The sequence below is a fragment of the Saccopteryx leptura genome, chromosome 10 (assembly GCF_036850995.1).
Source record: "Saccopteryx leptura isolate mSacLep1 chromosome 10, mSacLep1_pri_phased_curated, whole genome shotgun sequence".
Taxonomy (NCBI): domain Eukaryota; kingdom Metazoa; phylum Chordata; class Mammalia; order Chiroptera; family Emballonuridae; genus Saccopteryx; species Saccopteryx leptura.
In genome coordinates this window covers 4,883,456-5,695,076 of record NC_089512.1, presented here as the reverse complement: position 1 = coordinate 5,695,076, position 811,621 = coordinate 4,883,456, and the positions used below count along the sequence as shown (strand labels likewise).

Below are 811,621 nucleotides of genomic sequence, written 5' to 3'. Positions count from 1 at the left end.
AGCCCAGTTCCCCTCTCCCTGGGACAGCGGCAAGGGAATCAGCTGGCAAGCTCGGACCGACACCCCCATGCCGAGGCTTGGAGAGCTCGCTCCGCTCCGTCCGGCGGGGTGAGGGTGGGGGTGGTGGGAGAAGGGGCACCGCGGGGAAGTTTCGCGACGCAGCCAGAAGCTCCGGGACCGCGGCTGCCCGCCCTCTGGGCTTGAGGCCGCCGCCACCAGTCGCAACGGGCGGCGGGACCCAGCGCTCCTGCTCGGTGCTGGGCGCAGGGCGCACCGGCTGTGGCGCAGGCCGGGGGACGGAGGGGTGCAGGGCTCGGCCGGGGTCCGGCGGCCGGCCGAGGCCACTTACGTGTGCTGCTGGGGGAAGCTGTAGGCTGAGGCGCCGGGGGCGGCGAGCAGCGGCAGCAGCAGCAGCGGCGGCAAGAGCAGCAACAGCGGGCGCGGGGCGCCGGGGCCGGGCCGGGGGCCGCAGCGGGGCCAGGGCAGCGCGGTCTGCGCGGGGCCGGGCGGGGAGGCGCCGCAGGTCCTAGCCGGCACCGCCATGTTTCCATTCAAGATGCGGCGCCGCGGGGAGGGGGGCGCGGGCGGCGGGCGGCAAGCCGGCCTCTCTTCCTCCGCCTTCTCGCGCGGGGCCTCCGGGGCTGCACCGGCCGCAGCACCTCTGCGGGCCGCTGGCTGCGGGCCGCCGGCTGCGCGCCGCGATCTCTCCGCCGCGCTGGCTCCTAGCGCTCTGAGCGCTCGGCTCGGGACCGGCGCTCAAATAGCGGCCGCCGCCAACCTGCCGGCGCCGCCCTCCCGGCTCCCTCGCCTCCCTCCCTCTCTGGCCGGCCCGCCCCGCCCCCGCGCGTCCCCGGCGCGGCCGCGCGCCGGCCTGTGCCTGCGCCTCCCTCGTCCTCGCACAGCCCTGAGTCTGCCCTGCTGGCCCCGGCGGCCGAGGGGAGGCCAGACGCGCGCGTCCTGCGCCCCGGAGCGCCCGCAGATCCCCGTGTGCGCCCCCGCCTGCATGCCTCAGACCCCGTGCTCCTCTCCGCCACTCCCGCAGGAAGAGCCCTGGGCCCCGCGATGCTAGGGCAGGTGCAAACGTGACCCTTCTGGTGGCTCGACCTTCAACAAGCTGAAAGCCTGGAGTCACAGGTTTAATGGTAGAATGGCAGGCTGCAGCGGAGACCAGAGAAGAAAGAGGGCGGGCGGCAGTGCTGAACTCACCCCTCAGTGGCTGCAGCTACCTTCAAGAGCCCAATGGGGGGAACTGGGCCCCCAGCCCCTGACAGGAAGAAAGTGCCTGAGTCTCCTTGCTCCTTGAGCGAGAACCTGGGTCCCATGGCACTGTTTGAGGGGCTGAAAATGGCAGGATGCAGCCACTCATTTCAGTGCCCTGTCTGGGCTAAGCAGGCGCTGTGTGCAGACGGGTCCCAAGTCTCTGCCCCTAAGACAGGGGTCGGGAACCTTTATGGCTGAGAGAGCCACGAATGCCACATATTTTAAAATGTAATTCCGTGAGAGCCACACAATATGTTTAACACTAAATACAAGTAAATGTGTGCATTTTATGTAAGACCAACACTTTTAAAGTACAAGTCTCTGAATTCTTTTTAATAACGTTGTTATGCTGTTGCTAACCAATGATGAATAAAGTACTTCTTACCATTAATGCGACGTCTAGTGCTGCATGGTTTTGCTGATGGCTTTGTAGTCTGGTTGATATGTGGTGAGGTTAAGCTTCAAGCAGGCATTGAGACTTCCATCCATTAAACGTGATCGTAGATTGGTCTTAACGTTCTTTAGATGTGAGAAAGACTGCTCACATGCATACATAGAGCCAAACATTGTCAGTACAGCAATACTCACACGCTGCAGTGTGCAGTATGTGACAGAAGCGCATTCCAAGTTTTGACAATCAGCTGGTTTGCAGGTTGAAGTTTTTTCATTTCTCCCCACTTGTGTTTGCTCGCCAACTCTGCTTGCTGTCGTGCAAGTCTTTCCAGATCTTCATTCAGTGACTTGAACTTATTCACCCACATGTCTGAGGCCTTCAGGTCAGCAGCTTGTAGCTCAAAATCTCTGACGGAGATACTGGGGATGTAACTCAGGTCAGCATTGTCCACTGCACACTCGTGTGGATGGGTGATGAACTTAAGAAGATGAGTGCGCTCATGAAATTCTCCAAAACACGCTTTGAATGACTGCAGGAGATTAGATGTGAAGCCTGCTAGCTGCTGGAGATCAAGATGTTGAGCAGGGGGCCTGACCTGTGGTGGCGCAGTGGATCAAGCATTGACCTGGAAATGCTGAGGTTGCCGGTTCGAAACCCTGGGCTTGCCTGGTCAAGGCACATATGGGAGCTGATGCTTCCAGCTCCTCCCCCCTTCTCTTTCTCTGTCTCTCCCCCCACCCTCTCTCCCTCCCTCTCCTCTCTAAAATGAATAAATAAAAAATTTATAAAAAAAAAAAAAAAAAAAAGATGTTGAGCAAGGTCACTTACTGTGCATGCATCTTTAAACTCTCCCAGTTTTTCAAAGTGTAGTAAACGACCTGTTTCAATGTCTGCGATGAAGAGTTTCAGTTTGGGCCTGACCTGTGGTGGTGCAGTGGATAAAGCGTTGACCTGGAAATGCTGAGGTTGCCGGTTCGAAACACTGGGCTTGCCTGGTCAAGGCATATATGGGAGTTGATGCTTCCAGCTCCTCCCCCCCTCCTCTCTCTCTCTCTCTCTCTCTCTCTCTCTCTCTCCCTCTCCTCTCTAAAAAAAAAAAATGAATAAATTTTAAAAAAAGATTTAAAAAATAAAAATAAAAACTTAAAAAAAAAAAGAGTTCCAGTTTGTTTTCAAATGCAAACACTACTTGTTGAAGGGATAAGACTATATTTCCAATGCCTTGCATTTTCACATTGAGCTGGTTCAGATGTTCAGTCATGTCCACAAGATAGTAGAACTTCAGGAGCCACTCAGAGTTAGCTAACTCAGGATGCTCAACCTTTTTCATTTCAAGAAAAGTCCGGATTTCACTCAGACAAGCTGCGAAATGGCTGAGCACCTTCCCTCTTGACAACCAACGCACATTGCTGTGCAGAAGCAGACCAGGATAATTATTCCCAACTTCATCCAGCAGTGTTTTAAACTGGCAATCATTTAAAGCTCAGGCAACAATAAAGTTGACCACCCAAATGACCAGCGACATCACCTCACCAAGCTGCTCGCCACACATCTGAGCACAAAGCGCCTCCTGATGTAGGATGCAGTGAAAACTTAGGATGGGTCTCTTTTCATGTTCACAAAGAAGCGCTACGAATCCTGTTTTTCCCCACCAAGCACGGAGCACCATCAGTACACACCGAAATAAGTTTGTCCATCGGTAGATCTTTTTCTTTAGCAAACTCAGTGAAAGACTTGAATAAATCCTCCCCTCTTGTCTCTTTCATAGGCAAAACAGCAAGACTTTCCTCACGTAGTGTGTCACTGACAGCATACCTTGCAATCACACTGAACTGGGATAAATGGCTTACATCTGTTGACTCATCCAAAGCGAGAGAAAAGAATGGTGCTGCATTTATGTCCTTCAAGTGTGTTGCCTCAATTTGATTTGCCATCATGATGGTACGATCGTGAACAGTTCTTGCCGACAAAGGCATGTCTTTTATTCGTTTGATTATCTTGTCTTTATCCGAAAAGTTGTCAAAAAGTTCATTGGCAACATCAAGCATGAATGTTTTGGCATACTCCCCATCTGTGAATGGCTTTCCGTTTCTCACAATTGCTAAAGCACCAGCAAAGCTAGTCGAATCCCAGTCACCTTGTTGGGTCCAAACATGGAGTTGCTGCTGACTAGCTTGCACTCTGCACAGTAGCTCTTGACATGCTTTCTTCCTGCTGTCCCCCGCTGGATACTTTGACAAAAATGTAGTATGGCATGTGTCGAAATGCCGCTTTATATTTGACCGTTTCATCAATGCAATTTTATCATTGCATATTAGACACACTGCAGAATCTGCTCTCTCCACAAAGGCGAATTCCTCTGTCCATTCCTGCTAAAAAGTACGATACTCATCTTTTTTTCTTTTAGCCATCTTCTTCATCAAAAGGGTTTCTGCAATTAGCTAGCTGACTACTTGATTAAAAGGAGGGAAGTTTACTTCCTGACCTCACAACGACCCGTGTACATTATGCATTATCCAATAAAAATTTGGTGTTGTCCCGGAGGACAGCTGTGATTGGCTCCAGCCACCCACAACTATGAACATGAGCAGTAAGAAATGAATGGGGCCTGACCTGTGGTGGTGCAGTGGATAAAGTGTCAACCTGGGAACGCTGAGGTCGCCGGTTCAAAACCCTGGGCTTGCCTGGCCAAGGCACATATGAGAGTTGATGCTTTCTGCTCTTCTCTCTCACTCTCTCTCTCTCTCTGTGTCTCTCTAAAAAAAAAAAAAAAAACTGAAGAAAGTTAAAAATAAAATATTAAAAAAAAGAAATGGCCCTGGCCGGTTGGCTCAGCGGTAGAGCGTCGGCCTAGCGTGCAGAGGACCCGGGTTCGATTCCCGGCCAGGGCACACAGGAGAAGCGCCCATTTGCTTCTCCACCCCTCCGCCGCGCTTTCCTCTCTGTCTCTCTCTTCCCCTCCCGCAGCCAAGGCTCCATTGGAGCAAAGATGGCCCGGGCGCTGGGGATGGCTCTGTGGCCTCTGCCTCAGGCGCTAGAGTGGCTCTGGTCGCAACATGGCGACGCCCAGGATGGGCAGAGCATCGCCCCCTGGGGGGCAGAGCACCGCCCCTGGTGGGCGTGCCGGGTGGATCCCGGTCGGGCGCATGCGGGAGTCTGTCTGACTGTCTCTCCCTGTTTCCAGCTTCAGAAAAATGAAAGAAAGAAAAAAAAAAAAAAAAAAATGAGTGGATTGTAATACATGAGGATGTTTTATATTTTTAACGTTATTATTATTTTTTTTTGTTAATTTAAATTTACTTGTTCTTTATTTTAAATATTTTATTTGTTCCCGTTTTGCTTTTTACTTTAAAATAAGATATGTGCAGTGTGCATAGGGATTTATTTATTTTATTTTTTTGTATTTTTCTGAAGCTGGAAACGGGGAAAGACAGTCAAACAGACTCCCGCATGCGCCCGACTGGGATCCACCCGGCACGCCCACCAGGGGCTACGCTCTGCCCACCAGGGGGCGATGCTCTGCCCATCCTGGGCATCGCTATGTTGCGACCAGAGCCACTCTAGCGCCTGAGACAGAGGCCACAGAGCCATCCCCAGCGCCCGGGCCATCTTTGCTCCAATGGAGCCTTGGCTGCAGGAGGGGAAGAGAGAGACAGAGAGGAAGGAGAGGGGGAGGGGTGGAGAAGCAGATGGGCGCCTCTCCTGTGTGCCCTGGCCGGGAATCGAACCCGGGACTTCTGCACGCCAGGCCGACGCTCTACCACTGAGCCAACCGGCCAGGGCCTAATGTTATTATTTTTTTAATTAAAGATTTGTCTGCGAGCCAGATGCAGCCATCAAAAGAGCCACATCTGGCTCGTGAGCCCTAGGTTCCCGACCCCTGCCCTAAGACATGCTCCGCTGCTGTTAGGGCTCCTCCAGTGCTGGCTGGGAGGCTCACCCTGCACGAAGCAATCATTCCCATCCTGGAGGCCCCTGGCTCTTCCGTGCTGGGAGAGAATGCCGGGGGGCTGGTGTCAATTCTTACTCTTCAGCTTGTGGGGCATCTCAGAGCCTCAGTTTCTCCCTTGTGAATGCTTGTGTGGGTACCCACCCCCCTTTCCAGGATGAAGTGAGAATGAGAATAAAGTGCTTGTAAGCCAAAGCACTTCTGGTTGGGGGAAAGAGAGCATCCCTGAGGTTCCCCCAAAGGTGCCCTGGGGCCCTGCGCCAGCCCTGGAGCAGATAGCGTGGGCAACTGCTCCCTCCCAGCCTGGTGTGGAGCACTGGCTACCCACAGACTGTGCTTCAACAAGGACTGAGGGACAGTAACCACGTTGACAAGAGCCCCCACCTCATGATATCGGGGTGAGTCACCCATCACTGACTCCTGGGTAGCCTAAAGAAGATTTGCAGTGGAGGGGAGAAGAGTGGTGGCCCCCAGCCTGAGGAGGGCAGAGGTCAGGGGCTGGAACCAGGTCTCAGGACAGCCTTGACTTGCTCACCATTCCTCTTGGGAGACTCCCAGCCCTGCCCCACCCTCACATACCAGGGTTTAACAAGGGAAGAGCTTTGAAGATTCCACCTCACCGGACCTGAGTGAGTCTTCAGGGGTCAGACTGGGGGTTTGTCAACAGGCCTCAAACTATGAGGCCCCCAAAATATTATCAAAGGAAGGCAGTGCCCTGGGCCCCAAACTCCTGATAGATCTGGGGTCTGGTGAAAAGGAGGTACCTGCTGGATTCTGGGAGGCTAAACCAGGCAGGTTCTAAAGGGGACAAGCAGGGCCACACTGCGCCAGATGCCTGATTGTGTGAGATGTTCCCTCCCCCACTTCTGGGCAGGACAGTCCCTCCAGGCTGGACAGAATTGAGGGGGGTGTTCTGCATAGCAGCCTGGGCTAATCAGCCCATTCTCAGCCCCTGCAGCTGATGCCGAGGGCAGGACTGGCCTGTGGCAATCTCCCCAATCTGTTTACTGGACAAATGCTACGCTCTGCTCTCGTGGCCCAAGAGCAGGGGTCCCCAAACTTTTTACACAGGGGCCAGTTCACTGTCCCTCAGACTGTTAGAAGGCCGCCACATACAGTGCTCCTCTCACTGACCACCAATGAAAGAGGTGCCCCTTCCGGAAGTGCGGCGGGGGAGGGGGGGCGGATAAATGGCCTCAGGGGGCCGCATGCGGCCCACGGGCTGTAGTTTGGGGACACCTGCCCAAGAGAATCAGCACAAAGAGTGTCGTTCCTCCTGGGTGCCATCTGGGGTTAGGTGGGTACCTTTCCAGGGCAAACGCTGCAGTGGCAGGGTGAGAAATGTCAGGGGCAGTCTCCCCGCCCTTTGGTACCAGGATGGCAGTACTGCTCCCAAAGCATCCATCCCCAGGCCATTAGGCACCCGTATCCAGGCTGGGTGAGGTAAGTAGGCATCGGTAGTTGGGCATGTCACTTCCAGCCTCCACAGATGTGCACCTAATTGAGCCGCTGGCACCAAGGGAAAGGCAGGAGATTTTGGTTGACAGGCCGTTAAAGGAAGACAAATAAGGAGGGGAGGTAATTAAGAGTAACTGGGTAGTAAGAGTTTACACATTGCAACCTCCAAGGCTCACAGCATCCTGTCTCCTGGCGGCTGGCTCCAGCCACAGGTTGAGATCGTGGGGGGATAAATCAAGGCATTGGGGACATCTATGGCAGTCTACATTGACATGTTTGTCAGTAAAAGCCTGAACTACTCACCTGGCCAGAGGTGCCTGTGCTGGCAGGGGTGGGGCGGCAGGGGCAGGTCAAGCTGCAGCCCACAGAGGCCTCTGTCCGTGGCAGGGGCCTAGCAGGAGCCAGTTCAGCATGTAGGTTGCGGGGAGGTCAGCTCAGCAGACCAGAAGAGACTGAGCAGTCTTTATATGGAAAACCTACGTATGTGTCAAGCGAGTCCTGAGCTTGGTTATGCCACATGCAGGAAGAGGAAGCCCATCAGGAACATCTGTCCAGGACCCTGGGGCAGCAAGACCCCAACTCCAGCCTGCTCACCTCCAGCCTCCCTCCCTTCGCCCTTTGCTTCTACACAAGCCAGTGGGCTGATCACTCTGTTTTCCTAGGGCTTTACTGCTGCACTTCCTTCTACCCGCAACACTCTTCCTCATCTCTACCACTCAAACTCAGGATATTTATGGACTCATAAATACCACTTATTCCAGGAAGTTTCCTAGACACCCCCCCTCCCACCCCGCAACTGGATAGGCCTCTCTCTCTTGCCTCCTCTCCTCATCTACCCAGATGTGGCAGCCTCTGACTTGGGTTCAGGAAAACGCTTGCACTCTGGACTCTTGTCAAGCTGAGACCCGAGTCTCCTTCACGGCCCCACACATAGCCTGGCCGTGCTGGGAGGGCACAAGAGTTCTTTTTTTTTTTTTTTTTTTTTTTTTTTTTCATTTTTCTGAAGCTGGAAACAGGGAGAGACAGTCAGACAGACTCCCGCATGCGCCCCGACCGGGATCCACCCGGCACGCCCACCAGGGGCGATGCTCTGCCCACCAGGGGGCGATGCTCTGCCCCTCCTGGGCGTCGCCATGTTGCGACCAGAGCCACTCTAGCGCCTGAGGCAGAGGCCACAGAGCCATCCCCAGCGCCCGGGCCATCTTTGCTCCAATGGAGCCTTGGCTGCGGGAGGGGAAGAGAGAGACAGAGAGGAAAGCGCGGCGGAGGGGTGGAGAAGCAAATGGGCGCTTCTCCTGTGTGCCCTGGCCGGGAATCGAACCCGGGTCCTCCGCACGCTAGGCCGACGAAGAGTTCTTGACATAAGGACTTTTGAGTGGCGTCTCCAGGAGCCTGAGGGTACACCTAAGGAAGAGTGGTCTGGTCTGGATGTGAGAAGCAAAAGCTTTGGCATCAGATATCGCAGGTTGTCTAGACAAGACACTTTGCCTCTCTGACCCTCTGTCTCTTCATCTATATAATGGGAAACATGGTACTCACCCAGCAGGGGTGGTCTGAAGACCCAAAGCGTGAAATACCTCGAAGCCAAGACTTGGCACTCAGCAAGGGCTTAATGGAGGGAATCCACAGAGATGCTCAGGCATCCCCGGAAGGGCAGGTCCTCCATGCAGGTAGGCAGGAAAGGCTTCCTGGAAGAGGAGTAGGGATCCTAGGTTGGCCTCGCAAGATGACGTGGGGCCTGACCTGCGGTGGCACAGTGGATAAAGCGTCGACCTGGAAATGCTGAGGTCGCCGGTTCGAAACCCTGGGCTTGCCAGGTCAGGGCACATATAGGAGTTGATGCTTCCTGCTCCTCCTTCTCTCTCTCTGTCTCTCTCTCCTCTCCCTCTCTCTCTCCTTTCTAAAAATGAATAAAAATTAAAAATAAAAATTAAATAAAAAAGTTAAAAAAAAAAGATGACGTGGACGTATTAGGGAGGGAAGGAAGCGAGTCTCCCCAAGGTTGAACATAACCTGAGCCAGGACCTGCCTTCCCGAGTCCTGTGGACCCAGCTCTGCCTCCACTTGGGTCAGGAGAGCTGGCCTAGCTTTGGCAAGTGTCCTTCTATACCAAGAGGCCGTCCCAGCCTCATCTGACCCCTCTGATGTGTCTATTCTCTGCCCCGCCCCCCGGACTGGATTCCGCGGTCCCCAGGGGCCCCCATCAGGACACGCTGCATGAGTGGGATGACTGCCAGTTCCCGCACCTGCCAGCAGCTCCTTCAGCTTGCCCACCGGTTCCTTGGGGACACCCAGGGATGCATGGTCCTGCAAATTCCCCTGGCAGAGCATGACATAGATGCAGTGCGGCCACCAGGTGCAATCAGACAGGGACCCCACCTCCAAGTGCATCGAGAATCCTTCAGGGACTCTCCTCACAATGATCAACTCACAGTCAGTTGAGTGCCGTCTATTGTCATAAACGGAGGGGACTGGAGTTCCATCCTTTCAGGCAGTGTCAGCCTTTACCGCCTGCACACCAAAGTTAGGGCTCAGTCCTATGCTACCGACTGTTGGGAGTCTGCAGGACCCCTCTTGTTAGACAGGAGGGGAAACTGCAGCCCGGAGAGGGAGGAAACTTGACCGGGGCTACTCAGTGGTCAGCGCAGATCAGGATGTTAGAGCTGTGAGTCTGGAGACCTGAGTTGTTATCCATCCAGCTCTGTCTCCCCATGACTGGGAATGAGACTAGCTGGGGCCCCCAGAACCTGGGCCTTGACGCCCCAATCCTGGCCGGGCTCCAACATCGGAGAAGCCGCTAACCTAACACGGGGCTTCTGGGAGAGACCAGGTCTCCTTGTCTTGCAGCAAAATCTCCCTAGTTAGATCTCCGGCGTTATGAGGGTCACTGAACTCCGGTGATTTGTCGGAGAGAGGGCACTGGCTAATTGGGTAAGTTCTGGCAGGTGTAAGAGGCTCGATGCTTGGCCCCTAGGAACTCTCCATTTAGTGGGGAAATGTGACACACAGGAAAGACAGGGAATACCTTAAACCATGCATAATTGTGTCACCTAGTGAAACAGCATGTGTTTGCTCAGCGCTGTGAGGCTTGGGTGGTCAGGGAAGGCTTGCTGAAGGAAGGGCCTTGAAAGTGACACAAAAGGACAGGAAGGGCTGGGGTGGGCAAACGGCGGGAGCTGGGGAGAGAGGGACCCGGCATAGGGTCTGAGCCGAGGTCCGAGGAAGGACTGGGCTGGATTTGTGCAGGGAACAGCCAGGAGCCTGTCTGCCCTGGCCACGGCCTCTCCTCCTCTTGACCTCTTCGCTGTGGGAAGAGGGAACAGAGACCCCCTGGGGGGCTGCCCGCAGACGCGGGGATACCGAAGGCATGCCCTCCCAGGCAGCACGGGGCCAGGCTCGGCTCCGCAGTGACGGTGAGTCAGGAGGTCAGGACAGCCTGTCTGCCCTTGCATCCAGGATTCCAGGACCCTGCTGGCCTCCCCCTTGGAGAAGGATGCTCGGCTGTGTGAACATAGGGTAACACAGCGTCTCGGCTGCCTTTACGAAGCTCCCGTCCTCCCAGTGGGGGCAGGGTGGAGACAGGAGGGCATGAGAACCCAGCCAGAGGGACAGAGGGCCTGCTCCCTCCAGGAGCTTTATCTCCATAGTCCCCTTCCCATCACGAGCTGTTCTGGGCAGTCTGGAGACAGGTCTGGTCCCACTTGCTCTTTTACTGATAAGTAAATTAAGGCGTAGATAGGGGCAGGGCCTGTCTCAGGGTTACAGTGAGCAAAGAGACTCAGGCTCCAGGCTCAGGTCTCAGTTCTGTCCTCTGGGCCCCTCCCAGCCACCAGGGCCTTCAGAGTGGGAGGACCCTGACCTACACATGGCACCGCCTCATGTGCTCAGGTCTCAGTTCTGTCCTCTGGGCCCTTCCCAGCCACCAGGGCCTTCAGAGTGGGAGGACCCTGACCTACACATGACACTGCCCCATGTCCCACATGCTGTGGTATGTGTGGCCCAGAGGCCCAGAAGCTGGGTTTGCCCCTGCCCCTGAGGCCTTCCTCCCACTGTGGCAAGAGAAAATGAGGACAAATAAAAGAGAAATTCTGTCCTCAGAAGAGCATTAGATGTCTGTACAGCTTCCGAATAAATAAAAGTCTCCTCGGAGCCCCGGCTGGCACTGACAGCAGCTCTAACTCTCTACGAGACATGTTTTTCTGCCTCCAGGTGGAAGTGAAGAGTGTCAGCAGCGGGCTAAGTCAGGCTCTGACGGAGGCGGCCTTCCATCACCGCCTAACGCCCCATCAGCGAAATGGCCACGGCAAATTGCCTTCTCTGATAGCCGCCCCTCCAGGCCTTCGGGGAGCAGAGGAGCGGGCGCTGGCCTCCCACACCTGGCCTGGGAAGGGCTCCGGGCCAGTTCCCGTCCCTGCCTCTTGTTGGGATCGAGTTGTTGGTAATTCCAGAAACAATCTGTCCCTAACTTGCTCATTTTGCAAACGTGGAAACTGAGGCACAGAGGGCTTTGGTGACTCGAATGAAACCAGCAGGCCAGGGATCGTCTCCTGCATGAGCTCGCTCCGCCCAGTGTGCGGGCAGAGGGAGAGAGCCATTCCCTTCCCTTCTGCAGCAGCGGAAGGCCCTGAGCGACAGTTAGCACTGGTGGGCATGAAATGGCAGGGGAGAGCCGGCCTAGACCCAGAAGTCCCTCCTCGAGCCAGGGGCGGGGGGAAACGCCCTGAGCAGCGTCTTAGAATCTTCCGCTTCTTCTGCGGAAAACGTCTTTGGCTTTTTTGCCCGCCACCCCTTTGGTGGCTCAGCCTCTGCTGGGCTATCAAGGGGAGGGCAGAACCTGGCTCACTATCACTTCATTTAACTGATGGCTGCTGCTCCTGTGAGGGGCAGTTAGCAGTTCATTTGCTGAGCCTAGAAGACGGATGAGGCCAGGTGTTCTTCGATTACCGAGAGAGGTAGGTGCCCGGGGAGGTAGCGGCAAGGCCCGCGGGGACTAGCATGTTGTGAGGCTGGGAGGCTCCAGAGAGTCTGCCTCGCCCATTTCACAGGCTGCTGCTTTCTGGTCGTGGCTCGCGGGAGCCTTCCCTGAGTTTCCCGGACACCAGGCAGGGAGGAGAAGGGAGGCTTTCTGCCAAGAACCTGTCCGGCTTTCCCATTAGTGCTTACGATGGGTCTCTATCTGCGGCCCTTGCTGCAGTGGGGCAGAGGCTGGGAGGAAGGAGGTCAGGACTTCCCCCCCCTCTCCCCCTCTCCGGTTGGGGAGGCCTGAGGATACAGATCCTTAGAGGGGTCCCTCTCAGCCTGGCTCTGTTGTCAAAGAAGCGAGGCCATTATCTGCCAACATAACCCAAATGCGCTTATGAGTCAGCAACTGCCAGGCCCTTGGAAGAGGCGGAGATGTGCCAGCCCACTCCCCTGTGAAATCTGCAAGGACACTGACCCCAGGGGGAAGGGTGCACCGTGAGGAGCGCTGGGGAAGGTCGCACTGGGTTGGAGGCTACTCTAGGGCTGGGAATACCGTGGAGGCCGCGGATACGCCAGACCGATGGGGCCGGCTGGGCAGGCAGCGGGCCGGGAGCTCCAGCTTCTCAGGCCACAAAGGGGCAAAGCAGGCGGGTCTGGCCCGCTCCCTGACCCGGGTAGAAAAACAGGCGCCTCCTTCTCCTCTGCGTCGTGAAGAAGTACCAGGTGAGGCAAAGGAAGGGAGTGTCTGGGCCTGCCCGGAAGCCTAGTCTGTGCGGTCTGGCAAGAGACGGGCAGGGATAGGAGTTGGGGGACAGGGAGGGCTGAGGCTGGCCTGGGACCACTGTACCCCAGGTGGGCCGGCTGAAGGAGGAGCATCACTGCCTAGAGGGTGTGGGGTGGGAAAAGGGAGGTTGTCCAGGGCAGAAATGCCGCCGCTGACCATGGCTTGCAAGGATTTTTAGACCCCTTCCTAACTGGGCCCAAGGTCTGGGCAGGGAGAGAAAACCTGGCTATTCTGGGGATGATTAAGTCCCAGAATCTCATTCAAAGAACAACAGGAGCTCTGGGGATCTCTCACCCTATTCCATAAATGGGCAAATTGAACCCGAGATGCTTTGGGCTGGACCCACAGTCACCTAGTGAACAGTGGCCCCTAAAATCAAACCGTGGACCCCTGGATCCTTGCTTGGGGTCATCCATGGCACTCTCTTGTGCTCAGAGCTGGTCCATGTCCCCATCTTGATAGTCTGTTTCTACTTGCTGATTACAGGCCAGTACTGTGGCCAGCAGAGCCAGACAGTTGCCAGGACAAATGCAGATAGATAGCAGAGGGCCCCTTGGTGGTCCAGGGACAGACCCTGAAGGTCTGGGGACTTCTGAGACAGAGCCAAGCCCTTCCCTGCGGAGTAAAGCTGTCAGAGAGCTTCTCTGGGCTCCAGGCAGGCGGAACAGGGTGCTTGGAAGCTGCACCTGTGCGGGCCAGTGAGGGCCTGGAGGAGGGTGAGGAGGCTTCTGCCTGCTTGTGTTCCCACCAGCTGGGAGGGCTCCCCCCACCTCCTACCACGGCCTCCCTGCGCCCAGTCTGGCAGCTCCAGAGCACCATCTTGCTGAGGTCTTAATTTCTAAATGAGCGAGGAGGAGCTTTGGAGAGGCAGAGGCGGATGGAGAGACACGCTGAGAGAGACCGAGACCTCAGGGAGGATCAGGATGTGGACTCAGCAGTTTGCAAAGAGCCACTCAGGTCCTGCCTGAAGATCTCAGCCAGCTGCCGTGGGTGGCCGGGAGCAGGCCACGGGCAGAAAGACGGGCGATGAGTCAGTCAGGCACGGGCAGGAGTGGGGGATGGTGCTTGAACCAGGGCTAGTACGTATGCCAGGCAGGCTCCGCGCCCCCCTTCCGTACCCCACCCCCAAGGGTAGGACGTTATCAAGTGTTGATGAATGACTAAATGACTGTGTGATAATGTATCACCTCCATCATGCTAGGGTTTGGGGTCAGGTCTGCTGTGGGACCCCTGCCAGTCCTGCAGGTCAGACCCCTGGGGGGAGTGAGGTGGACCCTATCCCTGCAGCTCCCTGGTTCCTGTGCGGCTCTTGGCCAGCGACGTGTCTCTGTACGAGCCCCCACACACACACACATACTGCAGTGATTCCACCGGGTCCCCGCAGGCAGGCTTCAGAACCCTGGCCTAGTGCTCTTGTAGAAAGCTGGCCAGGCCTGGAGTCTCCTTACTCCGGGCTCTGCTGACCTCTTCGCCTCCAGACCGGCTCTTGGCAGAGTCCAGGGAGGACACTTCGGCCTCAATGAGGGTCTGGCTGCAGCCTGTGGTAAGCAGGCACTGAGGAGGCTAAGCCCCTCCCTGGAGTGTGCCTCCTCCAATGGGGACTGAGAACTTGACGTTCACCGTATGGAAGAAAAGGGCTTGCCCGGGGCACCGGCTTTCCTGTGATTTCCAAGCAAGAATTCTTCACCTTTCTTCCTGAAAGTGAGAAATATAGCGCCATATCCATTCCTCCACCCCTTTAGCCCTTCCTTCCCCACAACGTACCAGGCATAGGCAGAAAGATGCCTAATTCTCACGGGAAAGTTCCCAGGGAATAGCATTAGCCCCACTGAGTGGATGAGGAAACTGAGGTCCAGCAGGTCCAAGTGAGTTGTTCAGTCTGTCTGGTCCTCCTGAGTCGAGGCATGAGTAGCATGTTGTGATCTTTAAAAAAAAATTGTGCCCTGTTCCAATAGCTCAGTCGGTTAGAGCATCGTCCCAAAGCAGCAGAGGTTGCCGGTTCGATCCCTGGTCAGAGCACATACAAGAACAGATCTATGTTCCTGTCTGTCTCTCTCTCTCTCCCTCTTCCTCTCTCGCTAAAATCAATAATAAAAAAATTAAAAAAAAAATTTTAATGAGCCTGTCTTATCTCAATATGCAAAACTATGCATATAACATGTAAATCAGCACTTCCTGCCTGCTCCCGGGATAGCAGTGGAGCAGCCTATGGGTTTGACCAACATCTAACAGGCCCCCTCTCTCTTGGACTAAACCTCTCTGCCCTGCCTGCCCCACCCAAGCGCCTCCTCCGGGCAGGGCTTTAGGGGACTTGTCCGCACAGGGCCGGTGAGCCGGCCTCAGTCCCACGGGTCAGGCACAGGCCTTTGCCACACCCCCTCCCCGTCCCCTCTGTGGACCCCCAGGCCCAGCAGAGTTGAACCTGGGTGCTTTGGGATTCCGAGGACGGGGACTGCTTTCTGCTGTGGGCAGAGGGGAAGGCTTTCTGGAGGCAGAGGAGAGGCTACTCCAGGTGAAGGGAATATCGGGGGACTAGTAACAGGTGTGAAGGTGAGAGTCTGCTTTCAGAGAGCCAGCAAGGCATGGCAGGTCTGCTCTGTCGTGAGAAGTGAGGCCTGTCTCTGGTGAAAGAGCACACGGCACCGAAGCAGGCGGGCCAGGAGGCCGTCAGGAGGCGGCTGGCAGAGCCGGAGACAGCTGCGGCTGCAAATCATGGGAGAAACGTCCCATGAGCACAGGCTGGAAAGGACAGTCATCCGGCGCCTTGGCCTGATTCATGGCTGAGGAGGCAGCAGGCAGCCACCGGGTCCAGGTGACTTTGAGCTTATTACCTAATGTCACTGCGCCTCAGTCTTCTTGAAGGTGAAATGGGTTCAATAAGCTCATCACCCTCCTTTCAGAGCTGCTGGGAAGCCAGTGGGAGCTTGAGCCATTGCTGAGTCCTCAGCACGCACACGGAGGGAGGGCACCAGGGTACCCTTACACTCCCCGCCCAGCTGAGGCAATGGGCCAGGCCCAGAACACACCCGGCCTGCCGCGGGTAACTGGGAGCTGAGCCCCCGAGCCAGGGGCCGGGACTGGAACCAAAGCACATTTTAGTGACTGGTCGGTGGGGTTGGGGCGACGTGTAGAGGCCTCCCTGCAGCTGCTGAGCTACACAGGGAGAATAGGGTGCCCTGTGGAGGCATGTGACAAACAAGGAGGTGGGTGGCCCATGTCAGTCTGGAAGCTTGTCTTTCGTTAGAGAGTCCCAGGGACTAAACAGAGTTGCCCTTTTAAATGGGTCAGATGGCGGCTGTGGCCAGCAGGAAGGGCCCCGTGGAAGTCCTGTGTGCCTCTTCCAAAACACCAGATTTCCTATGGCCTTTCTAAGCAACAGGGATTCATACTAAAAGCATTTATACTAAATTTGATGCAGACCCCCATCTATGACAGATTGAAGTGGGTGCTCTGATAGAGGACAGCGGAGGCAGGGGTACCCAGCGGCTCCAGAACAGATATAGCATGCACACGTTGTGCCAGAGGTGGGCACAGGGAAGGACGGGTGCTGGGCACAGGGCACCAGCTCCAAACAGGGTCCGGACTCCTTTCAACCCTCCTCAGACAACCTTGGGAAAGGCCTTTTACAGCCGTGGGCTGGTGCTCCCATCTGTAAAACGGATACCTTTGAGTACTTTGCCCTCAGTTGCTAACAGGGGTAGAGACTTCTCTCTCCTGGCCTTCCCCCCCCCCCATCACGAAGAGGTGGGTATTTAGTCATCCCCCCCCCCCCAAGCACTGAGGTATTAGCCAACTCATCTGTCTCCCAGCTCAGCTAATTGGAATCGCTTCCCCCCATCTCCTCTGCCTCTCAGTAAGTTATGCACATTCCCCCAGTCAGAGAGAGGCCCAGGTGATGGACAGCCCTGTCACAGCAGCCTAAGTGTTTGGAGAGCAATTGTTCTGGGGAAGGCTGCCATTCCTCAAGCCTGTGCTGTGTCGCACCAGGGGCACAGCCAGCCTGGCCCTGTGCCGCCCGGGCGGCAACTGGCCTGGCCCTGCCCAGACACCAGGGCTGGCTCTGCCTAGCCCACCGCCACGCACGGCTTCCAGTACGTTCGTTATCCTTGTCATAACAATCAGAGCAGCCGAGAGGTATTGCTCTTAAACCCTCAACACACATTTTTATAACCTTTCTGTTTAATAAGAAAGAGACAGCTCCAATTAGCTTGGAATATTCCACAGAAATGGGATTATTTTAAAAGCTCTGGCAATATTATAAAATAGCTTCAGTAACTGAACAGCTGTCGCTGGGACCCACCCGCCATGCGCATTACGCCTCCCGCACCCTCTGGGGGGAGGGGGAGCCCTCTCTCTCCCCTTTCCAGGTGCCCCAGAGTCCCAGAATTCAGCTCTAGCTGGCAGTCAGGGACCCCTCTTCCAGCAGTAGGGTGTAAACTGTGGGGTGTGGGGCAAGGTGCCCCCTCGTCCTGACCTGGGGAGATAGGCAGCTTGGAGCTCTCCACGTGGTTGGGGCATGGCCTTGCTAGAGCCCTTCCTTTCCAGGAAAGCCTCTGTGGGCACCCCAACGTCATTGCTAGAGGCCCTCCAGCCGCCCTGTTGCCCCCCGACCCAGACACGTCTCCCGCTGTGACAGGACTCTCCTCGGCAACTCGAGTCTTACCAACGTCTGCTGCGTGGCTTCTTCAGTCAACGGGCGGGCAGCATTGCCCCAGCAACTCCCTATGGTCCCTGGGATTTCCTGAGTCCACTCAGCCCAGGCCCACCCCAGGGCCAGGTGAGCATCTTACCTAAGGGACCCCCACCTCCTTTCTCTTGGGGCCAATTGCCAACCCCTCTTTGAAGCCCCTTGAAGCCTCCTCCAGGCCCACCCAGAGCGTACTCATTCTCTCCAGAAGGAATCTTCTTTCTGCTTCTTTGGCCCCACAGCTGGCAGCTTTATTAGTAACCGCGTCTAAGCTCCCAGAGCTGAGGACAAGGTCCTGGGGCTCCTGACCGCTCTCCCTCTTCCCATGTCTGCCGGCGGAGCTTGGTAGAAAGGGGTTCTCAACTCCCACCTCCTAAAGCTCCAGGGCTGTATCTTACCTTATCCGTCGCCCCCATGTTGGTGGCCAGCTTCAGCTGGGCCACTGTGGGCAGTAGCCTGATGTCACATCCTCCTGGAGCCAGCCCAGCTTCTGAGGGGAGGAACAGGGGACAGGGGTTTCAGGGAGGCTGTCCACTTCAGCCTGCCGGGCGGAGGGGCAGAGGGCTCTGTGTTCTTACCTCTCTGTCCGATTGCCCCACAGCCCAAAACAATGATGCCCTATGGTGCCGGGTCTGCCTCAAGGCTCAGGCTAAACTGCAGACAATATCTGAACACCCTTTAGGGATCTCAGAGTCTGACCCACGGAACCTGTCATTATGGTTGAAGAAACTGAGTCCAAGTAGGAGGAAGCTCAAAGGCTATATTCTAAGACAGGACGAGAGGCGGGACCCAAGCTGTCTGCCCCCTCAGCCCTGGCATTTGACCCTTGTGGGCCCTGGCACAGGTGATGATGGGATTCGATCCCTTGGCCATGGTGTGGTGAGACGGAATGAGCTCTGCCTCGGTTGCTCGGGCGACCGTACACAGATCCTTCCCCTCTCTGAGAGTCGGGAACCCTGCAGGCAGGACTCCTGGGGCTGAGGGGAGAGGGTGATGGGACACCAGGCCAGGCATCTGGGCAGGGTGGCCTTCTGTGGGTACTCTGTGGCAGAGCCAAGGTAAGGACTGGACCAGTGGAGGCTCCTTGGGGTCCCATATACCCCACTCACCCACCCTGCCAAGTAGCTCCATGGTCAAAAGACCACCAGAACCACGGGGCCCGACCCGTTGCCAAGCCCCGACCTCGCCAGGCCCGGGGGTAGGGGACGCTTCCTGGGGAATGGGAACAGTTTCAGAGCATCGTTGGGAGGAGACTGCAGCCTCGGAACTGCAGCAGGATGCAAATGTGCCATGTGCCAAATGGGGAAAAATGAATTTTACACCCAGACAAAGTGACTTTTATCATGTTAACGACCATGGTTTGCTCATCATGTCTGCCGCAGTGAAATGGGACCCGTGGATGTTTTTCTTTTAGTTCTGCTTTTAAATGAAGGCATTTCCCTCCTCGGAGCAGATAAGCCAAACCCCTCAGATTGGGATGACAGAAGTGTCGACTCAGCAAAAACAAAATGGGAGGAATTAAAAAATAAAATAAAAAAATCTTCATTTGGGCCCTCCAGCAAAATAAAGCTTAGAATGAGGATCTGGGGTGTGCAGTGAGGAGCCCCGGCCCGGAGGCAGGAACATGGCTCTGACCCAGCGCGTCCCTGCATCCCTGTGTGACCTGGGACCTACCTCACCCAATCCTGACTTCAGTTCGCCCATCAGTACCAGGAGGGAGGTGGGCTGGAGCCTGGTTTCTTACCATCAGAGAGCTGCTGTGCCCTGGCCCTCGTCCGGGCATCCATGCCAAACCTCTCATGCTGGGTGTGTCCGGATCCAGAACGGCCTTGTCCATCAGACCGACTCCCAGAGGGCTAGCCAGGCCAGAGTCATCACTGAGTCCGTGGCGCCCCCAGTGGCCAGCACAAGGCCCTGCCTGGAAGAGGCCCAGATGTTTGCTGATGGAGTGTCCAACAGAAGACTCCTTAGCCAAGTCCCTGAGAGTCCCCCCCAGCCCTGCACCCCGTGCACATCCCTGACACATGGCAACTCCATATTGTGCTCATCAAGAGTCAGGAAAACACCATCTGATGCTTGTGCAGCTGCCCGGCCCGGCCCCCGGCTCCGCGGCAGGAGCCGCTGCGGCGCCCGGTGGGGGTGGTCTCCGCCGAGGCAAATGAAGAGGCCTCTGTGGCTGGCGTATCTGGGGAACCTCTGCCCCGACACCGTGCAGCACTCTCTCGAGGGCTCGCCCAGGGCAGGCCTTCGGTGAGGAGAGATCAGCGGACAATTAGTCAGCCCCGGCGGAGGTAATTAATCAACATCCGAGGCCTTCCATCCAGGTCCGCTGTGACCGCTCCTGCGCCTGTGCCCTGGTGGAAGTCCGGGCCTGGGCCAGGCTCGGGGAAGTGGGGCTCGATGGCTGTCAGCAGCTCCCTTACCAGCACAGACTCCATCACCAACAAACACTGCTTCTGGAGGCTCGTATTGCTGAAACCATCTCTGTCACCCTCACAGTAGCATCCATACCCAACCATCGTTGCCGTCCCCACGCACACTCACCCTTGTTGACTCTTCCCGACTCAAGGCACTGGCCGCTGTCCCCCTCATTCGATTTTCCCCAGCCCCCAAAAGAAACACAGGTGGCTGGCTGGTGGGGAGACTGAGGCATGGGACGGGGAAGGGCCATGCCACCCCCCTCCACCCCTCTCCCAGTACCACCTGCTCACAGGACAGAGCCTTCCCTCCCACACCAGTCCGATGGGCTCAGTTAGGCTGCAGTGACAACTCTGAAATTATAGTGGCTCCAAATAATGAAGGTTTATTTCGTTTTACTGCCATACGACCTTCATAGGTCCGCCAAGGCTCTGCTCCATGTCATCCTCACACTGGGGCCAGGCTGGCCAAACAGCCCAAATCTGGAAAACTGTCATGGCAGAACGAGAGAGAGGGCCCTGGAGTTTCTCCCGGCAGCGACGAGCGAGCGGCCTCTCCTCTCGGGAGCAGACGCACAGCCCCACTTGACCACCAGGAGGCAGGAGAGGCGCCTCTTCCTTTAGCCTAGAAGCAGGGGGAACAGGAAATTGGCAACTGCCAAGAGCAGCTATGGCTTTCCCCTTCCTGTCTCCCTGCCTCCATCTCTCAGACCCGTGCACCCACATTCTCCAGCCCCTGGCCGAGAGGGCTTCCTTGGCTCCCTGGATGAGGCTGGATGAGCCAAGAGGACTCTGTCCTGTCCCAGCGCAGCCCTGTAGAAAGGGACGGAAGGTCTGTGCTGAGCTGCGGGCAGTGACTGGCCCCTGGTGCGGGGCGGTTTAAACTGGAGCGGCTCAGGCAGAGACCCGCCGGGAGAGTCTTGTGAGGACTTGGAAAGGAAGAAGCTGGGCAGCTGAGGGTGGAAACCTCAGCAGAGAAGCCAAGACAGAGGAGAATAACGAATGCGGTGGCCAGAGAGGCCTCTAGTGGCTCTGGGCGGCCAGCTTGGGGGCTGGTTCTGGGTGGTGAGCCTCATGGTCTATGCAGGTATTTGTGGGGCACCATCTGGGCACCTCAGTTACACACTGATCCTCCAAACCTCTAACCTGCAGCCTGGCTTCCCAGGGGAAATCTGAGACTAGAGACCAGGGGTGGGGACTGCGTGAGAGCTCTGGCTACCAGGTCTGGGACCCTGGGACTCGGTCCTGGGACCCAGGGCTCCACATTTCCAGCTTTAGTGCTCATTTTGCTCCACCAGCCTGGGCCGGGCCCAGAGGCGGGCGGTGAGGTGGCAGGACTGGGAGGGTCTGTGTCCAGGTGAGGCCAACCTGTGCTGGGGGTCGGTGCTGGGGCAAACGTGGCTCTTCCCACGCCATCCGTCACTGGGCTGCAGAAGGCCGGTCATGATCAATAAAGCAAACAATGATCCTGTCATTCCTGATTGGGAACCCAGGGCGGGGGCCGCAGCCGAGGGAAAGCGCTTGAGGCGCAGGGGAGCTTCTAGTAAAGGACAGCCCGTACCTGGGGTGCTGGCCAAGATCGGGGGGGGGGGCAGGGGATGAGGACTGTGGAGGTGGCCAGGCAGAGGACCCTGTGCAGGGGCGGCAGGACCCAGAACCTGCAGGTGGGGGCCTCAGCTCTGTGGGAAGGAGGCGGCAGGAAGGCCGGTCCCACCGGCCGGACTCTGAGCGGGCTGGCTAGCCGTGCCCTCTTCCCCGCTCCTGTCCTTCCGATGTCTCTCTCTCCTGGGGCCGCCTCAGTTTGGGGAAGGGGACTCAGCAGAGAAAGCAGTCATCGTGAGTAATCCCAGCCTCAAATGAAGAGCCCTCCTCTACCTGCCTCTACCTCCGTCTTCAGCGTCTCTGGGTCCCTAAACACTCAGCCAGATCAGTCTTGTCGCTGCTGCCCTGAGAGCATGTATGTGGTCTTGGCTGCACAGGCGGGGGGGGGGGGCTCCCTGAGGCAGCGGATATGGGTCTAGCTGGGCGGGAAGGTGCCGAGGAGAGCCCATGGGGGGGGGGTAGCAAGGTAACCACCCCCACTCTGGGACCTGGGTCCCAGCTCCTGACAGATGCCTGGCTTCTGGCCTGGAGTGGAGAACCTGTGTGTGTCCCGAGCCCCAAACCCCTCGAAGGGTGGGGCAGGCCCAAGGGCCACTGACTCAGCAGAGAGGAGCCAGCGTGGCACAGCCCCCGCCATCTCAGTCTCCTCCACTTCTGTTCCTGTCCTATCCACAGCCCCACGAAGGAGAAATCTCTCCCCATCAGAGGGAAGGGACGAAAGGAGAAGTGATTTATTATTCTATTCCATTATGCCTGTTTCCAGAGAAACTAATTATGGTGCATTGTTGTATTAGATACTTTCAGAAAGATTACATTTTCTTACTTTGGCCGATAAAAAAATTAAATCCATCAGTTTTCCTAAACACATTACAGTAAAGACAGACTTGCTCCTTGTAATTATTAATCAGTCGGATTTAATGCAAAGCGTTTGACTTAAGCTCAATACAGTCACGAACAATGTCCCAGGATCGCGTTTGGTATTGAAACAATTTTTCAATTTATTAAAAAGTCATTAAAGAGGTTGGGGTAGGAGGTGTGGGGAGCTGAGTCAGCGTTGTGATGGAGGGGGGCAAGGGGGGGCTCTGCAAGCAGGAAGAGACCCCAGGTTTGTCTCATTCGGAAGCCCAGCTCTCTATCCAGGGGACCTGCTCAAGGTGAACAGGATCCTGTGACGTCAGCCCCTGCCCAACCTCAGCAACCCAACGCTATGACGTCCGGAGTCTGCATCTCCCGACCATGAACGCTGTAGGACAGGGCAGTAGCAGTCAAGGGCCCTTCTAGGGCTTCCTGAGCTCTGAGCCCACTTCCTGTGGCCCTGCACAGAGTGGAGAGTCCACCCAGACTCCGTCCCTGCCAGGCAGACAGGCCCTTGGAGCCCCCAACGGGGGACATGTAGCTATTTGGAAGGACACCTGGTGTGGCCCGGTGCCTTGTTCCGGTTGCTGGTCCTGCTCACTCAATCATTTAATTACTCCTCTGACACTTCCTACTCCCAGGAGGGATTTGTAAGGGTTTAGAGGCTGGTGAGCTACAAGCCCAGCTGAGCTTGAGTCCTGGCTGGGGTGGGAGCTGAGTGGCAGCGGCAGGACCTGGGCTCAGGTCACGGCTCAACTGCACGCAAACTGGTGGTCTTGGGCAAGTCGGTCAAATTTGCCATGCCTCAGTTTCCACTCCGGGAGGAAGGGGGGGCTGCTGCCGGTTGGTGTCTGTCCCTCCTGATCTAGGACTGTCACCCCTCTGCCCCTCTGCCAATCAAGGCCAAGTCCTGGCTCCTCCCTCAGGGGCTACTTTACACACGTTTTTCCCTCTGTCTGGAACACCTACCCCCTCCTCCATGGGTCTTCCTTTTAGAGAATCCTGCCACCCTTCCTTCAGGACACTCAGGACTCTGATTGAACGACTCTCCTGAGCTCTGAATGGGGCCTCTAGGTGTTCCCATGGGCCCAGGCTGTTCCAGCTCATCACCCAGTGCCCGACCAGGACCTCATCTGTCCCCGTTAGGCATGGGCTCCAGAAGGCCAAGTCCTGCCCTGACATCACCAGCGGGGCTGAGGCCACGTGCCCTTCCTCCTTGTGAGACCCACCCTGACCCAGCCCCGGACCTTGTTTGCAGGGCAGGCCCTTCCGTCCGGGCTGGACTTGGAGGCCCCGAGGACTAGACAATGTGGAGCCCTCCCAGGCCCTCTTGATCAGTGCAGGGAGACCCCATCCAGCAGCAGACGGCTCAGCTCTGATCCCCCACCCCCACCCCAGTGTCCTGCTCTAAACCTGCTCCAGGGAGGGGGCCTGGGTGGGGGGAGCGAGCTCCTCTCTCAGGGTGCTTCCCTGCCCACCCAGAAGCCCGGGGCTTGCACTGCCACTGGTCACTGAGTGCCCTTGGCCAGCTCTACCTCTAGGTGCCTCTTTTTCCCCCTTTTGTATAATGTCCCCCCCCCCCCATCCAACACAACTAAACAGAGACTGAACCAGGGATCAAATACTCGAATGGAACAGAGGTTACAGGGTAGGAAGGAGGAGGGAGGGAGCAGGGTGTGAGCGTCAGTATAACTGGGGCTGACTGGTGAGGTGGGGGCTGGGCCTTGTGGCCTCAGACAGCAGGGAGCCCCTCCCCCCTGCACCCCTCACCTGCAGCAGGTGGAACTGAGTGTGTTTCAGACACTCCGTTTCCCAGGGAATTTATGGAGGGCTCTATCTTCCCTCCTTGATCACCAGTGGGGGGAAGGAGAGGGCATGCTTGACTCCCTCCCCCCCAGAGGGGCAAGAAACAGCAGCCGGCCACCGTGGAGCTTGGGAAATACTGTCTGAATCCCATCTCAGCAAACCCCTCTTCCCCCTATGGGGCCTCATCAGGGCCTGGGGGTACGGGGAGGGGATGGCAGCCATTTAAACTGTCACCAGCTCCATCAGAGGGTTTAAATCACTGACACAGAGTAACAGCGCCATAGATTACAGCGCGGGAGCCACGCGGGGTACAGCTCGGCAGAGGCGGAGGGGGGGTCGGAGGGACACGGGGAGGCAGAGGCAGGCTGAGAGAGGCATTGCCCTGGCACCTCAGTTGGGGGGCTGGCTGCAGCTGAGTTCGGCCCAGCAGGGAGCCCCTTAGCACCCTTCTGCCCCCTTACCATGCCAGCCCCCCACAGAGGCCCCACACCCCTGGGCTTCTCCAGGGCCCTCTCTGGCTGGGGGGCCATCCTTTGCGCCTTCCATGCAATGGCTGAGGTCATGGCTGAGGTCTCTCCCAGGCTCCCTGTGGATCTGGCACCCAGAGGCCTCACAGTCACGGACACCCCTGTGAGCGGGGGGTGGCGGGGCGCTGGGGGCACCTGGCAGGGGGCCTGCCTGCTCCCACTCACAGGCACCCAGACATTGTCTCTGATTGCATGGTATTAGCCGTAAATTACAGCCTTTGGGAGACCGCATGTAAAAATAAAATAAAATAAGTGTGAAAAGACAGAGAAAATATTGATTCTTCGGGGGTAAGAAGGATGGCTTGCTTAAATTAAAACTTTGAGAAGAAGGTGGGGGTGGGAAGATGGTCCCCAAAACGGGCGAGCAGCTTGGGACACGGTGCCGTAGTTGGAGACCTTGGTTCAGTTGGTCAACAGACATGCTGGTCCTGAGATCCTGGCCCGTCCAGGTCCGTGTGGAGGAGACAGAAGCAAGACGGGGTACTACCCATCTGGGAGGTAACAGGCCCGTGAGACTCACCAGGAGGAACCCTGGGTGCTGATGCTGAGGCCACAGGGCAGCTGGGCTCCCGCTGGGCTCCAGGAAGGTTGGGGGAGCTCTCCGTGGTGCTGAGGTCCATCGGCTAGGTGAGAGGCCTGCAGCCCAGCCTGCCCTCCCAGCCCAGGGAGAGTCCCAGGCCCATCCCTCTCTTCCTGAACCTGGGGCCTGAAGGGAGGCCCACCTAGAGCCCAGCTTGCCCCACCCACCCGGCTCCCAGGTCCCTTTCCCACAAACACTCCTGTTCTGGCCCCTCCTTATCCTCTTCCCCTCCTTAGGGAGATTTCCCGAGGCTGCCTCGGCAAGGGCAGAAACTATAGACAGACAGGCTGAAGGACGGACGGAGGCCCTGACTGCCTGGTATGTTGACCGTGCCCACAACAACGTTTCCATAGCAGGTAGCATTTCCCATCGGGGTCTGATACAGACCTACAGCACCTTGGGGCCAGGTACCAAGCATCCCTGCACCCCTTGACCGGTGGGGTTGGGCTGGGGAAGGGAGAATACTCAGGGCATGGGGGGATGTCAGGCCTAGGGGGACAGAAAGGAGCCCCTGGAAGAATTGGCTCATAAGGACTGGAATAGCAGGAAGCCACCCCTCCCCCACAGTTTTCCTGGATCTCCAGGGGGCTCCTCTTGAAGGAACCAGGACAATTCTGAAGTTCAGTTATTTTTCTAGAGAATTCTGGGCTTCTGGTTGGGGGACTCACTTGCTTCTTCAAAGAGTGCAATGCACTAAAAAGAATCCCACTCCCGCCTGACCAGGCGGTGGCGCAGTGGATAGAGTGTTGGACTGGAATGCGGAAGGACCCAGATTCAAGACCCCAAGGTCTCCAGATTGAGCGCGGGCTCATCTGGTTTGAGCAAAAAGCCCACCAGCTTGGACCCAAAGTCACTGCTCAAGCAAGGGGTTACTTGGTCTGCTGAAGGCCACGGTCAAGGCATATATGAGAAAGCAATCAATGAACAGCTAAGGTGTCGCAACGAAAAACTAATGATTGATGCTTCTCATCTCTCTCTGTTCCTGTCTGTCTGTCCCTATCTATTCCTCTCTCTATAAATAAAAAAATAAATTAAAAAAAAATGAATCCCACTCCCAGTAACAACCTCTGAAGCCTTCACTCACCCACCACAGCCATGGAAGGGGAGGCTCCAAGCAAGCCCTGCCAGCCTCTCTAGCCTGTTCTGAAGGGGGTCACAGCAGGGACTTCTGGAGGGTGCTTGCATGAGAGACAGATGAACGGGCCACAACCAGGGCTGGGCAGCTGGACAAGGCCTGCGTCGGCTCCTTCCAGAGATGAAGGAGGGGTTCCCGGGGGTGAGATGCCTCACTACCAGGGGCGCCTGCCTGCACCTCTCCCCTCATCCTCACCTGCCCCTGACACCCCCTCCCCCCAATCTGGCTGCTCCCACTTCCCAAGCTCACTATCTAGTCCTGCTTGACCTCAAAGTGTGGCAGGACGAGGCACCGGAGCAGCTCAGCTAGCTGGGCCCTGGCATGGCCCATACTCTAGCACCTGCTCCCCCATTAGCCAGTGGGCCCAGCTGGGGTCCCTGCCTGGGAATGACGCCTCTGGTAAAGGCGCCCACCTGATACGGGATGAAGGACGGCTGCCTTCCCAAAGTGGGGCGGCACTGCCTTTGGGAGCAGCCTTTGGGACCAGGAACGCCCCACCCACCTTTCTGCTCAACAGCCCTGAAGCTGGCACTGAGTCTCCACTGACATTCAGGGCCAAAGCCTGGCCTGGGTGTCCTCTGCAACTCAGCCTCCCCTGACCCTAAGCCCCTGTCCAGTTGCCCTGGTCGCCCATACTGGATGGCAACCTCAGGACTCAGGAAGTGCCCGGGGTGGGTGACTCCTGGAGGGCTCCACAGCGATGGGCTAGAAGCCCTCTTCTCAGTGCCCCCTCCTCCTCGGCACACTCATTCATCTCTGTTGTCCTTGAGCCTGTCCTCCCCTCCCCTAGGCTTGGTCCCCAGGGCGGGCTTCCCCCGTCCCTCCTGGCTCAGGCTCCCTCACCCCGAGCCGCTTTGAGTCCCCTCCTGAGCGCCTCCTCTCCCCACTGAACCCCTCCCCTGCCCAGCCCAGGGGCCAGGCCGGCTGCTTTCACCTTGAAGCTCTCCTATCGCCGTCTCCATCTCGGGCTTGGCCTTAGCCGGAGCAGAATTGCTTTCTTTGTGCCCGCCCTGAGCAGTGGGGCCAGGGCGGGCGCAGGGATGGGAACGGACTACTGTGGGCGGAAATTCAAGGCTGGAAATGTGGACCTCCTCTCCCTGCCCTTCCTGCTCTGGGCCCCTTCCCTGCCCCCACCCCCACCCCACCCCTGGACTCAGGCCCAGGCGGGCCTGCCCCAATTTGCATCTCATGCCCACGTTCACTGCCCCTCTCCCCCCGGGCTGAGCTGACTAGCAGACCCTTGGGAGACCCCTCCCCCAGGTAAACAGGCTGGAACCCAGACAAGCACACGCCCGCATTTCTCTGGATCCCAGTTTGCACGTGCACTTCCCTCTGGGTATGCACCCCCCCACACACACACACAAAAACGTGTATCCTTGTGCATATGTCTACACAGAGCTCCGCGAGGTCAGAGCCCACAAGTCCTCCACTCCCCTAACCCAGTCCAGACTCCCGGATGCACTGATGAGAATGCAGAGGCCCAGGCGGGTGGGATGGGGGTGGGCACCCTGGCTCGGAGGTGGGGCTGCAAAGTTCCAGGGAGGGGTTGAAGTCCAGCTGCACTCCCCCACTGCTTTGCAGACAGACCTCCCTACCGGCCACTCACCTGGGCACATTCCTTCTCCAGCTTTCTTTCCCGTCCACGGCAATCAAGATCTCAGGGTTCTTCCCTGGAGTGCTCCAGCCCCCCCCCCATGTCCCTCAACCCTCACCCTCCACCCTCTCTTCTCTATCCCCAACTCTCTCTCAGAAAAATTATCTCCGGTCCCAGCCGCACTCGAGCCCCAGCGCCAGGACCCTGCTGGGTGATCTCAGGCATCACCTCCTCCCTGTGAGTCTCCATTTCTTCACTCAGCAAATGGGCATGAAAACAGAGCCGACCTCATGACCTCGCGTGCTCTTGAGAAGCTGAGTCACCTGGAAGGGACTTAGTGTCGGGAACGGGGTCCTACACCCTTATAGTAGGAATTAATAGCAATAACTATAATAAAGCTGCTGCCCCTCCCTGCATCCCTCCCCTGGATCCTCAAGGATCTTTTCTTCTCTATCAAACTTCGTGTGAGAGTTGCCTGCACCCCCGGCAACACTTCTCCACACACATACTCCTACACAGGTGCGCCTACCCAAGGAAGCATGCCCCTCAAATCCATACTGCCACCTGCTGCACGCGCGCGCGCGCACACACACACACACACACACACACACAGAAATGGTAAACAGAATCTAATTCATTTGTAGAGGAGATTCCAGTGGTGCCATCCATCTTAAGCTAAAACTCAATACTTTCTGGATCCAGCAGCCAGGACTTGATGAATGGAGAGGACAAAGGACCCGTCCCTTGCGCCCACTCTCTGGAACAATAAAACGCCATCCACCAGGGACCTAATGGAGGTGGAGAGATGGGGCAGCGTCGCAGCCACCCCATGAGGTGGGTTCTAACACTCTCGCTGCCCAGGGGGACCCAAGCAGGAACTACGCTCACTTCAGCCTCCCAACTGTAGCTTCTCAGGGCTTCACATGGTCCCTCTCTGATGCTATATCTTTTTCTGGTTCTTTGGGGACCAAGGGGTGGGCTGAGGCCCCTCCAACTCCCTGGATGCCAGCCTCCAGTTCAATTCCACTCTGTCCCAGCCTGTCCCCTTGCTCAGCCAGCCCCTCTGAAACAAAACCCCCACCCTTGCTGCCCTCTGTCCCCTTAGAGCCTGTGGTACTTCCCAAGTACCTTTGACCTTTGCATAAACTCTTCCCCAGCCCAGGTCACCATCCCTTCCTTTCTTCTTATGGAGAACTCCACGGGAGTCAAGCCCGGTTCAAATGCCCTTCCCCCAGGAAGCCAGCCCCGACCCTCCTGGGAACAGCCGAGTCCCAGGCAGTCAGGGTGGCTGCAGTGAGCGAGGCTAGGGGATGTGGCCCGGCCCTGCTACGCAGACCCCTGCGGGCTCAGATGCAAGCGGAGCAGCGGGGAGCCATGGAGGGGACAGAGGGGGAGCAGCATGGCCAAGGCAAGGTCATGGCTTTAAAAGGAGGACGTCTGGCCCTTAACGCACCCTAAGCCCGGAGGCGGCGGCCTGGCTGTCAGGGCACTGGGCTCCCATTAGTGCTCGGCCGGCCGGGCTCGCTCAGGGAGTTGATGGCCCGCACTGCTTCCTCCGCAATGGCCTGTGCTGTTTACGAACCCCTCTCCGGCTTGGAAATAGACTGTCTTTCCTGAACGATTTTCTCTTTTCCCATTTACTAAACATTGATTTCCCCCCTCCTGCGCCTCTAATAGAGCAGAAACCTATACGTCTTTGTTTGCTTTTCTCACGCGTTCGCGTTCGGGCGAGGGCGGCGGGGGGCGCTGGCTGCCGCTGCAGAAGGCTGGCGGCCGCTCCGCGCATGTGCGTCCGTCCCGGTGGCGCTGTCCTTCGCTGTGGCGGCGGGCGGGCCCAGCTCCTGCGTGCTCGCGGGATACCGAGGTCTGGGACCCTGGGACCGGGTCGGGGCACACGTCTCCCTGACAGAGTCCGACCAGGAACCCGAGTCTCAGGGGCTGCTAAGAGGGCTGCTAGCAGGGGTACCAGGAGGGCCACCTGTCCCCCTGCCTCCCAACTCTCCTCGTCCCAGATTCCATTAATTAACAGCCCCTTACCTCCTCCAGAGCCTCCTTTGAAGTCCAGGTGCTCCTGGTGAGGGGCTGCATTCCGCAGTGACCAGGTGGGGCTAGAACATGAGTTCCTTCTTTCCTTCCTGCTGAGTCACCAGCGGTGCCAGCGCACCTGCTCGGAGGCAGGCCCTGTGCTGGGGGGCTTGGCATAGCGCAGGGTGAGTGACAGGTGACATGATAGGTGACATAGTTGCCCCAGGGGCTCTAAGCACAGGACCCAGACCGTGTTCTCAGAAGGGGCTGCAGTGAAGCTACTTCTCAGACCCAGAAAGCCCTCTTCATGCCGCAGGAGCCGTTCTGGGGGTGGTGGCGGTGGGAGGAGCATCAGATGCCCAGCAGTCAGCGCCTGGGCAGGGGCAGGTCCCTGTCCCCTCTGAGCCTCAAGCTGCTCTTCAGCAAAACTGGATTATAATAACTCCTCCTGAGCAGGTGGCTACAGGGGTTCAGTGTGGCCTCATCTGGCATTGTTTCTGGCACCATGTAGCTGCTCAGTTAAAGTTCCTTCTTATCCTAGCCCTGCCTTTCCCTTAACCCCACTGAAGAAGCAAACAGATCAGGGCAGGGAGGAAAGGTAACTCAGTGAGACTGCAGCCTGAATCATACATTCATTCCCCAGGCCAGCCAATGGTACAAGCGCTTCAACAGGGTGGGGGCCCGTCTCCCTGTCACCGGGGAGGTAGGGAGCCTGGCAGATAGAGCCCCCACTAGACCAGGACTCACATATGACCTGGCTAGCCTCTTCCCTTTCTTTCTGAGCCTCGGTGTTGTCACCTGGAACCTGGATTCAGTGCCCAGGTGAGCTGGCCCTGCTGACCAAGGCTGGTGCTGTCCGTTCCGACCCTCAGGAGTCCTCAGGCTCACAGAGCCCAAGACAAGCTGCTGCAGCCCTGGATTCAAGTTCTACTCCGCCCTTATTCACTGTGGGGCCTTGGGCACATCTCTTCCCTCTCTAGAGCTGGTGATGGTCCTACTTCATAGGGTTGTGCAAGGGATCAAATGGCATGAGGGAGTCCAGCTCCTGAAACTCAGTAATGGCTCCGTTCATGAAGAGGGAAGAGGTGTTGCTGGGTGAGAGGTCCTAGAGGATGGGTGAAAACTGGGCCCTGGCCTCCCTGTCCACTGGTTATGTGATTACACATCCACCCAAAACCTCTGTGAGCTGCACAACACCCGTGTAAGAAGCCATGAAGAAACTATAGTTTGTGTCCATTTTACAGATGAGAAATTGGGAGCTCAGAGAAGGAAAGGATCTTGGTCAAGTCACACAGCAGACCTATAACAGGGCCCAGACCTCCTGAGCCTTGGTTGAGGGATCTGTGGTCATTGGACAGGTTCAGAGAACAGCGGGCATGCCTGGCAGGGCGGCCTGCTGGGAGCAAAGGCCTTGAGGCGGAAACAGGTAGAACACAGGCTGGGGGAAACAGAGGTCAGGTTCAGTTTGGGACCTTCCCAGGAACTTGACTCAGCTTTGTTTGTGACCAAGTAAAATGCAGGAGGGGCCTCCATAGAGTTGTGCCTCATGGAGAAGGGAAAACCAAAGGTCTCCAGGGCAGACACTGAGGGAAGAACTCAAGCACAGGCAGATGCAAAGAGAGACAAAATATCAGACCAGGAGACCCATTGATAGGCTGGGAAGACAGATGGAGGTGAGTGTAGATGGATGGATAGACGATTAACAGATGAACAGACGAATGGATAGACCAATGAGCAGCTATTCAGAGAGCGCTGAGCAGTATTCAGCAGAGCCCAGGGGAGGATAGGCATCCCAGGCAGGAGGACCTGTGTGAGTAAAGGCTCAGAGGTGTGGCTGAAAGTGACCTCTGGGCTTTGGGCAGTGGTGTCCTGTTACCATGAATCTCAGAGGCCCAGGGCCATGAGGAAAGCAGGGCCAGGGTGGTGGGTTGGTGAGAGGTGGGAGAGGTGGGCGTTCTGTTCCCTCCATGCCTCTGCTGATCACAGGCAGCCCTCCTACGAGACAAAGGGAGTTCCACCCTGACCCGTGGTGGCACAGTAGATAAAGCCTCGACCTGGAACGCCGAGGTCGCTGGTTCGAAGCCCTGGCCTTGCCCAGTCAAGGCGCATATGACAAGCAATCAATGAACAACTAAAGTGAAGCAACTATGAGTTGAGACTTCTCACTCCCCCGCCGCTCTCTCTCCTCTCTCTTAAAATCAATAAGTAAAATCTTTTTAAAAAGACAAAAGAAGTTCCTGGTGGGGGAAGTCATTCACATCCCCCAAAGATCTCTGCACCCTCATCCCCTGTACAGTTGGTGCCCAATCTGTGTCGGGAGAATGGACCCGGGTCATGATGTCTTCTGTCTTCACTGTGCCGGGAGCCAGCTGTGACCACCGGGTCTGACCGGGGCAGGAGGTGGCCGAGCCTCAGCCACCCTGAGGGAGCCCCCTGCAGCCGTGGCCCAGGGAGCCTTAGCAGGGGCTTGCACCAATTACGAAGGAAGGGGATGCAGCAATAATTAAAAATTAAAAGCCAACAAGACAGCAGTTTAAAAATGGAAAGAATGAGTAAAAACAATTAGCAGAGACGAGGCAACAGGGCGGGCGCAATACAAATGGAGCTGATCACAAAGCTCTAATGAGAGCCGGAAACCACATTTTCACAGCGTCAGGACTGCGTGACGAAGCACTGGGCCCGCTCCCCCAAACTGGCCGCGCACCCATGCGCGCGCGCGCACGCGCAGTCGCAGTCAGAAGGCCTGGGCTGGTCTTCCTCCAGGCACCTCCGGTGGGGCCTGGCCGGAGGTGCTGGGGGGCCGGGCATGGGCTGTTGGAGGCTTGGAGGACAGGAAACTGAGGCACGGTCCAGAGGGGTGCAGATGTCATCCCCTCAGCGTCCCCAGCACAGGGCAGCAGTGGTGGGGGTCCCAGCCCTCTAGGGCACCTGGTTGCTGCGGAGACCAGAGGACCCTCCTGGCAGAGGGAGGCTGAGTCAGTTTGAGTAATGGCGGAGAACGCTGCCGCTGATGGGGAAAAATACATCTTCATAACAGGGTGAACCTTTTGGAAAATGAAATAAGTAAAATAATTGAGAGAAAGAAAATTGAGTTTTTATTGCTTTTTAAGTGTTTAAGTGGAGGTTTCATTTAGGGAAATTATCGTTGCTTGTATTTTTAGCCACTGGGTGGGGCGGGGGCAGCTTCGAATCAAGGTGGGGCTTGGGTCTCCTGCCCCGTCCCCGAGAAGCCCTAGGGGTACCCCCCTCTCACGGAACAGAGAAGGAGACCGAGGCCTCAGCAGTGGCTCGGTCCCACCTTACTTCTCAGTGTCTCTTGGGTCTGGCCGTCAGACTGACCACTTCCCTCCTGTCTTGCCCCGTCCCCCCAGTTGCGTTAGAATGCTTCCCTTCACCTGGACAGCGGTTGCCACACAGTCTGGGTGGGTGTGGTGCTGCCCCTGAGCCTTCACTCTCCCTTTGTGACCTCCTGGCCCTCCTGACTGGTCCTGTGTCTCCTGGCCCCAGCCCTGCCTGGCAGGACAGCAAAGGTGGGGACGCTGGCTCAGTAAACCCTTGTTGAAGGATTTCTCTGCTCTATCTGGGGAGGAGGGGTGGGAGGGAATCAGACAGCCCAGTGACCCAATGCCCAGAAGCTGCTGGTTGAGCCTCTCTCCCGCCCTCTGCTGCCCAGGGTGTCTACGATCTCATCCATGCTGCTCATATCCATTCTCCCATGTCCCATCTCTGGTTTGAACCCTTCCGCAGCCTGGACATGGCTCAGGTCAAGGCCACCAAACACCCTACTGGGCATATCACACAGTGGATGAGGTGGCCTGTCTCTCCAGACCCCATAGCTCTCCTCCTACCTTTGGGTTCCATCCTGAGCCCACTGCCGCACTCCCTTTTTCATCTCTGGGATTGGCCCCTCCAAGGCTCCATCCAGCCTTCCTAGGATCTCCTAGGCTGCCTCCTGAGCAGCCCTCCTGGAAGCCCCTGCTGGCTTGTCCTCTTATTCTTCACTGGTCCCACCATCCTCCCTTGCTCAGTTCAACCCCAATCCATTTATTCCACAGATCCCCTCATCTCTCACCAAAACAGCAGCTCCAGTGGCTCTCTGGTCTCCTGCCTCCACTCTGTGCTCCCCGCCCCAACGGTTTCTTTCAATTCCTCAACAGCATCAAGCTTTTCTAAACCCCAGGGCCTTTGCTCAAGCTATCCTCTCTGCTGAGAAAGTTTTTACCCTTCACTTGGCCTGACCAAGCGTAGGGAGTACTCTCACCCTTCAGCTCATAAATTAGGAGGCAGAAACCATAACTTATATTATTAAAATCCCAGAATAATTTTATTGGCACAAGTAACTGAAAAGCCCAAATCTGTGAGCTTCAGGCATGGCTAGATAGAGGTGCTCAAACATTATTACCAAAACAGAGCTTCTCTATCTTGTACTTTGAGTGTGAACTTCTTGCCCAGTCAGGCCCTTCCTGTCTTACCTTCTCAATATATCTCCTTCCCTGTCCCCTCAGCAGAAGCTCCAGAATCAAGTAGGTCACATGCCCATCCCAGAAAATCACCATGGTCCCGGAGACCAAGGAAGCTGATAGGGCAGGTCTGTGCCAAAGCAGGGAGATAGGGGGAGGCATGTGCCTATCCCCAGCCCATAGAGAGAGAATGAAGGGGTCGGGGATTCCCCAGGGACAGCAGGGAGGTAGGGGGAGGCATGTGCCTATCCCCAGCCCATAGAGAGAGAATGAAGGGGTCGGGGATTCCCCAGGGACAGCAGGGAGATAGGGGGAGGCATGTGCCTATCCCCAGCCCATAGAGAGAGAACGAAGGGGTCGGGGATTCCCCAGGGACAACTGGGAGTGAGCATCTGAGCAGGCCAGTCTCTGCTGAGCCCGTGTGGTGCCTCAGCTCCCGTGTTCTTGGCTAATTCCTTGACGGGTGATTCTCTTCTTGTGTGGCCCCGGGGAACCATCCTGGCTGTCTCTGGCAGCCACCCCCTGCCCCTTCCCCGCCAGCTCCCTCCCCCACCCTGCACAGCCTTGGGCTCCTGCAGCCCTGAGTCCCCTCAGCTGGGTCTGGCTGCTTCCTCCAAGAAGCTATGTCAAACTGACCTGCTGTTTCATCACCTGATGTGTTGGTCGCCCGTGTGGCCCTCTGGCTGAGGTGGCCGAGGTGGGGACAGTCAGAGAGCTGGACTGTCTCAGAGCCTGGGCGGGCACCTGCCTGCCCACCTGGGAGCACAGCAGTGTGGATGCGCTTCCTGGAGAAGCCGAGGCCGCAGGAGAGTAGTGCGCACACCTACCCACACATGCGTGCACAGACACACGTGCATAAAACGCACGCACAGTCACGCCCCCACATCCCGCATGGCCCGTCCCCCCCACCCCACCCCACCACGTGGGCTGACTGTGCTACCAGCTGCAGCCACAGCTGGTGTTCCTGTCTCCCCTGGGCCTGGCATTCCCAGCCTCCATGATCAAGGCTTGGCAGGTCATTCTGGCCACACCTCCTTAAGGTGTCCCTGGACACACCTGGGCTGACCAGAGGAGGGGATGCTCTCCATCTCTCGGCCTGTCCTGGGCAGCACCTGGGTGCTGACCCGTCGAGTTGATTCAAGGCACTGGGGACAGAGAGCCCCACTGCGGGCACTGCGGGGCAGTGGTGGCAGAGGTAGAATGCAGAGGAAATGAGCCCTCACTGAGCACCTACTACGTGCAGAGCTTTCACACTTGTTGTATTGATCCTTATCACCATTTAGCCACCTTGTCCCCTGCCTGCACACCCTCCACTTCCCCTGCTCTCCTGCACAGGAACAAGCACCTCGGGGCGCGCCCTTCCCAAGGCAGCGGGGCCTGCCGGACTCTCTCGAGGCTGCCTTGGCTGTGTTTGGAGGGTTGGGGGTTTTGCTCCCCACTCACCTACGTTCGTTTTGTTACGTTCCGCCATGGCGCTCTCTCTGGTCCTGCCTCCTCTGGCCAATGTCCATGAGCCCGGCAGCTCCCGTGGTCCTCGCTGGCCCTGTGGCAGAGGTGGGTCTCATGACCCCACTTCACAGATAGAGAAAGCAAGACTTTGAGGGTTTAAGCAACTTACTAGGGAGCTCACAAGTAGGAAGTGGCCGAGGCAGGAAATAATCCCAGGTTGGGTCATCGGCTGGGTTGGCTGACACCTTCCACCTTTGATACGTTTGGGAAGATTGAAGCCCTGAGGCCAAGAAAGAGATGCGGGCGGGGTGGGGGGTGGGGGAATGGGGGGGTGGGGGGGTGGGGGGGGTGGGCAAGCCCTGCAGGGCCACTGTCGGGACTGGAGGACAGCTTCCACCTGGGGGTTTCGGAGGGGGTGGGGGTGGGGCAAGCCCTGCAGGGCCACTGTCGGGACTGGAGGACAGCTTCCACCTGGGGGTTTCGGAGGGGGTGGGGGTGGGGCAAGCCCTGCAGGGGCACTGTCGGGACTGGAGGACAGCTTCCACCTGGGGGTTTCGGAGGCCTGGACAGACTGCAGGGACCGCGTGCCGGGGGAGGGGCGCAGACCTTTCCAGGCCACGGCTCACTTGTCTGTCCGTCTGTCCAGCAAGCGTGCTCATTACCGGGCCCTCCTACCTCCACAATAAAACAGCCCCAGGGGCCTCTCTGGGGGGTGCCTTCGGTTGTCTCTCCCCTTCGGAAGGAAGCGACCAGAGGGCTCTTTGTCTAGCAGCCCTGGAAGGCTGACCTTGGATGAGGGCGAACAGCGGTCACCGCCCACAGCCCCCAACTCCTTTCTCTCTCCAAGGTAGGGCATGGGGAGGGGAAGAAGGAAGGGAAGGGAGGGAAAAGGAGGAGAAGGAGGAGGGGAGGAGGTGGGAGAGAGGGAAGGAGGAAGCGGTAAAGGGAGGAGAGGAAGGGGGGAGGACACAGCAACCGGCTCCCGGACTAGCAGAGGCTGGAGGGAGGAGGCCACAGGGGAGGCAGCCATGGCTGCAGGAGACAGATAAGGTTGGGAAGAAAGGCAGGCAGCTGATGGGACTGCAGGGATTAGGCGCTCCAAGGACTAGTCCTGGGCCTGCGGGTGGAGCCCGGGAAAGAAGGGAGGACAGAGAGAAGGGATCCCGATTCAGGGGCCCCTGTGCCCTTGGGAGCAATGAGAACGGCCCCAGCACCACCCCCATCCTGCCTCAGGTGCCCAGGGAGCTGTCTCAACAGGCCCAGAGCGACAGGGTAGGGTGGACAGTCCCCTGGGCTCAGTCCCCTGGGCTCAGGGCTCTCCCCTCATCAAAAAGGAAAGGTCATGGCTACGGCCCATTCCCCCCCCCCACACACACAACCTGTCCCACTCACACCCTGACAGAAGTGTGTGTCGTCCATGGAGGCAACAAGGACTGTCCCTGACCTGGTGGAGCTTGGCTACCCTTCACGCATGTGTCCTATAGAGCTGTGTCCCCACACACTCACGGCCATACCCGGTCTCTGGGATTCCCACACTCTGCTTAGTGCCTGTGGCCTTTCCCCTAGGACGGGCAAAGACAAGCCCATACCAGCTGGGCTGGGGCCCATGGCCAGGTTAGGGAAGAGCCCCGAAGGTCACACTGTCATTCTCTGGGCTAGATTCTGGGGACACCCTGTTCTCGCCCCTGAGGTAGGAGGAAGCAGGCCCCTTATGAAGGCCCCCCCTCGGCCCCAAGCTGGAGTAGCCCAGGTCTGGGACTGCCTACATCTACCTTAGTCATGGGGCTGAGAACCAAGTCTCTCCTGGCCTGGGGAACACAGCTCTGTGGGGGGCGAAGGGACGCCACCCTGTCCACTGCTGCGCTTGGTACCCAGCACATGTGGGCATGCAGTGGGCACTCACAGGTGTCTGGGCTGGATGGGGCCTCTGCAGAAATGTGGAGGGACCTGCCTGAGGTAGCCCCATCCCCGGGGAGTCCGCCTGACGAGACCGGGTCAGGGCAGGGCTGCCCAGTACCAGCCCCGCGGGATGGAGATAGGACCTGTGGGCTGGGAACCTGGCTGCTGCGAGCATCTGATGGAGATAAATGGTCCCTGTCAGGGCGGGGGTCAGGGCCAGGTAAGGCGGCCTTGGGCCTGATGGATGACTCAGGGCTGGGCCGGGAAGTCGGAGTCGGGGAGGCCTTCTCTAGTGGGCCTGCCTAGGCCACCTCTACAGGGGCGGAGAGTCTGGGGTATGGGAGGGGCTGGCCTCACCCTGTCACCCGTGCAGAAGCTAACGCCCTGCTGGGCTGTCCGTTCTCCATGTTGCTATTCCCCAGTTCCCCAGTGGTCCAAGTCCCCAGCTGGCGGGAGGTGGTGGGGTTTCCCAGGTATATTTGTCAAGTGGACCAAGATCCTCTTCACAGAGACCTCAGGGCGAGGGCTGAGCTGCTAGAAGGGCTGGGTACCAGGCTTCATTCATTCATTCATTCATTCATTCATTCCCATGTCTGCCCCTGGTATCCTTTCTGGCCTCCTGTAACCCCCCACCCACACCCCTGTACCCAGGATGGCCAGGCCCTCCCCTCCGCTCCGCCAGTCCCTGCCCCTGCCACTCTCTGCCTGCCATCTTGAACTTCTGGTTGTTTCTTTTTTTTTTTTTTAATTTAATTTTATTTTATTTTATTTATTTATTTATTTATTTTACAGAGGCAGAGATAGACAGGGGACAGACAGACAAGAACGGAGAGAGATGAGAAGCATCAATCATCAGTTTCTCGTTGCGCGTTGCGACTTCTTAGTTGTTCATTGATTGCTTTCTCACATGTGCCTTGACCACGGGCCTTCAGCAGACCGAGTAACCCCCTGCTGGAGCCAGTGACCTTGGGTCTAAGCTGGTGAGCTCTTTGCTCAAGCAAGATGAGCCCGCGCTCAAGCTGGCGACCGCGGGGTCTCGAACCTGGGTCCTTCCGCATCCCAGTCCGACGCTCCATCCACTGCGCCACCACCTGGTCAGGCACTTCTGGTTGTTTCTTTAAGAAACCTCTGGACCTTTGCTTTTGCCACTTTCAGATTCTGTTTTCCACCTGGAACCCTCCTGTCCTAGGTGCCCGCACGGCTAGCAACTCTCACCATTCAGATGCCAGCCCAGGGCAGATGCCTTTCCCTCTTTGGATGCCAATCTGAAACTGTCCCCTGCCTCAATTTTTAACTTCCGTACAGTCCTAGTTTATTTCTTCTGGGGACCTAAAAATACCTTGTTTACTGGTTCACTGCTTATCATCTGTCTCCTCCAGGCATCGGGAGCCGCAAGGAGAAGGTACCCTCACTAAGCCCTCCTGAGGAGCCAGGGTCCCAGCTGTTCCCCTCCTGGTCTGTGAGTGCCCAGGCCTCCGTGCCCCTCAGGTCAGCGTAAGGCAGGACCTGCTCAGGGACCAGGAGCAAGAGGACGGTGGGCAGGGCAATGGGCTGCCCACCTCTGAGGGTCTCATGTGAAGGTCTTAGATACAGGCTGTTGGAGGGGGTCCCGACGGCCAGCATCCCCAGGACCCCACACATCCAGAAAGCAGGTTCCCCAGGCTGTGCCGGAGCTAGTCCCTCTGGCTGGAAACTCGGAGAGGGTGCACGTAGAGGCTGACACCACCTCTGGGCATCTCCACCCCCAAATGATGGAGACAAATGAGAGGTGTCTGGAGCCGAGTGATTGACAAGGAGGCTGGCGCAGCCTGAGTGATGCAGGGCTTGGGAGGGGACCAGGCAGCGGGAGACGAGATGCGGGTAGAATCTGTAAAACCCTCCAAGACACTGCCCCCTGTGGAGCGGAGGAGAGTGTACGGGGTGCTGGAATCTCACCCAGCAGTCCTGGCTTCTCTCCCCACCTTCCCCACCCTCTGCTCTCTCCCTCTGCTCTCCCAGTGTCCTTGGGCTTCAGGAAGGGTCCTGTCTGGCGACCTCCTGGGAACCAGCGGCCTGGGTGTCAGTGTGGCTGTGGACCAGCCTCCTGAGACCCACCGCAGAAGGCCCTAGTCTCTGTTCTTCCACTCAGCTATTGCCCTTCCAGTCACCACGGGGGTGGTGCTGGGACAGCAGCCAGGGTCATCGGCCTCTCAGTCCTCTGAGCTGGAAGGGGGTCCTATGCCTTGAATCTTTCTTTAGCTCCTTGGAGGTTCAGGGTTACCAGATAACCTCAGGGTCTCTTTAGAGGTCAAGTCCACAGCTCCAAAGAGAACAGTGGGAATGAGGAAAAATATGGCTTTCACTGCTGCCACCTGGTGGTTATAAGAAGCAAAGCACCTGCTCCTCCAAAGAGGTGGAGGGGACACCCTCAGGTTTGGGGACAGAGGCATAGGGGTGGGTTGAATATGCATCCACACACATTCTCCTCTAGAATACTGGCCAGGAACCTGAGCTTTCCTTCACTCGCCTTGACTCAGAACTTCTCCAGGTACCATTAGATATGTGCTCACCAGAACCTTCCAGAATGCCTTCAAAGGAGATATGGCACCAGAGATGGACTGTCTGGCCTCCACTGTATTAAGGGAGGACTGAAGGCCTGAATGACACCAGGGACATACTGAGTGCATCTTGATGGCAGAGAAGAGGGGAGGATTGGGAGCCTGAGGGGAGCAGGGAGGTGGGTGCAGCCCAGCCGGGCTCCGTCTGGCCTGTCCTTGTCTCCTTAGTGCAACTGGCTCACCGCACCCTGAAGCCCCCACGTGTGTTGTGATAACCTCCTCCTTGCTCCAGAATGAGGGTGGCTTCTCAGGACCCCCATGTTTCGGCCAACCGACCCCAGCAGAGGGGTCTCAGGAGGAGCAGATTTTCTTTCCTGCTAATCCCTCAATCACCTGCCTGCATCCAAGGTCATGCCAAGGTCACAAAATCTACTGAAGGAATTACGGTGTGACAGGCAAAGTTAAAACTGGGTACCAAAAATGACTGTTCCTGGAGCTCACGGGGGGGGGGGATCAAGTGCAGCCCCTCGTGTGGGCTTTCCTCTCCCTTTTCTCAACCTCCAGGGGGCAACCCCCCACCCCGCCACCTTGTCCTGCTGGGGCTGGTCTTCTGACACGGGTTGCCCTCCAGACCACAGGACATGCTATTTCCTCAATGGCACATGTCCTCAAATCTCAGTAATTCTGTCAAGAATAACTTCCAAGAAAAGATGACAATGCTAACCTGGGGGGTGGAGGTGGGGAATTAACTTCAGATCCCTACCTCGCGCCTTGGAAGAAACCCCAGTGCCAGTCGGATCAAAGCCAGAGGGACTAAAGAGCAAAGGACAAATTCCTAGAGGACAACGATAGGACGCTTTGCAAAGGTTTAACTTCTCTCAGTATAACAAGAATCGGAAAAGCCTCAGGAGGAAATAATGGCTATGTCTGACTACACACAAATCGAACATTTCCACGTGGAAAGAAAAAAAAAATCAAAGTTCAAAGACAAACAGGAAGCTGAGAGAAAAATCACACACTTCACAATGTATAAAGGGCTCCTATAAATCTAGAAGGAAAAGACCAACAATCCCACTGAGAAATGGGCCAAGGTGATGAATATATATACACAGTTCACACAAAAGGAAACCCAAGCAGACGCAACTGCTGAAAACACGCACGACCCGTTTCCACTAAGAGATATGCAAATGCAGCAGGCAGAGCTGGGAGAAGCCCGTGGACATTCCTGGGGAGCCCGAGGGAGTCGCCTGTCAGCATGTATATTGTGTGACACCCATGAAACCCATTTGCCAATAGCTATCGAAATAAGGAAGGTCACAGATCCTCTGACCTACCGTGGCCCACTTCTAGGAAGTTGTCCCGCAGAGACACTCACACGCACGTTATAAACTCACTCACAGATCACGCCCCAGTGCTCACGGTGCCGTGTTTCTAAGAGTAATCGATGCAGACGGCCTTCCCTGAGGAGCCTGGCTGAGTAAGAGCACAGCCTCCCACCATGCAGACTACCAGCCGTGAAACAGATGCGGACGAGGCAGCGTCCAGGCAGTGATGTAAGAACAAGACGTAGCGGATGGAGACAATGTTAACCTCGGCGTTTTGTTTTTTTGTTTGTTTGTTTGTTTTTTCTTTTCTTTTCTTTTTTTGTATTTTTCTGAAGCTGGAAACGGGGAGAGACAGTCAGACTCCCGCATGCGTGCGACCAGGATCCACCCGGCACGCCCACCAGGGGCGACGCTCTGCCCACCAGGGGCGACGCTCTGCCCCCTCCGGGGGGTCGCTCTGCCGCGACCAGAGCCACTCTAGCGCCTGGGGCTGAGGCCAAGGAGCCATCCCCAGCGCCCGGGCCATCCTTGCTCCAATGGAGCCTTGGCTTCGGGAGGGGAAGAGAGAGACAGAGAGGAAGGAGGGGGTGGGGGTGGAGAAGCAAATGGGTGCTTCTCCTGTGTGCCCTGGCCGGAAATCGAACCCGGGTCCCCCGCACGCCAGGCCGACGCTCTACCGCTGAGCCAACCGGCCAGGGCCTGTTTTTTGTTTTTAAAGAAGGGCGAGTGGGCCCTGGCCGGGTGGTTCCCGGTCGGGCGCATGCGGGAGTCTGTCTGACTGTCTCTCCCCGTTTCCAGCTTCAGAAAAATACAAAAAAAAAAAAAAAAAAAAAAAAGAAGGGCGAGTGTTCTGGGACACTGCCAACACCCTCCAGACTCCTCAGTCCCATCTCCTCTGCCCCGTCCCAGGATGTTGAGGTGCGTGGTGTGGGCAGCATCCGTCTGGCTCCGGTCCCTGGTGGGGGTCTGGTCAATGGGAGCCCATGAGGAGTGTACCAGGCAGGAGGGGGAGGCTGTGTTCATTCGCTCCCTCCCAGTACACCCCCCCTTGATTTTCCTACACAAAGATCTGGTCTCATCCATCCCTGTTCAAAACACTCCACGTCTTCCTGTCGCCCTCTGGGTGGAAACCAGATCTCACCGTGGGTCCCCACCACGGTGGTGTTTGAAGGTCTGCTCTTGCCGGCTGCTCATTCTACAGACTTCCCAAACTCTCCCAGGCCCCTGATCTCAGCACAGTTCCCTCTGCCTGCAGCCCTCCTCCTGCCCTGGACGGCCTCAAAGGACCTCCTTGTCCTGCCTTGGCTGCCGTGCTCCGGCCCTCACTATGTCAGCCCTCACTGTCGTGTCTGCCTCCCAGCTGGGCTCTGCCTGGTGGCTGAAAGCAAGGAGCATCATCACCGCCCCCACCAGTGTCCCTGGAGTGCGGACGATGTAGAACAGAGGTTCCACGGGGCTCTCGGCCTCGGAAACCCTTTGGAGTCTGTGTTCTGTGGCAGGGCCCAGCTCTGGTCCTCCCAGACTTTGGAAAGAAGGTGCTCTGCTCGACTCACCTCTGGGAGCTGGAACCAGAAGAGGCCAGGGAGGGCCCAGGGGACTGGAGAGCGAGGGTCAGGGAGGGCCCAGGGGACTGGACAGCGAGGGTCAGGGAGGGCCCAGGGGACTGGAGAGCGAGGGTCAGGGAGGGCCCAGGGGACTGGAGAGCCCAGGGTCAGGGAGGGCCCAGGGGACTGGAGAGCCCAGGGTCAGGGAGGGCCCAGGGGACTGGAGAGCGAGGGTGAGGGAGGGCCCAGGGGACTGGAGAGTGAGGGTCAGGGAGGGCCCAGGGGACTGGAGAGTGAGGGTCAGGGAGGGCCCAGGGGACTGGAGAGTGAGGGTCAGGGAGGGCCCAGGGGACTGGAGAGTGAGGGTCAGGGAGGGCCCAGGGGACTGGAGAGTGAGGGTCAGGGAGGGCCCAGGGGACTGGAGAGTGAGGGTCAGGGAGGGCCCAGGGGACTGGAGAGCGAGGGTGAGGGAGGGCCCAGGGGACTGGAGAGCGAGGGTGAGGGAGGGCCCAGGGGACTGGAGAGCGAGGGTCAGGGAGGGCCCAGGGGACTGGAGAGCGAGGGTCAGGGAGGGCCCAGGTAGGACTGGCTGCAGAAAGACGCTGTGTGTAATCAGTAGGAAGCCATGTTTTTAAAAATAACTCTGCTGTCAGCAATGGTGAAACAATGTAATAAATATGAGAAATAAATCTCGTTACCATGTAATGAGCTGCCTTATTAATGTGTTAAACTTATAAGAAATGCTTAAGTGTTTAATTGGCACCTAATGAGGGTGCCAATTAGGGATCATTATACATTTCTTTTAAAAATCTTAATTGGCAGGGGGGCATTTCAATCAATGCCATGGGGCTGGCTCCACGGGGACCCCTCCTGGTGCCACATCTGGTAGCTATCCCTACAGGGCCACACATCTGCTGGCTAGCCCCGCTGGAGCCCTCAGGAAAGTCAGGACCATGTGGGTTGGTCCTGCCCCAAACCCCACCAGGCACCAGGACTCAGTTTCTCCTGGGCCACCAAATCCTGCTCCTGAGCATAGCCCATTTGAAATGATGCCTCTGTCAGCAAGTTCCCTGTTCCTGCAGCCAGATGGGGGGACTTGATCTGTCTGGAGGCTTTGGGAGGCTGGCAGCTCGCTGAGGGCCACGTCTGTGGCACTTTACCAATGCCCAGCACACAGGACCTCAGCATCCCTCACTCAGCACCCCCAGGAGCCTGGAGGATGAGTGACCAGGAGGCCAAGCTGGCGGCGGGGGCAGGGGCTGCTGTGGCTGGAGACCGGCTGAGAAGCCGGGCATCCCAGGGCACCCTGGAGGCCAAACCTGGATCTCTCTTTCTCTCCTGAGCAGCCCCGATGTGCCTGGCAGGGCCTGGGGCAGGGAAGGCACTAAGCTCAGAGTGGATTGCACACCCCGTGCCTCCAGGGCTCAGCCCCCCCCCCCGCCCAGGAAACGTAAAGCCTGGCGGATCTATATTCCAGGCCAGCCCAGCAGAAGGGAAGTGTCCTGAGCAGCCCAGATCATGATTAATTACCAAATTAATCACTCGGGTAATTGCCAGGGAGCTGGGAGGAGGGTAGGGAGGGGGGCTGCCGCCCATCAGAAGCAGGGCCCAGCCAGGGGCAGGGTGGCACGTAACCCTGTCCCTGACTTGGGGCAGGAGGGCAGAGGCAGGAGACAGGGTGCAGTGTGAGCAGACGGTTTGGGCAGAACGGCAGGCTGCGCAGACCAGAGGCTGCGCCGGGACGTGTGACCTGAGCCAGGTGGACCCTGTGGGCCCCAGGGCTGCTGGGTCACTGAGCCGACATGGAACTCGGAGCTCCCACTCCTGAGGAGGCCCTGTACCCGTGGGGTCACCTCTTGGAGCTTTAGTGTGTCGTATATTTAGCAAATATTTACCTAGTGTTCCGATGTGTCAGGCACTGTTCTAGGCCCTCTGCAAATATGAATTCTTTTTTTTTCTTTTTTTCATTTTTCTGAAGCTGGAAACAGGGAGAGACAGTCAGACAGACTCCCGCATGCGCCCGACCGGGATCCACCCGGCACGCCCACCAGGGGCGACGCTCTGCCCACCAGGGGGCGATGCTCTGCCCATCCTGGGCATCGCTATGTTGCGACCAGAGCCACTCTAGCGCCTGAGGCAGAGGCCACAGAGCCATCCCCAGCGCCCGGGCCATCTTTGCTCCAATGGAGCCTTGGCTGTGGGAGGGGAAGAGAGAGACAGAGAGGAAAGCGCGGCGGAGGGGTGGAGAAGCAAATGGGTGCTTCTCCTGTGTGCCCTGGCCGGGAATCGAACCCGGATCCTCCGCACGCTAGGCCGACGCTCTACCGCTGAGCCAACCGGCCAGGGCAATATGAATTCTTAATCGTATCGAGTAGGGAGGGCCTGCCCCACTGTCCAGATGAGGAAAGTGAGGTGAGAGGTTCAGAGACTTGCCTGGCGTTGCATAGCGGCCGAGCCAGCACTCAGGCCGGCTCATTCACTCAGCAACGGGTGTTCAGGTGAGTCCTGTTGTCCCTGGGTCCTCGGGCAGAGGTCTCTGGGTCACCGGCCAGCACCATGGTGGAAGGCAGTGCTGATTCTGATGGCTGAAAAAGGGCCAGGATGGTTGCCCCGCCTCCTCCTCGGAGCCAGGCTGTAACTGATCACCGGTAATCACTTTGCAGAAGCCGCTTGTTTCCTGCTATCTGCCTGGGTGGAGATGATGTATGGGGAGGAGATGGTGCAGCTCCTGCCGGCCCAGCCACACAGCTTGGTTGCTGCAGGCAGCAATTGTCCCATCTCATGTGTTCACTGAGTGGATACAGGAGCTCAAAGGAGGGGGACTCTTAGAGACACACCCAGGAACCCACCCGGAGCCCAGGACCAGCGCCTGACACGCCGTGAGAGAAGTAGGGATGAACCACTCTCCTTAAGAGCCTGGCCTGGGAGTCCCACGGAGCTGGGTTCAAATGCTGTGTGACCTAAGACAAGTCACTCAACCTTGCTGGACTCAGCTGCAGGTGGGACAGCTGACTGGACTCACGAGAGCCTAGTGGAAAGAAGCCTCCATGGTGGTGGTGGTCGGAGGGGGAGATGTCTATCGTCTTTCTGTAAAAAGCCCCGGTGCGCGCTGAAAGGGGCTAGGGTTTGAGGTAAAGAAGGGACGAGCACTTACACTGGCCATCCCAGGGTAGGCACAGGTGGCAGCGAGAAAGTTCCAGAAGGGAGAAATCTGCAGATGCTGTGAGCTTGGGCCATGACCACCAAAGGGCATGTCCCCCAGTCTTACCCTTGTCCATCTTCCGGCCAGCTGACCCTGCCGGCGGGCCAGCCCTGTCAGGGACAGGAGGAGAAGGCTGGCTCTCCCCCTTCCCTGCGGAAGCCGCCTGGTAAGGCCGAGGGGGCTGTGGCACCCTCAGTGCTCGGCCCAGACCTCTCCTGTGTCCAAGCACCCAGAAGGGCTGCTGTGCTGAGGGTCAAGGCCTTTATTTCCTGCAAGGAGAGGCTGTCTAGATCCCAGGAGGGTGCCCACAGCTTAGACCTCCCCTAAACCCAAGATGGGTGTGGGGGCTCTGTCCGCGCGCTGGGAAGAACCATTCTACTTAATAAAAATACAAGAAACTGCATACATTTATTCAAGTCTCTTCATGTGCTTTTTATATACAAACTTCCTTAATTCTCACGAGGCAAGACCCATTTATCAATCCTCCATTCAATAAACTGCCCAGAGCAACTATGTGCCAGACCCCATTCAGGAAGCTCCGGTGGCAGCCCTGACCCCACCCCCATCCAGACCTGCTCCTAGCAGTGAGGAAGCAAACAGCTTCAGCGCACCAGCCGCAGAGACTCCGGTAAAGACCTCCCGGCCAGCCTGACCAGGCGGTGGCAAAGTGGATAGAGCGTCGGACTGGGATTCAGAAGACCCAGGTTTGAGACCCCGAGGTCGCCAGCTTGAGTGCGGGCTCATCTGGTTTGAGGAAAAGCCCACCAGCTTGAACCCAAGGTCGCTGGCTCCAGCAGGGGATTACTCGGTCTGCTGAAGGCCCGCGGTCAAGGCACATATGAGAAGGCATTCAGCCTGACCTGTGGTGGCGCAGTGGATAAAGCGTCGACCTGGAAATGCTGAGGTCGCCGGTTCGAAACCATGGGTTTGCCTGGTCAAGGCACATATGGGAGTTGATGCTTCCAGCTTCTCCCCACTTCTCTCTCTGTGTCTCTCTTCTCTCTCTCTCTCTCTCTCTCTCTCTCCCTCTCCTCTCTAAAATGAATAAATAAATAAAAAAATTTAGAAAAAAAAAAAAGAGAAGGCATTCTTTGATTTACTCTCTGTCTCTGTAAAATAAATAAATAAATAAATAAAAATTGCCTGACCAGGCGGTGGCGCAGTGGATAGAGCGTCGGACTGGGATGAGGAAGGACCCAGGTTCGAGACCCCCGAGGTCACCAGCTTGAGTGCGGGCTCATCTGGTTTGAGCAAAGCTCACCAGCTTGAGCCCAAGGTCTCTGGCTCCAGCAAGGGGTTACTTGGTCTGCTGAAGGCCAATGGTCAAGGCACATATGAGAAAGCAATCAATGAACAACTAAGGTGTCGCAATGCACAACGAAAAACTGATGATTGATGCTTCTCATCTCTCTTCGTTCCTGTCTGTCTGTCCCTGTCTATCCCTCTCTCTGACTCTGTCTCTGTAAAAAATAAAAAATAAATAAAAAAATAATAAAAAAAAAATTAAAGACCTCCCGGCCAATTTCACCCAGGGCACATTATCTCCCCACTACCACCCTCTCCTCACCGCACCCCCTCATAACCTTGGCCTGCACTGCCACCTGGTGGTCACATTGGGAAAGGTTCCAAACGGAGCGCCCTTGCCACCCTCTGTGAAGGTAAATTGGGTCCATTCCATTCAACGGTTTGGGGGAGTCACCACTTGGGGGTGACTTGGAGGGCTGGCTCAGTGCAATGCAGGCTCTCCATGTTTGCGGGGTCACCTGGTGAGACCTCCATCGTTGGTGTACGGTGTCGGGAGCCGATCCACTAGTGCTGGCTAACAAGGTCACAGCAGAAGAAGATCCACAACTGCTGGTTGACAAAGTCACAGCAGAAGAAGACCAATGGCTGCTGGTTAATAAAGTCACCGCAGTGAAGACTAACAGCTGCGGGTTGACAAAATCACCGCAGAGGAGAGGCACAACGATACTTCCCCCTTTTGACCTTTTTGAATTAATCTGGCCTTATATCCCCCCTTTTCTGGGTGTGCTATTATTTATGGCACAGGGATAATAGTACCGTGCTTTCCCTGTAGATTCATAGTAATTTCTTTGGAAATGAGACAGAGGGTGTGAGTTCCACAGAAAAGTCTGTAAGCTCCTTGAACTGGGCTCATAGACATAAGAGGCTGGCTATGATATCCCTCATAAAGGGTTAAGTTGGTAGGAGAACTTCTTCTTATTAATCATGTTAGAAAGAATAGATTGTGACTTATGAATAGGTAGGAAACAGTAACTATACACAGAGCACCTTTCAGCCTTCACTTAATTCATCACTTTTCCTCCCTAGCCTTTTCATGTAGTAGAGTAAAGAAACTTTCCATTCTTCTTGCATACCTGACCTGCAGGTGGTGGAACACTCTGAGAAAAATAGAGTTAGAACTTAATTAGTGTATGAATATAGTAATAAATAAAATTTGATTAGACAATAGCATCATAGGTAAGGTAGAGTTGTTATTCAGTACTGACCTTTTAGAAGTCTGTACCAACATTGTTATTGCTGTTCAAGTGATTGTATAACTGTACTTTGAATCACTTACCACCTGATTTATAGTTACCTAAAAAATGTAAGCATAGTGATACAAAAACAATGATTGATCAATGTATTCTGAATACCATGTGATTGTAACTTAGTGTGTGTGCATAAAAAGAAAGCTAGACCAGCATTTGGCAGAGATGCCTGGCAGTAAATGCTAACTGGAGAATAAAGAGAAAGAAAAGAATTCGGCTCTCTCACTCGATTCGTGCCGACGCCGTCTCTTCCTGTGGGACCCCTGGATCCTTCCCCCCGGGACTGGACCCCGGCAGTACGGGCTGTGAGGAAGCCCGTCATCCCTTTATATGTCGCCCCCACACTGTGGCCTGCTGCGGGGTGCTGCAAGATAGCACAGGGTGGGGTGCCTGCCCTCAGCTTCTGAACACCCCCCCAGCCACATCTGGACCCTGTCCCTGCCTTCTTCGTATACCATCAGCCCCAGTATCGGCAGGTTCCTCATACACAGATTCAACCAACCCTGGACTGAAAATATTTGAAAATTTTATGTTGTTTCAAAAAAGTTACCTTGTTGCTGATGTGCACTATGTAGTCAGGCTTACCATGCTCCTGTACTAAACCAGTAGAGTGTTTTTCTTGTCATTCCCTAAACAATACAGTATAACAATGATTTACGTAGCAGTTACATTGTATTAGGTATTATAAGTAATGTTCACTAGTGTCACCCCAACAAATTCAATTAAAAAATAAATTCAGTTAAAAGAATAAAGTATATGGGAGGATGTGCCCAAGTTATTTACAAATACTACGCCATTTTCTATAAGGGACTTGAGCATCTGTGGACTTGGGCACCCACAGATCATCCTGAAACCAATCTGCTATGGACACAGAGGGACAACTGTAGGTGTAAGGATACACACACACTCTCTCGTCCTTTTTTACATAGTTGACACCTGCGTCCTTCCATCTCAAACGGAGATGCAGAGACTGGACAGGTTCCCTGACAGGCCCGTGGTGCTTAGCCCGCAGTGGGGCTCGGTGATGTTTCTGGAAGGAATTCGCGTCAAGGTCAGACCGCTCTGCTGGAGTTCCAGGGCTCCCTCCACAAGAACTTTCCTTTACATTCTGAAGGCGTCCCTGCAGCCAGGCAACGGGATTATCGTATTCACTTTGGCTGGAAGGTGACACTTCACTTTGCGAAACTAGATGGCCTCTTCGGAAGGCGCCCGCCCCCGTCCACCCTGGTCCCGCCGCCGCACCCTCCTCAGCGTCCGCCCTGAAGCTCTGCTCACCCTTCAGGAGGAGGGGTTTCGCTTTGGATGTGCGGGCTTGCCTGTCGCACAGGGCGCAGGGCGCATTTCTCAAGGGGACCCTTTAACGGTTTCAGGAGCAGTCACGGTGGGGAGACGGCTCTGTGCCCGGTTGAGGGCAGTGAGGAGAGTTCTCGTCAGTCCCTGGGCCCCAGGTCACTAGGAGGACATGCCAAACTTTCACCCCTTTCATGTTTATTGACTCCTCACTCTGTGGAAGAGCTGGGAGCTCGCAGGGAATTTACTTTTCCTCCAGGACAGGGGAAGGCCTAGAAAACAGAGGATGGGTGGAAAGAACGAGGAGGTGACTATGAGGGGACAAGGTGGGTCCCGTCACCCACAGAAAGCTGTCCTGTGTCCATCACCAAGCCTAGCCCACGCATTGGGAAAGGGATGGAGCAGTAAGTGGGAGAGAATGGGGGGATCTTCCAAGAGCTCCCATTCTGGCCCTGGTCCCTGGAGCCAGTCTTATTCTGCAGACACCCCCCCCCTTTTTTTTTTCTGAAGTTGGAAACAGGAGGCAGTCAGACAGACTCCCGCATGTGCCCAACCGGGATCCACCCGGCATGCCCACCTGGGGGTGATGCTCTGCCCATCTGGGGCATTGCTCTGTTGCAACCAGAGGCATTCTAGCACCTGAGGCAGAGGCCACAGAGCCATCCTCAGCACCCGGGCCAACTTTGTTCCAATGGTGCCTTGGCTGCGGGAGGGGAAGAGAGAGACAGAGAGGAAGGAGAGGGGGAGGGGTGGAGAAGCAGATGGACGCCTCTCCTGTGTGCCCTGGCCAGGAATCGAACCCGGGACTCCTGCACGCCAGGCTGACGCTCTACCACTGAGCCATCCAGCCAGGGCCCAGACCCCATTTTTTTAAGCAACAGGAGGGGAGCTAAAGAGACAGACTCCCACATGTGCCCTGACCGAGATCCACCCAGCAACCCCCATCTGGGGCTGATGCTCAAATCAGCTGAGGTATCTTCAGCGCCCAGGGCCGATGCTCTGACCGATCGAGCCACTGGTGCAGGAGGGGAAGAGAGAAAGAAGGGGGGAGAGGGAGGAGAAGGAAACAGATGGTCACTTCTCGTGTGCCCTGACCGGGGATTGAACCCAGATGTCCACATGTCAGGCTGACGCTCTATTCACTGAGCCACTGGCCAGGGCCTGCAGGCCCCATTCTTTTCAAGTCCCCCAGACATTGAGTCTTCTGCAGATCCTGCATTCTTGGGCTGAAGTGCTACCCACCAGGATGGGAGTGGCTAGCCCACCCACCCCTTCTCTGTCCCCAGGCCCCTCAAGAAGCTTCCCTAGGACCAGGGCTGTCATCAATAGGCCCAGCTGTCTGACCCCAGTGTGGGTGGCCCACAGGGCATGCTTGAGATCCTCTCCCAGGCCTCCATCTTGGATCTGGGGGACTTACCCTTTCTTCATTTTCTCTTATGTTAGCCTGAAGGCTCACCTCTCTAGGGGAAGGTCTGGGTCACTTATAGAGTCCTGGTTTGCGGGACTTTTAATGCTAAAATGGGGACAGTTCTGAGAAAACTAGAATGATCAGTCACCTTAGTGGCATTCTCCCCCCAAACCTCCCGTGGGACCTGCAGGCAGGCCCCACACACATAACTCTTATGCCCCCTATCTCCTGTGCCCCTGTGCTCCGGGAAAGACCCCATTATTTTGTTTCCTGTTGTGTTTCAGACCAAGCTCCCATGCGTTCTGAGGTGCCATACCCCCCAACCCCCACCCCAGGCCCTTGGTCCCTCCCTCCTCGGGTCCCACGAGCTCCTGTTCACCCGACCTCTCCACCCGGGGGTGGCAGACACGCTGACCCCATTCCAGTTGATGCATGAGGCCCCAGAGCACCCCTGAACTCAGGGCCAGAGGCACTTCCCCAGACAGAGCAGGGAAAATGCAACATGGGGCTGCCGCCTCCGAGCGGGGACCCAGGCGACTATCCCCAGACCCTTAGAGCCCCGCCCACCCCAGAGTCTCCCACCCCGAGCGTCACAGGCTCACACTCTCTTCATGTAAACATCTTAATAACATCTTTAATGCTCTCACATGAGTGTGCTGGGAGTTAGATTACAGCTGCTGTGTATCCTAAAGCGCCCACAGCCCTCCAGTGCTTCAAGTGATCACTATTTATATCATCCAGAGGAGAGAATACACCCAGAGCCTTCCCCATGGGGGCCGCCTAGGCCCGCACATCCTGGCACCTGGAATCTGCCCAATGAAAGATTTGTCCATGCTGCCCCCGCGTCCCCTCCAACCAGTGGAGGTCAGCGGAGGTCAGCAGAGGTGGCGAGAGGGCCCAGGGGCATGCTTCTGTGTGTGTCTGGATGTACGGTACACCCAGTGGAGAAAAAGTGCCCAGCTCCTGGGGTCTGGCTTGGCGCAATGCCTTTCCCGGATGCCCCAGACTGGCAGAATTCCTGAGGGGTATGGGATGGGTGGACAATGGGTGGGTGGCAGTATGATCAAAAAACAGGCTAGCTTTCTTCGATCTGTTTTCCAAGAGGCGATTCCCACCCCGTTTCAGGCAGTCAGAACATCCCCCACTAGCCCACAGCCTGTGACCACGGCTCTCAGACTAACAGCCCCTCCCCCCAGCCCCAGTTCCCCAATATACAGCAAGACAGGGAACCACTTGCAGAAGCAGGGCCCCTGGCTTTTCGAGCCCAGGGAAGAGATGTGGGGGGCAGCTGCACCCTCACCTTCTTCTTCCCTCTCCCTTCAGTCCCTGACACTGAAGGCAGAGCTGGCCTACCCCATGCTCCACACACCCTCGGGTGTTGGGTGACTTGAGGGCGGAGCCGATGCACAGGGTCTGCATCCTGCCCCCCCCCCCCCCCGCAGTACTGGGACCGGCACACGTCTGTGCATGGGCACGGTCACGCACATGCATGAGCCCTTTCAGCGGGACTGGGCACTGCCTCTGTGCCCCCACTTCCACTCCCATTCCCCTACTTCCCTTCCCCCCGGGCTTCCATCCTTGTTTGGGCCCAGCCAACAGCAGGCTGCCGGGAAGGGGTGACTGGGAGACCTCGTGGACACTCTGCACATGGACCTTCTTTGGGGATGAGTAGCCCTCCCCCTGGCACCCTCGCCCACCGGGCAGTTTCAGCTCCGTCCCAGGGTGCCACCGCACTGCCCCAGAGACCTGGGTGACCACCTCTCCCACCCCCGAGGAGGCTTCAGACTCCAAAGACGGGTCTCTCCCTATACTCCTCCCCTCCCCTCCCAAGTCTCCCCCACTTCCTCCACGTGAGAGGAGCAGACCCTGATGTGGGGAGTCTGGCCAGGACACAAGGAAACCAGCAGTGGCTCTCGGCTTTCCTGACAGGGTGAATGCCCCCATGCTAGGACCCTCACATTATGGGATGTCAGTGGCCAGATGCCCGGCCTGGAGAGTCAGCAGGTGGGTCCTCGGAATTGCTGGGGCCTCAGCAGGGCAGGTCCTGAGTGTAGGCAGCTCTGTGGGTATTGAGGCAGGTGTTTTCATCACAGCTCCAGGCCTGTCCCGGGGTCATTCACGCGTGGATGGCATTGGCTACGTCGGTGAATACCAGCCGGCTGGGCCTTTGCAGTGGGCCCTGAGATGGGAGAGTGGTCTGCAGAGAGACAGTTGGGGACATCAGGGAACTTGACCAAGGCCACGCACTCTCTGGCCCAGCCGCCTCCGTCTTCACTTCCTGCTTGCACTTGGCACCAGCTGTGCCCTCTGCCTGGAGTGCTCTCCTTGCAAGCCAGCCCGGAAACTCAACCTGGCTCAGATGACTCCTCCCCCCACAACCACCCCCAGCTTGCCGGGGCAGCACTTACCCAGTGGGCCCCGGGGCTGCATTAATTATGCATGCATCATGTCTCCCAGCTGAGCAGGGTTCACCTCTGCAACCCCAGCCCCAGCACGGGGGCTGCCACAAGAGAGGCGCACAGAAAACAACGGTCAAACAGTCAGTAGTACCACGGCCTGGCAGGACCAAGGTTCTCAGCCCAATTTCTTGACTGTCCCGAAGGGCAGCCTGTCCTGATCTAGGTGACACAGGACTGGTGGCAAAACCAGGGGTCTCTGGATTTCCAACCTGGCTTTCCCTGAGTCCAGTCTCCTAATTCTGCCTCTAGTAGGGCCAGACCCCTCTCCAACACCTCCAGTAACCTATGGGGTCAAGGGAAGGAGGGAGGGCTTCACGGGTCAGGGGGAGGCCAGGCCTCCTCATGGTGCTCTGCCCTTGGGGTTTGGGGTACTGATGGCAAGTGGCACTGTAGCCAATCACTCTGGCAGAATGATCACACAGGTACCCAAACCTTTGGACACAGGAGGCGAGTTTAGCTGGACCTCCACCTGCCTGGGGTCTGTCAGTTAGGAGGACCCCATCAGTCTACTCAGAGGTTCCACTGCCCAAGTGACCCAAACCACCACCCACTCCGGACCACGGGCTGTCAAAGAGCAGAGAAACCCAGGGGCTCAGCCCCCTCCACTCCGGAAGTCCACTCCTGCCTTCCGCTTTCTGGCTAGTACATGGGGCACATGAGGAAAGAACTAGGATTGTCATTTGCAGATGAGAAGACTGAGGCTCAGAGTGGCCCATGGGCTTCCAACATCACCAGGCTATTGGGGCAAAGCCTGGCTGGATCCCAGGGCTATCCTGGCCTGGCCTTGCAGCGTGGGTCTGTGGGTGGCCCCAGAGCAATTCTACCAATTTCTAAACAAACCTGATAAAACCCATATCCCTCAACAGCTGCCACCTGACATGGCAGGCACTGTAACGCTGCATGAGGAAGAGGGCGGAAGAGGAAGGGGCGGAAGAGTCGCGAACAGGCTGCCGGCTGCGGGATGCGGAGGGAGCCTGCGCAGTGCCCACCTTGCTTTGCAGCGCCTGCGCAGAGGCGGCGTCCCGCCCGTGCTCCAGCAGCTCCTGCTCTAGCTCATCTTGTTCCTCTGTGGGGTCGAAGTTGTACATGGGCATGAGCTGGTGGCGTAGCTTCTCCAGCCTGGGGGATGGGGAGGTGCAGAGGTTGCCTGGGGCAGGGCAGGCCCTTTCCCTCCCACCCCTGTCCCCTGCTGGCTGACCAGCTGAGCCATAGCACACAACCATGTTTAGGAACCTAAGATTTCCCCTGGGATTCATAGAAGCCATTTTTGTACCAGTTCTACCTCTAAGATTGGGTGACCTGGGAGGGACAGTGACAGAGCTGTCTGCCATCTCTGGGGGTCCATGGGGACTGGTTAGGCCAGGGCCTTGTGTAAGCCACAGCCTATGGCCAGCTGGGGCGAGGGGAGGGGAGGGGAGTTGGTGGCAATTAGCTCGGGGCAGCTGGTTGGAAGTAATCCCAGCGTCCTCCTCTCCTCCCCACCCACCCCCAATCCCAGGGTCACACCTGTGTGCCCAGTGTGTAAGATTCTAGGGAGTGGGGCTCAACCTTCCTCAAGAGAAAGGGGCCACCCTCCACCCTGAGTAAGCGGAAGAGGTCCTGACTCCCTGCCCAGGGATAGGGGTGATGCGGGGGAGGGCTCTCCTTTCCCTCCTACATCGCCTGGGGCCCAGCACCACTCATACGCTGGAGTTCCAGGAGGCAGCTGGGGCCTTACCTCTTCTTCTTCCTGATGTACAAAACCTGCAAGAGAAGGAGCAGCATCAAATGGCCAGGAAGAGAGGCCCTGATTAACACAGTAGTCCCTTGGGACAGGGCACAAGCTGAGACTGATGAATGGGAGACTGTGGGTCCCCAAGTCCTAGGGACCCCATCCCAGGGACATATACATCCTGCATTTGTGCCTTCCTTTGAGATGTATTAGATTTTTAAAAATTATTATTATTTTTTTAGTGAGAGAAAGGCTGGGGAGGGAGTAGAGACAGGAAGGGAGAGAGATGAGAAGCATCCACTCATAGTTGCACTTTAGTTGTGCATTGATTACTTCACATATGTGACTTGACTGGGGGACTTCAGCTGAGCCAGTGATCCCTTGCTCAAGCCAGCAATCTTAGGTTCAAGCCAGTGACCCTAGGCTTCAAGCCAATGACCTTGGGCTCAAGCCGGCGACACTGCTCAAGCCGGTGAGCCTGCACTCAAGCCGGCGACACTGTGCTCAAGCTGGTGAGCCTGCACTCAAGCCGGCGACACTGTGCTCAAGCTGGTGAGCCTGCACTAAGCCTGCACTCAAGCCGGTGGAGGTGTATCAGATTCTGACAATGCCCTTGAGGTGCCCAGCCTGGGAAGACCACATAGTCAAGTCTGGCCTGGGTGCTTGTGGCTCTACCTCTGCCCATTACTGACGGAGGCCCCAGGCACTTAGCACTTGCCTGGGACTCCTCTTCAGCACACTCCTCCTCTCAACTCTCCCAAAGTCCAAAGACATAAATGGGCAAAAAGAACAGGAGACAGGCAGTGGTTCTAGGCAAGGCTCTGGGCTGGGTTCCTGGGATTTCCAAGGGAGTCGGGTGGTCCTCAGTTGACAGAGGATGGGAAGAGGGCCTGAGACCCTTATACCCACCCAGATTATACTCCAGTACTCTGATGCTGGAGGAATGGAAGAAGGCTCCTGGGTCCTAAACCCCATTGTACAGCCTTGAAGATAAAGGCCTACACAGCCTGAGAGAACATCCAAGACCTGAGAGCTCTGGGCTGGAGCAAAAAGTCTTGGCACAAAGCACTGAAAAGAGGGAGGCAGGAAGTGACCACCGGGAAGGCACTCCAGGGACCTTTGCCACCACCTTGCTGTTCCCTAAGCTGGCTGTTTCTGACCACCAGGAGCATAATCTTCTGCCTCAGGGATAGCCACGTCTCTAGAGTCTGTCCCAAACCCTCTGTGGCTCTACACCCTTTGGGGCCCATTCATAGCTTGAATCTGGTTTGGTTTCTAGCCTGGTCTGGAGTTCCTTCTGCTGCTCGCTCCTGGGTGGCCCCAAAGGCCTAAGAAAACCCAAGTGCCCCTTGCACCTCCTAATCCCCCGGGGGGGGGGTCACATGTGCGTGGTGCCGTTTCCTCTTCTGTGCGTCAATGAAACAGGAGGTCCAGGTCTCTGGCCCAGCCCTAGCACCCTATACGCCATGGGTCCCCAAACTACGGCCCGCGGGCCACATGCGGCCCCCTGAGGCCATTTATCTGGCACCCGCCGCACTTCCGAAAGGGGCACCTCTTTCATTGGTGGTCAGTGAGAGGAGCACATTGACCATCTCATTAGCCAAAAGCAGGTCCATAGTTCCCATTGAAATACTGGTCAGTTTATTGATTTAAATTTACTTGTTCTTTATTTTAAATATTGTATTTGTTCCTGTTTTTTTTGTTTGTTTGTTTGTTTTTGTTTTTTTTGTTTTTTTACTTTAAAATAAGATATGTGCAGTATGCATAGGGATTTGTTCATAGTTTTTTTTATAGTCCAGCCCTCCAACGGTCTGAGGGACAGTGAACTGGCCCCCTGTGTAAAAAGTTTGGGGACCCTTGCTATACGCTCTACCTCTCAGCCCTGCCCCACACCTTCCTCCTGGCCCTGTGGCCCTGTGATACAGAAGGATCTCCAAGAGAGGCCAGAACCTTATCTCCATGCCTTTCCCCTGCTGTCTCCTCTGCTCCAACTCCTGATACCTCCCCTGCCACATACTTCCCCTCCCCTCAGTGTCCAGCAGTAGCCCCACCTCCTCTAGGAAGCCCATCACCACCGTTTCTCCTGTGTGAGACACACAGCCTGGCACTGATTTGCTCTTCCTTGTACCCAGCATGGCCCAGCTGGGGCTGGCATGAGGGGACAGGAAGCGGCACTTGGCACCTGCCCCCTGGCGCCCAGGAGCGGCTTCCTTCCCTCCAGTGTCTTTGCCCCATAACCTCCCTCCCTCTCTGCGTTTGGCAAGAGGGCCGGTCACTCTGGCCCCTCAAATGTTCCTCCAGAACCTAGAGTAAGGGAGTCCTCCCAAGTTCCTGGGGGGAAAACCTTTCGTGGAGGATGACAAGGGCAGATTCTAGGCCCTGCTTGGCCCCTGAGGGTCGGGTGTCTCAGTCTGTTAAACCACCGCAGGGGTTCCCAGGGAAACACTGGCATCCTGCCCCGCCCTGCCCTGGGAGACTGCGCAGGCCCTGGCCTCCCTCTGTGTGGCATCCTGGCCCTGCTTGCTGGCCAGCCGTTACTCTCTGGCACTGATCCGGAGCCCGTGGGGCCCATATGGTGACTCTGGTTTAACAGCAGCTCCAACCAGGCTATGGATGGACCATCCACAGCCCGTTTGTAAGAGCAACATGTTCCTGAGCTAAGGCCAGCCATCAGAGCCTGCGAGGGGCAATAGGCAGAATGCCACTATTGCCAGACCCGCTGGGGGACCACAGGAGCACCCACACACTTCCTGGTCTCAGCCTGCACAATCTCTAGTGATCCCTCAGTGACATTCTGAGGGTCCATGTATCATCGAGCAGAAAAACTCCTTTCTTCAGGTGTGGACACCAGATCTGGAAGGATCCTATTCTCTAGCAGGGGACACCTGCAGCCCTTGTCTTGTTGTCTTTCCAACTCTGCCTTTCTTGTGACACTGGGCCTAGGCCTCCACATTGAGGTCTTAGCTCTAATGTTGCCTCCTCAGTTGTCCCTCACCAGCCAGCCTAGAAAGTCTCCCCACCCCATCCAATTCCCCAGCCCAGTCCCTATGGGCTTCTGTTGGCACCTTGGTTTTATGTCTTTCACTCCACGTAAGAACCACAGGGCAGGACCTTGTCTCCCTAGTGCATAGGATCCTGAAGGCTTGTCCTAGGGCAGATGCCCATTAAAGAACTCTCAAGTGAATGAATGAATGAACACGGCCAATGGTCTGCCATTCCCAGACTCCACAGCTGATGATTTATCCCAGCAACCTCTGGCCCTTACTCCTAATGAATCCCCACACTGGTCTGCCTCACTATTCTGCTTGCTGCTCATAGAAACTTCTGCCTGCCTTCAAACTTGTGCCCACCAGGAATCTCCACCTGGAAAACACCCTCCTCCCCAACTCCTATGTGGCCTTCATGCCCCAACTCAAAACACAATGTATCTCTCAGAATCTTCTCTGGCTCTTCCAACTGGAGGCAGCCTCTGGTCTCTGGGCCCCAGTGGACAAATCCTTGGGGAAGGGGAGGATTATATTATCATTAACAGACAACAGTCTTTGATTAGAATCTCTAAAATCTAAACACTGACCACCCACCTCCACCCGAAGGCCCCAGCCGGCCCCAGCTCTCACCATAGCCACAGCCAGGCCAATCACCGTGATGATCCCGAAGGACAGAAGCATGGTGCCCACGCCGGCTGTGCTACTACCCACATCAGGCATTCTGGTATCATTAAAGCTGGTAGCTTCTGGGCTGAGGGTGGAGGTCTCCGAGGCTGGCCCATCTGTGGCAGGCTCGAGGTTAGGCTCAGAGGTGGGCGGGCGGGTGCTGAGCCAGCCCCTAGCAGACAGGATCCTGGAGTTCATGCTGATGCTGAGAGACTGTCGATGGTCAGTCAACCTGCCCACTCACTTCCGACATCAGGAGTGTCCCAGCCCGTGGCCCTGCTATCCATTCAGGTGGCCACCTCCTTGGACCAAGGGAGCTCCCTGCTTCCCTGGATTCTAGAAAGGAGAAAGGAAAATATATGAAGCTGAGGATGGGACCCGGTGGTGAAACAAAGCCCCCTCTGTGCTGAAGGTACTAGGGAAATACAAGCTGGAGAGCAAGGGCAAGTTCAGGGGACATCGGGACACGTGCTTTATATATCTACAGTTGCCATGTGGATCTAGGAGCGTGAAAATGAGGCCTGACCCTCTTTGTGGGTAAGATGACCATAGTGAGCATACTTGGAAGGCGTGAAAGGTAGTGGGGAGGTTTGAAAGAAAGAGTGTCTCTGCTGCATAATATCCTACCCCACCCCCTTCCTCTCCACATTCTCCACCTCCTCTCTCCCTGTCCCCTACATTCCTCAACTTCTCCTGTTTGGAGAAAAAAAAAATAATGTAGCTTTTTCCTTTTCTGGAGGGAAACACTTGCCCAAGAGTCAGACAGGCCTGTCTTTGAATTCTAGCTCAGCCACTTATCTGGAGTGATTCTAGGCACGTCACTCCACCTCTCTATGTCTGTTTCTCTGAATCTAAGGTGGAGATTTTGAGAATACCTCCCTCACAGGTTCAAAGGGTCACTGAAATATCAGAATGAACCAGTCCCTAGAAAAAACTGAGCTCAGCACAACCCTCGTCCATGGTAAGCACCCAGTAAATATTAAATCTTCTTCCCCTGGCCAACACACTTGGGAAAAGGGAGTCACAGAAGCCCCAGCACCCAGTGGTCTAGGCTGTGCTTGGAATGGGGGCGGGGACAGGTATGTGGAGACCAGAAGACAGGAGAGAAAGGCTAAGGACAGGCCAGCTGGCAGGGCTTCTCTGCAGGCTCTTGGGGTCACTGGAGCCCTCTACAGGGGAGCTAGTGGCTGCCAGGGACAGGGAGAACAGCAAGGGGAGCGAATCTTCTGGGAAAGGGGTGGCACTTTCATTCGCTCTGAGGCGCCTTCTCTGCCTCATCCTCCTCCCTTGAGAGCAGAGGGTGGGAGGGGTGTCCAGCCCTGGATGTGGCTTAGGTTTCCCCAGGGCAGAGGGCCTGGGTAAGGCAGGGTGGGAAGGGGTCCCAGCCAAGCTGCTGGGCACCCTAGGGAGAGGAGAAATATAAGGTACACATGCCTTCCTGTGCCTGCTCATGGGTATATATGTGGGGTGCCTCCCAGAGCAGGTGCATGGGTGCGTGTGAGGTCCCTCCCGCTAGGCTGGGAAGGTCAGGAGTCCCAGGTTCTTTCTTGGCTCTGCCACTGGCCCCAGGAGTGACCTTGAACCAGACCCTTAACTCATGCTCTGGGGCTCTTTTACTTCTGTCTCCAGAAGGAGAGAAAAGGCCCTTGTTCATTACTGTCCAGGACTGCCTCAGAGTCCAAAGGGCAAGAAAAGGAAACCGGGATGAAAGGAGTCGGCCCCCGGGACCTCCGAGAACCTGCATACCATTCTCCCCCAGGTTCCTCCATCCTCCCTGACCCAATCCCCATCCCTGCCTCCGCGATCCTGATTCCTCCATTCTTGCACAGAAGAGGCGACCTCAGCACTTACTTAATCCTCTCCGGAACGCAGAGCTCAGCCTGGGGTGGTGGCGAGAGGCAGGAGGACCGGACGGGGGGGAACACCCCCGGCCCGAGGTGACGGACGATGGGGCCGAGTCAAGGTCCACCTCCCTGTACGCTCTGAGCCCGGGCTGGGCCCACTCCGCCGCACCACCCGCAATCGCGATCGTCGGCTCTGCCAGCCTGGCCGGGACAAGCAGGGCCGGGACCCACCGAGGTGGTGGGGCGGAGGCGAGCAGCTCGCCGGTCTGTGACGCTCCAGCGCCTCTCCTCCTGTCGGCTCCGCGCCCCTGGGCCCCGATTGGCTGTTAGGACCAAAGCCCACCCGGCATTGGCCCGCTAGCCTGTCGCTCGGACCTGGCACCGCCCCCAGCGGGAGCGTGGAGCTAGTTCTTGGACATCATCTCTCACTCTCCGTGGCCTCTGCAGGAGTCACTGGGACATCGTGGGTGACCAGGCCTACCTGGGTCAGAACTCGGGCCCCGGGCTAGCCCGGCTCCAACTCCGCCAAGACAGACTCGCGCTCTCATAACGCAGGCGGACGCTGCAGGCTTGGGGAAAGCCTTGGACTGGGAGTTACTGAGGCTACATTGAATTCTGGTTCGACCCTGTCCTGGCTTTGTGACCTAGAACAAGATGCTTCTTTTCCCTGGGTCTCAGATTCCAGCTCAGAATGGAATCCTGGTGTGAGGGCCCTTGGTAAACGACACCCACCCCGGGTACAAATGGGGTATCTTCAGAGAAGTTGGTAGAGGGATGGTATCATTCTTGGAGTGATATTATTGGCATTCCACCCAGGCAAGCGCACATATACCCCGGGTCTGGGACCGAGCCCGGGAAACTGCATATTAGATAGTAGTTTGGTGAACAGCGATCTGGTTAACAATAGATTCTGGTAGGGGAAGGGGGCGTTGGCAGGTCACACTTTGCGGGACAATGCCATGAATTTTATAGGTGCAACTGGAGCCACAGAGGGCCGGGCACCTGGACAAATCCTTACAACTAGTTAGCAACGGAGCCGGATTCAAATCCTGGTCTCCTACGTCCGGTTTCTATTGTAGTTCCCTTCTCTAAACCCTAAAGCGAGAGCGAGAGGGGCAATAGCGCCCCGGGTTCATTCGCCACCCGGACCCCGCACGGCTCTAGGTACTCCTTCGGCCAGGTCCTGGACACTGGGTCCCGCGCTCCGAATTGGAACCCGCCTCAACCCTGGATCAGCATCAGCACACATGCAGCTCTATCCGCCCACAGGTTCTGCTAGACCACGCCCCTGGACATCGCTCTAATTCTCGAACCCGGGACAGCTCGGTGACACGCCTCCTTTCAGGCTGGCTACACACCGCCCGGGGTCAGGAACTCTAATGCCAGCTCCGAGCAGTCACCGCGGGCTGGAGCGCTGATTCTGCCGTGACCTTCAGGAAGATCGGGGACCCCAGGGAGCAACACCACAGACAGCCACGCTCTTTCGCTCCCGTGGTCCTGCGGCCGTAGTGGGAGTGGCGTTCACAGCCTCTACCACAGCCTGCAGGGGACTCTCGGGTGCTTCTCAGTGGCGCTAGGAACCCTGGAGCTCGGCAACCCGGTCCACCCGAGCTCTTTCTCAGATGCGCCGACCCGGAAGCAGGGCGTCCCAGGGAGCTCGCCGCGGGCCACGCGCGTTCGGGAGCGGAGCCCAGGCTCTTTTTCCAGGCGGGCGGGCAGGTCGGGGAGCCCCTTAGACAGGTATGCACGAGGGGCCGAAAGGTGGGGATGGGGGGTGGTGCCTAGATCGCAACATCTTCGAAACGCTCCCCACCGCTGCGCGCGTCCCCACGATTCCCTGTTTTGCAAATGGAGACATAGGCTTGGGGAGAGGCGACGTTGCCTGGGTCGTTAACACTGCTGTGCTGTGCTGAGCGGGAAGCTGCGCCCCTGACTTCAGGCTTCCGCAGCACTCAGACGGACAGAGAGCCCCCTGGAGTCAGGAGGACCCGGGTTTGTGTCTTGCCTGGGACCGTTCCTAGCTGGGTTTGGGCCAGTCCCACCCCCTCTCCGAACCTCCTTTTCCTCCCTGCTTGTCTTTGAAGATGTGGCCCCTAGCAGGTACTCAATAAACGCTTGTTTCAGCTTTGGTCTGTGTGAAAGGAAAGGGGACTACCGATATAAAACCTTCAGTAAATTTGTTTTTGGTAACTTAAATATAAAATTAACAAAAACTGTCACCATTTTAGCTGGCACTTGGGATTATGGGTTAAATTGAGGGGGTTGGCGTTTCAGCATCCAAGTCAATGACAGTACAGGCAAAACATCAAAAGCAAAATCCCCAAGCAAGGGCAGCCTCCTCCCCTCTGTAATATCAGTTAAAAGCATATAACATTGAGTCCCTCTGATCTGTTGTTGAGCTGTCTCCCAGACCCTTGACATTCACTGACTAGCATACTGAGACTTCTGACTTTCCCAATGTCACACACTCTGGGTCAGGCAGATTTGTCCAACCCCCATGCCTGGGCCCTGACTCATTTATTAGCAGGGACTGAGCTATGGGTTCACCCCACTTCAGCTGAGCATGTGAAGGAAACATGACTGGCCAACACCAGAAGTATCAAATAGGTGGGCGATGGAGTCAAGGAGGTGACAGAGCAAGAGCATGCCCTGTCTCAAGGCAGCAGGTCAGAGGGGACTGGATCATGCAGGGCTCAGCTGCTGTTCTGGTTCTCCTTCCTTCTGCCAGGGTGGGAGCACATCTAAAGACCACAGCCACTTTGAGGAGCCAGAGGCTGTGACCTCCCCATTTCTACCCAGCCGCGGCCAGTGACCATCCTCAGCAGCTGACATCACAAGGAAGACCTGAGGACTTGGGAGTGCTCAGGGAAGCCTGCCCCTGAGATCTGGAGCTTTGGGGTGGAATGCTGTGGGCACTCCTGACTGGTCTGGGGAGGAGGGGAGGCAGTAGGGGCTGGGCCTTCAGTTCCTGGCGACCCCATCTGCCACAGGCTGGGTTGTTGAGTGCCATAGAGCTGGTCAGCCGATGGGCAGCGGTCTTTGAGGAGAGGGGCATCCCCGAGGCCCGTGAATCCAGTGAGTACATCGTGGCTCATGTCCTTGGAGCCAAAACAGTTAAGTGCAGTGTTGTCAAGAGGAGGGGGAGGGTCAGAGGACCTGGGGGAAGAGGTTTTTCCACTCCACTGACAGTGCTGATCTGAGAGAGATGCGGTTTTTCTGGAGGGCTGCCTTAGGCAGATTCTTGTTCATTCATCCAACAAACTATTACAACATATACCAGGCTAGGGGTTCAGGGATGACCAAGGTGACCAGTGTTGGGCCCACAGGCATTGTCCACATAAGAAATCTGGGTCAGGACCTCTGGACCAAGGGGGCCAGCTGCTCACATTCTCTGTGGGACAGTTTCAGAGCCTGAGGCCAGTACTTCGGACTCAGCCCCTGACCCCTTGGCAACTTCAGTGCATCCAGGACCTCTGTAGCCTCCGATTGCAAAGGTGAGGACCCATGGGCCAGACCTGAGGGCTCTGTGAGGAGCAGGGGTTCAGTTTCCCCCGGTGCCACCAAGTTCGTGATCAGGGAGGAGGAAAGTGTCCAAGGACTAAGGCAGTGTTGGGATGAGGGAGTGATGAGGGGAGTATCAGAGTAATAAATAGAAAGAAGGAGGGAAGGCCTTGGCTAGGAGTCCCAGGGCACAGGAGATATGACTCTACCTTAAACTTTCATCCTCAAGTGTTATCCCTCAACCCAGGCAGGGTCCTCTTGGTCCTGGCTCTGGCACTGATAATCACCCAGCCACCACCCCCTCTGCAGGATGCCTGTGCAGTACATCCTTGGGGAGTGGGACTTCCAGGGGCTCAGTCTGAAGATGGCACCCCCAGTGTTCATCCCTCGGCCAGAAACAGAGGTAGGTGTCCCACCAGGACAGCAGGATGGGGACGAGGGTGGGATTCAGGACACTTGTCTTGCCCCAGACTTCCTCCAGGGGGTGCTGGGGCCCCATGGCTGCTATCCTTAGAGGCGGTGCCCTGCCAACCCTGTGTGTCCTGGCTGGCTGGGTAGATAGGGCCAAGATGATGACGTCTCCTCTTGTCTCCTGTTTGCTTCCGTGAATGTCCTCAAATTCCAAGCCATCAATCATCCCAGCTCCCGGGGCTGGCAGTGGCTCAGGGTACCCCAACTAGTGCTGTCTACCAAGTGCTTAGCCCAGGGGTCGGGAACCTATGGCTCGCGAGCCAGATGTGGCTCTTTTGATGGCTGCATCTGGCTCATAGACAAATCTTTAATAAAAAAATAATAACATTTAAAATATAAAACATTCTCATGTATTACAATCCATTCATTTCCTACCGCTCATGTTCATGGTTGCGGTGGCTGGAGCCAATCACAGCTGTCCTCCGGGACAACACCAAATTTTTATTGGGTAATGCCTAACGTACACGGGTCGTTGTATGGCTCTCACGAAATTACATTTTAAAATATGTGGCGTTCATGGCTCTCTCAGCCAAAAAGGTTCCCAACCCCTGGCTTAGTCTGTACCTATCATTTCCCTGGGAGTTGTCCCTTGGGCCCAGAGGCTACCCACCCATAGGAAACAAATGTCCTCCTCCTCAGGAGCATAGGCGAAGTGGAGAGGGCTCTAGGTGAACATCTGCAGGCCTGGTACAACAGTGTGATCTCAAGCAGGTTACTGACCCCTCTGGGCCCAGATGATAAGAGGGTTGGCCTTTGGACCAGGGAGTCTGTGACTTGGTGGTCCTTTTAGATCTACTATCTGGTGAGGTACTCGCCTCTGTCCCTCGAGTTACTAGGACTAGGGAATGTGTGGCCCTGGCATGCTGTCCCTTGGCAAAGCACCCCGATCCTGAGAGAGATGCTTTCTGTGGCTCTTCTTGAGCTTTCTTCTGACCTTGTAGGTGGCAGAGCTGGGAGCCAGAGCAGAACAGGGGATAGAGCTGGCTGGGCCAGTGGGCAAGCCAGAGGGCACCAGGTTCTAAGAAAGGGGTGTTTGTAGAAAGGTACCCAGGCACACACATTCCTGGGAGAGATCAGGCTTTGTCTGCCTGCCCAGCCAGGGACCCAGTGCCCCTCCTCACTTTCCCAGCCTCTCCTCTCGCCCCAGTCACCCTTGCATTATGTGGTGGGGAGGCCAGAGCCTTGCCTTGCTTCCCAGTGTCGGGGCAGAGACAGATGACTCACAGGGTGGCTGAGTGGTGGCGGAGAGGGGGCTGGGGAACCAGGGGGCAGCACAGGGGTAGCACTCAGACACCCCGGTTCCCAGGTCAGGGCTCCATACGATGTGGCCTGCCACCTGCAGCCTTTCGACCTGCAAAGCCTGTGACCTCTGGCCAGGAGGTCACTAACTATTCCCCAAGCTGCCAAGGGTCAGGGTGTGGGAGGGAAGCTACTACCATGATGACCTCTGAGTCCCCTTAGAGTTGACCTGGCACCAGCCATGTATTCCAGGGTTTTGAGTGTAGACTTCTGGCTCCCAGGTGGGCCCCCCTTTCTTGGCTGGCTCTGGGCCGGGAGAGTAGTTCTGCGGTGGGACGGGGAGAAGGAGGGAGGCTGCGGTGGGACGGGGAGAAGGAGGGAGGCTGTGGTTGGGAGCCCAAGTCCTCGCCTCACTGTACAGACGTTTCTCAGAACTTACCAGGTTCACCCCGATGTGAAGCCACATTGAAGGGTGCCTTACCAAGAACTTGAGAGGACGTGGCCTGTGGCAGGGGGCGGGGAGAATGGGTGCACGGGAGGGATTACGGTGCTTGCGTTCTCTTCGTCTGTCGAACGGTGGTTTCTGATAACGGGTGCAGAAGTCTGAAACTTAAAGGTGTAGGTGTGTGGCCTGACAAGTTGGGTTTTCCCTGGGAGTGAGAACGTGGCTCAGTCCCGGCCTATAGTGTGTCAAGTGAGAAACCCAAGGCTGTGAGAGGAAGCCATTCCTGCCCACACTGGTGGGTGAGGCTTTGTGGGGTGTTGGAGGCTTGGTGCCCTGTCTGTGGCTGGCTTGAGGGAGGATGTGCCGCCATCCTGGGGATGCCCCATCTGGGACGCGGATCTAGCAGAGGGTGCTCGCAGCACTTGGGTCCTGCTGAGGCCTTGGGCCGTCCTCTTGAGAGGGTGTGGAGTTCTGCGGAGGCAGTGGCTGCAGGCAGAGCCCACAGCTGCCTGCTCCGTCTCCCTCCTGCGTGCCCCTCTGCCCTCAACCTGCTCTGTCCTGGGAGTCTTCCCTTGTTCACTTGGGAACTGTGATCAGCTTGGCTTTCAGCCTTCCCCAAGGAGCCACCAGCTTCATGCTGGTGAAGGGAGGTTATTCACTGGGGGAGGGGAGAGAGTTTCTGGACTTCTTAGGGGTGGTCTCTACCCCCACACTCCAGTGGTCTCACAGCCAACATGATCCTCCTGTGGTCTGCAGTATGAGAGAGAGGCAAGGTGGCATTGGTGGTGGTGGGGACACGGTCTCTCTGCTTCACACCCTTCCCGGGGTGGCCATTCACATGAGCGGTGTGTATATCTGAGGTCGGGAGTGTCTGTGAGGTGGCTTGCCGGTGTGGTTGGCTAAGGGGTCATTCTCCAGCCAGAGTAGGTCTATCTGTGGCCAGGAAACCAAGAGAAGCTCACACCCCTGACAAGTCTCTGCCATCCTATCGGCCGCTCGGTACATGGCTTCACCGCTGAGACCGCAGGTTCTCGGCCACAGTCCTAGACTGCTTACTCGCCCAGTGCCGGCACTGTGGGCCCAGCTTGCTGCCAGCACCCCGTGTCTCTGGTAGTGCTTGGTATGGGCCAGGAGGAGCGAGTGAGGGAAGCCGTAGCTTGTTGGATGGAAAGGTTGAGGCTACTGGCCAAGTTCTACCTGCCTTGGACTCGCTACCCCGGGGTGAGCTTTGCAGGTACCAGCAGGATGAAATGCTTTCTGGGACTCGGCACTGAGGAGCTTATATGGAGAGTGGGTCTGAGTGATCTGGAGCCCTCTGCCCCTTGGGGGCCTGCCTGTTGACATTGGAGGTTTGGGGACACCACGGGTCTGAGACTCTGAGGGTAGCTTCCCATGGCCACTGAGAGTTGGTCCAGCCTTTGGGAAGTGGCCAGGAGGCCCTCTGTGGACACAGTGCTGCCGGTGTGGGCAGCGCCTTGAAGCATTCAATCCCTGGTCGTGCTGTCATGGAGCCTGCAGTCTGGTGGGAAAGGCAGGTGCCATTCCAGGCCTTGGACTCCAGTGGGCACAGCCATGCTAGACAGAGCCTGGTGGGGGTTGAGGAAGTCTTCTTTGAGGAGGTGAACCTTTTTTCAGATGAGGAAGTACCCACTTACTGACCCCTCCCCCCAGTCCCCTGAGCCACCACAGCCTGAGACCCCAGGAGTCCCTCATCCAAAGGGAAGCCTTTGGGAAGGGGCCACACTGCTCTTCCCTGCTCCACGCCTGGTGACTGGGGCTCCTCCTCCCGCTCGTCTGAAGCACTCGGCCAGTGGGCAGCAGGAGCCCTCCAGCGGCACCTCCACCCTCTCTTGGCTTCCACGCCCAGTCCCTGCAGGTCGCGGGAGGGTGGGCGAGACTCGAAACCTTGTTTGCAAAGGGACATTGTCTGAAAGTGTCTCCCTGCTGGGTATGGTCTCCCAAAGGGGGTATGGTGCAGTCCCGCTACGCCATGGCCACATATGCCATAACCCCCTTCAAAACTCAGGCAGAACTGCGGTCTCAGCCCCCCTCCCCCCCTCCCCCCATGGAGGGAATTCCCTGTGGCTTCAGCCAAGGGGCCTCCCCGTGGGCCTCCTAAGCTCAGCTCTGTGAGGAAGTTGGGGACATCCTGGCCTTGATAATTGGCCACTGTGAACTGCAGGCCAGGTTCTAGGCATGACCTTGACCCCTGGGCCTGTGTTTCCACATGGACTGGTTGTGAGGACCCAGCAGGTTGATACCGGGAAAGCCCTGGAAGCAGGGCCAAGCCCAGAGAGGGTAGCCAGGGACCGTCAGCAATGGTTCTTAGCACGGCCTTGTGCACAGAACAGGGGGATGTTTGTGAAGGGCTTAGCTGAGGGTTATTGAACACTTACCATTACCATGTTCATGAACCATGTGCCAGAGTTCCATGTGCTTCATGAATGTGGTTTGGTTTATTCCCCACTACACTCCAACAAGGTGGGGTGTCCTCAATTGTGCTCAAATTGACAGATGGGGAAATGGAGGCAGAGTGACCTGCCTATGGCCCCAGCATCCCAGCAGACATGAAGTTTAGTGTGGCTTTAGCCACACCCCCTTTTGTATTCACTCAGAGGCTAATTATACTTGGGTCTCCGCACTAAGACTCCCAGGGGCCATGTTGGCACCTAATTTGATCCAGCCCTCTTTACTTCGCAGGAGCTGGTTGAGTGGGTGCTGGAGGAGGTGGCCCGGAGGCCCTGTGTGGCGGAAGCCCACGGTGGCCCCCTCATCTTGGAGGTGGGCTGTGGGTCAGGAGCCGTCTCCCTCAGCCTGCTGAGCCGGCTGCCGCAGGTAAGCTTCCTCTGCACGCCGCCCCCCAGCCTGGGCAGACTGACGGTGCTCACTGTCCCTGCCTCAGCGGTCTCTGCTAGAGCACTTGAGGGGAAGCTACCAGGCATAGGAGGACAGAGCTGCCCCCAGCCCATCACGGTCACAGCCTTTACCTTGCCTCCCTTTCCGTCTGGCTTGGCCCTGACTGCAGAGAGGGGAGAGAGACGTGGGTATCTCCCTCCTCTCTGGCCAGGGGTGGTGGAGGACTCTGGCCCCCAGGCCTGACCTCTCGGCATCCACCTCCAACGTACCCTTCCTTCCTTTGTTCTCGGGGCAGAGCCGAGTCATTGCAGTGGATAAGGGAGAAGCCGCCATCTGCCTAACCCACGAGAACGCTCAGAGGTAGGCAGGCTGGGGGGCCGGTGGGTCAGGGCAGGGAGACTCAGACTCGGGCCTGACCTTAGCCCTGTTCGGGGAACACGCCCGATGTCCACTCCCAAGAAGGGTGAGGCACGGGAGGCAGCCCGTCTGGCTCCCCCGGGGTTATGAATGGACGGTGGGCACCAGGTCCCTTCCAGGAAGGGTGCATCCTTCCAGTCCCTGCAGCTGAAGGTAGGCGTCTACCCCCTGTGTTCACCTTGCCTTCCCGACACTCCAGGCTTCAGTTGCGAGACAGGATTCGGATCATCCCCCTGGATGTGACCTCAGGTACCTTCCCCATCTGCCTCCCCTGGGGCGGGAATCCTGGGGACAGGTGCTGCTGGGTGGACGGGGGCCCCTGCAGAGCAGAGGGAGGGCTTCCCGACATTTATCCTTACATACACATGTACACACACACACGACACGTGCGTGTGCCCACATACATGCACTCTCTCTCTCTCACACACACACACACACACACACACACACACACACACACACACACACGGGTATTTCAGACCAGTCCCTGCTGAGGACAGGCAAGTCCCTACTGCCCCTGGGCTGACTCACAAAGGGACCAGGCCCAGGGCTTTTCTTATCTCCGAAATCTCCCATAACTAGTGAGTTATCTAGGGCTTGCATGTTGTCGAGATAAGCAGAAGCTCAAGAGAAAACCTTTAGGACCCTAATACTTGAGTACCCCTCTGACCCCACCTGGCGCAAGCAGAGCATGGCTGGGCACATGCTTTACAGTGTCGAGGCTGCCGGCTGGGGACCCGGGGCGCTGGTCTGCACGCCTGCCGTAGCAGGTCCAGAGATCGGCCCACGGTGTGGTTTGGGAACAGGGACATGGTGACAGGTCGGGCTACCACTCTATCTTCCACTCTCTGCTGTGTGTTCCCCATGACTACAGAGGGGAGCTGGGCACACCTTCTGCCCTGGGGCCCCCTAGACCTGGTCGTCAGCAACCCGCCCTACGTCTTCCACCAGGACATGGAGCAGCTGGCCCCCGAGATCCTCAGGTACAGGGTGGGGTGGGACAGGAAGCCAGGCCCGAGAAGGCCCAGTAGGATGGGTCTGCCCTGGAGGATCACACGGCTGGAGGGGTGGAGGGGGAGGGGCTGAAAGCATACTGGTGTTGGGAGAGAGCTCACTATAAAGCCCACCACCTACTTGAGTTTAGCTTCTGCTTTCCCACCCAAGGCCACGGGATGAACCTCTCTGAGCCTCGGTCTCCTGCCTCTAAAAGGAAGCAGTTGAGCTTTGCAGGCCATGGGAGGACGCAGCAACGACAGTGCAGAGTACGTAGAAGGTGCTCAGATGGGTGCGTCATTTTACAGAAGACTGAGGCCCGAGAGGGAAGCTGCCTTGTCCACGTGGGGGCTTAGCAGGAAATCTGGGACCAGGACTCTACTTCATGCTTTGCATTGAGCTATTCTGTTCTCAAAGGGGCTGAGAGCCAGGGGCGGGCCAAGAGCCCCCAGATGAGGCAGTGGCAGTGTGGGTCAGGGCTCTCAGGAGTGTTCAGGGCCAGCTCCAGGCCTCCCCAGACCAAGAACAGGAACCGCCTGGTGTGCAGACACTCACGCCCCGGGGGGGTAGTCAGTGGGAGCCACTGAGCACGGGTGGCACCTCCTGGTGCATGCTGCCTTTCACACGGAGGGGACTTGGAGCTGCTGTCACTTGGGGACCCCGCCTCTGGGTCAGACTTTTCCCTCAGCCCAGAGTGGAAGCTCACAGGGTCTCCGTGGAGGCTCTGCTCAGCTCTTCAGACACCCCTGTCCCAGGCTCTCAACCTCCCACGTCTTCCCCTTCAGCTATGAAGACCCGGCAGCCCTGGACGGTGGAGAGAAGGGCATGGACATCATTATGCATGTCCTGGCCCTGGCCCCCCGGCTCCTGAAGGACTCTGGGTATGGATGGGCTGGGCCCCCGGGTCGGTCCCCAGCCGCCTGACCCCGCCCATGTGTGCCGGGCCTGCCCTGGCGGCCATTCTGTCCCCACACCTCCCAGCCTGGGCCCCCGGGTCGGTCCCCAGCCGCCTGACCCCGCCCATGTGTGCCGGGCCTGCCCTGGCGGCCATTCTGTCCCCACACCTTGGGCTGGGCCCCCGGGTCGGTCCCCAGCCGCCTGTCCCCGCCCATGTGTGCCGGGCCTGCCCTGGCGGCCATTCTGTCCCCACACCTCCCAGCCTGGGCCCCCGGGTCGGTCCCCAGCCGCCTGACCCCGCCCATGTGTGCCGGGCCTGCCCTGGCGGCCATTCTGTCCCCACACCTCCCAGCCTGGGCAGCCCCACACTGCAGGCCCCAGCCCTGCCTGGTTGAGTTGACCCATTTCTTCCCTACGTAGAAGCATCTTCTTAGAAGTGGACCCAAGGCACCCAGAGCTCATTGGCAGCTGGCTTCAGAGCCGGCCCGATCTGTCCCTCGATCTCGTGGCTGCGCGCAGAGACTTCTGTGGGAGGTGAGCCGCCCTCCCCGACAGCCACACTGATCCTTTCACTGACCCATCACGGCTTTGGCCGTGGGGACAGCGTGCTGTCCTCCCCACCCCCTGCTCCCTCCTCAGCGCCAGGCAGTGACTGGCCCCTCGTTCCTGCCTCCTTAGGCCTCGGTTCCTGCATATACGGAGGTCTGGGTCGCAGGGGGGCTGCCCTGTGGACGCCTTGTCAGGACCCCCGCCTGCCAGAGCGCCCGGATGACCCTTCTTCCTGGAATGCTCCTTAGAGAGAGGTGGATGGGCCTTCCAGAGCCCTGGACGTGTGGGGCCTTTCCCATGGCTCTGGGATTCCCCGTGTTCTCCATTTCTAGGAGACTTGGGGCAGGAGGAGGGCAGGGGTTTTCTTCCTGGGGCAGCAAAGAGCAAGGGTATCCATAGTCCGGCTCAGGAGCTGAGCCAACCCAGGCTCCCAGTCTGGTTCCGTCTCGCCAGTGTGGCCAGTGCAGTGTCACTGTGGGTGGAACAGCTTTGCGGATGTTGGGAGATTTGGCCAATAAAGTGTCAAGAGACTGACAAATGATGACCAGATGTTTTGTTACTGTGATTTGCGGGTCCTCTGGCCCCTCGCCCCAGGCGGTGCTGGAGGTAAGAGCTTCTTCTGCCCCAGCAGTGTGGCGTGGGAGAGCGGTGTAGAGGGGGCGCAACGGTGCTCCTGGCCGTGGACGCCAGGGCCTCATGCTGAGGTTCCGTCCCGAGGACTGACGCAGTCCTGCACCCCAGAGTGTGCTCCCACATGCTTCCCTGCAGGGTCCACGCGTGACCTCCACCCTAGCTCTGGTCAGTGCGGACTCGCGGCCACCAGGAGGCCTGGAGGCCCAGCCCTTCTGTCCACGTGACAGGAAGCGTCCAGGTGGGCCGGTGCTGGGTGTGAGCCTGTATTGGGTGGCTTCAGAGGGATGCGGCAGACGAGGCTGGCTCATTCCACCAGGCTTCTCCTCCTGCCAGCAACTGCAGGGCCTGAGCTGGTGGAGCAGTGGCCAGAGGCAGTGTGGCTGGGTGGGCAGCATTCTTGGCTGGAGCCAGGGTGCTGGGTCCTAGAATTCTGTCTTGCAGTGAGTCCTTGGGCAGCAGCTTTTCCTACAATAAGCTGGTTCTTCTGATTCTGGAGCCAGAACAAGGTGGCAGTGTCATTTTACTCTGCCAGTGGCATCGGAGTGCCCACTGACTTCCCAAGAGAAGATGTGGCCACCTGAGGTCACATGGTGGGAAGTGGTCAAGTGGAGGCAGGAAGTTAGGTCCCGCTGTTGGGGAGTCCGTATTGCTGGCGTCATACCTGGCCTGAGTGGCTCCCCTGTGGTGGCTGGGGGTCACTTTCGCCTTAGCAGAGGTCACACTGCCGCTCCCAGGGTCCTGGGTCCTGCCCTTTGCCCGGCCTCAGCTTCATGGACTCCAAGTTGCCCCCTGGCTTCCTTGGAGGAGGAACCAGGGACTCTACCTCATGGCTCTTCCGGAAGGAGCGTGGAGGGCGGCGTGGGTCACAGCCAGAGCGAGGCTCCCGCCCTCCAAGCCCGCTGTGTGCCCGACCTTGACCTTCCAGGGCCAGCTCTGCCCTTTTCTCCTCCTGCCTGTGCCCTTGGCTGTGCTGTCTTCAGCAGCATCTCGGGGCAGCTTCCCCGACCTGGTGTCTGGTGTCCTCTCTGTCCCACGGCCCGGGCTGCACCTCAGCCAGTGCCGCCTTCCCTGGTGCTCTTACCTTCCTGGCCTCGGGCCCATCGCTGAGGGAAGGCCTTGGCAAGCTTGTGGGCATGGCACCCAAGAAAGCATAATGGTGCAGTGACCGGGATAGGGGCAGCTGGGGTCACTGAGGCAGGAGCCACCCTTGGGGACAATGTCCTCAGAAAATCGCAAGGTTTGACTCCCCGGGGGAAGAGGCCCAGGCCTATTGGACTGGCAGGGCCGGGCCTCAAGCCCACAGCCACTGGCTGGGGCCTTGGGTGCTGAGCTCCCCTGTTGCAGCCACGCCAGCCTGGTTGCAGATCCTGGCATCTGCCCCTCACCAGTGTGAGCTTGAGCAGATGCCTTGACCTCCCTGAGCCTTGGCTTCCAAGCCTGAGAAATGGGACCAGGCACCTTATCGTATAGGATGGCTGTGAGGAGGCTGTAGGTGCACCTTGCATGAGGCGTTGTGTTTTCATTGTCCTCCATGGAGGGCAGACAGAGGGAGGGTCCTGTGCCCTCAGGCACCTGTCTGGTGACGGGCACCCCGCAAGGCAGGCAGAGACATAGAAGGCGGGGAGGGCGGGGAGGCAGGGACTTCAGTCTTGGGCCCCTGACTTCTCTCTGCCTCTGGAGGGGGAGCCACCAGGAGGCTGGCAGCCTGGCAGCCCAGGTCCCCCCTCAGGCCCTTCTCTCCATCCTCACCGGGGCTTGAGTGCCCCAGGGCCCAGGCCAGAGCAGCCCATGGCTCTAGCCCGGTAAAGCCAGGCCCATCTCCTCCCCCTCCCTGGGGCCCGAGCCAGAGCCCAGCTGCTGCCTTTAGCATGTGTTCTTGAGCCCTGGAGGCAGAACAGCAGGGGGACATGGGGCTGATGGTGGAGTCCAGGCCCCTGAGGTGTTTATTGACAGGCCTACTGCCTGCCCAAGGCCGTCATCTGAGCCCCGGGCGTGGGCAAAGGATGTAGGGGTCTGGCGGGTGTTCTCTGGGAGAAGACTTCCACCCCCTCTTCTGACAGCTGCAGACACTGGGACTCCGCCTCACAGCTGGATGCTTGCCCTAGCTGCACAGGGGTTTCTCCATGGGGTGCATCTAGCTGTTTTATTGAATTGTGCCCCTTTTCCTGCTCTCCCCCACCCCCACCGGGCCCTGGGCCAGCAACTTCCCAATCCCTGCCCTAAACCCTTGCCTGGCTCCCCAGGACTGCGTATGACGTTGGTGTCCTGCAGAGCCCAGGTCTGAAGAGGTAGAGGAGGGTGGCTGTGGGATAGGCCTGGGGATCCTTCCCAAGGCCTCTCTGTGCTCTGAGCAAGCTTCCAGCAGAACCAAGGGTCCTGCTGCTTCCAGGCCCCGAGGGCTCTTCAGCCTCTGCGTTGCCCGTGTCCGTTCCTGTCCACCTCTGTATTCTCCTCCCCACTGTCCCCGATGCCAGCCTGCCTGCAGAACTCCATTCCCTAGCCACGCCTCCCTCCCCTAGCCCAGCCTGGGCATTCTTCAGGATGCCCACCGCTGCCATCTGACTCATCCTCTCCTTCAGGCTCCGACCCGAGCCACCTCGTCTGGGACACCTGCCCTGACCTCTCTGTTCTCCCCGCCAGCCCCTAGCTCAAACTTCGGCCAGCACTGATGGCACTCTGCTCCTTGCATTTGAAAACCTTCCTGTCTCTTCATCTCTCTGGGACCCCATGCGGGTCTGCTGGACCCCAAGCTCAGGGAATGTCCACCAGCAAGCCGGCAGTATGTACATTTTCCAGAATGGAGCTGAAACTTTCCACGTGGCTCACGTCTGACCTGACAGCAACTCTCACACATTCCATTCAGCGGGGAGAGAAAGCCATGGGGGCCTGGTTTCCCACCCGAGCCAGGCAGCTGCTCGAATTGAGCCATGACCACTTCCAGGGATTAAGTGCACCTGATCTCTGCACAGCGGCCTCGCCAGAAGTACAGGCTGTCCTTGACGACAGCAGGGGCAGGTGCCAGGTTTCCTGGAGCTCTGGGCTCCAGCCACCCTCTAGCATGTCGGTCAGAACAGTGGCCTGATCAACCCTCATGACCCCTCAGTCCTGGACGAGCCCTTTGTCAGGGCTTAGGACTGGCAAAGCAACCCTGCCACTTCTGCTGTAGGCAGAATAAATAATGGCCCCAAAGATGCCTACGTTCTAATCCCCAGACCTGTGAATGTGCTACATGGCAAAGGGGTGGGGAGATGATCCCCCTGGGCTGCTCAGGTGGGCTTGCTATAGGCACAAGGATCCTTCTGAGAGGCAGGCAGGAGTGTCAGCGTGAGAGAGAGATGGCGGTGGTGGAAGCAGAGGTCAGAGCGCCGCAGCTGCTGGAGAAAGGGCCGATGGCCGAGGAATGCGGCCGGACGGCCTCCAGATGATGGAAAAGAGAGGAAACGGATTCTCCCCTGGGGCCTCAAGAAAGAACTCAGCCCTGTTCACACCTCGACTTTAGCCCCAGTAAAACTGACTTTGGATTTCTGACCTCTAGAACTCTATGTAAGACTATGTATGTTGTTTTAAGCCACTAAATTTGTGGTGAGCCCTGGCCAGATAGCTCGGTTGGTTCGAGCACCGTCTCCATGCACAGGGTTACAGATTTGATCCCCGGTTGGGGCACATGCAGGAACAGATCGATGTTTCTGCCTGTCTCTCTCTCTCTCTCTCTCTCAAATCAATAAATAAATTTTAAAAAAGAATACCTGTGTGGTGATTTGTTACAGCAGTCACAGAAACTGATACCTACTGTGGTGCCCAAAGTGGAGTGCTGCTGTAGCAGGCACCGATACATGGAAGTTGCTTTGGAATTGGGATTTGGAAATGGGCAGAGGCGAGAAGAGTTTTGCAGTATATGATAGACTGCCCTGAAAACTTCTGCGCTGAGAGGCAAGGTGGCTGGGGTGGGGGTGGGGTTGGGGGTGGGGAACCCTCAGCAACCTCGACACCGAGCTGCCCAGGCCCCCTACCCAAATGTCTGATGTGTGGTAGAACTGGCCAATTCTTGGAGCAAGATGACCAGAAGGGTGCCCTGGGTGGGCCCCAGGGAGGCCGGCCAGGCGCTGGGAGGAGGTGGGGAGTGGCACTGGGGTCAGGGCAGAGGGAGCGAGACTGGCCTCCATGGCCCGTCTTCAGTGGTCTGGGGGCCACCCAGGCCTTCAAAGAACCTCAGAGATCGGGCCCAAGCCTGGTCCTGGCCCCATGGAGTCACACGGCCGGGCCACACCCCGTGAGTGTGTGAGGATGAGCACTCTCTGGGTTGCAGGTGCCACGTCTGTGAAATGAGCACCGCAGCCCCTGACTCAGCTGAGGTCTCTGGCCCCTCCGCATGTGAGCTGTGGATGGTCCGAGTCCTGCTAGCCACCAGGCAGTGCCCAGCCCCTGCTACAGGCCTGGACTGGGACATGTGGCTAGGATAGAAACTGGATCATTCCTAGAGTTCTCAGCCTCATGGTCCCCATAGCTGAAATGGCCAACTGGAACCTTGCCCCATCCAGGCTCGGACCAGGACCCCACCCACTCCAGGTGAGGGGGTCTCAGGGGCTTGAGAGTGTGGGATGTGCTCAGGACATCCTAGAGGTAGTGTTAGGGGCCGTGGACAGGGGTTCCCTTCAAATGTGACTATGTGGGGACACAGCCCAGAGGCAGCCCTGGAGGTGGCGTTGGGAGGGCCACCCTCCCAGGCTTGAGTGCTGTCAACAACAGTCTCCAGATACCTTCATGTGTCAGCTAGTGCCAGGTGTCACACACATTGCACAAATCTTGTCTGCGTGTTAGGAACACCTTCCCTGGCCCACTAGACTGATGGAAAGACTGAGGCTTGACTTGCCCAACATCACACAACCTGGAAGTGGCCAGGCTGGTGCTTGATGCCCATCCTCTGACATATCAGCTGGAAGGTGGCAGAGCAGGTCGCGAGGCTGACTCAGCCCACAGCCTCGATTCCCAAAGGGCCCCAGCTCCTAGGTGGGAGCCCCCAGAGCTGGCAGGGCTTCCAGGGCAAAGGGGACGGTGGTGAGTCGGAAAGCGCCGGATGCAGAGCTTCCCCCTCCCCAGCTGCTCCGGGGTGCCCAGCTTCCATGCCCCACAGCAGAGAAGCGGGCAGAGGAGCCCGGCTGAGAGCCCAGGTGTGTGTACTGTAGGGGGGAGGGCAATAAGACGGAGGCTCTGAGGATCCCTGGATGTGGGGCGGGACTGGCAGACACCAGTTCTTAGCTGACAGGTAGGTGAGGCGAGAGTCTCATCTCAACATAAGGGCCTATGAAACCTGCCGTGTCTTGTCTGGAGGACATTCCAGGTGCCCGGGCCTGGGAGGCTCCGGGAGGGGACAGCAGGTGGACGTGCCTAAAGCCCTTCTTGAAGGCACTCCTGGGCCCCAGACCTGACCGGAGCTCCGGCTCTCCCTGCCCGCGCTGACATCCTCTGTCCCTTCCTGTCCGGCCCGACCCCCAGAGCTGCGGGGCTTGTTCTTTCAAATCGGGTTTTCGGTGGAACTCAAATATGTATTTTATTTTTACTTTATTTTTTTTAAGTGAGAGGAGGGGAGATAGAGAGACAGACTTAAATATGTATTTCAAAAAAGATAAAAAGCAGCATCCTAAACATAAATGTATTTTATAAGTTCAAATTCTCAACATTTTCTTTTTTTTTTTTTTTTTTTTTCTCCCATTTTTCTGAAGCTGGAAACAGGGAGAGACAGTCAGACAGACTCCCGCATGCGCCCGACCGGGATCCACCCGGCACGCCCACCAGGGGCGACGCTCTGCCCATCCTGGGCGTCGCCATGTTGCGACCAGAGCCACTCTAGCGCCTGAGGCAGAGGCCACAGAGCCATCCCCAGCGCCCGGGCCATCTTTGCTCCAATGGAGCCTTGGCTGCGGGAGGGGAAGAGAGAGACAGAGAGGAAAGCGCAGCGGAGGGGTGGAGAAGCAAATGGGCGCTTCTCCTGTGTGCCCTGGCCGGGAATCGAACCCGGGCCCTCCGCACGCTAGGCCGACGCTCTACCGCTGAGCCAACTGGCCAGGGCTATTTTCTTTTTTTTTTTTTTTTTAAGATTTTATTTATTCATTATAGAGAGGGAGGGGGAGGAGCAGGAAGCATCAATTCCCATATGTGCCTTGACTGGGCAAGCCCAGGGTTTTGAACAGGCAACCTCAGCGTTTCCAGGTTGACGCTTTATCCACTGCGCCACCACAGGTCAGGCCCAATATTTTCTTAGCGGTAGTACATCGAGATCAGTGGGGAACCAGAGCTGGGGGACAGGACCTGTGGTCTTATGTCACCTCGGGGTCCGGTTTCTTTTAGTGTTTGATTTGGTCACTCAGGACCAGCAGACTCCTGACTCAGAGATAAGCGGTCACAACTGGTGTGGCAGTCTGTCTGAAGGCCCCCTTGCAGTTCTTTGCTTCACAGGGCCGACAGGAGAAGCTTTAATTCAAGTTCCGCACGAACCCAGTTCTCTGGTCACCCAGGGAGGATTCTGATGTGTCATGTTCTGGTGTTGTGCCCCTTTGAGTCTGTGTGTGGTTTTTCAATTGGGCTTTTCTCAACAGTTAACAATACGAAAGAAAGAACATGAGGGAGAGAAAGAGAGAGTGAAGAAAGAAGAAAGAAAGTCGGAAGAGAAAGGAAGGGGAGGGGAGGGGAGGGGAGGGGAGGGAAGGGAAGGGAAGGGAAGGGAAGGGAAGGGAAGGGAAGGGGAAACTCATGTGGGGGCATCTGAGGATGCTGTCTCTCAGGTTCTTGGTGGAGGCAGCCTTTGTCTCTTTCCGGCAAAGCATGACCTGACCGCTCCAGTCTCCCACGTCCTGGAGGCTCCCAGTGTCTCCTCTCTCCCTGAGGAGTGTCCCAGCAAGTGAGTCTGGGCCACATGCTCCTGGAGAAGCCTCAAGAGTCCACGAATCCCTCCTGGCTCTGGCACTGACCTTCCAGGTACTCAACCCCTGGTTCTGGGGCAGGAAAAAAAGTCCCCAAGGAGAGGACAGGGACTAGGGGCTTCCCTGGGGCCGGTGGCAGCGTCTCTGCGGGCAGGAGTGGGGAACCCAGGGCCCCTGAAAGCTTGGGCTCCCCGCAGTTCTAGTACCTTCATTTCTGGGAACTTGCTGTGCTTTGGAAAGAGAAATGAGAAGCAGAGCCTTAGGGCCCCAGCACCACCTTCCTGTCTTTCTTCCGCTGAGTCACAGCCAAGAGCTCAGCACCTCAGCCTCCTCTAGGGGCCGCCGGGGTGGGGTGGAATTCAGGGTTATGTGAGGACACGGCATCTGGGACAAGTCTTCTTTTTCTGTCAACATCCTCTGAGAGGGGCCTTCAGCTGCTGAGAGCTGAGGCTCCCTGCCAAGCTTGGGGCAGGAGTGACCGAGGTCCTCTGTCCCGCCTTCCCCTTCAGTCCTAGGTCCTTCAATCACCCACAAGCATTGAGCACCAGCTGTAAGCCAGGCCCAGGGAGGTGGGGTGATTCAGGCGGGGCTCCGTCCTTGAGGACCTCGTGGACTCGGACAGGGACTCCTGCCGACTGCCCCCTAATGAGTGGCTGGGTCGTTAGGCTCCGTCCTCAGCAATGGGGAGTATCCCCTTCACTACCACCCACTGTTCACCCACCTACTCAACACAAAATTGACCCTCAGAGACCCAGGTTAGTGGTGGAGGGCCCTTTGAGGCTGAGACAGCGGGAGCCCTGCCCAGGCCAGCCCAGCCCTTCAGACTTGGCCAGTCCCTGGGGTTGCCCTGGAGCTAGCAGAGAACATGGGCTTCTGCCAGCATCACCACCTCCCCCACCCTGCTCCCTCCCTGGGGGCCCAGCAGGGCCCTGTGTGCCCTCGGTGGGTAGAGGAGGCCTGGCACACTGCACTCTAGTGTTGACCGCTCGGGGTTTACCATTCGGGTTTTGTTTGCTCCCGTCCACCTAAGCGCCCCTCAACCGTGTGCTAGCCCCTCCGTGGCCGGGTGTGGTGAGGTGACGGTGGACCGGACAAAGTGGAAGGAACCCTCAGGTATGTTGGGTGCTGCTCTCTCACTAAATGGCCGGAGAAGGTTCTCTGCTCCTTTGCAGAGCACTTCCCTCCCACTTGGTCTCAGGGGCCAGAGAGGCTGCCTTTGCCCCATGCAACTCTGAGCACCTCCCTGCCTGGCTATCCCCTCACTCCGCCACCCTTGACTGTCCGGGGCTGAAGCTGCTGGCCTTGCTGTGTCTCAGGGAATGGTCACAGTGTCTCTGGAACAGCCAGCTTGTGTGCAGCTGGGCCAGCTCAGGAGTGGGGGTGGGGGGTGGACATCAGGACCTCGCCTGTGCAGCTGGCTTGGGGACCCCGGAGAAGGTTCGGTGGTGGGTTCTAGGGGCAGGAGGGTAAAGCGCAGACAGGAAGCAGGTGGCTTGCAGTCGCCCACGGCTCGCTTCCTCCCCCCTGGCTGCACAGCCCTGTGCCCCTAATTAAAAGTTAGCTCTGCTGCATGTCTCCCTCCGATGTTACACAGTCAGTGTTTCTTGTTATTGATTTGATTATACAGAGAAGTGGCCTGAGGGTTTCATGCTGATGCCTGGGAAAGCTGTTAGTTTAGTGGTTTATTTTATACCTGGCCACTTTCTTGGTTTCTCTTAGATCTGTTGTTCTTTGCTTCTTTTGGAATTTCTTTTTTTTTTCCTTTGTGACAAAGACAGACAGAGAGACAGATGGACAGATAGGGATAGACAGATAGAAAGGGAGAGAGATGAGAAGCATCAATTCCTTGTTGCAGCTCCTTAGTTGTTCATTGATTGCTTTCTCATATGTGCCTTGACCTGGGGGCTACAGCAGAGTGAGTGACCCCTTGCTCAAGCCAGCGACCTGCAGCTCAAGCCAGTGACCTTGGGCTTCAAGCCAGAGACCTTTGGGGCTCAAGCCAGTGACCATGGGCTCACGTCTATGATCCCATGCTTAAGCCAGTGCGCCCCCCCCCCCCCACGCTCAAGCTGGTGAGCCTGCGCTCAAGCCGGCAACCTCAGGGTTTCAAATCTGGGTCCTCTACGTCCCAATCCAACAATCTATCCACTGAGCCACCACCTGGTCAGGCTTCTTTTGGAATTTCTATACCGAACTTTTAGCACTAAAAATAATCTGTGATAAGAAAAGACACAAATTTGTCTTTTCCTTTCTAATTTATACTATATAGTTCCTATTTATTTTCCTTGTCTTACAGCTTGGCTCCTATCTTCAATACAATATTGAAATATAGTGATGGCTAGAGCATTCGTATCTTGCTTCCCACATTCGTAGGGATGCCTCTGGGGCCTCCCCAAGTGCGGGGCCTGCTGATTTTGGACATACAGCCTTTCTCAGTTAAGAATGGCCCGGTCAGTCTTGGTTGACTCAGTCTTCTTTGTTTATTTTAGAAGCTTATTTATTTGCATCATTATGCAACAAACTTTTACTGAGTATTTGCTGATTGCTGGGCCTGCCCTTGGGCACTGGAGTGTGAGGGAAAAACTGACACAGACACAGCACAGACACAGCCTGTCTGCAGCTCATGGCCTAGTGGGAGATAAGGGCAAGTAAACACGCCCTTGTGCTTGGGCCACGCGGCGTGTGTGGGATCCCTGTCTGCTCGGCACTTTGCCAGGCACTGGCGATGGGCAGCATTCAGATAAGGCCCTGGTGGGTTCCAAGCAGCTCGCACCCCCTTGCCCTCAAGTTCTCACTCAGTAGCTATGCTGCTCAGCTTGACTTTCTCTGCTGCAGAGGCCAGCCTGGTAAGTGACCCAGCTGGATTGAGGACTAAGCCTCAGTTGCTCACAGAGGGAACTCACTTGTTTTTATTTTTTTATTTTTTAAATTTTTATTTATTTATTTCAGAGACAGAGCGAGAGTCAGAGAGAGGAATAGACAGGGACAGACAGACAGGAACAGAAAGAGATGAGCAGCATCAATCATCAGTTTTTCGTTGCGAGACCTTAGTTGTTCATTGATTGCTTTCTCATATGTGCCTTGTCCGTGGGCCTTCAGCAGACCGAGTGACCCCTTGCTTGAGTCAGCGACCTTGGGTCCAGGCTGGTGAGCTTTTTGCTCACACCAGATGAGCCCACGCTCAAGCTGGCGACCTCGGGGTCTCGAACCTGGGTCCTTCCGCATCCCAGTCCGACGCTCTATCCACTGCGCCACCGCCTGGTCAGGCTGTTTTTATTTTTTTTTTGGGGGGGGGGCGGAAGAGAGGGAGACAGAGTGAGAAGCATCGACTTGGAGTTGCTTTCACTTTCGTTGTGCATTGATTGACCAGGGATCAGATCTCAGACTCAAGCCAAGCCAGCATCCCCTTCTAAAGCCAGTGACTTCTGGCCTCAAGCCAGCAGCCTTGGGCTTTTCATACCAGCGACTTTTGGGCTCATACTGGTGACCTTTGGAATCGTGTGGATGGATGATTCCTCCATTCGAGCCAGTGACCCTGTGCTCAAGCTGAGGAGCCTGCACTCAAGCCAGTCACCTCGGGGTTTCAAACCTACAAACTCAGTGTTCTGGGTCAACGCTTTATCGACAGCACCACCACCGGTCAGGCGGAACCTGCTCATTAACACACCTGCTTTGACTTTCTTTCCTTCCCTGTCTCACTTTCCCTCTCCAGGGAAGGCTTTGAGAGTCGACTCAACTTGCAAGCTAACTAGTGAACTTGCCGCATTCCCAAGGATGTGGGCAGAAGACACAAGACTCCTGGTTCAGAAACAAAGATCAGTTTATTATTCACAGTGGCAGCAGTAGACAGAAGATCAGCATTTTCTTGCACCACATCCTTGAACCCCAGTTCCCATAGAGTGACTCAGTAAGGGCCCGATGGTGCTTGCACATGCAGAGGGTTGCGTTACAGAAGAGGAACCTGGAGCTAAGAGAACCCAAATCTTTTATAATAGGCAACAAGCTAACCTGCCCAATCTCTGTCCCAGAGGGAGAGATTATTTTCATTATACTGGACAATAAACAAACCTTCCTTTCTTTTTCCGTGGAGGGAGATGCTCTTTTGGTCTTCTAAGGCTGTTCACTATAATACTCACCCTTAAGAGGATTGTTGGGAACAGGAGCAGTCAGTGCCTCTACTGGCAAGTGCACAGAAACGGGAGAGACCATGAAGAATGGTCTTGGTATCACCTTCGGAATAAGCTATTTGTATTTGGATCTTTGTCCCGAGCCTGCTTTTGGGGGAAAAACCCCCAAGATGGGGAGATGACACTCAGTAGATTTCTGATATGGTTCTCCTTTCACCAGAACTTCCCTGCAAATAATGCAGGGGAGGCACTGGAAAAAAAATAGGCTTCCTCACCCAGAATCCATACTGTTGTGATACCTAAGGAGGTGCTCTAAAGCAGTGGTCCCCAACCCCCGGGCTGCGGACTGGTACCGGTCTGTGGGCCATTTGGTACTGGTCTGCAGAGAAAGAATAAATAACTTACATTATTTCCGTTTTATTTATATTTAAGTCTGAACGATGTTTTATTTTAAAAAAATGACCAGATTCCCTCTGTTACATCCATCTAAGACTCACTCTTGACGCTTGTCTCGGTCACGTGATACATTTATCCGTCCCACCCTAAAGACCGGTCCGTGAAAATATTTTCTGACATTAAACTGGTCCGTGGCCCAAAAAAGGTTGGGGACCATTGCTCTAAAGGACACTTAAGGTTTCATTTATCATAGTTCCTTTTTGTTTTTATGTGAAAGGAGGGGAGATAGGAAGGCAGAATCTCACATGTGCCCCAACTGGGATCCACCCAGCACACCCCATCTGGGGCTGATGCTCAAGTACTAAGCTATTCTTAGCACCTGACGCTGGTGCACTCCAACTGAGCTATCTTCAGCGCCAGGGCCACGCTGGAACCAATTGAGCCACTGGTTGTGGGAGGAGAAGAGGGAGAAAAAGGGGAAGAGGGAGGTAGGGGAGAAGCAGATGGTCACTTCTTCTGTATGTCCTGACCGGCAATCGAACTCAGGACATTCACACACCAGGTGATGCTCTATCCACTGAGCAACCGGCCAAGCCTTATTTATCATATTTTAATATGTAGTCTGTGTAGAATTTATGGTGGTAACCTGTGTGAGAAAGACACTGGACTTTATTTTTTTCCCAAATTTTCTAGTACCATTTACTGGAAATTATGCCTACTTTGTCAGCTCTCCTCTAAGCTGCCTGGAGCCTGTTATTTAAAATGTATTACAAACACACAAACAATCAATTCACAGTAAATGGGCTAAAGAACACAGGAGCAGCAGCATCCCTGGGGGTTTGACACTCAGCACTGGCCCAGTGTGAGACAGACCCAAACAGCCCCTTATGATGACGCCATTCAGGTCCCAGGGCCGTACCAGAAGGTTATGAACCTACCTCAGTGCTCCCAGAGGCTTTGAATGTGACCTGAGAAAGTTTACTTCTATAAAAATATTTAACAATTAATAAAAATTTCGGCTGACGTCACTAGGGTCTCAGTCCATCTGTTCACAGATGCATAAATAAACTTTTTATAAAATTAAAAAATAATAAAAAATAAAAATTTCAACAAGTTTAATAAAATTTTAGTTTCAAATCTTTTTAACTTAAAATTTGACATTAGTTTATTATAAACTTAGAGTTTGTATTTTGCCTTTTAATTTTACTACTTTTGATTATATTAACAATAACTTTGAAATATATTTTTAATACTTTAAGTTTTTTAAATATTTTAAGTTAAATGTAATTTATATTTTGTGATCTTTGAATATGATATTTTATTTTAGTCTTTTAAATCATTACAGCCAATACAATAGCAATTATGTGAAAATCTTGATGGTAACAACGTGATCAATAGTTTTACTGCAATAAAAGTAAGAACAGTAAAATTATAGAATAAACATGTAATACCTATGAATTAGGCACGTCTTTATTTTCTTACCTAACGTCACTGAACACGTACCGGGGCATGAGCAATGATCCTAAATTCAATCATTTTTTATAGTCAACTTTCTCTTATATTGTTATATAACTTTCATACATAAAAAACCCCAGAGATTTATTTGTTTTTATTATTTTTATTATTTATAATTATTTTATTTTATTTTATTTGGTATTTTTCGGAAGCTGGAAACGGGGAGGCAGTCAGACAGACTCCTGCATGTGCCCGACCGGGATCCACCCGGCATGCCCACCAGGGGGCGATGCTCTGTTGCAACCAGAGCCATTCTAGTGCCTGAGGCAGAGGCCACAGAGCCATCCTCAGCGCCCGAGCAAACTTTTGCTCCAATGGTGCCTTGGCTGTGGGAGGGGAAGAGAGAGACAGCGAGGAAGGAGAGGGGGAGGGGTGGAGAAGCAGATGGACGCCTCTCCTGTGTGCCTTGGCCGGGAATCGAACCCGGGACTCCTGCACGCCAGACCAATGCTCTGCCACTGAGCCAACTGGCCAGGGCCAAGATTTATAGATCTTTATTGTGAACGTTTATTTGTTGAGGAGGAGGAGAGAACGTATTTCACAAGCAATTTGTAGCTGGAGTTATGATTTTTAAATATTCTGATCCTGTAACACAGGCTTCGTTTGTTCTTCTACCTGGGGCGCTGTGAATGTCGGGGCCCGTGGTCCAGTGGGCGACGCAGATGTGTCCACAGGTATTTCTCGCTTCGATAAAGGCCAGGGAAAAGGAGCGGCTTGTGTCTACGTTGACTCATGGTCAAGAGGGCGCCGGAGGGCTGGGATGACTAGAGAGGAGCCTGCCGGAGAAGACAGGACGATCACCTAACCATCTACACACTTACTCCTCACTGTAATTCCATAAGGTGACTGATAACACCATCGTCCCCACTTTACAGAGCAGGGTCGGAGAGGATTTGTGACTGACACCAGTCACACAGGTGGCCTGGCTCTGGAACCACCCAGAGCCGGGCCCCAGGGTCCCTCCCCTGCAAACCCAGTGTGCGCCATCCAGCAGCTATGCCCACTCAGGTCCAGTTCTCCCACGGCAGGTCCTTTCTGGTCCAGGCCAGCCTGACCTGGTGCAGGTACCAGGCTTTTCAGTGGCAGAGGCAGCGTTCCCACCACTGCGGGGGCCGCAGGGGGCCCCAGAGAACCAGTGCCCCAGAGCACAAGCACAGCCATGAATGAACGATGTCCCTACACTGCACCCACCCCCCTCCCCCTGCGGGGATCAAAGGACCTCCCTGTCACAGCCCTGCCTCACAGTGCTCGCCAGGCAGTCTCAGCCCTTCTCAACACCAGGACTGGCCCCTGGAAGATGGGCTGGGGGCCCCCTTCCTGTGATGGGCTGGGTGGGGGTCGGCGGGCAGCAGGCTTGGAGCCGTGCTCAGCGACAGCCCAGGAGTGATCTGAGGGCATGAGAACAGAGGCGAGTTCCTGCCCACTAAGTGGTTAAAAGCCTGCCCCGAGACCACTCAGCCCGAGAGGGAGGCCCTCACTTCCCCTCAGTGCTGACCCAGGCCTGTCCTGGGCCCCTTCACTGGACTTCAAGGCTCCTGCTCTGGTGGTGCTGACTCTGGGACCTCGTGATGGAAAAACACTTATGGCCACTCCTTCAAAGTGTGGCTGGGCCCCACCTTGCCCAGCCTCCTGCTCTCCTTGAGCTCTTCACTGGCCTGGGTGATGAACTTGCACCTGTGTAGCAACAGCCACAAACTGCCTCTTCTCTCGGGCACATGTGTGCCTTTTTCCCTGCTGTGTCTGTCCACTTTGTGCCTACCTGTCGGCTGGACGCTGGGCACTGCAGAAGCTGCGCCAGACCCTTAGAGGGACCCAGCAGACTTGCTGCCAAGACAGGGGCATCTAAGGAGGCACCTGAAGTCAAGGAGGGCTTCCTGGAGGTAGGGACCCAAGCTGAGGTCTTAGCGCCCCCCCCCCCCCAGCTAGGTCATTGCCTGCGCTCTGAGCCTGTCTCCCTGGAGTGGCCAGCAAGTTCCAAGAAGTGTCCCCTCTCCCTGCAGTGCCGATTCCAAGAAATTTAGCTCTTGGCAGCCTTTGCTCAGGATTCTTTCCTAGAACATAGGCCTCGCCCTGCCCAGGCTACCAGGGTCTCATTGGGCAGCTGGTGGAGCTAGTGGAGGAGGGGGTATCCTGGGAGGAGCTTCTTTAGGGACCAGACACTGGGAGTGGGGCCCAGACTGTCAGCTGGGAGGGCGTGGTCACATTGGGTAGGGGATGGGAGGTCAGCATATGCATATGTGAGGGCGCTTTGACTTCCGGTCAGCTGCAGGGGAAGGCCCTGGAGTTCAGCTCAGATGGTCCCTGAACACACAGGAAGCTCCCTCCTTGGGCTCAGAACTTCCGCCAGCTTGCTGCAGTGTACCCTCTATCACCCCTGCCCCCCTCCAGCCTAACTCCCCAGGGTCCCATCCCACAGGCTACGGCACAGGCCTGACTCTGGCCTCAGAGCGGGCCTTCATCGGATAACTTCCAGACGGACAGGCCAGGGGACACGAGTGGAAGATTCTAAGCAGGGAAGGGAGGATGAGACAGTTAGTCTTGGGGCTCTTGGAAGGACCTGACACCTGTATTAGTAATCCTGTGATAATGTCACATTGCCTGGTTAGGACAGAGGAAGTTGCCCCACCCCACGCCCTAGCAATCAGGTCAGGTGGGTGGGGGGTCGGAGGTGACAGACCCTGACTCTGATTCGTGCACAAGGACAGGGCCCAACTTCCCTCAAGGTCGCTGGGCCTCCCCCTCTGGGGTGTCTGTCTCCCTACCCCATCTCGGAGCGGGCACCATGCCTGCCCACTCGCCTGGGACCTGCCAGATCACGTTGAGCAACCAGTTCCTGAGAAGCGTCGAAGGCTGTTTGGTTTAAAATTAACTCCCCCGCTTCCCCCGCCCCTGCCTCCTCAGAGTTCTTGGAAGAGGCGCTCTGCTCTTTCTTCCTGGGAAGAGGCCTCCAGCCACAGCTGCTGCGATTCTAGTGAAAACACCTCACCCTGGGTGGGGGTGGGGGTGTCCACACCCCGCCTCTTCTGCCCTGTGCTGGGGCCCAGGGCTCTGCCCCAGCTCACCCACTGAGACCCAGAGGAGGCAGGGGGTGATTGTCACTGTGCTGAAAGGGGGTGTGGCTGCCTTCAAAGCCCAAGCTCCTCATTCGGGCACCCGTTGGCTCTGAGTAAAGAGGTCAAGGGCAACAGAGAGCAGCCTGGGCATCTCAGAGGCAGGGAGAAAGGGAGCTGACGACAGTGACAGCCAAGCCAGGCCTCGGGTCTCCTTTGAGACATACATGGCTCAGGGAGACACAGCCACCTGCCCAGGTCACCCACCTTTGCCTGCCTAAGCTCAGCCTGTCTACCTGAGGCTTGGCTGACAGCGCTGAGCAGGCGAGGGTCCCAGAGCCAGGCCCACCACGGCCATCAGGGTGGGAGAAGCCATCTCTCCGCCAGGAGGCCTCCCCGCTTGTCTCCCACCCACACTTTTTAACCCGTCTCCCTGGTAAGCCTGCCTCCTTTGGGCCTCACCATTCTCAGGCTTTGGAGGAAAGCTTTCCTGAGAACCTGCTCTCCTAACAGCTGGTTCTACCACGGTCATCCACCCGAAGGAGCTGAGAAAAACAAAGGAGTGTTTGCCAAGTGCAAAGGTCACCACACACGCACATACACAAACATCCACACGCACAGAAGTGGGGCCGGTGGGGGTGGGCAGCCATGAAGTGCTGCTTCGTAGGACGCTGAGGTCCCAGAGGCACTTTTTAAGAACGAAGCTTTGGCCCAATCCAGACTTGGAATGAAATCCTTACCTTTGGTGGAGGAAGAGCCCAGCTCTGGTGACAGGGAAGGCCCAGCGTGGCGCGCCGGTGCTGGGTCTGAGGAGAGTCCCTGGAACAGGACTCTGCCTGGAGAGCGCTGGCTGGGAATCACTCTCCCTCCAGCCACGCGGGGACCGGGTAGTGGAGCAGTTGTTCTAGAGGACTGCCTGGAGGAGTCGTGGCAGTTCCAACGTCCCTCAGCCCTCAGAGGCTTCCTCTTGTGCTCCGGGCACTGCCTGCTTCAACTAGACCCGGTCCACGGAAGCAAATGTCTTCCCATTGAGCATCAAGTTTTGGCCACAGCAAGAAGGCTCCTCTGGCTGTGGGCCTGCTGAGTCTCCTGTGTCCCCCAAAGCCAGGCTCACGCCCTGCCATGATACGGGCTCCACCACTGTCTCTGTTAGACAAATGGGAAAACTGAGGCTCCCAGAGGTTAAACTGTTTGCCTGAGGTCCTAGAGCAATTTTGGAGGGACTGAGCTTTGAACCCTGCCTATGTTCTTTCTTCCCACTTGGCTGATTTGCCTCTTCAAAGACACCCCCAGGGGACTTTCATGGGAAGCATGGTGTGTGTGCAGGTGTGTGTGTGTGTGTGTGTGTGTGTGTGTGTGACAGAGAGAAAGGGAAAGACATTGAGACATTTCACAAGAAGCCAAAGAATAGCCATTCTTTTTTCAGTCTGCTATGGAAAGAATGTTTTCTCCTCCCTACGCTGGAGAGACCTGAGAAACTCAAGCTCCAAGGAGATTCCCCAGGATGCAGTGGGGTACCTAAAGCAGGCGTGAATAAAGGCTAGGGAATTTAGGGAAGGCTTCTTAAGAAAGGAGCATTTGAGTTGGGCTTTGAAGGGTGAGTAAGAGTTTGCCCTGGCAGAACTGAGGAAGAAGGACATTTCAGAACACATGACACAGCATGGTGGAAACTTTGGAGGGAAACAGAATGGACTGGCTCGGCAGTTTGGAGATCCATGTATCCTGGACCCTGGCCTAAGGCCCAGGCAAGATATGGGAGAAGCCTGTGAAGGTCGCTAAGCGGGGAAGGCAGGGAAAGATGTGTCTGTAAGCACCTCACTCCGGAGTTGGTGGTAGGGCTGATGAGGCGGTCAACAGGATGGTCCAACCAGGTAAGTGAGAGATCATAAGGCCGGGTCTGGTCAAGAGAGCCGTGGGAGCAGCAGGAGGACAGCTCGGGAGGGACCAGGGCCCAGGTGAACGGACTCGGAGATCAACCAGCCCAGAGTGAATATGGAGGTTGTCTCCAAGATGGGAGTAGGGTGCAGGTGTGTCTAGGGGCAGCCAAGAGTCCAGGTTGGGCCACTAGGCGGGTGACTAGGTAGCGTGGCCTGAACCAGGCTGCTCACGCTGCCAGCCAGCAGGCAGTAGACTCCAATTCAAAGAGTTCTAGGGTGAGGGGGGACAAGCTCTCTGGCTTGGAATTTAAACCCCCTATGCCCGTTTCCTCCCTGTTTGACTCTGGACAAGCTGCTTCTCCTCTCTGGGCCTCAGGCTTGCATCTTTGAAATGCAACAGACCTACAGGCACCTGCCCAGCTCGCCTCCCTAACCTGTACCTCAACTCTGAAGGCATGGACCACTGAGTGATAGGCAAGTAACAGGCCTGAGGGAGACCGAGCCCTGGGTCTGGGGCAAGGGCAGCAGATGGTCTAGTCCAGGGGTCCCCAAACTTTTTACACAGGGGGCCAGTTCACTGTCCCTCAGACTGTTGGAGGGCTGTACCATAAAAAAAACTATGAACAAATCCCTATGCACACTGCACATATCTTATTTTAAAGTAAAAAAACAAAACGGGAACAAATATAATATTTAAAATAAAGAACAAGTAAATTTAAACCAACAAACTGACCAGTATTTCAATGAGAACTATGCTCCTCTCACTGACCACCAATGAAAGAGGTGCCCCTTCCAGAAGTGCGGCAGGGGCCGGATAAATGGCCTCAGGGGGCCGCATGCGGCCTGCGGGCCGTAGTTTGGGGACCCCTGGTCTAGTCTGTGCTGGAGCAGGAAAAGAAGTTGCTAGAAGGTTGGGTTGGACTCACCTCCATCTCAGTCCACACAGAGACCAAAGCAAAGGGTCTATTATTCACCAGGATGAGAGCCCAAGGCCGTGGATGGCAAAGGACGCCCAAGGGAGAAGGCTGGGCTTGGAGGACAGGAGCAGACCGGTGACACTGGACTGCTCAGAGGCCCAGGGAGTCCAGCCCAGCTCCTCTGCAGCCCCCGTGGGGAACTCAGGGGACATCAACACCTTCCCAGTCCACCTCTCAAATGGGACAGAAACAAATGGACAAGGAAGGGTGACAATGACAGCTTTAGTAGCTGTCAGATTGAACCTTATCAGACTTTTTTGAGCATAACCTCAACCCCCCCCCCATGTCCCCTCTGAGAGAAGTGCTGTCACGCTCCCCATTTCACAGCTGAGGAGTCGTCTGAGTTCAGGGAGATTGAGGGAAACTTCCCCAAACTAAGTGCATAGCACTCAGTCTAGACTCGAGTGGAGGCTGGGGCAAAACCGGGGTGTGGGGATATGTTAGGAGGACAGAATCTCTGGGGGCTCCTCTGTCTCCAGCCTTGGACACAGGAGTCACAGCCTGCAGCCCCAGAGTGACTGTTGGAGTGATCCAGCGGGTGGCCAGCTATGTGGCCAGCGCAGCTGGGGACAAGGCCCCACATCCGGCAGTCAGGGGCGGGAGGACACATTCACCATGAGAGGTGATTGAATTTCTGGCAAAGCCCGAACCTGCTTTCTATTGAAACTGGCTCAACAGGTTGGTGTGAAAAGGCTGCCTGGGCCTGCCCAGGCTGCACTTCTCCTGGGAGGAGGGCCTCTGTGAGGTCCCCAGGACCCTTCTGCCTCCTTTTAGACTCATTCAAGTCCTCGCCCCTCCACTTCTCTGTGGGTGGCTGTGCAGGATGGGAGGGTTCCCCTGACAGTGCAGGCAGCCCAGCCACGACCCCAGCCCCCTTAGGACCTGTGTTCAGCCCCGGCCCAGCAAGATTTGCTCAGTTGGCAGATGAAAATCCAGGCCTAGGTACAGGGGCCTGATGATCCAGGGGGTGTCAGAGCACTTGGTCATTATGGGTGAAACGTCACTGACAAGAGAAACCTGTATGACTCAGTGTTATCTCTGTCCCCAAAGTCATTCCAGAGGAGTGTTGTGAGTGCAGGGAGGCACACCACACAGGACCAATCCCCCCCACCTCCCCATGTCCTGGCACAATCCTCCAGGGCCCAACCTCCAGCCCTGGCCCCTGGCCCCTGCTCCCTCCTCCAGAAAGCTCTCCTGAATTCTCCCACCCCTGCTGCTTGCCCTCAGCACCATGTGGGTGCCAAGGCTTTGGCTTGCTAGACCCTGAGAGTAGAGAAGAGCTCTCAAGTCAGAGTTTAATCCTGGCTCTGCCCCTCACAAGCTGTGCGACCCTAAAAGAGCCAACACCTCTCTCTGAGTCTTACCTCCTCTGCTGTAAATGGGGACAACCTCTGATGGTGCGCAAGGCTGCGGTGAGAACTCAATGGAGCGCCAGCCCGGCCCAGGATCACCAGGTTGCAGCCCTCGCCTCCTCCCACTCCCAGCACCATCCCATCCACCCTGCCGTATCCCATATTTCTCAGCCTCCTTTGGCCCCCTGTCCCCAGGCCCTCTCTGCACCCCCCCCCCCCAGTATCAGGTCCACCCTAGAAACGAGCATCGGATCAGAGCATTTGCCCCATAAACTCTGAAGGGGCGTGCTGCCACGCCATGTGCCCCTCTGCCCTGGGCAGCTAGTCCAGACTCATTGCTCCTATCATGCCAGATTTGTATCTGCTCAGAGACATTGCACTGTCAGCTCCTGCCCTCTGGGATGTCCTTGCCGTAAGTTGTCAGCATAGCCAGCCCCTGCTCTTTGCTCAGGTGTCCAGGCTCAGTGTGACCCTTCTCCGGAGCTTTCCTGAGCCTTTATTGACTCTCAGAACTTGTCCTGAGTACCCATGTGTTTACTTGTTTGTGGTCTCTTGCCCACTAGCCCGTGAGCCCCCAAGGATGGACACCACGTCTCTCTTGTTCTCTGCTGTATCCCCAGGGCCTAGGAGGAATCTGGCCCAGTTGGTACCCAAGGAGCCTGTGAGCTGGTAGAGAATCTAATTGGTAAACAGTTGCCATAAGTTATTGTTCGTATGTTGTGTCAGGTCTAGTGAACCCACCGGATAGCTCCCCTCTCTCTTTCTCCCTGGTCCGTGTTGGTAGCGTGTCCCCTCTGACTAGTCCAGGACCAGGGGGTTTTCAGCATCTATTAGGCGGGGTCTCTGCCTTGGGCTTGGAACCCTACCCTTCACTGTCTCTGTTCTAGGCATCACTCACTTTCCCAATAAGAAACATGAAAATAAGATCAAAGCAGAAAAATACTGGGGGTCAAAAGTAGCTGGCAGCCCCTCCCCAGGCAAGAGCTGGACCCAGGCTTGAGCTGAGGCAAGAGTCAAGGGGATAGGACCCTGCTGGACAGGCCAGTGGCTCCAGAGACTTCAGCAAGGAGGGACTCAGCACGAAAAACCAGCATCCAAGCACAGCTTGCCGGAAAGCTGCCAGTCCGGGCCAGCTCGTGTCGCAGTCCAGGGGCAGACAGCACTTGTGACCCCCCTCCCCCAGGGCTCGCTCCACTCTGTACTTCACTTCCTCAGCCAGTCCCTTGCCCCTCTGGGCCTCAGTTTCCTTCTTGGTAGAGTACGGGTAATAAATACTTAGACCCACTCCCGGGGCTGTAGTAAGCACTGCACGAGGTGCAAACCCCTCGTCCGTTGCCAGCGCCGAGCGCGCACCCTGAGACATCTCCCCTCTGCTGGCAGTGAAGAGGCTGTGCTTCCTCTGGCCACAGCAGCTTTCTGTCCAGGCCACCCACCGGGTGGGGAACAGCCTGCCTGTGGCCGCTCTGTGTCTGCGACCCACCCACTGGGTGACTCAGATCTGGTGGTGGGGTAGATCGAGGGGTCACCGCAGGCATTTTGAGAGTCACAAAGACACTAATATCCAGGCTGAAGCAATGAGGAACTTCATACATTCCTGGCAGGGCCATGGTGACCTGGAGGAGGTGTGTTGTCAGGCCTGGTAGCCAGCAACAGAGAAGGCACCAGGCTGGATGCCTGGGCACCACTCCCAGGAAAGACAGCCCGCACCCACCTCCGGCTCACTCTTGCCCAATAACAGCGCCACCCTTTGGCCCTCAAGGTCCTCCGTGGCTCTTGCTTTTTACCCTTTCCTGCCTCCCCTCACTCCTCACCCCTTCCTGTTCTCGCTCTGCCAACACTGTCCTCTTCTGATCTGCAACTTCTACGTGTCTAGAGGCGAAGGGAAAGGAAGGTGAGCACCGTTTTTAAAGAAGGGTTAGAAGGCTGGGAATAAGGTTCAGGGTTTCTGTTGAGGTGTTCAAGTAAAGGTGCAGACAACTTCAGGACCCACCCGGGGGACTGCAGGTGCGGAAGCGTCCCCAAGTCAGACCGTGAGACAAGGGCGGGTTTTCATTTCATGGCCCTCACCCAAGGCCAGACCCTGCCTGCCAGCTTTCTGGCCACTATCCCCAACTCAGCTGTCTGCCCCACTGCACAGACCGCCCCCTCCCTCGGTCTCCTGGTGGTCAGGAACACGCACTTCCCAGTCACGCCCTGGTGCCTCAGCACTCCCCGTGCCTTCTCCCCAGGATGACTGACCTCCTCATCTCAAAAGACGCTGTCCCCAGGAGTGGTCCACAGCACCCATCCCCCTAGAATTTTCCACTTTTAATCTTTAATTGGCATCTCCTGTTTACACCTCTCAGGTTTGGTGCCCTCTGCTACCCCCCCACCCCACCTGGCAGTGGCCTGGGCAGTGACCCTGCTGGCGGAGCAAGTCCTCATCCCTTGCCTCTGGTCTTCCAAGGGGAACCAGGAGGAAAGAGAGGAAGAAGGCTGCGCCCTGACCCCTCCACTCTGCGATGGGTCCCCTGGCAGGGCCAGCTCAGCCACGTCAGGTCCCCGGGCCTCTGCTGACCCAGACACAGAATGGGATAATGACAATAAGATCAAAGGGGACAAACTACAGGAACTCAAAAGAGGTCCCACTCAGGACTCCACAAAAGAAAGGTACAGTTTTATTGTCATTACAGAAAAATCAGTGGAAGAAAAAAGACTTGCCAAACTGGGTTATTTTTGGTTCTAGTAATTATTTTATAAAGTCTTATCAGATATGTATCTCTTTCCCTCTCTCAGGGGACAGGCAGGCACCTTCCTGGGCAGGAAGCGAGCCCAGCAGAGCGGAGCGGCAGCCAGTGAGACCAGCTCCGTGCGGACGGCTCTGCCCTGCGGGGTGAGTGCGGGCTCCTCCGCATGCTGAAGCTTTGGCTCCATTTTCTTGTCCACGCGCCCACCCTCCCAAACAAGGCTGGTACAGAAGAGGGCAGACACATTCATGGGTGGCGAGTCGGCGCCAGGACAGCCAGGACTGCCTTGGGTCCAGCGACCCGTCTCAGGACCGGGCTCTCCCCGGGGAGGAACCAGAGAGGCTGGGGCAGAGTGGGGGGTCTCCGGAGCACTCAGGGCTCAGGGCAGAGAGGTGGGGTTGGCTCACCCTGAGATCAACCAAGGAGAATAAATAAATAAATACTGTATAATGTGCAGTCCCCAGCCTGGCCTGCTCCCCCGCCAGGGGTCCCTCCCTGTCAACCTCAGTTCCTCTGGCCGCCATCATCCCCGAGAAAGGCGAGTTGGAGGGAGGGGTCCTGCCCCGCCCTTTGAACCGAGAAGCCGGCGCCGGCAAAGTCTACACAGTTCAGGTGGCCACAGCAGGTGAACGAGGGCCTGGGCCCAGCCCACAGGGTGAGACAAGGTCCCGCCTGTCTCCCTCTCTTCTGACACATGGCTCACCACTAAGGAGCCACATGGGAGCAGGGGGCACAATCTCCAAATCGGGTGACACTTCCCTCTACTCCTTGCCCCCAGCCTTGTTCCTGTTCACTCTTCCCGGTCCAGCCGCCACAAACACGTGGACACCAGGATGACTGGAGGAGGGACAGTGAGAGCCCAAGTCCAGCTGGGGCCAGTGTCCCCTCCAGAGGACGGCTGGGTGAGGTCAGGAGGCTACTCCGCCGGTCAGAGCTGGAAGGGGTACTGTCGGAGGTAGTCGGCCATGCGCCGGGGCAGTGGCAGGGAGTCCACGTCGGCCACCAGGCGGTTGATGACCAGGCGGCACAGGTGCTGCAGGCTGCGGGCACTGCTCCGGCGCACAAAGGGCTGCACCAGTTTCAGGTGCACGGCAGTGGCCACGGGGGCAGGCAGCGCGGGGTCGCCGGGCGCATCTTCCTTAGGGGCAGGCGGGGCCGGAGTGGGTGCGGGGTCGGGGTGGTCGCTTCGGGTGTCCGCAGCGCAGGAGGCCACGTAGTGCTGCACGAGGCTGACCACATCTGGGAAGGCCAGGATGCGCGGCCTGGACAGGCAGTTGGAGTCCAGGCGGAAGCTGGAGTCGGCGTACTCGATGCGCACGTTGGTGGGGCCACGGGTGGTTTTGACGGACAGCGTGAACAGGTAGCTGGGATGGGTGCTGTCACGTACTAGGAACGTGCCCTCTGGCATCTTCTGCAGGTGTTGCCGGGCCTCGCTGGCCGTAATAGAACCCCAGTACCAACCTAGGGGGACCAAGAGACTGGTCACAGTGGAAATTATGTGGGGGCACCAAAACAGGGCAGGGCTCTGTCTCCCCCTCCATGGTTCCCTGGGAAGGGCCGCACCGCCCCCATCAGACTCTCCTATGCAGGGCTCAAATCAGACTTAACAGTCAGAACTAAGCTTCCTCCTGCAGACTTCCCAGGTCAAAGTCTGCCCGCTCCTCAGACTTACCAGATTCCCGAAGGTAGGAGAAGGTCTTGGCTATGCACAGCAGGTCCTCCTCTGGGTCTAGAACCTTGGGCTCGCTCTCTGGCTGTGCTGGGATCTCCTCTGCCACATCCTCTAGGAAGGCCCCGGCAGGCAAAGGCTGCATCGCTGGCTCAGGCTGGGCCCACAGCGGCCGCTGCCCGATCCGCTCCACAGCCAGCAAAGGACAAGGTCTAGATTAGAAGAAAGTGGGTGGGCCGTGAGTGGAAGATTCTCTGGCCAGTCCATCTCGTTACAGACATTAGTCTCCCCTCTCCCCACCCATGGGCTCAATGAGTGCAGTACCCTACCTCCCACTTGTCATCACAGAATTCCCCTTGATTGCTTTCCCCATGTGGGGGTTCTCTTTTGAAAGAGACTTCACCCTCCTGAGTTTGTTGAATAGAAAGTAATCTACCTCTCTATTTTGTAACAATCAAAACCACAGATCATTTCCTATAGGCATTTCTAGCTCTGGTATCTCTACCACACTGACAGGGTTCGCTGCAAAGACACCTCACATGGGTGCCCTCCTGGCTGAGGTGAGCTGATGAAATGGCACTGGTCCTAGTTGAGCAGTGGGAGGGACCTAGGTCCACACTGGTCAGGGCTTAAACAGGTCAGCGTCCCATCCTGCTCTCTGCTGCTCCCAGGTGAGTGTCTGGCATGGTCAGCGGCCTCTAAAGGCACTGGCAAGTCCCCCCTCCCCATAAACATGAGCTCCTGTCAAAGGGCAGGGAACTCATCCCACATTCCAGGGCCCACCCTGGCAAGCCAGTCCGTCCTACTGGCTCTATGATCTTAGGCAAACCTTGCTCTCCACTGGAACTGTGTCCCCACCCACAATGAGGGTCCTACCAACCCAGACACCGGGCGCTCCCGCGACACCATATCCTCAACTAGCTGCAGCTGGGTTGCTGAGCCGGTCCCAGTCTGAGCAGTAGCTTCCCTCTAGGGCAGGGGTCCCCAAACTTTTTACACAGGGGGCCAGTTCACTGTCCCTCAGACCGTTGGAGGGCCGCCACATACAGTGCTCCTCTCACTGACCACCAGTAAAAGAGGTGCCCCTTCCGGAAGTGCGGCAGGGGCCGGATAAATGGCCTCAGGGGGCCACATGTGGCCCACGGGCCGTAGTTTGGGGACGCCTGCTCTAGGGGAAGCCTACCCAGCATGGTAATCCTGGGCTGCCTGGGCGTGAAGGGCGCAGCCCTGGTTCCCCCCAAAAAAGGATAGTTGGTCCTCCATCCCTGCTCACAAAATGCATCTTTAGGCCTCAGCTCTTGGGCAGGTCCCTTGCTGGTCCAAGATAATGAAACCAGGTGCCCAATCCTCAAGGAGCATCTACAACCCAGTCATAAAAGCGAGGGTGTCACAGGGGAGTCAGGGTCTCCCTGCTCCTGAGCCAAGCCTGCCAGGGCAAAGAAAGGAGTAGGGGGAAGGCTCTCCAGGTGGAGAACAGCATGGGCAAATGGTGCCAGACGCTGCTCAGGAGGCAGGCAGAGGCGGGCAGCAGCCAGCAGCAAAAGCCGGCGGGAAAGCCATCTCCAACAGTGAAGGCTGGAGGCGACCCTGAGATCTGCTGCCATCAGATATGTGTCTCTTAACATATAAGGGCCCAGAAGAATAAATGGGCAGAAGGGGCCACGAGACCCCGGCACACCACAGCCTGCCTAATCCTTTCCCACACCCACTCTGGCTGCAATATGGGGGCTCTGGAATCCCATGCAGGAGGAAGCCAGTGCCGAGTTCCAAGGAACTGGCTGGTGACCAGCCTGTTGGGCCTCAAAGCTCAGCTCAAGCCCAGGAATCTCCCAGCATGGTGGGCAGATAGCTAGTCAGGCCGGAGCCTCTGGGGGTGGCCACATCCAGACAACTTAGCAGGGCACATGTGGGTGTGGACAACTCTAGGGCCCACACGGTGTCTGGGCGTGTGAAGGGCTGTGTTGGGTCCACAAGCTTCTGGTGAACAACTGTACATCTGGGGAGGGGTGTGTCCATGACTGTGCCATTGTCACAGCGGGGGCGGCAACAGGTGTGGGTGGCCTGTACGTGTGTGTGCCTGCTGTGGAGCCCAGCCTGTGAGTCTGTCTGGGGACACATGCCAATGGGGCAAACTCACCCCTGAGAGGGGAACATTCCACAAAGCTGGCAGCCCACATCTACACTTGGGAGTCCCTTCCCCCACCCCAGGAGGGCCCAGCTGGCCTGTGGCCTGCGGAGGAATTAAAATCTTGCTCCCTGACACACGACACTGGCCCTGAGTCTCAGCTGAGGCACAGCAAAAGACAGCCTGGGGCCTGACCAGGTGGTGGCGCAGTGGATAGAGCGTTGGACTGGGATGCGGAAGGACCCAGGTTCGAGACCCCGAGGTCGCCAGCTTGAGCGCGGGTTCATCTGGCTTGAGCAAAGAGCTCACCAGCTTAGACCCAAGGTCGCTGGCTCCAGCAAGGGGTTACTCAGTCTGCTGAAGGCCCGCAGTCAAGGCACATGTGAGAAAGCAATCAATGAACAACTAAGAAGTCGCAACGCGCAACGAGAAACTGATGATTGATGCTTCTCATCTCTCTCCGTTCCTGTCTGTCTGTCCCTGTCTATCTCTGCCTCTGTAAAAAAAAAAAAAAAAAAAAAGACAGCCTGGGGACCCTAGAACTGGGAGTGTGTGAGGAAGGCAGTGGTGGGGGGTGAGGTGTTCAGGAGTCCCAGCAGTCAGAGAACAGGAAGGGAGGTGTCAGAGACAATCAGGGAGATGTATAGAAGTACATTCTTCCTGATGCCTCCAGGCCACCTCCCTGGAAACAGGGCCGCTCAAATGAGGGCATGGGGCGCTTCAGCCTCTCCCCCACCTTCCAACCTTCCTCTCTTGGTACCACCCAGTTCTGCTAACAGGTGGGCCACCCAGCTCTCCCTGGCGCTATCTGAGCTGTCAGCTCAGTCTGGAGAGTGTCATACCCCTTGATTGAAAGTGACGCTGAGGCTCTGGGCGGAAAGAATGTGCCAAAAATGTTCAGCTGAAGCCAAGACTGTCTTATCAGTCCTCGTCCCACCCCCGCAAGTCTTTGGGAAACTTGGAGAAGGGAGGCAGGATCCTAGACTGGGCTGAGAGGAGGGATGAGGTCATTGTGGGGGTGCCCCAGACAGGACCAGCCAAACCCAGGCTCTCCCAAGAACTGCCGGTCGGCAGATGGCAGCCTGAGGAGTGGCAAGGATCTCAGGCTGGTTCTCAAGAAGAGCCTGATTGCTGGCTGGCGGCAGGAGAGATGACCGGACAGAAAGGGGTAGGGGCTGGCTCAAGGTCACCAGTCGGCCCGGTGCCAGCAGGCTAGGGTAGAGTGCCCTGGGCCCAGAAGGGGGTCCGGGCAGGTGAGCCACGTCCTGGAGGACGCGCTTTTATTGGCGTCCTACTCCAGCCAGAACCCAGGCTTAGCCTACCCTCTGTTCCTCCCGTCGCCAGCCGACCCCAAGTTTCCCTGCCCACAGTAGTGACGATGTTGTCACCATTCCCTGTTGTCACTCCCGAGGTCCCTTCCGCGCTCGGTAATCTCCAACCCGTCAAGCCCTCAGACCCGGCAGCCAGCACGAGGCGGGTACTCTCCCGTGTTCCGGGCGTAGAGGCTGGGCGGGGGCGGAGAGCCGCGCCTACTTACCCCTGAACGCAGAGGACCATGTCCTGGCAGCAGGAGCGGCAGCTCGGGAGCTGGGGCTCGGCGGGACGGCGGCGGCTGGAGGGAGCCGAGTGAGTGTGGATCGCGCTCTGAGCGCAGGCAACCTGTGCGCACCGGCGGCGGGCAGGGACTGAGAGGCAGACGCGCGGGCAGGCTGGGAGGGCGCGGGGGGCAGGCCAGGAGGGCGAGGCGGGGCGAGCCGCCTAATCTTTTGTCCTCTGTGTCCCAGCCCTTCCCGGAAGCGACGCCTTCCTAGAACCGCCGGCTGTGCCGCGGAGGGGCGCGGGCGGGGGCGCGGGCGCGGGCTCGCGCGTCTGGGAGCGTGGGGCCTCGAAAGGAAACACCTTTGATAGATTTCCAAGAACTTTCCAGGAAAATGAGGCGGGGTCCCAACCGCCGGCCAATCGCAGCGCAGGAGGCGGAGTCGAGTGACCGGAGGCTGACGTGACGGAGCGGACTTGAGCGTGACCTAGAAAAGAAGAAGGGAAGATCCGATTTGGAGTAAGCCAGGGAGGGGCGAGCGCTCTGCCGACCTCATGCAGACTTCCTTAGGGCACTTTACTTTGTCGGGGACAGGCGCCTTTATTTCTCTGTACAGGGCGGCGCGTGGGCGGGGTCACAGGCCGCCAAGGCGGTCGATCTGGTGTGCGAGCGCCTCTTGTGGGCCGCTCCTGGAACCCCGGACTCTGTGTGTTGTCCGGGGTTGGTGGGAAGGTGGGTGGCGTGCGGTGGGGTTTGGAGAGCGATGTGGGGGGAGAAGGGAGGTGCGGAGAGAGGTCCCAGATCCTACTAGGTCCACAGTCCTCTGGCCTGCCAGCCAATCAGGGAAGAAAGTGACAACGGACTTGGAGAGACAGAGAGGGACAGCCAGCCTCCAGACGACCCCTCAGGACAGTCTACTCAGGTTTCTGGGTTGGAGGACCTCCAAAAAAATATGGAAGCGAGACCTGGAGCTGCAAACATCTGGAGTTAAACTGAGGCAGAATGATAAACGGAGACGGATGGAGCAGTGACACCTGATTCCATCTACATAGAGCACTTGCTATGTTTGATCCTCAACAGCTGATATTGTCCCCATTTCACAGACCAGAAGACTAAGCCCGAGGAAACAAAATGCCTTGCTAGGAAATAGGGTCGGAGTTTGATCTAACTCTGAATCATGAATTCACACTCCTACCTGTGACCTTCATCTTTTCCCAGTTCACTGGACTCACCAAGAAGCATTCTGTAGGATCGTGGGGACTGTGCACACCTCCTCTAAGCCCTTGGGCCAGAAGGAGGGTAAGAGAATTAGAGAAGTAGCAGGGTACATTCCCCGTAACCCCAACTGCCCAGTGTATACCGCAGTTTCCGTGGAAAGATGAACTCAGCTCACCCGTTTTGATGGCAGGGGCCCCTGGATAAGACAGTTCTTTAATAGGAATTATCTACTGTTCCATTACTATAATAAAGACAAAGGGACTTCACAGCTGCTAAGCTGTGCTAGGATTTGAAACTTGGTTTCTATGGGGTGAAATTCCAAGCTCTCTATCCCAAAACTAACTGTAACTATTTTATTGAAAGCTTACTGTGTGCCAGGTGCTCTCAGTAATTTCCAGCCTCATTTCATTGTCTAACCACTATATATTATCCCCTCTATATCAGTGAGGAAACTAAGGCACAGAGAAGTTATAATGTACCCTAGATTTCATAGCTGCCACGTAGTGAGTTGGGGCTTGATGCCCAGGGCCATAGTCCCTCCCCAACTTCCTCTCTAGGTGCCCATGACATGGCAACTCGTAGGCATCCTTCAGGATCAGGCTGAAAAGTTATCAGTAAAGCTTTCCTGCCTCCAGTAAGAGCACTAGGGTGTCCCCTTGAAAACATCCCCTACAGAAGTCAATGATTGGGCTGTGGCCAGTTGGCTCAGCGGTAGAGTGTTGACCTTGTGTGTGGAAGTCCTGGGTTCAATTCCCAGTTAGGGTACACAGGAGAGGCAACCATCTGCTTCTCCCTCTCTCCCCCTCCCCTTCTCTCTCTCTCTCTCTCCCCTTCCCCTTCTGCAGCCATGGGTCAGTTGGTTTGAGCATATTGGCTCAATGCGCAGAGGATGGCTCTGTGGACCCTCCACCTCAGATGCTAAAAATAGTTCAATTGAGTCCTGGCCGGTTGGCTCAGTGGTAGAGCATCGGCCTGGCGTGCAGAAGTCCCGGGTTCGATTCCCGGCCAGGGCACACAGGAGAAGCGCCCATCTGCTTCTCTACCCCTCTCCCTCTCCTTCCTCTCTCTCTCTTTCCCTCCCGCAGCTGAGGCTCCATTGGAGCAAAGATGGCCCGGGCGCTGGGGATGGCTCCTTGGCCTCTGCCCCAGGCGCTAGAGTGGCTCTGGTCGCGACAGAGCGACGCCCCGGAGGGGCAGAGCATCGCCCCCTGATGGGCAGAGCGTTGCCCCCTGGTAGGCGTGCCGGGTGGATCCCGGTCGGGCGCATGCAGGAGTCTGTCTGACTGTCTATCCCCGTTTCCAGCTTCAGAAAAATACAAAAAAAAAAAAGTTCAATTGGCAGCATGACACCAGATGAGCAGAACATCGGTCCCAGATGGGGGTGCCAAGGGTGCCGGTTGGATCCTGGCAGGGGCGCATGCGGCAGTCTGTCTCTGTATCTCCTCTACTCTCACTTAAAAAGGAGGAGGAGAAGAAGTCTGTGATTGTGCAGTTCTATGTGTAAACTAAAAGGCCTCAATGACTTGCTCTCCAACTATCCTTTGTAAGTTTGACAGCACTATGCATCTCACCTGGTGCTGGGAACAGTGGTGTGCCCCTCTTTTGCCTCAGGTGCCTGCCTGCCCCAGGTTTTGTGAGTCCCTCTGGCCAATCTCATCACCTCTCCTGCTTTGGCGGCTTCCTACGTGGCCCTACTGGCTGCTGATCCCACACTGCCACCCAGCGGCAATTCCTCTCATGGTTTCACTTGTCAAATCCTTTCAACGGAAACCCCTCCCCTGCATCCCAGAAATGGGCCTTGCTCTAGAATCTCCCTGACCTTCCCCACCCAGGGCAGTCACAAGATGGGTCACAAAAGTACACAGCAGGGCCTTCCTCAAAGTCTGGCTCATTTGGCCTCTATATTCTGAACATGTGCAGCCACTCCTCTCCCCTAAGGATAGTCCACATGTGTTTGTGTGTGTGTGGGGGGGGGGGGTGGCTATTCAGCTCCCCCAGGCGCTCACTGGACCCCTGGTCACTGTACGTTATTCCAAAGGCCTCATTCCCATCCCCTGGGACATACAGCTATCATAAGGGCCGTGTGGTAGTGAATCTACTACCATGGTGGCAGAGCCACCATGAACCCAGTCCCAGCCCAGCCATCCCAAGTACTGAATCCTCCCATCAGCGTGCAGGTGGATGTGGCTGATAGCTGCTGGAACCTGAGCAGCGAAGGGAAACCATGCGTTCTGAGTCATGGGTTAAGTGAGCAGCTGCAAAACATCTGTCTATGTGGGACCCATGTGGGGAATTGTGTAAGCACTGGCATTGGTCATGGACAGTGCAAGGGCCGACACCATTGCTGACTTTTTACATTTCTGTAGAGTTTGAACGTATTATGATAAGCAAGTTTTACTTAGGCAGTTAAAACTTGTAATAAAAAGACACCAGTCTAAAAATACAATTGTAAAAATTTTAGAACAGTTGTCATCTGATTAACTTCATTTTTAGAAAACAAGTGATCTCAGAGCATGCACTGAGAGGTTCTTGGCTGGGACAAGGAGCTACCGCACCCTCAGCTGCCTAGTCCTCTGCTTATGCATGGGACTTGGTGTGCTCAGCCCTGGGTTTGCCTGGCCCAAACCAGTTGCCTCCAGAGGGAGGATCTTTCTCTGGCTTCCAAGCGTTGGAAACTTCCAAACCTCAGGGCTTCCTCCAAAGGCTCTGAGATCTTGAATCAGATTCTCGGATGGAGCTCAGGGACAGAGGTCCTGGGTCTAGCTGGGCGTAGATGTGTGTGAGTGTGTGCTTGTGCATGCTGGAGCGTCTCTGCATGTGTGTTCACATGTGTAAACATGTGTGTGCACGTGTGACTGGTGTGTGTGTGTGTGTGTACATGTGGGGTGGGAGGGGTCATGGAGTCACACAAGGGAGGGCATAGTTTGAGGGTGAGAGCTGGGCCCTGGAGTTATTCTTTGGGGTTGGGATGGGCGCTCTGCCGTGATAGCTGCGGACCTCCGGCAGGCTGCTTGACCTCCCAGGGTTTCTCTGTCTTGTGTGTCTGTCAGGTAAGCTTTATGGGATGTGTACATTCCTCCTTTTTCCAGTTTAATGAGGTCATTGAGTACCCAGGTAGACTACCCATCCGGTGTCTGATCTGAAAGAAGGGTTTAGTAGGTCAGCTGAGGTTATCACCGGCCCTCTGTTTCACTGAACCCTCCTAGTTTGAAGGTCGCCTTAAGGAGGCAGTGCCGAGCCCCTCCCCCCATTCAATTCAATTCTGCGCACAACAGGTACCCGCTCTCTAGGAGCTGCTATTCTGAAGAGCCTGGACCTGCAGCCCAGGCCTCCGAGTGCGAGTGCGTATGTGTGTTGGGGCTTGGGCTTGGAGGGCGGGTCGTTGGTCTCTAATCCCGAATCCAGGAGAACCATCAATGGATGGCCCGAGGCCCGGGAGCCTGCATTCCTGAAGATGGCCTGTAGGTGGCAGCAAAAGCACGCGCAGGAATTCTGTGCCGAGTCGCACCTCCCTAGTTCCAGGTGAGCCACCTTGTTACAATCTCTGTGCTCGGGGTTGGGGATGGGGGATCGCAGGAGTAGTGCAGATTTGTCTAATGAGACAGCAACACCCCCTGCTTATCTAGACAAGTTGTTTCCTTTCAGGGGGGCCTCCATTTCCTCATCTGTGAAATAAGAGCTGTTTAACAGCCTCTGTTGGGAAAACTGGCTCAAAATATGCAAGGAAGCCTTAAGATGGGCTCTCAGAATAGACCTAAATGAGGAAGGGAAACCACAAAGCTAATAGAGAGTGTCACTGCGGTGGGAGAAGGAGACTTTTTAGACATGACACCAAAAGCCCAAACTATAAGGTGAAAAGTTGCTGGATCTGGCCAAATGGGAACTTATTGATAGAATTTCTGGTCTAAGGACGTTGTATCCCAAGAGGAAAAAATAAGCCAAGGATGTGAGCAAGAGATGCACAGAAGGGAAGAGGCACCGTTGCTACAGAGATAGATGCCCAGAGCCACCAGAGACGCGGATCACAACCATATTCCATTTTACTCAGCATGTTGACAAAAATTAAGACTTAGGTATGCTGACGGTTGGGCCTTTAGAAGCCCGTACTAGAGGCCCGCCTGGCAGCCTGTAGAGAAAACACTCGACTGAAGTGGAGAAACAAAGCTTCCTGAGCTGTCACTTCCTAGGTCGCTTGTAAAATCCGGGGCTCGTACAGTCCAGGCAAGACCCGGCTGCTTTCGCCCGGCGTCTCCTGGCGCGGCCCGGGGTGCCTAGGATGTTACCGCCCCCTCGGGAAGCCACGCCCCAATTTACGTAAATCGGGGCTCTGGAGTGAGGCCTGCTTAGGGCTCCCGCCCCGCCCAGTTCTGCTTGGGAGCGCCTGGCCCTTTAAGACTGACCGAGCCCGGCTTCAAGTCGTGGACGCGCGGGGGAGGGGGTGCAGTCACGTGGGCCGCGGGCGGCGCGCCCCGGGGCTCAGGGCGCTCGTGGCCACCGACTCCCGCTCCCGTCACCCCGGCCCTTCTCCCGCGCAGCCGTCAGGTGCACTGCTGTCAGGTACGCCCCACTGGACCCCCTCAGCCTCTTGTTCCCGGGACCTCTCGGCCACTCCGGCCCCTTCCTCTGTTGATAGGAGCCGGGGCTGGATTCGCTTGTGCCGGGCTCCGCGACCACCGCCCCCCTGCCGCGCGTCCGTACCCTCTGGCATCGTCCTGCACTTCCAGCGCTGTCCCCAGCCCGCAGCCCAGTCTGTCCCAGCGGTTCCAAGGCTGGGGTGTGTTAAAAAGAAGAGTCTGGGTGGAACTTACTCTTCCCCTCTTCCCCAGGTGGCCGTGGACGCGCCAGGCTGGGGCCGCCTCTGAGCGCCCAGTGCGGGCCATGGATGGCGAGACAGGAGAGGAAGAGGGGGGCCCGTTGCCCCCGCCAGGTGCACCCCCAGGACCCAGCTCAGCTGGCGCTCTGGCCCTCGCGGGGCGGCGGGAGCCCAAGAAGTATGCAGTGACCGATGACTACCAGTTGTCCAAGCAGGTGCTGGGCCTGGGTGTGAACGGCAAGGTGCTGGTGTGCTTCCACAAGCTCACGGGGCAGAAGTGTGCTCTGAAGGTCAGTGACCCCCTCACTGCTGCCTGGGTGACCCAGAGGATCCCACAGCAGAGGCCTGTGGGTGCACAATATGCCCAGGGCCCCTGCTAAGCTTCTCCTGTTCAGTTCAGCATCAGGTTTCATTCTTGTACTCCCCTGTAGGGTCGGGCTCCTGGTCCTCCCTGCTTTATAGATGGGAAACTGAGGCTTAGCCACCCAAGCTCCGGGTGTCCCAGGGTACAAAAAGGGTGGAGTCTGTATGGGTAGAGCTTGCTGTACCCGGAAGAAGGGGAGGAGTTGCTTCTGACTCTGGGGTTGTGGCTGGGCCTAGGTGTTCTGCCCAAGGAGGGGTCCTCTTTCCACCAGAAGCTCTTCTGATTGGAATGGTTCTGAGTTACCTATGTTTGAGGGCAAGTCATCGCCAAAGCTTGGGGTGGGGCTATTTTCTTCTGTGGTCCCTACCTGCCTGGGCTGGAGTGGTGGGAACCTTCCAGGGCTGGCTGGTGGGCAAGGCTGGTGCCCACCCACTGCACCTGTTGGCAGGAGGCTGCTGATGGGCTCCAGCCGAGTCAGGGGCTCCATGTTGAAAGGAGCAAACCCTGCTCCATGCCTGACCCACTCTGGTTCTTGGGGAAAAGGTGGGCCAGCCAGCTGGTTATGTCACACCACAGGGTCCCTGGAAGCCTGGTTAAGACCTCACTGATACAGGTGGAATATGGGAAGTTCAGGGGCTTGCAGATCTAGGCACCTACTTCAGGTTTAAGTCACTTAGTTCTGGGCCTGGGACCCTGCCGCATACCCAGAATCCCTTGCATCTGGGAACTTCAGTCAGTTACAGCTTGTGTCAGTGGCCGCCTGGATGGGTAGAGCACAGCAAGGAGAGTGGCTCCTGGAGGTTAGAATACAGCAACGGATCTTCCTGTTTTATAGACATTGCAATTATGAGCCAGAGCTCAGAGTCCTGACCTAATCTCTGGTCTTCATTTGCCAGCTCTGTGACCTTAGACTAGGTTCTGGAGGCTTGAAACCACGTTTCTGCCGCTGTTCAGGGAAAAGACAGGGGCTGATGTCAGCTTGGGGTGAGAGGATGTTCGTGGACTGGTTGTCACGGAGCCTGAATCAGGCCTGGAGAGGCTGCGGGACTTATTAGGGCACGGGGTCTGCAAGGGTTTGAGCAGGGATCTGGGCTCAGCTCCCTGTGTCTCTCCCAGGGGCACGAGGGCTGATAGAGGGGGACATGTCCCCAGGGTGGTCTTGGAGGGATGGGTCCAGAGGAGGCTCAGGGCTGGGCTGCTGAGCAGGGTCTCAGACACAGCTTCTTGGCTCACTAACACAGCAGTGGAGTGGGGCTGGGGCCTTTCTGGAGTCCCAGGCAAGGTATTCTGGAGTCCTTCCTGAAAAAGATGGTTCTTCTGAGGGGAAAGGGAGCTTGGGGGGTGAGAAGTGAGTGTTTCCACCCTCTCCCTCAGCACCATCTTAATCCTTTCACCTGTGCTAGTGTCGGGGTGCAGTCTCGGTGGGGAGGGGTCGCCTGAGGCCAGAGAACCTCTTCTCAATACCGAGGCTTTGGCCCTGTGAGCCAGGGCTGAACTCTGGCCGGTACCTGTGCTCTTGAGGCGCTATGAACGAGGTAGGCACGGAGCGGAGGCTGTAGTTCATGGGTCCAGGCAGCACCTGCTTTAAGCAGGCTGGGCCTGGGCCCTTCCCCATAGATACTGGGTCTGATGAAGTTACTTGGGAGGACTTGTGACTGCAGGAACTTCCAAAGTGCCCGTGGATATAGAGTCTCATGCTTTCTCTGTCCTGGGCTGGGATCTGGGGCTGGCCTAGAACCGATTCCCCTGCGGTAGGTACTCCTTTAGGCTTTTTTTTTTTTTTTTTTTTTTCTTTTTTCATTTTTCTGAAGCTTGGAAACAGGGAGAGACAGTCAGACAGACTCCCGCATGCGCCCGACCGGGATCCACCCGGCACGCCCACCAGGGGCGATGCTCTGCCCATCCTGGGCGTCCCCGTGTTGCGACCAGAGCCACTCTAGCACCTGAGGCAGAGGCCACAGAGCCATCCCCAGCGCCCGGGCCATCTTTGCTCCAATGGAGCCTTGGCTGCGGGAGGGGAAGAGAGAGACAGAGAGGAAGGAGAGGGGGAGGGGTGGAGAAGCAAATGGGCGCTTCTCCTGTGTGCCCTGGTCGGGAATCGAACCCGGGTCCTCTGCACGCTAGGCCGACGCTCTACCGCTGAGCCAACCGGCCAGGGCTTCCTTTAGGCTTTATGGGTGAGCGTGGCCAGGGCTCCTGGCTTAGGACTTTCAGGACCTGGCCCTGAGTTGGTCCTGGGGGGGTGTGTGGATTGGATTTGTCCCCAACCTTCCTGTTCTTGCCCCCTCACAACCCTACTCCAAAGCTGTAAGTCCCTGCCCAGCTAGGCAGGTTTGTATGACACCTTCCAGGATGAGGTCGGCATAGCCTCTGGCACATCAGACCTGTGCTGTGAGTGGTGGCTGTAGCCTTGGGGAGGAAAGCGGCATTTTTCTACTTACGTTTTTCCTCTACCCTCTGCCCAGGCGGGCAAGGGCCTGGGAAGCTCAGTCCATGGGTAGGTCTGGGTTCAGGGAGCTCAACCAGTCCATGAATGGGTTTCGGCCCTTTTTCGGCCTCTGCCTAGCCCTCTCCCCAGCTGCCCAGGTCAGCCTCAGCGGGGCCCCCGGGCTCTGTGTCTTTCTGTCTCCCTGGCTGGCCTCTCTTTATCTCGTAGCCTGGACACGTTCGTGCCTTCTCTGCCCTTCCGGGTGATCCAGGCCTAGTGGCCTGGCCTCTCTCCGTGCCCATGCTCTTAGTCTTGTTGCTCAATGGCAGATCGTGCTTAGCATGAAGCCTGGAACCCAGCAGGCACTCATAAAACAGGAAGATCTGTGGTCACTGGCCCTGTAGCTGTTGCTGTTTTATGGGGGCCCTAGGGAAGCAGGTTCCTCCTTCCTGGGGAACCGGGCCTCTTCCCCTTTCCCTCAGGCCTGGCTGGACCGTTGGCTTGGTCCATCTTGGCCTTGCTCACACTCAGGGGCTCCCTTCCAAGAACAGCTTCCACATCTAGAGCCGACATGACATGCCACTCTCCATGCCACCCGGAGTGCTTGCTGCTGTCCCCTTGGCAGGCGCTGGGGGCCGGGGACCGCCTCCGACTGCCTTCTTGCTTGCGCTCCCTGCCGGGCCTAGCTGGTGAGTCGGGACCCCTCCGCGCCACTCCTGCCTGGGCACAGCCCTGAAGATCTGTTCTCCATTACATCTGCACCCCACCGCATTTGCCACCCGGCCCCTCAGTCTAATCACAACATATGAACATTGGGACCTGGAGGTAGCAGTCGGAAGTCATGTGATGCGGCTGGGCTGGGCTTGCAGCAGAAGACAGAATTTCCTCCCCTCCTGACTTCCTCCCCAGCCCACCTGTGGTTCTCAGCCTCCTGGTGGGCAGAGGTAACCATGGCACTTAGATAAATAAAAGCAATAGAAGGCCCTGTGGAGGCAGAGGGGCTCGTCATGTGGGAGGAGAAGTGGAGTCTTTCCTGTCTCTGCTCTCTCTGCTCTCTGGTGTCTGGGGCTGGGGTGGGCCCTCTCCTCTGACCACCGCCACATGCTGGAGGCCCTCGGGGCTCCTAGTGCTCTCTGCCTCTGGTGGTTCCTGGACCCACATGCCCAGATCGCTGCATGGCTTCGTGGGTGGGGCCGGCCTGTTGGAGCTGGCGCTGCCTAGCTGGGTTTGGGGTTGGGTGGGGCTGCCAGGCAGGCCAGGGACTTTCTCATCTGGCAGCTGCTACCCCCTCACCTACCTCCCCAGACCGGTCAGATCAGCCTCTGCAGGGCTGCTTATAATGGAGTCAACCTATCAGGAAGTGTGTGGAGGGGCTGGTGGTTTGTACAAGAGTCCCCACGGCGCCCCAAGCTCCTCCCCAGGGTGCCCCTCTCCTGGAAGGGAAGTGTCTGAGGTGCTTCCATTGCCGGTGGAGCCAGCTGAACTACCAGGACTGTCAATCTGCTCTTTAAACAGGGATCCTAAGGAGGGCATCAAACCCTAAGAAATGCGAATAGTGGAATTTTCGGCAGAAGCTGGTGGTTTGGCCAGCTGGCCTTGCTCACAGCCTTAGAAGCTGCTCAGAGCGTCGGCCTAGCGTGCGGAGGACCCGGGTTCGATTCCCGGCCAGGGCACACAGGAGAAGCGCCCATTTGCTTCTCCACCCCTCCGCCGCACTTTCCTCTCTGTCTCTCTCTTCCCCTCCCGCAGCCAAGGCTCCATTGGAGCAAAGATGGCCCGGGCGCTGGGGATGGCTCTGTGGCCTCTGCCCCAGGCGCTAGAGTGGCTCTGGTCGCAACATGGCGACGCCCAGGATGGGCAGAGCATCGCCCCCTGGTGGGCAGAGCGTTGCCCCATGGTGGGCGTGCCGGGTGGATCCCGGTCGGGCGCATGCGGGAGTCTGTCTGACTGTCTCTCCCTGTTTCCAGCTTCAGAAAAATGGAAAAAAAAAACAAAAAAAAACAGAAGCTGCTCTCCAGCTCGGGTCAGGATTCTGTCTGCTGGGACTTCCCTCTAGGAGCTGAAGGCTTAGGGCCTTGACGTTGTGGACACCAGTGTTCCCACAAACAAGCTAACAGTTTTCCAGAGCATTCTGTCCGGCAGGCCCCGTTCCCCATGCGCGGCACGTGTTACCTTGCCTAGTCCTGTCATTCCCACTTTATGTATAAAGACACCGAGTTCAGAGAGGTGAACGACTGGCCCAGGGTGCCCAGCTGGTGAGTGGCAGGGCTGGGATTTGCACCCAGGCAGCTTGGTGCCAGAGTCTTAGCGTGACGTCACCTCATCATGTCTCCTGCAAGTCTGTGGGGCTATAGAAGGGTCTCTGAGGCTTGGCCTCTGGAACGATGCCAGCATCCTCCTCCATGGCTCCCTGGAAGCCCGGGCTTGGCCCCCAGTGCTGCTGTGGTGTTTGCCTACATCTCTTCCCCATACACGACTCTAGACCTGTGATGGGCAGGTGCTGGTCCCACAACGCCCGGACACAAGGACTGTGATGGCTGTGGGGGCCACCTCAGAAAAATTAGGTGGTTCATCCCCAGCTTTGTGAGTCCAGAGTGCCACGGGTGGGAAGTCAGGTTGGTGGGTAGGTGAGAGGAAACTGTCACGGCTGGTCCAACCGGGGTGGGGGGGTGGGGGGGGGCCTACGGGAAGCGACTGTCTGCTCCCATCGGGTCTCTGGCCTGAGAAGGGTGTGGATGGGGGCAGAGGGTGTGTGTGACAGCCTGCCTGGAGTGGACAACCCAGTGCCTGCTGTGGGTGGCACTGCCCCCTCGCCGTCCTGTGTCCAGGCAGGATGTGGCCGCTCTCGGAGGGCTGGTGTCTAGACCCTGACCGACGCTGGGAGTCCTGGAGGACGGAAGGGTTCTGTGGAAGAAGAGGCATTTGTGTGGGGCCCTGAAGGATGAGGACAGGAGGTCGGTGGGGACTCTCGCTCCCCATTTGCCCACACCTAGGATTCACGCCTCACCCCACTGAGGCCCCTGTCATGGCGCCCTACCCCCTGCCCCAGGGCTGGCTCTCACAGCATCGCCAGGTCCTCCATGGGGCGCTGTTGCCAGGTGCTCAGGAATTTCTGGGTGTCTAGGCTGTTCTTCAGGTCAGGTGGTGCCGGGAGGGCCTGGGTGTCATGACAGCAGAGGTCTGTAATGTCTGCTGAGGTCTGCGCTTGGGGAAGCTGTTTTTCTCCTTGGATCCTCGTCTTCCTCCCCCAGGGCCTCCTTGGGACATGATCATGGAAGACCCCTGCAGGGGGCAGCAGGTGGAGCTTCTCATTCTGCTCCCTCAGCTACCTCGGGTCCCAGACTGGCGACTGGCTGCCGGGTATCCAAAGGTGATGGCCACCTGGCGAGACCCCTAGGCGAGGGGTGTTCTTAGCACACCTGCGCCACAAGTGTGCACCAAGCCCTTCCTGCATGTCTGGGTCTGCTGACCTCGGCAGTACGACCATGCTTCCCATATTCTCCCAGGGGCCTGCTGCCCCCACTCCCCTCAATTTGAGGTCCTGTGTGACCCCCGACATGAGAGGCTACCCAGGGTGGAGAGAGGAGCAGGGCTCTGGGCTTGGTATCCTTCCTGCCACTTTCTCCCTGAGTGACCTTGGATAAAGAGAGTTTTGGAATCTTCTGCAAAACCCTCGTCTTTGTGGTGTAGTTGAGGCCTGGCTTTGAACGGGTGCTGGACAGTAAGGTTCGGTCATGATGGCTGTGACTGGCCCGCATTCCCGCTCTGAGACAGCGCAGGCCAGCAGACACTCCCCGAGGGCAGAGCTCTCATTGGGGGTGGTTTGCGTGCATTTTGATGGCACGTTGTTGGCCTTTGTGAGGACTCACTCGTCTCCACCCTGCACCCGGGGAAGCTGGCCCCTTGTGCGGTGGGAGAGAGCCGTGAAAGGGGCTCTGGTCCTGGGCTCTTCCCCGCCCGCCCTCCCGCCCTTTTGGAACTAAGTGGATTAGGGCCTGTGTAATTGTGATTAGAGCCCTGCCGTGTGGGAACCGTGGGGGACTGCTTAGAGCAAGGGTGTGGGGTGGCCCTTGAGGGGGACCAGGAGCCTCGGGAGGCCTTTCACTCAGGACAGGCCCCGAGATGCTGAGAATATTGATTGCGGGCTTCTTGCAGGTTTAGTGTGAAAGCTTCCTTTCTCTTTAGGTGAGGGCTTTGTCCTTGCTGCTTTCTCTCTGTGGGACTTTTTATCTTTCAGTCTTCTCTGCCTCCTTGTCCCTTTCTCTTCTCCTTTCTCCGCTCCGTCTCTCCTGCTGTCGCTCAGGCCCTCCCCGCTTGGGCCTTGTCATTCTCTGTCTCATGGTTTCGGGCTTGGCTGGACCTTTTCTCTGCAGCCTGCAGGCTGAGGGCAGGCAGAGGCTGGATGGGGGCTGGTCAGGTGCTGGGGGACTCATCCTAGTCATAGGGGGTTGGAGGGGTGTAGGACAGCAGGAGCTTTCGGCTGTGCCCATGTTACTCAGTATCCCCTCCTGCTGCTGGCCTTGACCAGGGGCTGGTGGCCTTGGCAGCTGGAGCAGCGGCGTCAGGAGCATTTGGGCCAAGCTTGTAACCCGAGGCGTCCTTGGTGAATGCGGGAAGTCAGCTTGGGCTGCGGCCGCTGCTGTCGGGTCTCTCTATGGCTCGATAGTCTGAGACCATTGCTGGGGCCTGAACCCATAGCCTTGGAGCCAGCGGGGTTAACTGCACAGGGGCTGGAAGGGCTGGGGGCAACCTACCTCCGCCTTAGAGGGCACAGCTGAGTGTGCTGTCCCTGTGCTGCCTGGCACGGACACCCCAGACCAGCTGGCGTTGGCCTGTACCCTGCACTTGACCCCTGACCTCAGCGAAGCTCAGACGCTATTTTTAGGGGCGTGCATGCAACCTGAGGGAGACTCACAGCTTGTTCTGTAGATGTCCCCCGGCATAAACAGCCCCTTGGGACTTGGCGGAGGGGCCGGCGTGGCTCTGCACGCTCTCCGGAGGGCAGCGGCTCACGGCTGGGGGGGCTGGGGACGAGAGCACGAACTAACCCGAGTTCTTCCTGCGTGTTACACACGAACACTCCGGAATCTCAGAAGGGTTGGTGTTGTTGCCACCTCCCTGTTGTGGATGGAGAGAAGGAGGCTCGGGAAGGCAAGGGAAGTCACTGAGGGTGTCACATAGCAGGGACACGCCCGGGCTGGGCTGGAACCCCCGCCGCCTGTCTGGAATGCCAAGTCGTGGCTCTCAGCCACCCCTCCCTGTGTGTCGGGCTCAGCTGGGGAGCAGGAGCAGGAGCAGGGCCTGTCCCAGGCACAGTCCGACCACCCGCCGGTGAGATGAGCCACTGGGAGCTCTGCTTGACCGGGGCCCCTTCCGGCAGTGAGTACCCAGGTACAGTCCGACCACCCGCCGGTGAGATGAGCCACTGGGAGCTCTGCTTGACCAGGGCCCCTTCCGGCAGTGAGTACCCAGGCACAGTCCGACCACCCGCCGGTGAGATGAGCCACTGGGAGCTCTGCTTGACCGGGGCCCCTTCCGGCAGTGAGTACCCAGGCACAGTCCGACCACCCGCCGGTGAGATGAGCCACTGGGAGCTCTGCTTGACCAGGGCCCCTTCCGGCAGTGAGTACCCAGGCACAGTCCGACCATCCGTCGGTGAGATGAGCCACTGGGAGCTCTGCTTGACCAGGGCCCCTTCCGGCAGTGAGTACCCTTCCGGGGGGAAGTGCCAGGAAGCAGGCAGGGAGTGGACTCTACCTTGCCCCCTGTGGGAGCTGCTTTTGCAAGTAGACTGGCAGCATGAGACTGGCTAGAGGGGACCCCAGGATGCCTCTCCCGAGTCAGCTAGCGAATGCAGGTTCCGGGGGGAACAGTCAGCTGTGGTGTCCCCACCAGCAGGGTCTGTGCTCTGCTAGGGACAGGAGCTCCAGGGTTAGGACTCAGGCTGAAGACCCCTCCCCACTGTACTCCGTGGCCCAGTCAGATCCTTGAGTCAGGCTGAGCCTGTACCGGGGTACATCTTTGCCCTGGGAAGGCCTAAGGGAGCAGGGCGGTCACTACGGCCCAGTCTCATGGCAGGAGTGTCCCTCAGTGCTGTGAGGCCACCACCTTGGTCTCCTGGAGGTCCAGGCCTTTCTCCTCTCCCTGTTTCCCCCTCCTCACGTCTGTGGTTCCAGGGCATGACCTAGGCCAGTTGTCCAGGAGCTGCCCAGGTGTCGGGACCTGGTCGCCCACTAGCTGAACAGGAGGGAGGGGCGAGAGGGGCACAGCCCCTGGAGTGTGGGCACCAGTACCCTTGCCTCCCCTCGAAGGACCTCAGTAGGGCAGTGCCTGCCTGTGCTCAGCCCGGCCTGTGTGGGGAGCTGCAGGGACACGGGTGAAGCCGGAGGCAGTGGCAGAGATGGCAGGCAGCTAGGATGTTTGCTTCGGGAAGAGCGGGTCTGGGAAGTGGAGGGACAAGGACCCTAGGGCCTCTGCACCGTGTCTCTGGGGGCTGTCCCGGCCATCTCCTGAACGCCCCATCCTTACATCTGGGTGATCTTTGTGATATCTCCTCCAGATGAGAGGCCAGCTCTCATTCTTCTGAGAGTGAGAGGGTGTTGGGCCCCCTCTCTCCAGAGCTGGCCGGCGGCATGGACAGTGCAGGGTGCCTCAGCAGAGGTCACCTAGGCATGGCCTCACTTGCCCTGGTCACCAAAAGGTGGCCACTGCCCTCTGAGCCCTGCACCGGCTATGTAGGCTTCACTGTGGCACAATTAGCCAGTTGAGACACAGATTCTGTGGCCAAGGCGGGGTCTCCTCATGAGGGGGACCATTGAAGGGACATTATTTCTTTTTTTTTTTTTTAATAATATTTTAAAAATTGATTCTAGACAGAGAAGGAGGGAGAGAGAGAGAAATAGAGAGAAAGAAAAAAAAAAAAAGATATGTTTATGCATTCATTGGTTGATTCTTGTATGTGTCCGGATCAGGGATCAAACCCACAACCTTGGCATAGCACGATGGTGTTCTAACAAACTGAACTACCTGGCTAGGACCGAAAGGACATTATTCCTGAGATTAGAATAAAACACTTGTCTTTGCAAAAATTTCTCAGTATTATGATGAAAACGTCCTATATTTATACTGTCATAGAAAAAATATGTTTCACAAATTACGGAGCGGATTTTGGCAGAAAATCCTTCCTTCCTCTAAGAAGTTAAGGGAGGATAACAAGCCCACACCCTCTGAGTATGTACACCGGGGTTGCAGGACACCCGGGAGGGCTGTGGCAGAAGGCGGATCGGGCACCTGCCTGGCAGGGGGAGTTCAGAACCTTCCATTTACTGGGTGGATAACTTCCAGGACAGGGGGATAACCTCCAGGACAGGGGGATAACGCCCAGGACAGGGGGATGACCTACAGGACAGGGGGATAACGCCCAGGACAGGGGGATAACGCCCAGGACAGGGGGATAACCTACAGGACAGGGGTATAACGCCCAGGACAGGGGGATAACCCCCAGGACAGGGGGATGACCCCCAGGACAGGGGGATGACCTCCAGGACAGGGGGATAACGTCCAGGACAGGGGGATAACCCCAGGACAGGGGGATAACCTCCAGGACAGGGGGATAACCTCCAGGACAGGGGGATAACGCCCAGGACAGGGGGATAACGTCCACGACAGGGGGATAACGCCCAGGACAGGGGGATGACCTACAGGACAGGGGGATAACGCCCAGGACAGGGGGATAACGCCCAGGACAGGGGGATAACCTACAGGACAGGGGGATAATGCCCAGGACAGGGGGATAACGCCCAGGACAGGGGGATGACCCCCAGGACAGGGGAATGACCTCCAGGACAGGGGGATAACGTCCAGGACAGGGGGATAACCCCCAGGACAGGGGGATGACCTCCAGGACAGGGGGATAACGCCCAGGACAGGGGGATGACCCCCAGGACAGGGGGATGACCCCCAGGACAGGGGGATGACCTCCAGGACAGGGGGATAACGTCCAGGACAGGGGGATAACCCCCAGGACAGGGGGATGACCTCCAGGACAGGGGGATAACCCCCAGGACAGGGGGATGACCTCCAGGACAGGGGGATGACCTCCAGGACAGGGGGATGACCCCCAGGACAGGGGGATGACCTCCAGGACAGGGGGATGACTCCCAGGACAGGGGGATGACCTCCAGGACAGGGGGATGACCTCCAGGACAGGGGGATAACCCCCAGGACAGGGGGATAACCTCCAGGACAGGGGGATAACCCCCAGGATAGGGGGATAACCCCCAGGACAGGGGGATAACCCCCAGGACAGGGGGATAATCTCCAGGACAGGGGGATAACCCCCAGGACAGGGGGATGACCTCCAGGACAGGGGGATAACGTCCAGGACAGGGGGATAACCTCCAGGACAGGGAGGTAACATCTAGGACGGGGAGGTAACGTCTAGGACAGGGGGAGCCAGAGCTCTCTCCAGGCCTCTTTCCCCACCTGGGAGGCGGATGTCCATAGTCCCATACCTGCCTCTACCCCTTTGCCGTGTGGAAGGAGAGTGCACGGCCACTTCACAGGTGGGGAGCTGGGGCTCAGGGAGGTTCAGGGACCCACCCAGGTTTCTCACACACTCTGCATAAGGGGACAGTGTTCAAAAGGATGCATGGGCCCTGGCCGGTTGGCTCAGCGGTAGAGCGTCAGCCTGGCGTGTGGGGGACCTGGGTTCGATTCCCGGCCAGGGCACATAGGAGAAGTGCCCATTTGCTTCTCCACCCCCCCCCTCCTTCCTCTCTGTCTCTCTCTTCCCCTCCCGCAGCCGAGGCTCCATTGGAGCAAAGATGGCCCGGGTGCTGGGGATGGCTCCTTGGCCTCTGCCCCAGGCGCTAGGGTGGCTCTGGTCGCGGCAGAGCGACGCCCTGGAGGGGCAGAGCATCGCCCCCTGGTGGGCAGAGCGTGGCCCCTGGAGGGTGTGCCGGGTGGATCCCGGTTGGGCGCATGCGGGAGTCTGTCTGACTGTCTCTTCCCGTTTCCAGCTTCAGAAAATTAAAAAAAAAAAAAAAAAAAAAAGGATGCATGAAGGAGCTGAGGGGTGTAAAGATGACTGCCACCTGAGGGGGTGGAGAAGTGCCCGTCCTGGCTGGGGTCCCCAACTCTCAGCCTTGCTTCCCCCACCAGGGTCCCTCCCGGAGGCGAGCCCACCACCCCCTTGCAACGCTGGGGATAGGCCACTCCTCACTGGGCTGTGCACAGCAAAACAGGATCAGCAGACGCTCCACTCTTGATCCACTTTTGCAAAGCCCAGTCCAGTCCGGCCCGTCAGGATCTGAGGCCATGTCCTGAGACCTGCTGGATTGGAGCGGGGTCTGCCTCCCCTGGGTGCCAGAGGCTGCACCCGGATTTCTCCAAATTCTGGAGAAACAGGGAGGAGAAGAGCATGAGGCCACCTCAGGGAAGACCCAGGGGGACCCAGGGGTAGCCAAGCCCACCTCGGAGCCCCTTTCTGCTTGTCATGCACTCGGCGAGTGCTAATCCGAGCTCTGTGTGTTCACACTCCATCCGCCGGTCACCTGGGAACATGAGTACTGTCCCTGTCCCATTTTCCAGGCTGGGCCAAGTGAGGCTCAGAGAGATCGAATGGCCTGCCTAAAGCCACAGGAAAGTGGAGGATGGGACTGGCCTCTGCCTCTGACACCCAAGACTGTTTGACCTGGAGCCCTGTGGCCACAGCTGGTCCTTCCTAGTGCATGGCCACTGGCCTGGGGCATTGGGACCTGCCCACCCACCTGCCCCAACCAGCTCTCATGGTCTCGCTCTCCCGCCCCTTCCCCTTCTGGAAGCAGAGCTCAGCTCCCTTCTGGGGGCACTCTCCCCTCCCCCTCCCCTTCTGGAAGCTGAGCTCAGCTCCCCTTCTGGGGGCACTCTCCCCTCCCCCTCCCCTTCTGGAAGCTGAGCTCAGCTCCCTTCTGGGGGCACTCTCCCCTCCCCCTCCCCTTCTGGAAGCTGAGCTCAGCTCCCTCTCTGGGAGCACTCTCCCCTCCCCCTCCCCCACCCCTCCCCAGCCCTGGCACTCTGGCCTTGGTTTCTGGGTTGTCTGTGGCTGGTGGGCAGCAGATAAACTAAGGCCACCAAAGTTTAGCAAATTGAAGGAGTCTTATGTTCCTGAGACTTGACAATTTCAAAATGTGTGTTGGCTCGCCTGCTGGCAGAGTTTCCTCGGTGGATGGCCAGCTCGGAGCCTCAGCCACTCCTTTTCCTCCCAGGACTTGGGGGGAAGGTAGTCAGGGAGCCCCCCCATCAGCTATTCTGTCCCCCCTCCAACCCCCCTCCCCACCCCATCAGGTACTCAGACCTCGTCCTGGGAGGGGAAGCGGCAGTTTGGGGGCCTTCCTTCTTCCTGGCCTTCTCCATCTTGTCTGCTCTGCCAGGTTCTGGCTGTGGACGGAAGGGAGACGAGCAGAGAAGGAGCCAGGGCCAGTTCCTTAGGCTCTGTGTCCTCATCAAGCGTCCCCAATGGCAGTAACTCATCCGTAGACCCCAAATCCTTACGGACAGAGCACCTGGGGCAGCAGGTGCCCCGCTCTGGGCCCAGCCCCCAAGCAAGGCCGGTCAATGTTTGCGGGAGTCGGTAAGGGATCTGTGCAGTGGGCATAAGGGGGGCGCCCCGGTTCCCAAAGGACTCCCCAACTTGAGGGTGGCCTGTGTGGGCCGTGTGACCCAGAGAAGCTGAAAAAAAAAAACCCCAAACCTCCCTGTGCCTCAGTTTCCTCAGCTGAAAATGATGGTTAACGACATGGTTGTGGAAGGGCAGGAGCGAAGGGGTGTAACATGGCCGGTCCAGGGCCGGGGCTCCGGGGACATCACCACTGTAATCCCCACAGCAGCAGAGTCAGGGGCATGGGGCCAAGCTTCACATATCCAAGGAGCACAGCAGCCGCCGGCATGGTCCCCAGGCCAGAAGCTGACAGGTCCAAGTTCAAGTCTTGACTCTCACTACTCAGCCTTGTGACTCTGAGTAAGTCACAACGTCTCAGAGTCACAGCCCCCCACAGGGGAAAGGCTGGTGCTGGGTCTTCTCAGGACACGGTGAGCACTGAGTGAGGTGGGATCTGTGGCCAGCACAGCGTTGGCGGAGCACCAGGGAGTGACAGTCACCCCGATCCGGGGGGTGAGCACCCTGCTGGGGCCTGGGCGTTTGTGGTCAGTGGTGTCGCGTGCGCCTCTGAGGAGGGAAGGGAAGTGGACAGGGTGAGACGGAGGACAGGACATAGTCAGAACTTAATAAAGCGAGGTCTGACGTGGCGTGAGGCCAGCTAATCCATAGCTGTGGAATTGGTCCCGTTAGCTCCCGTGACGAGCTGGGGGAGCTGGGAAAACGAGTGTGTCAGAGAGTAAGGGCGCACGCTGGAGGCTCTAAGCTGAAACTGAGGCTGAAAAGTTAGCTTCGATGTTGGCAGGTGGCTCACCAGATAGCTCTGGCACCCTGGCTCTAGAAGGAAGATACTGAGGCTTTAAGGGCATTTCTGCTTCTGAACCCTGAACTCAATGTCAGTCTGTCGCATTCTCGAGGCTAAGGCCTCTGCTCTGATGGGCAGAGCAGCCGGCAAGGGTCACGCTGGCTGGCCCGGGGCCAGGGTGAAAGGGTGCCCCACTCCTCACTGGCACTGACAGCACACACAGGGCTGCACCCACCGCTGGCTGTAAAAGGAACCCCGCTGTCCCAGAGGTGTTCCATAAAATTAGAGATAGGACCCCATGGGAAAATAACCCCAAATAACCACAGCTCTGGGAGCCAGAAGAGACCTTAGATGTGGCTGAGATGGAAATGCTTGTCAAAGAGGGAGTGCGGTAGGTCCAAAGAGCTTTATCTTATCCCTAACCTCCCTCTGTAGAGAATAGAGGTTTCCCACAATGACAAAAAAGATGAGTTGAAAACTCATCTTTTTCTAGAATATTCTCCCCTGCTGCCTGAGTGTTCGGCGTTGAGTGTGGCTGTTGCCCCTCTCTGCCCTTGCCTGAGGCTTGGAGAAACCCCCAAGGTGGGGGAGCAGGTGTCCGGGTACATAGGAGCCCCCTGCCTTTCTCCTCTCCGTACTCTGGTGCAGAACAAAGCTGGCGTCCTAAGAAAGTAACGGGCCTGGTGGTGGCATGTCAGCACCTCCCCGGTGTGCCAGGCTAGAGGGCCACGTGCCGGCCTCAGTCTTGGTGAGGCTCCGTATCAGGTATGTTCATTTAAGTCTGCATCTTTGGCAAAATGATCGCTGAAGGCATTGCCAGATGCTGTACTTCCCCCTCATGTAGTCTGTAGTGCTAAAGTCCTTCAAGAATTTGGTCTTAGGAAAAGTTCCATGAACCCGTGAATGTGCTTCTGTCCGTGGGGTGACTGAAAGCAGCAGAACCTACCTGGCTTCCTTCTTTGCCAGGACTCCCAGGAAGCTCGGAATGACAGTGTGTGCTTGGTTATGGTTATGAACGTACTTTATCTTTCTCTTCATTCTAAAGAGAATCTGATTGTTTTTGTTTTTGTTTTTTTTCCAAAGCTGGAAATGGGGAGGCAGTCAGACAGACTCCCGCATACGCCCAACCGGGATCCACCCAGCACGCCCACCAGGGGGCGATGCTCTGCCCCTCTGGGGCGTCGCTCTGTTGCATCCAGAGCCATCCTAGTGCCTGAGGCAGAGGCCACAGAGCCATCCTCAGTGCCCGGGCCATCTTTGCTCTAATGGAGCCTCGGCTGCGGGAGGGGAAGAGAGAGACAGAGAGGAAGGAGAAGGGGAGGAGTGGAGAAGCAGATGGGTGCTTTTCCTGTGTGCCCTGGCCGGGAATCGAACCCGGGACTCCTGCACACCAGGCCAACGCTCTACCACTGAGCCAACCGGCCAGGGCCCATTTTTTGTTTTTATTTGGCTTCTGTCATGCTATAGAATTATAAGTGCCGGAAACCCTGTTGTCAGTGAGCCGGGCAGTGGAAATAGTGGGACTTGTAGTGGCCTTCGGGGCACTGAGAAGATCTGGCCCCTGGCCTGCAGAAGGTTCTCTTTGTTGTAGGGATGATGTCTCTCAGACTGTGGGTTGTCGTGAAACCCAGCATTCATGTTCCTTAATTTGCCAGTGCCTGACTGGTGGGAGAGATAGTAGGCTAGCTCTCTTCCGCCGGAAGGCGTGGGTGTTGGGCAGAGGCCACAGAGCAGCTTGGCCCCGGCTGCAGGTTAAATGTCTGGGAGTGTGGAGGTTCGGGGGTCAGGGGATAGGGGAAGCTGCTTGTCCAGGCTGATGGCCTTGGGGCCTCCTGTGTGTGTGAGGCAGATGGAAATACTGTGAACACTTTCACCTGAGAAGAGCCCAGCCCTGCGTGAGCTGGCTGTGGTTGTCGGATGTGTGGGTGGGCGTGTGGGTCTGGTTGGTGGTCCTGCCTGGGCTGGGAGGTGGCTGGAGGAGACTGGTGGGGGCTGGTCCCCCAAGCTGTGTCCTTACAGAGCCACCGCAGACATCCCAGCTCGGAGGGTCTACAAAGGCAGACAGAGTACTTTTACAGCTCTAGGCAGTGCCGCAGAGAGGGGGCCCCAGTGGGAGTGGAGGTCTGCACAGTGGTCTCTGGGCGTGGTCACCTGCTCGGGCAAGGCTGTCACAGGTTGAGTTGTGACAGTAAGACCCCCAGTCTTTTTTGGGCACCGCTCTGTGCCCAGTTCTCTGCTACAGACTTTAGATCAGTAGAAAATATTGGATGAATAAGTGGACAGATGCATGGATCCAACTCTCTGGGGGTTCAAAGTCAGCATCGCAGAGGCTAGAGGCACAAGTATACCCACGGCCCCCACACTCACCCCCCCACATTGACTACACCCATATACACTCATGCACACCCCCTTATATCTACATGTACCTGGGTTGCCACGCACCCCCCCACACACACACACACCCCACATACCCTTGCTCATGCACACACCTGTGCACCTATGCATACATTTATTTCAGAACGGGTTTCCCAAGTCTTGCAAGCTATAGTTTTGGCCGCAGCCTCTCCGACTTGGGGTCACGCCCTCTTGTCATTTCCCTTCTGCAGTCTGGCTCATTTTAGCCCTGCCATCCTCCAGCTGGGTGGCCCCAGGGCAATGACTTCATCCTCCTGAGCTTTTCTTTCTTCAGCCTGTGAATCGGGACTGATGGACCCACCCTGCTTGCCTCACAGGGTAGCACTCAGCATTCCCGTGAGATAAAGGGGAAGAGAGTGTTTTGTAAACTGCAGATTGTTTTCCAAATAGTCAAATGCTGCTGTTGTGTGCCCAGCTCCTGAACTCTGAGAATTCCTCCCCCCACAGTCACCTCTGTCCTAGGGTGGGAAAAGACACCACAGGAGGTCGTAAAGGAGGCCTGGCCATTTGTGAGGCTCCTGTTCCCGCTGGTGACACCAGAGGGCTGTGGCCCCTCTGCCCTCAACCTTGCGGGGTTCCATGGTCCAGTGGGGTCCACGCAGCTGCAGGATCTGGGGACAGGTGAGAGAGTTTGGCAAAGGGGAGTGATGGGAGAAGGGAGGTAGAAACCACTTGATGAAAGCCGGAGGCTTGAGCAGTGTCCTTTGTTCAAGGAAATGTCATCTCACGTTCCATGCTCAGCTCACTTCACTGGGGCCCACCCCTCAGGTACGGCTGGGGCCCCCTCCCTTAGGAGAAAGCTGGGGTCCATCTTAGATGTGTGTGGGGGTTCCTGTTGGTGCTAGCTGGAGCTGCGGAGCTGTCTAGGGGCCATTGCAGACCCTCCAGTTTTGGGGGACACCTGGGGAAGCCCAGAGCACAGAGGATGGAAATGAAGGAAGGGTGGGGTCTGTTGGGTTGGCAGAAGGCCACCCCATCCTCTTTTCTTCCAAGCTGTGACCGGGTCCAACATGTCGGGTGGCCTTCTTTGGGTTCAAGCATTTGGATATGGGGTCCATGGAGACCCAGGGACTACTCCATGGGGGCAGGACTGTGGGAATGGGGTACAGTAGGAACTTTGGAAGGAGCCTCTGACCAAAGGTCCCCTTGTTGTCCTCCTCCCCCCCCAATCTAGTCCAAGTCCTAACCTTGACATTGGGGAAACAGAGGCCTAAGGAAGCAAAGGATTGGCCCAAGGTCACCCTGAGAATAGGAGTGGAACCTAGACCTCCTGTCTCCTAGGCCTGTGCTCACTGTCATGCCTGGGAAGATGGGGCTGTTGCTGGGGGACACCTTTTATAAAGGATAGTGTGGACTCATGTGCTTGCATGAATAAAACCAACTTACAGTAATGTCTTTATGGAGTAGAGCAGTCAGGATGGGCACCTTGGAAGAGGAGGTAAAGTCTGGTTCACCAGACAGGGTGGTTGAGGAACAGTGGGGAGCAAGTTTGGCCAGCTTGTCGTGTCTCTTATTTGTTGAGCCTTCCTGGGTCCTCCTCAATTTAATCTTACTCTGTTCTCATGATGCGTCGTGAAGGTTTCTTATCCTCACCCCCACGTATAGGTCTGGTCATTAAATCTATAAATATTATCTAAGCTGGTGTCTGTGCCAGGCCCTATATGCCAGTACCGAGACCAGGCTGACTGGCCCTGCCCTTCTGCCAACAGTCTGAGGAGGGAGGCAGTGCGGTGGCCACCTGGCTGGGGAAGCAGCTGCGTGATCTGGGACCAATCAATTATTTCTCCTCTTTGTGCCTCAGTTTCTCAGCTAAAGAATGGTGAGGATGAAGTCCCTTTCTCTTAATATTTATAAAGGGCTCAGAACAGAGTCACGTTGAAATTGCGTTCTGTGTGTGTGTGTGTGTGTGTGTGTGTGTGCGTGTGTGAGATGTTATCAAAAGGGACAAGCTAATTGTAGGTTGTGAACAAGAGCTGCGCAGGAGAGAGGGGAGAAGGGACGAAGGGGAGCTTTCCCGAGAGCTGAAAATGTTTTCTGTCTTGATGGGAGTGTGGGTTCCAGGGGTGTGTGCCATTGTCAAAACCCATGGAACCGGATTCTTGAAATGTGTGCGTTTTACTGTATGTAAAGTATACTTCAATGAACAAAGCACATATATAAAGGAGGAAAAATAAAGGACAGAGAGAAAATGAGGGACCCTCGAGGTCCTTTTAAAATTGGTTAGTCAGGGAGGGCTTCTGAGAGGAGGCAACATGAGGGAGATTCCTGGAAGAGAAGAAGGCTCTAGCTACGGGGAAGGAAGATTGGGAAATTGAGGCTCTAAGAGGTTTGGGGCCACACTCAAGGTCAGCCCTCAGGGTCGAGAGTGACTGCCCAGAAGATGTCTTGGCTGCCGGGCCTGGGTGGGGCCCCTGCAGAGAGGCCAGTGGTGGCAGTTACTGTGTTTTCCAGGGGCAGCCCTCTCCCTGCTCCTGTGCCTATTCTCAGGGCCTTGCCACTCAGGGGACTCTTTTAATTTGTGTGGGAAAGAGTCCCTAAATATGAACTGAGTGGGGTGGGAGGCACTGAGAAGCTCCAGCCAGCCAGCTCCCCCTTTCTCCGCCTCCGGGAAGCACAGCTCTCTGGCGGGGGTGGGGTGGGGGGTGTGTGTGTGTGTGGTGGTGGAGGGGCATACCTCCCACTCCTTCCTACGCAGCCCACCCCCGCCCCTCTGTTCAGGAGCCTAGTGTTTCCTGCCAGGCCCCAGCCAGGGACCCCCAACTTTACCTGCCCTGCCTCTGCCCTCAAGCTGCTTCTGGCCTGGCAGGAGGTACAGAGGCAAATACCTCCGGGGCAGGTGCTGGGAGGACTTTCCAGAGGAGGAGACATCTGATCTGAACCCAGAAGTTTCCTCAGGAGGAGGGAGTTGACCCGATGGAGAAGGGGATGGGGCAGGAGGGCGTATGCGTGAGCACGTGAGCACGGGCTTGAGAGGGGATGGCCTGTTTGGGGCCAGCAGGTTCATCCTCTGGCCGGAACCCGGAGCTCTGAGGGCCAGGGGAGCAGGAATAAAATCAGGTGCCCGCGGAGGAGTCGGCAGGAGAGGATGGCGGGGGGTTGGGGGATGTGGAGGGGGAGTGAAGGCCCAGAGTGGGAGAGGTGGGGCTGAGGACAACATGGACAGTGGTCCAGCTGACCGGAGCTTCTCAGTGCCTCCCACCCCACTCAGTTCATATTTAGGGACTCTTTCCTACACAAATTAAAAAGAGAGGAGCCCTGGCCGGTTGGCTCAGCAGTAGAGCGTTGGCCTGGCGTGCAGGGGACCCGGGTTCGATTCCTGGCCAGGGCACATAGGAGAAGCACCCATTTGCTTCTCCACCCCCGCCCCTCCTTCCTCTCTGTCTCTCTCTTCCCCTCCCGCAGCCAAGGCTCCATTGGAGCAAAAGATGGCCCAGGCGCTGGGGATGGCTCCTTGGCCTCTGCCCCAGGCGCTAGAGTGGCTCTGGTCATGGCAGAGCGACGCCCCGGAGGGGCAGAGCATCGCCCCTTGGTGGGCAGAGCATCGCCCCTGGTGGGCGTGCCGGGTGGATCCCGGGTCGGGCGCATGCGGGAGTCTGTCTGACTGTCTCTCCCCGTTTCCAGCTTCAGAAAAATACAAAAAAAAAAAAGCAGAGTGAGGACAGGTCCCGGAGCCAGCCTGGGGTCTCAGCAGGACAGGGTCAGGTCAGGCTGGGAGCAGGGAGGAGTGTTAGGAGGCCAGAGAGAAAAGGGGTGCAGAGAACACAGCAGGGAGCAAGGAGGGCGCATCTTGGCCCCTGTGGCTAAGGACTGGTGGACCCCTCGCTAGAGCCACCTCAGGACACAGTGGGGGCAAGCAGATCTGGTGAACGGGGTGACTGAGCCTCTGCCCCCAGCACTGTGAGCAGGAAGCTGGCATGCAGCAGCTGTGTGGGCACAGAACGGAGCTGCTTTGTGGGAGCCCCAGGCAGCAGGAGCGAGGGATCCACGGTTTCCAGGCTGGGAAATGGAGCAGGGACCCCGGAGCTGGTGGACGGCTTTGCCCGGCTCCCTGCCCTCCCAGGCTGGGGGCGAGGCGAGCAGTCTCAGAGCTGGAGGAACAGCCCAGGGGCAGGCAGCACGTGCCGGAGCCCTTCGCCCTCCTCCCCACCAGTTTCCCTTTGCGTGGAGAGCTTAGGCCCAGAGCCGTGCAGCCCAGGGCTCTGGCAGAGGAGGAAACCAGGGCCGGGTGTGGCCCCCGTGGTGCTGAGCAGGATGGAGCTGATTTGAATCCCAGTCTTGGGTTCCACCCTGGTCCTCAACCCTGCTCAACTAGAAAACAAGTGTGGCCCGGCCTCGGGTGAGCTGCCCTGCCAGGGGTGGCTTGTCATGACGCTCACCATTCTGGGCCACCTCCCCCTGCATGCTGACTGCCCCCCCCCCCCAGCAGGACCACTCCAGGGCCCTGCTCATTTCCGGTACTTTGCCATATGGTTGGCAGCCATAGCCCTGGGCTGAGTTAACCTGAGCAAGGATCCTGGTGCCACCCACCGCTTCCTGCCTTGCCATGATGCATCCTGTGGGCATGACTGTTATTACTCCATTTTACAGAGTTGAGGGCTGTGGTGCGGAGCTGTGAATGTTTGCCTGAGGTCACACTGAGTCACTGGAGGAATTGAGGCCCAAACCCAGACTTCACCGCACCAGCCCGCGTCACCTCCCTCCACTAGGGTTCTTTCTCTGCCCCCAGACTCTCCTTCTGGGTCTTACAACCCTGGTGCTCTCCCACTGTAAATACGGAACTCAAGGGATGTGGGACCCCTCGCTTGGGGTCCCGCAGCTGATGTGTGATTGGACTTCACAGCCCATTCCATTTCTACTTCACTTGCTGCCCTGAGAATGGAGGCAGGGGTTTCTCTGGCCTCTGAACCCTTGCGAGCTGTCAGCCCCTTCCCAGGGCCTTCCCTTCCTGAGTCACCAGCCCAGCTGCTTGAGGCTGGCCCTCAATCAGGTCTAGAGGCTTACTGGACCATGCATCAGGGAAACCGGGACTCAAATCCTCATTTTGTCCTTCCTAAGCTGGGTGACCTTGGGCAGGTCAAAGCCCTCTCTGAGCTTTCATGTCCTTATCTGAAAAGTGAGGGCAGTGGCATTGTCTGAGTGGCTGCGGTGGGCCTGACACTTTGGGTGCTGACCTGCCTCCAGCTCCTGTACGACAGCCCCAAGGCCCGGCAGGAGGTGGAACACCACTGGCAGGCCTCAGGCGGCCCCCACGTCGTGCGCATCGTGGACGTGTACGAGAACATGCATCACGGCAAGCGCTGTCTCCTCATCATCATGGAATGGTATGCCGGCCCGCCTGCCTCGCATCCTGTTGGTGCCTCTGTGGTCCCCGGGCTCCTGCCATTCTTCTAGGGGCTCTCTCTTCCAATAGCAGCTCTGAGAGGGACCCCAGCCCTCGAGGGGTAGTGGAGGGGCAGCTGCAGGCCCTGCCCCTGAGCCGAGTTGCTGGCAGGAGGCCATTCCCAGGGTGGGAGGAAACTGCAGGAGCGCTAAGATGGCCTCCCCGGGTGTGATCTCCGTTCTCTGAGAAGGGGCTGGAAGAGCTTCGGAGGAGGTCACCGAGCCTGCATGTGGGCCGAGAAGAGCGGGACATACAGTCCCCACAGCTTACTTCTTCCTACCGGGGTTTGTGCTCTCATGGGCCCATCAGATGCTGGGTGATCAGGATGCCGAACCAGGAGCCCCCGGCCTCCTCCATCCAGGCTTCTCCCAGTAGCACCGTGGCTCAGCGTGGCCACCCTCAGGTCTGGGGCCCATGTCTGGACCTCCAGTATCTCCCTGTCTTTGGGCCCCCTTTACCTTACAGGTTAGCAGCTCTTGAGTCAGATTTGGGGTTCAGATCCTGGCTGGGCCACTCCTTAGCTGTGTGACCTTGGGCAGCTATTAACCTCTCTGAATCTCTGTAACTCCCATGTAAAATGTGGAAGAAGGATCTTAATGTAGCATTCGCCCTGTACGTTACTCCATTCCAAGTGCTCCGTGGAGCTGTCTGATTCAGTCTTTACAGCTCTGTGAGGCTGGTGCTGTAGTCCCCATTTAATGAAAGAGAAATATGAGGCACAGAGAGGTGAAGGGACCAGCCCAGGGTCACACAGCAGCATGCATGAAGCCTTTGCCCAGGGCACGGCACACAGTAGGTGCTCAGAAAACTGTGGTTGTGATGATAATTGACAACCCTTCTTTGGGGGAAACTGAGACTTGTGTGGGGGTGGGGTTGCCCAAGCTTCAGCTGTGTGGGGGCAGTGTCACTGGAAGCACCAGCTTTCCCTGTGGAGGGTCTGCACCCTCCAACCTCCTCTAACTCTAAGAGTTCAGTTCAATTCACCCAAGCTGGCAGCCCGCCACGCTCCAGGCTGTTTGGGGCTTAGGGTAGCCGGACAGCGACTGTTCCCAGGGAAAGAACAGTAGGGCCCGGGCAGTGATTTGGGACAGGGACAGGGGCAGGGGCAGGGGCAGGGGCAGGCTGATGGCCGACTCTCTGCCTCCCTGCTAACAGCCACCTTCTCTCATAGCATGGAAGGTGGTGAGTTGTTCAGCAGGATTCAGGAGCGCGGTGACCAGGCTTTCACTGAGAGAGGTACATGTGTGCAGCTGGACCAGGGCGGGGATTGGGACAGCTGGATCAAACAGAGTTGCTGTGTGATGCTGGGCTCGGCCTTGCTCCTCCCTGTGCCTCAGTCTCTCCAGCTGAACAAGAGAGGGAGAGACAGAGCGTCCCTCCCCCAGGGAGTTCTGTGAGTCTGTGACGTCTTGGAAATGGGTTCTCCGTGGCCTTGGGATGGAGGCCTCAAAGCTTCTGATACTGACCGGCCGCTGAGCTGGGGAGAGGTAGCCCAGGCCGGAGGAAAGCAGTCTAGGTGGGCTAGGACATCCCTAGGGGAAATTAGGCTGCTTGGGGTAGGCGTATGGCATGGGGGTCCTGGGTTGCACGAATACTGTCACCATCTTGTGCTGTCCCAGGGGGTAGCAGGAGGGGCCCCCGGCCTGCCTGACCCCTCCTCTGTGTCTGCAGAAGCTGCAGAGATCATGCGTGACATTGGGACAGCCATCCAGTTCCTGCACAGCCGGAATATCGCCCACCGGGACGTCAAGGTGAGATTCCAGGACTCTGGTTGGGAGACCAGGGAGGGAAATGTGATCCACCCCCCCACCCCCCGGGGGGCTTCCAACACCCTCTAGATGGGGGCTGAGTCCCTTCAAGGCCTCTGCCTCCTGGCCCAGGCTGGTCTTCTCAGCTTCTTCCCTCCTGGTTCCAGCATACCCGTTCAGCTCTGGCTAGATGGGTCTCCTCCATTCCTTCAAACTATGTAACCCCAAGAGCCGAAAGAATAGCTAAGTGCCCACTTCAGGCCAGGAGGCCCTGGCAAGCATTTTGTGAGGTTAGGTGCCATTGCCTATTTGACAGATGAGAAAACTGAGGCTCAGAGAGAGATGAAGCATCTTACCCAAAGCCATGAAGTTACCACACTGGGTTTTCTTCATTCGTTTGTTCATTAGCAAGGGATTTTGTGAACCCGGTAATGTGCTGGGCCTCAGGCAGGGGCTGCCCGGCACTATTGGGGCCTCTGTGAAGTAACAGCCACCGTTTCCATAGGTTAGGCTCTCTGACACCAGCCTTTGTTTTTTTTTGTATTTTTCTGAAGTTGGAAACGGGGAGGCAGTCAGACAGACTCCCGCATGCGCCCGACCCGGATCCACCCAGCACGCCCACCAGGGGGCGATGCTCTGCCCATCTGGGGCATTGCTCTGTTGCAACCAGAGCCATTCTAGCACCTGAGGCAGAGGCCATAGAGCCATCCCCAGCGCCAGGGCCAACTTTTGCTCCAGTGGAGCCTCGGCTGCGGGAGGGGAAGAGAGAGACAGAGAGGAAGGTGTGGGGGAGGGGTGGAGAAGCAAATGGGTGCTTCTCCTGTGTGCCCTGGCCGGGAATCGAACCCAGGACTCCTGCATGCCAGGTTGATGCTCTACCACTGAGCCAACCGGCCAGGGCCTTGACACCAGCCTTTTAAGGGAAAGAAGCCATTTGCTGGGCATCAAAGAGCAGGATGGGCCCAGGTGCGGGCCTGCTTGCCTTTTCCGCGGATGAGCTTCACAGATGTGCTGGAGGCTCAGCTCTCCCAATATCCGGTCCAGGGAGGATGGGGTCTTAGAGGTTGTCAGATCAGCCCAGTTAAATGCAACCAGAAGCAGCGCTGCATATGCACACACGTGCCAGCCACCGTCAGAGCGGAATCGGAAAGTCCTGGGCCCTCTGCCCGGGCCAAGAGCGTTAGCCTTCTAGGGCTTATTTCCTCCCAAGACTGGGCCCGGGAGAGCTGTGGGTCCAGCTGCCAACCCCTACAGCTCTCCTTGGTTCTGGATACGCATGCAACCACGGCAGACTCCCCTTTTGAACCCTTGCATTGTTTTGGCTCTGGCTTCCTTTTTTCCCCAAGGGGAGAAACACCTTCCACAAGAAGAAATTCCCTTGTGTAGATAAAATCTGCTTCCCTGTTTTTTTGTTGTTGTTTTTTTATCCCAATCCAACATCAGATCATCTCATAAGAAACTGAAAAATAGCTTTCACCGCCTTCCCACTGGAACTTTGTCCAACACCCTGTCCTGCTCTTCTCCATGGGACTAGGTCCTACCCATTCATTACAGACTGGCTTCGGGGCACCTCCTCCACGCAGCCCTCCCCACTGCCCTCAGGCCTCTCCATGCTCTGCAGTGGAAGAACTGTCTCGGCCCTGGCCGGTTGGCTCAGTGGTAGAGCGTCGGCCTGGCGTGCAGAAGTCCCGGGTTCGATTCCCGGCCAGGGCACACAGGAGAAGCGCCCATCTGCTTCTCCACCCCTCCCCCTCTCCTTCCTCTCTGTCTCTCTCTTCCCCTCCCGCAGCCGAGGCTCCATTGGAGCAAAGATGGCCCGGGCGCTGGGGATGGCTCCTTGGCCTCTGCCCCAGGCGCTGGAGTGGCTCTGGTCGTGGAGAGCGATGCCCCGGAGGGGCAGAGCATCGCCCCCTGGTGGGCGTGCCGGGGTGGATCCCGGTCGGGCGCATGCGGGAGTCTGTCTGACTGTCTCTCCCTGTTTCTAGCTTCAGAAAAATACAAAAAAAAAAAAAAAAAAGAACTGTTTCTCTGCAGCTCCTGGGGCCGAAGCGGTGGGCCCCCTCCCTGTGTGTCCTCAGATGGGGCCGCCCTGCTGGCCCGTTCTGGGCTGGGTAGAGGATCTGTGCTTGGCATTGCTGACTCGTGAGCAGCCTGTCTGTCCTCAGAAGCCTCACTTAGCATTTCATAGCAGCGTCACCTCTCAGGCTCAGGAGTGCCTGCCCCTGGGCTCCCCGTGGCACTCGGTGTTTTACAGTGTCAAGTGAACACTTGCCTCAGCTGCCCCTCTGTGACAGGGGCGTCACCCTCCAGCTACCTTGGTCTTTCTATGTTTGGCCCGTGGTGTTGGCGGCCAAGGCCTGGGCTTTGTTCCTGAGGCAGACCTGGCTACTCCTGCGTCAGCTGGGGTGAGAAAGGGAGGAAGTCTGGCTGAAGGTCACCTTGGGACTCTGGTGCCTAACTTCAGCCCAATATTTCTTCTTCCTGGCCCAGCCTGAGAACCTGCTCTACACATCCAAGGAGAAGGATGCGGTGCTCAAGCTCACCGACTTCGGCTTTGCCAAGGAGACCACCCAGAACGCCCTGCGGACACCCTGCTACACTCCCTATTATGTGGGTGAGTCCTCGGGTCAGGCTGTGTACCTCCCTGCTTCCCACTGGGCCGGGCAGGGGTGGGGAGCAGCCGTGGGCCGCAGAAGTGAGAGGGTTCCAGCCCAGTAAGGAGGAAGGGGGCCTTCTGTCTGCTTGGAGGCAGTGATGGGGGGGGGGGGGGCAGAGGCTGCAAAAATATTCTCCTGAACTTCAGCTTCTGCTTTTGAAAATAGATCCAGGAAAATTCTGGCTGTGGCCTGCGAGCTGAGTGACATCACAGCAGCTCTAAATATATACGTGATGAAAGGCTGCCACCAGCTCTGGATGCGGCCCAGCCGTGGTGGTTTTTCTCTGGTTCTTATCTTCCTGGGATTCATATTCAGAAAGTGGGCCGGCCTTTTCTCCTGCAGGAGAGGGACACAAGGCACCAGCCACCTGCCCTGTGGGAGAGGGTCCCTCAGGCCAGGGCGTAGGGCCTGGGGGTGTGCACACACTCATGCTTCCTGGAAAGGCAGGCCCCAAATCTGGAAAAGTCCCTGCTGAGAGAGGGACAATGACTCCCATCTCCGCGGGCCCCTCTCCCTCAGGACAGGCCTTTGAGAGGGCGGCAGGTGGTGGGAAGCCCCTGAGACCACTGAAATGGCGCTCTGTTTCTCAGGATGTGTTTTACAGTATTTGAACTCATCTGGCCTACTCATCTCATTGCACTGATGGGAAGACCAAGTCCCCATGGCATGGTAGCCAAGTTGACAGTGGAGCCCAGAGCCCTGCGCCCCAGCCCCTCTTTGCCCTGTGTGTTCAAGGAGACAAGGGACACGGGGCAGCTGGTGGCTGAGGCCCTTCCACCTACGACAGGACCTCAGCAAGCCCCAGGCTGTCATTCCTTACAGCCCAGCCTGAAAGTGGGGTTTTCTTTCCGGGAGCTGCTTTTCCTCCCCCAACTTCACACACATGCTGCCTTCACAGAAGGTGCCAGACACCAGCCTGCTCTGCCCCGCCCCCCCAGAATGGGGGCCTGCTCCCCACCTTGCCCAGGCTTCAGGCTCCAAGGCTCTTGGGGCTGAGAGCCCTCCTGTGCCCTCTGCCCTGGTAGCTCCTGAGGTCCTGGGTCCAGAGAAGTATGACAAGTCGTGTGACATGTGGTCCCTGGGCGTCATCATGTACATCCTGTGAGTACTACCGCCTCAGCCTCCTGCACCGTCCCCCGCGCCCCCGAGAACTCTCCGTAGCGTGCGCCCTTGCTGAGCGGGCGAGCGTGTCACTCCTCCTGCAGACTGCCCTTCCGTTCTGGTCAGGGGACGCCCCTCCTTTGGGATGCACGAAGGTCCCCCCAAACCAAGGGCAGATGGCATCCCTGGGAAGAGCCCAGGAGGCCAGAGGGCCGGGATGATTGCCACGGTGTCTGTCCACCTGTCTCCCTGGTCAGGAGCTTGGGGAGGAGAAAGGGTCTGCCCTGGCACTGCCCCCCACACCCGTGCCCAATGACCTCTGCCCTTCCTCAGCCTGTGCGGCTTCCCGCCCTTCTACTCCAACACGGGCCAGGCCATCTCCCCGGGGATGAAGAGGAGGATCCGCTTGGGCCAGTATGGCTTTCCCAGCCCTGAGTGGTCGGAGGTCTCTGAGGATGGTGAGTGACCTCTGCACCGAGCCCGTCAGCCTTCACTCTGGGGGAAAAAAATACCTCTCTGGTGTCACCTGCCCCGTGTTTGAGTGCTGGCTCCCCCACACCCCCGCTGTGTGACCTAGGCAAGCCACCTAACTTTTTTGAACTTCAGTTTCTATTAGCTGTTAAACAGACTCAAAAATTTGCCTCCTTGAAACTTCCTCTAACGCCTGTGCCTCATTCATGTTTTCCCTGTGGGGACCACAAACACGTCTGCCCTGTATCAGTTGTGCATTGCTCCTTAAGAATGAGTCTGAACACTGACAGGCTTACAACAAGGAACGCTGATCAGCTCACAGTCCCTGTGAACTGGGAATTGGATTTGGAAGCATGTGCAGAGCTCGTTGTTGTCTCTGGGGCACGGTGGGGGGAGGAGCGCTGTGATCTCACCCCTCCCCTCCTGTCCTCAGCCAAGCAGCTGATCCGCCTCCTGCTGAAGACGGACCCCACAGAGCGGCTGACCATCACGCAGTTCATGAACCATCCCTGGATCAACGTGAGCGCCTCCTGGTCCTGTGGCGGGCGGGGTGGCAAGCGGGGCTGCCAGGCAGGAGGGTGATGGCTCAGGAGGCCTTGGCGCCGGCCACAGATGAGTGGTAGTGCCCCACCTACAGCCTCACTTTGCCACTCTTCCAGTCAGGCTCCTTCACCTCCCCGAGCCTCAGTTTCCCCATCTGAGGCTAGAGAAGGGGTGGTGGGGGAACCAGTGACATCCCAGCTGCCTGTAGGTTCTAATCCACGGGCTTGGGGCTCCTTCCAGCAATCCATGGTGGTGCCGCAGACTCCACTCCACACGGCCCGAGTGCTGCAAGAGGACAAAGACCACTGGGACGAGGTCAAGGTGCGTAAGCTCAGCCTCAGTTTCCCTGCAGGTTCCAAAGTTTGGAAAGAAGGGATTCAAGGGTGGTGGCTACTCAGAGTCTGGGTCTTCAGCCCCCGCCCCAGGCCTGGAGCACAGTGTCAGTGACTGCACCGTGGTTCAACCATGGCTTATGGAGCATGGAGCTGCACTGCCCCCTACTGGCTGGTGCTCCTGGCTTACTCCCTCAACCAACAGAGGCTTTGGGCCAGGGGCTCAGTGAGGTGGCTTTGGCCCCAAGCTTTGGCCATAACCCATTATATAATTTACAACATTTGGGAGGGTGTTCATTCTGGTTTTAGACCAGCAGAGGTCAGATTTGAGCACAGGGGGTAGCAGCTCAGAGCCCCAAGACTGCCAGGACGCAGTCATCAGGCCCCAGTGCCCTGTGTGCGCAGTACGATAGGATCCCTGCAGGTCTTGTAGTTCTGAGCCGGTGACATTGGTTCAGTCCCCTCTCCTGCTTACCCTGGTGTGTGGTCCCAGAGAGTCATCAAGGCACCTTCTGTGCCTTGGCGAATAAGTGCCACAAAGGACTGACTGTAAGGAGGACCGTGCGGTGCAGGTGGGCGGGCCCAGTGTGGGGCACACACTAGGAACTTGCTTGAGCAGCAAAGGTTGTCATCGCTATCACTGACTTTATTGAGGGACTGCCCAGGCAGCAGGGTGATGGCTCTTGAGGTCAGTATATCCTGACATCTGTCCCCAGGAGGAGATGACCAGCGCCCTGGCAACCATGCGAGTGGACTATGACCAGGTGAAGATCAAGGACCTAAAGACCTCTAACAACCGGCTTCTCAACAAGCGGAGAAAGAAGCAGGCGGGCGGCTCCTCGGCCTCACAGGGCTGCAACAACCAGTAGCTCCAGGGCCCTCGAGCAGCCAGGCCCCTGGGCCTGGGGGACAGACTAGAGCAGGCTGAGGCCCTGACCCTGAACGCCCAGGGTCATTTTTTTTAAACAAAAGGACTGTTTTGTTGTGTTTTAATTCGTCCCTCATCGGAACTCCAGGATGGGAGACTGTGACTCCACACCTCCTTCGGAGCCCCAGTTCAGGCCCAGCCCGCAGAGAGGGGCCGCGTCTAGGGAGCCCCGGCAGCAGCTGCAATCAATGCCTTTGTCCAGAGGAGACTGAGAGGCGTGGCCCTGTCCTGCCCTGGGCATGGCCTTAGCCTCCTAGGCCCCTGGAAGTTCTGGCTGGGCTTCCTTCTATGAAGACACCCCCCACCCCCCACTGCCGTGGGGTGGGCCGATGGGCCTGGCCTTGGGAAAGGCATGGGCTGATGGTTGCTATGGTGACCAGGGACAGCGTGGCTGTCTGTGAATGCTGAGTAAGTGGGCAAGGGAGGGAGAAGGGGCAATTGAAAGTCCGTCTGGCTCTCCCTTCCCAGGGAGGCTGCTCTGTCTCCCATTGCTTGCCTCTCTCAGGCTCAGCCTCTGGGGTCTCCCAGAGGCCACAGGGTTCGTGGGCCTGCCTCCCTGGGTGGTCCAGCCCTATCTTGCTGCAACCTCATCCCACTGGCCGTTGGAGCTCTTCCTCCACGGTCCCTGGGCCCAGACCTTCACTACCCCTACCCAAAGAGTAGCCTCTCGTCTCAAATGTGGATGGGAGGTATTTTAAACACTTTTCTACTTGGGAAGATGTCACTGTGGCAAAAGCCAGTACTGTTCTTGTGCCCTTACCTGCTCACAGGATCCTGGGCAGGAGAGCCTCTCTCCATAGCGGTTCATCCTCTGCCCTGTCGTGGCGTGCCCTCAGGGCACTTTTGTGAGCGTGGATGGTTGGGGGCAGGACCAAGATGCTCCCTGTGAGTCAGGGGTCCCTTTGTAGACTCCAGACCAGATCCAAGGCAGTGGGGGGCTGCTGAGTGACACTTTGGAAGTCTGGTCCTGGCCCGGGTAGAAGTAGGGAGCCTTCTTCCTTGCCGGTCCAGGCGTACCCAACCCCACACTGCCCCTGCTACAGGTTTGACAAGTGCCTGACCCCCAGCCTGCTTCCTGCTTCCTGCTTCCTGACCCCTTGACTGGCTGGGAAACCCTAGACCACGTCACATAGAACAACTCTGCTGGGTTGTCCCTATTAATAAACACCATTTTGGCATTTCCTCCCAGTTCCTGGATTTCTCTTTGTCTATATGAGTGGGCAAAAGTGGCCCAAGGGCAGCTGCTCAGACCCCTATGAGAAAGGGTAGCTCCGGCCTGGCGAGCATTGCCAGGCTGGCTCCGGGGCCACGGTGGCCTCTCCAGGTGTGGACGGTCAGAAGAGAGGAGGGCCGGCAGTTGCCCCATGCTGCCACCTCCGGCCCCGTGTGCACCGGCGTCTGCCCACGGTGGCCACCCCCAGCTGTGTGCCAGCCTGCTGAAGGGCAGGCACAGTGCCTGCTGCAGCGCTGAGCTATTTTCAGAAGCTGCCAGATTTCATTTGGCAGTGAGAACGTTGGGGAGGAAAGGGGGCGGCAAGCGGAGACTGTCTTTTGACTACTCTGGCATCAGCACCCTCACCCCTCAGGGGCCCTTGCGGGCGGCCTTGAGGGGGCCCTGGCTGTGGCTCATCTGCCCAGCTCCTACCCTGAAACCCCCCAGGTTTCCAGAGCTCCTGGGGCTCCTGCAGCAGCACGCCTCCCCCACCTCCTTGCCCCTTGGGGCGTGGGGGAGGCGCAGAGGTGCTGGAAGGCAGGGACAGGCTCGCTCGCTCCCTAGACGCTGCTGCTTCCCAGCCTGGCGACCTTGGACAGGTCCTCCAGCTTTCCCGCCTCAGTTTCCTCAGCTGTGCAGTGGGGATGGTAGCGCCCACCCTAGCAGTCATCTGGGGGCTCTGGCCAGGGCTGCATGTGACGTATGGAGTGGGGCGCCTGGGAGACGGCTCCTGCCCAGCCCCCATTTGCCATCACAGCAACCTTCCCCGTCAAGGGGAGAAATGCTTGCAGTTGCTCAAGGGAAAAGCAATCCAGCCCCAGATTCACCTCTGGGTTCTTCCACACAGAAAATCAGGCTTTCTCCACCTGTGGGGCCTTACTGCCAAGGGCCTGCTCTCCTGGTTCCAGCCCTAGGTTTCAAAGGGGGGGTACCCTTCTGCAGGGCCTCCAGCTCCCCAGAGGAGTTCGGGGGGGGTCTCACGGAGGCTGTGGTTCAGACCAACCCTTGTCGTGAAATGATGGCCAGATGGGAGGCACACATAGAGTCTGTCTAGTCACAAAGCTGCAGAGATACAGACAGACTCCTTCCCATGGCTACTGAGCACCCACCGGGGCCGAGACCCCCTGCTGGTGCGAGGAAGGCAGTGTGAGTGCCGTGGACAGGGGTCCCTCCTCAGGGGGTTCGCACTCATGAGGGTGAAGGGTAAAACATCACACACATGTTCGTTGAATCTCTCAGGCTTGAGACCTGTGAAGGAAGGACGTGGCTTGAGAAGGAGGTATCATGGTCCAGTTTAAGCCGAAGAGGTAATAGGCAGCCCAGTGGCCGGGGAGGGTGCCTGACAGGTTACAGGGCAGAGGCCGAGGTGCAGGGGCTCTGTGTACCCCTCAGCTCAGCTGTCTGTTCCTCCCTGGGGCTGGCCTTGGTCTTCCGCTGCAGAGACCCCTGAGCTCAGCTGTCTGTCCCTCCCTGGGGCTGGCCTTGGTCTTCCGCTGCAGAGACCCCTGAGCTCAGCTGTCTGTCCCTCCCTGGGGCTGGCCTTGGTCTTCCGCTGCAGAGACCCCTCAGCTCAGCTGTCTGTTCCTCCCTGGGGCTGGCCTTGGTCTTCCGCTGCAGAGACCCCTCAGCTCAGCTGTCTGTCCCTCCCTGGGGCTGGCCTTGGTCTTCCGCTGCAGAGACCCCTCAGCTCAGCTGTCTGTCCCTCCCTGGGGCTGGCCTTGGTCTTCCGCTGGCATGGCCTTCACACGCAAGACCGTGGCTTCAGCGGCCTTGGCATCTGCTCGGGCGACCGTCTGCCTGCCAGTCCCAGGGAAGGATTCGCCCTGGCCGTGCTTGACCCATTGCTGTCACGGGGGAGAGGGCATGCCTCCTCTTGTGCCCGTGTGGGGGAGAGTTAGGAGAGAAGAGTACGGAAGGGCTGCCCGCCAGTCTCCCATCGGCTGGGTCACTTCCGAGAGCCCACGAGGAGCCTGGCCTAGCAATGAGCCCGGTCCAGGGCCAGGCCCCCGGGTCCCAGGCATCGGATGCGGCTCTCACAAACCGAGGCTCAGAGGCTGGAGGCCTGGCCAAGTCACCCTCCTTAGACAGTGTGGCTGTCTGTGAAGTGACAGCGGGTGGCAGGTGAGCTAAGAGGCCACATGTTCCCGCCAGCCTGTTCGGGCCGACATTTGCACGGGCTCCATGTGACTTTTCCAGGGAGCTTCTCAATAGAGAATCTGTAAGAGATGTATTCGCACATATGCATGTGTGAGTGCTTGTGTGTGTGAGTGCCTCTGTGTGTGTGTGTGTGTGTGATGTCGCTTCCCAGTGACGCTCCCCCGGACCCAGCCGACAGCAGAGTTCTCTGTCTTGCAACCTGGTGCTGGCTGGCTGCCAGCAGCCGGGCTCATTGCTATGCCAAACCAACCCCTCTCCGCCCTCGATCCAGCCCCTCTCTGCCCTCGGTTCAGCCCCTCCACTGCAGTGTCACAGTTGAGCCTCAACATGCAGCCTGCCGCAACCCCTGCTGTGTGCTCCACGTTTCCAGGCCTGCTCAAAGCTCTCTCTCCAGCAGGCATGCGGAGGGGACACGGGCCCTGGGTAGCTGTCTTCGGACCTGGCTGCCTTGAATTATGTCTTTGCATCCCTTGTACATCCTCAGAGCCGCCCCCACAGGTAAAATTCTTCCCTTTGTCCCTTTGGGCAGCCTGCATGTTCAGCCCTTGCAGTCGAGGCCATCAGGCAGGCAAAGGTCTGGGAAGCCCCCTATTTTGTTTAGAGCCAGGAGACCTAAGGTTTGGTTGAGAAAAAGCCTTGGGCAAGGCTGTTTCACTCTTTGAGGTTCCTGTCAGTGAAGTGAGACGTTGATGAATCAGGACCAGATAGTTGACAGATTGTGGGGAGACTCTATGATCTCAGGCATAATAAAAACACTGTGCTGGGCCTCAGTTTCCTTATCTCTTAAATGGGAGTAATCAATCCTCACAAGGGTGGGCAGGGCTGTGGTGGCGAAGAGGGGAGGGGAGGTCAAGACGAAAGGCCTTGCTCACCAATGCCCAAGAGTCTGCTAGGTGAGATGCTGAGCTGCCAGGACCTGCCAGTTCTGCCCTCTCTGTTTCCCCTGACCAGGAGAAGGCAGCTGGTGACTCAGGGGAACCGGTTTCCTGGGGCTCAGAGCAGTTGGTCAGGGCAGGTGGACTGGGGTGTGGGGCCACCTGCTGGTCACCTGGGTGAGCATTCAGTAGATGCCTACTGTGTGCCAGAGCCTGAGGGAGCTGTGTGGTCCTGCCGGGGTGGAGGGGAGACTACAGCATGATGATGACCAGCTGCTGTTTGCTGAGTGCCTACTGTGTGCCAGGATGGTACTGGAGCTGTACCTGGACTATCCCACTGTGTCCTCACATTCCCATCTTCCCTGTGGAGAAACTGAGCCCCAGGCGCTGAGCGACTGCCCTCTTTGCTGGAGGAGGTCAGTGGAAGGAATGCTACTTTTGACTGGAGACAATCATAGAACTCTTCCCAGAGGTGGTGAAACATAAATTTGAAGGGCAAGTCAGATTTGGATAGACAAAAGATTTGGAAAAAGGCCATTTTAGCAGCAGTCAGAGCCCCTGTCTGATTGAGCTGCCCACCCGCCCTCCCTGGGGGCCTCTTTTTCTCTGAAGGTACCTGACGGGCCGGGGTCTAGCGGTCTGTGCAGTGGAACCGGCCAGGGTTATTGGGAAGACAGGTGTGGCAGAGGACATTCTGTCCGATGGCAGCCGGGCAGGTCCAGAGAATCCATCCTCGCAGAGTCACGAAGGGCTCCAGGGACTGTGGGACCCAGGGCTGCTCACTGCACAAGCCGAGGGGGATGGGCTGGCCCAGGGCATCTACAGGAGCCGGCCTCCCTGGGCTATTGGCTGGGACGAGCTAAGCAAATGGGAATCCTTCTATCATGACAGAGCCCATAGCCAAAGTGGGGTGACAGACAGGGACAGGAAGATCAGGGAAGCCTGACCTGTGGTGGCGCAGTGGATGAAGCATTGACCTGGAAATGCTGAGGTCGCCGGTTTGAAACCCTGGGCTTGCCTGGTCAAGGCACATATGGGAGTTGATGCTTCCAGCTCCTCCCCCTCTTCTCTCTCTCTGTCTCTCCTCTTTCTCTGTCTCTCCCTCTCCTCTCTAAAAAAAATGAATAAATAAATAAATAAAAATTAAAAAAAAAAAGGAAGATCAGGGAAGGTCTCTGAGAAGGGCACACTCAACTGAGGATGAATGATAAGAAGTTGGCTATATGTAGAGCAAGAAGAAGGAGGAAAGGCATCCTAGGCAGAGGAAATGGCAAGTGCAAAGGCCCTGGGGCTGAGAGGACCTCTGCCCTGACAAGGCCCGTGCAGTGCAGACACTGAGGGTGGTCTGCCATTTACCCAGATGATTTTAAAGTAGTCAAAAGCTTGGGGTGCAGGGAGCCAGGAGAAAACAGTATTGGGAAGCCAACTGTCATCCTGGAGGAAGAGGAGAGCAAGGGGAGGGAGCAGGAGATGGATTCCTCTTCTCCAAAGGCTACACGCCTTCATCGTGAGGGATGAACTTGAGTCATCTGCACAATGAACCTGAGTCATTCCTCAGGCCTTGGCTGTTGGAGAGTCGGTCTCCCAACCCCTGCCCCCAGGACCAGTTGACAGTAGTGAGAAAACTTCAGATTTGGTGAGGGCTACAGACCATCTCTCAAGCACAAGACAAACCCTAAGGGTACTGCTTGGTCCTAGGCCCAAGGAGGGAAAGACTTCAGCCCCTTGTTCCAGCCTTGGCCCTGGCAGTCTTGGTCCATCTCCCTGAGCACCCTTTCCCGCTCTCCAGAACTGGATTTTTGAGGCTGAGAGCCAAGGCCTGGCTTGGACCTGATGAATGAATCAGGTCAAACACAGAGAGTATGCGCCTGGGCCTGGTATGCTCCCTTTCAGACCACGTCTGAGGCAGAGCAGCACAGACAGCCACACCTTGGTTGCCACAAGGAATAGCATTGGGTCTGTGATGGGCTCTAAGAACAGCCCATAGATTTGTCAACTGGCCACTCTTATGGCTAAACAAACAGCTTCTACAGTTTGTGCTTGAGGTATAATTTATATATATATATTTAAACGAATGAATACTCCTGTAACCAGGATCCCAGACAGGATGCAGAACATCCCCATCACCTCAGAAAGTTCCCAGTAACCCCCCACCACAGGCACTGACCTGATTTCTGCCCCAGTGGGTAAGGTAGTTTTGCCCTGGTCTAAGACGTTTATATAAATGGAATAATACAGTATGGAAGAATGTAGCTTTTGGTGTCTGGCTTCTTTTGCTTCTTTTGGAGATTCATCCATGCTGTGTTATTAGCAGTTCTTTCCTTTTGATTGCTGAGCGATACTCTGTTTTATGACTATGTTACAATTTGGTGGATATCGGGGTTTTCCAGCTTGTGGCTATTATGAAAAAAGCTGCTACGAACATTCATGTGTATGTGTGTGTTTATCTATGTTTTCATCTCTTTGGGGGTAAATACTTAGTACTGAAATGGCTAGTTAACACCTAGAAGTGAACTTTCTACACATGCATCAGGGGATGTTTAACTCTTTGAGAAACTGCCAAATTTCCAAGTGGTTATATCATTTTACATCTCCACCCAGCAACTTATGAGACTTTGGTTACTCTACACATTCTCATCAACATCTGGTGTTAGCAGGTTTTTTATTTTTATTTTTTATCTTACCTATTCTGATGAATGTATAGTGGTATTTCATTGTAGTTTTAGTTTACATTTCCCTAGTCATTAATGATATTGGGGAACTTTTTGTGTGGTTATTGGCCATTGGCATAACTCTTCGAGTCTTTAGTCTTTTTCCTGAGTCATGGGAGCTCTTTATAAATTCTGCACACACATACATGGTCATATAGATGTGTTGGGAATGTCCTCTCCTATACATCATTTTCTTCATAGTGCTTTTGATGAACAAGAGCTTTTAAGTTGTTTTGAAGTTCAATTTATCATTTTTTCTTCTTTTTAAGGTTTATTTTACTGATTTGAGAGAAAGAGAGAGAGACAGGGAAAGAGAGATAGGAACATCAATTTGTTCCTGTATGTGCCCCGACCAGGAATTGAACCGGCAACCTCTGTGTTTTGGGGTGATGCTCTAACAACCAACCGAGTTATCTGGCCAGGGCCATTTTTTCTTTTATAATTAGTTTTTCTATGTTCTCTGCAATAAATCTTTACTTATCCTAAGGTCACAAACATATCCTATTTTTTTTTTCTTTCCTAGAATCAATATTAGTTTTCACATTTGGGACCCACCTATAATTGAATTTTGAGTACAGTGGGAGCTTAGGACTGAGGTTTATATTTTTCCCTTATCCTATCTAGATAGTACTATTCTTCTTTTTTTTTTTTTTTTTGTATTTTTCTGAAGTTGGAAACAGGGAGGCAGTCAGACAGACTCCCGCATGCACCCGACCCGGATCCACCCAGCATGCCCACCAGGGGGTGATGCGCTGCCCATCTGGGGCCTTGTCTGCCATAACCAGAGCCATTCTAGCGCCTGAGGCAGAGGCCATAGAGCCATCCCCAGCGCCCGGGGCCAACTTTGCTCCAATGGAGCCTTGGCTGTGGGAGGGGAAGAGAGAGACAGAGAGGAAGGAGAGGAGGAAGGGTGGAGAAGCAGATGGGCACTTCTCCTGTGTGCCCTGGCCAGGAATCAAACCCAGGACTACTACATACTAGGCCGACGCTCTACCACTGAGCCAACCGGCCAGGGCCTAGATAGTACTATTCTTGAAGAAAAATACATATGTCTTTCTCTGTGGAATTGCTATGACACTCATCAACAACCACTTGACTGTGTATGTGTGGGTCTAGTTCTGGACTCCATGCTCTTCCACTGATCATCTGGATGTCTATATACTCAGCAATGCCATACTGTATTAATTACATTCAATCCATGAACATGGCATATCTTTCTATTTACTTAGGTCTTCTGTAATTTTTCTCAGCAATATTTAATAGTTTTGTACAAGTTGCATTACATTGATTGCTAGTATTTTTAGTTTTTGGATACCATTACAAGTAGAATTTTAAAGTTTTAAAATTTCCCAATTTTGGGATTAATTTTTGGGAAATTTAAACTTTGAGAGTTCTGAGCCTGCTTATTTTCCACCAGATGTTACGTAATAGACATTCTCCATGTTGACAAATAGCTTTCGTTGTTGTTATTGGTTGCATAAAATTGCATGGGCAATTTTTAAAATTAATTAATCAATTAATTAAATTAATTAACTAGTTTATGACTAGTTTAAGATTTTTATGTGTTAATCTTGTATTCTGTGGCATTGCTATACTTACTTATTCGTCCCAGTAGTTTTCTACTTTCACAATACTATTATCTGTGAAAAAAAGACAGCTTCACCTTTCCCTTTCCAGTCTTTTGCCTTTATTTTTCTTGCTTATGCATTGGCTGGGACTTCTCATATAGAATGGCGGCGGCAACAGCAGAGGAAGACAGAGAAAGCAGCCGAAGTTGTGTTTCTTGAGAGGCCATTCTTTTGACTGGAGGAATGACACATAGGGACTTACACTTTAGAAAAATTTCTCTGAGCGCCCATTTGCTTCTCCACCGCCCCCCCTCCTTCCTCTCTGTCTCTCTCTTCCCCTCCCGCAGCCAAGGCTCCATTGGAGCAAAAAGGTGGCCCGGGCGCTGGGGATGGCTCCTTGGCCTCTGCCCCAGGCGCTAGAGTGGCTCTGGTCGCGGCAGAGCGATGCCCCAGAGAGGCAGAGCGTCGCCCCCTGGTGGGCAGAGCCTCGTCCCTGGTGGGCGTGCCGGGTGGATCCCTGTCGGGCGCATGCGGGAGTCTGTCTGACTGTCTCTCCCCGTTTCCAACTTCAGAAAAATACAAAAAAAAAAAAAAAAAGACATTGCATGGGGTAATGCCTCTATTCAAAATAATTTATTCCATGGTGGTCTTTGGGTTACTTCCAATATCTACTGGCAATATTATATTAACATCTATGTGGGTGGAGCTTTCCCTCAACCCCTTTTCACAGAACTAATGTTTTGGGGGTCTGTGACACCCCTGCCATCTTGCTTGGGCAGGGGTCAACTAGACCCACTCCACTGACAAACACTACGTGACGCAGCCCATTCTCATGTCCCTAACTGCTTGTCTCCTGTCATTGAAATTTTTCCTTTTAGTTGATGGGCCAGAGAAAGGGTCTCACTGTTGATTCAATCTGTCTTTCTCTGAGAAGATGCTTGTTTTCCCCTTTGTTCCTTGGCTGGTTCTATTTCCCCTGATGGGAGGGAGCAGATCCTGTTAGTGACTCACACTTGGAACTTTCCCAGTGGCTCACCAGGCCCCGGCCAGGTCATGCCCGCCCACTGCTGTGACCCAAGGTAAGCCTCTGTGTCTTCCCGGACCATCTCCCGCTTCCCTGCCAGCCAGTCCCATGGCCGCATTCTTTCCCCTGAAGGCTTTGAGGGGTCCTTTCTGCCCAGGTTTTAGTGCCACTTCCCCAGGCCAGACCCAAGCCCTGACATTCGGGAACCCGCCCTGCAGACTCTCCCCTAAGCCATCACTGACTCTGCCCCTGGTCACTTCTCCTGGACGCAGCAAGTCTTTGGGAAACAGGCCTTGGCCGCCCGGCCGATGTAGTCTTTACTGACTGCTAGGAATTCTCCGCCATCTGTCTTCACCCACTGGCCGCCTCTCCCAAGGAAATCTTCGAATGCTTCCTACCTGTGTTTGCTTCTCTTTGTGCCTTGATTCATGAGACCTCCACCAAGAGTGCCCTGTCTTGACCCCTGAGCCATGTTCAACCGGACTCATCCTCTGAGACCTGGCCTCCTCAGCCAGGTCCTTTCACATCCTGGGCCTTGGGGTCCACTTGGCCTGTCTGCTTCCAAATGTCCATGACATCTTTAGCCTGCAGGTGCTCTCTCAGCGGTCTCTCCATAAGCAGTCTCCTTTCACCCATTCAGCTTCTGAACCAGTTGAGAAATAAAAACCCAGATGGAGGCCAGAGCATCACCTTCTTCGCTGATGAAGGCTCCAGGGAGGAAGCAGTTTGGTGTGAGGCCAAATAAGCCTGTGAACTGAGCTCAGAATTTGGCCAACCTCTCCGCCACTGCCCCTAGCCTCACTTGCTCTGGGTGAGTGAGACCCAGGGTATCACAGTCAGTGGACATCAGCATATGGGAGGAACATTAGGACTCAGAAGCCCACTCCTTCCTCTATAGTCCACATCCCAGGGAGAAGTGCTGAGTCCGCCTGGAATTCTTATCTAGTGCCTTCTTGTGGGTTTTGTGGCTTCTACCCCATTATGTGCTCCTTAAGACTAAGGTACACACAGCTTTCTTAAACTCACGATGTGATGCCTTTCAGTGGGTGCAGAGAACTTGCTGTTAGTAAGCCCCTCCTCCTTTACTCACACCCGCCTGAGCTAAGTCTGAAATTCTGTTCTGAGGCCCTCATTTCTCTGTCGATGCTGGCCTGAGCAGGTGACAGCTCTGGGAATGAGCAGGAATGAAACCTCTGTCATTCACTCAGGCCTCAGTCAGGAGAGTTACAGGCCCTTTCCTGAGAGCAGGTTTCCATGGGGGTGCAGGGCACGAGGACACAATCACACTTGATGCCCTTGTACTGGGACTGACGGGCGAGTCAAACAAGTGGATGAGATGGCACGAGCATGCTTGGCTTAACTCACAATTGTGCCGGGAGCCTTCGGTGGACTCCCTAACGAAGGATAGGCTCATCTGAGGCTTAGGGGATTCGTTGTTTTGGTCTGGGCAGGGGAGACCGCGGACAGAGCCGGGCTGCAAACTCCATTGCACCACGGCTGCTTTCCAGAGGAATCTGAGCCTTCACACAGTGCGGAGCCCATCTGATAGTGAGTGCCTGGGATCCAGAACTGTGGGTGCGCACACATCACTGCGCCATGTAGAGTTAGAAAAAGATTTCTCTAAAAATAACCGCCGAGGAATATTTAATTTGATAGCAAGACTGTGACTAATGCATGAAACAGAGAGAGTCTGTGTGACAAGACACCGTACAATAATGGGGAGAAATTCACGTTTGGCCTTTAAACCAGTGCAAACTGCAACAGAGCTGAGCCCTGGGAGCTGAAGACCCCCCCCACCCCCGGCTCTAGGAAAATTGTCTACAAACAGGGGGTATGATGGTCACAGAAGGGAATCAATGGCCTGTGTGGTTCTCAAGGAATCGTGAAAACAGCTCAGGGAAATCAATACCTTTTGGTGTTGAGGAGAGAGAAAGGGCTGGTGCTGATCTAAGCGCTGGCCGGTGAGAGGCGGACGTGGGAGGCCAGCGTCTGGGTGGGAGGGCCGAACATACTCTCGCAGCCTGGTTCCCCAGATGCAAGGAGACCAAGCACTTCTGGGAAGCGATCTGAATGGGTGGGGAGGGGAGCCAGGTTCCAGTGGGCTAGCTCTGTGTTGAGAACGTCACAGGCATTATTCAGTTAAGCATCCCTGATGCAGAAGCTGTTACTGTTCCCACTTGTCAGAAGAGAAAAGTGCAGTCAGAGAGGTTAAGCTACTCGAAGTGTCTAAAACTGGATGTGAGTGCAGAGACCTCATGCTCCAGGTCACTTACAACTGGAAAATGCCCAAGAGCTGGCAGTAGCCTAGATGGACAGGTTGGGGTTGGGGTTGGGGCAGGCTGAGCGCCAGTCGTGGTTTCGGCAAGGACCACCCGGTAACAACTTCTTAAGAAAAATCGCCATGTCTCCTGGCATGAGAGGTTTCTGGATGGAGACCATTTTCTCGATCATTCCATAATTCATGTCTGCATAGTATAAATTCTCATCCATCACGCTTCGTGCTAACTGGAGAACAAAATTCTCTCCATTTCTTTGCGTTGCTCTTCCTCAGTGGTACCAGAGTGAGTACTGGTCCTTCTCCTCCTGGATCAGGGTCCATATTGTTCTGAGTACACATCTGATGTGCACAGAAGACAGTTCTTAAAAAGATTTTTTTTTTTTTTGCATCTTCTACGAAATGTTCCTCAAGGAGATCAGCAGTGGTCCCTGATCCAGTTCAGGGCCAGCTGTTTCTTGGTATGCTTTTCTTCCCTAGGCTCTCAACGTTGGCAGGACTGCGGCTCAAGCAAGGTGCTGAGATGGCAGTGGAAGCAGTAGGGCCTGCAACTCTTCCTAGGCTCTGGAGAGTCGGCTCCGTTGGGAGGAAAGCACTTCCCCTCCAAGCCTGGGAGATGTGGGCTAAGCCTGTGCCGTCTTGACAGTCCAGGAAGGATGGGCTCAAACAGAAGGGGAAGCCTGGGGTGGTCCAGAGTGAGCAGTGGTTCTGCGTGGCTTTAGGTGCTTAGAGAATTGCGGACTGTACAATGGGCGGCTGAGCCCGGAACTCAAGGGGGTGGGCCTTTGCTTAGATTGTTCCCCCAACAAGACCAGAATCACCTTGAAGGGCCTGGCCCTACAGCCTGTCTTAGTCACATCTCTCATCTCTGCCTCTGACCCGAGACCTAGCAATGGTTGCTGCCCCGATGTCATGGGACGTATGACCCTGCCTCCCACTCCAGCCACATCTCCTCCCACTATCCACTTACTCGCTGCTGATTCGTCCCATCCTGGCCACACTGGCTTTTTCACATCTTGGCTGCTTCAGGCTCCCCTCTCACCAGACCTAGTTCCCCAAAGGCTGCTCCCTCTGCCCAGAGCACTGTCTATCCTTTACTTGGCTGATTCACCTGCATTGTCAGTTTCCAGTTTAAGCACGGTTTCCTCCGAGAAGTCTTCCCTGACTTACCAAACTAGGTCAGGCCCTTTGACGGATGCTCCCTTTGTACATTTGTACTCTTCTGTTCTAGTACTTAGGTCTTTAATTAGAGATTCATTTGCGTGATAACTGGTTCAATGTCTCTTCTTCCCCAAGTAGATGGTAAACTCTGGGACAGGAAGGACCATAAAGATTTTCTGCTCTGGACCTGGTCCAAACAGGTACTCACTAAATATGTGCTGAATGATTGATTAAAATTTCTCCCTCCCTGGCCGGTTGGCTCAGTGGTAGAGCGTCTGCCTGGCGTGCAGAAGTCCAAGGTTCGATTCCCAGACAGGGCACACAGGAGAAGCGCCCATCTGCTTCTCCACCCCTCCCCCTCTCCTTCCTCTCTGTCTCTCTCTTCCCCTCCCGCAGCGGAGGCTCCACTGGAGCAAAAGATGGCCTGGGCGCTGGGGATGGCTCCATGGCCTCTGCCCCAGGCACTAGAATGGCTCTGGTCGCAACAGAGCGACGCCGGGATGCGCGGAGCATTGCCCCCTGGTGGGTGTGCCTGGTGGATCCCGGTCGGGCGCATGCGGGAGTCTGTCTGACTGCCTCCCCGTTTCCAGCTTCAGAAAAATACAAAAAAAAAAAATTCCCACACTTCAAGATGGGAGAAGCGTGTGAAGTGATGGGAACAGTCTCTCTGTTATCTGTCTAGCCCAAGCCCCAGAATAATTCGGAGATAGGGTAGGCGGTGCTATGCCAAACAGGCTTTTTTTTGCCCTTGAGTGAACTGGTGAGGGCATTGTAATTGGTTGCTTCTTACCAACGTGTAGAGAAATTACCTCTGTCCTGATTTGCAATATTTGTGTTATTCTGGGCTGTTTTTCTGTTTTAGGCCTATTTGTATTGGAGCAATAATTTCACCATTTGGCTACGCAGAGGCCCAATTAATGTTATAAATATGGTCCCATAAAATTCACTTCTTGATGTTAGAATGTTTTGTTGCTAATTACTCTCCAAGGTTTTTAATTTCAATTCCTCCTTGGTGACTTCGTGCAGAAATTCAAGGGCACAGTTATGTCCCCCGAAGGGAAAGGAGAACTAAGTGATGCCAAGTTTCTATCTACTTGCCCTTCCTGCCAGGAGGATCTTGTTTAATTTTTTATTCTATCTCCTCACATTTTTCTGGACAGAAACATAAACAAACCAACAAAAACTGTATTGGAATAAAGAAATTTCTAGGAAAAGAAACGACTCGTTCACTGTCCCTTCAAGCAGTATTTACTGAGCACCTGCTATGCGTCAGTCCCGGTGTGTGAGGCCCTGAGGATGTCAGAGGGAATCTAGCTCAGCAGTGTCTCCAGCTAGCTCCGAGTCCCCAATGGGCAGGAAGTGCTGAGGAGCTTGGGACATATCCAGGTGTTTCTCTTGCTGGGGCTTGAGAGCGACGGCCCCTTCAGAAGTGCCACATCAGTCTCCAGAGGTTGAAATCAGGGAAGCGTTGGTCATCTCTCATTTGAAGGAGCCTGGCTAACCGCAAGGAATCGGCATTTTAATATTTTGAATGGGTTGATAAAATAGGAACAGATGGCTAAAGCTTGTCATTTTAAGAAAAATAATGAAATATTGCACTGCTTAATCTGTCTCTTTTTCACACCCTTCTCTCTACCCTCCCCCTTGCAAAGATATTCAGATGTAACAAAATTTAAAGCAAAAACACTAATAATATAATCTCAGTCACTTGGGTCTCTTCACCTGAAAGGACCCTAACATTGTTAGTCACCTCTGGGTTAACCTGCTCTGTGGGGGTCTTTGTTTGAATGCTGTCTCCTAAGAGGAGCGTTCCTCGAAGTTGTTGCTTTGGGGGAACAGAAGGGCTGGTGGTGAAGTGAGACAAACTTGGGCGTCTCTCTGCCACGAAGAACACAAGCTCTGCAGATGCTTTGTTAACTGGGGCAGACCTGTTCCTAGAGGAACCCAGCAGGGCAGAGCTGAGTTGGGTCACACATGTTCCTGAGCCGCCAGTCCACCTGCCCCTGGACTGCATATGGGCCTAAGCTCTAGCTCCGGGCAGCTCCTGATGCAGAGTGGGCGGAATGTCACCACCATCACCTGCACTTCACCTGGCCCTGCCTCTACCCCCACTGCATTTCTCTGAAGTTTCCCCACATGCCGCACCAGATGAGATCCACGATGGGGCCACTGGGCGAGGGCAGTGAGTGCTGCTCTCGCTCGCACCAGGGCCAGAAACTCTGGGGAGAATGAGTATCGTGTGCCACTCGCCTACTGCTTGCCAACTTCATTAGCAAGAGACTCCAGAATGCTCCTGAATAAACATCATCTTTGTGGCCACACATTGTTTTATGAGCTGAGTCATCAGACGGGCTGGCTCCTTAAGAGCCTCTGATTCTCCAGGCAGCAGAAAACAAGGAGAGAAGATCAGTGTAGCTCATCCAGCTTGGTAGAGGGCCGGTCTCATTCACCAAAGCTGATGAGGGATTTATCATCATGGAGTTTGCTCATGTTAAAAAATTGTTGATTGACTTAAGTTCCATTTAACAGAAAAAGATGATGCTGTCTGCAGGATGTACAAAATCTATTTTGTTATGGCCTATTTTTAATAGCCACTGATCCTAAAGAATGTCCTGCTGAACACTTGATTTCTTTTTCACTTACCACCTTGCAATTTATCACGTGGTCATGAGTTTAACCCCAATACCCCAAAGGCTTTAACCCTAAGGTAATAGTGACATGATAGGTCAAACCGCTGCAAACTTTTTTTGTTTCTTAGATAAATCGCTCCACCATGCTTATCTGTTATATGGCTACTCAGTGGGATAGCTCAGTGGATTCTTCATTAAAGCTAATGTGCCTATATCATGAAAGTTTACTCGAATTGGATTGGAGATTTGTGACTGGCTGAAGCAAACTTCCCAATTCTTTTTTTCCCAGCCTATTTCATTACGCTGTCAGGAAATAGGCAGGCAGATCATTCAGCTGAGAGTATGTAGCAGTTGAGTTCCTGTTAGGTGGCAGGCTCTATGTTAGTCTATGGCAGGCTTTATGTGGGTAAAACTAAATGAAGAGCAATGTTTGCCACTGAAGGAAGAAACAGATGCTTGTCAATGTGCAAGGGGGACACATGTGTTCTCTTGGATCAAATGTGCTACAGGATAGGTCCTCATGGGAGAGCAAACGTGCTTCAGTAAAAAGCAGATGGGGAAGCTTTCCTGGGGGAAGTGGCCCTTGGAGGGTAACGAGGGTCTGGTCCATGTTTCAAGAGAGAAGAGTACATGGGCTGAGGGATGCTGTATGCAAAGGCCCAGCCAGAGCCAGGGAAGGGCAAAGGTGTTGGTATGGCCCTGGGGACTTCTGGGAGAGCAGTTTCTGGAAGGTGACAAGGTTGAAACGCAAACTTTCGAGGACTGAGAGACAAATGGTTTGCATGGAAATAGAGGGCTCTAAAGAGGAGAGGATGATTGTCCTTGGAAGTCAGATAAAGAGGAGGAAGAGAGAGGGAATGGGAAGTGAGGTGACAGGGACCACAGGAGGAGCCTGTGCAACAGAGCAGGGTAAAAACGGGGGTTGGGGGTAGGGAACAATGGTGCAGGGGTTCCTGGGGATCCTGAGAGGGGCCACAGTGAACTTGGGTGGGTGGCGGTGAGAACACGAGGAAGGGTGGGTGGAAAAGAGGGGAGGACAGGAAGCTGAGGATCCTGATTTTCAGAGGCAAGCTGGAGGTCAGCTGCCGTGCTGGGAGGGGTGTGTCTGTGCGGGGTGGGGGTGGGCGCGATCGAGAGCCTCCCTCAGCTGCTCAGCTCAGTCTAGTGGACTGAGAGCCGGAGGAAGGACTCAGAGCAGATGCTGTGGGTACAGGAGAGCAGGTGCACAGTCCTGCTGAAGGCTGATTCTCCATGATGTGTGCTTTGCCCTTTGCCATCAACTCAAGAAAACAACCTAAATTTAGTACAAACAGCAATACTCTAGGACTCTGGGACTTCTCCGAGGCCCTCTGAGTTGAGGTGCGCAGTCAGGGATTGGGACTGTCTTTGTCTGCGGAAGCTGCCATCTAAGATGTATTCAGACTGAGATCAAGAGAGGAAACTTGGGAAAACCCGCCCTTAGGCTCTAAGGCTGTCTTCACACACATCAGCTAATGAAGTGAAATGAGAGGATGAAATAAGAGCTTTAAGGTTGTTGAGAAGGTCTGTGTAACTTGGCCCCATTTGCTGGATAGCTCCTTGGAGAAAGATGTGTGGGAACATGGCTCCATTCCATACTATATGTTCTCATGGTAGCCACTGGGCCGGGTCTATCTTCCCGGAAGAGTTAGCTACATAAATAAAGTTATCTCTTTTAGCCTGACCAGGCAGTGGCTCAGTGGATAGAGCATTGGACTCTGATGTGGAGGACCCAGGTTTGAGACCCTGAGGTCGCCAGCTTGAGCGTGGGCTCATCTGGTTTGAGCAAGGCTCACCAGCTTGAGCCCAAGGTTGCTGGCTTGAGCAAGGGGTCATTCAGTCTGCTGTAGCCCCCCTGTCAAGGCACATATGAGAAAGCAATCAGTAAACAACTAAGGAGCCACAACGAAGAATTGATGTTTCTCATCTCTCTCTCTTCCTGTCTGTCCCTATCTGTCCCTCTCTCTGACTCTCTCTGTCTCTGTCACCACACACACACACACACACACAAATAATAAATAAAATAAATTTATCTCTTTTATTACATTTTTGGACCAACAGAAAAAAGAAGTATCTAGCTATTGGGGAACTCAATCATTTACAGAACATTTCCTGGGGGCCGGAGTGGGCAGCCTTTGTTGGTGGGAGGAGGAATCTATAGGTCAGGAACTTGGAATCTGTGGCAATACAGCAGTCCCCACTCATATACATCGTTTTGCTTTCCGCAGTTTCAGTCACCTACCTTCAGCTATGGCATAAAAATATTAAATGGAAAGTTCCAGAAATAAACAGTTCATAAATTTTAAATTGCATGCTGTTCTGAATAGTGTGATGAAATTTCACCCAGGACCCGAATCATCCCTTTGTCCAGCATTTCCATGCTGTAGACGTTCTCTACCCATTGGTTACTAGATCGACTGTCATGGTATCACAGTGCTTGTGTTCAAGTGACATTTATTTTACTTAATAATGATGGCCCCAAAGTACAAAAGTAGTGACGCTGGCAATTTGGGTATGCCAAAGAGAAGGTGTATAGTCCTTTAAGTGAAAGGTATGTATGTATAAGAAAAAATAATAGGGTTTAATAATATCTGTGGTTTCAGACATCTACTGGGAGTCTTGGAATGTGTCCCTCCAATGAATAATGGGAATTATAGGGGACTACTATAATCCAGATTGAGCACTGTCAGGCCTGGGAGAAGTAACCAATCAAAAAGGACATTGTGAAGGAAGACTCAACAAGGTTTGTTGATTACCAAGACATTCTTGTATTTGTTTTGCTTCCTACTCAACAAGTGTGTCAGGTTTTAGGCTGTGTGTTGAGAGACCAGAAAGTTGACTTTGGCCTGGAGCACACAGATCTGACCCCAGGAAAGAGGGAAAGTTCCAGTCTGGTAGCTGCAAGATCAGGGAAGGTTTCCTGGAGATGAGGCACTGAGCTGGGCTCTGAAGAGTGTGTGTGTGTGTGTGGGGGTGGGTGGGGGGTGTCCAAGTGTCTCTAAGAACTCTAGTGAAGATTTTGACTTGGTAGTGCTTGTGACAGATAGATGGATCTGCTGGTATGAAGGCTGGGAACACCATGTTCCTTTTCCTGGGCTTTGAGGAGTGTTGACCTGGCATCACAAGGTTATATTTGTAGGCACAATGAATGAACAGATTCTTAGGGAGCAGAGAAAGAAGGAAAGTTTGGGGATGGCGCCAGAAACTCAGAGTGGCCTGGAAGGCAGAGGAGCAGCAGAGGCAGTGCGCAGGGCTGGAACCTCTGATCCCAAGGAAGAAGCGCTTCGTTCCTCAGAAGAGCTACTGGGACGGCTCAGTGTCCAAACAGTTACCACGCAGGCTAATTCCGCGAAACAAGGGCCTAGAAGGCTTCTCTAGACCCAAGAGCCAGGGGCACGAGCACGCCCCGCATGGTTCTCCCGGGGCTACTCCACCCCGCGGAGCGGCGTCTCCGGAATGGGGCCATGACAACGCTGTGGGTGACCCTGGGATGGGTCTAAAAACGGTATCCTTCCCGTCCTGCTGGGCTGTCCTCTCTGCGGCCAGCGGGCCCGCGGCGATGTCGACAGGCCTGGCAGGAGGCACGGGACGCGGATGCCACGGGGGTCCGAGGGCCTCCCCCGGGCCCAGGCCCGCTGCCCGCAGCGCTCGCTGCGGCCCAGGGCCTTGGGTCCGGGGAAGAGCCAGGCGGGACCCGTCCAATCGCCTCTCGCCGATTGCCCTCCGCTGGCGCGCGGCGGCGGCGGGTGGGCTCTCGCGCGGGCTCGGGCGGCGCGAGCCCGGGCAGCGCGAGCCCCCCGCACGCCGGGGAGTGGCGCATGCGCGGGCGTTTTGCGAGCCCGCTGAGGCGAGCCGAGCCGCGGCGGCGCCGGGAGCCAAGCAGCGAGCGGAGCTGTGAGGGACCGAGCGGCGGCGGCGGCGGACAAGTGGCGAGCCCTCGCCCGCGCCGCCGGGAGCCTCGCGGTGCGGACGTGGCGGCCGCGGCATCCCGGGCGGCCTGCAAGCGATGCACCGCCCACTGCCCCGCGCCGCCTGACCGCCCCCGCCTCGGCTCGCGGTGCGCCACAGCCGGGCCCGCGGCCGTCCCCGCCGCACTGTCGCCCGGCCGCCGCGCTGTCGCCCGCGGGGCCGCGCCCGGCCCGGCCATGTGGACCCCCACGGAGGAGGAGAAATACGGCGTAGGTAGGTGAGGCTCCGGCCCGGCCGCGGCGGGAGGCCGGGGGGACGCGCCCGTGCTGTGCTGTCGGCGCCGGGCCGACCCCGCCTCGCTGCGCGCCCGCGCGCCCCCGCCCCTGCCCGCAGGCTGCGCGGCCTCGGCGCGGGGCGGGCGCGGGGGTGGCATCGGGGCGCGGGGCGAGCGCGGGTGGGGGCGGCGCGGGCGCGGGCTCGGGGCTCGAGGCATGCAGTGCGGGCTCGGAATGCGGGGCGCGGAGGTGGCAGCGGGGCGCGGGGCGCGGGGAGGGCGGCAGGGGGCGCTGGCGGCGTGGCCTGGGCAGGTGCGGCGGCCGGGAGGGGTGGGCAGGGCCCGGCGGCCGCCCGAGGTCTCCGGTGCGGAGCTCCGGGCAGTTTTACCCAAGAAGCCAAATTCTGGAAACCTGTTTTCTCTAATGTGTTTCCGCACCTGGGTTGATGAGCCCAGTGTTTATTTTTGGACCGGAATATTACCAAAAAAAAAAAAAAAGATAAAAAAATGTTGACATCATTTTCCCAATTCAAAATTTTGCGGACATTTGTCTTCACATGTTTGATCCAGCTTAATTTGTTCTGCTGTCAGTATTTAGGCTGTGTGTTGAGAGACCAGAAAGTTGACTTTGGCCTGGAGCACACAGATCTGACCCCAGGAAAGAGGGAAAGTTCCAGTCTGGTAGCTGCAAGATCAGGGAAGGTTTCCTGGAGATGAGGCACTGAGCTGGGCTCTGAAGAGTGTGTGTGGGTGGGTGGGTGGGGGGTGTCCAAGTGTCTCTAAGAACTCTAGTGAAGATTTTGACTTGGTAGTGCTTGTGACAGATAGATGGATCTGCTGGTATGAAGGCTGGGAACACCATGTTCCTTTTCCTGGGCTTTGAGGAGTGTTGACCTGGCATCACAAGGTTATATTTGTAGGCACAATGAATGAACAGATTCTTAGGGAGCAGAGAAAGAAGGAAAGTTTGGGGATGGCGCCAGAAACTCAGAGTGGCCTGGAAGGCAGAGGAGCAGCAGAGGCAGTGCGCAGGGCTGGAACCTCTGATCCCAAGGAAGAAGCGCTTCGTTCCTCAGAAGAGCTACTGGGACGGCTCAGTGTCCAAACAGTTACCACGCAGGCTAATTCCGCGAAACAAGGGCCTAGAAGGCTTCTCTAGACCCAAGAGCCAGGGGCACGAGCACGCCCCGCATGGTTCTCCCGGGGCTACTCCACCCCGCGGAGCGGCGTCTCCGGAATGGGGCCATGACAACGCTGTGGGTGACCCTGGGATGGGTCTAAAAACGGTATCCTTCCCGTCCTGCTGGGCTGTCCTCTCTGCGGCCAGCGGGCCCGCGGCGATGTCGACAGGCCTGGCAGGAGGCACGGGACGCGGATGCCACTTCCCACTTACAATGGGAAGTGATTCTGGACGTGTCTCGATGTTAAGCATAGCGTGTATTATAGTGTCGGTTTTGTTAAAAACAAACCTGCTTTTAGATGAGACCGTTAGTCCTCTTAGAATCCTCTTTTTTAATCTGTTGCAAGTGTTAGACCACAGAAACTAAACAATCTTTATAACAACATCTTTAAAAAGAGTATGACATTGTATAAAGGGTTAAATGTTAGTTTTACTTTTAATAATGTTAATGTTTTGGGGCAATTACACAATAGAGGAATTCAAGTCACATTACAGTATTGTAAGTCACTTGTCATCTTCTTTCAGTTAGAAAGGGATTTAAAAATGTTGAGTGTACAGTGTTCCCCACTTAAGTTGTCATGAAAAAGCATAGGTGGGTAATCTGTCTAAACATATTTTTTTGTTGTTGCCCATTTTTACTGTAGCCAAACCAAGATTTTGTTCCCATTTCAGCACAAAATCATTTTTTAAAACTGGCAGTGTTAACGTTTAGGAATACCATCAGGCAAGTTATGTGAAAACTAAATTTAAATTTAAGAACCTGCAGTGAGATCTGAGTTGGTAGAAATCCTTGTGCTGAAAGGTAACTGTAAGTTTTTCATTAGCTATGCTAGACTGGCATAATAACGTGTGCTAGGATGGAGGTGATAACGGGAGCCCTCCTGCTAGAGCCTCTGCTGAGCCGGAATTGGGAAATGATGGGAAGAGGAGAGATTCACCTCTGGGGACATTTTACCATTTCTTTTAGAGTCTTCCCTAAATACTGAATAGATTCTGTGAAATGGAGAGTTGATGGGTTCTTTTCTCCATAACTTGCCTTCAGAGCTGCTTAACTAGAATAAATAATTGATGTGAAAGGGGTCAGCTGTCCAGTGGCACTTACTTTCTTTCCCTTTGGGGCGGAACCCTAGAGTAGTGGAGCTGGCCAAGTTGTGAGTCTTGGCTTTTCTTTATGGGTGCCGTGGTTAAGTTTTTGAACATAATTTTCTTAATTTGTAAATTTGAGATAACATTTACCTACAGGGTTGTGAAAATCAAATGAGAGCCTACCAAGTTCTTAATAAATGTTAGTTTCTTCTTTTTCCTTTAGTGCTTATAGTAACAATAACAACACTAGGTAGCTATTTTCCTCTGGTGTGTTAGTTCTGAGAAGGAGGCAATGCAAGGTAATCAAGATAGGCGTATGTGAATCTCAAGGCACTAGGATTTGGTGTGTGACTTAGTCACATACCAGGAAGATGGAATGAAATTCTTGATTTCCTAGGAATGTGGGTTTAGCTTTAGAAAAATTGTTATTTTCTGTGGAGGGGCCCGGCATGGGCATAGAGAAGGACATAATGCTTGTTAAATGAGAGGCAGTTATTCTGAAGACATTGATAGCTGTGATTTAGTATAATTTAGTTGCCTTTTCTGCCAAACAAAGCAACTCTCTTCTTACTTCTTTCATTGCTTTCTTCTACTGTCCCTTTTGCAGTTTTGATCTGAAAATTCTTGTATAAATTTTTCAAAACTCAGGATACATTTTTTCCCCATGGGCATGTCAGGCTGCACTCCCAGGCGTGTTCATAAAATCCAGTTTAATTTAAATGTAGCTTAAATATTGTTCATAAAATGAGAAAAGTAGTCCATTTACAGTGGTATGATTGTTTTAATTGCTAACTTGAAAATCTGACCATTATTATTATTCCTCTGAGAGAATGTTTTTGAGTTTTAGCTTTGATTTTTATGACCACCTTGGAACACAGATTTCTGTCTCTGCTTGCTAACCCATTATCCGTACCGCAAGGAGGGGAAACTTATTTGTGTTTTCTACCACTGGGGGGGATTGCCCGGATGTTGGTGAGGGAAGGAGCCCTTCTTGCAGCAGTGCGAAGAGTTTTTCCTCTGCACTGGTGAGGCTTGACATTGATAAGGTTTCTGAGATATCGTAGTAATATCTCTCTACCTTTTATTTATTTATTTATTTTTATAATTTAGAAATTCTGTACACGTTGAAATATTTTAAAATTATTTGATTTACTAACTCGGGACAAGGTGATATCTGAGCTTTCCTTTCAATTTAGTATTCTGTGATAGACTTCAGAGGAAGGGGAGAAAACGGCCCTTTTTTGAGGATCAAAACAGTTATTCAGTCATTGTGCTGGGGATTCTCACTTATGTTGTACCGCGTAGATTCCCAGAGCAACACTAATGCTATTTTCATGATACAGATGAAGAAACTGGATCTCAGAGGCTGCTAGTCCTTCTTCTGTCCTTCAGCAATTGTGGTGTGCTTGACTCTCTTGCTGTTCTTTGCTAGTATTATAGGGGGCTGTTCCTTACTGAACCCTTTATTCCGTATTCTGACTCCTTGTCTCTTCCCCTGCTAGAGACTGCTTTCCTTTCTGTTACTGCAAATACTTGGAAAGCTTTGCATCTTTTCATTTTTTTATTTTACCTTTCCAGAAAGCTTCTTGTTCTAAAGTACTTAGGTGAGAAAAATCCAGGTATTTTTATGAAACATCTGTCTTTTTCTATATTGATTGCACCCATACTACCAAAGACGGGAACCAAAGACCAAGAAAATACTTTCCCTATCCTCTTAATTGCAGCAGCAAATGCCAGCGACAAACAGCAATGTTTCTAAATAATAAACTCCTGAAGTAGTATAGCAACAAAGGTTCGACATCTTTGCAGTGGAAGTTGCTTCACAAGGTCATCTTATTTATTCTTATTTATTTAGTTGCCTTTTCTGCCAACAAAGCAACTCTCTTCTTACTTCTTTCAGTGGTATGATTATTTTTGTTTTTGTTTTTGTATTTTTCTGAAGCTGGAAATGGGGAGAGACAGTCAGACAGACTCCCGCATGCGCCCAACCGGGATCCACCCGGCACGCCCACCAGGGGCGATGCTCTGCCCACCAGGGGGCGATGCTCTGCCCTCTGGGGCTCGCTCTGCCCAACCAGAACCACTCTAGTGCCTGGGGCAGAGGCCAAGGAGCCATCCCCAGCGCCCAGGCCATCTTTGCTCCAATGGAGCCTTGGCTGCGGGAGGGGAAGAGAGAGACAGAGAGGAAGGAGGGGGGGCGTGGAGAAGCAAATGGGTGCTTCTCCTATGTGCCCTGGCCAGGAATCGAACCCGGGTCCCCCGCACGCCAGGCCGACGCTCTACCGCTGAGCCAACCGGCCAGGGCCGTATGATTGTTTTAATAGCTAAATTTTAAAATAATGACCACCTTGGAACACAGATTTCTGTCTCTGCTTGCTAACCCATTATCCGTACCGCAATTCTTGATTTCCTAGGAATGTGAGTTTAGCTTTAGAAAAATTGTTATTTTCTGTGGAGGGGCCCAGCATGGGCATAGAGAAGGACATAATGCTTGTTAAATGAGAGGCAGTTATTCATGAGGTAAATTTTAAAATAATTCAGGGCATTTGTTGCTTATTCTCTCCTAACCTCTACTTAGTAGACCTTGACAATTTTTTTTCTCATTACCAACCAGAATGCCTTATATTTTGGTTTTGTAATATCATATTTATTTTTCTAATTTAAAAAGTAGTCTGACCTGTGGTGGTGCTGTGGATGAAGTGTCGACCTGGAATGCTGAGGTTCTGGTTTGAAGCCCCGGGCTTGCCAGAGAAAGAAAAGCAACTACTACAAGTTGATGATTCCAACTCCTTCCCCCACTTTTCTCTGTCTATCCTCTCTCTAAAATCAATAAATAAAATCTTAAAAAATATAAACTAAAAAGCAACACATATTTTCTGTCTTATTTTTACCTGATTTCTTTTTGTTATATTTTCTCCAGATTGGGGGGGGGGGGCACCCAACAGTGTTTTTTTCTTTTTTTTAAGCTTCAATTCTTTAAAATAAATTCAACTTACAAAATTTCTGTGGGAACTGAAAGAACCAGTGTTTACAAAATTTCACTAAATCTATTGGTAAAGGGGGTACAACTCAGTGAAATATGATGAGGGTGGTGGGCTCTTTAGTTACTTGCTCCATGAGGCATTCCTAGCCTTTCAAGCCCCTGAGGGGCCCCAGCCTCTTAGAGACAAACACATCCACCAGGGGTAGAATGGTGGCACCTCCCCAGGACTTCATTTTGTTCTGAAAAGTGAGGATGTGCTTGATGTGTATTGGTTTAGTGTTTATGAGGAACTTCTACAACATGATTCTTCTTGAACCTTACACCATAATTATTACCTCTCCCCTCTGTTCTAAACAACTGAGAAAGAAACTTTAGTTGAGACTTAGGTAAGGTACTAAAGCCAGTAAGTCCTAAATTGAGATTTGATTTTAGGACATTGCGATTTGGAGCCTCAATTTCTTTGATTATCCAGTGTTGCCTTTGAAAGGAGTTTTTCAGAAGTGTGTGTCTCTGGCTTAAAAGATAAGGCATCCTTTACAGACTTTTCAATAGATTGGATAGTTGTATTTAAGGAATTTTGTTTCTATGTTAAACATTTTTATAAGATTACGTAGTATTTAGTGTTTTCCTCAATGTAATGATTTGCACTGATAATGAGTACAGATTTAGGGCATGACATGTCAGAAGGCAGGTTTTTAAACAGCCCTGAGAAATATGTTGAGTACTATTGCCCTCTTTTAAAGAAATTGTTAGTAGGGAGGAAAGAAATTGAATTTAGCAAACATTTATTGAGCACCTTCCCAAACCGAAGTCTTTGTTTTGATCCATCATTCCATAAAGCAAACAGGAAGTGAACAACTGGAAATTATCAACATTTTTAATAGAAAAGGCAATATGCAGCAATATTCTATAGACTTCAAATATTACAGTTCATTTGATCATGCAGTGTTTTAAGAAAATGTGCTTTAGAAACATTAAGCTAAATTGTAAACATGAAACCATTTTCTATCTCGCGTTTTTAGATACCTTCTGAAGCATAACAGTCTCAAAAGAATGGTCATTGAGGTTGAAAGTACTTTATATTCATGCCATATTTTTACATCAGTGCTTAATTTTAATTTTTAATAGTTTGTATTTTGATTATTTTTTGAATTCTTGTGCTTTTAATCTTTATTATAAAGACATTTCATTCGATCTGAAATTATTCCCAACATATAAGCATTATTGGATATGCTCTATTAGGGTTTTAATTCCAATGTTATGCTTCTACGGTAATGAACAAACTTGTGTATGATTATGCTCTGAAGACTCTTGCATAACCCCTTTTGACATATTTTGTGTGGAAAAGCAAGATTTTTTTCTTCACATAAGGGCTCTGGGAACTTAAATACATCACCAAATTATTTTAGCTGTGGCCCAGGTACTTAGAGTGGATTTGCTATGTCACCGTTAGGGTACTCTAGTAAAGATAATTACTATGTTGGAAAGTGTCATGCAGAAGCTTCCGGTTTTCCTACTTACCTACAATGGAATACTGTCCCAACCTCCTGCTTCCATCTGTTTCTTCAAAATTCATTCATGAGCTGATTAATGAATGAGAACCGAAATTGATGGGAGAATTTGTGTATAATAAATGCAGAACTGTATATTGTAGACTTAGTATCATACCTCAGACATATGTGCATGTGGCCTTTATTCAAATACATCTAGTCACAGTGCCCTCACCACTTTTTGGGACAATTTTATGGTTAAATAGTTGTGATCAGAGCATTTCTTTTTTATTGAATAGAATAGCCCTCTCATTTCTTAAGTTTGTGTTCTGTGCCTGCATATAAATAATTTGCATCGTAGCCCTTTAGTAATTCATAAAATTTTAGAATTATATAAGTTTTTTTTTTTTCTTTTGATAGAGGAAGGGAGAGAGAGACAGGAATGTGGAGCTGCTTCTGCATGTCCCCTGACTGGGGAATCGAACCGGCAACCTTCACGCTCTGGTATAATGCTCCAACTGGTTGAGCCGTCCAGCCAGGGCTTAATTTCTTTTTTATTTTCAGAGAGACAGAGAGAGGAAGGGAGAAAGAGGGGAGGGGAAAGGGGAAGCATTCATTTGTTGTTCCACTCAGTCAGGCACTCATTGCCTGCTTCCTGTGTGTGCCCCGACAGGATCAAACCCGCAACCTTGTTGTTTCGGGATGACGCTCTTAACTGACTGAGCTAACTGGCTAGGCCCGAGATAGGGTTTAAGGCGCCAGAACTAAGTAAGGCTAGTTGACAAAGCTAACAGTCACCAAGTGTTTACTATGCACAGCACTTTTCATGTTATGGCGCAGATTTGTTTTTTTTTATTTTTCTTTTTTTTTCTTTTTTTTTTGTATTTTTCTGAAGCTGGAAACGGGGAGAGACAGTCAGACAGACTCCTGCATGCGCCCAACCGGGATCCACCCGGCACGCCCACCAGGGGGCGATGCTCTGCCCCTCCGGGGGGGTCGCTCTGCTGCGACCAGAGCCACTCTAGCGCCTGGGGCAGAGGCCAAGGAGCCATCCCCAGCGCCCGGGCCATCTTTGCTCCATTGGAGCCTTGGCTGCGGGAAGGGAAGAGAGAGACAGAGAGGAAGGAGGGGGTGGGGGTGGAGAAGCAAATGGGCGCTTCTCCTTATGTGCCCTGGCCGGGAATCGAACCCGGGTCCCTCGAACCCGGGTCCCCCGCACGCCAGGCTGACGCTCTACCGCTGAGCCAACCGGCCAGGGCGTAGATTTGGTTTTTAAGCCTCATCTGCTAATGCACTAGTACTTGACGCTTTAGCCAAACTGGACTTTCCATGCTGCCATGTGCCAGGACATTTGCCACGTATGAAACACTTCTTGTTATTTGTTTCATTATGTCTTGATTCATATTATTCCTTCTAGATGGGTGCTTTCTCCTGTCTTTCTCTCTCAGATTATTTTCCTATCAAGGCCCCTTTCGTATAACACTATTTTTGTAAATCTTTTTCTAGACCTTTGACCACACCTTCTCTTTTTCCAACTGGAAAGATTTTATACTTTTATATTCTGTGTACCTTAGAGTGGCGTGTTTAATCCTGTTTAGTAGACAAATGTCATTCCAACTTTTTTTTTTTTTTTTAAATTTCTGAAGCTGGAAACGGGGAGAGACAGTCAGACAGACTCCCGCATGCGCCCAACCGGGATCCACCCGGCACGCCCACCAGGGGCGACGCTCTGCCCACCAGGGGGCGATGCTCTGCCCCTCCGGGGCATCACTGTGCTGCGACCAGAGCCACTCTAGCACCTGGGGCAGAGGCCAAGGAGCCATCCCCAGTGCCCGGGCCATCTTTGCTCCAATGGAGCCTTGGCTGCGGGAGGGGAAGAGAGAGACAGAGAGGAAGGAGGGGGGGTGGAGAAGCAAATGGGCGCTTCTCCTATGTGCCCTGGCCGGGAATCGAACCCGGGTCCCCCACACGCCAGGCCGACGCTCTACCGCTGAGCCAACCGGCCAGGGCCATTCCAACTTTTGACTGGTCTACAATAAGAAATACATTTAATTGCCTGACCAGGTGGTGGCGCAGTGGATACAGCATTGGACTGGGATGCAGCGGACCCAGGTTTGAGACCCGAGGTCCCCGGCTTGAGCGCGGGCTCATCTGGTTTGAGCAAGGCTTACTTCAAGGAAGGGGTTACTCGGTCTGCTGAAGGCCTACGGTCAAGGCATATATGAGAGAGCAATCAATGAACAACTAAGGTGTCGCAACGAAAAACTGATGATTGATGCTTCTCATCTCTCTCCGTTTCTGTCTGTCTGTCTGTCTCTGTCACTGTAAAAATAAATAAATAAAAAATTTAAAATTATTTCTTGTGTGTATATATAAATGTAATATATACACACATATATATACAGGGGGTCTTTGGGTTATTACACAGTTCCATTCCTGTGACAGTGATATAACACAAATTTTGGTGTAAGTCGAAACACACCCTAGCCTAAGTCACTTACCTATCCCTAACACAGTTGTAAAATCATAATTGAGACATAAAAACACAACTAAGCCACAGAAAAAGGAAAAGGACATAAATACACTGTACTGTATTAACAGAAAGAAATGACAAAGAATTAATGTAAATTCCGTACTTTTATTCCAGTTGTTGGCTTGCACACTGGCAGGGGCATTGCAAGGTGGGAGAGAGTGACCCACTGGGAGGAGGAAGCTGAAGAGGCAGGAGAACCTGCAGAAGGTGCTGGAGATGCTCTGTCAGGTGAATCAGGATTGCCTAAGAAACATGCAGGGGACGCTGGAGATGATTTTACCTGTACTATGGGTGTTTCATCTCGAGAAGCCGCTGATGCAGAGGGTACAGGATCTGCTGCAGGCCTCTCTACCTTCTTAAAGGATTATTCCAGGCTAGTCTGGAACAATGGCGACTTCTTCTCTTCCAAAATCTGCCTATAGCATCTCAAGGCATCCATAACAGCTCTGTAGACCTGACTAGGGTCCTCAGCCCGAAACTCCCTCACTCATATGACACGATACTACGTATTTTTCCTTCACATGCAACCAAACAAATTCACCCACATAGTCCGTAAGTACCACGCTAATGGTGTAAGCCAAAATACTCATGTCTCAATTTTTTCAAGTTATTATTGGAGTGAGCATTGTAAACTTGAAATGTCGTATGTAGAGACTGCCGTAACCCGAGGCCCCCCCATATACACATACATATACATATATGAAAAAGTTAAAAGTTTGTGATGTATATACTGAGTACTTTATACTGTGTACTCTGATATTTTTTATTCATTTCTATTTCATTAAAAAACATTTGTGGCAACTCAATTGATTTTGTGACCCATGGTTAAGAAAGCACTGCTTTAGGCTTTAAACTCTTAGAACTATGGATTATGTCATATTTATGTTTGTATTATTGACAGACATAACTCAGTACCAGGCATATAGAAGGTTTTATAAATATATCTCCATAGAATTGGACATTTTTGTTAATGTAGCATTAAGCCTGATTTTTGGAGACTTCTTGAGCTTGCCATTTTACACTAATTACTCATATTGAACTCATAGCAACTAAACTCTAGGTTTTCTTTTGTATGGACTAAAATCAAACTAGATCTCTTCCACCTTGAGCTTGTAAAATTGATAATAAGCATAACTGTAAAATTTGTTTCACTTAAAAAGGATATTACATTTATTTCCATTACACTTCATTGATGAAGAGTATATTTGGGTTGCCCCTGTTGGTCCTAAGTTGGGAAAAGAGCTAGATGTATTTGGCTCATCAGTATAGCCTCTCAAGTCTTTCTGAAGCTTGAGTTTGTAATCCCACATAGTACCATCTTTTCTTTGAACCTTTATCTACACAATTGATAAACCTATCTTCTGTCTTTTCCAAGTGGCTGATAAAAATGTTGGACAGAATCAGAAAGTCTTATTAGAGGAAACTGTCCAGTTTATAAACAAGCAGACTTTGCTCTGTCCTGTTTTGATTGCAAATTATCTGGATGACTTATTGAGCATTTCGTGACAGTGGCAGCTGGGCTCTATCTACATGATAGTGTTTGGGGTTAGGATGGGGTTCTGGCCAGACTGGCCAGCTATGAAGAAAAAGATGCTTCTAAGAGGTCTGTGTGGCTTTACTCTTAAGTGTGGGGAGTAACAAGGACATGTTAGCATTGGACAGATGTTCCGTCCATTTTCATCGTCACGTACAGGAGAAAGTGTGGGACTAAACTCTTCTTGAGTTTTGTTTCTGGCATTCTCTCCACATTCTCTTCACTGTAGATACGCTGGACAGCTCACCCTTTTCCAGACAGGCCTAGAACTTTCCTCCCTTTGTTGCTTTGCTCAGGTTGTTACAATATGACAGGAATGCAGTGACTACCTTTCTTTGCCTGGGGTATGCCAGGTTAGAAAGCTCAAATGTCATCTCTTTGGTGCCTTCCCCAGCTCTGTCCTACATTAATAAGCACTGCTGCTTACACCTACAGCAGTTGGACCAACTCTACTATGACACTTATTCTTTTAGATCATGCTTAATTGCATCTTTTTGCCTCAGGGGATTGAACTCCAGGACAAGTAACTTTGTCTTCGTGTTTATAACCCTGGGACCTATCTCATAATGAGTGATCAATAAACGCTTAATTAGGAGTCCAACCTAGTGAAGAATTTTATTTTGCTTTGTTAATCCTGATAGTATTTAAAATTATTATTTTTTTTAACAGAGACAGAGAGAGAGTCAGAGAGAGGGATAGACAGAGACAGACAGGAATGGAGAGATGAGAAGCATCAATCATTAGTTTTTTGTTGTGCATTGTGACACATAGTTGTTCATTGATTGCTTTCTCATATGTGCCTTGACCGTGGCCCTTCAGCAGACCGAGTAACCCCTTGCTCGAGCCAGCATCTTGGGTCCAAGTTGGTGGGCTTTTGCTCAAACCAGATGAGCCCACGTTCAAGCTGGCACCTCGGGGTCTCGAACCTGGGTCCTTGGCATCCCAGTTTGATGCTCTATCCACTGCGCCACTGCCTGGTCAGGCAATCCTGATAGTATTTTAAAAGGCAAGCTATAAATCTAATATTTGGTTAAAAATTTGTGACATCATGAATACACTTTTTTTTTTTTGTCTTGTCTTTTCTCTTTCTTGAGCCTGTTAGGAAGGTTTATTGCTGAGTTTTCAAATGATCAATTTTAGGAGGGAGCTTTAGGAGTGCAGTATGAATCCATCTCACCTGGAGTTTTACAGTTACCAACAATAATTCAGAAACCTTGTAGCAGATAATAGCAATGAAATTTGAACTTACCCCTACAGTACCTCTTTCATTTGACATCTTTGAGGAAGCTGTGTTTTGGATGAGTAACTTTTCCAGAGAGCTCAAGGTTAAACCTTTAGAAGCGCCAAGAAAAGATTCTTTTTTTTTATTGTTGGAATTTTTTCTAAAGTATAATGTATTCTGTTCTTCCCTATATTATGAATTCAATATGTTGAATATATTTGAACTTTTCCTTTTTTATGTAACATTTTCTCTGATTATATAAGATACATATTCATTATAAAAATATTAGTAAACATAGAAAAATATACAAAAGAAAGAAGGTGCATTTTATTTTGTTACCCAGACATAACCCTTCTCAACATATTAGTATATGTAACCAGTATTTTTTTCTGTATATGTTATACATCTAACTAGTCATTTAAAATAAATTTAGGCCTGACCAGGTTGTGGCACAGTGGATAGAGCATTGGCCTAGGAAGCTGAGGACCCAGGTTTGAAACCCCAAGGTCGCTGGCTTGAGCAAGGGCTCACTGGCTTGAGCATAGGATCATCAATACAATCCCAAGGTTGCTGGCTTGAAGCCCAAAGTTGGTGGCTTGAGCCCAAGGTCACTTGCTTGAGCAAGCGGTCAATGGTTCAGCTGGAGCCCCCCCCCCTTCTGTCAAAGCACATATGTGAAAGCAATCAATGAACAACTATGGTACTGCAACTATGAGTTGATGCTTCTCATCTCTCTCTCTCTCTCCCCCTCCATATCTCTCTCACTATCTCTCTCTCTTTCTCCCTCCCTGCCTCCCCCCTCACTTAAAAAAATAAAATAAATTTAGGGCTATACCATAGATACTGTCTTACACCTTTTTTTTTTTGTATCTTTCTGAAGTTGGAAACGGGGAGGCAGTCAGTCAGACAGACTCCCGCATGTGCCCGACCAGGATCCACCCGGCACGCCCACCAGGGGGCAATGCGCTGCCCATCTGGGGCATTGCTCTGTTGCAACCAGAGCCACTCTAGCACCTGAGGCAGAGGCCACAGAGCCATCCTCAGCGCCCGGGCCAACTTTGCTCCAATGGAGCCTTGGCTGTGGGAGGGGAAGAGAGAGAGAGAGGAAAGAGGGGGAGGTGTGGAGAAGCAGTTGGGTGCTTCTCCTGTGTGCCCTGGCCGGGAATCGAACCTGGGACTCCTGCACGCCAGGCCGATGCTCTACCACTGAGCAAACTGGCTAGGGCCACTGTCTTACAACCTTTTATTTTAAATCTATTATACTGTGAACATTTTCTTATGTCTGGAATGTTTATTGTTTTAATGACTGCTGTTCCACAGTGTGGATAATATACTATAATTTATCTAATCTCCTACTTCTGAGCAGCTGGATGTTTGAAATTATTGCCAGGACAGTGAGGGTGTTTATTTTTCTGCACCCTTTTCAGTATAGGGAATTATTTCCTCCATAGGTTGCATTTTCAAAAATTTTTTAGAAATTTGATACATGCTTGAGAGCAATAAATCCCCAAGCGTTACAAAAATAAAGTTGTCCCCTGCTACCCGTTCAGCTTCTTGGACATCAGTTATCTAATTGAACCTTCTGATGATTTGATACTGTTAAAACAAACAAGTGATTATGACGCTAATAAAGTGATACTTGTTTGCTTCCTCCCTGAAATCCCTCAGAAAATCACCAATTCCAGTTAGTGGTTCTCTTGTTTGTCCCTTTTCTCATTTGATTGTGATGCTCTCGGGGAATTTTGAGGACTCTTTGACTTACTGTCAATGTATTCTTTCTATCTCTCTACATTTCTTTTCTCTGTAGTTACTTTAAATATCATCTTTTTCTTTATCCCATTTGTCAGCCACTCACTTCTGTTTTCTTCTCTCCCCAGCCACACATTTACAAACTATACCTCAGTTGAACTTGTTCAAGGGAAACTGAATAATCAGCTCTGTGAAAAATGAAAATGGCTCCTTTCCTCTCCTTGGATGTGAGATTCAGTGCCTTTATGACAGACTCTGTCCTGTTAAAGAACTTACTGACTCATGGTCAAGGCTCCACTCTGTAGGATTGCCTGTCTTCTGGGAGGTAGAGCCTGATGCAGAGTGGTGCTGTGCAGAGGGCAGTGTCCTTTCTGGGTGGGGGCGTGTAGACATGACATCTGGTACTGCTGCAGCCATCCTGTTGTCATGAGGAGAGCTAGGAAGGAGGGGGCTTTGTTTTACTTTTTGGTTTGGGAAAGGGAAAAAGCACTTAGGGTGTACTAGGGATTGAGGGAGGGGACCTTATGAAAAGAAAATCTTTTGGTACATTTAGACATACTGAAATATTTAAGCTCCAATGAGACAGTGTTATAGGACTGTAGGTAATGATTCTGTGTTTGTTCCACAAAGCACTTATTGTTTTTATTGATTTGCTTTCTCAGAAACCATAGCTGATTTCTGTGTTGGGTAATCTGTTTTAATTGGTTTAATTCTTCACCTCAATATTTAAAAATTATTTTTATTACATAAAATGTACATTTTACCCATTTTAAGTGTATACTTCAGTGGCATTCAGTACATCCAAATTGCTGTATAACCATCACTACTATTTATTTCCAGAACGTTTTTATCATCCCACTTATACCCCTCCCTCTGGCTCTTGGTAACCTCTATTCTGCTTTCTGTCTCTATGAATTTGACTATATACCTCATATATGTATAAGTGGAATCATACAATATTTGTCCTTTTGGTCTGGCTTATGTTACTGAGCATGTTTTCATTCATGTTGTAGCACATACCAGTATTTAATTTCTTTTTATGAATGAATACTATTCCATCATATGTGTAGATATCATTTGTTTATCAATTCATCTTTTGATGTACACTTGGGTTTCCACTTTTTTTTTTTCTTCATTTTTTTCATTTTTCCGAAGCTGGAAACAGGGAGAGACAGTCAGACAGACTCCCGCATGCGCCCGACCGGGATCCACCCGGCACGCCCACCATGGGACGAAGCTCTGCACACCAGGGGGCGATGCTCTGCCCATCCTGGGCGTTGCCATGTTGCGACCAGAGCCACTCTAGCGCCTGAGGCAGAGGCCACAGAGCCATCCCCAGCGCCCGGGCCATCCTTGCTCCAATGGAGCCTTGGCTGCGGGAAGGGAAGAGAGAGACAGAGAGGAAAGCGCGGTGGAGGGGTGGAGAAGCAAATGGGCGCTTCTCCTGTGTGCCCTGGCCGGGAATCGAACCCGGGTCCTCTGCACGCTAGGCCGACGCTCTACTGCTGAGCCAACCGGCCAGGGCCGGTTTCCACTTTTTGACTTGTGAATAAAGCTGCTATGAACGTTGGTGTGTAAGTATCTGTTTGTGTCCCTGCTTTCAGTTCTCTTGGGTTATATCTAGGATTAGACTCCTGTTTCTAATCCTTTGGGCATATACCTAGAAATAGGATTATCCTATGGTAATTCTGTGTATAGTTTTTGAGGAACTACCATACTGTTTTCCATAGTGCCTGTATCATTTTTATATTTCCACCAAAAATGTACAAGAATTTCAATTTTTCCATATCCTTGCCAATACCTAGTTTCTGCTTCTTAAAAAATGTGGTTATAATAGCCATCTAAATCAGGAGTCCCCAAACTATGGCCCGTGGGCCGCATGCGGCCCCCTGAGGCCATTTATCTGGCCCCCACCGCACTTCCGGAAGGGGCACCTCTTTCATTGGTGGTCAGTGAGAGGAGCATAGTTCCCATTGAAATACTGGTCAGTTTGTTGATTTAAATTTACTCGTTCATTATTTTAAATATTGTATTTGTTCCTGTTTTGTTTTTTTACTTTAAAATAAGATATGTGCAATGTGCATAGGGATTTGTTCATATTTTTTTTATAGTCTGGCCCTCCAGTGAACTGGCCCCCTGTGTAAAAAGTTTGGGGACCCCTGATCTAAATGGATGCGAGTGATATCTTATTGTGGTTTTGATTTGCGTTTCCCTAATAATTGAGCATCTTTTTATGTGCTTATTTGTTATTTTTATGTCTTCTTTGGAGAAATGTCTATTCAAGCACTTTGCCTATTTTTAATAGATTTCTTTCAGTTGTAGTTCTTAAATATTCTGGATGTTAATATCTTATGTTATATGGTTTTCAAATGCTTTCTCCCATTTCATGGTTTGCCTTGTCACTCTGTTATAGTACTCTGATACATAAAGGTTTTTAATTTTGATGAAGTTTCATTTACAGTAATCCCCCCTTAACTATGGGGCTTAGGTTTTAAGACAACTAGTGGATGTCTGAAATTACAGGTGATACTAAATCCTATATATAGTATGTTTTTTTTCCCTATACTTACCTTTCCATTTAAAGGAAGCACTTTGTGAATTCTGTTTGTCATACCTGAATTGCCAGCATCACTACCCTTGTGCTTAGGGCCATTACTAAGTAAAATAAGGGTTACTTGAACATAAGCCTGCACTACCATGCCAGTTAATCTGGTAACTGGAAGGGCTACTAAGTGACTAACAGGTGGGTAGTGCATGCAATGTGGAGACGCTGGACAAAGAGATAATTCACCTCCTGGACAGGATTGAGTGGATGGCATGAGGTTTCATCACGCTACTTAGAATGGCCTACAATTTAAAACTTATGAATTGTTTAGTTCTGCAATTTTTCACTTAGTATTTTTGGATCATGGTCGATGGTGGGTAACTGAAACTGTAAGTGAAACCAAAGATAAGGGGACACTACTGTATCTATGTTTCCATTACTGCTTGTGCTTTTGGTGTCATATCCAAGAAATTGTGGTCAGATTCATCATAAAGCTTTTCCTCTGTTTTCTTCTAAGAGTTTTGTAGTTTTAGTTTTTACATTTAGATGTTTAATCTATTTTGAGTTCATTTTTATATATGGTGTAGGGATCAACTTCATTCTTCTGTATGTGGATATCCAGTTTTCCCAGAACCATTTGTTGAAGAGACTGTCCTTCTCCATTGAATGTTCTTAGCACCTTTGTTTGAAAGTCATTTGACCATTTATGTGAATGCTTATTTTTTTTAATTAAAAATTATTTTTTTGAGAGAGAGACAGCGGAAGAGAGAGAGATGAGAAGCATCAACTCATAGTTGTGTCATTTTTAGTTGTTCACTGATTGCTTCTCATATGTGTCTTGACTGGGGGGCTCCAGCCAGCACTCTTGAGCTCAAGCCAGCAACCTATGGGCTCAAGCCACCAACTTGGGATCATGTTGATGATCCCATGCTCAAACCAGTGACCCTGTGCTCAAGCTGTATAAGCTTGTTCTCAAGCAAGCAACTTTGGGGTTTTGAACCTGGGGACCTCAGTGTCGCAGGTTGATGATCCATCCACTGCTCCACCACCGGTTAGACATGGATGCTTATCTCTGAGCTTTCTGTTCTGTTACACTGGTGTCTATGTCTGTCTTTATGCCATTACCACACTGTTTTGATTACTTTACCTTTGTAGTAGGTTTTGGAGTCCGGAAGTGTGAGTCCTCAAATTTGGTTTGCTTTTTAAAAAAAAAAAAAATTTTATTTTATTCATTTTAGAAAAGGGAGAGAGAGAGAGAGAAAGAGAGAAGAGGGAGGAGCAGAAAGCATCAACTCCCATATATGCCTTGACCAGGCAAGCCCAGGGCTTTGAACTGGCGACCTCAGCATTCCAGGTCGACGCTTTATCCACTGTGCCACCACAGGCCAGGCCAACTTTGATTTTTTTTCTCTCCAAGATTGGTTTGGCTATTTGGAGTCCCTGGAGGTTCTGTATGAATTTTAGGATAATTTTTTTTTTTTTAATTTTAGTAAGAGGAGGGGAGGCAGAGAGACAGATTCCTACATGCATCCCAACTGGATCCACCTGGCAAGCTCACTAAAGGGTAATGCTCTGTTCATCTGGGGCTATTGCTCCATTGTTCAGGAACAGAGCCATTTTTTAGCACCTGAGGCAGAGGCCACAGAGCCATCCTCAGCACATGAGGCCAACTCGCTTGAACCAATAGAGCCATGGCTGTGGGAGGGAAAGAGGAAGAGAATGGGGAGGGTGGAGAAGCAGATGATCGCTTCTCCTCTGTGCTCTGACCAGGAATTGAACCTGGAACATCCACATGCTGGGCTGATGCTCTACCACTGAGCCAACTGGCTAGAGCCTAGGATAAGTTTTCCTATCTCTGCAAAAAATGACATTGGAATTTTTTTTTTTTTTTTTTTTTTTTTTTCTGAAGCTGGAAACGGGGAGAGACAGTCAGACAGACTACCGCATGCGCCCGACCGGGATCCACCCGGCACGCCCACCAGGGGCGACGCTCTGCCCCTCCGGGGTGTCGCTCTGCCACTACCAGAGCCACTTTAGCACCTGGGGCAGAGGCCAAGGAGCCATCCCCAGCGCCCGGGCGACATTGGGATTTTGATAGGGAGCATTAAATTTGTAGATTGTTGGGTACTATTGTCATCTTAACAATATTAAGTCTCCTAGTCAATGACTATGGGATGTCTATATTTATATAGGTTGTCTTTAATTTGATTTTGTTGACTATAAACAAACAGTCAGCCAGTTGTTTCTCTAGCAAAACGGGTTTATTTGGGAACAAGGAATTACAACTGAGAATGTGCAACCATGGTAGGCTCCATGCAAGTCTACTAAAACTAGAACGAGAAAACCCTTTTATGGAGGAAAAAGGAGTAATAAGGGCTGTTAACACTTTGGCTTGTTCTTTGTGATCAGCATAGGACTCCCCCTTCTGGAAGTGTTTCCCTATTTCACTTTAAATGAGTTTTCTGTTTATTACCTTTTTTTTTTTTTTTTTTTTTTTTACATTTCTCCCTTTTGATCAAGATCTTTCTCTGAAAGTATTGCTGATTTAAGAGTCAGGTGTTTTCTGTTTCAGTGGCCTTTTGTTCTTCGAAGCCAGGGTTCACCTTTCCTGGGTGTGTGTCCCATGTTGGAGGGGAAGTTCACAGATTAGAAGCCCATCATGGCCCTGGCTGGGTAGCGCAATTGGTTAGAGCATTGTCCCGATATGCCAAGGTTATGGACCTGATCCCTGGTTGGGGCACATGCAAGAATCAACCAATGAATGCATAAATAAATGGAACAAAAAATTGATGTCTCTCTCTTTCTTTCCCTCTCCCTTCCTTTCTCTAAAAACCAATTATTAAATAAAAAATATTTAGAAGTGCCTATTGTCAGATTCGAGTAACAGTGAGAGGTAGAGGGACATCTCAGGCATTTCTCATTTAAAGCCCGTATCTTAGAATAATGAATATGGCTAATAAGGCACACTTAGAACAGAAAGAATTAAACACTTTGGGAAGAAATAATGTGGGAATAAAACATGAAGCAACTAAACAGTATGTATTATTATCTCAAAAGAGAACTATTGGGAAGAAAATATTTTATCAGTAATTAGCCTGGTGGTAAATTCAGAGTCTCTGAATTTTGGACAAGAATTAAGTCAGTTAATTATCTAGATGAAAAAACAACTTCTGTGGACTTGAAGTCTTCAGAAAAGCAAGTGAGAGATTAATTGTCACGGGATCATTATGAGACTATTTCTGAAAGGCCATAAAATCAAAGGAAGAGGTTTATCCCTTTAGCAGGGAATTAGGAAATGTGGGAACAGCATTTTCTGTCCATGAAAGAGAAGAAACAACAGCGAGAAAAGGTATAAAGCCCTGGTCTGGACATCTTGGGAAACCTGTCCAGTCAGATAGTGTCTGCTTTAGTTCTGAGAAATCTTTACTTTGTGCATATCCTTAGGTGCTTTCTTTAGATGTGTCGTGTGAATCCTGGAGTTTGAAAGCGCCAAGGTTGGTTAGTAGCACCTAATAGGGGCCTTTCAAGCAACATTGGAGAGAGTATTTCTGGAGTTGTTTTTTCCAACAGATGAAATCTCAAGGTTGTCAAGTGTGGTGCCCAAGGTCTTTGTTTCTGAGAGTATACTGTGAAAAGATTGTTCTACCAAAACATGTTTATTTTTAATAGAAGACATTAGACCTTGATAATATTGAAGTTTTTTTTTGTTTGTTTGTTTTTTTTAAATCAACCATGGATTGAAAGAGGTAGGAGCCAAGTGCATAGGAGGTCAGGTGACTATCTTGAAGGGTGAGACTTTATGAGCTCCAAAGGAGGTGGATCTGCTTTTGGCAAGGGTACTGGGAGAGTCTACAAATTTTGACAGTTGAGTCTTAGTAATGTCATTAGTGCACTTAACTAAACCTGAGGATTGAGAATAGTAAGCACAGTGCAAGTGTTGTAAAACTGGCTGAACAGCACAGTTTTGTCAAAGCACCCAATAGATAAAATGGGTTTCCTGATGTCTATGGAGTTCCGGAGGGGTTCCCCAGGTAGGGCTAATCTTTTCTAAAGCTATAGAAGAGGCAGTGGTCTGTAGTGAAAAAAACATAAACACCATGGCTAAAACATATTTATATCCATGAGATGGGAGAGCTTTATGAAATCCATTTGCCAAACCTCAAATGGTCCATTAGGCAATTTAAAATACTTAAGAGCAGAGAGAACAGCCTTCCCTAAATTGTCTTTTGGACAAGTGGGTCAAGTGAGGTAGGAGCTTTTTGCAGCCTTATTAATATATCCCCACCAATATTGATTCATGAATGCTATCATCTTTTCAGTGGACCAGTAGTTTAATGCATGTACCATAGGTAGGAGTGGAAATTTTAGAACATCTGGTAGGTTATTATCTGGTTGTACTGGGTTATTATTTGGTTTTATTATGCTCTGCTTACCAATAGGGATATGTTCTGAGGAATGTTCTTAGGTGATTTTATCATGAGAACATCATAGAGTGCACTTATACAAGCATAGATGGTATAGCTTACTGCACACCTAGGTTATACAATATAGCTGTACTCATAGGCTGCAAGCCTGTACAGCATGTTTCTGTACAAAACCACATGAAATTGATAATCAAGTACAAGAGAAAATGATTCAATCAGGGGACATGATAAATAGGAGATGTATGAGGCTGCTGCCAGTGTAACACGGCATACTGTTTTACAGCAAACTTTTTTTGGAGGAGGGGTTATACCGTTCCCAGAAGTACTGCAACACCGGGTGGATGTGTGGAGTAGACAGAGCAAGCTCCTATTCTGTCTCCCTGCTCCAAAAATCCATTTAATATATTGTCCTCAGATAGAGGACATACCAGATATTCAATTGATGACAGATACTACACTTGATCTTAGCCAAAAGGCAATAAACAATGCAAACTTTTTTTATAAGTGGAAAGAGCACACTCTTGAACAATAGTAAAAAGTATTGTAAATACATAAACCAGTAACATAATTGTTTACTGTTATCAAGTATTATATACTATACATTATTGTATGTACTGTGTACTTTGATACAACTGGGAGTGTAGTGGGTTTGTTTACACCTCATCACCACAAACACATGAGTAATGTGTTATACTGCTATGCTATGAAGGCTGCCATGTCACTAGGTGATAGGAATTTTTCAGCTCCATTATAATCTTACAGGACCATTGCACATAGTCTGTTGTTGACTGAAACATTGTTACCTGGTGCATGACTGTATTCATTTTGGGTTGCAGTCTTGTTTTTCCTTTTCTGAGGATAGTTGTTGGGTTTCTCTTGCCAGTTTTTCTAAGTTATCAGTTGGGGAAATATCCCTTTGGACCATAACAAGGTTTGACTGCTGCTGATTCCTTGAAGAAATGTCAGCAAAGTGATTACCCTTAGCTTTAGTTTAGAATTCCCATGGATCTTAGTGATAGCTAAAGCAGCAAGCAACAGTGTAGCATCCAATAGTTTCTGAAAATATGGACCATTTAAAATTTTATTTCCGAGGGGAGTAAGGAAGCCACACTGCTTCTCTAACATTCCAAAACCATGAACTACGTACTCTGAAAGGTTATCTCCTGTTAGCATAAATGTTGGCGCTTTTGCTCTTGGCTAAAGTAGAAGCCCAAGTAATTCAGCCTGTTGGGCTGGAATAGCTAACGCTGGAGGTGCTGCCTCGATGACATCAATAGGAGTTACGATAGCATATCCAATGCAGTACTTACCATTTTTACTTTTTAAATGTGAACCATCATTAAACCATGAGAAATCTGCATTAGCCAAAAGAGTTTCCTGCAGATCATCATGATGGATCAGAGGATGCATCAGTGTTAAGCTTTCAAGAGGGGCTTCATTAGTAACGGTGGGGAGAAGAGTATCAGGGTCAATGGGTTTTCTCACAGGTGAAATGGGAGTGTTACAGGGACTAGCGCATGGCATAATGAAGTCCTTGTGAAAACAATATATACTTATACAAAAATATTATACAAATATACTAAAATAACTATAATCTTACAATTTTTGCCTATATATACCCCTCTCCCTCTGAGCTCATTGCTATTCATTGCTTTCTCGATGCAGCAAACAGACTACTAGCCAATAAATAAAACTTTCCAAATTCAATCAGTTTAAACTCTCATTCCATTCAGTTGCTGTTGCATCGCAACAGTCTTGAGTTTTGTAATCCTTTACTGTGGGCTTTATATCTTTTTTTTTTTTTTTTTTTTTTTGGTATTTTTCTGAAGTGAAGTGGAGGGAGGCAGACAGACAGACTCTCCTGCATGCACCAGACCGGATCCACCCGGCATGCCCACCAGGGGGCGATGCTCCTATGCTCTGCCCGTGGGGGCATTGCTCTCTTGTGGCCAGAGCCATTTTAGCGCCTGAGGCGGAGGCCATGGAGCCATCCTCAGTGCCTGGGCCAACTTTGCTCCAGTGGAGCCTTGGCTGCAGGAGGGGAAGAGAGAGACAGAGAGGAAGGAGAGGGGGAAGGGTGGAGAAGCAGATGGGTGCTTTTCCTGTGTGCCCTGACTGGGAAGTCCCGAACACAGGACTTCTACACGCTGGCCGATGCTCTACCATTGAGCCAACCGGCCAGGGCCTGTGGGCTTTATATCTTGAAGAGCCTCTTTACTTATGGGGTATTGATTAATTCTGAGAAGGGATTTTGAGAAATCTATTTGAATCTTTTTTTGTGTGTGTGACAGAGACAGAGAGAGGGACAGACAGGAAGGGAGAGAGATGAGAAGCTTCAATTCTTCATTGCAATGCCTTAGTTGTTCGTTGATTGCTTTCTCATATGTGCCTTGACCGGGAGTTACAGCAGAGCAAGTGACTGGCTCAAGCCAGTGACCTTGGGGTCAAACCAGCAACCGTGGGGTCAGGTCTATGATTCCACGCCCAAGCCAGCGACCCCATGCTCAAGCTGGTGAGCCCATGCTCACGCTGAATGAGCCAGTGCTCAAGCCGGTGACCTTGGGGTTTTGAATCTGGGTCCTCTGTGTCCCAGTCCGATGCTCTATCCACTATGCTACTGCCTGGTCAGGCTTTATTTGAATCTTAAGAGGTACACTGTGGATTCTGCCAGTATCAGTTGAAAATTTTTCCCACAAAAAGGATGGCAGCTGACCCAATAGGGACAAATGATTAGTGCTTCCAGATTTAGCAATTGTGCCACCAGAAATGAACCAAATAAAAGATGTCAAAGGGTTATTTAGTTCATTTGATTGACTATTTTGATGGCTACTGTCAAACTGTAGAAGTATTTCCCCTTTTTGGGAGAAAGAAATGCCAGCATAGTACTTTTCTAAGAAGTCTTGACCTAGTAAATGAGTAAAAGTAGAGGAACGAAGGAGAAAAGGGTGAATATTTTTCAAAGTGGTAGGTTCAGAGACAGGAACCTGTTGTGTTTATTAGTAATTGCCACTGTTTCAATTGTTTCAGCACTCCAAGGCAAGGGCTGCTGTTTAGCAGTGGGGTTGAGCATTGGGAGTGTGACTCCAGGGTCAGTAAGGACAGAGAGAGATCCATTTCCAGTCGAGATAGTGGTTTCTCCAAGGTGATGAAGAGGGGAGATTGGGAACAGCCCTTGTAGTTTCTTGGAGCCCCGTCATTGAGAATTAGAACACTGGAAGAGCGGGTTCAAAGGCGGAAGGTATCTGAAGTGCTTAAATTATGACAATTTTTTTTTAAATGTCCTAACTCTTTGCAATAAGGCAGAAGATAGGAGGTTTTTGGTTTTGCTTAGGAGCCTTCATTTGTCAGAGCTGAAAATGAAGATTTTTAGCGATTTTCTAGGTGATTCACCTAGGGTGTGAGCAAGCTGATTTGCTAAGTTAACCAAGTCTAGAGTGGACATGATCTCCCTTTCCATCTTGGTCCTTTTTAACAAAAGAGAAATCTCAGTTCAGACTGTTAATAAGCATAGAGTTAAAGGTCACCCGAATGGAGCCAACATTTGAAGGAAGAGTAGAATTTTCTTTGAAAACAATCTGATGTCGAGTGTAATAATTAAGAACAGTTTCATCAGGCTTTTGTAGGCAAGCCTGAATTTTGTTCCAGTCAACAGGCTAGGAAAGACTATTGTAATTGCTTGGTGGAGGTCTCCAGCGAGTGTTCCAGCATTTTCCAAAAGCTAGGGTTTTCTTTTTCTAAATTCCTTTCAGGAGCTTCTCATCGGGCAAGTTTCATCCAGTGCCAAGCCTGACCTTCCCTCATAAGCATATGAACTAGCTGACGTTTAAGTCAGAGAAACCAGGCGGATAAGTTTGAATAACTATTAAATCCCTCACCAAATCTTGAGCAAGCTCAGTTTCTTTAGGAAACTCTTTAGGGTTTGTAATTCAGCCTTAGTCCAGCGAAACTTGGGGTTCCTTAGGTTCCTCAGAAGGCTTAGTTTTAAAGGGACAGGTTCTGATAAGCTCAAAGGCTGGAGTGAGCACAGGTTCAGAGGAGGTGGAAGATGGAACCAGAGAGGGAACCAGAGACAAAGAAGCCAGTAGGGAAAACAAGATGGCACTGGAGGTGGAGCCTGAGACAGAAGCTGAGCGAGAGGGACATGAAGCTTCGGAAGCCATTTTTTCCTTTCTGTTAGTGCTTATTTGCCTCAGTTAATCTCAACACTTTATTCTGCAAAGGGGCAATTTTAGACTCATAGTAACGTTTGGAATACCAATTGAAATATATATTCCAGCCTGACCAGGTGGTGGTGCAGTGGATAGAGCGTTGGCCTGGGATGCAGAAGGCCCAGGTTTGAAGCCCTGGAGTCGCTGGTTTGAGTGCGGGCTCATCTGGCTTGAGCTGGGGCTCACCAGCTTGAGCACGGGGTCACTGACTTGGGTGTGGGATCATAGACATGACTCTGTGGTCGCTGGCTTGAACCCAAAGGTCTCTAGTTTGAAGCCCAAGGTTGCTAGCTTGAGCCCAAGGTCGCTGGCTTGAGCAAGGGTCCAACTACACTGCTGTAGCCCCTTGGTCAAGGCACATATGAGATAGCAATCAATGAACAACTAAGGTGCTGCAATGAAGAACTGATACTTCTCATCTTTCTTCCTTCCTATCTGTCTCGCCCTATCTATTCTTCTCTCTCTCTCCTTCTCTCTCTATCTCACAAAAAAGAAAAAGAAAAATATATGTTCCATCCAGTGTTGCTAATTTCAGAGCTATAGTTGTCCAGTTTGGCTTTAGGAAAAAGTAGATTTGAGGACTTCAAAAGTTCTCCATAGTAACCATTGATATTCTAAATTACGTTTAGTCATATCAATCCATTTAGTTACAAATATGCATGAGGAGAGGACTGGATGCCCTGAAAGTATTTAGACAACTGGGATTTCCATTTATCAGAGGCTTTTCTTTAGAGCAAAGGCCCAAACAGCCTGCCAGCCAGATACCAGTGTCCCACTTTAAGAGCAGACCAGTCCCAAAGCTGAAGCAGAGTTTCAGAGAAATATCCAGGTCCTAAAGGAATCAGGTTGAAGCTGAACAGCACAGTTTTAGCATAACAGCCTGCTCCCAAATAAGTCAAACTGAATCCTGAAGCACAGTTTCAGTGAGACAGTCTGATCTAGAACCAGAGAAAAGGCCAGCATAGTTTCAGTAGATATAGTCCAGTTTCAAAGGGAATTGGGATGACGGCTAACGGTTTCAGGAAATAGCCTGAACCTGAAGGCCAGAGTGCCAAAACATGTACTCATAAACAAAGAAAGACTTTAACAGAAAAGGGCAAAGCCTTAAACAGACCCCAAATAGAGCCTGGAGAGTAGTGGAAACAGTGACAGTTGACAATAATTTTTAGCTAAGAACTATTGATATATATTCATAGAATTTTAGACCTAGAAGATACTTGAATGATGTAACTCAACCTTCTTGTTTTTCAGGTGGGATTACCAAGGTCAAGGATGTGAAGTGCCTTGCTCAAGGTCACACAGTTTGACTATTGGGTCTTGAATTCAGATCCTGATTTTCTATACAGGACTTTTTCTCTTACTGGGTCTTGGTTAGAGCCACCAGAGGATAGGAATCAGTTCAGCAGTGTTTATCAGATGCTTACCATGTGGAGGATTCAGTAGAGGAAATGAACATGTTCCTGTTCTTGAGTTGATCTGAAGAATTCTTTTAATTATAACCAACAGTAATCCATCTTAAATGGAAGAAAAAGGGAGAATTTATTGGTTCATGTTACCAGAAAAGGCATGAATGAATGGGTCTGTTCTCAGATTAGACTGGGATCAGGGGCTCAAGACATCAGGACCTCTATGTCTTCATCTTACATTTCTGCATATGTCTGTGTGTGGGACACTTTTTGTAGTCATTAACCTCTTCAGATATACTTCTTTCATTATTGGGGAACATCTTGGCAGCTCTGAGGTTATGTCTTTACAGCTCATGATAGAATAGGAAAGAAATATTTCTTGTTGGGAAGACTTCAGGGAATGAATAGCATGGCCCAGACTACTTCATTTCAAGTGCCCACCTGTGATTGAGGGTGTCTGACAGCCTCATTGAAATCACATGGAGAGGGAGAGTTTCTATAAAAAGGTGAGGATTAGGCATGATGGGCACGCAGAATAGTAAGGAGGTAAGACTAACTGATGCATATACACACCATGCACACAAGAAATTATTATTATAAAAACATATTGATTATAGTAAATGTCAAACATATGGTAGAAGTAGAATGTGTCATAAGAGTTCAGAGCCTCGGGGCACCAGGAAAGATTACTAAGGGTGAAAGAACTGAGTCTTGATGCCTCAGTAGGGTTTTGGTGAGTGAAGAGGAAGCATGGGATGAGATCTAGGCAGTAGAAAGCAGTGAGGTATGGATTGAAGACTTGTGCGAGGTGTTTTGGGGGAACAACAAAACACATAGACCAAGTTCTGTGACACTGGGAGAGGATTGGAAAAGTAGGTTTGGCTGAGAAGGGCATTGAATGTCAGAGTGTAGAATTTAGCCCTTATTCTGTGGGCAGTGGGGGTCCACTGAAACATTTTGATCAAGGGACAAAGGTGTTTCAGGAAGGTAAATTGGGGAGCCTAAGAGTGCTTTTAGATTTAGAGAAACTATATAGATAAAAGAATAATGGAATTTATTTCCAAAGGAACTAGGCAATACTTTTCCTAACATGGAAAACTTATAATGGTTATGAACAAATCACTTAACTATCTTCTATTTGCCTCTTTAGTAAAATAAATACACTTACTTTTCTCACATGAGATCAGAATTTATATATAATTTCACTAAGAAAATATTATGTTGTAGTAGGCATTATTGCTTTATAAATGACCTTATTAACTTTGATACGTGTGAGGGAATATTTTTCTCTGTGGTATTTGGAGATTGTAAATTGGAAGTAGATTATTGATTGAGGAAATGACAATTACATTTTATTAGTTTATAAAGTAAGTGGAATGAATACCTTGGGCTGCATTTTCTTTTAAACTTGATATTTCAATTAGTTAAATGACAGAAACAAGTTCTAAATCTAAACTTTAGTGCTATGCGTTAATAATCTTTTTCCTTCTAGTTTTAGGATTATTTTTATCACTAAAAATTCTCAAAAGTATCCTTGTAACTAGAATTTTTTTTTATCAATTGATTTTAGAAGACAGACAAAGGAAAGGGGTAGGGGTAGAGAGCACACCCAAGCAAGAGAAGCATTCATTTGTTGTTCCACTTAGCTGTGCATTCATTGGTCACTTCCTGTACATGCCCTGACCAGGGAATGAACCCACAACCTTGGTGTTTTGGGACAACGCTCTAACTCAGTGGTTCTCAACCTTTCTAATGCCGTGACCCCGCAATACAGTTCCTCATGCTGCGGTGACCCCAAACCAAAAAATAATTTTGGTGGCTACTTCATAACTGTAATTTTGCTACAGTTATGATTCGGAATGTAAATACCTGATATGCATTATGTATTTTCCGATGGCTTTAGGCGACCCTGCTGGGGTCGCGACCCACAAGTTGAGAACCGCTGCTCTGATTGAGCTAACCGGCCATGGCTGTAACTGGGATTTTTGACATCTGTGCTCTAAAACAGTATTAAAACTGCTGTGTGCACTGTTTGTGCTTCTGGGTCTCAACTTCTTGGAGAGAAAGCTTCAACTTTCCTGTCTGGATCTCTCCAAATAATTCACCATCTCTGTGGCCATCCCTCTATCCTTAGCTTTTAGAGTCTGCGTCTTCGCCCACTAGCTCTGTTGGGCAGATGCCTACCTCTCTGAGGCCACTATGTTGAAACAAACCTACCTTTGTCCCAGAGCAATTGATAAAGAGAGCATGGACCTGAGATATCAAACCATGATTTTCATTTTTAAACCTTTTAAATAAAAGTTACTTGTTTTTTACAGCTCTTTTCTTTAATTTAGTTTTTTGTTGTTGTTGGGGGAGGAGGGTAAGTATCAAATTCCATTTTGAGACCCTGATAAATGTTATACACCATCTCTTTAGGAGATTATGATGAGATTATACAATTATGGTGAGGGTGAGGTGATATTTTGTGGTTTTGATTGGCATTTCTTACTCGATTAGTGATATTGAGCACTTTTTCATGTGCCTGTTGGACATTTGTATGTCTTTTTCAGAAGAATGCCTATTCAGATTCTCTGCTCATTTTTTGATTGGATTGTTTGTATTTTTTTTTTTTTGAGATGTCTGAGTTCTTTATATATTTTGGATATCAACGCCTTATCAAATATATGATTTGCAATTTTTTTTTCTCATTTGGTCAGTTGTCTTTTCATTTTGCTGATGGTTTCATTTGCTGTGCAGAAGATTTTTAGTTTCATTTGCTTATTTTGCTTTCATTGCTTTTGCTTTTGGTGTTAAATTAAAAAATTATTTTCAACACTGATGCCATTTAGGAGTTTTAATGTTTAGGGTCTTATGCTTGGGTCTCTAATCTATTTTGAGTTGATTTTTGTGTAAGGTGTAAGATAGGGGTTTTGTTTCATTCTTTTGCGTGTGGCTATTCAGTTTTTTCAACCACTATCCTTTCTTCAGTGTATATTCTTAGCTGCTTTGTTGTAAATTAAATATTTTTGTGTGAGTCTATGACTGGGCTCTTTAATCTGTTCTATTGATCTAGGTGTGTTTTCATGCCAATACGATACTGTTTTGATTACTATAGCTCTGTAGCATAGTTGGAAATTAGGAAGCATGATGTTTTCAGTTTTGTTCTTTGTCAAGATTGCTTTAGCTATTCGAGGTCTTTTGTAATTTCAGACAAATTTAGGATTGTTAGTTCTTTTTCTGCAAAAAATGCCATTAAGATTTTCATAGGTATTGCATTGGATCTCTAGATTTCTTTGGGTAGTATGGATATTTTAAGAATAATAATTCTTGGTGCTGAGGATGGCTCCATGGCCTCTACCTCAGGCGCTAGAATGGCTCTGATTGCAGCAGAGCAACGCCCCAGATGGGGAGCATCATCCCCTGGTGGGCATGCCGGGTGGATCTCGGTTGGGCGCATGCGGGGGTCTGTCTGCCTGCCTCTGTCCCCACCCCCGCTCCGCTTCTCACTTCGGAAAAATACAAAAAAAAAAAAAAAAAAAAAGAATAGTAATTTTTCTATTCTATAAATATGGAATCTCTATTTATTTACCTTCTTTAGTTTCTTTCATCACTGCCTTAGATTTCAGGGTACGTCTTTCAATTCCTTGGTTAAATTTATTCCTAGGTATTTTATTATTTCTGATGCAATTGTAAATGGGATTGTTTTCTTTTTCCTTTTTATATTATGATATACCTTTTTATGATATAATGTTAGTTTCAGGTGTACAATAGGATTGCCATCTTAATTTCTCTTTTATTTTTAATTTTTTTTTTTTAGAGCTGCCGAAACCCGGGACCGATTAATTTCTCTTTTTGATAGTTTGTTATTAGTGTATAGACATGCAGTTGATTTTTGTATATTGATTTTGTATCATGGCATTGCTGAATTTGCTGATTCATTTTATTTTATTTTTTTAATGAGTGTTTAGGGTTTGCTATATATAATATCATGACATTTGCAAATAGAGACAGTTTTACTTCTTCCTTTCTGATTTGGATGCATTTTACTTATTTTTCTTGCCTATTTGCTCTGGCTAGAAATTCTAGTATATGTTGAATAAAAGTGAAGAGAGGGGACATTTTTCGCTTGTTCTTGATCTTGGAAGATAAACTTTTGCTTTTCACCAGTGAGTATATTACCTGCTTGTCTGTTTTTTTTATAATGTTGATGAATGTTTCTACCATACTCACTTGTTGAGAGCTTTTATCATAAATGGATGTTAAACTTTGTCAAATGCTTTTTTGCATCTATTGAGATGATCATATCATTTTTGTCCTTTACAAGTTGATGTGGTGTATCGTATAGATTGATTTGTGGGTGTTGAACCATCCTTGCATCTCTGGGGTAAATGCCATTTCATCAGGTGTATGTCACTTTTTTTTGATAGTGTCATTTGTGGCATATAAGTTTTAAATTTTGATGAAGCTTAATTTACCTATTTTTTCTTTTGTTATTTGTGCTTTTGGTGTTGTGTCTAAGAAATCACAGCCTCATGTAAGCTCATTAGGATCTGCTCTTTTGTTTAAGCATTTTATAGTTTTTAGGTCTTACATTTAGGTCTTTTTTTTTTTTTTACAGAGGCAGAGCTAGACAGGGACAGACAGACAGGAACGGAGAGAGATGAGAAGCATCAATCATCAGTTTCTCGTTGCGTGTTGCGACTTCTTAGTTGTTCATTGATTGCTTTCTCACATGTGCCTTGACCGTGGGCCTTCAGCAGACCGAGTAACCCCCTGCTGGAGCCAGCGACCTTGGGTCCAAGCTGGTGAGCTCTTTGCTCAAGCCAGATGAGACCGTGCTCGAGCTGGTGACCTCGGGGTCTCGAACCTGGGTCCTTCCGCATCCCAGTCCGACGCTCTATCCACTGCGCCACCACCTGGTCAGGCACATTTAGGTCTTTATTTAATTTATTTTGAGTTAATTTTGTGTATAGTGTTAAATAGGAGTACAATTTCATTCTTTTGCGTGTGGATATTGAGTTGTTCCAGTATTATTTGTTTAAAAGACTATTCTATTGATTTATATTTTGGGGCACCCATGGTAAGAATAACTTAATACTGTATAAATTTAAGGGTTTGTTTCTGGACTCTCATTTATATTTCAATAAGAGTTTTGCCAGTACCATGCTGTCTTGATTGCTATAACTTTGTAGTAAGTTTTAAAATAGGGAAGTTTGAGTTTTCCAACTTCCTTTGGTTTTAAGGTTATTTTGACTATTATCGGTCTTTGCTTTTTCCTATGAATTTCTTAGATTAGCCTGTCAATTTCTGCAAGACCAAATACAACTTTGATAGGGATTTTGTTGCATTCATAGAGTCATCTGCAGGGTATTGCCATGTTAATATAAAGTCTTCTGAATCATGAGATAGGATGTATTCCTAATTATTTAGTTGATTTTTTTCTAACAGTGTTTTATAGTTTTCATTGTATGTCTTGAACTTAAAAAAATTATACCTTTTATTTTTTGATGCTATTGTAAACAGAGTTGTTAGTAGAATTCAGTAACCTTAGAAGATTTATATAATGGTGCAACAAGAAAACTAGCTCTGCAAAAGAATGTGATTTGTGAAAATGTGAAAGCCGAGATGGTAAGAAAGGAACATCCGAGTTCTGTCCTGATCGCCAAGGTACCGGGATGCAAATAAGAATTCATCAGACAGGACCTGAAATGGTCTGTGTGCCTGGAGTGCCAGGGCCATGGGGAAGGGACCGTCCTAAGGATAGATGTAAAGTATGCAATGGAAGGAAGATAGTTCGAGAGAAGATTCTAGAAGTTCATATTGACAAAGGCATGAAGGATAGCCAGAAGATAACATTCTGTGGTGAAGGATACCAAGAACCAGGACGGGAGACAGGAGATATCACTGTTTTAGATCAGAAGGACCATGCTGTTTTCACTCAGCAAGGAGAAGACCTTTTTATGTGTATGGACATACAGCTGGTTGAAGCATTGTGTGGCTTCCAAAAGCCAATGGCTACTCTTGACAACTGTACCATAGCCATCGCCTCTCACCTAGGTCAGACTGTCAAGCATGGAGATATCAGGTGTGTGCTAAATGAAGGCATGCCAATTTATCGTAGATCAAATGAAGAATGTTGCCTGATCATCACATTTAAGATGAACTTCCCTGAGAATGGCTTACTCTCTCTCTTTTTTTTTTATAAATAAATTTTTATTTTAATGGGGTGACATCAATAAATCAGGGTACATATATTCAAAGAAAACATTTCCAGAGACCAGGGTGCTTTTCCCTGGAGCTCTGCGGCTGTGGCATGGTAATTTAGTTCTGTTGCATACCCATCACCCAAAGAGAGATGGTCCTCCGTCACCCTCTATCCAGTTTTCTTTGTACCCCTCCCCCTCCCCCTGCCTCTCTCCCTCATTCCCTCCCCCCACCCCCCGTAACCACCACACTCCTGTCCATGTCTCTTAGTCTCGCTTTTATGTCCCACCAATGTATGGAATCCTGCAGTTCTTGTTTTTTTCTGATTCACTTATTTCACTCCGCATAGTGTTATCAAGATTCCACCATTCTGCTGTAAGTGATCCGATGTCATCATTTCTTCTAGCTGAATAGTATACCATGGTGTATATGTGCCCCATCTTCTTTATCCAGTCTTCTATTTTTTTTTTACAGTGATTAAAAGCCTTTAAGCAAACTCTTGGCCAATACAGCAAGAATCCATAAAGGAGTAGTGTTCTTAACATGTTCACCAAGTCCAAGTTGGCCCCATCACCATGCCAAATCCCTGAAAAATGCAACCCAACCACAGTTCAGTCTGTTAGGAGCTGTCACAGGGAGCAGGAGTCCAGGAAAAGTCCGCATGGCACTGGAATTGTTGTCACCATTCTATACTTTGCAGCTCATGTCCAAGTCCCAATGACCGCTGCTTCTAGCTGGTAATGATTCAGGTAGACTGGAAAAGCCATTTGCAGCATGCGTGGATATGGAGCTTCTGTTCTCCTCTGCCTGGAGAGATGAGACCAGGGTGCTTTTCCCTGGAGCTCTGCGGCTGTGGCATGGTAAAGAGAACCTTGGGATATCCTAAGCTAGGTGGCAAAGGTAGATTCATAATAGAAGTTGGCAATAGGGGGAAAGAGAGCTCTAAATTAGGAGTAGGTCCCAGCCTGAAATATGAGTGGGGCATTGAGGTAGGAGAGATAAAGGAAACACTATATATTAAGCAAAGCCGCAGAAAATAGGACTATCAACACCCACAACAGAGATCTTTGAGGGAAGAATAAAAAACCTGACTATTCAGGAAAAACATAGTTAAGTGGCCCTTGTGCAAATGAGATCAGTTTACCTGCTTCTTGGAAGAAATACCCTAGGCTCGTCCACAGTGTCGTAGATGGGGCCGATGGCCCTGGCACCTTCGGCCTTCAGTGGCAAACCCCAGCTTTCTGGGCAAGGTTAGGTCATAGGTGACTGGAGCAGGGCTGGAAGAGACTGAACCCTCCCTTAGAGGAGCGAGGGGGAAGCCTACCTTCCGGCTTTCTCTCTCTTGATAAACTTTTGTTGCTGGAAAAACTCCTACATGCAAGTAAGGAAGTAGAAGACACTGATGACTAGGTAGAACTTGTGGGCTTTGATTCAAATTGAGAAAGACAGCATCATTACAATGGAGAAGCATATGAAATGACGAACTTCATCCTAGAGTTGGTGTTCAGTGTCAGACCTCTTAATGGAGCCAGTGAATAACACTCACTGCTGGCATTTCGTGTACAGTAGTGAATGAGTGAAGAACTGTAGTCATAATTTGCTATTATTTCTGTTTTAGTATTAAACTATAGTAGTGTTTTAAAAGTTAAATGAAGAATAAACTCAAATATAAAAGATTTGGAAAAAAGAAAAGGATGCTGGATATTGTCAAATGCTTTTTGACAATGATTGTGTATATACTATGTATATACTGTTTTAGATCATACTATGATAGTGTGGTTTTAGTCTTTTATTCTATTAATATGATATATTATATTAATTGATATACATATGTTGAGCCAGCCTTGCAATTCCTGGGATAAATACTACTTGGTGGTACAACTGTCAGAGGGGAAGAGGGTGAGGGTACTGGATGAAAGATGGTGAAGGGATTAGCTGAAAAAACATATATACATAACACATAGATACAGACAACATGGTGGCAACAGCCAGAGGGAGAGGGGGAGTGGAGTAGGGGGAGGGGGCAAAGGGGGTGATTGGAGGTGGAAAGAGACTTTGCATGGGGAGGGGGTGCATGACAGTGTTATATTGAGTTGTACGGTTGAAACCTGTGTGGTTTGATGAACCATGTCATTCCAATCAATTAAAAAATACTACTTGGTAATGTATAATCAATTGAAAAAAACATTGCTGGGTTTGGTTTGGTAACATTTTGTTGAGGATTGTTGTGTTTGTATTAATGAAAAGATATTGGTCTGTAGCTTTTTTGTGGTATCTTTGTCACATTTTAGTATCGGGGTAATACTGGTCTTATAAGATTAGTTAGAAAGTGTTCTTTACTTTTATTTTTTACAACAGTTTATGAAAGATTGATATTAATTCCTCCTTGAATATTTGGTAGAATTCTTCAGAGAAGCCATCTGTCCTGTGTTTTCCTGGGCTATGCCTTTTTTTGTGGGAAGTTAAAAAATGACTAATTTGATTTTTATACTTGTTATAGGCATATTCAGATGTTCTGTTTCTTCAGTAATATGTATCTTTCTAGGAATTTGTTCAGTTTAAGTTATCTAATTTGTTGGTGTATAGTTGTTCATAGTGTCCTCTTATCCTTTTTATATTTTATAAAGTTGGTTAGTAATGTCCCATATTTAATTCTTGATTTTAGTAATTTGAGTTCTCTCTCTTCAGTCTAGCTAAAGTTCTGTCAATTTTATTGCCTTTTTTTTTAGAGGAGGGTAGGGAGAGAGAGAAGCTTCAACTCTTTGCTCCACTTAGTTGTACACCCATTGGATTGCTTCTCACACATGCCTTGACTAGGCCTTGGACCAGCAACCTCATTATCGAACCTGTGACCTCAGTGCTCTGGGATGATGGTCTATCTACTGCACCAGCGGCCAGGGCCTTCTTGAGGTTTCAGAGAAATTTTTGGTCTTGTCAATTTTCTCTATTTTCTTTTTCTATTATATTTACTTCAATTTTAATCTTTCCCTGGCTGGTTTGCTGCTCAATGGATAGAACCTTGATATAGGGTAATATAAGTCCTTTAATATTTATAAGGCTATTCTTCATTCTTGTTGTCATATAAATTTTGGAATTAATATATCAATTTTCTAAAAAGAGACATGGGATTTTGATTGGTATCTATAGATTTTCTGTTATATCTTTGCTTTTTATTTCATTAATTTCTGTTTTCATTTTTATTATGGGGATTTGGTGTCTCAAAGCATAATCATACTTGTTTGGTGATTCTTTATAAAAATATCTGTTTATAGTAGATAAGAAGCTTCCAATGTTAATATTTTCTTAAGTAATTAATGTATACTTGCCCAAAAATGGCAAGTCATGCTGAGGGAGAGAGAGTAACGCTGTTTACAGAAATATTTTCGCACACTACTCGGGAATTGTAATTTTGCTAAAATGTACTTCAGTGTCCTGATCTACTTAACATTATCTTTTAAAATATTAATTGCATTGAAAGGGGCTTGCATATGTGAAAGGTGAATTTGTGAAGAAGGGAGAGTATATATTAAAAAAATTTAGTGCTTAATTTCCTGGACTCTGACTCAGTCCCAGTGATTAAAAATGCTAATTGATGTGTTTAATCCTTGTTTTTCTAGTGATATGCAGTTTTCGAGGATCTGTCCCTCAAGGGCTGGTCTTAGAAATAGGAGAAACGGTCCAGATTCTTGAAAAATGTGAAGGTAAGTATAGAACTATAAAGCATACAAATAGTGATAATTTTGGACAGTACAATATATATTTTATATAATAGCATTTGTAGTAACATTATAAACCATCATTTTGAAGATATAATTAACATTATAATATATTATAAAATCCTCCCTGATCTTTGTTCATCATAAAGATATGAGCTATTTTCATATAAATGTTAGAATCAGCTTCTTTTGCCTGCCAAGAGTGTATCTGTGATATTGTTGTGTATGATAAAAACGATCCATTTTCCTCTGTATTGCATTCAATTTAAGGGTGTGTGCCTGTGTGAGAGTGTGCATGAGTGTGTTTGCACAGTGGTGACTGGAAGAGACATGAGTGGCTTTGAGATGCTGCTAATATTTATCTGAGTGGTGGGCATACAGGTGTATACATTTTGAAAATTTAGCTGTAGACTAATGATTTGCACACTATGGATGCTACATCTCAACAAAAATTTATTTAAAATAAAGAAATTTGTAAAAAACATAGATAAAAGTATAAAGATGCAACAACATGGACAAATTAAAAAACATTAGGTTGAATAGAAGAACCACATATAAAAGATTACATTATATATAATTTCATTTATATGAAATTTAAGGACAAGCAACACTACAAATATATGGTGATAGACATCAGAATAGTGGTTGCCTCAGGCCCTGGCTAGGTAGCTCAGTTGGTTAGAGCAGTGGTCCCCAACCCCTGGGCCGTGGACCGGTACCGGTCCGTGGGCCATTTGTTACCAGTCCACAGAGAAAGAATAAATAACTTACATTATTTCTGTTTTATTTATATTTAAATCTGAACGATGTTTTATTTTTAAAAAATGACCAGATTCCCTCTGTTACATCCGTCTAAGACTCACTCTTGACACTTGTCTCGGTCACGTGATACATTTATCTGTCCCACCATAAAGGCCAGTCTGTGAAAATATTTTCTGACATTAAACCGGTCCGTGGCCCTAAAAAGGTGGGGCCACTGGGTTAGAGCATTGTCCTGATACACCAAGGTTAGGGGTATGATTCCCAGTCAGGGTACATACAAGAAGCAACCAATGGATGCATACATAAGTGGAACAACAAATTGATGTCTCTCTCTTTCTCTCCCTCCTATGCCTTCCTCTCTCTCTAAAATTAGTAATAAAACAAAAAGGAATAGTGGTTGCTTCTGGGAGAATATTGATGGAGGATACTTTCAGGGTGATTGGAGAGTTCTGGATCTTGATGAAATACGGGTTACATTGGTGCTATATTTTGTGAGAGCTCATAGAAATGTAATTACAGTCTGTGCATTTTTCTGTATGTAAATTATGCATCAGTGAAAAGGATTAATATAAAAAAAAGGAACGAAAATTAAATTAGACTGGAAAAAATATTTTTGGTGATATAACTGACAAAAATAAACAACCAGAATATAAATAAATAATAGAATAGAAAATGAGCAAAAAATGAACAGGGACTTCACTGAAATACTTGATCTTGTCAGCAGCAAAGTTAAAAACAGTTCCACACACATTCGTTTGAGAAGACTAAAATGTCTGACATATCCAAATGTTGGCACAAATATGTTTCAGTAGGAATGCTTTTATATTGCTGATATCTTGTGAAGTTAGATGTAGATTTCCTGTTACCTAGCAGTTTAACTTCTGAGTTTATACTTCTTTTTTTCTTTTATTTAGAGATTAAATTTAATGGTGTGACATTGGTCCATAAGATCACACAGTTTTCATGTGTACATCTCCATGGCACTTTATCTATTCATTGCATTTTGTGCCCGTCAGCCAGAATCAGACTACCTTCTGTCACTGTATGTTTGATTCCCTTTATGCCCCACTACGTCCCAACTTCCTCCTTCTGGTAACCACCATACTTTTGTCTATGTCTATGAGTCTCAGTTTTATATCCCATATATGAGTGAAATCATTTAATTTTTAGCTTTTTCTTTTTTTTTTTTCTGAAGTTGGAAACGGGGAGGCAGTCAGACAGACTCCCACATGCGCCCGACCGGGATCCACCTGGCATGCCCACCTAGGGGTGATGCTCTGCCCATTTGGGGCGTCGCTCCGCTGCAACCAGAGCCATTCTAGCACCTGAGGCAGAGGCCACAGAGCCATCCTCAGCCCCTGGGCCAACTTTGCTCCAGTGGAGCCTCGGCTGTGGGAGGTGAAGAGAGAGACAGAGAGGAAGGAGAGAGGGAGGGGTGGAGAAGCAGATGGGCACTTCTCCTGTGTGCCCTGGCCGGGAATCGAACCCGGGACTCCTGCATGCCAGGCCGATGCTCTACCACTGAGCCAACCGGCCAGGGCCTAGCTTTTTCTGACTGACTTATTTTGTTTAGCATAATATTCTCAAGGTCCATCCATGTTGTCACAAAATTTCATCTTTTCTTATGGGTGAGTAGTATTGCATTATATATATGTACCACATCTTCTTAATCCAATCCTCTTTTGAGGGACACATTGGTTGTTTCCATGTCTTGGCCACTGTGAATAATGCTGTAATGAACATGAGGGTACATATGTCTTTGCATACAAATGTTTTTGAGTTTTTTGGGTGGATACCCAGTAGAAGGATCACTGGGTCATATGGTAACTCTGTTGTTTTCCATAGTGGCAATACCAGTTTACATTCCCACCAGTAATGAATAGGATTCCTTTTCCTCTACAACAGGGGTAGTCAACCTTTTTATACCTACCGCCCACTTTTGTATCTCTGTTAGTAGTAAAATTTTCTAACCGCCCACCGGTTCTACAGTAATGGTGATTTATAAAGTAGGGAAATAACTTGACTTTATAAAATTTATAAAGCAGAGTTACAGCAAGTTAAAGCATATAATAATAATTACTTACCAAGTACTTTATGTCAGATTTTTGCTAAGTTTGGCAGAATAAATCTCTATAAAACAACTTATTATAGTTAAATCTATCTTTTTATTTATACTTTGGTTTGTCCGCTACCACCCACCATGAAAGCTAGAACGCCTGCTAGTGGGCGGTAGGGACCAGGTTGACTACCACTGCTCTCCAACCTCTCCAACACTTGTTACCTGTCTTGTTGATAATAGCCAATTTAACAGGTGTGAGGTGGTATCTCATTGTAGTTTTGACTTACATTTCTATAATAGCTAGTAAAGATGAACATCTTTTCACATATCTGTTTGCTGTTTGTGTGTCTTCATGGGAGAAGTGTCTGTTCAGGTCCTGTCCCCATTTTTTAATTGGATTGTTTGTTGTTTGGTGTTGAGTTTTATGAGTTCTTTATATACTTTATGCCTTAAAGAAATGTTTTTAAATCTATCCTCATCAAATCATTGTGGAGTTAAAAATTCCATTTAGTGACTCAATCTGTATTAATAAAAAAGAATAGAATAAAAATATCAAAACTGTATTGCTGTATCAGTCATGAACCAGTCAGGAGACAAATCATACTAATTATTTGAATGGGTATTATTTAGTACAAATAATTGTTGGGTTATTTTAAGACTATATTTCATTTATTTCCATTCTGATCTTTATTCTCTTTTTTTCTTCTACTTATGTTGGGCTTTGTTTGTTGTTCTTTTTCTAGTTCCTTAGATTTTTCTTGTTTCCTGGAATAGGTCTGTATTACTATGAATTTCCCTCTTAGAGCTGCTTTTGCTGTGTACCATGGATTTTGAATAATTGTGTTTTTATTTCATTTGATCCCAATATTTTTTAATTTTCTTTTTGATTTGTTTATTAGCTTATTGATTGTTTAGCAGCATGTTGTTTAGCCTCCATGTATTTGTGTTTTTTTTCCCCCAGTTTTCTTCTTGTTATTGATTTCTAGTTTTATACTATTGTGATCAGGAAAGAGGCTTGATATTATTTCAGTGTTTACTTTATTGAGGCTTGTTTTGTGGAATAACGTGGTCTGTCTTGGAAAATGTTTTATGTGTACTTGAAAAAGAATATATATTCTACTGATTTTGGGCAGAATGTACTGTTAATATCTACAAGTCCACATAAATATTTTTAATGGGCAAATGGTTATCACTTTTTTCTCAATTAGTTATATAATTTGAAAAAGGATAAAGAATTGGGCTGTGCATTATTTTATTGATGTACCAATGGAAAAAAAATTAGTATTTTTATAAGATTGTAGATTTTGTTTTTGGCTTTTGATTTTATAATTAGCTACTTAATTATTCTAAAGTGGATCTGCATGCAAGCCTGCCCTTCATAATGAACTATTATTTTTAATTAAGCTATTTTTAATTATGATACGGAATGGAAGAGAAATTGTACTTGTTGTCTACCTGTGTCTACTTCCTGTGCAGTCATTATCCTGGGGTTAGGGTAAATAAACTTGCATTTTTTCTTCTTTCAGGAAAGAATATTACACCTTTGAAATAAAATTTTTGAAACCTCTTGTTGGGTGGGAGGGTGCTTTTTGTTGGACTGCATTTGGTGCTTTTGATCTGGCTTAATTGGTTTGCACCCAGAATCTTTGTAAAGGACTGCTGACTGTTTACTGTCACATGGCCTGATCTATATAGAGGCTTCATTCTTTTGGGTTAATACTGCTGACACTGTTCTGCAGCCTCAGTCAGTAGCAATTGTAGTAGTACTGTTGTCTATTTTTGGTACTATAGCCTCAGATTGGGTGACTTATGTTTTACGATCTAACTTATAAGGCATATTTAACAAAGTGGACTCTATAGTGTTTGATATTATAGATAGGAAAACACCTAGCACAGAGCATGGTACAGGTGATCATTATATTTTTGTCTACATGTTTAAATAATCATAGCTTTCAGATGAATTAATCTTTAATATAAATATATATGCACTGACCCAGAATTATTTACCAGCCTTTTTTATTTTTGTTAATCATTTTTTCTCAGTTACAGGTGACATACATTATTATATTATAATATGTATACCCCAGTGATTAAACATTGCATAACTTACTAAATGATCATTCCAATAAATCTCTCACCCATCTGACATCATACTTAATTATTAGAGTATTATTGACTATTCCCTATGCTGTACTTTATATTCCCATGACTATTCTTTTCTTTTTCTTCTTTTACAAGTGAGAGGATGGGAGATAGAGAGACAGACTCCCATATGTGCCCTGACTGGGATTCACCCAGCAACCCCTGGCTGGGGCCAGTGCATTGCCCATCTGGGGCCATGCTCACAACTGAGCTATTTTTAGTGCCCTGAGATGGAGGCTCCACAGAACCATCATTGGCTCTTGGGGCCAGTGTGCTTGAACCAATTGAGCCATGACTGCAGGAGAAAAGAGAGAAGGGTGGAGGGGTAGAGAAGCAGATGATCACCTATCCTGACTGGGAGTTGAACCCGGGACCTCCACATGCTGGACTGATGCTCTACCACTGAGCCAACCAGCCAGGGCCCGTGACTATTCTGTAACAACCAATTTATACTTTTTAATCCCTTCACCTTTTCACCCATCTCCCTAATCCTCCTCCGGCCTGGCAACCATCAAAATGTATCTATGAGTTTGTTTCTGTTCTGCAGTTTATTTTGATTTTTAGATTAAATTGTTGATAGATATGTATTTATTGCCATTTTATTGTTCATATTTCTTCTTCTTCTTCTTCTTCTTCTTATTTTTATTATTCTTATAGGAGACCCTTTAACATTTCATGTAATGCTAGGTTTGGTGGTGATGAACTCCTTTAGCTTTTTCTTGTCTTGGAAGCTCTTTATGTGTTCTTCAATTCTAAATGATACTTTTGCTAGGTGGAGTTATCTTGATTGTAAGTCCTTGCGTTTCATCACTTTGAATATTTCCTACCTCTCCCTTCTGGCCTGCAAAGTTTCTTTTGGGAAATTAGCTGACAGTCTTATGGGAGTGACCTTGTAATTAACTGTTTTTCTCTTGCTGCTTTTAAGATTCTTTCTTTGTCTTTAACATTTTGCATTTTAATTATGATGTGTCTTGGTGTGGTCCTCTTTAGGTTCATCTTGTTTAGAACTTTCTGCACTTCCTGGACTTGTATGTTTATTTTCTTCACCATAACATTTTGCATTTTAATTATGATGTGTCTTGGTGTGGTCCTCTTTAGGTTCATCTTGTTTAGAACTTTCTGCACTTCCTGGACTTGTATGTTTATTTTCTTCACCAGGTTAAGGAAATTTTCTGTCATTATTTTTTCAAATAGGTTTTCAATTTCTTGCTCTGTTATCCTGTATGTGCTCTGACCAGAGATTGAACCTGCAACCCTGGTGTTTCGGGACAACCTTCCAACTGACCTAGCTAATGGTCCAGGGTCTCCTCCATGTCTTTTTGTTCCTTGATAGCTTACTTCGTTTTATCACTGACTAATGTTCCAGTGTCTGAGTGTACCATAGTTTATCCACTCACCTCTGCCCAAGCTGGCAACCTTGGGGTTTCGAACCTGGGACTTCAGTGTCCCAGGTTGATGCTCTATCCACTGTGCCTGCACCAGTCAGGCAATTGAGTTGTTTTCTTATTGTTAAATTTTAAGGGTTTTTGTAAATATTTTCTCCAGTCAATGGCTTATCTTCTCATTCTCTTGTCTCTTGTATAGCATAAATTTTTCATTTTAATAAAGTTTCACTTATTGATTCTATATTACATGGATCATGTATTTGATATTGTATCTAAAAGGTCATTGTCATACCCAAGATTATCTGGATTTTCTCTCATGTTATCTTATATGAGGTTTATAGTTTTGTGTTTTAGATTTAGATTTATGATCCATTTTGAGTTAATCTTTGCAAGGGGCATAAGGTCTATATCTAGATTATTTTCTATGGGGATGTCCAGTTGTTTCAGCACCATTGTTGAAAAGACTTTTTCCATTATATTGCCTTTGCTCCTTTGTCAATCTGTTGGTTATATTTATGTAGGTTTATTTCTGTGCTCTATTCTGTTCTAGTAATTCATTTGTCTGTTCTTTAATACCTTATTCTCTTGATTACTGTAGCTTTAGAGTAAATCTTGAAGTCAGGGGTGTCAATCTTCCAATTTTGTTCTCCTTCAAAATTGTGTTGCCTATTCTAGGTCTTTCACCTCTCCTTATAAACTTTAAAATTATTTTGTCAAATATCCAAAAACAGCTTGCTGAGATAATTTTTGCAAGTAAGTTATCTTTTCTCTGTTTATTGTGTCTTTTGAGGTACAGAGGTTTTTAATTTGATATAATACAATTCATTAGTTTTTACTTGTGTTGCCTTTGCTTTTAGTATCATATCCAAGAAGTCATTATGAAATATAATATGATTTGCACTGTTTTTTTTTCCCTAAGAATTTTATAGTTTTAGTTCTTAACTATCTTTTGAAGAGGAAAAGTTTAAAACTGTTATGAAGATTGTGTTACTAATTTATTTTTCTATGGAGTATGCTTAAGAAATCTTTGTCTAACCCAGGGTCACAAAAATGTCCTTTTGTTGTTGTACAAAGTTTTAAACTTTTAGATTTATAGTTACATCTATGATACATTTTGAGGTGATTTATTTATAGAGTAAGGTGTGGGTTGAAGTTCTTTTCTGCTTTTTGGATATTTCAGCACTATTTGTTGAAAAGATTATCCTTTTTCTCATTGAAGTGTCTTTGCACTTTTGTCAAAACTCAATTATTAACTTATGTATGGGTTTATTTCTGGATATTCCTGTTTACTTTACTGATCTGTTGTGTTTGTCCCTGTCTGTACCCCCCTCTCTCTCTCACTAAAAAAAAATAAAGGGCAGAGGACCTAAGTAGACACTTCTCTAAAGAGGACATACAGATGGCAAATAGATATATGTAAAGATGCTCAATGTCACTAATTATCAGAGAAATGCCAATTAAAACCACAGGGAGATATGACCTTATACCTGTCAGAATAGCTATCATTAGTAAATCAACAAACAAGGATGTGGAAAAAAGGGAACCCTGTGCATGGTTGGTGGGAATGCAGATTGATACAGCCACTGTGGAAAAAAGTATGGAGTTGACTCAGAATTAAAATGGAACTGCCTTATGACCCAGTGATTCCACCTGTAGGAATGTATTCAAAGAAACCTGAAACACTAGTTCGAAAGAATATATGCACCACTGTGTTCACTGCAGCGTTATTTACAATATAGCCAAGATTTGAAAGTAGTTCAGGTGTCTATCAGTAGATGAGTAGATAAAAGAAAACTTTATTACATTTACACAATGGAATACTACTGGGCTGTAAAAAAAAAACAAAATCTTACAGTTTCAACAGCATGGATGGATCTAGAGTTTTGTGCTTTTTGATGAAAATTTGGGATGTTTTATTTATTGTAAGATGGTTCCTTTTGGAACTGCTAATGAAGGCACAGTTAATGTGCCTTTATTAGAAAGTTTTGCATTAATTTTTTAAACAATACTCATTTTATGTCTCACAGAAAATGACAACAATGTGATTTTAAAATCCTTTGTATGTTTTGTTTTAGGTTGGTACAGAGGAGTTTCAACAAAGAAGCCCAATGTAAAGGTAGTAAATAATTTTATTATCTTTTATAATATAAGAAGCTGCCTAGTATGTTTGATATAAAAACAATTCTCATTTGCCTTTCTTTTAATCTTTTATAGTAGCCACACTCATTTCTTCCTTTGCAGAACTATGTCAGTCTCTGCTATGTCTCAGCAATATTAGAATGTTTTATTTATTTTTATTCAGTGAGTGGAGGGAAGGCAGAGAGACAGACTCACACATGCACCTTGACTGGGATCCGCCCAGCAAACCCACTAGGGTGCGATGCTCTGCCCATGCTGTTGTTCCATTGCTCAGTAACCGAGTTCTTCTTAATGCCTGAGGCAGAGACCATGGAGCCATCCTCAGCACCTGGGGCCAGCTCACTCCAATCAAGCTATGGCTGCAGGGTGGGGAGGAGGGAGAGAGAAGCGAGAGGGGGAGGTATGGAGAAGCAGATGGGCGCTTCTTCTCTGTGCCCTGACCAGGAATTGAACCAAGAACATCCACATGCCGGGCCAACTCTCTACCACTGAGCCAACAGGCCAAGGCAGAATAGTTTTTTTAAAGGACAGAAAATGCATGTATGGGCATAGCTGCAAAGCTTATTTTTGAAAAGCCTATTAGGACATTTAATATTTGATGAAAGTAAATTGACTTATTCTCAGGCCTAGTCCTGTGGAGCTATGTGATTACTTAGATGAATTTCTTTTGTAAACTACAAAATGAAAAAATTTTCAAATATTCAATTAGATGTTTGTTGATCATAATGCCCTTGTAAAATACAAATTTAAACAAGTTATAAGTGGAGAATAGTAATTTTATGAACTAGATTTTATGTGCTTATTCTGTTACCAATTAATATTAATTCTATCAAACAAAATATATCTTAATTAGCATTTATAATACACTTAGGAACATTTTTCTCAAATAATGCATTTGCAAAATCTTTTGTCTGCTTACACTTTCATATAATGAACATTATCAGCTTTTCTTATATATTTTCTGTAGCTTAATTTTTATAATGCTTTTTCTTGTATAGAAAAAGCATCAAAATTATCATGTATTATTTTTATTAAAAAACAAAAATTTTCAGAGTTTTAACTATCACTTTTGCCAGTAGAAACGTTCACTTTGTTAGTCTTTAAGGTAATAACCATACACAGAAGGTGTTTTCAAACTTTAAATCTTCATAGCCAGGGTTTCTTATCCTAGGCACTTTGATATTTTGGGTCAGATAATTTTTTGTTGTGGAAGGTTGTCTTATACATTATAAGATGTTTAGCAGCATATATCACTTGTACTCCCTAGATGTCTCTAACATCCCCCACACATCAAGTGGTAACAATGAAAAATGTCTCCAGATATTGCTAGAGGGCCTGGGGTGGGGTGGAGGTGGTAAAATTGCCCCTGGTTGAAAACCACTGTTCATAGGTAACATTTTTCTTTGTATTTCTAATATTAAAACATACTTTCCAGTATTATTTTCATCCTGGGAATGCTTAAAAGGATATGATTTCTATTTGTATTTTTTGTTTTTTATCTTGATTAAAAATTGTCCAAAATTTAGAACTTGAATAAATGAGAAATCTTTTAAAATGATTAGAAAACTAATTTGTGAGAGTGTGTATTTTGGTAATACCAACTTCATTCTTAACTCTCTGATAATTGTATCATTATTAACAACATATCTATATACCTTTTAATAGATTTTATTTATTCTTAAACTTAAAAAATTAAGAGGTGGAAAGACAGTATTATTAACTGAATTTTATTTCCTGTGGCAATGATATTTTATAGAGCTATGATTAAAATTTTTTAGTGTTTTTAAAAGATAATCATTTAGTGATTCAGCACACTAACAATTAAAAAATGCATTTCTGTACATCTTTTATTTGCCTGATTAATATGGTCACAATGAGAATTTCAGTTGGTGTTTTATAGCTATTAGTGGTTAAAGAAATATTAAAAATTTGACTTATTAAAGTTTTTATAAGACTTAGCAAGTATTTTATGCAAGTAGAAACCAAAAGAGAGCACAGGTAGGTATACTGTCGATAAGAGAGACTTTAAATCGAAAACTGTAACTAGACAATGAAGGTCATTATATAATAAAGGCCAACACATCAAGAAGATGAAACAATTATAAATATATGTATACTCAAAACAGAGCCTGAATTACATTAAGCTAATGCTAACAGATCTGAAGTGAGACGCTAACAATTCAGTAATAGTAAGGGACTTCAGTACCCCAGTTTCATCAGTGGATAGATCATCTACAGAAAATCAACAAGGACACATTGGACTTTAGACTTTAGACCAAATTTCTGTAACAGACATATGTAGCACATTTTATCTATCTGCAGCAGAAGACACATTCTTCTTAATTATAAATAAAACATTCTTCAAAATGAATCATATGATAGGTCACATAACAAGGCAAATTTAAGAAGACTGAAATTATACATGTACCTTTTGCAATGGTTGGAAACTAGAAATTAGTAACAAGAAGAAAACTGTAAAATGCACTAATATGTGGAAATTAAACAGCATATCCCTAAACAACCAGTAGGTCAAAGAAGAAAGCAAGAAGGAAATAAATATCTTGACACAAATTAAAAGGGGAACAGAGCACACTAAAACCTATGGAATGCCACAAAAGCAATGTTAAGAGGAAAGTTTATAGTGGTAAATGCTAACAATAAGAAAAAAGAAGGAGCCTGACCAGGCTGTGGTGCAGTGGATAGAGCGTCGGACTGGGATGCGGAGGAACCAGGTTTGAGACCCCGAGGTCACCAGCTTGAGCGCAGGCTCATCTGTTTGAACAAGGCTCACCAGCTTAGACCCAAGGTCGCTGGCTCGAGCAAGGGGTTACTCGGTCTGCTGAAGGCCCACAGTCAAGGCACATATGAGAAAGTAATCAATGAACAACTAAGGTGTCACAACGAAAAACTAATGATTGATGCTTCTCATTTCTCTCCGTTCCTGTCTCTCTGTCCCTATCTATCCCTCTCTCTGACTCTCTCTCTGTCTCTGTAAAAAAAAAAAAAAAAAAGAAGAAAAAAAAAGAAGGATGTCAAATAAACAACCTAACTTACTCTTCAAGAAACAAGAACAAATTATGCCCAAATTTAGCAGAAGGAAGGAATAACAAAGATCGGAGTGGAAATAAATGAAACGGAGGCTAAAACAATAGAAAAGATCAACAAACTTAAGAGCTGGTTGTTTTAAAGGATAATCACAATTGACAAACTGTTAGATAAACTAAGGGAAAAAAGACTCAAAATGAGAAATGAAAGAGGAGATGTGAAATCTGATACCACAGAAATACAAATGATTGTAAGAGAATACATGAACAGTTATATGTCAACAAATTGTATAATGTAGAAGAATTGGATAAATGTCTAGAAACACGGAATCTACCAAGAATGAATCATGAAGCAATAGAAAATCTGAATAGTCAGTAATAAGTAAGGAGATTGCATGAGTAATCAAAAGCCTTCCAACAAAGAAAAGTTCATGACCTGTTGACTTCACTGGTGCATTCTACCAGTCTTTAAAGAATAGACACCAGTCCTTCTCAAACTCTTCCAAAAAGTTGAAGAGGAGAGAGTACTCCCAGACTCATTTTCTAAGACCAGCAATACCCTGATACCAAAGCCAGATAAGGACACTGCAGAAAAATAAAACTATAGGCCAGATATTCCTAATGAGTATAGATGCACAAATTCTCAAGAAAATATTCGCAATTCAAATTTAACAGTACTCTAAAATGATTATACACCATGGTCAAATGGGATTTATTCAAGGGATGCAAGGATGACTCAACATTTGTAAATCAGTTAATGTGATACACTGCAGTAATACAATGAAAGATAAAAATCCATACAGTCATCTCAGTAGATACCGGAAAAGCATTAGACAAAATACAACATCATTGTATGAGTAAAACTCTTAACACATTTGGTTTAGAAGGACCATATTTTAACCTAATAAAGACTGTGTATGACAGGGCAGCAGCTGACATCATATAGGCAGGGTGCTCACTCTCACCCCTCTCATTTAGTATAGCACTGGGAGTTCCCTGATTGTAGCAAAGGGAACTAAAAGGCATTCAAATTTGGAAGGAAGAAGAAAATTTTTATTTGTTTGCTAATATGTTATTTGTATAAAATCACAAGATTCTACCAAAAAACTGTTAGAACTAATCAACAAATTTAGAAAAATTGCAGAGCATATAATGAACACACAGAATTTTTTTATTTTATTTTATTTTTTTTAATGGGGCGACATCAATAAATCAGGATACATATATTCAAAGATAACAAGTCCAGGTTATCTTGTTGTTCAATTATGTTGCATACCCATCACCCAAAGTCAGATTGTCCTCTGTCACCTTCTATCTAGTTTTCTTTGTGCCCCCCCCCCCCCCCCCCCCCCCCGTAACCACCACACTCTTATCAATGTCTCTTAGTTTCACTTTTATGTCCCACCTACCTATGGAATAATGCAGTTCCTGGTTTTTTCTGATTTACTTATTTCGCTTCGTATAATGTTATCAAGATCCCACCATTTTGCTGTAAATGATCCGATGTCATCATTTCTTATGGCTGAGTAGTATTCCATAGTGTATATGTGCCACATCTTCTTTATCCAGTCATCTATTGACGGGCTTTTTGGTTGTTTCCATGTCCTAGCCACTGTGAACAATGCTGCAATGAACATGGGGCTGCATGTGTCTTTACGTATCAATGTTTCTGAGTTGGGGGTATATACCCAGTAGAGGGACTGCTGGGTCATAAGGTAGTTCTGTTTTCAGTTTTTTGAGGAACCACCATACTTTCTTCCATAATGGTTGTACTACTTTACATTCCCACCAACAATGTATGAGGGTTCCTTTTTCTGCACAGCCTTTCCAACATTTGCTATTACCTGTCTTGTTAATAATAGCTAATCTAACAGAACACACCGAATTTTATTTTTCTGTATACAGTATTGACAGTGAAATATCTGGAAAAGAAATAAACTAAACTATCTAATTCACATTAGTATAAGACACAAAATATTGAGGAATAAGTTTTTTGTTGTTGTTGTTAGTGAGAGACATAGACAGGAAGGGAGAGAGATGAGAATCATGAACTCATAGTTGCAGCACCTTAGTTCTTCATTGATTGCTTTCTCATATGTGCCTTGACTAGGGGGCTCCCTTTCTAAAGCCTTGGGCTTCAAGCCAGTGACCATGGGGTCTGCCTATGATCCCACACTCAAGCCAGCAAACCCTTACCCCGCCCCCTGCTCAAACTGGTGAGCTCACACGCAAGCTGGTGACCTCAGGTTTCGAACCTGGGTCCTCAGCATCCCAGCCCGACGCTCTTTCCACTGTGCTGCCACCTGGTCAGGCGAGGAATAAGTTTAACCAAGGAAGTGAGAAATCTGAAAATTATAAAATACATTATGGTATGGTATAGATTGGATTTATTATTGTTAGTGGTGTTGGTCAAAGCATATAAAAAATTTAGGCCATTCATGTTTTATGTGAAAGGAATTTTATACATCAGGAAAAGAATGAAACATTAATTGGAAAAAAATTTTTTTTAAACAAAATACATTTTTTATACCTTAGGAATTGAAATCATATTATGGCAAATACCAAAGTAGAAAACCGTTGGAAAGAAAAAAAGGAGGACTAGTTATAGAGGCTCCCAAATAGATTAATTCTTGTGAATACAGATGTTAGTCAAGGTCTGAGAATTGTTTCACTTGCACATAGCTGAAGAATCTGTAAGTTGTTGGTTAGATAGTATTGTTGGTTTTTAGATACATGCCAAGCTCTGTACATAAGTCTATATCCTGAGAGTGATTTGATGGAACATTTTCAATCTATAACTTAAAAAATACTGTTTGTAGTTAAGATCAGTTTTTCCCTGAGGGCTAAAACTCTGATTGCAAATGACAATGAAATTCCTATTTAATATAATGTGAAACATTGCATACTGAATTAGCAAAGTGGTTGCTACATCAAGAGGTCTGCTATGTTGTTGATAGAGTATTTCCATGCTAAAATCTGACTGCTGTTTTAGGATATATGATATGTTAATCACATACTACTTTTTCTAATAGAAAATCTTTTCTCTTTTACAGGGGATCTTTCCTGCAAATTATATTCACTTGAAAAAGGCAATTGTCAGTAATAGGGGGTGAGTAGTTGGTTTTACTAAATTTATTTAGTTTTTGTTGGTTGTGGAGGAGGGTTTTTTTGTTTTTTGTTCATTGTATAAATATGCTATTAATCTGTTTTCCTGCCAAAATATGCTTTCTTCATTCATATATAATTATGAGGATATAATTTTTTCTTCAAGTAGTGATGACTTTAATTTGTACACCTAAGGTGTGAATTTAAAAATGTATTTATTTACTTATTGATGAGAGTGAGAGAGAGAGATCTGTTTATTGTCCCACTTATTTATGCATTCACTGGTGGTTTCTTATATGTGCCCTGACTGGGGATCCAACCTGCAACCTTGGCATACTGGGATGATGCTGTAACCAACTGAGCTACCTGGCCAGGGCCTGAGTTGTGAATTTTATAAAGACAATTATGCATGTATTTTTTTTTAAATGATGTACTATTTTGAGAACAGTCCTTGACAGGATAGGAGTTAGTGATAAATCTGTCATTTTGTTTATGTATGTCAAAGTGAAGGAGACCTTTGAAATCTTTTCTTTTGCAGGAACTGAAAAAAGATTAAAGGCATATCTTAAAGATAAAAAGATAGTGTATAAAATGGATACATAGTTTGATCACAAATTTGAGAAACAAAAGGAATCTCTGAGTAGAATAGAGACATGATATAAATATATCAAAATGTTAGCATTTTTGTTTTTGCACAGTCTGATTGTGAGTGATTTAAAAAAATCCTTTAATGTCATGCTCCATTTTTTAAGGTAATAAAAATTATTATTATAAAATTGTGATTTTATTTTTCAAAAGTCATCACTTTAAAGTATAAAATTTAAGGTACTATATAACTGTGGTAGTTTTTGGTACTAGAAATAATGTTTTTGAACTGAGGTTGAGTAAGCATCCGAGTAAGCTTCTGGTTTAGACAGGAAAAGGGAAATGTATGAGTTAATTTTATGAGGTAGAATTTAACACAGGGAATTATTTATACACAAGTATGAAGAGTGAAAGAAAAAAAGAGGAAATTCTGTTAAAAACCCAGAAAAATAACTGCAGAAAGCTGTCTACACTCTAATAGCTGGGAGATACAGAAGATAATAGGTTGGGGACGCCAGAACCTAGACACTTTGAAGATGAGTCTTAAGAGATACTTCAGCTCAGACATCTGAAGAGGTGACATCACACGGCTGCTCCTGGGATGGATGAAGAAGGGCAGTGAGGCTGTTTCTGGGAATACCCCAGAAGCTGGAGGCTGGAATCAATTTTCTCTGGCAGGGAATCGTTTACAGGAACAGCAAGAAACACTTCTCTTTCCTTTCTTTTCCTTAGTGTCTTTACCGTGCCCCCAGCTGACTAAAGAGCTTGCGAAACCCAGTATGTAATCCCAGCTCGTTCCTTTCTCTACATCGCTTTTCATGGCATCTTACAGCCGTAGGCCCTCTCTCTGCCTCCTTGCCATACAAACCCAGCCTTCTTTTAGGAACCCACTTTCTTCATGAAGCTATATCTGACCAACAGTTAGAAGTGAACTCTGTCCTTCAGAACAGCTCTAGCATGTGTAGCTGATGTCACACGCACCTACGTGAGCTTTACGTTATGTTTTATTAAGATTGTCATCTCCCTGATCATTTCTGTCAATCTCCTAATTACCTCTGTAGTGCTCTTAAAACATAGTATGTAGAAATAACCACAGAAAGGTCCATTTATAACCAGTCATCCTGTCGCTTGAAGAAATAAAGAATGTCTTCTCATTCAGTTCAGTTCTGTGGAAGTCATTAAGACTTCTCCTCTTTCAGAGCTGGCATTTGTCATTGGCTTACTCTTCTTCATCTGAGAGGAAAGTCAATATGACATGTAACATATTAAAGTAAACCATTTATCTAAGAACTATTATACTTGAAATAGTTGGTGAGGTTAAGTCTGGGAATCAGTACTTTGGATGCTAGTGACACAAGTAAAAAATGCATTAATATTTTACTCTTTGCAAACCCTTGATGAAAGCTTTTATTTTTATCAGCTTATAAATTTGATGAATATGGAGAGTTTCTGGCACCATTCCAGGATGATTCTTTTTATCTGTTGGAATAAATCACACAAAATAAAACAATAAAGCCATAAAACATAATCAGGTAAAATATATTTGTTGATACTCCATGTTAATGCATTGAGTCATCTTTGAGCACAGTGGTGGCTGTTTGTCAGCTCTTTTCCTGTGTAAAGAAATGATGCTTTAATTGAACTCAAGATAACCTGGACTTGTTATCTTTGAATATATGTATCCTGATTTATTGATATCGCCCCATTAAAAAAAATAAAATTATTAAAAAAAAAAAGAAAGAAACAAGTAGCTAACAATACTGAGAAATCAAACAACAAATTCTGGCAACCTAGCTTGATGTTAATCTGAACTTTGTTCATACTTTAGCTTCTACTTGTTTTCTTCATATGGCTTCCATATCTATCTTTCTCTAAAGGCATTTTGATGTTTAAAAATAATAAAGATATCAGATAAAAAAAAGAAAGTAATGATGCTTAATGCTGATTTTGTGAAATACCCTTTCTTTTGCTATTTCCAAGTAGATGATGCTCTTTTTAGCTAGCAAATCAGAGTATGGGTTCTAATCACCTCAGCATATCAGTATACAAAATCTTTAGTCTCAGAAAATACTTTATTATTTCTCAAAATTGGCATAGACATTGCAAAAATATTATCAAGTCGTGCCCCTATTTGAACAATCTTTCAATAGCTGCTCGTTTAAAATGTGTTAAGATGGGAATATTTAGTATCATTTGAAAAGGCCCTCTGAGACCTAGTCTCAGCCACACGAGCTTTCTGTAAGTTCTTTATTAATGGGAATTCTTCTCCATCTCAGTGATTTTTAGTGTACTGCTTCCTCTGCGGGCTCCACACCTGATCCTCCCCTTCCTCACACACTTATCCTGTCAGGACCATTTGCATCTTTTAGGCCTTGCCCCTTCTTCAGAGAAGACTCCACTGATCCTCTCTTCTTAAATCATGGCCGCCATCTAAAATCTGTTTGTATACTTTAATTTTTCTTCTTGGATTCATCATTGTTCATATCTGTTGTGATTGTCTGTCTGATACCCTATCCAGAACGAGAGCTCTCTGAAGGTAGGGACCCTGTCCATTTTTGTCACCAATTAGCCTGTGACAGTTAGCATAGGGAGTGGCATCATAGTGCTGCTTACAAGGTAGGATGAGAGAAACTCAGTATGTTTCTGTTTCCAGGGTCAGAATTCTTCTACCAGACCCAGATTTTCTCCACTAATATTTGTTTCCAATAAAATGCAACACCAATATAAAGGGAGAGCTTATAAGACTATTCAAAACCCAATGTCTTGGTCCCCCCACCCCCAACACATTTCCATCTTTTATACCAAGAGCATGAGCTGTATTGCATTACTGATAAGTGTCAGAGGACACCAATATATCTTAAAAAAATTAATATAAGCAAGATAAATTAATATAAGCAAAATTTGGGCAGTGCTAGTTTCTTTCCTTAAAGAAAAAGAAAGCTTTTAATGGTATTTTTAAAAGTCTATTTTAAAGACTATGTGTTTCTAAAAGTAAAATAATATATATATAGCAAAACCCAAATGTTTTTACATTAATTCAGTTTAGGTACACTGTTGCAGCATTATTACTGCAAAGGATCTTCAGTCAATTAGGTTTGCCTCTTTTTATATCTGCATGAATTTAAAATTGGAGTTACAGGAAAAAATAAAACTTGAGGTACACATGTTGAAAAGGGCAGTAGACGGTTTTCTGGTATTTTATCAAAGACAATGTGGCTGTTTGTTGTGATTCTAGGCAGTATGAAACTGTGGTTCCACTGGAAGATTCTGTTGTGACCGAGGTTACAGCCACTCTACAAGAATGGGCCAGCCTGTGGAAGCAACTCTATGTGGTAAGTAGTTAATAACTGGTTTATTAGATCATTAAAGTTTCATTGTACCATATGAAAAAGTTACTTTGCCTATGCCAGTTGCAAAAATTTTTAGATTTTTGAATATTTGCAGTTTTTAAATGTATGTTCTTCATATGAACTGAAACAGAATCCTGAGTTTTGGTAAACCTGAAGAGAATACATTATTCATATGCCTGCAGTCCTCCCATCCTGTCTCCAGTCAGCAAAATGTAAGGTCCTTAACACCAGGAATTGTAGCTGTCTTACTCATCGTTGTAGCCCCGGAAACTTCCACTCACAGGGATTTACTGAATAAACAAACAAACCCGAGAGTTACATTGTGAACTAATGGTAGATAAAGGCCAAGAAGTGCTTTAACAGTTTCTTACAGCTGCTAAACATAAAAGATATGTCATATATGATATGACACTTTCTGCTAAGCCAACAGTCAATAAAAAGATTAATAAAAACCCAGGCTATGTTATCTGGAAACTTAGAGGAGAGAGTGATAGCACACACAAAATCTAGACCAAAACTAAGTGACAGGGTTTGGGTTCTGAAGAAGATGAAGTAAACCCATTTAATTTTATTCCTACTAATCACAACAAAAATCCTGGATAAAACCTATAAATCATCTACCAGAAAACTCTGAAAGTTAGGGAAAGTAAGGTGGACTGGCTAGGGACCTTGGGAGTCAAGGATTGAGTTCCCTGATTTTTTTTCCCCTTTCTTATGTTTTGCCCTGGGCTGTAGAGAGGCGGGCAGCCTAGAAATGCTAATGGATGCAGACTAAAAACAGCACCAAGGAAAACCTGTTCTCTCTAGCCATTTATATAGCAAAACCCAAGTGTTTTTGCAGTAGTTACACTATTTATCGCAGCATATTACTGGAAAGGATCTTCAGTCAATTAGGTGTACCTCTTTTTATGTTTGCATGAATTTAAAATTTGAGTTACAAAAAAACCTGGAAATGCTAATGGGTGCAGACTAAAAACAGCACCAAGGAAAACCCGTTCTCTCTAGCCAGGAGATAGCCCAGTAAGACAGAAACCTTTTAACCTCCCCTGCCTGCTGCCTAGGAGAACCTCACAATAACAGCTGCATGCCCCACTTCTACTCTGACAGGCGTTGCAGGAGCAGGTCTGTGGCCAGAGCTCCATCTCACACACACCCTTTCCCCAAGCTGCCTTAACGAGATGTGCCCCTCCCGTGGAGCCTCTGGGCTGGACTCTTCACTTGTATCCGTCCCGCTGCAATAATGAGGCAGTGCTCCTCCTCAGTGGGACCTGTAGGGAGGACTCTGATCTTCACTTCACCAGCACGTACAAGGTGGCACCTCTCCGCAGCCGAGCCTGTGGTAGGATGCTGGCTTTCACAACTGTTCAGAATTAACAAGGTGGTGCCCTTACCTTACAGAGTGCTGTGAGCAGAACCCTGACTTTCTCCTCGGCTCTGAAGCAAGGAGGAAGCATCCCTCGGAGCCTGTGGTTGCCTCTCTATATTCTCAGTCCCCCTCTAGTCAAAGCTGGTGGTGCCCTCCTCGCTGAGCCTGTGGGCAGAACTCTGACTTCCACCTCCCCTCCCCCATTGATGAGGCAGCCTCCCTCTCTTCCTATCGACAGTACTCAGTTCCCTTCCTTGCCCTGCTGAAATGAGGCAGGCTGACTGCCTGCTAATTAGAAGATTGAAATAGGAATCAGAGTGTCACAGTATAATACTTGAAATGTCTAGCATACAGCCCCAAATTCCTTGTCATATGAAAAATAAGAAAAATCTTAACTCTAATGAGGAAAGATAATCAAAGATGCCAAAATGACATAGATGTTAAAATCATCAGCAAAGATTTTTATTATTATTATTTATTTTTTTTCTGTATTTTTCTGAAGCCGGAAACGGGGAGAGACAGTCAGACAGACTCCCGCATGCGCCCGACCGGGATCCACCGGGCTCTGCCCACCAGGGGGTGATGCTCTGCCCCTCCGGGGCGTCGCTCTGTTGCGACCAGTGCCACTCTAGCGCCTGGGGCAGAGGCCGAGGAGCCACCCCCAGCGCCCGGGCCATCTTTGCTCCAGTGGAGCCTTGGCTGCGGGAGGGGAAGAGAGAGACAGAGAGGAAGGAGAGGGGGAGGGGTGGAGAGGCAGATGGGCGCTTCTCCTGTGTGCCCTGGCCGGGAATCGAACCCGGGACTTCTGCATGCCAGGCCAATGCTCTACCACTGAGCCAACCGGCCAGGGCCATCAGCAAGGATTTTTTTTAAAAATATTTTTATTTACTCATTTTAGAGAGGAGAGAGAGAGAAAGAGCAAGGGAGAAGGTGGGGGAGGAGCAGGCAGCATCAACTTCCACATGTGCCCTGACCAGGCAAGTCCGGGGCTCCAAACCGGTGATCTCAGCATTCCAGGTGGACGCTTTATCCACTGCGCCACCACAGATCAGGCATCATCGAGGATTTTAAAGAAGCTTTTGTTTAATTGCTGCAATGAAAAATTACACTCTTGAAACAAATAGAAACATAAAACTGCGGCAAAGAAATAGAAAATATAAGGAATCAGATGAAATTCTTTTTTTTTTTTTTTGAGGCAAGTTGGCTGAAACCTTTATTTCTTTGTGGGGAGGGGATACTCAGGAGCTCTTGGTGGGGCAGATCCACTTCCTCTGCACCATCATGGGCTTCTGGCTGCTCAGGATGGCGCTGGCCTGCAGATGGTGGCCGTGTGGAGATCCGGGCAGTACTTGTTCTTGTGGATCAGATGCCAGATGCTGCTCAGGGTGGCCTGGGTGTTCTCGTTGATCGTGGGCTACACATAGGAAGTGGCCAGCTGGCTCTCCACTTCGTGATGACCACCACACCTTTGTTGTCAGCCACTGGCTCCCTGCCCAGCGTCCTGTGGTAAAGCAGCTTGTCATAGCAAAAGGAGTCATAGGCCTTCAGATTATTGGGCTCAGTGCTGTACGTCTGCTTGTTCCTCTTGATGGGGAAGCTGGAGCAGCGGAATGCAACCGTCCATTGCAGGTGGGCAGACATGGCGGCAGCTCCTCTTGCTGTGGCAGCCAGAGGTGGAAAGCGCTCCAGTGAAAATTTCAGAACTGAAAAATACAGTAAACAAAATTTAAAATTTACTGGCTAGGCTCAATCATAGAATGGAAAGGACAGAGGAAGGAATTAATGAACTTAAAGAAGGATCAATAGAAGTTATTCAGTCGGAACAATGGAGAGAAAATAAATTGAAAAAGTGAACTTAGTCTCAGAGACCTGTGGGACAATAACAAAAGATCTAATATGGAGGCATCAGAGCACTAGATAGAAAGGACAGACTGTGGATATAAAAACAATTTGAAGAAATAATAGCTTAAATCTTCACAAATTTGGCAAAAGACATAACCCTGCGGAGCTTAGTGAATGCTGAACAGGATAAACCTAAAGAAATCTGTACTCAGAAACACTGGAGTTAAACTGAGGATTAAGGCCAAAGGAAAGATATCTTCAAAAGTAAACGGCACAGTACCATTAGGGAAATGCCAATTTGAATGACAGCAGCGTTCTCATCAGAAACTATGAAAGACAGGAGGAAGTGGCCCAACATATTTCAGGGGCTGAAAGAAAAATGATTGATGTTACTTCAGAACTGTGTGTCAGGAAAATAGTACTTCAGGAATAAAGGAAAAATAAACATTTCAGCCTGACCAGGTAGTGGCACAGTGGGTAGAGTGTTGGACTGGGACGCGGAGAACCCAGATTTGAAACCCTGATGTTGCCGGCTTGAGCGTGGGCTCATCTGGTTTGAGCAAGGCTCACCAGCTTGAGCCCAAGGTTGCTGGTTTGAGCAAGGGGTCACTCAGTCTGCTGTAGCCCCCCGGTCAAGGCACATATGAGAAAGCAATCAATGAACAACTAAGGTGCCACAACAAAGAATTGATGCTTCTCATCTTTCTCCCTTCCTAGCTGTCCCTCACTCTGTCTCTGTCACACAAAAAACAAAAACCAAAAACATTTTGGATGAAAGAAAGCTAAGAAAATTTATTGCCAATAGGTTGGTTCTAAAATAATGACTATAAAGGAAGTTCATCAGACACAACTTTATGGGACACTTGGATTATTGGGAATGAAGAAAGCAGTGGAAGGGGTGAATAAATTCTCTTCAATTCTTAAAGTATGTTGGATGATACAAATAAAATATTATAACATTGACCTGGTTCTCAGTGTATAGATTATACTTTAGAAAATGGAAATATGGAGAGAAAGGGACCATAGATTATGTTAAGTAGCTGCACTCCACTTAAGTAGTAAAATGTTTATACTAGTAGACAGTAATAAGTATGTGTGTGTGTGTGTGTGTGTGTGTGTGTGTGTGTGTATAGTAATCTCTCTGGAGCAATTATTACACAAAGTGGTGTAATAAAAACTAAATCAAAATGGAATACTAAAAATGCAAATAACTTACAAGGAAATAAGAAATGGGAAACAGGAAGGTAAAACAGAGGGAAGAAACAAAACAAATACTAAAATAGCAGTCTTAAATCCTAACATACAAATAATTAAAAGATAAGAATTGACAGAATTGCCTGACCAGGTGGTGGCGCAGTGGATAGAGCATCGAACTGGGATGTGGAAGACCCAGGTTCAAGACCCCGAGGTCGCCAACTTGAGCGCAGGCTCATCTGGTTTGAGCAAAGCTCACCAGCTCAGAGCCAAGGTCGCAGGCTCCAGCAAGGGGTTACTCGGTCTGCTGAAGGCCTGCGGTCAAGGCACATATGAGAAAGCAATCAATGAACTAAACTAAGGTGTTGCAATGCGCAACGAAAAACTAACGATTGATGCTTCTCATCTCTCTGTTCCTGTCTGTCCCTATGTATCCCTCTCTCTGACTCTCTCTGTCTCTGTAAAAAAAAAAGAATTGACAGAATTGACAAAATAAGACTTAACTATGTGCTGTCTATAGTAAATTCACTTCATATCTGTATAATGACACAGGGAAATTACAGGATAGAAAAATGCATGCCATGAAAACACTGATCAAAAGCAAGCTGGAATGGCTATATTACAAAATAGATATTAATTATGAACTACTTCTTCTTAAATATAAATAAAAATAAGTAAATTAATTATATTACACTACTATAACTATACTATTATCATGTCAGAGTAAAGAAAACTACCAGGGACAAAGAGACGTTACAGAATTATGATAGAAAGGTCAATTCACCAAAAAGACATAGCAATCTGTTTTCTTAGTTTTTATTTATCTTTTTATTTTTATTTTTAAATTTAAATCTTTTGTGTTAATTTCAGGTGTATAGCATAATGTTTAGGCAGACATAAACTTTGCAAAATGTTCCCCCTGATATTTCCAGTACCTACCTGGCATCATACATAGTTATTACAGTATTATTGACTATATTTCCTATATACTGTACATTACATCCCCAGGACTATGTTGTAACTGCCAATTTAATTTCTCCACCTTTTTCGAACAGTCCCTCAACCCCTCCCCTCTGGCAGCCATCAGTCAGTTCTCTGTATCTATGAGTCTTGTTTCAATTTTGTTTATTTTGTTCTCTAGATTCCACATACAAGTGAAATCATATGGTATTTATCTTTCTCTGTTTGACTTATTTCACTTAGCATAATACCCTCTAGGTTGATCCATACTGTTGCAAATGGTAAAATTTCATTATTTTTTTATGGCCACGTAACACAAGTACTATTCCATTGTATATATGGACCGCTCCTTTTTTTTATCCACTTGTCTATTAAAGGCCACTTAGGTTGCCTCCATATCTTAGCTATTGTAAATAACACTGCAGTGAACATAGAGGTGCATATATTCTTTGAATTAGTGTTTTGGTTTTCTTTGGATAAATTTCCATAAGTGGAATTGTTGAATTATAAGGCAGTTCCATTTTTAATTTTTTGAGAAAACTTTATATTGTTTTCCACAGTGGCTGCACCAGTCTGCATTCCCACCAGAAGTGCACAAGGGTTCCCTTTTCTCCACATCCTTGCCAACTCTTGTTTGTTGATTTATTGTTGATAGACATTTTGACAGGTGTGAGGTGATACCTTGTGATTTTCAATTGTATTTCTGTGATGATTAGTGACATTGAGCATCCTTTATATGTCTACTGGCCATCTGTATATCCTCTCTGGAGAATTGTCTATTCAGGTCCTCTGCCTATTTCTTAATTGGATTGTTTGTATTTTTGGTATTGAGTTGTATGAGTTCTTTATAAATTTAGATATTAATCCCTTATCGATGTATTATTGATGAATATGTTCTGCCATTCAGTAGGTTGTCTTTTTGTTTTTGTGTCTTTTGCTGTGAAAAACTTTTTAGTTTGGTGTAGTCCCATTTGCTATTTTTTTTTTGTTTCCCTTGCCTGAGGAGATATATCAGAAAAATATCACTAAGAGAAATGTTTGATATTTTACTGCCTATTTTTTCTTCTAGATAGTTATATGGTTTTGGACCTTACATTTAAGAAAGACAGCAATATTAAATAACAATGCACCAAAAACAGGGCTGCAAAATAATGAAGTAAAACCTGAAAGGACTGAATTAAAAATTAGGGAAAAACTGAACATGACATCAACTATCTGGATCTAATCAAAATACTTAAAACATTCCACTCTATAATTTTAGAATACAGATCTTTTTCAAGCAAACATGGAACATTCACCAAGGATGACGATAGCTTAGGTCATAGAACAACTTTTAACAAATTTGTAAGAATTTATGTCATACAAAGGACATTTTGATCATAATGGAAACAAACTAGATATCAATAACAAAAAGATAAAATATTGAAACAATTAGAAATGAAGCAACACACTGATTCATAAATCAAAGAATAAGTGTCAAGAAAAATAAACTATTAAATAAATGTAAATGAAAACATAACATTAAAATTTGTGGGATGCAGATAAAGCAATGTTGGGAGGGACATTTATTGTCCCTCTCATTAAGTGTGTATTAGTAGAAAAATACTCTCTCATTGTCCCTCTCATTAAGTGTGCATTAGTAGAAAAAAATAGGATGTCAAAAAATTTTAGCCTTTAAGCTTCAAGAACCTAACAGCAAAAGATAAATCCAAGCTAGCATAATGAAGGAAAAAATAAAGATCAGAAACTAATTTAATTAAAATAGTAAATAATAGAGAAAAATTAATTGCCCCCAAAGCCAGAAAATATCAATAAAATTGATATTTTCAAAGGTTCTGAAACTTTAAGCAAAACAACCTATGCATTACAGAACCAATTTTACCGTAGGCTAATTGATATAAAGAAGAGAGGTAAATTCCTATGGCAGTTCATCAGTGGTATAATGAAATGATGTTGAACAAAATAATGTTATTGAATGACCTTCTATAATTACCAAAATTTTGACTAAAGAAAGAGATGTCATTAGAGAAAATATGACCCCTCCAAATTTTTTTGCTAATATTTTTAATTAACCTTTTTTAAAAATCCTATGCCAGTCTAGCATATTTTTATTTCCTATGCAGTCTGTCCTGTGCTTACCTTTATTAAATATCTACTCTATATGTTGTCACGCCTCCATCCCCAAATAATTTGGAATCTGAACCCTGATTCACTGCTTTCCAATAGCATACTTACTTAAAAAGCATTGGTCTGATTCAGTCTGTCATGTTCAACCAACATTTATTGAGAAGCTATTATATATCCATACCCTCCCTTTTAGGACCTGAGAATAGAAAGATAAATGGCCTATGACCTTTACTCTTGAGCAGTGTTTTTCAACCACTGGATCATGGACCGGTCTACCAGAAATTTTATGCCAGTCCACAAAAGAGTTAACCTTGATACTGTATGAAGATTATAGACTGAGTGATTGTAGTCGAATTCACTTATGCTCAAGGTGATTTCTGCAGTCCCTGAAAAAATTCTCTTATTTTAACTGGACCTTAAGTGTAAAAAGGTTGAAAACCATTGCTCTAGAGAGTTTAAAGAGTGATGAAAGAGATAGATGAATAAACTGAAATATAAAAAAACTAGGCAAGTTGAAAACTATGTCTATAAAAAGTCCTGCACAGGTATGCTTACAACTTTATTCATAATTTTCATAACTTGAAAGCAACTAAGTTATCCTTCAGTAAGGGAAGGATTAATAAACTGTGGTGCCTCCAGACAATGTAATATAAGTCAGCACTAAAAGGAAACGTGCTGTTGAGCCATGAAAAGATGTGGAAGAACCTTATGAGCACATTACTAAATGAAAGAACCAACCCCAAAAGGCCATATACTGAGTGATTTCAACTGTGTGACGACCTGGAAAAGACATAACTACAGAGACAGTACAGGGATCAGTGGTTATGGGGGGAGAGATTAATAGAGCACAGAGGGTTTTATAGTGGTGAAACAACTCGGTGTAACACTGTAATAATGGATACGTGTTATACATTTGTTCAGACCTGTAGAATATACACCAAAAGTGAGCCCTGATGTAAACTATGGACTTTGAATGATGATGCATAATTATAGATTCATCAATCGCAACAAATGTACCACTCTGGGGATTTGATAATGGGGGGATGCTAAGTATCTGTGGGGGTAGGGAGTATATGAAAAATTTCTTTACATTCCTCTTAATTTTGCTGTGAATCTAAAACTGTTATTTTAAAAATCTTTATTAAAAATTATGCAAGTATAGAACTACAATCTAAAATAAACCCCAAACAGATGATGTCCAAATTATTCCTCTTTATAATAAGCCCTTTTAATCGTGTTTGTCTGAGTTTGTGACATATGTCTCCAAGAATGACAAATTCCATATTCAATTGTGAAGGTGAGTTTGGCTACTATAAATGCCATGTCTAATATGCAGATGTGACAAATTCACACCTCTCCCACACACTCTCTCTCCACCCACTTACACAATCACATGGTTTTAGTGTAGTCTTTCCCATTCTTACTAGAATATCTTTTGAGATTTCAAATTAATCTATTATGATTTACTTTGCCTTTTTGGATATTTTGAATAATCATATTCTTTTGGATTTTCTCTCTTGACATATTATAGATCTATTCTTTTTGTCTTACATCTGGCATGTTTTATATTTTGAAAGAGTGACATTAAAATATTGGAGAGGCAGATTAAATTACATAGCCTAAAAAGTGTATACATTTACATAGAACTCTGTACGTTGTCAATCTAAGCTCAGGTGTATGAAGAGGGTGTTATGAAAGGATTCTAAAGTTGTTCAAGCATAGTGCTTTGCATGGTGGGGAAAGTATCATTTATAGGAGCAGCACACTGCTGCTATCATAAGTTGCTGGAGCCTGGGAACTCATTGCTTAGCAACCACATACTAATTCTGTTCTCCATGCAACGTTTTCCAATCTCCAGTCCATTCTGTGTGCCTTGGTTTTTCATCTTTTCCAGCCATAGAAATTTTAATGTTTTAGCAAAGATTGCTTCTTATATTTGTGATGACCTTTTGTAAGGACCACATAAGATGTTTGTGTTGTTAATTACTTTTGTTTCTTTACACTCTATCACAATACTGATTTTATACTGTTGAATATACATTGGTGGGATTGATAGATTGAATTTTAATAGGTGTTTATACAATGATTAATATTTAGAAATTCTGTTCATAAAGATAATAATATATTCTAGAAATTTATCATCCGTGGCCTTTTAAAATTTAGTTTACCTTAGTGTTTTAATAAAGGAAGTAGGTAGTTATATTTTAAAATTACCATGTGTTGAATATTTACCTAACCTAATTCAATCATTACAAAAGTCTATGGGGAGGTACAATTATTACTCTCTTTTATAAAGGAAGATACTGAGGCACAGAAAGCTTAGCTAATCAATTCCGGTTCACTTTTGATTACTAATACTTTATGGATTACAACAGTAACTTAAAATATTTTTGTATGCAATTTGCAATAATAAATACATTTTACATTGCATTCCAACATACACACACATATGTACATGTATGTGTATATATGTATGTGTATATGCAAACTCACCTGTAGATATACTGAAATAGGTATTGTTTGATAAAATAACGTTCCATACAATTTCCTTTATTATGTCTATTCTGGTATATTTTAAACTAGTGGCTGGTTACAACTTCTAAATAGATTTTATATGATTTACTAATGGAGGGCAGTCCACAGTTTAAAGAGTACTGATTTGCAAAGTCTTGTGAAATACATTATTTTATTTAGTTTTAGTAATTATTTTAAATAATTATAGTTAATTATTTTAAGTAATGGAAAGTTATTATACAGGAACCCAGGAACCCAGTGAAATCTAAAATGCTCACTTCTCAAAAAGATTGGGAGTTTAGGGTTGGCTTTGGATCCAAAGTAGTTCTAGGAAGTTCAGTGGCTTTATGTGTTGGAATTCCTCAAGGTTCAATTCTGTATCCCCCTTTCTTCTTCTCATTCTCTTTCTCAGTCACACCCTCAGCTTCACTATCTGTATACCAGTGTCTACTAAATCTGTATCTCTGGCATTGACTTGTATTCTGACATTCAAACCCATATATCCAGCTGCCTACTTGCTACCTCAAAATATGATTGACATAGGTGCTAAGTGCTAAGAAGAAATGGGCTATTGAGCCATGAAAAGACATGAAGGAACCTTAAGTGCATATTGCTAAAAAAAAAAAAATCTGAAAAAACTTATCTGAGTGATTTCAACTATATGACAATCTGGAAGAGGCAGAACTGTAGAAACAGTAAAGAAATCAGTGATCGTCAGTGGTTATGGAGGAGGAAGAGATTAGTAGGAAGAGATTAGAGACAGAGAATTTTAGATCAGTCAAACAACTCTAAGAGTAGGTGTTTTATAATCTGTCTGATAATTCCAATAACTGAAGTCTTTGCACTTTCTGATGTGTGATGTTCTACTACCGGTTCTGCCCTGGTGGACCTCAGATGTTTGGATCTATGGCTATATTGCTCATTGTTTGAAATTTCATTTGTGGAGATACTTTGAGGCCTAGGATAAAAGAGCCTTTCTGCTACATCTAAAGGTGCTAGTCTCAAACTACTTTCAACAAAACTAAAGTTGAGGTTTTCTGGATTACACCAGTGATGCGTATTGAACATTAAGTCACACCAAGTCACAAAGGCACTGCAGTGGAGGCATACCCCTCCTGCATCATCTCTCAATAAGTGATCAGAATTTTCATATTCTATTATTATTATTATTATGTGAGAGGAAGGGAGATAGTGAGGCAGACTCCTGTGTGTGCCCTGACCAGGATCCACTCAGCAACCCCATCTGGGGCTATGTTCAAGTACTGAGCTATGTTTAGCACCTGAAGTTGGTGTACTCAGACCAACTGAGCTATCCTCAGTGCCCAGGGCCACTCTGGAACCAATTGAGCCACTGGCTGTGGGAAGGGAAGAGGAAGGGAAGAGGGAGAAAAGAAGGAAAGGGAGGGGAAGAGAAGCAGATGGTCATTTCTCCTGTGTGCCCTGACTGGGAATTGAACCTGGGACATCCATATACCAGGCCGATGCTCAATCCACTGAGTCACACACCAAAGCCAGAATTTACATATTCTATGGAAATATAGAATAATGGTGTTCACAGTGACCTTACTATGACGATGTAGCTGACTTAAGTGGACTAGACTTTCCACAGTATTTTTATTTTTAAGATATATTGGTCATTAAAATATATATATATTGGTCATTCAGAAAAAAGATATATTGGTCATTCAGGACTATGCATTCTCTTTTTGGAGAGAGAGAGAGAGAGAGAGAGAGAGAGATGGAGGGACAGACAGGAAGGGGGAGGAATGAGAAGCATCAACTCATAGTTGTGGCACTTTAGTTGTTGCTTTCTCATATGTGCCTTGACCTGGGTCTCCAGCTCCAGCTGAGCCAGTGACCCCTTGCTCAAGCCAGCAATCTTGGACTCAAGCCAATGACCTTTGGGGCTTAAGCCAGCAACCATGGGGTCATGTCTTTGATCCCACACTCAAGCTGGCAACCCTGTGCTCAAGCTGGTGAGTCTGCGCTTGAGCCGAATAAGCCTGCACTCAAGCCGGTGACCTTGGGATTTCGAACCTGGATCCTCAGCATCCCAGGCTGATGCTCTATCAATTGCGCCAACTCCTGGTCATGCCAAGCCTATCCATTCTTAATGTTTCATAGTTCATTTGAGAACGGTGCCTTGTAGAGATGGTGTTACTCTTACTTTAAGTCTCTCATTTCCTCATTTAAGAGTGATGAGATTTAAAAAAAAAGAAAAGAAAGAGAAAAGAGAGTAATGACTTCCTTCATAAGTCACCCTGTCCCATCTTTTGTCTCTCTCTTTGCTGTTACAGTCTCAGCCACAGTCTCCTGGCTAGCATGTATAAATTGTGTTGCTTTTCACACTCCTTATTTCCCAATCCTGCTTTTTCCTCTGTAGCATATATACTGCATTCTACTTAGTTTTATTATTTTTTCTCTCTACTATGATGTAAACTTAATGAGAGAAGGGATTTTAGAAAATTGTGTTTTGTGCATTGCTATAACCCCAGTTTCTAAAATGGTGCATGGCCTATTGTAGGTCCTCAGTAAAAATGAATTAATGATTGTCTTCGTTGTCAGCAGTTCTGGCAGATGTATCCATTTTGAATCTGTTAAGTTATATAAAATTGCGGCTATTTGATTTCATTTTGGACCTATAAAATGTCAATTTAATATTCAATCTCACAAATAGCTGATAACTTGGTTATCCACATGCAATATTACTAAGTAAGTTTTTATAAGAAAATTTATATAATTTATTATCAATAAAAGGATTGCATGCTGATTTATGTAGATGCACTCTTGCCTATCAGTATGATTTTGGGGTTTTTAAGGTATCTATTAATAGGATTCTTCTATAATTTATGCCCTTCTCTATTAAAAAATTTTCCCATCTCTTCCGCAAGCTATTGAAATTTTAATAGATACATTGTACTTTTCCAGCTGCCATTGTCTAGAAACACTGTTGCTAACTAAATCTCAGAGGTGCTTCTGACTGATCAATAGTAGACTGGGTCTTAACTTTCTTGTCAATGCTTGCTAAAGAATGAGCACCCAGGAAGTAATCTCAGAGTAAACTGAGTCTAACAGATGGTGCAGAGCTGTCCTGCAGTCATTACCAAGGAAGGGGGCTTGCAGGGTGCTCTTTTTGAGAGGCTTCTGTGATGACAGGCCCAGAGCACTCAAAAAGATGGCCCCTTGCACTTCCGCTGCCATCATGCAAAAGACAAACCTGCTGTCTCTGTGGACCCCAGTCTGGGACCTGCAGTCTGATCCTACAGGCCAGTTTTTTACTTTCAGTATTTTCAAAAAATAAGAACAATGTCTGTGATGCCACATACTTAGAGACCCATGTTCTGACAGAGGATTCTTGCACTGCCTTAGATGGTAGCCTGGGAGAGGGCGTACTGGAATTGTATGAGCATTTCGTTATTCTGTGGCAAAAATAGTACAGAATACTAGAGTATTCTGTATTGGGGATCCCGTAGGAAACCTGGGTTATGTAACAGCCTTGTCTATGACTCTTCAGTATGCTGTCTACTTGTTCACTGCATATGCATGTCGCTGACTGCGGTGTAAACATATGAGGAGTTATTTAAGTGTTGAATATTTTATATATGTGGATATGTAAAATACAGTTATGATAGAATCTCCTTGGTTTCCTGTTTTTCTGTGTCCCACTTTAAATGTCTTCAGCCATGTTTGGAGTTCTGAGCATTACTGTAATCTATGGCTTGATATCTTTCATTGGCTTTGAACAGTTCTAAGTTTTCAAAGATTACTTCTGTATTCTCTCTTCTGCTGTTTTGGGACTGCAGTTACATATGCATTAAATACATGTAATATAATTACATGAATGTTACTAACCTGGTGGTAACATGTATTTCACATGTATGGAAGACACTGCATCTTTGAAGTATCTCTTACTTTTTAAATTCTCTCTGTGCTAAGCTTGGATATTTTCTATTTATTCTCTAAGTTAACTAATGTTTTCTTCTGCTCTAGCTATTGAGTTCTTAATTTCACCTATTATATTTTTTATTTTTATACTTTTTATTTGATTTTTATAGATTCTAAATAGTTCAATTCCATATCTTCTCCCACCTATATTATTGAATGCATTAATTATAGTTCATTTAAGGTCATGTTGGATCATTCCAATATCAGACATGTCTCCTGTGGGTTTGTTTCTAGTGATTGTTTATTCCTTGTCATGTTTCTTGTTAAGCCTGAAAGTTTTTTATTGACTGTCTGATAGTGTGTATAAAATTACAGAGGCTTTGTATAACATCTCCTTCCCACAGAGAGGAATTACCGTATTCCTAGCAGATAGTTTCCGTAGGGACATACTATTTAATGAGGCTGCATTGCAGTATTGGTAGGGTGTGGTCTGTCTCCGACCCAGACTACATTCCTAGGATATACCCTCTAGTGATTTCAGTCTAGAGACCAAGCTGTTTCCTATGGCTTCTCCTCGTCAAGTCCTGAATCCAATTTCTGTCTCCAAAACTATGCTAAAATTTGTGTGCTCTACTTTTACTTGCTTTCTGTTAGGCTTTTTAACACTGAAGAATAAGAATTTTAAGAATCAGCAAATGCATGAAGAAGAAAAGTAGCTTCAAGAGTATTGAGCACATGCCTGAGTAAAGTTCTGTCTTCTTTTAAATCTTAGTCCCTCAAGTTCTGGCAGTTTTGGCAGCACAAACTCCAGTGTTTCTCTCTCTAGTCCTGTGTGACTGGCAGAGGCTCTCTATTGGTTTTTCTGCCTCTTTGCTTTCCTCTGTCTGGCTTCTTAGCTTTTCTTTCCAACTCAAGAATAGCTAAGCGTCTGAGTGCGAAAGCGGCATGCAGAATGCTGGGCTCGCCTCGTTGAGTTTTCTTTCTTTCCTGGATCTTGGCCTTTTAAGGCCTGCCTGTCTTGATAACTCTTCAGCTTCAGAAATACATGCTTAGTACTTTTTCAAGCCTTTTTGTTTTTTAAAACTGTACTTACAGGAACATTGGACTGCTACCAGCTACTCCGTCATCACTAGAAGGCTGGCTGAAGTTTTCATACTTTTAAATTTGATAGCCATTAACCATTTTCCCTTTCTTTTTATTATTATTATTATTATTTTTATTTTTACAGGGACAGAGAGAGAGTCAGAGAGAGGGATAGATAGGGACAGACAGACAGGAATGGAGCGAGATGAGAAGCATCAATCATCAGTTTTTTGTTGCGACACCTTAGTTGTTCATTGATTGCTTTCTCATATATGCCTTTACTGTGGGCCTTCAGCAGACTGAGTAACCCCTTGCTCAAGCCAGCGACCTTGGGTCTAAGCTGGTGAGCTTTATGCTCAAACCAGATGAGCCCGCACTCAAGTTGGTGACCTTGGGGTCTCAAACCTGAGTCCTTCCGCATCCCAGTCTGATGCTCTATCCACTGCGCCACTGCCTGGTCAGGCTGCCCTTTCTTTTTTGTTCTATGCTTTATGTCCATTTTTTTTTTTTGATCATCTACTCTGTTGGTAATATACTGCTCACAAAAATTAGGGGATATTTCAAAATGAATATGAAGCAATAAAATATCCCCTAATTTTTGTGAGCAGTATATATCTTGGTGTGAGTTAGAGCTGAAATCTAGGACTCATTGCCCATTTGTCCTGGTCAGTGTTAAGGGATGAACCTTACGAAGGAGAGTACAAGAGCCACAAAACCGTATGGATCACTCACTCCCGTCTGTGTTACTTTTTCCGGCCACCTCTGGCCATTGTTGTACCTTCCTTACACTCTTAGGGACAAGCAACGTTGGAAGGAAGCGGTCTGAGGACCTTGGGATGGGGAGCGAAGGAAAGAGGCATCTGTGCCAGCACTTATTTTTATCAGCTTTGTTTACGAGCAATTTCCAAATTTTGTCAAGATTATAAACTAGTTTGGGATGCCAGCTACTCTCCCAAAATAAACGCTGGAAAAATTATTAAAAGTGAGAAGTGAAGGTTACAAGAGCTAAGTCTTCTCTCTGTCATTTTTATTCTTCATTAAGCTCATTCAGTGAATTAAAAAATTTCCTAATATTGTGTTTTCTGTATCTTTTTTATACTATCCATTTTCCTGCTGAGATTGCTTATTTTGTCATTTATTAAGAGCACATTTTCCTTGACCTCAGTGAGTATAGCTTTTGCCTGGTAATCTCAACATCTTGACTCTCAGGTTTGGCATCTGTTGATTGTATTTTCTCTTGAGACTAGGTAACATTTTCCTGGCTCAGCAGATTCAGATCAAGGAACTTTGTATTGTATCCTGGACATTGGGAATGTTACGTGTGGAGAATCTAGATTCTCTTGTATTGTTCCTGAGAGAGTTGATGTTTTTGTGTTTTTGTTTTTTATTTTGTTTGTTTGTTTTGTTTTGTTTTTTGATGTTTTTGTTTTAACGGTCAATGAATTTGCCTAGACTGAACTGCGCATTGTTATGCCTGGCGGGCGGCTCAGTTCTCTGACCCTCAGGTGCAAACTGCTTTCAGTGTCACCTGTGCAGGTATGGTTCCAGGTCAGCCAGAGATTTGATCTGCATTTAAATACCTAATTCAAGATTATACTTATCTAGCTGTCTCCTCTATCGGTGTTTTCTCTTCCCTCATTAGTCCTTGGTTGCCCGGGATCTTTTCCTGTTTCCTTCAGCCAGAAAGATGACAGGCTTTTCTTAGTAGTCATGGAGGCTACAGCCTCCTTAGGGCAATATCTTTTTTCATTAAAAAAATTTTCAGTTATAGTTTATATTCAATATTATTTTGTATCAGTTTTTAGACGTACAACATAGCGGTTAGACAGTCATATCCTTTACAACCTGTTCACCCTGATATTTCCAGTGCCCACCTGGCACCTTACATAGTTATTACAACATTATGGGCTAAATTCCCTGTGCTGCACTTGACACCCCCATGACTATTTTGTAACTACGGTTGTGTTCTGCTCAATCCCTTCACCTTTTTTACCCTGTCCCTAACTCCCCAACCCGTGGGAAACCAATACAAAAAAAATTTTGAGAGTTCTGAAAGCTGACTAAAGGCAAGCAGATTTTAGAAGGGGATCAAATGTGGAACAAGTAATTAACACAAAGTAAGCACAACTGACCGCCCCTTTGAAAAAAAAGATATTACCCAATTTTTAATGAAACCTAAAACACTAATTTGAAAGAAGATATGCACCCCTTTGTTTATTGCAGCATTGTATACAATAGTCAAGACATGGAAGCAACCCAAGTGCCCGTAAGTAGATGAGTGGCTGGAAAATCAGTAGTACGTATACACAATGGAATAGTGCTTGGCCGTAAAAAAGGAATGAAATCTTACCATTTGTGACAGCATGACCTAGAGGATATTATGCTAAGAGAAGTAAGTCAGACAGAGAAAGACAAAGACCATATCATTTCACTTATATGTGGAATCCTAAAAACAAAATAAACAAAACAAATAAACTTATAGCTACAGAGAACAAACTGATACTTGTCAGGTGGGAGGAAGATTGGGACGATGGGTGAAAAAGGTGAAAGGGATCAAGAAGGACATATTAGCAGTTGGAAAACAGTCATGGGGATGTAAAGTACAGCATAAGGGATATAGTCAGTGATATTAACTATGTGTCAGATGGTGCTAGACTTATTGGGGGGATCACTTTGTAAGGTATATAAATGTTGTACATCTAGCCCTGGCCAGCTGGCTCAGTGCTAGAGCGTCAGCTCGGTGTGTGGAAGTCCTGGGTTTGATTCTCGGCCAGGGCACTCAGGAGAAGCGCCATCTACTTCTCCACCCCTCCTCCTCTCCTTTTTCCCTCTCTCTCTCTTCCCCTCCCGCAGCCAAGGCTCCATTGGAGCAAAGTTAACCCTGGGCGCTGAAGACGGCTCCATGGCCTCCGCCTCAGGCGCTAGACTAGGCTCTGGTTGCAATGCCCAGATGGGCAGAACATCGCCCCCTGATGGACATGCTGGGTGGATCCCGGTTGGGTGCATGTGGGAGTCTGTCTCTCTGCCTCCCCACTTCTCACTTCAGAAAAATAAGCCCTGGCCGGTTGGCTCAGCGGTAGAGCATCGGCCTAGCGTGCGGAGGACCCGGGTTCGATTCCCAGCCAGGGCACACAGGAGAAGCGCCCATTTGCTTCTCCACCCCTCCGCTGCGCTTTCCTCTCTGTCTCTCTCTTCCCCTCCCGCAGCCAAGGCTCCATTGGAGCAAAGATGGCCCGGGCGCTGGGGATGGCTCTGTGGCCTCTGCCTCAGGCGCTAGAGTGGCTCTGGTCGCAACATGGCGACGCCCAGGATGGGCAGAGCATCGCCCCCTGGTGGGCAGAGCTTCGCCCCTGGTGGGCGTGCCAGGTGGATCCCGGTCGGGCGCATGCGGGAGTCTGTCTGACTGTCTCTCCCTGTTTCCAGCTTCAGAAAAATGAAAAAAAAAAAAAAAAAAAAAAAAATAGAAAAAAAATGTACACCTATAACTAATATATGTCAACTCTAATTTTAAAATAAAAAAAGGTAATAAACATTGACAGTAATTTAGAAGCCTCTTATGGTCCCCTCTCTGCTGAAATGACCATTATCTTGATTTTTATAATAATTATTTCCTTATTTTTCTCTGTAATTTTATTTCTTTGTGAAGTCCTTGTGAACTTTTTGTTTATTCTTCTGTTCTGGAAATATTACTCATTTCTTATGTCATACTATGATATAGGTTCTAGAGATACAACAGTAAATGAAATAGACACAATTCATGAACTTGACAACCTAGTAACAAAACTTATGTTTTGTGGTTAATTTTATTAAAATACCTCTCAAGGAACCTATAAAAAGATTTATTGGGTGGCTCATAACTATAGGCCATCAGTAAACTTTCTTTTTCTTCTTTGCCTCATTTTAAAAATTCATTTATCAAATATGTATTGTATACTTAAAGGAACTGAGTTGTGTATTATGCCTTAGAATGTAGTGGTGAGCAAAACCTGACACCTACTCCTTCCCTTATACACGTGCTGGTGAAGGAGTCTGGTTTTCCTTCTTAAGACAATCTACAGATTAGGAATGTATTGTTCAGCCTATTTTAGCAGCATCTGTCATCCATGTGTGAAGCTAAATCGTTATGTACTCTGGTCTGAATGTTCTTTCAAAATTCTTACGTTGAAAAGATGCGGTACATATATACAGTGGAATACCACTCAGCCGTAAGAAATGATGACATAGTGCCATTTATGACAACATGGATGGACCTTGAGAACATTATGCTGAGTGAAACAAGTAAATCAGAAAAAGCTAAGAACTATATGATTTTACACATATGTGGGATATAAAACAGACTCATGGACATAGATAAAAGTGAGGTGGTTACCAGGTGGAGGGGGTTGTAGGGGAGGTGGGGAGGGAAAGGGAGTAAAGAGGGACAAATAGAAGGTGACGGAAAATGATTTGACTTTGGGTGGTGGGTATACGGCATAATCAACAGTTCAAATGCTATAGAAATGTTCATCTGAAACGTATATACTCTTATTGATCAATGTCACCCTGTTAAATTTAATTTTCTAACTAAAAAAACCCCCATAAACCTAATAATGCCCAGTGTGATAGTATCAGGAGGCAGGGCTTTTGGGAGGAGCTTAGGTCGTTAGGGTGAAGCACTCATGAATGGAATTAGTGCTCTCATAAAAGAGACCTCACATGGGGGAATCTAGCAAGAAGTCCACAGTTTGGAACCCCAAAGCAGTCCTTTACCAGAACCTGACTAGGCCAGAACCCTGGTCTGGAATGTCCAACCTCCAGGACTGTGAGAAATACATTTCTGTTGTATATAAGCCATTCTGTCTATGGTATTTTGTTATAGCAGCCTGAATGGATTAAGACATTATTTTACCATGTAAAAGAACACTGACTTTTTATTATTTTTACCTGTTCTTAACCATTGATGAATTTGCTCAAAACTTCAGTATTGTACTAACTATGTAAGTCAGTCATTTCTAAGACTGAATATTTATAAAGAAAGGTAATTAGTCTAGGTAAGTGAAAAGTGACCACAAGAATGGTACAGAGAAGTCATGTTCTTTTTAACATGGGAAAGAAACTCAGCTTAGCAAAGATCTCTGTCTCTCTCTCTTTTTTTAAGTGAGAGGAGGGGAGACAGAGAGACAGACTGCTGCATGTGACCCAACTGGGATCTACTGGCCAAGCCCCCTTTGGGGATGCTCTGCCCATCTGTCCACCCCATTGCTGGTTGCTTTGCAACCTAGCAATTTTTAGCACCTGAGGCAGAGGCTCCAGAATACCTCCTCAGTGCCCCAGGCCAACTCAGTCAAACCAGTTGAACCAATCTGAGCCCTGGCTGTAGGTGGGGAAGACAGAGAGAAAGAGAAAGGGGAGGGGGAAGGGTGGAGAAGCAGACGGTCGCTTCTCCTGTGTCTGCTTCTCCTGTGTGCTCTGACTGGGAATCAAACCCAGGATTTCCACATGCTGAGCTAACGCTCTACCACTGAGCCAACCTGCCAGGGCCAGCATAGATCTCTTGAACTTTCTTTCTCTTACCAAATGTCTGAGGGGAGCTAAGAAAGTGGGCATATGTTGATTCACTCTTAATTATAGAGTATAGTGATAACAGGTTTGGGTATTAGTCACTGTTCTCCCCGTTTTTGATAATAGTTCTTAATGCAGGAAGAAAAGTCTTTTTAAAAAGAGAGAGAGAGAGAGAGAATTAAGAGTATTTCCAGTACTTTTTTTTTCATATGCCATTTCCTTAGATTTGAGCCTTGAAATAATTTTACCCAGATGTAATTCCAAAACAGACTTTTGGTTTATTCTCCTTCATATTTGAAATTGATTCTGCTCATGAATTAAACTTAATTTTTATAGATAATTATTTTTTTTTCTTTTTTTCTTTTTTTTTTTTCATTTTTCTGAAGCTGGAAACAGGGAGAGACAGTCAGACAGACTCCCGCATGCGCCCGACCGGGATCCACCCGGCACGCCCACCAGGGGCGAAGCTCTGCCCACCAGGGGGCGATGCTCTGCCCATCCTGGGCGTCGCCATGTTGCGACCAGAGCCACTCTAGCGCCTGAGGCAGAGGCCACAGAGCCATCCCCAGCGCCCGGGCCATCTTTGCTCCAATGGAGCCTTGGCTGCGGGAGGGGAAGAGAGAGACAGAGAGGAAAGCGCGGCGGAGGGGTGGAGAAGCAAATGGGCGCTTCTCCTGTGTGCCCTGGCTGGGAATCGAACCCGGGTCCTCCGCACGCTAGGCCGACGCTCTACCGCTGAGCCAACCGGCCAGGGCTTTATAGATAATTATAACATGACATGACATCTTTCCTGTAAGGTGCAAGTACATTGATTCTGTCATTAAAATAAGGACTAATACTGACAATAATAATTCAAAGCTTATTGTTACTTGCATTGCCTCTCATCTAATTAATAGCAGTATTATTAAAAGTAACAACTTTGTGACATTTTATATCATTTCATCTTACCAATATTCTTGGTCTCAAAGTACTTAAACGTTTAACTAAATGGGAACTCCAATTTTCTGCCCATGACCCTTGAACAGTGACAAAATCCATCATAAGCTTAGCAAATGCTGATCACAGTCAAGGTTCCTATAAGAGATGTTTACTGAGGAATAAGAGAAAAGGTTCAGATGGAGAGGAATTCACCGCACCAGGCAAGTCAGTGACAAGGAAATATCATTAATAGGCAGTCCAGAGGCCAGGGCCTACTTTAAAGGCTAGATCTGTCCTTAAAGATAATAAAAAAAGATAAAAATGAGGTTATCATCCCCAACACCTTTTGAAATAAGGAAATAATTTTCCCCTCTGGGAGTTAGAGACAAAAGCAATATATAATTATTCATAGCATGGTAGCAGTTAGCTTAAAAAAGAATGCAGCCTACCAGACTTTTTAGGAACTTGTATGAATTTATCTAAAGAAAAATGTGTCATCCAGAAGACTATTTTTTTTTTCTGAAGCTGGAAACAGGGAGACAGTCAAACAGACTCCCGCATGCGCCTGACCGGGATCCACCCGGCACGCCCACCAGGGGGCAACGCTCTGCCCACCAGGGGGCGTCGCTCTGTTGCAACCAGAGCCACTCTAGCGCCTGGGGCAGAGGCCAAGGAGCCATCCCCAGCGCGTGGGCCATCTTTGCTCCAATGGAGCCTCGCTGCGGGAGGGGAAGAGAGAGACAGAGAGGAAGGAGAGGCGGAGGGGTGGAGAAGCAGATGGGCGCTTCTCCTGTGTGCCTGGGCCGGAAATCGAACCCAGGACTTCTGCACGTCAGGCCGACGCTCCACCACTGAGCCAACCGGTCAGGGCCCAGAAGACTATTTTTAAATGATAGAAACATAGGGGAAAAAAGAGAGAAACATAGGGTCAAATGCCCATCCAGATACTTTATAGCAGCGGTTCTCAACCTGTGGGTCGCGACCCCGGCGCGGTCGCCTAAAGCCATCGGAAAATACATAATGCATATCAAGTACTTACATTCCGAATCATAACTGTAGCAAAATTACAGTTATGAAGTAGCCACCAAAATTATTTTTTGGTTTGGGGTCACTGCAACATGAGGAACTATATTGCGGGGTCACGGCATTAGAAAGGTTGAGAACCACTGCTTTATAGGGAAAAAGGAGTATTATTAGGCTGGCCCTACCCCTTTCTTTGGGGGGCACATCACCCTGGGAAGCTGTAAGTGCAAAGGGTCAGCATGGTTTTAGGATCTAGTCAGGAGGGAACTGATTTTTTAGGAATCAGTTGTGAAATTTAAGATTTGAGCCAGGAAGAGGTAAAAGCCAGACAGCACATTAGAAATCAACTGTTGAGAACAGTCAGAGCCGCTGGAGAATTCATGAAGCTCAATCCATGGAAGAAGAGAGGCATTTATATAGCAGAGAGAGATGGGGTTTCATTACATTGAGGAGAGCATCAGGCCATCGTGCTGCCCTTGAACTATCTCCGTGATGCATCCATTTCCCTTGTCAGGACTCCATTCCAGGTTGCAAGCTTCTGATGTTTTGACTTTGTGTACAGAGTTGGTAAGGCTAATGCCAGCATCAGGCTCTCTTACTATTTCTTACTGTAGAGTGATACCGTGGCGTATTGCCTTGTTTATTATCTTTTATATTGGACTCAGATGAGGGTTGAGTTATCCGTATTCCTTGGGTTATGACACACTATTGTCATCAGTTCATTTAAGGCTCCTCTCTTACCTTGTTGATTTATATATATATTTCTCTTTATTCCCTATCCCTACTCCTATTCTCCCACCACCACTACTGTGGGCGCTTATTCTAATATATTTAATACATGTTCTTGGATATATTGTCATTCCCAAAGATTTTTATATGTGTTTTTAACTTATGCAAAAGTAATTGAAATTTTTATTTCCCTAAGCAAGATAATGTTGCTGTTTGTCCATCTAGTTTGTTATTTCTTGTTGTTGCTCCTGGTTTGCCTTCAGTTTTCTGCCTTCACTATTCTCCAAATAGTGCTGTAATAAATACCTGTCAGTGTTTCCTCAGGGATGCCACTGGGGTGGATTGCTGCACTGTAGAGTGTGTGCCTGTTGCACTTGACCAGATCACTTTCCCAGATTGCTGGTTAGGCTGCACTATTATCATGATTCCCGCCCCCCCTAATTCTTATGGTGGATAAAGTATCTTTTTTTTCCCTTTTTTCTGATTAGACATATTGCTGATCATTGCTTTATATATTTGTTTTTATTTCCCCTTCTGTTAATGATTATTCATAGCCTTTGTCTATTTTTCTACTGGGTTTTTTTTTTCCTCTACTGGGTTTTGTCATTTTCTTGTTGACTTGTAGCAACCCCTTATAATTTTTATATCTTTTATTGCCAGTTTTGGTTCTTGTGTATATCTGCTCTCTACCTCCAGTCTGTCTTCTACCTATCTGTTACCCTTCTGATTCCCTCTTTGTACAGAAATACTAGATAGTAATGTAATCCTGAGTTTTTTCCTATGGTTTGTGGCTTAGGGGTTTTGTTTAACAGATCCCATCGCATCTCAAAGCCACAAAGATATTCCTACTACTTTTTATTTTATTAGCTCTGTGGTTTTACCTTTCACATTTATGTCTTTACCATCTGGAATTCACTCTCCAGATGGAAATCTAGAATTCCAACTTTACTTTTCTCAATATTATAAGCCAGTTTTCCCCACACCACCTACTAATCAAGCTGTTTATTCTTCATTGATGTGTAATGTTGTCTCTACTATATACCAGCTGCTCATACCAGTTTGGTTCTGGGTTCTCCTTTTAGTTGTCTGTAATGTGCCAACTTTTAATAAAATACAGTGTGTCCGTAAAGTCATGGTGCACTTTTGACCGGTCACAGGAAAGCAACAAAAGACGATAGAAATGTGAAATCTGCACCAAATAAAAGGAAAACCCTCCCAGTTTCTGTAGGATGATGTGGCAGCATGTGCGCATGTGCAGATGATGATGTAACACCGTGTATACAGTGGAGCAGCCCACGGCCATGCCAGTCGAGATGTGGACGGTACAGAGGAAAGTTCAGTGTGTTCTGTGGCTCGCTAAATTCGAATCCGTGACCAAAATGCAACATGAATGTCGGTGCGTTTATAACGAAGCGCCACCAAATAGGAATAACATTACTCGGTGGGATAAGCAGTTGAAGGAAACCGGCAGTTTGGTGGAGAAACCCCATTCTGGTAGGCCATCAGTCAGTGCTGAGTCTGTAGAGGCTATACGGGATAGCTACCTAAGGAGTGCTAAAAAATCTGTGCATGAGCCCACATCGAACTGCACTGAATAGGTTTGAAACTGGGAGGGTTTTCCTTTTATTTCCTTTACAGACACACTGTATATTGGATAAATGAATACATAAATAAGTAAATACTGGGTCTCAAGAATTGAGTAAAACTGATATAAGAAAGTGCCTCAAGTTTACCCTGCAATTCTCTGTGCTCCCTGGCACATTGCTGTGCTCGCGCGCGCGCGCGCGCGCACACACACACACACACACACACACAACACACACACACCCCGGAATATGCATGACCCAGTCTGTAAACATTGGATAGACCTTACTCCATTTGACCCTCACAACAATCTTGTGTACTGGGCACGTATTATCTGCACTTCACAGCTGAGGAAACGGAGGCCTAGGGCAGCGGTTCTCAACCTGTGGGTCGCGACCCCGGCGACCCCTGTGTTTTGGTCGTTCGACCCCCCGCTGGGGTTGCGACCCACAGGTAGAGAACCGCTGGCCTAGGGTGTTAAGTGAGTTGCTTAGACCTAGGCTGGCAAGGAGGTGAAAACCGCCTTTGGCCGCCAGACCAGGAGGAGCACAGGCTACAGCGTGGCTCCACTAGGCGCCCTCTCCGGGGAAATGGCCTCTGAGGACCAGAAGTCTCCCGGGAGGGGGTGTGCAGTCAGGCCTGTGTTTCAGAAAGATTCTTGAGGTGACTACAGAGAAGGGATCAGAGAAGACCGAACTGGGGACGGGGCTGACAGTGGGGAGGCTGCCGAGATAGGTGCCCTGGCTGGGCTGGGAGAGAGGACCAAACCCAGCAGCTCCAACAGAAGAACTGGCAGGACCCGGGGTCACTGCCTGGCGAATGAGGACAGAAGGACGAATGTCCCGAGTGTGACTCCAAGGTTTCTGATCTGAGAAAGGTCTAGCGAGGGGAGGAGCGTGCTCTCAGTGCATTGACCAATGATGAGCTAGAGGAAGCTAGTGCCCACCCAGCAAGGAGGGGTGCAGAGCAGCACGAGATGGGGCGGGGCCGGTTCAGGCCGGGCCTCCCGGCCTCCAGGAGGAGGCAGTGTCTCAGGTGAGATAGCAGCTGAGCAGGGAAAAGAGGGAGTGAGGGAGGGTATGCGGGCAGGGGGAACCTGCATGGGGAAAGGTCTAGCCAGGGAGTTGCCAGGTGGATCCCAGTCAGGGCTCATGCAGGAGTCTGTCCCTCTATCTCCCCTCCTCTCACTTGGAAAAGGAAATAAAAAACAAATATGATTTCTGTGAACATTTGTTTACAGGTTTTATGTGAACATAAGTTTCCATTTCTTAGGGGTAAAATGCCCAAGATTGCAGTTGCTGGGCTGTGTGGTAACTACATGTTTACTTTTATAAGAAACTGCCAAACTGTTTTTCTGGAGTGACTTGCTATTTATATTCTGACCAGTAATATATGAGGGATCTGGTTTCTTGCATCCTCACCAGCATTTGTTACTGTCCTTTTTTTTATTCTTAATCATTCTGGTAAGAATGTAGTGATATCTCATTTTTTTGTTGTTGTTTTTTGACAGAGACAGGGACAGATAGGGACAGACAGACTGGAAGAGAGAGAGATGAGAAGCATCAATTCTTCATTGTGGCTCCTCAGTCTCCTTAGTTGTTCATTGATTGCTTTCTCATATGTGCCTTGCCCAGGGATCTACAGCAGAGCGAGTGACCCTTGCTCAAGTCAGTGACCTTGGGCTCAAGCCAGTGACCATGGGGTCATGTCTATGATCCCACGCTCAAGCCAGCTACTCCATGCTCAGGTTGGTGAGCCTGCACTCAAGCTGGATCAGCCCACACTCAAGCAGGTGGCCTCAGGGTTTCGAACCTGTGTCCTCCGCATCCCAAGTCCAATGCTTTATCCACTGCGCCACCACCTGGTCAGGCTGATATCTCATAGTTTTAATTTGCACTTGCCTAGTGGCTGATAAAGTTGAGTATCCTTTTACATGCTTGTTTGCCGTATGTTTATCCTCTTTAGTGGAATGACTTTTTTCTCATAGCCTTTAACAATATTCTTTAATGGAGTTTTACTTTTTCCCATAAAAAGTCTTGTGCATAATTAGGTTACTTCCTTGACACTTTATAGATTTTGTTGCTCATGTGAGTGGTGCCATAAATTACATTTTCTATTTTATTAATATTACTATATTGATTTTTAAAAATCTTCCATTTGTTGACTCTGAACTCTGTTATTTGGTTGTCTTTGAGACTGACAGTTCGGTCTCTTCCCTTCAAATTCTTATATTTTTATTTAGTTATTTTTTCTTATTTCATTGGCTAGGATTGTGCTAAACTGTGGCTGTGATTCTCGACCTCCTTGTATTGTTTCCTGTTGTTCCTGAGAGTTAACGGAGCAGACCTGGATTGCCACTTTTGAGAGGCCTACATATAAGGTTGACCTGTGGCTGGCATTTGGGGACTTGGATTTCAGGAATGTTCCCACAGTGAACACTGTGCCTAAACTGTTGAACACTTCTGCTCTTTCTGGGAGTGTGGACTTTTGTTGGGTGTTGAGCATAGGTTACCTGTGTAGTCAGCCCCCAGTATACACCTGGGCACTGAGTCTCTAATAAGCTTTCTCACTAGGCAACGCTCCACACGTGTTGCCACAGCGTCCTTGTGGAAGAACTAAGTGCTTAGTGTGTGTGACTCCACAGGGAGAGGACACTCGGAAGCGTGGACTGGTTTCCTCTGGACTTTTTCTCTTTGCTGATTTTGCTTTGTAATTAATCTCCTGCTGTAACTAATCTTAGTGATAAATATGACTATATGCTGAGTCCCATGAGTCCTTCTAGCAAATCACTGAACCTGGGGTGATCTTTGGAACCCCTGACACCCAATCTTAAAGGGAATTCATCTAAAATTTCTCTTTTTCCACAGATGGCTTTTAGCAAGATATGAAAATTCTTTCTTCTCTCTTCTCTTTTCCCTCTCTCATTCTTTCTCTTTCTTTTTTGGTTTTCAGAAAGTTTTTCTTTTCCCTCATAACCATGTACTGAATTCTGTCACTTTTTTGGTATACATTGAAATATTTATTTTTAATCACTTACATGATAAATTAATTCAGTAGTTTTAAAAAATATTAAATGATGTTTTTACTTCAGTGACAAACTGAACCTATGTATGTATGTGTACATATGCATATGCACACACAAAGTCTGTGTACACGCACAGCTATATGCACATGCATTCATGTGTATGTGTATACATGTATTGGATTCAGTTAATTTTTTGTAAGCCAATTGTATTAGCGTGGTTTACCATAACAAAATACCATAGACTGTGTGGTTTAAACAACAAAAATTTATTTTCTCACAGTTCTGGAGGCTGGATGTCTAAGATCAAGGTGCCAGCATGGTCAGTTTCTGGTAAGAGCTCTCCTCCTGGCTTGTAGGTGGCTGCCGTCTTGCTGTGTGTTCACATGTCCTCCTCTTTGTGTGTGCGTGGAGGGAGAGAGATCTCTCTTCCTCTTCTTATAGAGCTGCCCATCCTTTGGAATTAGAGTCCTACCCTTATGACCTCACCACTTAATCTTAATTATCTCCTAAAGGTCCTATTTTTTAATACAGCCATGTTGGTGGTTCAAGTTTGAATATATGAATTTGGGGAGCACACAATCCAGTTTACGATACTGATGTTTCCTTTTTTTTTTTAATTTTTATTTATTCATTTTAGAGAAGAGAGAGAGAGAGAGAGTCATACTGATATTTCCACTTTTTGACCTGTTTTTATAATAGAAATGAGTATTTAATTTTTCTTTTTAAATTGTCAGTTTAATTTGAAATTAAGGTTATACTAATCATAAAGTGAGCTGGACATTTTATTTCCTGGGAAAACATGTTAGAAAATAGCTGTTGAGTACTTGGTAGAACTCTAGGCTTGGATCTTTTAGTAGCTGAGGAGTATCATTTTATTTCTTTAGCATCTATTTTTTTTTTGATTGATTGATTTTAGAGAGAGGGAGAGAGATAGGAAGTGTAAAGCCAGTAGCCACGGCCACCATCACAGCTGCCTGGGCCAAGCAGGTTCACATTTGATTCGGACAGATGGTAATGAAACAACGGAGCCAAAAACTGGTGGGCCATTATCTTTAATCCTAGCTTGCACCCGGCGGGCAAATAAAAACACACACTGGGCTCCAAAGCCCACTCATTCAGCGCTCACAAAGCTACTGACTTATCCGAGTTTCCTAGAATCAAAGGTTTCTAGCTCACCAGACTTATTCACCTGGGCTCCCCATCTCCTCCTCTCTGTACAAACTTTGCACAAACTGGCTTCTCCTTCAGCACTCCGCCATCTTGGCTGCTTCTCTTCTCCTCTACATGGCCGTACTCTGCTCTCCTCCCTGTTCTCTGCCCTCCTCCTAGAACGCAATCACTCTTCCTTTTAAAACCTTTTGGCGCGAAAGCCCTCCTCCAACACATATTAACATAACCAACACATATGAACATAATCACGCCCATCCCAAGCAATCACCTGGGCATTGGGTTTCCACGTGGGCAGTGCCATTTTTTTTTTCCTAAAGTTGGAAATGGGGAGGCAGTCAGACAGACTCCCACATGCGCCCGACCGGGATCCACCCGGCACGCCCACCAGGGGCGATGCTCTGCCCACCAGGGGGTGATGCTCTGCCCCTCCGGGGCGTCGCTCTGCCATGACCAGAGCCACTCTAGCGCCTGGGGCAGAGGCCAAGGAGCCATCCCCAGCGCCCGGGCCATCTTTGCTCCAATGGAGTCTTAGCTGCGGGAGGGGAAGAGAGAGACAGAGAGGAAGGAGGGGGTGGGGGTGGAGAAGCAAATGGGTGCTTCTCCTATGTACCCTGGCCGGGAATCGAACCCGGGTCCCCCGCACGCCAGGCCGACACTCTACCACTGAGCCAACCTGCCAGGGCCTTTAGGTTTTCAAATTTATCAGTATTGTTTTCAAAGCATACTGGTTTGAATGGTTTACTTTGGATCCTGCTTTTATGAACAGGTTCATGGAGAAGTTTTGTTATGGTTGGCCATTATTCTGAAGTTCACTCAACTCTGGAACATTGTCAGAATTATATCCAGTGCTAAGAGCCAGACCATGGATAGTTGTGAGTTTACCTCATAGTTATCCTCTTGGAGGGATCTTCTAGTGAGTCAGATAGCCCTTCCCAGGGAGCACACCTTTGCATTAGTATATGTGAACCTTATTCTGTAGATCCTCATTAAAGAGATGGAGCTGTCCTAATGAAGGGGATTGGAGTCACCTCTTCTACCCTCTCTACCAGTCAGGAAATGAGAAGAAAATGGGAAGATGTTGTTTGGTTCCTGCTCCTCACCCGGGACACCACACTGACTACTTGGAGACCACATGGAGTGCACTGAGGACCCTAGGGGAGACTGCCTCACAGTCTCCTATACAGGTTCATGAGATGGCCTGACCCACAGTCCTCCTGGGTATTTATTGATACACAAATAGGAGCAGGGACCAGAATGAGGAAGTCAGGAAGGGGAACTTCTTTAGAGCAGATAAAAGGGCAAGGGAGTAGATCAAATGTCCCCAACTATTGATTAATCAGAATTGCTAATTCTGTCCCTAATGTGCTGTGTTCAGCACAGTACTATGTTCAGAACTTTTGTCAGTAAAGCCACTGTGGCTTTTTCTTCAGGGCACTGAACTCTGCCCCTGTTCTGTGTTCCTGTTCAGGGCCTCCACAGGAGGAGTTCCGGGTGCCTGCACTGAAAAATGTATAGGGCTAGCTATGCCCGTTTGTGTGAAAGGTGACTGAGAGTAGTGGTTTCCAGACTTGTGCATCTTAATCATTAAAAGTTTTTTTGAACACACTCACAAATAGACATATAAACTATACATATACACACACACGTATAAACTATATATATATATACACACGTATATTGTTATTCAAAATATAAAACATATACAACTAAATTTTAAATATCTGAAAGATTAAGTAAGAATATTAGTTTTTATGTGGCTTAAAACCAGTATTCAGTAAATATCATCAATGGTATCATCATTGATATGTGAGAATTAGAGAAGTACGGTATTTAGAAGGTCATGTATAACTATATATATTTTTAAATGAGAATAACTTGACTTAAATGGTTCATTTTTTATTACATTCTTGGTTTTATGCTTTGTGATGCAGCAGTCTGAGGTGGTCAGGCCTGTGGGTCTGGGTTCAGACCAGTGGGGTCTGGCCTAGGACTTCCTATTAGTATTCTTAATTTGTTTCTCTATTTTTATTCTATTCTCTATGTTTACTCAATTTTTAAAGAATAAATTATAAATAGCTTATGTACCTTTTCAGAATAGCACCCTCTTCAAAGGTATAGGTGAGAAGACTCAAAGGCAGGAGCCAGATGGGGTGCACTGGCAAGGGTGCCGCAGTGTAGTTTGGAAGCACCTCTGGAAGACTTGGTGATGTTTGAGAGTCAGGTCCAGAGCAGAGTGTCTGTTGGAGGGAGGGCAAGGAATGTTGTATGGTAATAACTACACTTAAGAGTATTTACTAGGTCCCAGGTACAGTTAACCCCTGTAATAACAATGGATATATTCTTTTGTTGTTATTGTTAAAAGAATGAGGTAACCAGAATTATGGCAGAGTTGAGATAGAAAACCAATTCTGACTCCAGAGCCAGTAACCCTGGCCTGTTATACCATATTGTCTGCGTTAAAGAATTAGGAAACTTCAGATCAAGGATCAGTGTAGGAAGGCAGGAGATGACCTGAATAGATTTCACAGATTGAGTGTTTTTAATGGTGATTAATTTGAGGAGTAAATGATAATGGGCGGGTTGTGGGGGTAAAGTAGTTGGTGTCTTTGTTTAAAGTTCCCGGCTGTTTTGCTCGATTGTTTTAGGAGGTAAGAGGGAGTCGTTTAAAAGGGCTAGAGTATCCCTGGCTGGGTAGCTCAGTTGGTTAGAGTGTTGTCTCGATGTGCCAAGATTATGGTTTTGATCCCTGGTCACCGTGCATACAAGAATCAACCAATGGATGCATAAATAAAGGGAACAACAAATCCATGTTTCTCTCTTTCTCTTTTCCTTTCTCTCTCTAAAATCAATAAATAAAAATGAATAGGATTTAGCAAAACACAATCCCTTGCATGTGAAGGGATGCCTGCCCTTTGTGAAGTACTGTTCATGATGCATCTCTAGATAACGTGGATGCGTCCCTTCTGCCAGTTCCCTTTCTTTGCTGCAGCCTGATGACTCATATCCTGAAGGAGCTTGGTTCACAATGTAGCTGCTATCATTTCTGCCCTGTATCCACTGTCACCAGAGTGTGAAAACTGAAGAGACAGATGTTATGCTGTAGTCAAGAGACAGAGCTTTCTCTGTGATATTCCTCTGCGCTGGAATGTGTTTCATTTCTCATTCACTGTGGAAAGGAGACGTATAAATGGTCTAGCTTTTGTGTTGATTCTGACAAGGTGTCATTGTACAAGTGCATGTCTGGCTGGTTTCATTTGTTAATATTGAAAGTAATAACAACAGGGCTGGGTTGAAACTCGCTTAACTTTGTGACCACTTAGGGTGGGGGATGGAGGAGGGCCTTTTATGGTAGAGGTTTTTAAATTTTACCTTTTAAATATATCAGCCCTGGTCGGTTGGCTTAGTGGTAGAGCTTTGGCCCAGTGTGTGGAAGTCCCGGGTTTAATTTCTGGTCAGAGCATACAGGAGAAGCAACCATATGTTTCTCTACCCCTCCCCCTTCTCCCTCTCTCCCCCTCTCTCTCTCTCTGTCTCTTTTCCTTTCCCATAGCCATGGCTCCACTGGTTTGAGCAAGTTGGCCCCAGGTGCTAGGGATGGCTCCGTGAAGCCTCCACCTCAGGAGCTAAAAATAGCTTGGTTGTGAGCATGTCCCCAGATGGGCAGAGCATCCACCCCATAGGGGGTTTGCTGGGTGGATCTTAGTTGGGGCATTTGCTGGAGTCTGTCTCTCTGCCTCCCTGCCTCTCACTTAATAATTTTAAAAAAATCAGTGATACATGTATATATGGGTTATTAAATTGTATATTAAAGACAACTGGGCCTTTAATGAAAAATAATAGTTCTTTGCCCTGTCTTTTCCCATTCCTGATTTCCACTGCACACCCATTTTATACAGCTCTTTCAGTTATTTCTTTGAATGTTTTGCCTTTTAAAATAATATTCTTTTAATGTATATCTTGACTTAAAGAGTTTTAGAGTTAACTTAATGTTCATCTATTATGTGTGTCAAGTTGGCTCTGACTCCTGCTGACCCTATGAATGAGTGATGTCCACAGTGTCCTCTGTCCAACAACCCTGCTCAGCTCCTGTAGATTCATGCCTATGGCTTCTCTTATGGAGTCAGTCCGTCTTGTATTTGGTCTTCCTCTTTCCCTGTTGCCTTCTATTTTTTCCCAGCATTATTGTTTTTTCCAAAGAATCTTGCCTTCCTATGATGTACTGGAAGTTTTGTCATTTTTACCTCGAGTGATGTTCCAGGCGTAATTTGCTCTCAGATCCACCTGTTTGTCTCTCCAATGATCCAAGGTATCCATAGAGCTCTCCTCCAACACCAGGTTTCAGATGAATCCGTTTTTTTCCCTATCAGCCTTATTCTCAGTTCAAGTTTCACATGGTACATCATAGCTGGAAATACGAAGGTACAGATGACTTTAGCTATGGTTTCTGGTGATACATCTTTGCTCTTAATGATCTTTTCTAATTCTTCCATCACTTCCCTTCTGAGTCTTAGCCTTTTCTTGATTTCTTGGTAGTAGTTTCCATTTGAATAGATGCTGAATCAAGGTAAGCAAAATCTGTAACGGTTTCATTGTCTTCATTATCTGTGTTCTGTGATAGTGATGTTTGTTTTCTTGACGTTCAGACGCAGCCCTGCTTTGGCTCTCTCTTCCTTCACTTCCATCAGCAGTCAGATCACTGCTCCTTTCTCCCAGCAACGTGAGGAGATAGAGTTAAACTCGGCATGTTCTTCATGCTCATACACTCTTCCCTTCTTCCAGAACAGCACCATTTTTGTTTGTTTGTTAAATCATATGCAATTACTGCTATGCCTGTGAAACTAATTTTATATCTGAGCCACATAGTGAACTAAGGTTCTATTTCTTTCTTGCATATCCTTGTTCTTTTAATAGTTAACAATTGTTTCTCTTTTCATTTCTTCTTTTTTTTTTGGTACATCCCAACCTTCTGGCAGAAATGAAAATATCCTTTGATTATGTTTTTGGGTATTTTACCAGTTTAATGTTTTTCTTAGTAATGTCCAGTTTGAGGCTCTCCAATAGCTTGTGTTAACCTGGCCTGAGAATTTTCCCTGCCCCTCTCCTAGGTAACCCCTTGTCCTTCTGGGTTAAACCAATGTCATCTTAATTCTTGGTTTACTTCCTCATTTGATAAGTCTTGGTTTACTTTCTCCATATCTTCCTGAGAAAAGTGTGTGGGAGAATTTTCTTTTGAGGTTTTGTATATTTGGAATGTATACCGTACCCTTGATTGATAGTTTGGCTTGACATAAAATTCTTGGTTATAAATAAAGTACAGAAGTTTTTTGTTTGTTTGTTTGTTTGTTTGTTTTTTACAGAGACAGAGAGATAGAGAAAGGGATAGATAGGGACAGACAGACAAGAACAGAGAGAGATGAGAAGCATCAATCATTAGTTTTTCATTGCGACACCTTAGTTGTTCATTGATTGCTTTCTCATATGTGTCTTGACCATGGGCATTCAGCAGACCAAGTAACCCCTTGGTCAAGCCAGCGACCTTGGGTCCAAGCTGGTTGGCTTTGCTCAAACCAGATGAGCCCGCGCTCAAGCTGGTGACCTCAGGGTCTCGAACCTGGGTCCTCCACATCCCAGCCGGACACTCTATCCACTGTGCCACTGCCTGGTCAGGCAGAGTACAGAAGTTTTAAAGCATTGCTTCATTATTTCTAGTTTCCTATGTTGAGGATTCCAGTGTCATTCTAGTTCCTGACTCTTAGTCGCAAGTTGTTTTACATGAAAGATCTTAGTATCTGCATTTTTACAAGGATGTGCCTTATGGTATCCTTTTCCATTGATTATGCTGGCTACTCGGTGAGTTCTGTCAACCTAGAAACTCATTTCCTTCCGTTCTGGGACATTTATTGTATTACTTCTTTGACAGCTTCTTCCCCTCTGTTTTCACAGTTCTTTCTTCTTATAGCTCTTTTATTAGAATTGAACATCCTACAATGATTCACTAATTTTCCTATGTTTTCTCCTGAGTTATTCATTGTATTACTTTTTTCTACTTTCTGGCAGAATTCTTCAGCTTTTATCCTATCCTTTTTACTAAATTGTGTTTTAAACTACAGCTGTTTTACTTATTTTCAACTTCCAAAAGCCTTTTGGGCTCCTCTTTTTCTATCATATCCTGTTCTTATTTCATGAATGTATTATATAAACTCTGTACTCTCTGAAAATATTATTTTTCTTTGAAATTTTCTTTCATTCCTAACGTTGTTACTGTTTCCCTTAAATTTTTTTCTGATTGTTTTGGTTTCTTTCGTTATGTTAGAAACTCTCTTTATTATATAGTGGTATTTTCTATTCATATTTAAGAATGAAGCATTAGAATATTGACAGAAAGTTCTGTGAATGGGGCTGGTATTTACTAACTGCTAGACGTTACTGTACAGTGATCAGAAAAGGCCCTGGTTTTTCATGGCAGAAGGAGAGCGATTGTTAGTGTTTCTGGGCTGAATGTTCCCAGTGAGGAATCCTCTGTTCTCTTTCCCCGAAGGTAAAAGCCTGGCTATGAACGCTTTGGGAGTTTAGTGTGGGAAAAGCACCAGGGATCCCATCTTTTACTACATAGTCTTTAACTTCAACTTTCTGTTTTAACATCATCAGCTATTTTTGGTGCCTTCCAATGTATTGATCCTTTTTCTTTTTCTTTTCTTTTCTAAGTGAGAGGAGGGAGATAGAGAGACAGACTCCTTCATGCATCCTGACCAGGATCTATCCAACAGCCCCCATTTGGTGTCAATGCTCTGCCCATCTAGGTCCTATGCTTGTGACCGAGCTACTTTTAGTGCCTGAGTTGGAGGCTCCACAGAGCCATCTTCAGTTCAGGGCCACTGCGCTTGCACCAATCAATTGTATCATGTCTGTGGGAGGAGAAGAGAGAGAGAGAGAGAGAGAGAAAGAAGGGAGAGGGGTGGAGAAGCAAATGGTTGCTTCTCCTGTGTGCCCTAATTGGGAATCAAACCCAGGACTCCCATGCTAGGCTGACATTCTACCACTGAGTCAACCAGCTAGGGCCTGTATTGACCCTGTTTGAACCTCTGCAGAGAGTAAACGATCATGTGGAGAAAACCATCAGGTGGCGAAAACCTGGCAGCATAGAGTAGGGGTGATGATCTGAAGGTCTCATGGCCTTTAATTGAATATTGGGGTGGCACTGATTAACATAATTATACAGGTTTCAGGTGCCCAATTCTGTGACACATCTCTGTACCCCATTTTGTGTGTTTACCCCAGGCTCATGGCCTTTAAAAGACTTTTAACCAATTCTCCTGTTTCCATTTTCCAAGCACACCCTCTAGTCCCCACCCCCCACACACATGCACATTTACGCACATACTTACACCTTCAGACATTTCTGGTACCTTCAGTCCCTGAGCCTTTCTACTCAGATAAGAGGCTTGATTGTTGCTGGTTTCCTTCCAACTCTCCTCAACCCTGTTCCCAGGGATTAGTTTTCAGTCTTTTATTTTCTGCCAAGTTATGTTCTTTCCAAGTCTCATCGTTAACATTTGGAGGAGGGGGTAATCATACACGGTGAAGACTGGGGCTGGTTTCTCATTGGTCTCCGTCTCTAAGAAGAGGTCCTTAGAAGAGACAGATTAAGTGCTGTCTTTAAGTAGAGGTTTGTTCTGTCTTGTGTGAATTGGAGAATGCCTCAGCTGCCCCACAGCTTGCTTTTAGGTAAGTTCACCCTGTTCAGAATTGTGAATGGGTGCCCTTAACACCAGCAACTGCAGCCTCTGTGTTTTATATCACTAATAGTTTCCCTTTCCGTTGGCTTTGTTAAGTTCTTATTAAGATTTTTATCTGCCGTAGGAAAAGAATATGATCAACTTACTTAAACTAAGAAAGAGTTTTAAAAGTCTTAGCTCTTCTGCAGGTATTTGTGTTACAGAAGAGGGTAGAAGCCGTAAAGAGTGTGATTTTGGTTATCAAGGAATCTATGAAGGAGGATGTGTTTGGTTTGTGAGTGGAGTGAGGAAGACATCCTGGCCCCTCAGAGGTGAAGGAGTAAGTATTTTATGCCAAGTACATAGATTGTATAGGCATACCCCCCATATTAGCGAATAGTTTAAAATAAATTTTCACATTGTTTTTTTTGCATTTTTATTTCTTGCAAATTCATGTTTGAAGATCAGTGTGAAATAGCTTAGAGTTAGATATAGTTTTGTTTCACAAAATTTTCCCTGTTGAACTCATTTTTAAGCCTTTGCCAACTGTGTCGTTCAGTAACCTAAAATGAAAGTTTAAATTTCTGGACGGAAAGATATTTTTAGCAGAAAGGTTGTTAGGGTTGCAAGTACTGCAGTTTAGATATTTTTGTATTATACTGGAATGAGTCCTAAAGCTTTGGGATATAACATAAACATTTTGAATAGGATTGGAGGTTAACTTATGGTAAGAGACTTGATTATTAATAGCATTTTTTAAAAAAAGGAATATTGGAGAAGTTTGAATAAACTCAATTTCATAATGATTATTTTGTTAACAAGAAATAAAATGAGAAAATAAACCATCTACCTGCGTGTAAAGTAAATATTCGAAAGTAAGAGTTGCAATGAAGAGATAATCTGGGAATCTTTCCCTAACAACTTGAATTTTAGATATAATGTTTAACTTCTATTAAATTGACTTTCACTTAAAGTGTTTAATACTCATGACAGGACATTTGTTCCCTTTGAGGAGAGCAATACTTTCAATGTAATTTTCTTTTTTAGCGAGAGAGCGAGAGTGTGAGGGACAGACAGGCTGGAAGGGAGAGAGATGAGAAGCATCAATTCTTCATTGCAGCATCTTAGTTGTTCATTGATTGCTTCTGATATGTTCCTTGACTGCGGGGATGGGGGACCTCCAGCTGAGCAAGTGACCCCTCGCTCAAGCCAGTGACCTTGGGCTCAAGCCAACTGCCCTGGGCAGCAGCCTTTGGGCTCAAGCCAGCGACCATGGAGTCATGTCTATGATCCCATGCTCAAGCCAGTGACCCTGCACACAAGCTAGTGAGCCTGCACTCAAGCCAGCAACCTCAGGGTTTCAAACCTGGGTACTCTGCATCCCAGTCTGACACTCTGTCCACTGCGCCACCACTTGGTCAGGCCAATGTAATTTTTTTAAATTAGATTTTTATAATCATATTAGCCTATCCTTGTGCGTATGTAGTTTAAAATAAAGGTAGCATACTTTATGATGGATACTCTGAAGTGTTGCTCGTCTACTAATTCAGGGGCATCAGCACAGTACAACCTTCCTTTTCACACTGGGTTACATACAGTTTAGCAAAAATAATTTTTAAATCAAAAGTGTTAAATATTAAACCTCTTTTTTTCCTACAGAGTTTCAGGGATTCTTTCATAGTAATGAGACAAATTCTACTTGGCATGTGGTTGCAAAGTAGTTAAATTTATAGTTTCTGCTAGCTCTCCAGTATGCTTTTGAAATATTCTGTGAATGTTCTTGACAAAAGCTCTATAGAGCCTTTGGAGAGGCTGAACATGTTGCTAAGATGGGCCACGGATTTCTTTTTCTTATACTTAAAAAAAAATTCTTCCTGCTTTTATTTTAGCAGTGACAGGAACTAGGGATGATTATACAGGAAAGCTAAACCTTACCACCTGCCTAATTATATAGTTATTTTAATCTGCTGAGGAGCAGGCCTCTCAGTAGAAAAGGATCGTTCAGCCTGGGTGGGATATTCAGCTGACCTACGGGGTCAAGTGATCCCTACCTAGGTCAGCTGTGTGCTCTGGGGCCGGTCACCCAGAGTGCTCACCTTGAACTGTCTGTGTTCTCTTCTGTTGACAAACCCAAGAGTGCAGTGTGGTGTCAGAGCCCTGCTGATGGAGCCTTTAGAATGGGCCTAGAAAAAGAAATTAGCACCATATTGATTGTAATGATGCTGCTGCTTTCTGATTATATGATCTATTTTATTCGTGTACAGGGTTAATATTCCCGGCTTTATAAAATTAAAAACAGTAACTGATTTTTTAATTGGGAAAAATACTGTGTAGTTAATCTTTATAAACTACATAAAGCTTATGTAGTTTATGCTTAAAACAACTATTTATTATATCCTACTATTCTCTGGATTGGAGAGTTTTTACATATGCTTTCATCATTTTGTTATAGTCAGATACTGGAAGGAGCTGTATTTCTTTGAAGGCTCAATTGAGCTAGGCACGGGATCTAAGATGGCTCACTCACACAGCAGGGACTGCTGACTGGAGTGTCACCTTGTGGCCTTTCCTTGTAGCTTTGGCTTTTCATAGGATGGAAGCTTGATTCTGAGGGGGAATCTCCCAAGAACAGGTGTTCTGATAGACAAGAAGCTGGGGCTGCCAGACTAGTTAAGGGCTGCGCCTAGAAACTAGCCTCCCCCTCTGCCGTCATGTTTGATTGGTCAGAGCCTCTCTGGGCCTGCCTGGATTCAAGGGTATGAGAAACAGACTCACCTTATACCGGAGGAGTGTCAAGGTCATGCTTTTGCAAAAGAGCATTTGGGATGAGAGACATACTAGTCATCTTTGGAAAATACCATCTGTTAGAAACTCTTGGTTTAAAAAAAATTGCTGTGTAATGTTTTAAAAGACTATATTAGTATATTCTTTCATAAATATTGTACATCTGTATATGTTCATTGTATATTATCTTTGTACATGCACATATAGTGTATATGCATCCATATGTGAATATGCACATATATGTGGTATTTCAATTTCAATGTGCATTATACATTTGACTCTTGAACAACACAAGGTTTAGGGGTGCCGGACACCCAGCACAGTCAAAAATCTGTGTATAACTTTTGTCACTGCCAAAATTTAGTTGTCCCTCAGTATCCTCAGGTTGGTTCCAGGACTTCTCATGGATATCAAAATCTGCAGATTCTCAAGTTCCCTATTAAAATAGTGGGTATCAGTGTACACAGTTGGCCCTCCACATCCATAGACTACCAACTGTGGATTGAAAACAGCATAGAGATTTATTGATAAAAATCCACATATATGTGGACTTGCTTCTTCAAGCCCATGTTGTTATGTTGTTCAAGGGTCAGATGTCCTTGGCTTTAAAAACAAAAGTACAATCTTTTAATTAATGTTCACACATCTCAAACCATCTGGCAGTTGAACTACCTTTCCCCTGCTGATTTATGTTACCACTTTCTATGAAACTGTTCTGTATCTTCTCTATTCTCAAACCTCTAATACCTGCTCCCCCCTCCACTCCCGCTCGCTCTCAGCTGGTGGCCTTCCTTTTTATTTCCTTGAGACTAAAGCAAGCAGAGGAATAATATAGTTCTCCTGTCACCAAATCTCCCAACTACTCATGGCATTAGCCATATTATATGCCTTTTCTCTTTGTGACAATATATAAAGTACCCAGATTAAGTGAAATGTGCCCTCCTGACCTAGGATGGGACCCACCTCTTTTTGGCAACTCAAGGATTTGGCACCCGCATCATCAAATTTTCTCTCGACTAGATCATCCCCTTCAGCATACAAATAGCCTTAAATTCTGTTTCTTGATCACACAACCCTGTTCTGGTACCCCATTTTTTTGCCTCTAATTACTGAAAATTCTACAAACGATTTATCTCTGTCTCTATTTCTTCTCTTTTGCTTCATTTTTAATTTAAATATAGTTGGTATACATTATTGTATTAGTTTTGAGTGTATACTATGTAGTGACTTGACATTTGTGTACCTTATGATATGATCACCACACTAAGTCTAGTAACCATCTGTTATTGTGCAGTTATCACAATACTTTAAGCATGTCCCCCTGCTTTTTTTTTTTTTACCATCTTCTCACTCCCCTCCTTTCTGGCAACCATAACTTTGATCTCTGTTCATATGAGTCTCTTTTTTGTTTTGTTTGTTCATTTGTTGTTTTTTAAATTCCATATAGAATTGATAACTTTGTTTTTCTCTTTCAGATTTATTTCACTTAGCACAATACCCTCTAGTTCACATGTTCTATTCTCTTGTGAACTCACTTCACTCCACCAAAACTGCCCTTGTAGAGGTCAACAATGGCCACTACAATGCCAAATTGAGTGGCCAGTTCTCAGTCTATATTTTATTTAACTTCTCAGTGCATTTGACAAAGTCCTCCTTAAAATCCTGTTTTCAATTATACTTTTCCTCTTACCTCCCTTCTCACCCCTGTACAGTTTTCTCTACTAGATACTTCTCACTTTCCTGACCTCTAAGTGTCAGAGTAGCATGTCCAAATTAAATCTTGTCTCTGTCTTTCAGATGCATTCCCAGGCCAGGAAAAAGAGTTATCTTTGACTGCATTCATATCCCACCTCTAAACTACCAGCAGATCTGGGCAGCTTTACCATGTTAAAACTCTAAGTCCTAAAATTTTTATCATCGCCATCCAGTCAGCCATCATTCTGTGGATTCTGTTGCCATAAATAGCCTTCTGACTAGAGTCCCTGCTTTTCTCTTTGATTTTTCATGGTTTACTCTCAGCAGAGCACTCAGAGAGAGGCTTTCAAGACTGAAATCATATCACATCACTCTTCTGCTGCAGATTTCCAGTGGTTTCCTATCTTGCTTGGGATAAAAGCCATAGGTGGTTTCCAAAGGCCTGCCTGATCTGGTCCCTGTTGCTTCTCTGACTGCACATTACCACTGCCCCGTGTTCACTTTGTTCCAGGCGTGCTGTTCTCTCTGTTCTCTGTGAACACGCCAAGTCCACTTCCACATCAAGCCGTTGGCTCTTGCTGGTTTTTTATGCCTCTGAAACTTCCCAGTTTTCTCAACTGCTGCCACCTATTTCATTCATGTTTCTGCCAAAGTTCAGCTCCCAAAAAAGCCTTTCCTTAACCACCCTGCCTGAAGCATACCTTCTTCCACACCCCAGCCAACCCGCCCTTGGCTACCCACTGTCCCTCTTCTGCGGTAATGTTTTTTCCCTTAGAACGTACCACCACCATCATTTATTTATTTTTATCTGTGTCTGCTCTGTAGAATGAAAACATCACAGGAGTAGGAACTTGGATCACAACAAAGTGATAGCATTCAGCTGGTGCTCCACAGCATGTGTTAATTGAGCGAATGAACAAATGCTCATGTATGCGTGCAGTGGGTTATTGTGTGTGGTTTGATGGGAAAGTAATTCTAACTTTCTATTTTAAATTTAGACAGGTAGCCCTGTTTTATCAAAACCACATTGCCTTTACTGCTTATCTTCAAGATCTCTATTTGCCAAATGATGCAGTTTGCTTAGGCCTTGTTGCTTTTAAGCTAGCAAGACTGTAAGTTCTGCCCTTCTGCCAGCATTGTGCCCCATCAGGGGTTTACTTTTATTCATATGTTGATTGACTGAAGAAGGGACAGAATGCCACTTGAAATTATGTAGAGTGCATGTTTTCTAAGGTCTTCTAGTTAAAAATAATTTCTCCTTCAGATGGACCTTAAAAAGTCTTAATGCTCCATTAGATGACTTCTCAGTAGTATGATGTTTTAGACATTTCAGTCATAAGATCACTACACCTAAAAACATTTGCTGATTCTACTAGTTTGTAATTAGCTTTATAATTAATTTTATTTATAACCACTTAAATCAAGCAAGCCCCCTTTTAAGCCATCCAGTGTATGGCACTTTTTTTTTTTTTTTTTTTTTACAGAGACAGAGAGTGAGTCAGAGAGAGGGATAGACAGGGACAGACAGACAGGAACAGAGAGAGATGAGAAGCATCAATTATTAGTTTTTCATTACGTGTTGCAACACCTTAGTTGTTCATTGATTGCTCTCTCATATGTGCCTTGACCGCGGGCTTTCAGCAGACGGAGTAACCCCTTGTTGGAGCCAGCGACCTTGGATTCAAGCTGGTGAGCTTTTGCTCAAACCAGATGAGCCCGCACTCAAGCTGGCGACCTCGGGGTCTTGAACCTGGGTCCTCTGCATCCCAGTCTGACGCTTTACCCACTGCGCCACCGCCTGGTCAGGCAAGCAAGCCCCCTTTTAAGAGGAATCTCAGATAGAGGCTTTGCTAATGCTATAGTATATATAGGTCAGTGATTTTCAACCTTTTTCATCTCATGGCACACATAAAGTAAATACTAAAATTCTGCAGCACATCAAAAAATAAAATTTTTGCTGATATGACAAATTTTGATTTAATAGCTAGATGGCTATTGTTGTGTTGGCTGTTGTCATTTTTTTGTTTGACAATCTAAGGGAAAAGAGGTCAATGTCAGGTACTGCATGGTTTAAAAATTCTTGTAGCAAACCAAGGTGACTCTTGCAGCACACCAGTTGAAAACTATTGCTGTAGGTTGATTTGTCTTTAAAAGGATTCTTTTTAGATAAGTTATCATATAACCAGTAGTCGCAGCCATCGTGGCCATGCACATGCAGGTTCACATTAGATTTGGGCAGATGATAAAGAAACAGTGGAGCCAAAGAATGTTGGGCCATTCCTTTATTAAAGTCTTGCACCGGCCAATGAACACTTTCACTCAGGGCTCCCAAAGCCACTGACACATTCTCCGGTTCACAACCAGGAGAATCTTCTCCAGTTCCTCCTAGAATCAAAGACCCCACCAGTCTCAGCAGAGCTCACAAAAGCCCCTCAGCTCTGGTTCCCCGTCTGCACCCCTTCTCCCTAAGATGCCTCAATGAAGAATTGATGCTTCTCATCTCTCTCCCTTCCTGCCTGTCTGTCCCTATCTATCTCTCCCTCTGTCTCTGTAACACACACAAAAACATATGTTTCTCCATGATAAAAACAAATCTAAGAATTCCAATCAAAATTTCACTTGTGGGCAAATAGGAATTTAGTTCTTTTGTTTTGCCTTTTTTTTTTTTAAGAGAGACAGACAGGAAGGGAGAGAGATGAGAAGCATCAGCTCATTGTTACAGCACCTTAGTTGTTCATTGATTGCTTCTCATATGTACCTTGACCAGGGAACACCAGCTGAGCCAGTGACCTTTGGGCTTCAAGCCAGTGATCTTTGCACTCAAGCCAGCGACCGTAGGGTCATGTCTATGATCCCACGCTCAAGCCGGATGAGCCCGTGCTCAAGTGAATGTTCTTGAGGTTTCAAACCTGAGACCTCAGAGTCCCAGGTCAATGCTCTTTCGACTGCACCACCATCTGGTCAGTCAGGAATTTAGTTTTAAAATCTGTATTCTTTTTTATCCCCCATTGGTTTGGGGGGGATGGAGAGAGAGAATCATTAACTTGTTCTACTTAGTTGTTTCATTTTTGTTGTACACTCATTGGTTGCTTCTCGTATGTTCCCTGATTGGAGATAGAAACTGCGACCTTGGCATGCTAGGACAACGCTCTGTCTACTGAGAAACTTGGCAAGTGCCAAAATCTATATTCTTAAGTATATCTTTTTACTCAAGAATGGCACTTACATCTTTTAGTGTAAGTATAGCTACTATGACATCATTAAGTTTATTAAAAGGTTTCCACTTAACTCTTATAAAGGTGACACTTTTTACTAAACTAAAATGAGTTGAATCTATAACACTAGGGACACATTCTGTTTACAAAAGCTAATTAAAGCTAGATGAGGCCTGGAAACCTGGAGTGAATGTCACTCCAGAGACTTTGGCTTTATTTTGAAACCTTAGTACATTCAAAATAGGGCAAGTGATTCTCACTCTCCCTCCCCCTGCTTGAGTTTTCCTCCTGGGAAAACCAGAGATGTTGCTGGATGGGTGGGACCTGTTACAGATGTAGTAACTTCAGTCAGATCTAGGCTCCTGTGTAACTTTCGGTTCTGATTGATTTAACAACTTCAGTTTACTGGGAGATGAGCAGTCCAGGATGGAGAAGAGAGAAACAGTACTGTGCATGATCCAGATCAATTATATTACTTGTTAGATGTCACCATGTAGAGGTCTTCAGACATTAAAACTAAGGACTTAAGATTCTTAAATAAGCTTCTTCTTACATTGCCTTTTTTAGAGGATTAGAGAAATGAGCACTTTTCATAGTTTAACTATTTCTCTCTTTTTTCATTCCCTTTTTGTATCCATTTTTTATTTCACCCAAAAATGCCCTTTCAGAAACACAGAGTAGATCTTTTCTACAAACTACGCCATGTGATGAATGAACTTATTGACCTGCGGAGGCAGCTACTGTCTGGTCACCTGACTCAGGATCAGGTGCGGGAGGTTAAGCGGCACATCACCGTGCGCCTGGACTGGGGGAATGAGTAAGTATGACTGTCGTTTGGCTAGCTCTCAGTTTTCTTTATGATATCTCAGTCCTCATGGAGTTTGCATTTGATCAAAGCTTTTCTTTAGTGATTAAAAGTCCTTATTATATTTTCCACTGAGCTCCGGCCATTTTTACTATGAAGAGTTGTTTTAGTGTAGCAGAGGACACTCACTGGTTCTACCCACTGACCCTCGGCCTCCATTTCCACTTCTGGAAAGTCGGATTGGACAACATTATCTACTGAGGTCTCTTCCAGCTCAGATTCCTGGATTACAGACCTCAGTAATCAGAATATGCTTTTGTTTCATCTTTTAGTGCCTTTTTTATTGTTTTTTTCTTTTCTAATAAAAATTTTCGAGAGAAATATACATTCACACGCAGCTGTAAGATACAATATAGATTGGCCCCTTGTACACTTGGCCCTGTCTTCCCAATGGTAATTTTGGAAAACCGTGAAACAGTATCGCAATAAGGATACCAATACTAGAATGTGAATTTTATTGTCATGCAATGAATCTAAATAAGCATATAGTACAAAAGGGAATATTTACCTCTGTACTTCAGAATATTCTTAACTAATTTTCATTCAAATTCAGTCTTCCATTCATGGGTATTGATTATTTGCTATTGCCATACAAGTACAATCCTAAGACTTTGGTATGGGAAGCTAGCATATATAGTATATAGATTTTATTTCTTCCTACACTTAATGATATATATAATTCTCAGGTACTTTTCTCTTATTTTCTTAAAATCGGGTGAATTGAACTTTGAAGTAACCAGATTGCTTCCCATGTAAGATATATGTTTACCTTAAGTATATTAGTATACAAAGAATGGGAGGGGGACCAGCAATGAATGAGATATGTGAGCCCATTTCTAGAAACTGGAAAGTAGGGAGGAGAATTAGTGACAGAGGAAGCCCAGTACATGTGAGGGAGATTTTAGCTAGTGAAGAAGCTGCTCCCTTGGAGTTCCTAGAATCATGGGGGGTGGGAGTGCTCCTAAAAGCTGAAAAAAGGGGGATTGCTTAAAAGTAAATGAAAGGAATAATTCACCACCACAGAGAATGCCTGGCAGCAAGGTGTTTTCCCTTCAGACTAAGAAGTAGGAAGACCAATCGCCTGGAGGGAAACTGGACAGGAGTGGGAACTGGGACCTTGTTGCAGAGCCTTCCATATTGTGTAGTGGCCAGATCCTTTCCACTTACCAGGAAGAGAAACTCTCTAGTCACCCACACATGTACAGAAAACTCCCCACACCTCTTCTAATGCCTTTAGATCTGGATGGCAAATATTTTAAGAAGTCCTTCCATAGGGAGGAGACAGAAGCCAGGATAAACAAAATACCTTGCCCCAAAGGAAATAATCTGGCTCCAGAGAGAATTAGAGATTAGTAAAGAACTTTTAGAAAAAAAATCTCTGAGTACCCTCCAAGAGCATCAAGAAGACCCATTATGTAGAGTTAAAATGCTGTGAAAAAGGAACAGAGAATGTGATTTCCAAAATAAAGTAAAAATATGGGAAATGATTGAAGAAAGAAGAGCAATACAAAGTTCAAACCAGTCCCACATCAGGCATTATCATTGCTGGGGGGTAGGGGGAAGCGAAAAGGAAGAAATTCTAAAGAAATGATAGAAGAAAACTTCTCAGAGCCAAAGAACCACGAGTCTTAGGGTTGAAAGGGCTCACCAAATACCCAATATGAATGGGGAAACCCCCCAAACCCACAGCAAGGCACACGAAAATATTTCAGTATCCCAGTACTGAAGTATGATGAAGATCCTAAAAGGTTTTCAGACAGAAAAACAGGTCATAAGAATAAGAACTACATTGGCTCAAAATTTTTATCAGTAACACTGGATGCTAGAATATAATGAAGTAATAGCTTCCAAATTATGTTGGGAGATGATTTGCCAGCCAGAATTTTATAAACAACCAAACTGTCTAATCAAGTGTGAGGACCAGATAAAGCTATTTAGAAGTATTCAAGGAGGCGGAAGTTATTTTTTACAGCCCCTTTCTCAGGAAGGGACTTGAGAATGTGTTTTTTGCAGAAGTGGAAGAATAAATCAGGGAAGAAGTAACACGGGATGTAATAAACAGTGGGGTTAACCCAGAGCCAGACTGTTCAGCAGTAGAAAAGAAAAAGTACAACCCTAAATTGGCTGTTTGTCACCCTTTAAAGTGACAATAGCCTATCCTTGTTTAAAATACATCCTCTCTTGACTGTTACTAGGATTGCTTGGCACACCCCACTCCTTGTATGATACAGCATGGATTCTGGTATACCACGGATCATCCAGTGTTCTCTAAATCTAACTTTGGGCAATGCAAATCCTGGCAAAATACAGTATGTTAACTCACAGCACAGCTACTGATCCTGTTTCCTCAGCCCCAAATAGTCCTGTGTTATAAAATGGTATCATAGCATGTATTTTAAAAATAAATAATAGTAATACTTACAAACATAATATTACCATGAGCCAAGAAAATTGTTATACTTGAACTAATAACTAAGTTGTATATATCATTATAGTTTAACTGCAACTATACATACCAGTGAATGAAGAGCAGAATTATTTTAGAAATATCAATACTTCTTTCTAATAAAGGTTGGGGAAATGCCAGATTTTGCATTCAAATCTAAAAACTTAAAGATGATAGCTTGGAAAAAAATTTAAATTATTTGAAAAAGGCTAAGGCCATTATAAATACCTGTCAGTAAATTACAGCATTATTCCACCTTTGCGAATATCTTTTTCTCAACAAAGTGTGTGCGTATGTCGGAACGGAGTATTTATATGTCCACTTTAATAGACAAATTAAAACAATAAAGATTAGAGTTCCATGTCTCTTACCCACTTTTTCTTCTCCCCTTCCTCTCCAGATTCGTCCTCTCTCCTCTTCTCTGTATCATCTCCTTTCTCCCTCCCTTCTACTTCTTTTTTTCCCCTTTCCTCTCCTTTCCATTTTCCCCTTTCCTTCAGTGGAAAAATATAATCACTTAAGAAACTTAAATGAAAATAAACTTAAATGATAACTTTGTAGGTCTATTGTTATTAAAGGAAAAACACATATTGCCCCCCAAACCAACAGGACTGTTCTCTCTGGTTCTCACTTTAACTAATTTTTAAAAAAATGCTTCTTCTTATTTTGAAAGAAGATACGCAATACTGCAGAAGTAAAGTTCCTTTACACAGTTAGCTTCCAGGTGGTAGACTGACTGTTCCACATAGCAGCAGAGCACTGATGGCCGTATCCGTCGTTCTCATCTGTACCCTGATGGTTCCACGTTTCTCTTCTCACCACCCTTGTATACGTGCCATAAAATATTGACACTTAGCACATTGTTGGCATGTGTTGGATAATCAGTGTTTGCTGATCTTTTTGTTTTAATTGTGGTTATATATTAATTATCTATGATTTTAGACTTAATGCTTTTTCTGTAGTAGGTCTTACATAGACATTATAGCTCTACCTTTTCAGAACGTATCTCAGAAGCTATTGATAACAGCTATTAATAGTTTATTGAGTACATCTACCTATATCACTGTGGTAAGTGCAGTGTCTAATTTATATGCACTGTTATAAGAAATGCTATTAACCTTTTTCACAAGAAGAGCTCTGCTTTACCTAATGAGGAAACTGAGGTTCAGAGGCCCCTTCTCCAGTGTTTCATAGTGAATGGTAGAGCTGGTGTTTGTACCAAGGACTGGTCCAAAACCCATACACCTATGCAGAACCCTACTATCTATGGTTATTTTTAAGTGTAAGTCTTAAACCCAGGCAAATTATTACCGGTATTTCTAGTCCACGGGTTCTTTGATCATTGTTGTAGTCTCCTGGTACGAATACTATGTGTCTCATGACATATATATGATTAAACATTGAGTTATAACTTTCAAATATAGAAATTAAATGGGTACATTGCACTTTTTTTTTTTTTTTTTCATTTTTCTGAAGCTGGAAACAGGGAGAGACAGTCAGACAGACTCCCGCATGCGCCCGACCGGGATCCACCCGGCACGCCCACCATGGGGCGACGCTCTGCCCACCAGGGGGGGATGCTCTGCCCATCCTGGGCGTCGCCATGTTGCGACCAGAGCCACTCCAGCGCCTGGGGCAGAGGCCAAGGAGCCATCCCCAGCGCCCGGGCCATCTTTGCTCCAATGGAGCCTTGGCTGCGGGAGGGGAAGAGAGAGACAGAGAGGAAAGCGCGGCGGAGGGGTGGAGAAGCAAATGGGCGCTTCTCCTGTGTGCCCTGGCCGGGAATCGAACCCAGGTCCTCCGCACGCTAGGCCGACGCTCTACCGCTGAGCCAACCGGCCAGGGCTACATTGCACTTTTACCTAGGATTCAAATTAAATGCTGAGCTTTCTTCATACATATAGTAACAATTTAAATTTTATTTCCTGAGCTTAGTAATTATTTATTTGGTAAACAATTTGAATATTTAGGCATTAAATTTATGTGGTACACATATGTTGACCTAGTCAATGTGTAGATTTATTTTATAAGTAAAAATTATTAAAATTGTATCAGGTAGAAATCTGCACTCATAAAATTGTGTTCTTATATTTTTTGGAACTAAAATATAGGAAGAGCATAAAACAAAGTTGTGTTCAAATTAACTAGCCGGTGTCTATGTTCAAGCCTCCTATACTAAGAATTAGTCAGTTAATTACATCTTCTCTAAGGGAATTTTAAAATAATTTGTCTAGCAATGTAATTTTAATGTGTTAATTTAGCATTTTCAACACCTTCCATAAAGATGTTTATAGAAGTTTCTTCTCAGTCTCTGATTTCATCACTATAGCAAATATAGCCTCGCTAAGTTAAAATTACATTAAACCAGGACCAACCTGATTGATTTTTGCCTTAGAAAAAAATTTAATTCTTTGACTAGTTTGTAGAGTTTTTGTGTTTATTCTTCAGGTAGAATGTTCAGATTTAAATAATATGTAAATATTTTGTAAGCTTTTGTTGAATTAGAATGATGTTTCTATGGATTTTAAGTATCAAATGAGATAATTGGTGTCTTTTTATTGTGAAGTTTCAATATTTAAGATAATTCACGAATAAATATATAATTTCTAATTTTTAATTCTTTCTCTCCTTTTTTTATATCTTCTCCTTCCTCCATTTCTCCTTTCTGCCTTCTCTCTCAGGAAGAAAGGGAGATGGGTGGGTTGGTTTATGTTCTTCACCCAGGGGATTGCTTTTGCAGGATGCAGCACAAGCATCAGTTTGTCGTGGTTTGCAGAAATTACTAACCCCACTTACCACCCCGCTGAGTGTCCTCTGAGTAGGTTTTTAGCTAAAGTTCAGAAAGAGTTGTGACTCAGTCCTTTTCCTTTAAGGACATGGTGATATTTTCCAGCTTCAGGGCATCTGAAATGAGCAGATGTTTCCAGTGACTTCTTAGACTTCTGATTTAGGGTGCTGTGTCCTCCAATCAGTGTCTTGCTCTACTCAAGAAGTCTGGGATAGCTATGTTTAAAGTGTGCTTGGGTCAGGATCCTTCTGTCAGGCTGTCAAGTTTTAATGACTCGCTTTACACACACACATTCTGTGTGAATCTTTTTTGCTCTCACCATACCCTACACTTAGCACAGCATAGCACTTGCACTTGGTAGGCATTACGTGAATAAATCTAAGTAATAAAATGAATTTGTTCTTATGCCTGGTGGTCACTCATTTACCAATCGGTAACTTGTTCCTTTCTGTATTGATGTATTGACACAAAATCATCCCTAAAACTATTATGGCTGAACTGATTACAGTCACTTACAGCCATTAGTACTTAGCTCTCATGGTCATTAGTAGAAAAGCAGCAGGTATAGTAGAAATACCAAAGATTCAGAGTAAGACAGACCTATGGTAGTAGGACCATTTTTAAAAACTCAGCTCAATACTACATCTGTGTGTAGATATGTATAGACGGGTGTCTCCTGCTTGTATCTGTCTGAGTCTTATTCAGACACTGTGTCTCTCTGGTTACAATCCTTATGTTTTAATCCATATGTTGGCTTGTGATGAATCACATAATGATAATAATTAGAAGAGCAGTAGCAATTCACAGTGCCTGGCAGTGTGTACTGAGTGCTTTGCATAGGTTAATCCTCACAACAACCTATGATAGTATTTAGATAATATAGTGTGGCATGGTGGAAGAGCCAAGATTTACCAACCAGGCAATCTAACCTCAGAGCTCATGCTCCTAACTGCTTTGCTGCGCTGGCTCCCTTTGCTGTGAAGATAGAGAAAAGACTAAGGTGACCATTCCCTGCACCTACTGTTCATTTTCCTTAGAGTAAAATATAGAGAGAAACAGCCAGGGATGCCTTTCTCTGAGTGAAATTTAGAGTGAACATGTGTTGCTTCTCACTGTGCAGCCTCTCTGCCTTCTTCCAATAAGGACATTCCTCCAATTTAGTTTTGAAAGCCACTCTTCCTCCATTGTCAGTCTCAGTAGAAGGAACTTGCCCTCTATGTTATCAGATTACTCGTTAATCATTCTTATTTCCTAATGAAACTGAGAAATTGAAAGGTACTGTTCTCTAGAGACTTCTAGAAGAGGGAAAACACTGCTCTCAGGGGAGAATTATTTAGCCTGATGAATACCAACATTTGCTTGACCGAAAACTGCTGTATTTCTTGAATTCAGCGCCATTGGTCAGTGCGTAAATGGTCTGTGGGGTGAGTGGATGGTTATATGGGTGGACAGATGGATGGACAGCAAGGTAAGAGTGTCATTGTGCTAAGATAGAGTTTGCGTGGATCTCAGTCTCCAGACATGCCCATTGCTGTGTGTAGTGCGTGAACACAGAGTACAAACACTCAACTCCCGCCCTATTGACTTAGATCCATCCGGGTTTTTTCTTAAGCTACTATGTTACATTGAAAACACTTATTCTGATTGGGTTATTTGCATTGTCTTTTTGTTACCTAATTCTAATATTTAGTCTGTCATATATTTTTAACCTCTAGTGGTTAAAGAATATGTACGGAAATTTGTCTCACTTTTGTATTTTAAAGCATTTCAATAGCATGACTACAGGAAATTTGGAGAATGTTTTCAGTGATCACTTGTAAAATGAACTTGTGCACATACGGTTATAAGTAGTTTCAGGGGTCCGTAGTTCCGCTGGACTCCAGGTTTAGAGCTGTCTTTCTAAAGAGGGGAAAAGGAGCTAACATTTATTGACTATAAATTATGTACCATGTTTGAACCCAGGAGTTCTGGCTCTGTCCAGAGTCACTCACCGCCTCATACTGCCTCCCAGTCGATCATTCGTCCCCATTACTTCTTCCTTTTTGCCCAGGTTACACCAGAGCTTCTAAATATTGTTCCTTAGTAGTACTACTTTTTGCTTAAACTTCTATCTAAAGTTTCTTAAGATCCTGGGTAATATGTGGTGATGTCTTTACTGTGACTCAGTGTCAGTACTGATTAAATTTAAAATGAGATAAAATTCAGCCAAAACATACATTGCTTTGAGTTCAGTATCTTCAGCAGGTAATTGTTTGTGTGTTTCGACTTTGAATTAGACACCTACTTGGATCCTGGATGACTTTTTTATGATAGTGAAAGTAATATCTGACTGAACCTTGAGCATACTTACAGGATGGGGAGAAATATTTAAAAACTGTGATTTATTAATGATCTATAGCAGGGGTTGGGAACCTATGGCTCGCGAGCCAGATGTGGCTCTTTTGATGGCTACATCTGGCTCGCAGACAAATCTTTATTAAAAAAAATAATAACGTTAAAAATATAAAACATTCTCATGTATTACAATCCATTCATTTCCTACCACTCATGTTCATGCTTGCGAATGGCTGGAGCCAATCACAGCTGTCCTCCGGGACAACACCAAATTTTTATTGGATAATGCGTAATGTACATGGGTCGTTGTATGGCTCTCATGGAATTACATTTTAAAATATGTGGCATTCATGACTCTCTCAGCCAAAAAGGTTCCCGATCCTTGATCTATAGGAAACCTATACTTAGTGAACTCAATTGATATGCTGACAACATGCTATCTAATGAGTCCTTACCATCAGGAGGGGAACTGTTTGATGACTAAAAGTATGTCAGACATACAATCCCTAGCCTTGTTTAGTTGCCTAGAGGTGAGCACAGTGAAGTGTTACTGGAGAAAGGCATGTCCCACGTGGGGCAGTGCCCGAGCTTCTGTCTACAAGGGCACGGCAGGTGTGTGCTTTCCGGCACACAAAGAAAGATGAGTGATCTGAGGACATGGCATGCTGAGTGTGGCCTTTCTCTTTACTAGGCATTTGGGCCTGGACCTGGTACCTCGAAAGGACTTTGAAGTCGTGGATTCAGACCAGATCAGTGTCTCAGATCTCTATAAAATGGTAAGAAATCTAACACAGGGTAGCTTATTCCTGCACTCTTCATTTTTCTCCTTTATTTTTCCTAATTACATTATGAAATAATGTTGCTAAAATTGTTTCGTTGTCTTTGCCCCAGTATAATTATGGGATCTGTCTCATTCTGACAGTATATCACACTTGCTTTTCTAAATAGAATTACTGTGTAGAATGCTGGGCTTACTATTATGTATACGGGGCATTTCTTTGTTGGTTTTGCTGGTGAGTAGAGTTCCTTCAGCCTGCACCAGTTACTAAAATTCTGTCTCTAGTTGAAGCTGAAAAGAACCAATTATATTGGTTAATGTAGTAATTATTTCTGGAAATAATGTATCAGTATTTCTAAGAGCAACATAACCTGTTAAATCCTTAACTGTCTGTTGTTTATTATAAAAATGTATTGAGTTGACTAATGACCAAGATTACGTTTTACAGTCTGACTGAGAAGTGATAACTAAAAGAAAGGTGCAAAATTTTAAAGTAAAACAAATGTCAGAAACCTCAGTTGACTGTTAAGCTTAGATTTAAGGAACTGGGTGAAACCTCGCTTTGAGGAGTATATTCACATTTGAGGAGTATATATTGGTGAGAATTACATGTTTTAGAAAGAATTGCAATTTCTTCTTAAGAAAATGAAAAGGTGTTCCATGTCACTGATCATCAGAGAAAAGCAAGTCAAAACCACGGTGAGATACTGCCTCTTACCTAGATAGAATGCCTGTCATCAAAAAGACGAGATAAATGGTGGCAAGGATATGGAGAGAAGAGAACTCTTGTGCACTGTTGGTGGAAATGTGAATTTGTACAGCCACTATGAGAAACTGTATAGAGATTCCTCAGAAAAAAAAAAGAAAACTACCATATGATCCAGCAATCCCACTTCTGAACATGTATCCAAAGAAATTAAAATCAGGATCTCAGTGAGATAGCTACACTCCCATGTTCATCGCAGTATTATTCGCAGTAGCTAAAACATAGAAACAACGCAAGTGTCCATTGATGGATGAATGACTAAAAAAAGTGTGATGTATATGTACAACAATGTACATGTTCAGCAATAAGAAAGAATGATATCCTGCCATTTTTGACAACATGGATGAGTCTTGCAAGTACTGTGCTAAATGAAATAATTCAGATAGAAAACAAATACTTTATGATCTAATATGGAGAATCTAAAAAAGCTGAATTCATAGGAACAGAGAATAGAATAGTGGTTGCTAGCGGCTGAAGGTGAAGAGAAGGAAGAGATGTTGGTCAAAGGGTAAAATAACTTCTACAGTCTAAGAGGATTGCGTTCTGGGGTTCTAATGTACAGCATGGTGTTGGTAGTTAACAGTACTGTACCATGTATTTGAAAATGCCTGAAAGATTAGATCTTAAGTCTTCTCACAACAAGAACAAGGTAATTATGTTAGATGAAGGGTATATTAACTAATTTTATTATGGTACTCACTTCACAATATATATGTATCGGCCCTGGCCGGATGGCTCAGCGGTAGAGTGTCGGCCTGGCGTGCGGGGGACCCGGGTTCGATTCCCGGCCAGGTCACATAGGAGAAGTGCCCATTTGCTTCTCCACCCCCCGTCCTTCCTCTCTGTCTCTCTCTTCCCCTCCTGCAGCCAAGGCTCCATTGGAGCAAAGATGGCCCGGGCGCTGGGGATGGCTCCTTGGCCTCTGCCCCAGGCGCTAAAGTGGCTCTGGTCGCGGCAGAGCGATGCCCCAAAGGGGCAGAGCATCGCCCCCTGGTGGGCGTGCCAGGTGGATCCCGGTCAGGCGCATGCGGGAGTCTGTCTGACTGTCTCTCCCCGTTTCCAGCTTCAGAAAAATACAAAAAAAGAAAAGAAAAGAAAAAGATAATATATATGTATCAAGTCATCACATTGTACACCTTAAGTTTATACAATGTTACATGTCAATTATAGCTCATAAATCTGGGGCAATAAACTTCCCCAGAACTTAGATATGAGTCCCCAGATTGAAAGGGTCCAACAAGTATTTAACACTTAATTGTGAAATTTTAGCTCACAAAGCTGAACGCTTCCTGAGAGAAAAATAGGTCACCTACTAAGGGTTTATGGTAAGAACAGCACTGTTTTTCCTAAAAGCAGCATTGAAAACTAGCAATGATGAAGAATTGCCTCTAAAATTCTGAGGGGGGAAAAGAATTCCACCTAGAATTTTATATTTACTGAGCCACATTATCAATCAAATGGGAAAGTAGCCTAAAGAAAATATTGGTCACTTACAGTCTCAAAACAACAACAACAACTCTTTCTTTAAAAGCTCTTTTCAGGAAAGTACTGAGGAAGAATTATTTACTTGAAACTGAGGGAGGACAAAAACAAATGGTGCAGGACACGAAAAGGTGCTCTTACGTGCCATCCAGGAGAGGAATTTCAGACCCAGTAGAGAGGCGCATAGAATGCTCAGGTTAACATCAGAGGGCAGCCCCAGGACGCCAGCTGTGTGACAGGGTTCCATCCTAACTGGTCCTGGTGAGAGCAGGTCAGCCAGGAGGGAGAGCTCCCGGTGAGAAACCACTTCACTGAGTGTCCAAAGCGTGGAGAACGCTATTGAAAGGTACTTCGCAGAGCCGGGGGTGGGGAGCGCAGAGGAAAAGGCCCTGTAGTTTAAATAAAACCAAGTTATCTCCAACTCAGAAGCAAAAAGCTGTAGAAGAAAGGAGGTGTAATTAAAGTACGCTACTTGGCTCAGCAGTGAACAGCATTTAAATGTTACAATAGTATAAGCAAGTTTTGACCAAAACTTATGAGATATTAAGAATATAGTTGAAGACTCAGTGGTAGAGCGTCGGCCTGGCATGCAGAAGTCCTGGGTTCGATTCCCGGCCAGGGCACACAGGAGAGGCGCCCATCTGCTTCTCCACCCCTCCTCCTCTCCTTCCTCTCAGTCTCTCTCTTCCCCTCCTGCAGCCGAGGCTCCATTGGAGCAAAGATGGCCCGGGTACTGGGGATGGCTCCTTGGCTACTGCCCCAGGAGCTAAAGTGGCTCTGGTCGTGGCAGAGCGATGCCCCGGTGGGGCAGAGCATCGCCCCCTGGTGGGCAGAGCGTCGCCCACTGGTGGGCGTGCCGGGTGGATCCCGGTCAGGTGCATGCGGGAGTCTGTCTGACTGTCTCTCCCCGTTTCCAGCTTCAGAAAAATACAAAAAAAAAAAAAAAAAAAAAAGAATATAGTTGAAGAGAAATAGATGTAAACAAATGCGATCATCCTCAGCTTCTATATTAAGAGGCCAGTAGAGAAATCTAAAATTGGATAGAGAGAGCACTGTAAACAGGATATTTAGAAATATTTGATAAACTTTAGGAAAAATCACAATAAAGAGTTGAAAGTACTTATCTTTGGGGTACAGGACAGGGTGAACAGAGGACTAATAGTTTTATTGCATGTTTTTAAAGGCTATTTAACTTTGAAAACTATGTACTTAATATTACTTTTAATAAATTTAATGTTAATTTAAAATGTTGGATTCTCAAAAAGGCTTAAAGTACAAGTCCCTTTTTATTTTATTTCATTTTATGCTAATTTTTGTCTTTTTATCCCATGTATTTACTTTTCAACAGAAAAAAGTACATAGATATAATAAAGAAAAACTGATTCTGAGAGTCTCTTCCAAAAATTCATTGAAACCTCTTATTTTTATGTTAAATTGCATTCAGTAAATGCTTTGCTGAAATCTTCAATTTATCAACAAGTTTCACAGGAATAGCCTTTTAGAACCATTTTGTATTAACATTTAAATTTATTATTGGAGATTACAAAGGCTCAATATGATATTTCCTGATGATAATACTCCATGCCACATATTTTACAAGAAGACCTTTATATAGTATACAAGTGATGAATTACAGTGATTGATAAAAATTTCTTTAAATACACCGATGGATTTTCTATATGACACGAACCAAAGGATGCCCTAATGCTCCTCAGTTCTTGCTTCCAGATAATAGCAAGTCTAAACCCACTTTCAGCAGCTGAGAATTGGTGCTGCTCAAACTACAGAGCAACCCTGAAGGATTTGTATTGATCTTGACCCACCATGCCTCTCTGGGAAAAGTGAACACTGGAAGATGACGTAATATGAGAGCTTCCAAATTGTGGGAAGACCTAACAGAATGTTACAATCTCCTGCTACATTGTTATCCTTCTATAATAACATGTTAGTCTGTTTTTTTCTGGTGCTCATTTATATTTTTAGTAGATGTTTATACTTCCAACTCTGGATTTAAATCATTTTATTACATTATTTACTAACAGTCAAACATCATTGGTAATCCTAACTAGATGTCTTTTATTTCCTTCTAATACACACAATACCTAACAGAATTCTCAACATATACAGAGGGAATTGTTAACTACACCGTTCTTTCCCCCACATTGGAAGACTTTTGTAGACTAAATGGACCAGAAATTTGAAAGCGCTGGCAATGACTTTTCTACAGGAGAGAATTTGACAGAAGCAGTTAAAGTAGTCTATGCATTTTTCTTCTATTTTTCCAAAGTGAGAAGCAGTGGGGAAGGGGCATGGAGGCAGACAGACAAACTCCCACACGCGCCCAACAGGGATCCACCTGGCATGTCCACCAGGGGGCAATGCTCAGCCCCTCTGGGGCATTGCTTCTTTGTGGCTGGAGCCATTCTAGAGCCTGAGGTGGAAGCTATGGAGCCCTCCTAAGCGCCTGGGCCAACTTTGCTCCAGTGGAGCCTTGGCTGTGGGAAGGGGGGAGAGAGCGAGAGAGAGAGAAAGGAGAGGGGGAAGGGTGGAGAAGCAGATGGGCACTTCTCCTGTGTGCCCTGACTGGGAATAGAACCCGGGACTTCCACACACCGGGCCAATGCTCTACCACTGAGCCAACTGGCCAGGGCCTGTAGTCTATCCATTTTTAAATTAATTTATATATTTTTTGTACTTTCCTAGGTACTCAGGACATAAAGATGATTTTTGTACTTTCCTAGGTACTCAGGACATATTTTGGTCCCGAGGGGACAAAGTCTAGAGTTGGGTAGCCAACAGGGAACATAATAATCACATAAGTACAGGTGATGATGGCTCTGTAGGGGATGTGTCAGCTGGCCAGCTGAAGGCTGCCTGGCAGCAGGATGCCCGTTTCCTTACAGTGCTATGAGAAACGCTCCCGAATGCCAGTTCCTTTACCCTTTTCTGGCCACCACGTGGCGTGCTTTCAGGTTAGGCTGCAAAGTTCTCCTCAGATTTGATGCCTCTGAACTAATGACTTGCTATTGTCAACATGGATGTTGTATACTGAAATCAGCTATAAACTTCCATATATAATTTAATTGAATGCTTATATTTAAGCTTGGTGGTCATTTTTAAGAGTTAGTCAGTAAATTCACATCAGAAGAATGATTTAGTGCAGCCCTGAATGTAAAATAAAACATAGAGAGCATTTTAGGCTAGTGACCTTCCCAGTGGGATATGGGTCAGTAAACCATAGAAAATGTGATCTTATTATTTTGAAAGCCTGATTTTTAAAAAGCTTTTCTATAGCCTCTTTTATATTTGAACTTTTTTTTTTGTTCATATATCTTCTACGTGATATTTCCCTAGCTGGTGGAGGCCTGTTTTAATTTACAGTCATCCCTTGGTATCTGTAGGGAATTGGTTCCAGGATCCTCCACAAATAGCAAAATCTGCAGATGCTCAAGTCCCCTACCTTACATGGCAGAGTATTTGCATATAGGCTTCAGCAAGGTGTGCCTACACATCACTTTATTCATGTGAATTCAGTACAGTGCTTGGCAGGTGGCAAATTCAATTTTTGCTTTTTGGAACTTCCTGGAATTTTTTTTCCCCCAAAATATCTCAATCTGTGGTTAGTTGAATCTATGAATATGAAATCCATGGATACAGAGGGCCAAATGCATTTAATGTATCACGGGAACAGGTAATCCCATGAATAAATATTAGTAAGTTAATAATAACTTGCTAATTTAGCTAGTAAGGTACATGAATATTTAATAATTAATAAATATAGCTTGTGAGATGTATTTAAATTAATATTTAATTATGCTTTAGTTTTATTTAGGGTCAAATGTGTATATTTGGGAAAGAAATGAAACCATTCTACTCAGCAATCATTCTTTGTACCCGTATGATGTCAAATAGTTGATGAAATGAGTTCTGTCTCGCACCTCCAGGGCTCAAAGGGGAGCAGGAGAGAAGCTCTCACTGTTGAGTTTACCAAGGCCAGGAACCTAATGTTTGTGAGCCTATCATTTTTTCTGAAAAGGGTTACTTCTAAATGTGACTGACTTTTCTATAATAACTATAGTGCTCACAAAAATTAAGGGATATTTCAAAATGAATATGAAGCTATAAAAAAAAGAAGCATTTGATTTTTTAAAATTAAACAAAAACCAAGGACATCCGAAAAGCAAACGACAAGTCAAAGACAATTGTTTGATTATTCAAATGTGATGCAAAACCAACTTTTATTTCATTGGTGAAAATGCACTATACAAAAGGCTGAATGTACTAGAGTATCTGCACTTGCCCTGATCCCCTAATTTTTGTGAGCAGTGTAATTACAAAGAAGAATACCAATAATTAGAAGAATACTAATTATAAATAACAGTGATCAACTACTTACAAATATAGGTACTGTGCTGACTTAATCTGCACAAAATCCTAAGAGGTTGAGTTCAACACAAAATGTTATCCTCAGTTTACAAATGAGAAACAGATGTGAGTCAAGATTTAAAACCAGGTGTCCTGACTTAGGTCCTTAACTACTAGGTCATGCTGCTTTCCATTCTGAAATTTGAGCCTCATGATGACCCTGAGAGGAAGACAAGGCTGGGAAGTTGCATAACCTACTTGCGTGAGGCTGGGCTTGGAATCTGCTTCTACCTTCAGCTAGCAGCAAAGGAGCAGCATGGAGAGATGTTGGGAGGGAGCCTCTCCAGTGTGCAGAGCTAGGAGAAGCTGGATTGTACAGCTCAGGCCGTGGCACAGACGGTATGTGAGAGGGCATTGCCAGAGCACATATCCAGTGGCGCATCCCACCTGTGACGTGGCCGGGACTCTGAGCTGGAGAAGCCTTAGGTTTGAAGCCGGACTTGGCCTTTTTCTTGCTACTTGGACTTCAGCAAATCGCTTCATTGTGCTTAGCCTTAGCTGTCTCTGTCAAACACGAATAGCCTTTATCTAACAAGGTTATCAGAATGAAATGGCATCATATAATACAGGGGTCAGGAACCTTTTTAGCTGAGAGAGCCATGAATGCCACATATTTTAAAATGTAATTCTGTGAGACTCATATAACGACCCATGTACGTTACGCATTATTTAATAAAAATTTGGTGTTGTCCCGGAGGACAGCTGTGATTGGCTCCAGCCACCAGCAACCATGAACATGAGCAGTAGGAAATGAATGGATTGTAATACATGAGAATGTTTTATATTTTTAAAGTTACTATTTTTTTATTAAAGATTTGTCTGCGAGCCAGATGCAGCCATCAAAAGAGCCACATCTGGCTCACGAGCCATAGATTCCCGACCCCTGATATAATACATATAATATAAAAGACATTGCGGAATGCCTAGCATATAGAAGATACGTAATAAAAGTTTCCTTTTCAGCTGAGTAAATTTTGCTTGCTTTCTTTCCACAGCATTTATCCAGCCGGCAGAGTGTGCAGCAAAGCACATCCCAGGTAAGCAGCGTAACCAGGCCTCCAGACTCTTCTCTCGGCCCATTCTTCTGTGAGGTCACAGCACAGGGATGTGCCAGAAAACGACACACAACTGGCTTTTTGGCTGTGTGGTACCTTTCATCTAGGGAGCCCTGACCTTTAAGCAAATTTGTCCAGTCTCCACTTCTCTGTGCAAATGTACATAAGCACAGCTGAAAGAAAGGAGACTGACTGAGAGGCTGAAATGAATTAGTCTGGAAGAACATAAAAATGTCACATAGAAGGGTAACTGTTACCATCTCAGTGTAAATCAAGTGTGTGGGTTCCTGACAGAATCTTTCAGGAAATGCCTTTGAGAATGGCTCCCTGGAGAATCGAGCTGTTTGTGGCCTGGTAGGGCTTCTGAGGGCACTCGTGAGAGGGACTCGCCACTCCTCTCTCTCCGTCACTCTGTTTACTTCTCCCAGCAGCATGTTTGACCTGTCTCTAGCCACGCGTATTGACATAGCACCCCCTACTATATATACAGCAGGGAAAACACCTCCAGTCTCTCAGTGTGAGGGGAATTAGTTGTTTCGTTTTCACTTTATTTATGATTAATATAATGAATAACTAAAATAGAAATCACTGTTTTTTGCCTTCCTCGTTAGGTAGATACAATGCGCCCACGTCATGGGGAAACCTGTCGGATGCCAGTACCACATCACTTCTTCCTCAACCTGAAGAGTTTCACCTACAATACCATTGGGGAAGACGCTGATGTCTTCTTTTCCTTGTATGACATGAGAGAAGGGAAGCAGATCAGGTAAAAATCACTAGAAGTTCTGCTGAGGTTGAGACTCTGGGTTAGGATGGTGTATCTGGGTCACAGGTGGTGTGTCTGGCCTTCAGAGAAGGTGGACGCACAGGGCTGGCACAACAAGATAAAGCAGCCTCCTCTTGCTCAGCGGGAAGTGGTGCCTCAAACCCCAGTGCACCCTGAAGGCACGTGTGGTGGCCTGTTCTTGATCCTGTGACTGTGTTCCCATGGGAGCTCCATTCCCAGCCTTGGCTGTCACCACTTCCGGGAGCATAAAGGATGCATCTGTTCAGTGCTGGAGAAAACAGAGAGAAACATAGAACAAAGCAGATTCTGCAAAAGGCCCCGCTCCAGAACGCAGGAAGCCTTGGGCTCTGCCCTCCTGCGTGTGGGAGAGAGGGCGCACAGAGAAGCAGGCTCCTGTGTCTTGTGTGAGGGCGGCTGCAGCCCTCTGAGCCATTCGTGCCCCGTGAAGGGAGAGCATCCGCCTGGCTGAAGGGCAGGGGCTTGACTCATCACTCCTTCCTGCCTGGGATTGGAGGAGAGGCACAGAAAGGGGCTTCCGTGAAGCTTGCCAGGGCAGTGAGGCTTTTCCCTTGAAAGGGGGCGGGGTCAAAGAGACAGTCTAGGCTTCTTTTCCTTTAGAGGTCAGCACGGCTTTGATGGGTGAGGTGACCTTTGTAGCCAGCTGGAATTTTAGGGAGCCCAAATATTCCTCTATAGTTGTCTCTGGGTGGGGCAGAGAGAAGATAAATCTTGGAATACTTTTTAAATTTTTTTTTATTTTGAGAGAGAGAGGGAGCAACACTGATGTGTTGTTCCACTTATGCGTTTGTCGGTTGATTCTTGTATGTGTCCTGACTGGGGATCGAACCCATGACCTTGGCATATTGGCATGATGCTCTAACCAACTGAGCTACCTGGCCAGGCTCATTGGAATACTTTTGTATTGCTTGGTAACCTTCTGTGTTAAGAATATTTTATTTATTTATTTATTATTTATTTTACTTAAAATTTGAAAGCAACTGTTTCTTTACCAATTGAATGTTACAGGTGGGCAGTTTTAAAATGGAAGTCATAACACAGTTCAGAGGAAAATCAGTATTACATGTTGTATAGCGCCTCTGAGCTGGGCCCCCTCCCCCACAATAAAGCACTGTGCTTCAGTTTGGCATACTGATAAGATGAAGTACTCATTAAGGAGGGCATGTTGGACTGTCCTGCCCCCAGTGGCCTCCAGGAAAGCTGTGGCAGGGAAGGTAGTCGTGGTGGCGAAGGCAGCTACTGCTGCTGCGCACAGGCAAGACTGCAGGCTGGTTCCGTCTGGGCCGAGATCCCGAGATTCCGGGATTCCGGGTGGGCGGAGATTCCCGCTGCCCTCGTTTCCTCCTGGACCAGAGGCTTGTAAACTTTGTTATTCCTTTAATATTTAGTGTGTGTGTGTGGAAGCATTCTTTCTTTAAGATAAATTGTGTAAGTTTAATATATGAAACAGATGAAGTAGAACTACTCCACTGGTGAAGGGAAAGGGAGAATAGTGACAGGAATCTCACTGTGCCCCGGCCCACCCAGTACCCTGCGGAACCACTGAAAGCCCAGGCTAGCTGTTTGAAAACCAGGGCACGCCATGTTGTCATCCTGAGTGCCAGGACTGCGTCAGCCAGGGCGTGTGCTGCCGGCTCGTGGCGCAGGGAGCGTCCAGGCTCCGCAGAGACCTCACCGTTCTGGCTCGCAGTCTGCGCAAGGTCATCAGTACTCCAGCTGTTTCGCATTTGAATTTGTCATTTATCATTTAGCCTTAAGAAACAATAAAACATTTTAAAAGAAGATGTATAAAGGAAAATTTTTTTGTAGAGTTGCTGGAAATATTTAAGTCATTTAAAAATCCCTATATATTGAAAAATCATATCACTTTTCCATTCACATAATAAAACTATAAGGTAATTAATTGACAATATTATCTGTTTTATTCAGTTTTATGAGTGAACTAATAAAAAAAAGAGGGAACTAATAAGCAGACTTTTATATCGAGGTTTAATCAGTAAATGTTCTTTTCGTTAGAATTTGTGTAGTTGTGTGGGTTCTCAAAATGTTAGCCTGTTGAGCTGGTATTACTAGATAATTATGCTTTCATCATGACGAGGTATTATATTGATCATATATTCTCAAAGCAGTGGTCAGAAGTCACGAAAGGATAGGGCTGTCTTATATCAGGTGCACAGTAGTGACAGAAACGACTATATTGGTATAGTCATTTCTTCTCCTCAAGAGAACCTCCTGTGTGGCTGTCTTTCCAATCGAGTATTTCTAGTCTAGTCTCCAGTCAAACTGTGCTAGTCTAGTTTTCAGTATTGCCAGGACACTCTCACCTCTGTGACAGAGAACATAAGTGAGCAGAGGGAGCAGGCTTAAAAAGAAGACCAAATATTCCTCTACTTCAGGAGTCAGGAACCTTTTTGGCTGAGAGAGTCATGAACACCACATATTTTAAAATGTAATTCCGTGAGAGCCATACAATGACCCATGTACCTTACGCATTATCCCATAAAAATTTGGTGTTGTCCCGGAGGACAGCTGTGATTGGCTCCAGCCACCGCAACCATGAACATGAGCGGTAGGAAATGAATGGATTGTAATACATGAGAATGTTTTATATTTTAAATGTTATTATTTTTTTATTAAAGATTTGTCTGTGAGCCATATGCAGCCATCAAAAGAGCCACATCTGGCTTGTGAGCCATAGGTTCCCAACCCCTGCTCTACTTTGTCACTTTGCTGATTGCACAGGCAAACCTAGCAGGCAGAGGGCTGAAGTGAATGGCAAATTGTAAACCACACAGTGCGTTGTGATACATCTTGACTGGTGAGCATTAGATGATCTGCAGAGGGAAGAAGCAGCAGCTGCCGGGCGTTGGCAGCTCTACTTTTTGTGGCATTTCATTATTCTGGACTGAATCATAACTATTTAGCCTTGAAATCCCAATCTCTGACTAAGAGCTCTCTCTTGAGCTTGGGGTCCTTATTTCCCTTTTCCTACAGAGCTCTGCCATTGAGTGTTCCCCAGACATTCCCACCTCAACACATCAAAACGGAATTCATTTTCTTTCCTCACAGATATACTTCCACCTATGCCCCTTAAATCAAAAGCATTGAAAGGCATTACTGTTTGCTCAGAGATCCATGTCAGCACCTTAGAAATTTTCATAGGTTCCTCTCTATCTCCTTCCCTTCACAATTAATCACTGTATTCTATTAACTTCTGTCTCCCAGATATCAATCAAATCACTTACCCACTCCATCCCCACTGTCATACCAGGTTCTTTACATTTTTCCCCAAACAGAGACTCCCTGAATCTACCATCTTCCTACCCTAAGATTTTCTCCATGTCACCCCAGAATTCTCTTTGAAAAATACAAACTGTTGTGTCAGTTCCCACTTAGCCTACAGCCCTTCCTATTTGGCCTGGCATGAAAGGCCCAACATGATGTAATCCTGCCTACTTCTCTAACCTTATTTCATGCATCCTGTTTTACTCCTGGTGACTTCCTTTTCTTTCCCTAAACATGCTTGCTCTTTCATGCTCCCCTACCTTTGTTGGCTTGGTAAACTCCTGCCCATTCTTTAAAACTCAACTTCATGAAACCTTCCTCGATATTTATTTATTTTACAGAGAGAGATAGAGACAGACAGACAGGAACGGAGAGAGATGAGAAGCATCAATCATCAGTTTTTCGTTGTGACACCTTAGTTGTTCATTAATTGCTTTCTCATACGTGCCTTGACCGCGGGCCTTCAGCAGACTGAGTGACCCCTTGCTTGAGCCAGCGACCTTGGGTCCAAGCTGGTGAGCTTTTTGCTCAAGCCAGATGAGCTCTGCCCCGGGTCTCTAACCTCGGTCCTTCCGCATCCCAGTTAGACGCTCTATCCACTGCGCCACCGCCTGGTCAGGCCCTTTCTCGATATTTATGAGCGAAATCCGACCCTGGAACTTCATTGTGTCCATGAAAACAGCCTGTACCTAGCTTTGTCCCATTACTAGAGACTATATTGTAATTGTGCACATGCGGTTAGATTTCCCCCACTGTACTGGCAGCATCCTTTGACCATTTTTAATTGGATCATTTGTTTGACATTTTGTTGAGTTATAAAAGTTCTTTATATTTTCTGGATACTAGACCCTTATCAGATATACATATGATTTAAGAATATTTTTTCCTGTTCTATAGGTTTTTTTTCACTTTCTTAATAAGGGCCTTTAATGCAAAAGTTTTTACTTTTGATGAAATCCAGTATTTCCATTTTTTCGGTAATTGCTTTTGGTATCATAAACACATTTTAAAAATTGTGTACATATACAGGCAGTCCTTAGGTTATGAATAAGAGAGGTTCTGTAGGTTTGTTCTTAAGTTGAATTTGTATGTAAGTTGGAACAGGTATGTTTACCTGTTAAATGCAACTTAGATGTTTTCTTATCATAGTATTTATTTTTACTTTTCTGTGCATATAAATACTTAAACATTTTCAAACCTACGAACCTATCTCATTCATAACCCAGGGACTGCCTAGATACCTATCTTTTACAATTATTAACTATTATTTTAATATATTTAACAATTACCACATAATTACCTACCTCAAAATAGTACAGTCTTCCTCTAGAACAGAATTTGTGTTATCCGTATTTGGTGTTACATAGATAACACCTTTTCTATTATGTGAATTACCTTATTCACAGGAGGAGTATTATTGTGTAACTGACTTGTTTTCTCTATAGCACTGGTGTGCCTGTTTATATGCCTGGTTCTCTCCCTGGCCCTTACAAATTTAGCAGAGTACTCTAAAGCCTCAGGGCGCCAGTGATTGATTTCATCACTTAACTGGCTGTCCCTGAAGAGTCTTTTCTATGCCGGGTTTTTCTATTAGGCCTTAGGTATGCTAAATTGCCCTCAAAATTGCCCTCAAAAACTTGATTATCATATGAGAACACTTATGCTAGCCATCTTTTTACAGATGCTGTGCAAAACAAGCTGAAAAGCCTCATTTCTTATTCTCCCGGAGTTTACTCAGCATTCAAAATACCCTTGTGTAGAATAAACTTTTCCTTGAAAATCAGCTGCTTCTGTAATTGAAGTAGAGAGCTCTGGCTGAGAGTGAAGCATTCTCCCCAAGTGCGATAATCTACCTCTGTGAAAATCTTAGGTGCCCCTGAGAGAAATTTCTTTTAAAATGATAGGGAGAACATTGTTTATTAAGTCAGACAGTTTTGCTTCCCTCTGCAAAAGAGGTCATGTCTTACAATGCAACTGGAGCTCATCTATAAGAGCTCAGGTAGTGGGTTATGGTCCCGCAGTTCAGTCTTTCCACTCAGGGCCCATGGTGTGGTCTAGCCTCTCTTAACTTGGGCTGGGCCATAGACTTCAGCCTACTCCCCACAGCCCCCCAGGGATTTTCTGAGTCCCAGCTGGAATAAAGAAGAGCTAGAACCCTAGCTCTGGTGACTGTTGATCCTTGAACAACACGGGTTTTAACTGTGTGAGTCCTCTTATACATCTGTTTTCTTCAATAAATATACAGTTGGCCTTCCAGATTCCTGGGTTTCACATCTTCAGATGGCAAAGGGCTTTCTGTATGCATGTTTCTACACCATTTTATATAAGGGACTTGAACATCTGCAGATTTGGGTATCCATGGTGAGGGAAGGGTCTAGAACCGCTCTAGATACTGAGGCATGACTGTAGTTAAATTTTGGGGAGTCAAAAGTTATATGCGGATTTTTTACTGTGGCAGGGCTGAGGGGGAGGTATTGGTACCCCTAGTTCCCACATTGTTTAAGGGACAACTGTATTAAGGGGACCACTGTATTTCATTCCAGTGGTCAAGCCAGCTCAACATGCTTCTACATATATGCTCAAGGTATCAGATCATGCTCAGAAACATTAGAGGGAAAATCTGCTAGGCGGAAGGCGAAGTGAAACTTTCTCTTTAGATATGTACATTGGCCTGTGGTTAAACCTATTTTTTAAAATCTGAGAATAAGATCAGAAATTGCTGTCCTCTGTATCTCATCTCTCATTAGTCTCATTATATTCTGAGTCTAGATGTCAGGCTGGAGAAAATTTATTTTCTACAATATCCTACAGAGTCTGGATAAAAAGTATGAAAGAAATGATCGGGTTCTTTGAGTTCTTTGTTTATAAGAAATTTGCTTCGGCCCTGGCCGGTTGGCTCAGCGGTAGAGCGTCGGCCTAGCGTGCGGAGGACCCGGGTTCGATTCCCGGCCAGGGCACACAGGAGAAGCGCCCATTTGCTTCTCCACCCCTCCGCCGCACTTTCCTCTCTGTCTCTCTCTTCCCCTCCCGCAGCCAAGGCTCCATTGGAGCAAAGATGGCCCGGGCGCTGGGGATGGCTCTGTGGCCTCTGCCCCAGGCGCTAGAGTGGCTCTGGTCGCAATATGGCGACGCCCAGGATGGGCAGAGCATCGCCCCCTGGTGGGCAGAGCGTCGCCCCATGGTGGGCGTGCCGGGTGGATCCCGGTCGGGCGCATGCGGGAGTCTGTCTGACTGTCTCTCCCCGTTTCCAGCTTCAGAAAAATGAAAAAAAAAAAAAAAAAAAGAAATTTGCTTCTGTTTTGTCTAGACCAGTGGTCGGCAAACTCATTAGTCAACAGAGCCAAATATCAACAGTACAACGTTTGAAATGTCTTTTGAGGCCAAATTTTTTAAACTTAAACTATATAGGTAGGTACATTCCTTATCGAGGTAGTGCCCGCACATGGTATTCTGTGGAAGAGCCACACTCAAGGGGCCAACTCCTTGAGGACAGCCAGTTAAGTGATGAAATCAATCACTGGCGCCCTGAGGCTTTAGAGTACTCTGCTAAATTTGTAAGGGCCAGGGAGAGAACCAGGCATATAAACAGGCACACCAGTGCTATAGAGAAAACAAGTCAGTTACACAATAATACTCCTCCTGTGAATAAGGAAATTCACATAATAGAAAAGATAAGTGTTATCTATGTAGAACCAAATACGGATAACACAAATTCTGTTCTAGAGGAAGACTGTACTATTTTGAGGTAGGTAATTATGTGGTAATTGTTAAATATATTAAAATAATAGTTAATAATCGTAAAAGATAGGTATCTAGGCAGTCCCTGGGTTATGAACAAGATAGGTTCTGGTTAGCAAACCGTGGCTCGCGAGCTACATGTGGCTCTTTGGCTCCTTGAGTGTGGCTCTTTCAGAAAATACCACGTGCGGGCGCTACCTCGATAAGGAATGTACCTACCTATATAGTTTAAGTTTAAAAAATTTGACTCTCAAAAGAAACTTCAATTGTTGCACTGTTGATATTTGGCTCTGTTGACTGAATTTGCCGACCACTAATCTAGACCATAGCACACAGTACAGAGTAGAATAGAATGCGTAGTGCTTCTGATATAAGCATTATGTTCTGCCTAGAATGGAATGTGGAGAATTAAGGGTCATCAGCGGTTGAAGTTATAGTAGATTGGTAAAGTAATTTATTTATGAATCAAATGTTTATGTTGTACCTACTATGTGCTTCCAATTACAGGCTCTAGAAATATAGCAGTGAATAAAACAGAAAAATTTCTGCCCTCATGAAGCTTAGAGTTTAGTAGGGGTGAGTCAGTCAATAGATATAATAAATAAGTAAATCATATAGTATATTTAGAGGGATAGATGTTATAGAATAGAAAACATAAAGTTTGAAGGAGAATTCATGGTTTTGAATAAGGTAGTTAAGATTGGCCTTACTGAGAAGGTGACTATGCCATGGGCTGTCTTGCAGGGAGAGATCTCTTTTCTGCTATTCTTTTATCCTTGGATCTCAAAGGCTTTCAGATTAATGAGGTAGAGCTAAGGGATGAAGTTACAGTTAGCCTTCACCCTTGGTCACTTAAGGATAAATAAAGAAACTAGATAGAAGGCCTTTGCAGTAATCTAGATGAGATGTGATAGTGGCTTGGGTTTGGGTTATTTTAAAGGTAGAATGATGCTGGTTTTATTTCTGGTATGGTAGAATGATCTAACAGGCCAGCCCTCCCACAGTTTACTAGCACCAGGTAAAATACAGAAACAACCATCTTAAAGTTCTACAGAATAAATAAAAGCAGGCATATATTGGAGGGGAGTAAACACTTGGAGAAAAGGACCAACACAGGGTGAGTTTTCTGTTTTTGTGATTTGAGTCTGAGCTGTCATGTCAGCAAAGCACAGGGTAGCCAAAACTCCAGTAGAGAGCTGGCCATAGTTTCAGCCTGAAGAACCAAGAGATGGCACCTGGGATAAGCATGGCCACTGAAGGGAGTCCTGTAAGGGGGGAAGCAGGAGATGCAGGATTCCAAGTTTCGTGAATAAATCTGCCCATGTCACTCGCTGATCCCTGAACCACACATAAGCAAGGCAAATTCAAAGCAGCTAGCAGCTAAGGCTAAAAGAAAACAGCTTTGACCTGCCATCAGTCACCGGAGAAACAGATAACAGATGAAGTCTAACCAAGTTAATTCCCTATTAAAATAAAAATACTAACCCTCTTCAGAAAAAATATGAGAGTTTGAAGTCTCAATAGCACAACAATCACAATGTCCAGGATACAGTCCAAACGTATGAGGCATCGAACCAGAAAAATGTGACCCATTCTCAGGGGAAAAGACGTCAACAGAGATCAGTCATGAAATAATTAGCAGACAAGGATTTTAAAGCAGTGATTATAATGTAGTCAATGAATGAACGGATAGTAAAACTTCAACAGAAAAGTAGAAAGTATTTTTAATACCAAATGGAAACTTTAGAACTGAAAAATATAAAATCGTATTAAGCATATTAGGAATAAAAATATCAGTGATAATTAATAGATGGTAACAGAGATAATCAGTGAATTTGAAGACCAATGTAAACAATCCAGTCTAAAGAAGAGAGAGGAATAAATATTGAAACAAAACAAACAGCAAAGCCTTAGGGTAAGATTTTCAAAAAGCCTGCATTGGAATTTAAGAACAAAAGAAGGGGCAAAAACAAAAGCATTTGAAGAAATAATGGCAAATAACTTCTCAAATTTTGTGAAAGACATAAATTTACAGATTCAAGAAGACCATCAAACACTAAACAGGATCAATATGACACACTGTAGTCTAACTTCATAAAACCAACCAAAAAGAAAATCTTAAAAACAGCTCATAAAAATGACAGATTGCATGTGGGGAAATAACAATTCAAGTGGTGATAGGCTTTTTATCAGAAACCACAGAGATAGTAGGAGATAGTAGAAAACCAGAAGATAGTAGAAAAACATTGGTTTGTCTTTTGAAGGACAAACACAAAATTATATATCTAGTAAAAAAAATCTTTCAAAAATGAAGATGAAAAGACATTTTCAGAGCAAGGAAAGCAGAGAATTTGTCACTAGTAGTTACACTTCGATAGATGCTAACAAAGAGCTGACAGAGGCAGCAGGAGGCGAATCTCAGGGAACCTTGGGCCTTTTGCTGACGTGACCCCAGACCTGGGGCTGGTAAAAGCCAGCCTAGCTTGTGCACCTTGGTCCTCCCATGTGTACCTGGGCCCAGCAGAGGCAGTCACAAACTCAGGTTTGCTTATAGCTCCAAAACAGTTACTGAGGGCCATTCACAGGCAGTGTCTTACAGTGGTCTGCCCCAGGTTCCCTCCTGTGTCCAGAACCAACACATCCAGTGGCCAGCTACAGACTGCATAAAAGCAGGGCCAACTAGTCTTTCTAGCAGCATATCCAAAGGACAAGTGCATCAGAAACAAAACCCACTGAGGCCAAAATTCTGCTTCCTGTGGTCAACACCCACACAGCAGCTTGCACACCTTGGATGAGGTAGAACTTAACAGTTAGCTGGTGCAGGTTTTGGGATATCCTGCCCCACTGGGCTACGTTCCACAGGAGAAGGGAGAGAGGCTTAGAGCATAGACATTCAAATGTGACTTCCATGGCGCCTATTGTTGGGACTGGCCAAGGGGCTTAGCCACCTCCTGGGGGGGCAGGAGTGCAATCAGCCCCAGTGGAAGACTCTCTCAGTCTTCTTCCCTGAGACCTGGGCCTCCCCAGCTGAAAGAACTTCTGCAGAGGGGGTTGTTGGCCCCACCCAACCTGAACCTGCCACTTACTTTGCTAGAGAGAAATAGAATTAGAATATCTAGCAGTAGCTGAGGGATTAGGCCCTGGAGTAGGGACCACTTTCCCCATCTGAGCTCCTGACCAAGAGGCACCTGAAGTAGGGGGTCCCACGAACATGATCATCCTGACCTCAGCTGCCCTAACCCACCAAGCTTGCAGTCTGTAGAGGGGTTGGCTGGCGAGGCCAGTCTGAGCCCACACCACAGTCTTTCTACAGAAGACTCTGAGGGAAGACCAGGCAGCTGCAAGAGGAGGTGGAGCTGCTGAAAATCTTAAGGAACTCAGGCCCTTTTGCAGAGCTGCTGTCAGCTCTAAGCAGGAAGAAGCTGATCTTTATACACAGTTTGGCCCCTCCCACACTACCCGGGCACAGGAAATGCAGACACAAACAGTGAATAGAGCAGTAGCTCCAGACAGGTAGCCCACGGTGGGTTACAGACAACGTCTGACACCAGCCCATACCCAAACCCTGCCCAATAGGACCCAGAACCAACACAACCAGTAGTGGGTGGCAGACCACAACAATGCCAGCCTTAGCTAGCCACACAAACGGCATACCAAAAAGAGGAGTCCAGCAGGGACCAGACCCTGCTAAGAATAACTGTGCCCCATAGGACAGACACTGCACAGTGTCTAAACACTTGGTCAAGGAGGGCCAGACAGCCTGAAGGGCTAAATAACTCCACTCACAAAAGAGCCAACAGCACCCAATATAGGAGCAACTAAATATACTGCTCACAAAAATTAGGGGATATTGAAAAAATGAATATGAAGCTATAAAATCTCCCCTAATTTTTGTGAGCAGTATATATATATAAAGCAGGTTTTGATGAACATAAAGGGTGAGATTGACAGCAATACAATAATAGTAGGGGATTTTAACATCAATGGATAGATCCTCCAGACAGAAAATCAACAAAGAAACAGCAGCCTTAAATGACACACTAGATCAACTGGATTTAATTGATATCTTTAGAACATTTCATCCCAAAACAGCAGAATATACATTAGTTTCAAGTGCTCATGGTACATTTTCTTGGATAGAACACATGTTAGGACACAAAACAAGTCTCAGTAAATTTAGGAAGATTGAAATCATATCAAGCGCCCTCTCTGACCACAATGGCATGAGACTGGAAATCAACTACAACAGAAAAACTGTAAAACATTCTAAAACTTGGAGGCTAAATAGCATGTTATTAAATAACAAATAGGTTAACAATGAGATCAAGGAAGAAATAAAAAGTTTCCTTGAGACAAATGAACATACAACAACCCAAAATCTTTGGGACACAGAGAAAGCAGTCCTGAGAGGGAAGTTTATAGCAGTACAGACATACCTTAAGAAGCAAAGAAAAGCTCAAATAAACAATCTAACCCTGCACCTAAAAGAACTATAAAAAGAATAAAAAATAAAGCCCAGAGAAAGTAGACGGAAGGGAATAATAAAGATCAGAGTGGAAATAAATGACATAGAGGCTAAAAAAAAAAATACAAAAGATCGATGAAACCAGGAGCTAGTTATTTGTAAAGTTAAACAAGATTGACAAACCTTTCACCAGACTTAAGAAAAAAAAAGGGAAGCTCCAAATAAGCATACAGGGGGTTCTTGGGTTGCAACATAGTTCCATTCCTACAACAGTAACAAACCCAAATTTTGGTGTAAGTCGAAACATACCCTAGCCTAAGTCACTGACCTACCTATCCTAACACAGCTGTAAAATCATAGTCTAGAACAGGAGTTGGGAACCTTTTTGGCTGAGAGAGCCATGAATGCCACATATTTTAAAATGTAATTCCGTGAGAGCCATACAACAACCCGTGTACGTTAGGCATTATCCCATAAAAATTTGGTGTTGTCCCAGAGGATAGCTGTGATTGGCTCCAGCCACCCACAACCATGAACATGAGTGGTAGGAAATGAATGGATTGTAATACATGAGAATGTTTTATATTTTTAAAATTTTTTTATTAAAGATTTGTCTGCGAGCCACATGCAGCCATCAAAAGAGCCATATCTGGGTCGCGAGACATAGATTCCTGACTCCTGGTCTAGAATGTAAGAGCATAACTAAGCCACAGAAAAAGGAAAAGGACGTAAATATACCATACTGTATTAACAGAAAAAATGACACGATGAAGGAGTTGAGGGTGTTATTTTGAGTGGGACACTTGAAACCATGTTAACACAGTAAAATAAAAATTAAAATAAACAAAATTAAAAAAGAAAGAATTGGGTGCCTAATTGTGGGGTGAGAGCGTAAGTCATTAGAATAAAAACAACAGCAGTTCCCCCATAATTGATCATTAAGTTTCCATTTAGGGCCCTGGCCGGTTGGCTCAGTGGTAGAGCGTCGGCCTGGCATGCAGGAGTCCCAGGTTCGATTCCAGGCCAGGGCACACAGGAGAAGCGCCCATCTGCTTCTCCACCCCTCCCCTCTCTTTCCTCTCTGTCTCTCTCTTCCCCTCCCGCAGCCAAGGCTCCATTGGAGCAAAGATGGCCCGGGCGCTGGGGATGGCTCCTTGGCCTCTGCCCCAGGCGCTAGAGTGGCTCTGGTCGCAACAGAGCAACACCCCAGAGGGGCAGAGTATCGCCCCCTGGTGGGCAGAGCGTCACCCCTGGTGGCGTGCCGGGTGGATCCCGGTCGGGCGCATGCGGGAGTCTGTCTGACTGTCTCTCCCCGTTTCCAGCTTCAGAAAAAATACAAAAAAAGGGGGGGGGGGAACCAACAAAAAAAAGTTTATATTTAGTTCATTTTTGTGAAAAATGTGTGATTTCTAAAGACCCTGTAGGGGTTATATAAGTATAAAAATGCTATAACTATATTTGAGAATATGTAATAGCAATTTTACTTATGTGTCTCTTTTGCTTTAGAGAAAATGAAAATAATATGTTTTGGAGGATTGTCATTCAAGAGTCTCTGCTTGCTACAAATCAGGCAAAGCATTGCCCCATCCTCTCTGTCTCCTGGGTAGGAGGGCCGTGACCTTCAGCACCAGCAGAGCTGGAATGAGGCTTGGCATACCCCCTGTAATCAGGAGGACTAGGTGCCCTTCAGCATACTAGGGATCCTGAGGCTAGGTGGGATTCCGTCATGCAGCAACTCTCCGAGCACATGCGGACACGCACCACGCATCTCTAGGTCAGGATGTGGTTTGCAGCTGTATCTGCCCATAGAACCCCTCATCCCCCTCCACATACACACACACCACACTTTTCTTTCAATGCTCATTTCATAAATTGAAATACAGGTAAAGCATGGGCTTGGGAGTTCCAACAGATTGAGATTAGAATTCCAGCTTGACCATTCTTTCTGCTTTCTGGTCTTGAGCCAGGTATTTGACCCCTCTGACTGAGTTTTTTTCAGAGGTGGAACACTATTAGGATTAAATGCAATTGGGCAAGAAAAGAAACACCTTGTAAACAATGCCTGGGACACAGAAGATGCCCAGTGGCCGCCATTTCTGCTTCTCTGGCATGCTGATGAGGGCGGAGCTGGATCTCCCACCCAGCCCCATTCCTGGGCCTCAGCTGTTTTCTTTTTACCTGCACATCCCACAGAGAGCTCAAAGTCAGCATGCACATCTGAGCTGCCTCTGCCTTTTGTGTCTTCTCTGGTTGATGCAACTACAGCTGATCAACTTCTAAATTGGATCAACTCTGTCTACTGAGTATATCTCACATCCGTTTGCCACTCTTCAGTCCCCAAACTGCATGCAGACTCCCAGGACTGCTCCAGTTGTCTGGAGTATTTTCAGTGTTAGCATCCTGCCTTTCGCCCTGCAGCCCAAGTGATCATTCTAAAGACTCAGCAGTCAACACCGCTGCTCATAGCTGTTCACGGCCTCTCTAAGGCCCACAATGGGGTTTTCCAAACTTGTTAATCCTAACAACCAACTGAAACCTTTCTTAAAACACAGATTCTTGGACTCTCTCCAACATTTCTCCTCTAGAACTTCTTATCCAGAGGATCTGGGATAGGGTCCAGGAATCAGCGTTTTTAATAAGTTGCCTTGTACTCCTGTGATAGTCAAGTGTGGAGAACTTTCACATAAAGTCCACACTGTGGATCTCTCCATCCTGTGTTATGTGGCCCCCTTGACCACTCCCCAGATTTCCAATGCCCTCTTTCTCTTATTTATTTATTTTATTTTTTCGTATTTTTCCGAAGAGAAAAGAAGCAGGGGGGCGGCAGACAGACTCCCGCATGTGCCTGACCAGGATCTACCCGGCATGCCCACCAGGGGTGATACTCAGCCCATTTGGGGCATTGCTCCCCCGCATCTGGAGCCATTCTAGTGCCTGAGGCGGAGGCCATGGAGCCGTCCTCAGTGCCCAGGCCAACTTTGCTCCAATGGAGCCTTGGCTGCGGGAGGGGAAGAGAGAGACAGAGAGGAAGGAGAGGGGGAGGGTTGGAGAAGCAGATGGGCGCTTCTCCTGTGTGCCCTGGCTGGAATCAAACCCAGGACTTCCACACACCGGGCCGGTGCTCTACCGCTGAGCCAACTGGCAGGGCCTCCAGTGCCCTCTGAACTCAGGCTCTACCTCTCCCACCATACAGCTGCCTGGTGCTTCCGTCTGCACTTGGTGCACTCTCCTGCTGGCGCTCCCTTGTCTTCATCTCTGACGACACCTTACCAGATGCTGAAAGCCTAACAGTGTCGCAAGAATTTGTCCAATAGCCCTTTAGGCAGTGTGCCCTCCTCCCCGTAGAGCTTGTCCACCCCCTTCTATGCAGTTAGAGCATTTTCACATTTTGCTGCAAATTTTGGGTTTTCTGTATCTCTCCCCCAAGAGAATCAGAACCTTGAGGATTGGGACCATTTCAGTTCTGTTTCCCAGCACCAAGCCAAGTTCCTGGAACATGGTAGGAGTTCACAAATGCTTGTTGAAAGAATGAAAAGGAAAGAGGAAGGCTAGAAAGAACCTCTGAATTGTATTAGTAATTATAGAAGTGTTCTTGGGGCCCGGAAGTCTCAGGGTTGGTGGTTAGGAGAGAGGCCTAGGTGGGAAGGACTTCTACCCCTGCCTTCCCCCCTTCACCTCTGATTCAACCAGAGTATCTCTGCTTTTAAATTCTTCATATGCTGGTGAACGGTGCAGGGTTTTGTTGAAAAGAAGGGGAGAGCTAATACTAAAAATAAATTTGAAAACACAGCATTGAAATGCCTTATGAAACCCCTTTATGCATTTCTGCTCTTCCGGCTTTAGAATGAAGTGGGGAAACTTGAAGAACTTGAGAAATAAAGCCAAGAGATCTAATTGGAAAATGAATCTTTGAGGAAATATTAGAGATTTCCTAATCTGTTGGGCTGTACCCTATAGTATGGCCTTGGGGCTACTTGCCTGTTTTAAGCACCTGGAAGGTTATCATGAGAGAGATGCTGAGTAGTTGGCATCTGTCTCCACAGAGGACCAAATGAAAAATGAGATTAAATTGAAAAAGTTGAGAGAATTCCCCTGAACTTATTTCCAGAACAGAGTCTTCAGGAAATACCCTCCCTGAGGATCTGAGACAGTCTCTGCCTCAGGGCCTGGCACAGGCTGGCACCTCACTGGACATCACCGGACATTAGCATCAGTGGCAAAGTGTGTGGAGTGTATGAATTAGAACTCTCATAAAAGCAAGTGGTTTGAACATGAAGACACTGTTAGACTTGTCACAGATTTGAGTTATGGAATTCATTTATAAGAACTTGCTCGATAATATGAAATTAATATAACTTCACATACTGTTCAGGCATAGCTCTTCATAAAGACAACTAAATGTAGAGCAGTTCTCCTACAACATTGCTTATTCAAGAGTAAGAATTTAACATCCTCTCTTTTTTTTCTCTTGAAAGAGGCAATGTTTTCTCATTCAGATTAAGAGAAAAACTGACCCGTTGCCCTCATGTAAAGGTATGGATGTTTATAAAATTTCATGAATAAATTTTACTCTCTTGGCCATAGTTTTTTTTTTTTTCACACCTTTGGGAAATGGGAGTACTTGCAGTAGCTTTAGTTGAATCTAGTGAATTCAATCAGCAGTTATCAGACTGGTTCATACGAACTCCATTGCCATACACAAAAGTGATGTGGGGTACAATATCACCTCTCCCATTGGTACTTTTAAAAAAAATTTATTCAGAAAATTAAGTTTAACAGGGTGATATTGATCCATAAGAGTACATGGGTTTCAGGTAAACATTTCTATACCATTTGAACTGTTGATTATGCTGTATACCCAACACCCAAAATCAAATCATTTGGCATCACCTTATATTTGTCCCTCTTGACTCCTCTCCCTCCCCCTCCCCCTCCCCCCATTCCCCTCCACTATAATCCCTTCCCCCTGGTAACATATAGCGATATTTTAAGCTTCTGAGAAGTACTAGAGGACAGAAACCTGTCTGTGTTCTAATGAACTGTTATCAGGAAACATCGGATGGATGTAAACAAAATATTGTTTATTTATCATATATTTTGTAGAAGCTAGCAAAATGGGAAATAATTATATTTATACCTAAAGCCCTTTGAAATGAAAAAAAAAAGTTATTTTGAATGTTTGAAAAATCGTGAAGAAGGTCAGGTGAAACCGGAAGCATGGAGGACTCTAGGAAACAGGAAGGTCAGGGAGCACTGTGGAGGTCGCCGTAGTGACCTCCTTTCACTGTGCAGAAGAAAGACAAGTTCTTGGGGTTCCGATGGGGCCAGCAACTCTGTTCACACAGAATTTGCTTTATCTACCCTTTTGATTTTGGACCAGAGCTTGGTGTAGCCCCTCCAAGTAGCATCCTCCTCTGTGGGTGTCTAGCAGCTCCAAACACGGATTCAGACTAATGGATACTCTGTCATCACCAGTACGTGACCCCAAGGTTGCTCTGGGGGTCATTTTCACTCCAGATGTCTGAAAGGGGAAAGAGCACCAAGGAACACATGTACGACGTGTTCAGGGCTAAGCCTGAAAGAGGGGCATGTCACTTTCATCAACATTTCAATGTCCCCCAACTGTAAGGGAGGCTGAGAAGTGTAGTCTATCTGGCTGCTCAAGAAGAAATGGAGAACATGTATGTTAAGAGCCACTGGGAAACTCTCTGCCACGACATACTTGATGCTTCTCAGTCCTTGGCCACCATTTTTTTTTCTATTATTCAGTGAAAGGCGGTAAGGCAGAGACAGACTCCTGCATGCGCCCGACTGGGATCCAACCGGCAAGCCCACCAGGGGGCGATGCTCTGCCCATCTAGGGTGTTGTTCTATTGCTCAGCAACTGAGCTCTTCTTTGCGCCTGAGGATGATGCCATGGAGCCATCTTCAACACTTGGGACCAACTAGCTCCAATTGAACCATGGCTGAAGGAGGGGAAGAGAGAGAAGTGAGAAGGAGAGGGGTGGAGAAGCAGATGGGCACTCTCCTGTGTGCCCTGACCGGGAATTGAACCCGGGACTTCCACAAGCTGGGCCAATGCTCTACCATGGAGCCAACCAGCCAGGGCCGTTGGCCACCAAATTTAAGGTTGATTTGTACCGACCATCTTGTTTGCTCCCTATTGGCTCATCAGTGTTTCTGCATAGTGTGATGGCGATGCCATCCATCAATACTGGTGACTTTCATCAGCAAGCTTCACCACACACCACATGCAGTTCTTCAGGGAATTTCCACTTTTATTCATTCAACATTTATTGAGCACCTCGGCTCTTGAAAGTACTAGAAATAGAGCAGTGGATAAGAGCCTTTGTCTTTAGGGAGTTTATTCTGTTGTGTAAGAGAAAGGTAATAAACAAAGAAAAAAAGAAAATAATGAGTTTGTGCCAAATGCTGTAAGGAAGAGAGGATAAGGGGTGAGAAGTATTGCTTTTGCTGACATCCTCAAAGTCGTCTCTTCTCTGGGAAACTGTCATGTGAGCTAAAGTACTTGGGCTGAAAGAACAGCGTTCCAGGCAGAGTTAACAGCACGTACAAAGGTCCTAAGGCAATAAGCTTGGCTTGTTCAAGAAATGTGAATCTAGAAGGCCAATATGTGTGGAGAGGAGCAAGCGTGAAAGGCTTGAGTGAGACGTGTCAAGTGTTCTACATAGGCCTTGCAGATCTTAACGATAGGATTTTGATTTTATCTGAGAGCAAGATTAATTCCTGAAAATGTTAGCTGTGTTTTTGTTTTTCTTTTGTTTTGCAAATGCTTTTTATAAGATATAATTCACATAACATAGGATTCATTTATTCAGAAGGTACAATGAGTGGCTCTTAATATTATATATTATAGGTGTTGTGTAACCATTATCACTGTCAATTTTACAACAATTTTATCACCCCTAGAAGAAATTTCATATACCCTTTAGAACTCACCCCATTTTTTTTCCAAACCTCCAACCCTGGTCAACCACTAAATCTAATTTCTGTCTCTATAAATTTGCCTATTCTGAATATTTCATAGATATGGGATTTTACAAAATGTAATCTTTTGTGACTGGCTTCAGTCACTTAGCATAATGGTTTTTGAGGTTCATCTAACATTGTAGTATGTATCCAAAAGTCATTTTTATGGCTGAATAATATTCTATTATATTGATATACCAACCATGTTTTATTTATCCGTTCATTTCTTGATGGATATGTTGATTGTTTTTACCTTTTGGCTGTTATTAATAATGCTGGTATGAACATTCATGTAAAGTTTTTGTGTGGCCATATATTCTCATTTCTCTTGTATATATACAGAGGAGAATTACTGGATCATATATTAAACCACGTTTAATCTTTTGAGGACCCTCCAGACTGTTTTTCTAAAGTGGTTGCACCATTTTTTATTTCCACCAGCAGTCTGTGATGGTTCGTTTCCCCATCCCATTGTCAACACTTATTATTATCTGTCTTTTAAAGCCATTCTAGTGGGAGTGAAGTAGTACCCTCATTGTGGGTTTGATTTGCATTTTTCTAATGGCTAATGATATTGGACATCTTTTCAGGTCCTTACTGGCCATTTGTTTATCTTCTTTGGAGAAGTATCTGTCCTTTATAGTTGAGTCATAAGAGTTCTTTATATGGTCTAGGTTCTTTATTTGCAAATGTATTCTTCCATTCTGTAGATTGTCTTTCTCTTTTTCTTTCTTGATGATGTTCTTAGAAGCAGAAAAGTTTTTAATTTTGATGAAGTCCTGGTTATCTTTTATTTCTTTGATTGCATGTGCCTTTTAGTGTTCTAAGAAACAATTACATAATCCAAGATTATGAAGATTTATACTTACATTTTCTTTTTTAAGAGTTCATAGTTTTCACTCAGACATTGACATCTTCTTTGCAGTTTTTGGCCTTCATGAATAAAGCTGCTATAAACATTCACATGCAGGTATTTGTGTGGATGTGTGTGTTCATTTCTCTTGAGTAAATTCCTGGGAGTAAACCTGTTGAGTCATATAGTTAAAATATGTTTATAAGAAACTGTAACAAGCGAAATAGAGACAGACTCATAGAGAGAGAACAGGCTGACAGCTATGGGGGGAGGGGTGGGCAGGGCATGGGAGGAGGTGGAGTGGAGCAAAAAAGGAAAAAAAAACCTCATGGACATGGACAACAGTGTGTTGATTGCTGGGAGGGGAGAAGTGAAGGAGAGTATGGGGTGTAAATGGTGATGGAAGAAGACTGTACTTAGTGTGGTGAGCAAACAATCCAGTATGCAGAGATGTGTTACAGAATTGGTACCTGAACCCTGTATAATTACATTGACTAGTATCACCCCAATAAAGTCAATAAAAGAAGCCTGTCAGGTTATTTTCCAAAGTGGCTATACTATTTTGTATTCCCCTTAACAGTTTATGAGAGTTTTGGTTGATCTCATTCTCACCAACCCTTGGTGTATTTAATCTTTGATTTTAGCCATTCTAGTAGGTGTGCAGTGGTATCTCACTGTGCTTTTAAATTGCTCTTCTCTAATGACTAATGACATTGTTAGTCATAATGATGTTTTCTGGAGCTTATTTGCCATCCCTGTGTGTTCCTTTGAGGGGTCTTTTTAGATCTTTTATTATTATCTTTTTAACTTACGAGTTCTGAGAGATCTTTATATGTTCATCTCATTTCAGTCCTTTCTTAGATGAGTGTAATATTTCCTTTCAGCTTATATTTGTCTTTTTTTTAATACTGTCTTTCAAAGAGAAGATGGTTTTGATTGATAAAGTCCAGTTCATTGTTTTGTTGTGATTTATATTTGCTTGAATTTTTTATTGTGTGCTAAATATGGAAATAGATTTGTGAACCAGATATACGAAAGTTCTTACAGTTTTAAACTTTTAGCTTTTATGTTTAGGTCTATGGTCCATTCAAGTTAATTTTTTATAGGCAAGAATCAAGGCTCAGTTTTTTTTGTTTGTTTTTTTGGGGTTTTTTTTTTTGTATTTTTCTGAAGCTAGAAACCGGGAGAGACAGTCAGACAGACTCCTGCATGCGCCCAACCGGGATCCACCCGGCACGCCCACCAGGGGCTACGCTCTGCCCACCAGGGGGCGATGCTCTGCCCCTCCAGGGCATCACTCTGTTGCGACCAGAGCCAGTCTAGTGCCTGGGGCAGAGGCCAAGGTGCCATCCCCAGCGCCCGGGCCATCTTTGCTCCAATGGAGCCTTGGCTGCGGGAGGGGAAGAGAGAGACAGAGAGGAAGGAGAGGGGGAGGGGTAGAGAAGCAGATGGGCGCTTCTCCTGTGTGCCCTGGCCAGGAATTGAACGCAGGACCTACGCACGCCAGGCCAACGCTCTACCACTGAGCCAACCGGCCAGGGCCAAGGCTCAGTTTTTTATATCTGTTGTCAGCACCATTTGTTGAAATTATTATGCTCCCTTAGTGAATTGTGATGTCTTTATTGACAGTCAGTTGAGTATATGCAGTATATTCCTGTGGGTTATCCTGTCTTTTAACACAAGACCTCCCTTAGCCCAGCGGGCCCATTTAACTAAAAATTTTACCTTCCATGAGGTCCCAGCAGTTCTTTAAAGAGTGGTCTGGACATCATTTCAGCTCACTTCTTCTCCCACTGACCTCTGGCCTCTTTCTCTACTATTTTGCTAAAACAGTTCTTGCCAGAATCACAAGTAATCTCTTGACATCTAGTTGACATCATTTTGTCCTTGTCTCATGTGATTCTCAATAGCCTTGTACCTCATTGACCCCTCCCTCTTCCAGACATATCTTCCCTGACTTATAGAGCATTGCACTGTCTTCCTTATTTTTCCTATTTTTCTATTTGTCCTTATATGTCTAGTTTTTCTCCTTTTGCCTACTTCTTAAATACCAGTGCTCGTCAGGATTCTGACCAGTGTCCGTTATTCTTCTCATTCTATGGGCATTTCTCATTTCCATCTAACCTCCTGGCTGAAGAATCTCATATTTCTGTCTGGCCCAGATCTCTTCTGAGCTTCATTCTTGCGTCTTGAACTGCTTACCAGGACTCCAAGCTCTGTGAAGGAAAGCACCTTGTGTATATCTCATCTACGTTTGCGTTCCCATGTTTAGCATGCAGAACTTAATGACTGTTTGTTGGCTAAATGGACAAGTGAACAAACTGAGCGACCCGTTTAATTGTTATTACAACATATCTCACAATTCCAGTACAGTTTTTACTATTGGCCCTTTACTGAAACCACATATGTGTAGTGAGCACACACATGACTTTGGGCACAGGAAAAGTTAGTACTTTTAGAATCACGTACATTGGCTTTGCCCTGGGGAGCCCTGAGATGAGGAGGTTGTAATGCGATCGTGGACGGGGACAGCAAGGAGATGAGAGAGCCAGGGGATGTTACAGACACTGTTTCCGAGGGGTTTGTTTTCCTTTTTATTATTATTTTTATCTTATTTTTATTAATTTTAATGCAGTGACGTTGATAAATCAGGGTACATATGTTCCGAGAAAACATCTCCAGATTATTTTGACATTTGATTATGTTGTATACCCCTCATCCAAAGTCAAATTGTCTTGTCACCTTCTATATGTTTTTTTTGTGCCCCTCCCCTCCCCCTACCCCCTCTCTCTCCTTCCTTGCCCTCTCCCCACCCCCCCATTACCATCACATTTTTATCCATGTCTCTGAGTCTCATTTTTATGTCCCTTCTATGTATGGGTTCATATAGTTCTTAGTTTTTTTCTGATTTACTTATTTCACTCCGTATAATGCTATCAAGGTCCATCCATGTTATTGTAAATGAGCTGATGTCATCATTTCTTATGGCTGAGTAGTATTCCATAGTATATATGTACCAAAGCTTTTTAATCCACTCGTCCTCTCACAGACACTTGGGCTGTTTCCAGATCTTCGCTGTTGTGAACAATGCTGCCATAAACATGGGGGTGCATTTCTTCTTTTGGAATAGTTCTATGGTGTTCTTAGGGTATATTCCTAAAAGTGGAATAGCTGGGTCAAAAGGCAGTTCGATTTTCAATTTTTTTAATCTCCATACTGTTTTCCACAGAGGCTGCACCCTTTTTATTATTTTTTAATGGCTGTGTTAAATTCAGGTTGTGACTTTAGTTGTAATACATTATTTCCCTTTGACTTCTTATCCAAAATTTTGTTAGTTCCTGTAACATTTTTCTCTTAGCCCTAAAATAATTCTTGAGAGTTCTATGGAAGATATAAATTGGGTAATAAGGATCATTTTGGATCTAGTATGATGAATATGGTTATGATCTGAGTGTTCACATCAGAGAATGTATTGGCTTAGCATTATGCCGGGAGTTTGGGGGGTAGTTGACTTAATATGAGACAAGTCTTCATTGTTGCCCTCAGGAAACACACCCCGTTAGGGAGGTGAGAGCCACAAGCAGGAAGTGAACACCACCGCCTATCCGGCAGTTCGTTCATTGCATGTTGCCTGGCAAGAACAATAGCGCCCTGACACTAGACATGTCCTTTGGCCTTGCCTGTCACTGTGAGCTATTCTGTATAAATGCCCTTTTTATTTGTTCTGGAGCATGTGGTCTCTTACATTTCTGTCTCTCTCTCCCCTACATTTCAGTGAGCGGTTCCTGGCAAGACTGAACAAGAACGGTGGGCCCAGGAACCCAGAGAAGATAGAACGAATGTGTGCCCTTTTTACAGTATGTGCAATTCTCTTTCCCTTCTCTGCTGTTGACTAACCAGGGGCCTTCTGTGTGGATATTGTAACCCTAGAAACGAGCTTTTATTCTTGTTTCCCCACACACTGGGGAGAATAGGACTTGATTTATGTTTCTATCAGGTTTTAATGAAATATTTAAAGAAAATTGAAATTAGTTTTTAATTGAAATTTTTATTAAAGACATATAATCAAGTGCCTTTTACTGATGTGGATTTTATAAGCTATTTAATATAATAGACACTTATAATCTGAGAAAAGCCTTTCTTCTTATTCTTATTCAAGGCCACTGGGAATTTCTCTCATGTATAAGTCTCGTTTCTTAAAAGACATCCATCAGATTTACAGCGTTGCTGTTTATTCTAGTGTGTGCATATGAAGAGAGACAAACTGAATAATCCTCTTTCAGATACGAAACAGAGGGTCTCTTCCTCCTGTAATCTGTACTTTAGGTTTTTTCTGAGTGACCATTGCTGTTTCTCCTGGTCGCTGAGACTGTGAACTCGTCAGCTCAGGGACGCCTTGATGATCTGCTTATTGAAAGTGCTAAGCCTTACAATGCCACATTCCCTTGTGTAGTTTTCAAGTTGATTCTAATCTACTAAGGTTTTCCTTTTTCCCAGTTAAAAAACTACCTGCTCCACTTTATTAGAGCACACTGATGTGCTGAAGAAGAAAACAAAAGACTGTCACAATTTTAAACCAGCTTAGACTGGGGGACTCCGATGTGCTCCAGAGATGCTGAGATACACTGAAACCTGTTGATGCAGGGCCGTGCAGGGGGCTCGGTGCCCCTGCCCTGTGTGTGGTGCACAATTGACGGGGGACGGTCAGGTGTCTCACAGTTTCCAGGGCACCTCTTAAACACAGATGGGATTTGTAGTCTGACATGTGACTTTCTCTGAGGGGTAAAATTGGCTTTGTTTACCTGACGTTTTTGTTCATTTACTACAGTTTTATCTTTTAAAACCTTAAACAATGTTACTGCAGAGTCAGAAACCACTTTCACTGGGATAGCTGTTACTGAAAATGCTCCAGTTGTTCGCAGAGATTTGTAAATCTGGCTAAGCTAAAATGATGTTTGTCCATCTTGGAGCTCAGTGTACAGAGCTTAGGAGGTAATGCAGGAAGAGAGAGCAGGCAATGCAGACCCGCGATGACCGTCAAGGGCGCTGAGATGGTTTAGTTTGAGAAGGTCAACGCTCTTGCTTCAATGGGAGAAGAACAAGGGAAAGAGTCCAAAGTGCACTTATGGACTTCAGGTAGAGGATTGGGGAGGGCTTTGGAAATGAGGAAGCCTGCCCTGTGAGGTAGGGCCCTGGGGCCGCCATTCTGAAACAGAACTAGAAAGAGACAGGACATCATCTGTCTAGAATGTCTCTGTCATTTCAGTAGGTTTTTCTTGATTCTGGTGTTCTGATCCTTTTTTGTGAAAGCGGCAAAAGAAATTGTGACTCCCTGCTCTTTGGCATTGTGGGGACAGTGCGTGTGTATGTGCTGTCCTTGAATGCAATGAACGCAGTCCTTGTTTCTTGAAGAAATGAGCTTAATTATGATGGTATTTGAATGTAATTACAGTAAATCAAAACTTTCATTTCACTGCATTTTAATTATCTATATGGGCCCAGAAACCTAAGCTGAAGCTCTGACTTTATAAATGAGAAGTGCACGTGACCCTCATGATGTGCTCTTTGCTGCCAGAGTGGGGAGGCACAGGGCTGCTAAAAATGCCACTTCTATGGTTCCCTTTATAGTACAGGCCTGGATTTCTTTAAAGAGATCCAAAAAGTGATTTGAGGAATTTTTACAAAGTGCACAAGATTTTTGAACAAGATTATCTTTGCCAGGAGTTTTGTGGTTATACCTTAAGCTACTACATATGAAACAGTAATTTTGGTGGAACCTGTCTTCTCATTACCAAAAATGAGTTCCTCCCGTAGGCTAAAGTTTTCCCAGTTGACTGTGTACTCCATCCAGAGTTTCAGAGTAAATGCAAGAAAATGCAGCCATCGCTGTGTTTGATGCCAACCTGTTAGCTTACGTTAGCATCAGGAAAAAAGAGACCACACAAACTGAACAGTTTTGCAGGGCCACTCAGCAGATGTCAAGCCATATTATAGACAGTCACATTATACATGGCACAGCTCTTGTCTGGAAAGCCTGTTTTTTTCTGGCCTTGTTAAATTTCAGAGCTTCCTATGCAGGAAGAATTTTATTTAGGATGGAGGTGTTTCGTGTTTATGTGGATGTCTAATGCAATGAGGATTTAGCTGACTTTCCTTTTTCTTTTTATTTATTTATTTTTTTGGTTAGGTGAGAGGAGGGGAGATAGTGAAACAGGCTCCCACATGCACCCTGACCTGGATCCACCAGCAACCCCCATCTGGGGCCAATACTTGAATCAACCGAGCTATCCACAGTGCCTGAGGCCAATGCTAGGAACAACCAAGCTATCCTCAGTGCCTGGGACCAACGCTTGAACCAGTAGAGCTACTGGCTACTAGAGGGGAAGAGAGAGAAGGGGGAGAGGGAAAGGAAGAGAAGCAGATAATTGTTTCTCATGTGTGTACTGACCGGGAATCGAACCCGGGACATCTGTACACAAGGCTGATGCTCTATCCAGTGAGTCAACCAGCAAGTGCCTTAGCTGACTTTCAAGATAAGCAATGGCTGTGTGTATGAGCATGCAGGGGCATGTCTGTATATTTACTCATTACAAGATATCCAGTGCCTCACACACAGTGCCTGACAAATACTAAGACCACAATTATGATATGTTACATAAATAAATGTGTTTATTTATTTTTTGTTATATTTGAGTGACCAACTCAGAGAATGAACTTGCACTGTTTTCTCTACCTTAGTTGGCATTACATTTTCTACATTTTTTATACTTTCCTACATTTCAAAATAGAATTTTAGGTAATGATTTCTTGGAATTAACCTTTTGAGTAGTACAAATGTTCATGTACGTCCTTACTCAAAGAGTGAACAAAAAACACACTCCTCAAAGGGTTAAGAATGAATTTGATTATTAGTATAATAACATTGCATATTAAAACAGTGCCTCCTTGCCTGACCAGGCGGTGGTGCAGTGGATAGAGCGTCGGACTAGGATGCAGAAGACCCAGGTTTGAGACCCCGAGGTCGCCAGCTTGAGCACAGGCTCATCTTGTTTGAGCAAAGCTTACCAGTTTGGACCCAAGGTCTCTGGCTTGAGCAAGGGGTTACTTGGTCTGCTGTAGCCCCACGGTCAAGGCACATATGAGAAAGAAAGCAATCAATGAACAACTAAGGTGTCGCAACGAAAAACTAATGATTAATGCTTCTCATCTCTCTTCGTTTTTGTCTGTCTGTCCCTATCTATCCTCTTTCTGACTCTCTCTGTCTCTGTAAAAAAAAAAAAAAAAAAACCCCAAAACAGTACCTCCTTTTCTGCAGCATAAGAAAGAATAACTTGACTTTGTATTATATTTGTAAATCCCATTATCTCTACAGACAAAGGGCAGACCAGGCACAGTGAATGGAGTTGATTTTACATATTTCAAATGGAATATTAGTCACTGAGTCTAAGATGCAGAGCCCTGAGTCACTGCGCTCTGTATCCACAGTGTAATTGGGAACCAGCTTCTAATTATTATGTGGGATTGGAGGGTATGGTCCAGTGAATAAATCTAAATTCACACCTTGCTCATCAGATGAATGTGGGTGAGTCATCCCTCTTCCCATCTTTATAGGTCTTGTATTTTACCATGGATAGCCATACTTGGTACTCAGTTTCTTTTCTTTCTTTCTTTCTTTCTTTCTTTCTTTCTTTCTTTCTTTCTTTCTTTCTTTCTTTCTTTCTTTCCTTCCTCCCTTCCTTCCTTCCTTCCTTCCTTCCTTCCTTCCTTCCTTCCTTCCTTTCCTTTCCTTTCCTTTCCTTTCCTTTCCTTTCCTTTCCTTTCCTTTCCTTTCCCTTCCCTTCCCTTCCCTTCCCTTCCCTTCCTTCCTTCCTTCCTTCCTTCCTTCCTTCCTTCCTTCCTTCCTTCCTTCCTTCCTTCCTTCCTTCCTTCCTTTTTCTTCTTTCTTTCTTTCTTTCTTTCTTTCTTTCTTTCTTTCTTTCTTTCTTTCTTTCTTTCTTTCTTTCTTTCTTTCTTTCTGGCAGAGACAAAGAGAAAGGGACAGATAAGGACAGACAAACAGGAAGGGAGAGAGATGACAAACATCAATTCTTCGTTGCGGTTCCTTAGTTGTTCATTGATTGATTTCTCATGTGCCTTGACCGGGGGGCTACAGCAGACCAAGTGACCCCTTGCTCGAGCCAGCGACCTTCGGCTCAAGCTGCTGAACCTTGTTCAAACTCGATTAGCTTGTGCTCAAGCTGGTGACCTCGGGGTCTCAGACCTGGGTCCTCCGCATTCCAGTCTGACACTCTATCCACTGCGCCACTGCCTGGTCAGGCAGTATTCAGTTTTGAAGAGTGTAAGTTTAATAACTCTGTGGTAACCGTGTTTAACCATGCATTTACATTTAATAAGATAACTTTTACATTAAAAGTTGACATTGAGATTAGGTGGGACTCACAAATAAAAATTTTATTCAAAATATTTTCATACACTAATTGTTATAATATATTTGTTGACCTCAAATTAATACTACAGAAGTTCTGGGTACCATGTACGACATGGTCAGAAAGAGCCCCTACTCAGCCACTTAGAAAATACTCTAAATAGGCCCTGGCTGGTTGGCTCAGTGGTAGAGCGTCGGCCTGGCGTGCAGAAGTCCCGGGTTCAATTCCCGGCCAGGGCACACAGGAGAAGCGCCCATCTGCTTCTCCACCCCTCCCCCTCTCCTTCCTCTCTGTCTCTTTCTTCCCCTCGCGCAGCCAAGGCTCCATTGGAGCAAAGTTGGCCCGGGCGCTGAGGATGGCTCTGTGGCCTCTGCCTCAGGCACTAGAATGGCTCTGATTGCGGCAGAGCGACACCCCAGATGGGCAGAGCATCACCCCCTGGTGGGCATGCCAGGTGGATCCCGGTCGGGTGCATGCGGGAGTCTGTCTGACTGCCTCCCTGTTTCCAGCTTCGGAAAAATACAAAAAAAAAAAAAAAAAAAAAAAAGAAAGAAAAGAAAATACTATAAATAAATTATATTTAAGGCTTCTTTTCATTCAGTCAGACAGAGCCAAGGGAGAAGTTCCATGCTTTTGTGTACAGCCATCTGATTAGTTTACTAGATATATTGGGATTGATAATTATAGTGGCATTTGATAGTTTAGGTTAACATAATCTGAGCTATGCAGAAAGAACCATTTCATTTTGAAATGTGTCAAACATTTCTATATCCTTCAATAATGGACATGTTTCAGTTCCAAAAAGCACACAAAAATGGTAATTTGTTTTTCAATTTCTATTTGTTATTTAGTAGCCATCTTAGTATCAAAATATAGTACTTTTTTTTTTTTTTTTTGTATTTTTCTGAAGCTGGAAGCGGGGAGAGACAGTCAGACAGACTTCCGCATGCGCCCGACCGGGATCCACCCGGCACGCCCACCAGGGGGCGACGTTCTGCCCACCAGGGGGCGATGCTCTGCCCCTCCGGGGCGTTGCTCTGCTGCGACCAGAGCCACTCTAGCGCCTGGGGCAGAGGCCAAGGAGCCATCCCCAGCGCCCGGACCATCTTTGCTCCAATGGAGCCTCGCTGTGGGAGGGGAAGAAAGAGACAGAAAGGAAGGAGAGGGGGAGGGGTGGAGAAGCAGATGGACGCTTCTGTGTGCCCTGGCCGGGAATCAAACCCGGGACTTTTGCACACCAGGCCGACGCTCTACCACTGAGCCAACCGGCCAGGGCTCAAAATATAGTACTTTTTAAAAAATTTTATTTAGACAGTTTTAACGGGGTGACATTGATCAACTACTAGACTACATAGATTTAGAGAAAACATCTCCAGATCATTTTGACATTCGATTATGTTGTATACCCATAACCCAATATAGTACTATTTTAAGAGTATAATTTTAAATTCCATTTCTAAATTAAAGGAATTAATAAAATGGAGCTAGAAACACCTATTTTAATATCAATAAACAACTTTCATGAAAAAATGTGTTTTTGTGATTCCAGATATACCAATTTATGTTAAACTATTTTGTAACCTGTACCACTATAAGCACATTTTTTTATTCCATCAAGAATTTCGCAAAATATTATAACCATCGAGGATCTAAAAGTTTCAATTTCATCATTACAAACTACTTTTTTTACATTTTTTTTTAATTTTTTTACAGAGAGTGAGTCAGAGAGAGGGATAGACAGGGACAGACAGACAGGAATGGAGAGAGATGAGAAGCATCAATCATTAGTTTTTCGTTGCACATTGCACACCTTAGTTGTTCATTGACTGCTTTCTCATATGTGCCTTGACCGCAGGCCTTCAGCAGACCGAGTAACCCCTTGCTGGAGCCAGCGACTTTGGGTTCAAATGGTGGGCTTTTTGCTCAAACCAGATGAGCCCGCACTCAAGCTGGCGACCTCGGGGTCTCAAACCTAGGTCCTCTGCATCCCAGTCCGACGCTCTATCCACTGCGCCACCGCCTGGTCAGGCTACAAACTACTTTTTAATGTTTGCTTTCCTTTCATATGTTCAGAACTGCTCGACAAGGCAGAGCTGGGACCAGGGGGAGGCAGGCAAAGCAGAGGATTCTGAGAACAAGGCGTTAAATGCGGAACCTTAGGTGTCTTGCTTGCTCTAGTCCTAACCCTGCAGCAGGGTTTATAAATAGTAAAGCAAACACGGGGACTCTGGACCTCAAAGCTCATTCAGAATCGTGGCTGCCACTTGGTTGTCCCTTTCCTGCTTTATCGGAGAGAGACCAGCATCTGGGACCAGTCAAAAGATGAAAGGTTGGAAAGAGATGGAACTAAGGGACCTTTTCGGAGAAGCTAAAGGGAAGTCGTGGGGGCCTGCTTCATTAAGGACAGAGGTTACCACATCGGTCATCACTAACTCACCAGACGGCTGGGAGAAAGGAGTGAGCTGATGACCTGGCGAAGAGTCCAAACCATTACTTCAACTACAGTGTGTTAGATAAAGGATAAATACATCTTCTAAATAAACAGTTTATTTCAAAACGTGTTCTCAACATAAATAATGCATAGAATTCTTTTCATAACTCTAGTTTTAAAAGTTTCTGATTTGCAATCAGTCTTGTTTACATAAGGAAGCCCTTAAATTTTTTAGATAAAATTATTTTCAGCAATAGACTCAAGTACAAACGACATATATCTGCATTTAGAAATGGAGATCAAATTATTGAGGTTTCACTAAGACCATTTTTTTTTTATCTTTTCAAGGGAAATTACCTAGTGTCAATAATCCAGTGTGGACAATGGAATAAATGTAAACTTAGTAAAGAATCTAATAGGAAAACTCTTGTAGATATTTGTTAAGTGTTCTCAATAAGAGCTGGAAAAGTATTATCAATAAAATAAACTCTCAAGAACTTATAAGATATGACTTTTACTGCAGGAATCATGTAAACATTAAACTGCCTTGTGCTTGAACCTCCCCCACCCACTCATAACAGACGCTAAAAGCCATAAAAGCAAACTTTATGAGGTTCAAGATGAAATTTTAATTATTTTCTGTGTATTCATTGCCTTAATTAACTTACTTTTCTCTTTTTTTAGGATTTGAGCAGCAAAGATATGAAGAGAGATTTGTATATTGTTGCCCATGTGATACGAATAGGTACTGTTGTCCACTTTATTTATGAATACATTTTTTTCACTTAAAATCTTTTGTTACCTATTTGTTTTGGACCCAAACTCTTTATTTCGAGTGGTCCGCTTTTAGGCATTCTCTTTATCAGAACGCCCTGCCTCTGTGTCAGCCCTCCGCCACAGGGATCTTCTAGCAGGTGGCATGGTTGCCCGCTTCACGGGTGGTGAATGGCCTTTGCTGTGTTTTGTATCCAAACGTATATGTCTGTGCAGTTTTCCACAAAGTGACCGTCCTTATCGCAGGAGATGGAGGGCACCTCACTTCTATGCCGTTTGTAATGAAAAAACGACTCTTTCGTGGTGGTTTGCCTAGCCTTGCTTCAAATTTTGGACGTAATTTGGAGGGCTGTGACAACCCATGTCTTCCTGCCTTCACAGGTTTGGGTTCTGGCAAGTCTCACACATTTTGTCAGAGAAGATGTTTTAATCCTTTGCCATCAGCTACTCTTCAGTACTTTTGTTTTTGTTTTGCTTTACTTAATAAAGCATTTATGGAGGTTCCCGTTTTGCATTTGCAAGTCCTTTTGCCAATGGACACAGCCCTGGTAAGCAGGAAAGGCAAGGTTTCAGCCTCTTTTTGAGAGTCCTGTTCTGTGCTGGTTCAGGGACGGCGGCTTTAGCAGCCAAAATACTAAACTTTCTCAATGTGCCTAAATATAAATTTGTGATCGCATTGGTTTTCCTAAGAAATTCATGAAACCTCCGTTTTATTGTCTCGTGATTAGTAAATGGACCTTTCGCGCCGAGGTCGGTCATAAGGATGATTGAAGGTGATGCAGGGGCCGAGCCCTGGCCAGAGGCCTGTGTGGCCTTCCTTCTCATAAAGGCCCTTGCACCCCTGGAGGTGCTGTGTGGTCCTACATTAGTCTTTTGATTTGGAGGATCTCCGCGGTGCCTGTAGCTCTGGCAGTTTTGGATGACAGTCAGGGATGCTAGAGAGAGGCGTGGAGTCCTCAGTCTGACCGGTGCTCTCCTGTGCCCCAGGCCGGATGCTCCTGAACGACTCCAAGAAGGGCCCCGCTCACCTGCACTACCGACGGCCGTACGGCTGTGCCGTCCTCAGCATCCTGGATGTCCTCCAGTCGCTCACAGAGTTAAAGGAAGAAAAGGACTTCGTTCTTAAGGTTTACACGTGAGTAATGGACATCAGAAATACCAAGGGTTTATAACATAAGGCATCCCAGCCCTGTCCTCAAGAGCAGCGGTTCTTAAGCTTTGTGCAACACAGAGTCATCAGGATACGTAGGACAGAGAGCGTTTTGAAAATGCAGAGATTTTGATCTAAGGTTTGGGGTAGGGCTCTGGCAGCTGTATTTCTAACAAACTTCCAGGTAATTCTGAAGCAGCCAAATTGGGAGCCTCTTTTCCTAAAGTGAGAGTCTGGTGGTGCACATTTCCTCTTCTAGGCAGCGCTAACCAGCCTTATTGTATATTTACCAGAAGGTTGATAACGGGATTTTTCATGGGGTTTGGATATAAAAGAGTCTTGTGTGTCTAATGCTTGCCCACAGCGATGGTAACTGAGGTGACAACTGAGGCAGATTACTTCAAAGAATGATCACGAGTCGTGCTGCCCTGTCTTTGAAGAAAAGCCAGTTTTTCTGGGGAGCTGAGCTTTTGCCCTTCCCTTCTGCCCCCTCAGATCTATGGGTCCCGTCCAGCCAGGTTGCATTCTTTTTAGTGTTCATGAGCCAAGGGACCTGCCTTACAGAAACAATGCATCCCATCCTGCCTCTGTTAAGCAATATGGGAAAAAACTAATAAAGAAACACTGAGGCCCTGGCCAGGTGGCTCAGTGGATAAAGTGTTGTCCTGGCATGCCAGAGGGTGTGGGTTTGACACCCCTCCTGAGTCAGGACACATATGAGAAGCCAATGAGTACGCAGCTAAATGGAGCCACTAAGTGAAACAGCAAATTGAGGCTTCTCTCTCTCTGTTCCTCTCCTTCCCACTCTCAAATCAATGGAAAAATTAAATAGGTAATACATAAGAAACACAGAATCCAGGCATGTTGTCTGGTTTTGCTTCTATAAGGCATGAGTAGTAATGCCAAAAACATAAGTTTAGTAAGTTTTTAAAACAAGTGTATTTCTGTGAGAATATTTTTTAAAATCTTATTTTGGTGATAACCAAACATTTTTCCATGTTTAATCTGTCAATCACCATGTTAATATATCTTCATATTTTTCTGTATAATCCATTCTGTCTGATTCAGATATGAAGTGAACTTAATCCACAATTGTACTTTTTGGGCCTTTATATAATGAACCGTATTTTAGTGATTTCAAAATAAGAGTCATATCTCTTTATTACCTTTTTTGCCTTAGCTCTCTTCAGATTTATATATTTGATGGGTTGAGGCTCTTCCTTTGGAATAGTAACTTACAAAGGAAACTTTGGTGGGTTTTCTCTTCCTTTTATGCATCAGTCACCAACTTTCTCTGTACACCGCATCTCTTTCTTGGTGGCTGATGGGACCCTCTTGACATACCCTCCTCATTTTGAAAAAGACTAAAGAGAAATCCAAACTTACCGTCACCATCTTGCTTCATTCTGTCCATGCGTTTTATAGATAGCACTCGAGGACGGCTTCCCCGAGCCTGTCTCAGCTGTTCCTCGCTTCAGCACAGATTGTCACTGTGGGCGGGGCCTGCACAGCGTCCCTCTTGAAAGCATGCTGTCAGGCCTAATTGAGCTAATTGCTTTTTAAAACAACAGCTTTCAGTCCCAACGTGTCACTTTGCAAGAAGTGAGATTCGTGTGAAGCTTTTTACTTATTTAGCTTCTTCCTTTGGGCTGAGTCTAATATATCAACTCTAAAAGCCAAAAGAACATGGTTTTTATAGAGAAGATAGTTTAAAATTTTTTTGAAGGCCTGATAGAATTGAAATGGAGGATAGTTTTTCCACTTGAAAATATTACCAGTCTTTCGAACAGCCTCCCCACTGCATGTCGGTCCCGCTGAGTTTGCGGGACCCGGATGGAAGTCCTCTAGGTGCAATCTTGTAGGTCCGCCTCGCACAGCACAGCGAGGCCTCGGGAGGAGCGGCGTTTTGCAATACGTTTCAGGGGACGTGATTGTTAGATTGAGTTGGAAGATGAAAAGTTTTACTAATAGCTACTGTTAGTGTCTTAGCCTTGGTTAGGCCAGGATTTTGCAAGGATAAAAATCAATGAATTGGCAAAATATATCATTAGTTATTGACATTCTCTTCATTTCTTTCATTGTTCAGAATCAGCCTCAGACAGAGAAGATTTGTTGTTTCTTGCCAAGGTTGCTGCTCTGGCTTTATAGATGTTGTTTAATATCATGTGTGTATGGGAAGGTGCCACACCCTTTCTTAGAAAACGTCTTTGCATCTTCCAGCTTTATGGTCCTTTCATGGTCCTTTGCACGCCTTCCTCGCTGCACTCTCCTCTGGTCACATTGCTTTCTCTCCTTATGTCTGTATCTTCTCTCCTGTCTGTCTTTTTTTTTAAGATTTTATTTACTGATTTTATAGGGGGCGGGAAGGGAGAAGTATCAACTCATGGTTGTTTTACTTCAGTTATTCATTGCTTGCTTGTGTGTGCCTTGACTGGGCAAGCCTAGAGTTTCAAACCTGTGACCTCCACAGGCCAGGCTCTTCTGTCTGTCTTAAATCTCCCTTTGCATTTCTCTAAGGATATTTGTCATTAAATTTAGTCTCACCCAGATAATTCAGCATCATCTCCTCATCTCAAGATTCTTAATTACACTATTACACTTGTAAGGACCCTTTTTCTAAGATAGGTAACATTCACAGATTCTAGGGATCTAGGATATGGATATATTTTTAGGGGCTACCATTCAATCCCCCATAATTTGTGATGAACACAAACTCTGAATTAGAACTATTTTTAAAATCATCATCAAGGGGGAGCCTGGTGTTGCAGAGATGGTGTGCTCTCTACAAACAGGTTGGTCTCAAAAGGGGGAAGAGGCAGAACTTAAGATGTTCATGCCCGGGTCCTCCTCCTAGATGCACTGGCTAGAGGAGATAGTCCCAGGACAGTGATGGAAGGGGCATAAGTGTCACTCACAGAAGCCCTTTTACCACCTGGAAAAGGAAGGAGTAAAAATAAGTATTCCTGCTAAAACACTATAATTATATATACGCTCTTTGTCTTTTTAATTTGTCTGTATTAAAATAAACACTTAAGTTGTAAAATAAAAATGGTTTAAATTTTTTATTAAGTAGAAAAACAATTTCTCATGGCCCATGAGAGCCCATTAGAAAGAATCAGATTGGTTGACTTGTGTGTCAGCATGGTCTTAAAGATTATTGAGCTGGGCTGTTTTTATAGAAATTTTTATAGAAATGTGTGCTGTTTATCTTGATCCTTCTCGATGCTTCTCTCTTCTTTTGCACTGTAAGTGAGGACTGCGTGAACCAGTGATCCGCCTCAGTAGTGTTCCTAAATCTAGAGGATGTTGCCTATTTTCTAGCTTGTTAGAACTTTCAACCAAATAAAGGCCAAAATAAAACCAGTCACACCTTAAGAAAAAGAATTTTAGCATGGAGTGTTTGCACTAAATTAAAATTTAACCACGATCGAGACTGTTGAGTTAGGTGAAGGTAGACAGACTGGGCGAGGTGATTGGTGTCAGGGAGACAGGTGTCCTTAAACTGGTGCAGGGGCAAGATTTTTTCAGGTCACTGGACTCTGCAGCCCCTTCTCCTCATCCTCCCTGCGTTTGGGACCAGGCAGACCTACATTCAGACTCCAGCTCCACCTCGCTCCCTCATCTGTAAAATGAACATGATAACACCTACTTTATGGATGATGAGAATTAAGTGAAATAAAGTGTGGGAAAGTACCCCAATCATGACCTGCCTACGGTAGATACTCTTCTAAAAATGCAAACCTAAATGTCTTACAATTAATCGTTTAAAATTCTCTGACTACTTTTTTTGGGTTGCCCACTTTGGGGAAAGATGATAAGAAAGTGTGTGAATGCCCATCAGAAACACAGAGATCAGGAAGAGAAGGAGGAGTGGGGAGGAGGCCCGTGTTAAAGTGTGCTCCAGTACATGATTGAGTGAGAAGGGTGCTCTGAACTCTCTATCGTGCCCCAGTACTCTGGAGTGCTTGGAGATCCCGTGGAGAAAACCAGACACCTCTCATCTTATTCCTTGAGTGAAATCCCTGGATGTGTGGTGGTGAAGTATCACTTCCTTGCCTGTGCTGGGCATCGCCTTTGTGGGGAAGGTGGACTGCCACAGAGGCATCCAGACCTATTTAGATCACAGTCTTTCGTGCATCTTATGATTGAGAATAAACTGTCGACATCGGTAATCATACTCTAAATATTAATTTGATTGGGTATGGTATAATCATGCCTGGTTATAATCACAACTCATTTGATTATTTAATAAATGCTTACATTTATAATTTTTCCTTACAACATGTCCTAGTGATTGGTTAAAATATGCTGATGACACTATATCACTTAGTTTCAAATGATTTGAGGAGCTCCTCTTGGCATTCTAGAAAGGGAAATGTTTGAAAGGCCAGGTGGGAGATGGTTACACTGGTCCAGGTGATAATGACTGAACAAAGGCCATGAAGGGGAGAGGTCAGTGTGACAGATTCTAAGATAGCAAAATCTACAGAACATGGGGACAGTTGGAAGGGTTCTGGTTTGGTGAACTAGTGGGTTCCACTTAGTGAGGAGTCTCTGGGAGTAGACAGGTGAGGGAAGATGACAAAAGCTCTCTTGTAGCTGTGGAGGTCAGGAACTTAGGGATAAGTCTGGGCTGGAGACGTTTTGTGGCTTGGCAACTTCTGGAGGTGGTTGAAACTATGGGAGTCGGTGGGATTGCCCAGGAAGCTTGTAGGTTAAGAAGGAAATGGGCTGAAGGCAGAGCTGTTCAGGCCACCAGTATTTAAGGGGTGTGCAGTGGCAGGGACACACTTGTCCCTTGTCTGGCCTCTGGATTGTATGTGTTGGGGGAAAGGCACATGTGAGTGAAATAATCCACACTTTCATTGTTAATGTGACCAACAAAGCACAGGCTCCCCTCTACTCCCAGGGAACCAGTCAGAGTCTTTTGGAGAAAGGGAGTTAATTTTCAAGACTCTTCTTCTGAAATGAGAGTGGGGGGAGGGGCTATGTTATTTATGACAAAGTATAGTCAGTTCTGTTGAAGAAAGTATCCACTGGTCTTATAAACCTAGAACGTGACAGAAAACTGACAGAAAGACACATCTTTGGATCTCTACCAGCTGGGCACTTCTCTGTCAGACAGGATGGGCTGGATGTGATGCTGCCAGCACCTCTCACTTTTCGTTTCCAACTGAGTTGCTAAATCATAAGTGATCATATTAAAGAACATTCTCCCCCTTCCTTTGTCTGGGAAGAATTCTGCAAGCAGAACATTATCTTCACAGCTCTGTGAAAACCTTATCTTTGACAATTCTTTGCAGGCATATTTATAACGACTGAAGAGTAGGAAGAACCACTGATGGAGTAACACAAGCTAGTGACCAATCTTCTTTAACTCTGTGTGGCTTCTATACAAACCTATTTATGTATGTATGTATGTATGTATGTATGTATATATGAGAGAAACAGAGACAGAAAGGGAGAGAGAAGCATCAACTCATAGTTGTGTCACTTTAGTTGTTCATTGATTGCTTCTTATATGTTGACTGGGGGGCTCAAGATGAGCCAGTGACCCTTGCTCAAGCCAGCAAGCCAGGAACCTTTGGGCTCAAGCCAGTGACCATGGGATCATTTTGATGGTCCCACACTCAAGCCAGCAACCCAGTACTCAAGCTGACAAGCAGATGAGCTCAAGCCAGAGATCTTGGGGTTTTGAACCTGGAACCTCAGCATCCTAGATTGACAACTCTATCTGCTGTGCCACCACCAGTCAGGCAATACAACCCTTTTTTTAGAAAGCTGTTGTGCTTCACACTGCTGGATAGCAGACGGTATAACTTACTGAGGCTTCCTCTTAGAAATGGTGGTACTGGACTATATACTTCTGAGCTACCACAGAAAAACTTGTGGATTTTCCTTTGTCCATGGGTCCTATTTTCTGGAGTCAGTAGGTGCATACCTCCTTATCCAATGGGCATGAGTGGGGCCAGGGCTATGGGGAATGCCAGTGTCATGTGGAATTTTCAAGAGATGACCCCTGGGCTCATTCTAGTTAGTTCATTGAGGTATCTGCATTAAAATGAGGAATTACTAGTCTCTGTTCCTAAGCTATACTAACTGGTTGTGTGGTCATAGCCCTTGAAGTTGCCCTTTAGAAGGGAAGACTCTAAAATGTGGTAAATAAATAGAGATACAGTGTTGTTCCTTCATTCTTGTATATTTAGGCATCTGGCTTTTCTACTAAGACCTCCTTCCCCTGGACCACAGAGGATTTCACAGTGAACCAAACGGACTACTCTCTTTTTTGTTTTGTTTTGTTTTGTTTGGCTGAAATACAGCTACAGGCACACATGCTTATTGCCCTGTGTTTCCTAGGGGTTTCCTCTGGGGCCCGTATGGTGATGGCTGAAGGACAGAACAGAGCCAGTACAAGGCATGTCAGTTTGTAAACAGTAGTTTGTTGAGAGGAGCTGTTTTTCTTCTCTATTGGGAACTTTCCTCTGGAGCCTAGTTTTTGTTTGTTTGTTTTGGGCGTGTGTGTATGTAAAGAGCTAGAGAAGAAAAGACTTGACAGTTGGCAGAGTACAACTTCAGGGAAGAGAGTATTTTGCCAATTAAACAATATTTATAGAGATTCAGCTTAGAGTTTCTATTCTTTTCCCAAGTGTGACTCTTCCATGTGTCTCAACAGAAAATGAGCCTTGTCTAATTCAGTAAAATATGCACTTATTTCTTTTGAAAAGTGAGCTTGAAGTGTCCCTTCAAACTTGGTGTCACACACTGGAATGCCAGGCCAGATGTTTAAGACCCTCGAGAGTCACCACGCCTGTGCTTCTGTTGCAGGTGCAACAATGAGAGCGAGTGGTCCCAGATCCACGAGAACATCACCCGCAAGTCCAGCACCAAGTACTCTGCCCCCAGCGCCAGCCACGGTGACGTACTTCTCTGGCTACAAATACAACTGTGTGTTGTATCTGCAGTTGCCGATCTCGCACCTAATCGATGTGTGCTGATCAGTTGCCGCATGTAAAGTTCAGTTCCCTGCAGACATTTCTTCTCCTCTCCAAGTACTCGCCATTTCTTTCTGTAATAATCTGAGACCTTTTCTAATTAATCCCAACCAAAATACATTTTCTTTTTTTTTTTTTTTCCGTGACAGATTCTATGTGCTGTTAGGTAACTTGAGTTCCAGCGTAAACCCAGAGTGAACAGAGGTGTCGCAGGGTCTGTCACATTGTGAAGTCTGTGTTTCTTTGGGCAAAGAGGACACACCCAGCCCTCGCCCCTGCAAAGAGACAGATACTGCTATCACTCTTCCTGTTCCTATCACAGCCAGGCCTGTGACTGTCTCCTGGTAGCCATCACTCTTCTCCTTGTCCTAATTAGCATAACATCTTCCCCCAGTTCTAGATGTTAATTTTCTGTTCAACTCCCAAATTTCTACAGCCACGAAGTTGCTTCCTGCTGACCCATAGACCAGCACCTGAATGTACCATCCTGTTAACAGCTCGTCTCATTCACAGTCTTGGAGGCACTTCCTAACTCCATCTAGGCTTGACCTCACAGCCTTCTAGCCAGTGACTGCAGCGGGGCCCCTCGGGGGCAGGGAAGGGGGCAGTTGCCAGGAGATTCTTACTTTGTTCAAAACTCCGAGGGTACAAGTGATGAGCCAGACTCCAGCTCACCCGAGGGGACATTACAGATCCTCCCAGATTCTGAAGAAAGCCCCTGGGATCATCCGGAGGGTGTGAAGCTCGCAGAGTCTGAGACAAGGCTCACCTTGCTACCCGGAAACACCCCTTCTTTTCCTTGTAGTGCAGTCGTCCCCTGCAGGGAGAACATGGTGTCTGCTCTACTCTCGCTGTCCCAGCCATTGCCAGGTTGAAGTCGCACCCTGCTTCCCACACTTGGCTGTGCTCCTGGTGTAAAACACAGCACCTCTTTTCTCATTCACTTCGGCTGGTGGGGCACCTGACGCAAGGTCTGCTTTGGTCACACTTGTGTCTAGGCTGTCCTTGTTCCTATAGACTTCTCAGGGTCCTTAAATGTACGTACAGTTCATGTAGCTCATCCCTCCCATTCAGTATTCGCTAGGGCCAGCCAGGTCCTGGACCGAATGCTGATTAACAGAAAGACAGCTCAGTCTCCCAGACCTCAGTCTGTGTTTAATAGACTAGGTCTCTGGGTTATTGAGTTTGTCTTGACTTGAATTCCTTTAGCTTTCTAGAATGTTTCTTCAGAATAACGTATATTTTCTGCCTCAATGTGTTTTCTCAAGAAAAATGCTGAACTTTGCACATTTCCCTCTGGAAAAAAATGTAATTCTTCTGTCTTTTCAAGAACTACAATGCAGGGTGAAAATGTGGGTCTGAGGAAGAAAATGCTTTTGTTTCTGCAGGCCTCATCATTTCCCTCCAGCTTCTGCGTGGAGACATGGAACAGATAAGGAGAGAAAACCCCATGATATTTAATAGGGGAGTGGCAATTACAAGAAAACTGGGATTTCCTGATGTCATCATGCCAGGTAGGTCGAACTTCTTGGGGCTGGGGTGAGAGAGAAGGGTTGGGAGGGTGGAGTTCAGTGCTCAGCTCAGGAGCAGGTGGCGGACTGCAGTGGGGGAGCCCCGCCGCCATTAAAGCTGCTGCACCCCAAGTCAGGTTGCTGACAGCAGCCTGCAGCCAGTGGCCCCTCTGACCTGGTTGGCATTTGTTCTTTCCCATGAGCCCCCAGGCACAGTCACCAGGCCGCATGGCAGTCCAGCAGACGGGCTTCGTTGTGTGTGCAGAGGCTGGGTGGTCGCACCACCGTGGAACTCTATGGGGATGCCTTTTACACTCCTCTCTAACACTGCGTTCCTTAGAAGGGAACTGGCTCACAGGAACTTTCTCTTTAAGGGGAAGAATATACCAGAATATGTGCCTGTAGTGTTGCTGGATCCTACTTCATTTTTGAACAGCAGATGCGTTTTAACATATTAGAGAAATGGGTCAGGCAAGTGGTACCCATTAGGCACCGAGAATTCTACAGCCCGGCCGGTTTCTCAGGAATCGTCTCCTCCCCTCGTCCGATGCGTGGTGGAGAACTGGGGCACAGAGCGGGGATGTACTGACCCTCCGGTGTGGGTCCATCAGGCCAGGCCTCAGTTCACGTTTCCTGGTCAGGCGGATGCAGGCAAAGGCGGAGAGGTGGGTCCGCACAGGCCCTCGGAGCCGAGAGACCTGGAGGGCGTGAGAGAAGGTAGAGGGGTATCTCAGACGGTGGCAGGTGGTCTGATAACCACAGAAGATTTGAACAAAGAGAGGGAAATCAGAACAGACAAATAGCTGGTTATCTGGACAGATCACAGGAGTTATGAATCTGCCCCTTTCAGTGAGTTTTAATGATCTGTTCAAAGCTTGTTTGTTTTTATGTAGAAGGGCCAGGCCAGGCCAGGCTAGGCTGAACTGGTTGTGACCACTGTACATATCACCTACTCGGAGTTCTTCACGATGCTCTAAATTCTCTCGTAAACATTTGCCAGTGCATGGCGACTGAGAGCGTGGCCTGAGCATAGAGAAGTCCTCTGTGATGGATCACAGCTACTTTCCGCCTCCCCTAGGCCCAGCCTTGCTTTCTGCGGCCTTGGATACCTCCCCATAGACGCTGTGCATGCAGAGCGGGCTGCTGGGAACAGCCTTCATCTCTGCTCACGCACGCAAGGAGGGCCTTCTGGGTGGGAACCGGGACCGCCCAATCAGTTCCATGTCTATTCTTAATGCTAAGGAAGCTTCATGCTGATGAGAGGCCCCTGTCCGGCTGCTATCGATGTCCTTTGCAGGATGTTTTTCCCCTCTTGTCCTGACAACTTTCCTCAGCCCTCTGTGACCCTGGTTATCAGGGAAAGAGCCCAGGCATAGCCCCCAGCTTTCTGGCAATGTGTCATGGAAGAAAGAGGAGGTGGTTACCCAGATTTATCTGGTGATCTTTTTAAATTAGATCTCCAGGCTCATGAGGTGGTGTCACAGATTCTAAGAAATGTATTTAAACTTTCTTTTAAGAACTTGTTTGGACATTTCCTTCCTATTAGTCTTCACACAGTCATAGAATTAAAACCAAGTGAGCGGAGACTAGAAAGGGACAAGTTTCAGTGAAAAAAATGTTTTTAAGCAAACTTTGATTTCAAAAGTGACATTGTCCAAACCTCATCTATGGAAAGAGATCTATGGAAAGAGATCTTTTTTGTGGAACATGCTGCATCTCTTTACATCACTGGCACACAGGTTCATGAAGGACTTCTGGGCATGCTAGACGTCCCCATGGAAACGCGCTGTAGCAGGCAGTGGGAAGGCAAGCTGGAGGGAAGGGGCATTCCCTCCCCTGAGCGGCTAACGGATCACCATGTGGTCTGCCCCACAAGGCCGAGACACTGGCAGTCCTGGGAGGTCCAGGCTGGGCTGAGAGCATGCTGCTTTCTGTGTTGTGTGCCTTTGAGTTCAGGGTTGAAGCTGAAAGTAAGGATGGTTCACAGGCAGAAAGCAGTCCTTTGTGCACAGTCTCTCTCTTCCTCTACCCTTCTTCCCCTGAAGAACAAGCTTTTTGCACAGATGGCCACGGTTGTGAATTAACTACCAGCCCCCTTAATGCACCTCAAGATGTCAGAGTGGGTTTGCCATCCTTGGGTGAGGGGCCAGGGCTGGCCTGCCCCTCTGGCTGCAGGAGCAGGAAAAGTGGGCAGGAGTGGTTTATGCTGTGGCCAGCCTGTTTGGGAAACCAGGACTGTGACAGTCCTGTGGTGAGACTTCCAAGCCCTGCTCACCTGGCTCCCTGCAGCTGGTTCAGCTTTGTCTGTGGGAATATTATACCTGGGCTGCGGTGGCCTCTCAGCTCTCACAGTGCTGATGCGACCAAGTTACAAGAAGTTGCAGCTGCTTCTTGACACATGGATATATGGGAAATGAACAAGAAAATAAATTATGTCACTAAACTGTAAGCATTTTTAACACTTAAGTCTGAGAAATTAGAGTAAATGTAAAAATTAGAATTACTCATAAACTGTGATGCTTATTTTAAAACTACCCAGCATTTGGCAGACACTCATTTGGAGAGATGGCCCAGGTTTGTCTTTGTCAAAGCATAGCGACATCTTACGGCTCTGAGTTACAGACTGTGAGTGTTCAGGTGGAGTTCAGACAGGCTCTAGCACACCAGCACCAACACACCATTTCAGGAAAGGTCCTGTGATGGCCCCACAGTGCTTCCCTTGGGTGTGTGGGAGAACACGTGGCTGCTGTGAACAGGTGTGTACTGTGCGCCATCGCCGGGGCCCCGACTTCTAGGTTATAGAACAAGTAGACGTGGGGATTTACGTCAAATTTGGAAACTGAGCACTTACAGCCTTTTGTTGATTTGTCACATTTCTGTGGTACATTCTCCTTCCCTCCAAACGCATTTTAGTTCAATACAAAAGCCAAACTCTGTAGCACACTTTGGCTCCTTTCTTAGATTTTTTTTTTAAGAAGATGAAGAGGAAAGATGGGAACAGGACAGGTGTTCCAGGTGAACAAGTTGAAGTTAACACTGTTCCCAGTGAGTTACTTCTCAGAATTAGCCCCCAAAACACCTTAAAGAAAGCTGTCGGCTAAACGACTGTAAATTGAAAGGGATGATTTAAAACCCCTTGCTCGAGAAAAGGCTGCACCTTGTCCAGCCCGTGTCTGAGCCAGCAGGGTGTGTCGCCACCTCCTGCAGACCTCTCTCAGTCTTAGCTGTCCTGGAGGGTCTATCTCTGCAGTCAGGAGCAATACAGAGTTCCCTCATGGCCCTGTGGGGATTGTAACATTTTGCCTTGTTTTCTAAGCCTTGAATTTTTAAAGTTGTCATTTACTGTGAGCAATTATGGACCATGTTTTTTTATTAAATGGTTTTCTGTCTTGTCGGACAAAATCTGCCCTTTGATTTAAAACGTATCAGAATCACCTGTATGGCTTGAAAAACACATATTTCTGGGCCCACTGCAAGAGTTTCGCTCTGTCTGTTGAGGACTCGACAATCAGCATTTCTCACGAGCTCACAAGGGACAGTGATGCTGCCTGTGCGGGACTCCCTTTGAGCACCGGGCCCCAGGAGTGCGCTGCTTTAGGGGTCCTTTGCCCTTCCTGGGTCAAACCCGGCAGGAGGACGGCTCCTCTCTGGGTCGCCCTGAGCTCGCCGTGAGAAGGCAGCAGTGCAGGATGCTCTTCTTCCAGGAGACCCTCCCCTCCGAGATACACTGTGCTTTGCTCTGACCCCTGGGAAAAAGTGCATGCTCCATCGCTGACCTGCAAGTGATGTTTTATTCTCTTTTCCTGTTTGTCTTAATTGTTCTTGTTTCTCTCTGTGCTGTCCCCTCATTCTCTCCCCTTTCTTTCTGATGCAGAGATGAAGATAGTTGGGTGTAAGTTCCTGCTTTTGTGTGTCCTGTCTGCTTTTTGCCTGCTTTGTTTCCATCCTCATTTGCCTCATGGAATGTTACAGTCCTGGGGTGGGGGGTCATGTGCATTATTAATCCTTCATCAGCCTCACCTTCTGGGGTAGCTGACGAGACATAAGAAGAGAAGCTACCGGCCCAGCCTAGATTACTTCGGGTGATCATTAAGATCTGAGGAGGTAAAGAACCTGTCGGAATGTTTAGAAAACCTTAACATGCCCAAGGTGTAGAGCTACAGGGAAAGATTTTTATGGGACAGATTAACCACTCCCACTGAAAGAAAATGAATAGGCTATTCCAAGCCACAGAGCATTGGAAAGGTGAGAAGCTTCTCTTTCCAGCTCTGCTGGACGCATCTCACACAAAGAGCAAACACGCAGAGACAGGAGTTTTGAAAGAAGCTCTGCTCAAGGGGAGTGATGAAAGTACTTACCACAAATAATTCACAGGACTGTGGTCTGAGTGTCAAGTGCGGCTTTGGCAATATATCTAAGAAATAGTTCAGGAATGGTCACATCTGGTCCACAGCAGGTTGGAAGATCATCACATCATTAGCTCAAGAAAAGAATAACCAAATATAGTGAAGTCACTGTGCCCATTGCTGTCATCCTGTTAGAGCAGGGGATGTCACTGACTTTGTAACAGTAGAAATCAGTAGACACTGAAGATATGGTTAGAAAACTAAAGAACCTATCTTTCATGTATACTGTAAAAAAATCCTCCCAAGAGTTGTCGCCACCACCACCTTCATCTTTCCCCTGGCCCTCTTTCTCTTCCTCCCCCTCCCCCTCTCCTCTCCGCCCCCCTCCTCCCCCTCTCCTCCTCCTCCCTTCTCCTTTTTTTTTTGTCTCTTCCTCAAAATAACGCTACTACAAAATAAAATGTTGGTATGTAAGGTCGGCCGAAGGAGGACACCTGAGTTCAGGTTTTAAGGAAAGTTTGTTAGGGGTCATCTGCTGGGCTAACTCCTAAGACAGGTCAGCAACCAGTTCTCTAACAGGTCGGGTTAAATAGGGGATTTGAGGGTGGGGGCTGGTGGTCCTTACGGGGGGGGGGGGAATGTAGCTTCCAGAAATTTTTGTAAGATTAACCATAAGTAAGCTAGGGGACCTTCCACACCCAGGTTAGTCACCCGGATGCCCAGGGGGTAGTGACCTGGAACATCCAGTTTGTCGGTGTCCCTTTGTCCAGTTAAGGGAGGAGGGGGTCATGGCCCCCACCTTCAGCCCAGTCAGGCTATATTCTTTACACTTTCCAAACTGAATGGTTGCTAATGTCTCTACATCTCCATGAATGTTGTCAAGCGACTTCACCCCCATTCTGCCAAGAGATAGAATTAACACCATCACAAGTAGGCTGCTATGTCTGCTAAGAGCAAGTTCTAGTTTTAATGTGGTCTTAAGGGAAAGAAAACACTATCCACAAAGTCCCTTCCAATCTATCCAGAAGTAGACAAGGTATTACTATAATACAGTATTAAATACTATTATCCTTGAACCCAAATCCTACTAATATGTGGTTTGTGGTATAATTTATATGAAGGAACATGAATACAACACACAACTGAGTGGCCACACCTTTCCTGGACCATTTCTCCTGGGATGGAATTCTCAGAGGCCAAACAGTGTGGCTCCAAAACTCCAAGTAAGCCTGGAATGTCTGGCAGGAGGTTGCTATAACAGATGCTCTGGGGCCTGAGCTGGACCTGGAGATTCTGAAACCTCTACGGAGACTGTTCTCAGAGAGACCCGCAAACACATCGTGGGCTCCGTTTCTCCAGTTATGCACTAAGATGCAGGTCTTCAGAGGATCAGGCCTGGTCGCTGAGGCTGACATCTGTGTCTGCTGGATGAGCTCGGTCAGCGTGTCCCCAGCTCTGATGGTTTCTGGTGGCTGAAAAGCACTGTTTCCTTCTCAGACCTCTCCCTCCGTGAGGACCCCAACATCTGATGTAATAAGATGGCCTCAGGCTCATAATCTTGCTCCTTCCCAGGAGCCATTTGTGTTGACTTAGAGGAATCTGGATTTTTTTTTTACCTTGCAACGTAATAAAGTTGTTCTTGACACATAAACACACCAAGCCAGATATCAGCAAATTGTAGCCCTTAGGCCAACAGCCTGTTTTTGGATACCTGCCAGCTAAGAATGTTTTTTACACATTTTAAAAGGCTTTTGGAAACAAAGAACTTGTGACAGAGACCTGTGGGACCCACCAAGCCTAAAATATTTACTATCTAGCCTCTTACGGAAAAAAATGTGCCAACCCCTGCCTATTTTAAAGTCCCTAGTTCCCTGACGCACAGTTGTATATACCAATGCCTGGCATTGGCTACTATGTAAAACTGATGGGGACAAAGACTCTTTATTCCCACGCCCTCTTACAAAACAGCCTCATTCATTCACCTTCCCATTCAAGAAACTGTCTTGCGTGTTGACTGAGCACTCAGTGCTCAGAGCTGTGAGGCACTGCTGATGTCGCCGGATGCTCTGCCCTCCTTAGGTAGCAGAAGACACCTAACAGAGGGAGGTGGGGCTGCCCTCAAGAACACCTCCTCCCGCTCCCCCCAGGAAAGTTCCTCCCACCCACAGCCAAGCTTCATCAGCTTCTTTCCAGCCCACCTCCGCGTGCTGGTGCCTGGAACTTTCATGTTGGCCTCCCTTAGGTTTTCCCCTAGTTTCAGTGGAGTTAGTGGACAGCTTGATTGAAGTGGTTCCCCCAGAGAACTTCTGATAGGAAGGCCCAGCACATTAGTACTCACAAAGTGCTGTTCTCAAAATTGAGGCCATCATCTGCAAACACATAAGGCAGCCTACTATTTGTTCTGACTGAGAACAGCCCTGGTCTAGGCAGGGCTGCTCTCCAAATAAAGAGCAGCCAAATATCTGATGGAATCAAGCTACTTCAGTCTGTAATTCAGAAGGTGCAGTTACTGGTATTGACAAATTTTCTCAGCTAGATGGTCACAAAAGGCATTCTGTTTAAATAGAAAATTTTTAAAGAATGAGTATTGTAGGAATCTATAGCTCAGGCCTTCCATTTGCTTGTTTATTTTTTTGTGTGTATTTTTCTGAAGTGAGAGGTCGGAGGCAGAGAGACAGGCTCCCACATGCATTCAACTGGATCCACCAGCATGCCCACCAGGGGGCAATGCTCTGCCCATCTGGGGTGTTCCTCCTTTGCAACCAGTCATTCTAGCATCTGAGGCAGAGGCCATAGAGCCATCCTCAGCACCCGGCCAACTTTGCTCCAATGGAGCCTTGGCTGTGGGAGGGGAAGAGCAAGACAGAGAGGAAGGAGAGGGGGAGGGGTGGAAGCAGATGGGTGCTTCTCCTGTGTGCCCTGGCCGGGAATCGAACTCGGGACTTCTACACACTGGGCCAGTGCTCTACCACTGAGCCAACTGGCCAGGGCCATCAGGCCTCCATTTGAAATTGACCTTTTGGTTAGAATGCCTTAGAAGAGCTGCCCAGAAACCATGATATCACTCTTAAAAGCAACACAGGCCATATTCTGTCATTATCAATCTCCAAGACAATGTCCAGTTTTGTCTTCATATTCTATATCATATGTGGCTAGGAAGTTTGAAATGTTTTATTTGAAGGGCATGTTTATTGTGTCCACTAACTCTACTGAACATGGTCAACTTGTGGATAGAGCCACAGAAATTAAAAATATTTGTATAAGCTAGAATACTATTAGGGTCAGCAGCATCTGCTTTTTTTTTTTTTTTTTTTTTTTTTTTTTTTTTAATTTTATTTATTCATTTTAGAGAGGAGAGAGAGAGGGAGAGAGAGAGAAGAGAGAGACAGGGGGGAGGAGCTGGAAGCATCAACTCCCATATGTGCCTTGACCAGGCAAGGCCAGGGTTTCAAACCGGCGACCTCAGCATTTCCAGGTCGACGCTTTATCCACTGCGCCACCACAGGTCAGGCAGCATCTGCTTTTTAAAGTCATGTGGATTTCCTTGAGAGTAACTTCCACAGAGTGCTGGTTTAAACCAAGATAATATTTAATCAAAGCACCTATTCTCCAGGTTAGACATTGAAGTTCTCTAGACCAGTAGTTTCCAACTGCTGGCCCACGGACCAGTGTTGGTCCGCCAGAAATCTCGTGCTAGTCTGCGAAAAAGTTAACCATCCATGCAACATCAGAGTGGTTAACTCTTTTGCAGACTGACACTGATGGAAAAACAGTGCTCCAGACTATTCACTTTCTTGCCAGATCAACCTAGATATTGATTTAAACTTCATAGAAAAGCTAATGTGTAATTAAAAGGCTTTCATCAAAACAAGGGTCTGAGATGTCTGTTTCAATTGTAAAAAATTAGAGATATAACCAACTGCGATTTATCCCATTATAATAGCATTAACCCATAGTAAAGTTTCCAGTTAACTTTGAGTTTTACTTTCAGGACTGATTTTATTCTGTCAGCTTCTGTCCTGACAGTAACAAGCTGCTGAGTTTGAGTTTCCCTTCTCCTTTTGCTCGCCTTAGTCACCCTCCCTTGCACACCTGAGTGCTATTTTAATGATATGCTATGAGGACCCAAGCTGGGATGTCCAAAGGAGACATCCAGACTCCTCAGAATTCAAAGTAGTGGTTCTACTCAGAGGAAAGTCTGTACAGACAGCAAGGACAGACACCGTCCCCACTACCCTGCAGTGGCATTGGTGTGTGATTTTCAGAACACGTTTTCTCCTTCTCTGCTTGGTAACCTCAGGGCTATTTGGGGAACAAGATGGCTTTCACAAAGAAAAAGTCCTCTGGGCTGTCAGAGAACAATTAATTCCTTCTTATAGGTTGCTCTTCCCTACTGGAGCCAAAGTATTTTGAAAGCTTCATTATACAACCAAATAACCATAATTGCACTAGGGATAGGAAGGTAACCTGAAGAATAGAAGATCTGGTCATGAAGACCTCAAAAGCCCAATAGACATGCCAGTTCTGCTCTGTAGCTATGTCACACTTAAGAGATGCTCAGACATTTCCACAATTAGAAAGCAGGCCATCATGGCATTATCTTTCCAAACCAGAAAGCTCACTTGCTAACCAAAAACAAAACCTGTTTATGTCATTTTGTTTCCAGTAATGAGCATATTTAGATGTGCCAGTTTTTCTAAGAAATGAAGTAGAAAGAATGTCTGGCTTCTGAATTGGCTTGCTTTGCAAGTTAATTGTTCATCATCTGTTAATTGATTTCTTCGGGCTGCTGATACATCTTCACTTTGGCCTCAGTTATTTTCCTTTGCTGTTTTCCTCCATGGGAGAGTTCCCCCCACAGTCTTCACTATGTTTTTTTTTCTTTTTCTTTTTCTTTCTTTTTTTTTTTTAAGTCAAAAGCCCTACTTTACAAAGTTAAAATAAAACTCATTATGTTGCAGATTTGTAAGCTAAGAGCAGCCTAAATGAGCTCTTCTCCTACAAGAACAGACAATCCCATCCCCCCTAGAGAGGCAGGTGTGACTTAGGTCCTTCGGGCCTGGCAGCTGGAGCCTCTCCTGCCTGCCTCTAGCGGCAGACGCAGGCAGCATGGGCTGGAGTCAGAGCACAGGGGAGCCAGCAAGAGCTCGCCAGGCTGTGCCTTCGTGCTTCAGCACGTGTGCTTCTGGAGGGGTGTCGCCTGCTCCCAGAGCACTTGTAACACAAAGGAGAAAAGCTGACCGTAGTCAGGTGACCTCTGCTTGGCACTCCAGAAGGAAGTAGTGTGTCCTCCGGTCAGACACAGAAGGGTTGAGGGTTGCAAAAAGAAAACCTAGAAAAGAAAAAAGAAACTTTCTTTTGAGGGAAAGGAGAAAGGATTAGTTAGAACATAGACACGACATGATCAAAGTTGATTCTCAAGTCTTTCCCCTGTGGGAGGCTGAGATCGCAGCTGCCCTCCTGGAGGGGGAGACCTTGAGCAGCCACCACAATCTGAGAGGATGCCCTGCCCTGCCCTTTCCTGCCCTTGCCCCCCACGCACATGCTGTGGTCAGCGCTGCAGAGTTCAGACCCAGAGAGCACGTGGCTGAGCAACCTGAGTCCTGCTCCACCGAGACTGGTAGGATGTCCATTGTTATTAACCAAGCTTGGAATGCCCTGAGCACCCACCTGAACCCCGGAGGATCCGATTGCTAGCCTGGTCCTCCATTCAAATGGGACAGTGTGGCTTCTGCAGTCATGGAGACATGATATTTCTTTCCCCACAGGCGATATCCGCAATGACCTGTACTTAACCCTGGAGAAGGGGGATTTCGAGAGAGGGGGAAAGAGTGTACAAAAGAATATTGAAGTGACCATGTATGTGCTTTATGCAGATGGAGAGATCTTGAAGGTAAGGCTTACCAGCCGGTCTGCAATGAAGGCTAATCCTGAAATAACCCTGCTACTACTGTGGACTTTGTCCAGGGACCCATTCTCCTCAGGACTAACTCAGATCACCCCATATGCATTCTCTGTCTCTTCCTTTCTTCAAGGAAGCCCTAGGCACGCTTTGATAATGACGTCCAGTGTCGACAGCCTGTTTAGAAACTCTTTCTGTGTCTAACCGGACTCCTTCCTACTCCAGTTTAGGTCCGTTCCCTCTAGTTCTGCCCCACCTGTTCCTTCTGCCTTCTGCCTAGCACCAAGCTGCATGCTTCTAGTGACGGTACTAGATCCACTCTTTTTGTTCCTCGAGCTAATACAGGAAATTATATTTGCACCTTCATCAAGGATGAGACTTAGGTACTCCCTTGCTGATATCAAGTTACATGATAAGGCAAGCTCAAGCCCGGAAAGATTACTTTCAGCCAGTGCACTACAGGGACCCTCTGTCACTCTTCATGAGACGTGCAGGCCCGGCGTGCTGTTTCTCTGTTGTCAGTGTCAGTTTCTCCCTCAGTCTTGTCACGGTGAGTCCCTGGCAAATCACAAGCCATCATTTGCAGAGCAGTTGGTAGACAGCAAATCAGTCTTTTATAGATCTTGCTTATGTATGTTGACAACCGCCTTCTCAGGGAGGCAGAACAAGAATGATCATCCACACTTTACAGAAGGAAAAGGTAAAATTAGCCAAAATTATATCCCAAAGCCAGAAAGAAATAAAGGAGACCGTTGAAATGGTAGTCACAACACTGATTTATCATTTTAAAAATCCACCTTAAGGGCTAATGCATGTCCGTTGTTGGCATGGACATCTTACCGAGGTCAGCAGAGATGTCAGGTGTCACATCACCCCTGTGCAGATGGGGGCACTGTTCCTGAGTATATATGGCCTTCAGCTTCCTGTCCTCCAGGGAATGGCAACATTTGGAAACTGAGGTCAAGTTAAATCTGGTCTACCTTGTTTACATCCAAGGGCAGTCAGCTGAGGGCAACCTAAAATGCCAGTGCTAAGGCAGGGTAGGAAACAGTCCCTCTCCACCTTAGAACCCTGTCATCGTCCTCACCCGGCAGTGTGCCATGTACAGTTGACTTCTTCCGGGGAGCCCACTGTGTCCTCTCTCAGTGAGGATGTGGCGCCCACCTCAGTGATTCAGACGCGACTCAGCCGCCCTCTGCCCCAAGGAGCACGAGGAGCAAGCACTGTCGCTGCTGCGTTCTCATACCACCTACACGTTCAGTTCCCAAAGTACTGAATTTAAGCCAAGTGAGGTTTCTCATCGTGTAGCTTCCTCCTGATGAGGGGAAATGAGACCTGCACCGAGGACACAGTGTCCCAGTGACAGCGAAGTCCAGGGCTCCCTCCAGGAAAGGCACCTTATTTTGCTTCTCTCTTAGGACTGCATCAGCTTGGGTTCAGGAGAGCCAAACAGGAGCTCCTACCACTCCTTCGTGCTCTACCACAGTAACAGTCCCCGCTGGGGAGAGACTGTCAAGCTGCCTGTCCCCATCGACCGCTTCCGGGGCTCCCACCTGCGCTTCGAGTTCAGACATTGTTCCAGTGAGTGAGACGTCTCTCCACATTTTGTTTTGTTTTTGTTTTTGAGGATCTGAGTATTCTCTTGCCTCTCTGGAACAGAATTGAGAGGGTTCTTATTATTGGGGCAAGAAAATGAGAAGTTGTGAAGAAATAGCCATTTCATCAGAGGCTGTTCTTTGGACAGTGATTTAAAACCATGGGGTCGGGTATTGGTTCTTTCTAGCGTCTGACCCGAACACTGGGCAATTGCCAGTGGCATTTCCCTTCGGGCACTTCCTTTGTGCATCTTAAACTGCTCTTAGAAAGCATCTGGCGTGTCAAGACCAGCAATTTTGTTTCTGTTTGGGTCTAGATAGCCTTTCTGTACCTAGGAATGTGTGGAAATGCAGTCGTTACATTTCTCATCATTGCTGCAGGCAGGCTGATACTCATGTAGTGAAAGTAAGGGGCAAAGAAGTAAAGAGCATCAGTGATAAGCATGGGGATTTGTACATTTAAAAAGCAAATTGGGGGGGCACAAAACAGCTAACACTTGGCTCTGATTACAGCAAAGGACAAAGGGGAGAAGAAACTCTTTGGCTTTGCATTCTCACCCCTGATGCGGGACGATGGTACCACTCTCTCCGATGACATCCATGAGCTCTATGTGTACAAGGTATGAGGCCTACTGTCTCTCTCCTCAGCCCTCACCTTCCCGAGGCCACTCGCACACCTGGCTCTCAGGCCGGCCAGGGGTCCAGGCTCAGGCGCTGGCGGATGACAGCAGGACATCTGCGGGCAGGCTTTTACCTTCCCCCACAAGCAGTGCCCATGGCTTCTTTGTTTCCAGCCTCCCACTCCACTGGGGGTGGAAGTCTGTTAGCACCCCTCTGTGCCACTGTGGCCTGCTGAGATCATGGTTCTGTCAGCTGTCACCTAAGGTCTCCTGCCCACTAAGTGGAGGCCACGTGCCCTGCCATGTTCTCTTTAAAAGACCCTTCTGGGGAGGTTTGGACAGAGTGCAAACATCATCCAGAAATCCCCTAGGACCTAAATTTTACACGGCATGGTTCAGGAAACACTCGTGTTCTCTACTTTTGTCTGTAGTGTGATGAGAATAGTACGTTTAACAACCATGCCCTGTACCTGGGCCTGCCCTGCTGCAAAGAGGACTACAACGGCTGCCCGAACATCCCCTCCAGCCTCATCTTCCAGCGCAGCACCAAAGAGTCTTTCTTCATCTCCACGCAGCTCTCCTCCACCAAGCTCACCCAGAACGGTAGGTGAGGGCATCTGTGGGGTGCCGCCCTCCCTGTCCTGATTGTATGTTGAGGGAGACAGAGTATCGCTGACATGCCACAGCGAGGGGACTCCTTCCATCCAAAGCTGAAGGAGTCATTCGGCAGTAGCAGCCTATGAGCTTTGCCGAGTCTCCCCAGAGTGCACGTCCAGAGTTCACAGATGTGTCTTCCTCTGGCCTTGGCCCAGCTCCAGGGGGGCTGTGGTGACACGCGCAGCTGTTTCTCTTCCTCCAGCTCCCACCTGTCCGTGTCTGAGAGAGTCTAGGCTTTGCTTGTTCTTGGCATAGCCAGGATTCATCGTCCTTCGGGCTTGCTTTCTAGTGGACCTCCTTGCTCTGCTGAAATGGAAGGCCTTTCCAGACAGGATCATGGACATCCTGGGCCGGCTGCGGCATGTCAGCGGGGAGGAGATTGTTAAGGTACGGTGCTTCACAGTTCACACGTGCTGCCTGAGCAGGACTCCAGACAGGAGGCCTCACTGCCTCTCGACGTCTGCCAGGAAGCCGCCAAGACCATTCCTTGAAATACAGAATTAGATGAGTAGGAATAAAGGTTTTAAAATTTTCTTTAAGTTAGCTTCTTTAAAAGTAGTTATCACATCAGGCTTGTTACCTTTTAGAAACTATACTTAAACCCTACTTTTCGGCTTATTTTTCTTCCGAGAAAGCAAAATGATAATTAAAGGGCAGTAGTACAGAATCACCTCAGACCCGTCCCCGTGCTTGTGCTGCCTGCATCCCTTTGGGCCCTCCTTTCCCTTTCTCAGGGCCTTTCTCATCTTCCTTATTTTGTGACCCTCACACCATATACCCAGCCTGATGTCTTTCCGGCTCCGCTCCCTTGATTCTCCAGAAGAATGTTAAATCCGCCTCACTAGCCTACAGCAGCTGATTCTGCCCAGTCTCTCACTGCAAGTTCATCCTCGGGAAACTTCCTCCCTCCCTGCTCCGCTGCTTTCTCCCAAGGACCTTGGTGACATTTCCCACCTGCGGGCCGAGCAGGCCCTGGCTGTCCTCTGTGGAGCTCCTCGGCACTGCCAGAGTGTCGGCCCGCCTGGCTTTAGCTCAGGAAACCCCCAGGTACTCTCTGCTGGGGGAAGGCCTGCCGGTGGGCTCTACACAGTGGGCTAAACTCCACAGAGGAAAATGGAGGTGCTTTTGGTAATCGGCAAGAACAGCAGAATGTAGGAAAGAGACGAAATCTCAAGAAGGCTGCCTGTCCATCTGAACATTCTTAGCTCTGTGTTGCAGATATCAAATCAGCAGTGCACTGCCTGTGCCTCCTTTCAGAGCTCCACTGACTCCATGGTACACAACATGATGTCTCCAAATCGGGGACGTTTTTAAAGTCTGTGTACCTCCTGGGGACTTCTCTGAAGACCTATATAAACTTCGTTTTAATTCACTGGGCAGAGTATCATGAATTTTAGAGGTCTCTTAACAAACTAATACTAGTTTTTGAAATTTAAGATGAATTTATATTCAGGGTATTTTTTTTTCCTTCTGAACATTAAAATATCATATTAAAATATCATCTAGTTAACATACAAGGTATTAGAAAAGTCTGTGATCTTTTTGAACTGAAGTTTTTGTATTCCTCACAAGAGCACGTTCTATCAGCAGATGTAGTTTTAGCATCAATAATTTGTCTCAAGCCATCGAGAAGAGAATGTGAAAAGAATATACTAGCAATTTTAAAAATGTTTTCACTTTCTATTGGAAGATTTCAAACCTCCACAAAAGTAGACAGAGGAGTATACCCATCACTCAGCACCAACAGTCATCACCCCGTGGCCAACCCTGGCCATTCACATCCCTGCCCATGCCTCCCACATTATATTGTTTTGAAAGAAATTATTATCATTGTATTATTAAATTGTGTTTAACCAACAGAATGTTACATTTGATTTTTAAAGACTACTAGCATCCAAATTTATTCTCTCCCTTGGATTTTGCATATTAGAAAGAAAAAGGCACATAATTTAAAAAACAAACAAAAAACCAAAACAGGGCTTCCAGATCATTTGCTCTCATTGACATCATTCACCAGCTGCATTCTCCCCTTTCCTGGGATACTAATTTCTAGATCAAAACATAGTTTCCGTAGGTAAGGCCTAGCTTGCCACGTCCCCATCCAAATGCCTTCTGTGGAATTAGGCCACAGTAGAGAGCATGGGACTAGTGGACTTTCCCAGGTAAGTGAGCTATTTTTTTCTCAAAATGAATTTGGTGTCAATATCACTTAGATAGTCTTGGTTTTAAAATTGTTCTTATATGGATGTCCTAGGCTTTTTAGTTAATTGCTCTTTCCTTAGAAGGTTAGCACTTATCCAGTCCAACACGAAGAGCCTCTCTCTGTTCCTTTGGGCTATAAGCAAACACTCCAAGTCTACCTAGTTGCCTCTTAGCTGAGTGGAGATGGGTATTAGACTATTTTTAAGTGATGGCTTGAGATTGTAGATCTTTGACTTTGTTTTGGGAGAGGTAAATTCATTGGTGCATGGAAGTTTGACCATGTATATAGATCCTCAGAGCTGAGCCCTTTGATTTTTGTGCTCTTGCAGTTTCTGCAGGACATCTTAGATACACTCTTTGTGATTTTGGATGATAATACAGAGAAATACGGCCTGTTGGTATTTCAGTCTTTGGTAAGTCTCATCTTTCCTGGCTTTTCCTTTTTCCTATCACATATTTTTAAACAAGGCAAATAACTTTCTACAGTGAGTCAGCACAAGGTTTGGATGTTTCCAAGAGGAAAGGGACTAAAGAGTATCACCCAAGAAGACCAGGCAACCTACTGGTAGATCCCTACAAGATCAAATTTGAAGAGTTCAGCATGGTCAGGGCCAGACCTCACCTCTGTAGTCCTTTTTCTCAGTATCATTACTACTGCAGGGTTGCTTGGCCCCCAAACTAGTGGCCTATACCAGCAAAAGGCCCAGAGGCTAATATAGGAAACCAGATGATCCATTTTTTCCACTTAAAAAGTTGACCATAACCACCAGGAAAAGCAGAGACCCACTCATGCTGGTCTGAGCATCACACTCTCTTCCTCTGTGAATTTGTTTGGGAGCCAGAGTTTCAGGAGGTTGCGTAGTGAGAATGGGCAGTGATTAGAATACTGAGTGTATTCTGCTTACTATATCCAGACCCAGAGGAGTGCTGTATATTCAGGGAGAACCAGATACTCCAAGTCTACCTGATAGATGGGGAGCAAAGGCAAGAATGGCACTTGCCTAGTTTGTCCCCTTTGGCTTTTCCTCTTCCTCACTTCCCTGGCCAGCCAGCCCCATTGCTGAAGGGCACAGCCTTTCATAGGCTAATGGCTCCTAGGGCAGTACTTCTTTTCCTCTTTTTTCCAACTTTTTTGAGATGCGACAGTATTTATGCCACTACACAAGTGTTTTGTCTTCCTATGGTTCATATTGTACACCTAGCATTGTTGTGAAGAGGCTTAGAGTAACGCTGGAGCAGACAGATGAGCCCCAAGTCTGGATAGGGAGTAGAAACAGAACAGGTAAGACAGCAATTCAGACACAGAATGGAAATCTTACATTCACTGCCCATGGGGAACACTAGACAAAACACTGAGTTGGCCATTCCTTTGAGAAGCAAGAGTTGTTTTGTGCTGGGTCAGGTGTGAGGCCTCTAGTGAGCCCTGGTACCCGACATCTCTCCTAGGTATTCATCATCAACCTGCTCAGAGACATCAAGTATTTCCACTTCCGGCCTGTAATGGACACGTACATCCAGAAGCACTTTGCTGGAGCCCTGGCATACAAGTAAGTTCCACTTGGCATCATTATTAGGATGTGTGTTTGAAAGAGGCTGAAGGAAAGGTCACCAATCATTCTGTTGACTTTTTTTTTCTTGATTTATTTTTTTAATTGTGTCTAAGTGCACATAACATAAAATTGATCATCTCAACCATTGGTAACTGTACAGCTCAGTGGCCTCGAGTGCATTCACATTGTTGTACAGCTATCCCCACCATCTGTCTCCAGACCCCTTTTCCGCTTACAAAACTGAAACTCTGCCCATTAAACACAAACTCCCCATTTCCCCCTTCCCAGACCCTGAGCAACCACTGATATATTTTAGGTCTCTTTCAATTGCCTGTTCTAGGTACCTCATATAAATTGAATCATACAATATTTGTTTTTTGTGTCTGGCTTTTTTTGCTTGGCATAATGTCCTCAAATGTTCATCCATGTTATACCATATATCGGAATTTCCTTCCTTCTAAAGCTTGAAGAATGTTCATTGTATGTATGTATGCATATTTACATACACCACATTTCATTTATCCATTCATCCATTGATGAACACTTAGGTTGCTTCCATCTTCTAGCTAATGTGAAAAATGCTGCTATGAACGTGGACGGGTAACAAATATCTATTCAAGACCGTCCCTTCAGTTCCTTTGGATATATACCTAGAGATGGGATTGCTAGATCACGGAGTAGTTCTGTTTTTAATTTTCTGAGGAGTCACCATATTTATCTCCACAGTGGCTGCACCATTTTATATTCCCACCAGCAGTGCACAGGGTTCTAATATCTCCATATCCTCGTCAACACTTGTTATTTTCTGTTTGTTCTGGGGTTTTGGGGGGGGTGAGGTTTATAGTAGCCTTTCTAATGGTTGTGAGGTGGCATCTCACTGTGGTTTTGATTTGCATTTTTTCTAATCATCAGTGACGTTGAGCATCTCTTCGTGTGCTTATTTATTGTCCATTTGTATTTCTTCTTCGGAGAAAAATCTATTCCAGCCTTTTGTCCATTTTTGTATCAGGTTGTTTGGGTTTTGTTGTTGAGCTGTTGAAGTTCTTTATATTTTCTGGATATTAATCCCTATCAGGTATATGATTTGCTGATATTTTCTCCCATTGCCTTTCACTCTGTTGTGTCCATTGATGCAGTTTTCAATTTTGATGTAGTCTAGCTTGTCTTTTTTTGTTGTTTCCTGTGCTTTTAATGTTAGATTTAAGAACTCATTGCTAAATTAGTGTATCTAAACTTTACCCCTGTGTATTTGTCTTAAGTGTTTTCTAATTTTAATTTTTTCATTGAGAGAGAGAGAGGAAGGGAGAAAGGGGAAGGGAGAGAGGAACAGGGAAGGAGAGAGAAAGAAGCATCGACTCATTGTTCCACTTAATTGCTCCATTTAGTTGTATACTCATTGATTGGTTCTCCTTAGTGCCCTGACCAGGGATCAAACCCATGACCTCGGTGTGCTGGGATGATGCTTTATGCACTTAGCTACCTGTCCAGGGCCTTGTCTAAGTGTTTTATAGTTCTAGCTCTTGCATTTAGGTCTTTGATCTATTTTGAGTTTATTTTTGTTTATTGTATAACATAAGAGTTCAACTTTATTCTTTTGCATGTAGATATTCAGTTTTTCTAATATAATTTGTTGAAAGACTGTTCTTTCCCCCATTGAATGGTCTTGGAACCCTTGTTGAAAATAATTGGATCATATATGCAAGTGTTTATTTCTGTGCTATTTTATCCTATTGCGTATGTGTCCATCTTTATGCCAGTACCATACTGTTTTGATTGGTCTAACTTTGTAGTAAATTTTAAAATCAGGAAGTGTGAGTTTTCTAAATTTGTTCTTCTTTCTCTAGATTGTTTTGGCTATTTTTTTTTCTATTTTAAATAAAAAGGCTGCTGTGGCCTTTCAGCTGACATTTTAAACCATATTTTCTTACATAATTGTCAAAGCTGTGAAAAAGAAGTCTTGCTTTTTCCATGGGAAACATGAATAGCTACATAGAACACATACAAATAAATGTCAAAGAAATAAAAAGACAGTTGATAAGAGAGATAATTTAAATAATAAACATGGGAATCACAGGTTATTTAAAATCATTAGAGCAATTTTTACAAAGTCACATCCCAAGAGGGCAAGGCTGTGGAGTCACTGGGACTCTTGACACTTTGATGTCACTTTGGAGAGCAGGCGTTGTGCTACATGTGTTTTACACAAGTCATCTCATTAGCACTCCCAGTAACTATGAGATGTATTATTGTTTCTTCCCTATTTTAAATGATGAGAAGGAGGCAGAGAAGGATCGCTTGCCCAAGGATACGGAGCTACAAGCCGACAGGCTCCGGATACGAACACTGCTGTCTGACCAGGGCCTGGACACTTGAACTCTGCTCTATTGCCATGTAAATGTGCAGACCTTCTGACCCTGTAATCCCATTTCATTCAGGTGACGTGGTTCCTAAAGAAATAAAATAGATCAGATGAAGGTCAAGCAAGGAGGCGCACATGGGGCTCTGAACCTTTACTCAGAGTCTACTATTCACTCGTCGCTGTTGTGTGTTGTAGAGACAAAGCAATTTTAGAGAAAGCAAATGTATACACATTGTCCAAGACTTTGGGAAAACTTTCTCAATCAAAGAAGAAATGTGTGTCAGGGAGAGTGGTGAAGAGTAATTATAATTGCTAATTAAAATGCGGAAACTCTTTATGAACAAGGAGTGGAGTGTTGTCTGGTGTCTGTGTCAGATGATCTGAAGATTCCACAGCTGCAGTTCAGCTCATCAGCAGGATGTTATTTCCTGTGTGGCCGGTTTAGGACTAGAAACATTTCAGGGTGCCTTGCTTGTGGACTAAGGTGGGGTTGCTGGAATTGTTCTCTTCCCCAGGGAGCTCATCCGCTGTCTGAAGTGGTACATGGACTGCTCAGCAGAACTGATTCGGCAGGACCACATTCAGGAAGCCATGCGGGTAACGTACTGAGCTCTCTGTACGCGGGTGACCCACCCCTGCAGTTAATTTTTAGTAGCCCCAGCACTGTAGCATGCAGGACAAATGTAGGCCTCCTAATATAGTGGCCTGCTTTCGGGAACGCTTTGGACCACATAATTTCCCTCCTCTCATCTCAACTTTGCGCTAGAAAGTATTTTATACCTGATGATGTTATCTTAAAGCAGGAGGGAGCACTGGTGTGCACACAGCTCCTGGCCTCTCCGGTTCCTACCAACATGAGTCTACTTCCACCAGCTAATGCAACTTACCTCCTTCTAAACCAGTGTTGGTGACATCATGATTAAAATTAAGGTCCTCCAATACTTTTCCCTTCAGTAGGTACTGAACACTGTTTTTAGAACTGTCTTAAGTAAAAAGAGCTGAGTAGATATGTTAAGATAATCTTAAAACCTTGACTGTTAGAGGAACCCATGGTCTGCCATGGCAACAGGCCTACTTGGACAGGTTCCCCGACAAGGCAGCCCCTAGCCTTGTTGGGAAGCTCCTATCTATAGGACTGTCCTGACTTTGAGTTAACTTCAGTTTCTGGTAACTTCTCTTCATGACTATCGCTTCTGCTGTAGAGAGCAACCTATGAGAATGTTGATCTCACTTGTGCTCAGTAGTTCTCCAGACAGCAATTTGAAGAAAGCTGCCATATCCTCTGGGAGCTCCATGCTTTTCTCCTTCTGTCCCTGTCTTTTCTTGTTCTTGAGTTTTTAGTTGCTTTTTAACCATGTCTTCCCCACTCTTTCCAGTTAATAATAAAAGAAAAATGGTGGCAACGTAATCCTGCGTTTTCTCTGTTCTCTTTTAATAGCACTTCATTCTGTTCTAAGTTGAACTGGGGCCTGTGATTTTATTGTTCTTGTCCACATGGTAACAGGTACAGCAGCTGTTTCTCCAGCAGCATGAGATGGAAGAGGCAAAATCAAATCACAGATTCATGTTTCCCGTGCTGCTTCTCTGCACACTCTATAAAAATCTAAAGCCATGAGGCTTGATTCTCTCCTCCTTCATACAGCACGTCCGTAGAGCAATTAGCATGTGTTGTGGGTACTGAGATGCAAAGAGGAGTAAGACAGTCCTGTTCCCTTGAAGACCACGTCTCCAGTGTCCCAAAGGGAAGCGGGCCCAGGCATGGGTGTGGAGCAGGGTCCTGAGTGTAATGTGAGGACTTGGTTTTTTCTTCTTCTCAGAGCCCAGCACCTGTCAGGGGCCTTGCGTAATACTTGAAAGAGTAAAGATTGAGTTAAATACAAAAGATTTTATGTGAGTCCATAAAATTGCTTGAGGATACTGGAGAAGGCATTACAGAAGTTGTTTTCTCTTAAGAATTATTCATTCAGTCATTTACTCAATCAGCATTGCTAGAGGCCTGCCATGTGTTAGACCCGGTATTTAGCCCCATGGACTCAGCAGAGGCCCAAGCAAGCAAGGCTAGGCCTTCAGGGCACTTCCATCCAAGTGGGGGAAGTACAGCCAATGAACATGTAAAGGGGGGCAGAGTCGGTGTGTACTGGGAAGGAAATAAACTGGAAATAAGCCAGGAACTGACCGGCTGGAGAGGAAGATTTACTTCAGATCAAGATTTTAGGGAAAGCTGCTCTGAGGAGGTGACAGGTGAGCTGAAATCCGTGTGAAGAGCTAGGAGGAGCCTTCCAGATGGAGGAGGCAGCATGTTTAAAGTCTGTATGGAGAAGAGCTTGAGTTTCTAAGCAACCAATGTGGCTAATGTGACCAAAATGTGGGCTTTCAAATGTGAGATGGAATATGGGAGGTGACAAAGTAAGAACTAAGGCTGGTCCCAAGGGGCCCAGCAAGGCCAGCTGGTTGGTGCAGGGCCACTTAGGGAGCAGCTGAGGCCTGGGTGGGGAGGCGGGGAGCTGCGTCTGGGCCACTTTTCTGAGGCTCCTCCTGCTTGTTCTTAGTGCTCCAGACTTGGTTCAACCCACTCCTAATGCGTCCGGACCACAGTTTTATCAGACTTTTCCCCTTCTTCAGCACATGCCAGTTTACAGGCCCTCTACAGCCAGCCAGGAAGTCTCCCTCCGACCCTGTTGTCTTTCCTCCCAGGACATACGTGCTCCTGGCCGGGCACCTCTCCTTCGCCACGTGGCATGGACCACGAAACCTCTTCTTTATTGCTGAGTCACTGCCTCCTGCCCTTCTTATTTCGTCTCTTCCTTTCGCTTGCTGAGTCAAGACCTTTCCAGGAAGGTTCTAGAGAAGGTGAAAGCACTAGAGAAGGTGAAAGTCAAGGTGGTGGTGTGTGTCCTCTTGTGAAGGACCGGTGGGAGCGTCCTTGGCGGGTTGAGGACGGTTTTCCCCGAGGCGTTCCGGACAGACAGCACCCTGCTCGCTGCAGCACCCTGCTCGCTGCGGGCTGCCTCAGGTCCTTCCCGGGAACCTGGGAGGGGACAGAGAGGGTGCAGTGCTGATGGTAGAAACATTGTAACAACTTTTAGGATCTCTTTTCCTTCCAGGTTTACTGACTTAGGTAGAAAAGACAGAGCAGCCCCCTCAGCCACAGTTAAGTGTTCCATTGTCTCCACGCAGAGTCCAGAGCATCCTTGAACTCGGAACAAGCTCCATCAGTTCTGTGCCTCATCCTCGACCCCGTGGTCTGTCCTCCCGCCCTGCCCCAGTGGGGTCTGTCAGGGGTAGCCAGAGGCAGTCCTGGCCAATCCGGCGCTGACTAAACATCAGGAGGAATGGGAGTGGGGGCGTCCGTGGTGATGGATGACTGGAAGTGGGCTTGTTTTCCACGCCCTCACACTAGTTTTCACAGGGCCGCCTGCGACACCCGCCTTGTGCTCCTTGCCGAGGTGTTCTAGATTTTAGAACTTAATGGAGGAATGGGGTCCTTATGCCCAGGAAGAGCAGGGAGCTTTGCTGTCTGGTTCTGCCTCTCGCTCTGAAATTGTGCATGTTTGAAGCCACTCAGCACATCTCTTGTGCTAGCTGTTTCAAACTGAAAAAAGACTGGTGATGGGGAAAGTTTGCTTTTTAAATTAGAATATGTAGTGCAGACTTCCAGGTTCCTCACAGACTAGGCCTTCAAAGGCCACTGAACAGAGGCTGTAGCTTTTATGGCGATGAGGCCATACACTGTAACTTCTACACAATCTTCTGGTGTGAGCCTTGCAAAGCACACTTTTCTGAATTAGCCATTAGCTGATGCCAACTGAACTTCGTGTGGGACACACACACACAGTTTTGCTTTGCCAAACTTTCTGATATGGCTAGATCAGGGGTCGGGAACGTATGGCTCACGAGCCAGATGTGACTCTTTTGATGGCTGCATCTGGCTCGCAGACAAATCTTTAATAAAAAAAAACGTTAAAAATATAAAACATTCTTATATATTACAATCCATTAATTTCTTACCACTCATGATCATGATTGTGGGTGGCAGGAGCCAATCACAGCTGTCCTCCGGGACAACACCAGATTTTTATTGGATAATGCATAATGTACACAGGTCGTTGTATGGCTCTCATGGAATTACATTTTAAAATATGTGGGAATTACATTTTAAAATATGTGGCGTTTATGGCTCTCTCAGCCAAAAAGGTTCCCGACCCCCGGGCTAGATCATGAAAGGTAGCTTGAGAATTGTTTCCTGTTGTATTTCAAGTAATTGAGCTCCATTTGTTTGATCCTTAAGCTTGTTTCTCCCCAAAGTCTCTGCCTTTCCAGTGTCTGGGAAAGAAATGGCATTTCTTTGATTAAAAAACATAGCCTTGGATCTTGACTCTGTTCTTTTACAAGAGAATTTCTCTGCTCATAAGCATGAGCCAAGCTGTAAGGACTCATCCGAGTCAGACTCTGCTCCCAAATGTGTTCTTGGAGCTTCATCTTCTGCATTGTTCCTGGCAGGCATCCTGCTGGGGGTGGGGGAAGAGGGTTGGAGAGTGGGTGTGTCAGGTCCACCACCTGCTGTGCAACCCGAGGCAAGTTTGCTCCAGCCTTGACCCCTGGGGATGAGGCTGACACCCTGTCAGGCCCCAGCTACAGCTCAGAAACGCCGATGACTCCTTAAAGGACTTTTCCTTCTTGGAGTAAATTCAGAAGAGGTTCTTACAGCGTTGCCTGTGAAAGCGCTTATTTCCAGACCTGAAAAAAGATGTCGAGATGCTGAGTTTTCTCTTGATTCTGTATGTGCTTGTATTCAACTGTTTCCATGACAGTCTGTGATTCCTCACTCCCAGAATCTCGCAACACAGTTATGGAGCGGTCTATCTTCTCTCAGGAGGAAGATAGCTACTGCTCAGGGACCACTGGGACTTGAAGTCAAAAAAATAAATGAATAAAGTGCTTGTCTCTGCAGTTGGAATTGTCCATCACCTGATTTTAGTGTAGAATTTCCTGTTACTTCATTCCCCTCTGTGTTAGTGCCTGGCCATCCCTAACACCTTTCTGTCCTTTTGCTCCCACACCTTCAGGCCTTAGAGTACCTTTTCAAGTTCATCGTGCAGTCAAGGATCCTGTACTCACGAGCCACCTGTGGGATGGAAGAGGAGCAGTTCCGGTCCAGCATCCAAGAGCTTTTCCACTCCATCCGGTTTGTGCTCAGTCTGGACAGCAGGAACTCGGAAACGCTGCTCTTCACGCAGGTCTGTGAGCTGTCAGGAGGCGGCGGTGCTGGGTGCTTTGGTCTTAGTAGGTGACGTCTTTGTCCTCTGGCTTCCAGAGTCTGGCTGCTGGGTGTTGATTAAGGGATGGTTTACAAGGAAATACCTGATAGAACAAAAGGCTGTGTGTATTTCTAAACCAGCTGTGCCCCAGCTGCCAGTGTACAACAGCACAGTGGCTCTGGGGCAGAGAAGCACAGCTTGTTCTCAGGAGCCCTCTTGAGATGAAACTTGTTTAGCTGCCATACTTTAGTTATTTATCAGCATGTTATTTACAGAAAATATTCACGATATATAGAGAATTTAATTTCCTAGTCAATTTGTTTTTAAAACTTCAGATTACTACTTGTCCATACCAGCAGTTAAGAATGAAATAGGTTGAAAAGTAGCAGAAATAACTAGAAACTTTGGCCAAGAATTGGGGTTAGATTCTATTAGAAATGTCAGTGTGGGGAGGTCATTTGCTTCCTTACTATCAAAAGTACCTGGTCAGCTAATCTGTTTCCTTCTTCATACGGCCTCACCCTGGAGGGTGAGGGTGCTGTCCACTCCCCCAGTCACAGGGAGTTCTTTTCTCTTATAAATGTTAGACATGTTTCTCATGGATTGCAGACACTTCTTGAATTTTTTGAAGCCAATTATTACCTCGAAATCTATCAGCTAAGACCAGGTCGCCTTTCTCACGTTGCCTCATTCAGTCACTGCCAGCACTGTCATGAGTGCAAATGTATGTTTACACATCTCATTTAAGATTAGAAGAATCTTTTTTCCCCATGTGTCTCTGTGTTGCCCCTTGATACCAACTGCCTTTAGGCCCCATGGCCCAGAAAACAAGTGAGCAATTGGGGGCTAGACTCTATAAAAAGTGGTGATACTTCAAGGTCACCAGGTGCCTCTATAAGAAAGACTCCTTCCATGGTCTCGCCTCCTGAGTGCCCCAAACAGCTCATCCTCCTCCTCCCCTCTCTCTCCCAGCCTGTCTGTTCTCCAACAAGGTCCTAGGACCCCTCTCCTCAGCCTGCACAGAGGGGCATCTGACTCAGAGGTCGCTAGCAGAGTGAGGCAGGTGTGCTTTCTGAGAGCTCAGGAGAAACGGTTGAGGTCTAGACTCAGGTTAGACCTGAGTCGGGATCAGACCTGCTTCTCTGGTGCCAGGCTTGTGTTGCCTGAGTTTCAGAAGTCTCACCAGTCTATTATTCAGTCAGATTTGATGTCTGATTCTGACCACTAGGAGATGTTAGGGTGCAGTGTTCTGTCTTGCAGAAGGATAGGATAGGAAATGGCATTATTTATTTATTTTTTAATTTTTTTGTATTTTTCTGAAGTTGGAAATGGGGAGGCAGTCAGACAGACTCCTGCATGCACCGGACCGGGATCCACCTGGCACGCCCACCAGGGGGCAATGCTCTGCCCATCTGGGGCGTCACTCTGTTGCAACCAGAGCCATTCTAGCACCTGAGGCAGAGGCCATAGAGCCATCCTCAGTGCCCGGGCCAACTTTTTGCTCCAATGGAGCCTTGGCTGCAGGAGGGGAAGAGAGAGACAGAGAGGAAGGAGAGGGGGAGGGGTGGAGAAGCAGATGGGCGCTTCTCCGTGTGTCCTGGCTGGGAATCGAACCCGGGACTCCTGCATGCCAGGCCGACACTCTACCACTGAGCCAACCGGCCAGGGCAGGAAACGGCATTATTTAAGAGAGCAAATCAGCTACTGTTTGTTGTTGATTATGAAGTGCCTGCCTTTCCCCCTTTGTCTAGTGTGTCTGGCTGCTTATGGTAATACATTTTTGTACTGGATCTAGCTACTGAAAAATAAGCTCCTTGTTATCTTAGGGAATTAAAAGTCATCAATGGAATTCGTGTAAGTTCTATACTTGGGCCTGGCCTGAGCATAGACTGCAGTATGACAGACCTGTTTCCCGGAGGCATAAACTCCTGCTCACTCCGGGCCAGTGTCTGCTGCCTGATGAATCAGTCAGGAAAAACAGCCTTGCCCTGCCAGATGGCTTGATTTAGAGCATTGTCCCTATATGCAGAGGTTGCCGGTTCAATCCCTGGTCAGGACACATACACGTTTCTGTCTCTCTGTCTCTCCCTGTTTTTCCTCTCTAAAATCAATCAATAAATTTAAGAAAGAAAACTATTTTAAAAAAAGGAAAACAGTCTCACTCCTCTACCAGCCACACAGGAAGAGTGTACTCTCACCTCCTTGTCTTGAGGTGACACTCCATTTCACTTTGCACCTCTTGGGCAGATCGTGTAAGAGGACTGGGAAGTGGAAAAGGCCCCCTTCATGCGACCTCCATGTAGACCAGAGAACAGTGAAAGCCAACGTTTGCTGTGTGTCAGGCGCTCCACTGGAGATACACTTTATGTAGCTAATGTTTTTCCCCCATGCCAATGTCAGGAGATAAGTAACAGCATCACCCCCATTTTATAGATGAGGAAACTGAGAATCATGCACTAACTCACCCAAGGTTCTGTGGCAGTTAAGTGGTAAAGCTGGGATTTGAACTCATGCCTATCTAAATCCCAAACCCATTCTCTTTCTCCTGTACTATTCTGCCTCCCCAAGACAGTGGAATGATTATCAGAGTGTCCTCAAGAGGCTTACCTCATGGGTCTGCTAGAGCTGAGACCCTGGAAGGGAACTCTTCGAGCACACACACTCCTTGAGCCATCTAGGTCACTGAATCCTGTGCCAGCATCATGGGAAGTCCTCAAGAGTTCATGTCTGACTAAACCCACACATCTTCATCCTTTGAATTTACACTTGAGCCCGCCAGCCATCACGTGTGAAGGAGATAAAGTCTTCGGATTTTATGGTTTCAAATAAATGTCTCTATCCTGGGAAAACGGTCTGGCTCTCGGCGGGACTGCTGGCCACAGGGCCCTGCGCAGAGCTCAGTCAGGGCTGTATGCAGGTGCTCAGTTCTCTCTGCCGCATTCCCTTCCAGAGGCTCCAGGCCTGGATTTGGGGCCAAAATCGAAAGGTCAAGAGCTTGATCATAGAGACAGGGACAAAAAAAAATTTAAGTCCATTTTATAAGCAAAAATAGCTGTATATATTAAGCCATGTTGAACTGATCTAATTTTATATTTCCTTCTCTTGCCAGCAAATGGCTTGGCAAGTTCTGAAAGCTTCAAGGGACCTGGGCCCCAGTCAGTTCTCTCATTTTGGTTTCCATTTTGGTTACCCCTTCTCCATGTCCCGAGAGTGCTGCCAGGATGAGGAGGGAAAGGCCCGGGGGAGCCGGCCTGCAGCAGGGCCTGCAGGGCCTTCTCGGCCTCTTGCCGCCCGTGTCTTCGCCTGAGCATGCAGGATGGACACACGTCTACCTCTGAGCTAACCAGAGCTTCGCTGGCTTCTGCAGGCTGCCCTCCTCAATTCCTTCCCAACCATCTTCGACGAGCTGCTGCAAATGTTCACCGTGCAGGAGGTGGCGGAGTTCGTGCGAGGGACTCTGGGGAGCATGCCCAGCACCGTACACATCGGGCAGTCGATGGACGTGGTGAAGCTGCAGTCCATCGCCAGGACTGTGGATAGCCGCCTGTTTTCTTTCTCAGGTAACTCAGGTTGGGATGAGAAGCAGACTTCCCTTTCCAGGGTGCTAGCCAACAGGTAATCGAAGGATCGGTTTTATCAACCATCATGCAAGAAGCCAGTGGTGAACTGTTCGAGAATGCAGGCAAGACGAGGCTGACTGCCTCACTCACAGTTTATTCCTAGAGACACACATGGCATGGCCTGCAGAGCAACTCCAGGCCCACAAGTCCAGGCGCCAAGAATGGGCCCTGCCATAGCCCCAGCAGGGAGTCCAGAGGGAAAGGAAGGGGAGCAGGAGAGAAGGATCTAGTCCAAGGGGAAAGGATAAGTCAAAGAAATAAAGAGACCCTGGCCAGTTGGCTCAGCGGTAGAGCGTCGGCCTGGCGTGCGGGGGACCCGGGTTGGATTCCCAGCCAGGACACATAGGAGAAGCGCCCATTTGCTTCTCCACACCCCCCCTCCTTCCTCTCTGTCTCTCTCTTCCCCTCCCACAACCAAGGCTCCATTGGAGCAAGGATGGCCCGGGCGCTGGGGATGGCTCCTTGGCCTCTGCCCCAGGCGCTAGAGTGGCTCTGGTCGCGGCAGAGCGACACCCCGGAGGGGCAGAGCATCGCCCCCTGGTGGGCAGAGCATCGCCCCTGGTGGGCGTGCCGGGTGGATCCTGGTCGGGCGCATGCGGGAGTCTGTCTGACTATCTCTCCCCGTTTCCAGCTTCAGAAAAATACAAAAAAAAAAAAAAAAAAGAAACAAAGAGACCCTGAAGGGCGTCCTAAGGACTCACTGTGCTTTATTGATTCCTTGTCTCACCAGTCAGATAGATTGCTTTTCTTCTCTTTGAAGGAGCCTGTAAGGATAAGACAAAGATGGACAGGAAGCACACTCCACACCTTCAAACAGGTCAGGACAGCCTAATAGTTGCCATCAGCAGCCCAGGCTGCCTTTCAGAAAGAATCTCCTGATTCAAACCTGAAACCTCTTCGAACATGATCAGCTTGCAGTGGTACCAAGCACTCACTGGCCGATGTTAAGGTCAATATGAGCCTGACCCTTCAAGCAGAACATCACCATCATAGAATAAATTTCTAGGGCACAGGAATAAGTCTGAAATGCTAGCAAAACAATCATTAGAATTTTTATAATTAGAATTTTTGGTAGTAAAATTTTTTTAAGTTTGACTTTTGAAATATAAGAATAATAGTTCCCCAGCCCAGTGCTACACACATTCACAATACTAAATGGGTGTTCTCTTTAACTTAACTTACTAGTGTAGGGTATCGCTGATGGTAAAGCTGCCACCAAGAAAATCAGCTTTTTTCTCAGTAACTGTTTATGCTAAACATTCTCTCTTCAGCAGCTCCTGGGGACTGAAGCTTTTATCAGTGATTGAGATACATGGTCACTGAGACCATTGCCCACACTCAAGCTCTGTGTACTGCTTAAAAAGATGCTTTCTGAATATCTGGGAAGGGGTGATAGCAGACTGCTCTGACATACTTTATTTCTAACATTTTTGCCTGTACTTGCTGCTTTCCACAATCATGTAGAAAAATTGTCCTTAACCTTTATGTGGCAGTGGAACTGTGTAATTAGACTTCAAGATGACAAGCCGCCACCAAATTTTCATTTGCACCTCACTTTTCGTTGAATGCCTGAATTGCAACATCTTCCCTGAAGTAGGAGGATTTTTACCAGTGGTGTCATTTAACCAGCACTCACATTCTCAGAGCACATTAGTTTGTTCTGTTCTTCAGCAGATTTTAGTTACAAACTACTGTTTTGCTTGTAGGCAGCTCTTGGTTGTTACAAATCCTACTGTACTGGTAATTTTTTTTTTTTTTTTTTGTATTTTTCTGAAGCTGGAAATGGGGAGAGACAGTCAGACAGACTTCCGCATGCGCCCGACCAGGATCCACCCGGCACGCCCACCAGGGGGCGACGCTCTGCCCACCAGGGGGCGATGCTCTGCCCCTCCGGGGCGTCGCTCTGTTGCAACCAGAGCCACTCTAGCGCCTGGGGCAGAGGCAGAGGAGCCATCCCCAGCGCCCGGGCCATCTTTTTGCTCCAATGGAGCCTCGCTGCAGGAGGGGAAGAGAGAGACAGAGAGGAAGGAGGGGGGGTGGAGAAGCAGATGGGCGCTTCTCCTGTGTGCCCTGGCCGGGAATTGAACCCGGGACTTCTGCACGCCAGGCCGATGCTCTACCACTGAGCCAACCGGCCAGGGCTTGGTAATTTTTTTTTTAAGTGAGAGAACTGGAGGCCGAGAGACCAACTCCCACATGAACCCCCACTGGGATCAACCCCACAAGCCTCCTAGGGGTTGATGCCCATCTTAGACCATCATTGCTCAGCAAGCTAGATATTTTTAGTGCCTGAGGAAGGAGGCTCCACAGAGCCATCCTTAGCACCCGGGGCCAACTCGCTTGAACCAATCGAGCCATGGCTGCAGGAGGGGAAGAAAGAGAGAAAGAGAGAGAGAATGGGGGTATAGAGAAGCAGATGGTCACTTCTGTGTGCCCTGACCAGGAATCAAACCCAGGACATCCACACACCGGCCAATGCTCTACCACTGAGCCAACCAGCCAGGGCCTAATTTATTGGTATTTTGATCTGCAAAATAGATTATGAACTTCTCTTTTAATCAAACATCTTTTTAAAACATAGAATAGCTATCAATCCATTTTAATGGAACATATTCTAATACAGATTTGATAAGGCAGCCCCTAAATCTGTGTGTCATGTAATTTGTCTTTGACAAAGATTCTCTTTCTGAGTTTCATCTGAAACACTTAACTATAGTGAAATATGAACAATAGATCCAAAATGCCTTGGTTTGTTTGTGTCACTAGAAATGTGACTGAATCATGTTGGCCAGGTGTGGTGGTACCTTCAGGGACCAGAAACATGCTCCTACTTGTATCTTCATCAAACCTAGAGTATATGCAGAAGCCTAGCCTTTAATTTGGAGTCTAGTCATTAAAGAGATTTCATTTGGAAGTGGCATCCTGACATTCATCCTGAACAAAATGCCATAGATACGAAGTCTTGACCTGAGAAAGAAGGGAAGAGAGGGGGGAGAAGAATGCTGTGGGATGCCTCATAATGCCCAGGGCGTTGGCTTCTAGCCCCGCTGAAGGGAAGGGGGTGGCCTCCAGCTGGGCTTCAGCCCCAGCTCCTCCTGCTTTGAGACCAGCGAAGCCCACAGCACCACTGGCTTCCCAAGGTGGCTCGTTCTCCTCTGAAGGGCTTCTTCACCTTGGTGTTCTCTCTCCCAGAGTCCCGCCGCATCCTGCTTCCTGTGGTCCTCCATCACATCCACCTTCACCTGAGGCAGCAGAAGGAGCTGCTCATCTGCTCGGGGATTCTGGGCAGCATCTTCTCCATCGTCAAGACCAGCTCTCTGGTAGTGGCCTCACACCCACTCCATGCCCCTCAGCCCTGCCCTCTCAGCCCTGCCCCAGACGGCTGGTACTATAGCCAGAGGCAGACCAACCATGAGGCTTTGTACATCTCTCAGTCAGACACGCTCTGATCAGTGACAGGGAGGTCCCCGTGTGAATGGAGTCCTGTGTGTACCCAGCAGGTTTCTCACCACAACACAGTCTTGCTATTTTTAAAAGTTGCACTACCATAAGTCCACCAGAAACATAGTTATCTGTAGTATGAGAAAGCTCATTCCTGTGCCATGCTCCGTTTCTGTCACAGGTGTTAGTTAACTCTGTGTTCCTGGGAGTATTCTGAGGATGCTCAGGTCTGAGCAGAGAGGGACGGGGAGGCTGAGAGGCGGCTTGCTCACTCAGACCTTTCTATCAGCTTCCTGGTGGCTCGGTCCCACCCACATGGCATTCCTGGACTGTGCCAGATGAGCTCAGGGCACATGAGAGATAAATGTTGCCCGCAGGAGCCCTTAGCCTCATGGGATGCTAGAGTTGTGCTTTAGGGATGAGGTTTCAACTAGTAATGCTTTTGCCTATTTTCTTTCTTTATATTTTATTTTTAAAAAGAAATCTATGGTGGGAGGGGAGGAAGGGAAGGAAAGAAATGTATCAAGCATGGATAATTTATTTTAATGATATTTATTTTATGCCAGTAGAAGAAATGCATATTTCTTACAGAATTTTTTAAAAATACAAGGAAGTATAAAGATATAAATTAAAAACAAGAATGAGTTTTTTGTTACACCATCTTATTAAGTTGAAGTAAGTTTCCTGGAGAATAAAAGTTCAAGTGCATTGAAAAGGAAGACCAGGAGCTAATACACAAGGTTAAGCTAGCCGTGTGGACCAGGAGAGGTGCCAAAAAGAGAGTGTGTGTGGTTTGAGCAGGGCACAGGGACCCAATAAGGTGCTCTGGTGTCCAGACTTACAGCACCATCTGGTGCTGGGGCCCCGCTTGGCAGAGCCACAGTGAGGGTTGTTGTGGCCTCTTGTTTGCTCTTGGCTGCAGACAAGGCCTGGCGGCTCTCCATCCCACCAGGCCTCCGCGAGGCGGTACGAGGTGTATACGGTTTACCAGTGACCTAAGGTCAGACTTGAGGGGGTGGGGGACCTTTGCTTTAAGAGATAGATAGAAAGAGAGAGAGACTGAAGGATAAAAGGAAGGGAAGAGGAAGAATGAAAACCTGAAGGGGGTGGTCTGGTTATATTTGTGGGGCTCGAGAGCCAGATGAAATTAGTGGCTTACAGCTACTCAAAGAGGCGCTACAGACCAGTGTTACAAGTTCAGCAGTTGAGAAAGGACTTTGGGCCCAAGAGCTGCTCAAGTTCTTCACGTGCAACGGGGCAGGGTGCAGTTGTATCAAACGGACAGGGAGGGGTGAATCGGGTTGAAGCTCCGTGAGAGCAGAGGTTCACTTATGTACACTCAGGTCCTCGAACAGTGACTGGCACACGGGAAATGCTTAGTGACAGATGGACTGATGGATGGGTGGTCCAAATGGACCAGTAATAACATTAAGAGGCTGGAGAAGGGGCCACGGGAATCTCTTTGTGAGATCATGAAAATCAAGCTACAGGATTTGATATTGGATGAGTGAGGTCTATGAAAGGAGAGCACAGACTTGTCCTGAGGCCAGAGCTTCGTGGCTGGGAAGCAGCCCTTAGCGAGGGGGTGTGCACTGTGTTCCTGGGAGGCTGCTCGGGAGGGTGCCTGAGACCAGAGTCCGTCACGTGGACCAGCAACCGCGAGCAAGGGTGCTGAGCAGCTAGAAGTGGGACCCGCGCACACCTGGGCAGCAGTTGGTGCTGGCAGAGATCAAGGTCACCTAGAGCAGTAGTCCCCAACCTTTTTTGGGCCACAGACCAGTTTAATGTCAGAAAATATTTTCACGGACCGGCCTTTAGGGTGGGACGGGTAAATGTATCACGTCACTGAGACAAGCGTCAAGAGTGAGTCTTAGACGGATGTAACGGAGGGAATCTGGTCATTTTTTAAAAATAAAACATCATTCAGACTTAAATATAAATAAAACGGAAATAATGTAAGTTATTTATCCTTTCTCTGCGGACCAGTACCAAATGGCCCACAGACCAGTACCGGTCCATGGCCCCGGGGTTTGGGGACCACTGACCTAGGGAGAAAACCCTGAGGAGAAAACAGTCTTCAGAAAGACTAAGATACTTCCGTGTGCATTAGCAATGGTGAAGGCACTACCCCCACACCGTGTGGTGTGAACACTTCACCATTCTCTCAGGGTTAGTCAGCAAACTAGGTTCTCTCCTGACCTTTATAGGGAAATCGAAGAAAACCTTGAACTCGGGACCTTTGCCTCTGTCCTGTGTGTTGAAATTCATGTGTCTGCGTGCAGTCCAGAATTGTGGGTGTCAGATGGTGCTGGGTTAGGGTGAGGCCCCAGCCACCGTACCAGGGCAGCTGCAGGTGTTCCTCACCTGCTCTCGAGCCGTGGCCCAGGTTCCTTGACACTGCACGCTAGTGATGCCGAGAGCCGTGTTGAGAACGCAGTCTGCAGACCAGTCCTGCGGGGCTGACTTAGTAAGGGCGGCCAGCGGCACGCCGGCTGGCCTGGTGCTAACGGTGTGCTCTCTCGCTGCTCGCTGCAGGAGGCAGACGTCATGGAGGAGGTAGAGATGATGGTGGAGAGCCTCCTGGACGTGCTCTTGCAGACTCTGCTCACCATCATGAGCAAATCGCACGCTCAGGAGGCGGTAAGAGGGCAGCGGTGCCCGCAGTGCACAGCCGAGATCACTGTTAGTAACTAACATTCAGGTTTCCTTGCTTCTTTTTCTAACCTGGGGCTCCCCACACCAACCCCCATCACACCACGTCGCCTTCATCTCCGCCTCCCCCCCCCCCCGCATGGTGGTCAGCATGCTGTCCCCTTCCTGTCGCAACTCCACCTCCCGTCTCCACTGTGAGAGCTCTAGGCGCGTGCGTCCAGGGTGTATCTAGGGCAGATTCAGAAAATGCAACTTGTCCTGTTTCCCTGCACGCTGTCTTCGTCGGCCTCTGCCTTTGTCATTTTCCACAATGTGGAATGAAATAGAGAGGTAGTAAGTGGTTGGAGGTGAAAAATAGAGTGTTCCTTCTAGGAACAGGATCTCCTAAATGATGTGCACAGCAGAATAATTTTCTCTGAATTTGCTTGAATCTGCAGGTTAGTTGTTTTCATCCAGAGTGTTTGTATCTCAGTGTCCAGCCTCAGGAGAAACGTGATGAGGTAGAATCAGCCTGGCATTTCTGGACAATAATCTCCCATGATCTATTAGAAGAGAAGCAGTGGGGAAAGCCACCTGGGAGGGGCAGAGAGGCAGCCCCCAGAGTCCCCTCTCCTGTACCCAGAGTGGGCTCAGCCCTGGTGTTGGAACATGATAAATATTGCATGGACTCTTCCAGTTGGCAGGTGGGAGATTACAGTGATCTGTTTGAAGAAAACCCTCTATGGAGCGAGCCAAGCTCCACATGGCGGGCAAGCAGGGAAAGCAGAGATCAGGCATGTGTTCTGGGGCATTGGGCTTGGGAAGAATCTCCCTTCGGAATGCCTGTTGAGGGCATGTTCACTGTAGGTAAAAGCATGAGCACCCTGGCATGTCCTGGTCACCTGTCCTTCTCGCTAACGGTGACACAGTGCTTACGGTGGACCAGACCCTGCTCTATGTCTTTCACAAATATTAACTTACTTATTAGCAATACTTACAAAGCATCTCATTTTATATAGATTTAATTAAGATGATAACTGCAATTTATTGAGCACTTCTTTATTTACTGGACCTTTTACTTAATTGTCCAAATGAAGTCCTATTCCTCCATTTTCTTCTGAGGAGGCAGTCTTCCAAGAAGAGGCGTGGCTAGCTGCCCAGTGCCAAAAATTGCTGTGAGAAGGTGGGCTCCTCGGAGTCCTTAAATCAGGGGTTTCTCCCATGTACTTCGGTTGGAATTGGAAGAAAGTTTAAGCACTCATTTTTTAATCGTTAGATTTTCATTTGAATTAAAGCTTATAGCTTGTCTTCTCATACAGGCCAGTTTTGATTCCTGTACTTTCCAGACAGTTATGTTGACCTACTGTGTTCCATCTGCCTGGTCCAGTAACCACGTGTAAGCTCTGGGAGGTCCCCAAGGAGATCCTTGTAGAAGGACCCAGCAGGATGGGCAGAGTCTAAATCTGTCCAATGAAGGCCATGCACCCTGATCCAAGCAGCGCCTCCACACTTCACTACGGCGCCCTGGCCTCATACAGTACAAAGGCCCATGTAGCCAGAACTTTCCTAGGAAAAAAACTAGGATATCCGTCTCACTTTGCAGTACTTTTTTGTTACAGGTTAACACTGTTTAGCCTCTAGCCCCCTGCTGCAGAAATCTTACTGAAACTCCCAGGCCCTCCCGGCCTCACCTAGCAGAAGAGACAATTCATTTTCAGGGCCAGAGTTATCACCTTCCATTTCATGATCATTGGGGCCATCTCAGACCCTTCCTCCTGTCCTTGCCCTCTATGGATTGGGGGAACATATCCCTTGTAATTGTCTGTGCTAAGTATTTTTGGGGTTTCCCCAGGGTGAGTATGTGTCCTGCCTCCTCTCGCTGCTCCGCCAGATGTGTGACACCCATTACCAGCACCTCCTGGACAACTTCCAGAGTAAAGATGAGCTCAAGGTAGGCAGCAAAGCACTTACCTTTCACCTCGGAAAGGAAGCATGTGGCTGAAACTGCCCGCAGGCTGTTCTCCTGCCAGGAGACAAGTGCAGGTGGCCGGACCAGCACTGCCAAGGGTGTAAGAGTCTCCATCGCCACTTGACAGCTGACTGGATGGCTTCCAGAAGCTGAAAGCCGGCAGTGTTCCAGTACAGCCAGACCCCAATGACACTGGCAGGTTCTTCCTGGCCAATAGCAACCTTCTGACCTTGTGCTGCCATGGGAGGCTACTCTGGACCACGGTGGTCGGCAGCAAACCAGGACTCTTCCCTTTCTGACTGATGCCTTATAGTTTGCCCCTGCAAACCAGGCTGCACTGTTTAATAACGATAACTAATGGTAGTGGCAACTTTTCCTCATTACAATATATTTCTGGAAGATGTGTGTAGAGGACAAAAGTGAGCAGTGTCCATTGGCTGCCAGACAGACTCTGGATCCAGAGCACCGAGGGGCAGATAGCGCGGAGAAATGGGCCCATGACCCAAACGACAGGAGGACACCCCCAAGCTGCACTTCATGTGTTCTCAGCTGCTGCAGGCTTCTGAGGCTTGTGTCTTTGCATTCAAAGGCGTTCCTCAATTCCTCTCTGGGTAAAGCAGCTATTGCATACTTGAAGTCTGTGCTCTTCCTCCATTCAGAGCCACTCACTTACATTTCATGGTAATGCGTTACATTGTATTTCATTTGTGATCTTTCTTAATCATATTGTATCAGTAAGTATCAGTTTTTCTGGTATCTGATCCTGCCTGCGTTTCTGCAGACAGGGATCTCTGGGAATTATCTTAATTATCTTTCTGTGGCTGTAGTGAAGCCAGCCTATCTTCCTGAAGAGATGAACCTGACAGTGCTTGACGTGAACAGAAAGTTGGCCAGAGCCCAGAGCTCACGTCCAAGTCCAGCCATGCTTGCGCTGGGGTGTGGAGCCTGACAATCCAGTCTTTTTTTCTTTTTTTTTCTTTTTTTTGACAGAGACAGAGAGAGTCAGAGAGAGGGATAGATAGGGACAGACAGATAGGAAGGAAGAGAGATGAGAAGCATCAATTCTTTGTTGTGGCACCTTAGTTGTTCATTGATTGCTTTCTCATATGTACCTTGACCGGGGGGCTCCAGCAGAGTGAGTAAGCCCTTGCTCAACCGAGCGACCTTGGGCTCAAGCTGGTGAGCCTTGCTCAACCAGATGAGCCTGCGCTCAAGCTGGTGACCCCAGGGTTTCGAACCTGGGTCCTTCACGTCCCAGTCCGACGCTCTATCCACTGTGCCACCGCCTGGTCAGGCTGAGAATCCAGTCTTAGCTATTCTAGATCATTTCTTCTGTGGCGGGGATGGGAGGGGTGTGAGTTATGCTCACTGATTCTCAGAAACTCAGGCTAGCATCATTCTCATACTTTTTACTTAAATGTTATTGTTATTGCAGCAATATGGATATATAATTTTAAAAGCCAAAGCATATTACAAATCTTGCAGCACAAAACAGTGGTTCCCTGGCTTATTGCACCCCCTGTCCAGTCACTGCTCCCCAAAGGCAGCCACTTGGTATTCTTGCCGTTCTTCAGGTAGCGTTTACTGCCATTTTTAAACGAACTGTTAGTTATATATCTTCCTCTTCCCATGGGAATGAAGATGATTTTCCTGAATCATTCCTTTCACACACCTGCATGTCCTTCCTCTCATTCTTCCAGCATGCATTTTTTGTTTAACTTGGTAGTCCTCACTTCTTTATTACACTAGGTGTGAGTACTGTAGTGAGCCCAGAGCTATGCCGTGGCACTTCCTCTTCTGTAAAACATTTTGTTTTCCCTGGAATTACTTGACTCTTTCGTTATTTGCTTGGTTTTGTTTTTCTTTTGGCTTTTACACCTGGCCAGGAGTCTTCCTCTCTCTGTCATCTCTGTAATATATATAACTCTTCTTCCAACTTCCCTCCTGGTCGAATCTGACCGATGCCATCAGGTCCCTCTTTTTTTCCTGAAGACTTGCCCTGTTTTTATTTGTTTCTGCCTCTGTCTTTCACGTTAGAGACTTTTCTCCCACATGTAGAGACTCCTGGATGTCAGTTTGGGTCCACAGGTAAGGTCCTCTGATACTAACTAGAAGCTCAATGTGTGCGCAGGGCTCGTCTGCAGTGGGCTTCCTGGAAGAGGACAGAAGAGGGTCTGGCCATTTGGTCAGAGCATCCTCTTATTCCCGTGTCTGTTGGCCTGTTGTCTTGAACTTGCCTCTTTTCCTCAAAGAGGAATCCTTTACCCGTCCTGGGGTGGTGTAGCCTGCTAATATTAGGAAACCAAGTAGGAAAAGCGAGCTGGGTGTCAGCAGGTAAACTTCCTGTCAATGCCTGTTTTCATTCTGGTACCTCAACCCTCAACTGTGGCTGTATCCTTGAGGACAGATCTTCAGTGATCAGCTACTCCAGAGAGCAGCCTCCAGTATTCTGACAGGCGGTGAAAGGCTAGAGTCCATTGAGCTGTTTGGATGTGTTGATGAAAGTGTTTCTTTTATTAAGTTGGGAAACTTTTGGCCAATATTTTTCTTCAAATATTTATTTACTGTTTCTTCCTTTTTATCTCTCCTCTCTGACACCATTATTTATGTTTGTACATTTAATGGTGTCCTATAGGTCTCTGATGCTCTTGTTTATTTTTCTGTCTTTTTATTCTTTCTGTCCCTCTGGATAATCTCAGTTGCCCGATCTTTAAATTCTCTGATTCTTTCTTATACCAGTTGACATCTGCTAATAAGCCCCTCCACTGAAATTCTTGTTTTTGTTATGGTACTTTTATAAGTCTAGAATTTCTGTTGATGCTTTTAAAATAATTTCTATTTATTTTATTGGTATTTTCTGTTTAGTGACCTAATCCTCTTATACTTTCTCTCAGTTCTTTAGTCATGATTTCCTTTAGTTCTTTGAACATATTTATAATAGCCAATTTAAAGTCTTTTCCTAGTAAGTCCAATATCTGAGCTACCTCAGAAAAAGTTTCTATTGACTTCTTTTTTCCTGTGTATGGACCACACTTAGAATTCTGTTTCATTTCACATCTTAGCATTTCTTTTTGTTGAAAACTAGACAATTTAAGTAATGTGGCAACTCTGGAAATCAGATTGCCTCCTCCACAAACTCATCCCCAGGTTTTGTTGTTGTTGCTTTTTGTTATTTTGTTGTTGATGATGATGATGCTTGTTTTCTTGTTTATTTAGTGACTTTCCTGGACTAATTTTTAAAGTATGTATTCTTTGTTGTGTACAGCCACATTCAGTTAGCTTAGAGATCAGCTAATCATTGGACAGAGATTTCCTTAAATTCCTTAAATCAGTAAGTCTTCTACACTCAACAAAACGAGTGTGGGGGCTTGCTGTCCGTGCTCTGGCAGTCTACTTCACAGCCTTCTCCGTCACTCCCCGCTTCCGTCGAGCCTCCGAGTCAGCCAGAGCGAGCTATCAGGCTTCTTAGGTCTTTCTGGGAGTGTGGGCAGCCCTGTACTTGTGCGTGGCCTTCTAGAGTTCCAGGAACGTGCCAGAGCTTTTCAAGACCCGTCTGGCTAGCTCTAGCTCATTCCCAGATTTTTCTTTTAAGTGTTGTGGACACTCTCTTGTTTGCCACAACTAATACAGCTGCTTCGTGTAGCTGAGATGTCAAATTATTATCACATTTTTTCCGCAACAAATGGCCTAGTGATAAGACTTACCCCACTGAGTAAGCTCTGAGGTCAAATAAGCCATCTGAATGGGGCTTTCCTAGGTGACTACCAAACAGATAAAAAAGTAACAACTCTCTGGAAATGGCACTTTTTCAGGAGCTCCAAAACCATTTTGTTCCTTCCAACGACTGCTAGGCTGCTGGTTTTCACTACTACTGTGGTTCCAGTTCCACAGCTGCTTGTTTGCAAGGCTGCCATGGAGGTGGGAGGGACAGGGGATGGGAATGGGAAAGTCAAAGCACAGTGAGCTTACTTACCGTTTCTACTGGGATTCTGCCGCTTTTCCTGAATAATACTCCTTGGATTATTGCAAGCCTTTACTGAACCACTCTTTGCCACTATTTCATTGCTTTATTTATTTATTTATTTCCAAAGTGAGAAGCTGGGAAGCAGACAGACTCCCGCATGTGCCCAACCGCGATCCACTCGACATGCCCACCAGGGGGCGATGCTCTGCCCATCTGGGGCGTTGCTCTGTTGTGACCAGAGCCATTCTAGCACCTGAGGTGGAGGCCATGGAGCTGTCCCTCAGCGCCTGGGCCAGCTTTGCTCCAGTGGAGCCTCGGCTGCTGGAGGGGAAGAGAGAGACAAAGAGGAAGGAGAGGGGGAGGGGTGGAGAAGCAGATGGGCGCTTCTCCTGTGTGCCCTGGCCGGGAATCAAACTTGGGACTCCTGCACACCAGGCTGACGCTCTACTGCTGAGCCAACCAGTATGGGCCTCATTGCTTTCTTGGAGGACCACATTCCTGGAGGTCCTTATTCTGCCAATTCTAAAGTGCTTCTCCTGTCAATGTGTTCCTAACATCCAAGGAAGCAGATTCTTAAAGTCAATTGCTCAGGGGCCATGACCCAAGGAATGAGACCTGTAGACTCAGTTGGGTACCAGTCCACCTGGATTCTAGCCTTCCCTGGGCTGTGGGCGCTAGGCCCTGGGCTGAGTGAGTGCACAGCTGTCTCTGTTCTACCCAGTTTGGATCTGCTCCCGTAGCTGAGCTGTGAGAGTGCCAGGAACTCAAGCTCTGAGGGAAAAGCGATCATAGAGGGAGCCAGATTCTAACCCCCTGGCCCCACCCACCGCCAGGTCTAGGAACTGCCAGCTGAGGAACGTGTGTGGCGCGGCAGTGGCCGTGTCTCACGGCAGGCTCTCTCCTTGTCTCAGGAATTCCTGCTGAAGATTTTCTGTGTGTTCCGGAGCCTGATGAAGATGAGCGTCTTTCCTCGGGACTGGATGGTGATGAGACTGCTCACGAGCAAGTGAGTGTGGCAAGCCTGCGCTGGCAGCTGCAGGGTGTTCTCAGACTAAGGGGAGTGAGGGTGTGTGTGCGGGAGAGGAAGCAAGAAAGAGGTCCTGACCAGGGCCATGGGACAGAGAGGAAAGGGTAAACGTGAAAAAACATGTTTTAGGCACAGTCACTAGGACTTGACCATTTACCATAAGTTCAAAGAGAAGGAAGAGTCAAAAATAGTTTAAAAAATGGAGCCATGCCTGGCCTATGGTGGCGCAGTGCACAGATTGTTGACCTGGAACACTGAGGTCACTGGTTCTAAACCCCAGACTTGCCTAGTCAAGGAACACACGATAAGCAACCAAGAACAACTGAAGTGAAGCAACTATGAGTGACACTTCTCACCTCTGGCCCCCCTACTCTCTCTGTAAAATCAATAAATAAAGTATACTTTTTTAATGGAGGCTAAGTGCCTGGGAAATGATGACGTGGTAAGGACGGAAGAGGAGATGTTAAAGATATGAACTATAAGACCCGGGGAAGGGCTCCTCCCTGAGGAGGGCCTGTTCCGTGACCCACTGGCTTCCGTGGCTCTCTGGCTTCGTGCATCATCCCAAGCCCTACTCTTGGTTTGGTTTGTGTCGTCTGCCAGACACTGCTTGCCTCCCGCAGCTAGTGCTAATTACCCACCCGAGACCTGGCTGTGCGGCTCTGACCACTTCTGGCTCTGGCCGCTAAGGCTGTCCCTACATTGCCAGCCCCGTTTATATTTCTAGCCTGTGCTTCTAATTGGCAAACCAGACGAGTGATGCAGGCGGTGAGGTGCTGCCTGATCCGGTCTCCCTCCGCTCAGGAGACAGCCATGTGGCTGCTGCTCTCTAGCCCGCTGCCGCCTCCTGCTCGTCTGCCTGTCATGTCGGCAGCACACAGTATGTAGTGAGGTTATTTACCGTAGCTGTGTCAGCAGGGGGTATCAGCATGGTCTTTCTACTTTGTACCTGCTATAGTGCCCTTTTTTTTCTTTTTTCAAAACTGCCAACATTTGAGATAGGACAGAACAAAAGAACAGTTATAGACAAAGTTGCACTGATGTTTCCTCAGATAGTGGGTTTCCCACGTGGTTCCCTCTAGTGTCTGTCTCTCGGCTCTCCTCGGAGCACCTCAGACTCTGCTGCCCATCCTGCAAGCACAGCCTCTTCTCTTAAGGCTTTGACCTTTCAACTCTGTCACCCCCTTTGCCGGTGGACTAGTGTCTCTAATGCAGTGTTTTCTCCTTGCCCCTCTCCTGCATTGGAGCCAGGTGGTCTTGTTAGATATCAGCTCCTTGGCCAGGCAGCCAAGGCCCTCCGTGATCAGACCCTTACCCGTGTGTCCCCCTTCACTTTCTCTCGACCTCAGCCTGTGCCCTTGCTTCCAGCAAGCTAGTCTCTTGCCACCCCTTAAATGTGCCCAGGCTAAAGTTGAGAGTGATGTTCTAAACCAAAGGCTGGAATCAAATGACTTACAGATGAAAATAATAGTGTATAACAAAGTTGGCATTTAATAACTATAAACCCCTATTATCAAATAAAATTATGCTCTAAGCCCTCTGGTGGTCATAATATATGTTCATGACTCAAAAGTCCCCCAAATACTAGACTTACTCTAAAGAGCCATCAATCCCTAATCTACCCCCTTTTGTAAGCAGGGAAACTAAGGCCCAGAGGAAGGTCCTACCAAGGTCAGATAATGGCACAACTAGGTCTAGAGCCCACTAATGTTCTGTGCTCTTCTGCCAACAATGGGGCATTTCTCCAAGACTGGTTTTCTGTGGGATTTGTATCATCTATGTCTTTCCTTTATAGTCACATCTTACTTGAGCACGTTGTACTTAAGAAGTTTACACACAGGCATTCGACAGTTGATGCTCAGCTGTCAGCTGTCATCATTCGTTACCTCTGCTAACACCTTGTTCCCTTGCTGCAGCATTATAGTCACTACCGTCCAGTACCTGTCCTCTGCACTGCACAAGAACTTCACAGAGACAGACTTTGACTTCAAGGTAGGAGCCCTTGTGATTCATTCATCTCTAGCTTTGTAGTAACCCTAGAAAGTAAAATACCAAGCTCACTGTTTTTGTTTTTGCTTTACTTAAAACAACCATTTTATTTTTTTTACAAATTTGCAGGTCAGGAACTTAAGAAGTACTTAGCTAGGTGTCAGCTTGGGGCTGGGGTGAGCTGGGGTTTTATTATTATTATTATTAATATGTTCGTAGTATCAAACAGCTTCCAAGCTGATAGTTACTAGAATATCACCTAGAGTGAGCTCTGCTTTGGGAGGTGTTGGGAGGCAGATGTCCATGAGTGTGCTTCCCAATCCAGAATTAACACTGTTGGCTACAGAGGAGTCAAGAAAGGGGGAGGGGGTTGGAGTCCTATTTGCAAAGCTATTTAAAAAGGAAAAAAAAATCAAGATCTGAAAGTTGTGAAATGAATTCTGTGCTGCATGCGTATATTTAGACTCTCTCCTTGCAAGGTTAAGGACTCAGGCTGTCACATGGTTTCTCTTCTTCTCTCTAGGTGTGGAATTCTTATTTTAGCCTGGCAGTTCTGTTCATAAATCAGCCAAGCCTCCAGCTAGAAATCATTACTTCAGCCAAGAGGAAGAAGATTCTGGATAAGTAAGACATATGTCTCTTACTCACCTCCGTACCATATGCCCAGATGGGGCTGTGTTTCCAGGGAGGCTCCTTCAGAAGTCCACAGGGTTCTCACTGAGGTCGCTTCCCCAGGAGCCAAGTGACAGTGCAGTTGAGAACTAGATGACTTCATACTTGGGAAACATTAGAAACAGTGCTGAGAGACTGACCTCACTGGGTTTGTAGCCTGGTCTTCCTGAACCTCCCCCACTAGTAACTGGCTCCTGTGTTATTATTCCAGGTATGGAGACATGCGTGTGATGATGGCTTATGAACTGTTCAGCATGTGGCAGAATCTGGGTAGGTCTCCTCCCCTTATTTTTCCCTTCCATATATTCTGTAGCCAAGTAAAAAGTGACAAGACCATTAACTCCCCCCAAGTTTTATGAATTCAGACCCAGGAAATCTTCACATGTCTCTAACATAACACCTCATATGGACGGGAGCACATGTGCACCAAGCCCTTGGCAGGAGAGTTAGGCTGAGAAACAAGACCCCAGCAATACATAGTCATAATCCCTTTTTTGAGAACTAAATGTCAAAAGGAAGAAGAAGATGAGCGCTCCAGTAGTTTCTCCCAGTTTGAGAACTCATGCCTGCCAGATCCTCTGTGCTCTTCGTGCCTGTCCCAGGCTGATGGTGCAGGCCCCAAAGCGTAGACCTTGGAGGTACTCAGCACAGGAGCAAGGGCAGCGATGCGTTTTCATTTGAAATCCTTCCTGGGGTTTCTGGAATTCAGGCATGCTGATCACAGGAAGAGTGGATGTAAGAAGGGAATTTCAGCCTTTAGGTGAGATTAATTTTAGCTTCCTTTCTTTTGATAACTTCTCTTTACAGCTTCTTTAATACCCACTGCTTTGAGTCTGGACTGTGAGAGTTTCGGATAGCGTATGTGGTCTGCCCTGGTGGCTCAGCGGACCATCCTTTGGCACTTACTGTAGGCTGTTAGTCTCTCAGGGTGCTAAAGGAGCTGCTCTTCCTCTTCCTAGTAAAGTCTGTGTTCAGCTGAACTTACAGTTCTGAAGCCTCAGGAAGGATGGTCAAAAAAATCCTGTAGTCCTTCATTAACCCTAGCAGTCTCTGAGACTAGAGGCAACCAGCAAGGTTCGAGGCATTCCTCCAGCAAGCCCTAGGGCTGCCTGCCCGTGAATGGAGATGTATTTCCCCAGGTGGGCTTTCCAGCTTCAGTAGTCTTACAGTCTGACCTCCTTCATCTAGATTTTAACCCCGAAGTTGACTCTGAAATTCACAGGAACGCAAGGGACTAGCAACTACACCAAACAGCAAGATTAGAATATGCAGAATCAGCCTCAGGGCCAACATTTGATCCTTAGATAAGCTTTTTAAATAGAAGAAGTTTTATAAGATGCCTAATTTTTCTGATAAAACCAATTCTGACTCATTGTTTTTGGTGGAAATGGCATTCTCTGGTCCTCAAGAGTTGATTTGACTTTGCTGCAGCAGTCACTACGACACGGGCCCACAGTTTGTCTCCTCCTGGGCAGATGGTTTGCTCTGTTTCACCATTGCAGGGAAGAGAAACGTTCTGCCCCAGGGTCCTCAGGACTGGCCCTTGCTTCTGGGAACCTGCCCCAGATCAAGCCAATCACAGGGAAACCCACATCACCCACTTCCCAAGGACAGGCTTCATTAAAAAGGTTGAGGGGTGAGCTGAGCTGATCTGAGTGGATGTAGTTCTACCGTCAGAAATGCACTAAGAGCCCTGGCCGGTTGGCTCAGCGGTAGAGCGTCGGCCTAGCGTGCGGAGGACCCGGGTTCGATTCCCGGCCAGGGCACACAGGAGAAGCGCCCATTTGCTTCTCCACCCCTCCGCCGCACTTTCCTCTCTGTCTCTCTCTTCCCCTCCCGCAGTCAAGGCTCCATTGGAGCAAAAGATGGCCGGGCGCTGGGGATGGCTCTGTGGCCTCTGCCTCAGGCGCTAGAGTGGCTCTGGTCGCAACATGGCTAGCCCCAGGATGGGCAGAGCATTGCCCCTGGTGGGCGTGCCGGGTGGATCCCGGTCGGGCGCATGCGGGAGTCTGTCTGACTGTCTCTCCCTGTTTCCAGCTTCAGAAAAAAATGAAAAAAAAAAAAAAAAAAAAAGAAATGCACTAAGCTAGGGGGTGGGGTCTCTGAGTCAGTCTGTGGGAGTAGGACAGGGCTGTGCAGGTGGTTCCTGCTAACTCAGCCCGCCCCCCGCCCCGCCCCTCCCCGCCCCGCCCCATCCCTGCTGGCGTTCCTGAACACACAAGGTGAAGAGGCTCCCAGACTTTAGACCTCTAGTGGCTAGACCAGGGACTGGGCATCCTCATCAGTTAAATGCCTCTGGGCGAGAGGTAGGAACTCCAGGGAGTGTGCCTTATGTTTAGATGGATTGTTCTTGCTACATAACTGTTGTGAATAGACTATCTGAGACTATCACAGGTTACTCAGAATAACTGGTTACTCGGGAGTCCTGTTCTGTCTAGAGTACTAAAATCTGTTCCTTGACCTCAGAATGATTTTCAGATAATTTGTGGAACCTCCCAGGAAATTTTTTGAAAAGGCAATCTGTGCCTGTTGAACATCTGTTCTAACTGGGCCGTGCCAGTTTTACCCATGAACACCAAAAAGCCAGGAGAGGGAGCATCTCAGAAAGCCAGAGGGAAGAGCTGGCTCTGTTCTCAGATGCTTCCAGGGCAGATCAAAGTGTGTGCTGCAGCCCCACTGGGGAAGCTTCCCTGAAGGAACAAAGCACAAGCATAAGTTAATATCTGTCTTGTTGTTCAGGTGAACATAAGATCCACTTTATTCCGGGTATGATTGGTCCTTTTCTGGGTGTGACCCTGGTACCGCAGCCAGAAGTACGGAACATCATGATTCCCATCTTTCATGACATGATGGACTGGGAGCAGCGGAAAAATGGCAACTTCAAGCAGGTAAGATACCTGCCATTGTTCTGGGTGTTTGCCTCTGGAATGGACCCTTTCAGCCCAGGAAGGTGGCTCACATGGGCAGGCTGATTTCCAGTGGGAATGAGTTGTAGCTTGGCCATCTTGAATCTTGTTCAAGGGGTTTCCCTTACTTGCTGGCCAGAGTTGACTTGCGAATATTCCTTGTGAAGTTGGAGGCCAGAAAAGAATCAGAGCAAAGGAATGAATAGGATGTGAAAGCAACTTTCTAATCAAGGGGAGAATGACTCAGACTGTAGCTTCTCAGCTCAATTCAGGCGAGGGCCCTGGGAACGTGTTGTTCTTCCTCTCTGGGGGTTCTCCAAGCTGTATGATCCAGGCATTTCTAGGGCCACAGCCCAAACCAGATGACTTCTCGTGGCTCAGAAGAGCCCAGAATTTCAGACTCCTATATAGAGGAGTAGGTCCAGGAGGTGTAAGCCTTTGACTTTTGACTAAGTAGCTTCAGGCTGTCCCTCTGTGCAGTTCTTCCACCCCTAAAGTGGAGGAGTTGGCCCTGCCTATTTATCTGTATCTAGGGAATAGGACTGTGACCAGTAGGGGTCAGTGATATTAGAGCTGATTCTAGCTCATGAAGGAAATAGCTTGTTAGCAAGAAGAATTGTCTACAGAGGGGGGCTGCTTTGGGAGATGGGGAGTTCCTCTTTACTGGTGGTTCTCAAGTAGGAGCTCCCAGGAGACCTCTAGGGGAAATTTCTATATTAGCCTGGAGACTAGACCAGTTTTCACTAAGCTTCCTACCAACTCTTTGATTCTGGGATGACCTTGTGGTCTTACAGTGAGTGACTGTGGAAGTGAGGAACAGACCAGGGAAAGAATAATTTTTTATTTGCTTTGTTTTATTTGTAAATTTACAAAGTAGAATTCCCTAGTTAGAGAATTCCCAGTTCTATAGGTTTTGGCAAACACATAAAGTCATGTAACCAGTACCACAATAAATATTTTTTTAATTCCTAAAGATTCCATCTTGCTGCTCCTTTGTAATCACACCCTTCCCCATTCTCCATCACTAGAAGCCAGCGTTTTCCAGAATGTATGTCAATGGACTCATGTAGACCGTAGCCTTTTGAAACTGGCTTCTTTCACTTACCATAATGCCTTTGAGAGATTCATCCATATTATTGCATCCATCAGTTTTTCTATTGCTGGGTAGTATTCATTGCAGTTTATTTATTTCCTTTTAAAGACATTTGGGTTGTCTCCATTCCTTTTGGTGATTATGAATATAGCTGCTAAAAATCATTTATTTATAGTTTTTTGTATGAATATAAACTCATCTTTCTTGGGTAAGTACATAGGAATAGGATTATAGAGATTTTGGTAAATGTATGTTTAACTTTATAAGAAGCAATCAAATTGTTTTCCAAAGTGGCTGTACTATTATGAAGTCCCAACAACAGTCTGTAGGGTTCCAGTTGATCCATATACTTACCATAATTTGCTGTTATGTCTTTGTTTGTTTATTTTAGCCATTTTAATAGGTATATAGTTATATATTCTTGTTATTTTAATTTCTATTTCCCTAATGACTAATGACGTTGAGCATCTTTTGATGTGCTAGTTTATCATCTTTATATCTTCTTTGATTGTTCAGAACTAATGTTCATTTTTAATTGGGCTGCTTGTTTTCTGAGGGTTCTTTATATATTCTGGATATAAGTCCTTTATTAAAAATATGATTTACAGGCCCTGGCCGGTTGGCTCAGCGGTAGAGCGTCGGCCTAGCGTGCGGAGGACCCGGGTTCGATTCCCGGCCAGGGCACACAGGAGAAGCGCCCATTTGCTTCTCCACCCCTCCGCCGCACTTTCCTCTCTGTCTCTCTCTTCCCCTCCCGCAGCCGAGGCTCCATTGGAGCAAAGATGGCCCAGGCGCTGGGGATGGCTCCTTGGCCGCTGCCCCAGGTGCTAGAGTGGCTCTGTTCGCAACATGGCGACGCCCAGGATGGGCAGAGCATCGCCCCCTGGTGGGCAGAGCATCGCCCCATGGTGGGCGTGCCGGGTGGATCCCGGTCGGGCGCATGCGGGAGTCTGTCTGACTGTCTCTCCCTGTTTCCAGCTTCAGAAAAATGAAACAAACAAACAAACAAACAAATGAAAATATGATTTACAGGCCCTGGCCGGTTGGCTCAGCGGTAGAGCGTCGGCCTGATGTGCAGGGGACCCGGGTTCGAATCCCGGCCAGGGCACATAGGAGAAGCGCCCATTTGCTTCTCCACCTCCCCGCTCCTTCCTCTCTGTCTCTCTCTTCCCCTCCTGCAGCCAAGGCTCCATTGGAGTAAAGATGGCCCGGGCGCTGGGGATGGCTCCTTGGCCTCTGCCCCAGGTGCTAGAGTGGCTCTGGTCGCAGCAAAGCGTCGCCCCAGAGGGGTAGAGCATCGCCCCCTGGTGGGCAGAGCGGCGCCCCTGGTGGGCGTGCCGGGTGGATCCCAGTCGGGCGCATGCGGGAGTCTGTCTGACTGTCTCTCCCCGTTTCCAGCTTCAGATAGATAAAAAAATATATATATATATATGATTTACAAATATTTTTCTCCCAATTTTTAGCTTGTCTTTTTATTTACTAAACAGTATCTTTCATGGAAGAAAAGTTTTACATTTTTATGCAGTCCAGTGTATCAGGGGTTTTTTGGATGGATTATGCTTTGGGGCTCATATCTGAGAACTCTTTGTCTAAACCAAGACCACAAAACTTTTTTCTCCTATGTGTCTTCTAGAAGTTTTATAATTTTACTTTTAGATCTATGATCTGTTTTGAGGTCGTATTAGTATAGGTGTGAAGAATGGGTTACGGCTCTTTTTTTTCCCCTATGGTTGTCCAGCACCTTTTGTTGAAAAGACTTTCTTTGTTAAAAATCAGTTGATGTAGATCTTTTTCTGGTTTCACTAGTCTTTCCGTTAATCTACGCGTCTGCTCTTCCACCGATACCTCACTGTCTCAGTTGTGGTAGTGTTACAGTTAGTCTTCAAATTTGGTGTCAGTCCTCTACCTTTGTTTTGGTTTGGGGGTTTTTTGTGTGACAGAAACAGAGAGAGATATAGAGAGGGACAAATAAGGACAGACAGACATGAAAGGAGAGAGATGAGAAGCACCAATTCCTTGAGGCACCTTAGTTATTCAGTGATTGCTTTCTCATATGTGCCTTGACTGGGGTGCTACAGCACAGCACGTGACCCCTTGCTCAAGCCAGTGACCTTGAGCTTCAAGCCAGTGACCTTTGGGTTCAAGCCAATAGCCTTTGGGCTCAAGCCAGCAACCTTGGGGCTCAAACCAGCGACCATGGGGTCATGTCTATGATCCCACACTCAAGCCAGCGACCTCATGTCAAGCTGGTGAGCCAGCACTCAAGCCAGATGAGCCCACGCTCAAGCTGGCAACCTCGGGGTTTCAAATCTGGGTCCTCCATATCTCAGTTCGATTCTCTATCTACTGTGCCACCACCTGGTCAGGCCACCTTTGTTCTTTTATTCAATATCTTATTAGCTATTCCAATTCCATTTCCTGTAAATTTTATAATCAGCATGTTAATAGTGATAAAAATTCCTGCTGGGATTTTGAATGGGATTGCATTTTAATCTATAGATCAAATTGGGAAGAAGTGATATCTTAATAATATTTAGTAATACTCATAGTCCAGGAAAACAGTATATCTCTTTATTTATGTGTTCTTTAATTTCTTTTTTATTGAATTTGTTGGGGTGACATCGGTTAATAAAATTATATAGGTTCCAAGTGTGCAGTCCTATAATATAGCATCTGTATATTGTGTTGTGTGTTCCCCACCCAAAGTCAAGTCTCCCTCTGTCACCATTTACCCCCCTTTACCCTCCTTTACCTCCCTCTACTTCCCTTCCCCTCTGGTAGTCACCATACTGTAGTCTGTGTCTATGAGAGATTAAGCAAAAAATATAATCTTTGTTTTTTGGGGGGAGGGGATCCTCAGTCAGAAAGACTTGGGCCCCCCACTGATTTATTTTATTAATATTGTTATAGTTTCAGCATACAGGTCTTGTACATGTTATTAGATTTGTATGTATTGCCTGTTTTAGTGTTATTGTAAATTATTCTGATTTTTTAATTTTTGTTTTCCAGTTGTTTGTTGCAAGCATATAGAAATACAATGTTTTTGTATACTAACATCATATCCTGCACCCTTGATAAACTCATGTATTAGTTCTAGAAGCTCTTTATAGATTCCTTGAGATTTTTCTGTCACCTGCAGATAGAGACAGTTTTATTTCTTCTTTTCTAATCTGTATTCCTCTTATTTCCTTTTACTGCCTCATTGCACTGGCTAGAACCTCTGGTCTGAAGTTAAATGAGAGTGATGAGAGTGGGCATCATTGCCTTGTTCTTAATCTTAGGGGAAAACACTCAGTATTTCACAATTATGACTTAGCTCTAGATTTTTTTATAGATGATCTTCATCAGAAGACTGTTTTTAAAGTGTGTGGCTGTAATGCCTTCAGTACTTCAGGAAATAATCACTTCTTTTTCTTTTGAAATTAAATTTAATGGGGAGACATTGATCAATAAGAGTACATAGGTTTGGCTTGACCTGTGGTGGCTCAGTGGAGAAAGCGTTGACCTGGAATGGTGAGGTCGCTGGTTCAAATCCCTGAGTTTGCCTGGTTCAAGGCACATATAGGAGCAACTACTATGAGTAGATGCTTTCCACTTCTCCCTCCTCTTTCTCATCCTCCCTCTCTTTCTATCTGTCTCTCTCCCCCACCCCAAACTCAATAAATAAAATCTAAAAAAAAAAAAAAAAAAAAGAGTTCAATAGGTTTCAGGTGAACATCTCTATAGCATTTGAACTGTTGATTGCATTGTGTGCCCATCACTCAAAGTCAAATCATTTTCCATCACTGTATATTTGTCCCTCTTTACTCCCCACCCCCTCCCCTGAGAACCACAGGAGATAATCATTTCAAACAGAAAAGAAATGTTGCTTTTCTGTGTTGTCTCATGGGTGTCTTCTAATTGTGCAAAGTGCCCAACTGCCTGGGAGAGAACCCAGTTTCCAGGAAGCAGATGACACTGCAGACCTGCACCGTGGGCCAGCTGAGGCTCCGGAAAGGGGCTGGGCTGCGCCCCCCGTTACGCTGAAGCAAGAAGGCCAGCTTGATGGGAGATGAAGTTGGAGCTCATTTGTCTCACCTTTTAAGCCTCAGCTGATGAACTGTGTTCTGTCCCCAGTAAGACTATCATGAGCAGTTGATCTACAGCCAGCATGTAAACCTTGTTGTCCCCGGCTGGAAAGGTGCTGCTTCCCTTTGCCATCAAGTATTTTAGAAGAATGGTCTATCTACTCTTCCACTTTCCACCTCCTGAAATATCCTATTTAGCCTAGCGTATATTGTGCACCCACTTCTGTTGAAACCGCTCTCTTTTGAAGGTCGTCTATAACCACCAAAATCCAAGATTTTTGGTCTTGTTTCCAATTGTACTTTCCATAGCTTTGGCTCTGTTAGCTACTCCCCTACTTCTTACCACTACTAAAAATACTTCTAACTATAAAACAGTGCTTGGCCCTGGCCGGTTGGCTCAGCGGTAGAGCGTCGGCCTGGCGTGCAGGAGTCCCGGGTTCGATTCCTGGCCAGGGCACATAGGAGAAGCGCCCATCTGCTTCTCCACCCCTCCCCCTCTCCTTCCTCTCTGTCTCTCTCTTCCCCTCCCACAGCCGAGGCTCCATTGGAGCAAAAGATGGCCCGGGCGCTGGGGGTGGCTCCTTGGCCTCTGCCCCAGGCGCTAGAGTGGCTCTGGTCACGACAGAGCGACACCCCAGATGGGCAGAGCATTGCCACCTGGTGGGCGTGCCGGGTGGATCCTGGTCGGGCGCATGCGGGAGTCTGACTGCCTCCCCGTTTCCAGCTTCAGAAAAATACAAAAAAACAAACAAACAAAAAAAAACAACAGTGCTTAATGTAGAAACATTAAAAGTACAAATAAGCTATAATGAAAAAATTTAACCCATAATCCTACTATTAGTAACTTGTAGGGAAGGGAGTTGGGCTGTCTTTTTAGTATTTTTTCCAATTCATAGTTGTGGTTTTTTTCTTTTAAGTTAAAAAATGGAATCTGTGTTGGGTTTTTTTAGGACAATTAATGTATGTTGGTTTTGGTCTCCCTTTTGTAGCAGCACCCTGTCCTCACTGTCTCTGCACGTGAGCCGTCAGTGTAGCGCCGACATGCTGTTCTGTTGCTTGACTGGACCTCTGTGTGTTTAGTCAGTCTCCTAGTTCTGGAAACTTAGGCACATTTAAAAGTTTTGTTGTTGGCCCTGGCCGGTTGGCTCAGTGGTAGAGCGTCGGCCTGGCGTGCAGAAGTCCCGGGTTCGATTCCCGGCCAGGGCACACAGGAGAAGCGCCCATCTGCTTCTCCACCCCTCCCCCTCTCCTTCCTCTTTGTCTCTCTCTTCTCCTCCCGTAGCCGAGGCTCCACTGGAGCAAAGATGGCCCGGGCGCTGGGGATGGCTCCTCGGCCTCTGCCCCAGGCGCTAGAGTGGCTCTGGTCACAACAGAGCGCCACCCCGGAGGGGCAGAGCATCGCCCCCTGGTGGGCAGAGCGTCGCCCCCTGGTGGGCGTGCCAGTTGGATCCCGGTCGGGCGCATGCGGGAGTCTGTCTGACTGCCTCCCCGTTTCCGGCTTCAGAAAAATACAGGAAAAAAAAAAAAGTTTTGTTGTTAAAATTGCAAAAAAACATATATATGCCTAATCATTTTCTTAGGTAAATTTCTCACCTGTTAATTGCTGAACCAAAGAGCTAAAACATTTCATAAGTTTTTCCACTATTTCTTGAAACTCTTGAGAGTCTATAGACTTGTCAAACCCCAAGCCACCCTTTCTGTGTGTGCTCCACCCGAACACTGATCATGCTGCACTGGGTCGGCCGCTGTCCTTCCTGTCCCCTCCACCAGGTGATGTGCTGTTGGAGCCAGGACTATTCCTTATGCTTTTATTTCTTAGAACCCAGTATGGTGTCTGAGGTGCGGTAGGTTCGTGGAGTTGAAAATCAAAACCAGCACTCATCGAGCACTTCCCAGGAGCTAGGGCACAGTGGACTGAAGAGGAACGGTAACCCCCATTGCTGTCTCACAGCAAGGAAACTTGCACTTAGAAGGGGAAATAGAGCTCACAAAAATTAGGGGATATTTCAAAGTGAATATGAAGCAATGAAATATCCCCTAATTGTTGTGAGCAGTGTACTTTGTCCAGAAGTAGCAGCAGATTGTGTAGCAGGAAATCTGTTTGTTGAAGGAATGAGTGAGGTGTCACTTTAGGAATATCGGTTCTGTAAATAAAAGTAACTCCTCAAACCTGAAATTGTCAATATTACCAATTATGAAAAACTTACCATTTCATCTGACTTAGGGACATTGATTTTCTTCAGAATCCCCTGTTCTGGATTTCTCAATTTCTTCTGGCTCCTTCGTTTACCAGCACTGCAGAGGGTGATGAAGTAAGGTCCCCATATACAGAAGTTCTGACACTTGAATTGGCATCATAACCCCCTGGAGGGCTTGTTGAAACACAGATCACTGCCTCCCCGCTGAGCTTCTGATGCAGTGGGAGCCTGAGAATTTGCATTTCTAACAAGGTCTCTGGTGACTGATGCTGCTGGACTAGGGACCCATATTGGAAACTCCAGGGAACTGCCTTACCCATGTTTGCACTGTTGTATCTCTGCTGCTCCAGGTCTCCTCCCCACTTTTGCCCTGTTCTGAGAAGCACAATCTACTTGTACCTGCATATGTGAAGGGAAATCCCTTGTTATGAACAGACCCCGCTTCCCTTGGGAGACTTGTGGCCAGCTGACTGACCAAGTGAGACAGAAAGAGCAAGCTTTGAACTGGGAGTGAGATGCCGTGGCTTCTAGGCCCCGCTCTCCCTGACAGCAAGTCCCCACTGAGGCCTCTTCTCTCCGCAGAGAGAGTTGTGGCATCACTCCCTAAGGACCCCTGTCTCAGACTTTGTTTCCTGTGAATGGATGTTCAAGCAGCTGACTCTTCAGACCAAACATAAATGTGTGACTGTCCTCATCCTGGCCGGGGAACAGGCTCTCTCGTTTTCTGCTAAGGGGATTTCAGAAACCATAATTGCCCTCAATGAATTTCCTAATTCAGTTATTCTTTTATTAGTTCATTGCCTGAAGATTTTGGCCCTATATGGAGTGAGAAAATGCTCCTGTTATGGTTCATTATTATGTGCAGCTATGCCGTTTATTTTTATTTATGGATTGATTTTAGAGTGAGAGAGAGAGAAAAACCAATTTGTTGTTCCACTTATGTACGCATTCACTGGTTGATTCTTGTATGTGCTCTGACTGGGAATCGAACCCACAACCTTGGTATATCAGGGTGGTGCATCATTTTTGGTTTATTTGAAATATCTATATAAATAATAACCACAATTGCACATTTTCAAGGCTAATGAAGGGTTTAAAAGGTTTGATGTCACACCACTTACAAGTTCATTTCTCAGCTCCTAGTGAACTTAATGAAGCCTGTCAGAAGTGACCGAGCACTGCTGAGCACCTTGTGGGTCAGGGGCGCAGTGTGACAGGTGCAGCGTTGCTCCTCGCAGTTGAGGAATCCACCCATGACGACCCAAGGGCTTTAGGTCCTGTGGGGACAAACAGTGGAGCCCTTTATCCTGAAGGAGACTCTCTGAAGGGAACACGTGTCCCTTCGCCCAGTCAAATGGCAGTCAGAGTAAGGACCAGCCCCCTGCTCCCCTCCTGTGCACCTGGCTGTCTAGAGCAGTGGTCAACCTGGTCCCTACCGCCCACTAGGGGGTGTTCCAGCTTTCATGGTGGGCAGTAGCAGAGCAACCAAAGTATAAATAAAAAGATAGATTTAACTATAATAAGTTGTTTTATAAAGATTTATTCTGCCAAACAGCGAAAATCCGACATAAAGTACTTGGTAAGTAATTATTATTATATGCTTTAACTTGCTGTAACTCTGCTTTATAAATTTTATAAAGTAAAGTTACTTCCCTACTTTATAAGTCACCATTACTATGGAACCGATGGGCGGTTAGAAAATTTTACTACTAACAGAGATACAAAAGTGGGCGGTAGGTATAAAAAGGTTGATTAACCCTGGTCTAGAGGGTCAAGTTCTAACCAAATGTTTTGTATACATATCAATTCTTTTGAATGAACATTTTTTAAGGCAGAAAGACCTCTTTTAGATCCAAAATACTTTTCTCTCCAGGGAGTCCTGGCCTTTGTCCCTAGCCTGGGAAAAGAGCCCCTGAGAATTCTGAGTCCTAGCTCTCTTTCAAACCACTGGAAGGGGAGGTCTTCCCGGCTGGGGGAGGCAGGGTGGTTTCTCCTGGCTTGAGTGAGATCCTATCTTCCCCAGGATGTAGTTGGTGCAAAGACAAAGCAGGGAGCCGTCCCCCACCATCCTCACCTGCAGCGGGGTCAGCCCAACTTATACAGTCTCTGCTTCCCTCTAGGTGGAGGCCGAGCTGATCGACAAGCTGGACAGCATGGTGTCAGAAGGGAAAGGTGACGAGAGCTACCGGGAGCTCTTCGGCCTGCTGTAAGCGGCTTCAGCCTCAGGCACCCCACGCTGGGGGACGGGGTAGAGTGGGCTAATGAAGGATAGGGGTGCCCCCCCATGCTGGGCTGGCTTCAGAGGGTGGGTGTCAGGAGAGATCTAGGTTGTTCCTAGTGGTAGCAGTGACTGCCTCCTGTAAAAAAAAAAAAAAAAAAAGTGATGTCCTGACAGCAGCTCTCCCAGAGATTGCTGTGGTTGCTGAAGAGGCGGAGGCAGGGCGAACACTCTGACTCCTGCACGTGCTGATAGGAAAGGATCGCTCTATGTCCTCCTAAGTGTACACTGGAGCCAGTTGGGCAGATAGTTCATGGGGACTCGATGAGGGCTCAGTACTAGGAGGGGGAGTTGAATTCCTGCTCTGCAAGAACTTACAGCTTGGAAAACACTAACACGGATTCTGTGCCTTGAACAAGTCATACCCCTCTTCATGCCGGTTTCCCTGTGTGAGAAACGGTGGGGGGGGGGGGGGTCCCGAGTGATGTCGAGGGCTCTCCCAGGCCTACCACTCGTGGCTTCTGTCTTGAGTTCCTGGAGGCCAAGAGACCTTTCAGGACTTGCCACAGGGCTAAGTCCAAAGGGCCGCTCAGGGAGCCATGGTGATCCTGAGCACTTTCTCATTTTAAAAAACAAAAACAAAACATAAGACATTTGCAGTCCTAGAGTCTCCCATCTCGCTCATTTCCAGCTTTGAGATTCTCTTTGATTTCGTGTCATGCTGAAGGCCAACCTGGAACGTATTTTCCAGTAATAATACTATACATTTGCTTAGAACTTTACACTGTGCAGAAAAGTGTTGAAATTTCCTGTTTAACCCTCACACCGCACCTGTGAGGCAGGCAGGGCAGATGTCATCTGGATGAACGGAGGTGATAAAACGGCCCAGAGCAGTGACACCATGCCCCTGCCGGCACCACCAGTAAGCAGCGGCTCCGGAGGGGAGCCCCGATCTCCTGGTTTTAAAGGGGGAAACCTTTCTGTTCTGTTCTATCCACTTTGTTCCTTGATGAGTCAGGCAATGAAATGTGAATGTACTTGAAATTTAAATAATTTTAATTTGTGGAAATGAGTGCATTTCCCTTTTAGCTGAAGCTATTTCTAATTGTGGAAGTAAGGCAGAGAAATTTCTTCGTAAGCCACTAACAGATGATTTTACTACAAGGAAGAAGCATAAAAGTAATTTGTAATCACTAATCACCTGACCAGATGAACCCTTCTGAAACCGTGGATGCGAACTGAAGGCCACTGGTAGATAGCAGGGAGCTGCATTTCCCAGTTAGTGTTTCGGGGAAGATTGTCGGTATGCTGAAAAAAGACTAAGTGGGTCATGGGCTGATCGGTTTAGAAAAGACTGAATTGAACAAAATTGAACAGGCCTCTGTAACTTTAGATTTCTCAAAGCCTTAAATGTGCAGAAAGATGTGAAATTCTCCAAAAGGGTATTGTGATCAGCACTTGCCATGCTTGTTTGCACACAGAATACCTCTCTCTGTCACCCAGGACAGCAGAGCTCTGTAGAGCAGTTAGGGGAATGCTGACACAGTGGCTTTATCCACATGGTTCAGAGGCCAGAGCCAATGGTCCTGCCTTCTCTTTTGTTAGCATGGGTCGCATGGGAAACCGTCACCTTCCCAGAAGTCTCGGCTCAGACTGAATGCTCTGTGCAGAGAGACGGTCAGCGTCACAGCAGCATTAACAGCTGCCAAGCTGTAGGTGTGAGTCCCCAGTGGGATGCCCCTAGCTGGGCCTACTCATCCAGGTGACTTTTCATGACCTTAAGAAGCTAGGGACCATATGGAAAGGAGTCAGGGGAGATCTGTGGGAAGCGAGGATCTTAGAGGCCAGGGTCTTTGGAGAAGCCAGAGGCCGTCCTGAGGTACTGGGAGCACGGGGCTGGTGAGTGAGAAGAGGACCTGGGTGTTCAGATTCTGGCTCTGGCACATTTTGTGTGGGAACATCCCGACAATGGAGATGGCTGTGTACAGCTCCTGGAGGGCCTCATGCTGAGCCCTCAAGACTGGTGAGAATCTTGCCCTTGGTTTGTATGACAGGTTGGTGTGTGTGTACGCTGATGATAGCCCTAGGAATTGGTAGAGGCGGTCAGCCATTTGGCAAAGCCAGGTTGAACCTCAGTGGACCCTTACTCAGCTACTTCTTCAGAATAGGCTTACAGTGTGCACCGAAAGGGCTGGGACTTTGAAATCCCTCTCGGTTCAGTGGCATTCTTAGGGTCTTATATAGGAAAATGGAAGATATGCTCATTTGTTCTTGCCAGTTCAGTAATTGCCTTGTCATTGCTTTCTGCTGCGTGGAGCAGAACTCAGCTGTTTGGGCCCTACCCCAGGTAAGACTGCAGTGTGGTAAGTCTGCCGTCTCCGTACCCATCGCAGGCCCCATGGGCTCTAGGATCCCACTCTTGTGCCGAGGAAGGCTCATGAATTATGTGTTGTTTGTTTCCCTCGCTCCTCCACCAATAGCCTGCTGGAGAAGGTTGAACAGGAAACATGGCGTGAGACCGGCATTTCCTTTGTGACTTCAGTCACCCGCCTCATGGAACGCCTTCTTGACTACAGGTATCTTCTCAGGCACCTACCTGACCTCTTCTCTGATCAGGATGCTCTCTCCAGCAAGGGCATCCTTGACCTTAAGAAGCTGAGACCATGTGCCCTTCAGGGGGAGGACTGTTCTGGTGTTGGGTGCCATCACCAGTCATTAAGAATCTACTGATGGCCGAAGGTGGGGGCAGGGGAGCGGAGGGGAGAGAGAGCACATGCCTTCCTGGGATCCCTCCTGGTATATGGGTACATGTTCCCAGGAGACACCCCATGACTTGCAGCCATCTGGCTTTCCATCCTGAGGAATGGACACAGCAGGGAGGGAAAGAAAAGTTGTCTCCAGAGCAAGGCAGAGAATACCTGTAGGTCCTTAGTGTGGCCTTTCTTCAGAGCCATATGGCAGATGAGCAGGGAAATGTTGCCTGGTACAAAAGTGTGACCCAGAAGGACTCTCAGTTGGCTTTTCCATTGTCCAGGGAGCCTACTTTTCTATGCCTGCGTTCTTTGCCTAAAGTCTGTGTATTTCTGTCCTTTGGTCCTGGTCATAAGAAGATAACAGGAATCAGATCGTGAGTGAGCTCAGAGTTCTTTATGTTCTCTTTGGTCTGAGAGTTCATATGAAATTAGTTTTTTCATGAAAACCTGCTTTCTCGGTCATTTTATGACTTTTGAATTAGTTTAAAAGTTTCAGTGATGCTACCACTGCAGCCTTAGATTTTCTTCCGGCAGACTTCAGGAGTGTGGACTTAGGGTGCCTTTTGGGACCTAGAGGAAGATGATAAGGAATGGAAGAGGAAACCCAGCCCCAAGCGATAGTTGTCTCCTCTGTACAACAAGACTTGAAATAGCCAAGAGAGAGCATTTTCGACCCATGAATCGGAAAATGGGAACAAGTTCAGGTCCCCAGCAGCTTCTGCTGAGTAAGCAGGTCTACTCTGCGGGGACTAGGATGTACAGGGCACTGGCGTGGACGCGGAGATGGAACTCCTGAGAAAGGGCTCACATCTGTGCTTCTCACAGTTGTTCAGACCATTGTTCCTGGGCCCTAGGAGATCCCAGGTGGCCTTTTGGGAGCCCCTTGTAGCAGAGAGGACTTATTTGTTCACATCATACCCCTCGTCTTTCCTACACCTGCCACCACCCAGGGAGGATGGGTGGGTAAAACTCTTTGCCTCTTCCTCACTACATTTACTAAAGGTTGGCCCTCTTCACTGTCGCCTGCCAGCAAGAGCAGAAATTAATTTCTCAGGCTCCAGGGCCTAGTTTTAATGCTTGTTTGATTTCTCTACCTACCTTGCGGCTCACAAGCAACTCAAACTCACTTCGTTCTCCTCCATTTCTTGGCTCAGTGATGGTACTTACCACATAAGTTCAGGCTCTTTCACGTGACATCAAAGGCTCCTCATCCGCTGGCCTTTGCTCACCTCTCCGGCCCTATCTCCTGTCAGTCCCACCCATGCCCTGCACCCCACCTCCCAGTATTGTTCCTGTTAGCTTAAAAGGAAGCACCATGGTGCTTATGATGGCTCCCACTTATTAAAACTGTACCGCCTGACCTGTGGTGGCACAGTAGCTAGAACATTGACCTGGGACACTGAGGTCACAGGTGTGAAACCCCAAGGTCACCAACTTGAGTGCAGGCTCATCTAGCTTGAGCACAGGCTTATTGGTTGAGCGCAGGGTCACTGGCTTAAGTGTGGGATGATCAACGTGATCCTATGGTCACTCGCTTGAGCCCAAAGGTTGCTGGCATGAAGCCCAAGGTCGCTGGCTTGAGCAAGGGGTCACTGGCTTGCCTGGAGCTCCCCCCGTCAAGGCACATATGAGAAAGCAATCAATGAACAACTGAAATGTCACAACTATGAGCTGATGCTTCTCCTCTGTCTTTGTTTGTCTCTCGCATGCACTTAGAAAAAAAACAACTTATCTATCTATATGTGTGTGTGTATGTATGTATATGTGTGTGTATGTATGTATATAAAATATATTTTGTGCTTCACAGTCTCTAATATCATAAGGAGCCCTGAAGGGTGACCCTTATCTTTGTACCAATGAAGGCATACCATTGCCAGGATTTAAACCCAGATCTGCCTGATTCCAAAGCCATGCCCTACATTCTCATCTTTGTTGTTACCACTCACATTCTTCCCTTCAGAAAGAGTTGGCTTTCCAGCCCACCCCCGTCAAAGAGTCTGTCCTAGCAGGGTCTGAGCTGGCTGTCTCTGCTCACCTCTTTCGGAGCATGAGTCACCTCAGATGATCATCATTTGTCACCTTTCCAGCTCATCCAACAGAAGAGAGCCAACTCTTTGAGGACAAGAACTTTATCCTTATCTCCCTGGTTCCCTGCATGGAGCCTTGATAGTCCCTGATAGGTGTATAGCAGGGGTCCCCAAACTTTTTACACAGGGGGCCAGTTCACTGTCCCTCAGACCATTGGAGGGCCGGACTATAAAAAAACTATGAACAAATCCCTGTGCACACTGCACATATCTTATTTTAAAGTAAAAAAAACAAAACGGGAACAAATACAATATTTAAAATAAAGAACAAGTAAATTTAAATCAACAAACTGACCAGTATTTAAATGGGAACTATGCTCCTCTCACTGACCACCAATGAAAGAGGTGCCCCTTCCAGAAGTGCGGCAGGGGCCGGATAAATGGCCTCAGGGGGCCGCATGTGGCCCATGGGCCGTAGTTTGGGGACCCCTGGTGTATAGTATGTACTGATTGATTGGATAAACTTCCTGGAAGATTATGCAGGAACCAAAGAAGTCTCTTCCACCCCAGTGCAGTTTAGTTCAACAAGAGCTTAACTAAGAAAATAACTATTGAAAGCTAATATATATATGATATATATATGTATACACATACATACATACACATATATACATGCATTGATTATATAATTAATCAATAGGTTGCACTCCAGAATGACTTGACCTATAGTGTGAGACTCAGTTTTATACTGGCGTGAACCGTAAGTACTCAGAGAAGTACCTCTTCAACTCTTAGGCTGATGTCTCCAACTTCTGCATGAATCCCAGACATTCTGTGTTGGATATAAAAGTGCTCATTGGTAGCAACTGTGTTTCTCAGATTAGAAGCAAAGGTCTGGAAGGGTTTTCCTGGTGCTCTGGAACAGACAGGGACAGAGCCAGGGCTGCCAAGCTCCTTGGGGCTCGTTGGAACCTCCACCTGGAGGAGGCAGCTGGAGGTCATGGAGCTTTTCTCTGCCAGGCCCCTCCATTGGCACCGAGGGCTGCCCGGCCACCGGTCAGGCACAGCCAGCCCTCTGCACACGGCCACAGCCCGATGCTTCAGAAGCCTCTCTTAGGAGAGTCCCTGCTCGTCCTCCAGGGGGAAGCAGCCAAGAAGCAGCTCTGACTGGAGAGCATCCCAGTCTGGGGCTGGGTCACACTCACGCCTCAGTGACACTGCAGTTCTGTGTGCTGTCCCAGAGGCACCACTGCATGCCATGGGACATTCATCTGCACTCTCCCTTCCAGGGACTGCATGAAAGGAGAGGAGACAGAGAATAAGAAGATCGGCTGCACAGTTAACCTGATGGTGAGAGGACCTGGCTCTTCCTCCTGTCTGCCTAGTAGGGTTACTCTGACCTGTACTGCAGTTGGCTAGGCCTTTCTACAGCACATGGCTAGAAGCCTAGGAGTCTGAGTCAGGGCGCCAGCTCTGTTACTGGCATCTTGGGGACCTGTACCTCCTCAGTCACGTCCCCACTTGGGAAAGGAATGAAATGAGCTTCTCTTTGGACAGAGCTGTAGCCTGGCCTCTTGGCCAAGTCCCACCAACCCTGACATACCCTAACTCCCAGCCTGCTGGTCCCCAATCTACACGGGCATTCTTCCTCTTTCTCACTACTCAAGGCTCCCACAGATCTGCCAGGGGCTCCACCCCAAGCAGGTGGGTCCTTTTCCTTCTTGGTGTTGGCTATGTCCACAGCCTGCCCTCCCACTCCTGCCCTGAACACCTGGGTTGTGGCCAGCTGCCTGGCGCTCGGGTATGGCCTCCACAGATGTCAGCCTCTCCCATTTATATGTATTATTTCCTTCTCTCCTACAGAATTTTTACAAATCAGAGATTAACAAAGAAGAAATGTATATTCGCTATATCCATAAGCTTTGTGATATGCATTTGCAGGCCGAGAACTACACGGGTGAGTGGAAGAGGGAGAGCCATGCCTCCCCGTGGGGACAGTCTGGATAGATATGCACAGCTGGCAGAGAAGGGCTCTGCACTGGTGTCTGCAAGATCTTGGCAGAGTGTTGGGGCCGTGCTGCCCTCTCCCCTCCCTCCTTCCCCTCTTCTCCTCTGTAACACGTGGTAGAGAGAGCAGGTGGGACTTCCACCAGTGCCTCGTGCATGGGCTCTGCTGCCTGGGGCTGCTGTCCCTTCCCCTTGCCTCCTGTTCACCCACTTTGAGGCCTCCTAGGTAACTTCCAAATTCGGTGTGCCAGTTTCGGGGCATCCTGAGCTCGCTGTCACTGCTCACACACAGAGCCTTTTTAATGACCTTCACAGCTGAAACTAAGTGAGGCCACCACATAGGAGCATGCGCCTACTCCTGGACTTCTAGAACTCACTGGAGCCCTGCCTTACAGCCTAGGCTCTTCCCCTACACCAGGGGGAGTCAACCTTTTTATACCTACCGCCCACTTCTGTATCTCTGTTAGTAGTAACATTTTCTAACCGCCCACCGGTTCCACAGTAATGGTGATTTATAAAGTAGGGAAGTCACTTTACTTTATAAAATTTACAGCAAATGAAAGCATATAATAGTAATTACTTACCAAGTACTTTATGTCGGATTTTCGCTAAGTTTGGCAGAGTAAATCTTTATAAAACAACTTACTATAGTTAAATCTATCTTTTTATTTATACTTGGGTTGCTCCGCTACTGCTCACCATGAAAGCTGGAACGCCCACTAGTGGGCGGTAGGGACCAGGTTGACTACCACTGCCCTACAGCTACACAGCAGACCATGCTGAGCTGGGCTTTCTGACAGGCCCTTTCGTTGCGTCTACAATTTAATCCATTGCCAAGGCCTTTTCTAACAGAACACATTGAAAAGCATTTCAGTGTGCCTGTCATACACTGTTTACTGAGCCCCACTCTGAATGAGAAGTCCTACCTGGTCACCTTGTGCCATAATTTCCCCCAAATTGCCACCTTCTTCACTGTGGTGACCAGCCACCACATCTTAGCCTCTGGGCCACAGGACTGAACTTGGTGTGCTAGACTAGGCAGCTGAAGCTGTTCTCCACACAGATTACTAGAACTGGATGAAATTGTTGAAACATAGAATCCTTTATCTTTACCTCTAGACGTCCGAGGCTTTGGCATGGACACCACCTTTTCTGACTAGACAGCTTGGCAAGAGTTAAAGGGTAACTTGGCTGACTGCCATCCTCTGCAGCCATTCCCACCATGCTCCCGGCAACCCCCTAAGAGGGCCGTGAGGTGATAGACTGACAAATTCTGTGTCAGTAGCAGCACTGACTAAACTGGGGGACAGGGCCACGGCTCAGGCTGGGTCTGGGGTTTGGGCAGAGAGAGGGTGCAGGGTATTCCTCATGGTCTCAGCAGTGTCATCTGAAAAGAATATATTGTGTCCTAAGCTCCAAAGGCAGGCCCTGAGTGCCTCAGAGACTCATCCCCAGAGAGAAAGGGCTTCCCAGACCCAGTGAGGAGCCATGAGCATCCCTGGGCAAGAGGGCCCAGGGACCGGAGGACAGGCAGAGAGGCAAGGATGAGGAGAAGCCTAGAGAGTCTCTGCAAGCCAGTGGGCGTGGCTAGCACTGGATGTGGGTCGGGAAACAGTTAGAAATGAGGTTCTCCTTAGTCGTGGGGAGCAGACCTGAGTAGGGCCTTGAAGGCCAGGCAGAAGCTAGAACTCACTAACTTTCCAGCAGGACATGAACCACTAGAATGAGCAAATAGAACGGGAAAGAGCCGAGGGTGCAGTGAGGACCCTGAGCAGTGGCTGTGACTCATCCCTGGAGTTAAGGGAGCCGTGGTATTTAGCTGCTGTTTTCCACAACCCTCTCTAACATGCCGGGTAAGGTGTAGCTGGGCTCCTGCCCGGGTTCAGCATCAGCTTTAGGTTCCCTCAGGGATGGAGCTTCTGGCTCCAGGCCCGATATGTTTATCATCATTCATACGTCCTCTCCCTGGTCCTTTTAGAAACAGAGGCAATGGGAAATGGTCATTTCCAGGACCATGCTGAGATCAGAAAGAGAAGGGAGAGGCACTGAGGCGGGCTTAAGGAGGGCAGAGAGAAGCCTTGGCCAGGGCTCACCCCTACGAGCCAGTTCTGACATGCTTGGAAAGAAGGCTCTAGTCAGTTGGGCAAAAAACAACCCAGGAGTTCGTTCTAATAGGTCCCTGTCTCCCAAAGCAAGACCACCTGTGTGCAGACTCAGCCAGCTGGGCCACACTTTGGAGCCCAGAACAAGTGACCAGGCCATGGGAAGAGAGTGTCTGCCAGGACCCTGGGCTCCTTCACACTGTGGTTCAAAGTCCTGGCTGGGTGGGCAGCTCCCTGTCACGCCTGTGGTCTCCAGTGGGCCTGGCCTGGGCTGCACGAGCTTGCCCTGGTGTGCTGCCCAGCCCTGGACCTCCGTACTGCCTGTCCCCACAGAGGCTGCGTTCACTCTGCTCCTCTACTGCGAGTTGCTGCGGTGGGAGGAGCGGCCGCTGCGGGAGTTCCTCCACTACCCGTCTCAGACCGAGTGGCAGCGGAAAGAGGGGCTGTGCCGCAAGATCATCCACTACTTCAACAAAGGCAAGGTAGGGTGGTGCGGCCGCCTCCCGCCCCTGCGCTCCTGCGCAGTGGAGCACGGCGGCAGCTGCCGGGGTTGCACGGGCTGGGGCGGGGCCGATGCCGGTGTGTGCGCATGGGATTCAGAGGCAGCGTGACTTCCTCAGCGTGGGCGGCAGAACGGCTGAGTTCTGCAGCTTGGAAGCCGGTTCCATATCGGAGGTCTAAGAAACAGCTGCACATCCTAGTTTTATACAACTATGAATGCCAGTGCTCCTACAGCAGGGCTTCTGGGTGCCCACTTCTGTTTACTAGATGTGGCTTCCTAATCTGCCACAGAAAACGAGCTGTTCAAATGAATGGATTTTAATCCTTGCCGAAGGAGCCCCCCGTTCTCCCTCTTACTGGTACCTGTTCTTGTCTTGGATTTCTCTCCCATACCGCCCAGCCTGGGTTCTCCCATGGGGGTTATCCTCCATCCGACTCGATGCTGTGGGCTTGGCAGGCGTTGTCAGCGCCGTTTCCGGCTGCCTTGGGGGTTCCTGGCCATGGTGCTCCTGTCTCTAGGGGAGCTCCTGGTGGGACCTCTGCCCACCCCCTTTGTTTGTGACCCATACACTGCAAAGGCCAAGGCGTGTAACTTGTCGAAGGTGTTCATTTATTGCTCAGCTTTGAGCATGTTTTAAAGGTTGCAATAGGATCATTCAGGGAACTAGAGTGGCTGAAACCCTAACTTGAATAGAAATGGGTTTTTTTTTAAGTGAGTTTTTTCACTATAAAATAGAAAGATTGAAACATTAATGACTTTTGCCCATAAACCAGAAAACATGTTTTATATAACAAGAGTGTGTTTGTCAAAAACACTCACCCCTGCAGGGGGTGCACTGGTGAGCAAAACCCTTTCCAAAACCTGGGAGCTCGTATGTAACCCAGCCGGGAAAGGAGGCCCAGGCTTGGAGCTCAGGCGGCGACACCGACTGATGCACTGTGCGGCCCAAACGTCCTCTCCTTGCTGGCCCAGGAACGGACCTAGGGCCCCATGCCAGTGCACTTTTAGGCCTGTCTTCCTGGCACACAGCACACCTAACGCTGCCACTTGCCCACACTCAGGAAGCCCTCCCAGGCTGGAGGAAGCGGCATAAGCATGGTGTGAGTGGGCATGAGTGCTTTAGTGTGTCAGTTCTCTGTGTTTCCCGTGGGCGGAGAGTATGGAGTAGAGAGTTATCCTGCTCTGACTGGGCTACCACTGGGCATGTGAGCGATCATTTCCCCTCTTCATCCCGACTAAGCAGGTTTAGAGAAGCAGGTTCAGTGCTTAGTGTGGACAAGGGAATGGAAGCACAGCCTGCCTGAGTTCTGTGGGCGAGTGGGAAGGGGAGGAGGACCGGGAGGCCCCACAGGCCCCCCTCTCGGGGCTCTCCCACTGCCAGCACCCCTGCCTTTCTGTGGGTTGTGGGGGGGAGGGGGCGGTTTCTGTGCTGACTACAGACCCCTCCGGGAGCCCTTTCATGAACTCCTCCTCAAAGGGATATTTATCAGATCCAGTCTAGGGGCTCATATAGAAGGTCCAGCTTCTCCGTGTCTGTGCTCTGTCTGTGATGACCCAGTGGGTAGCACTAACCAGTTTTTGGAAAGTATTCTGGGTTTTGTTTTTTAATTGCTCCAGAAAAGCCAAACCTGGCTGCTATAGGAAAAGTAATAAGATCCTTGAGTCCCGGGGTTTGCCTTCTATTCCGTTTAGAGTGAGCCCTTAGTCAGTGCAACTTTTGTGCCTTCCCGGGCAGGGGTGGGGTAGGGGGTGATAAGGATGTGGAAAACCACACACTTGTCAGAGCTGGTGGAAGTGACTGGGTTTCAGGCACTGGCAAGGAGTTTCAGAGTTGCTTTGCCTCCTACCAGGAGGCAGGGAACCAAGAGAAAAGACGTAGGTGTAGATGCGTTGCACCTGCAGCACGGTCCCTGCCTGTGTTTCGAGGCAGCTCTCAAAGCTGCCAGCCCCACCAGCTTTCCAGCACCGTCCCTAAGGCTGGCAGAGTTTCTGGAAGCTCTTGGCCCTGGCTCACTCTGAAACTAGTTGGGAAAAGGGGAGGGCTTGGAGCAGCAGGGCTACAAATTAGGGTAGAGGCCAGCGAGGCAGTCAGGCACTGCTCTCCTCAGGGGAGACCTGCTTTCCTGGGAGCTGCTGTCAGCAGACCTTGCCCCGCGTGAGGTCCTCATAGATGAACAGTTCCCCCCAGGGCACTCCTGGTAGGCAGGACTGACGTCTACACACAGCTCAGCTGCCTAGCCAGGGACCTGCCAGGCAGACTCTGTTGTGAGCCCTTGGCCGAAACCTGCCCAAGCAACACTTAGAGCAGGGGAAGGGAATGACATGTGCCCCCTTGAAAGCTCAGATGTGGGCGTGCGAGAGGCTTTCTAGCTCCCTGAGGCAGAGGCATTGTAGAGGGACAGGGAGTCAGAGTCTATTTTAAATTCTCTCCCCTTTTTAAAAATCTTTTTAGTTCCTGCAGTTCCAATTCATGCGGAATTAATCACGAGGATAGAAATAACGTGCTCTCTTTGAGAAACACAGACCCAAATGAAACACCATTGTCCTTCTTCCTGATGCTGATTCAAGTAGTATTTTTCAAAAATACAGTTCTTACTGTTTAAACATTCATACCGAAGTATTCGGGGATGAAATTATATCGCAAACTCTATGGAGGAGTCAGTTGATGGGGCGTGAATGGTACAAGACTGGCCGTGAGTTGGTCATTGTTGAAGCTGGTGATGAGTACCTAGGAGTTCATCTTTTATTCTGTTTTTTCATATGTTTATAATTTCCTATAATATAAAAAATGTAATCAGTATTTAGATAGTGAGGAAAAGAACCTGGCTGAAATATCAAGTAAAATAATGATTCTCAATTTAACCAAAAGAGAAAGCACTATATTAGAAAGAAGAAATGGACACTATTGTCCCTTAGTGAAGGCCACTGCAGCCCTCCTCAACTACCTGTTAGATTGTGAGATGGGCCTGTCACTGTAACAGGAGCCGCATCACAGAAACAGCTTGGGACCTGAGTAGACAAGGATTATCTGAAGCCTTGAATCTTTCTATAAAGGAAATTGTCAGAGTTTGTTTCCATACTTGTTTCTGAGCTTAAGTAATTTAATTTAAAGTCACTGTTTTTAAATGAATGGGACCATATCAAACTAAAAAGCTTCTGTACAGCAAAAGAAACCAACAACAAAACAAAAGGCAGCCAACCAAATAGGAGATATTTACAAACAACAGCTCCAATAAGGGGTTAATATCCAAAATATATAAAGAACTCACAAAGCTCAGCAACAAACAAGCAAACAATCTAATTAAAAAATGGGGAGAGGGCCCTGGCCAGTTGGCTCAGTGGTAGAGCGTCAGCCTGGCGTGCAGGAGTCCCGGGTTCGATTCCCGGCCAGGGCACATAGGAGAAGCGCCCATCTGCTTCTCCACCCCTCCCCTCCTTCCTCTCTGTCTCTCTCTTTCTCTCCTGCAGCCAAGGCTCCATTGGAGCAAAGTTGGCCCGGGTGCTGAGGATGGCTCTGTGGCCTCTGCCTCAGGTGCTAGAGTGGCTCTGGTTGCAACAGAGCGGCACCCTGAATGGGCAGAGCATCGCCCCCTGGTGGGCGTGCCGGGTGGATCCGGGTCAGGCGCATGCAGGAGTCTGTCTGACTGCCTCCCCGTTTCTGGCTTCAGAAAAATACAAAAAAAAAAAAAAAATGGGGAGAGGATCTGAATAGACGACACTTCTCCCAAGAAGACATACAAATGACCAACAGATATATGAAAAGATGCTCATCTTCAGTAGCTATTAGAGAAATGCTAATCAAAACTACAGTGAGATACCACCTCACACCTGTTAGATTAGCTGTTATCACCAAGACAGGTAGTAAGTGTTGGAGAAGCTGTAGAGAAAAAGGAACCCTCATTCACCTCTGGTGGGAACATAAAGTAGTACAACCATTATGGAAGAAAGTATGGTGGTTTCTCCAAAAATTAAGAATAGAACTACCTTATGACCCAGCAATCCCTCTCCTGGGGATCTTCTCCAAAAAGTCGAAAATGCTGATACGTAAGGACACATGCACCCCCATGTTCGTTGTAACATTATTCACAGTGGCCAAGACATGGAAACAACCAAAGTTTCCTTCCATATAGGATTGGATAGAGAAAACATGGTGTGTACATTATACTAAGTGAAATAAGTAAATCAGAAAAGGTAAGAACTGTATGATTTCACACATAGGTGGGATGCAAAACTGATGCTCATGGATGTAGATAAAAGTGAAGTGGTTACCGGGGAGAGGGGGATGGAGGAGGGGAGGAAAGAGGGACAAATATACGGTGACGGGAAATGATTTGACTCTGGGTGATGGGTACACAGTATAATCAACAGTTCCAATGCTATAGAGATGTTTACCTGAAACCTGTGTACTCTTATTGATCAACGTCACCCCATGAAATTTAATTTTCTAAATTAAAAAAAGTCATTGTTTCCTTCATCAGCTCATTAAATAAATCTTTATTGAGTACCTGCTCATACCTACTACTGTTTCAGGCTCTGAGGATAAATAAGTAGGGTTCCTGCCCTCATGCAGTTTATCATTTAATTGAGACTAATACAACAAAAATATAAATGCTGTTTTAAAATAAGATAATTTCAGAATAGTGAAACAGAGAGTGGACAGGAAGTACCTGTCCTGACAAAGCAGTCGTGGACAGGCCTTTTGAAGGTGGAGACATTTGAGCAGATACCTGGAAGCTGGGCCTTCAGCTAGAAAGCCAGAGTGTTTTGTGTTGTGCTCTGCAGATTGGTTTTGAGCATATGTTCTTTGTGACGTATGAGTTACGGAAGGCCTTTGTGCCCTGTGACATGTTTGACATGGGCTTGGGCCCTCACAAGGATGCCTGAGGTGCTGAAGCCTTGTTTCTCCTTCTGATGCAGAGCTGGGAGTTCGGAATCCCACTGTGCAGGGAGCTGGCGTGTCAGTATGAGAGTCTGTACGATTATCAGAGCCTCAGCTGGATTCGGGTGAGCTCTGCCCCTCCCCCACACCCACCCCGACTGGAGGTACCGGGACTGTCCCGGCATCACTTTCTGAATGAGTGTTCGTTGCAGGCCCAGTCCTGTAGTTTAGTGCTATGGACATTAAGCAGGAGCAGAGGTCACGGTTTTTGCCTCTGAGACCCTTGCAGTTTGGCTAGGGAACCAGAACACACGCTTGATAAGTGGTTGTATGATCCAGCCCCCAAGGGCCACGGGTGCTCAGGGAAGGAGGAGGTGGCTGCTTGACTTCATGAAGAAGCTTTTCCTGAAATGATGTTATTCAAGGATGCTTCATCTAAAAACTTTTTAAGATCTTTCCCTGCTGCGGCTTGTGGTCACTTCAAGCAACTCATTCTGACTCCCTTCTTGGAAGCAAAATATTCAAAAACTGAGTGAAATGCCCCACGGACTTGGAAGGTTTCTACTAAATTCTTCCTGGTTGCTGATGCTGTTAAGTTCATTGGCAAAGAGAGGTCAGCCGTCTCAGCTCATCGTCCTGCACCCTGGTCAAAGTGGCTAGCTCTGCTCTGTTCCCTGGTCCCAGTTAGGATTGGGGCTTATAAAATAGACTGGTTCTCTACCAGAGAACTTAAATTATTTTATTGATTTTTAGAGAGGGAGAGAAACATCAGTTTGTTATTCCACTTATTTATGCATTTATTGGTTGCTTCTTGTATGTGCCCTGAGTGAAGATCAAACCTGCCACCTTACCACATTGGGACGATGCTCTAACCCAGTGGTAGTCAACCTGGTCCCTACCGTCTGCTAGTGGGCACTCCAGCTTTCATGGTGGGCAGTAGCGGAGCAACCAGAGTATAAATGAAAAGATGGATTTAACTATAATAAGTTGTTTTATAAAGATTTATTCTGCCAAACTTAGCAAAAATCTGACATAAAGTACTTGGTAAGTAATTATTATTACATGCTTTAACTTGCTGTAACTCTGCTTTATAAATTTTATAAAGTAAAGTTACTTCCCTACTTTATAAATCACCATTACTGTGGAACCAGTGGGCGGTCAGAAAATTTTACTACTAACAGAGATACAAAATTGGGTGGTAGGTATAAAATGGTTCACTACCCCTGACCTAACCAACTGAGCTACCTGGCCAAAGCTCTAGCAGTAGCTTCTTGGCTCATCTTTGAAGGCCTCTCCTTCCTGACAGACTGGCTGATTGAATACATTAGAGCTATCTTCTTAGTCAGAGTCCAGTGAGTTTTCTCTGAATGTGAAGCTAGGTCACCCAACACTACCTTGGAAAAAACCAGCCAACCTTGGAAATGCCAGACATCATGGATAGTAGTTCAACTTTTAAAGTTGAAAACCTCCTAAATTGGAACCAGTCCCAGTAATTCTGGCAAATGAGCCTTCCTCACTCTGACGATTAGCCTCTTTAGTCACATGATAGGTGAATAAAAGCAGCACAGTCGGACTGATGCAAAACAGTGCTGAGAATTGCTGTTGGCCCCCTATAAGCAACACTAGCCCAGGGCCAGGTAGTGCAGTGTCAGTCAAAACCTGGACCCCCTGGGGTGGTGGAAAAGCTGTTAACTGCACATGTTGAACACGTGCCTCCGAACGTGCAGGAAGCCCGGGTCTCCTTGGAGCTGGGTCCACCCACTGGGGAGGACACGCAGAGCAGCCTGTCAGGGCCGCAGGGGCAGGCCAGTCCCACCCCACCAGCAGTGACGATGGAAGAGGAAGGGCGGCTTCGTCTTCCACACGCAGCTCCCCGGGGAGAGGCCGCTCAGGGCTCAGGGCTCACTTGCCATCTAGACTGAGCTGCTGTGTCTCTTTACAAAAGGCCACGTCTGCTTGGGCCTGGGAGGACTTGCTTTGGGCCACTGGCAGTCAGGCCAGCCTGATGGCAGCTGCCTTTCTCGTTCACAGAAAATGGAAGCCAGCTACTACGACAACATCATGGAGCAGCAGCGCCTGGAGCCGGAGTTCTTCCGGGTCGGCTTCTATGGCAGGAAATTTCCTTTTTTCCTTCGGGTGAGTCTGTTCAGATAATCAAAACATCTCAGGTCATATTTCACACATAATTAATTAATTTATAACCTGTCTTCCCCTCCCCCTTTTCCCCCCTACTTTACTGAGTATTTCTTTTTGAAGGCCTGACCAGCCAACAGAGGCCTTTGGTTTTGCCTGCCTGGACTGGCTGCCTGCTTTAGACCCTGGTGCTGTTTGTAGCTACCTGAAACATGAGGGTGGTTTTCCTACCTAATCAACCAAGTTCCTGCAGGAAATGACCAGGGTCTGAGAATGTCACATAAGTATGTTTAGAAACCTTGCAACTTCTGCTTCCGATGCCTGGGACCCTCCACTGTGACTGGGTATGCCAGACAGGACACCAGGACAGCCCTGAGCTCAACAGGAGGCTGGAGGCTGGCCTCAGGGTTTGTCACTTAAGACGACAATTCTTCCCCCTGGTTGCCCTACAGGCAGCCAGGATGGAGAACTCTTGGTTTGAGACAACCCAGAGGACAGTCCCTTTTGCTCCTGGGGCTTGTGGGAGCTGCTGAACTTTGCATTTGGCTGTGGAAAGCCTTTTCTAGGCAGCCATTTCTCTGCCCAAGGTGAAGACAGACATTTCTCTTCACCACCGCCTGGAAGGCTGGGCTGGGATATACACAGCTGACACAGCTGTCTTTATACCAGTGAACAGCAGTGATTTTCTTCTTTGTTCCATGTAACCCAGAGGCTCCAGGAGGCGTTTCCCTGGGCTGTGGGCCGTAGCCCATAGGGCTCTGTCGTTCTCAGATGACCTCTATGAAGCTGTGCTGATGAAAGGGCTGGGGCTGCAGCTGAGACCTAAGACCAGCTCCACCTGTCCCCAGTTCCATATCCAGTCAGGTTCAGTGTCCGCAGTCTCAGCAAGCACATGGGAAAGCTCACAGAATCCCTTTGACATGTTCGGGATCCTGTCTTGTTGGAGAAATCGCTTTAGCCAGTGAGCAGTAATGAGTTTGATATCAAGGCCTGGCCAGATAGCTTGGTTGGTTGGAGCATTGTCCCAGAGCATGGAGGTTGCTGGTTCGACTCCCTGGTCAGGGCACATACAGGAGCAGTTTGAGGTTTCTGTGTCTCTATCTCTCCCTGCCTCTCTCAAAAAATTAAATAAGTAAATAAATAAATAAATAAGTTTGGTACACATCAAAGGTCAACTATGCTAAATGGCTTTAAAAAAGCCAATCTGCTAGCAGCAGAGTCCAGGCTACCTGCATTTCAGATGTAAGGCAGGCCAACCTGCACGTTCCCTAGACGGGAATTATTCAAGGCTAAAAGGAAGAATGATCTCTGTAGGGACTAGTAATACTGACAGGGACCGCCGGAGCAGGCTGCGCAGGCAGTTGTGGTCCCCCAGGAAGGCGCTCGTCCCTCCCACAGGAGTGACTAGGAGCAGAATGTGAATGCGTGGAGCGTCTCCTCGGGAGGGCTGGGCCTCACTCATGTTCTAGGGCCCGTCCAGCCCAGGCGTCTCAGAAGTGACCTCGGAGGTGCCCTTCTCAGCATAGAGCACGCTACAGCAATAGAAGAGGTCAGCAGAGGGGGAGGAAGGAGTTCTACAGAAGCTGGAAACCAAACGCATCTCTAGAAAGTCCTCTGACAAATGATTCTGGCCCTAAAACTTCTTTTGCATTTCATCTTTGAAAATTATGCTTTATTGTCATTTTATTCTCCTTGTTTAGTCCAATAATTTGAATAGCATAAACCAAATTTTACTCCAGAACACCAGTATTTTAGATATATTCTACAAAATAAGGACCCGTTTCTCCCAAACAGGGAGTCCTCATCATAGTCCAACCTGGCTCCCATCTCATGCTCGTGTCACAAGGCACATCCGTGTCTCGGCTCTCAGAGCGTTCTGATAAGTGGCATAGAACCTGCCCCTGAGCCATCCGGCTAATGCAATGGCAGTCTGAGTGTTCAGATGTGGTTTCAAGGGTGCTAGCAATGGAGAAAGAATAGAAAGGGTGTTAGGAAATGTGACCTGTCAGTCTACCCCTATGTCCACATAAGGAGCAGTCCCTAGGAGTGATGCTTCATGCATATACATCCGCCTGGCCTAGCCACATGCTGCCTTCCCTTCTCTCTGCAGCTCAGTTCATCTGTGGCAAATGGAAGAAGTCCCAGAGGAGGTAGCTCTTTGCCTGAGAGATGGCAAGGACAAAGTGCAAAGCAGTGGCAGCCAGATCTGTCTTATGTGAGGGTGCTAGGGCTCTCATCTGAGCAAACTTGAAACCAACAGTGAGCCTCAAGGTCAACACTATGTGCCTTCCTTCTGCTGGGTCTTCCCTGAACACATAGGCCATCAATTACTTTAGCTCTGTCAGCTTGGTTTCTCTGGACCATCTGCCTGCCTCGCTCCACAAACATGGTTATCGAATAATCTGCACAGAGACAGGAAAATATCCAGCCCTTCCCCTTCTTAGGGGAATTTGTTTCTCTCCATTTGACCCATGAACAGGTGCTGGTGAGGACTGTATATTATTGAGTGGATATGAAAAGGCCAATTCTTCATAATTACCTTTTTTGTCAGTTTTGCTTACAAGGCAGGGGACTTAGACATGTCTGTCCTTTGACTACTGTTATGTTCCACTGGAGAGGCCAACCTGTGTCTCCTCGCCTTCTGTTTTCTGGTGTTGCCCTTCTATTCTGATCCATCCGGACACGTGGCCACGCCTTAGCCGAGTTCTTCCTTAGAGGGGGGACAAGTGGAAGGGGAGTATGGGTACTGTTCCAGAGACTGCGGCCCTCCAAGGCCCTGCCCGGGATGATCCCTGTGCCGGGAAGCGTGTGCTGGCCCTGTGAAACTTCTTTCTGCCTCTGCCTCTGAGGACATGGCCGAGCAGCTGCCAGTGCCTGAGGCCACTCCGTCACAGTGGATCTGGTGAAGCAGCTGGCCTGGCAGGGCGCTGTCACCAGAGGACTTCAGGGAACCTCCCTCAACCACTCACTCGTGACCAGCAGTGAGGCAGACAGAGCAGCTCGGTTGAGGGTGCCTTGTCATGACTTCAGTCCACAAAGGGAAAAAATTGGACCTAACCCCAACCAAAGTTTTTAAGAAATGTGTACTTGAAAAAAACAAAAAAGAAGAAATGTGTGTTTAGAATGATATCAGTTTGTTCCGCTGAGACTAATTTGTACAGGAACTGCTACAATAAACAGTTCCTGAACACCTGCCACCACTCGGCAGAGTTTGGATGGTTTCTCCCGGCTGATGAGAGTGACCCTTCTGAGCACGCAGCTGCGACCTCTCCGGCCACCCGCCCACCAGTTCCCTACACACCCTTCTTCCCAGCTGCGCTGTTTCCTGTCTGGCTGTTGTCGCCCTGGGTGTTACCTTCCCTGCAGAGACTGTCCTTCCCTGCCCCCCTCCGTCAGGCTGACCCAGCTGGACCTCTCAGAGCCCTCAGGGCTTTTTCCAGAGTGTCACCCCCAACCTTGCACCTCTGTCTGGGTGCCACCTGTCCTTCAGGCATCTCGCAGCCGGCGCCCCTTCCCACTGCCCCGTGCCGAGGCAGTTTTCCCTCCTTCCCCTGCCGCTTCCTGGCCGTCCTCTCCCGTTGGCACAGACACGGCGCCGTGCCCCCTGCCTGCCACGGAGTCGCTGCCAAGCCCCATGTGGAGGCGGGGCGCAGGCAGCGCCCTGAGTGTGCTCTCTGTCCGCCCAGAACAAGGAGTACGTGTGCCGCGGCCACGACTACGAGCGGCTGGAGGCCTTCCAGCAGAGGATGCTCGGCGAGTTCCCGCAGGCCGTCGCCATGCAGCACCCCAACCACCCCGACGACGCCATCCTGCAGTGTGACGCCCAGTGTATCTTTTCACACTCGGTGGGGCCGGAGGGCCGGGCCCTGGGAGGAGAGGCCCCAGTCAGCCTCCTCTGCCGTGTCGTTGGCCTGAGAGGCTAGTTACTCACAAGTGCTGAGCCAGAGCATGTCCTTGTCACTAACCCACACTTCGCAGGGCACTTGTGCCTCAGAGGAGGCCCTGGCTTGCCCTTAGCCACGGGGGGCCTAGTCCTCAGAGCTTCAGAGGGACCTTTGTCCCGCAGGCTGACTGCCATTCCTCTCTGCCCTGGCCCAGAAGGGCCGCCCTGGCCAGTCAGGAGCAGTCACTGTATGGGGCGATCTGGAGTTTCACCAGGACTGCTGCCACAGGGGTACTACCAGTTCTGTGCTTGCTGCACGCCATGTGCATCTGCTACTGGTGTTTGTCAGGAGGACTGAGGCCAGGCTCGGTGGGGCCGGGGAGTGGGCGCGGAGATGGGAGTGCCTGTGGTCTCAGTGACACGTGGAAGTCTGACTGCACACCCGGGCCTTTGTCCCCCGCACACGCTTCCCTCGGAGACCTCATGATAGTTGCCATGACTGTGGCAAGCTTGTTCAGGGGAGGAGGTAGGTGGACTCCCATATGTTATCTCCACAAAGACCCCCAAAGAGTATTTTATTAAAAATTTGTTTTGGCCCTGGCTGGTCAGCTCAGTCAGTTAAGAGCGTCATCCCGTAGAGCGTTGGCCTAGCGTGCGGAGGACCCGGGTTCGATTCCCGGCCAGGGCACACAGGAGAAGCGCCCATTTGCTTCTCCACCCCTCCGCTGCGCTTTCCTCTCTGTCTCTCTCTTCCCCTCCCGCAGCCAAGGCTCCATTGGAGCAAAAGATGGCCCGGGCGCTGGGGATGGCTCTGTGGCCTCTGCCTCAGGCACTAGAGTGGCTCTGGTCGCAACATGGCGATGCCCAGGATGGGCAGAGCATCGCCCCCTGGTGGGCAGAGCTTCGCCCCTGGTGGGCGTGCCGGGTGGATCCTGGTCGGGCACATGCGGGAGTCTGTCTGACTGTCTCTCCCTGTTTCCAGCTTCAGAAAAATGAAAAAAAAAAAAAAGAGCGTCATCCCAACATGACAAGGTTGTGGGTTCAGTCTGCAGTCAGGGCACACACGGGAAGCCACCAGTAAATGCACAACTGAGTGGAACAACAAATGAATGCTTCCCATCCCTCTCTCCTCTCTCTCCCATCCTCTCTATCTCTAAAAATCAACCAGTAAATTAAAAAACAAAGCAAAACAAAAAAATCCTTGGCCTGATAGCTCAGCTGGTTGGAGCATTGTCCCGGAGCATGGAGGTTGCTGGTTCAATTTCCTGGTCAGGGCACATACAGGAACAGCTCGATGTTCCCATCTCTCTCTCTCTCTCTCTCTCTCTCTCAAAAAAAGAAAGGTTATTGTTTTACAGTAAATAGTTTACCTACAGTAGGCAACTTTCTCATTCCTGTGGAGTCGGCACCCGAAGTCCCCTGACCCTTTTCCTTCTGGGATGAAGGGGCGCAGCCTGGCCGAGTGTTCGGGAGTGGCACTGCAGGCCCCGGGAGGCACTGCCAACGGGGAGACTTGGTCTAACTGCGCTTGGGTCCGATTTACCCCTGGAGTGCCACTGCCCCTCCAGTAGGAAGTGGGCTGTGCTGTTCCTGTCTCCCTGCGGGATGACCCGGGCCGGCCACGCAGGTCCGTCTCTCTGGCAAGTCTAGATTTCCCCTTCACTTCCTGCCCAGACTTGCAGATCTACGCGGTGACGCCCATTCCCGATTATGTGGATGTCCTGCAGATGGACAGGGTCCCGGATCGTGTCAAGAGCTTCTACCGTGTCAATAATGTGAGGAAGTTCCGGTACGACAGGCCTTTTCACAAAGGCCCCAAGGACAAGGAGAATGAATTCAAGGTGAACAAATCTCGGAAGGCAGAGCAGTGCTCAGCGACCCGGGCAAGCCCCACTTTCCTGGGAACTCGCACCGTGTCATCCTTCGGGCAGGCAGGGTGTGGCTACTGCTGTCTGATGGCCCGTACCTACCTGTGCCCTCCCTGCAGAGCCTGTGGATCGAGCGCACCACGCTGACCCTGACCCATAGCTTGCCTGGCATCTCTCGGTGGTTCGAAGTGGAGAGGAGGGAGCTGGTGAGCCGTGCATGCTGCAGACGGGCTGGGCTCCACCGCCTCTTCTCAGTCCTGGTCTTGGGAACCTTTCTCTACGGACTGAAGAAAGAAAGAGCGGGCTTTGGCCGCCTGCCTGGCCGAGGTCCCGCAGGCCTGTCCTGTGCTGGGGCTTCGTGCCCCTTCTCTCGTTCAGTCCTCACAGTGCCCTGCGGCAGCGGGCGCTTTCAGTCTCCCAGTTTACAAAGGAGGAAGCTGTTCCCCGAGGCTCAGGAAGCCAGAGCTCTCTGACCTCAGAACCGGGCTCCTCGCTGTTTGCTGCGTTTCTCAGTGTCTACAGATCAGTAAAGAAAATTAGGCCCCAGGGGGTCAAGTCCACAGGAGCAAGGGCAGGGAAACACCATGGCAGGACTGGGAAGAGAGAGGGGTGGTGGTTGTGCCCGTGTTGACCCTGTGCTGTGCACCCCAGGTGGAGGTGAGCCCCCTGGAGAACGCCATCCAGGTTGTGGAGAACAAGAACCAGGAGCTGCGGGCTCTGATCAGCCAGTACCAGCACAAGCAGGTGCACGGCAACATCAACCTGCTCAGCATGTGCCTGAACGGTGTCATCGACGCGGCGGTCAATGGGGGCATCGCGCGCTACCAGGAGGTGAGTGGGCCCGTGTGGCGGCCAGCCTCCCGCTCACCCTCTCCTCGCTGTGCCGCAGCTGACGGAGGGTGCTCCTGGATGAGGCTGTAGACTCCCCTCCACTCCCTGTTTCTGTGGCACAGCTCTGGGTGGGTTCTTGCTTTTTACTCTCTTAACTCTGCCAGATGGGTGATCCTTCTGATTATGGAAGCATGTTAAGTGGCCTCCAACAGGAGTCCTGGAGCCCAAGACCCGCCCTTCACAAGAAGGGAGTCAGGAGGTGGCTAAGACACTAGCCCCCACACCCTGGCCATTATCCCTGCCTGCCCTACGCAGGCCACCCAGCCATGAAGGACTGGGACTAGCATCCAGGCGTCGATGACTTGGCCACCATCAGTCCTTCTTAGACACACACACACACACAAAACACACCTGTGATTGCAGGGGGTCCGGGCAGGCCATGAGAGGTGCATTGGTGTGTGCTCCTGGGAGGAGGCCACCCAGCTGCCTTGCGGGTGGGACCTTCAGACTCCAGCTTCCTGGGCCCCATCTGAACAGCTGTCCTGGGAAGAGGCTTCCTGACCTGGCATTCCTTCCACAGGCCTTCTTTGATAAAGATTATATCACCAAGCACCCGGGAGACGCTGAGAAGATCACCCAACTCAAGGAGCTCATGCAGGAACAGGTGTGTCTTGCAGGACTTAGAGGCCTGTGGCCCAGAGGGAAATGCTGTGCCACGAGTGGCTGCCCTTCTCAAGGGCAGCTCTCGGGCTAACAGGGTGGCATTGTCTGTCACCTTAATAGGTCCATGTCCTTGGAGTCGGGCTGGCAGTTCACGAGAAGTTTGTGCACCCAGAAATGCGCCCTCTACATAAGAAGCTAATCGATCAGTTCCAGATGATGCGGGCCAGTCTCTACCATGTAAGCTGACCCTGCCTGCCCTGCCCTGCCCTGCCCTGCCCCTGCCCTGCCCCTGCCCTGCCCTGCCCTGCCCCTGCCCTGCCCTGCCCTGCCCTGCCCCTGCTGTGGTAGAACCAGGTGTCGCTTTCTCCGAGCCTGTGCAGCAAGAGAAAGGAACGCGGGAGGCCAGGGGGTGACGGGAAAGCTGTCTCCACCGCAGAGGTGGGTATTCTGTGCAGGGGAGGGGTGCCCAGGATCCTCTCATTCACCCCCTCCCTCAGGAGAAAGCAGGGTCAAGGGCAAAGAACGTTTTATCAAGGTACTGTGCCAGTGAAGAAAGGTGTTCATATGAGGACAAAAAGAGCTAAAGTATGTGGCTCACATGTAGTGAGCTCTTTGGAGATATTTTTTATTCCAAGAAATCAAAGAGGTAAGACATAGCCTAAGCTAGCCTACTCTCCATCTCTTTCTTCCTCTCTCCTTCCCCACCTTCACCCCCTCTCTTCCCTCCCTCCATCTGTCTGTCTCTTTCCCATCACCTCTCTTTCCCTTTTTCTCTAGCTGCCTGCCTTCCCTCCCTCCCTCCCTCCCTCCATCCGTCCCTCCCTCTTCCCTCCCTCTGTCCCTCTCTTTCCCATCACCTCTCTTTCCCTTCCCCTCTAGCCGCCTTCCTTCCCTCTCTCCATCTTCCTCCAACATGTCTGGTACCCAGGCTCACATCAGCAAGAGCCCAGGCTGGAGAGTACTTTCACACTGGGTGCTCTTAGGTTGGTTAGGCAGGTTCTGGGGCTGGCTCAGGACCCAGGAGGTGTCACAGACTCTGGCCTGGCTCTTAGGCCTCCACGGAAGGGTTTGGCCCCGTGACACACACACACACACGAGCAGAGGCAGGGCCTGTACTCCAGGACCGTTTTCCCTTCGGGGGTCTCACAGGGAAAGTTGGCTGTCTGAGATGGGGTTCACATGGTCTTGAACCCGTTCACATACCCTTACCCCATTTTCAAGAATGGGAATAACTGCAAGTGTTTTCTAGAGAGGCCAGCCCTCCTGCTAAACAAACTGGCTGCCAGATCTCGAGGGCTGTGAGCCCAGTCACCTGCTGCTCTCTTCTCGTTACCCAGGACCACTGGGTGGAAGTGTCAGGCAGGCATGGGACACAGAGGGTCAGTGCTGGGCAAGGCTGTTGTGGACAAGAAGTTCCCCTTCAGGGATGACCACTGGCCACAGAGGCCCTGTGGGGCGGGGCCATTCCGACTCAGTGGGCCTGACCTGTGGGGGTCGACTTGCCTTGTTCTTGGAGGCTGGAGGTTCTGGTCATCTCGGTCCCCCTCGATCTCCAGTGCAGGTCTAGGCCTGTTCCTGCACACGTGTGGATAGCATGCAGTGTAAAATGAAGAAGCTTGTCTGTAGTTTGAAAAGTTGGCACATTCCAGAGGAAAGCCCATAAAGCCTGAAATTTCTTTCTCTCCATCTTCCTCCAACATGTCTGGTGATGATTCTCCCTTTGTACTTGAAAGTGAAACATGCAGAGAGTCTTTTATGTCCCCCACTTTAACTTTGGGTGTCCTTTTGTAAAGAACTTGGGTAGTGTCACTGAATCTGATGGGTCTTCCATTACCCCTCATTCTGCTGTATCTGCTGCTGACTTGGCTGGTCGCCACTGTGTGCAAACATCTCTGTCGTAGCAGGTGACTCAGTCAAGCTAGAACCTGGGAGGTTGGGGGGGGGGGTCTCTGCCATGCAGGCTAACCGATCACTTCAGCAAACGTGCCACATGCTCACCACATTCGTCAGGGTCTAGGGCACACAAGGGGGTGTCCTCTCCCGCTGCAGAGGTACCTTCAGCCTTCTGTATGCTTTGGAAGAAGTGGGTAGAAAACCTGCTTCTTCTTCGGGCCAAGCTGAGAAGCATCCCCTGTGGACTCGGGGCCCACAGATTGGGGAGGACTTGAGAAAACCTGGTCAGTTGTGCTTTTTGTTTCCTCAGAGTCACAAGTAGGGACACAAGCCACTGTGCTGTCACCCAGGAGGGTTTGGGATCAAATGTTTCTGCTAAGATGTCTATATACTTAATAAGAATTTAATTATACTAAAATAGAACTGTGCTGTCTTTCAATTAATTACATCAGGATTTTGTGTCCTATGTCCCCATAAACTGTGTCACAGACAACTTAACCCAGGTCACTAAGAGCTGGTCCATTTAGCAATCCAATAAAACCCAACCCCGGCCCTTATGTAAGAGGCACCTGCTGACTGACAGCTGATCATCAGTTCTCCCCGCCTGCTTCCCGGCTCCTGTCCCACTTACCCTGTAGTGAGGAAGCCTGTTAGCACCCTCCTGGGGCCTCAGACCAGCTTCAGCCTATCCCAGTTATGATTTCGAGGGCTCCACATGGCTAGGAGGGTGTGTTCGTCCTGAAAGGCTTGTTGCCCAAAAGAACTCAGCAGTTCTGGTTCAGCCCAAATTATGTGATTCTTTTTATAAGGTCTACCGGAAAGTTCTGTCTGTTTTTGGAATAAAACAAAATACAAATTTTTCTTACCGTCAATAAACTTTATTAAATAATATAATTGCCATTATTATTAATGATTTCTTGCCAGCGTGAGGGCAATTTGTATATCCCATTTTTGAAAAATGTTTTATCTTTTGATGCGAAAAATTGAACCAGTGCTTGTTTGATATCTTCTTCATTTTTTAATATTTTGCCCTTCAAAAAATTTTGTAAGGACAAAAACAAGTGATAGTCAGAGGGTGCTAAGTCCGGGGAATATGGTGGATGCAACAGACATGCTTCTGTAGCATTTCTTCCTTGTTGAAATTCGTAAAAATTACAGTGGCGTAAATGAACTTTATCAGTAGCCATGGGTACACTATCGCTTCACACATAAGACTAACATGAATCAACTTTGTTTTAGTTAATTTGCTACGTCAGTATGTATACATTAAGTGATAAAAATAGAGAGGCACACATGCGCCAAATAATCATGTGCTTACGTGTCGAAACTTGTTGTGATAGAAACGGACAGAACTTTCCGGTAGACCTTATATTTTTTCCTTCACATTTCTCCTGGCAGCCTGCTCTTTCCTCTCAGCCCTTAATAATGTATTTGTTGTTCACTCTCTGATGAAGGGACGTTCGTTTCTCCACAGGAGTTTCCGGGTTTGGACAAGCTGAGTCCTGCCTGCTCAGGCAGCAGCACCCCCCGGGGAAATGTCCTGGCATCCCATAGCCCCATGAGCCCTGAGAGCATCAAGATGACCCATCGCCACAGGTGAGGGCTTAGGGCTAGGGAGTGTCCCCTGCACAAAGGTACGTCTGAACATCCAAGCTCAGAGCAAGGAAATCCAAGCTAGTCCCTGCGTGCTCACTCACACGCCCTCTTCCCCACATGCCCGAGGGCCGTGCTCTGCATCCATCACCCTGGGTTACGGAGCAGAATGCCCAGTATCGTGGGAACGCCCAGGAGGGGCGTGTGGGCTGAGTCTTGTAGGACAAGTAAAAGTCTGAAGGCAGAGAAGAGTTGGGGTTAGGGTGTGATGGAGCAAGACCCAGGCAAACTGACAAACACACGCAGACCCCTCAGGGTGTGGACAGGCCAGCTGGGTCAGCACTGCGAGCGGAGCCAAGTGGCTGCAGTCCCAGGATCCCAGGGCCTGTAAGGGGCCAGGACCAGTCTGAAGGGGCCTCAGTCATTCAGGCCTTCGGCCTTGATCTCAAGGGTCATGGGGATCACCAGTGAGTTTTTAGGAAGAGAACAGCATGGTGATGGGGACATCAAAGCGTGGCCGCTCTGAACTCAGGAGTCCCGGTCTGCCTGGGCTCAGCTGAGGATATGCAAAGCCTCCAGGGCAGGAAGGCCAGGCCGGGGGAGGAGCCCCTCACTTACGTTTGTTTCCCAGCGTGAGCAGCTGGTCAGCACAGAGTGGGCACTAAGCCGGTGAGAAGGAGTCACTGAATGAGGCTGCTTCGTATTAGTAGAGGGGAGCTGTTGGTGAGCCAGTGGCCACAGATGTGGCAGGAGGCACAGAGATGGGTCACAGCTGGCTATTTTGATAACTTCCCCATACCAGGAGAGCACCCTGACCAAGGAGCAGATCCCAGCAGAGGGTGGTCACTGGCTCAGATCAGTGACCTGATTCAGCAGATCTATTTCATTTCTCCTGAGGACTTGCTCAGGAGCCTGTCATCAGACTGAGTGGCCATAAGCCAGTTAACTCTTGGTAGAGGCTGTGCCAGACTCCCCACCATTTGTCCTCCCAGAACAGGGCCCTTGAGCAGCAGGGTGGGGTTGAGGACTGCTCCAGGCCTCGCATGGGTATGAGCATGACCTGTGGAACCCTCCAAACCAGTGGTCAGCTGAGGCTGGGGATGGCTTCTGCACACCCCTTTCTACTGTCCCCCTACCACCTAGCAAAGTCTCAGCCCCAGGCCTGACTCCTTCCTGCTCCCGCCTCTTGTCCGCAGCCCCATGACCTTGATGGGCACCGGTCGCCATTCGTCATCCTCTCTCTCCTCACACGCATCCAGCGACACGGGAAACGTGGTGATGCTGGGCGATGGCTCCGTGGGCGAGGCCCCTGAAGACCTGTACCACCACATGCAGGTACCAGAGCTGTTCAAGGGGACGGGCCAGAGTGTGTACCTGGGGACTCAGCTCTCTGCCGGCCGATCTGGTCCGAGGGCAGACATCCCTGCTCGGTTCTCCAGTTCCTGAGTCCGGAACGCCAAGAGCTAGCAAAACTGCCTTCCCACCACACCGTCCACGCTGCTGTTCCCAGACCTTGCTTCCCAAGAGGGAATCCAGCTTCAGTCCTGGCTGCTCTTACTGCCAGATGCCACCCTGCCTGGCATTCCTGATGGCTGTCCTGCTTCCTCCATGGGAATCGACCCAACAGCCCTGCTCCGTGCATGGTGTGTGTGACCCTTAGTGCCGGCCATCAGCCTGGCCGCCCTCAGGGCCCAGAGGACAGCACCAGACGCCAGGTCTAGGCACCCCGCAGCATCAAGTCTAGGCCAGTCGTGCGATCCTGCCCATTCAGACCTCTAACCTGCTGACTTTTCTCCCTCTGCAGCTCGCGTATCCCAGTCCCAGGTACCAGGGCTCCGTCACCAACGTCTCTGTTCTGTCCTCGTCCCAGGCAAGCCCTTCTTCCTCCAGCCTGAGTTCCACTCACTCAGCACCATCCCAGATGATTACCTCTGCCCCTTCCAGTGCCCGAGGTAAGGATGGCAGGGTGCTGCGTGCAGAAGGGAGAACAGAGGGCCTCGTGACCCCCACTTGGCCTCCTCCCATCTGTGGCTGTATCTCTGCGAACACGCGTACCTGTGCTTTCAGCACTTAGGAACCCGGGGCCTCTGGCTGCAGACCACTCTCGCTGGCTTCAGACCCGGCTCTGAGCAGTGGCTGCAGCTGAGCTGCCAGCTGTGGCCTCTCCACCTCAGCGGGAGGACATGGCCTAGGAGAAGCTCAGCTCTTTTCCATTGCAATGTTTGCAAGAGGAGAAAGATCAAAGTTGAGGCAAAAGTAAGTCTTGAGCCTGACTGGGGGTGGCACAGTGGATAGAGTGTCAACCTGGAAAGCTAAGGTCCCAGGTTCAAAACCCCAAGGTCACCGGCTTGAGCACAGGGTCACTGGCTTGAGCAAGGGGTCATCAACATGATCCCGAGGTCACAGGCTTGAAGCCCAAGGTCACTGACTTGAGCAAGGGGTCACTGGCTCTGCTTGAGCCCCCTGGTCAAGTCACATATGAAAAGCAATCAATGAACAACTAAAGTGAAACAACTATGAGTTGATGCTTCTTGCTTGTCTCTCCTTCTCTCCTTCTCAAAATCAGTGTTAAAAAAGTGAGTCTTGAGGAATCAAGCATCATGACAAAGTATGGAAATTAAATTTGAAGACTAAAATTAACACTGGGAAATGTTATTCTAAACAGCAACAACAGCCCCAGAAAACCTTGGTTAGTTGGGAAGGCTTAATCAAAAGAGATGGCTCTGTAAAAAGCTACTTACTTTGTCAAATTTTGCTTGATGTCTTATTCAAAAGTGTAAATATTATTCTCTGAGAGCCAGTATCTTTTTCACATTCTAATCGTAGCGCCCACAGTAAAATTTGATTCTTTGTGCTTTTCAATAGAAACATCTGCAGTGGGGTGGGAATTAGCTCTGGTTACTAAGCTCTAGTGAGTCCACGGGTTGGCCATGCAGGGTTGGAACGGACGAGTGTGCTCAGAGCTTGCTGGCCAGTCGTTGGCTGTTGCTCCTAGGCTTCAGAGGGACGGGGTCTCTTTGTTCTCATTTTTACAAAGACAAAGAGAAACAGCACCAACTTATGACATGGAGGGTCATTAAGGAAAAAAAGTCTCTTCAAAACACACCCACGTCTCAGGCCCACAGTAGGAGTAAAGGAGACAACCGGGGCAAAGTGATGGAGAGATGCAGGAGTCCCCTGGGAAAAGCCTCAGCAGGTGGGGACAAGGTCGCAATAGGCACAGAGTCACTTGAAACATCTGGCCCAGCCTCTGCTTCCTGTGAGAGAGACAGGGCCAGTGGGAAGGCCTGCCGGCCACCCAACCAGCTCATGGCCAAAATGAACTTGGAGTTCAAGTCCTTCCACTCACCGTTCTCAGTCTGATGTCCGACCCACTCCCGCGACTGTCTTCCTAGTGGGCGGGCACTCAGAAGAGGGGAGCAGCATTCGGAAGCTGGAATTGCTGGGGTTAGAGAAGACAAATGAACCATCAGTCGGGTGCATGTGAAGACCTGTCTACGTGTGAAGCCTGCAAACATAAAGAAGAAACAGTGTGTTGTAAAGACTTGCCGGCCAGTCTTTAGGAATGAAAAGGCTTTAGGGATGAAAAGGAAACCCTGAGAAATGAGCCATGGATGTTGTCAGGGAGGTCAGCATTTGTAGCGTCATGAGGTAAATGCTCCCAAATAGAGCTGCAGAAGCAGACACTGTCATGTGATCTGTTGTGTGGCTTTTGTCCTCACCTGAACCTTCTCTAAGACATGCTCAGCCATATCGACGTCTTTATCTGGGCATTCATGGTGAAGACACATCTCTGAGCCATGCGTGTTGATGAAAACAAAGCCACAGAGAACAAGCACTTTAACTTAACTCCACTCTGACCCTGTGCAGACACTTTCCCCCGGCTGTGACTGGTACGCGGCGCACTGGACCAAACAGAGACTCCGGCAGGGACTGTACAGGTGGGCTGCCCCCGCCTCCATCCTTCCAGCTAACCACTTAGGATCCACTCGCTGCGCTTTTCTGAGTGCTTGCTGAGGCTCTTCATGGCTCTCGCAGCATCAGGGTTGAATAGAGAAGTTCTTTTCTCCCTGTTTGGGAGCAATCCCTCTTTATTTCAGAGGGCTTGGTTATCTATTGCTGCATACTAAGCCACTCCCCTAAACTTTGCAGTTTACGAAAAACACATCATCAGTCACGGTTCTGTGGGTCAACAGGGCTCCCCGAGCAATTCTCACTTCAGTCTCTCCTGAGCTTTCAGTCAGATGTCACCTGGGGCTAGAATCATCTAGAAAGGCTCAACTAGGCTGGATATCCAAGATGGTTCACTCGCGGGCCTGGCAGTTGGTAGCAGATGTCAGCTGGGACTGTGAACCTGAGTGGCTCCGTGCGGCCTGTCCTTGTGGCGTGGGCTTCTCACAGCCTGCAGCTGATTCCCCAGAGCCAGCATCCTAGGGAACAGGCAGAAGTCTTCTCACTACTCAGCGCTGGGAATCCCAGAACGTCCCTGTTGCCACATTCTGTCGGTAATCAAGTCACTAAGGCCAGCACAGATACCAGCGTGGGCAGTGAGACTCCACCTCGTGTAAGAAGTGACGTGTATTTTGGGAGGTAAGGCATTGATGTCTGTATCTCTGGAGACAAGCTATTATATTGATAATTATAGGCCAAATTCCAGAATATCATATAGAGAAAGGCTGCTGGAAGCCCCTTCCCTTTCTGGAGTAGACATTAAATACTAAAGTATACAAAATGGTTAATAGACTTGGGCCCAAAGCAGAAATGGTGATGAGGGCAGAGGCAATTAAGAAAGAGCAGAAAGTGCCTGACTGGTGGTGCTGCAGTGGATAGAGCCCTGTCCTGGAGCGCTGCCTGACTGGTGGTGCTGCAGTGGATAGAGCACTGTCCTGGGACGCTGCCTGACTGGTGGTGCTGCAGTGGATAGAGCCCTGTCCTGGGACGCTGAGGTCCCCGCCGGCTTGAGAGTGGGCTCATTGGCTTGAGCGAGGGCTTGCCAGCTTGAGCATAAAGTCACTGGCTTGAGTGTGGAATCATCAACGTGATCCCAGGGTTTCTGGCTTGAGCCCAAAGGTCTCTACTTGAAGCCTAAGGTCTGGCTTGAGCCCAAAGGTCTCTACTTGAAGCCTGAAGTCTGGCTTGAGCCCTCCAATCAAGGCACGTATGAGAAGCAGTCAATGGACAACTAATGTGATGCAACTATGAGTTGATGCATCTCATCTCTCTCCCTTCCTGACTCTCTATTTCTGTCTCTTAAAACCAGTAAATGTTTTTGAAAAAGCAGGAAGTTACTTCTAGACGACATTGCTGCCCATCTGGGGAAAACCATGGGCCCAGCATGTCCCAGGCACAGTGTCAGGCCCTGTGAGAGAGGAGAGAAGGCTGGCCCTGTGTTGTGGGGGAGACTGGTAAATATATCCGTAGATGTTCTTGGGGTGCAGAAGGAAGGGGGATGGGCACTCCGTTTGGGATTATGTTTGTGTTGTGGGTAGGTGAAGGCATTCGTGGAGAAAGTACTCTGGAGACCCCTGCACATTGGAGTCACTTCCCCCATTCCCAGGAGTGGTCCAGGGGCCTTCCTTACCAGGCCCACTGACACTCTGCTGTGTTCCCTGTGGCTTCTGACTCCTGCAGGCTGAATGGCTTGCAAAGCCCAGTTTAGACTCTTGTAAGCCGGCAGCTCCCCCTGGTGACCAAAGGCTGACTAGGACTAGGACACATGGGGGTTATGATTGACCCTCCTTGAATAACTCAGTCATACTGGGACTTAACCCCCTGGGGCTTACCAGACTACATCTCAAGTAGTTCAAAGATCCTGTGACACAAAAGCCCTTGTATCAATTTAAAAACAGTTTAAATGTTTTCATGAAAAGTAGCCCATCACTTTCATACCGTGGGATTGGCTGCCCTGGGCAGAGAGCAGTGGGAAGGAAGTGAGATGCGGTGTTGGGAAATCCGGTGATGGCACATGGCACAGAGCTCCTCTTCGTTAGAGTACCAGAGAAGCAAGCCTTCAGCACGTGGACATAAATCTTCAGCGGCGCCCTGGGCCCCGGTGGCTGCTGTCCCTCCATCCTGGCCCCTCAACATGTCTCAAGGCATCGAGGATGCAGACCGAGGGCTTGGCCTGGTGAGCCGGGCTGGGAGCTCTGAGGGCGGCGTCCCCCATCCCAGCCACACGTCGGTGTGCGGCGGTTAGAGAGTGTGTGATGTGACTAAGCTGATGTGAGGCGCTGCCGGGGCTGGGCAGCTGCTTCCGGCGAAGGCACAGCAGAGACCAGTGGGATTAGGAGCTTTTCTCCTGTGTTCGTTACACAGCTGTCTTCTCGAGGGTGCCTCAGAGCACAAGTTCTAAAATCAAACATTGAAATCAGCAAAAAATCACCAAATAGCAGCAATTCAGGCCTAGTTTTAAAAAAACAAAAACCCACTTACGTTCCTCATTCCCTTATCAATGAAGGATATTGTTAAGGCAAGATCCGACAAACAGGATTACTCAGACCCTCTGTGGAAGAAGTTACATAAGCAGTAATGTATGAAAGCGTTACTGGTTTGTATTATATTGACTTCTTCAATGTATATAAGCCTCATCTTCCGGGATGACAGTGAGTACAAGAGGAACTTCTCCAGGACTGCCGGGGCCAGCTGGCTGCAGAAGGCTCTTCCAGTTGTGGCCTAACAGTGGCTGCACCCCACACTCACAGGCCCCAGAGACCGGGGGTTTCGGGGACACAGAGCCTCCCGAGCTGCAGGTTCACCTCTCCGCTGGAGCCCATGGGCTAGTCTCAGCTCCCCAGCACTGCAGGGAGGGGTCCAACCACTGGGGCTTCTAGTGGACAAGCAGGGGGCGCTGGAGTCTGGGTGGCCGTCCCCTAGTTTCTCGTGGACATGCTGGTGTCTGGCGCAATGAGTGGTGCACACTTGGAGGAACTTCGAAGTCATCTGTTTCCAAGAAAAGCCAGGGCGTTACTCTCACTACTCTGGGAGGTTCCCTCAGGGACCACGCTTGACAGGTTCCTGGCTTGTAGCTGTGGCATGCACTGATGGAGACGGGGCTGGGCACGGCCTCCAGACAGCTCCTCGGGCCAGCGGAGATCACGCACAGGCCTCACAAGAGAAGAGCACAAACCAAGCTAACTCGGGAGCCTGGGTTAAAGCGGTACAGCTCCCAGACTCGCCCCACGAGCCCCAGGTTCACTGAAAAGCAAACTGCAGCTAGGAACCCTGGCGAGCCAGCTGGGTGCCGGTACCGGGGCCCGGAACGTGGGAGGGAAGAGCCTCTGAGGAAAGGTGATAGGGGCTAGCTGAGAACAGGGCCCATGCGTCTGGGCAAGGCGAGTGAGAGCTGTGCTGTCGCTCTCCGAGTGTCTGTCTCTGTGCGGTGGCTCCACTGCACGCTGGCCTGGGCCCCTGCCGAGTGTCTGTCTCTGTGCGGTGGCTCCACTGCAGGCTGGCCTGGGCCCCTGCCGAGTGTCTGTCTCTGTGCGGTGGCTCCACTGCAGGCTGGCCTGGGCCCCTGCCGAGTGTCTGTCTCTGTGCGGTGGCTCCACTGCACGCTGGCCTGGGCCCCTGCCGAGTGTCTGTCTCTGTGCGGTGGCTCCACTGCACGCTGGCCTGGGCCCCTGTCTGGGCCCGGGGTGGGGGGGGCACTGGCATCCAGGCCACACTCACTTCCCAGGAGTGCTGCATGCGGGGGTCCCTGGGGCCTGGCTCCGACCCTCAGCTCTCAGTCGGCCTCTGAGCACTAGGTGGGGGCCTGTCCGCGGGTCTGCATCACCCCGTAGATCAGCCTCCACTGGGGTGCGCGGTGCAGCCCCAACGCCACCTGACTGCCGGCCTCTGCACCACTCCTCCTGTGCTTGCTGAGCTCCTCGCCCTGACTCCCAGGGGCACCTACCCTGGTTCCCTGGGCGCTCCATCTGTGGTTCGTCACCTGTGCGTGATTGTTCTCACTTGGTTACAGGCTCTCCCTCTCTGCCAGATAAGTACCGCCATGCCCGAGAAATGATGTTGCTGCTGCCCGCGCACCGGGACCGCCCGAGCAGCGCCATGTACCCAGCAGCCATCCTGGAGAACGGACAGGTAGTAGACCAGCCCTCTGCTGCCCGCGTACTGGCCCGGGCTTCACCCACTGCACTGGCTGGGCTTTCTGCCTTGTCCTCCGTGCCTCCCCAGTCTGCTGTCAGACCCTCGGGCAACTGCCCGGCTCCCGGCTGGGCCTGCAGTGAGTCTGAGGACCAGCAGTCCGCACAGAGCGCAGTGTAGTAGGATGCGGAAGGGCTTGAGCTGCCATTGCTTGTGTGGCTGTCTGTCCTTCTGACCGGCCTCCTGAACTCCTCCTCCCTGACTGTCTGGCAAAGGAAATTGATTATTTCCTGTTTGAAGAAAACAGTGGTGGACCTGGGTCAGGAGGCTGGCCTTCCTCCCTGTGTGTGAGCGACATCTTCGTGAGGGCAGACTCTGCCTCCTTCATCCATCCGCTCACCTGAAGTCCCTCACTGCCTGCTGGGACACTTTTCACACCATTTGCACAGCTTTCCAAATACCGTCCTGGAGGCCTCGAACAGAGGCTACAGGGATCACCCTGTCCCCTTTCCATTCTGCCCTGTTTTCCTCTGAGTCCATGAGAGTCACCTCCCAACAACCGTTCCCTAGTCCCACAGTGCTGGGAGTCTCAGTGGTACCTCCCTGGGCCTGATCAGCCCTGAGGAGGAGGGAGCACGTCTGCTTGGCTGCTGCCTGGCAAAACAGTGTGTCCTGCCTGGGACTCTAGGCTGGAGGGCTGCGCTTTCCCCACCCCGGAGCTCACGCAGGCCTGTGGGGGGATCCATGCTGCCCCTGCCCCGGGCTCTCGTGGGCCTGTGGGGGGATCCACGCTGCCCCTGCCCCGGGCTCTCGTGGGCCTGTGGGGGGATCCACGCTGCCCCTGCCCCGGGCTCTCGTGGGCCTGTGGGGGGATCCACGCTGCCCCTGCCCCGGCACTCACACGGGCCTGTGGGGGGATCCACACTGCCCCTGCCCCGGCACTCATACGGGCCTGTGGGGGGATCCACGCTGCCCCTGCCCCGGCACTCACACGGGCCTGTGGGGGGATCCATGCTGCCCCTGCCCCGGGCTCTCGTGGGCCTGTGGGGGGATCCATGCTGCCCCTGCCCCAGCACTCACACGGGCCTGTGGGGGGTTCCCATGCTGCTGAGCCCCCCCCACACTCACACGGGCCTGTGGGGGGTTTCCATGCTGCTGAGCCCCCACACACACACTCACACGGGCCTGTGGGGGGTTCCCATGCTGCTGAGCCCCCCCCACACTCACACGGGCCTGTGGGGGGTTTCCATGCTGCTGAGCCCCCCCACACACTCACACGGGCCTGTGGGGGGTTCCCATGCTGCTGAGCCCCCACACACACTCACACGGGCCTGTGGGGGGTTTCCATGCTGCTGAGCCCCCACACACACTCACACGGGCCTGTGGGGGGTTCCCATGCTGCTGAGCCCCCACACACACTCACACGGGCCTGTGGGGGGTTCCCATGCTGCTGAGCCCCCACACACACTCACACGGGCCTGTGGGGGATCTCCAGGAGGCTAAACCTGACAGCACTCAGGGTAAAAGAGGTCCCTAAATCCTTTCTGCCAGTGTGTCTCCTGGCAGGACAGATGGATAGTTAGACCCCCTCCTGTGCCCGTGTCCTCTTTCTTGGCCCCGCACAGAACAGCCTGGAGCCCAGCCAGAGCCGGGGGCAGTGCCTCAGTGTTGCACATGGCCGCAGTCAGAGCCAGACAGCCTTGGACAGCTTCCTGTGGCTGCCTGACAACCTCAGCACACCTGAACCATAAGCCATGCCACTGCTTTGATTTCCCAGTCTGATTTCAGACTGTCCTGGCTCCTGTGGCTCACAACACTGTCCCTAAGGTATACCTGGTTGTCATCATCCTTTCTGATGTTTTTTCCTCCCCTCAGCTGCCAAATTTCCAGCCAGCACTGTTCCAGCAAGTGGTCGGAGCGTGCAAACCCTGCAGTGACCCCAATCTCTCTGTGGCTGAAAAAGGTATTGTTTTTCATCCCAGGTGGCCCCCCATGTGTGTCCCCATCCTGAGCATCTGAATCTGGCCCTGAGGATCAGGTGGCCATGGCCAAGCCTCACTTCAACACCCAGGCCTGTCTGTCTAGTCCTGACCATTTCCTGTGTTCATTGTTGAACCCATGTCTGCTTGATGCTAAGTTTGGAACCTGTTAGTTTGTATCTCTCCCTCCCCAGTGCCCACATCAGAGAGGTCCCCGTTACCACCTGCCCTGAGTCCACTTTTATGGAAACGCAGGCTGCCATGTGCAGACAGGGCAACTACTCCTAGATGCCTCCACACCAGCCCCAAAATCCATCAGGCTCTGTAGCCCCTTAGACCGCTCTCAGTTTGGGCCGTTAGAAACCTCTCCATTTTGCTCAGAACAGGCCCATGGCCAAGCAAGCCCAGAAAGAATGGGAAAGACAGGCCACAGCGCAGTGAGTTTCCCCGTCCAAGGGCAGCCAGGGCCCCCGAGGGGGTGAGTCCTCCTGTGGCCACTCTGACTGGGAACTGCCGAGTCCATCTTCCACACTGCCAGGCCATCGACTCGACCATGAGCCTAGGGATCCCTAGGACAGACACTGCTTAGACAGAGGAACTCTGTCCTGTAGACAGGACACTCCAGCAAGCAGGCTCAGACCCACATAACCCTGGCCCAAAGCTCCAGGCGTGGAGACCTGAGTTCGTTCTGACTTAGAAGGGACTCTACTAAGCCTGCTCTGACTATCCGGGGACTCTGCTGAGCCTGCCTGCCACACAGAACCTGGGTCCCTATCAGCCCAGTTCCTTGTAGGTGCCCCTCTCTCCTTTCCTCCATCTGTCCCCAACGGTACAACCTGCTGTCCCATCAGAACATGTCCCTCCAAAGCTGTTGTCATTGTACCTCCTCACCAAGTGCTGTCTGCTGTCCCCACTGTCATCGTTGCTTCTTTGCTCATTAAGCGGGACATGCCCGTGTCCTCTGTAGTACAGCGAACACTGGTCCACAACCTCAGTGCTTAGTAGGCACCAGTACTGGTACTCAATCACAAAGGGCATAAAAGTTCTGGCTGAAGATGCCTTCTAACCTCAAGGATGTACATCCCCAAAGCTTGCAGCTTACCTGGATCCCTGCACCTGTGCCCCAAACCAGAGTGCCTTTTTGGACTTAAGGACCAGAATCCACAGTGGCTTTTCTTCATCTGAGATGTGGAGCAATCTCAGAACTAGCCAAGAGCACACAGGCTCAGAGATCAAACAGGTGCTGGCAACCAGACCAGGACCCGACGCCAACCAGATACAGAAGAGCTTCAGGCCTGAGACCAGGCTGCAGCAAGAAGCGGAACACCCCGTCCCCAGGTGTGGGGAGGAAAGCAGGTTGTCTCAGAAAAGAGTTTGAGCCAGAGCGAGCATGTCCACGTCACAAGCCCAGCACTTGTCTAGCAAGACACATGGGCCAAGATAACAACTTCCTAAATCTCTCCCTGGATCCGCCGGGATAGGAACTGTACATACTTGACACCATTCTCTTGTCACCAGGCTCCTGAGTCCCATGAGGACCCCATTTCTCACTTGCAGATATCTTTCTTTGCCAGACAGTAACTCCCAGAGAAGACAAGCCTGCCCTCAGGGTTGTGAGCTGTGCACTGGGGCCACAGGCCAGTGCTGGAGCACTGTTTTTTTGGGGGGGTTTTTAGAGACAGAGAGAGGGACAGACAGACAGTAACGGAGAGATGAGAAGTATCAATCATTAGTTTTTCATTGCGTGTTGTAACAACTTAGTTGTTCATTGATTGCTCTCTCATATGTACCTTGACCGCGGGCCTTCAGCAGACCGAGTAACCCCTTGCTCAAGCCAGCGACCTTGGGTTGAAGCTGGTGAGCTTTTGCTCAAACCAGATGAGCCCGCGCTCAAGCTAGCAACCTCGGGTTCTCAAACCTGGGTCCTCTGCATCCCAGTCCGACACTCTATCCACTGCGCCACCACCTGGTCAGGCAATGCTGGAGCACTGTTAACACACAGAGAGAAAGAGGTGGCCATGACACAGTGAGGATTGCTCTTCTTCTGGGAGAAATCACTCCGTCACAGATTTTCTACTAGCCCCGGTGCATTCATGCTGCGGGGCCAGGCCCACCAGCCCCACTGCTCACCAGCATCGGGCTGAGAGCAAGCTTGGTGGTTTCTGGTTCACGTGGAGTGGCTCAGAGGCCCACTTTGTCAACCACTGCAGACTTGCCCACTCTCTTCCTCCATGGCCTTCCTGACTGCACGTGGCCCTTGTGGGTGAACTTTTGCAACCCCACAATTCTTCCAGATCCTAGGTGTGCACATTAGATCTTAGGCCAGGGGTCCCCAAACTTTTTACACAGGGGGCCAGTTCACTGTCCCTCAGACCGTTTGAGGGCCGCCACATACAGTGCTCCTCTCACTGACGACCAATGAAAGAGGTGCCCCTTCCGGAAGTGCGGCGGGGGCAGATAAATGGCCTCGGGGGGCCGCATGCGGCCCATGGGCCGTAGTTTGGGGACCCCTGTCTTGGGCTGTCAGAACCCTGTTGGGGAAGTTGCCCAGACCCACCTCCAAACTTCTTATTCTCTGAGATTCAGGGGCTTTTTATGAAGATGGGACTTTTCTTCCTGGGGAGAGGCACTTCAGTGCTGAGGGCCGGGAGCTCAGGCTGCATCTCTGGGAGAGCCTGCCTGCCTGGATAGGCCTGTCCTGTGCTTGAGGGAGCTCAGGTCCTCTGAGGAGGCCTTCTAGAGGAGCCCACCTGATGCTCATCAGATTCAGGATTATTTCCTCCCTTCCTTGACCGGTGGTGTCACACTGAGGTCCCAGGTTCAAAACCCTGAGGTCTCCGGCCTGAGCATGGGCTCATCCAACTTGAGCGTAGGCTCACCAGCTTAAGCACGGTGTTGCTGATTTGAGCATGGGATCATGGATATGATCCCATGGTCGCTGGCTTGAGCCCAAGGTCACTGCCTTGAGCAAGGGATCAATGGCTCTATTGGAGCCCCAGGTCAAGGCACGTATGAGAAGCAATCAATGAGCTACTAAAGTGATGCAACTATGAGTTGATGCTTCTCATCTCTCTCCCTTCCTGTCTCTATCTCAGAAAATAAAAAAATTCCTTCCTTCCTGCAGGCCACAGCTGAGTGCCTGCCCACCCCGTCACTACCACACCCTCCCTCTCACTACCAGCCATCAATCATCCCATGAGACTGAGCAATTCTCCTTAGATCTGTGGCTGTTTAGATAGTGGAGTTCTACCCTGTGTCTCCTGCAAGCTGACACCATGTCCTGACCAATGAGGAGAAGAGGATGGACATCACCACTTATCTCTGGACACCCCCCCCCACCCCCAGTCACATCCTCTCTGAAAGCTAGACCAGCTCCTTCCCTTCCAGCACCTCTCAAGTCCCATAGGACTGGCCTTCCGCACTCAGTGCCTGGAGCAGGACCCAGGTGGCCTCCTTGGGCTCCCTTTTGCTATGACTGCCTCAGCACAAAGCCGGCGAACTGGCCCCCAGATGTGAGCTTCCGCCCTCCTGCTGACAGCCCGACAGGGAGACTGTGTTTGCCTGGCTCCCTAGGAGAAAGGGCATTCCTCTTCTCTGTCATGTCTGCTCTCCAGGGTGAGTTGGCCAGCGGGATTCACATGTCTGTTACTGCTCCTGCAGAGTGTCACCCTTGGACCCCATGGTCCAGCTGTTCTTCCTGTTCTCCCCTCTGGCAAAGTCACCCCAGCCGTAGCCAAGGGCCCGGGATTCTGGAACCCGACTCCTTCATTAGCATACGTGGTGGGCACTCCTGGTCTGGGATCCGCTCCACCCTGTGTCTGTCGCATGTGGGGGCAGGAACTGCACCGCCCCCCACGTCTCAGAGCACCGTGGGTGGCACAGCCCAGCCTCCTCTGGGAAAGAACAGGTCCAGCCGGAGCTGGGCCATGACTCTTGGGCTTTGTGCTTTCCCTCCACAGGGACAACGAAGACCAGTCCTTGCCTAAAAAACACTCTGCCTGACCTGTGGTGGCGCAGTGAATAAAGCATCAACCTGGAACGTTGAGGTCGCTGGTTCAAAACCCTGGGCTTGCCCGGTCAAGGCACATATGGAAGCAACTGTTATGAGTTGATGCTTCCCACTAACCATCCCCCCAACTTTCTCTCTCTTCTCTCTCTAAAATCAATAAATAAAATCTTCTAAAGAAAGAAAAGAAAAGAAAAAGGAAACACTGTACATCCAAAACCCAGCCAGAGGGCACAGAAGCAGTGGGAATGGGCTATGTGTATGTTACCACAGTGCCTTTGCGAGGCCAGTCGGGGCAGCTCCTGCCCACTGCCTGGCACGTGCCAGCTCTGGAAGCCGCAGCCTCTGCCCCCCTGCCCATCCTGCTCCCGCTTCCCCCTCTTGCTGAGGCAGTAGGACAGCCCCGACTTCTGACTGCAAGAGGCCGTGTGGCCCGCTCTCTCTCCTCACAGTCTCGTCAGCCTGTCCCACGCTCCTCACCTCCTCCACCCTCCTCCTGGCACACCCCAGAGGCTGCCAATGTCCGCCACTTGCTGCACTTCCTCAGCTCGCCTCGTCCGAGCGCTCTTCAGACCCCAGTTCATTCTGTTGCCATCTTACGCGGCCTCTATCCCTAGCCACTCCCTCCTGAGGGCCACGGTTATCTTGCTTGGCCAGTGTTTTTTGACCCAGGGGCTGGCATGCCAGCCCCACATATGCTGGGTACGTAGTGTGCACCTGGAGAAGCCACACGCGGTAGGATGGGCCTTTCCCACCGGGTGGCTCAGGAAGTAACCCCCCTTCATGCCATGTGTTTCCACCCCTCAGCGGTGCCAGCAGCCCCCAGCAGCTGGAGCCTGGATAGCGGAGCCCGAGAGGCCCAGCCTTTCCTGTCTGCTCACATGGGGCGCATCATGGCCCCCCCAGTGCCTCCCCGAAGCCTGCTGCATGGTAAGACCTCCAGCGGGTCCCCCAGATAGTCCCTGGTCTCCAACTCTGCTCAGGGGCAAGGGCAGCAGCCTTCCAGGCTGAGAAGATGGGCCGTTCTCTGGGCCGACTCAGCCAAGGAAAAGCCATCCATGCCACAGGAAGGATCGTGCTGGGCTTTGGGTCGGTAAGGTTTCTGAGTACAGCAGGTGAGCTCAATGGGACCTTCCCAACCAGGCCGGCTGAAGACCACGGAACTGTCAACACCCCACAGCGAGCGAGAGACCTACCACTGCCTGCGGCCTGTTGTTCCTTGGGCACCGACACACTGGACTGCCAGGACCTCCTCCTGTGTAGCATGAGTGTCTCTGACTCCAGCAGCCTGTGTTTTGGAGAACTTCAATGAAAAGAGATTTTTCTGTGGCCTTCAATGTTGAGGGGTTCCCAGGATACTCTTCCCACATCTGCAGCTGGTCCAGTGAGATGCACTGGTACGCAGCCCCAGAGGGGCCTCAGCTGAGGCTGCCGTTCTGTTCCCTTTGCAGGTCATTACTCCCTACACTTTGACGCCTTCCACCACCCACTGGGTGACACCCCCCCGGCCCTCCCGGCCCGGACCCTGCGCAAGGTAACGTACTGAAGCAGCAGTCCCACCAGGCTGTAAGATGTCCTCTCATTTGCTCTGTAACCACTGAGGTTTACGAAACAAACCTGAGCCCTCCCTGCCCCTTTGTCCTGGAGAGCCCAGCCTGGCCGAAGCAGGGGTGGTCAGAGCCCCCCTCGGGGGGGAGTGAGCAGTGTGTCCTGAAACCAGTGGGGGTAGAGGGTGAGAGCGCCCTGGGGACAGCAACACAAGTGCCCCGAGTATGTGGGCAACTCTGCTAACACCACGAGGTGTCAGGATACCTCAGTTCAAGAGGTAAACAGTCCTGGGATCACATGAGTCTAGTCAAAGCAAGAAGCATCAGGCACCAAAGCTTTATTTAAAATCTCTTTAATTTTACTGCAAATTGGAAAAAGCTGTTTCACAGATTTTAGCAGAAAGCACTCATCTGGTACATGGCCAATTAGGTCTGCCTTCCCAGCTGGCATGACGACCCAACCCTTCTATCAGTACCCCAGAGCCACAGCCAGAAGCTTAGGACCTGGCGTCAGGGCGCAGATGCCCAGCAGCTAGGACAGGGCTAAGTTCTGGCCCACAGGAATACAGGTGATCCTGGGGCTCCGTGGGCGTGCTGGGGCCAGCGGGAGCAGGGGCACCGCTGTTGAAGAAGCAGGACGCGCCGTTGCCCAGGCTTATGGGGGAGTTAATGAATAAGTAGACTTTGTCTTCACACTGTGGCTATCAGTCTGTCTGGAGAAATGGATTCTAACATGACCACCCTTCCTTTTGCAGTCTCCTCTCCACCCGATCCCAGCCTCCCCCACCAGCCCCCAGTCGGGCCTGGACGGCAGCAACTCGACACTGTCTGGCAGTGCCAGCAGCGGTGTGTCCTCCTTGAGCGAGAGTAACTTTGGGCACTCCTCAGAAGCCCCGCCTCGAACCGACACCATGGACTCCATGCCCGGCCAGGCCTGGAACACGGATGAAGACCTTGAGCCGCCCTACCTCCCTGTCCACTACAGCCTCTCCGAGTCTGCCGTCCTGGATTCCATCAAGGCCCAGCCATGCCGAAGCCACTCTGCCCCGGGATGTGTCATCCCTCAGGACCCCATGGACCCACCGGCACTGCCCCCCAAGCCCTACCACCCCCGCGTGCCAGCCCTGGAGCATGATGAGGGCGTGCTGCTGCGCGAAGAGGCCGACAGGCCTCGGGGCCTGCACCGCAAGGCCTCGCTGCCTCCTGGGAGCATCAAGGAGGAGCAGGCCCGCATGGCGTGGGAGCACGGCCGAGGGGAACAGTGAGGGCAGCGAGGCAGCTGGCACAACATTCCAGGTCTGAAAAGCAAGTCCCCCCCAGGGAGCCAGAGATGCCTGGCACTCAGGAGAGAACCACCCGAGTCGACGTTCTACTGCCGTGAACTTGTGTGTTGCCATGTAGAGGCCGCAGCAGCATGAGGGTTGTGGCTTCCCTTTTTATTTAGTTTCTACGTTTCCATTTCTATCGGTTGTCTTTTTTTTGGGGGGGGGGGGTCCTTTTTTTATGCAGTAGATGCTTTCTTCCTCCTGCAGTTCCAGACCACGTGGAGCTCTCTGGAGATACTGCACAGAAAGAATTGCTTTGCAGCTTTGCAAGGCCTGGGTTAGGACCCCGGCCTCCCCCTCCAGGGTAGAGATGCACAGAATGGAAATTGCACTAGGGACCTCTTCTTTTGCTGTGTGGACAGAAGAGCTCATGGTTGTATTCAGGGATTGCGTGGACCGCGTGGACTACGTCACAGGTGGTGGACAAGGGGGCTATGCGCCATTTTGCACAAATGCCTGCCCATACTTCCGTCTAGGAGTATGCAACTGAGGGGCTGGCTGGGCCAACCGCCAGCTCAGGCATGTGACCTGGCCTGACTGCATGCCCAGGGCATGCTGCCAGGCTCCCACGGCCAGTACTGCCCCCAACTCTGTCTTGGACTTTTCCCTCCATTGCTTTAATTTCTGGTCATTTGCTCCCTTCCACTCTCAGTACACCTCATGCCCTGCAGGAGCCCCCTTGGCAAGTGGATCTGCGAAGGTTACCTCCCACCCTCTGGGGCTGAAGGAGGGGTGTGGAGCCAGAGGGACTACCGGGCCCCCTCCCTCCCCAGGGCCCAGGAGGCCATGTTTGAGATGAGCTGGCATAGGAGTGAGACTGAGCTGTGGCAGGGGCCGGAAGCCCTGAGCTTTCACAAGTGGCCAGAACGCCTGTCATCCAGCTCCCGAATCAGGGATTTTCAGCACTACCTCTGAGCAGTGGGGCTGGCTGCCCGGCCAGGCTTCCGAGCCCTGAGGACTCAGTCGGGTTCAGCAAGCTCCTGGGTAAGCAAGGCGGGAAGGAGCTTCTCCTTTTGGAATCAGGGAGCCACGCAAGTTGAATTTCCTCTTCCAAGTGGCCAAGTGCAAGGGCCCTGCTCCGGGCGGTGGGGACCACCACTCAGGGTTCACAGCGGGCAGGAGGGCAGTCTCTCCCACCTCCCCAGTCTGTTGGACAGAGCGCAGTTACGGGAAACTTTCAGGGCGGGGCACAGACTTTCCTCTTGGTTTGTTATTTGGGCGGACAGGGTGGGGGAGTAATGGTATTCTACCAGGGTGCTTCAAGTTACTTTAAAAAGTCTCTGTACAGACTTTGTCTTTCTTTTGCTGGAGTTCACAGCTCTTGATGGCCACAGGCTGCCTTCTCCTTGTGGAGCAGGTGTGTTCTCCCCAGTTAACCCTTCTGCTGGTCTCTCGGACCTCCGTGGCCGGGCCCTGGACCCAAGGCCCCCACCCCTTCCTCCAAACTCTTTTCCAGACAAGGCCGTGGGCAGGATGTCTTTCTCTTGTAAACAAACACCAGCTATTGAATAGGAATGCCAGCAAGCAGCCTACTAGGAAAGCTGTTCCCTTAAGGCATATGGGGTGTTGATCACCAGTGTGGGTCCTTTCTGGTACTGTGGGGACGACTCCAGGCAGAGTGGGTCAGTCCTGGTAGCCCTGAGCTGCGAGAGCAGGCCTGGACTACTGGAGTTCACAAGTGTTAGAGCAGTGGTCGACAAACTCATTAGTCAGCAGAGCCAAATATCCACAGTACAATGATTGAAATTTCTTTTGAGAGCCAAAATTTTTAAATTTAAACTATATAGGTAGGTACATTCCTTATTGAGGTAGCGCCCACACGTGGTATTTTGTGGAAGAGCCACATTCAAGGGGCCAAAGAGCTTCATGTGGCTCGCAAGCTGCAGTTTGCCGACCAGGGTGTTAGAGGGTTGGGGGCCAGCTTTGTATCTCTTAGAGAGGAAGGTATCTTTAGATTGTAGGGCACTTCTGAGCCTCAGTCCCTGGACAAGGCAGTCATTACATAAGAACGTCCATCTATCTTCTCCACCTAGTGGCACGGGAGGATAAGGAGGGACTTGTAGGTTTCTTGGGCCTTCCTTTCTAAAAGGGAGGTGAGCCGGCTTTGTTTTTGCTCTCCGTTTCCCCTAACTGGACTAAAGAACCGATTCCAAATCCCTTCTGTTAGAGAATCAGCCAGTCTGAAGGGAAGGAGGAGGCCAGAGGTGAGAATCCTTGGAAAAGATTGTGAAATACTGATTTTCATTATTTCAAGCTTGTTTGTAAATACCCGTTTGAACCATCCTTTTCTTGGGGTTGCGCTACTGCCCAATGAGCGTGTCGTGAGGGCAGTACCGCTAACGCCTAAACACACTCGCATCAACGAGAGCTCTGCTTTACCTTGGTGCAATTTTTGGAAAAAAGAGAAAAAAATAAATACTTATTTGAATGCTGTGTATTTGTACAGGAATTTGAGCAAAAAATGTATAGAGTGTGATGTTCAATCGGTATTCAGCCCTATAAATGTGTTTTTAACCTCTGGCATTCTGTGCTTATTTAAAATAAGAAAACTCTAACCATTTCTTTTGTGTATTTATGTTTTTAGAAAAGGGTGATTTAAAAATGATCTTACCTGTATCAGAAAGCAAAGTTAAAAGAAAAAATTTGTACTCGTGTCCCAAGAGGTATTTTACTGTATATATTGTGGTAGCATGTTCTAAATCCAACGAGTAATGTGAATTCTAAATGTAAATATCTGCCACTTGACTTCCCCCTCCCCCCCCCCTCCCCTGATTGCTGTGATGTGAATTAAAGATGAATACCTGATACCGACCCACTGAATTCACTGAATGGGAGCAGCCCCAGTGCCCCTCTCCGATTCCTGCCGCTGGGCTCCAAGCCCTTAAAGCGCCTAGAGCAGAGCTAAACCCCTCCCAAGTGCTGCCTTAAGGACAGACAGCCAAGCCTTGCACTGGAACGGAGAGCAGTCAGAGACAAGTTCCTCCAAGCTTGTCTGCGGACGCCCTGGGCAGCCAGGGGCCGCCTGTGGCTCAGCTGGGACGCGGGCGGCCACCCCGACCGCGCTTCCGGAGCTTGCGAGGACACGGGACCTGCTCCAGGAGGGGGTCAAACCTCCTGGACCTCCTCCCCTCCCCCTGGCGGGACGGCACGCTTTTGACCCCCAGGCCGCGCACGCCGCCCTTCCCGCAGGGGGTGTGTGTCTCCGCTCCGTCTGTCCGCCGCGCGCGGGGGCTCCCGGGGCGCAGGCGGCCGGCCAGGCTGCTGGAGAAACTCGGCCAGGACAGCGGCTCTCGCAGGCGCCGCATCCTCCGCAGACGCTCCGCCGAGGCTGCTTCCCCGGCCCACGTGGTCGTTTAGGAAAAGGAAGGAAATCCCTGCACCGCCGTGCCGGCGGTGACCTCCCTCCCTACTGTCCCTTCAGATCGCGGCAGACCCCGGAGTCCCTGACTGGAGCCATTAGTCAGGGCCCTGGACGGGGAGGTTTATCTGGGCGGGCGTGAGGCCGTGCACAGGTGTAGGCAGGACAATTTAGTAGGCACGGGACAGCAGCCAAACCCCACTTGAGACCGCGGCGGCCCACTTCCACCACAGCCGGTGCCCCTTTCCAAGATGGCGGCCGTGCCGCTTCCGCCGCCGCCGCCTCCGCTTCCTGCGGCCTGCCCTGTTTCAATCAGCGTCCGACAACTGTCTAGGGCCGGGGGCGGGCGCCGCCATTCTCCAATGGGGAAGGGCAGCGTGGAGCCGCCGGTCTGGGCTCCGACGGGCGTGGACCAATGAGGGCGCGGCGTGTAGGCGGGCGCAGGGGGTCGCCCGCCAATAGGGAGCTACGGTGCGCGGCCAGGACCTGGAGGCAGGGCAGCGCGGCGCAGCCCGGCAGCGGGCGCAGTTCAGTTGGGCGGCGGCAGCGGCGGTGGTGGAGGCGGAGGAGGAGGAGGATGTGGGCCACGCACGGGCTGGCGGTGGCGCTGGCTCTTAGCGTGCTCCCTGGCGGCCGGTCGTTGCGGCCGGGCGACTGCGAAGGTGAGTCGGGGCCGGGGGCCGCTCGCCAGGGCTGGCCTGGCGCGACGCTGAACTTAACGGAACCGCTGAGCGGCTGAGAGGCCGGGGCTGGAGCGGGCGGCGGCGGCCGGTCCCGGCGGGGTCCGCCCGGAGAAGGGCCGACGCTGGGACCAGGACACAGGGGTCTGGCGAGAGGAAGTTGGGACTAGGTCGTGCCGTGGGAAACTTGGCCTGAACTCCAGGTAACGCCGGAGGGGTGGTTTCCCCCCCATCGCTGGGCAGAAGCTCCCGCAGCGGCCCGGGTCGGAGGCCCGAGAGCGGCCGTGGGCACCGCTCGGGTCCGCCGTGGTGTTTGAGCTGCGTTTGGATCTTTATTCCGGCCTCCAGTTTGCCCGTTTCTAACGTCACAGTGAGTCCGTCTCCGGGCCACGTTCGGTCTCGGCTTAAACTTTATGGCAGAGGCAGAGAGGAGCTGTTCCGGGCGTTTGGCGGTGCTTGGCCCGCACGCCCTGGGTGACCCGTCCCGGGGACCCCAGCGCCCAGGAGCTGAATTCTGGCCAGTTGGGGGCACCAGAGGAAACCGGTGATGGAAAGGCCTCTCTCTGGCTCCTGCTGGATTGGGGTGCAGCTGGGTGATGGCTGAGCATCTCTCTGTCCTCTTTCTTCCAGTGTGTGTTTCCTACCTGGAAAGATTTTACCAGGACCTTAAAGACAGAGATGTCACATTCTCACCAGCCTCTGTGGAGAAAGAGCTTGTCAAGTTCTGCCGCGAAGCGAGAGGCAAAGAGAATCGGTTGGTAAGTTAGCTGGTGACCCTCCCTAGTTGTCATGGGCTGCGTTTCACCCTCTGCTTCGCAGGCCTGGATAAAAGGCCCTGGCCACTTGTCTGCTGGGGAGGCCCGAATTAGGTCGGTCAGTGAACTAATGTACCGAAGTGGTTTCTCTGTAGTTGTCCTGTTTCTCAACCTGTTAGTATTGACTGAGCGCCTGCTGTGTGCTGGGCACTGGGAATATCAGGAGAGAACAGTGAGTGAGGCAAAGAAGTAATGCAGGGGAGTGGGTGTGGCGAAGAAATGGGTAGTGTGGTAGAGAGGGGCGGCACAGACAGAGGACTCAAGAATCTCGCTGAGCAACAGTCCTGTGAAAGAGCATCTCAGGTGGAGGGAATGGCCAGTGTGAGTGCCCAGAGGCCAGAATGAGCTTGGCATGTGTGACAAAGTGTACACAGGGTGGGCCAGGGTCAAATTGAGAACAGGAACCCCAAAGAAACAATGGCTTTTAAAGCTTTAATTTCCCTGGCAGTCTGGTTTGTCTGTCTCTGTTTAAAGGTTTAAACCATGGTGACGCTTAAACTCGTGACTGCTAGCTCTGGGACCGAGCCTGTATTAAGAGTGTGGGGCTTACACTGACCCCCTCCTGACTGCTAATGCAGGCAGGGCCTGGGAAAATGAGGCCCCAGCAGAAAATGAAGATTTTTTTTTGAGATGTCAGTATGTTTTGGAGGAGACGGCTCTCAAGTGGCACCTACTTAAGGCCATTGTCTTTTCTTGCTGCAGTGCTACTACATTGGGGCCACAGATGATGCAGCCACCAAGATCATAAATGAGGTGTCGAAGCCTCTGGCCCACCACATCCCTGTGGAGAAGATATGTGAGAAGCTCAAGAAGAAAGACAGCCAGATATGCGAGCTCAAGTATGGTGAGTGTGGCCAGGCTCTGCTGGCCCCAGGGCATTGTGGGACTTGCCTGTGAGCTGGGTGCTGAACTGGAGCCATGAGGAGCTAGACAGTTAAATATGGCAGGTGGGGTGAAATGGGGGGTGGGGGTGCAGGTCAGAAGAGATCTCATTGAGGGGACTTTCCAGCAAACTTTGAAGGAGGTGGGGCATTAGCTAAGGGGATGGAAGAGCATTACCGAAAAGGCAGTCCACAGGCAGCCAGTGCCATGGCGGGTGGCGGGTAGACAGATCAGAGAAGGCCTTGCAGGCTGGTGAAGGAAGATCTGGCTGTTTGGGCAAAGTTGGGGACATGGCAGACAAGGGGAAGTTATGGTCTGACATCCCTTGCGTTGGTCAAGATTGTCCTGGCTGCAGGCTCTGCAGGCCCAGCGACCATTCAAGTTTTGAAAAGAAGTGCTGTGTCCCAGCAGGCCAGCCAGGTGTTGAGGGCGCCACAGCGTCTCCTGCTGAGTAGGTCTCTGGTGGAAAGAAAGTCAGGGCCAGGAATTGTCATCTTATATAAAATGTCAGTGTGTTTTATTGTGACTTGAGTGTGCAAAGGCCTGTGTTCACCCACTTGTGTCAAGGATACCAGGACCTCTGGGAGTGATCCTGGCAGAGGGGTGGCTGTCTCAGGGTCTCTCTGTGGTCACAAGTGGTCATGGGCAATAAGCTCCTGACTTGGGCCTGACCAGGGCCTGTGTTGGGAAATTGTGGCTAGGGAATCTTATCTGCTCTGCCCCCCTGGAATTGTCATTCTATAGTAACTTGATCTCCACCATCATTTAAGAGGCACCTGGGGGAGTGGGAGCCACATTCCTTCTGTAATGGCCATGTGACCTCCATTCCTGTCCCTGGCAACACTAAATAGCAGGTGGACACGGCCAGCATGAGACCAGCCTTCCTGGTGGAAGGACCACTCCCCCCCCCCCTTGGGGGCAGTGAGTGCCGACATACCTGTGACGTCTAGAACTGTCTCCCCCACGACCGTTAAAGCTGCTTGTTTAAGGGGTGGTTTGGCTGTGCACAGGGACCCAGACTGGGGCTGCCCCCACCCAGCTGGTTACTCTCTTGCTCTCTTCTCCAGACAAGCAGATCGACCTGAGCACAGTGGACCTAAAGAAGCTCCGAGTTAAAGAGCTAAAGAAAATCTTGGACGACTGGGGGGAGACGTGCAAAGGCTGTGCAGAAAAGTCTGACTACATCCGGAAGATTAATGAACTGATGCCTAAATATGCCCCCAAGGCAGCCAGTTCACGGACTGATTTGTAGTCTGCCTGATCCCTGCTGCACCTGAGGGAAAAAAACAGTTCAGCTGTGTCTTCCCTAAACAGCGTTTTGTAATTTATTTTTTAGGCCGGCTCCTGACAGTGTCAGGTGTGAAGCCTGGAGCTTTCCTGGTGATGGTGTCTCTCCAGCGCCCTGTGGTCGGGGGGTTCACTTCCTTCTGTTCCTGGTTTTCTCTAGGGCTTCAGTGTGTATGTTTGGGGGTTTTTTATTAAAGAAAGAAAATTTCTAGCTGTCCTTGGAGAATTAAAGTGAATGCTGAAATAGGGTCTTACTCCCAGTGAAGATTCTCACCGACTTACGCTTTCCAGTTTACAGAGTTTTCTGGCATAGTCACATCAGTGCTGAGATGCCAGGGTGGGACGCGGGCTGAGGCTGTGGGTTGTGCAGGGCTGCGGGGAGCCCAGGAGGAGGCTCGGCTTGATTCCCCGGCCTGTAGTGCTGTCTTGCCCTCGGAGGGGCTGGAGGTTGCAGGCTGCACAGCTTCTTGCATGGCAGAAGGGTTGAGTCTGATGTGCAAGGGAGGGGCTTACATCCTGGCCAAGGAGTTTTCTGCAACAAAGACTTAGGTAACTGTCACATTTCTAAAGATGCTCTTGGCCTGGCTACTACTCTCCCACTGTCCATTCTGGCCTCTACTTGCTCATTCAAGTTTGTGGGCCAGTATCTGTCCCAAGCCTCTGAGGCCTGCTGGGGTTTTATAAGGCTAACGGGTCAATTTGTTCAAAAGGGCCAGTGAGGCTGCCCTTTTATCTTTACCCAAGATACGTCTTAACAGTTGAGGTCCTCAGGGTTTGTCTGCAGATCTGGTTTTTAGTTGCTCTGCTCTCTGTGGGGTTGGTGCTTGGGAAAACCAACTGTCTGCATGAGCTGTGGTTCGATGGAAACACCTCTGCCCCTTGGGCCTGCGGAGAGAGACCACCTGAAGGGAAGGACTAAGAAGCAGTTCTTTCCAAGGACTTGCTCAGCCCTCAGATCTCTTGCAGTTTCTGAATTCAATTTTCCAACGTAAGGGACCTCAATAATTACAGCTTGCTGTCACATCCACTGATGCTTAGCAGCACGTCTGAGATGAAAGCAAGAAAGTTGAACCACTGTTAGGCCTAGACTTCCCTGATTAAGGGAATTAGGTGAAAATCTGATAAGCACAGTGTCCTGAGCCCATAAAAGGTGCTGGGAAAATCCAGGGGTGGAGCCAGAAGTCTTAGAAGATGGAGCTGCTTCAGCTTACCACCTAGGTCTGTGTTCCCAGGGCTTGTATGCCCACCAGGCCACTGAACAAGGGAAACAGCCCAGCTACCCTAGGGCTGACCTCCATAGCTATAAAAGGCTTAACTCCTTTCTGGAAGCAGATTCCAAGAGGTCACGCAGTGTTAACAGGTGTTCCTTGTAAGGCCTTTCCCCCCTTGCACCTGGGAGCTGCTTTCCGGTTGTGGGAGGAAGGCGAGTGATGCGCTTTCCCCACCCCACGGTTTCCCTGGCTGAAGGGTCAGGTTCTGCCGAGCCACCAGCTCCTCTCACAGGCTCACCTCACACCCTCTTCACCTGGAGGAGGAGGTCCTGCCCCTGGACGTGGGTAGGAGGGCCCCAGCCACTGAGAGGTAAGAGTGGCGATCTGTGGTTAGTGGATTTGGCCTTCTCTGCGCCCTTGCAGCCCGCTGTCCAGCGCCAAGGAGCCTGTCTCCACTCCAAAGACTGCACATGTGTTACCAGGTTTCCGGGCCTGGACCTGGACCTCCCAGTTCTGGGTGGGTGGCGCTGCGCTGCAAGTGAACCTGAGCGTAGAATCCCGAGCTGTGGGCCGTGAGCCCTGCCCGGGGCTTACGAGGCGGCGTAATCCAATCCTCGGAGTTGTCGGCCCTGGACCGCAGTCAGGAAACGCCGCGGTGGAGACGGGGCGGGAAGGATGCTATGCAAAGGGGCTTCTGGGTCAACCGCCGGGACCGCCGCTAGCACAGACGGCAGGGTCACACGCGGTGCGAGTTAGCCCGGCTCTCGCGAGGACTGATTTCAGCGTAGTCCCGCACATTGGCCACATGATAGCACGAAAGCTCGCCGCCGGGCTGCGCTCACCCTACTACCACTGGGTCACGTGGCATGGAACGGCGCAGTCCGATGACGCAGGCCAATGTAGCTTTCGCCCCGCCCACCTCTGGTCACGTGGCACGGCCGGCGCAGCCTGACAACGCGACGCCCAGCCCCTGGGCTCCGCTCCCGTCCCGCCCCGCCGCCGCGCCGAGTCCTTTTGTCCAAGATGGCGGCGCCGGGGGCGCTGCCTCCTCGGTTGCCGCTGCCGCCGCCGCCGCCGCCACCGCCGCTGTGAGGGGCCTGCGGGCCGCCCGCCCGCCCGCCGCGCCAGCGCCATGAAGAGGCAGAGCGAACGAGACTCGAGCCCAAGCGGGCGCGGCTCGTCATCGTCAGCTAAGCGGCCGCGGGAGCGCGAACGGGAGGCAGAGGCGGGCGGGCGGCGCGCAGCGCACAAGGCCTCGGGCGGCGCCAAACACCCGGTTCCGACGCGGACCCGCGACAAACCCCGCGGGAGCGGGGCCGGCGGGGGCGGGCATCGTGACGGCCGCGGCGCCGGGGACGCCAATCACCGTGCGAGCAGCGGCCGCTCCTCGGGCTCGGGCGCCGGCTGCGGGGGACGCGGTGGTAAGGCCTCGGGGGACCCCGGCACTTCAGGCGCTTCGCCCCGTTCGTCCCCTCTGCCGCCGCCTCCGCCCCCGCCGGGAGCGGAGCCCACGGGCCCCGGCTCCTCGGCGGCCGCGCCTGAGTACAAGACACTGCTCATCAGCAGCCTGAGCCCCGCGCTGCCCGCCGAGCACCTCGAAGACCGGCTGTTCCATCAGTTCAAGCGCTTCGGCGAAATCAGCCTGCGCCTGTCGCACACGCCGGAGCTGGGCCGCGTGGCCTACGTGAACTTCCGGCACCCACAGGACGCGCGCGAGGCCCGCCAGCACGCGCTGGCCCGCCAGCTGTTGCTCTACGACCGCCCGCTCAAGGTGGAGCCCGTGTACCTGCGCGGCGGTGGCGGCGGGAGCAGCCGGAGGAGCAGCAGCAGCAGCGCCGCTGCCTCCACGCCGCCCCCGGGGCCGCCTGCCCCCACCGACCCGCTCAGCTACCTGCCGCTGCACGGGGGCTACCAGTACAAGCAGCGCTCGCTGTCCCCCGTGGCCGCCCCACCCTTGCGGGAGCCCCGCGCCCGCCATGCCGCCGCAGCCTTTGCCCTGGATGCTGCCGCCGCCGCAGCCGTGGGGCTGTCCCGGGAGCGGGCTCTGGACTACTACGGGCTGTACGATGACCGGGGGCGCCCCTATGGATACCCAGCTGTGTGTGAGGAAGACCTGATGCCCGAGGACGACCAGCGGGCCACGCGCAACCTCTTCATTGGGAACCTGGACCACAGCGTGTCGGAGGTGGAGCTGCGACGGGCCTTCGAAAAGTATGGCATCATTGAGGAGGTGGTTATCAAGAGACCTGCCCGTGGCCAGGGAGGTGCGTATGCCTTCCTCAAGTTCCAGAACCTGGACATGGCACACAGGGCCAAGGTGGCCATGTCGGGTCGGGTGATTGGCCGCAACCCTATTAAGATCGGCTATGGCAAGGCCAACCCCACCACCCGCCTCTGGGTGGGGGGTCTGGGACCTAACACCTCACTAGCTGCACTGGCCCGGGAGTTTGACCGCTTTGGGAGCATTCGGACCATCGATCATATCAAAGGAGACAGTTTTGCCTACATCCAGTACGAGAGTCTGGATGCAGCCCAGGCCGCCTGTGCTAAAATGAGGGGCTTTCCACTGGGTGGTCCAGATCGCAGGCTGCGTGTGGATTTTGCCAAAGCAGAGGAGACTCGGTATCCCCAACAGTACCAGCCCTCCGCTCTCCCTGTGCATTATGAGCTTCTTCCAGACGGGTACACGCGGCACCGAAACCTGGATGCTGACCTGCGGGTGCGTGACAGGACCCCCCCACACCTCCTGTACTCGGACCGAGACCGGACCTTTTTGGAAGGAGGCTGGACCAGCCCTGGTAAAAGCTCCGACCGCCGAAACAGCCTGGAGGGCTACAGCCGTTCTGTGCGCAGCCGGAGTGGGGAGCGCTGGGGAGGGGACGGGGACCGGGGCCTGCCCAAGCCCTGGGAGGAGAGGCGGAAGCGGAGGAGCCTTTCCAGTGACCGTGGGAGAACCCACTCCCCTTATGAGGAGCGGAGCAGGACCAAGGGCGGTGGGCAGCAGGCTGACCGGGGCTCCGACCGCACCCCTGAGCGCAGCCGTAAGGAGAATCACTCCAGTGAAGGGACCAAGGAGTCAAGCAGCAACTCCCTCAGCAACAGCAGGCACGGGGCTGAGGAGCGGGGCCACCACCACCACCACGAGGCTCCGGATTCTTCCCACGGGAAGAAGACACGCGAGAGCGAGCGCAATCATCGGACCACTGAGGCTGAACCGAAGCCCCTGGAAGAGCCAAAACACGAGACCAAAAAGCTCAAGAATCTGTCCGAGTATGCCCAGACGCTGCAGCTGGGTTGGAACGGGCTTCTAGTGTTGAAAAACAGCTGCTTCCCAACATCTATGCACATCCTCGAGGGGGATCAGGGGGTGATCAGTGGTCTCCTCAAAGACCACACCTCTGGGAATAAGCTGACCCAGCTGAAGATTGCCCAGCGTCTGCGACTGGACCAGCCCAAGCTCGATGAGGTCACGCGGCGCATTAAGCAGGGGAGCCCTAATGGCTACGCGGTGCTGCTAGCCACCCAGGCCACCTCCAGCGGGCCTGGCACTGAGGGGACGGCCCTGGTGGAGCCAGGCCTGCAGAGGCGGCTTCTCAGGAACCTGGTCTCCTACTTGAAACAGAAGCAGGCGGCAGGGGTGATCAGCCTGCCGGTGGGGGGGTCCAAGGGCAGAGACAGCACGGGCATGCTCTACGCCTTCCCGCCCTGTGACTTCTCACAGCAGTACCTCCAGTCCGCACTGAGGACACTGGGCAAGCTAGAGGAAGAACACATGGTGATAGTTATAGTGAGAGACACTGCCTAGCCCAGACCTGTCTGCCAGCTCCACACTTGTGTCACAAAAGCAGTTATTTTAAAAATCTGCCCCCCACCTCCTACCCCCTTGGTTTGAATTTTCTGCTGGGTTGTTTTGGTTCATTCGGTGGAGGACAAAGTGCTGTTCTCCACCGAAACTAAGTTCTTAGGTTTGGGGGATTTTTTTACAGTGATGAGAAGGGACTCCTGCCATGTTGATTTCTAGTGTATGAGATATGTCTGCCGTGTTCTGTATTTTTTTATTTTTTGACTAACTGTATGGAAAGTTGTCAGTAAAGCCTTTGTCAGGATGGATTTTTAATCCTGTTCAGAGTCCTGGTTTAATCGAGTGTTTTCACAAATACGGAAGACCATCCCTACTGCATGCACAGAACGCCCCACGTCATCTTTCTGGCCCTGGTGTGTCTCAGTCCTGCTGCTTTGATGACAGCTCCTCAGCTCTTGGGGCTGATTCAGGACTGTATCCACATTGGATTTTAATCGTGGCAGAGGGCAGCTGGATATATACTATGCCGACTTAAGCAGAGCTCATGCACAGTAAGGGGTGAGTGCCTAAGGTCTGGAGCCAGCAGCTGTGGGAGTTTTTGGTTTGGGTGGTTCTGCCCTAAACATGCCTCATCAGTTTGAGCTGTAGCTGTTGGACAGTGCAGCAAATCCTACGGCCTTTTTGAAAGCAGGTGGTCTTTAGTAGCTGGTATGGTTTTGTAGCGCAGTCTTTTTTGATGCCCAGGGATCTGGTGCCACAGACCCATGTGGACTCCCTCTCATTCAGCTTTCCTTCTCGCCTTATGCGTCCACCCAGCAACACCCAGTTGGAGACAGAGCTGCCTCAAACTCCCAGAGATACTAGAGGCAGATGCTGGACTGGAGGGTGGGAAGTAGCTTTCCTTGCTTGTTCTTGAACTTGAGTTCCGGCTCTTCCTTTGGTTGTTCAGAGCTGATAGTATTGGCAGAGGAGGTCTGTGCCGAGTACCTAGCTGTGTGGGGAGCACAGAACCCCTGGCTGGAACGTTTCTGTGATGCTGCAGGAAGTGCAGCAGGTGAGGAAGAGGTGGTGATGTCACTGCCCAGGTACCGAGAAGGTGGAGACCCCTGGGAGGTCAGGGCCTCTTGGAGGTGTTGGACTGTGCTAGAGCTCAAAGCCGTCCATGCCGAGCTGGAAGGCCAAGGTGGCTTGAAGGATCACTGTCGTCAGGGCTCTGACAAGGTAGCATGACCAACACTGGCAAACGAAGTCAGTGTCATACAGCAGTTGTTACCATAGAACAAATACCATTGAATATATCTGTGGTAGTTTGGATGTTCCAAAACAGTGGTTATCAGGGCTGAGAGAGAACAAAGCTCCACGAGAGAAATGAGCCCTCAAACACCTAGGAGCCCCTGGCCCCATGAGCCGAGCCACGCTCTCCAGGTCCTGCTCGCAGCAGCGCAGGGGACAGCTAGGTGGGTTTGAGAATTCTTAAGGTGGAGCCTGAGGGTGCCTCTCCACAAGGTCAGTGAAAGAGCTGGGGTTTGGGGGTTTTTAGACCTTGGTGATTTAAAATAGACAGGCGCGGAGGGAGCACTGCTCTGGGCTTCAGCTGTGTTCAGGAAAATACGCGAGTTCATATAGAAGTGTTTAAGCAAGTTTGTGTCTCTGTACTTGAGCTGTGGCCGCCATTGCCAGGTGTCAGAGCATGTCGGCGGGGCACAGCAGGCACAGCCACGCCATCCTGCCGGAAGCAGGAGTGGGCCTCATCCCATTTAGAGCACTCGCAGGAGGGCCGGTTCCAAGGTACACTGCAGAGTCCCCTCCAGACCTGTGACACACTGGGTCGCAGGCCAGAGCTGTCCTGCAAGGTGCCTCCCGAGCAGGTGGGTGCTCAGGACATTGTGTCTATGAGCGTTCCCAGAAAGAAACTTAGAAAGTCTGGCTGTCCACCCTTCAGGGATCGTGTTCTCTGGCCACCAAGAGCTCAAGTTTTGGTGAAGAACCACAGCCCATTGTGGTCTTCCTCAGCTCTCCTCGACCGCTTCCCCCCTGACTCACACAACAGAGAGGTTCTGTGACCTTCTCAGAGGGCCTTGGCCGGCACTCACTGTGAGGGCAGCTCAGGTGGGCAAGGCCCTGTTCACAAGTCTGCCCAGAGAAAAAACGTGTTCGTGGCAGGTGTTCGGTGCCTCCCTGGGGTCGGGGTTCTTGTGTAGGGTGCTGGGTGCAGGAAAAATTCAACTTGAGGCAAAATTTGCCTCGTTGATGGACTGCTGCTGTTCTACGTGTTTCTCCCTAAGTGACTCGGCTCTGGGTCCTGGTAGAAGGAGAAAGAGGGCTGATGGTCCCTTAGGCTCTCAGGGCACTTCCCTAAGGGCGTGTTGTCAAGGCAACCTGAATGCTGCTTTCCTTTTGGAGATCCCCTCCACCGAGACCTGTGGTTGCTCCCAAGAGCCCCTGGCTCAGTTAATGACTAGTGCTTTTGCTGTTTACTTTTAAAACCTATTTTCTAATAACCCATTCAGCACCAGCAAACTGCTCTACTGGTTAGGTTGTAGTACCTATTTAAGCTGAGATATGAAGCAGCTTAGATCTGAGGCCTCTGCTAGAGGACCAAGAGGTGCCAGGCGACACAGATGTGCTCCGGTGGTATGGTGCTCTGAGCACAGCAGGGCTTCACCAGCCTCTGGTGAGTTAGCTGTCTTGTCTTGTTTCCTTCCCAACCAGATCTGTCCCCTCTTCTCTGAGCTAGACCCCTACATGATAGAAACCAAGCTGTTATTTGGGCAAACTCAAAAGGGAAAAAGGGACTAGGGTCTCCTACTACAGTGGGGGGAGAGGGGGCGGGGTGGGGGAGAGTGAGTTAAGCACCTGGTGCTGGCCCTGGCAGGAGCGCAGTATACCCTGAGGCCGATTTTAGGGGCCTCTGAAGTAGTATCTGTGCCCTCAGCCTGCCCACTCCCAGCTGCCCTAGACTGCCCAGACTGAACACCTGCTTCAGTCCACTGGGACTGCCTTTCCGGGACATGGCACTGAACTAACTGCCTGACTGCAGGCATGGCCAAAACACTTCCACTCCTAGCTCTGCCAGCTGGGCCCTCCAAAATGTCCCGGGCCCCGAACTTGCCAGCTCCTCCATACCTGTGCTCCAGAGCACCTTCCTGACTTGGGGCCCAGGGACAGATGTGCTCAGCCCAAGGGGCACTGACATAGTCTCGAGGGACAGCTGCAGGCCAGGGCAGGGCCAGCACTGAGCTGCTCCGTTCCCCAGTGTGCTTTCTTGGGCAGAAGGTGTTCTTACCACCATCCTGGACTGCCTCTTGGAAGGTATCTTTACTGCTTGGCCACAGAGCTGCAAGGAAAGGGACAGACCCCATTTGGTAAAAGAGGACAGGGAAAGGCCATAAACAAAGACAGACTTGTAGTTTATTTTGTATTTTTTTAAATAAATACATTTTACATTAAAGAAAAGGCCTTTGATTTGTAATTTCCACATTGGGGAGTAAGAGGAGGAAAAAAAAAGATTTTTTGAAAAACTGAAGGACAAAGTAAAAGAGGGAATGAACTCATATCCTAAGTTCCCTCAGCGCCCCGTGGCTCCCCGTGGCTCTGCTGCCCCAGACCATGAAGCTGGTGGTCGGCGTCCACTCCGCAAACCAGTGCCCCGTGGCTCCCCGTGGCTCTGCTGCCCCAGACCACGAAGCTGGTGGTCGGCGTCCACTCCACAAACCAGCGCCCCCCCCCCCACCTCCGGCAGTGGAACATGTTAACCTGACAGCGTACGAGGCAACAAACAGATTAAAAATCATATATTATATTTATAATAAAATATTCTTAATCCTTATCAATTTAAGAAACCACGATTTTCCTTTCCATTTAAATACGTATGTAAAAATGCCTCTATTGTTTAGACATCATTTTCTTCCACAGAAAATGAAATGGGACAAAGACTTCGTGGATATAAGTTCATACCCTCAGTTATAAATGCCTGGCTTTTTTTTTTTTTTCTTTTTACGTTTTATAAAAAACTATTTCTTGTTCTTTAAGTAAAGAACATTATACAAAGAAAATATATTGTGTAATAACCTCAGAGACATGTTTTTTTCCCTTGAGGAAAGCTGTCCATCCTGGGAAAAGGGGAGTAGACTAGGACCTAACCCCTGGTGTCCTGTGTGGTAGTTAGTTCTGGAAGGTCCTGGGTCCCAGTGAAAGTCTAAGCCATAGTCCTCTGAGTGCAGGCCATGCAGTTCCTTAAAAGACACAGCCCTGGGAGGAAAGGGAGGGAGGATGTTTTGAATTCATTTGACTCAGTTTCTCGCCTGCCAAAGATCCTCCACGCCACGGCTCCTCACTCATTCAGAGATAAGATGATGTCATCTTCCAGATCAGAGTTGTCAGAGCTGTCAGCTAAAAGGTAAGCAAAGGGAGAGGCCGGATTACACCCTGGGGCTGACAGGAAGCTTGCAGGTAGGAAGCACCTGCATATACACACATTTATATATATGTCTGAGCGAGGCTAATTACGTTTCTGAAAAGAGGAAAACACATCAATTAACTCCTTGGAGCTGGGGTCTGGAGAACAGACTTCTTGGCAACAGTGGTCACCCCTGGGACCTCGTGCTCTCTCATCTTTCAAAGGGCCTGGATGTGGTGTCCTCTGATTCCCAGAGGTTTGTCTTGCCTTGGAGGCCCAAAGGGACCAGGCAAGCCCCCTTCAAGCTTCTACCCATGGTGCTTTGAATGGCTGCAAAGGAGCAGGGCTGAGAGGAGCAAGGGGTGAGCCCCCACAGCCCTTGGGCCTCTGGGGTCCTTCAGGGATGGGCACAGGCCTGCCTAATCCCCAGGACCTGAGCCCAAGCAAGGAAGATTTCTTTTTAACTCCTTAGCCACTCTTCTCAAAAGAGCTCATAAAGACAGAGACTGTCACCCTGGGATTTGGTCCTCTGCGATCTGAACGTACTCTGCAGAGAACAAGCCCTCGAGGACACAGGCCAGCTGCCGCAGTAGGAGACCACTGCCTGACCAGCACTGGACAGAAACCTCGTCCCGAGCTCCTAAGGACTCCAGTCTGTGCCGCAGGAAGAAGTAAGGGGCAAGTCCCAGTGGTAACTCACAGGAGGCCAGGAAATGGTGTTAACACGGGCCCCAGGGAAGCGGGCAGACCCTGACCTGCGGCCCTGGAGCCCTTCCCAGAGGACAGGGGACAGCTACTGGCCCCACACAGTCCCTCATCAGCCCCCCCAGATTCTGAATCACCTCGGAAAGCTGAGGAAGAACAAAATCAGTTCCCAACCCTTCCCTCAACTACACTCTCCTTTAGGAAGAACACCGATGTGGACAAAGGAACCCCAAGGAAACATGGCCATGATTCAAGGGCGTCCTGACAGTAAGCCAGAGCTGGCTGGAAAACCCGTGTTCCTGTGTCGAAAAGGGCACAGCATGGCCTGACCTTATTGGTGAGGAGGGGAAAATGGTGGAAGGAGCAAAAGCTGACACCAGGCAGCTGCTCCAGCAGCCCCCAGCCCCCATGCAGCCAGAGCTCAGGAGGCAGCACCGGCAGGGGAGGGGCGAGGAAGGCCTGCCAGACAAGCGCATGTCCTGGGCCCACAGTGACCCCCCAAGTACCCCTGCCCTGAGCCACAATGCCAGGTCCCCTACCCGGCCCTGTCCGACCAGCAGCTATGTAGCTACTAAGAGCTTTAACAATTCTGCCTTGCATCTAGGGGCGGTAAATGCGGCTGGATGAGGATCACAACACAGCCTTTCAGCACGTAAGTGGCAGGCGCAGGGTTTGAAAGAGGACCTGTAGGGCCTGGGCACTCGCTCCCCTCCTGGTGTTCAGGTGTCAGGACTCCTTTTTCTGCCTTCCCCAGCCTTTTCTCATCCTCTGCGTGTTTAGGAGAGCCTGGTCAGGCCCTCGAGGCAAAGGCAGTCTGGATTAACCACAGTGTTTGCTCTGTGACACACAGGCTTTGGGGGCAGGACTGGCTGGATCAGAGAAACATGAGACCTCAGAGTCAGGTGTTTCTCTTCCCAGGGTGGGGTTCTGCACTGAGAAGCAGCACTAGTCTGGGACCCAGGGCCTACACAGGGCTAGTGGAGCACATGGTGTAGTCTTCCATAGTCTGGACGGCTTTCTTCATAGCCTGAAAGGGCTCCGTAGCCCCAAAGAGGAAGAGCTACTGCTCCAGAGGACAGGGTAAGGCTGAGTACCAGCAGACCAAGGGCACAGGGAATGTGCCCTCCGCTGCTGCAAGTGGCTGTGGGTCTCAAACAGAAAGAGCAAATGGAGTACACACTACAGATGCCACCTCCCTGTCACCCTCAGTTCTAGAGCCCAAGCTAAAATGTCCTCCACTGTCATCTACTGTGGCCTTTCTCCATCACAGATCTCCCCACCAGGCTAGTCATACTCTCACTGCTGATAGGATTAAGATTTTCCAGATTGTCCTGGGCTAGGAAAGATTTTTCTAAACTAAGCAGTAATTTTACAGGCCGAATATAAGTTTAGTGGCTTTATATTCTAATTAAGAATGGGGAAATTAAGGATACTCTCCTACTGGGGGCACCACCACCAGCTGCTCCTTTAGTCTACCTTACGATTTGTAACTGAAGGGAAATGGAACTTGTGCCCATGTGGCACTCTTCAGATGACAAAATGGTTCAGTAGTAAAACTTGCCCCTCTATTAATACTGTCATGTGTCCTTTGCCCCTCTGTCCCTCTTACCTGGCCTTCTGACCATGGGCACCAGGGACAAGACAAGTCCTCCACTGAATCACCTCAACCACCAATGTGGGAGCTGGTGAACAGCAGGTGGGCAGAGAAGGGACTACCCCAGAGGCCGTAGGTGAGCAAGACAGTCTCCCCTGAGCCAGCCGCCTTCAGTCTTAAGAGCCAGAAGCCCATCCGGCTCTCGTTCTCCTACCACCCCACACCAATGATCATATAAAAAGCAATCATTTACTACAAAAATGCTTGGCATCTCTTGGGCCTAGACTAGCACAGTAGAATTTTCTGTAATAATGCAAATGTTCTCTATTTGTGCTGTTCAATACGGTAGCCACAGAAAGCTACTGAGCCTGAAATGTGGACATATAAAGAACTAAATTTTAATTGCATGCATTAAAATGTTAATGGCCACGTAGAGTCCGTGGCTACTGTATGTTGTGTATCAGTTAGAATGCTGTGCCTGTGAGGATGCTAGCCACACAGGAAACGGCCACTCTCACAGGATGGCACTAGGCAGAACCAAGACCATGGCAAGCACGAGTCTGTCAATAGTGACATGTCACAGACAAGTGCCAAGTGTGAGTACAGCTGCAGAGCGAGCAAACTCAGAACCACTGCTGATTTATTTGGGGTTTGTTTTCATAATCAGGGACAACATAACCTCAGAAACCTGTCCTTATGGGAAATGACTGGGAGAACTGCAGCTCTTTCTAACTTAAAAGAAGGGGGGTGAGGAGAGGGAAGGAAGGAACCAAACAAAAGCCAAAGAAACACTTGCTCCCCGGCCTTGTGGCAGACTGGATCGGGCGCCTCCACAACGGAGCCTGTCTCTAGAGCTTCAGAGGGGAGGCCCAACAGGCGCCCCCACCTGCCCTCAGGAGGACAGGCGCTCAGGCCTGCCGTTCTGAGGCTCCCCCTCCGAGCCACAACCATGACCTTCCGTCTGCCTCTGGCTGCTCTCGCGGTCCCACAGGTGAGAGGCTGAAGCAGAGACGTGGGGCCCACACAGAGTAAGACACCGACTGTCTCTCCCAGAAACAGTCTCCACCCTTTGTTTTCAAGGTCAGAGCTGTTTGCTTACACAGTCTGACGGGAGAGCCGAGGACCAGAGGGGGAGACGCTGTCCTCAGGGGCCAGGGGCTTGAATGGACAGCTGAGGGGCACAGACCCTGCTGCGGCTCCCACACCGCTGCACAGCACTCAGTCCACACTCAGCCCTGCGGGGGTCGTGGACTTACTGTCCCCCAGGATCAGTTCCACTTCCTCGTCCGCATCCGAGTCTTCATCTTCCCCATCCTCTCCCTCCTCTAGAAGGTTTGCTAGCTCCTCGTCAGAGGGAGAAAAATCATTGTCCCCATCCTCCCCTGCATTCTCGTTGTTGTCATCTTCCTCCAACTCGGCTTCCAGCAGCTGGTCAGTGTCAAGATCATCTAGGTCATCAGTGTCATCGTCATCTTCATCGTCATCTTCTTCCTCCTGTTCTTCCTCTTCCTGGTTAAGAGAGCATTAGGCCCGTTAGGACAGATGCAGAGGCCTGACCCATGTGGACCACAGGGGAGACTGCCCTCCTTCCCAGAGGGCAGGGGGAGCTGTCAGTAGAGAGTAGCAGTGGAGGTTAGCACAGACCTCAGGGGCTGGAAGACTCAACAGGGACGGCTGAGACAGGCCTGTACATGCCCCCCAAGACACTCAGGATCTTGCAACACAGATACCAAAATTGCAATGGATAATGAGCTTTGATAGGGATTGGCTTGGCTCTGCTCTCATCAAATGCCTGAAGGCAGGCAGACTAGCAGCCCCAGGAACCAAATATTATGGCTGGAAAATAATCTGTATGTCTTCATACAACAATATAATGGTACAGTTCACTCCTTGTTGTCAATCTCTAAGCATTTAAGTGCAAGGGCAAAGGACAACCATTTTTTTGATCTATACATTTTACCTGAATAAAGCTTTTAAAGTAAAGAACAACCATTTATATAGGCACTTTACGCTCAACCATCTTCTCAGATGGCACCTGACCATTCAGGCTTCTGACTTCTTTTTGCTAAGGGGAAAAGGCAAATTCAAAGGTGTTGCTCACAGGTGCTGCACCCCTGAGCCATGTAAGTCACACCTGGAACATCTGAGAAGACCTGACAGCAGATATCCAGACTAGGACAACAAAATTTTAAATAGCAAATGACTCCTATGAAAATGAAGCTCTAATTTTAAAATCAGGTGAAGCACACAAAGGAAAGGGAATTTTTTTTAAAAGGCCAGTTCAGGAAAGACGAGAGGAGAAATATAGGGAGCCTGACCAGGCAGTGGCGCAGTGAACAGAGCGTCAAACCTGGGACATGGAAGACCCAGGTTTGAAACTCCGAGGTCACCAGTTTGAGCACAGGGTTGCTGGCTTCAGCCCAAGGTCACTGGCTTGAGCAAGAGATCACTCACTCTGCTGCAGCCCCCACCCCACCCCCGGTCAAGGCACATGTGAGGAAACAATGAAGGAACAATTAGAGACTAAGGAGCTGCAACGAAGAATTGATGCTTCTCATCTCTCTCCCTTCCTGTCTGTCCCTACCTGTCCCTCTCTCTGTCACAAGAAAAAAAAAAAGACAGTAAATATAGCAAAAGGTGACTGCATGATTCTAGGAGGACATGTGAATCAACAGAATTAAGGAAACTTGCTTAAATATAGTCTTACCCCACTAACAAGTATCTACAGAGTGAAAACACTACTAAGGACTTAAGAGTAAAAAGGTTTTGAACTGACGCCCTTCAGATGAATTGCACCGGACAGTCCAAGGATGGTGATATCAGTGTGTAGTGAAGGTGCTCTGACCCTGAGAGATCCAAAAGCATCATTAGGGCCCTCTCGAGCCTGCTGTACTTGACCCTAATTGTCCATGCTGTGGAAGCTTCTTTTCCTTCCTGTACAAGAGTCAGAAGTCCTAATTACCACTCTCACCACCACCCCGCCCCTTTATTTATTTATTTTTAATTTTTTCTGAGAGAGAGAGGAGCATCGAGTTGTTCCTGTATGTGCCCTGACGGGGGATCAAACCAGCAACCTCTGCGCTCTGGGACAACACTCGAACCAACTGAGCTATCCAGCCAGGACTTAACTTTCTATTTATTTATTGATTTTTAGAGAGACAGAGAAGAAGGTAGAGTGGAGGGGGAAGGGAAGCATTCATTTGTCGTTCCACTCAGTCGTGCATTCATTGGTTGCTTCTTGTGTGGGATTCTGCCCTGGGATCAAACCCCACAACCTTGTCATTTTGGGACGACACACTTAACCAACTGAGTTCACCAACCAGGACTCTTACCCACTTTTTAATATTGCTCTCCTTAACCTCTCAGAAAGAACATTAACCAAAGAAAAAGAACCAATCTTGTTCCTGACACAAGCCTGCCTAGAGAGGGTGGCATGAGAAGAGAGAACACTTCAGTTTTCCTTTGTGGTGGTCTCTTGCTCCCACAGCCAGCCACCAAAGGGGCACCTCCCATCACTCCACATCTAGTAGAAGAGTGAGGCCAAACCCAAACATAGCCCTCCAACTCCCAAGGTGTCTAGGGCAATGCTCATTTCTCTTCTTGACCTCCTACTCAAAGACACATTAGGTATCACATGAACTCAGGTGACAGTCCCCAGAGAAGACTACTGCCCACTACCTCAAACTACAAGGATGTGGGAGAATAGGGGTAATGGTACTGATATCTTAAACTCGTTTTTGCTTCAGATGTTCAACACATAACATGAAAGAGACCCGAGACCGAACTGGTGCTATCGTAATGACCTGCAGTGATAGTGGTAGTAATGAATGAACTCATGGGGGATGGGACCATCTGCAGCCACCAGTATCACTGTAATAAACCCACAGTAGAGAGCACCTCCATTATCTACTCAAGGATAAAGTACAGCTTGATTCATAACAGCTAAAGTGGAAAAGAATATGCATTATGGGCTTGACCAGGCAGTGGCAGAGTGAATAGAGCACTGACCTGGAACGCTGTGGACCCAGGTTCGAAACCCCGAGGTCGCTGGCGTGAGTGCAGAATGGCCAGCTTGAGTGTGGGACCTTGAACCCAAAGGTCAATGGCTTGAGCAAGGGGTCACAGGCTCAGCTGGTGCCCCCTCGTCAAGACACGTATGAGAAAGCAATCAATGAACAACTAAGGTACCACAACTATGAGTTAATGCTTCTCATCTCTCCCCTTTCCTGTTTATCCCTGTCTGAATTTTTTTTTAAAAAAAAGGCAAACCCTGAAGCCCTGAGGGAGGCTCTGCTCTGACCTGACAGTGCCTACCAGTGACCCCACACACAGAAGAGTCTCCTTTCCTCACTGCTCAGCCCATTCTGGAGACTGAATCATTCCTCAGCACAACAAAATGCACGCTTAGCCAGGCGGAACATTCCACAAAATATAGCAGAGACCAAGACAGCACGCACAGAGGACTGTGAGGTGAGTCTGTTTTCGCTTTCTGATCACAAGTGAAAGCACACTCAGCCACTAGAGGACAAACTAAGGTTCATACCCTGTAAGGTCCAATAGTGGTACACACATCTAAACCTCACACTGACAGAACAAAACATCCTTCTCCAGTACTTTCCTGTCAGAGAGAAACGCGAGTCATTCACCCATAGTGTTAGACTTCATCCAAAAAATACTTTCAAAATTACCATTTCCAAAAAGTGTTGCTTTTAAAAACTTCTTTTAAATCTTAAGTACAAACTCTTTGAGAAGGACACTAAAAAGCTATTCCATTAGCCCCAACCAGTGAACACGATTTACCAGTGCAGGGAGGGAGGGACACAGGGAAAGAGCTACAGCAGAGCAAACACAGGAAGGTGTGGCTTCCCTCGGCCTACAGCTGCCCCTCCCAACCCAAGCACCTCTGTCCCCTCAGAGGTGACACCACAGTGAAAGGGGAAACAAAACAAAATGAACCCAAGATCTGGAAAAAGATAAATATTTATCTCCTTTAATGTCTGCAATAAGAAAGTAAAACACTAGTCATTTACTTTTACCTTTATATTACCCAGCAATAAATATTTCTCAGATTAGACAAGAATCTGGTCAGGAGAGTACAGACTTGGAAAAAGAATGTGGTTGTGAGCCCAATAAATAGGGAAGATCTGCTCAAACTCTTGAGATTCTGACACACCACGTAGGCACGCAGCCAGCACAGTATGATCATAAATTAAAATCCCCTATGAAAAGGAAAAGCTAACACCCTGTGGGACATACTATCTACTCACATTTCATAAACGTTTAATCTCTCAAAAGCATCAAAATCTTATCTTGGCCCTGGCTGGTTGGCTCAGCGGTAGAGCGTCGGCCTGGCGTGCGGGGGACCCAGGTTCGATTCCCGGCCAGGGCACATAGGAGAAGCGCCCATTTGCTTCTCCACCCCCCACCCCCTCCTTCCTCTCTGTCTCTCTCTTCCCCTCCTGCAGCCAAGGCTCCAGTGGAGCAAGGAATGGCCCGGGCGCTGGGAATGGCTCCTTGGCCTCTGCCCCAGGCGCTAGAGTGGCTCTGGGCGCGGCAGAGCGACGCCCCCTGGTGGGCAGAGCTTCGCTCCTGGTGGGCGTGCCGGGTGGATCCCGGTCGGGCGCATGCGGGAGTCTGTCTGGCTGTCTCTCCCCGTTTCCAGCTTCAGAAAAATACAAAAAAAAAACAAAGAAAAAAAAAAACCTGATGATTGATGCTTCTCATCTTTCTCCGTTCCTATCTATCCCTCTCTCTGTCTCTGTAAAAAAAACAAAAACGAAAATAAAAAACAAAACAAAACAAAAAAATCTTATCTTTACCTAGAAACTCTGCTCTGTTATTCTGAAACACAGACTGCCTTAAAACTGAGAAAACGCAAACCAGAGCTTGATTAAGGTTGAGCCGTTTCTACCATCTCGGCAGTCTCTTGTTTTGAACTGACACTGAAGTAGTCAGATAGCTGTTATTCTGAAGTCAGCCAGGGCACTGGGCCCAGTGTGAGCCCAAGGAAATCTCAAACACAGACTCAGAGATGGCTACCCTACAGATTAATTTACAGTGGAACTCACAGGACCATCAGGAACTGGTTCAAGTTTTGTCATGATAAAATCTACTTTTGCCCGGTTGGTTAGAGCATCGTCCCAAAGCACAGAGGTTACTACTGTAGTTCCATCTCTCGTTAGGGCACATACAGGAGCAGATCAACGTTCCTTTGTTTGTGTCTGTGTCTCTTCTTCCCCTACCTCAAAATCAGTTTAAAAAAATTTTTTTAAGATTAAAAATAAAATCTACTTTCTTCTAAGTTTCGTATTCGTACCTGGTTAAAATTTTGTGATAACAAAGTCTATGTGCTTCTGAGTTTCAGTGATTAAGGGCAGATGACAGCCTTCAGAATATGCCAATAGGTAGCAACGGCTGTCCTTTAAAGCCCCTGTAGCCAAAAGCAGAAGAGCATGGCCTCCATAAAATGGCTCAGCAGGAAGAAATCTCCAAGGCTACTGACCTGGTCCTCCTCTTCATCCTCATCCTCCGCCAGACGCTGCCTGCCCACTTCGTACAGCCTGCACACTGTGTCCATGTTGAGAGCATCCATGCTGCTCTGGTTCTGAAAGAGAACACCCAGTCCACAGAGCGGTGAGTCTTCAGAAGACCCAGCACAGCCACACCTCGGCTCTGACTGGCACCCATGCACCTTGTCCCTGTAGCTATTGGAGCTTCCAATATCCAAAATTCTTGAGCTGACTCTGAAAATGGTATGCCTGTGACACAGAAAAGGAAAGAACAGGGTGAGGAGGCTTGGCCAGTGAGGGACACAGACACAGGAGACCACCGTCCTCAGAACAAACCTGTCTTGCTCTGGTGAGAGACGACACCTCTGAAAGAAGGGATGGCGTATGGGTCCGGGACAACAGGAGATAAGACACGCCACACTGTTTCATATTAACAGTTATTATGTCACTTACACTGTATATCTCCCAAACGCCACCAAATTAGATCCTCAATAATCTACCATCAGGAATGCATCAACTTTTAAGATCTCTTACACCAAACAAAATGCCTGAAGTAACCCTAGACACCACGACAAAGGTGCAGGGTTTCTGCCGGCTCCCTTTACCTCAATGACAGCAAGGTAGCAGTCCTTGGTGTCTGTGCACAGGTCAAAGATGTTCCGTTTCACATCAATGGTTGCTGGAAAACAGAATGTGACAAGACTCAGGACTGGACTACTGCTGTACCCTTTAAGTCAGCTTTTCCTCTAAAGGAACTCAAAGTGATTGTTCAAAAATACTTTCGTAATCCCTCTGCTTTTCAGTGAAAAATTACAGTCCCCCCAGAAAATGGAGGATCTTAACTAAGGAACACCAAAATAGAACAAAATGATCGAGGTCTGCTCCTTCACGCTCACCTATAGGTTTGTAATCAGTTGCATTAAATGTTCGGAAGGACGACCCAAAAGGGCTTTTCATCCGCTCCTCCATTAGGTCGTCTTCATCATCCGCTTGCAGCATAGCTAGGGGGGGGGAGGAGAAGGGGGCAGGGGAGCAGAACACTATCAGAATCCAAACACCCTATCCAGTGTTCTCCTTGCACTTCGTAACTGACTGTGCAAACGGCACCCTCTCCCGCTCCCTCAGCTCCCAGAAAGTGGTAACAGGGTGCAGGCTTAGAGCAGGGGTTGGGAACCTATGGCTCACGAGCCAGATGTGGCTCTTTTGAAGGCTGCATCTGGCTCGCAGACAAATCTTTAATAAAGAAAATAATAATGTTAAAAATATAAAACATTCTCATGTATTACAATCCATTCATTTCCTACCGCTCATGTTCATGGTTGCGGGTGGCTGGAGCCAATCACAGCTGTCTTCTGGGACAACACCAAATTTTTATTGGATAATGCCTAACGTACACGGGTCGTTGTATGGTTCTCACGGAATTACATTTTAAAATATGTGGCGTTCATGGCTCTCTCAGCCAAAAAGGTTCCCGACCCCTGGCTTAGAGCATCACAAAACAACACATGCAAAGCTCTCTTTTAAGTTCATAATGACACACATATGGAATCTGGTATGTCAGATTTCTTCCTATACAAGATTTACTTGTTATCTTCAAAGCTAGTGGCCTTTCACCCTAAATCAACATTATTTTCACCTTCTCTTTTGTCACCATTTATATGTCATTTTATCTTTTATGCTACAACTTTCAAATGCTTTCCAATTCACATATGAGAGCACTTTCCAAAAAGGAAGTATCAAACTAAGTGAGGGGGGAATGAGGGGAGAAAGAAAATAAGAAAAACAGAGTTTCTTACCTCCATACATCACTGTCCCCGTGTGGTTAAACACCACGCGACACTGATCCAGAGCAGGAACTGTGTGTAAAAGATGGAAAGTACGAAGGTCCCACTAGGAGAGCAGTGGTCAAGAAAAACTACTTTATTTATTTTAAGAAAAACTGTTTTACACAAACTTCCTGTCTAACCTCCTGGGGGAAATTCTGAAATATCACTCTTCCCTCTCACTGATAGGGACTAATGTTTTGAAAGTCACGGAGACCAGGGTGAAATAAAAGCACGTCAGTAACGCCCCTGCAGATCTTCAGCACCCTCTAGTACATGAGAGCTGCAGGAGTTCCCTTCCTCTCAACAGCACAACTTCATTTTGCTCTCATGCCTAGCAAATGATTTCTACAGAGCAAGAGTAAAATCTTTCTGAAGACAGAAGTCAATTCAATACTTGGGAAAGTGGAAGGCAGACATCTGGTCAATTTTTCCAACACAAAGAAAACGTGCTAGTGAGTCATTGGTCATTACCAACACTGACACAAGTCAACTGAAGATGTACTAACACTTCAAACCAAAGGAGACACACCAGATTAGTACCTGTGTGGGACCTATAATAGATACTTTAAACAGAGAGTGACAGAAAAATAAGTCATTTCTGTATCACAAACTAGGTGAGTGGCAAATAAGACATGGGTATAAAGGATACAATCTCAGTATTGATGATGACCTCCAGCCCATTCGGATGGAAAACGCCACTGATGTTCATGTTGAACTTGTCAAACTTGTGGATGGCCTGTGCAGAGCGGACATCCCAGAGGACGCCATCGTTTAAGACAAGATCATCTGTAGGGTTAAAGGTGGCACAGTTCCTCTTGTAGTTGTTGGCAAGATCTGGGTTAAACAGAGTCAACAGCTTGTTGCCAGTCTGAATATCATAAATCTTTAGAGAAGAAGGGGTGGGAAGAGAAAAATCAGACCGATCCATCCACTGACAAATTCAAACAGAAGCTGTGTAAAATATCTCTCCCATGCTTTCCAAAACCCACCAAAATTACAAAAGCCTTAATATTTTAAATAACTGGAAAATAGGAAGACCACAGAATCCCAGCAAAGTTTAAGTGCTTCAGTTCCCATTCAAGGTTTGAAGTCTTCCCAAGTATGAAAATGAGAAGTGAAACTGCAATGAGGGGAAAACCCTCTTCTCCCCTCCCCCTTTTCAAGAAATAGAAAGTGTTTCTAAGATTGAAACTGAGAAATTCTCATATGGATTGACCAACAATTATCCATAGAATACTCTTAAGGGTTACTTTTTGAAAAAAGACATCAATGAAATACCTTTTTCTCTCTAAAATCTCCCAATGTACGTATTTTAGCCCTACAATGCTACAGTTCTGAAGTCTGCTACAGTGTGCAACCCATGCAGAGACCAGATCTTTCCCATCACTCTTTCCTAAAAATCCTCCTTTTATAGGAACAAGTAGGAGACACCACAAGGAACAAACATATCCAGATCATGGGACAAGACAACTAGCCTGGTCTCTTCAAAAGTCAATGTCATGAAAACTGGAGAAATGGTTCTTGGCTTTAAAACATTAGTGAGACATAACAACCAAATGCACATGTGAATCTTGGCTGGATCCTGGTTCAAAAAAAAACAAAAAACATTTGAAACCAAACATATCAGGAACAACTGGGAAAACTTGAGTATGAAATGGATATTAGATGATATTTGGGAATTACTATAAATTTTCTTCAATTTGATAATAGAGTATAATTATGTAATAAATGTCCTTACTGTTAGGCTATACATGCTGTAAGACAGGGATAACACCATGATGTTCACAAGTTACTTTCAAATGATTCAGAAAAACACACATACATTTATTTACACAGAAAGAAAATATGGCAAATTATTAAATTGATGAATCTAGGCAGTAGATGTATATAACTGTTCTTACAGCTCTTCTATATATTTTAACATTTTCAAGTTTGGGAAGAACCCTTCACTACCCGTACCCCCACCTCATGCTACTAGCCACTTCTCTATTTGTTTTTCACCAAAACACTTCAAAAGACTCATCTCTCATACTCAGTGCCGTCCACTTCCGTCTGCCTGTTCTCTCTTGAACCTAACCAGATTCTACCCATGGAGACTTGTACAGAATGAGCTCTTGACAAAGTTAACAACGACCTTCAAGTTAACTCAAAAGGTCATCTCCCAATTCTCAGCTTATGCAACTCATCAGTTGTTTCTGACCCAACTGATCAATCCTTTCTCAGGAGTCTTCCCTGTCTCCTAGGGCTCATCTTTCTCCTGGGGTCTCCTCTGCTGCCTTACTGGCCACTCTCTGGTCTCCTTCCCAAGTTCCTCCTCACTTGGCAACTTCTAAATACTGGCATGTGCCATGACCCTGTCTCATACTTCTCCAGCTTCCTTAGCAATCTGATCCAGGTTCACTGTCCACACAACTCCTCTATTTACACCTCCCATTCCACACCTCTCTCCTCAACTTCCAATCTGTATATTCAACTGGCCATTCCCTACCTGAATGTCTAAGAGAATCACAAACTTCATGTGTCTAACACCCCAGGGCCCAGCCCCCTGCAGTGCTCACATGTCACCTGGCATAACACCCTCCTGCCTGGCAAGCCTGCTCTTCTACCTTCACAGAAACCACACTCACACTTTCAAGAACTTTAAATGCAGTCATGTGTCCTCTGCTCGCCCTCCAGAGTCTTCACCTCACTCAGAGGTAAAGCCAAAGGTCTGAACAACAGTCTGCAAGATACTACATGACAAGTCCCCAGTGACCTCCTCTCTCCCCTACCTCCCCAGTAAGAGCTCGCTCCCTGCCATCCCCCCGTAAGACACTTCCCCCGATTTCTGCACAACACCCACACTTCCGTCAAGACGCAGCTCAGGAACTTCCCAGTCCAGGACCCTGACTGTCCCAGACAGTCCCACACACCGCTAACAAGCACTGCCTCTTACCCTGCTTTCTGTTCTTCAACAGCACTTACCAGCTGACGTTCCTTATGTCCACTTTTTTATTTATTGTCTCCCCAGTGAGGTTCCATAAAGGCAGGGACTTTATTTCATCTACAACTTAGTATTTTAAAGTATCTGCTGTGCTAATGACATCTTCCTCAAATTGCCAGATTAAGTTCCTGTTCATGCTTTTTACACTTTTCCCAGATACCTTAGAACAACTTCATTATACTTCTAGACTCTAACTACTCAATAATTTCTAGCTGCCAACAGGACTTATGTCCTCACATTCACTCCAGAAGATGTCAGTATAAATAGGCATAATCAGTGTGAAAGCAGTGAACTCAGTACTCACATGGGCAATGTCTCCTTTCGTGCCTATGACCCGATCCTGGGAGTGCTTACTGAACTCCACGTAGTGATCTTCTGTGAAGGAATGCCTGTGGACAAACAGAAGGATTCAAGCGATGCTCCTTTGGGGCACACTCACTCAATTGATCGAAAATAAGAGTGATCCTCAGGCTCCTGGACAACTATACTCACCTGAACATACATGCTCAGCTCCCCAAGAGGAAATTATACACTCAAACAAAAATCCCCTTCATCCAAGCAGCTCCAAAGTAATTAACAGGAAATACTTGGTTAAAGAAATGGCTAATAAGGCACATGTGCCTTTGAAATATGCCCCAGCAAAAAGTATCATTGTCACATGTGAATGTGAGGAAATAGAGAGATGTGCCACTGTGGACCAGTGAAGAGTCTGTGTGACGGGAGTGTCCAGACCTAGTAAGAATGCCTGGAAATTAGGAAAGGCAAAACCTTATGTTGTGAAACAGGAGCCATAGATGAGGAAGAGAGAAATTAACAAGGACTCACAGCATTTCTCTTTTCTGAAAGGCTCGAAGTATGATAGGGGCTATAATTGCGTAACCTGTTAAACACAGCGACTAGATTGTAAAAGGAGGTACATACTTCATGTCGAATACTGATTTCATTCCCCAAAGTGCAGAGAGAGGCTGGCTCCAGGTAGCAGATGTCAGCAGCAAGGACCCATCCTAAAAGAAGGAGGCCCAAGGTGGGTCACTGTGTGTTTGTATACATCCAGATGTCACTATACATCATTAGCATTTTAAAACAGAAGTTTAGTCTGACCAGGCAGTGGTGCAGTGGATAGAGCATCGGACTGGAACACGAAAGACCCAGGTTCAAGACCCCGAGGTTACCAACTTGAGCGTGGGCTCATCTGGTTCGAGCAAGGCTCACCAGCTTGAGCTCAAGGTTGCTGGCTTAAGCAAGGAGTCACTCAGTCTGCTGTAGCGCCCCGGTCAAGGCACATATGAGAAAGCAATCAGTGAACAACTAAGGAGCCGCAATGAAGAATTGATGCTTCTCATCTCTCTCCCTTCCTGTTTGTTTGTCCCTATCTGTCCCTCTGTCTGACTCTGCCATAAAAATAAATAAATATATAAAATTTAAAAGTTTAAAAAATATTATTGAATTATAAAGAAAATAAAGAACTCCCAGGAACCAAGAAATGATCAGAAGCCGCTAGGATTTTAAGTACATGCACCTGCAGTGTCCTAAAAAATAATTAAGTTTAAGATAATATAAACCCTCCTGAACTAGTAACATAAAATACACTAGCTACAAAGATAAGGGGTAAACAACTTGGGAAGGCATCAAGAAGGTTTCTCATTTCTCACTATCTGGCCCTATTCCTCAGTCTTGAAATATCAGTCAACTGAAACATTTGTTAGACTTGTCAGCTAGGACTCTGAAAGGTTTTTGAAATAGAAAACTCAAAGGGTAAACCTCCTTTACTCTAAAGTCAGGAAAAGTACCCTCGTCATCTGAACAGTCCTGACTTCTAGGAATAGCAAAGGTGTCAATTCAATCCCCAAATAATACTAATACACTATGGCCCCACTGGAATCATAAAATGCTTATTTTCCTAAAAAATCACAGCACTCTGAGGTTTTTGACATAAAATGAAAAAAAATTTTTTTTTTTTGGAAAATTTTTATAATCATAGTTGATCTCAGTTTCCAACTAAGGCAAATTAAAATATACACCAATCTATACATATATACTTACATCTATAGATAAACAGATACACAGAAAGATCACCTCCAGTCTTAGGGGCTGGCAAACTTTTACTTAGAAGGCCCAGTGAAAACTTCCCGCTCTGCGGGCCATGTGGCCGCTCCTCGGTGCTGCCCCTGCAGCAAAGGCACAGCCACAGACAGTGCCCATGTATGCACGGCCATGCTCCAATAATCCTTCATGCTCAAATACAGGCAGCCAGCCAGCGGGGCCGGAGGTCACCAACCCATCTTAGAAGAATGACAGGACGACCTAGGATGGGACCCTCACCCTGGAAGGTTCAAGGTGTGTGATGGCTGAGTTGTGACAGTTATAGCTGGCCTCCTCCTGTCCACTGAACACATTGTAGAGCTTCAGCTGCCCGGTACAGGTACCGAGCATCAGGAACCGCTCCCGTGCTGAGAACGCACAGCAGGTGAACCCGCTTTCGTCCTCATTGGCTTCCCGGAACACGGAAATAGGCCGAAACCTAAGCCAGAAAAAAGAGGGAGAAAACTCTACTAGAAAGATGAAAGAAAAAATAGAGCATTTGTTTCAAATACCTTCTGCCAACATATCACATGATCTTTGGTAGTCCATTTTCATTGAGAGAAAAGGACCTCCACCCACATATTTAAACAATTAACTAAAACCCAGGTTCAAAACGTGTAATCCCATGACCTTTACCTAAGATTTGTAAAGAACCAAAAGAGGGCCCTGGCCAGTTGGCTCAGCGGTAGAGCGTGCAGAGGACCCGGGTTCGATTCCCGGCCAGGGCACACAGGAGAAGCGCCCATTTGCTTCTCCACCCCTCCGCCGCGCTTTCCTCTCTGTCTCTCTCTTCCCCTCCCGCAGCCAAGGCTCCATTGGAGCAAAGATGGCCCAGGCGCTGGGAATGGCTCTGTGGCCTCTACCTCAGGCGCTAAAGTGGCTCTGGTCGCAACATGGCGACACCCAGGATGGGCAGAGCACCGCCCCCTGGTGGGCAGACATCCGCCCCTGGTGGGCGTGCCGGGTGGATCCCGGTTGGGCGCATGCGGGAGTCTGTCTGACTGTCTCTCCCTGTTTCCAGCTTCAGAAAAATGAAAAAAAAAAAAAAAAAAAGAACCAAAAGAGGAGACAACCTGGGCCAGCACAGAAACAAACTGGGGAGCCTAGAGACAGCACAGCATGTTCCGTGGGTTCTAGAAAACACGCTGGTTGTAACAAGAACATACAGTGTTGTATCAATGTTGTCAAGAATCACATAAGGAACCCATAGCTGACAAAAGGAGGTATAGTCACATCAATTCACACACAGTGACAACCTCTGGTATTTCAGGCCAGTAAAGGGTTTTCTGGACTAATCACTCTACCAGGGGTCGGCAAACTCATTAGTCAACAGAGCCAAATATCAGCAGTACAATGATTGAAATGTCTTTTGAGAGCCAAATTTTTTAAACTTAAACTATCTAGGTAGGTACATTCCTTATTGAGGTAGCACCCACACATGGTATTTTGTGGAAGAGCTGCACTCAAAGGGCCAAAGAGCCACATGTGGCTCATGAGCCACCGTTTGCCAACCAGTGCTCTATGCTGATGTGACCCAAACCATTCCGATCCCCAGGGAGTGAGGTAGCCTCGCCTTACCTGCTGAAGATAAGGTGCCTATCAAAGCACCCACCATCCACCCCGCCATACTTGGGAAATGATGCTCTGCGGTTCAGCCTTGAGGTAAAGTTTATGGGTGCCTGCCGCCTCTGTTTTGGCTCAGGACATTGGTGAGGAGTAAAAAGAGAGAAGGGTGGGCAGGTGGCAACTGGGTTCTTGCAGCGCGCATGCTGCTCTCTAAGATACTCTGTGATGATACTGTCCAGTGTAGGAGGGGAAGGAAGATGTCTGTCCAGCTGCTTTTTTATGGCTGGGCTTTGGCTGTAGGCGCCGTGGTCCGACTTCTGCCGCAACACTCTGATTTTCCTGCCATTGCAGGGCGACGGTCTCTCTCTGATAAAACTGATCCTACCAATCAAAGGGGAGTTGCCTGCATAAGACGGGCCAGGCAGAGTGAGTGGACCCTGGGGGGGCCGTGGCTGAGGATGGGCAGTAGGGGCAGGAGGGGCAGTGGCACCCGTGGCCACATGACTACCAAGTCGAGTTGCAATGCCATTGGCGATGCGCGGGGTTCTGGGGAGAGAGACGGGAGAAGCAGCGGCGGTGACTGGGGTAAAGGCAGAAGAATGGGAGGCCGCAGTCATGGGCAGGTCAGCCTCTTTCGTCAGCACAGTCGCCGTCTCCCCCAGCCCTTTAGAAATGAGATGGTTTCGTATCAACAGCAGCAGCTCTTTCTCAGGGAAGGAGATCCGTGACTGGGCCACAACGTCGGCTTTTTGCAGTCGCGCCAGGGACACGTCGGTGCCGATGAGCAGTGGCTTCCCTGACACGCGCTCGATCAGCTCGGCAGCGTACTTGCAGAACTTGACGTGGTCGCTGCGCTTGTCCTGCAGCACGGGCTCCTTCATCAGCTGCTGGATCTGGCAGCTGCTGAAAAGGGGCAGCTTACTGATGATCTGGCGGACAGTGCTGCTCCGGGACAGGCCCACCAGGGCCTTGCAGGCCAGGGCTCGGATCTGGTCTGCGTCTGTGATAGGCATCTTGATGGACAGTAAGGACAGGAGCACCTTAATGCCGTTGTTGGATTGGACCACATTCCACATCTTGGCCAGGATGTGCTCACTACTTTTGGGAGTCTGAGGCAGCTTTCTCCGAGGAGTTCCAGAGATAAATTTGCCAATACTGGAAATTCGGTTATCTGGGCCACACACACAGTTGATGATAATCTGAAGCGCTGACTTCTGAATCTCAGCATCGTGAATGAAGAACTCACCCTCAGCCACTCCCAAAATAATGCTGATACCTATGGGGGTGGGGGCAAAACATTTTCTATTATCCCTAATAAAACTCATGGCCAACTTCAACAGTAGCTTTGGAGTCCAAATTAAAAGTTCTGTTCCAGGTAAAACTACCACACATTTTTAAAAAGTATAAGGAGTTGTTTGTATAAAATACAATCAATTTTACTATAATGTATTTTTATGATGCAATACTTCACATGCAGCTGTTAAATAGGGAATGATGTGGAGGTTACCAAGGCTAATATGCAATCTTCCCCTAGGTAAATAGAGCAAAACTGGTGGAACTAAGTCAAGCCTTCAGCAGGAAAGAAACCCCCTCAGTGTGGCTGCTGCAGAGGCAGCAGAAACCACGTGAGGTGAGTTCCGACAAGCGGCTGTGCCCGGCTTCCTCCCCAGACCGTGCGCTCCAGGGCCCACCAATCACACTACTTCCCAAGCTCACCGCAGCAGCAGCCCTGATCTTCACACAGTATTTTCAAATAGAGTGTACGCTCCTTTAGTTCCTGAGTATGATAGCTTCTATCTGTCCTGAGCTGCTGACCAATTACTAGTTTAACTAGGGCTTAGAGTACAGTTGCTTAAGTTTTTATAACCTGCCCCAACCATTTTTCCTAAGAACCTTATTTTCAGCACAAGACTATGCAGAGTACACAGTTTTCAGGAAGGCACATACACCATTATAGCAGAAATGCCTGCACCTCTCAGAAAGCCTGAGGTCACTAACATAACGCTGTTATACAAAGCTGCATGGCATGGCTTCGAAGGGACAGACCTACCTACGGTGGAGACGGTGGAGCCAGCCTCGTCCAGCACATCCACTGACTCTGCCAACTGGAGCTGGATTTTTGGCACAACCGTAAGAATAGCCAGGACGTCCAAAGCAAAGCGCACTGTGTCATTCCTGGACAAGAAGAAGAGTTAATCAAAGGGAAAGAGGCTACAGACACAAGAAACAACAGAGCTAAAAAAAAAGAGGAAGAGCCCTGGCCGGTTGGCTCAGTGGTAGAGCGTCGGCCTGGCATGCAGGAGTACTGGGTTCAATTCCTGGCCAGGGCACACGGGAGAAGCGCCCATCTGCTTCTCCACCCATCCCTCTCTCCTTCCTCTCTGTCTCTCTCTTCCCCTCCCACAGCCAAGGCTCTATTGGAGCAAAGTTGGCCCGGGCGCTGCGGATGGCTCTGTGGCATCTGCCTCAGGCACTAGAATGGCTCTGGATGCAACAGAGCAATGCCCCAGATGGGCAGAGTATCGCCCCCTGGTGGGCATGCTGGGTGGATCCCGGTCGGGCGCATGCAGGAGTCTGTCTGACTGCCTCCCTGTTTCCAACTTCAGAAAAATACAAAAAAAAAAAAAAAGAGGAAAAGAGAAAATGGATCACAACTACCGCCTGTGTGGCTCTGTCCCTAGCCATAACATCAAGAGGATGTGTAGGTCACCATGGGGATAGAATTTTCACCTATCAAACTGCTAAGGTTAAAAACAAAGGATAATCTCTAATGCTGGTAATGACGTAAAGACAAATACTCTCAAACTTTAGGTGGGGGAAGAAATTAGGACACTCTCTTTAGAGAATAATCTAGAAATATGAAACAAGATTCTTAAAATGTTCATAACCTTAAGCCCAGGAATTTCACCTCTTGGAATCTACCCTAAGGAAATAAACATAGAAACAAGTATCTATGTATTAAGACCTCCATTATCACACCATCTAAAATAGAGAAAGAATTAGAAAATCTACCTAGACATCAGGAACACATGTGTTAGTTATGATACAGCCACATGAAGAACTATGCAAGTATTTACAGCTGTTTTTCAAAGAAGGACGAGAGGGAAGGCTCAAATTACAACATTAATGAAATAGAAAACGTTAGCTATAAAATTTTAAATGTGACTAGACCAAGTAGTGGCAAGAAGGTAGAGAAATGAAAACTCCCAATGACGTGCGGGGGACCCGGGTTCGATTCCCGGCCGGGGCACATAGGGGAAGCGCCCATTTGCTTCTCCACCCCCACCCCCTCCTTTCTCTCTGTCTCTCTCTTCCCCTCCCACAGCCAGGGCTCCATTGGAGCAAAGATGGCCCGGGCGCTGGGGATGGCTCCTTGGCCTCTGCCCCAGGCGCTAAGACGCATGGGAGGGGCAGAGCATCGCCCCCTAGTGGGCAGAGCGTCGCCCCCTGGTGGGCATGCCGGGTGGATCCCGGTCGGGCGCATGCGGGAGTCTGTCTGACTGTCTCTCCCCGTTTCCAGCTTCAGAAAAGTACAAAAAAGGAAAAAAAACAAAACAAAACAAAAAAAAACTGCTTCTTAGCCTTTTGGCTAAGATCAAGTATAAAATAATAAACACAAATAAATAAAAAAGGAGAGGGTAAACTCGAGACAGAGGGATAATGCACACCGATGGGCCACTCAAGAACCGATTGATTGCCTGACCTGTGGTGACACAAAGGGTAAGGCGCCAAACTGGAAGGCTCAGGTTTCTCAGATTTAAGCCCAAAATTTCAATTCACTTCACCAAATATTTGTTAAGCAGATACTAGGTGCAAACCAACATCAACTTCAGCAGAAAGCAGAATCTAATTTCATTGAAAACCTCGCTCTGGGCCCACCTTGCATAATAGGTCTTCCAATTGCAGGCAATAGATATAAGCTGCAACAAGAGCTGGACACAAGAAAGTTTGAGGAAGACTTCAGCCGGTTCCCAGTAAAGCTGCGCTGGGCCATATTCTATCAAAAACTCCATCATTTCCACAATCTGTTCATGGGTATACGAACATGCCTACAAGGAGAGAGATCTATTATTAAAGAACTCTATCATCTCCCAGCACACCTCAATGGCCAACATGGTTAATAATAAACCTAAGTAATAATAGCTTTCAAATTCCACAATCCCTCAGTCAAAAGCTCATATGTGAAAAAATGAATACGGGTCCTCAGGTTACGACAGTCTCAACAAATGACGTTTCGCGTTTATGACGCTCACTCCCATAAAAACTAAAAAAACTTAAGACATGAGTGTTTCAGCCTACACCGTGTCATACTTACAGACTACGTGGGTGAACTAGTTTGGCCAAGCGTGGTGGAAGAATATGCAGTACAGTGTATACAGTATATTTATGTTCTTTTCCTTTTTCTGTGGCTTAGTTGTGTTTTTATGTTTTAGATTATGATTTTACAGCTGTGTTAGCATAGGTAAGTGACTTAGGCTAAGGTGTGTTTCAACTTACACCAAAATTCAGGTTACATCACTGTTGTAGGAACAGAACTATGTTGTAACTCGAGGACCCCCGTATATATTTAATATTTCACTTGTAACTAAACTCACAATACAAAAGGTAAAAGGATGTTCTGTTTGTTAGTGCATATATTTTACAACCTAAGAAGAAAAGCGCAATGTAAAATACTGGTTTTTCCAACCTGTGATTTTTAAAACATGCAGATACTAATCTTCATCCCAAAACATATCAAATCCAAAAATGATAAAGAAATGGAGTTACAAAGCACCCATTCAGTAAAGAAATTTCACACATGAAGTAGGATATCTAGTACTTTTCATAAACAATAGCCCCTTTATATACACTTCAGTCCATGATTTATTTATTTATTTATTTATTTATTTATTTATTTATTTATTTATATTTTTCTGAAGTGAGAAGTAGGGAGGCAGTCAGACAGACTCCCGCATGCGCCTGACTGGGATCCACCAGGCATGCTCACCAGAGGGCAATGCTCTGCCCATCTGGGCCATTGCTCCATTGCAACTAGAGCCATTCTAGTGCCTGAGGTGGAGGCCATGGAGCCATCCTCAGTGCCCAGGCCAACTCTGCTCCAATGGAGCCTTGGCTGCGGAAAGGGAAGAGAGAGATAGAGAGGAAGGAGAGGGGAAGGATGGAGAAGCAGGTGGGTGCTTCTTCTGTGTCCCCTGACTGGGAATCGAACCCAGGACTTCCACATGCCAGGCCGACAATCTACCACTGAGCCAACCGACCTGGGCCAAGTCCATGATTTAATTCTAGTTTCCCAAACAAGTAACAATTCATAACTGGGAATAAAATGAATCCTTGAAATCCACCTGTTGCGTCCATTTTCAGGTATTCTGCCTCCACAAAGGACAAGTATAATCCAACAACGAACATCTCACATGATTCCATAATCTGAATGTGAGTTCTAAACCCAAAACTGCTATGGAGGGTGTTAACAACAATCCTGTTGAAGTTAAGGTCCTCTCACCTTGTATGGGGGTTGAGGATGGACAAGAATGCCACCTTCAGTCCTCTGAAGTGACTGCTTCACTTGTTCCAATTTAATGGCCAGGTGAGCCTCAAAGTACTTGCGTAAGGCCATGCAGGTATGTTTCCCAGTTTGGCGGCTAGCAAATATTTCGTCATCACTCAGAAGTGCACCCTGATCTTCCAAATTTAGGATCTCCAAAGTACTGATCTATTAAGAAAGAAGCAAAAGAATGGGACACAGGCAGGGTGGAGGAGAGGGAACACTAAGTAGGAGAAGTAAAAGGAGGGCTGACAAATAATGAAGTACATCTGTCTATACGTTGCAAGTGTCCACAGGAAAGCTAAACAACATTAAACCCAGATTGAAAAATCACATGGCCTGCAATCCTAGTTAAAGACATACAGGCACAAAACCTTTTGCTTTTAGAAAGACCATCACTAGCAATTCCCCCTGTAAGATTACTAAAGTCAAGGCATGTCTATAATGGCACCAAGTCCTCTAAACACTTAAAAGGAAGAGAACCTTGTGCCTGACAGAGAAATAAAAAAACTTCATCTATAAAGAGAGAGTAGACTTCCTCCAGTGAGATAAGCTGCCTGTCCTCAATGTTGCTGAAGGGCAGCCAAGGCCAGGAGGACCTTGACTCCTCAAAAAGAGAAGCCACTGAGAACCTCACCAAGTTCACCAATCGACGAAGACCATCGTAGCGGTCAAAGAGCTCCAGCACGGCCCGGAAGGAGAAGCAGATTGAGAAAAACATGGTGGCGTGGCAGCACCCTGAGGCGTGAGAGCATTCCATTAACCACAGGGTGTAGTTCACCACATCGGATAGAACCTTGTGCGGATGCATGCAAACCTGCAAAACATAAAAATAAACCCATTTTTAAATTTTAGGGGTCAAGAAACCTTTGAAAAAGAAAAAAAATTCAACAGTGTCAATAGACATTTTTACACAATACAATGATCATTCCTGGTCAAGTCATTCTGAATTTAATGCTTAAGTTACAAATGAAATTTTATAACAATCTATTGCAAACGTGAAAAACAACCTGCATTTAGATAAACATTTAAATCTGACCTATACTTACTATCATATTTTGCAAATATTTACATCCTTGAATGCTCACAATGCTGTTTACATAGGTATTAGGGTTCCCACTTAACACACGAAGAAACGGCTCAAAGAGGTAAGGAACTTTCCCTAGCTGATAAAAGCGGCTAAGCCTCCTGATACTAAAGTCCACGAGTTTACCATCCATTTGCTCACTGATTTATTCACACACATTCCGTGGGGCAGGCAAGGATTTCTAAAGTGCTGCCCAGGTTTACATGGTACTTTGCCTCTACCAGAGCCATAACTGCTCTTGTGTACACACATACAGATCAGGCTACTATTTTCAAAAAGCTACAAAAGCTTGCATAATGTTGATCTCAAGAGGAAAAAAATTAAAATTAGAGCATTACTTTATTAATACAGTGTGTCTGTAAAGTCATGGTGCACTTTTGAGTCACAGGCAAGCAACAAAAGATGATAGAAATGTGAAATCTGCACCAAATAAAAGGAAAACTCTCCCAGTTTCATACCTATTCAGTGCAGTTCGATGTGGGCTCATGCACAGACTTTTTAGGGCTCCTTAGGTAGCTATCTCGTATAGCCTCTACAGACTCGTCACCTACTGATGGTCTACCAGAACAGGGTTTTTCCACCAAACTGCCGGTTTCCTTCAACTGCTTATCCCATCGAGTAATATTACTCCTATGTGGTGACGCTTCGTTATAAACACGCCGATATTCACGTTGCACTTTGGTCACAGATTCGAATTTAGCGAGCCACAGAACACACTGAACTTTCCTCTGTACCGTCCACATCTCGACTGGCATGGCCGTGGGCTGCTCCACTGTATACACAGTGTTACATCATCATCTGCACATGCGCACATGCTGCCACATCATCCTACAGAAACTGGGAGGGTTTTCCTTTTATTTGATGCAGATTTCACATTTCTATTGTCTTTTGTTGCTTTCCTGTGACCGGTCAAAAGTGCACCATGACTTTATGGACACACTGTATATGTGCAAAGATGAATAAAGACACAGTCACAAAAGAATTTACCAACTTATTCTATCAAAAAAGCCATACCACATAAAGTATTAGAAAAATGTGCCAGGCACAAAAATGACAAGATATTCCCTAGGGTGTCTGAGGAACCATTACTTCTCAAATGTACAATCCCCTTACACTTTCTAAAAACCAGTACATAAAAAATTCTAAACCAGAAAAACAGAAGACTGGGGAGGCTGGAGAGCCCTGAGAACAACTACAATGATTTTACTACTTCCACCCCAACTATTTGTTAGCACGCACAAAGCATCGTCTGTTGTTTTCACAATCAATTGACTAAAACAAAACAAACAACAACAAAAAACCCACAAACTGTGTGAACGACATCTGAAAACTGAGAGCCTGAAGACTAATCCTAATGCAACAGAAATGGCAAAAACTAAATAAAACTCTCACACCCCAATCCATCTTGCTCCCCCTCCACCAGAGTCAGAGAAATAAAAGGCCTTTCCTCAACAAACTTTTACACTTTTAGAAAGCTTTGTAAAGACCAGACATTCAGGCTCCTTGCTTCTTTCATTAAAATTTACTCCAACTATTCATTTCTTCCTATCCAAAAGTTGTTCTGTGCGTACGTCAGACTGCTCTCTCCCAGCCCCATTCCCGTGCACCTGACTGGACTGGACTTACCCTCTCCATGGCGTCCTGGTTGTAGGACAGATAGTACAAGCACATGGATACACCAGTTGCAGCCATAGAGGGACGAGGAATTTCCAATAATTTCTGTACTCCACCATGTGCAACAAACTCTGTGGCGAACTTGTTATGGAGCAGGAGAGATGCTAGATGCTAAACAAAGAAGATACATGTTACCATGGAACAGTCTAGCACAGCAATTTTCAGTGGGTGTGCCACAAGAATTTTAAAGTGTGCCGTGCCTGACTAGTCAGGGGCACTGACCTCTTTTCCCTTAAACTGTCAAAAAATGACATGAGCCGGCCAGGGTGTGAATGAATAAAATTTAAAATTGTACCTATTTTTCCTGGCAGACTGGCAAAAAGTATACTTTTTTGGTGTGCCACAGAATTTCAGTAATTAGTATGTGCCATGAGACGAAAAAGACTGAAAATCACTGATCTAGAAAAATCACACTATTTATTTACAAAATATGTAATTAGGTTGCTAAATACAAGGAACCCTCTGAAACTGAAAACCACTCCTTCACAACAGAAGTAGAACAGTGCTTAAGGGAAACAAATTATAAAACACTCTAAGATCCCGTAACATTCCCTTCCAACACAAAAGGTTTTCATAAAGGTGAAAAACAAGAAATAAAGCCCTGGCCAGGTAGCTTGGTTGGTTAGAGCAGTGGTCCCCAACCGTTTTTGGGCCACGGACCAGTTTAATGTCAGAAAATATTTTCAGGGACTGCCTTTAGGGTGAGATGGATAAATATATCACGTGACCGAGACAAGTGTCAAGAGTGAGTCTTAGATGTAACAGAGGGAATCTGGTCATTTTTAAAAAATAAAACATCGTTCAAACTTAAATATAAATAAAACAGAAATAATGTAAGTTATTTATTCTTTCTCTGCAGACTGGTACCAAGTGGCCCACGGACCGGTACCAGTCCACGGCCTGGGGGTTGGGGGCCACTGAGTTAGAGCATCGTCCAAAAGCGCAGAGGTTGCCAGTTCGATCCCTGGTCAGGACACATACAGGAACAGATCTATGTTCCTGTCGCCTTCTCTCCCTTCCTCTCTCACTAAAATCAACAAATAAAATTTAAAAAAACAACAAATGAAAACTACTGCTATGAGAAATGACATAACCCTACGATTTTATTATTACATAGCTTCTGTAAAGGATTTTGCTACCGTCCCATTTTAATCCTTTTAACATAATCAGCTCTATGTTCCAGCTTTGTTTCAGTCACTGACTGATTCATCACCAAATAAAACCCAAGCTTTGCTTTCATTTACATTGATTCAAAATATAGCCTCAAAGAACAATCTTCAACAAATTATCAAAACTACTAAATTTTCAGAAATCATTAGAATGCACTTTAAATAGACTTATAAATATAATTTTTTAAGTTTTGTGATCTTCCTCTTCAATTCTTACTAGCCTCTCTGGGTGGACCGTAGCTTCTGGGCAATTTTAAGGACAAGGAGGGCGATGCAGGCAGCAGGCTATTTAATGATACTGAATCCCGGCCAGTGTGGAGGGGCCTCAGGAGAGCTAGAGCTCCCCCTCCTGTTTCACATGCCAGGGTGTCTTCCAGGTGGTGATGCAGGCACAAGGCCAAGACTTATAATTAGATATCTGTGCAGATCTTGTAAAGATCGGTGGCAAAAACAACAGATATGTACCCTCTTCAGAAGTTCTCCCAACACCCGGATTGAATTACTTGTAGTAATTCAATTCTTTTCCTCTGTACTCTATCTCTATACTCTATTTTTTATATTATATGAAGGCAAATTTCTCCATTTCTATTTCATTTCAACATACTCTAAAACTGTTATCCAATGCAATAGTCATTGGCCACATATGTTAGAGTAATACTAATTAAAATCAAGTTAAAACTGCAGCGCCCAAGTTACTAGCTACATTTTAAGTACTCACATAGGCTAGCAGTCCCTATATGGAACAGCACAGACACGGAACATTTCTATTAACACAGGAAGTCCTACCCGAAGGCAAAGTTCTGGAATATCAAGAAAGAAGCTGTGACTTAAAGAATCATAGAGAGCACTAACTCTTCCTCAGAGGTTTTTTCTGGAAACTACAATTTTTCAGAGAGAACATACCACTCCTTCCTCTGTGCTCAATTTTTTCCAACTTCGGTAATATAAAAAAGAAATCTTAAGTTTACATGTCTTTCTTAACCAAACCATAAAGAACAGAGTTTGTTTATTTAACATCGCAAACATTAAATGGTGTTTTATTCATTAGTTACCCTGCTGAGTGGAACTACATGGTAGCCCTAATGTTCTTCATTCCACTTCTCTCTCTCCATTCAGATTACCTTAATTCTCATGGACAGGCATGGACTTAAGCGGGCTAGACTTGACCTGCCTTGCCATAGTTAGCCCCTTTACAACCTAGGAAATCATGTCCTTTTACTGAATTTAGGTCTGCCACTATTTCTTTACTCACTTTCTGGGTTATATTTTGTTCACCCTAGATAATCTATCAACATAAAATACAGTTAAGAATTCAGAAAAAGTGTTATTGGCTGTGAATATCTAAAAGCAGCATGACAGAAGGTACTGTAACACAGTCTTCGGTTCCTATTCAGCAGCCATAACAGAAGGCACTCCTAGGTCTAGATCTCCACCTTAACATTCAGCCCTCTAGGACTGCCCCTGAATTTCTGCAGAGGCACATGGTAAGCCTCATCCTTTCCAGCTAAAGAATGTCCCATTTGTTCCTATTTGGACTATCTGGTAACAGAAAGCCCTAAATAATAAAAACCCAGAGAGTCTATATACCAAAACACATAGGCACATCCATGTCAACAAAATGTTCAGTCACCAAGTATTTTTAAGAAGTTTACCTTAAGTGCCTCAAATGTAAGCAGGACATCATTAGTCTGTTTCAGGTCAATATAGAACATCATCAACTCCCGGGATCCAAGTTGCATGAATATGGGAAGTAACTGTAATGAAGACCAAAAATAAGTCTTAACATTTGGCTTTATTTTTACCTATTTCCTATTCCATTATGAGGATAAAAGATTATCCCTACCTCCTTTATGAAGATAAATATAAAAAGTCATTTTGATCAAACAGGCCTTACCAGAAGTGACCTGCATAAGAGTTTGCCAGTTTGGGGCAAAGACTTTTTCGTATTAGAGTAAAAACACATCAGGGTATAAAATGCTACCATAAAACATCACAGAAATAAACACAGTATTTCTTAAGTGTGAACAGTATTCTTCCCAATAAGCTTACCTCCTGATATTCTCCTAGAGGGGTCAAATACTGGAGAATAAGTCGCTGTTCAATAGCAGGAGTCATAGGATAAAGAGTGTAATTGGTGCCAATCACCCAGGGGGACATTTCTGACCAACTGCTATTAGACAGCTCAACAAACATGCGATCTGCATCAGAGGATGAGAAACCCAGCTTCTGCTTGGCTTTCCTAAAGCTCTCTCTGTCACCACCCTGTTTTGCTGTCTTGTTTTTCCTCAATCCTCCTTCCTCTGGTTTTGCTGCTGAGTTCACTCTGCTACTGGTCTTGTGGCCTGAATCAAGATGAAAGGAGATCTCCATGTCTCCAGGGGCTTCCTCTTGTTCACCATCCACTACATCTACAGCCATGTCGCCATAGTCCATATCCACAGCTTCTTCATCCAGAGGCAAAAGGGGTCCCGAGGAGAGCTTTCGTGGGCTAGGACGCTTGCTTTCTTGCCGCAAAGCCACTTCCTGAAGCTGTAGCTCCCGCAGTCTTCGAAGCACTATTGCTACCTATCAACAGATATTGAAATAAAAGGGGTTGTCTCTCTGCATCTTAGTTTAAATGACAGTTAATAATTTTTATTCCTACTTATAGAGAACTAGGTACTCATGCAGTTACCCAATCCCTGGTAACAGTAAAAATTTAATAAATATGTTGACTTGATTCCTATATTGTAAGGAAATAAGTAATAGCTCAAATTCTCATTCCCCATAAAATTTTGCAGAGAATCCAAACCAGATCTGCACATAAAACACATCATTAAAAAAAAAACTAAAAAAAAACAACACATCATTCATGCCTGGCCAGGTGGTGGTGCAATGAACAGAGCATCAGGCTGGGATGCAGAGGACCCATGTTCGAAACCCCAAGGTAGCCAGCTTGAGCACAAGCTCACCACCTTGAGCGCAGAATCGCTGGCTTGAGTGTGAGATCATAGACATAATCCCATGGTTGCTGGCTTGAGCCCAAAGGTTGCTGGCCCAAGGTCACTGGCTTGAGCAAGGGGTCGTTCACTTGCTGTAGCCCATCAATCAAGGCACATATAAGAAAGCAATCAACAAACTAAGGTGCCACAATGAAAAACTGATGTTTCTCATCTCTCTCCCTTCCTGTCTGTTCCTATCTGTCCCTCTCTGTGTCTCTGTCACACACACAAAATAAACATCATTCTAAACTGATCTCTCAGGATCAGCTGGGCTGGATGGACCATCACACCTAAATAGGCAGACACAATTTTTTTAAAAAGTGCTTTTGAAAATCAAATGTAAAGCTTTCTCAAACTTGTATTTATTATGTTATATTCTGTTAGACATTGTCATCTACATTACACATAATTACATAATTTGTTTTTCAAGTTCACCATTTATTTTTTATTTTCCTTTTGTTTATATTTGGGGCCTGCCTTAAAATGCAGTATGGTGCTTAGTTTTAAAAAGAAGCAAGCCAGACCAGGCAGTGGCGCAGTGGATATAGCATCGGACTGGGACACAGAGGACCCAGGTTTGAGAACCCGAGGTTGCCAGCTTGAGCGCAGGCTCCTCTTGTTTGAGCAAAGCTCACCATCTTGGACCCAACGTCACTGGCTCAAGCAAGGGGTTACTCGGTCTGCTGTAGCCCCACGGTCAAGGCACGTATGAGAAAGCAATCAATGAACAACTAAGGTGTTGCAACGAAAAACTAATGATTGATGCTTCTCATCTCTCTCCATTCCTGTCTGTCCCTATCTATCCCTCTCTCTGTCTCTCTCTCTGTCTTTGTAAATAAATAAATAATAAAAAGAAGCAATTTATTTTGAACTGCATTTTAAAAAAAGGATGATAGATGAATATGGAATAAAATAAGTATAATAAAATGTCTACAATTTAAGTGGTGTATATACAGTGGTTCACTAAAATTCACTTTCATTCTATATTTAAAATTTTTTCGTAATTCAAATGTTGAGGAAGAAAGGAAATGGCACTATTGTTTATCTGTATAAACTACCACGATCTTTAACAAGATGAACGATAGCATTTTCAAGTTTAAAAAAAAGTAAAATCAAAACTCTTATGAAAAGTAATGCTAAAATTACAGGTACACTCCAGTACAAGGTAATATATAAGCTCTACCTGTTCAAGTTCAATTAGCAAGAAAACTTGTGATTATTCTCCTATCTTATGCAAAAATCCCTTTAACACCGTCCTTACCAGCTGGGAATTTTCATCTCTGTAGTTGGCAGCAATGTCTTGATTTTCCATAGCACCTCCTAACAGCCCAGTAGAGTATGTCCTCAATGGCTGATCGGCCTCTCGGGCCCATTTGAAAAGATTTTCAACAATTCCTTCCTGTATTAAAGGAAATGAAATAGTACTATTCAGAAAAAAAAATCCCACTTTCATAAAGATACAAGCAAAGATTTCAGTCTTCTGAAAAAATTTTTAATGTTGGTCATAAAATTTAAAAATGCAAATAAATAATAAATTGTTTAGTTAAATATCTGTGTATCTGTGAAATACAATCCTATTTAACAGCTAAAATTGCAGCTAAAAACCAACAGTCTCATAATACAGCACCATTTTAGGTGTTAAGACCAGAAAAGTTCCCTGACTGGGTGGGAAGCACTAAAAATTCTATGTCCCTCTTTGAAATTCACAATGCACATTTAACATTATTAATGCTGAAAAGTCTTCCATCAAAGAAGTATTCAACTCCATGTAACCCAAACTTACTTTTACTTGTTATTTTATTATGAAATATAATACATAGAAACATGTATAGTCTAGCCAAAGACAATCAAAGTCACCTATGATTCACCACCTAGCTTAAGAAACAGAAAAAAGATCTCAAATCAATAACCTAACTGTATATATAATTTAAGAAAGTAGCAAAGGGGCCCTGGCCAGTGACTCAGTGGACAGAGAGTTGGCCTGGCATATGGACATCCCAGGTTCAATTCCCCATCAGGGCAAACAGGAGAAGCAACCATCAACTTCTCCCCTCTTCCTTCTCCCTCTTCTCCCTCTTCTCCTCCAGCAACTAGTGGTTTAATTGGTTTGAGCATGACCCCAGGTGCTAAGGATAGCTCCATGGGAGCATGACAGCGTCAAGTGCTAAAAATAGCTTGACACTCAAGCATGGGCCCCAGATGGGGCTGCTGACTGGATTCCAGTTGGGGCGCATGCAGGAGTCTGCCTCCACTATCTCCCCTCCTCTCACTTAAAAAAAAAAGTAGCAAAAGAAGCCTGACCAGGCAGTTGCACAGTGGATAGAGCATTGAACTGGGCCACAGAGGACCCAGGTCTGAAACCCCAAAGTCGCCGCTTGAATGCAGGCTCATATGGCTTGAGCGCAGGCTCACCAGCTTGAGCACGGGGTCACTGGCTTGAGCAGGGGACCATAGACATGACCCCATGGTCGCTGGCTTGAGCAAGGGTCGGTCACTTGCTCTGCTGTAGGCCCCAGGTCAAGGAACATATGAGAAAGCAATCAATGAACAACTAAGGAGCTAAAATGAAGAACTGATGCTTCTCATCTCTCTTCCTGTCTGTCTGTCCCTATCTGTCCCTTTCTGCCTCTCTCTCTCTTTGTAATAAAAAAAAGAAAAGTAGCAAATAAAGGCCCTGGCTGGGTAGCTCAGTTGGTTAAAGTGTTGTCCTGACAAGCCAAGGTTGTGGGTTCAATCCCCAGTCAGGGCACATACAAGAATCACTAATGATGACATAAACAAGTAGAACAACAAATTGATGGTTCTTTCTCTGTCTCTCTCTTCCTCTGTCTCTAAAAATCAATATATTTTTTTAAAAGGAAACAAGCAAATGAGTAAACAAAACCCAAAGTTAGTAGTAGTACAGAAATAATAGAAATTAGAATGAAGATAGTGAATAGGAAAATGTAGAACATTTTTGAAACCAAAAGCTGATTCTTTGAAAAGACCCATAAAATTGACAAACCTTTAGCTACACTGACCAAGAAAAAAAGAGAGACAACTCAAATTACTGGAATTAAAAACAAAAGATGAGGCATTACTACCAATTTTACAGAAATTAAAATAATAAGAAATTACTATGAACTCACAGTAAAATATTTTTGACAAAGAGATTTTTTTGGTCTCCTGCAGTGGTAGCCAATTAAAGAGTTTAATATACAGCCTGAACAGGCGGTAGCACAGTGGATAGAGCATCAGACTGGGACGCAGAGGACCCAGGTTCGAAACCCAGAGGTCCCCAGCTTGAGTGCGGGCTCATCTGGTTTAAGCAAGGCTCACCAACTTGAGCCCAAGGTCACTGGCTTGAGCGGGGGTCGAAGGGGGGGTGTCATTTGATCTGCTCTACCCCACCCCACCCTACCCCCGTCAAGGCACATATGAGAAATAAATCAATGACAACTAAGGTGCCGCAATAAAGAATTGATGCTTCTCATCTCTCTCCCTTCCTGTCTGTCTGACCCTGTCTAGCCCTCTGTCTCTGTCACATACATACACATACACACACACACAGATTTTAATATATAATACTGCAAATTGTAGCAGTAATTATAGCTGAAAATCTCTGTTGCACCCAAGCAGCAGCATTCATTAAATGTTATCTTACATCTTTCTTACCAACATGATTTCTTACATTTAATGTATATTACTACCTCAATAACAAAAACCTACAACAATTATTTTAACAAAGACAAATCAACATATCACTCAGTTAGAAAGTAAATGGACCTTTCTTTTTTTTGTTCAGTACCTTCTCTTGGAAAACGACGGCCGTCTCCAGCCCGGGCATGATGTCCAGAAGAAGCCGGCAGGCTGCGGTGTTCAGCGGGGGCTCTCGGCTCGTCATCACGTAGGCATTCACCAGCTGTAAGGAGAGAAAGGGTAACTTGTGCCTAAAATTCAACCCAGTCTAATTAATTCAGTCTAATAAATCCTTACTATATTCCCATCGCCTGCCTAAGCGGTATCAGAGGAGACTGTACTTAACAATGACCAATTAGACCTTTAGTTACAGTTATGATTTTGCTGAGCCAGGATGGTCTCATGTAATTTCTTCGGCAGCTTTAAAGTCAGATCCTCCCAAAACACTCAGTAACCATAGAAATTAAAGCTCAAAGGGTATCACCACAAAGAAATCGCCCCCCATGTTCATACACACTTTTTTTCAGAAAGATAAAGCAGGGAAAGATAAGCCCTCCACCAGATTCTTCACAGTGGTTATGAAAAATTTTTTTATATTATATATATATAATATATAAATGAATGTATTAATAAAACTTTCATTTAAATACTCATCAAATATTTACTGAATCTCATCTACTAAGTAACACTGTGTTAGTGCTGAGTATACAAAGTAAGACACAGTCCCACCGTCAAAGGGTTCATAATCCAACAAAGGTGACAGTTGGGAAAACAAATGTTGTGAGAACAGGATGCTACAGAAACCTACAGGAGGCCATACACCCTGCAGAGGAACCACAGGAGGCTTTGAAAGGAAAGGATTCCAAGCAAGAATGTAAAGGGCAGGCCTTGGCCGGTTGGCTCAGTGGTAGAGCGTCGGCCTGGCGTACAGGAGTCCCGGGTTCGATTCATGGCCAGGGCACACAGGAGAAGCGCCCATCTGCTTCTCCACCCCTCCCCTTCTCCTTCCTCTCTGTCTCTCTCTTCCCCTCCCACAGCCAAGGCTCCACTGGAGCAAAGTTGGCCCGGGCACTGAGGATGGCTCCATGGCCTCTGCCTCAGGCACTAGAATGGCTCTGGTTGCAGCAGAGCAACGCCCCAGATGGGCAGAGCATCACCCCCTGGTGGGCATGCAGGGTGGATCCCGGTCGGGCGCATGCGAGAGTCTGTCTGACTGCCTCCCCGTTTCCAACTTCAGAAAAATTAAACAAAAATTAAAAAAAAAAGAATGTAAAGGGCAAGCAGAAGTAGCTAAACAGGAGTGGGAAGAAGAGAAGGACCATAAGGAAAGAACTGAAAACTGAGAAAACAAAGAGACAGTTTGGTTATATAAACACCAAACTAACAAATTTAAGATTTATCTTGAGGGGAATAGTAAACCACTAGTGGATAGTAAGCAAGAGGGTGCCATGGCAACTTTTTGGGTTTTAGAAAAATTTCTTGGCTATAATGTGAAGAATGAGTTGGAAGAGAAACAACAAGAGAAACCAGTTAAGAGGCTACTGAGTAACCAAGTGAGATGGTAGCGGCTAAACCTAGGTCTGACAACAAGGGCAGAAAGAAGTAGCAAGATCTGTGAAGGTTAAGGGAGAGGAACAATAAGACCCTTGAATTAGAGAGTTTGGAAGAATAAAGAATAATGTCTAGCTGGAGAAACAGATTGTGGAGCAAACAATTAGACATATAGAATTCAAAGAACCCATGAGGAATATCCAGGTGGGAATGAATAGATGAAAGTTTAAACTGATCTGAAGCTGAGAAATACACTGGCTACACTGGCGATAGAAAAATAAATTGGGAAGTAAATACAAGACAGATAACAATAACAGCTAATATTTACTGAGCCCTCATGAGTCAGGTTCTGTGCTAAGCATTTTCTATGCTTAATTTCATTCAAGGATTAAAAAAACACTTTAAGGTAAGAACTATCATCCCCTATCTTATAGATTAGTAAAATAAAGCTTGAAAAAGCTTAAGCTGCCCACAGACAAGAGGTGTCAGTGAAGGGAGGAGCTGCATTTAAGCACAAAACATGGATGGCCGCCCCACCTGCCGAAGCCCATGTTCTCAAGCATCATGCTGTTCTGCCTCCAAAAACAGCCAATTTACTGAACAACACTACGATCAGGAGCTGTGAGTGAGGTGCGTGTGTGTGTGTCTTTCCCCCATTTCACTTACTCGACAATCCAGAATTAGAGAAGGCATCTTTCCCTCCCTCCACATTGTCAATGCACACACCACGTATCAGTGCAGATTCACGCCATATACATCCCTCTTTGTTCTACTGAGGAACCGGTACAAGGACTCCTATATTTCCAAACTCAAACTGTCTTGCCCAAAGATGAGCAGAGATGCCTTGGGAGCCCTCACCGATACTCAACTGAACAAAGTACACATCTTGAGAAAATACCCTGGACTTTGGAAAGAAATATGTCCATGATTCCTCTTATTTCATTGAACCAATACCAAATTAAAAAATCTACCTACTTAGCCTGACCTGTGGTGGCGCAGTGGACAGAGTGCCGACCTGGAATGTTGGCGTAGCCGGTTCGAAACCCTGGGCTTGCCCGGTCAAGGCATGTACAAAAAGCAACTACAGCAACTATGAAGCAACTGGAAATTGATGCTTCCCACTCCTCCTCTTTCTCTCTCCCTTTCTCCTCTCTCTAAAGTTGCTAAATAGCCCTGGCTGGTTGGCTCAGTGGTAGAGCGTCGGCCTGGCGTGCAGGAGTCCCGGATTCGATTCCCGGCCAGGGCACACAGGAGAAGCGCCCATCTGCTTCTCCACCCCTCCTCCTCTCCTTCCTCTCTGTCTCTCTCTTCCCCTCCCGCAGCCAAGGCTCCATTGGAGCAAAGTTGGCCCGGGCACTGGGGATGGCTCTAGGGCCTCTGCCTCAGGCGCTAGAATGGCTCTGGACGCAACGAGCAACGCCCCAGATGGGCAGAGCATCGCCCCCTGGTGGGCATGCCGGATGGATCCCGGTCGGGTGCATGTGGGAGTCGTCTAACTGCCTCCCCGTTTCCAACTTCAGAAAAACACACACAAAAAAATAAAGTCACTAAATAAAATCTTTGAAAATAAAAAAAAACTAAAAATCTACCCACTCTATTCCCAACTTTGTCAAGACCTCGGGAGAAAGCAAACTATTTACAAAAAACAATAAAGTTCAGCACTGATGACAATCTGGAGAAAAGTAAGAAATAAACCTACTGCATTCATGAAATCATCATTCTTGAAGAGTATTCTCAGCAAGTGGCCCAGCATACACTCTGGATCAGCTCGACCTACCAAAAGAAGAGGGGGAACAAACAAAGGAATGCGTAAATCATCCCAGTCAAGCACCTCAGACCTCTGTAGAGACACCCAGGCTCTGGTTAAAAATAGTTAAAAGTACTATTAAAATACCAGAAAAGAGAAATAGAGCAAAGATAAGACTCTTTGGAGAAATTAGATTTAAGAAACTCTTTAAAATGAAAAATGACAATATAAAAATTTGAGACCTGCTCTCTTTCTGTCCTGTCTCCCAGCGTTGGGAGACAGCCACGCTGAATTACATAAACAAGCACTAGCCCCAGGCCAGCATTGGTCAGTGTAAACAAGGTCTACAAATGTATAAAAAATGTATACAAAAGAAGTAGAAAGAAGCCTAAAACAAAATCCCCGACTTCCCAGCCACAAAATGGTAGGAAGAACAACTTCTTTTGATGGGTGGCCTGGAAAAGAGAGGCTCCAAGCCAATCTCCCCTTCAGCTACAACGCCAACAGCAGGAGAGATGTGTCCTCAACCTATAATGACATCCCATTAACAGGTGGGGGAATCCCACTAAGCAATCACCAACTCTAAAGATACAGTAACCTGGGCATTCATTTCCGAACTCCTGGGGAAAGAAAGGTGGCCAGACACCAGAATCTCCTCAACACACAGCCTAAAGTAAAGGAATTAGTTAATGGTTTGGAGAATTATTACTGTTTTTAAAAGATACCATCTATTTTATTTAGTGTTTTTTTTCTTTTTCAAAACAGAATGGAAAATTTAGTCACAGTATAAAAAAGATGTAAGCTGCCAATATGAAGTTTTCCCCAAGCTGTAACTAGTATACCAAGTAATTCACAAAAGAAAAGTTAGAGAATAGTATCATAAAAACAAATGATATCAGAGTACAAACTTTCTATGTGAAGAAATGATAAAACTAAGACCCTTATATTTGTTTATTAATAAATAATTGCTTAACATAATAGAAAGAAAAAAATTTTCTTTAAATTTCTACTGAAAACAGGCATACCTTTCTGCCTCCCCCTTCTACCTCATTACCATTTCATCCTTTCTAAGGCAACATCTGAGCATGATCACCTATGACATACATTAGCTAAAATTCTAATTTCACATTCACTTTAGTACTTCTTTCGAGCTCCAACTGCCTTACTGAAAATATGTATTACAAAATATTTAAAAATAATTTCAAAATTCAGAAATAGATTTTCCTCACTGCTCTTACCTTGAACAACAGTTTAACAAATATAAGGTCTTAAAACTTAGCATGAAATATGCTATTTTTTTCTTTTTTTTTTGTATTTTTCTTAAGTGAGAAGCAGGGAGGCAGACAGACTCCCACATGCACCCGACCAGGATCCACCCGGCATGCCCACCAGGGGGCGATGCTCTGCCCATCTGGGCCGTTGCTCTGTTGCAACCAGAGCCATACCACCTGAGGCAGAGGCCATGGAGCCATCCTCAGCGCCCAGGCCAACTTTGCTCTAGTGGAGCCTTGGCTGCAGGAGAGGAAGAGAGAGATAGGAAGGAGAGGGGGAGGGGTGAAGAAGTAGATGGGCATTTCTCCTGTGTGCCCTGGCCAGGAATCGAACCCAGGACTTCCAAACACCAGGCCGACGCTCTACCACTGAGCCAACCAGCCAAGGCAAAAATATGCTATTTCAATTGAAAATTTTTTTCTTTTTCTATTAAGCAATTTTCTTCTGTGAGAAAATTAGAGCAGGCTGAAGAGAACACAGGTCTCACCAGGATGTCGGTCATCAAACGGGTCTGGATCCCCCTTACGGTACTCTTCAGTTTCTTTTTCAATCAATTCAGACATCCTAGCACAAAGGGAAGACGGTCAATTCTAAAAAAGCATATAAAAACACGTTCCACCACCTACAATAATCAATTCAAAAGTCAAAGTGTAAAATAAAAGCAAAAAGTTAGAAAAAGGGTATTTTTCTTATGAACAGAGATCTAAACAACCATCTCATAAAACAATTTCCACTCCCAAAATCATTCTTCTCTCCCCTTACCTATCTCAAAAAATAACACTACCATCACCTGAGAAGCCAATAACCTACAAATCATCATTAAAACCTTTTCTCGGATGTGAGGGCAATCTGGCTGCGACATCTGTCACCCCATTGATCGCCAGGGTTGATTCGGCTGATTTGGCTGGCTAGGCGGGTGTCCCCTTCCTCCCTCACCGCTCCATGTGCGTCCCTCCCGAAGCTGCGAGCTGCGCGCTTGGTGGAAGAGGACGACCTTCCCCGCTAGAGGAGAGGACCGTTCTTCAGTCAAGGGTATACGAGTAGCTGCGCTGCCCTGCTAGAACCTCCAAACAAGTCTCAAGCTCCATTTGTAGGAGAATGTAGGGTAGTCAAGCTTCCAAGACTCCAGACACATCCAAATGAGGCACTGCATGTGGCAGTCTGCCTTTCTTAGGGGAAAAAAAACAAACAACAAAAACCTTTTCTCTTCATCCCCCACAAGTCCTCTTAGCTCTACCTACAAAATACCTCTTGACTTCAATCATTTCTTCAAATCTTGACCATTCCTATCCTTGTCCAGACCACCATCACCAATTGCCTGGACTACCTGCACTGGTCACCTTGCATTTGTTTCCCAGTTTGACCTGACAATCCATTCTCCAACTTCCAATGACTCACCACAATAACTGAATGAAACCCAAGTACTACCAGGCTTTAAATCATCTGGATTCCGTCTGCATCTCTGGCCACTTCTCCTCCGCCGCTCTTTCACCAGCTTCGGGAAAATAGCCTTCTCTGCTCCTCAGAGATCCAGTTCATTACTGCTTCAGAGCCTCTGTAGGTGCTGCTACCTCAGCCTGTCGCCTCCTTCCCTCATCTGCGCTCCCACCCCAGCCTCCAAGCAGCCACTCATCTATCTCTCACTACAGATTAGTTCTGCATTGTCTAGAATTTCATGTATGTAAATGGAACCCATATACTCTTTTTTTATATCTGGCTACTTTCACTCAGCATGTTTTGAGTTACCCAGTTTATGTTATATGTCAATAGTTCCTTTTTTATTCATGAATTTTAAGAATTTTTTTTATTTTACTGATTGCCTTTAGTGAAAAAGGAAGGGGGAAGGAGAGGGAAGGAGAAGGGGAGGGGGAGGGAAAGACAGTAACATCGATTTATTCCTGCATGTGCCCATATTGGCCCTGACTGAGAATCAAACTGGCAATCTCTAACAAACCAAACTATGCAGCTACGGCATTCATACATTCTTTTTCAAAAAAAGTCACTTTTAGAGTATCTTAAGCAAGACTGACATTCTACTCTATTATAATGACAATCAAATACAAGGCTGTCCCCACAGACACCAGTGTGGTGACAGCCAGAGGGAAAGGGAGGGAAGTGGGGGGAGGCTGGGTGCAGGTGGAGGGAGGTAGGGGGAGGTGGGCAAAGTGGGGTGAAATGGGGAAGGAAAGAGACTCTGGGGCGGAGGACGCACAATGCAGTGCGCATTTGGTGTTTTATTAAGTTGTACACTTGAAACCTGTATAGTTTTACGAACCAATGTCATCTCAATAAATTCAATTAATAAAATTAGAAAAAAATACAAGGCTGTCCCACTCTCCAATATCTAGCATGCTGTCCTAACTCAAAGTCTCCTGTATGCTTCCTGTTTACAAAATCATACTTCCTAGTCTTAAGGGTTAAGGTCCCTGCTAAAAATTCTTACCCCCCTCTACTGTGTTTTTCCCCATCAAGCCTCAGAATTATTTCTACTTTTTCTACCTTTCCCTTCAAACTCTGAAAATTATCTTTGCCACAAGGGGCAATTACACAAAATATACTTAACGTTACAAAAGATTTACTAATATCTCCAGTTGAAACTAAGTGATACAGCACAGTAGAAGTTAAAAACATGAATTTTGAGGCCCTGGCCGGTTGGCTCAGTGGTAGAGCGTCGGCCTGGCGTGCAGGAGTCCCAGGTTCGATTCCTGGCCAGGGCACACAGGAGAAGCGCCCATCTGCTTCTCCACCCTTCCCCCTCTCCTTCCTCTCTGTCTCTCTCTTCCCCTCCCGCAGCCAAGGCTCCACTGGAGCAAAGTTGGCCCGGGCGCTGAGGATGGCTCTATGGCCTCTGCCTCAGGCACAAGAATGGCTCTGGTTGCAACAGAGCAACGCCCCAGATGGGCAGAGCATCGCCCCCTGGAGGGCATGCCGGGTGGATCCTGGTCGGGCACATGAGGGAGTCTGTCTGACTGCCTCCCTGTTTCCAGCTTCAGAAAAATACAAAACAAACAAACAAACAAACAAAAAAACATGGATTTTGGAGCCAGGTGACCATGGTTCAAATCTTCCACTGTGTGTCAAGTTACTTGACCTGTTTACACCTCATCTATAAAATGATGGTAACAGCACCTATTCCTTGAGGTTTAAGTTAATATTGTATGCTCTGCTTAGAATAAAGCTTATTTAGATGTTATTACTATAAAAACTGAGAATCAAAAACAAAAACAATTTAAGGTAGCCTGACCTGTGGTGGTGCAATCGATAAAGCGTCAACCTGGAATGCTGAAGTCACCAGTTTGAAAACACAGGCTTGCCCAGTCAAGGCACATACGAGCAGCAACTACTACGAGTTGAAGCTTTCTGCTCCTCTCCCCCCAACGCCTTTCTCTTTCTCTCTCCTCTTTCTAAAAACCAATAAATCCAATCTTAAAAATAAAAAATTTAAGGTAGATACTGACAAATAGGGCAGGAGGGAGCCTTGTGGAGGTGCTATGCAAGTTCTGTAACTTGATCTGGGTGATAGTTTTACAAGTAAAAAAAAAATCCATTAAGCAGAATACTTTACAGTGTGTAAATTATACTTCAATCATGTTTTTCAAAAAAAACACAGAACCTGGATTAAGCTCACACAGCATGGCCCAATGCCAGTACCTTTTTCCAGAATCAGGTCAAAGGCTTGACATAATAAATAAAATAACACAAATAATAAATAAAATCAATTGAAGTTATAAAGCCATACATTTTTCTTAGGAAAACTGCCAGAGACCACAAGAATATTGGGGTTAATAAAAGAGTAGGTGGGCCTGCAGTTCACTTGCTTCTTTACCAAATACCCCCACCTGCAGCCATCTGTGGGCGGAGGGACCACGAAGGCTCCTTAGGAAATAACCAGTGAACAGCAGACCCAGTTTGGAGGATGGCAGAAGTTGCCCATATCTAAAATAAACTATACAGTCCCTTAAACCCTTCTAACCTTGAAGATCTTATTAGGATCTTGCTCCATACAACTTAATTTTCCATTCCTGCCATGAATTCACCCTCTACTCTGGGGGGGACCCACTTTCTCAGTGCCACAAAAACATGCCCCAGTCCCTTCTCTCCTCAATACCTTTTTCAGTCACATTTTTCACATTTTCTAGAAAATCTGATTCTCTGTTTTTCATCAAGCTATATTCTACCATCTTTTAAATCCCTGTTCCAAGGAAACATGACCTCACCTTGTACTGGAAAGCCCACTGTAACTGGAGTTAAAACCCAGGATTCCAACCTCATATTTCTACTGTTTGACTGTGCAGTCTTTCCCAGTATCTATGAGGATAGCCCTAACACAACTCTCAGCGATACTTTTATCAACAAATGACCAAGTTGAGATTCAGAGAAGTGTCTCATACAATTCTGACCCACAAAAGGTCAATATTTAAGCGAATAAAAGAAATTCACTCATTTTCTTCCATTCTCATAACTTCTACAACATTTATGAACCATGTTGCCAGATTCAGCACTTCACCGTGCATTATATTCTGGACTACTCTGCATTGCTTCTTATCCATTAGTTGCTTCCCAGATTAGCTCCGTGAATAGGGCCCTCTATTTTAGGCTTCACACTGCTGAACAACTTAGCATAGCAACAAAAATCATGGTCACATATGATAAATGTAAAATGACCTTGAAAATAAAACAAATATTGAGTATTTTTAGTATATGTGTTTGATAACTTTCTTTTGAGCAATTAAGTGAATATACTGCTAACATGATTCCCCATTTATGATTCTTTCCTTTCAGTCATATCAATAATCCACCTGTTAACTGCACAGTAAGAGATTCTTTGATTCACTGTGGCTGCGTCTCAAGTATCTTGCGATTAGTTCTTTCATTTATTTTTTCCTATGTATTGATTTTAGAGAGAAAGGAAGGGAGAGAGAGAGCGACAGAAACAGGGATCTGCCCCTGCATGTGCCCTGACTGGGGATCTAATCTGTAACTCTTGCATCTCGGGACAATGCTCTAACCAACCGAGCTATCCAGCCAGGGCTTGTGATTAGTTCTTAATCTCCAGTGCCTCTACAAATTAAAATCCACTTTCCAGTCAAAACAATTCTGTCCTCAAAAATAATTGTATTTTCACATTACCCATGTAGTTAAGAGCAATTGTGAACAAAAGTTATTTATTCCTGTTTAAACCTTTATAAGATCAGTTTTCTTTATCCCTGAACAGTAGATCATTACATTACCAAGCTTTATTCACTATGATATCAAAGATTAGATGTTACAGATTCCCATGTCCCAGTGATCCTGACTAGAAAACAATACAAGCACTCCCCTCCCCAGCCTTTATTTTTCGTTTTCTCTTCTCAACACATTCATTCAATAAAATTATGTTTCACAGTTTACTGTGTACTAGGCAGTGGACAAGTCATTTTCTGAAGATATATCAATTAAAATATATAGCTTAGAATTCAGCAAGTTGCATGTAAAGAGAAAATTATAGTACAACATGGCAAGAGATAAAATGGGAGGAAACTGTCTTATATGTTATATATATATATAAAAAACAGAAGTGTTAGAGGCCCTGGCCGGTTGGCTCAGTGGTAGAGCGTCAGCCTGGCGTGCAGGAGTCCCAGGTTCGATTCCTGGCCAGGGCACACAGGAGAGGCGCACATTTGCTTCTCCACCCCTCCCCCTCTCCTTCCTCTCTGTCTCTCTCTTCCCCTCCCGCAGCGAGGCTCCATTGGAGCAAAGATGGCCCGGGCGCTGGGGATGGCTCTGAGGCCTCTGCCTCAGGCGCTAGAATGGCTCTGGACGCAACAGAGCGATGCCCCAGAGGGGCAAAGCATCGCCCCCTGGTGGGCATGCCGGGTGGATCCCGGTCGGACGCATGTGGGAGTCTGTCTGACTGCCTCCGTTTCCAGCTTCGGAAAAATGAAAAAAAAAAAAAAAAAAAAGAAACAGAAGTGTTAGAAATAAATTTTTTTAAAGGTGTGCCCAAACCTTCTAGGGCCATCAAAGGCAGAGAAGGTTTTACAGACATGATTTTTGAACTGTTTCTTGAAAAGATTAGAGCCCGCGAGGCAGACATACAAGGAAAAGAATTTCAGGTCAAAGAAAGAAGTGTAAAAACACACAGACATTAGAAAATACAGAACACTATTTATTCCTTACTGAAGGAAACCAACACTATCAGGCAGAAAAGGAGGTATGGACCAAATCATAAGTAAAAAGTTTACATTTTATTCCAAAGAAAAAAGGGAGCCAGGGAAGAATCAAGAGCAGAGGTATGATAACCAGATTTGTGTACAAAAAGATGAATCTTTCAGCAAAGGGAAGGATATATTAGAGGAGAGTAGCCAGGTAGCTCAGGTAAAGTGTTGTCCTGAGATGCTAAGGCTGCAGGTTTAATCCCCAGTAGGGCACATAAAAGAATCAACCAACGAATGCATGAATAGGTGAAACAACAAATCAAAGTTTCTCTCTCTTTCTCTTTCCCTTTTTCTCCCACTTTCTCTCTCTCTAAAATCATTTTTTTGTGTGTATTTTTCTGAAGGGAGAAGTGGGAAGGCAGACAGACTCCCGTATGCGCCCAACCAGGATCCACCCAGCATGCCCACCAGGAGGCAATGCTCTGCCCATCTGGGGTGTTGCTCTGTTGCAACCAGAGCCATTCTAGTGCCTGAGGCGGAGGCCATGGAACCATCCTCAGCGCCCGGGCCACTTCGCTCCAGTGGAGCCTTGGCTGCGGGAGGGAAAGAGAGAGACAGAGAGGAAGGAGAGGGGGAAGGGTGGAGAAGCAGATGGGCGCTTCTCCTGTGTGCCCTGACCGGGAATCGAACCCAGTACTTCCACATACCGGGTCTATGCTCTACCACTGAGCCAACCAGCCAGGGCTTAAAATCAATTTTTAAAAAACTGCTTCTCGGCCCTGGCAGGTTGGCTCAGTGGTAGAGCGTCGGCCTGGCGTGCAGGAGTACCGGGTTCAATTCCCGGCCAGGGCACACAGGAGAAGCGCCCATCTGCTTCTCCACCCCTTCCCCTCTCCTTCCTCTCTGTCTCTCTCTTCCCCTCCAGCAGCAGGGCTCCATTGGAGCAAAAGGTTGGCCCGGACACTGAGGATGGCTCCATGGCCTCTGCCTCAGGCACTAGAATGGCTCTGGTTGCAACAGAGCAACGCCCCAGATAGGCAGAGCATCGCCCCCTGGTGGGCATGCCAGGTGGATCCCGGTCGGGCACATACGGGAGTCTGTCTGTCTCCCTGTTTCCAACTTCAGAAGAAAAAAAACCAAAAAACTGCTTCTCAGCCTTTTAGCTAAGATCAAGTGTAAGACAATAAACACATAAGTAAATAAAAAAGAAGAAGGTAAACTGGAGACAGAGGGATAATGCACACTGCCTAATGCGCCAATCAAGAACTGATCAACAGCCTGACCAGGCGGTGGCGCAGTGGATAGAGCGTCATACTGGGATGCGGAGGACCCAGGTTTGAGACCCTGAGGTTGCCAGTTTGAGCGCGGGCTCATCTGGCTTGAGCAAAAAGCTCGCCAGCTTGGACCCAAAGTCACTGGCTCGAGCAAGGGATTACTCGGTCTACTGAAGGACCGCGGTCAAGGCATATATAAGAAAGCAATCAATGAACAACTAAGGTGTCGCAACGAAAAACTGATGATTGATGCTTCTCATCTCTCTCCATTCCTGTCTGTCTGTCCCTGTCTATCCCTCTCTCTGATCTCTGACTCACTCTCTCTCTCTAAAAAAAAACAAACAAAAAAACTGATCAACAGTCTGACCTGTGGTGGCACAGTGGGTAACCCTGCACTTGCACGGGTCAAGGCCCATATGAGAAGCAACTACTAGTGGGTGGGTGGGTGGGTGGAAGGAAGGAAGGAAGGAAGGACTGATCAACACCTAACGAAAGCAGCAGCAGTGGGAATGGGAAAGTGGGGGAAGCAGAATCCTCAAGGCCTGGTGACTAAATTGTGCTGGTACAGGGACACACTAAGGAGGATGGTTTCAGTCTTTTTAGTTTAAGAGCATTTATACTGAAGCAGGGAATAAGCTTTGAATAAGGAAAATGTTAGAATGAAGACAGTGAGCTCTCTTTCAGATATGGTATGTTTTAGGTGTCTGTGGAATAGCCAGGTAAAGATGTGTGAACCAGCCTGACCACACAGGTGGCACACAGTGGATAGAGCACTGGACTGGGATGCGGAGGACCCAGGTTCAAAACCCCAAGGTCGCTTGACCTGTGGTGGCGCAGTGGATAAAGCGTCAACCTGGAAACACTGAGGTTGCCGGTTCAAAACCCTGGTCTTGCCTGGTCAAGGCACATATGGGAGTTGATGCTTCCTGCTCCTCCCCCTTCTCTCTCTCTCTCTCTCCCCTCCTCCTCTCTAAAATGAATAAATAAAAAAAAAATTAAAAAACAAAAACAAAAAAACACATGTATAGCCTGACCTGTCATGGCGCAGTGGATAAAACGTCAACCTGGAACCCTGAGGTTGCCGGTTCGAAACCCTGGGCTTGCCCGGTCAAGGCACATATGGGAGTCGATGCTTTCTGCTCCTCCCCCTCCCCTTCTCTTTCTCTCTCCCCCACCCCTCTATAATGAATAAATAAAAATTTTTTAAAAACCCCAAGGTCGCTGGCTTGAGCAAGGGGTCACTCGGTCTGCTGCAGCCCCCAGGTCAAGGCACATATGAGAAATCAATCAATGAACAACTAAGGTGCCACAACAAAGAACTGATGCTTCACATCTCTCTCCCTTCCTGTCTGTCTGTCCCTCTCTGTCTTTCTGTTGCTTTCACACACACACACACAAAAAAAGATGTGTGAACCAAAGAGCTCAGAAATAGTTCTGAAATTTTAAAACAGAGGGCTCTGAAGTATAAATAGAGATCTAAAAGTTAATACATAAAAAATGTTTTAAATCATGGACAGAAACAAAACTATCTAGGTAGAGTACCTAATGTGAAAAGAGAGGAGAACCACAAAGCAAGCCCTGGACTTAAAGCACAGGCAGAACCAGAGAGGAGAGTGAGGACAAAGGGCTTGACAGGAAAGGCAAGAAATTCAAAGAGCTTCAAGAAGTAGGAAGATAAAGACTAGTTCTGAAAGGGAAAAAAGTGATTTAAAACTCACAGTGAAGCCTGACCTATGGTGGCGCAGTGGATAAAGTGTCAACCTGGAACCCTGAGGTCACTGGTTCAAAACCCCAGGCTTGCCTGGTCAAGGCACATATGGGAGTTGATGCTTCCTGTTCCTCCCCCCTTCTCTCTCTCTCTCTCTTTCTCTCTCTCTCTCCCCCTACTGTCTAAAATGAACAAATAAAATCTTCTTTAAAAAAAAAAAAAAAAAAACTCACAGTGAAGCCTGACCAGGCAGTGGCGCAGTGGATAGAGCGTCAGACTGGGATGTGGAAGACCCAGGTTCGAGACCCCGAGGTTGCCAGCTTGAGCGCAGGCTCATCTGGCTTGAGCAAAAATTCACCAGCTTGGACCCAAGGTCGCTGGCTCCAGCAAGGGGTTACTCGGTCCACTGAAGGCCCACGGTCAAGGCACATATGAGAAAGCAATCAATGAACAACTAAGGTGTCGCAATGCGCAACGAAAAACTAATGATTGATGCTTCTCATCTCTCCGTTCCTGTCTGTCTATCCCTCACTCTGATTCTGTCTCTGTAAAAAAAAAAAAAAAAAAACAAAAAAAAAAAACCTCACAGTGAAGGTGAAATGTTCCTATACTAGTCTCTAAGTTTTTCTTCTTTAAAAAGTAATTTTTAGCCTGACCAGGTGGTGGCACAGTGGACAGAGCGTCGGACTGGGATGTGGAGGACCCAGGTTCGAGACCCCGAGGTCGCCAGCTTGAGCGCGGGCACATCTGGTTTGAGCGCGAGCTCATCTGGTTTGAGCCCAAGGTTGCTGGCTCAAGCAAGGGGTTACTCACTCTGCTGTAGCCCCCCGGTCAAGGCACATATAAGAAAGCAATCAATGAACAACTAAGGAGCTGCAACAAAGAATTGATGTTTTTCTCATCTCTCTCCCTTCCTGTCCGTCTGTCCCTATCTCTGACTCTCTCTGTCTCTGCCACAAAATAAATAATAATAAAAAATTTAAAAAATAAAATGAAAAGTAATTTTTAAAAACTTATCTGTTCATACCTGGTAAGGATAGGTACCATGTCCTGCCCACTGCCATGTTCCTTTTCCCACTGCTCCAGCAGGGTGGTGAGCTCAGCTTTGGAGTCCACGTGTACGGCCACTGTAGTCATGGCTTGGCCTAAGGAAGCAAAAAACAATTATAAAGGCAAACCTGACATATTTCATATGTCCTACAAAAAGAAAAGTGAGAGGAAAGAAATGCAATGAACAAGAATACGAAATAATTAAAAACAAGGAAAACTTAACCCTTGGATCCTTTAGATAATTTTTATTTGTGGCACAATAAGAAGCTTGTTATTGGGAGCCTCGATATTCACCAAGTCATGATGAACAAGTCCTGTCACCTCTCTCAACCTCAGTTTACTCAACATCCACTTAAACGAGGAAACAGACTGAAAACGTGATTCTTAAACTTTCTAGGATCAGCGAAGGTGAAATGTTCCTATACTAGTCTTTGAGAATCAAACAAAAGCTACAATTCCTTTCACCCCTCAAAAGTGCATATACTGCCTGACCTGTGGTGGCGCAGTGGATAGTGTTGACCTGCAAACACTAAGGTCGCCGGTTCAAAAAAACCCTGGGCTTGCCTGGTCAAGGCACATATGGGAGTTGATGCTTCCTGCTCCTTCTTTCCGTCTGTCTGTCTGTCTGTCTGTCTCTCTCCTCTCTAAAATGAATAAATAAAAAATAAATAAATATATAAAAAATTAATTAATTAATTAAAAAGTGCATATACTGACCTAATACAATACATAGAATAACCCCAGGTCTAGCTAGATCTCTGAACTCTAAAACTATGAGGTTACATTTTTTTAACAAATGAGAAAAAGCAACTCCCCATAATAAGTTGCTCTTTTATAAGTCTTTGGGGGGAAATTCTATGACAGATAAACAACACTATCCTACTTAAGCCTTAACAAAGTAGATATCATTACCAACATCAAGGAGTATTATAAGCCCTTTTGTTTGTCAGGCTTCCTAACCTCTCTCACAGCCAATTTCCTGAAGAAGCTGTTGCTGGGTTGAGTGGTCAGTCCAGAAGGCATACAAGACAAGGAGATGAAACAGGCTTTGCAGGAGCCACATGAGACAGAGATACACTGGGAAGAGAGGTTTATAAGGGGCTCCAAAAGGGATAAATAAAATCCAAATGTTTAGATGGGTTATATGGCCCTGGCCAGTAGGCTCAGTGGTAAAGCACTGGCCCAGCGTGTGGATGTCCCAGGTTCGATTCCCAGTCAGGGCAAAGAGGAGAAGAGCCCATCTGCTTCTCCACCCCTGCCCCTCTCGCTTCTCTCTCTTTCTCTCTTTTCCCCTCCTCTCCTGCAGCCATGGCTCAATTGCTGCAAGCTGGCCCCATGGCCTCCACCTCAGGCACTAAAAGCTTGGCTGCTGAGCAACAGAGCAATGCCCCAGATGAGCAGAGCATCACCTCCTAGTGGGCTTGCAACAGAGCAATGCCCCAGATAGGTAGAGCATTGTCCCCTAGTGGGCTTGCCGGGTGGATCCCAGTTGGAACACATGCAGGAGTCTGTCTCTGCCTCCCCTCTCTGCTCACTGAGTTAAAAGAAAGACAAAAGATGGTTTATAGATTAAACTTATCTGCCAAAGTAGCTCTAGGATCAAAATATCAGACCCTGGCCCTGGCCGGCTAGCTCAGTCAGTTGGAGCATTATCCCAAATGCCAAGGTTAGGAATTCAATCACCAATCAGGGCACACACAGGAAGCAACCAATGAATGCACAACTAAGTGGAACAACAAATGAATGCTTCTCTCTCTCTCTTTCTAACCCCCCTTCCTCTCTCTGTCTCTCTGAAGTCAATCAATTTTTTTTAAATGTCAGATCCTGTCATACAAAACATGAAATTCAGTCATTTTCACTGGAATAGCAACTGTTTTATTTATTTATTTATTTTTCTGTATTTTTCTGAAGCCGGAAACGGGGAGAGACAGTCAGACAGACTCCCGCATGCACCCGACCGGGATCCACCCGGCACGCCCACCAGGGGGCGACACTCTGCCCACCAGGGGGCAATGCTCTGCCCCTCCGGGGCATCGCTCTGTTGCGACGAGAGCCACTCTAGCGCCTGGGGCAGAGGCCAAGGAGCCATCCCCAGTGCCCGGGCCATCTTTGCTCCAGTGGAGCCTCGGCTGCAGGAGGGGAAGAGAGACACAGAGAGGAAGGAGAGGGGGAGGGGTAGAGAAGCAGATGGGCGCTTCTCCTGTGTGCCCTGGCCGGGAATCGAACCCGGGACTTCTGCACGCCAGGCCGATGCTCTACCACTGAGCAAACCACCCAGGGCTGCAACTGTTTTATAAAAAGTCTCACACCAGGACAGGATTACTAGCTGATCTAGGATTACTGTTCACTCTTCTTAAGTTATCTACCATAATACCAAAAGAAGTATGTGCAAGTATCTAAACATGTATATTTGAATAAAGACAATTCTGAAAGTGACTCATGTCAGCTGGGTAACCCATAACTACAAAGGAAAACAAGTATTTCCAAAAACAAAAAAGATTAAAATTAAATTCAAATGGTTCTTTTCTGCAGAGAAGAATCTACATTTTCAAACTATCTAACCAAAATTACAGAAGAAAATGCTGCAGGTATGACTTGACTAATATGGACTTCTAACCTTAAGAAAATCTAGGCTGGTGTGACCAGGCGGTGGTGCAGTGGATACAGCGTTGGACTGGGATGTGGAGGACCCAGGTTCAAGACCCCCAAGGTGGCCAGCTTGAGAGTGGGCTCAGCTGGTTTGAGCAAAAGCTCACCAGCTTGGACCCAAGGTCGCTGGCTCGAGCAAGGGGTTACTCGGTCTGCTGAAGGCCCACGGTCAAGGCAAGTATGAGAAAGCAATTAATGAACAACTACGGTCTCGCAACGAAAAACTGATGATTGATGCTTCTCATCTCTCTACGTTCCTGTCTGTCTGTCCCTGTCTGTCCCACTCTCTCTCTCTCTCTCTGTCCCTGTAAAAAAAAAAAAAAATTCTAGGCTGTATTTTTTACTGTGACTTCTAACCATATACCCATTTTTTAAGATAAATTTCTTGGAATAACTTTAGATTTACAGAAAAGTTGCAGATGTTAGAATTCCATTATACCCCTCACCCAGTTAGTTCAGTTTTCCTTTACATCACCATCCTGTTTATAGTGGTACAATGTCAAAATTAAGAAGCCCAATAGTGGTATGTTGTTATTAACTAAACTTCAGACTTAAGATTTCACCAGTTTTCCCATTCATATCCCTTTTCTGTTCCAAGATCTTATCCTGGATACTACATTGCATTTAGTTGTCATTCCCCTAGTGTCCTCTGGTCTATGATGGTTTTTGAGTTTTTCCCTCATTTTTCATGACCTTGGCAATATTGAGAAGTACTAGCCAGGGGGATGGGTGGAGCAATAATTGAACCAAACATTTACAGAATTAACATCAATCCTCAAATTCTTCCAAAAATAGAACAGGAGCCAGCATTTTTTTTTTTCTAATTTATTTCATGAAGCCAGCATTACCCCGGTACCAAAGCCAGATAACAGAAGAAAACTAAAAAACAATATACTTTATAAATACAGAGGGCAAAAATCCTCAAAATACTAGCAAGTTGAATACAGTAGCATATAAAGAGGATTATCTATCAAGACCAAGTGGAATTTCTCTCAGAAATGCAAGAGTGGTTCAATACACAAAAATCAATTAATATAATATACACACATTAACAGAATGGAGGGGAAAAATCATCTGATTGATTCAGAAGAAGCACCTGACAAAATCCAACACCCTTAAATGATAAAATATATAAACATGACCCCATGGTCACTGACTTAAGCCCAAAGGTGGCTGGCTTGAGCCCAAGGTTGCTGGCTTAAGCAAGGGGTCACAGACTCAGCTGTAGCCCCCGATCATGGCACATATGAGAAAGCAATCAATGAATAACTAAGGTGCCGCAACTATGAGTTGATGCTTCTCATAGCTCTCCCTTCCTGTCTCTCTCACTCTCACAAATAAAGTAAAGTAAAATAAAATAAAATAAAGAACTCCTGCAGCTCAACAACAACAAAAAAAAGACCTGATTCAAAAATGGGCAAAGAGCTTGAACAGACATTTCTCCAAAGATATATAAATGGCCAGCAAGCACATGAAAAGATACAGTCATTAGCCATTAGAGAAGTGGAGATCAAAACCACAAGATAGCAGTCACACCTACTTAGAATGACTATACCAAAAAGATCAAAAAAACAACAAGCACTGGAAAGGAGGTGGAGAAATTGGAACACACGCTACTAATATAAAATAGTACAACAAATACATCCTTGTTTCTTAAAAAACGTTAAACATAGAATTACCACAGAACCTAGCAATTTCACTCCAATGCATATACCCAAAACAGATATTCAAATAGTTGTACACAAATGTTCAAAGAAAATTCACAATAGCCAAAAGGTGGAAACAACCATAAAAGTCCATCAATGAGTGAATGGATAAATGTGGTTATATTCATAAAATATTATTCAGCCATAGAAAGGAACGAAGTACTGATACATGTCATAGCTATGGATAAGTTTTAAAAACAATATGCTAAATGAAAGTCAGACACAAAAGGTCACATACTGTATGATTCTATTTATATGAAAGGCCCAAAATAAGTTGCCTAGTGCCTGACCTGTGGTGGCTCAGTGGATAGGGTGTGGACCTGGAAATGCTGAGGTCACCAGTTCGAAACCCTGGGCTTACTGGATCAAGGCACATATGGGAGTTGATGCTTCCTGCTCCTCCCCCTTCTCTCTCTCACTCTCTCCTCTTCCCTTCTCTAAAATGAATAAATAAAATCTTTTTTAAAAAAAGAACGTTGCCGCCTGACCTGTGGTGGCGCAGTGGATAAAGCGTCAACCTGGAAACGCTGAGCTGAGGTCGCCGGTTCAAAGAACCCTGGGCTTGCCAGGTCAAGGCACATATGGGAGTTGATGCTTCCTGCTCCTCCCTCCCCCTTCTCTTTCTCTCTCTCTCTCACTCTCTCTCCTCTCTAAAAATTAATAAAATAAAATAAAAAATTTGGCTTAAAAAAAAAAAAAGTTGCCTAGTGGTTGCCAAGGGTTTGGGAGGACGAAACAGGAACCAACTCCTTAATGGGTATGGGGTTTCCTTTGGAGTGATGAAAGTCTTTTTTTTTTTCTTTTTATTTATTTATTTATTTTTACAAGGACAGAGAGAGAGTCAGAGAGAGGGATAGATAGGGACAGACAGGAACAAAGAGAGATGAGAAGCATCAATCATCAGTTTTTCATTGCAACACCTCAGTTGTTCATTGATTGCTTTCTCATATGTGCCTTGACCACAGGCCTTCAACAGACTGAGTAACCCCTTGCTTGAGCCAGCAACCTTGGGTCCAAGCTGGTGAGCTTTTTTTTTTTCTTTTTTTGCATTTTTCCGAAGCTGGAAACGGGGAGGCAGTCAAACAGACTCCTGCATGTGCCCGACTGGGATCCAACCAGCATGCCCACCAGGGGGCGATGCTCTGCCCCTCTGGGGCGTCACTCTGTTGCAACCAGAGCCATTCTAGCGCCTGAGGCAGAGGCCACAGAGCCATCCTCAGCACCTGAGCCAACTTTGCTCCAATGGAGCCTTGGCTGCAGGAGGGGAAGAGAGAGACAGAGAGGAAGGAGAGGGGGAGGGGTGGAGAAGCAGATGGGCGCTTCTCCTGTGTGCCCTGACCGGGAATCAAACCCGGGACTCCTGCACACCAGGCTGACACTCTACCACTGAGCAAACCGGTCAGGGCCTTGGTGAGCTTTTTTTGTTTGTTTGTTTGTTTTGTTCAAGCCAGATGAGCCCACACTCAAGTTGGCAACCTCGGGTTCTTGAACTTGGGTCTTTCCGCATCCCAGTCCGATGCTCCATCCACTGGGCCACCACCTGGTCAGTCTGTCTTGATACTAAAAGAGGTAAAGGCTGCACAATGTTGTTAATATACTAAATTCCACTGAATTATATACTTTTTAAAATAGATAATGGCTAATTTAAAATGTGTGATTTTTACAATCTTTTTAATAAAAAAAAAAGTTCCACAGAGAATGCCTTTTGAAAAACTTAAGTAGGCCCTGGCCAATTGGCTCAGCAGTAGAGCGTCAGCCTGGTGTGTGGAAGTCCCGGGTTCGATTCCTGGCCAGGGCACACAGAAGCGCTCATCTGCTTCTCCACTCTTCCCCCTCTCCTTTCTCTCTATCTCTCTCTCTTCCTCTCCCCCCCCCCCCCCCGCAGCCAAGGCTCCATTGGAGCAAAGTTGGCCTGGGTGCTAAGGATGGCTCCATGGCCTTTACCTCAGGCACTAGAATGGCTCTGGTTGCAAAGTAGCAACGGCCCAGACGGGCAGAGCATCGCCCACTGGTGGGCATGCCGGGTGGATCCTGGTCACTGCATGCAGAAGTATATCTCTCTGCCTCCCTGCTTCTCAACTAAGAAAAATACCCCTCCCAAAAAAAAAATTTTTTTAAGCAATCAGCCAAGCAGAGCACATAAAGGCAAAGTTTAGAGCCTGACCTGTGGTGGCGCAGTGGATAAAGCGTTGATCTGGAAATGCTGAGGTCGCCGGTTCAAAACCCTGGGCTTGCCTGGTCAAGGCACATATGGGAGTTGATGCTTCCAGCTCCTCCTCCCCTTCTCTCTCTCTGTCTCTCCTCTCTCCCTCTCCTCTCTAAAATGAATAAGTAAAAAAAAAAAAAATTAAAGGCAAAGTTTATAAAAAATACTACCTCTCTCTCATAAAAGTCCTCATCCTTTAAGTATGGCTGGCAAAGTAGTTAGGGGCGATATGTCTGAAACTTACTATCAACTAGTTCCACAAAATAAATATACACCACACTCATATAAAGAGAAAATACATCAAAATAATAACTGTTGAATCTGGGTGGATAAACAAGTGCTCATTTTACTACTCTTTCAACTTTTTAATGTTTGAAATTTTTCATAATAAAAACTTGGAAAAAATTAAGAAGTTACTTCCTTTCCTAATTTGGACAAACTCTGAAATATACTGTCTGGTGAGAAAGCAAAGAATGTGTGCATTCTTAAAATATCCCTGTGAGAATACACAAGAAACAGAGAATAGATATTACTTTCGTGGCAGGTAACTGACTTTGTAAGGGATGATGATAGCAGAAAGAGTTTTCATCAGATATACATTAATATCCTAGCTCAACCATTTCTCAACTATTCTGTACCTTTTCCATTGAATCATACAATCTGTCGTCCTCTTCTTCCTTTTTTTTGCCCTTTTGTAATACACAGTATTGAATGGCCTATAGCACAGTACTGAATTGTCCCAATGCCTAAAATAAAGTCCACAGAAACAAATGTTTTGAAAACATTCTTCCTTATTTAAAGAAAAAAAAAGGGGGTTGGGGGTGGGGGTGAGGATCCAAGTTTTGAACTTCAAGTAAAATTCACCCAATCATTAGTATAAAATATGAAATCATGTATAACAACATTCTACTACTGTCCAAGACCATCTTCTTTATAAAAACGACCTACTCAATGGATAAAGCATCAACCTGGAAACATTGAGGTTGCCGGTTCGAAACCCTGAGCTTGCCTGGTCAAGGCACATATGGGAGTTGATGCTTCCCGCTCCTCCCCCCTTCTCTTTCTCTCTCTCTCTCTCTCTCTCTCTCTCCCCTTTCTATAGTAAATAAATAAAAATCTTTAATAAATAAATAAATAAATAATAAATAAATAAATAAAAACGACCTGGCCTGACCTGTGGTGGCGCAGTGGGATAAAGCGTCGACCTGGAACACTGAGGTTGCCGGTTTGAAACCTTGGGCTTGCCTGGTCAAGGCACATATGGGAGTTGATGCTTCCTGCTCCTCCCCCTTCTCTCTCTCTCTCTCTCTCTCTCTCTCTCCCCTCTCTCTAAAAATCAATAAATAAAATATTTTAAAAATAAATAAAAACGACCTAAGAAAATTAGTAATAAACCAACTTCAGTCACTTCAAGCGAAGCAAACCTGTGCTTCGTTCCATCAGATTCCTCCTCTATTAAACTGTCCAAAGATAGAAAAGTAAAACACTGTGCTCAGCAACCACTCAAGTGATTTTGAGCATAAAAATATTTCCTATATATTCAAGTTCTATTAGCTCCTTCTTTTTTTTAAGATTTTTCTAAATTTTTATTTATTCATTTTTAGAGAGGAGAGAGAGAGAGGCAGAGAGGGAGAGAGAGGAGAGAGAGACAGAGAGAGAGAAGGGGGGGAGGAGCTGGAAGCATCAACTACCATATGTGCCTTGACCTGGCAAGCCCAGGGTTTTGAACCAGCGACCTCGGCGTTTCAGGTCAACGCTTTATCCACTGTGCCACCACAGGTCAGGCATATTAGCTCCTTTTTAAAAAAAAATTTTACTGAATGTATTGTGGTGACAATGGTTAATAAAATTGTTTCAGGTGTGCAATTCTACAATACATCTGCATATTATATCGTGCGCTCACCACCCCAGGTCAAGTCTCCTTTAGGACCTTAACATCCAAAAATACATCACCAACCGAAAACAAATAATGAATAACTGCTATAGATAAAACCCAAATCTTAACAGCATTAAACTTAAGCCCCAAATCGATTCCTACAGAGTCTAAACACACAAGCTCATACAAACCTTAAAGGTAAACTCCAGTAAACCGAAAAAGAAAATTACAGGACACTGTCAATGCACCTCTCACTCTACCTCAACAAAGCGTTCAGAACAGGAAGATGCTGCTCATATAAATTAATGAAAACACACAGGCTAATTAAAAGGCTTCCCTGAAAACAGAGTGAGGAAGAAACAAAGTGATGTGGTCTCGGACGAGTCACTTGGGGACTCAAAAAATAATAATACTTCAACAGGCTCCAAAACGACTTCGACAAACGCGAAATCCGAACGCTAGTGCTGCAATCCAGAAGAGGAAGCGGTCCAGGAAAAAGAAGACAGAGTGAAGCAAACGCCCGTGACACCCCAGCTGAAAACGACTCGAGAACCCAGACACAGGTTCCCGAGAAGTTTGGCGGGCAGTCCGAGGCTCGCTCCGGGCTGCGGGACCCGCACACCTCTCCGTCCACGCCCCCTCCACCATGGGGGCGGGATGGGAGGGGGTGCCCGGGAAGCCCCGCCCTCTCGCCCGGACCGAGAGCCGGGCGGGCGGGCGGCCGCAGCGGCAGGCAGCTCGAGGCCGAAGGAGGGGAAAGCCCGCCCAGGTGACTGGGGCTAGAGGCGGAGACAGCCGGGGAAGGGGGCCGCCGTACGGCAGGGAAGATGGAGGCCCCCCGGTCCGTACGGAACGGAGACTGGGATGACTGGGAGGGAAAAAGGGTACCCCGGGGAAAGAGAAGAGGCTTCTCCTCCAGGTCGGGGCGGGCACACCCCGGCCCCCACTCCGGGCGGAAGAGTTACTCCCGGGAAGCTTCTGTGGCGGACCGGAGGGAGAACGTGGAGGCCCCGCCCCCGAGCCCGGACTCGGGAGGAGAAGTCCTGTCAGGCCCCCGGCCCGGCCTCCCCGGAGGCCCGGCCCGCCCCCTCCCCGCCGGCGGCACAGGCAGGTGCCGCCCCTCCCCCAGCGCGGCGCCCACTCTCCCGCCCGCCGGGCCACGCGCCCTGTCTCCTCGCGCCCCCCCGGAGAGCCGCCTTGCTCCCTTCCCCGCTCACCTTCCCGGGCGGCTCCGCCGCTCCCCCCTGACCCCGCCAGCGGCCACAGTTCACACACACCGCCTCGGGTCCCGCACTCTCCCTCACTCACACACACAGCGCGACCACGGATCCAGAGTGGCCCACATATTATGCGTCACTCGCGCGCTACGTGCCCCCCCCCCTGCGCGCGCGCGCGCGTCCCCCGACTTGGCGGGCGGCTCGCTAGCGGGAAGCGGGAGGGGAACGGCCGCGGGAGCGGTGAGATAGCGACGCATCCCTGAGCTGCCTGGGAAATGAAGTTCCGCTTCTAGGGGCGGGGCCTACACGCAATGAGCGCATGAGCACTTCTCCCACGAGTATTGCCTTCTGGGATTTGTAGTTTTTAGGCTTAACGCAAACTGCCGTGATTAGCGGCTTCATAAGGCGGAAGCGAAAAGTGAGGAACTCGAGTCCTTCCAAGCCAGCAGTAGGGGCGCTCGATACCTTCTCAGTACCTTGTTATGCACAGTATGATAGGGGAAAGCTTTTGTTTCATTCTCTCATTTGCCCCGTTATTAACATACCGGGGCCTCAGAAACTATTTCCCACAAGTATAACAGGAAATCACAGCACCCGTTAACAAGAGGCTCTGGTTTTCCTTTGTCTTTTTGTTCAAGACCTAACTTGTAGAATCAGTAAATAGGATCCTCATATATGAGGCAGAGAAAAGGAAAAAAAAATCAAAAGGCCATAGATTAAGGCATGGCTGACCTCGGAAGTCATCTAATTTAATTCCTTTATTTTGCAGCTGGGAAAAGTGAGACCGAGAGAGAGTGACTTGCCCAACATCACAAAACCAATTCGCTGCAGACCCAGAACAACTGACTGACTCAGGGATTACTTTTTGGGGACATAGCGGGGGGATGACGTCGTAAATGAGCAGAATCCTACCTGCTGACAAGATCCTACCCAGCCTTTATCTCTCTGAGAGTCCTAAGCAAATTTCTGTGCATTTCTATGGGGTCCTCAGAGCCAACACTTTCACTTGTGGAACACGGAACACAGCAAGCCTGCTGCTATGCTTAGGCTCCACAGCTAGTAAGAAGCTAGCCAGAGTTTGAATGCTGGGTCTCTTGATTCCACTCCCCACTAGACTCCATTCCCCTCTTCCCAGAAAAGAGACTTCCCTCCTTCACTTAAGTGTATGAGTTGAAGCAGCTGCTCGGGCACAAGATGCTAGAATGTGGGGTGGCAGTGCTACAGGCATGTCACCTCTCTGCAACTCTTTCACCTGCCATGACACAGAGCTCTCTTCTCTGTGCTTCTGGAACTTTGCCTAGATCAATAAGATCAATCATTTCCTTTTACTTTACAGCAGGCACAGCTCTGAGCCAGGTGTTCTACTAACACTCTTCCATATAACCTTCACCACCACCCAACAGGGTAGATACAGTTAGCCACCCATACAGATGAGAAATCTGAGCGCAGAAAGGTGGCCCAAGGAATGGGGCCCAGGTTCGTGGGTCTGGAGGCTGGTCTCATAATTTTCCTATCCCTGCCCTCCTGCACTCCTTCCGCTGACTTTCCTGCCTTGCCTCCCTGGGCCATAAGCGCATAGTGTATAAGGATGGAGTGTTCAAACCTTAGCTACCCTCCCTCTGTCCAAGGTTTAGCTGGGACGGTGGTGACTTCCTCATTGGCTGATGCTCTCTGAAAAAGTCCTCATGGAAACACCGGGTCCAATTCATCTATTCCTGGCACAGACTCAGCCTGCCACCAGATGGCACTGCTCCCCTTCAGAAACCTAGTCTGGGGCTGTGGGTTCTTGACGGGAATGAGGGTTTTAGGAGAAATCAGAGCTTGGCAGATTGGGGCAGCAGAGCAGGAGCTGTACAGGGCCTGTCTATAAGCTGCTCCCTCCAGAATCTGCAGCCCCTCTACCCCTGCCAACACCCCACACACATACATCCCCACACATCTGCAGGCACTCCCAGATGCCCATCCTGAGATGGGGAAAAAGCGGCACCCAGGTTTTCTGGGCTGCACAAACATTCCAGGCAGACTCACTAACACATTACACAGCAGATATGCATGCCAGATACACAAATATGCACACCTGTACATTGGCACAGCCAACATTTCGAAGTACACACCAAATTACACATACACACAAAGCCACAGGAAACCCAGTCCCACACACCCAGCTTGGTCTAACACATCGCTTCAGAATCACTAGAAAGAGATTTCTTGACCTCTTTAAAAAAAAATCTCTGAACTCCCCCCATACACACCCTCCATTCTGCCTATGCACGCACGCACTCGCACACACACCACCACCACCACCACCACCACCACCACCATGTGGGCCTCACAAAGAAGCAGCCACCATCCAAAAAGTCAAGGAGTGGTGCTTTCAGGACTGCCCAGTGGCAGAGAAAGGGCAAGAGCAGTCCAACCCTGGCCCCAGCACCAAGGGCTACAGACTTAGGTGTGCTCCACCTGCCCTCATCCCCAAGCAAGGCCGTGCACTGGGGTAGGAGTTCCCATCCCATTTCCTATCGGGCAGGAAAGCTGATTGATAACACCACGTACTCCGGGCCTCGGGGGAGGCCCTCTCCCCCTCTTCACCCTTCCACCATCTCTTTAGCTACTTCCCTTTATTTTTTTATTTTTATTTATTTTGTATTTTTCTGAAGCCGGAAACGGGGAGAGACAGTCAGACAGACTCCCGCATGCGCCCGACCGGGATCCACCCAGCACGCCCACCAGGGGCGACGCTCTGCCCACCAGGGGGCGATGCTCTGCCCCTCCGGGGCGTCGCTCTGCTGCAACCAGAGCCACTCTAGCGCCTGGGGCAGAGGCCAAGGAGCCATCCCCAGCGCCTGGGCCATCCTTGCTCCAATGGAGCCTTGGCTGCGGGAGGGGAAGAGAGAGACAGAGAGGAAGGAGGGGTTGGGGGTGGAGAAGCAAATGGGCGCTTCTCCTGTGTGCCCTGGCCGGGAATCGATCCCGGGTCCCCTGCACGCCAGGCCGACGCTCTACCGCTGAGCCAACCGGCCAGGGCCAGCTACTTCCCTTTAGCTACTTCCAGGTTCATCTGACCCAAGTACTCCCACCAGCCCATCCCCATCCTGATGCCACCACAGCCCCTGTGCCTCCTCCTGCAACTCCCTCCGGCCAGGAGGTGGGGCCAATTGCCCCACATCCACTCCCACTCTGCTATTGGTTGAACAGCAACAGCAGGTGTCCAGAGGTCACAGGAGCCATCAAGGAGAGGCTCAGGGGCTGCCAGGCTTTGGGGATCCCCGCCAGGACAAAAAGGGAATTTCAATCATTTATTTACTCAATACTCTCCCCTGCCTGGGAGCCCCTACAGCAGTGGTAGTCAACCTGGTCCCTACCGCCCACTAGTGGGCATTCCAGCTGTCATGGTGGGCGGTAGCGGAGCAACTAAAGTATAAATAAAAAGATAGATTTGGCCCTGGCCGGTTGACTCAGTGGTAGAGAGTCGGCCTGGCGGGCGAAGTTCTGGGTTTGATTCCCGCCAGGGCACACAGGAGAAGCGCCCATCTGCTTCTCCACCCCTCCCCCTCTCCTTCCTCTCTGTCTCTCTCTTCCCCTCCCGCAGCCAAGGCTCCATTGGAGCAAAGATGGCCAGGCACTGGGGATGGCTCCATGGCTTCTGCCTCAGGCGCTAGAGTGGCTCTGGTCGCAACAGAGCGACACCCTGGATGGGCAGAGCATCGCCCCCTGTTGGGCGTGCCGGGTGGATACCGGTCGGGTGCATGCGGGAGTCTGTCTGACTGCCTCCCTGTTTCCAGCTTCAGAAAAATACAAAAAAAAAAAAAAAAAAAGATAGATTTAACTATAGTAAGTTGTTTTATAAAGATTTATTCTGGCCAGGCGGTGGCGCAGTGGATAGAGTATCAGACTGGGACGCGAAGGACCCAGGTTCGAGACCCCGAGCTCACCAACTTGAGCACGGGCTCATCTGTTTTGAGCAAAAACCTCACCAGCTTGAACCCAAAGTCGCTGGCTTGAGCAAAGGGTTACTTTGTCTGCTGAAGGCCCACAGTCAAGGCACATATGAGAAAGCAATCAATGAACAACTAAGGTGTAGCAACGAAAAACTGATGGTTGATGCTTCTCATCTCTCTCCGTTCCTGCCTGTCCCTATCTGTCCCTCTCTCTGACTCTCTCTCTCTGTAAAATAAATAAATAAATAAATAAATACATTTAAAAAAAGAAAAAAGAAAAAGGAAACGCTAACCCCCATTGCCCAAGAGATGTGCAAAGCAACCACTGCTGTCTGACCACATCCTTGTCCATCACCCTTGTTCTGCAGGAGAAATTGAGGCCCCACAGAGACAACCATTTGAGTCCACACTTGTCCAGTGACCACAGCAGCTGTCATCACCAGAAGGCAGTCCCTGCCTCCTGCTTCCCCAGGCACAACTTCCTAGACGGGGCTGCGGCTCAAGTGGGGAATGGAGCGGTGACTCCCAGCCCCAACCCAGCCCCCACGTTCCAGGGCCCCAGCCAGAGCGCCCGTAGAACAGCTACCCCCTGCAATATTTAAAGCATAGGTATATTGCTTATCTGCAATTCAAATTGAACTGGTCATCTTATATCTGATCTGGCATCCCCACCTCAGAAGCACTGTGCAGCCACAGACCCCAAGGACTCCCCTTCTGCCGCCCCCAGGGCCTCATTGAAATCATCTGAAAAGCAGAAGCAGATCAGAACAGCTGCCTCCCAGTGGGTCTCATTCAAGATTAGACAGGCCAAGCAGTCACTGCTCCCTTATCCGGGGGCTGATGATCTGGGTGGTATTGGGCTCCAATTTTTGCATCGTGCTCGTCTCTCTTTAACACTCACTATTTGGTGAGGGTCAGAGGTGAGAAAAGAGTTTTTCCTCTGTATTAGGAAGAGTTTGCAGGAGACAGGTCAGCAGTGGGTCCAGCTTTGGAGGCAGACAAACATGCATCCTAACAGCGGTGCTTCTGTTGCTCCACTGTGGGACCTCAGCCTAATTCCTTCACCTCCTGAGCTTCGGTTTCCCTGACTGGAAAATGGGAACAAGGACACCCCCTTTCTAGCACTGTTATGGAGATCAAATGTGATAATGCGCACAAAGTGCTCAGCTTGGGGCCTGGCACACAGCAATGCTAGGTAAATGATGCCTATTCCTGTTCTGATTATTCTGGGTCCATGGCTGTCTCCGATAAAGTTCTTCGGGACTGCCTCAGCCCAGGCTGGTTTCTCTTTGCCCCGTCACTGCCTGCTGGAAGAGCTCAGGTTTTCCCCATTTAAATGCAAAATGACTTCCTTACCAAAAAAAAAGCCTAAGGCACATCCTCAGAAGCACTGGACAGTAGTGGCGTCCCTATTCCTGGAGATCACCTGTTCACTCCCTGCCCGGCCCAGAACTGAAAACTGGGTGGGTCAGACAGGGGTGGTTTAAGAAGATAGGCTCCTTGGCTTCCTCAGGCCTGCAAGGACTACCACCAATCAAGGGCCAGGGCAGTCAAGGCCAAGGAATCCCTTGGATGTAAAGCCAGATAGGTTGCCCTCCGCAAAGCAGCCATCAACCCTGCCTCCTGCGGAAGGTGCTGGAACTCTTGACTGGAGCACGCTTTCTTCCCTGGAGTTCTCTGGCGGGACGATGATGTCACAATCAAAGTAGAGGCAGGAGAAGATGGCCAGTGGACCCTCACAGTGGGCCTGCCCAGCACAAAGAGGAGTTGTATCACAGGGCCAAACTCAGCCCTTTAGGTGCCCCTGGCACTTGTCAGCACTCCCAGCCTAGCTGCCAGCCATCATCCCTGCTGAGTCCCGGGGCCCTGCCCTTCCCAGAAGCTATGCTCCAGGTAAGAGATAGAGGTTGGGGAACAGGTATGGAGAAGGTAAGGAGAAAGCACGTCCTTGGGTGCTTTCTTTTGCCTTAGGTTTCTGGAATTGTACATCATTCAGGGAGGCAACAACAGGGGTGTCAGCATTGGAGAGAGAAGCCCTTAGAATTTGGGCAATGCCTATTTGTAGCCACAAGATCTTTTTACAGGACTCAGGACTCTCTGGCCTGACCCACTTAAAGGTATACTCTGGGGCAGGGGTCGGGAAACTTTTTGACTGAGAGAGCCATGAACGCCACATATTTTAAAATGTAATTAATTTCATGAGAGCCATACAACGACCCATGTATGTTATGCATTATCCAATAAAAATTTGGTGTTGTCCCGGAGGACAGCTGTGATTGGCTCCAGCCACCCCATGAACATGAGCGGTAGGAAATAAATGGATTGTAATAATATATGAGAATGTTTTATATTTTTAATGTTATTATTTTTTTATTAAAGATTTGTCTGCGAGCCAGATGCAACCATCAAAAGAACCGCATCTGGCTCGTGAGCCATAGGTTCCCGACCCCTGCTCTGGGGACTGCTAAAGCAGACCCTAATGAAGACTCAGGTCACATAAAGTTTCCCAATTGGTCCGTTCTTTCACTGAGAAAAGCCTAGAGAAGAATGACCTTGTCTAATGGAAAGAAACTGCTCTGACCCCCCAGTTCTGAGGTCAGAGACCCACCATCATTACCTGGAGTAACCACCTCCTGTCCTTGCCCAAACCTGGCAGTGATGGGCCTGGACCTTCAAGAGTTAGCCAGGAGTACCCAGTTAGGCCTGGGAGCTGAAGTCATCAAGGAGAGGTGTGTCTTTGGCTCTTACGTGAGGCAGTTCTTCTTTCCTCAGAGGTGGGGGTGTCTCTCCATTGAAAAGTCACATGATGTTCCTGGGAGGAGCCCCTCTGCCCAGCCTCTACTTCACCAAGCCCAAACTTGTCACAGAATAGCCTTTGTGAAGTCACAAAATCGGCTGCCTCCCCACATGACCAGGGACCAAGATAACTAGGGACTAGTGGGGATTCCTTGGAGACTTCAGAAGTGGCCTTTGGATTCTAGGAAGGAGGGTGGGGTCTGGAGGGGCTCAAGTTGTAGGGGGTGAGGGGGTGTCTTGGAGACCTGAGAATGACAACAGTTTCTCAGTTCTTGGTCGTTGTTAGGAGGTGAGACAGCTCGGGCCTGGGGCTGTGGTCTCTAGCATGGGCCTGTCCCTCAAGACCCCAGGGATGGGGGTGGGGGCTCCCCACCACAGCTGGGTATATAGAAAGGGTCTGATCACTGCTGTTCTGGGCAGTCCGTGGCAGAGAGGTGAAGACCTCTAACCAGGGACCAGATCTTCCCCTTGGTACAGTCCATCCATGATCACCCACTGTTGAGTATCCTACCTGCTTCCTGGGCAAGCACTGGGCTGCCACATTCCACTGCACTGACAAGTAGCCCCGCTGGCCTGCTCAGTGGAGGAGGAATGTCAGGAGAAAGGGGGACTGCTCGGCACTGACTTTCTCCAGTGTGTACACAGACACTCTGGCCGGCAGAGGAGCCAGGCCAGGGGAAAAAACAGTTGAGAGGAAGAAGTTTCACTACATAAAATGCAGAAAGTCAACCACTGTGGTGGGACGTTGCAGTTTGTATGGGGTGGGGAGCCAGCCACTTGATGGAAACCTTGTTTTAAAAACAAATAAAGTTGTTTTTAGTCATATTAAGGGTCCCTAGGCTCTGGCTCTGTGCCTGGCCCTGTATCCTGTGTCCCTCAGGCTGAGGAGGATGCATCACATGGTCGAGATGATGGGTCATACCCTCAAGGGCCCAGAGTCTATGGACCGAGTGACCGTGCTGAGGGGCCTCCCTTAAAGAGAAGGCTAATGCCCCAGGCAGTGAGTGGTGGGGCAGCCTGGAGCCCAGGAGCCCCGCTTCCCAGGCCAGGGTCCTGCATTTCTCTCAGATACAAACGGACCAGAATCTTGAGGGCTTTTGACAGTTGAGCCAGCGCAGCTGCACATTGCCTCTCAGGGTTTGCAGATCCTGGTCTTGAGGTCGTTTATTCAAACCAGGCCTCCACTAAGGGCCTCCCAATGTGCGCTCTGTGGCCAGCACTGTGCTGTGAGGACAACCCTAGCACGACGGGTAAGAGACTGGAGGGAGACCCTGGCTAGGTTTCCTACTCCATAACTTATAAGTTTACTATCAGTAGATGTATGGTTTCAAATTTTGTTAGTATCATTTTACTGTGGAATCCTTTTTTTCTCTAGTGAAATCTTATACACTGATTCATTAAGTAGCTATGTAAAAGGAGCCATGTTGGGAGTTGCAGGACATGATGTGGCCAAGTCCTGACCAATTCTGAGGAACCTCTAAGGTTCAAAGGAACTCAGTTCGAACACCATGTGCCCCATGCTTCCAGCCCCCCTCCCTTTTTTTTTTACAGAGACAGAGAGAGGGATAGATAGGGACAGTCAAGAACGGAGAGAGATGAGAAGCATCAATCATTAGTTTTTCATTGCAACACCTTAGTTGTTCATTGATTGCTTTCTCATATGTGCCTTGACCGTGGGCCTTCAGCAGACCCAGTAACCCCTTGCTCAAGCCAGCGACCTTGGGTCCAAGCTGGTGAACTTTACTCAAACCAGATGAGCCCGCGCTCAAGCTGGCAACCTCGGGGTCTCGAACCTGGGTCCTCCACATCCCAGTCCGACGCTCTATCCACTGCACCACTGCCTGGTCATGCCTGATGTGCTGTGAATCTGTGGCTTCGAAACCCAGGCTTCAGGCTTGACCTGTGGTGGCGCAGTGGATAAAGCGTTGACCTGGAACGCTGAGGTTGCCGGTTCGAAACCCTGGGCTTGCCTGGTCAAGGCACATATGGGAGTTGATGCTTCCTGCTCCTCCCCCCTTCTCTAAAATGAATAAATAAAACCTTTTAAAAATAACAAATAAAAAAACAAAACCCAGGCTTCATGCAGGATGACACGAGGCCAAGGGAAGTGTTTAGTGGTCACTTCAGAGCCCTGTCCCCAACATCTTCCCTCACTACCACTTCCAGTTTCTGATTCCATGTCAGCTTACATATGACCGCCAGTGCGCCCCCCGTGGGTACTCCGCTCCCAAGTCTGCTTCTCTCGTGTGGGTTCTGAGATCAGTGTCCAGGGCTCTGTGGCCCGAAGCCCACATAGGGGTCCTAAGTCAGGAGAACACCAGACACCTATCTGTACCTGAGTTCAGTGGACAGGAAACAGGAGACTGACTGTCTTTCTCTATGTAACAGTCAGCTTTGAGATCCTTGTAACCTCTAGAATTGTCCTGGCCCCTATTTGAATGCAGGATGTATTTGATTTCATTGGGCTTCCAGCCTCACCTAGAAGCCAGAGGATGCCCAGGGCAGCCTGGATGGAGAACAAACCCTCCCTCCCCACTGCTTTTTTCTTACGATGCAGAGCAGAGAGACGTGGGAAAGGTGGGCTCCCATTACCACAAGGCAGGCAGGTCTGGATTCCAGGGGCTTCCCCCCCGCCAAAAAAAAAATCCATGAGAAGAAGCATTATGGCCTTGGCTACTCTGAGGACAACAGATTCAGGAGAGCAGGGTACTGGTGCCATGGACCTTGCTACAGGGAAAGGTGGCCACTACAGGTTTTCACCCTGAAGTGGGGCCTACAGGCTTGAAATCCTGGGGCCAAGTTAGCTGAGCCCCACTGCTACTGGAAGCCATGGGACATCCTAGCTCCACACCCACCTGCCACTCACACACCAGAGCACCTACTGCAGGCAAAGCAGGACAGAAGGCCCAGGATCCAGCCCCAGGGAAGGAGAGCATGCACTCTAGCTTAAAATCTTGGCCCTGCTCCTCTCTGGCTGTGTGACCCTGGCAACCCTCTGGGTCTCAGTTCCTCATCTGGAAGATGGGGCCATACTGCCTACTTCAAGGGAGTACTGGCTTCCAGAAAGATCTCCAGAGATGGGGCTGCCAGTAGCTTCCCAGACACCATCTGTCAGTTTGGGAAGGTCCCTAGTGATCACCTGTCTAACCCTCTGGTTTTTTGCACGAAGACCTCAAAGTCCAGAGGGGAGAAGTTTTCTCAGGCCACGCAGCCAGCCAGATCCAGAATCTCCTTCCACCCCGGCAAATTCGCATCCCCATGGCCTTCTGTGCTGGTCTTCAGCTCTCCTCACCCAGCAAAACTCTGATAATGATCACTGAGGCTTCTAAAGAAGCAAGTGGGGAGGTTAAAATACCCTTGGAATATGTCGAGATGCTTGGTTGACCTTGAGGCAGAGGGTGTGTTAAACCAGTTGGGCTATTTGGCCCCAAAGGGCTATTTGTCTCCTGTTTCTTTTAAGTTTCCTGATCCAGAGAAGGTTTGTTGCTCAGTGCTCACAGTGTTGACCCCGAAATTAATGAGTGCATAAGAAAGGTGCCACTCTGCCCCTGGGGCCAGGGCCTGGGGTTAGGAAGGGTGGTGAGACCAGGGAAGAGGCATGGTTGGTGTTCCATATAAGCCTTTTTTCTATTGTGACTTTGAAGCCACTAAGCATGAACTACTTTTTTTTTTTTTTTTTTTGTATTTTTCTGAAGTTGGAAACAGGGAGGCAGTCAGACAGAATCCCGCATGGGCCTGACCGGGATCCACCCAGCATGCCCACCAGGGGCGATGCTCTGCCCATTTGGGGCGTTGCTCTGCTGCAACCAGAGGCATTCTAGCACCTGAAGCAGAGGCCATGGAGCCATCCTCAGCTCCCGGGCCAACTTTGCTCCAATGGAGCCTCGGCTGCGGGAGGGGAAGAGAGAGACAGAGAGGAAGGAGAGGGGGAGGGGGTGGAGAAGCAGATGGGCGCCTCTCCTGAGTGCCCTGGCTGGGAATCAAACCCGGGACTCCCGCACGCCAGGCTGACGCTCTACCACTGAGCAAACCAGCCAGGGGCAGCATGAACTACTTTGATAAAAGTAAAATTGTGGCCCTGGCCAATTGGCTCATCAGATAGAGTGCTGGCCCAGCATGCGGACATCCCTGGTCAGGGCACACATGAGAAACAACCATCCACTTCTCTTTCCCTCCCTCTCCACCTTCTCTCTCTCCTCCCTTCTCGCAGCCAGTGGCTTAATTGGTTCAAGCGTTGGATGGAGTCCAGGATGCTGAGGCTAGCTTGGTTGATTCGAGCTTTGACCTCAGGCACTGAGGATAGCTCCGTTGATTTGAGCATTGGCCCCAGATGGGGGTTGCTGGGTGGATCCCAGTCAGGGTGCATGTGGGAGTCTATCTCCTCTCCTCTCACTTAAAACACACGTGCGCGAGCACACACACACACACACACACACACACACACACAGAAACACTTTGGCTCTGAAGTGATCTAGGAGTGGTCACTGACAGAGTTTTCAGGAGCTACAGTGAGAGGCCAGAAACGACACATTCCAGGCTAACCAGCTAAATGCTGAAGTCTAGCCAGGACTACCTCTTTATTTTCTTTCCCATATTCATGTCTTACCCCATGCTGTTCTGTTCTGCTTTGCGAGGGCTTCTCATCCTTAAAAGCCTTTCTTTAGTAAATCTTCTTCTATTGCATAAGGTAAAGTCCCCTTGCTTGAGAGAACAGGGAACCTGCAGTGGTTTTGAGTGTGCTGCTTTCTAACCCATGAGCCCTGCCATGTCTAAGTGGTCACCAAACGGGCAGGGCCCATTTTTTACTTCCAGAGGATAATCTAAATGGAAATCCACACTTGTATGTGTGTGACACAGTGACAAAGTTTCATTCGAGTGCAAGTGACTGATAAAAGTGAGCCTTTCTGAAAAGTCTCTCTAGACAAGGGAGAAAAGGTATCAAGCTCAAGTTTCCTGAGTCTCAGAAGCCAAGAGACTAAGTGAGAACGGAACATTTGAGAACACATAAAAGCTATGAGCCTTTCTGGAGCACATTCTGCATATCTAATTTCCCATTAATAGTTTGAGAACACACATTTGTATTTTTATAACCTAATTTGCTCCAAAAATAACTTATAGGTGTGTCTGATATCCAAAGGCGAGAAGGCCCAGAAGAAAAGGGAGGTGGGCAGAGGAAGGGTTTTCTTTCTCACACTGATTTTATGAGGAAAGCAAAACCTTAAAAAAAAAAATCCGACTTCAGAACTTTTTCTTCATCTTGCCCATGTTCACAGGAGGAGAAAGAGGAGGAGAGGGGGAGGCGGAGGAGGAGAAGAAGAAGAAGAAGAACCTGGGGTTGTAGTGGAGACAGCGGACACATAAGCTCTTCTGCTAACCTGAGCCCATGTGGCAATAATTACCAATTTGAGAAAGGAGAAATCTGCACCCTTAACCTCCCCTTGAGTGTCAGTGATCAAGAAAGTTTTTTTTGATCCCGGCTTCTTTTGCAGGGACTTCTGAAGACAGCTTCAGTGGCCAGGAAACGGAACAGGAGCGGGGAAAGCCGAGTCGGGTGTTGCACATCAGTTTCAGAGGTCCACGAGGGCTGCGCGAACCTCTGTAGGAGGCGATGCTAATAGTAGCAATCAGTAATCAATAGTGCCATCGGCAATGACCGTGCCCCAACGTTGAGCCGCCTATCTCCGCGCCAGGCACTTTCATCGTCACATCCAATCCTAACAAGCCCTCCAGATTATCTCCAAGTCAGGAGTGAGGAGGAACCGAGGCTCAATTGAAGCGTTACATGGCCAGCGTGCCTCTCTGGTGGCCGGCGGGGGGCAATCCCCTTCCGTTGGACCCAGCCCTGGAACGATTCTCAAGTGGATCCCGGCCTGGGATTTCTGCCCCGCATTCCCTTTTAAAACGGTTGTTCGTAGGTAGCATAGAGGGCGCTTTCCCGGGCGGAATCGCGGTCCACCCGGCGCGGGGAAAGACCTGCCTTTGTCAGCTCTCAGCGGAACTTTCCTGTCCGCGGCGTGTGTTCCCGTCCGGAGGGCTGAGCGCACGGGCCGGGAGGGGAACGCTTTCTGGTGCGGACCGCGATCGGAGGCTGCGAGCGCCGCCGCCAGAGAAGACCGAAGCTCAGTCGGAGCCAGTCCGCGGCGCCCGGGCCTGGCTGGCTCCTTCCCGCCTCTGCCGCCACCCCCGCCCCCGCCGCCGCAGACACCGCTGAAGCGGGCACAGCGGAACGCGAGGCCCCTCGGCCCTGCCCGGCTCGGCGCGGTCCGGAGCCGCGGCGCGGGAGGTGAGTGCCGGTGCCGGCCCCCGGCTCCCTGCTCGGGCCGCCGGACCCGCAACAATGGGGGCCCAGTGGGGACACGGCCCGGGCCCCTGGCGCTCAGTGGCCTGGGACAGCAAGTCGGTCCCGGCGGCCCGGGCCTTAGGGCGCTGGATCCGACCAGGGAAAACTCCAGTGGCCGGAGGCTCGGAGGGGGATCTTAGCTTCGACCCCGCGGCCTCGGTGACTTGATCTTAAGGATTTTTGTAGCGGATCAAGGGAGTCGGAGGGGCACGGAAACTTAACCCTAGTGGCGTTCGCTCTCAGCGCTTGATACAGGCGCCCTGGAGGCTGACCATTGGCGGGGTGGAGGTGGGGGCTTGCGTTCGGAATTCTAGGGGCGGCGGTGTACCCGGTCCCTAAGGCGCCCCGCGATGCGTCTTTCTCCCCCTACCTCCTCTCCGCCGAGAACTGTAAACTTGGCAGGCCCGGATCTGGCTGGGGAGAAGAGGCAGTGAGAATTGAGCTTCTCTGAGCTAACCGGTGATTAGTTCCTGGAAAGGCCGGAGCTCAGCTGGGCACAGGGGAGTTGAGCAAAGAGCTGGATTCTCCTGGGCCCCGATGCATCCTGTCGTTGAATGGTTCTCAGGCAGGGAACCTGTCACCGGAGCGTTAGAGTGAGTAGTTAGGGTGAGGCTGGAGTGTAGGGAAGGGTGGATAGGCAGCTGAGGTTGATTGGACCATGGTGGTGGCAGCCTGGGAGATGAACTTCGCAGAGTGGGCTTCCTGATGGAGAATGACCTCGTAACTGCGGGAGAGTGGGTGACTCAGATCTGTTAGAGTTCCATTGCTCGCTAGTGGATGTGGGCAGACTGTATTGGTTGATGGGGCTCGGAGGTGCGTTTGGGGGCTTAAATGAGTTTGTTCCTGGGGAAAAGATGGCGTGGACCATTCCTTACTCCCAAGTCAGAATGGTAGCTATCATTGACAATATTTCAAGTAAGAATTTCTTTGTGGTATGTGGATTCAAAGCTTTCCTCTGTTCATTTTTTCTTCCTTTGTTTTTGAATTGTGACTCATACTTTCTTTTCAGCACTGTGGCTATTGTTTGTAATGAAAAACAAACTTAAACACCACAATATACGTAAATTCTAGGGGTTTTCAGTCCAATTTTTATAACTCTAAATTAATTTAAGGGCCTGTTTTCACTTATTTCAGTGCCATTGTTGAATGTGTGCACCTCTAGAGAGGGATGTGAAAACTTGTAACAGTTTGTGTTGTTACAAAAGTTCTTTATGGGTCCAATATATGTTGGCAGAAGGGGACTTGACTGGGTAATGAACATACATGCAATATACAGATGATTTATTATAGAACTGTACACTTGAAACCTATATAATCTTTTTTTTAAGGTTTTATTTATTCATTTTAGAGAGGGGAGAGAAAAAGAAGTGGGGGAGAAGCAGGAAGCATCAACTTCCACATGTGCCCTGACTGGGCAAGCTCAAGGTTTCGAACCAGTGACCTCAGCGTTCCACGTTTATGCTTTATCCACTGCGCCAGCACAGGCCAGGCCAAAACCTATATAATCTTATTACTAATATATTTCATTAAAAATTTAAAAATTCATTATCCCTAAATTCTTGAAACTTTACTTTTCCTGCTGCTATGAAGTCATTACATTGAATCCATTAAATATTAGGCCCTGGCCAGTTGGCTCAGTGGTAGAGCCTCGGCCTGGCGTGCGGGAGTCCCGGGTTCCATTCCCGGCCAGGGTACACAGGAGAAGCGCCCATCTGCTTCTCCACCCCTCCCCCTCTCCTTCCTCTCTGTCTCTCTCTCCCCCTCCCGCAGCCAAGGCTCCATTGGAGCAAAGATGGCCCGGGCGCTGAGGATGGCTCTATGGCCTCTGCCTCAGGCGCTAGAATGGCCCTGGTTGCAACAGAGCAAAGCCCCAGATGGGCAGAGCATCGCCCCCTGGTGGGCATGCCCGGTGGATCCCGGTCGGGCGCATGCAGGACCTCCCCGTTTCCAACTTCAGGAAAAAAAAAATTAATAATGACTGTCAGCTCTCACAGGACATTAACTTCATTAGAAGTGTTGCCTGTCCTCAATGAGTTTAGTCTGTAAAGTGTTTCTCCTCTGTGTCATTGAGTGCAAACTTCAATTCTGAGGCCTGAAACTGTGCACCAGAGATCTGTATGTAGTCCAGTATTCTGGCAAAAGTTGGTGTGTTGTCTCTGGGCGAGATTTTAAATCCTGTGTGGAAAAAAACAGGATCGGAATTCTTGCACTGTACGAGTTTATTTAGAGTATTGGTGGTACTGCCTGGTTCGAATCTAGTATACATTTCCAGGTGAAATGTGAGGTAATTTTGACTATTTGTAGTTGTTTGATAGGTCTGGGGATTTTTTTTTCCCTCTTAATCTTTAAAAACTTATGTATTTTCCTTAAGTTATATTCTTTCTTTCTGTCTCAATTTTTCTATCTTAAGTATTTATCTGTTGAATTATGCAAGGCGCTGGGTTGGGCAACTCCACAATGGTGATATTTTTGACGTTTTAATAGTAGTAGTCTTAGTTCAGAAGTGGCTGTAGGTCTGTGACGGAAGAAGTGATTTGGGTATATCAAGCCATTGAGTAAGGTTTTTATAAAGTATCAATTTTGATTCGTGACAATTGAGTATCTTCATATATGTCTGTAGAAAAAATAAGGTATAATGGGTTCACATTGGTATGGGATTGTTTTTGCATTAGTATTTTATTTAAATACACCTGTTAACTTGAAGTACTCCTGTAGATAAACCACAAGGTAAACATTCTGTTTCTGTGTGTATCTGGATGAGCGGTGATTTACAGATATCGTATATATGCTCAGGTTCCCTTTCCTTCCCACTGTGGTTTTGGGAGCACGAAGGCGTTGCTTACCCCCTCTGTCTGGCTCACTGTATGTAGGCTGGGAGTGGCTGCTGATTGCTTGGAGTGCTGTCCTTTAGAACAGGAAGAATAAGATTGAGGTAAGACACAGTTTGTTTGAAATTGCCTCTTAATTTTTACTTTATAAAATATAATGTAAATCATATTTGAATTTTTTTACTCTTGTTAATTTCCATTCTGATCTAGTAAAATGAATTTTTGTCCTCTGCTTTCTTCTCTATCTTTCTGTGTATATATTTGGTCAAAAATAAATGAAGAAACTTAAAGTTAAGGCAATTAGATAATAAATACATTCTTTGAAATATCTCTAAAAAAATAAAAACTGGTTTATTTATTGCTTTGAAGGCAAAGTGATTGCTGAAAGAAGTGATTTTCACTACCTCTTAGTCAAATGGATGAAATTCAGAAACTCTTAGAAAGAAGGCTTTTTTTTTTTTTTCATTAAAAAAAAACTTTTGTGCCTGACCAGGCGGTGGTGCAGTGGATAGAGCGTTGGACTGGGATGTGGAAGGACCCAGGTTCGAGACCCCGAGGTCGCCAGCTTGAGTGCGGGCTCATCTGGCTTGAGCAAAAAGCTCACCAGCTTGGACCCAGGGTTGCTGGCTCCAGTGAGGGGTTGCTCGGTCTGCTGAAGGCCCGCGGTCAAGGCACATATGAGAAAGCAGTCAGTGAACAACTAAGAAGTCGCAATACGCAACGAAAAACTAATGATTGATGCTGCTCATCTGTCTCCATTCCTGTCTGTCTGTCCCTGTCTATCCCTCTGACTCTCTCTCTGTCTCTGTAAAAACAAAACAAAACAAAAAACAAAAAAAAAACTTTTGTAAGCCTTTATTCATTTTTAGGGAGGGGAGAGAGAGAAGGGGGGAGGAGCAGAAAGCATCAACTCCCACATGTGCCTTGACCAGGCAAGCCCAGGGTTTTGAACCGGTGACCTCAGCGTTTCTAGGTTGATGCTTTATCCACTGTGCCACCACAGGTTAGATGAGTTTTTTATTTCATTAAAACACTTCTGAGGTCCCTAGTACAATGGGAAGAGCATGCTTTTTTTTTTTTTTTTACAGAGAGTGAATCAGATGGGGACAGACAGACAGGAACGGAGAGAGATGAGAAGCATCAATCATTAGTTTTTCATTGTGCATTGCAACACCTTAGTTATTCATTGATTGCTTTCTCATATGTGCCTTGACCGTGGGGCTACAGCAGACTGAGTAGCCCCTTGTTGGAGCCAGCGACCTTGGGATCAAGCTGGTGGGCTTTTGCTCAAACCAGATGAGCCTGTGCTCAAGCTGGCGACCTTGGGGTCTCGAACCTGGGTCCTCTGCATCCCAGTCAGACACTCTATCCACTGCACCACCGCCTGGTCAGGCAAGAGCATGATTTTTGAAGTTATTCACCTCCCACCCTTGCTTGCTTTTGACCTGGGTAAGCTGTTCATCTCTGAGCCTGCTTTTTATCTTATTCATTTTTTGTTCCATCTGTAAAATGGGGCTAAGATAATCTTCTCTGCAGGTTGCAGTGAGGACTAGAGATGAGGCCTAGGGCTTAATGGTGGTCAGGGCTTGCTGTTAATGGGAGTTATTGTAGTTAATGGTAGTGATGGAGGTCCTATTCACAGTAGTATCAGTGGTAGGAATGTAGCTGAGTGCTGTGCATGAAGGGCTCAGTTTCCTTGTCTGGAGAGGATGGCAGTTTGCTGTTTTCACCCATTGGTACCCTGGATGGGTGAGAGAATTGTCAAGGTACTATGCTGGGCAGGAGCCCACACTCGAAAGTCCAAGGTTATTCCTAGCACTGGTAAGTTTTTTTCCAGAAACTTTCTATGGAGAAGCCAGGAGTAACCATTTGGCATGTCCGTGTTTGGGGAACAGTGGGCATTCCTATTGACAGTGCTAGAGTGTGCCAAGCAGCACTGTGTTCTGTGTGGCCCCTATTCTGAATGTTTCTCTAGCTTCTATTTCCATCAGAGACTAGGTTCTTTTGCCTGGCATGCTCCAGGTGCTAGAAATTCTCCAGATGTTGTCTTTCTCTAATTTCAGATATTTTGATAGAATCTAACTCTCTGTTCAGAAATGTTGTTGTTGTTGTTTTTTTCCCCGGGGACAGAGAGAGTCAGAAAGAGGGATAGACTGAGATAGACAGACAGGAACAGAGAGAGATGAGAAGCATAAATCATCGATTTTTTGTTGCGACACCTTAGTTGTTAATTGATTGCTTTCTCATATGTGCCTTGACCGCGGGCCTTCAGCAGATCGAGTAACCCCTTGCTCAAGCCAGAGACCTTGGGCTCAAGCTGGTGAGCTTTTGCTCAAACCAGATGAACCTGCGCTCAAGCTGGCGACCTCGGGGTCTCAAACCTGGGTCTTCTGCATCCCAGACCGACGCTCTATCTACTGCACCACCGCCTGGTCAGGCCAGAAATGTTTTTGATGAACAGAAGGTTCATAAGTTTTGTTATAGATGTGTTCAGTTTTATTTTTTCTCTGTGAGAGGGGAAAAAAGGCAAGAGGAAAATAAGTATGAGCCAGACAGAAGTGATTTAAAATAACTGGCTATAAATTTCTCCTAGTCCTCCTTAGTCAGTCCCCTTGTCCGTGCTAGATGGTCTTTAACTCCAGTTAAAAGTAAGATTATTGCTCTGGTCCCAAAATCCCATGACTATCTAGATCCTGGTGTGTGTCTATGTCAGCATCTCACAAGGACCTTTGTGACCCAGGCTTTTCAGTAGCTTCCTGTCTCGTCCCTCCTCTGCCCCAGTTCCTCTGGCACTGAAGGCTCCATCATGAACTCCTGGAGGGTCCCAGCACGCTCAGGCTCTTCTTCCTGCCAGTATTCTCTCCATTATAGTGCTTGTCTGACTCTCGGGCTTGAATTGACCAGGAATTGAGGCCCTACCAGCTGTTGAAAGCCTTCCTTGCCCTGGCCAGATGGCTCAGTTGGTAGCGCAGCACCTGGAGGTGCAGAAGCTGCCGGTTTGATCCCCAGTCAGGACACATACAGGAACAAATGGATGTTTCCATCCCTCTCTCCCTTCCTCCCTCTCTAAAATCAATAAATAAATTTTTTTTAAATTTTTTATTTTATTTTATTTATTCATTTTTTTAGAGAGGAGAGAGAGAGACAGAGAGAGCAAGAAGAGAGAGACAGAGAGAGAGAAGGGGGGAGGAGCTGGAAGCATCAACTCCCATATGTGCCTTGACCAGGCAAGCCCAGGGTTTCGAGCCGGTGATCTCAGCATTTCCAGGTCGACGCTTTATCCACTGCACCACCACAGGTCAGGCCCAATAAATAAATTTTTAAAAAATTAAAAAAGAAAAAGCCTTCCTTGGTTCTCTCCTGATGAAACTGAATGGCCTTCCTTTGTATGGCCTCTGCGGTCTGTGCCTGCTTTGTCGTAATCACACTACTTTTTTTCACTTTTGCTAATATTGTGTTTTCCACGCCTAGGTTGTGACCTACTTGAGGGCAGGAAGATGTCTAATTTATTTTTATATCCCAGTATCTAACCATTTCTGACACAAAGTCAGTACTCAATAAATGTTTGTTGAGTGAAGAAATGAATGACCTCTGCATATGAAACGACAGGAAGTCATTCCTGTGGAGCTGGCAGTATAATGAGAGTTCTGCTTTCACGATCGTAGTATTTCCAAAGACCACGTTTCTGTGCCTTTGAATCTCTAGGTTACTAAAAGCAATACTTAATTTTTGCTGTAAAGATGTGTTGCTTATTCTATACGTTCATGGATTTTTCCCCCCAAGATGTAAGAGAAAGTTAATTTAGAAAGTAATGGAGGTAGAAGAAATGGGCTCTGCAGGCAAGTTACCCAGGCACATTCATGGTTTTGAGGCTGGGGGCTGTTACTTGCTCCCCTTGGGTCTTGCAAAAGTTTCCCTTGGGAGAGACTGTAACAGTTCTCCACTGGTATTTTCTAAGTCTTCCTTTGCCCATTTACTAAACTGAGCACTTTGTCCTAATGTGTGAAGAAGAGTGACTAAGTCAGTTTGGGCCACTAGTTCTCCAGAAAACTACTGGCCAGTCTGGGAGTGGGTAAGGGATTCAACACCTGGATGTGACTTTTGTTGGCTGATGGGCCTTTTGGAGACTTAGTTGAGTTCAATGTTGCCATATTCAGGATACTTTAAGATTATTTGCCCAAACTTTATTTCGGAATTTGAACTTGGTATTGGTTCTTTGCTCAGCCCAATGCTGTGCTAACGCTGGAACTGCTATATCCTTTGTTAGGAGACAGTGTGTTCTGATTTATTAGCCTAGAAGTTATGGAATTATGCCAATTCTTTTAGTCACCCTCTTGGTCTTATTAGTGGTAAAAAAACTTGAGAGAGGATACTTTCTAAATTACTTTGATTTAATTTTCATGGTTGATCAGACCACATAGGAATTCCATTTAAGGCTGGCTGTGAGGAACTGCATAGTGTCATGATTCTGTCATGCAGGTAACCAACTTAACAGTCTGCAGAAAAGAAAAGCTGGAAGAGTAACCGTAGTTCAAGATAAACATTGATACGAGATAAAAAGGAAAACTGAGACAAAGCATAAGGCACTTCTCATGTCGCAAGCAATTGTTAACTGAATTCTTTTGTAAGCAGTGTTGAGATATCGAGAAGGAAATTGTTATAATATAGATTAGAAGCAATAAAAACATGGACAGTTTCAGCACAGGCGCATTGGGAGATATTAACACCCACTTAAGGTTTTGTAGCATTATTGATGAAAGTTATATATAAACAGAAATGAAAAATGTTCACTTTACTCTGATAAGTATTCCTTGTATATATATGATAGTCTAGTTTATGAAACACTTTCATGTACATTTACTTTACTTCACCCTCCCAACCACCCTGGAAGGCAGATAGCCCCATTTTACAGGTGAGGAGGCACAAAGAGGTACTGGGGCTCACTTCTAAGTGCACAACACCAGTAAGAAGAAAAGCTAGGACTTAATGCCAGGCTTTCTGGTTCTAAGTTTAGGACCCTTTTTTATGTCCTCATAGATATTGTTGGGGCTTCAGTTTGGGCTGACAGTCACCCCTTATGTGTGGTTTCTGGCCGGTAGAGACACACAAAGAAGGTAGTGCACACAGGGAGTAGAGCTTCTGCTCTGTTCAGAGCACCCAGTAACCGGAAGAGCTTGGTGGGGAAGGAACCCAGAGGGGCCCGGTCTTCCTCACAGACCACGTAGTGGTCAAGGGAAAACTCCAGAACTAGGTGGAGGTGTTTTTGCACTTGAGGCCCAGTGATACAAGTAGGGTTGTTGTGAGTTTATCTCATCTGCTCCCATGTAAAGTGCTTAGCAAAGTGCTTTACCTGAATGGGGCTCAAACATATTTTTGGTCTTTACTTTGTATCCAGCCTCCCCCCCAGCCAGCCAGCCAGCGAGCCCCCCGAACTAGCCCCCCCAGCCAGCATCCCCAGCCAGCCAGCCCCCCAGCTGAGGTGGGAGGTGGGAAAGAATGCTTTAGGTGTGATCCGGCTTGAGCTCAGGCCTTTCCTCTGGTGGTGCCTTCTGGTCACACCGTTTGCCCTGCCCCATCTTTCCCCCTGCCTCTTCCCCACTCTTTCACCCGCCTCCCACCTTAGCCGGTGCCGGTGTGCCGTGGTCCACAGTTTCATTGCCGATTCCTTAGGTCTGCGCACCCTTCGCCTCCGTGATTTTGTGCTCCGCTTTGCTCTGCTAGTTGCCATCCCCAAGGTATCTCCCCTGGCTGCTCTGCTGCCCCTAGGACGCCCAGTGTTCTGTTCTGGGGAGTCAGAACAGTGGGCTGTCTTGGTTGCCAGCAGTTGGCACTGTCTCGCTTGGTTTGAGCCCTCTCTGCCCCTCAGGGTCCCATTTTCTGCAGCAGCTGCTGCCTGTTTCCCAAGGTTCTTTTTTCCCTTAGGCCCTAGTGCTGTCCTCCAGTCCCTTATTCTTGACCTTTGACCTCACTTGAGGGTTTGTGCTCCCTAGTTTTTCTCTTTTCCTTTCAATCATGACACTTTTATCACTGGAGTCTCTTGCTTTTAGAAAATCCTGTCCTGTGGCGGCGCAGTGGATATGTCAACCTGGAACGCCAAGGTCACCTGTTTGAAACCCTGGGCTTGCCTGGTCAAGGCACCTATGGGAGTTGATGCTTCCTGCTCCTCACCCTTCTCTCTCTCTTTTATCTCAAATGAAAAAATAAAAACATAAAAAATTTAAAAAAGAAAATCCTTGAATTTTGATTTTTTCCTGATTATACTGTTAACATATGAGCACAATAAAATTGAGGCATTTTTAAGTCAAGAAAAGAAACTCATAATCCTATGTCTCAGTGTTAACTATCATTAAGAATTTGATCTTGCCTGACCTGTGGTGGCACAGTGGATAAAGCATCGACCTGGAAATGCTGAGGTCGCCGGTTCGAAACCCCAGGCTTGCCTGGTCAAGGCACATATGGGAGTTGATGCTTCCAGCTCCTCCCCCTTTCTCTCTCTCCCTCTCTCTCTCCTCTCTAAAAATTAATAAATAAAATTAAAAAAAAAAAAAAGAATTTGATCTTTTTTGGGGTTTTTTTTTTTTTGTATTTTTCTTAAGCCGGGAGGCAGAGAGACAGATTACCTCATGTGCCCCACTGGGATCCACCTGGCAAGCCCACTAGGGGGCGATGCTCTGCCCATCTGGGCCATTGCTCCGTTGCAACTGGAGCCATTTTATCGGCTGAAGTGAGCATGGTGCCATCCTGAACCTCAGGGCCAAGTTGCTCCAATGGAGCCATGAATGTGGGAGGGGAAGAGAGAGAGAGAGAGAAGTGAGAAGGGGAAGAGTGGAGAAGCAGATGGTCGCTTCTCCTGTGTGCCTTGTCGGGGAATCGAACCCAGGACACCCACACGCTGGGCCGATGCTACTGCTAAGCCAACCAGCCAGGGGCAGGAATTTAGTCTGTATTTATCCACATTGCCCCCCTCCCACTGTGTGTGCTTATGTTTGCGAGCGCCCACACAAGAGAGAGCTATAGAGAGAGAGGGAGAGAGAGAGAATGAATTCCTTTTTGCAGAAATGGAATCACAATGTATCTACTCTTTTGTAACTTGCCCCCCACTACATTTAATATTTTTGTATTTTCTCATGTTTAGGAAGCATATCAATCCTACCTTTAAATAGTTACATAGCATTACACTGTATATTTATATCAGTTTTTTAGTCCCTGGTAATAGACATTTGTTTTTATATGTGGTTACAAGCATCCTTGAAAGTAGGTATCTTTGTATACATCTTTTTATACTTTGTATACATACTTCTTTTTTTTTTTTTTTTTTTTCCATTTTTCTGAAGCTGGAAACAGGGAGAGACAGTCAGACAGACTCCCGCATGCGCCCGACCGGGATCCACCCGGCACGCCCACCAGGGGCGATGCTCTGCCCACCAGGGGGTGATGCTCTGCCCATCCTGGGCGTCGCCATGTTGCGACCAGAGCCACTCCAGCGCCTGAGGCAGAGGCCACAGAGCCATCCCCAGCGCCCGGGCCATCTTTGCTCCAATGGAGCCTTGGCTGCGGGAGGGGAAGAGAGAGACAGAGAGGAAAGCGCGGCGCAGGGGTGGAGAAGCAAATGGGCGCTTCTCCTGTGTGCCCTGGCCGGGAATCGAACCCCGGGTCCTCCGCACACTAGGCCGACGCTCTACCGCTGAGCCAACCGGCCAGGGCTTGTTTTTTTTTTAAAGATTTTATTTATTCATTTTAGAGAAGGGAGGAGAGAGAGGAGGGGGAGGAGCAGGAAGCATCAACTCCCATATGTGCCTTGACTGGGCAAGCCCAGGGTTTCAAACCGGCGACCTCAGCATTTCAGGTCGAGGCTTTATCCACTGCACCACCACAAGTCAGGCCTCTATACATACTTCTTAGGATAAAGTCCCACAAGTAGAATTTCTGTGTCAATGATTATGCATGTTTAAAATTTTGCTAGTTATTACCCCAAAACTATATATATATTTTTTTTTCTTTTTTTTTTTTTTCTTTTACAGAGACAGGGAGTGAGTCAGAGAGAGGGATAGACAGGGAGAGACAGACAGGAATGGAGAGAGATGAGAAGCATCAATCATTAGTTTTCCATTGCACGTTGCAACACCTTAGTTGTTCATTGATTGCTTTCTCATATGTGCCTTGACCGTGGGCCTTCAGCAGACCAAGTAACCCCTTGCTGGAGCCAGTGACCTTGGTTGGGTTCAAGCTGGTGGGCTTTTGCTCAAACCAGATGAGCCTGCGCTCAAGCTCGCGACCTCGGGGTCTCGAACCTGGGTCCTCTGCATCCCAGTCTGACGCTCTATCCACTGCGCCACCGCCTGGTCAGGCATTATCGATATTTTTTTTTTTTTTTTTTTTTTTTTTTTTTTTTTTTTTGTTTGTTTGTTTGTTTTTGTTTTTTGCATTTTTCTGAAGCTGGAAACAGGGAGAGACAGTCAGACAGACTCCCGCATGCGCCCGACCGGGATCCACCCGGCACGCCCACCATGGGGCGATGCTCTGCCTACCAGGGGGCGATGCTCTGCCCATCCTGGGCGCCGCCATGTTGCGACCAGAGCCACTCTAGCGCCTGGGGCAGAGGCCACAGAGCCATCCCCAGCGCCTGGGCCATTTTTGCTCCAGTGGAGCCTCGGCTGCGGGAGGGGAAGAGAGAGACAGAGAGGAAGGCGCGGCGGAGGGGTGGAGAAGCAAATGGGCGCTTCTCCTGTGTGCCCTGGCCGGGAATCGAACCCGGGTCCTCCGCACGCTAGGCCGACGCTCTACCGCTGAGCCAACCGGCCAGGGCCCATTATCGATATTTTTAATCTTTGCCAATTTGAAGCCTAGATAACTAATTTTTATTTATATTTCTTCATTGAAGAGGATGAACATTTATCATGTGTTTATTTCATGTATATTAATTTACTGATTGATTGACTAATTCATTAATCTATTATCTCCTCTGGCTTCTTCCTATCCTCCCTCCTCTCCCCTCTTTGTTTTTACCTACATACAAGGTAGGACCAGAGTGCCTTTGCTGAGCTCTGAGCCTTTCATGCTACTCCAGCCCTCTCCTTCCTATCTCTGTCTCTTTTATCTAAAATGCAGTTTCACGGCCATTTTCTTACCATCTGCTTTATGTGTCTCTTAATCCTTTGTGGTCTGGCTTCTGCTGCTATGTTTCTCCTGAACACTGTCTCTGAGGTGAATTGCTTGTTGCTTGGGCAGAGATTGTTTTCCTTGATGTTTTTTCTCCTTTGGCTTGCCCAACTCTTCACTCCTTACCATCTTTGCAGGGAGGGAAGCTGTACATGAGTAGACATTTCATTATGGAAAATTCCAAACATATACAACAGTAGGAAGTATAGTATAATGAGCCCCATGCACCCAGTTTCAACAATTATCAACATTTCCTTGATTTTTTTCTTTCAATTACTGTATTTCTCCATGTATAAGACACATTTTTGGGAAAAATTTGGGGTCTAAAAACTGAGTGCGTCTTATAGTGGTTGTGGCATTTTAAATGCCATAGATGGCAATATATGGAGACAGTGATTCATCATCAGACGTAGATGAGGACAAGCTAATGGATAGGAGTTTTGAGAGTGTTGAGGAGTTGTATGAATTTTATGATGAATAAAACGAGTCAAATAACTTTATGTAATACATTTTTTTTTCAAATTTCAGGCCCCAAAATTGAGGTGTGTCTTATTCATGGGAGCATCTTATACATGAGGAAATAAAGTATCCCCCACTTTTTTATTTTTGGTTCTTATTGGCGTGTTTTAAAGCTAAATCTCAGACATTGTCACTGAGTATGTGTCTCTAATAAGAACATCTTATTTTTTTAACATATTTACCTGCCATTTTCTACCCTAATGAAAATTAATAGTATTTCCTTAATAGTGAAGATGTGATTTGCAATCCTAGCTCTGATACTTGCAATCCTAGCTCCGATACTTGGGCAACTTAGAAGCGTGTTTTCTCATCTTGAAATGTAGTGAGGACAGTGATGATAGCACTACCTCATAGGGTTGTTGTGAGTTTATCCCATCTACTGCCATGTTAAGTACTTAGCAAAGTGTTTTACCTGAATGGGGCTTAAACATTTTTTTGGTCTTTATTTTGTATCCATCTGTCCATCCATTTATCCATCAGTCACCCATCCAGCCAGCAGATATTTATTGAATATGCATATGTTCACTAAAGAGGAGACATTGACCTTGGTTTCTAGAATTCTGCACTATTTTGATTTGATTGATTCTCTGCCTGCCTCTTAGATATGCCTTTTTTTTTTTTTTTTTTTTTTTTTTTTTTTTTTTTTTTTTTTTTTCCATTTTTCTGAAGCTGGGAACGGGGAGGCAGTCAGACATACTCCCGCATGCGCCCGACCGGGATCCACCCGGCATGCCCACCAGGGGCGATGCTCTGGCCCTCTGGGGCGTTGCTCTGTTGCATCCAGAGCCATTCTAGCGCCTGGGGCAGAGGCCACAGAGCCATCCCCAGCGCCCGGGCCATCTTTGCTCCAATGGAGCCTCGCTGCAGGAGGGGAAGAGAGAGACAGAGAGGAAGGAGAGGGGGAGGGATGGAGAAGCAGATGGGCGCCTCTCCTGGGTGCCCTGGCTGGGAATCGAACCCGGCACTTCCGCACGCCAGGCCGACGCTCTACTGCTGAGCCAACCGGCCAGGGCCATTTAGATGTGCCTTTTTACCACCACTTCTTTTTGTTGTCCTGTGTGTCCCTCCTCCCCCGCACCGTGTGGATGTAAGCCAGCTCTGTGTTGTTTTCTTCTATTCCTTCTGTAGTCCAGCCTCAGATATCCACCCTGTCACTCCTGCCACTTTGGGCTACTCGATTCTGTAACCCTGATTTCTTTCCCAAGCGACACACCCACATTTCATCCTGGCCTTTGGACATTTCTGCCTGGCTAGGGGGAGAGTGTGAAGTACAGTAAACTGAGTCTGCAGACCAGGGCCATATCTCTGTGTCAGCCACCAATTTTGTGGCTTGAGCAGCACAGTTGCTTCTCTTGGTCTCAGTGTCCACAAGGAATGGAAGGGCCGGATTAGAATAGGAAGCCTTGTCCACCTTTAAAGAGCCCATCAGCTGTGAGAACCTGGTTTTGGAAATCCCTACTCAGCATATGTGGAACCACATACACCATTTTGCTCCCCAAACAAGTTTCTGGCTTTCCCTGCCTGTTGTCTTCCGGAAAGGTCAGGCTTCACCCTACAGTCTGCCTTCTCGTTTGTCCTCAGCACTAGGCAGACCTTGTGGCTAATTCAGTTCATACTGACTCCTGGCTCGTCCTGGAACACACCTTTGACCCTTTTCAGCTTTGCATCTGTATTCATAGTTGGTTGTATTTTGTTTTTGCTTTTTTTGGCTGGACTCAGATAGTTTCTTCTGAATCTGTTTATTGGCCAATTGAAATTGTGCCCATGTTTCTAGGCTTAGTTCAGGTGACAGCTTCATCAACATTGGAAGCGAGTCTTCCATCTTGAATCGTAACTGATTGTGCATCAGTGACATTCCACACTGTGGGCTGGTATTTCAGATGGCTGTTGCATATGTTTTCCTCGCCTTCTAGTTAGTAATCTCCTTGAGTACTACATTAACATTGTGCATATTTTGCTTCAATGTCTAGCACAGTTCTTTGTATTAATAGTTTTGTAATACTGATTAAGTGATTTAACTAAAGTAGATTTTGTTTTATGTTAAGAACATTTATAGAAGTTTTTTTTGGAAACGACTTTTTTTAGACAGAGAGAGAGGTGAAAGTGAGAAGCATCTATTTGTAGTTACGTCACTTTAGCTGTTCATTGTTTGCTTCTCATACGTGTCTTGCCTGGGGACTCAAGCTGAGCCAGCAACCCTTTGCTCAAGCCAGTGACCTTAGGCTTCAAGCCAGAGACCTTGGGGCTCAAGACCTTGGGGTTTCAAACCAATAACCTCAGCATCCTGGGTTGACGCTCTGTCCGCAGCACCACCACCGGTCAGGCATAAATGTTTTTAAACCACTGTGAAGTGGTACCAGTGGTAATAATTCAGGTACTAATTACTTGATTTCAAGATTTAGAATCATCTGCTTTCTTATCCTGTCTGAGAGTTGGGGAGATTTTCTGACTCTTGAATTATATGATTTAACATCCCCAAAGCATAGCTGCTATTAATATTGTCATCATGGAATAAAGGTAATCACCAACATTTACTGAATACTAACTATGTCCTGGGCACTGTGCTTAACTTTATTTTTTCATTTAATTAAAAAACTAATCTTACATGAGACATGTACTATAATTATTCTTATTTTATAAATGAAGAAACCTAGTCTTAGAGAAATTAACTTTATAAGTGTCCCATAGATCAGTGCCGGGATGCTGACCTAGTCCGAGGCCATCTCATGCCAGTCTGTATTCTTTTTTTTTTTTTTAAACAGAGAGAGAGAGAGTCAGAGAGAGGGATATATAGGGACAGACAGACAGGAATGGAGAGAGATGAGAAACATCAATCATTAGTTTTTCATTGCAACACCTTAGTTGTTCATTGATTGCTTTCTCATATGTGCCTTGACCACGGTCCTTCAGCAGACCGAGTAACCCCTTATTCGAGCCAGCGACCTTGGGTCCAAGCTGGTGAGCTTTGCTCAAACCAGATGAGCCCGCGCTCAAGCTGGCAACCTCAGAGTCTTGAACCTGAGTCTTCCGCATCCCAGTCCAACGCTCTATCCACTGCGCCACTGCCTGGTCAGGCCAGTCTGTATTCTTAACTGGTGAACTGCTTTCCTATCCAAAACATCTTTACTGCCGGTGGCTTTTTTATATATTTATTTTCTAGCACTTATCCCTCATCAAATATCTTCTATGAGTTTCTTCATTCTCCCTACCCTACTCCCCCCAAAACCAGTGTCCTTGTCTTGTTCTTCCTGATTTTGGTGAAGTGTATGCGATCATTTTTACAGTAACCCAGACTTCAAACCTCAGTCATACTACTCCCCCCTTCCTTCCTGTGCAGAAGATTCTGTTAAGTTTTCCATGATACTATCTTGCACCTGCTCCATTCTTCTGTTCTTTGCCTTCTCCTTAACCCAGGCCCTCCAGGGTTATGACAGCTGATTTTCTCATTTTCATTCTCTTATCTTTGCAGTCCTTCTGCAAGGATTGCCTTTCATCCATCTCTCCAGTTAAAACTTCTGTGGTTCCTGTAGCTGGGGTCCCTTCCTGAGAGCCAGTTTTCAAATAGTGTTACAGTTACCTGGGAGCTTCTTTATTGTATCCACGTAAATTCCTCACACTGTAATGTTGATGCTTTTATTTCCAGTTCAGAGGTGAGAAAACAGAAGCTTAAAGAGATCGAGTCACTTATATATGACCACTATTAATGGGAACCGGAGAACTATGTATTTACAAAAAAATGTTTTTAGCCCAACCAATAGCTCGGTTGGAGTATTGTTCCAAAGCACAGAAATTGACCGTTTAATCCCTGGTCAGGGCACATACAGGAACAGATTGATGTCCTTGTTTCTGTCTCCCCTTTTCTCTCTCTAACATCAATAAAATAAAGTGTTTTAAAAGTTTTTTTTTTAAATTTATTGACTTTAGAAAGAGAGAGGAAGGGAGAGAGAGAAACATTGATTTGTTGTTGCATTCACTGGTAGATTTGTTTATGCATTCACTGGTAGATTTTTTTTTGTGTGTGTGTGACAGACAGAGAGAGGGACAGGACAGATAGGGACAGACAGACAGGAAGGGAGAGAGAAGAAAAGCATCAACTCGTAGTTGTGTCAGTTTAGTTGTTCATTGATTGCTTCTCATGCATGTCTTGACCGGAGGCTCAAGTTGAGCCAGTGACCTCTTGCTCAAATAAGTGATCTTGGACTCAAGCCAACAACCTTGGGCTTCAAGCCAGTAACCTTGGGATTGTGTCAGTGATCCCACACTCAAACCGGCAACCCCTTGCTTAAACTGATGAACCTGTGCTCAAGCCGGCAGCCTTGGGGTTTTGAAACTGGGACCTCAGTGTCCTAGGTCAACCTTCTGTCTACTGTGCCACCACCAGGCAGGAAACTATGTATTTTTAACTAACATTCTAGATTCTGATGCCCTGACAGGGTCAGATAACACTAGGCAGCCATTGAGAACCTTTGGAGAATCCCTCTCAAATGCTGCCTTTTTTTCTGTAGCTCCAGTGACCCTCTCCAGTGATGGGATCTGAAACTTTTGTAGCTTTGACTGTGTCAGTCATGCTCGCCTTGCTGATGTCTTCCCTGGTAGCACACTTCCCAGGCTCTTCCTTTCCCTGCCTCTCTGACTCTTTGCAAACTCCTTTTCTTTACTTTCTTGTGGTTGGCCCATCCTTGCCTACTTTTTCCCCCCACATACACTGCCTGAGCGTTTCTGTATTTGAGGATTCAGCTACCTGCATGTGGCAAGAACACCCACATCTATATCTCTGACCCCCATCCATCTTCCAGCTGTTTTTGGCATTTCACAATTAACAATACTACTACCTAACACATCATTCAAGCTGGAAACCTGGGCCATAGATAGGAGCTTGGAGTCTGGAATTACAAGTCTGGGGTGGGCCCTGGCCAGTTGGTTCCGTCTGTTAGAGTATCGTCCTGAAACACTAAGGTTGCACGTTTTTTTGTTTTTTTTTTAATTTTTTTTAATTTTATTTTTTATTTATTCATTTTAGAGAGGGGAGGATAGAGATAGATAGATAGAGAGAGAGAGAGAGAGAAGGGGGAGGAGCAGGAAGCATCAACTCCCATATGTGCCTTGACCAGGCAAGCCAGGGTTTTGAACCGGCAACCTCAGTGTTTCCAGGTTGACGCTTTATCCACTGCGCCACCACAGGTCAGGCAAGGTTGCACGTTTGATCCCTGGTCAGGGCACATGCGATAAGCAACCAGTGAACACACAACTAAGTGGAACAACAAATGAATGCTTCTTTCTCTCTCTCAAATCAATTTAAAAAAAAAAAGTGGACCTGACTAGGAGGTGGTACAGTGGATAGAGTGTCGGACTGGGATGCGGAGGACCCAGGTTCGAGACCCCAAGGTCACCTACTTGAGCATGGGCTCATCGGGTTTGAGCAAGACTCACCAGCTTGAGCCCAAGTCGCTGGCTCAAGCAAGGGGTCACTTGGTCTGCTGTAGTCCCCTGGTCAAGGCACATATGAGAAAGCAATCCGTGAACAACTAAGGAACTGCAACGAAGAATTGATGTTTCTCATCTTTCTCCCTTTCTGTCTGTCTGTCCCTATCTGTCCCTCTCTCTAACTCTCTCTGCCACAGAAAAAAAAAAAGGGTGGTGGAATCGAATTCTCCCTCTCGAGTGGGTCTGTTTGAGGTAGGTCACTTAACCTCTCTAAACTTTAGATTTCTTATCTGTGAAATGCAGATAACATTACTTTCCTTATGGTGTTACTGTGAAGATTCAATGATAGAATGTCGATAAAACACTAATTTGGTTAATATGTAGGGAGCCCTTCCTATGAACCAAGTGCTGTGGTGGGTGCTGGGGAGACAGCGATGGGCAAGACTGCTCTCCCGGGGCTCCATTTGGCTGAAGTCTTGTTGGTTTTGCCTCCTTGGCCTTTAATGTTCCATCTTGTCTTTCTTTCCATTGCCAGTGCTGTGGTTCAGCATCTCATCATTTTCTGCCAAGACTGTTAACAACGGCTTCTTACCTAACCTTGCCTCCACACAACCTCTAGAGCAGGGGTCCCCAAACTTTTTACACAGGGGGCCAGTTCACTGACCCTCAGACCGTTGGAGGGCCGGACTATAAAAAAAAACTATGAACAAATCCCTATGCACACTGCACATATCTTATTTTAAAGTAAAAAAACAAAACGGGAACAAATACAATATTTAAAATAAAGAACAAGTAAATTTAAATCAACAAACTGACCAGTATTTCAATGGGAACTATGGGCCTGCTTTTGACTAATGAGATGGTCAATGTCCAGTTCCATATTTGTCACTGCTAGCCGTAACAAGTGATACGACGTGCTTCTGGAGCCATGACGCGTGCGTCCCACGTCACCAGAAGTAGTACTGTACGTGAGCGACGCTGCGCTTTGCGACCTCTCACTGACCACCAATGAAAGAAGTGCCCCTTTCGGAAGTGCGACGGGGGGGGGGGGATAAATAGCCTCAGGGGGCCGCATGCGGCCTGCGGGGCCGTAGTTTGGGGACCCCTGCTCTAGAGTGTTCTTTTTAAATTGGTGATTCAGATGATGTCACTTCTCTGCGTGTGCTCCTTCGGTGACTCCTGTTGGAGCACGTGGGCTGTGGGGGAAATTGCATGGACATAGATATTGAGTCAATTCCTGAGCTCAGCAGAGAAAGGCTCAGTGGCATAATAGTTATATCTGCCAGGCAGACTGGAGAAGTGGTGCCAAGCGCCATACATTTACTAATCCATACATAGGACCAAGTTCAGACTCTTGAGCAAGGGCACTGCTGGAACAAGATCTGACCTGTCTATTCCCATCTTTTTCAGTGTTTGTGTTGGCTGCACCCCCCCCCCCCAGTCCCACAGAGTTGTGCTTCTGTGTGTCCTTCCCCCTCCCTGAATGACGTTGTCCCTCTTCTCTGAGGGACAGCTCTGTTTGTCCTCTGACGTCAGGTCTGCAGCCTTCGGTGGGAAGCCCTCACCAGCCTTTTCAGGCAGATTTCCTTCTCTGTCCTATGGACCTTAGTTTGACTTTTTCCTTCCTTCTTTCTGAAATATAATTCACATACCATACATTTCACCAGCTTAAAGTGTTCAGTTTGGTGTTTTTTTTAGTATGTTTACAAGGTTATATGACTATCACCATATATAATTCCAGAACATTTCATTACTACAAAAAGAAATATGTACACATTAAACAGTCATTCCATACTCCCTTTCTCCTTTCGGTTTCTTTGGATTTGTTTAATCTGGGCATTTCAGATGAATGGAATCATACAGTATGTGGCCTTCTGTGACTGACTTGTTTCATTTAACGTAATTTTAAAAATTGATTTGAGAGAGAGAGAGAGAGAGACAGAAACATCAATTTGTTCCTGTATGTACCCTGACCAGGGATGGAACCTACAACCTTTGCATATTGGAATGGTGCTCTATAACTAACCAAGCTATCCAGCCAGGGCAACATAATGTTTTTAAAGATTGTCCATATTGTAGCATGTATCAATACTTTGTTAACTTTCATTGCTGAATAATATTTCATTCTATGGATATGCTAAATTTTGTTTATCCATTCATCAGTTGATGGAAGAACCTTAGTCATTTGTTGTACTTATCAGATTGCTTACAGATCTGTGTTGGTCCACTGGATGATTCCTGGAGGATCCTCTCATCTGCTTATCTTTACTGCCTACCAGTACTGGTCAGTAGTAGATGCTTAATCAGTATTGATTGGTGATTCATTTTCTGTCCCTTTCCAGAAAACTTGGTACTTTTCTGCGCTCCTCAGATCCATACCGTGATTCCTGTATGAAACGTCCTCTTCTCCCCTCCTCAATTTGTCTAACTCTGCCCTACTTCAGGGTTTGTCTGACTCCTCCAAGGAACCTTTGACAGCATCCAAGCCTCAGACTCTGTTGTTTCCTTCTCTGAACTCTGGGGCCTTTGCTCTGTTACTCAGCAGCTGAGCTATTTTAGCACCTGAGGCGAGGCCACCAGGCCATCCTCAGGGCCTGGGGCCGACTTGCCCAAACTGTTTGAGCTATGGCTATGGGAGAAGGAGGAGGAGGAGGAGGAGAGAGAGAGAGAGAAGGGGGAAGGGTGGAGAAGCAGATGGTTGCTTCTCCTGTTTGCCCTGACAAGGAATTGAATCTGGGACTTCCACACGCTGGGCCAACGCTTTACTGCTGAGCCAACAGGCCAGGGCCTAGGTTAAATATTAAAAAAACATTTTAGATGTTTAGAGAAAGGCTTGATTTTTAAAAAAAAAATCAAAACCATGTGCTGCCTGATCAGGCGGTGGAGCAGTGGATAGAGCATTGACCTGGGATATGGAGGACCCAGGTTCGAGACCCCGAGGTAGCCAGCTTGAGCGTGGGCTCATCTGGTTTGAGCAAAGCTCACCAGCTTGGACCCATGGTCGCTGGCTTGAGCAAGGGGTTACTCGGTCTGCTGTAGCCCTCCTGACTCAAGGCACATATGAGAAAGCAATCAATGAAAAACTAAGGTGTCGCAACAAAAAACTGATGATTGATGCTTCTCATCTCTCTCTGTTCCTATCTGTCCCTCTCTCTGACTCTCTGTCTCTGTAAAAAAACAACAACAACCCCCCCCCCAAAAAAAAACAAAAACCATGTGCTATGGCACCATCTTAAAGAATAATTCTATTTCAAAGACATTTGGCAAGTTTTTGTCTCTTAAAGATTCAGGGCTCTTACTATTTTATAAGTGAAAGTAACAAAGAATGTCTTTTGAAATATACAGTCAATGCATGCCTTGTGAGAAGTCAAATCTGAAATAGCATCAATAAAATAGCCTTTTTTTGCCGTGGGAACTAACTCTTTCACATTTAATGTGTTAAAATTTTGCTTCACTGATATTCTTCCTTCCCCAGGTTATGTCACCAGCTGCCTAATATCTCATAAGAAGTCTTAAATCTTCATGTGGGTAGAGCATTTGGTTCTTATTGCTTCCATAAAACTTTTTTCTGCCTTAACAGGAAGAATACCCATGTTCCAGATATTTTTCATTTAATGATTTTGGCATCTTACACTCAGTTAACGTTTGCCTTACCTGACTGCTTTAGATCTGAACCGGTACATTCAAGCTCTACCTGGTTCCCTTCTGGATGATGGGGCGGGCCTTTCGGTGAGAGTTATTCTGGCTGCCTCTGTGCAATGTCTTCTGTGCTGTTTTCTCCACTCATTGTTTGTAGGCTTGGTTGATCCAGTTTTGTCTGGGAGGAATGCCTTTTTTCTGGGCTTGGAGCCAACATTTTACTTAACTTTTGGGTGAAACTATATAGTATCCCAGCTGCTGTCTCCAGAGATGAGCTCCCCGAAACCAGTTTTATTTGTTTAGAAACCAAATAGTGCATATTATGGTGAAAGGTGTTACACACATGCTGGAATAAAAACAGGCTCTCCCTACACAGAATATCAGTTACCTGTCTGAGATCCAGCGTACTGGTGTGTACTGGGCTGTTTCGGCTCCTAGGGGTTCCAGATGGGCTGGAACTGTGATAAAGCTGTTGTTTTTTCATGAGCGATACTGTAAAATAAGTGTCACGTCTGTGTCGGATTTGTTTGTGTTGTGCTACGTTGTTGAGTGCTCATTATGTTGCCAGGTCATATGCTACATGAACCCTCACAGCTCCTAAAGTATCGTTGTCATTATCCCAGAGGAGGAAAAAGTAAATAATTTGTTCAAGTCAAGTGGTGCTGTTAACCTGGGTCTCTGACACCAAAGAGCTTCCATTCTGTGATGTACCTGTTGCTTCTTCAGTAGTGCGCATAGGAAAAGCTGGGTGGTACGTGCCATCCGTTGTCCAGCCTGGTCTGTTGTCTGAGGCGGAGGGGACAGCAGCACCCTAGGCCCTGGGTAGGGAAACCTGGACGAGAAACCTCATGGGTCTTTTACTCTTCCGTTGGGACTTGGAGGACAGTACTTCACTAGCCTTGTTTATTTTACCTCCTAAGTAGTTCTCGAGTCTGGCCTTTCCTCTGCCTTGTTAACTGGCTACTGTTTCTGGTCTCCATTTATTCCATCTGCCACATTTCTTACAGTAAATATTCCTTCCAGACCATGTTTTCAGTACTTTCAGGGTGCTAAATACTGAGCTGTGTGTCATCATAGCACAGTTTATATTTCTGTGCCCTCATCAGCTGATCCTTTCCATAGTCTCTGAAGCCAGTGGAACCTCCATTTCACAGGCGAGGAAACTGGCTGGGAGATACTAAGTGACTTACCCAAGTGTTACACTGAAAAAGTGAATTGGAATTTGTTTTCAGTTTGAAACAGCATATCCCTGTGCTTTTACCCAACATTCTTTGTGCAGAGTGATCTTTTTTTTTTTAATGTTTACTTTATTGATTTCAGTGAGAGAGGAAGGGAGGGAGGAAAAGAGAGAGCGAGAGGAACATCGATCTGTTCCTGTATGTGCCCTGACCAGGGATAGAACCAGCAACCTCTGTGCTTCAGGACAAAACAGTACGCTAACCATCTGAGCTGTCCCAGCAGGGTGCAAAGTGATCTTTATAAAAGAGAGATCTGATCGTGGCATTCTGATCTTCCTTGTAGGATAAAATCCAGTCTTCCTAGCACGCTGTCATGGTGCAAAGTGATCTTGGCCCCATTACTTTTCCAGGCTTGTTTTCTATTCTTCCCCTATTACTTCCTACTCTATGCTCCAGTGATACAAACTTACAGGATTTCCTTAAACACATTCTGGTCTTTCTTGCCTCTGAGTCATTATTCCTAGAGTTCCTTATCCTTGAACTCTTCCCGCCTCCTCCCTAGTCTTCTCTAGTCCCTGCTTCTAGTCTCCTGTCATTGTCCGCTCCTGCCAATGACTTGTATTCTCCTCTTTTTTCAAACTTACTTTGGGCCTGGCCTGTGGTGGCGCAGTGGATAGAATGTCAACCTAGAACACTGAAGGTCATCGGTTTGAAACCCTGGGCTTGCCTGGTCAGGGCACATACTGACAAGCAAGCAATGAACAACTGAAGTGAAACAACTGTGAGTTGCTGCTTCTCTCTCATCACTACGCTCATCTGTAAAATCAATAAATAAAATCTTAAAAACAAAACAGAAACTCAATTCGGGTCACACTCCTCTTAACACTTGACCTGTGTTTGTTCTTTACTTTGTGTCCTCAGTAGAAGGCAGTTATTTAATAAGGTTTTGTTGAGCTGAACATAATATTTGGAGATGTTACTCTAGGAAGACATTCCAGAGACTACCAGAACTTCCACAGTGATGAGCTGTTTTGTTAATTTTAATAACTTGGAGCCTGACCAGGCGGTGGCACAGTGGATAGAGCGTTGGACTGGGATGCAGAAGGAACCAGGTTTGAGACCCCGAGTTCGCCAGTTTGAGCGCGGGCTCATATGGTTTGAGCAAAGCTCACCAGCTTGGACCCAAGCTCACTGGCTTGAGCAAGGGGTTACTCAGTCTGCTGAAGGCCCGCGGTCAAGGCACATATGAGAAAGCAATCAATGAACAACTAAGGTGTCGCAACGAAAACCGATGATTGATGCTTCTCATCTCTCTCCATTCCTGTCTGTCTATCCCTCTCTCTGACTCTCACTGTCTCTGTAAAAAACAACAACAACAACAACAAAATAACTTGGAGTAGGTACCTGAGGGATGTAACATATTTAAAACACAGCCTTAGGTTTTTCTGATTTTTGACACTTGGTCATGTTAGAACTATCTATGTAAACCATCTTTTTCCTCCTTTTTTTAAAAAAATATTTTTTTTAGAGACAGAGTCAGAGAGAGGGATAGATAGGGACAGATAGACAAGAACGGAGAGAGATGAGAAGCATCAATCATCAGTTTTTCATTGCAACACCTTAGTTGTTCATTGATTGCTTTCTCATATGTGCCTTGACTGGGGGCTACAGCAGACAGAGTAACCCCTTGCTCAAGCCAGCGATCTTGGGTCCAAGCTGGTGAGCTTTTGCTCAAACCAGATGAGCCTGCGCTCAAGCTGGTGACCTCAGGGTCTCAAACCTGGGTCCTCCACATCCCAGTCCAACACTCTATCCACTCTGCCATCGTCTGGTCAGGCACCTCCTTTTAAAAATTAGACCTCTACTGTAGTCAGTATTCTTTGTTGGCTAGTACCCTAGCAGGCTGTATTCTTTAGTATTGGCTTTGGTTTCATGTGATGTAAGAACTTTCCAAGTAGTGGTTCTCAATCATCACTTCTTTTCTTTCTCTGAAGCTTCAAGAAAAGCCTGATCCAAGATCTCAGAGCCTCTTCAAGTCAAGGCACAGAGAACATGCATTTTAGTAAACGAACCTCTCAGTTTATTATAAGCTAAGGCAGGGTTCAGGAACCTTTTTGGCTGAGAGAGTCATGAACACCACATATTGTAAAATGTAATTCCGTGAGAGCCATACAACGATCCGTGTATGTTATGCATTATCCAATAAAAATTTGGTGTTGTCCCAGAGGACAGCTGTGATTGGCTCCAGCCACCTGCAACCATGAACATGAGCAGTAGGAAATGAATGGATTGTAATATATGAAAATGTTTTATATTTTTAACATTATTATTTTTTTCATTAAAGATTTGTCAGAGCCAGGTGCAGCCATCAAAAGAGCCACATCTGGCTCGCGAGCCATAGGTTCCTGACCCCTGAGCTAAGGTCTCAACTCCCCCCACCCCGAGAGTTTCTCAAATATAATTAGAATGTAATAATACCATGGCTTGTGCTTTATCATTTTGCTGAGAAGAATTTATTTCTTTTGAACTATTTTCTGTGCTAAGCATTTGGTTGTACTTTTCATGAGTTTAACTGATTGCTAAGTCTGCAGGTAATGCAAGTGTTGACTCCCCCGACTCTGGAAAAGGCCCAGGTATGGGAGGATTAGTTACTGGCTGGTACAGTGTTCAGAGTATCAGCTTGTCCTCCATAGATCATGATCTCTTTCATTTCACTGAAGTTCCTCTCAATCCCCTAAACATGCTGTGGTTATTTTCAAATCTTAAAAATCTGTTACTTCTTGTCAAGTTTAGAGGCAACCCAGAGGGAGACAACTTTTGGATAGCAAAATTACATAATTGATTCCGCTGCTAATGGACTTTTCAGGGTTTGAGTCAGCTGGCCATAGCACCCTTATCCTGGTGTTAGTGTGTTGTATACACTGTATATATGAGCCTTCTGAAGGGTCTGAAGCTGCTGAAAGAGCCTGGTAAAGACTTAGGGAATCCACAGGCCAGGAGTATCTTCCCCAAAGCACTGAAGCAATGTAGCAACATATCTGCCTTACACAGAAAATCAGCAAATGCCCAGTGTGGTTACAGTTGGCAGAATACAATAGGTTTGGGGTCCTCCGTTACGTATAACTGAAGATGGGAGATGTGTTATCTAGGTAGGGTACCTAACCAAATATAAACACAGAGTGAGGAGTTAGAAATAGAGGGGCTAGAAATAGGATAAGAAGGACTCTTGGAGTCTGCCCTTTCCTTTAACCCTCTAAAGAAGAGGCTGATACTATTAGCATTCAGTAAAGCCGTGGTTTTCTATCTTTTTACACGTGCGGGCCAGTGAAAATAAAAGAATTATTTTGGAGACCACTGAGGCAGAAATCACCCTGAGCATAAGCGAATTTTACTGAGATTGTTGGGTACATAACCTTCATACAACATCAGGGTGGTTAACCCTTTCGCAGACTGGCTCGGAATTTCTAGTGGACCAGCACCCACTGATGGTTGAAAAAACACTGCAATAAAGTATATGTATTGGTTTCTTGGCTAAACCAGATATAGCTTGTTGAAGAAGCTATGCCAGGTGTGACATTATAATGGGGGAATAATATGGAAAAGGAGTAAAAAGTGGACAGGCACAGCTTGAAGGAAGGCATGTATTGCGTGTTATTTATATGTTTATGATAGGATGCTGCTAAGAAAGAGCTTTTCATTTGAGGATCATGTGATTGATTTCTTCCTACAGATTCAAAGGAGGGAGCTTCATTTCTTCCCAGTTGGTTGATGAGAGTACTACTGAAGGCAGTGTCTAGAGATGAGAGCAGAGTGGCCTTCTCACTCCTGTACACCACCCAGGCTAATTGCCCGTCTCAGTTGCTTTGGCGAACCTACATAAATTGACAGGATTGAGCTTCAGGAATATCTAAAATATTGAATTGCTGCAGTCTCAGATCTTTTCTGATTGAGGTTAGGACCTTTTTCTTTTTTATTCAGTAAGAGGAGGGGAGGCAGAGAGACAGACTTGCATGCACCCAGACTGGGATCTACCCGGTAAACCCACTAGGGAGTGATGCTCTGCCTATCTGGGGTGTGGCTCCATTGCTCAGCAACCGAGCTCTTCTTAACGCCTGAGGGGGGGAGGCTATGGAGCCATCCTCAGTGCCCGGGCCAACTCACTCCACTTGAGCCATGGCTGCAGGGGGGAAGAGGGGGGGAGATAGAGAAGGGAAAGGGGTGGAGAAGCAGATGGGCATTTCTCCTGTGTATCCAGATCGGGAATCGAACCTAGGACATCCTCACACCAGGCCGACACTCTGCCACTGAGTGAACTGGCCAGGGCCAAGATTAGTTGCTTAACACCCATCCATGGCCCCTACTTCTCTCTTTCTCTCTCTCTCTCTCTTTCTCTCTCTCTCTCTCTCTTTTGAAGTGAGAAGCAGAGAAGCAGAGAGACAGACTCCTGCATGCACCTGACTGGGATCCAACCAGGAAGCCCACCAGGGGGTGATGGTCTATCCATGTGTGGTGTTGTTCCGTTGTAACCAGAGCCATCCTAGCGCCTGAGGCAGAGGCCACGGAGCCATCCTCAGTGCCCGGGCCAACTTTGCTCCAATGGAGCCTTGGCTGTGGGAGGGGAAGAGAGAGAGAGAGAGAGAGAGAGAGAGAGAGAGAGAGAGAGAAAGGAGAGGGGGAAGGGTGGAAAAGCACATGGATGCTTCTCCTGTGTGCCCTGGCTGGGACTTGAACCTGGGACTTCCACATGCCAGGCCAACACTCTACCACTGAGCCAACCAGCCAGGGCCATGTTTTTTGTTTTTTAAGTGAAAGGAAGGGAGATAGAGAGACAGACTCCTGCATGTACCCTGACCAGGATCTACCCAGCAACTCGATGCTCGAATCATCCAAGCTATCCTCAGCGCCTGGGGCTAGTGCTTGAACCGCTGGAGGGGAAGAGAGAGAGAGAAGATGGAGAGGGAGGGGAGAAGCAGATGGTCACTTCTCACGTGTACACCAGGGATTGTACCCAGGATGTCTGCACACCAGGCTGATGCTCTATCCACTGAGCCAATAGGCCAAGGCCTGTTGCTTGTTTCTGTTTTGGAGTTAGATGGTCTTATGGCTTCTTGCTTTCCTTTTGGATTTTCTTTCTTTCTTTTTTTTTAATTTATTTTTTTTTAGTATTTTATTTATTCATTTTAGAGAGGGAGGAGAGAGAGAGACAGAGAGAGAAGGGGGGAGGAGCAGAAAACATCAACTCCCGTATGTGCCTTGACCAGGCAAGACCAGGGTTTTGAACCGGCAGCCTCAGTGTTCCACTTTTGGGTTTTCTTGAGGCCTGTATTTGTATCTCCCCTACAGTGCCTCTACAGTGTTTGTACAGTGCCTGGCATGGCGTCTTTATCATGGGAAGTACTTAGGCTTTGCACTGAATAATCACTAGCCTTTCTGCCTTTTCCTTTGATCATGCTTTCTCCAAAATAAGACACTCTTATTTTAAATATTTCTTTTTTTTAATGTTTATTTTATTGATCTTTTAAAACCACATTTTTTTATTATTTTTATTTAATTATTTTTAGATTTTTTAAATTTATTCATTTTAGAGAGAGGAGAGAGAGAGACAGAGACAGAGAGAGAAGGGAGGGAGTAGCAGAAAGCATCAACTCCCATATGTGCCTTGACCAAGAAAGCCCAGGGTTTTGAACTGGCGACCTCAGTGTTCCAGGTTGATGCTTTTACCCACTGCGCCACCGCAGGTCAGGCTTATTTTATTGATTTTAAAGAGAGAAAGAGAGAGGACGAGAAAGAGACAGGAACATTGGTCTGTTCTTGTAAGTGCCCTGACTGGAGATCAAACCAGCAACCTATGTGCTTTGAGACAGTGCTCTAACCAACTGAGCTATCCAGCCAGAGCTCTTTAAAATATTTCTTCAGGCTTTTACTTCATCTCAGCCTTTGCCCTTCATCCCCTCTACCATGACAGTTTCTCCTGACCATAAGGTTCATGTGTGAGTATTTTGGTCTCTGTACCTCCCATTTGATGTAATAAAGTTTGGCCTTGTCTCCATGGAATAGCATCTTTATTTATCTGTGGCACACACACAGGCCATGTTCCATTCTGACAGCTGGCCCTTCTTCCCAAGGGTTAACACCCATTATTATTTTCTGTTTACAGAAGTGAGATCTTCCTGCATATCCTCATCTTACGTGCAAATTCTATAGCCCAGAGTTTTTTCCAGACGCCATATGGTTTCCCCGGGATCAATTATAGGATTATTAGTTTGAAAGAAGAAGGCTTTTTCACTTCACTGTATTGGCTCTGGGTCAAGTGTACACTTTCCCAGTTATCTTTGCTAATATTCAGATGTCACTGTTTTCTTCAGTGTTTATGTTAGACTACAGAGAGTTTTATAGGGCAAGTTTACTTAAGTAACTCTGATTAGTGGTATGAGTCTTAAGCTATTTATACAATGCTGAAGTGTGTGTGTGTGTGTGTGTGTGTGTGTGTGTGTGTGTTAGCCTAATAACTGGGTACAGGTTGAATAACCTTGGTCATAAAGTAACAGTGAAATGTTAATCTAGGATAGATTACATAAGTTTCCTTAGAAGACTGTTCAGAACTGGGCCACATCTACACAAAGAAGGGAGGGCAAGCTGGTGAATCTAATTTCTACCTGCCTGTGGGGTGCTGTTTGTTTATGACATTGATCAGACCTCGAGCCTTCCAGAGGGAACCCAAGTGAGACTTGCCTCAGAGATGGTTCCAGTTCCTGCTGGGCTCAGGGGAGCAGTGAGAGAGACCTGCCCCCTAGTAAGAGGACATCCTGTCTCACTTGGAGATGCTGGGAGGCTTACTTAGCCATTTTAACATTAAGTTACTGTGTTTTAAAGTAAAGTAAGTTTGTTACTAATTAACTAGAGAGGATAGTCAGCTAGGTAATGTTTCAGTTCTGTACCTTGAAATAAGATATTTTTGTATTCCTTAAGTGTTTAAATCAGGGGTCCCCAAACTTTTTATTTTATTTTTTTATTTTTTTAAACTGAATCTTTTTTTTTTTAAGATTTTTTTTATTTATTCATTATAGAGAGGGGAGAGGGAGAGAGAGAGAGAGAGAGAAGGGGGGAGGAGCTGGAAGCCTCAACTCCCATATGTGCCTTGACCAGGCAAGCCCAGGGTTTTGAACCGGCAACCTCAGCGTTTCCAGGTTGACGCTTTATCCACTGCGCCACCACAGGTCAGGTCCCAAACTTTTTACACAGGGGGCCAGTTCACTGTCCCTCAGACCGTTGGAGGGCCAGACTATAAGAAAAACTATGAACAAATCCCTATGCACACTGCACATATCTTATTTTAAAGTAAAAAAACAAAACGGGAACAAATACAATATTCAAAATAAAGAACAAGTAAATTTAAATCAACAAACTGACCAGTATTTCAATGGGAACTATGAGCCTGCTTTTGGCTAATGAGATGGTCAAATGTCCGGTTCCATATTTGTCACTGCTAGCCCTAACAAGTGATATGACGTGCTTCCAGAGCTGTGAGGCGTGCTTTGTGGCACCACCACATACAGTACTCCAGGATGCATCCTGTGCTCCTCTTACTGACCACCAATGAAAGAGGTGCCCCTTCTGGAAGTGCGGCGGGGGCTGGATAAATGGCCTCAGGGGGCCACATTCGGCCCGCGGGCTATAGTTTGGGGACCCCTGGTTTAAATCTTTGGAGAACTAGGAACAGATAATTATATTCTCTTCCTTGTTAACTGTCTTTTAGAAGTTTGTTTATTTATTTCCACAAAATATTTATACATTATTGTTTAATGCCTAAGGCCATTTTTTTGCATAACTATACAACAGTTTTCAAAATCAGGAAATATAATATTGATTAAATTACTATTATTTAATCCATAGTCCATATTCAGTTGCATCAACTATTGTCCTCAGTACTGACTCTTTAGAACTATTTTCTTCCCCTGGTCCAGGATCTAACCTGGGATCCCACATTACATTGTCTTCTCTAATCTGAGACAGTTCTTAGAGAATTATTTGCCATATATTGTGGAGTGTGCATAGTTAGTCCTAGGACTCTTATCCTTTTTTTTTTTTTTAGAGAGAGGAAAGGAGAGAGGTGAGAAACATCAACTCATAGTTGCATCACTTTAGTTGTTCATTGATTGCTTCTCATACGTGCCTTGACCGTGGGGCTCAAGCCAGTGACCCTTGCTCAAGCCAGTGACCTTGAGCTTCAAGCCAGAGACCATGGGGTCATGTCGATGATCCCATACTCAAGTCAGATAAGCGCACACTGAAGCTGGCAACCTCGGGGTTTTGAACCTGGGACCTCAGCATCCCAGGTTGATGCTCTATCCACTGCGCCACCGCAGGCCAAGCTGCAGGTATAAACTTTTTACTGTGATTTGCCACTTAAATCTTTGTTGCACTGGGATTTAAAATTTTTTTTATTGATTGATTTCAGAGAGAGAGGGCGGAGAAGAGAGAGGAACATCCATTTGTTGTTCCACCTCTGTGCATTCATTGTTGATTCTAGTATGTGCCCTGATGGGGGATTGGATCACCAGAGCTGCCTGGCCAGGGTGGCACTTGAATGTTTTGCAGTATCAATAATCAGTTCTTTGATTCCTCAGTATTGACTGGATGTTCAATAATTAAGTTCTGACACTAACTACCCAGAATTACCGCAGACTCTAAAGGGCAAGGACTCAGTCCCACAGGATTGCCCCTACTTCGGATGCCAATCACAAGTTCTTTTTTTTTTTTTTTTTGTATTTTTCCGAAGCTGGAAACGGGGAGAGACAGTCAGACAGACTCCCGCATGCGCCCGACCGGGATCCACCCGGCACACCCACCAGGGGCGACGCTCTGCCCACCAGGGGGGGATGCTCTGCCCCTCCAGGGGATCGCTCTGCCGCGACCAGAGCCACTCTAGCGCCTGGGGCAGAGGCCAAGGAGCCATCCCCAGCACCCGGGCCATCTTTGCTCCAATGGAGCCTTGGCTGCGGGAGGGGAAGAGAGAGACAGAGAGGAAGGAGGGGGTGGGGGTGGAGAAGCAAATGGGCGCTTCTCCTATGTGCCCTGGCCGGGAATCGAACCCGGGTCCCCCACACGCCAGGCCGACGCTCTACCGCTGAGCCAACCAGCCAGGGCCACCAATCACAAGTTCTTGACTTTGCATCCTTCTGACTGACTGCCCGTAAATTAGGAGTGCCCATGACCCCTCTCCTAAAGTTCAAGAATTTGCAAGGACAACTCATAGAACTTAGGAACATCCTTTACTTATGTTATTTTAAAGGATAATGCAGGAACAACCAAGTGGAGGAGAGGCATAGGGTGAGGAACGGAGGGCAGGAAGGGTGGCTTGGGCTTCAGCGCGTTTTCCAGGGGTGTCACCCATCTAGCATCTCTGTGTTCACTGACCCAGAAATGCTCTGAATCTCAGTGTTCAAAAGCTTTTTTTTTTAGAACTTAATCTCCATGTACCTGAACCCAGGACCAATAAATATGATAAGGCTGCAGTGATCTGGGCTCTCAGTCGCGGACCGGTACCAGTCCGTGGGCCATTTGGTACCAGTCCACAGAGAAAGAATAAATAACTTACATTATTTCTGTTTTATTTATATTTAAGACTGAACGATGTTTTATTTTTATAAATTACCAGATTCCCTCTGTTACATCTGTCTAAGACTCACTCTTGACTCTTGTCTCGGTCACGTGATATATTTATCCATCCCACCCTAAAGGCTGGTTCGTGAAAATATTTTCTGACATTAAACTGGTCCGTGGCCCAAAAAAGGTTGAGGACTACTGCCCTATACCCATCTTTTCTGTAAAAAAAAAACAAACAACCAAAAAAAAAAACCAAAAAAAAAAAACTTAATCTCCAGCTTTCTGCTCAGATCTTGAAGGTTGGTGGGTAGGGCTGAAAAGTTCCAACCTTTTAGTCACTTGGTCTTTCTGACTACCATTCCTATCCTGAGGCTATTACTGGCCCTACCCTAAGTCCCTCATTAGCATAAATTTGGCTATGATCAAAAGGGTCTTGATATGGGTAACAAAAGACATTCCCATCACTCAGAAAATTCCTCTGGTTTTGGAAGCTTTGCCAGGAACTAGGGGCATAGACCAAATAATTTTGTACTGTCCCACAGATGTCTTAAAGGTTCTGCACCCGGCCTGACCTGTGGTGGCGCAGTGGATAAAGCGTCGACCTGGAAATGCTGAGGTCGCCGGTTCGAAACCCTGGGCTTGCCTGGTCAAGGCACATATGGGAGTTGATGCTTCCAGCTCCTCCCCCTTCTCTCTCTCTGTTTCTCTCTCTCCCTCTCTCTCTCTCTCCTTTCTAAAAATGAATAAATAGGCCCTGGCTGGTTGGCTCAGTGGTAGAGCGTCAGCCTGGCGTGCAGAAGTCCCGGGTTTGATTCCCGGCCAAGGCACACAGGAGAAGCGCCCATCTGCTTCTCCACCCCTCTCCCTCTCCTTCCTCTCTGTGTCTCTCTTCCCCTCCTGCAGCCGAGGCTCCATTGGAGCAAAGATGGCCCGGGCGCTGGGGATGGCTCCTTGGCCTCTGCCCCAGGCGCTAGAGTGGCTCTGGTCGCAACAGAGCGACGCCCTGGAGGGGCAGAGCATCGCCCCCTGGTGGGTGTGCCGGGTGGATCCTGGTCGGGCGCATGCGGGAGTCTGTCTGACTGTCTCTCCCCGTTTCCAGAAAAATACCAAAAAAAAAAAAAAAAAAAAAAAAGAATATATATAAAAATAAAAATGAATAAATAAAATGAAAATTAAAAAAAAATTTATAAAGGTTCTGCACCTGATTAGCATTACCATTCATTTTAGAACTATGGGAAGTGGAGCCAGAGTTTACCTATGTCTTTAAGGAACTAAGGACACCGTGTGCCCAAGTCTCTGGCAAAGCCAAAGTGAAAAACTTGAGTAACCCTATAAATGCAGTTACATTAATATATTTCCCCTATAAAATATTTTTTTGTCTTGTGTGTGTGTATGTGAGAGAGAGAGACAGACAGAGAAGGACAGATAGGGACAGACAGACAGGAAGGGAGAGAGATGAGAAGCATCAGTTCTTCCTTGCAGCACCTAGTTGTTCATTGATTGCTTTCTCATATGTGCCTTGACCAGGGGGCTACAGCAGAATGAGTAACCCCTTGCTCAAGCCGGCAACCTTGGGCTCAAGCTGGAGAGCCTTGCTCAAATCAGGTGAGCCCGTGCTCAAGCCAGTGACCTCGGGGTCTCGAACGTGGGTCCTCCACGTTCCAGTTCTATGCTCTATCCACTGCGCCACTGCCTGGTCAGGCCCTATAAAATATTTTGAAAATAAAAGTTTATCTCACAAAAATTATAGTCATCCATTATAACTTTTGTTTGTAGTATTTATCAATTTAGGAAAGACCACACTATACAACAGTGTATGTATAGCTAATTTAAAAAAATTGGAAATCTAAAGTGATCTGCACCAACTCAGAAAATTAGTTATTAGTTGTATTATAGAATGACTCATGTGGGGCCCCTGCTGTAGTCTTTTTTTTTTTTTTTTTTTTACAGAGACAGAGTCAGAGAGAGGGATAGACAGGGACAGACAGAAACGGAGAGATGAGAAGCATCAATCATTAGTTTTTTGTTGCGCGTTGCAACACCTTAATTGTTCATTGATTGCTTTTTCATATGTGCCTTGACCGCGGGCCTTCAGCAGACCGAGTAACCCCTTGCTCGAGCTAGCGACCTTGGGCTCAAGCTGGTGAGCTTTTGCTCAAACCAGATGAGCCCTCGCTCAAGCTGGTGACCTTGGGGTCTCGAACCTGGGTCTTCCGCATTCCAGTCCAATGCTCTATCCACTGCACCACCGCCCAGTCAGGCTGTAGTCTTATTTTTAAAAGCTTTGATTTGTTGAAATGCTATTCACATATAGCTTTTTAGGATTGTGTCTTTTGTTTAGGTTGACAGATACAGAGAGAAGTCTTGACCAAATTTCCTACTGATTGCAGGGCTCTGAAGGGCAAACCATCCCCTCTGTGCACAGCTTGTGTTTGTCTGGGTTTGAAGGCACCCAGACGGAGCTCCAGAGCTTTGTGATCATAAGAATTCTTAGGAGAGGGAGGAGCCTCAGAGAGCTTGGGGTTTGGTAAAGACTGGTGAGGGGGCGTAGAGGTGGTGGTGGTGGGGGCATTGGAGGGACGGGACTCCACGCATGATTGGTCTTTTTGCAGGCCTCTTCAGTCTTCTTGTAATAGATCAATCTGACCTGCTTTTAGGCAGAGCTGGACTCAGGCTGGCTTAGGCTCCAGGAAGCCTAGGAAAGTGGGCCATCCATGTGCCAGCCATGTGAGCTCTTATCACTTTAAACCCCATTTTAAGAAGTTAGAGCTGTGTGGAAAGAGATACAGAGCCCAGAAGCTGAATGGTAACATATTTTCTCAGAATTGCTTTTACTCTTGTTTCATCCCCTGTATTCAGAGATCTGGGAACCTTACTTCCTTTCTTCTTTTTTTTTTTTAACCACCTGACTCAGATTACACTGATCTGATGTTTTAATGTACAAGTTGTGTGTGTATGTGTGTATGCACAGAGAGAATTTTTCAGAGCCTGGATTTTTCTGGGGAGTAGTGGCAATGTCACAGGCTTCTCAGACCAAACTGTCATCCCTGATTTAGTTCCTATCTTCCCCACTCAATTGTTTGTCCTCTCCTCCTCCTCATCCCTCTCCCCACAGCTCTACCCCCTTTTTTCCTGCTGACTCCATGGAGAATGAAGTGTCTTTCATTCGCTCCCCTTAGCAGTGGCCTTCTAGAACTTTACTCCTATGTACTCCAAACCCCTGGGATTGATACCACAGGGATAGCCTGCTCAGTGACCTCTTGGATGAAGGGACTGAGCCAGCAGATCTTTGATGGGGGAACACAAGAAACCTCAGCCACTGGCCTTTTTTTTTTTTAAGTGAGTGGAGGAGAAATAGACAGATTCCTTCATGCACCCGACCGGAATCCACCTGGCAACCACCATCGGGGCCAGTGCTCAAATCATCCAAGCTATTCTCCCGGGGCTGACATTCGGACCAGTCGAGCCACTGGCTGAGAGAGGGGAAGAGGAAGAGAAGAGGAATGGGAGGGGTGGAGAAGCAGATGGTCGCTTCTCCTGTGTGCCCTGACCGGGGATTGAACCCCGGACCTCCGCATGCCAGGCCAATGCTTTATTCCCTGAGCCACGGCCAGGGCCAGCCGTTGACCATTTTAAAGGGGGTGTGGATAGCAGAGATCCAGTGGTAAAAGTAAAAATTTGACTTTGCAAATGTTTTAACTTGAGTCATTGAGAAAATTTGACTTTGATGGTTAATTACATTTATAAAATAACCTGTATGTACCATTTATATATCAACTTGATCTTTTAGTTTTTTACTTGAGTATAGCATGGACTGTTCAAATATTTTATGATGTTCCTGGTGAGAGGGAAAGACAGAACTGAGCCAAACACTTAGCTCATTTTCTATTCAAGTCATTTGCTTTGTTCTGAAGCAAGATAAGATGGGCTATGCAGAAAGCCACTGAAAAGCAGCACAGATATTTCTGCAGTTTCAAGGAGACTGGCATAGTTAAGAGATTAACAACAATAACTAATTATGAAATAGAACAATTATAACAATATACTGTAATAAAAATTATTTGAAGGCAGTCTCAAAATATCTTACTGTACTCACTCTTCTTGTGGTGATGTGAAATGATACCGTGCCTATATGAGGAGATGAAGTGGGGTCAATGATATAGGCATTGTGACGTATAGCTTTAGGCTACTGTAAGGGTTACTTGCACGCAAGCACTGGGCTACCTCGACAATCAATCTAATAACCGGTATGGCTAGTACAGGTGGGTGGTGAATACAGTGTGGATACACTGGACAAAGATTGCTTCAATTGTTTTGAGAGGCTAAGTACATGACCCATCAGGACATATGCACTCATAATTCCTGTGGTTTTAAACTGAGCAGTCTGCCCTGGCTGGATAGCTCAGTTGGTTACAGCATCCTTTCGAAGCGGAGAGGTTGCTGGTTTGATTCCTGTTCAGGGCACATGCAGGAACACCTGGATGTTCTTCTCTCTCTCTCTCCCCCCACCCTCCCTTTTCTCTTGCTAAGTCAATTTAAAAAAAATTAGTAAACTGAGCAGTCTTAACTTCTGGTTTTCCAAAACTGTGAAGGATCCATCTTGCTTCATTTTGTTTCTCTTTCTGTTTAGGAGAACATAGAAGTTCTGTTTCAGATTGTGTCTGCACCTTAATAAGAGATTTCAGTTCTGAAATAGTCTTTTGTGTTGAGTAATTAGAGACTTGTGTTTTAGGTTTTTATTTTGGGAGTTGGGAGGAATTTTAGGATGACCTGATTGTCGATGTGGCTGTCTGCAGCAGTTTGTTTTGTAAAAGATTAGTTCTCTTGTGTTCCTCCCTCACGTTATATTATTAAAATTTTGAAATATACAGAAGAATTGAAATAATTGGTCAGTGGTTCTTTATGTTAACATTTTGCTATATTTGCTTCATCCCAGAGCAAGACATGTAGCTTTTGCTTTATTTTTTCCCCCTCAAGAAGAAATGACCTTTATAGCTAATAATAAAGTAGAGAAAGAGACAGACATGCACAGGCCTGCATCTATTAGAAGTAGTCGAGCAGATTAGCAAACGAGCTAGTGAATGAGATTGAATGAACGATCTCAATCAGACATACTTCCAGCTTCAGGATACAACTAAATCCTGCTCTTAGGGGTTTCCTGTTGGGTCAGGAGAAACCGAAGAAGGCAGAGCACTTGGCCAGATAGCCCTTTGAAGCCTTCAGTGAAGGTCAGCGTGGTCAACATGGCTAATGGAGTTCAGAAGAGGGAACATGATCCCAGAAGTCTGGGGCAGTTGACAAAGGGCTTTTGGAAGAAATGGAGCTGGAACTGGGCCAAGAGGTAGAGCAGAGCCTGAGAACAGAGATGGAGATGGTCACTCTGAGCCGCAGGGAGCCTGGGGCTCTCATGCTCCAGAGGAGTGACAGTGTGGTGGACTGTTCTTCCTGTAGGTGACGGGAGAGGGGGCTGTGCTCTTGGGGCTCCAGGGCAGGGTGCTGGCCTGTTCTGGGCAGGACCCCCACCCCCTGCTTCCTGAGCACAGCCTGTTGCCCCAGCTCCAGGGCTCTGCTTGTGCTGCCCAGTCTGCCTGGAACACTGTCCTTCCTGATGGCTGTGTGGCTGGCTCCCTCTTCGTTCTGACCTCTGTTCAATGACAAGTTCCCTGCCGTCCCCCCGCCCCCCAGTGTAAAATAGCAGCTTCTTCTGACACACACCATGCTCCAGCACTCCCCAGCATGCTTAGTGCTGCTTTGTTACTGTGTCCCCAAAGCCTAGCTAGTGCCTGAGACAAACTAGCCGTAGGAGTGTGTATGTATAGGGAGAGGTCAGGGCTCAGGGCCAGTGTACCTGTGGGGAAGGGTGAGGTTTGGGTGTGGTTAACTTCCCTGCTTAGACGTCCTCCAGGCAGTTCCTCCATGGCATCTGTCTTTGAAAGACTGACGCTCCTAAGTGAAGCCCTGGTCATTCCGGTGCCTCTTGTCCTCTTCCCAGGACCCCTGCAGTGGACCATGAGTCGGTAATGCCCACTGAGCACCTCTGGGAGCCATGTCAGACGAATCCGCCTCAGGGAGCGACCCAGACCTGGACCCGGACGTTGAGCTGGAGGATGCGGAAGAGGAGGAGGAGGAGGAGGAGGTGGCAGTGGAGGAGCGCAGCAGGGATGACGAGGAGGACCTGCTGGACGGTGAGTGGCTCTAATGAGTGACAGAGTTTGTCTTATCTGCTAACGGAAGTCTGCTGGCTGAGCCTGGTGTTTGCAGTTGGACTTCTTAGGTCAGCCATTGTGAGAGGACAGACGGAAGCACAGCAATAATGAACTCGTATGCTCCCTCTCAGGCAATGGATTGTTCTGCATGAGCCTTGCTTTAGTGCTGAAAGGACCCTTAGCACTTGCAGTAGTTAGCTCATCTTTTCTTTTTAAAAAAGTTATATTTATTTGATTTTTAGAGAGAGAAGAAGGGAGAGAGAGCGAGCTACTAAGATTGAGAGAGGGAGAAACATCGATTTGTTGTTCCACTTATTCTGCATTCATTGCTTGATTCTTGTATGTGCCCTGACTGGGGATCGAACCCGCAACCTTGGCATATTGAGACGACATTCTAACCAACTGAGCTACCCAGACGAAGCCTTATTTAGTTTGACTTTGGTTGATATGCAGACTCAGGCCCAAAGATTTGAGAATGGAACGTACTTGCCTAAGTCTTGGAAGAGTCAGTGGCAGGGTCCCTGTGACCACACATTGAGGCCCAGGGTCATGAACCCATGAGGTGGCCGTAGGTAGACATGGGCGCAGCTGTGAGTGGTCTGTGAGTTTCCTGAAATTGTACTCACAGTTCTGCTTGTGTGTACATGTGGGGATCGCCTGGGAAGGGATTTTCAGGTAGGCTCCCCACTGCAGTGAGCTTCGTGCGTCTTCTGCAGTGCTGCTCTGCCCCCCAGGCCCTCTCAGTGACTGTAAATGCCCCTACTGGGAGAGAACTGCCCCTCCAAAGCTGGTAGGCCCCCTCTGCACTCCTGTTTGGTTTGCTCGGCTCACCCCTTCCCTTACCCCAACTTATTAAACTGGCACCGGACTTTTTCTTTTCATCTTCAGCTAGGTCATCTGCACAGGCTCAGGGCTTCTCAATTCTAACCTGTCGTCATTTAGGATTTAGTTGTTGGTATGCGTCCTGTTAACTGAGGAATAAAGGTTTTGTCTCTTTCTAACAGACACTGTAGTAGAACGCGTCTTGTTTCAGATCATCATTGCTTGGATCTGAAGGAGACCAGGAGAACGCGCTCCTGCCCTTCTCCAGAATCCGGGAGGATGAACGCTGGTCCTCTTTCTTCGCCAGAGTTACTGCCCTTAGTTGTTTTTTTTTGTTTGTTTGTTTGTTTTGTATTTTTCTGAAGCTGGAAACGGGGAGAGACAGTCAGACAGACTCCCGCATGCGCCCGACCAGGATCCACCCGGCACACCCACCAGGGGGCGATGCTCTGCCCACCAGGGGGCGATGCTCTGCCCCTCCGGGGCGTTGCTCTGTTGCGACCAGAGCCACTCCAACGCCTGGGGCAGAGGCCAAGGAGCCATCCCCAGCGCCCGGGCCATGTTTGCTCCAATGGAGCCTTGCTGCGGGAGGGGAAGAGAGAGACAGAGAGGAAGGAGAGGGGGAGGGGTGGAGAAGCAGATGGGCGCTTCTCCTGTGTGCCCTGGCCGGGAATTGAACCCAGGACTTCTGCACGCCAGGCCGACGCTCTACCACTGAGCCAACCGGCCAGGGCCCTGCCCTTAGTTCTTATTCCTCCTAACAGCTGCCCTGTGGCTCAGGGGTCAGCTTTCCTTCATTTATTTTTCCTGGCAGCATCATCCGCTGCCCACTGCTAGCTTATTCAGTTGGAGCCCCCCCCCAGCTGCTTCTGCACCCCCTTCCTGTAAAGTGGAAATAGCGGAAGAGAGGGATGTGGGGGTGCACTAGTCTGTTGTCTTGCTCGGCCTGCGTAGTTCCTAAGGTGGTTGGTGTTCAAGTCCCCAAGAGTCTGCATCACTTTTTATGACTTTTTCCTTTTTATCATTTTCATTCTCAGAATTATATTTTCAGATACCCATAGAACTCTTGTCAGGTTTAGATTGGGTTTTAGGTTCTGTTAGTGAGTATAATAGTGAGTATATTGTCTTCCCTCCTGGATTCTTGGAATTCTTTTCTTGTCAGATTTTTAATTTTTTTAAGATTTTATTTATTGGGGAGGGGGGGAAGGGGGAAGAGCAGGAAGCATCAACTCCCTTATGTGCCTTGACCAGGCAAGCCCAGGGTTTCGAACCAGTGACCTCAGTGTTCCAGGTTGACACTTTATCCACTGCGTCACCACAGGTCAGGCCTTGTCAGATTCTTAATTGTTCAAAATTATCTGCGTCTGGGGATTATACTATTATTTATTTAGAAGTGGCAAGGATTTATTTGTGATTTATCTCAGAATAGTGTAGCTGTGCAGTTGGAATGTTTTGGAAAGAATATTTATACAATTCTCAGGTGAAATAATTTTTTTTTTTAATTTGAAATGATTTATTTTCATCGCTTATGAAGTTCAGAGTGATAAAATATGTTCCATAAGGGCCTGACCTGTGGTGGCACAGTGGATAGAGTGTCTACCTGGAATGCTAAGGTTACCGGTTCGAAACCCCAGGCTTGTCCAGTCAAGACACATATCAGAAGCAACTGCTGCTGTGAGTTGATGCTTCCTGTGTCCCTCCCCCTTCCTTTTTCTCTCCTCTCTCTAAAATCAATAAATAAAATCTTAAAAAAGAAAATAAAAGTCCCTAGGGACTGTCTCCTGCTCCTGCTCTGCTGGGGTGTGTGACTGGGGTTTGATTCAAGGACCACTTTTGTGTTTCACTAGAGTGTAAGAGCTCTGCAAACCCATAGCCCCAGTGAAAGCGATACCTTTGTTACTTGTGGCAACTCTGCCCCTGTGTCAGCTCTAGCAGCTCTTGTGGTCCTCCCAGCGTGAACACTGGTTGCAGTTCTGCTGAACCATCTGAGGCCTGCCTCCTGCTTCCATCTTGCCTTTGCTGCCTTGGCCTGCTAGTCATCCCATAGTCCTAGTAGGCAGAGCAGCCAGCTACTCTTAAATTTGGAATAGCTATGAATAATCTAGTCTTAGCTGGTGTAGTGTGAAGTGGCCCTTTTGTTTTCTTGGAGCAGTGGTTCTTAACCAGGGATGATTTTACCTTGTGGGGGACGATTTACAATGTCCTAAGGATTATTGCTTCTGGCACCTTGTGGGTAGAGCAGAGAAGCTGCTAAAAACATCCTACATTGCATAGAAAAACCCCTCCTACAGTCATCTAGCCAAAAATGTCAGTACTGCCGAGGTTGAGAAACGCTTTTGTAAAGAAAACTATTGCTTCAACAGTTTTTATGTATGTATCATATATGTATTTATTTATTTGGAGAGAGAGAGGCAGGAAGGGAGAGAGATGAGAAGCATCAGCTCATAGTTGTGGCTCTTGTTAGCTGCTCATTGATTGCTTCTCATATATGCCTTGACCGGGACGGGGGGCTCAGGCTGAGCCAGTGACCTTTGTGCTCATGCCAGCGACCTTTGTGCTCAAGCCAGTGACCATGGGATCATTTCGATTCCACCCTCAATCCAGATGAGCCTGTGTTCAAACTGGTGACCTTGGGGTTTCAAACCTGGGACCTTGGTGTTTCAGGTCAATTCTCTCTCCATTGCGCCACCACCAGTCAGGCTACTTTACCTCTTTTTATTTTGTTTCCTCTATTGACTGACAGTAGTTCACTTTTATATTGCTTCGTCATAGTTTACAGAAACATCTGAACAATCTTTGTAACTTTACAAAGGACTGTCTTTTGGCCTTGGTGATCCCCTCTATTGTGTTTGTTTTCTTTGTAATGTCTACTTGACAGTATTCCTTCTTTTGGGTTTATTTTACATTACTTTCAAACTTCTTTAAGAACATGCTTAGCTCATTTTAGTCTCCCCCCCCAGTATAAGCATTTGAAACTATATATAAATATCCCTCTAAGTACTAGCTCTGTCCCTTCACAAGCATTCTGACACATTTTCTCCTACTTGATTATCTTTACAGGACTTGGTGACGGAGTGGCTATGGGAGGCAGGTTGAAACAGGTGGAATGGGTCCTGCCTGGGAGGATGATGAAACCTTTACAAAGGTGGGAGGAGTAGGATGGGGAGTCAGTAGGGCCATTAAATGGAGTTTTAACTTTGCTGTGTTAAGTTGGGGGTTGTCTCCCTCTTGACCTTTGAACGTTGACTGATAGGATGTTAGTCTGAGAACTGGCTGTGATAGACCAGGGAGGCCTTGGCTGTTGGGGAATAATAGCACCATGACTTGGGTCTTTTAAAAAAGTGGGATGAAGACAGTGTTTTTTTGTTTTTCTTTTTGTTTTTAGAGAGAGCGGCAGGGGGAGAGAGACAGGAACATGGAACCACTCCTGTATGTGCCCTGACCGGAGATCGAACCATCAACCTCTGTACTTTGGGACAATGCTCTAACCAAACAAGCCATCCGGCCAGGGCAATAGAAAAAAAAAATTTTGTGTGTATATGTGTGTGTGGCAGAGACAGAGAGAGTTAGAGAGAGGGACAGATAGGGACAGACAGGAAGGGAGATGAGAAACATCAATTCTTCGTTGCGGTTCCTTAGTTGTCTATTGATTGATTTCTCATATGTGCCTTGACCAGGGGGCTACAGCAGACTGAGTGACCCCTTGCTCGAGCCAGTGAACTTGGGCTCAAGCTGGTGAGCATTGCTCAAACCCAATGAGCCCATGCTTAAGCTGGCGACCTCGGGGTCTTGAACCCGGGTCCTACACGTCCCACTTTGATGCTCTATCTACTGTGCTACTGCCTGGTCAGGCAATAGAAAAATTTAAAAAATTAAAAATAAAGGTAGAGGCCATGACAGCTGGAGTATAGAGAGCAAAGGGCAATGTAGTCTGGGATGAGATAGGCAGGGGCCTAAGCATGTAGGTCCAGTGGTTGTGGGTTGAGATACACCTGGAACCTGGGGTTTATTTGCCTGGGTTCTTACAGGTGCTGTTTCAGACTCACTGTGAGTATTGGACTGATCTTTCAGAGTAGCCTAAGTCAAAGTTTAGAATGACCTCTTGTTAGAAATTTAAGTTGTGCCAATTTTGATACCAGTTTCTGTTCTTCCTTTCTGTGTGCCAGGCTTAGAAACACAAAGGTCAAAAACCAGCTGGGGACAGAAGAGTGCTTTGTAAATCTGCATCCGGAAAGCATGTCCTGTGTTGACTCCGTTATTCAGAGTGACTTTGTAGGACCTTTAACACTTCCTCCCAGTAACCCATCAAGTGGGCGTTTCTGACTATGGGTTTAATTTGTATTTCCCTGGTTGCGCAAGATGTTGAGCCCTTGTCTGTGTGCTTTATGACTGTTTGCACTTTTGTGACATGGCTGGGCACATTTTTTTTACCTTTATTCTTTTCTTCCACCCATTTCTTATTGATTTACATCTGTAAAGTACTTCTTTATATCTGAATATGAGTCTTTCATTAGGTACACACACACACGTCTTTCCCTACTATATTGTTTGATTTTTTTAATCCTCTTAATTGTGGTTTTTTTTTTTGCAGTTTTATGCTTTTTTAAAAAGCATGATTAGTAGATTTTAAGGAATCAAATTTATTATTTTCCCCTTTTTATTTAGTGCTTTTTATGCCATATTTAAGAAATCTTTGTCTCCCCCAAGGTCATGAAGATATTCTCCTCTTCTAGAGCTCTAATGTTTTTATCTTCATTTAGGTCTATGGTGCACCTGGAATTGATTTTTTTACAGTGTAAGGTAGGGGTTAAATTTCATCTCTTTTTCCCCCAATATGATTTTCTAATTCATCCAGCACTCTGCATTGCATTTTTTCTGTAGCCTTTGTTGTAAACCAAGGCAAAGTACACAGGTAGCTCTATCTCTGAACTCTACTTTTTTCCCCACATGATTTTCTGGGAAATAGGGGTAGAGAAGCGACTGCACAGTGTGGCAGCTAAGAGCATGAACTTAGGAGCTGGATCAACTACCTGGTTGACAGGGTTCAAATCCCGTCTTTACTTCCTATAGCTTTGTGAGACAAGTTTCCTCATCTGTAAAATGGGAATAATTATAGTATTAATTGACTTAATAGGGCTGTTTTGAGGACTGAATGAGTTAGTATCTGTAAAACCAGCTGAGAGATAACAAGCGATACTGGTGGATTAGACCCCAGGGTTTCTGGGAGCAGAGCTAGTGACCAGAGCAGTTGTGGGGTGGCCTTAGGCATGGCTGGGGTACAGCGGGATTCATACCCTGCAGGGAAGGTTTTAAAGTGTTTCTGAATTATCTTCTGAAGGCTTCCAGTGGTCTTTGGTCCAATTTAGAATATAGAAGCCAGACGTGCCTGGTTTGCCCAAAGTTCCCCAAAGAGCATACTGAGAGAGAGAGCAGCAGCGATTAACTTTCTTTCCACATGCATTGAAGCTTAGCATGTTGGGCACATGCTGAAATAAAAAGGGAAAATCTTAGAAGAGGTTTTCTGGAGGCCAACCTTTACGCAGAGACCCGAAAGAGGGTCTGAGTTAGAATTAAGTCATGAGCATCTCACACATCACTGAGATGAAGAGACAGGGAAGCAGGGACACAGCATGAGCAAAGGCTCAGAGGCCCTTGACAGCGCCGTGCTTCTGAGGCTAGAGAGCTGGAGCAGAGGGGGTATGGGTGGAGGAGGTCTGAGGGAGGAATTGGTGGGCGGAGAGGGCTGTGGACTAGCAGTCAGCAAAGGCCCTAAGCATTTTAGATTTTATCCTAAAGGCAGAGGGACAGTTTTAAAAGATCCTGGTTGGGTGGAGACCGTGACATGATCAGATCTTTCTGCAGTGTGGATTGCAGGGGGGAGAGATAAGGAGGCAGGTGACTGTGTAAGGCAGGCACAGGCATCCAGACCAGGTAATATGCTGTGGCTTGGAGACAAGTAGAATGGTACATTGATGTACCTCCTTTCGCCACAGAATTTGTGATTGAACCTGAGGAGAGGAGAGGAGAGAAGGCAAGAGGTTTTTTCCCTTGGTGGTGACCTAGTGCAGTAGGGGTCTAGAGAATTGTGTGACTGGAGTGCAAGGTCTCAGAGAGCCACTGCTGACTCCTCTGCAGCACAGAGACAGTAGTACTGTCACCAGAAAGGGGACTGGGCCTGGAGCAGGTCTGCCTTGGGCCAGCTGGTAGTGTGAAGATTTCACATGAGTCCAGGTGATTTTGAGAGCACATTTATTAAAGCTGGGACAGTGAAACAAGGAAGGGCTTCGAATAGAAGGAGCAACAGAAGTGCCTAGGCAGGGCTGCTTTGGCTCCCTGGCGAGTCAGAGAAAAGGCAGCCTTGGGGCCTGAGCAGGTGGTGGTGCAGTGGATAGAGTTGCCCTGGGACCCAGAGGATCTGGGTGTGAAACCCCGGCGTGGGATCATAGGTATGACCCCAATATCGCCTGTTTGAGCGTGGGATTATATGGTCACTGGCCTGAACCCAAGGTCGCTGGCTTGAGCAAGGGGTCACTTGCTCTGCTGTAGCCCCCTGGTTAAGGCACATATGAGAAAGCAATCAATGAACAACTAAGGTGCTGCAACAAAGAACTGATGCTTCTCATCTTTCTCCCTTCCTGTCTGTCTCTATCTGTCCCTCTCTCTGTCTCTATCTCTGTCACTAAAAAAAGGGGGGGAGACCTTGGAGGCAGGTTCACTGGGTTAGCCCAAAACAAGCTGCCACTGCCCATTGCTCCTCTGACTGCGTGTCTCACAGGGTCCCTCGAGTTTAGAAGATGCACACTTGTGGGGGAAGGAGAGGGGAAAGGGAGAAGTATGGTGCCTTTGTCTTAAGGATTTTTTTGGTGTTTTTTTAAAGATTCTATTTATTGATTTTTTTTGAGGGGGGAGAGCAAGACCATAGTTGCTTCACTTGAGTTCATTGATTGCTCTTTCTATGTGCCTTGACTGGACAAGCCCAGGGTTTCAAACCTGCAGTCTCAGTGTGTCAGGCCAAGACTCTACGCACTGTGCACCACCGGTCCGGCGGCATGCGGGTTTTAAAGGCTGGGATTTTTAGGGGAGGATTCGTTAGAATATCCATCAGCTTTATGCTGATGTGCCAACATGAGATTTACTCCCTTAATTTCCTCTGTCCTCAGGTGTGGTTGGCAAGTGGCACTAATTGGATTTCTGCTGTCTGTCTCCCTGAATAGGGTGATTTAGGCTATCTACCCTCTGGTTGAAGAGAAGTGTAAACTATCTACTCTTAAGTGTCCTTGGTTAGGGAAGCTAGGATTTGCGATTTACTAGATGGCTGTAAACTGCTTTGCTGTTTAACTGTCTGTCTCAGTTTTCCTATTCCACTTGTCCTGGTTTACTAGACTCATAGTACTGTCAATGTAAGAAATGCTCACACCTGTAGAAAAATTTTCTAAGTGGTTACTGGAGTTTGTTCGAGCCAAAAAGATTTCAAATTCTCCAGAGAATGACAGTTTTGCAGTCTCTTTAATGGATTTGAAATTAAGGAGGGAACTTAAGGAAGAGTACGTGGAGGTGGGAGAAAACAAGGCAGGGAATTCTGTGATTGGAATACAAATAATTACACGGTGTGGTAGCCTCGTGCATAGGAACAGGGGGCAGACGGGGCTTGCTGGAGATAAAGATAACTCTTTCTCAGGCCTGGGGCATGACTACCTCCATGACCTGTCCAGTTTGTAATTTGTGATCAGATACTCCCTGTGAGGTCACAGATTTATTACCTAGACCCTTTTCATCCACATTACTTTTGTTCTAGCCACTCTTTATTATTTATTTATTTATTTATTTATTTATTTATTTATTTATTTGCAGAGACAGCGAGAGTCAGAGAGAATGATAGATAGGGACAGACAGACAGAAATGGAGAGAGATGAGAAGCATCAATCATCAGTTTTTCGTTGTGACACCTTAGTTCATTGATTGCTTTCTCATATGTGCCTTGATCGCGGGCCTTCAGCAGACCAAGTAACCCCCTTGCTCAAGCCAGCGACCTTGGGTCCAAGCTGGTGAGCTTTGCTCAAACCAGGTGAGCCTGCGCTCAAGCTGGCTCAAACCTGGGTCCTCCGCATCCCAGTCCGACGCTCTATCCACTGCGCCACCGCCTGATTAGGCTAGACCCTCTTTTTTTTAATTGTTCCTTTCTCTTTGCTCATTAGGAAGCAAAACTGCAGTGTGCTCCCAGATATATACTTATTTCTTTTGAATTTTCTATGGCTCTGAGGAGGTTTATTGTCTTCTTTTTAATATGGCCAATCAAGAAAGGCTTTATCTGTCTTTCTCTGACCAGAGTTTACAATTCAGCTTTTTGCATTTATAGTTAACATTTAAGATTTCAATTAAAGAGATAGTTCAGAAGGTCTATGGCCTACAGTAGTTTGTTTTGCTAAGGTGTGACTTGAAATGATGCTGTTTGTTTTTGGAGAGAGGAATGCATGAAAAGCATTAACTCCTAGTTCTGGTGCTTTATTTGTTCATTGATTGCTTCTCATACGTGCCTTGATGGGAGTGGAGGGAGCTCCAGTTGAGCCAGTGACCCCTTGCTTAAGCCAGCGATCTTGGGCTTCAAGCCCATGATCTATGAGGCTCAAGCCAGTGACCATGGGGTCATGTTGATGACCCCACGCTCAAGCCAGCGACCTTGCACTCAAGCTGGGTGAGCCAGTGCTCAAGCCAGCAACCTCGGGGTTTCAAACCAAGACCGCAGCATCTCAGGTCGATGCTCCATCCACTGTGTCACCACCAGTCAGGCAAAAGATACTCTTTTTTTTTTGTATTTTTCTGAAGCTGGAAATGGGGAGAGACAATCAGACAGACTCCCGCATGCGCCCGACCGGGATCCACCCGGCATGCCCACCAGGGGCGACGCTCTGCCCACCAGGGGGCAATGCTCTGCCCCTCCGGGGCGTCGCTCTGCCAAGACCAGAGCCACTCTAGTGCCTGGGGCAGGGGCCAGGGAGCCATCCCCAGCGCCCGGGCCATCTTTGCTCCACTGGAGCCTTGGCTGCGGGAGGGGAAAGGAGAGACAGAGAGGAGGGGGGGGGTGGAGAAGCAAATGGGCGCTTCTCCTGTGTGCCCTGGCCGGGAGTCGAACCCGGGTCCCCCGCACGCCAGGCCAACGCTCTACCGCTGAGCCAACCGGCCAGGGCCAAAAGATACTCTTTTTAAAAAATTATTTTTAAATTATAGTTGACAAATGAAATAATGCTCTCCTCACGCTGAGGTGTGGGAACTGGTAATTGAGCCCTGCCTTCCACAGTGTCTGCTCCTCAACCTATTCTGTTCTCTTTCAGATCAGAAATTCTTGACATCATTCAGAGTCTGAAGGGGTTATTTAAATGTCTCAGTTATACGTGAATACATTTTGAGGAAGAAAGGATGTACTGCAGTATTCTCATTTCCCAGTATGATGTCTGCTGCTAAGTCTTGTGCTCTGCTTTTGAAACCCCAGCCTCTGTTCACAGCCCTTTCTCTTTTTTTTTTTTAACAGAGACAGAGAGTCAGAGAGAGGGATAGATAGGGACAGACAGGAATGGAGAGAGATGAGAAGCATCAATCATCAGTTTTTCGTTGCAACACCTTAGTTCATTGATTGCTTTCTCATATGTGCCTTGACCGTGGGCCTTCAGCAGACCGAGTAACCCCTTGCTCAAGACAGCGACCCTGGGTCCAAGCTGGTGAGCTTTGCTCAAACCAGATGAGCTCACGCTCAAGCTGGCAACATCGGGGTCTTGAACCTGGGTCCTCTGCATCCCAGTCCGACGCTCTATCCACTGCGCCACCGCCTGGTCAGGCTACAGCCCTTTCTCAACTACTGAATCCTTAATGGGAATTTTCCTGGTTTTGTTTTTTTGTGGTTTGTAGCCTCAGTGCTACAAAGTGTTCAATCAGTAGAAGGGAAAACTAAACTGAGTTCTGTTTATCTCTTCTTTGCACCTGGTTACTAGCATGGTTTATTTGTCTGTAGGGCCAGTGTTACTGTCTTCTAGTCTCAAGTTAACAGGCACAACAGTTACAAATTTTGGAGGATTATCACTTTAGTGTGTGTACCCAGTTCTCTCTCAAATAAAGGAAGTAGAATGAGCTGTTTCTCTTTGCCTCCCTGGTTTCTTTTTGTTTATTGTGGACAGACACCCTAGTGGAGTTTGCATGTTATGGAAACTTTGTATGTTATTCTCGCCTCTGCCACCATTTAAAATGGATTTCCAGGAAGGAGATTGGTGTGACTAGAAGAACAGCAATGTGGGGCACTGTTGTGAGCTCTGGAGGGCAGGGCCACTGTCTTCCGAAGGTGCAAAAAAGGTGGATTCTTTTCATTCTTCTTCTAAAATCTCCACTTTAGAGATGAGACGTCCCCTTTGCCCCTCTAATTCTCAGCTCTCAGGCTCATTGGAGATGCTAGGAGATTGCTCTCTAGCCTTCTTGAGAGCAGCTGCCAATAGGAGTCCCTAAGAAGACCAGGAAACCCAGCATGGATTGACATGGCCCTTGAACCAGCTCCAGGCCTGACACCTCTGGTTGTAGAACATCGAGCTGCAGCATCCAGAACCACTTTATTCCCTGAGCTGCCAAATGACAGGTGGGGGAAGCACTGGCCCTTCAGTGATTCTGAAGTTTCCAGGGAAAATTGCTGGAGTCTTTAATTCCACTTTTATTTCTCCCACATTTGGATTTCTTGTACTTTGGGAAACAAGCAAGGAAACGTTCCATTGCCTCTCTTTTCCCACCCAGCGCCCTAGCCCAGTCTTTGAAAAAATCTTTCCCAGAGAGATGAGAGACCCTTGCAAGTAAGATTGGGAGAGGAGCCACACAGTGGCCATCCTGTTGTCACTTGAGGTCTTTGGCAGAGTCTCCAAAGAAGGGTTCTCCCTACTGGAAGCTGCTGGAAAGCCCAGGTGCCTTGGGTTGCGTGTTGCCCTTGGATGAGCTGTAGCTGTTTCCAGATAGGACTTGGCTGTTGCTCTGCTTACTGCTCTCTGGGCGGTGAGGGCTCCCTTTCTTTAATGTGTGCTGATGGCCGAGTGTGGGCTTGCCTCTGGAATTCCACCAGTCTCCGCATGGCCCTGACACATGGAGGGCCCCACATGTTCGGATCCCGAACACATGCCATGGCTTAATTTTTTTCTTTTTTTTTTCTTTTTTTTTTTCATTTTTCTGAAGCTGGAAACAGGGAGAGACAGTCAGACAGACTCCCGCATGCGCCCGACCGGGATCCACCCGGCACGCCCACCAGGGGGCGATGCTCTGCCCATCCTGGGCGTCACCATATTGCGACCAGAGCCACTCTAGCGCCTGGGGCAGAGGCCACAGAGCCATCCCCAGCGCCCGGGCCATCTTTGCTCCAATGGAGCCTCGGCTGCGGGAGGGGAAGAGAGAGACAGAGAGGAAAGCGCGGCGGAGGGGTGGAGAAGCAAATGGGCGCTTCTCCTGTGTGCCCTGGCCGGGAATCGAACCCGGGTCCTCCGCACGCTAGGCCGACGCTCTACCGCTGAGCCAACCGGCCAGGGCCGGTTTAATTTTTTTCTATCGTAGCAGTACCAAGTTTCTGTTTCACTTACTATTTTGTATTATAAGTCTCCCTCAAAACATACTGATTTAAAACAACGTTTATTTTATTATTTCTCATTGTTACTGTGGGTATGCAATTCAGGATGAGCTTGGCTGGCAGACGAACATCTAGACCAACTAGATTTCTCTTGATCAAATTTTTCTTGACTATAGATCTGATTTTCCTGTTTCTTTGCATATTGGAGATTTTTTATTAAATAATAGTCTTTATGCATAATACATTATAAAGACTACATTGTTACTTTTTTCCCCTTGAAGAATATTCTAATTTTATCACACAGTTCAATTACTGATTGATCACCTTGAACTTGTAAGGTCTTGGTTTTATGCTTTTTTTAGTATCAATTTGTGAAAAGCCCAGGATGTTTTCCAAATCTAATTTGGCAGCACTCAATCTCCAAATTCTGTCTCCCTGCGGATCTTGTCAGTGCTTGGTTTTCCACTTCGTTACAAAGGATCCAGTGTAGCTCTTACTGCGGAGTGTGGTTCTTCCTGGAGACAGCCTTTCCATTAGCTCAGCTGGATGGTAGGGGTGTTAATAAGATTTTTCTTAACTGAATTTATTGGGGTAATAAGATGTTAATGAAATCTTTCCGCTCTGGCAGGTCTGGAACTCCCCAGTTGCCCTGGCCCTGTCTTCCCTGGGTCTGGAGAGCGCACTGTGCTCTCAGCCCAGGCCCCGCTGTTGTCCAGGAAGCCTGTGCAGGCTCAGCTGCGCCTGTACTCAGAGTCCTTCCCCTAGGCTTCTGCCCCCTGCCCCTTCTTTGTACAATTTCCTCCTCTCCCAAGTCTCAGCCACTTAACCGGCCTCGAACCCTGATCACTGCGTCCTCAGCCTGGTGGTACTTTACTTGGACTCCAGGTGTTCATGCTGCAGTAGGAAGCTGTCCCCAGGCAGAGTGCTGGGTGGCTGTGCTCATCTCATGAGCTTCCCCTCTTTCAGCTTTTGCAGTTTTATGCTGCCTGTTTAGCACTGCCTTGCAAGTGCTTTCCTCAAAACTGCGTCCAGTTTTATCATTGTTTACAGTGGAACAAATTATCCTAGAACTTACCAGCTTAAGCAATTGTATTTTGCTCATGATTTTGTGAGTCAGAAACTTTGGAAAGCAGTGGCTGGGCAGCTGTCCCTTGGGATCTGTCATGCATGTGAAGTTAGCTGAAGGCTCGACTGAATTGAAATTAGACATCCAAATTAACTCACATAGCTGACAATTGATGCTGGTTGTTGGTGGAGAACTCAGCTGTCTCCTAGTGCCGACATACAGTCACTTCCGGTGGCCTGGGTCTCCGTATGGTACTGCAGCCTCAGAGTAGTCGGATTTTTTATGTGGTGGCTGAACGTTCAAAATGCAATGTCTCAGATCACAAGGAAGATTTCATGTTGACTTTTATGACCTAGTCTCAGAGGTCATATAGTAAGTATCACTTGTGTTCCAATCTTATGGATTAATTCTTCATATTTTAAGTGCCATACAACGTTTTTCTTTAGTAAGTATTCGTGTATATTTTCCATACAAATATCTTTTCAAGATTTTATTTATTGATTTCATGGGGGGGGGCAAGAACTATCAACTTATAGTAGGCTTCACTTTACTTGTTCACTGATTGCTTGTCATATGTACCTTGACCGGGCAAGCCCAGGGTTTCGAACTAACGACCTCAGTGTTCCAGGTCGATACTCTACCCACTGCTCCACCACAGGCCAGGCCACAAATGTCTTTTTGTCATTCTTCATTCATTCCTTCACTTCTGTTTTCTATCTGAGGTAATTTTCTTTCTGTGTGAAGAACTTCCTTTGGTATTTAATTTTGTGTACATTTTTTGGCAATGAATTTAATTCTGTATTTTTGTTTTTTTGAAAATGTCTTTATGCCTGACCAGACAGTGGTGCAGTGGATAGAGCATCAGCCTGGGATGCTGAGGACCCAGGTTCGAGACTCCAAGGTCTCCGGCTTGAGTATGGGCTCATCCAGCTTGAGTGCGGGTCCACCAGCTTGAGCATGGGATGATAGACATGACCCCATGGTCACTAGCTTAAGCCCAAATGTTGCTGGCTGGAAGCCCAAGGTCACTGGCTTGAGCAAGGGGTCACTGGCTTGGCTGGAGCCTCCCGTCAAAGCACATAAAAGAAAGCGATTAATGAACAACTAAGGTGCCACAGCTGAGTTGATGTTTCTCATCTCTCTCCCTTCCTGTCTGTCTGTCCCTCTCTTGCGCATGTGTGCTAAACAATAAAAAAAAAGTCTTTATTTTGCCCTCAATTGTGAATGCTATATTAGTGGGTACAAAATTCTAGGTTGCCAGTTATATTCTTTCAACACTTAGAAGATCATCCACTATCTCTAGAGTCATTTATGTCTCAGAAATTCATTGTCATCCTTATTGTTGCTCCTTTGAAGATAATGTATTCTCTCCACCTAGGACTGCTGTTACGATTTTCTATTTATTAGTTTTCAGCAATTTTGCTATAATCTCCTTAGGGGTAGTTTTCTTTGTGTTTCCTACATGGCAGTTCACAGAATTTCTTGATTCAGTTATATATTTTTTCTATAGTTTCTCTTTGTTTTATATATTCTGATATTTATATATCTGGTAACATTCTCCTCTTCATTAATTTTCTCCATTTCTTTCTTTGTTTTCTTGCACATATTTTTATCAGAGGACCTTTTTGTTTTGTTTTGTAGTATCTAGGTCATCAGTAATTCTGGTGCTGTTGTTTGTTTATCCCTCTTAGTTTTTGGTCATTTGGTCTTTTCTCCTGGTGTACTTGGTAATTTTCATTGAATGCTGGTTATTATATTATATATAAAAAACTATGGTGACTCTGGATGATATCTTGAGAGAGGCAGATATGAGTGGGACTGATCACCTCGATCCAGTTGGACAGAGATGAATAGTAGCTGGGTCCTAGTTTATGTGCCATGGTCTGCTTCTGGCGTGATCCTGTTTCTTTGGGGCAGCCCTCTCACAGGTTCTAACTGAGCCAGGATGTTCACTGGTGGGTCCTAAGTTCTCATTTTTGTCTTCCCTGCAAAATTCTCCGTTCTGAATGTCTTCTCCCGGAGATTACAGAAATATCTGCTCTGCTCTTCAGTGGCTTTCTGCATAGCTTCGTGGCCTCCCATCTCCTCCAGCTTCAGAATGAAGCAAATGACTTGATGGAAAATGACTAAGTGTTTGGCTCAGTTCTGTCCTTCCCTCTCACCAGGATCTTGGCTCCTTATTTCTCCAATTTTGTCACTTTAGCCTCACAAGATTATCAGAAGTTCTCCTCATTTCTTTGTCTCTTAGTAACAGCTCTCTGTTTGGGTGACTTAGCCTCTCAGCTTCTTGCTCCAGCACCCAAACTTGTCAAAAGAGGGGCGGGGCGGTGGCTAGAGGATGCTGGCGCACCTCTTCTGGATTTCCCCTTCTCTGGCGTCGTGTCCCGTCGGCTTCTGGCTGTCTCAGCAGCTTTTCCAGTGCCTTCAAAAGTATTTTGTTGTTACTTTTTAAATTTGATAATAGTTCTAGCTGTTCTTGGTGTGATCATTGGTTGGCCTTGAACTAGTTCATTTTAGCTGGAAACAGAGGCCTTAAGCCAATATTTTAAAAAAATTTAAAAAATATATTCTTTAGTGAAGTTTTTCTTTAATTTATTTATTCATTTTAGAGAAGGGAGAGAGGGAGAGAGGGAGAGAGAAGGGGGAGGAGCAGGAAGCATCAACTCCCACATGTGCCTTGACCAGGCAAGCCCAGGGTTCTGAACTGTCAGCCTCAGCGTTCCAGGTCAATGCTTTATCCACTGCGCCAGCACAGGTCAGGCCTATATATATTCTTACTGAGATATAATTCACCATTTTAAAGTGTACAATTTAGTGATCTTGGTATATTCATAAGTTTGTGAAACCAATGCTGCTGTCTAATTTCAAAACATTTTCATCACCCCAAAAGGAAGCCCAGTTACCCATAAGCAGTCACTATCATTACCCTGTCCCCCAAGCCCTGTAATCACTATCCTACTTTTTGTCTGTTCTGAGCATTTCTATAAATGGAATCATATAATATGTGACCTTTTGTGTCTGACTTCTTTAACTTAGCATAATGACTAAGCCAAATCTATGTGGGTGTGGGTGTGTGCTATAAAATATATATAACATAAAATTTACTTAGTCATTTTTAAATATAAAATTCAGTGGTATTAGCCTGACCTGTGGTGGCACAGTGGATAAAGTGTCGATCTGGAACACTGAGGTTGCTGGTTCGAAACCCTAGGCTTGCCTGGTCAAGACACATGTGGGAGTTGATGCTTCCTGCTCCTCCACCTTCTCTCTCTCTCTCGCTCTCTCTCTCTCTCTTTTTCTCTCCCCCCCACCCCCGTCTCTCTCCCCCTCTCCTTCTCTCTCCCTCCCTCTCTATCTTCTCTCTAAAACGAATACATTTTTAAAAATACAGAAAAAAACCCAATTCAGTGATATTAAGTTACATTCACGTTGTTGTGCAGTCATCACGACTATCCATCACCAGAACCTTTTCATCGCTCGGTACCCATTAAGCAATTACTCCCCACTGTGTCCTCCCCCAGCCCTTGGGAACCACCATTCTACTTTCTGTCGCTATCTACTTTATCTACTCTGAAGTATCTCGTATAATTGGATAAGTAGAGTCATACAGTATTGGTCTTTCTGTGACTGGTTTATTTTACTTAACATAACGTCCTCAAGATTCATCCATGTTGTAGTGTGTGTCAAAATTCCCTTTCTTTTTAAGGCTAAAATTCCATTGTACGTGTATATCATATTTTATTTTTTTATCGGTTGATGAACCCTGGGTTTCTTCTATATTGTAGCTATTGTGAATAATACTACTACGAACATGGGTGTTTAAATATTTCTTTGATTCTTTTGAGTATACACTCAGATGTGGAATGACCAGATCATGTGATAATTCCTTTTTTTTTTCCATTAATTTGAGAAAGAAAGAGGAAGGGAGAGAGAAGCATCAGCTCACTGCTCCACTTAGTTGTTCCATTTAGTTGTGCAATCATTAGTTGCTCCTTGTATGTATCCTGACCAGGGATCGAACCCACAACCCTGGTGCGCCAGGACTACACTTTATCCACTCACCCACCTGGCCAGGGCCATAGGATAATTCTATGTTTAATTCTTTGAGAAATCACCATACTATTTTCTGCAGGTGCTGTGCCATTTTACATGCCTACCAACAGAGCATAAGGGTTCCAATTTCTCCACATCCTCGCTAGCACTTTTTAAAACATAGTGGCCATCCTGACGGGTATGAGGTACATTTTTCTAGTGATTAACGGTTTTGAGCATCTTTTCATGTGCTTATTGGTCATTTATACATCTTCTTTTAGAGAAATGTCTGTTCATATCCTTTGCCCATTTTCAATCAGTGTTTTTGTTGTTGAGTGTTAGTGCTATATAAAGTCTAGATATTAATCCCTTGTCAGATACATGATTTGCAAATATTGTATTTTCCTCCCATTTCATGGGTTACCTTTTCGCTCTGATGATAGCATTTTTTGATGCACAAAATTTAAAACTTTTGATTAAATCCAGCCTGACCTGTGGTGGCGCAGTGGATAGAGCATCAATCTGAAATGCTGAGGTCACCGGTATGAGACCCTGGGCTTGCCCGGTTGGGGCACATGTGAGAAGCAAATGTGAATTGATGCTTCCCGACCCCTCCCCTTCTCTCTCTCTCTCCTCTCTAAAATTAATAAATAAAATCTTTAACAAATATTTAATGAAGTCTAGAATCATTTTTTTTCTTTTTCTTTCTTTTTTTTTTTCTTTTTTTTTACAGGGACAGAGAGTCAGAGAGAGGGATAGAAAGACAGGAATGGAGAGAGATGAGAAGCATCAATCATCAGTTTTTCCTTGTGACACCTTAGTTGTTCATTGATTGTTTTCTCATATGTGCCTTGACCGTGGCCTTCAGCAGACCGAGTAACCCCTTGCTGGAGCCATCAACCTTGGGTCCAAGCTGGTGAGCTTTTTGCTCAAGCCAGATGAGCCCGCGCTCAAGCTGGCGACCTCGGGGTCTCGAACCTGGGTCCTCGCATCCCAGTCCAACGCTCTATCCACTGCGCCACCGCCTGGTCAGGCTTTTCTTCTTTTTTTATTGCCTGTGCCTTTGGTGTCATATCTGAGAAATCATTGCTAAATACAATGTCAGGAAGCTTTGCCCCCATTTTCTTGTGAGAATTTTATAGCTTTAGGTTTCATATTTAGGTCTTTGACTTATTTTGAGTTAATTTTTGTATATGGTTTAAGGTAATGTAAGGGTCCAATTTCATGCTTCTATATGTGGATATCCAATTTTCTCTGCACCATTTGCTGAAAATACTGTCCTTTTCCTACTGCACGGTATCGGTACTCTTGTTGAAAGTCATGTGACCATATGTGTGAGAGTTTATTTCTGAACTTTCAGCTCTTTCCCGTTGGTCTCCATGTCTGTCTTTATGCTAGTACGGTACTGTTTTGATTCCTATAGCTGTATATGTTTTGAAGTCAGGAAGTGTGAGCCTTCCAATTTTGTTCTTTTTCAAAATTGTTTATGCCTGGTTTTTTAAATAAAGTTTTACTGGGATACAGCTACATTTGTTAACTCATTTGTTTATGCATGGTTGCTTTTGAGTAACAATGGCAAAGTTGTGTTGAAACAGAGACCTTATATGGCCTGAAAACCTAAGATATGTTCTGTTAGGCCCGTCATGGAAAAAGGTGGCCAATCCCTGAACATTAAAACTCTTTGCTTAGTTCTCCAGATCTACTGGATTGTACCACAAATAAGTAAATCAAAAGGAAAAATAATTTGTACAAAGATACTTAGGCCACTATAGATTCAAATGAAAAATAATGACAAAGCATTCTGTGACATACGGAGAGCCACACAAATGACAATTGTGTGGACTGTGTCAAAGAAATATTTATATGTAACACAAAACGTTGTGCATTCTTTGATTACCAGTATAAAATATGCAAATATATATTAACAAACATGGAAAAGTTGAGTTCTAAATAGTTTAGAGCAGTGGAAGTCAACCTGGTCCCTACTGCCCACTAGTGGGCACTCCAGCTTTCATGGTAGGCAGTAGCGGAGCAACCAAAGTATAAATAAAAAGATAGATTTAACTATAGTAAGTTGTTTTATAAAGATTTATTCTGCCAAACTTAGTGAAAATCTGACATAAACTACTTGGTAAGTGATTATTATTATATACTTTAACTTGCTGTAACTCTGCTTTATAAATTTTATAAAGTAAAATTATTTCCCTACTTTATAAATCACCATTACTGTGGAACCAGTGGGCGGTTAGAAAATTTTACTAGTAACAGATACAAAAGTGGGAGGTAGGTATAAAAGGGTTGACTACCCCTGGTTTAGAGGTTAGTGCTTGTTACATGTTGTTTTCCATTAAAACTTCTAGTGGGAGGAAGGGAAATACTCACCTCCATTCCCTCTCACTGTTTCTGTCCTGCATAAGGAGGAGAGGAAAAAGAGAAACAGAAACAGTTGGGAGAACCGCAGCGCAAGGGCACAGGCTCAGGAACAACCCGAGACCTCATCACCGGACAGTGGAACCTGGAGTGCTTTCCCTCCCTCACGTCCCAGCACCACCTCACTGGGTTTCCTGATGTGGCGGCAGGGGAGCACAGCTGGAAAAAAACTTCTAAAATAAAAATATCGTGAATACTTTTATTCTGGAAAACCTGGAGCATAAAAGAGAGAGAGAGAGAGACAGACAATGGGAAAATGAACCCTGTGTCCTAGCACTCTCTTCAGCAGTTGCTAATACAGGGCTCATCTTGTTTCATCTGTTTCCCCAGCCTCGGATGATCTGGAAGTAGATCCTTAATGTAATATTTTATCTGTAAAAGCTTCAAAGTAAATTTGCTCTATTTTCTAGCATGTAAGTCCTAAAAACAAAACAAAACAAAACAAATTCCACTATCTGTTGTTAAACCTAAATTTAAAAAATTTTTTCCATTGATTTGAGGGAGAGGGGGAAGGGAGAAAGAGAGAGAGAGAAGCATCATCTCTTAGTTCTGTTTAGTTGTGTACTCATTGATTGCTTTTCACACGGGCCCAGACTGGCGATTGAACCCACGACCTTGGAGCACGGGGATGATGCTTTATCCATTGAGCACCCCAGTTAGGGCGCACACCTAAATTCTTAAGATTAATTTCTTATAAAATAACCAGATAATGCCTAATTAGCTTTTTAAAATTATTTTTACTGTTAATTTATCCCTACAAGGTCCACATTGAGTTGATTTATCTTTAAATCACTTTAACATGTAAGCTTTCCTTACCTTTTATTTCATTTTCTTTTTCCTTGTGACTTATTTATAGAAGAAAAGGATTCATTGATTGATTATGGTGATGGTTGCACATACCTGTGAATATATTAAAAATAACTGAATTGAAAAAAGAATAATTTATTCTGCATTTTTACCCATTTTTAGATTTTGCTGATCGCACCCCTGTGGTCTTGTTTGACAAGTTTGATGTTCTCCTTTGACCTCTTTTTGCAAACTGGGAACGGCTACCGAGGTGTGTTCAGATTTAGAGTCAGTGTTTTTGGCACACAGGCATCGTAGGTTGTGGTGCATACTTGGATCGTAGCGTGCCAGGAGGCACATGGTAAGACGAGGAATCCGCTGACCTTCGTTTATTTGTACAGAAGGGATGGAGGAGGAAGAAGAGATGGAACAAGTGGACAAAGCCCCTGGTAGTGTTTGTATTTGATACACCCAGTGAATGAAATGCAGGGGTTTTTCTCTCACAGCTACTCATCTGTCTAGTCATATTTGCCTTGGTGTGGTGTTCATAACTCATTCCTGAAAAGCTCCTGTAAGTGTTCACTGGTATTTCTATGGCTCTGGTGATTCCTGCTCATGGCTGGCTCACATGAAGGATAAGGTGCTGGGGTATTTGCAACCAGATCTGATTCTGTGATCCTGAACTTCGGTGCAATAGTCATTGACTTCAAAAACATGCAGACACTACAAACAAACAAACAAACAAAAAACCATGCAGACACTAATTTCCCTTTGTTGTCTAACAAAGCATAGGTCTCTTTACTTTCTTGTTGAATCTTTTCTCTTTTTTTCCTCAGTGGTTAGTGAATTAAAATCTAGACTTTGGGGTAGGGCTATTTTTTAAACTTAATTTTTTTGATTAGGTTGTATATTCACATGGTTCAATATTAAGAAAGTACAAAGGAGCATGTAGTGAAAAGTTACATTTTGATTTAGGAAAAAGTTATTTATAGAAATTCTGAAATAAATTTTACTACAATATTTTAAATGTGATATGTTATGTAGAAACCAGACATTTCATAATAAGCTTCATGACCTGAGTGATGGTGGTGCAGTGGATAGAGCTTTGACCTGGGACACTGTAGTCCCAGGTTTGAAATCCTGAGGTCACCTGCTTGAGTGCAGGCCCACCAGCTTGAGCGCGGGGTCACTGGCTTGAGTGAGAGATCATCATCATGACCCCAAGGTCGCTGGCTTGAGCCCCAAGGTCGCTGGCTTGAGCCCAAAGGTTGCTGGCTTGAGCAAGGGGTCCTTGGCTCAGCTTGAGCCCCCTGGTCAAGGCACGTATGAGAAGCAATCAATGAGCAACTAAAGTGATGCAACTATGAGTTGATGCTTCTCATATCTTTCCTTGTCTGTCTCTCAAAAAGGGGGGGGGCAGTAATGAAGCACTTATAAAACACTGACTTATGTGACAACAAACTTTAATATTAGCACACCCATAAACTAAAGCTCTCTAACAAGAAAATATTCATTGTTCGACCCAGAAGCTGAGGATTTGTTCAAAGAATGCTGGGTGGTAAGGAACTGGTTTGTACCTGTATCCTCTTTTTATTTGTTTGTTTTTTTTTTTTTTTTTTCATTTTTCTGAAGCTGGAAACGGGGATAGACAGTCAGACAGACTCCCGCATGCGCCCGACCAGGATCCACCCGGCACGCCCACCAGGGGCGGTGCTCTGCCCCCCAGGGGGCGATGCTCTGCCCATCCTGGGCGTCGCCATATTGCGACCAGAGCCACTCTAGCGCCTGAGGCAGAGGCCACAGAGCCATGCCCAGCGCCCGGGCCATCTTTGCTCCAATGGAGCCTTGGCTGCGGGAGGGGAAGAGAGAGACAGAGAGGAAAGCGCGGCGGAGGGGTGGAGAAGCAAATGGGCGCTTCTCCTATGTGCCCTGGCCGGGAATCGAACCCGGGTCCTCCGCACGCTAGGCCGACGCTCTACCGCTGAGCCAACCGGCCAGGGCCTGTATCCTCTTTTTAAAGGAAAGGGGAAGTTAGTGTCTAAACTAAGTGTGCATGAGAATTTTATATGCTCTATGATAATTTTCAAGTTTCTACGGCACATGGCCACATTCCGCATCATGCCAGGCAGGAATTCACAGCCAGGCCTCACAAGTTGGAATGTTGGATAGTGAATTTGTGATAGTGAAATGCCATCAGGTTCTGTTCTTCCTCCTCCTCGGAACAGTTCACTTGCAAGGCAAAAACCAGAAGAAAGAATACAACAGCTGGCAACAAGTTACCAACTGCCCAGCAGATGAAGTTCAAACCCCTTGACCTACTTACTATTCAAGGCCTGCCCTCTATACTTTGACTCTGTCTTATCTGCCTATCTCTGACAGCCTTGCCTCCAACTGTTCTTCCAAGTGTTACTCAATAAATTTGCTTATGAAATAAAAACAAAAGGCTTTAAGGCCAGGAGAACATCAGAGTCATTATTAAAACCAGTTCAGAGGACCCAGCAAAATACCAAGTTGAAGTGTGCCAACCCAGCCCCTAGTGTAATTGGCGGGTAGGCCAAGGTGCAGTGTTGATGAAAGCGGCCATTTAGCAATAAATATCCTGTCTTAGGCAGTCTGCTGTCCAAATACCTGTTCCTTTGAGAGGGGGCATTTGATGGCCTCGCTTTTTAGGAGGGAAGAATTCAGGGCTGGGAGTTAGAATGGAGGTGACAGTAGTGTTATGTGACAGTGCTCTTTGGAGGGGTGGATGGGGCCTGCAGGAGTGATCGTCCTCGGGAAGGCAGATTGCAGAGCTTCCTCCTGGGGTGTTCAGGTGGCGGGGGAGAGGACGGTGTGAGGAGGCTCATGAGTGTGGGAGGGCAGTGGGTCCGACTTGCAACTCCACTGTGGAGCTTCTCTTGGTTCCCAGGTCTGGCTGGGCACATGGGCAGTGGCACCTGGCTTCCTCAGCAGGTGGAGTGTGCCCGAGAGCCGAGGCCCGCGCCGTATTGCCAGTGCGTCCTGCCACCCCGGACCTCGCCGTCTCTGGGAGGCCTTCTGTGAAAGGCCTGCTGTGGATCCAGCGGTCACAGGGGACTGTGACGTTCCAACCTGCTGCTCATGTTCCTGGTATTGCACTGTCCCATCATGAAGTCTCCTTGTCTGGTGCCTCCCTCAACCGTTTCCCCTTTGTTCTTGAAAAGCAGAGGTTATCGACCCGAAGCCTTCAGGGGTCTCTGTGAAGGCCTAGGAAGATGCTCCCAGCGCTTCTGCAGAGGGGCGGGCCGCCCTGGGTGCTCACTTGTGAGTGTGAGTGCGTGTGCGCATGCATGTCTGCACCCACCTGTCCCCCTCCACTCTCCACTCTTGCAATGGCCTCATTGGCTTCCCCTCTCACCCAAACACCAGACAGTGGAAGGAGCGCTAGGAAGAAGAGGCCTTGAAAATAGTCCTCCCTGGGACAGGGAGGCTGACTTCTGTGCCGACATCCAGGAAGGATCTTGGGTCCACACCGAAGTCTGCCTTGGAAGAGAGGATCCTGGGACGAGACAGGAAGTAGTCATTGGTTACAAAGCCCTCCTATTGCTGCTATGCAGCCTTATTTTGAATTAGCCCACATGGAACTGCGTGTATTTCCCTAATCATTCTACCATATTTAAAGTCTGTTCCTTTTGCTTATGCGCCTGTATCTGCCCAGAACGTTCTTTCTTTCCTTCTTTACTAGCTGGTGTCGAGCTCTTCTTTGGACTAAACCCAGGTCTCATCTTTCACAAGGAAGCACCCTCATACCCAGCCGTAAGCAAGGCTGGATTAGGTGTCCTTTCTCCAAGTGTTGCTGTTAGACACCTCACTGTGTGTGTGTTTCCCCATGTGGACCATCCCATGGTGCCTTGGCACAGGGCCTGGTATGTAGCAGATGCTCAAATGTATACTAGGCTGCACTATAAGCAGGTGTGGTGGACAACATGGCTGTTTGGTGGCAGTCTTATGTGGCGAGGTTTAGAAAAAAGATGTGGTCCACAGTCTCCTGTGGTGTTTGTAATAACACAGAATGCAGTTTGCACGTCATTCTTTCTAAAAAATAATCCATGTTTTATTTAAAAATTTTTTGAAAACCTTTTAAAATTAAAGTTGACATTCAGTATTGTATTACTTTTAGGTGTATAGCATAATGGTTAGGCATTTATAGACTTATACAGTGATTCCCCAGAAAAGGCTAATACCCACCTGACACCATACATAGTTATTACAATATTTTTTTTCTATATTCCCTGTGCTATATTTTATATCCCTGTGACTGTTTTCTTTCCTTTTTTAAAAAAGGTTTCCTCCTAGCTTACTCAACGCCTTTAGAAAAGTCAACTTTTCTATTGATTTGAGAGAGAGAGAAGGTAAAAAAGAGAAAGAAGCATCAACTCGTTCTACTTAGTTTTTCCATTCAGTTGTGCACTCGCTGGTTGCTTCTCATATGTGCTCTGACTGGTGATCAAACCCGCAACCTCAGTGCGTGAGGATGATACTCTATCCACTGAGCCACCAAGCCGAGGCCCTGTGACTATTTTCTGCCTATCAGTTTGTACTTCTTCATCCCTTTACCTTTTTTACCCATCTCCCCAAGCACCTCCCATCTGACAACTGTCAGTTTGTTCTTTGTATCTTTGACTTGGTTTCTGTTTTGTTTGTTAATTTATTTTGTTTTTCAGATTCTACATATAAGTGAAATAATATCTATTTGTCTTTCTCTGTGTGACTTATTTCACTTAACATAATATCCTTTAGGTCTGTCATACACATTTTTAAAAAATTTTTGTTTTTTATAAATAAATTTTTATTAATTTTAGTGGGGTGACATCAATAAATCAGGGTACATATATTCAAAGAAAACATGTCCAGGTTATCTTGTCATTCAATTATGTTGCATACCCATCACCCAAAGTCAGATTGTCCTCCGTCACCTTCTATCTAGTTTTCTTTATGCCCCTCCCCCTTCCCTCCCCCTCTCCCTTCTTCCCTCCCCCCGCCCCCTGTAACCACCACACTCTTGTCCATGTCTCTTAGTCTCGTTTTTATGTCCCACCAATGTATGGAATCCTGCAGTTCTTGTTTTTTTCTGATTTACTTATTTCACTCCGTATAATGTTATCAAGATACCACCATTTTGTTGTAAATGATCCGGTGTCATCATTTCTTATGGCTGAATAGTATACCATGGTGTATATGTACCACATCTTCTTTATCCAGTCTTCTATTTTTTTTTTACAGTGATTAAAGCCTTTAAGCAAACTCTTGGCCAATACAGCAAGAATCCATAAAAGAGTAGTGTCCTTAACATGTTCACCAAGTCCAAGTTGGCACCAACACCATTCCAAATCCCTGCGAATGCAACCCAACCCCAGTTCAGTCTGTTAGGAACTGTCCCAAGGAGCAGGAGTCCAGGAAAAGTCCACATCCAGGAAAAGTCCGCACGGCACTGGAATTGTTGTCACAATTCTATACTTTGCAGCTCACGTCCAAGTCCCAATGACCACTGCTTCTAGCTGGTAATGATTCAGGTAGACTGGAAAAGCCATCTGCAGCATGTGTGGAGATGGAGTTTCTGTTCTCCTCTGCCTGGAGAGATGAGACCAGGTTGCTTTTCCCTGGAGCTCTGCGACTGTGATGTGGTAAAGAGAACCTTGGGATACACTAAGCTGGGTGGCAAAGGTAGATTCATAATAGAAGTTGGCAAAAGGGGGAAAGAGAGCTCTAAATTAAAAATAGGTCCCAGCCTGAAATATGTGTGGGGCATTGAGGTAGGAGGAATAGAGGTAACACTATATATTAAACAAAGCAGCAGAAAAAAGGACTATCAACACCCACAACAGAGATCTTTGAGGGAAGAATAAAAAGCCTGACTATTCAGGCAAGACATAGTTAAGTGGCCCTTGTGCTAATGAGATCAGTTTACCTGCTTCTTGGAATAAATACCCTAGGCTCGTCCACGGTGTCGTAGATGGGGCCGACAGCCCTGGGCACCTTCAGCCTTCAGTGGCAAACCCCAGCATTCTGGGCAAGGTTAGGTCATAGGTGGCTGGAGCAGGGCTGGAAGAGACTGAACCCTCCCTTAGAGGAGCGAGGGGGAAGCCTACCTTCCAGTGTCCCTGTTTCCTCACAGCAGAGGCATGTAAGTCTGGCAGGCTTTAGCTCAATGACCTTCCTTTCCTCTATTGAAGCAGGACCCAGATGGCATCCTATGACACCCCTTTGGGGCGTTGGAGCCTTTAAGAGCGTATCCTAAAAGCTGGTAGTTCACCTGATCTCTATTGGGCTTGTTCTGCCTCTTGGTATCTTAAAAGCCATGCTCAGAAGATCTCGCTGAGGGGTTTGAGGATCCCCATCCGCCTATATAAATCTTTTCCATATATCTGGAGCTATTTGGGAAAAGACAAAACAGTGTTATTAGCTGGATCAAATAAAAGAAGGTAGTAGTTTGCAGGAGAAAAAGATTTGGCGTCTCCTGTTCATCAGCATTCAAAATAAATTTAAAATTTTTTTAAGTAAAAAGCATGATATGGTAGAGTTCCAGGATATGACTCTCCCCTTTTAAATTTTTTTTAATTGACCTTAAAATATTTGCTGGGTACACTTTAATAATACCTTGACTTTAAAGATTGTAAGAAATACACATATTTCGTGTCATACACATTTTTAAGATTTTATTTATTGATTTTACAGAGGGGAGGGAGCGAGAAGTATCAACATGTAGTTGCTTCAATTTAGTTGTTCATTGCTTGCTTGTGGTATGTGTCTTGACCAGACAAGCCCAGGGTTTTGAACCAGCAACCACAGCATTCCATGTCAACACTCTATCCACTGTACCACCGTAGGCCAGGCTGAATGTCATTCTTTTTTATAGCTGAGTAATATTCCATTGTATACATGTACATCTTTATCCAGTTGTCTATCAACGGACACTTAGATTGCTTCCATATCTTGGCTACTGTAAATAATGCTGCAGTGAACATAGAGGTGCATATATCTTTTTGCATAAATGTTTTGAATTTCTTTGGATGAATACCCAGAAGTAGAATTGCTGGGTCATAAGTTAGTTCTATTTTTAATTTTTTGAGGCGATCCTTAGAGTTTTCCATAGTGGCTGCATTAATCTGCACTCCCACCAACAGTGCATGAGGGTTGCCTTTTCTCCACATCCTAGGTAACACTCGTTTGTTGATTTATTGATGAGAGCCATTCTGACAGGTGTGAGGTGATATCTCATTGTAATTTAATGCATTTCTCTGATTAGTGACATGGAGAATCTTTTCATATGTCTATTGGCCATTTGTGTGTCTTCTGGAGAAATGTCTATTCAGGCCCTCTGCTCATTTTAATTGGATTGGAAAACAAACCATGAAGTGAGGGAGTCTTATAAATATTCCTTGAAACATCTAAGACAGTTTGGTGTGTTGTACGCCATCATTAAATGGTTAGTAAATTGAACGTGTGAACATTTAAGACACTCAAAGGAGGTGTATTCTTCCTGCTGGCAGATGAAACTTGCTTAGAGTTACACAAGTGAGTGTGAGCTGTGTTTGGACCCCAGCTGTCCCTTTCTTAATTTTATTTATTTATTCATTTTAGAGAGGAGAGGGAGAGACAGAGAGAGAGAGAGAGAGGAGAGAGACAGAGAGAGAGAGAAGGGGGGGAGGAGCTGGAAGCATCAACTCCCATATGTGCCTTGACCAGGCAAGCCCAGGGTTTCGAACCGGCGACCTCAGCATTTCCAAGTCGACGCTTTATCCACTGCGCCACCACAGGTCAGGCCCAGCTGTCCCTTTCTGAGCAGTCTGGGACCATGAAACTGCCTTACTCTGATCACAGTGCAAAATTATAGCAAGAGTGATGGCTGGTGCCCCGGACCCGGATAGCTCAGTTGGTAAGAGCATCATCTCAAAGCACAGAGGTTGTAGGTTCCATCCCCGGTGAGGACACATACAGGAACAGATTGATGTTCCTGTCTCTCTCTCTCTGTCTCTCCCCCCCCCCCACCATTCCTCTCTCACTAAAATCAATCAATAAAATTTTTTTAAAAAGTGATGGCTGCCTGACCAGGCGGTGGCGCAGTGGATAGAGCGTCGGACTGGGATGCGGAAGACCCAGGTTTGAGACCCTGGGGTCACCAGCTTGAGCGTGGGCTCATTTGGTTTGAGCTAAAGCTCACCAGCTTGGACACAAGGTCGCTGGCTCCAGCAAGGGGTTACTTGGTCAGCTGAAGGCCCATGGTCAAGGCACATATGAGAAAGCAATCAATGGACAACTAAGATGTCGCAATAAAAAACTGATGATTGATGCTTCTCATCTCTCTCCGTTCCTGTCTGACTATTCCTCTCTCTGACTCTGTCTCTGAAAAAAAAAAAAAAAAGTGATGGCTATCATTTTTTGTGAGCCTACTCTGGCCAGGCGTGGTGCTAAGCATGGGTACTGTTTAGTCCTCACAATAGCTCTGAAGTCAGGCATCACTACTCTCATGTTGTAGACAAGCCCATTGAGGTTCAGAGAGATACAAGTAGCTTACTTATCACCAGCTAACACGATGCTGAGTTGAAGTTGGAACCCAGGTATGTCTGGCATCAGAAGTCATTTTCCCCCTAGTAAAAGTTGGTCCCTGGCATCTCTCTCCCCTTGTCTTTTCAGACCCATCCCTGGAAGACATGTGTGGCACTGAGTGTGCCCCGCTGGGGGAAGATGGGCAGCGGCCGCCGCGGTGCAGTTCAACTACCTCATCTCAGTCTGAGCCTTCAGAGCAGCTTAGGCGCCCCCAAGGCAAAAGCCTAGCCTCCGAGGACCCCAAAAAGAAGAGAGCTCAGAAGCCCTCCCACATGAGGAGAAACATACGGTGAGCTGTGCTCCTGGTGAGAGGCGGGAGGAGGGAGTGGAGGCACTGCCTTCACTCAGTGGCCACTAGCAGAAGGCCTGGTCTGAGCAGGAGAGTCCTCTTTCCAAAGGGGAAAAGTGTGAGCCGTGTGCCCGAATGCACAGTGGAGATGCCGCGTGGGACCACCGGGTGGGCCGTCAGGGGAGGCGGGCAGAGGTGCTGGCCCCTGGGCCCTGCTGGGACTGTCCCACTTTCTGGGGGCCCCGAGATGATAGGGTGCACTGGTTGGACCCTGCTTCTTCCTTTATTTTTTCTTTATGTCTCAAAACAAGAGGAGGTGAAAAGAAGTTGACTTTCAGCACCGGTTGGCAGGGGGACTATCTGGTCCTACGTAGGGCTTCTTCCTTGAGCTGAGAGATCAGCAGCTAGAAACTTGAACTACCCAATCCTCAGCAGTCCTTCCGTCCACCAAAGACAGGAACACTATCTGTTTCTCCTTCTGCCCTCATTTCTTTTTTTAACATAATATTACGAGATTACTCTAAGTTTGGGAAATAAGGATACAGAATCATCTATAATCCTACTTTCCATATACCGGCTCTGTTTTTAGTCAGCTTTTCAGCTGTATGAATCACATAGTACTCTATTTCACTCTTGTCCTGTTACATGCAGAGGTGAGTCTGCAGGGGCATCTGTCAGGAAGTTAAATAATATGAAAAACATATAAGGTCAAAACTGGCTGATCTTAAAGTGCATGCCCCCTCCCCTTGTTTTTTGCCTTGCTCATTGCATGGGCTCAGTGGGACCGATGCGGCTTCTCCCACCTGCGCCCTCTGCGCTCCCCAATGCGACTTCCCTTGGGAGCCTGACGCTGCACTGCCCAGGTCCCAAGCAAACCCAAGTGCTCTCTCGTTTCAATGTTTAGAAAGCTGCTCCGGGAGGATCAGTTGGAGCCAGTTACCAAAGCAGCACAACAGGAAGAGTTGGAAAGAAGGAAACGCCTGGAGCAGCAGAGGAAGGATTACGCTGCTCCCATTCCCACTGTCCCCTTGGAGTTTCTTCCCGGTGAGTGGAGGAGGCAGCACAGGCCTGGGCGCCCACAGTGGTCAAGGACCCATCCGGAGGAAGGTCATGCGTGGCCTCTCAGAAATCCTTTCCAATCGTTCAGCTTCTTGGAGGCACCCAATCAGAGGAACTCCATTTAACAAGTGCAGATGGATACAAGTGCACTCCTCCAGTTGATCTTACTTAGATCCCCCCCCCCTTAATTTTGGATCTTAACATGCCAAAGGGTGGGAGCCTTGTCTAGGGGTCAAGTGGATGGGTATTGGGCAGTAAGAACTGGTGGAGAAAAGGGAATTTGGAAAAAGGGCTGAGGTTTGGGAGACCTGCTTCTCTCCTCGGGGACAGTCCCGGTGAGAGCAACAAAGGAGGAGGGATGGTGGGTTATTTGAAAAGTATATTTGTGCCACTTCTGTTTGACATTCCCTTCCATCTTTCTTTTTCTAGAAGAAATTGTCTTAAGAGCAAGTGAAGGTCCCCAACTGCCTCCTCGGGTTTTGGCCCAGGAAGTCATTTGTTTGGACAGTAGCAGTGGCAGCGAGGATGAAAAAAGCAGTCGTGATGGTAAGATCAATCCAGAGGTGGCCCTTCTTCCTCCTGACCCCGGGGTCACCCCGAGAGATGAGCTGTACCTTTGAATAGAAAGAGCACGATCCTTTCTTGTGTGCTTGGAGGTCTGACTATGACAAATTCCTGAGTGTTCTTGCAAATCTAAGGTTTTCCCTTGTCTTTACTTGAAGCTGGGAGAGTGAAGTTTTTATCGGTGCTGATAAGTTCGACCTTTGTTTCCATGCCGTTCTTTGCTGTAACAACGGGCAGTAAATGACCACTGCTCCCTGGGTTTTGTTTTTGTTTTGTCTTGTTGGCTGTCTCAGAGGTGATCGAGCTGAGCTCTGGGGAGGAGGACACTCTGCACATTGTGGACAGCAGCGAGTCCGTCAGCGAGGAGGACGAAGAGGAGGAGAAGGGTGGCACCCACGTGAATGACCTCTTAAACCAGCGTGATGCCCTGGGGCGGGTCCTTGTCAACCTGAACCACCCTCCGGAGGAGGAGAATGTCTTCCTGGCCCCGCAATTGGCTCGGGCAGTGAAACCTCATCAGGTACAGCAAACCCGGACTCTCCTTCAGGTCCTTTCGGCTTCCTTGCTGGGACATCGCCCGCTGGTGCTTGTTGGCCGCGCAGCCTGGAAGGTCCTTGTTCGGTACCATGAGCAGCTTTGGAAAGGCCTGATTATCCTGGGAAGGAACAAGCCTCAGGTTTGCCCTGCCATGCAGGACGTGCTGGATCTCTTGGCTTAATACTCTTGAGCCTCCTTCTGTGAGATCTGCAAGACTGCTTGATCTGGGGATGCTCTCTGGAGAGCAGTGCTTTGATCCGGAAGTTGTGGCTCCAGAAGAGGTGTGAGAGTTGGAAGTCTGAGGGACTTCCTGGTAGGAGGGAGCAGTTTCTGTTGACCCAGGACCAGTGAGTGACAGTTCCATAAAAACAGAGGTTGACACTGTAAGAACTGCTCCTCGTGGAGTGGGCAGCGTTGAGGCAAGCAGCCAAGGGCGGCCGGGCCAAGGCTGAGTGAATTTGGTACTGCAGATTCTTGCTGGGATGGGCCACTGTACGAGGTGAATGTCTGTGTTTTCCCTGAGAAGTCTGTCACCAGCCAATAGACTAGTCAGGGCACAGGGAAACTTCTGTAGCCGTCCACACCAGCCATTTGGTGTAATGTGCTCATTTACTTAATTCTGACTAATCCCAAAGAGAGGAAAAGTAGAGCCCTGATCTTTGCCAGCCCTTCTGACGTTTGTCTGTGTGTGTTCCTTGTCAGATTGGCGGGATCCGGTTCCTGTATGATAACCTGGTTGAGTCCCTGGAGAGATTTAAGACCAGTAGTGGCTTTGGCTGTATCCTGGCCCACAGCATGGGTCTGGGGAAAACTTTACAAGTGATCTCCTTCGTCGATGTCCTCTTCCGCCACACGCCAGCCAAAACTGTCCTTGCCATTGTGCCGGTAAGAGCTGAGGAAGGCACCGCTTAGTTGCCCCTCTGAAGAGCTCTGGGTTGATGCCTTCCTGGGCACTAAGAAGCTGCATGAGCTCCGCTCTGAGCTTGCTCCTTAAAACTTCCTTTCTGGGCTTGGCTTTCTGACAGGTTAATACTCTTCAGAATTGGCTGGCGGAGTTCAACATGTGGCTCCCAGCTCCCGAAGCCCTGCCAGCTGACAACAAGCCTGAAGAAGTCCAGCCTCGGTTCTTTAAAGTTCACATCTTGAATGATGAGCACAAGTAGGTGGTCTGCCTCCTCCTCTGCCCCTTTCCTTTCAGACCTTCTCCCGGGACCCGATGTCAGGCAGTCCGTTTGGCTCAGGCGCCTGGTACTCAGATTCCTTTTGGTTTCTTGATGTGTCCCTCTTTCTCTTCTTGCTACTTACTTTTTCTCTACCTAGCTTTTTCAGTAAAGTCAGAGTTAGGTAGTCTGGGAAACTTCTCGTGTCCTGCTTTAAGTATGCTTTTATCCTGAAAAATCTGCATGTAGTGTTGCATTTTCCCAGGTACATAGTAATAAAATTCAACATGATAGTATGAAACTTTCCATCTTCTGTCTTTTGACCTTTTACATTTCTCTTTCATGAGCAGCTCATCAGTCTCTTCTTTTAAGCACCAATCTACAGTTGATCTTTAATGGTACAACTTCCAAGCTTTGAAAGGTGCAAACCTTTTTTTGTTTGTTTGTTTTAGATTTAAATAAAATTACTTATATTTCTACTCCATATATTCAACCTGATTTCCAAAGTTTTAAAGGTATTTCTTGGTCCCGGCCTGTTCTCCACACCCCTCTTTCCTCTCACTGACTTGGCTGCCGAGAAGGCAGACTTTCTTTCTGCAGAGGCCGCCTCTTGGGGGGTTCGGGCACGCACATCAAAATGAGACTGTGCATGGCCCCTCGGGTGGTTGATCGCCTGCCCGCTCCTCTTCCTTACCTTTCAGGACAGTTAGTCCTCGTGCAGCCGTGAACTGCAGCCAGGGCTCAGTGGTTCAGGAGTGGGGGACTGTGCTGTGTCATCTGGTCTCAGCTGCTCTTCCTCCTTTACTGCTTGTCTTTGGCTCTTTATTCACCAGAGCCCGAGCAGCTCAAATGCAGGATGTTGCCCTTGTTTTTAGTACCTTTTATTTATTATGGGAATAACTTGAAATTCTCCCTCAAATATCGAAGCTGTGCATGTACGTCCAAGGACGTTGTTGCCGTTGATTGCCTTGAGCCATCGGGTGGCTGTTGTTTGCTGTTTATCATCAGCGACCCAGTCCGTCCTCGGTGCCTTTATTCCAGGATGCTGGGCGAGTCCTCGGGCAGCTGGCCCGCCCTGTGAGGCTGCCACATGCAGGCTTTGCAGTAAGGATTCTGAATGTGCAGCGACGCAGCTTTGCTTGTGGGGAGCCCTTCTTGAGGAGCAGTGAAAGCAGTAATATTTTCTCTCTGTTCACTCTTACAGGACAATGGCAGCTCGTGCTAAAGTGATGGCTGATTGGGTGTCGGAGGGTGGGGTGCTGCTGATGGGGTACGAAATGTACAGGCTCCTCACCCTGAAGAAATCCTTTGCCACAGGTAGACCGAAGAAAACCAAGAAACGTTCTCACCCGGTCATCATTGATCTAGATGAGGAAGATCGGCAGCAGGAGTTTCGGAGAGGTGGGCAGCCCGCTTGGGGGTCCTCCTAGGGCTATGTCAGCAAGAAGGAAATAGAATCTGCAGGGGGACCTCGTCAGGTGGGAAGCACTATTGGTGCGAGCTGTGTTGTCTTGAACCGGAAGTCCAAGCCTCGACAACAGCTAGGGGGACCTCTGGCTTTCTAGGCAGGGGGCTTCTGGTTCGGTGAGGCCACAGACCACCTCAGGAGAGACCTCCCTGCCCGTCTGTCCCAGGTTCTCTCATGGAGCGGTTAGGACAGCAGCTGCTGCCTTGACCACCGCCTAGAGATGTTCTGAGGTAGCACTAAGGAAATATTTCAGAGTCCTCGAGTCACTGATATACAGAGCAATAATAATGTCCGTTCGTTTATAAAGCGAAAGTGTATCCTGGTCTTCCTCTCAGAGGTCTGCTCCCTCTTCTAAGCGGCCTTTGCCCATCTGAGGAAGAAGGTTTTTTAGGATTTGGAGGCTGTTTCATTTTTATGGGTCTCTTCATCTGGAGGTTGTTTGTTGTAGGTTTGCTTCTGTTATAGAGCTGGGATGAATTTGCCTTTTAGCAATGACTGGGGAGTAAGTCCAGGAAGACCTTATCCTTTAGCTAGCTCCCGCCAGCCAGCCCTCTGAAGGCACCAAGATGCTGACAATGGGAGAGCTAACCGACATGTCTGGATTGTTCCTGTCAATTTCATCCAGACTCCTGTTTAATCCTGGGCGGGTACTCTGTCAAGTCATGCTCTCCACGGCCCAGTTGGTCTAAGCCAGGGGTCCCCAAACTACGGCCTGTGGGCCGCATGCGGCCCTCTGAGGCCATTTATCCGGCCCCTGCCGCACTTCCGGAAGGGGCACCTCTTTCATTGGTGGTCAGAGAGGAGTACATTGAGCATCTCATTAGCCAAAAGCAGGCCCATAGTTCCCATTGAAATACTGGTCAGTTTGTTGATTTAAATTTATTTGTTCTTTATTTTAAATATTGTATTTGTTCCCGTTTTGTTTTTTTTACTTTAAAATAAGATATGTGCAGTGTGCATAGGGATTTGTTCATAGTTTTTTTTTTATAGTCCGGCCCTCCAACGGTCTGAGGGACAGTGAGCTGGCCCCCTGTGTAAAAAGTTTGGGGACCCCTGGTCTAAGCCCTAGGAATGCAAGTTGGTTTTACTCAGCCTTAAGCTGGAGGTGGGGGAGGAAAGTAAAAAGAGGGAAGAGATACTTGCTTTGAAAGTGCACAGGCCAGGCTCACATGTCACACCAAAGTGCAGGAGCTTGGATGGCTGGCTCCCTCCCACTGATGGGGGCTGACTCCTGCTTTCCTGCTCCCTTCATTTCTTCTGTCTCCGCCAGCGTGCACCCCTGCTTCTCATGTTGTTGACTAAGAGCAGGCCCTCTCCCCCTCTGACCCGGGTCCTCTTCCCTCCCTAGAGTTTGAGAAGGCCCTGTGCCGCCCCGGCCCTGATGTGGTGATCTGTGACGAGGGGCACCGCATCAAAAACTGCCAAGCCAGCACCTCACAGGCCCTGAAGAACATTCGCTCTCGCCGCCGGGTGGTGCTGACTGGGTACCCCCTGCAGAACAACCTCATCGAGTACTGGTGCATGGTGGACTTCGTGCGCCCAGACTTCCTCGGCACCCGGCAGGAGTTCAGCAACATGTTCGAACGCCCCATCCTGAACGGGCAGTGCATTGACAGCACACCCCAGGACGTGCGCCTCATGCGGTACCGGAGCCACGTCCTGCATAGCCTCCTGGAGGGCTTTGTGCAGAGGTGAGCGGCCTCGCCGAGGAGCGGGGGCCCCGTCCCAGTGGGGCACAAGTCACCCTCTGTTCACTCGGGAGCGTTTCCTGAATAGCTAGCAGAGGATGGCCGCCCACTGTTTCCGTGCTGTGGAAGTCTGGCCTACAAGGGCTTCTGTCCAAAGCCGATTCGTAGTCGTTACCACGGATGCCTGCCATACCTTCTGCGGAAGCAGGGAGAGCTGGCATTCTGCTGACTCGGGTGAGAGGGGGTGGGGCTCTGAGGGCAAGCCTCGGTGTGCCGTGTCCACCGTGGTGTGCCGTGTCCGCCTCGGTGTGCCGTGTCCGCCGTGGTGTGCCGTGTCCGCCTCAGTGTGCCGTGTCCCCCTCGGTGCGCGTCGCTGACCCGTCTCCAGCAGCCCATCCTTCCTTGTTAACGGCATGTGTGCAGAAAGTGTAGAGAAGCGGCCCCGATTCAGGGTAAAAACCTAGACTTATCCCGGTCTCTGTCATCACATCGCTGGCAGCTGCCTCAGGTCGCTGCCTCTTTAGTTTTCATCCTTAAGATGAGTTTCTTCTTGAGGGTTATTGAACCACTCTTCATTGCGAGGCTGCTGTGAGATCTTCAAGAGGTGGGTGTGGCAGAAAGGCAGGGTTCGGTTTCTCTCCTGCACTGACCCCTCCTGGTCACACCGCCTTGTCAGTTCTGATCTCCGCGTTTGCAGGAGAGGCCACACTGTGCTGAAGATTCATCTCCCTGCCAAGGAAGAGAACGTAATCCTGGTGCGACTCTCCAAGATCCAGCGGGATTTGTACACCCAGTTCATGGACCGCTTCCGGGACTGCGGCAACAGTGGCTGGCTGGGCCTGAACCCCCTCAAGGCTTTCTGTGTGTGCTGCAAGGTGTGTTGCAGCCTCAGGGACACTGAGATACAGCCCACGGATGCACCTGGTCCCAGGAGAGTTGCTCCTTCTGGGAGTCCTGAAAAAGGAAGCATAGAGGCAGAGGGCCCACCTCTGCATTGGAGGACTGGGGGCTATAGGGAGAGATGTGTTGGCCACTCATACTGTAATGCAAATGCCCCTTGTGGTGTGCAACCCAGCTGCACAACTTGTTACACCGAACTTGAGAAACCCCTTCCTTTCTCACTGATTTTTCTCACTTGGAAGAGGGGTGATGGCGGAACATTTTGAGCAGTGTTTATGACTGCTCACAAAATTGGGATTCCAGAACTATATAGTTTACCCTGGCCGGTTGGCTCTGTGGTAGAGCGTCAGCCTGGCGTGCAGGAGTCCCAGGTTTGATTCCCGGCCAGGGCACACAGGAGAAGCGCCCATCTGCTTCTCCACCCCTCCCCCTCTCCTTCCTCTCTCTCTCTCTCTTCCCCTCCTGCAGCTGAGGCTCCATTGGAACAAAGTTTGCCCGGGCACTGAGGATGGCTCTGTGGCCTCTGCCTCAGGCGCTAGAATGGCTCTGGTTGCAACAGAGCAACGTCCCAGATGGGCAGAGCATCGCCCCTGGTGGGCATGCCGGGTGGATCCCGGTCGGGTGCATGCGGGAGTCTGTCTGACTGCCTCCCCGTTTCTGACTTCAGAAAAATACAAAAAAAAAGAAAAAAAAAAGAAAAGAACTATATAGCTTAGACAAATTATTCGGGGCACCTTCCATTACATTATGTATTTCATCAGGTTGACACCTCTTTTGTCCTGATAATGTTTCAAATGGTTTGAGGACAGCAAGGCCTGGTATCTTGAGTGCTGAGCCTCATGAACAGGTTGATGAATGCTCTCTCGTCTTTGATCTGGCCAAGGGCTCCCTGTTGCCTCACCAGGGACCTATTTCTTTGACAGCTCTCAGCCGACTGTTGAGCATTGTTCCTTTTAAAAAAATGAATTTTTTAAAATTGATTTGAGAGAAAGATAGCAGTTTGTTCCAGTTATTTATGTATTCATGGTTGATTCTCTTATGTGCCCTGACAAGGGATCAAACCCACAACCTTGAGGTATTGGAACAATGCTCTAACCCACTGAGCTATCCAGCCAGGGCTGGGCATTATTTCTGATCACCACTTTTATAAGTGAGCTGAAGGTGTATGTATGTCTGGGGCAGATGGAGTTCAAAAAATATATATATATATATATATATATATATATATATATTTTTTTTTTTTAATATATATATTTTTAATTTTTATTCATTTTTTTTAGAGAGGAGAGGGAGAGACAGGGAGAGATAGGAGAGAGAGAGAAGGGGGGAGGAGGAGGTAGAAGCATCAACTCCCATATGTGCCTTGACCAGGCAAGCCCAGGGTTTCGAACCAGCGACCTCAGCATTTCTAGGTCGACGCTTTATCCACTGCGCCACCACAGGTCAGGCTATATATATTTTTTGTAGCCACAGCCCCAGAGACCAGAGCCAGAGGTCTAAAGCAGACATGGTTTGGAGGATGCTGCAATGCCAACATACTCATCCTGCCTGCCCCCTCCCCTCCCTGGGAATTCTCAACTCCTGCCAGGAGTCTGGTTGGTCATTTAGAAGTCAGATACATCTGTCCGTAGAGAGACATGGGTCTTGTTTATTACAGTAGTTGATTGTTGGCCACACAGTGAAGCAGAGCATTCTCACTGAATAAGAATGCAAGGCTTGTGGCACAGCCTTTTTGCTTGTGTACCAAACCACTGGAGTGCTCCCTGTGGTGCACGCTCCTGTTCATGTAGCATAGGAGTCAGAGTCTAGTGGAAGCGAGTGTTCAGGCTCTTTGGCCATGAGGGGGTTGGGATACCTTAATTAGTGTGATACCGTGTGTTGTTGGCGGTGTGAGTTTGAGCAAGTACATGTCTCCAGACTCTGAGGGACATCCTTATCAGTGTTCTGTGCCCTGTGTTTTCCTCTGACTTGAACCTCAGATCTGGAATCATCCTGATGTGCTGTATGAAGCCCTTCAGAAGGAGAACCTGGCCAATGAGCAAGACCTAGACGTGGAGGAGCTTGGCGCAGCAGGGACGAGTGCCCGCTGCTCGTCACAGGGAACAAAAGTCAAGGGGGAAGACGGCACCTTGGCCTCCTCAACGGGAGAGGCAGCCAACCCCAAGTTCCTGCAAGGGGTCGGCTTCAGCCCTTTCCAGGAGCGAGGCAACAGCATCGTCACGTACGAATGGGTGAGTCACGCAGGTCCCTCTGTGGCCATAAACCACTGCTGAGAAGGGGTGGTGTGAAGCCTCAGGCAGAAGGCACGGCCCAGGTCTGTGCAGGGAACTGTAGCGGTGGCCCCTGAGCTGCGCTCTGGGAGGGAGAGAATTTTATTTCTAGTCATCGGGCCATGGACTTGCTCCGAACTGCCTCATATCTCTCCTGCAGGCCAAGGACCTACTGACTAATTACCAGACTGGAGTCCTGGAGAACTCTCCCAAGATGGTTCTGCTCTTCCACCTGATTGAGGAAAGTGTGAAGCTTGGGGACAAGATCCTTGTGTTCAGGTAGCAGAGAAGTTCCCGAATGACACTGTGTGTCTCTGGTAAAAGTGACACAGGGCCTGCAGAGTGAGATGTCTGGGGTCCCACCGCCCCGTTCTCACTCCATGCCTCTGCAACCCAGTGGTTCTTGGGAGGACTTTGCATTTTGTCGTTTTCTTAGAGTTTTTTTCTTTGTCCAGTGCTGTTCTCTGCAGATAACAATTTGAAACCATAGGCTAGTAGTGCAGATCACAGTCTAATCTGTGGCCTGCTACTGTACAACCTGAGAACTAGCTTTTACATTTTAAAAGGGTTTTATTTTTTGTGGGTTTTTTTTTCTGGTAGGAGAGACAGAGAGAAGGACAGATAGGGACAGACAGACAGGAAGGGAGAGAGATGAGAAACATCAATTCTTCGTTGGGGTTCCTTAGTTGTTCATTGATTGATTTCTCATATGTGCCTTGACCAGGGGGCTACAGCAGACCGAGTAACCCCTTGCTCAAGCCAGCAACCTTGGGCTCAAACCAGATGAGCTCGCGCTCAAGCTGGCGACCTCAGGGTCTCGAACCTGGGTCCTCCGCATCCCAGTTCGACGCTCTATCCACTGCACCACCGCCTGGTCAGGCTAAAAGGGTTTAAGAAAAAAAAAAAAACACAGCAGAGACTGTGTGTGGGGGCTGCAAAACCTAAAATATTTATTGTCTGGCCCTTCACAGAAGACACTTGCTGACCTTTGGTCTAATCTGCTTATTTCCCTCTTGGCCTTTTTTTAATTTTAATTTTTTATAATTCAGCTTGTATATAAGGCCAAGTAAATGGCGTGATTTGCTCCAGATCACATTCTCGGTGTGGCCCGAGCTCTGAGTCTCGTCAAGGCCTGCCCCCTCGGGGACAGCCATCCAGTAGATCACTTCTCTCTCCCACCACATGCGCTCTGGTGAGGGCCACGTGGCAGCAGTCCGGCTGGGGAGCCTCGGAGTGAGGCTGTCTGCGTGGCACGCGGGTGTGAGGACGGCGGAGGCTCTAACTCAGGAAGAGCCTCCTGGTTTTACGGAGCTCCTGGGAGCCTCGCTTTGCAGAACCGGGGAGGGCCGAGTTCTGTCCACGGTGCTCCTGTGGCCTGTAACTGGCTCTTCTGCGCGTTGTGTAGTGTAGGTTTCTCCTGCGGACGTCATTTGTTACTAGGCACCGAACTCACCCTGGGGTTTCCCGACTGAGAAGATGAGAGGGCAGCGAGATTTGTAGCGGGGTGGCGGTGATAACTGTGGCGGGCTCTGCCCTACTGGAGCTGGCGGGACTGCCCTGGTGGGTCTCCACGGGGCTCCCTCTTACATGGAGTAGGTTGTGGGGGCTCCCACCATCGGAAGGCTGCACACAATGGTGGGCCTGTTGGGGAACAAGATTCTCTTGTTCTCTTCCAAACCAAATGTTGTCCCTTTCAGCCAGAGCCTTTCCACCCTGGCGCTCATCGAGGACTTCCTTGGGAAACGAGAAGTGCCCTGTCCTCCTGGTGCTGAGGGGCAAGGAGTACAGAAGTGGATTCGGAACGGCAGCTACTTCCGTGAGTTGGTTGCTTTGTTCCGGTAGCTTTGGCAAGGTCTGCTTCAGGGCTTCCTTTCCTTCTCTCTCGTTTCCTCTTCTACTCAGTTCTCTGCCAAATGCACAGGGGTGTCTGTGGTTAGCCAAGGGGCAGAAGGACGCTGAGAGGGCGCTGCCGTGTGTGAGGTGCTGTCCTAGGCGCTTAGTAGGACAGGGAGTGTGGAGAAGTAAAAGGGGTCGGCCTAGTCTTCATCTGAGACGTGGCAGCTCGACAACTCCCGACTGGCCCTGACCAGGTGCCCTCACTAGGTTCTCAGGAAGACGGGCTCATCCTGGGGGGGCTGGTTGGGGAGGCTCCCTAGAGGAGGCATAACTTGCACCAAACTTGCAAACATGGGGAAACTTGGAAAGCTGCAGAGCTAGTGAGACCCAGCGGTCATTCTGGGGGAAGGAATGGAGCGAGCACCAGTCTGGGTCATGTGCACTGTGAGGAGACAGCAGCCTCGGAGGGCGAGAATTGATTCTTGAGGGGGCGAAAAATAACTTTGAAGCACAAAGTACAAGTATGTATGTAGTAAACAGACATATACAATATACCTGTGATGTTAAAACTACATGGAGGGCATGGTGATGGTAAAAAAAAATGTATTAAAAAGTTCCTTAAGAGGGTGATAACGAAAGGAAAGGTTGAGCAATATTTACCTGAGGCACGCACTGACCAGATGCTGACGTTTGGGCCAGATAGCTCTTTGTTGCTGGGAGCCGCCATGTACACCGGAGGGTGTTCAGCAGCGTTCCTGGCCTCTGGTCACTACATGACAGCAGCATTATGCATCCACTCAGTCATAACAACCACCAGCATTTCCAGACGTTGCCGAGTGTCCTGTGTGGTGGCAGGTGGAGAAGTCCCCCTGTTGAGACGCACTGGAGGTTCATGGGTGATGAGGAGACCCCTGGAGCCTGGAGCCTGTGTTGACTCCAGGTTTGCCAAGTGAGTCAGTGCTGAGCGGTGCTTGGAGACTGAGAACTCGGGTGGGAAAGGAGGTTAGGGGCTCGCGGAGAGAGCCTCCAGTGCCAGCCAGTGAAACTCATGCTTCCTGCAGCTAGGAATTCAGTTCTCCGGGTGGTCTACCCTTAGCTTTGTCCTTTTCTCCGCTTTATCCGAGGTGACAGAAATAGCCCCTCCTCACCTCTTCTTCATGCTTCCTGACTGAAATGACTTCTCCTCTGTGCTACCCCCTCTCCATTCCCGGGCCCACCCTCCTCACCTCTTCTTCATGCTTCCTGACTGAAATGACTTCTTCTCCTTCTGTGCTACCCCCTCTCCATTCCCGGGCCCACCCTCCTCACCTCTTCTTCATGCTTCCTGACTGAAATGACTCCTCCTCCTTCTGTGCTACCCCCTCTCCATTCCCGGGCCCACCCTCCTCACCTCTTCTTCATGCTTCCTGACTGAAATGACTCCTCCTTCTGTGCTACCCCCTCTCCATTCCCGGGCCCACCCTCCTCACCTCTTCTTCATGCTTCCTGACTGAAATGACTTCTCCTTCTGTGCTACCCCCTCTCCATTCCCGGGCCCACCCTCCTCACCTCTTCTTCATGCTTCCTGACTGAAATGACTTCTCCTCCTTCTGTGCTACCCCCTCTCCATTCCCAGGCCCATCCTCCTCACCTCTTCTTCATGCTTCCTGACTGAAATGACTCCTCCTCCTTCTGTGCTACCCCCTCTCCATTCCCGGGCCCACCCTCCTCACCTCTTCTTCATGCTTCCTGACTGAAATGACTCCTCCTCCTTCTGTGCTACCCCCTCTCCATTCCCGGGCCCACCCTCCTCACTTCTTCTTCATGCTTCCTGACTGAAATGACTTCTCCTTCTGTGCTACCCCCTCTCCATTCCCGGGCCCACCCTCCTCACAGCAGTTTCTCAGCTTAGGAGCTTGTTCACAGTGCAGGTTCTTGGTGGAGGAACATCATATCGAAACACAAATCCCTTGGTCCATCTTTACTCATCAGGACTCACAGCACTGAGGCAGAGAGGTCATCTGAACCAGTGTATCTACCAAGCATCCACATTCAGGGTGATCCTTTTTTTTTTAAACTAATTTTTTGAGAGAGAGATAGGAAGGGAGAAGGTGAGAAGCATCAACTCATAGTTGCATCACTTTAGTTGGTCATTGATTGCTTCTCATACGTGCCTTGACCAGGGGGCTCAAGCCAGTGACCATGGTCATGTCAAGGACCCCATGCTCAAGCCAGCAACTCCACACTCAGGCTGGCGAGTCTGCGTTCAAGTCAGTGACCTTGGAGTTTCAAACCTGGGATGCCCTATCCACTGCACCACCACTGGTTAAACTAGGGTGATTTTTTTTTTTCTTTTTTAGCGAGAGAGAGAGAAGATAGGAAGGGAGAGAGGTGAGAAGCATCAACTCATAGTTGCGTCCCTTGGTTGTTTATTGATTGCTTCTCATATGTGCCTTGACCGGGGGCACCAGCTAAGCCAGTGAAGCCTTGCGCAAACCAGCGACCTTGGGATTTCGAACTTGGGTCCTCTTCATCCCTCAGCATCTCAGGTTGACACTCTATTTACTGCGCCACCACCTGGCCAAGCAAGGATGATTCTTACACACTCTAAAGTCTAGGAACCTTGGACTTAGAATTTTCCCAAGATACGAAAGGGAGAAACATAGTTCATAATCCTTGTTGCACATGTGTGAATCACCTGGGGGTATTTTTTTCATTTTAATTTTTTTTAAAGATTTTATTTTTTGATTTTAGAGAGAGGATAGAGAGAGAGAGAAAGGCGGGAGGAGGAGCAGGAAGCATCAAGTTGTAGTAGTTGCTTCATGTGCCTTGACTGGGCAAGCTGGGGGTTTCAAATCAGCAACATTGGTATTCCAAGTCAACACTTTATCCACTGCGCCACCTTCAGGCACCTGGGGGTGTTTTTAAATTATAGGAACCTGGGTCTCATGGTGGACTATGGCATATCCAGGGGTAAAAGTTGAGCACTGTAGTGTATTTGTTTTGTCTTTAAAACCCACTTGTCCAGTGATTTTGCTGCGTACCCCTGCCGTCATCTGTCCATTGTTGTGGTTTTCCCTCTGTCCCAGGGCTAGATGGTAGCACCCCTGCCTTTGAGAGGGAGCGGCTCATCAATCAGTTCAATGATCCCAGCAACCTCACCACCTGGCTGTTTCTTCTCTCCACAAGGTGAGTGGGTACCGAGAGGGTAGGCTGGGGCCTCTGTTCAGGGCAATGAGCCACATAGGCAGCTACTCCCAAGGTTTATTCACTTTTCATCAGAAGAGATCTGCTCAGGTTGGTGACTTGTTTTTGAAGTGAGATAGGGGACACTAAAGGGAAGTTGTGTTAGAAGGGTGATTGTGACGTCATTAAGTTCTTTGAGGCCTTCACTAACAATGGCCGTAATTAGCTTTTCTCTCCAATGAGTGTGAAAGTGTTAAAGGCCATGCAGAGTCACTGTAAGAGGTGCCGGCCCTGTCTGTCTGCACCACGCAGCCTCGAGTCTGTGCTGCCTTCTGCATCCCAATGCCTGTACTAGGGTGTGAAGCGGTTAGGCATGCTCACGAGCTGTTGGACTAGGCATGTCTCCCCTCCCACTCCCCATCGCACCCGTCCCAGCAGGGTGGAGAGTGGGCTGGCTGTCGGCACCAGTGGGCACCTCTGTGTCAGACATTCAGGACATACGTTTCAGTGCTTGAGGACATATACTGTTCATGAGCAGGACAGCAGACTCCTGCTTGGCATAGACAAATAGGGCCACCAGCTTTTTACAGTTCACGTTGGGGTAGTGGTCACAGAGGGTAAAATTCACTTGAAAACTACATGTCTTTAAAACTTAAGGCTTATGTGATTGTTGGCTTGTGTTTTAAAGGGCTGGGTGCTTGGGTGTGAACCTGATCGGTGCCAACCGCGTGGTGGTGTTTGATGCTTCCTGGAACCCTTGTCACGATGCTCAGGCAGTATGTCGGGTATACCGTTATGGCCAGAAAAAACCCTGTCACATCTACCGCCTTGTGGCTGATTTCACCCTCGAAAAGAAGATCTATGACCGTCAGATTTCCAAGCAGGGCATGTCAGGTGGGCCATCCTTCAGGCTCAGAGGATACGCTTTTCTACGCTACGAGCCATACTGTGCCAAGGGGAGTTGGGAGGGGGTGGGTATGCAAACACAGGTAGGATTTCAGTTATGGAAAACAGTCCCTCCCATCTCATTCTCATCCACATAATTGCTTAAGACGGATTGACCTCAACATGTTGAAGGTGGGTTTAGTGCTGAGAGCTGAGCTAGTCATGTAGGTTTCTCTTACGATATTTCCATTTCACCAGGGCCTCAGTCCTGTTCTTTGGCCTTCAGTCATGGAGCGACCTGAGGTGGTTCAGGCATTAGTGACAGTATTGACTGCCCCCCCCCCAGCCTTTTTTTCTCTGCCGATCTTTGTAGCTGTGCCTTTCAGTCTTCTTTGCCCTGTACTGACGTTCTCCACATCTTCTCCCTTCTAGATCGGGTGGTGGATGACCTCAATCCAATGCTGAACTTTACCCGGAAGGAGGTGGAGAACCTACTGCACTTTGTTGAGAAGGAGCCGGCTCCCCAAGGATCTTTGAACGTAAAGGGAATCAAGGAGCCAGTCCTGCAACTTGCCTGTCTGAAGTACCCTCACCTCATCACCAAGGTGGGCACCTGGTGGAAGAGCCATCCCTGAGACAGCCATTTCCAGCAGGGGGGCTCCACTGGCAGGCTTGTTTTCCTCATCTGAACCTCTGTTTCATGGGGGCAACTTGAGCTCCACTGGTTCCCTTGGTGGCCCCAGACAGTCCCCAGGCCTAGTCTGGTCCTGCAAGTGCTGGGCTCAGCCACGCGGAATAATTTAGCCAATGTGCTTTCCCAGCAGAAAGAGAGATGGAGAGTTCTAAAACTGTTGCCTGTTAATTGTCTGCACTGTCCGTCTTTGATACGGAAGGCAGACGTAGGCTGTCTAAAGCCGGTGCTAGGTTCGACTGTGAATCTTCCTCTGGACAGGCAGCAGCCCGGCCTGAGTCTGTGAGCAGGTTCTCTGCTGCTGCTGGAGACAGCCAGCCCTTTCTTGGTGTCAGAGTAAGGCTTAAAGATTGGTAATTAAATAAACATCCTCCTGTGTCCCCAGGAGCCTTTTGAGCATGAGTCATTGCTCCTTAATCGAAAGGATCACAAGCTGACCAAGGCGGAGAAAAAAGCAGCCAAGAAAAGCTATGAGGAAGACAAACGCACATCGGTCCCCTACACCCGCCCATCATACGCGCAGTATTACCCCGCCAGCGACCAGAGCCTGACCAGCATCCCCGCCTTCAGTCAGAGGAATTGGTGAGTCGCCGGAGGGAGAAAGGTCTGTGCGGGGCTGGGCCCAGACCTTCCCGCTGGGGCATTGCTGAAGCAAAGAGCCGGACTGCAGCTTCCTCTTGGCTGCCGAGAACTGACAGGTCCTGCTCTTAGATGAGGTGTCTAAACAGTTCAGCAGCCCTGGTATTTTAAGTGGCTCTGATCAGAAGCATGAGCTGCAGGTCTTGTGACTTAGAGTCCTTTTGGACGCCTGAGAGGTGCAGCTTCCCAAACCCAGAGGCCCAGCCCTCCCGCACAGCCACGTCCTACCCTCAGCACCCTGGGTCTAGACCTGCTTCGCACTGAGGTGCAAGGGTGAGGCCAGGGTTCTGTAGGCTGGATTGCATCAATGAATTTTGCTGCTCCTAATGGGATTTCAAATCTTTCTTAGTACAACTTGTAGAACTGTTCAGAATATTAACAGGATGGAACCCAATTGCTAAGTGGAGAGCGAGGCCCTTTGCAAAAAATTACAGAGCAGTGACCTATGTTTAACTTTTATTAAAGACAGAGTGCCTCATAGTCCTTACCAGACTGGCTGCTTGGCTGATGGTTTGCATTTTTAAATTGTTTGATTATCTTGACTTAAAGATAATTATTTTCTTTGAGTTGTGATAGATTTAAAACTTCTTATGAGGCCCTGGCCAGTTGGCTCAGTGGTAGAGCATCAGCCTGGCGTGCAGGAGTCCGGGGTTCGATTCCTGGCCAGGCACACAGGAGAAGCACCCATCTGCTTCTCCACCCCTCCCCCTCTCCTTCCTCTCTCTCTCTTCCCCTCCCACAGCCAAGGCTCCATTGGAGCAAAGTTTCCTGGGGCGCTGAGGATGGCTCTGTGGCCTCTGCCTCAGGCGCTAGAATGGCTCTGGTTGCGGCAGAGCGACGCCCCAAGATGGGCAGAGCATCGCCCCCTGGTGGGCATGCCGGGTGGATCCCGGTTGGGCGCATGCGGGAGTCTGACTGCCTCCCCGTTTCCAGCTTCATAAAAATACAAAAAAACCAAACTTCTTATGAAGAGTGCATATAAAAAAAACTGCCAAGTGAAGTCTAAGAAACTGAAACTATGTGATGTTTATATGAGACTAATTTTTGGTGCTACTTTGTATGTACAGGTGCTTTCGAGGAGGAAGTGTCCTCCTTTCAGAGCCTTCAGACTTTGTGTCGTTTTCCAAGATACCATTGCCTGTGAATGTTCTCTCTTGTCCTCCATTCCTTTTTGCACTTTTGTGGGCTTTTCTGTGTAACAGTAGGAATGGACTAAGCCTGAATCCAGTGGGAGAAGCCATGTAGAGGGAAAGACATGACCAGTGGGCTGGGCTGGGAGGTGCTGTCAAGCTCCTGTTCCCACCTAGCTCCGGCCCTGTGAGAGGCACCGACCTCTCCAGTATTTGATGAGTCTACCATGATCCCACTGACTCCTATCCTGTCTGGGCATGTGTGAGGAGGCCTTCCCACCCAAATTCCTCGCCTTGACCCCTGCAGAGTATATGGGGCTTGGGCTACACGCCTCTTACCCTTCTGACTTGATCCTGGAAAAAGTGCCTTTGATGTCTGACCAGGGCCCTAGCTCCTGCAGAGCCACCCTGGGCAGACATTGAGGAAATGGGCCCCTGACCCGTGAGCTTGCTGTGCTGTCTGACCTTCCTGGGAATGTGGAAGTCCACAGGACCTAAGGGGCTGCCCAAAATGGTCTTCAGTCAGATGAGGAAGAACGTATTGGTCCAAAGAGTTCTGTTTCCTAGAACTAAAAACCAAAGACGCAGAGTTTAGAAAGCTTACAGATAGGAGAGGTATCTTTGTCCTGGTACCAACATCCAGATGGAGGTGCAGTGTGAGGTGTGCGTCACTGGCCCTGGGGTGACATCGTGGCATGTTGGTAGCAGGACATGCACAGCCAGTGCTCAGGTTGGCCACGGGTAAGTGCCAGTTAGAAGCCTGGCTGCTGTGCATGGCGTTTTGGCTGCTGCTGCTTTTGTGGTGTCACGACTAGAGGGGTGCTTTGGGGACCAGTCCCAGGAGGAGCCTGACAAAAGGTAATGCAGAGGAGAGAGGGGTGTCTCCATTACTTATTGATACTTGAAGCTTCAGAGAGTAAAGATGGTTAAGGTTGAACAGGTGGCCTCTTACCTGTTCACCTTGGGTGAGTGGGAAAATTCCACCCATTTGTCTTCTCCTTAGCATGCCCTGTGTTTTGAAGAACTTTTCCTCCCTCACATCTTTGCCTCTCCCTTTCTTTCCTCCAAGGACTAATTCCTAATGTGTGTAGCCAGACAGTCCAAATTCTGGAGGAGCAGACCTCGCCTCCCATCCCCATAAAGGTGTCAGTCCACTGCCATCTGACTTTCCTTGGACTCTAAGGGGCCTCATCCTCACGGCCTGTCTCCGCGCTGCCGCAGTCCTGTGTCTAGTCTCCTTTTGAATTGACAGCACCCTGTCGGTCCTTCCGACCCTCCTCTCCGCAGCATCTGCGGCCGTAGAACGGGGGAGTCTGAGGGGGCTCTGCACGCTTCGCAGAAGGGAAGGAAGGCTGTCCTGCCAGTCTCTCGGAGTGCGCTTGTCTTTTCCTCACAGGCAGCCAGCCCTGAAGAGCGATGAGAAGCCCGTGGCCAGTGTCCGTCCTGTACAGTCCACCCCAATCCCCATGATGCCCCGGCATGTCCCACTGGGAGGCGGCGTAAGCTGTGCCCCCGGCACAAACCCAGCTATGAACTTCCCGATCAACTACCTGCAGCGTGCGGGAGTCCTTGTGCAGAAGGTGGTCACCACAACAGGTTGGGAACTCCTGGGTTCTCTGTCAGGGGTGCTGTCCCTTTTCTAATTATTTTGTTCGTTCAGGAATTTTAGTATTTATTACACATTTTGTGCTTACTGGGCCTTACTACATTGGCATTGTGGGTAAAAATAAAGAAGACAGCAGTCCCTGATCTTGAGGAATTTGCACCCTAATGAAATGTCTTCGTAGCAATAACATGGAACTGAGGCTGTTTGAATGTGGTGGGTGGGATAGACTTTGAGCACTGCAGAGATTGGGGAACTGTCACTGGAACACAGGGTTGGTCTTCTGAGAGATGTGTGAATGTGCTGAGTCCTGCCTGACTGTTGGGTCAGCAGAGTATGACTATGGCTGTCAGCCTCTCCACTTAATTAGAAGGGCTGAGTGTCACTTGCTTCACTGTGAGTTTGAAGTGGATCGAGCATGGTGGACAGTGGCAGGGGGTGGACTCAGGGTAATTGGGAAGGAAGGCATTTCACAGTGCTGTTTTTCATCTTGTTATCTAGAAATATTCATGATATAGAAATTTTAATGAAAATACCTTAATTGGTTTTTTTGAGTATGAAAATAGTACATATCCATTGTAAAAAAATGGAAATAAATAACAACAAAAAGAGAGCCTCTTGTAATTCTACTACTCTGCTGATTTTTTAAAATCGTCTTCCCTCTGTAGTTAGGTGTAGAGTAACGCCAGCAAGGAGGAGGAGGCCGCTTGGTGCCTGACAGGAGGCAGAGCAGACGCATGCTCATGCCTCAGGGAGAAGGAGGAGACAGAAATAACCATTGGAACCAAAGCTTTTCTAAACTGAAAACTCGATAAATTTTTAATTAAGTCAGGGGACATTGACCAGAAAGTTGATCAGGTTTTTTTTGTTTGTTTTTTTGATTTTTGTTTTTTACAGAGACACAGAGAGAGTCAGAGAGATGTGTTTCTTAGGAACATACATCCACACCAGATAGATAGGGACAGACACAGACAGAACGGAGAGAGATGAGAAGCATCAGTTATCAGTTTTTTGTTGCGACACCTTAGTTGTTCATTGATTGCTTTCTCATATGTGCTTGACCGCGAGGCTACAGCAGACTGAGTAACCCCTTGCTCAAGCCAGTGAGCAAGGGGTCCAAGCTGGTGAGCTTTTTGCTCAAACCAGATGAGCCCGCGCTCAAGCTGGCAACCTCAGGGTCTTAAATCTGGGTCCTCTGCATCCCAGTCCAACACTCTATTCACTGCGCCACCGCCTGGTCAGCCTGATCAGATTTCTAAAAAAGTTTTTTTTATTTTCCCAGTATTCTTTATTTAGACCAGGGGTCCCCAAACTACGATCAGCGGGCCGCATGTGGCCCCCTGAGGCCGTTTATCCGGCCCCCACCGCACTTCCGGAAGGGGCACCTCTTTTATTGGTGGTCAGCAAAGCGCGGCGTTGCTCACGTACAGTACTACTTCCGGTGATGCGGGACGCATGTGTCACGGCTCGGAAGCGCGTCATATCACTTGTTACGGCTAGCAGTGACAAATATGGAACCGGACATTGACCATCTCATTAGCCAAAAGCAGGCCCATAGTTCCCATTGAAATACTGGTCAGTTTGTTGACTTAAATTTACTTGTTCTTTATTTTGAATATTGTATTTGTTCCCGTTTTTTTTTTTTACTTTTAAATAAGATATGTGCAGTGTGCATAGGGATTTGTTCCTAGTTTTTTTTATAGTCTGACCCTCCAACAGTCTGAGGGACAGTGAACTGGCCCCCTGTGTAAAAAGTTTGGGGACCCCTGATTTAGACAGTTGTGAGAGAACCCGCCTGCCTCACCTTCCTTGGTTCTGACCCCCACTCCCCTGAGAGGCTTGAAGAAACCGTTGAAGAAAGGGGTGGAGTTAAACTTTGCAGCTTCCTTCCCTGCTTTAGTCAGGCCCCGTGTAATCTAAGTCTGAGGTCTGTGTCTTCACTAGATATTGTTATTCCTGGACTCAACAGCTCCACAGATGTGCAGGCCAGAATCAGTGCTGGGGAGAGCATCCACATCATCCGGGGGACGAAAGGTGAGTGCCTGGGCAGGGCCTGTCCCTGGGCCTGGGTTCAGAGTGCCAGGCCGGGGAACAGTCAGTACAAACGGCTTTTGCTGAGGGACAGGAGTCCCCCGCCCTGTAGGAGTGTCACATGTGGGGAAAACATGAGAAAACATTTCCAGGAGCTTAGTAGAGTGGAAGCAGGCCCAAAGGACATCTGTCAGTGGCTTAAAAGAATTCCTATATTTTGACATTGTTTATATGGTGAATTTGAGGTGGGTTTGGATAGACACCATGTTTTGTTTTGGTTTCAGGCTATCGATAATGATGTTATCAGCTAGGAATGCCTGACTCACCTGGTCCCATTCTACTTGTGGGAACCCCCACAGACGTTTCCCCAGAGCTAGTGTTCTGGCTGAACTGGCGTTAAGACTATTAAGATTGTAACACACAACAACCATCAGAGAACTTCATTAATACAAGGTTTATTACTCACAGGTCCTGGGGTACATGTTATGCTCCAGGGCCTCACACGGAGGTCTTAGGTAGAGAGGGAGACAGAGCATGGACCTGGTTTCTCCATTTATTAGGTTCCAAGAGTGGGGTGCCTGGAGTTTGCAGGTTCACTCTTTATCAGTGAATTTAAGACACAAGAGTGGGAATTAGAGTGCAGGAAGGGATACACAGGGTCACTCAGTGGTCAGTTGTCTAGGTTACCCTGGGCTTTCTAAAAGGGGAGCTTCTTGGGGAGGGGCGAGCTGACTTCTCATCTAGTCATTTAGGTAGTAGCTGTATCATACAGCTGGCAGTTTGTTTATTCGAGATGGATGTCTTTGAAGTGAATGTACAAACACGACACACCCGGAGATCAACATTATGTTATTGTGTCATCTCACCCTCTGGCTGGGAGTGGGGTGGTAGGTCTCTGGCTAGGAAATGTATTGGGTGGATGAATTAGTACACGTGGGTTGCACGACAGACTTTTCAAGTGTGGTGACTTGAAAAGTTCACTGCCTCCAGCTTCCTCCCAGAGGGAGCTGAGACTGCTGGGATAAGAAAGCCTGGCTGGACACTGTCAGGCCAGCACTGGAGCCTTTCTTTCCCAGTGGCCTTTACTCTGTGAGGCTCTTTGTTCAGTAAGGTGATTTTGCCCTGACCTTTGTTGGGTCAAAGTACCTTTAGGCTCAGGGAAAAGATGCCATGAAATATAAGACACATAGAAGACTGTACCTGCCCTGTGAGTGGGCTCTTTCTAGCCGAAAGCAAGGATTGGTGAATGGCAATCCTTGTATCTGTGAGCGAAGAATGGGCTATACGTTTTCAATTGGTTGAAAGAAAATCAAAAGAATAATGTTTTGTGACATGAAAATTAAGTGAAATTCATGTTTTATTGTCCATAAATAAAGGTTTTTAGGTTATAGCCACACCCCGCTGTTCTCATGCTACAGAACTGAGTAGTTGCAAGAGAGAGCTAATGGCTCACAAAGCCAAAAATCTTTATTTAACTGGCCTTTTAAGAAAAAAAAAATTTGCCAATCTCTGGTCGCCTAGGAACCCAGACTTTCCAGGAGACTGACCCAAAGACATACCCAAGACAGGGGAAGGGAGATTAGTGCTATGTGGGGACAGAGCACAGGTCTAGAGAGACCGTGTGGAGACGAGGAAGCTTCTTCCTTCCAGATCGGGAGGAGGACCCGGGCCAGAGCGCTGTGTTCTCGTCCATAGCGCCCCATTTATCTCCTCCGTTGCGCTGAACATTTCTTGATGTTTTCTAATGTCACCGCCGGCCTCCCCCACGGGAGGCGCAATGTCTAGAACAGCGCCTGAACAACATCCTGATGTGATCAGTGTTTGTGGAGTGAGTAATATTGGGCCCAGGGCTCAGTCACCCCACTCCCCATTTCTCAGGTTTTGAGAGAGGGTGTGAGACCTAGTTTTACAGTTTGTTTTCCAGCCAACAGTGCCTACTCTGGGCACTGCCCAGGACTGGCAGTAAGTACTGCATGTCTGCTCCTAACAGTGTTCCTTGTGTTTCTTAGGGACATACATCCGCACCAGCGATGGGCGGATCTTTGCTGTCCGAGCGACTGGCAAACCAAAGGCCCCTGAAGATGGTCGGATGGCTGCCTCAGGTATAGGGCCATTTTCCATTGACCTACTGAACTTATTTTTGTTTGTTTAGTTTCTCTTGTAATTATTTATTTATTTATTTATTTATTTTGTATTTTTCTGAAGCTGGAAACGGGAAGAGACAGTCAGACAGACTCCCGCATGCGCTCGACCGGGATCCACCCGGCACACCCACCAGGGGCGAAGCTCTGCCCACCAGGGGACGATGCCCCTCTGGGGCGTCGCTCTGCCGCGACCAGAGCCACTCTAGCACCTGGGGCAGAGGCCAAGGAGCCATCCACAGCGCCCGGGCCATCTTTGCTCTAATGGAGCCTTGGCTGCGGGAGGGGAAGAGAGAGACAGAGAGGAAGGAGGGGGAGGTGGAGAAGCAAATGGGCGCTTCTCCTATGTGCCCTGGCCGGGAATCGAACCCGGGTCCCCCGCACGCCAGGCCGACACTCTACTGCTGAGCCAACCGGCCAGGGCCGTAATTTATTTTTTGAGTAAATAATGTGTACGTGATTCACAATTCAAAAGATACAAAATGGGGTAAAGTGAAAAGTAAGGTTTTCTCCTGTCCTGTCTCCAGCCACCTATTTCTCATGTGTCATTTTTTCAGAGGTATTCTATGCACACACACAGTATAGGGATGTATATGTGTCTGTCTGGATAAAAAGATACATGTGTACACCTTTTCTTTGTATTTTTAAAGCGAATGCTAACTTACTATGAAGCACTGTTTGGTCCATTTGCACTCGCCGGTGTAGCCCAGGAATCGTCCCTTACCATTCCTTCAGACAGGCCTCGTGGCAGGTTTGCACAGGGTGCCAGTCGGCAGGAAAAAACACCGTGTATTTCCAAGTCCCCGTCCTTGGACATTTAGGTGGCTGTACTTCACCGTACAGAACTGGCTCGCAGTCACGCGGTGTATCTGCAGGACAGGTTCCTGGAAGTGGGACTGACTGCCTGGTCAGAGGTGTGTGGCACATTCACATGTGAGGAACTCCTGCCAGGCTCCCCCCGTGGGAGTGGTTCTCGTGTCCTCTCTCCAGGAAGGGTGGTAGCTAGACTGCCTGTCCCAGCTTTCATTACGGAGAGGTTTGTGTGCACTGGCCGGCGGTGGAGAGAGCAGCCCTGGGAGCGCCTGAAGCCTGTACCAGAGCCACGCTGTCAGTTTCTTCATCAACCTGCTTTTGTCTCTGTGTCTACCTTCCTATTATTTGAATGATTTGTAAATCGAAGACCTCGTGTCATTTTTATCCCTAAATATTTCAATACACACATCCCAAGATCGAGGACATTCTCCTCCTAGTATTACATACACCATTGTCATTCTAAGAAAGTTAAACACAGAGTGACCTACATCTAGGCCATGTTTGGTTTTCCCAGATATCCCAGTCATCTTCCATGGCCATGGGTTTTGTTTTGTTTTTAAACCAGGACGGTTGGCTTTTTAAGCTTCATTTCCCTCTTTTCTCCCATCCTGGCCATGGAGAGTCTGGCTAGTCATAAGAATGATCACTTAGTGTTTCATGTCTATTATTTCATAGGCCTCACTGTGGAATTTTACAGATTTGGGGGCTGGGATAAAAAGAAGTTACCTGTTTTGCTGTGGACAGACTTGTTTCCTAGATTGAGGGATTTCTTTCCTTGTGACTAGGAAAAGTTAACTGGGTGGTGATGTTTAGACATCAAACTATTTGAATTTTGGAGACCACAGGATGGGATTTTAATTTTTTTCATGGAAGCTTTTCCCTACATCCTCCTTCTCTCCCTGGACATTCTGGTTCTCAGTTAACTGCATTTTGTTCCCAGGTTCCCAGGGGCCTTCTCTCGAGTCTACAAGCAATGGCAGACACAGTGCCTCATCACCCAGAGCCCCCGACCCCGAGGGGCTGGCCCGGCCTGTCTCTCCAGACAGCCCGGAGATCATCAGTGAGCTCCAGCAGTACGCTGATGCGGCCGCTGCCCGGGAGTCCCGCCAGAGCTCCCCCAGCGCCCCGGCCTCCCTTCCTGGCCCCCCGGCCCCACTTATGGACAGCAGTGCTATGCCTGGGACAGCGCTCGGGACTGAGCCTCGACATGGGGGTCATTGCCTCAGTAGTTCCCTCTTGGTGACCGGCCAGCCCTGTGGTGACAGGCACTCAGTGTTGGACTTAAGGAGCCACAAGCGCAAGTTGGTCACATCACCTGCTGCCCAGGAGTCATCCCGCCGGCGGTCCAGGAAGGGCCATCTGCCAGCACCCGTGCAGCCGTATGAACACGGGTATCCAGTTTCGGGCGGGTTTGCCATGCCACCCGTCTCCTTAAACCATAACCTCACCGCCCCGTTCACCTCCCGGGCTGGGGAGAGCTCCCTGTTTATGGGCAGTCCTCCCTCCTACTACCAGCTTTCCAATTTGCTGGCAGATGCCCGCCTGGTGTTTCCAGTGACTACTGACCCTCTGGTGCCAGCAGGCCCCGTCAGTTCCTCTTCCACGGCTACCTCAGTCACTGCCAGCAACCCCTCCTTCATGCTCAACCCCTCTGTTCCAGGGATGCTGCCTGGCTTCTCACTCCCGTTCTCACAGCCACTCCTGTCCGAGCCGAGAATGTTCGCGCCTTTTCCTTCCCCCGTCTTGCCCAGCAACCTTTCACGGGGCATGTCTGTCTACCCAGGCTACATGGCCTCACATGCAGGCTACCCAGCTGCTGGGCTCCTCCAGCCCCAGGTGCCTCCGTTTGACTCTCACGAGGTGGCTGAGGTAGGGTTCAGCTCCAATGACGATGAGGACAAGGATGATGATGTCATAGAGGTCACTGGGAAATAGCTGGGGAGCCCCTCGCCACCTCGCTCGCTCGGGGCCCTCAGCAGGTTGCCCACCATGTGGGAAGGCAGCGGGCTGGGCTTTCTGAGAACAGGGCACTTGGCAGGAGGGAAAAGGAAGAGGAGAAACAAGGGTGGTCGACCGTAGTGGCAGGGCTCTGTTGCAGTTTAGCAAAAGAGGCAAAAAAATCCAGCAGAGCAGCAATAGTGGGAAATCAGGGACCCAACCCAGGAATGGGGGGCCAGGGCAGCCTGCCTCCTCCTGCCTGCCTTGCTCAGCCGTCTGCTTGCTTGCTCGCCCGCCCGCCCATCTACGTGTAGGCGCTCACATCCCATTTCTGTCTTTGGGAACATTCTCTCCCAAGAGACCTGCCTTACCGGGTGACTTAGCCAGCCTGGAGAGGGGAGGGGAGGGAGGGAGGGATGGGAAGGAAGGAGGGTGGGCAGAGAGAGCAGGCGGCGGCTCCATGTAAAATGGAGTCTTTGTAGGGGGCGGGAAAGAAACAGTCCAGGTATGTGTGTGTGTGCGTGTGTGCGTGTGTGTGTGTGTGTGTGTGTGTGTGTACGTACGTACATGTATGTAATAGCAGGGGTTAAGGTTGGGGGAAGGGAGGAGGGAGGGTCAGATGAGCGGGAAACTAAAAATGAATTTATCTTTTTAAAAATGGAAATCAGAATGTGGTGGTTCATGGCAACTATTAGTATGAACATTGGGGTGAGCCTGGGAGAGGAGCCATGGAAACCATAAGTTGGGTGAAGAGAAGGCCCAGGTAACTCGAGTCCCTGATTTTCAGAGCCACATTTGTTTTTAAGAATCCGCGGGAAGTTAGGAGAGAAAGTAGGCATTACCAATCTCTGGGTTTCCCGCTTGGCTGCCTGCCTTGGAGCAGACCTCCTGTTCTAGGGTGTGAGACTGTGCAGAGGCCGGGGGAGGAGCCCTGTGCCGTGTGAGCGAGAGATCATGGCGTTGTAACTGAAGAGACATTCTTCACATGGATGGAACTGAGCCCCAACGGCCTATCCTGGTGGCCTTTCCTGTCCTACCCTTCCCTGTTAGAGAGCTCCACATTAATTTATTTCTTATGGGCAATTATTTATTATTTGGACTTTTCATGTGTCTTTTTTTTTTCCTTTTGGAGGGTGGAGAGGGAAGGTTGAGGTAGGGAAAAGGGTAGGAGATGGGAAGTGCAGTTTTAAGATATACCCCAGGCTCCATTGCTGTAGGTGAATAAGCTCCCGTGGGTGGTGAACTGACCAAGGAAAGAGAGCTAGGCTTGCCCAAGGTTTACACTGAACAACTATGCTTCCAGGAAGATCAGGGAACCCCGAGACTGGAAGGTTAGTGGGGGCGAGACTCGTTCCACAGAGATTGAAACTTGGGATCATGGAGTTCGCTAGTGGAAAGTAAGTGACCCCAGACCTGGAGCTGTGTCCTCCTTTGATGGCCTTAGAGGCAGGCTCTCTATGCTGGGTATAGGTGTCTGCTGCGATGAGGGAACAGATTGTTGATTTCCTGTTGGGAAATCCCTTGGCTTCCTCATCCTATCAGATGATCGCTGTGGGCCTGGTGTCTGCTACCTCCATCCTCTTTGAAGAACCATGGAGGAACCCTTCCTTGATAGCAGCCTTAAGTATGGCTTTTGTCCTAAAAGAACACATCAGTCATTCTGGGTCTACCCCTATAGCCAACGCAAAGAGAGGGGGCATCTAGTCTTTAAGCATAAACACTGGCTGTCTTCCTCTTGGCTTTCATCCCCCTGGCTACCGAGACTTTGCTAGGAATTTCTTTGTGATGAACAAATCTTGTCTGTCTTCAGAGCTTTACCACCCAGCCATGGGTCCCTCCTCCCTGGGCAGCTGCTGCACCTGCCTCTTCCCAGCTCTGGAGGCAGCTTCATCAGGTCACCCGGAGCAGTAGCTGCTGCTGCAGCTCTTCCTACCAGCCCATTTTCATTGTTGGAGGGCTTTCTGCTCTCTGGGGTACTGTCCCAGAGAGGAGACAAGGGGGTGGCTGATGGGGCTGTGTGCTTGTGTGTGTGTATTTGTGCTCTGTCCCCTCCCACCGGAAGTGGGACTGCAGGCGCTTTCTTTCTCTTGTTTTCATAAGCACCCTGTCAGACTCTCCTACTCATAGACGCCTTAGATCTACAATTTAGCTATGCAAATTATTTTAATAATTTAAAAATAGCAGTTCCAACCAGTGCTTTCTCTTTCAGATGCACCAAGATTGGATGGTGAAGGGACTCAGTTGGAGTGGGCTTTCAGATCGAGGCTTGTGAAGTAGGAGTGATCTAGCCTGGATCTCCAGTGTGCAAAGCACACTCACAACTGGGGCTACAGCCGATGCCTCTGAGGCCCTGGAGCCCAGGGATCCCAGAGACTGTGTGCACGTCTGTGTGTATTTGGGGAAGGAGGTGTATTTCTGTGTGTGCCTCTAGAAAATCATAGCAGCAAGCTTTGAGAATCCAGAAACTATTCCTACAAGGAATTGAAACCAGTCACTGGAGGGATTAGCTTCAGAAAGTGAAGGGGTATTCCCGGAGCAGTACCTGCCTGCTCTCAACCCACTGACTCCAGGGGCTCGGTCTTGCTTTAACTTGGGAGAGGCCATAGTTTTGGGAGGCAGACCTGGCTAGAGCAGGCTTTTTTGATACGTGCAGTTTAGGCAGGTGGGGGTGGGATCACGAGAAGTTAGCGTACTCCCAATTCCGTGTTTTGTTCTGTATCTTTAATGAACGTGAAAACACTTAGACTTCTCCACTCTCTTTCTGTGTGCTGGTAGGCAGTATACATGCATACCAAACAGGAGCATGTGTATGAGGGAAGCAGGAACTGTCTCAGAGCCTAAGAAACATATTCTACAGCATTTTTTTTTAATCAGAAGCACTTGGTAGTAATGGCTTCCACCTGCCATCCAGCCCTGAGGGAGGGAGGATGGTGACATGTGGGAGGGCAGAAGTTCAGGCCTAAGCATTTCCCCTCACATTTTCCACAGAAAGTTTTCAAAGGCCTCTCAAGCCCCATCTGGCTGGTTTAGCCTAAGTCCTCAGGCTAGGGAATATAGTACAATTTAATGATTCAGGATTACCATTTGTAGTGATGTTCAATTTCCTTTTCTTAGTATTTTTGTGGATTAAAATTGAACAGAAACAAAATAGCCACTTAAGAAAGTAAATGAACTGTGTTGGATTAGATCTGTTTCTTTAGATTGGATATTTGCAAAGCCCTCGCCCTTTTGAGTCATGCTTACGCATCTATCTTGTCATCTCCTGACTTCAGGATAACTGGTCCTTGGAACCCTCTTCCCTTAGAATTCGTGTATGAAATTTATATGCTTGTGATTCACAACTAAATATGAAGTTTCCCACTCCAGGGTCTGAAGCAAAGCTAGGGTAAAGTTTTACTGAGAGGTTGAAACACTCAACCAAACTTGAGCCATCCGGGTGGGACTATCACTCCCAAAGTTGTCAGCAGAGCCTGGTCCTCTGCTTTGGTCTGTGCAAGTCTGGCACTGCCCTGGAACTGAGTCCTCGTCCCATGTGGAAGGTCTTCTGGGGCCTTTACATTCCTTGTTCCTAGTGTTCCTGGCTATGACTCCCTCCTCCTGTTTCCCAGTTCCCTGGGATTCTTCAGAAGACCAGTCTCCCCTTCTGAGCCATGACCTCCGGTACACCCGGCTGAGTGGCTCTTCTCCCGCCATAACTCCTGAGAGAGGAGCTCCCTTCCCCAGTGAACCCCCAGGAGACTTCCTGGCCCTCTGCTGCCTGTTCCCAAGGAACCCACACCTCAAGGCCTGTCTGAGCACGCTTTGCTCTCCAGCTGTCACCCTCAGACTCCATTCCTGTCCTACTGACACTTCTCTTCTGCTCTTTGTATTCCGCTGTTGCCCCTTAATGTCTGTCTGTGCCACTAGCTTGGCCCTGGGCCTTTTATGAATATCCAAGTCTTACGATGAACTTCCTAAACAGATAGTGTCCAACTTCTTTGCTCTTCAGGGACCTGAGTTTGCCCCTTTCCTCTCTCATGGGCCTATTTGATCTAACAATCTAGTGCACTAGGGAGAGGTAGCCAGGCAGGCTGCAGAGTCGGAAGGGCAGAGGCTGGGAAAGATTTGGGTACTCTCTGTTACCACTACTGGGGTGATATTCAAAAGAGGGGGGACCTCATACTGTGACCTGGTCCAGGACCCTCCCCTGGAAGAGAGCTCAGCCCAGGTGTGTATATGTACGTGTGTGTGCACCTGCTCATGTGCACATAAGTGTAAACTGACTGTTGTCTGGTTGTGTTACTCAGGGTGGGCTGGGGACTCACCAGAAGAATCCCCTTAGCCTGCTCAAGACTGGTTTTTTCCTGTACCCTCTCCAGAGGGCTCAGGGGAAAGGGGTCCAGGTGGGTTGAGGGGGTCGCAGTGGATAACCACTAAGGCCACATTGCTGCCAGGAGGAGTGGGGGGAGATGAGTTGGCCCCAGGGACCTGGCACCTGGCTTTGGTTTTCCATCTTCTTTCCTCAGGACGCCCCCTGAGGCCTGGGACCTGCGCCTGGCTTTGAAGAGCACCTCTAGCTGGTGCTCTAGCTGCAGGTGTGGTCATGGGCTTCCCTCCTCTTGGCAGGGCAGGTGCTCCTGCCCCAGAGACTGGGCAACTGGCTGTTTCTATGACGTATTTATTTTTACTTGTGTTTCATGTCACTTTTTTAAAAAAAGCAAACAGAACAATTGTAAGTCAGTATAACTGCCTATCAGTTTTCTTTATTTCTCTTTTTGTAAAATAAAATCTAAACTCAAGAAGTCAGTGTTGTTTGATCACGGGGTTTTCTGAACAGCTGTTGGCCGGGTGGTGGTGAAAGGGATATAACCTAGGAGTAGAGAGAGGTGGCACTTACAGGGTAGGGTGAGGGGAAGTGGGAACAGAGGGCAGAGTGCTGGCAGGTTCTTTGTTGCTGTGGGGTTTGCTAGTCTTTTTCTTTCTTTGTTCACTTGGAGAGGACTTCAGTTCCAGGCTCTAGAGCAGGGGTAGTCAACCTTTTTATACCTGCCGCCCACTTTTGTATCTCTGTTAGTAGTAAAATTTTCTAACTGCCCACCGGTTCCACAGTAATGGTGATCTATAAAGTAGGGAAGTAACTTTACTTTATAAAATTTATAAAGCAGAGTTACAGCAAGTTAAAGCATATAATAATAATTACCGAGTATTTTATGTCGGATTTTCACTAAGTTTGGCAGAATAAATCTTTATAAAACAACTTACAAATATTGATCGACTTATGTCCTATGCAACTTATGACCATTCAACTTTACGACCACAATCACTAGCCACGACTGCTCCGAGCCTGGCAGTGCAAGTGTTCCCCACCTGGGCGTACGACAGTGCGGACCAGCTTCCCGCAGCACTACCAACTCCGCGTGCACCATTTCAACTGTTATCCCAGACTCGGTACAGCAATTTGTGTTTTGTGTCTTGGATATTTTTCATCAAACCCCTCCCAAGATGTCTACCAAGAGGAAATTGTCTTTGCAAATATTAAACCAGTTGTACTGGTAATGCAGTGTTTTACTTAAACCTGACAAATGTAAAAATAAACAAAATGGTGTAGAGATGATACAAATGGCATAAAATGAAGAAAATTATGATATATAACAATGATGAAAGAAAATTATGATAAAATATGACAAAGATTTTTATAACATCATTTCACAGTACTGTACATATAGCCTACTCAACTTATGACCAAATCGTGTTATGACCGGTCTGTCGGAACCAATCGTGGTCGTAAGTTGAGCACTAGCTGTACTATAGCTGTCTTTATTTATACCGCTACTGCCCACCATGAAAGCTGGAACGCGAACGCCCACTAGTGGGCGGTAGGGAACAGGTTGACTACCACTGCTCGAGAGCAGGGGTTGGGAACCTTTTTGGCTGAGAGCGCCAGGAATGCCACATATTTTATTTATTTATTTTTTACAGAGGCAGAGATAGACAGGGACAGACAGGAACGGAGAGAGATGAGAAGCATCAATCATTAGTTTTTCGTTGCGTGTTGCGACTTCTTATTCATTGATTGCTTTCTCATATGTGCCTTAATCGCAGGCCTTCAGCAGATTGAGTAACCCCTTGCTCAAGCCAGCGACCTTGGGTCCAAGCTGGTGAGCTTTTTGCTCAAGCCAGATGAGCCCGCGCTCAAGCTGGCGACCTCGGGGTCTCGAACCTGGGTCCTTCCGCATCCCAGTCCGACGCTCTATCCACTGCACCACCACCTGGTCAGGCAACGCCACATATTTTAAAATGTAATTCTGTGAGAGCCATACAATGACCCATGTGCGTTACACATTATCCAATAAAAATTTGGTGTTGTCCCGGAGGACAGCTGTGATTGGCTCCGCCACCCGCAACCATGAACATGAACGTTAGGAAATTAATAGATGTTTTATATTTTTAACATTTTTTTTTTATTAAAGTTTTGTCTGCGAGCCAGATTCAACCATTAAAAGAGCCACACCTGGCTCGCAAGCCACAGGTTCCCGACCCCTGCTCTAGAGGAAACAGTGAAGCTGACAGGGTGACTTGAGGCTAGCTCGTCTTCAATTGTGGCACATCCTGCAGGGGCTACCCTAACCAGGCTGAGTGGCTTGGGATTGGGTGCAGCATGACTGCCTTCAGCGTGCAGTGGTGAGGGTGTGGGGTGGGGGGGCTGGCAGCAGGGTTTGCAGAGCCTCACACACTGCATGTGCTTCTCCATTTGTCATCCAGGAGGGGATCTAAACTGCCAGAGAACCAACCAGGGCTTTGGAACTTGAGGAGCTAGGAGAAGGAGGGGAGTGTCCAATCTTTGGTCTCTTGAAGGGGAGGAGCCCTGGGGAAACTGGAAATTTGCTGAAGGAGGATTAAAAAACCTCTGTGGGGATTCCTAGGACAGAGGAGAGCAGGAAGTGGGGGCGACTGGGAGCGGAGCATGGGTGGGGGATGGCTTAGCCGTTCTCAGATGCTACTTGGGGAGGACAGAAGCGCCCTGGTCGCTGCCTCCTGGTAGCCAGTGGAGGCCCTGAGGAACCCTCCAAGGGTAGGGCTTGCTCTGGTGGGAGTAACCTGTGATGAAGCCAGGGAGACCAATGGTTTGCAGTCCCCCTTGCAGGCAGACTCGGATCACGACACACAGGGGCGCTGAAGCAGCTCTAAGGCCTATCCAGAACTCTGACGTGGAGCCCTGGAGTTCCCCAGCCAGGCTAAAGGAAGTGGGCAGAGAGGGCAAGATGAGGGAAGGGCAGCTCCAGACAGCAGTTTCCCGGGAGAAGTTCATGAGCTTCTGAGAAGCAGAACTGACCGACCGTGCAAACCCTGCCGGCAGTCTGTCGCGGCCAATGCCCTGGCCCTTCCTCATCTCACAGAACGCTTCCAGTTGTATAGCCCACTTGCCCGGGGCACCCAAAAAGTTTGATCGTGTTCGTCAGCAAAACAGAACTGCCGCAGGCCTGCCAGCCTAGCCCTGAGTGCCTACAAGGGGCCAGTTGCTCCTGCCAAAGTTCCCAGAGGGCTGGGACCGGCTTGGCCCTGGAGAGGAGGTTCCATCTTCCCCGCTTGTGGAAGGAACAACGTGAAGCTTAGGATAAGGAAGCCAGGATTACGAGTGCCTTTGTGTGCCCAGTCTGCCCTTCGCTAGTGCAGTAGTGGGGTCCCGGTAAGAGGACTGCCCTCCCAAGTAGCGGTTCTCCCTCTCTGGAGCACCAAAGTAACTCTTGATCCGCAAAACTTGCCTCCTCTGCAAGACTGGGCCTCCAGGAGGGCCCTTGAAGGGCGCTTGGTTGTTTGTAGATCCTCAGAAATAGGAGCTGAAGGTTAAACCTGTCTTCAGGGAGCTCCCCCTTGACCTGGGAGTTGCGTGGTATCCGCTGAGATAGAGGGCACACCAGCCTCCCCAGCCGCGTCCAGGGCCCCGAGGGCGGAGCCTGGGAAGGGGGGCGGTCCCTTGTGAGCGAGCTCCAGGAGGACCGGGCCTCAGTGTGCTCCTGGCAGGGAGTGGTAATCGACAAGTGCTGGCTGGATGACAGGTCACACCTGTGCCCTGGTTGGGAGGGTGCAGTGCGGTGGTGTTGGAGACAGGAAGGTGAGGTTTGTGCGGTCCAGAGGTTGGAGGAGCCACCAGTTTCTTCCTTGAGCCCGGGCTCGGCTTCAGTTTCCTCGACTGTAAAACGGAAGCAAGGAGCCCTGCCTCGCTGCATTTCCAGGTCTGTCGCGAAGCCTCAGTGGGAGAAAGTGGCCGGGATCACGGGCCGCACAAATGCCGGAGACCTCTTCAAACGCTCCTCTTTGGGGCCGGCTTCCGAGACCCCAGCCTGGCTCTCGACCGCGGGGCCACCAGGTAGACCTCCCTCCCCGGCCGGGGCCGCGCAGCCGTGGTGCTCTTCCCGCCCAGACGCCAAGAGGTTCTCACGCCATCGTCCTCGGCAACTCGGTCATTTGTGGGAGACAGGAAGGTGCGGGGTAGGTTCGGCCCCTGACAGTTCCGGGGGATAGGCGCGTGCTCGTCGTCATGGAGACGGGGCGGGGCAGCCCTCCACCCTCCCGCGCGCACGCGCCCACGACCGCGGCCACGTCCCACCGCGAGAAGGGGCGGAGCGAGCGTGCGCGGCGGGAGCGCGCAGGCTCCGCGACCGACCCCAGGAGCCGCTTGCGCGCTTCGGCGTTCGCGGCGGGTGGCCGCTGAGGTGAGGACTGGGCGGGAGAAGACGCGTTCCCGCCGGGGCGGCCTGACGCGCGCCGAGGGCCCGGGATCGCCGTCCGCCCGGGCGCGACCTCGAGGCTCCTCGAGTCCCTTCCGTGACCCCCGCGGCCCAGGCCGCTTTTTGCATCCCGAGTCGCCCACACCTGGCCCCGGCCGGGTCCGAGGGCCCGACCGCGACCTTGGACCGGCCCCGCCGCCCCAGGCCGCCCCCCGCCTGGACCGCCGGTGCGGAGCACGTCCCGAGGCAGAGAAGCCGAGGGGTAGCGGGGTGCGGTGGGGGGAGTCGAGGCAGGAGCCGCACTCGAGCTCCGCCCTCGTCTCCGGAGGCCGCGCCCGCCGCCCGGCTGCCAACTTGAGCGTCCCTGAAGTTGCCGAGGTGCTCGAGGCCCCCGAGCTGGTGGCCGAGCCGGGATGGCTCGGAGACCCGGGACTCCGCTGCTTGCGCGCCCCGCCGCACGGGAGCGGCTCCGGGAAGCCGGCGCGGGTCAGCCGCCCTGGCGCTCGCGGGCCCGGGCCGGGGACGAGCTACCTTGTTTTGAGGATTCAGGAAGTAGCTGTGTTTCAGCATTTAGACAATTTAGCATAGAATAAGTACTCAGCAAGAACCAGAGGACACCCCGGGGGGCTGGGGAGGGGGCTCAGCCCGGCGTCCCCCTGGAAGACGGCCCTCCAAGAACAGGGCGCCCTGGTGCAGCCGACTTTGTGAGGCCGGGTTTGGCCTCTGGGTTCCAGGACGGGGCGAGGGCGCAACTTAGTGACCAGGGGGCGTGCTAGCGGCCCCGGAGGGTGGGCTTGCCCGGACGGGGGAGCAGCACGTGCCCGACTCGGTGGTGACCGTTCTTTTTGCCCCCAGCTCCAGAGCGCTCGGAGCACTTAGTCCCCGCACGCCGGATGCCATGAGTTGCTCCAAGTGAGCTGGCTTTTCAGGTGAGCTTCCCCAGCCCTTGTCCCTCCGCTTCTCTTTGAGTCTGGGGCAGTTCACCTGGCCGCAGCTTCTTCCTGCGCTGACCAAAGCTCAGGGCCCTCCGCGTTTATTCCGTTTCCCCGTTTTCTGAGACTCCAGGAGGTGAGAGGAGGAGAACGCTGGGAACTAAGTTACTCCGAAGGGACAGGGAGTGTGGCAGCCGAGAGGGTAGATCGGAGAGAGGTCACCCCCAGGGCTACTGGGAGAGCTAGACGCTCAGAGTTTGCAGCCGAGGGCCTTGACTTCAGAGATGTCCAATGTGGAGGGAAGGCTCGGGATTTCTGGACACCCTGTCAGAAGAGAGAGGCAAGAAAGAGGAAGGGCAGGCTGGCATCAGTCCGCACTGCCTGGGAGGTGGTGCATTGTGGTCCCGGTCTGTTTAGGACTGTGTGCCTTTGAGCGAGTCTGTTAACCTGGAAGCATTTGTTTCTCAATCCACACCTGCCTTGTTTTGAGGATTCAGGAAGTAGCTGTGTTTCAGCATTTAGACACTTTAGCATAGAATAAGTACTCAGTGAAGGACCCATCTTCGCCATCATCCAATCAGTAGAAGTGAAACTAACCAGAGGCAAGTGGAAGAGGACAGTGCATCTGTGGTGGCAGGGACACGCTGCTAGAAGACCAGCCCCGAGACACTTCATTGTCACAACACCAGAGGTTCAGAAGTTTACTTTGGCTCTCTGTGAGGCACTGACACCAAAGAAAATATTTCAGCAAAAAATCTTGACACACAGAACCCACAAGTTATTCCATAAAGCTAAGTTTTCCATAGGACTAAAGTCCTATGCCAAAACTCTTAAATATTTGGAGTCACATGCTGTGTCTTTCCTCTAAACATTTTTTGTGCTGTGATTTTTACCCCCACCTGGGCCACTCAGCTCAGTTCCTTGATATGAGGATTAGACCTCTGCCCCAAGCTTTGTGGAGGGCTGGGCAGTCTGCCTTGAAGGGCTCACACACAGGCCTCTGTGTTGTGTCCCTGGGCCTGTCCCTGAATAGTTACTTTGCTTCCTCCCCCCCCCCCCCCACACCAATGAATGACTATTCCTTGTACTGTACAAACAGGAGGAATGGGGAGAGGCCAGGGGAAAGGAGGGAGAATTGTTGGATGAATGACATACACACAAAAAGGAAAAAAGCTTCCCCCCCAGCCCACCCCAGGATGCCTTTCTGTGAGCGACCTAGTACAGGAGGTGAGGTGAGGAGGTGAAAACCACAAAAATTCTAAACACCTGGAGATATTCATTGAGTGGGAAGGGAGAGGGCAGTAAGTGGACCCCAGGTGTGGTTTCCTCCCAGGCAGCAAGCACCCCTTTCCCATGGGATGAGACGAGACGCTCAGGCAAGGGAGGAGTAGTTATTACTTCTTCCTGTTGTGTGTCTCCACTCCTAGCAGCCGTTTCCTCTTGCTGTTTCTAACCTAGGGGCTGAAACTTGTTAGCACTGGTGGCTCAGGTCTGGGAAGCACAGTGCTGGACTTTGTTCCAGTTTTGATTTGGTCTCCTCTGGCTCTTGCTGGATAGCAAGATTCCATGGGCCAGGTGTGCTTAGCAAAGGAGAGTTTCTTTCCTAGGAGTCTCTTCCTGTGGGACATTTCCTCCCTGAAGTTTTGTTCCTCATGGTTTTCCTGTTTCTTAATGTGTTTGGACCTTGGCACTTACTGTCCCTCTGACAGTGGTCCATGAGGCTCGGGGAGGCTGGACAGGTGGTATGCCTTAGCCGTGGGAAGGAAGAGGCAATGAGGGAGATAGGTGACTGACTTTCCAGGTGAGAGCCCAGAGTCGGTGCCCAAGTGCCAGACAGAGTGGTCCATCTCGGGGAGGGCTGGTCAGGGCTGGGAGCATATCCCTGGCTGACTCATTCTTGTGCCCTCTGTGACTCAGTTTCCCCAGGTGTGACCAAGGCTGCCAGCTGAAAGGCAGAGCAGTCCTGAGAACCTCAGTGATTGTGGTTAAGAAATAAGGAGGCTTGTGGCTTCAGTCATCCTTTGTAGCTCCCTTCTAGGTCACTCTGTGTAAACACCTCTGGCCACTCCTCCTCCTGGTTCAGAGCACCCAAGGCAGGGCTGAAGTCGGGCCAGAACTGGCTGGCGGGCAGGTGGGCACATTGGTCAGAGCAGGCTACCAGCCTCCTCTTTCTTCTGTCTCCTTTGCAGCTGCCTTGGGGAGCAGTGTGGGGGGCCATAGAGCCATGTCGGACCTGCTACTCCTGGGCCTCATTGGGGGCCTGACTCTGCTGTTGCTGCTGACGCTACTGGCCTTTGCCAAATACTCAGGGCTGCTGGCTGAGGTGACAGTGAGTGCCGGCTCACCCCCCATCCGCAACGTCACTATGGCCTACAAGTTCTCCAGGGGGCCCTACAGCGAGACGGGGCGGCTTTTCACCGAGAGCTGCAGCGTCTGCCCCAGGCTCCGCTCTGTCGCCATCTACTATGACAACCCGCACATGGTAAGGAATGTTCTGTGCCATGGCTGTACTTCTGCCCCATGGACAGACACGGGGCAGGGCTTGTTGGGGGAGGGGCATTGCAGTTTCTAAGGAAGTGGTTGAACAATCTTTGAGCTGGCCCTGCAAACCCCCTCTTCTGGAGCTTAAAGGTCCCCCCAGTTTTATTTAGCCTGGACTTCTCTTCCTTCTAGGAGTGTGTGCTGGTTTTATTATTGCTCAGGTCTGCTTCCCCTGGCTCATGGCTACCCATGGACCTCTGAGTGCGGGGACCATATCAGTATGAGTCCCTAGCCTCTGCCCAGGCTCTGGTCCCCTACCTTCTCTTCTTGTCCTTCCCTTTTCCATCCCCATTTGAGTCCAGTGCTGTAGGACCAGGCCTTTTAGACCCTGCCCTCCGTTTGGGATTAGATCATGTTGTTTCTGTGCCTTCCCTCTTTCAGCTCTCCTGTGGCAGCAGGTTCTCAGGAGCTGAGAGGGTACGCCCTGCGCATGAGACTTGGAATCGCACCCTTCTAGCCATTCTGGTGACCCTTGGCTCAGTTATAAGGCATTGCTTTGGATGTCAAGCTGTTTGGTTTGGGAGGGTCTTGGGGGCAAGTAGAGCCAAGTGAGCTGCTTAGAATATCTAAGATGCTGGGGTCAGAGACTGACCCAGCATCATTGGCACCCTGTGGGCGGCTGGCTGTACTTAGAGCCTGCAGTGAGTCAGGGCTCACCAATGTGGCCTCTTGCCAAGCCCAGGGCGGTGCTGCCCACAGCTGCATGGGACAGCAACTCTGTGAAGGGTTCTGCAGCCTCCACCTCTGAGCCCAAGCAAATCAGCCACTTGGAATCCCCCAGCTCTGGTTTCCTTGCCTGAAGAGCTCACGTGGGCAAGGCCTACAGCCTACCCGTTTTCTTCTGATCTGGCCTCACTGGGGCACTCCATGGAAACAAGGGTATGCTGACTCCTCTCTGTGCCAGGTTCTGCTCGACACCTGCATCTGAGATGAACAGATGTGGCCCCGCCCTCAGGACCCCTCACGTGGTTGGCAGGTCAGCCTCACACAAATGAATCTCCAACAAGACACTGTGCTCGATGCCCACAGAACTTTGAGCTGTGGATTTGGAGGAGGGGACCTCACATCTGCTGGGGAGACTCAGCGAGAAGGTTGACTCCAGCTGGGCCTTCAGCCACGAGTAGAATTTTGCTCTGCCTAGAAGGGCCTCCTGGTTAAAGGAATTGCAGCAGCCAAGCCTGCAGACATAGGATGACAGGGGAGGTGTGGCCAAGGGGACGTTTTGTGGGTAGAGAAAGAGGTAGAAGGGTTCGCTGGGCCAGGCAGTGGGAGGTACAGTAGGTTGGGCAGAAAGGTGTGACACAATGTAGAGAGATACCTGGACGGCAGGTGGAGGAGGGAGGGAGATGAAGCAGAGAGGCCATTGAGGATGTCGGGCTGGGCCCTGGTGAGAAGTGACGTGACCTGATTGAAGGATGAGTAGACATTGAGGTTTTGAGGTCACATGGCTCAAGAAGGCAGTAAGTGGGAATCAAAAGCACTGGGACCCAGGTGAGATGGGGCAGGCCTGTGGGGAACTCTTGGACAGGACCCAACTCCCACCCATGTGGGGGTCTCTTATGTAAGTCCCTGCTCCTTCCACATCTGGCCCAGTTGAAGCCCTCTGTATGGCCTCAGTGTCAGGGAGGAGTGTCCTTGCAGCCTTGTTTTTCCTCATTGGCTTGTCTGCCTGTTCCTGAATCAGCACATTGCCTCTTGGGTCAGAGGTGCTAAGTCCAGGGTGGGAAATGGCCAAGGCAGCAGGATATCTTGGGGTCAGTGCTGGCGGGTGGTCTAGAGAAAAATGAGATAGAAGAACTCGAGGATGTGGTGCTCTCCACGTAGCCTCCTGGCCCAGCTACTGCCTCCAGGCAGCCCACCATACAGCTCTCCTAGAGGTGTGGTAGACACTGTTGGCCACCAGGGTTGACTGGGTGCAGCCTGACTTGGGTGCTAGTTTGGGAATGATGGCCTGGGAGTACAGCCTCGACGCCAGCATTTCAGGTTTTTGGTTCTGTCTCTTCACCGTCCTGCTGTGTGATCTTGGGAATGTTATACAACCTCTCTGAGCCTCCATTTCCACATCTGCAGAGTAGTCTTAAAATACCTGCTTTCTGTGTAGGCTGGCATAGGTAGGATTAAATTAAATGACATAGCTGAGGCATTCACCCCAGCACCTGGCCCTCAACAGATATTTAAAAAGGGTGGAAGAGGCACTCATGCTACTTAGGTGTGCTGAGGGGTTAGGCTGAGTACTCATGACCCAGGCCTGAACCCATGGTCTAACTGTGGATATTTGGCCAGCACAGAGGGTGAAAGTACAGGTCAGAGGGGCCCCTCTGATCCTGTCCCAGTCCTGGGTCACTTCAGAAGACACCTGTGTCCCCATTCCGAGTTGGGTCACATCCTGACACCTGGATGTATCAGGGATGCTTAAACCCCACCTACTTCTACTCTGGGAGCTGGCTAGTGTATTCTCTGCTTGGCAGAGATCCTATAAGTGTCAGGGAACCCCAGGCCTCCTGATGTTCGTGGCCATCTGTAAGGACCTGAGGCCTCTGGGTCCACGCTGCTGATATTATAGAGGAGGAGACTGCAGACCAGGTAGTATAACACATATTTGTGCCACTCTGTGCTGGCAAGGAGCAGTCCCCAAACCCCTCTCGGTGTGGGAGTGTCCGGGGAGCCTGGAGGAGAGGTCCTGAGGAAGCCTAACGACCCAGGCTTTCTGCTCCCTAGGTGCCTCTGCCGACACTGGCGGGCATGGGACCCTGCATACTGGGGTTCACTGCAGGAAGGGGTAGGCTGTCGGCTGAGCTGTTCGGGTGTCCCACCCTTCACTCTTTCTCCCTCAGCTCAGCACAGTGGAAGCCAGAACCTGCTTCTCTGTGAGTGTGGGGAGGAAGTGAGGCTGTTTCAGACTCTGCTAGTAGGGCAATGAGTGACCAACTAAGAGGGGGCCATTGTTGGACGCTGCCTACCCCATGAGGTGTGGACTGACAGCTCCCTAGCCACGCCCCTTCCAGGCCTCAGTCTCTTGCCTCAGCTGGCCAGGGGGAGGCTGGTTCCTGAGAAAGGCCTGATGAGACCTCACCTGGTCTGGCTGTGGGCCCAGGAAAGGGCACCGCCAAGGCAAGAGGATGACGATTGCTGTGGACGCAGGCATATCAGAGGCTGCTTGATCGTATGTGTTCTCGAGACAGGTATTAGGTAGATAGGTAGATAGAGTCATGTTTGTATGTCAGTCAGTCCTGTATCTTGAGATCTGGGTGGGAGGAGGCTGCAAGGTCTGAGTGAGTGGTTCTTATGGGGCAGGAGGAAGGATTCTATTCTCCACCTCTGAGGGCCTGGGTGGGGGTGGGTGCAGGACAGAGGGAGCACATGACAAGAAGTAGAAAGACCCTGGCAGTGTCTCATAGGTGCACCTCTCCTTCCCAGGGCCCAGCCTTCACGGAGGGAGGCCATTTCCTCTTCTAAGTACGGAAGGAGGGGGTTGAGTTCCAGAGTCAGTCCCTGCCTGCTCTGTCATCCCTCTCCTACCAGAATGCACGCATACACACGCATGCACACGCGTACACACATTGATGTAGTTCTGCCCTGTCCTTGTATAGTTAGAAAAGTGTCACAAGTGCTGTGTCCTCAGCCCTGCTGGGAACCTCGGGTGTAAGGGAAGAGGAAAGAGCACCTCACTTGATCCTGCCCAGCTCTGGCTTGTGGACTCTCCCCTAGTGGCTGGGCTGCTGTCACCGTGTCCGTAGGTCTGTTTTGTCTGCCAGCCTGACCCTCCACTTTCTGCCCCACCTTCGGCTTCCACCTCCACTGTTGTGTCTGGGGCTTAAGCAGCCTGTCTGCGTGCTCTTGTGGGGAGCCTGGCTGAGGCCAGCTGGGCAGGACAGCCAGTTCAGTGTCTGGCTAAGGCCTAGGAGGGGATGCTTACTCCAGGCAGGGACTGGGTGGGGAAACTGGGGGTGCTTGAGTTCTTCCTTTAGTAGCTAGATTGCCAGGAAGCTTCTTTTTTCTCTAGTCCACTGAGAGCTTGGGTTCACTAAGTCTGTTGGGATCAGGCTGAGAAGAGTTGTGATTTAGGCCTGTCAGAACTACTACTTATTATTTATATGTTTAGTCTGTCAGTTAGTTAGTTATTTTAGCGAGGAAGAGAAAGACAGGCAGGAAGGGAGAAAGGTGAGAAGCATCAACTCATAGTTGTGGCACCTTAGTTATTCATTGATTGCTTTCTCATATGTGCCTTGACCAGGGGGCTCCAGATGAGCCAGTGACCCCTTGCTCAAGCCAGTGACCTCGGGCTTCAAGCCAGTGATCATGGAGTCATGTCTGATCCCATGCTCAAGCCAGCGACCTTGGGGTTTCAAACCTGGGTCCTCAGCATCCCGTGTCAATTCTCTGTCCACTGCACCAGCACCTCGTCAGGCTGTCGGAACTTCTGTGTTGGGGGATTGGGGTCCCCACTCCCCTCAAAGCTACTGAGGTCACATGGAGCCTGGGAAGGGTGAGAGAGTAGGACTTTCCAGGTTCGATCACTCAAGAACGGTAATGGGAATGTGGGCTAGGCTGGTGCCATTCCCCACCTTGCTGTGTGGTGTTTCCTGAGGGCCCAGGCCCCCCTTGCCCGTCACCCTGTGATGATTTTCTGCAGATGGGGTCCAGGCCTTTGCCTCACAGCTGGTTGACTGTGTGGGGCCGCCCTGGAAAGGCGAGCCCCTCTGTGCCCAGAAGAGCTGCCTTTGGAAAGGCGGAGAGGAAAGGTCTGGGAAGAGAGAACTTTGGACTTTTCCTTTTGGGTTTGTATCCAGGTTTCACTGCTTACCAACTGTGACTCTGAGCAAGTCGCTTAGCCTCTCTGAGAATCTCTACCTCAGGGTTTTTGTTCCTTAGAGGGACTGAAGGATAAGGATAAGGCCTAGCGCCCAGCCCTAATGGGTGCTTAGCACTCCAGGAGCCACCTCTGCTCCTGAGGGCCTTGAGCCACTAGGACTTGGTACTTTGGGGAACCCTGCCTCTGGCCTAGCCCCCTGCAGGTTGCCTGGACCATGTTAGGGGGAAGCCAGTGTGCAGCCAGTCATAGCCTGGGCCTATTTCTCAGGCTCCCAAGTGACAGTGGGTTGTTTGGCACAGGTCTGGAGCTGGTCTGCCTGGTTCGAATCCTGACTCCTTCACTGCCTTGCTGTGTGACCTTTGCTGAGTAGCTTTGCTCTCTGGGTCTCAGAAACAGAGTTGATAACAGAATCTACTGCACAGTGCTGTTTGGATAATGAGCCGATGCATGAAAAACAGCAACAGGGGCAGATGGTAAGCACCTTGTCAGGTACCAGCTGGTATGAGCATTGTGCTTGGGGGTGAGAAGAGGAAGGCCCCGACAGACTTCCAGGTGGGAGCTCACAGAAAGCCCTGAGCTCCCACTCCCCCACTTTGGAGGTGGGCATCCTGCTGACTTCCCACCCCAGCCTGCAGGACAGGTCCTCCCCTCTGGCTTGTGTCTGTGTTGCCCACGTCCTAAGTAGTGCTCACCCCACTGCGCCTTTGGAAACCAGCTGCTCTGGGAGATGGGACCTGTGGGGCTTGGTGTGTTGGCCTGCAGGATCCAGGGGGGCAAGTGGGCCCACTGTTCACCCTCCAGCCATGGGCATGTGCAGCTGCTCTGTTCCCTTGGAGCACCCGTGCAAGTGAAGTGCCCTGTCCCTGCTTTCTTCAGCAGCTCTGGGCCTGGGAGTGGCGGGCAGTGCAGCTATCCGTCAGGTTATGTAGGCTGTGGGCCTGGGGTGGGCCGTTTCTTCTGATCCAAGAGCCTGGGTTTTGTCTGAGCCAGTGGACACTTTTTCCTTTCTGGTCCCTGCAAGGTAATCAGCCTTGTCCAGTTTCCAGATGCAGTGAGATCTTGGCCAGGCAGGGACCCTATCTTCACTCTGGCCTTTTACCAGGGAGAGCGGGGTACTGCGAGGCCTCTCCAGAAGGGGCAGTGGGGCCAGCTAGTACCTGGAAGCTTTAGATCCTAAGCTAGACTCCGCACCTACCCCCAGTCTCCCATATTAGGACTCAGGAGACACTCTTCTAGTATTCTTGCTTTGAAGGCAGATTCTCAATGGGCCTACCTTCACCCTAAGTGGTAGTAGGTTGTCCCTGTCTGTCTCCCTGGTGTGGTTCCTTGCTGGTGCTAGTTCTGGCCCAGCTCTTCTGGGAAGGTACCCAGAGGAATGACTGATGGGGAAGAAAGGGAGCAGGAACATGGAATTGGGAGGTCCTAAGTTCAGGCCCAAATAAAGACATTGCATTAAACTAACATGGTGAGGTTTCTGGCTATCAGGACATTCCCACCTTCTGGGCCCTTTATAACCTCAGTGGGCCATTCCCCTGGAGCTGGGCTGGGGCTTTCCTGGGAGCCTGGAGAGGCCTTCCCCGGCTCCTAGACCAGCCTTGCCACTTCCCAGCTTGTCTTAGGGCCTGTCTTACCTCCTTGCTGGTGCTAGTTCATCTTCCTCCCAGATCCAGCTCTGTATGGGGCTGCTTAGCAGGAGGTGAGTTTGGGGAGTAACCTCAGTGGCCCCTTAGTCGCTGGCCAGGGCAGGAGAGGAGGCAGGAAGTGTCCTCGCCTGTGGAATGGAGAAGCTCTTTAGGCAGGAAGGGAGCACTTGTGCCCCAGACATCTCTAGGAAGTAGGAGCCCCTTCTTAGTAGCTGCTCTCCTGCTCTGTGACAGGAGTTCCTTCTTTTCCAAGGTGGAGGCAGAGAGGTTTGCTTGTGGTGCAGGATTGTGCGCGCACGTGCACGCATGCATTTTTCTGTTGCTGAGCACACACCAAAAACTTCCTGTGTGTGTAGGACCCTGGGCCTTTCTGCCTGGAGGCCTGGACTGGTGGGGAGAGATGGGGAGGCTGTCAGTTACCCTGTAGCACAAGACCCGCTCCTTCACAGGTGTTTGGGGTCAGAGAGGAGGGGCTGCTGAGTGGGGAGCAGTTGAACGCTTTTTAATATATAAATTCAGGGAGGCAGAGAGACAAACTCCCACATGCGTCCCAGCCAGGGTCCACCCAGCAAGCCCACTAGGGGGTGATGCTCTGCCCATCTGGGGAGTTGCTCCGTTTCTCAACATCTGAGCTCTTCTTAGTGCCTGAGGCCATAAAGCCATTTTCAGTGCCCTGGGGCTAACTTGCTTCAATCGAGCCACAACTCACTCCAATCTAGCTATGGTCATGGCTGCAGGAGGGGAAGAGAGAGAGAGAAGTGAGGGGGGAGGGGTAGAGAAGCAGATGGACACTTCTCTTGTGTGCCCTGACCAGGGATCAAACCTGGGACAACCACTCTACCACTGAGCCAACCAGCCAGGGAATTTACAAAAAAGAACTTTTTTTTTTTTTTTTTGAGAGAGAGAAGCATCAATTTGTTTTTTCCACTTAGTTGTACCTTTGATTGCTTCTCGACAATTAGAAGGCTTTGAGGAGGAGAGCTGAGCTAGTCTTAAAGGGTGGGCAGGGGTTTCCCAGGCAGAAGGGACTCTGGAGTAGGGTGAAGAAGAATATTCTAGGCAGAGGAAGTAGCGTATTCCAAAGGCAAGAAGCACAGGAGGGCATGGCATGTTTGGAGAGCTTCAAATAGTGCCGTGTGGGCCTGTGTGGGTGCAGTGGGAGAGGAGTTTGGCAAGGTGGGCTGGACCAGAGGCTGGATTTGTCCCTCTTTCTGCCACTCAGACCCTCAGTGTGCACCTGCCCACCTGGGTTCTGGCCCCTTCTGGGGCCTGGAGATCAGAAAAAGAGTGCCAAGTGAGTGTGGACAATTCTGGGCAATGCTGTGTGGGCCGCTCAAGATGGCCTTGAATGCTGGGCTCAGGAGTTTTATCCTAGAGGAGAATTGGGGGCCATGAGAGGTTCGAAGCAGGGTTATCACAGCTATTCTGGTGCCTTGGGGACTGATAAGGATGTCTAGCTGATGAAGTGATCCTAAGAAAGACCTTAGGATTCATACCCAGGCAGGCCAGGGGTTGAGAGGAGAGGAAGTGACCTTTCCTCCATTTCTCCCAAGTAATCTGTGCTGTTCCTTTGTGCAGCATAGGTTGCTGGGGTCAGTGAGGAACGTGAAGATGAGCTTTGCCCCAGACACTGGCGGTCCTAGAACTCCTGAGCCTTTCTGGGTTTCCTCCAGTCTTTAGGTGTGAGTGGGGCAGTGGCGCCATCTAGGGACAAGAGGTGGAACTGCGGGATCTCCAGCGCCTCTGCCTGGGTGGGTGGGAGGAGCCCCAGGCCTAGAGAAGTGGCTGCTACAGAGGGGACTTGATGTGTGAAAGAATTTACAGCAAAATGTTGGTGTGGGAGGTGGGGTGCCACTGAGCCACCCAAAGCGGCTCCCCAAGAGGGTGTTTGAACCTGAAGGATGGGTAGGGAGAAGCTCCTTGTTCCAGGATTTGGATGGATGGGCATTCTCAGCCAGTGGTCACTTATTTGGCCTGTGTCATAGCTACTAATAGCTTAGCTGACAACAGTTACGGAGTGTTTGCTGAGTGTTGACCAGGCTCAGGCCTCATTGAATATGACAGTTCTTTAAGTAGATATAAAAACACTGGGGCTCCAAGCAACAGAAGGGACTTGTTCAGAATCATGCAGCCCAGGGTTCACACAAAGGCCTGTCTCTCTTCAGAAGCTGTGGTCCTGACCACTACCATGTTGCCTGTCACTAAAACCCTGAGCTAGGCTTAATGACGTAGGATTCAAGGAGCAGCAGAGGTCCATAGCCACAGGGAGGTGGGGACCCCAGGGTCTGCATAGAGGTGAGAGCCTGGAGTTGGTGCCCAAGTGCCAGGTAAAGTGAGACACCAAGGACAGGGCTGGGCTGGGCCGGCCAGAGTAGGAGGCAGAGCGGGCGGGAAACCCCCCGGGGGACTGTTGGTAGAGCTTGAAAAAGGCCAGAGGGAGGGCAGAGGTGAGGACAGGTGAAAATGACTTCACAGTGCTGGGGATGTGGCCTGGGAAGAGGAGCCAGTGGAGGCAGAGGGAGTTTACATTCAGGGCTAAGGGGGCCCTGCGTGCAGGGGTCAAAGAAAACCTGGAATTGAGGGCATGAGGTCTGTGGTGAGTCTCTTTGATTCAGGAACTATAGCTCTGGGGGCTCAGCCAAGGGCTGTACACACTGGTGGCAGGAGGTGCAACACACTGGGACCCCTTGATACCAAGTGCTTGGCCTTTCCCACCTGGCTGGAGTCTGTGGGAGCCAGGGACGGGAGGGCAGCCAAGTGCCGTGCAGATCCTAGAGCCCAGAGAGACCTGAGGGACTTGGGGGGGACCGGCAGTCTCCGGCTCATCCAAGCAGGGGCAGGACCTGGGGGGGGCGTGGCCCGGGGAGGAGGCCTGGGGGGGGGAGCTGCCTGAGGGAATGGGGACGAGGAGCTCAGCACAGTCTTGCTTCCTGCAGCCCGTGTGCAGCGGCATGATGGTTGGGGGGAACGAGGGAAGGGGTGGATGAGTCCTCCAGCAGGATACCGCAGGCCTGGGCCACGGATAGGTCCCAGCAGGGAAGGAGTTCTCTGTCCTGGTGTCTGACTGTGTGGCCTGTCCGACCTGGTGGTTCTGCCAGGCCTGAGCTGACACAGAACCCAGGAGGCAAGAGGCCTGAGGGCTTTCTTTCTTTGCCCAACACGGACACCCCTGCTGTCCCTCCCCAGGAGCCCCCCGAGAAGTGCCGCTGTGCAGTGGGCAGCATTCTGAGTGAAGGAGAAGAATCACCCTCCCCTGAACTCATCAAGCTCTACCAGAAATTTGGCTTCAAGGTGTTCTCCTTCCCGGCACCCAGCCATGTGGTGACTGCCACCTTCCCTTACACCACAGCCCTCTCCATCTGGCTGGCTGCCCGCCGCGTCCATCCTGCGCTGGATGCCTACATCAAGGTGAGACACAGGCTCGGTGGGTGTGTGTCGGGGGAGAGGGAAGGCAGCCAGTACTTTGAGTGGGAGCCAGGGAGGATTTGACAGGCTGGGAGGGAAAGGGGGTGTTGAGAAGGCAGCGCCCTGGGGCCCTCGTGAGATAGGTGCCTGCGAAGCTAGGAAGGTGGGCAGAGGCTGCTGCATCTCCTCCCCTCCAGGTGCCCGAGACCTGGGAGCCCTTCAGTGTGTGCTAGGAGCTTCATTCACAGGAGCTCATTCAGAAACCTAGACTTGCCCGTTCAGCTCTGGCTTGGACCAGAGACATCCTTAGTGCCCCAGCCCCTGCTCGAGACTCAGATGGATGCACGGTCCCACTATGACCCCATTGTGGTAGAGGCATGCAGGACAAAGGACCTGAGGCTCCTGGTGGCCAGCAAGCCCCAGGTGTCCATGTGTTCGCCCTGGCCCTGCCTCTGCGTGGGCTAATGTACCCATTTCCTGAGCCAGGACCAGGCTAGCAGCGGCAGGCCTCCTCTCCTCCAGTGCCCGATCTGGTTGTTGGCAACACTGGCAGACCCAGCTGTCTGGAGGAAGCCAGAGAGCTAGCCACCAGATCTGATGGGGCCTCTAGCCACAGAGGTTTTCTTTTCTTAACTTTCCCTGTCACTTCCTCTAAAACGTTTTGTGAACTTGAGTGCTAGGGCAGTTACCCAATTTGGGGTTGAAAACAATTGGCTAGTCACCTATTCAGCTTGTATTTATCGAACGTCTGTGAGTTGGGTGCTGTGCTGGACACGACGTGAGGTGTTAGTGGGTGAAATCAGCACTTACAGTGAGGTGTAGAGATGGGTTATGCATTTCAGACAAGGATGGGATATGTCTAGGAAAGAACAGGGTGAGGAAAGGCACGGGGCCAGCTTGGGCCGAGTGGTCAGGGACAGCCTCTCGGAGGAGTCACCTCTCAAGCAGAACCCTAGAAGAGCTGAGCCCTCGGAGAAGGGGGTCAGGAGGTTCTGAGCAGCGCAGAGGGAGAGGACAGGTTTGATCTAAAGGCGGTGGGAAGTCACTGCAGTTTCATCAGGAAACTATGGTGATCTGAGCCATGCCCCTACAGGATAGGCTGTACTGGCCCTGGGAGGGAGGGAGGGAGGGAGGGAGGGAGGGAGGGAGGAGGGAGGGAGGGAGGGAGGGAGGGAGGAGGGAGGGAGAAGGAAGGAGGGAGGGAGGGAGGAGGGAGGGAGGAGGAGGAGGAGAGGGAGGAGGGAGGGAGGGAGGGAGAAGGAGGGAGGGACTGGTCATGTATAATGGGGGCTGTCATGAATCTCAGTGTGGATGGGCTGGGGCTGGGACCATAGCCCTAGAGATGTGACAAGGATGGAGATTTGCTCTGTTTGGGGTCGGGGTAGGGTAAAACTGACGGACTTTGGGTGGATGGACGTTGGGGAGGAGAAGGAGGAGAGGAGTCAGCAGGCTTTGGTCCCTTGTGGCCTGGGCAGATGGGCAAGCCTGCAGGGCTGCTTTTCACTGAGGTGTGTGGGGCTGAGGGAGGACCTGGTTTGAGGGCAACCAGCATTGCTGGCTGTCAGGGAGTGTGGAGTCTGGAGTTCAGAGAGGGTGGGGCGTGTGGGTATGTTTGAGGATGTGAACCTGTTGACAGCATTTGCCCTAGGGGTGCCCTGTGGTAGCAAAGACTGCAGAGAGCATGGCCAGTGTGGCTGGGGTCAGGGAACAGAAGAAAGTCAGCAGGAATATGAGCTCGGTGGGGTTGTAGTAACCCAGTAGCTTTGTTCTCCAGAGCAGCTTAGACCAAGGGAGAAGGCCTCGGTGATGGAAGGGGAAACTCAGACAGCCCCTGGCTAAGGGGGTGCCAACATCTGGTGTCAGGGCTGGGGATGAATCGTGGGACCCCGGGTCACCACCCGTGGCCTTGGTGGTCAAGGATAGGAAGAGAAGAAAAGGAGGGCTGTTGTTTCAGTAGAGCAGGGGCACAAAGAAGACAGAGGTGGTTTTCTTTGTGAGCTGCAGGGTGGAACCAGAAGGGTGCTGGGGAGGATGTGCTTGCCTGGAGTGGGGGTGGGCTGGAGGCTGAGGGGGGGCAGGGTGAGGCAGGAGGCGGGGTGTGTGTGACGAGGGCAGAAAGGGAGACATCGTGCCTGAAGCCGCTCAGCATGCCTCCTGGGATGAGGGGGCTCACCCAGTTCACCCAGGGCAGGGCTGGTGTGTGGTATCTCCGTTCTGTCTGTGCCATCCTCCATCCACCTCAGGGCCAATCTGGAAGCACACCCCTGGGAAGAGGCTTTCTGTGTTCCACACCCAGAACAGGATGCGTGGCATGTGGTGTGGTGGCGAGCAACCCAGCCACCAAAGCCTTTTCTGGCTTTGGGGTTTTATTTTTAGACACCTTTGTCCAAATTTCTCGGCCCCTGACAGCTTCACAAGTTGCCTGGTTTTGACATCACGTCTTTGATGAAAGCCCTTCCTCCCCCTTCTCCCCACTAACTCCTCGCCTCCCCTTGTGGAAGCCTGTCAGATGTACTCTGCACTTGCTTCTCCTGGGGTGGGGCTGGAGCAGGCGGAGTTCCATCTTCTTTCCTGCCCCGGATGGGGAAGCCAGGGGTAGAGGGGAGAGCAGGGGCTTCTCCCAGGATGTCTGTGAGGCATGCTGGCCTGGTCACCAGCTGGGAGAGAGAGACAGATGCCAGTCCGTCCACCCTGGAGGTATGGCCCAAGGTGCTCTGCTGGGTTTTGGAGGTGGGGGTCTCCTCTGCTGCTGTGTTTAACCTGACATCTTGGGAAACAAAACCAGGAAGGGGCTGGCTCTGTTTTTGAGTCAGCCTGTAGTGGACAGGAGGTGACCTGTGCCTCTCTCAGAAAACAGACAGGAGAATGTAAGGCTACCTCCTACACCTGTGCTCATCCCTGCTGCCCTGGGGCCAGTGGCAGGAGGCTGCTACTGAGACCCTGGGCTCCTCTGACTCTCCCAGCCCTGAGAACTGGCTGCCTCTAACCACACGTGTGGTGTGTGTGTGTGTGTGTGTGTGTGTGTGTGTGTGTGTGTGAGCACACGCTTGTACATGTACACACACGTCCTTCTTTTTCTCCATCTCTCTTTCTCTCTGGGTCTGAGGTTGGTCTGCTGTGAAGTGGCCTCACATGGAATGACAGCAGCTGTTTTGCTTTCTGTCTCAGGAGGGAGTGGGGACCGGGAGGTGGTCTCAGAGAGCTGGTGGTTATAGATGGGCCGGAACCTGGGGTAGGATTGGGCTCATGGCCAGCAAGGGTCTTGGGGGGTCACTGTGAGGAACCCAGGGAGAATCATTTGTCAAGCCTCTGTGGGGATCCCAGGATGGCTGAGTCCCAGCGTTGTGGTCTGTGTGGCAGCCCTGGCTCTCTGGCTAGCCTTCCCCAGCCTGGCAGCCCGGCAGGCTGACCCCTAGGAGCTGGGACTCAGCCTTCGTGGAAACCACTGGGGGACCCTAGGTTGAGCACTGTGTGCACGTGTGTGAGGGTCCCTGGGTGCGGTGTGACTACCAGTCTGTGTGGAAGATGCCCTAGCTGGAGGTGGCCTCCAGGGCAGGAGAAGGGCACTGCCTGACCCTGGTGGCTGTAGGAGAGAACTGAGCCTCCTCGAAATGGTGAGGCCCAAATGTCAGCCCAGAGCAATAGAACAAGTCCCCAGCTTCCCCACGGGGCAGAACCAGTCTTACCGAGAAGGTCAGCACGTGGAGCAGACAGGCCTGAGTGGGAGTTCCGGGGACCCCAGTGTGGGCCGTGCCCGAGACGTGCCTGAGCTCTGCACCTGGTCATGGCTGTCTGCAGCAGTTGGTGGGGGAGGTTACTGAGTGTGAGGCTGGCAGCCAGGACCCCTGGGCCTGACTTTCTGTCAGCAGGTTTATCATCTTCATGCACCCCCTTCCCCAGGGAGTTTTTAGGTGGAGGGTCCTTGTGGTGTTTGGACATCTCCTGAGTTTGGGGAAGCACAGGGCATGGTTTGAGTGGAGGCTGGTTGTCTGGGAAGAGCTGGCAGGCCCTGGAGGTCAGACAGTGGCTCTTTCTCCATAGAATTGGAGAGGAACTGGGGCAGGGTGGGTGGGGGTGTAGTGAGTAGTAAGCCAGCAGACAGATCGCTTTTGCTCTGTCTTTGCATATTAGGTATTCAGTTGAGTAAAATGCTACTTACCCAACACCTCCAACATTCTAAAATCTTTGCTAAGCTCTTTACATGCCTCATCCTATTTTGTCATGGCACTCAACAAGATTTTCAAGAAATATTTGTTAAACGAATAACAAAAAAGGGTCAACTGGGAAGATGGGGGTTATACCACAGGTTGAAAGTGGGCAGGGGTCCCAGACCGCAGTTGTCAGACTGCTCTGAGCACAACTGCTCTGAGCAGGGGCCTGGGGGCTATGCTAAGGTTTCCCCTGGAAACCAGGGGTGAGGAGGGGTGAGGAGGCTGCACTCAGACCCTTGTCTGCTTCCACTGAAGAAGTTCAGCCTCTGTGGTTTACAGGCCAGATGACCTTGTGAGCTTTCGTTTGGAGGAGTAAATGATTGCATTGAGGTGTCAGGAGGCATCCCTTATTAGAAATAAACTTGGAATCCTCCTATATTAGCTCAGCAAAGATGACGAACATGAAGAGAGAGATGACCCCAAAATTTGCATTCAGTTGGTGCTTCCTCACCTGAGTTCCACTGAGGGCCGTGCCGCTGCCCACTGGGGCTCTGGCCCCGGGGTCTGGAAGGCTGCCGAGCCAGGAGCAAGGGCAGGGAGAGCTCGTCTGCCCTTTTGCTCAGCAAGCACTCGGTAAGGCTTGGCAGCTGTCACAGCTAAGGAAGCAGCTGCCGCAGGTGCCTTACTGGGCCTCGTGTCCTCACTCTGAGTCAGGTGAAGACAGCTCTGTACCCAGGTTTCCTTACTGGGGCTCTAGGGCCGGCTCACCTGCCAGTGCTGCCACGTGCTGATTGGCCTGCCCCGGCCTGGGGAGGAGGGCACTCAGCAGCACCAGGACCTGGTGCTGAGTGACAGCCCCAGAACTCTGTCGCCCCCCGAGTCCCCAGCCGTGGGCCCTAGCCATGTGTAGGAGGAATAGGGTAGGGAAGGGAGGGCTGGCTTCACTAGGAAAGCCTGGCGGGGGGTGGTAGCATTTGGGCTGAGCCTAGACAGGTAGGTAGTTGTCCTGGTGGGAGGGGAGGAGCAAGAATTGGGGCCCAAGAGATGAGGCTGAGTCCTGTAGGCTCTACACTGGTGGTGTCTGGCTGGATGAGTGACACGTCTGGGCTGGGCTTTGGAACAGGACTTGAGCGTGGGGAGGTAGGGAGGAAGAGCCAGAGGCCACAGCTGAACTCTGAATGTGGGTAACAGAAGTTAGCTGAGAGTAGCAGTTACTCTCCACCCCTAGGCTGAGAGGAGACCCCACCCCTGCCATGTACCTGGATGTAAAGATGTGAGGGTACCCAGAGGAGCCCAGGCCTCTCCCCTCTGCTGGCCAGGCTCTGGAACCTGGCCCTCAGCCTCTCTGACTTCACCCTTCCCCACTCCCTTACCCCAGGACCAGACACAATGCCAGCCTTTGCTGGGGCGGGCGTGGGAGCTACCACTCTCAAAATACCAGCTCAGATATGGTAGCTTGGCAGCCCTGCAGGACCCTGGCGGCTGCGGCTTGTCTGGGTGGTGCTGTGGGGTTGGGCCGTCACCAATCCAGAGGGAGCGCTCCTCCCCAGGCAGATGGGACTCGTCAGGGAAAAACTGTTGCTCTTCTCCAGACAGGTGGGGGCTTGCCCTCCAGAGCAGAACAGCTCTGCCCTTCAGCAGAGCCCTTGGACGAGGAGAGGTTGGCTGTCTGGTTATGCATGGGGGGCTCCGGAGAGAAGGGCTTTCCTGGGGGGCTGTCAGTCAGAGGAGCCATTCTGAGATGAGGTCTCAGGGGCTCCCCCACCTCCCCTCCCCGTCTTCTCTCCATCCAAATTCGCCCACCTGTCCTTGCCCACCTGTCCTTGTTCCTCTGGCTCCCAGGGGCTTGGCTTCCTGCCTCCTTCTGCACTGAGCAGCCGTCCTGCTGTTAGGTAATCAGTCAGCAACATGTCCTCAGCTTGTCGGGACGAGGTCCCAGGCCCCGGACCGCACTGCACAGAGCAGCTGGTCCTGGAGAGGCGCCTGCCATGGCTCCGGCATCATCGGGAGGCCCTGGCTCCTCTCCCACATTCAGAAGGGAGAGTGGTGGGATCCCAGGATGTAGCCCACCATAGGTTCCTCACTGCTGTGCCCCCTAGCCCTCTGTCCTGCTCCAGGCAGGCCCAGGAGGGCAGAGCAGGTCTGAGATGTGCTTGGATTGGCCATCTGGGCCCTGGGGATGGCTGTGGTGTTGGGAGCTTCCCGGTCCACCCAGGTCCCGGGGTGCTTACAGGCTGGTGTCCCCTGTTCCTGCTTAGAGGGAATCACCTTTCTTGCTCCCCTACTTCCTCTCAGTGCCCCAGCCTACTCTGGTCACTGTGACCCCGAGGCCCCCCTTGCGAGCTGGGAGACCGGGTCCTGGGTGTGCAGGAATATGAGCAGAAGTGTAAATTGCATAGCAAGCTGCCGGCTCTGAGGTGAAAATGAAAAGTCTTCAGGCAGTGGCGGCAGCGGCACAGCAGGCTGGGGTGCCAGGCACGGCGAGTGCCTCACGCCCCACTCCGCCACACCTCCCTTTTCTCAGTCTTCCCCGGGCTCCTGCCTGTGCCCAGCTCCTCTGCCATTCAGGGGGGCTCCGAGGTCGACCAAGGGCTAGACCCGACCCCAAGAGAGTCTTTCGTGCTTGCTTCCACTATATTTTCTGTCTGACTCTTGCGCAGAAAAATGCAGTGCTTTTGTTAATTTTGTGACCCTAATGTTTTTTTGTTTTTGTTTTTAATTTTTATTTATTTATTTTTTACAGAGACAGAGAGTGAGTCAGAGAGAGGTATAGACAGGGACAGACAGGAACGGAGATAGATGAGAAGCATCAATCATTAGTTTTTCGTTGTGCGTTGCAACACCTTAGTTCATTGATTGCTCTCTCATATGTGCCTTGACCACGGGCCTTCAGCAGACCGAGTAACCCTTGCTGGAGCCAGCGACCTTGGGTTCAAGCTGGTGGGCTTTTGCTCAAACCAGATGAGCCCGCGCTCAAGCTGGCGACCTCGGGGTCTCGAACCTGGGTCTTCTGCATCCCAGTCCGACGCTCTATCCACTGCGCCACCGCCTGGTCAGGCGTGACCCTAATGTTTGGTAGTTTCTCCATTGGTTTTGGGGGGGTTTTCAAGTATACAATTGCCTTATCTTTAAGTAATGGTATTTCTATTCATCTTTTCCAGTTCCTCACCATTCGAGACCCTCTATTTCAGTCTCTTATAGTTAGGGGACTGAGATCCAGAGAGAAGCCACGCATCTCTCAGTAACCAGGTCAAGGCTCTGCCCTCTCTCCGCCGTCCCTGGCAGCCTCGTCTCACTCCTTGTCTCCTTTGCCTGTCATTTCAGAGCTTGGGGCCCTCCTGCTCTGAGCGGGAGGGTGTGCACCAGCCCTTCTGCACCTCTCCCTGCTGTCACCTCCCGCCCCGCAGACAGGTTTAGGTTCTGGGCCAGCGGCTGTGGGGAGGCCCAGTGGAGATGAGAGAGAGCCAGGGAGAGGGAATTTGACAGAAGTTCCTGGGCAGAATAATAACAATGTGCCACGTTCCGCTGCTGCCCTGCTGGGCCCCTCCCATCACTCGGCATCACTTTGCTCTTGTGATGCAGACCAGCTGCCTAAGGGGCCTCCAGGGCCTGAGCCCCCACTTGCAGGGACTGCTGTGTGCAGGAGGGTGCGCGTTGGTGTCTGTGTAATTAAAAATAAGCATGCCTCACTTCACCCAGTGCAGAGATGCCACCACCTCGGGTGGGATGCAGCAGCTGTCCAGCCTGGCGTGGAGGGGTGGGTAGGACTGGGCTCCTCCACCCAGTGAGGCAGGGGACACGGGGACACGGGGCTGGGACTGGGTGGAGACACAAGGAGCAGACCTCATCCCTTCCTGGGCCTGTACACGAGATGTGGGACCCAGTCGCTGGTCTGCACCTCATCCTTTGGCGGATTTGATGTCACTTAGCTTTTTTTTTTAAATTTTATTTATTTATTTATTTACAGAGACAGTGAGTCAGAGAGAGGGATAGACATAGATGGAGAGAGATGAGAAGCATCAATCAAAAATCATTAGTTTTTTGTTGCGCGTTGCAACACCTTAGTTGTTCATTGATTGCTTTCTCATATGTGCCTTGACCGCGGGCCTTCAGCAGACCGAGCAACCCCTTGCTGGAGCCAGCGACCTTGGGTCCAAGCTGGTGAGCTTTTGCTCAAACCAGATGAGCCCGCGCTCAAGCTGGCGACCTCGGGGTCTCGAACCTGGGTCCTCCGCATCCCAGTCCTACGCTCTATCCACTGCGCCACTGCCTGGTCAGGTGATGTCACTTAGCTTTGAGCAGACCTAGCCTCTAGGTGGCCTGGAGTGGGATCTGCCTCAGTCTTCACCTGGGTGTGACCTCTCTGCCCCCACGCCTAGCTGACATAGAACACTCACTGAGGGTGGTTCAGGAACTTCTCGCTCCTCTCCTTCCTCTCCTCCCCTAATTCAGGAAGAACTACCAGGAGAGGTGCTGTAGGTCCTGTGGGAACCCTTGGCTCAGCATGCCAGTGAGCCCCTTGGCAGAAACCCCGAGCTGCATGGGCTGAATGCTTGCCCCCCACCCGGGCGATGCGCACCGCCTGAGGTGAGGGGGAAGTGCGTGGTAGCATGTGGAGGGGGTGCTCCGAGGTGGCTGGGGCAGGAGCCGTAGCAGCCTCGTATGCCCTGCCCTTTGCCTCATCTGCCAGCACTCCCGTGGAGTGAGCCGCTGTGAGTGCAGGATGGGGGTGGGGGAGCTGCTGGTGACTGAGGTCTCCTGGAAATGCCTGCATTACAGGTGGTGTCCCATGTCTCCTTGTTTCTGCTTGAGGGAGGTCCAGGTGAGTGGGAAACCTTGGAGGTGCATCTCAGGGACTAGAATTCCTGTGTCCCGTTTCTAGCCGCTCCTGACGGCCGCTCGACCATTAAATGACTTGTTTCTGTTAGATGGGGAGGACTGTGGACGTCTGCATCTCTCCCACCTTGGAGAGGGGCCTTGAGACCCCCTTGAATCTGTGTGTGGAAGTGAGTTGCCCTGGGTTGTGGCCTCATCAAATGGCCCGTGGCTTCAGTGGCCAGAGCAAGTTCCCTTCTCCCAGTGATGCATCCTCGAGCCTCTGGCTTTCTACGCTGTGGGGAGGGGTATGCCCAGGGCCAGGAGGACTTCAGGCCCCGTTTCCTAGCAGTATTAGTTTAGTGTGGCATTGACCTGGTGTCCTTGGCTCTTGGCAGTCTGCTCTCCAAGGGCTCCCTGGGGCCAGCTGAGAGAGAGGCAGCTGCCCTTGCCTTCCTTCAATGATTTTCAATATCTATCCGCTCATCGACATGCTGCTTGGGCCACAGCTCCTGCTGTGTAGTGGGGACCTGAGGGTTGGCCCCTCTTCCCTCATCGGCTGCACCTGGCTAGAAGGGAAAGGCCTTGTCCTCTGCCTGATCACTTAGGGACAGGGTGTATGACTAGTCACCCTCCAGCCCTAGCCACTACTGGATTCATTGTTGCTCAGGGCAGGGCACAGCGAGGGGGTCTCCCAAGAGAGGCTGCAGGGACGTCTCTAAATCCATTCCTTGCCTGTGGGATTAGGTGGAAAGTTTGTGCCTTTGCCTTCTCCATGCCCCAGAGTCTGAATTTTGACAGGACCCAGCATGTGTTAAAATGACTTGGGGCTGAGCTGTCAATGAGATTTTAATTAGCTCCACACCTCCCTCCATCAGGGAGCCCCAAGGGTCTCCAGATGGTGGAGGTAGGACCGGGCTGGGCTTGGGTATGAGGGTGCCCTCCACGGGCGTAGAGGCAGGTGTGGGCAGCTGGTGCTCCCTGTACAGGATGCTGTGAGGAGGAAGGGCTGGGCAGGGAAGGAGGGGCTATGTAGCCAGGCCACAGCTCTCCCTCCTCTGTCTCTCCTGTTCTTCTGTTCTCCCCGATGGCTTTGAGATGAAGGCGACGGGCAAGGATGGAGGATGCAGTTTCCATGACAACAGGGCTGTCCACAGCCAGGCAACTTCAGAGCTGGCCTCTCTGGAGGAGGCAGATGCGCAGAGCATCCGCAGAGCTGCCTCCTGCCTGCCAATGAGGGGGCTGGCAGAGCAGGTGGCATGGGTGGCTGCCTGGTGTTGCCCACCCTGGTACTGCACACCCTGATGCCCAGCTGAGAGAGGAGGGTGGAAAGAGCATTACTGCCTCTGATCTTCCCCGTCACTGCCAGAGGGAAGCTAGGAAGACTCAAGTATTGGCAAGAGTTGAGGTAGGGCTTCATTATCCCTGGAATTTCTGGGTGAGCACAGGCTTTGGTTCCTGGGATCCTCCCCAGAAGCCAGCTATCTACAGCCCTTAAAAGATGGGCCACCAGGTAACCAGTGGCCACTAAGGCTCTTCCCTGTGGACCGTTTGAATGCCCAGCGCATGGGGATGTTGGTAAAGGCCGTGTCCTGATTGAGTTTAGGGGCCCTTGTCCCTTTTTTGCCTCCGGCTTCTTCAGGAAACCACCTTGACCTTGGTGTGACATGGCCCATCTCATTGAGAGGGGTCCAGGTTTGGCAGATGCACATCCCCAAGTGCTGATATTAGAAGAGTCTCAACACATGGTTGCTCCTGCTTCCGGACGTGTTCTTCCCCAGCCTCTCCCTGAGAACCAGGGCTGGGTGTGTGGGGGCAGGTGGAGAAGCAGAGGCAGCTGTCGGTGTGTTATGGGAGGAGCTTGGGGCATGGATTCATGAGATAGTCCGAAGAGCACCCAGGTGGGTAGAAAAGACTGGACTCAACACTGTTCAAAAGAGTGACTTTCCTTCACTGACCCTGGAGGTGTCAGGGTTAGGGTGTCTCACTCTGCATTTGAGCACAGGGAGCCTTAAGATACAAGATCTTGCCTGGGTCACCTATGGAGTCAGAGGCTGCGTTGCAGCGAGACCTTTGGCCAGGCCATCCACCTAGATGCACCCTGCCTCCAGCTGGCTGCGGATGGCCCACCTGGAGAAATTTCTGGGGCTTAGTCTTCCTTCCCTCTCTCCCCTTGAGGCTCATTTTTGCCCCTCTTCGCTTTAATTAGAGGGTCTCCTCAGCATGGGTTTGGCCAAGCAGGCAGACACGTGGAGCTCTGGAATGGCTTCTCCCCACCAGCCACTAAGTCTCTCATTACTGCTAAGTGGAAGGTTCATTTCAGCTCGTGGTGAGAGCCGGCGGGTGCTATAAATAACCACGTTGTGAAGGTTGGCTTGTGCGCAGTGACAGGGCAGGGACCTCACAGTCATCTTAGTGGGTAATTGCGCTCCATTGCAGGAAAGGGGGGCGGGCTCAGGAGCGAGATGCGCTTGACTGCTGTTCTGATTGTTCCTGCCTGCCTCAGGGCAACTCTGGCCTCCGTCTGTGTCCCCTTCCATCCACACTGGGGGACAGGGAGCCTTGGGTTCTGGGGCTGAGGGGAGTGGAGTGCCTGTCTCAGAATTTGGGGCCCTGTGAGCTGATACTTGAACCCATAGGGGGTTGGAGTAATGTCCAGTGTTAGATCTGTTTGTCCAGCCAGCCCCTCCAGCCTAGGGTCTGGCTCCTCCTCCTCGGCTGAAACTGGTTCCAGGTTCCAAAAAGTCTGGGAACCAACCGCATCTTATAGTCTCAGAGGTTGGCATAGACCTGCACTTGCAGGAGAATGGGAGTAAAAGAGTGGTTTAGCTGGCCTGGAGCCCTTGTCCAGGATTTGTCAATAACATGTCTGGAAGGGCAGGGGCTGGAGGCCTAAGGGTCAGGGCACTAGCCTCTCCTGTCATCTGTGGGTTAGTCAGATTTTCCGGGATGGAGAGGAGGTCAGAGTCGGGGGGCCTGGGATGGAAAGTGTGGCAAGTCAGACCTTGACTTGGGCGCCTAGGGCCATAGTTCATGGGGCCCCTGTCCTTGGGTTGTCCGAGGTGTTAAGCTTTCTAGCTGTGTGAGACCAGTGCTTTCTTTGGGTCCCAGACATGCACATAGAATGAACAGTACCAGGCTCCTGGGTCCTTTACACTTGTCCTAGGGTGTTGTCCCAAGGGCTCCTGGGCCCTCAGACCATGGCCCCCTGGAGTGTAGGGCCCTGCCCTTAGGGTATGGGTCTCTGTGTTCCTCCCTCAGCAGGGGTTTGGAACTTGAGGGAGATTGGGCAAGAAGGCAGAGCTAACCCCCTAGGAGGGAATAAATAGTAGCCAGTTTGGGGGGCCACTCAGGCCCACATAGGGCTCATTCTACCTTTTGCTCATCTCTGCTAAGGAGCGGAAGCTGTGTGCCCACCCTCGGTTGGAGATCTACCAGCAAGACCAGATCTATTTCATGTGCCCGCTGGCACGGCAGGGAGACTTCTATGTGCCTGAGGTGAAGGAGACAGAGCGGAAAAGCCGGGGGCCTGTGGAGGCCAGTGACACCCAGATGGATGGCACAGGTACAAAGGGCAGGGGAGTGAGATGGGCCCCCCTGGAGCCCTCTCTCTGGGCATATGGGGTGTGGTTGAGGAGCCTCCTCCCTGTTTGGGCTGCACTGTGGGTATCCAGGCTAAGCTTGGCCGAGGTGGTAGAAGAGCTGCCCACCCAGGATCCACAGGCAGAATTGCCTGTTCCCAGACACATGGGGCCATGTAGGTATGGATTCATACATGTTACCCCTGGCAACACAGATACAAAGATTCCGCCCGGATTCCCATCAGATGCCACAGGAGTACCCTTGGAAACACAGATCACAGACAGCTGCATGCCCGTGGGAGGGGGCTGAGGCTGCTCAGGAAAGGCGTCACTTGGGTGGGGCTCGTCAGGAAATAAGATTGGCACTGGATCTGGAAGGTAAGAAGGGGAACAATGTGTTTTCCTGTCCCCCAGTATGAGGCCCTGCCCAGAGCAGCCACTTTCTCCCTGCCAAAGAGCCACCACAGAGCGTGCAGAGGGGGCAGACAATCAGAGCCCAGCCCCTCCCACCAGAGCCAGCCTTCATACACCAGATCCAGGCCGGAGGATACTTGCCTGCTTGCCTGTCCTCAGCACACACCCCCACCATGACTTTTTTTTTTATTCAGTGAGAGGGGTGGAGGCAGAGCAAAAGACTCCGCATGCGCCCCAACCGACCAGGATCCACCCAGCAAGCCCACTAGGGGTTGATGCTCTGCCCAACTAGGGCATTGCTCAGTTGCTCAGCAACCAAGCTATTCTTAGCACCTGAGGTGGAGGCCATGGAGCCATCCTCAGCACCCAGGGCCAACTTACTCCAATCAAGCCATGGCTGCAGGAGGGGGGGGGGAGAAAAGCGAGAGGGGAATGGGGGGAAAAGCAGGTGGGCACTTCTCCTGTGTGCCCTGACCGAGAATTGAACCCAGGACATCCACATGCCAGGCTGACACTACCACTGAGCCAACTGGCCAGAGCCTCCATGACTTCTTATGACTGTCAGCTGTCCCCAGGGGTGAGGAGGCCTGCTGGTAACACCCCCATTGTTCCCAGGAGTCCACTCTTAGGCTGTGCTTATGGAGCCTTATGTGAGTCTTGGAGGTCCAGGACCTGTGGGAGTGGTACAGGTTGGGAGGAGAGTGGCTGTCCCTCTTCACCTCCTTCTTTAGGAGACTCCCTCTGTCCATCCATTCTTCAACAGCCAAGGTCATCCTAGAGAGCCATGTGTTGTCAGGGGTGGTGAGTAGAAGAGGCAGTCACCACTCCCTAGGGGTTGTGTCTAACACAGTTAGCTTCATCTGCTGCTTAATTACCTCCATGGGGCACCGCTCCCACCCTCCTGTAGTGCCTGGCAGATACACTTCAGTATCCTTACTAAAGGCACAGGATGTGGCCCAAGGTCAGCAGGCCCAGGCAGTCCCCAGAGTTGGAAGGGGGCGTGCTTGACCTTCCGTCCTGCCTCTGCTGCCTCTCCCCCTCCTTGGCCCACCCACCCAGCCTTCCTCCCAAACGCCGCCAGCCAGGGCTGTGGAAGGACTGCTTGGCGCCTGCTACAGCTGGCTACGGCCGAGCTTCCATGCCCCTGCTCTTGGGCCTGTCCTCCCACGAGGCTGCCTGCCCCCTCCCTGGTGTGGAGGCTGAGAGGTTTGCCCACCTCTGACAGGGTCTGCCCTGACGCCGGGGCAGACTCTGGGTGTCTGCCTGCCTTGTGCATGCCACTTGCATGCAGTGCATGGTGGGCACCTGGCCACCCAAGGCTTGTCCTGCCCCTGCCCGCCTCCCTGCTGGGGCCCCTCTTGGGCTGGGAGGTGAAAGGGGGTGATTAGCTGCCTTGTGCCTGTTATTATATTGATGTATTATTTAGCTCCAGAGAGGCGATGAATATTTGATCTTGCACAGCTGTGGGCAGTGGAGGAGGTAGGGACTGGACTGAAGGTGGCTGCTTCATTCCCTGCCCCACCAGCCCTGGGGAATCAGGTGGGGTATTGCTTCCCTGCCTTCTGAACCTTTGCCAGAAATGTCCACATGTCTCCAGGGGCTGTCCTCATCTCAGCATGCTGGGCCAGGCCTGAAGGGGCGCCCTGGGGCTCCTTCCTCCCAGGAGCCGGGAGAGGGAGGTTTCCATACTTGGGTCCCAAGAGAGCCAGTGGGTGGGAAGAACATGCCAGTTTAATGGGTCCACGGAGGGACGGTCTCCCTCTTCTGCTCCTTCAGACCTGCAGCCCCTGTGGCACTGATAATCATTTAAGCAGAAGGAAGGGCTGGAGTCCTGACCCAAGGTCAGAGGAACCACTCCTAAATCAGGGTGGGCTCACTCTTAAATGCCTGCACCCTGGGAGCCTTGACGAGGGCCCCAGAAAGGAAAAGGTCCTGGTTCATCAGCTGGTACTTCCAGGGCTCACTGCATCTCTGCCAGTAGGGCCCAGAGGGCATCTCAGGACTAAGGGGGTTGGAGGTTTGTAGACCCACATTCTCCCACCCCACCCTAGACCCCAGCTAAGGCTCAGGAAAGTTCCAGGCCAAGTCCAAATGCTGAGCAGTCCCTGGCCACACCTGGCTTGGGGCTCCATCACTGTGGAGACGGGATCTGGGGAGCTGGCCCACCCCTCACCTTCTGTGCTGTTTGACAGCAGCCCTCACACAGGAAAGGAGGCGTGCCCCCTCCTCTCAGTCTGGAGTCCCGCACCCAGCGGGCCTGAGCTCCTCGACCCTCCTTGCCACCCTCATCTGCTGAATTGAGGGGTTGCTCCTGAACAGGGCAGATGCCGGGCTGCCTGCCTGGAGCACATGGGGGTGTGGGAGGAGCAGCTGGGGGGATCCGGACCCTCAGCCAGCTCAGCATTGTCCCAGGCTCTCCGGCTGCCAGCAGAGTGCTCTCATGGTCCCTTCTGCTTTGTGGCTCAAGAACCACCCGTGGTTGGGGGTAGGTAAGGGCTCCTCTGGGGTGACCCAGACAGGGAGAGAAAACCCTTAAAGTGCTCCCTCTCAGCACCCTCCCCTGTGCGGCTGGGAGAGGGCTTCTCAGGACTCTCCATCCCACTCCGCCCAGTCTCCTCCTCAAACCGGGCTCACTGTGGGCTGGGGCCAGCTGACTCCCTGCATAGGCTGCTCCTTGAGGAGCCCTACATGATGGGGGAGGGCGGCAACACTTAGTAGCTGGCCTTGGACAAACCTCTCGCCCAGCCTGAAATGGGGAGTGGAGGAGGGGCACCCCTTGGGTCCCTTTGTTCCACCCTCAGCTTTTTACCCCAGGGCCCACTGGTCCTTAATGGACGCTTTGTGGGAATGCAGGGAGCTGAGGCTAATTCGGGGTAGGGAGTGGGGTGCATAGTAGGCTGCCCCCTCCCCTCACTCCCTGAGCTCTGGCAGGGCAGCCGCAGCCAGTCAGGGCGGAGAGCAGAGGGCAGAGGGCAGCTGGAACGAGCCCCCTGAGCCAGGGGGGGGTTTATTATTCATGAGCGCACTGGAGGCTGAGTTGTGGGGCTGGTGTTAGAGCTCTTTCCTCTTCCTGGAGGAGGCAGGAAAGGGTGGGGGTCCTGGCTAATCCGCTCCCTCTTCCCGGCCCAGGAGCTGACACGATGAGTGATACGAGCTCTGTGAGCCTGGAGGTGGGTCCTGGCAGTCGGGAGACTTCAGCTGCCACCCTGTCCCCCGGGGTGAGGAGCCGTGGCTGTGGCTGGGACGACAGCGATACCCGCAGTGAGCACAGCTACAGCGAGTCTGGCGCCAGCGGCTCTTCCTTTGAGGAACTGGACCTGGAGGGCGAGGGGCCCCCGGGGGAGCCAAGGCTGAGCCGTGAGGCTGAGCCCCTGGGGACTCCCAAGTGGCTGCGGGAGCTCAGTGCCCCTGAGAAGGGCGAGGAGTAACCCGTGGCCCATGTCATCTCATGGCGCAGTCACTAAGGACCTGATCAGACTCTTCGGCCCTCCACCTTCCAGGCCCAGGCTGGGGCAGGGCTCCCAGGGGACCCAACTTGGACCACCCCGGCCTCTAGCTAAGCCCCCTCCTTACTGCCCTTGTGGCTCCTATGGCCAAAGGAGCCGGGATTGTTTTCTCTCCCAGCCTCTGTTACATCCTTTTTCAAATTCATGTTGGAGCTTCCAAGACCCAGAATAAAGCAAGATTTTCTTCTTTCACTGGATTTAGTCTGTGCTTTTGTTTGTTCACCTTGGGGAGCCCTGTGAGGGTAGGCTAGGAGTGGGCAGGAGCACCCCAGCCACAAAGCAGAAGGAAGGGGGCCCAGCACCTCTGGGGTGGGGAGCCCTCCGTTCCCTGCTCTGTGGCCCAGGTGACAACTGCCCCTCCATCGCAGCCAGCCAGAGGCTGCCCCAGGCTGCTGAAGGGCAGGGCAGGGGGTGTGGGATCCCAGCTCAGGGTGCCTTCTGGGGCTCATGAGTGGGGAGCTCACAGCCTGCCTTTGCCTCCAAGGGATGCGTTTGTGTCTGTGACTCCAGTGTGCCTATGCTCGTGATGATGTCTGCCCAGCAGGTAAGGATGTCCCTGCTCTGCCTGCCAGGGTCTGTGTACCTGTGTGTGTGCCTGTGGGTGGGTCTGCTGGTGGCAGTTTGTCCCGGCTATGGCTGTGTTGGTGCAGATGGCTGTGTGGCTGTGTGCACATGTTGTGTTCTGTGTGTAACTGTGGTTGTGTTACAGGGGTGTGAGGCAGGCTGTCTGTGTGTGGCTATGTAGCCGTATAGCTGCGTGTGTGTGTGGCTGTGTGTTCATGTGTAAAGTTGTCTTTTTGTGTGTATCTGTATGTAAAACTATCATTCTGTGCAGCAGTGTGTCCATGAACACGGCTGTGTGTGTGTCCACAGAGGGAGTGAGCCCCCTGAGCCAGGGGTGGCTTTATTATTTATTCATGAGCATGCTGTATGGTCGTATATTTGTGACTGTCCACATTAAGCTATGTGTCATGGCTGTGTCTACGTGTACAGCTGAGTGTGTCTGTGTGTTTGCGTGTACTGCTGAGTGACTGCTCAGGCACACTGTACGCGAGGCCGGGCGTGGAGCCATGTATCCGTGTGCTGCGGTGCCGTGGAGCTGTGCAGTCCACTCGCTGCGGGCCGTGATGGGCCTCGGGCTGGCGCCATGTTTGAAGCCCTGCATCCATCGTTTGTGAGGCTGCCTTGGTGAGTGAGCTGAGATTGCTGTGCGGCTCCTCTGACCTCAGCACGCTGCTGCTGTCAACCGCTGTGCTCCGGGGGCTGGCCTGTCGCTCACCTGCCCCAGGGAGCAGTCACTGAGCCAGCCTGAGAGGGGCTGGAGGACAGCCTGTCTATCTCCAGCCTGTCTGACGGCTCTGAACCCTCGTCTGGCTGCCACTTCTCCCATTAGACACAGTTTGTTTGTTTGGGTTTGGTGTGTTTGTTTCATAGCTGTACTCCTTCCAGAGCAGTAGGGCAGCGGGTCTCCGTGTCCAAGGGAAAAGCCTGTATGTGCTGACAGCCCCCGCCCCCCAGCGGCCGCCCACACACATAGGTGTGTGTGCTGGAGGGGCCTGGGCTTGGTGTGTGCTTGTTAGCATGTGTCTGAGCTAGCCATGCCTCTGCTGACACCTGTGGAAGAAAGGGCAGCGCCAAGGGAACATGGAGGGACGCCGTGCTTCTTGGCGCTCGTTTGTGTGTGCCCACTGGGGCAGTAGCACCGGCCCCTCCCCGAGTCCTTCAGCACAGCCTGGCATGGCACCTTGCCCGCCACCCCTCCTGGTGCCAGCCTTCCCCGTTCTGCTCAGGAGGGAAGAAGAGGCCAGAGCATCTTGGAGCTGTCCTCCCTCTGCTCGGCTCCAGCTCCTGCTCCCTCCTATGCAGCAGCCAGTTTCAGGAGCCTCTTCCCTGGTCCTCTCCCTCCCAAATCCCCCTGCCAGCCCGGAATGTCCCTCAGGGGTGACCCTAGTCCCTGGCCCTGCAGCACCTCCTCCCCATGTGCACATGAGGGTGAGGATTAGTTTGTCTGTAGGGGGCTCGGGGCTGGGGGGCTGGGTGTGTGTGTGGGAAGGTAGCAGCTTTAAAGGTCATCTGCAGGAAGGAAGAGGAGGCCCCATCCTCCTCGGACCGCCCCCCTCATCCCTTCCTCCGGGTGACTCAGGCCCCAGCTCTCACATGGGGTGGGAGACACATGCCCCTGCCCAGGCTTGGCATGTGAACTAAGCTGCAGCCCTTGAGTAGGGGGAGTAAATGGGAGGACAGGGACAGACTTGTCTAAGCCCCCCCCCATCTCCTGCGTGCCCTCTTACTTATCCCCCAATGGCACCTTGCCACCCTAGGGCCAGCCCCTCTGCTCGCAGTTGGGAACCCATAGCACTGTGCCCACCTCCTGAGGCTCAGTGACCTTCCCAACCCCGTGCCCTGTGCCTGCTGCTCTCTGGGACGAAGTGTGACCATGACCCTAGGTGAAGGGGCCGGGAAGCCCCCGGCTCCAGCGCATAGCGGGAATGCCCAAGGGTTCAGCACCACGCGGCGGACAGCTCCAGGCCGGCGGCCCCGCTAGGAGCCCGAGTCCGAGGCGCTGGGCGGGGAGCAGTGGAGGAGTCTGGAGGGAGGCGGAGGCTCCGCCGGAGAGCTCGGGAGTGAGGAGGGACAGAGGAGGGGCTGGGGGCGGGGCGGGAGGCGATTGAAAGCCGCGGGGCGGGCAGAGAGCGCAGAGCCGCTGAGCCGGCGAGCGAGCGAGTGGGAGCTGGAACCCCGCGCCCCGGCTCCTCTCCGCTTCTCTCGGCGCCTGAGCCAGGCGCTCCAGGTAGGGTGAGCCCGTGGGGCTGTGGCCGCAGCGGACCTTGTCGATTCTGACCCCGGGTTTCGGAATCCTGTGGGCCCTCCCTCGAGTTCTGGGGCTCCTGGTCTGGGACGGGCCGGGGCATCCAGACAGCGCTCGCCGGGAGCTCCGGGAAGCGGGAAGGCAGCCTCGGGCGTCCCGCCTTTCTTCCCCGGGAAACGCACGCTCTGCACGCTGCTCCTGCGTTCCTTCTGCCCCTCCGTCCTTTGGTCCGTCTTTCTGTCTGTGCCTCTGTCTTTGTCTCAGCCTCTCGGGCTGGATGGCTCCCTGCCTGGATTTTGTGTCCCAGGCCCCTGGGGCTGCCCACTTCCAGGATTGTCTCCTCTCCGAGTTCTGTCCCTTCGGCTAGCGCTTTGGTCCCTGCCAGCCCTTTGGGGGGCTCTTGGTCTGGATGGCTTTGGGCCTCCGCCCCCATCTGGGTCCCTGTTCCCATCCGTGTTGGTCTTCATGCTCACATCTCCTGTTTGCCTGGTTGAGCTGCTGCTTTCAGGGGTGCCCACAGGATCCTAGTCCCTTACCCTGGCACCAGCGGGAGATTAACCCTGGGGAGCTGAGGGGGCACAGTGCAGAGCCTCAGCCTCTGTGGCCAGGACATGGGGTCCTTGAACTAGTTGCTGCCCGGCTCCAGGCTCAGTTCCCCACACCAACCTCCCAAGCCTGCGTGACTGTGAGCTGGTGCGGGGTGGGTGACCATGGGGGCAGCTGGGCATGTGGCTGGGGGCAGAGCGGGAGAGGGAGAGAAGGGTCCCTGAGGGCCAGGCCAGGGCAAGGAGGACCCTAACACTGAGGATGGGGAGGAGATGGGCGCTGGTGACTTTTTCTGCCTGGTTCTGAGCCGGAGAAAAAATGAAGGCAAAGTCTCAAACAGCATTCTACAGAGAGCTAAAGTATTCAAACATCTCACCTTGAGCACTGGTTTGAGATTTTTTGGGTTTTTGTTTTTGTTTTTGTTTTTTGAGATTTTTGATCAAACGCACTGAACCCACCCTGGGCACAAACATATTCATAACTACATTCCTTGTTGACCTCAGACCTGTGGCCATTTCAGCGTCCCTCCCTGGGGCCAGTCTCCCTACCTTGCTCTCTAACCCCAGGGTCTAAAGTATCTATTTCCTCCTCAGTCATGGGGACCCTGGGGATTGCTTCTTAAGAACCAGAGGCTTGGACTCTTGGGTGCTCACCTGGGCTCTGGCCTCCCTTAGGAGTTGGAGACTAACTACCCTTAGAAACTCTTCCTTCCCTCTTCCCTGTTGGGCTCTTGGCCAGCAAAGGCCCTTGTTAGGAAATCCAAGGCTCATGCCTGACCTGTGGTGGCACAGTGGATAAAGCGTCAACCTGGACATGCTGAGGTCGCCGGTTCGAAACCCTGGGCTTGCCTGGTCAAGGCACATATGGGAGTTGATGCTTCCAGCTCCTCCCCCCTTCTCTCTCTCTTCTCTCTTCCTCTGTCTCTCTCTCTCTCCTCTCTAAAAATAAATAAATAAATAAAATAAAAAATAAAATAAAATAAAAAGAAAAGGAAATCCAAGGCTCAGGATGGGCATTAGACCTGAAATTTGTAATTCTGGTCTCTGCTGCAAAATTGTTAACCCAGGGGCCCTGAGAGGTTGGTGCAGGGTCTTGGACACTCTTTGACTCACAGGGAGATTGCTGCTCTCTAGGGTCGCCGGTCTACTGTCTGGCTCCCACCTTCTTTGCTGAGTTTGGGATGGGCACAGGGCCCATCTCCAAACCCAGAGCTGGGCAGGGCTGAGAGACAAACCAAGGGGTGTCCCAGAAGCTCCTCAGACTAATTAGTGACATCACCTCTCGCCGGCTCCTGCGTGCCTGGGAAAGGGGTTTGGGAGAGGCAGAGTCAGAAAGGGGTAGCCGCTCTCAGATTCTCCTTTTTCCTACTTGTCTGTCTGTCTCTCTGCAGGAGCTGGGCCCCTTCTCATCTCTCTTCCTGTCTGTCCTTTCCTGCTCCCTCTTTCTTCCTCTCTTTGCCTTGGCTGCTTCTACCCTCATCTCCTGGAAGCTCAGCTCTGTTGGACCCACCCACCCCCTTTGGGGCCATGGGGTCACTGCTTGGTCTTCTGGCACTGCTGCTGTGGAGCGCTGTGGCCGAGGGCCCAGCCAAGAAGGCGCTGACCCTGGAGGGGGACCTGGTGCTGGGTGGGCTGTTCCCGGTCCACCAGAAGGGCGGCCCAGCAGAGGAGTGCGGTGCCGTCAATGAGCACCGCGGCATCCAGCGCCTGGAGGCCATGCTTTTTGCTCTGGACCGCATCAACCGCGACCCGCGCCTGCTGCCAGGGGTGCGCCTGGGCGCGCACATCCTGGACACCTGCTCCAAGGACACGTACGCCCTGGAGCAGGCACTTGACTTCGTGCGCGCCTCGCTCAGCCGAGGCGCCGACGGCTCGCGCCACATCTGCCCCGACGGCTCCTACGCCACCCACGACGATGCTCCTACAGCCATCACTGGTGTCATCGGCGGCTCCTACAGTGATGTCTCCATCCAGGTATGTGGGGCTGCTCAAATTGGGGCTGGAGAGAGAAGCCAGAGGTGGGGGCCCAGACTCCCACTGGGCGGGGGCTCTGGGGTGCCATGCACTGGAGGAGGAGCTAGGAGCTTCCTTTGTTTTTTTGCAGAGGACTGAGAAAGTGTCCCCATCACATATTGGGGGTCTGTTTTTAGAGACTGTGCAGGGAAAACATCCCACTCCCAACACACACACACACACACACACAGACACACACACACACACACACACACTGTTAAACAGCCCCGAGAAGCTTACTAGCCAGGCCTCTCAAGTCAGAACTCCAGGTTTGAATCCTGGCTCCCCTAACCACTGTGTGACTCTGGGCGTTACTTCTCTCTTCGATGCCTCAGTTTCCTCCTTATAAAACAGGACTTCTAACACTTGCCCATCTTAGGGTTGTGGTGAAAATTTAATGAGATAATACATGTAAAGTATGTATCGGGGGCCTGGCAGGTCATAAGAGCAAAAGCACTGTTGGCCGCTGTTATTATTAATCCATTCCGTCGATGAGAAAACTGAGACTTGGAGACAGAGGCAAGCTATATAAGTCAAGACCCGCACAAAGCAGAGATGTGAACCTAGAGCCCTCAGCCAAGGGCCTCCGGGTCTGTCAGATCCCTCTCTGTGGATTGGAAAGGGGCGGAAGCCAGAAGCAGCCAGGGGAGAGAAACGGGTGGAGGACCCAGGAGGAAGAGACGCAGAATGTGTGTACAGGTGGGGGAGGGTCCCCTAGGGTCTTCAGGGGGGCTGTGGGGTTTGAAGGGTGGGGACATGAGGGAGCCAGGCCCTCCCTCCTCCTGCTGTCCCACAAGAGCCAGCAGAGGGCACGGGCTCACTCCATGTCCCTGGGCACACCTGGCTGCTTGAACCCGGGTGACATCCTCCCCTTCCCCGACTGGGTCCCATCTCATGGCTGGACCCTTACCTGCCCGGTGCCCAGCTGGAGGATGACGCCAGGACTGGGATCAGCATTGTGGGTTGCAAGGAGGATCTTGTCTGGGGCCTTAGCTTTCTTTAGGAGTCTGGCTGGGCTCCTGGATTAGAGGCAGGGCCGGAATTCCTGACCCGAAACACTTCTTCAGGGGAAATAAAGCAGGAGTGTGAATCATGGGGGCCGCCTGTAGCCTGGGGTGGGGGAAGCCTGCTGCTCCTCTCCCTACTGGGGGCGTGAACGGCCGCCCCTGCTCCTAGGACCCAGCCGCTAGTGGTGGCCAGCGGAAGCTTGGGTAGGTGCTGGCACGGCCCTGGCTGGGGGCAGGGTGAATGAGCAGCCTCCCACCTGCTGGTGTCTGCAGGAGCCCCCTGGGGTGCTTTTCCAGCACCCTGTCTCCCTAGGTCTCTTCAGGGCCTATGCGTTCATCTCCAGGAGTCTAGGAGCCTCCCTCCCACCCCTCAGCAGCGGTCTGCTTCTTCCTCGTCTGGGCCAAAACTAGGCCTCGCCCTTCCTCCGTGGGCTTGCACCCGCCTGTGAATGATTCCTCCTCGTGCCTGCCCCCTCTCTCTTCCCCAAACCCTGCCATCCTCCGTGGGTCCGGCACCGTGGCTTCACAAGCATCAGCGTTTTTACCTGCTCAGCAGCCTGGTGAGGCAGGAATGAGGAACTGAAGGCCAGGGAGGATTGCTAACTGGCTCGGGGGCCCAGAGGTGGAGAGTGTGGGAGGAGAGGGCGTTGATGCAGTCAGAGGAAGACCTGTGTCCTGACTGTAAGGACAGGTCCTCGCTCCCTCCTGTGGAAACTGAGCCTCGCCTGCTCTCACCTATCCTCCTCCCACCAGCTCCTGACTGGACCCTACTCTTGGGGGTCAGGTCCAAGCCCCCCAGGGGGAGGAGAAGGGCTGCCGGGGGCGCAGTGCTGAGCAGGAAGCCTGGTGTATTTCAGGCTCTGGCATCCGATGCAGACCGATCTCGGGCTCTCAGGGCTATGGGGCCTCTTAGATCCGGGTCTTCCTTCCTGGGGGACTCTTTACCTTCTATCTCCAGCTTCACCTGGGTGACCCGTGATGGCTGGGGGGCCCTGGAGTGCGTGGTGACCGGCAGCCAGGGGGCTGCTGAGGGCGCCACCACCATCGAGCTGGCCTCCTACCCCATCAGGACTGACTCTGGGGAAGCGTTAGCTGCTTCACAAAGGTCGAGGGCTTGAGAGCCCAGAGCCTCCCAGACGCCATCTGGCGCCTCCCCTTTCCCTCTGCAGCCTAGCGCCAGCCCCTCTCTACCTGTGACGTGGGCTTTCCCCTGGCTCCCAACTTTGTTACTGCCGTGCTTCTGAAGGGGGACAGAAGAGGGGCTCAGGTGTGACTCAGGACCCTGGTGCCTCCGCCCTGGGGCTTCTCTCTCTCAGTCCTCGGGAAGGGGTAGAGAGCTCCCTGTTCCCAGGGAAAAGACACATCACGACAGGAGCTAGGGCCTGACCAGGCAGTGGCGCAGTGCATAGAGCATTGGACTGGGAGGCAGAGGACCCAGGTTCAAAACCCCAAGGTCGCCAGCTTGAGCGTGGGGTCACTGGCTTGAGCATAGGATCACACATGACCCCATGGTCGCTGGCTTGAGCAAGGGATCACTCAGTCTGCTATAGCCTCCTGGTCAAGGCACATATGCAGAAGCAATCAATGAACAACTAAGGTGATGCAACGAAGAGTTGATGCTTCTCATCTCTCTCCTTTCCTGTCTGTCTGTCCCTCTGTCCCTCTGTCTCTCTCTGTCTCTGTCACACACACACACACACAAAGACAGGAGCTAGGCCTTGGGGAGAAGGAGACCTCAAGGCTGACCACATGGACACTCTGTCCCAAGGTCAGAGAGCTGTGGGGGACACATCGGTCTCTGACCTTTGCCCCCTCTACCCCTCCCCCAGGTGGCCAACCTCTTGCGGCTATTTCAGATCCCTCAGATCAGCTATGCGTCCACCAGCGCCAAGCTGAGTGACAAGTCCCGCTATGACTACTTCGCCCGCACGGTGCCCCCTGACTTCTTCCAAGCCAAGGCCATGGCTGAGATCCTCCGCTTCTTCAACTGGACCTACGTGTCCACTGTGGCATCTGAGGGCGACTACGGTGAGACAGGCATCGAAGCCTTTGAGATAGAGGCCCGTGCCCGCAACATCTGCGTGGCCACCTCGGAGAAGGTGGGCCGCGCCATGAACCGCGCGGCCTTCGAGGGCGTGGTGCGCGCCCTGCTGCAGAAGCCCAGCGCCCGCGTGGCCGTCCTGTTCACCCGGTCCGAGGACGCCCGCGAGCTCCTTGCCGCCAGCCAGCGCCTCAACGCCAGCTTCACCTGGGTGGCCAGCGATGGCTGGGGGGCCCTGGAGAGCGTGGTGGCCGGCAGCGAGGGGGCCGCGGAGGGCGCCATCACCATCGAGCTGGCCTCCTACCCCATCAGCGACTTCGCCTCCTACTTCCGGGGCCTGGACCCCTGGAACAACAGCCGGAACCCCTGGTTCCGCGAATTCTGGGAGCAGAGGTTCCGCTGCAGCTTCCGGCAGCGAGACTGTGCCGCCCACTCGCTGCGGGCTGTGCCCTTCGAGCAGGAGTCCAAGATCATGTTCGTGGTCAACGCGGTGTACGCCATGGCCCACGCTCTGCACGACATGCACCGGGCCCTCTGCCCCAACACCACCCGCCTCTGTGACGCCATGCGGCCCGTCAACGGGCGTCGCCTCTACAAGGACTTCGTGCTCAATGTCAATTTCGACGGTAATGTTGCTGGCCGGTGTCCGCTGGGTGGCTGGTGGCGGAGGGTGAGAGGGAGCGGGGCCCCCCTTGGGTTCTATTCCTTGGCTGTGAAAATAGCCTACTACACCATGTGAGGGCCCCACCGGGGACGGTGTCACAGCCGGGACAGGGATGCTGAGGCAGAGAGGACCCGAGCCGGAGCCAGGACTAAGGTCCCACTTTCTCAGACCCTTCCAGAGAGGAGGCGTCTGGCCCGGTCCTGCACTTTGGACGTCTCTGGTTCCTGCTTGGGCGTGTGTCCTGCTCTCTCCTGCCTCTTTAGCTGGCAGGGGGGGCATAGAGGCCAGGCGACCCCAAGCCCGTTCTGGGGCAACAGAACACCAGTGAGAGTCAGAACAAGGGAAGGCTTGAGTGTAAGCATCAGGATGACACTTGATTTTCTGGGACAGTTTTTATTCCTGATCTTGACGTTTCCACTCAAGGCGGCCACAGCCTCTTCAAACCAAAATGTTATTTTGATACAAGTTTCAGTTTTAAGAAAAGAGAAATGCTTCCGCTTTGTCCCTGTGCTTCAGGACGACTCCCTGTGGGGACAGGGGGAGAGGGCACCGAGCTGACAGAACTCGGAGCGGAGTGCTGGGCCGGGGTCAAGACGGGCGGTCATTCCAATGGGACGGCATTCAGAGTTTCGGAAGGACTTGGGCTCAGGGCAGGCTGGCTCCCGGGGCAGGACTGCCTGCAGCCCGCTGGGCTGGGTGGGGCTGATGGTGGTTTTCAGGACTTGCAGGCCGGGTGGCGAGAGCAGGGGCCGCAGGGGACCACCTGCCTGTGACTGCAGCCTGCACCATTCACCCTCCGCTGCTAGCTTAGGCCCTGACTTCTCACCAGGACGCAGGACGATGGGGCTGGTGCCTCCGGAGTGTGGCTGGGAGACTTGAGTTTCATAGTGGCTGGGAGGCGGAGAGGAGGAGTGATTTGTGAGCTGTCTGCAGAGCACCCCGACCGGGATCCACCTGGCACGCCCACCAGGGGGCGACGCTCTGCCCACCAGGGGGCGATGCTCTGCCCCTCTGGGGCGTCGCTCTGTTGCAACCAGAACCACTCTAGCGCCTGGGGCAGAGGCCAAGGAGCCATCCCCAGCGCCCGGGCCATCTTTGCTCCAATGGAGCCTCGCTGCAGGAGGGGAAGAGAAAGAGAGAAAGGAGAGGGGGAGGGGTGGAGAAGCAGATGGGCGCCTCTCCTGTGTGCCCTGGCCGGGAATCGAACCTGGGACGTCTGCACTCCAGGCCGACGCTCTACCACTGAGCCAACCGGCCAGGGCCTGCAGAGCACTTTCTGATGACCGTTGGGTTGGGATTCAGCTCTCACCGGGACCAGTGTTAAGACTGGTGGGGGCTAGAGCGGGTTGTCACTGATAGGATTCAGCTGCACCAGGATCAGACTGGAGGCTGAGTTTGACTTTGGGGCGAAGGTCTCTGTGTCGAGTTTGGAGAGTGGGGTGTGTGGTGTGTGTTGTGATCAAGTTGGGGCCTGGGTTGGAAGACATTGGACATTAAGGCTAGGGCTGGATTGGGGGTAGTTATGGTTGGAGGCCAATGTGAGCTCTAAGGTGGGGGTTCTATTGGGGGTTTAGGATTAGGGTTTGTTGTAGCCTCTCATTTAGCAAAATGGTGTGTGGGGGGGTGGTGTTAGACCGGCTTTAGTGTGGGGGTAAGGATCAGCAGGACGAGGAATGGCCTCAGCCCTGAAGTTTAGGGGGAAGGTTGAGGTCACATCAGGATGACCCACCCATCCGACCCACTCTTCCTCCCTTCCTCCACCCCAGCCCCCTTCCGCCCCGCCGACACCCACAGCGAGGTCCGCTTCGACCGCTTTGGCGACGGCATCGGGCGCTACAACATCTTCACCTACCTGCGGGCGGGCGGCGGGCACTACCGCTACCAGAAGGTGGGCTACTGGGCGGAAGGCCTGAGCCTGGACACCAGCCTCATCCCGTGGGCCGCGCCCTCCGCCGGCCCCCTGCCCGCCTCCCGCTGCAGCGAGCCCTGCCTGCGGAACGAGGTGAAGAGCGTGCAGCCCGGCGAGGTCTGCTGCTGGCTCTGCATCCCCTGCCAGCCCTACGAGTACCGGCTGGACGAGTCCACCTGCGCCGACTGCGGCCTCGGCTACTGGCCCAACGCCAGCCTGACCGGCTGCTTCGAGCTGCCCCAGGAGTACATCCGCTGGGGCGACGCCTGGGCCGTGGGGCCCGTCACCATCGCCTGCCTGGGCGCCCTGGCCACCCTCTTCGTGCTGGGCGTCTTCGTGTGGCACAACACCACGCCGGTGGTCAAGGCCTCGGGCCGGGAGCTCTGCTACATCCTGCTGGGCGGCGTCTTCCTCTGCTACTGCATGACCTTCGTCTTCATCGCCAAGCCCTCCACGGCCGTGTGCACCTTGCGGCGCCTGGGCCTGGGCACCGCCTTCTCCGTCTGCTACTCGGCCCTGCTCACCAAGACCAACCGCATCGCCCGCATCTTTGGGGGGGCCCGGGAGGGGGCCCAGCGGCCTCGCTTCATCAGCCCCGCCTCGCAGGTGGCCATCTGCCTGGCGCTGATCTCGGGCCAGCTGCTCATCGTGGTGGCCTGGCTGCTGGTGGAGGCGCCAGGCACGGGCAAGGAGACGGCGCCGGAACGGCGGGAGGTGGTGACGTTGCGCTGCAACCACCGGGACGCCAGCATGCTGGGCTCGCTGACCTACAACGTGCTCCTCATCGCGCTCTGCACGCTCTACGCCTTCAAGACCCGCAAGTGCCCCGAGAACTTCAACGAGGCCAAGTTCATCGGCTTCACCATGTACACCACCTGCATCATCTGGCTGGCTTTCCTGCCCATCTTTTACGTCACCTCCAGCGACTACCGGGTGAGCTGCCCGCTGCAGCAGAGGCTGGGGGCGCGATGCCGGCCCTTCCGTTTCCCGGCACCTTGTGTAAACTTCCCAGAACTCGGAGGCTCCGACAGGTGACGCGCTCACCCCCGCGGTGGGCGACCCAGCTTGGAATGGACTCCGAGGAAGGCAGGAAAGCTGAGCGGGGCCCAGGGATGTGGCTTGGGAGGCGGAGCGGTCACGGGGAGCTGAGAACAGACATCAGAACCTGGATGTCACCCCCTGGTCCGGAAGTCTTAAGGGGACAGGGGTGCAAAGTGTGTCCTGTGAGCAGAGGCTCTGCCCTGCTCTGCTGAGGACTGGCTACAGAGGGAGACCAGGGCTGTGCTCTGGGAGTGCAGGGGCTTGCGGGTCACCGGGGGCTCGACCGTAGAGCCACCGCGGGGAATGCTGCCAACTGGTTAGGGTGACAAAGGCCCCAGCGAGGAGAGGGGTGTGTGTTTGGTAGTAGTGGGGGGCTGGGGGGGGGAGAGAATCAGGAAGAGCTTCTTGGAAGAGGAGTCTGACCTGGGCTCAGCGGGACAGGCAGTCTGATAGGAGAAGGCGGGGAGGCTGATGGAGCAGAGGGCGTGCCTGGCTCCCGCGCTGAGGACAGAGGCCCGGGTGGGGGGCAGGGAGGCAGAGTGGGAATGAGGGCCGGGCTGAGGCCGGCAGGGACAGGGAGCCGTGCCACTGCAGAAGGTGCCCGCTCTGGTGCCCCCGGGAGCCGTGCAGTGTGGCCTGGCGCCCCTCGGAGCTGAGCACTGCTGGGGCTGAGATGAAACCTGGGGAGGCAGGGGAGGTGACGCAAAGAGGAGGCAGAGGTCGGGGTACAGGGTGGAGGAAGATGACAGCAGGTCAGCGCTGGACCCCGCCCGGTTGGTGGCTTCCGAGCAAAGTTCCAGCTGGCATTGAGCGTCCCCAGGGGTCTCCCCAGCATCAAGGAGCAGCGGCTGCTTTAGATGGGGTGGTCAGGGAAGGCCTCTTGGCAGAGGTGACAGGTGAGCTGGGCTCGGAGTGGTGAAAGGATCATCTTGGTGAATCCTCGCGACTGGAGTCAACTCCGTGGCTCTCCCCATTTTACAGACGAAGACACGGAGACTCAGGGAGGTTCAGTCCCTTGCCTGAGGTCACTCAGCTTGGGAGTGTAGAGCAGGGTCTGAGCTGACAACCTTAACAATTAAAGGAGCAGGAAAATCAAGGCAAGAGCCCCTGCAAGGCCCCTTCCCCCAGGACAGAGGTATGGTGGGCAGTGCTGGGGGCCAGGGTCGGCTGGGCTTGCCTGCTCTTGCACCTGCTGGCCACCTGCCTGGGTGGTGGGGGCCAGGGCTGGGGAGGGAACCGCTCTGACTCAGCCTGCACTTGCATATGATTTGCATTTGCATGCCAATCACAGGTGGGTGAGGACTCACCTGGGACCCACACATGCATCTGTGCACACAGACACACACATACCTGTGCACATATGCATGCAGACGCACACACACATGTATTCCTATGCTCACACACCTCTGCACATGTCGGCATAGCTGGCACACACCCACACCTTCCTACCTGCACCTGCATTCTAGACTTGCGCCCACACACCTACATACACACATCCAACGGATGTATACGCGCTCACACACCTGCCCTCCGCACACGTGTGCGCCCCCACACACTCCCACGTGTACAGGCTCCCCTGCATGGTCACCAGTCTCCACGGGAAGCTGGTCCCCTGGGGCTGAGGCTGGGACTGTGCCCACCCCACCTAGAAACCCTCCGGGGCTTGGCGACCATCCCAGGCCCAGTGTCGGATGCTTCTGGCTCCCCTCCCACGCTCCTGACCCCGCGGCCTTGGCGGGGACAGGGCGGGCATGCCGGGGCCGGCCCGGGCCTCTGGGACAGACTCACCCTGGGCCTCTCCCGCCGCAGGTGCAGACCACCACCATGTGCGTGTCGGTCAGCCTCAGCGGCTCCGTGGTGCTCGGCTGTCTGTTCGCGCCCAAGCTGCACATCATCCTCTTCCAGCCACAGAAGAACGTGGTCAGCCACCGCGCGCCCACCAGCCGCTTCGGAAGCACCGCAGCCAGGGCCGGCCCCAGCCTCGGCCAAGGTCAGTGTCCACCCAGCCCACTCTCCTCCGCCCATGCCCCTCTCCCCCTGCTCTGCAGCGTGGGGGCCCGCTGCCTGAGCCGCTGAGACTCCGTGGCTGGGGACAGGAGGGGTGGAGGGCGGAGGGCGGAGGGTGGGGAGGGGTGGAGGGCGGGGAGGGGTGGAGGGCGGAGGGCGGGGAGGGGTGGAGGGCGGAGGGCGGAGGGTGGGGAGGGGTGGAGGGCGGAGGGTGGGGAGGGGTGGAGGGCGGAGGGTGGGGAGGGGTGGAGGGCGGAGGGTGGAGGGTGGGGAGGGGTGGAGGGTGGAGGGTGGGGAGGGGTGGAGGGTGGAGGGTGGGGAGGGGTGGAGGGCGGAGGGTGGAGGGTGGGGAGGGGTGGAGGGCGGAGGGTGGAGGGTGGAGGGCGGAGGGTGGGGAGGGGTGGAGGGTGGAGGGCGGAGGGTGGGGAGGGGTGGAGGGTGGGGAGGGGTGGAGGGTGGAGGGTGGAGGGTGGGGAGGCCCTCCCTCCATCCCCTGCTGCCCACCCTCTATGGGCGACTTCGGGGTCAGCCCCCAATCTTCAGCTTCTTCTCCCTAGGGTCTGGCTCCCACCCTGTCCCTACCGTCTGCAATGGTCGTGAGGTGGTGGACTCAACCACGTCGTCACTTTGAGGACCCCGCACCCCTGCCTCGGCATGGCTGCTCCCTGGGACCCCGGAGCAGACGCGTGTCCGGAGCCCGGGGGAAGCCGGCTGGAACGCTGCAATAACGCCAAGCCCACCCCCGCCCCCGAGCTCCCCGCCCACCTGCTCCCTCCAGCCCTTCCGATCCGGCTGCGGGTCCTCGGCCAGGAGCCTCTGCAGCAACCACCGCCCGCCCTTGCCGCGTGCCCCTCCCTGCCAGGCCCAGGACTCGGAAGGGAGCAAGCCAGGGTCCACTCGGCCTTGGAACAGGTGGCTGAGGACTGCTGGCCCCGACCCCCAGTGAGCAAAGGTGCTTCCAGTCCTGCCCCTCCCTCCTTCTAGGGTCTTTTACATTTTTTATATGTTATTCTGGTGTAAGGAGGTGGGTTGTCATGGGAGCTATCTCTCCCCCTGCACAGTAGTTTGTCCTGTGGTTTATTTTGTATTATCTGTAAATAAAGTGTCTTTATTTAAAAAAAAAAAATCATACTCTGCCCATGACCGAAGGGGGCCCCTCACACCAGCCGTAACTCCTAACCTTCACGTTGCCAGTGTTTGTTGACTGCCTGCTCCGTGCCCTGTGCTAGGACCAGTGGCCACCAGATCCAGGCTCAGCCCTACCTGGTGGGTAGACAGAAAATGAATAAACCATCCTCTCTTAAAAGGAACCGCTGCAGGCCCTACTGGTTTGTTTAGTGCATAGAGTGTAGGCCCGGGCAGATGTCCCGGGTTCGATCCCCGGTCCGGGCACACATGAGAAGCAACCATCTGCTCCCCTCCCTCTCCCCCCTCTCACAGTCAGTGGCTCAATTGGTTCAAGCGTTGGCCCCGGGCACTGAGTATAGCTCGGTTGATTCAAGCATTGGCCCCAGACAGGGGTTGCTGGGTGAATCCTGGTTGGGACACATGCAGAGAATCTATTTTCCCTCCTCTCACTTAAAAAACACACAAACAGGCCCTGGCCGGTTGGCTCAGTGGTAGAGCGTCGGCCTGGTGTGCAGAAGTCCCGGGTTCAATTCCCGGCCAGGGCACACAGGAGAGGCGCCCATCTGCTTCTCCACCCCTCCCCCTCTCCTTCCTCTCTGTCTCTCTCTTCCCCTCCCGCAGTCGAGGCTCCATTGGAGCAAAGATGGCCCGGGCGCTGGGGATGGCTCCTTGGCCTCTGCCCCAGGCGCTAGAGTGGCTCTGGTCGCGACAGAGTGACGCCCCAGATGGGCAGAGCATCGCCCCCTGGTGGGCGTACCGGGTGGATCCCAGTCAGGTGCATGCAGGAGTCTGTCTGACTGTCTCTCCCCGTTTCCAGCTTCAGAAAAATATAAAAAACAAACAAACAAACAAAAAAACCACACAAACAGAACCCAAGGCACTACTGGGGTGAAGGCCGCGGGTTTGAATGGACACGAGCTCACCAGGCGTTCCTGTGGAGGAGCGGACGGTGTGGGCGTGGGGCAGGAGGGACAGCTGACTGGACTCGGAGGAGCCACCGGTCAGCGCAGAGCCAGGCTGAGCCTTTATTTATTTACTTACTTACTTATTTGAAAGTGAGAGAGACAAACAGAAAGGTAGATGAGATCCGAAGAAGCTAAGAACTGTGTGAGCTCACACGTAGGAGGGGTATAAAACTGAGACCCGTGGGCATAGATAGATAAGTGAGGTGGTTACCAGGGGGAGGGGGCTGGGGGAGGGGGTGGAGGAAAGGGAGTAAAGAGGGACAAAGATACGGTGATGACAGAAAATGATTTGACTTGGGGTGACGGGTACGCAGCATAATCAACAGTCCAAATGCTATCTATAGAGATGTTCACCTGAAACTTGTGTACTCTTATTGATCAATGTCACCCCATTAAATTTAATTTTCTAAATAAAATTTTAAGAAGAGGTAGATGAGAAGAATCAACTCGTAGTTGTGGCACTTGCTTCTCCCAATGGGCCTTTGCTGGGGGCTCCAGCTGAGCCAGTGACCGCTTGCCCAAACCAGCGACCTTTGGGCTCAAGTCAGCGACCATGAGATCATTTCCATGATTCTACATTCAAGCCACGACCCTGTGCTCAAGCCAGCGACCCTGTACTCAAGCCAGCAACGCTGCACTCAAGCCAGCGACCCTGCGCTCAAGCCAGTGACCCTGTGCTCAAGCCAGTGACCCTGTACTCAAGCCAGCAACGCTGCACTCAAGCCAGCGACCCTGCGCTCAAGCCAGTGACCCTGTGCTCAAGCCAGCGACCCTGTACTCAAGCCAGCAACGCTGCACTCAAGCCAGCGACCCTGCGCTCAAGCTAGTGAGCCGGTGCTCAAGCTGGATGAGCCCACGCTCAAACCGGCAGCCTTGAGCTTTCCAACCTGGGTCCTCAGCAGGCCGCTGCTCTAGCCACTGCGTTCACCACCTGGTCAGGCTGAGTCACAGCTGGGAGAGCAGAGGGAGAGGTGGGAGAAGAGGGCCTGTCTCCAGTTCCTGGAGGAGCTCTGACCGGGTGGTGGGGTTCTGGAGCCCAGCGCCCTTGGGCATCTCCAGCATGTGCAGACGGGGGATCACCAGCAGAGGGCGCAGAGGCACAGTCTCCACCACGGAACCACTGCTTCCTGGCCTTGTGGGCTGCCGGCAGCAAACCCAAAACAGGAGCCCTCAGATTGTGGTATCCCAGGGACATTTGTCTTTTTTTTTTTTTTTACTGATTTTTGGAGAGAGGGGAGAGAGAGAGAGAGAGGGAGCGGGAGATAGTGGGGGTGAGGTGGGAAGCATCTACTTGTAGTGACCGGGGAAACCCAGGAAAAAAATCCTCTTTTTTTTTTTTTTAAGAGAGAGAGAGCCTGACCTGTGGTGGCGCAGTGGATAAAGCATCGACCTGGGAATGCTGAGGTCGCTGGTTCGAAACCCTGGGCTTGCCTGGTCAAGGCACATATGGGAGTTGATGCTTCCAGCTCCTCCCCCCTTCTCTCTTTCTGTCTCTCTCTCCTCTCTCTCCCTCTCTGTCTCTCCCTCTCCTCTCTAAAAAAATGAATAAAAATAAATAAATAAATAAATAAAACTTTCAACTCTCTTTAAAAAAAAAAAAAAAAAAAAGAGAGAGAGAAAGAGGGGAGAGAATTGATGCTTTATCCACTGCACCATCACAGGTCAGGCTAATTCATGTTTTTTACATTTTTTATTGATTGATTTTTATTTTTATTTTTATTTTTACAGATACAGAGAGAGAGTCAGAGAGAGGGATAGATAGGGACAGACAGACAGGAACGGAGAGATGAGAAGCATCAATCATTAGTTTTTTGTTGTGCATTGCGATACCTTAGTTGTTCATTGATTGCTTTCTCATATGTGCCTTGACTGTGGGCCTTCAGCAGACTGAGTAACTCCTTACTCGAGCCAGCGACCTTGGGTCCAAACTGGTGAGCTTTTTGCTCAAACCAGATGAGCCTGTGCTCAAGCTGGTGACCTCGGGGTCTCAAACCTGGATCCTCTGCATCCCAGTCTGACGCTCTATCCACTGAGCCACCACCTAGTCAGGCTGATTTTTTTTTTTTCTAGAGAGAGAGAGAGAGACAGACAGGAAGGGAGAGATGAAAAGCTTCAATTCCTAGTTGAGGCACCTGAGTTGTTCACTCTCAGTTGTTTAACTGGGCATGCAGTTTTCACGTGCTAATTTGGGCAGCCATATTGGGTGTCTGTGTTCCAGGCCCCCCCCCCCCCCAGCCCCGAATGACACAAGCCTGGGTCAGGCCCAGGTCAGGCCCCAGCAGCTGGCACCAGGGCGCTGCGCCCCACGGGACCTGCTGCTCTGTTCCCTGTCCCAGCTCCTGGACCAGCCAAGATGGGGCTCTGATTCCTTTACACCAGGAAAGCGATCCTTCTTCACATGGCTCGGGGGGTGTTTTCCTTAAAATGTAATAATAATTTTTAAAAGGTAGTAACCAACACGGCTCCCAGCTAATAAGGCACAAAGGGTGTTCTCGGTGAAGATGCCCCTTTCAGCCCTGCCACCATCGGCCATCTGGTAAGAGGGGAAGGTCCCAGCTCTGTGGGAAGCTGGCCCCCCCGCGAGCCGCTTCCAGGCCAGAGCTCTCAGTCCGCCCTCTCCCTACGCCGGTCTGCTCTCACCTCCTCCCCTGGGTGTGTGTGGGGGAAGAGGGGACAGGGAAAGTGAGAGGAAAGGAGGGGTCGCTGCGGGTCTCAGAGCCCTCTGAGAACGTCTCCACGCCCACCTACTGCAGAAACAGGAGAGGAGCCTGCCGCTCCAGTCTAGGCCAGCGGGGCTTGAAGTGGTGAAGATGGGGAGAGGGGTGGATCTGGGAAAAGCAGAAGGAGAAATGCAGGGGGTCAGAGGGAAGCAAATGCTGGGGGTGGGGGAGTGGAAAGAGGGGGAGAGGGAAATGAGGGGAAAATGCAGAAGGAAGCTTTAAACCCTGAGGGCTCCTGCCGTGATGTCCGATTTGGGTTTGTTTGGTTTTTTTTGGTTTTCGTTTTTAGAAAAAATTAGTCTTTTTGTAAAAACAATATAGGCTCCCTATGAGCACTTTAAGCACGGCAGCAAAGTACAAAAGCAAATAAAAGTATTACCTACAAAGTACAAAAAGGAAATAAAAATATTACCTCCAGTTCCATCATGCAAATATAACCCTCATTAACATTTCTGCTATAGCATCCTAGACAGATTTCTATGCATTTTTACAGAGAGAAGGAGAGATAGAAATACTTTCATTAAAATGGGATCATGCCATATGTCTTTTCTCTCTCTTTTTTTTTTTTTAGTGAAGACGATTTTATTTTACTTGATTCTAATTGCAGAACATGGTTCTTAAGTAAAAAATGAAGAAATTCTTGAACTGCACATACATTTCTTCAGAACAAAAAATACCTGTCCCCCCCCCACTCCCCCCCAAGAGCCCCACAAGTTTAGGAAAAGAGTGACATTTAGGTGTAAACACGGCTTCAGCCTCACTGTCCGCATTCTTGCCCACGAAGGGAAGAAGGGTGGCTGGTCGAAGCCGTCCAGTGGTCCGCGCTGCCCGACCGCTGCCCGTGGTGGCCCTGGTGACTGTTGACTCTCCAACCTGTTGTGTGAGCACTGCCCTCCACAGTGTCGTATGCATTGCGCCCAACAGTGGGAGCCAGGTTGACAGGGGCCAGGCGGCTTCTCTGTGCTGGTGTGGGGGGCCCTCACTCGGGTGAACTCTCCTCCCTCGGGGACCCCGGTGTGGGACGCCGCGTCCCGTCCGGGTCCCAGAGGGCCCTCGGCTCTCTGTTCTGGAACCCTTCTCCACGCCAAATGACTTGAGTGTGGGACGGCCTCTTGTCCCGGGAGGCAGATCCACCAAATCGGAAAGGCGCCCTGGCGGTCTCGCAGCGGCTCCCGTTTGACGACCACACGTCTGTCCACCGTGGGCCGCGCCCTTGTGGAGCAAGGGAGAACAGGAACGCTAGTGAGCCGTTGTACACTGCCGGGTTTTATCACGCAAATGCCGTTTGGTAACAGGAACCCGCTGGGCCATTGCGTATTCGTTCTCTGTCTCAGGTGTTCGCAGGGCACCCCCAGTTCTCTCACTCCAGCGTCTCCAGTCCTGCGTGGCTGGAGCTTTCTCTACCTGCCCTGTCGCCCACGCCCACCTTTTGCCATCCTCTGCACACCAAGGCTTTTACCAGCCGGCTGGTAACACCTCCTGGTGTGCCCAGATTGGTCCTAGTGTGCATCCCTGTCACCAGGTAGAACCACGTGGGCCGAGGCGGACAGGTGTCTGACCCAGGCTGAGAAGGGTTTATCTCAGTGGTTTCCAAACCCTCAGGGACTGCACATTGAGTTCCGGTGCCCAGGCCTCTGCCCGGCCCGACTGGAGCAGAACCTCCCGCTGGGCCCAGGCGTGGGTTCTGTCTGTGTCCTGTGAGAGTCAGAGACAAACCCTTGCCGGCCCAGGCTTCCAGCACCTCTCAGGGCAGGGCTGGGCACGCAGACTTCCCGCCACGTTCGGCATGCAGACCTCGCCAGTTTCCCACTGCTCACGGCTGCGAGGACCGGCAGCAGAGAGCTGTCTGCCACTCCTGAAGCAAGGTGGCAGCTGCATCACCGGCCACCGGAGGGGATGGGTGTGATGGCTGAGGGACTGATTCCTGCATCCTCACAGCTGCCACAGCGGTTCTGGAGACATCTTCCCCATCCCTGAATGAACACACACACACACACGCACGCACGCACGCACACATGCACGCACACACACGCGCGCGTGCGCTCACATGCATGCTGGCCCGGGAGAGGGAAAGCCTGACCCAGCCATGAGACCCTTGAAGACCTCTGACCCCTGAGCACCTCTCCAGCCCCCCCCCCCCCCCCTGTGCAAGGCCGTCCACTGAAGTACCCGGGAGAGTCACGGCCTCAGGCTTCCAGGATGCAGGTTTAGGGACTACCATCCAAGGGGGCGCAGGCCGAGAGTACGGGACCTTGGGCGGGGACGACAAAGCAGAGACTGTGAGAGATCAGAGACAGAGGCGGTTGAGCCACAGGCCCCAGGAGATAACGGGAGACCCGGCAGAGCCGAGGCCCACCAGCACCGCGCAGAGACCAGCACAGGGTTCGGCGCTCCGCAGAGGGTTAGGTGGAAAGAGAGGCGACCTTGGGGGGAGACCAGCAGAACTGCTTCCAAGGCTGGAGCAGGACCAGACGCTGTATCCCCAAGCCAAGGACCTCCAGTGGCAGAGGATCACCCTCCCCCCTGCCCACCCCTAGTTCTCCTCTGCCTGTCGCTACCCCCACTTCCCCCACCCCCTGCTTGGTTCTCCCAGGCGGTGGCCAGCGGAGGGGAGGGAAGCTTGTCTCCCGGAACCCCAGGAGGGAAGCAGGGAGGTGGTGGACACAGCTGCTGCTCCTGAGCTCCTGCCTGGCCCTCCCCAGGGACTGGCTCTGGCTGGCAGGCCCCCCACCGAGGAGGAGGCGCAGTGCCTACCCTGCTGTTGCTCAGCTGGGGTGCCCCGTCTTCCTGGCTCCCGGCCGGCACTGCACTGGGGCCGTGAGCCCGGGGTGGGGGGAGCACTAGCCTGGGGAACCCTGGCGTCCCCAGCTGGCTCCGGTGTTCTCCCCTGAGAGGGGATGCCTGGGCAGGGACTGTAGAAAACGGAAGGCCAGTGCCTTTCCCCACTTGTGCAGAGCTGGGGGCAGGCTGGCTGACCTGGGCCCTGGGGTCTGTCTCCTTCGGGGCGAGACTGGCCCTGGGGTCTGTCTCCTTCAGGGCGAGACTGGTCAGGTTTGCGCCAGGAGCCAGGCTTTAGGGTGGCTTGCTCTGGGCCGGGCTCTGGGCCACGCCAGGGAACTGTGTGGGGGGGTGGAAGGCAGGAAGGTTCCTGGCCAGTCCCTCTCTGGTGGGTCGAATTCCCAAAGGGCGAGGCTGTGGTCAGTAAGCATCTTTATTGGAAGAGAGACCCAGTCTCCTTGGCTCTGCTGGCGCCCTAGGCCACGAGGATTTCGATGTCCAGCTGCAGCCGGCTGGCCTTGACCGTGTAGCAGCCCTGGATCAGGGCCCGGGGCTGGCTGGCGTGCCCGCGCCAGTGAGACTGGATGACGCAGGCCGCCTTGCGCGCCTGGAGGAACCGTCTGCGGGCCTGCCACATCCGGACCTGCGCCTGCACCCTCACCACCGCCCACTCCTGGCAGCTGTAGAGCCTCAGGGCCAGGCGCCGCCTTCGCTCCAGCATCTTGGTCTGTGCCGACCTCCACCAGCTCTGGATGACCCAGGTCCTGAGCGCCGCGTGCAGCAGCGTCCGCCGCACCACGGTGCCCCGCCACCAGGCCTGGATCTTCACGGCAGCCTCCTCTAACTGCTCCAGGAAGGGAAGAGCGCAGAGATGCTCGGGGAGGGACCCTCTGACTCCTGTCCCCGCCGCCGGGACCGGACGGGGAGGAAAGGGGGTCTGGTCCCGGTGGCCCTGCCTACCCACTTCTAGGTCCCATCCATTTTATTTTTGACCCTTCACTCACCTTGGGACACTGCTCATCGTTCTCCGGGATGATCTCTCCTGCCCCGGCCTTACTCACATTTTTTGTGTCCATGGCCCTGGTCTTTAGAGGGCACTCAGGTAGTGGCAGTGGGGTCACCCTAGTCTTCAGCCCCACCCTCAACTGTTAGTCACCCCCCCGGACTCCGCCCACCTGCACACCGGCTCCCCTGGGCAGGTATTGTCTGACCACACTTCATCTCTCCTCCCCTCCCCTCCCCTCCCCTCCCCTCCCCTCCCCTCCCCTCTCCTCCCCTCCCCTCCCCTCCCCCTCCCCTCCCCTCCCCTGCCCTCCCCTCTCACTGTGTCTCTTCATCGGTTGACCAGTCAGTCACCTTACTGATTGATTCCCACCACTTGGGGGGGCCTGCTGTTCTCTCTTTCCTTCAGACCCAGCTGGTAACTCAAGTCTTGCTTGTTCTCCACCTTCCTGTTACTTATTCTGTTCCCGCTGGTGGCAGCAAAGAGGGGCCCACGCCTCAGCTTTCCTCCGAGGAAAGACGGGCTTTTCCTTTAGGAATACCGAGGCCAGTGTGGGTTCCGGGGGGTTGAAGTGGGAGGGGCCTGCCCATGGGGGGGTATGTTTCCGTGTGAGGTTTGTGAAAGCGAGGTGTGGCGAGGGCCTCCGTGCCCCCTCCCCCTCGACTCCCTTGGGGAGGGGGCCGCAGGAGAGCTGACTGGGGCTGTGCCGAGGTTAGTTAAGTGGGTCGGATTTATGTGGCTCACAGGCTCCCCTGGGAACGGATAAACTCTCCCTGGCCATTCTGCTAGAAATGGCATCCAGGACGGGTCCTGCCTCTGAGCATATCCACTCACCCCCTGCCCTGGGGACAGAGGTGCTGCTGGGGTCACAGGGACGTGCCCCACAGTGCCCGGCGCCAGACATGTACGGGCAGGGGAGGAAAAGCAAGGTCTGGAAACTATGGAGACGAAAGCGTAGAACACCCTTCCCAGCACCAGGCCTGAAAACCCTGGTGAGAGGGAGACTCCCTTCTCAGTGAGGCCTGCCTGCAATGGGGGTTCCGTCCTGTCGTCCTGTCGGGAGTAGACGTGATGATGCAGTGAAACACTTATAAACACAGCGCCCTCTCTTCTTGTTACGGCGTGAATTTTGTGAGGTCGGATGGACTTGTCAGCGTTCCTGTGACTTGCAGGGCTCCCCCGACACAGCTCCACAGACCTGCGTGCGTTGGCGCCAGAAATCACGTCTGGTGCATCCCGAGCGTCCCTAAGAAACAGGTTTCTACAGAAAACGAGATTTTCAAAACCATCTTGTGAAGAGGCCGTCCAAGGTTATGCAGCTGGGACTACCGGGGAAATATTACAGAGTCAGGACAGACAGTTAATGGATATAAACGTGTCGCTACGTTTCAGCATTTGCCAACATGGAAAAATCCGTCATTTGTTGCAATAGCTGGACTCGCCCTCAATGTTCACTTGCCTATTCTTTGTCTTGAAGGAGGCCTCCCGAGGTCCCCGAGCGGCGGGTCCCCCTCAGCCTGGATGCGCCCCGCCAGCTGCTGGCCGGGTCTCCCGGGAGCCCCCGCGGAGCCACGTGTCCAGGTTCCGGGTGGGGGCTGCAGCTGCAGACACAGACACAGGTGATGTGGAGAGGCCGGGCGTCCTTGGGGACTCGGAGGGTCACTCTGGCTCCGGCTTTAGCATTTCTCTGCATGAGGCTTGCTAGACGCCCAGGGCCTTGGGACCCACACTGTCTGTGGTTACCGCTTACATTTCCAGAGCGGACCCTGTGCTTCCTTTAATGAATGTCGCTGTGGTTGAGCAGAGGGCAGTGCCAGCCGCCTCAACGGCCTCGGTTGCTGTATCAAACCGCCGGTCCTGGCGGAGGGACTCCACGCCCAGCCCCATCGGCTAGATTCCGCGGCAGGGCCCACTTAGAAGGGGGCTGTGGATGAGGGCCTTGCTCTGAGGCCTAGTCCATCCAGGCGTAGGGCGAGGGGCGGGGGGCGCGGGCACAGTCAAGGTCAAGATGCCAGGTCCCACAGTTCCTTGTGGATCTTTCCCCTCCTCCACTGAGGCCTGCTGGCTGTTGACAGAATATCTTACCTTTGTCTCCGTTTTAGAAGCTCCTGGAAGCGCCAGCCAGCTCTGTTTCTGTGCAGTTATTCACCAGGGGACAGCAGATGGGGTACAGGGGTAAGTGAGTCTACTAAGTTGTCACAGACCATGACCCTCAGACCCCTTTCCTTACTGCTGCTCCTCTCCCCGCTCTCCCCAACTTCCAGTTCCATTTTCTTTTCTTTTTTTTTTTTTTTTTGCATTTTTCTGAAGCTGGAAACGGGGAGGCAGTCAGACAGACTCCTGCATGCGCCGGACCGGGATCCACCGGGTACGCCCACCAGGGGGCGATGCTCTGCCCATCTGGGGCGTTGCTCTGTTGCAACCAGAGCCATTCTAGCGCCTGGGGCAGAGGCCAGAGAGCCATCCTCAGTGCCTGGGCCAACTTTGCTCCACTGGAGCCTCGCCTGTGGGAGGGGAAGGGAGAGACAGAGAGGAAGGAGAGGGGGAGGGGTGGAGAAGCAGATGGGCGCTTCTCCTGTGTGTCTTGGCCAGGAATCGAACCCGGGACTCCTGCACACCAGGCCGACACTCTACCACTGAGGCAACCGGCCAGGGACTCCATTTTCTTTTTAAAAATATTTTATTTATTGATTTTAGAGAGAGGAGAGAGGGTGAGGGAGGGAGGAGCAGAAAGCAGCAACTCATAGTAGTGTCTTCTCATAGGTGCTTTGACCGGGCAAGCCCGGGGTTTCTTACCCACGACCTCAGCGTTCCAGGTCGATGCTTTATCCACACTGCGCCGCCACCACAGGTCAGGCGGGTTCCCTTTTCTTGCTTGCTGATTTGTTTTATTGTTTTGTTTTGTTTTTTCTGATTATAAATATTCCACATCTGTTGCTAAAAGTTTAAATCATGCAGAAACATGTAAGATGAAAAGGAATGTCCCGTGAAATCCGCCCCAGAGTTATTCCTCCAGACCTTACACCATGCACAGACTGACTTAAGTTTTCGATTAAAAGTAATTTCTGTTTAATTTGTACACTTCAGGCTAAAAATTTCCTTGGCAATTAATGTTTTATTCCCTACACTGTTCCTGTTTCCGGCTCGGTGGAGGGTGGGGGTGGGGCGGGCACTCACACGCACTCAGCACATCCATGCCCCGAGAGAAATAGAAAACTGTTTTGTGCTTCTATGTTTCTTTTAAAATTGATTGAGGTAGAAATCATTTAACATAAAATTGACCGTTTTAACCATTTAGTGCCTTTTAGTACAGTCACAATGCTGTACAACCATCACCACTAATTTCAGTTTCTAATTTCATCTAATTTTTTTAGTGAGATAGAGACAGAGAGACCAGGAAGGGAGAGAGATGAGAAGCATCAACTCACAGTTGTAGCACCTTAGTTGTTCATGGATTGCTTTCTCATATGTACCTTGACCAAGGGGTTCCAGCCAAGCCAGTGTGACCCCTTACTCATGCCAGTGACCTTGGACTTCAAGCCAGTGAGTGATATTTGGGCTCAAGCCAGCAACCATGGGGTCACATCTACGATCCCACGCTTAAGCCGGCGACCCTGCGCTCAAGCTGGTGAGCCGGCACTCAAGCCAATGACCTTGGGGCTTGACCTGGGACCTCAGCATCCCAGGTCGATGCTCTATCTACTGTGCCACCACTTGTCAGGCAATTTCATCTCATTTTAATTCTAATTTTATCACCCCAAAAGAAACCTTGGACCCACTAAGCAGTCACTCCCCATTATCTGCCCACCTTAAGCCCTGGCAACCATTAATCTGATTTCAATTTCTATGGATTTGTCTATTTTGGATGTTGCATATAAATGGAATGATAAAATGTGTGTCTTTTTGTGCCTGGCCTCTTTCACTTAGCACGTTCCTGAGGTTCACCCATGTTTTAGCACATGTTGGTATTGTGTCCCTCTTTATGGCTAAATGATATTCCATTATCTGATGGTCCATTGTCTGGGTCGGTACCACATTTTGCTTATATTGTATATTCATAAAGTGACAAATATTTAAGTTGTTTTCGCTCTTTGGTGGTTCTGAAGAGTGCTTCTACGAGCATTTGCGTACATCACTTAAATATCTGTTTTCAACATGGGTATGTAAAGACACACCCCCCCCATGTTCATCGCAGCATTGTTCACAGTGCCCAAGACATGGAGACAGACAAAGTGTCCCTCGATAGAGAATTGGATAAAGAAGAGGTGGTACATATACACAATGGAATACTACTCAGCCGTAAGAAATGATGACATAGTGACATTTATGACAACATGGAGATGGACCTTGAGAACATTATACTGAGTGAAACAAGTAAATCAGAAAGAGCTAAGAACTGTGGGATTTCACACGTAGGTGGGATGTAACACTGAGACTTATGGACATAGATAAAAGTGAAGTGGTTACCGGAAGAAGGGAACGTGGGGGGAGGGAGAAGGGGACTTGAGTGAATGGGCGTGAAGAGGGACAGATGTAAGGTGACGGAAAATGATTTGACTTTAGATGGTGGGTACTCAACATAATCAACAGTTCAAATGCTATAGAGATGTTCACCTGAAACCTAAGTACTCTTACTGATCAATGTCACCCTGGTAAAGTCAATTTTCTAAATAAAATTTAAAAATTAAAAAATATATTTATATATCTGTTTTCAATTCTTTTAGATATATATACCTGTGAGTGGAATTGCTGGGTCATACATATGATGATTTTTGTTTTGTTTTGTATTTTTCTTAAGTGGAAAGTAGGGAGGCAGAGAGACAGACTCCTGCATGTGCCCGACTGGGATCCACCCAGCATGCCCACCAGGGGGCGATGCTCTGCCCCTCTGGGGCGTTGCTCCGTTGCAACTGGAGCCATTCTAGCTCCTGAGGCAGAGGCCATAGAGCCATCCTCAGCGCCCGGGCCAACTTTGCTCCAATGGAGCCTTGGCTGCAGGAGGAGAAGAGAGAGAGAGAGAAAGGAAGGAGAGGGGGAAGGGTGGAGAAGCAGATGGGTGCTTCTCCTGTGTGCCCTGACTGGGAATTGAACCCAGGACTTCCACATGCTGGGCCATGCTCTACCACTGAGCCAACTGGCCAGGGCCCATATGATGATTCTGTGGTTAACTTTTTGAGGAAACACAAAACTATTTTCCATGGTAGTGAAACCATTTTACATCCCCATTAATCTCCGCATCCTTTCCACACGGAGTTGTACAAATAGTAACTACTGATAGCTTTACTCTTTGCTTTACAGCTGTGTGCATTTTAGTCCCCTTTCTTGCCTAACTTCCCTGGCTGAAACTTGAAAACTTGGCAGGTGCTTCGAGGTGAGTAGATCTCCTTCACCTGTGACCTCTGCGCTCTTCTATCTGGTGCTTTTGCACTGCGTGTGAGCCCTTTAAGAGCTGGTTTTCCTTTCCCTGCAGTTCTATGGTTTTTTGGGTGTATTCCCAATGGTTTTCTTTTCTTTTTAATTTTTATTTATTTATTTGAGAGGGAGAAACATCAACTTGCTGTTTCACTTATCTATGCATTTATTAGTTGATTCTTATATGTGCCCTGACTGGGGATTGAACCTGCAACCTTGGCATTATCAGGATGACGCTCTAACCAACTGAGCTATGCAACCAGGGCCAAATGGTTTTTCTTTCTCTCTTTCTTTCTTTCTTTCTTTCTTTCTTTCTTTCTTTCTTTCTTTCTTTCTTTCTTTCTTTCTTTTCTTTCTTTTCTTTCTTTTTTTTTTTTGTATTTTTCTGAAGCTGGAAACGGGGAGAGACAGTCAGACAGACTCCCGCATGCGCCCGACCAGGATCCACCTGGCACGCCCACCAGGGGCAACGCTCTGCCCACCAGGGGGCGATGCTCTGCCCCTCGGGGCGTTGCTCTGCCGCGACCAGAGCCACTCTAGCGCCTGGGGCAGAGGCCAAGGAGCCATCCCCAGCGCCCGAGCCATCTTTGCTCCAATGGAGCCTTGGCTGCAGGAGGGGAAGAGAGAGACAGAGAGGAAGGGGGGGTGGAGAAGCAAATGGGTGCCTCTCCTATGTGCCCTGGCCGGGAATCGAACGTGTGTCCCCCGCATGCCAGGCCAACGCTCTACCACTGAGCCAACCGGCCAGGGCCTTTCTTTCTTTTTTGATACTAGTTTTTTATTATTATTATTCACTTTAGAGAGAGAGAGAGAGAGAGAGAGAGAGAAAGGGTGGGAGGAGGATCAGGTAGCATCCGCTCTTATATGTGCCTTAACCAGACAAGCCCAGGGTTTCGAACCAGTGACCTCAGTGTTCCAGGTTGATGCTTTATCCACTGCACTGCCACTGGTCAGGCCCAGTGGTTTTCAAATCCAGGACTGAGGGGTTGGGGTGCCTGCGGTGGAGCTTGAATCCCTTGCTCTTTAGGGGAAGGTTGGTACCTTTGCGATCCCTCCTGTCTGTTAGGGGCCATGGCGGTGGTGTGCCTTTTCCTTGGCTGGGTCATATCTCTGCCTCTCCGACTATTCTCGGGGTTGTCCCTGTTTGTACAGCCTCTGTTCGTTCCGTTTCCAGGTCCTCTTCAGAGGGAATGACCCCGTATGTAGATTTGTTGTGTCCATGGTGGAGGTGCATTCAGGGTCTTCCTACACAGTCATCTTAAACTCTTCTGCCCTAGTTCTTTTTTTTTTTCTTTTAATCATTAAATAATATTCCATTGCCTGGATGTGCCGTAGTTTGTTTATCCGTTCAGCTACTGAAGGACATCTTAGTTGCTTCCAAGTTTGGGCAACTATGAATAAAGCTGCTATCATCATCTGTGTGCAGGTTGTTGTGTGGACATAGGTTTCATCTCCTCTGGGTAAATACCAAGGACGTGATTGCCAAACTGGCTACCAAGGGGGCTGCACCATTGTGCATTCTCTGAATGAGAGTCCCTGCTGGTCCTCATCCTCGCCAGCCTTTGGTGGTGTCAGGGTTCTGGATTTTAATCATTCTAACAATAGTGTAGTGGTATCTCATTTTAATTTGCATTTCCCCGATGATGTGTGATGGGGGGCATTTTCTTCACATGCTTATTTGTCATCTGTAGGTCTTCTTTGGTAAAGTGTTTGTTCAAGTCTTTGGCCCACTTTTTTGTTGTTGTTAGGTCATTTGCTAATCGTTTTTTAAAATGAAGAATTTTATTAAATATTGTTCTATTTCTACAGAGAGGATTATATGGTTTTCCTCTTAGGTCTGTTAATACCATGAATTTCATCAATAGATTTTTTTATTATTATTATTCCTCACTGTGGAAACCTCACAGTGGTGGACCTGGTCATATTTTAGACAACTTGGCACCTCAGTTCTTCTCCATGTTTGTGGATTTCCCTTCTGATCTGTCCTGTTGTCTAAGGATAGAGCCGGGAAAATGCTAGTTTCTCACTTTTCTAGTTTCCCCAGCTGCTGGGAAGACATGTGACCAGGGTTGGCCAATCACATGGACTCACTATGGGTTTTTAATCTGCAGCCTGGGGTCCCAGGAACGAGAACAGCCATTCCTGTGCCGGGGGCAGAGTCCTCACCCTCTGGTCCTGCCGGGTGGCGATTCCTGCGGTCCCGGAGGTGCAGTTTCTTCTTGCCCTGCCTGCTGCTGAGCCTAGTCCCTGAGGCTTCCTGGACATCTGGTGAGCTACTAACTACTCCTTCAGGACTTTTATTTTCTGACTAAGGGCATGGGAATCATCTTAGGTTGTTTGTAGTTAAGAACAATGACCAATGCACTTGTGCTGACCCTGACGGGGTAAATCCTACTTAAGTGTTACTTAAAATTACCATTGAATTCAGTGTGCTAATATTTACAGCTGGGTTCCTACATCAGATGGGCCTATAATATAATAGTTTTCTCTTCTTGTCCTGACCTAATCTGATTTTGGTGTCAGATGGGTGTTAACTTTTGGGAATATTTTGGTCGGGAAGATTCCCAGAGTGGAATTGCTGTATCGAGGGGTCTGCACCTTTTTCGTTGTGATGGATAATGTCAAATTGCTACTCAGAGGGTTTTTGCCAGTTTGCATTCTGATCAACAATATACAATACTGCCTATTCCTCTTCGCCCTTCACGTGGGGGCCTGTCATCACCAATCTCTCTTTAATTTTTTTGTGGATGAGTTAAGTAACTTTGCATTCGCTCAGAATCCTCTTTTCCCTGTTTCTTTTTCTATGAGCTTGTCTGTTACTTTGTCCTGGGTGGTTGGTTTTTTCTTCTTCTTTGAGTGAGGTCCTGATTTCACTTTGTGTCTTACAGTGATCTGCTGGTCTGGAGTTTCAGCTCAGTTCCCTTTGATATTGATTTTAGTAACTGCTGAAACTGGCAAAGACCATCACAAAGACCTGCCACGTAGAGGAAGTTGATGGTGCAGCTGTGCCTCCTAATTCAGGGACGCTCCCCTTCCAATGGTATCCGCCAATCATGCAAAGGCTTTGATTGAAATTTGGCTAGAAGTTCTCACACTCCCTAATGACAGTCAGCTCTTCTACAAACAAATTAGAGTGCTGCATTTTTATATTTTTGACAAATGGATATAAAACCAATACAATTTGGGTGGTGTGTGTGTGTGGGGGGGGGGGGGTAAGTGAGAAATAAGTAGGTAAGGAAATTCTATTTCCAAAGTTTTCTTTTTATATTTCCAAAGTTTTAAGTGTTAAGCTATAACGGTTTTTTATGAGTGAACCACAGTCCTTTAGGCAACAAAATCCCATAAGGAAGGAAACGTTTTAAAAAACATCTGTTTTCTAAAAGCTTCTTCACTGTTCCTATTTGAACTGATAAGGCGCTCCCTCTAGAGGCAAGGAATGTATCAGCGCCAGATCGCTTTGGTTGCTTCTGCTTGCAAGTTAGTAACATTTCAGTCCAGGGGTTTTTGCTGGAATCTTTTTGCCCACTTACCCACGTTGGTAAGGGTCAGCATTGCTACAGCTAAACAGGGTGATCCACAAAGACCTTTGTCAGGGCACAGAAACACAGGTGGCTATCTGTTTCAATTCATGGAAACCCCCTTTATTTGTGGGTTTGTCTTCCTTCCTGGAATATAGGGACTTCACCTGTCTTATACTTTGCTTTTAACAAGTGCCTGTAATGGTACCTGGTGCATAGTAGGGGTTCAATAATTGTTGGCTAAATGAATGAACCTCTAAACATAAGTATCAGCTCGGTGTTGCTTAGAATTCACGACCTGGCCCTGTGGCCAAGGGAAGGCATCAGTCGGGGCCCTAGGATTAAGTGGCCCGTGCTCAGTGGGATTTGTTTAACAGGCTCAGACCAAATGTATGCACTGAACACATTTACTGAGCAGCACTCGGTGCTACACAATGTTGTGTGTGTGTGGTGGGGGGGGGGGGGGGGCTAACGATCCTGTGGTGAAAAAGGAGGCACCATTCCTGCCCTTACAGAGCAGTTATTTAGAGAGAGTTTAGATGGTAATGTTTGTTGTGCAGAAAAATCCAGCAGGGAAGCCAGAGCGTGCTGGATGGAGATGTCTGAGAGCCTGTCCCTGAGCGGTGAAAGAGGAGGGGAGCCACAGCCATCTGGGAGAACTAGCGAGTGTCACGGCACTGAAGCAGGAAGGTGCCCGGGATGTCTGAGGAACCTCACCGAGGCTGGTGCCTCAGGAGAGTAAAGGAGAGGAGGGGGTGGGGGAGGGGAGGAGAGGGGGAGGGTGGGGAGGAGACGGGAAAAGTCAGAAAGATACATTCAGGCGATTGGACACAGAGATGTGAAATTCCTGGAGAAAATGGTTGAGAATTTTCTGGCAATAGGCAAGGAAGTCAAGTCAAGGGCAAAAGCAGGGCTGGGTTCCCTCACCCCCACCCCAGGGACATCCCCACACCCCAGGACTCCTCCACCCCACCCCTGGGACCTCCCCCCCACACCTGGACTCCCCCACCCCCACCCCAGGGACCTCCCCGCACCCTGGGACTCCTCCACCCCACCCCCGGGACTTCCCCCCCACAGCTGGACTCCCCTACCCCCACCCTCACCCCTATCCCCACCCCCATCTCAGACTTCTCTGTTTCCAAGGGCAGCCTCCAGGTTGCCGTGGTGATTTCCTCAGGAAGAGTCCAATCATGGCTGTGAAGTGACCACACGCCTAAGGCGGCCCACGTGTCCAGAGAGGTGCTAGGCTGGCGGCACCAGGTGCATAAGGAAGAATCTGCCGAACCAGAGACTTTCTGAATTAAGCTGAACGGAGGGAAGCAGCACTCCGAGCTCTGACCAGAGAATCTCCCACCAGGAATGAGAGAGTTCTAACAGAGATGCTTTCACAAGAATCACGGTTTAGGACAGTTACCCAACTGCACCAAGAGGATTCAAAACAGACGCCACCCAAAACAAGTTGTGGCAGCATTTCAACTGATGAAGATTTTTTTTTTTTGAAAGAAAGTAGGAGTGAGAAAGAGAGAGAGAGAGACAGGAAGGGAGAGAGAGGGAGGAGAGAGATGAAAAGCATCACCTCATAGTTGCTTTGCCTTAGCTGTTCATTGATTGCTTCTCCTACGTGCCTTGAATGGGGGGGGGGGGGGCTCCAGCTGAGCCAGTGACCCCTTGCTCAAGCCAGTGACTTTGGGCTCAAGCCAGAGATCATGGGGTCATGTCTGTGATTCCATGCTCAAGCCGGCAACCCTGCACTCAAGCTGGATGAGCCCACGTACAAGCTGGTGACCTTGGGGTTTCAAACTCAGGTCCTCAGCATCCTAGGTCAATGCTCTATTCACTGCACCACCGCCTGGTCAGGGAAGTCTAAACAACTTGACTGTAAAATTTTTAGTTTAAAATAACATTTAAGCCTAACCAGGCCGTGACGCAGTAGATAGAGCGTCGGACTGGGATGCTGAGGGACCCGAGGTCGCCAGCCTGAGCACAGGCTCATCTGGTTTGAGTGAGGCTCACCAGCTTGAGCCCAAGGTCACTTGCTTGAGCAAGGGGTCACTCAGTCTGCTGTAGCCCCCCCACACCCCCTCCTCCGGTCAAGGCACATATGAGAAAGCAATCAATCAGAAACAAAGGTGCCGCAACAAAGAATTGCTGCTTCTCATGTCTCTCCCTTCCGGTCTCTCTGTCCCTATCAGTTCCTCTCTCTGTCTCTCTCTGTCCCTGTCACACACATATACACAAAAAAAGAAATAACATTCAAGATAACAACATGCGAGATTAGAGGTTTGAGTGTAGAAATAGGAAGTAGGCTTAAATTCTTGCTCTTGCCTGATTTAGGAGACAGTAGATTATAATTTGCTGCAGATGTGAATAGCAAACTATAAAATAAAACAAACATTAATATATTGAAGTGCATTCAAAAAATAAGAATGAGACCTATCACTTTTATATCAATTAAGAATCATATTTGGTGTCTATAATTGAAACCTAGACAACATGGCTCAAACAAATCAGAGGACTCTTTTCATCTCACCAAGAAAAAGGCTATGTTTTTCTCTCACATAGAAAAAGCTTAGAACCCTGGCCGGTTGGCTCAGTGGTAGAGCGTCGGCCTGGCGTGCAGGAGTCCCGGGTTCGATTCCCGGCCAGGACACACAGGAGAAGCGCCCATCTGCTTCTCCACCCCTCCCCCTCTCCTTCCTCTCTGTCTCTCTCTTCCCCTCCCACAGCCAAGGCTCCATTGGAGCAAAGTTGGCCCGGGCGCTGAGGATGGCTCTGTGGCCTCTGCCTCAGGCGCTAGAATGGCTCTGGTTGCAACAGAGCAATGCCCCAGATGGGCAGAGCATCGCCCCCTTGGTGGGCATGCCGGGTGGATCCCGGCCAGGTGCATGCGGGAGTCTGTCTGCCTCCCGTTTCCAACTTCAAAAAAATACAAAAAAAAAAAAAAGAAAAAAAGCTTAGATGTGGGCATTTCCTGGCTGCTGTCCAGGCTTCTTCTCTCACTCCACTTTCCCGTGCTCATGATTGGATCCCTGTCCTCACACTCTCAAGATGGCTACCGGTGTGCCGGCCATCACGTGTACAGTTCAGGAACAAACAAGAGTTAAAGCAAAGGGAAGACAACCATCCTAGCCTAAGGCAAGCCTCCTTACCAGCTTCCCCTAAAGACTCACTCAGCGACTCCTGCTGACATCTCATTAGCCAGAGAGCGCCACAGGACCACCCTTGGCTGCAAGGAAGGCCGATGAAAATCATCTTTCCCCCCACCCCTTAGTCTGAACATCTTGCTACCCCAAAGTATGCTTCTCTTAGGAAAAGGAAAAGAAAAAGCGGATACTGGCTTGGCAACTAGCAATCTCTGTCTCAACTTTTAAAAAAATACTAAAAGGGATAAAATTCCAAAGATAAGTCAACCAATCGGCAATGATACAGGAAAAAAAAAAAGTGATGGATGGAAGCCCTCAAGCAATAGGGCGATAAATCCAGGCATAGTAGCTGTCATAATAAACGACCGTTGGCAGTATCCGTCTATTAAAAATACAGAGACGTTCTTGCTGGATCAAAACAGACACACCTGTGCTTTGTTAACAGTAGGCGATGAGGGGTTGAAAGTAAAGAAGCAAATAAAAATAGAGCAGGGAAGAGACTCTCAGTGCTGACGCCGGTTCCCTAAGGAAACAGGATTCATCTTTTTGCTGAGAATAGCTGGAAAAGCTGATCAAAAAAATATTTTTTTAAAAAATTTCTGCCTGAAGGAATGGGAAAGTAACGAGGTAGTTTAAAATTTTCTGGGCCACGATCTAAAAAACTAAGAAATCCAGAGATGAAAGCCTTGACATTTGGCGATTGTCCCATCCCTTTATCTTCCACAGTGGCTTCCCCGGCCATCCTTCTCTGTCCGAGGCCACCACCCACCACTTCCTCCATCTTCCCCCGCCCTCCTCCCATTAACGTCACACTGACACCCTCCCCGCCCCCAGCCTTAAGTAAATGGCCTTCTCCCCTTCTCTACATCCACCCATAACCCTGCACTGGTCTCCCCTGTACTCACCCCCCTCACTGCAAACGTGTTCCTCAGTTACCTCCCCCCCACTGGGACTCTGAGGGAACTGAGGCCTCACAACAACCCCCAGTCCTTGGCCGGGGGCGCGGGGGGGGGGGGGATGTTGGAGGGGGTGCGTTCAGCTCTGCACTGACCTGCAGAGGTCAGCAGCAGGTCAGGGTGGGGCGCTGCTTGTGTCCAGGCTGCTCCTCACCCATCTCCTCACTGTGACCTTGAGTCCTTCAGAGGAAAAAGACAGCAGAGTGCTAGAAGCCCCTTGAACCTGAGCTGAGGGTGCTGGCTGGTCCTCGGGGCTTCGCACTCTCCCAAGAGGCTGATTGATAGCTGGGTCCCCGGCTAACCAGCTGGCTGGACACAGGCGAGTCAACCAGGAAGTTCACTCTCTCCCCTAATCCCACTAACCTCCTGTAAAGCCAGCAGCCACGGCCAGGGTCACCATCAGAGCAGCCTAGCCCTTGCAGGTTCGCATTGGATTCGGACAGTTGGTAAAGAAACAGCGGAGCCACAAACTGGTGGGCCATAGTCTTTAATTCTAGCTTGCACCCAGCGGGCAAGTAAAAATACACACTGGGCTCCAAAACCCAGTCACATTCAGTGCTCACAAAGCTACTGACTTATCCGAATTTCCTAGAATCAAAGGTTTCTAGCTCACCAGCCTTATTCTCCTCAGTTCCCCATCTCCTTCCTTATCCCAGATACAAACTCTACACAAACTGGCATCTCACTCAGCACTCCGCCATCTTGGCTGCTTCTCCTGGCCTCCTCCACGTGGCCTTTCTCTGCTCTCCTCTGCTCTCTCTTCTAATGATAATCTCAGGAACCAAGAGCGCAAGCTCCCGCTTCGTCCCCATTTTATAGTGTAGAAATCCAAACCCTTAATCCAATATACAAAATAGGGAAGTCTCTAATACAAAGTCACTTTCTGAGGCATGATTGGATTGTACCACCCCACATCAAAAAGGGTGGGAAAGGCTTAATCCCAAAACCAAGCCCCAGGCTGCAATGATCCACAGAGACACACATTAATATCACCTGGGCAACGGCCTCCACGTGGGCAGTGGCGCCATCTTTAACAAAGTGAGCATAATACATTTTATCTGCCCAACACCTCCTCAAAGAGAACTATGGCTACATTTTTTAAAAATTTTATTTATAACTCACTTGCAAAGCTTAAAGGCCTATCAAGTATTCTGGGAACAGCAAAATCAGGATATGATTACTCAGACAATATTACTAACATGAAATTAACTAAATAATTATGAATTGACTAAATAAAACATCTGTAATTGCTAATTTATGATACACTATAATTTCAAATTGAATAGTTTTCTATTAATCCTAAATATTTATCAGACTTATAAGTAAAGTGGAAATTCTTTGTCGGATATTAATGATATAGAACAAATAAAGACAGTTTGAAGAATGAAAAAAAAATTTTTTTATTTATTTATTTTTACAGTGACAGAGAGACAGATAGGGACAGACAGACAGGAACGAAGAGAGATGAGAAGCATCAATCATCAGTTTTTCGTTGCGACATCCTAGTTGCTCATTGACTGCTCTATCATATGTGCCTTGACCGTGGGCCTTCAGCAGACTGAGTAACCCCTTGCTTGAGGTGAGCCTTGCTCAAACCAGATGAGCCTGCGCTCAAGCTGGCGACCTCGGGTCTTGAACCTGGGTCTGATGCATCCCAGTCCGACGCTCCATCCACTGCACCATCGCCTGGTCAGGCTGGCTACATTTTTATAGTGTGTATCTCCCGATCCCAACCTGTTAAAAAGTGCTCTCTTTACAACACATCCATATAAACGTGCACCTCGATAGTGATCATATTGTTCTTCAGTTTGTCCTACGTACATTTTCCATATCAGTACACAGAGAACAGACACATTCTTTGTGGTTTTAGTAAGTGCTACTTATGGTCGATGAGTTTGGGTGAGTTTTCACAGTGCTCTGTTCCCCAGTAACTGCCACCCGAAACAAGATAAAACACATTTCTCTTTGTTTCTTTGTGCTGTTTGCAAACAATACCTCTTATACCCCTACCCTGGATATAAACTCTATTCTGAATTATTTTACCTATAGATTAGTTTTGCCTATTGTAAAACCAGTAGCCACGGCCACCATCACAGCCTCCTGGCCCATGCAGGTTCACATTTGATTTGGACAGACGGTAATGAAACAACGGAGGCAAGAACTGGTGGGCCATTACCTTTAGTCCTAGCTTACCCCCGCAGGCAAGAAATACACACAGTGGGAAAACACTTCCCTTTCCATTCAGGGCTCCCAAAGCCACTGACTTATCCAAGTTTCCTAGAATCAAAGGTTTCTACCTCACCAGCCTTATTCACCTCTGTTCCCCATCTCCTTCTCTCTGCACAAACTCTGCACAAACTGGCTTCTCTTTCAGCACTCCGCCATCTTGGCTGCCTCTCCTATGCAATGCTAATTTCAGGAACCGAGAGAGAGTGAGCCCCTGGTCTGCCCCACTTTATAGTGTAGAAATCAAAACCTTTAAGCCAATATACAAATAAAGGAAGTCTCTGATACAAAGTCACTTATCTGAGGCACAAATGGGATTCCTCATAAGAGTGCACCACCCCACATCATGCAACAGTCAAGGGTGTGGGGAAAGCTTAGTGTTGAGAAGATCTTAGGATTAAAAGGGTGGGAAAGGCTTAGTCTTAAAACTAAACCTTAGGCTATAAGGACCCTGCCTGCTTACAGCCTGTCCCCCACACCCAATGCAAACTATAAGCGAGCAAACATATACATCATATTTGCAAACTTATTTGACCCACACCTGTTCTAGAATTTTATGTGAATGGAATCATCCTGGAAGTGGGGTGTTTTTTTTTTGCGCCTGGCTTTCATTTAACGTAAGGTTTTTGAGACTTATCCGTGTTTCTGTGTGTCTCCATAGTTTGTTCCCTTTAATCATTGTGGGTTATTTCATTATGTGAATACACCACAATTTCTTTGTCTAGTTACCTGTTGGTGAACATCTGAGTTGTTTCCAACTTTGACCTGTTTGAATAAAGTTGCCATGAGCAATCGTGTGCAAATCTTTTCTAGACATGTGTTTTCATTTCTCGTGTGTAAATATCGAGAGGCAGAACTGATGCCTACCTGTACCGGAAACTGCCAAGCCATTTCCAAAGTGTTTCTACTGTTTCATATGTTCCCACCAGCAGTGTATAAGTGATCTAGTGGTTGGATATCCTTGGCAATATTTGGTGTTGGCACTATTTATTTTATTTTTTAATTTTTAGGAGATTTTGTTCATTGATTTTACAAAGAGAGGAGGTGGGGGGAGCAAGAAGTATCAACTCATAGTTGCTTCACTTTAGTTGTTTATTGGTTTCTTGACATATGTATTTTGACTGGGGAAGCCCAGGGCCTCGAACCAGTGACTTCAACATTCCAGGTCAACATTTTATCCACCGCGCTACCACAGACCGGGTAGTATTTTTTATTTTAGTCATTCTTAGGATGTTTACAGGTAAGTCATTGTGGTTCTAATTTTCATTTTCCTCGTGTCTAATGATGTGGGACATTTTTTCATGTGCTTCTGAGCCATTTATAAATCTCCTCTTGTGAAGGACTGGTTTAAGAATTTGATTCCAAACTCGTTCTAATCATTTGGTTCCATGGTTTAACTGAATTAAAAATCTGTGTAATTGAATTCCCTCTTGATCATGTTGAAATCGTCTCAGTATATTTTTATCAATATTTTTATCAACCCGACTGAAATGCCTAACTGGATACACCTTTGTGCCAGTGGACTGGCTACTAGTGTTTCAAGAGCCGTACTTCTCTAGCCAAGTTTTGGGCATTTATAGCAGGAAAAAATGGACAGGAGTTTCACATTTTCTTTTTACCAAAAAGGGCTCAAGTGGTGGGATGCAGCCCGGTACCTGAGTCATTGGTGCCCTTGTTACATCACAGCATTCCGCCTCCTCTGTCCTGGCCACAACCAGGGCTGGCCTGGCAGCGATGACGCCACCAACTTCCTAATTATGGACAGGAGGGGACTCAAAGGCCTGAGTGGATCCAAACCATCTATTTCCAAGTCATGGCCATTCAATGCTGTGTAAGAACAGCCAGTGCGCCTGGGTGCTGGTGGGGGAGGTGGTTTTCAGTGAACTCAGGAGGCGATTTCCTGCATCGAAGGCAGGGGTCCCCAAACTACAGCCTGCAGGGCCGCATGTGGCCCTGCCGCACTTCCAGAAGGGGCACCTCTTTCATTGGTGGTCAATGAGAGGAGCATAGTTCCCATTGAAATACTGGTCAGTTTGTTGATTTAAATTTCCTTGTTCTTTATTTTAAATATTGTATTTGTTCCCGTTCTGGTTTTTTTTACTTTAAAATAAGATATGTGCAGTGTGCATAGGGATTTGTTCATAGTTTTTTTTATAGTCCGGCCCTCCAACAGTCTGAGGGACAGTGAACTGGCCCCCTGTGTAAAAAGTTTGAGGACCCTTGATCTAAAGTCTCTGGGCAGGGCCAGAGGTTGAGTATGTGGTGTTCACGCACAGAGCTGTATGGAGAACAACCTGCCACGCCTTTCCCCTCTAACACTGATTACAGAAGGACGGCCATCTCCTCAATGTCATAGTACAGGAAGAGGAAATCGTAATCCTGGTCAAAGTACAGGAAAGTCAAAACCCTGTTCCATTACAGGTAGGCTTCTGCCGGCCCGCAGCCTTGAGGGTGAGGGGGACCCCAGCCTGCACCACCTCGGACCCAAATCACCCAGCGGGGATGGGTTGTCCTCTCTGAGGCCCATAGCATGGGATGATCCTGGAACTTGTCACCCAAACCAGGGTACAGTCCTTGTGAGTGAAAGGTAGTGCTATGAATTGTTACTCAGGACCAACTATCATAAACCGAGAATGCCCAGGCCCAGGAGGGTGAGGGGCTGTCCTGCCCGGAGCTGGAGTGGATAGAGATCGGCTCTCCTCCTCTCCCAGCTCCTCCCGGGTCCGAGGAGGCTGGGTGACTGAGACCTGCAGGGTTGCGTGTAGGGAGGAGAAACCGGGGCGAGTGGGAATCGGACATGCAAAGCTGGGAAGCGGGTGGTGAGGGCTGTGCTGGGGAAGACACTTCCAGATAAAAAGGAACCCAAGTCTAGAATCATGTTGAGTGTGTGTGTGTGTGTGTGTGTGTGTGTGTGTGTGTGTGTGTGTGTGAGTGCGCGTGTATGCAAGTACGTGAGTTTGATTAAGGTGTGAGAACTAAAAGAAATGAACGTGTGAAGAAAATGAGAGATTCCAAACTGCGTGGGTGGAGCAGAGACCAACGTCTATGACTTGACAGAGGGAGAGAGGAGGGTGAGGTGGGAGCTGGACTCAGGCAGGAGAGGCAGCGAAGGATACCGCACCTCCAGCCTGTGGGTGGGCGCAGAAGGGAAGCCATCTGCACCCAGGGAGGTGGTCCAGCCCAGCTGGAACCTGAGACTCCTTTGACCCAGAGATCAGGGCATTCTCTTTCTAGACTTGCCAACCAGATCCATGTACCCCGTGAGGGCTAGGGCAGGTGTGCCCCATGTTACAGATGAGGACCCTGAGACTCAGAGGGCAACGTGAGATGCCCGTGTCTGTTAAGCATGAGTGGCAGAGACAGGACAGCTAGGGGTCCTCTGCAGCCAGTGCCATGCCCAGTGCTCCTGAACTTCTAGGAAGGAGTCACCCCTATAAAAGATCAGGTCTCCTTCCTGGCACACCCTGGGCAAGGTGGGTGGGGAATATTCCCGAGTGTTTCTACTTTTTCCTAACAACCCTTCTCCCAGACGGAAGAGAAACCTCATGATGAAGAGCAGGCAGCCATAAAGATCCAGGCCTGGTGGCGGGGCACCCTGGTGCGCAGGACGCTGCTGCACGCTGCGCTCAGAGCATGCGTCATTCAGCACTGGTGGAGGCAGGTGCTGGCGAATCGGCAGGAGAAGCAGCGGCGGGCGGTCCTCGACTTGTACGTGCGGAAAGTGTGGGCCGTGGTCCGGCTGCAGTCCTGGGTCCGCATGTGGCGAGTCCGCCTCCATTACCGCCGTTTGCTCCACGCCGCGCGCATCATCCAGGCCTACTGGCGCTGGCACAACTGCCGCAACAGTGGCTTTTTCCAGGGCAGGTACAAAGTCACAGCAACCCACCCGGGCCTTGAACTTGTCATTTTTCTTGGGTCCCAGATTTGTCGTATTACAGACTGCATCCCCTTCCCAATAAAGAATTGATCAGGTCTGCTCCAATTCGGTGTCACCAGATCAATCTCTGTCGGACAAGCTCAAGAAGGTCCCTGCCTTGGCGAAGGGGCAGGGAAACCGATGACAGATCCTGGGCATCCCGTGTATCAGCTGTGAGGACGCCGCAGAGGTTGTCTGGGGTCCTGTGAGGAGGAGGAGGATGAAGAGCCGGAGATTGATTAGCCATGTCTGCTGTGGATAGGACACAGTTGGGCTGAATGCAGGTCCACCACCTCTGCCCACCAGGGTTGCTCCTTCTCAGGGGGCTCTGTGTAACCGGTGACCTCCGCACTTGTGCAGCATGGAAGCCTCTGTTATCTGATGCTCTTAATCCTTTCATGTCTTCCGATTTAATTTAGAGCCATTCCAGAAGCCCTTCCTGGGGACTACAGAAGGCAGCCTGGCTCCCGCCAGTTCAGCCTCCCGGTCCTCCCTGACGGCTCTGCTGTTACCAACTCTGTCCCGTGTGCCCCCCGTCACAGCACCTGGCACTTGCTGTCCCCTCTCCTGGGACTGTCTTTTTCCAGGTGGAGCCCTCATGCCACCAGGCTGGCCTCTGCTCTCTACTTCCTCTCCGAGAGGCCTCCTCTGGGCACCTGTGTGAAACAGCTCTCCTCTGGCTCCATACTCTGTCCGTCCCCCTCTTTTGAAAGTCCTCATCAAGACCTTATTTTACCACGTTTTCTATTTTCTGTGCTGAGCACTGGAGGCTGAGCTCCAGGGAAGTGGGGACTCTGGGTCAGGGCAGTGTTCCCTGGACCTAGACCAGGAGCTCCCTCTCTCAGTAGCGCCCTCTCTCTTTCTTTCAGTATACAAGGGTGGGCAAAAGCAGGTTAATAACAATATTTAAAAATAAAAGAATTAGCCCTGGCAGGTTGGCTCAGTGGATAGAGCACTGGCACAGTGTGTGGACTTCCCGGGTTCGATCCCCAGTCAGGGCACACAGGAGAAGTGACCATCTGCTTCTCCACCCCTCCTTCTCCCCCTTCTCTCACTCTTCTCCTCCCGCAGCCAGTGGCTTGGCCTCAGGCACTGAGGATAGCTCAGTTGATTCGAGCATAAACCCCAGATGGGGGCTGCTGAGTGAATCCTGGCCAGGGAGCATGCTGGAGTCCATCTCTCTATCTACCCTCCTCTCACTTAAAAAAAAAAAAAGTACTGTGGTGGCGCAGTGGATAAAGCGTCGGCCTGGAAATGCTGAGGTCGCTGGTTCGAAACCCTGGGCTTGCCTGGTCAAGGCACATACTATGGGAGTTGATGCTTCATGCTCCTCCCCCCCTTCTCTCTCTCCTCTCTCTCCCCCCCTCCTTTCTAAAATGAATAAATTAAAAAAAAAATTTAGGCCCTGGCCGGTTGGCTCAGCAGTGGAGCGTCGGCCTGGCATGCGGGGAACCCGGGTTCGATTCCTGGCCAGGGCGCATGGGGGAAGCGCCCATTTGCTTCTTCACCCCCCCCTCCTTCCTCTCTGTCTCTCTCTTCCCCTCCCGCAGCCAAGGCTCCATTGGAGCAAAGATGGCCCCGGGCGCTGGGGGTGGCTCCTTGGCCTCTGCCCCAGGCGCTGGAGTGGCTCTGGTCCCTGCGGGAGAGCGTCGCCCCCTGGTGGGCAGAGCTTCGCCCCTGGTGGGCGTGCTGGTTGGATCCCGGTGGGGCGCATGCGTGAGTCTGTCTGACTGTCTCTCCCCGTTTCCAGCTTCAGAAAAATACAAAAAAAAAAAAATAATAATAATAATAATAAAATAATAAATAATAGAATAAATTTTTGCATATACATAACAATAAACCTAATTTTTCCCACCTCTGTATTACTGTATTCACATTTTTATTTATTTTATTTATTTATTTTAATTTATTTTTTTATTTATTTATTTTTCCGAAGTTGGAAACGGGGAGGCAGTCAGACAGACTCCCGCATGCGCCCGACCAGGATCCACCTGGCATGCCCACCAGGGGGCGATGCTCTGCCCATCTTGGGGCATCACTCTGTCACAATCAGAGCCATTCTAGCACCTGAGGCAGAGGCCACAGAGCCATCCTCAGCGCCCAGGCAAACTTTGCTCCAGTGGAGCCTTGGCTGCAGGAGGGGAAGAGAGAGACAGAGAGGAAGGAGAGGGGGAGGGGTGGAGAAGCAGATGGGCGCTTCTCCTGTGTGCCCTGGCCAGGAATCAAACCCGGGACTCCTGCACGCCAGGCCAATGCTCTACCACTGAGCCAACCGGCCAGGGCCTGTATTTGCATTTTTAAATTCTCTGTATATTATGATATGTGACATATTTTTTTAAAAAACATCCCTTTCTGACTTGGGAGAGACAGCCCCCTCCAGGTCTAGCCAGTTCTTAAGAGATGACCAAGGACTCAGCCCTGAGCATGCCTTTGATTTACAAATGAACCAAACCAGAGCCCACTCTCCTCTCTCACCTGTACAGCCCAGGAGGAAATATTTTTTGCCTTCCTCATCCCAGGGCCAGGTACCAGGCATCTGGGGACCAACAACAGTACTCCCACTAGCCAGCCCTGAACTGGTTACCTGCCCAGCCTGGCCTTTTCCACTCCAATAAGGACCACAAGCAAAGCTCTTTTCTCCCTGCTGTCTCCTGCCACCTGACCACAACCTGATGCTTCTCCTGTAGCCCTGTATGACATGGGGTGACCTCTTCTCCAGGACCCAAGAGCCTGTGAGTGTAACAAACATTATTTTCCTGTGCCTCTCCAGTTCTTTTTTTTTTTTACAGAGACAGAGAGAGAGAGTCAGAGAGAGGGATAGACAGGGACAGACAGACAGGAACGGAGAGATGAGAAGCATCAATCATTAGCGTGTTGCGACACCTTAGTTATTCATTGATTGCTTTCTCATATGTGCCTTGACCGCGGGCCTTCAGCAGACCGAGTAACCCCTTGCTCGAGCCAGCGACCTTGGGTCCAAGCTGGTGAGCTTTTGCTCAAACCAGATGAGCCCGCGCTCAAGCTGGCGACCTCGGGGTCTTGAACCTGGGTCCTCGGCATCCCAGTCCGACGCTCTATCCACTGCGCCACCGCCTGGTCAGGCTCTCCAGTTCTTTAATGGTTACATCCAACCAACCAGCACATAAAAGAGCACTTTAGATTAACCTCATAATATTAACCACTAATAGAAGATGAGCACTTCAGTGGCATTTAGGACAGTCACAGTGTGAAGCAACCACTATCATCTATATCAAGTTCTAAAATATTTGCATCACCCTAAAAGAAAGCATCTTGCCCGTTATGCAGTCAGTCACCAGCACCCCTCCTCCTGCCTCTGGCAACCTCCAGTCTGCATTCCGTGTCCATGGATTTACCTGCTCTGGACTTTTCTGCATTCCGTGTCCATGGATTTACCCGCTCTGGACTTTCCATATAAATGGAACCAAATTATTTTGTGTCTAGTTTCATTTAACATGATGTTTTCAGGGCTCGTCCACATTGAAGCATGCCTCAGTTCTTCACTCCTTCTTACAGCTCAGTGACATCCCACTGTGTGGGTGGACCACCATTTGTCAATGACAAGGACTGCTCATGTGAAGCGTTAGGAAAACAGAGCTGCTGGGGACACCACATTAAAATAGCTTGCTGAGGCCCTGGCTGATTGGCTCAGCGGTAGAGCGTCGGCCTGGCGTGCGGGGGACCCGGGTTCGATTCCCGGCCAGGGCACATAGGAGAAGCGCCCATTTGCTTCTCCATCCCCCCCTCCTTCCTCTCTGTCTCTCTCTTCCCCTCCCGCAACCAAGGCTCCATTGGAGCAAAGATGGCCCGGGCGCTGGGGATGGCTCCTTGGCCTCTGCCCCAGGCGCTAGAGTGGCTCTGGTCGCAGCAGAGCATCGCCCCCTGGTGGGCAGAGCGTCGCCCCTGGTGGGCGTGCGGGGTGGATCCCGGTCGGGCGCATGCGGGATTCTGTCTGACTGTCTCTCCCCGTTTCCAGCTTCAGAAAAATACACACACACACAAAAAATAGCTTGCTGAGAACGGAGCCCCACACAGTGGGAAGTAGAGCCACGAGAAAGAAAGAGAAAAGCTAAGTTTTTACTCTGGGCCCCTGGATCCAACCATGCCTGAACCTGCCCCTAGCCAGACTGTGGGAATTCTTAGCTTTGTGAGCCAATGAACCCCCCTTTCACTTAAGTCGGTTAAGACAGACAGCAGAAGGGGAGATCTCAACAGCTTAACAAACACTTTAAGTTTTATGTGAGCTGCGTTTCAGAAAGTCGTTCTGAAAAAACAGCTTTGAATTAGAAACTGGTAGAAGGTGCTTAGAGAATGAATTCCTGACCCCCCCCCCCCAATGTGGAATTATTTCTCAGTTAAGCACCTAAAAAACCAGAACGTTCTCATAATGCTGTGCAGTGTGGTGAGAGGGAGAATGCTGTGGGTTAATGAATAAATCAGCTAATCACCTTCAGCCAGAGGGCTGAGTGTGGATCTAGTCACGGATGACTCACCCGTGAGCCGAGCGTGGATCTAGTCACGGATGACTCACCTGTGAGCTGAGTGTAGATCTAGTCACGGATGACTCACCCGTGAGCCGAGTGTGGATCTAGTCACGGATGACTCACCCGTGAGCCGAGTGTGGAGGGGTAGGATCCCCCTAGTTCTACAGGTCAGGAGGAGAGCTCTGGGCAACTGGCACCTGGTCCTGGAACAAGGCCACTAGGAGTGGGGGGGGGGGGCTGAGGGCCCCTCCCCCGCCGGCTCCTCCACTGATGCAGAGCAGGTGCGGGGCAGCCTCCCCCTCCTCCTTCCCTTCCGGCCTCGGGGATAACCGCTGAGCTCTGCCTCCTGGAGCATGTGGGCAGCACCCCCCGGAGAGGTTCCACCTTGGGTGCTGGACCTAAGAGAGAGTAAGAGCAATGCTTTCTAACACGGCGCCCATCACCATCACTCCGAGGCCCCTTCACCCATCACTTCCGATTCAGAGCATCAGGGTCCCCAGAATGTGTGTTTCTAACAGGCGATGCTGTAGCTGCTGTAACCTGCTTTGAGCTCCACCGGGGAAGAGCTCGACCGTGTGATGGCTGTGCATGATAGCACAAGCAAAGTCATAGTGGTGTTAACAAACTGGAGGTATGGTTCTCTTTCCCATGGAAGTTCAGCTACAGTTGCTCTGGAACTGATTTGTCACATCACACAGTGAGGAATCCTGGCACTCTATTTTTTTTTTTTAATGAGAAGTGGGGAGGCAGAGAGACAGACTCCCTCATGCGCCCTGACCTGGATCCACCTGCCAAGCCTCCTACCTGGCGATGCTCTGCCCATCTGGGGCATTGCTCCGTTGCTCAGCAGCTGAGCTCTTCTTAGTGCCTGAGGCTGAGGCCATGGAGCCGTCTTCAGCCCCCGGGGCCAACTTACTCCAACTGAGCCATGGCTGCAGGAGAGAAACAGAGAGATAGAGAGAAAGAGAAAGGAGGAGGTAAGGGGTGGAGAAGCAGATGGTTGCTTCTACTGTGTGCCCTGACCAGAAATTGAACCCGGGACGTCCATACACAGGGTTGACCTCTACCACTGAGCCAACTGGCCAGGGTCCTGGCACTCTGCTATAATGGCCTCCATTCCCAAGGTCAGTTCGTGATCCAAAATGGCTGCTACAAATTTAATAGTTACATTCATAATCTAGTGAGTAAGGAGGAAGGAAGAGAAAGGCATGCTCCTTCTCTTCAAGGGCATAACCTTGAAGCTACAAGTGTCACTTCTGTCCACGGCTTAAAAGGAGATAAAGGAAGAACTGAATGAATGGAGAAGTATACCGTATCGTCATTGATAGAATCACTTGACATTGTAAGGTTTTCAGCGATTTCCAAGTTAGTCTGTAAGTTAAATTCAATTCCAATAGAGATCGCACCAGAAGTTTTGAGAACTTGAAAAACTGATGCAAAAAGAAATCATATTGGAGAATGAATGTCCACAGTTAGTTAAGACCATTTTGCAAATGGAGACCAGGAGATAGTGAAGTGATGAGTCAAATTAAAATACATTAACAACCTCTAATAATAACATAGTGTGGGATTGAGGGTCAGCAACTAAGAATCTAAAGTGAGGAGTTGACATCCCTTTAAGGATTTGGGGGGTTTCCCTTAACTTCACGGACACAGCCAGGCAGTAGCCCCTCTTCCACCTGGCAGAAGACAAGCTTATTTCTGGATAAGTGGAACCAGACAGCACCTGGACTCAGGAACGTCAGGTACGGCGGGAGACAGAGGTGCAGGGCCGCACTACCATGAACGGATGGATCTGAAGTGTGCTGGCCAAACAGAGAGGCCTCCAGCCCTGTGCCCACTCCGCTCCCTGGCAGTTCACACTCAAGTTTCATTCTCCCGTCGGACTCGAGATTCTGGGATTCCCTTCTGGGGAGTCAGTCAGCTGTTGCTGGACAAATGCTGCGAAATAGCCTCCATGGGGCTCTGGCCGGTTGGCTCAGCAGTAGAGCATCAGCCCGGCGTGTGGGAGTCCCAGGTTTGATTCCCAGCCAGGGCACACAGGAGAAGCGTCCATCTGTTTCTCCACCCTTCTCCCTCTCCTTTCTCTCTATCTTTCTCTTCCCCTCCTGCAGCCAAGGCTCCAGTGGAGCAAAGTTGTCCCAGGTGCTGAGGACGGCTCCATGGCCTCCACCTCAGGCCCTAGAATGGCTCCTGCCAGAACGGAGCAATGCCCCAGATGGACAGAGCATCGCCCCCCTGGGGGGCATGCCGGGTGGATCCTGGCCGGGCGCATGTGGGAGTCTGTCTGACTGCCTCCCTGCTTCTAACTTCGAAAAAACAAAACACCCTTCATGGCCCGTGGCCATGTGCATGTGGAGGTAGGCTGTGCTGGGAGGGCTGGGGTGGAGATGGGGAAGCTCTCCTCCACATGTTTCCCCCGCCTGTCCTACAGCAGGCTGCGGGGGGTCTCTTCTTGTCTTGACAATGGCAGACGCACAAGAGGGCAAACATCAACAGGCAAAGCCTTTCGAAGCCAAGGCCAAACTCGCATGTCACCATTCCACCTGATTCTACTGGCCAGAACATGTCCCAGAGCCAAACGCAAGGCACAGGGAAAGAAATTTCATTCCCTATGGGGAGAAAAAACCACAAAGTCCCATCACAAAAGGTATGATGATAGGGCCACCAATGCAACCTACCACAAGCTCCAAAGAGTTAAACAAATGAGTACTGCCGTGGTGGGGTCCCCCCACCAAAACAAAGCCCAGCTCTGCCTTATCACCCATACAGAACAGTGTCAGTTGGGAAGTCCCGCCCCTGCACACGGGATGTCCCTTCCACTCCTAAGTGCCCGACTCTTACACAAGGAGACAACCAAGGGTCATTAACATGTGTATAAAGCTTCTAACGTGAAAAGACTGAGGCAAAACAACCCCAAGAAATAAGGGCTTAAAATAAATAGAGACAGTACTAAGGATAGAAGAAAAAAATTTAATAAAACAAACAACCCTAAGTAATATCCTTAGATAGGTAAGAGGCGATAACAAGTCAATGAAACAAGAATCATGTGCTCTCGGAGTAAAGAATATTCAGAGGACAGGAAAGGGCTCTCAAAAGTTAACAGAAGAGGGACAAATACACGGTGACAGAAAATGACTTGACTTTGGGGGATGGGCACACTATATACCATCAACAGTTCAAACGCTATAGAGATGTTCACCTGAAACCTACGGATTCGTCTTGATCAATGTCACCCCATTAAATTGAATTTCTAAATTAAAAAAAAAATAGAAAGTTAACACTTTCTATTATTTTTTATTTTGTAAACTATTTTATTTTTTTTTTATTTTAATTGAATCTATTAGGTTGACATTGGTTAATAAAATTGTATACCGGTGGGTTTCAGGTCTACAGTTCGATAACACATCATCTGTGTGTTATATGGTGTGCTCACCACCCCAAGTCAAGTCTCCTTCCATCACCATCTATCCCGCCTGTACCCTCACCCACGTCCCCCAACCTCCCTTTCTCTCTGGTAATCACCATATTGTCATCTGTGTCGACGAGTTTTTTCCTTTGCTTAATCCCTGCACCATTTTTATCCAGCCCCTTAGCTCCCCTGCCCTCTGACAGCTGTCAGTCTGTTCTCTGTATCTAAGTCTGTTCCTATTTCATTTGTTAGTCTATTTTGTTCATTAGATTCTCTTAGGTTTCATCTCTATAACCCTGCCAGTAAGTCTCATTTCAGGGCTGCAGCAGATGACCAACCGCAAAGGAATGTCTGACGTCACAAGCCGAGAAGTCCTGGCAAACTTCCATAAAAGACCATCCTTGGTCCAGCAGCCAATGGGCTAAATGCCCCACGACCCTTCCTACCCCCCCCCCCCAAAAAAAAACCCTTTAAAACCTGGTCCCAGGCTGTGCCTGGCTCAGGGCTCTCCCTTACCAGTCAGCCCGACAGGGTTTCTTTCTTCCTTTCAATAAAGCCTGTTACACTGGTCTTTTCAGACTCCCATGGATTCTAACAGATTCCACATATAAGTGATCTGATATGGTGTTTGTCTTTCTCTGACTGGTTTATTTCACTTAGCATAACACTCTCCAGGTCCATCCATGCTGTCACAAAAGGTAAGAGTTCCTTCTTTTTTTTTTTACAGCCAAATACTATTCCTGATGGGCACTTGGGCTGTTTCCAAATCTTGGCTATTGTAAATAACACTGGGGAACAAATTTTTTTTTTTCATTTTCTGTTGCGTGAGGTTTTAGAACTTTTTCTATATATTTATGCATCGCTGATTCCAAACCTGAAATCTGTTTTTTGGTGCATGCTCTAGTTTTTATGCAATTTTAATTTCTTTTTGTTACAGTTAATGGCATGCATTGGCTTTTAAATTGGAGTTAAAGGGCAACGACTCTTGGATTGAACATAACCACAAGGCAATTAATGTTTTACAAACATCACTTTTACATAATTGTAGTTGTTTTTAAATGTAAAAAATTATTATCTGATAAAAATATCCTCTTATTTTGTTTTAAGATTGAATCATGGCTTCTTCGTAATGTAAGTAGGCTAAATGTAAGAATAGTCCTGACACCTTCAGTTATATATGTGGCTGTTACACACTTCAACATCAAAGGTGCAATATTTCAACATTTGTGACACGTGCATACATTGCCTATTTTCAAGTTCCCCCTTGGCGATCAAGACAAGAATTGGGCTCCTCGTATTGTGTGTCATAATTGTGAGGCAATGCTTCATGACTGGACAAAAAGAAAACGCAAAGGAATGCCTTTTGGTATTCCCACGGTTTGGTGTGAACCTAAGGATCACGGCAGTGACTGTTATTTCTGTCTGATCCATACAAAGGGCATCGGCAAGAAAAACCAGCATATGATCGCATATCCTAATATTCCTTCAGCAATATGCCCTACCCCACACTCTGAGACACTCCCAGTTCCAGTTTTCAATGGTTTTATTTCTTCTAAGGACGAAGAAAGTAAACATGGTGATCAAGAGTATTTTGATAAGATGCATGAGGAAATGGTTGTAGAATCTGAAGGGTCTTCTTCTGATGCCAAGCAGTTATTAACCCCTCAGCAGTTTAGCCAACCCGAATTGAACGACTTAGTAAGAGATTTGGGCCTATCAAAGAAAGCAGCTGAGTTATTAGCCTCCAGGCTTGAAGAAAAAAAATGTACTTCACCGGTCAGCTAAAGTATCCCATTTCAGGAAGCATGAACAAACTTTTATGGCCTTTTTTTCCCAAGACAAACACTTTGTTTACTGACTGATATCAGTAGTCTTCTCAGCCAGCTTGGTGTTACCACTTACAGTCCAACAGAATGGCGGCTATTTCTTGACAGCTCTAAACGGAGTCTGAAATGTGTTCTCCTACACAATGGCAATGTTTATGCAGCAGTTCCAATTGGTTATTCAACTCATCTGCAAGAAGATTATAATGATGTAAAAATTGTCCTCGACTTTCTGAAGTATGAGGAGCATAACTGGATCATTTGTGTGGATCTTAAAATGGTAAATTTCCTGCTAGGACAACAGAGAGATTTCACGAAGTATCCTTGCTTTCTGTGTTTGTGGGACAGCCGAGCTCAGGAGAAACACTTAACACAGAAGGAGTGGCTGAAACATGAAGCTTTGGAAGTAGGGATGCAAAATATTGTGAATGAACCTGTAGTTAATCGAGACAGGATCATTTTTCCCCCACTTCACATCAAACTTGGCTTAATGAAGCAGTTTGTTCAGGCTTTGAATAGAGAAAGTGAATGCTTTCAACATATTATTTCTGCTTTTCCTGCCTTGTCTTTCGAGAAGATAAAAGCAGGTGTATTCGATGGACCTCAAATTCAAACCCTCATACATAATGAAGAATTTGCCAGGAAGATGAATAAGGAGGAGAAAGCAGCATGGCAGTCTTTTGTGGCAGTTACAAAGAACTTCCTTGGCAACAAAAAAGCAGAAAACTATGAACTTCTGGTTCAAAGGATGCTGTTGGCTTTCCACGACATTGGATATAACATGAGTGTTAAGATTCACTTCCTGAACAGTCACCTTGATAAGTTTCCTGAAAATCTTGGAGCTGTTAGTGATGAGCAGGGAGAACACTTTCATCAAGATCTGAAGACGATGGAAGAGCGTTATCAGGGGCGATGGGACAGAAATATGATGGCAGGCTATTGCTGGAGCATCAAACGAGATTGTCCTCAACAAGTACACAAACGCCAAGGGCTACAAATGCAAATTTTTGCCTAAATAGAATTTAAATAAGTTTTGAGCAAACTTTTTTTTTTTTTTTTTTGTATTTTTCTGAAGCTGGAAACGGGGAGAGACAGTCAGACAGACTCCCGCATGCGCCCGACCGGGATCCACCCGGCACGCCCACCAGGGGGCGATGCTCTGCCCCTCCGGGGCTTCGCTCTGTTGTGACCAGAGCCACTCTAGCGCCTGGGGCAGAGGCCAAGGAGCCATCCCCAGCTCCCGGGCCATCTTTGCTCCAATGGAGCCTCGCTGCGGGAGGGGAAGAGAGAGACAGAGAGGAAGGAGAGGGGGAGGGGTGGAGAAGCAGATGGGCGCTTCTCCTGTGTGCCCTGGCCGGGAATCGAACCCGGGACTTCTGCACGCCAGGCCGACGCTCTACCACTGAGCCAACCAGCCAGGGCCTTGAGCAAATTTTATGATTAAAATAAGTGTTTTAATGTGTTCTATTTCAAAATTGTAGACAAATTCTGATGCAATCATATTTTTAGTGTATTAGTGTATTTACTGCATTATATAAATTATATTTTCACAAAGATGATGCTCAAGAAGACATTCTACTTCATTATGTTAAACTAAATGTTGAAAATTTTTTACAATAAGATAAAAACCTAAAATCTTGAATTGCAAAAAAAAAAACTGTAGCTTACAAAGAAAAACTAATGTCAGATTTGAGATCAGCAGCACACTCGAAGTAGGTAAGAACAAGTGTTTTTGTGGATGCAACAAAAATTTTTTTCCCCAGTGTAATGCTGCAATGAACATAAGGGTGCAGAAGAGTTAAGACTCTTTTAAAAAATGGAGAAAATCTTCCAAAAAATAGAACAAAAGATAAAGTTAGAAAACAGTGTAGGAAATACTGGAAAATTAGAGGATCAATCTATGATCTAATAGGATTTTTGTAATTATTAAAATGAGAAAATTGAAGGATAGAAATTATTATTTTTGGAAAAACCAAGACAACACAGTTTCCCAGAGTTGGATGATATGAATTTCTAAACTAAAAGATTAAGCACGTGCCCAACACAATGAATGGGGGAGAAAAACACAGCTCTCTCAGTGATGCTAGAATATGTCTGTTGACTGTGAGTGATCAGGGGTGGCTGGTGGGAGAATTGTTCAGGGATGGTGAAACTTCTTTCTAGGGAGTAGGATCTGAACCACAACGAAGCCGCAGATCTAAGAGCTGGATAGAACCAGGTATTCACGTAATACGTAAGTGTTTATCAAGTCAATAATAATTCAGAACATAAGGGATAAAGTGCAAATCCTTTAAGTGTCCAGAGAAGAAAGAATAGGTCACGTCCATGGACAAAGGAATCAGAGTTAGCATGAGACTTCCAGGAGAAAGTGGAGCAGAGGCCTCAAAATTCTGAGGAAAAAATATTTTGAACCTAGAATTCTGAACTAAGCAAAACTATCGATCAGATTGGAGGGCAGGTTTACAAGTCTTCGCCCATTTCAATCCACGCGTCTTTTCTTTCCTTAGGAAAGTGTCACAGAAGGTGCTCTGTCAGATGACGGACTCATCCAACAAGGAGGGAGACGCAGCGTGCAGGGTCATGTTCCTGTCCCTTGGTGAAGGCCTCGATGTAAAACAAACCAGCGCTTATTAGAAAAACATGTGTCGCCTGACCAGGCGGTAGCGCAGTGGATAAAGCGTCGGACTGGGATGCGGAGGACCCAGGTTCGAGATCCCGAGGTCGCCAGCTTGAGTGCAGGCTCATCTGGTTTGAGCAAAAAAGCCCACCAGCTTGAACCCAAGGTTGCTGGCTCCAGCAAGGGGTTACTCGGTCTGCTGAAGGCCCATGGTCAAGGCACATACGAGAAAGCAATCAATGAACAACTAAGGTGTCGCAATGCGCAATGAAAAACTAATGATTGATGCTTATCATCTCTCTCCTTCCTGTCTGTCTGTCCCTGTCTATCCCTCTCTCTGACTCACTCTCTGTCTCTGTAAAAAATAAATAAATAAATAAATAAATAAATAAATAAATAAATGAAAAACGTGTCCCTGGATAGGAAAGCACTTGTTCAAAAATGTTTAAAGCTCATTACAAAGCGGGGGGAAATGTATGGACGGATATCCGTGCAATGACACACCGCAAAAAAAAGTTATCAGGCAGATGGCAGCCTGGGATAAAATGTTTGCAACGTTTCTATCTGGCAAAGGGTTATCCAAGAAGGCGGACAAGGGAATGGTAGCAATCCAATAGAAAAACCGGCCAAGGACAGGATCAGGCAATTACCAAACGGTTGGATGCAGTCATCCTGGGAGCCGAAGGACACAGAGCAGCAGCATAAGACCAGGCTCCGCTCCAAGGATGTCACCTGCGTGAACCCCCCCTCCCGCCCCCCACAGTGCCATGCAGGAGGAAGAGCGTTGCTCTCTTCACTTCGCCCCAGGAGCAAACAGACACAAAGAGGCTGGAAGACTTGCCCAAGTTCCCACAGCCAGGAAGCGTCCGTGTCAAGATCAGAGCCCAGTCCTCACCCTTAGGAATCACAGTCTGCTCAGAGTCCCTTGTCAGAGAAAGGCAGATCAACCCAGAGCAAGGTGACACCCCTGGGCATGTTGTCAGCTCAGCAGAAGTTAGGACGGGATTGACAGAGGGGTCAGGGCTGCCACCGCGCAGAGCAATCTGTCAGGATTTAGTGGCATGGACGAGCCACCTGTCTTATGACTCAGCAAGCCACCCCGTGTGCATCCCCTAACCCACGGCCCCCCGTGGCCGCTCAGGGACACACGGGGAGGTGCTCCGCACAGCGTGACCTGCTGTCGACCATCTTTGGGGGTGACGGAGAAATGAATTCCTCAGTGAAGAAGAGAAGAGAAAAGCAGGTTCGGCTGGGTCCTGAGCACATGTGGAGTCACTAGGTGTGGTCAAATTATGTGCCTTCTTTAAACACTGTCCTAACAGAAACAGCAGCTGCGGTGGGGGGAGAGGAAAGGGAACCGGAGCGTGCTCCAGAGGGGCTGTCAGGAGCACTCGCTGTCATTGTCACGTCAACACCGAGTCCTGATGGGACCTCAGTGGAACAAAAGCCGTACTGGGAGATGAGGGGAGGGGAGAGGAGGGACAGTGTTTGGGGCCCAGCAGAAAGCTAAACCCTTGTCTTCCTTGGTGGGAAGGTGATAACGCCTTGAAAGGAGGAGGTCACAGCCGCTGTCCCTAACATCTGGAGGGAGCAACCCATAGAGTCCACTCAGAAAAGAAAGTGTGGCTGAAACGGTGCTGGGGACAGCCCAGGAACGGCTGGCTTTGGAAGCAGTCCTGAATAACACACTGAATCTGAACTGTGACCACCGCCACCACCAGGGAGCCTGCACGTGAGGGCAACACGGTCTCCTACATAACGGAACCGTGCCCTCCCCCTTTCCCCGGCTTTCCAGTTCCCAGTGCTCTGTGTCCGCCTTCCTGGTAGGCTGTTTGGAAAATTCCTCCAGCCTACTAAGTTTCAGACACAGGCCGGAAAGGCTTGTCTTAAGAACTTACAGTGGCTTGCTGAGCGCCACCAAACAGCTACAGAAGGATGGGGGTTACGGCAGCTGGAGGGAGGGAGTAGAGATGGGCGGAGGCGGCTCCACCTTGACCCTTCCTCGGCTCCTGCTCACCCTCCGGACCCACTCTGATCCCCACTGAGAGAGGGACTTCCCCACCCACTGAGGAAGGACGGAAGGACACCGTGGCTGGGGAGCCACGCCCAGGCGCCTTCCTCTGCTGCTCTGTGAGCTGCTCCCCCCGGTGGCTGATGACAGGCGGTCCTGGGGGTGGACCAGACCAAAGACGAGCCTTGGGGGAAGGACAGATTGACAGGGTCTGTGGTTTCACCAGAGACCTTGGCCCATTTCCGGCAGGAGGGTCATGCCCAGGTGTTTATTCTTTAGCCAACAACTTTGAGCGTGGAGAAGGCCACCTGGTCCTTGGGTCATAGGTGCCCTTGTGACATCATTGCTATCCTCTCCTTTACCACCCTTGCTGCCTTGGCCAAGCCCAATGGAGCAGCGACAAGAAAGGGTGTGAACACCTGGACCACTGCCTTCAAGCCATGGGCAATAAACCGCCTGTAAGACTCAGGCAGACACTCCTCCCCAGGGGTGGGGAGCTGGCCCCTGGCAGAGGAAAGCGCCAGATGACTCCCAGGGACTCGGGGGAAGGATGGGAGCTGAGGACTTGGCTGGCGCTGCTCCTCACGCATGCTCTCTTCGTGTGCTTTGATTACAGAAGCCTGCTCGAGAGAAGGAGGAGCAAGAGGCCCGCAAGCGGACGGTAGGCGGGGCCCCAGAGCAGGAAAGAATCACAAATAAGGGCCCTCTGGACCCAGCGTCCCTGGAAGCAGAGGATCCATCCCTGGCCCCTCTGGACCCAGCCCAGTGTCGCTTTCCTGTCCCCGTAAATTCCCTCTCTATTCTGAGGGAGCCGTGCTAAGTAGGGAGAGACCACAGGTGGTCGGGACGCAAGCAGCCCACCAGGAAGGTGGGCACGGAACACTGGGACCTGGAAAGCCGGGGGAGGGGGCACGGTTCTACGAAGAATGGGGGGGGGAGGGTGACTGAGAGGTAGTAGTGGGAGTCGAAGGGAGGGAGGCCGGGGAAGCCCCCCAGGGGCTGCGGCAGGGTGTGAGGCGGCAGGAGGCAGCCTCGTGGGCCGTAAAGGCAGAGGTCCACCCTCAAGAGGCATTGTTGCCTGACCAGGCGGTGGCACAATGGATAGAGCGTCTGACTGGGATGCTGAGGACCCAGGTTGGACACCTCGAGGTCGCCAGCTTGAGCACGGGCTCATCTGGTTTGAGCAAAAGCTCACCAGCTTGGACCCCAGGTCACTGGCTTGAACAAGGGGTTACTCGGTCTGCTGAAGGCCCACAGTCAAGGCACATATGAGAAAGCAATCAATGAACAACTAAGGTGTCGCAATGGAAAACTAATGATTGATGCTTCTCATCTCTCCGTTCCTGTCTGTCTGTCCTTGTCTATCCCTCTCTCTGACTCTCTCTCTGTCTCTGTAAAAAAAGAAAAAAAAAAGTGCATTGTTGACTACCTCCTGTTCCAATTCTTTGCATCTTGTCACAGCAAAACATGTCACTGCCTCCCCTCCACTCCTGCCATTCTCTTCTAAACTCACTCCATTGGGCTTGCGTCACCACCACGCCCCGGCTCCACAGAAACTGGACCGGTCAAGGGTATTGGCTGAGAAAGAGTGTGTACAGCAATGATCAAAATTACTTCCCTCCTTGTGTGCATTGCCCCTTCGCAATGTGACCTTGTAGAGCCACCGAGTAGGAGAGGGAGACTACGTGACCCCCTCTTGTATCTAGACTCCCTTGTGACTTTCTTTGGCCAATCGGGTACGTACAGTGAAAGCGACAGTGTGCTTTGCACAGCCACCCACCATGTGAACAGGGAGACCACTGCTGTTGCAGGAGACACCACAGGGGGCAGAGAAGAGCTCCCTTTCAGGAGGCCGCCCTCCATCGCCAGCCCGCAGCTCGCCTGCCAACTGCCCACATATATTTGAGTGGACCCAGCTGGGAACAGAAGAACCAGCCAGATGAGCCTTGTCCAAATTGTCAGTGTACGGAACTGTAAACTCAATAAATGGTTTTGTTCTAAGCCTCTATGTTTGGGATGGTTGGCTAATGACAAAAACTAACATCACCTAAGTCCACCAACTAACTTGCCTCATCCAACGGGCAATTCTCTGTCTTCTCATTTGTCAGCCTCTCTGCGCCAGTCCGTGGGGCCGGCCACTCTCTCCTACCTGACATGCTCTCCTTTGGGCTTCAGGAACACCACACTTCCCTGTTTTTCTCTGTTCTTCACTAACTGCTTTTTCTTCATTTTTTTTTTCTTGTATTTTTCTGAAGTGAAAAGCAGGGAGGCAGTCAGACTCCCGCATGCACCCGACCGGGATCCAACCAGCAAGCTCACCAGGGGGTGATGGTCTGCCCATGTGTGGTGCTGCTCCATTGTAACCAGAGCCATTCTAGTGCCTGAGGCAGAGGCCACGGAGCCGTCCTCAGTGCCTGGGCCAACTTTGCTCCAATGGAGCCTTGGCTGCAGGAGGGGAAGAGAGATAGAGAGAAAGGAGAGGGGGAAGGGTGGAGAAACAGATGGGTGCTTCTCCTGTGTGCCCTGGCCGGGAATCTAACCCGAGGCTTCCACATGTCGGGCCGGTGCTCTACTGCTGAGCCAACCGGCCAGGGCCTCTTTCTTCATCTTATCAATGGCTTCTCTGTTAATCAGCCTCCCACCTAAGAAGAGCTTAATCTTAAGACTTCTCTTAGTCTTCTTGATGTTTATTCTCCGATAATAAAATCCAGTCACAGAGTCTTAAATATCTGCTGAATCTTGATGCCACTCAAATCTATGTCTCCATCCCTGCTACCTCCTCTGAACTCTATACCCCAAAGTGCAGCTTCCTACTTGACATCTTGCTTTGCTATCTGAGAGGTTTTTCAAACATAACATAGCAGAAACAGGTATGCCCCTTCCCCACACTTCATGCTACTGTCCAAAACTTTCTTTTTCTGCCTTGACCCAATCAATTTGATTCAAATCTCTCCGATTCCTCCCTTTTACTTATGTAAATAGCCAAAAGGAGAATGTTTCAAGTGGAACAGACCGATCAGCTCTGTAGTCTGATGCAGAGAGAATGACAGATGAGAGAGCAGAGGACATGGAGTTGCCCGTTGGACGAGGCAAGTTAGTTGGTGATTTCAGACGGTGTCAGCTTCTGTTGTCTAACCAACCACCCCAAACCTAGATCCAGTCCCTTCTGCATCGTCCGTCAGCAAATGCTGCTGACATCATCTCTGCAGAATAGCAGTATACGCAATACAGCAAAGAAACGATGTCTCATGCCTTGCTGGAGGGAGTGTAATGTAAAATGGGGTAGTTGTTGTGGAACACAGTTCGGTGGTCTCTCAAAATGTTCAGTATAGAATCACCATATAAACCAACAATTCCACCCCTAGCTATCAACTTAGCTATTTTAAAATTATATGTTCACACTAAAATTTTCATGAAGATTTCATGGTAGAAAATAACCCCCCCTCTAAAAGTAGAAACAACCACATGGGTACAAATTATGGTACAGCCATGCCATGGACTACTTACTATTCAGCAATAAAAAGGAATGAACCACCAAAACATACAACAACTTGGCCTGACCAGGCAGTGGTACAGTGGATAGAGCATTGGACTGGGATGCAGAGGGCCCAGGTTCGAAACCCTGACGTCGCCGGCTTGAGCGTGGGCTCATCTGGTTTGAGCAAGGCTCACCAGCTTGAGCCCAGGGTTGCTGGCTTGAGCAAGGGGTCACTCAGTCTGCTGTAGCACCCCCCCCCCATCAAGGCACATATGAGAAAGCCATCAATGAACTAAGGTACGCAATGAGGAGTTGATGCTTTTCATCTCTCTCCCTTCTGGTCTGTCTGTCCCTATCTATCCCTCTCTCTGTCTTTCTCTGTTTCTAATTAAAAAACAAAACAAACAAAAAAAACATACAACAACTTGTATGGACTTCATGGAGAAGTTCAGGCCTGATAACAACAGGACCATATAGCTGTTAACTATGGACAATTTAGGGGTGCTTGAAACCATTTATCTCCAAGTCATGGGCATTTGATGTTGTGTAAGAAAGAATCAGTCCCCCCAAAGTTGCAGGCAAGGGAAGGTGGGTTTCCACAGTTAATTCAGGATGTGAGTCCTGCATCGAGGGTTTCTGAGCGAGGCAGGAGGTTGAGTCTGTGGTTGCATAGCACAGAGTTGTACAGACAACAACCTATTCATGTCTTTCCCCTCTAACATTGATTACAGAAGAAGAAAAAACTAAAGATCAAGAATCTTGAAGAAAGAGAATGGGAGAGTATTGAGGAAAATGAAGTGGGAAACAATAAAAGAAGTGAGAAAAAGAGAAAAGGAAAAGAGTTTCCACCAAAGGTAGGCCTCTGCAGGCCCGCAGCCTTAAGGGTGAGGGGGACCCCAGCCTGCACCACCTCGGACCCAAGTCACCCAGCGGGCACAGGTTGTCCTCTCTGAGGCCCATAGCATGGGATGATCATGGAACTTGTCACTCAAACCATTGCGTGATAGGTACAGTCATTGTGAGTGAAAGGTAGTGCTATGAAATGTTACTCAGGACCAACTATCATAAACCGAGAATGCCCAGGCCCAGCAGGGTGAGGGGCTGTCCTGCCCAGAGCTGGAATGGATAGAGACCGGCTCTCCTCTTCTCCCAGCTCCTCCCGGGTCTGAGGAGGCTGGGTGACTGAGACCTGAGAGTTGCATGTAGGGAGGAGAAACCGGGGCGAGTGGGAATCGGACATGCAAAGCTGGGAAGCGGGTGGTGAGGGCTGTGCTGGGGAAGACACTTCCAGATAAAAAGGAACCCAATCTAGAATCATGTTGAGTGTGTGTGTGTGTGTGTGTGTGTGTGTGTGTGTGTGTGAGTGCACGTGTATGCAAGTACGTGAGTTTGATTAAGGTGTGAGAACAGAAAGAAATGAACGTGAGAAGAAAATGAGAGACTCCAAACCGCGTGGATGGAGCAGAGACCAACGTCTATGACTTGACAGAGGGAGAGAGGAGGGTGAGGTGGGAGCCAGACTCAGGCAGGAGAGGCAGCGAAGGATACGGCACCTCCAGCCTGTGGGTGGGCGCAGAAGGGAAGCCATCTGCACCCAGGGAGGTGGTCCAGCCCAGCCGTTATTTGAGACTCCTTTGACCCAGAGATCAGGGCATTCTCTTTCTAGACTGGCCAACCAGGTCCATGTACCCCGTGAGGGCTAGGGCAGGTGTGCCCCATGTTACAGATGAGGACCCTGAGACTCAGAGGGCAACGTGAGATGCCCGTGTCTGTTAAGCATGAGTGGCAGAGACAGGACAGCTAGGGGTCCTCTGCAGCCAGTGCCATGCCCAGTGCTCCTGAACTTCTAGGAAGGGGTCACCCCTAGAAAGGCTCAGGTCTCCTTCCTGGCACACCCTGGGCAAGGTGGGTGGGGAATATTCCCGAGTGTTTCTACTTTTTCCTAACAACCCTTCTCCCAGAGGAGAAAGAAGCTTGGTGATGAAGAGCAGGCGGCCATAAAGATCCAGGCCTGGTGGCGGGGCACCCTGGTGCGCAGGACGCTGCTGCACGCTGCGCTCAGAGCATGCGTCATTCAGCACTGGTGGAGGCAGGTGCTGGCGAATCGGCAGGAGAAGAAGCGGCGGGCGGTCCTCGACTTCTCTGCGCGGCAACTGTGGGCCGTGGTCCGGTTGCAGTCCTGGGTCCGCATGTGGCGCGTCCGCCTCCGTTACTGCCGTTTGCTCCACGCGGCGCGCATCATCCAGGCCTACTGGCGCTGGCACAATTGCCGCACCAGTGGCTTTTTCCAGGGCAGGTACAAACTCATAGCAAACCACCTGGGCCTTGAACTTGACATCTTTCTCGGGTCCCAGATTTGTCGTATTACAGACTGCATCCCCTTCCCAATAAAGAACTGATCAGGTCTGCTCCAATTCGGTGTCACCAGATCGATCTCTGTTAGACAAGCTTGAGGAGGTCCTTGCCTGGGCGAAGGGGCAGGGAAACCGATGGCAGAGCCTGGGCATCCCGTGTATCAGCTGTGAGGACGCCGCAGAGGTTGTCTGGGGTCCTGTGAGGACGATGAAGAGCCGGGGATTGATTAGCAGTGTCTGCCGTGGGCAGGAAAGTTGAGACTGCAGGTTCACCAAGTCCGCGGAGCAGGGTCGCTCCTTCTCATTGTGGGCTGGTCATCTGTTAGGCGAGTGTGGAGGGGTAGGATCCCCCTAGTTCTACAGGTCAGGAGGAGAGCTCTGGGCCACCGGCACCGGGGCCTGGAACTAGGCCACGGGGAGGGGGGGGTGAGAGCGCCTGAGGGCCCCTCCCCGCCGGCTCCTCCACGGATGCAGAGCAGGTGCGGGGCAGCCTCCGCCTCCACCTGGGCCTCCAGGATAACCGCTGAGCTCTGCCCATTGCAGCAGGTGGGCAGCACCCCCTCCCCCAGAGGCCCCACTGCGGGTGCTGGACCTAAGAGAGATGGAGCGAGAGCAACGCTTTCCAGACTCAGCGTCCGTCACCATCACTCCCAGGCCCCTTCACCCAGCACTTCCGATTCAGTGCATCAGGGGCCCGAGAACGTGTGTTTCTCACAAGTTTCCAGGTAGTGCTGAGGCGACTGTTCTCCAGAACCCCACTGAGTTGAGTTACAAAAGGCGACAGTTTTCCTCTCCCGAGTAGGTAGAAACCCAGTTTCTCCCTCTTGTGAGTTTTCTCCTGTCTGTCTCTCTACTCTTCATACAAAACACTTCACTTCTGACACTTCCGGAAATTCCGTTTTCAACTCCTTTTCCTTCTCAGTAAAATAGGGGGAGGGGCTGAAAATCCCAAGCTTCTACTATGGCTTGGTCTTCCCAGTGACCAGCTCACACCTGCCACCCATCGAAGAGCCCAACTGGAATCATCTCATTAGAACAAAGGACACTCTTATTATCCTGGAAATTACATGAATTTCATGAACCCCTTGACAGGATCTGGGGTCAGAGAACAGATACTAAAATGAAAGATGTCTCTGTTGCTTTTTTAAATAAGTTTTTCAAAATTTTACTTATCGCCCTGGCCGGTTGGCTCAGCGGTAGAGCGTCGGCCTAGCGTGTGGAGGACCCGGGTTCGATTCCCGGCCAGGGCACACAGGAGAAGCGCCCATTTGCTTCTCCACCCCTCCGCCGCGCCTTCCTCTCTGTCTCTCTCTTCCCCTCCCGCAGCCAAGGCTCCATTGGAGCAAAGATGGCCCGGGCGCTGGGGATGGCTCTGTGGCCTCTGCCTCAGGCGCTAGAGTGGCTCTGGTCGCAACATGGCGATGCCCAGGATGGGCAGAGCATCGCCCCCTGGTGGGCAGAGCGTCGCCCCATGGTGGGCGTGCCGGGTGGATCCCGATCGGGCGCATGCGGGAGTCTGTCTGACTGTCTCTCCCTGTTTCCAGCTTCAGAAAAATGCAAAAAGAAAAAAAAAAAAATTTTACTTATCGATTTTAGAGAGAGAAGAAGGGAGAGAGAGGAACATCAATTTGTTGCTAGTTCTTGCATGTGCCCTAACTAGGGATTGAACCTGCAACGTTGCTGTATGGAGACAATGTTCTTACCAACTGACCTACCCTGCTTCTATCACTTAGGAAATAGCAAGGGTATTAGGAGTCCTGTGTCAGCAACGGGGGGGGGGGGGGGGGGGGGGGGGGCAGAGACCAATATATATCTTTTATTATCTCAGAAGTCTGGAATATTTGGCATGAAAAATAAGTAGGAAATACAAGTGAAGGAGACATGTCAACAGGACACAGAAGCCAGCCTGAGGAGCTCCCAGTGGCCAAATTTGGAATAATTTGGGGACCAAAATTATATTATGACAATAGCACATTATAACTTACTGAGTTAAATATAAACCCATCAGTCTATACCGACATAAATTAATAAATGAAGAATTAATAAGGAGCCTGACCAGTGGATAGAGCATCAGTCTGGGACACTGAGGACCCACGTTCAAAACCCTGAGGTCATCGGCTTGAGTGTGTGCTCACCAGCTTGTGTGTGGGATCAAAGACATGACCCCATGGTTGCAGGCTTAAGCCCAAAGGTTGCTAGTGTGAAGCCCAAGGTCGGTGGCTTGAACTCAAGGTCTCTGGTTTGAGCAAGGGGTCACTTGCTCTGATGAAGCCCTCCAGTTAAGGCACATATTAGGAAGCAATCAATGAACAACTAAAGTGCCGCAACAAGTTGATGCTTCTCATCTGTCTCTCTTCCTCTCTGTCCTATCTATCTCTCTTGCAAAAAAAATAAATAAATAAAATAAGGAGAAGAGATATCTCTTTCTTATAGTAGAAAGCTAACATATACAGGGTGGGGCAAAAGTAGGTTTACAGTTGTGAGCAAAACACAGTTTATTTTTGTATTTTTATTTATTAATTATTTTAGTATTTTCCATATGAACAACTGTAAACCTAAAAAATTATAGTAATAAAAAATTACTGCCGTGGAAATGAGCATAGCAGTGCCTCAAAAAGATTAAAAATAGAATTATCACATGACCCAGCCATCCCACTTCCGGGTACATACCAAAAGAATCTAAAGCGGAGTCCAAAGAGGTCTTTGTACACTCATGCTCACAGCAGCATTATTTACGATAGCCGCAGGTGGAAGCAACTCACGTGTCCATCCACGAATGAATGAATGAGCAAAATGTGGTATGTGCATACAGCTGAATATTATTCAGCCTTAGGAAAAAAGTTCTGACCCAGACTACAGCATGGATGAACCTTGAAGACACTATGCTAAGTGAGATAAGTCAGTCACAACAGGACAGATACAGTACGATACCACTCATATGAGGTATGTAGAGCAATCAGCTTCCTAGACAAAAAGTAGAATGGTAACTGCTAGGGGCTCGGGCAGGGGAGAGTGGGGAATGGTTGTTTAATGGATAGAGTTGCAATTTTATTATTATTTTTTTTTGTATTTTTCTGAAATTGGAAACGGGGAGGCAGTCAGACAGACTCCCGCATGCGCCCGACTGGGATCCACCCGGCATGCCCACCAGGGGGCGATGCTCTGCCCATCTGGGGCGTCACTCTGTTGCAACCAGAGCCATTCTGACGCCTGAGGCAGAGGCCACAGAGCCATCCTCAGCGCCCGGGCCAACTTTGCTCCAATGGAGCCTTGGCTGCGGGAGAGGAAGAGAGAGACAGAGAGGAAAGAGAGGGGGAGGGGTGGAGAAACAGATGGGTGCTTCTCCTGTGTGCCCTGGCCAGCCGGGAATCGAACCCGCGACTCCTGCACACCAGGCCGACGCTCTACCACTGAGCAAACTGGCCAGGGCCTAGAGTTGCAATATTGCAAGATGAATAAAGTTCCAGAGGTGGATGGTGGTGATAGTATCACAACAAAGTAAATCTATTTAATGCCACCCAGCTGTTTACTTAAAGTGGTTTGATTGGTAAATTTTATGTCATGTATATTTAACAACCATTTTCAAAATAGTATATTTTAAATATTGTGGAGAGGGGAGCTAAAGATAAGCAGGACTCCATGCTGCAAAACTACTTGCTGCGGGCCATTTATATAAAGGCACTGGGAAGGAGTGTCCTGGGGTTGACTGCCTTGGTGGCCCCAACTCTCCTAACCACGGCAGACATTGCTAATCGATCACCGGCCCTGCTCATCCAGCACCATGCTCTCAGAATCCTCCTCCACACAGGACCCCCAACAAGCCCTGCCACGTCCTCAGAGCCCATTATGAGGTGCCTATATTTGCCATCATTAGCTCGACGACCTCTTTGAAATGGATCTGACAGAGCTGGGGACACAGATGTTGCAGACCTGATCATTCTTTTATTGGAAGGGGTGTGCACTGTTGCGTTCTGCAAATCTGTGGACCCAGAGAGATTTCGAGTTGAAGAATCAGCTGGTTTTCTTTCATGTGATAAAGGCCCTGAATAAAACCGCGGTTATGGCAACAATGCCAGCGCCAGTAGGCCTGGATGATGCGCGCCGCGTGGAGCACCCGCCAGTAACAGCGGCGGACGCGCCACATGCGGACCCAGGACTGCAGCCGGACCACGGCCCACAGTTGTCGCGTATACAAGTAGAGGACCGCCTGCCGCTTCTTCTCCTGCCGATTCGCCAGCACCTGCCTCCACCAGTGCTGAATGACGCATGCTCTGAGCGCAGCGTGCAGCAGCGTCCTGCGCACCAGGGTGCCCCGCCACCAGGCCTGGATAGGCACAGCGGCTGCTTCCTCTGGCAGCATCATGATCTTAACTCTTTTGGTACCTTGTAAGAAGAAACGGGACATTTAGGAAACACACATTTTGGCCCTAAAGTGTGCCAGGAAGGGGCCCTGATCCTCTGTCAACAACGACCCCTTCCTCTGGCTGTTCAGAAGAGCTGTTGGCAAAGGCTGGACCCAGGAAACCTAGTAAGTGGCCCGGCCTCTGCCACTTTCTGATGAATGGACATGGGACACATCACCCTGCCCCCTGTGTCTCTGGGTCCCCACTTGTAAAATGGAGCTAGGCCTGCACTTGCAGCCTCACCCCGTTTTCACCCATTTTAGGTGGACCTGGAGGGCCCGCCCACAGCAAGATACGCCGTGATGGAGAGGTGAGACAGCCCGGAGTTTCACCGGGACCTGACCGCCTACCTGAGATCCATGTCTCTTCCCCTCAGACCCTTCCACCCCTGGAAGGGAGGCATCCCCTGCCCCTCTCACTTCTGACTTCAGGTTAACCCACAACCCGCCATCTCCCTCCGCCTCATCACAGTATTAAAAGAGTCCTCCACCTCCCACACTTGATTAAGAGCTTAAACACCAGTTAACACATCAGTACAAAGTTCTGTGTGTGTACACACACACACACACACACACACACACACACACTTCTGGACCCTGTTTGGTCTGGATTCACACCCCTGCACTTTGGCCACACCCACACCTCTCAGCGCAAGGAGGAAACGAGGGAAAAGGACAAGCAAAGCAGGGGCAATCCCTGTTCATTTTAGCTCTGTGCACGGTGACCATTCACCCTGGCCGGCCTGGCACGCCCTGGGTTTATGCTTCGTGCCCTGGTGTAGAGTTGGCAAGTGCTCCTTTGCCTCACTGGCATCCTTAGAAGCACCTCTAGACAATAAATTACATGGTCCCAGACCTTTGGGCCACCACTGGACCACAAGTATTAGAGATATCACAAGACTTCCCAACACAGGACTTTCTGGACCCATCTACCCATGAGGGTGGGGGGTGTGGGTGGAGTCCCTTCTAGAGTTTTCTCCTTCAAGCTTTGTTCAATCAATGTGGCTTCATCGTTATTTTTTTTATAATAATTTGGAAGGTTTTCTATCCATCTCTAATTAAAGTCTAAAGAGAAAAACGTGGGTGAAAGTAAAAGTGTCCTCTCATCACTAGGTGCTAAGTCCACCCCACCCTCAGCTTCCTGGCCTTTCCTAGGACCTCAGACGTGAAGGACCCCACCCTAAAGTAACTACTAGAAATACACTACCTGACCCGTGGTGGCGCAGTGGATAGAGCATCAACCTGGGATGCTGAGGACCCCAACTCTAATCCCCCAGGTTGCCAGATTGAGAGCGGGCTCGTCAGCTTGAGTGCAGGGTTGCTAGCTTGAGTGCGAGATCATTGACATGGTCCCAAGGCCACTGGCTTGAGCCCCAGGTCACTGGCTTGAGCAAGGGATCACTGGCTCAGCTTGAGCCCTCCCAGTCAAGGCACATATGAGAAAGCAATCAATGAACAACTAAAGTGAAGCAGCTACAAGTTGATGCTTCTCATCTCCCTTCTCCCTCCCTCTCTCTCTTTCTCATCACTTTACAAAGGAAAGAAATGCACTTCTCTCCCAGAAAGCTTGGGTGGATCTGACTCTTACAGAGGTGGGTGGTCAAATGGTCTCAGCTCTGCCTTAAATTACCCATGGTCGGGAGCTAGATGTTCCCATCGCCCTCAGGTCTATCCTCCGCCAGCCACAGCTCTGGAGGCAAGAGAGGATGTGGGGAGAGCCATGATGTCACAAGGGTATCTATGACTCAGACACCAGGACATTTCCCAATAGTAGAGCCCCTTCTAAGGAACACCTACAACACCTGTCCTTTCTTTCCTAGCAGAGTGGCCAGAGTTTTGGCTATAAAGAATGTCCCAAATACTGACCCACTGACACAAGAGTATATAATGATTCTCATTAAAGGTTGGTTGGTATTTATTCAATGAATTTCAATTTGTCCTGGCCAGTTGGCTCAACAGTGGATCATCAGCCTGCAGTGTGGAAGTCCCAGGTTCGATTCAGGACACACAGGAGAAGTGACCATCTGCTTCTCCACCCTTTCCCCCCTCCTTCCTTTCTCTTTCTCTTCCCCTCCCGCAGCCAAGGCTCCATTAGAGCAAAGTTGGTCTGGGCACTGAGGACGGCTCTATGGCCTCCTCCTCAGGTGCTAGAATTGCTCAGATTGCCTGACCAGGAGGTGGCGCAGTGGATAGAGCGTCGGACTGGGATGTGGAAGGACCCAGGTTTGAGACCCCGAGGTCACCAGCTTGAGTGCAGACTCATCTGGTTTGAGCAAAGCTCACCAGCTTGGACCCAAGGTTACTGGCTCAAGCAAGGGGTCACTTGGTCTGCTGAAGTCCCGCGGTCAAGGCACATATGAGAAAGCAATCAATGAACAACTAAGGTGTTGCAACGCGCAATGAAAAACTAATGATCGATGTTTCTCATCTCTCTCCATTCCTGTCTGTCTGTCCCTATCTATCCCTCTCTCTGACTCACTCTCTGTCTCTGTAAAAAAATAAATAAATAAATAAAAATAAAAATAAAAAAAAGGAATTGCTCAGATTGCAGCCGAGCAACACTCCTGATGGGCAGAGCATCGCCCCCTGGTGGGCATGCCAGGTGGATCCTGGCTGGGCGCATGCAGGAGTCTGTCTGTCTGCCTCCCCACTTCTCACTTCAGAAGAAAGAAAAAAAAAAGAATGTTCCAAATACTGACCCACTGACACAAAGGTATATGATGATACTCGTTAAAGGCTTGTTGGCATTTATTCAATGAATTTCAATTTGTTCTGGCTGGTTGGCTCAGCAGTAGAGCATCAGCCTGGTGTGTGGATGTCCCAGGTTCAATTCCCAGTCAGGGCACACAGGAGAAGCAGCCATCTGCTTCTCCACCCTTCCTCTTTCTCTCTCTCTCTTTCCGTCCCACAGCCATGGCTCAAGTGGTTTGAGCGAGTTGGCCCCGGGTGCTGAGGATGGTTCCATTGCCTCCGTCTCAGGCACTAAAATGGTTCAGTTGCAAGCAAAGGAGCAATGCCTCAGATGGGCAGAGCATAGCCCTCTAGTGGGCTTGCCGGGTGGATCCCAGTCAGGTCGCACGTGGGAGTCTGTCTTTGCCTCCCCTCCTCTCACCTTAAAAAAATAATACTTTCAATTTGTTTAAACAATGGCATACATACCTAATAACAGTGGTATGCTCTGTGTGCACTGATATAAATGGTGTAAAAGATTTAGCAAGATAAGCAAATTCAGGAAATCAAGATGAACTCAATATAAGCATATATTTAAACTCATGTTGTGAAGGCATTATGTGGGGATAAGAAAAATATACACAAAAATTTGCAATAATCATCTGTGATGAGACTAGCAGGACTGGGGGAACCGAGTCAACCCCCTGCCATGACCGGATGTCCTGCTCCTGTCTGTCTGTAGGTCACCCAGCGGCCAGGCACCCGGAAAAGCAGGGCCCACACAGGCGGGCCAGAACACCCACGAAGCCCCCAGGACTGGCCAGGACCCCCACAGCTCAGGCTCAAGTGGTCTCAAGTATTCTCCTGTCCTCCTGTTTCCCCGAGGGCCTCAAGATCCGTCAGGAAATGGGTGAGTGTCCATCTCTGTCTGCTCTCAGCCTCTGACCCCCCTGGTCATCACGAGGCCCTGTCCCTCTCTCAGGGTCACAGCTCCAGGGGTCCCTGAGGGCCAGTGCGGAGTTGTGGGGAATAGACGAGAAGGAGGCCGCTGAAGGCTGCAGGTAGGTGTCGGTGTGACGTTAATGGGGGGGAAGGGTGGGGAAGACGGGAGTAAGTTGGGGAATGGGAGAAATAAAGGGGTACAGTGAAGTGCTCGGAACCGCTGCGTGCCATGGACTCCGGCGTTCAACATGCTTTCCTAATGCTTCTAATTCTTGTTGTTTTCAGAAAAAAAAAATACAAGAAGCCTCCATCCTGAACTTCTAACAATTAGCTAAGCAAAAGGAGACAGACTCTGCCTGACCTGTGGTGGCGCAGTGGATAAAGCGTCGACCTGGAAATGCTGAGGTCGCCGGTTCGAAACCCTGGGCTTGCCTGGTCAAGGCACATATGGGAGTTGATGCTTTCTGCTCTTCCCCCCTTCTCTCTCTCTGTCTCTCTCTCTCCTCTCTAAAATGAATAAATTAAAAAAAAAAGAAGAAGAAGAAGACAGACTCTGAAGAGGGCACATTGTGTGAACCGCGTGCTACAGAAAGGACATCTGGCATCACTGGGGACAGAGCCATGGTAGCCTGGACGCTGTGGTGGGACCGGCACCGGAACCTGAGGGATAGGAGATGTTCTATGTTTTGGTTGGACCGGTGTGTTTGAGTTAGTAGGTGACAAATCAAGTCCCTGTGCTCCAAGGGCACATGAAAGACCCCACATGGAGCCCAGGGGAACAAGGGATCTGGGACCCAGGATGGAGGGGGACTCAGATAGGAAAGAGGCCCAGGGGCTGGGATGTCAGTGAATGTGGTGACCCTGGAGATGAGGGTTGGGGATGCTGGGGCCTTGGATCCCACCAGGACCATCTCAGACCAACATGAATACTGAAGAAGCTTTTTTTTTTTAAGTGAGAGGAAGGGAGACAGAGAGACAGACTCCCACATGCGCCCAACCAGGATCCACCCAGCAACCCCTGTCTGGAGCCAATGCTCAAATCAACTGAGCTATTTTTAGCACCAGAGGCCAACACACTTGGACCAACCAAGCTTCCGTCAATGCCTGGGGCTGACATTCAAACCAATTGAGCCACTGGCTGCGGGAAGGGAAATAGGAGAGAAGAAGGAGAGAGAGGGGGAGAGAAGCAGATGGTCACTTCTCTTGTGTGCCCTGACCGGGGATAGAACCTGAGACGTCCACACAATGGGCCAACACTCTATCCGCTGAGCCAACCGGCCAGGGCCAAGAAGCTATTCTTTTTTTTTTTTTCTTTTTCCGAAGCCAGAAACGGGGAGGCAGTCAGACAGACTCCCGCATGCGCCCGACCGGGATCCACCCAGCACGCCCACCAGGGGGCCACGCTCTGCCCATCCAGGGCGTTGCTCTGTTGCAATCAGAGCCATTCTAGCGCCTGAGGCAGAGGCCACAAGAGCCATCCTCAGCTCCCGGGCAAACTTTGCTCCAATGGAGCCTCAGCTGCGGGAGGGGAAGAGAGAGACAGAGAAGAAGGAGAGGGGGAGAAGTGGAGAAGCAGATGGGTGCTTCTCCTGTGTGCCCTGGCCGGGAATCGAACCCGGGACTCCTGCACGCCAGGCTGACGCTCTACCACTGAGCCAACAGCCAGAGCCCAAGAAGCTATTCTTAAATGGTGAAAATTTACCATGGGAAGCAAGTAGATATGAGTGACATAAAGGGTGTGTAGTGGTTATGCAGCTGCAGAAGGATCCTCTCTTCTTAGCTGTTATGATCTTGGCTACTGCTGGGTCACTGCTGTAACCTACACTGGGAACTGCCTTTGGCCATAAGGAAAAGATCTAGTCAAGATCTGGCCTTTGACCATAAGGAAGAGATCTCTCCTAAGGTAAACCCTGCAGCCAGTAATTGGCTTCTGATTGGTGTTATGGGTTGAATTCTGTCCCCTTCCCAAAAAATGATATATTGAAGTCCTAACCCCAGGACCGCAGACTGGAACCTTCTTTGGAAATGGAGTTTTTGCAAGAGTTTTGTAGTCAAGTTAAGATGAGGTGATTAGCGTGGGTCTTTAATCCTGTATGATGAGTGTCCTTATAAAAAGGAAAAATGTGGACACAGACGCCAGTGTGCACAGAGAGAAGACGTGGGGAGAGGGCTGTATGAAGGAGGAGTATCGGAGCGACGCCATCTATAAGCCAAGGGACGCCAGAGACTGGCCGACAGAGCGCCAGAGGCCGCGCAAAAGCTGGGAGAGGTCCGCCCTGCCGACGCTCTGATAGGGACTTGCGTTCCCCAGAGCTGCCCCAAGCCAAGCGTTTACGGTACTTTGTCAAGTCAGTCCTAGCAAACGCGGACAGTTGAATATAAAGGCCAACCCCCCTCGCCTGAATTTACAACAGTTCTGAAGCAGCCACCCCAGCCACCCCGCTTCCCGTAGGATTGGCTAAGCTCTGCTGTAACTACATTCTAAGTCAGCGTTTCCCCTGGCCCACTACTGCATTCCCCGCTTCCTTACCAGAGCACGTGCAGCTCTACATCTCAGAGTAGTGAGTCTGTTTTGGGGAACATAGTATAAGCCAATAGAAGACAGAGTCTGGCCCACAGAAGACCCCCTGTCTGCCAGCCGCTCGTGGCGGTCTGCACACGGCAAATCATCGGGAGTTTTGAGCACTATACACGTTGCCGTGCCGTGACTTATTTTCTATTACAAGTGCCTATCCATCATGTCAAAACAAGAAAGGAGGGGGGAAATGGACTTTAAATGTCTCGCTTTCAAGACAATGGCCTTGCCTTCCTCATGCAATGACACTTTAGCTGTGCTAAAGAGAATTCGATGATGATGCATCCTCATTACCAGAGTAAGCAAGCAATCCACCATATCCCTCACTCACCAGAGAGCAATGAACATAAAACACAGACACTTTAAACTTCAAATCACTTCCCAGCAGAATATCTTTGCATAAAAAATGGAAATGAGTCTGCCAGCAGTTTCCAAACTGCTCATTTGTTAGGCAAGCGAGGAAAGAAGTTTGCTAGTGGTGAGTTAATTAAATCATGTTTAATTGTAGCAGGGGAGGGGGGGTGTCCGGAGAAGATAAACTTAACACTATTAGCCTTTCAATGAGAACAGCCCTGCCAAGAGTCGAAGACGTTGGCAATAAAATCAATAGTCAATTAAGAACAAGCCAAATGATTTCAAGTGGTTTTCCTTGGCTCTTGAATGAGTTGGCAGATGTCACCGATGCAGTTCAGCTGTTGCTCATTGAAGGGGGTGACTGCCAAGTTTGGAGTGACTGAAGAATTTAGGCGTCGGGAGTAGTCTGTGATAGATACGTGAATTCCAAACTGCCCTCTTGATGTTCCGCTTATCTGTCAGACCTCACCCTTACTGGACTATTGACCCTGAGACAGAGGAATTCCAAAAAGCTGAGAAGCTTCCCCAAGGAGGGGCTCCGGACACACCAGGACTTTTGATTCAACACCCACATGCTCGAAGCCCCCCAAGGAGGAGCATTCCGGACATACCAGGACTTTTGCCTCAGTATCCCCTCAGGCTCTCCCAAACACTATATAACTCGCCCCTAGCCTGTAACTGGTGCTCTTCTCCCCCAGGAGGAGTGCCCGGCAGGGTTCCTTTCTTCCTTTCAATAAAGCCTGTTACTCTGGTCTTTCGGACTCCCATGGATTCCAACAGTCTGCACGAAACAAAATGCAAATATTTGTTTAAGAAGTTGAGAAAACACTCATTCAGGACGCCCTGAAGTGGAATCTGCTAAGATGTGATCAAACCAATGGCGGTGAAAATATATATGTGTGGAGCTCAAAAAAAAAAAAAAAAAAAAAAAGGCCTAGTTGGACAGATTTATAAAGTGTATGAAAATATAAAGTGCTGAAAGTTTGTGGGTAGTTACTATTGATCATCATTGTTTTCAGGAAGCTGACCTGGAAGCCGTTCACCACTGCTGGAAAGTCCATAAGGATCCTACCCAGGACCACCTCTCTTTCCACGCAGAGCAGGTGCACAGTCTGCCCACTGAGAGGACGCCCCTCACCACTGCCCTCCAAGGCTACCCTCGAGTGATGCTCGGTTCAGCGGCTTTCTAGTTTGGGATGGCATAACTGTACTAAGCTTAACGATCCGTAAATCAGGCTCGGACATTTTCCTCTATGTCGGCTGGTCCCGGGGTGCCCCCAGCAGCACACAGTAGGAGCTGAGAGGGGTGATGGTGGTACAACAGGGGTGAGTTGCTTCAGAGTCTAGGTTACCTGCTACGTAGCTTGCATCTTCGGCTTCCCATTGCCTGTTCCCAATTGCCATTCGTGAGCTTAGGAAGGACCGCAATGCTTCTTCAGACTCAAAGAGTTCAGGGGAACCTGGGAATTCAAGTTTTGGAAGCCATCAACTCAAATGGTCCCAGCCCATGTGTCACAGTTTCATTCTTTCTCCTGCTCTGACCTGGGCAAAGCATCTCGCCTTGGTGGAGAGTTTAACCTTCCTAAGAGGTGGGCCACTCTGATGCTTAAGGCCTGGGCCTGCCCTCAGCTTTCTCTGCCCTTCCAGCGTAGATGAGAGCTTCTTGATATGCTACCGACAAGGCCCTCTGGCTTTCACACTTGGGTTTTAATTGACTATTACTTGCTCTAAAAGCCTGTGGTTATCTTGTTCTAGAGCTTCAGTAGGGCACAGAAACAGCGATCCAAACCTTTGCAGTTGATTCCCTCATACCTTTAATATCTTTATATATATATAAAGATATATACATATTTTTTCTTTTCTGAAGACAGAAGTGGGGGGCAGTGGGGGGCAGTGAATCCCTGTGCCCGACTGGGATTCACCAGGCATGCCCACTAGAGGGCGTTGCTCCATTTCAGCCGGAATCATTCTAGTGCCTGAGGCAGAGGCCATGGAGCCATCCTCAGCGCTCAGGCCAACTTTGCTCCAGTGGAGCCTTGGCTGCGGGAGGGGAAGAGAGAGACAGAGAGGAAGAAGAGGGGGAGGGGTGGAGAAGCAGATGGGTTCTTCTCCTGTGTGCCCTGGCTGGGAACCAAACCTGGGACTTCCACACGCTGGGCCGATGCTCTACTACTGAGCCAACCAGCCAGGGCTGATTCCCCCATACCTTTAACTACCTGCTCTGTCACAGCAGCAGTGCATGCCCCACCTTCTATACATGACTCCAGTTCATCACCTAAGAGAGCATTAACATGCAAGCCCTCACCTTATGCCCGGGCCCCTGGGCCCCGGGACCCCACTCGCCTCCCTACTGGAGCCCCATGGTCAGCCAGGAGGTGCCCCTGCTTCAGAACCCAGCTCGTCAGGTAAACTGATCTCATTCGCACAAGGGCCACTTAACTATGTTTTGCCTGAATAGTCAGGTTTTTTATTCTTCCCTCAAAGATCTCTGTTGTGGGTGTTGATAGTCCTATTTTCTGCTGCTTTGCTTAATATATAGTGTTTCCTTTATCCCTCCTACCTCAATGCCCCACTCATATTTCAGGCTGGGACCTACTCCTAATTTAGAGCTCTCTTTCCTCCTTTTGCCAACTTGTATTATGAATTTACCTTTGCCACCCAGCTTAGTGTATCCCAAGGTTCTCTTTACCAGGCCACAGTCACAGAGCTCCAGGAAAAAGCAACCTGGTCTCAACTCTCCAGGCAGAGGAGAACAGAAGCTTCATATCCACGCATGCTGCAAATGGCTTTTTCCAGTCTACCTGAATCATTACCAGCTAGAAGCAGCGGTCATTGGGACTTGGTCATGAGCTGCAAGGTATAGAATGGTGACAACAATTCCAGTGCCATGCGGACTTTTCCTGTGGGGAACTTTCCTGGACTCCTGCTCCCTGTGACAGCTCCTAACAGACTGAACTGTGGTTGGGTTGCATTTTTCAGGGATTTGGCATGGTGATGGGGCCAACTTGGACTTGGGGAACATGTTAAGGACACTACTCTTTTAGGGATTCTTGCTGTATTGGCCAAGAGTTTGCTTAAAGGCTTTTAATCACTGTAAAAAAAAATAGAGGACTGGATGAAGAAGATGGGGCACATATACACCATGGTATATTATTCAGCTAGGAGAAATGGTGACATTGGATCACTTATAGAGGAATGGTGGAGTCTTGGTAGCATTGTGCGGGGTGAAATAAGCGAATCAGAAAAAAACAGGAACTGCAGGATTCCATACATTGGTGGGACATAAAAGCGAGACTAAGAGGCATGGACAGGAGTGTGGTGGCTATGGGGGGTGGGGGGAGGGAAGGAGGGAGAGGGGGAGGGGGAGGGGGAGGGGTACAGAGAGAACTGGATGGAGGGTGGCGGTGTGGGTGTGGACAAACCTACTGCATAGCCAGTCATGTAAAACCACGGCCCCTGCAGTTATGTCCAGCGCACAGCGCTGGATCCTGGCAGCAGCTCACCGTGTTGCGGTGTATGCATTTACTATACTTAGTACATTACTTCACAGTGTAATCTTTCTACTTATGAAGAAAGCATAGCTTATAAAACAGTACGCTGACCTCTGCCTCACACTGCTCCTGTTTACTACATTTCTTTCTTTCTTTTATGTTTCTTGTGTGTGTGACAGAGACAGAGAGAGAGACAGACAGGAAGGGAGAGGGATGAGAAGCATCAATTCTTCGTTGCAGCACCTTAGTTGTTCATTGATTGCTTTCTAACATGTGCCTTAACCGCGGGCGGGGTGGGGCTACAGCAGGGCAAGTGACCCCTTGCTCAAACCAGATGAGCCCACGCTCAAGCTGGCGACCTCAGGGTTTCAAACCTGGGTCCTCCATGTCCTAGTCCGAAGCTCTATCCACTGCGCCACCGCCTGGTCAGGCTGTTTTACTACATTTCCTGATGGCATCTTTTTCTTCTGTTTGATTTAATCTCATGTTGTTTTATAAATTTAGTGTAACCTAGGTGTACAGAGTTTATTTTTTTTAATGTTTACTTTATTGGTTTTTTTAGAGAAAGGAAGAGAGAGAGACAGGAACACCGATGTCTCTGTATGTGCCCTGACTGGGGATCAAACTGGCAACCTCTGTGCTCCAGGGTGATGCTCCAACTCAGTGGTCCCCAACCTTTTTTGAGCCATGGACCGGTTTAATGTCAGAAAATATTTTCACGGACCGGCCTTTAGGGTGGGACGGTAAATGTATCACGTGACCGAGACAAGCGTCAAGAGTGAGTCTTAGACAGATGTAACAGAGGGAATCTGGTCATTTTTAAAAAATAAAACATCATTCAGACTTAAACATAAATAAAACAGAAATAATGTAAGTTATTTACTCTTTCTCTGAGGATCAGTAACAAATAGCCCATGGACCAGTACCGGTCCGCGGCCTGGGGGTTGGGGACCACTGAGCCATAAGTGGCTCCTTTTAAGGACGGTTTGTCCTGGCATGACTAAGATGTCTCCTCCTCACCCAGGGTCGGGAGGGATTCAAACACGGGGGTCCAAGGTCATGGCGGTAACAGGTGTCACACCCGGGGCGGGTGGAGAGGGCCTCCTGAGTGGTAGAGTCAGAACTCGTGCACAGCAGGGATAGCTGTAGAGGGCACCACCACACCTCACGTCAGCCCATGTTGGGTGAGAGGAGCCTACGCACAGGACTGAGACCCGTGAGGGAACCCGGGATGTAAGCTGCAGGAGGTGGGTCCTGGCGCAGCCAGGTGTCGAGACTAAGCAGGGTGGGACGGTGTCTGCGTGGGAGAGAGGCCGGCAGCAGCATGGGAAAGATGGTTACATACAGGGGAAAGAAAGTGAGAAAATCTATTAAGGAGGATAGGAGAAAATTTACCAAGGACCATTTCTCTTGGAAATTAAAGGTAGAAATATGAGAAACTGGAATGAATTTGTAGATTGCACTCGGAGGCATCAGTGTGAACTCATACTTTTTTTTAATATTTTTTTGATATTTTTCTGAAGTGAGAAGTGGGGAAGCAGAGAGACAGACTCCTGCATGTGCCCGACGGGGATCCACCCGGCATGCCCACTAGGGAGCGATGCTCTACCCATTTGGGCTGTTGCCCCATTGAAACTGGAGCCATTCTAGAGCCTGAGGCAGAGGCCATGGAGCCATCCTCAGCACCAGGGCCAATTTTGCTCCAATGGAGCCTTGGCTGTGGGAGGGGAAGAGAGAGACAGAAAGGAAGGAGAGGGGGAAGGGGGAAGAAGCAGATGGGCGCTTCTCCTGTGTGCCCTGACTCAGAATTGAATCTGGGACTTCCACACACCGGGTCAATGCTCTACCACTGAGCTCATACATTTTAATACTGATAGATGATGGACATGAATAACGTGTGTGAGCACAAACATGGATTCCCCACCCCTGTCCTTACCAAGGGGGCTTGGGACCAGCAGTACCCCGATCATGAGAAGCACACCTCGATGTGCTCTCTGGGGCTGCCCTGAATTTTCTGGCAGCAGCTTTTAAGGTTTGTGGTGTGACCTCTTGCCTTGCCTTGTGGCTGGTGCTAAAGTTGATGATAGTTGACATTCACATTGAGAAGTGAGGGTCATTTGTCTAATTTCACAGCTCAGGAAACTGGGGCTTTGGTGGGGGCCCGGGGAATGACATATACACGGCCTCATGGCAATGAGTGGGAGCCAGGTTCTGACCTAGGGAGGTCTGCCTCCAAAGTCCTGGGTTTTTTTTCTCTTTTTCCTTTTTTGCCAAGTAGAGGAGGGGAGATAGAGAAACAGACTCCCACATGCGCCCTAGCTAGGATCCACCCAACAACTCCTGTCTGGGGCTGATGCACTTGAACCAATCGAGCCATGGTTGCAGGAGGAAGAGAGAGAGAGAGAGAGAGAAATAGTGACAGAGAGAGACAGGGAGGGAGTTGGGGTGGAGAAGCAGATGGTCACTTCTCCTGTGTGCCCTGACCGGGAATCAAACCCGGAACATCTACACACTAGACCAACATTCTACCACTGAGCCAACCAGCCAGGGCCCAAATTCCTAGCTCTTTACTCTGAGACACTAAACACAAGAGAGAAAGGGACTCAGGGAGGAAGGAGACAGAAATCCTTCAGAGCAAGAGGAAGAGGCCAGGACCTAAATGAGACAAGGGGCAGGACATACAGGACAGCAGGAAATACAGAGCTCACACCCCAGTGCACTCAGAGCTGGAGCCTGAGGCCTCTGGCAGCACCTTGGCAGCTCCGTGTGCAGAGGGACCAGGGGGCCGGGGCGGAGCAGGTGGAGCCGGGCCAGACCACGCGCTTCTGAGCTTGGAACCTTGATGGAGATCGACACAGGGTCCCAGACTCCTCTTTCTCTGTAGGAACCATGGATAGTAGTGCCCAGATGGGCAGAGGGACAGCCTAACCTTGACCTCTTAATTGACCCTTTATCATCACCTCGGCCCCAATCCCACCCCAGGTGGCAGCTCTGCACAGCACAGGACTGTCTGAGGTCACAGCTGCCTGGACCAGCCCGCAGAGAGAAGGAGAGGACCCAGCTGAGCCTTCTCTACCCAGGGCCCGGCCCTCCCCAGAGGGCGTGGCTAGCATTGGAATGCCTTCCCCGTCCACACGCTGATGGAACTCCCACGCCGATCAGCTGTGAGAGTGACTGCAGCCTCCACTTGGGGTGGGAGGGTGAGACAGGGTGGGAGGAGGAGTGAGGACCGGGGCTGAGTGTGAGGTCGGTTGGCAATGGGGGAAGGTCACGTGAGGAACCAGGCCCGGGAACTTTGGCTGGAACCACCCACACCCATGTGCGCCAAAAGAAACAGCCCAGGAGCCCTTTGAAAAAGAATGACTGTCTGTCAGCCAATGAAATTTCGCCCGGTCATATTAACCTGACCACCCTACAGACGCTATAAATTACCCTGAAGGGGAAAAAATCCGCACGACTTCTCTGACCCCGTCTTGCGGACCAGAGAATCTCGTCCGGGAAGCGCTCTGCTAAATAGAGCTTTTGCTGTTCCACACTTCGTGGCTACACCCTTCTTTCTTCCTCCACGGGAAAAATACCTTACATTTGGTGCCGAAACCTGGGAGGAGTTTAAAGCCCGCTGGGGCCGCTCCTCTCCCCTTCGCTTCTGAGGAAGAACCAGGACCTCCAACTTTCCACCCACTTCAGCACACAGTGCGGCAAGTCCCCTGCCTCCAGCCTCCCCTCAGTTCTTTCTGCCGAGACTCCCTGTCCGTAATCGCAGCTGTGTCAGGGACCTCTTATCCGTTCCGAGTGCATGTGTGCCTGTGGAGACATCCCGGACACACCTACTCTACCTAACTGTCCTGTGGCCAGAGCTTGAGTTGCGGGACTCCAATTCTCATCTCTGATCACTCCGAGGACTGAGGGCGGCCATGAGGGGCACAGGAATCTAAACCTGACTCAAAAACACTCCTGGAGTGCCTTATCCAAAATCTCTCCCTCCCTAAATAAGAAGGAACTGTTCTTCTTCTCCACTGTGGCTAGGCCACAGAACTACTGGATAATTGGACCAGGTGGCCTCCTGAAGGGACTTTCGATTTTAACACCCTCATCAATTTAACTATTGCCAAAGAACTGGGAAATGGTTAGAGATCCTTTACATTCAGGGCTTCTAGTATTTGCACTCCCGTTCTAATCTTTGTGCTGCCTGCTCCCCGGTGCAGGCCCTTTTTGGCCAAAGAAACCTCACCTAAACCCTCCACTCCTGATCTTTCCTCCTTCACCAACCCCCAACTCTCTCCCCCTCCTGCCCAACCCCCGGGGCGGCCCTCTCTTGGGACCCCTCTCTGGTCCCTCTGCAGACCTCTTCCACTCGAGTCTCTTCCCTCCAGGAAGCCCTCTCCCCTGCCAGCCAGAAGCCCCTCCCTTCTCTGCTGTGTTCTTAAGCCCCTCCCCCATCAGGCCCTCCTCCACCAGCCATTGGCCCGCACGCCAGTTTGTAGGACTCCTGACCCCAGGGCCCAAACCCAATGTTCTTGCAGGAAGGCCTGGCCCTGTTCTGCCTCTGGCTCCAGCATTTCCAGCTGGATCTGGGTGCTGGGCTCCCCAGGAGCCCCCCCTCTTATTCTCAGCCCCCAAACCCCTATCCAAGACCTGATGAACATGGCATTTAAGGGGTTTTTTTGTTTTGTTTTTGTTTTTGTTTTTTTTTGGCATTTAAGTTTTTTTTGTTTTTTTTTGTATTTTTCTGAAGCTGGAAACGGGGAGAGACAGTCAGACAGACTCCCGCATGCGCCCGACCGGGATCCACCCGGCATGCCCACCAGGGGCGATGCTCTGCCCACCAGGGGGCGATGCTCTGCCCCTCCGGGGCATCGCTCTGCTGCGACCAGAGCCACTCTAGCGCCTGGGGCAGAGGCCAAGGAGCCATCCCCAGCGCCCGGGCCATCTTTGCTCCAATGGAGCCTTAGCTGCGGGAGGGGAAGAGAGAGACAGAGAGGAAGGAGGGGGTGGGGGTGGAGAAGCAAATGGGCGCTTCTCCTATGTGCCCTGGCCGGGAATCGAACCCGGGTCCCCCGCACGCCAGGCCGACGCTCTACCGCTGAGCCAACTGGCCAGGGAGCATTTAAGGTTTTTAATGGTTGGGAGGAACAGGCCAAGGCTGCTCATCAGGACCGAATGCAGAAAAAGGTAACGCTCCAAACCCAGGCTCTTGTGGCAGCCCTGAGGCTGGCAGAGCAACAGGGGCAAGGCATAGGAGGTACCCGACCCAAGTCCGGGCCACAAAGAGGAATCCCACCAGGAGCTTGCTTTTAAGGAGGCAAGGAGGGTCACTGGTCCCAGCAGTGCCCCTGCCCACGGCTGCCCACTGAACCCTGTCCTAACTGCAAGCAGCTCGGTCACTGGCAGAGCGATTGCCCCTTTTGGGCAACAGGCTTTTTCTCGCACCTCTATGAGGAGGACAAGCCACCCAAATGGGAGGCCTGGCCAGCCAGGCGGGCCCACTGCTCGTACTCCTAGACCTCATGGATGACTGACACGGCCCAGACTCAGAGACCCCCATCCTCCTCACCGAGCACAGGGTAATGCTGCAGGTAGCGGGTAAGTCCATCTCATTTCTTGTGGACATGGAGGCTACCTTCTCTGTTTTGCCATTACACTCTGGACCTCTAGTTCCCTCACAGGTCTCGGTTATGGGAGTGGATGGGACCCCTTCTTTTCTCCTTTGCACACCACTCCTGACATGCAGTTTGGGCGGAATCCCCTTTTTTGCACTCCTTCAGTTTCTCACTCTTTCTTTCCTCGATCTAATAGGCTTCTTTCGACACTGAATTCCCAGTTTTGCTCTCTTAGCCAAACCCCCCTCCTCTTGCCACCTACCTCCCCTTTCTGTCTTTACTCCGCCATCTTCTCAGAGAACAAACATGTGGACCGGACCCTTCCCCCCATAGGGGGTCCAGATGAAGCACACCCAGCAGTCCCCCTCCAGCCAGGAGACAAGGTTCTTCTGCGGGAGCTCCAGCCCGGCTCCCTACAGCCCAGGTGGACGGGACCCCATATGGTAATACTGACTACTCCTACTGCAGCCAAGCTCCTGGGGCAAACACCTTGGTACCACATCTCTCGCCTCAAGCTTGCCCCCACGCAGGACCGCTGGCAGTCGGAACCACTGGGCCCTACTCGTCTCCGGCTCACCAAAAGGTTGGGCCCTGCAGATCCCCCTGTTGCTCCTGTCCCTCCCACTGGGAACCTGCCACCAGAGTGAGCTGAAGCAGGAAGCCATGCTGTTCAATGAGACTGGCCCGATGGAAGAAAGCATCGGGGTCCTCCGCTGTCTGCAGAGAAACTGCACAAGGCTCTCTTCTCCTACAACCCGCTTAACTCCTGGGGCTGCCACCCATCCTCACCTGGGCTGCCCCTACCCTAGGTCCTCTTCTAATTATCAGCATATTACTCATATTTGCTCCTCTTTTTTAGATTCTTACAGGGCGCATCCGCAAGGTTTCTCGAGTCACGGTCAACCAGATTCCCCTACACCCATATACGCGACTCCCCTCAGAGCCACCACCTTCCAACCTCCCTTCCCCACGACGCCCCTCACCAGCAGGAAGTAGTCACATGAATAGCGGCGCCCCTATCTAACATAAAAGGTCGGAATGTGAGGTCAGTTGGCAATGGGGGAAGGTCACGTGAGAAACCAGGCCCTTTGAGAACTTTGGCTGGAACCGCCCACACCCATGCGCGCCAAAAGAAACTTCCCAGGAGCCCTTTGAAAAAGAACGACTGTCTGTCAGCCGATGAAATTTTGCCGTCATATTAACCCAACCACCCTACAGATGCTATAAATTACCCTGAAGCAGAAAAATCTGCGTGACTTCTCTGCCCCCCCCCCTCCCCATCTCACGGAGCAGAGAACCTCTTCCGGGAAGCGCTCTACTAAATAAAGCTTTTGCTGTTCCACACTTCATGGCTACGCCCTTCCTTCTTCCTTGGCAGGGAAAATACCTTACACTGAGCACTCCACAACTCCCAGTCTGGGTATCAGATTCTGACTTCGAGGCCAAGTATGAGGCTACAGCCCCCAGGTGGGTAGGGAGATGCTGGAGGAGGTCATCGAGAGGATGTGACCACTAGGTGACCATGTCCTTGGCTTCTCACCCCCCCCCCCCCATCCGTGGAATCTAACCTGTCTGCTGTTTCCGCAGCGAGAGCCATTTCCAAAGATCCAGCCTTGTGCATTGTGGGGCAGCTAATTTCTGGCAAACGTGCTGCTGCTTGAAGTGGATAGAGAATTAGCCTGGGATGCTGAGGACTCAGGGTTGAAACCTGGGCGCCGGCTTGATCACGGGTTCACCAGCTTGAGCATGGGATCGTATACATGACTTCATGGTCACCGGCTTGAAGCCCAAGGTTGCTGGCTTAAGCAAGGGGTCACTGGCTTGGCTAGAACCCCCTGGTCAAGGCTCATATGAGAAAGCAATTGACGAAAAACTAAGATGCCACAACTATGATTTGATGCTTCTCATCTCTCTCCCTTCCTGTCTGTCTGTCCCTCTTCCTCTCTCTCTCTCCCTAAAAAGAAAAGAAACAAACAAAAAACCACGTGCTGCATGGCCATTACCAACCACACACCCTCAAGGCCTCCCTGTAAACAGCCTTGGACACATGCACCACAGAGACCAAAACTGAATGACTTACTTGGCAGACATGGTAGATCTGTTGCCCCAACTTTCTGACCTATGCAGACATTGCCAATCCATCCCAGTCTCTGCTCAGTCGGGACAAGGGCTGAAAACCCTTCTCCTCTGACTTTAGGGTCAGACAACCCTTGCCAACTCCTCAGAGATAGTATACGGGATGCTAAGTGTCTGACATCATCTGTCCTGACTTCCTGGAGCCTGTCCAACAGAGAGAGGCCGGGAAAAGACCGCTTTGCTACTTTATTGGGAGGGGAATACACTCCGACACAATGCAAGGCTCCGAGCCCAGCACGATCTCGAGCTGGATATGCAGCTGGTTGGCCGTGACTCGGTACTGGCCCTTGATGAAGCCCTCGGAAGTGCAGGAGCGACACCTCCAATAGGCCTGGATGATCCGGGCGGCGTGCAGCAAACGGCAGTAGCGCAGCCGGACGCGCCACATGCGGACCCAGGACTGCAGCTTGACGGCCGCCCACTCCTTCCGGGTAAAGGTTTCCAGCACCATCCGCCGCCGCTTCTCCAGCTCCGTCAGCAGAATCCGTCTCCACCAGCGCTGAATGATCAAAGCACTGAGGGCCGCATAGAACAGTCTCCTGCGCACCTGGACTCCCCGCCACCAGGCTTGGATCTTGACGACTCCCGGATTACTAGGAGGGGGCTTATTTTGGTTTTCTGGGTTCTTGCAAGAAAAAAGAGAAGACATTCAGAGCAGGCTCCCCCATCCACTTCATGCCGATGGTTTGCCAAGAAGGGACCCTGACTCCCTATCAATAATCCCCCCTTCTTCTGAGCCTCAGGAACACTGGGCAGGGCACTGAGTGGGCCCAGAAGGCCAAGTAAACATCCTGTCTCTGTCCCTCCCTGCTTAACTGACATGGACACATTGAGCTCTGAATCTCAGAGTCCCTATCTACAAAAATGGGGTTACATCTGCCCTGACTACCCAATTTTATATGAATCATGTTGGCCAGCCTACGGCAAGAGCACCATGACCTACGGGTCAAAGGATTACCATGTTTCCCTTGCCGCAGGACCCAGGACCCTTCCCTTCAGGCCCCACCCACCTGTTGGAGAAGTGGCATCTTTACTAATTCTGCCCTTTCATCTGACTCCAGCCCCAATCCACAATGTGCTCTCCTCCTCTGCGTGCCAGAGTACCAAAAGTTTCCTCCACGCCAGAGCTCTACCTCTCCATCTCTTCCCTATCCTTACTCTTCTTGATTTTCATACTTTAAATCTTAAACATACATGCACAGGCTCAAACACACACACACACACACACACACACACACACACACACACACACACACACAATTACAATGGACCAAGCCCATCTTCCCATATGTTGGCCATTCCATTCCACAAATACAGCCCCCACCCCGCGGATCTGGGAGGGTCATACTTCTCTGGGTCTCTGTTTAGCATTATCCACTATCTTCACCTCAACACCACTTGCATTGTCAGCCTGACAAAAGAAATGGGGAAAGCGGGAAGACGAGAATCAGTTTATTCTTGTTTTTAGCTCTGGACCACGCAAAAGACACTCACCACAAGTGCTAGGGTGTCACATGGGCCAGACAGACACATCCACACCAGGGCTTCCCTTACCTCGACTTGCTTCTCTGAGGTCTGTGATGCTAAGGATGAACCCGCGGGCTTCTTTTTATGCCGAGGCTCACCTTTAGCATGTACAACAGTTACTTCAGGCTGATCCGTCTCCTGCAATCAGCAGTTAGGGGAAAGGCAAGGGTGAGGCTTCTCTCCCTCCCTCTCCATTCACTCTCCCACGTATCTACAGCTCCCTCGGCTTCCTAGAGTATTCAGATGTCAGGGATCTACGGGGACATCCCTAACCAGCCTGTGTGTCTGTCTCTTACCATTGGTCCCGCATGGATTGGGTGTAGATGGTTCAAGTCCCCTCAGGTCTGTTGCTCTCGCTATGGCATGGGTAGAGAGAATTAAGGGAGAGACCTCTGATGTCATAAAAGGCAGCTATGACTCGGGACCCAGGATGGCTCCCAATTGTCCAGCTCCCTCCAAGGAAAAGACAAAAGTCTGTTCATTCTTTTCTGCTAGAAATGGCCAAAGCCCTAACTACAAAGGCAAGATACCAGAAATAGTGGCCCATTGAGATAAAGATGTACAAAGACAGTCAGTTATTGTTAATATCCCCAATTGGTATAATGGGGATCTTGATCTAATGGTTTGTAGTCCATTTATACTATAGAATACCATATCACTGTTAAAATAATGAATTTGATCTATCTCTACTGATATGGAAGTATATCCAAGATGTATTTACAAGTGAAAAAAGTTGAAGATCACCATGACCCCATTTAAGTAAATAAATAAAACCATCAAGATACATAATACCAACTATCGCCTGACCTGTGGTGGCGCAGTGGATAAAGCGTCGACCTGGAAATGCTGAGATCGCCGGTTCGAAACCCTGGGCTTGCCTGGTCAAGGCACTTATGGGAGTTGATGCTTCCAGATCCTCCCCCTTCTCTGTCTCTCTCTCTCCCTCTCTCTCTCCTCTCTAAAAAAATGAATAAAAAAATTAAAAAAAATTATACAAACTATCAAGATACAGAATTATATGGTGTAAATGCATATATAAAGGAGAAAGGGATATACACCACACTGCCACCAATGGTTACCTTAAGAGACGAGAGCTGACTTCCTTACCCATCCAGATAATGCCCAAAGAGCTCTGAGGTCCCCATGATCAGCTTGAGCCCATTTCAGGTTCCAATGGGCTCAAGTGCTCTCCTGCTTTCTTCTGCCCCTGAGGGACTCAAGACCACAGTCAGAATAATTGAAGGGCAACCACTTAGCTCTGAAACATGCACAAGACACTAGCACAAGACCCTAGACACTAGGTGGGGACCTCCCCACCTCCTGCCTGCTCCTGTCCACTGAAGACATTTGAATCCGAGATAGATGAGAACTAATGTCACGATCCAATCCCAACCCAACTGAACTCCTAATCAATTGAAAAATGACCTCCCTCAGTCTCTACTGCTTTTATCCACAGTATTTGGCAGAGAATTTTTAAAATGAGACACAAGGAAAGTAGGGAAATGTGACCTACAATCAAAAAGGAAAAATCAACAGAAGTGCCCTGGTCATGTAGCACTTCTGACATTCCAGTTGATTGGAATGTGATCCCAACCCACCATGGTTGTGGGTTGGACCCCTGGTTAAGGCACATGTAAACATCAACCAATGAATACAGGCCTGACCTGTGGTGGCGCAGTGGATAAAGTGTCAACCTGTAACGCTGAGGTTGCTGGTTCAAAACCCTGGACTTGCCTGGTCAAGGCACATGTGGGAGTTGATACTTCCTGATCCTCCCCCCTTCTCTCTCTCCTTTTTAAAATGAGTAAATTAAAAAAAAAAACAACGTAAAAAAAAAAACAATGAATACATAAACAAGTGGACAAGAAATTTATGTTTCTATCTCTCTCCCTCAAACTTTTTTTTTTTTTAAATCAACAGTAGTGGCTCATAGGCTCATGTTGGAACTAGCAGATGGGAATTTAAAATAACTAATATGAGCCCTGGCCAGATTGCTCAGTTGGTTATAGCATCATCCTGATACACCAAGGTTGCTGGCTCGATCCCTGGTCAGGGCACATACAGGAACAGATCCAGGTTTCTGTCTCTTCCTCTCTTTCTCCCTTCTTCTCTCTCCTCCTACCTCTCTCACTGCCTTCTTCTCTCTCTAAACTCAATAAATAAAAAAGTAACTAATATATAAATATGTATACAATGAACAAAGAATTAGAGGAAAAGCCAAACAAAATGAGTGGGGAAATGGAGGGTTTCAGCAGACAACTGCTAACTCTAAAAAACAGGACAAAAACAAAGTAGAAACTCCAAAACTGAAAAATATAATATACAAAATAAATAATTCACTGGATAGGGTAACAAAGAAGAAAAAGGAGGTTATTAAGCTCAAAGGCAAGTCAGAAATTATAGAAGCATGATAAATATAAATAAGAGCACATACAGGCACAACAGTGAAATTGCTGAAAAAGATTTTTAAAAACCAGATAAAAAGGTTGCATTACATTTAGGGTAAGACAAACTAACATGACAGATGACTTGTTATTAGAAACAATGGAAGTCAGAAGAAAATGGAAGAACATGTAAAGAGCTAAAGAAAGTCGGGAGGGGGGGGGCCTAGAATTCTACATTCAGAGACAACGCCATTAAAAAATAAAAATATGAAAATAAAGAAAAAGTTCTGTTCTTGCCACTTCTGTGTAACAGTTTGCAAAGGTCCTAACCCATACAAGAAGGCAAGAAAGTGAAACAAAATGCATTTAATTTTTTAAAAAGTGATTCACAGAGTATGATTATGTACATAAAAATTTCCAAAGAATTCTACCCAAAACACTAATAGAATAAGAGAATCTAGCAAGCATGCAAGGTAATGTGTTTTTTGCACATATCTGTGAATATACTAAAACCCGCTGAATTGTACCCCCCCCCTTTTCTTTATTGATTTCAGAGAGAGATGAAGGGACAGAAAGAGAGTGAGAAACATTGATATGTTTCTGTATGTGCCCTGATTGGAGATAGAACCAGCAACCTTGGCGTATCAGAACACTGCTCTAACCAACTGAGCTATCTGGCCAGGGCTGAATATACTTTAAATGGGTGAACTGTGTAGAATGTGAATTATATCCCAATAAAGCTGTCTAAATATAAAAATAAAAAGCACCCCCAAAATTGAAAGGCACAAGGCAAGGACAATATACAAAAATCAATTTCTATACATCAATGAACAGTCAGAAAATTTTTGATATAGAAGTGCAAAGTAGAAGAATTTACATCATCTGATTTCAAGACAATGACTTATCTTGAAAAACTATAAAGTTACAGTAATCAAGACAACATGGATTTAGTGGAAGAGACAAACAGATCAATGAAAAAGAATAAATAAGCCAAAAATAGACTTACATTTACACAGTCTATTGATTTTTTTAATGCACCATGATAATTTCATGCAGAAAGGAAATGCATTATTCAATGGGGGGGGGGGGATATTGACCCTTATCTAACATTATAGAGAAAAAAATTTATTCAAGATCTCTCATAGGTCTAAACAAAAACTAAAGCTAAAACTATAAAGCCCATAGAAGAAAACCCATGAGAATTACTTTGTGACTGTGGAGTTGACCAAGCTTTCTTAGACAGGATAGAGAGAGCACTAAGTATAAAACACTGATAGACTACACTTGGTCCAAACAAAAACTGTCTGCTCATCAAAGGACAGCATTTATTCATTCACAGGTTTAGGAAAAGAACATTTACAAAGCACATATCTGACAAAGGACTCACACCCAGAACACAAGATGTTCTACAACTCAGTAAAGATAGGCAACCCAATAAAAATGGTCAAAGGGCTTAAACCAGTGTTTCATAAAAGAAGATACACAAATGGCTACAAAACACAGGAGATGTTGCTCAACATCATTACTTATTAGGGAAAGTTAAAATTTAAACCACAGTGGGAAACCATAACATAGCCATTAAAGATGGCTAAATCATAAAGAAAAAAAAAAAAAAACGAGAACCAAATGCTGGCAAGATAAAACAATTGCTTGACCAGGAAGTAGCGCAGTGGATAGAGCATCAACCTGGGACATTGAGGACCCAGGTTTGAAACCCTGAGGTTGCTGGCTTGAGCGTGGGATCATAGACAGGACCCCATGGTCACTGGCTGGAAGCCCAAGATTGTTGGCTTGAGTTCATGGTTGCTGGTTGAGCAACAGGTCACTGGCTCAGCTGGAGCCCCCCCTTCTTCCCGGTCAAGGCACATATCAATGAACAACTAAAGTGCTGCAACTATGAGTTGATGCTTCTCATCTGTCTCCCTTCTCATCTGTCTGTCCCTCTCACTCTCTCATCACTCCCTCTTTCTCTCTCTCTCTCTCTCTCAAAAAAAAAAAGGATAAAACAACCAATTTGGAAATCAGCGTGGCTCTTTCTGGTAACATTAAGCACACACCTACAGCTGCTCCATGACTTGGCCATTTCACTCCTAGGTATTCTCTCAGGAGAAATTTAAGTGTGTCTTCACAAAGACTTGTACAGGAACATTATAATGCTCGCAGCTTAACAGCCAAATACTGGAAACAAGTCAAATGTTTATGAGCAGAAGAAAGGATAAATTTTTAGTATACTCGGTGTTGTCTGGTGAGTCCCGGTTGGGGCGCATGTGGAAGTCGGTTTCACTATCTCCTCTCCTCTCACTAAAAAATAAAAAAATTGAATATACTCGTAAAATGACATACTGTTAAACAATAAAAAGCAAAGAATTAATGATATATGCATTGACATGGAGAATTTTTTTTCAATTACCATTTACATTCAATATTTTAGTTTTTTGGTTTTGTTTTTTTTAAAGACTTTATTCAATTTTCAGAGAGGAGAGAGAGGGAACGAAGGAGAGAGAGAGAGAAGGGGGAGGAGCAGGAAGCATCAACTCCCATATGTGCCTTGACCAGGCAAGCCCAGGGTTTCGAACCGGCGACCTCAGTGTTCCAAATCTATGCTTTATCCCACTGTGCCACCACAGGTCAGGCTACATTCAATATTTTATATTAGGCCCTGGCCGGTTGGCTCAGCAGTAGAGCGTCGGCCTGGCGTGTGGGGGACCTGGGTTCAATTCCCGGCCAGGGCACACAGGAGAAGCGCCCATTTGCTTCTCCACCCCCCCCCCCTTCCTCTCTGTCTCTCTCTTCCCCTCCCGCAGCCAAGGCTCCATTGGAGCAAAGATGGCCCGGGCGCTGGGGATGGCTCCTTGGCCTCTGCCCCAGGTGCTAGAGTGGCTCTGGTCGCGGCAGAGCGACGCCCCAGAGGGGCAGAGCATCGCCCCCTGGTGGGCAGAGCGTCGCCCCTGGTGGGCGTGCCGGGTGGATCCCGGTCGGGCGCATGCGGGAGTCTGTCTGACTGTCTCTCCCCATTTCCAGCTTCAGAAAAATAAAAAAAAATAAAAATAAAAATTTATATTAGTTTTGGGTGTGACAGGGATATATCTTACAGACATATCCAAAGAAAGCCAAACACAAAACAGAACATACTGTGTAACTGCATTTATATGAAGTTGTGTTTTTAATTTATTTATTTATTTTTTGCAGAGACAGAGAGTGAGTCAGAGAGAGGGATAGACGGGGACAGACAGACAGGAATGGAGAGAGATGAGAAGCATCAATCATTAGTTCTTCATTGCGCATTGCAACACCTTAGTTGTTCATTGATTGCTTTCTCATTCGTGCCTTGACCGCGGGCCTTTAGCAGACTGAGTAACCCCTTGCTGGAGCCAGGGACCTTGGGTTCAAGCTGGTGGGCTTTTGCTCAAACCAGATGAGCCCGCACTCAAGCTGGCGACCTCGGGGTCTTGAACCTGGGTCTTCTGCATCCCAGTCCGACGCTCTATCCACTACACCACCACCTGGTCAGGCTATATGAAGTTTTAAAACATGCAAAACTAATAGCGATAGAAATCAGAACAGGAGTAAAGATTCGCAGATGGTACTGGTCCGTGGGCCATTTGGTACCGGTCCGCAGAGAAAGAATAAATAACTTACATTATTTCCGTTTTATTCATATTTAAGTCTGAATTATGTTTTATTTTTATTTATTTTTATTTTTTTTACAGAGACAGCGAGAGAGTCAGAGAGAGATAGACAGGGACAGACAGGAACGGAGAGATGAGAAGAACCAATCATTAGTTTTTCATTGTGCGTTGCAACACCTTAGTTGTTCATTGATTGCTTTCTCATATATGCCTTGACCGTGGGCCTTCAGGCTGGTCAGGCCATTTTTTAAAAATAAAACATCGTGGCCCTGGCCGGTTGGCTCAGCGGTGGAGCGTCGGCCTGGCGTGCGGGGGACCCGGGTTCGATTCCCGGCCAGGGCATGTAGGAGAGGCGCCCATTTGCTTCTCTACCCCCCCCCCCCTTCCTCTCTCTCTCTCTTCCCCTCCCGCAGCCAGGGCTCCATTGGAGCAGGGATGGCCCGGGCGCTGGGGATGGCTCCTTGGCCTCTGCCCCAGGCGCTGGAGTGGCTCTGGTCGCGGTGGAGCGACGCCCCGGAGGGGCAGAGCATCACCCCCTGGTGGGCGTGCCAGGTGGATCCCGGTCGGGCGCATGCGGGAGTCTGTCTGTCTCTCCCCATTTCCAGCTTCAGAGGGATACAAAAAATAAAAATAAAAAAATAATAATAATAAAACATCGTGCCTGGGCCCTGGCTGGTTGGCTCAGTGGTAGAGCGTCGGCCTGGCATCCAGAAGTCCCGGGTTCGATTCCCGGCCAGGGCACATAGGAGAAGCGCCCATTTGCTTCTCCACCCTCCCCCTCTCCTTCCTCTCTGTCTCTCTCTTCCCCTCCCGCAGCCAAGGCTCCATTGGAGCAAAGATGGCCTGGGCGCTGGGGATGGCTCTGTGGCCTCTGCCTCAGGCACTAGAATGGCTCTGATTGCAACAGAGCAATGCCCCAGATGGGCAGAGCATCACCCCCTGGTGGGCATGCCGGGTGGATCCCAGTCAGGCGCATGTGGGAATTTGTCTGACTGCCTCCCCGTTTCCAGCTTCAGAAAAATACAAAAAACAAACAAAAAAACATCGTGCCTGACCAGGCAGTGGCGCAGTGGATAGAGCATCGGACTGGAATGCCGAGGACCCAGGTTCGAGACCCCAAGATCGCCAGCTTGAGCGCCGGCTCATCTGGTTTGAGCTTGGACCCAAGGTCTCTGGTTCCAGTAAGGGGTTACTCGGTCTGCTGAAGGCCCGCGGTCAAGGCACATATGAGAAAGCAATCAATGATGGTCTACTTTGTGTTTTTTACAGCAACTAAAATAAAATGAGACCAACTACAGCAAGGCAGTCTCAGCTGATCATCCAGGACTGAGAGAAGAAATCATAGGAGGTATTATATTGTTTTAATGCCAATGGCTTTCATCTTCCAACTTTAATTTCTCCCTGGGAAGGTGTCCAAAGGAAATGGGTTCATCTATTGGGGGCATTTCAGTGTTGCTCAGCACTGAGCACCTGTGAGCTCAGTCTGGGCAGAACACAGGGAGTGAATTCTATCAGCATCTTCTGATCATACAGGATGTTCAAGGCTTCTCTCTGAACCAGACCCTCTGGCCCCAGGGACCGACGGCAGGAGCAGGTCTGAGGGGGAGGCCCCACCAGCTCAGGAGTAGGAGGGAAGCTGTGTGGCTTCCTCCCAAGGAGCCTACGCTGCCCTCTGCTGCCCTCTGCGAACGGCAGGCTCAGCTGTTGGGCCTGACAGACCAGGGAATGCCAGACCAGAATCCTTAACCCTGCGCATCCCCACCGAGACGTCAGAGTTGTCTGTGCCCCCAGCTGCACCCCACCCACCTCCCCGTCCCCTCTGCCTCTCACAAGAGAGCTCCAGCTGGTGAAACGAGAAGACCCAGCATTCCTGACACAGGGACCTGGCAGGACTGGTGCTGTGAGGGGTCACACAGCCTGGCTGTCACTCAGACCAAGGGCACAGCCATTCCCGTGTCCGCAGGCAGTACAGTACCAGGTCTCCCCTCTCCTCAGGGCATCTGTCCCCTCCAGCTCCCTGACCTGGAGGCCTGGCTGTCATTTCAGTCCAGCCCCAAAGCCTGCCCTTACACACACGTGGACCGTGGGCTCCTTAGCTGAGGGGTCGGTAGCTTCTGACCCCGTCCAGCCCAGAGTGGAGGGCAGGGAACTGGCCTAACAAGGTCAGAGAGGACATTCAGGAGCCAGTAGCCAAGAGCCAGCTGCAAGCTCCAACCTCCAGTTCCCAGAAAAGGACAAGAGCCTCAGGACAGCAGAGGAGCGGGACAGACAGACTGTTGAGTTCTGACCCTCCCCAGGCCTTTTCAAATCCACAGACCCACTGTCCCTCCCTCCCCGCAGTCTCCTCTCCCCACGGACCCCCACCCTCCCCGCCGCTCCCCTCCCTCCCTCCCTGCCTCCCCCTACAGTCCCCTCCCTCCCTTCCCGCCCAAGAAGCTACAGGAGACGAGGCCCAAAAGAAGAGACTTTTACTACAAAGAGGGCCGCATGGCCTGGGACGGACTTAAATAAAGGGGAGAGAAGTCAGGAGCCCACGGCCGTGGGCCTGGGGGCCCTCCGGAGGGGGATGATGCAGACAGAGTTGCGAGCCTCCTTGATCCGCCACCACCGGCCCAGCCTGCAGGGGTGAGGAAGAGGCTAAGGCTGGGCGCAGCCCCCCAGCCCACCCCCACCCCCACCCAGCTGCCAGTCAGTGCCACCGTCTCCTCCCCTCCCCCTCCAGGGCTACCTCATACCTGTGCTCCTGCCCTACACCAGCCACCAGGAAGTCCCCAGCGCTGGAGAACTTGAGACTGTTGATGAAGCCCACCTGAGGACAGGGAGGGAGGGCGCCACAGGCCTGAGAACAGGTGTGCCCCCCCGCCCCACCCACCCACCCCCGCCCCCCCGCCTGAGCATCAAAGTCAAGGGCTGGGCCTCAGACCTGGCTCCAGTCCCGCTCTGCATCTTGTCACCCCCTGCAGGGCCTCAGCCTCCGCACGGTGGCACAGGGAGGCGCAGCGCCAGCCTCCGCACGGTGGCACAGGGAGGTGCAGCGCCAGCCTCACAGTAGTTTGTGAGAATTAAGGAAGCAATGCGTGCCAAGTTGGTCAGGGCCTGGCTCCTGGCTGTGGGGTCTCAGAGACCCCACGCCCATCCCCGCTGACCCGCGCTCTGCACTGTCACTACATGTCTCTGACAGACCTGCCACTCTTCCCGAGGTCCCCTGGGTCGGCATGTCCCACCCAGGCAGAACCTCAGGCCCAGCCCTCCACGCCCACGCCCAGGCCGCCCCCACCTCCTACCCCAGCACCCACGCAGGGAGAAGGAGGGAGGGAGGGTCCCAGCCGGGTCCCAGCTGGCCCCGTGCTAGCAGCTAAACTAGAAAGAGAAGCCACATGGCCCTGCTCGGAGGAGGAACCTTCTGATAGGAAAAAGCAGTCAGGGGACGTGGGAAGTGTGGCAGACAGGCCGGGCGGTCAAGCCCCACTCACCAGGGGGATGTCACACAGAGGGTCCAGCCGCCGGAAGCCCTCCCCACACTGCCAGAGCCGCACGCAGGAGCTGTGGGAGCCTGCGGGGACGGGAGGCCATGAGCGCCCTGCACCAGCCCACCCTGGGGCCCTCTTCTCTGCTGCCCAGTGCACTCACCGGTGGCCACGAGGTCCGTGTTGAGCAGGGCTGCCACAGACGACACCCAGAGGGGCTGCTCCAGGCCTGGCTCCCCCTGCAGCCCATGGGCCTCACGCTGCAGCGCAAGCGGCCGCTTCTTGGAGAGGCCCCACAAGGCCACCGAGCTGGGGACAGGGAGCAGAGTCAGCGAAGGGGCCAGAAGCAGGCCACACGTGGAAAGGGATCAATGTACTCCAGCCACAGGACGCAGACAAGGTCGCCGGGGCCCCTGTCCTCAGTGTCCTCAGCTATGCAAAGTGGTTACAACGGCTCCCAAGCATGGGGGACTAGAAGAGGGAGTCCAGGAGCAGTGGCAGGGATGAGACACACTCTTACCCGTCGTCCGCGCCTGACACCATGTGCTCCTCATTGATGAGCTGGACACTATCGATGGAGCCCCTGAGAAAGGAGCAGTGAGGGGCGTGGCCCCGCCGGCCCCGCCCACAGAGCCCCGCCCATGCCGCTGCCTTACTGGTGGCCATAGAAGACCAGCTGGGACTCTTCTGGGATCTTCCACACCCGCAGGGTCCCGTCCCGGCCCCCCGCTGTCACACAGCACTCCCTGCTCAGGGCATCCAGTGCAGCCACCGCATCCTGGTGCCCGAAGCTGGAGGGAAAACAGAGGACGGGGTCACCCGTGAACGTGCACACGCGCTCCCGCGCACCTTCCCAGCGCTTCCGCGCTGTGTGCACTCACAGCGTCTCCACATAGGAGTTCTCCGCCACGTTCCACACCTTCACAGAGCGATCATGGGACGTGCTGTAGAGCTGGTGGGTACCCCTGCGGAATGCCAGCCCCTAGGGGTGCACAGAGAGAGGGCAAAGGGGCCTGGACTACAGCAGGTGACAGAGAGGCCAGGCCCAGAGAGGGACTTCCTGAAAAGTCAAATGGCACAGGGAGCCAGCATCGCGGGGCACTGTGGGCACATCAGCAGAGTCCTGTCTGGAGCCAGGGGCCTGTTGCCCTGCCGCCCCCGCCCCGGAACAGCTGCAGACTTCTCAGGGCCTCCCGCTCCCTGGCGAGCTCGACTCAGTCCCCCAGCTCTCTCTTTGCCCCATTCGTGACTCTGACAATGCCGCTCGCTATGCCAGAGTGCAGGTTCCCTGAGGACGGGAAGCCTCTGGCTCATTCACCTCACGCCCCAGGGTCCAGCACCGAGCCTGGACCACTCAGGCGCCCGACAAGTGTCCGCCCCAGGAGGCCCAGCCCCTCACCGACACAGCGTCCCGGTGCCCTGTGAAGGTGTGCAGGTGCTTGCAGCTCTGGGCCTCCCAGACGAGAATGAGCTTGCTGCGGTCGCCCGACGCCTGGGGGGAGAAGGACAATGGCCACAGGCACCCACTGTGTGCCGACTCCCACCAGCCCCAGGGTCCACCCTGCCTCACGAGGTATTTGCCGTCGGAGGAGATGGTCATGCAGAGGACGTGGCTGCTGTGGCCAGGGGGCTGCCCCTCAGCTCCCTTCTTGGCCCGTGGGATCACGTGAAGCTTCCGTCCACTCTCCACACTCCCTGACAATGGAGGGAAGAAAGAGGCTACTGGGAGAGGGGACAGAACTGGCCGACAGGCCCCTCAACGGCAGCATGGAGCCACGGGAGAAGTCCTGTCCTCAGCTCAGACCGGGCTCAGCCACTGTGAGCCCCTGGACAGGTCACCTCGGTTTCCTCATCTGTCAAGTGGAAACAGTAACACTAAAGGGCAGCCACGAAGCCCGGAGAAGGGAGAGGAAAGAGCTGCGGGACTGATGGTTCAAGTCCGTCCTGTTACGGTTGTGGGTGGAGGAGGCTGGAAGACCAGGAAGTCGTCCCAGGACGGTGCAGAGCCTCAAGGGTCCTCTGGTCTGGCTGCTCACCAGCAGCACGGATTCCCACGAAACCGTCATCCCACCACGGCTCGCTCGTGTCCAGTGACAGTGACAGGGAGCTCACAAGCCCCACTCCTGGGCAGAAGCTGCCGCTGTCACCCAGAAGCACTTCTTCGGGAGCAAACCTGACTCTAGAAGCTTCCTCACTGGGCCTTAGTTTGCCCTGCTTTCTCCTTCCTCCCAGACCAGCCCTCCCAGGTGAGCCCCGGGGGCTGCACCCTGACTCGGGCCCTTACTCACACTTAATAATGGTGCAGTCTTTGGCGGCAGAAAAGATGGCTAAGTCGTCGGGGGTGATAACCAAACACGTGATGGAGAGCTGGTGGCCCCGTAAGACTCGAATGTCGGCTGGGGACGGAGCCTGGATCTGGGTGGGCAGGGCTGGGTCACTGCCACTGGGGGCAGGACGCCCCTGCACGCATGCAGGCACGCTCTCACACACACACGCACGCACGCTCACACCATCCTTTTCTGCCTCCCTGCCCAGACGGAAACCGGACCTGACCCTGTCTGTCCTAGTATCCGCCATGCTCCCAAGAAAAGACCCTGTAGCCTCAATCCCCAGTTGGGCCATCTGCCCATCATCCCAGGTGGGAATACCCATTCCCTCAAATTTTACTCCAAAGCACCCCGCCTACTCACCTCCTTTGCCACCGACTTCTGCAGCCTGCCCCTCTGCTCGAGCTGGAGGGAGAGGACCGGGGTGAGGGCCCAGGAACCAGACCAGCTCCCCCCCGCCCCCCCCACATTTTTCCACCACACGCACCACGTCATCCTTCAGGCGCCCCGCCACCTGGTCCTCCTCAAACTCGCGGGCTTCAGCCTTCTCCTCCTCTGTGAAGGGCAGAGCAGACCAAGTAAACCCAGCCCAGACCTCACCACCTCAGTCCTGGGCCCCAAACACAGGCTGTGTCCACGGGCACAGGGGAGGGAGAGGCAGGACTTCCCTCCCGCCCACCCTCTGCCTTTACTTATCAGATCCGTCTAAAGCCCCCTGGAGGTCCGGCCACCCTCCCACAGGGCAGCCAGCGCCAACAGCCCCAACAGGGGACAGGGAGCGGAGTCAGTCACCCGTCCAGTGGCAGGGGCAGCGGCAGGCGTGGCCCAGGCTCTGCCCCTCCCCTCCCCGCTCACAGGCTCACCTTGCTGCCTGAGCTGCTCCAGGTAGAGCTTGGCCAAGCGCAGCTTCTTCTCCTGTGCGGTCTCCTCCAGCTCCTCCTGCTCCTGCTCCTCTGTCCTCCTGGGAGCCACGCTGTGGGGAGCAGGGGGCTGGGTCCGAGGGGGCTCACCCCACTCCTCCAGTTCGGACACTAGGACCGTGCCTCCTGGCCACTTCCCCGCCAGTCCCTGCCCCCACCCCCCGCCCGCTCTCATGCCCAAAGCTTACAGGAGCAGAAAACTGAAGAGGTGATTTACCAAAGGGACCACCCAGTGCCTGACGGAAGCGTGAAAACAGACCCAAACCCAGAGAGATCACTGTGAAACCGCTCAACTCTGGAGGGAAAGAAGGGTCTACAGCAGCGGTTCTCAACCTGTGGGTCGCGACCCCAGCGGGGTCGCCTAAAGCCATCGGAAAATACATAATGCATATCAGGTATTTACATTCCAAATCATAACTGTAGCAAAATTACAGTTATGAAGTAGCCACCAAAATTATTTTTTGGTTTGGGGTCACCACAACATGAGGAACTGTATTGTGGGGTCACGGCATTAGAAAGGTTGAGAACCACTGGTCTACAGGCTCCTGAGAAAAATCAGGTCTTAAGAGGTCAGGAATCAACATGGCTTCAGACATCTCAACAGCAACCCTGGCAGCAGGGAGACACATTCCACACACACAAAATCCTGAAGTGCTAACCCCCGGAATTCCACGCCACTTACACCATCAATGACAAGTGAAGGTACTGGCAAGTGTCCAAAGTGCCACAGAATTGGCCTTTCAAGGATGGAGGGTGTGCTCGCCAACAGGAGGGCAGAGGAAGGAGGTCAGAACGAGAAACAGAAGACCCAACACAGAGAGCAGGGACAGCAGCTCCCAGAACCACCGCCACCCCCAAACGGGGGGAGCAGCCAATGCAAGGGCCTGAGAGGCAGACCCGCTGGGCCTGTCACCACCTCACTGGCACGGCACCGTCCTCTACCCTGAGGACGGGATAGCAGGGAAGCTTCACCGGCCTGGGCTGGACCTAGTGCTGGTGCAGTGCCCGCTTTTCCTCTACGCCCCAGTCCCAGGGCCCGCTGAGATGCTCACTTCACTCAAGACAAGTCTCCTAAACGCAGGGCAGCCCGTCCCCCGATCACACATTTTCAGATCTCTAGCCCCTGCCAGGCGCCCCAGCTGGTGTCCGGGACTCAGCCACAACCTTGCCCGTGACTTTCCCAGAAAGATCTTGGAAACTCTCAAGGCCACACCATGCTCCAGAGACCAGTTAGTATCTTACACAGCCAAGACCAGAACTTCTATTCAGTTGACCCAAGTTAATCAATCTATTCGTTAGGGGTTCACATATGGCAGTCAGAACTCTTAAGAAAATGAAAGGAAGTTAGTCATGCGCCGTATAATTCCTCCCATGTAATATCTGGGAGAAGGCAAAACTCTAGGAATAGTGGCAATGAGAGGGGAAAAGAACCGATGACAAAGGAGCAGGGGCAATTCTGGAGGGTGACGAAACTCTTCTCTACCTTCACTGTGGTGTGTATCTGTCAAAACCCACAGGACTGTACACTAAAAAGGTGAATGTTCCTATATGTAAATTATACCTGAATGAGAAAATGAAAAAAGGAAAAAGAGAAGGAAGAAGGGAAGGAGGGAAGGAAGAAGGGAGGGAGGGAGGGAAGAAGGAAGGAAACCAAAGAAATGACTAACTCAGGTGAAGAACAGCATTTGGCACTTCTAAGTTTCTGCAAATGGTCTACTTCTTCATCTCAGTGGTGGGTGCACCAAGGTTCATCATATCCTCATCCCTCTCTATAGGACAAATGCATGTCACTAACTCTTCTGTATCTGACATGTTTTACAACACATTTTTGAAGTATTTAAAAGTGCTTAGCAGAGGGCTTGGCACCCACAGTAACCTTAGAACTAAGAAAAGTAGTTTAAGTCTTTCTGTGAGCAGATTAAGGCCAACACATACTCAATTTTCAAAGCAAAATTTCCAAAAGCCAACTCTTAAAACAGGCACCAGGACTGCCTGTTATAACTTCCAATCCGCAGGGCCAGGCCTGACACTTTGCTAGCTCCCTTTGAGACACTGCCACATGCTCCACCCTGTCACATGCAGAACGAGGGAGGTATTCAAAGCCCCCCCGCAAGCTGGAATCATCCACCACCTGGTCTTCCATCCTCCCCACCTCCCATCCTGGCACACTTACACCCCAGACTTCTCCCAGATCCCTGAATGCCTTCCCTAGGTTTCCATGAGGGACTCCTCCTCATCTCTCCAGGCCTTAGTCAAATGTCCCCTCCCCTATTCCCACAACACACAGCCCAGTACAACATATTCCATCTTCACCTGCCTGCTCATCTCTGTACTCTCAAAAGTGAAGCTAGTGCCTGGCCTCTTTTGAGAGTCAGGAGGGAGACCAATAATTGTGAAATTGTAGGAAAAAAGAATGAAAAACTAGCCAGCCTTTCTTGTGTCCCTGTCCCCTTCCACATCAGTCCAGCCTGTGCTCAGGGAGGGAGGGAGGGAGGGAAGAAGGAAGGAAACCAAAGAAATGACTAACTCAGGTGAGGAATAGCATTTGGCACTTCTAAGTGCCATGACATGAGCCAGGAAGGACTCATTGGTCTCCCATTGGGGCTGCAGGGGGGTCCTCTCCCCACATAGAGACCCTGCGAGGAAGGAGACAATATTTCTCAGGATCAGATACTGGAGGAAAGAGTCAAGATCTGAGAACCAAGGGCCCCTGAGAGTTCTGGGTTCTAGGCCCAGCTGTGCCCCAATCCACTGAGACTTCCATACACTATGGGCCAGTGTTCCCTTCCACTAAGTGGAAGGCAGAGCTCACCTCTCACTCTCGGAGTCGCTGGAGATCTCCTCATTCATTTTGCTGCCACCTTTGAACTTGCTCCTGTCCCCAGCAGAGTCGGCCTGGGAATTACATGATTCTTTCTTTGGTCAGGGGTCCCGACCACTCCGACACTGACCAAGGGCCCCTTGCGGTCTCTCGAGAGCCGTGGGACTGGGAAAGGTGGTGGCCTCTGGCTCAAGGGCAAGGCCTTCCATGATATGGCAGGTGGAGAGAGAGAGAGAGAGAGAGAGAGACGAAGGTGACTCCAGCTGGAGTCCCGGGAGAAGGGCCGGGGAGAGGGCCGAGGAAGGGATGGGAAGGGATGATGGTGGTTCCTGTAGCACGTGGATCGGAGGGCCGCAAAAGCGTCATGCTCACCTTACGCCGCCGCTTGCCCGCCCCGGCACCGGCACGGGACCCCGAGGCCGGCTTTGCCCGCTTTCGAACCACCGCTGTCGCTGACATGCTGCCCACCGTGTGAGGTGCAGCCGCGGCTGAAGGACTCACGTGGTAGCTGAAGGCAGGCGGGCCTGGCAACACTCCGCGCCCTGATAGGCCCCCACCTCCCCGCCTCCCATGGCCCCATTGGGTCCTTCGATAGGTTCTGTCACGCCCCCAAGCACCCATAGGGTAAACGACTGTGGCCACGCCTCCTAGGGCTCCCATAGGCTCCCGCTCCGGGCTCCAGTCGGCAGCATGCCTGTTCCCGACTCTTCCGGCCCAAAGCTATGGCGCATGCGTACTGCCCCTTAGCGGACGTATAAGAATGGGCGAACCCTGGAGCCTCTTCTGCGTTTTCGCCCCTTGAACACTGGGGGGCGCCAGAGAGCCGGGGTTTCGAGTCCCGCAATGTGACTCCACCCTGTCAGGGGCGGGAATGAGAGTCTACCAGTCGCACTAGATAACTGGAGGGGTGACCCAGGCAGCCCCGGAGAAAGGGAGGGCAGTGTTTGCCCCTAGGCCCAAGGTCACTGGGCAACCGGTGGACACGAATTGTATGCCTCAGGCCAAAGGCGCAGCCCTAAGAGCGCGTCAGTCCTCTGGGCCTTGGCAGTGACTTGATCCAGTGTCCACCCATCCGTGGGACAGGCCGCAGGCCTAGGCCTGACTCAGCCTCTGACTCAACCGACTGGTGGCCAAAGAGCTGGAATCCTACACCACCTCACCTCCTTTTTCCCCGCCTCTGGCGATTGTCGGGAAGTCCCTCCCTAAGTCACACTTAAGGCTTACAGAGGGTTGCTGGAAAGGCCCCTAGAACTGGGACAGCTTTGGGAGGTCCTGATACTGGGCCCCGTGGCCACCTTCTCTTTCAGGTCTCTGTTTCTCTTGGGTGAGTGCCCTACGGCCCTGCCCACCATCTTCTCAGGGCAGGGTGGGGCTACCCTCTCCCACTGACAATTCAAGGCCTCTGACTTGGGACCCTGGCGGGCACTTCAGAACTACTGAGCTCACTGGGCAGGGTTTCTGTGTCACTGGGTCCCAAGCTCTGGAGGAACAGATCTGGCCCCAGGAGTACTGCCCCCGGCAGCCACTACCCTCTCCTGGGTAGCTGGCATGACTCAGCCCAGCATCCATCTCAAGTGCAGGTCAGAGGCAGCTGAGAAGGGGGAGGAGCAGGCAGAGCCCAGAGAGGACTCTGGAGAGAGAAGGCAGCCTATGTGGGAAGGGACATTCTCCTTTCACTTTCTGCACCAGCTGGGACATTCTGGAGAAACCGAAACCAGAAGAAATCACTCTTCCTTGACCAAAGTAGGCAGACATACAGACAGGGTCCCAGCCTGACCCCTATGACCACAGAAAGGGGTATGTCTGGGGTGCAAAGAACTGGTTTTGACCTGGGGCTGGAATAGGGAATGGAGGCAGGTGGAGGGAGTGGCAGCTCAGCAGAGGGCAAACCCAGAGTGGGCCAAGTTGCCTCTGTACCCAACAGGTGGGTCCCAGAGGTCCTGGAAGCCTGAAGCCCCTCTTGGCACTCCGAAACAGCCATGGCTCCCAAGCGCAAGGCTCCTGTGCAGCAGGAGGGCCCTGAGAAGAAGAAGGGACGGCCGGGGGTAGAAGAGGACAGTTTCCACTCCACCGCTGAGGCCCTCAGAGCCGCACCCGCAGAGAAGCGCATAATCCGAGTGGACCCCTCGTGTCCACTCAGCCGCAGCCCCGGCGCCCAGGTAAGCCTGCTCGGGAGCCTGCAACCTCCTAGGTATAGATACACTCCACCTCCTCCCCTCCCCACTGGGGCTTGGCTCTGGCCACACAGCTCTAGGCTCCCAAGTAAGCCAACTCCCAAGACTCCAAAGATCAGGCAGGGCTACATCCTATCAGATCTGGGCCGGTCGTTTCTGTGCTTAGACCACAGGGCGGGCCCCTGAGCTGCCCAGGCCTCTCCCTGCCACACTTAAAGCAGGGCTTTGACCCCCTGAGTCTCCCCAGGGCTCACCTATGCTCCCTCAGACCAGCCCCACAGGGCAGGCCTATCTCCCGCTGAGATCCCTCATAGGGCAGGGCTGTGGGCCCAGTTGTGTCCCCCCAGAACCTCTCCCCACTGCCCTGGTTTAGCCATGTCTCCTCAGACTTCATCCCCCAGGACAGAATCAGGACCTCTTCAAGCCTTCCCAGACAGGGCCTCCTCTGGTGCCCCTGTGCTGTCAGGGTACGGCTGGATACGCTGGCCCACCCAGGGGCAGCCCCCACCAGCCTGCCCTGCCCAGGCCCCCTGCCACCCAGGTATATGGAGACTATGACTGCACCCTGAACCAGACCAACATCGGGAACAACAACAACAAGTTCTACATCATCCAGCTGCTGCAAGACGGGGACAGCTTCCTCTGCTGGAACCGCTGGGGCCGCGTGGTGAGTGCCCGCCCTGCTCCCGCCTGCCCGCCCCTCTCCCTGCTCAGCACAGGTCCCCTGCTACCCAGGGTCCCCACAGTGCACTCAGGCCAGAAGGTCACAGACGCTGACCCTCCCAGGCGCTTGGCACGGGGCCTGGCCGGCAGAGGCCAGCAGGGGTCGTAGCAGGGGTCGTGGCGGGCACCCCGCTGAAGGCCGTCGATTGCAGGGAGAGGTGGGCCAGTCGAAGCTCACCCCCTTCGTGTCACTGGAGGACGCGAAGAAAGACTTTGAGAAGAAGTTTCGGGACAAGACCAAGAACAGCTGGGCGGAGCGGGACTCCTTTGTGGCCCACCCGGGCAAGTACACGCTGATCGAAGTGCACGGGGAGGACGAGGCCCAGGAAGCCGTGGTGAAGGTGAAGTGGCCAGGGAGCGCGGGCGGCCCGGGCTGAGGGAGGGGACGAGCAGACCCTGCCAGCCAGCCGGGCTCTGCTCTGGCCGGCGCGCTGCGCAGCCTCGGGCACGGGCTTCCCCCACCGGCCGCGGTCTGGCCAACGCCAGGCTAGTGCCTGGCCCTGCTCCAGGCACAGGTGCCCGCCCAGCCGCTCCCCTCCACATGAGCCCTCTGCCCCTAGGTGGACGGAGGCCCAGTGAAGACTGTGGGTCAGCGGGTGCGGCCCTGCTCCCTGGACCCGGCCACGCAGAAGCTCATCACCAACATCTTCAGCAAGGACATGTTCAGGGATGCCATGGCCCTCATGAACCTGGGTGAGGGCAGGGAGACCGGCAGGGGGGCGGGGGGCCGGCGGGGGCTGGGGGCTGAGTCTCCCCACTCTCCGCACCCCCTAGACGTGAAGAAGATGCCCCTGGGAAAGCTGAGCAAGCAGCAGATCGCTCGCGGCTTTGAGGCCCTGGAGGCCCTGGAGGCGGCCCTGAGAGCCCCTGCAGAGGGGGACAGGGACCGCAGCCTGGAGGAGCTGTCCTCGCACTTCTACACCGTCATTCCCCACAACTTCCGCCGCCACCGGCCCCCGCCCATCGACTCCCTCGAGCTGCTGCAGGCCAAGAAGGACATGCTGCTGGTGAGGGCTGGCGGCTGGGCCCCCTGACAGGCTGGGCCAGGGAGATGGGGAACAGATGGCCCGGATGGCCCGGAGAGATGGGCTGTGGTGTGCAGTTCACAGGGCAGACACCCGACCAGGTGTCTCTGGGCAAGGGGGGTGGCCATGGTCGCAGTCATGGGGGAGGGGGAGGGGAGGTGAGAGGTCGAGTGGGCGGAGGAGCTGCCAGTGCCCCTCGCCGCAGGTGCTGGCGGACATCGAGCTGGCCCAGACCCTGCAGGCAGCCCCCGAGGAGCAGAAGGTGGAGGAGGTGCCGCACCCGCTGGATCGCAATTACCAGCTCCTCAGGTGCCAGCTCCAGCTGCTGGACCCAGAGACACCCGAGTACAAGGTGGGCTGGGCCCGCAGGGGAGCCAGGCTGACAGAGGGCACCGGCCTGCTGCCCTCCGCGCCCAGAGCAGTCCCTCGGCCTCAGCCTCCTCTCTCCGGGTCCTTGGGGCTTGAGGAGAGCTCGGGGTGGGGAGGGGGCTGGCGGGGGTCACCCACACGTCCCTCGCCCTGGGCCCCCAAGAGTCCGCTCTCCCCGCAGATGATCCACACCTACTTACAACAGACGGGCAACAGCCACAGACGCCCTGTTCTTCAGCACGTTTGGAGAGTGGACCGAGAAGGGGAGGTGAGGGAGCAACCCCAACGCCCTCCCTTCCTCATCACCGCTCTGACTCTTAGGGAGATGATCTCGACTTACGTGTCCCTGCCTGAGTTGTCTTAGCAACTCTGCCCGGTGTCCACCGGGCCTGGGTCTTGTGAGTGTATCCCCGAGGGTGTGCGTGGCCGGCGGGACCCCAGGCCCCGGTCAGACTCTCTGGATGGCAGGGAGAAGCACCCGAGCGGGGCCGGCATGGCTCCCCCGTTTTTCACCTCCGCCCCGCAGGGAGATAGGTTCCAGGCCCACTCCCAGCTGGATAACCGGAAGCTGCTGTGGCATGGCACCAACGTGGCTGTGGTGGCCGCCATCCTCACCAGTGGGCTCCGCATTATGCCACATTCCGGCGGCCGCGTGGGCAAGGGCATCTACTTCGCCTCGGAGAACAGCAAGTCGGCCAGCTATGGTGAGGCGGCCCGAGGCCAAACCCTGGCTGGGCCTGGGGGTTGGGGGGTCTGGCCCGGAGTTGAGGCAGTCTGTGGAGGAGCCGGGAGAGAAACCCTTGAGTGGGGACCGACCAGAGCACTCGTGGGGCATCCTGGGGTTGGGGGGACTCGGGCTTCCTAGAGGGGCTGTGGGGATTGAGTGAGCATGCTGACCAGGCCTGGGAGCGGCGGCCGGAGGACCCTTTGAGGTAAAGCAGCCAGGGGGTGTCACAGAGGCTGGGAGGCTGTGGCAGGTCAGGACCGCCGAGTGTGGCCTGACAGTAAAGCTGAGAGCAGAGGTCTCTATGGGCGGCGGCCTGGGGCCCGGAGGATCTGGGGGCCCTACCCAGAGAGCAATGGGGAGCGTGTCTGGACCTGATACAGCGGGGCTCAGTGGCTGTAGCCACCGGAGGGTGGCAGAGACCAGAGGCCGCGGGGAGGGGGCGCTCTCCTCGGGCAGACATGATGGGCACCAGGGCAGAGGAGGTGGGAGAGGAGGGGATCCGGCAGAGGGAGAGGGAGGAGGCGGGGCGGCAGCACGTGCGAAAGGGTCAAAGGTATCTCTAGTGACCCCCAAGTTTCGGTCCAGAGGTGTCTTCACTGAGGTGACCTCACCAGACCGGCTCCTCAGCCCAGGCTAACCCCATCCGTGGAGGCCACCGCCTCCCCCCTAGCCAAGACAGCACAGTCCAAGGGCAGATGGCGCTGAGGTTCCCGGATGTCTGAAGCTGCTCAAGGCCGAGGGTTCTGGCAGAAGGGCAGGGGGTGCCTAAGAAAGTGTGGCCAGTGGCCTCAGGAGAGCCAGTGCAAGGGGCTCCCAGAATAAGGGGTGAGGGGTGCTGGTGGCAAGATCAGCAGAGCGGGCTGGGGGAAAAGCACCCTGCCCCGGACTGGTCACCGGGAGGCCATGGCTGACCTTGGTGTGGGCCGCGGGGGTGCAGAGGCCTGGCCCCAGGGAGAGAGATGGGGGGCACGGCCAGACACCAGGTATGTCTAAGGGTGGAGGAAGAGTGGGCACGTCTCTGCGCTGGGGCAGCAGCCAGAGGAAGTGGCAGTGCAGCCTAGGGGGTCAGGGCGTCAGGCAGGAGGGCTGAGCCACACAGCCTGAGCCTCCCCGTGGCCTCCAGTTACTGGCATGTCATGTGGGGCCCAGCACATTGGCTACATGTTCCTGGGAGAGGTGGCCCTGGGCAGAGAGCACCACATCACCAGGGACGATCCCAGCTTGCAGCATTCACCCCCCGGCTTCGACAGCGTCATCGCCCGAGGCCACACAGAGCCTGGTGAGTCCCGGTCCCCAGCAGCTGCGCAGCCTGTGGGTAGAGGTGGGGCTGAGATAGGGGACCAGGGTGCTTTCGAGGGAGGGGAGAAGAGAAGGGGCTGTGGAAAGGGACAAAAAGAATCAGGCTTCCTCGCTGCAGTCATTTACTTTGTCTTTCAACAAGTCATCCCTGGGTATCCAGGAGGGCTTCAAAGAAGAGGTGTCATTGACTGGTCATTGAAAGATGAGTAGGTGTTTCCCAGGCAGAGACGGGGGGAGGATAGTCCAGGCAAAAGGCCCAGCCTATGCGGTGGTTTGCAAGTTGGCAAGATGGGAAAGTGTGGGTGTTCCCTGTGGCAGAAGTGTTGAACACAGGGGGCAGAACTGGCTGGTAAGGCCAAGGACCGGTGACCTTGGGGTCACCCGTGGCCCTTGCTGTACCCTGCAGATTCCTCCCAGGACAGCGAGCTGGAGCTGGACGGCCGGCGAGTGGCAGTGCCCCAGGGCCAGCCCAGGCCCTGCCCAGAGTTCAGCCATTCTTCATTCTCCCAGAGCGAGTACCTCATCTACGAGGAGAGCCAGTGCCGCCTGCGCTACCTGCTGGAGGTGCAGCTCTGAGCTGCCCGCCCTCCCCACCGCCGCCCTGCTGGGGATGGACTGTCAGTCACAACCTTCTTGCCCACCTCTGCTGGCCCACACCACACCCGCTGGCCCTCCGATGTCCCCGCCGTGTCCCACAGTGATCCTCACTTCCTCCGGTCTCTGTTAGCCCTGGCCTGGCTGCGGCCCCAGAGTCTCTGGTGTTATTCCTGGGACAACAACACAGGAGCCTATTCAAGGCTGTGCAGTTTAAGGGGCACAGCCCGAGAGTGGATCAGACCCTATATCTACCTGGGCCCAGACTGTCTATTTAAAAGAGGTATGATCACCAACATAGGCTAGACTTGAGGCGCGCACAGCCATGCTTATTAAACACTGCTCGCTCACCCCCTGGCTCTGTTTGTCTGTGCTCCGGTGACCCACCCCCGCACACGGAACCCCAGCCTCACACTCACCCCCACCCTGGCCCATCGATGTCCATCACTGCAACAACCCACCTCCTGTAATCCTTGAGCCTCCGAGGGCGACCCTCACCGTCAACTCAGAACCATTGGTCATTTGGGGACCCACCTGCTGATTCTGTCCATTAGCCCAGAGGGCCAGGCAAACCAAGCATTGCTCATGTCTCGGCACCCACGTGCGTGTCTTACAAACGAGCTGAGCGTATACCCAAGGGGCCCAGCTCTGAAAGCGCTGTTAGCACCCCAGGTGACCCTGTCCTGACACGAGGGCGTGGGTGCGAGAGAGCAGGTCACGACCCAGCCCAGGGTCATGCACAGCGTCTAGTCATCATGTTCCTTTAGTCTCCTTGAAGCTGAAACCTTTCCTCAGACATTTTTTTTCCTCCCACGCCTTTGACATTCTTGGCACTCCTGAAGAGCACAGGTCAGGTGTTGTGTAGACTGTCCCTCGGTCTCAGTGTGTCTGAGGTTTTGTCATGATCAGATTCAGGTACTGCAGTTTGGGTGGCAATGGAACACATGATTGATGCCTCCTCGGGACATTCTTCTTCTGTTAGGGAGGGACATGTCACCGGCAAGGTGACTAACTTTGATTGCTTCATTATGGTGGTGCCACCAGGGGTCTCTCCACTGGAAAGTTACCATTTCTCCCATTTGTACTCAGTAATCTATGGGGGAAATAATTGGAGAGACAAATGTTCCGTTCCTCATCAACTGCCACCCACAAGCTTGAAAATTCATTGACGATTTTTGCTTCAATCAATAACCTGAATGGGCTGTTGCTAAGGGTGGTGGCAAACAGCAGTTTCCTAACTCCATGATTTCTTTTTTATGCTTATTAATTCATATTCCTCTCCCTCTATTATTAGTTTGAATCTATAGATTCTTGTTTTGTGCCATCGGTTACAACCCCATCACTGTCATTATTTATTTAGAATCTCAAACTGTCCCAGATCTGGCCGACAGAAAGTCCTTCACGCTGACTCTTGTGTCTCCATGATTTCTGAGCACTTCCTGACTTTCTGCCATCACAAGATGTCCCAGGCTCATCATCTTGCACAACCCTGGAGCCAGTCATTTCTCCAAGGATCCTCAGTTCCCTGGAGCAGGAAGTGGTACTTAGCATACAAGATCTGGGCCGTAGGTGTGCTCTTTGATGCTGGGTATCATTGCTTGAAGCCCTTGTAGCAAAATAGCTAGGATGTATGTATGTGTGAATAAAGAAACACATCTATCTCTGTCTCCTTCTCCAGTTCTAATCCAACACCACAGGCTACTACTTTCACTCTTCTCCAATTCCACGTTTGTACTTCCCTTCTCTGACAGTAAGACTCTTGGTTTCCACTAACATCAATATTTTTACTGGTCTGCTCAATCACACTCAGAAAGGAGACTCGGAATTCCTATCCCCATGGCCATTGTGAAAAACAAACTTTCTAAGCCGAGCTCAAGATTTAGTGACTGTTTTTGGAGATTATCTTTTTGCCTTTAGCCCGAGGTCAATGAATTTGAAACTGTTAACATGTTACTTGGATCAGTTATTTATTTACCTTCAGTGTGGTTATGTTGTTCATTTGAAATACAGGTAGGTTCATTTGTTTCTGCTTATGCTCGCCTTTAGGGGGTTTTCATCATCTTTATTGATTTATTATTTTCAATTCTAGAACACCAACAGAGTTCCAAAAAGTCCAACCTATACAGAAGTGTGTGCTCAGAAGGGCGTCCGTCTCCCAACCCTTCACTGCATTCCTATCCACCTGCCGTAGGAAGCCAGGGTCATTAGTTTCTAGTTTACTTCTTTGGGCAACATAAAAAATAAAAAATAATTTAAAAAAAGATAAAGACAGATAAACTACAAAGTTTTAATTCAGTGGAAATATTTTGGAGGAACATGCACTCTCCAACCTACCGCAGTCCCCACCTCTCCCTATCGCTCTCCCCAGTCCATTTCCTCCCCCCCTCCTTTTAAAGGAGTTTTCACCTGGAAAGAGCACTTTATTTTTTATTTTTATTATTATTATTTTTTTAGCACTTTATTTTTTTTTAACTGATTTTAGAGAAAGAGGAAGGGAGGGAGAGAGAGAAACATCGATTTGTTCCTGTATGGGCCCTGACCCAGGATTGAACCCACAACCTCTGCACATCAGATTGATGCTCCAACTCACCAAGCCACCCAGCCAGGCCCTGATCCATTTTCCTCTTTGCTATTCCTTCCCTGGCCTTCCCCAGGCCCTGGTGGCTCAGGGGCTACTCCAGGCCTGCAGGCCTATCTGGGCAAGGAAAAGGCTGATGCCTTCTCTTCCCTCTGAACAAAAGCGTCAAAAATCCAGCTTTACCCTGGCCGAGCGGCTCAGTAGATGGAGCATCATCCCGCCACCCTGAGGTCACAGGTTCAAGGTTGGGGGTTCAATCCCTGGTTAGGGCACATACAAGAAGCAACCAGTGAGTGCACAACTAAGCGGAACAATGAGTTGATGCTTCTCTCTCCCTTCCCCTTCTTCTCCCTCTCTCTCTCCCCCTCTCTTTCCCAAAAGGGGGAAATTTTTAAAGAAAAATTAAATACTTCTGGGGGAAAAATCCAGCTTCACCTAGAGGTGAATGCCTATACTGAAGCTGTGAGGAGCCTAGAAAGCAGGTGAGCTGGGCCCCAGCTACAACTCACCTGGGACACATTCCTTCCCTGTCTGGGCGCCAGTTTTCTCACCTGAATAATGGAGAATTGGGCTGGGGCCCTTTAAATCCCAGCAGGAAGCAAGTCAAACCAGGAAGCTAGTCAAACCCAGAGGTCCATCCCCCTAGTCTCTACCACCTAGAGCTGTACTGATGCCAACCATGTGCCTGTGATGGGTTCTAGGGGCACAAGCATGACCAAGACACAGACAAGGTCCCTGCTCTCATGGGGCTTACATTCTAGTAACACAGGCTCTAAACAACCCCATGCAGAGATGTGAAATACAGAATGAATCAGGTAAGAAAAGTGCCAGGAATAACAATTAAGCAGGGTAAAAAGAGTAAGGATGGGAAACTGGAATGATCTCGAAAGAAATCAATGGTCAATGAAGTCCTCTCTCAAGCAGAGACCTGAATTAGGTGAGGGGGCGAGCCATGCACAGATCTGAGGGCAGGAAATAGCAAGTGCAAAGATCCTGAGGTGGGAACCAATTCGGCATGTGAGAGGACCAGCAAGAAGACTGCTCTGGCTGGGAGTAGCACAGGCAGAGAGGAGGGTGAAGTCAGAGAGATGGGGAGGTTCTACTCTGATGACAGGAAGCTCCTAGCGGGATGAGCGCAGAGTCACGGCCTAACCTGAATTGTTTTTGGAGGAACCCGCTCCAGCCACTATGAAGAGTGGAGCATAGGGTGTGTGTCAGTCAAGGTCCAGTCAGCAAGACAGAAATCACTCTAGGTATCCCAGAGGAGAGGGATTTGATACAGGAAAGGAACAAACGACAAATGGAGACAATGAGGCAACCCAAAGATTAGCAGCAGCTGGAAGCTGCTACCACTCTTAGGTTGGAGTGATAATAGAAGGAAATGATATCCCAATGTCCAAGGGCCACAGGGCCGCCCACAGGCAGCAGGCAGTACCATGGAGGGGCTGCCTGAAGGAGAGAGAGGCTGCCCTCTGGGGAAAGACCGCAAGCCCCAGGCTGAGCACAAGAGGGAGAACTGCGCGACCTCTGCTGCTGTCTCCTTCTGCACCCCGCTCCGCGCGCCGGCCTCTGCCTGCTCTGGGCCCCTCCACAGGCGCCTGGGCACTTCCACGGCACACCCTCCAGCCTCCAGCTGGCAGCTGCTAGGACCCAGGGGGCTGGTGCCAGGCCCTGCCCCTCCCTTGCCAGCTCTGTGTCTGTAAAGGGCAACATCAGAGTGACAGCCAGTACCATCTCCAGCAGGGGCTGAGCTGCTGGGGCAGAGGAGAGGGCCCCAGCCCCAGCCTTGCAGCCCTCCATGGGGCCTGCCAAGTCCCCGCGAGGATGGCGGCCTGGGCAGCAGAGCCAGCGCCTGGGCGGCCTTTGAGGTGAGTGGCTAGAGGAGCAGGAGACAGGTGATGGAGATAGGGGGAGGGGAACCTTTCCATTTCGCTTTCTGCATCCCAGCACAGGAAGAAGCCTGAGTTTCTATAGCCAACGCCACAGGGCCGAAGGCTACACAAGTCGCAGGCTCCATGTGGCTGATCCTGGCGGTTGTCGTGGAGGCAGCAGCACTGCTGGGCAACGGCGCGCTGCTAGTCGTGGTGCTGCGCACGCCGGGACTGCGCGACGCGCTCTACCTGATGCACCTGTGCATCGTGGACCTGCTGGCAGCCGCCTCCATCATGCCGCTGGGCCTGCTGGCCGCGCCGCCGGGGCTGGGCCGCGTGCGCCTGGACCCCGCGTCCTGCCACGCCACGCGCGTCCTCTCGGCCGCGCTGCTGCCCGCCTGCACGCTCGGCGTGGCGGCGTTGGGGCTGGCGCGCTGCCGCCTCATCGTCCACCCGCTGCGGCCCGGCGCGCGGCAGCCGCCCTCCCTGGTGCTCACGGCCGTTTGGGCCGCGGCGGCGCTGCTGGGCGCGCTCGCCCTGCTCGGGCCGCCGCCCGCCCCGCCCCCAGCGCCCGCGCGCTGCTCCGTCCTGGCCGGGGGGCTCGGGCCCTTCCGGCCGCTCTGGGCGCTGCTGGCCTTCGCGCTGCCCGCCCTCCTGCTGCTCGGCGCCTACGGCAGCATCTTCCTGGTGGCGCGCCGCGCTGCCCTGCGGCCCCCGCCACCCGCGCGCGGGGCCCGCCTGCGCTCCGACTCTCTGGATAGCCGCCTCTCCATCCTACCCGCCCTCCGGCCTCGTCTGCCAGGGGGCAAGGCGGCCCTGGCCCCCGCGCTGGCCGTGGGTCAGTTCGCAGCCTGCTGGCTGCCCTACGGCTGTGCGTGCCTGGCCCCCGCTGCGCAGGCCGCGAAGGTCGAGGCAGCCGTCACCTGGGTGGCCTACTCGGCCTTCGCAGCTCACCCCTTCCTGTACGGCCTGCTGCAGCGCCCCGTGCGCCGCGCGCTGGGCCGCCTTGTCCGCCGCGCGCTGCCCCGGCGCCCGTGGGCCTGCACTCTGCGGACCTGGCTCCCGCGGGCACTCCTGCAGCACCTCCAGAGACCTCCAGAGGGCCCTGCCTTGGGCCATTCTGAGGCACCAGAACAAAACCAGGATTTGGCAGGAGAGGAGATCCTCAGCGTACCAAAGGCCACCTGAGAGGAGATTTGTCTCATACACTGAACTGGAACCGAAAAAAGGAGGGTGGTATCGGAAGAGGCCCATCCAGCCTCCTGCACATGTGGTGGCAGGTGCCCTGCCGAAACTTCTGACTTCGGGAGGAGAGAAAGGGGGCCTGCAATCTGGGAAGGCCTAGAGGCTACCGGGAGCTAGGAATCCCGGCTTCTGGGCCTAACTGCATGGCCTTGTGCACAGACCAGCCCTTCCCTAGGCCTCGTTTTCCCCATCTGTACCCTGGACTGTCTCTAAGGGTTTCTCCAGCTCAGTGGTTTGGACACCCACAGATGGTCCCCAGGCCAAGGAAGGGGCAGAGGTGGGCAGGATCCCAGAGAGGGCTCTAAGGGCCCACAGCTAAAGGGATGGGCCAAGCAGGGCAGGGCCTGGGTTGCTGCCACAGCAGGCTGGACCATTGGGGAAACGCTCAGGAAGACTTCCCTGACGTCTATGCCGAGGAGAGGCTCGACAAGCTACTGGACCTCCTCCCATCAGCTTCTAAAATGCTCAGAAAACCACTGGCTCAGTTTGGTGCTAGAGGCAGGAGGCTGGACCTGTCTCCTTGAGGGTCCTGAAGCCCCAGGATCAGGGCTGGTGGATTCACAGATGGGGGTCCTCTGGAGCCAGCTGCACCCATTTTCTGGAGGTTTCTGCCAACATCCACAGTGTTTCACAGCTTCCTGGTCTCAGAATATTTATTCAAAAACAGGGATTGAAAAAACTGTACAGAGTGTCTGCTGCTGAGAACTCAGCCCGGCCCCCATGCGACTCCCCCAGCTGCCTGGCAGGGCCCCTTCTCTGGGTCGCCTTCTGCCAAGCCCAGCCAGTCCATTCCAGTCAAAAGGGTATCTGTGGAAGCTGCAGGGGTCTGCGGGGAGGTGGGGAGAGAGGCGTGGCCCCCAGCCACCCCCAGCCCTTCTCCCGGATCCCCACAGGGGGGCGGTACGCTGGGAAGCCCTAAGGGGTGGGGAGTGCATGAGTGACCCCCGAAGTGGGGGCGCTAAGGATGCTCCCTGCATCCAAGCACAGAGCTAGAGGGAGGGAAGCCCCCTACCCAGGGCTGCCGCAGCTCCCAGAACCCTGGGCCGGAAACCACCCCCACTCTGAGCGCAAGAACTCCCACAGACCGGGGCCGGGCAGGGCTGCCTCAGCCATGCTTCTGGGCATTAGTGGTGTTTGGGAGCCCAGGCTGGAGTCTCCCCGGGCAGGCTGGGCGCGGAGGCAGCCCCTGCCGGCGGTCTCGCCTGCCGCCGCTCCTGTGCCTCCGCCGGCCTCAGTAGGGCGAGAACTTCTGCCGCTCAGCTTTCTTGCTCCCATTGGCCGCTGCCATCTTGGCAGTGTAGGCCGCCAAGCCCGGCGGTGGCCCTGGGGAGGCAGGTGGCAGAGCCAAGAAGGGCACAGGCTTGAGGCCGATGAAGTTGGACAGGGAGATGGCGTAGGGCGTGCCCAGCAGGCCTGGGGGAGCCGTGGGCAGGGCCGTCAGGGGCGGCGAGAAGGGGGCAGGCAGGTCTGCGGGGGCGGAGCCGGGCGTCCCCCCAGAGGTAGACTTGGCCGTTTCTAGACTGGAGAGAGGGATAGGGGGTGGGGGTGGGGGGGAGATGAAGGGGAAGATGGGATGAGAGGGGACAACAAGGGCAAAACCAGGGGTGAGATTAGATGAAAGAAAGGGAGAGAGGGGAATGGAGGCACGGCCACACGGGGTAGGTATGTTAGAGGGGGGAGATGGGAGAGGTGGAAGGGCAGGGAGGGAAGACAGGACAGCAGATGTCATTTGGAGTGAGGGGGGGAATGGGGAGGCCAAAGGCCCAGGGCAGAGAGCTAGGCGTGGGTCCAGAGGACGCAGGAAGGGATGTAGAGGGGAAGGTTCCGCCACATGGAGGGACTGAGGCTGAGGACCGACCCAGACAGAGAGGTCAGCTCTCCCCACCCGCCTCGCCTTCCTCAGGCACATAAGCCCCGTGATCCTCGCGCCCGCCCACGCTCACCAGGCAGTGATGAGGTACTGAGCCAGGGCGATGGAGACCGGGGACCCAGTGATGGTCACGTGCCGCTCACCAGCGCCCTCTGCTTGGTTCCCGATCTTGATGTGTGCCCCTGACATCTGCCGGATCTCACTGATCTTGCTGCCCTGGCGCCCAATCACGCAGCCAATCAGCTGGGGAGGGGGGAGGGGAGCGGAATTCAACTCTAGGCAAGGCCTAGACCCCTAGGCCCCCTACCCATCCGCAAACCACCCCACCCCTGCTCACGTCATTGGGAACCAAGAACTCCTGTGAGCTGGTCTGCACGCCAGGATCCAGTCCTAGGGAGAAGAGGGGTTGGGCATGGTCTGGGCCTTTCCCACTTCCTAGGGGCTGCCTGGCCCCTTGGGGTCTGCCCCTGCCTCCTTCTGCGGGGCTGCTTACCTGGCACCATGCTCGGTGAGGCAAAGGGGACTGCGTGGCCCGAGAGCTGCTGGAGCTTGGTGACCTGAGCCAAAGAAGAAGGGTCAGAAGTCAGAGGAGGCTTGATTCAGGAGGGGGTGCCTTGGGCTGTGGACACTCACCTCAGCTGGGGTCACAGCCCCGTACTGACCCTGCACGGAGAAGCCCTGTGGGGGGACAGAGTGGGTGAAAGAGGGTCACCGTGACAGGTCAGGGCAGCAGGGCCACAGTCCTTCCTCCCCGCCTCTCCCTGGACCCCCCATGCCCCCTTCCATCCCCTCCACCATCTCAATCCCCCTTCTCCAAAGATGCTGCCACCCCTCTGCTGGTCCCCTCACCTGGTTGGCGGAGAGAAGGACGGTACCTAAGGAGAGGCTGGGGTGATACGGGATAGTGGCTCCTTTGGGCGGGGACTGGAAGGCACACATGAGGAGGCTCCATCAGGACCCTCTCAGGCCACCCTGACCTCCCAAGGGTCCTATGTTCTCAAGGCCCATCCCGTGACCCCCAGGGAAAGGCATCCGACACCCAGAGCTCCAGCTCCCTCCCCGCTGCCCCCCACCTTGCTGTCCCAGGCGTAGGACTCAGAGCCGGACCAGACAGGCCACAGGCCCAGCCCCTGCCCCTTCTCCCGGCCCTTGAACAGAACCTCCAGGATGACAGCGCAGATCTGGCGCACACACAGGATGATGGCATCGGGCACCCCGGACACGGTGACAGCGCGCTCTGTGGAGTTGGGGAGCAGGTCTCCCGCCACCTGCACCTGGGCACCGGTTGTCTGCAAGCCAAGGACAGGGTCCACTTCTAGCTGCTCCCACGGCCCAGGGGAGGGCTGCTCAGGCTCAGAGCTCCCCGGGGGACAGGAAGCCGGAAGCCCAGGTCTGCTCTCTCAGCGGGAGGGGGGACTCCTTGGGGAGGTGGCACTCCCTTCCCCGCACCTCTCTGATCTCCTTGATCTTGGTGCCAGCCTTCCCAATCAGTGAGCCGCACTGGCTGGCGGGGATGACAAGGCGGAGGGTCACCGGAGGTCTGGAGACAGTCCCACCATTGGCAGGAGCAGAGCAGAGGTCCTGGGCAAAAAGACCGTGGGTTGGCCTCGCACCCCCCCCCCGCCGCTCCCCCACCCTGGGGGGAGGCCCTTCCACAGCCCCAGTCCAATGTGAGAGCCCTGCCTGGGCCTGGCCTCCTCTCCCACCCATAGCCGGAGTCCTGTCCCTCCCAGGGGCCCAGCCAGTCACGCACCTCATCTAGCTTGAAGGCGATCATGGACACCGCGTGGAAGACTGCCGCGGTCGACCCTGTGATGGTGGTGATGCGCTCCGGGCAGGAGCCCTCAGAGATGGTGATCCGGGCGCTGCTCTGTGGGGGCGGGACACGCCAGGGCAGTGGGCCCCTTCCTCCCTTTCTCGCCAGCGACCCCCCTGCCCACCTCCCTCACAGGCCCCCCCCCTCCAGGGGCACTCGCTGGGCCTCCCTTCCCCTCCGAACCCAGGGCCCCCCAGTGGCTTCGCCCCCCACCCCATCCTCACCTGCTCCCGGATCCGTTTCACCGTCTCTCCTTTCTGCAGGAGGAAACACAGGCAAAGGCCCTTAGCCCGAGCGGTCGGGTCGGAGCCTCCGCTCCTGGACGGAGGCCTCCGGTTGAAGGGGACAAGGAACAGAACTCAGCACCTACCTTCCCAATGATGCTGCCCACCTCCTGCAAACAAGACAGAGGCGGAGTCAGGGGTGACCAGAGCGCAGGCCTGGCCCCTTCAGCCTGCCTGCGTGCCCACCCCCTGCAGGACACAGGACACCTGAGCCCGGAGGCCAGGCCTGCCCGCGCCTTGCCCTGCGCCCCTGCCAAGCCCCGGCAGAGACCCCTCACCTTGCCGTGCATCAACATCCGCAGCGTGAGGGTGATGCTGAGCTCCGGCTCCTCCTCCAGCCCCGCATCTGAGCCGCTCATCCTGTCAGGCGGGGCTGGGGCCTCGGAGGCCTGCGGCTGTGTCCACGCTGCGGCCTGGTTGGCTCTGTCAGGGCACCGGGACGGGGGTTAAGCAGGAGCCCCGCTGTCTTTTGGGTCCCCTGCCCTTCCATGCGGACCCCATAGCTGCACTAGCCAAACTCTGAGAGAAGGGAGGCGACAGGGACCCCGAGTCTCAGCTCTCCCACTGACTGGGGTGCCTGCGTGGGACTCCCAAACGGGTGCAACCCTGGACAGCTCACGGCACCCATCTGAGCCACAGAGTCCCCATGTGGGTGAAGAGGAAACCAAGTCCTACCCCCAAAGAGTTGTGAGAATTAAAATGAGTTAAACGCATAAGGGGTAGGCACCCAGTACATCGGAAGAAAGAATGAACGAGGAGGCCTCTGGGAGGCCAGAGAGAGGGAGGCTGCTCCCCGGCCTCTTGGAAGAGGAGGCCCCTCTGGATGAGGCATAGCCAGGGGTCTAGGGAGGAGTGGAAGGGAAGACCACGAGGCTCACAGAGGGGCCCTCTGGCTGCTGCCTCCCGCCTGCCTAGCAGTAGTGGCTTGGGGGCACAGGCTGGGAACCCCCCCTCCAGAGGCTGTCTTTGCCTCCTGGAGCTCACTGAAGCAGAGGCATCCTGAGGACAGGTCTGAGCAGGGGTTCGTTCAGCACTAGGGAGCGGGGGTGGCGGGGGCCCGGGGTCTGCACAATGGCTTTCCAAGCCCTCTCCCATGTGCTGAGGAGGTAAGTGTCCCAGCTGGCCACGTTCCCAGCCCGGAGCACTTTCTATTCTACCACAAACAAGTCACTTGGGCTCCCAGTCTCGATTTCCTTACCCACAAGATGGAGGGAGTGCTTCCCCCCTGGGACTGGGTGATGGGTAAGAAAGCGATTTGGGGGGCTGGGAAATGTCAGGTCTGGTAGCTGATGGAGAAAGGAGGAGCCAGAGATTAGCTGCTGGGATTAGCCCAGTCGCCAGCCGTCCCTACCCCTCCCTGCCCGACCCCTTTCCAAGCCCTGACTTAATCCTGAACCTTAATCCTGCCTGGAAATCCCTCTCCTCCAGGGCTGTCTCCTGCCAGAGCTCAGCCTCGATGGGAGCTCACTAGGGGACCAGATCCCAAGAGGGACACGGGGCCTAGGACCCACTGGTGCCAGGACCGGGCCCTAACCCTGCGCTTCCCTCCTGCCTGGGAGAGTATGGGGCAAAGGTGGAGTGCCCAGCCTACAGCCCTCCAGACACTCTGCACACCACACCCCTCAGCCCCTGCCCTGTCCTGACACGAGTCACGGGCATGAAGCTCTGTCCAATACCCTCTCTGGAACAGACCCTCCAACTAGCCAGAGCTTGAGCATGGAGTCGGAAGGATGGCCCCGAGCTGGGCTCTTTCCCAGGAAGCCTGAGAAAGCCACGGCATGGTATGAGGCTTGTTTCTTCATCTGTACAATCGGGGTGACAACCCTGTCCCCCCAAGCATCCAGTAACTGTTGCCTCCCCGGAAGTTGCGCCTCCTCCATTCTCCTTCACCCAGAGGCTCTCCAGAGATCAGAGGTCAACTGTGGCCACAGGGACTAGGCTCTGTGGGCATCCTAGCCGGCCTCGTGCTGGCTGCCCTTGTGAGCCTTCCCCCAGCAGCCGGCATGTCCCCCGCGGAGCCCTGGTGACAATGTGCTCGGTGTCCGCCTCCCGGACAGCCAGCCCAGGAGCTCCTCACAGCAGGAGCCAGGGCTGACACCTTCCTGTGTCCCCAGAGCTCGGGCCAGATAAGGCACTCAGAACACACTGGCTAGCTGGACAGGTGAATTCACCAAGCAGGACGGGAACCTCATGCCTACAGAGGGTCTTGTAACCTGCCCAAGGTCACAGGGAGCTGGGGCGTGGCAGGACCAGCAAGGTCCTGATTGGCCATAGGTCCCCTCTGCCGTCCCTTTCCGTATGTCCCATATGAGTCTGTGAGTCCTCTTTTTGGAGGAGGGGACTCTTCAGAGGTGGGGAGCAGGCTTTAGTAGTCTCTGAGTCCCCTGCCTGGCGAGCAGACGTGGGTTGTGTTTAGGAAGGACTAACGACTTGCCTACAGCCCTGGTCCTAAGTGACAGGATTTTCAGGGGCACAGGAACCCCTTTGAGGTGACAACTGGTGGGAGGCCTGACATCGTCCTCCTACCATTTCCACATCACCTCCTGGGGGCCCAAACCCCGGGAAAAACAGATCAGAAGGGCTGGAACGTGGCCAGAACTGGGGCTCCTGCCCGGAAAAGGGTAAGGTCTGTGGTAGAGCCCCACTGCCCCAAATTCAGTGGGTGACCTTGGCCAGGCCTTCGCCTGACCTGGACCTCAGTTTACCCACCTGTGCTCTGTGGGTGTACACTCACGTGCCCAGGTGGGGGGGGCAGGGAGGGAGTTGCTGGTGTCTTTGTGTCCTTCCTGTTCTGAGGGACCCCAAGGTCTTTCCTGTCTTTAGGAGAACAAGGAACAAGGGATCCTACACAGGTTGCCCAAACTCCTCTCCGAGGGGCCCTCAGAACAAGCAGCCGATTAGGCATACTGGCTCCCCTTCTGCCCTCACTGGGACTACGGGGAGTTACTCGCTGCCCCAGCCTGGTGGGTCCTAGGTCCCTGCTGGGCCATCCACAGGGTAGCCACGCCTCATGCCACACTGACCTCCAGCTCACCTCTGGGGGCAGCCAGCCCCCTCGAGTCAGCAGGGCTCCCTGGCAGAACACACCCAGCTTAGACCAGGCCTCCGACCTCTGTGTGTTCCCCCCTGCCCCCCAGACCCCCTCCCCAGACCAGTGCCCACTCCTTCTGTCCCTGGCTTCCTGCCACTCAGGCTGGAGAGGGTGTGGGGGGGTGACAGCTGTGTAAGCGATGGTGGCTGCCCCTTCCTGCCCCTCCCCCCCAGCTGTCTCTCTCTCATGACAGCTGCCCAATCAAAGGGCTGGGGGCTTAGCCAGCTCCCCCTACATGCAGGGATCAAGTGTCCACCCAGGCTTTGTTCTGGAGCAAGAACAATCCCGGGGAGGGGAGGGCTCCTGGGCCCAGGCTGCTCGAGTGGCCTGGCCCTCCCCTCGGGGGATTCCCTCCGCTCTGCTGGCCAGAGCATCTGGACCAACTCGGGCTTGTAGACCCACCTGGGCTCGGGGGAGAGAGGGGTCCAGCCTCCAAGTGCACCCCCTACCTCGGCTCCCCCAGCATCCCTCAGCTCCCCCACCCCCTAACCCAGCAGCCTCCCACACCTATTCCAAAAGCAGCCATTGCTGGCCACACCCAGTGATGCTAGGGAATGCCCGGGACCAGCAGAGCAGGGCGTGGCCGGGGCTGGACACCGGGCCTGGGGGCTCCGAGGGCTTTGGCCTCCCCGTCCTTGGCCTTCCCGCATGCTCCCCCTTGGTGATGAGCCGGGCCTCCACAGAACTGACCCAGCATCCTTGGACCCATGTGCCCAGCCTCTCAGCCTTACAGCCTCCCAGGATGGCCATCCATACCCACTTCTTGGGGGCATGTGGGGCGGAGGGGCCTGCAGGGGAGCAGCCCAGGGTTCCCCAGCCCCAGCCTCTGGTTCTGAGCGCAGGGCCGTCTTGTGCACTCAGGACTAGACGGAGTAGCGACGCTCTGACAATTTGGTACCAGAAATACAACAACCTTCTCAGAGCACCATTAGGCACTGCCCCCCGAATCCGCACAGCCAGGGGAAAGCAAGGCAGGCCCGGGCCCAGGCGGGTGCTCCGGAAGAAAGGGCGGGTTTGTGGCACAGCCCCACCCACTGGTACCCATCCTGCACTGTCTCACCCAGATTGAGAAAGGTCTCTAGCTTCCATCCTCCATCCTGGAGACCGGCTCACTGGGCTGCCCAGCAGCCGTCCTTGGCTCTTCGGTGCTCAAAGAATGGAGGTTGATTGCCATAGACATGACTCAAGGGCCTTCAGGACCTGTCCCCTGCCAACTTCTCCTGTCTCATCCCCACCCCATCCCCCACACAGCAGGCCGCAAAACACGCCTAGCACCTTCAGGCCTCTGGGCCTTTGCCCAGGCTGATCCCAGCTTGAAATGCCCTTCCTCCCCATTCTGATAGAGTCCTCAGATGCTACCTCCCTGTGAAGCCCCTGCCCACCTTCCAAGTAAGATGTCATCGCTCGGGCCTCTAGGGCCCCCAAAGATATGTCTACAACTAGAAGGAGCCCCAGTTGGGCATTTTGGAGCCTGTCTTCCCACAGGAGCCAGGACCAGGCTCAGTGTGCAAGGAGAAGAGAGGGCTCATGGGGTCTGAAGCGTCAGGGACCAGGGATGGGGCAAAGGGTCTCAGAAGAGCGGTGAGGGCGGGACAAGAAGATCCAGGGTGCGGGGGGCCAATCACGTGAGAGCCAGGGTCTGCCGAACGGGATTCCCAGCACCCCCGGCCCCTGTTCCTGCTGTTTCTCTAGGTCTAGGGGCTCCCCAGGCATGCCAGTGGAGTGGGGGGATTTGTGCGGTGCTTTGAGACTTCCGGGGGGCCCAAAGTAGGTTTCCCCATGAGGAATAGGAGCTGGAGGAATAGCCCGGGTGTGGCATCAGTTTCCCAAAGCCAAGCTCAGCATGTCACAGCTAAAAGGGCCTCAGAAGAGAGGAGCCTGAGGCCCAGAGAGGAAGGGGCTTGTTGGTAAGGCGACAGGAGAAGCCACTGGCGGAGCTGGGAGAACCCAGGGTCCACCGAGGTAGCTCAGACCTCTTTCCCCAGGAGGTCTGCGCCACAGGGCAATGGTGATGGAGCCCAGAGGGGGGGCAGTGATGGGAGCAAGAAGGGTGGACAGAGCCTGTCTGGGGACACAGGGCGGGGCAAAGCCAGCCTCCCCGTGGCCTGGGCCTGGCAGGGTGTGTGGGCCGTCCGCTCCCAGCCCCCCACCCTGAGCATGCAGGAAGAACAATCCCCTTGTGTTCAGGCAGCCTGAGTCTGCATGCTGATGAAGGCCGGGGGGTGGGGGCTGGGATGGGGGCGTCCTGGAGGCTGAGAGCGTTCCAGGGCCCAGAAGGGCTAGGGGACCTTCAGAGGAAAAAGGATGGGGACCCAGGTGTCAGCCCTGAGGCAAGGAGAGTAACCCAAGAAACAGTGAGGGCCGGGAGTTAAGGTTAAGTCCCGGGTTTCTAAGAGCTCTTTGTGGGGGAAGGAGGGCCCTGAGGACACAGGCCTGGTTGGTCCAGCATGAAGGTGATCATCCTGGGCTTGGTGGGAACCAGCAGTCCACATTCTGGGAGGAGGGAATGCAACTGGCCCCGGGTCCATCCCGTGAAGACCACTCCCCAGGGCGCTGGGGCCACGTGGGGCAGTGGGTGCCACAGGTCTCAAGATGGCGGGCCTGGGACAGGGGAGTGAGGAGGCAGGCACCTCCCTATTCTGACCAGGCAGGCTCCAGGACCAGGCTGAAGTAAGTAGCCAAAGCCCCCCCAAAGCCCCCAGGATGCCTACTAGAAAGCCAAGCCAGAGCTGAGGGGCTGAAGAGCCACAGGGCACTAGGGACCACTGCGAGCCTCCAGCTGTCATCTCCACACCCCCCTGGCTTGGGGGTCTGTGTCCGGCCCCATCAGAGACTGCAGAGAATGGGAAGGGGTGTGTACTGAGCCAGGAACTGCAGGGCAATGGCAGATGGGGACAGAGCTGGAACAGAACCACAATCCGGGGCAGGAGGTCGAAAGCAGAACAGGTCCAAAAAAACAGAAACAGCAGGTGAGATGAGGGCCTCGAATCTGGGGTCTCAGGTCCAGGAAGCTCCTCCCCGCTGTTGGGGGCTCCTCTGCTGCCCAGCGCCCCCCAACTGTGCTGGCCTAGGCCCGTGTGGAACAGGGACCGTGTTCCTCGCAGTCTTCCAGTCCCCCAAACTCAGGACCCCGGCCTGTGCATTCCGGCGCCGGCTCCCCGCCCCCCGGCCGAACCCCCAAACTTCGCGGCCCGCGGTGCCCCGCCCGGCCCGCGCCCTACCTCGCTGGGGCTGTCCTGCGGCGGCAGCGGCGGCGGCGCGGCGGCTGGGCCGCTCAGTCCCACATTGTCCCCGGGAGAGGCGGCCGCTCACAACTGCGAGTGACATCAGCTGCGAACAATGAGGGGTTTGACAGGCGCGGAGCCCGGCCGGCCCGGAGCCCGGCTCCGCGCCCCCCCACCCCCACCCCCTGGCCCGCCCGGCCCGGCCCCTCCCCGCCCCCTCCCCGGATCCGATTACAGCGCGGCGGGCCCGCCCCAGCCGCCCCAGTGCCGCAGCCGCCTGCCCCGCCCCGCGCGCCGCGGTGCGCCCCGCGCGGCGGCCGCTTCCGGGAGGGCTGGGCGGCCTTCCCCTCGCCGAGCTCCGGACCGCCGGGAATGGGGGGCGCAAGGCGATCGGGCCAGAAGCGGCGCAGTCCTTCCCGTGCCGCCCGCGCTGCGCCCGGCCCCGCGACCCTTCTTCGGCCGGGCCGCCCGCCCGGCGCCTCTGCCAAGCCCCCCGCGTTCCCACCCTGGCCTCGGCCCGGCCGCCAGCCGCGCTCCGACTCGGGTCCCTAGGAACCCGTGCTTCCACCCTCCGCGGGGCCGGGCTCTCGGCTCTCCTGCCCTGCGCCCTCCTTCCCCGCGCGGGGCTCTCGCCCACCGAGACCCGCACCCCGCAGCCACCCACGGCTTCGGCGAGGCCCGGCCCTCGTCCGCCCAGGACAGGTTACCGGACCAGCCGGAGGAGCCTGACAACGGTGTAACCCGGGCAGCCCGCCCATGGTTCCCACAAAGCTACCCCCGAATTCTTTTTGGGGCTAGGGTCGCAAGGGAGTCGACGCAGTTGAGTACAGTGGTAGGGAATAGGTAAGAGGAGGAGGAGGCCGAGTTGTCCCCAGGCCCCCTGCTTTCCCCACCGCCACCGCCCCCGGGGGAGCAAATCTACCTCCCCCTCTATTCCTTAATCGGCTCAGCCTGGTCCCACTGACCTCCACCTCCCCCCACAGCTGAGTCTCTTGGCACCTGGATGTGTGGGGGTGGGAAAGGGAATCCAATCTCCCTTCCCCTCCATCTGGCCTGGTGGACAAAGGGCAGGGGGACCATCTGGTCCAGCCAGGATGGGGGAGGGGCCCACTGCGGCGGGCCCAAGGGGTGGGGGAGGGGCGGCGCTCTGGAGGCAGCAAGAGCCTGAGGGGTCTAATTGCATCACTTTATTTCCCCGACCTCCACTCTCCTCCCCATCCTCCCAACCTCAGAGCAGGAAAGGAGCTTGGCTGAGAAGACCCAGGCCTAATAACCTGGAAGGCGTAGCCGTAGAGCATCCACAAGGAGGGGGCAAAGCAGGGAGATCTGTGGGGCAAAGGGGTGGTCCTCTCTGGGGGGCAGTTCTGATGTGAAGTCAGTTGCAACCTGTGGGTGAGTGGAGTTCAGGGTAGGTCACACCCAAAGCCTGGCTGAGGATCTCCTGCAAGGACTGGTCCCTGGGGTCCCCACCTTCCCCAACAGTGGGGTGCCGTACGGTTGGGAGGGCACACATGCCTGGAGCTTATGTGGAGGCACAGAACATGGGTGTCAGTGCGGGCAATACAAAGCTGCCCCGAGCAGGCTTGTCAATCAGGTGCACGTACCTGTGTAAGCATTCAAGTGGGAATGTATGTGTCTGTGGCCTAAGGGCAAAGGTAGGGGCTGTGCGTGCCCTGCCCGTGTGGGGGGCAGCCAAGGAGGAGGTGGGAGGGCTGGGCTGGGCAGAGCAGAGGGAGAAGTGAGAGCTGAGCAGGAAAGCCTATAGCAGAAGCTCATCTAATAGGTTACCCTCCACCAGATCACATTCCTTGATTCTTGAATTGTTTTCTCTTGATTTCATTTCCTCAGTGTATCACTGCAAGAGAAAGAGGAAAAGACAAACAGACCCCAAAAGACAAGCACCCAGACAGACACACACATACACCTGTTGCATGTGCATGGAGAGAGAGAACCCCAGGCAGGCCAGTAGCCCACCCTCGACAGCAGGGCTGGGCCTCATGCTAACCCCTGCAGGAAGTCCATCAGCCCTGCATGCCACTCATCAGGTTTTTCAAGGTAACAAGTGTGCCCCGCCCCCTTCATGACAAACACCCGGTGGTTGGGCAGCTGCTTCAGATGCTCAAAGCCAGTGTGACCCAGGGGGTCCTGGTCTCCATAGACAATAAAAGCTGTGGTCTGGAGAAAGAAAAGGGAGGCAGAGTCAACAGGGACCCACTACACCAGCCCCAGCCTCCCAGAGCTAAGCTTCAGCCCTCTCCATCACTTCAGTCTCTCCCTGGGGTCACTGCAGATGAGGGGGAGAGACATTCTGGCCCTGTGCGATGGGCGTAGCCAGCTTCCAAGGGGCAGGGGTGTGGGGTCGTGTCTGTCCCAGCACAGTGTGGCACAAGGCTTGGCTCAGTAGTCTTAAGTAAATCAAAAAGGTGGAGTTTGGTGGTTCAACTCCTCCTAGAAGCTACCCCTTGACTAACCGACCCCCAGATAAGGAGAGGCCCCAAGAGGGACTCTTTCTTGCTCCTGGCAGGGGCATCTCAACCTCCCACAGTGGGGTACCTTCACGCTGGCATAGTCGGCAGCACTGATTTTGTCAGTGCAGATGGGGGCCACTGGCACGTAGCCTCGGAGCTTGGAGTCAGGGGCCGTGAGGAAGGGCAGGGAGTACATGCCGCTCAGCGACGGGCTAATCACAACTGGGGCGTCCAGGTCCAAGGCACTGATCACAGCTGCCAGGAAGCCACTGGGGACCAGCTCCCCGACAGGGGCAGGGGCTGTGGCTTCCTTGGAACGCCCCAGGCCTGCAGGGATTTACATGTGGGAGAGAGAAGACAAGAACCATGAGTAGGAAAACAGGAAGAGGGTCCCTTCCTCCAGGAAGCCCTCCTAGGTTAGTTTGTGCCATGTTCCTGCAACATGCAGTGTGCCCAAGTTTATTCCTACAGCAGCCTAGATCTGTCCTATCTGTGGCAAGCATGAAGTATTTCCCTCTTGCCTGTGCCCATGTCCCCTAGCGGTATAGGGCTCTGGAAAGAATCAGTCCAAAATCAGTCCAACACAGCTGAATCCAAGTCCCAATTTTTTTGAATAATATCTACATGATCTTGGGAAAATCCCCTCGTCTCCCCATCTGTTAAAGGGAGAAAAAAAGTATCTGCCATTTAAGAATGTTGTGAAAACTAAGTGAGTTAACTGCTCACAGGGCACCTGTCCCAGGGATGGCAGGATAGGTAAGATGGTGGCTGAGGGGCTGGTTCTACATACATACCTCCCTTCCAGTTAGTCCCTTCCTTCCCCCAGAAAGATTAGCTCCAGACCTTAGCCTTGAAACCCCAGCCCAACCCACTGTCAGAACCAGTCCTGTCCAGGCCTGGAGGCCTCCCGTTCGTTGGGCACTAAAACCATACCAGCCATGGCCAGTGAGGGACGCAGGTCAGCCAGGTAGTCCCTTCCACACCTGGCACCTGGGCCCAGGGCCTACTGGTCCAGGTTATGACTGGCAGTCTGAGGCTACCCCTGCCTCCCAGAGAAGCCAGCTTAGGGCTTTCTACCTGGGATCTTGACCAGTGGCTTAGCCACCAACCAGGACCCGCACTGCTCCAGAGCGGCTGGGACACTCAGTCTCACTCCTCAGCTTCAAACAGAACCTACGTTTATGGCTCCGTCAAAATACTTGACTTCCGGTTGGCTAAGCACCAATTATTCTGTGTCTGGTACTGGCCACATTATCACATGGATGGTATCATTCCATTCTCACTACAGCCAACCCCCAAGAGGAGTGTGGTTATCTCCCGTCGCAGATGAGGAAATGGAGGCTCGGAGACACTGAGACTGTCCCAGGCAACAGTTAGAGCAGCAGCGCAGTGTCCCGGCAACCTCCAGATCAAGGCTGGAGAAGCTTTTTTGTTTTTTTAATTTTATTTATTTATTTATTTTTTACAGAGATAGAGAGTGAGTCAGAGAGAGGGATAGACAGGGACAGACAGACAGGAACGGAGAGAGATGAGAAGGATCAATCATTAGTTTTTCATTGCCCGTTGCAACACCTTAGTTGTTCATTGATTGCTTTCTCATATGTGCCTTGACCGCGGGCCTTCAGCAGACCGAGTAACCCCTTGCTGGAGCCAGCCAGCGACCTTAGGTTCAAGCTGGTGGGCTTTTCCTCAAACCAGATGAGCCCGCACTCAAGCTGGCGACCTCTGGGTCGTGAACCCAGGTCCTCTGCATCCCAGTCCGATGCTCTATCCACTGAGCTACCGCCTGGTCAGGCAATCATTAGTTTTTCATTGCCCGTTGCAACACCTTAGTTGTTCATTGATTGCTTTCTTACATGTGCCTTGACCGCGGGCCTTCAGCAGACCGAGCAACCCCTTGCTGGACCCAGCGACCCTGGGTCCAAGCTGGTGAGCCTCGCTCAAACCAGATGAGCCCGCACTCAAGCTGGCGACCTCGGGGTCTCGAACCTGGGTCCTTCCGCATCCCAGTCCGACGCTCTATCCACTGCGCCACCACCAGGTCAGGCAAGGCTGGAGAAGCTTAACAGTCCTTGCAGTGTGTACTGTGCGTGCCCCAGCCCGGCTGACTGCTTCCAGACTCTCAGCCCCAAGCCCTGCTGGGTCCCCCAGGAGGTCCCCACCACCCCTGTCCAAAAGCCTGCCCAGAAATACCTGGCAGGTCGATGGCCACGGCCCGGTAGCCGGCCTGGGCCAGCCTCTGCAGCGTGCCCAGGGTCTGCCAGGTCTCGGAGGAGAAGCGGATCCCGTGCAACAGCAACACGGGGAATCGGGCAGCCTGCCCGCCGCCTGGCAGGACCTCCCTGAAGAAGAGGCTCTGGCCCTGCACCTGGATGGTGCCCTCGCGCTGCTCCACGCCCGCCATGCTGCTGCTGTGCCGATGCAGCGCCTGCGGTTCAAAGCCGGGCTGATGAGCCGTAGAACAACCTGCCCAGGTGGCGCAGGAAGGCTGCCAGACGGAGCAGGGTGCCAGGGAGCACCAAGGAGGCCTCCCGGAGGCTCCCCGAACTCAGCCACTCACTCAATCATGTGGCCTTCAGCCTCAGCTTCCTTATCTGAAACATGGGTCATTAAAGCCTATATCTCAAGAAATTACCAAGTTTAACCTGGCCGGTTAGCTCAGTCGGTTAAGAGCATCATCCTGAAACAACAAGGTTATGGGTTCGATCCCAAGTCAGGGCACACATGGGAAGCAACCAAAAAATGCAGGACTGAGTGGAACAACAGATGCTTCCCTTCCCCCTCCCCTCTCTCTCCCTTTCTCTCTCTTTCTAAAAATCAATAAAAATTAAGCCTTGGCCAGGTAGTTCGGTTGGTTGGAGTGTTGTCCCAGAGTGCAGGGGTTGCCGGTTTAATTACCCTGTCAGGGCCCATACAGGAGCAGCTCGATATTCCTGTCTCTCTTTCTCTCCCTGCCTCTCTCAAAAAAAGAAAAGGAAAAGAGAAAGAAGGGAAGAAGAAAAAGAACCTGACCAGGAGGTGGTACAGTGGATAGAGCATTGGCCTGGGACATTGAGTTCAAAACACCAAGGTTGCAGGCTTGAAGCCCAAGGTCGCTGGCTTGAAGCCCAAGGTCTGGCTCGGCGGGAGGCCAGGTCAAAACACATGAGAAAGCAATCAATGAACAACTAAGGTACCACAACTATGAGTTGATGCTTCATATCTCCCTTCCTGTCTTGTCTGTCCAGGTCTGTCTGTCTCTCTTGCGTGCGAAAACAAATTACCAAGTTTAAAAGCAAAAAAGAATTGGCAAGTGAGGGTGTATGCCCTTGGGAAAAAAACTCAGTACTGGGGCATCACATGATTATTGTTCTCATTGGTATCCTTCTCCACAAATGGAGACAATACAATAGCACTCAGCTCAAAGGTGGCTGATGTGATTGAATCCCAGCATGTAAAACACTGGGCATCCTGGCACTTAGTACAGAGCATGGTAGTTGCTAAATTATCAGTAAGGAGCTATTTTGCTCATCAACTTCTTCCTCTCCAAAGCACTGTACCGGCCATAGGCTGGCACCGCAGGCAGGAGGGGGCAGGGAATGAAGAAAACCACCCATTTTCTGGAAGCAGAAACCGGAGCGCTAAGTCTGGAAGGGTTTGGAGTTCCCGCCCGCAAGGGACGCGGGATGTGCCGCGCGCTGACGCCGCGGTTCAGGCACGCCGTCACGAGCGCCGGCTCGTTTTGTCCCCTCCGAAGACTTTAGTGCTGGCTCGCCGGGCCTGGCAAGACGCACGCGGAAGGGTGGGGACAACCCGAGGGAAGGAAGCTGGGGAGCCGAGTGGGAAAGGGAGACTCTGGGAGTAGGTGGGGGTTCTAACTGGAAAGAGAGAAGATCAGGGTGCGCAGAGTAAGTACCTGGGGAGCTGCGTGTGCTCGCTCAGACGGAAGGCAGGCGAGTGCTAGCTGGGAATGGGGCCTCGGGCGGGAAAAAGGGAGGGGCTGGGGCGGGGAAGCAGGGTTGTGGCTAGGCCGTGCTCCGGGGCGCCCTCTTGTGACCACAATCCACTGCAGGACCTCAGTTTCCCCAAGCCTCCCCCTACGCCCCCGCCCCGGGTCCTATGTGCCCCAAGCACTGGACTGAGTGCTTTCCCAAGACCCTCAGCGACCTGCCCCATATGCACATGGTGCTCCTTGAGAAGGAGGGTTCCTTTGGAGTCACATCCCTGCTGCTCCCTCTTCTCCCCCATCCCCAGCCTGAACTGCCCAGGTCCACAGTTGTACACCAGGCATGCAGTTGAGACCCAACAGGTTTGAGTGCAACGTTCTGCCAGTGCCCAGCCAGGTAGCCTTGATGGTTTTCCCAATGCCTCTGAGCCTCTGTCCTTGCCTGTAGAATGGGTATGAGGTTGCCTACCTTGCAAAGGACCAATAAAGGAGTGGCGTGCAGAGCCTCCTGCACGCTCCCGCGCGCGAGCACAGCTTCTCTGTCCCAGGCCACCACATGGTGCCTGAGCCTGAGGGCAGTGCAGACGTCGGTCACGTGTCACCAAACAGGCTAGGTGCCATGAAGAGATGTGAAAGAGCCCGGAGGCCACCCTGGGCTCTGACCGCGTGTGTGCGAGTGTGTATCTGTAAGGTCAGGGAAGTGGCTGAGCCAGCCCTAGTGCTGCTGCGTAACAATAATATCTGGCGTTTACACAGCGCAACAAGGCCTCCCTACCAGGCACTGTTCTAAGGCTTGGTGAGTCCTTAAGAGAACCCTTATAGTAATCCCACTTTACAGACGAGATACGCTCTGCTGGAAATAAACTGGATGGCTCTCCCACGGCTGTCAGGCCTAAAACGGTCCAGAAAAACTGGATGGGGGCCGGGCATGCGGGCTTTGGGGCGCCGCCCCCAGTCCTCCCTCCGTCGGGGTTACTGGGCGCAAGGCTGGCCACTGCGGACTGCGCAAGCGCGCCTCGGTGGCCTCGCTCTCCGCCGCCTAGAGCAGGCGGGAGCCTGCAGAGCGGCGAAGGCGGCGCCATGGTCGCGGGGATGTTTGGCTGCTGGTTCCGCGTGGGCGGGGCCCGGCCAGCGGTAGCCAGCCGGGTCCTCTCAGTCGGCCGGGTGAGTATCCCTGGGGAGTGAGGCCAGTAGGGTGCCTGGGGGCAGGCCATCCTTGCTCCGCCCCTTGCCCCGGCGTCCTGAGAAGAATCCTGCGGGAGGGGCAGGCGCTGGGGCAGCGAGTGAGCGTGTGTTCTTGGGGTTCTGGGTGTATGTGTGTCGGTGTGGTGTATGTTGGTGTGTGTGCCTGTGTTGGAGGGTGTCGGTCTGTCCGCCCACTTGTTGTGTGTGTATGTCTACTGTGCATATTTGTGTGTGGGATTTTGAGGGTGTGTACTGTGTCTGCGTGTGTATTTCTGTGTGTGTCCGTGCCTGTACGCGTGTTTCTTGTGTGCGTGTGTAATTTTAGGGTTGTGCGTATGACGATGTGCTTGAAATTTGAGAATCTGCGTGTGATTTTGAAACCGTTTGTGTCCATCTGTCCGTCTGCTTTCCTGATGCCTGGCGGTATGCATGATTTTGAGGGCGTGTATTTCAAGGGATCAACTGCGCACAGGCTAATGCCAGTCGAAGAGACTGCGTCTAAGTGCCCAGAATAGCTTATTCCAACGAAAAGAGGTGAGGGCAAAACTCCATGTTTGTGTGCACGCGTGTATACCTGTGTGTCATTGTCGACGTGTATGTCAAGGACGGAAGCAAGTACATACTTCTCCACCCTCAGCCCCAGCCCCTGTATCTGTAGCTAGACCTGGTTGCCTGATACTCGCAGGGTAAGGCTATCGAGTGCTCCAGCCTCCTGAGTTGCCAAGGCAACGGCCGAATCCCCGCCCCTCCCCTCCTTACCTGAATACGCGCCCAGGTGGCCCAGGCCCAGCACAAGGAGGGGACCGCGGGGAAGCCCTGTCTGGTGGGAACCGAAGCCAGCGCGTTGGAGGCCCACATCAGTGGCTGTTCCTGGTCAGACTGAAAAGAGCGTGCGCTCTTCTGCCACTCAGCTGCTGGGACACCACCTGATCCGGGGGCCTGGCGGTGAGGGCTTGGGTGGGCTAGAGACCGGTCCCCAACTTGGGGCCAATGCCCAGATGGCACTCTATAAGATGTGTTTACTGGAATCTGGGAACAAGCAAGCGTGCTCCTCCTAGGCCCAAGAAATAATGACCAGCTGGCCCCGGGTCAAGTCCACCTTGTTGATGAAACTTCACAGGAGGCTTGCAGGGGACAGCCTCCGGGAGGGCTGCCAGCCAGCAAGTGGCAGAGCAGTCTCCGAGCCAGGGCTGACTGCTTTGTCAGGGTCCTGGCTCTGAGGTCTGTCCGCTGGGCTGGCAAAGGACCGGGGCTGGAGGAGTCCATGAAGCAGGTCACTTGGCATGAAGCTGGGGCGGAGAGTGGGGGTGGGGTGGGGCATTCATCTCTCCAGCCTCCATGCTGCCCTTTCCGATTCTTTGGGCCATTCTCCTGCCTGGCCCCAGCCCCCTCACGCCTCAGCTTCTCCTGCTCCACAGATGCTCCATGCCTTCTCCTCCCACTTAATGTCAGCTGGAAAGTAGTAATAATAATAATAATAATAATGACATCAGCTGGCCTGGAGAATTAAATATTCCCATTAATTGTGAAACATTCTGATTTTAGCATTATTGTATACAGTGTGATAAAAAGAACCATTTCCAAACATGCCCGTGGCGGGATGTCTCTTCACAGAGATTCTCACCTTTGACAGCCCTCGCCATTGTCCCACCGGCCAGGCTCACTGTCCATGTGTCACCTCCCAGCCCCTTGCTTTCCTCCTTGGCAAACCAAGTGTGGCCCAGTGGTTAGAAGTCCAGCCCTGGGTTCAAACCCCACCTCCCCTGCTTGCTGGCACTCTGCACTTTAAGCAAGAGTCTGCCTCTCTGAGTCTCAGTTTCCTCCGATGTAAGGGACCTAGATTTATATCTGTTCCCCGCTATTTTTGTAGATGAAGGGCCAAGCGCAGGGCCTGGCTGTCAAAGCACTCGATGAACAGAAGTAGTCTTAGCCGGCACAGTAGTAGCAGTGGGCACTGGGCATGCTGTGTGCCAAGGGGACATCTCAGATGCACCTTCTCACACTGCGGGGTACCTGAACCCTTGCCTTGGCCTGCGGGTAGTTGGGTATGAACCCTCAGACCCTTGCCCAGAGCAGGAGAAAGGGGCAAAGGCTGAGCTTATCCTCTCCTGGGGGCTTCTGGGTGGGGTTTGGGGATGGGGTCCAGGGGGCCTCATGAGGCCTCAGCCCAGCCTCATCTCCCTCTCCTCTCCTCCTCCAGACTGTGGTACAGACCTCCATGAGCCGGTCCCAGATAGCCCTGCTGGGCCTGGGCCTGCTGCTTATACTGCTACTGTACATGGGGCTGCCAGGCCCCCCTGAGCAGACCTCGTGGCTCTGGGGAGACCCCAATGTCACAATCCTGGCAGGTCTCACCCCTGGCAACTCCCCCGTCTTTTACCGTGAGGTGCTTCCACTCCACCGGGCACGCAGGTGGGTGCTGGCCCCAGGGTACAGTGGAAGGACTAGGCCTGAGGGGAGTCCCCGTGTGAGACCCCAGCTCAACTCTGGGTGCTCAAGGCCTGGGAGGGCAGTGGGAGAAACCTGGGGAAAAGTGGGCCACTGTCAGACCCACCGTCCCCTGTGTGCCCACAGGGTGGAGGTGGTGCTGCTCCATGGAAAAGCCTTTAACTCCCACACGTGGGAGCAGCTGGGCACACTGCAGCTGCTGGCACAGAGGGGCTACCGGGCTGTGGCCCTGGACCTCCCAGGTGAGAGCCCCCACCCCTGCGTCTGGGGAGGCAGCCTACAGCAGGCCCAAGGGGACAGCTTCCCAGAGGGGAACTTGGAGGGGTAGGAAAGCCCTAAGATGTGGCCCGGGGGCATCGGAACCCCAGTGTCTGGATGAGCAGTGGCAGGTCGCACTACAAGATGGCAACCCAAAAAGGTCTGTGTCTTGATTTTTCTCCCTTGTAAACGTGTGTGGGTTGCTGCACATCACGGAGCAAACGGAAACATGCCCGCCCGGCTTCGCTGGATTGCTTGGGGAAATCTCACTGCAATTTTTATGACAAACTAAGGAGACTTTTGGGGTGTTTTTTTTTTTAGCTGTTCAATGGTTTATGCTCTTAACTCTTTTTTTTTTTTTAAAGATTTTATTTATTCATTATAGAGAGGAGAGAGAGAAGGGGGGAAGAGCAGAAAGCATCAACTCCCATATGTGCCTTGACCAGGCAAGCTCAGGGTTTTTTGAACCGGCGACCTCAGCGTTTCCAGGTCGATGCTTTATCCCACTGTACCACCAAGAGGGACATCCTCAGGGACCCGTGCCACGTTGCCCTCCCTCTCACTGCAGCGGTTTGGGCGAGCTAGCCCTGCTCTGGACATTTCCAAACATTAGAGATAGGGACAACATGCAGGACTGTGTGCTGGGGGGTGTAACCATGATTGGTGTCCTGCCTGCTTTGTGAACCTATTCGCAGCTTGCTTTTCTCCCCTCATACCACGTCTCAGGAGTCATGTCGGTCGCTGTGACCCTCCTCTCTATAGTGCGCGTCATGGGAGGGATGGGCAGATTATGTAGATTGATTTAGTGTCAGCTGAAATGCTTGAGTACTGAAGCTGAGCCATCTTCGGACATGCTTCTTGGAGCATGTGGGCAATAACTTCTGTAGGATAGCTATCAAGGACAACTGATAGATTAAAGGACACACATCCTGGCCCTGGCCGGTTGGCTCAGTGGTAGAGCGTCGGCCTGGCGTCCAGAAGTCCCAGGTTCGATTCCCGGCCAGGGCACACAGGAGAAGCGCCCATCTGCTTCTTCACCCCTCCCCCTCTCCTTCCTCTCTGTCTCTCTCTTCCCCTCCCGCAGCGAGGCTCCATTGGAGCAAAGATGGCCCGGGCGCTGGGGATAGCTCCTTGGCCTCTGCCCCAGGCGCTAGAGTGGCTCTGGTCGCCACAGAGCGATGCCCCGGAGGGGCAGAGCATCGCCCCCTGGTGGGCAGAGCGTCACCCCCTGGTGGGCGTGCCGGGTGGATCCCGGTCGGGCGCATACGGGAGTCTGTCTGTCTATCCCGGTTTCCAGCTTCAGAAAAATACAAAAACAAAAACAAAGGACACACATCCTTTAAATTTTGACAATTATTACCTTATCCTCCAAAACTGCTTATGGACTTATTTCCCCCATCAGTCCTGTATGAAAGTGACCCTTTCCTCCCATTTCCCACAACACTGCGGATTATCCGTCTTTTTTAGTTTTGCCAATCTGATGAGTGAAAGATGTCTTTCTAGCAAGCCTATGACATCACAAAAAAATAGCTTCTGGGACATCTTGGGTAGCATGTGCCATGTTCCACTGCTCCCCACCTCTCTCCCCCACAGGGGTGGGCAGAAACCCGGAGCTCCCCCCCAGACTCCCTCAGTGGGTGCCTCCTGCCGCCCCCAGGTTTTGGGAACTCTGCCCCCTCAAAGGAGGCCAGCACAGAGGGGGGGCGGGCAGAGCTGCTGGCTCGAGTGCTGCGGGACCTGGAGGTGCAGAACGCCGTGCTGGTGAGCCCTTCGCTGAGCGGCCTCTATGCCCTGCCCTTCCTGATGCGAGACCACCACCGGCTGCATGGATTCGTGCCCATCGCACCCGCCTCCACCCAGAACTACACCCAGGAACAATTCTGGGCCGTGAAGGTACTGGGAGAAGGGTCTCCAAAGGTCCTGGCTCCCTCTCGCGGAGGAAAGGACTTGGTGGTTCTCACTTGGAGGACACGTGGCCCCACCCCTGATCCAGATGGAAAAGATGGGTGTTGGGGGAAGATTTCCTAAGGAGATGGCTTGAGGGCCAGTCTCCATCAGGCCGTCAGATCACAGCCCCTTGCCTTGTCCTGCAGACCCCGACTCTCATCCTGTATGGGGAACTGGACCGCATCCTGGCTCGGGAGTCACTGCGGCAGCTCCGCCACCTGCCCAACCACTCCGTGGTAAAGCTGCACAACGCAGGCCACGCCTGCTACCTCCACAAGCCAAAGGACTTCCACCTTGTCCTCCTTGCCTTCCTTGACCACCTGCCTTGAGCTCACCTGCTTAGCTTAGAAGGTCTGGACCAGTCCCCCCACCAGGGAAGCAGCTGCTGGGATTAGAGGACAGAGGGCCAGGCCCAGTCAGGACCTCTCATTTCCTCTCACAAAGCACAATAAATAAAAGCATTTTTTCATGCACGGGGAGTGACAGGTCCTGTTTCCTGGTGTTGCTGTGGGGGTGGGGGTGGAAAAGTCTGTGACTGCTTCAGGGCTAGGAGCTGGAGGGAGGGCTCCAACAGCCCGGGAAGGCTAAAAACACGAGCTGCTTCCTAGCTGGCTGCCCTCATCACTGTGACTCAGCTTCCTCACCTGTAAAATGGGCACAATAGTAACACCAAGCTCAGAAGGTGGCTTTTGGATTGGATGAGTCTGGGTAAGTGGAGCTCTTGCCCACACCACCCTGGGTTGGGGTGGGGGTGTAATGCTACTGCTGTCTGACTACTGGGATTGGTGGGCAATCCAGAGCCTGGCAGCTGGGCTGAGTGAGTCAGGAATCTAGCACCAATGGCCAAAAGAAGCAGGATGTGTAGAGGTAGTGGTGGAGAACGTGGCATAACGATGAACATGGCGACCCTGGCGGATAGCTCAGTTGGTTGGAGCATTGTCCTGAAATGCTAAGATTGCGGGTTTGATCCTGGTCAGGGCACATACAAGAAGAATCAACCGATGAATGCATAAATAACAACAAATGGATGTTTCACTCTCTCTCTCTAACATGAAACAAACAAAACAGCATTACTGGTGAACCACCAAGTCTGTTAGTCCCTGGGTATGTGTGGGTCAGCAGTCCACACTTAAACCTCAAGAAGGTTGGGATGGACCTTGACCCTACCCTCCCAGCCTGCCTCCTCTTGGCCCAGAGGTTAAAGTCTTTCGGCCTGCCCCTCCCCAAACTGACTCAGCCACTGGAGCAGGGGGCAGAACTGGCTGAGAGTCCAGAAGGCAGCCAGGCACACAAGTGAGCAGCTACGGCTGTGTACGGCTTGTGGGTGGCCAGTGGGACATCTGCGTCTTTATCTTCACTCTCTGGTGGCTGCAGGAGACCCAGGGAGCCTGGCACAAGGTGAGTCAAGTGTGCCACCTGTATGGTGAGTTTCCCCACCTCTCACACAACATCACCATTACATGCTTTCACCATGACAGCCTCTGTCACACCCAACCACCATCTCACATGTGTACTGGCGTATACATACATGATCATACCCACTAATACAGTTAGACTGGCTCACACTGCGGCTGGTCACATGATCACAGCGCGGTCACCATGCACCTGCCAGTCCATTTATCCTTCATTTCTGGCACGTTGTCCTGGCGTCTGCTCTGTGCCCTATTAACAGGGACAAACTCCTGCGGGTACACGGCGTTCACAGGCTAGAAGACAGATTAACCAATAACCTCCCTACACGGGGAACTGAGGCCGTGAGGGAGGCCCTCCATGAGGAGCTGAGACACCGAAAGGGGAGAAGGAGGACCCTCGCGGGAGGAGGTTGAGGGGGCAGGCAGAGGACAGCTCCACCCCAGCTTTGCATGCTACGCTCCTGAGGGCGAGGGGGCGCCCGACGTTTCACGTCTGCACCCGCCCCGCTCTCTTCCGGCCCAATCCGGAGGCCGCAGGAGGTGGGGCTCTCTGAGGGCGGGGCTACAGGACGCTGCCCGCGCCGGGGGCGGGGCCCGGAGGGGCGTGTCCTGCCGGACGGGACGGGACGGGACGGAACCTGAGAGGGGGCGGGGCCACCCGGGAGCCGGCGGCGAATGCGGCGGCTCGGCGATCGGACCCAAGATCCGAACCTGGGGTTACCTGGCGGAGGCTCGAACCAGGGGCGGCAGGAGACGCGGGTATTCGCAGTCTTCGGCCCCGCCCCCGCGATCCTATTCGAGCCACGTGGTGGGCCGCGGGCGGTTCGGAGCCTGCGACCTCGCAGGACCCTGTGTCCGGGCCACAGCTCCAGGCGGGTGCCGAGAGGCGAGGGCGGGCCTAAGGCCTGCAGAGAGCGAGGTGGAGGGCCCTGGAAAGGGGTAGAGGAATCTGGGGCTCCCTATCATGAAATCGAGCAATTGGAGAGAATTTTTTTGAGGAGAGCGGGGGAGTTCATGTCGGGGTTCAAATCTGACTCTGCTCCTTTCTAGCTGTCGCTGAACCTCTCTGAGCCTCAGCTTTCTCCTCTGTAAAGTGGGCATTCAGAGGTACGAACTTCATGGGGCTCTTTGGGGGATTAAACAAGGAAATGTGTTTAAAGTGACCAGCACAGAGCCTGAAACAACTGGGAAGTCTAACCAGGGTGTCCTCTCCCAGTGGGACGGCGGGGGGGGGGGGGGGGGGGGCACCACCCTGGGCCGGGCTGTGTGCACTGGGCCCTAGCGGCTGGGAGCAGTGGGTAGCCACTCGCTTTGCCCCCAGCTCACCACAGCGCCATGGCCGGCCAGGGTCGGGAAGATGAGCACCCATCCGTGACGCTTTTCCGACAGTACCTGCGCATCCGCACCGTCCAGCCCAAGCCCGACTACGGTGAGAACGCAGTGGTTCCAGGGCCTGTGTTGGGGGCATCAGGGACGGGCACTCTGTTTTAAACCGAGCTCTAACTCCTGTCATCCAGCTGAGCCCCACTAGGCTACCCCAAATGGTGCCTCAATCCCTCTGGCTGGTCGGCAGCCCATCCAGGCTGTTGGAGGGACCTTCCCTGCAGAGGCTGTTCCCCTCCAAAGTTACTCCTGGTGGTAGTTTAAGAACAACTTCACTTCACTCCTCTGGGATTGGGGTGTGGGAGGGGAGACTGCAGCAGTCACATGGAAGAAGAAGCCTCCAGAAGTCTACTGGGGCTGGATAAAGACCAAAGGTCTTAGGAAGTTGAGTTTGATGGCTGGGAATTATGTGCATGGGTCCAAATTCCTGCTGTGATTTTCCACCTGGGAGATGCTGGGTGACTCTTTTTTTTTTTATTTATTCATTTTAGAAAGGGGGGGGGGGAGAGAAGGGGGGAGGAGCAGGAAGCATCAACTCCCATATGTGCCTTGACCAGGCAAGCCCAGGGTTTCGAACCAGCAACCTCAGCATTTCCAGGTCGATGCTTTATCCACTGTGCCACCACAGGTCAGGCTGGGTGACTCTTAATGTCTCTGCACCATAGTTTCCCATCTTTAAGGAAGACAATAACACCAGCTTATAACCTTGGATTTCCCACCTGTTCTTCCAAAAAGTGTCGCTGATTGACCAAAAATACCTTCCCGCTTGCGGTCAGAAATGCAGGTGTCTCTGAGGAATATGGAATTGTGTTGGGGAGGTAGCATCCCATTTTGGGGTCTGCTCCCTTCTCTGGGTGTACCCCCAAACTCTGCCTGGGCCAGGGGGGAAGCCTGGGAAGGCAGAAGCAGGCCCCAAGACTTTGTGTCCACAGGGGCTGCCACAGCCTTCCTTGAGGAGAGAGCCGGCCAACTGGGCCTGGGCTGTCAAAAAGTGGAGGTGAGCCTGGGACCAAATGTGGGGTGGGGCAGTGAGCCCGGGGCACCTCCTCACCCTGCACTGAACCTTCTTCCTCCTGGCTCTCTCCAGGTAGCACCTGGCTCCGTGGTCACCGTGCTGACCTGGCCAGGCACCAACCCCAAACTTGCCTCGCTCTTGCTCAACTCCCACACGGATGTGGTACCTGTCTTCAAGGTGTGTGGGGGGCGGGAAGGATGGGGGATAAGATGAGGCAGACCCCCAGTCGACCTCAGGGAACCCCCGGGGCTGGTCCTGGCACTGCGTGACCTCATTCGGCGTCACTCCACTCTGGCAGCCTCTGTCCAGCCACTGTTTCATGCCTGGGGTGGGACACAGAGGAGAGATGGCCGTCCCCTGCCCTCTTCAGTCCTGTCCTGTCCCCTTCACCTCCCCGTCTGTCAGTCCAACAGTGAGCCCATTAGGCAGGGCCACAGTTGAGCACAGTGGATGAATGACTGATTTGGGACCTTGGTCCCCTCTTCCCATACCTGCCCCCAGGAATACTGGAGCCATGACCCCTTTGAGGCTTTCAAGGATGCTGATGGCTACATCTATGCCAGGGGTGCCCAGGACATGAAGTGTGTCAGCATCCAGTGAGTATCCTCCATTCCCAGTCCCCTGTAGTGTCCCCACTGGCCCATTGGAATGACCCAAAATCTGGGGAGTGATTGGAGAGCCTCAAGGCCAAGAGACATGTCCTCGATGAATCCCTGATATTGGACAGGAATTTCTGCTGTCCCCATTGCATGGATGGGGAGACTGAGGCACAGGGGCTTTCCTGAATCCCCTGCCAGGCTTTGACAGTGCAGAACCCAGGGCCTACAGCTCCGCCTGCCTGTCCAAGCGTCTGGCGGCCCCCTCAGCACCTGGCTTACACCCTCCTGCCGCCCGCAGGTACCTGGAGGCTGTGAGGAGGCTGAAGGATGAAGGCCACCACTTCCCCAGAACTATCCACATGACCTTTGTGCCAGGTAAGAGTGGCTTGGGGAGGGGAACCTTTGAGGAGGGGAACCTTTCGGGAGGGCGGTGGTGTGTTGGGGGAATGACTCCCTTACCTCATGTCCTGCTGCTTTTACAGATGAGGAGATTGGGGGTCACCAAGGCATGGAGCTGTTTGTACAGCGGCCAGAGTTCAAGGCTCTGAGGGCTGGCTTTGCCCTGGATGAGGGTGAGCAGGGTAGCAGACCACCAAGAGGCCAGCAGGGTTCAGGGAGGCTGCTAGTGGGGGCTGGGCCACTCCACCCTCTGAACCCCCTTCCCTGCCTCCTTAGGCTTGGCCAACCCCTCGGACGCCTTCACTGTCTTCTACAGTGAGCGGAGCCCCTGGTGTGAGTATGGTTTGGAGGTAGAGGGTCCCTGTGAGATGGGAGACGAGGCCAGCAGGGGCAGGGCCCTGGATAGGACTGGAACCCGGGGCCTCTGCCTCCCAGTCCCTTCCTGGCTGGGCTCCTCCTTCCCAGCTTCTAAGGGCTGGCACTCGCTGGGGGCAGAAACCAGCCCTGCACTGTGTGTTCTGTGGGGGACGGAGCCCCGCCAGGGGAGCTTGGACTGAGGGGCAGATCCAGGCCCACCGTGGGGCTGAGTGCTTTCCCAGCCTCTTCCACGATGAAGGAACCCCTTCCCCCTGCGTCTCCCAGGGGTGCGGGTCACGAGCACTGGGAACCCTGGCCACGGCTCGAGATTCATCGAGGACACAGCTGCAGAGAAGCTGGTGGGTGGTGCACGGGGAAGGATTCGGGTTCCCCGAGGCTCTGTCCTGGGACCTCTCTCACATCCGTCTCGCACTCTCCTAGCACAAGGTTGTGAGCTCCGTGCTGGCTTTCCGGGAAAGGGAGAGGCTGAGGTGAGGCCGCCTGGCGTGGCCGGGTGGGAGGCCGTGCCGCACGGCAGGGACGCCGAGCCTGTGTTTTACCTCTTGTCCCCCTTGCTGCCCCTGCCCCCCACCGCAGGCTGCAGTCAGACCCCCACATGAAGCCAGGGGCCGTGACCTCTGTGAACCTGACTAAGCTAGAGGGCGGCGTGGCGTACAACGTGGTACCTGCCACTATGAGCGCCAGCTTCGACTTCCGTGTGGCACCGGATGTGGACCTGAAGGTGCCGCCTCCACCTGGGTTTGGAGGTGGGAGCCCGCGTCCTCAGTCCTGCCCTAGAGGCTCAGGGAGAGACCGAGGGGTCAGCTTATCTCCCTTCTCGTAGGCTTTCGAGAAGCAGCTGTGGGGCTGGTGCCAGGCCGCTGGCCAGGGGGTCACCTTCGAGTTTATTCAGGTATCTACCCAGTGACGGGAGTCCTGGGGCTGGGGACACCGGGCCTGCTGAGTGTACGTCACTGCAGGAGTGCGCTTGGGGCGCCTGCGCACGTCTGGGCATTGCTTTAGCTCTGAGACCCACGTGCGAGTCACCAACAAACAAGCATTAGTTGTGGAGGCCGCCATTGGGCGCTGGGGAACAGTGTAGGGAGTCAGATGACGTGGTTTAGTCCTTACGTGAGTCGAGTACTTAGTGGATAGTACTTTTATGTAAGTGTAAACATATGGTTCAGGAAAGGGTGGGACCTCGTCCTCGAGGGCCTGTAACTGAAGTATTTGACCAGAAGGTCCAGATCTATAGCCTTTGAGGAACTGAAAAAGGGCCTATGGCCGGACCGGCCAGCTGGCTACCTGGGTGAGTGTGTGCCCTGTACTGGGCACATACCCACCCTGTGAAGACAGGGCAAGGTGCCCAGGCCCTGTCCTGATCCTGCCATGCTCCTCTCCCGTCAGAAGTGGACAGAGCCCCGAGTGACAGCCACGGATGACTCAAACCCCTGGTGGGCAGCATTTAGTGGGGTCTGCAAGGACATGTGAGTGCCCGCCCTGCTCTCTTCCTTCCCTCCCTTTCAGCCACCTCCTTCCCCTGTGCCCTCCCCCGCCTGCCTCCCCATCCACTTGGCGATGCCCTCTGCAGGAACCTCACCCTGGAGCCGGAGATCTTCCCTGCCGCCACCGATAGCCGCTATCTCCGCGCGGTGAGCCGCTGGCCGCAGGGTGGGCAGCGGGGTGCCCCTGGACCTGGCCTTCCCCCTGACAGCTCCTCCTCACGCTGCAGGTGGGGGTCCCGGCTCTGGGCTTCTCCCCCATGAACCGCACACCTGTGCTGCTGCACGACCACGACGAGCGGCTGCACGAGGCGGTGTTCCTCCGGGGGATTGACATCTACACACGGCTGCTGTCCGCCCTGGCCAGCGTGCCCGCCCTGCCCAGTGACAGCTGAGCCCCACGCTCCCCAGCCCAGGAGCTTCCACGCTGACCAGTGCCGGGAAACCCTCTTCTCCTCTGCCCAACAATAAAGTCTGTGTGCAGACAGGGGCCACTGAAATCCTAACACCAAGGACACTCACGGAGCAGGGATGCTCGTTTCTCTGAGGACGCACTGTGACCACCCCCATTACACAGATGAGGAAACAGCCTGGCTCTGGGCACGTCCCCCTCACCCCATGCTGCTATGTCCTTCGACAGAGCATACCCATCCTGAACCCCCTGGCCATGTCTGTAACCCGTAACGAGCGGCCATCATTTCTGTTCTCAGCAGCCACCATGTCTAGATCTTAGTTATGGGGTCAACGATACTATTCCCCTTGAAGGGGACATCAAAACAGAGACCCTAGGGAATTACTCCCGGCTTTCTGGGAGCACATCCAGGATTCAGAACGAGGCCAGCAGGGCCCCCGCCAGGTGTGAGGCAAGAGGAGGGACAGCTGGCAAGACATGACTGCTAGCACTGTCACCTCTCAGGTTGACGGGAAGGGGGTGTGGCCCTCCTCCAGTTTGGGGAGCAGGTCACGGAGGGCCAGGAGACCTGGTACAACAGGTCAGTTCATCATAGGGTCCCCAGCACCCTGGAGAGGGATCATGGTCAGTGTGTACAGAGTGGCCCACAGGTGGGCTTCAGCCGGCCAGCCTCGCTGGGGGCCCAGGCAGTGCCAAGAGTCAGCTAGGACCCTGTGAGCTAAGTTGCTCCACTTGCTAACCTGGTCTAGTCTTGTTCTGACCTCCTGCAGCAGGAGCAGGGGTGACAGGGAAGTACGTGACCACCATGCTCGCAGGCTAGCGCTGACAGTAACAGCGCCTGCTCGTGCAGCTCCAACAAGGAGCTGGGGCCTCCCCCCCCCATGAACCCTCTCTCTGTGGCCCCTTGGTACGGTCACTGAACCCCACTTCAGACGCTGCTAGAGAGCTGCCCGAGACCACACGGCCTGCAGGTGAGGCAGTCAGGATTTGAGACTCAAGGACTTGTGTTTCCTACATGCAAAGCAGCCTCCCTGTGTAAGCTGGAGGCTGTGGGCAGCAAGCCGACTGCGACCTTAAGAAAGCCTAGTTGAGCCCTGGCCGGTTGGCTCAGCGGTAGAGCGTCGGCCTAGTGTGCGGAGGACCCGGGTTCGATTCCCGGCCAGGGCACACAGGAGAAGCGCCCATTTGCTTCTCCACCCCTCCGCCGCGCTTTCCTCTCTGTCTCTCTCTTCCCCTCCCGCAGCCGAGGCTCCATTGGAGCAAAGATGGCCCGGGCGCTGGGGATGGCTCTGTGGCCTCTGCCTCAGGCGCTAGAGTGGCTCTGGTCGCAACATGGAGACGCCCAGGATGGGCAGAGCGTCGCCCCTGGTGGGCGTGCCGGGTGGATCCCGGTCGGGCGCATGCGGGAGTCTGTCTGTCTCTCTCCCCGTTTCCAGCTTCAGAAAAATGGAAAAGAAAAAAAAAAAAAAAAAAAAGAAAGCCTAGTTGAAACACCTGAGATGGGGGTCCGGCCTCCCCCTTTAAGACAAGCAGGATAAGTGGGGAGAGGGCAGAGGAGACCTGTCCTAGGGACTGGAGCCCAGACCACACTTTGAAGGCTGTTTGATCTGGTGACCTCAGGCTGGATCAAATCACCTTTGGGACACAAAACTCCTGGTCCCTGTCTAGATCCCAGCTCCTATATGACACCACCAGCGGGTAAGGGGCAGCTGGTCACCACGGCGCATGTCAGTCAAGACCTAGCAGCCCAGCTCTGGCAAACTAAACCCTCCTGGGGCCCCGCATGGACTGTCTGGGTTCCAAGGCTACTTCCATCCCTTCATAGCTGTGACCTTGAACAAGTCTCCTTCCCAGGGAAACAGGTAGTAGGAGACCCTATACCCTGGGTGGCAACACCCTGGCATAACAAACCCTTTTTGAGCCTCCCAAGTGCCCAAGGTTGGACCACAAGTTACGTGACCACCATGCTCCAGGCTGGTTTCGAGGATTAGCAGTAACTTGTACGAGGTGAATTATGGGCAGCAGCAAGATGACATGGATGTCCTGTTGCAACATGGCAGGCGATAAAAGTCGTAGGTGGGACGGCTGGCTGGCCGGGCGCTGGGGCTGACCCACTCCTGATAATGGGAAAATGCCTACATCCCTGCCAGGCGTTTTTAACTTATTGTGTTGGTTTCAAGTATCCTGCTCAATATAACAGGGGCAGGGCAAGGGTCCTGTTCCAGGAACCAGGACTCAGTGGGGGGTATAGGGCACGGGTCAACCAGACCATCTTGGGAGATAAACAGCTATTTGATTAACCTGGATCTAGCTTGTAGCCTGGCAGCAGTCACGTCACGGAAGTCTCCACACCCCACCACCCACGACTGGCTCCCATGCTCCCCTCCTCCTGCAGGTGCCCCGAGTAGTCAGCCAGGGCCTTCAGTAGCAGGAAGGCAGCTCATCTGATTACCAATTGCCCTCACTGGAGACACAGTCCACAGCAACAACATAGACATCTGCCAGAAAACTGGCGGATTAAAAGAAGCAGTCCAAGCTGTCAGGGAAGGAGGAAGAGGGGATGAGATCAAAGAAAGGGAAGGGATTAGCTAACATCATATATACATAACACATACATACAGTACAGACAACAGGGTAGCGTGTAGGGTGCGGGGGCACGGGGCAGGGGGGAATGAGAGTGGAAAGAGACGGCCATGGAGGGCACCGTGGGGTGTGTACAGGTTGTTATATTGAGCAGGATACTTGACACCAACACAAAAAAAACAAAGAAGCAATCCAAGTATTAGTAACAATGTTTTCTGCCCAATTCCCCAGGAAGCCTGGGCTTGGTGTTGGATCACCGGGGTGGGGCATTTACCTGAGATTTCACATGTTAGCAAAGGAGATCTGGTATAAAAAACAACATCCAGTTTGGATGATGGCACAGGGCCTCCCTGTAACCAGATGCCACAAGAAGAGCGGAAGACAGGTCAGAAAGCCAAGCATTTCTAGGGACTGGAATTGGGAGATGTGACTGTAGCCGCAGCCTTGGGAATCTGGCCAGGCTGTGTAAACCACACGTGTTAGCTGGCAGAGGTGGTTTTCTGTCGTGAGACGAACAGGAAGGCAGGATATGCCAGCCCAGGACACCTACCTCCTCCTTTCAACAGTGCACATCCCAGTCCACACGCAGTGTGTCTCTGTGGGTCCCAAATGCATTAGGGTGACAGGCTCCCAGTAGGGACTGGGCAGTTCCTCCCCACCCAGGGGCAGGAAGTAACTGCCCCAACTGGTGGAACATCCCATTGCAGATTCCAGTCCATAGGTCCAATTCCAGAGACGATAGGGCTTGGTGTCCTCATTATCACGACCAAGCCACAGTCAACCCTTTCAGAATGGCCCAGCTGCCAGTACACAGGGTCAGGCCAAGGTTCAGGCATGATGACCAACCAGGCCGCTCTTGACTCAGCCCACTGGCTACCGTTTCCATCCAGAGTATCAGTAGATGGGTGAGTGGCGACTGCCACCCAGGTGGGTGGGCTACCCCGGCTCCAGCCATCTGTGTGCCTGGCTCTGGTTGAACTTCCCACTCTTTGCAGACAGCAGGGCCTGACACCAGGACAGGGGAGGAGCCCACGGAGGTCGTATGTATTCAGAGGGCCTCATAGCTGCTGCCCCTCTAGACACAGCCCGTCTCTGCTGCAGGTGGGCAGGCCATGTAGTCTGCATGGGAGTTTGAGCTGGCCAGGGGCTGGCCGGGGCGGTAGGGGGGAGTGTCTGGTCGATCCACCCTTGCTGGCAAGTTCTTACTCTGGCTCCTCTCTCTGGGGGTACCTGACCTCTGCCCCCCTCCAGAGTGAGGACCACAACCCCCAGGGCACTCACTTCTTTTGCTGTGCTGCCCTGCCCATCCTTCTGGGGTTACCGAGACATCTGGTTCAATGCTAGGAGAAATGCTAGGAGATCCCGAGAGCTTGCATCTGCTTGACTTGTGTTTGTGCTCAGGGGCAGCCTGTTGTCCAGCCCCACAATCCCCTTGTGTCAAACGGGTATAAAAATTTACCAATACCCCAGAATTCCCACCAAAGCCTGTATATACTGCTTTTACATTTTTGGTATAGGGGAGGTTTGCACTTTTTCTCTGACAACCTCAGGGAAAACAGTCTTACCTGACCACTGGGCTCCCAGAAACTTTTACTGCAGCGCCCGGGCCTTGAATGTCCTGTGGCTCACCGGCTGTCCTCCCAAGGTGGTCCAGGAGAGCCTGCCAGGCTTTCCACAGCCAAGGCAAATGTTCACAGCACCAGCGTCCACCAAAGCAGTGGCTATTTCTGGGGGACCAATTATTGGTGAGTTCCATAAACAGCTTCTGGTAGCCTTCAATTAAGGGCAATCTTGGCCTTCATCCTATACTTGGGAAGGGGGGAGGCACCCAGGCAGCATAAAACTATAGATGGCCTCTCTTGCTCCACATGTCTGATGGGATAGCTGAGGGTATAGGACAAAATTGTTTAGCCCTTAAAGCCTTCCATAATCCTTACTGAATCAGGTTGACAATCAACTTTTTAATATTCATGCCCTCATTAGCTGATTCTTGTATGTGCCCTGACCAGCAAACCCACAACCTTGGCATTATCGGGATACCCTAACCAACTGAGCTACCCAGCCAGGGCTGATCCATCTTTATTCTCCGGGTGCCTGAGGAAGCATCTGGGTTAGCCTCCAGGTCCTTTCTTTCCCCCTGCCCTTTGCCCTCCAATCCCGAGCTTCCGCCTTCTCCACGGCTCTGACATGAAGACCAGTTGGTTTCCCCAAGATCTGCACGTGGCAATCCTACCACAGGGCTCAGTGCAGAGCTCAGCGTTCAGTACTGTGTACTAGAGGCTGTACACAAAACCTTTTGCTTTCATTCCTGCTGCAAAGTGACCTGGTCAGGCGGCTCAAACACTGGGGCAGAGACTGCTTGGTGCTGGCCCCACTCCCAAGAAATCTGGGGACCACTGCAGACTTTCAGGGCCCACCTTGCCCCAGAAGATCTCCCCCATTTGGCCAGGCCTCCCTGCAGGGCAGAATGATCCAATCTGTATGTGATGTGACAGTCACATCATGGCAATCTCTCAGTACCCAGGGCACCCAGCACACCCACACCACCAGGGCAGTGAATGCTGGCCAGGTCCTAAGAATAGCCTCAGCTGGGAACACTTCATGCCCCAACGCAACTAGTTCTTCAGCGGACTCTCTTCCCTTCCTGCTGTATAGGTGTCAAAACCCAACCAGGGTATTTGGGGATCCTCTCTTTCCTCACCAGCCTGCCCCCAACCTCTCCAAATGACTAGGTAGGCCTCCTTCTTTCATGCCGGAGCACCACCACCTCTGAAGCCCATCCACACACACAACCTACCAGCCAAAAGGACTAAACTCTTCTACCACAGAAAACAGAGGTACCAACCCCACCCGAACCCTAGTCCCAGCCCTAGGATCATAGACACAAGCTGACACCATCGAATCCTGCCTCAGGTTTATTTGTACAAACAGAAAAGGACACCAGCTCCACACAGACAGCAGCCCAGGGGTCACACCAGTCCTTCTGTCCTCACATAAGCAGCCAGAGACTTCTACTGAGGAGCCTTTGTGGGGGCCTGGGCACCTTTGGGAGCCAGAGCCTGGGCACCTTTGGGAGCTGGAGCTTGGGCACCTTTGGGAGCCGGAGCCTGGGCACCTTTGGGAGCTGGAACTGGAGCTCCTTTGGAAGTTGGAGCCGGAGCTGCAGCTTGAGCAGCAGCCTGAGCCGCAGGCTGGGGCTTGGTCTGAGCCTTGGTCTGAGCCTTGGCCTTGGCCTTTGGCCGGGAAAGCCTGAGACCCTTGGCGATGCGGGCACGAGCCCGTTTCCCGAGCTTGGGGTGAGCGATGTAGGCGAGTCGGCTGAGCTTGCGACTGCCGCCCTTGGGGATCTTGCGCTTGACCTCCTTGGGCTTGACAAGGGCCTTGATGGCCTCAGCACGTGCAGTCATGGCCTTGGCGTTGTTGGCCTGCATCTTCTTCAGGCCTTTCTTGTTGTGCTTCTTGGCAAAGCGCATGTTCCGCAGGAACTTGGGGTCTACCTAGAAGGCAGGAAAGATGCAGGCGCCTCCAAGTTCAGCATGCAGGGAACCCCTAGTCACCCCTAGTGCCCCTCTCTGTGGCGGTACCCAGGAAACTACTGGGCTCCAGCCACAGTCTACTGGAAGCTTGGATAGCATCAAATCAACTTTAAACATCCAACCACAGAAACTTATCTGCAGAGAAACTCAAGCTACCACCCCAGAAACTAATATTCCACTCTGCTAGTGCTATATACAAACCACACTCTCGGGCCACATGCCCAGAGCCCAGCAGAGCTCAAATGCCGGTACAGAAGACATGAAGGCTGCCCTCCACCCCCCAACCTCAGACTGAAGGGCTTCAGTTTCCCGCAGCAGGGCTATGGCAGAGGTCCGAAACACCCTCAGGGCCACCTTGCCCCCTTAAGAGGAAGGGATTAGGTTAAATCCCAAGCCCAATACCACAGAGCCACAGCAAATGTGACCCAGACACGGAAATCAAGGCTCAGAGGTTTAACGATTTGCCCCACAGATCACAAACCAAGGGCACAGGGAGGAGCCGAGGGAAGACAGGGCTCAGTTCCCCTCAGACCCTACAGCCCCCGTCTTAGAGCTAATCCTCAGAACTCCCCGACACAGGAAAGGAAGCCGTTCCCAAGCCCAGCACTGGGTCAGATCAAGGTCCTACGGCTGGTCAGTGTGGAACAGACAGCTCATAAGGTGTGCAGAACATAACAGGCCTTTCCTCCTCTTGAAATCCAGGCAAAAGCTGGCTGGGCCAAGAAACAGTAAGCTTCGGGAGGCCAGGTAAACCGACGGTCAGTTAATAACGGTGCTCAGGAAGATGGTGGAACTGGAAACAGCTCCAGGACAGGCCCTGATGGGGCAGATGGAGCCCGACAGCCTCATTTCCGTGTGATTCCCTGTACACACTTACCCCTTTAAGAGATTCGTATCTTTGTGACCGGGGTTTCTTGATGCCGTTTCTGTGCCATTTTCGGGCTGTGGGCAGGAAAAAAAAAAAGTCAAAATAAGACCACTCAGCGTCGCGGCTGCGGAGCCCGGGAGAACCGTTACTTCCCAGAGTGGGTCCTCTTGACACAAGGGAAACCCTTTACCGCTGAGGTCAAAGCACTGTGGGTAGCTCGGTGGACCCCTGGCTTCTACATCTACAACCCCAAAGGTTAACAGTGGCTAAAACCACAATCAGCCCCAAAACTACAGCAGAAAGGGGCTCCCTTGCCCTAACCCGCCCATCCCTAATCCTTGCCAGGCTCTGGGGCGTGAGACGGCGGCTGGGCCAGAGGAACTTACACTGGTTGTGCGTGGTGTGGTTCTTGGACTTGGCCATATCTCTACCTGGAGGGCGAGAGCGGAGGTCAGGGCTGCGGGCTCGCCGGGCTGGGCCTACGTCTGCCGCCCTGATCTGGAAGAACGTGGGGCCAGAAGCCCGAACAAGAGTGCAGCACAGCGGCCTTGCATCGGCGGCCTCGACTCCCTCTGCAGGACGCGACTGCAGTACCCACAAACTCAGGTAAGCATGCTCCGAACCCGACGTTCCCGCCGCCGAGTTGCTTTCTGCCCCCAATTCCGAGTTCTCCCCGACCCATCCGCTCCTCGACAACCCACGAACAGCACCCCCGCCTCGCGGCCTCTGCTGCCCACAGCTAGGCAGCCAACTCCCTGTCCTCCCTTGGGTTTGCGCCCCATCGCCGACAGGGAGTCGCGGATGGCCTCGGATTTCGCGCGGCCAACACTCACCAAAGCCGGCAGCTGCCGAAACGCCTGCAGCCGGAAGAGAAAGAGGGAGGCCGCGGTGCAGCACCGGAAATGCAGTCGTCGAGACCGAAAGGTACTACTGAAAAAGCTTCCCCTAGTGCCAGAAAGAAAGGTTCCTAAGGCCGGGAGTGCATGAGTCAGATGGGGCGGTGCTACGAGCTTGGCCCCGCCCCCATTGTTCTTGCGCTCCCCCTCTCCCTTCTCCTTTTCCACCTGAACCAGCTTCTCCGGCCTAGGTCTTATTAAAGGCCTGAGAGTAGAGGGAGTCTTTGAGCGATGTATTAGGCAGGGAGTGAAAGGTTTATGTTCTTTAAAAAGTACCCCTGGCGAGAACATTTGAGATCTCGCTCCTCGATGTTGTTTTTCTCAAATAAACTTTTTTTTATCTTTTTTTTTTTTTTACAGAGACAGAGAGAGTCAGAGAGAGGAACAGATAGGGACACACATACAGGAAGGGAGAGAAATAAGAAGCATCAATTCTTTGTTGTGGCTCCTTGGTTGTTCATGGATTGCTTTCTCATACGTGTCTTGATGGGGGGGGGGCTACAGCAGAGTGAGTGACCCGTTGCTCAAGCCCACACTCAAGCTGGCGACCTTGGGGTTTTGAACCTGGGTCCTCTGCATCCCATTCTGATGCTCTATCCACCGCGCCACCGCCTGGTCAGGCTCAGATAAACTCTTATAAAAATTAGGGTCTCATTTTAGACCATAAGTCTCACACACACACACAGACACACAGACACACAGAGACACACATACACACACACATTAAAACCCTGGCAAGGCAGCTCAGCTGGTTAGAGAATCATTCACATGTCAAGGTTGCCAGTTTAATCCTCAGCCAGGGCACACATAAGAATTAACCAATGAAAAATGTCAACCTGGAACACTGAGGTCACTGGTTTGAAACCCTGGGCTTGCCCGGTCAAGGCACATGTAGGAGTTGATGCTTCCTGCTCCTCCCCACTTCTCTCTCTCTCTCTCTCTCTCCTCTCTAAAATGAAAAAATAAAGTCTTAAATTCATTAAAAAAAAAGAAGAAAGAAAAAGAAAGGAGCCTGACCAGGTGGTGGCGCAGTGGATAGAGCGTTGGACTGGGATGCAGAGGACCCAGGTTCGAGACCCCAAGGTCACCAGTTTGAGTGTGGGCTCATCTGGTTTGAGCAAAAGCTCACCAGCTTGAGCCCAAGGTCTCTGGCTCGAGCAAGGGGTTACTCGGTCTGCTGAAGGCCTGCGGTCAAAGCACATATGAGAAAGCCATCAATGAACAACTAAGGTGTTGCAACGAAAAACTGATGATTGATGCTTCTCATCTCTCTCGGTTCCTGTCTGTCTGTCCCTATCTATCCCTCTCTCTGACTCTCTCTCTCTTTAAAAAAAAAAAAAAAAAAAAAGTTGGCTTAAAACAAATAACCAATGAGTGCATAAATAAGTGGGGCAACATATCAGCGTTTTTCTCTCTCTCTCTCTCTCTCTCTTTCTGTCCTCCTTGTTCCTTTCCCTCTCCCTCAAACCAGTTTTTTAAAAAAGTGAACACTAGCCTGTGGTGGCGCAGAGCAGAGAGCGCTGACCTGGAACGCTGAGATCACTGGCTTGAAACCCTGGGCTTGCCCGGTCAAGGCACATACGACAAGCAATCAATCAGTGAACAACTAAAGTGAAGCAACTATTAATTGATATTTCTCACTCCCTGTCCTTCTCTCTCCTCTCTCTGTAAAATCAACAAATAAAATCTTAAAAAAAAAAAAAAAAGAATGCTAGACATGAGGATGGGCTCCAAGGGAGGGCCAAGATGAAGGGAAGTGACCATTCTCGGGGTACTGGGTCCCCTCAGTCCTGCAGTTCCAGGGAGACAGGGGTCACCAGTGTGCTAAGATAAGAGAGGCCATGTGGCCTGACCAGGTGGTGGCTCAGTGGATAGAGCATCGGACTGGGATGCGGAAGACCCAGGTTCGAGACCCCGAGGTCGCCAGCTTGAGCATGGGCTCATCTGGTTTGAGCAAAAATTCACCAGCTTGGACCCAAGGTCACTGGCTCAAGCAAGGGGTTGCTCGGTCTGCTGAAGGCCTGCGGTCAAGGCACATATGAGAAAGCAATCAATGAACAATTAAGGTGTCGCAATGCGCAACAAAAAACTAATGATTGATGCTTCTCATCTCTCCGTTCCTGTCTGTCTGTCCCTGTCTATCCCTCACTCTGTCTCTGTAAAAAAAAAAAAGAGAGAGAGAGAGAGAGAGGCCATGTGTAATTATCAGAATCAGAAGCAGGGTATTTTACCAGAGATAGTGAGCTCCCTGATACAAGGGGTGTGCAAGTAGCGGTTGAGTTGCTGGGTGGAGAATTGAAAAATAAACTTAATTTTTTTAATTTTAGTGAGTGGAGGGGAGGCAAGACAGACTCTGCATGAGCCCCAACTGGTATCCACCCAGCAAGCCCACTAGGGGGCGATGCTCTACCCATCTGGGGCGTTGTTTCCTTGCAACCTGAGCCATTTTTTAGTGCGTGAGGCAAGGCCATGGAGCCATCCTCAGAGCTAGAGGCCAACTCCCTCAAGCTAATTGAACCATGGCTGCTGGAGAGAGAAAAGAAAAGAGAAAGAGAGAGAGAGAGAGAGAGAAGGGTAGAAGAAGCAGATGGTCACTTCTCCTGTGTGCCCTGACAAGGAATCGAACCCAGGACATCCACATGCTGAGCCGACGCTCTCTCCACTGAGCAAACCAGCCAGGGCCAAATAAACTCTTAAGTTCACGTCCCTCCAAGAGATGGGATTCAGTGGGCAGCATGGGATGCCAGACTGGAGCCCAGGATCTGTCTGGAAGAGAGAGGAAGTTTGGGTAGGGGCTTGGAGACGCAGCGGTCGAGTATGCCTCACAGCTCAGGCCTCTGGGATTTTCCCTCTGGGGGGTCACCTGGCCCAGGAGGGACGGGGTGTCCACAGCGGGAATGTGAGCCTGTCGTCCACATGGGGGCAGCATTGGACCAAGGATGGAGAGAAGCTCACAGGTGGGGAAGCTCCCCTCTTGCAGGAAGCCATGGGACCCTCCCTGACCTCTCACTTCCCACTTCTCACACCCATCCTCCCACTCCCCTATCTAAGGATCCAGCTGCTGCCTGCCCATTCTCAGCAGGCTCTCTGGGGTAGGCTGGGTCTCCTCTGGCTCCAAGCTCTTGGTAGTGGTGGGGTATTTGGTGGAGGGGAGGATGTCTTCCCCTAGAGGGGTTCAGAGCAGAGCCACAGGAGCCTGTGGGTACCCCTGGCTACATCCCCTGCCGGTCCACCCCTTACCAGACGCCATGTCTGTTGGGAGTTAAAAGTACAGATTGTAACATCAGAGACTTGGGTTCAAATTCTGGCACTCGGCCCTGGCCGGTTGGCTCAGTTGTAGAGTGTCGGCCTGGCGTGCGGAGTCCCGGGTTCGATTCCCGGCCAGGGCACACAGGAGACGCGCCCATCTGCTTCTCCACCCCTCCCCCTCTGCTTCCTCTCTGTCTCTCTCTTCCCCTCCCGCAGCCAGGCTCAATTGGAGCAAAGATGGCCCGGGCGCTGGGGATGGCTCTGTGGCCTCTGCCTCAGACGCTAGAGTGGCTCTGGTCGCGACAGAGCGATGCCCCAGATGGGCAGAGCATCGCCCCCTGGTGGGCGTGCCGGGTGGATCCCGGTCGGGCGCATGCGGGAGTCTGTCTGACTGCTTCTCCGTTTCCAGCTTCAGAAAAATACAAAAAAAAAAAAAAAAATGAATTCTGACACTCACCAGCGGTGTGACTTCGCCTTGCTGAGCCTCAGTTTCCTCTTTTGTAACAGTGGGAAAAGACTGATCCTGAACGGGCAGGAAGCAGACAGCCCGCTTCCCTCCACCCCAGCCTGGCTGTGCACTGGAGAGACACACAGCAGCCTTGGGAGGTGGTGGGGTCCTCATCACCCTATTTCAAGATGGAAAGATGGAGGCCTGGGGCATGACTTGCTAGAGGTTCCACAGCCAAACGGAGAGGTGAGGTTGTGGGGGGAAGCCCTGTGACACTAACCACCAGGTGACTGGGGAGAAACCGCTGGCCCCTACGGCCAACAGATGCCCAGATTGGGGTGTTCTCTGTGCTGCCTCTGAAGGGAGGGACGGAGTAGGTGGGCTTGGGAGGGGAGAGACAGGGCAGCACTGCCCACCTGAGCAGCTCTCCACACTCCCACTCCTGTCCCTGGGGTGAAAAGCACGTACCAGGGCTAAGGAGACCCCTTTCTCACCAAGAGCCTCGGAACAGGAAGGATGAAGCAGAGAGCTGGGAAGCGCCCCTTCCCTTCCCCTCCCCAACAGCCACGCGGAGTCAGCGATGTTAGTGTTGTAGGTGCCGCCACGCGGAGTCAGCGATGTTAGTGTTGTAGCAGCGGCAGCCCCTCCAGCTCCCCTTCTCCTTGGTCCCTGTGCTGCCTGGATACACCTCTCACCTACACCTGCTCACCCTCCCAGCCCAGGATAAGAGAGGCTGGCGTGAGGGAGCCCAGGCTGGACCCCAGGACTGCCTCACCTGGGGATCAGACGGAAGATTCTTTTTTTTTAAGTGAGAGGAAAAGACATAAAGAGACAGACACCCACATGCGCCCCGACCGGGATCTACCCGGCAATGCCCGTCTGGGGCCAATGCTCGGAATCAACTGAGCTATCCTCAGCACCTGAGACCGATGCTCAAATCAATCGAGCCACATTGACTGCAAGAGGGGAAGAGAGAGAAAAGGAGGAGAGGAAGCAGATGGTCACCTTTCACGTGTGCACTGACTGGGGATTGAACCCAGGATGTCTGCACACCAGGTCGATGCCCTATCCACTGAGCAGACCAGCCAGGCAGATAGAAAATTCTTGAACGGGGAGAAGGCAGGATGGAGAGGCCTTCGGAAGAATTCTGAGTGAACAAGGGGACTGCCATCTCCTTAAGATCTCAGGCCCCCAACTCTCACAGTCCTCACTCTCTGCCAAGAGACAGAGGCTGCAACCCAGGAGTCCCCCTCAGAGTTGAGACGAGCAGGACTGGGGCGGGAGCCTTGAACACCATCCAGTCCCCTCTCTGAGCCTCTGGGTGTGGAAACTGAGGGCTGGAGATGAGAGGGGATTCGCCCAAGGGCACACAGGGAGGCTGTGCCAAAGTCAGGGTGGGAACCAGGGAGGTAGGGGGGGTATCCTTGCTGTTGGGCTGAGGGACAGGCAATGAAGGTTACAGGAGGGTTACACCCCACGGTGGAGGAGGGCCAGGGAAGGCTCTTGGCTTGCCCTTGTCGGCTCCCCATTTAGGGCTTCAGGAACCCCACCCCCAAGCCCCAGGACCTCATGGATTGAGTGAGGGAGGAGGAGGCCTGGTCCTGTTTAGTGAGGCACAAGGGACATCACAGGAGCACAAAGGAGCGGGTGACCCAAGAAGGGGCACAGTCAGGAGGGCTGGGACCTTAAAGGTCCCACCGAGTGCCTCCTGAACAAGAGCTTGTGGCCATAAGCAATGGGTTTGGGTTTTTCAAGCTGTGTACAATTGGGCACATCAGCCAACTTCCCAAGGGCTGCCCCTCACTCTCCCTGCACCCATGCCCCGTGTAAAACAGGCTCAGCCACCCAGGCTGGAGGAGACTCCCCAAAGCAGCAGAAAGAAAGGGGGGACCCCTGGCACCACCTGGCAGAGCTTGAAACCCCTTATGACTGCTGGGCCAGGGCTGCCGCCATGATCACCTGGAGTGCCCACTGTGCTTAGAGCCTGGGGTTGGGGGGGGAAGCACCCCCGAGACCCAGAACAGAGATGGGTCCATCCGGGCCGGGAGCCTCTGAGGACTGGAAGAGGAACCTGGACACCCTGCTGGGAGAGGAGGCATGTGGCTGGGTCTGTGCTCCCCGAGGCTCTGTGGATTGGAAGAGGAACCTGGACACCCTGCTGGGAGAGGCGGCAGGTGGCTGGGTCTGTGCTCCCCAGCTCTGTGGCACTGGGCCACAGCTGATCGGGCCTCCCTGAGCTGTCACTGTACCCCCAGAGGCCTGGCCTGCTGTGGGTGTCCTTCCCTGCGCTCAGCCTGGGTCCGGCGTGGTGGTGGGGAGCACAACACCCTCCTGGGGCGGGGAGCCTGGAAGCTCCGCGTTAGTCCCAGCTGCCCCTCGCCCCTCCTCACGCCCTCAGAGCGGCCTCTCTTGTTAATCCCACAGGGCAGACAGGGACACCGACATTCAGAAAAGTGCAGTGACTTGCCCATGGTCACCCAGTTTCTTCTCCTCAGCCAAGGCAAGGCCACTCCCAGACGCTCTTCTGGGTTTGAAGTCGGCCTGAGACGCTCACACTGATGACAGGCGGGAAGAAGAGGGCACTGGCTCCCCTGAGGAGGGACCCTCGGGTGGGGTGTGCCAGGCAGCGGGCGGGGGCCTACCTCATTCCCCCAGTACACTCACTGGTCCCTCTGCCCTGCCGTGTGTCCTCCCCACACTCTTCGTTAGCTGGCCGGCACATTCTGCAGCACTGTCCGTCCATCTCCTGGCGAGAGGTGGGGAGCATGTCCCAGATCCCGCCTTGACCCTGGGAGACCGTGACTCACACAGTCCCTCAGCACAAGAGGAGGAGGCGGGCGCTACCTACTTGGCAGCTTGCGGAGAGGCTTGAGGGGCCCGTTTGCGCCAAGCACCTACCAAGGCCTGGCCGGCAGTCTCTGTCGCGCCCACAGCCTTCCTCAACAGCCAGAGGGCGGGGCCGGCAATATAAGGTCCTTCCCCAGCCCCCAAATCTCTGGAGGCTGCCCACTGCCAAGGTGCCCTGCCCAGAGGGAATGGGAGACTGGGGAGACCCCCTCCCCGTGCTGTCCTCTCTGCGGGGCAGGGGTGGCGGGGACAGGGCCCCGAGAGGGCTGCTGAGTGTGGCGGTGAGGGCCATGCGGGACCCCGGCCGCCCCCAACAACCTGGCCCCGGCGGGCGAGGGGATCCAGCCGGTGAGAGGCCCCGCTGCTGGCCCCGCGGTCTCAGCGCCCGCTGCCCGCCTGGCACAGAGCCCTGGCAGCGCTGCTTGTAATCAATCGTTTTCCCGTTTTCCGCAAGCAGCTCCCGGAGGCGCGGGGGCGGCTTCCCCTTGACTCGTGTCTCCTGGAGGAGGCGGCTTGGCTAAAAATAACTGGAATTACCGCGCACCCGCCCCAGCGCGGTGCAGGGGAGGAGGGTGCGGGGCGTGGGGGGGTGGGCTTTGCAGCCGAGGGAAGGGGATTCCCCGGGAGAAGGTGGAGGAAAAGAGGGTTGGCTGTGGGGGAAGGGGTGCAGGATGTGGAAGGGTAGAGGCCACATCTCACCCACTTCTCTCTAGGCCTGCTCCCCAGGACTGTTTCTGGAGGAGGAAGGATGGGAGGAGGACTTGCATCGTGGCGGGGGACCAGCCTGGCTGTGGTGGTGGGAGTCTGTGTTTGCGGGAGACCCCCGGCGTACACTCAGGGCAGGCGCCCCTCCCACAGCCTCCTGCCAGCACTGTGGCCAGGCAGGGGGTCTCTCCCTTCCCTGCCAGTGACACTGATTCCTCATCTGAAAACTAGATGACTGCAGAATTAAGCGCTTGACTCCTGGGTATGCTGGGGCCCTCTCCCAACCGCACCGCCTCCAGCTTTCTGGAGAGACAGTCACAGCATCAGTTCCTTGTCACCTGTCACCCCCTTGGTGCAGGGTTGAGAGGGCCCTTCCTATAACCACCTGAAAAAGCAGAGTAGCAGCTGTTTCAGGTTTGGGAGGCCTTACTAAGCCAGGCAGGACCTGGGATCTTTGGCACAAAGAGGGGCTGGTCAGAGAGAGGGAGCTTGGGGTGCTCATGGCTGGGTCCAGGCGGGAGGCTGGGGTCAGATGGCACAGCTGGCCCTGATGGTGACCTGGCGACCTCTCTGGTGCTGTCCTCACTTTTTTTTTTCTTTGTGAGAGAGACAGAGACAGAGAAGGACAGACAGGGACAGACAGAAAGGAAGGGAGAGAGATGAGAAGCATCAGTTCTTCGTTGCGGCTCCTTAGTTGTTCATTGATTGCTTTCTCATATGTGCCTTGACTGGGGGAGGGGGGCTCCACCAGAGCGAGGGACCCTTGGCTCAAACCAGCAACCTTGGGCTCAAGCCAGCAACCATGGGGACATGGCTATGATCCCACACTCAAGCCAGCAATGCCGCCCTCAAGCTGGTGAGCCCGCACTGAAGCTGGAAACCTTGGGGTTTCGAACCTGGGTCCTCAGCGTCCCAGTTCAATTCTCTATCCACTGCGCCACCACCTGGTCAGGCTCAAAGCCATTCTTATACCCCAGCCTCAGCAAAGCTAAACAATGCACTTGTCTTAGGCTTTCATGTGCACATGATGGAAGGACAGTTGACCTTTGAGCAGCAGGGGCTTGAACTACACAGGTCCACTCATCTCCAGAGTTTTCCCAGTAAGCATGCAGTCGGCTCCCTGGATCCTGGGGTTGCACGTCTGTGGACCCAAGCGGCCGCAGAGCAAAAGCAGTATTTCCAGTGCACGGGTGCGGAGGGCCAGCTGCATGCATTGTACTACACCATTTTTAAAAAATCTTATTTATTGATTTTACAGAGAAAGGAGGGGTGGGGAACAAGAAGTCATTGCTTCGCTCTAGCTGTTCACTGGTTGCTTACTGTATGTGCCTTGACCGGGCAAGCCTAGGGTTTTGAACTGGCAACTTCAACATTCTAGATTGGTGCTCTATCCACTGTGCGACCACAGGTCAGGCTGTACTACGTCATTTATACAAGACGCTTGAGCACTTGCTGATTCCGGGGTCTGAGGTGAATCCTGGAAGCAGTCCCTCCACAGACACTGAGGGACGGCTGTACTGATGTTTTGGGGGAGTCCAAGTTACACATGGAGTTTTGACTGCGTGGTGGGTCGGCGCCCCTACGTTTCGTGTTGTTCGAGGGCCAGCTGCATTTACAAAAGGCTGCGAAGTGATAAACCAAGAGTCTTTTTTATTTATTTATTTATTCATTTTTAGAGAGGAGAGAGAGAGAGACAGAGAGAGAGAAGGGGGGAGGAGCTGGAAGCATCAACTCCCATATGTGCCTTGACCAGGCAAGCCCAGGGTTTTGAACCAGCGACCTCAACATTTCCAGATCGATGCTTTATCCACTGCGCCACCACAGGTCAGGCCAAACCAAGAGTCTCGACGCACTGGGGATAGGGCCGGGACCAGCCAGGACGGTGCTCCCATTGTGGCTTCTACCTCCTGCTCCCCAGTTCCAGCCCAGTGCCTGTCACACCCCTTACATAACCCTGGCTCTCTGAGGGGCACACTTGCCCCCCAGCTGAACCCCTAGCTCAGTAGTTAGAAATTGCCATGACTCCCATGTTTTTGGTAGCAACAAGGGGACACCTGCCCAAAGGTTGGGCGGAGCCCAGTTAAAGGCCTGGCACCTGCACATCAAGATGCAAGACCACAGGGAAAGGACCGCCCTCCCTGAGTCCTCACACCCCTAACAGTAGGATGAGGACAATGATAGCCCCTCCTCCCGGAGCTGTGGTCAAGGTGGGGAGGGAGGACTACCACTGAAGACCGCCCTGCATAGGCCTGGGCATCTGGGAGGCCCACTGCGGTCACCACCTGGGAGATGCTACATCCTTCTGCTTTGGAGAGTGTGAAGTAAGGTGCACACGGTCATTGTCGTTCTTGGAGCTGGAGAGGGGGGTTGCTGGCCCTGAGTCCCTCCCCTCCCCCCAAGAGAGGACCAGTTTCTGGCCCTGTCCTCGGGGTGCGGGCCTCAACACGCTGGACTGTGACCCTATGACCCTTGGTTGCAGGGGAACCTGCAGTCTGCTGGCCGGAGAGCTGCCTGAACCCTGCGGGCCGCGGGCACAGTCCCCGTGGGCCCAGCTGGCGTCACCGTCTCCCAGAAACAGGCTCCTTCATGCAGCTCTGAGGAAGAGCCACGCAGGGGTTGCCCACCCCACCGAGCTCCTCACAGGCGGGACGTGTGTTTGGCCCGATCCCGCAGATGTTTCAGCTGAGTGTGGCTTAGGCTGGCTCCCCGGGCAGCTGGCCCCAGGTTGGAGGAGAGGGCAGGGCTCGGCATTGAGAAGGGCGCAGTTTCAGACACAAATGGCAAGAGCAGATTGGAGCTGGTCTTCCCAAGCTCTGTGTCCCCACGAGGGTTTCCCAGGCACGCTGCTTCTGGAGCCTGTTCAGCCAAGCCGGCTGGATGCGAATGCCTCTCCTCCACACACAGATTTCAGCTGCCTGGCCCCTGCTGGAGCTGGCCTGCTCCACTCCAGGGGTCAGTGTGGCTGGACACTGAGCTTTGGGCCCAGTGGTCTGAGTGCCAGTCCTGGTGCTATCATTGCCTTTGGGGGATCACCTTACCTCTCCAGACCTCAGTTTCCCCACAAGAAAATGAGCTGTGCGCAGTCGCCACCATCTGCGGAACACCCACACCGCCGAGGGGCTGGGGTGGACCGGCTGCAGGCTCTGCTCTGGCCTGTCGTACTCCTTCCTCCCCCGAAGCCGGCCTCTGAGGACCCCCCCTCCAAAGGTTAGAGGCTCACGTTTCCCTCACTGGGTCCTGGAGGCAGGAGGTGAGCCATAAGGGATGCCCTCTTGCACCTTCCTCTCCTCTCTTCTCCCAGCTGTGTTCTCTGCCCAGCGCCAGACCCTGGGTGGGAGATCAAATGGCAGAGTTCTCCTGGCCCAAGAAAGGTGATCTTCCTTCAGCTTGTTCCCTCTGGTCTGACCAGGCCGCAGGGGCAGAGACATCCCGGCCTGTCCGTGATCTGGTGATCCAGACTACCTCGTGGCAGCCAGAGATTGGGGCTCAGATGGGGGCATTCAGATCCCCTTACATCCTGAAGGGGATCCTGGCTGAGTGGTCAGGCTGGGCACAACGTACGACGGACAACAAGCAGAGCCCAGGAACCAGGTGCAGGTCCTATGTCTGCCACCATCTGGACAGGGGATTTGGACAGGTCACTCAGCTACCCATTTAGCCACCCATCCACAGGCCTCTGACCTGCATTAATAGGGCCTCGCTGTAGCCCTGGCCAGTTGGCTCAGTGGTAGAGTATCGACCTGGCATGTGTAAGTCCCGGGCTCAATTCCTAGCCAAGGCACACAGGAAAAGCACCCATCTGCTTCTCCACCCCTCCCCCTCTCCTTCTCTGTCTCTCTCTTCCCCTCCCGCAGCCAAGGCTCCACTGGAGCAAAGTTGGCCCGGGCGCTGAGGACGGCTCCATGGCCTCTGCCTCAGGCACTAGAATGGCTCTGGCCACAAAGGAGCAACGCCCCAGATGGGCAGAGCATCGCCCCCTGGTGGGCGTGCCGGGGGTGGATCCTGGTCAGGCGAATGCAAGAGTCTGTCTGTCTGTCTCCCCGCTTCTCATTACAGAAAAATACACACACACCAAAGAAATAGGGCCTCTCTGTGTGTCAGGCCAGCCTCCATGAGGGGGTGACAGGGAGTGAGGCTCAGGCCTGCCCTCAAAGGTCAGAACACATCCCTAATGTGATAAGAACAGAAGGATGAGGAGCCGGCTCTGCACAGGGCCTGGAAGCCTGTGTCTGTGAGCACACGGCCCCCAGGAGCTGTGCAGGGTGGAGCCCGATCTCCTGAATACTGACGGTGCAGTCGGGCTGGGCCCAGAGGTGGCGGGCAGTCGGGGCTACAGGGCTGGATGCACATGTGTGCACCCACGTGTGTGTGTGTGTGTGTGTGTCATGGGGCCCGGACTCTCTGGGAAGCGTGTGTGTGTGTGTGTGTGTGTGTGTGTGTGTGTGTCATGGGGCCCGGACTCTCTGGGAAGCGTATGTGTGTGTGTGTGTCATGGGGGGCCCGGACTCTCTGGGAAGCGTGTGTGTGTGTGTGTGTGTGTGTGTGTGTGACGGGGCCCGGACTCTCTGGGAAGCGTGTGTGTGTGTGTGTGTGTGTGTGTGTGTGTCACGGGGCCCGGACTCTCTGGGAAGCGTGTGTGTGTGTGTGTGTGTGTGTGTGACGGGGCCCGGACTCTCTGGGAAGCGTGTGTGTGTGTGTGTGTGTGTGTGTGTGTCATAGGGCCCGGACTCTCTGGGAAGCGTGTGTGTGTCTGTGTGTGTGTGTGTGTGTGACGGGGCCCGGACTCTCTGGGAAGCGTGTGTGTGTGTGTGTGTGTGTGTGTGTGACGGGGCCCGGACTCTCTGGGAAGCGTGTGTGTGTGTGTGTGTGTGTGTGTGACGGGGCCTGGACTCTCTGGGAAGCGTGTGTGTGTGTGTGTGTGTCACAGGGTGTGTGTGTGTGTGTGTGTGTGTCACGGTGTGTGTGTGTGTGTCACGGGGCCCGGACTCTCTGGGAAGCGTGTGTGTGTGTGTGTGTTTGTCACGGTGTGTGTGTGTGTGTGTGTGTGTGTGTGAGAGACGGGGCCCAGACTCTCTGGGAAGCGTGTGTGTGTGTGTGTGTGTGTGTGTGTGTGTGTGTCACGGGGCCCGGACTCTCTGGGAAGCGTGTGTGTGTGTGTGTGTTTGTCACGGTGTGTGTGTGTGTGTGTGTGTGTGTGTGTGTGTCATGGGGCCCGGACTCTCTGGGAAGCGTGTGTGTGTGTGTGTGTGTGTGTGTATGTTTGTCACGGGGTGTGTGTGTGTGTGTGTGTGTGACGGGGCCTGGACTCTCTGGGAAGCGTGTGTGTGTGTGTCACGGTGTGTGTGTGTGTGTGTGTGTCACGGGGTGTGTGTGTATGTGTGTGTGTGTGTGTCACGGGGCCCGGACTCTCTGGGAAGCGTGTGTGTGTGTGTGTTTGTCACGGGGTGTGTGTGTGTGTGTATGTGTGTGTGTGTGTGTGTGTGTGTGTGTGTGTGTGTGTGTCACAGGGCCCGGACTCTCTGGGGAGCAGCCAGAAGGAACCTGGAGTGCCCACTCCCCTCTGGTAATCATCACGCAGCCAATGAGTGTGTTTAGCAGGAACTACCTGGGCGGCACGGCCGAGAGGGCTGTGGAGCACAGCCCAGACCAGTGCAGAGGGACAGGCAGGAGGGGTCCAGCTGCTCCGTCCCCCAGGCTGTGCTCCAGCTCCTGGCCTCGCGCCACACGGAGTCTCAGGTCCAGCGCTCAACGTGAGGGCGGCTCACAAAGCCTTCCTGGCGCCTCGTCCATGGCTCCCCCACCGCCTCCCAGGGTAGACGGGGAAACCGAGGCTGGGGGAGCCGAGGCTGGGGGCGCGGCTGTCTAGGGCTCCCGTGTGGAAGGGGCAGCCCTGGGCCCCGACCCCGGTTTGCCTCCCCAGAGTGCCCTGCAGAGTGGGGTCCTCCCCATTTCCCTGGGCTCCCACAAGGCTCAGAATGGGGTGCGGGAGGAGCACTGCTCAGGGAGTCAGGAGACCTGGGTTCACAGCTGAGGTAAAGGGGGCCAGTCCTGGCCTGACCTGTGGTGGCGCAGTGGATAAAGCGTCGACCTGAAAACGCTGAGGTTGCCGGTTCGAAACCCTGGGCTTGCCTGGTCAAGGCACATATGGGAGTTGATGCTTCCTGCTCCTCCCCCCTCCCCTCTCTACAATGAATAAATATGGCCTGACCTGTGGTGGCACAGTGGATAAAGCATCTGACCTGGAAATGCTGAGGTCGCCGGTTTGAAACCCTGGGCTTGCCTGGTCAAGGCACATATGGGAGTTGATGCTTCCTGCTCCTCCCCCCTCCCCTCTCTACAATGAATAAATAAAATCTTTAAAAGGGGGGGTAGTCCATACAGAGTCCACACCTAGAGTCTCCAGGCCTGGAATTGCAGGCTGGTGCCCCTTCTGTGACCAGACCTGTGACCTGTGAGTGAGCCTTCTCTGCCTCCCACCGGCCTGGCTCATAGCACAGCCTGCTGGACGACTCTCCGAGGTGAAGTCCACTGCTGTGAACCCCTTGCTGGCCGGGCCAGGCTCTCCGCTGGAAGACCAGAGAGAGCCTCAGAGAGGGGCCCCACCGCTGGCTCTCAGTTCAGCCTCTTGACCTCTCTGGATGGTGGTGTCCCTCTACTCAGTGGCACTTTTCCCAAGTTGCCCAGGGAAATGAGAGAAAAGACTTTCAATTTCAGCACAGGAACCAGAAACGGAAGTAGGTCGCGGAGGGGGTGGCCCAGGCATTTCCTGCAAGCTGGCTTATTGCGACTAATGATGTATTCGATATATTCGTGGGGGGAGCCCACTCCTGCAGATCGCCTTCCCCTTCAGACCCAGGGCGTGGGGGTGGCACCCGCCCGCACTTCCAGCCGCGGGACAGCGTGTGTGCCTGCCGGGCCCCTCTGAGCCACTCTCTAGATCCTACTGTGTCCATCAGCGCCTCTGGTCATCCCTCCCCGGGTGGGGCCAGCCTAGCTGCCCCCATCCCGACTGCCCGGTGCACTACAGGTGCTTGCTGAGGGGCTGCCCTGCCCTCCATCTCTGCTTCCACCTGGCCCCTCACTCATGCCGTTTCCTCTGCCTGGAACAGTGCACCCCAACCTGGCTCCATCTCTGCTTCCACCTGGACCCTCACTCATGCTGTTCCCTCTGCCTGGAACAGTGCACCCCAACCTGGCTCCGTCTCTGCTTCCACCTGGCCCCTCACTCATGCTGTTCCCTCTGCCTGGAACAGTGCACCCCAACCCGGCTCCATCTCTGCTTCCACCTGGACCCTCACTCATGCTGTTCCCTCTGCCTGGAACAGTGCACCCCAACCCGGCTCCATCTCTGCTTCCACCTGGCCCCTCACTCATGCTGTTCCCTCTGCCTGGAACAGTGCACCCCAACCTGGCTCCATCTCTGCTTCCACCTGGCCCCTCACTCATGCTGTTCCCTCTGCCTGGAACAGTGCACCCCAACCTGGCTCCATCTCTGCTTCCACCTGGACCCTCACTCATGCTGTTCCCTCTGCCTGGAACAGTGCACCCCAACCCAGCTCCGTCTCTGCTTCCACCTGGACCCTCACTCATGCTGTTCCCTCTGCCTGGAACAGTGCACCCCAACCTGGCTCCGTCTCTGCTTCCACCTGGACTCTCACTCATGCTGTTCCCTCTGCCTGGAACAGTGCACCCCAACCCGGCTCCGCCTCTGCTTCCACCCTGGACGCTCACTCATGCTGTTCCCTCTGCCTGGAACAGTGCACCCCACCAGCCCTCCATCTCTGCTTCCACCTGGCCCCTCACTCATGCTGTTCCCTCTGCCTGGAACAATGCACCCCAACCTGGCTCCGTCTCTGCTTCCACCTGGACCCTCACTCATGCTGTTCCCTCTGCCTGGAACAGTGCACCCCAACCTGGCTCCGTCTCTGCTTCCACCTGGACCCTCACTCATGCTGTTCCCTCTGCCTGGAACAGTGCACCCCAACCTGGCTCCATCTCTGCTTCCACCTGGCCCCTCACTCATGCTGTTCCCTCTGCCTGGAACAGTGCACCCCAACCTGGCTCCATCTCTGCTTCCACCTGGCCCCTCACTCATGCTGTTCCCTCTGCCTGGAACAGTGCACCCCAACCCAGCTCCGTCTCTGCTTCCACCTGGACTCTCACTCATGCTGTTCCCTCTGCCTGGAACAGTGCACCCCACCAGCCCTCCATCTCTGCTTCCACCTGGCCCCTCACTCATGCTGTTTCCTCTGCCTGGAACAGTGCACCCCACCAGCCCTCCATCTCTGCTTCCACCTGGCCCCTCACTCATGCTGTTCCCTCTGCCTGGAACAGTGCACCCCAACCTGGCTCCGTCTCTGCTTCCACCTGGACCCTCACTCATGCTGTTCCCTCTGCCTGGAACAGTGCACCCCAACCTGGCTCCGTCTCTGCTTCCACCTGGACCCTCACTCATGCTGTTCCCTCTGCCTGGAACAGTACACCCCAACCGCCCTCCATCTCTGCTTCCACCTGGACCCTCACTCATGCCGTTTCCTCTGCCTGGAACAGCGCACCCCAACCTGGCTCCATCTCTGCTTCCACCTGGACCCTCACTCATGCTGTTTCCTCTGCCTGGAACAGTGCACCCCACCCTGGCTCCATCTCTGCTTCCATCCTGGACCCTCGCTCATGCTGTTTCCTCTGCCTGGAACAGTGCACCCCACCAGCCCTCCATCTCTGCTTCCACCTGGCCCCTCACTCATGCTGTTCCCTCTGCCTGGAACAGCGCACCCCAACCTGGCTCTGCTTCCACCTGGACCCTCACTCATGCTGTTCCCTCTGCCTGGAACAGTGCACCCCAACCTGGCTCCGTCTCTGCTTCCACCTGGCCCCTCACTCATGCTGTTCCCTCTGCCTGGAACAGTGCACCCCAACCCAGCTCCGCCTCTGCTTCCACCTGGACGCTCACTCATGCCGTTTCCTCTGCCTGGAACAGTGCACCCCACCCTGGCTCTCCCTGAAGGTCACTGCCGCTGGGAGGTATCCCAGGACCACCCCAGCCAGACCAGGCCCCTCTCTTTGCACTCCCCCCAGAGCAGAGACTGCACCCAGGGCACGCTTTCTGTCTCCCCTTCTGTGGGGGCGTACCCCCGGGGCTGGGCCAGGCCCACGGGGAGCTCTGAGTGTCTTCCTCCTTGTATTTCTATCCCCGAGTTCGGTCCGATCTGCTTTCCCTGCAGGAGCCCGGCAGGAGGGGGAGGCCAGCCGCTTCACCACCCCACGCCTCTTGGACCCCCTTTCTGGGTCTTACCCCCCCCCCCCGCAGCCCACCCATCCCTGGCAGCTTCCAGGGCTCCCGGCTTCGGCTTCCATCACTTCCATTCCCGAGCTGCCCTCAGCAGGAGACGGGCGGTGGGAAGGGCCCAGGACCCGGGACAGTGGTCTTTCGTGAAGGCTCCCTGACAGACACCCCCACCCCAGCTCTCTGTGTCCCTAGCCTGTGTTGGATGCAGGGTGGGGGGTGGGGAGACGGCAGTGACTGGTCCTCTGTAAATCCAGGTCACTCCCGGCCTGCTCAGCAGCCGTCAGTAATTAGGGGCCAGCAGGACGTGAGCAGGCTGGTGGCAGGAGGCCTAATTGTCTGATTTTACAGGTAATTAACGGGAGGCTGTCTGGCCTGTCCCCACGGGGCCCAGCATCCGCCACCCCATTCCCTGGGCAGCCCCAGCCACCAAATGAGGCCAATTACCGAGTGGTGCCCAGGCCCTCATTAGCCACCTGGAAAGGTCGTGCGGGCACGGCACAGCAGTGGAGGCGGGGCCGCCCCCCACGAGAGGAGAGCGAGGTCGTGCTGGCTGTAGGTCTCTGCTGCCGCCCATCGAGGGACGCCTTGTCCCACCTCTGGTACTTCCCTTCCTACCTCTTCTCTCAGGACAGCACTTTGGGTCAAATCGCCCCAATGCCACTTCCCAGCTGTGTGGTCTTGGGCACGTCAGTCCCCTGTCTGCTCCTCTGCCTCCTAATTGGAAATGATGGACATAAAAACACCCGATGCATCACAGGTGCTCCACACCCCGGGGCTCCCCTTCTTTCAACGCCGCCAACCCCTTTACCTCCCTTGTGCAGAAAGGCAGGTCCCGAGGGGCTGGGGCCTGAGGTCTCTGCAGCAGGGTGGTCCCCTGGACTCACTGCAAGGGACGTCACCAGCCGGGTCAGGGTCCTGGGCGCGGGCACAGAGGTGGTCAGGCAGGGAAGGGTGTCTAGGAGTGGTTGGATCTTTGGGGCCCTCGCCAAGTGGACGTGGGGAAGCAGGGAACCCCCAGGAAATGGGGGTGCTTTGGAGACTGTGGTGGAGCTGGAGAGCCCCCTCCCTGGATGCTCCAGGACACGCAGGGCCAAGCCGACGACGGCCACGTGCCAGCGCCCCGGCCTGCGGCCGAGGCTGGAGCCCACCGTCTCCTGGGCCGTCCATGCCGCTCTTGGTCCAGGAAACTGGGGGGGCCCTGTGCCTTCAGACATTGAGGTTTTCTGGCTTCTGTGGTGCCTCTGTTTTAAGAATTCTGTGACCTAATTCCATGCTGACAAACTGCACGCTGTCCCGGCTCCTGTCACCGACAGCTAGTGCTCCTTTTGGTCCTTCTGGAAACCTGGAATCTGGGTCAAGGGTTTGCACACTGTGTCCCCCGGAGCCCTCGCACGGGCGCAGCAGGCAGAGGCCCCTGACCCTCCTCCGACCGGGGCAGCGCGACTCTGGTCTCTGGTAAAACCTTAGTGGCCTCTCCTTCGTGGGTCTTGGTGGCAGCCAGGCGTAAGCGGGGACTTGGCCTCCACAGTTGCATTTTGTGCTCATAAAACCCCAGAGGAAGGTAGTATCGCCTTTGGTTTTCCAACGAGGATGCTGAGACTCTCAGAGGCCGAGGCTGGGCAGCACGCCCCGGGTCGCACGGCTTGCAGGAAAAACAGTCGGGACTCAGACCCGGTACCCCCTTTGAGCTGCCAGGAATATGGGTTCTGTAGCTAGAAAGAAAACGAGGTGCAGGTGTTGGGGCGAAGGTCACATTTATCACAGTTTGTGCCTCCAGGTTGAGGTGTGTGGGCATGCCCGCCTCTCTGCCCCAGAGCAGCGTGGTCCCAGCCCCAGGTTCTCCAGGGCTCTGCACCCCACCAAGTAGCATCTGTTTGCAGGAAGGTCCATCTGCCTGTCTGTGTTTCCCTTCCTTCTGCCGTGGGCTCTGCATCCCCCGCGGTCCAAACCAACAAGATCCAGCCCAGGAATAGCATATGTTTCCAGCCTCTGCGCGTCCAAGTCCTAAATCGCCTGGCGTGCTCCTGGTGTCAGCTCGCTCCAACACTCCGGGCGGGGGCGGCCGAGTGGGTGTGAGCAGCACGGGGCCTCCTCCGGGCCGAGCGGGGTGAGCCCAGGATGGAGGCTCAGGCAGGGAAGCAGGGACCGGTCCTCACTAGTCCTGGGGATGGCCTAGGGGCTCAGCCTGGCAGGGGATCAGGGGTTGGTGGCCCAGACCCAACCCGAGTCTATAGCTGGGGTCTCAAAGCGGAGATGAGGCCGTAGACCAGAGATTTGGGTTTTAGTCTTGGTCATGGTCAGAGATCCAGACTTGGCTTGGAGTCAGGGGTCCGAGGAGAGGGCCCATTGCTCAGGACCTGCTAAGAAGGGAGAGCCACGTCTGACCTGTGGTGGCTCAGTGGATAAAGGCATCGACCTGGAACACTGAGGTCACTGGTTCGAAACCCTGCACTTGTCTGGTCAAGGTACATATGGGAGTTGAAGCTTCCTGCTCCTCCCCTGTTTCTCTCTCTCCCTCTCCTCTCTAAAATGCATAAATAAATTTAAAAAATTAAAAAAAAAAAAAAAAAGAAGGGAGAGCCAAGCTTGCTCTTGAGTCAGGGTCAGGACTCAGGTTGAGGCAGGGTCAGAGGTCAAAGGTCAGGGTCAGCCTTCCTACTTCCTGGAGATGAGTTGGGGCAGGACCAGAGCCAGAGGAGGAGCACCTGTGATAAGCTTCCAGGGACCCAACGTGACTGTGACAAGGACTGGGAAAATGGCTGGAGTCCAAAGACACTAGAGCGGAGACGAGGCCTGGTGGCTGTCCACAAAGAACCTCGGTCACGCGTCCCTAAAGCAGGAGTAATCATGGCAGCCGCTTCCCTCTTCCCCTCTATCGCACTCCGTGGGCTCTGCCTGGTTCTACCCTCGAGGCTCTGGGCTCGGGTGGGGCTGGGCAGGCTGACACACAGTGAGGCTGAGCGGGCGAGGCAGGGGTGTGAGATGCCTGGTGTGGACTCATGTCCTTCCCCGCCCCTGTGGCCTGGGAGTGGGGCTCGGGGCAGAGCTGCACCAGCCAGGTCCCTAGTCACCGCCTGGGGCCCCGCCGCTGCCCGTGCCGTCTCTGCGAGGTGGCCATGTGGCCCGTGCAGGCCTCGCTGCCCCCCTAAGCGCGTGCCGCGCTGTCCCAGGCACCTCTTCGGGCCTCTGCTCTGCCGGCCGGGTTTGCCGCCTCTTCTTCTTCCTGGGCCCAGTGTGGACAGATGTTTGGGGACCAGCCCACAGAGCAGCCACTGGAGGAGCAGGGGGTGGAGCCGGCCCCCGGGGGGGCAGAGGAGGAGGGTGCCAAGGAGGAAGCCTTATCACAGGCCTCTCTGTTCTCCTCTCCCACGGGGCCTGGTCACGGACCAGCCTCAGGCCATTCACCACCACCGGGGTCCCAACCGCAGAGGGCTCCCCCTCTGCAGGAGGCCAGGAGGAGGGGCAAGCAAGGCGGCAGCCAGGCCTGTGTGGAAGGGCGGAGGCGGAGAGCACGCGGGACCCCCCGGAGGATAGCGGAGAACCTGGGAATGGCAGGGCTGCCCTGCCCACCGGAGCATGAAGCCTCCAAGGTTTGGGTGTGAAAGTCCCGGTCACCTCCTCCAGCTGAGCTATTAATACCCAGCCAGGACCCACGCACCCTTGCTGGGAGAACGCCGAGTTCCTCAGGGGCTAAAAACAGCCTGAGATGGGGGTGGGCCCAGCCTGCTCCTTCTCTTCTTATTGCAGGAGCCGTGACCAAAGGCTGGGCTGGCCTGGAGGGGGGCTGAGCCAGGGCAGGGGTGCACGGGGTGGCAGCCCTGGGGGTGCCCTGGGGATTCCAGTGGAGCAAGAAGGCACTCGGCCAGTCTGACCCCCCGTGCTCAGAGACCCGAGGAGGATGCTGGCTGGGGGTCCCACAGAGGAGGGGCCACTGCCTAGCTCTCCTGCCTACCTGCCTCCCCCAGGGTCTTTGTCTCTCTTTCCCCTCAGACCTCAGCTCGGCTTGCCCCAGGCTGCAGCGGGGCCGGGGCTGGAGGCCAGGGGCTGCTGTCTCCTTTTACAAGGGGGGGGGGGTCTCAGGTGGAAAAAGTAGGCTCCAGGGGTAAGTTTGGAGACTCTGGTGGGACCTGGGCCGCCTAAAGCACAGCCACGCAGGTTTCAGAATTCCCCGAGGTGGGACTCCCTGGCAGCCCATTTTATAGACAAAGAAGGCCCTGGCCGGTTGGCTCAGCGGTAGAGCATCGGCCTAGCGTGCGGAGGACCCGGGTTCGATTCCCGGCCAGGGCACACAGGAGAAGCGCCCATTTGCTTCTCCACCCCTCCGCCGCGCTTTCCTCTCTGTCTCTCTCTTCCCCTCCCGCAGCCAAGGCTCCATTGGAGCAAAGATGGCCCGGGCGCTGGGGATGGCTCCTTGGCCTCTGCCTCAGGCGCTAGAGTGGCTCTGGTCGCAATATGGCGACGCCCAGGATGGGCAGAGCATCGCCCCCTGGTGGGCAGAGCATCACCCCTGGTGGGCGTGCCGGGTGGATCCCGGTCGGGTGCATGTGGGAGTCTGTCTGACTGTCTCTCCCCGTTTCCAGCTTCAGAAATGAAAAAAAAAACAAAAAAAAAAAAAACAAGGAAAATATAGACAAAGAAACTGAGGCTCAGTTGTCCCCCAGAGCCTGAGCTGGGTCGATCCAGCTGTCAGGCTCCAAAGCCTACCTGTGTTGCCTCCTGTTAGGTCATTACAAAAGGAGGGTCCTTGGTTCGTTGTTGGGGACCCACGAAACAGGTATTTCACTTAAAATGGCTCAGTCACCATAGTGTCCCAGGCTCCCCGGGGCAACTGGACCATGAATGAGGAGCTTGCACACACACCTTCCTCCTGCACCGGTGAAACCCTCCCCCAGGGATCAGCGGGCACTTCTTTCTTTTTCTTTTTTCTTATTTTTGTATTTTTCTGAAGCTGGAAACGGGGAGAGACAGTCAGACAGACTTCCGCATGCGCCCGACCGGGATCCACCCGGCACGCCCACCAGGGGCGATGCTCTGCCCACCAGGGGGCGATGCTCTGCCCATCCTGGGCGTCGCCATGTTGCGACCAGAGCCACTCTAGCGCCTGGGGCAGAGGCCAAGGAGCCATCCCCAGCGCCCGGGCTATCTTTTGCTCCAATGGAGCCTTGGCTGCGGGAGGGGAAGAGAGAGACAGAGAGGAAGGAGGGGGGTGGGGGTGGAGAAGCAAATGGGAGCCTTTCCTATGTGCCCTGGCCGAGAATCGAACCCGGGTCCTCCGCACGCCAGGCCGACGCTCTACCGCTGAGCCAACCGGCCAGGGCCAGCGGGCACTTCTTCCCGGCTTCCAGGGGCTCAAGGGCACATCCTGGGGCCTGTGCTGGTCCTCTGGGTTCAAGGCCACCCAAGGCCACCAGCTTCTTACTGTATCCCTGTCCTTGACATGACAGAGGCTTCAGGACCCAGACACAGACCCCAGAAGACTGCATACTTGGCTGAGGGAGCCCAGACGAGAACATGTCTGAGATGCCACCCCGGAGGCCCCTGCGCCGGAAATCCCGACAGCTGCCTGGCTCACAGGTCCCGGGCACTGGGCCCGGACCCAGGGCAGGCAGCGGCGAGTCAGGTGTCCCGAGGAGTTGGGGGAGGTGGTGGCCGGAGCCAGCGGCCGTCTGCCTGTGGTTAGCGAGCTGCCAGGGCCAAGCAGGGTCCAGGGGCTGGGGCCAGGTACTGCCTGGCATGGAGGGTCTGAGGTGAGACACCGCCCTGTGCTGAGGGTCTGGAGAGGGAAGACCCTCTGTCTGTCCTAGGCTGAGAGACCTGCCCAAGAGATCTGGGAGGGAGGACAGACCCTTAGCATTGGGAGCTGCTAGAGCAGCCCCCCCGATGGCTTTAGGCGACCCCTGTGTTTTGGTCATTCGACCCCCGCCGGGGTCGCGACCCACAGGTTGAGAACCACTGTGCTAGAGGGAGTCTATTTCCCAATAGTTGGTGGGGAAAGGGGTGTGGGGGTTAGTACCACAACAGAGAAGGTTGCCCAATATCCTGAACTTGAGGGAGCTCTGGACCTGTATCCCTCCGGCCCCAGGTCCCCACTCAGCCAGGAGGCCGGTGGCTCTGCAGGACAAGGCAGCAACCCGCTGGCCTCAGGCTGACAAGACAAAGAACCCAAGGGCCTCCCCATCCGACAGGCGGGGGACAGACAGGGGACAGGCGGGGGACAGACAGGGGACAGGCGGGGGACCGGCCGACAGCAGACAGCTGGTCCCAGGGGAGCCTCGCCCAGGAAGAGCCCCGCCTGCCCACCCGCCCCTGCACCCTCAGCTCTCCTAATGCTTACGTGCCCACCCGCTTGGGGCTGCCTCCCCAGGCCGGCTTCCTGGACTGATAGAGATGAAGAGGCACTCCATTTCCAACTCCGAGGCCAGGCCGTGCCCACACTGGCTGTCTTCTGGGAGCCTCCCCAGCCTGACCTCGTGAATGCCTGACGCCTCCATCTCTCTCGCTCTCTCTGTCCCTTTTTCAGCAAGAGAGAGAGAGGGAAGGAGGAAGGGAGAGAGATGAGAAGCATCAACTCATAGTTGCGTCATGTGAGTTGTTCATTGATTGCTTCTCAGACGTGCCTTTGACCAGGGGGCTCCGGCTGAGCCAGCGGCCTTGGGCTCAAGTCAGCAACCTTCGGGCTCAAGCTTCGATGCTTTATCCACTGTGCCACCACCAGTCAGGCTATCTTCCCCCCACTCTCTTCTCAACCCTGCCCTGTCCTTGCTCCCTCTTAGACACCCAGTCCTCTGGTGCCCTGGCCGAACCAGCCCCTCTGCCACACCAGGTCTGGGGGCCTCTGGGCTCAGTCTGGGGCTCTGGCTGCTGCCTCGGAGTTCAGTCCCCTGCCCTGTCTGCTGCCTTGGAGCTCAGGCCCCTGCCCTGTCTGCTGCTCAGTCTGGGGCTCTGGCTGCTGCCTCGGAGCTCAGTCCCCTGCCCTGTCTGCTGCCTCGGAGCTCAGGCCCCTGCCCTGTCTGCTGCTCAGTCTGGGGCTCTGGCTGCTGCCTCGTAGCTCAGGCCCCTGCCCTGGCTGCTGCCTCGGAGCTCAGGCCCCTGCCCTGTCTGCTGCTCAGTCTGGGGCTCTGGCTGCTGCCTCGGAGCTCAGGCCCCTGCCCTGTCTGCTGCTCAGTCTGGGGCTCTGGCTGCTGCCTCGGAGCTCAGGCCCCTGCCCTGTCTGCTGCCTCGGAGCTCAGTCCCCTGCCCTGTCTGCTGCCTTGGAGCTCAGTCCCCTGCCCTGTCTGCTGCTCAGGCCCCCGCCCTGTCTGCGTCCCTGTTTCTTCCCTGTGGGCTCATCTCTGTCCTTTGGCCTCTGGCTCGGACCTGACTCTCTGTCTGTGTAGTCTCCCTCTCTGCCCCTCGCTGTCTCTTTCCCGCTCTCTCTGGTCCAGTCTCGGGTGGCTCAGCCTCTCTGGCACTGTCGCTCTGGGACCCTGTGCAGGCAGTGTCCTCCTCCCCCGGCGGGACGCTCTCTCAGACATCTGCTCCGCCGTCCGCTGACTGGGCCCCAGGAAGCACTCAGACAACACTTGTGGTCCCGACTCTGGCCTGGCTCCAGGGGAACTGGTGTCATTCCCGAAGGGCAGGGGCGGGAGAGACAGGCTCGAGGGCCACGTGCATGCCCGTCCTCCCTCTGCTCAGGCCTCTGGCCATGGGACCCCACCCGGGTTCCCAACTCCCAGCACTGAGGACTCCATATTTCACCCACCAGTGGTGGCTGGGGGCGGTGTGACCCTGCCTTTCTGGCAAGTTCTGAACTTCAGTTTTATTGTGTCCAGAGTGGGGCCAACAGGGTCTGCCTAAGCAGGTGTCAGAGCTGAAATGTCAGCGCACTTGGCTGGACTCTTGGTACTGTCCCCAACACATCGTAGTGGCTCGATAGGGTCCCCCATTACTGTGTCCAGGACTGTGTAATTGCCCACAGCCCCCAGAGACACGACGGGTGGAGTGGGGGCTGGGCTGGGCCTCTGCTGCTTGAATTGCCCCGTGTCCACCCTGCGTCCCACACCCATCCCTTCCTCTGTTGGACAGAAGACAACCTGGGACCTTCCTGTCCTCAGCGT

The 811,621-nt window shown here is 50.2% G+C and overlaps 24 protein-coding genes, 1 long non-coding RNA gene, 3 other non-coding genes and 1 pseudogene across 63 annotated transcripts in view; 16 read left to right on the top strand and 13 right to left on the bottom strand.

Annotated features, from left to right (window-relative positions):
- CACNA2D2 (calcium voltage-gated channel auxiliary subunit alpha2delta 2) overlaps positions 1–543 on the bottom strand; it is a 136,082-nt gene extending 135,539 nt beyond the window's left edge. For all 5 annotated transcript variants that reach the window (XM_066351224.1, XM_066351225.1, XM_066351226.1 and 2 more), the window contains exon 1: positions 350–543. In XM_066351224.1, coding sequence (XP_066207321.1) covers positions 350–543 — 194 coding nt within the window. The remainder of the gene's footprint in view (positions 1–349) is intronic.
- A 51,772-nt stretch (positions 544–52,315) lies between these two features.
- C10H3orf18 (chromosome 10 C3orf18 homolog) lies at positions 52,316–61,628 on the bottom strand. The gene is made up of 5 exons (XM_066350601.1): positions 61,376–61,628; positions 59,489–59,860; positions 55,878–55,903; positions 55,150–55,279; positions 52,316–53,898 (listed from the first exon to the last, which is right to left on the bottom strand). Exons 2-5 carry the CDS (start codon positions 59,720–59,722, stop codon positions 53,818–53,820), a joined length of 471 nt encoding a protein of 156 aa, XP_066206698.1. The 5' UTR covers positions 59,723–59,860; positions 61,376–61,628; the 3' UTR covers positions 52,316–53,817.
- A 1,132-nt stretch (positions 61,629–62,760) lies between these two features.
- On the top strand, positions 62,761–77,072 carry HEMK1 (HemK methyltransferase family member 1). Of its 5 annotated transcripts, none has more exons than XM_066350596.1 (12): positions 62,761–63,108; positions 64,097–64,481; positions 64,771–64,862; positions 65,179–65,272; positions 69,725–69,859; positions 70,176–70,240; positions 70,497–70,546; positions 71,172–71,280; positions 72,076–72,171; positions 72,608–72,721; positions 72,866–73,342; positions 76,010–77,072. In XM_066350596.1, exons 2-11 carry the CDS (start codon positions 64,272–64,274, stop codon positions 72,957–72,959), a joined length of 1,059 nt encoding a protein of 352 aa, XP_066206693.1. In that variant the 5' UTR covers positions 62,761–63,108; positions 64,097–64,271; the 3' UTR covers positions 72,960–73,342; positions 76,010–77,072. The 5 variants fall into 5 exon arrangements, with proteins under 5 accessions (XP_066206693.1, XP_066206692.1, XP_066206694.1 ...); XM_066350595.1 differs by having other exon boundaries at positions 75,949–76,016; XM_066350597.1 differs by lacking the exon at positions 76,010–77,072 and adding an exon at positions 73,530–73,659.
- Positions 77,073–96,215: 19,143 nt separating this feature from the next.
- Positions 96,216–102,205, bottom strand: CISH (cytokine inducible SH2 containing protein). Its single transcript, XM_066351415.1, has 3 exons — positions 101,638–102,205; positions 97,979–98,187; positions 96,216–97,767 (listed from the first exon to the last, which is right to left on the bottom strand). Exons 1-3 carry the CDS (start codon positions 101,655–101,657, stop codon positions 97,235–97,237), a joined length of 762 nt encoding a protein of 253 aa, XP_066207512.1. The 5' UTR covers positions 101,658–102,205; the 3' UTR covers positions 96,216–97,234.
- A 5,055-nt stretch (positions 102,206–107,260) lies between these two features.
- On the top strand, positions 107,261–138,664 carry MAPKAPK3 (MAPK activated protein kinase 3). Of its 2 annotated transcripts, XR_010747216.1 has the most exons (12): positions 107,261–107,412; positions 107,682–107,958; positions 129,498–129,637; positions 130,868–130,932; positions 131,368–131,447; positions 133,935–134,058; positions 135,127–135,202; positions 135,536–135,660; positions 136,107–136,192; positions 136,457–136,537; positions 137,265–137,981; positions 138,014–138,664. XR_010747216.1 is itself a non-coding variant. In XM_066351248.1 (11 exons), the coding sequence occupies exons 2-11, from the start codon at positions 107,734–107,736 to the stop codon at positions 137,415–137,417; spliced, it is 1,155 nt and encodes a 384-aa protein (XP_066207345.1). In that variant the 5' UTR covers positions 107,261–107,412; positions 107,682–107,733; the 3' UTR covers positions 137,418–138,664. The 2 variants fall into 2 exon arrangements, 1 of the variants encoding a protein (XP_066207345.1); XM_066351248.1 differs by having other exon boundaries at positions 137,265–138,664.
- Positions 138,665–156,913: 18,249 nt separating this feature from the next.
- Positions 156,914–418,773, top strand: DOCK3 (dedicator of cytokinesis 3). 7 transcript variants are annotated; one of them, XM_066350461.1, is made up of 54 exons: positions 156,914–157,290; positions 193,455–193,538; positions 201,977–202,017; positions 208,138–208,193; positions 212,010–212,106; positions 257,163–257,311; positions 265,619–265,703; positions 273,374–273,415; positions 274,045–274,199; positions 297,345–297,426; positions 305,111–305,171; positions 306,188–306,335; positions 313,176–313,264; positions 314,731–314,856; positions 324,968–325,092; positions 326,520–326,682; positions 327,210–327,316; positions 327,748–327,919; positions 328,263–328,360; positions 330,505–330,588; positions 331,622–331,722; positions 334,600–334,681; positions 339,151–339,321; positions 342,710–342,902; positions 346,155–346,282; positions 348,939–349,043; positions 350,887–350,985; positions 355,879–355,973; positions 357,911–357,986; positions 358,507–358,607; positions 358,867–358,925; positions 361,395–361,543; positions 371,040–371,125; positions 373,458–373,484; positions 373,618–373,713; positions 377,207–377,267; positions 377,781–377,874; positions 380,360–380,508; positions 385,446–385,532; positions 387,439–387,543; positions 391,227–391,368; positions 393,098–393,264; positions 393,411–393,497; positions 393,943–394,122; positions 394,703–394,786; positions 394,906–395,022; positions 398,153–398,274; positions 399,468–399,606; positions 400,076–400,223; positions 406,232–406,350; positions 408,229–408,316; positions 413,146–413,268; positions 413,790–413,872; positions 414,641–418,773. In XM_066350461.1, exons 1-54 carry the CDS (start codon positions 156,927–156,929, stop codon positions 415,148–415,150), a joined length of 6,501 nt encoding a protein of 2,166 aa, XP_066206558.1. In that variant the 5' UTR covers positions 156,914–156,926; the 3' UTR covers positions 415,151–418,773. The 7 variants fall into 7 exon arrangements, with proteins under 7 accessions (XP_066206558.1, XP_066206556.1, XP_066206554.1 ...); XM_066350459.1 differs by having other exon boundaries at positions 348,939–349,085; positions 406,250–406,350; XM_066350457.1 differs by having other exon boundaries at positions 348,939–349,085.
- LOC136382732 (U2 spliceosomal RNA) lies at positions 178,338–178,524 on the bottom strand. Its single transcript, XR_010747347.1, has one exon. It is a non-coding gene; the product is annotated as a U2 spliceosomal RNA (small nuclear RNA).
- LOC136382376 (dnaJ homolog subfamily A member 1-like) lies at positions 189,342–191,247 on the top strand. The gene is made up of 2 exons (XM_066351550.1): positions 189,342–189,808; positions 191,166–191,247. The coding sequence occupies exons 1-2, from the start codon at positions 189,342–189,344 to the stop codon at positions 191,245–191,247; spliced, it is 549 nt and encodes a 182-aa protein (XP_066207647.1).
- LOC136382324 (large ribosomal subunit protein eL28 pseudogene) lies at positions 214,729–215,131 on the bottom strand (annotated as a pseudogene).
- Positions 363,687–363,762, top strand: TRNAI-GAU (transfer RNA isoleucine (anticodon GAU)). The gene has a single exon. It is a non-coding gene; the product is annotated as a tRNA-Ile (tRNA).
- Positions 417,488–417,610, top strand: LOC136382718 (U4atac minor spliceosomal RNA). Its single transcript, XR_010747336.1, has one exon. It is a non-coding gene; the product is annotated as a U4atac minor spliceosomal RNA (small nuclear RNA).
- Positions 418,774–419,072: 299 nt separating the features above from the next.
- Positions 419,073–422,449, top strand: MANF (mesencephalic astrocyte derived neurotrophic factor). Its single transcript, XM_066351309.1, has 4 exons — positions 419,073–419,230; positions 419,879–420,006; positions 420,766–420,907; positions 422,013–422,449. The coding sequence occupies exons 1-4, from the start codon at positions 419,146–419,148 to the stop codon at positions 422,195–422,197; spliced, it is 540 nt and encodes a 179-aa protein (XP_066207406.1). The 5' UTR covers positions 419,073–419,145; the 3' UTR covers positions 422,198–422,449.
- A 2,008-nt stretch (positions 422,450–424,457) lies between these two features.
- On the top strand, positions 424,458–429,471 carry RBM15B (RNA binding motif protein 15B). The gene has a single exon (XM_066351421.1). The coding sequence runs from the start codon at positions 424,576–424,578 to the stop codon at positions 427,246–427,248; it is 2,673 nt and encodes an 890-aa protein (XP_066207518.1). The 5' UTR covers positions 424,458–424,575; the 3' UTR covers positions 427,249–429,471.
- A 1,165-nt stretch (positions 429,472–430,636) lies between these two features.
- DCAF1 (DDB1 and CUL4 associated factor 1) lies at positions 430,637–489,568 on the bottom strand. 3 transcript variants are annotated; one of them, XM_066351419.1, is made up of 24 exons: positions 489,434–489,551; positions 479,757–479,874; positions 470,098–470,174; positions 468,291–468,364; positions 465,150–465,263; positions 462,624–462,761; positions 460,431–460,946; positions 460,034–460,135; positions 457,165–457,323; positions 455,089–455,268; positions 454,410–454,619; positions 452,789–452,958; positions 450,960–451,084; positions 448,922–450,185; positions 447,584–447,782; positions 446,183–446,265; positions 445,566–445,650; positions 442,928–443,161; positions 442,249–442,342; positions 441,349–441,453; positions 441,058–441,131; positions 440,446–440,547; positions 435,200–435,452; positions 430,637–431,637 (listed from the first exon to the last, which is right to left on the bottom strand). In XM_066351419.1, exons 2-24 carry the CDS (start codon positions 479,864–479,866, stop codon positions 431,579–431,581), a joined length of 4,527 nt encoding a protein of 1,508 aa, XP_066207516.1. In that variant the 5' UTR covers positions 479,867–479,874; positions 489,434–489,551; the 3' UTR covers positions 430,637–431,578. The 3 variants fall into 3 exon arrangements, with proteins under 3 accessions (XP_066207516.1, XP_066207514.1, XP_066207515.1); XM_066351417.1 differs by lacking the exon at positions 489,434–489,551 and adding an exon at positions 486,299–486,438; XM_066351418.1 differs by lacking the exon at positions 470,098–470,174 and having other exon boundaries at positions 489,434–489,568.
- Positions 489,569–502,249: 12,681 nt separating this feature from the next.
- On the top strand, positions 502,250–597,546 carry RAD54L2 (RAD54 like 2). Of its 2 annotated transcripts, none has more exons than XM_066351058.1 (22): positions 502,250–502,450; positions 540,853–541,045; positions 570,436–570,637; positions 571,542–571,681; positions 572,126–572,242; positions 572,554–572,780; positions 573,500–573,682; positions 573,823–573,956; positions 575,162–575,358; positions 576,774–577,116; positions 577,811–577,988; positions 579,993–580,244; positions 580,444–580,562; positions 581,981–582,099; positions 585,188–585,287; positions 585,973–586,178; positions 586,602–586,774; positions 587,246–587,442; positions 590,026–590,225; positions 592,177–592,266; positions 594,273–594,365; positions 596,158–597,546. In XM_066351058.1, exons 2-22 carry the CDS (start codon positions 540,907–540,909, stop codon positions 597,150–597,152), a joined length of 4,404 nt encoding a protein of 1,467 aa, XP_066207155.1. In that variant the 5' UTR covers positions 502,250–502,450; positions 540,853–540,906; the 3' UTR covers positions 597,153–597,546. The 2 variants fall into 2 exon arrangements, with proteins under 2 accessions (XP_066207155.1, XP_066207156.1); XM_066351059.1 differs by lacking the exon at positions 502,250–502,450 and adding an exon at positions 505,323–505,439.
- A 6,157-nt stretch (positions 597,547–603,703) lies between these two features.
- On the top strand, positions 603,704–635,856 carry TEX264 (testis expressed 264, ER-phagy receptor). Of its 3 annotated transcripts, none has more exons than XM_066352037.1 (6): positions 603,704–605,624; positions 606,719–606,792; positions 608,985–609,277; positions 618,979–619,200; positions 631,560–631,728; positions 635,288–635,856. In XM_066352037.1, exons 3-6 carry the CDS (start codon positions 609,020–609,022, stop codon positions 635,584–635,586), a joined length of 948 nt encoding a protein of 315 aa, XP_066208134.1. In that variant the 5' UTR covers positions 603,704–605,624; positions 606,719–606,792; positions 608,985–609,019; the 3' UTR covers positions 635,587–635,856. The 3 variants fall into 3 exon arrangements, with proteins under 3 accessions (XP_066208134.1, XP_066208133.1, XP_066208135.1); XM_066352036.1 differs by lacking the exon at positions 603,704–605,624 and adding an exon at positions 605,742–605,848; XM_066352038.1 differs by lacking the exons at positions 603,704–605,624; positions 606,719–606,792 and adding an exon at positions 605,745–605,848.
- Positions 635,857–638,374: 2,518 nt separating this feature from the next.
- GRM2 (glutamate metabotropic receptor 2) lies at positions 638,375–650,796 on the top strand. Of its 2 annotated transcripts, none has more exons than XM_066350756.1 (6): positions 638,375–638,455; positions 640,410–640,992; positions 643,868–644,705; positions 646,510–647,585; positions 649,503–649,683; positions 650,258–650,796. In XM_066350756.1, the coding sequence occupies exons 2-6, from the start codon at positions 640,546–640,548 to the stop codon at positions 650,329–650,331; spliced, it is 2,616 nt and encodes an 871-aa protein (XP_066206853.1). In that variant the 5' UTR covers positions 638,375–638,455; positions 640,410–640,545; the 3' UTR covers positions 650,332–650,796. The 2 variants fall into 2 exon arrangements, with proteins under 2 accessions (XP_066206853.1, XP_066206854.1); XM_066350757.1 differs by having other exon boundaries at positions 638,402–638,455; positions 640,509–640,992.
- A 6,970-nt stretch (positions 650,797–657,766) lies between these two features.
- On the bottom strand, positions 657,767–658,367 carry IQCF6 (IQ motif containing F6). Its single transcript, XM_066351693.1, has 2 exons — positions 658,353–658,367; positions 657,767–658,135 (listed from the first exon to the last, which is right to left on the bottom strand). The coding sequence occupies exons 1-2, from the start codon at positions 658,365–658,367 to the stop codon at positions 657,767–657,769; spliced, it is 384 nt and encodes a 127-aa protein (XP_066207790.1).
- A 43,229-nt stretch (positions 658,368–701,596) lies between these two features.
- LOC136382440 (IQ domain-containing protein F5-like) lies at positions 701,597–702,022 on the bottom strand. Its single transcript, XM_066351688.1, has one exon. It carries the CDS (start codon positions 702,020–702,022, stop codon positions 701,597–701,599), a length of 426 nt encoding a protein of 141 aa, XP_066207785.1.
- Positions 702,023–720,013: 17,991 nt separating this feature from the next.
- IQCF1 (IQ motif containing F1) lies at positions 720,014–721,466 on the bottom strand. Its single transcript, XM_066351692.1, has 2 exons — positions 721,458–721,466; positions 720,014–720,457 (listed from the first exon to the last, which is right to left on the bottom strand). Exons 1-2 carry the CDS (start codon positions 721,464–721,466, stop codon positions 720,014–720,016), a joined length of 453 nt encoding a protein of 150 aa, XP_066207789.1.
- Positions 721,467–729,823: 8,357 nt separating this feature from the next.
- On the bottom strand, positions 729,824–737,417 carry RRP9 (ribosomal RNA processing 9, U3 small nucleolar RNA binding protein). Its single transcript, XM_066350645.1, has 15 exons — positions 737,280–737,417; positions 736,899–736,981; positions 734,030–734,139; positions 733,654–733,721; positions 733,530–733,571; positions 733,128–733,254; positions 732,410–732,534; positions 732,239–732,331; positions 731,721–731,821; positions 731,496–731,630; positions 731,360–731,422; positions 731,003–731,148; positions 730,846–730,925; positions 730,108–730,181; positions 729,824–729,989 (listed from the first exon to the last, which is right to left on the bottom strand). Exons 1-15 carry the CDS (start codon positions 737,364–737,366, stop codon positions 729,896–729,898), a joined length of 1,428 nt encoding a protein of 475 aa, XP_066206742.1. The 5' UTR covers positions 737,367–737,417; the 3' UTR covers positions 729,824–729,895.
- A 668-nt stretch (positions 737,418–738,085) lies between these two features.
- PARP3 (poly(ADP-ribose) polymerase family member 3) lies at positions 738,086–744,168 on the top strand. Of its 5 annotated transcripts, none has more exons than XM_066351264.1 (11): positions 738,086–738,231; positions 738,832–739,066; positions 739,623–739,748; positions 739,957–740,145; positions 740,365–740,497; positions 740,579–740,811; positions 741,035–741,181; positions 741,380–741,466; positions 741,725–741,902; positions 743,049–743,204; positions 743,735–744,168. In XM_066351264.1, exons 2-11 carry the CDS (start codon positions 738,887–738,889, stop codon positions 743,923–743,925), a joined length of 1,620 nt encoding a protein of 539 aa, XP_066207361.1. In that variant the 5' UTR covers positions 738,086–738,231; positions 738,832–738,886; the 3' UTR covers positions 743,926–744,168. The 5 variants fall into 5 exon arrangements, with proteins under 5 accessions (XP_066207361.1, XP_066207362.1, XP_066207363.1 ...); XM_066351265.1 differs by having other exon boundaries at positions 738,112–738,214; XM_066351266.1 differs by lacking the exon at positions 738,086–738,231 and adding an exon at positions 738,283–738,487.
- A 3,034-nt stretch (positions 744,169–747,202) lies between these two features.
- On the top strand, positions 747,203–749,574 carry GPR62 (G protein-coupled receptor 62). Its single transcript, XM_066351690.1, has 3 exons — positions 747,203–747,211; positions 747,991–748,123; positions 748,371–749,574. The coding sequence occupies exons 1-3, from the start codon at positions 747,203–747,205 to the stop codon at positions 749,453–749,455; spliced, it is 1,227 nt and encodes a 408-aa protein (XP_066207787.1). The 3' UTR covers positions 749,456–749,574.
- A 573-nt stretch (positions 749,575–750,147) lies between these two features.
- On the bottom strand, positions 750,148–759,974 carry PCBP4 (poly(rC) binding protein 4). 4 transcript variants are annotated; one of them, XM_066350936.1, is made up of 15 exons: positions 759,795–759,974; positions 756,192–756,299; positions 754,681–754,768; positions 753,761–753,905; positions 753,569–753,592; positions 753,423–753,455; positions 753,136–753,252; positions 752,832–752,963; positions 752,543–752,671; positions 752,232–752,306; positions 752,016–752,060; positions 751,876–751,939; positions 751,720–751,772; positions 751,456–751,625; positions 750,148–751,032 (listed from the first exon to the last, which is right to left on the bottom strand). In XM_066350936.1, the coding sequence occupies exons 1-15, from the start codon at positions 759,898–759,900 to the stop codon at positions 750,744–750,746; spliced, it is 1,578 nt and encodes a 525-aa protein (XP_066207033.1). In that variant the 5' UTR covers positions 759,901–759,974; the 3' UTR covers positions 750,148–750,743. The 4 variants fall into 4 exon arrangements, with proteins under 4 accessions (XP_066207033.1, XP_066207035.1, XP_066207034.1 ...); XM_066350938.1 differs by having other exon boundaries at positions 750,148–750,835; XM_066350937.1 differs by lacking the exon at positions 756,192–756,299.
- A 995-nt stretch (positions 759,975–760,969) lies between these two features.
- On the bottom strand, positions 760,970–768,260 carry ABHD14B (abhydrolase domain containing 14B). Of its 3 annotated transcripts, none has more exons than XM_066351916.1 (4): positions 768,135–768,260; positions 764,459–764,693; positions 762,351–762,592; positions 760,970–761,972 (listed from the first exon to the last, which is right to left on the bottom strand). In XM_066351916.1, exons 1-4 carry the CDS (start codon positions 768,231–768,233, stop codon positions 761,793–761,795), a joined length of 756 nt encoding a protein of 251 aa, XP_066208013.1. In that variant the 5' UTR covers positions 768,234–768,260; the 3' UTR covers positions 760,970–761,792. The 3 variants fall into 3 exon arrangements, with proteins under 3 accessions (XP_066208013.1, XP_066208015.1, XP_066208014.1); XM_066351918.1 differs by lacking the exon at positions 768,135–768,260 and adding an exon at positions 766,660–766,850; XM_066351917.1 differs by lacking the exon at positions 768,135–768,260 and adding an exon at positions 766,161–766,273.
- On the top strand, positions 766,043–772,501 carry ABHD14A (abhydrolase domain containing 14A). Of its 4 annotated transcripts, none has more exons than XM_066351914.1 (5): positions 766,043–766,152; positions 769,576–769,787; positions 769,950–770,065; positions 771,739–771,974; positions 772,175–772,501. In XM_066351914.1, exons 2-5 carry the CDS (start codon positions 769,594–769,596, stop codon positions 772,355–772,357), a joined length of 729 nt encoding a protein of 242 aa, XP_066208011.1. In that variant the 5' UTR covers positions 766,043–766,152; positions 769,576–769,593; the 3' UTR covers positions 772,358–772,501. The 4 variants fall into 4 exon arrangements, with proteins under 4 accessions (XP_066208011.1, XP_066208009.1, XP_066208010.1 ...); XM_066351912.1 differs by lacking the exon at positions 766,043–766,152 and adding an exon at positions 767,132–767,354; XM_066351913.1 differs by lacking the exon at positions 766,043–766,152 and adding an exon at positions 767,390–767,909.
- Positions 772,502–772,721: 220 nt separating this feature from the next.
- On the top strand, positions 772,722–774,566 carry LOC136382541 (uncharacterized). Its single transcript, XR_010747251.1, has 4 exons — positions 772,722–772,736; positions 773,097–773,426; positions 773,701–773,980; positions 774,491–774,566. It is a non-coding gene; the product is annotated as an uncharacterized lncRNA (long non-coding RNA).
- Positions 774,567–774,766: 200 nt separating this feature from the next.
- On the top strand, positions 774,767–779,404 carry ACY1 (aminoacylase 1). Its single transcript, XM_066351919.1, has 14 exons — positions 774,767–774,869; positions 775,756–775,820; positions 775,911–776,015; positions 776,340–776,434; positions 776,736–776,812; positions 776,920–777,009; positions 777,113–777,169; positions 777,479–777,552; positions 777,635–777,684; positions 777,791–777,935; positions 778,038–778,106; positions 778,601–778,680; positions 778,785–778,845; positions 778,926–779,404. Exons 1-14 carry the CDS (start codon positions 774,776–774,778, stop codon positions 779,088–779,090), a joined length of 1,227 nt encoding a protein of 408 aa, XP_066208016.1. The 5' UTR covers positions 774,767–774,775; the 3' UTR covers positions 779,091–779,404.
- Positions 779,405–784,589: 5,185 nt separating this feature from the next.
- RPL29 (ribosomal protein L29) lies at positions 784,590–787,034 on the bottom strand. 3 transcript variants are annotated; one of them, XM_066351312.1, is made up of 5 exons: positions 786,928–787,020; positions 786,481–786,679; positions 786,104–786,168; positions 784,782–785,187; positions 784,590–784,733 (listed from the first exon to the last, which is right to left on the bottom strand). In XM_066351312.1, exons 2-5 carry the CDS (start codon positions 786,515–786,517, stop codon positions 784,702–784,704), a joined length of 540 nt encoding a protein of 179 aa, XP_066207409.1. In that variant the 5' UTR covers positions 786,518–786,679; positions 786,928–787,020; the 3' UTR covers positions 784,590–784,701. The 3 variants fall into 3 exon arrangements, with proteins under 3 accessions (XP_066207409.1, XP_066207408.1, XP_066207407.1); XM_066351311.1 differs by having other exon boundaries at positions 784,590–785,187; positions 786,481–786,525; positions 786,928–787,034; XM_066351310.1 differs by having other exon boundaries at positions 784,590–785,187; positions 786,928–787,019.
- Positions 787,035–811,621: the final 24,587 nt, after the last annotated feature.

Excerpts from the sequence above, each read along its gene's own strand:
- PARP3 (XM_066351264.1), top strand. The coding sequence starts at position 738,887 with ATGGCTCCCAAGCGCAAGGCTCCTGTGCAGCAGGAGGGCCCTGAGAAG. Across the intron at positions 740,146-740,364 it reads CCCAGGAAGCCGTGGTGAAG|GTGGACGGAGGCCCAGTGAA; the intron begins GTGAAGTGGCCA and ends CTCTGCCCCTAG. Across the intron at positions 741,182-741,379 it reads CAGAGACACCCGAGTACAAG|ATGATCCACACCTACTTACA; the intron begins GTGGGCTGGGCC and ends CTCTCCCCGCAG.
- DOCK3 (XM_066350457.1), top strand. The coding sequence starts at position 156,927 with ATGCGCGGGCGTTTTGCGAGCCCGCTGAGGCGAGCCGAGCCGCGGCGG. Across the intron at positions 342,903-346,154 it reads CCGCCTGTTTTCTTTCTCAG|AGTCCCGCCGCATCCTGCTT; the intron begins GTAACTCAGGTT and ends TCTCTCTCCCAG. Across the intron at positions 371,126-373,457 it reads CGGGAGCTCTTCGGCCTGCT|AACTCAGCTGTTTGGGCCCT; the intron begins GTAAGCGGCTTC and ends TGCGTGGAGCAG.
- TEX264 (XM_066352037.1), top strand. The coding sequence starts at position 609,020 with ATGTCGGACCTGCTACTCCTGGGCCTCATTGGGGGCCTGACTCTGCTG. Across the intron at positions 609,278-618,978 it reads ACTATGACAACCCGCACATG|GAGCCCCCCGAGAAGTGCCG; the intron begins GTAAGGAATGTT and ends GTCCCTCCCCAG. Across the intron at positions 631,729-635,287 it reads CACCCAGATGGATGGCACAG|GAGCTGACACGATGAGTGAT; the intron begins GTACAAAGGGCA and ends TTCCCGGCCCAG.
- HEMK1 (XM_066350596.1), top strand. The coding sequence starts at position 64,272 with ATGCTGTGGGCACTCCTGACTGGTCTGGGGAGGAGGGGAGGCAGTAGG. Across the intron at positions 70,547-71,171 it reads CCCCCTGGATGTGACCTCAG|AGGGGAGCTGGGCACACCTT; the intron begins GTACCTTCCCCA and ends CCATGACTACAG. Across the intron at positions 72,722-72,865 it reads CGCAGAGACTTCTGTGGGAG|GCCTCGGTTCCTGCATATAC; the intron begins GTGAGCCGCCCT and ends CTGCCTCCTTAG.
- MANF (XM_066351309.1), top strand. The coding sequence starts at position 419,146 with ATGTGGGCCACGCACGGGCTGGCGGTGGCGCTGGCTCTTAGCGTGCTC. Across the intron at positions 419,231-419,878 it reads GCGGCCGGGCGACTGCGAAG|TGTGTGTTTCCTACCTGGAA; the intron begins GTGAGTCGGGGC and ends TCTTTCTTCCAG. Across the intron at positions 420,007-420,765 it reads GAGGCAAAGAGAATCGGTTG|TGCTACTACATTGGGGCCAC; the intron begins GTAAGTTAGCTG and ends TTCTTGCTGCAG.
- ABHD14B (XM_066351916.1), bottom strand. The coding sequence starts at position 768,233 with ATGTGGGCCTCCAACGCGCTGGCTTCGGTTCCCACCAGACAGGGCTTC. Across the intron at positions 764,694-768,134 it reads CCACCTGGGCGCGTATTCAG|GCGCTGCATCGGCACAGCAG; the intron begins GTAAGGAGGGGA and ends TTTGAACCGCAG. Across the intron at positions 762,593-764,458 it reads CGTGGCCATCGACCTGCCAG|GCCTGGGGCGTTCCAAGGAA; the intron begins GTATTTCTGGGC and ends AAATCCCTGCAG.
- LOC136382376 (XM_066351550.1), top strand. The coding sequence starts at position 189,342 with ATGGTCTGTGTGCCTGGAGTGCCAGGGCCATGGGGAAGGGACCGTCCT. Across the intron at positions 189,809-191,165 it reads AAGATGAACTTCCCTGAGAA|CGGCTTTCTCTCTCTTGATA; the intron begins TGGCTTACTCTC and ends AAGCCTACCTTC.
- ACY1 (XM_066351919.1), top strand. The coding sequence starts at position 774,776 with ATGGCCGGCCAGGGTCGGGAAGATGAGCACCCATCCGTGACGCTTTTC. Across the intron at positions 776,435-776,735 it reads ATGAAGTGTGTCAGCATCCA|GTACCTGGAGGCTGTGAGGA; the intron begins GTGAGTATCCTC and ends TGCCGCCCGCAG. Across the intron at positions 778,846-778,925 it reads ATAGCCGCTATCTCCGCGCG|GTGGGGGTCCCGGCTCTGGG; the intron begins GTGAGCCGCTGG and ends CTCACGCTGCAG.
- PCBP4 (XM_066350936.1), bottom strand. The coding sequence starts at position 759,900 with ATGTCACTCGCAGTTGTGAGCGGCCGCCTCTCCCGGGGACAATGTGGG. Across the intron at positions 751,940-752,015 it reads GGGCTGTGACCCCAGCTGAG|GTCACCAAGCTCCAGCAGCT; the intron begins GTGAGTGTCCAC and ends TCTTTGGCTCAG. Across the intron at positions 751,773-751,875 it reads CTCACCGAGCATGGTGCCAG|GACTGGATCCTGGCGTGCAG; the intron begins GTAAGCAGCCCC and ends TCTTCTCCCTAG.
- ABHD14A (XM_066351912.1), top strand. The coding sequence starts at position 767,271 with ATGGTCGCGGGGATGTTTGGCTGCTGGTTCCGCGTGGGCGGGGCCCGG. Across the intron at positions 770,066-771,738 it reads TGTGGCCCTGGACCTCCCAG|GTTTTGGGAACTCTGCCCCC; the intron begins GTGAGAGCCCCC and ends TGCCGCCCCCAG. Across the intron at positions 771,975-772,174 it reads AACAATTCTGGGCCGTGAAG|ACCCCGACTCTCATCCTGTA; the intron begins GTACTGGGAGAA and ends CTTGTCCTGCAG.
- GPR62 (XM_066351690.1), top strand. Across the intron at positions 748,124-748,370 it reads CAACATCAGAGTGACAGCCA|CCAACGCCACAGGGCCGAAG; the intron begins GTACCATCTCCA and ends GAGTTTCTATAG.
- RAD54L2 (XM_066351058.1), top strand. The coding sequence starts at position 540,907 with ATGTCAGACGAATCCGCCTCAGGGAGCGACCCAGACCTGGACCCGGAC. Across the intron at positions 577,117-577,810 it reads CTGGAGGGCTTTGTGCAGAG|GAGAGGCCACACTGTGCTGA; the intron begins GTGAGCGGCCTC and ends CCGCGTTTGCAG. Across the intron at positions 586,775-587,245 it reads ACCCTCACCTCATCACCAAG|GAGCCTTTTGAGCATGAGTC; the intron begins GTGGGCACCTGG and ends CTGTGTCCCCAG.
- C10H3orf18 (XM_066350601.1), bottom strand. The coding sequence starts at position 59,722 with ATGAACTCCAGGATCCTGTCTGCTAGGGGCTGGCTCAGCACCCGCCCG. Across the intron at positions 55,904-59,488 it reads TTGGCCTGGCTGTGGCTATG|GTTTTGTACATCAGGAAGAA; the intron begins GTGAGAGCTGGG and ends CTTCTCTTGCAG. Across the intron at positions 53,899-55,149 it reads CGCAGGCGCTGCAAAGCAAG|ACCACTCTCCCATCTCAGGG; the intron begins GTGGGCACTGCG and ends GTCTCTCTGCAG.
- RPL29 (XM_066351311.1), bottom strand. The coding sequence starts at position 786,517 with ATGGCCAAGTCCAAGAACCACACCACGCACAACCAGT. Across the intron at positions 786,169-786,480 it reads CCACACCACGCACAACCAGT|CCCGAAAATGGCACAGAAAC; the intron begins GTAAGTTCCTCT and ends TCCTGCCCACAG. Across the intron at positions 785,188-786,103 it reads GATACGAATCTCTTAAAGGG|GTAGACCCCAAGTTCCTGCG; the intron begins GTAAGTGTGTAC and ends CCTGCCTTCTAG.
- DCAF1 (XM_066351419.1), bottom strand. The coding sequence starts at position 479,866 with ATGACTACAGTGGCCGTACACGTGGACTCCAAAGCTGAGCTCACCACC. Across the intron at positions 455,269-457,164 it reads ACCAGGACGCCATGGAGAGG|GTTTGCATGCATCCGCACAA; the intron begins GTAAGTCCAGTC and ends TATGTTTTGCAG. Across the intron at positions 441,132-441,348 it reads AACTGATTACAAACCTATAG|CAACCATTGATGTGAAACGG; the intron begins GTGAGCGTGAAG and ends TCTGTTTTCCAG.
- CISH (XM_066351415.1), bottom strand. The coding sequence starts at position 101,657 with ATGGTCCTCTGCGTTCAGGG. Across the intron at positions 98,188-101,637 it reads ATGGTCCTCTGCGTTCAGGG|ACCTTGTCCTTTGCTGGCTG; the intron begins GTAAGTAGGCGC and ends CTTCTAATCTAG. Across the intron at positions 97,768-97,978 it reads CTCCTACCTTCGGGAATCTG|GTTGGTACTGGGGTTCTATT; the intron begins GTAAGTCTGAGG and ends TGGTCCCCCTAG.
- GRM2 (XM_066350756.1), top strand. The coding sequence starts at position 640,546 with ATGGGGTCACTGCTTGGTCTTCTGGCACTGCTGCTGTGGAGCGCTGTG. Across the intron at positions 644,706-646,509 it reads GCTCAATGTCAATTTCGACG|CCCCCTTCCGCCCCGCCGAC; the intron begins GTAATGTTGCTG and ends CCTCCACCCCAG. Across the intron at positions 647,586-649,502 it reads TCACCTCCAGCGACTACCGG|GTGCAGACCACCACCATGTG; the intron begins GTGAGCTGCCCG and ends CTCCCGCCGCAG.
- RBM15B (XM_066351421.1), top strand. The coding sequence starts at position 424,576 with ATGAAGAGGCAGAGCGAACGAGACTCGAGCCCAAGCGGGCGCGGCTCG.
- RRP9 (XM_066350645.1), bottom strand. The coding sequence starts at position 737,366 with ATGTCAGCGACAGCGGTGGTTCGAAAGCGGGCAAAGCCGGCCTCGGGG. Across the intron at positions 734,140-736,898 it reads AGCGACTCCGAGAGTGAGAG|CGTGGCTCCCAGGAGGACAG; the intron begins GTGAGCTCTGCC and ends TGCTCCCCACAG. Across the intron at positions 731,149-731,359 it reads GTGTCAGGCGCGGACGACGG|CTCGGTGGCCTTGTGGGGCC; the intron begins GTAAGAGTGTGT and ends CCCTGTCCCCAG.
- MAPKAPK3 (XM_066351248.1), top strand. The coding sequence starts at position 107,734 with ATGGATGGCGAGACAGGAGAGGAAGAGGGGGGCCCGTTGCCCCCGCCA. Across the intron at positions 135,661-136,106 it reads GTCGGAGGTCTCTGAGGATG|CCAAGCAGCTGATCCGCCTC; the intron begins GTGAGTGACCTC and ends TCCTGTCCTCAG. Across the intron at positions 136,538-137,264 it reads ACCACTGGGACGAGGTCAAG|GAGGAGATGACCAGCGCCCT; the intron begins GTGCGTAAGCTC and ends ATCTGTCCCCAG.
- LOC136382440 (XM_066351688.1), bottom strand. The coding sequence starts at position 702,022 with ATGCTGCCAGAGGAAGCAGCCGCTGTGCCTATCCAGGCCTGGTGGCGG.